At 44.9% G+C, this 1153433-nt stretch overlaps 1 protein-coding gene across 5 annotated transcripts; it reads left to right on the top strand.

The window, feature by feature from the left end:
• Positions 1-241455: 241455 nt before the first annotated feature.
• Positions 241456-895619, top strand: LOC146809667 (sulfotransferase 2B1-like). 5 transcript variants are annotated; one of them, XM_085616521.1, is made up of 8 exons: positions 313292-313429; positions 321814-322020; positions 331251-331394; positions 463042-463250; positions 575585-575711; positions 700181-700275; positions 701541-701721; positions 895369-895619. In XM_085616521.1, the coding sequence occupies exons 3-8, from the start codon at positions 331259-331261 to the stop codon at positions 895479-895481; spliced, it is 861 nt and encodes a 286-aa protein (XP_085472647.1). In that variant the 5' UTR covers positions 313292-313429; positions 321814-322020; positions 331251-331258; the 3' UTR covers positions 895482-895619. The 5 variants fall into 5 exon arrangements, with proteins under 5 accessions (XP_085472649.1, XP_085472645.1, XP_085472646.1 ...); XM_085616523.1 differs by lacking the exons at positions 313292-313429; positions 321814-322020 and adding an exon at positions 241456-241475; XM_085616519.1 differs by lacking the exons at positions 313292-313429; positions 321814-322020 and adding an exon at positions 249801-250010.
• Positions 895620-1153433: the final 257814 nt, after the last annotated feature.

The following is a 1153433-nucleotide window of genomic DNA, read 5'->3' as shown; positions in this document are numbered from 1 at the left end:
TATAAGAGGTTTCTGAATGGGCTTTATTCAAAATGGCCGACTCGAGTCGCGGCCTTCATGTTCCGTCACCACGGGGGTTCAGGAAGTGAAGTACAATATTTTATTGACAGTCAGTCATTTTTATAGAATGTACATTACAATGAAACAAATGCAGAAGGCGTAACAATTGATAAGAAAAGTGACAATTTACATGCGTAACCAAAAATGAGCGTAATGAGGAGTAAAAAGAAACATAATTGGTTATAAGGTCATATGATGTCATATATAGGTGGATCTATAAGATAATACTTGGCATAGATGCGCGCGCAGCTGCATGACGTGTGATTGACGTGCAGCTAGGGGGTGACGGGGACTTGACATTTAGCTCTACATGTGGAGACAAGAAGTCTGGGGGGGTCACGTCGACCTAATCCCAAATCATATCTAACATCCTATGTTTAAAGAACTATGTTATCCACAAAGGAAGGACTCTCGGACAGAATCTATTCTATACTGACTGTGTGTGCGTGTACAAGCGTCTAAGTGTCTATATGAGATGCAAGGGGCAGAAACTTTCCATGGTAACAGGGCTATGAATTACTTGCATGAGGACAGAGAGGCCGGGCCTTTTGCTCGGTAGCTGAAGGAAATGTTTACCTAAACTACTAGACAGGAATGCATTTGCTGAGGAGCGAAGTAGATAATTCGAAGGTGAAATACGTTTTCTTGGCAGGCAGGCGAAACCGGCCGAGGCAGGCACCGTTAGCCGCACAGGGAGTAGGACAAAGTTCATGGATACAGATGCGAGCTCAAGCTGAAGCTGTCAAAGGCAGAGGAAAAGGAAAGGCTTGATGGCAGAATCAGGGCCTACTCGCCCGAACTGCAAAATGGAGTAACTGAGCCATATAAAGTCGGTGGCCTTTCATACTTAGGAATCGAATATCCAGCCCATTCATGGCGGATCTGACAGAGGACATGTTGACGGTGGACGCACATGTGTTTGCGTCTTAGAAACTGGAACGGGAGGGAACATACATGTACTGGTAACATGCACATAGAACCGTTGGGGTCCAAGATAGGGGACATAATTGATCATGAAAATCCATATTTCCACATTCCCTCCTTGTCCCCTACTTGCCCATCAAGAGACATCAATCTTCATTAATCCATCGATTAGTTCATGGAGCATCATTTCTTCTTCTTTCTTCTTCCGGGATCTTGAGTGAAAACCTTGATGTGGAATACACGATGTGGCACACAGGCCACAAATCGCTGGTCCACATTGCAGGCATAAGCAGCAACTGAATAGTATAAGAAGGCCAATGCCTAGGAAGGATAGAACTCTCCATCCCCAGGCTGATATCACACTCCAAAACCACCCGGACCAAGTCCAAGTGCCTGGACTCTCGTGTATCTGGCTCACAATCTTATGAAGGCGGGTTATAGCTTTATATACAGATGGCGAATTTTCTGGTATGAATACGCAGCAGCTTGATCCGATGACCCTACAAGCTCCGCCCCTATCGGCCAGGATGACGTCAAGGACAAGACGATTTTGAAGAACAACAATCCTCATCGCAGATTGCTCCTCTGTCAAGTTGCCTAGGGCGGCAATAGTTTCATTCACTACAGCTTCAAGAGTCTTAGTTAATCTACGTATCAGCTTACTATTTGAAATTGTACCTATATAGGGAAAGATGCCTTTATTGAAATCTACATACTTGTCCCATGCCGTCTCAGTGTAATCGACAATTGGGAGATCTCTCCGCTCTCTATTGTGTACTAAATGAATATTTCTGTAATAATCAGGAGGAGCTAGGAAAACAGGTGGCAAAAGGAATGCAATGTAGCAGGTACCATCCCAATCTAGAGGTAAACGCATATATGCAGTCTGACCACATACAAAGTAGGAGTGGCGAGAAGCTTTAAATGAAGATTTGCCTTGATCACTGAACTCTACTATAGTAGTGCATTTACTATGGCCCATATGTATGGAACCAATTTTTCTTACACATAATTCACCCTTTACTGGGAATACTGACATGGTGGGCAAAATTAGTTCAACTTCGGATTCGACATTCAGAATCATGAGATTAGGTGTAAAATTACCTAATCCATATACTTCGTTTTCTAGATCAGTTCCTGTTCTTTTGGGGCGACCCTCCTTGTCAGGGTAGCAGGCCTTGAGTAAAACTAGGTTCAGGTTTCCCCATACCCAATGATCTTGGTAAACTGCTGTGTCTGAGTCTATGGAATTGATTAAACTAAACCATGCTCCACAGGAGCCATTATGTGTGAATGGGTGTGGAAAGAAAGGCAAAACTCCTTTATAATTCTGATAGGGAGGGAGTCGGCCACACACCCAACAATTAGTGGCATTACTAGTCTGATGGGAATGATGCAACATACTAATGAAAGTGTTATTGCGCAGCGCAAGTCTATAGGACAATTCATGCGGGGGTAGGTCACTAAAAGAATGTTCATCAGTTATATTAAAAACATGTTTAGAAATAGGATAATATATATGCAACAATATACTTGCAGTGATTATTATAAAACTCAAGAAAAACAAAATTAACAACGTCACTATACAGTGGCTACGCAGTGATTTACAATACGCATGTCGTTTCAACATTTTTCGCGATTTTCCATGATTCAGGTCTAAGGGATACATGTCGGAGACAGATTCAACCGCTTCACCTTGGAGAGGACTTAAACAATCAAATCGTCCGACGGTTTGGGCCTAAGTTTTAATTTATAGAGTTCTTTACTGGTAGCCTCAGCCAAAGGTAGTTTTGAGTCAATAGGTGAGGACACACGAGGTGGGCTGTTTACATCTGAAGGAAGTCCATGAAATTTCTTGATATGACTTGAATGCACCCATCCTTTCCTGCCCTCGATCTTCACGGCTGTCCTTGTGGTCAGCAAGACCAACTTGGGTGTCTTCCACCTGGGCTCCAGCTGAGTCTTTCGGTCGAAATTTCTCACAAGCACAAGGTCCCCCGGAACTACGTCATGGGGTTTCACCTCAGTATTGTCGGGAAAGGCTGCAGCTACCTGTGAACGACAAGATTGTAGTGCAGACATCAAGGAAGCCAGGTAATCTGTCAACATATTACAGTCAACATCAGTTATTTTACGTGGTATAGGCGTCCCCCACATATTCGGTGGTCTTCCAAAGATCACCTCATAAGGGGATAGCCCTGTTCGAGAGTGTGCTACCATTCTCATGTAAAAGAGTGCAACTGGTAAGGCTACTACCCAATCAACCCCTTTTTCCCTACATATTTTGGACAATCTGATTTTCAGAGTTTGATTATGTCGTTCCACGAGACCTGCTGCCTCGGGGTGTCGGACACAATGAAACTTCCACTGATATCCTAGCAAGAGTGAAACATGTTTCATCAGTTCGGATGAGAAGGGCTGGCCGTTATCTGAATAGACAACACGTGGTAACCCGTACCGTGGGAAGAATTCTCGAACTAGCTGTTTGGCAGTAGTCGGGGCAGTGTAATCTGATACTGGGTAGGCTTCGGTCCAACGGGAAAGAGCACAGACAACTACGAGAACATATTTGAATCCTCGACATCGTTCCATCTGGATATAATCCATCTGGAGGACTTCAAAAGGGTGATCAGGAGGCTGAAATCCACCCTGCTCTACGGGGATGCTTTTTCCTGGGTTAAACTGACAACATATCATACAGGTACGGACTTTTTGCTTAGCTGCTGCTCGTAAATGTTTGTTGAACCAAATGTGTTGAATGCTGTCTAGCATAGCTTTCTCCCCTAAGTGTGCCGGACTATGAATTGTAGTTATGATAGCCTGGACCATAGAATCAGGAAGGAACCATACAGATTTCTCCTTCGTCATCCATCCCTGGTCCGTTTGGATCCCTCCTAATTCCGTCCATTTCTTTATTTCGTCTGCGGTAGCATGTGTCTGTATGTCAATTATGTCAAGTGCGGGATCCTTAATCGTCATACAATGTGTTGGTGTCGGAACTATTGGCTTTGTCATGTCGGATGTGCGAGTCTGAGCAGTCTGTTTAGCTGTTCTGTCAGCTAAATCATTGCCTTGAGAAATGATATCAGTGACTTTCGTATGTGCTTTGCATTTCATAATCGATATAGCAGTGGGCAGATGAATTACGTCTAACAGAGCATGAATGAGGGACCCGTGCTGAATGTGGGTGCCATGAGAAGTTAAATAACCTCTCTCTCGCCAAAGCACCCCGAAGTCATGTACAACTCCGAATGCATAACGTGAATCAGTGTATATGTTAACTTTCTTACTTGTGGCTTGAATACAGGCTTGTGTCAGAGCAATAAGCTCTGCTGCTTGAGCTGACAAAGTATCTATACAGTTTGTTTCGATGACTTCAGTATCTGTCGTGACTGCATACGCGGCCACTAAATCTCCTGTACCTGTCCTCATACATGATCCATCTACATACAACGTCAGGTCTGGATCTAACAATGGAACGTCTGTCAAGTCTTGTCTGGGTTTCGTTGTTATTGTAATAACTTCAACACAATCATGAGCTAGTGGGTCTGTTCCTATTACAGGTAAAAGTGTGGCAGGATTCAATGTATTACAACGTCGGATTTCTATATGTGGCTGAAACAATGTCAGTTCATACCCTGTAAGTCTTGCTATGGTCAAGTGTTGTGTTTGCGTTCGGTTCACAAGAACCTCTACTGCGTGTGGTACTTGTACTGTCAACGGATGTCCTAACACTATGGCATCGCTTTGTCTTATTGCTAAAGCTGTTGCTGCCACTGATTTCAGGCATGCAGGCAAAGCCTGAGCTACGGGATCTAATGTACTAGAGAAATAAGCACATGGCTTGCGTGATCCTGCTTGTTCCTGAGTGAGCACTGACAAAGCAGTACCTTCACGTTCTGTAACAAAGAGTGTAAAATGTTTATAGTAACATGGTGTCGCTAAAACAGGTGCTTGACATAGAGCTTTCTTCAAGCTTTCAAAAGCTAGTGTGTGTTCCTGAGTCCAAGGGAGGACAGCCGATGTGGCCGCCTCCTGTGTTGTCAACTGAATGAGTGGTTTTGCTAGAAATGCATATTGAGGGATCCACTGCCTACAGTATGAAGTGAGGCCTATAAAAGCCCGCACCTCCTTTTGTGTCTTGGGTATTGGCATGTTAGCAATTAACTGAATGCGGTCGGGTGTGAGCTGCCTTCCCTCCTTGGACAGCGAGTGACCGAGATAAACAACTCGCTGTACACAGAATTGCAGCTTAGAAGGGGATACCTTGTGCCCCTTTTCGGCTAGAAATTGTAAAACCGTCAGTGATGCTTTTTCACATTCAGGTTCGCTTCGGGCGGTGATCAGCAGATCATCGACATATTGAAGCAGTGCAGTGTAAGCTGGCATGTGTATACTGTCAAGTTCTCGTTTCAGTGCTTGGCTATAGATGCTGGGGCTTTCTGTGAATCCTTGAGGAGCGCGGGTGAATTTAAAGCTTCGTCCATTTAAACTAAATCCGAACAGATATTGGCTCTCCGGATCTATTGGGACGCTGAAAAAGGCATTCTTGAGATCAATTACTGTAAAGAATGTAGCTTGTGAATCAATGGCTGTCAGTAATGATGAGATATCGGGGACCACAGGAAACTGTGGCACAATGCATTTGTTTAGTTCGCGCAGATCAATAACCAGTCGATATACTGGCGGGGCCATTGGATCAGTTCGTTTAAGAATCGGAATTATCGGGGAATTACATACATTGGAGTCGGTTTCCACAACCACTCCTTGGGCAATGAGCTCATCAATGATTTTCAGTAAAGCCGCTACAGCATCTGGTGGTAACTTGTATTGTCGCATTCGTGGCAGTACCACTCCTGCCTTCAGTGTGACTCGATATGGTGTAATGTTCATGCAACCAACATCAGTAGGGCCTTGTGCCCATAAATGTGCGGGTAAAGTCTGTAATCGGTGATCCATGTCTCTGGATACATAGTGACCTTTGAAATCTCGTAAAAACAATCTTACTCCTTCCGGAGAACAACATATAATAGCCCCTAGGGCTTTCAGTGTCTTTATACCTAACAAGTTTTCTGGGCATGATTTGGTAAGCAATAAGTCTGTAGTTCGTGTCAAGGGACCAATCGTAAGTGGAAGTGGCTGTGATACTTCATTAACAATAGGTTTTCCTGAAAAACCAAGGGAAACATTTTGAGAGCCTGAGAGGGGCGCCCCTGGAACTTCACTACGTTTTATTGTTGTTCGACTTGCCCCTGTATCCAGTAAAAATTTTCTGTCTTGACCTAATAATTCACTGTGCACATAAGGTCCTTCTTGATCTACTGGGATCTCAATAAGGGGTAAGTCAACTTCCCTCTCTAGGCTTTTTCATGCGTAACGCTGATACTCAGGATATTCATACTGTGCGGTCTGATACATTTGTCGTGTTGTTGTTTGTGTGGCAGCAACAGGCAACGGTGGTGCAGCTGGCACAAACTGTATTGGCTGTTGTGCGGCTGGCATGGCCTGTGCATGCTGCGGAGCTCCTTGTTCATTCTGATCCTGTCTTAGTGGCCGTGGTCTTTCTTTTGCAATACCTACAGCGATATTGCGCTTCAGGACTGGACAATCGTGTACATAATGGCCTGGCTGTTTACAATAATTGCATGTCCCTTTTACAGGAACTGCTGAATCTCCGGAATGTGTCACACCCTTTTTGTGACCATCCGCTGGTACTGTCTGGGAAACTAGCATTTTCATTTTAGTGTCCTTCATACGTCTTTGTTCGTGTTCTTGTTCATCTCTAATTCTATTGTGATGATACTGTAACATTTGCAACATTTGTGACGGAGTGTTACCCTGCCATGTACTCTCGAATTTCAATACTCTATTCTTCACTTGAGGCAAGGAATTTTCCACTAATTTTGTCACAAATAAATGTGGATATGACTCACTATTTGCTTTTATCCCACTATTTATACCAAAGCATTTTTCAAATCGGGCATAGAAATCACTGGTGTCTTCATCTTGTTTCTGTTTACAGGCTGAGATGGCACCCCAATCTTCCTTTTTCGTAGCTAATAAACGTGGCAGTACCTGTACTAGCAAACCTGGTAGAGCTTTAACTTTATCCCCAAGCCCTGAACCTGCAGTTCGACCTCTTTCTTCGGTTTCTAATGCTGTCCAGTCTATCTTTTGGTCCCCCACTTCCCACTCTTTTTCCTTAAGTTTTTCATAAATGCCCGCAGGCATTAGCACCTTTAATATCGTCATAATGTCAGGATAGGTATACTCTCCCATCAGTAACATGTCTTTAATTTCTCGGTGGAAACCCGCTGGGTCCTTGTCGTGACTGGGTACCACCTTTTTCATTTCCAACAATTCCATTTTAGATATGGGTGTATATACAAATACACGGTGAAACTGATTATCCTCGCCTTTTATTGGGTGCACTTCTCGTAAAGGATTCTGTCTATCCATGTAATACGGTGTTCTTTCCTTGTGGGGCAGTGAGAAAGGATCTGGGCTTACAAAAAGAATGTACTGCTTTCTGGATACGAGTATTTCTTTGATTAACTTATTACCTGAACCTTTCCATCTATTCGTGAGTAATTCAGTTAATATGTCAGGTAAAGGACCAGGATCGGAATGTTGGTTCTTATATAATATAAGAAGTTGCTGAATCATGTAAATTCCAGCTAAACGCTGTTCATCTGGACTGAGGTTCAAAAACGTGTGTGCTACTGTGTCATCACCATATTTTCCGGGACTATCAATCCAATGAACGGCGGACCTAGCTAATTCTTGCTCATCCATAGAATCGAGGAGGTGGTAACCCCTTCGTTCTCGGAGTATTTTGTCAGCAGCTTGAAACGAATGTTCGGGAGACTTCAGATTTATGATGGGTGTCGGATAAGTTCTGTTATTATCTAGACATATCGAATGAATCGGATCAGTAAAACATCTAGTATTATTGCAGGACCTTCCTCTACCTACATAGGCTATGGTATCTGACTGTCTTACGGGATCCCCTGATTCGGGCACCTCGTTTTGTTCAAACTCGTCTGTATCCAATCTCTCTTCATGTATACGTTCTATTTCTTTCCTTATTTTTCGACACATGGCTACTATACTTCCTTGTTTATCATGTCTTCCGTCTGATATATTCTGACTCCATCTCGTAAGAGTTTGCATTATTTCCGGGTCCACCCCCGGTCGGTCTTGATTTCTGATCACACAATTTACGAGAAAACGTAGCAATTCCCCCTGTATCTCCACTTTCTGATATTCCATAGCTCTGTTAATGCATTCAGGATCTCTCCCTGTTTGGACAAAATGATATATGTTATCCAGGTGCATAGCCATTCCTGGTAACTTCCCTAAAAACCCTGCAGCTCTTCTGATACGTAATGATGCCATGACCATTTCATCCTCTTTGCCGGGCACCGGGTCATATCTACAATCTACTAAAAGGTCCTTAAGCATGCGAGTATTTATAAGTTTGGGCGTACGTGTATGTACTGGTTCTTGAAAAGTAAGTTTACTTATTCGGGGTGGCGTAGAATAAATGCTAGTAGCACCTCCGATAGCCCCATCTGGGGTACTGGGCGCGAAAGGATTCGTTGAACGTGCTACAGCAACTACAGGTGTGGACACAACTGTAGAATCGGCTGCGGAGACAGATGCGGAAACAGATGTGCTTGCCGAAGCTTGTGTCGGAGTTTGTTGTTGCACAGAGACAGATACCTGATCTTGACGTTGAGCCCCCCCAGCAGACGGTCTATGTGGTGCGGGGTTAGCATACTCGGGAGCTGCGTCATCTAAATACGAGGAAAGAAAAACATCTTCTGCGGTTCTGGGATGTCCTTTAGGATGTACTTTTATTGGAAACAATGGGGGTGGCAAGTCTTTTGGTATCTCCGTAGTAGCCTTAGGTAATCCTTCGGCCAGAAGGGGATACATACCTTTCATAAGGGCATTTCTTTGCCTATCGGTTTGCTCTGCTTTTACTCGTGTACCCTCTTCAATCAATAAACTTTCTCGGACTTTATTTGCACTTTCTTTGCTTCTCTCTTCCTGTCTTAGCGCCTTTTCGGTACGTCTATGTGATTCTTTACGCCATAACTCAACAGCGTCTTTCTGTGACTGTCTAGCTTTCCTCTTCCACAACTCTTCTTCTACTTTTATAATACATTCTGCATCCCAGGTCCCCGCTACGGGCCATCTCTGACTTTCCGGTAATTCTTTGGTGTAGTCCACCCATAAATCAAGGAATAATATGGCATCTAAGCCATGTTTGTGATACATGAAGTGCCCTGGAGTGTCCCTAGGAGGAATAGGAACTGCTTCTTCAAGCACCCCTTTTCTAGTAGTGATCTGTCTTAACTTCGAAAAGAGCGGCATATTGACAACTGATCTGATACTTGAACTTGAACACACTTAGTACAAAAAGTACAACAATGAACAATCATTCATACCACAATATGCAAGACGTTTAACACTTTAAACATTAAACATTAAACATTTTTTAACCTTTAAAATGACCAACAATGATGATCGTCTGCATAACTAATCACCAAGCAGAATTCTTGACAATAACTAGATACTTCGGAATACTTGATATACTGCTAAACAGTACATATACACTGCTGAAACAGTGCAGACCGGATTTGTGTACCCAAATCCGTCTTGACCGGCACAACCTAAGTGCACGTCAGAACGCCTCCCCAGCAATGGTACTCACCGGGTAGCTCGGAACGGAAGGCCTCGAAATGGGACTGGACTGGACTCGACACTGCGGACATCGAACTCTCTGGACGTCGGGACTTCGAAATCTGGTGGGCCTCTGTATACCTCGGATCTTGCTCTCTCTGCTAGGCTCTGGTCGGGATACTTCGCACTTCTCACCGCCTCGTCTGGGTTGATCGCAGCCTCAGTCGCCCCCGCTTGACCGGAGGGAGCTACAGGAAATCCTGCTGGTACGCGTTATGGTCCGTCCAGCTGTGGCAGGAGACCGGGCCTGCAACGCACCACCGGTGCGTGAGATGAGAAAGTGTCCCTATTCGGGCGCCAATCATGTGGTAAATATTTTATTACCGGGACTGAATTTAATACGGAATCTAATAAAACAGCTCAGTGAAATAAGAGGCAGAATCCGTGGTATAAGAGGTTTCTGAATGGGCTTTATTCAAAATGGCCGACTCGAGTCGCGGCCTTCATGTTCCGTCACCACGGGGGTTCAGGAAGTGAAGTACAATATTTTATTGACAGTCAGTCATTTTTATAGAATGTACATTACAATGAAACAAATGCAGAAGGCGTAACAATTGATAAGAAAAGTGACAATTTACATGCGTAACCAAAAATGGGCGTAATGAGGAGTAAAAAGAAACATAATTGGTTATAAGGTCATATGATGTCATATATAGGTGGATCTATAAGATAATACTTGGCATAGATGCGCGCGCAGCTGCATGACGTGTGATTGACGTGCAGCTAGGGGGTGACGGGGACTTGACATTTAGCTCTACATGTGGAGACAAGAAGTCTGGGGGGGGTCACGTCGACCTAATCCCAAATCATATCTAACATCCTATGTTTAAAGAACTATGTTATCCACAAAGGAAGGACTCTCGGACAGAATCTATTCTATACTGACTGTGTGTGCGTGTACAAGCGTCTAAGTGTCTATATGAGATGCAAGGGGCAGAAACTTTCCATGGTAACAGGGCTATGAATTACTTGCATGAGGACAGAGAGGCCGGGCCTTTTGCTCGGTAGCTGAAGGAAATGTTTACCTAAACTACTAGACAGGAATGCATTTGCTGAGGAGCGAAGTAGATAATTCGAAGGTGAAATACGTTTTCTTGGCAGGCAGGCGAAACCGGCCGAGGCAGGCACCGTTAGCCGCACAGGGAGTAGGACAAAGTTCATGGATACAGATGCGAGCTCAAGCTGAAGCTGTCAAAGGCAGAGGAAAAGGAAAGGCTTGATGGCAGAATCAGGGCCTACTCGCCCGAACTGCAAAATGGAGTAACTGAGCCATATAAAGTCGGTGGCCTTTCATACTTAGGAATCGAATATCCAGCCCATTCATGGCGGATCTGACAGAGGACATGTTGACGGTGGACGCACATGTGTTTGCGTCTTAGAAACTGGAACGGGAGGGAACATACATGTACTGGTAACATGCACATAGAACCGTTGGGGTCCAAGATAGGGGACATAATTGATCATGAAAATCCATATTTCCACACTATAGAAAACTCATAGTGATGTAACTGTACATACAAATATTGGTAGACCAAAGGGAAACAGAGAGAGGACTCATATGTACACAATATGCTGATGAACCCACAAATTTGCAATACTTAATACTGATCTTAAAAATCTCATAGAAAATGGTGCAGATCTTCCCCATTGTTCAGACCTCCTGGTATACGGGTATCTAGCTCCAGTATATATTTAAACTCCAATTGCCTAAGGGTTTTTTCACGGTTGCCCCCTCTTTTTTGCTTAGGTACCGAATCTATAACAAAGTAGCTCAGACAGCTCAGATTGTTGTTATGACAGGCTTTAAAATGTCTGGCTACCGGGTACGCAGGATCGGAGTTGACTATAGCACGTAAGTGCTGCAAAATTCTATTGTAAGCTTGTAGCTTTGTACTGCCGACATATTGAAGTTTGCATGTACATTGCAGTATATAAACCACATGATCAGTTCGACAGGTATAATGACCCTTCAAATATTTGGGCTTGTCGCTGAAAGGTGTCGTATAGTGGTAGGTGTTGGTTCCAAACTTACAAGCTCTGCATATATATATATGTCGCTCCAAGTTGCCCACAGGTGAGGGAGCACTCGGACTACAGCAATCCCCAGTAGACCAAACACAGAGCAGGAGCAGCCTGACGCGTTTCGGAATGATCCTTATTCATAGGCTTAGTTCACCAAGTGCACGGCGTTTCTGACCGCACCCTTTATTTAAATTTTATACTGCCTTCCAATAGGCTAAGCATTTGACTCACGGCCCCCCACAGGATTATGGGACCTGTAGTGCAGCAATTCCACCCAAATGGGTGCCATGTACTCAGAGTTCCTGATGCATGCCCTTAGATGAGCCCCGCAGTGTGCAAAGTCTGGCGTTCTCTGGCGCTGTGTGTCCCATGTAGAGCTGAGCACGATTCACAGCTCCATGGCCCGCTTCCTTCCTCACGATGGTGCTCCCTCCACGGCCGGGCCGCCGTGTAAATATGTCGCTCCAAGTTGCCCACAGGCGAGGGAGCACTCGGACTACAGCAATCCCCAGTAGACCAAACACAGAGCAGGAGCAGCCTGACGCGTTTCGGAATGATCCTTATTCATAGGCTTAGTTCACCAAGTGCACGGCGTTTCTGACCGCACCCTTTATTTAAATTTTATACTGCCTTCCAATAGGCTAAGCATTTGACTCATGGCCCCCCACAGGATTATGGGACCTGTAGTGCAGCAATTCCACCCAAATGGGTGCCATGTACTCAGAGTTCCTGATGCATGCCCTTAGATGAGCCCCGCAGTGTGCAACGGGGCCAGGTGCACGCAATCAGCTAAGCAAATGCCTCTGAAGAAGAAAGGAATCTTTTGAAACGCGTCAGGCTCTCTGCCAAACTGACTGTCTGATTGAAGCTGTCAGCAACAGACCGGTTGTACCCTGAAAATAAAGGTTTGCCACCTACCTTTGTGTTCGAGTGCTGTTCAAGCTTCAAGCGTGGGCAAGTTGGAGCATGATATATATATATATATATATTCACTGAAAAAACCATAGGTTTCACACATGTTATAGTTAGCTGGACATTTTACTGATAAAAAACCAATGAAATTCCCCCGTTATAGTTACTGTAGGCAACTATAACTCACGCGACCGCAATCCTCTGCTGATGCTAATACTGTATTTAGACACTTATTTGCCCATATCTTCTTCCATTAAATTTTAGCTATACATATATTACAAATATTTTTTTTTCATAAAGACACATATGTCATCAGCAGAGGATTACGGTAGCGTGAGTTATAGTTGCCTACAGTAACTATAACGGGGGAATTTCATTGGTTTTTTATCAGTAAAATGTCCAGCTAACTATAACATGTGTGAAACCTATGGTTTTTTCAGTGAATTAGCAAGGTTTTTTAAATGCTATTTCCTAACTATAACGTGTGTGAAACCTATGGTTTTTTCAGTGAATTTGTACGGTTTTTTAAATGCTAAGTTACTTTACGCCATTTGTGGCGTGCGCGCCCACTTAACGCAGTTCGTTCCGTGCACGATTTTTATCAACTTTAATAAGCCCTGTACATTTGGTGGCCTTCGGCCACCAAAAGCACAGGGGGTGAGGTCAATGTGGATAGTGTTTTTTTTATTTCGATTTTATAATTTCATGTTGCCAAAATTACGTTTTTTTTCTCTATTAATAAGCCCTGCACATTTGGTGGCCTGCGGCCACCAAAAGCACAGGGGGAGGGGTAAGTGTGGATAGTGTTTTTTTTATTTTTATTTTTTTACCGTAAGCGTACGGTAAGCTTACGGTAAGCGTACGGTAAGCGTACGGTAAGCGTACCCCGCGAAATTGCCGAAAAAAAAATAAAACTGTTTTTGCTCTTGGGGGATGTTTGGGGACTCCCTCAACATGACTATGTGGGAGGGAGTTGTCAAAACAGCCCCGTAACATGTTTTTGGCCATCATGTGTGATAAACAACACTCAGTGCGAGAGACAAAATGGCGGACGCCGCTTCCTGGTTTCGGCCGATTCGAATGTTTACTAAGATCTAAGAGCCAATCAGAATCGCGCTCGCGCACGCCACCGTAAGCTTACGGTAAGCGTACGGTAAGCGTACGGTAAGCGTACCGTAAGCGGGCTCAGATATATATATTGATTTAAAGGCTATTTTCTCAGAATCTACTGAACAGATTTACACCAAACCTACAAAAGGCACTTCCTTGACCTAGGGACTACCTCTCTGCCAAATTTCTAGTAATTCTGTTCAGCCGTTCGGGCTGTAGCTCGTTCTAAAGGTCCTATGGAAAAATGCATGGGAAAAACGCGTTTTGGGACCCCCCTTTTATCTCAGCCCCCGCTTGACGAATCCCCCCGAGACTTTCAGGGTAGGAGCGGAGCGTAGCGCCCCACCTATTTTGAGAAATTCGCGAGGATTCGTCGACCGGCGCCAAAGTTATTCAAAATAGAATGTTGAGGTTTTCCTATGGAAACGTGGTCCTAACTATAACTACCTACTGGCGACCGCCAGTAGGTAATATATATATATGTATATATACATATATATATATATATTCACTGAAAAAACCATAGGTTTCAGGGGCGTTATAGTTAGCTGGACTTTTCAATCGTACAAAACCAATGAAATTCCCCCGTTATAATTAGTTCAGCTGACTATAACTCGCGCGCCCGCAATGCACTGCTGATGTCGTCACATATTACATCACTCATGACATGATCAGTGACATCATTCATGACATCACTGATGACATCTCAAATGACATCACTGACGACATCATCCAGTGAATGTGTGTTTTTCTGAAAATTACATGTTTTATATATGTATATCTCAAGGTCGATGGAAGAATAAATGGGTATATAAGTGTCTAAATGGATGATTTGTTTTTGAAAAATTGATTGTATAACTGACTTATTAAGTGTATCTTAGTGAATACATGGCTTAGTGAGTAATGTTTAAATGTGTAAATATCTGTATCAGTCTCTCACTTTGTGTATAAGTGGCTGCATGGGTTGGTGAGTAGCTACATGAGTGTCTATATAGGTTATTAGTTGGTTTTTTGAGTATCAGTATGAGTGTCTGAGTGTCTGTATGGTTTGGTGGGGGGTATTACGTAGTGCATAGGTGCAAGAATGAGTGACTCACTGTTTGTATGTGTTGAAGACAGCATGTGTGCAGGACTGTATGGGTGGATGAGTGTGTGCATGGGTGTGTTAGTGAGTGATAGACTGTCTCAATAGTGTCTTTATGAGTAACTACATATGTTATAAACTAGTATATGTGACTATTGGTGTATATAAGTGAGTATATGTGAGAGTGAGAGATTGAAAGAGTTCCTGTATGAATAAGTATGTGTTTCTATAAGTGATTGTTTAAAAGACTAAGTATGTGTAAGTTTCTGTAGAAGTAAGTGTGGTGGAGTGTGTATAACTGTATATGCAAGTAAATGGATGTTTGATTCTTTATTAGCATGAGTGACTATGTGTGTGAGTAACTCTATGGATGAGTGGCGTTGTGTAACAGGATGTATAGGTGTGTGAGTACATATGATGAGTGAGTACATGTATGAGTGACTGTATAGGACTGTTGGTGAATGAGTGGATGTGTATGTGGATCTTAGAATTACTGAATAGGTTGTTGTAACTGGTATTGGTATGTCCATTGTTTTGAACATTGTAGTTTCTATTTTTGAATGTGTGTATCAAAGGTTATATTAGGGGAAGAGGAGGTCTGCCACTCTATCACAAGGATGATGTGATCAGTAATGTCATTAGTGATGTCATTTGAGATGTCATCAGTGATGTCATGAGTGATGTCACTGACCATGTCATGAGTGATGTAATATGTGACGTCATCAGCAGTGCATTGCGGGCGCGCGAGTTACAGTTAGCTGAACTAACTATAACGGGGGAATTTCAATGGTTTTGTACAAGTGAAAAGTCCAGCTAACTATAACGCCCCTGAAACCTATGGTTTTTTCAGTGAATTTCTAAGGTTTTTTAAATGCTAATTCCTAACTATAACGTGCCTGAAACCTATGGTTTTTTCAGTGAATTTCAAAGGTTTTTTAAATGCTAATTTCTAACTGTGCCTACAGAGATAGGACATGTGAAGAAAGTAGAAAAAACGCACAGAAAGAAAAAAAAGAAATACAGAACGAAGCAACAGAAGTCCTCAAAGACGAAGAAAAGTGCCGGAAGAAGGATAACGTGCAGAAAGAACAAACAGAAGAGCAGAAAGAAGCCTTGTTGCAAAATCATCCTGTACCCTCAACTTTTTCAGACGGATACTGGTGGTAACTGAGTCTGACTAACCAGTCCTAGAGCCAGTGCTATGTTAAAAGACACTCAGAATACAGTGAAAACACCTACATAAACTAGGGAACACTATGCGTTGGGGTCCCCCTGTGATCAGCATGACCTCCTCTGTAAGCCCCTAGTATATAATAGGGCAGGGGATTAAAACTACCTCTTAAAACGCGCCACAGGGCGTGTTTGCACACGTCACCTCAGGCCCCGTCCCCTCACTTCCCCACTGTGTAAACACGCCCTGTTGCCGTTTTAAGTTGGGAGATTAAGTCCCCTTGAATCCTGAGGGTCCCTAGGGTCCAACTAGACCACTAGGTACCTCCAGTAAGCGCCACAGAGCTGCGTTGCAGAGAGATGTAAAAAGGGGCACGGCCTAGACCACCTCTCTGCAACGCAGCGGAATGGTGCTTACTGGAAGCACCTGGTGGGCTAGTTGGCCCCCAGGGTCCCTCAGGATTGAAGGGGAATTATTTCCCCACCTTAAAACATGCCACAGGGCTTGTTTGCACATGTTAACTCAGGCCCAAGTCCCCTCCCTTCACCACTGTGTAAACACGCCCTGTGGCCGTTTTTAGTTGGGAGATTAAGTTCATTTAAATCCTGAGGGTCCTAGGGTCCAACTAGCCCACTAGGTACCTCCAGTAAGTGCCACAGAGCTGCGTTGCAGAGAGGTGTAAAAAGTGGCACGGCCTGGACCACCTCTCTGCAACGCAGCTCAGTGGCGCTTACTGGAAGCACCTGGTGGGCTAGTTAGCCCCCAGGGGCCCTCAGGATTGAAGGGGAATTATTTCCCCAACTTAAAACGCGCCATAGGGCATGTTTGCACACGTTACCTCAGGCCCCGTCCCCTCCCTTCCCCACTGTGTAAACATGCCCTGTGGCCGTTTTTTAAGTTGGGAGATTAAGTCCCCTTGAATCCTGAGGATCCCTAGGGGCAAAATAGCCCACTAGGTACGTCCAGTAAGCACCATTGCAGAGAGGTGTAAAAAGGGGCACGGCCTGCACCACCTCTCTGCAACGCAGAGCAGTGGCACTTACTGGAAGCACCTGTTGGGCTAGTTGGCCCCCAGGGTCCCTCAGGATTGAAAGGGAATTATTTCCCCAACTTAAAACGCGCCACAGGGTGTTTTTGCACACGTCACCTCAGGCCCAGTCCCCTCCATTCACCACTGTGTAAACGCGCCCTGTAGCCGTTCTAAGTTGAGAGATTAAGTCCCCTTGAATCCTAAGGGTCCCTAGGGTCAACCTAGCCCACTAGGTACCTCCAGTAAGCGCCACAGATCTGCGTTGCAGAGAGGTGTAAAAAGGGGCGTGGCCTCAGAACACCTGTCTGTAACGTAGCTCCCTGGCGCACACTGGAGATACCTGTTGGGCTAGTTGGCCCTCAGGGACCCTCAGGATTGAAGGGGAATTAATTCCCCAACTTACAACTGGCCAGGGGGCGCGTTTGCAGAGTGCTGCAAGGAGGGGGCGTGGCCTCCAGCGCGATGCCGGTCTTTTATTTATTTAATTTTTTTAAGAAGGAGGGCTGTGTGGCCCCCCTTCTTTTTCTAATTTACTGGCCCTGGGGACCCCATCCCCCAGGGCCTGCACCCTAATTTTTTGTTGTTGAAAAAAATTAATTTGGCCCTCCCAAGGCCTTAATCGGCCCCGGGGACCCCAACCCCTGGGTCATGGCCTTTTTTTTATTTAAATTCTTTAGGAGGGGCCTGTGTTGCCCCCCCTCCTCAAACCACTTATGGCTCCGGGGACCCCATCCCCCGGGGCCGGCATTTGTTTTTTATTATTTGAAAAATATATATATTTATAGAAACACCTAGGACATGCTGGACAAACCGTATGTACCTATCACCATGACGATTTGCGTGATATTCATTAAAAGGCGACTATGCATAGAATGAATCCACATGGAATGTATTTACAGCGCTAGTGAAGCTCTGACGTGTCTGACGCCCTACCGTGCCTAATCCTGGCGCCCCCGCCGGTGGGTACTCTCCAAGTAGACACCCTTGTCATTTATTTATACAAACATGGGTAGCTATTGACGGGCACATTTAATATACATGCACACCAAGCCATTCAAAGGGGATTCAACAAAAATTCGACCAAACTATGCAAGAAACCCCCTCACGGTTAATAAAAAACACATCCACCGCCGGATGTGTAATACTTTTTATTTTACTCTCTGGAAAGGAGACAAACCTCACTTGAGAGTCACAGCGTGCTCCTGGCTGAGCCCAATGCTGTGTTACACCCACCAGTGCCCGCCGATTGCCTCACACCTCTGTGTTGTATTCCACCAGCTAGTGCGTATGCTATGACACTCTCTAGCCCATGTGCACTGTAACGCCACCCCGTGAATATGTCATGCCACACTTGCCTTTGCAGGGTTATATTGCCCCATCTAAGGTGCCTTCCTCGATTGTATGTTATAACGCACAGCGCTATGCCATACATATTACAATCTGGGATCCATATCTTTGTCACAGTGCATATGCAACGATACACTCCCCAGCACATATTTTATATTACAACTTTAGAGACTAGTTATGTTACACAACACTGCCCTGTGCATATTACACTCCAAGGCGCATATCGCATAGCCTGTGCTATCTGGCGCTCTCCAATGAATCTGTAATTGCGCACAATGTATTGCATATTATATTTCACGCCCCGGTTCATCTTATGTCACACTTTTTGGTGCATAGTTTATACCATATACTACATCTAGTTTTCATTATCAATCGTGCTCTCAGGACTATGTTCTATATAACACTGCGTCCACCTACCCTTTTCACAGGCATTACATTTTGCGATGGGGGTGGAGGGTCAGGGGGTGTTTCTGCCAAGTGAGCCCGGAGTCACAGTCACAAACGTCCTCTTCTTCCTGAATAAAAGTGAGATTATGCTGCATACTTGTTCATATTTTAAGTAGTTTGCACAGAGACACATTTTAAAAACAATAAAGTTCCTAATACCCACCTGAACAGTTAGCTTGCTGCCCCATCCACCTCCTCCCTATCCTTTGTTGTCTGAATCCATGGACTAGCCTCCTTCCCCCTGGCATGCATGGTCTGATGTGCTGCCACTGCCCTCCATTTAGCATGATGTACCAGTCCACTCCTCCTGCCCTCCATTGCCCAATTCTATGGCCCATCATTGACCTCCTGCTTAGCCTCTGTGCTTAGCTTGCTGCCCCTATTCTCCTTCCCCCTGCCCTCCGATGTCTTTGTGCATGCCCCTGCTCTATCCTTTTTGCCCACTATGTTCCATGGACCTGCCACTCCTATCTACTCTGAGTGTTCTGTTGAGCTGCCACTTCCCTCCCACCTGCCTAGCATTGTCAGATGACTGTAACCTGTCCCTGCCACCTCCACCCTGCCTGTCCACATGCCATGCCCCTATCCCCTTCCTCCTGTCCTCCATGGTCCATTTTACTGCCACACCATTTTGCCCTCCCTGATCTGTTGTGCTGCAACTGCTCCTCCTGCCTGCCCCGCGCGGTCTGTTGTGAGGCCCCTTTCCCTGAACTCTCTTGTCTGTGCCCAGGTCCTCACCCTCCCTTCTATCCTCCATGGTCCTTTGTGCATGCCCCTGCACCCTCCTTCATGCCCATAATAGCCATTGTGCTGCCACTAACCCTCCCGCTTGCCATGCATGGTCTTCTGTGCTGCCATGGCCCCTCCCACCTTCCCTGTGTGGTCAGCTAGCTGCCCCTGACCCCCTCCCACCTTCCCTCCATGGTCTGTGTGTATGCCATCATAGTCTCATTGTTGCTCTCCATGGTGTGTTTTGTTTCTAGTGCCCAACCTGCCTGACCTCCATGGTCATCTTGCTGCTCCTGCCTTGCCCCCTTGCCCCCAGCCCCCTGTTTCCATGTGCAGACCCCTATTCCCTCCCTCCTGGCTTGTCTGTTCCATTGTAATGCCCCTGATCCGTCCCTCCTGCCCTTTATGGTATGTTATGCTGCAGCTTTCTCTCCTGTCTGCCCATTATGGTCAGCTAGCTACCATTGCCTCTTTCCCCTCTGTTCTCTGTTGTCCATGTGCATGGTCCTGCCCCCTCCCTATTGCTTTCTATGGATTGTTGTGCTGCACTCCTGTCCCGCATGCGCTGTGTGGTGTATTGTGCTGCTGCAAACCCTGATGCCTGCCCTGTAGGGTCAGTTTGGTGCACCTCTCCATGTCCCTCCTGTCCTCTGTTATCCGAGTCCATGTCCCTACCCCAATTCCTCCTGCCTACCATGATTCAATGTACCATACTTGCGAACATTTTGAACTTGGTAAGAGGGAGATTTTGAAAACCAACTGGGGTATTGATTTTCGCCTTTGAGTTACATTGAAAAAGAGGAGATTGTAGACAGGAGACAGATCAAATAAAGCCCATTTGAGCTTAAAAACATTGGACGTTTCCTGGCTGAAACGGGTCTGTTGGCATGTATGGTTGTACTACCACTGCCTCTCCCTTCTGCCCACAATGGTCTATTATATTGCCACAGCCTCTCTTGCCTGTCCTGTATTGTTGGTTTGTTGCCCCTGCCCCCCTTTCCACTGCTCTCCATAGTCTGTTGTGCTGCCACTGCCCTTCCTGCCTGCCCAGTGTGGTCAAATTGTTGCCTCTGCACTCTCCTACCTGCCTTCAATTTTCAGAGTCCGTGCCCCTGGCCTCTGCCTCGCAACAGTATCCCAATGAACAACTAGATTGCTAACTTTCTATTATTACAAAAGTGTGGAATGCCTGACGTCATCTTGATGTAATCAAAACTGTAATACCTAGAGTATTTCCTTTAGAAATTACATATATGAAAGGGTCTTATTTGCATCAAAATTATGGTTAGTGCTCTAAAAAACTAAAATGAGGACATATTTTCTGAGTTTTCAAATAGCGACAAAGAACTTTTAAATTATTTGTAATCTTTATGTTTTTTTATCCAGTTGACCACTTGATTAAATGTTGCACCTTGGCGAGAGGATGTGGTGTTACTTCCAGAGCTGCAGACTTTGCAACTGGGGAACCAAGTTGGAGTTTCTGCTTCAGCTCAACATTCTGTGATTGTGGTTAAATCCCTTAATCACCCCATGTCTACAACCAAAATGAATTTGATCTTGTGTGATGTAACCAATGCTCATGTAAAGCATTCCTAAACCTGACAAGTCTGCACTATATAAAACTGCAAATACACAAAAAATAAGTGTTTTGCACACTTCTGTTATTGGGCTACATGTGGGCTACATCTGGGTGATATTTGTGCTGCATTTAGGCTCTTTTGTGTCTGGTGGCCATCTTGGGAGATTTATTTGTTATGAAGTTTCCTAATTTCCTCATTTACTGCAGTCTCCTCAGTAGGAAATACTTTCAGTTTTTTACTTTGGTTCCATCAAGAAGGCATTCAGATGTGTCACACATTTGCCATAAATTCTGAATGTTAGCAGTCTAGTTGCTCTTTAGATGACTGTAGTAAAGCTACTGCTCACCAGGGAAGTCTGCTGCTGGTATTCAAAGTGCATGTTTCAGTCTGCTTTCAGAATTTTTTTATGAAATAGAAGAGGATTTGAGAAGTCAAAATGTGCCCTCATTTTTCTTTCTACAGCACTAATCATAATTTCTATAGCAAAATGAACCCCCTCATGTTGTTCCTTTGTAAATTAAATGTTTTAAATGTTACCACTTTATTCCAATCAAGATTGCTTCAAGTGTGCCATACTTTTGTCATAAGTAAGACTGTTAGCGCTCTAGTTGTTTGTTAGAACACTCTGGGACATTCTGTCATTGGGCTATACTTGGGCTACATCTGGGTGATATTTGGGCTACATTTGGGCTCTTTTGTCTCTGGTGGCCATTTTGGGAGACTTATTTGTTATGATGTTTCCTAATTTCCTCATTTACTACAGTCTCCTCAGTAGGAAATACTTTCAGTTTTTTACTTTGATTCCATCAAGAAGGCATTCAGATGTGTCACACATTTGCCATAAATTCAGAATGTTAGCACTCTAGTTGCTTATTAGATCACTGTAGTAAAGCTACTGCTCACCAGGGAAGTCTGCTGCTGGTATTGAAAGTGCATGTTTCAGTCTGCATGTCAGAATTTTTTAATGAAATAGAAGAGGATTTGAGAAGTCACTCAAAATGTGCCCTAATTTTTCTTTCTGCAGCACTAATCATACTTTCTATGGCAAAATGAACCCCCTCATTTTGTTCCTTTTTAAATTAAATGTTTTAAGAGTTACCACTTTATGCCAACCAAGATGGCTTCAGGTGTGCTATACGTTTGTCATAAGTAGGACTGTTAGCGCTCTAGTTGTTCTTTAGAACACTCTGGGAAGCTGCAGTAGAACACAAAGGAATCAACTGACAGTCTCTGCCCTTGTTGGATGTACATGTTTTACTGAGAATGTCAGACTTCATTCTCACATGACTGAGAAAGATAATGTAAATTTACAGAAAATATGCTCTCAGTTTAGCTTATAGGTCACCTTCCAAACTTCTGTGGGAAATGCATGAGAAAATAGTTTTCTCTCAAACATGATTCATGATATCACAGCAGAAGGCTTTTTTCACATGGTAAAATCACCTTAGAACACACCACAATTCCTAAAATGAGTATGGTACCATCAACAAATGATTTATAATGTAACTAAAGTCTTAAAACCTTCTATTAACTGCAATGCTTTTTAATGAGGTGCTATCATGTATATTGGTCCCAAGATGGCTTCCAACACTTCTTGGATGAAGTGCTGACAGCCAATCAGATCTCACGATGAGATGTGTGGTTAGGCTCCGCCCAGATATATATGTGATTTTACTTTTGATTTTCTCAGGAACTACTGAACGGATTTACACCATATATGCAAAAGGCACATGCCTGACCTGAGGACTACCTCTTTGCCAAATTTCAAGTAATTCTGTTCAGCCGTTCGGGCTGTACCTTCGACTAAAGGTCCTATGGGAAAATGCATGGGGAAAACGCGTTTTGTGACACCCCTTTTTTCTCGGCCCCTGCTTGACGAATCACCCCGAGACTTTCAGGGTAGGAGCTGAGCGGAGCGCCCCATTAGTTTTGAAAATTTCACGAAGATAAGTCAACCGGCGCCAAAGTTATTCAAAATAGAATTTTCAGATTTCCTATGGGAACTCGGTCCTAACTATAACTATCTACTGGCGACCGCCAGTAGATAATATATATATATATATTCACTCAAGTGACATCAATCCAAGATGATGAATTTAGTGCTCTTCCAACAAATAGGTAATATCCCAAATTCAAATTATGTGTTCAATTTACATGTATACTGCAATGTTATGCTGATACTGCCTGTGAGACAATAAGGTATGATTTAAATGTTCTGCTTACGGAACATCCAAAGTGGAAACTGTAAAGAAAGGGGATACCGGAAACTGTAGCATCCAATATGCAGCAAGAATCACAGGAGACTTCAGTAGATTAATGCTGCTCTTTATTCCGTGAGCACGACTCCTGTGCACCCAAGTCCGGTAAGTTTGTTGTAACCAACCGGCACCCCCGCACCAGCTATATATACAATCCCTCACATTTGAAAGAATACCCCGTCATCACCGCCCACGAAGGAGTGAGCCCCACAGAAAACCCCACTTGAAAAGCTACACAGCACACTTATAATTAATGCTCCTTGTTTTTCTTTTTACTGATTTTTACAGATATATACAGACAAGAAAACATTAGTTTTCTTGTCTGTATTTATGCTTAAATGTGGATAAAAACCGAAATTGGGTTGCTTTTTGAGTAATTCTAAATACTCTCTACCATGACTGCCAGGTCAATAGATGTGTGGATTGATAGATAAGGGGGTTAAAAAAGAAAGGCATTTTAGTAAAGAGGCTTTAACAGCAGTAGATATGCACAAGGAAGATACTGAAATTGTCACATTTTCATATAAGTGCACTGGTTCATCTTCTATGGGTGTTCACAGCACTGAAACCTGGTAGACAGTCAAGCTTGAGTGCATATTTATTGGTTAAGTAAATGTGGAAATATACTAATTTCAGCTTAATTTTTCCACAAAACCCAAAATAAATATGGATAAATACAGAAACAATTAGCAAGAAATGAATATGGATAAATACAGACGGAAATGGCAAAAAACATAAATACCATAAAACCGGGTACTCTACTTTTAATATAGCGCTCGTGCTCCCCCACAACAGTACTATTCAATACAAATTAATACATAAACACACACGCGCGAGTGCCATTACCTTACAACGCTCGCGCGGGTGCAACAGAAACCAAAGTGGAGGTTACCGCTTTGACAAGTGAGAAGGCTCGTTGGCTAAGGATAAGTGATTGAGGTCATATTCATTCTTGATTTGTGGGTAGAGATGAAGTATCAAGCCTTTCTCCTGATCAAAAATATGTGAGAATTTCCCCTTTTTGTCCTCCAGAGCTTTTGTGTATATACTTCAAGTTATTGCAGTCTGAAGAAGGTGGTAGAACAATTAGGGAACCACCAAAATGTGCGTTGACTGCTGGTGTGTCCAGTCCGGGCCACTACACTAGAAGAAGTGAAGAGATTGGACTCCAACTGTGTATGGGGGATGTTTCTTTTTCCCGGACTGGTGTGTGATGAATGTGTGGTATGACTAAGTTGTTAGATCAGAGTGCGAAATATGAGACTACATGAGGTGTTCGATAATATTTGGAGTAAATTGTTCTTTTGAACTAGGAAAAATAATGAAGATACATAAAAACAGATGTGAACTTATACTAAAATGGTGTATGAAACACAATGTTAGAATTGTAAGAAGAGGCTATCTATAAATCTGTTGAAAAGAATACATACAAAATAAGACATTTGCACAAAAAATATAAAGAGTTGGTCTGGATCTGTTTACGATCGGATTTATTCTTATGTGAAAAGTAGTTCAGGCTAGTAGGACCTTTTTGCATTTCGTAGTGTTTTCCCCACATCCTAAACCTGCACTGATAACTTAATAGGTGTAGGAGGGACACGGGGGTCACTTCTATGGAGTTTGCTAAACAGCAATGTTGACCATAACTTTTAACCGCCATTTATCTGCGCAATTTATCTCTTTGAATTTGCTGTATGTCTGCTGCCCACTAGGTGGCACTTATAGCCTATGGATAAAACGTCAATGTTTTAACATTCAAGAATAGTTATTTTAGAAGTAGATGTGCATCAGCTCGACGTGATGTGGTGGAAGCACCATTATATTTTGGTTTGACTTACTGGAGGGAATCTTTGTTATACTTATTTTTTTCCTTTGTAATATAAAGTGTCAAAAGAGAGTTTATTGTATGATTAATTAACATTTTTTCATTATTGTACACATGAATAAAGTACATTTTAATCTTAAATAAAAGAGTTCTTAATGGAGCTTTTTGCAATCATGACAGAGCATCATGAAAGTTTTTTTTAATTGTTACTCACATACTGATGAGCGCATTCATCAGCCACTGATTGCTGGTTAGTAGGCGTAGCAGGTGGTACCCGGTGCGGAAAAGTGCTTGTCACCCTTGGCTTGACAAAATGGCAAAAATACGTGTTTAAAACACATCTGTTTGCCAGTTTTTCACCCCCCCCCCCCCAGTGATGACACCCAGGGAGGCCCGCACCCACAGCACCCCCCTTCCTACGCCACTGGGTTAGTAATGGCAAATGGAGTTTGTCATCATAAGCATTCCACAGGGAAATACCCATCAGTGCACTTAGCGAGCGGCTTCTCTTTTTTCCCCTTTGGTGTCATGCATGTATTTATTGATGGCAGTCTGGAGCACCATAGGCCTACGATGATTTGATGCTCTTTTCAGAACTGAGCGATTATTTTTAAACGGCTGCAATGAGTACAATGACGTAATTAGAGTTGGTGCATTATTTTAGGCATCACCGCTCAGAAAGAGACAAGCCCTGCTCACTGTTTCGAGTTGTGCTGTCTGAACATGAGTCGTCACTCTGAGAAATAACTGTTTATATCAGTGCTTTCCAAGCTTTTTAGGACCACAACCTAATTTTTAGAATGACAAACTTTCTCGATCCACCTAGCTTTAATGTACATGAGTGGGGGGATTTATTTTTCAATGTAATCGTAGACATGCTTTGAAAATTTTGTGAATTACCAACATAACATACATTTTGCATTTTTTTTGTATTCCCCTCTAACAGCAATTGTTTCTAAATGTTACAACCTTAAAAACGCCCTTGTATATGTCTTTATCCTGAGGCCAAGATAAGGAACTGCCCATAAAAGTGGCAGATGGTGAACTGCACTGCAGCTGGAACACTTTTCAGAGCAGGATGATACAAATGCAAGCTGATCACTACAACCACAAAGCTTCTGAAAAATCCTGATGTTGATCCCAGTAATTTTAGCAACTTTGAACAACCCCTTCAGCAGCACAATATGGTATAAGGCCCTATACCCATTGATATGTTCAGCATTCTGTCCATCATTTGTTCTTTTTGCTTTTGTCTCCCTAAGTGGGAAGAGTATTTCAATACGTGGGTCCCATGCTCACTGTGCAACTGGTTTCAAGCTAGCCTGGCTGATGAGGGGTGATGCCCCGAAACAGGTCCTAGGATGCTTGTTTCTGGTCCAGAGAGACCTGGCTTTGCAGTTCGGGCTGGACTGTTCCCATGATGAACATGGTCAAGATTGATTTGCATATGGCTGGACCCAAACTGGGATGGCGTGTTGAACAAAATAATGATGGATTAAACCCAGATCTATTACTGAGGGTGAATGTTTAATTTGTTCTGCATTCCGTCGATTATTTGTTCTTTTTGCTTTTGTTGCCCTAAGTGGGAAGGTTATACCCAGACTTGGGTCACATGCTCACTGTGCTACTGGATTCAAGCTAGCCTGGCTGATGAGGGGTGATGTCCCGAAACCGGTCCCAGGATTCTTGCTTCCTTTCCAGGGAGGACCTGGCCTGGCAGTTTGGGCTGGGCTGTTCTCATGAGGAGCTGGGTCAAGACGGATTTGCAAATGGCTGGTCCAAACTGGGGTGGCATGGTGAGCCAAAACGATGGATTAAACCCAGATTCGTGACTGGAAGTAAATGTTTTATTTGTTCAGCATTACATTCATCCTTTGTTCTTTTTTTATTGCTTTCTGTGCTGCATTTGTTCTTTTTGTATTGCTTTCTTGGCTGCCCAAGCAAAAATCTACATACATGAATAGACATAAAAAAAGTAATGGTGAATGTTGACATGCATATATTATATATAATAGAAGAATAGAAGAGTCCCTTTTATGATCCTGATAATCACCCACAGAGCTTTTAAATGATCAGAACCTAAGTACTTTAGGGCCAGATTTAAACCGTATGTGACGCAGCACCCCCTCAGATCCTCATCAGCAAATCTCCCCAAGGCTCCTAGCTTTAGGTGTATCTCAAAGGGGGGGGGCAAATCGTGGCAGTTTTGGGGACTAAAGCGTGGAAGCTCCTTCCTAGCCATCCTGTTTCATTCAGACAGAACTAAGTTTCAGGAAAGCCTGGATCTTTGGAGACTCGGACATCTTATGTCTTTCACTTATCGGATATCTGCAGTTTACAATCTGAACCTTATGCACGGCCCGCTTAGCCCCATGATGCTCCTAGGAGAGACAGTTTCGTTTTGTAAATATAATACACATACATACATAATAAATCAATGAGTACCTATTGTATTCGAGATAAGCATGAATGCTATCCTTCCCACAAATAAAATTCATCTGCCTGCATAAGGTTACATGCCCTGCAAATTTATGATAGTAGTGCAGGGCAGCCGGCAACAACATAGTATATAATCAATGCGTAATGAGAATGCTGGAATCCAGTATTATACAGACGGGCTGATTACTAATGTCCAATGCGTATGTAAGAAAACAGAATGTAGCCCAATTGGACCTTATTGCATATTTCTGTAATTTGACCTCCTATTCAGTCATATGCATATGTTTGATGTGGCATTAGAGTATAACTCAGTCTTTAATATTGCCCTAGCCTACTTGGGCGTGATTGTTTTATATGTAAACATGATTTATAGGCTTGCACTAGTGTCACCTTATTGTTACATTGGTACTTTACTTTTGTAATGGATACAAGCGATTTGCCTCTCTACATATAACCCAGATGTCGGCATCTCAATTACGTATTTTATCATACATTGTGTCGTAGCTGGTTGCTCCGGCCCATTGACATAGCACGGCAGATATTCTTGTTCAGGACCATGATTTATTGGACTGCCCCATCATTACATTTGTGATACATTTGGTGTCTTACACACGCATTGTACTCTAGTAATTGGCCTCTCTGTATAATAGTGGATTTCGGCATCCTCGTTACGCATTGATTTTGTAATATGTCTTGCTCGGGTAGCGCAGAAAGTAAAACCGCTGCTGCAATGAATGAATTACACTAATATGGAATGATTTTTATTCTCAAATGCATTTGGCACTACGAGCACAATATGTACTGTTTTTTAAACATTTGCATAAATGTTATATCATTATCGATGTCAGGTAAGGTTCGTGATTAACATAGTATGTTTACTATGTTTTAAAAAATCTGATTGGTTTGCAGCTGTCGACATTACTAATAAACCACTATTGTCGTTCTGGGTCAAATAGTATCAAATAAACCCTTAATAACGTTTAGAAGAGCCAAATCATTCAAGCAAATGTTGGTGAGTAATATGGCACCTAAATCTTTGAAGCAGCCCCCCAAAACATCATGGTTAAAACGTCAAGATGGTTTCATTAGATGTTTGAAGTGTAAAGCATGTCAGCATGGCATCAACACAAAGAAGTTTTCAACAGGCTGCTCGAGAATAGAGAAGAATATCAGAGGGCAGTTTAATTGTAAAACGGAATTTGCTGTGGACGTGCTGAGCTGCCCATGCAAACTTCAGTACGTGGCCAGTACAATTCTTCCTGTCCATAAGAGAATACTTCAACATCTAAGGGCCATCAAAAATGTTGATAGAGCACACCCGGTGGCACGACATTTTGCAGTTTGTCATGGAAGTGATGTGACGGGTTTATCATACTTTGTCATTGATGCGATCCCACCCAATGTGAGGGGTGGAGATAGACAGAAAGATCTAAGAAAACTGGAATCACGGTATATTGTAGAACTAAACAGTAAAGCACCAATTGGCCTTAACATTGAAGAAGACCTGTACACACACTTATAGGCCCTTTTTTGAGCCTAAATTACCCTTCCTGGAGTTTCCGTTTTTAAACAATTTAAAACATCATAGTTTATCATTTATTATTTTATGTATTTTTTGTTTTGTCAATAAGGAGTTGATAAGTTGATTCAAATCACTATATATTTTTTATAATATGTGCGGTATTTTGTTATAGGACGAGCAAAACACAATCAGTTTGCCCACTGGGGCTGAATTAGAGTAACTGGTCAATTGATAGTCTATGCCCACATGGGCGGTTTGACTACTATAAGCGTTACTTGTTGTATGCTGCTTTTCCCGAAAAAAGGACCGTGTTTGATAAAGTCATGCCACAATATAAATTGTAATTGTAGATTTGCCAATGTAGTCTACACTTTAATGTACTGTGTATAATTTGTGTGATATTTAGCCTGATTTCGTTCTATTTGTCCGCAACAGGCAGCAAACTACGAGTCTTTTTTCGTTTACATTTGTTTTGTAGTTCTCACATGACCATATCACGTGCACAGCATAAATGGTGGAATTGTTTGACAAAACTTTGTTGGTGAACAAGCCTGCAGGTTCAGGCGAAACGCGTCCGACATAGCCACAAATTAAACCCTGGCTGGATTTGTCAAAGACATTGCGTCGTGTCCTTTTGTTTTGAGAGGAGTGTTTGTTCGTATTTAGCGGACCGAGCTTGGTGGTTCGCCTGACGACGCACCCGTTGATTTGGAGTTTGCGGTGGCTGTTTCCGAGCAACGTGGTAAATGATATATATATATATATATATATATATTTTATCTATTGGCGATCGCCAGTAGATAGTTATAGTTAGGACCAAGATCCCATAGGAAATCTGAAAATTCTATTTTGAATAACTTTGGCGACGGTTGACTTATCTTTGTGAAATTTTCAAAACTAATGGGGCGCTCCGCTCAGCTCCTACCCTGAAAGTCTCGGGGTGATTCGTCAAGCGGGGGCTGAGAAAAAAGGGGGGTCCCAAAACGCGTTTTCCCCATGCATTTTCCCATAGGACCTTTAGTCGAAGGTACAGCCCGAACGGCTGAACAGAATTACTTGAAATTTGGCAAAGAGGTAGTCCTCAGTTCAGGCATGTGCCTTTTGCTTAAATGGTGTAAATCCGTTCAGTAGTTCCTGAGAAAATCAAAAGTAAAATCACATATATATCTGGGCAGAGCCTAACCACACATCTCATCGTGAGATCTGATTGGCTGTCAGCACTTCATCCAAGAAGTGTTGGCAGCCATCTTGGGACCAATATACATGATAGCACCTCATTAAAAAGCATTGCAGTTAATAGAAGGTTTTAAGACTTTAGTTACATTATAAATCATTTGTTGATGGTGCCATACTCATTTTAGGAATTGTGGTGTGTTCTAAGGTGATTTTACCATGTGAAAAAGCCTTCTGCTGTGATATCATGAATCATGTTTGAGAGAAAACTATTTTCTCATGCTTTTCCCACAGAGGTTTGGAAGGTGATCTATAAGCTAACTGAGAGCATTTTTTCTGTAAATTGACATTATCTTTCTCAGTCATGTGAGAATGAAGTCTGACATTCTCAGTAAAACATGTACATCCAACAAGAGCAGAGACTGTCAGTTGATTCCTTTGTGTTCTACTGCAGCTTCCCAGAGTGTTCTAAAGAACAACTAGAGCGCTAACAGTCCTACTTATGACAAACGTATGGCACACCTGAAGCCATCTTGGTTGGAATAAAGTGGTAATTCTTAAAACATTTAATTTAAAAAGGAACAAAATGATGGGGTTCATTTTGCCATAGAAAGTATTATTAGTGCTGCAGAAAGTAAAATTAGGGCACATTTTGAGTGACTTCTTAAATCCTCTTCTATTACATTAAAAAATTCTGACATGCAGACTGAAACATGCACTTTCAATACCAGCAGCAGGCTTCCCTGGTGAGCAGTAGCTTTACTACAGTGATCTAATAAGCAACTAGAGTGCTAAAATTCTGAATTTATGGCAAATTTGTGACACATCTGAATGCCTTTTTGATGGAATCAAAGTAAAAAACTGAAAGTATTTCCCACTGAGGAGACTGTAGTAAATGAGGAAATTAGGAAACATCATAACAAATAAGTCTCCCAAAATGGCCACCAGAGACAAAAGAGCCCAAATGTAGCCCAAATATCACCCAGATGTAACCCAAGTATAGCCCAATGACAGAATGTCCCAGAGTGTTCTAACGAACAACTAGAGTGCTAACAGTCTTACTTATAACAAAAGTATGGCACACCTGAAGCCATCTTGAATGGAATAAAGTGGTAACACTTAAAACATTTAATTTACAAAGGAATACTATGAAGGGATTCATTTTGCCATAGAAATTATGATTAGTGCTGCAGAAAGAAAAATTAGGGCACATCTTGACTTCTCAAATCCTCTTCTATGTCATAAAAAAATTCTGACATTCAGACTGAAACATGCACTTTGAATACCAGCAGCAGACTTCCCTGGTGAGCAGTAGCTTTACTAGAGTGATCTAATGAGCAACTAGAGTGCTAACATTCAGAATTTATGGCAAATGTGTGACACATCTGAATACCTTCTTGATGGAATCAAAGTAAAAAACTGAAAGCATTTCCTACTGAGGAGACTGCAGTAAATGAGGAAATTAGGAAACTTCATAACAAATAAATCTCCCAAGATGGCCACCAGAGACAAAAGAGCCCAAATGTAGCCCAAATATCACCCAGATGTAGCCCAAGTATAGCCCAATGACAGAATGTCCCAGAGTGTTCTAACGAACAACTAGAGCGCTAACAGTCTTACTTATGACAAAAGTATGGCACACCTGAAGCCATCTTGATTGGAATAAAGTGGTAACACTTAAAACATTTAATTTACAAAGGAACAAAATGAGGGGGTTCATTTTGCCATAGAAATTATGATTAGCTCTGCAGAAATAAAAATTAGGGCACATTTTGACTTCTCAAATCCTCTTCTATTTCATAAACAAATTCTGACAGGCAGACTGAAACATGCACTTTGAATACCAGCAGCAGACTTCCCTGGTGAGCAATAGTTTTACTACAGTGATCTAATGAGGAACTAGAGTGCTAACATTCAGAATTTATGGCAAATGTGTGACATATCTGAATACCTTCTTGATGGAATCAAAGTAAAAACTGAAAGCATTTCCTACTGAGGAGACTGCAGTAAATGAGGAAATTAGGAAACTTCATAACAAATAAATCTCCCAAGATGGCCACCAGACACAAAAGAGCCTAAATGCAGCACAAATATCACCCAGATGTAGCCCACATGTAGCCCAATAACAGAAGTGTGCAAAACACTTATTTTTTGTGTATTTGCAGTTTTATATAGTGCAGACTTGTCAGGTTTAGGAATGCTTTACGTGAGCATTGGTTACATCACACAAGATCAAATTCATTTTGGTTGTAGACATGGGGAGATTAAGTGATTTAACCACAATCACAGAATGTTGAGCTGAAGCAGAAACTCCAACTTGGTTCCCCAGTTGCAAAGTCTGCAGCTCTGGAAGTAACACCACATCCTCTCGCCAAGGTGCAACATTTAATCAAGTGGTCAACTGGATAAAAAAACATAAAGATTACAAATAATTTAAAAGTTCTTTGTCGCTATTTGAAAACTCAGAAAATATGTCCTCATTTTAGTTTTTTAGAGCACTAACCATAATTTTGATGCAAATAAGACCCTTTCATATATGTAATTTCTAAAGGAAATACTCTAGGTATTACAGTTTTGATTACATCAAGATGACGTCAGGCGTTCCACACTTTTGTAATAAATTTAGAATGTTAGCAATCTAGTTGTTAATTGGGATACTGTTGAGAGGCAGAGGCCAGGGGCATGGACTCTGAAAATTGAAGGCAGGTAGGAGAGTGCAGAGGCAACAATTTGACCACACTGGGCAGGCAGGAAGGGCAGTGGCAGCACAACAGACTATGGAGAGCAGTGGAAAGGGGGGCAGGGGCAACAAACCAACAATACAGGACAGGCAAGAGAGGCTTTGGCAATATAATAGACCATTGTGGGCAGAAGGGAGAGGCAGTGGTAGTACAACCATACATGCCAACAGACCAGTTTCAGCCAGGAAACGTCCAATGTTTTTAAGCTCAAATGGGCTTTATTTGATCTGTCTCCTGTCTGCAATCTCCTCTTTTTCAATGTAACTCAAAGGCGAAAATCAATACCCCAGTTGGTTTTCAAAATCTCCCTCTTACCAAGTTCAAAATGTTCGCAAGTATGGTACATTGAATCATGGTAGGCAGGAGGAATTGGGGTAGTACCATGGACTCGGATAACAGAGGACAGGAGGGACATGGAGAGGTGCACCAAACTGACCCTACAGGGCAGGCATCAGGGTTTGCAGCAGCACAATACACCACACAGCGCATGCGGGACAGGAGTGCAGCACAACAATCCATAGAAAGCAATAGGGAGGGGACAGGACCATGCACATGGACAACAGAGAACAGAGGGGAAAGAGGCAATGGTAGCTAGCTGACCATAATGGGCAGACAGGAGAGAAAGCTGCAGCATAACATACCATAAAGGGCAGGAGGGACGGATCAGGGGCATTACAATGGAACAGACAAGCCAGGAGGGAGGGAATAGGGGTCTGCACATGGAAACAGGGGGCTGGGGGCAAGGGGGCAAGGCAGGAGCAGCAAGATGACCATGGAGGTCAGGCAGGTTGGGCACTAGAAACAAAACACACCATGGAGAGCAACAATGAGACTATGATGGCATACACACAGACCATGGAGGGAAGGTGGAAGGGGGTCAGGGGCAGCTAGCTGACCACACAGGGAAGGTGGGAGGGGCCATGGCAGCACAGAAGACCATGCATGGCAAGCGAGAGGGTTAGTGGCAGCACAATGGCTATGATGGGCATGAAGGAGGGTGCAGGGGCATGCACAAAGGACCATGGAGGATAGAAGGGAGGGTGAGGACCTGGGCACAGACAAGAGAGTTCAGGGGAAGGGGCCTCACAACAGACCGCGCGGGGCAGGCAGGAGGAGCAGTTGCAGCACAACAGATCAGGGAGGGCAAAAGGGTGTGGCAGTAAAATGGACCATGGAGGACAGGAGGAAGGGGATAGGGGCATGGCATGTGGGCAGGCAGGGTGGAGGTGGCAGGGACAGGTTACAGTCATCTGACAATGCTAGGCAGGTGGGAGGGAAGTGGCAGCTCAACAGAACACTCAGAGTAGATAGGAGTGGCAGGTCCATGGAACATAGTGGGCAAAAAGGATGGAGCAGGGGCATGCACAAAGACATCGGAGGGCAGGGGGAAGGAGAATAGGGGCAGCAAGCTAAGCACAGAGGCTAAGCAGGAGGTCAATGATGGGCCATAGAATTGGGCAATGGAGGGCAGGAGGAGTGGACTGCTACATCATGCTAAATGGAGGGCAGTGGCAGCACATCAGACCATGGATGGCAGGGGGAAGGAGGCTAGTCCATGGATTCAGACAACAAAGGATAGGGAGGAGGTGGATGGGGCAGCAAGCTAACTGTTCAGGTGGGTATTAGGAACTTTATTGTTTTTTAAAATGTGTCTCTGTGCGAACTACTTAAAATATGAACAAGTATGCAGCATAATCTCACTTTTATTCAGGAAGAAGAGGACGTTTGTGACTGTGACTCCGGGCTCACTTGGCAGAAACACCCCCTGACCCTCCACCCCCATCGCAAAATGTAATGCCTGTGAAAAGGGTAGGTGGACGCAGTGTTATATAGAACATAGTCCTGAGAGCACGATTGATAATGAAAACTAGATGTAGTATATGGTATAAACTATGCACCAAAAAGTGTGACATAAGATGAACCGGGGTGTGAAACATAATATGCAATACATTGTGCGCAATGACAGATTCATTGGAGAGCGCGAGATAGCACAGGCACTAGCGCGTGCTATGCGATATGCGCCTTGGAGTGTAATATGCACAGGGCAGTGTTGTGTAACATAACTAGTCTCTAAAGTTGTAATATAAAATATGTGCTGGGGAGTGTAACGTTGCATATGCACTGTGACAAAGATATGGATCCCAGATTGTAATATGTATGGCATAGCGCTGTGCGTTATAACATTCACATCGAGGAAGGCACGTTAGATGGGGCAATATAACCCGTGCGAAGGCAAGTGTGGCATGACATATTCACGGGGTGGTGTTACAGTGCACATGGGCTAGAGAGTGTCATAGCATACGCACTAGCTGGTGGAATACAACACAGAGGTGTGAGGCAATCGGCGGGTACTGGTGGGTGTAACACAGCATTGGGCTCAGCCAGGAGCACGGTGTGACTCTCAAGTGAGGTTCGTCTCCTTTCCATAGAGTAAAATAAAAAGTATTACACATCCGGCGGTGGATGTGTTTTTTAATAACCGTGAGGGGGGTTTCTTGCATAGTTTGGTCGAATTTTTGTCGAATCCCCTTTGAATGGCTTGGTGTGCGTGTATATTAAATGTGCTTGTCAATAGCTACCCATGTTTGTATAAATAAACGACAAGGGTATCTACTTGGAGAGTACCCACCGGCGGGGGCGCCGGGATTAGGCACGGTAGGGCGTCAGACACGTCAGAGCTTCACTAGCGGTGTAAATACATTCCATGTGGATTTATTCTATGCATAGTCGCCTTTTAATGAATATCACGCAAATCGTCATGGTGATAGGTACATACGGTTTGTCCAGCATGTCCTAGGTGTTTCTATAAATATATATATTTTAAAAAAAATTAAAAAACAAAGGCCGGCCCCGGGGGATGGGGTCCCCGGAGCCATAAGTGGCCTGAGGAGGGGGGCAACGCAGCCCCCTCCTAAAGAATTTAAATTAAAAAAAGGCCATGACCCGGGGGTTGGGGTCCCCGGGGCCGATTAAGGCCTTGGGAGGGCCAAATTTATTTTTTCAACAAAAACAATTAGGGTGCAGGCCCTGGGGAATAGGGTCGCCAGGGCCAGTAAATTAGAAAAAGAAGGGGGGCCACACAGCCCTCCTTCTTAAAAAAATAAAATAAATAAAAGACCGGCATCGCGCTGGAGGCCACGCCCCCTCCTTGCAGCACTCTGCAAACGCGTCCCCTGGCCAGTTGTAAGTTGGGGAATTAATTCCCCTTCAATACTGAGGGTCCCTGAGGGCCAACTAGCCCAACAGGTATCTCCAGTGTGCGCCAGGGAGGTGTGTTGCAGACAGGTGTTCTGAGGCCACGCCCCGTTTTACACCTCTATGCAACGCAGCTCTGTGGCGCTTACTGGAGGTACCTAGTGGGTTAGTTTGACCCTAGGGACCCTTAGGATTCAAGGGGACTTAATCTCTCAACTTAGAACGGCCACAGAGCGCATTTTCACAGTGGTGAAGGGAGGGGACGGGGACTGAGGTGACGTGTGCAAACACGCCCTGTGGCGCGTTTTAAGTTGGGGAAATAATTCCCTTTCAATCCTGAGGGACCCTGGGGGCCAACTAGCCCACCAGGTGCTTCCAGTAAGTGCCACTGCTCTGCGTTGCAGAGAGGTGGTGCAGGCCGTGTCCCTTTTTACACCTCTCTGCAATGGCGCTTACTGGACATACCTAGTGGGCTATTTTGCCCCTAGGGATCCTCAGGATTCAAGGGGACTTAATCTCCCAACTTAAAAAACGGCCACAGGGCATGTTTACACAGTGGGGAAGGAAGGGGACGGGGCCTGAGGTGACGTGTGCAAACACGCCCTATGGCACGTTTTAAGTTGGGGAAATAATTCCCCTTCAATCCTGAGGGCCCCTGGGGCTAACTAGCCCACCAGGTGCTTCCAGTAAGCGCCACTGAGCTGCGTTGCAGAGAGGTGGTCCAGGCCGTGCCACTTTTTACACCTCTCTGCAACGCAGCTCTGTGGCGCATACTGGAGGTACCTAGTGGGCTAGTTGGACCGTAGGGACCCTCAGGATTCAAATTAACTTATTCTCCCAACTAAAAACGGCCACAGGGCTTGTTTACACAGTGGTGAAGGGAGGGGACGGGGCCTGAGTTAACATGTGCAAACAAGCCCTGTGGTGTGTTTTAAGGTGGGGAAATAATTCCCCTTCAATCCTGAGGGACCCTGGGGGCCAACTAGCCCACCAGGTGCTTCCAGTAAGCACCATTCCGCTGCGTTGCAGAGAGGTGGTCCAGGGCATGCCACTTTTTACACCTCTCTGCAACACAGCTCTGTGGCGCATACTGGAGGTACCTAGCTAGCTAATTGGACCCTAGGGACCCTCAGGATTCAAATGAACTTAATCTCCCAACTAAAAACGGCCACAGGGCGTGTTTACACAGTGGTGAAGGGAGGGGACGGGGCCTGAGTTAACGTATGCAAACAAGCTCTGTGGCGCGTTTTAAGTTGGGGAAATATTTCCCCTTCAATCCTAAGGGACCCTGGGGGCCAACTAGCCCACCAGGTGCTTCCAGTAAGCAACACTCCACTGCGTTGCAGAGAGGTGGTCTAGGCCGTGCCCCTTTTTACATCTCTCTGCAACGCAGCTCTGTGGCGCTTACTGGAGGTACCTAGTGGTCTAGTTGGACCCTAGGGACCCTCAGGATTCAAGGGGACTTAATCTCCCAACTTAAAACGGCAACAGGGCGTGTTTACACAGTGGGGAAGTGAGGGGACGGGGCCTGAGGTGACGTGTGCAAACACGCCCTGTGGCGCGTTTTAAGAGGTAGTTTTAATCCCCTGCCCTATTATATACTAGGGGCTTACAGAGGAGGTCATGCTGATCACAGGGGGACCCCAACGCATAGTGTTCCCTAGTGTATGTAGGTGTTTTCACTGTATTCTGAGTGTCTTTTAACATAGCACTGGCTCTAGGACTGGTTAGTCAGACTCAGTTACCACCAATATCCGTCTGAAAAAGTTGAGGGTACAGGATGATTTTGCAACAAGGCTTCTTTCTGCTCTTCTGTTTGTTCTTTCCGCACGTTATCCTTCTTCTTGCACTTTTCTTCGTCTTTGAGGACTTCTGTTGCTTCTTTCTGCATTTCTTTTTTTTCTTTCTGTGCATTTGTTCTTCTTTCTTCACATGTCCTATCTCTGTAGGCATAGTTAGAAATTAGCATTTAAAAAACCTTTGAAATTCACTGAAAAAACCATAGGTTTCAGGCACGTTATAGTTAGGAATTAGCATTTAAAAAACCTTAGAAATTCACTGAAAAAACCATAGGTTTCAGGGGCGTTATAGTTAGCTGGACTTTTCACTCGTACAAAACCATTGAAATTCCCCCGTTATAGTTAGTTCAGCTAACTATAACTCGCGCGCCCGAAATGCACTGCTGATGACGTCACATATTACATCAATCATGACATGGTCAATGACATCACTCATGACATCACTGATGACATCTCAAATGACATCACTAATGACATCACTGATGACATCATCCTTGTGATAGAGTGGCAGACCTCCTCTTCCCCTAATATAACCTTTGATACACACATTCAAAAATAGAAACTACAATGTTCAAAACAATGGACATACCAATACCAGTTACAACAACCTATTCAGTAATTCTAAGATCCACATACACATCCACTCATTCACCAACAGTCCTATACAGTCACTCATACATGTACTCACTCATCATATGTACTCACACACCTATACATCCTGTTACACAACGCCACTCATCCATAGAGTTACTCATACACATAGTCACTCATGCTAATAAAGAATCAAACATCCATTTACTTGCATATACAGTTATACACACACCACCACACTTACTTCTACAGAAACTTACACATACTTTGGTGCCGATTAGGATCCTGGAAAAATGTTCCCCGTACGACTCGTATCCGGTCTTTTTACCGTACGAATCGTACAAGTGCCGTACAAACTGCCAAGTACGATTCGCATGGGAGAAACTCCATACGAATCGCATTGGGAATAATTCCCCACACGTCCTCGAGTCGGAAAATGTGTCCGACACGTCCCCGGACGATTTACCGTACAAACGTGAAAAGTGAAGTCCGACCGCGCAGGTACGATCTATCCCGTGCGTCCGATGTCACAACCGTATGGAAAAAACACCGTCCGCATCGAACACCCATAGCAAACATGGAGACATGTGCCCACATACGTGCCGAACACCCCCCCAAGCCCCCGTATGTACGCGCCGAACCCCCATGTGTGTACACCCGTGTACGTACGAGTCGAGCCCCCCGTGTATGTACACCCGTGTACGTACGAGTCGAACCCTCCACCCGTGTATGTACACCCGTGTAGGTACGAGTCGAACCCCCGTGTATGTACACCAGTGTACGTACGAGTCGAACCCCCCGTGTATGTACACCCGTGTACGTACGAGTCGAACCCCCGTGTATGTACACCCGTGTACGTACGAGTCGAACCCCCCGTGTATGTACACCCGTGTACGTATGAGTCGAACCCCCCGTGTATGTACACCCGTGTACATACGAGTCAAATCCCCGTGTATGTACACCCATGTAGGTACGAGTCGAACCCCCCACCCGTGTATGTACACCCATGTACGTACGAGTCGAACCCCCACCCGTGTATGTACGGTGCGGTGCTACGCGCTGGGGGTATGCACCGTACATACACGGGTGGGGGTTCGACTCGCACGTACACGGGTGTACATACACGGGTGGGGGTTCGACTCGTACGTACACGGGTGTACATACACGGGTGGGGGTTCGACTCGTACGTACACGGGTGTACATACACGGGTGGGGGTTCGACTCGTACGTACACGGGTGTACATACACGGGGGTTTGACTCGTACATACACGGGTGTACATACACGGGTGGGGGCACACGGGTGGGGGTTCGACTCATACGTACACGGGTGTACATACACGGGGGTTCGACTCGTACGTACACGGGTGTACATACACGGGTGGAGGGCACACGGGTGGGGGTTTGACTCGTACGTACACGGGTGTACATACACGGGTGGGGGTTCGACTCGTACGTACACGGGTGTACATACACGGGGGTTCGGCGTGTACTCACGGGGGCTGGGGGGGGTACGGCGCATACCGGGCCCCCTAATCTGGTCGTTTCACGGCGTACTTCGCTTTTCCGGCACTTTTTGGGTGCCGTAAAAATATTGCCATCCGGACTGCTGTCGGTTCGATTCGTACTTCCTGGGTCGTGAAACGCTGCCTGAAAGCGTCCCGACGTCACGTCGGAGCATTCCCGGATCACATTCGTATGTATATTTTCATCGGTCGGTGTTTTGTACGACTCGTATGGAAATAGTGTTTCCGTGCGAATCGTACTTCCATGTTTGTAATGTTTTTGTCCCGGGTACGAGTCGGACGGAGAAAACGCTCCGACCGACGGTTCGTACCCGGTTTTTCCAGGATCCTAATCGGCTCCTTAGTTTTTTAAACAATCACTTATAGAAACACATACTTATTCATACAGGAACTCTTTCAATCTCTCACTCCCAGATATACTCACTTATATACACCAGTAGTCACATATACTAGTTTAAAACATATGTAGTTACTCATAAAGACACTATTGAGACAGTCTATCACTCACTAACACACCCATGCACACACTCATCCACCCATACAGTCATGCATACATGCTGTCTTCAACACATACAAACAGTGAGTCACTCATTCATGCACCTATGCACTACGTAATACCCCCCACCGAACCATACAGACACTCAGACACTCATACTGATACTCAAAAAACCAACTAATAACCTATATAGACACTCATGTAGCTACTCACCAACCCATGCAGCCACTTATACACAAAGTGAGAGACTGATACAGATATTTACACATTTAAACATTACTCACTAAGCCATGTATTCACTAAGATACACTTAACCAGTAAGTTATACAATCAATTTTTCAAAAACAAATCATCCATTTAGACACTTATATACCCATTTATTCTTCCATCGACCTTGAGATATACATATATAAAACATATGTAATTTTCAGAAAAACACACATTCACTGGATGATGTCATCAGTGATGTCATTTGAGATGTAATGAGTGATGTCATGAGTGATGTCACTGACCATGTCATGAGTGATGTAATATGTGACGTCATCAGCAGTGCATTGCGGGCGCGTGAGTTATAGTTAGCTGAACTAACTATAACAGGGGAATTTCAATGGTTTTGTATGAGTGAAAAGTCCAGCTAACTATAACGCCCCTGAAACCTATGGTTTTTTCAGTGAATTTCTAAGGTTTTTTAAATGCTAATTCCTTACTATAACGTGCCTGAAACCTATGGTTTTTTCAGTGAATATATATATATATATATTCACTTAAAAAAACATAGGTTTCACACATGTTATAGTTAGCTGGACATTTCTATTTGTAAAAAACCAATGAAATTCCCCCGTTATAGTTAGTGAAGGCAACTATAACTCACGCGACCGCAATCCTCTGCTGATGACGTCAGATATTACATCTCTGTATTTAGACACTTAGTTAGCCATGTCTTCTTCCATTAATCTTTAGCTATACATTTATTACAAATATTTATTTTTCATAAAGACACATATGTCATCAGTGATGTAATATCTGACGTCATCAGCAGAGGATTGCGGTCGCATGAGTTATAGTTGCCTGCACTAACTATAACGGGGGAATTTCATTGGTTTTTTACGAGTGAAATGTCCAGCTAACTATAACATGTGTGAAACCTATGGTTTTTTAAGTGAATTTGCAAGGTTTTTAAATGCTAATTCGTAACTATAACGTGTGTGAAACCTATGGTTTTATCAGTGAATTTGTACGGTTTTTTAAATGCTTCGCGATTTAAAAAAAAAAAATTGTTTTTTTCTCCCTTGGGGGTCCTTCTCTGACCCCCTGACCAAGGCTATGGGGTCAGGAACTGTCCACTCTGCCCCCTTTTCACGTTCTCCACAATTTTTTTTCACCCCCTCAGACTGCGAGAGACACAATGGCGGCCAACACTTCCTGGTTTCGACCGATTCGAATGTTTACCGACATCTAACAACTAATCAGAATTGCACTCGCGCACGGCAGGGTGCGCGCACAGTGCGCGCACGGTGCGCGCATGTAGATATTGATATGCTTTTAAATGCTATTTTCTCAGGACATACTGAACAGATTTACACCAGACCTGCAAAAGGCACTTCCTTGACCTTATGGCTACCTCTCTGCCAAATTTCACGTAATTCTGTTCAGCCGTTCAGGCTGTAGCTGCGACTAAAGGTCCTATGGAAAAATGCATGGGGAAAATGCGTTTTGGGACCCCCCATTTTTCTCGGCCCCCGCTTGACGAATCACCCCGAGACTTTCAGGGTAGGAGCTGAACGGAGCGCCCCGTTTGTTTCGAAAATGTCGCGAGGATTCGTCAACCTGCGCCAAAGTTATTCAAAATAGAATTTTGAGATTTCCTATGGAAACTAGGTTGTACCTATAACTATCTACTGGCGACCGCCAGTAGATAGTATATATATATATATATATATATATATATATATATATATATATATATATATATATATATATATATATATATATATATATATGCCAGTGGCGGTCACCACTAGGTAGTCATAGTTAGGTCTGCTTTTTCATACAAAGAACATCTGTTGGTTTGCTAATAGCTTTGACCAGTTTAATCTTTAGCTATACATTTATTACAAATATTTATTTTTCATAAAGACACATATGTCATCAGTGATGTAATATCTGACGTCATCAGCAGAGATATTGATATGCTTTTAAATGCTATTTTCTCAGGACATACTGAACAGATTTACACCAGACCTGCAAAAGGCACTTCCTTGACCTTATGGCTACCTCTCTGCCAAATTTCACGTAATTCTGTTCAGCCGTTCAGGCTGTAGCTGCGACTAAAGGTCCTATGGAAAAATGCATGGGGAAAACGCATTTTGGGACCCCCCCTTTTTCTCGGCCCCCGCTTGACGAATCACCCCGAGACTTTCAGGGTAGGAGCTGAACGGAGCGCCCCATTTGTTTCGAAAATGTCGCGAGGATTCGTCAACCTGCGCCAAAGTTATTCAAAATAGAATTTTGAGATTTCCTATGGAAACTAGGTTGTACCTATAACTATCTACTGGCGACCGCCAGTAGATAGTATATATATATATATATATATATATATATATATATATATATATATATATATATATATATATATGCGCCAGTGGCGGTCACCACTAGGTAGTCATAGTTAGGTCTGCTTTTTCATACAAAGAACATCTGTTGGTTTGCTAATAGCTTTGACCAGTTTAATCTTTAGCTATACATTTATTACAAATATTTATTTTTCATAAAGACACATATGTCATCAGTGATGTAATATCTGACGTCATCAGCAGAGTATTGCGGTCGCATCAGTTATAGTTGCCTGCACTAACTATAACGGGGGAATTTCATTGGTTTTTTACGAGTGAAATGTCCAGCTAACTATAACATGTGTGAAACCTATGGTTTTTTAAGTGAATTTAGTTTGCTAATAGCTTTGACCAGTTTGACCAATCTTCACAGAACTTTCCCAAGCAAAATTCAGCCACCTCAGCTCCTTCCTAGAAAGTTTCAAGGTGATCCATCCAGGGTGTCTGAAAAAAACTGGAAGTCTCCCCACGTATTTTCCATAGACGTCTTTAGACGAGGCTAAGCAAAAACCGCAGAATGAAATGACACCAAATTTGTAGGAAGCTAGATCTTGGTACGCAGATTGTGCCTTTTGTGATTTGGTGTAAAACTGTTCAGCAGTTTTTGAGAAATTTAGTGTGAAAAAGGATTGTATATTTGGCAGTTGGCTCCGCAAGAGTCTCCCGCGAGTCCCGCAAGAGCTAGCTCTCTGCTTGGCTGACTGTTGGAGTTTTGGAAATATAATGGCAGCCATTACTGTTTACTGTGAAAAACTGAAGCTATATAAGGGAGGAGCAAAACGGCATGCTGCCCTGCCAGATTTTGAGGGGAGGTCTTGAAGGCTTAACTTCTGTGATGAAAATAAATATATTGTTTCAAAAACAAATTACGATCTCATGGAACTTTTGGGCAAAAGTGAATAGTAAAATGGAGTAAGTGAATTCTAAATACACTCGACGAGCATAAATACTTATTGTGGTGCTTGTTATTGAGAGAAAGTCTATAGGAAGTAAATAATGTGATGAGTAGCAGGTTAAATCTTTTTTTTAAATGTTACAACCTCGTAAGACTTTCATGGGATCGTGAAAAATAGGAATTAGTAGATGATATTTGAATGCACTCTGGTATACACACTTGTTACTCTAGGAAGGAGTCTTAGTTGACATGGTGTTTATCAGAGTCTACTTTTTATGCCCATCAACTTGGGAAGAGTTGCGAGTATAGTTAAGGCTCTTCCCACACTCTACTATGCACACCTTTCATCCAGGAGAGGAGTCTAAGAAGAGAGGCCAGTCCCTCCGCACATGCTACTATGCACACCCGTCATTTGAGAGAGGGGTTTGAAAAGAGAGCGCAGTCCCTCTCCACATCAAACTATGCACACCCATCATCTGAGAGAGGAGTGTAAAAGGAGAGGCCAGTCCCTCTCGACACCTTACTATGCACACCCATCATCTGAGAGAAGTGTCTGAAAGGAGGTCCTAGTCCGTTCCCTGCTATGCAAACCTGTACTCTGAGAGAGGTGTCTGAAAGGAGAGGCCCATCCCTCCCCACAACCTACTACAAAGAGCCATCATCCGAGATAGGAGTCTGAAAGGGGAGGCCAGAACCTCCCCACAACCTACTATGCACACCCGTTGTCTGAGAGAGGGGTCTGAATGTTGAGATCAATTCCTCCCAACTCTCTACTACAAACACTTGTCATCTGAGAGAGGGGTGTAAAAGGAAAGGCCAGTCTCTCCCCACACCCTACTATGCACACCTGCCTTTTGAGAGGGGTGTCTGAAAGGAGAAGCCATCCCTCCCCACACTCTACTATGCACACCTGACATCAGAGAGAAGGGTCAGAAAATAGAGACCAGTAATTCCCACACCCATCATCTGAGAGTGGGGTCAGAAAGGAGAGGCCAAACCCTCCTCACTCCCTTCTACACACACCTGTCATAGGAGATGGGGGTCTGAAAAAAGGAGAGCCCAGTTCCTCTCCACACACTACTATGCACACCCATCATTACAGAGAGAAATCTCAGCAGAGAGGTTAGTCCCTCCACACACCCTACTCCGCACACCTATAACCTGAGATAGGGGTCTGAAAGGGGAGACTAGTCCCTCCCCTCACCCTACTATGCACACCCGTCATCTGAGAGAGATATCTGAAAGGAGAGGCCAGTCCCTACCCACACCCTATTACACACACCCATCATCTGAGAGAGTCCAGTCCCTCTCCAGACGCTTCATCTGAGAGAGGTGTCTGAAAGGAGAGCCCAGTCCCTCACCACATCAAACTGCGTACACCATCATCTAACTCAGGGGTCTGAAAGGAGAGCCCAGTCCCTCCCTACACCCTACTATGCACACCCATCATTTGAGAGAGGTGTCTGAAAGGAGAAGCCAGTTACCCCCCACAACCTACTACCCACACCCATCATCTGAGAGAGGGGTCTGAAAGGAGAGCCCAGTCCCTCCCTACATCAAACCACGTACACCCATCCTCAAGAGAGGGGTCTGAATGGAAAGGCTAGTCCCTCCCTACTATGCACACCCATCTGAGATGGGTCTGAAAGTGTAGCCCTCACTCTCTACTTATGGAGCAAGGACTCATATAAAAGAGACTTGCTTGGATGCAATACTCTCAAAATAACTTGTAATACCATAATAATTATGTTTGTAAATACTAACATGCATTACAGTTCATACATTTAAGCTCAGGGAAAGCTTACATATGTGTCGTACTAACAAATAACCCGAGTGTGACTTAAAATGGCTGCTAACGCAGAATTCTGTACTGCGCATGCGTCAACTACATCTACGTAGTAATGACGAGTTCTTGCTTGGAGGGAAATCTTTGCAGCTGCGCAATTCCTTCTAAGATGGCTGCTTGAACTCGCATGCTTTTGCTGATACTAAATCATGCAACTTTATTAAAATGCTAATGCGAAATATTTTTATAGGTTAATGGGTTTAGAGTAGAGATAGGTGGTATACAGTAAAATCATTTTATTTTGATTTCTAACATGTTTCTTTGACTCTTTCTATTTAGTTCGTATTTGGGCCTCAGAGTAATACTAAAGTCTATATACCTTGTGATACTCTAAGCAAGTGCACTCGTAACCCGCAAGGAACCATGATGATGTTCTTGAACCTCAGCCTGGCCACGATCAAAACATGTCCTGAGAAAGCAGTGGACATCCTGAATGACGAATGAGAACATTTTAAATTGTATTCTTTTTTATTGATAAAGATGTGAAATGCGGGTGGGAAATAAGGCTTGAGAAAATAAATTAAGAGGCGGGAACACTGAACAATAGAATAAAGAAAATTATTAAAACTTAGCATGGTGTGATGATCATCCCCCCTTTACTGCCCAATCAGAATTAGGAATTTCATAAATTTGAAACATTTAGGGGTTGTACATACCATTAGAAAAGTATAAATGAGGTAGTTTACTTAGTTATAAAAGAGAGATACTGATTGTGTAGCTGATGCTGCAGAGCTCCTGTTGCTGAGATGCAGAGAGACCGGGATGCTGTCCGAGAACTGAGCAAATATTGAAGAAGACTCGAATTGCAGACTTAGAGCCTAAACCCTAATTGATTAGAAGAACATCGCGGAAGAATCAAGGAGGGAATGGTAAAGATCTAGAAAAAGATCGCGGAAGAATTGAGGAGGAAGATAGTGTCAGAGAGGGGTACGACGCAGGCGTCGGATCTAGAAGAGGCCATCTATCCTGTCCCTGAATCCTGTCCTGAACATTTGTCACCTGATCTGTCCCAGGGGACCCTTTCCAGCTCCTTGGCCAAGGGGTTGGTTTCCACACCATCCTAGGTAACTAAAATCCTCTGTAGTATGTCATTGTACTGCCCTCTCTATTTTCTCCCTATTCAGGTACTGTCATCGTAATAACATTGTTTAATGATTTTTCTGACTTAAATTTGATTTCCTTCCTTGGAGAAAATGGTGTACGAATTGTATTTGAGTTTTTGGCTCACATGAATTTAACTAGATAAACATTTAAAAATCTCCAGAGTCTGTGGTTATTTAAAGAGATTTTATTCTATGTCAATTTTTGCCTACAATAGTTAACTGAAAGGTCCAGTGACCAGAGGAAAGTATATTCAGTCGGAAGGGTTTAGTAAAGAACTGATGAGGTAAATTCATCTTACAGGTATTAGTACAACAAATTGACCCCAGCGGTACTTTACTAGCTCATGTGAATGTGTGTTTAAAGGGCCCAGGTGAGTATGTGGTTTGTGAGTATCTCTAGCTGGTAACCAGCTGGATCAGTTTTTCTGGTAGCAGAGCTATGATTTATTTTATTAACTAGTTAGGTGAAAATATTGAATTTTGAATTATTAACTATGTATTAACAAACCCGTTCGTATCTTTTTCTATGTTGTCTGGAAATTCCCAGGAATATTGAATAGCGGGTGGTGAATGGAAATCACACTGCAGTGAGGTTACTCATTTGTTAAAGATAGTGCTGGAAGGCTATGCAAGGCTGGCAGCACTGATTTAGGGATTAATTTGTATAAAAGTGAGAGTGATTGATAGCAAAGTGTTCGCTGGTGAAACTTTGGTCTTATATCACCTAGAAAGGGTAATAACGAAGGAGTAGCAGGTTCGTCAGCGCTTGAGTGAAGACTAAGCGGAAGAGTTTTACTCGTAGTGTGTGAAGAGTAGGTGGAAAGGTTTTACTCGCAGTAAATGTAATTGACTTTCTGATTTTAGCTGAACAAACAGAGTAGCAAATGTTTCTATGTTGTAATTTGATGAATGTTTAATGTAAATTGTAAGAAATTAAGTTATTTGTGTTACCTTGTAAAGGAGGGGTCAGTTGCGGGTGCTGCACTGACGTCACGGAGGGCCGGTTGGAATTGGTTGGAACAGCGGGCGTGTGACTGACGCGAAATTGTAAAGGAGGGGTCAGTAGTAAGGAGTGATACTGACATCACGGAAAAGCTGTGCTAGTATTGGCTAAACGCATTGCGTGAAACAGAATTTGATTGGTCGAAAGAATAGAAGCCGCACTGGTATTGGTCAATTATTAGAGTGAAAGCGAACATTTAATTGGTTAGTACAATAGAAGCTGAAATAAAAATTGACCGTGGGATTTTCATGTGGAGATACAAACCAACATCAATAGGGAATCACCCAGACAGAAGGTATTTAGGATTTGCCAGAGAACAATATATAAAAGGATCAATACCCAAAATGTATGGAGAAAAAAGAAAGATGACATTTATGCAGAAAATTAAAACTTATTTTAAAAGGAATAAACCCATTAAGACTAGAGAGGGAATTCTTATTCCTCCCCCGAAAATGCCCGCATCATACATGATGATGGAAAGAGTCTATCGTACTTGTGTATGGTTGGAAAATTGGATAGAATATACAAAAAGTGATGGAGTGCTAGTCTCCCAGAACATGGTACGTTTATGGGAGAACTCTACATAATCTGAGATTAAGAATGAATGAATTAGAGCCCCGACCAAGATTAACACAATATGAGGCTTTAGAAGACTGAAGCATTTGAGCGCGATAGATCCAGAAGTAGTAGAAGCTTTAGAGGGTTTTATTCTAGACTACCGTGCGAATCATGAGATAATCAGATGAAACAATGGAGACAAGTATTGGTGACTGAAGGATTATATCCTATACTAATGGCTGAGGAACAGTCGGTGGGCAAGTGCACAGAGAAAACCAAACAGTTAGCGATGACAGGTAGTGGAGAATCAGAAGATGATTTTATGGAGGACAATTTAATGAAGAACCCTCCGCCTTACCAAGAAGGACTCAGTAGAACTACTCCTAGTGCCCTGGTTTTGGGAACACCATTGGTTCCACAAATTATACATGACCCAACGAATAGAAGGGTACTTCAGGAAAAAGAAAGAGAGGCAATAAATAAGAATAAAGAAGAATTAATACATAAAATAACCCAATTGAGAACCCACCATGAAGCACTGACTATACCAGTGACTATTGGTCCAGTGGTTCCATTATATGGAGATAAAACAATCTGTCACAAACCACCAGTCATGTTCACACGTACAATTGAACCCAGAAAAGAGAATATAATAATTGATGATCAAGGCAGTGAAGGTGATTCGGTGATATCATTAATGGATTTACCGATAAGAGGACAGATAAATGCAACCCCGAGAAAAACTACACCTAGTTGTTCAAAGGAAGAACAATTAGAGACCTCAACAGGAGTCAAGAGTTGCACAATGGTATCACCAGAAGAAATAGAAAGATGGGCACAGGGAATAGACAAGCCAAACAGCTACTGGAAATTTTAGATATTTATAAATTGAGAGTAGAATTAGAAGGAATGGTAGCTGGAAATGTAGGGCTAGCTAGTTTAAATACCTACACTGAAGAAGAATTGCAGTTCATTTGTAGAAGTGTCGCTAGAAATACAAAGATATTCCATGAGAAATTAACAGACCTAGCCTCTGAAATGGGAGTTGAAATAGGGAAATCCAAGGTATTACAGAAACCGTACAGAGCAGAATTAAGTGATAAGGACTTGGAAAATATGAATGTGTCCGTAAGAAAATTACAGGTTAAAGAATTAATTACCATTTTACAAAAATGGGGTGATCTAGACAAATGGAAAGCTAGATGGATGGGAAAAAAGGAAAACGCACATGCCAATCGAACATCTTCTGAATTTTTGTTGAAAGAAACAGCAAAGGTAGAAAGAATATGTCCAATGAGAGAAGTACCGGGAGGAGGATATCTACATGTTCCATGGACCAGACAGGATATTTTGTCGTTTACAAATGATTTTCCGAAGTTAAGAGAGAAGCCAGTTGAATGGTATCGGCAAGTTGAAAGATTTGTGAAGGTTTCTAAATTATTGTTAAAAGATTTGGATGGCTTTTTTGATATAGTGGTACCTGCTGATTTATGGGCAGAATGTAAAATTACTGTTGATTGGCCTAGTGATGAATACCCGAGAGATGAGAAAACAGAAGCCCCTTCAGAAGAGGTAATGAAGAAATATCACCAGGTGATCACTTTCTTGAAAGGGAAAATTCTTCCAAAAGAAACAGATTGGGTAAAGATATATAGAACGACCTAGGATATAAATGAGTCTGGACATACTTATTATGAATGCCTACTGCAGTTATTTAAACAGTATAGTGGATTTGAGAACATTGGAGAAAAGATATGGGACATTTTGTGTATTGATTTGTGACAGGATTAAAACCAGAAATTGGAGACATGATTCGGCAAGGCCAAAGTGAAAATAATGGGGGAAAATACAAAGGACGAATGAGTAGAGAGGAGGCAAAGAAAAAGTTTCCCTGTCATGGGTGCGGAAAAATGGGGCATTGGAAAAATTAGTGTAAAAATATCCAGAATAATAATGGACCAAATCAAAATGTAATCCACAGACGCAGAATGAGGTGATAATGAGTCAACCGTAGCAGATTGTAAATCTACTGAGTCATTTGCCACCTGCCCCCTATGACAAATTTTGTTAACCAGGCCAAGTACAGTGCGGACACCGGATTTCAAGGAGGAAGTGGTAAGAAAAATTCTGTAACATCACAATTTCTTTATATTAAAATATTTTGATGACAGCGACCAATGACGATGCCTGAGGGGGGAGGAAGAGGAGTGCATACTTGGCGCATCATTACTGGTAGATCAGTCAGGTCCATATATTGATGGTAAAGTAGAAGGAAAAGATATTACCTTTTTGTTGGACACTGGTGCTACCTGTTCTACTGTGAGAATAGCAGACATCCCAAACCTACCCCTCTCGGGAGAAGCGATCCAAGGAGTGGGCGTCTCAAATAAACAGATTAGAAAGATAGCATACGATGCAGTGCTTTTGCAAGTTATGTGAAAATGTTGAATGATGAAATTGATCAAGAAGCTACAATTGCAGCTGAGATTGCTAGAGATAGTTCTCAAGACAGTCAAAGTTCTGCTGCACTGAGTCAAGATCCACTAGGACAACCAATTGTTGAAAATGAAGCAGCGATTGCCATGCATGAGGTGGAAACAGCAATGTATCAAGCTCAAGAAGATGTGATACAGTTAGGAAACTTGGAAGAACAACTAAATGTTGAACAGAAACAAATAGATCAACAAGTGAAAGAGCAGATTGACCATGGATTACTTCATGAAAAGAAAGGGTGCTCATGTACATCATTTCAACCTATCCAAATGTATGTGAGTGGTCAAGCTGGAACAGGAAAAAGTTTCTTAATTAAAGTAATTACAAGTTATCTGCAGACAACAACTGAGTCGCATTTGTCTTGTGTTGTCACTGCTCCAACTGGGTTGGCAGCACACAACATTAAAGGAATTACTTTACATCGTTTACTAATGCTACCAGTAGAGCATGAGAACAAATTGGAATACCACAAGCTATCTGGAGAAGCTTGTTGTGAAGTTTCAAGAGTCTTGAAGAAAATGAGACTTCTCATTATTGATGAGGTAAGCATGGTCTCAAACTTGATGCTTGCCTTTGTGCATTTAAGAATGCAGCAAATTCTTAAAACAGAGTATGATGTGTTATTTGGAGGAAAACACGTCATAGTTTTTGGAGATCTACTGCAACTGACTCTGGTAAAAGGACAACCGGTATTTAAAACACTTGCACATGAAGATACCAGAAAGTCTCTTGGTAGTGTTGGTAACGTGAACATTTGGACTTATTTTGAATACAAAGAACTGACAACAAATATGCGACAGGCAAATGATGCTGAATATGGAAGTATTCTTCAAGATATAAGAATTGGAATTCTGACAGAACTTGGCAAACAAACTTTTGAGAGTCGATTACTTTGCAATTTGTTTCCAGATGAGAATGTAGTTCCTGAGAAAGTGTACATGAAAATTGCAGAAAATAAATCAGTGATCTGCTAAATGCCAACACTGCGCGAGTGTTCTATATTCAACGAAGAACTATTGAAACTGGAAAATGGAGAAATTATGAAAATGGAAGCCATCGATAAAATAGAGCATGAAGGAATCACTATTATTTTGACGGGAAAGTTTAAAATAAAACTGGATTCTTTAGAAAAAAAATATCTAAAACAGCTGGTTTAGAAAAGACACTATATGCATGTGTAAACTGTCAGGTAATTTTAAGGCGTAATTTGGATGTTGAAAAAGGTTTAGTTAATGGAGCAATAGGTAAAGTGGTGGATTTTGTTAATTATCAGAAAAAAAAGGAATTGAATTTTTAAAAATTAAATTTGATCAGATTGAAGAAGTTAAAGAAATTGGTTGTTGTTCAGTTCGGTTTTTGGTGGTTAAAGATTTATAAAGATTTATATGTCCATATATTTTCTCTGGCATATGCAGTGACTATTCATAAATCTCAAGGATTAAGTGTAGACAGTGCATTGGTGCAGTGCATTGGTGAACATTGGATCTACCGTATTTAAAGAGGGTATGGCATATGTTGCTTTGTCATGAGTCAGCACATTATCTGGTTTGTTTTTGATGGATTTTGATGAGACAAAGGTTACTGCAGATGCAAACTGTGTAAAAGAGTATAATAGGTTAATAAGGGTGTATGCTCCCAATTTAGGTCAATATCCTGAAAAGTGTGTGGTTGGTCGAAAAAGAAGGTTTGAGAATATCTGTACTGAAGGTGTAGAGAAGGGAAAAGAACAAGATAATGTTGTGATTGCAAGTAAAAAGAAAAAGGGCACTATTGACGAGATTGTTGGTTATCAGTTTGAAAATAGTTCAGGTGTCAACTGCTATGCTAATGTAGTGGTCAATGTTGTTTTTTATCTTGAAGGTTTGCAAGAACAAATTATGCAGAATCGTCAAAAAAGATTTTGTTCTCTGTTGCATTCTGTTTATGAAAAATTGACAACAGATACAAGTAAAATACAATCTGTTTCAGATGTTCGTAATCTTTTGGATGTGTGTTCTGGTTCTACACAATTTACACAAAATATCCAACAAGATGCTCAGGAATTTTTAATGTATATGCTTACCATTTTTGAAAATGAAGGTGTAGAAATAGAAAATATTTTTGGCCTTTCTTACAAATGGGAACATCATTGTGAAAATTGCATGTATATATGTACCACTAATGTAGATACTGAAAGATTTCTGTATTTAACCAGACTGTAAATCAGTGTCTTTAAAAAAATTAGTTAAAGGTGCAAATCAAAACATGGAGTGTAGCCAATGTAAATCAGAAATGTTCTCCACATTATTTTTAACAAAATATGGACGATACATAATTTTAATGATGCAACGTTGTACAGCTGATGGAAGAAAATTGGATACTTTAATAAGGCAATTTGTAGCAACACAACTATCAATATCAGGAAGGACTTTTGTAGCAATTGGAATAATTTTCCATGATGGTCCTTCCACAACATCTGGACATTACACTGCCTATCTAAAATGTGACAAGGGCTGGACACTTTGTAATGATTCCCAGTTGGTTTTCAAACAACGTTTGCCTAGGGAATTACCAAATTCCTACCTAATATTTTTAAAGCCAAAGTTTTAGGAATATAATTCACTCTCTGAGGAATTTATTATTATAATTTGATAGGATTACCATTGGACAATTTATATAAAAAGGAGTGCAAAAATACCATTGGCCTCAAGGAAAGGTATATGTTTGAATTATGGACTTTTTTGTGCTCTGTGAATATTTTAATGCGACAACATTTACAGTTTTTATAAGTCAAAGTTATAAAATGTACATGTGTGATTTGTATTTTCTGGTATTTTACTGAGAATAGCATGTTGGGTTTTTTTAAACAATCTTTATGATTGCTTTTTTTTTGCCTGCTGTTAAGTGATGAGAACGATTGAAATCACTATTTCTAGTGAAATTCAATATATTCTGAGAACAGCAAAAAAGGCAAACAAATTACTTTGCTTAAATATGCTGTGTTGTAAAAAATTTATTATTACATGTTATAACTATTTTTTCTTTTCTTTCACAGATCCTAATTCTAAAAAAAGCAATTTACCCCAATTTACATTACAAAAAAACATCTGAAAAAAATGTGTACCATTTTTAATTTCTATTACTGTGAAGGTAAGTTTAACTAAGTATTAATATGCAGAATGGGCAGATCTGCAAAATTTGAAAACGTTTTTAAAAACACTCTGTTTATACCTATGTAGTTTTGAAATCTCTCTGTCATCGAATATCATGCGACCTCCAAAAAAACAGATTTGAGTGGTTCATAATATTTCCCATTGTACCTATTGAAGGACCGCAATCATTTTAATTTCTTCTTTGAGCATCTTTGCAGACAAAACTCTGTGCTTACCTTCTATCATTCGCAAGCAATTTTAAAAACAGAAATATGTCACTTTTTGTAACATAGTTATTGCGCAAGACACTCCTTCATATTTACAAAGAGAGGAAAAGGCACTCTGTGTACTTTTTCTACTCCATGTAAATACAACCTCATCATACACACCACTTTGCGTTGAAAGGGTGTTCTATAAGTGTTGTTGTGCGTGATTGCACTGAATACTCATAGAAAAAGACACATCTCCAGATTTATCATAAATCATAAATCTCGATATGTGTGTGAATGCTGCACCATTCTCCAACTGGTGTAGGAAAGCACAACAAGGAGAATTGTTTTCATTTCTCCTCATTTTTTAATGTTCAATGCATGCTAAAATGTTCAGCATATATTGAAGTAGAAGTAGAAAAATGTATTTTCTGATTGTTTTTGTGCAGGAAGGTGTGTCTTCCTGCACAAAAACAAACACCACATGACACAGATATCATTGCACCATGGTGCAAGGGTGCATGTGTCACCACATGGCTGCAGTTTAAGCAGCCGTTTAGAGAGAAGCATAGATTTGCAACATATTTATGTACATATGTTGCATCCCTGTGCTTTGGAAGTACTACAGCACACTGCAGTTAAAGAGGTTACTGTGTGATGCTGCAGCACTTCCTCACAGTTCTGCACTTATACATTTACCATACGCTACTAATGCATTCATTCACATTCAGTCAATTACATACTACACATACATTCATCTAAACTTTCACACACTAACAAACAAATATAGCTCTTTTTTTAAACCAGGAAAGTTAGTTCTTAGAAGAACATTTTTATTTCTTCTTTTTTCTTTTATATTTTTTTTAGTTTTTTTTTTACAATTTTTTTATTTTTTGGTTTTTCTTGAAAAAAAAAAAGGAAGGAACAAAACAATGAACTTCAGGGAAAAAACCCCCCCAAAAAACTAGCAATGATGACTCTCTTGCTTTCGGCAGATAAGATAAATTGACTGCTCTCCATAGCATAATACAGCATTGATTTTATGCAGAGCACTTTTAGGGTTTAAAACTGTGGACGGATGTCCAAAGTTTGCACAGATGGATCCACCCTTGAAGTGCTTGGCTGCGATGGATCTGATGGAGCAGGAACAACTCTCATTCTGCGGCATTCCTCTCGAGCAAGGTTCACCAGATGGAGGGTCCTCAGATGCTTCATCATACTTGCTGTTCCGCAGGAATATTTTTTGTTTGGATCCCCACGGGAGAGCACTCTCTGGCAGATCTTGCAGGTTACTAAGGTGGCATTGGTTTTGGTTTGCCCCTCAGGAAAAGTGAAAAATTTCCACACCACAGATGAATATCTTGGTGGGCATGGTGGTTCTTCCCAAAAATCATCCTCAGATGAATGAGGAGGTCCTGGAGATGCCTGCTGCCCTGAAGCCATTGTTTTTAAAAAAAAAAGTTAGAGCTAAGTGTAAACTTAGTCCAAAAAAGGTTCTTCTCTGCAAAGAGATGCTCCTCCAAAGAAGGTCAAAGAAGAATGATTGAAATGGGTGGGGTCTTTCAATATTTAGAATAGGAAGTGTAATGAGCCAATCAAATCTTTTTTTTCAGGTCACATGGGATCCGCGCACCGTGCGCATAGGCAGCACGCACCGAGTGCGCATCCGCGAAATTGAATTTAAAAGGAATATAGGATTAGAAGTAAAAATATATTACTTTTATGAGTAGTTTAAAGTTTGTCTTCAATTAATATTCACATGAAATACATATATATATGTTTTTTTAAATGTAAAATATTTCGCGGGATTCACGCACCCACCGTGTCATACACACACATGACATATTGCGGAAGCACGCAAGCGTTGCGTAACGTGCATCGTACGTGTTGCGTATAGGCTTGGAGTACCCAACGCATACCGTACGCGGATGCTTACACACAGGGATTGAGAAAGGTACGCATAGGGTGCGCGAATCCCCCCAAAATGTATTGAAAATATCGTTTAAAAAATATTTTAAAAAATATTACATTTTAAAAAAAAAAAAAATTTTTAACCATTAAAAACAAATAATATTTTTTAATTTTTAAAAGAATTAATAGAAAAAAATAAGTGAAAAAAATGGTGAAAGAAAAATATTTTAAAAAAAACATAATTAAAGGAATTGACACACTGAAATAAAAAAAATTGGAAATCCAATGAAAATCATTAAACATCATAGCTTTAGAGATAAGTTATAGATAGGAATTAGCACTTGAAAAACCTTTGAAATTCACTGAAAAAACCATAGGTTTCATGCACGTTATAGTTAGGAATTGGCATTTAAAAAACCTTAAAAATTCACTGAAAAAACCATAGGTTTCAGGGGTGTTATAGTTAGCTGGACATTTCCCTCGTAGAAAACCCTAGAAATTCCCCTGTTATAGTTAGTTCAGCTAACTATAACTCGCGCCCCCGCAATGCACTGCTGATGACGTCACATAATACATCACTCATGACATCTCAAATGACATCACTGATGACATCACTGATGATGTCATTCATGTGATCATTTGATGCTTCTTGTCACACCCTAATATAACCTTTCATACACCCCCTCTAAATTACATACTGCCACTCTCAAAACCATAGACAATCCAACACCAACAAGTAGATACCCCATCACTGACTCTTACATCTAAACACTCATCCACTTACTCACCCATACAGTCACTCAAACTTATGGTCACTCAGTACAGGACTATCATATGCACTCATACATCTATATAGACACTCCTACACTGCTACTCATCCATAGAGTTACTCACACATATACTCAGTCATGCAAGTAATTAATCACACTACCATTTACTCACCTATACAGTTATACACGCACAAGCTCAATTACTCATACAAATACTAGAAAATTCTTATGGTCTTATACAATCAATGATACAAGCATACACTCATCCATACAGCCAATCACACTATCATACACTCTCAGTTATAGTTATTTCTGTACTCCAACATACAAATATACTGCCGTTCACATATGTAGTAAATTACACATGTACTAATGAAATATATATTCACTCACTAACACAACCATACATACACTCACCCACCCATACAGTCCATCATAGACATTCCACCCACACAAACACTCAGGCACCCATACAGATACTTAGACAACCAATCAATAACCCATATAGACACTCATGCAGCTGTTCACAAACCCATGCAGCTGCTTACACACCAACAGATAGACAGATACAGACATTCACACAGTTTAGTCACTAGTCCACACCTACATAGATTTAATCACTCACTTATAGAGTCAGTCATGCATCTACTATATCATCCATTCACACACGTATACACCCACTCATACTTCCATAGGCCTTTCCCTATAAATATATAAAACATATTTAAACTTTACAGAAACACACAGTCACTGGATGATGTCATCAGTGATGTCATTTGAGATGTCATCAGTGATGTCATCAGTGATGTCACTGACCATGTCATGAGTGATGTAATATGTGACGTCATCAGCAGTGCATTGCGGGGGCGCGAGTTATAGTTAGCTGAACTAACTATAATGGGGGAATTTCTAGGGTTTTGTACGAGGGAAATGTCCAGCTAACTATAACACCCCTAAAACCTATGGTTTTTTCAGTGAATGTCTAAGGTTTTTTAAATGCCAATTCCTAACTATCACGTGCATGAAACCTATGGTTTTTTCAGTGAATATATATATATATATATATATATATATATATATATATATATATATATATATATATATATAGCAACTCGCAATTCTTTTTCCTTAGAGGAAAATCACGGGCACCAGACCACTGTTATACCAAACAGTTTGTTTTATGTATTTCCCAATGTCCAGACGCGTTTCGGCCGTCCAAGCGGCCTTGATCACCTGACCACACGCATTGACAGACCCACTATTTAAAGTGCTAGTGCTCATTACATTTCTAGTAGACATGGAAGAAATACTGTTAATCTCGTCATTTAAACATGATCATTCATTGCTAATGCATAACAGATACCAAAAGTGCGTACTTGGAAATTCAAAGGCCTTAATGCCTCTATTTATAAGATTAAATATTTCTAAACATTTCCCCTTGTTGGTAATTAATGACAATAGAGAATTCATTCCATAACATGTAACTACTAATGTTGTGCTCACTTAACCGTGTTAAAAAATAACAAAAACAAAGAATTAATTTGTATACATTTCTACAATAGTCCAACACTTTGTTTAACTCGAGTTAGTCAAGTAAGGTGCATAAGTGCAACAGTGTTATAAGGACATAAAGTGACTGATGATTTGAGGTGCAAATTTTGCGAACTGAGGTAGGAGACATAGACAGATATAGGGCAGTAAACAAGTTGACATGAGTTTTTAAAGTGCAATAGTAAGATAATAGGCTAAAATATGGCTTGTGACATATTTAAAATGATCAATAAAAAAGACACCTGGTAAATAAAAACCTACCCTGCAGCATCTTAAAAACCAATCACTAAAAATATATGTTCATAGAAAACAAGCCCAAGAGCCATCGAATGCATGTGTGACATTTCCAGGGGGAGAGGTACCCTGTATCAATACATTACTACCAGACAAAATGATTAAACTCATAAAAAAGTGTAAAGGTCCTCTGTAACATTGAGACCCCCCGGCCATTTTGAATCAAACTCTAATATGTACTGGGTTTCCAAGCGATGTAAGGTGGCCTCTCTGTTTCCACCCCTTCGCTTCTGGGGAACTGATTCAATGGCAAAGTACCTAAGACATTTGGGTTACTTTCGTGCACTTTTTCAAAGTGTCTGGCTACAGGGTAATTCTGGTCCTTGTTAACAATAGCTCTAATATGCTGCAAGATTCGCTTATGGACTGCCAGTTTGGTGCTGCCTATGTATTTTAAGGGGCAATCACATTGTAACACATTGACACAAAAATCCAATTTGCACGTAAGATGTTGCTTAATTTCCCTTTGAGTTTCCGAAAAAGCCGTGCAGTATGTCTTAGTGTTTGAACCAAACTGGCAGGCCTTGCAGGATGAGCATTTAAAAAAGCCTTTTCTTGTAGGTAACCACGTCTGTTTTTTAAAACTCTCTTGGCTATTGTCAGTTAACATATTCCCCATGCTTCGGGACTTACGGAAGCTGATTGGAGGATTTGAGGGCATAAGGCAACCAATCACTGGATCTTCACGAATTAAATGCCAATTCTTTCTCATAATGGTCCTCAATTCTTTTTCTTGTTTGGAATATGTTAAAATAAGACGCACGGGCTCACTGTTAGGGTCTAAAACCTCTCTTTTTCTGTATTCTAACAGTTCTTCCCTGGGTTTTAATTGGGCCTTTTTCTTGGCGGCTTCCAATACTTCGTAGCTATACCCTCTTGCTAAAAACCTAGTCATGCTTTCCCTTAGTTTTTGTTCCGCATCCTCAGGATTGCTGCAAATACGGCGGATGCGGAGCATCTCCCCATAGGGTATACTTCTTATTAAATGTGGGGGGTGTGAGCTGGTGGCATGGAGTAGTGTATTGGCAGCCGTAGGTTTTCTAAAAAGGGTAGTAGTTAAAATGTTATTGGATACTAAAACCTGTACATCTAAAAATGTCACTGAGTCATCACTAATATTAGAGGTAAAAGAAAGATTAAGATCATTACAGTTGATATCCTTGACAAAATTCATTGCACTGTCCTTTGTACCTTTGTGGAAATATGGATTTTTATGATCAGTTATGTCCCCTATCTTGGACCCCAACGGTTTCATGTATAAATCACAAGTACATGTATGTTCCCTCCAGTTCCAGTTATGAAGACGCAAACACTTGTGCGTCCACCGTCAACATGTCCTCTTTCAGATCCGCCATGAATGGGCCGGATATTCTATTTCTAAGTATGAAAGGCCACCGGCTTTATATGGTTCATTTATCCCATTTTTCAGTCCAGGCGAGTAGGCCCTGATTCTGCCATTAAGCCTTTTCCTGCCTTCTGCCTCTGAAAGGTCCAGTCTGAGCTCGCATCTGTATCCATGAACTTTGTCCTATTCCCTGCGCGGCTAACGGTGCCTGACTCCAGCCTGTTGCCTGCCAAAAACTGTATTTCACCTTCGAGATTATCTGCTCCGCTCCCTACCCAATGCATTCCTGTCTAGTAGTTTAAGTAAACATTCTTCCAGCTATCGAGCAAAGGGCCCGGCTTCTCTGTCTTTATGCAAGTAATTCATAGCCCTGTTACTATGGAAGATTTCTGCCCTCGCATCTAGTGTAGACACTTAGACGCTTGTACACGCACTCACAGTCAGTATAGAATAGATTTTGTTCGAGAGACCTCTCTTTTTGGATAACACAGTTCTTTAAACATAGGATATTAGATATGATTTGGGATTAGGTTGACATAACCCCAGACTTTTGTCTCCACATGTAGAGCTAAATGTCAAGTCCCTTTCTCCCTCTAGTTGCACGTCTATCACACGTCATGCGACTGCGCACGCATCTCTGCCAAATATTTCTGCTGACATTGCAGGATTCTCCAGGTATCCACCCACACATGACAAATTACCCATTATCATCAAGTGGACGCCCACATGGACGCCCACCTTCACGCCTACTTACACGCCCACATGCTCTTATCTCATTCTCTCTTGCTCTTTTGCTTACGTACAATTGAGAAATGTATATATACTGTACTCTGTGAATAATGTTTTGAGAATATTGAGAATACTTTTGAGTCCCTTTCCAGATCCTTTTTTGGTGATGGTAATATTCTCCCTTTGACTCGAGTTATTGGAATAAAGCCCTTTTAGAACCTGATACCACAGACTCAGCCTCTTGCTTTATGCATGATCCTATTGATATTCTGAAATACATAGAGCGTAATATTTTATTTACCACATAATGGCGCCCGAACAGTTTAATCTCTTTCCCCACACGCCGGAGATGAAGGTCCAGTTTTGCCCCCTTCCATAGCCGTGACGGACTTCAAGCGCGCACGTCGCGGGTCTTCCCGCCAACTCCCTCAGGCCAACGAAGGGGACAGACTGCGACCAGGCATCCATACGAGGCGGTGAGGAACGCAGATTGTCCTACCCAGAGCCCACCTGCGAGAGAGCTGTGTCCGAGGTATACAGAGGCCCACCAGATTCCGAAGTTCCGAAGTTCCGAAGTTCCGCGTCGAGTCCAGTCCGGTCCAGTCCAGTCCAGTTCAGTTCCGAGGCCTTCCGTTCCGAGCTACCCGGTGAGTACCATTGCCGGGGAGGCGTTCTGACGTGCACATAGGTTGTGCCGGTCAAGACGGGTTTGGGTACACAAATCCGGTCTGCACTGTTTCAGCAGTGTATCTGTACTGTTTAGCAGTATATCTAGTATGTCTAGTATATAATTCAGAAGCACCTAGTTAGTGTCGAGTATTATGCTAAGTGATTAGTTCCCTAATGGCCATTGTTGTTCGTTAAATGTTAAATGTTAAATGTTTTAAATACGTTCTACATATTGTGGTGTGAATGACTGTTCATTATTGTGTTTATTGTATTAAGTGTGTTCAAGTAATAAGGTCTAAAAATGCCGCTCTTTTCAAAATTAAGACAGATCAAAACTAGAAAAGGGGTACTCGAAGAAGCTGTTCCCATTCCACCTAGGGACACTCCAGGGTACTTTATGTATCATAAGCATGGCCTAGATGCCGTATTATTTCTTGATTTATGGGTGGACTACACCAAGGATTTACCAGAAAGTCAGAGGTGGCCCGCAGTTGGGACATGGGATGCAGATTGCATCATGAGAGTAGAAGAAGAATTATGGAAAAAGATAGCCAGACAGTAACAGAAAGATGCCATTGAATTATGGCGTAAAGAATAGCATAGACGCACAGAGTAAGCGCTCAGAAAAGAAGAGAAAAGTAGGGAGGATTCAGACAAAGCCCGAGAAAACGTGTTAGTTGAGGAAGGTATCCGAGTAAAAGCAGAACAAGTAGATAGACAACGAAACACTCTTATGAAAGAGAAAATGTAGACCAGCTTGGAAGGATGCCATTGAGTTTTGGCGCAAGGAGTCACATAGGAGGTCAGAGTAAGTGTTTCACGAAGCAGAGAGAAGTAGACTGGAGTCTGGAAAAGCCAAGGAAAAGATGTTACAGGAGGAAGTGGAGCAGGTAAAATGAGCGCAGGCTGACAGAGAAAGAAATACTGACGTTGCTGGTATTTATCCCGTCCTTTCAGAGGACCTAGCAAGAGTGGCCCCAGTAGAAAGACCAGTTAGAGTGCCACCGCAAGTACCACGATACATATAATAATGATATAGTAGCCCAAAGGTTCTTGAGCCACCCACCAAATGAACAGCGCATAGCTGGTGTTTACATGGTCCAACATTTGACTACGTTGTCAATAGGAAATTGAGAGGGGTGTAGCTAGAGAAGGAGCAACACCTGTGATTTGATGACACCCCTAATGTACAAAGTGCTAACGAAAAAGTAATTTTTGAAAAGTTTAGCTTGAAAAAAGAATTGTGGGTATTTCGAATTTGCAGATTGTTCAAGAATACAGGTTTGTGTTCTTGGTGGTCCAGTGAGCCAATGTGCTGGGTCAAGTCGGTGAGATTATGACCCCCTGAGTGCAAATTGTATGTAAAAATAATTTTTCAATTGAGCGAATTATTGCAGTTTTTATGGAATTGAGTAGTCTTTTTGTCTTTGACAGCTTCAGAGTGAGGAGAAGGTGGGGGCTGTGTAGAGCAGTATGTGATACAGAAATCGGAGACAGATTCTGACCTTGTAGCCAGTGTAGGTGGGGGCCGGTGAGAGGAGCAGAACAGAGGCACTGCTTAGAAAGCTTCTCTGACATCGCATCTGTGTAATGCCTGCAGCCGGAACAACGAAAAAAGTTGGCTGGCAGCCCAGGCTCAGGCCGCGCTGAGGGGCTATTTTTAGCTTCTCTGATAAGACAGGGCAGCTGAGAAATGTAAGTCGAGAAAGATTCCCTTGGTCTATTCTGTGCTAAACCAGTGCCCCGGGGAAATGTCTATGGAGAAGATTTGTTTTATTTTTTAGCAAATGTTATATTGCTTCTGGCCAGAAAGTAAAATGTTGCTCTTGCTTGGAATTTTAAGGGCTATGTGCCTATATAAAAACGATTTTCAAATTCAGACATTTTTGAATTGTGGCCACAAGCTGCCACCAGTTGCATTGGATAAATGATCCAGTGGTTAAAAGTCTGTGGGGAGAGATGAGAGGTGCGTCTTCGTCTGGGACATTAGGGTACATTGTGTTGACGAAGATGCATAGCTCATTTTTATGAAAAAAAAAAATAAAAAAAAACAAACAGGTTCGTGTGTTCTTCGTTTTTGATTATTCTTGCTGATTCTGTGTGTCAGACTTGACACGGTGATTTCAGATGGGGGTGTATAGGGCAGGTAAATAAGTTATTGATTATAAGCCTGACAAATTAAGCAGGCCAGAGTGTTCGCCTCTGAGCTGTAGGTATTATAATTGCGCATCACTGCTCATTTATATATGTTAGTGTAATTGTCTATGCTTTCTGTGCTTGGTATACTGATGGCTTGGCATATGTATTTTATATATGTTTTTGTGTTGTATTGACCAGTCTGTTTAGCGTTTAATACAAAGTTCTCCTGTGCAAGTACAGAGATGGTCGTGACGACGGCAATCTTTGCACAGCGCTTGGCTGGAACTTGTTCACAATTACTAAAATTCACAGACATGATATTACCATTATCATGCTGTCAAAATAGCAGACAACACGTTATCAGTGTATGTCTAATTGGTGTTGGAGATGAATGAAACAAAAGAAAAAGGCTATGCAAGACTAAAATATTTTTCACATAACTGCCTTTCTCTTATAGACAGGCAGCCTCGGTCATATGTTTCCAGATTGGACATTAAGGAACAATTATGATCTGTGCACTCGCATCTTACCTCTTGAAAGGCCTGTTTTAAATAAGGACTGCCACCCCAGAGTGACAAATGAGGCTCGGTATTTGGGGTAATGAGAAAATATCTGACAGGATTTCCTTTTTAAAGTTTGCTTTAGTAAGCTCATTCTTGTAAGTGGTGGCCCCAAAAGTTGACTTGTTTTTAAATTAGGCTGTTTATTGTATAGGTGGAAATTATTGCAGAATTACTGATTTTTTTTAGCAGATGAATTATTAATTATCAACATTAACAACTGTTCTTAAACTTGGTTTTCCGAATATTTAGGTAATTTAGCATTCCTATTAGGGCCTCCTAGCATTAATATTGACTTCAGGTTGGTGTAGGTTCATGTAATAGGGACATTTGCATGTGAGATGTCATTTGGCCAGCTTATGAGCTAACACAATGAGGTTTGTACATTAATTTGAAGGATTTCTCGCCGTTTCAAATACGCTGTGTATCTCCTATAATTTTGCTTACGCCCAGTAGCTACACACAGGGATTAATAGTGTTGACAAGACACAGGGTTTGATAGTGGTTGACAGCAGTGAAATCTGTTTCAGATTTCCTCCTGTCAAAAAGGGGGGGAAGGAGGAGAATATTGGCTTTCTGCTGGCCCCTGAGGAGGTTCGCTTCCCGCAAGCCCCTTAGAAATTAGCCCCCTTAGAAATTAAGCCGAGGAAATAGGTATGGTGTTTTCGCCTTTTTTCTCATGTTTTATTGTGATCTTTCAGGGGAATTAGTCCAAGCCCCTAATACAGCTTCTACTAAAGTCCTCCCTTGGACACAAGAACACACTGTGGCATTTGAAGAATTAAAGAGAGCTTTATGTCAAGCACCAGTTTTAGCAAACCCTGATTACAACAAATCGTTTATGCTTTTTGTGACAGAGGGGGATGGAACAGCACTATCTGTCCTAACACAAGATCATGCAGGAAAACACGAGCCCTGTGCTTATTTTTCTAGTACATTAGACCCAGTAGCACAGGCTTTGCCTGCGTGCCTAAAATCAGTTGCAGCAACGGCCTTAGCCATAAGACAAAGTGACTTGATAGTGCTGGGCCACCCTCTGACAGTACAAGTACCACACGCAGTAGAGGTTCTCTTGAACCGGACACAAACACAACACCTGACTGTAGCTAGACTGACAGGCTATGAGCCAACGTTATTTCAACCACACATAGAGATCAGACGATGCAACATACTGAATCCTGCTACCCTTTTGCCCTCCAGTACAGAAAGCGTTTCACCACACGACTGTGTTGAAGTAATACATACCGTGACTAAACCAAGACAAGACTTGACAGACGTTGCACTCCCAGACCCAGACCTAACACTATAAGTTGACGGCTCATGCATGAGGACAGGGGCGGGAGAATTAGTGGCAGCATATGCAGTGACTACTGATACTGTAATAATAGAGACTAAAAGAATAGACATATTGTCAGCACAAGCAGCAGAGCTCATCGCCCTGACACAAGCGTGCATAAGAGCTAAGCACCTGAGAGTAAACATTTACACCGATTCTCTGGCGAGAAAGAGGTTTCTTGACCTCTCATGGGGCCAAGATACAGCATGGCCCCCATATTCAAGCCCTACTGGAAGCAATACATTTACCAACAGCCATAGCTATCCTAAAATGTAAAGCACATACTAGAGCCACAGATACCATTTCCCAAGGCAATGATCTGGCAGACCGAACAGCTAAACAGACAGCTCAGACCCCACTAGACATGACAAAGTTACAGGTTCAATAAGTGTCCAAAGCCATGACAGTTAGGGATCCTTCCAAGGATGTACAAGACATACAGACACATGCTACTGTAGACGAATTAAAGAAATGATCGGAACAAGGAGGGGTACTGACTGATCAGGGTTGGATGACAAAGGGCAAATCCACATGGTTTCTTCCTGATTCAATGGTACAAATAATCATAAATACCGCACATAGTCCTGCACACTTAGGAGAGAAAGCAATGATAGATAGCTTACAGAATATATGGTTCAACAAGCACCTGCGTGCAGCAGCGAAACAAAAGGTCAGAACATGTATGATCTGTTGCCAATTCAATCCAGGTAAAGGCATTCCGATGGAACAAGGTGGATTCCATCCACCTGACCACCCTTTTGAAGTGCTCCAAATGGATTATATCCAAATAAACAGATGTAGAGGTTACAAATATGTCCTGGTACTAATGAAGCAGGTGTCCCTTCTGTTAGGGTATACCTGGAAATTCCATTGTGTGCGACATCCTGAAGCAGCAGGCCTTGTAGAAAGACATAATCAGACATTAAAAATTTGCGCAGACAAAGGTGTAGATTGGATGGTAGCCCTGCCGGTTGCCCTCTTTTACATGCGAATGGTAGCTCATTCTAGAACAGGCTTATCTCCCTATGAAGTGGTCTTTGGTAGACCACCAAATATGTGGGGCACTTCAATGCCTAAAAGATTACTGATGTTGATAATAACATGCTGACAGATTACCTGGCTTCCTTGATGTCTGCACTACTCTCTTGTTGTTCGCAGGTTGCTGCCGCCTTCCCTGACAACACCCAGGTCAAAGAATACTCCATCGCTCCTGGATGGAAGGCGCCAAAGTCAGTGCTCTGGACCACGGGGACGGCCGTTAAAGTCAAAGGGCGGAAAAGATGGTTGCACCTTCACCACTCTTTTACAAAGGAAAAAGACTTTGAACTTGGATTTTGGATTTTGAACACCATTTTCTAGAGGAGACTCCCCAGCAGTTTCCACAAAGCTAAACTTAGATCTAAAAAGTCAGAACCCGTTTGATCAATTAAGTCCACTAGGTGGTGAAGCGGTTGAACATGTATTCTGGCTTGCATAAGATCTTGGACAATAATATTGATAAAAAAAGAGCAAGATGTGCATCACGATAATATGTATCAGCTTAATACTACATGCTATTTTTCCTCCTATTGCCTCACTCTTATACTCCTCCACTAATGATACCATAAAGCACACATTTAGTGATCTGCCATCCTATGAGCTATCATATCGACTTGCCTTACGCAACAATACCTTTATTCAGATGCTGCACCATTCACATCAGACTAGCAATGCTACAGACTGCTGGGTCTGTGGCCGACTCCCCCCCTATCAGAACTATAAGGGAGTTTTGCCCCTCTTTCTCTATCCGTTCACACACAATGGCTCCTGTGGAGCATGGTTTAGTTTGATTAATTCCCTAGATTCGAATTCCGCAGTTTATCAAGACAACTGGGTATGGGGAAACCTGAACTTAGTTTTGCTTAAAGTCTGCTACCCTAACAAGGAGGGACTTCCCAAAAGAACAGGAACTGATCAAGAAAATGAAGTATATGGATTAGGTAATTTTACACTTAACCTCATGATCCTGAACGTTGAATCTGAAGCTACACCAATCTTGCCCGCCATGTCCGTATTCCCAGTAAAAGGGGAATTATGTATAAGAAAGAATGGCTCCATACACATGGGCCATAGTAAATGCACCACTGTAATAAAATTCAGTGATCAAGGCAAGTCTACATTTAGAGCTTCTCATCATTCCTACTTTATATGTGGCCAGACCGCATATATACGCCTACCTCTAGATTGGGAAGGTACCTGCTACATCGGATTCCTTTTGCCACCTGTTTTCCTAGCTCCTCCTGATTATCATAGAAATACTCATTTAGTACACAATAGAGAACGGAGAGATCTCCCAATAGTCGATTACACTGAGACAGCATGGGAAAAATACACAGATTTCAATAAAGGTCTCTTTCCCTATATAGGTACAGTTACCAATAGTAAGCTGATACGTAGATTAACCAGAACCCTTGAAGCAGTAGTGAACGAAACTATTTCCGCCTTAGGCAATTTAACAGAAGAGCAGTCTGCTATGCGGATTGTTGTGCTTCAAAATCGTCTTGTCCTTGACGTTATCCTGGCCGATAGGGGCGGAGCTTGTAGGGTCATCGGATCAAGCTGTTGCATTTTCATACCAGAAAATTCGCCATCTGTATATAAAGCCATAACTCGCCTTCATAAGATTGTAAGCCAGATACACCAGAATCCAGGCACCTGGACTTGGTCCGGTTGGTTTTGGAGTGTATTATCTACCTTTGGACGGAGTGGCCTTTCCTTCCTAGGTATTGGCTTTCTCATACTATTCAGTTGCTGCTAATGCCTACAATGTGGACCAGCGATTTGTGGTCTGTGTGCCACATCGTGTATTCCACCACCAAAATTTCATTCATCCCGGAAGAAAAAAGAAGAACAAATGATGTTATATGAACAGATCAACGGATTGATGAAGATTGATATCTCTTAAGGGCAAGTAGGGGACAAGGAGGGAATGTGGAAATATTGATTTTTATGATCAGTTATGTCCCCTATCTTGGACCCCAACGGTTTCATGTATAAATCACAAGTACATGTATGTTCCCTCCAGTTCCAGTTATGAAGACGCAAACACTTGTGCGTCCACCGTCAACATGTCCTCTTTCAGATCCGCCATGAATGGGCCGGATATTCTATTTCTAAGTATGAAAGGCCACCGGCTTTATATGGTTCATTTATCCCATTTTTCAGTCCAGGCGAGTAGGCCCTGATTCTGCCGTTAAGCCTTTTCCTGCCTTCTGCCTCTGAAAGGTCCAGTCTGAGCTTGCATCTGTATCCATGAACTTTGTCCTATTCCCTGCGCGGCTAACGGTGCCTGACTCCAGCCTGTTGCCTGCCAAAAACTGTATTTCACCTTCGAGATTATCTGCTCCGCTCCCTACCCAATGCATTCCTGTCTAGTAGTTTAAGTAAACATTCTTCCAGCTATCGAGCAAAGGGCCCGGCTTCTCTGTCTTTATGCAAGTAATTCATAGCCCTGTTACTATGGAAGATTTCTGCCCTCGCATCTAGTGTAGACACTTAGACGCTTGTACACGCACTCACAGTCAGTATAGAATAGATTTTGTTCGAGAGACCTCTCTTTTTGGATAACACAGTTCTTTAAACATAGGATATTAGATATGATTTGGGATTAGGTTGACATAACCCCAGACTTTTGTCTCCACATGTAGAGCTAAATGTCAAGTCCCTTTCTCCCTCTAGTTGCACGTCTATCACACGTCATGCGACTGCGCACGCATCTCTGCCAAATATTTCTGCTGACATTGCAGGATTCTCCAGGTATCCACCCACACATGACAAATTACCCATTATCATCAAGTGGACGCCCACATGGACGCCCACCTTCACGCCTACTTACACGCCCACATGCTCTTATCTCATTCTCTCTTGCTCTTTTGCTTACGTACAATTGAGAAATGTATATATACTGTACTCTGTGAATAATGTTTTGAGAATATTGAGAATACTTTTGAGTCCCTTTCCAGATCCTTTTTTGGTGATGGTAATATTCTCCCTTTGACTCGAGTTATTGGAATAAAGCCCTTTTAGAACCTGATACCACAGACTCAGCCTCTTGCTTTATGCATGATCCTATTGATATTCTGAAATACATAGAGCGTAATATTTTATTTACCACACCTTGCCAAATGATAAAAAGATCGTCAATATAGCGGAACCAAGAGATCACATTTTGAGTAAAGACATGTTTGTATTGGTGTCTGACCACCAGCTCCTCCCACCAGCCCATGAATAGACAGGCATAGCTGGGGGAGAAGCTGGCCCCCATTGCTACTCCTCGTATCTGTTGATAAAATTGCCCACTAAACAAAAAGAAATTGTTTTCTAAGCAAAAGGATAGCATGTTCAATAGCATTCTTGTGTGGTCAGCATATTCCATTTGTCTTGTACTCAAATAAAATTCCACTGCTCTTAGCCCCTCCTTGTGTTTGATGCAGGTATAGAGGGAACATACGTCCAATGTGACTAACAGGTAACCTTCTCTCCATCTTAGGTTGTTGATTTTTTTGAGGAAATCCCCTGTGTCCTGGATATATGAGTTTAACTTTTTCATATGACCTTGCAGAAAATAGTCAATATACTGTGATAAGTTCTCAAGGGGGCCATCACAGGCAGCAATAATCGGTCGTCCCGGAGGGACCGTCACATTGTTATGCACTTTGGGGATGAAGTATATGTATGGTACCAATGGATGTTCTTTTTTAATAAACTTGAATTCTTCCCAACTTAAAAGACCCAAGCTTTTCCATGCCAAAAAATGTTTGAACAATGTCTCTTGTGCATTTTTGTATTTGAGTGGCGTACTCTTGCTGTAACATACTACATCATCCAATTGCCTGTAGGCTTCCGTGAGATACTCTACTGTCGGCCAAAGAACTATGTTCCCTCCTTTATCTGAATTACGGATAACTAGGTCCGCCTTCTGTAGTTTGGAGATCAACTGTTTGAATTTTCCTTGTTGATGAAAGTACTTTCTTTTTCTTACTGTATTGCTAGCAAGTGTTAACTTCTTTAGTTGGACTGCCACATGCTCACTAAAGGTGTCTAAGCCATCATGGGAGGAGATAGGAATGAATTTGGATTTTGGTTTGAAGGGTGTATGAGGTTTGGTTTGATTCACCAATGGGGACAGTTCACCTGTTTCCACACTTTCCCCTGCTGTTTCTAGTTGGTGCAGGTCAGAGAATAAGGCCAAGTCAGAAACTTGAAGACCAGTTGGATTGGTAGTGCTCTGCAGCCCGTTATCTATTTCCTTTGATGGTTTTGACATATGAAATTTTTTAAGTTTCAATTTTCTGATGAATTAATACACATCCGCTCTTGTTTGAGTGTATTTGAAATTAGATTCAGGGCAATAGCTTAAGCCCAGGCTTAATAATTGATTTTCTGCTTTGGTCAGTTCTATTTGCCCTAAATTAATGATGGTTCTGACCTCCTGGGCTTTGTATTCACTGATCTCCTTTTCTAATATCTCCGGGCGCGCCCGCGGCCTCGCTTCTTTGGCTCGCCGCTGTTTATTCGCCCGGCGCCTGGCCCGTCTCCTTTGACATTTTGTGGTGCCGTAGTACTTTGTTGTCTTGGCCTCAGTGTCTCCCTTCTCCCCTGGTTTAAAATGTCCAGCTCTTCCCCCACCGTCAGCTTTATTCCCATGGTATTCCTTACACCTTCATTGTCGGATTCACTCTCCAACGCCGAGCTAGACGGTGAGGAAAGCTCTATTTGTTCTTTCTGCTTCCCTTTTCCCCCATCATGTCTTTTGTTGGCAGTCCCTACTCTCAATGAGTCATAACGTCGTGAGAAAGTAAATATCTGGCCGTTGGCGTAATCGTCACGATCTCTTTTGAATTTCCAAATTTTTCGTGCTTTTATTTTTTCCTCCTCTTTGTCAAGCCTGCTGTTCATTTCTTCCCTCCACTTGCTTTCTTGTTGGGGGTCATTGCCTTGTTGCTTGATATACAATTCTTGGGCATCAATTTTTGTTATCAATTCCGCCCCATCTATTTCCGCATATTTGACGAGGATCTGAACTAAACGCCTCGAGGATTCCAGGTTACACTCACCCCATTCGACCATCATCAGGGGATTGGGCGTCTAATAGCTCGGGGCTAACATGATGCGTAGCACCCTTGGAATCCTGCCAACGTCCAGATATCTCTTTAGGGAGCGAGCCTCCCACCATTTCGCTGTTTTTCGCCTTCTTAACTGTTCCAATATTTTAAATTGCTCTTTCAGCGCAGTTGGCTCATCACTATTCTCCTTCTGTACCTCCGTTCGTTTGGTTGCCTCCCCTTCTAAGGCATCAGAAAATATTTAATCGGCAGCAAGCTCACGGGCTCTGCGCGCGTCAGCCGACATCTTAAGTTACGGGTTTAAAACAAACTGTTCACTGCACAGTGGGGGCCTTATCATGCATGCGAAAGAAAGACCTAATCTCCCGCGTCTGCTTCCCCCAATGTGGGTATACCTCCTACTCGGAAACCCAAATGTCAATGACACAAAGTTCCTCTTACCGGCGTGTGGAAGCGGACTTCTCTCGATGCACCTTCCGTTAGGTGCCCGCTCCACCGAGCAGCCACACAGTCAAACGAGGGAGCACCTTCTCACGCCTTACACTACAGCCGGATCATGTCATGTCGTCTTACTCCTTGGTTGGTTTCTGAGGGGCTGAGCCTATCTCCTTCTCCGGACTCCACGTAGTGCCCCAGGTGTCCCCGCCGTCACTCACCACGAGCCCGTGGCGGTATCCGCTCGGCGACCTCGTAGGCAGTCAGCTGGTTATGGCAAAACCTCTATCCAGGAGGGGGTCTGTGAACCGGCAACAGCCATTCACCGGTAAAACTTGAAGCAACTCGCAATTTTTTTTCCTTAAAGGAAAATCACGGGCACAGACCACTGTTATACCAAACAGTTTGTTTTATTTATTTCCCAATGTCCAGACGCGTTTCGGCCGTCCAAGCGGCCTTGATCACCTGACCACACACATTGACAGACCCACTATTTAAAGTGCTAGTGCTCATTACATTTCTAGTAGACATGGAAGAAATACTATTAATCTCGTCATTTATACATGATCATTCATTGCTAATGCATAACAGATACCAAAAGTGCGTACTTGGAAATATATATATTGTAATCCAATCCTGGCAGCGGCGAACAGACAGGCACTGACTCTGTGAAATGATGGCACAGAAGTATTTAATCCAAAACAATAACCTAGTTGCGTTTCGACGGCATACCACCTTGGTCACTACGTCTGGTACACACTCAATTTACACCTTATATGCACCTAACTCCACATAGTTGTCACAGCAACCGAGCCGGCCTAATTATAGACATAGAGAATTCCTATGTCTATTTCAACATGACAGTGCAAAATTCTAAATGATGTGGAGATAACAGAATTTATACCAATAATAACATTAGTAATTAATGTGTTTCAAGCATACACACCACTGTAAACATTAAAAAGTAAATAGCGGCAGTTTGTGAAAAAACGGGGGCAGCAGATACCCATATGTGACATCATTCCTATTCATGTGTATAGACATAGAAGAAAATGTAAGTGCTCGTGTGCCCTATCGTAGTTGAATGCAATTAGACGGGGAATGGACAAAGGGAAAAAGGGAAATCGACGTGCAGGTATCGTGCTGACAGAAGTTACAGGCAATGACTGTAGTTACCCATGTTAAAGCATGATGAGTGGCAGCCATGGACATGTATGCGTGTAAGGCTAAAAATAAGAATTAGAGAAAACAAACCCAGAGGTTTCCAACTGATGATCTCCTCAGCCTTAAACATCCAAATGAACGTAATGCCTCAGTGGGCTTCGAATGTCAGGTAGCCGCAAATTGTTGCCTGTGTCAGTATCTAGATCGCGCACAGGGTAGGTGGGCAAGAATAAAAGTCTGCTGTATGTACAGCGATACTAAATGTGCACGTTAGCCATAAAAAGACGCAAAATAAAAAATAGTGCCCAAGTGGGCTATGAGTGCGTATGGCTGAACTCCTTCTTTGTCAGGAATTAAAGTAACTACTAAGGCAAGTAGGCACTATTCGTAGCAATAGAGAACATGATGTCACAAGGTGGAATGCTCTTATGTGAGTGGAAAAAGGGTGACAAGAAAATAAGTAAAAGGAAAATAAAATGTGAATGTGACCTAACATTACAGAGTCTGGACTAGGAGCGGGACAGGCAGCAGGCGACATGTTATAAATGTACAGTTAGTGCTTCATCCGCATTAATTCCATTAGGAATTTTGGCAGTTGAACCTCCTTGGTGTTTACGCCATGATTGCACGCCTTACATTTGGCACACTTGTGAAAGCCCTTAGGGGTTTGGAGCCATGTGCCACCCTTTGTTTTGCAGGGAGCATTGCTAACTATCTCCTGCCACATAGACTTTGCTCTCCTAAAGGTGATCTGGGGAGATTTACTGCAGATAGTGCCTATGACTGGGCCATTTCGTACTGAGTTCCAATGTCTATGTATTATTCTGCATACATGTGCATGGTATGCAATGAAACCTGCTATTAGTCTGGGCGTGTCATTTTTGGTATGTTCCTTTTCTTTGCCTGCTGTACTAGCCTCCTTAACCAAGAGCCCCTCTCTAGTAACATTCGCTGTTTTGTTTTTAGCTTATGTGAGCGTTTCAGGACTGTAGCCTCTGTCTGCTAGTCTATCGCAGAGATCACTAGTGGCTTGCTCTAGGCCAGTAGTTGTACTGCAGTTACGCTTCATGCGTAAGCACTCAGCGTATGGTATGCTTTCCTTCAGAGTGGTGGGGTGGAAGCTACACACGTGTAGTATTGCGTTCCCTGCCGTAGGTTTTCTGAATATCTTAGATTGCTGTTTGCCTCCCTCTATATAAATCTCTAAGTCTAGAAAGCGTATGCTTTCCACACTGGTGTTACATATGAATTTGAGGTTAAGCGTGTTATTGATTTCTTCAGAGAAGGTTTTAGCACTTTCTGCAGACCCTTTCCACAATATAAAAATATCATCGATGTACCTGACGTACAATACCACTTTCACTGCAAATGTTTCACAGTGTATCGTCTTGAGTGCTTGCTCCTCCCACCAGCCCATAAGCAAATTAGCATAGCTGGGGGTGAATCAAGTACCCATAGCAGTGCCTTGTAGTTGTCTGTAGGTTAGATTATTCAATATAAACACATTGTTATCAAGACACATCTCTGCCATTTATACAATCATCATGGAATGCTGAAATAGGGGCATGGGTCTTTTGCCTAGATAGTAATTCAGAGCATTTAGTCCATCTTTGTGTCTGAAACTGGTGTATAATGTGTTTACATCTGAAGTCATTAGTAGGTAGTTACTCTCCCAGGTTGCATCGTAAATTTTTCTTTGAAAATCTCCTGTGTCTTTTATGTATGCTGGAAGGTCACGCATAAGTGGCTGAAGGAAGTGCTCTATGAATCTTGAGGTGTTCTCAAACAGTCCTCCTATTGCAGCAATTATGGGTCTTCCAGGTGTGTCCACTGCGTTTTTGTGGATTTTGGGGATTAGGTAGAGTTGAGGTATTACTGGGTAGTTGGTTTTCAGGTATTCAAATTCGTGCATTGTTTGCAGTCCCACACTTTTCCAGTAATATAAGGCTTTCTGAAATCTCTCTTTGATTCCCACGATAATGTTTGGGCTCACTCAACTGTAGCATTCCTTGTCTGATAGTTGACTTTGCGCTTCTTTGTTGTATAACTCCAAAGGCCAGAGGACAACATTTCTGCCTTTGTCCGACCATCGGATGACTATGTCTTGTCTTTGTTTGATTTTTTCGAGGAGCTCGTTATACTTTGTCATTTATATATATATATATATATATATATATATATATATATATTCTGCTCCAAAGGTTGTCCACCAGGTGAGCAGCACTCGATCAGCAACTTTGTTTATGATAGGCATGGACGAGGATCCGCTTGTAGAAGCCGCTCCGTAGTGGAATTGCCTGACGCGTTTCGAAGCTCCATATGCTTCTCTTCAGAGGCTTTAACGGAGACGGTGTGTGCAAGCGCTGAACCTACTTCACCATTTTCATGTTGCACTCCCACCAATGGGAAGCTCGAATGAGACTGTGCATTGTGGGAAATATGGTCCGGATAGCACACAAATCTTGTCCTGTATGGACCCTGCAAGTGGACTCGTCCTCAATCCTGTTTGCCGCTGCTGGCCCACATTACTGACATGATGGTTACCATGTCAGGTGGCCCCCGTAACATTGCGGGGTGGTGCAAGCTCCGCGGCAGGACGGCCGCGTGTTACATTCTGCTCCAATAGAACACTTACAGGTGGACAACCTTGGAGCAGAATATATATATATATATACATATATATATATGTAGGATTCTATATATACATGACAAAACGCACTCAGTGCCACCATGCCACAGGAAGTGAGACGGGGAGAGAGAGAGAGTGAGAGAAGGAGAGGGACAGAGAGAAATAGAGAGAGAGAAAGAGAGAGAGAGAATCGCTTACTACCCTTGATGGCGTGTTGAAGCGTTTTATTTCGGAGAGTAGCACGCTAGTGAATTAGTATAGTGAATTATAAAATGAATTTGAGCGGTGGATATGTTAGTCTGCTATTTGGATTGGAAAGGATAGTGGATGGATAGAAGAGGAGAAAGGTTTGCACTATATAGCGCTTGTTATCCCTGATGAGGTGTTGAAGTGCTATTTGGCGAGTATAACTCTAGGAATCACAATAGGAGTATCATCCTTCTCATGTTTGCTCTATATTTTCTCTAGTAATCATGAGGCTCTATTCCACAGACCCGACATGGAACAGAGAAGTACCATGGGATAGGACGTCACAGTATGATACTATTGATGGCGAAATACACTCCAACTCAAATGTTTCCCTCCCATCAAATCTTTCTTTAAAACAAGGCCTTAGGTAAGTGTGAGTCTAGGCAGAGCAGCAATCCAGTTACTGTAATAGAAATATAATATGTGTCAGAGCAATTCCTCTGTAATCTGAAAGCCAAAGTAAGATTAAACCTTACAAAGAGGATATCCTCTTGTAACTCCCATGTTTCTAGTTGAAGCTGGTTCTGGCAGTCTATCATTTATTCCACTGGAATCTCATCATCACAGTCTTCTCCTAGGTGATGGCAGGCATAACAGGATGCTGGGCTAATCACTGCTTTTTAACATCCACATTCTCCTCAACTGTAAGGTAAGATGGAGGGTGTTGGAAAATGGCCAACTCTGAAGGGTCACTCACAAACCTTTTGCCTTCCTCCTCCTCTTTTTGCTGAACTCTCTTTGGTGGTCTTAGGACTTTGATCACTTTACCAATGCTAACCAGTGCTAAAGTGAATGTGCTTCTCTCCTAAATATGATGATATTGGTGTACACTTGATTGGCATATTTGTTGTACTGGGAAGTCCTTGGTAAAGTGGTATACCATATATATTCAGGGCCTGTACTTTAAATGCTACTAGTGGGCTGCAGCACTGATTGTGCCACCCTCAGAAGTAGCCTATCAAACCTGTTTCAGGCCTGCCACTACAGTGCATATGTGGGCAGTTTACTGCCACTTTGACTAGGAATTTAAAACTACTTGCCAAGCCTTTAAATCCCCTTTTATAACATAGCAATCACCCCCAACTAACCCTAAGGCCAGGGTGCTATGTAAGTAAAAGGTAGGACATGTACCTTCATGTTTTGCATGTCCTGGTATTGACAAACAGCCTATTTAGTTTTTTCACTACTGTGAGGCCTACCCCTCGCATAAACCAGTATTGGGAATCCTTAATATACTTTTAAGCTGTACTTCCTGATTAGAGAGTAGTAGTTTTTTCATTTTTGATATGTTAGGAATGGTAAGGATAAATTCTCCTTACTGGTAAAGTTGGATTTAACACTACTGTTTTAGAAATGCCACTTTTAGAAAGTGAAAAAGTGATACTAGAGGTTCTCTAGAGTCATCCCTTTATGGTCACACATTTTGTTGTCTTTTCCACAGAAAGAAAGACTTCCACTCTGTTAATTCAATGGTTTTCAGGTAATTTATTTCATTAGCACTTTGGCTTAATTTCGAGCATGATTTGTTATCCTTTCACATGTTCTCAAACGTTTTAATCCCAGGCAATGTCATCATCATTTATCCTATCCAATGCATTTCGGGTATTAGGGTCATGCCCTTCATCAGGGAGTTGACACTGTAAAACGGAATGGGATACCGTAAATGTAGTATGAAACAATTTGTATCATAAGTAATATCATTGTAGTGTGACATCACGAAAATTAAATAAGGCAATACGAGCAAAAAACGTGAGCAAGCTTACAAACAGACATGATAATGGTGTACACTCAAGGTAAACATTGAAATGAGAATGAAAACGTCACTTACATGCCTTTCTGTGTGTTGTTTTTAAGATCTGTAAAAGAATGGTAGGGTTCGGTTAAACTATGGGTGTTAGGAGCTACGGCATTGCGCCGAATAAATGTGGGTCTATCCTAGCTGATGGAATAACCTGAAAAGGAACTCGAACGTGCTCGAGTCCGTTACTCGTCTTCCGTAGCGACGGCACGAAGATTATCGGCCGCGCTTTACTATTTTGAAATGATTCCGATCATGTGGTATGTCACATGACCATTGACGGGAAAGAAAGACTACAGCTAATCGGTAATCTACGGCCGGGGGCTCAAACTTAATTGCGGGAATACATTTAAACAGGTGGAGGGTATGTGAAATTAATGTAGGTGGTCATCTGCTTCCAAAAAAAGGTGATAAAAAAATAAGGGAAACGAAAAAAATAAAAGGTGTTGAGAACCCATCGGGGCACGAACCTGTGTAGATATGTGTACAGATCATCTCGTTTTGTGAGTGGTGCCACTAGCGCATCTGGCAGGTTTACAGGGAAAGTGCGAGTATAATAGACAATGATACGATGGGTGTCAGATATGATTGTGAACGAACACAGTGTTCACGAAGATACAGTCTGCGGAGCAATTAATTACAAATAACAAGAAAATTCAATTCTTTCATTCAAACCTATCGGTTTTTGGGTGGAAAGTTTTTGAATCCAGTAGTTCTCTCTTCTAAGGAGATGTTTAGAATTGTCTCTCCCCTCAATTTTCCGGACTGTTTCGAGTATGATATACTTGATTTGGGAAACATTATGATTTTCTTCAACGAAATGTGATGATAGGGCTGATTTCGTGTTCTTCAATCGAATGTTGGATTTATGTTCTGTTAGTCGTATCTTAATGCGACGCTCTGTCTTACCCACGTACATCTTTCCACATGGGCATCTTATCCCATAGATTAAATTGCTGGATTCACAAGTGGCATTCACCCTGAGTTTAATAGGATGACCTTGTGAGGGATGGCATATGGTGTTTCCTCTGATTATGCTGTTGCAATTGCCACAGTTGAGGCAAGGTATGGTTCCTGAGTGTGATGTAGTATCTGGGGGTTTATTCTGTAAGATTTCACCCAAGTTCTTTGCTCTGGTGAAAGCAAATATTGGTGATAAGCTGAATGACTGTTTGAAGTCTGGTTCCATGTTCAAAATTGACCAGTGTTTCAAAATGGTTTGTTTGTATTTCTTACTAGCTGTAGAATATTTTGATACCACCACAGTACGTGTTTGATCTGTTTTCACCTTGGGGGTTAAGAGTTTAGATCTGTCCATTTTATCGATTCTTGTTTTGGATTCTTCCACTAGAGTTGGTGGGTAACCTCTCGAGATGAATTTGTTGGTCATATCTTTAAGTCTGGTTTTGAGGGTCTTTTCGTCAGAGGTGATTCTTTTCACTCTAGCCATTTGTGAGAATGGTAAATTCCTAATGAGGTTAGGTTCATGAAAACTTGAATATAGTAGCATGTTATTCCTATCAGTGGGTTTGACATATAGGTCAGTCGTGAATCCTTCTGGGGTAATTGATACTCTAACATCCAAAAAGTTAACCATGGTATCTGATATGTCCCATGTCAGTTGAATTCGTTGGTCTATATCATTGATTTTAGTCAATTCCATTATAAGTTTCTCCTCTGTGTTTGTCCAGATGATAAAGAGATCGTCAATGTATCTGATTATCATTTTGAGGTTGTCTGTCCATTCTTTTTTAGAAAGTATATGTTGACTTTCATACCACTGCATGAATATGTTAGCATACACGGGTGCTGCCGAATTGCCCATAGCCATGCCGGTGAGCTGTTGGTACCAAGATTCATTAACTTTAAAATAACTATGATACAGTATAAAGTGCATCAGCTCCATGAGAAAAGTCTGGAAATCAAGGTCTAGTGCTGTGTTGAGAAGGGCAGTTTCCATTGCTTCTATGCCCATGTCATGAGGTATGCTGGTGTATAAGCTACGTACATCTGCTGTGCATAAAATCACTTTTTCAGTAGGGTTCAAAGATATCTGTTGTAGTTTCCGTAAGAATTGTGAGGTGTCTTTGACATAAGTTTGCATGGATTGTACTGTGGGTTGCATATATTTGTCTATCATTTGACCGATTGGTTCGTGTAAGCTCCCTCTCGTTGATACGATCGGCCGCATTGGTGGGTCATAGGTATTTTTATGAATCTTCGGAACCATCCGTAGTGTTGGACTTTTTGGATTCGATGTTATGAGAAAATTCTTCGTTCTTTCAGTGATGATGCCTTGTTTCTGAGCTCCATCGATGATGATTTTTAGGACTTTAGAATATTCCAATGTTGGATTGTAGTCAAGTTTACTGTAGGTGTTGATATCTGTGATGTGTTCCATCACTTTAGCGTTATACATCTCAGCGTTCATGATAACTATGGCTCCTCCCTTGTCTGCTTTGGTGAATGTTATATTGTTATCAGTGGCCATTTTGTGAAGTGTATCCAGATCCTTTTGTGTGGTTTTTCTTCGTTTTGTATTAACATGTTTGATCTTGTGGAGGTCCTGTTTGACTAAATTTTCAAATAAATCTAGTGTCTTGTGGCTTATCGGAGCCTGAAAGGTACTTAGGGGTCGTAGTCCTAACAATTGGTCTTTTTCAGGTTGTGGACGATCCGGTAATGTATTATCGAAAAAATGTCTCAATCTGAGTTTACGCATCAGCTTGAAGAAGCTTACTTCCAGTTCCAAGTTATCGGTTGTGGTGGTAGGTACAAAAGATGTTCCCTTTTGTAGTAATTCTAGTTCGTAAGAGTTGAAGTGTTTATCACTTATGTTGATGACTAGTTGTTCTGTGGTTGGTTCTTTTTGGACCTTTTCTCTTTCTCCTTCTCCTTGGTTGTTGCTGACGTGCTCCGTGTGGTCGGCGGTTCTCTTTCTTTGTCCTTTTCTTGTGCTTCTCCTGGGTCTCCTTTTTGGGCTTGGCCCTGATCTAAAAAAGGATTAGTTTCAGTGGTTCTACTGGTGGTAGGTTCTTCAATTGGTGTTTTGTCTTGTGCTGTTCGAGTAGGTTGAGGTTTACGTAGTTTTTGACTGGTCTCGCTGTCAGTAGATGATGTTTCTGTGTTGGAGTTGTATGGACGATTCCTGCGTTTTTGGGCGTAAATATCAGCCCATGTGTAGACTTCCCCTAACTGGTAGTCGAGGGTGTCCCTCTTGAATTTACGGATTTTCCGTTCATTGATTTCTTTAGAGTGTCGATCTATTTGATTTTTGATATCGTCCAAGGTTGTTCTTAATTCATCTTCCGTCATCATTTTGGAGAGCTCAGATGTTGTTTCCTCTATTTCCGTGCTAAGTTCTTCTAGTATAGTGGATAGTTCTTGTATGATCAATAAGATCAAGTCTAGTGAACATTTGTTCAAAATTTCATACCAGCGTTCTTGAAACTTTTTAGAATGTTTGCAAAGGGAAGGTTTCAGTGCAATTCTTAAGCCTCGTGGTATGCGTAAGTTACGGTGATATTTGATGAGAGTACTGGCGTGAAGTTGTTGATTGGTTTTCCTTTTAAAAAGATACAGTAATTGTTTGATATTTTGCTCCTTGGACCGTCTTGTGGTTTCCTGTGTAAGCTCTTCCCTGATTAAAGAATAAATTTGATCCGCGTCCTTGGCTTCAAACGCAAAAGTGGAGGCTCTGGCCTCTGTGCTTTTAGATATGTCCTCGTAATTGCTCATTATGTAAGTTAGTTGTATGGCTGTTTCGTGCGTGCTATCTTTCCTGGGGACACTAAGTGAGTAAATATAATTGTTTGGTTGGATAGATGCACAGCAGATTTGTTGTACATGTGATTATGTTAGGTTTAGTTGATTTTTATGGTGCACCAAAAGGTGGCGCCGAGGGTCTAACGGCGTCTAGAACATAAGTTGAAAAAGTGATACTAGAGGTTCTCTAGAGTCATCCCTTTATGGTCACACATTTTGTTGTCTTTTCCACAGAAAGAAAGACTTCCACTCTGTTAATTCAATGGTTTGCAGGTAATTTATTTCATTAGCACTTTGGCTTAATTTCGAGCATGATTTGTTATCCTTTCACATGTTCTCAAACGTTTTTATCCCAGGCAATGTCATCATCATTTATCCTATCCAATGCATTTCGGGCATTAGGGTCATGCCCTTCATCAGGGAGTTGACACTGTAAAACGGAATGGGATACCGTAAATGTAGTATGAAACAATTTGTATCATAAGTAATATCATTGTAGTGTGACATCACGAAAATTAAATAAGGCAATACGAGCAAAAAACGTGAGCAAGCTTACAAACAGACATGATAATGGTGTACACTCAAGGTAAACATTGAAATGAGAATGAAAACGTCACTTACATGCCTTTCTGTGTGTTGTTTTTAAGATCTGTAAAAGAATGGTAGGGTTCGGTTAAACTATGGGTGTTAGGAGCTACGGCATTGCGCCAAATAAATGTGGGTCTATCCTAGCTGATGGACTCACCTGAAAAGGAACTCGAACGTGCTCGAGTCCGTTACTCGTCTTCCGTAGCGACGGCACGAAGATTATCGGCCGCGCTTTACTATTTTGAAATGATTCCGATCATGTGGTATGTCACATGACCATTGACGGGAAAGAAAGACTACAGCTAATCGGTAATCTACGGCCGGGGGCTCAAACTTAATTGCGGGAATACATTTAAACAGGTGGAGGGTATGTGAAATTAATGTAGGTGGTCATCTGCTTCCAAAAAAAAGGTGATAAAAAAATAAGGGAAACGAAAAAAATAAAAGGTGTTGAGAACCCATCGAGGCACGAACCTGTGTAGATATGTGTACAGATCATCTCGTTTTGTGAGTGGTGCCACTAGCGCATCTGGCAGGTTTACAGGGAAAGTGCGAGTATAATAGACAATGATACGATGGGTGTCAGATATGATTGTGAACGAACACAGTGTTCACGAAGATACAGTCTGCGGAGCAATTAATTACAAATAACAAGAAAATTCAATTCTTTCATTCAAACCTATCGGTTTTTGGGTGGAAAGTTTTTGAATCCAGTAGTTCTCTCTTCTAAGGAGATGTTTAGAATTGTCTCTCCCCTCAATTTTCCGGACTGTTTCGAGTATGATATACTTGATTTGGGAAACATTATGATTTTCTTCAACGAAATGTGATGATAGGGCTGATTTCGTGTTCTTCAATCGAATGTTGGATTTATGTTCTGTTAGTCGTATCTTAATGCGACGCTCTGTCTTACCCACGTACATCTTTCCACATGGGCATCTTATCCCATAGATTAAATTGCTGGATTCACAAGTGGCATTCACCCTGAGTTTAATAGGATGACCTTGTGAGGGATGGCATATGGTGTTTCCTCTGATTATGCTGTTGCAATTGCCACAGTTGAGGCAAGGTATGGTTCCTGAGTGTGATGTAGTATCTGGGGGTTTATTCTGTAAGATTTCACCCAAGTTCTTTGCTCTGGTGAAAGCAAATATTGGTGATAAGCTGAATGACTGTTTGAAGTCTGGTTCCATGTTCAAAATTGACCAGTGTTTCAAAATGGTTTGTTTGTATTTCTTACTAGCTGTAGAATATTTTGATACCACCACAGTACGTGTTTGATCTGTTTTCACCTTGGGGGTTAAGAGTTTAGATCTGTCCATTTTATCGATTCTTGTTTTGGATTCTTCCACTAGAGTTGGTGGGTAACCTCTCGAGATGAATTTGTTGGTCATATCTTTAAGTCTGGTTTTGAGGGTCTTTTCGTCAGAGGTGATTCTTTTCACTCTAGCCATTTGTGAGAAAGGTAAATTCCTAGACCCACATTTATTCGGCGCAATGCCGTAGCTCCTAACACCCATAGTTTAACCGAACACTACCATTCTTTTACAGATCTTAAAAACAACACACAGAAAGGCATGTAAGTGACGTTTTCATTCTCATTTCAATGTTTACCTTGAGTGTACACCATTATCATGTCTGTTTGTAAGCTTGCTTACGTTTTTTGCTCGTATTGCCTTATTTAATTTTCGTGATGTCACACAACAATGATATTACTTATGATACAAATTGTTTCATACTACATTTACGGTATCCCATTCCGTTTTACAGTGTCAACTCCCTGATGAAGGGCATGACCCTAATGCCCGAAATGCATTGGATAGGATAAATGATGATGACATTGCCTGGGATAAAAACGTTTGAGAACATGTGAAAGGATAACAAATCATGCTCGAAATTAAGCCAAAGTGCTAATGAAATAAATTACCTGCAAACCATTGAATTAACAGAGTGGAAGTCTTTCTTTCTGTGGAAAAGACAACAAAATGTGTGACCATAAAGGGATGACTCTAGAGAACCTCTAGTATCACTTTTTCAACTTATGTTCTAGACGCCGTTGGACCCTCGGCGCCACCTTTTGGTGCACCATAAAAATCAACTAAACCTAACATAATCACATGTACAACAAATCTGCTGTGCATCTATCCAACCAAACAATTATATTTACTCACTTAGTGTCCCCAGGAAAGATAGCACGCACGAAACAGCCATACAACTAACTTACATAATGAGCAATTACGAGGACATATCTAAAAGCACAGAGGCCAGAGCCTCCACTTTTGCGTTTGAAGCCAAGGACGCGGATCAAATTTATTCTTTAATCAGGGAAGAGCTTACACAGGAAACCACAAGACGGTCCAAGGAGCAAAATATCAAACAATTACTGTATCTTTTTAAAAGGAAAACCAATCAACAACTTCACGCCAGTACTCTCATCAAATATCACCGTAACTTACGCATACCACGAGGCTTAAGAATTGCACTGAAACCTTCCCTTTGCAAACATTCTAAAAAGTTTCAAGAACGCTGGTTTGAAATTTTGAACAAATGTTCACTAGACTTGATCTTATTGATCATACAAGAACTATCCACTATACTAGAAGAACTTAGCACGGAAATAGAGGAAACAACATCTGAGCTCTCCAAAATGATGACGGAAGATGAATTAAGAACAACCTTGGACGATATAAAAAATCAAATAGATCGACACTCTAAAGAAATCAATGAACGGAAAATCCGTAAATTCAAGAGTGACACCCTCGACTACCAGTTAGGGGAAGTCTACACATGGGCTGATATTTACGCCCAAAAACGCAGGAATCGTCCATACAACTCCAACACAGAAACATCATCTACTGACAGCGAGACCAGTCAAAAACTACGTAAACCTCAACCTACTCGAACAGCACAAGACAAAACACCAATTGAAGAACCTACCACCAGTAGAACCACTGAAACTAATCCTTTTTTAGATCAGGGCCAAGCCCAAAAAGGAGACCCAGGAGAAGCACAAGAAAAGGACAAAGAAAGAGAACCGCCGACCACACGGAGCACGTCGGCAACAACCAAGGAGAAGGAGAAAGAGAAAAGGTCCAAAAAGAACCAACCACAGAACAACTAGTCATCAACATAAGTGATAAACACTTCAACTCTTACGAACTAGAATTACTACAAAAGGGAACATCTTTTGTACCTACCACCACAACGGATAACTTGGAACTGGAAGTAAGCTTCTTCAAGCTGATGCGTAAACTCAGATTGAGACATTTTTTCGATAATACATTACCGGATCGTCCACAACCTGAAAAAGACCAATTGTTAGGACTACGACCCCTAAGTACCTTTCAGGCTCCGATAAGCCACAAGACACTAGATTTATTTGAAAATTTAGTCAAACAGGACCTCCACAAGATCAAACATGTTAAACCAAAAAGAAGAAACACCACACAAAAGGATCTGGATACACTTCACAAAATGGCCACTGATAACAATATAACATTCACCAAAGCAGACAAGGGAGGAGCCATAGTTATCATGAACGCTGAGATGTATAACGCTAAAGTGATGGAACACATCACAGATATCAACACCTACAGTAAACTTGACTACAATCCAACATTGGAATATTCTAAAGTCCTAAAAATCATCATCGATGGAGCTCAGAAACAAGGCATCATCACTGAAAGAACGAAGAATTTTCTCATAACATCGAATCCAAAAAGTCCAACACTACGGATGGTTCCGAAGATTCATAAAAATACCTATGACCCACCAATGCGGCCGATCGTATCAACGAGAGGGAGCTTACACAAACCAATCGGTCAAATGATAGACAAATATATGCAACCCACAGGACAATCCATGCAAACTTATGTCAAAGACACCTCACTATTCTTACAGAAACTACAACAGATATCTTTGAACCCTACTGAAAAAGTGATTTTATGCACAGCAGATGTACGTAGCTTATACACCAGCATACCTCATGACATGGGCATAGAAGCAATGGAAACTGCCCTTCTCAACACAGCACTAGACCTTGATTTCCAGACTTTTCTCATGGAGCTGATGCACTTTATACTGTATCATAGTTATTTTAAAGTTAATGAATCTTGGTACCAACAGCTCACCGGCATGGCTATGGGCAATTCGGCAGCACCCGTGTATGCTAACATATTCATGCAGTGGTATGAAAGTCAACATATACTTTCTAAAAAAGAATGGACAGACAACCTCAAAATGATAATCAGATACATTGACGATCTCTTTATCATCTGGACAAACACAGAGGAGAAACTTATAATGGAATTGACTAAATTCAATGATATAGACCAACGAATTCAACTGACATGGGACATATCAGATACCATGGTTAACTTTTTGGATGTTAGAGTATCAATTACCTCAGAAGGATTCACGACTGACCTATATGTCAAACCCACTGATAGGAATAACATGCTACTATATTCAAGTTTTCATGAACCTAACCTCATTAGGAATTTACCATTCTCACAAATGGCTAGAGTGAAAAGAATCACCTCTGACGAAAAGACCCTCAAAACCAGACTTAAAGATATGACCAACAAATTCATCTCGAGAGGTTACCCACCAACTCTAGTGGAAGAATCCAAAACAAGAATCGATAAAATGGACAGATCTAAACTCTTAACCCCCAAGGTGAAAACAGATCAAACACGTACTGTGGTGGTATCAAAATATTCTACAGCTAGTAAGAAATACAAACAAACCATTTTGAAACACTGGTCAATTTTGAACATGGAACCAGACTTCAAACAGTCATTCAGCTTATCACCAATATTTGCTTTCACCAGAGCAAAGAACTTGGGTGAAATCTTACAGAATAAACCCCCAGATACTACATCACACTCAGGAACCATACCTTGCCTCAACTGTGGCAATTGCAACAGCATAATCAGAGGAAACACCATATGCCATCCCTCACAAGGTCATCCTATTAAACTCAGGGTGAATGCCACTTGTGAATCCAGCAATTTAATCTATGGGATAAGATGCCCATGTGGAAAGATGTACGTGGATAAGACAGAGCATCGCATTAAGATACGACTAACAGAACATAAATCCAACATTCGATTGAAGAACACGAAATCAGCCCTATCATCACATTTCGTTGAAGAAAATCATAATGTTTCCCAAATCAAGTATATCATACTCGAAACAGTCCGGAAAATTGAGGGGAGAGACAATTCTAAACATCTCCTTAGAAGAGAGAACTACTGGATTCAAAAACTTTCCACCCAAAAACCGATAGGTTTGAATGAAAGAATTGAATTTTCTTGTTATTTGTAATTAATTGCTCCGCAGACTGTATCTTCGTGAACACTGTGTTTGTTCACAATCATATCTGACACCCATCGTATCATTGTCTATTATACTCGCACTTTCCCTGTAAACCTGCCAGATGCGCTAGTGGCACCACTCACAAAACGAGATGATCTGTACACATATCTACACAGGTTCGTGCCCCGATGGGTTCTCAATACCTTTTATTTTTTTCGTTTCCCTTATTTTTTTATCACCTTTTTTTGGAAGCAGATGACCACCTACATTAATTTCACATACCCTCCACCTGTTTAAATGTATTCCCGCAATTAAGTTTGAGCCCCCGGCCGTAGATTACCGATTAGCTGTAGTCTTTCTTTCCCGTCAATGGTCATGTGACATACCACATGATCGGAATCATTTCAAAATAGTAAAGCGCGGCCGATAATCTTCGTGCCGTCGCTATGGAAGACGAGTAACGGACTCAAGCACGTTCGAGTTCCTTTTCAGGTTAGTCCATCAGCTGGATAGACCCACATTTATTCGGCGCAATGCCGTAGCTCCTAACACCCATAGTTTAACCGAACCCTACCATTCTTTTACAGATCTTAAAAACAACACACAGAAAGGCATGTAAGTGACGTTTTCATTCTCATTTCAATGTTTACCTTGAGTGCACACCATTATCATGTCTGTTTGTAAGCTTGCTCACGTTTTTTGCTCGTATTGCCTTATTTAATTTTCGTGATGTCACACTACAATGATATTACTTATGATACAAATTGTTTCATACTACATTTACGGTATCCCATTCCGTTTTACAGTGTCAACTCCCTGATGAAGGGCATGACCCTAATGCCCGAAATGCATTGGATAGGATAAATGATGATGACATTGCCTGGGATAAAAACGTTTGAGAACATGTGAAAGGATAACAAATCATGCTCGAAATTAAGCCAAAGTGCTAATGAAATAAATTACCTGCAAACCATTGAATTAACAGAGTGGAAGTCTTTCTTTCTGTGGAAAAGACAACAAAATGTGTGACCATAAAGGGATGACTCTAGAGAACCTCTAGTATCACTTTTTCAACTTATGTTCTAGACGCCGTTGGACCCTCGGCGCCACCTTTTGGTGCACCATAAAAATCAACTAAACCTAACATAATCACATGTACAACAAATCTGCTGTGCATCTATCCAACCAAACAATTACTTTTAGAAAGTGGACATTTCTCTGTACTTACTGCTCTTTGTGTCTGACAGCCTTTCTCCAATACACTTCTGGGTTGGGTGAAATCTACACTTCGTGTATTCCCTCTAGACAGCCATAAACACAGGAAGGGGAGGCTCATCTGCATTCTGAGCACTCAAATTATATAATCTTTATTCGGCTATTAAAAACAAGCAGCCATAAAAGCACACACAATATAGTACAATTAAAAGAAAAATGTGCACCTTTTAAAAGACACCACATTAAGATCATTAATTTCTAATTTGTAGCACAATGCTTTTTGTTGCGTTAATCGATTTCAAAATGAACACGGCAGCATTATGACACGTCAATGGGTCCTCTAGAGTTACAAGAAATTTCATGGCAATTTTATGAGACCTAATTTTAGGGATAACAAACAGGGGCTTTAAGTAAAAAACATCTAAAATGACAGTAAAATTTACAAAATAATAAAAAGTGCAGCGTGCTTTGTTTGCTCTTGTTGTCTCATGGACATGGTATCGAGTCTGGAGGATGTGATTTCATTTTAGGAAAAGCAACACAATAATGTGCAATACCACATTTTAGTCTCAATAAAAACAAATTGATGCTGTGCAAGAGTCACGCGTTGCAAATAACTATTAACTCCCTCTTCTAACATGAAAGATTTATATAAAATCACAGTCGGTTTAGTCAGGTCCGATTTTGCTCTGAGGTTCAGTCTTAATGACAGGAAAGAAACTTTGATCTCTTTTTATGTGACAGTTAATATTTTTCAGGATCCAACCATAAAGACATATTAAACAGGTTCCCCAATGTGGCATGAATATAAAACAGCCAAGGAATTTTCAGAGCATTATCCAAATTTAAACAATATAAAATAATAGACCTAGTAAAAGCCGTCTCTTCTCACCTCCAGATTGGTGCCCATAATAACAATGGCCCTACCATCAAGGTATCCAATAAGAATTGCAACCCTACCTCGTGGTGTACGATGGTATTTGATACAGTTGATGGTAAAGACAACAAGCGTTTTAAAAAACAGTTTTCTTATGTTTGCAGGGCCGTACTATTGAGGTAGCCCCAAAGACCTGCCCCATATGTGGCGGTACTTATTCCTTTGGCTTAAAATAAATAGTTACCATCTCCTTGATTGGGCGGTTACCCAATTTAGCGGCAAATTTAAAAATTCGAAGCTTCTTGTAATCGAGCAGCTTTCAGAAGGGTGCTTTAAGCCCCGCCCCTTCTTCCCATTGGCTTGCGGCATAGTTCCGGCTAAACGCTGTCTTTCTATTGTGAACGAGGCTTTTTAGTCCCTCCTTGTTACCGCCCTTTCTCCTTTTGGCCCCATCCACCCACCCGGACTGGATCATTCACATGCGACATTACACTGTCTCCTTTATTAGTGGGAAGGCACTCTTTTGTGTTTATTCTGCGCTTCACGGCCGCCATGTACCGCGCTATAGCACAGCGCTTGTTTTCTTTTATTGTGTAAAGCTTTTTATTGTTTATTTATTTACTTTTTTTTCACTTTGGCGGCACACACGCTTTACCTTGAGCTATGTTAAGCTAAAGCACGTGTGCCGTGATTGTTGAAAAGTAAAGAAATAGATGTTTTTCTATTTGTTTACTTGCGCTACAATCTAAAATAGAAAAAAAATCTATTTCTTTACTTTTTCAACAATCGCGGCACCCGCGCTTAACTATGCCGCAATTGTTGAAAAAGTTAAGAAATACATTTTTTTTTCTATTTCTTTACTTTTGCAGCAATCGTGGCACCCGCGCTTTACCTTCAACCATTTTAAAGTTAAACGCGGGTGCCGCGATTGTAGCAAAACTAAACAAATAGAAAAGAAAAGAGTGGCCCGAATTTATTTTTCTATTTGGGTAGTCTTGTTTAGAGTGTTGCCGGTAGTTGCAGCTTATTGAACACGAGAGTGACACCGGTGCCATGGATGAAGGCGTACTGCAGGGCTGTGGAAGGGATTAGAAAGATGAGCAGCCCGCATTCCTCCAGCAGCTCTACTAAGGGCAGTATCTGTGGCCTGCAGGTGATGGACCAAAGGGGCGAGGCATCACAAAGGAAAGGATTCTAAAACGTCTATCTAAGTTGTTTAACATGTATAAAAAATACCTACGGGGACAAGGGAAAGAAGTTATACGTGGAGCACACGTTCTGCTCGCGCCCAGGCTGCCTGGTAGCTATCTTCACTAGTGCGCTGCATGTCTTCCCCATTCATGGTTTATTGGAGTCATTTGTTCTGCGTTGCCCGTGACCAAGCTGCCTTTTAATTTTAATTTCAGAAAGTGCAGCCAGGTGAGTGGCAACCTTCAGTACTGTGTCACAATCATCTCGGCCTGCCCTTTGCAACCTTTGCCATACATTTATCTTTTCAACTATGAGTTAAGCCTTGGCAGCTGGGCGACTTCGCTAAATAAGAAACCTGGACTGGGAGTCTGGAGACAGCCGAGCCGATGCTGGAAGTGGGACTCGCTCACTCGCCAGGGCTCGTGCAGAATTGTTTGATTTCCGTACTTTCATTTTCAGTACAATACAAAGTGGTTTCGTCATGCCAGCGAAGGTTACGGGGATCAACGAAGGCAGGCCTGGCTCTGATCAGTGCAGCATAGAGGTGGGCGGCCAACCCGGGTCGTCAGATTGGGACAAAAAATAGGCCCGGACACCAAACTTAAAGTGGCCCCAATTAGCGAACCAGATAGTTAAAACAAGCATTTGCAATGCAATAGGTCTCGCATTTATGCGAGTTTGAACTATTGGCATTGTAAATGATAATGCCTTTTATTTATGTTTTAAAAACCAAAACATAAATAAAAGGCATTGCCATTTACAATGCCAATAGCTCAAACTCGCGTAAATGCGAGACCTATTGCATTACAAATGCTTGTTGCTCTTGTATTTACAATGTGTTGGGACCATGTACCATTTCCTGAGAATAGTATACCAAGGAAACAAAAGGGATTTACTGTATATATTGGGGTTCTATCTATAAAAAAGGTTTTACAGGGTTTCTTTTTGGACCCACACATCATAGTGAAAGTTTTCGGTTTGTTGATTACCATCCTCCGTTGTTTCATGAAACCTGAAAAACCATCCATCAATCGTTGGAGGCCTACTGGGGTCTGTGCCAATAGTACTGCATCGTCCGCATACAATAATACGGGTATCGACCGGCCGACAACCTCGGAACATCAGCCTGTAGTTTTTGTAGATAATTATCAACCTTGTTAATAAAAAGGGAGAAGAGAATTGGTGCTAACACGCATCCTTGTCTTATACCCCGTCCCACATTAAATTTGGGTGTGCATTCAGCCTGGGGACCAAATCGGACCACACCAGTTAATTTTTCATATATAAATATAATCATAAATATAAGGTACCTGTCTTTGCCCTCGTGTATTTGTCGATGAGTAACTCCAAATTAAGACACTGTTCAATTGTCCCCAGGCGTTTCCTAAACCCATACTGCACAGGAGTTAAAATATGGTACTCCTCAGCCCATTCCTCCAGCCTCTTAAGTAAAACCCTACTCATAACTTTTAAAGAGGTAAATAGGAGAGGAATCGGGCTATAATTTTTTGGATCAGTTTTGTTCCCTTTTTTTATAAATAGGATTTTAAAAAATCAACTGGGACTCAATTGGAACCTGGTGCCCGCACCCCAGCCCTCTCCTGGATTGCCTGGAGGACTTCTTCACATTTACTGTCTAGGGAGTGGAGGGTTCTTGACCTAATCCCCCCCAGCCTCCTCATTGTTGTTAAAGATTCCAGAAAAGTGTTTCACCCATTTGTCTGTCGGGATAAAGGAACCAAACTCTGGTATATTATAATGCTTTAAAAATGGGGCATTTACAGTATCCCAGAATAGTTTATTATTCCTAGTTTCTGAGGAGATGAGCAAAGTTTCCCACGCTTCGTCTTGTAGAACCTTTTTCTGGACTACTAGGGCTGTTTTATACTCTTGTCGTAAGGATGTAATCGCCAGTGCATCTCGCGGAGTTTTGGACAGTGCATACTTTAGCACCTGAAGTGCTTTGGTAGAAGTACTGTCAACCCACCCTTTTTTATTTTTAGGTATTTCATCAATCTGCTGAGTTAAAAGTGTTTTAATAAATGAGGTAATACCATTAAAATTTCTGATTGCTAAAATTGGGTAAATCTCATCCTGGAGGCAATAAGCCATTTAACGCTGATTGTGTGTTATTATTTGCTTTAGTGTCCTACTTGGATCAACACCCATCCACTTTATTCTAATACCATTTTTCCTAAAGGGGGTGATATGTCAGCTCGATCAAAAACTTTGCTCCTGGAGCCCCAAAAAACACAAAGATAAGGCAAGTAATTTGTGGTCACTCAGAAAAGAGGGAACGGCGATGGGGTTACCACACCCTAATATGTCTGAGGTAGATACTAATATATGATCAATGACCGAGTACATGTTTCTCCCTATAAAGGTTGGGACTATGACCCCATTTAGTCCACAACCTCCTCTAAGTAGGAGGAGATCATATTTGGATATCATCAGGTTTAGGGCTTCCCCATACTCGTTATGACAAAAGTGGTCAGTTCCCTCCCCATCACCATGGATAGGGCTGTGTTGGACTTGGCCCTTTTTGGCTAAAGTTCCCTAAACCTTTTGCTTTCCCCCTAGACCTTTTTTCTGACATGGTGTGGCCAACTTAGATACTTTGAACACTTTGCCACTGCTAATCAGTGTCAAAGTGCAAGTGCTCCCTGTATAAAGTGTAATGGTAATTGGTTGTCCATGATTGGTATGTTTGCCTTACTAGTAAAGTCCCTAGTAAAGTGCACTATGTGTGCCAGGGCTAGTAATGCAAATGCTACTAGTGGGCCTGCAGCACTAATTGTGCCACCCACACAAGTAGCCTTAAAGATGGAACTCAGGCCAACCATTGCAGTGCCTGCGCGCAGTTTGTTAAACTGCCATGTTGTTCTGACAAGTGCACCCACTTGCCAGACCTTACCCTTCCCTTTCTATGCACATCAGACACCCCTATGGTAGGTCCAAGGTACCCCCTGGGCAGGTTGCAGTGCATGTGAAAGGTAGGGCATGTGCTAAGGTGTGTACCATGTCATGACAGTCAAATAATCTCCATTTCGTTTTTCACTGTGGAAAGGCCATCTTGCCCATAGGACAGAAGGGGGAGGCTGTGTAATATGTTTTCCAGCCTATCTTCCCAAAGGCTTAAGATGGAGAGGTGAAGTTTAGTATGCCTGAACTCACAATGTAATAACACATCTTTTTATGAAGGTGGTTTTTGTATTGTGTGTTTAGAAGCCACTCTTTTAGAAGTGACCAGGATTTTGTGCTCTAACATTTCTGTGTGTCTCTGCCTGGTTGTGGATTGACTGTCTTGATTTGAAAGTGCTAGGATCTGGGGAATGTCTTGACCCATGGGAGGAGGTGGGACAGGAACGGGCTGACCTACATCTGGAGTGTAGGGGGAGGAGATGCCCCTAGAGGTGAAGAGGCCTGGGTCGCTGCCATAAAACAATAGTCCCATCTCCTGCTGAGTGATTGAGAATCCAGACCCCCACTAATCAAAGGAAAAAGGTGTCACTGGCAGGGTGGCACCCAGAACTGGTTTGAACAGGGGTTAGTGCCCCCTGAACACAAAGACTTCAAAGTCATTTAGGATTATAACTATGAGAGCTGAAGCCCCTGTACTTTGGAGAAATGGATTGATCAAGTTTGAACAAGACTGAAGCCACTTCATGGTCAAGAGGAACCTTTGCCAAGGAAGAAACAAATGAAGAGACTGAAGGAAAGGACTGGCCCTTGCTGTGTGTTCTGGGGCTGGCCTGCAGTTTGCTGTTTTAACCAAGGAGAGGCTAAAGGGACTTTGCTGTGTGCTGTGTCCCCCTGCTTGAAAGGACTTTGCTGTGTGCTGTGTCCGGAAGTAACTTATCCCCAAGGGTCCGAGGTGAACTGGCTCCCTGTTGCGGAAACTCAGGAACACAAAAGTTTCCAGGAGTGTCTCAGTGATGCTGTGTGCATGTGCTTTTTGAAGCCTGAGACCCTCGTAAGAAGTGCCCTGTGATCATGGGCACCTGGAGTCCAAGCGAGTCTCAGCAACGCTGTGTGCATGTGCTTTTTGCAGCCTGAGCCCTTCGTGAGGATTGTCCTGTGATCGTGTGCATCGGAGTCCAAGTGAGTCTCAGCGACGCTGTTTGCATGTGCTTTGTGCAGCCTGAGATCTTCGTGAGGATTGCCTTGTTATTGTGCACACCCGGAGTCCAAGTGAGTCTCAGCGAAGCTGTGTGCGTGTGCTTTGTGGAGCCTGAGACCTTTGTGAGGATTGCCTTGTTATTGTGCACATCGGAGTCCAAGTGAGTCTCAGTGACGCTGTGTGCATGTGCTTTGTGCAGCCCGAGGAGACCTTCATGAGGATTGCCTTGTTATCATGCACATTGGAGTTCAAGTGAGTCTCCGCGACACTGTGTGCATGTGCTTAGTGCAGCCTGAGATCTTCGGGAGGAGTGCCCTGTGATCGTGCACCCGAAGCTCAAGTGAGTCTCAGCGACGCTGTGTGCGTGTGACCTGTGGCAGCCTGAGATCTTCGTAGCATCAGTAGCCTGAACCGGCAGCCCCAGAGGAGCTGAGCCGCCACCCTAGCCCGCCGTTGCCAGAGCGGGACCTCGAACCAACCATGTTGTGGGAGGGCCTGAGTCTCACTTCCCGAATTTCACAAAGATTGCATCGGAGCCTCAAGTCGCTGGAAGAGGAGAGAAGAGCGAGGTCGAGCCCCCCAGTTACCTGTGTCTACACATAGGGTAGGGTGCGGGCTTGGAGGGAGTCGCTCTCAGCCTCTCTCTCATTCCTGCAGTGCGAGCCTCTGCTTCGGCTTGTGTCGCGGCCTGTACTTACCAAAGGAGTGGCAGTACCGGGGTCGGGGTGTGGAGCTGCACTTTTTGTCTATACCATACCCGTGTGGGGGCAAGTGTTGACAGCACGAGTGGCGGAGAGACCGCCTAAGGCACCATAACCGGTGCTGGAGTGTATTACGCATTGCATTATTTCTGCATAATGAACTACCTGATTGTCGTATTGCTCATTGCATTATTTCTGCATAATGAACTATCTCGTTGTTGTATGACGCATTGCATTGTTTCTGCATAACGAACTACCTGATTAGTGTATTACGCATTGCATTATTTCTGCATAACGAAGTACCTGATTGTTGCATTACTCATTGCGTTAGGTTGCATAACAAAGTACCTGATTGTTGCGTTACGCATTGCATTATTCTTGCATTGCAAAGTACCTGATTGTTGCCTTACGCATTGCATTATTCTTACATTGTAAAGTACCTGATTGCTGCATTAGGCATTGCATTAATCTTACATTGCAGGGTCTGATGTTCTGCAGACCGGGGGGGGGGCTAAACAAGGATGCCACCTCTCACTGTTCTTTTCTTCATCTTGGTACCATGTATGTGGACAAATTCCCCGGTGTCCTTAAAATTGCCAATAAAGTTTGTTGTCAAAAAAAAAAAATCTTACATTGCAGAGTACCTGATTGTTGCGTTATGCATTGCATTATTTATACATTAGCAAAGTGCCTGATTCTAGCATTACGAACTGCCTAGCATTGTATTAGGATTGCAGTGGAACATTTAGAAATGCTCATTAATATCGCCAGTACTTACAAGGGCTGGCTGGCCTAACAACTGGCCAGGAGGATTATTACAAATACGCATATGTTGGATTTATATCGTGTGGTTTTATCGTATATCTTTTTATATAAATTTACACTCGTTTTTATGAAACTCGTGTGGAGTCCATTCATGGTATCATCATTGGGTTGCTATGAGCGTGGTTGCAAATACTTTACACATTTGCCTTGAAGATAAGCATGGTTGCTCGTGCCAATCTACCAAGGAGGTGAGCGGGGGCTATCTGGGAAGGTGTCCTTCCTTTCCCTGACATGGAAGCAAGGATCACTATTTGGCCTAAGGTACCTACCTCAAGCACAAATCACAAAAAGGAGCTGAAGGGGCAGAGAACAGGTCATCCCCCACTCAGAAGTCTGTATACAATAGAGGACCTGTTCCCATAGTGAGCATTCGATTCATGTAGCCATTGTGGTTGTCATATAATTTTAGACAAACTATAGAGCAAGTGTTTCAATATCATCAATGCTGCTTCAAGGTATGACTCACTAATTCAAAGAAAAGAAGGAATATTCAAACGAGATAGGAAAAAGCTGTCTTTTTATCCAACAATAGTAATGTCTAAAACCACCCTCGTGTGGAAAAAGTGTAGGAAAGGAGTGATGGCGCCTCACGGTAGCAACACCATAGAGGATAAAGCAGGAAGGTACTCGCCTGCTACCTCAAGATCTCATCATCAGCTGCCACCACTCCGTAGAAAGGAAATGTGTGTGGGAAGGTGTAGACAAGAGAATGGGTAGTGACCCAACACGTAAAGGTTGCTAGGGTGTATATAACAAAAGAAAAAGTAGTGCAGAGAACCGTGCACCGTAATAAACCCCACAGTGTATGTACACAGATTTGAGTTGGTTCACACTAGCTTTCTACTTTTTATTCTGTGCTGTGTGACCACTCATGTATAAAAATGCCGACATGTTTCATTGCCAATTGGAAAAACTCACGGCAACTTCTTCAGGGCGTGGGGTATTGTCATTTCACCCTTTAGCCTTGCTTGATCAGTTAAAAACAGTTCTGTTGGAAAAGAGACAGACAAACAACACATATCCAAAATATTTGGCTTCTGGTTCAAAGGCACCCATTACTGTATATACCTTTCCCAACCGAATGTCCCCCAACCTCAAGCAACCAGGGATCCCGGGTCTAACAGGCTGCATGCCTGAATGTTAAACGTATTGCATGCCTGTATATTAAAATCTCCTGCCCACAGTAGGACGTAATCAGCATTTACTTAAGCTAAAAATATCTCCAGTTGCCGCTCAAGGGCTGTTACCACGTTAATACGACTCGAATCAAATATATCATTATAAAATGTACTAAAATAAGGTCTTTCCCTTCCGTCTTGCTTAGCCATAAGATCTGAGCATGAGGTTCCACTAATATAACTTTTTTAATCCTTGCAGAAATTTTATTAGAGATAAGTGTCTGTAGACCCCCCTTTGCTCATCCCGATTGTGAACCAGTTGCTGGTAGGAAATAGGAGGAATATCCATCAATGTGAACAGGGTTTATGCACCAGGTTTCCTTCAAACATATAATATCATAGCTAGATATAAAATTAACCCAGTCAATGTTCTCAGCCTTGTTCATCAGCCCATTCACACTCCAGGTTGCGAAGCCAAACCCTTCCCCATGAGGTTTTCCTGTTGGCTCGATTTCCATTGTTCTGGATCTAGGGGGTCTTTTTCTGGTGCCTTATATGCCTCCCCTGCATAGGACACCATAGATTCAGCCTGACCACCCAAATGAAAGACCTTAGTTGTACGTGGGCCTTCCCTGAGCCCTAGTTTACTTAGCTGACTATCAATAGGTGACAAAGTGGGCGACTCTGTCTGATTTAAGTTAGGCAGTGGTATCAGTCAATCACATTGTTCCAGATCACTGAGGGGGGGAAATCTATTGTAGAGGGCTAACTCTCTGTTACCGCCCTCAGTTGGAGCAACAGTTCTCATTTGTCCCCCCCCCCCAAGTGATCTATATATATTTACCAGTGTTAAAGGGTATTCAGAAAAGAAAAACCCATAGAGTAATACTTTTATCTGTGTACCCCCAGGGGGATCCCTATACAGATGGTCCAAAAGAGCTCTAGGGCTGTGGTTGTTGTTGAAATTCAGGATAACACAATCTCCTGCCATTGATTTATTTGTTGAGCTTAACCACTCCATGCTTCTTGCCATAATATTTTGCTTTGCAATTGGGACAACCCTGTTTCCCCCTCTATGGACCTGATGGGACGACCAGTGTAAAGATTTGTTCAGCAATTGGATAGTGTTTTCTATCTGATCTTTCCCTAGGATCGGGATGTTGGCCAGAATCAAGACAAAGGGGTCTGAGGCCTGAGGGAGGTACAAAGACTGTTAGGTTTTAGTAGGTGCCCCCTAAGCAATCCATGTTTGTTGGAATGAGGGACCCTCCCCCTCTGTTCCTGTAAGGTTAGACGATTATTATTGCCTAGATCATTAATGGTAGTGACGGATTGCAATGGAGCGATCTCGTCTCTCCGGTGCAGTTGATGTTGGTGTACTGGATGGGCCATTTGGGCTTGTAGCTCAGCTTGGGCAGTAGATGTTAGATTCCCCTGTGCAGTTCCACCGCGTAAATCCAGTGGAGGCCCAGTATGTTGATGCGGGGGCCCCGTAAGTTGGTGGGGGAGCCTAATGGATTGATGGAAAGATGATGTGACCAGACCCTCAATGTGTGACAGTCGCTCATCAAATCTCATTAGTTGTACTTGCAAAGGGTTCAACATTACAGTAATTAATGACTCAAACCTCTTCCACATATTATCACCCTCTGTTAGTGGAAAAGAAGCAAAATCCTTGGTTGTCGCAGAAGACAAAGTGGAATTTGGGCTAAGGTCAGTTCTTTCAGTTCCTTCCTTACCTCTACATCTCTTAGGTTGGGATTTCTGCTTCGCTGGCTGCTTTGCCGATCCACCACCCCTTCTACGTTTCTTTGGGGGCTCAGTATTCTTGTCAGGCGCAGCTGTCAGACCCCGACCCACTATTGATAACTTAGATCTTGTTATATGCTCATCAGGGGTGTTGGAGCCCGCCAGTGCTGCCAGTGCAGCCGTGGGTGCAGATAGTGCCGATGGTACTGATAGGATAGGTGGTTAACGGAGTATTAGCACCAAGTGAACAACGCCTCGGGGCAGTCAAAGAGTCTAGAGAAAGTCCTCTCTCGGTTATTGGGATCTCGTGGGTCAATACAGATTCTGCCCTTCTTAAAAATGCATCCAAAGTTCCTGCCATGCTACCTACTGTCTGGTCAGCACGAGTCTTCCTTTTAGCCATCAGTTATATGTTTTAAGAGTGGATATGGGTGGGATAAAGAGAGACACTCGCAATCCTAACAGACAACAATATGTACCTTGTTGGGTGTATTGTAGAGTCCTGAATCACGGATGACAGAGGGTGGGCCCAGTCCAGTCTCTTCTGGGCTCCGGCAGGCATGGAAGGGCCTGTCCTTGGGCCGGGCTATGCCCAGGTGCGGCCCGCGACACGCCCGCATGCGTCCTAGCCACGGGAGCCCGGACACGGCTTTATGCACCTCCAGCGGGTGAAGGATGATGCTGGCGCCTCCCGGGGTTAAGGAAAGTGGGGGATCTAGTCCCCAGCTGCCCCTGTAAGCAAAAGTGCAAGTGCTGCTGTCCGTTGTGGACTCCCGCGCCGCGGGAGCTTGGGAATGGCTTTATGCGCCTCCGGTGCGTGAAGGATGACGCTTGCGCCTCCTGGCGCTAAGGAAAGTGAGGGATGTAGTCCCCAGCTGCCCCGGTAAACAAAAGTGCAAGTGCTGTTGTCCATTGCGCTAGTTACATTACACCAGGTAACATTCATTTAGGCACCAGGAGATTAAGTGATCTGCCGAGGTGTCTACCCGCCAATTATGGCTCTGAATGATCCTGCAACAGAGCGAAGGAGGAGTTTAAACCAACGGACAAGGCAACCTTAATTCCAAGCCGCGCGAGCCCCGGTCACGCGCCTGTGTACATCTGTGTTCATCTGGATTCTGATTGGTCTTCCTGAGCAGGGAAGGAATTGGAGGGCTGAGACACTTCAATAGTTAGTGTCCTGCCCAAAGTCAAAGCACTGATTTACCCCCTAGCCCCCTCTATGGTTAGCCTGGCAAACTGAACTGGGTTGAAAGGGATCCTTGTGCACTTTAGAGTTCCTTTGAGGTCATCTCCAACATCAAAGGCACTTTTGGGTATTAGTATTGCATCACTGATCCCCTAAAATCAAACAACTTCTGGATCTTGAAATGAACCTCTGTAAGAAGGATTGCTGTGAAATCTTAAAGGACTCAACTGAACAGTTTTTCTGGAAGGACTGCTTTTCTATTTGTTTCCCTGCTGCCTGCTTCTCCCGGACTCTGCTGGAAGGATTATGCCTTCCCTGCAAGTAATCTCCAAGGGCTTCCTGGCATTACTTCTGGTTTCCTAAGTCTCAGGGACACAAAATACTTCCTACAATTCTGTTGGTGCTGCTGGATTTTGCCTTTTGTGAGTCCTACCCTTGCCTGTGGAGCCCCCTCAAAGCTCCGGGACTCAGAAGTGGGTTCTGCAGCTCTTTTCATATGATGATGCAGGACCCTCTTTGCGCGGCTCAATGATGACGCAGTAGAATCTCGATGTCGACCAAAGCTCCATCTGAGGTCTTTCTTCGGCTGCACCTGTCTGGGTCATGTAGCCGACCTGCTGTTGACCACGGTCAGCCTGAACTTTGAATTTGCACCGGTCACTCGTAACCTCAAGTAACCTTTTGACCTCTAGTGAATTCTAAGTACTATTTTGCATTTGACCTTAGAAAATTCAAATCTGGACTTCTACTGATTGGATTTTTGTCATTATGGTCCTAATTTGCTGAGATAAATATTCTCTATTTTTCCAAACCTGTGTGGTGTCTTTTTGTAGTGTATTCATTGTGTTACTATGTGTGTGTGTGTTGCACAAATACTTTACACATTGCCTTTCTAGATAAGCCTGACTGCTGTCTGCCAAGCTGCCAGAGGGTGAGCACAGGCTATTGTGTATCTAGCTTACCCTCACTAGAGTGGTGGATCCTGCCTGGTATGGGTGCATATTTTAGCCAACCAGCAATCCCATTTCTAACAGAGGCCTTGAAATATCTGGCCTTGAACTAGCTGTTGTCAACAAATCAGGGGATTCCGATTGCTCTAAAAGATGTGTTTTCTTAAATGATGGTGCTATTTGTATGAATGAGGTTAAAAATGTATCAATGAAGTAGGAATATTTAATGATTCATTCTCTGAACATTTTAAAATCATCAGGTTATTTTTAGAATTAGAGTAGTGGACTTGTTTCACTGTGCAACACATTAGGGCAGTTTCTTCAGGAGCGAAAGTATAACATAGGTGTCTCCAAATGTTGAATGTGCCGACAAAAATTTTTCTTTCAGTTTTTCATGATTCAGTTTGGGGGTAGGTTCATAATCGCTTGTTATTCCCCTTTACTCCTCTGTGACACTATTAACACCCACAACCCAACAGCAATACCCAAGGGGCAGATGGTATTGATTATCAAAAAAGTATAAGATTACATGCAGCAAGTGACGTGTAGTGAGAGGCAGAAGGTGACCAAGGAGCAATATAAAGCAGGAAGCACATATTGATGTTTATCGTGGGAGAACTACTGATATTTCACAAATAAGCACTAAGTGATGCATCTCATTGAAGCATTGGGTATTAGTTTATGCACATCCTGGTAATAGTGTGTGGTGCACTTCAATAAAGAAGTAATTGCCCTGAATGAAGAATGCATTTGGCAGTACACAGAACAGGGGTGTATGTCTATTCGAAGGATAGGATGATTCACAATACAGAGATCTGGTGATGTACAACGCTAGGAAAATCTTGATGTGCCTCATGTCATGTATAAAATTTTGAGCCAGTTTTTGGTCAGCCCATTTTGAATGCTGTGATTTTTCTTTAAAAAAATACCACACCCACATCTGATAGGCAAACTGCAACATATGATTGAGACCTATATCTGGGATAGCGAGAAGCTGCAAATGGCTAGGAAATGGGCCTATCTATCGGTAGCAGAGGAAGGCCTGGCCATCTACTTCTTAACTTATTACAAACTGGTAGCCCAAATATGATACATGGTGGAATGGCGCAGGCAACTCACGGAGAAACACTGGTATTTTCATCAATCAATTGATTGCTTTGCCCATCTTTGGAAACTCCCTTGGCTTCCCAAGAAACATCGAGCTCCAGCAGTCTGCATCTCACCAGTTACATAAGCAATGGTGGGGGCATGAGATAGGGTCATGCTTGCCAAAGACCTGTTGTTGGAAAATGGCCCTTTCTGCAGGGTCACCCCAAACTTTTTGCCTTCCTCCTCCAATTTTTCTGAATTTGTTTTTGTTGACTTTAGGACTCTGGGCTCTTTACCACTGCTATCCAGGGCTAAAGTACATGTGCTCTCTCCTGATTTTTTTTTATCATTGGCCCATACCCAGTTGGCATATTTAATTTACTTATAATTCCCTAGTAAAAGTTAACCACATGTGGCCAGGGCGTTTAAATCAAATGCTACTAGTGGGTCAACTGCACTGATTGTGCCACCCAATTTAGTTGATCTTTAACCATGTCTCAGGCCTGCAATTGCAGGGCATGTATGTGCAGTTTACACTGCCATGTCAGCCCTGCAAAATAAACCTTTTGTCAGTTCCAAACCTTCCTTTTTAATACATATAAGTCACCCTAGGGAAAGCCCTGGACAGCCCAGGGTAGGGTGCCATGCATTTAAAATGCTGGACATAAACTTTTAAGTTTCACATGTCTTAGTAGTTAAAAAATCTTAAATAGGCATGGGCAGTAAACTATGCTCTGCCAGCAGAGTTTGCTGAGTTTTACCACTCTGCCCTCTGCTTGGAGTGCGGAGTTTGGCAAAAACTCCACTGTCTGCCACGTAGCGGAGTTTACTGGTGCTCTCACCGCTCACTCCTACTAATTATTGTCCTCAGTGTCACGCTTTTTATTACTCCATGCTATCAGCTGAGCTTAGACATTTTGATGGCTTCGTACCATGTTAGAAGGCAGTAAGGTATTTTTTTAACACTCGTGTATTGGCATTTTCAAAATTATTACAATGTCATACAGAATAAGGTCCAAGTCAGATTACAGCTATTAGTAATATAAATCAAAATATGTACTGAATCAGTTTTTTGTATCAAGAATTTGCAAACAAACACCTGCCAGGGATGGGGTTATCTAAATTAGGCCTGGGGGTAGTTCACGGAGTTTTACTACGCAGAAATCTGCGAAGTTACAATAAAACTCTGCAAAGTTCCGCAAGTGGTAGAGTGCAGTGCGAACTGCAGTTTGTGCTGGTATTCCTGCTGCATGGGTAGAAATTCTACCTCAGTGGTAGCTTGCGCTTGCAAACTTATCGTTTGCGCTTGCAAACTTACCAGTCGCGATCACAAGCGGGGAAAAAACTCCGCTGCACATTGTGAGGTGGAGTTTTCTGCACTCCGCGAGCTCCGTGGAGTGCGGAGTGCAGAAAACTCTGCAAACTCTGCAAACTCTGCGAACGGAGCAAAGTTCACCACCCAAGCCTACTCTAAATGACTTAAAATATTATTAATATATATTTAGAATATAACTAATAAAATCTAAACATTGACTGTGCCCATGCATGCCTAAGGCTTATGATAGGATGTCAGGACAATAGCAATTGCTGTGGGGCCAAGAGGGCGGGGGGGTTGGCAATCCATTCTATCTGTAGCGGCATCTATGTGCCATCCACCAGGACTCCACCCAACAGCCTATTATTTCTCACTTTCAACTGTTCCCTCATCCCCAGGGGTCTCCCATTCATCAACCCCTGCCCTTTCTTTAGCCTGTTCCCAGCGACTAACATCAGACACCCATGTCACCAATCAATCAAGAAACTTATAAAGCGCACTACTTACCCGTGGGGGTCCCAAGGTGCTGGGAGGGGGGGGGGATGTTACTGCTCGAAGAGCCAGGTCTTGAGGAGTTTTCTGAAGGTGAGCAGGTCTTGGTTCTGCCGTAGGTGGGTGGGGAGGGCGTTCCAGGTCTTGGCGGCGAGGAAGGAGAAGGATCTGCCGCCAGAGGTCGTGCGTCGGATGCGTGGGACCGCGGCCAGGGCGAGGTTGGCAGAGCGGAACTGGCGGGCGGGGGTGTAGAAGTTGAGTCTGTTATTTAGGTAGGCTAGTCCGGTGTTGTGGAGGGATTTGTGTGCGTGGGTGAGGAGCCTGAAAGTGATCCTCTTTTCGACGGGGAGCCAGTGCAGGTCTCTCAGGTGGGGGTGATGTGGTTGCGGCGAGGGACATTGAGGATCAGTCGGGCGGAGGCGTTTTGGATGCGTTGTAGTCGTTTTAGGTGTTTGGTTGGGATTCCTGCGTAGAGGGCACTGCCGTAGTCCAGTCTGCTGCTGACGAGGGCCTGGGTTACTGTTCTTCTGGTCTCCGTGGGGATCCACTTGTAGATCCTGCGAAGCATGCAGAGGGTGTTGAAGCAGGAGGAGGAGACGGTGCTGACCTGTTTGGACATGGAGAGAGAGGAGTCGAGGATGAATCCCAGGTTGCGTGGGGGTGTCCCCAGTGTGGTCGGCCACCAGGAGTCGTCCCATGTGGATGGGGTGGGGCCAAGTATGAGGACTTCCGTCTTGTCCGAGTTCAGCTTCAGGCGGCTGTTCTGCATCCACTCAGCGACGGCGTTCATTCCCTCGTGGAGGTTGGCTTTGGCAGTGTCTGGGTCCTGGGTGAGGGAGATGATGAGTTGGGTGTCGTCGGCGTAGGAGATGATGTTAAGGTTGTGTCGGCGGGCCACTTGTGCGAGGGGTGCCATGTAGACGTTGAACAGCGTCGGGCTGAGGGAGGATCCCTGGGGAACGCCTCAGATGACGTCGGTGGCTTTGGATCGGAAGGGCAGGATGCGGACTCTCTGGGTTCTGCCGGAGAGGAAGGAAGTGGTCCAGTCAAGGGCTTTCTCTTGGATACCGGCTTCTTGGAGGCGTGTTCTTAGCGTGCGGTGGCAGACAGTGTCGAAGGCGGCTGACAGGTCCAGGAGGATGAGGGCAGAGGTTTCGCCGTTGTCCAGCTGGCGTCTGATGTCGTCTGTGGCGGCGATGAGGGCTGTCTCTGTGCTGTGGTTCCTTCTGAATCCGGACTGGGATGAGTCAAGTATGTTGTTGTCCTCTAGGTGGCGGGTTAGCTGAGTGTTGGAGATTTTCTCGATGACCTTCGCCGGGAACGGTAGCAGGGAGATGGGCCGGAAGTTCTTGATTTCCTTGGGGTCCGCCTTGGGTTTCTTGAGGAGGGCGTTGATTTTGGCGTGTTTCCAGCTTTCCGGGTAAGTTGCTGTGTCGAAGGAGAAGTTGATGACTTTCCGCAGATGGGGGGCAATGGCTCCGGCGGCTTTGTTGTATACGTGGTGTGGGCATGGGTCGGCCGTAGATCCTGAGTGGATGGAGTTCATGATCTTGTGCGTCTCGACGTCGTGTGCCCAGGAGGTCAGTCGGGTGGTGCAGGTGGCGTTGGGTGTGGGTCCTGGTGCGTTTGGGGTGGAGGAGGTGTTGAGTCTGTCGTAGATTTTGGTGATCTTGTGATGGAAGAAGGTGGCCAATGAGTCGCACAGGTCTTGCGAAGGCGTGATCTCGTTGGTGTTGGCGTTGGGGTTGGAGAGTTCCCTCACTATCTTGAAGAGCTCTTTGCTGTCGTGTGCGTTTTTATCCAGGCGGGTTTTGAAGGACGATCTCTTGGCTGGTCTGATGAGCTGGTGGTGTCTGCGGATGGCGTCCTTGTGTGCTGCGCGGTTGTCCGGGGTGCGGTCGAGGAGCCATTTCTTCTCCAGTTCCCTGCAGGTGTGCTTGGAGGTCTGGAGTTCTTCGGTGAACCAAGCGGCTTTCTTGCTGGAGTGGTTGGTGTGTGGTTTCTTGAGCGGGGCGAGGATGTTGGCGCAGTCGTTGATCCACTGTCTGAGGTTGAGGGCTGCGTTGTCAGTGTTGGTCGGGTCTGCGGGTGGGTTCTGGGCGAGGATGGAGGTCAGTTGGTCCTCGGTGACTTTGTTCCAGCAGCGGCGGGGCAGCTGTTGGGTGCGGTGGTGCGTTTGGTTTCTGGAAGGTGAAGTGGATGCAGTGGTGGTCGGTCCAGTAGAGTTCGGTGGTGTGGTTGAAAGCGATGTGGGCGCTTGTGGAGAAGATGGGGTCGAGTGTGTGGCCGGCGGCGTGGGTGGGTTCGGTGACGAGTTGCCGGAGGCCGAGGTTGGCGAGGTTGTCGATCAGGGTGGCGGAGTTGGCGTTGTTATTGTTCTCGAGGTGGAAATTTATGTTATGTTATGTTATGTTAAACTTTTATTTCTATAGCGCACGGCTACTCCGTGGAGTGTCCCGGCGCTTTATCGAGGCAGGCTCAGTAAAACCAGAAAACAAGAAAACAAACAAAAGAAAAAAGACAGAGACACCCTAAAGGTAAAAAAGCCACGTCTTGAGGCTCTTCCTAAACAAAAGGAGAGAGGAAGAGGACCGTAGGACCAAAGGCAAAGAGTTCCACAACTGAGGGGCCCTCAGACTGAAAGAGCGACCCCCGTGCGGGTCTTCCTCACCCGAGGAACCACCGCGAGAAACAAAGATTCCGACCGCAGAGTTCTAACTGGGCGGTAGAAGGACATTCTCTGCTGTAGATACTTTGCTCCGGTGCCAAAGAGCGCTTTATGCGCCAGGGTCAGTACTTTAAACATAATCCGCTTCCGGATAGGTAACCAATGGAGCGATCGGACCAGACCCGAAGCTCTCGCTCGCCTATGAAGGCCAAAGATGGCCCGGGCCGCGGAGTTCTGCACAACCTGCAGCCGCTGAACTAGATATTCCGGAAGACCTACATAAAGGACGTTCGCGTAGTCCAATCTAGAGCCTATCAAGGCTTGCACAGTGATCTTTCTGTGCTCTTCTGTGAGTAAAGGCAGGAACTTCCGGAGCATCTTAAGCATACCGAAGCAAGTACCCACCAGGCCAGAAATGTGTGAGCTCAGTGACAAATTATTGTCAACCTTCACTCCCAGATTCTTAGCCACGAGCGATGCCCGTACAGGGGAATCCATACCTGATGGCCACCAAGCCTGCCAATCGGGGTCCAGAGAGCAGCCGAAAAACAACACCTCCGATTTACTGGAGTTTGCCTTAAGGCTGTTCCGCTGGAACCAGCCAAAAACCATCTCCAGGCAGCCCCGGATGTTCTCACCGTCAAAAGCCTGGTCTTTCCCACACGTGAAAAGCAGTTGGGTGTCATCAGCGTAGGATACGGGCGAGGGAGGGAGGAGCAGCTGGGAGGGGGAGCGGGTGGCGAATCACGTGCGGGGTGGTGGGGCCGCAGGGGAGGCAGCGGCAGGAAAGCGCAAGAAACGGCAGGAAAAATGCAGGGGTAGTGCTGGGAGGGCCAAGGGGAACCAGCAGGAATTAGCAGAGGCAGCAAGGGGGACGCTGACGCGGTGGGGGAGCGATCTGGCCTGTGAACAGGGTCGAGGGTCGCTCCCTTAGTGCACAGCGGCCTCCATTAAGAAGGGGGCGAGGGAGGGAGGAGCAGCTGGGAGGGGGAGCGGGTGGCGAATCAGGCACAAGGGGGCGGGCCGCAGGGGAGGCAGCGGCAGGAGAGGGGAGCGGGAAAGCACAAGAAACGGCGGGAAAAAGGCAGGGGTAGTGCTGGGAGGGCCAAGGGGACTGGGCCACCAAGGGGAACCAGCAGGAATCAGCAGAGGCAGCAAGGGGGATGCTGACGCGGTGGGGGAGCGACCTGGCCTGTTTACAGGGTCGAGGGTCGCTCCCTTAGTGCGCAGCGGCCTCCATTAAGAAGGGGGCGAGGGAGGAAGGAGCAGCTGGGAGGGGGGGCGGGTGGCGAATCAGGCGTGGGGGGGCGGGGCCGCAGGGGAGGCAGCGGCGGGAGAGGGGAGCGGGAAAGCACAAGAAACGGTGATAAAAAGGCTGGAGTAGTGCTGGGAGGGCCAAGGGGACTGGGCCACCAAGGGGAACCAGCAGGAATCAGCAGAGGCAGCAAGGGGGACGCTGACGCGGTGGGGGAGCGTCCTGGCCTGTGAACAGGGTCGAGGGTCGCACTTTGTCAGCTGGGTGATTTGCTGGCCATGGCCACATGCCACCTGGCCAAGGCCAGGGCCAATTCGACAAATCTATTGCTCACTTTCTTGGCACCTGGCCTACAGAAGACACCAAGTAAGAAAACAGCAGGTGTATTAGTGTCTTATTAAGATGCTAAATTACCTCCTTTCAAAACCCTACAAGTCCGGGACACCCCCAGGTCATGTGTCCAAAAGCTGCTCCTAAAGCTGAGCAGTGAGGTCAACCAATTGGCTTCCCACCATATATTGCCTGGATCCTGTGAGAAGGAATATATGTCCTATGGATATAATTGAATTGAATGTATTTAAGACGTGTTTTGCGAGAAATCTTCTGTGAGTACGCAAGTACCATCCTCCATTCAGCATCTGTCATATCCCTCCCCAAATCAGCAGAACAATAAGTCTGGAGAGTGCCCAAACGTTTCATAAGGTATGTTACACAGTGGGCTATTTGTTGTTTGCTCCGCTCATTCTTGAGGCACCAAAACTCAAATAAATTCACGAGGTTCCTTTTCTGATCTCCTCATTCTTCCGCCCCCCCTCACCACCTGTGTCCAGACAGGTAGGGGCAGGTTGTGGATTGCTTGCTGTCACTGACTATTGAACCCTTACTAGTTCCTTCTCGTTACTCTGTACTGACCTGCAGCACATAGCATTCTGGTGCTTGCTGCATCTGTCAGTGGCAATTGCTGTGTTCTAGGGTCACAGCTTACTTTGAGGGATGGCACAGACTCTACATACACAGTGAGAACAGTGGCAGGGTATAAGATCCTGCACCAATTACTTGTGTTCTTGTACAATATTTAATACATATTAGTTATTTCAACCAGTAGTGGTCCAACAAATGCCCACCTCCCGAAACCAGCCACCAATTCGGTTTCAAATATAAAACAGATATACAGAAAGAATGGAGAGGCAGTGGAGCTACAGGTAGTACTAGTAATGGCTGTTCCAGCCTCGGGCTGCCAATAAATAAAGCCGCTGATCTCAGCGTCAGACTTAAGCCTGGGGGGTGAACTCCACTCCGTTCACAGAGTTTGCAGAGTTTTACGCACTCTGCGCTCTCCAGTGTTCGCAGAGTTTTTTCCATGCTCTTGCTCACCAATGGTGAGTTGGCGAGTGTGAGCGAGGAAAATCCAACACTAGACCACTTCCCTGCAAGAATTCTCAACACGGGTGGTTGCGGATGGTCGCTACTGCTTGCGTTGAGAAACCTTCCATTCTCATTGAGAAAGAGGTGCCGCTCGAGTAGAACTTCTACTCAAGTACCAGTAAGAAACAGCACCCTCTTGCGCTGTGAGAGATGCCTTTCACTCTGATTTTACAGCGTGTGACAAACAGCCCGCACTAAAAATCAGTGCAAACGGCACAAGGTAACCCTCTGCTCCGCTCTCGGAACTCCGGATTGCTTGGCGGAGTTTTTTTGTCACTCCACCGAGTTCCGCATAGCAGAACTCCACGAACTCTGCCCGGTCTTAACACTGTGCTGCGCATGCAGATTCTTGTGGATGTGCCACATTGCAGGCTTATTACTACAACTACTATAGTCTCCTCATCTGTTCAACAGCATATGTTACAGAGGCCATGAGAATCAACATTGATTTACATAGAACTCAAGTCCTAAAAATAAAACTGTCCTCTAAAAGTGGGAAGACTTTTGGCAAAGTCTTTCTTTGATTTTTTTTAATCAAGCCCTGATTTCCTGTTTTATGAGTGTTGTTGGGCTCTTCTGGTGTTTAGACCTTTCTCTGCTTGACCAGTGCCCATCCTAATTTGCAACAAGGGCAAGGCTGATTTTCAAAGCCCGAAGGCCATAGTCAACCGCATAAAGTCCAAAGGGCTCCTCCAAAAGTTGTGCTGTTACTGCCAGGTGTGCCAGAAGAAGCAGCACAGAGATGAAGTGAGTGGCTGAGGTGATGCTGGCAAGCAGGGAGGAGTGGGCACCTATGGTTTTAGGCCTACATTAGGGCTCGCAAGATTTCCATATGGAACATAGAATATAATAAAAATGGTGTAGGTATCTAATACTCTTAGGTATATCATAGAACTCTCCGGTTTTCCGGGTACATGGTTGAATAATTCATACAGTCCAGGTTTTTGCTGTGCATTATGGGATATAAGGAGGGTGACTCAGGTTCCCCTCAACCGAGTGAGAGGGAGGTATGCAGTGGCCCAAACAGGTTCCAGTATGATGTGGGGGGAAAGGGTTCCCATGTCACTTCTAAGTCTAAGAGGGGAGATTTTAGTCAGTGGAGGAATAGGGTGCCCTATTTCCATCCCAAGTACATGGACTGCTGCAACAGTAGGCACAGGCAGGGGTCCTGGACTGTACCATGAGACCATCCACTGGTGGAAGCTCCTAAGTGTCAGGCGAGTGGGGGGGTGTCACAGGTGCCCTACCAGATCTATTTTCTGGAGGTACGATGCCCAAATTTAGGGTACGGAAACCCAGGTGGAGGGGCAGGGTGATGTAGGACTCACCGCTGTGTCCTATTCAGTCTAAGGGTACAGACCTTGGGTTGATTGGTCAGATTCAGGATATCACCCCATAACTGGTGTGGGATAGAGTGTAAGTAGGGTGCAAAACACCCGGGGCTACTGCCTCCCACCCTGAGACACCTCAGAGGTCAATGGAACTTCAGGAGCCCATAGGAATCTCCTTGCCAGTCCCAAGACTGAAAGAGAGGTCTACACAGTGGCCCCGTGTAGGAACTATAACTTGCAGTATATGGTTTGGAGCCCGGCTCCTGACCCTGACAGATGCCAGTGGCCTCTGTTGGTTTCTATACTTTTGAACAGAGGTTTCCTTGGGTTGGGACAGAAGTTTAATCCAAGGGGTGAAATTGGCCACATCACTTTGTTGTACATGGTGGTACTGTCTGCCTACTGGGATGCATCAGTCAGCAAGTTAAGGTTAGGTGGTGCACAGATGGGGTCTAGGGGTGAGGTGAAGGGCTGTCCATGGGTCAATTCAGTAGCTGTCACCCATCCCAGACGTGAATTCAGAGACAGGCAGAAGGCACAAAATGGCTAAAGCAAGAAAATGCTAACTTTCTAAAAGTGGCATTTTCAGAATTACTATTTAAATCTGACTTCACCGGAAGTAAGGATCTTAAATTGTGATTCCAGAGACACCACACTTGGGGGAGGTGGGGTCCCTCTCTTCCCAATTGGAATTTACACTTAGAAGATGTAAAAAGGTAATCCCAATGTTAACCCATGAGAGAGATGGACCTTGCAATAGTAAAAAATAAATTTCAATCAATCAATCAGGGATCTTATAAAGCACGACTACTCACTCGTAAGGCACTTGGGGGTGGGATGTGAACCAAGCTTTCTTGAGGTAAAATAGGGAAGACCATGGCTTTCAAGACATTTGGTTCCTTGTGCACCAGATGACCAGAGAGGGCACCTACCCGTCCCCTGTCCATGGCACGCAATCGTGGTTGGACTCTTTCCTGGTGGCCCATCCCTTTCTCCCTCTTATACATGAGGCTTCCATCCTAGACTGTACGGTCGTGAACCACTGCCCAATCAGCCTGAGGGCCGATTTGGGTCTGACGCGGCTGATCCAAAAACTCTGGTGCCTCAACATGTCCCACTTCAACCACCCAACGGGCATGGAACTGCTCAAATCCCACATCCAAACTTACTGGGAGCACAACCAGGGCTCAGTAGACTGAGCCCTGATCCTGTCGGTGGCGGTGAAGGTGACTGTCAGGGGCTAACTGATGAGAGAGGCTAACCTATCTAATAGGCAGAGAGAACAGTGACAGAAGACACTGGAAGGGGAAACAGCCTGTCTCATATAAGGATACACAGCCCACCCCTCTGATTCCACCAGGCACAGCCTTGAGAGAGCATGCATGGACTTCAACACCCTCTTGACTTCCAAAGCTGAATATCTGCTCCAGAAACTGAGGTACAGGCATCGAACAAGGGGAAAAAGAAGACAGGCTCCTTGTCAGGATCGACACAGCTTGTCACTGGCTGAACTCTGTTAGAGTAGTTAAATCTCAACTAAAAAGGTACGTCTCATTTAAATATCCTATTGGGAAATGTTTTTCCCCTTGCTGGAAACTATTGCTAAAAGTATTGCTGAAGAAATTGTGGAAACAAGTCAAAGAAGACCCCCAACATGATGGACATTAAAGAGTGTGTGTGAGGAGAGCACTTCAACTGACTTCTGAGGAAGAGAGGTAGTGTTTCTCTTTTGCACCTGAAAACGGTAAAATAAAAATGAAGTTTCAACCAGTCTATGTTCATGAAACAATCAGCAGGGATGTTTAATCAGGCACTGTCTCGTAGGCATTGAAAAACCTCGTCAAATTTCAGTGAAAAGAATATTTTCGTAAGAAGACACTAAAGATGCCCATTTCTAGTGAGCAGTTGCCATTTGCAGTTCACAGCTAACTTACTTCGATTGGAGTAATGTCTTTACTGAGTAAACTGAAGCGTTTCCAGTTATGAGGCATTTAATTTTTTCCTTTTTGTACTTATTATTTAATTGGAGCGTTTCTAAAATAAAGACAGATCAGCTCGGAGGCTTGTCAGCATTCAACTCTTTGTATCACAAGCAATTTATTTCCAGGAATTACAAGTTCCTCTGACAGCCAATTATCTCAGTAATTGATTGCCTGGCTGAAGGTTGCTGTGGCTCCTGCCAGCATGTCTTTATCAACAATAAACCAAGAGTTGACATTTTCTCTTATACAATTTGCAGCAAGTTGAACATAAGAAAAAGTCATGAAATTTACAATAAGAAAAATACATATTTTTAAGACCAAAAGATTTCCTACTGGTTGCTTTTGGTCTTTAAAATATGTATTGTTTGCGTGACTTTTTCTTTTGTTCAACTAGCTGCAAATTGTAGAAGAGAAAATGCCAACTCTTAATTTATTGTCCATAAAGATATGCTGGCAGGAACCACACAGGACGAGACATTCTCCAAATATAAGTGTAAATACATTGTCTTTCAGTAATTAATAAGAGAGGAGCTATTCCACCGAGTGTTACAGGCAAAGGTTAAAAAATACGTGGTAGAGATGTAAATTTGTAAGGGAAGAATGAAAAAGAATGTGTAGTATTTATTGTGCTTTATTATAGGAATCCACATAGAATAACCAGGTGGAGTTCCAGATTTGCTGTTGTAGTCTCTCTTTCTCTATCCACTGCACCTTTCCCCCCTGCTGGTATATTGTGGCCAAGACCAACTATTGATTGTCCGGTATAGTGGTGGAGTAGAATTGGTGAGCCACGTCTGTTCATTTGGAAATTGCAATTGAGTATCTGGACAGATTGAAGTGCCCACATAGTACAGATTTCAACCTAGGCAAAAGACACAACAGTTTAGACAAAAGCTGAATGAAATAGCAGCAGGTACTACTTACTTACCCTCTGGAGAAAGAGTTTCAGGGTTTTCAACACAGATTCCAGGATTGTCTACACAGATTATTCATGCAATTTCCCCAGTAATTCCTTAAACCCCTCTCGAGAGATTTTTAAGAGAGCCACATATGGCGCGAATATTTTTAACTCAATGATCTTTGCTTTTCGTATGCAGAACCATACGTTTAGCTGAGGATCAATCAGAAGTGGCATTTATGTTGTCTTACTGAGTGGTGATCCAGCCACATGATCTATGCCATTAGTCCCTAAAAATGATTCCATCTTGTACAATTTTGAAGTGTTCAAGTTAGGGTTTCTTCAAATGTTTTACTGCCAAGGAGCAGCTCAAGCTACAGATAATGAGCTACTTCAATTAAAACAAGGAGGCAGAGATTTGATTGCTTACATTGCACAGTTTAATAAACTTGTTTTGGAAACAAATTAGCCAGAACCCAAGAGAGCAGCAATTTTCTACAGGGGGCTAAAAGATGACCTTAAAGATGCTTTCACTCAAAGTCTTAAAAGACCTGTTGAAATATCAGAATTAATAGATATAGTATTACAAATTGATTGCAGATTGAGTGAACAAAAAAGTGAAAAATGAAGAGACTACAGACCCCTACCCCCTGGGTTTGATTGCATAAAGATGTACTGTCATAAGCATACAGTAGCAGTCTCAAAGGAAGAACCTATGCAGAGAGGACCAATACTGAGTCCTTTATCCAAAGAAGCGAATGGAAAGTAAAGAGTAGATACATTGTGTATGTATTGAGGAGGCCCAGGGCATTTTGTTAGAGATTGCCCAAAGAAACCAAAGAATTGTCAGTCAGGAAAAGCCAAGCTTCATCAGTAAAAGGAGTTGCCCTGATGGAAGCTTACATTGAGTCAACTCCCACATGTCAACAAGTGGCTAACACTCTCCAAACTCCTGCTCCCCATCTCATATTATCTTTTACCGCACAATACAGGAATGTTGATTTGAAGGAGATTTCAGTCATGATCGACTCTTGAGCAACAGGCAATTTCTGTGACATTAAATATGCTTGTCGAATAGGTTTTCAGTTCACAAAGAAAGTGAATTTTGAATCTGTTTGAGCTGTTGATGGTACAAATCCTTCTTCAGGCACGATCACTGACGATAAGGAAACGATTCAATTGATTGGGTTACATGGCCACACTGAAGTGCTTACCTTTAATTTGAAAGACGCCCCACAGTTTCAGTGAATTCTTGTTTTGCCTTGGCTCACTGAGCACAATCCAGGAATAGATTGGAGTTAAAGAACAGTGGTTATGTGTTCACAGTTTTGTAAAGAAAATAGTTTTTATGAAAAGGCAAAAGATGGAGGAGAACCCCCAACAGCAAGTTTGGTTTCAAATTGTGCTATGAATTGGAATCTGGAAAAGCAGACAATTCCTTCAAAATGTGCTGATTTGGCAACTGTATTAGATTAAAAAGAGGCGGAAAAGCTACCACCACATAGATCCCATGCTTGTTTGTTTGAAACCGGTGCAGTGTTGCTATGCAGTAAAATATACACTTTGACAGAAGCAGAGAATCTGTATTTAAATTTTTTTTTTTAATGAATACCTTGCCAATGGCTTCATTCGCCCCTCTCGCTCCGGTGTCTTCCCCTCTGTTGTTCATCACAAAGAAAGATGGAGAGTTTCAAACTTGCATCCGCTATGGAGCCTTGAGTCAGGTAATGATCAAAAACAGGTCTCCTCTCCCCTTGACTTCAGTATTGTTAGATCAAGCAAAGAGGCCAAGATATGTACCAAATTGATCAGAGTGGCCTAAGGGAATGAATGGAAGACTGCTTTCAGAATGAGATTCGATGTTTTTCAGCACCAGGTGATGCCCATGGGTTGTGCAATGCACCTGCTGCATTCCAACATTTCGGAAATGATGTGCTAGTAGGAAGTTTTGGACAGAATAGAAGTAGTTTATATCGATGATGGCTTACTTTTCTCAAAAAATCAAGATGCGCATATCAAACATGTGAGTGCAATTCTAGTAAGACTTCTTCAGAATCATCTATAGCCTTCTTAAAAAAGGGGTTAATTTTAATCTGCTTTCAGTTTTTTAAAAAGAAACCTTTACTGCGGCCTCAATACTATTGCATCCAAGTCCAGAAGAACATTTTTTTGTAGAGGCCAACACTTCTGATTTAGCTATTGGTGGAATATTGTCAAAGCGTCATAGAGACGCCGGACAATTGCATCCTGCAGCCTACCATTAAAAGAAACTAACTCCTGCAGAAGTTAATAATTCGATTGCAGACAAGGAATTATTGGCTGTCAAGGATGCCTTCTCAGAATAGAGAAATGTTTTATTGGGTGCTTGGCACAAAGTAACAGTATACACAGATCATTGTAATATACAAATTTTGACGTCTGCCCGAACATTAACAGCACGACAATTGAGATGGTGTATGTATTTTGCAGATTATGATTTTTTCATTACTTATAGACAGGGAGCTGCTAATGGGAAAGATGACACCTTGTCCAGAATTGATACAGAAAATGGTGGTGAAATTTCAACTAAGATGCCAATAATTCCAAACAAAACATTTATTATGGTCACACAGTCTTCAGCCTTCAAGACTGAAATTCAAGAAAGGCTTTCTAAAGAAGAAATCTTGGCTCGGGCAGAAGAGCTTTGGGGAAGAGAAATTAAAGATGGACTTCCATATTTCAAAGGAGCACTATATTTGCCCACCACAGAATTTCAAGCAAATGCGCTAAAGGCTTGTCATGACGACCTTTTAGTGGGCCATAAAGGAATTAAGAAAACCACAGAACTGGTCAAAATACATATGTGTCAACTTGTGAGGCATGTGTAAAAGGTAAATCCACTAGACAAGCTTTACAAGGTCAATTATAGACTTTGCCCACAGCCCCACACCCCAGGCATACTGTCATAATGGACCTTATAGTAGACCTTCCCCGATGTCAAGGATATAATAATGTATTGGTTTTTGTGAACACCTGCTCTAAGATGGCCTAGTTTATACAAATAAAGAGTATCCCTCGACCACCCCAGTTGACCCAGCTGTTTACACAACACATTGTGCAAGCACGTGGGGTTCACAAAATTGTCATTTCTGATCGAGGCTCTCAATTTGTATCTCATTTTTGGAGATAATTCACAAGGAAACTAGGCATTGATTCACACTTTTCCACTAGCTATCATTCAGAAACTGATGGTCAGACAGAGAGGGCAAATAAGGGATTTAGAACAATATTTGCACCTCTATCTGTTTAAGCAGGACAAGGAGTGGCCAAGTCTTATTTGTGCTGCAGAATTTGCCTATAATAATGCTATTCATTTATTAACAGGTTTCCCTCCTTTCTATCTCAATCATGGTAGACATCCAAATTTGTTTTTGGGAAAAGAAGGTGCTTCTGTCCCAGGTGTGGAAGAATTTGTGAATGATCTACAGGTCACATTTTCGACTGTAAAAGTCAATTTAGTGAAGGCAAAAACGTCATATAAGTTTCAGGCAGATAAAAAGATAAGGCCTGGTCCCCATTATAAAAGAGGAGATAAGGTTCGTCTGGCAACTCATCATTTGTACTTTAAGGGTAACAAGAAATTCCTACCTAGATTTGTGGGTCTAATCAGAGTTGATAAAATGATCAATCCAGTTGCAGTCAAAACCTTTATTCCCACTTCCCTAAAAATTCATCCAGTTTTTCATGCCTCTCTTGTAAAGACCAGCCCTGCAAATGTACAAATTAATATCCTCCAGCTTCCCTATGGGTTGATTCTTCTGAAGAATGTAAAGTTAGTCAAATTCTAGATTCTAAAATGATGAAAGGGAAATTATTTTATTTGATTGATTGGAAGGATTTTGAGCCAGAGGAAAGGTCCTGGGAGCCCATTATAATGTGCGTGCTCCAAAACTGATACACAATTTTCATAGAGATCACCCACATATACCAAAGTTGATGGGCAATCTTTGCTTGTGACAGTTTCTCTTTATCCACTTCCCCTTCCCCCATGCTGGTGTATTGTGGCAAAGACCAACTATTGTTTGCCCGGTACAGTGGTGGAGTTGATATGGGCGCAACTTCTCTTCCTGTGGAAATTGCAATTGGGTATCTTGACACTCCTAGTGGTGCAACTGGGAAAAAAGGGAGGCGGGGATGACTATATCTACCATTACCACTGCCTCGGGGTCCCTGGTGACCAAGCTGCAGCAGATTGTGGATGCCTTTGCATCATACTACAGGGTCCTTTACTCTCCATGAGTATTACCGGAGGCAGCACAGGTAGCCACATTCCTGGACAGCGTCCATTTACCCTGCCTCATGGACAAGGGCAGGGACCTGCACCAGGGCGCCATCACCAAAGAGAAGATCATGCAGGTCATCTCAGACTTACCCTATCACAAGGTCCCGGGGGAACACAGTCTTAGGTGGGGAATCTCCTCTACGAGGCCTTTTCTGAGGCTGACTGGTCGAGGATCCCAGGGCCTTCTCACCAACAAAGCCCTGATAACGGTTCCCCCAAGCTGAGAAAAGTTTCCCTCCTCTGCATCAGTTACCACCCCATCTCCCTCCTCAACAGGATTGTTTGGATACTGGCTAGCATATTGGTGACCCGCCTCAAACAGATCCTGCCGTCCCTTATCCACCACATGCAGGTAGGGTTCATCCTGGGACGCTCGTAGTGCAACCACCTGTAAATGCTGGCTCATGAGGTCAGGCAGTGGACCCACCAGAGGAGGCCTCGGCACTTTCATTGGACACCTAGAAGGTCTCCAACAGGATAGAATGAGACTACCTGTTTGCTGCACTCCTGACATTTGGCTTAGGTGAGAATTTCATTGCCATAGCACGCTGACTCTATGAGTCTCTGTCGGTCCAGGTTAACTGTGGAGGCTTACTCTCCAACCCTTTCCCGGATCACTGGGGCACACACAAGGAATGCCAACGCCCCTCCCGCTATTTCTCCATGCCATGTAGCCCCTGGCAGAGTCTTTTCACCAGTCAGATCAGATCATGGGCAGACTCTTGAAGCTGTACCTATATGCAGATTATATTTTGCTCATCCTGTTTGCCCTACCATCCTCCATTTCTATGGTACTGGAGGCTATAGATGCCTCAGCAGCCATATCCCGCTATAAGGTAAATTGAGGAAAGAGGGAGACCCTTCCATTATCAAGGATCCCCATGTGTCCGCCATCGCTGGGTATCCAATCCATTTGAAAAATGCTTGTGGCGTAGATTTCTGGGAATCCTTGTTAATAGGGGCATAGAGCACATATTGATGGACAATGTAGACCCACTCATAAAATGCATGCTGTTGGACTTTGCAAAGTGGTCCCAACTGAACTTATAACTGGGGTCTGATATAGCTGTTAAAATGGTGACCCTCCTAATGTTCACCTAGGTGATGGGCATGCTCTCCCAGCTAATGCTTCCCTCTGTACTTCGTCAGGTCGATAGGACCATCAAAGCCTTCATCTGGGGACCATCAAGGCCTCGTCTGGCCATCAGAAAGCGTATTGCACTTAGGTCTGCAGGGGGCCTAAGCCTTCCATCCGTGGAGCATCATTGCATGACCCTACATCTAGCACAACTGGTTAAATGCACAACCGGGTCCAAGGACCCCCATTATGGGTCATGATTGAGAAGTAGCTTGTGAAGGGCCCACTAGGGCTTCTCTCCCTCTATCTACCCGATACTCCCAATGACAGGGCTCCAAACCCTATACTACAGGCAATGTGCAAAACCTGGACACAAGCCCACAAGCTTTTCTCAGTAGATGCCCACCTGTGTGACAAAGCACCCATCTGGAATAACCATGGTATTGGCATCGGAGGGGCCATGCTTAAGTAGGTCCCGTGGCAGCAGTGATCCACAGCCTCACACATTTGCTCTCCCACGGTGAGCTTAAAGCACTGACAGCACTACACGACAAAACTGGCCTGCCACTTAACTAACAGTGGATAACACACAACTACGTCATTGTCATAATGAGCAAACATGGCCCACAGCTCTGGTCCATCCGCCACTCCCCAGTGCTCGCATACCCTAATATATGGGGTCAATTTAAGGGTTTGATGCCAGGATTCACCAAGCTCCTGATCCATCACCTGTACTCCCAACCAAAAGGGGCAGGCCTTACGGCGACCGGGTAGATCTGTCTACAGGTGGAGTATGAGAAGGATGGGGTGGAGCTTCTGGAGAATCTGGGCCAGGGCTTTCGGGAAGCATGGATGAAGTTCACCTTTTTTTTGATCCCCCGCTGATGGCACTGGACACCTACGCGGATCAAAGCTGTGGGACTGTTTCCCCACTCTTCATGCTAGCGATGTGACCACACGCCTTATGACATCCTGTACATTATATTGTCCCGTCATCCATTCCTTTTGGGTCATGGTAGGATCCACATTACGGGAATAAATGGATGCGGCCACGCCACTCCCGGGACCACTGATCCTTCTCCATGACCTGGGACCTCCCCCAGCTAGCACACCACACTAGCTGTTTACTCACCACCACCCTCACTAAAGCCAAGATCTGTATCCTGTGGCATAGGCACTCCCCACAACTTCTGACACAGGAGGAATGGCTCATTGCTGTAGGAAAGTAGTATCTGCTTCTTATGGTAACCCCCACTTTTTGCTGATGTCAGATTGTTTTTTGCCTAGTCTGACTGGGATCCTGCTATCCAGGGCCCCAGCCTATCTGCTTTCTCCTGTAAATTGATATGCATGCACTTTAGAGACACTCCAGATTGGATTCTGGGGTACCCTTATCAGTCCATAGTATATGGTACACCATGTACCCCGGGCATAGGTACCCCAGAGGCCTCCCATGGGCTGAAGCATGTATTGTGCCAATCCTGATGGGCCATCAGACTGTGTATGCTTACTTACTTACTTAAGATATAGGTTCACTATATCTATCTAAATCACTACACTTAAATACTTATCAGTCACTCCTATGGCAGGCCTTAACAATCCTGAAGGCAGGGTGCTGGGTTTTACGTGGGAGGGTGCCCCTGCATGAGCAGAGCCCCTCTGCAGCCTTTACAGACCATTCTCTGGGGTTGTCTGTGACTTTCCCATAGAGTTGTACGGAGCACCCGTCTGTGTTTCCTCACTGCACCTGTCCTCCGTGGGCTTCCTGTGTCACTCCTCTGGGTGGTTCCTTGAGGTCCTAGTGATTCTACGTGCTCTGGGCACTGTGTCTATGGAAGTTGATGTGGTTATACCATTTTTTTAGGATATGGTTCGTTTTCCCCCCAGAGCCCGCTGTGTATTTTGCTATTTACGAATGTTCTATTAATCTAGTATTGTGTGCTTTGTGCCTAGTCTCGTGTAGAGGCAGGTAGAAAGTGTTATGTTAATAAATACATATTTCTATATAAACACTGTGTGGTTCTCCTTTCATTTAATCATTTAGGAGGTGATATTCTGGTAAAACAAGCTGCTTTACATTCCTTCAAGATTAAGCCCGAAAGCTGCTCTCCATAACTACCACTAGGATAGCTTTCAATAAGGTTATCTTTGACCTCAGACATCATAAGGGTCGTGTGGCCTGGTACAAGGTGCCCACTTTAACTAGTGGACAGCATATACCAACCCACCTTCTCACAATTGCCATGTACAAAACTGCCTCCTATGAAAAGATAGTCTATAACTTGATGGCCGAAGCCAACCTATTTCTTCTTAAAAGGTCCCCTTCCTGTGGGAGGATTGACCTTGACCCTTCTCCTCTGTCACCCCATACTTCCACCCACCATCCCCTTTGCCCTTCCCTTGCCTGTTGATCCCCCCCTTTTGCCATCCTACCTGTGGGCACCACCTACTCTAGATACCCCTGCACTGCGATTCATGTTCCCATCCATTCCCTTGTCTCATTCCTCTTTCTTCTTTTCTTCCCTATCCTCTCTTTCTTTAAAATCCTCTGCAATCAACTCTTGCCTCCACCCCCACCCGGCCATCACCATACGGTCTGATCTGTTGTCCCCCCACCCCCCGTTGGATATGCATGTATCGCTATAATGGGTGTACTCCCCACCTGTACCCGCAAGGATTGTAAGTGTCATTGTTACTCTTGTCTTCCTTGGAATCTTTTGGTATCAATGAAAATAATACAACAAAATAAAGGTTCTTGTGAAAGAAACACGTTTTACTGAGGAAAAAACTAGAACTAGGTAAAAACCTTAAAACCATTATCAGAGGAAAGATATAAGTATGAAGCAACGTTAGACAAGAAAGACGTTTTAAGCAATGTAAAGATAAGATTGTGAAATACTGCGAAAGCTCATTGATTGTAAATATTATATGTGTACAATAACGTTTTGTCATTGTATGTGTAATCTATAGAAAGTGACTTCTGAACCTGACAGCTATTCCGAGAGGCATAAAAAATCAGAAGGCGCAGAAATGAAGAGACCCTGCAATTGCTATATTGAGCCTCCTGGAGAATCCACGCTACGTTTCTTCAACAATTCCACCTTCCCCAGCCTTAATAATATTGCTGGTGGTACCATTCATCAGGAGAAAGTTGGACCAAAAAAAGAAATGCACGATTAAGGCAAGCTCTGCGTCATGAAAACTGGCAAATATTCACCGATGTCATGTGGGCTTTTTGCCCCTCACCCCAATTGTGCCCTCAGCAAGGCCCTGATGGGTATAATCAATCCTTTTGTTTGCACGTCCTGCTGAAGCCACGGGAAAACGACCCCGGGAAGCAAATCAAAGGCTCGTGGGACACACCATCCAAAACTCAAGTGTTGCACATGGCAGATGATCTGGAATTAAGAGACTGACACATCGACTGCAGCCCTTAGTATTTAAATGTGCACACTGAAGACGTTTGTCTTTCTTGTTGCTTATCCCAATAAGCAACTAATAACCCCCCTGTCCTAACCTTACTTATGTCACTGAACGAACTGCATTGCACGTGACTTTGTGATGTTTACAGCTTTTCACTGCCCACCTATCAACTTTCACGATTCAAAAACAGTGTGGGCCTAAATCTCGGGAGAACTCCTGAAACCTCGACCACAGGCTTACCACTTCACAGAAGTACAAAAATATGACTTTTGGAACTCTCTAAACTTTTCCAGGTTACAAGTAGAACCTTGATTAAGTCACAGCTGTCCAGTCATAATACTGAAAATGCTTTGTGAGTGTCACGTCCTCAAGCGAAAACCTACAGCCATGTGTGTTCACATGAGAAAGAAAGACAGCAGTTGTGAATGAAAATGGCTTTTAAAGTCTGGCGTTAGCCAAGACCTTTTGATTTTGCTAAAAGATGTATAATATACTTACACATGGGGGTTTTAGCCACCTCTCTTCATCCATTGGTCTGTTGCTGTGTCATTCATATTTTGCTTCCTCCCACAACAGCATATGCCTAGGGGTTGTGCGTCAGCCTACTTAAGCCACTGGTTAACTTCACTTTTAGTGACTCCATTTTGCTCTTTCACAAGGAGCACCTCTGCACATTCTTTTGTTGCTTTCTTTCTTTCTCTCCTTTTTTTGCCTTCTTCTTGCTCTTATTACTCTCCTTTCTTTTTGCCTTCTTCTTACTCTCCTTTTTTTCTCTCTTTCTTTTTGCCTTCTTTCTCTCCTTTTTCTCTTTTCGGCCTTTCTTTTACCTTTGCACCTTCTCTTCTTTTTTCCTTCCATTCATTCTTTTTTCTTCATTTCCTTCTTTCTCTTTCTTGCCCTCATTCTTTTGTTCATGTTCATTTTCTGTCAGTCAGTCAATAGGCTTTATTTCGATAAAATCTTATCTTATAAAGCAGTACATACAATATAGTAAAAAAAACAAACAAAAAAACAAAGCCATAACAATACAATACAGTCGATAAAATATACCATAAGCAAATGACATTAATAAGTTACCTTGAACACACAGATTTAAAATCCTCCAATTAATCAATTAATATAAGCCTTTTTGATCTGATCACCCAAGCCCAACTTAAAAACTTTGCCATGCCACACACAATTAGGGGTCGTGAGTCTGACTTCAATATTCTCAAGGCTACCATATACTGCCTAGTACCCAACTCCTTACATAATGGTTTTAACCATCTAGATCTAGGCGCTTTGTAGGCAGGACACTCAAACAATAGATGGGCAACCGACTCAGTCCTCTGTGAACCGAAAACACACAAGGGACTAGTTTGAGCCGGGATTTTCCAGCGGGCAGTCAATTCTCCCACAGGTAGAACACCAATTCTAAATTTGATATACAAGGCCCTGTCTCTGGATTTTGAAATTATGTCGAGATAGGGTTCCCGAAACGACACATCCTTAACCAAGAAGAATTCGCTGGAAGATCTACATGAATTTGGGTTAGAATTGTTCCTACCCACTAACCAATTCCAAAAAATCTTCTTCAAGGCGGATTTGGGAGGGGCAGACCTGGAATACCATTACTCCCAGAGACCCAATTCCCCCAGCAAAAATGTAACATCCCTTAACCACCCAATTTTTGACCAGCCAGGCAGTGATAAAATCTCCCTCAGCCCATCTGCATAACTCACTAATTCAGGGACTCTCCATAGGCGAGCCCAGAGGAGCAAGGGGCGAAGCCTGGCCTGATCGCTAATAGAGCGGCAGCCCCTATCCATGAATAGAGGTAAGGACGGGGTACTATAAGGGAGGGACAACAAATCTTTCAGAAATTTACTCTCTGAACATGCTAGTAGGTCAGTGTTCTGCAAACCCCATAGCTCAGCACCATACAGGGCCGCACTAACCCCTCTGGCTGTGTAGATGTCCAACACAGGAGCGATGGATTTTGAGGTGGATAGTCGTTGCTCTTTAAGAAGAGCCCCTATCACCCTTTTATGACTCAGCAACATCTTCTGGAGATGGGAAGTCCACCGCATGGTATCCGTGAGACGGATACCAAGGTAATCAAACTCCTTGACCCTTTCCAAAGGCACTCCATTTAAAATTGGAAATTTTCCAAGTTTCTTCGGGGGATTAAGGATCAGATATTTAGTTTTATCTGTGTTAATTTGAACACCCCTTTTCTCGCAAAAAGTTTGAAAACTGTCAAGGAGACTTTGTAAGCCCATCGGGGATTTGGAGATGAGCAGGGTGTCATCGGCGAATAGTAAGGTGGGTATTCTCCTGCCCGCCAGGGATGGTGAATCGGTAGGATTTTCCAAAAGATGCTCCACCACACCGTTCATTTTCTCTTTCTTTCTTTCTTTCTTTCTTGCCTGCCTTCATTCCTTCTATCTTGTCTTTCTTTCTTTTTTCTTTCTTTCCTTCGTTCTTTTTTCACAAAGACAAAAGGCTTGCATCATTGCAAGACTGAGCTGTTTAAGTCTGTGTTAGCCAAGACCTTTTGATTTAACTTAAATTACATGTGTGACAGTTATTTGTAGGGGTTTCCATCAGACTTGACCTATTAGTACGTGCTTTGTGTTATTCCCACTTTTCTTCCACCAACGCCATGATGCATTAATGGGCAATGTATCAGCCTACTACCGTCATTGGCTGACTTCACTATGAGTTAACGTATGTCACAGTTTCATAAGGAATATACCATCACACAAATTAATTCCTTTCACTGCCAGTGAGTACTATGGTTATCTGTTTTTTTAGACCAAAAAAACGTTTTTAGCTGTAACAAATAAAAAAATGTTATATTGATGAGGGCCTGGCTTATTCCCTAACAATACAGATTTGTAAAATACATGAAAAAATAAAAAAAGAATTGGCAAAAGGCTGGCGCCCAATGCTTTTGGAAAAAGATTTGCTCCTGCATTTCTAAGAATGGAGTTTGTGAAAACCCACAGACTTAAATTTGTTGTTTTTCTCACATTTACAGCCCTTTCCACCACTGAAATGGCCACTCACCTCTCGTATAAAATGAACTCACCCAAAAATCGTTTTGCAAGTGCAAAAACTAATTTTGCAAATTCAAATTCTCGTTTGACATTCATAAAAGAAACTGTGTGCGAGCTTAGCACAAACTTACATGCACAAATAGCTTTGTGAATCGTTCCCTATATGGGCAAAGCTTCCAATTGTATTGTGTGACTCTTTTAACCTTCCCTTACTTTTACACGCATGTCTTTATTGGTCTGCAATTAGAGGCACTCAACAACATCTAACCACTGACGTGTCTTTGGCGGAGTAGATTTATAGAAGAAGCTGGAAACAGACACTGTGTTTCCAACCTCTTTCCCAGCCAAAGACTCATTGCTTTGCCACTCCTTGCTCTGGGGGCAGATTGCCAGGTGTGTTGGATGCTGCAGTTCCCACTCTTTGAACGCACAACCGAAAAGTTAAGACGGACCTGGAAACACACTTCTTTCCGTTTACCTAAGCGCCATGGATAGCAAGATGCATTTCTCACCTTGCAGGTGAGTGACTACATGTCATGAGTGGCTGGGGGCTCCTGAGGCTGTCAGGGTCTTTGGCCAGCCGGTCCTTGCATCCTGAGATGTGTCACACATTACAGATTCTCACTGGGAACCCGCGTGTTTACAATCCTCCAAATACACAGACGTTGTAAATCTGTTCTGCAATGTTGTTAGGCAATATCAACATATGTTTAATAAAACCATTATTAAAGACGGTGTTAATAGGAGTTTGGGTCCTACCTTCATCCTATGCTTTTCTTTTCTTTTTTATGCTTTCATTTAACTTTTCTAAGCAGGGCTCTCTTCCTTGTTTTTGCTGAAAGATATCCATGAATTTTGAATTCTTATGTCCGCCTCAGAGGATGTAGAGGATGTTATTTAGTATCTAATGTTTAGATCAGCTGAACATGAAGCATTCTTATTGTTATCATTATTTATTTGTTTGTAGATTCCCCTTAAGAAGGGCTTTTGTTTATGCCCAAAATGAATTGGGTCTTGTGTTATCTACTCGGGAACTGCTTGATTGTCGTCTAAATGCATGTGCAATGGCTTTCCTATGAAGCACCTGCTTTCGTACAATAAAATAAGAGGGAGTTAAACTCAGTGTTTCAGGGATGATTTACTGATGGACTTCCACATAGTGGAATGCTGTTTTTGTTCGCACATTGTTTAAACCAGTTTACTATTAGCATATACATTGATAGACAATCTTTGAGTGCACAACAGTAGTGCACCTTGTGTCTAGGGTACAGGCCCTGGTTTTCCCCTTCTTTCGAATAGGGTAGCTGGGGGGAGCCACTTCAGAGGGTGCACACTTTAGAAAATGTTTTTTCTTTCTACTGTATACATTGTATTATTATTTTGTTTTACTGAGTATAGCTGTCTTTTTGCTCTTCTATTTTTAGAAAGTTGGCATTTTCTTGTTTTAACCATGTATGCCGTCTGCCAGTGTCCTAGGTAAAATAACTGTGAATGGCTCTGCTATTGGGGTTTCTGTATTCCTCCCAGACAGTGACACAAATGGGACTAGGAATAGGCAGGATGGGTCATCATGCCATGATGCCTGGGGACAGAGCTGTGCCCTACCCCACTTGCACCTTAAAGGGCACACAAAGGAACCTGACACTAGCCTTTTGTCACCCCAGACTACGTGAAGCCTAACAGGGGAAGAGAAGAACATTCTAGAACCAGATTTGGGGTAATATAGAGAATTTCCCTGCTTCAGAGGCTGGCACTAGATATAAATATTGTGTATTCCAGAGCCACTCATGAGTACACTCCTGGACCTGTGAACATAACAGAAGAAAGACTGCCCTGCCATCAGAGGAGTACCCTAATGATACCAGAGGACTGCCTTGCTCTCTGAAAAGGAAGACTTCACCTGTTTCCTTTATTCTAGGCTAACCTGAGTGACTGCAAAGGTCAGTTTGCTGACATCCTGTCTGAGTTACAGGAACACAACAAGCTCAGTAGGCATACCTGCAACTACATAGCTGACCTGCTGCAGCTGAACCTGTCTGTAAGTGCAACTTGACCTGCGTGAGCCCTTCTGGCCTCTGCTGCAGTGAGGTCCTCATCCCCAAAAGGTGTCTCCCCAGGTCTGAGACCCTTGATTGGCACTACTCTGAATTCCTCCCTAGAAAGAAGGTGGAATCTTCGTTTAGGCTCTTTATGATCGCCAACGGGCCCCTTTGTGCAGAGACTCTGCCGCCTGCTATGACTGTCTATGTGAAGCTTGGATGAAGGCTGACTGCGCTACCATGACCGTGAATGACCTGCAACGCAGGAACTGCACTTCACGCTACAACAACGATAGCCTGCGGTGACCACGTACCTAAAGCTCTAGTGATGACCATCCACCCCACCCCACCTGCCCTTTGCGCTACAGTGGCCACAGTCCACGCTGCCCAGCCTGCTCTCGTGCTACAGCCATGACAAACCGAAATGCTCTCCCTGCTCCTCACAGCCTCATCCACCGCGAACAGAACACTTGGCGCCGGACTTTGAAAAGTTAACTTTTACAGCAGGAATCACATGGTCCCTGTAGCTGGCCTGTGCTCTATTGCAATCTGCCTGTACTTGTGACTTTACCCCGGTCTGGCATGTCCCTATGGCCGCGAGTGGCGCTTTGTGATTTTAGGTGCTCGATTTACTTAAAACGTTAAGACCTGCTATTCTTTTGGCTCTATAGAATGGATTATTGTTATTTTGGTATCATTTTATTTATTAAAATTAAAATTATTTTTCTAAAATGGTTTGGGATTGTTCTTGTGTTATATTTTCACTTTTTTACTCTTTGAGTGCTGTGTAAATATGGTATACATTGACTCTAAATTTAGTCGGGCTGCTTTGTGCCAGCCTACCAGAGGGCTAAGAACAAGTTAATTTAATGACTTTTATGGTTCATCCTGGCAAGGATTCTGGTTGTTTCCTGAGTAGGGCTTCCAACTCCCTCAACCAATAACCCAATTATTTACATGTGTGGTCTCTGTTGGTAGTTGCTGACTTCTGTGAAGACCTAGCTGTTCTGTATCCTTTAATGATGAAACCTATTCATGATCCTTTTTGATGGCAATGACGATCATTGGTACCCTCATCAATCCCTTAACCTGCATCTCGATTTTGAGTGCCATGTCAGCCACTAAACTGGCCATACTGTGCCATCTATCCTGTTGCATTGTTTCCTCCGAAGAAATCATGAGTGTCAATATATGATTTCTATGCAGATTTATACTCCAATATTGTTTCAGCCATGAATAAGGAGATGTGAAGATCAGTTTCCAGGTAGAAAAACGTCATCTGCAGTGTCCCATTGCTTCAGTGTTTATACTACATTCAAATGTTGTGCACTTCAACTAACATGGGCATCCAACACCCCGTGACCATGGTATTCTGCAGTGTTCAGGGTCAGGCTGAAGTCCAACCAGCTGTGGTTCCCCCATTGCCACTGCACACCGCCTAAGCCCAGCAGGGTTTGGATGCAGGTCCTGCAGCACCTAATACCAATTATTCCTCATCTTTTACACCCTGACTTTATTTAAAGTAACAGGCTGCAGACATTTTCTACTTTGTTTTGTATTGAAATAGATATTTTTCACTATTAAAGGAGGCCCTAAAAAGAACCTTTGGTTTTTGGTCTTGTATTTGCTTTTTTAAACTTTTTTTGCAGTTTAGAATAACTTTTGTTAATAAAAAAGTAGGAAATGTCAGGCCCGATTCACAGAACAGTCAGACAGAATCTGTCTGACAGTTCATTTCATTCGACTTTTCCGAGACCGCAGCAATTGTTTTTCCCTACATCCTTAGGAAGACCCTGATGATTACTTTTAACCGGAAGACCCTGATGATTACTTCTAACCGCCTTGAAAAAGCCCACGGCTAATGGGCCACTAGGGCGAAACACGTGTCGGCTTCTTGCTTTTTCTTTCACAATTGATATTTGCATTCCTGTGACAAAAATATAAATAAAAACAACACAAACGATTTCCTTTCGAGCAATGTTCTTGATGTTGATTATCCATTGACGTGGAGCATTCAAGAAGGCACTACCCTCCACCATTTCTTAAACCTTACCTTTTCAATGGCTCTTGGGTGTAGCCATTTACGAGGATTGTGCCACATATGAAATTGGGCCCTAACAATTGTAGCGCCGCAAGTCCAGAATTCTCCACCCATACAGCAACTCCGATTCACAGAACAAACTTGAGACAAAATCCTAAACTTGCTACCATTTTGGTATTCACAGAATGCACTTACTACTTCTGGTATTCACAGAATGCACTTACTATTTCTGGCATTCACAGAATGAACTTACTACTTTTGCTATTCACAGAATGGATTTACGACTACTAACTTTACGTCCACACTCGGGCCGGAATTTCCGCCTTTGAAGCGGAAGTTCCGCACCCGGAGCGGAAAGTCCGCTCTCGGGCCGGAAGTTCCGCTTGCGGGCCGGAAAGTCCGCTCTCGGTCCGAAAGTTCAGATTTGGGGCCAGACTACATTAACTGTGGCCATTGATCATTTGAGCCAAGGGTAAACACCTGTCCAAGTCCCTACCATTCCCCACCATGCATCAGCTGACACACTCCAGCCAATCCTAGCTCTACAGCATGTATAACTGCAGAGCAGACACACACAAATTCTTTCAACATGTCACTGAATGTGTTTGTTGCACTGCCCCTTGCCATGCGGCAAAACTACTTGTGGAGGAGGAGGAGGAGAGCAGAGAGGATCTTCAGACAGAGGATCAACCTATTTGGAATTTCCAGCCAAGATGTAAGGGCCAGGTACTGTTTCCCTCCAGAAGTCATCTTGGATATGGTATGTGAGTGGGAGCAGGAACATGACTCTGTGACCTGCAGCTCACATGCAATCCCAGCATATCTCGAGATCCTTTCTGCGCTCCATTTCTTTGCCACTGGGTCTTTCCAAAGGGTCTCCAGTGACCATGTGGGCATATCCCAGGCGAGCCAGTCGCGGTGCCTGCATCGGGTACTGAGATGCATCACTGCAAGATCCCACAACCACATACAAATGCCACGTACACTGGCCCTGAGACAAAGGGCAGCACGAGATTTCTATCTCATTGCACAATTCCCACGTGTGCTGGGTGCAATTGATTGTACCCATGTGGCCCTTCAGCCACCCCGCCACATTGCACACAACTTCTGCAACAGACACCGATGGCATTCCATCAACGTGCAAGCTGTCTGTGATGCCAGTGGGAGGTTCATTAATGTGCATGCGGTGTTCCCAGGCAGTACCCATGACAGCTTCATTCTCCGCATGTCACCTCTTGCACGGCGGATGGCTGCGGGAGAACTTGGCAACATGTGGCTACTGGGTAAGTACCAAGCGTTAGAAATTAGGAAAATGTGTTGTTGAAATGTCTGAATGCCCCCCAACATTAACCATTGTACAATAAGAATCATAAAGCTACATACATGGCCCAACAGATAGTGCATGTAATACAGTATAGATCATGTCCTGTGCAATTCAAAGAGGGAAATGTAACCAACTGCCCTTTCTCCACTCCTCAGGTGACGCTGGGTATGCACTCACCCTACATCTCCTCACCCCTTACAGGCGTGCTATACCACAGCGTAGGTACAATAGGGCACACATATGGACTCGAGCCATCATAGAGCGCATTTTTGGTCTGTTGAAGTCGCGATTCAGATCTCTCGACCGTACAAGGGGTGTGCTGCTGTACTCCCCAGAAGTCGTGTGCAAGATCATATTAGCCTGTTGTGTCTTGCACAACATTGCCTTAATGCATGGCTTACACATACCGCTGGAGCCTCGGCTAGCTCTGAATCTGGGAAACCGGGCCATTGACATAACCGAGGTCAGTGCATGCAAGTCCGTGATTAGCTTGTTGCCACATTTTTCACATGAGCAACCTGTAGTGGAATGGACTAAATGTGGATTGCTGTCTGTTGCCAACGATGAAACTTGGATATACACGACTGTGTCAATAAATTCCTTCCTGAGACAACTTTGCAAGCCACACTAACTGCATGTAAATCACAGCTGTTGACAGTAGTCAAAAGGTTGAGCGTGCGTCAGCTCATGTGCCCATGTCAGCGATCAGTGTAGTGGATGTCCCTAAAGAATCTATTGCCGCAGATGGAAAATGATACATGTACTGAGAGACCTAGCCGGACCTCATGAGGATGGATCACTTAATCAGAAAAGACCATAACCAAAGCATTGTCGGGCCTGTGCCCTCAACAGATGTGACTCCCCCACAAATGATGCGCCCACAACGTGAGTGATGTCATGGGTGAATCAGACACCATGTGTCTGTGATATATCCACACTGCTCCACCCCAATGTTACGTAACACATCACACAACTCTGCTAATGAGCACCCAATATGGACTACATGTACCATAATGCACAGTAGGAGAAACTGAAACAGGGGTTTGATGTTGTATCAGCCCCCCCACCGCATCCGTGCAGAAATGTCATTAAATGGTCTCTTCCCCCTCTTGTTACATATTTATAATACTCACATGCACTGTCATTTAATTTTTATCCACAACAGAACAGCAGGATGGCAGTAGATTTGATTCCTGATTGTGGATGGCTCTGGATGAATACAAAATGGCTGCCATTCCTGTGATGTATTTCCTGCCTCCCACTCCCTGTAAAACATTTCCTGTATGAAATAATGTGTTTACCGGGTCATTTTCGGAGTTTACGGCCCGAAAGCGGCAGTCCCGATTAAGGCGCGTAATGCGCGTGTGCGGACCCTCCGCTCCGGAACCGGAAACTCCGCTTACTGGCCGTAAACCACAAAAATGACCCGGAACACATTATTTCATACAGGAAATGTTTTACAGGAAGTGGGAGGCAGGAAATACATCACAGGAAATAGTTGGCAGCCATTTTGTGTTCATCCTCTATCAGAGATCAGATCCTCTGACATCCTGCTGCTCTCATCATCCTTATTTTTCCCATAATGTCTGAGGGTTACGAAGAGAAGGCACCCCCTTTCACTGAAAGGGAGTTAGACATCTGGGCTGAGGGGGTGCTGGCCAAATATCCTCAGCTATATGGGGACCCTGAACACCAGCTGAGCAATGCAGCCCAGGCCAGGCTGTGGGCCAACATCGGTGAGCGCTGCAGTGCAGTGGGAGTCCACACCAGGAGTGCGAGGGCATGCTGGGAGGACCTAAAACGGTGATCCCGGCACAAGGCTGAGGAGGTGGTGGCCCAGTCTTCCCAGCACCATGTGTATCGTCCTCGCCTCACCCCACTGTACAGGAGGGTCCTGCGAGCAGCTTGGCCGACCCTCCATGCTCAGCTGGAGTAGCATGAGCAGCAGGGACATGGTAAGTGCATCATATGCTAAATGTGTCTGGGAGTATGATGTGAGTGAAACAGTGCTGTACCATTGTGTGTCCGATGCCTCCATTCACAGATTCCGTGTCCATGCAGCAGTCACCAAGCTTAAAAAGGCACACTGTGGCATATGGACTGTACAGGGCAGAGTGCATTTTGGGAGTTGTAGTTTCGTCATGACAACTGGCTAAATGAGCCACAATTGTGCATTTATACTGAAATCTGCTCTTCCCGCACCACTACAATTTGCACTAGGAAATCATAACTGATGTGTGCATTGGATGAGCAATGGTACAGACACTGTCCAGTGTGCGCATGGCAGGCCAAAGGGTATTGGATGCTATGACTTGCATTGCATTTGTAGAGTTTGGGTTCCAATTGAGACAAATCATCATGTGCCATGGAGTCAAGACAGACTTTGACATCCTTGCATCACTCTTAAGCGCTTCTAAGTTTGCAAGGTGTGTCCACTGGCAGACGTCTCACCCTCAGTGGCCTGTTTGACATTTCACATGAACAGGTAGCTGTCACAACAATCCCCCACTGTTCAGCGGTGTACTGCACTACCATATCAGTCACCAAAGCCAATATGTGCCACTGGATTGTCAGATCATGTGTGGGGACAGCAAAAGGCTAGATTCACAATGTAGCTACAGAAATAGCCCAGAGCCTCTGTGGATGTGTGACCCACATTCGCCACTTGTCTTGTCCCATACAATGCTACAAAGCAGATGACACTTGTCCAGCCGTTAAATAGCTGCGACTCCTATAAATGGCCAAAATCCAAGAAATCAGGACTCTTCATGTTCTCCATTGGTGGACTGCTTTTGGAACCTGCACATGTAGCAGTGGCAGGACAATCAGATCACCAGAATGCCAGGTTGAGGTTTGGCCAATACAGTTGTGTAAGCCACAAACATCCACGTGAGAAGGCCATGTCAGACTCAATCCAGTAAATGACAGTGAACATACACGTAATGTGAGCTCATAGACACTGCCAACTGTAGAGTGTGATCAGAGGAAAATAAGTCTGACCTTGGCTCCTCTATGTATGTGTCTTGTCCTGCATGACACAACTATACCATTAGGATTTTGCTTACATTTCAGCAGACACAGCTGGCGAAACGGAAGGGCAGCAGGACCAGGTCTGGAGCGCGAGGCCACCAGTGCGGCGGCGGCTAGACCCCCTTTGCACCAGTGAGGAAGAGGAGGATGAGGAGGGACCCTCAACATCAAGAGGCAAGGGGATTGCGCCCACCCAGACTGACAAGGGACACCCTGATGCTGGTGCTACATCCCGGGTGGAGGCTACGGACATTGAAGGGGGGGTGAACACGACACCTCGGCCCATGATGTTGTGGAGAGCTACTCACTCCAAGACTCTTCACCTGTGGGCCCTGAAGAGGTGTCCTCGGGGCAGGCCAACACACAATCTGGGCCTGCCATCAGCCCCTCCCTACCTCTAGAGTCCCCCATTCCATCGGGGGCTCCAGCTGCATCCCCTGCAACCAGTCCCCCTCATCGTAGCTGCCAGCTCGATGACATCATTGGCTCCGGACCTGAGGCACCACATCTCTCCTGTCCCCCCCAGCCCCCTCTCGGTGTTGTTACTCCTGTGGCTGTGCCAGTGGACTTGATGTGGATGTGTGAGGGTCAGCCAGACATGTCCGCTCGCATCATGCTACAAGTGTGTACGGAGGTACGCATGATGCGAGAGGACATTCTCCGATCTCTGGACACCCTCACCACCAGCATCAATTCAATGGCCACAGTCATGTCGTCTGTTGTCTCCCAAATCCCTTCCCATACCACTGTCAATTTCTCCCCCTGTCCGTTGCCCCACACTGTTTCCCCCATACTCCTCGTGTGTCACAAACACAAGTGGTCACTGTTCCTGCACCCGCCAGCCGTGTGCCTGCATCGGACTCAGAGGATCTGGACATTGTGGTCCTAGAGGATGACCAGAAGGACACTTGACTTTTGACGGAGACGTTGATGTGAACTATTATTTCATTTTCCCCTTGTAAATAGACTGTTTTCCCTGACGCTCCCTGACGTGTTATATTTTTTTTGCCCCACCCCAATACAGGTTCCCTTCTCCCTCTGCATCAAGACCATCATTTGTTTTCCTTTCTCCCTTCCAAACGGACGGTTGTTCTTTTGTACCTTCATAAATTTCAATGAGGAATGCTAATTACTTCCACTTGTATGACTTCATTTTGAATGTCTGGTTCAGAATATGGACACATATTTGGTGAGTCATCTGCTATGCACATAATGGCTTGTTGCAATGATGGGTTACACTTGTAACTGTGTCACACACACACATACCTTCTCACATCTTTAGGCCACCTACATCGTTACACAGGACATGATACACAACAGAATCTTTTTTTTGTAGGTCTTTATTTGTTCAACACACATTCACGTGGTTAAATTGTCTTGGGGTTCCTGTCACTGGCGATCGTGCTTACGACATCGCAAATTGGGGGGTGATGACCGCTCGGAGTGGTCAGGTCTGGCTCGTTGCCTATGTGGAGGTGGGTATTGTCCTTGGGACTGTCCAGGGTCATCTACATGTGCTGGGGCAGATGGTGTATGCACATTTGATGTTTGTGCCTGGACAAGAGCAGGTTGTGCACGTGGTGGGAGTGCCTGTACAGGGGTTGGTGGTGGTTGGGCAGGTGGTGGCAGTGCCTGTACAGGGGTTATTGGTGGTTGCGCAGGTGGTGGCAGTGCCTGTACAGGGGTTGGTGGTGGTTGTGCAGGTGGTGGCAGTGCCTGTGCAGGGGTTGGCGGTGGTTGTGCAGGTGGTGGCAGTGCCTGAACAGGGGTTGGTGGTGGTTGTGCAGGTGGTGGCAGTGCCTATACAGGGATTGGTGGTGGTTGTGCAGGTGGCGGGAGTGCCTGTACAGGGGTTGGTGGTGGGAGTGCCAGTTCAGCCCGCTGGTGTGGATGTGTACCTTTGCTCTGTTGCTGTGCAGTTGGTGGTACAGGTGTGGGGATGTGCTGTCCTGTGGGCAGATATGATGGCTCCCCTCCCTGCGTTGACCGTGAAGGGAGACTTTGGATCACTTTCAACATGCCCTCCATCATCTTCATGGCCAAGGCATGGTGTTTTGCACTCTCTTCCCTTTGGATGGATATCATGTCTCGCATATTTCTGGACATGTCCTGCCAAGTCCTATCCTTCCTATCCAAAACTTGGCCCAGCCTGTCCACCACCTGAGGGAAGTGGACCATGTCCTGCAGGGACTCCGACATGTTGGACAGGGTAGCCCCTATGGCACAAATGTCCTGCCTCACATCTGTCTGCTGTTGGTAGAAGTCCTGCTCCCACTGGGCATCATAGCCAGGTGCAGACCCTCTCTACAGCTGTCTGCCATGGATGGAACAAGCAGGTCCAACAGCAGGGGAGGGGGTGGCAGGTGGGAGCCTGTGGGAAGGAGAATGGTACCCAGGGGATACCGGCACCACAACAGGGCTGGTACTTCCCCCAGATGGTGGAGAGGATGGCAGGGATACACTGTCTAGGGAAGAGCGGGTAGGGGAACCACCATGTTGGTCCTGGACGTGAGGGCTGTGAGGGAGTGATGTCTGTGTTGTGATGCGTGGGAACTGTGGCTGGTTTGCTCGATGCTGGGGACAGGCCATGCTTTGCTTGGGAGGAGGCTGCCGAACGTTGCTTGGCAGAGGATGTGATGCCCTGACCGATTTTGCCAATCTGGCAAAAAAGCTCGCATTGGCATCTGTATCGTCATCAGACATGTTGTCCTCATCATCCACCAGGTTGACGTCCTCAGGAAATTCATCCTCCTCCCCTTGAGCAGTCCTTGCTGCCGACATCACTGCTTGGAGGATCAGGGGATTCTCCCCTCTGATTCCCCGTCGGCCCGCACTGGTCATAGGCCGGTCATCCTCATCCTCAGCATCCCCTGGAACAGAGGTTGCAACCGTATTAGGGATTGACCTGGTATAACATGTGGTGCAACACAAGGGTTTGTATTAACTGTACTTTGCATCAACAGATGAGGATCATGTGACCTGTGTAGGGTACCACCACAAATGACAGCTCACACCATAGCACTGAGGTGTTACACAGAGATGCACATGATACAAGCAAACTCACCAGCTCCAGCCACAACTTTCTGTCCCTTGGTGTTCCCCCCTAGTGTCACCTGCTGGACCTGTCTCCTCGCAGCTTTTGTAGACATAGCTGTCCCTGATCCAGCAGCTGTAGAGGGAAGTGACAACATTCACAATGATCTGCATCACTAATTGACAGATAGGCACATGACACTCCTGATTTGTATTTCACTTTGTAAACAACAACTGCTGATTACATGCAGAGGGGAATCTGGATCTCTGTCATGGCTTCGGAGTCTAAGCTAGTGACAAACCTCATGCCAGAATTACCTGAAGGACAGGTGCGTGAGGGTTTCACTGCTGCAGCCAGGATGTCATGCAGTCCCCGGGATGGTGTCCGCTGCTGTGGTGTCATCCTGTCAGCAGCTGTGATGAGACATACAGGTCTATATTTTTTAACAACAGATGGTAGCTCTGAGCCAACATGTCATTCTCAATGACCATTTGTGGGTAATCCAGGACAATGTGCAGCATGTTTACCTCATGAACTTTACATGTGGGCACCTGCTCATATGCAGCAGTTTCCAGCCGTTTCCTCCACACAGCACTGACATCAATTAAATGACACATCAACAGACACACTTGTATGAGAAGGTTACTGATAGGAAGGGATAAATGACCCGGAATCCTCCGCATTACACTGCTTTTACCTTTGCCATTAAGACTTACATATTTCCAGAGTCTAATGTTGTCTGTTGACAAGTTAGAAAGGGGTTCATGTGTGAGATGTGCAATAGTCAGGGACATGATCTTGCTCATTTGTGCTTCCCCACGCATGAAGTTACAGAGCTCATTTTTGAATGAGAGAACTCAGATTTCTTATGTCCATCCTTTGAGTGTCCTCTCTTTGCATACTCTATTTCCAATATCATGGTACTACTTAGCTGATGACGATTGGTGTCTAGTACAGCAGAATTCCAAACCTCATATGTCAAACACTCACCTATACATGTGAATACGGTAGGAGAGGAGGCAAGCAGAATGTAACATTTGGTTATGCTCACACATTGCGGATAGGCTGAGAAGCTTTGATGCCTTCCGCCTGCACTGGATTAGAGTGTTGCTCTTCAGCCAAGTCATTTTGCAGGTGTAACTGCATGAAGATTCACCTTAGCAGCCCCTACATCCATCTCAAAGGTACACAACTGGCATCAGTGTTGGCCTCAGCAATGCTATTTTCATCATGGTGTTTCCGATCATTGAATTGCAAGCCTGTTGTGTTTTGGTCACTTTCATATGACACATTGTACTATTGTATGTCCATTCTGCACTCACTTGGCATACATTTTGTGTCATCCTTTCATTAGCCACCAGGGTCTGATCTTGAATGGGTTCAAATGCCATATGTGAGCATATTGTGATGCAGGACAACAGTGTTGTACGACACATACAACATACGGTGGAGGTGAAAGGCACATTTAATGAGCATTCAGCCTGATTTATTCTTGGGTTTACTTACCTTGGTCCAGCACCAGAACAGTGTGTGGGCCCTGAACAGATGTCACAGCCAACCTTGTAGCAGAAGTCAGTGTGTGTCTTAGATTATGGGAGGACCTCGTTGTTCCTACAATGATAAGTGTGTTTTGCTACTTTACATTTCTGCAGCCACATGTGATGCACTAGATTTCTGGCACAAAGGATGAGCACAAGCAGTTGTGGGCACCAGCGTTGCTGAAGTGTGTTATACTTAATATCATGATTGCTCCCACATATAACTTCGAATGGGCCCACTACTTGGATGCAACCTATATCACAATGACATGTCTATGGATCATGATGTGAGGTCCACTACCGTGTTTTGCTGCTGGACAACACAAAAGCCAGCCAATGTAAGTGATACATGACCAGCTGTGTGGACTGGGCATTTGATCTATATTGGAATCATTCAAAGTTGGACAGTGTATGCGTTGTCAATACTACTGACCCTGGTATCTCACTTCTTGTTCATCATTGCCATATTTGTGCACATTAGATTTATTGATTAGGTCTACAGACACCATTACAACATAGTGGGGACACCCTTTTGACTAGTTGTGGCACTCGATAAAAGGATTGGATTCCCAGGTCTGGGGCTGTTGCTGAAAAACATGTCATGTTCCACAATTACGAAGGTATGATGAGCCAAGACATTTAATATTTTGTCTTTTGCTGTTCGCAATTATCATTTGCTAAAGGTGGATGTCCATTGACAACTCCAATAGTAATGCAGCTATTTTTTCATCTCTGGTTGACTTTCATATGTGGGCACTATATGTCCCTCTGTCACTCCTGACAATTTATGCTTTTTGACCATCTCCTGGCCACTTTGACTTACCAGTCGGGGAGGGTGGTATGCCTATCTCTGTACGATGGCGATTCCTCCCAGTAGATGCAGGGATCTCTGCTACGGCAGTTGTCCATGCTCTGGCTGAATGTGTCAATAGGTGAGAAGAGAGAAAAGTAAACAAATGGGAAATGTGCTTGTGGAACTTTTCTGTGATTTTCCCATTTCTTCTGCATGCTAACAGTGTTGTGCAGTACTGCCGCAGACTGGGCAGGTAGGAGCAGTGGTGCATTGGGATGTAATGGCGTGGCAGGGTGGGAAATGTACAACAGAATAGGTGTATGACTATTTTGATCTGATGATTCTCTCACCTTCTGCTTTGTGCTTTAAACTGGCACAGGGTGATTTACTTCTTGGATATTTTGTGGCAGGTTTACACGCCCCTTGTAATACATTTACACCGCAGTTGCGTCACTTCTGTGACACTGCGGTGGGGTAATACAGGTGACACATTTAGACTTATTCACAACGTAATGCATCTATGGGGATGCGTCACGTTGTGCAGTCCTGCACAACATTAAACATGCATCAGCTGTGATGTAGGCAGGATGTGCGTTTCTTTGGCTATGCCTCGTACATGTGATGCAGTGTAATTGACGAGATTTCAGGGAGTCACTTTTCATAGGGTGGTGCTATGCAAACTTACGCCTGCTTGAGGCACATGTAATGAGTGGCACAGAACGTTAGGTGTAGGCGGTCCATGGACATTGTTGGATTTGCGTCACACTTGCGACACTACTCCAGCAAAGCACCCCCCTAATGCCATCAGATGCGACACACATCTGTCTATCCCTGCGCCACAGTGCACCATATTGTAAATGTGATGCATCCGCGGTTGCACAAGAGTTGGATTGCGTGTCGCATTGTTACTGGCGCATCTCTGCTGATATTTGTCAATTGCTACTTAGCAGGCTGGTGTATTACTGCAACAGGACAGTGCCCATGTTTTCTAAAGTGGGGGAGGGATTTGCCATTTCCATTGCTAAGGATTGTGGGACTTGTGGTGCTACATACAGAGGGTGACACATGAGTCTCTGACTGACTATAATTTTTATATACACTTTGGACTACTTCCCTATTCACAATGACAGTGCAACACAGACAATCTTTTCATGCACTTTTTCTTTTCATCCCACTTACCTGGTACCACGTAGCGGACGTCACTAACAGGCAGCCCATGGACCAAGTGGGGGTGTATTTTGGTCAGGATATCCTCCTCCAGTGGGGTGAGGCGGATGCGGGGTCCAGAGTATGCAGCAGGGAGGATCCGATTTAATTCAATTCGGGAGTATTTCTCCTTCACCCTCTCATCCTGCCACTTTTTTTGATGTCCTGGACTGTGCGCCTCTCCTCCCCCAAAGCTGTGACAGCACAGGGCTGCCTTCTGTGTCCCACTGGTGCAGTAGGGTGGGAGTCCATAGAGGCGTATGTGGTGCCTCACTATAAACTCCACAAGCATGGTGGTCTCCTCTGCTGTGAAATTCCTCTTCCTTCTCAATAGCTCCATTGTTCTCAGCCAGTGTCAGCTTGCGAACACAAACTCTCTGTGGCCAAACCTGTTCATTCACTGTGTGCTGCTTTTAAATGTTTTTTTGCTGCTGGTCAATTAGTGTTAATTGGCTTCAGCTGGATCATGGTGGGGGATGGTAGGCACTTGCCACATCATGGCAAACTGGAGCTGTTGGCTGGGATTGGCTGGAGTGTGTCAGCTGATGCATGGTGGGGGATGGTAGGGACTTAGACAGGTGTTTACCCTTGGCTAAAATGATCAATGGCCACAGTTAATGTAGTCTGGCCCCAAATCTAAACTTCCGGCCCGAGAGCGGACTTTCCGGCCCTAGAGCGGAACTTCCGGCCCGTGAGCAGAACTTCCGGCTCGAGAGCGGACTTTCCGCTCTGGGTGCGGAACTTCCGCTTTGGGGGCGGAAATTCCGGCCCGAGTGCGGACGTAAAGTTAGTAGTCATAAATCCATTCTGTGAATAGCAAAAGTAGTAAGTTCATTCTGTGAATGCCAGAAGTAGTAATTGCATTCTGTGAATACCAGAAGTAGTAAGTGCATTCTGTGAATACCAAAATGGTAGTAAGTTTAGGATTTTGTCTTAAGTTTGTTCTGTGAATCGGGCCCGTCCAGTTTAACTTGTAACAAAAATGGGTTGAAAAAATAATGGTTGAATCTGCTTCTTGTGGTCCTTTAGCAGATTTACCTGAATATAGATGTTCTTCTCTTCCCATTGCAAAATATGGTTTTGTACTCCTCTGCCTGTCAGGATCTATTTAAAAAAAAATGTTGTCTTGCCAAATCTGTTTTGAAAGATCAAATGGTCCTTGGCTACTTATGGTATTTCTTTTTTTTCATTCTTTTCCTCCTTTCCACCCATGAATATCATTCCAAGGGCTTGAATTGTGGGACAGGCTTGTAGTGCTGAGTAAATATTTCCCACTTCCGTATGCTTTGCAATTACTTCTCTTGGATTTACTTTTCATTTCATGTGGAGAATGAATAAAATGCTCTCAACGTTTCTCACCTTCTTCCTCTTTTGAATCTTTCACTTCCGTCATTACACCGGACCTTGTTGTAGCTGCAGCAGCTGCATATGGTGCTACACAAGGTTGATTGGTCCCTGCAGTTATTTTCTACTGCTTGCAAACTCCTATTCTCCAGCATTGTATGCTATAGTAGCATCTCTGAGCTCTGTTAAATTGGACTGTCTCCTACAGAGATCAGATTGATATTAGTGCTCAGTAACAGTGACATTTAATTTCCACGTGGGTGAGCCTGGGAGCCGGTCACTCGACTGGCAGGTCCAGTCTGTGTGAGTTGGGAGCCGGGCAGCGTGTGATAACGGTGCCAGATCCTGGAGAGCTGTGAGCCGCTGGAGTGACACCAAAGGCCTGGGCCGCATCGTACTCGTTTGCACACTAGCCCTGGGGGAATTGGCTGCTAGGTGCTGTGTTGTGCACAGCGGACCCCGTGGACTTTTTGAAGCACACAGCTGCGCGGGGAGCCCAGACCGCATTAACCTCAGCTTAGACAACGGGCCGTGCGTGCCACATGGTAGCATGGTAGAGATCCAGACTCCCCCACTACTTACCACAAGACTCACCTACTTCGGGTAACGTGACATGAAATTCCTCAGGGTCAGATACGAGGCAGCCAGCACAAAGTGAGGCTACGGGAGGCCCTTAGTCATAACGGGAGTGGCAGAATACACGATTGGAAGGGTACTGTGCACAACCTCTTGAACCGGCGGTACAGCAACTGGGACCGCCACATTGCATTGCAACTGGGCGGTCATGGGACGGAAAGACCCTAAACAAAGAGTATTGCAGTTTACCGCACCAAGTGGAGCACAGTCAAACCCAGCCACAGAAATGGTGGAGAAGAGCGCGGAGGCAACCAGACCGGAGGAGGGCCCCTCTTGTCCAGATGCCTTAATGATGGAATTGAGGTCTGGATTCAAGGCTCTAGATGGATGCTTTGATTCTCTGGAAAAGCACTTGGACACCATGGGGGCTAGGTTAGATGTGCATGAACGGTGCTTGGACACAGTGGCAGGTAGAGTGTCCGATTTAGAGGACGGCGCCGCGTAATCTGTTAAACGCCTTGAAAGAGTGGAGAAAATCCTGAAGGGTGTCGCTATGAAAAAACAAAGACTTAGAAGTCAGGAGTAGGAGTAATAATGTGCGCATTCTTGGGGTTCTGGAGACCACAAGCACCGGTAGAATGGACACCTTTGTGGAATCACTCCTGATGGACCTGTTTGGTAGGGAACCCTCCAACACCACTTTTGTTGTAGAGTGGGCGCAGCGCACAACTGGTCCTCGCTCTATTCCTGGTGCCCCACTGAGACCTATCTTGGCCCGACTACTCAATTTCCGAGATAGGGACACAGCACTGCAACTGGCAAGGGAGAATGGTACCCTATCCTGGCAGGGTTCTACTATCACGCTGTTCACAGCCATGGTCCAAGAGGCAAGAAGGAAGTACACCGTTGTAAAAGCCATGCTCCAAAACCTGGGCCTGAAGTACGGCATGATATACCCTGCTCATTTGCGTGTTGACGTAGCAGGGAAAACTCATGTATTTGATACGCCCTCGGAAATCCAAGAGTTCTGCCGCAAGTACAAAGGAACTGAAGGCTACCAACAGACAACTCTGGCTGGGGTCTCCCCCACTCACAGTGGCTCAGTGGCCAGTATGGAGCTATTCTCCACAGAATAAAGTTAATTTTTGCTCCTTTAGTACATTTTGTCAGAATTGTCCTTGGGTTTTTTTTTCTTAAACTTTGCTAATTAGTATATTAATATGCTGGAATTACATATGTTGTTGTTTTATTGATCTAATTATCCTAGCAAATTCGGGTGGGATGGTGATGCGTTGCCACACCTCATGTGTGTATCACGTTGATTGGATTATACTACTTTGAGTGTATGATGTTCTATTCTACCACTTATCACGATTGGGGCCATACATGGTACACTCTGTGTAGTAGGCAACAGGGCATTTCCTTGTGGTTGTGGGTGCAGGGATGGGTAGGGTGTGGGGGTGGGGTTTATTCGTTTATTTTGTCTACCATTCATTTCTTGTTTACTACCCATTGTGGCAGTTGTACCATTGTCTCGCAGTGCTCAGACGGTCCTAGTGCTAGGCCAGGCACATGAAAACAGGGGGTAATTTAGCCTTCCACTCCAGGTTAGCGTTGATTACCTGGAATGTCAGGGGATTAAATAACGCAAAGAAGAGTAAAAAAACGTTAAATTACCTGCAGCGCCACCATGTTGATGCAGCGTTTCTTCAAGAATTACACCTGCCTAAATCAGCACAGACACATTTTGCCACAGCATAGGGACCTCATAGATATTTCGCAAATTATAGTATGTATACAAGAGGTACGGCTGTACTGATACACAAGCGCCTACCCTTTCAACTCATTAGCGTTTGATCCGGTGAAGGGGGTAGGTATACAATGGTAGTGAGAAATCTTATGGGCAGACGAATAGTGTTTCTATGTGTGTATGCACCTAACACGGATGACCCCGAGTTTTTCCAGGACTTACACAGGCAGACCCTACAGTTGGAATAGGACTATGTCTTCATGGGCGTGGACTCTAACCTCTTGTTAGAACCCGCATGAGATAGCACATCAGACTCCCCAGCCACAAAACCTCATGCTTGTTGTGCGCTGTAGAACCTATGTAATGAGCTTGGACTGTTAGATGTATGGTGACATTGCTGACCAGGGGACAGTGCAGACACTCATTACTATGCACAACACAACACATTGACAAGACTGGACTTTTGGCTGGTGTCCCCTAACTTGGTTGCCTGGTACGAAGATTCCCAGCACCTGCCTAGAAGGCTATCTGACCACTCCCTAGTGATAATGACACTTAAAGTCCCATGCCCGGAGGGTAACGAAAGACAGTGGAGATTCCCCAGCCAGGCCTTACTTGATGAGCTCTTCCATGCTGAATTGCAGGAGGCAATTGATGACTATTTTGAGTTGAATGTGGGGTCAGTCCAGTCCTGGGCCACGCTCTGGGAGGCATTTAAGGCCTATGCTAGGGGTGGTGCATTTCGAAGCATGCCAGGGTACTGAAAGACCTACGACATACACTCATGAGTATCGAACAACAGATAAGCTCATTAGACCAGAAACGGGCCGAAAACCCTGATCAGGCTGCAGATGATCGCCGTCTGGTGCTATTTTGGGAATTTAAGGAGGTGGCGGTGCAAGAGTCACACTTCTTGAGCAAGTACTCCATAGCACATCGTTATGGAGAAGGGGAGAGACCAGGTAGCACATTGGCACGACTCCTTAGGCCTCCTTCGGGGCAGACATACATCACCAATCTCTGCTCATCACAGGGTAAGATAATTACTGGCACCCCTGATATCCGGGACGAGTTCCTGGATTATTAATCCAGTTTGTACACGACACAAGATAGACATAGGGAGGAGGCCCGGAATGCATATTTGGAAGAAATTGCATTAGTATGGCTGGATAAGGTAATGCAGCAGTTTCTAGCGGAACCGTTCTCCACAGAGGAAATTATCAGCAGCATTGATGCTGTGAATGGTGCAACTGCCTCTGGCCTCAATGTCTTCACCAGAAATTTCTACAAGGCCCACTAAAGCACCTTAGCTCTCTACCTATTGGAGGTTTATAATAAAGCTCTTGTACGGCAAATACTTCCCCCCACATTGTGGGAAGCCAGGATTATCTTTCCCTGTTAAATCTTGATTATAAGATCCTGACAAAAAGGCTAGCGGTCAGACTGGCACTACTGATGGATAAGATTATTTCACCCGCTCAATCGGGATTTGTCCCGCTCCGGTCAACGGCCCTCAACCTCCGTACGCGATTTGCAGTCATTCACAGAATAGTCCTGGAAGTGCTGGACGCTGCTGTGTTATTTGATACCGAAAAGTCATTTGACTCCCTGGAGTGGCCTTTTTTCCTCACGATCATGCAAAGGATGGGCATGCCAAGGGGGTTTGTCAATCTCACAGCACTACTCTATACCTAGCCGGCGGCTAGGCTTTGACTAAATGGTGCGTTGTCTTCCCAGTTCCTGCTCTCCCGCGGCACTAGGCAGGGATGCCCATTGTCTCCACTCCTTAGTAGGTCTTGCCTGAGCCAGCGTGCTTTTTTTTTGTTGCTGACAGCCTATTGGCCTTTCCGTGCGTCTTTCTAAGAAAGTCAGCACGCAATGGGGCAAAGGCGGGACATGTCCCACCTTTGCCTGGAATTGTAGTCACCCATGGCCTACAGCTTGCGGTTACGCGCAGCGTGCCACACAGAGCTATCTGTTTCCAATTATCGCGCATGCGTCTCGCGCACACGTTAATTGGAAACAGATGCCGGTCGGGCTGGTCGGCCAGGGCACAGGCCCCTTGTGCACTCTTCTAGTTTAAACTAAGCATACTACCAGTCAAGTATTTGCAGGCCTCGCATCACAGCTTCACTCTGTGACCAAACAGTACTAACACATACAGGTATTAACTTTATCAAAGTGGCAGTCATGAAGAGAGGGAGTCCTGCGGCATAATTATGTCTGCTCATTGGCTGTTATCCTCTCCTTGCTCCTCTCCTGGGGACACGTGGCCCTGCCACGACCCCCATGACAAGGATTTGTTCGACTTTAGCCCCATTCCTACCATTTCTACAGCACCACTCTTCGGCGGAGGCATCTGAGGCGGGCCCCGCATGCTGGAGATGGAATTCACACGCACCGTAATAATGGGTTCATGTATAGGTATGAAGGCATCGTGCCATCTGCTCCCTCCCAGACCCCATCACAAGCACCCATAAAGGCGCTCAATGTGCGTCCTTATGTCTGAGGTAGAAATTTAGGAGCATTTCCAAGCGTGCGAGCCATCAAGCTGTGTGAGCAGTCTTTTATTGAAATGTCTCATTAGAACTGTTCGCCTTCTGCTTTGCTAAGTGTGTGGGAGCTAGAGAGAGTAATGGGAGGGCCATTTATCCAGCTACAACCGTAATCTGTGTATGCCTATGTGTTTTATATAGTGCTAGCATGGCAGTTTACGGGCTCTTCGGAGCGCTGTGACACTATAAACCTATAACAAGCATTGGCATAGCCAATAGGTCTCGCCTTTGGGACCTTGTAACAAAAAAACAAAAAAATGAAGTATAAGACTTCACGTTTACGTTTACTTTGTATTTAGGAAGCAGTAAATGTAAACGTGAAGTTTTACACTTCTTTTTGTTTTGTTAACTTACAAGGTCTCAAAGGCGAGACCTATTGGCTATGCCAATGCTTGTTATTACAGAACTGGACCCCTTGGTTAGACATCTACAGGAAAGGCATTTACACAGGGGTCTCCAATTCAATACTGGTCCCCTACTTACCTCACTCTATGCTGACGACATTGTACTGTATGTGCATCACCCCAGGGGAATATTGACCTGCTCATCAGAGAGGTTATTCGTTTTGGGGGATTCTAAGGGTTGGGCATTAATTGGGGTGAATCAGAAATCTTCCAGCTGACACCATCCACTGCTAGGTGAGAATGTACATTCTCCTTGACATGGTGTGATGAGTCCACCAGATACTTGGGAATACAGCTCCATAGGGAGGCCGACCAGATTATATTGCAGAACTACAGGCCTGCACTTAATATGCTGGAGCAACATGCCGAACGATGGATAAAAATCCCCCTCTCGCTTGTTGGGAGAGCAGCTCTCATTAAAATGGTGGTACTCCCAAAATGTGTATACTTATTTCATAATATCCCCATGCCACTCCCTAACAGCTTCTTCCATAAAATATGGTCCCACTTGATAAGATTGGAATGGGGTGGCGGCAGAGTGAGGATTAGCTGGGACATGCTGACCCTGCCACATGAGAGAGGTGGTCTGGGTGTTCCCAATTTCCACATTTATTAATTATTAGCGGATTGTAGTTTTGCGCACTCCTGGTACCACCCCAACGCAAGAATACCCTACTCTAGACCGGAGGCTGACCTAGTGCTCCCTGCCCCACTCAGAATGATCCTGCCGGAGGGATTCCCTAGAGATCCCTGGGACATACAGACAGTATCTACCACCAGTTGGGCTTGGAAGAAACTGGTGAGAATGACTGGACATCATACTCCATACTCCTCGGACCTACCGGTAGTCAACAGCCTATGGCTGCCCATTACCGGAGAAAAGCTCGTACAGTGTACACTCAGCACATACTCATTAGATAAGGTTGGGGATTTGTTTCCAGGAGGACATATTTTCTCCAGCACAGAGGAAGGCAGGTTTAGTGAAGCCTCCTTCATGGACCACTTCATATTCAGGAGACTCTGTAGTGCTCTGCGGGCACAAATTACTGAGTTCCTGCTAGAGCCCGTCTCCTATCCACCGCTGACCCTTTTGATCACAAATCAAGATGGCGCCCTCCTCATATCCAAACTCTATAGGGCCTCTATGGCATTCATTCCCAGCAGAGATGCCAAGATACGTGAGACCTGGGAACGTGGCCTAGGCCACCCATTAGAGGATGAACATTGGGCCTTCTGTTGTACCCAGACTAAGGAAGTCTCCTTGAACAGTAAACATAAACAAATTCATTTTAAATTCATATGGAGGGCATATATGTCACCGGCCAAACTTTCTTCCATAGACCCCTTGTGATCACACTCGTGCCCGAAATGAGGAGCACCGCAAGCAGACTTCGCCCACATGACCTGGACCTGCATGAAAGTAGGGAGATATTGGAAGGTAGTGTATACAATATTGTCACGTATGATACATCTTGATATTAACCCTTTGCCAGAGGTAGCCCTATTGGGGTATGTCCGTAATTTTCCAAACCAAGTGCGAAGATTCGTAGCCATTGCCTTGTTATTAGCTAAGCGAGAACTAGCATTACAGTGGGGTAATAGATTCATTCCAACAACCAAGGCCTGGCTTAACAGTCTCATTTATTGTAATACCAACTGTGACCTATTTGCTACTACGACGCCACCGTCGTCAAGTCCCATGGACATATGGGGCTCTGTAAAGAGCTATTTGCTTGAGGATGGATCTGCCTCAACATCGCAGCCCCCTGAAGGGATTGTCCACACGGGAGTGGGTTGACCCACAGTGGCAACGCAAGTGTGTATATAAGCTACACAAAGAGGGAGTAACCACAGCCATTTTACAATGTGAAACATGATTCTTTCTGTCTATTGTGCTTAGTTTGCGAAACACCCATGGTAAGATGTATATATGAGACATTGCTATTCATTATTGAAATTGTTGTACTGCTTCATTGAGTAACTGCTACATATGTTTGTTAACTTAAAATGCAAAATGGTAAATAAAGTAAAAAAAATAATATTTCCACACGTAGAAGCTTTTTCTTAAGTTGAAGAATATTTAATAGACGTTCCTGTTTTCAGTGTCAATATGTTGTGAATTTCTAGTTAACATTTTTCAGTGATTTCCAATGTTCATACAACAATTGAAATCAATGGCTATCAGTGTTTATTTGCTTTAGGGTGTATTTTCAGTGCTTATGCAGACATATGCTTCCATTTCCTGCCTTACTTCCGTCATCATTCCTATTGGTATTTATTCCTACATTTACATGCTCTTACCTCTCCTATGTTTACCCTTCTATTGAGCTGTCTCTTTCAAATAACATTTCATTATTTCATTCATCTCTCTATCTGTCTTATTCTTTAGTAGTCAAATCTCCCCTTATAGTAATCCAGTTCCATCTTCTCTCTGTTAAGGATGTGCACGAACTGAGCTATGTTTGCAGACCCTTTATATTTTATTGTAGCCTTTTGAAAGGTTAATGGTTGGCGTTTAACACACCTTCCAGTTGCTCTGTTCTTCAGACAAATGGTAAGGAATTGCTCTATTTATATTTTCTCCTTAGAAGCATGTGATATACATAGTGGGGTGGTCCGTGCTTAATTATCGCAAGCCAGTGTCACTCATTCCTGTTCTATGATTTGAGATACCAAGAACCAACTTGGCTAATACATGTGTCTGATCTGGGCTTATTCCAGTTCAGCCTGGTCACAGGTAAACTGCTTGCTAAGAAATTATTATATGTTTATAATTAGCTATAGACTTAGGTCACAGCAAACTTGTGCTACTGTATGAAGAAGTATCGAAGGCAGTAAGGAAGCTTAATCATCTGCAGGATGCGTTGGGTCATAAGCATCAGGAATTAAATTAATCTTACATTCTTGGGCTGTGTCTATGGGATTTTGTTTATTTGAAGACCTCTAAGTATTGATTTTTACCAAGCAAGTCTTTTGTCTTTTCCAAGAAGTGTAAAGAATGTTTTCCTACCTGGCATATCTAACAGTTGCATAAGCACTTTACCTTTGTGTTCTGTTGCAATTTTCATTTCTGGGAGGTTGGGGGTCGGGTGGTGTGTGACGAATGAGTACAGCTCAATATGTTTCCATTAAATGCGGTCTATTTCTTTTACAAGTTGCCAAGTATCAAGTCATGTTTCTGCCCAATACGTTCCATGCTTCTTTTTGTAATGGTAGCATGTTTAGAAGTGATTAAAAGTTTGGGGGCGTGGCTTAGGGGCCGACGAAGATGGCCGCCTGATACCGGAGCTCTGAATTTTGAATGTTGCTGGCAGCGGAATGACTCGTACATCGGGTGAGCCCAAGCAGCGCTTCCGCTCGCTCTGAAATGCTTCGTTCTGCCGCATAGCGGGAACACCTCAGCGCGTCCGCCATTTTAAGTCCAGGACGTTGCTTTCTCGGCAGCTCACTCATGCGCAGCTATGAACATTTTGTGACTACACATTAATATGTGCTCCAAAAAACATCGTTTTCATGCGTTGGGAATTCAGAAATAATGGAGTGAGAACCTGGTTATGACATTCCTTTAAGGATATATTTTTCTTTTTGTGGCACCTAATAACATCTGTTCCATTGTGGCAAGGACAATAGATTTATTGATTACATCCTGCACGTGTTCGTGGAGCTGTGGTTGCTGACTGGGAGTTCTACCTGGGTCTGGAACACCCTGCTGTTCTTTCTATTCTTCGTCATATTTTTTTTTTTCTTACTTCCTGTGGTTGTAACATGGCAGATGCTTCCTCGCACTAACTGGCTTGCACGTCATTATTGGCTCCTTCGTTAAGTTACTACGCCAGCCTTGTGGAATTTTACCTACCTCAGGAGCTTTTTCCTTACGTACTCCCTTTACGCCCTTGGATGTGGGGTTTTTATTGTTTTTCTCCGTGTTCTGCTGGCCGCTGTGCTGTATGACTTACCTGTCATTCTATCTTCTAATTGGTTGGTCCTCTCTGGCACATTGTATTTTGTTTTGCCCTACTATTTTGGCGTCCAGCTATTCATGTGCAAATTACGTAACCCAAAATGTGTTTTTGTACCCTCGAAGAGTCCTCCTGCGGCGCCTTCTTCTTCCTCCTCAACTGTGGGTTCTTCTCCAGTCTCTGACCAGATGGCGACAGCAGCTCCCAACCGTTCTCCTCTGCCACAATCTCCCTCAAACAAAACACCTCCTTCCTCTGCATCCTCGAAACGCTTGAAACAGGATTCTCCCCCCCTCCGGATAAGACGCCACCTCCCAACTCTATGGAGCTTCTGCTGGAAGAGATTCGGGCTCTTCGCCCGTTCGTGGAGGAGACTAATACGAAAATGCAGCTTTTTGAAGCGAAATGGGTGTCTATGGATAACAGAATGTCTTCGGTGGAGCAGCAGGTTGTAGATATCCAAGTCAATTCTAAGCGTATTTCTTCTCTCGAAAAATCTGTTTTAGCCCTTCAGCAGCATACTGAGGATTTAGAAAACAGAAATAGGAGGAACAATCTTCGCATTTATGGTCTGCCGGAGTCTTTGGAAGGTGATGACCCTGTCACATTTTTCTCCTCCTTCCTCCTAAAGCTTTTAGACATGCTTTCTACCACCTCTCTGAGTATTCAAAGAGCCCACAGACTTGGTCCTCGTTTATCCACCTCTACTAAGCCTCGAGGAGTCATCATTCTTTTTTTGAAATTTACAGATTTACTTCTAGTCCTCTCTGCGGCTAGAGCTAAACGGCAAGTCTCCTGGTTGGGCCAGAGGGTCTTTCTTACTCAGGATGTTTCCAATGTTACTGCAGCCAGAAGAAAATAATTTTTGAGTCTTCGTGCCCCATTGCGCACTCTTGGTGCCAGATACGGCCTATTCCACCCATGTACCTTCAAAGTTACTCACCAGAATCAAACTTGGACTTTTCAAGATCCTACTTAAAAATTTTATTCATATTCAATCCAATTCTGGCATGGACACTTCTGCTTCTGCTTGTGGTTGAATGTTTAACCTTTCTTTTCTTGCAGGTTTTTCAATTATAATATTTTTATACTACCGTTGTCTGTTAGATGGATAATTCGTCTTTTTGATTCATTCTTACGATTTACGCTTTGATGTTTTTTATTGCTTCTCACTAAGTTGTTGGTTCTCTTTCTTTCTTCATCCCTTTTTCTCTCCCAAGCTTATTATCGCTTTTCACTTTTTATCTGTTTCTTGGTTTACATTTCCACTCTTCTGCATTTCTTTATGTGTCTATTCCATTAGCAGCATTTTTTCTATTTATTTTCTTTATCCAGATCGATTGTTGTGTTCCCCTCTTCCCTTTTGCGAGTGCTCATCGTCTTCCGTCCTGGTGCGGTCCGGTTTGGTCTCCTGGTTCCGGGAGGTCATTCTTGTTGCGTCTCTCCATTGTCCCGATATCCTCTTCATGTCCCCTTCAGGTATGTTATGTTCAGTCGTCCTTTTTGGATCTGTACTGTCACTTCTTGTAATTTTCTCTTTTTCCCCTCCTTCTCTTTTCCTTTTCCCTCCGCTCTTCTTTTTATCTGCTTTCAATCTTCCTCCGCTTCCATCATTGTTTTCTCTTTTTCTCTTTTTGTTTTTTTTGTCTTAGTTTCACACTCTTTATTTCTTTTTTCCTCTCCCTCAATTCAGCCTTCTTTTTTCCCTTTATTCTCTTTCACTTTCTGCACTTTTCTTGCCTCTTACCTGTTGTTGTAGGTATTGTTCCTGTTAATGTTCTCAGCCTTTTAAATTCAGAGTAATTTCCTGGAATGTTAAAGGTTTTATCAGCCCTATCAAACGTCAGAGGATTCTTTCCCACCTCGCTTCTTATAATCCTGACATAGTTCTCCTACAAGAGACCCACCTTTCTGAGGCGGAATCTCTCAAGTTAAAGCGTGGTTGGGTGGGTACGGTTTTATTCTCTCCTTCTACTAACAAGAAGAATGGTGTTGCTATCTTATGTCATAAAACGTTACCATGTCAAGTGTTATTACAAGAAACAGATTCTGATAGTAGGTGGATATTAGCTAAGATATTAATCAATTCTACTCCTCTGACTGTGTTTAATGTTTATGGCCCTACACAACCCGACTTACTTTTTTGGCCCTCAATTACGAGCAAATGTATTCAATACAAAGATGACTTTTTCATACTAGGTGGTGACTGTAACTAGATTGTTGATCCCTTTCTTGATCGTAAGTCAATAGTTCAATTCGTACCTCACAAACCTCACCAGCAATTTCTGGATACTATCTCTCAAGCACATCTCACTGATTCTTGGAGGCTTTCACATCCTGACATCCTTGACTAGTCCTTTTTCTCCCCTCCGCACTCATCTTTTTCTCGCCTTGACTATATTTTTCTTTCTCTCTCTTTGTCGCAAAATTTAATTTTTTCTTCTATTGAACCTATACTCATTTCGGACTATGCTCCTATTGTAACGGACCTTAACCTCCTTCCTCCGCATCCCAAGCCTTCTCGTTGGCGATTTAACAATTCTCTTCTTACTGATCCTTTTTTCTCCTCCTCTTTCCGCTCTTTTGCTACTGATTTCTTCCTGTTAAATGACGTTTCTAACATCTCCCCCCATCTTCTCTGGGACTCCTTTAAAGCCAGGGCTCGCGGGTTTGTTATTGACTTTGTTTCCAAGAAAAAGAAGCGGTTTCTTCAGAAGCAAAAAGATATTCTAGCCCACATTAAATCTTTGGAACGTAAATTCTATTCTTCCCCTAAGCATTCCATTTCTCCGGATCTCATCCGTGCCAAACTAGAATTTAATAAATCTACTACCGATAATGCTTCATCTATGCTTCTTCGTAGCAGCGCCCGATATTACGGTGGTCGCAATAAAGCAGCGAAGCTTTTAGCTAACTATCTCAAGTCGTGCAAGGAACGCTCTTTTATTGATTCTATTTATTCTTCTGATGATACTTTATTGCATAAAGCTCAAGACATTCTTGACCAGTTTCAGTTATTTTATCATACTCTTTATACACCTGAATCTTCTCCCTCTTCCTCTCTTATTCAAGCTTATTTTGACAAACTTCCTAAGCCCTCGACGTCTCTTCTTAATTTCCCAGACCTGGAAGTTGATCTCTCCTTGCATGAGCTATCTACAGCTTTGAATACTCTCACCAAAGGTAAAACTCCAGGTCCTGATGGTTTTTCAGTTGAATTTTATTTGCACTTTTCTGACCTTTTGCTCCCCAAACTTCTTTCTCTCTTTCAATCGTTTAATTTATCGGGTAAGGCAGAGGGTACATTTCAAGAAGCCACTATCTGTCTGATTCCTAAAGATGGTCGCGATCCCAAATTCTGTAAGAACTATCGCCCGATCTCTTTAATAAATGTGGGCTATAAATTGTTTGCTAAAGTACTTGCCTTACGCCTAGATCCCCTAATGCCCCTCCTCATTGGTAAAGAGCAATGTGGTTTTGTTAAAGGTAGGCTTACCTCTGATAATTCTCGCCTTTTTCTTAATGTTTTAAATCAGGTTTCGTCCCTTTCTATTCCTTTAGCGGCTATTTATTTCTGTAGACGCTGAAAAAGCCTTTGATAGAGTTGACTGGTCTTTCCTATTTGCTTCCTTGCGCTGGCATGGTTTTGGTCCTCACTTTATCTCTCTTATTTCCTTGTTGTACTCTTCTCCTAAGGCTTCGGTTCTGGTCAATGGTCAAGTTTCTTCATATTTTCCTCTTCAGCGGGGTGTTCGTCAAGGTTGCCCCTTATCTCCTTTACTTTTTGTTCTTGCCCTTGAACCCTTTTTGTCTTCCATCTGCACTAATGATTCCATTTCAGGTTTTCCCTATGGGGATAATCAATTGAAATTATCTGCTTATGCAGACAATATACTCCTCTTTATTTCTGCTCCAGAAACTTCCATTCCCCCTTTACTCTCTGAATTTGACTCTTTCTCTCAGGTCTCGGGATATAAAATCAATTCGAATAAAACCGAAATCCTCCCCCTTACAAAATTCTGTACTCCTCATGCGTTCTCCCCTACTGGTTTTGCTTGGAATAGTTCCAAAATTAAATATTTAGGAGTATGGTTTTCCAATTCCATCTCCTCTTCAATTACCCTAAACATGTCTGCGGTCTTGTCTCGTATTGAACGTTTACTCTCTTCCTGGAACCCCCTCATCTCTCCTGGTGGGGGCGGTTGGATTCAATCAAGATGATGATAGCCCCAATCTTAATTTACGTTTTATCCATGTTATCCGTTCATATTCCCGCATTCCATTTTAAACGCATTGATTCTTGTTTGTCTAGATTTCTTTGGAACAAAAAGAAATCTAGGATCTCTTTAGCGCAGCTTCGTAAATCCAAGTCCAATGGTGGTGTCAATTTCCCAGACTTCCGTCTTTATCATAAGTCATTTTCTTTTCGTCAGGCGTCCAGATGGCTTGCGTCCGTTCCTTCTACCCTCGCTCCTCTCTGGCTTCACATCGAGCAAATATTGTTGATGCCCTTTTCTTTTGGAGAGGTTGTACGTTTTTCTGCCAAGGCCCCCCACTCGTCATCTCTTTTGTTTAAACATAACTTTTCTCTTTTGAGGCCTCTTTTCAACCCTACGACTATTACTCGGGAATCTTTCCTGGATTCCACTATCTGGTATAATTCGCTCATTCTTATTAATAATAGACCCATCTTTTGGAAGTCCTGGAGGTCTCTGGGTATCATATGGGTGAACCAGTTCTTTGATGGAGCGTCTCCTTGTTCCTTTCCTCAATTTCAGATGTCTTTTCATTGTCCCCGTTCCTTCTTGCAAAAGTTTGTTACTCTGATGTCACTTATCCTCGATATTTTTTACTCTCTTCCTTCCTCTCCTTCCTCTGTTTCCCAAGCCCCTCTTCTTAAAATTCTTTCAACCCTTCCCAAAGCCTCTCTCATTTATACATTCTTTTCATCTCCTAATCCTGATCATCTTAAATCTAAACTGGAACTTTCTTGGGAGGCGGACTTGGGTTGTGCTTGGTCCGTTGCCTTGTGGGATAAGCTCTGGTCCAGATCTTTGAACATTTCTCGTTTCTCCTCCCTCACTCAAACTTTATTTTATCTATATCATAGACTGTTTCTTTCCCCACTCTCTCTAGCTCGTTTCTCTTCTTCTTCTGACTCTAATTGTTGGACATGTTCTGCCCCTAACGCTAACCTCTTCCATCTTTTATTCTTATGTCCATCTGTTTCTCAATTCTGGAATTCTGTCTGGCTATACATCTCTCGTATTTTCATACTCTCATCTCCATATTCAATATCTACCCTTTTTCTAGGCAGTTTATCTGATTCTTTAGATCTTCCCCTACATTCTCGTGGCCTTTTTGATCTCATGCTGGCTTTAGCCTTTCAACACATTTCCTCTAACTGGAAATCCCTCAAAAAACTCTCCATCCGTCACTGGTGGAACTCCTTATGTCATTTTCACAGGCTTGATACCGCTTTTGCCTCCTCCTGTAGTCCTCAACATAACAGGGATCTCTTCTGGTTACCTCTTACCTCATACTTAGATCAGTTGGTTCGGAAGAATGTATCAATTACCACTTCGGAAAATTTTAAGCCACCTTGGGGGAATTACTCCTTTTTCTCCTATATCAATATTAATAGTACAGGATTTATTTATTGTTCTACTTGTTCTTCTAAGTTGCTTTTTGACTGTTGTTTGCCTACAGCACCCACTCTTTAAAGCATAATTTTCTTTATTCTTATAATATGTTGTCACCTTTTCCCTTTCTTCCCTTTTAGTTTTCCCTCTGCTTCCCTTCCCCTCCCTTTTTCCCATCTCTCCTTAAAAACCGTATAAAATGCTTTTGTTCGTTTTTATGATATTAGCTATTTACTGTTACTGCATTCTTATTTCCTTATTGTTTCAATTTCTGCTGATATCTTTGTACTGACATTCTGTTTAAATAAAGATTTTCAAAAAAAAAAAAAAGAAGTGAATAAAAGTTGAACTTTGTGATCCTGCTACTGTATCTATTTCAGTATGTAGTCTCAAAGGAAGTCCAAGCAGCTGTTTTTGTCGAAACTGTACAGTCTGCAGCAGACACTTGGAAACTACTAGCTGTACTGTACACAGGTCATACTCTAACTGATACATTTTCAGAGTTAATGTAAACACTTAAAAGTCACCAAAACCAGCTCATTAGACCTCTTTGGATGGTAACTGATACATTTTCAGAATTAATGTTAACACTAAACGGTCACCAAAACCAGTTCAATAGACCTCTTTGCATGGTACATGGGAACTGAATGTGTTCATGAAATGGCCCCAGATCCTTCTGCATGTAGAGATGAATCTCTTGTAGGGATGGTTTTAAGACCTAACCCACGCAAACCTAAGAACAGGAGTGTTGGGTGTAGCTAAACTCTGTCCTACTCACAATGAAGGAGGATATAATCATGAAGGTGCTCCTTGCCCTGGACTTAGACACTGCTGAGTGCTTAGCTCCAAGCATGCTGGCACTATGTAGAAGCATGCAGTGAACACTGAGCATTGCCTCTCAAAATGGAGGTGGACATCAGTCCTAGAGATCCTGGAACCTTGTGGATGTACACAAGGGCATATTAAGTCGTATAACATGGCCCAAGTGGGTCACAGCAGGAGAATCCATCAAAGAAAAATGCTTAAAGGAATGGGCTACCATTATACTGCTTACAACCATAAGGTGCCAAAGCAGTAAAAGTATAGAAAAATCCAGTATTTTTTGTTTTCTGTTGAAATGCAAATAATCCTTGCAGTGGTGTTTTATGAGCTATAATCAGTTTTGAGCTAAAATCCAGAAACCCTAAATATTGATATGGAATCCAATGAGATGTCTACTTTTCTGAAATTTGCCAAGCTTGGGGGAACTGAAATGAGAAGTTTGCAACCCTACTGTGAGAAAGTGGTGTTTTATTGCATTAGGTTAAGTGGATGGTAGTCATTCCTCTTCAAATAATAATGGCACGGTTTCTGACTATGGCAAGTTAGGTCTCAGTAATTTAAACCTGAGCTCAACCATTGGTAGCTGTAGGACAGAGCAGATGAGCTTAACTTAGGAGATATATATTTCAAGCATTTATCAGTACTGAAACAGTTAAAAAATAGAAAACAGAGCACAATAAACATTCCTCTCCAATTTATAAAAGTTGAAAAACCTGTAATGAGCAATTACACATCAAGACAGTAAAGATCAGATAAAGGGTAAAGGAAATATGATTTTTCTAATTTTTAGGTTTTTCTTGCTCCAAATGTGCAAAGTGACAGTCACACTTATCTGGCCGCGGTTGACCAGGTGAAACTCCAAAGTTAAAGCAGCCAAAATGGAGCATGGACCAGACACAGGAACCAGGGTCACCCCGGGTAAAGCTTACCTTCTGATTTAGCCTTTTTCCTTGTGGAAAAATATTTGGCAGCGAAGTCATCAGTGCATCTAGCTGCAAGTTGGATTCAAAAACTGGTCACCAATGGTGGCCTGATTGAGTCTCAGGCCCAGGTTAGAACTCTTTGCTTGCAGGAACTGTGGGACAGTTGTTGACAAAGTGAGTAGCTCCATGCAGGCGAAATCCAGAGTCTTTAACTAGAATAGTCTTGTCAGCAGTCGGAGAAAGGTTCTATGTTGGCCTCGGTGAGAATGAAGATGGTTGTTATTGATGGAGCATGTAAAACAAAATTTTGTATGCCTCCTCTATTTGGCATGAAAATACTAATTAGATAACCTACTTATTATAATTTTACTAACGGTTTGTTGTGTTGAACTAAACCAACCATTTGCATACACCAATTACATGTGGGACTATTATTGCTATTTGCATGGCAAAATAACTCTAATAACTAAAATATGTACGCATATTAATAGTAGTACATGTGGTAAAAGGATATCGCATGATTTATGTTGCTTTTGTGATGTTTGTGTTCCTGTTTGGATCCTAAAGGTGAGTATTATCGCTTTAAATGTCGCTAAAGGCTAGGAAAATACATAAAGGGATTAGTGAGGGTTTAACATTAGAATCTTCATTTCTTTGTATTAATGATTGGGCCTACCAAAATATGGCGTCCGAAATGGAGTTCAGAAGTGGCCACCGTCTCGTGAGCGTGATGCCTACTGCGCTGACTCGGAAGGCTCCGTGAACTTCCCGATGACCCAAGTCACAGTGTTCCTGGTCAAGGATAGGAACTTGGTGGATTGCCAAACTTCAGACAGTAAAAACTGGTCTAAATGAACAATTGGGACATACAAGCAAACCTACAACAATGTTGCATAAGGGCAACACTGACAGAGAAAATGAACCAGCAAAATCTATGTGAACCTGGAAAAACGTAAAATCGGACGTTCCTAACCAGCCAATCATGATCATTCTTTGCCTAAAAATGTTTCACGTTACCCCGAATTTTATTATAAAAAGGGTAATAATAGGGAGGGGTCTGGTCGTTCTTTTTCTTGCTGGCATTCTGCGGTTTCGATGACTGCACACCCCTATCGACCCCACAAGTGATCACAGATGCTTGCACGATTTCTGGTTCTTTGGAGATCTTTGGGACTGTAACGTGCTGAGAAAAGAACTTTCGAACTTTGAGCTTTGGCCTACTTTATTTGGACAAATAACGGCTAAATTCGGTTATGCAAAGCCAAATGAATTAGAGAAAAATCCAGATAGCAAGAATAGGTAAATATAAATGTCATGCGATTTGTGAACAAAATTCTAAACTTGATCGATTATTAATGCTGATAATAATTTAAAATAATATTTAGATAAACGAATATGATTAACAGAATTTTCGAGTTTGTGGTTTTTCAATGAAGAGAGTAAAGGATTCTGAGTCTTAAAATGTGTTTTAGCTGGTTCTAAATCACCATCAACCAATCCAACTAATTGGTCCGTCGACCAAGTGGTGGAGTGCCTTGATGTTCAGGATTAGGAATCTATAGGTTGTGAATGCTAATGTATATTCTGTAAAATAACTTTTGTTCCCTGTAGGTAATAAGGTACCCCCCCACATGTCCAGCGCAAAATCATCATCCCTCCTGTGTGCAGACTCGTGAGTGGAGTAGTGTGAGTGTTGGTGTTATGGGCGCCACCAATGACTGCATGTGTGAATGAGCTAGTGTGACGTCGAGTCTGCGATGCGGAAGGGATAAGTTGTAAAATTTGCCCTCCTTTTCCTCTTTTTCCCCGGTCTTGCGCTGGATCAATTTTTCTGGTAGCAGAATGATGGTTTTATTGCATTGATTTGGTGATCATTGCTTATGGATTTGATTATTGCTTATTAATTGTAGATTTTGATTATTGATTATTGATTGTGGATGTTTGGATGAGTATTGCTTTATGTACTAACATTCTATGTTGAGTCACGTTGCGTTCCATGTTGTTTTTGAAGACTTCTGGGATGTAGGAAGTCGGATGCCTTGTGGCAAGTGAAGTCACATGGTGAATTGTTTGTTGCCCTGTAGGTACACGGGGAAAACGTGTGACGATTGAAGTTGCACGACGCATTATCTGGGTTCGATTTGGTAACATTGTCGTGTGTTATCGTTAGGGACATTTCTGTGTCAACTATCACCTGGAGAACAACAACGACAGCAACTCTTCCACCCTGATCGACAACCTCGCCAACCTCGGACTAAAACAGCTCATCACAACGGCTACCCACATCGCCGGCCACACGCTAGACGCCATCTTCTCCTCAAGCCCCCACGTCACCTTCAGCCACGCCTCCGGACTCACCTGGACAGACCACCACTGCATCCACTTCTCCTTCCGAAAACCCCTCATACACCACCGCACACTACAAACTCCCCGCCGCTGCTGGGGCAAATTCACCCAAGAACAACTACAGACAAGCCTCGCACTCAACCCCCGATGAACCCCACCAACCCCAATGAGGGTGCACTCACCCTCGAACGATGGATGAACGACTGCGCCAACACCGTCGCCCCACTGAAAAATCCCACCAGCACAGACAACAGCAGAAGAGTCAGCTGGTTCACCCCGGAACTCCTCGACTCAAAACGCACCTGCAGGAAACTGGAAAACATATGGCACAGCAACAAGACGCCAGACAGCCGCGCTGCCCACAAAGACGCCATCCGCAACCACCACCACCTCATTAGGACCGCCAAAAAGACCTCCTTCACAGACCACCTTGACAACAACGCACACACAGCAAGGAACTCTTCACCATCGTGAAGGATCTCTCCAACCCCAGCTCCAACACCAACGACATCCCACCATCGCAAGCCCTGTGCGACTCCCTCGCCGCCTTCTTTCACTGGAAAATCACTGACATCCATAACAGCTTCAGATCCCGGACGACCCATGCCGACCGCACCGAACCCACCGCACCCCTCCGCCCACGACACCCTGACAACCTGGGCTAACGTGAGCATCGAGGACACAATCAAGACCATGGTAACAATCCACTCCGGCTCCGGATCCCTGTCCGACCCTCTCCCGCACCACATCTTCAACAAAGCCAGCAATTCCATTGCACCCCACCTGCACAAAATCATCAACCTCTCCTTCAAGACCGCCACCTTCCCTGAGAATTGGAAGCACGCAGAGATCAACGCCCTCCTGAAGAAACCCAAGGCAGATCCGAGCGACCTCAAGAACTTCCAACCCGTCTCCCTGTTTCCGTTCCCAGCAAAGGTCATCGAGAAGATAGTAAACACCCAGCTCACCCGTCACCTCGAAGACAACAACATCCTGGACCCGTCCCAATCAAGATTCCGCAGCAACCACAGCAGCGAGACCGCCTTCATCGCCGCCCCAGACGACATCAGGATCCGACTAGACAACGGCGAGACGGTGGCCCTCATCCTCCTGGACCTCTCTGCCACTTTCGACACCGTCTGCCACCGCACACTACGCACGCGCCTTCACGACACAGGAATCCGAGACAAAGCCCTGGACTGGACCACCTCCTTCCTCTCCGGCAGAACTCAGAGAGTCCGCCTCTCCCCGTTACGATCCGATGCCTTCGAGATCATCTGCGGCGTCCCTCAAGGATCTTGCCTCAGCCCGACGCTGTTCAACGTCTACATGGCACCACTAGCATGCATCGCCCGACAGCACAACCTCAACATAATCTCCTACGCCGACGACACTCAGCTGATCCTCTCCAAGGACCCCCTCACCGCCAAATCCAACCTCCACCAGGGAATGAAGGCCGTCGCAGACTGGATGGAGGACAGCCGCCTCAAACTGAATACAGACAAGACGGAAATCCTCATCCTCGGGTCCAACCCCTCCGCATGGCATGACTCCTGGTGGCCCACGTCACCATGGTCCCCCCCGGCCCCTACCGACCACGCACGCAACCTGGGAGTCATCCTCGACTCGAAACTCTCCATGACCAAACAAGTCAACGCAGTCTCCTCCACCTGTTTCAACACCCTCCGCATGCTCCGCAAGATCTACATATGGATCCCGACAAACACGAGGAAAACAGTCACCCAGGCACTAGTCAGCAGCAGACTCGACTACGGAAACGCCCTCTACGCTGGAGCCTCGTCCAAGCTCATCAACAGACTACAGCGCCTTGAAACCCTCACGGGTATGTAGTGCGCTTTACAAATTATTTATTGATTGATTGATTGTGTGAAAGAGGGGCATGGGTTTCGAAGGCCACCTGTGAAGTTTTGGTCTTAAGTAACAGGCGTCCATGTGAACTCTGATTACGCTTATTACTGGAAAGGTAATAGGTGTTCCCTGAGCTTGTAAGAAGGATAAAGTAGAGGGAAGTGCTACTTTATTAACAAATGTAATAATTCTGTAGTAGGGCAGAGGTAAGCGCTGCTCTCGGGAAAGACAGGATTCTGTGTGAATGAACTACATTTTCCGTATGAAAGTGCGTAAATGAAATAGCATTCGACTCAATTGTGAAACTCTGGTTTTATTTCTCAGGAGCAGAGCGTCCCCAACAGGTGTCTTATTTCCAGAGAAACGGTTAGTTAATGCTTGCTAGAAGGGTAAGGTAGAGGGAAGTGCTACTTTATCGGCAAGTGCAATGATTCCGTAGTAGGGCAGAGGTAAGCGCTGCTCTCGGGAAAGACGGAATTCTTGTGAAAAAGGTCAAGACTATTCCTTTTGTTAGCTAAACAGATAATGGTGGTGTTTTTATGTTGTTACTAACAGAATTTTAGTAAAAAGTGAATGTAAGAAAGTTTGTCGATAATTTTGTAAAGGAGGGGTCAGCAGAAGCAGGAGTAGCGAGAAAAGCTGACATCAGAAAAGACCGCACTGGGATTGGCCAGTCAGTAAGAAACGTAGACGCTCCTGATTGGTGCGTTAATGCGCGCCGTGCTAGGAGTGAAGAATTACAGGGTGACGTAGACGCTCCTGATTGGTGCGTTAGTGTGCGCCGCGCTAGGATTGGAGAATTGCAAAAGTGACATAGATGCTCCGGATTGGTGCGTTAGTGTAAGTCGCGCTGGGATTGGAGAATTGCAAAAGTGACATAGATGCTCCGGATTGGTGCGTTAGTGTAAGTAGCGCTACGATTGGATAAAACAACAGAATAGTCGTAGGAGAAATCTAGCGATACTGAAAAGAGAAAATGATGTATTACGATCCACAAGAGAACGAGAAAAAGTACTGGTTCAGAAAGATCAAGAACTTATTTAAAAAGGACAAACCGATTGTGACTAGAGAAGGACAGCTGCTTCCTCCACCGAAATCACCTGCATCCTTTATGGTTGCGAAATATGGCTATCATACATGTATTTGGTTAAACAATTGGGCAAAATATACAAAAGATGATGGAGTTTTAGCATTTCCGGAACATGGTTCTTTCAATTTAGCAGTATTGAGGAATTTAAGATTAAGAATGATGAAATTAGAACCAAGACCTAGACCTACTCAGTTTGAAGCATTGAAATAATGGGAAGATGTGATGTATGACAGAGAAGGACAGCGGAGTGGCGGAAGGTACAAATATATGTTTGGTAGACTGTGTGGACAAGAGAATAATGATGATAGAATGAGAGGATGGCGAAGTGCAAATATGACTGGTGCTATGTTCCCTATGAGAAGTGCTGAAGAGATTAGTAGTAGAAAATGTACAGAAAAGAGAAATAATATAGAATCAGAAGTATGGTGTGCATGAGTCGGAGGATGATGTTCTTGATGACATGTTTTATAAAAGTCCACCCCTGTTTCAATCAAATTCCACATTGTTGACACCAAGTGCCCCAGTAAAAGAATCACCACAAAATATAAAATTTGAATCAATACCACATGAGGTAGGAAGAAATAATCCCTTTAGAGAAACATAAAATACGCAACCTGGTAAAATGGCAAATGAACATTCAGCTGAATTAGCAAAAACAACTTTAGAGTTAATTGAAAAGATTAGGGAATTAACTAAAAACTTGGAAGCTGTAACTGTTCCTGTAACAATAGGACCTGTAATGCCTATTTTTGATACACCAAAGGATAGTGAGCATTGTCTGACGATTCCTTATAACAGTAATAAACAAACCGAAATGCAAAGAAGAGGTTCTAGAAAGAATTCATGGAGACAAGCGGTAGGAATTTCTGAACAAAGTACACCTAAAAATGTGACAGTAAATCAGAGTCTAGTGAATAGAGCAATAATGACGACAGAATCATTACTAGGGTCACCAAAAGGTTTAGAACAAACACAAAATGAAATAATTCCTGTAGGTCCTACTTCTGATGAATTGATTGAATGGCTAAGGAGTTTACAGCAAAAAGATGCTGAACCTCAACCTTTAGATGTATCCAAATTAAAAATAGTTTCAGAAGAATTAATAGTAGGAACTATTCCCACAGAAAAGTTAAAAGCCTATCAAGATGAAGAATTAATGTTTCTATGTAAAAGTATAACATGGAGAGCAAGACATTTACATGAAAGATTAGAAGAAGTAGCAAGTGAAATGGGTATCAACTTTGAAAAGGTAAAATCATTACAAAAACCATACAGAGTAGACTTTTCTGAAAAGGACATTGAAAATTTGAATACTGCAGCATGAACAACTCAGATTAAAGACTTAATTATTTTACTGAGAAAATGGGGCAATGTAGACAAATGGAAAAGTAGATGGTTTCGAAAACAAGACGATGCAGCAGACAAAACGTTGCAGCTTATCCAGTAAGAGAAAAAGAAAAGTTAGTGACTGAATGTCCCATGAGGGAGAATCCAGGTGGAGGCTATGTGCATGTCCCCTGGACTAGACAAGATATGTTATCATTCACCAATGACTTTCCTCGCTTGTGCGAGAAGCCGGTTGAGTGGTACAGGCAGGTAGACAGGTTTGTAAAATTATCAAAAGTACTATGGATTGATTTGAATAGTTTATTCGACATAATTGTACCAGTAGACCTATGGGCAGAATGTAAAATTACAATAGGTTGGCCTACTCAAGAATACCCTAGGGATCCAAAAACAGGTGCCCCTGATCCAGACGTAATGAGAAAATATGAACAAGTAGTTACCTTTCTGAAACATAAAGTGCCTCCTAAAGAAACTGATTGGGTAAAAATTGATAGAACTCATCAAGAAGTGAAAGAGTCTGTACACGCATATTATGAAAGATTGATACTAGCTTTTAAACAATACAGTGGTGATGAAAATTTGAGTGAGAAGGATTTGAGTCATTTTGTATATCGATTTGTATATGGGTTGCGCCCTGAAATAAGTGAAATGATTAAACAGCATACAGTGGATTGGCAAAATAAAAAGATAGATGAAGTACTGAGACATGCAAAATATTTTAGTGATGAAATTGAAGCAAAACAGCGTACATTTAAAGAAAAGGCTATGTGGGCCCAAGTAAAGATGGCAGAAAGACAGGAAGCCCAATTGATTGAACAAGTAAATGGTACGGGTATGAAACAAAAACCCAACCTTGGGAAAGGAAAAGGACAGATTAGTTTAGAAGAAGCCAAAAAGAAATGGCCATGTCATAATTGCGGAAGAATAGGGCATTGGAGAACCACGTGTAAATTTCCCGCAAAGTGCTAATGGTGATAATGCATCATTGAATCCACAGGTGCAGAATGAGGTGAGTTGTCAACCACAGCGACAGCAGCAGGTTGTTGCCCAACAGTGTCAGGTGCCAAAACCGTCTTTTCCACAGAGCATTAATCCTCAGAAATACAGTAATGAGACTGGATTCTACAAAGGAGAACAGGTAACTAAGCTGCGGCGCTCTAGTGCTCTTTCTCAGTATTGGCTACAATGCGATGAGAGTGAGTCAGAAGAAAGTTATTGACGGTGCCGAGGGGAGGAAGAAGAGTGCGTACTTGGCGCAACTTTAGAAGTAGACCAGACAGGCCCTTTAGTGGATGGAAAAGTAAATGACGAAAACATTACTTTCCTAGTAGATACTGATGCTATTAGTTCAACTGTTAGGTCAGCTGATGTCAAAAATCTTCATCTCTCGGATGAAACAATCCAAGTAGTTGGAGTATCCAACAGACAGATAAAAACATATCTCACTGATCCAGTTAAAGTCAAAATAGGGAAATTTTCTGAAATGCACCGTTTTGTCGTGTGCGATTCAAGCCCTGTAAATTTGTTAGGGAGAGACTTGCTGTGCAAATTGAACTTCACAATTCTGTACTCCTGATGGCATAGCTTTTGAGACTCCTGATGAGGATGTACTGTACAAAATTACTATAGCTAATATGGAACCTGAAACTACCGAGGCATTTGCTGTATTTGACCCCGAGGAATTGCCTCAAGAATTGAATAAAACAGCGCGCATCCAAGACGGTCGCGTGAGCACAGGGCTCCCCGGACCCTCGCTGCTCCTCGGAATTTATCCTGATTTTATCCTGATATGGTTTACGGAAGCTGGAAGATGAAGGCTGGCTGAACACGGATCTCCTTTCAGAAATCGAATCGGACCTGGGAATCCTGATTTATCGTGGTCTGAACTTTTGAGACCCACCCGACGGCGGTGCCCGGTGCGAGGGTGAACTGTGGAGCCGGGGCGTAATCGAACAACAGCGGCTGCAGAGCTGTGCCAGTGGCCGCTCCAACACTTTCGGTTTCACTTTTGGACTTCAAAGGGGCTGGACGGCGGAATCGCTTGGAGTGGCTGGGTGTTTCCTTGGCCTCTGCGTGAGGCCTTTGTCTCCGCCTGCTACTAGTGTACCCATTGCCTTTGATCCCCTCGCACCGCTATACTGCGGACTCTGGTGAGGCGCCCGTCTGCGGTGCCGGTGCCCATTCGACCCTTGATCGACGGTCCCCTTCGGTGAGCGTGGCCCACATGGGGGGCAAAGGGGGCCCCGAGGGGCGTAAGACTAAAGCTTCCCTCCGCGGGGGACCGGTCCAGGCGAACAACATGGACCGCTACACTCATGGCAGAGGGTCCCCTGGAGCGGTCGGTGCCCCCCCAGACGACGCCGGTGGTGGCACGTCCGTCTCTCCGGAGCTGTCCCTGCAGGACATCATGGGCGCCATTAACGGCATCAGGGAGACCATCGCCACGCAGTACGAGGCCTTGGCCCGTAAAATCGACACGGTGGCTATCGATGTCACATTAATTCGGGCGGATCTCTCTAAAACCAACGAGAGGGTTCAAGCGCTCGATGTGCGGACTTCCACCCTCGGTGCGGATGTGTCGGACCTGCAGACCACTCTTGGCGACATCAAGATGGCCAACGATCAGATGGCCCGGCGGCTGGAGGACTTCGAGGGACGAGCCCGACGCAATAACATCCGTGTCATAGGCGTACCGGAGTCCTCCGACAACCGCCCGGTTGACCTCCTGGTCGAGGAACTCATCCTCCAACAGCTGGCCCCCGCTGGCCTAAGTAAGTTCTTTGCCGTGGAGCGGGCCCATCGAGTTCCGGGCGGTCGGCCGCGGCCGGGGGCCCCCCCGAGGCCTATTGTAGCCAAACTTTTCCACTACAGAGACCGAGATGCGATTCTGCAGGCCTCACGGGTCCACGGCCCGGTTCGTCATGAGAACTCGTCAATTAACTTTTATCCTGACTTCACCCAACTTATCCAGAAACAGCGGATGGGTTTCCAGGGGGTGAAGCGTCGTCTCCGTGACCTGGGCCTTAAGTACTCTATGCTCTATCCCGCAAAACTCCGAGTGGAACACGAGGATCGGACTGTCTTTTTTGACTCTCCCGCGACTGTGAGTGACTGGCTGGACTCGCTGCCGGACAGGGGTGACCGGCCGGGGCCCTCTGCCGGTACCGAAGGTGACGGGTCCCCTTCGGAGTGACTTTTGGTCCTTGACTTTGCCATTTTGCACTGTTCGGCTGGGTTTTACTTCTTTTGTTCATTTTGTCTCACTATGACCTGTGTGGGGGGCGGGCGGGGACGGATCCCTTTCCTCCTCCGGGGTCTTTTCGTAGAATGGGGTTTGTAGGGCGACAGGCACACTGCAAGTTGGGGTGGTTTTTTGGCCCGCAGGGGTGCAGGGTGGGGGGAGTTGGAGTTGGGGGGGGGGGGGTTGGGGGGTGGGAGGGGTTGTTTTGATGTGTGTTTTTTGTTTTCAGGGCGAGGTACTGATTTTTGTCCAGTTTCGGGTGCTGTGCTATTGGCTGGGGGACCTTTGATCTACTGGAGGGGATGGGGGGGGACGGGTTGAGATTGATGTCATGGAACGTCAATGGGTTGGGGGACCGTATCAAGCGGGGTGTTGTGCTGCAGTATTTGCGTCGTCTGGCTCCTGATGTGGTGTTTTTACAGGAGACGCATCTGGTTGGTAATGTTTGTCATGCAATGAACAGGGGGGGATACCGCCTCGTGGCCCATTCTGGTTTCACCACTGGTTCTAGAGGGGTGGGCATTCTCCTGCGATCCTCACTTCCGTTTGAGATCACCAGGGTAGTCCCGGATGATAGAGGGCGCTATGTGGCTTTGACTGGGAGATGGGAGGGGCAGTCACTTTCCTTGGTCTCAGTTTACGTTCCCCCGGGCCTCCAGAACTCCACCTTCTCGGACTTGGGTCGAATGCTGCTTGAACTTCCGGACAGTCTTTTGCTTATGGGCGGGGACTTCAATTCGGTGGTTTCGGGTGACCTGGATCGTCACCCGCCCAGGGCCCTCCCCGCCGCCCAGGCATGGCTCGGCGGACTCTTGGAGACCTTTGGTCTGGTAGATAGTTGGAGATTAATGCATCCGACACAATGTCAGTACACCTTTCACTCTGGGGCGCATGGGAGTCTTTCCAGATTAGACTATTTTCTTATGCCCGCGGCCCAGACTGCCCGGATTCGAGAGGTTAGGCACCTGGCGCGGGGTATCTCTGATCATTCCCCGCTGTGGCTGCTCTTTGACACCGGGTCGCGGTCTGCAGGGCGGATCGCTCCCATTAACCCTTGGTACCTGCGAGACCCCACGACTCGCGACAGCCTGGTCAAGTCGATTGACCAATATTTCCTTGAAAACGAGGGGTTGGTGTCGTCCGCAATGTCCCTGTGGGAAGCTTTTAAAACCGTGCTCCGCGGACAAGCCCTCTCCCAGATAGTGGTGGCTAAGAAGCTCAAGAATGAGGCAGTGGTGAAGCTGGAGACTGACATATCGGGGCTGGAGTCGGCCTTGGAGGCGGGTGTCACTCCGGATGGGCTCCATGCCCTCAGCTTGAAGCAGTTTGAATACAGGTCTCTTGTTACCGATGCTGCCAAGACTATGTATAGGGAGCAGCAGGGTAGATTGTATGACGCCGGGGACAAGGCGGGTAAATTGATTGCTTGGCTGGACAGGAAGGAGAGAGTGAATTGTGTGGTCCCGGAGCTTCGGGTTTCGGATGGAGCGTGTGTGACTGAGCCTGGTGAGATTGTGGAGTGTTTTGCTGACCACCTCCGGGCCGTGTACTCCCCGGTGACTGATAGGGATGAGGAAGACTCTCGCCTTCTGCTGCGGGATATTGCTCTGCCCGGCTTGTCCGTCGAGGACCGTGAACAGCTGGACGCCCCCTTGTCTGTTGACGAAATTGCAACTGCGATTCGCTCCCTTCGCTCTGGCAAGGCTATGGGTCCCAACGGCCTGCCTATTGAGTTGTATAAATTGCGCCCGGATAAAATCGCGCCTTTCCTCCGTCGTATGTTCCAGGAGTCCCTCGAAACGGGTTCCCTTCCCGCCGACCAGCGTCTGGCTACTATAGTCGTGATCCCCAAGGATGGTAAGCCACGAGACCGCTGTGCCTCCTACAGGCCTATTTCTCTATTAAACGCCGAGCCTAAGATACTGGCTAAAGTCCTCGCCACTCGCTTGCTGAGCGTTATCTGTGATCTGATCCATCCGGATCAATGCGGCTTCATCCCTCATCGTAATACCGCTCTTAACCTGCGGCGTCTCCACGGCGCCCTCGCTAGGGCGGAGCACCTCTCCGAACCAGCCGTACTGGTTTCTTTAGATGCCACGATGGCCTTTGATACCATCGAGTGGCCATTCCTCTGGGCTGTCCTGACCAAATTCGGCTTTGGGGAGGGATTTCTTGGCTGGGTGAAGCTTCTTTACGCTGGACCAATGGCTCAGGTGGTCGTTAATGGGCGGGTCTCTCAGCCTTTCGCTCTCGGTAGGGGTACGAGGCAGGGGTGCCCGTTGTCCCCTCTGCTCTTTGCTCTCTTTGCTCTCACCTTGGAACCGCTCGCTGCCTGGCTCCGCTGGGAGCCCTCGATCAGGGGGATCCGGTGGGCCCCGGGCTTCGAGGACCGGGTCTCGTTGTACGCGGATGACATTCTTTTCTATCTCACCTCGCCGCGGCAGTCGCTTAATGTTCTCTTTGATGTCCTTACTTCCTTTGGGAGAAATTCGGGTCTGACGATTAACTGGTCTAAATCTTGCGTGTATCCTATCTCTGGTGGCCCTCCTCTCTTGCCGCCTCGGCTCCCGATCCAACTATCTCTGTCCGGCTTTAAATACCTGGGGGTGTACGTTTCGTTGGACCCGGCGGTTCGCTATGAGCAGAACCTCCTGCTTCCACTTCGGTGTTTGAGGGAGGATACGGCTCGGTGGTGTAAACTGCCCAGATTCCTTTATGCACTTCAGAACTCCTTCGATGTCATTCCGGTTGCCTACTTTCGGGAGGTGGAGAGCCTGCAGAGGAGACTGGTGTGGGACGGGCGATCGCGTATCGCTCTGGCAAAGCTCACTCTCCCCTGGTACGACGGGGGCATCGCGCTTCCCGACATTAGAAGGTACTACTGGGCCTCCCAACTATCGGCCATTAACCATGCCACGTATGCGCCCGGCTTGAACCCGGCGTATGAGATGGATAAATTTCTGCTTCCCGGCGGTAACTATAATAGGGCGCTTTACTCCCGCTTGGCTGGAAGGACCCTTACGGGCCCTACTAAGATTGCGGTAAGGATCTGGAAGGCAGCTAATGTAGCCATGGGCTGGAGTGAGCGTTTAACGTGTGCTACTCCTTTATTCGCCTCCGACCGATTGGGTAGCCTCTGGACAACGAAAGGCTTTGAGCACTGGGACACGATCGGCATTAGCAGAGTGGGAGACTTATGGGTTAAGGGCGCGGTTAAAACCTTCGCGGCGCTCCAGAGCGAATACGAGCTTACTGAAAGGGAGTTCTTCTGTTATGCCCAGGTTCGGCATGCCCTGCTCGCTGTCTTTGGGGAAGGGACCAAGGTCCCGGCTTCTTCGCCCCTCGAGGACCGCATACTCGATGGTCACGTGCCCGACAGTACTATCTCTCTAATTTATAAAAAACTGATTAATAATCGGGCCGACCTCTTGGTGCGTCTTCGGGAGGCATGGACGGGAGATGGGGTGGAGTTGGACGACGAGGACTGGCAATCCGCACTGTCGTCCCCTAGGGAGGTGGCCATCCCGGCCCGTCTCCGTCTGGTCCAGCTTAAGATTCTCCACCGGGTTTACGTGACGGGTCCCCGTTTGGTTTCGATGGGATTTTCTGACGACGGGCTCTGTAAGCGGGGCTGTGGGCTTAGTGCCACCTTTCTCCACATCCTATGGGAGTGCCGCGAGGTGGCGGAATACTGGCACCGGGTGCATGAGGTTATGGGACGAGTCACCGGGGTTGCTCTGTTGCCGGAGGTGCGTCGCTGTGTTCTGAATGTGTGGGAGCCCAATGATTATAACGCGGCCCAGACTCGGTGGGCGGCCCTGGGGAACATGATTGCCAAGAGAGATATAGCGCAGCTTTGGGGTTCCCAGCGGCCTCCCACCGTGTCTGTATGGATGGAGAACATGGACTGGTGCATGTTCAGGGAGAAGACTGTGTATGTGGCTCGTGGTAAACCGGGGGCATGGGGCAGAATCTGGGGGCAATGGAATGAGTATCGGGGGAATATCTGTGCACCCCCCCTGGTGGACACTTCCGAGGTTGCCTTGTCCCCCTGACCCGTGATGGTTCCTTGCGTATTTGGAATATCCGAGTGTAGACCTGGCTCACCCGTGACCCCCCCTGACCTCTTAGTCCTCCTTCCCCTTGACCGCCATCTGGTGGTCGGATGTGAAGTCCCCCTGCTGTAGTCTGACGCCCACTTTATGTCACTACGCCTCGCCTTTTGTTTTTTAGTTGTTATTTATGTTAAATGTATGTATCCTGATTCCCTTATGTGTAACCGGAGCTTCTGTAATGGGCTGGGCCCCATGGGCCGGTTAATGACTTTAACACTGTGTGATCCTTTTTGATTCTAGCGGCCGGCCCTGGTGGTTGTAGGCCCATGCTTGTATCCTTTTTACTGTTCAATAAAAACTTTAAAAAAAAAAAATAAAAAAAAAAAAAAAGAATTGAATAAAACAGTAAAAACGGAGGTATGGGATTTCACAGGAGAAGATATGGGATTAATGAAAAATGAATATCCCGTAAAAATTTCTGTAAGGGAAGGAGTAAGTTACCCAAATATTCCACAGTACAAATTGACACCCGAAATAATTGCAGGAGTCACTGCTATAATAGACAAAATGATTGGACAAGGTATTTTGAGTGGAAATAATGAGCAGTCCATGTAATTCACCAATTATGGGACTGAAAATGCCTAACGGAACTTTTAGAATAGTGCAAGACCTGAGAAAAATAAATAAAATCGTTGTATCATTTTGTCCCATTGTACCAAATCCATCTGTGATTTTGTATCAGATTCCTCACGATGCAGATTGTTATACATTGATTGATTTGTGTCATGCTTTCTTTTCCATTCCGTTGCACCCTGACAGCCAACCGATTTTTGCGTTCCGGTTTGGTGAACGTATTTTGGCATGGTGCCGAATCCCACAGGGGTATACAGAGAGTCCCTCGATATTCAATCAGATTCTGAAAAAGTCTTTAGAAGATTTAAAAATGCCAGAAAGTTTGGTATTGGTCCAATATATCGATGACCTACTTTTGGCATCGAGAACTCGAGAAGCTTGTGTGGTAGATACCATTGCATTGTTGAATCATTTGGCAGATTTTGCAATTCTGTCAAAAAGAAATACAATATTTAGGCCACAAAATTGAAAATGGATTAAGAAAAGAAACTGCAGATAGAATCAGGATAATAAAAGGAATGAGAGCCCCAATGACTCAAAGAGAAGTGAGAATGTTTCTTGGAATGGTTGGATATTGTTGTCAGTGGATTGGTAATTTCTCTTTGATTGCAAAACCTTTGGTATGTTTGACAAGGAGTGATGTAAAAGATCCCATTGAATTAAATAAAGAAGAGTTGAAGGCTTTTAAACAATTGAAAGATGGTTTGTGTGAAGCATCAGCTCTTGGCATGCCTGACTATGTGAAAGAATTTGAGCTCTATTGCAGCGAAAGAAATGGATGTGCACTTTCTGTGTTAATACAGAAACATGGAAAATTGAGGAGACCAATTGCATATTTTTTGGCTATGCTAGACCTCGTAGCTGTAGCATTGCCTGGTTGTTTGAAAGCTGTAGCAGCTACCTGTAAGAGTCTGGAACAGAGTAAAGGAATTGTGATGGGATATCCTGTGAGAGTGTTTGTACCTCATGATGTGGCAATCCTTTTAACAAGGAGCCACACTCAGTTCATGACGCATAGTCTGACTAAATATGAGAAAGTCATCTTAGGTGCAACGAATCCTTCAACATTGTTGCCTGATACTGAGAATGTGGAAGTCAGAGATGATGTGGATCATGACTGTTTGGAAGTGCTTGATTGCTGTACCAAACCACATCCTGATATAAAATATTTACCTTTGATAGAAAGTGACTATGTGATGTTTGTGGATGGATCATGCTTGAGAACAGATGAGGGAATTCTGAGTGCAGCATATGCACTATGTACGGTAGCAGCTGCACTGGAAGCATCTTGTCTGAAAGGAGTAAAATCAGCCCAGTTTGCTGAGCGTTTTGCATTAACAAGAGCATGCAAGTTGGGGAAGAATGTGAGACTGACTGTGATAACCGATAGTCAATACGGCTTCGGTGTAGTGCATGACTTTGGGAACATCTAGTCTCAGAGAGGGTTTTTGACATTGAGTGGAACTCCTATAAGGAATGCTGAAGTGGTTGGAAAATTGCTTGAGGCGATACAGCTGCCCAAACAGTTAGCAGTGGTGAAATGTGCTGCGCATTCCAAGTCCGCCGATTATATTTCAGTGGGCAATCGGTTTGCCAACGATATGGCTCAGTATTGTGCACGCAATCAGAACTCAGTGAATCGTGGGAGAGAAAAAGAAATGAATTCATGTCCCTTGCTGTTTGCTAACACTGAATACATGGGAAGAAGTGAGGCAGTTGCAGGAAGAAGCAGGAGATGAGGAAATGAGACAGTGGGTAAAAGCAGGATGTGCACCACGGGAAACAGATCATGTGTGGGTTTATCGGGATGGATAGCATGGTTTCTGCCATGGCACAGATGTAACATGGACAAGCACATGTAGGCAGAGATGCTATGATCTGACTTTTCAAACAGACATGGCATAATGCAAAATTTAGACTTGTAGCTGAACGTCTTTGCCAAAGATGCCTCATATGTCAGCAATTCAATCCTGGAAGAAAAACAGTCGTAAGTCTGGGAACAGTAGGATGAGAAGGAGGGCCTTTCGCAAGAATGCAGACTGACTTCATTGAAATGCCCCCCTGCAACAGGTTGAGGTATGTTCTAGTGATGGTTTGTCTGTTCTCTCGATGGGTGGAAGCATACCCAACTAGAAGAAGTGATGGAATTACAGTAGGCAAGCTACTATTGAAAGAGTTCATTCCTAGATTTGGTTTTCCAGTCATGATCGAGTCAGATAGAGGAAAACATTTCCATAATGAAATCATGAAATTAATTTGTGAAGCATTTAATGTACAACAGAGATTACATTCTGCCTATCGCCCAGAGGATTCTGGTGTGGTGGAACAAGTAAATGGCACCATTAAAAACAAATTAAGAAAAATGTGTTTAGCCACAGGATTGAAATGGCTTGATGTCTTGCCTCTGGTACTCATGACTATAAGATCTATTCTGGATAGGAATACAGGCTTGAGTCCTCATGAGATAGTGATGGGGAGAGCAATGCGACATGTTTTCATACCCATCAACAAGCTATTGCCTATATCTGATGACTTGGTGTTGGATTATTGCAAGGGGTTGGCTGATTCCGTTCATTCTGTGTTTCATCAGATTGGATCGGATGCCATCACTCTTGAAAAGAAGCCAGCTCATGATCTGAGCCCAGGTGACTGGGAGAGAATTAAAGTGCATAGAAGAAGAAATTGTTTGGTCCCAAGGTGGGGTAAACCACGTCAGGTGATCCTGACCACGACGACAGCGGCAAAATGTGCAGGAGTGAAGAACTGGATTCATGCTAGTCACACCTTGCGAATTCCAAATCCAGTGGATAACAAGGAAGGAGAATACTTTGAAGAATCTGATACAAGTTCCGAATCATATACTGAAGAAATAAGAGCAAGACAAACTCCTGAAAGGGGGGAGTCAGAACCAAGTCCAGCTGTAGCACCAGAGAATCTTCCATTAAGAAGAAAATTACAGATTTCTGACACCAGCTCTGAATCAGACATGGAACCAGTACAAGCACATAAGAGTGAAAATAAAAACAGTGAAGAGACTGTCAAATAAATTCTTGATAAAGAAGTTCTGTATGAAAAGTCAAGAGAAATTCTACCTGAAATAACAGAAGTAGATGGTAAGGTACCAAATACAGAGAGAGAGGGAAAGATTGTCGCGGAAGACCCCCGAGGAGATGTAGGGAAACCATACATCCAGGTAGAAGAAGGGACAGTTAGTCAGCAGGAATATTGTGTGGAAGAATCATGAGGAGGGACTGAAGTAGATAAGAAAAAGAAAGTGGTGGAAAGAAGAACTACTGAAAGTAAGAGTCAAGTTGGAACTGAATCGGAGGACAGTGACAAAGAAGTACCAGAAGGTCGAGTCCTGAGGAAAAGAGCATGAAGAACTGAGAGAAATGAAAAAGGAAGTAAGCTAAAAAGGTCAGCAAAGGATAAGATTTGGCCAAACAAGATAAAGAGATTGAGATACAGATTGACACAAGTAAATTCATCCAGAGCTGAACAAGTGAATGAGGTGTCTAGCCAAGAGAAATCAAAAGACGTTGAACGGACACCCTCAGAGGAAAGCAAAAGGACTAGAAAGCCCAACCAGAAGTATAAGTCACCACAATGGTCGTATGTGGCACTTCCTGAAGTACGAGAAGAGGCAGACAGCCAAGGAGATCTAGAGGTAACTGTACCAAAAGTGGTTGAGGAAGACGAAGAATTGGAAATCCTGAGAGTTATCTTGTCCGACATCAGGGAAGAGACGCATGTTCAGGAAATTCTGAATCAAGATTGTGAAAGAAATGTGAAAGACGATCAAATGCCAAACTGAAGAGTCAATAAACTGAATAAAGTAAAACCTGCTAAAGTGTTAGGTGAATTTTTCTTAGAAACTAAAGAATTAACATTAGAGTCAATATTCAGAAATAATCTAACTTGCAGTTTGAAAAGAGAAGAGAAGACTGTCTTAGATATGGTAGAAGAAAGGAGATTAAAAATGCAAAAGAAGGTACCTGAGGGAAAAGAAGAAAAGACAGTTTGGGATGTTGAAAGAGAAAAACATTTGAAAGGAGAAGCTAGTCCAACGATGGCTCTAGATTGGCCTCAGAAACGAAAATTGTGTATTAGAAGAAATCTAACTGCATATAATAACTATTTTATGGGTACAAGTGATTGCCATGATACTTATAGAATCATGGGTGGATGGGGATTTAAAGGAGGAAATGATCCGGTATTTTCTGGATTATATATTATCTGCGGGAACAAATCTAATTATCGATTACCTGACCATTGGTATGGCACATGTTATCTAGGCCTGGTTTTCCTAAAGATATTTCATGTGGGAAGAGGAAAAGATGGTGCACATGATATAGGTAGACAACTAACACATTGGAGAAGAGAATCTTGGTCAGAAATTGTAGGAGACATTTTTGGAGCGTTGATACCAGCAGTTGGAATATCTCTGAATGCACATAAAATTAGAAAATTATCAACAGTAGTAGATCGCTTGTCAACAAGCACTGCTGGAGGATTTTTATTGGTAAACACCAAAATGGTTGCCATGCGAGCTATGGTGATGCAAAATCGACTTGCCCTTGATATAATTTTGGCAAAAGAGGGTGGAGTCTGTGGAATGCTGAAAGTTCAACATTGTTGTACTTATATTCCTGACAAAAGTCAAGATTTAAAGACGTACATAAAGAATATAACTGATTTGCATGAGGAGATTGTTCCACTGGAGGTTGAAGGTATTTGGGAAAAGATTGGAAAAAGGTTTTCTAACATTAAAGACTTTTTACTAAAACTAGGTAGTACCTTCATTGGTAAAAGTTTATTTCCAGTAACGTGTGATTATTCTAGTATTAATTCTGAGATTAGGATGTCTATGTAAATAAAATTGGATCTCACTTACGGAGCATTTTGCACATCGCTCTTGGCGCTTGAAGGCTACCGCCTTATACCGCTGCTCCCTGCAGGCTTCCTGGTGACGCTGGGCACTCGGGACCAGAGGGGCCGACACACGACAGCGGCCATCTTGGGAGTAGGAGGAGGTGACGGGCTAGTTGTTGGGAGGTAGGGCTACACGCGCTGCCAATAAACGCATAAATTAAGCAGGATACAACACTCGTGTCAGACCTAGGGACTTGTTTGCTCCTGAGGCGGAAAGCCGGGAGCCAGTTAGTTTTAATCATTTTATTTCTCTGTGTGTTTTAAATAAAATTGCATCTCACTTACGGAGCATTTTGCATATCGCTCTTGGCGCTTGAAGGCTACCGCCTTATACCGCTGCTCACTGCAGGCTTCCTGGTGACGCTGGGCACTCGGGACCAGAGGGGCCGACACACGACAGCGGCCATCTTGGGAGTAGGAGGAGGTGACGGTCTAGTTGTTGGGAGGTAGGGCTACACGCGCTGCCACTAAACGCATAAATTAAAACGTTCCCTCTACACGTTAGCGTACGTGTTGGCGGGAGCGCCTTGAGCGCCGAAGGAGCGCCTAAGGAAAGCCCGTCTGTGCCCGTCCGTGCCAGGCCGGAGCAGGACGGAGCTTAGGACCGTAGTCATGTCAGCTCAACTGTCAAATAGACTTGTTTATAATGGTGAGTTTCTGATGACATTGAGAGACCACGCTAGATCATTCTGCCCTCCGGTGGCCCTTTTAGATGACATATCCACCCATTGTCATCACTGCACTGCACTGCACTGCAACCCCCTTAAGTCAGTGAAAGCTATTAACACCCCTATTATATTTGCACTGTTAAATTGCAGATCCCTCCCGAAGCATTCAATAGAAATCAACTTAATCCTAGAGGAAAGAGACCCAGATATACTCTTCCTAACCGAGACGTGGCTCACTGAATCATTGGACCCGGATATAGTTCAGGCCCTCCCCTCCAATTACTCTATTATTAGACAAGACCGTCAGACAGGACGCGGAGGAGGTGTGGCAATTGTCTATAAGAATATATTTAGTTGCAGAACCCAAGACAGCCCACTTACAGACTGCGAGAGCCTTGGCTTTTCCATTTCCATTTCGCTCACGAGTACCTTCTCAGGGATCTTGGTTTATAGACCTCCGGGTGACCATCACAGCTTTTGTCATAATCTTCTTGATAAAATCTCCCTTTCCATTAGCAGCTCCTCTAATTTTTCCATCCTGGGTGATCTTAATATTCATCTTGATGAAACAGATACAGCTGCTACTCAATGCCTGCTGGATACCTTGGGATTAGTACACCTGGATCAAATTGTGACTTCCCCCACACATACAGCAGGTCATCTGTTAGACCATTGTTTCACTAATCTCAAGAACATAGTGTGTGAGTCGCCCCACTTTATCCCCTGGTCAGATCACGCCCTACTTTCCTTTGCTTGGTTGCCTGATATACATAACCATAAAGTTAGCCTCTCTAAGAAAGTCGGCCGAGTCTGGTCCAGACTATCTGTCAGTGACTGGGAAGCTGCCCTGAAGAGATGTCCACCCTCCCTTTTTTTTTTTTTTTGAAAATTTTATTGAACAATAAATCAATTACAAGCATGGGCCTACAACCACCAGGGCCGGCCGCTAGATTCGGGAAGGATCATACAGAGGTTAAGGCAGTAGTCGACTCCCGGGGTCCAGCCCCGTACATGACTCCGGATAGTCCTAGGGAAGCAGGATACATAGGTTTAACATAAATAACAAACAAAGACAAAAGGCGAGGCGTAAGCGCAAAAAATGTGGGTCTGGCTACATCCGGGGGACTCTACTTCTGACCTTCAAATAGCTACTAAAAGGAAGGAGTAATGATAGGTCGGGGGGGGGGGGGTCACGGGAGAGGAACGTCTATATTCGATTATCCCAAAAGTCGCAGGGAACCATCAAGGGTCAGGGGGACAAGGCAATATCGGTGTCCACTAGGGGGGGAACACAGATACCCCCACGATACGCGTTCCATTGTCCCCAGATTCTACCCCATGCCTCCGGTTTGCCACGAGCCACATACACGGTCTTCTCCCTGAACATGCACCAGTCCATGTTCTCCTTCCATACAGACACGGTGGGAGGCCGCTGGGAACCCCAAAGCTGCGCTATATCTCTCTTGGCAATCATGTTCCCCAGGGCCGCCCACCGAGTCTGAGCCGCGTTATAATCATTGGGCTCCCACACATTCAGGACACAGCGACGCACCTCCGGCAGCAGCACTACCCCGGTGACTTGTCCCATGATCACATGACCACCCTCCCTTTTTGAGGATCCTGTGGCTGCTAATGAAGCCTTTGACAACTGGCTGAACCACACTCTAAACACCATCCTTCCAAAAAAAGAAATGCGCCATCGTGAAGGTCATAGTAAACATCCATGGTACACTGATAATCTCAAACAACATAAGCAGTCTTGCAAACGGGCAGAAAGGAAATGGAGGAAAGTCTTTTCTCCCGTTGCTAAAACTGAATATAAAACAGCCCTCAGGTCTTATAAAAAACTACTTAAACTCACTCAAGCAGAATACTATCAAACAAAAATTTCAGAGGCAGATAATTCCACCAGAGAGATTTTCAAAGTCTTTCAATCACTGGTTGCTACTCCTAGGATCATCAACCCTCCACCGGACCTTCAGAAACATTGTGAGGCATTAGCCAACTTTTTTGCGGCCAAAGTATCTAATATCTACACTAGTTTTCCAACAACCCCTCACACGCCTGATAAATTGGAGAATGTTACTGAAAGCTCGGAGGTAGTTGCCCCTAATTCAGGCGATGATCTCATGGCTTTTCCGCTATTAGATCTTGCTACGGTGGAACGTCATCTTAACAACTTAAAATCGGGCTCGCCTCAGGACATCGTTCCACCGGCAGTACTCAAACTGGTCTCGAAGACAGTCTGCCCTATTATAATGCAGGTCATTAATTCATCTTTGACCTCAGGAGAGGTTCCCCCGAACTGGAAGAGAGCAAAGGTACGTGCTTTACTAAAAAAACCTAAGTCGGACCCAGAAGACTTGGCCAACTATAGACCTATTTCATTGTTACCTAGTCTCAGCAAAATAGCTGAAAAGCACGTTAACCAGGTTCTCTCTTCTTTTGTTGAATCTTCGGGTGCCCTTCACTCTTCTCAGACTGGTTTCAGACCCAAGCAAGGTAGCGAAACAGCGCTGGTGGCGGAAGTCGAGGCTACCAGGAGGATTGTGGATGCTGGAGGCTGCGCTGCGGTGGTCCTATTGGACCTCAGCGCAGCTTTCGATACGGTAAATAACTCTCTCCTGCTACATCGGCTTCGTCTTGCAGGGATATCAGGATTGGCTCTCAAATGGCTGCACTCCTTTTTATCGGACAGGTATTTCTCCGTCTTCGTGGACGAGGTGTCATCAAACCAGTTGCATTTGAGTTACGGCGTTCCCCAGGGATCATCACTCAGCCCTACACTCTTTAACATTTAAATGAGACTGTTGGCTGATGTGGTGCTTCCTTGGGGAATTCAGCTTGTCACCTACGCCGATGACACGCAGCTGGTTGTTTCTTTGGCAAGGGACAATAATTCACATCATGGGTTTAACAATCTAACCCCGTGTCTCACCAATGTCTTGGAATGGATGACTTCCTCCTGTCTAAAACTAAATGGAGCCAAAACAGACATCATGATGTTGGGCTTTAAAGCTCCGATCAACCTGGACCCCTGGTGGCCCAGTTGTCTGGGAACCCCCCTAAGCCTAAGACCAAAATAAAAAGCCTAGGTGTATGGATGGATGCCACTCTAAATTTCCAACATCAGGCCAATAAGGTGGCGGCAACCTGCTATGGTCTTATGAGATCGCTAAAAAAAGTCCTTGACCTTCTTCCCTTTGAAGCAAGACGCATACTGGTCCAGTCGTTGACTCTTTCAAGACTGGATTACGCTAATGCCATATATCTGGGAACATCAGCAGCCACTTTAAAAACTTTGCAAGCTGTTCAGAACTGCGCAGCACGTCTGCTCATGAAAGTCCCCAAACGTTGCTCAGCAAAGACCTCAATTCGAACTCTTCATTGGCTCCCAATTCAGGAGAGGATCGTATTTAAGGCTATGTGTTTGGCACATAAGTCCATTCATAACATGGGCCCTTCCATTCTGAACCCTTGGTTTCAGCGCCATCAATCAATAAGATCTCTCAGATCCAATCATCGTAATCTGCTCGTAGTGCCCAGGGTGAGGCTCGCCCGAATGGGCGGCCGGCTACTCTCTGTACAAGCGGCTAAACTCTGGAATAAGCTCCCCGACAATATCAGGCATGAATCAAACCTTACCATCTTCAGGAAGCAACTAAAGAAAAAAAGTGTTTGTTTAGCTTAAGTTGACATTTGGGCCTACCAAAATATGGCGTCCGAAATGGAGTTCAGAAGTGGCCACCGTCTCGTGAGCGCGATGCCTACTGTGCAGACTCGGATGGCTCCGTGAACTTCCCGATGACCAAAGTCACAGTGTTCTTGGTCAAGGATAGGAACTTGGTGTACTGGCAAACTTCAGTCAGTAAAAACTGGTCTAAATGAACAATTGGGACATACAAGCAAACCTACAACGTTGCATAAGGGCAACACTGACAGAGGAAATGAACCAGCAAAATCCATGTGAACCTGGAAAAACGTAAAATCAGACGTTCCTAACCAGCCAATCATGTTCATTCTTTGCCTAAAAATGTTTCATGCTACCCCGAATTTTATTATACAAAGGGTAGTAGAATAGGGAGGGGTCTGGCTGTTCTTTTTCCTGTTGGCATTCTGCGATTTCGATGACTGCACACCCCTATCGACCCCACAGGTGATGACAGATGCCTGCACGATTTCTGGTCCTTTGGAGATCTTTGGGACTGTAACGTGCTGAGCAAAGAATTTTCGGACTTTGAGCTTTGGCCTGCTTTATCAATGTGAGAAACTCTACACTGGACACCCTGCCAGGTGAATCCAACCTGAGATGAGTCGACTCCCCTGTATGAGCCTGGTTCTTTTTTAGAAAATGTTTGGAAATGTTTTAATTGTTCAGTTCTGCAGTCCTTGGTGGGAGATGAGTACACCCAAACAGCAGCCAAAGGTCCAGGACCTTCTGATCACCATGTGATGGTTAGGACTCAGTCTTTCCAGAGGCCACCAGCAGGTTCCAAGCAAAATTAAGTTTTTACTGGTCAGCGAGGCTCAGCAGAATCATGGGCTTATAACTGTTCTGAAGATGGGGCGCTAGGTGGCGCCAAACCAAGATGGCCGCACCTGCGTGAGGCTCCGGACGCCCGACCCTTCTCCTTGTTAATTATCCGTCCTTAGACCCCTCTGCTGGGGCGTGTGAACACTCGATGAAAGTTTGGCGGTGCTGGGCTGCCGCGTTGCGCAGATAGCGGACCGGGACCTGACTGGGGGATTGACGCTCCTCACTGCCGGAGGCTTGCTGCGGCTGCGGGTACTACTCTGATGCCGGTGCGGCCACGAGGCTGTAGGCCTGCCGGCGGACGCTGGCTGCATTGCAGTTTGCCGGAGAGTCGCCTGCCCATGCCCGTGGAAGGTACTTGCAGGAGTTGAACTGGGGGCTGCTTCCGGCCCCCCCCGTGGCTGATGCCCCTGATTCGAACGCACCGCGACTGATCTGGGCCTACCAGGGACCCCCCTGCCAGCTGCATGCACGGAACCGGAGGAGCCTGAACCTGCGCCCTGGGCGCTGCTTCTGTGAGTGCGGTGGGGGGGATCGGGACGCCACTGCCCCATTGGCTTGCTGGGAGTGGAGCTGAGCGCGAGGACGCCGGGGCCTGCACGGTGAGAGCTGAGGGGCGGCCAGTGACTTTGCTGAGGTGCTGCGGCCTGGATGTCGTGTGGCGAGGCCCCTTCATGCGCAACTGTTACGAGGGGAGAGCTGGCATACAGGCCATAGTGTTGGATGGAGGTGCAGTGAGGGAGACCATTTACCCGTGGGGGCCTGCTTTGCGCCACTGGACCCTGGCCCCTATCCTGAGCGGTGTGTGACTGCGGCGTGGAGGGCGGCCCCCCCTGGAGACCTTTCGAAGACGCTGTGCCACTGCCGGGCTGCGGCGCGCGGCCCGGGGAGACTGCTCAGACGTTAGCCTGGGGAGGACGCTAACTGGAGATACTTTGGGGGGGCCCCGTCTGTGTGGCGGAGTGCGCATGGCGCCGTCCTCTCCTGCCCTCCACTGTCCTGGAGCATCTTGAGGAGCGACGGCGCGGAGGGGCGATGGGTGGCACAAGCCGGTAGCGAAGATCCGCGGCCCATTACCTGGAGCACAGCCTGAGAGACTATCGCCATGGGTAAGGCGGAGGCGCGCCAGTCTAAGCTTCTATACGACCAGAAAAAAGAGGCAACGCGACCCGCCACGGCCGAGACGGAGGTCCCGTCCCGAGGCCCTCTACCTCCCCAGCTGCCGCCCCCAATGACGAACTGACAGCCATTCTAGCCGCGATGCAGCAGAGCCTTAACGCCCTCTCCGGAAAGATGGACTCCATGAACACTCGGTTGGACTTTCTGGTGCTCAAGGTGGACAAACACGAAGAGCAAATCAAAGAGGCGGAGCAGCGCATATCCGCCACTGAGGACGCCTCCACTGATCTGGCCCGACAAATGGCTCAAATGGACAAACTGCTCAAGGTAATTGCGGCTAAAAGCGAGGATTTAGAGGCCTGCAGTCGTCGTAACAACATACGATTGGTTGGCATACCAGAATCCCGTCCACTGGCAGGATGGAAGATTACGTGGAGAAACTGCTGGTATCCTCATTGGGCGCTGAGTCCTTCTCATCGCACCTGATAGTGGAGCGGGCGCACAGGACGCTGGGCCCGCGGCCTCCGGCGGGAGCGCCACCTAAACCTATTGTGGCAAGGCTGCTTAACTACAGAGACCGCGATGTTGCTCTTCGTAGGGCAAGAGAGATTCCTAATCTACAACACGAGGGCAATTCGTTCTCCATCTACCCTGACTTCACCTTGGCGGTCCAGGAGGCTCGACGGAAATATTTGGTGGTCAAGCAGAAGCTGCGCCAGGCGAACGTTGAATATGCACTGCTTTACCCAGCCAAGTTGCGGATACGGCACCGGGACCGCACAATCATCTGCACCACCCCGCAGCATGCGGAGGATTTCCTTAAGTCCCTGCGGCGCCCGTCCCCGCCACACGGAAACAATGCGGGCCGCTCGGGCTCGGCCTCTCCCATGCCCGAGGACTAGATACTCTGCACTACCCTTTTCTGGGATATGGACCAGCCATCATGGTACACTGGTGCGCGTCATGGAGGTGAGGGTGCGGGAGGTGCCTCCTGCGAGACTTGGGGCGGCTCCATCGCTTTGAAGAGCGGACGCCGATGCTGCGATTTGCTGGCCTGCCGGCTCCTGGATTGGGCTGGGGGGGAGCTGAGACTGAGCGGTCGACGACAGATGAGTATATGTTGTACTTCTCCTTTTCAGACTCTGTACGCTACTGTATTGACTAACGCCTTGCAGTGGCGGGGGCTTTGCCTGGACCATATTTCTCAATACAGCCTACAGGCTGTCCATGCTCTGGGCTTGAAGGGGTCTGCTTCATTGGGGAGGGCACCCTCGACTCTGTCCCGCCTCCCTCCCAGGTCAACTGGGGAGAGGGCAGAGAGTCCTACTATACAGTGGGAAACGTGGGCATTGGCAGCACTCTAGCGCCCCGCCACGGGAGGTCCCCTGTATTCCACAGTTACGAACTAGACAAGGTTTGGGGTTAGATTCACCCTTTTTGTTGGTGTTCAACTGTTTAATTTTTTTAAGTTCATGTTGTGGGGAATGGGGAGGATGGGAGGGAGTGAGGATCCCTGCGCGTTTGGGGCACCGATGTGGAAGGGGATGCGGGGGGCGAGGGGGGCGGGAGGGTTTTACAGGACAGAGAGAATGGAATACGACAGCAGTAGCCTTGGCCCATTTTCCAGTATGATGCCGCCTTGCATTGCAGATTCTGTCATGCTGTTACTGTGCGGAACTCTGAGAAGCGGCACACCCTTCGGGGGGCTCGGTAGGCCGAGCCTCCCGGGCATGGATTGCAGGGCGCGTAGGGCGATCATAGACAAAGCCTGAAGCTTTTATCATGGAACGTGAGGGGGTTGCTGGATCCCAGGAAGAAGCGGCAGATACTAGCTTACCTTGACCGGCATGACATCAGCATAGTGGCATTGCAAGAGACTCACACTGACCCCAGGGCTTCTCCCACCTTTGGTAGTAGATGGGCCTCGGACAGGATATTTTCTGCTTACTCCACATACGCGCGAGGTACAGCCATTCTGGTTAAGAGAGGAACCCCCTTTAGATGCGCAGGTGTGCGGAGCGATAGAGAGGGCAGGTTTTGCATGATGTGGGGTGCTCTGGGCGCGCAGTCAGTGGTTCTTGTCAGTTATTATGGCCCCAACATTGACGACCCGGATGTGCTGCATGCGGTGTGGGGGCAGATACTTGCGGTGGAGGCCACGCATGTGCTATGGGCGGGCGATTTCAACATGGTTGTTGACCCAGTTGTGGACCGATCTGCGCACTTGCCTCATCACTATACGAGAAGCCAGAGTGCACTCCGGGGACTGTTGGAGGACGGGGGGCTGGTGGACTTATGGAGACACAGAAATACAGGTAAACAGGAAGGGACGTTCCACTCGGCTATGCATGCGTCTTGGTCACGGCTGGACCATTGGCTTGGCTCGAGGGGAGTGTGTCCTTGGGTACGGAGCGTCTCTCACCTGGCTCGCACCCTATCTGACCATGCCCCGGTATGCCTGGTGCTCGACGTTCCGACGGCGACTGCCGGTCTCAGTGGCTGGAAACTTGCCCCGGAGTCGCTTCTGGACGAGGTGTTTAAGACTGAACTGGGGGAGGCAATTACGGAGTTCTTCGACCGAAACAGGGGATCGGTGGCACATGTGGGCACGCTATGGGAGGCCTTTAAGGTCACCATACGAGGGGTATGTATGGCCAAGAGCTTTGGCGTGCTGCATGATCTACGCCGACGGCTGCATCGGCTAGAGGGAGAAATAAAGGACCTTGAGACAGATATCTGGCGGAGGAGCAATGGCGAGGGCAGGGCCAAACTTAGGGAGCTATTGACGGACTATACTGCTACGGCGGGCAGGGAGGTGAGGTTTCGTGGGAAGTACGCCCGGGCGCGCCGGTACGGAGAGGGGGGCAGGCCAGGGAGGGCCCTAGCACAGGACATCAGGCAACCGCGATTCGCTAACTATATACTAGAGGTAGAGGACGCAGACGGTATGGGCCAGAAAGATAGAGCTCAGATATTGAAGGCCTTCACGGACTTCTACGAGGAACTGTACCGATCTAAAGGGACCGACTCGGCGAACTTCCCGCAGTTTTTTGGCGATATCACGCTGGGATATCTGGGAGATACTCAGAGGGAGTTCCTATGTGTCCCCTTTACGAATGAGGAACTCAGGGAGGCAGTCCTTCAACTGCGGTCTGGCAAAGCGCCTGGTCCGGATGGGCTGCCGAGCGATTTTTACAAACTGTTCGTGGACCAGCTGGCCCCCATTCTTCAGGAGGTCTATGCAGAGGCGCAGGAGACACAGGCATTGCTTCCCACAATGAGGGAGGCCCTGATCCTGTCCATTTTGAAACCGGGAAAGCCGGCTCATAAATGTGACTCTTATCGACCGCTGTCCCTCATCAATGTGGATAGCAAAATTCTCAATAAAATTATAGCCAACCGCCTCAATCTGTTGATGGATAAACTGGTCCTGCCGGATCAAGCGAGCTTTATCCCTGGACGCTCCATGTCCCACAACCTGCGCACCCTCTTCTCGATTGTTCAGCAGGTGGCCCCGCAACTCCCGCTAGCGGCTGTTTTCTTGGATGCCACCAAGGCATTCGATTCGCTTGCGTGGGATTACCCGCACGTGGTGCTCCGATGCATGGGCTTCTCGGTCGGCTTCTTGGCCCTGATCAGACTGCTCTACGCTGACCCAGTGGCCCGCGTCCAGATTAATGGTCTTACGTCCCGTACGATATCACTATCACGCGGCACTAGACAGGGATGCCCGCTGTCACCCCTACTGTTCGCCCTGGCGATGGAGCCGCTGGCGGCCCGGGTACGACAGCATCACCAGGAGAAAGCCCTGAGATGCCTCTTGCGCCCCGTTTTGATTTCCCTGTATACGGACGATGTCACTTTGTATGTAAAAGACCCGCTGAACAACCTCAATCCACTCCTACGGGAATATGTGCGCTTTGGAGGCCTCTCTGGCATGCATATTAACTGGGCGAAATCTCAGATCCTGCCCCTTACTCCGGCGGCCGTCCCCTTTGAGGTCGACTTCCCTCTGGAGTGGTGTAGCTCTACCGTCCGGTACTTGGGAGTGAATGTCGCCTTAGATCGGGAGGAGTTGATCCGAGATAACTATGGTCGGGCCATTGACGCACTACGCGACTCCATAACAAGATGGGTGGCTATGCCACTGTCCATGGTCGATAGAATCTCACTGATCAAGATGACTGTGCTGCCCAAATTCTTATACTACTTTCTGAACATCCCCTATCATCCTGGCCGCACTTTCTTCTCTACATTGAGGACGGAACTCCTGCGCCTTGTGTGGGGTGGTAGGCAACCCCGGATCTGCTGGGAGATGCTGGCCAGTCCCTATGCGCTGGGGGGGCTGGAGCTCCCTGACTTCGAATTCTATTACATCTGCGCACAGGTGCACTTCGCGCACTACTGGTTTCATGGCCCGAAATACACGGCCCATGTTGCCACGGAACATTGGCTGGTGGAGCCTGTCCCACTGGAGGGGGCGATATTGCTTCCCGCGACGCGGCGGGGGCGCGATCCCACCACGGTGGACTGCACGGTGAGAGCGTGGGATTGGATTGCACGCTGAGCGGAGGCCGCCATGTTAAACTCTCCCCGCCTGCCGCTGGTATTTCATCCCCAACTGACCCTCCTGCAGGAGGGCATCTTTAGACGATTCCAGCGACAGTGGGGGACATGTACATGGGGGGATATGTACCAGGATGGGCGGTTTGCTACTCTTCCGCAGCTATGTGCTGAGCCCCCTCCGACTGGATTGGAGACATTCCTTTATGCTCGTTTGCGTGAGGGGGTACGGGCCTGCACGCCGGACTACCCGCTGGAGCCGCCGGTGCTCCCTCAGCTGCATGCCCTGCTGGGCGCGAAAACTGCTTCTCACTTGGTGTCCACTCTCTATAGATCTATATATGCCGAGCCTGACACCCCGCGTAGCCCTGCTCGGGTTAAGTGGACTAGTGAGTTAGCACATGACATAACTGACCAGGAATGACACTTCTGCTGCACACAGACTGAGAAGGTGTCGGCTAGTGGCAGGTTACGCATCACACACTTCAAGTTCCTGCAAAGATACTACTACACCCCTGCTAGGTTGCACAGGTATGGGCTGGGGGAGGACGCTAGATGCGATAGATGCCGGACAGACTGTGCTGACATGCTGCACTTGGCTTGGAGCTGCCCGGCCCTTCAGGCATATTGGGAGCAGGTATTTGAGGCGGTGGGGAAAATGCTGGGGGTTCTGATCCCGCCGACGCCGCTGATGGGCATCTTGGGTTATACGGAGAAGCTCCCAGTGCCCCATAGACGACTCGCCTCGCTGTGCTTCCTTCTCGCCAAGTGGAGGGTCGCCTGCAGATGGGGAAGGGGACGGGCACCCAAATTTAAAGATTGGCTGGAAACAATGATCCTTTGGCAGGACCAGCTTGCCCTTTACTCAGACCTCCTTCCGACTGGCTCCCGGCCCCGAGACATATGGAGCCCTTTCACGACGTATCTCTTGCTGAACCCTATGCTGCCGGGAGAGGCGACCCCCCTCCCCACCCTGACTGGATTAGGGATTGAGTAGCACGCGTGGGCGTAGCGGGCAACCGCCGATCCTCCGAGGATTGTTGTTGGCTGGGGCCCCTTTAGGCATCCTGAGCTGACGGGCCCGCTTGCTGCCCTTATGGCCACCTGAGGCCCGGCTGCCTGGGACGGCTGGCTCACCACCGGGCCCGATGGGGAGCACGTGTGACCGGTTACGAACTTCCTGAGTCAGAGAGACCGCTTACAGGGTTGACAGTGCTGATGAGGGAGTATACATGCTGGCGACTACGTATGTAGCCTAAGGTCTATTGGTCAGGGAACCTCTTGGATTGATTTGGGATTTCCATTCTTGAATTGCATGATTACAGTGAGCTTAGTTTGGGCTGGGGCTTTTAGTTGCTGTTTTTTTTTTTTGTTCTCTTTTATTGATTGCTGCTATCTTTGTTCCCATAAAATGCGAGACCAATTTCTGCTGTTGCGCGGCCGGCCCTTTAGGGTTGCTGGCGTTTCGCTGTGTACCCCTTTATCTCCCTGCTCCTATGCTACGCTGCCGACCCGCAGTGGTTGTAGGCAACATGCTGTGTGCTGACTTTTTCTGTTGAATAAAGGTCTTCAAGAAAAAAAAAAATTGTTAAAATAAAAAGTTTTAAATCACCCCCCAAAAAAATAAAAAAATAAATAACTGTTCTGAAGATAAACAGGAGGCTAGCCAACTAGCCCTTGGAGACCAATCTTCAATCCTAGGTATAAGTGGGAGCAAGTCCATCCCTTGGGGCCTCTCTCTACAGGTTACAGTAGGTGCAGTTCATTTTCTGAATTTGGGGTTCAGCAGGTGCATCATTTTTCTGTCTTTGACAGATCCAGAAATGTTCTGAGGAAGGGATCTAGGGGTAGCACTTTTATGCCTGGCACTAGCTTGTGGGAATGGATTAGACTCTAACCAATAACAAAAAATTTACAGGGGCAACCCAATTCACTTTGACACCATTTCCTCGAGGTTGTTCCCTAAACCCTCCCAGAGTGTCTTGCTCTGCCAAAATAAACATGGCAGAAACGTTCTTCCCTTTGTCAGATGTCTGGCCAGAACTTTGAAGTGTGTCCAGGTAAATGATGAACTCTCCTGTACAAAAACAGTCTTGGGATATGTTCCCCTCCACCTTGGGGTCAGTTACATTTTGGGTACTTTCATAATGCAGGGACAGGCTTAGGCGTGAATTACATCTGCCTCTGACAGGTGCTGCCACTTTGACACATGTCCAGTTTGTGGCTACATCTCCCAGGCCATTCTGTCAGGAGAAGGTGAAACCTCATCCCAGGCAAGGCCATTTTCTTCTCTTTCCTGAGAGCAATTTACTCCTTACAGCAGGCTGCCAGGTAACAGTTGGGGAATATCTAAGAAAGAGCTACAAGAGACTTTGCCGACAGGAAAATCCAAAATTTTTAAAAGTGGCATTATCAAAAAACTTATTTAAAATCTAACTTTACCATTAGATTAGATTTAAAATTCAAATGTATTTCAGTCCTTATTATCTGGGTGAATTAAACATCTCACCCTTCATTAAATTTGACAGGGAAACCCTGTTGGAATTTAACTGGAGAAAGGTTTGTGCATTTACTGTATCATGCGAATTTTGTTGTGGTAAGCACCAAAATCCATGTCATTTCCCAATTGAATTTGATTTAACCATATTGTTGACAGGTGTTATTTATTGCCACACCAAATACCATGCCCTAGGTTATCTTTATTCATGGTGTGTGGTAAATAGCACCTTAATTCTAACAAGCTCAGAATCAGGGCCAGAGTGTTGATCTCGGTCATAGAGTGCAAAATGGGATCTATGTCAACTATACATATGTATTTAAAAATGACGTAAATATCAGATTTTGACAAGAACTTACGATTGGAATCTTAAGCACTCAAGAAGTCATAAACTTAGAAGGAGGATGATAATTGGGGCACATCAAACATAGGAAGCTGGTGGTCATCTTAGAATGTCAATATGTTCACTGATATTAAAAAAGGCAATGCAGAATTTACACGATTATTTATTTATAGAGTGCAACATTCATCCATAAAGGATATCACGGCGCTAAGGAAAGCACATCCTAGTGAGAAGTTCGGAGGGGGGAGGTTCCTAGGTAACAGGTCAACCCTTAGGGAACAGATGCGTTTTAAAAATTTTTCTAAATGCCATGTGGTTGTCAATGAGCCGAAGTTCAAGTTGGAGTTCGTTCCAAAGTGTTGCCGAAAGATGTGCGAAGGAACGACCCCTCCATTCTGGTCCTCCTTATGCGTTTGGTTATCGTCCTACCTGGAGGCGTGACCTCAGGTTCCGGGTGGGTCCATAGAATTCGACTCTATCTGGAAGGATTCTGGGCCCCAGGTGATGTAGGACCTTATGTGCATGACTCAGCAGCTTGAATTTGGCCCTAAGTCTCATTGGGGGTCAGTGGAGTGTCCTCATACACTCAGATGCTGAGCTGTACCTGCTTTTGTTGCATACCAATATGGCGGGCGAATTCAGGACCAGCTGTAGTCGAGAGTAGAGATAGTCGGCCATGCCTACAAAAAGAGCTTTCCCATAATCCAGCCTACTAATCAGTAGGGTTTGGACAAAGGTTCTTCAACGCTCTGTAGGGATCCATTGAAAGAGTCTTTTTAGCAAATTTAGGGTAGCAAAGCTTTTCCAACAGAGTGCACCTACGTGATCCTGCATGGTGAGTACACTGTCAACAAGAATACCCAGAGTTTTTGGAACTTTTTAGGGGCAGGGGTCTTGCCCAGTGAAGAGGGCCACCAAGTTGCATTCCAGACAAGATGTGCTCCCCCAAACAGCAGAATCTCCGACTTGTCTGCATTTAACTTCAGACAGTGGTCGGACATCCATGCTGCCATTTCTGAGAGACAACTAGTGAGTCTGATCCTAGTGTCTTCGTGTTCATCAAGAGCAATCATCAGTTGGGTATCGTCTGCGTAAGAGCAGATACTGATACCCCATTTTTCACAGATTTTGGCTAGTGAGGACACATAAACATTAAAGAGGGTAGGGCTCAATGAGGCTCCCTGTAGCACACCATGCTTAATTGATACTCTAGTTGAATAAAAAGCGCCTAACTGTATGGTATGTGTTTGATTGTTTGATAAGGAATGGAGCCACTGAAGGGCTTTAGAGTGTATGTCGAATCATACAGGGTTTTCAGCAGAAGGTTGTGTGAGACGGTATCGAAAGCCGCCGACAAGTCTAATAGGATCAGGGTGGCGGCTCTGTCCTGGTCAACCACACATCTGATATTATCTAGCATTGCCAAAAGAGTTGTTTCGGTGCTATTTTTAGCTTGGAAGCCAGTTTGAGAGATGTCCAGGAGTTCATTAGATTCACGGTAGTTAGTTAATTGCCTTTTTACCAGTTTCTCCATCACTTTGGATAGGTAAGGAAGCTGTGATATGGGTCAATAGTTTGCCAGGTTTAGGACATCGGTACCCGCTTTTTTTAGTAGGGGGACTGCCGTAGCTTTTTTCCAAATCTCTGGGAATACTGCGGTGCGTATAGAGTCTGAGTATGAGTCTAATGGGGACCCTGATTTGATTTCAGCCATAGCTTTGTCCACCTCCTTGTCTGTAAAGAGGTCGAAGTTGCTAAGATGGACTTTGGCATCAGGATTTGGATATAAAATTTCCTGATCCAGGTCATCTGGTAGTTGCTGCTCCCTAAATGAGGATTAGATTATTAATGATTGGCAAGTTTGAAAGTATTTGCAGAGAAATACAAAATGAAAATAATTGTAAGGAAAACATGAGGAGATTAACAGTGCACACATTGAATTATAGAATCTGTTGCACATGGGATGTTGCTTTCATTGTTCAAAATTATTGTAGTATACTTACAGTGGGCAATAGGAGTTTATAACAGTAGTCTTCCAGGATGCGGATGATTTTTTATGAATGCTGCCATGTACCACATCTGTAACTGATTTATAGAAAGTGCTGGTGATGGCATTATACATGTATGTGATTGGCAATAGGCCATTACAAGAAGGGGTGGGAAAGAAGTCCTTGCTTTCATAGATCAGCAAAACAAGACGCCATCTTCTGTTGGTAACGCATGCATTTGATTAAACTCTTGCCAATCACAATATGAGGTTTTGCCATCTGTACTCCAGCACTACTGATGGCAGCTTGCTCCGTCTCAATCCCGAATGACTAACCATTGCCTCAATTGCCTTATCTGCAGCATGCCAGAGAGAGAATCCTTTGCTAGCTGCCAGTGCCACTGAATAAAGTAAATGAAGACATGGCAATACTCTTCTGGGCTGATCGAAAACGCGAAAGATGCATCAAACAAACAATGGCTGGGAGTGGTTTTCCCAAAGTAACCAAAGATTGAAGGAGCCAGAACCAAAGCCCCTCATTTTGGATTTTTCTGAGTTTATCACATGAGCTCTGGTGATAGTTAAACAGCATGTTTACATAGTGATTAAAAAGCAGAAATATTAACCGGGCAGCTGGGTATGATATGTGCAGAATGAGATCCATTGTTCGGCGAGTATTTCATAAAAGGGCTGCTCTATAATGGAGCATCTTCTGGAATACCCACCAGATAAGGCAACGTGTCACAGCAATGATTTTAGAAATGGCACTGGGACACTGAGAGTTGTGCGCCTCTTTGAGGGTGCAGAGCTTTCAGGAGTTCGAGAGGTTGTAATCAGAGGTGAGGGGATTGGCTCATATGTCATATCTGTTTTTGTTTTGATGATACTGTAGTCTTGTTGTGAGTGGCCATGCATGATTTTTAAAGGGGTGAGATGAGAGATCACAACAGCTTTGACTTTAGAATTGGGTTGCCAGTTACTAGAATGGAATACTGTATTACTGCGCACACTCACAGAACTCTGAAGAATTTGGCGGAGTTCTTTGGTAGCTCAGCGTAGTTCCATGGAGTGATACTCTGCGAGCTCCACCGAGGCCTGATCTACATATCCATAACATCACTAATCTATACGCACATCAGAAGGCTTCTTTCTATTATAAAAGATGAGCATCCCAATAGATTAGAAGAGGAGGCACTCCTGCTGACACCAGAGGTTTGTGCATGCTGAGAATTCACCAAGCAGCTATCTGGCATGTTGTGAGGGGTACCCAGTTCGTGATCAAGAAGGGAGTCCTTGATTCTTTCCCACCAGATAATGGGGTTGTATCATCCCTTGGGGGGATTCTTGACTCTACACCTACACAAACTCTAGGTACACAAAGAGTAGGGTTCGCATAGTAGGAGTACTCTTGATTACTGCCTTGTTTTATATGCCTCCATATATACATGTTTTAAGCACCATTGTAGAACTCTATCTACTAGTTATGCTTTTGGTGCTTCTTTTCACATTTAGCTGCTTCTGTCTATTGATCATTGCAGCAGACATAATTTATGCAAGAATAACGCTGGTTCAATAAATTTATTGAAAACGTCCCACTGTGTACTCTGTGTATATTTCTCTGAGAATAAGAGAGCATGAGTGACTGAGCGAAAGGTTCTATACTGTCTCCACAACTCCTAATGGGATAGGGTTGTCATGTTCAGTGGTTGCCAGAAATCATTCGCTCCATGGTAAGGTTAGGGGGGCTTACGGTGGCAATGTGAGCTTGCTGGTCCATAGGCCAATATATCCTGTGGGTGAGTTTGGAATCAGTCTTGACACCAAGCCCCTAGTTTATGTTGTCCAAACAATGCACATAACTACACAACACTCTTGTTGATATATGCTACTTGTGCAAGGCCTAAATGCAATCACTCAAAGTGAAGTTAGCCGGTGGCTGAATGTTGCAAAGTCATCCTGTGTGTCCTGTGCACCCCCCAATTTTTGCTGACTGGTACTGGTGGTAACTGACTCTAACTATCATTGGGCTCTGTCTAACCAAGCCCAGGGCCAGTGCTATGTTGAAAACAGCGTGAAAATACACACATGCATGAGAGTACACTATATATTAGGGTACACATAATTGGCATGATTTAAGCTATTAGTCCCTAGTAGATAATAGGGCAGGGGGATTAAATCTTCCTTTATGTCCCTAGTACATGGGTACTCACAAACTTTCTCTCAGGGGCCAAATTTACAGTATGGTTTGGGGCCGAGGGTTGCACCAGTGGGGGTGGTGTCAGTGGGGGAGGGGGGCAGGGCTAGAGAAAAAAAAAACTGTGACCATGAGGTTGAACACAGGCCCCTGCAGCGGACGCCTTTGTCCACTGAGCCATCAGACCCAGCATACACACATCTATCTCTCTCTCTCTCTCTCTCTCTCTCTCTCTCTCTCTCTATATATATATATATATATATATATATATATATATATATATATATATATATATATATATATATATATCCAACGTAAAAAGTTACCCTTATTAGAAGAGCCGCACACAGGTAGATATAGATTTCGTTTGATTCATGGAAGCTGCAACACGAAGAAAAGGGATTCTTATCAAAAGTTCAGGTGCCTGACGCGTTTCATGCGCTCTCGCATTTCCTCAGAGGCACATAGTTGAATCACTGCGTGCAGCCTAAGGCAGTCTTTAAATATACAATCACCTGCCCATGTGGGCGTCGGCTCCCGCTGAGCCTGCTGGTCAAGGTAGTGCCAAAATATAACTCCAGTGAGTGGCTTGCAACGAAGTGAAAGTGTCAAAAAGTAAAAACCCCAGTGGGTTTGAGAAGAGTCTCTAATGCCTTGTCTTGCATACCTTTCTTCCAAGAAACGATCTTCCTGCCCTTGTTGGTGCCGCTCACGCTCAGTTGCAGCACCGGTCCACTCATTCATGACAGGGCTCTTCAAAACGACCGGGACAGCCGTAAAACATCCAACGTAAAAGGTTACCCTTATTAGAAGAGCCGCACACAGGTAGATATAAATTTCGTTTTATTCATGGAAGCTGCAACACGAAGAAAAGGGATTCTTATCAAAAGTTCAGGTGCCTGACGCGTTTCATGCGCTCTCGCATTTCCTCAGAGGCACATAATTGAATCACTGCGTGCAGCCTAAGGCAGTGTTTAAATATACAATCACCTGCCCATGTGGGCGTCGGCTCCCGCTGAGCCTGCTGGTCAAGGTAGTGCCAAAATATAACTCCAGTGAGTGGCTTGCAACGAAGTGAAAGTGTCAAAAAGTAAAAACCCCAGTGGGTTTGAGAAGAGTCTCTAATGCCTCGTATTGCATACCTTTCTTCCAAGAAACGATCTTCCTGCCCTTGTTGGTGCCGCTCACGTTCAGTTGCAGCACCGGTCCACTCAGTCATGGCAGGGCTCTTCAAAACGACCGGGACAGCCGTAAAACATCCAACGTAAAAGGTTACCCTTATTAGAAGAGCCGCACACAGGTAGATATAAATTTCGTTTTATTCATGGAAGCTGCAACACGAAGAAAAGGGATTCTTATCAAAAGTTCAGGTGCCTGACGCGTTTCATGCGCTCTCGCATTTCCTCAGAGGCACATAATTGAATCACTGCGTGCAGCCTAAGGCAGTCCTTAAATATACAATCACCTGCCCATGTGGGCGTTGGCTCCCGCTGAGCCTGCTGGTCAAGGTAGTGCCAAAATATAACTCCAGTGAGTGGCTTGCAACGAAGTGAAAGTGTCAAAAAGTAAAAACCCCAGTGGGTTTGAGAAGAGTCTCTAATGCCTCGTCTTGCATACCTTTCTTCCAAGAAACGATCTTCCTGCCCTTGTTGGTGCTGCTCACGCTCAGTTGCAGCACCGGTCCACTCAGTCATGGCAGGGCTCTTCAAAACGACCGGGACAGCCGTAAAACATCCAACGTAAAAGGTTACCCTTATTAGAAGAGCCGCACACAGGTAGATATAAATTTCGTTTTATTCATGGAAGCTGCAACACGAAGAAAAGGGATTCTTATCAAAAGTTCAGGTGCCTGACGCGTTTCATGCGCTCTCGCATTTCCTCAGAGGCACATAATTGAATCACTGCGTGCAGCCTAAGGCAGTCTTTAAATATACAATCACCTGCCCATGTGGGCGTTGGCTCCCGCTGAGCCTGCTGGTCAAGGTAGTGCCAAAATATAACTCCAGTGAGTGGCTTGCAACAAAGTGAAAGTGTCAAAAAGTAAAAACCCCAGTGGGTTTGAGAAGAGTCTCTAATGCCTCGTCTTGCATACCTTTCTTCCAAGAAACGATCTTCCTGCCCTTGTTGGTGCCGCTCACGTTGAGTTGCAGCACCGGTCCACTCAGTCATGGCAGGGCTCTTCAAAACGACCGGGACAGCCGTAAAACATCCAACGTAAAAGGTTACCCTTATTAGAAGAGCCGCACACAGGTAGATGTAAATTTCGTTTTATTCATGGAAGCTGCAACACGAAGAAAAGGGATTCTTATCAAAAGTTCAGGTGCCTGACGCGTTTCATGCGCTCTCGCATTTCCTCAGAGGCACATAATTGAATCACTGCGTGCAGCCTATATACATATATACATATATATATATATATATGTCTCCCTTCCTCTCTCTAGCTCTCCCTCCCTCTCTCTCTCTCCCTCTCTCCCTCCCTCCCTCTCTCTCTCTCTCTCTCTCTCTCTGTCTCCCTCCCTCTCTCCCTCTCTCTCTCCCTCTCTCTCTCTGTCTGTCTGCATCTGTCTCCCTCTGTCTCCCTCTGTCTGTCGTCCTCCTCCCTCTGTCTGTCTCTCTCTGTCTCCCTCTGTCTGTCTCCCTCTGTCTGTCTCCCTCTGTCTGACTCCCTCTGTCTGACTCCCTCTCCCTCTCCCTGACTCCCTCCCTCTGTCTCCCTCTGCCTCCCTCTGTCTGTCTCCCTCTCTCTGTAAGCTCCCTCCCTCTGTCTCCCTCCCTCGCCCTCCTTCTCCCTCCCTTTCTCTCTCTCTCTCTCCCTCTCTCTCTCTGTCTGTCTCCCTCTGTCTCCCTCTGCCTTCCTCCCTCTGTCCCCCTCTGTCTGTCATCCTCCTCCCTCTGTCTGTCGCTCTCTGTCTCCCTCTGTCTGTCTCCCTCCCTCTGCCTGTCTCCATCTGTCTCTCTCTGTCTCTCGCCCTCTTTCTCCCTCTCTCTGTCTCCCTGTGTCTCCCTCCCTCTGTCCTCTGTCCCCCTCTGTCTCCCTCCCGCTGTCTCTGTCCCACTATCTCCCTCAGACTGTCTCCCTCTGTCTGTCTCCCTTTGTCTCCCTCTGTCTGTCTCCCTCTGTCTGTCTCCCTCTGTCTGACTCCCTCTGTCTGACTCCTTCTCCCTCCCCCTGACTCCCTCCCTCTGTCACCCTCTGCCTCTCTCTGTCTGTCTCCCTCTCTCTCTAAGCTCCCTCCCTCTGTCTCCCTCCCTCGCCCTCCGTCTCCCTCCTTCTCCCTCCCTCTCTCTCCCTCTCTCTCCCTCTCCGTCTCCCTCGGTCTGCCTCTCTGTCTCTGCCTCTATCTGTCTGTCCCTGTCTCTGCCTCCATCTGTCTCTGTCTGTCCATGTCTCTGTCTGTCCCTGTCTCTGTCTGTCCCTGTCTCCCTCCCTCTGTCTCCCTCTCTGTCTCTCTGTCCCTGTCTCTGTCTGTCTCTATCTCTGTCTGTCTCTGCCTCTATCTGTTTCTGCCTCTATCTGTCCCTGCCTCTCTCTCTGTCTCTCTCTCTGTCTCTCTCTCTCTGTATCTGTCTCTCTCTCTGTTTCTATCGCAGTCTGTCTCTGTCTGTCTCTACCTCTCCCTGTCTCTGCCTCTGTCAGTCTGTCCCTGTCTCTGCCTCTATCTAGCTCTGTCTGTCCCAGTCTCTATCTGTCTCTGCCTTTATCTGTCTCTGCCTCTATCTGTCTCTGTCTCTATATGTCTCTGCCTCTATCTGTTTCTGCCTCTATCTGGCTCTGCCTCTATATGTCAATCTGTCCCAGTCTCTGTCTGTCTCTGTCTATCTCTGTCTCTGTCTCGATCTCTATCTGTCTCTGTCTGTTTCTGTCACTATCTGTCTCTGTGCCTCGGGCAGTGCACACGTACTGTGTCTAAACGTTCCCGTCACCAGCCCAGAGACAGCCCCCCCAACTCCACCTTCTCCCTGTGTAATGTAAAATCCAGCTCGTTTTCTCTCTGCATTTGCTGCTTTGCGGGGTTTGTGTCCCACCACTGGGCATGGGGTCACATCTTTCGTTGGCTTTAATTCTGACTCTCACCCCCGATTTGTCAGATCAAAGTCCCTCTTTGGCGCCAGTCACCCGTCCGTGTAAGTATGCATGCATCAATTATATATAGCGCCAACCTGGCGGCGAGCATTTGTGCGCTGTGCTGCGAGAGCAGAACCAGGCCTGAGCTCCCTGGCCTTGGCTCAACCCTCTGACTACAGGCTGGCGGAAAAACATCTTAACAAACACCTCACCCAGCTCTCACTCCCTACTGCCCTCTGTCACCCTCTGTCACCTCACCCGGCTCTCACTCCCTGCAACCCTCTGTCACCTCACCCGGCTCTCACTACCTGCTGCCCTCTGTCACCTCACCCGGCTCATAGTCCCTGCTGCCCTCTGTCACCTCACCCGGCTCTCACCCGACTCTCACTCCCTGCTGCCCTCTGCCACCTCACCCAGCTCTCACTCCCTGCTGCCCTCTGTCAACTCACCCGGCTCTCGCTTCCTGCTTCCCTCTGTCACCCTCTGTCACCTCACCCGGCTCTCACCCCCTGCAACCCTCTGTCACCTCAACTGGCTCTCACTTCCTGCTGCCCTCTGTCACCTAACCTGGCTCTCAGTCCCTGCTGCCCTCTGGCACCTCACCCGGCTCTCACTCCCTGCTGCCCTCTACCACCTCACCCGGCTCTCACTCCCTGCTGCCCTCTGTCACCGCACCCGACTCTCACTCCCTGCTGCCCTTCACACCCTGCTGTCCTCTGTCACCCTCTGTCACCTCACCTCGTGTGATTGATGAGTGAGCGATTGCACTGAAAATTAGTTTTTTTATCCAGGGAGGGAACGTTTGTGGTTTTTTTTTTGTCCCTGTTGTCCCCTTGGTTAGAGGGGTATTTCTCATTGTTTTGATCTATTATTGTTGAAGACCCTAGAGAGGCATCTGTATATCCACATCACATTTAATTGGATAATTTGTATATCCCTTACGACATTGTCATCGATTTTTTTGTTGCTAAAAATAAACAGGCGTTGGTTATTAAAATATTGCAAAAATCAATGATAGGCGAGATATAATAATTCCATTAGAATTATCTTGAAAAACAAGAGCTCTTTGCTGCACACATCGAACCACCTTCCCCAGCCTTCCCAAAATCTGCAGCACATTATTAATGACATCCTAATGTAGATGGCGTACGAGAGCTGGCTGGACCGCCACGGCAGAGATCAGATGTAATCCGGAGGGCAGAGATTCCAAGTAAGGCTGGGCCGATTCAGACTTTCACCCCTTCAGTGTTGGAAAACAAATGCCACTCGGGGGAGCACGAACTGCGCAGAGTGATCTCCGAGTTCACGCTCGGTTCAATCAGTCATGAGGTTTGTCTTTGAGCCCTGGTCACTGTAATTGTGCAACAATTCCCGGATTACAAGAGAGCAGAGAAAGAAGCGAAGTGGGAGGACTGCTCCCCGCAACGGCAGGGGAGGACCCTGAGTCACAGAACCAAAGGGGCTCCTGGTCAGATGCTTCCCAAGGCCCGGCTCCAGCCATGCGCTGGCTGTAAAGTGAAGCTTAGGACACGGTTATTAAGAGTAGATTGTGAAAGACAGCCCTGCCATCAGCCAGGGGCAAGCAAGCTTATGTATGTGACCACCAGAAACCTGCGTGCCAGGCCAAGGCCCTGCAGGAAATATATGTGTCACATACAGGCGCTCAACGGCCATTGAGTTCAAAGTGGTTGGCCCCCGCCTCGTGTGTGTCAGCTGGGCTGAGACAGCTTCCCGGGCACACACACAGCCGTGCCTGAGTACTTTTTTTAAAAGACCATTTACTTGTTAATGAGGCTTTGTTGTATTTCACCTCTTCTTAGCGCCCCTGCATCTCCACTCTGACTATCACTGATATTGCCCAGCCCCCATAGAGCAGAGTCTCCCCGAGTCCGCACTGCGGGGGTGTTTGCTGATACTCTTTAAAAAAAAACCCCAAAAAAACAGGTTTGATGTCTGCAAGATCCGCGGGCAGCCAAAGAAGGCTTGCCGGGCCGCTGGCGGCCCACGGGCCGTACTATGAGTACCCGTGCCCTAGTACATAATAGAGTATGGAAGTTTAGAGGCCAGCAGCCTTTGTTGCACTGCATGTGTGCACTGCTGAGAGCCTGAAGTCATTCTAAAAGCAGCTCTGTGTTGCAGTAATGCTTTTAAATGTAAATTGTGCCCAAACTCTAATTTGGTGGTAGGGCCACTTAAAAAGTGCTAAAGTACAATATTTTGGCCTGCGTTAGGCGGAATACACAGGAACACATATAATCAAGGCACACCTAGAGGGAGAGAGAGAGGAGCGGAGGGACTTGGGCTGTTAATCAACGTATGTAGGGTGGGCGACCATGTTACAACAGGTCAGAGCTGGAAAAGTGAATCAGAGTGGGGGGAATAGTTGAGACTTGCCGACTGGATAATCCAGATGATATGACAATAGATAAGAAATAGGAGAGTTGTTTGAACATAAGTGAACAATCAAAAGTTGACTATGACTTTGTTTATCGAGCATAAGTATTATGTATGAAAGCTTTTCAAAGCGTAACTGTGTGCATAGTAATATGTGTGAAATTGTAAGAAACCTTCATAACATTTGTTAACAAAATAAATAAAAGAAAGGACAGTATTTTTGCATGTAGGTACCCCCAGGGTCTTCACTAGGTGCTCCATGGGTGGGGGATGGGGTCCTGCCATTATATGGAGGGCTCTTATAAAAGATGTTATATATGCCCTGAGGATAGAGAAATTGCTTATTTCCCTTTCCCCATTGTAATAAAGTGCCTCCTGAAATCGACTTTTGTGCTAGGAGCACTGTGGAGTGAGGATCTGCACTATTGTTGCATATTCAGTACCTCTAAGGTCTCCCTTAGGTGCACCAGGGTGGCGGGTGGGGTCATGTAACTATAAGCACGGCCCTTATAAAAGATGTTTTATATGCCTTGGTGATGGAGAAATTGCCCACCATAGTTTTCCCATTGTAGATGCCTAGCCCCATAGGATGGCATGACAATAGTTTAGCAATGCATAACTATTGCTAACAATTTAAAAAAACGTTCAAGGATGTAGGAGAATGAGATTGATAAATCCAACAACATAATTTATTTTAATGTATCCTAAAGTATGTACATAAAAGTTATAAGACTTTCTTGTCTGTAAGCCAAAATTCAGCCTTCTTGTGGTCTTCCCTGATTTGTCACAAATGACAGGATTAGCCAAGCAGCTTTGATAAAGTCATAAGTGGCTCACCCAGAGACAGACTATCTGTTGAAGAGAGCTCTGCTAAACAGGAATGCCAGAGCAGGGTGGAGAAGTTGAAAAGCATGGGGATAGGAAAGGCAGGAAAGGCCAGTTCCATCTATCCCCACAGCCCCTCTGACACAGCCAGATAGCAGGCTTAAGAGCAGGCTTAATGCAGGAATTTGCAGATGGTAGGGGAAGGAGAGCTATGGAAATGAGCAATACTGGAGTTTATTTTAACACACACTGAGATCATGCAACAAGACAGTATCCTCATGTCAAACACCACTAAAGTAAGAGAGCCTAAGGGAACACACACTGTCACCCACATTCCAGGAATGATAGAAATGTACAGGTGCCGGGGCAGCCAACAAGTTGTAGCCTCCCATGGAAGGAAAAGGGTGGAGTACACACAGATACAATGCCCACAATTGTCAGTCAGGTGCCCAAATACCCTGCAGAACATGTAACATGTGTGTGAGGCAGGGAGTACACACATGCATAGTGCGGAAAAGGGAAAATGTCCACATGAAGTCATGTCAATACACTCCATACACAAGTACAGTGTCCAGCAAGGATGCCACAAACGATGCAGGTGGAGACATAGCAGTGCATGCATGGCGAAGTCGAAGGGACGTGTCACACACCCAGGAAATGTTGACACAGCTCAGCACAACAATTGGCAAACACCCTGCAGGGAAGATGGTAGGTGCCACAGAGTAAGGAACACACCTTGGGACAATGTCACCATGCAGTAAGAGCTAACATCACCTAAGAATACATGCAGTCACCTTGTGACGGCATGCAGATACCAGGGTCCACCCCATGAGCAGCACACTACAACAATTCCCAGACACACAACACATCATCACCACCCCAACTCAGGGAGCAGCAGCACCAACAGCAATACCAGAAAAGCCATAGTGTGCAAAGGAAAAACAAAAAACCACAATCAGCATTTCGAAGAAAAGTAGCTACAGTACACTCTTCACCAAGCCCATGGGCCACGCCAGATGCGAAGTCCTGGGGGGGACACGTCAGGACGCGTCTCCCCTGCTTGCCTGCACAGTGCACTGTACCATATCATCCACAGAGTGGGGGGCATCATGTGGGGGGCAAGAACCAGGCACCGCAGGGAAAGGAGGGGCACGGGTAGGTGTCGTGGGTGCAGGGACGGACGACTCCACCACAGGGGGTGGGGCAGCACCAAAGGAGGAGGTCAGTATGGCACTGCACACGCCCGCAAGCTCTTCCAGTGTCTCCCCTGCACCCGAAGGAACCACAGGCCCCAAGGAGGGGGGGGTCAGAGGGATTGGTCGCAGCGCAACTGGGGGAGGGTGTGGACAGGGGGGGAATCAACTACCCTGCCCGGGGAATCCCTCAAACGCTTGCGGGGTGGTGTCACACTGGGGTAGGGGACGGACTGGCCATGAAGGACTCTCTGTCCGACTGTTGGGCAGGAGAGCCAAGGGGAGTGGTTTCGGAGGTAGTGGGTCGTGAGGACTGCGGACTCCTACTGTGACTGCGTGGCTGCTGTATTCCCCCCGACCCAGTGCCTGTGCCTTCTCCCCCCTGTGTGTGCGTGACAGGAGGTGTGCACTTGGCCTTCCCTGGTGGTGTGCTGCCTGTGTCTGGTGGGGTGCGAGCATGGGGACGTCTGGGTGTGTATGGGACAGGCATGGGAGTGGGAAGTGCGGATGGTGCCGGGGTAGGGGGGGGATGGAGCGCTGCAGGAGACACACTGCTGGCGTCAGTGACGAGTCCATGGACCTCAGCAACATCCGTTGGTCAGACATCGCTGATGACATGCCCTCCATGTACGACACCATCCGTGTCAGCAGTCTGGTGTGGCCATGGAGGACACGCAGGAGCCATGTCTGACCAACCTGCAACTGGCGCTGAATGTCCACAGACTCTGCATGGATGGCAGCAGGGGAGACAGGGGCAGGGGGTGCGGTGCCTGGCACAAAGGAGACATGTTTGGTGTACCACAAACTCCCCTCAGAACCCAGAACCCCTCATCCGACTAGCTTAGTGTCCCATTCGTTAGCCGAGGTTGAGCTCGGCGGTCCCAATGTATAGACAACCCAGAACAAGCGCATGACAATATTCTCACGAATGGTGGGAATCAGAGATACCTGTACGTCATTATTCTCAGATCAGTCCACAACAGAATAGACACAGACACGGTAAAGTTGAAAGAGTTCATTCAATGAACCTCGCATCCTAAGATGCAGTACTGTGGCTAACATAAGCAGACAAATGGTTAAGTTCAGAAGCATCAGCATTGTTGCAATATCATAGACAATGAAAGGAGCAATCATGAGTAAATGACAGTGGAAACAGCAACCTTCCTGTCGCCAGTAAACCAATAGTAGTATCATTCGACTAATAGAAGGTCTCTAGGCTTGAACGGGGGACCCCCCACCGTACAGATCAGCTCAGTGGTATCACATCACAGGATCATCTAGTCTCTTCTGCGAAAGTTCCCCATCACAATGAAACTCAAACGTGCTGCACTGCAATATGGCAAGCATTCGTCTATCAGGTATCTGCAGCTGCGTGCATGTAATGGCTAAATAGTGGGCTGATCAACCTCCACACAACAACATGCACCGTCTAGTCACCCAGACTGTTTGTGTACACAATGTACAGTACAAGTTCGCTGCTCACTGTGAAGGATGTCACACAACAGACAGTCCTCATGTAAAGCAAACTCGAGTAGGCATTTTAAAATTGATAACACGCAACTACAGTGTCGCGTGCAAAAGCAGCAAAATTGCCAAGATGGCTCACTAACAACTAACGCGGTGGTGCCAACTTAGCATTGTACATAGGGAGATAGGAATCATGACTACACCCCCCCTTGTTCGTACCACTAACCACTAGGGGCGCAAAATCGAGAACGCAGAGTTCAAGTTTGATACAACGGAACCAAGGGCATGAATTGGAAGTCCATAGAAGGGAAGCGAAAAAGTCAGAAAAGAAATGTCAATGATGAACGATGTTGCAGGGAAATGAACCATGTAAAAGGGGAAAAAACATAACATCGATGGATGCACCATGAAATGAGCAGGGCTAAAGTCAATCCATCAAGGTATAAGCACAATAAGTCGCAACAGCTTCCAAGAGGAAATCATTAGAATGTTCCGCAAAATTATCTGCCATCCAGTTCAGCAGGGGGAAAGAACACACGTGTTCCTCAACAATCGGGGCATCCAGCACCATTTGTGGACAACAGGTGGGGACATCAAGATAACTTCTGGATAAGAATTCAGTTGCAGCCGTTCCGATGTCCCAATTCCCAAGGACTCCATGTGCTGCAGCACAGGCCATAATCCAGATGCCAGAGCAGTCCAACTCATGAGCCACTAAGGGGCTCATCAGTCGATCCTATTCCGGTTCAGGAGACACCGAGTTACATAGGCACAAATCCAGAGCCCATTTGAATGGACAATCTAGGCAATGAAAGACAGGTTGCACGCAGGTAAAGTAGGGAAACCGGAAGGACAATCCATAGGCACTGCTTAAGGTCGCCAGCGGCAGAGTGCCGTAGAATTCAAGCATCTGTTTCCGAAGATGGAGCAGCCGGTGCATGCTGTCTTCTAACGCAAGTTTTGAAGCCACAGCGTAGTACGCAGATCAATAATAGCACCCCAGCCACGAGTGCGAGAAGCAAAGGGAGACCTCCGAAGACGCTAGAACAAATCGAATGATGAAATGCGGGGATCACACCAAACAGAGTATGGAAGGAGGTCACGAGGCCGGAGCACACAATTCTGAAAAAAACATCCAGGCCACCTGTTGACGAGGCATGAAAGATAGTCTGAATCCGAGTCCCAAATATGTAGTGGGAGATCAGTGTCCAAAAGCGCTTGCACCTCTGTGCGCGTGTGAGCTACGTGAAGGACAAATGTTTCTCGGGATGAAGTCAACACGACTTGTTCTTGAGACAATAGAGCCCTTATTCTGCACATCTTGTTGAACTCTGCTTTCAAGGTTGGAATGGAAGGCCAGATGGATACATCCAGCCGGCCATGCGGGGGTGGAAAAAGGACGTAATGACAGAAAACCGCTCGTAGTGATACAGTCACGATGTGAGGGATTCCCGGAAGCATCCCACAGCAAGCTTCTTCATTGAACAGCACATAATTACCATTATCAAGCAGCGTACAAGACGGGGTCATGACTGGCACACAAATCCACCTCAGAATACAAGCTAAATCATGAGCGTGCATATGACATGCACCATGCAATTGAATCTGCCTACACACCACAGAATGATCCGGACTGGAAGTGCACCCTTCACCTTTTAAATACACCTCCTTGCCGCCTCTCACGCACCTGTTGTCGCCTAGCACGTACACAAGGGACCAGAGCAAGTGGGAGGGCGGTGATGGGACTGGACAAGTTCTCCGCCTGACTCCCCTCGGCCTCCGTGCCACTTGCTGTGCCAGACTCCCCAGCACTGGTGGCCCCGGTGCTGGATCCCTCCCCCACGTCCGTGCCAGTGTCTCCCTCGACTTCCCCCGACGATGCTGTGGGCAAGGTGAAGAGACAGGAAATGATCAGACACCTGTATACATATGACACATGAGTCCAAACTACATAGGACACAGCACATAGCATGAACAGCAACATGAGTGACATCTACAATACCACAAACATATGTAGGCCCTGCACCACACAGTTGGTTTACCCACCATGCCACTGTGAAACAATGGGGAGCATGACACAACAGCAAATTTACTTGATATCAATTGATACAGAGGAGCTACCCTCTGTGGACAGTCGGGCACTGCATCACTGGCATGGCACAGTCACCTACACCCGCAACTGTCCCCTGATGCCAGGGACACGGATAATGACACCTGACATGTAAGTACCGGCGTTGCACGATGTGACTATGTCATGTGTGTGTCATGTGTTCCCATGAGCTTGCTGTAGTTGTTCCGTGACATGCATCTGCAGTTGCTGCATCCAACATGTGTGTGCGTGTTGATGGGCATGGCACGCTATTATGCACACCAGGCCACATGTGGAATCAGACGTAACAGATGTATGCATGCATCGCACATGGCCTTGCGAGACAAGGACATATCTGCGTAGTCTCAATGTATGTGTGATCATTCCTGACATGTACCCCTTCATGGCAAGGTGTGTGGACTGTCCTATTTCAAGGACATGTGACCTGTGCCTCTAGTGTTCCGCAACCGGTCTGTATGATGAAGCATCCTTCTCATGCACATATGTGGTTGTCTGTCACTCCTGTAATGCATCTGCCTGTTCACTTACACTGGCCCACAGCTAGTTCCATGTCATGTCATGTTGACCTTGAGCACCCACGTGTGTAGCTGACTGTTGGTAGGGGTGTCACCTGGCTGGCATACGTGTCCTGGATGCATTGCACAGTACAGACTCTGTATGTAGCATATGTGTTTTAGCTGTTAACATGTGCTTAGTTCATTGACAGTGGGGTAGTGCTGTACTCAATCTTCGTTATTCCTTCCAAAATTCTGCAGGGCACCGCCTCTCCCCCGACCAGTGCCAGACTTGGCTGCCATGAGGGAACATGACTGTATACGCCGCTACCGCTTCTCCCAACCGTTGATTGACGACTTGACCACAAGGCTGGAACCACACCTCCAACTGCTACACAGGTATCCTACTGCACTGACAGCCAAGATGAAGGTGATGGCAGCCCTACATTTCTTTGCCACGGGTACGTTTCAATTGACCATAGCTGATGTAGGTGGCATGTCCCAGACCATGTTCAGCCGTGTCCTGCATGATGTGTTAGAGGCCATATTGTTACACCTGGATGAATTCATACATTTCCCGACTCGTGAGCAGTTGACAGGTGTCAAGGGTGAGTTCTATGCCCTGGGAGGGATGCCCCATGTCATTGGGGCCATTGATGGGACACATGTGGCTTTGGTACCACCACACGCACAGGAGGTAGCCTTCCGTAACCACAAACATTACCACTCCATCAATGCCCTTGTGGTATGTCTTGCTAACATGATGATATCCCATGTCTGTGCCCGTTTTCCAGGATCAGCACACGATGCCTACATCATGAGGCGTAGCAGGGTGCCTGAAATGATGCTGCAGCTGCGCAACGAACGTGCATGTCTTGTTGGTGGGTATACTCTGTTAGTCCTGTATTTAGCGGTATCTTAATATCTTACTGCTTCTCCTGACCCACTTCTGTCCATGATGTTTCCATGTAGGGGACGCTGGCAACATGCCATGGCTGATGACGCCGCTCCGCAACCCCAGAACAGCCGCAGAACACCGGTACAACGACACCCATGGACAGACGAGGCACGTGATTGAGAGGACGTTTGGACTCCTGAAGAGCAGATTCCGGTGCCTCCACAAGACCGGCGGCGCACTTCCATATGCCCCGGTGAAGGTTTGCAAAATCTTCCTTGTGTGCTGCATGCTGCACAACATGGCAGTGGAGAAGGCCGTGCCACTCATCCTGGATCTGGATGAGCAGGATAATCCACCCGTGGAGGATGAAGGGCTCGGGCACGAGGCAAGTGAGGATGAGGATGAGGACATCCGGAGTCAGCTTATCCGCAACTTCTTCTCATGATGGTGAGTCCCTGTGTCTGAGTGTGCATGCTGAGGGCCTTGTGTGGCATGTGTTGCAATGTGTGTGTCGAGCTGACTGTGTGCTAAGTGACTTGGAGGTGTGCTCTGATGTGTCATTCAAGTGATGATGTCATTCCCCAAATTTCAGCGGGTACACAAATTTCATAATTAGCATGGTGACAACATCAATCCTGTAGAGTGCATGTACATGTCTGCGGATTACTAGCTCTTCGCTGACTTGTTGTGTGTCTGTCCTCCCCAGGTTCCTGCGGCTGTCGTCTGCTCGTGTCATCATTGCACTCCTGCTATTCCTCATGAGTATTGCAACGTGGGCTGGATCAGAGTTACATGCACAGACATGGTGGAAAGTCATTTGGGGTAAGGTGTGCAGCAAGGCGTTTTGTGGGTGGTACGTGTTTGTGATATGTGGGGACTGCTCCTGTGCATGTTGTGTTACCGTGCATACATGTCGACTCACCATGGGCCACCTGACGTGTTGCATGGCTCCCATGAATTGATAGTCACCCTTCCTGACAGTCATCTGTCATGGATTGTGGATTCTGATGAAGGCATCAATGTGTGTATAACGTCCCTCAGGAACATACGGGATGCCAATGGTGGACATGGTGTGGGACATCCCCATATGAGGCTCAATGGGGAATTGTACACTCTCTGTGTGCAGCAAGGGGTGTGAGGCTCAACCCCTTCACTTGTGTGCCAGCTCAGTAGGATTTACCACATCTGTGTGTTGCAGGGGGTGTCCAGTGTAGGTCACACATGGCCAGCCGAATGACCTGTGATACTGTTCCAATGGATGCAATTCGATTGGTGTGAGGCTGAGTAATAAAGGTGTTCGTCACACTCCAAGGTGCCTCGTCTCTGTCAATGCAGGTTTCTTGCCACTTGGCATGCGGCATCTCTGGCATACTTGCTGTCGATAATGCATAGGAGTCCATGTGTAGTCTAGCGACATGCATGCAGTTGGTCATGGATTAGGCTCTCAATTGGGCACGAAGTACATGGTTGTGTATGTTTTTTAGCAAGGTCGACCACACAATGGGACATCACCAGCTGCTGAGGGTGTGTCTCCTGTGCGCAGGTCGCCCTTCAGTTTCCTGATCCGGTGTAATGGCTCTTTGGTGATTGTGCATGCATTGTCTCTGGGTGTGCCATGTGACACTGGACACTCCTTACTTTACACACGCGCCTGTTGCAGTTGTCCTTCTGACATCCTAGTCTTTGTGTGCAAAATGGGGCATTTTTCAGGGAGATGGCGCCTGCTGCTGCGTGCCCTGCACAAGCACCCAATGGCCACACACATGAGATGGTGTGCATCATGTTTGGCTCGCTCACATATGCCTTGCTAGTCCACAGCATCTGTGCCTCATGCTGCAACACCCTCTGCATTATGCACATGATCCACAGATAGATCCACTCCAAGTTACGACAGACCATCCTCCAGGTCCATGACAACATCCGTCTCATATACTGCCCTGCCCTCTACGGTGCAAGTACATCCGCACTCCCAGGAACCTGGTCCACTTCCAGGGGGCATCTGCACACTTCAGCTTCTACACCATGCGCCCCAGCCACCTCACCGTCCACCATAGATAGCTGCAATGGATCACTGTCTGCTGCAGGAGGACCTCCACACTCCCCACCCACACTCAGGAGGCAGTCCACAACCCCGACCCCAAACCTACCTTGTACGTCTGTCATCCTAGATCCCGTTGGGCCATCTCCGTGCATCCAACTTTGCCCTGGCCACCGTTCTTCACATCCACCGTACTCCAGCATACAGGACATTGTTCTCCCACCTGGCCACACATACCTGGGACTCCCTCCCCGGGTACCTCCACATGGGCCATGACCTCTACGGCTTGATGATGATCTCCCAAATAGGTGTGTCCACACAGTTTAGCAAGCCCCCCCTTAGCAGCCAGAGGCCATCACAGGTGAGTGTTGTGCTCCATGCCTACATTGAATGATACCTTGTGACCCATGTGTGTCCTGTACCAGACTCTGATCCCAGGGTATGGATGGCTGGAGTTAGTTCAACACTCAGGCATAGTTAGACATTTCCACACACATATGTCGTTGAATAATGCAAAATGACAGCAACATCTCATGTGCAGAACAATGTGAATTTATTTTTGGTGGGGTGAGTCTTTTGGTAGATGTGCCAAGGTGCTCTACCGGGGGAATAGAATCCAAAGTTCACACGGGGAGATGGCATCCTTGTCAGTTGGAGTCATCAGAGTCCAGACCACAGTGTTGGTCATCATTGGTCAGACTGTGACCAGCAAGTCCATGTGGCAGAGAATGTCATTGGGTGTGGTGCTGCTGTTGCGCCAGAGGGCCAGGTGCCAGGCCAGGTGACCGTGAGAGTTAGCGGACCATCACCGTCTCGGTGATGGTCCGCTAACTCTCACGGTCTTTTACGTGGACGACCCACCTTCCTCCGGGGACACTCAGATGCAGGCCTTGATGATGTCAGGGACGCTCCGTCAGACGAATCCTCCTCCTCCTCGTCCCTCACTGTGTCTGGTGCTGGTCTACGCGTGGTGGTACAGGGAGGGTTTGCCAGGCTTTGGGCGATCTGACGGAGTGATTGTCCCACGTCCCTGTGCACCGCCAGGAGCTCAGCCAGTCTTTCCTCCATCCGTCCTTGGTGTTGTTGATGACTGGCATGATGCTCGACCTGCAGGTTCTTAATCTCGTCATGGGTCACCTGCATCCCGGAAAGTCTGGACACGACCTGGGCCATGCCTCTGGTGTCACGCCGGTATGAGTCCAGGATGTTGCGTATGTGTGTCATACCGGGGTCCTGAGCTGGCTGGTCAGGTTAGCACCTCCGCCTGCCTCCACTCCCACCACCCCTGCCCACACGAGCCTGGCCTGCCGTTGTGGGCACATCGGGTCTCCGGGACCCCTGAGGGATAGCATTTGCAGGGTTGCCTGCCTCCTCCTGGGTGCCCTGAGAACCTTGTCCCTCCTGGTCAGACTGGCTGTGTTGTTCAGTGTGATCAGGGCTCCTGGGTGTCTCCTGGGATGTGGCAGGAATGGGGGTGGTGGTTGGCACAGATGTACCTGACGCAGGTGCTGCAGGGGCTTGTACACCAGAGGGGCCAGGTTGGTCGGGGTCATCCACGGAGTGGTGAGAGTCGTCGCTGCCGGTGGGATCGTCTTCACGCGGTGCCTGGGACTGTGATTCTTCCCCCCCAGTGTTGGGGGGAGATCGTCGACGTTGCCCTGTGTGTGATAGAGAGACAATGTTAATGCTGTTTCATGCCACATCCATGTTTAATACATATTCTAGTTGACACAGTTCACCCAGGTAGTTGGATGTCCCTAGCATTCCTCTCAGTGTCCACTTGGGGATGGGCATGTTGCGGGGGACAGATTGGGATGTTCTCCTGAGTGTGTGACCTGTAGATAGTTGGCTCTGGCTCTGATGCATACTTGGCTCTGGATTGGTCTTGTTGTGTCACATGTCCATTGTGGGAGTGTGTGAATCCGTTGTCTGCCCCGGGGGTGTGTGCTTGTGTTAGGGGGGGGTGTGACTGGGCGTGCTGTTGTGTGTAGTGTGAGTTGTCATTGGGTCTCCCTGGTGATGTGTGTGTCCCTTCATGGTGCATGCTGGCATGACAGTGTGTGTGAGTTCCTGTGCTAGATACCTGTGCTTGTGGAGTTGGTGTTTGGGTGAACAGTGGTCCCAGGAGGGCCTTGTGCTGCATACAGCAGGGCCCAGTGTCATCTACCTTGTCAGAACTTTGCCAGTCCCTGTGCATTGTGCATGGGTATGTACCTATGCCATATGGGCTGAGGACATTGTTGTCTGCGTCTCATTTTGACAATTTGTTGTGTGGGGCTCACCCTCCCAGCCTCCCTGACATCCAGTCTTGTGTTTGTGGTTGCTGTAGCCTTGGACATGGCCTTGCCTTGATTTATGATGGGTGAATGGTGACGTTAGTGGCATGGGCGTGGTTTTTGTGTGTGGTTGTGTGCGGTGAGTGCTTGGGGGTAGGTGCGTGCATTTGTTGTGGTTGGTAGGCGCGCAACACCCATTGGACTCACAGGGCTTCAGCCCCCCCCCGTCGTGTGTGGCAGCCCGGGATGAGACAGCTTCCCGGCGCACTCACAGCCGCACCCGAGCACTTCACAGGTCTTTAACAGGCCATTTGCGTGTTAATGAGGCCTCGCTGTTGTTTCACCCCTTTAACAGCCCCTGCAGCTCCACTCTGCCTATGGCTTCAAAGATTCATCCCCCCACGAAATTTTTTCTTAGCCTCCCCCGAAATTTTGCTCTAGTTGCGCCTCTGGTGGTTGGGGTGTGGATGCCATTGCCCCCAAGTTACGTGAGTTGTTTGTGTACTCACCAGGCTCTGCGACTCCTTCCACTCCGTGTAGTCCCACCGGCAGTAGCATGGCCATCACCTTCTCCTCCCAGGGATGGTAGTGTACGGGTCTGCGGGGCGGCCCACCTCCAGTGATGTTGGTCTGGGCATGTTCTTCATTCATCTTCCTATTGACCGCCCTGCGCAGATCGTACCACCTGGCTTGGCATTCATGCCTGGTCCTTCGGACGGGCGCAACAGCATTCACCTTGTCGACAATCCTCTGCCACATGGCAGATTTTTGAGTTATGCTGGTCTGTCTGACCAATGTTCCAAACAGCTGTGGCTCGACTCTGATGACTTCGTTGACGAGGAGCTCCAGCTCCGCCGTGGTGAACTTTGGATTCTTGTCTGTGGGCATGGTGTGGGGTGTGGGTGTGGGTGTGGATGGTTGTGGGTGTGTGTGTGTGTGAATGTGAAGAGGGGGATGTTTGTGGAGGTGGTTGTGTGAAGGTGTGTGAGTGAAGGTGTGGCGAAGGTATGAGTTGTGTGGGGTTGTTTGTCCGTGGGGGTCTGGCAGCAGTGGGTCTGTTGCAAAGGCTTATGGTGTGTGTGTGTGGGCCCTTTTTATTGGTCCATTTTTGGGTGTGGCTGTGTTTGAATTTTGGTGGGTGTGTTATAAGTGGTGGTTGTGATTTTGGGCCTCTGTTTGCCTGTTTGGATGTGCCAGGTCAGTCTTTGAGATGTATTTTGTTATGTTGACGTGTTTTGTGTTGTTGTGCGAGTCGGATTGGCCCTCCTTGTGCTGTTTTACAGTGTCCTGGTTCTGTAAGAGTATTTTTCGCGTAGGTACGATCCGTACATACGCGATGCTGGGTGAGGGGGCTGGGGTACGGTGTTGGTGTGTGGTGCGTACATGCGGTGCAGGGGTATGGTGCGTACATGCGGTGGGGGGCTGGGGGTACAGTGCGTACATGCGGTGCAGGGGTTCGGTACGTACATGCGGTGGGGAGGCTGGGGGTACAGTGCGTACATGCGGTGCAGGGGTACGGTGCGTACATGCGGTGGGGGGGCTGGAGGTACAGTACGTACATGCGGTGGTACGGCGCATACATGAGGGGGTGCTGCGCGTACATTGGGGGGTACGGCGCATACAGTTGCGGGCCTGGGGTGCAGTGCAGAAAGGGTGTTGTACGGTGCTGACATATTTGGGTGTGGGGGGGCTGTACGGCTCGTACACTGGCATGAGTTTACCCGTGTACATGTGTGCTACTGCGTTGGCTCCGTACGGGCCTTTTGATGTGCGATTGTGTATTCGGAGGGCGGTCGGGATCGTACTTGCGCGCTCGGACTTGTGTTTTACGATTTGTAAGTGAAACTGTCCGGATCACTTTCGTACACTTTTCCCGACGATATTCAGACGTGGACACTTTCTGACGCACGCTCGTAGACTTTTCCCACCACTATTCGTAGTTATTTTTCACGTCCCAATCGTACTTGCCAGTTTGTACGGTACTTATGCGACTCGTACGTAAAAAAATACGGATGCGGGTCGTACGCAAATTATTTTTAACGGATCGGAATCGGCACCTTGGTGTCATTTTAAAGATAGCAATATTTCCTAATTTATTATATTAGTGTGAGATTTCTATTGTGTGGTTTGTCTTAATTAATTACTGAATTTGTGTTTTAAATGCTTTAAATACCTGTCTCCTAAATTAAGCCTGCCTACTTGCAGCCAAGCTACGCAGGGTGGAGCATGGAAATAATTTATTGAGATTATACTGAGCCCTAGACATGTTAGTGGCCTTACTGCCAGTGGTAGATGCATATTTACCCCAACTACTAACCCACTTTTTGCCACTGAAATAGGCTGACCTATTGCCCCATGCTGTATGCTATAGTGGGCAGGATCAAAATGTGAATGACAGAAGAATAGACCAGTGGATAAAGAGAGGTGGCTGAACATCCATTTTTTGTAAGTATATTATACCTATAATTTTAGAGAAGTCAAAAGGTCTTGGCTCATCCCAGACCTAAAAAGGCCTCAGCAGAGGACGGGAACAGCCTCTGTACCTAAAGATTTAACATAAATGATAGTTTCTATTAGAAATGGGGGTCTCTAGTTGGCAGAGGTAGGTACCTCTGTCCAAATAGGGACCCTGAATTCTAGTGAGGATAAGGGGGATACACACTGTAGATAACCCCTGTTCACCCCCTTGGTAGCTTGGTATGAGCAGTCCGGCTTATCCCAAAGGAAATGTGTGAAGTATTTGTACCAACACTCACAGTAACACAGTGATAACACCACAAAAGGACACCTAAAGGAGTTGAGAAAAATAAAATATTTACCAAAACTAAACAAGACCAAAACGACCAAAATCCAACATACACAGTAAAACATATTACTTTCAAAAGGTTTCAAGAACTTGTACCATAGAAAACTTTGGATGTGTGACTTTTCACCAGAGTACCTGTAGATGCGTCAAAGTTCACAAGCCAAACAGCCACAGCGTCAGAAAACAAAGAGATGCGACACTCCTGAGACCTTGAGGAGGCAATGCGACAGTCCCGCTGCACGCAGAGGAAGAGTTGCGTTGAATCTAGTCTGTACGGGGAGTGATGCGGCGATTCTTCATGATGGTTCCAGTCAGCAGGTGATGCATTGGAAGAACTTGCGGCACAGGTACGATGCGTGGAAATCCGGGATGCGTCGCCAATCGAGGCAGTGGCGTTGAGCAGCGCTGCGTCGGTCCTCTTCAGCGGCGATACCTTGATGTGTTGATTCTTGCAGCGGTGACAGGCGCTGCAGTGGTTTCTGCAGCAGCGCGGCGATGCATGGAAATTCTTCTCGCCCCGTGGAAATGTGTTGGGAAAACAGCCGCAAGAAGAGCGATGCTTCGATTTCTGTAGTTCTTTGAGTTTCTTCTTGCTTTCAGGTCCCAAACTGCAGCAACAACCTCCAGAGGACCAACACTGGCACAAGCACCTCTTGGCAGATCAGAACTCACAGCTGCAGAGTTCAGGGGAGCTGGGGGTGATGTCTTTGAGTCCCTAAGACTTCACAACAGGAGTCCAGCTCACTTCAGGCCCTTGGAGATCTCCTTCAAGCAGGGGACACAGTACAGACCAAAGTCCTTCTCCTTTCCTTGGCAGAAACAGCAACTGCAGGCCAACCCCAGACACACATCAAGGGCAGTACTTCTCCTTAGTCTCTCCAGCTCTTCTCCTTGGCAAAGGTTTCTCTTGAATTCCAGGAATGATCTAAAGTCTGGGGTTTTGGGTCTGATACTTATACCCCAAAATATATTTATTCTCTTTGTGCAAGGGGCTCTGAGCCCAGTTCAAACCAGTTCTGGGGGGACACTCTGCAAGTGCACAGCAACGTCCATTGTCAGTTTGAGCCTTGGCTCTAGACACACCACAGGGGGGCGGATCCAGCATTGTGGAAGGCAGGCACAGCTCTATTCAGGTACTCCTCCCACCACTCCAAATGCGGATCAGGCCTATTCAGCCTAGTGCTGACTCATCCAAACTCCTGGAGCCACTGCACCTCCCCAGCCCCTGTCCCTGCAAAGCCAGACAGTCAATCCACAAACAGGCAGAGGCTCATAGGATGGTTAAACAAGAAAATAGCCACTTTCTTTTATGTGGTATTTTCAAACACACAATTTAAAAACCATGTCTACTGAAAGATGTGTTATTAAATCCTGAGTTCAGGGATGCAAAACTCAATTTTTCCATCTTATCCCTATGGGAAGATATGTTTGTAAAATGTTACAAAGCATTCCCAATCCTTTCCTATGGGGTAAGATAGCCTTTCAATAGTGAAAATGAAATTGGCAGTATTTCACTATCAGGACATGTTACACACACCAGCACATGTCCTACCTTTCACATACACTGCACCCTGCCCATGGGGGTACCTTGGGCCTGCCATAGGGGTGTCCTCTGTGTAACAAAAGGGAAGGGGGAGCCTGGCAAGGGGGTGCACTTGCCAAGTCGACATGACAGTTAACAAACTGCACACAGGCAACGCCATGGCAGGCCTGAGACATCTTTTCAGCACTACTTATGTGAGTGGCACAATCAGTGCTGCAGGCCCACTAGTAGCATTTGATTTACCAGCCTTGGCACACTCAGTGCACATTACTAGGGACCTGCTGGTAAAACAAATATGCAGATCAGGGAGAACCACTCACAAAAACAATTTACACAGAGAGCATATGCACTTTAACACTGATCAGCAGTGGTAAAGTGCCCAGAGTCCTATAGCCAACACACACAGGTCAGGAAAACATAGGAGGAAGAAGCAAAATGTTTGGGGATAACTCTGCAAAAAGGGCCATTTCCAACAGCTTCATTATCAGATGCCAGTTTCTTGAAAATCTAGCTAAATTGGGGAAGATATGGGTAAACTAAAGATCCATTGATAGTTTTAAGACAGTGACTGTAAGATCCAAGTTACTTAAGCAATATCTCTAATCCTGCATGCCAAGACCTGAACCCTAGGGTGTAAATGTATTCTCTAAAGCCTGGCCTGGTAATCTGTGTGCATAATAGCTTTGCTCTATGTTATTTGATGTTCATACTGTGGAAAAAGCAGAAGGTCAAAGATTTGATGGAGGACATCTACTAGAAGTATGACGTCCACAAAAAAGACGTATTTCAATAATTGGCTGGGTCTCCCTGTATCGGATTCAAGGAGAAGATAAACTTTGTCAGAAGGCACAAAGAAAGTGGGAATATTAAGAAGGGTTACATATTTCTAGTATAGAATGGCATCAGATCAATAAGTTTAATAGCTCCTTGCTGAAAGCGGCTAACTTTAAGCAGGTGCAATTTTATACTAAATGGCTGTTGTACCGTACGCCGCAATGTTTGCAGAAAAATAATCCCCAGATCTCATCAAATTCTTTTCTATGGAACTTAGAGGGAGGGGGGAGTTGGACCCATATTATCTGTGGGTGCCCGAAATTAGATGGATTCTGGAACAGTACTAACACATGCTGAAGGTCCCACAGATTTTGGATACTCAGACAATGGTTTTAGGATACTTTGCAGATTCAACAGCAACAATCCTACAAAAAAACATATTCATTGTGGTCCTGGCTGCTCGGTCACTGATTTTACAGAGGTGGAGATGGGTGGATATTCCAACTTTTACACAATTATTAAGTAAATTAAGCAGGATTAAGGAGCACGAAAGAAAGTATGTTCTAAGAGCAGGCTCCTATAAAAAGTTTAAGGCTCTTTGGGAGAACTCAGGTTGAAAGCAGTTTGGGCTTGCTACGATGCTGGAAACAGATATTTGTTAAAAATAATGTTAAATCAGACTATATTATTAAGGATGTGAATTATTTCACTTTATAATCATTGTGGTTTTTACTGTGTATGGTTTTAAACATTGATTCTCACTTTGTGGGTATGCTGCTTGTGGCATAAATGTATTGCTTTCATTAATGTCATTTGTATCAACGATTTATGAACTATCTCCACATACAAAATATAAAAAAGAAAAAAAAAAGAAAGACATTGTTGGATTAGTTGATGGATGAGGTGCTATTAAGGCTTATGCTTTCCATAATTATTCTTTTATGTCAGTAAATCTTATGGAATGTATTAGTCTGTGAGGCTGAGAAGTGCAATAGACTGGTGAGGTGCTCCAACTCTGCAGCTAAGACTAGCGGTTTACTATGTCGAGTATGGTTAAGAGAACATGTGAGTAACTCCAACTTCATGGAGGATGAGGTTGCCAGAATATGTCTGCAATAAGGGCCCTCAAAATCTTTAAGATGCCACTGAATGATTGTATAGCAAAATTATAAAATCTGTGTAAATAAAGTTGGCAAACACCAATAAAATATGCTGTAATGTTTAGAGAAAATGTAAAGAAAAGAAAAATAGCTTTTGTATTGTGCAACTGAGTGGATGGGTAAAAGAGTGGGCGCTGTAAAACTGGAATGATTCTTTGAAACTTCTAAAGCTGGTCTTCAATTTTGTTGCCATAATTTATATTGCTTCACAGCCAGTACATGCACCTCAATGACCTTCCCATGCTGTATAATTTGGTGACTCCTCCTTCCTGCTGGCTGCTTGATTCCAGTGGTTTTGGATAACACGCTACACACGGATTTCGTACCGGACGTCTTTATTCATCAGCGCACAAGAATTCAACTTGACTGCTCAATATCTCCTAACCATTAATAACCGCACCTCAACACCTCCCCAAATGATTATGTAAGTCTCTCATTGAGTTAGCCCAGAACCACCAAGTCCTGGCCCTCATTGTCTTAAAACACTACATCTTCCTGAAAGGGATCTGCAAGTGATGGTTAGGAGGTGCCAGATTACATCCCTCAACCTATTCCTCCCAGAACTCTTCGCATCACATCCATGAAGGCCGGTACCCTTCCTGCCAAAGTCCACTCCAGTAAGACATTTGCAGTCTGCACTGCAGAAACTTTGACTTGACTGCAGCACCAGGCAAAGAGCTCTTTAGGAAGTGTCTAGTTAAATTTTGGAGGCCAAGGTGCAGCCCATGGCTCCCTAATTATCTCAAGTTTACAGCATGGCAGGGAGCTGAAGCCCAACCTGGGGTTACTTACTGGGAGTAATTGTGTGCTACCCTGTAACATAGAACTCTTTCCATTCTGATTCTTGGAGACCCTGCTTTGAGGCATACCCACAAAACATTTACCATAGTGAGAATTCTGCCAAATTTAATACATTCCAGATCACAGACATTTTAATACCATGACTCTTTAGAGCACGGGTAACATGTATTCACATTTATATTGAGATTTGCAGCAAAATGTGTGGAAATACTTGGTCAATGTACAGAACAACATTTGCTTGCAACAAGAGATTGATAGGTGTCTATGTCTTGTCAGATCCAATAGAAAAAAACATTAGTAAATACAATTGTTGCATCATGTGTGTGAGTGGATGGCTCAGTATATGATGTTCACTTATGTAAGCGGACACCTCGCACTGATCCATACAACCCTTATGGTGATTTTAATGGTCTTAGACAACCTTAGAAAGCTCTCTAAGTGGTAGCTGTCTAGAGCAGCCTTCAGGCTTAGTCCAGAAAGAGTGTAAAGCAGCTTGGTTTACCAGAACATAATCCTATAGGTGTAGATTAAGTGGAAAAGAATCACACAGTATATTTATAACAATATGTAATTAGTATGAGACACTCACTAACACATACATAAATCTCCTAGCCGGAGATATACACAATGCACACAATACTTTGTAATAGAAACAGGTAAGTAGCACAGAATACTCAGTAGTCCCCAAGGGGAGACCAAACCATATACTAAAATAGTGGTACATGAACCACAACTTGAGTTAAGACAATACTCATAGGACATAAAAGTACTGGGGACCCGATGAACCACCCAAGGTGAGTATCTAGGAACCCCACAAAGGTCATGTGCAGTGTATGAACACGACCGCGTTCTCTGTACAAATCAACGTGTAAGTCGCGGTTGCAATTTTAAAGAAGTAGAACCTTTCTCGGTGGACCCCACCCATGGATACCTTAGGTACTAGGATAACTACCCCAGGGGAGCCGGGTGCATAGGTGTTAAGTGGCATCGGAATCCGCCTTCAAACCCAATGGAGGACTTCAGGAAGATGCCGCTGCTGGAGGAGGAGAAAATGTCCGGTGGAACCCAAAGGTGGATTCAAGTCGAGAAGTACCTGAAAGCTGAGGGGACAGAGTCTATGCCACTTGCAAGTGACCAGGAGGCACGGAGGACGAATGCCCACGGATGTTGGGTGCTGTAGAAGAGTTGACGGTGACCTTGGAGTCAGTGCTTTGAGAACCAGCCATCGCTGTGGAAGACCAGGAGCTCTTCATGAGCTGTCTCACGTCAAATGTTGAGAGTTGAGGGGTCAGTGTCTGTCGGTAGCACCAACAAGCCTTGGCAACTGCAATCAACATGGTAAGCGAAGAAGGTACAGTGTCAGGACCAGCAAGGTCCAGGAGACTCACCACAAGTAGGGGACTCAGGGCAGGCCCCGAGCAATCAGGGGAGCCCAAAGAATTCAAAGGTGACCCTCAATAGGACGCACAGGCCGGAGGCACTGGAGTCGTAAGAGGACCTTGAGCAGCTCACTAGAAGAAGCAGGTCCATGGTTCAAGCGTTGCAGTGTGGTCAAAGATTCTGATCACTGTAGATGCTTGAGGTTGGGGCTACTTGGAACCCAAAGATCTTGGTGGAAGGAAGCCAACAAGCCTTTGCAACTTCAAGTGGATGCGTTACACAGGGGTTAAGTTCCCGGGGCTCTGACGAGGGATAATGACCTCAAACTTGGTGAGAGGGCAGGGCAAACCTCAAGGGATGAGAAGAACCACCTCCTCTCAGAGCCCGTGGGAGCTCAGTAACAGCAGACCAGTCAGCTTAGTTGTGGTGCCTGCAGATGCAGGGAAGTGACTCCTTCACTCCAAGGGAGATTTCTTCAGGTGTCTTGGATGCCCACAGTCCTTGGAAGGTTTTCTGTATGGAGCACAGGCATGGACATTGCAGCAGACGAGCAGGGCGAAGAGATCAGGAACAGCAGGAGTCTTCCCGGTTGCAGCCTTGAAGCCCAGAGCGAAGTCCAGAGTGCCCAGATGGTCGAAGTTGAAGTGAAGTCTGAATTGTATCATGTCCCACGATTAATCTAGGCACCCACCCTCAGGTAAACCCTTAAGTACCCTAGGGAATGGGTAGGGACGATTCAGAGTTCGGTGCTAGGGGAGGGTTTGGACAGTGGGGAGGAAACTCCCATGTCCTTTGTCCAGTTTTGCACCAGAGAGGGAGCTAACAGCTCCCTGAGCTTGTTTGAAATGGACTATGCAAGGAGGGCGCCAAATGTGACCTTCAAGTAGACTAGTGGCGCTGGCAAGCGCTCCCGCCTGGCCCGAATACACTAAAACCTGGCTGGGAGGTGGTCACACCTCACTGTGACAGGATACCTATTGTTCTGCTTTCCCCTGCTTGAGCTTGGCTCAGCAGCAGGAGGGCAGAATCGTGTCTCTGGTCGGCAGCAACCATGTTGTGCTGTCCAGGTTTAGAAGACTGGTACCAGAAGCACTGAGGGCCTAACGGAGGGCCTTTACAGTGCATGGAATCATACTCCCATACCGTTTACGGTGTGGGGGTATGATTCCAACATGTTTGATACCAAATAAGACAGGGTTTGTTACAGCCAGTTTCGAGATGGTCATACGCGGTGCCCTTCTCTATGTTATATGGCTGTCTCACTTACAACCCGGGAGAATGAACGTGAAGCATATAGGGGTGTCCTGCTCATGCAGGGGCTCCCTCACACTTAGAACTGAACACCCTGCCTTCAGGATTGAAAAGGTCTGTTGTAGGGGTGACTTATAGCTTTTAAGTGCAGTGACCCTAGATATAGGGAACCTATATCTCTCGTAGGTTGTGTTACCACCAGCTTACACATGCTGCAATGGCAGGCCTATAGTGACAGTTTGAATGATCTCCCATAGGCGGCATGATAAATGCTTCAGCCTATAAGGGGCTGCTGTGGTACCTATGCCCTGGGTACCTGAGTACCATATAACAGGGAATTATGAGGGTACCCCAGTATCCAATCTGGGATGTACCTAACTACTTAACATAACAATTGCAGGGAGAAAGCAGAGAGACAGGGGTCATGATTAGCAGGATCCCAGTCAGACAGGTCAAAAAAAGCATAGCACCAGGCAAAAAGTGGGGGTAACCATAAAAGCACATCCTACTTTCCTACAGTGTGTGTAATACTTCAATAAGTCTTGTACTCTGAGATGGTGGTATGATGCCTTCCACACCTAAGACTTGTTCTCAACTACAGAATTTAACGAAACATCATGTAATTAATCACTTCTTCTTCTACTGGGAAGATGGTTAGCGAGTGAATTGATGTCAGATCTAATGTGCCGTTAACGAGATGCAATCCTGGCTAGGCTCACCAAGTCTTCCATCTTCCTTAGATCATCAAATTGAATACCAGTTTGAAATAATGATAAATCCTAATTTTCACAGCACTTCTGTTGGACCTGCATGGTCATCCCCAGACCTTTTGCATTTCTCCTACTTTTTGTTGAATTTGTTTTTATTGGCGTTAGGACTCTGTGCGCTTTACCATTGCTAAGTAGTGTTAAAGTGCTTATCCCTTCTCCTTTAAACATGATAACATTGGCTTATCCCTAATTGGCATATTTATTTTAGTTATAAGTACCTTGTACAGTAGTGCTACATATGCCTGTAAATGAAATGCTACTAGTGGTGCCTTCTCCACTTTACTAACCCATTAAACATGCCTCAGGTCTGCCATTGCAGAGCCTGTGTGTGCAGTTTTTACCAGCCATCTAAACCTGGCAAAATAAACCTATTGCCAGGCCGAAAACCTTAATTTTTAATAAATATATGTCACCCTCAGTGTAGTCCCTGGACAGGCCAGAGGGCAGAGTGCACTGTATCTAAAAAGAAGTACATGTGTTTTTAAGTTGTACATGTCCTGGGTAGTGAAAAACTCCTAATTTTGTTTTTCACTACTGCAAGGCCTACCTCTCCCATATGATAACATTGGGATTATATTATCTTATTAAATTTTATAAGTGTCATTTCCAGATGGGAATTGCTAATCAGTTCAAGTTTGGTGTCTCTGGAATCACAATTTCAAATTATGACTTAATATTGAATTTGGATTTTATTCGGAATTCTGAAAATGCCACTTTTAGAAAGCCGGCTTTTACTTGCCTTAGTCATTTGGTGCCTGCAGCCTGTCTCTGGGTCATATGAGTGGGTGTGGGTGACAGCCGGGTTCTGTATATTACTCCTAGATATACACACACAATGGGAAGCTTAGCAAGACTGGATGAGCTATCACTGGCAGGATGGGAGGGAGGAACTAGGCCCAAACTCACACTTGAACAGGATGTGTCCTGTGTCACCACACAAAGGGCTGCATACCCCCTATATTTAGTCTGGAGCAACAGCCAGGAAGGCTGGGTACCTGTGCACTTCAAAGACATGCCTCTAGAAGCTTTTCTCCACTTCATAGGCACAAGTGGGTATACATACTGAATTTCAGACATCAAGTCATCAGTACATCCTGGACCTGTCGATACTGTGTCAAGAAGAAGGACTGCTGTGCTGGTACAAGGACTGGCATTCTATTGGACTGATAATCTGAAGAAACTGCTTCCCTGCTGTGCTGTCCTGTTGCCGTCCTTCCTGAGTGCGAAGGACTGAACCTGTATCTCTTGAATCCAGAGTGACTCCGAGGGCTAGTTGACTGACCTCTTGATCTGAAGCCTCAGGGACATGATAGGCTTCCAACCACCATGCAGCTACACCTGGCCTCTGCCATCTATAAGTCTACCCTGTCAAGTGGTGTCACCCCAGTCATGGACCCTTGGAAGTGGGCTTACGGTGCTCTGCCAGACTCTGGATGCAGCTGAACCGACGCATCTCCTCTTCTGCATGGTGCAAACCCAAATAGAACTGACGCATCACCACTGTAGTGGGGATTGGACCACCTCACAAAGACCTGCATTGCATCACAACCCTTTGGAACCGATGCATCACACCAATGGCACGGCACAGACCCTCGCATCTGTAGTCAATGGCAGACTCCATGATAATGACGGACTCTGCATCACAGCTCTTTGGAACCGATGCATCGCCCTGACTGCGTACTGCATCCTAGATACCGGACTTTGCATCACAAGCCCTATCAATGGTGTCCCCGATGACCTGTATTGTTGATATTCCAGCATACCTAATAAAAGGGAATTAAAAATTGAAAAAAGATCAGCATTTAGCTGCTAAAATGTAGATTGAAAAATAAATAAATACTACAGACGGCACACACTTGTGGTGATTTCTGTGCTGCTTCATGCGGGTACTAAAATCTATGGGCCCGATACACAAAAGTAATCTGAGACAAAATTCTAAACTTACTACTTTTGGTATTCACAGAAGGCATTTTGTAGTAGTAAAGTTAGGATTTTGTCTTAAGTCTGTCTTAAGTCTGTCTAAAGTCTGTCTAAAGTCTGTCTTAAGTCTGTCTAAAGTCTGTCTTATGTTAGTCTTAAGTCTGTCTTAAGTTTGTCTTAAGTTTGTCTTAAGTCTATCTTTAGTCTGTCTTAAGTTTGTCTTAAGTCGAGTACCCGGTTAATAATGAATTAATCTCAAAGTATTTGATGGACATTGATCTCCCTACACTCTCCGAGGATAGAATTAAAAATTTAGATAATGAAATAATGGAAGAGGAAATCATAAATGCAATTAAATCTACATCAGGGGGAAAGGCATGTGGTCAGGATGGATTCCCGATCGAATTTTATAAGGTCTTTCTTAAAGAATTGTCATCTCCTTTAAAGAGACTTTTTAACGATATTAGAAAGGGTGCAACTATACCTATCGAGTTCAAGGAATCTGTAATAATATCTTTTGTGAAAAAAGATAAGAATCCTCTAGATGTGAACTCCTTCCGCCCAATCAGTTTACTTAATTCTGACTATAAGATTTTAATGAAAGTGTGGGCTCAGCGCTTCCTCCCTGCTGCCCAAGAAATAATACACAAGGATCAGACAGGTTTTATAGCAGGCCGATCTATGGCTAGTAATACTCAATTTTTAATTCACGCCTTAGATTTTTTTAACATAAACGAAATCCCTGCTGCAATAATTATGGTTGACGCTGAAAAAGCCTTCGATCTTGTGAATTGGCAAACATTGTTCTTAACGTTGAGGAGTTTTGGCTTTCCACAACAGGTTAATAATATGTTAAAAAATATTTATTATGGTGCAAGCGCTAAGGTGGTTATTAATCAGGAACAATTGGGGGAAATTATAATAAAACGGGGAACTAGGCAGGGTTGCCCGCTTTCCCCATTACTTTTCACCTTTTTTATTGAACCCTTGGTTATAAGAATACGCAATAATGCTGCTATTTCTTCTCCTATTCCGGGGATGTCAAAAGTTAAGTTGTTCGCCGACGATATCATCTTGTATGTAACCCCCACCAAAGAAAATCTAGAGCTTGCTTTTAAAGAATTTTCTTTGTTTCAACAAATCGGTGGATATAAAATAAATGAAAAAAAGACGGAGATACTGGCTCTCAATATTGATCATAATGTTCTACCCAATAATTTGAGATTTCAAGCGATGAAAACTGACCCAATTAGATATTTGGGTATCTATGTTACTAATCAGTATCACAAATTATTTGAATTGAACTATCTTAGAACTAAACATAAGATCAAGAGCCTTTTCGAACAATGGTCCATACTCCCCCTCACAATTATAGGAAGAATTTCTTTGATCAAAATGTCTATTCTTCCTTTACTGATTTTTTTGTTTTTAAACGTCCCTATTCGCCTTAATCAAACCTATTTCAACGAACTAGATACTTTGTTTAGGGAATTTATTTGGGCAAAAAAGTTTCCTAGAGTAAAATTAACCACAGTTCAGCTGCCCATAAATCAAGGAGGTTTAGCACTTCCGCAGATGCGAACATATTATCAGGCTGCCCTTTTCAATTTAGTGGTTGATCTAATTTACTATAAGTGCATCTATGACAGTTTTTTTATCGACAAAATGATAATTGAAGGGGGAACGCAAACACCCGCCTTTTTGAAGACTGCTAAATTACCTAAGAGGACCCGCTACAAGTCCCTAAGAGAATTCCAGTTTAGGCTCCAAGCAGTCTTTAAAAAAAATAGCTCCTCTGGCTTTCAATTTTTGGGTCTGGGAGAATGCAATAGTCTGGGCCTACATTTACAACCAAGATATATTGAGATTTGGAGTGATTGCGGGTTCTCACAACTTAAACACTTCATTGTTCATAATAAAATAATATCTTGGCAAGAAATAATGAGTAGGGCAGAAGGTTGTAGTAAGCCCACGTTTCTTGAATATATGCGGATAGCTCATTTTATTTCCAATACTGCGGGCATCTTGAATACTCCACACTATACCATGGTAGAACTTTATGACCTTAAGCTCTCGGGACTTGGGAAATGGTATTCTGCATTGCGGAAGGATGAACACGCAAAGGGGATAGTTTCCCATATCGAAAAAATAGCAAAGGATACGGGCTCCAGATTTAGTCTCAGGGAATGGGAAAAAATATGCCTTCTAGGGCATAGGTCTCTACGTGCCGCTAATTTTAAAAGAATGTCCTTTTTATCAAGATGGCTCGCATATTGGACTCCATCAATGATTCAGAAACGATATCCCGATCATCCCAATAGGTGTTTTCGCTGTCACCAGGAGGAGGAAGGTGGATGGCTTCACATTTTTTTTTCATGCCCGCAACTGATACAGTTCTGGGGGGGGATCTTCAATGATATGGGATCAGTTTTAGGCATGAGTGTCTTTCCCCAGGTTGAAACTGCATTATTCGGATACTCAAGGGATGAGGCCAATTTATCTAGCTCCGATAGGGTTTTTATGGCCATATCTTGTATGGTGGCACGATCCTTGATACTTCAAAATTGGAGATCTAACGAGATTCCTAATCATTTGAATTGGTTTAATAAAATGAAAAGGATCTGGAAATTCGAAGAGGCATATGCCAGAAGAGTAGGGGGTATAAGGAAATTTAAGAAAAATTGGGATAAATTTGAAGAATTACTTCTACTCAAGGATAGGCCCTAGAGATGGCGTGGATTCTCTAATTGGTCAGGAGGAATACAGTTTCAATCACTAATAAACTATTGATCCCCAAATGGACCAGGGCAACGATTTCCTACTTGTATAAGTTTTACACTATCTAAAAAGTACAATCTTTTGGGGTCAATGTTGTTAATGTCGCTCTCCTCCTTAGGTGATTTTTAGTAGCTTTTAAATGGCTGTCATCTGAAATTGCACTTTACCCCGTTCGCTGATGTCTTGTATTTCACAACAAAACTTGCTGCTAGCACAATTGCACTTTAAACTGTAATAATGTTAATAATATTGTATTTTAATAGGCAGATTTTTGTTGTTTTTGCATTTTCACTTTAACTTAGAACCCAATTAGGTCCTTAGAGCTCTAGGATGTGTGGAGCTATATTGGATTCAGCAGCTTTATTTTGCATTTGCACTTTATGTGTCTATATTTTTATTCGATGCCAAGTGTACTGTATTTGTCAAGGTTAACTTCGGTCGCTATTGCACTGGGCATATCATCCTGGATTCTTAATCTTGTCCTGTGTGATTCAAGATGAGTTTCTTTGTTGTGTTGTATGTTAACTTGTAGTCATATTCTGCATTTGCACTTTATTTGCCAACTTGTCTATGGACAACGGAACGATATTTGTCTGCTTACTAAATAGGAAAATGCATAGCATTTTGTAAGTAGCCTTTCAACAAACCAACGTCAATGGTGGGTTTAATTTTGGTGTTTCAATTATTGCATTTGCACTTTATTCGTGATGCTAAGAGTACTGTATTTACCTAGGTCGACTCCGGCTGCTAATTGCACTGGGCACTTTAATCGGGAATTTAATCTCTGCCTCGAGTTAATATTGTGTCTGTCTTGTGTTTCAGCTGAGTTATAAGTCAACTTGTTGTTATATCTTCGCATCTGCACGTTTTTTTTTTTTTTTTTTTTTTTTTTCTCTTTCATGTGACTGCCTAAAAAAATATGAATAACTTATTGCACTTTGCACTTTTGCAGCTTGTTTAGTTAGTAGCCCACCAACAAATCAACATCTACGGTTGGTTTAATTTTGGTGTTTTTGAATGTTGCTCTTGAAAATTCTGTATGTACCCTTTTTTGCTCTGCTCAATAAAAAATAATTAAAAAAAAAAAAAAGTTTGTCTTAAGTCAAACTTAAGACAAAATCCTAACTTTACTACTACTAAATGCCTTCTGCGAATACCAAAAGTAGTAAGTTTAGGATTTTGTTTCAGATTAGTTCTGTGAATCAAGCCCGTGGTCATTTTTGTGCTGTTTTGTCTGATTGGTACCACAATTTGTGTTGATTTCTTTTTACCTCGTGGTTTCCATAGCTAGTGGCCAGCACTGGGCGGCATATATAATAGGCACCACAATTACAAGGATTGGCTCCTCCAAAATGTGACAATAAAAACCAAACTTTATGCTGTTGTTATGAGATTACCTCAGTGAATATAGAACTGCAGTAGCTCTTTAAGCGAAAGGAGAATAACTAATTGAAACTCAATGATCATATGCCAAAGCAAAGATTGGAAAACAGGACTGCATCTAGCACAGTGCTACAGCTCTTCCTGGAGGCAGAAATGCTGATGGCAGGCACTTGTGACAAGGTGTGAGCTATTAACTGCTATGTGTGGTGTTTCAATGCGTGCTGTTCTCTTGTGCATATTTCTTGTCCTAAAGTACCAGTGTGATTTCATATCTTTGTTCTATCCTACTAGTCTTTGCTTGTCCTTTTTTTCCATTGTGTGTGTGTGTTTCTTTGTGGTTCTTTAACTTTTACTGTGTGTATTTTGGTGGCCTCTGCCTGTGATCACACGTTCATGTCCGGGCGCATGTGTTCTCTTGTCCCATTGTCAGGAGGCAGAGGAGGGAGCCAGAGGGAAGGTGTTGCGGGAGAGTGAGAAGAAAGGCGCAGGGGAGTTGAGGATGGAGAGAAGGGAAGATAGGTAAAGAAGGGCAGGAGAGAGATAAAAGTGATGGGATAGGAGGGATTATGGGAGTAACACGTAAAAAATAGGGCGGCAGCAGGAGAAGGAGATTGGATGCCAGGAAACAAAGGAGCGAGGGAAAGGAAATGAGAAAGGAAGGAGCAAGGAAACGGATGTAGATGGAAGGATTCAATGAATCAATCAATCAGGGGGTTCATAAAGTGTGCTACTCACCCGTGAGGGTCTCAAGGCGCTAGGGGGGAGGTGGGTGCAGCTCCGGTTCAGTCGAAAAGCCAGGTCTTGAGGTTTTTCCTAAAGGTGTGGCGGGTGGGGGAGTGTCTGATGTTGACGGAGAGTTTGTTCCAGGCTTTGGCTGTGACGTAGGAGAACGCTCTGCCACCTGATCTGGTCCGGCGGATGTGGGGTTCTCTGCGAGGGCAAGGTCGGTGGATCTGAGGTTCCTCTTGAGTACGTGGAAGGAGACTCTCTCGTTGAGATATTTTGGTCCGATATTGTAGAGGGATTTGTAGGTGTGGGTGAGAAGTTTGAAGGTTATTCTCTTCTCGACGGGGAGCCAGTGGAAGTTTAGTAGGTGTTGTGTCATGTGTTCGTGCCGGGGGTTTCCAGGGATGAGTCTAGCTGCGGCGTTCTGGATGGTTTGGAGCTTGTTAAGGAGATTTCTGTTGATTCCGGCGTAGAGGGCGTTGTCGTGGTCCAGTCTGCTGGTTATGAGAGCATGGGTGACGGTTTTTCAGCATTCGGGGAATCCATTTGAAGGTCTTGCAGAGGATTTTGAGGCAGTTGAAGCTGGTGGAGGTGATGGAGTTGATCTGGCGGGTCATGGTGATGGAGGAGTCGAGGATGATGCTGGGGTTCCGTGTGCGGTCTGTCGGGGTGGGCGGGTTCCCGAGGGCACACGACCACCAGGTGTTGTCCCAGGTGGCTGCTGAGGGTCCGAGGTGCATTGCTGTGAATCATTATAATGCCTGTGATTGCAGAGCGCTTGTCTCAGCATGTTCAGGGGAGTCATGACACACCGGCAGAGGAAGCGGTGGAGCTGTGTTCAGTGTGACAGCCACATTGGGAATGATGATGATGATGTGAGCAGAGAGTCTAGCTGCAAGAATCTGCACTTGGATCAACAGCCATGCAGCTGCAGAGGAATCGATGTGTGGTGTTAGCGTTAAGATGCTTCATGACCATTTTGTTATGGGAGGTGCATTGTAGTCTTTTTCATTGGAAAATAGAGCTCAAGCACAGAACGGTGTGAGTTGTCTTCCATCGATGCTCCCGATGTAGTTAAAGCTGTCATTAATTGAGTGGGCGTGCAGGCGTGATTGCCTGCCAAGGCAATGAAGTCCATATAATCTAGCTGATTGTATTTATGCTGAGACACTTGGTTTGGGTGAACGGTGCAGGACGGAAACAGGGTCTTTGGTTCAGTGTGTTGTCATTGCTTCGATGACATGAACACCATTCCAGAGGTTTACGAGGTACTTTTTTTTCATTGCATATTGCCTTCACTTTTGTGATACGCACACATTGAATTAAGAAATTGTATTTGGCATTATACAGTGATTGCCTTGACTTCTGTGATACACTCACCAACCTTTATGAGATGCGTGTTGCCATGTCCTCGGTGACATGTACATCATAATGTTAGTGTGTATTCTGTTGATGTGAAGGCCTGGTATAGAGCAATTTGGGAGCTCTTTGATTGCTATTGGGGCTATCATAAGGAATACAATAGTGACACTTGTATTGTTATTAGTGACATTGGCACTGATTATGGCAATTTCTAGCATAGTGTGGTGTAGTTAATGTGTGACACACTTAATTGCAACTATGAGAGAGAGAATTTATGTCTACATTTGGAATTGCGTTGTATGGAATTATGTCATTAGAACAATTACAGATGGGCTGTGAAACATTAGAGATCTAGTAGTGTGTAACAATCCCTTATTTCAGTGCTGTAATACCTGTCAGTTTCTAATATGTCCCAGGTCCCACAGTTTCTCTCTGATAAGGATGAGCCTATCTTGAGTCCTACTTGCTTGTATTTGGGGGGAGACGTTTCTGTGGTACGCAAGCAAGCTACCTAATCTTGGAATTGAAGGCAGACATGTGTATGAGAGTCTGAATGAAACTGTTATGGGATAAGGAGAAGGTGGGCCTAATAATGTATGAAATGTCAGTAACGATATTAGAGAATCATTTTGGCCAAATAATCAGCATAGTGTTAGAAAGGCACAAGTTTTTTGCAAGGGTGCAGGGGAAACAGGAACAATTGGATGCTATGTTGCATCCTTGAATACATTGCCACGCACATGTGATTTTGCACAGCTCACTGACTCATTGGTCAGAGACTAGTTTGTTAGATGCACCAATAACATCAAAGTGCAGGAGAAACTTCTCACAGAGAATCCTGACTTGAAGTGGTCATAGTTGAAGGCATGCAAAATGCAAGTATGTGGGTGGGTGAAATGCATGGACAGAGACGGTGACAAAAATTCAGATACCAAGGGTAGAGAAGTAGATAAGAAATTTGGAACCAAGAAAACTCCTCAAGGATGAAATTCTATTTTCGGTAAGAATTTTGGTATGAAATGTTTTAGATAACCTTTCCAATGACCTGGGTATTTTACGAGATTTCTTCTGACAAATTGGCTCCAAGGGAACCTCAGAGGCCTAGGAAGGGTGAGGAGATCCTTTCTGAATGAAAGGCAAGGGGATATGTACTCCCACTGGAACAATCATAATTAAAAAAAGGGTATCCTCTGTACGAAAGTGAATGATCAAGGGAAAAAGAGGGAAAAGTATGTACTTCCACTGCACTCAGAGTTGGGAAGAGGAAAAACCTCTTTTTAATTTACAACCCTCACCCACTCTAGTAGTGGCATGCTTCATCATTGGGTTCACCCTGACTCCTAAAGGCCAGGATAGGCTTGACTGTATTCCAGGGAGTACTTAGAAGTCGAGTTGTTTTTATTGGTAGAGGTTATATATTTAGATAAAAAGCCCTAACTCACCCCAGGTATCCCTTTATTAGCAGGGTGAGCGGGGGAATCAAACACTATGGGAAGGGGCAATATGGATATTGTGGTCCTATGACCCTGATATAAATGGGCCAATCATGTTTCTGCCCTACTCTATTGGCCCATGTGGGTCCTGGGCATTCGTCAGGGCTGAAATAGAGAATAGATCCCCCAGTAACCTCACCTTGCAATTTTTTACACACATGAACTTATACTGCTGAAGAATTGCTTCAGCTTGCAAGTAATACCTTACAGGGAGCGGTGGCGGGAAGGCCCTTTAGTCACACTTGCTTCCAGAGTCCCAACCCGCAGGCAAACCTATCTGTCCAGACTGCTCCCTCGGCTGGTTTTGCAAGATATGTCCATTATAAAAAATGTGGCAAGAAGGGACAATATGCTTGTGTATGTTGAGTAACAAAATCATAAAGTGAATTGTGTGGAGACTGAAGAAACGTTTGGGTTGAGTGTGAGAGATGATGGGTAGTTTTATGTCGACCCAATAGAAATGCCAGTGTGTGAAATTTTCATGGGGAAAAGAGTATATCTGTGCTCATTGATTCCATTCACCATATATTATGATTGGACATAAGAATTGGGAAGCAGTGTTTGGGAGTGATAAGATTATAACAGACACACCTGATATCAATCCAGTAGGGTGTTGAGGGAGGAAGATTGAATTATCTGAATGCGAAATGGTGGGGAAGGTATTGTAGCGAAAAGGGAAGACATCCTCTTGGGATGGAGATATTAAAAGAATATTTGTATAAATCTGAATCCAAATATACAACAAAAAGGACAATTGTTGTCAACTGAGGAGTTACCTGATGAAATTGCATCTAAGTTTCCAGATGTATTGGTGATGAACTAGGTCTACTTAAGAATTTTGAAGGTAAAATTGAGCTGACAAATGGCGCTGTGCATTGTATTTCAAAGGTGAGGAAGATTCTGTGCATGATGCTGGGTCATTTAGAACAATTTATAAATTGCAGGATAATTGAGTGTTTAAAGAGATAGAATGTTCTGATTGGCCTGCTTGCATAGCTTTAGCCCAGAAGGATGGTGGCAAGCAAATTAGAATATGGGTTGACTTGAGGGGGTTAAAGAGGCACATTTGGGTTGACAGACAGCCACTACCGAATATTTTGGAAACCTTGGCCCTGATAAAAGATGTGAAGGTATTTAGTGACAAGAATTTGTCCTCCCTCTACCACCAGGTTTTGCTTCATCCTGATTCCAGACCTTTGGCACTGTTTGTGACACAACCAGGTACTTTTAGGCTCATTTGAATGGCTTTTGGGCTAACCTCGGCTGTGGCATGCATTTAGAGAGTCATGAAGAAGGTGTTAGAAGAGTTCGCCAAATTGTTGATTATTCAAGATGACATCTTAGCTTATGGCAAGGATCTACTAGAACTTGAGGAAATACCTGGGAAGGTATTGGAACCAATGCAGAAAGTGGTTTTGGTTATAAGGAAGAAGAAATGCCGATTTAGGCTGTCACCAGTTGTAGGACCTGGGGTCTCCAGGCCCTATGGGGCGGTAACGTGACACGAGCGGTCGGGCCACCGAAGGTCTGTGTGTAAAGCAACCATACAACACGCACCTCACATGGGACGAGGAACACACACAATAAGTGACGCCACACTGGAGGAGTTATGTAAATACTCAAGTTTATCCAAGTAGAGCACGTTAGATGCAGTTCATGAGGTAGCAGTACATTTCAGAAGCTGATAACACAATTCCTAGCGATATACAGATCAGTCAGGAGTTATAAATGTTGGTCATACCATAACTGCAATTCATGAAATATCAGTACTGCCTGAGATATAATCACCATTCACGTATATGCACTCGCGCGCTTCACTTTCCTGTAGCGCCTGAGGGGGGGGGGTGATTATAGCGCTAGGCGCGCTAAGCGGTGACGACCTCAGAACGGGGCATCTAGCACAGAGAGCTACTCGTAATCAAGGACATTTAGCACTTCAATATGGAACATGAATAACAGAGCGCTATTCGTAATCAATAGCACTTAGCATTTCAATAGGGGCGCGAATAGCAGAGCACTACTCGTAATCAATAGCACGTAGCACTTCAATATGAAATATGAATAACAGAGCGCTACTCGTGATCAATAGCACGTAACACTTCAATATGGCACATGAATAACAGAGCGCTACTCGTAATCAATAGCACGTAACACTTCAATATGGCACATGAATAACAGAGCGCTACTCGTAATCAATAGCACGTAACACTTCAATATGGCACATGAATAACAGAGCGCTACTCGTAATCAATAGCACGTAGCGCTTCAATAGGGCACATGAATAACAGAGCGCTACTCGTAATTACTGACATTTAGCACTTCAATATGGCACAGGAGCAACAGAGCGATACTCGTAATTACGGGCACTGAGTACTTCAATACGGGGTAGGGCAGTCAATGCGCCTCACGGAGCTTTTAGCGGGGAGTGCCCGGGACTGTAGGAGCGAGTCTCTCGGCTCCGGTGCAGTTCGTAGGGCACCACGCGTCAATACAGTCATGGGGGCACAAGGAGAGGATCCCTCGGCGGGGTCTCTCCGTCGCGATGACAGGGGGGAATTCCCACGGAGAGGGGACCCGGGCTGAGGGTGCGGTGCGGCTCCCAACCAGTAGGGGGCGCACCAGGGGCAATCCCAGCCTCCGGGCTTACCTCGTTCTCGGCGTCAGACGGCGTCCGCTCCAGCGACGATGGGGAAACTCGGCCCCAGGCCTCGCGCACCTTCTCACACAGCTGCGACGGCAGCGGCGGGGCCCCGGGCTTCTCACGGGCCTCGCGACTCTGCAGGGCACTTCTTCCGGCCTCCGGGCCGCGGCGGTGAGCGCGCTGGCTTCCACGTCACAGGGGGGTGCTCAAGTTAAGGATGGGGGTTCCGCGCTCAGCGGAGCACGCTGCCGGGGGTCCCAGACCAGGTCAGGGAGCGCAGGGGTCACAGCGCTAATACCTGGTCGCTCCCCGGTGGCTCTTCAATCTGCTTTGCATACGGCTTCAGGGGTCAGTCTGGACACGCAGTCTCAGCGCTTGGCATATAAGCTTTAGAGCTCAATCTGGACACGCAGTCTCAGTGCTTGGCATATAAGTTTAGAGTTCAATCTGGACACGCAGTCTCAGTGCTTGGCATATAAGTTTCTGTTCTCAGACGTTAGATGAAGTCTTGTTGGCGCAGATGTATCTGGCGCCCTTAAAGGGGTTCTGTTACAGGGGGGTAGGGATGGAGAAGGCGACTAGGTCCTTCCTAGTCAGGCTGGACAGAGGTTCTCTGGGTCCTCCTACTGCTAGGCAAGATCAGTGGGTTTCACAGGGTCCCTCACTCACTTAAGAGGCAGCACCTAAATCCTGTCACTCTCAGAGGCATAAGTCCCTGGCTAGGCCCTACCGCCTACACTCCTGGTGGATTCTTCCAGCTCTGCTTCACCCCACTGGCCAACTTAACTCAATAAGTTCCCTCCCTCACTTAAGTAGCCCTAGGTCAGGTGACCTCTGGCCAAGGCGGCAAAAGAAAAACCACACCTCCCTTCTAGAAGGTTCCAGCACATTCCAGGAGCTTCCCCACTCTACCTATGGGACAAAAAAGGAGGGCTGGAGTCGCAACATTGTTGTGGGGTTCCAGCCAGCTCCTGGCAGCTAGGGTGCTACTATGAAAGACCACTCTGCAGTAGCAGGGGCCTGTGGCAGCCATCTTGGGAGAAGGGAGCACCTGCACCTTAACACTGATTGGCAATGAAAAGGCGCCCGGAGACCTAGTCCAACATAAAAATGAGGGTGGAAAAAATGAGGCACGATCAAAAATAGACGGGGAGACCACCCTAGGGCTGTCAGGTCCAACACCAGTGACCTGCTTAGGGCATACCATATCAAGGGAAGGAATAATCCTGAAACTTGATCTAGCCAATAGAATTGATGTAGCTCCCATGCCTGAAAAAGTGCATTCCTTTTTGGGACTAGCCGAGTTTTGTTCTAAGTTTATTTGCAATTTTACTAGTTTGTCCCAGCCATTAAGTCTCTAACATAAGAAGGGATCCTAATTCAAATGGACGGATGAATGTGATCAAGCTTTTGGAAGCATCAAGGACCGCATTAGGATGTTGCCAATGCTTGGTCATTTTGATGGTTGCAAAAAAAGTTTATATCGACTGATGCCAGTATCAGATTGCTGGGTGCATTGTTGGCTCAGGTATGTGATGGTGGTTTGAAAGTGGTGGTTATACCTCTCACTCGCTGAAGGTTGCGGAGGGGCGATATTCTGTTATAGAGTTAGAGGTATTAGCTGCGTATTGGGCAGTTCTCCACTTAAAATGTTTCTTGTGGGGGTTACCTTTTACAGCCAAACCAGATCCTTCCCCACTTGCTCGAATTTGTATGCTTTGAGAGATGGAGATATTATCTCCTAGGATTAGACTGTGGATGGAAGGGTTGTCTAATTCCAATTTCTTTGCTGTTAAGTATGTGCCAGGGTTTCAAAACAGCATTGTAGATAGTTTATCAAGTCTGTCAATAGATCAGGGTGGAGATAGGAGTGTAAAAACACTTAAGTAAGCTGGGTTTCGGAATCAGCACTAGATGACAATGAAGGCTGCCAATTCAAATGATTCAAACTAGATGGACATAAAAGTTTTCATTGTGAATTGTTCTTGGGAGGGCAAGGATATTCCCCTCACCTTGAGGGGTTTCTTTAGTGTTAAGTATGAACTATGCATTGTGGGAGAGAAGATTTTCTGATGAAATCAAGTGGTATCTCCAAGAGACTTGAGAAGCAAATTTATCAATGTGGCCCATGAAGGGCATTTCGGCAGGAATAAGACTAAAATCAGGTTACTATAATGGTATTGGTGGCTGGGAATAGATCACAAGGTTGAATAGGTAGTAAAGGATTGTTGGCAATGTTCCAATAATGACAATAGAAAAAAGGCACACACTGCTTCTCTATCCCCAGGTGAGATTCCATTCGAACCCTGGACCAAATTGGGCTAGATGTTGCTGGGCCATTTAAGTTAAAGTCTCATGATGAACAATCTGTTATGCTGTTAGTGTATTACGCTTCTAAGTGGGTTGTGACCAAGGGTGTGACTTTCAATACTAAGACTGTAATTGAATTTCTGAAGATGAAGTTCTCTTGGGGGGAAGTACCCAAGTGTCTTGTCAATGATAACGCGGTATAATTTGTCTCTTAAGAAATGTGTGTGTTTCTCAATTAACTGTCTCTTGTGCATTTTAAGAGAGCTCTTCATTAACCTCAGTGAAATGGTTTAGCTGAGAGTATGAACAGGATGGTGAAGAGCTGCGCTCAATGTGCACTTCACACTAAAACCTCTTTGAAAATGGATTTGAGGAAAACTTGGTGGGCGCACCGTAACACGCCTAATAGTGTGACATTAGTGTCACCATTTGCCTCATTAAGAGGTTGGAATCCTCACAGTAAACTTAATCCAGCTTCGGTAAAGTTATGCATCAAAAATGTGGTACATCTTTCAGTGAAGGTCTTTGCATCAAAACAAATATAAAGCTTGTTTTGATTTTAAGAATGGTGTACGAGAAATAAGGTGGAAAGTGGTTTACAGAGTAATGATATGGAGACCAGGAATGCTGAAAAAAGGGCATTTCAAGTTCATGGGTCCTTTCATTATAGCAAGTATAAAAATAAATGTAACACTTTCGGGCTCTGGAGCTATTCACTGCAGTGTTTTTATGAATTCAGAACATAACACTTTTCCATCAGGCCATACTGTGAACAGGCTTCAATAACATCTAAAATACATTAAAGACTTCATGACTGATCTCGGATGTCCGGAATACTATGACGACCCTGTTTTTATGTGTTCTATCTTCAGAAAGGTTTTTAAAAAACCTTGTATGACACATTTGACGGCAATCAAATTCGCCGATGAGGCATCTCGACCACCGGTACTATCCAATCAATTGATTCTACGTACTCCGGGTATCCAGCCTTATTTATTCAGTATACCGAGTGGACACAATAGATTTGTACTGACTCGCCTTAGACTTGGTATCTTCCATCATTTGGTAAGCTTCCCCACCATAAACAATTGGTCAAAAACATTGAGTAACTGTTCACGCGACTAAATGTCTCTGCAATCATCACTGCATGTAGTTTTATTTTGTAAATTTTATATTACACAAAGGAGGAGGTGGATTATACCTATTTTAAAATTGTGGGGATCGAGGCAATGCTGACCAGTCTTTTTAGTGTTGCAACTACTAGAAAAGGAATGTTTCTCAAGATCTGTTGCACCATTTTTAAAAAGCACAATTAAGTTCAGGAAATGTATCTGTATGTGAAATCGTGTAATGTAAATCAGTCGGAATGTGTATTCATTGCTTTTAATCACATCTTGTTTAGTTGATTATCCTGATATCAATCTTAATTCTGTATCGTATATGTGTTTTTTAAAATTATATGCTTTTATGGTTTTTTATCTAAGAATCAAATAAAGCTTGTTTGATTGATTGATTGACATCTACACAAAGAAAAGACCAAACATAAAGGCTAGCAAGGCTGAAGAGGCCCTGAAAAAAGGCAGACCCCTGAGTCCAGTGGAAACATTACTGTTGTGATCCTGGTTGAGGAAGACTTAAAGGGGTTGACACGAGTTGTGCAGATTGTTGTACACCACACTGCAGCTGCATATAATGGGACTGCATTTGTAGGACTGGAGTCTAAATCACTGCAGGAAACTAGTGATTCAAAACCGCTAGTAGTCACGTGAAACTGCCAGATGTAATTGCTACTGCTGGAGGTCAAAAATTAACCTTTTCAGACTTCCATATATGTGGATCCTGCAGCACCCTTCTGAGCAAGGTACAAAGTCACCTGATAAGTGCTGTGCTCCGACCAAAAGTTAATGTTCACAAAACCTGCTCAGTGCTAGGTCTGAGTGCTGAAGATCACCTTTCTGGAGTTTTTCAGACATTTAGACATTCGGCAGTGCTGACTAGACCGGTAAATATTCATTAACATTGCAAAACAAGTAAGTCTACATTAAATGTTTTTTTTTTAAATGGCAGTTTTCAGACTAGAGTCATTTTGGTTTCTAAGAGGTTTGATAATAGGCAAGCTATTGGTTTTGAAACACTGGTAGACACAACTGAATTTGTGAATAAAATTGTGATAATAAGAGCTGATTTTGGCTGTTTTTTAATTAATTTTTTTGTTGAAATTGTTTATTACCATTTATTAAATATAATACAATAAAAGCAATAAAATACAGAAATGTGCAATACGGTAACATAAATTACAGTGGAATTAAGGCATAAAGAATTAAATATATGAATTCATAAGAATGAAGACCGTATCTTATTAAAATACAAATACTACTATAATAAGATGTAAGAAGGATAAAGGAATTCAGTTATGAATAAAACAATACGCTAATTGATAGAAAAACTCTTGTAACTTAGGGTGAAATAGAGAGTAAATGTAAAGCCAAAAAGATCAAGAACGTGATACAAGGTGAAGCATAAAATTGCAATCGAGTAAGTGGGAGAAAAACAGAAAATGTGGGTAGGAAGAAAAAGACGAATAATAAAGGAAATGTGGTAATGTAATAAAACATAAAAGAATAGAACGTATAATATAGAAAGTTATATAGGGAAATTAACCAAAGATAAAAAGGAAGAAAGTGGAGGAAATGAGATGAGAGCGGATAAATTCATGTTCTCAGTGTTGGTATGCAAGTCTATGATAGTAAAGGTGAGAAAAGGGAAGAAGAGAAGAAAAGCAGAAGCGCGAGTAAAATAAGAAGAGAGAACAAGTTATGATACAGTGGAATCCCCTATGGAGCGACCTGAATTGTCTATCACAGAAGGATTATTCAATTGTAAAAAGGGAGCCCATATTTGATTAAATGATTGTGTCTGATCATGCAAATTGTAGATAATTCTTTCATAAGAGGCAGTTTGGATCATAGCCACCAGCCAACATTCCGGAGAGGGTGGAGTCGGGGATTTCCATCGCCGTAGTATGCATATTTTAACTTCGGTTAGAGCAATATATAAAAGATGGCATTGTGGTTTGGAAAGGTGTGGTAGAGCTCGCAAATCATGCAGAAGAATGATGGCTGATGTTAACGGTAAATCCAAAGGCAGAGTATGCTGTTAAACCTGATCTATGTAGGACCAATAGGACTAGATGATAGGGCAAGAACAGAGGGTGTGGACTATGTCACAACCAGAAGATGCACATTTTCAACAATTAGAATGTGGAATAAGTCCATCTGTATGCAGTTTAGATGGAGACCAATGCCAATCATGTAAAATCTTGAACAAGTAAAATTTCTGTCGCTCTTCTCTGACTCCTCTGGTTAAAGTTTCCAGAAGAGCAAGCCAGTTTTCATCATCACATGTAAGTGAAAGGCGTGTTTGCCATTAGAGACGAAGAGCACATGATAAGGGTTGAGAGAATAAATGAAATGTGAATATTTTGTATAAACCAGAAATAACCCCTTTATGAGTTCCCCAAGTATATAGATAGGATAAGATTGGTGAAGTTTGGATAGACCATGGGCATGCACCCAGAGCTTTGGTAAGACAGAGATGAAGTTGAGTATAATTCACGAATTGGTGCACTGGAAGACCAAATTCTGCAGCTAATTGGGCAAAGGGTTTAAGTTCACCAGCATGTAGAAGTTGATCTGGAGTAGAAATACCTGCATGTTTCCATTGTGGACAGAAGGTAATTTTCCCCTTGACACGTATGGCAGTATTGTTCCATTTTGGAGCTTTAATATGAATGCGTGGGTTAGAACCTAAGAGGCGATGAGCTCTCTGCCATGTTTTACGCATTGAAGCCAAAATTGGATTGCGAGGGTGTTGGCGACTGGTACCTGTGGTATAAAGAACTGAGAGACCAGAGTCAGCGGATAGCAAATGACGTTGCACATGTACTTATTGTGGTGTAGGAGAATTATCTTGCAACTTGTATATGATTTGGTATAATTGTAATGCCAAATGGTAGTGTTCAATGGATGGGAGGCTTAGACCTCCATGAGAGTGATGTGCTTTCAGTTTTTGTATAGCTAAATGGGGTTTAAGAGAGCCCCTGATAAAGGATTTAATTTTAGAATCTATAAGGCGTTGTGAGGATAAAAGTATGTGAAGGGGGAGCATACCACGAGTATAGAGGAAACGCGGAAGTTTGACCATCTTTACAGCTTGAACCCGTCCCCACATAGATAATCCTAATATTTTCCATTTGTCAAAATCCTGCTGCATCTGTGTGATCAGAGGACCGAGATTATCTGCAACCATTCCAATCGTTTCCTTATTTACCAGGATACCGAGGTATTTTAGTCGTGAGGGTTTCCAGTGGAAGGGAAATTCCTGAATGGCTGATTTAGTAGTACCATCGGATATGGGAAGTGCTTCACTCTTATCCCAGTTAATTTTATAACCAGAGAAAGAGGAGAATTCTTCCATGATTTGAAGTAATGAGGGCAGAGAACGCGGTAGATCAGTAATAGTGAGTAATATGTCATCAGCGTACAGGTACATTTTTGAGTTCTTCACCGGAAGGGAGATGCCCACAATATCAGTTGATTGACAGATTGCTGCTGCTAAAGGTTCTAAAGCAAGAAGAAATAACAGAGGGGATAGGGGACAGCCTTGACGTGTTCCTCTAGAAATTGGAAAGGGATCTGAAAGGAAACCTCCACAATTCACTTGAGCAGTAGGGTGTTGGTATAGTAACTGCGCTTTTTGTATAAATTGGGACCCTAAACCAAATGTTTCCAATGTGTGAAAAAGATAAGGCCATTCCACTCGATCAAATGCCTTTTCAGCATCAAGAGACAGAGCCAATGCATCATTCTGAAGAGATTTGGCGGAGTGGAGTATATGTGCCAAAGTACGCAGATGGTTTCTAGAGGAACGTCCAGGTACAAATCCCACTTGGGTGTGATAGATTAAAGAAGGCAAGACTTTACGCAGGTGAGATGCGAGGATACTGGCTAATATTTTGAAATCACATTTAAGAAGAGATATGGGTCGATAGCTACTACAAATTAATGGATCGTTACCTGGTTTAGGTAGGACTGCAATGATTGCTTTAGTAGATATGTAGCCTTGGGAGGTTGTGCTGTTTTCTTCCTGAAAAACAGCATAGAGACTGTCAATTATTTGTTCACATGACCAACGATAGAATTCTACAGGGAAACCGTCTTCCCCTGGGGCTTTGTGATATGGGAGCTTAGCTATTGCTTGTGATATTTCTTCTTTAGTAATGTCCCCTTCAAGAAGTGCTTTGTCTTCGCCAGATAAAGAAGGGGGATTTACTTGGGAAAGAAAAGATAGCAGTTTGTTGTTGTCTATCTGTGCATCTGGGGTATTTAATGATTGATAATAAGAAGCAAATTCATGGACAATATCCTGTGGACGAGTCAACATATTTCCCTCAGATGTTTTAATGGCTATAATAGCCATTGCAACCTCTCATTGTCGCAATTTGAGACGCCAAGAGTCACCCTGCCTTTTCCCCTTGCTCATAATGGCGTCCTTTTATTTTCTGTAAAGCATACTCAGCTTTGGATGTAAAAAGACGATTCAATGACATACGTGCCTGCTCTAGGGACTTGTGATGTTGTAAGAGAGGTGTTTTAGTATATATTTGAGTAAATGTTTCAATATCCTGTTCCAACTCTTTCTGTCGAGCAGCATTTTGTCTGTTGGCCTGTACAGCGTCTTTCATGAGTTGACCCCTTATGGTAGCCTTGGCTGCAGCCCATAGGATTCTGCTTGAATGCACAGATCCGTGATTAATGGAAAGATATGTTTGAAGATTGGTTTGAAGCTGTGATTTACCGAGAGGAGTTTTATAATGCTGAATATTCATTCTCCAAGGTTTGCGTCCCAGTGTTGTCAGGCCTGTCTGAAGGGATAACAAAACTGGAGAATGATCAGAGATTGACAAAACTATGGGAAGGGACAATATTGATATTGTGGTCCTATGACCCTGATATAAATGGGCCAATCATGTTTCTGCCCTACTCTATTGGCACATGTGGGTCCTGGGCATTCGTCAGGGCTGAAATAGAGATAGATACCCCAGTAACCTCACCTTGCAATTTTTTACACACATGAACTTATACTGCTGAAGAATTGCTTCAGCTTGCAAGTACTACTTAACAGGGAGCGGTGGCGGTAAGGCCCTGTAGTCACACTTGCTTCAAGGGTCCCAACCCACAGGCAAACCCATCTGTCCAGACTGCCCCCTCGGCTGGTTTTGCAAGATATGCCCTTTATAAAAAATGTGGCAAGAAAGGACAATATGCTTGTGTATGTTGAGGAACAAAATCATAAAGTGTGAATTGTGTGGAGACTGAAGAAACGTTTGCGTTGAGCGTGAGAGATGATGGGTAGTTTTATGTCGACCCAATAGAAATGCTAGTGTGTGAAATTTTCATGGGGAAAAGAGTATATCTGTGCTCATTGATTCCATTCACCATATATTATGATTGGACATAAGTATTGGGAGGCAGTGTTTGGGAGTGATAAGATTATAACAGACACACCTGATATCAGTCCAGTAGGGTATTGAGGGATGAGATTGAATTATCTGACTGCGAAATGGTGGGGAAGGTATATGTAGCGAAAAGGGAAGACATCCTCTTGGGATGGAGATATTAAAAGAATATTTGTATAACTCTGAATCCAAATATACAACAAAAAGGACAATTGTTGGCAACTGAGGAGTTACCTGATGAAATTGTATCTAAGTTTCCAGATGTATTTGGTGATGAACTAGGTCTACTTAAGAATTTTGAACGTAAAATTGTGCTGACAAATGGTGCTGTGCATTGTATTTCGAAGGTAAGGAAGATTCTGTATATGATGCTGGGTCATTTAGAACAATTTAGAAATTGCAGGAGAATGGAGTGTTTGAAGAGATAGAATGTTCTGATTGGCCTGCTTGCATAGCTTTCGCCCAGAAGGATGGTGGCAAGCAAATTAGAATATGGATTGACTTGAGGGGGTTAAATAGGCACATTTGGGTTGACAGACAGCCACTACCGAATATTTTGGAAACCTTGGCCCTGATAAAAGATGTGAAGGTATTTAGTGACATGAATTTGTCCTCCCTCTACCACCAGGTTTTGCTTCATCCTGATTCCAGACCTTTGGCACTATTTGTGACACAACCAGGTACTTATAGGCTCATTTGAATGGCTTTTGGGCTAACCTCGGCTGTGGCATGCATTTAGAGAGTCATGAAGAAGGTGTTAGAAGAGTTGGCCAAAGTGTTAATTATTCAAGATGACATCTTAGTTTATGGCAAGGATCTACTAGATCATGAGGAAATACCTGGGAAGGTATTGGAACCAATGCAGAAAGTGGGTTTGGTTATAAGGAAGAAGAAATGCCGATTTAGGCTGTCACCAGTGACCTACTTAGGGCATACCATATCAAGGGACGGAATAATCCTGAAACTTGATCTAGCCAATAGAATTGTTGTAGCTCCCATGCCTGAAAAAGTGCGTTCCTTTTTGGGACTAGCGGGGTTTTGTTCTAAGTTTATTTGCAATTTTACTAGTTTGTCCCAGCCATTAAGTCTCCTACATAAGAAGGGATCCTAATTCAAATGGATGGATGAATGTGATCAAGCTTTTGGAAGCATCAAGGACCGAATTAGGATGTTGCCAATGCTTGGTCATTTTGATGGTTGCAAAAAAAGTTTATATCGACTGATGCCAGTATCAGAGTGCTGGGTGCAGTGTTGGCTCAGGTATGTGATGGGGAGTTGAAGGTGGCAGTTTTACCTCTCACTCGCTGAAGGTTGCGGAGGGGAGATATTCCGTTATAGAGTTAGAGGTATTAGCTGCGTATTTGGCAGTTCTCCACTTAAAATGTTTCTTGTGGGGGTTACCTTTTACAGCCAAACCAGATCATTGCCCACTTGCTCAGATTTATCCTAGGATTAGACGGTGGATGGAAGGGTTGTCTAATTCCAATTTCTTTGCAGTTAAGTATGTGCCCGAGTTTCAAAATAGCATTGCAGATTGTTTATCAAGGCTGTCAATAGATCAGGGTGGAGATAGGAGTGTAAAAACACTTAAGTAAGCTGGGTTTCGGAATCTGCACTAGATGACAATGAAGGCTGCCAATTCAAATGATTCAGTCTTGATGGACATAAAAGTTTTCATTGTGAATTGTTTTTGGGAGGGCGAGGATATTCCCCTCACCTTGAGGGGTTTCTTCAGTGTTAAGTATGAACTATGCATTGTGGGAGAGTAGATTTTCTGATGAAATCAAGTGGTATCTCCAAGAGACTTGAGAAGCAAATTTATCACTGTGGCCCATAAAGGGCATTTCGGCGGGAATAAGACTAAAGTCAGGTTACTATAATGGTATTGGTGGCTGGGAATAGATCACGAGGTTGAATAGGTAGTAAAGGATTGTTGGCAATGTGTGAATAATGACAATAGAAAAAAGGCACGCACTGCTTCTCTATCCCCAGGTGAGATTTCATTCAAACCCTGGACCAAATTGGGCTAGATGTTGCTGGGCCATTTAAGTCAAAGTCTCATGATGAACAATATGTTATGCTGTTAGTGTATAACGCTTCTAAGTGGGTTGTGACCAAGCGTGTGACTTCTTTCAATACTGAGACTGTAATTGAATTTCTCAAGATGAAGTTCTCTTGGGAGGAAGTACCCAAGTGTCTTGTCACTGATAACGCGGTATAATTTGTCTCTCAAGAAATGTGTTTGTTTCTCAATGAACTGTCTCTTTTGCATTTTAAAAGAGCTCTTGATTAACCTCAGTGAAATGGTTTAGCTGAGAGTATGAACAGGATGGTGAAGAGCTGCGCTCAATGTGCACTTCACACTAAAACCTCTTTGAAAATGGATTTGAGGAAAACTTGGTGGGCGCACCGTAACACGCCTAATAGTGTGACATTAGTGTCACCATTTGCCTCATTAAGAGGTTGGAAACCTCACAGTAAACTTAATCCAGCTTCGGTAAAGTTATGCATCAAAAATGTGGTACATCATTCAGGGAAGGTCTTTGCATCAAAACAAATATAAAGCTTGTTTTGATTTTAAGAATGGCGTACGAGAAATAAGGTGGAAAGTGGTTGACAGAGTAATGATATGGAGACCAGGAATGCTGAAAAAAGGGCATTTCTAGTTTATGGGTCCTTTCATTATAGCTAGTATAAAAATAAATTTAACAATTTCAGGCTCTGGAGCTATTCACTGCAGTGTTTTTATGAATTCAGAACATAACACTTCTCCATCAGGCCAGACTGTGAACAGGCTTCAATAACATCTAAAATACATAAAAGACTTCATGACTGATCTCGGACGTCCGGAATACTATGACGACCCTGTTTTTATGTGTTCTATCTCCAGAAAGGTTTTTAAAAAACCTTGTATTACACATTTGACGGCAATCAGATTCGCCGATGAGGCATCTCGACCATCGGTACAATCCAATCAATTGATTCCAAGTACTCCGGGTACCCAGCCTTATTTATTCAATATACCGAGTGGACACGATAGATTTGTACTGACTCGCCGTACACTTGGTATCTTCCATCATTTGGTAAGCTTCCCCATCATAAACTATTGGTCAAAAACATTGAGTAACTGTTCATTCAACAAAAGGTCTCTGCAATCATCAATGCATGTAGTTTTATTTTGTAAATGTTATATTACACAAAGGAGGAGGTGGATTATACCTATTTTAAAATTGTGGGGATCGAGGCAATGCTGACCAGTCTTTTTAGTGTTGCAACTACTAGAAAAGGAATGTTTCTCAAGATCTGTTGCACCATTTTTAAAAAGCACAATTAAGTTCAGGAAATGTATCTGTATGTGAAATTGTGTAATGTAAATCAGTAGGAATGTGTATTCATTGCTTTTAATCACATCTTGTTTAGTTGATTATCCTGATATCAATCTTAATTCTGTATCGTGTATGTGTTTTTTAAAATTGTATGCTTTTATGGTTTTTTATCTAAAAATCAAATAAAGCTTGTTTGATTGATTGATTGACATCTACACAAAGAAAAGACCAAACATGAAGGCTAGCAAGGCTGAAGAGGCCCTGAACAAAGGCAGACCCCTGAGTCCAGTGGAAACATTACTGTTGTGAACCTAGTTGAGGAAGACTTAAAGGGGTTGACACAAGTTGTGCAGATTGTTGTACACCACACTGCAGCTGCATATAATGGGACTGCATTTGTAGGACTGGAGTCTAATTCACTGCAGGAAACTAGTGAGGCAGAACCGCTAGTAGTCATGTGAAACTGCCAGATGTAATTGCTACTGATGGAGGTCAAAAATTAACTTTTTCAGACTTCCATATATGTGGATCCTGCAGCACCCGTCTGTGCAAGGTACAAAGTCACCTGATAAGTGCTGTGCTCCGACCAAAAGTTAATGTTCACAAAACCTGCTCACTGCTAGGTCTGAGTGCTGAAGATCACCTTTCAGGAGTTTTTCCGGCATTTAGCCATTCGGCAGTGCTTGCTAGACCGGTAAATATTCGTTAACATTGCAAAACAAGTAAGTCTACATTAAATGTTTTTTTTTTTAAATGGCAGTTTTCTGGCTAGAGTAATTTTGGTTTTTAAGAGGTTTGATAATAGGCAAGCTATTGGTTTTGAAACACTGGTAGACACAACTGAATTTGTGAATAGAATTGTGATAATAAGAGCTGATTTTGCCTGTTTTTTAATTATTTTTTTTGTTGAAATTGTTTATTAGCATCTATTAAATATAATAACATAAAAGTAATAACATACAGAAATGTGCAATATGGTAGCATAAATTACAGTGGAATTAAGGCATAAAGAATTAAATATATGAATTCATAAGAACGAAGACCGTATCTTATTAAAATACAAGTAATACTATAATAAGATGTAAGAAGGATAAAGGAATTCAGTTGTGAATAAAACAATAAGCTATTTGATAGAAAAACTCTTGTAAGGTAGGGTGAAATAGAGAGCAAATGTAAAGCCAAAAAGATTAAGAACGTGATACAAGGTGAAGCATAAAATTGCAATCGAGTAAGTGGATGAATAACAGAAAGTGTGGGTAGCAAGAAAGTGACGAATAATAAAGGAAAAGTGGTAATGTAAAAAAATATAAAAGAATAGAACATATAATATAGAAAGTTATATAGGGAAATTAACCAAAGATAAAAAGGAAGAAAGTGGAGGAAATGAGATGAGAGCGGATTTAATTCATGTTCTCAGTGTTGGTATGCAAATCTATGATAGTAAAGGTGAGAAAAGGGAAGAAGAGAAGAAAAGCAGAAGCGTGAGTAAAACAAGAAGAGAGAACAAGTTATGATACAGTGGAATCCCCTATGGAGCGACCTGAATTGTTTATCACAGAAGGATTATTGAATTGTAAAAAGGGAGCCCATATTTGATTAAATGATTGTGTCTGATCATGCAAATTGTAGATAATTCTTTCATAAGAGGCAGTTTGATCATAGCCACCAGCCAAGATTCCGGAGTGGGTGGAGTCGGGGATTTCCATCGCCAAAGTATGCATATTTTAGCTGTAGTTAGAGCAATATATAAAAGATGGCATTGTGGTTTGGAAAGGTGTGGTAGAGCTCGTAAATCATGCAGAAGAATGATGGCGGATGATAACGGTAAATCCAAAGGCAGAGTATGCTGTAAAACCTGACCTATGTAGGACCAATAGGACTGGATGACAGGGCAAGAACAGAGGATGTGGACTATGTCACAACCAGAAGAAGCACATTTCCAACAATTAGTATGCAGAATAAGTCCAGCTGTATGCAGTTTAGATGGAGACCAATGCCAATCATGTAAAATCTTGAACAAGCAAAATTTCTCTCACGCTTCTCTGTCTCCTCTGGTTAAAGTTTCCAGAAGAGCAAGCCAGTTTTCATCATCATATGTAAGTGAAAGGTGTGTTTGCCATTAGAGACGAAGAGCACATGATAAGGGTTGGGAGAATAAATGAAATGTGAATATTTTGTATAAACCAGAAATAACCCCTTTATGAGTTCCCCAAGTATATAGATAGGATAAGATTGGTGACGTTTGGAGAGACCATGGGCGTGCACCAAGAGCCTTGCTAAGACAGAGATGAAATTGAGTATAATTCATGAATTGGTGAGACAGAAGACCAAATTTTACAGCTGTATGAGCAAAGGGTTTAAGTTCACCAGCATGTAGAAGTTGATCTTGAGTAGAAATACCCGCATGTTTCCATTGTGGACAGAAGATATTTTTCCCCTTGACACGGATGGCAGTATTGTTCCATATTGGAGCTTTAATATGAATGCGTGGGTTAGAATCTAAGAGGCGATGCGCTCTCTGCCATGTTTTATGCATTGAAGCCAATATTGGATTGCGAGGGTGTTGGCGACTGGTACCTGTGGTATAAAGAACTGAGAGACCAGAGTCAGCGGATAGTAAATGACGTTCCACATGTACCCATTGTGGTGTATGAGAATTACCTTGCAACTTGTATATGATTTGGGATAATTGTTATGCCAAATGGTAGTCTTCTATGAATGGGAGGCTTAGACCTCCATGACAGTGATGTGCTTTCAGTTTTTGTATAGCTAAATGGGGTTTAAGAGAGCCCCTGATAAAGGATTTAATTTTAGGCTTTATAAGGTGTTGTCAGGATAAAGGTATGTGAAGGGGGAGCACACCAAGCGTATAGAGGAAATGTGACCATCTTTACAGCTTGAACCCGTCCCCACATAGATAATCCTAATACTTTCCATTTGTCAAAATACTGCTGCATCTGTGTGATCAGAGGACCGAGATTATCTCCAACCATTCCAATTGTTTCCTTATTTACCAAGATACCGAGGTATTTTAGTCGTGAGGGTTTCCAGTGGAAGGGAAATTCCTGAATGGCTGATTTAGTAGTACCATCGGATATGGGAAGTGCTTCACTCTTATCCCAGTTAATTTTAGAACCAGAGAAAGAGGAGATTTCTTCTATGATTTGAAGTCATGAGGGCAGAGAACGCGGTAGACCAGTAATAGTGAGTAATATGTCATCAGTGTACAGGTAAATTTTTGAGTTCCCCACCGGAAAGGAGATGCCCACAATATCAGTTGATTGACAGATTGCTGCTGCTAAAGGTTCTAAAGCAAGAAGAAATAAAAGAGGGGATAGGGGACAGCCTTGACGTGTTCCTCTAGAAATTGGAAAGGGGTCTGAAAGGAAACCTCCACAATTCACTTGAGCAGTAGGGTGTTGGTATAGTAACTGCGCTTTTTGTATAAATTGGGACCCTAAACCAAATTTTTCCAATGTGTGAAAAAGATAAGGCCATTCCACTTGACCAAATGCCTTTTCGGCATCAAGAGACAGAGCCAATGCATCATTCTGAAGAGATTTGGTGGAGTGGAGTATATGTGCCAAAGTACGCAGATGGTTTCTAGAGGAACGTCCAGGTACAAATCCCACTTGGGTGTGATAGATTCAAGAAGGCAAGACTTTACGCAGGTGAGATGCGAGGATACTTATTTTGAAATCACAATTAAGAAGAGATATGGGTCGACAGCTATTACAAATTAATGGATCTTTACCTGGTTTAGGTAGGACTGCAATGATTGCTTTAGTAGATATACAGCCTAGGGAGGTTGTGCTGTTTTCTTCCTGAAAAACAGCATAGAGACTGTCAATTATTTGTTCACGTGACCAACGATAGAATTCTGCAGGGAAACCGTCTTCCCCTGGGGCTTTGTGATATGGGAGCTTAGCTATTGCTTGTGATATTTCTTCTTTAGTAATGTCCCCTTCAAGAAGTGCTTTGTCTTCGTCAGATAAAGAAGGGAGATTTACTTGGGAAAGAAAAGATAGCAGTTTGTTGTTGTCTATCTGTGCGTCTGGGGTATTTAATGATTGATAATAAGAAGCAAATTCATGGACAATATCCTGTGGACGAGTCAACATAGTTCCCTCAGATATTTTAATGGCTGGAATAGCCATTGCAACCTCTCATTGTCGCAATTGAGATGCGAAGAGTCACCCTGCCTTTTCCCCTTGCTCATAATGGCGTCCTTTCATTTTCTGTAAAGCATACTCAGCTTTGGATGTAAAAAGACTATTCAATGCCATACATGCCTGCTCTAGGGACTTGCGATGTTGTAAGAGAGGTGTTTTAGTATATATTTGAGTAAATGTTTCAATATCATGTTCCAACTCTTTCTGTCAAGCAGCATTTTGTCTGTTGGCCTGTGCGGCGTCTTTCATAAGTTGACCCCTGATAGTAGCCTTGGGTTCTGCTTGAATGCACAGATCCGTGATTAAGGGAAAGATATGTTTGAAGATGGGTTTGAAGCTGTGATTTACCGAGAAGAGTTTTTTAACGCTGAATATTCATTCTCCAAGTTTTGCGTCCCAGTGTTGTCAGGCCTGTCTGAAGGGATAACAAAACTGGAGAATGATCAGAGATTGATGCCTCCAAAATCCGGGATTCGTGGACTAACTGAACAATCCTTTGAGAGATTAAGAAATAATCTAGTCTGGAGAGAGTACGATGAGTGGGCGAAAGAAAGGAATTTTCAGTAGCAGTTGGATGTGAAAGGCGCCAATGATCAATTAGACCATGATCTTCAATAATATCACCCATAAGAGCTCTGTCCGCTGCATTATTCTTGTCAAGAGGACCTGTTTTGTCTAGCAGTGGGTCTCTGACTAGGTTCCAATCCCCGCCTATCAGATACTGGGAGGTTCCCATCTCGGACAAAATGCGATTTATTTGAAGAAGATAAATTTTTTGTACCCGTTGGGGCATAAATGGGAACCTATACAAAGATGCGTATCGCCAATGCGCAGTTTGACAAACACATATCTGCCATCTGGATCTTCCCAAGTTTTTGAGACTGTAACTGGTAAAGATTTACGTATCAAAATTGCCACTCCACATTTAGGAACGGGGGTAATGTCTAAGGATTTGTCTGTATGAATACTGCTGTGATATACTTTACCCAGTAATCCAAAGGGAGGGACAGGGGGCTTTATTTAAGGAGGTCCAACGTACAAGCCACAGAAGCCTATTTTCAAAACGGGGTACGGAGTTCCTCAAATACAGGAAAAAGAGATGGGGACCAAGAAGGGACCCAATTAGTCACCAATTGGTTGTAAGGAAAAGTTAAGGGGAGGGCCAGGGGAGTGCCCTTTGCGGAACTAGAGCTCTCACACACCCAGCAAGCTAGGTGTCATGCTTCATCATATGAGCACTGCCCCTCGTCAAGTCGGCGCTGCAATCCCGGGGCTCTTTAACGGGGATCTTTTGTTCCTGCCGATATGTGCTTGGGGGTGAGGGGCCTAGTGAAATGGATGTAGCAGGAAATGGAAATGTTAAAAAATGTTAGTCAGTCCTAATCATGTTTTTATTCTGAAGGTAGACTACCCTATTAAAATTGGTGTAGAGTGGCTAAGTCATAGAATTAAGGTGTCTAGACGTGAAGCTCTACTCTAAAAGATCGACATGTTTCTTGCCAAAAATGTCTGGAGGATCAAGGCAATTCATCAGGATCAAAAAGCTGTCTACATAAAAGTGGTAATGTGAACTCTATATACCACGTCCTAGGTTGCTGCCCTGTAAAGATAAAGTGACAACATGAAGAAAAATAAAAACATCATCTCTTTATCTAGTACATTATTGGTCAGGGGTGGCGTTATACAAATCACCGTGCAAAACGTGTATAAAGCAACATGATAATAGGTGCACTATTACAAAGAAACAGTGAAGGGGGTGGTAGTGTAGATCTATAGCTACTAATAAGCTAGTGATACTCTCATGGACAAGCAGGGATTCACTCACCTAGTAAATTGACTAGATAAGCTAGCAACGGTGCTGGCGGTTATAGAGGACACCAATTGGGTCCTACAATAAAAAGGTACATAAGAAAAAGGTACATAAGAAAAAATCAGTTTGTCAAATTAAACCACGTGATCTGTCATGGTGCCGATTGGACACATTAAGGCGTTTTGCATAATAGTAGCACATAGTGTCCATCAAGAAAACAGATATGTTCTGACATGGTTCAGACCCAGTAGGACCGGAGCACAGGACCGGAGGTCTGTATTGGCTCGTGGTACCCAGCGTAGTCAATGACGGGGGAGAACGGTACAAAGTAGCTAACAGACGAATTAAGGATTGTACTCACCAACGTCAATAAACGTTAATCCCGAAGACCTACCCAAAACCGCCAGGGACCGGGGTGGTGAAGTACGTCTGCCGCCATGGGTAAATATAGCGTTACTGAAAGTAATCGTGACGTGTTAGTCGAGCGCCGTTACGCAGCGCGGTGACGTCCGCAGTTGCCAGGTGATGGCCTGGGGCGCTAAGGTGATGGAAACGTCGCGATACGACGGAGTGTTTGGAAACCGTCAATCGAGCCGCAGTGCGTTGCTAAGCAACGTGTACGCGTGTGTCGCGCTACAACCAGGTCAAGAGGGGGGACAATCTCACAGGACACAACTAATATCAGGAGGTAACGTGCAATAGTACGCGTGAAATTGCACGTGATATACAAATGTCACACTCAATTAAGTGTAACCCATGTAGACACATGTACATCAAAAATATGTGTATCGGGGCTAACCGCAGGTACCCCATGGTGGTATCAAATCTGCCGTGGACGTAAACCATTGCACAAAAGTTGAGAGGTATAGAACTAGTGCATAGTCGTGGTGTAAGTAACAATTCCCATTACACATGTGTGGGCTAATGGTTAAGTAGGATGTATCAGTTCCATTGTATCATGGAGGCAGGACAGTGGGTTGAGGCTATAGATTCATTATCGGTGATGGTTAGAGTCAAAGGCCTTTGTGTCATAGTGTTGAAATGAGTAGGGATAACTCAACCACCCTGAGAGTAGACATGCAATCATGGCATGGAACTCCAAGGGATGTCATCATTAAGGCCTAAGGTGTCGCATGAAAGTCTATGCACCCACCTCTGTTCAATCCTGAACAAAGAGGTTTTGGAAATCTGCGTGTGGGATTCTAGTATCACCCAATGTAATGACTCAGGGGAGTGATGTGCCTCTAAAAAGTGTCTGTAGAGTTTGGTCGTGGTGCGTTGGCAACGTATGTTGCTTCTGTGCTCTATTATGCGGGTTTTAACTGGCCGCATAGTCATGCCAATGTATTGTAACCCACATGGGCACGTGATCAAATAAACACATTGTTTGGTGTTGCAATTAGTGTGTTTCTTGATATTCCATTTAAAATTGGCATGTAGTGTGACTTCTTTGGTAATGGTAGTGAAGTCACTGACAGTACAGGTACCGCAGGGAAAATGACCTCTAACTGGTGGAAGGCCCCAAAGTGTAGTCTGTGAAGGGGTGACTTTTCTCTTTGGTCTAGTGTGAACCAACATATCCCGCAGGTTACAAGTCCTTTTGTAGGCAAATCTAGGTCATAGTATCTGTAATTCTCCTGTATTAAGGATACCCCAATGTTTCAGGAGGATTTTTTTGGTCAGGGTTGAGTTGGGTGTAAAGGAGGTCACACATGTCAAGGTATCTTCAGGTGGTTTATGGTGTACCTCTAGAAGAGACTCTCTAGGGTTATTGAGAGCCCTTTTCATGGAGTCTTTAATCACCTTGTGTGGGTATCCCCTAGTCATAAGGTTGGTAGCTAAGGAGCTGGCTTCTACTTTGTAATCTTTGGTTGAGGTACAGTTACGTCTTATACGTAAGAATTGACCCACTGGAAGGTTATCTCGAAGGGCTCTAGGGTGGTAGCTTTGGTATAGCAGAAGGCTGTTGCGATCTGTTGGCTTTTTAAATAAGCTTGTTGAAAGTTGTCCCCCCGATAGCTTAATGTTTAGATCCAGGAATGCAACTATTGTGTCTGAAATCGTGTGGGAGAATTTGAGGAAAGGGTTCTGCTGATTAATCCACTGTACAAAGGTGTTGCAAGTGTCAGTAGGCCCCCGCCAAAAGATGAGAATATCATCAATAAACCGTTTCCAAAGAACTAGATGTTGATGAAACGGATTGTGGTCAGTATTAATGATCTGTTCCTCAAAGGATGCCATATAGAGGCAGGCCAGACTGGGAGCAAATGTGCTCCCCATCGAAGTTCCTTGGCACTGATGGTATAGTTGCCCCTGATATTCAAAAAAAATTTCAGTCAGTGCTATGGAGGCTAGGTCCATTATAAACGTGACTGGAGTGGGGGAAGACCATTCCAATGAGTTTAAGGCCGTCTCTACTACTGACAGGGTATCACCCTGAGGGATGTTTGTGTAGAGGGCCTCTACGTCAAGGGTTATGAGTAGATCGATGCACGTGGTGTCTTCTATTGAATCAATTGTTTTGAGAATGTCTGTGGTGTCTCTGATGAAAGACGGGATGTTCCTCACCAGTGGTTGGAGGAAATGGTCGACAAATTGGGATAAGGGCTCAAGGATAGAGCCGATCCCTGAAACTATGGGTCTCCCTGGGACCGGGCTAGTACCTTTGTGTATTTTTGGCAAGGTATAAAAGTACGGGGTCTTAGGTTCTGTGGCATTCAAAAATGCTGCTTCTTTCTTGTTAATCCATCCATTGGTAAGTCCCTCGTGTACCAATATTGAAATGGTGTTGGCGAGGCGTGATATGGGATCAACGGAGATGGGGGCATAGTAGCTGTCATTGTTTAGTTGTCGCTTGCATTCTACATCGTAGTCATCTCTAGACTGGATCACTGTTGCCCCACCCTTATTCGCCTGTTTGATGATGATGGATTCGTCATTGGCGAGGGTTTTGGCCGTTAGTATCTCATTCTTAGATAAATTATGGAATGGAGTAGGGGAAGGACTTAGGGCTAAATCCTTTAGCACCGCCTTCTCGAAAGTTAAGATCTCGATGGGGATCATGGCATTATGTGGTGTGAAGGTGGACGGGTTACTCAATCCTGAGTCTACCACCTGATTGATTGACTTATCCAAGAAGTAAGATCGTAGTCTAATTTTACGGAACAATTTCTGAACCTCGCACACATCTCTAAACTTATCAGTTTTAGGGGTGGGAACAAAGCCTAGCCCCTTCTGTAGTAGAGATGTCTCCATGTCTGTCAGACCACGTTGCGATAAATTAACCACTAGTTCTTTTTGTTCTGAGTTTTGCTCCTTGTGTCCATACCTCCCATTGGGGGGTCCTGCCAGTGAACCTGTTTCTGGGGCCCTCTTCTGTTGCGTCCTCTTCCTCTGCCCCAGCCTCTGTCTAAAAAAGGGGGGCCGTTGTTGAAAAATTGGGGAGGTCCTTGTTGAAAAGGCTGGTATTTCCAATAGGGGGGTGGTGGAAGAGGACCTGGAAACACCGGAGGCCCCTGAAAGGTAGGAACATTATAGTGGTAGTTGGCGCGTTGATTACGACGGCCAATATTAGTGCCCCAACTACCCGTACTGGAATTACTATCAGAAGAACTTCTCCTATCCGAGTTGTCATCAGAAGAATAACTGTTCTTAGCTGACGTGTAGTCCGGCCTAAGGTATGGGTACACTTTTTCCTTGTCAAACTTTTGGATATATCATGTTCCAACTCTTTCTGTCAAGCAGCATTTTGTCTGTTGGCCTGTACAGCGTCTTTCATAAGTTGACCCCTGATGGTAGCCTTGGGTTCTGCTTGAATGCACAGATCTGTGATTAAGGGAAAGATATGTTTGAAGATGGGTTTGAAGCTGTGATTTACCGAGGGGAGTTTTATAACGCTGAATATTCATTCTCCAAGTTTTGCGTCCCAGTGTTGTTAGGCCTGTCTGAAGGGATAACAAAACTGGAGAATGATCAGAGATTGATGCCTCCAAAATCCGGGATTCGTGGACTAACTGAACAATCCTTTGAGAGATTAAGAAATAATCCAGTCTGGAGAGAGTACGATGAGTGGGCGAAAGAAAGGAATTTTCAGTAGCAGTTGGATGTGAAAGGCGCCAATGATCAATTAGACCATGATCTTCAATAATATCACCCATAAGAGCTCTGTCCGCTGCATTATTCTTGTCAAGAGGACCTGTTTTGTCTAGCAGTGGGTCTCTGACTAGGTTCCAATCCCCGCCTATCAGATACTGGGAGGTTCCCATCTCGGACAAAATGCGATTTATTTGAAGAAGATATTATTTTTTTTTACCCGTTGGGGCATAAATGGGAACCTATACAAAGATGCGTATCGCCAATGCGCAGTTTGACAGACACATATCTGCCATCTGGATCTTCCCAAGTTTTTGAGACTGTAACTGGTAAAGATTTACGTATCAAAATTGCAACTCCACATTTAGGAACGGGGGTAATGTCTAAGGATTTGTCTGTATGAATACTGCTGTGATATACTTTACCCACCCATTCTCTGCGTAACTTTTCAGATTCTGATGCTTCAAGATGAGTTTCCTGAAGGAAAGCCACATCTACTCTTTTTGAGTTCAGATAGGAAAGAACTTTTTTCCTTTTTATATAGTGTGTTAAACCATTTACATTCCATCTTATAACCCGCAGAGAATAAGTAGTAGTCATACTCCAAGTGGAAACCAGAACGCTTGAAAAAGTTAAGGAAGTAATAAACTAAGGTGAAAGTAGAAATGAAGTCAAAAGCAAGCCTAAAATTTATTAAGTGAATAATCCAAGGTGTAATGTAATAGAAAAGGGGAGAGGGGAGAGAAAGGGAAAGAAAGAGAGTATTAATAGGATAAAGTATAGTGTAAGGGAATCTAGTAGGAGAAAAGAATCTAAAGAAAAAAGATGTCAGAAAAAAGAAAAACAAATACATTTAAAAGTTAAAAGTGTGAAAGAGAAAACAAAAGGGAGGAAAAAAAGTAGAACTTTAGCAGCTGGTCTGGGCTCACTGACCTCCGTCAGGAGGGTTGAAACATGATGAGGACTATGCAAGAGAAAAGAAAGGATCTGAAGGGCAAGTGTGTGTAATAAGAGGGAAAGAGCCAAGTATATAGAAGAATGAGCGCTGAAAGGGAAGAGACATAGGTTTATAAAATACAAAAAAATATATAAAAATATATACATGAATTCACTATTGCCTAAATATAAATAAAAATACAGAATAAGCTATTGATTATTAATAACTGTAAATATTATTCATTGAAGAGTAAATATGCGCAAATGTAATAGAGTAAGGGAAAGCTAAATACAGATATATATATATATAGATATATAAAAAAAGTATATAAATAAAAATAGTAGTGAGGAATTTGGAGGGAAATATCTGTAGAAGAAGATAAGTTGAGGACTGAGCGAAAATAGAAATACACAATAAAGATGCATAAATTCATAAATGTGTAAGTAAAAGCACAAAATATATAACAATAAACTGATAATGGACAATGGTAAATAAGATACGGGAAGTAATAAATATGTTTGATTTAAAAGTAGCAATATAAGCTTAGTTAGAACTATAAAGAGAGAGACGAGCAAAAATAGTAAAAGAAAAGAAGTGTAGAAAAGGAAATAACAAGGGCCAATAGAGTATATAGATAGATATAGGATATATAGAAATTTAGGAACAAAGAAATATAAGCACAAAGTAGAGAGAAAGGCGAGTAAGAGTATATAAATATAAACAAGGTACAGGAAATAAAATAATAAATACACATTATATTAGAAAACAGTAGCATAAACTTGGATATGACTATAAATATAAATAGCATTAAAGTTAAAAATTCAGAATTTCAAGAAGATAGGGAAGATTAAATAAGAACCAATAGAATACAGATGTATATAGTAAAAGATGCGTTGATCTATGAATGCATAAGTAAAGGCATAAAATGTGCAACCATTGACTTATAGGTCAAAATATTAAAGAAGATAGAGAGAACAATAAATATGTGTAGTTTAAAAACAGAAATAAAAGGGTAGATGTGAATAGGAATAGAGAGACGAAGGAAAAAGATTAAAGGAAGACATAGTTAAACACAAGAGACGGAGGATGATAGGAACAAAGAAATATAAACACAGAGTATAGAAAGAAGTGATGAAAAGTATACAAACATGAACAAGATAAAGAAAATATGATATTGAGACTTACATGCGAATATAAATATGTATATCATTAAATAAATAACATGTGGTTATAAATGGAAATATTTATCTAATACATAATAGTAACATATGTAACATTAACTTATTAAAAGGGAAAAAGTGAAGCTAATAAGATGTAACAAGATACAATGAGATATCTATAATTCTAATGTATAAAGAAGAGCAAGTAAATTATCTGTTCATAATGAAACAATAAACCTTAGCACTTAATATCAAATATAGTAGCTGTTATATAAGGCAACATTGAAGAGTGCATTGCAATAAATGATGGGTAGTAAGTAGACCTATGATTTTTCTAGAGTGAGAAACAATTGCGTGGAGAAAGTAAATAACCTCCACAATAGAAGATAAACTCCAATATGGGGAGTTTGAAAAGATTTGTAAAAAGGACATGAATTATCGTTCAGATCAGTAATGAAATATAAAGGACATCAAGTTAATTCTTCATCCGAAGCAGATTTTATAGGAGATCGGGACTTGTCTCTATGTTGATTCAGTGTAAAAGTGGATACTGTTTGAAGGGCTGAGATTTTGTCTTCATAAGTCCTAATTGATCGCTCAGTATCTCGGCCACAATGACGAACTTCACTAGCAGTGCGGCGATGAATATCTGATGTCTGTTGAGGACGTTGAGGACCGCGAGGAGACTGTGTAATAGGGGAATGTTGTATGTCCATGTCCTCGACGTATAGATCATCAATATAGGTGTCGCAGATCGTTAGGATTATAAAAATCTTTGGATTCGCCATTTTATGTGATGCGAAATCGGGCAGGATCAAACAAACAATAGTTGATGTCCATTTTCCATAACTGCGGTCTCATAGAGAGGAAAGCCTTTCGTCTTTCATTAGTTTCTTTTGAGAAGTCAGCCGCAATGTGTATTTCGTGACCATCATAGATATATAAACCTTGTGTGCATGCTGCCATTAATATTTGTCATACTTGTTCATGTCTCAAGAAGCAAGCAATTCGGGGTCGTGGCCTGGACTCTGATACAGCACGTGGAGGACCAATACGATGAGCACGTTGAATTTCAAGCAGTGGAGTGAAGGTGATGCCCAACAATTTAGGAGGAACGTTGCATAAGAAAATTCTAGCATTCTGACCTTCAATTTTTTCAGGAAAGCCAAAAAAGCAAATATTGTCTCGTCGGCTACGATCTTCCAAATCAATCAGCTTGCTGCGAAGAAGTGAGAGTTCTTGATCTTCATTGTGTATGGAGTCAATCCCGTGTTCCACCATTGTTAACCGTTGGTCCAATCCATCTATTTTATTGTTAAATTGAATAATATCTGTTCGAACAGATTTGGTTTCCGTGGTTAGTTCAGAAATATTAGCGTTCATTTCTGTCAGATGAGAACTGATAGTTGATATTTCGTGCAGAATACGATTCCTAGTGTCTCCTGACATTGTAGACGATTTGGTCAAACACGAAGGAGTCACCGACGAAGCTGAGCTTTTTACAGTCACACTTTGTGACTGTTTGAGAATGTCTGCAAAGAGGGGTTGCTTGGCATTTTTGTTTTTGTGCTTATGGTTAGGCATCTGTTGTATGTTGAAAGTATATTAATAGGAGTAGTGTAAGACCGCTGTGTTATATTAAAGCAGTGGTGAAGTCTGACAAAATTAAGAATGTGTAATATAGGTAAATCAGGGAGACAGTAGTAATGAGAGAATGAGCTGTTATAAGAGCAGAAAAGCCCTGAAAATCACAAGTAAAGTGCTCGTTGTATATGTGTGATAAACACTGTATTTTCACCTTGTAAGGAACACTGCAGTAGTAGTGACACAGCCAATGTACATGTTTTACATCAGAATGAGGTCAGAGTAACGTATGTGAAGAAATAATGCGAGCACTACAAGGTGTGAAAAATTCAAAATTGTAAAATGCTTCACAAATAAATGGTCATATCATTACATTGCAGATGTTACAAAAAAAAAACCTCAAACCAAAAGCCATAAGCACTAGAAATTAAAAAAACACTGTATGAGATAACAGTAGTAACGCTGCCGATAAATAATGCATAAGGAGCTCCAAGCTGAATAAGTTAAAATTGAGACGTCCTGATTACTTCCTCAAATAATGGCGTTAATATGAAGAGCTGCAGGTTAATTAGTTTATGACTGCCTGACAGAGTAGAAATCTCAGAGATGTTAAGTTGCAGTGTCTTCAAAAGAGTCTGCTTAATTAATACGGCGTGTGAGGATTCCAGGGGAATATAGATGTTGAAGAGAAAAATATTTTGTGTTCAAAAAGCAGCTGAGAAAAACGATTTATGCAGGCTCCAGAGAGGCATGGAAAAAGCTCCGGGGTCCTTTAAGTGAGCTGTTCATCATAGTGGGGAAAGGGCGGGAAGACGTTGCACACTGCTGGTGTGTGGGCTGGGGCCAAACGACGGGGCTTCTATGCAGTTCACATGCCTCTTGTTTATAAAGGGTCAGACACCGACCAGAGCAGCAGATGAGGAGACAGAACCTCCTGGTGTCAGTAACTACATGGGGATTGCGCTCGAGAAACTCATGGATGCACAGACCTCCATCAAGGATTACAGCAAATTGTTGACGGTAGATATGGGGAGAAAGCACACCTGCCTAGCCTCCACCGCGCTCAGAAATCTTTTGAGCTGATTAATGCGTTACTGAATTTGACCTTCAACTGAATCCTGCCCTGCATATTTCCGTTCCGCCGTGGATCGCGGAAGTTTCGTCATTTTTCGTGTTCCGCGCGGAACGCGAAAATGTCGAAATTTCACAATTTCCGCAAGCGGAACGGAAATTGTCGCCCACCCTTAATGAAGAACTCTTCTCTAATTACAGGCACCATCCCTACGGCTTAGAAAGAGGCATCTGTCCGTCCTATTCTGAAAAAGCCCTCAGCAGACCCAACTATCCTCTCCAATTACCGTCCCATCTCCCTCTTACCACTTTTGGGCAAATTGTTGGAAGGTTTTGTAAATATGGAGAAGTGTGGCTCAATGGTTAGAGCGGCAGACCCTGATGCAGAGGTCTGGCCCGGGACCAGGGTTTATACTTCTAACTGGTTTTTATAGATATGTAAATAAACAACTTTGTTCCTACCTTGAACAAAATGGAATCCTAGACCCCTCACAATTGGGTTTTCGGAAAGGATTCAGTACAGAAACAGCCGTGCTGGCAGTAACTGATTCACTTAGACGAACAGTTGATGCAGGGGGTCAGTAATACTGATCCTTCTAGATCTCTCCGCAGCTTTTGATACCATCTCGCACACTAAGCTTGCGGAGAGACTAGTTTCTGGGGGTATTAAAGGAACGGCTCTGAAATGGCTAAAACATTTCCTGGCGGATAGATCCCAAACAGTTATCCTGGGTCCCTATTCCTCGCCAAAGATGCCTTTGAAGAGAGGTGTCCCGCAAGGATCTTGTCTGAGCCCGACCCTCTTCAATATGTACATGTCTCCTTTGGCAAGGATAGTTGAACAGTTGGGTTTCGAGATCATCTCTTACGCAGATTAGGTGTGGGCGGAATTTGCAAAATCCACTTTCGCAAATTATCGCGAAAATGTTAAAAATTATCGCAAACACGCGGAAATATCGCGAAGATGCGAAAGTTTTTTCCCGCATGTTCGCGAGATTTTCTGCATGGTTGCGGCTCGCCAACTTACCCATGTGGTTGCTCGCGGGCACGGCCACCTTGTTTTCAGTTGTCTTGCGGTGCATGATAGCGAGAAGAAAGACTTGATCGCGCGACGCATGACGTCACTGCGGGCGCGAACTGTCGCGAGACAGCGCAAATGGCTTAAAACAATACAACATCTCATGGAGAACGCGACCGGATCAAGAAAACTTGTCGGCGAACGCAGGGATTCAGGTAAGGCGATCGCGCGCGAGAATGTATTATTTTACAGTGCGAGCAAGAAACAAATTATCGCCAAGCTGCGGAATGCGGAAATTTTGACATTTCGCGCTTTCCGCGGAACGTGAAAATGTCAAATTATCGCAATTTCCGCGAACGGAACGAAATTTTAGCCCAGGCCTAACGCAGATGACAATATTGGGGGTAACTTAGAGGAGGAGAAAATTCGCTTTGCAAATGGTCTGGTGACAATATATGACTGGATGACGGCAAATTTCTTACAACTAAACCCAGACAAATCAGAGATTATATTACTGGGTAAAGCAACCGATGCTTGGTCAAGCGATTGGTGGCCAACTAAATTGGGCTCTGCCCCCACTCCTAAGGTCTCAGTCAATGACCTGGGCATAAAAATCGACAGGGCACTGTCTATGAAAGTACATATCGTGTCCACATCTGCATCCTGCTATTATAGCCTTCGGCTTTTGAGAAAAATCCTTCGCTATATGCCTACCTACCATCGCAGGACTCTGGTACAAGCCCTGGTCACCAGTCGATGGGATTATGGCAATGCATTGATGGCAGAAGTAGGCGAGATCCACCTAGCCAAGCTGCAGGTAGTCCAGAACACAGCTGCAAGGATGATCTTGAATCAACCTGCAGGCACCCCCTCTCGACCACTACTTAGAGAACTCCACTGGCTAACGGTGAAAAAGAGAGCTTTTTTTAAGATCTGTTGTTTCACCTATTCTGCTCTTAACAATAGTGGCCCTCTCTATTTACAAAAAAAACTTTTCAAATATTGCCCCGCAAGGAATCTCAGATCTAGCTCTCAGGGTCTTCTGCAGGTCCCCCGTTTCCGTCTTTTTCGGACAGGGGGCAGATCTTTTTCTTATCTAGGCCCAAAATATTGGAACCAGCTCCCGTTTGCTTTGCGAGCAACGCCCAGATATGAACTTTTTAAGAAAAAGCTTAAAGCTTTTTTGTTCTGAGCTTTCTCTTAGTCCTTTCTGCTGGTTTTTGTCTAAGTTGTTGGTCTACCAGGCAGCGCCGAGATGCCCCAGGGTGAGTTGAGCGCTTTACAAGCACAATAACATAACATAACATAACAAGAACAATGTCAATACTAATTTGAATTAGGTATGCCTCTGTCTAGACTGGCACAGTGGGTGAAAAACAATGGGTTGGAATGCTACTGTGACCAATTGTCACTGGTTTAGCTACTTGAAGTATTCATCCTATCACCTATTGGGTGTTTGATTGCCAGTAGCATGCCTGGAAACTTGAGACTGGTGCAACTTTCCAAGCCTATGACTGCCAATGTTTGACTATTCCAAAATGTAGTACATTTGCAGCCATTCAAGGAGTACCTCTATTAGTGTAAATGTACTAATTTATTTCTAAACTTGTCACTATATATATTTAAGATCTCAATCCCGAAATGAACAAGTTAAAACCTCTTAGTGAAATGAGAACAAGAAAAGCTGAAACTGACCTAGCAGGCTCAACTCAGGTCCATAAGGTCCAACTACCAAGCCAAGAATTCATTCGAGCGGTGTCACACACAAACACTCCTGCTGAAGCTATATCCTTGTCTTTTCCACCTGGCTCTGATAATTCTCATGACTACGGTCATGTTAACACAATGCCCTGGAGTGCCTGCCTTAGGATCTCTTATTTTATATGTATTTTCACTGCACATATTCAAATTTGTCTCTGTTACAAGAAGCCTAGATGGTAGAATTATCAAATTGGTGCATATGGGCAGGTCTCCAAGGCTCTACTCCTGCCTTTTACAAATGATTTTATCAACTGACTGATGACCCCATGTACTATGCCAGAGTCTGAAATATAAAGGAGGCTCACAGGCAAATTAATTGGGCGTGGTGAGGCGATCCAGAGCCGAGCCATGGATCTGACTTGGCTCTAACAGTCCAAGCACAAGCCAAACCATGAAAACATTTGGCATGTTTATTATGCAACCAACATAATGTGTGAATATGATATAATGTTTCAAATATCAAAAAAGTGTATTTCTTTTACGTGCGGAAGTTTTCAGATACATTACCCCAACAATGCCTTTAGTGACCTAAGAGACAAGTCAGTAGTCATGTAAACCTTAAACATGGCCTAGATTCTTTTTGTAGATAGAGGAGTTTTACAGTCTATTAAGTCAAATATGAGGTGCTTGTACAGCTCATGTCCTGAACTCAAGTATTTAAAAGTGCACTCTAAAGATAGAGGAGGCTTTGTGAAATAAAATATGTTCCTAGTATCACACAATTTGGACAAGCAAGGAAGCTATATTGATTCGAGGTTTGCTGGTTTCACAGTTTGGAATTCAGCCACCATATGTGTATATCTGTCTCTGTCTCTCTCTTCAATTTTCATCAAAGGTCATTGTTTTGTCTTTCAATCTTGGTTCATGATGAGAATAACTGATACAAAGATAGCAGACCCAACTCAGGGGCCCCAGCTTTAATTACCAATCCAAGAATGCATTTATTTGAGAGTGTCACATCCCAAACATCTCCCCCATACCGAAGCTACGCCCCTGGCAATTTCTGGTTTTATAACATTTCAAATCCACCTGTGATAAATTATCCCTGATTTCCCTTGATTTACTTTCATGTACAAAATGTGCATTCAAATAGGCATAAATCTGATAAATCTACGTAATAAAACAATCTGTTTCTAGCTTTGCATTTTATATTGAAGGCATACCAGTGTGAATGTGATGGACGATGTTTATTGTTTCTCTTTATAATCCACAAATGTTGCATATTACAGGCAAAAAAACTCCTTCCCGCAAAAAACCTGGTTCTTATAGAAAGAAACAATGAGAGTTGGTGTACCTAACTGATGTGAGGTGTTCCCTTTATAGGACAAATTTCCTCACCTACCAGAGGTGGCATGCTTCATCATTGGGATGCTCCACACACCGTGATACCACGTCATGGTGCAGGCTACAACTCCTTCACTAGAGGGAGGAGCTCAGGGATGTTTTCAGAGGTATAATGAATACCTTTCTAATGAGCATGATATGGTAAGGGAATCAGGGCGTGAGTGAAGGGTGTGTAAATCAAAACTGGTTCCAAGGTACTCAACTTATTCATGTGTCCCTGGGTCAGGTTTAAATTCAAACAGAGGATCAGCCAGGCATGATACCCTCAGGATTTTCTCAAAAGAGTAGGTCGACATGTTTCAGCCTTTTATCCTCCTCAGAATTGTTGCAGCATTCCTCAGGACCTACATAATCAGTGCTCCTGCTTAAGTGCTCAAAGCGATTGAATAAATATGCAGATACAAAGACACAAAAGTGGTGGTTTAATTGTAAATCCAAATATGGATCCACTGGTAGTTTCCCGCTAACGTCCAAGTCATCAAGTCATGCCCTGGTGTGAGGCTCAGGGAACACTTTCCCCTGCCAGACTTACTCGAGATAGCAGTAACTTGACAAAAGGACAGATCTGAGCCAGGCTGGTGCCAGCAAGGCCAGTTTTGAGACACCAGGGGTGCTGCTAGAGCCTCTGTCAATTTGCCCATGTAATGTCAACAGGCATAGAGGGCTTTAGGAGGGAGAGGGGGTGACAGAGGGATGCAGAGAGAGCAAGATCAGACAGAAGGAAGAGAGAGGAGAGAAGGAAAAAGTCTTAATGGATGAATACAGAGAGATTATGGAAAGGAAGAGAGCAAGATGGTTTGAGCAATTTTGCCAGGCCTGCTTTTGCCTCCACCATTTGGCCCTGTCCTTGCTACTTGACCCACCCCCCTCCAACCTCCTTGACTTGCATGCTCATTTTTAGGCAGTGCAGCTGTCTACATAAGCTATTTTTGCCAATTTGTTAAACTATGCTTAGAGAAGGAGCATTTCCCTCCCACTTCAATCTATTGATTATTTGGTGCATCATTCGCCTTCTATGGAGTTCTTGTAATGCAATGCACGAGAGACTATTTTACATCTGAAAAGTACATTGAAACATGACACAATAAATTATTTTATCTCCTAAATGAATTATATAGAGAAAGCAATCTTTTTTAGTTTCATTTTTTTTCACTGCAGCAGACTTTTCCCCCCAAACCGTATTAAAGATTTTTTCTACAGAGAAGCTGTGTGATATAACACATACCTGTTGAATGGTTACCATGGTATCATGTAACAACATTGATTCAATATTGTGCTAACATATTCATTAGAGTGCTGATGTTTTCTGGCATTCTCATTGCCAAACATTGCTAGTCTAAAAATCATTCATTTCAAGTATGATGATGATGAAGTCACTTGGCACATTTCTGATATGTATAACATATGCTCAGGCCCCGTTTTATTATCACGTACTAAATGTATTATTTTATCTATAACCACTGTTAAATTACTCATGATTGAGTGATTGAAAGAATGGAAGGCATATTTGCAACCTGTGGTGTTCCATCAATTTAAAAATCTGACAATGGACCACCATTCAATGGTCAGGAATTCCAAAACTTTCTTACTCATTTGAGTGTGGCTCCAAATACTAATATATCATCACTGTAATTGAAAGCATGTGTGACAGGCTGTATAATGCGATGAATTACATCATGCAAAAGTTTGGCAGCTCCGAAATTCAATCTTTTGTATCTGAGCACACTAACATGATTTGAAAAGGTAGCAAGGTACCTGCAATTTTTTTCCAATTTGAGCTGATGATATCCTTTGATCAGATCAAGGCATGAAAAGACTTTGACACTGTTCAACTGGGTAAACATATCATCAATGTGTGGACCTGGATGTTGTTCTCTTTCAATTGCCTTGCTAGCTTGATGCATGTCAACCCAAAATTGAACAGACCCGCCACTGCCCTTTTTAGGTACCACCACTATGAACGACACCTATGGTGTTGGACCACTCAATAATATCATGTTTTAGCAAAACCTTAATTTCTTTTTCAATAGCCCCTTGCAGATGAAATGCAATTTGATGATGTCACTAAGCAGCAGGACGAATGTCCTCATTAATGTGGAGCTGCATTTTCATTGTCTTAAGTTTTCTTAATCCACGAATCAATGACGGAAACTGATTCACTATGTTGTGATGAATATTGATAGTGCAATTTACAGAACCTGGGGGCATATGTATCAAGTTCCGTTTTTGCAATTCTCAAATAGCGATTTTTAGGGAATCGCTATTTGAGAATTGCAAAACGGGATGTAATAAAAAAATTGCAAATGTTTTGCGATTCCTTGGCATTCCTTAATTGCGATTAGCAAATTGCTAATCGCAATTAAGGAAAACCTTCCCATTCATTCCTATGGGCTAGGAGGCCCATAGGAATGAATGGGAAGACATTCTCATTTTGCGATTCTCAATTTGAGAATCGTAAAATGAGAATGCAATTTCAAGGGTGCTAGGGTGTCAAAAGGACACCCTGTTGCACCCCTGAAATATGTATGTATGCACATGTGGCACACATACATGCCCTAAGGGCATGTCTGTGCGTCACATGGCACTTTGAAAAATGCCAAAAAGTGCATTTTTCAATGAAATCGCAAATTAACACCAACTTGAAGTTGGTGGTAATTTGCGATTTCTTACGGCCAAATTGCAATTTTTCTAGGCGTCATACATTGCATTTAAGGAATCGCAATTTGCGATTCCTTAAATGCAATCGCAAGATAGAGATTCGCAAATTTTGCGATTCTCTAATTTGCGATGCCCTTTTGGGGTGTGTGGAAATGTGGATTTTCCTGATCAGTTATGTCCCCTATCTTGGACCCCAACGGTTCTATATGCATGTTACAAGTACATGTATGTTCCCTCTAGTTCCAGTTTCTAAGACGCAAACATATGTGTGTCTACCGTCGACATGTTCTCTGTCAGATCCGCCATCGATGGGCTGGATATTCGATTCCTAAGTATGAAAGGCCACCGACTTTATATGGCTAAGTTACTCCATTTTTACAGTTCAGGCAAGTAGGCCCGATTCTGTCCTCAAAGCCTTTCCCTGCTCTCTGTCTTTGACAGCTTCAGCTTGAGCTCGCATCTGTATCCATGAACTTTGCCCTACTCCCTGTGCAGCTAACGGTGCCTGCCTCGGCCAGTTTTCGCCTGCCTGCCAAGAAGCTGTATTTCACCTTCGAATTATCTATTTTGCTCTTCAGCCGATGCATTCCTGTCTAGTGATTTAGGTAAACATTTCCTTTAGCTCACAAGCAAAGGACTCAGCCTTTCCGTCCTCCTGCAAGTGATTCATAGCCCTGCTGCCATGGAAAGTTTTCTGCCCCTCGCATCTCATATAGACACTTAGGCGTTTGTGCATGCACACAGTCAGTATAGACTAGATTCTGTCCGAGAGTCCTTCCTTGTGGATAACATAGTTCTTTAAACATAGGATGTTAGATATGATTTGGGATTAGGTTGACTTGACCCCCCAGACTTCTCGTCTCCACATGTAGAGCTAAATGTCAAGTCCCCTTCACCCCCTAGTTGCACGTCAATCACACGTCATGCTGCTGCGCGCGCATCTATGCCAAGTATTATCTTATAGATCCACCTATGTCTGATAATCCTAACCAATCATGTTTCTTTTATTCCTTATTACGCCTAGTTTCGATTACGTACCTGTTTTGTCACTTTTCTTATCAAATGTTACGCCTTCTACATTCGTTTCATTGTAATGTACTTATTATAAAATTGCATGTCTGTCAATAAAGTATTGTACTTCACTTCCTGAACCCTCGTGGTGACGGAACCTGAAGGCCGCGACTCGAGTCGGCCATTTTTTGATGGAATAAAGCCCATTTAGAAACTCTTATACCACGGATTCTGCCTCTTGTTATTCTGAGCTATTTTATTTTATTTCAAGATCCCGTATGAAATTCAGTCCGGTAAAGAAGATTTTTTGTTTACCACAAAATGGCGCCCGAACAGGGACACTTTCTCATCTCACGCGCCGGCGGTGCGTTGCAGGCCCGGTCTCCTGCCACAGCTGGACGGACCATAAACGCGTACCAGCAGGATTTCCTGTAAGCTCCCTCCGGTCAAGCGGGGGCGACTGAGGCTGCGATCAACCCAGACGAGGCGGTGAGAAGTGCGAAGTATCCCGACCAGAGCCTAGCTGAGAGAGCAAGATCCGAGGTATACAGAGGCCCACCAGTTATTTCGAAACCCCGATGTCCAGAGGGTCCGCTGTCCGCAGTCATCGAGTCCTGTCCTTTCTCTGAGGCCTTCCGTTTCAAGGAGCTACTCGGTGAGTACCATCGCCGGGGAGGCGTGTTGACGCGCACATAGGTTGTGCCGGTCAAGACGGATTTGGGTACACAAATCCGGTCTGCACTGTTTAGCAGTGTATATGTACTGTTTAGCAGTATATCAAGTATTCCGAAGTATGCAGTTATTGTCAAGAATTCAGCGTGGTGATTAGTTAGGCAGACTGTCATCATTGTCGGTCGTTGTTAAAATGTTTAATGTTTAATGTTTAAAGTGTTCAAATATTGTGGTATGAATGAGTGTTCATTGTTCACTGTTCATTATTGTGTTTTTCGTATTAAGTGAGTTCAAGAGTAAGTATCAGATCAGTTGTCAATATGCCGCTCTTCTCGAAGTTAAGACAGATTACTACCAGAAAAGGGGTGCTTGAAGAAGCAGTTCCTATTCCTCCTAGGGACACTCCAGGGCATTTTATGTACCATAAGCATGGCTTAGATGCCATATTGTTTCTTGATCTATGGGTAGACTATACCAAGGGATTGCCGGAAAGTCAAAGGTGGCCCGTAGCGGGAACCTGGAATGCAGAGTGCATCATGAAAGTGGAGGAAGAGTTATGGAAAAGAAAGGTCAGACAGTCACAGAAAGACGCTGTTGAGTTATGGCGTAAAGAATCTCATAGACGAACAGAAAAAGCACGTAGACAAGAAGAGAGGAGTAAAGAAAGTTCAAATAAAGCTCAAGAAAGTCTATTAATTGAGGAAGGTATCCGAGTGAAATCAGAACAAGTAAATAGACAAAGAAATGCTCTTATGAATGGTATGTATCCCCTTCTAGCCGAAGGACTACCTAAGGCTGCTCCAGAAATGCCAAAAGACTTGCCACCCCCATTATTTCCAATTAAGGTACATCCAAAAGGGCATCCCAGAACCGCAGAAGATGTTTTTCTTTCCTCATATCTAGACGACGCAGCTCCCGAATATGCTAACGCCGCACCACATAGACCGTCTGGTGTAGGGGTTCAACGTCAGGATCAGGTATCTGTCCCCGTGCAACAGCAAGTCCCGACGCAAGCGTCAGCAAGCACATCTGTTTCCGCATCTGTCTCCGCAGTCGATTCTACAGGGGTATCGACACCCATAGTTGCTGTGTCACGTTCAACGAACCCATTCACACCCGACGCCCCAGATGGGGCCACGGGAGGTGCTAGCATTACCTTTACACCACCCAGAATAAATAAACTTGTTTTTCAAGAGTCAGCACATTCACGTACACCTAAATTCGTAAGTGAACGTACGCTTAAGGAACTCCTTGTAAACTGTAGATATGACCCAGTGGTTGGTAAAGAGGACGAAATGGTCCTGGCATCATTACGTATCAGGCGAGCCGCAGAGTATTTAGCAAGGTTACCAGGAATGACTACGCATCTAGATAACATATATCATTTTGTTCAAACAGGACGAGATCCAGGATGTATTAACAGAGCTATGGAATTCCAGAAAGTAGAAATACAGGGGGAACTGTTACGTTTCCTCATAAACTGTGTGATCAGAAATCAAGACCGCCCGGGGGTAGACCCGAATGCAATGCTTATTCTTACAAAATGGAGTCAGAATATATCAGAAGGGAGACACGATAAGCAAAATTGTATAATAGCCATGTGCCGAAAAATACGTAAAGAAATAGAGCGTATTCATGAAGAGAGATTAGGAACAGACGAGTTTGAGCAAGATGAAATGTCCGAATCAGGGAATTCCACAAGACAGTCAGAGACCATAGCTTATATAGGAAGGGGAAGATCCTGTGAAAATTCTAGATGTTTTTCTGATCCCATACACTCAGTATGCCCAAATAATAGCAGAACGTATCCGACGCCTATAATAAATCTGAAGTCTCCTGAACATTCGTTTCAAGCCGCAGATAAAATATTACGAGAACGAAGGGGTTACCACTTCCTCGATTCCATGGATGAGCAAGAGTTAGCCAGATCAGCCGTTCACTGGATTGACAGTCCTGAAAAATACGGTGATGAGACCGTAGCACACACGTTTTTTAATCTCAGTACAGATGAACAACGTTTAGCTGGAATCTATATGATTCAGCAACTCCTCATATTATATAAGAGCCAACATGCTGACCCTGGTCCTTTACCTGATATATTAACGGAACTACTCACAAACAGATGGAGAGGTTCTAGTAACAAGCTAATTAAAGAGATATTAGTGTCACGTAAGCAGTATGTCCTTTTTGTAAGTCCGGATTCTCTCTCGCTGCCCCGCAGAGAAAGAGCGCCGTACTATATGGATAGACAAAATCCCCTACGAGAAGTGCACCCAATAAAAGGCGAAGACAATGAGTTTCACCGTGTATTTGTTTACACACCCATATCAAAAATGGAATTATTGGAAATGAAGAAAGTAGTACCTAGTCATGACAAAGACCCAGCGGGTTTCCACCGAGAAATTAAAGACATGTTACTAATGGGAGAGTACACCTTTCCTGATATTATGACGATATTAAAGGTGCTTTTGCCTGCTGGCATTTATGAAAAACTGAAAGAAAAAGAGTGGGAAGTGGGTGACCAAAAGATAGACTGGACAGCATTAGCAGAGGAAGAAAGGGGCCGAACTGCAGGTTCAGGGCTCGGGGATAAAGTTAAACTGTTACCAGGTTTACTAGTACAGGTACTGCCACGTTTATTAACTACAAAAAAGGAAGATTGGGGTGCAATCACAGCCTGCAAACAAAAGCAAGATGAAGACACAAGCGATTATTATGCTCGATTTGAAAAATGTTTTGGTATAAATAGTGGTATAAAAGCAAGTAGTGACTCATATCCACATTTATTTGTGACAAAATTAGTGGAAAATGCATTGCCTCCAGTAAAGAATAGAATATTGAAATTCGAGAGTACCTGGCAAAGTAACACTCCGTCACAAATGCTACAAATGTTACAGTATCATCACAATAGAATTAGGGATGAACAAGAACACGAGCATAGACGCATGAAGGATACAAAAATGAAAATGCTAGTTTCTCAGACAGTACCAGCAGATGGTCACAAAAAGGGTGTGACACATTCTGGTGATTCTGCAGTTCCTGTAAAAGGAAGCTGCAATTACTGTAAACAACTGGGCCATTATGTACACGATTGTCCAGTCCTGAAACGTAATATAGCTACAGGTATTGCAAAGGAGAGACCACGATTAGTTAGACAAGATCAGAATGAACAAGGAGCTATGCAGCATGGACAGTCCATGCCAGTTCAACAACAGTCCATGCCAGCCTCACAGCAACCCATACAGTTTGTGCCAGCTGCACCGCCGTTGCCTGCTACTGCCACACAAACCACAACACGACAAATGTATCAGACTGCACAGTATGAATACCCTGAGTATCAGCGTTACGCATGAACAAGCCTAGAGAGGGAAGTTGACTTACCGCTTATCGAGATTCCTGTAGATCAAGAAGGACCTTATGTACATAGTGAATTATTAGGTCAAGATAGAAAATTCTTACTCGATACAGGGGCAAGTCGAACAACCATAAAACGTAGTGAAGTTCCGGGGGCACCCCTCTCAGGCTCTCAAAATATTTCCCTTGGTTTTTCAGGAAAACCTATTGTTAATGAAGTATCACAGCCTCTACCACTTACGATAGGACCTTTGACACGAACTACAGATTTATTGCTTACTAAATCATGCCCAGAAAATCTGTTAGGAATTAAAACTCTGAAAGCACTAGGAGCCATAATATGTTGTTCTCCGGAAGGAGTAAGGTTGTTTTTACGTGATTTTAAAGGTCACTATGTGTCTAGAGACATGGATCCCCGACTACAGACTTTACCAGTACATCTATGGGCACAAGGCCCTACGGATGTTGGCTGCATGAACATTACACCCTATCGAGTCACCCTGAAAGCAGGAGTGGTACTACCACGAATGCGACAATACAAGTTACCGCATGATGCTGTAGTGGCTTTGCTGAAAATCATTGATGAGCTGATTGTCCAGGGAGTAGTTGTAGAAACAGACTCCAATGTATGTAATTCACCGATAATTCCGATTCTTAAACGAACTGATCCTACTGCCCCACCAGTGTACCGATTGGTTATTGATTTGCGTGAACTAAACAAGTGCATTGTACCACAATTCCCTGTGGTCCCTGATATATCATCATTGTTGACAGCAATTGATTCCGAAGCAACATTCTTTACTGTAATCGATCTCAAGAATGCCTTTTTCAGCGTCCCAATAGATCCGGAAAGCCAATATTTGTTCGGATTCAGTTTAAATGGGCGCAGCTTTAAATTCTCACGCGCTCCCCAAGGATTCACAGAAAGCCCCAGCATCTACAGCCAAGCACTGAAGAGAGAACTTGACAGTATCCACATGCCAGTCAATACTGCACTGCTTCAATATGTCGATGATCTGCTGATCACAGCGAGAAGCGAGCCAGAATGTGAAAAAGCTTCCCTGACAGTTTTACATTTCCTAGCCGACAAGGGGCACAAGGTGTCTCCTTCTAAGCTGCAATTCTGTGTCCAGCGAGTTATTTATCTTGGTCACTCGCTGTCCAAGGAGGGAAGGCAGCTTACACCAGATCGCATCCAGTTAATTGCTAACATGTCAATACCCCAGACACAAAAGGAGGTGCGAGCTTTCATAGGCCTCACTTCATATTGTAGGCAGTGGATCCCTCAGTACGCTTTTCTAGCAAAACCACTCATTCAGTTAACCACACAGGAGGCAGCCACATCGACTGTTCTCCCTTGGACTCAGGAACATACACAAGCTTTTGAAAGCTTAAAGAAAGCTTTATGTCAAGCACCTGTTTTAGCAACACCATGTTATAGCAAACATTTTACACTCTTTGTTACAGAACGCGAAGGTACTGCCTTGTCAGTACTCACTCAGGATCAAGCAGGATCACGCAAGCCATGTGCTTATTTTTCCAGTACATTAGATCCCGTAGCTCAGGCTTTGCCTGCATGTCTGAAATCAGTGGCAGCGACAGCTTTAGCAATCAGACAAAGCGATGCCATAGTATTAGGACATCCATTGACAGTACAAGTACCACATGCAGTAGAGGTTCTTGTGAACCGAACACAAACACAACACTTGACCATAGCAAGACTTACCGGTTATGAATTGACATTGTTTCAACCACACATAGAGATCCGACGGTGTAATACATTGAATCCTGCTACACTATTACCTGTAATTGGAACAGACCCACTAGCTCATGATTGTGTTGAAATCATTGAAATAAAGACGAAACCTAGACAAGACTTGACAGACGTTCCGTTGTTAGATCCAGACCTGACGTTGTATGTAGACGGATCGTGCATGAGAACAAGTACAGGAGATTTAGTGGCCGCGTATGCAGTCACAACAGACACTGAAGTTATTGAGACAAATTGTATAGATACTTTGTCCGCCCAAGCAGCAGAACTTATTGCTCTAACACAAGCCTGTATTCAAGCCACAAATAAGAAAGTTAATGTATACACTGACTCACGTTATGCATTCGGAGTTGTACACGACTTCGGCGTGTTGTGGCGAGAGAGAGGTTATTTAACTTCCCATGGTGCCCACATTCAGCACGGACCCCTCATTCATGCTTTGTTAAACGCAATACATCTACCTACTGCTATATCGATTATGAAATGTAAAGCACACACGAAGGTTACTGATATCATTTCTCAAGGCAATGATTTAGCTGACAGAACAGCTAAACAGACTGCTCAGAATCGCACATTAGACATGACAAAGCCAATAGTTCAGACACTAACACAGTGTATGACAATTAAGGATCCCGCACTTGACGTAATTGATATACAGACACATGCCACAGCAGAAGAAATAAAGAAGTGGACTGAACTAGGAGGGATCCAGACAGATCAAGGATGGATGACGAAGGAGAAATCTGTATGGTTTCTCCCTGATTCCATGGTTCAAGCCATTATAGCTACAGTTCACAGTCCAGCACATTTAGGAGAGAAGGCTATGCTAGACAGCATTCAGCACATTTGGTTCAACAAACATTTACGAGCAGCAGCTAAACAAAAGGTTCGTACCTGTATGATATGTTGTCAGTTTAATCCAGGAAAGAGTGTTCCCGTAGAGCAGGGTGGATTTCAGCCTCCTGACCATCCTTTTGAAGTCCTCCAGATGGATTATATTCAGATGGAACGTTGTCGAGGATTCAAATATGTTCTCGTAGTTGTCTGCGCTCTCTCCCGTTGGACAGAGGCGTATCCCGTATCAGATTACACTGCCCCGACTACTGCCAAGCAGCTAGTTCGAGAATTCTTCCCACGGTACGGTTTACCACGTGTTGTATATTCAGATAACGGCCAGCCTTTCTCATCCGAATTAATGAAACATGTCTCACTTTTGTTGGGATATCAGTGGAAATTCCACTGTGTCCGACACCCCGAGGCAGCAGGTCTCGTGGAACGACATAATCAACTTTTAAAAATCAGACTGTCTAAAATATGTCAGGAGAAAGGTGTGGACTGGATAGTAGCTTTACCAGTTGCGCTATTTTACATGAGGATGGTAGCACACTTTCGAACGGGGCTATCCCCTTATGAGGTGATCTTTGGTAGACCACCGAATATGTGGGGGACGCCTATACCCCGTAAAATAACTGATGTTGATTGTAATATGCTGACAGATTACCTGGCTTCCTTGATGTCTGCACTACAATCTTGTCGTTCACAGGTAGTCGCAGCTTTTCCCGACAACACCGAGGTGAAACCTCATGATGTAATTCCCGGCGATTATGTTCTCGTCAGGAATTTTGATCGGAAAACCCAACTGGAGCCAAGGTGGAGGCGTCCTAAGTTGGTCCTGCTGACGACCAGAACAGCTGTGAAGATCGAAGGGAGAAAAGGCTGGGTGCATTCCAGCCATATAAAGAAATTTCATGGACTTCCTCCTGACACAAACAGTACTCCCCGTGTGTCTTCCCCCATTGACTCAAAGCTACCTTTGGCTGAGGCCAGTAGCACCGAACTTTACAAGCAGAAACTCAGGTCCAGATCTAAACTGTCGGACGATTTGATTGTTTAAGTCCTCTCCAAGGTGAAGCGGTTGAATCTGTCCCGACATGTATCCCTTAGGTCTGAATCATGTAGAGTCCAGAATCATAATGAAACGACATGCTTATTGTAAATTACTGCGTAACCACTGTATTGTGACTTTATTAATTTTGTTTTTCTTGAGTTTTTTAGTTACTGCAAGTATATTGTTGCATATGTATTATCCTGTTTCTAAACGTGCTTTCAATATAACTGATGAACATTCTTTTAGTGAATTCCCCCCACATGAGTTGTCCTATAGACTTGCGCTGCGCAATAACACATTCATTAGTATGTTACATCATTCCCATCAGACTAGTAATGCCACCAATTGTTGGGTGTGTGGCCGACTCCCTCCCTATCAGAATAACAAAGGAGTTCTGCCTTTCTTTCCACATCCGTTCACACACAATGGCTCCTGTGGAGCATGGTTTAGTTTATTAAATTCCATAGACCCAGACACAGCAGTTTATCAACAACATTGGATATGGGGAAATCTGAATCTAGTTTTATTCAAAGTCTGTCACCCTAATAAGGAGGGTCACCCCAGTAGAACAGGAACTGATTTAGAAAATGAAGTGTATAAATTAGGTAATTTTACGCCTAATCTTATGATTTTGAATGTCAAATCCGAAGTTGAACTAATTCTGCCCACTATGTCAGTATTTCCAGTTAAGGGTGAATTATGTGTGAGAAAAGTTGGTTCCATACACATGGGCCATAGCCAATGCGTTACTACAGTAGAATATAGTGATCAAGGTAAATCTTCATTTAGAGCTTCTCGCCATTCTTACTTTATATGTGGTCAGACTGCATATATGCGTTTGCCTCTAGATTGGGATGGTACCTGTTACATAGCTTTCCTTCTGCCACCTGTTTTTCTAGCTCCCCCTGATTATTATCGAAATGTTCATTTAGTACACAATAGAGAGCGAAGAGATCTCCCAGTTGTCGATTATACTGAGACGGCATGGGACAAGTATGCAGATTTCAATAAAGGTATCTTTCCCTATATAGGTACAATATCAAATAGTAAGCTGATACGTAGACTCACCAAGACTCTTGAAGCTGTAGTAAATGAGACTATAGCCGCCCTAGGCAATCTGACAGAGGAACAATCAGTGATGAGAATTGTTGTTCTCCAGAATCGTCTTGTCCTTGACGTCATCCTGGCCGATAGGGGCGGAGCTTGCAGGGTCATCGGATCCAGCTGCTGCATATTCATACCAGAAAATTCGCCATCTGTATATAAAGCTATAACACGCCTTCATAAGATTGTAAGCCAGATACACGAAAATCCAGGCACTTGGACGTGGTCCGGGTGGTTTTGGAGTGTGATATCAGCCTGGGGATGGAGAGTTCTATCCTTCCTAGGTATTGGCCTTCTTATGCTCTTCAGTTGTTGTTTATGCCTACAATGTGGACCAGCGATTTGTGGTCTGTGTGCCACATCATGCATTCCATATCACAGTTCTCGTTCAAAATGCCGGAAGAAGAAGGAAGAAGAAATGATGCTCCATGAGCAAATCGATGGAATGATGAAGATTGATATCTCTTGAAGGGCAAGTAGGGGACAAGGAGGGAATGTGGAAATGTGGATTTTCCTGATCAGTTATGTCCCCTATCTTGGACCCCAACGGTTCTATATGCATGTTACAAGTACATGTATGTTCCCTCTAGTTCCAGTTTCTAAGACGCAAACATATGTGTGTCTACCGTCGACATGTTCTCTGTCAGATCCGCCATCGATGGGCTGGATATTCGATTCCTAAGTATGAAAGGCCACCGACTTTATATGGCTAAGTTACTCCATTTTTACAGTTCAGGCAAGTAGGCCCGATTCTGTCCTCAAAGCCTTTCCCTGCTCTCTGTCTTTGACAGCTTCAGCTTGAGCTCGCATCTGTATCCATGAACTTTGCCCTACTCCCTGTGCAGCTAACGGTGCCTGCCTCGGCCAGTTTTCGCCTGCCTGCCAAGAAGCTGTATTTCACCTTCGAATTATCTATTTTGCTCTTCAGCCGATGCATTCCTGTCTAGTGATTTAGGTAAACATTTCCTTTAGCTCACAAGCAAAGGACTCAGCCTTTCCGTCCTCCTGCAAGTGATTCATAGCCCTGCTGCCATGGAAAGTTTTCTGCCCCTCGCATCTCATATAGACACTTAGGCGTTTGTGCACGCACACAGTCAGTATAGACTAGATTCTGTCCGAGAGTCCTTCCTTGTGGATAACATAGTTCTTTAAACATAGGATGTTAGATATGATTTGGGATTAGGTTGACTTGACCCCCCAGACTTCTCGTCTCCACATGTAGAGCTAAATGTCAAGTCCCCTTCACCCCCTAGTTGCACGTCAATCACACGTCATGCTGCTGCGCGCGCATCTATGCCAAGTATTATCTTATAGATCCACCTATGTCTGATAATCCTAACCAATCATGTTTCTTTTATTCCTTATTACGCCTAGTTTCGATTACGTACCTGTTTTGTCACTTTTCTTATCAAATGTTACGCCTTCTACATTCGTTTCATTGTAATGTACTTATTATAAAAATGCATGTCTGTCAATAAAGTATTGTACTTCACTTCCTGAACCCTCGTGGTGACGGAACCTGAAGGCCGCGACTCGAGTCGGCCATTTTTTGATGGAATAAAGCCCATTTAGAAACTCTTATACCACGGATTCTGCCTCTTGTTATTCTGAGCTATTTTATTTTATTTCAAGATCCCGTATGAAATTCAGTCCGGTAAAGAAGATTTTTTGTTTACCACAGGTGATACACCCCAAAATGCCTTTTCCCGTTCGCAAACGGGCTGATTCTGAGAATCGGCCCGTTTGCGAACGGGAAAAGGGTTTGATACATATGCCCCATAGTCCCATGCGAGCAGCAGTGCTGAAACTGAGTAGGCAGGCACTCGATGAAGTGCCCTGAAGGACATGAATCGGGGCCTGTACCCTTTCCTTTTTATGTTTCATAGTCACCATAAATGAACCTTGACTTTCCAATGGTGTTGAGGCTGCCCATGTGTATACTTTGGTTTTTGATGGTGTGATATGGGGCACTAGTGACAGTTCATTGTACTTTTCAGCTGCCTTGATATTTACTGACACACAACTGTTTTTGATATAGAAACCATTAATCTTCAATTTGATTTTGGAACAATGTCCAAATGAATTTCGTGACTTCACTTGTCGATCCTTCTTCGACTTGTATACTTCCTTTCATGAAGTCAAACCTACATGAGCATGTCTTCAGTAGTCAGCATTAACATTGGACACCCATCTTCTTCATTGTCACTCGACAGTGACGTCAAAGGACCTCTCGACGATAAATTCGATGACAATCGGCCTCTTTCAGTTTCCACTTGCCTCAACTGATGTTGCTGTTTTCTTTCGAGGGTTTGACTGGAACATTTTCACAACATGATGAACCTGCTTTTTCTTTTGCTTTGCAAACTGTTACAAAAGGGTTCTCTTTCCCGCAGCTTTTACATATCTGTCCAATGGTAGGACATTTACCTTCATGTGGAAAGGAAAATCCACATTAAAAAAACAGCTTCTTTTTCTTCATAATATTACTTTCTTGGCTTTCTGACTTGTGTTTTTTCTTGCTTTTCATACCCAACCTCGGTTAATTCTGGGCTCCTCCAGGCTCTATGTCAAATGCTTGTTTGTCAGCACATTTTTCAGCTCTGCTTGACATGAGGGTATACTCCAGAAAGAGTGTTTCTTTCAGTATTCGGCATCTGGACAAATATAACAGGCAACGATCTATGACTCTGAGCCGAATGGCTTCTTCATCATTGAATTTGTTGAACTTACAGTGTTTGATGACCATTTCAAGTCTTTCAATAAATTAATTCATCCTTCCACCATTTCTGTCTTTCCTGACTGAAGATATACCTTCATTAATCAACATTCAGCATCGGATTGAACCTGATTTTTAATCTCATCTTGACATCATGGTAAGATATTCTATCCACCTGCTGTATCTTCTTTAACTCCTTCTCCTGCGATGTTCTTAAGATATTTGATGATCTTTTTGTCATCTGTTATTGCTAGCTCATCAATGAATTCACCAAAGGTTTAAATCCATGCAGTACACCTGGCACCAAGGCACTTTGAAGAAGGTGATTTAAAGAGAGTGATTTTTTATACTTTGTGCTGTGTTCTGCAGCTACTTCCAGGATGTTATGCTGTTCAGGCCGCACTTGACCTTCAACGTCTTCTGGCCCAATATCACTGCTGCGAGCAGCAGCCTGCTGACTAGTGCCTGACATGTCATGCCCAACTGGAGGTGGTAGGGTGTCATCATCTTCTTTGGTGGTCTGTAGCAGTTTTGTCTCTTGCTCTTGTTCTTCAACACTCTCAACCTTCTGCATTGTACTTGGTTTTCTCTGCCTTTGACATTCCCGCATCGTATGAATGATTGCTCTGTGTCAGATTGTGGCATCGCTCTTCTTATCTTGTTGTATCAGCAATTTCTGACCGATGATAAATGAATCTTCAGCAAGGCCTTCTCTTTTCTTTGAAGGTCTCGTACTGGCTGAAGTTGTGTTTTGACTCCACATACTCCAACCATTAATAATTCACTTCAATTGAGATGGACTGTGCACGCACAAGCAGTTTGCTAGACCTCGACAAACTCTCTGGTAGCCTTCTCTTGACTCTTTGGGTTGCAGGGTTTACATATCCCCCCAATAGTCGCCAGTTGTAGCGTCCTTCCCAGCCCAGTAGCATGTAAATTAATTATGCCAAACATGAAGCTTGGTATTACACGTCTTTATTTCTCAGCGTGTAACCATTGAACGTAAGTGATTGGGTGTGGTTAATAAAAATGTGTGATGCAGTACAAGTTTATTGTACTGCATCACACATTTTTATTAACCACACCCAATCACTTACGTCAATAGACTACAGAGTCAATAAGGGACCATAAGGGTCCCACACTGTATAATACAGAAAACACTATAGCAGTCTCTTTCCAAAAGAATACTCTAGTGAGTTTTTTTTGCTAGAATGCATCTTTGTAGGGCATGAGTACTTGCAAAAATGTGCCCAGGTGCCAAAAAGTTCAATCTGTGATGCGACCATGGGCCTCATTGATGCCAGCAGAGTGGGGGTCAGGAAGGGGGGCTTGAGAGGGATTGGCGGTCAGGTGGCTGTAAGGTATACATCTAGTGGTTCAATTGAACAAAGTGAAACCTGCTTCCCCACGTAACCAAATTGTGTGATCCTAGGCAATTGTTTTATTTCATTTTCAAAGATGGGTCAGCATGCTAGTTTAATACACTTTGAATTTTGAAGAGACTTTGTTTATTTTTATCCTTTTGCTGCAAGATGTTTTTAAAAATTAAGATGCTCCTAAAGTTAAGCGGTGCAGGACTCCCTAGGCACATCCTTTCTTTTACCTCAACTAACAATTAAATAACTGCTTGCCTGTTTATTTAACACATTTTTTATGATAGTGCTGAGTCGAGTAATCACTTATACTGTGTCATATTATATGTGTCATATTATACTGTGTCATAGTGCCTAGTCTCTAAACACTATTTAGTTAATGTGTTATGCTTAGTGGGCAGTTCTCAGTCCACAATCCCAAAGTCATATTTGATAATCAAGGGGGCATGCAGGTACATCTTATGGATTCTGGGGGCTCTGGGCCAAAAGCATTTTGGGGGCCCCTGGTCATATCAGCTTTGAATTTATAATCCAGTTTCAGCTCTTTCATGCCCTCTTTGTCCAGGTCACTGACAGTGCACAGGCACACTCGTCCAATTTCTAAACGTGTTTAATCTAATATTCAGGGATAGTGATGTGTGCTTTAAATATTGTAACAAAGCAGCAGCTCACTAATATCACTGCAAATAATCTCTGTAACACCCCCCAATTTCTCATTTGTGAGATCCTGTTTGGATCTAAAAGAAACGTTTTAAAACAAATGTTGCATTAAACATAAACATAATCATTACCCAGATAAAAAATAAATTAAAGGAAAACGCTATTTGCAGCAATTTGTTTAAGAAGTACTTAAGGTCACCTAGAGAGCAAGACTCTCTACAGAATAGAGCTGGCTATAAAAGGGGGATCCCTGAAAGAATGGGGCCCTGGGCCAGAGCCTATTTTGCCCATGCCTCAAGCTCTGCATTATATGATAGCAACTGAACTCACATTTCCCTTGCTGTTATTTGTTGGATATTAATGTAGTCTTTAAAAAAAAACTATTTTCAAGGATGATAAATACATATGACTGGAATGTAAAATCTCTGTAACCAGGCTATTGATTTTCCAGACATCCACCAATTGCAGACTGTAAATTTCCTTTACCAGATGAGTAACGTTCATTAGATGTAATGCCTACTCCTACGCAGTCTTTCGCAGGGGTCCAATATGATGTTAGAAATGGCTTCTCAACACCAGTATCCCCTCAGTAAATTTTGACAACCAAGGAAATAAATATGTTTAAAATGTTTCCTTATTATTATGATTTGATACTCTCTATCACGATGAAGGTTTGTACCTTTGAAGGGGACTCCCTCACCTTACGAGGACACAGACACCTCTTATTTTGGTAGAGTCGGATGTGCAGAATTATTGTGGATATAGATGAGTTTTCTGTCTGTAGCCTTTTCGAAGAAAATGTGGGGCATATTTATAAAGAAATGATGCAGCACGGAGCTGTAACCAATTTAGCAGCGTCGCCCTGTGTTATATAAGAGACAGAGGGAAGCACCGTATTCACAAGAATACGGCGCACCCCTGTGTTTTCCCTTGTGCTAAAAAAACTGCATAGTGTCAACGCAGACACCCTTGCACCATGTTATTGTTCCTGCACATAAACAATCATTAAAGGCGATTCTCTCCTTCTATGTGTGCTGCAGAATGCAGGACACATATAGCTAAAAACAAGAAGAAATTAAAGTATTTCCCCTTGTTGCGCCACTCTAACATCTGCTTTTCAATGGCATTAGGTTTTGGCGCTGCCTCAGATTAACAGATCTTTGTAAATCGGGGGCAGTGGAATAAAGAAATGGGTGTTGCCGCGGAACACCCACAGCAATGCCCATTGCACAACCCTTTGACGCAGAAAACAATGCGGCGTTCAGCCACGCAAAGTGACTTAGCGCCACATTGTAAATTTGGAGCAGGGCATTACTCCACCAGTACATCATAAAAAGTGATGCTCTGGTGGCCCAATGCCCTTGTAGATATGCCCCTGTGTTTCTTGTAGGTCTGCAATTCCTCTTGACTTTCAATGTAACCAATATTTCTTTCCATGGAAGTATTTAATATTGGCATATTTAGGGCCTCATTTCCTATGTTTTGATGGACAGCAGCACATCAGGCCTTTATGCTGGGCTGCCATGCATCAAAATAAAAAGGCAGGAATGCACCGTGTCTACAAGATACGGTGCTTTCCTGTCATTCTCCTCCCCGCCGGTGTACAAAGAACAGCCGTGTGCCAAAACAGACACTCTTGCGCCATGGTGTTTGCTGTTGTGCAGAAAGGGACACCCTCCTGCACAAAAAAATCATTAATGGCGTTTTGCTCCTTCTATGTGTGCACGAACACATAGGAAGAGCAACAAACAAGGAGAATTAAAAGTATTTCTGCTTGTTGTGCCGCTTCTACTCCTCCCCTGGGGAGGCATAAGATTCTGATGAATTCCCAGGTTTACAACACTTTGTAAATCTGGGAATGTGTCAGGTTCCATGGATGTTGTGTGGGAAAACCCACAGCAACATCTGTGGAATGCCACTTTCATTCAGAGCAATGCGTGAAAGAGGCTCATATTTACAAGGCCATGAGAAGTCAAGCAGGGTGACTTTACGTGGCCTTGTTAATATGGTCAGGCACACTATGCTGCCAGTGCATCAAAAAAGTGACACACATGTGGCCCAATGTACTTGTAAATAAGCCCCTACGTGTACTACAGTTCAGTGGGGTCAAGTTCAGGGGTTGCAGAAGCAATTCTCCACTATAATCTCTACTAACATCTGAGTTCCTCTTATGAGGGTCACTTTAATAGTTTAAACCTATTGTGCCCTCATGGTTGCTGAATACTCTGTACACAGGATGCTCTTTCTGCTCTTGTTAAAAAAAAAACATTATTTTCATTCCTCGATGTTTGATGACATCTTTAAATTCTCATCTCCTATTAACAGTGTACACTGAGCCATCCAGGAAAATTGGTACATAGTCCCCTTCCAGTCGCTATGTTTCCACTTTGATACAAAGGAAATATCATCTTGTCAAAATATCGAGATGCAGGTTCTCTTGCCTTTGGATTGTTGCACCCTATGTGTACAGTCCATGACTATCGGAGTGTTGTCCTGAAGCTTCAATATGTGTCTAAAGAGTCTGTGAACATGGTTTTACTCTGCTTTCACAATATTGGGTTGGATTCCCCTAATTCCTAGTTATTTCTACAACAAGGATGCAATCAAGAAATTCTTCTTGTTCTTGATAGTGTTCCGTAACTCTGTTTTCCAGTGATCTATCTTTGTTTCAACTTTTTATATGTTGAGGTCTAACTTAGAGATAGCTTTAGAGATATCTAGTTGCAGGGAGGTCATTACACAAAAGGCTGATTGACATGTTTCGTTGTTGGAGCCTACATGCATATACTTTGTGAGGTTGCACTTTGTTCCATATTCATTTTGTCTAGTCCTGATGCTCTGAATGTTTCTTCAATCAATTTTGTTTTAGTCACTTTATGTTTGCTGGTTGACATGGTACTGCTTTTTCTGGTCAACCTCTACTGTCTCAACCTCCGACACATGGGTCTTTATTCTACTAAGTTCTCTCCAACGTAGGGTCCTGATTTTGCTGTAAATCTGACTGTGTGCTCAGTGTGCAGGCTGATCTCCGCGGGTCACTAGGTGGACAACTCCTGCCCTGCGCTTCTCCTTTGGCCATCTAATCAGAGACCTGTGGTGCAAAATACCGGAATCTAAAGAGGAAATCTATCGCTCACCGCAGGGCAAGCAGGCAGCAGGTCAGCGGTCAGACAGGAGTGCACGGTGCGTCTTCAGCAGCTCTTCAACCAGTTTTTCAAGCTCAGTATTTTTGGCATTGCCGTTCTTCTGCACCACTTTCATCCGCACACCAACGCTCCTCTACCCACATCCTGCCGGTGCCAGTGCACCCATCTCCAACTGCTGCGACACGAGGAGGAGCGCGGAGGAGAGCAGCGAAGGAGACTGGCTGCAACAGCAACAGCAGCAGCAGGTAAGGCAGGGCTCGAGTCGGGGTACCACGCGGGTGGGCGGCGTCCCCCCACTTATTTTACCAGGTTTTTCCGGGTGGACGCCGTCCCCCCTGCCCAAAAGCTGGACAGCATTGTGTGAGCAGAGAGCCCGGGTGGGAGGGAAGTTTCCCGTAAATTACCAAAGATATGCTAATATTTGTAATTGGAGACTTTAAGAGGCAGGAGTGATTGGGAGGCGGAGCGAGCAGGCGTTGGCGGTTAACGCTTGGAATGTGTGTCCTTCTGTATCTTGTGCACTTTTGAGCACTTTGTTGTGCACCTGGGGCACCCCCTCGGGGGAGGGGGGGTTGCAAAGGACATCGAGGAACAGACCAGGGGTAGCAGTGCTGTGAAATGCCCCGTCATCTAAAGGCATATGAATACTCATGAGATTCCTGTTGTGACGTCACTTCCGGTGACAGCGTCCCCCCACTTCTTTTCATGAGATTCCTGTTGTGACGTCACTTCCGGTGACAGCGTCCCCCCACTTCTTTTCATGAGATTCCTGTTGTGACGTCACTTCCGGTGACAGCGTCACCCCACTTCTTTTCATGAGATTCCTGTTGTGACGTCACTTCCGGTGACAGCGTCCCCCCACTTCTTTTTTTAGGACTTGTGCCCTGCACAGTGTCTGTGCCTGCCCTGAAGGCTCCAAACATTGGTAGTTATAGCAACTAAGACGGATCGCACAATTAATGTCGAAGTAGGGAAGCTGGATTTAAAGCTATGATCGCTTGTCTGCGAAATCTGAAAACTATTCACCACACCACACCACGTCTAAACGTGCATACTCCACTTTTCAGCAGCAGTCCACAGCAGACCCCCTTCAGATGGGATCATAGAACACCCTATTCCTCTTTTGCGCTCTTTAGACCTCATCAGTGAGATATAAATTGGTTCCTATGGCACAGTGAGGATAGGACCGACGCCTGGGCATGCCCGTCGCTCTTAGGGCACCATTGGCAACAAATAAAGTGATGAAAGGAATGCTTGAAGTCACTGGCATTGCTTGGTCCTCATTCCAGTCCACTGTTTGCAATGATAGGAGTCCTGTGCTTACTGTGCTTTCTGTTGACACTAACTTGCTGGCTGGAGGACACTTTTGACTTAGAATATTTTTATGAGTTTTCCCTATTTTTAGGTCTCGCCTGACCAGCGCTTTAGCGCTGCTCTGGCGAGACTTATAGTAAGCGCGTTTTGGAAGTGCAAACAGTGGCTTTGCAGGCCTCCAACTACAGTGCATGTGACCCGTCCGGGCGCGCGCACCATTTGGAGTCCTGCAACCACTTGTTTGCTTTCACTTTAGCCGTGATTCATCGCACCGTTTGGCAGCCTGCGTGCCCGCCCCCACTCCCCCTCCCACTTCGTCAGCTTCAGTGCGCGCTTGTTGTTTCATTCCATTTTACGAGCGCCGTGCCAACTACAGTTTACTTGTGCAGTAGGTGGTTATGTGTTTCGTAGTGGATTACTTATTTAATATATTGCTAATCATTAAGGAGTCCGCTTAATCTTCAGTCCTGTTCAAGACTGCAGATCTGTAAATGCAAAGCGTGATTTGATCAGTTAGGTGTCCGTGTCACCCTGTTGAACGGCCCACTCCTGCTCTATGACACGAACCCAGGACCCGTACTTCCGCGCTTTGAAGACCGTGAATGTGTGTGCTGCTACCCCAGAGTACTGCAAGTCTGATTTCACCCTCACCAGTCGTGATTGTGCCCAATACGCGTTTAGTTATGTTTCGGGCCGCTGTTACATTTGGAGAGGATCCGCTTCTACTGGCCTGGGGTGAGACATGGAGCACGGGCTGCTGCCCCCGGGGTCTGCCATGGAAAGGTGAATACTGACACAGGGCAGTGCTTGTTTTCTTTCTTTCCTGTTGTGGCAGCTTAAATGCATCGTAAGCCCGAGCACACAGCTCCACAGCACGTAGCAGATGAACGTTGTCACCCTTACAGAGAGCGCGCGCTGTGCAAGGCAGCCACGAAAAGTGAATTCACGTGCCCTAAATTACATCAGTTCTCAGTCTCCCAACATGAATTGAGGTACTGTTTATTCCCTTCTGCATCCCATCCCAAGTTTCACAGCTCTCACCGCCATAGCAGGCCTCTGGGTGGCAACAGACCATAGTGATTCCCAGAATCACGCAATTGCCAGATGATGTATGTGGCGAAACCGGGATTAGTGTCTAGGTTATGGACCAGCCACTTAGCCGCCACGACATCCACCATCTCTTTATTTAAATTATATCTGTTTGTAAGTGTGGCCGCGCTTTAATGAAATTAGCGGCACACACTTCACAAACACACCGTTCGTGCGATGTTCTTTCATCATTATTTACATTAGGCGCTGTGTTCCTGGCACTCCTTTGTATTAAAATAACGTGCGTGTGTGTTTTGCTGGAATGGGTCTCTGCTCCTATCAACATGCCTGCAGCTTCTAGTGTCTTCTGTGCCCTGCTCGTCGCTATCCCTATCTCTCCATGCATTGACCCCCGCCCCCGACCCTCACCGCACCTCCCGTTGCTGCTTCTATCAATGTCTGCAGCTGCGCGCTGCACTCACTGCTGCGTTATATGGCCTCATGGTCATGGGTAGCACAAGGACACGGTAATTTACTGTGGAAAACAGGAGCTCTGCAGTATTGGCAGACTCCTAGTATTTTACGGGCCATGGTTCACTAGTGACGTACAGGACAAATATTACAAGCGCACAAGGACACAAAACACAACTTCAATACCCCAGAACACTTACAGAGACCACTTATCACCAAAGTAGAAACATTATTTTTCTATGCGATGCTGGAACATGCCTGTTAGTACACTCCATTCGTTTTATGTTAAATACTGCAAAATGTCTGTGTTCTTCCCATTTTGTGAGTTTCTACTTTCATTTTGTAACTGCAGTGTCCTTTCAGTGTTGCTGTAGATTCGGCATCAGAAGCTACAGTTACAGAAGTAGGCTGGTGCGAGTCTCAGAGATGTTGATTTTCACCCGTGGGAAAAAGCACAAACCACCAGTGTCTAAGATTACAGGAAACAGGAGTGCACGAAAGCTGTGGTGAGTGTCTGCAGCAAAGCCTCCAGCCAGGAACACTCCCTGTATGGGATCCGTTCAAGAGTGGCTTCACACCCCTCGGCAATGCCGTGCACTGCAGATGTGGTTTTAGGCACACTCCTTGCACGCGCCCAGTTGCTGCTTGATTCTTCTTCTAAGCTCTAGATGGGCTGATTGCTGCCGCGCTGTACCCCTCATGACAGAACCATACACCAAAGCATGTATAGGTGCAAGCTTTAGGGCACAACCCCAATAAGGTGCATTTCAGCCGAGACTGGGGACAGGTCGGGAGGTGGGGTCCTTTCTAGTATATGAATTCATGCTAGCACAATACACATCATAGTTCAGCCTTCTCAGGTAACATGGTGCTGCCCACCACGCCCACAACAGTACAGCTCTGTGAAGTGTTTATAATGGAAGCATTGCTTGCATAGTTACTCATCAGTGATCTTTCCGTATCTAATGACTCTTTCTTTAAACACTAAGCCTTTGTGTAGTTTTCTTTCAAGAGTTTTGTTTGGTTGCCAGCAATTAACACGCATTTTGTATTCAAGTTCGTACTGAAGCAATTTCGTGATAGTGACTCTGAACTGTTTGATGACAGAAGCATGAGTGTATTTTGTACTCAATGTATCCTGTATAGCTTTTATAGAGATCAGCTTTGAAACAGTCTTGCGATGGTAACTCTTTGTATCATGTATATATTTGTCTTAGATCATTCTCATGACTGACTCCCAACAAATTACACTTGTAGGCAGCAACTATCTCTCAAATCTTGATTTTCAAGAAGAAACCCCACCTGCCCACAATACTTGGATTATCATTGTATTGGTGAAAATTACATGTAGTTTATGAGAAAGAAATATTCGTATAGGAGTTTGTGAATTCTGTGACCCTCCCCCTGCCTCTTCTTATTTTTCAAACTCTTCCTCTAACATTGTAGTGAATATTACCCATTTCCATCCACTCTTACCTTAACACCTGAAGCACTACATATGTATACATCTACACGGTCTTGGCATACAAAACAGATAGGACAAACAAACATAGTTGCAGTGAAGTACGATGCATGTACCTTTGATAGTAATTCTCGCCAATACTAACAAAACCCCTTATGTGTTAATGACCAAATGGGATCATTAGACCCCCTTGGATTTCTGACCTTGATTTCACTTGGACTCAGTATTGCATCTGCAAAGGCTTTGCTTTATTCCATTGAGCAAAAGGCATTGAAGGATAGTTTTGCATTTTGAAATTTGTAAGCCTTTGAAAACGATGGGCCCAAAATGATTAAGGAGTAGCACACGAAGCATGGTTTGAAATAATTATCAATCATCTTGGGACTGTGATCTTCAGTGTGTATCAGTTCTTTGAACAGGTATTAAGAAACTTAGTTAACCATTACTCAGATCTTAATATTGCCATCACTATTTTTCACACCAAATAAACATTTATGTTGGATGTGATACACAAATGTAGCCACTGTAAAGATTCAAAAGCAAGCATACTGTTAATGAGTGATAGGAAAGGTAGAAGGTTGCTGCATTGTCACTGCATTGTGATGTAGCGTTCTTCAAATAGGTGTGTTTCCAACTCCTTCCTAATCTGCTGCAGTGCAGGGGCAGGTAGTAGGGATAATGGGTCACTATTCCAGATCCTGAGTGCATAGATGGAAAAGGCTGAATACTTTGTTTTTAGGTTTTGACAGCACAGCGCTTGCTCTGTGCTTCTAAAATCTCTTGGATTAAAAAAGAAAGTCTTTAGGGGGCTTTGTGCCCGCCCATTACTTATCTTCACTTACCATTGGCTTGTTCCCATGAAACTCTCCTTTCCTTGGTTCCTATTGGTCATCGCCTCCTCCTCTCGTCTGTCTTCCTCGTGGTCTTTGTCCTGCAGTGGAGTCTGCCACCAGTGGCTAGTGTCTTTCCATTGCAGACTCCTGCAGGAACTCTTTTTAAAAAAAAATAATTTTCATGCCCTCTACTTCACCCCTGCCCGATCTGATATTTTTAAAACTCACCAGCTTGCCGTTCTTTTAAAACCCACTGCCCTCCTCCTCCTCTCGCTTTCCTCTGTTTCTAAATCAACTCCCCCCCACGCTTTTCTGTTGAAGGAACCCAAGAGCCACGTGAAGCTTTTTTTAATATCTGGTACTTTCAGAGTGTACTTCACGTCTTTATTGTCTTAGCACAGAGGAGTACACCAAGGGAAGGAAACGAGTATGCATAAATTAAAACATATACATTTACAACACCAATAGCTCTAACTCTGACAAATGCGAGACCTATTGCATTGCAAATGCTTGTTATTATTAAGGGATCGGTTTTTACCTCATTTACACAATATTACTGCTTGGATTTGTACGTATTTTTGATTAAACGTGCACATTAACTTTTATTCTGTGACCACTGGTGCTCTGAAATATTTGTCAGTTAAGAATGACCTGTTTGGGATTTCCAGGAGGTAAGTAAATCTGATAACTTGAAGTAGCAGTTTTTTTCTGGTTCCCTAAATGTAGCTGGGTGTATTGGTACCTTATGGACACCTCTTCAGATACTGGCTTAGTCTCTCAGACCATAGCTACGGAGGAGGGAGCCTCATTTGCTGTGGTGGTGAGGAGGGCGGCCGATGTCCTAGACCTTCAGCTGCCCTCTGTTGCGGTCAAGACAAATGTCTTGACCCAGGTGCATCAGCCAGGAGTGACCCCATCCAAACTGCTTCTCCCATTTAACGAAGCCCTCACGGACGTCCTACTCAGGGCCTGGTCCAAGCCCTGCACAGGCCTCCTGTGATTAGGACGAATGCCCCCATTAAGGACAAATGCCGGCCGCTATCGCCCTGCCCCAGGGGACCCCAACTTTCTTACTGGGCGGCCTACCCCGGCCAGCTTGGTGGTCCAAAACTCCACTTCCAGAGTAAATCTTTGGGCATTCTCTACCACTCCATCGTATAGGGAATCCAGGAGACTGGATATCTTGGGAAAGAAGATGTTTTCTTCCACCAGCCTGGAACTACAGTCGTTAAACGTTTTGAGCCGACACTGCAGCTAGAAATCTCCTATTAGAAGAACAAGTTACTTACCTTTGGTAATGCCTTATCTGGTAGAGACTCTATTTAGCTGCAGATTCCTTACCGACCCACCCGTCCTCCCTGCCCTGCGAACGGATTTATAGGTAATGGGCTATTTCCTTTTCTGGGCCCTAGTTCCACACACCAGTGGTCAGTGTTCTTCATGGTTTCTCGCTCCTAGTATACAAAAATCGCGAAAAGAAACTGATGTCAGCGTGCAGAGGTTGTGCCTATGCACTGATCACTTATTAATTAATTAGGAAACAAGGAAACCCTACCCACAAGGAGCCTGGGTATTATGTGTTGTAAGGAAACAATGGCTCGTGTGGATTAATACTTGCTAATATAATGTATAATACATGATAACAATCCAAAGAAGAAAAAGGATTAAATGTGATGTCAGAAAGAAAAGCACAGCCATACACATTAGATCTTTTGTATAATTTTTTTTCTTTTTTTAATATTTGTAATAAAAAGGTTTTATGGGAAGTGGACATAAATTCACAATACAAATTGACAATATTTATACAAATTTCAAATAGTGTCCCAGTGAAAAATTAACCTAAACAAGTAACATAAAGTGCAACATACAAAAAGGTTTCAATTTTTCATTACAAAGGCAATCATAAACAATTAATAAATCCAATTATCAACACTCAATCATTCTAAGTGTCGAAAGAATGATTCGCCTTTCACGTCAACGGCGTTTCGACCCTATGACAATTAGAGGGTCTCGTCAGGACAGTCTAATATAGGGACACCTGGTCGTCATAGATGATATGTAACGTTTTAGTGTGCAGTGTCACCGTGCTCAATGTGAAATAAAATACTCACAAGGACCCAGCCGGGTGCCCTGTGAGAAGGGACTCACGAAGAGGCAGTAGCCCAATGGTTGGATATCTAGTGTTGAATGTACTCAGCGTGAGAGTCTGATTACATAGAATAACGAACGGGAACCGCAAACGCGAGCTGCTGGATAGCTGTCGCTTTTGTTCAAGGAGTACGATCGACTCTCTTGGATGCTTCCGGGTGTACGAATCTCCCGTGTTGTGCTGCAGCAGGAGAACGGAGTTCAGTCTGCTAGGTACGGTATGCACTGATCACGTCACTTCCAGCTCGGACGACGCCACACAGAGTGAAATTACGCTACCTGCTGGCGTGCTGGGCTACTGCTCGCAAAAGATTTCCAGATCCAGTCTGATGCCCGGGGATAATTTCAGGGTAAGAAATCTGCGACTAGATTGAGTCTCTACCAGATAAGGTGTTTTTGAAGTAAAGTAACTTGTTCATTAGCTGTCATTGGAGTGCAAAACCTCTTCTGATCCTTGAATTAAGATGCCCTCAATCCAGGTGTATGCTTCTTTCGAGGTCAACATGACTCTGCGTTCTGGAGTCTCTGACACTGAATCGTGGTGCATGCGGAAGCAGACATCAGAGTACATTTACAGTTCACTGCTGTTGGCAACTTACTGAATCACAGCTGTACTTTTATTTGATTTGCAAAGTAATCCGTGGGTGATAAAACCTGCTGCATGGGAGAAGGAAAAGGATCCGTTCCAAAATTTGCAGAGTTGGCTAAAGGTCACATGTTGAGTATTAGTCTTGTTCCTGTATTCTGACTGGCTGAACCAGAACGGGCATAGGTAAGTACGGATTGACTGTGTTCTTTATCCGGCCACTCTCCTCTTCCTAAGTCTTAAGATGTACAGTTCTGCAGCACTCAAAGTGGTAATTCCTCTCACTTGTGCTAAATGATTTGGTGAACGTAGGCTGATCTTTATACAGAAGTTTTTTTTTCTGTAATCACTATGGGCAAACAAGTTTATATGATGCATCTCAAGTGTTTGACGACCTTTGCTTTGTTGGCTCAAAGTTACACCATACCAGATGCCATGCCACCTTGTAATATGGTTGTTTAGGAGCCTTTTTGAATGCTTGTGTTTAATCTCGTTCCCTATGTCGCTCAGTTGCTTGGTCCAAGTACAAGAATATTCACAAGGAGGGCAAGTTGAAATCTGGAGCAACAACACGCCATTGATGTTGTGCTTGTAGAGTGCTTCCAGAGGTACAGGGCAGGCATAATTAAAAAAATAAAAAAAAATACACCCTTTTCTTTGCTTTAAGCCAGTGCAAGTCCTTTCTAGTAGAACCCCCATATTTAAGATACAGACTAACGGCAAAGCCTATCTCCAGTATGAAAAGGTGAGAGCCTATGTCTCTGGCACAGACTAATTTACATTGGCTAACAGACTTTAAGATTTGTGTCTGGCAGCTAGGTTCTTCTGGGGTAAATGTACGTTTTACAACGACAAGGCTCCAGAGATACTTTCCCTTGAAGATCTCTGAGTTTGAGTAAACTATGCACTATTCTTCTCCCCAAACACAATGAGCTTGAAGGAGAAACAGATCTTTGATTGTACAGAGGGTGGTACAGGCGTCTCTTAAGAGACGTTGTGTACAGAGGGAATCACTTTCTGCTCATATGGGAAGTTAAAACATTACGCTAAAGAATGACTTGTGACTCGGTAAGTCACCAAATTACCTTTTGTGTTGTTGTGTCTGTGTGCTGGTGTGGACCTCTCTCCTAGACCAGTTTAACAGCTTCTGGGATACCTCATTTCATAGTGTATAAGCTGCTCCGACATAACCCAACACTGCTGGTGTTTCTATGCGTGTTTCCATTGATTGTCTCCAACTGAACTGTAGCAAGATTGGATTTAAGTTGGATAGGTGATGACTTGGTGAATGGAAGCAAGCAATTGTTATGCTAAATTATTAATTTTAAAGGCAGAGATTAAACTAAAACTCAACCCGGAAGTGTAACTCTTATTCGATTAGTCAAACTAAAATAGTACGTCGTCTATTACCAATGATGGGTGAACAAGGGAAATAAAGCAAATTTTAGCTTGGCAGTGGAAAATAAACAAAAGTGAATCAAGCTACTGACTTCCTACAATAGATCAGTCATTGGGAAGCAGGAAATTCTAGGTGAGAACTCATTTAATTGTCCTGAAGAGGGCGGTCTTTATAATTGTATACATCTAGGCGCGTCAATGTCACAAACGAGGCATAACTCCTTGCACATTGGTTTTTTGAAAGACCCAATATTCAATGATGTAGGGTTTGGTATGCTAATCAAAAAATAATTGTGAGAATTAATTGGAGTTTTTGTATGCATGATGTGTAAATTGATGTATTTGTTTTGTGTTGGTAATCCTCATATATATTTTATGTATATGTATATTTTGTTTATGGTGCAATACGTTTTTGCACAACTTACATGGGGAACGTTTGCATTGCAGCTAGGGGAACTTTTTTTGTTCAGTGACCCTATCCACTTGGTTCTTAAAGGCTCCCTCTCTCTTTGTTTCTGGCAAGAAAGGATTGTATTGTACATTTTTAGGTCTCGGCTGGCGAAAGCAGCGCGCATGCGCAGGTCTCACCATGCGAGGGCTTATTGAAATCAATACAGTTGAGGAAGGGGACTTGAAGCCCCGCCCCTCTCCCTATTGGCTAGCGTCATATTTTAGGCTAAACGCTAGCTTTCTATTGTAAAGGAGGCTTCTTAGTCCCTCCTAGTTACCACCCTGTCCACTTTTGGCCACGCCCACCGGGACTGGATTGTTTAATGACGGAGTTACACGTCCTCCTTTATTAACTCAGTAAGCACTCTTATTTTGATTTTCAGCGCGGTACTAATGACAGTGCACCACGCACTGTTTGTGTTTGTTTTTTAAATTTAACTTTGAAACTGAGCGCAGCGCCCTCTTCAAGGACACCGCACTCCGTGTTAAAGTTAAGAAATATATAAAGAAACCGAGCGCGGTGTCTGTGAAGCGGCGCCACACTCTGCTTTAAACTTAAGCATTTGCAATGCAATTGGACCTATTGCATTGCAAATGCTTGTTTTTTTGCTCGGCAACCTGTATTTTTCAATATTTGATGCTTTTAATAAGCAGAGCGGCATGCTTCGCTACTTACTAAAAGCATCAAATATTGAAAAAAAAGAGTCGGCAATCTTTGATTGTGCTCATTGACATTACTGTACATAACTATTGCTGTGCGAACGTAGTGGAGTCTCTGCTACTTCTTTTTCTATGCTCTCTACGGCTCCTTTCTCTCTCTCCCTCAGATTTCCCAGTCTGTAAAGTCGGGTGCAGTGCGTACGAGAACACCAGACCACTTGTAACTGTTTGTTCAGAACTGCAATCATGAATTCGATTCCTGCTCCATACGAATTGGAATCGGGGACAACGTGGTTTAACTTGTGTGATGCAGAGCAGAGGCGCAACTAGAGCCAAATTTCGGGGGGGGCTGAGCAAAAATTTCGGGGGGGGGCTGAACTTTAAGCAATAGGCAGAGTGGAGCTGCAGGGGCTCTTAGAAGGGGTGAAACAACAGCACGGCCTCATTAACATGCAAATGGTCTTTCTAAAGACCTGTGAAGTGCTCGGGTGCGGCTGCTTTTCTGCCCGGGAAGGTGTCTCATCCCGGGCTGCCACACACGACGGGGGGGGCTGAAGCCCTGTCAGTCCAATGGGTGTTGCGCGCCTGATGCAGAGCACCCCAAAGGCAGATAGGGCCTGCATGCTTCTCTAAGAGCTATTACTATCACACTTCTGAAACTCCTACGAATGAGAAACCTCACACTTGCACTTGGTTTAAGCAGTTCGCGACTGCACATGCGCAGCAAGGCAATTCCACACTAGCAACGACGCACTCACACACTCTGCCCCTCCGTGCCCAGCTCCAGGGCTTGAGCGCCCGAGCCAAGCCCCCATTGGTTTCTGCTGCACGCCTAGTCGCAGCACTTGAAACACAATCTGTACAGCCCTGGTCACTGCATGCCAGCAAAACACTGCCTATCTTGGCGCCATGACGGACACACACTCTTCCACCCACGGCGCTTCCTCAGCCCCCCCCCCCCTGTAGCGCGCTACTCCTCCGTAAATGCGCTGGGAGGGGGGGGGGGGCACGCTTTATAAATGCAACTATAATACAGCTACGAACCCAAGGGGTGCAAGGCCAATCAAGGGTAGCAATGGACGTGGCTGACTGCCACCGCACTACCGCCTCTCGCGCAATAATCAGTCCACGCAAGGTACTTTGCGTAAAAGGCCATTTTATTAGGACAGGGTTGGACAACCATAACCAGAAACATAACACAAATCCCCAACAATCCCCAACAACAACATTCCTCACTACCCATACTCTCCAAGCCTCCAACTACTCCATACCCACTTCACACCGCAACCTTCTCACTTCCTTTCGCTTCCTCACTTCTCTTCCAAAACTCCACCACCATCTCCATTCGTCGTCCACTGCTCTGACGCACCCCCACGTTCTCCCCAGTATCCCCCTCCCCGGGAGGGTGAGTATGCCCGTCATGGACTCCTCCCCCCTCCCCAATCTGCCCAACACGCACACACACAACCCGTCCTAAACTGGCACGCTGAAAAAACATGACCTCCTCAACTAGTCATGCAATTGCCGGGTGGGTGGGTGGCCAACGGTCCACTAACTACCCTCCCTGAGGCGCTGGGGAATGGAAGAGGAAGGACTTCCTCTTCCTGCCCCTTTTAACCCTACCTGCGACCCCACCCCTTATCCCACCCCTTCCTCCCCTGTCCTTCTATTTGCGCGAACTCCCCGGGGGAAGACTAGACCGCTGGTCTTACTTCCCCCGGGGGCCTCCTCGCGCAATAATCAGTCCACGCAAGGTACTTTGCGTAAAAGGCCATTTTATTAGGACAGGGTTGGACAACCATAACCAGAAACATAACACAAATCCCCAACAATCCCCAACAACAACATTCCTCACTACCCATACTCTCCAAGCCTCCAACTACTCCATACCCACTTCACACCGCAACCTTCTCACTTCCTTTCGCTTCCTCACTTCTCTTCCAAAACTCCACCACCATCTCCATTCGTCGTCCACTGCTCTGACGCACCCCCACGTTCTCCCCAGTATCCCCCTCCCCGGGAGGGTGAGTATGCCCGTCATGGACTCCTCCCCCCTCCCCAATCTGCCAACCAGGGAACCCCCGGAGGGCGGTTACCTGCCCCACCCCACACAAGTGCACCTTTCGCCCTCACCGCCTCCTACACCAGATCGACTCATTCCACAGCCCACTGATAAAATCCCTCATCTCCATCATATAGTAGGCGTTTCCCATGTGCGAAAGGTGCACGCCATCAGCCCTAAAAGCAAGGGCTCTTCAAGCCGCAGACCAGGATGCGCCAGCACCTTGATCCCACAGTCCTCACAAAAAACTCTCATTGCCCTATTTAATTTTCTGCGGGCGCGTTCCACCGCCGCGGGCTTCAGCGCCCCCCTCCAAAACTTTCTGGGAATGAACTCTGTCCACACAATACAAGCGCCAGCCAGATTGCGTTTGATCGCTGCCAAGTCCCGCTGCATTAAGTAGATCAAGGACACCGCCGACTGTCGCACCAGATCGTTCTCTCCCAGGTGAATGACAAGCAGATCCGGACAGCCCTGCTGCGAGACCTTCTTCGTGAGCCAAGGCAAAAGTTCTCCCCATCGCATCCCACTCCTACCCCACCAGAAAACCTCATGACTGCAGCTTCTCAGGCCCAGGCTACGCCCGTACACCCGCCTGTCAGCAAACTTGGCAGCCCAATGCACAAATGAATGTCCCACTATCCAGGTAACCGTCTTGGCTCCAGGACCCCCAACACAACCTACGAAGAAAAAAGGAGCATTAGAAACAAGAAAGGGGCACACAAAACGCTCACACAGCCGCCGCGCACCCTTCCGTCCTACTTCCTCACGTACCGCTCGCAGCAGCGCGAACGCCATCTACCAATCTTCCTGATCTTATCCCAGGACCAGCCCAGCCGTGCCGCCGCCGTCGCCGCGCCGATCCGGAAGGAGTGAGTCCCAAACCCCGCCGGGTCTCTCCCTAAGCGCCGCAACGCCATGCGCAGTACCGCCAAGAGCTGGTAAGCCGTGACCCGTTTCCCAGAAGCATGACAGAAAATTTCCCCCGCCAAACGGCCACACTGCCCGCAAAAACTGCTCCACTCCCGCACCGGGCACGCTGCCAACTCCCCCGACGCATTCAGCCACACCCACGTGCCTCTGCCAACCTGATCCGTCTTGGAACGCCCCAGCCATATCCCCAGGCGTCCCCCGTCCACACGTACATCCTCAAACCTCAACCCCATTCCCCCCCTACCCCCCAGCAACTCTGAAACCCGAAAGGCCCCGAAGAACATCCACGTCATACACAGGCGGAACAACGCCAACTCATACCGATCGTAACACAAAACCCCCAACTCTCCCAAAACATCCACCAACAGGCCAAAAGTGATCGCCTGGCGCAACGGCGCTCCCTCCCGCCCCCCCCGCTCCCTCGTCCAGCCCTTCAGCATCCTGCTCAACAACTCACCCTTGGCCGGATCAAAACCCAGATAGATCTTCCCATAGAAAGAAATCCCTGCCAATTTCCCTGCAATTGTCACTGACGACAAACCCCTGTCCATGCAGTGCAAAACATAGCGCACGACACCCGCTTCACACTCACCCTGAGACATCCGCCAGTCCTCCCGCGACCAACCCAAGAACGCCCCCAACTCCACCCATGCCATACGATAAGTCCGCCGCGTGGACTCGGCAACAGACTGCTCCACCAGATTCACCACTCTCACTCCCCCCAGCTCCAGATACCCTCCGGCACCTTGGTCTTGGCAAAGTCCGCTCCGGGCGCCAACCTTCGGAAACGCTGCCACTGCGAACGAGACAATGCATCCGCGATGTCATTGCTAGCGCCCGGCACATGTTTCGCGCGAAACAGCACATTCAAGCGCAAGCACAGCAGCATAAAACTTCGCAGCAAGCGCAGCACCCGCAGGTCCCTCGCCCTCTGATGGTTCACCAGTTCCACCACCGTCATGTTGTCCACATGAAAAAGCACCGATCGGTTCCGGAATTCCTGCCCCCACACCTGCAGCGCCACCAACAGCGGGAAGAACTCCAGAAACGCAATGCTCCTGCCCTGTGCCAGCCAGTGCGCCGGCCACTGCTCCGCACACCACCGACCATCCCAGAACACACCAAAGCCGCGCGCCCCAGCCGCGTCCGAGAAAATCTGCACTTGCCACACCATGTTGTCATCTGCAAAGTCCAAGGAGACCCCATTGAAGTCACTCAGGAACCCCTGCCACACTCGCAGATCCGCCCGGACACCCACCGAAATCCGCACCCGGTGATGGGGCAACACAGCCCCTGACATGGCCAAACCGAGCCGCCTGCAAAACGTCCTACCCGCCCGCACCACTCGGCACGCAAAGTTCAGCAAGCCCAGTAAACGCTGGACGGACCTCAGATCAATCTTCCGTTGCACCATCACTTGGCTCAGACACTCCTGTATCTCCAAAACCTTCTGCTGGGGGAGGCGCGCCATCCACTCCACAGAATCCAATTCAATCCCCAAAAACGCCAGACAACAACTGGGCCCGGCCGTTTTTTCCGGCGCCAACGGCACACCAAACTCCCCCGCCATCCTCTGAAACTGGCCCAAAGCCGCCCCACATTCCCCCGTCTGACCACGGCCCACAAACAAGAAATCATCCAAATAGTGGGACACCAGCCGGTGCCCCGCCCTGTCAGTGAAAGCCCATTGCAAAAAGGAACTGAAAGTCTCGAACAGCGCACAGGATACCGCGCACCCCATAGGCAACACCTTGTCCACAAAAATGGCCCCACCGAACTGCATGCCCAGCAACGAGAAATCCTCCGGGTGAATCGGCAGAAGGCGAAACGCCGACTTGATGTCACACTTGGCCAATTCCGCCCCCCGCCCACACAGCCGCACCAATCCAATCGCATCATCCACCGACGCATACAACACCCGGGAATCCTCCTCCGCGATGAAATCATTCACTGACCGCCCCTCAGGCCAAGACAAATGGTGGATCAAGCGAAACTCGCCAGGTTCCTTTTTTGGAACCACCCCCAACGGGGATATGATGAGCTCGGGCAGCGGCCACGTGTCAAACGGGCCGGCCACGCGACCCTCCGACACCTCTTTGCGCAATTTAGCCTCCACGACGTTCGGCAACTCCTTTGCTGACCGCAAATTCTCCGCCCACCTGCACTCCCGTGGCCCCTGGTACCCCACTCGAAAACCTTCCGTGAACCCCCAAAACAGCCGCAGCGCCGCCACCTGATCAGGGTAGCGGGAGAGCCACGGACCCATGGCCTCCACACTAACCGGTGTAGGAGCCCTTTGGCCCAGCCTGCCCCCTTCCTTTCGTGACCCGCCATTGCTCGGACGGGGTGGCCAAGGTGAAACACTGCGTGACCGGGTGCTTGCCACCACACTTAGAACACTCGTGTTTAAATTTGCAGGGGTGGCGGGTGCAGAATCCCTTGTTGAAATTCCAACACGCCCCAGTGGTGGCTCCCCCACTCTTCGCAGGCTGCCCGGTTGCGCCGGCAGCGGCAGCCTGCCCTCCCGCACCCCCAGTTCCACTTGCGCCCCCTCCCGCCCCCCCCGAGGCGGGACGGGACTGAAAAGACCGATAAGCCACCGGAAGGCCACTCGCAGTGTGTGTAGCCGCCGAGGACTGAGTGGAGGCCATCCACTGCACCCACAGCTCCTGATCTACCTCTCCCCAGGGCTTGTCCGGGTTGACACTGACCCTCGCCCGAAATTCCTCATCATAACTTAGCCAGGCAAAACCCCCAAAGTGCATCTGCGCTTTTCTGATGATATCCATGTATTTGAACAACGCAATCGCCCTATCCGGATGCTTCTCGCAATAAATACTGGCATAAATCAGGAAGGCCGACGTCCAATTCTCCATAGTTATCGGCACCCGTGGCCGCCGAGTCAACTCCCACTCCTCCTCTTTCGACCCCTCTTTCGCCTGAATCTCCCGATGCAACAATTTAAAGACATCCACGTATTCGTGTTTCCAAATCCTGCCCCTTGTCTTTTCAGACAGATGGGACCCCAGGGGCATCGCCAACCCCATATAAGGCAGCTTCTTCTTATGTTTTTCACCCCCGTCCTCCTTCTCATCAGTCACCTTCTCCGTCTGAACACCAGCTCCCACCATCCGCTTCACATCCCCCTCTGGGGCCGCCGCCTTAGCCGGCACCTGCGGCTGCGCTGCCTCTCCCACCTCCCTCACCGACCCATCCCCCACCCCCACAGACCTACAAGACTTCTTACGCCCCCGCCCAAGCCCCTCATCCCACGCCCCCCACCATGTGCTCTCACCTGTCAAAGTGCGTGGCACCTCCTGCGCCCGTCCGCCTGGACCCGGGGCCGACACCCTCACCGCTGGCGCCTTGCTGCAGCTGGCTTTGCTGGCCTGGAAAACACCAAACTTTTTCGTTGCCACCGGCCCCGTCACCTCACGCACCTCGCCTTCTTCCAACTCTTCACTTTCTGACTCATAATCCAGCTCGTCGACCACCACAGGCTCACTAGGCTCCAGGCGCACCTCACGCACTACACGCTTCATTCCTTTTCCTTTCTCCCCAAGGACAAACTCATACTCCGGCGCCGATGATGCGCGCTCCCTCGATGGAGGGCAGGCCGCCGCGGACCCCCCTACTGCTTCGTCCCGGCGTCTGGAGGCCGTAGTGCGCCCCGCCGGCCCACCCCGGCCTCTACCAGCAATCAGCGCTGGCGTGGATCCCACCCCCCCCTCGTGACCGGCATAGTCCGAGGGGGCCCCAGCGCCACCAGGTCTCTGAGACGTCAAGTCCGTCCCTGCCTCATCCAGCCACACCCAACGCCCGCGCCCCTGAGCCGGCCCTGCCCCTCCCCCGCGCGCGACCACCCCTCCCCCGCGCGCCACCACCCGCTCCGCCGCGCGCTCCCCCTCCCGCTCCCTGGCCGCGCACATCTCCTCCCAGCGCCGCTCCGTATCTTCAATCAGCCGCCGCTGCTCCCGGATACGTTCCTCTAAAGACATCTCGGCCCAACAGTCATCCCACCGGCCCTCCCCCACGGCCCGCGCCCCACGCCCACGGCCTGCGCCCCCAGAGGGGCCAGGCGTCACCAGCCCCGACCCCCGGCCCCCCACAGCCTTCGCCGGGCCCTTGCCTTTGCCTCCCCGCCCCCCACCCTTCCCCTTGCCCCCCCCCCCCACGACCGGCCCCCGGTCCCCCCACCCCCCGCCCTCGCCACCCGCAGACTCACTCCCCGAAAGATACAGGGTGAAATCATCCCCAACCCGCTCCTCCGCGTCCTCCGCCAAGTCGCTGTCCTCACTGTAATCAACCAGGGACGAGGCCCCCCCACTGCCCCCGGCCCCCGCCCCCACCCTGGCCAACCGCGCCTCCTCAGCCCCACCCTCGCCCTCAACAGCCCCCCCGCCCCCCCCCACAGGCACCTCAGCGGACGAACCCATCGCCGGGAGGCTCAGCCGCCTATCCCCTGGCTTCCCCCCAGGCCCTGCCTTCCTACCCCCCCCACGCGCGCCCACCGCGTGTCTCTTGGGAGGCGGTTCCTCCATACAGGCAACAACGGCCGCCGCAACCCCCGCGGACGCCGAACGCGGAGTCCTAGACATCCCCACCCACGCCTGCTCTAAAACGCCCGGCCGCAGAAGGTCCGCCCTCCCCGCACGCCCCAACAGCTGTAGCGCCGCCCGCACCGCCGCCTCATCCGGCGCCTGGCTCCCTCCCGACTCCATGCCCAACGCGCTCCGCGCCGACCACCGCTCCGCCCCCGCTGACTCCACCCGACACCCGCAGGCCGCCACACGTTGCCAAACGAGGCAGCCCTGATAACGCTCGCTACCCCCACAGACACACAACGCTCACCAGCAAAACACGCCCCCGCCGATCCACCGACGCTCCGCAGGCCCCGCACCGCGCACCAACGCCAACGGTCCACTAACTACCCTCCCTGAGGCGCTGGGGAATGGAAGAGGAAGGACTTCCTCTTCCTGCCCCTTTTAACCCTACCTGCGACCCCACCCCTTATCCCACCCCTTCCTCCCCTGTCCTTCTATTTGCGCGAACTCCCCGGGGGAAGACTAGACCGCTGGTCTTACTTCCCCCGGGGGCCTCCTTTACCGATAAGTAGGGCCACTTGAATTTGAGGCATTGAAGGACCACATTATGTGGCAGGATTGACTAAATTATGCGGCAAGAAAAAGCAAATATGCAGCGTAATGCGGCAAATTTAGTGATAGTATTACCTCTTAATTCTGTGTTTTTTTCCTCACATTAACACTGGAAAAGGGATCAATCTGAGACCCAAAAACAGCATACCAACAGAAAGGTATGTGAAGAGTCAACCTTTGTAAATGGCCTGTCACTGCACGGCAGCGCGCGTTATTGTGTTTTTAGTAACTTCTGGTTGGTCTGCGCAAAATCACTTAATTCCAGTGCCCTGCGCATAGGCCAGTCCACCCCAATGCGCATTAAACAAAAACCATATTGGTAAATACCTTACCTCAAAGCAATATGCCGTTTAATCTTTTAGAATAAAGTTCAGGGTGGGCGGGGGGGGGGGGGGATTTCAGAAATCCGACCTATGGGGGCAATTTTTCGTTTCTGAAACAGAAGTAGGAGAGGGCTGTGCTTATGGGTCAGATTGGGGGGCTTTTGAATGCGCCATAAATTAAATGTTCCTCAGGACTTCATTCCAACCAGCTTGGCCGCTACAGATCTGCTACTAGAAGACGTCACCATGACAGGGGGAGGGGGGTGGTCCTTATTTCTACAGATTTTATCCTCGGGTTGTATGAAGATTACTCCAATGGGGCCGGGGGGGGGGGGGGGACTCGTATACTTTACTCGCCCATCAGATCCAGCGGTGGTCTCAAGTCCTGTGTTTCAGTCACATAAATACGTCGTGAAAGCAGCACAGCGCATCTGGGTGTCTGCCTCACGCTGTAAACCTTTATTTCTGTGTTTTACCACAGTTCATCTAATTCTTCTTTTGAGACGTGTAGACTCTCGTAGGGAAGACTGATGATACATGTTTTGTGCTATGTCTGATGTTATTCTAGCATGCTTTTCATTGAGTGTATGCTTTGTTTGTCAGATGCTGTACACAACCCTGAAGACACATTGTGACACTTGCCTCAAAACACTAAGTGGCTTATTTTGGAGCTAATCGAAGACTACTGGAGCAGACAAACAAGAAACCAGCATTGAAAATGCAATAAGTCTCGCCCTTGATTAAGTTAAAGCCATTTGCTTTGCTAATGGTATTGTATAGCAAAGCAAATGGCTTTAACTTAATCAAAGGCGAGACCTATTGCATTTTTAATGCTTCTTTAATATGATAGTGACATATAGAAAAGTCGGGCTGCAGGATCCGTCCTTGGATTTGTAGGCATGGCGTGTTATAATGTGGTTGTGGCATATTTGAACAGTGAGGTTTGATACAACTGTAAATATTTAACCCTTTCCGTACAAGTTTAACTGATAACTATTCATGAGCAATGGCCGTGGCATCGGCGTACAGTCCTTTACCCCTCCCAGATGGGCGTGTAACCATCCAGTGCCTTTCTGCCCATCTACCCCCCTCCCTCCCCAATCGCACCCATACACTGAGTAATACTGGAGGGATACATCCTGCTGGTGTGTAAAACGTCCGCAGTTTATCAACATAATGGATCATAATTTATCACGAGTTAACGGTCATTTGTGTGTTCCATACATCATGCAACATTTCAACATGTGACTTTTTCATAACTCTCTAGCATTCTGTCCTCTGATCACTTGATTCAATCCAAAGTCCTTATACCCTAGCCCTAACAGCACCTCTAGGACAGCCGTGCTTCGAGACCCCTTTCAAGGTATCGAGTGTTGCGGCCTCTAGTCTACCCGTGCTGTTGAAGTTCCATTGTGGGCGGCCCTCGTGTCTTGCCTCGGCTGCAAGTGCTGTGTCCACCTGGGCTGACCTTTCGCCTGCTTCCAGTGCCCCTGTGGTGAGGCATCCCAAGGGCACTGTTCGAGCAGCTCTTCTCTGTGATCTACCGTGCTATTATTAGCTGTTTTTGTGTGCTGTCTTTTCCATACCGCTTGGTTCGACTTTTCGCGGCTGGGACGCCTGCAATGCCAATGCTTAGGAGGCACGTACAGGGGCTGCACCCCTGCCCTATTTAGGTCTTGCTTGGCGTTAGCAGTGCGCATGCGCTACTCTTGCCATGCGAGGGCTTTTTGGAATCGATACGGTTCCAGAAGTCGTGTCTCAGCTCTGCCCCTAATTTCTATTTGTGTGCGTCATTTAGCGTCATTGTTTATGCTAAACAGAGTCTTCTAATTGTAACTGAGGTTTTTTAGTCCCTCCTGGTTGCCACTCTGTCCTCTTTTGGCCCCGCCCACCGGGACTAGATCATTTAATGGCGGCTTTACACTCTGTCCTTTAAAAGACAGTAAGCACTCTTTTCTTTACGTTGTCAGCGCCGTCAGCTTTGGCTGCGCTTGTTTGTTTACGGCGCCGACATGCACCAGAGCATGGACTCTTCACAGCGCACAAGAGAAAGGGGGTAATCTTCGGCAGCACTTCATTCTCTTTTCGTTTTTCATGGTGCGCTTCCCCAGCTTCATTTTTAGGTCTCGTCTGAGACAGCGCTTTAGCGCTGTTCTGGCGAGACTTATAGTAAGCGAGTTTTGGAAGTGCAAACAGTGGCTTTTCAGGCCTCCAAATACAGTGCATGTGCCCCGGGCGCGCGCACCATTTGGCAGCCTGAAAAGCACTGCCTGATCACTTGCTTTGATGTCCTCAGTGAGCCGCTCGGCCACTGAGGACATCAAAGTGCACACCATTTGCCACCCCCTTGTTTTTAGGTCTCGCCTGAGACAGCGCTTTAGCGCTGCTCTCGCGAGAGCTTTTGTAAAAGGGGGATCTGGAAGTGCAAACTAGTGCTTTCCAGGCCTCCAAATACAGTGCATGTGCGCCAGGCGCGCGCACCATTTGGCAGCCTGAAAGCACTAGTTTGCACTTTGAAATCCCTTGTTTACAAAAGCTCATTTCGCGGCCGCTTTGATGAGAACATCAAAGCGGCCGGAAAGTGCTCACCATTTGCCACCCCCTCCCTTATCCCACTTCCCTCACAATGGGGACAGCTTGTTAGAGTTTCGTTCCTATTTAAACCTGCAGACTACTAAAAGAAAATAATTCCTTTTTTTACTGTTGGATGAAGCCAGATTTACAAGAGCGATAGTTCATTGCTGTTTAACCAGGTAAGGAAAATTTTCGGTGAATGTACTTTATATGGCATTTGTATTATTATAAAAAATCCCACTTTGCATCACTATTTTCATATGTACTATCTCTCGTGATACTGCATAAATACGCAGCAATTATATGTACAAACTTTGCTTTTTCAATGCCTCTGCCTAACTTTCCTTATTGCTAGGACTTTCTAACTGATTTATTTGTGGCCGCAAGGTGTTTGCCGTTCCTACCTTCACAATTTTCAAACTAACAAACGCAATAAAGCTGTTAAAAATGTTACACTGTGGGATTTTTAAAAATTAAATGCTAGTAAGCACTGTTTAAAACTTGTTGGTGTAACCCACTGCTCCCCCGCTCAGACACTTTGCTGCAGCGGCTCCCGCTTACTATGCTAATTGTTCTATGGAGCCTGTACTTGTCCCTGCCACTCGCCTGTATGTTATCCTTCTCCCTCACTGCCTCATAATTGTTGCTCCATACAAACACGTTTCTTGGCGGCCGCAACGTGTCTGCGTCCTCCCTGAGCACCTTACAAACACTTACCTGCAGTGGCTCATGCTTACTACAGTTATTGTCTGCTGAAGCCTCTATTCGTCCATGACGCTTGCCAGCATTTTATTATCCTCCTTAACCGTCTCACCACTGAGACAGCAGCGCTACATTCTAAGATATCACAACTAATGTGCAAGAACTAACACAGCAAGGCTTTCACTCGTGCTATCTTATATAAATGTACTGCTTAAATGGACAAAGTTTGTTATGCTGTCTTAGTCACAGCTTATACCTTTATTTTAGCCCGTTTTTAAAATTATATTTTATCGTGCTGTTGTTTTAAAGGCAATCGCGTTATATCAATAAATTATGTTAATATACTGCCATATGTTTTAGCCTTAATATACACACAGTGCTCTGCAAAGACACAGATAGCAGCGCTATCCCTCCAAATACCACAACTAATGTACAAAAACTGAGACAGCAGCGCTATCTCTCAAACGTTACAGCCCCTGTTAATAGTATGCCTTCCAGACAGAAACACACTGTACCTCCTACTCACACATACACATAGTTGTAATCAACAGTACAATTTATTTTTGGCCATAGCTGGTGCCAGCATTTTATCCTTCTTAACCGTCTCACCACTAAGACAGCAGCGCGATGTTTTCAGATACCACAACTAATGTGCAAAGACTAACACAGCAGAGCTATCACTCCTGATACTACAAAATACACATAAAATACTTTACAAGTATAAAGACAGCAGCACTATCCCTAAAAATAAAACACCTGATGTGCGATAACTAAAACAGCAGCGCTATCACTCGTGCTATTTTATATATACGTAGTGCTTACATGAATAATGTTTGTTTTTTTGTCGTAGCCACAGCTTGGACTTTCTTTTTGGCTGTTTTTACAATTGTATTTAATTGTGCTGTGTTGTTTTAAGCCAATCACGTTATATTAATAAGTACTTACACAGCGCGGCGCGCACCACGCATTGTACATAAAATAAAATCTCTTATTTATAACACACACGTTTAATCTGCAGGCGCAGGGCTGCTATGCCCCCTCACCCTTAAGGTCAGGTTTACATCGCCACAATTTCAGATCTAATTTTAAAATCACGAGTGCCAGCTACTGCAAAGCCCCTATGGGCCTCTCATTTCCCTAGGTATGCTGCTGCAGTCTACCACAAGCGCTGTGTAAAGGATTGATATAGCAGTGCTATCACTCAAAATACCATGCTATTCTCACACGCATAGTAATGTATAACTAAGCACAAAGATAGCAGCACTATCTTTTTAAATGACGTAATGTACATGGACTGAAACAGCAGCGCTATTCATCCAAAGTTACAGCCCATGCTAATAGTACTCCTTCTTGGGAAAAACACACAGTGCCATAGTACTGTTTAGTAAACGTTATCTTAACACACGGGTCAGTGCGTCACTGTTTTACCAGGAAGGGCGCAGCTCGCTCTAAGACACAGCTCTCTCTCTGCTCTCGGCACTCTGGCCCTGCGCGAAGAAGGGGGGTAGCGTTCCCCTTGTCTGTTCTCACAATTATGGTAACTTACTTTACACAGCGCGCAGCACACCACGCATTGCAAATAAAATACCATCTCTTATACTTTATAACACAAGCACATTTAATCTACAGGCACAAGTTTGCTCTGTCTCGTCATCCTTAAGGTCAGGTTTACATCTGCACCATCTACTGCACAATCCACTGAGAGAGCAGCAGATGTTTTCAGATAACACAACTAATATGCAAGGATTAACACAGTAGGGCTAACACTCGTGCTACCTCAAAATACACATAAAGTACTTTAAAAGTATAAAGACAGCAGCAGTATCCCTCAAAGTAACACAACTAATGTGCGAAGCCTGAGAAAGCAGCGCTATCACTCGTGCTATCTTATATATACGTAGTACTCAAATAAACAATGTTTTGTTGTCTTAGCCACAGCTTGTACTTTCCTTTGGGCTGTTATTAAAATGGAACTTTTTCCTACTGTGTTGTTTTTAAGACAATCCATTATATTAATAATTAATTGTAAGATACTGCAAAATGTTTGAGCCTCAATACACGCACAGTGCTCTACAAAGACACACACAGCAGTGGTATCCTTACAAATACCAAATTTGATATACGAGCACTGAGACAGCGAATATCTCTCCAAGGTTACAGCCGGTGCTAATAGTATGCTTCCTAAGAACAAGCATTTGCAATGCAATAGGTCTCGCAGTTACACGAGTTAAAGCTATTGGCATTGTAAATGACAATGCCAATAGGCATTGTTATTTGCAATGTCAATAGCTCAAACTCGCGTAAATGCAAGACCTAATGCATTGCAAATGCTTGTTTTTATTGCAGCGCCCTTTTCACTTAAACTATTCAGCGCGACGCCCATTTCATGAGCGCCGTGCTTTCATCTTTAAAACTCGATCTCCCGGTAGGGGGCCCTCCCTCCCACCACAAAAAAACAGGCTGCCTGTTTAATTCTCCACCCATCCCCGCTGCTGGTTAACAAGTTGACCTTGGGTGGCCTCTGTGAGCACTCCGTGTATTTGCGCAACCCCTCCCCCCCCCGCACTACGCTGTCTGTGTATTGCGGCGCTGCTGCTAATGATGCTGCGCCTGGCCACCGCAGGGACAGCACAGCGGCAGTCCAGGCATGCGAACCAGATATCCCTACAGCTGACGCTTGCAACTCCAAGGAAGCTGGTCGGGAGGAGCTCTCGGTAGACCCTCACTCTACCTCTCAGGTATGTCCCTGAACAAACCCAGTCTTAGTCTCTGCTCTGCCTGGGAGATGTGTGCATGATCATCCATCATGATTTTGTGTAGCGCCTTCCTTTGAGATGTGGCAACTTCCGTGCGCTGTCTGTACAAGCAGTGTATAACCATGTAAATTACCTGTATTTAACATATTTCGAATTGCTCCGACCTTTGACAAGTGTATTCAAACTCTAGGTGATTTACACAGTGTCCCCAGGATCACACACTTCGGAGGAGAAGCTGGGATTAGAATTCTGGTCTCTTGGCTCTACCTCTGATGCAGTTGTTAATAACCATCTTATTGGTTCTGTCCCATTTAGAGCAAGGCCTCTGGCACGTCTGGGCTATTTAAACAGGGATAAAGATCTTTCCGTTTCTAACCAAGTGTGTGGGGGCGATTTGTCTGTATGGAGGCTGTTGTCGACAGTTGTGGAAACGTGTCTGTGTATGACAAGTGTTTGTGAGGGGGATTCATGCGTGAGTGTGTAAGCAGATCTCTGTATATTTGTGTGCGTGCTGTGTGTGGTGACCTGCGTGCTGGATGTAGGTGTGTTGTAAGTTTAGAGTTCCAAGTGTATCTGTGTAGATGGAATTATTAAGTGTGTGGGACCAAGGCTCTGTGTTGTCTAGGTCTGCAGGTGTATGGCGGATATGTGTGGTTTGTAGAACGGCATCTTATGTCAGGGTTGCTGTGTGTAGCGCCTTGAGATCTGTGTGTTGTGAAGCAAGCCGGTGTATACACAGTAAGTGTGAGGCTTGGTTCTGATCCAAGGGGCCGGAGACGGCCTGCTCTGAACCAGTCTGACCCTAAAGTGGGTTTGTAATTAAGCGTAGTCTCGAATGCACGGGGGTTGCAGTGAACATAGCCTCAAACAGAGAGACCTGTAATTACAGAACATCTCTGTAATTGAGCGGAGCCTCAAACGCAAGGCCTCATGAGCTTCTGTGGAGTTTGTGTTTTGTATTCTGTGAGTTCTTGTTTAGCACTGTGGGGGTCTGTATGTGGCTGTGTTAGTATTTAGCTGGTCTGAGAGAGTTGTGGTATTCTGAATGGTTTGTGTGTGTGCTGGAGTGTGTGGTGGGTATCTGAGACTTTGAGATTCTGTGGTGTGTAGGGGGATCTGTGTGGCGACCTGTGTGTGGCTGCTTCGATGTATGGTTCTGTTAGACTCCGAGCTTCTCTAGAGGTTGTGTGTAAGGGTGGATTGTGTGCAGCACATTCAATGTGTATACTTGTTGGTTTTCTATAGCGCTGCATGCCATCTGTTGGAAGCTTCTTGGCTCTCTGTCGCTGAGATCAGACACCTCTACTGGAACAGTTTACTTTAGTGTGGGGGGAAACCGGAGAGAAAAGCAGCAGGGCACGAGGAACCGAAATATCTGTAAAAACAAGCATTGGCATAGCCAATAGGTCTCGCCTTTAGGACCTTATAAGTGTTTAGCCACACAACAGTTAATTTTTGTTGCACCAAGGATATTGTGCTGGATAACTAAACACTTATAAGGTCCCAAAGGCAAGACCTATTGGCTATGCCAGTGCTTGTTGTGCCTGTGCCGGCCTCGCCTTCTTTCTCCCATTTGGAGCTTTGAATCATGCTGGCTAATGTCAAGCGTGCTCCTTCGCTGGCTTGTCTGCCACGCCACCCGTACACTCCCGCCCTCTGAATGCGTTCTTCATAGGCCCCTTACTGGTCCTGCTTTGCTTCACTGGCCCGCAACTCAACTTTTCTTCTTACATCAGGCCCTAGGAGTATGCGCTTTGAATTCTCTTTCCATGCTGAGGAGCGGATGACTGTGCACAGAACATAGAGCACAAGTCCTACTTTCACTTCATTCATTAACACTCGTACTCCTGGAGAAGCTCCTTGTTGGACCCCAGTCTCAGCCTCTCCTGTAGCATCAACCAGCCTCCCCCACGCCCGCCATGCTTCGCAGCAGCTCGCGCCTTGCAGGTGGAAGCCAGAATCTAGGGCCCCCAGTCTCTTCAGTACACAGAGAAACTAGCAAAACAGATGGGCTGGGGGGTATTTTCCTACTGGGAGGCTCTCTTAGCTCCAGCCCTGTGGACATCCTTGTTTGTTCCGTAGTAACGCCACGGCATTCTTACCCTTAAAGATTGCTATCCCTGGGGCGAAGCACATGTTAATCACGAGTCTCCATGTGCAGACGTGCCGAGCGTGGCGACGTCGCTGCCAGGCCCTGTGAAGCTTGCCCTCACTGCCAGTGCCACCCGCCTGTTTACGGCGCAGTGAGCTGGGGGTCAGAGCCAGAGAGATGGGTACGGCCCCGTATGCCTCCGTGACCAGGTCGCTGGTTTTGTCTCTTGAAATTTTGGTCCATCCTTCAAACGGGGAGAAAGTAGGTTGTCTTGGCGCCCTCCTCGAAGTGGGACGGGGCGGATGCAGCGTGAACAGGTAGTCTTTTGCGCGTAATTATAATCTACGTCGCGACCCTGGCCCCAGGGGGTGGGACTATTAGAGGGTGAAGGCGACAGTGCATCATTTGAGAGTGACTCTGGAGAAAGGGGCGTAGGGTCAGTCGATGACAGTTGTCTGAGGGAGACTGTGACTCTAAAGTAGAGCAGACCAAAAATACATGGTCGTGACAGGCAAGACTTTCAGCGGGAGAGGGCGGCCCCCCTTTTCAGTTCATAAGGCTGAGTAGTTTGGGGAACGATGCACAGAGCTTGTAACTAGGGCAAAAGGGCGCGCCCTGTACATTTACTTCCACCCGAGTGTTCTGCCTCGTGACCGTCCACAATCGTGACCACGGTCACCCTGTAGCAGAAAGGTTTCTGAGTAGTATTGAATTTACTGGCGTACACTTCCTGTTCAAAAGATTGTCTGTGCTGAGCGCCTGATTGTTTACTAAGGCTAGATCTGGAGCTTTAGAGAACGGAGGGGCAGATTTATGAGCCCCTTGCGCCACTTTTGCGTCACTTTTAACATGGGAAAAGTGACGCAAAAGTGGCGCAAGGGGCTCATAAATCGGCCCCGGAGTGTCTACTGTCACCGCAGATGCGTGGAAAAAACACCCCTTCCCCCGCAACGAAACAGGCACCATTAAGAAGGACCGAGACCATTCACAGCGCTTAACAGCTGAAGCTTCTCGCGTAAAAATTGAGCACCAAATCTAAAACTTTGCAGTTCCACAACTCAGCCATTCACAACATTTCATTGGTAAACTTCCAGGACATTAGTCGTCCCGTATCAGGACAACAATGAGCAGTGCTTTCAATGGGCAGGTGCTCGCATATAGTTTTAGTAGCAACCAGTAGCCTCTGATAGTGGATATCTACACTTTTTATTTCTATTTCTAGCGCTGGCATTGAAAGATGGGGAGAGGCAGTGAGAAAGGACAGAGAAAGATGTGGAGAGACGGGAAAGAGAGTCCTGGAAAGAGAGCGGAAAAAAGTAACACCCACAAAGACACAGAGTGAGAGAGAGAGAGGGAGAGAATATCGAGGTACAAACCAGCGATGTCCGGCAACATCAAAATATAGTGGGGCGCTATGCAGACACGCCATGGTAGTCTGTTTTGGACCAACGAATATTCAAATGATTTCCAATTTTACAAAATGTGTAATACTTGCTAAAAAGAAGTTGAATGCCTGTGAGTTGGCCACAGGAAATCTGGAAGTCCAAAATAGCTAAGGACTAAACTTAGGACGAAATTTATGATCTCATGCACAAGCTATAGAAATTTTAATTGATATATTTTATATTCAGTTTTGGAAAGCTGATGGTTTGATGTGATGTTTATGTATTGTATTGATGTCTAAGAAAACTTAGTAACTTTTATAATTTAAAAAAAAAAAATTGAACTATATTTCTAATTGGTGCATTTTCGCAAAGAAAGTAGTAATTGTAAGATTTGTATTAATTATGCAAATAAATTTACCTTACCTTATGCCCAAAACAGTCACCATATATGCTGGCAGCAGGGTCTGAATGCGGTCTCCGTCCTGGCGCTGTCCTCCTCGGCACAGCCTCAGGCAGAAAGGGCGGGACTTCTTCCATTGTACCTACCAAGCCTGGAGCTAGATTGATTGGAGCAAGCTCACCCAGCTCGCTTTTTGAGGCTGGGGGCCTGCGGCTGCAATCCCTCAGCTGTTTCTGTGCCTTGGGATTGCAGGCTCTAAAGTGTGCAGGTCAGATTGGTCAGCTGTAGGCAGCCGGCTAATCTGACATGCACACTGGCAGGGGGGTGCATTAATAGTGCAATTCCACTTATCAGCCCTGCCCCCTGCTCTCAAGTGCTGTAACAGCGCAAGCCTGGGACACATTCATAAAATGGCATTTACTACCATTTTATTAACGTGTTTGCCTGCTGCAATCTCAGCAGGCGGGGCAGCGCTCCACTGCCTTAACAGAGGAGCTGCCGCTGGTACAAACATGGAGACAGAAAAATAATAAGCATTTGCAATGCAATAGGTCTCGCATTACTGATAGTTTGAGGTATTGGTGTTGCAAATAATAATGCAACGCCAATAGCTCTACTTTCAGTATTGCGAGACCTAGTGCATTGCAATTTTTTTATTTTTTATTTTATTTTATATAGCGCGAACTTGACCCAAATTGTGTATCAGAGTGCTTTACATAGCACCAGTTGCATTATATGAGGACACATTCCTTTTTGTTAGGCACAGGTAAATTAAGTAATTTGCCCAGAATCATAGGATGTTCAGCGTCATTGCCGAGACTTGAACCCAGTTCCCTAGATTCAAGGTCGATTGCCGTAGCCGTTAGGCTAACTCCTCTTCCCAATGATAGCATACCGAGCCAGGCACCAGCACTGCTTGTCTAGGTGCAGCACCGCAAGCTGCTCCTAGAGGTCCCTAGTGAGCATCATAAACTTTGAAGATATGGTAAATCCACCCTACCCATAATGCATTGCATGGAAGACAGTACCATGAGTACATTCAAATAGCTATGTCGATATATACAATTATTAGCTTTTGAAATGTGACAAAAGAATTATATTAATTCCGGATTAGGTTAGGTTGTAATCTATGTAGAGCTGATGACGTGAAATTTATAGAAGGTCTAATGTAAATGTGTAATGTAGTAGGTGCTGTACCGCAAGCTACTCCTAGAGGACCCTAGTGAGCAAGGCACCAGCACTGCCAGTACCGCAAGCTGCTCCTAGAGTTCCCTAATAAGCTAGGCATCAGCACTGTCAGTACCGCAAGCTGCGCCTAGATGTCCCTAGTGAGCATGGTAAACTTTGAAGATATGGTATATCCACCCTACCCATAATGCCTTGCAAGCAAGACAGTACCACAGTACATTAAATATATACAATTAGCAGCTTTGAAATGTGGCAAAATAATTATTATATTAACTCCGGATTAGGTTGTACTTTATGTGGAGTTGATGAAGAGAAATGTATAGAAGGTCTAACATAAATGTGAGATGTGCTAGCGAATAAAGTAACCACTGCCAAGCTTGTTTAGGACCAAGTGAGTGTCCTGTCTGAAGGCCTTTAAGAAAATAGGGCCATATGCATGAACACATTTATGTCCTGTCTGAAGGCCTTTAAGAAAATAGGGCCATATGCATGAACACATTTTCCCATAGACACAGAATGGGCAAAAACCATTGATGCATCTGGCCCATAGTGCCTTGAGGTTGTAATTAAAACCTAGGGTGTAACACATGTAATAGGGGTTGTCCCCATGGGAGGTTACAAAAAGAGACAGGTAGGTAGTAAGGAGGGACTACAAAGCCTAATAACCAATGAAAAGCCACCATTTACAAAGGGCAGGGACAGGAGCCAATTAATAAGATGGGCGAGAACAGGGCACGAGTCGGGGATACACGCAGGTACACAGTGCCCACCCATTGTTTTCACAGGGTGGACACCGTCCCCCCTGCCAAGAAGTTGGGCCCCACAGAAATATGCTGAACTTGAACTGGTGTAAGACACAGGGACACGTTCAGCAGCAACTGCACGTTGTCTGTTTTTCATTTCCAGCAGCAACGTGCAGGCAGCAAGGGATGTATGGTTTTTTTTGTTTTACCTCCAGCCAGGCCGAAGTTAAGGGGCCATCAGGCCTCCTTTTGTTTAGAATTAAATCAGTTTTATTAGCAGAATTTATAGCTTAACAATACAAATATTGGTGCCCACAACCCAATGGGCCGGCTTTAAAAATACATGAAGAAAAATGAAAAACCCATAGGAGCCAAGGAATTACAAGCTGGACATGTGGACAGTTTACACAGCATGCCACCTACAACCCATCCCGGGACGGCCTTATTCAGCAAGAAGAAACAGTAAGTGATCCAGGATCCATGGAGATGGGGCCTCTTTTTGTTTGATTATCTTGACTGGAGGCGGCCTGGAACCTCACACACATGTAAATGCCAGAGAGGAAAACAAAAAACATGTGAGATGCCAGTGCTGAAGTTCCTTCACTATATTATTTGGACTGGGATACAAAAAATCATTCAATGTGGCCCAAGGCAAACTATTCCTTGTTTCTTTATTATTATTTTTAATAGAGAAGTTTTTTTCTTTTTTTGTGTTAGTTTTTTCTTACATTATTTAAAATACTTTTAAATACTACAACCATCACAAAATACTAAAAAAAAAATCAGTACAATCCATCCCAAATAATTTAGCACAAACAACGAACACAAACCAGAGACAGGTAGATTTCAATTTGTATGAATTAAACCTTCTATTAAGGGCAGAATACAAACAGTGCGTTAATATAAACAAAATAAACTCCGAACTGTTTTTTTAGTACATTCAATTATTAATTTTTCAACCAATGTCATTTTTGGGAGAAAACAGTTACGAGTACACTTTTTTGTGAACACTGTTTGAAAAGAAACTGGTCGACGCGTTTCGAGCCCTTGTTTTAATCTGGGGTTCTCCTCAGGACCACATACACTAAAAAAGGAAAAGGAAGGAGAGGAGAGTTAAGCTCTTATTCTCTATGAGAAATAGATCTTCTAAAATCAACCCCTACATAAGCGTGCGTTTAATTAATAGTTACCTATCTTTTTGTGAGATGAGCTGATCTCATCCAATGCAGAAATTTGCCACACAATTGTTTATTTACAAAGAAAGAATACAAAGAAGAAATGGAGAAGGAGAAAAGAATAAATCAGTCTGTTTGTTTTTGTCGGATATGGAAAAAAACAATGCCAGATAGATATTACTGTCCAACTTACTTGATCAGATCATTTTGTTCGTGATGGAAACTATTCGATTGATCCTAGTCAGGGAGCTCTGGTGGGAAACAGTGTGGAGACTTATAAAGTAGCATTCAACTGTTGCTCTTAACATTTTTGTTTGTCTAATAGAAAGACACACAGCTTGCTATCTCTTCACAGGTATTTAAGAGATGCATGCTTTTGCCTTTGTTCTGTCCCTGTATATAAGTGCAAACACTAAGACTTAGATGGGGTAGTCTGTCCCAGTATTTACCCAAATAATTTAAATAGCACTATTTTATTTCTCTTATAGCGGAACGTCGTGACGTCATGTGAGCTGTGATGGCATGCGTCATGATGTCACTTGCATAGTGTCAAACTTGGTCAGTCCCCCCACTTCTTTTTATAGGACTTGTGCCGTGAGGTAAGGCTCAGAGCCGCAGAGGTCATCGAGGTGGAGCGGAAGGGGCCAGCAGTAGACTGGTGCAGCTTGCTCCCCCTGAGGAGACGCCCGCTCTGTGACTGCACTGCACCACGCCTGCAAATTGGGCAGCAACCCAGGCAACGGCCCTAGACCACACGGCCAGCCTCCCACAAGTCACTGCCCCTCTTCACTCCTTTTTCATCCCACACCTCCACCTTCATCCTCCAAGAGGGGGGGGAGGGAGCAAGCAAGCAAGCAAACGTTCAGAATAGAGAAGAAAATGTATATACAGAGGGAGCTCCCTACAAAGGCGGAAGCCTGAGAAACCTGCGTAGTCCTGGAATCTACGAGGGGATTGTTGCAACGGTTAAAACTGATCAAGACCTGATCAGGACTGGATTAAAGGCATGAGAGGCAGTACAGCAACACCACTACTTTAAAAAAAAAACATAAATTGGCAGCCATACCAATAGCCCGAACTCCCTCCCCCCAAGCAGCCCAACAGCAGGATCACTCTAACAATGAAAAGGGAAGGAAAGTGGGGAACCAGCTGAGCCTGAGCTCCAGCACTCCCCGTCACTCCCAGCACTCCCACAATAACTCCTCATCAACTTATTTCAAGCCACAGCAGGCAGTAGGAGTTTGGGGGTGGGAAGCAGTGACAGCAGTGGGGGTACTGTAAATCAGAATCTTCAGAGCCCTTCCTGGGGTGCTTAAGAGAAATAAATCAGCAACGCAGGCTGTCCCTTCTCAACCTTTCTCAACCCTCACTCTCATCCTGCAGGCACCAGTTACCAGTCTTGTGGAGAAGTACAATTCACCTGAAAAGGCGTGCGTTCAGGAACACGTACAGGAGGCATTGGCAACAAACATTGAACACCACAGCAAAAAGGCAGCCAAGCAACTCAACAAGACTACGACAAAGCAGGACATTGACAGCATGATATCTGGAAGAGAGTGAGGGCCCTCTTAAGGCCAAAAGAAACTAAAGGTATGCCATTAGCAATCATAACAAATGTCCCATAGCCATCAACAAAGTCACCAACAAAGACCCTAATGACAGCAGCAATGACAGCAGCACAGCAGCTACAACACGGCCACCAAAAACTGTCTGGGAACATAAGGTTTCAAAGCTCGGAAAAAAAGAAGAGCTCATAAACATCGACAGAATGCCCCTGAAGGCAACCCTCTGTACACCCCATCCAAGAATCTACACCACGCTTGAACAAGGATATTGAGGGTCTCCAAACTCCCCTACAACTTAGGGGTCCTGCCTACTTCTTAGGGGGTTCAACCTCACACTGTGGTCTATGGTCCATCAGATAAAAACATGACAATGGTAAATAAAAACTAATGCTCAGATGAGATCAGAGACTTAGGGGGCATTGCTTTCAAATCTGCTGGGAATGTCAAAACCCCAACAAGAGGCACTCTGACAACCAAGGACACCCTCTGCTGAAGAGAGCCTCACCAACACAGGAAACATTACCCACAAGCCCCTGGGATCAACCGGCCTGCTCAAATACAGGGGGGAACCAAGACCCAAGCACCTTCCCCATGTATTGGCAGATTCATTTTACAGAGACTTGGAAGACTGTTTTGAATATAACGCATCCTAAAAACAGTTCCCCTTTAAAGCCAACAAACAACCATGCTACCAACTCAAGAGCCTACTGTCCAGTATTGCAAAACTCTAACGATAACTCCCTCTCTCATCAATTAAATGAAGGCTCGCAATGATCAGACTGTAAATTGCATCCCAGAAATGGGAGGAGCTGGTTGCTTCACACACACAAAAACCCACCCCGCCCCCCACAAAGTGTCATCATTCAGGGACAATAGCTTAGAGAGAACGCATCATTCAGAAACCTACTGAATACTATGCAGCTCCCAGCTACCGCCCTTCAATATCAATCAGATAAGTTGGATACGCAACTCATGGTCCTTCAAGCTCTAGCTGACTTCACCTCAGTGATAGACAAGAACCTTGCGGTCCTCAATGGTCTGATAAAACGAGGGCAAGCAGCCTCCGAAGCCATCCTAATTGTACAACCAGAGTGCTCATGTGCACCAAATCTAGAGAAATTAGGCACTGTCCTAACCATGCTGGGGGACCTACTAATGGACTTAAAATCAAATGCCAAATCCAACCCCTCTCGCAACGTTTCAAATGAACATATGGAACCAAATGATGGTGTAACCGATCAGGTCATAGAGACGGAGAGGGACCCATACGAAAGGAACCTCCTCACAGGCAAAAATCAAGCAGCAGAGTTGCTCACCTCAGGCACTGCAACTCAAGTACAGACAGGCAACATAGCTTCCAAAGACACACAGCTGCAAGCAAGAAAGAAAAGGCAGATTCAAGAAGTCCAAGATTATGGGCTACTTCAGGATGGCTTCCCCCACACAAGGACCCCCAGACCCAACAGAGAGTACACAAAACCCCAACAAATCCTGGAGAGGTAATCCCCCAGGGTATGCTAACGCATAACGGTGAATTCTATGCCATCTAGAGAAGTGATCCAGCAGGGAATGCATCCGTTCAAGTTGAATACTGCTCCATCTAAGGAAGGCTCATCAGCCACTGTGCTATCAGAAGCTAACAAAACAGTGCATAGGTATGCAAATGATTTTTATTAATGATGCATAATTCAAAAAATGAGTTACTTACTGTCTTCTTGTAATTCACTGCACCACAGGTTTAGCTCTCTGTTTCTCTAAATTAACTGAGAGGGTGCCCTCCTCAACATGTCTCGTTTAAACGCTGTTTCCAAAGTTGTCCATGCAAAGATATTCATCCTCAGGACACCTCTAAAGTTCTGTCCCACCTATGCTACTGTACCTTCATATACAGCTTCTGTAAGAATATTTTCTGATGTTAGCCTTGATCAGTAATCCGTTCAGGTCTGTTTTACCCAGAGTACTAGAAATGTCTTTGCTAGTACATATATCTCTTCTTTTGATTTTCCCCTTCGGTCTCCAGAGCTCCTGGGTTCCTATATCCACTTTCCTCATCAAGCCTTTCTAGGAATGTAAGGCAGAGTTTCTAGGGATGTAGGCAGAGTTTCTAGGGATGTAAGGCAGAGTTTCTAGGGATGTAGGCAGAGTTTCTAGGGATGTAAGGCAGAGTTCGCTGGGCTTCTGACTGCTTTTTGTTCTACATGCACAGCATTTCTCCTCCACCCTTGGGAGCGCCGTCGGAGCCAGGTGTTGAGCGGCCTGCTTTTGTCTGTTCGAATTGGGGGGGGGGGGGGGCGCTGCCTTTTCTTCCTTTTTCAGTGTAAAGGTGGCCTGGGACCTTTCTCTCTGCTCCATTTGTCTCCAGGCTTTCCTCGGTGTCCATGTTGATGAGGGAACTGTTGAAAAGAAGCCTTTAATAAACAGCGGCTGATGCGCAGTAAAGTAATATTTATGAGATCAAGACACATACTATAAAGCGAGAAGCAGAGACGAGCTGAACAAGTTTCTCTGCACGAGTCCCAACAGCTTCTGCCCCAACATTCTATTGTACTCACATATATATATATATATATATATATAGGCTTCCTTAACATTCCACATACTACATTCTATAATACTTATGTGTACAGTATATACAACAGGGACTAGCAGTTTATTGTCTCCCATCGCTTTGTGCCCACATGGAGAGAATTTACTTCTGAATTTCGGTCCCGCTTCTCTTTCATGGGGGGCTCAGCACCACTAAAGTTGGAGCCACACTCCGGTCTGTGCTGAGGGAAGTTGTGGGGCCTTTTTGTATGTAGCTTGTCTCTTGGGGCGCTTGATAAAACTGGAAGACTTCAACGTCCAGGCTCCGATCTGCAGACTTGCTGCCTCGTTTATCTGAGCATGGTTTCCAATCCACTGTTTTTTGTTTCATGGTGTCTCAGGAAACTTTATCTATCTTCATAAACCTCAATACATGGAACAGTGCCTTGGGAGTTCAGAGGAGGCACATCTTGGTCTCAGCCTCAGTCAAGGTCACTAAAAAAACTCTTTAAAAAACTTTTTAGTCAGCACTCGCAGTTTAAAGAAAGACCTATTAGATCTGTGTATGCTTGTCATGTATTTACATATATTTTTTGCATTTGCTGTGGAATTAGTAGTGCTGCTAAGAAATGTGCAGTACAGAGCATAGAGGGGCTAAATAAACATAGGTAGAATAGGTGGTTTCATAAATGTACATTTGTGCATGTTAACAATAGTAAAACGTTGTTGACTTTGCTAGCTTTTATTAGAAAGGATTTTGGACAGACTTCCTAATACCTGGATGTTTCAATTCAGTAGTAGACTCTGAATCTGTAATCAAACGTTGAGCATCAGCATTAGCCCCAAAGGGAACACATTTAAAGTTTTTCTGGAGTATTAGGAAATAATTGACAGAAACCACGGTTTCTATTTACCTTAAAATCTTCCCAGCAGCAAAAAGCTTCCAGAGACTCCAGAGTTATAACCAGAAAATGCCATGAAATGATTGTAGTCTCCAATGGCTATTTTTACAAGCAGACCGTGCGCGGCATTACTCTTGTTTACTACTGTAAAGTTTTTGCAATGTTGCACAGAGGAGTAATGCAGAGTATCTGATCACTGGCCAGTATTCCCTTTATGCTGTTTTACTAGCAAGTTCTAAATGCAGAGGTTTGTGTTTGCAAAAAACACAAGTATTTGCAGAGCCAATAGGTTTTGCTCATGCAAGATCTGTTGGCTTTGCCAATGTCTTTTACATGTTGTACAACAGTCCGAGCTGCTGTACCACATGGCTTAAAGTAAAAAAAACATTTTTAAAAAGCCATGATGTGGCCAGCATTGACTGCATCACATCGCCTTGTTTCCTTTAAGCCATATTGCACAGCAGCCCGCACTGCTGTGCAATATGTCTAAAATCAGCACGTGTGTCAGTGGTGATTTAAGAGTTAATAGGAACGCAGTTTTTTTGGAAGTGGGTGAGAGGGGGAGGGGCAACTTGCTTCCGGGAGGGAGTTCATAGATTCTTCATTATCAGCAAATAATCCATCCTAGCTATTGTCAATAATCCATTCTATTTATTTGATGAAACCCCTGAAGTGACATTATTCCTTGACATGCGAATGATATTAACAATGAATGAGTGGTCAGCAGGTAATAAGGTTCAATCAAGCAGTCGACAATCAAAGTTCTGTGAGATTTAAAGGTCACACTTTAAATTTGGAGTAGAAGGAGAATCTTTTGTTAGTGTAAAAGGACAATTACACTTTTCAATATGAAATATGTATAAATGGTGATTAAAAAGAGGCTGGAGGAAAGAAGGAAACAAATTGTAGTGGACTGGCAGCAAAAGTACTCTTCAGTAGTTTATCTCTATCCCAGGCAAAGCTAGTGATCTCTCCAAATATTTGAAATATCTGCATTGCCAATTTTCTTTTCACTCCTATTGGTTTTGTATGTACATTCAAAGCAGTGATTTACATTTTAGGTAGCCATAATAGGTCCCCATCTAAAGTCTACCTGGCATTTTGGTTAAGTTCAGGAAAATTCTAAATGTGTGCAATAATGCTTGCATAGTCAGATAAGTGTTGAAAGTTCTATTAGTTTTTGCTTAATGAGACTAATTTAAATGCCCTATAAAATATTCTCTACATGGACAATTGCTTCAGATGCCTGGAAAAATGGTATAGTCGTGTCTGTGCTTGTCAAAGTGTACACATCAAATATCTAAGAGGTCAAAATTAGTGATATTTTGTTGTGACATTTGTAAATCTTTACATTAGAAATTAGTGTAGTGTTCCTTTAATGTTTTACCCCTAATTGGGGTTTTGCTGAATAATGACACATTCAACTCTGATTAAATATGATGGTTTGGAGAGTGACCAGAACTTTCTTTGAAATGTACATTGGGCCACCAAATCCTGTTATCGTTACTATTTCATGACCTTCTGTCATTTTAGAAATTACCCTTCTGTCATCCTGATCCACTTGACATTAGGATATCATAATATCTTGACTGATTCTTGTAATGAAAGCCAACCCTGTGGAAGGCATTGACTGATAGGCCTAATTATTTCTGGCATGAGTAACTCTCTCAAGGTCAGAAAATGGCTCCCCACCTTTTCCTTCCATTAAATGTATTAACTTTCCATGATGTTACTTTTAACCCCTTAATCAATATTGTCTTTGATCATCATGAATAAACAAAATGTACTGCATTTAACATCTTGTAGACAACTTTAACTGCTACCCATCTTTGAGGTATCAAACTACACAAAAAAGCACACTAAAAACGAACTTATTTCTAAGAGACACAAATGTGTACATATTAAAGGCAACTCATTACTTACTATTCTGAAACTATGGTGTACGGCTTTAAGGCAGCACAATGACCTGCAAAGTTATTTTCTACTTCAGATCTGAGTTTGCATGTCCATGACATCTTGTACCCCAGACTAAAGAATGGAACCTCAGTTGGATCTCAATACCTCTCAAACATCCCTCCATTCTGTACAGACATATTGTCCTCCATGTCAGCAGGGATGTAATGAGAGTTATAGCCATTCTTTCAAGAGTAGCCACATGAATCATGCTTGCTCACTGGTGAATCTGTCCGAACAGTCTTTCTCTCATTCAGACCCATTGTTGAAATTATGGGGTGTATAAACCATTTTGAGCCAAGAAGCCTGGTTTCCTTATAGAGTCGATGAGCCCTAAAAGCACTGCTGCTTTCAGACCTTCCCAAGCCTCACTTCCAGTCACAAGACTTACTGAATATTCTAAGGTGACAGTAAGGCATCTGTCTAACAGGATAAATACAATCTACAATGTATGCTTTACTCTAAATATAAGAATATAAGGAATAGTGAAACTGCATGTTGAAAAGAGCTCTCTCTCCAGGGTCAGCCTCTCTCATACGTTTGGCATTTTTGTTGGTCTTAGGACTCTGTGTACTTTACCACAGCTAGCCAGTGCCAAAATGCTTGTGCTCTCTCCCTAAAATATGGTTTAATTGACATATACCCACTTAGCATTTTAATTTACTTGTAAGCTCCTTGTAGAGTGATATGTCATATACCCAGGGCCTTTAAATTAAATGCTACCAGTGGGCCTGCATCCTAAGTAGCACTCTAAAACCTTTCCCAGGCTTGCCATTGCAGCCTGAAAGCAATGTTTCACTGCCATGTCGAATTGGCATTTAATGCCCTTTGCCAAGCCATAAACACCTCTTTAATTACATATTAGTCACCCCTAAGGTAGGCTGTAATATCCCATAGGGCAGGGTGCTGTCTGAGTAAAGGTAGGACATGTACGTTTACGTTTTACATGTCCTAGCAGTGAAAACTCCTAAACTCATTTTTCTATACTATGAGGCCTACACCTCTGATAGTATAACATTGGGGCATTCCTTATTACATTTAATAAGTTGTAATTCCTAATTGAGGGTAGGGGGACTTGTCACGTTTCGTACCTATGGAGTTGTAATGATAAATCCTTTCTAATGGCAAAGTCAAAGTTATCATTACAATTTTGAAAATGGCACTTTTAGAAAGTTTACATTTTTCTGCTCTTAGAACTGTGTGCCTGCAGCCTGTCTCTGATTGAATGTCTGGTTTGGGTGTCAGCAGGGCTTTGTGCATTACCTCTAAACAGTGACACACAATGGGAGCTTAGATGTGACTTGATGGATCATTCTGGCAAGATGGGAGGGAGGAGCTGGGCACTGCCTCACGTGCACCTGAATTGTCTGTGTCCTGTCCAAACACAAAGGACTACATTCCTCTTTGTTTTAAGTCTTATGCCGGGAAAGGAAGGTAGGATTTTGTGCACTTCAAAGGCATGTCTCGGAAGTCTCTCCCACTTCAAATGCACCACTGGGTATTAGAACTGGACCTCAGACCCCACCACTTCAGTACTCTTCTTGATCTGTGGATACTCTGCCAGGAAGAAGGACTGTTGTGCTGCTGAAGGACTGTCACTCTTCTGGACTGCTGCTCTGGAAGATCTCCTGCCTTGTCATGCAGACGTGCTGCCTTCTGCCCCTTTGCCTGGGTGAGAAGAACTGAATGTGCATCACTTGTCCCCAGAACACAGAGTAACTACAAGGGCTTGTTGGGAGGCTTCTTGATATGAAGTCTCAGGGACATAAAATATTTCTAACTATCCTGCTTCTGGACCTGGACTCTGCATCTATGAGCCTGCCCTGCCACGTGGTGCCTCCCTGGCCCTGGGCCCTTGCAAGTGAGTCTAAGGTGCTTGCTCCAGCAGAACCAACACATTACCGCCACTGCAGAAAACGGCTCCAGCGTATCGCCATCACTGTGTGGGTCAGCACTGATGCATTGCCACAACTGCGCGTATCGGAACTGGCACATCACCCCTGTTACGTGGATCCCAGCCAGTGCATTGCTGCTGTTGCATGACTCGGAGATTCCGTTTTGCCTTCGAAACCAACTCTGTGCAATGCAAGGTCCTTGCATCTCCAACAACAACAACCTTGGCGATGATACTGAAACTGTGCATCGCAACCACCAACGCCATTACTGCAAGACCAGGATCAGCACATCACTGCCGCTGTGTGGATCTACACTGTTGTATTACCTTGTCTGCACTCCATATCCTCTTCGTTGACAGAATCCTAAACGACGATGCAACCCGTACGAAGGTTCCTTTGCTCAGCGGGCCAAGCTTGGTCCATGTCACAAGCCCACGTCCATTGCTGGCAGTCTGAACTTTTGAGTTTGTGCTTATCCAGCGCGACCAGAAATACCTTGTTAGTGGTTTGTGCCTTTTGGTGCTATTTTCACTTAGTTTAAAAAAAAAAATCAATATCTAAGGTTTTACTCATTGGATTTTTGTAGTTTTGGTGTCAAATAATTTATTGAAATATAATGTATTTTTCTAAATTTCTTTTTCTTGTGGTTTCATCACTTTATTACTGATTGTGTGCTGCATAAATACTTAACATATTGCCTCTAAGTTTAACTTGACTGCTTTGGTGCCAAGCTACCGGGGGTGAGGCACAGGTTAATTTAGTGACTGTTTGTGGTTCACTCTGCAAGGGATTTCGGCTGTTGTTTGACCAGGGCTCACACCCCAGTAAACCAATGACCCAATATCTCACACTTCATAAATTGCAAAACCGAGAATGGTAGTGCTGAAATCTCATGCAGAAAGTCTTGCAGAAATCTCTTTGAATAAACTTCCATTTGCAGCATCCATGTATTACATTTTCCTTCAGGCTATACATAGTGCTTAATACAGATGTTGTGACATTTATAAAGTGGGAGTTTTTCAGGGTTCCACTACTTTCATTTAATTTGATGGAATCGCTTCCGTAAAATAAAATGCTGAGTTGACCTTGCTGTGATACAAACTTGTAACCTGCAGATCACACTGTCACCAGATGTTAGCAACAAATGGCCAATACACTTAGGGCCTTATTATGAGTTTGGTGGTCTTGGATTGGGCTGCCATGCCAGCGCCCATCTCCAAAACCCCCAAGCCCATGATGAGACTGCCTGCCAGATTTCAACTGGAATCCATGTCAGGCGGTCCTCTGGTGGCTGGCCCACAGCGGTGCCGTGCTAAAGCCTTAGCAAGGCTTAGCATTGGGAACACCATTGCACGTTCCTGCAGGGCATGGACTGTTGAGTCCATGCCCTTCAGGAACTGGGGGTGCGTGCATACAGAGGTGCACACCATGTGCCTCCCCAGATGCATTCCCTGGCACAGAGGCAGTGGAGGGCCCTCTGGGACTCCTTTATTTCCTCACCCCCACACTTTTCAGGGCAGTTACACTGCCATAAAAACTGTGGCAGAGAGGAAACTAGTAATGTGCTTGGCCTTGCGGCAGCGGCACCACCAGCATATTACCAGCCTCACATCACTGCAAGACCGCCAGTGATCGCGGCTCCCTGGCGGTAGCAGTGGTTCTGTGGTGGTCCGACTGCCATAGTCAGAATATGGCAGGTGGACGATCTGCCACTATGACCACGGCGGTCCAATGGGCCCCCTTGGTCAAAATAAGGCCCTTTGCCTTTTTGACAAAATGTATAAGAAGAGAAGACGGATGGCTTCTGGGTACATTTAAACCTGTTGGAAAGACTGAAAAAGAGCAATTTTGATTTACCTGTGGGATTTATGTTGATTGGCAGAGTAATCCTGGGTACTTAATGTTTCCTATCTGTTCAGCTGAATGTACATTTTTTTGTCGTTTCTCCATGTCTTTCATGGACTTCTTTCTACTTTCAGAAAGCAAGATGTCTGCTGAGTATTTTAAATACAAAGGCATACTTTGGCCAACAGTTCCTTATTCAGAAGAGAGCCTGCGGTATGCAGAGGAAGATTTTCTAGTTCGTGATGATGATGTTTTTAATGTCACGTACCCCAAATCAGGTAAATGAAGACACTGCTGTTCTGATTATATTTGTGCTCAAGTGGCCGACTATGTTCTATGTTCTGATAGGCTGCTTATTCTTAAATGAATCCCCCACGTGCTACAAGTTAAAAATGTAAGATGTTTTAAATTAATATCAGGCAACATGACTCCAATATAAATGCACAATTGGGCACGTTGTCTGGCGCCTGGAAAATCACACGCACTCTTATGTATATGTTTGTTGCTCCCATCAAAGCTAAGCAGAGAGGTCAATGCATTCCAGCTTACTGAATACACTGGAACGTGTGAATGTCTACACCTTAGAACCAAAATATGGGTTGTCTCACCAGAATGTCTTCAGGTCAGGTAGTACATTATATAATCCACCCGCCGTCATTAGTGACTCTCTGTTTTGATAACGGGACATTGATTAACCTGCCAGTATCTTCCTTCACTAAGATGGAAACTGATGCAGGAGACATTAATGCTCTAAGGGGATATCAGCAACAACCGGCGATAATTATCGACAAGCGCACTTAGCGCTAGGATAATTATCGCCGGCTAGCATGGATTTTTATCGCTGAGATAGCGTGCTATTAGCAACACTTATCTCAAAAGCGATAAAAATCCTAGCGCTAACTGCCTAATGTGAGATTATTCACGAAATGTGGCGTTAGCCTGTTGATAGGGCCTCACAAACTTAGCCATGATATCCACCTTCCATAGGATATCATGGCTAAGTCAGTCCTGAAGCAGGCGTAAGGAAAGTAGCTATAACGGGTTTATCGCTACTTTTCCTGCCGCTATGCTTCATAGCGTGGGGCATGATGATAGGAGAAATGTCGCTTTGCGACATTTCTCCTGTCATGTTAGGTCAGGAACGCCCACTTTGCATCTCATTAGAGATGCAAAGCTGGGCGTTAAGATTTCGTGCGCTAACCTTGCTAATTAGGCGATAAAATTATCGCCACTTTTCGGCCGAAAACGGCCGCAAAAGCGGCGATAATTTCCTATTGCCGCCTTGTAGATATGCTCCTAAGTGTGAGCAGTACAAATTACATGAGAATAATCAATCAACAATTATATGTTAAAATTGCAAAAAATATAAACAGGGATAGAGCAGTCAGTAAAAATATATCACCATCTGCAGTAAAGAACATTTTCCTCAAACGGACTGCACCAAGTAGAAGCAAGCTAGAATAATCAATACCAGCCACCAACGGGATAACATTGCTCCTTTGTTTACTATTGCGTGCATCATATGACTACCCACCGGATACCTTCCGCTAACAACGTCATTGTGATCGCTCTAAGGGATGTGAGAAATTTGTAGATTCTTTTTAGTGAAATGTGTAGTTTTCGCAAAATTGCTTGTATTGCATGTGATATATTTCACCTACATAATAAAACGTTTGCACAGTGCTAATTGGGGTAAATACAATAATCCGCTATCCCTCTCTTTTCCATTTTCCTACATAATGATGATCTTCTGGTTCATTCTGTGGAAGTTTCCACCAACTAAGATTCTAAGGCTCAACATTAAACAACAACATCTAAAAGGTTTTCTCTCTTTGGTTTGAGAATCTGATGCACTGGGTTGGTTAGACCATTTTCTAGTCTAAATAGTACTACACAGTCCTGCAAGAATATGCCCATAAAAGCACTATGCTATTTCACAAGAAGAAGAAGAGGTAAGTGTCCTGAAAGAAACAAATGTTGGTGGATTTCTCAGGTTTGCTGAAAGGGAGTTCCAGTGATTATGATTGGTACTTGTGCTTCCAAGACATCTTGGTTGGTGTGATATATGGAGTAGGTTGGACAAATTATGTAGTGTGTTTAGGTGAAAGGCTTTATGTGAGAGACAGCAAATCTTGGCTTTAAAATTGGCTTTGATGAGTAGCCATTTTTGTTAGGCATGGGAAGGTTAAGTGATTTGCCCAGAATCACAGGATGTTGAGCGCCCTTGCGGAGACTCGAGCCGGGTTCCCCAGATTTGAAGTCCAGTGCCCTAACCCTTAGGCTACATCCTCTCCCCTTTTCTTTTATACTTAAAATTCCACTAAAGATAGTCCTGCCTGATGCAGCTATCAGCTCAGTCTTAGTCTACGTAGGCAAATGATCTACAAAATAATTGTACCAACAGATACCAGATATTTTCCTTTGAACAACACACAAAAGAAACACACCTCAAAGCTGCTGTCATGCATGGGAATGAGCAGCAGATCTGAGCTGTATTTGTTTACCAAGGGCAGTGTTTGCAATACTTTGTTAACCCCTTCGCTGCTGCGGACATTCCGCTGCAGCGCTGGGGGGGGGCAGGGGGGCAGCGCGGCGGGCCTGTGCTCATGACGGAGCCGCTCCGTCATGAGCCACAGTTGAGCTGTGCTCATGACGGAACGGTTCCGTCATGACTCCGCCCATTTGCGTTGTCGCCCCGCACAGGCGGGGAAACAGCGCCGCGCAGGCGGAGCGGCCGCCGACAGGATTGTCATGACGGAACCGTTCCGTCATGAGCACACGGCAACCGTGGCTCATGACGGAACGGTTCCGTCATGAGCAGGGAAGGGGTTAAATCAAGTATTGTAAACATACGGAAAATACTGCAAATTAGAAAGCACTTGGAAAAGCAAAGCAGCTCCGAGGTCTTCCTTTTCTGTCCTCCAACATAGGCTGGGACCAGCCGAAACACGTCACGACGGACATCGTCTTATGACTTTATCAATAAAGAAATTTCTGCTTACCGGGAGTGCCTGCATCTGCTATTGTTCATGGGGGCAGTTGGGAAAAAAAGAAAATTATCTATATATATCTATATATATCTATACATATATTCACTGAAAAAACCATAGGTTTCAGGCACGTTATAATTAGGAATTAGCATTTAAAAATCCTTAGAAATTCACTGAAAAAACCATAGGTGTCAGGGGTGTTATAGTTAGATGGACATTTCACTCGTACAAAACCATTGAAATTCTTCTGTTATAGTTAGTTCTGCTAACTATAACTCGCGCGCCCGCAATCCACTGCTGATGATGTCACATATTACATCATTCATGACATGGCCAGCGACATCACTGATGACATCACTGATGACATCTCAAATGACATCACTGATGACATCATCCAGTGAATGTGATTTGGTTCGTTATTTAAATATGTATTATATATATAGCAATCTGCAGTGAAGAATGAGTGGATATATAAATATCTGGATGGAGGATTTAGTAGCAGTGTGATTGACTGTTTACTTGACTAATTTATAGTGTCTCACTAAATATATTGGATAGTGATTAAACTGTGTGAATATCTGTATCACTTTGTCAGTTGTTGTGTAAACTGCTGCACCAGTTGGTTACTAGCTACGTGAAGGTCTATATTAGTTATTGATTAGTTAACTGAGTATTTGTATGGGAGAGTGAATGTGTGTGTGGTTCGGTGGGGGGTGTGTGACTGCCCACGGATGTGTGAATAGTTGATTCAGTAGGTATATGAGGTTAAGACTGCATGTTATAACAGTTGTTTGGGTGAGTGAATATCTTTATGGGTGTGGTGATGAGCAAATACATCTCTCAATGGTACATGTCCAACAAACTAGAAAAATAAAAGGTAGTGTATGTGACAGTTGTTGTATATAAATAAGTATACTTAAGACTCAGTGATTGTATGAGTGACTGTATGGATAATTGTATACTTGTAATAGTGATTTTATAACACACTAAGTATGAGTTACTATCTATATGAAAAAATGAATTGGTGTTTATATAAGTGTGTATCTGACTAAATGTAAGTATGATCCATTGTTTGGATAAGTGAGTAGGATGACTGCATAAGTGAATAGGATGTGTGCTGGTGTGTAATGTCGATACAGGTGTATAAGTATATTTGATAGTGTTCCATTGATCATTGACAGCATTTATGAGTGAATCTATAGGTAAGTGATTAGATGTGTGTGTAGATCTAGGAATCACTGAGTGAGTTTTTAGAAACTTGTATTGGTTTGTGAATGGATTCAAATATGGTACTCTGTATTTTAGTGATTGATGAAAGGTTATACTAGTGTATGATGAGGTGTATCTGATTGTCACGTGGATGATGTAATCAGTGATGTCATCAGTGATGTAATTTGAGATGTCATCAGTGATATCACTGACCATGTCATGAATGATGTAATATGTGACATTATCAGCAGTGGATTGAGGGCGCACGGGTTATAGTTAGCAGAACTAACTATAACGGAGGAATTTCAATGGTTTTGTACGAGTGAAATGTCCAACTAACTATAACATCCCTGAAACCTATGGTTTTTTCAGTGAATTTCTAAGTTTTTTTAAAATGCTAATTCCTAACTATAACGTGCCTGAAATCTATGTTTTTTTCAGTGAATTTCAATGTTTTTTTAAATGCTGATTTGTAACTATAACGTGCCTGAAACCTATGGTTTTTTAAGTTAATTTCTAAGGTGTTTTAAATGCTAGTTTCTAACTAAGCCTACAGAGGTAGGACATGTGAAGAAAAAAGAAAAAACACACAGAAGGAAGAAAAAGAAATGCAGAAAGAAGCAAAAAAATCCACAAAGAAAAGTGCAGGAAGAAGGAAGACATGCAGAAAGAACAAACAGAGGAGCAGAAAGAGGCCTTGTTGCAAAATCATCCAGTACCCTCAACTTTTTCAGATGGGTACTGGTGGTAACTGACTCTGACTAACCAGTCCTAGAGCCAGTGCTATGCTAAAAGACACTTAGAATACAGTTAAAACACCTATATACACTAGGGAACACTATGCATTGGGGTACCCCTGTGATTAAAATGACATCCTCTGTAAGCACCTAGTGCATAATAGGGCAGGGGGATTAAAACTACCTCTTAAAACGCGCCACAGGGCGTGTTTGCACACTAGTGAAGGGAGGGGGGGCTGAGCTGACATGTGCAAACACGCCCTGTGGCCGATTTAATTTGGGGGATAAAGTCCCCTCGAATCCTGAGTGTCCCTTGGGTCCAACTAGCTCACCAAGTATCTCCAGTTAGCGCCACAGAGCTGCGTTGCAGAGAGGTGTAAAAAGTGGCACGGCCTGGACCACCTCTCTGCAACGCAGCGCAGTGGCGCTTACTGGAAGCACCTGGTGGGCTAGTTGGCTCCCAGGGGCCCTTAGGATTGAAGGGGAATTCATTCCCCAACTCAAAACACGCCACAGGGCGTGTTTGCACACGTCACCTCAGGCCCCGTTCCCTCCCTTCACCACTGTGTAAACGTGCCCTGTGTTCATTCTAAGTTGGAAATTAATTCCCCTTGAATCCTAAGGGTCCCTAGGGTCAAACTAGCCCACTAGGTACCTCCAGTAAGCACCACAGAGCTGCGTTGCAGAGAGGTGTAAAAAGGAGCGTGGTCTCTGAACACCTGTCTGCAACGCAGCTCCTTGGCGCATACTGGAGGTACCTGGTGGGCTAGTTGGCCCTCTGGGACCCTCAGTATTGAAGGGGAATTAATTCCCCAACTTACAACTCGCCAGGGGGCGCGTTTGCTCCATGGTGAAGGAAGGGGGCGGGGCCTGAGGTGACATGTGTGCAAACACACCCTGTGGTGCATTTTAAGTTGGGGAATTAATTCCTCTTCAAACCTGAGGGTCCCTGGAGACTAACTAGCCCGCCAGGTACCTCCAGTATGCATCAGGGAGCTGCGTTACAGAGAGGTGTTCAGAGACCACGCCCCTTTTGACAACACTCAGCAACACAGCTCCGGGGCGCTTACTTGAGGTACCTGATGGGCTAGTTGGCCCCCAGGGACCCTCAGGATTGAAGAGGAATTAATTCCTCAACTTTAAATGCACCACAGGGTGTGTTTGCACACATGTCACCTCAGGCCCCGCCACCTCCCTTCACCACTGTGCAAACGCGCCCCGTGGTGCGTTTTAAGTTGGGGGATTAACTCCCCTTGAATCCTGAGAGTCCCTGGGTAGCAACTAGCCCACCAGCTACTTCCAGTAAGTGCCACAGAGCTGCGTTGCAGAGAGGTGTAAAAAGGGGCGTGGCCTCAGAACACCTCTCTGCAACGCAGCCCCCTGGCACATACTGGAGGTTCCTGGTGGGCTTGTTGGCCCCCAGGGACCCCCAGTATTCAAGTGGAATTCGTTCCCCATCTGCAAACGTGTCAGGGGGTGCGTTTTCAGAGTGCAGCAAAAAGGGGGCGTGGCCTCCGCGATCCCGTTTTTTGTCTTTTTTTTTAAGAAGAGGGGCTGTGTGGCCCCCCTTCTTTTTCTCATTTATTGGCCTTGGGGACCCCATCCCCCAAAGCCTGCCCCCTAATTTAAAAAAAAACAAAAAAAAATTTGGAAGGGGGCCGCGTGGCCCCCCTTCCGAGACCTTAATCGGCCCGGGGACCCCATCCCCCGGGGCCGGCCTTTGTTTATTTAAATTGTTATTTCATTTTTATTTTGGGGAGGGGGGCCGCGTGGCCCCCCTCCCTGGCCACTAATAGCCCCGGGGACCCCATCCCCCGGGGCTGGGCACCTCGTTGGGGACCGTGGGGGGTGCCCAATCCCCCCACGGTCCCAGCCGGCTCCCCGCGTCATGCGGGAGCCGGCATTGCTTTTCCACATGGGGAGCAGCTAACATGCTGCTCCCCATGTGGAAAAGCAATCTGCTTTGCTTCATTGAAGCAAGAGCAGGTTTCCCTGCTCTCGCTTCAATGAAGCAAAGCAGGTTACAATGACAGGGTGGGAGCCGCGAGGCTCCCGCCCTGTCATTGCAAACAGCAGTCACTGCAGGAGCCGGCCCTGGGGGGTGGCGGTGCACAGGGCCACGACAAGGCTCCAAGAGGGGGACCGCGCGGCCCCCCCTCCCTCTGAATTTAAAGCCCCGGAGAGGTGGCGGTCCCCGGGGCATGTGGTGGGGGCTCAAGCCCCCCCTGCACATGTTTATTTTGTAAAAAAAAAGCCCCGGGGGTGGCGGTTCCCGGGGCTGCGGGGGGGGAGTGAGCCCCCCCATACATATTATCACAAAGCCCCGGGGTGGCAGTACCTGGGGCTTGGGGGGGCCTTCGAGCCCCCAACCTATGTATATCAAAGCCCCGGGGGGTGGCAGCCTCCGGGGCTGGGAGGGAGCTGAGAGCCCCCCATAATTCAGAAAAGCCCCGGGGGGTGGTGGTCCCCGGGGCTGGAGGCTCCCTCTGGGCCCCACATTTAAATATGCATATTGCCCCCGGGACTTGGCCTCACCAAGGGCTAATTCAAAACGACTGTTTTTTTTTTCACTGCGGGATGCGTGGATCCGAAGCGCATCCCGTGATTTTGAAAAAAAATAAATACATTTTTTGGGGCCTTGGGGGTCAGTGTGTTTCTACCCTGCCCCCTTTGCGTGTTTTGCGTGGTTTCTTTCACTGCTTTCTTGTGCCTCGGTTCTACTGATATATATATATCTTTGGAACAGCTTGGCAGCATCCCTCACCAGAGCATCCACAGCACAGAGGGACTCCACAGCACGGCAAGGCAAGTAATTTAATTTATATTTATTTCATTTTATCTTTTGACACGAGGTGCTAAAACAACAGGGACGGTCGAAGCGTTTCGGCAGATGCCTTCAACTGGACCATAGAGTCCCCTCATCTAGACAGTCTTTTTAAAGTGGTAAAGTGCAAAAAAAAAAAGGGATTACCTTGTTTGTTTCCATAGACTAGAATGTTAACCCACATTCAGCTTATACTAATATGGCATATAACAAGTGCCATTTTCTTTCAATTTCACTTTTTTGTTTTATATTTTATATTTTCACATTCAAACAATATTGGCGGTATTTTCAGTAAAGTACGCATCCTCTTGTCGGGATTAAAAGATTTGGAAACCATTCACATAAAGACATCAAATATGAATTGCTTAAGGATCATCAAGGTCATGCTCATGTTTGTATATAGACTCAAATTTAAAGAGAACAACTGAGTTTAGACTCCACCTGAATTATAAATCGAACTCTAGACGTAATTGATATTGAAGTAAAATCAAAAAATGTACGATAAATATTAACAACCATGGCCTCAGATGGCTCATTCCCAAGCAATTTCAATAAGTTCTTAAAAATAAGGAGAAAGAAGAGAAAGTGACCTGTGCAAAGTGCAAATTGCATATCAACAAGATATCAATTCAATCTATCATTACTTCCTATTTGGCATGTTTTCAATTTTTGAACAAGGAAGTTATAATAAAGTGAAGTGCAACAACCTCACAAGACATATTTTAAAACCTAAAAATTGAAGTAATTAACACATAGTGCAAATATGTTGTGCAAAAGAGCGGTTTGAGCCTTATGAGATAAATTTTAGATCAGGGGTCTCCAACCTTTTCTATAGCGCGAGCTACTTCTGATCCGTGAAAATCATCGTGAGCTACAAAAGGTCGAGTAATGTGCAGATTATTTCCAAAGTCCCCCACACACCCAGCTTCACTAACTAGGGATAAAGAGATACTCATTTAGTGCCTGCAATGCACAATATGCAACCAGAGAGCTTATATTAGTTCCGGCTTTCCTCTCCAACACATTGTGTGCGCCTGACCTCTCCAGTAACAAGCGAAGAAGACTACAATCATAAGAAACCATACAAACCTGCAGTGCTGTTCACAGCTGCCAGTGTACTAAAAACCATAAACTTCACATCTGCCTCTCACACTTCCTCATCCATCAAACTACTATGTTCCATAACTCTGTAACTGCGCTTCGGTGGTCATCAAGCACAACATGGAAACACTTACCACATAGAATCACAAAATAAAAATAACACATTTCTAACTACACAGCCTACCTACCTACATTGATTATTTAGGTAAGTGCTTCAGTGTCCTACTTAAGGGTAGTAAGCACATGACAATATAAATGCTGCAATACAATTATTTTATTACATAATGCCTCCATTTTCTAAATTCTCACATGCCGGTACCTTGAAATGCCTGAGTTCATCGTGTGCGCTGTACAAAAATGCGCCCTGCCAGACAATGCATTTGCTCCATGTAATAATAACTTATGCCACATGTATGGTGCACATGAATTGCCACTTAGTTATTATTATTAATATAGCATTGTCATCATGGACGGTGGGAGTCCATCATTTCATGTTCAAAAGCTATTACTTCAAATAATGCCTCTCAATGTAGTGATATGCTCTGATGTTCACGTGAAATGCTCCTGCATGTAGGAGAAATAAACGCAGTGATTTTTAAAAAGACTCCATCATATTTTTGTCTGACTTTTGTGTCACTATTTGCATTATTTGCAAGTCTTTGCTCATTGAAGGTATGGGCCACTGATCCTTCACATGTCCATGCTCAGCTCTCCATGTTATTTATTGGCCCCATTTACAACAGAAAAATATGTCCTCTGCAGGGGTGAGCTACTTTTTTAAATGGGATCAATATTAAAGTGAAGTGTCGAGCCTTTTATATTCATTGTGTCATATAATTAACACTTCATTTTTTCTCCCTTTATGTCATTAATTTAAGGCACCATTTTACATGGATATGGTTTTTTTTTTTTTTAAATAAAGTACCTCTTGGACTTGGAAGTTCTTCATGAGCACAAACTGGAGTCAGGAACCTAATTTTACATTTCTCCCATAATTTCATTAAAATTTAGTGAATAGACACATAAAATGATGGTCCTGGTTCCGGTTTGTGGCCAGTAATAATCTGCAAGGTACATTATTTCTTTAGAAATAAAAGATGCCTGTGAAATGGTGCTTAATTAATAATGAAATTAAAATAGTGTTTCAAATGGATAAAAAAAAAATAATACTATATCAATTGTAAGCTTTTCATTGCATTATACACCCACATCTGCATTACAATACAAATCGCATTTTTAAACCAGACAAAGCATAGCCATTATCCAAGGACTACTCCACACATGAGCAGTCATGGCTATCAAAAGAGAAACTTCTCAATTACTCGACATAATGATGTAATCTTAGTCATCGCCACGTTTGGAAGGATGTCGAGCACAGACTGCTCCATCAATGGCAGATTGTAGTAGCAAATGCAATTGCAGGTATTGAAAGATTTGTCTCCAAACACATTTAGAAGTTGACAAACGATATTTAGTGATTTGAAACTAAAGTTGTTATTGATTAAATTCAATGCGCATCTATTCTACCCAGAAAAATTGTATCATATAATCCCACCTCAAGCGATTTTTTTAGGCATACAACATTCCAGTGCATTGGAAACGGCTCGTGTTTCAGATGCCAGAAAAAAGCAATGCACACACGCATTTGGAAAAAAAAGTTCCTCTTGACCACAAAACTGATGTAGGTCCGACTGTTCCTAATGTGGGAAGTGCTGCAGCTCCTGCGCTGCTGTATGCAGAGACAATTGTGCCTGCAAGGCTCCCGTTCCTGCCTTCAAGTCAGGCAGGGTCAAAGCACGACGGAGGCCTCGTGGTTATCGTGGGCAGGCTGACACTGCTCATGCTGGGCGTACGTCAGCCACTTCACCCTCCCCCAGATAGGCTCCATTAGCCAGCAGGAGCAGCAGGTTTGTATGACGGCGGACACAATTAAGAGGGCTGAAAAAGGCCAAAATACAAACAAAGCATTGCACACGCATTTGAATAAAAAAAGTTATCTTGTCCACAAACCTGATGCAGGTCCACTTGTTTCTAATGTGGGAAGTGCTGCAGCTCCTGCGCTCCTGTATGCAGAGAAAATTGTGCCTGCAAGGCTCACGTTCCCACCTCCAAGTCAGGCAGGGTCAAAGCACGATGCAGGCAGCATAAGGCATGCGGCCTTGTGGTTCTCGTGGGCAGGCTGACACTGCTCATGCTGGGCCTGCATCAGCCACTTAACCCCACCCCAGATAGGCTCCATTAGCCAGCAGGAGCAGCAGGTTTGTATGAAGGACACAATTAAGAGGGTTGAAAAAGCATAAAATATAAACATAACAACGATGATAGGATACTAAATTGAAAGTTAGGTCGCGAGCTACTGACAGGGTGTCAGCGAGCTACCAGAAGCTCGCGATCGACTGGTTGGAGACCCCTGTTTTAGATCCTACGAGTTAAAGTAACTAATACCTAGTGCAAATATGTTGTGCAAAATTGCAGTTTCAAGATTAAAAATACTTTTTCTTTCTCCAAATTAATATTTTCAATATTTCTCATAATTTGAAAAAACATTTTTTACGTATTTGCTCGGGATATTCCACAGTTAAACTATTTGCTGTATATATTTCTAAAGTTCAGTCTATTTTCAGTCTTGTTCTCATAGTCATGATTTTTTCAGAGCTCATCCTTTTCATTCTTTCTATTTTCTCTCTTGAGCAATTTTGATTGTCAGAGTTAGGACTTTCATGATTTTTATAAATGAACATGTAATTCTGCATCCAAATTATGGCCAAAAGGTTTTTCTGTTCCCAGAGCTAATATGAATTTGGACTCTGCTCTTCTGAGTTCCAGGGTTTTATCACCCCCTCTTTCATTTTGTTTCATCACTTTAGCTCCAAAATAGCGTAACCCTTGAATATTCCCTTGATGTTTTTCGGAAAAATGCTTGGCCATCGGGTACGCCAAATCCTTATTTTTTATTGCTCGTAAATGTTGCAGGATGCGCAATTGTAATTTATTGATGGTGCTCCCGACGTATATTTGTTTACATGGACATTCTAGAACATATACCACGTATTTTGTTTCACACGTGATATGTGCAGTGATCCATTCCTTTTTTCCATTAGCCAATGAATACGATAGTGTATTAGTTCCATGTTCACACGCTTTGCATTTGGAACATTTCCAAAATCCAGGTGTTGTCAACCATGTTCCTTTTTCTTTTCCGGGTGTATTCAAATGACTCTGTGTCAGGATGTCACCTAATGAGGAAGTCTTCCTGTAAGTTATTTTAGGAGTCGATGGTAAGTTCCTCTTTAATGAATCGTCAAGCAATAATATATTCCAATTCTTTTTAATGATTTTCTTTAGACACTTGTTTTCTACATTGAAATCCAGAATGATCCGAATTGTTTCATCACTGTCCGGATGATCTCGTTCTTTCAACAATTCTGATCTGGGCTTTTCCATTATTCTGTTCTTTGCTTCTTCTATGACATTCAGGGGATAATCTCTGGCCAGAAATCTAACTCCTGTGTCTTCTAGATTTTTCTCAATGTCACTGGTTTCTGAACAGTTCCTCTTAATGCGGAGCATCTCACTGTATGGGATGCTCCATTTTAGATGTTGTGGGTGCCCGCTATTAGCATGGAGGATACTGTTAGTGGGCATTGGTTTCCGATGGATTCTGGTACAGAGCTTCTGTTTCTGTATGAACACTTCTACATCCAAGTAGACTGCTTGATTTTTACTCCAATTGGACGTGATGGATAGATTGTAATTATTCTCGTTCAGGCTCTGGATGAATTCTTCCAATGTCGACTCGTCTTCTTCCCACCCTACAAACAAATCATCTATGTACCTCATCCACGTTTTAATATTGGGCCTGTATCTGCACTGTAAAATACCATCTTCCCAGACTGCCATGAATAGGTTAGCGTACGTATGGGCAAAGGAAGTCCCCATTGCTGTACCTTGCCTCTGGAGAAATATTTATTCATTAAAAAGAAAAACATTGTGTGTCAGGCAATGATTCAACATGTCTATGATCATTTGTGAATGTTCCAAATAGCTCAATGATCTGGTTTCCAAAAATGTATTCACTGCTCTCAGACCGTCTTTGTGACAGATGGATGTATACAATGAGGTCACATCTATTGTAACCATGATCTGATGTTCATTCCAATGGATAGTTTTTAGTTTATTCAAAAAGGCTGTGGTGTCTTTTAAGTATGAGGATAACTTCATCACATATTCAATCAGGAAAACATCGATGTAATGGGATGTTCTTTCTAAAAAAGAAATCATAGAACTGACAATTGATCTATAATTGACTTATGCACTTTTGGAAGAAAGTAAATTGTAGGTGTAACTGGATTGCCCACCTTGAGATACATATATTCCTCGAAGTTGATTAACCCTCCCTCCTTCCAGGTCAAAAGTTCTAAGTGGTATTCCATGATCCATTGTGTCATCGGATTTTTGTCTAATTTCTTATAGTGATCCTGATTTCTCAATTGTCGTCTTCAACATATATTGTTCTCGGTTCTGTAGGACAATATTACCGCCTTTGTCGGCGGCCTTTATGATGATATTGTGGTTGTCTCTTAGTTCTTTCAATGCTTTTTGTTCCCTCCGTGTGAGATTCCTTGATGATTTGTTGTTTCTCCTTTGTTTTCTCATGGAGAGTTGGTTGATCTCATCTACCATGATCTCATGAAATTAGTAAATCTTATTCCCAGGTGGTAGCTGCGGACAAAATTTGGACTGAGACTTCAATCCACTTTCATCACCTAGATGAGTGTTGATGCCTTCTTCTTGACAGAACTTTAAGTCATCCTCAATACTAGAACCAGAACTCATGCATTTGTCAGGATTCAAACTCCCAAGGTCAGACAATACTTTTAAGGCTGGCAAATCATTGCGATTGAGTGGGGAGATGTCCTGAATTTTGGAGGCCAATACCCCACCCACTGATGTTGGCTTTTCTTCAAAATATTTTTTCAGCTTGGCTTTGCGATGAAATTTATATAGGTCATTGCGTACATTAGGGATATCTAAAGTTGTATTTGGGCAAAACGTAAGTCCTTTATTGAGCAGGCTGATGTGATCTGAATTTAAAATCATTCTTGAAAGGTTAATGACCAGCTATATATATATATATATTTTTTTTTTTCCATCAGTGTGGTCTGTCACTAGTGTGATCTTTGCACAGTGGGTGCCGGTGTAGAGGGTGGACTGTACCTTGCATATAGGGATCCACAAGGATTAAAAAAATTCACTGTACTCCAGGAGAATAGATTTGCTCAATTCAAACGTATTTGTTAAGTGCAAATCTCAACGCAACCTCCAACAACACGTTTCAACCAAAAAGATCTTGCTCACGGTGAGCAAGACCTTTTTTGGTAGGAACACACTGGTGGTGGTTGCTGTGAGATTTGCACTCATCAAATACATTTGAATTCAGGAAATCTATTCTCCTGGAGTGCGGTGAATTTTTAATCCTTGTTGATATATATATTAAAATTGTTCAGAAACACATACTCAATGGATGATGTCATCAGTGATGTCATCAGTGATGTCATTTGAGATGTCATCAGTGATGTCATGAGTGATGTCACTGACCATGTCATGAGTGATGTAATATGTGACGTCATCAGCAGTGGATTGCGGGCGTGCGAGTTATAGTTAGCTGAACTAACTATAACGGGGGAATTTTAATGGTTTTGTACGAGTGAAATGTCCAGCTAACTATAACATGTGTGAAACCTATGGTTTTTTCAGTGAATTTGCAAGGTTTTTTAAATTCTAATTCCTAACTATAACGTGTGTGAAACCTATGGTTTTTTCAGTGAATTTGCAGGGTTTTTTAAATACTAATTCCTAAATATAACGTGTGTGAAACCTATGTTTTTTTCAGTGAATTTGCAAGGTTTTTTAAATGCTAATTCCTAACTATAACGTGTGTGAAACTTATGGTTTTTTCAGTGAATTTCAAAGGTTTTTTAAATGCTAATTCCTAACTTTAATGCGCGTGAAACCTATGGTTTTATTACAGAATTTGCAAAATTTTTTATATGCTAATTTATGTATGTATTATTATATTTTTTATATATTTATTTTTCAATAAACTCCCTATATAGATTGACTGTATCCTGTAATATGGAATGGCTCAGCTCTTTATTTTTTAATTTTGATAAAGTTGAACAGCATAGTTAATATCTCCCATAAACTTATAAACAGTTTTTTTTTTTAGGGATTTTTACGGTGCGCGCACCGTCTGTGTGCGCATGCGTGCGTGCTCCGTGTGCGCATGCGTGCGTGCTCCGTGCGCGCTCCGTGTGCGCATGCGTGCGTGCTCCGTGCGTGATCCGTGTGCGCATGCGTGTGTTCTCCGTGCGCGCACGGTGCGCGCACGGTGCGCACACGGCAAGTCACGTGATTACAAAACAACACTTTTCATTGGTTCATAGTAGTTTCAGTTCCAGAATCTTCAAACACCACACCCACTACCCTCATTATTTCTTCTTATTTCCTGGGAGAAGGAGCTGGAGATCTTTTCCACTACGTGAGAATGGCAGAACAGCAATCTTCTACAGAGAGTGAAGAGGAGACCTTTGTGCCACCAAGCCAGAGGAAACAAAAGGACTCCTTCATCTGGAAGTTCTTTACTTTTCCAGAGGGGCAGAAGAAGGTGAATGCTCCAAAAGTCACCTGCACCGTTTGTGGAGCTGTCCTTTCTAGAGGAGATCCCCCAAAAAATACTCCTTTAGCATTTATACTATGCTGAGGCACTTTCAAAAAGTGCATCCTGTGGCTTATGCCCGTGAATCCACAAGAGACAACCCTCCAGGAGCTTAGCCGAGCACATCATCTGCGGCCGCAGAATCACCAGCATCAAGACCTCTGGATATCCACCCTCTGTTCCAGAAGGTCGATATACGGTGCAATGTGTGCAATGTTATTCTCTGTTATGGTGAGAGCAGCATCAACTTAATAGAGAACAAAATCCAGCAGCACACATGCTCCACCATATAATTATTTCCATTTTTTTTTGTTCCTGTTGAACACTTTTTAATTCCCTGTATTTTTTTGCTGCTCTAAAAAAACCAAAAAAAATACAAAATTGTTAAAAAACTTAAAAAAAATACAAAACAAAAAAGACAAAAAAAAGTTCTTTTCAGAACTCACTTCACTTCTCCATATTATTCCTAATATACTGTGTTGTAATTTTATTGAATGAATGTGTAGTGTATACATGAATGATTGAAATGACTGAGTGAAGAGGAGGAAAGGACTGACAGAATGAGTGAGAAAAAGAAAGTATAATCAGTCATGAAAGGGAAGTGAAAGACTGACTGCAACAAAAGGACTAAGGGTAGAGGATACAGGTAAGAAGAGTAAATGAGTAAGGGAATGGCAGTGAGTAATGGAGAGAGAGGGAGGGGGGAGTGAGAAAAGGAGAGTAAGGGACGGAGATAGGAAAAGGGAATAACAGACGAAGCGGATGAAGTACAGCAGGCTAAAGGGATTGAAAGTAAGAGAAGTGGAGTGATGGTGAGATAACAGGTATGAGGATTAAAAAAGGGGGTAAGAGAAAGTGAGAGATGGGGAGTGAGGGGATGGAGGGATTTAGGAAACTGGAGTGAGAGAAAGGGAGTCAGGATTTCAATGAGCAAAGTAGAGTGAGGGAGAGTGAAGGAAAGAATGCGAAAAGGTGAAGGGGTGTGAGATACAGACAGGAGGAAGTGAAGTAGGAGAATAGGAGTGACTATGTGTAAAGGATAGTGACAGTTAGGGAAGGTGAGGGAAGGAGAATGACGGAGAAGGTTAAAAAATTAACATAGATGGAAAATGAGTGATGGAGAGAGGAGGAGTGGTAGAAACAGAGGGGCAGATTTATAACAAACTAACGCAGCATGGTGCAGCAAGTAATTTTGCTGCGCCGTGCTGCGTTAGTTTCGAAGCACAGAGATGCAACATATTTACAAGAATATATTGCATCTCTATGCTTCCCCTGCGCTGGCGCACAAACTGCAGCCATGCGCCGGCGCAGGCTCCCTTGCACCATGCTGCAAGGATGCCTGCGTGGTGGGGAGATTGTTCTTCTGCAGAAAGGGACACCTTCCTGCACAAAAACAATCACAAGAGGCTTTTTCCTCTTTCAATGTGTGCTGTAGCATGCAGCACGCACTGAAAGAGGAAAAAACGAGGAGAAATGAAAACATTTCTCCTCGTTGTGCCTCGCTACGCCACCTCTAGGGTGGCGTAGCATTCACACGCATCTCCAGAGTTACGATTTCTCGTAAATCTGGATATGTGTCTTGTTCTATGGGTGTTGCGTGGGAACACCCACAACAACACCCACTGAACGCCCCTTCAACGCACAGTCCTGCGTGTGAAGTGGCTGTATTTACAAGGAGAGGAAAAGTCACGCAGGGTGGCTTTTCCTCTCCTTGTAAATATGGAGGAGCCCCCTGCGCCACCAGTACGTCATGAAAAGTGACGTAGTGGTGGCGCAGGGGGCTTGTAAATCTGCCCCAGAGATGTTAAGGAAATTAAGGGTAAGACAGACAAAGGGAGAGAAACAGAAACAGAGACAGAGAGCAAGGAACTGAGAAGGACTAAGGCAGTTAGAATGACTGAGACATATGGAGACAGGGAGAGAAACATGGATGGAAGCAGTAAACCAAGGGGAGTAGTAGAGAAGGAGTGAGGGAGTTACGAAAGAGCAGTAAAGGAAGAAGAGAGAGAGAAGGGGAATGAGAAAAGCAGAGTGAGGAGAATTGAACAAAAGGGAGCATGAAAGTGAAGGGGTGAGAAATACAGTTATTTTAAACTTACCTGACCAACAAAATAACTTAATTTTAAATACATGGTTTTTTTTAATTGCAAGAAAAAAGGATTCAATTTCCTAAATTTTCTTTCTCGATCTGAAAAAAAAGAAAAAAAGTAGTAATATTTAACAATACATTTTAGAATACAGTCCACATATTTTCATATTTAACAAAGTAATTTTTTGCCCTTTTTTTGCTGTTTTCAGAATATATTGAATTTCACTGAAAATAGTGATATCAATTGCATTCATCACTTAACAGCGGGCAAAAAAATAAACAATCTGAAAGATTGTTTAAAAAAGCCCTGAATCTATCCTCAGTAAAACAGACCTTGATAGAAATGTAACATATATATTAAAAATATCTTCTAAGAACAATAACTATTTGCAATAAATAACGTCTTTAAATCTTGTTGCTTAAGCACATACACCAAAATAATATCGGTCAAAGAAGTCCACAATAGAAATATTTACCTTTCCATGAGGCCAAATGGTAATCTTTAAACCCTTTTTAGGTGAAATATCCAATGGTTATCTTATAAAATCGAAATAATGGTTTCTTCAGATGCTGCAATTTGTATCTAAAATTTTGGTTTTAGAAAAATTAAGTAGGAATTTGGTAATTCTGCAGGCAAACGTTGCTTGAAAATCAATTGAGAATCATTACACATTTTAGATAAACTGTGTAATGACCAGAAGTTATAGAAGGTCCACCATGGAAAATTATTGCAACTGCAACAAAAGTCTTTCCTGATATTGATAATTGATTTCCTGTAAACTTCTTTATTAAAGTGTCCAATTTTGTTCCATCAGCTCTACAACGTTGCATCATTAAAATGATATACTGTCCATATTTCTTTAAAAATAACGTTGATACCATTTCTGATTTACATTGAGAACATTCCATGTTGTAATTTGCATCTTTAACTAATTTACTAAAAGTCACTGTTTTACTCTCTGGTAATGTTAAATGTATGAACCTTTCAGAATCAACATTAGTGCTGCATGTGTTCATACAGTTTTCACAACAATATTCCCATTTATAGGAGAGACCAAACATATTTTCTATTTCTACCCCTTCATCTTCCAGTGCCATAAGCATATACATTAAGAATTCCTGTGCATCTTGCTGGACATTTTCAGTAAACTGTGTACATCCAGAACATACATCTAAAAGATTTCTAACATCAGAAGCACTTTCTATTTTAGTTTTATCATTACTCAGCTTCTCATAAAGGAAACTCATCAGAGAACAAAATCTTTTTTCATGATTTAGTATTATCTGATCTTGCAAACTTTCAAGATAAAATACAACATTCAGCACTACATTAGCGTAGCAGTTGACACCAGAGCTATTTTCAAAATGACAACCAACAACCTCTTCAACATTGTCCTTTTTCTTTTTGCTTGCAATCACATCACTCTCTTTTTGTTTTCTCTTCTGTACATCCTCATTACAGATATTCTTAATTCTCCTTTTCCGACAAACAACACGTTTTTCAAACACAGGATACTGACCTAAATGAGGAGCATAGCTTCTTCTTAATCTATTATACTCCTTTACACAATTTGCATCAGCACTAACTCTTGAGTCATCAAAGTCTATCATGAATAAACCAGATAATTGTTTCACTCGTGACAAAGCAACATATGCCATACCTTCTTTAAACACACTAGATCCAATGTTTACAAAAGCACTATCTACAGTTAATCCTTGAGATTTGTGAATAGTTACAGCATATGCTAGAGAAAATGCAAACTGCTTCCTACGTACATATAAGTCTTTCACAAGCAAAAAACGAACTGAACAACGACTAATGTCTTTAACCTCTTCATTATGATCAAAATTTATTTTTAAAAATTCAATTCCATCTTTTTTCTGGTAGTTAACAAAACCCACAACTTTACCCATAGCTCCATTCACTAAACCTTTTTCTACATTCAAATTACGTCATAAAATTACTCGACAGTTCATACATACATAAAGATTATTTTCTTAACCAGCTGTTTTCGATATGTTTTTCTCTAGAGAATCCAATTTAGTTTTCAATTTGCCTGTCAATGTAATAGTTATTCCTTCATGCTGTATTTTATCCATGGCTTCCATTTTCATAATCTCTTCATTTTCCAATTTCAAAAGTTCTTCATTGAATATAGAGCACTCATGTAGTGTTGGCATTAAGCAGATTACAGTATTTTTTTCTGCAATTTTCTTGTATATTTTCTCTGGAACTATTTGTTCTGTTGGAAACAAATTACATAGCAATCGACTCTGTAAAGCTTTTCTGCCATTTTCTGTGAGTAGTCCAATTCTGATATCTTTGAGAATACTTGCATAATCATCATCATTTGCTTGCCGCATATTGGTAATGATTTCTTTGTACTCAAATTATGACCAAATATTCACATTACCTATACTTCCTAACGACTTTTTCGTGTCTTCATGTGTAAAAGTATTAAATACTGGTTGTCCTTTAACTGGAGTGAGCTGCAGTAGATCCCCAAAAACTATAACATGTTTTACTCCAAATAACACGTCATAGTCTGTCTTTAGAATTTGCTGCATTCTTAAATGCACAAAGGCAAGCATTAAGTTTGATACCATGCTTACCTCATCAATAATGAGAACTTTCATTTTCTTCAACAGTCTTGAAACTTCAAAACATGCTTCTCCTGTTAGCTTGTGGTATTCTATTTTGTTCTCATGCTCTACTGGTAACATTAGCAAACGATGTAAGGTAATTCCATTTATGTTATATGCCGCTAACCCAGTTGGAGCAGTAACAACACAAGACAAAGCTAAATCAGTTTTTTTCTGTAGGTAGCTTCTAATTACTTTAAATAAGAAACTTTTCCAGTTCCAGCTTGTCCACTCACATACATTCTGATTGGTTCAAATGCTATGCATGAGCACTCTTTATTTTCATGTAGTAATCCATGATCAATTTGTTTTGTGACTTCTTCATAAATTTGTTGTTGTTCATCATTCAGTTGTTGTTCCAAATTTGGTAAGTCTATTAAATCTTCCTGAGCTTGATTCATAGCTGTTTCCACTTCAGTCATGGCTATTCCAGCTTCATTTTCTACGATTGGTTGTCCTAGGGGATCTTGACTGAGCGTACCAGAGCTTTGACTGTCTTGGGAACTGTCTCTAGCTACTTCAGCTGCAATTGTAGCTTCTTGTTCAATTTCTTCATTTAACATTTGTACATAATTTGAGAAAGTACTGCATTCTATGTTATCTTTGCATGCATTAAAGGAATCTTCATAGCTCTGAAAATCTCCAAGTAATTCATCCTCTGAACGCCATGGTTTAAACAGCTGTAAAAGTGCTAAGTAGTAAAATTTCTTTTTGTCAGTAGTGTCGCAACTCAGCTTCCTGTGATTAATCAAACTTCCTTTTGTTTGTTTCACCAAACATCCTTCCTCACCAATGACTTGATATTTTCCATTGTTGATGTCTTCTGTGGCATTCCGTTTATAAATGTAGTTCTGCAGCACTTCATAGAGACACATGTTCTCAAGATGATGACTTCTGTTTGGATAATATGTGTCCAACATATTTGTTTTCAAAATGTCTGTACTTTCTGGTTCGTTCTCTGCTAAATATTCAATTTCTCGAATAGATTTCAGTACCCGATTTCGCATTCCTGCAAGGCCTAAACTTACCCAAATTATTCTTCTGGATTTGGAGTACAGACTTGCAGATGATAACCTATCTGAGCATTCGTATGAGCCGATTTCTCGATGCGATAACATCTTTAAACTGAAACTGTATAGCTTTTTACTGACAGTCTTCTCCTGAGAAATCTCTTCCCACATTTCTTTCAATTCCGTTTTCTCAGATTTAGTGATGTAAGATGTGACATACCGAGCAACAGCAATATAATTGTCAGCTACATACTGAATATCCATGTTAGCATTCCACATGGATAAAATGACTGGGTTATAGTCATTTATATATTTTGACTCTTCTTTTCTTCTTAGGTTGTAGGTATTTTTCGGAGATTTTCTTGTAATGGTATGTCGCACAGCTGACATAAAACTGTTTACTCTTCCTTTTGAAAGAACAGGTCGTGGAAATCCAAATCGACATTTTGTGTAGAATTTATCTTTACTCTTGTACTTTCGTCGACAGTATTTTCCACACCAATGACTTTGGAAACGTAAAACTTGCTCTTTTAAGTTTTTTTCTTCTGTGCTTTTAGGTATAGCACATGTTGCATATTCTTCAATGAAAGATAAAACTGCATCATCAGAATCTGTTCCAAATTTTGGGGCATCCTTGATCCACAACAGCATATGAATATGAGGAGCACCTCTTGCTTGGTACTCTTTTCTCCAAAAGAAATCCACAACTTCTCCAGGAGGTGGATTTTTTTTATTGCAGATGAAGGACATCATAGCCTCAAATCTATAATTGAAATATCTGCAAACATTAACTGGATCCAATGAGCACAATTCTCCTGCTGTCTTGTATTGGATGTTTTCAATATTTGAATTTGCCTCTCGTAGAAAATCCAGTAAATCATCCCAAGCGTACTCAGCACAGCTTAGGGTAAGGAACCATGTAAGAGTTCCTAAATTCCGTAACATACATTTCAATTCTCCATGGCGTCGGTACCAATATTCATTAGTTCCACGCTGACAAGCCATCAGATTAATCAATTGAGATTCCAAATGATCATCTCGCTGTTGCACTTTGTTCATAAAATCCTTTGCAGACACATTATGTAGATGTACTCCAGTTTTTAAAATGTGATTTACTGCATAAGATAGTGCAGACAAGTCACTTTCAAATAAAAGATGGAACAAATAAGGAATACTTTGACGAAATCTTGGATCTTCTGCATATAATCTTGTAGTCCGATACTCAGAAGCAGGAATCTGTACTGGACGTTCATCATATCGTCCACCTTTTCCTGTAGGAAACAGCTGGGGAAAACAACGAGCTTCCAAGCTCTCCTCCCATACACTCACGGGAGTTCCTTTTGCTTTTTTCATCTGAAACAGATCAATAGTGTTTCCCATAACTTCTTTAGAATGAAGAGGATGTATGCTGAAATGTTCATAAATTTCTTCTTCTTTTGACTTATCCACTTTTTCAATTTGCCCAGTTGGTATTCCTGTGTCTGCTAGTAAAACTTCTTCATCTTCATCCATATAAATTGATTCATAGTACTTATTATTTCTTTTCAAATATAAATTTGCTCTTTGTACTTTTCGTACATCTACTAGCTCCTGACAAGTTTTCTTATTCTTTGTAGGTACACCATTAACCAGAATAACTAATGGTTCAGTTTCCAAACTATCTGCATCAATTGTTTCAATATTTTTTTTCAAATCTAATGGCAAATAGACAACTCTTCCTTTTAAACCTCTTTGTAAATCTGAAGGAGGTAATTTACCTGTTTTGGGCTCCATACGAACTATAGTCTGAAATGGATGGACACATTGAATGAGTATAGACTCATACGTATTTAAATCACTAAGTGCTGCAGGAATATCAACCAATTCTAAATTATTATGTACAGCTCTAGCTGCCATTTTATTTTCTTCTAACTTGTTATAACAGTATTTACAAATACGCTGATCTTCACCCCAATCAAAACAATTTTCCAGAAACAAATATGTAGCAAAATCCTTCCACTCATAATTATTTTCTTTTTCACTTTTTTTATAGAGATCAACATTCCTTGTTTGAGTTTTATAATGGCTTCTCCGGCAACAAATACAAGTAATATTTGGTCTTTCATTAGAGATGATAGTAAATTTTGTCATTTGATCTTCAACATTTTTACTAACAGTGGGTTCTACATTCTCTTCAATAACTGTGTCATTTCCTGCACTTTCTTGCTCTGGACCAAAGTAACAAAACTCAATATCCTCACAAACCTTCTTCACATCTGATACAGATCCACGGAACAGAGCACTATTCAACTCATTTAACTTTAGTGCTGGACTTTTAGCAAAATACAATCTTCTCACAAACTTTCTCATTTCAGTATGATGTACTGCCAGCATCCTAAAATGGTGAAAAACACTTTGACAAACTTTCCTAGAAAGACAAGCCAGAGAATGTCCTTGCAAACCAGTATTCTTTCTCACTCTGCATGGATCTAGTCTTTGAAGCACCTTAATCTTCTGTTTAACACTTTTTTTTACTATATTCTCTTAGAAAGACACGTAATTTATCAATAGATTCTTGTCGTACAGTACAAATACTACTACAATTCCAAGTGTACACTGGGGCTTTAGGACGTTTCCCATAACCTCATCAGCTAACACTTCTTCCTCATTTCTTGGAACCATTTTCTCCTTTTCCATTACACAACCATCGTTGTGTAATGTAACCATCATTAACTTCATAAGCTCGACCACTGGTGTCAACTGCATGAAGCAAACTATTACTTTGAAGATAACTCTCTTCATTAAAAAATGGCTCAGAACTATGCTTCCATTCTCCTAAGAACACTTTAAAAAAGTTATTTTTTTTCACTACTCTTTTCCTTTTGCTTTTTGACTTCATTACATTGACTATTGTATCTAATGTACGGATCCTGTTCAAAATTAATAGTTTTCTTTTTAATTCCAAAGCCTTTGCAACAATTGATTCAATATGTTTCTTTTTCTTATAAAATTTTGCTTTCTTCCTATATTTTTTCACATCCTTTAGCAAATTGAACATCACTCTTCTCTGAAACATTTTTCTACGAATGTTTTGAAATTCTGTTTTTCTTTTTAAGTCATTCTTTCTTGCTTCTGATTGTACATTAGCATTTAGTATTTTATTTCTATTGTCTTGTTGTTTTCTACTTGAAACACTATTTGCAGTGGATATATTTTTTACATTTTTTCTATGTTTGAAGATATTTTTTTAAAAATCCTTAGTCTGCTTACCAGAAGACTTTTTCTTTTTTCCAACATGAGGTTCTTTAACTAATTTGTGTTGTCCAGTTGTCTTCAAATATAGATGTTTTTGCTGTTTTTTTCTCTTTCTTGATTTTATAGGCATGTTTAATTTATTTCAGTGTTGTTCACCAATACCTAAAAGAAACTAAAAAACAAATAACTTTATGTAATTTAAATATATTACTTTATTTTTTTTGAGCTTTTCAAATCCTATCATATGAGCTGCCCCTTTCCTACAAGTGCAAGACTTACAGAACAAGAGCAACACAAATTAAATCTCTGACAACAATTCCTGTGTGCACACAGACTCATGGTGTGATTCTAGGCAGAAAACGATATTTGATTGGCAATTTCGAAGCACATTTACTACTGTGGTAGAGCAAGTGATAATTACTGTAACAACCTGACACATTTTCCTTATAGTTTAGAGAGGCAGAAAAGAGCACATGTCCCAACAGCTACTTGAGACCATGAGCATGTGGAACCTGGGTGAGTGATTAGACTAGAGCAAAGGAAATGAGCCTTGGTGACGTTGAATGTGTTAGCGTTACACACTGCTATCTGAAATACCACACAGTGCTGAATAGTAAGCATGGGAGTGCAGGAAAATCAGCTGCCTGTGTGCTAAGAGTGTGCTTCTGGAGACTGTGTATTGTCAGGTGCAAGAGAGATCTGCATGGACGCTTGCACAACTGCATGAAGACTGCAGAGATGTATGTAAGAGTATTGTATTGTATTGTATTGTAACAGTACTTGTTAAGCGCGATTGCTGCCCGAAAGCGTCCAAGCGCTGAATAGAAGCAGGGAGAGAACTAGAGGCAATCTAGGAGGAGTCGGATTTGGCAAACAATAGGGTCTTTAAATTTTTGCGAAATGAGAGGAGGTCAGGGTTGGATCGGAGTGAGATTGGGAGGGCATTCCAGAGTTTAGCGGTGTTCAAGGAGAACAGCCTGCCCCCTGACCTGGCTCGCTTCACTCTGGGAACAACAGCAAGGAACGCCTCCGTCGACCGAAGGTTCCTGTTAGGTTGATAAGGAATGATAAGGTCGGAGTTGATGGCTGGGGCTGTTTTCCAGAAGGCGTGGTGCGCCAAGCACAGCGCCTTGAAGGTAACTCTCTGCCTCACTGGCAGCCAGTGAAGGGTTTTCAGAGCAGGTCTGGCTGAGTGAGTGCGCGGGATTTCTAGCAATGTGCGGGCTGCACAATTTTGAACGACCTGCAGTTTTCGGAGGGTTACCTCCGGTGCCCCTACATATAAGGCATTGTTCGAATCCAGACGGGACTGGATGAGGCCTTGTACCGCCACCTTTTTAGCCTCTAAGGGGAGTAGCGGGAGAACCTTCCTCAAGATCCTAAGTAGGCCAAAGCAGGTGGAAGACAGTTTTTTGGCCTGAGTAGAGAAGGAGAGTTTATTATCCAGCCACACCCCCAGGCTTTTGACACTGTCCTTGGGGGTGGGAGGGGAGCCCAGAACGCTGGGCCACAGAGAAGTGAAGGATACGGGAGAGGTAGAGCCTAGGAGCAGAAGCTCCGTCTTATCACCGTTTAGTTTTAGGGAGGAGTTGGTCATCCATCCCTTGACGTCCACCAGGCAGTTCAGGAGGTCGGCTGCGGAATGCCTATTGTTCTTCGTGGCCAACGAGACCACAAGCTGGGTGTCGTCGGCATATGACACAATTTTAATGCCATATGGTTTGACAACACCCGCCAGCGGCCTCATGTATATGTTGAACAATACAGGGCTCAGAGAAGAGCCCTGTGGTACTCCGCAGCTCAGAGGTTTACTTGAGGACACCATCTCTCCGTCGAAGATCTGAAACGACCTCCCAGACAAAAAGGAATCGAACCACCTTAAAGCGTCACCTGAAACTCCGATGTTATGGAGACGGTCAAGCAGAGTGGTATAGCTGACCGTATCGAAGGCGGCACTTAGATCAAGGAGGATCACTGCCACTGATCCTCCCTGGTCCAGTATCCTTCGAGTTTCTTCGGTGACGGCTAGCAAGGCGGTTTCGGTCCTATGCTTTGGTCTAAAGCCTGTCTGGGATGTGTGTAGTGGGGAGTGGTCCTCCAGAAACTGGACTAGCTGCGCGTTTATATGCTTCTCTAACACCTTGCTGGTCCAAGGGAGAAGTGAAATGGGACGGTAGTTGGAATAGTCGTTTGGGTCCAGGCTGGGCTTCTTCAGCAGCGCCCGTACCATGGCCTGCTTCCACACTGTGGGGACTGAGCATGCGGAAATAGAAGTATTTAAAAGATCCCGGATGACAGGCAGAGTGGCTGGGCTTGCCTGCAATAGATTTTCTGGAGGGGCGGGATCACGGGGGGAGCCAGATTTTACTTGTCGTGCCACCTTGCTTAGAGTGTCAAGGTCCAGAGGAGCAAAATGCTCAAGGGAAGGCTGATCTGGGTGCCGAGGTGCTTTAGGGGGGGAAGAGTGAAGTATATCCAGAGTTATGTCTGAGGTGGGGAAGGTGGAGTAAATTTTTGTGACTTTATTATGAAAAAAATCCGCAAGCTCGTTGCATTGATCCTTGGTTTTGTTGGATGGGGGTGCCGTATTGGCGATGGAACAGTGTTTTATGATCTGGAAAATTTCCTTAGGTTTAGATTTAGCTTCTAAAATTCTCTCAGAATAATAAGTTGCCTGGGCCGTTTTGATCCCTTCTTTATAGACTTTGATCGCCTCTTTATAGGAGGCCTTTTTGTCTGGGAGGAAATCTAAGCGCCAGGCTCGCTCTCGTTGCCTGCAGAGGCGTTTTAGTTGTTTTAGAGAGTCAGAAAACCAGGGGGCAGATTTCTGTAATCTATTAGATGCGGATTTGCGAATCGGGAGGATCGAGTCTAACGAATGGGTGAGCCAGTTTTCGTAGTGGGAGTTGGCCACATTAGGATCTGGGCCAGGTGAAGGGAGGGTGGAGTCTAGTTTGAGCAGCCAGGACTCCAAAGGAAGTTTGGACCAGTTCCTCCTAGAGGAAACTTGAGGAGGGAGCTGGGGGGTTTTGTGTTTGACCCAGGTAAAAGGGACCAAAAAATGGTCCGACCACGGGAGAGGGATGGGTTGATCGGCAATTAAATCCGGACAGTTACTGAATATGGGGTCGAGTAAATTTCCTTTTTCATGGGTCGGGGCAGCAACCAGTTGGGACAGTTGGAGGGCTTCCAGATCATCTAGTAAGTCCTGAGCAATGTGGTCTGAGGGGGAGTTAAAATGGAGATTAAGGTCTCCTAAGATCGTGTAGTTGGCGGCAGAGAGAATTCTTCCCGCTATGGTCTCAGGAAGAGACCTCTGAAACTCTTTTACAGGTTCCGGGGGGCGGTATATCAAGGTACCAGAGAAAGTGTAGTTGGCGTTAAACTCTATGCAGAAGGCTATGCTCTCACATTCAGGAATAGTAGTCTCTGCTGTGGTATGACATCGGTACTGGCTCTTCAGAATGATCGCCAGACCTCCGCCTCTCCCTAACGGTCTATCTGCTCTAAGGATATAATATCCTACGGGTAAGGCTTGAACTACGTCTGGTTCAGAGTGGACAGTGAGCCACGTTTCTGTCAGAAATACCGCGTCAGGCTTATGTTCTTCAAGCAGCATGGCAATCTGTGTACTGTGTTTGGGCAAGGAGCGGCAGTTTAACATGTACATGCGGTACGTTTGTGTTGTGGCTAACGGGGGTTTGCGGAATGAGTGCTTGCACCCTGGACAACGGGTGGGTAGTTCTAACGGCGCAAAAGTGTGTGGGCACTGAGAAGTGACAATCCTACCTATACTGTGTAGGGCCGCCGAGCTGTAAGTCCCACTATGGATATCATGAGAGCCAAGTTTTGTGGCCCCGGGTCCCGGCAGGTCGCGGACGGGCGCAGATGGGCTTGCCTTAGGCGCGCCTTCGGCGTGCCAACGGCGCGCCCGCTGCGCTCGCCCGCTGCGCGTTCTAAAGTTACACATATTTGTGGGGCCGTAAGGTGGGAAGTGGGCGTGGCCTCACGGGGGCCGTGTCCAGCGGCGAAGGCAGCCGGTGCTCGGGTCACGTGAGCGCTAGGTCCGCTCTACCGTGCCCTGAAGTGCGCAGTGTTTATACAGGTTTATCACAATTTAAAAGGTGAGTTTTTTTAAAATTCAGTGCAATAAGCAAAAATACAACCTCTCCCGGCTTCCGCCTCAGGAGTCTTAGCTTCACACCGAGCGCTCGCAAATCAGCGCTTTTAAAGGCGGGAAGTGGGCGTGGCCTCACGGGGGGCGTGTCCAGCGGCGAAGGCAGCCTGTGCTCGGGTCACGTGAGCGCTAGGTCCGCTCTACCGTGCCCTGAAGTGCGCAGTGTTTATACAGGTTTATCACAATTTAAAAGGTGAGTTTTTTTAAAATTCAGTGCAATAAGCAAAAATACAACCTCTCCCGGCTTCCGCCTCAGGAGTCTTAGCTTCACACCGAGCGCTCGCAAATCAGCGCTTTTAAAGGCGGGAAGTGGGCGTGGCCTCACGGGGGCGTGTCCAGCGGCGAAGGCAGCCGGTGCTCGGGTCACGTGAGCGCTAGGTCCGCTCTACCGTGCCCTGAAGTGTGCAGTGTTTATACAGGTTTATCACAATTTAAAAGGTGAGTTTTTTTTAAAATTCAGTGCAATAAGCAAAAATACAACCTCTCCCGGCTTCCGCCTCAGGAGTCTTAGCTTCACACCGAGCGCTCGCAAATCAGCGCTTTTAAAGGCGGGAAGTGGGCGTGGCCTCACGGGGGGCGTGTCCAGCGGCGAAGGCAGCCGGTGCTCGGGTCACGTGAGCGCTAGGTCCGCTCTACCGTGCCCTGAAGTGCGCAGTGTTTATACAGGTTTATCACAATTTAAAAGGTGAGTTTTTTTAAAATTCAGTGCAATAAGCAAATATACAACCTCTCCCGGCTTCCGCCTCAGGAGTCTTAGCTTCACCCACACACACGAGAGTACATGTGTGGTAAGGGTTAATTGGAGTTTTGAACATGTAGGAACTACCTCACCCATTGCAGGAGTGGAAGGAAAATCTACCATGTTGATTTCAAATGTGTTAGCATTTGCCTCGCATCTGTGAGATAGTGATTTCTGCTGAATGCTAACCATCACAGTTCAAGAAAACAAGCTGCCCCTTTCCTGCGAGTGCAAGTCATACAGAACAAGAGCAACACAAATTAAATCTCTGACAACAATTCCTGTGTGCACACAGACTCATGGTGTGATTCTAGGCAGAAAACGATATTTGATTGGCAATTTCAAAGCACATTTACTACTGTGGTAGAGCAAGTGATAATTACTGTAACAGCCTGACACATTTTCCTTATAGTTTAGAGAGGCAGAAAAGAGCACATGTCCCAACAGCTACTTGAGACCATGAGCATGTGGAACCTTGGTGAGTGATTAGACTAGAGCAAAGGAAATGAGCCTTGGTGACGTTGAATGTGTTAGCGTTACACACTGCTATCTGAAATACCACACAGTGCTGAATAGTAAGCATGGGAGTGCAGGAAAATCAGCTGCCTGTGTGCTAAGAGTGTGCTTCTGGAGAATGTGTATTGTCAGGTGCAAGAGAGATCTGCATGGACGCTTGCACAACTGCATGAAGACTGCAGAGATGTATGTAAGAGTACATGTGTGGTAAGGGTTAATTGGAGTTTTGAACATGTAGGATCTACCTCACCCATTGCAGGAGTGGAAGAAAAATCTACCATGTTGATTTCAAATGTGTTAGCATTTGCCTCTCAGTTGTGAGATATTGATTTGTGCTGAATCCTAACCATCACAGTTCAAGAAAACAAGCTGCCCCGTTCCTGCGAGTGCAAGTCTTACAGAACAAGAGCAACACGAATTAAATCTCTGATAACAATTCCTGTGTGCACACAGACTCATGATGTGATTCTAGGCACAAAACAGTATTCCTGGGTGATACCAGTACACCTTAACTTATGGTGTAGACATACTCCATAATATCTTACAAGTTCAAAGCAGTTAAATATCTTCCAAAACATAAAATGTAAAACACAACTTTTAAAGAAGAAACACATTTCTATTATTTATATCAAAATGCACCACATACATCCCCTCTCAAATTCATAACTCACCTTTAAAAGTAGTTAGTTGAGAAAGAAATGTGGCACTCACACAGCAGATTATCAGAGCCAGAATCTCTGAGCTGTACATATCTCACCAGAACCAGTAAATGGCAAACTTTCCCTCTCTTTTTTCACACATATACATGTTAACTTCAAATCATATTGCTTCCCACATTTTTTCAAATGGAAACACACATTTCTATTGGTTTCAAATTTCAACCCTTTCCAAATGATTCCTACCCCCAACATGACTTCTGCCTGCTACCATAGCAACAGATCATGGAACACTGGTGTGAGCAGAGAGGTCAGAAGTTCAGCACACAATGTTTCTAATCCAAAGAGCAAGAGTGCTTGACTTTTCAAACCTAACAGCAAATCCAAAGTAATGTTCTGTGGGAACACATTTTTCTGAACCAATACAAAACATGCTTTTAAAAATGTAAACATACAGCCTAGTTTTTAGTGTAGAATGATGTGAAACAGCCAATGAGTTCTTTTTATTAAAAAAAGTATGTAAGCCTCCATTTTACATCTATCTTTCTTTTCATATTGCCATTCTACTGAAAGACACCTTCTGAGTGCATCCGGATCTCCTTGAAAGATGTTCACAGTGTGGATTGTAGGTCATAGCTATGTCTTCTGGAGTGAAAAGTATGCAGAAAAAAGAGGTATTGTGAAAGACCTTGCTTTGCCAAATGTAGACATTAAATGGATTGGTCAGAGAGGGTTAAAGTGGCACCAATTAATGCCTTTTGTGAAATCCTTTCTACATCTCCCACAGCCTAACCTTATAATTGTTAGGCCTGGGCAAAATTTCCGTTCCGTTCGCGGAATTTGCGATAATTTGGCATTTCCGCATTCCGCGGAGAGCGCGGAAATGTCAACATTTCCGCATTCCGCAGCTTTGCGATAATTTGGTTCTTGCTCGCGCTGTGAAATAATACATTCTCGCGTGCGCGCGATCGCCTTACCTGAATCCCCGCGTTCGCCGACAAGTTTTCCCGATCCGGTCGCGTTCTCCATGAGATGTTGTATTGTTTTAGCCATTTGCGCTGTCTCGCGACAGTTCGCGTCCGCAGTGACGTCATGCGTCGCGCGATCACGTCTTTTTTCTCGCGATCATGCACCGCGAGACAACTGAAAACAAGATGGCCGCGCCCGCGAGCAACCACAGGGGTAAGTTAGCGACCCGCAACCATGCAAAAAATATCACGAACGGGCGGGAAAAAAACTTCCGCATCTTCGCGATATTTCCGCTTGTTTGCGGAGATTTTTAACATTTTCGCCATAATTTGCGAAAGTCGCTTTCGCAGATTCCGCCCACCCCTAATAATTGTGCACTGTGGTGGAAATGACCTAGGTACTTTAACTGGGGTAGGTCTGGAAATGCTTGTTAAGGACACCTTTGTGCAATTGATGTCACTTTTTCCACAAACTACCTTTGTTTATTCTAATATATGCCAAAGGCAAAAGTGGAACTGGTCCAACCAATATTCTCTGCAGATTGAGAAAGCAAGAAAGCACGTCAAAAGGTCTGTTTCTGCTTTCTCCAGAGACTATGGTATGGGTTCTATATACCACAACAACTTGCGTTACAACATGCAAGGCATTTATAAAGGAGACGGTGTACATTTCACAGATGAAGGGAACAGAGTCTTCCTTTTGAACTTTAGACTGTGCATCGGTACTTACTTGTAGGTACCAAAAAATATTCAATGAACACAACGGCACTTTTTAGAGCGAACCAACATCTAAACTCTTAGACTTGATTTTTAATTCTATTTTTTTTTACGAATTTTTTGCCGCCGTGCGCGCACCCAGCGAATTTTTGAAAAAAAAGAAAATGTTTTTTTCACCCTTTGGGATCCTTCAGAGACCTCCTGACAAAGGCTAGAGGGTCAGGAACTCTCTACCCTGCCCCCTTTTCACGTTCTCCACCCTTATTTTAAATGGAAACACACATTTCTATTGGTTGCAAATTTCAACCCTTTCCAAATGATCCCTACCCCCAACATGACTTCTGCCTGCTAGCATAGCAACAGATCATGGAACACAGGTGTGAGCAGAGAGGTCAGAAGTTCAGCACACAATGTTTCTAATCCAAACAGCAAGATTGCTTGACTTTTCAAACCTAACAGCAAATCCAAAGTAATGTTCTGTGGGAACACATTTTTCTGAACCAATATAAAACATGCTTTTAAAAATGTAAACATACAGCCTAGTTTTTAGTGTTGAATGAAGCCTCCATTTTACAACTATCTTTCTTTTCATATTGCCATTCTACTGAAAGACACCTTCTCAGTGCATCCAGGTCTCCTCCTCACTCCCTGAAGTAGACTGCTGTTCTGCCATTTTCAAGTAAAATTGATACCTGTTCAGCTCCTTGTCCCAGGAAATAAGAAGAAATAGTGAGGGGAGTGGCAAGGCATTTATAGAGGAGACGGTGTACATTTCACAGATGAAAGGAACAGAGTCTTCCTCTTGAACTAAAGACTCTGCATCGGTACTTACTTATAGGTACCAAAAAACACTCATGGAACACAACGGCTCTTTTTAGAGCCAACCAACATCTAAACACTTAAACTTGATTTTTAATTCTATTTTTTTAATGAATTTTTTGCCGCTGCGATTTTTTGAAAAAGAAAAAATATTTTTTTTCACCCTTCGCGGTCCTTCAGGGACCCCCTGACAAACGCTAGGGGGTCAGGAACTCTCTACTCCGCCCCCTTTTCACGTTCTCCACCTTTGTTTTTCACTGCCACACACAAAATGGCGTCCGACACTTCCTGATTTCGACCGATTCGAATGTTGACTGACATCTAACCACCAATCAGAATTACGCTCGCGCACGGTGCGCGCATATAGATATTTATGTACTTTTAACTGCAATTTTCTCAGAAACTACTGAACAGATTGACAACATATATGCAAAAGGCACATCCCTGTCCTGAGGACTACCTCTTTGCCAAATTTCAAGTAATTCTGTTCAGCCGTTCGGGCTGTACCTTCGACTAAAGGTCCTATGGGAAAATGCATGGGGAAAACGCGTTTTGGGACCCCCGCTTGACGAATCACCCCGAGACTTTCAGGGTAGGAGCTGAGCGGAGCGCCCCATTAGTTTTGAAAATTTCACGAAGATAAGTCAACCGGCGCCAAAGTTATTCAAAATAGAATTTTCAGATTTCCTATGGGAACTCGGTCCTAACTATTATATATATGTATTATCTACTGGCGGTCGCCAGTAGATAGTTATAGTTAGGACCGAGTTCCCATAGGAAATCTGAAAATTCTATTTTGAATAACTTTGGCGCCGGTTGACTTATCTTCGTGAAATTTTCAAAACTAATGGGGCGCTCCGCTCAGCTCCTACCCTGAAAGTCTCGAGGTGATTCGTCAAGCGGGGGCTGAGAAAAAATCGGGGTCCCAAAACACGTTTTCCCCATGTATTTTCCCATAGGACCTTTAGTCGAAGGTACAGCCCGAACGGCTGAACAGAATTACTTGAAATTTGGCAAAGAGGTAGTCCTCAGGTCAGGCATGTGCCTTTTGCTTAAATGGTGTAAATCCGTTCAGTAGTTCCTGAGAAAATCAAAAGTAAAATCACATATATATCTGGGCGGAGCCTAACCACACATCTCATCGTGAGATCTGATTGGCTGGCAGCACTTCATCCAAGAAGTGTTGGCAGCCATCTTGGGACCAATATACATGATAGCACCTCATTAAAAAGCATTGCAGTTAATAGAAGGGTTTAAGACTTTAGTTACATTATAAATCATTTGTTGATAGTACCATACTCATTTTAGGAATTGTGGTGTGTTTTAAGGTGATTTTACCATGTCAAAAAGCCTTCTGCTGTGATATCATGAATCATGTTTGAGATAAAACTATTTTCTCATGCTTTTCCCACAGAGGTTTGGAAGGTGATCTATAAGCTAACTGAGAGCATATTTTCTGTAAATTCGCATTATCTTTCTCAGTCATGTGAGAATGAAGTCTGACATTCTCAGTAAAACATATACATCCAACAAGGGCAGAGAATGTCAGTTGATTCCTTTGTGTTCTACTGCAGCTTCCCAGAGTGTTCTAAAAAACAAATAGAGCGCTAACAGTCCTACTTATGACAAACGTATGGCAAACCTGAAGCCATCTTGGTTGGAATAAAGTGGTAATTCTTAAAACATTTAATTTAAAAAGGAACAAAATGAGGGGGTTCAACTTGCCTTAGAAATTATGATTAGTGCTGCAGAAAGAAAACTTAGGGCACATTTTGAGTGACTTCTCAAATCCTCTTCTATTTCATTAAGAAATTCTGACATGCAGACTGAAACATGCACTTTCAATACCAGCAGCAGACTTCCCTGGTGAGCAGTAGCTTTACTACAGTGATCTAATAAGCAACTAGAGTGCTAACATTTTGAATTTATGGCAAATTTGTGACAAATCTGAATGCCTTCTTGATGGAATCAAAGTAAAAAACTGAAAGTATTTCCTACTGAGGAGACTGTAGTAAATGAGGAAATTAGGAAACATCATAACAAATAAGTCTCCCAAAATGGCCACCAGAGACAAAAGAGCCCAAATGTAGGCCAAATATCACCCAGATGTAGCCCAAGTATAGCCCAATGACAGAATGTCCCAGAGTGTTCTAACGAACAACTAGAGCGCTAACAGTCTTACTTATGACAAAAGTATGGCACACCTGAAGCCATCTTGAATGTAATAAAGTGGTAACACTTAAAACATTTAATTTACAAAGGAACACAATGAGGGGATTCATTTTGCCAGAGAAATTATGATTAGTGCTGCAGAAAGAAAAATTAGGGCACATTTTGACTTCTCAAATCCTCTTCTATGTCATAAAAAAATTCTGATATGCAGACTGAAACATGCACTTTGAATACCAGCAGCAGACTTCCCTGGTGAGCAGCAGCTTTACTACAGTGATCTAATGAGCAACTAGAGTACTAACATTCAGAATTTATGGCAAATGAGTGACACATCTGAATGCCTTCTTGATGGAACCAAGTAAAAAACTGAAAGTATTTTCTACTGAGGAGACTGCAGTAAATGAGGAAATTAGGAAACTTCATAACAAATTAATCTCACAAGATGGCCACCAGAGACAAAAGAGCCCAAATGTAGCCCAAATATCACCCAGATGTAGCCCAAGTATAGCCCAATGACAGAATGTCCCAGAGTGTTCTAACGAACAACTAGAGCGCTAACAGTCTTACTTATGACAAAAGTATGGCACACCTGAAGCCATCTTGATTGGAATAAAGTGGTAACACTTAAAACATTTAATTTACAAAGGAACACAATGAGGGGGTTCATTTTGCCATAGAAATTATGATTAGTTCTGCAGAAAGAAAAATTAGGGCACATTTTGACTTCTCAAATCCTCTTCTATTTCCTAAACAAATTCTGACATGCAGACTGAAACATGCACTTTTAATACCAGCAGCAGACTTCTGTGGTGAACAGTAGCTTTACTAAAGTGATCTAATGAGCAACTAGAGTGCTAAAATTCAGAATTTATGGCAAATGTGTGACATATCTGAATACCTTCTTGATGGAATCAAAGTAAAAAACTGAAAGCATTTCCTACTGAGGAGACTGCAGTAAATGAGGAAATTAGGAAACTTCATAACAAATAAATCTCCCAAGATGGCCACCTGACACAAAAGAGCCTAAATGCAGCACAAATATCACCCAGATTTAGCCCACATGTAGCCCAATGACAGAAGTGTGCAAAACACTTATTTTTTGTGTATTTGCAGTTTTATATAGTGCAGACTTGTTAGGTATTGGAATGGTTTACATGAGCATTGGTTACATCACACAAGATCAAATTCATTTTTGTTGTAGACATGGGGAGATTAAGTGATTTGACCACAATCACAGAATGTTGAGCTGAAGCAGAAACTCCAACCTGGTTCCCCAGTTGCAAAGTATGCAGCTCTGAAAGTAACACCATATCCTCTCGCCAAGGTGCAACATTTAATCAAGTAGTCAACTGGATAAAAAAACATAAAGATTAAAAATAATTTAAAAGTTCTTTGTCGCTATTTGAAAACTCAGAAAATATGTCCTCATTTTAGTTTTTTAGAGCAGTAACCATAATTTTGATGCAAATAAGACCCTCTCATATATGTAATTTCGAAAGGAAATACTCTAGGTATTACAGTTTTGATTACATCAAGATGACGTCAGGCGTTCCACACTTTTGTAATAAATATACAATGTTAGCAATCTAGTTGTTCATTGGGATACTGTTGAGAGGCAGAGGCCAGGGGCACGGACTCTGAAAATTGAAGGCAGGTAGGAGAGTGCAGCGGCAACAATTTGACCACAATGGGCAGGCAGCACAACAGACTATGGAGGGCAGTGGAAAGGGGGGCAGGGGCAACAAACCAACAATACAGGACTGGCAAGAGAGGCTGTGGCAATATAATAGACCATTGTGGGCAGAAGGAAGAGGCAGTGGTAGTACAACCATACATGCCAACAGACCCGTTTCAGCCAGGAAACGTCCAATGTTTTTAAGCTCAAATGGGCTTTATTTGATCTGTCTCCTGTCTACAATCTCCTCTTTTTCAATGTAACTCAAAGGGGAAAATCAATACCCCAGTTTTTTTTCAAAATCTCCCTCTTACCAAGTTCAAAATGTTCGCAAGTATGGTACATTGAATCATGGTAGGCAGGAGGAATTGGGGTAGGGACATGGACTCGGATAACAGAGGACAGGAGGGACATGGAGAGGTGCACCAAACTGCCCCTACAGGGCAGGCATCAGGGTTTGCAGCAGCACAATACACCACACAGCGCATGCGGGATGGGAGTGCAGCACAACAATCCATAGAAAGCAATAGGGAGGGGACAGGACCATGCACATGGACAACAGAGAACAGATGGGAAAGAGGCAATGGTAGCTAGCTGACAATAATGGACAGACAGGAGAGAAAGCTGCAGCATAACAGACCATAAAGGGCAGGAGGGACGGATCAGGAGCATTACAATGGAACAGACAGGAGGGAGGGAATAGGGGGTCTGCACATGGAAACAGAGGGCTGGGGGCAAGGTGGCAGGGCAGGAGCAGCAAGATGACCATGGAGGTCAGGCAGGATGGGCACTAGAAACAAGACTCACCATGGAGCGCAACAATGAGACTATGATGGCATACACACAGACCATGGAGGGAAGGTGGGAGGGAGTCAGGGGCAGCTAGCTGACCACACAGGGAAGGTGGGAGGGGCCATGGCAGCACAGAAGACCATGCATGGCAAGCGGGAGGGTTAGTGGCAGCACAATGGCTATGATGGGCAAGACGGAGGGTGCAGGGGCATGCACAAAGTACCATGGAGGATAGAAGGGAGGGTCAGGACCTGGGCACAGACAAGAGAGTTCAGGGAAAGGGGCCTCACAACAGACCGCACGGGGCAGGCAGGAGGAGCAGTTGCAGCACAACAGATCAGGGAGGGCAGAAGGGTGTGGCAGTAAAATGGACCATGGAGGACAGGAGGAAGGGGATAGGGGCATGGCATGTGGACAGGCAGGGTGGAGTTGGCAGGGACAGGTTACAGTCATCTGACAATGCTAGGCAGGTGGGAGGGGAGTGGCAGCTCAACAGAACACTCAGAGTAGATAGGAGTGGCAGGTCCATGGAACATAGTGGGCAAAAAGGATGGAGCAGGGGCATGCACAAAGACATCGGAGGGCAGGGGGAAGGAGAATAGGGGCAGCAAGCTAAGCACAGAGGCTAAGCAGGAGGTCAATGATGGGCCATAGAATTGGGCAATGGAGGGCAGGAGGAGTGGACTGGTACATCATGCTAAATGGAGGGCAGTGGCAGCACATCAGACCATGCATGGCAGGAGGGAGGAGGCTAGTCCATGGATTCAGACAACAGAGGATAGGGAGGAGGTGGATGGGGCAGCAAGCTAACTGTTCAGATAAGGTGGGTATTAGGAACTTTATTGTTTTTAAAATGTGTGTCTGTGCGAACTACTTAAAATATGAACAAGTATGCAGCTTAATCTCACTTTTATTCAGGAAGAAGAGGACGTTTGTGAGTGTGACTCCGGGCTCACTTGGCAGAAACACCCCCTGACCCTCCACCCCCATCGCAAAATGTAATGCCCGTGAAAAGGGTAGGTGGACGCAGTGTTATATGGAACATAGTCCTGAGAGCACAATGGAAAATGAAAACTAGATGTAGTATATGGTATAAACTATGCACCAAAAAGTGTGATATAAGATGAACAGGGGCGTGAAATATAATATGCAATACATTGTGCGCAATGACAGATTCATTGGAGAGCGCGAGATAGCACAGGCACTAGCGCGTGCTATGTGATATGCGCCTTGGAGTGTAATATGCACAGGGCAGTGTTGTGTAACATAACTAGTCTCTAAAGTTGTAATATGAAATATGTGCTGGGGAGTGTAACGTTGCATATGCACTGTGACAAAGATATGGATCCCAGATTGTAATATGTATGGCATAGCGCTGTGCGTTATAACATACACATCGAGGCAGGCATGTTAGATGGGGAAATATAACCCGTGCGAAGGCAAGTGTGGCATGACATATTCACGGGGTGGTTTGCAGTGCACATGGGCTAGAGAGTGTCATAGCATACGCACTAGCTGGTGGAATACAACACAGAAGTGTGAGGCAATCGGCGGGCACTGGTGGGTGTAACACAGCATTGGGCTCAGCCAGGAGCACGCTGTGACTCTCAAGTGAGGTTCGTCTCCTTTCCAGAGAGTAAAATAAAAAGTATTACACATCCGGCGGTGGATGTGTTTTTTATTAACCGTGAGGGGGGTTTCTTGCATAGTTTGGTCGAATTTTTGTCGAATCCCCTTTGAATGGCTTGGTGTGCGTGTATATTAAATGTGCCCGTCAATAGCTACCCATGTTTGTATAAATAAACGACAAGGGTGTCTACTTGGAGAGTACCCACCGGCAGGGGCGCCGGGATTAGGCACGGTAGGGCGTCAGACACGTCAGAGCTTCACTAGCGGTGTAAATACATTCCATGTGGATTCATTCCATGCATAGTCGCCTTTTAATGAATATCACGCAAATCGTCATGATGATAGGTACATACGGTTTGTCCAGCATGTCCTAGGTGTTTCTATAAATATATATATTTTTAAAATAATAAAAAACAAAGGCCGGCCCTGGGGGATGGGGTCCCCGGAGCCATAAGTGGCCTGAGGAGGGGGGCAACGCAGCCCCCTCCTAAAGAATTTAAATAAAGAAAAGGCCATGACCCGGGGGTTGGGGTCCCCGGGGCCGATTAAGGCCTTGGGAGGGCCAAATTAATTTTTTTCAACAAAAAAAATTAGGGTGCAGGCCCTGGGGGATGGGGTCCCCAGGGCCAGTAAATTAGAAAAAGAAGGGGGGCCACACAGCCCTCCTTCTTAAAAAAATAAAATAAATAAAAGACCGGCATTGCGCTGAAGGCCACGCCCCCTCCTTGCAGCACTCTGCAAACGCGCCCACAGGCCAGTTGTAAGTTGGGGAATTAATTCCCCTTCAATACTGAGGGTCCCTGAGGGCCAACTAGCCCAACAGGTATCTCCAGTGTGTGCCAGGGAGCTGCGTTGCAGACAGGTGTTCTGAGGCCACGCCCCTTTTTACACCTCTATGCAACGCAGCTCTGTGGCGCTTACTGGAGGTACCTAGTGGGCTAGTTTGACCCTAGGGACCCTTAGGATTCAAGGGGACTTAATCTCTCAACTTAGAACGGCCACAGGGCGCGTTTACACAGTGGTGAAGGGAGGGGACGGGGCATGAGGTGACGTGTGCAAACACGCTCTGTGGCGCGGTTTAAGTTGGGGAAATAATTCCCCTTCAATCCTGAGGGACCCTGGGGGCCAACTAGCCCACCAGGTGCTTCCAGTAAGTGCCACTGCTCTGCGTTGCAGAGAGGTGGTGCAGGCCGTGCCCCTTTTTACACCTTTCTGCAATGGTGCTTACTGGATGTACCTAGTGGGCTATTTTTCCCCTAGGGATCCTAAGGATTCAAGGGGACTCAATCTCCCAACTTAAAAAACAGCCACAGGGCATGTTTACACAGTGGGGAAGGAAGGGGACGGGGCCTGAGGTGACGTGTGCAAACACGCCCTATGGCGCGGTTTAAGTTGGGGAAATAATTCCCCTTCAATCCTGAGGGCCCCTGGGGGCTAACTAGCCCACCAGGTGCTTCCAGTAAGCGCCACTGAGCTGCGTTGCAGAGAGGTGGTCCAGGCCGTGCCACTTTTTACACCTCTCTGCAATGCAGCTCTGTGGCGCATACTGGAGGTACCTAGTGGGCTAGCTGGACCCTAGGGACCCTCAGGATTGAAATGAACTTAATCTCCCAACTAAAAACGGCCACAGGGCATGTTTACACAGTGGTGAAGGGAGGGGACAGGGTCTGAGTTAACGTGTGCAAACAAGCCCTGTGGCGCGTTTTAAGTTGGGGAAATAATTCCCCTTCAATCCTGAGGGACCCTGGGGGCCAACTAGCCCACCAGGTGCTTCTAGTAAGCACCACTCCCCTGCGTTCCAGAGAGGTGGTCTAGACCATGCCCCTTTTTACATCTCTCTGCAACGCAGCTCTGTGGCGCTTACTGGAGGTACCTAGTGGTCTAGTTGGACCCTAGGGACCCTCAGGATTCAAGGGGACTTAATCTCCCAACTTAAAACGGCCACAGGGCGTGTTTACACAGTGGGGAAGTGAGGGGACGGGGCCTGAGGTGACATGTGCAAACACGCCCTGTGGCGCGTTTAAGAGGTAGTTTTAATCCCCTGCCCTATTATATACTAGGGGCTTACAGAGGAGGTCATGCTGATCACGGGGGACCCCAACGCATAGTGTTCCCTAGTGTATGTAGGTGTTTTCACTGAGTGTCTTTTCACATAGCACTGGCTCTAGGACTGGTTAGTCAGACTCAGTTACCACCAGTATCCGTCTGAAAAAGTTGAGGGTACAGGATGATTTTGCAACAAGGCTTCTTTCTGCTCTTCTGTTTGTTCTTTCTGCACGTTATCCTTCTTCCTGCACTTTTCTGCGTCTTTGAGGACTTCTGTTGCTTCTTTCTGCATTTCTTTTTTTTCTTTCTGTGCGTTTTTTCTTCTTTCTTCACATGTGCTCTCTCTGTAGGTATAGTTAGAAATTAGCATTTAAAAAACCTTTGAAATTCACTGAAAAAACCATAGGTTTCAGGGGCGTTATAGTTAGCTGGACTTTTCACTCGTACAAAACCATTGAAATTCCCCCGTTATAGTTAGTTCAGCTAACTACAACTCGCACGCCCGCAATGCACTGCTGATGATGTCACATATTGCATCACTCATGACATGGTCAGTGACATCACTCATGATATCACTGATGACATCCCAAATGACATCACTAATGACATCATCCTTGTGCTAGAGTGGCAGACCTCCTCTTCCCCTAATATAACCTTTGACACACACATTCAAAAATAGAAACTACAATGTTCAAAACAATGGACATACCAATACCAGTTACAACAACCTATTCAGTAAATCTTAGATCCACATACACATCCACTCATTCACCAACAGTCCTATACAGTCACTCATACATGTACTCACTCATCCTATGTACTCACACACCTATACATCCTGTTACACAATGCCACTCATCCATAGAGTTACTCACACACATAGTCACTCATGCTAATAAAGAATCAAACATCCATTTACTTGCATACACAGTTATACACACACCACCACACTTACTTCTACAGAAACTTACACATACTTAGTCTTTTAAACAATCACTTATAGAAACACATATTTATTCATACAGGAACTCTTTCAATCTCTCACTCTCACATATACTCACTTATATACACCAATAGTCACATATACTAGTTTAAAACATATGTAGTTACTCATAAAGACACCATTGAGACAGTCTATCACTCACTAACACACCCATGCACACACTCATCCACCCATACAGTCCTGCACACATGCTGTCTTCAAAACATACAAACAGTGAGTCACTCATTCATGCACCTATGCACTACGTAATACCCCCCACCGAACCATACAGATACTCAGACACTCATACTGATACTCAAAAAACCAACTAATAACCTATATAGACACTCATGTAGCTATTCACCAACCCATGCAGCCACTTATACACAAAGTGAGAGACCGATACAGATCTTTACACATTTAAACATTACTCTCTAAGCCATGTATTCACTAAGATACACTTAATCAGTCCGTTATACAATCAATTTTTCAAAAACAATCATCCATTTAGACACTTATATACCCATTTATTCTTCCATCGACCTTGAGATATACATATATAAAACATATGTAATTTTCAGAAAAACACACATTCACTGGATGATGTCATCAGTGATGTCATGAGTGATGTCACTGAACATGTAATGAACATGATGTAATGAGTGAAGTAATATGTGACGTCATCAGCAGTGCATTGCGGGCCCGCGAGTTATAGTTAGCTGAACTAACTATAACGGGGGAATTTCAATGGTTTTGTACGAGTGAAAAGTCCAGCTAACTATAACGCCCCTGAAACCTATGGTTTTTTCAGTGAATATATATATACACACCAAACTTTCACTCAAAAAGGAGAGGCCCAAACTGTATTGACGAGCTGCCAAACTTTAATGGAAGCAGGTTCAGGTATGTAAGCAGGAAAAGCAGCTTCACCTCCAAAGTAAAGCGTCCAGCCCGACACGTTTTGTGCAAGGCAGCACTTAGTCACTTAGTCATGGGCTTGGGGCTTGTGGCTAAAGAACTGTGGCATTTACAAGTTTTCAAAGTCACGATTCACGCCCCACTGGGCGTGGCCACACTGTGGCCTCATGGTACTTGTGGTGCAATCTTATCTCTTGTGAGTCAGCATGTTCAATGCCAATCTTTAAAATATTTTACCCAAGTGGCTGGGTGTTGTTTCCACCGTTCCTTGTGCAGTAGCGAATTTCAGCGCCGCAGCGGGACTGCAACAGCAGCAGGGCTCACTCCGCGGTCCAGGTGTGACCGCTCAATATCCACCAAACTTTCGCACAAAAAGGAGAGGCCCAAACGGGATTGACGATCTGCCAAACTTTAATGGAAGCAGGTTCAGGTATGAAAGCAGGAAAGGCAACTTCACCTCCAAAGTAAAGCATCCAGCCCGACGCGTTTCGTGCAAGGCAGCACTTAGTCATGGGCTTAGGGCTTGTAACTAAAGAACTGTGGAATTTACAAGTTTTCAAAGTCACGATACATGCCCCACTGGGCGTGGCCACACTGTGGCCTCATGGTGCTTGCGGTGCAATCTTATCGCTTGTGAGTCGCCATGTTCAATGCCAATCTTTAAAATATTTCCAGCATGACCCCATACACTACCCAAACACCACTGCGCTACCCTCAACCCTAAAACACCACCCCAACACGACACCCTACTCTACCCAAACATCACTGCGGTACCCTAAACCCTAAAACACTACCCCCAGCACGACTCCCTACACTACACAAACACCACTGCACTATCCTAAACCCTAAAACACTACCCATAGCACGACCCCCTATACTACACAAACAGCACTGCACTACCCTAAACCCTAAAACACTATCCCAGCATGACCCTCTACACTACCCAAACACTACTGCACTACCCTAAACCTTAAAAAACTACCCCCATCATGACCCCCTACACTACCCAAACACCACTGCTCTACCCTAAACCCTAATAAACTACCCTCAGCACGACCCCCTACACAACACAAACACCACTGCACTACCCTAAACCCTAAAACACTACCCCCAGAATGACCTCCTACACTACCCAAACACCACTACACTACCCTAAACCCTAAAACACTACCCCCAGTACGACCCCCTACACTACCCACACACCACTGTACTACCCTAACACCTAAAACAGGACCCCCTACACTACACAAACACCACTACACTACCCTAAACCCTAAAACACTACCCCCAGCACGACCCCTTCACTACCCAAACACCACTGCACTACCCTAAACCTTAAAATACTACCTCCAGCACGACCCTTACACTACCCAAACACCATTGCGCTACCCTAAATCATAAAACACTACCCCAGGCATGCCCCATTACACTACCCAAACATCACTGCACTACCCTAAACCCTAAAACACTACCCTCAGCTCAACCCCCTACACTACACAAACACCACTGCACTAACCTAAAACCTAAAACACTGCCCCCAGCACAACCCCTACATTACACAAACACCACCGCACTCCCCTAAACCCTAAAACACTACCCCAGCATGACCCCCTACACTACCCAAACACCAGCGCACTACCCTAAACCCTAAAACACTACCCCCAGCATCACCCTCTATGCTACCCAAACACCACTGCACTACCCTAAAGCCTGAAACACTACCTCCAGCATGACCCCCTACACTACACAAACACCACTGCACTACCCTAAACCGTAAAACACTACCACCAGCACAACCTCCTACACTACCCAAACACCACTGCGCTACCCTAAACCCTAATACACCACACCACCCCAACACAACACCCTACTCTACCCAAACATCTCTGCGGTACCCTAAACCCTGAAACACTACCCCCAGCACGACCCCCTACACTACACAAACACCACTGCACTACCCTAAACCCTAAACCCTAAAACACTACCCATAGCACAACCCCCTACACTACACAAACACCACTGCACTACCCTAAACCCTAAAACACTACCCCAGCATCACCCTCTATACAACCGAAACACCACTGCACTACCCTAAACCCTAAACCACTACCCCAGAATGACCTCCTACACTACCCAAACACCACTACACTACCCTAAATCCTAAAACACTAACCCCAGTACGACCCCCTACACTACCCATACACCACTGCACTACCCTAACACCTAAAACAGGACCCCTACACTACACAAACACCACTACACTACCCTAAACCATAAAACACTACCCCAGCACGACCCCTTCACTACCCAAACACCACTGCACTACCCTAAACCTTAAAACACTACCTGCAGCATGACCCCTACACTACCCAAACACCATTGTGCTACCCTAAATCCTAAAACACTACCCCAGGCACGCCCCTCTACACTACCCACACATCACTGCACTACCCTAAACCCTAAAACACTACCCCCAGCTCAACCCCCTACACTGCACAAACACCACTGCACTAACCTAAAACCTAAATCACTGCCCACAGCACAACCCCTACATTACACAAACACCACCGCACTCCCCTAAACCCTAAAACACTACCCCAGCATGACCCCCTACACTACCCAAACACCAGCGCACTACCTTAAACCTAAAACAGGACCCCCTACACTACCCAAAAACTACTGCACTACCCTAAAGCCTAAAACACTACCTCCAGCATGACCCCTACACTAAACAAACACCACTGCACTACCCTAAACCGTAAAACACTACCCCCAGCACAACCTCCTACACTAACCTAACACCACCGCACTACCCTATGCCCTAAAACACTACCCCAGCACGACCCCCTACACAACACAAACACCACTGCACTACCGGAAGCCCTAAAACACTACCCCCAGCACGACCCCTACACTACACAAACACCACTGCACTACCCTAAACCCTAAATCCACCCACAGCACGACCTCTTACACTACCAAAACACCAGTGCAATACCCTAAACCCTACATTTGCCCCAGCACGACCCCCTACACTACCAAAACACAACTGCACTACACTAAACCCTAAAACATTACCCCCATCACGACCCCCTACACTACCCAAACACCACTGCTCTACCCTAAACCATAATACACTACCCTCAGCACGACCCACTACACTACCCAAACACCACTGCTCTACCCTAAACCATAATACACTACCCTCAGCACGACCCACTACACTACCCAAACACCACTGCACTACCCTAAACCCTAAAACACTGCCCCCAGAATGGCCTCCTACACTATCAAAACACCACTACACTACCCTAAACCCTAAAACACTACCCCCAGCACGACCCCCTACACTACCCATACACCACTGCACTACCCTAAACCCTAAAACAGGACCCCCTACACTACACAAATGCCACTGCACAACCCTAAACCCAAAAACACTACCCTCAGCACGATCCCTTCACTACCCAAACACCACTGCACTACCCTAAACCTTAAAACACTACCCCAGCACGACCCCTACACTACCCAAACACCACTGCGCTACCCTAAATCCTAAATCACTACCCCAGGCACGCCCCTCTACACTACCCAAACATCACTGCACAACCCTAAACCCTAAAACACTACCCCCAGCTCAACCCCCTACACTACACAAACACTGCACTAACCTAAACCCTAAAACACTGCCCCAGCACGACCCCTACATTACACAAATGCCACTGCACTCCCCTAAACCCTAAAACACTACCCCAGCATGACCCCTACACTACCCAAACACCAGAGCACTACCCTAAACCCTAAAACACTACCCCCAGCATGACCCCCTATGCTACCCAAACACCACTGCACTACCCTAAACCCTAAAACACTACCTCCAGCATGACCCCCTACACTACACAAACACCACTGCACTACCATAAACCGTATAACACTACCCCCAGCACAACCTCCTACACTACCCAAACACCACAGCACTACCCTATTCCCTAAAACACTACTCCCAGCACGACCCCCTACACTACACAAACATCATTTCATGACCCGAAACCCTAAAGCACTACCCCCAGCACGACCCCTACACTACACAAACACCACTGCAATACCCTAAACCCTAAATCCACCCCCAGCACGACCCCCTACACTACCAAAACACAACTGCACTACCCTAAACCCTAAAACACTACCCCCAGCACGACCCCCTACACTACACAAACACCACTGCACTACCCTTAACCCTAAACCCTAAAACACTACCCATAGCATGACCCCCTACACTACACAAACACCACTGCACTACCCTAAATCCTAAAACACTACCCCAGCATGGCCCTCTACACTACCCAAACACCACTGCACCACCCTAAACCTTTAAAAACTACCCCAGCACTACCCCCTACACTACCCAAACTCCACTGAACTACCCTAAACCCTAAAGCACTACCCCAGAATGACCTCCTACACTACCCAAACACCACTACACTACCCTAAACCCTAAAACACTACCCCGAGTATGACCCCCTACACTACCAATACACCACAGCACTACCGTAACACCTAAAACAGGACCCCTACACTACACAAACACTACTACACTACCCTAAACCCTAAAACACTACCCCCAGCATGACCCCTTCACTACCCAAACACTACTGCACTACCCTAAACCTTAAAACACTGCCTCCAGCACGACCTCTACACTACCCAAACACCACTGCGCTACCCTAAATCTTAAAACACTACCCCAGGCATGCCCTCTACACTACCCAAACATCACTGTGCTACCCTAAACCCTACAACAATACCCCCAGCTCAAACCCCTACACTACACAAACACCACTGCACTAACCTAAACCCTAAAACACTGCCCCCAGCACAACCCCTACATTACACAAACACCACCACACTCCCCTAAACCCTAAAACACTACCCCAGCATGACCCCCTACACTACCCAAACACCAGTGCACTACCCTAAACCCTAAAACACTACCTCCAGCATGACCCCCTACACTACAAAAACACCACTGCACTACCCTAAACCGTAAACCACTACCCCCAGCAATCCCTCCTACACTACACAAACACCACTGCACTACCCGAAACCCTAAAACACTACCCTCAGCACGACCCCTACACTGCACAAACACCACTGCACTACCCTAAACCCCAAATCCACCCCAAGCACGACCTCCTACACTACAAAAACACCACTGCACTACCCTAAACCTTAAATCTGCCCCAGCACAACCCCCTACACTACCAAATCACAACTTCACTTCCCTAAACCCTAAAACACCAACCCCAGCATGACACCCTACACTACACAAACACCACTGCACTACCCTAAACCCTAAAACACTACCCATAGCACGACCCGCTACACTACACAAACACCACTGCACTACCCTAAACCACTACCCCAGCATGACCCTCTACACTACCCAAACACCACTGCTTCACCCTAAACCTTAAAAAACTACCCCCAGCATGACCCTCTACACTTCCCAAACACCACTGCTCTACCCTAAACTCTAATACACTACCCTCAGCACGATCCCCTACACTACCCAGACACTACTGCACTACCCTAAACCCAAAAACACTACCCCCAGAATGACCTCCTACACTACCTATACACCACTGCACTACCCTAAACCCTAAAACAGGACCCCCTACACTACACAAACACCACTACACTACCCTAAACCCTAAACCACAAACCCCAGCACGACCCCTTCACTACCCAAACACTACTGCACTACCCTAAACCTTAAAACACTACCCCCAGCATGACCCCTACAATACGCAAACACCACTGCGCTACCTTTATTCCTAAAACACTACCCCAGGCACGCCCCTCTACACTACCCAAACATCACTGCACTACCCTAAACCCTAAAACACTACCCCCAGCTCAACCCCCTACACTACACAAACACCATTGCACTAACCTAAACCCTGAAACACTGCCCCCAGCACGTCCCCTACATTACACAAACGCCACCGCACTCCCCTAAACCCTAAAACACTACCCCAGCATGACCCCCTACACTACCCAAACACCAACGCACTACCCTAAACCCTAAAACACTACCCCCAGTATGACCCCCTATGCTACTCAAACACCACTGCACTACCCTAAACCCTAAAACACTACCTCCAGCATGACCCCTACATTACACAAACACCACTGCACTACCCTAAACCGTAAAATACTACCCCCAGCACAACCTCCTATACTACCCAAACACCACCGCACTACCCTAAACCTTAAAAAACTACCCCCAGCATGACCCCCTACACTACACAAACACCACTGCTCTACCCTAAACCCTAAACCCTAAAACACTATCCATTGCACAACCCCCTACACTACACAAACACCACTGCACTGCCCTACACCCTAAAACACTACCCCAGCACGACCCCCTACACTACCCAAACGCCACTGCTCTACCCTAAACCCTAATACACTACCCTCAGCATGACCCCCTACACTACCCAAACACTACTGCACTACCCTAAATCCTAAAACACTACTCCCAGAATGACCTCCTACACTACCCAAACACCACCGCACTACCCTATACCCTATAACACTACCCCCAGCATGACCCCCTACACTACACAAACACGACTGCACTACCCAAAACCCTAAAACACTACCCCAGCACGACCCCTACTCTACACAAACAACACTGCACTACCCTAAACCCTAAATCCACCCCCAGCACGACCTCCTACTCTACCAAAACACAACTGCACTACCCTAAACCCTAAAACACTACCCCCATCATGACCCCCTACACTGCACAAACACCACTGCACTACCCTAAACCCTAAACCCTAAAACACTTCCCATAGTACGACCCCCTACACTACACCAACACCACTGCACTACCCTAAACCCTAAAACTCTACCCCAGCATGACCATCAACACTACCCAAACACCACTGCACCACCCTAAACCTTAAAAAACTACCCACAGCACGACCCCCTACACTACCCAAACACCACTGCTCTACCCTAAACCCTAATACACTATCCTCAGCATGACCCCCTACACTACCCAAACACCACTGCACTACCCTAAACCCTAAAGCACTACCCCCAGAATGACCTCCTACACTACCCAAACACCACTACACTACCCTAAACCCTAAAACACTACCCCCAGCACGACCCCCTACACTAACCATACACCACTGCACTATCCTAAACCCTAAAACAGGAACCCCTACACTACACAAACACCACTACACTACCCTAAACCCTAAAACACTACCCCCAGCTCAACACCTACACTACACAAACACCACAGCACTAACCTAAACCCTAAAACACTGCCCCCACAACGACCCCTACATTACACAAATGCCACCGCACTCCCCTAAACCCTAAAACACTACCCCAGCATGAGCCCCTATACTACCCAAACACCAGCGCACTACCCTAAACCCTAAAACACTACCCCCAGCATGACCCCCTACACTACACAAACACCACTGCACTACCCAAAACCCTAAAACACTACCCCAGCACGACCTCCTACTCTACCAAAACACAACTGCACTACCCTAAACCCTAAAACACTACCCCCAGCACGACCCCCTACACTACACAAACACCACTGCACTACCCTAAACCCTAAACCCCTTCCCATAGTATGACCCCCTACACTACACCAACACCACTGCACTACCCTAAACCCTAAAACCCTACCCCAGCATGACCATCTACACTACCCAAACACCACTGCACCACCCTAAACCTTAAAAAACTACCCACAGCACAACCCCCTACACTACCGAAACACCACTGCTCTACCCTAAACCCTAATACACTATCCTCAGCACGACCCCCTACACTACCCAAACACCACTGCACTACCCTAAACCCTAAAGCACTACCCCCAGAATGACCTCCTACACTACCCAAACACCACTACACTACCCTAAACCCTAAAACACTACCCCAGCATGACCCCCTACACTAACCATACACCACTGCACTACCCTAAACCCTAAAACAGGACCCCCTACACTACACAAACACCACTACACTACCCTAAACCTTAAAACACTACCCCCAGCACGACCCCTTCACTACCCTAACACCACTGCACTACCCTAAACCTTAAAATACTACCCACAGCATGACACCTACACTACCCAAACACCACTGCGCTACCCTAAATCCTAAAACACTACCCCCAGCATGACCCCTGTGTTACACAAACACCACCGCACTCCCCTAAACCCTAAAACACTACCCCAGCATGACCCCTTACACTACCCAAATACCAGCGCACTACCCTAAACCCTAAAACACTACCCCCAGCATGACCCCCTATGCTACCCAAACACCACTGCACTACCCTAAACTGTAAAACACTACCCCAGCACAACCTCCTACACTACCCAAACACCACCACACTACACTATACCCTAAAACACTACCCCCAGCACGACCCCCTACACTACACAAACACCACTGCACTACCCAAAACCCTAAAACACTACCCCCAGCACGGCCCCTACACTACACAAACACCACTGCACTACCCTAAACCCTAAATCCACCCCCAGCACGACCTCCTACACTACCAAAACACCACTGCACTACCCTAAGCCCTAAATCTGCCCCCAGCACGACCCCCTACACTACCAAAACACAACTGCACTACCCTAAACCCTAAAACATTACCCCCAGCATGACCTCCTACACTACCCAAACATCACTGCACTACCCTAAACCCTAAAACACTACCCCCAGCATGACCCCCTACACTACACAAACACCACTGCACTACCCTAAACCCTAAAACACTACCCCCACCATGACCCCCTACACTACTCAAACACCAATGCACTACCCTAAACCCTAGAAAAGTAACACCCACCCCATGCCCAATCCCACTTACCTGTCACTCCTCGTGGTTCCTGCTTCAAGTCTTCTCTGAGGGGCGGTGCATGTTGTTCTGAGGAAACGGAACAGCCTATGTTTCCTTACAACAACGTGGATCGTCTACATGTTTTTAGAACGCATGTTCATTTACCATACATACCTATGCAACAAAATTTGTTGTATAGGCATGCATGGTAAATAACCATGCATTTTAAAAACATGCGTTAGTAATGACTTCACAATGTACAACGCATGCATGGTAATGCATGCGTTGTAATGGTATTGCGAAGTAAAACAGTTGTTGTAACAGCTGTATACGGATTGAAGCTGGCCCCTGTTCTTCAGTGAGTCTTTTATTTGATTAGGAGGAAGGAATGTGTTTTTTTACCGAAAAGTGCATTCCCGGCTGCTGTATTGTGAAAGTGGCCTGGTTTCACTTCCGGTGAGAGAGTGGAAGAGTCGGTTTCGATCTAAAGCAGTTCTGTTGTTGGATGGGGCCCGCGCAACACGTCATCAGAAAACACAGCTAATGGAAAGCGTCCTCCCCGAAGTGTAGAGCAGTGCCATGAGAGGCCAACGACTGTGCGTACCACCGCAGTTTGACCGTACTGTGCTGTTCTAGGTTACAGGAGGCAGAAGCGGCATTCATCGCAGGTCCTCTTGTACACTAAAAAAGGACCAAAGGATGCTTTCCTTTCTTTTATTCTTCTGCTGCACCATCTGTTCTTCCTCCTCTACTGCAAGTGGATCAATTTCGGCAAAACTAGAAGCCATAGTTGTATTAAAAATAAACAAACACACATAAAATGTATATCAATATAAATAGAAGCAAGAAACAGGTCTTCTATCAGAGACAAAAAATAAGGGAAATATCAGAAGGATGGATCCTCTCTCTTTCACAATGAAATTGATTCCAACCAATCAGATTCCTTTTTTCTTTTGCTGACATGAAGTCGCGTAGGGTGCACGCACTTGTCACGCACTCATCGTGCACCTGCGAAAATCATATATATCATTAAACACTATAAATAAAAATTTCTATAAACTTTTAATAAGTATATTAGCAAAATTGTTCAGTCTAATATCATATTCAAACTTTCTATAGTAATTTTTTCAACTATAAAGTACACCGAAGTCTCGACTTCGGCTCGATCTCAGCGCGATCACGGCACGACCCCGGAAATACACGTGGGGAGATGTTGCGCACATTAAGCGGCTACACCGCTCATGTCGTAACTTTACTTTCGTTGAAATTATATTGAAAATAATACTTTAAAAATACTTTTATTAATAAATTTAGACAAACACTTAAAGTAAAACTTTTATTTATAATTAATTTAAAGATATTTCATACTTTACAAATTACGCCAAAGTCGCGACCCCAGCGCGACTTTTCTAAATGGCTACCGGAATGCACTCAGCCATCGTGTAGGATGCACGAAGGGTGCGTGACTTCTGTATAATATTACAAATAAAAAAGAATTAATATAGTTTTCCTAACTAAAAATTATTCACAATTTTTTTAAATATATATATATTTATATATATATATATGTACAGAAAATTAAAAAAGCATAGGATTGAGGTACATTAGACTTACAAATTTTCACTTTTGTATAATATTACAAAAAAAAAGAATGAACATAGTTTTCCTAAATAAAAATTATTCACAATTTTTAAAAATATATATATGTATAGAAAATAAAAAAAACATAGGATTGAGGTAGATTAGACTTACACATTTTCATTTAAAAAACCTTTGAAATTCACTGAAAAAACCATAGGTTTCAGGCATGTTATAGTTAGAAATGAGCATTTAAAAAAACATAGAAATTCACTAAAAAAAACATAGGTTTCAGGCATGTTATAGTTAGAAATTAGCATTTAAAAAAACATAGAAATTGAATGAAAAAACCATAGGTTTCAGGAACGTTATAGTTAGTTGGACATTTCACTTGTACAAAACCATAGAAATTCCAGTGTTATAGTTAGTTCAGCTAACTTTAACTCGCGCCCCTGCAATGCAATGCTGATGACGTCACATATTGCATCATTCATGACATGGTCAGTGATATCACTCATGACATCACTGATGACATCTCAAATGACATCACTCATGACATCATCCACATGAAAATCTGATGCACCTCCTCTCACCTGAATATAACCTTTGATACAGCCACTCTAAAATACAGACTACCATTTTCGAAAAAATAGACACATCAATACCAGTTACTACATACGCGCTGACTGATTCCTAGGTGTACACACGCATCCACTCATCCACCCATACAGTCACTCATACATGCAGTCACTCATCAATACAACATTATCATATGCACTCATACACCTATGCAGACACACACACACACACACTGCCACATATCCAGAGTTACTCACACACCTAGTCAGTCATTCAAAGAATCGATCATTCTTCCATTTACTCACCTATATAGTTATACAGACACCACCTCACTTATTCATACCGATACTAACACATAATTACTCTCTTATAGAATCACTGATACAAATACACACTCATCCATGCAGCCACTTTCACAATTACTGACTCTCACATATAGTTATTTATATACACCATCACTCACATATACTGCCTTTTACATATCTACTTACTTGCACAAGTACCACTGAGACATCCATTCACTCACCAACACACCCATACACACACTCGCCCACCCATACAGCTGTTTCCAAATGCACTCTTGAACCCATACACCCAGTGAATCAACCACTCACACATCTATGCACAGAGTCACACACCTCCCACCCACCCACACACACGGGCAGCCATACAAATACTCAGGCAAACAATCAATAACCCATATAGACACTCCTGCAGCTACTCACCAACCCATGCAGCAGCTTACACAACAAGACTGACTGATACAGACTTTCACACAGTTTAGTCACTAACCCATGCATTCAGAAAGACACATTTAATCACTCATTTATACAGTCAGTCATGTACCTTCTAAATCCCCCATACAAACACTTATACACCCACTCATTCTTCAATACAGCTTGGCATATATGTAACATTTTTTTAAACTTTACGGAAACACACAGTCACTGGATGATGTCATCTGTGATGCCATTTGAGATGACATCAGTGATGTCATCAGTGATGTCACTGACCATGTCAAGAATGATGTAATATGTGACGTCATCAGCAGTGCATTGCAGGGGCGCAAGTTATAGTTAGCTGAACTAACTATAACACCGGAATTTCTATGGTTTTGTACGAGTGAAATGTCCAACTAACTATAATGTTCCTGAAACCTATATTTTTTCAGTGAATATATATAAATATATATATATGTATGCATATATATGTATATATATCATTTTATATTTTTTTCGTTCTTTCTTTTTAAAAATGTTTGCTTTTAAATTTAATAATGAAGCTGAGAGCATCATGCATGCATTTCATTTTCCGTTCTTTTGGATGGTGTCATTTCCTTGAGCTCACCACCCTCCAAACAAGAACATACCTCCCACGCACTTCAATGGGCTCATGTGCTCTGAAAACCTTCTTCACTTTCCCATAAAACATAGGGGCATAATCACAAGTAACTATCGCCGAGTTAACGGCACTTTATCGCAGCCAAAGTTGCGATAAATTTATCGCCCCACTCACAAGCTGTTGTAAACAGCCCACAGCACCAGTTTACCTGCTGTAGCAGCCTAAAAAAACATTGCCACGGGTGACCCCCGCAACTATCACTAATGAGATGCAGAGTAGGCGTTCCCGTGCCAAAAGCCGCGACAACACAACTCCAAAACATTCACAACGAACAGCCAGAACTGCAATAAGAAAACAAAACAGGCGATAAGGTGCGTTAGCAGCAGGAAAATAACACCTGCTCTGACCTGGTGCTAAGTCGGACCGCAGCCTTCACCACAAAAGGGAGCACAGTCCACAGCCACATCGGAAGGGCAGCAGATGCCATGGAGCCAATGGTCATGCGGTCCGGACACCCAAGAGGGCCACAACACGCACAGCCACTCAGGAAGTGCTGACAAAGCTTCGGACCTTCAGGAAACACACCAGCCTCACAGACCCAACACCTGACAATGTCATTGCCCAATACAGGCACAAAAGGACAACCATTGCACGCATCATGACCAACAACACCCAACAGGCTGACGGCACCAACACAGCGGTCTACCAACATCCCACCTCACACAAAGCTGCTGGCTGTGCTGCACCTGTTGGCCCCTGGTATCCCCCAACCAATGCCTGCCACAGTCCGAGGAGTCACACAGCCAGCCACATCCAAGTCACTCACACCTGTCCTAGACATCACCACAGCCTGGTACCCCAGTCCCCATACGTCAAACATAATGCACAGGATCTGCAGGAGACCAAGCAAGGACCATACGCCACAGCTGGATGCACACACGTGTTGTGGGAAATCCACAGCAGACATGTCATACCTGTGCCCCCTGCAGACACAGCACACAATCGCCGCAACAGAAAGCATACGTCTCACATCAATGTGCAGGCAAAAACTGAACACCGTGGAACCTCCACCAATCTCGCCTCCAAATACCCAGCCACTGTGCACGATTCCTCCATCCTCCGACAATCCATCAGCAACCAGCGTCCCCAGTATGGCACCAAGGGAAATGCAAACACCCCCTTGGCAAGTACCAAATGAACACCACACTCATCTCAACTTCACAACCATGCAACCCACAACTCTGGCAATGCACACGTCACAAAAACAAAATCAACATGCAAAACAACATGCCCACCCACCAGACACAACAGGACAACTCACAATGGTAGCCTGGGCAAGATGTGAACATGAGCCATCAACAGCATGGCACCTCAGCCACACACTAGCCCAATGTGGGGAGAGATGGCAACCAGGGATGTGTGAAGGATGTAGGAGAACCAAGATTGGGAAACTACACAATGCCTAGAGTGACGGAGATGTGCTGGACAGACCGCAGTATGAAGAACACACCCATATCCATGGCGACATACACCTCTGGTGTATGGAGTGTAGTGGACAAGTGGACGCAACAATGTCACCCCGGCCAATGGGGGATTTTGAGGAAGTGTTGCCTGTTATGCGCCCCCGTAAGTGTGAGCGGAGTGGGATGGCCTGGCGTACGCCAGGACAGCATAGGGGTGTGAATAAAATGCATGTAGCCATGGGCGTAGTCCTCTTCTGGAAAGCCCAACATCTCTGCCAGTTGGCGCCGCTCACCATGCCGTCCTCGTGAGCAGAGTTGCCTGCGATCCTGTGTGCAGGCCGTACCCCGGACCACTGGACCCCGAACCCATCAGGCCCACCCCGGCGCAGCCAGGCCACACTGATCACCTACTGACACTGACATGTATCACGGAGGGCCCACCACGTGCAGGCCCAAGCTCCAAGCCCAAGGCCCGCGAACTTGACAGCCTCCTCAGACCATCACAGGCTCCACGATAGAGGCTCGCTTTAGTCCTTTCTCGTTGACGTACTCTACTACCGCCTCCGGCCTACACCACGGTCAAGTAGGTCACACATTTGTAACTGAGTCTTGATTACACCATGGCAGTGAACATTATTTAAGGCAGAGTCTATGTCACTATACTCCCTTCGATGTGGTGCCACCAAGTCTGTGCATAGCACTACAACCACACGTGTCTGTGGGCCTACGCGGACTACTGCCCACGGCCAACGCTGCGCATGAGTAGGTCACAGAACTGGACCTGAACATCGATCATCCAAAGGCAGAATACATCTCCTCGCACGCAAGGAGAGGCATATGAGGATGACACATTGCAGTCCAGAGGGAACAGGCTCATCATTACAGAGGTGATCTAACACTACCGACAACTCCCCTGGTGTCACTAACCCTGTGCATCACAAGCCAACGACAGGTGGGTGTGGGCCACTGCTGACCGCTGCATCCAGCCTACACTGCGGTCCAGTAGGTCACAGAGTCTTGATTTAGCGATGGTGGAGTTCATATCAGTGTACCGGTATCATCGCAGACTGCATCCCCTCTCAGCACCGGTGCCATTAAGTCTGTTACCCCGACATTCATGGACACTGTCTGGTCATACATTGGTGGGGTCTGAGTCTATGGACTAGGGTCTAGTGTTCATCCTCATGTAGCTGATACCGAATTGGTGGTGAAAACGAGGCTGGGGCTTTCCACTTCTCCATTTGCTGCTGCCTGATAACATCAGACCTTCCGCATCATGCCCAGGAGAACACCCTTCTCTGTCCCCCGCAAGCCTACTCCACATTCACCTTGGACATTGATGAGAACCCACTCACTGTGTGTGGACCTACCTCAGTGCACCGCAAGTCACTATTCCGTGGCAGGGTGCCTGTGTCGGCTGCTGTGCATACGGGGCCACTAACTCTGTGCTGGTCAGGTCCGGGACCCCTTCTTCAGAGATATTGGATGGCCCCTGAGGCGATGGCCACAGGGTCATCAATGCCATGTGTCTGTGGCCCTGCTCTGTCCGCTGCCTCCGGCCCCAACTGCGGTCCACCACAGCTCACACATCAAATCAAGGCATGACTGACCCGGACGTCGCATCACCGCAGGAGGCACATGCCACCACCGCCAGGACCACCTCCAACTGCCATCTACCAGAGTTGAAACAGTGGTCCTGACGGACTTACGGAGTTGCTCACACCTGTTGTGGATGCCATCATCAGTCGGATACCCTGCTCAGCACTCCAGGTGCCACTGAGTCAGTGCACATCAAGCCATCGTCCGTTACTGATTGGGTTTTGTGTTGTTGAGAGGTTGCGCAGCAATGTCACCTCAAGCAGTGTGGGAGACATGGGACGCTGATGAGGAAGATGATGCAGGTCTAACACAACCCACTTCATCTGCGTCAGGAATGTCTTGAAGGGACACAATCCAAGACTTTTTCTTCACATGGGCGTTCTCAGCTGTGGTGCCTCAATCTCAGTGCACTGCAACTCACGGACACTTCTGTTTGCATGTTGTGTTACCTCTGGACTTTCTCTGGCTCCCACCATGTTGCTCAGCAGTTGACTCTGTCATACAGGTGTTTTCAGTTTCTGTTGCACTGGTGTCCACTGTTCAAGTGGTTGCCAGCACCAATCACAGCGTGCAAGCTGGCTTGCACTCATCACACACACATCCAGCACAGGCGTCACTGTACATGTGTCACTGCCAATTAAGGGGCCAGGCACACGTGCCCATAGCCAGTACAACATGATGTCTATGTGTGTCCCTGTTGTCTTGTTGTATGCATGAGGGCCCTGTGCCCTACGACATTACATTGTGCTGTGTACATCGGATGTAAACATATCACCGCAGGCAGTGGGTTTGAGCTTGGACAAGTAGCTTTGTCGTCACCCACTTCGTCGTACGCAGGGCCAACGTGGGTTTGTGACTGCTATTTGTGTGCCCCTGGGTGTGGTTCTGTACTGTGAATGTGCATCTGCATGTGTCTCTATGGCAGTGTGGTTCTCCTTTGTGGGGTGTGGGTGGTCCCTGAGGGTGATAGACACCAACATATGTGTTCTAGCTCGCCTTCCATGGTTTTGGCACCCACCCACACCTGTTGGGCCACCTCCTTTTGGCGCGCTGACACCTGGCATTGGGGTGCCATGTGCGGGTGGGTGAAGTGTCATTAGCCAGCTGGGCTTGCGGGTGCTTCCTGCTGTATGGTCTGTTGCAGGCTCTGTGTTCTCCTCTGAGTAGCTTGTCTGCCCAGGTCCTGGTGGTGGGTTGCGTGGGATGTCCATGGGCTGTTGTAGGGCATTGGTGTCGGCAGTATGGTGGTCCTCTCTGGCATCACATATGTGTTGGCTTCTGTGCTCTGCTGGAGGTGTTGTTTGCCCCTCGGCAATGTGAAGGGGAGATGCATGTTGACGTTGTGTTCACATATGTGTTGGCGCATTGTTCTGGTTTACATGCAGCCTGTATGGCAATGTACATTGTGAGGTGCTGGATTCTTCTGCCGTACAGTGTACTTTTGGACTGCATGATGGATGTGAGGTCGTACGTGTACATTTCCATTTCACAGTTTTCAGCTCTGTCAGATGTCATATGTAGTAGGCATGTTTCTGTGCATGTGCGAAGCCAGTTGTGTCCTCTGTCCTGCAGCGTCGGCTATGCGCATTGTACCACGTTGTCGTCAATGTGGGTGTGCTGTTCTTGCTATGTGTGTGTGTGCCGCAGTGTGCCAAGGGGATCAGGGACATGATCCTGGGCAATTGTGGGTGTGTAGTGTGCTACACCTCATTCTGCCTGTGTGCCATTGTGCCCATCTCTACCCATCCCCCCAGTCCCTCTTTGTTACTCGCCCTGTTGATGTTGTCAGGTCCTCTCGAGCTGTGTCTGTACTCCCAACTCCTTGCACTGTCTCCACACTGATGACTGTGGCCTCGGTTTCTCCCAGCTCCTCCTGTGTTTCTGGACTGCCACCTCCTGTCACCATTGCTGCCTTCCTGTTGGCAGTGGGTTTGTGCCTGGTTTCGGTTGTCATGTCATGCCGGCGCCTCTTGGAATCCTGGATTGGGCACCTCGGCACTCCAACTGCATTCCAGGTGGTCTGCTTGTGGGTCAGTTGCTGGTAGTGTTCTGTCACCTCCGTGACACTGGTCTTGTTTTCCTGTGGTCTGTACCCCGTCTTCCTCTCCCTCTTCTCCTTGGCCTTCCCCGAGCCCGTTGTTCCTTGCTGGTGGTCTGTGGGGGTTGTGGGGTTCGCGTTGGCCTCTGCGCTGGGTCAGTTTGCATCCATGTTGCTACGTGCTTTCCCTTGTTTCTGGTGTGTTGTTTCGGTCTTTTTTGTGGTGCATTCTCCCGCCAGACGCGTGGTATTTGCAGGCCTGTGGCTGGTTTTCGTGGCTTTTTGTACCGCGTTGGCCTCGTCGCATGTTTTTTTGGGTTCGCGTTTGGCATTTTTGCGGCGTGGCGTTTGATTTTGCGCGGCCAGTGGACATGTTACCTGGTGACTATTGAATGCTACCGCTGCATTGTGAATACTTGGTTGGCACGGCGTAATTTTCCCGTGTTGGGCTGCGATGTTGGAAGTTGTGTTAGGCTACTCTTGCGGTAGTTATTACACGTTCTTGTGAATATGCTACTTAATTTTAATGAGATTACCATCAAGACTCCTTGAATCTCACCCTGTTGAAGACTCAAAAGATTGAGAGATGTGCATCATGCCTTAACTTTTAAACGCTGTACTTTTCTACGTGCCAGTACTTACTAGTCGTTTAGGGATAGGTTAGAAAGCATTCAAATAAAAAAAGAAATCATGTCAGAACTTTCTGTTTTGAAATGGTATTTCAAAGATACAAAATATTTCCTTTTGTCGATTGGCTTCCTGTTTTTGCTAATCCTAATGTAACTTAATAAGCCTCAGTCCCTCTTGCCCCTCTACCTTTCTGACTGTAAAGTTTTGGAGGGGTACGACATGAAAACGTTTGGTTCAAGGGGTAATTAGAAGAAGAAAACTTGATAACATCTTGCTCATGGGTATTCCGATAGAATGTGATGAAGTGTTTGAGTCAATTCGCTTCAACAGCATTGAAGAGGTAAAGTAACTCAACTCCAGATAATGGTGTTTCAAATGTATAGAAAATGTTAACTAAAACTATTAAGAGGAGCAAATAATTCATCAAAGCAGCATGAATGGGCTTAGAATGAAGGTTTTAGCAAATGTATATTAAAACCGAGTGTTCGAGATTATAAAGAGTTAAACTGTAGGACGGAATGAATGTTTACATATATTTCTCAACATTTTAAAAGTGACTATACAGTTTCTAAGGACTGTTTTTACGTTATCAAGCAGCAATGCATGGTTCCCACTGAAGATGACCCTTCACAATGGAGAGGATGTGGCTTAACGGCTAGAGTGGCCGACTTTGAAGCTGGGGAACCAGGTTTGAGTTTGACGGGATGTTCAAGCATCCTGTGATTCTGGGCAAATCACTTAATCTCACCACGCCTAAAATGAATGTGTCCGTCTGTAGTGCAACTGGTGCTCATGTAAAGCGCTCTGAAACCTTCGGGTCGAGTTTGTGCTATAAAAAACTGCAAAATAAACATCACAGTTTATATCAGGTGTTGTCTCATGGGTAAGTTTCAACTTCTGGCTTGAAAGGCTGGTGCTCCCCTTTGGGTACATGCATAGGAGTAACATGAACGTTTGGATCACACTGAGAATGTTTGAGAGAGGGGCATAGCATTGGTACTCCCAGCTGTTCCAAGGGAACGTTGGCAAAGTGTTCCAATTCCAATCTCATTATGAATACAATGCAAAACACAGGGAGGTACCTTAGCTATCAATCGACTTACACAGCGAGGTCTCAATTACAGAAGTACAGATACAAAACGACCACTATATGTTATTTGCTAAAATCACAGAGTTCCAAAAGATGTTAAAGATGCTGCAAAATTATTCATTTGATGAATGTCTGCGCTCTGTTGCTTCCCGTAAGCAGGTTTTATATCACATACAGTTTCATATATACATACATACAGTGTCATACATATATGCAATTTTATCTACAAACATTTCAGACATCGTGCTGACATCAAAACAATCATAGGCATGGTTAGCAGAGCAAACCAATGTTCTAGAAGATATGCTTCACAGTAAGAAAAGCATTGTTTTCCAAACTCAAACTATACTTCCCTGTTCTTTATATTAAAATGAAAGATTACTGGGTTGTTTTCCACTTAAGAATGATTTGACAAAGAACTTATTGTTTAAACTTTGAATTTGAATCTCCTTTCTTACTAACCATTAAGTATACCTTCCATTTACTGTACTTATCAATATATAGAATTATAGATGGGTAACAGTGAATTACTGGAATGTTTTTCGCTGCTGAGTTTTGTGTGATATCAAATAGACAACACGTTTGAGTTGTCAATGATGTCACTCAGAACCCTGTGGTGAAAAACACCCCTTTTCACCCTTCTACCCCAAATCATATTACCCTGCTTTCAACTACTACACAGGGACAGTGGAGTAAAACCCTACATGTAATTCCTTATTGACCCCGACTGCCTTTCCTGCCTTCCTTCCCTTTCCTGCAGCTGTGCTTTCTGCTTTGAGTCAACGCAGACAAGCAGAGCTGCTCTGACAGGCTCTCAGAGAGTCCCGTCAGCCTGGCCCAGGAGACCTTTTGGACATTACAAGAGTGGGTAACCAGTTTTTTTTATCAACCATTGCTATGTCATAGCAGTGAGTAATGGCATTTAGAAACTGAAATAAACTATGAAGCTCTGTATGAGAGCCATACCTAACATATCAATATATAGTTTTCGCTTCTGTTCTTTGTGGTGTCAGACCAGTGCTGTATAAGAGTACCATAGAAAAAACATTCTTTGTTTCAATCAATCAATCAATCAATCAATCAATCAATCAATCAATCAATCAATCAATCAAACAAGATTTATAAAAAGCAACATATCTGGGTGAGGTCTGGAGATGAAGGGGTGTTCCAGGACTTTGCAGCAAGGTAGGAGAAGGAGCATCCTCCACTGTTCCAATGCAGGGTGCAAGGGTGTGAAGAGGGTGAGGGAGTCTGGAGGATTGGTGGAAGCTCAGGCTGTGGATGATGTATGATGGTCCTTGGTTGTGCAGGGCTTTGTAGGGGTGGGTCAGAATATTGTACTGGCATCTCTTGTGGACAGGGAGCCAGTGGAGGTTCTTTAGTTGAGGGGTGATGTGGCTCTATCTGGGGAGGTCAAGGATGATTCTAGCAGCAGAGTTCTGAATGGTCTGCAGTCTCTTCAGGAGGTGTGTGGTCATTCCTGCTTAGAGTGTGTTGCCGTAGTCCAAGTGCCTGGTGGTGAGAGGTTGAGTGACAGTGAGGCTGGTGGAGACTGGGAGCCTTTTGAAGATCTTTCAGAGCATGCACAAAGTGAGGAAGCAGGTGCAGGAGACTGCGTTGATCTAGTTCTTCATGGTGAATTTGCTGTCCAAGATGATGCCAGAGTTCCGGGCATGGTCCATGAGGATGGGAGAGGGTCCCAATTAAGCAGGCCACTAGGAGTCGTTCCACAGGAAGGTGTTGTTCAAGAAGATCAGTGCTTTTGCATTGTCTGTGTTGAGCTTAAGGCAGTTGTTTTCTGCATCCAGTTGGTGATGCTGGCTATGTGGAAGCTGGCCCTTGTGGTGGATGGGGTCTTCAGACAAAGAGAGGGTGAGCTGGGTGTTGTCTGAGTAGGAGATGATGTTCAGCCCATGGTTTCTAATGATATTGGCCAGGGGGGCATGTAGGCATTGAAAAGAGTAGGGCTAAGGGAAGAAACTTGAAGGAGGCCACCTATGATGTTCTTGGGCTCCGAGGTGAATGGCAGAAGTCTAACTCTGTGTTCATCTGGTGAGGAAAAATGTGATCTATGTGCATCCCCTTGAATTCCGGTCTGATGAAGTCTCTTGATCAAGATGTGGTGGTACACTGTATCCAATGCCCGGAGGCCTTAATGAGAGGGACCCTACAGAGAGAGGGTTTCTAGAAAAGATATGAGTTGTTCATTGACTAAGGTCTCTATAACTTTTTCAAGAAAGGAGAGAAGAGATATAGGTATGTAATATGTCATCTCTCATGGATCAACCATGGTTTGTTGAGATTTGGACTGACATGGGCTGCTTTGCATTTTACTGGGAAAGATTCCATGCTCAAAAAGAAGTTAAACAGGTCAGTGATCTAGGCAAGAAGGGCTGGCACCAGAGTGGCCATGGTATAAGATGGTAAGTGAGGATTGACCCGTTTTAGAAGTTTGGACGTTATGCTGCCCGTGGTGTTTACAGCCCACGAAGGGATTGGAAGTTAGGAGTGATTCATTTCAGTAAACAATACCTTCCAGGATTGGAACATGTAATTGGGATCTCTCTGGGGTCCGGAGAGGTATCCTATCTCACGGTGCACTCTAATCCGTCTATCGAGAGGCCCTGCTGGCCAGGAGTATGCCTGATAATCACTATTCGATTGATTCAACGTTGGTTTCTACCCTTATCCTGAGGAGGCCCAGAAAAAAATTGGGGGCCGAAACGCATACGCGTTGACAGTTTTTGCAGGAGGAGTCCATTGTGAATACAAGAATTATTATTGTATTTGGTAAAGGCACACTAAATAGATGCATTTAGAGGTGCCATTACCTCGTGTGCATAGAGGACTACCTCTCAGTGTATTTCCCAGATTAAATGTGTGAACATTGACTATTAGAAGAAATTGGTGGGTAACGGTACCTCAGGTTTAAGGTAACATAGGTTTGGTTACCTGAGTTTTTGTTGTATAAGTGTTTATGTTGCAATTGTCTATATATATATATATTTGTATGTATTTTATGTCACAAACATCAACAAAAAATAATGATTGAATTTCTTTCTCAAAGATCATCTCCATTGTATGTGTATTGGGTGATTGAGTTCTTCATATGGTGTAATAGGACTTTGGACTATTGATAGGGAAATTTGAGTCCCCTATGAACAAATAAAGAGAGATATTAGTTCCTCCATGCCATTTCTTCTGTATTGCATGCAGTTTTCTACCCAGGCATAGGAGGGTAATTTGGGTAAACCCCAGTGTTTTTGCAGCATGATATAAGACGGGGCAGGATCCCAGGTATGATCCTGCAACCAAGACCAGCACTTGTTCAGGAGTAACATGATTAAAGGTTTCCAGAAACCTTACGTGGAAAGTGACCAAAGAGTTACATGGAGTCATCCCTTCTAGTCCCATATTGTTAGGAAAGCGTTTATAAATCTTGGAGATTTTTTCTTCAAAGCAATCTGTGAGATCATCGCAAAAAACCTGAGGTGCTGGAATTGGAGAGGCACAGATTGGAGGATTGGTGAATTCCTTCAAGACTACTAGTCTTATTGATCTTATATGGGTCTTTCTTACTTCCTTAAGATGTTTATGAGAATTTCCTAACACAATCTTGTAAATGATTTTATCCCCAGGAGATTTCATAGTCCTCCACTTAGGCTCTATCTTTCAACAAACTGTTTTTTCCATTTTTAGGGACTCTGTGTACCAGGGCGAAGCTAAATTCTTAGGGGTATATCCACAAGAACGTGTGATGACTACCGCAAGAGTAGCTTAACGCAACTCTCAACATCACAGCCTATTGCGGGAAAATTACGCCGTGCCAACCAAGTATTCACAACATGGTGGTAGCATGCAATTGTCACTAGATAACGCGTCAAATGGCCACACAAAATTCAACGCCACACCGCAAAAATGCGATTAGGCCAATCGCGGTACAAAAGTAGCAAAAACCAGCCACAGGCCTGCAAATCCCATGCGTCTGGTGGGAAAATGCACCATAAAAACCACAGAAACAACACACCAGAAACAAGCCAAAGCATGTATCAACATTGATGCACCCTGACCCAGCGCAGAGGCCAACACGAACCCCAGAACCCCCACAGACCACCAGCAAAAACAACTGACTCCGGGAAGGCCAAGGAGAAGAGGGAGAGGAAGATGGGGTGCAGACCGAAGGAAAACAAGACCAGCATCACGGAGGTGACAGAACACTTCCAGCAACTGACCCACAAGCACACCACCTGGAATGCCGTCGGAGTGCTGAGGAGGCCAATCGAGGAGGCCAAGAGGCGCCGGCATGATGTGACAACCTAAACCAGGCACAAACCCGCTGCCAAAAGGAAGGTAGCAACGGCGACAGGAGGTGACAGTCCTGCACCATAGGAGGAGCTGGAGGAAACCGAGGCTACAGTCATCAGTGTGGAGACGGTGCAAGGAGTTGGGAGTACAGACACAGCTCGAGAGGACCTGACACAACATCAACAGGGAGAGTAATGAACAGGGACTGGGGGGACGGGGAGAGATGGGCACAATGGCACACATGCATAACGAGGTGTAGCACACTGCACACCCACAATTACCCAGGATCATGTCCTAGATCCCCTTGGCACACTGCAGCACACACATATAGCAAGAACAGCACACCCACATTGACGACAACATGGTACAATGCGCATAGCCGACACTGCAGAACAGAGGACCCAACTGGCTCCGCACATGCACAGAAACATGCCTACTACATCTGACAGAGCTAGAAACTGTGAAATGGAAATCTACGCGTACGCATCCGTCATGTAGTCCAAATGTACGCTGCCCTGCAGAAGAATCCAAACAGTCACAATGTACATTGCCATACAGTCTGCATGTAAATCAGAACAATGCGCCAACATACATGTCAACACAATGTCAACATGCATCTCCCCTTCACATTGCAGAGGGACACACCACACCTCCAGCAGAGCACAGAAGACAACACATCTGTGATGCCGGGGAGGACCATCACACCTTCGACACTGACGTCCTACAACAGCCCATAGACATCCCACGCAACCCACCACCTGGACCCGGGCAGCCAAGCTACTTAGAGGAGAACACAGAGCCTGAAACAGACCACACAGCAGGAAGCACCCGTAAGCACAGCTGGCTCACGACACTTCACCCACCCACACATGGTAAACCAATGCCATGTGTCAGCACGCCAAAAGGAGGTGGCCCAACAGGTTTTGGTGGGGTCCGAACCCATGGAAGGCGAACTAGATCACATATGTTGGTGTCTATTACCCTTCAGGGACCACCTACACCCCACAAAGGAGACCCACACTGCCATAGAGACACATGCAGATTCACATTCCCAGTACAGAACCACACCCAGTGGCACGCAAATAGCAGTGACAGACCCACGTTGGCTCTATGTACGACGGCCCAGGCCACTCCCCTTACGAATTGAGTGGGTGACGACAAAGCTACATGTCCAAGCTCCAACCCGCTGCTTGCGGTGACATGTCTGCATCTGCTCTACACAGCACAATGTAATGTCATAGGGCCCAGGGCCCTCATGCATACAACAAGACCATAGGGACACACGCAGATATTATGTTGTACTGGCTATGGGCACGTGCACCTGGCCCCTTTATTGGCAGGGCCACATGCACAGTGACACCTGTGCTGGATGTGTGTGGGTTGAGTGTAAGCCAGCCCGCACGGAGTGCTTGGTGCTGGCAACCACTTGAACAGTGGACACCAGTGCAACGGAAACTCAAAACACCTGCATGACAGAGTCAACAGCTGAGCAACATGGAGGGAGCCGGAGAAAGTCCAGAGGGCACACAACATGCAAACAGAAGTGTCCGTGAGTTGCAGTGCACTGAGGTAGGGGCACTACAGCTGAGCTCGCCCATGTGAAGTAAAAGTCTTGGATTGTGTCCCTTCGTGACATTCCTGATACAGATGCAGTGGGGTGTGTTAGACCAGCATCATCTTCCTCATCAACGTCCCAGGTCTCCCACACTGCTTGAGGTGACATTGCTGCGCAACTTCTCAACAACACAAAACTCAATCAGTAATGGACGATGGCTTGCGGTGCACTGAGTCAGTGACACCTAGAGTGCTGAGCAGGGTATCAGTCTGATGAAGGCATCCACGACAGGTGTGAGCAACTTCGTAAGTCTGTCATGACCACAGTTTCGACTCTGGCAGTTGGTGGTTGGAGGTGGTCCTGGCGGTGGTGGCGTTTGCCTCCTGCAGTGATGCGACGTCCTGGCTGGTCAGGACTAGATTTGTTGTGTGAGCCCTGGTGGACCACAGTTGAGGCCGGAGGCAGCGGACAGCGCAGGGCTACAGACATATGGAGCTGATGACCCTAAGGCCATCGCCTCAGAGGCCATCCAATATCTCAGAAGAAGGGGTCCTGGACATGACCAGCACAGAGTTAGTGGCCCCGGATGCTCTGCGGCCGGCACGGGCACCCAGCCACTGGACGGTGACTTGCGGTGCAGTCAGATGGGCCATACGACCTGAGTGGGTCCTCATTAATGTCTGAGGTGTATGTTGCAGAGGGTTGTGGGGGACAGTGGAAGGTGTCCTCCAGGCCATGATGCAGAGGGTGGAAGCTGTCCAAAAGCAGAAAATGCAGGGGTGGAATGCCACAGCCTTATTTTCGCCACAAAGTCAGTATCACCGCCATGATGGCGACGACCATGGACTCAGTCACCACCAAAGTCCAACCAGAAAGTGTCCATGCGTCTTGGAGAATAGACATAGTGTCAGTGGGGCTGAAAGGGGATGCAGTCTGTGATGAGGCCTGTACAATGGCATCAAGTCTGCTATAAATAAACCAAGGCTGAATTCAAAGGTGTGTGTGACCTATTTGACGGCAGTGTAGGCTGGGGTCAGCGGTCAGCAAGGGCGCACAGCCACATGTCATTGGGATGCTATGCACATGATTGCTGCCACCTGACCAAAGGTAGTACAGTGAAGTAGAATCTTCCTTTTTGTGCATACATGGACAATGTATGTTCAAAACTCAGTTCCAAATGTGTGACCTACTTGTCCATATTGTGGGCTGAAGGCAGTAGACAGTGATGTCACTGACCATGTCATGAGTGATGTAATATGTAACGTCATCAGCAGAGTATTGCGGGGGCACGAGTTATAGTTAGCTGAACTAACTATAACAAGGGAATTTCTAGGGTTTTGTATGAGGGAAATGTCCAGCTAACTATAAGACCCCTGAAACCTATGGTTTTTTCAGTGAATTTCTACGGTTTTTTAAATGCCAATTCCTAACTATAACGCCCCTGAAACCTTTGCTTTTTCCAGTGAATTTCAAAGGTTTTTTAAATGCCAATTCCTAACTATAACGTGCCTGAAACCTATGGTTTTTTCAGTGAATTTCAAAGGTTTTTTAAATGCTAATTCCTATCTATAACTTATCTCTGAAGATATCATGTTTAATGATTTTGATTGGATTTGTATATTTTTCAAATTCAGTGTGTCAATTTCATTAATTACGTTTTTTTGAAAATACTTTTTTATCACCATTTTTTAAACTTATTTTTTCAATTAATTCTTTTAAAATGTAAAAATATGATTTGAACTTAATGGGTTTTTCAAACATATTTTTTTAACTATATGTTCAAAACTTTATTTTATATATTTTGTTTCAATGTTTTTGGATCCGCGCACCCTATGTGCCCTGTTCTAGATCCCCACGCGATAGCATCCGCGTATGGTAAGCGTTGGGTACGTGTTTAGTGTGCGATTGCAATGCGACCGGTACGCGACTCCCAGCCTATACGTGACACGTTTGATGTACGTAACGCGACGTTTATGCGCTTCCGCGATGCGTCATCTGCATCTATGACGCGGTAGGTGCACGGATCCCACAAAATATTTAACATTTAAAAAAACATATATATATGTATTTCATGTGAATATTAATTGAAGACAAACTCTAAACTAGTCTTAAAACGAATATATTTTCACATCTAATCCTATAATTTTTTTTAATTCAATTTCGCGGATGCGCGCTGGGTGCGTGCTGCGTAAGCGCAGGGTGCGCGGATTCCATGTGACCTGCAAAAAAGGAGATTTGATTGGTTCATTACACTTCCTCTTCTAACTATTGAAAGACCCCACCCATTTCAATCATTCTTCTTTGACCTTCTTTAGAGCACCATCTCTTTGGAGAGAAGAAGATTTTTTAGACTAAGTTTACACTTAGCTCTAACTTTTTTCAACCAAAAATGGCTTCAGGGCAGCAGGCATCACCTGCATCACCTCATACTTCTGAGGATGATTTTTTGGAGGAGGCACCACCCAAAGAACGTTTTTCTTCAGTGGTGTGGAATTTTTTTACTTTTCCCGAGGGGCAGAAAAAGACCAATGCCACCTTGGTCACGTGCAAGATTTGCAAAAGTGTCCTGTCGTGAGGGGATCCTAACAAGAAATACTCGTGCGGCACGGCAAGTATGATGAGGCACATGAGGACCCTTCATCCAAACAATCTTGCACGAGAAGAGTGCCGACGGATGAGAAACACTCCTGCTCCTGCGCCATCCACCTCATCGCAGCCGAGCACCTCACGAGTGCATCCATCAGCCCAAACCTTGGACATCCGTCCTCAATTTCAATTTTTAAAAGTGCTCTGCACTAAGTGCAATGCGACTTTGTGCTATGGTGAGCAGTCGATCGATCTGATCTGCCGCCGGCAAGAAAGTCACATTTGCTAGTTTTTTGTTTTTTTTACTTTTTATTGTTCCCTGAAGTTCATTGTTTGGTTTCTCCTGTTTTGTTTTTTTGTTTTGTTTTGCAGAAAAACCAAATAAATTTAAAAATTGTTCAGAAAACTAAAAAAAAATTATAAAAGAAGAAAGAAGAAAAAAAAAAGTTCTTGTAAGAACTAACTTTCCTGGTTAAAAAAAAGAGCTAAATTTCTTTCTTAGTGTTAGTTTAGATGAATGTATGTGTAGTACGTAATTGACTGAATGAATGCATTAGTAGCGTATGGTGAATGTATAAGTGCAGAACTATGAGGAAGTGCTGCAGCATCACACAGTAACCTCTTTAACTGCAGTGTGCTGTAGTACTTCCGAAGCACAGGGATGCAACATATGTACATAAATATGTTGCAAATCTATGCTTCTGTCTGCACGGCTGCTTAAACTGCAGCCATGTGGTGACAAAGGCACCCTTGCACCATAGTGCAAGGATATCTGTGTCATGTGCTGTTTGTTTTTCTACAGGAAGACACACCTTCCTGCACAAAAACAATGAGAAAATGCATTTTTCTCCTTCAATGTATGCTGAACATTTCAGCATGCATTGAAGATATATAGAATGTGGAGAAATTAAAACAATTCTCCTTGTTGTGCTTTCCTACATCAATTTTAGAATGGTGCACCATTCACACACATATCGAGATTTATGATTTCTGATAAATCTGGACATGTGTCTTGTTCTATGAGTATTAAGTGTGATCATGCACAACAACACTTATAGAACACCCTTTCAACACAAAGTGGTCTGCATGATGAGGTTGTATTTACATGGAGTATAAAAAGTGCACAGAGTGCCTTTTCCTCTCTTTGTAAATATGAAAGAGTATCTTACACAATAACTATGTTACAAAATGTGACATATTTCCATTTTTAAAATTCCTTGCGAATGATAAAAGGTAAGCACAGAATTTTGTCTGCAAAGATGTTCAAAGAAGAATGATTGAAATAATTGTGGTCCTTCAATAGCTAAAATAGGAAATATTATGAACCCCTCAAATCTCTTTTTTTCCAGGTCACATGATATCTGATTATGGTCAGATTTCAAAACTACAAAGGTATAAACAGAGTGTTTTTAGAAACATGTTTCAACTTTGTAGCTTCTTGCAGACCTCCTCATTCTGCATATTGAGACTTAGTTAAACTTACCTTCACAGTAATAGGAATAAAAAATAGTACACATTTTTTTCACATTTTCATTTCAATCTAAATTCATAAAAATTGCTTATTTTAAAATTTGGATCTGTGAAAGAAAAGGAAAAAAAAATATAACATGTAATAATACATTTTTTACAACACAGCATAATTTCCACAAAGTAATTATTTTGCCTTTTTTGCTGTTCTCAGAATATATTAAATTTCACTAAAAATAGTGATTTCAATCGTACTCATCACTTAACAGCAGGCAAAAAAAAAACAACCTCAAAGATTGTTAAAAAAACAACAACATGCTATTCTCAAAAAAAAAACAAGATACAAATCACAGATATATAAAATGCATACAGCTAACAAAAGTTTTATAAGTTTAACTTACAAAAACTGTAAACGTTGTCACTTTAAAATATTCACCGAATCTAAGGATGAATTTTTGGAGGATGCACCACGCCCACAACGTTTTCCTTCAGTGATGTGGAAATGTTCTACTTTTCTCGAGGGGCAAACAAATATCAATGCCACCTTCGTCACGCGCAAGATTTGCAAAAGAGTTCTGTTACGAGGGGATCCTAACAAAAAATACTCGTGCGGCACAGCAAGTATGATGAAACACCTAAGGACCCTCCATCCAAACAATCTTGCACGAGAAGAGTACAAACAGATGAGAAACATTCCTGTTCTGTATCTGTAAAAAGAATCACAAATAAATGTATATTAATAACTATCAAATTTATACTGTTCCATTACTGTACAAACACATTTTATATAAAAACTGACTAAGAAACTATAGCCCTGAACCACAAGTGTGACCATGGTTAAAACACTACATGCATAGTGCATACTACTTTGAAGCAGTTCATGCCCTAAAGCCTACCTCACTAAAAGACTACATGCTAACTGACTAAATGATTACAGTACTATAAGGAGACACACTTGGTGAGTGACAGGGTGTTTGCTAGAAGTGTATGAATACTAACTAGGGAATTGAAGGTGTGAAAGACAACTGTGTAGGTGATTAGAGGACTGCATCCATACTGCATAGGCATTTAAAGCAGTCCATGTGCTAAGGCCTGGCTCACTGCATGACTACTTGGGTACTGACTGAATGATTAGAGTACAGCAAGGAGAGTGCCTAGGTGGTAGGCTTTTCGCACAGGGAATGGATTAGTACTTGGTACTGAATGGGTCACTAGAGGAGTGCAAAGGGAGTGACAGGATGTTTGCTGGACTGTATGGATACTGACTAGGGAATTGAAAGTGTGAAAGACAAGTGTCTAGGTGGTTAGAAGACTGCATACATAGTGGATAGGGGTTTGAAGCAGTCCATGTGCTAAGGCCTGGCTCAGTGCATGAATACTTAGGCACTGACTGAATGATTAGAGTACTCCAAAGATAGTATCTTGGTGAACTTATAAGTGTTTGGGTTTTGGCACAGTGAATGGATTAGTACATGATGCTGAATGGGTCACTAGAGGTCTGCAAAGGGAGTTACAGGGTGTTTCCTGGAAGTGTATGGATACTGACTAGCGAATTGAAAATGTGAAAGACAAGTGTATAGTATGTTAGAAGACTGCATGCATACTACATCGACATTTGAAACAATCTATGTGGTAATGTATGGTTCACAACATGAGTACTTGGAAACTGACTCAATCATCAGACTACTGCTAGCTTAGTGCCTGGGTAAAACTTTTAAATTTTCAGTTCTGGCACAGTGAAGAGAATAGTACATGGTACTGCACTTTAGTGTCAAACCCTGACTCATTTTATCAATGCATAAGCAAAGAATAGCTTCTAAAGCTACTAAAACTTGACAACATGACCGATTTTAAAACAGTTATCTGTCATCAAATACACTATGTTACCAAATGCTTCTCTCACAATCCTTACCCAAATGTACACAGACTCACAGTGTGATTTTAGACAAGCAACACTATCCCTAGCAGTTTACCAAAACTCATTCACTAGTCTAGTAGAGGTAATGGTACTGCACACAATCTACATATTTAAGTACAGCACATTCGTGTCAAAGCATGACTCATTTAATCAACGCATAAGCAAAGACTGGCTTCTAATGCTACTAAAACTTGACAACATGACAGGTTTAAAAAGAGTTATCTGCTAACAAATACACAATGTTACCAAATGCTTCTCTCACAGTGGTTCCCAAATGCACACAGACTCACAGTGTGATTCTAGACAACAACCACTATACCTAGGACTTTGCCAAAAATCATTCACTACTGTGGAACTGATAAGGGAACTGCACACAATCTACATATTTCAGGACTGCACTTTTCTGTAAAAGCCTGACTCATTTAATAAAAGCATAATCAAAAACTGGATTCTAATTCTACTAAAATTTGACAACATGACAGGTTTTTAAAAAGTTGTCTGTCAGAAAATACACGATGTTACCAAAGTCACAGTGGTTTCCAAATACACACTAACTCACAGTGTGATTCTAGACAAGCACCACTATCCCTAGGAGTTTACCAAAACTCATTCACTACAGTGCAAGTTGTAAGGGAACTGCACACAATCTACATTTTTCAGGACTGCACTTTTGTGTCAAAGCCTGACTCATTTAATCAAAGCATAAGCAAAAACTGCCTTCTAATGCTACTAAAACTTGACAACAAGACAGGTTTTAAAACAGTTATCTGTCAGCAAATACACAATATTACCACATACTTCTCTCACAGTGGTTCCCAAATGCACACAGACTCACAGTGTGATTCTAGACAAGCAACACTATCCCTAGCAGCTTACCAAAACTCATTCACTACTGTGCAAGGGGTAAGGAGACTGCCCACAATCTACATATTAAAGTACAGCACATTAGTCTCAAAGCATGACTTATTTTATCAATGCATAAGCAAACACAGGCTTCTAATGCTACTAAAACTTGACAACATGACAGGTTTTAAAACAGTTATCTGTCAGCAAATACACAATGTTACCACATACTTCTCTCACAGTGGTTCCCAAATGCACACATACTCACTGTGTGATTCTAGACAAACAACACTATCCCTTACACTATTCCAAAATACATTTCTTCATCTAGAAGAAGTACTACATTTTAGTATAGATACATAAAATAACTCATTTCACAAATTCATAAACAATTACTGGTTTCTAATTCTACCAAAATATAAAAACAGCACAGTTATCTGTCTGCAAACACATGAAAAACACAAATGATTATCACAGAATGGTTTCTACATGCACACACACTGTCAATAAGATTGTAGAGAAAAAAAGTACTCCCTACACTTTAGCAGGAGAAATACATTAGTCTGATTAAAATCAAAATAGTCTACATACATCCCGTCACAATTAAATAACTCACCTGTCAAGTTGATTTGTAGATTAACCCCTTCAGTGCCCCGCCCTTTCCCCCTCCTGTGCCGGGCATTGTATTAGCGGGCAGGGTCCATGACGAGATAGTCTCGTCATGGGCACAGCGCAACCGCGCTCCATGACGAGACTATCTCGTCATGGGCATAGAAGAGGTTAAGAAGTATATCAGTCACTCACCATATTTTCTTTTACAGAACCTCTGCACTGTGCACCTCTCAGCAAAAACAAAGAATGGAAAAGTTTCCCTTTCATTTTCCACACATATACATGTAAACATCAAATCACAATCCTTCACACATAAACTCAAAAGAAAACACACATTTCTATTGGTTAATCATTTCAACCCTTTCCAACTGAAATACATTTCAACCCTTCCCCCAATCTGCCTTCTACCTGTTACCATAGAAACAGGTCATGGAACACTGCACTGAGCACACAGGTCACAAGTTCAGCACACAATGTTGCTAAACAAGACAGGAAGTGTGCTTGACTTTTCAACATACCAGCTTATCATATATAATGTTCCTTACAATCTGTTTTTGTCAACCAATAAGAATCATACCTTTAAAAAACAGAAACATACACCCTACCTTTCATTGTAGAAAGTAGTCATACAACCAATGATTTCTTGTCTTTTTTCCAAAAACAATTTCTGTGGTTCTGCGCACCCAACGTGAGAGAATCCGTGCACCCAACATGGTAGGATGCGCACACCGTGCACGCATTCTGCCATTTTTGTTTTTAAAAGGGGGACCCCAGGAGGTCCTTCTAGGACCCCCTAAGTACCTCTAGAGGGTCAGAGTATTTCCATTCTGCCCCCTTTATATGTTTTACACACTTATTCCCCTTGCTTCTTCAGCCTCTCTTCTACTGAGGCAAAAAATGGCCGCCAACAGTTCCTGGTTTTGAATGTAGACAGACACTCGACAGCCAATTAGCATTCAGCGCGCGATCGGGAGGGTGCGTGCTTGGTTCGGGGAGGGTGCGCTCACGGTGCGGTTAGGGTCCGCGGATCTTCCCCGGCCATAGATATTTATGTACTTTTAACTCTAATTTTCTCGGGAACTACTAAACGGATTCACACCATTTATGCAAAAGGCACGAGTCTGAACTGAGGACTACCTCTTTCCCAAATTTGGTGTCACTCCGTTCAGCGGTTCGAGCTGTAGCTGCGACAACAGATCCTATTGGAAATTGCATGGGGAAAATGCGTTTTGGGACCCCGCTTTTTTCTCGGCCCCCGCTTGATGAATCACCACGAAACTTTCAGGGTAGGAGCGGAGCAGAGCTGGCCAACAGTTTGGAAAATTTCACGAGGATTCGTCAACCGGCGCCAGACTTATTGGGAATAGAATGTTGCGGATTTCCTATGGAAAATAGGTCCTAACTATAACTACCTACTGGCGACCGCCAGTAGGTAATATATATACGTATTACCAACTGGCGGTTGCCAGTGGGTAGTTATAATTAGGACCTATTATCCATAGGAAATCCGCAACATTCTAATTAGTATAACTTTGGTGCCGGTTAACGAATCTTCATGAAATTTTCAAAACTCGTTGCCCGCTCCGGTCCGCTCTTATCCTGAAAGTTTCGGGGTGATTCGTCAAGCGGGGACTGAGAAAAAAGGGGGGTCCCTAAACGTGTTTTTCCCATGCAATTTTCACTAAGGACATTTAGTCACAGCTACAGCCCGAACTGCTGAACGGAATTACACCAAATTTGGCAGAAAGGTAGACCTTGGTTCAGGGTCATGCCTTTTGCTTAAATGGTGTAAATCCATTAAGTAGTTCCTGAGAAAATCAAAAGTAAAATCACAAATATTTCTGGGCGGAGCCTAACCACACATCTCATCGTGAGATCTGATTGGCTGTCAGCACTTCATCCAAGAAGTGTTGACAGCCATCTTGGGACCAATATACATAATAGTGTTGCAGGATGGAATACAAAATCCCTCCCTCCGTCACAGATCAAAAGATTTTGCCAACACTCTCAATCACTACATTCACTGGTGGGGCCCATCACACCAACATTCATTCTTCATCGATCTGTTATCTATGGAGGTGATTGTTCCATCCGCTGAAATGAAAGGAAATACCCCTTTAATCCTAAAGAGCAATACGTCTGCATAACCCTCTATTACTCATCAGACACTAATTCCACCTTTGGTATTCCTCTCATAGGTTGGGGATGAATCAGCTAGTTGCTGGTTTAGGTTGATTTTCTAATTCTCTAATCACTTTGCATTAATACATTTTCTGTAAATTAACAACCCAACTCATTTCTGTAATGAATCAAATCAATCTTTATCTAGTTAATGCAAATAAAATCATTGGTTATTCAAGCAGCTGGCCATCATATTTACCTGTTCTGGCTAATTGTCGTCCTCTAAGTCAAATTCAGTCGTTCTGTCACTCTATGCCCATGAAATGTAAGAGTTGAGTTCATCAGGTAATTGGGCATCCGATCAGTCCGTCAAAGATTCAGGGAAACAGCTGTCCTGCAGTGTCACCGTCCTCTCCGTTAGCATAACGTCAGGAAATCAAAGAAGGCGAACACCAACTCACTATTCTATGGTATTTTATAGGAAAATCAACACATCATTGTAACAAATATCAATTTTAGACGATCCTCATTGGTGGATTTGAGGTCAGACGGTGAAGTTCCCACATCCTTTCTTAGGTTAGATCATTCCAATTGCTTGTTCCGGTTTAAAGACAGTTCATTGTTCGTCTCAGCTTGGCACTGCTCCCAGTGTGGCCTTGATGGGTACACTCTGCCTGAGGTCAGTAGGAGGCCAATACTGCTGGTGTCGACGCAGGCACATTTCACCCAGAACCTCGTGCTTGTCAAGATAGCCATGTTCAACGTCTAGGACGGCCATTTTAACTAGGCCCGAATGGTCAACTTAAGCAAAGAAACACAAAAACGTAATTAATACATAGAAATGACTAATAAAATGTTATTCCCTCGCTAATACCCATATGTGTGTGTATTTATCTAGCAAAAAGCAACACTCAATGCGAATTATACTCACTTTATAAAGCACAAATCACAAGTACGCCACAAAAGCAACATATAACATGCAATATTCTAATTGTCTATCATTAGTATGTGTACATATTTTAATTAACGTATTAATTAGGCCATGCAAATGCAAATCCCACGTGTTTTTCATATATTAGTAAGGTTGGTGAGTATCCACGGCAAATCAATTAATAAGATTACTATTAAAGATTACTATTAGTTAATTAATCAATTAATATGAACATGCAAAATGGAGAGGGTATACAAAACATTTCAAATTACCCGCTCCAGCAATCACCCCTTTGGTGATTTTATCACCACAACATCACAAAAGTTTTGTACTTCTTTTACGGAATTTTCAAAATGTGTTCTTGCTCTTATTCAGAATTCAGTTTCCCCTAATTCTTCTCTTTTTGCTGTTTTATACATACTCTCCTTCCATTCTTTTAATTCAATCTCTTCAAATTCTCTCTCCTGTTCCTTGTCTTTTCTTTTTAAATTTTCTCTTTTTACTCTTTTCTTAGTTTTCTTATTTCTACAACAAATACATCCTAATCTTATCACTAATATTATGAAAATCACACATGTTAGTGGAAACAATATTTTACCAATAAAGGTACTACCTAACCTAACTAAGACATTTTTAATAGCTGATATCTTATTTCCAATCCTTTCCCAAACACCTTCAATCTCCAGTGGTGCAATTTTGTCATGCAATTCAGTAATATTTTTAATGTCAATTTTCAAATCTTTGCTTTCATCAGGAATGTAAGTACAACAATGTTGCACTTTCAGCATACCACAGACTCCATCCTCTTTTGCCAATAATATATCAAGGGCAAGTCGATTTTGCATTACCATAGCACGCATGGCAACCATTTCAGTGTTTACCAATAAAAATCCTCCAGCGGTGCTTGTTGACTAGCGATCCACTACTGTTGATAATTTTCTAATTTTGTTTGCATTCAGAGATATTCCCACTGCTGGTATTAATGCTCCAAAAATGTCACCCACAATTTCTGCCCAAGATTCTCTCTTACTACGTACTAAATGATTACCTAAGCTATGTACACCATCTTCTCCTCTATCCATGTGAAAGATTTTTGGAAAAAACAGGCCTACGTAACATGTGCCATACCAATGGTCTGGCAAACGATAATATGCCCTGTTCCCACAGATAAAATATAGTCCAGGGAAAACTGGATCTCTTCCACCTTTAAATCCCATCCACCCATGATTCGGTATGTATCATGGCACTCACTACTTAAAAAGTAATTATCATATACAGTTTGATTTCTTCTAATACACAATTTCCCTTTCTGAGGCCAATCTAAAGCCAAAGTTGGATTAGTTTCACCCTTCAAATGTTTTTCCATTTCTACATCCCAGACGGTTTTCTCCCCCTTTTCTTCAGATGCCTTTCTTTGCATTTTCAATCTCCTTTCCTCAACCACGTCTAAGAATGTCTTTTCCTCTTTCTTCAAACTGCAAGTCAAATTATTTTTGAATATATATTCTAATGTTAGTTCTTTAGTTTCTAAGAAAAATTCACCTAATACCTTAGCAGGTTTTACCTTGTTTCATTTGTTATTAGAAGGTACTTGCGCAAAAAGGTTATCTAAATCTGAAAAATAATATTCTAATTTTCCCATCTGATAAAATAAACTAGCTATTACACTACATGTTATTCCATATGTTGCTGGAAGGTGATGATAAGTCACTCCTTCTGACACAGATGCAGGTAACTGCATGCATACATAGCAGGCCCTTACGTCCATTGTCTTTACATATTCATACAATAATTTTGAAAACACATTATTAGAAAAATCATTAATAGACCTGTCTTTATGTAAATAATTATTATCTATTCTAGTCAGAACTACCTTTTGAATCTTCCCTATATTAGTTATGTTTTCACTATGTCCTTCTAGTGTGTCTATAGTCACCTTAAAAGAAATTAGAAGAGCAAGTATGCTCCATAGAAGCATTAATAATCCTGTACAACAACAACACATTTTACACCATCTTTTCATGAATGTACATCTACTTTTACTGCTATCTATGTTAGCCATCTTTACTAAAACGGACTGTCTTTTGACTTAGCCTCTTTTACTTCACAACTAGTTTCTAACCAACGGCTTCTAAGCACCTACATGGTTCTACCAGTTTCTACTTTTTACTTAATTTATTGTTTCCGCATCAACAGCTTCTTTGTTCTATTCAGTTTGGCATCTCATCATCTTTTGCCTCCTTCTCGTAATCTGGATGCACAATTTCCTGAACTTCCGCTTCTTCTTCTCCAATGTCGGACAAGAGAACTCTCAGGATTTCTGATTCTCCCTCTTCTTCGACCACTTTCAGTACAGTCTCCTCTGGATTTCCTTGACTATCTGCCTCTTCTCCCTTTTCAGGCAGAGCCACATACGTCCATTCTGGTGACTTATACTTCTGGTTAGGTTTCCTTGTTCTTTTACCTTCTTTACTCAGAATAGTTTCTTCTTCTTTTGATTTCCCTTGACTGGTCACTTCATTCACCTGTTCAGCTCTTGGTGAATTCACTCGTGTCAGCCGATATCTCAATTTCTTTATTTTATTTGGCCACACATCATCCTTTGCAACTCTTTTCAGTTTACCTCCTTTATTGTTCTTTTCATCTCTCCAAGCTCTCTTTCTTAGAACTCGACCTTCAGGTATTTCGTTTTCACTTTCATCAGACTCTGTCTCAACTTGCTTCTCCTTTTCAACGATTTCTTTTTCCACCACTTGTTTTGTTTTCCCTACTTCTATCCCTCCTCTGGTCTCCGACACGCAAACTTCCTGCTGACTACTTGTCCCTTCACCTAACTGGGTGTTGCAGTTCCCTACTCCTCCTTGGGGGTCTTCCACAGAAATCTGTCCCTCTCTCTCTGTACCTGTCCCTTATTCACTTAAATCTGTTATTTCAGGTGGAATTTCTCTCAGTCTTTCATCTGGAACTTCTTTTTCCCTAATTCCTTTCACTGCTTCTTCATTATCTTTTCCTTTCTTCTTTCTATGTTGTTTTCTAGGGCCTTGTGTCCCTCGTTCGTTTTCAGAATCTGAACTGGTATCAGAAATCTGCAATCTTCTTCTCAGAGAGCTTCTTCTGGCGACCAATTTTAGATTTGGTTCTGTTTCCCCCCTTTCAGAGTTTTCTTGTGTTTTTGGCTCTTCGTTATCTGATTCAGTACTTGACTCTGATTCATCATAATATTCCTTTTCTGTGCTGTCCACTGGATTTGGTATCCTTAAAGTATGACTGGCATGGATCCAGTTTTTCAGTCCAGCACACTTCACAGCTGTTGTTGTGGTCAAAATGACTTGTCTTGGTTTTCCCCACCTTGGAACCAAACAGTTTCTTCTTCTGTGGACTTTTATCCTTACCCAGTCTCCTGGGCTCAGATCATGAGCTGGCTTCTTTTCAATGGTTGTGGCATCCGCTCCAGCCTGATGAAACACAGAATGGACTGCGTCAGCCACGTTTTTACAGTATTCCAATACCATGTCATCAGTTATAGTCATCAGCTTGTTGACTGGTATAAAAACGTGCCTCATAGCGCGTCCCATGATTATTTCATGAGGACTTAACCCGGTAGTTCTGTCTGGAATTGATCTAATAGTCATGAGTACTAGAGGCAAGACATCAGGCAATTTCATACCTGTGGCTAAACACATTTCCCCAATTCTATTTTTGATAGTACCATTCATCTGTTCAACCACACCAGAAGACTCTGGTCGGTAGGCACAATGTAGTTTATGTTGTACATTCAATGCTTCACAAATTAATTTTACAATTTCGTTATGAAAATGTCCTCCTCTGTCTGATTCAAGGGTCACTGGGAACCCGAACCTGGGGATAAATTCTCTCAAAAGTAGCTTTGCCACTGTCATCCCATCATTTCTTCTTGTTGGAAATGCTTCTACCCACCTAGAGAACAGGCAGACCATAACCAAAACATACCTCAATCTGTTACAGGGAGGCATCTCAATGAAATCCACCTGCATTCTGGTAAAAGGCCCTCCTTCTCGGCCTATTGTTCCTAGACTCACTACTGTTTTCCTGCCAGGATTGTATTGCTGACATATTAGGCATCTCTGACATAGACTTTCTGCTACAAGTCTGAATTTTGGATTGTACCAGGTCTGCTTAAATGACCTGATCATAGCATCTCTCCCTATGTGTCCCTGACCATGATACATCCATGCCATGGTAGACATCATGCTATCAGGCATAACTGGTCATCCATCTCGATAGACCCACACATGATTCTTTTCTCTTGGTGCACATCCTGCTTTTACCCACTGTTTCATTTCCTCATCTCCTGCCTCTTCCTGCAATTGTCTCACTTCTTCCCAGGTTCCCACAATGTTAGTAAACATCAAGGAGCAAGAAAACATTTCCCTTTCCTTAGCCCGATTGACAGAATTCTGATTGCGTGCGCAATATTGTGCCATGTCATTGGCGTACCTATTTCCTGTGGTGATGTAATCACCACCCTGACTATGAGCAGCACATTTCACAACAGCCAATTGTCTAGGGCAGCTGTATCGTCTCAAGCAACTTTCCAACCACTTCAGCATTCTTAATAGGAGTTCCACTTGAGGTCAGGAAACCTCTTTGTAGCCATAGTTGGCCAAAATCATGGACGTCTCCGAAGCCATACTGGCTGTCCGTTATCACAGTCACTCTCACACTTTTCCCGATCTTGCATGCTCTTGTTAGTGCCACTAATTCCGATACTTGTGCTGATTTTACTCCTTTCAGATAGGATGCTTCTAGTACTGCTGCGACTGTGCATACTGCATATGCTGCACTTAGCACTCCTTCTTCTGTTCTCAAACAAGACCCATCAACAAACATCACAAAGTCGCTTTCTGGCAAAGGTACATCTTTTATATCCGGTCGTGGTTTTGTGCAGTAATCAAGCACATCCAAACAATCATGATCTGCTTCGTCTCTTACTTCCACATTCTCCGCATCAAGCAACAATGTTGCAGGATTCACATTCAAACATCTCGCAAGGCTTACATTAGTTGCACCTAATATGACCTTTTCATACTTAGTCAGCCGACTGTGTGTCATATACTGAGTACGGCTCCTTGTTAAGAGGATCGCCACATCATGCGGTACAAACACTTTCAATGGATATCCCATCACAATCCCTTCACACTGCTCCAAACTTCGGCATGTTGCAGCTACTGCTTTGAAACACCCAGGTAAAGCTATAGCTACCGGGTCAATCATCGATGAAAAAAATGCAATTGGTCTCCTCATTTTTCCATGCTTCTGTATCAACACAGAAAGTGCACATCCGTTTCTCTCACTGCAATACAACTCAAACTCTTTCTCATAATCAGGTATACCCAATGCAGGTTCTTCGCACAACCTGTCTCTCAATTTTTTGAATGCTGCCAATTCTTCCTTGTTTAACTCAATGGGATCTCTCACATCACTTCTTGTCAGTCGTACCAAAGGCTTTGCAATTAAAGAAAAATTGCTAATCCATTGACGACAGTATCCTACCATCCCCAGAAACATTCTCACCTCTCTTTGGGTCATGGGGGATCTCATTCCTTTTATGATTCTGATTCTGTCTATTGTTATTTTTCTCAGTCCTTTCTCGATGTTATGTCCCAAATACTGTACTTCCTTTTTACATAACTGCAATTTTGCTGGTGACACCTTCAGTCCTCCATCTGCCAAATGATTCAGCAATGCTATAGTGTCTACTTCACAAGCTTCACGTGTTTTCGACGCCACCAAAAGGTCGTCGATATATTGAACTAACACTGAATTTTCTGGCATTTCTAGACTTTCCAAATACTTCTTCAATAGCTGATTAAATATTGAGGGGCTTTCTGTATACCCCTGTGGGATTCGGCACCATGCCAAAATACGCTCGCCGAAAAGAAATGCAAAAATTTGCTGACTGTCATGGTGCAATGGGACAGAAAATAAAGCATGGCATAGATCAATTACTGTATACCATTCCGCATCATGAGGAATCTGATATAAAATCACTGATGGATTTGGCACAATGGGACAACATGACACAACAATTTTATTAACTTTTCTCAGGTCTTGCACTATTCTGAATTTTCCATTAGGCTTTTTTAGTCCCATTATTGGTGAATTACATGGACTACTCATTATTTCTCTCACAATTCCTTGCTTGATCATTTTCTCAATTATTGGAGTTACTCCTTCAATTATCTCAGGTGTCAATTTATATTGAGGGTCATTTGGATAGGTCACTCCTTCCTTTACAGTTATTTTTATTGGATCTACATTTCTCATTAATCCTACATCTTCTCCAGTAAAATCCCAAACTTCTGCTTTCACAGACTGCTTCAATTATTTAGGTAATTCATCAGGGTTAAATACAGCATAGGTTCCAGTAACCTCACTTTCTCTGTTTGCTAGGGTCATTTTATACAATACATCATCATCTGGTGTTTCAAATGCTATTCCATCCGGGGTTCAAAATATAGTGCAATTCATTTTGCACAACAGGTCCCTACCTTACAAATTCACAGGGCTGGTGTCGCACACGACAAAGCGGTGCATTTCTGAAAATTTCCCTATACTAACTTTTACTGGTTCTGTCAGATATGTCTTTATCTGTCTGTTGGATACACCAACTACTTGGATCGTTTCATCAGAGAGAGGAAGATTCTTAACATCATCTGATCTAACAGTTGATCGAGTAGCACCAGTATCCACTACGAAAGTAATATTTTCATCATTAACCTTCCCATCTACAAATGGTCCTGTCTGGTCTACTTCTAGAATTGCGCCAAGTACGCACTCTTCTTCCTCCCTTCGGCACCGTCAATAGCTTTCTTCTGAGTCACTTTCATCGCGTTGCAGCCAATACTGCGAAACAGCGCGAACTCGTGGCAGCTTATTTACCTGTTCTTCATTGTAGAATCCTGATTCATTACTATACTTCTGAGAGTTTCTGCTCTGCGGAAAAGGCGGTTTTGGCACCTGATTCTGTGGGGTAACAACCTGCTGCTGTTGCTGCAGTTGACCACTCACCCCATTCTGCACCTGTGGATTCAATGATGGATTTTCATTGTTAGTACTCAAAGGAAATTTACACTCGGATTTCCAATGCCCTATCCTACCACAATTATGGCACGGGAACTTCTTTTTAGCTTTTTGTATATTACCTTTCCCTTTTCCAGGACCGAATCTCAGTTTATTTCCTGTGCTTTACTACAGTGATCTAATGAGCAACTAGAGTGCTAACATTCTGCATTTATGGCAAATGTGTGACATATCTGAATGCCTTCTTGATGGAATCAAAGTAGAAAACCTGAAAGTATTCCTAATGAGGAGACTATAGTAAATGAGGAAAATAGGAAACTACATAACAAATAAGTCTCACAAGATAGCCACCAGAGTCAAAAGAGCCCAAATGTAGCACAAATATCACCCAGATGTAGCCCAATTATAGCCCAATGACAGAATGTCCCAGAGTGTTCTAAAGAACAACTAGAGAGCTAACAGCCTTACTTATGACAAAAGTATGGCACATCTGAAGCCATCTTGATTGGAATAAAGTGGTAACACTTGAAACATTTAATTTGCAAAGGAACAAAATGAGGGGGTTCATTTTGCCATAGAAATTATGATTAGTGCTGCAGAAAGAAAAATTAGGGCACATTTTGCCTTCTCAAATCCGCTTCTATTTCATTAAAAAATTCTGACATGCAGACTGAACATGCACTTTGAATACCAGCAGCATACTTCCCTGGTGAGCAGTAGCTTTACTACAGTGATCTATTGAGCACCTAGAGTGCTACCGTTCAGAATTTATGGCAAATATCCGACACATCTGAATGCCTTCTTGATGGAACCAAAGCAAACAAGCATTGGAAATGCAATAGGTCTAGCCGTCGTTTATGTTAAAGCAATTCTGTTTGTAATAAGCTGGCTTTTTGGCTTTGCTTGTATTAGTGTTTTTCAAACTTTCATGTACATAACATGCATATGTATGCATATATGTATATGTATATGTATGCATGCATTTATATTTATATTTATATTTATATAGATATGCAGATTATATATATGTTTATATATGTATGTATATAGATACACACATACATATATAAATGCATATGCATATATATGCATATATATATGTACATATGTGTCCGTGTAGAGAGAGGTAGAGAGGTAGAGGTGTAGAGGTAGAGGTGTAGAGGTAGAGGTGCAGAGGTAGAGAGGTAGAGGTAGAGAGGTAGAGGTAGAGAGGTAGAGAGGTAGAGAGTAGTAGAGAGAGTGGTAGAGAGAGGTAGAGAGTGAGCAATAGAGAGTAGAGAGTGAGTAGTAGAGAGTAGTAGAGAGTAGTAGAGAGAGTAGCAGAGAGTGAGTAGTAGAGAGTAGTAGAGTGAGTAGTAGAGAGTGAGTAGTAGAGAGTGAGTATTAGAGAGTGAGTATTAAAGAGTGAGTAGTAGGGAGTAGTGGAGAGTAGTAGAGAGTGAGTAGTGGAATGAGTAGTAGAGAGTAGTAGAGAGAGAGTAGTAGAGAGTGAGTAGTAGAGAGTGAGTAGTAGAGAGTAATAGAGAGTGAGTAGCAGAGAGAGAGAGTATTAGAGAGTAGTAGAGAGTGAGTAGTAGAAAGTAGTAGAGAGAGAGTATTGGAGAGTGAGTAGTAGAGAGTAGTAGAGAGTGAGTAGTAGAGAGTGAGAAGTAGAGTGAGTAGTAGAGAGTAGTAGAGAGTGAGTAGTAGAGAGTAGTAGAGAGTGAGTAGTAGAGAGAGTGCTAGAGAATAGTAGAGAGTGAGTAGTAGAGAGCAAGTAGTAGAGAGTGTGTAGTAGAGAGTGAGTAGTAGAGAGTAGTAGAGAGTTAGTAGTAGAGAAAATAGTAGAGAGTGAGAAGTAGAGAGAGTAAGAGAGAGTAGTAGAGTAGTAGAGAGTGAGTAGTAGAGTGAGTAGTAGAGAGCGAGTAGTAGAGAGTGAGTAGTGGAGAGTGAGCAGTAGAGAGAAGTAGAGAGTGAGTAGTAGAGAGTGAATAGTAGAGAGTGAATAGTAGAGAGTAGTAGAGAGTGAGTAGTAGAGAGAGAGTAGTAGAGAGAGAGTAGTGGAGAGTGAGTAGTAGAGAGTAGTAGAGTGAGTAGTAGAGAGTAAGTAGTAGAGAGAGAGTAGTAGAGAGTGAGTAGTAGAGTAGTAGAGAGTGAGTAGTAGAGAATGAGTAGTAGAGAGTGAGTATTAGAGAGAGTAGTAGAGAGTAGTAGAGTAGTAGAGAGTGAGTAGTAGAGAGTAGTAGAGAGCGAGTAGTAGAGAGTGAGTAGTGGAGAGGGAGTAGTAGAGAGCAGTAGAGAGTGAGTAGTAGAGAGTAGTAGAGTAGTAGAGAGTGAGTAGTAGAGAGAGAGTAGTAGAGAGTAGTAGAGAGTGAGTAGCAGAGTAGTAGAGAGTGAGTGGTAGAGAGGAGTAGAGTAGTAGAGAGTGAGTAGTAGAGAGAGAGTAGTAGAGAGTAGTAGAGAGTGAGTAGTAGAGTAGTAGAGAGTAGTCAGTCAGTGTCAGTGAGTGTCAGTGTCAGTCAGTCAGAGAGAGTGAATAGTAGAGAGTAGTAGACAGAGAGTAGTAGAGAGTTAGTAGTAGAGAGTGAGTAGTAGAGAGTGAGCAGTAGAGTAGTAGAGAGTGAGTAGTAGAGAGTAGTAGAGAGAGTAGTAGAGAGCACTAGAGAGTGAGTGGTAGAGAGAGAGTAGTATGGAGTAGTAGAGACTGAGTAGTAGAGTAGTAGACAGCAGTCAGTCAGTGTCAGTCAGTCAGTGTCAGTGTTAGTCAGTCAGTCAGTGTCAGTCAGTGTCAGTCAATCAGTGTCACTCAGTGTCAGTCAGTCAGTCAGTGTCAGTCAGTCAGTGTCAGTCATTGTCAGTCAGTCAGTTTCAGTCAATCAGTGTCAGTCAGTGTCAGTGTCAGTCAGTGTCAGTGTCAGTCAATCAGTGTCAGTCAGTGTCAATCAGTCAGTGTCAGTCAGTCAGTGTCAGTCAGTCAGTGTCAGCTAGAGCAGGTCTGCTGACCTGGTTCTCTGGCTCTAAAGCAGCTCTGCTGACCTGGTTCTCTGGCTAGAGTAGTAGAGAGTGAGTAGTAGAGAGAGAGTAGTAGAGAGTGAGTAGTAGAGTAGTAGAGAGTGAGTGGTAGAGAGGAGTAGAGAGTAGTAGAGTGAGTAGTAGAGAGTAGTAGAGAGTGAGTAGTAGAGAGTGAATAGTAGAGAGTAGTAGAGAGTGAGTAATAGAGAGTGAGTTTTAGAGAGTGAGTAGTAGAGAGTAGTAGAGAGTGAGTAGTAGAGAGTGAGTAGTAGAGAGAGAGCAGTAGAGAGTAGTAGAGAGTGAGTAGTAGAGAGAGAGTAGTCGAGAGTAGTAGAGAGTGAGTAGTAGAGTAGTAGAGAGTAGTCAGTCAGTGTCAGTGAGTGTCAGTGTCAGTCAGTCAGCGTCAGTCAATCAGTGTCAGTCAGTGTCAGTCAATCAGTGTCACTCAGTGTCAGTCAGTCAGTCAGTGTCAGTCAATTAGTGTCAGTCATTGTCAGTCAGTCAGTTTCAGTCAATCAGTGTCAGTCAGTGTCAGTGTCAGTCAGTGTCAGTGTCAGTCAATCCTTGTCAGTCAGTGTCAATCAGTCAGCGTCAGTCAGTGAGTGTCAGTCAGTGTCAGTCAGTCAGTGTCAGCTAGAGCAGGTCTGCTGACCTGGTTCTCTGGCTCTAAAGCAGCTCTGCTGACCTGGTTCTCTCCCTCTAAAGCAGCTCTGCTGACCTGGTTTCTCTGGCTCTACAGCAGGTCTGCTGACCTGGTTCTCTGGCTCTAGAGCGGCTCTGCTGACCTAGTTCTTAGGCTACAGAGCAGCTCTGCTGACCTGGCTCTCTGCCTCTAGAGCAGCTCTGCTGACCTGGTTCTATGGCTCTAAAGCAGCTCTGCTGACCTGGTTCTCTGGCTCTAGAGCAGCTCTGCTGACCTGGTTCTCTGGCTCTAAAGCAGCTCTGCTGACCTGGTTCTCTCCCTCTTAAGCAGCTCTGCTGACCTCGTTTCTCTGGCTCTAGAGCAGCTCTGCTGACTTGGTTCTCTGGCTCTAAAGCAGCTCTGCCGACCCGGTTCTCACCCTCTTAAGCAACTCTGCTGACCTGGTTCACTGCCTCTAGAGCAGCTCTGCTGACCTGGTTCTCTGGCTCTAAAGCAGCTCTGCTGACCTGGTTCTATGGGTCTAAAGGAGCTCTGCTGACCTAGTTCTCTGGCTCTAAAGCAGCTCTGCTGAGCTGATTCTCTGGCTCTAGAGCAGCTCTGCTGACCTGGTTCTCTGGCTCTAAAGCAGCTCTGCTGACCTGGATCTCTCCCTCTAAAGAGCTCTGCTGACCTGGTTCTCTGGCTCTAAAGCAGCTCTGCTGACCTGGTTCTATGGATCTAAAGGAGCTCTGCTGACCTAGTTCTCTGGCTCTAAAGCAGCTCTGCTGAGCTTGTTCTCTGCCTCTAGAGGCGCTCTGCTGACCTGGTTCTATGGCTCTAAAGCAGCTCTGCTGACCTGGTTCTCTGGCTCTAGAGCAGCTCTGCTGACCTGGTTCTCTGGCTCTAAAGCAGTTCTGCTGACCTGGTTCTCTCCCTCTAGAGCCGCTCCGCTGACCTGGTTTCTCTGGCTCTACAACAGCTCTGCTGACCTAGTTCTCGGCCTCTAGAGCAGCTCTGCTGACCTGGGTCTCTGGCTCCAGAGCAGCTCTGCTGACCTGGTTCTCTGGCTCTAGAGCAGCTCTGCTGACCTGGTTCTCTGGCTCTAAAGCAGTTCTGCTGACCTGGTTATCTCCATCTAAAGCAGCAGCTCTGCTGACCTGGGTCTCTGGCTCTAGAGCAGCTCTGCTGACCTGGGTCTCTGGTTCTAGAGCAGCTCTGCTGACCTGGGTCTCTGGTTCTAGAGCAGCTCTGCTGACCTGCTTCTTAGGCTCTAGAGCAGCTCTGCTGACCTGGTTCTCTGGCTCTACAACGGCTCTGCTGACCTGGTTTCTCTGGCTCTACAGCAGCTCTGCTGACCTGGTTCTCTGCACTCACGATGCACGCACCCGACTTCGCGACGACAATATATTAAAAATAATATAAGTTTATTATAAGCACAAATATATAATTTGTATGAATATCTTAGATACTGTCTTCCCCTAATATGTATATTAAAGACACATACATATAATTTTGGAACATAAATGTTTTTTGCGGGAGTCGCGCACCCAGTGCGCCCCAGCACGTATATGACATCACGCGGGACCCGCAACTGCGCAAGCATCTCGTACCATAATGCGCATGTGTCGCGAATGCGCGGGAGCAGGAGTCGCGGTCTGGTCGCATAGCCATCGCACACATCACGTATTATTAAATGTATATGATGTAAGCCATCGCACATTGAATGCGGATCCTTCACGACTTTTCTAAAATGGCGGCTAGAATGCGCGCACCCACGTTAATGTGTATGCTTTGAGTGCGCGACTCCGAAAAAAAATGGAATTTTTTATTTTTTAAGAAAATAATATAAATATATTAAAATAAGAAATGAGAACAAGAAAATGAATCGATATTTCAGTTAAAAAAAATGTTGTTGCAGTTTTCAGAAAAATATATAATGTTATTTAATGAATAAAATATTTATAAATAAACAGTTAAAAAAATGTAGTAAATCAGTACAAAAAAATAGGTATAACTACTATCACACTTACATATTAGCATTTAGCATTTAAAAAACCTTTGAAATTCACTGGAAAAAAACAGGTTTCAGGGACTTTATGGTTAGAAATTAGCATTTAAAAAAGCTTTGAAATTCACTGAAAAAACCATAGGTTTCAAAGACGTTATAGTTAGAAATTAGCATTTAAAAAACCTTAGAAATTCACAGAAAAAAACATAGGTTTCAGGGGTGTTATAGTTAGCTGGCCATTTCTCTTATACAAAACCATAGAAATTCCTCCATTATAGTTAGTTCTGCTAACTATAACCCGCGCGCCTGCAATGCACTGCTGATGCTGTCACATATTGCATCATTCATGACATGGTCAGTGACATCACTGATGACATCACTGATGACATCTCAAATGACATCACTAGGCTAGGTCCCTGCAGAGTGCAGTGTACAGACAGTAGCCTTGCAGGAAGTTGAAATGTTTTATTTTGTTTAGTATAACATATGTAACTTGGAGTGATATAGTTATTTCAGCAGATTGTGAAGAATTACAAACTGTTATTGGGAGCTGCCTGTCATTTTGGCATTTGTACCATGTCTTCATTATTCCATTCATCATTGTAAAGAAGGTATGAGATAAATACATTTCAACCCATTAAGTCTACTTCATTAGAAGGATATGGACTTCAAGTCTGTTGACAAAAAGGTAGATCTCATGACAGACTGACAACCCTGACGGGTAGGTAGGGCTGCTACAGAGTCAGTATCATGCCACTAAGTCCATACCAGTCCTTTTTGCCTCTCAGGGTAATTCAGTTGTAAATAATGTTTTTTTTATTATATATAAGCATGGGGGCAGGTGCTGGGGTGGGACATAGTGTGCTTTAAAAGAAAAAAGTACCTTGTCACCGGGTCCCGCATCTTCTCTCCTACTTACTTGTGTCTGACTCCAGGTCGGAACCTGATGCAGGCAGCCAGGCTCCCACCCCCAAGTCAATCACAATGCTCCAGTGGAGCAATCAGATTGGTCTGAACACCATGACACTGCGCTGAGCCAGGGGCTGGAGGAGTGGGTATGTTCTAAATGCAGGCTGTAATGAAGCCTGCATAGAGAATAGGGGAGTGCGCATTCTGTTATTATCATTTTATTTTTTCCTTTCTTTGCTGCTCCTGGCAATGGGACATATAAGATAACAAAAATGCTTACAATACTTTTTTATAATACCGTTTCAACATGCTGCATAGCAGCTACAATGCTCTACAACACAGCTTAAAGACATTGACAAAGCCACTAGCTGCGGCTAAACACTTATAAGGTCCTAAAGGTGAGACCTGTTGGCTATGCCAATGCTTGTTTCCTTAAGGTCAGCACTTGTATATCAACAGCATGGTGACCTCAGACCTCGCATAATGGAGCTTGAGATGGTTGTGGAGGATAACCCATAGAGGGTGTCTGGGGGTCTTGAGGTCCAAGTAGGTGGCCTCCCCCTTCTGCTCAACAATCTTGTTGGGTCCAGTCCAATGGTCTTGAAGGGCCTCGGCCTCCACGGGTTCCATGAACAACACTTTCTGCCCAGGTTGCAAGCCCACAGGGGCCGTTGTCTAGGTGTACCATTGCTTCATCAAATCCTGGCTGGCCTCCAAGTTGTCTGAAGCTACCTTTCACAACTTGACCATCTGGTTTTGGAATGTCCGTGTGTAGTTCACTACATCCTGGGGAGGTTATCCTGGGAGATTGCCCCCACTCTTCCTTTACTAGGCTGAGAGGTCCTCTGACTAGGTGACCAAACAGAAGTTCAAAGGGCTAAACCCTACCCATTTTGTTGTAACACAGGCTCCTAATCCTGCCTTTTATGGTCTTGGTGAATCTCTCAACAAACCCATTGGTTTGTAGATGAGAGGAGTGGAGAACCTATAAGTAACCCAACACTCATTACACATTTACTGCATGTATGCAGAAATAAAGTTAGTGCCCCTGTCAGGCACCACTTCTCTGGTGAAACTCACTCGGGTAAAAATCCCTATCAGGGCAACTGCAGATGCAGTAGTAGTTCTCGGACGTATGGCGACTGGGTACCTAGTGGTTTGATCCACCAGAATCAGGATGTACCTGTAACCAGAAGTGGTTTGGGGATCCATGGGCCCTACAATGTCGATGCCCTCCCTCTCAAAGGGAGTTCCAATGACCAGCAAGGGAGACAGGGGAGCTTTCAGTTTCTGTCATGTCTTCCCACTGGCCTGGCAGGTTACATGGTTATATAGAATGCATCTGAAGACCTCCTCATGCGGGGCCAGTAAAAGTGGGGGACAAGCCTTACAAAGGTCTTGTACTGGCCCAGATGTCCTACCAGGCTAATTTTAAGAGCTATCACCAGTTGGAAGGACCGTTAGCACTCGGGGACTTCCAGGACCCTTGTCCCATGCACTGGTTCCTTAAGTTCACTGTGCAGGATGTTGTCCTTTCAGTAAATGCGGTGACTACCAGAGGCACCACCTGTTGCCTGGGCTTCATCCACTTGCCTCATGCCCTCCAAGGCTGGGCATTCCCTCCAGCCCTTGCAGAAGTGCTTCCTGAATTGTCCTTCTTCTTTTTGCCATCCAGCAAGATCCGGTAGGTCACCAAAGGAGATGGTGTCCTCTCCACTGGGCTTCGGGTGGACTCCTCTAGCTTCCCCTCCAACTCAGTTGGGAGGCACTCACGGGCTCTAATCTCTCCTTGGTTTGGCAGCTGTATGAGAATTTTTTCCAGGCTCCAGTCCTTTTTGACTCCCATTCTGTGCAGCCATGGACATGGTTGTAGCACAAGGCCACTCAGGTACCCCCACAATATCTAGGTGAGACCTGAGTTCTACATGCTTCCAGGTAGTGTGCTCTAGGTCATTTCCTAGCAAGCAATCCATAGACATGGCAGGGCTCACAACTACTTTAAGAAGAGTAGAGGCACCCTTCCACTCAAATGGATCAAGGACCACTGGGTAGTGATCCTCATGGTTCTCTTCTACCACAAGGTGGTGGAATGCATTGGGTAAAATCTGATCTGGTGGTACCAGATGACTCCTTACCAAAGTCATACTGGCACTAGTGTCCCTCAGAGCCTCCACACCTTTCTGATTGATGGTAACCCATTTCCTACACTTGGTAGTATTGTATGGCACATCGGTCTTTGGGACCACCTCCATGTTACCCAAGGACACTAAGGTAACCTCTCTAGTCTCCTCCCCACTAACTGGGTCAAACTCCTCCCCAAGCAATACACTTGTTACGCCTGGTGTCTTACCTCCAGTGGGAGGCTGTGCTCTATCAGTACATTTGGGATCCTCCTTTACATGCCAATACTCAAAGCACTCATAGAACTTTTGGGGGTATGCACTGACTTGTGTCAGTGAAGCTTTTTTCTGGTTGCCAGTTTTGGTATGGGGCCCTTCCCCTAAGAATTGCTTTAACCCCTTCTGTGCGTGCGGAATTTCTGCGCTGGGCGGACGTTTCCATTAGTGGGCGGGATTTGGACGGCTGGGGGCCGTCCTGCGCACACGCTTACCGTGACGCGTGACGGCTCCCGGCCGTCACGAGCATGGAAGAGGTTAAAGCTTTGAATGATCTCCTCCTTTTATCACCTCCCTCTTTATTCTGGTAGGAAACCTGACCACTCTTTTGAGAGTCGCCCCCAGACACCTTCTTGTTGAACACTATGGTGCTGGCCCAGAGGTATGCCTCCTCAGTAAGCTTCATGAGGTTAGTCAGCTTGCTGTGCACAAGATACTGGTGCAGATCTGGAAACAAATTAACCAGCACGTGCTCCCTCAAAATGAAATTGTAAAGCCCATTGAAATCATCTACCTTGCTGCCCCTCACCCAGCCCTTCATGGCCTTGCTGGGGTTGTCCAAGAAATCCACCCAGGTTTGTGCTGGGAGTTTCTGGCTATTTCTGAACTTCTGTCCATACCTTTCAGGAGTTATCCCAACTTTCTTGACTAGAATGGCCTTCATGGCAGTGTACTGTGTTTGGTCTTCCACTTCTAGTGTTAGGAGTGTGTCCCTTCCCACTATGGGCATGCACCTCCACAAGCTGCTCTGAGTACTCTTCAGGAACTCTGTGCACCCTTATAAGCTGACAACAATTTGTCAATATTGTCTCCCATCACATAGTTGGGCACCAAATTCTTTGGTATGTGGACCCTTGCCTCTCTATGGGTAACTGCAGGTAAGCTGCTACCACTGCTGCTAGACTCCACCTCTTTGGCTTGGATATCCAGCTCCTTAAGCTTGAGCTCATGCTCTAACTTTTTCTCCTCCTTCCTCAGTTTGGCTAGTTCCAATTTAAGTTTCCTCTCCTCTCTCCTGTTCGTGAGCTCCTAGGAGGACAGGCATCTGACAGACACACTGTTCCCTGCTTCATCCTGGATATCAGAAGCATCCATGTAATCTGCTGGGACAGATATGAACTCTTCTTGGACCCCAGACCCTGTTCTGGGTTTTCCCTTTCCTCATCCCCAAACAGTGCTCCTCCCTCCCCAATGTCCTCTCCTGAGGTGGCATGCCATCTTTATACCTCCTCAAAGGCCCTGAGGGCTACCTGCAACTACTGTTTGGTACCTCCCTCATCTGCCTTCACCCCCGTCTGTGTGCAAAGCTTCAGCCGCTCAGACTTACTGAACATATCTAGTTTGCAGGTATCAATGGTACAACAGTTAAGGTTTGAGACACTTACATTTGGAAAAGTGGGGTGGGAGTGCTAATTAAAAACTAAGGGAGAAAAAAGGAAAAAAGGAAAAACTGCTCTTAGCAGGCAATGGGAAAAGTATTTGTGCAACAAGTATTATATTAGGAAAGTGAATCACACCATACAAAAATAATCCACACCAGGTTGGAACAATGGAGATTGATTTATTGAACAAAACAAGATCAGAATGACACAAATCCAATCAGTACAACCAGAGTTATGCATTTCTAAAGATTATCTCGAAATATAGTGCTTAGAGTCAAAAAGCACCAACCGGGGATTTCTGGTCACGCTGGACCGGGTCAAATATGAAAAGTTAAGTTGAACATGATAGAGCACAGGTCGAGTACAGAAGTCACGCAGGTCCCACTAAAAATAGTGCCCAGTCAGGTCCTGGGCTGTCATCAAATTCCTTTATAATGGAGGCGAGGTGTCATCATCCACGAGCCTTGCAGTCTAGTCATTGAACCTCGCAGTTGGGTCCCGCGTCATCATCGAGGCCCTTAGGGATGCCCTCAAAGCAGCTCTGTGTTGAAGTCTAGGTCTAATGCATTGGTTCTGACTGCCAAAAAGCAGGCACTGCATGGATATTGATGCTTCAGCACAGAAAAACCCACGTCCATGGGCCCAGGACTGGATTGGCACCACTTAGCAGGTTAGGACTCTTTGTTGGCAGAGTCCAGGTGCTGGTTGGAGAGTTTCAGGCAGTCTTTGATGTCCCTGAGACTGCAGAACAGGAGGCATGCAGACAAGCCCTTGGAGGCACTCTGAGTTCAAGTGGTGTAGGTCCAGTCCTACTCACCCAGGCAGAGAGGACAACAGGAAGCCAGCACCGAAGAATAACAGTTCTTCCAGAGCAACAGTCCCACAGAGTAGCAGTCCTTCAACAGCACAGCAGTCCTTCTTCCTGACAGAGTATCCACAGGTCCAGAAGTGTCATGACATGGTAGGGTCAAAAGTTCAGTTGGTATGTCATGTTATGTTATGTTAATTAGAACTTGGAGAGTGCTTGTTCACCAACAGGCTTCTTGGCGCTTTAAAATGTACTTTCCATTAGGGGTAACTAGTTAGGAAGGTCCAGGTCTAGCTGTAAGCTTGGGTGAAGAGCTAGGTCTTCCTAAAGCGAAGGAGGTCTGACTCTAGTCTCAGTGGGAGTGGAAGACAATTCCAGAATTTAGGTCGTAGTATTGAGAAGCGTGATACTCCTGTTCTTTTGCGTCTAAAGTCTGGTACCTCAATTAAGTTCATGTGCATGGATCTTAAAGTACAGTGGGGGGTGTACTTATGGATTTTTGAGGAAATGTACTTTGGGCCGGTCCTGTGTAAGGCTTTAAACAGGATACAGCCGGTTTTAAACATGGTGCTCTGCTCCACTGGGAGCCAGTGCGGCTCTTTTAGCAGCGGCTTGATGTGACATCGTCTGCATTGTTGGTACATAATTCTGGCTGCTTGGTTTTGTATTAGAAGCAGACGCTGTATCTGGTTGCGCTGAAGGCCTAGGTATATTTAGTTGGCATAATCGAATATTGATAGGCTCAGGGAGATAATGATTTGGATACACGCCTCTCTGCTGAAAAATCTTCTGATTTTCCTCAGTTTCCACAGTTGAAAGAAGCAGGCGTAGGTGACCTCTCCAATCTGCATGTTCATGTTTAGATCTGAGTCAATGTGTATGCCTAGGCTTCATATCGAGTTTTTTAGTGCAGGGGGGGGGTCTAGCTCTGTGGGCCAGTGGGCGGGGGACCAATACTGAAGTTTATTGTTGGGGATGATGATTTCCAATTTTTCTGCATTGAGTTTTAGTTGATTTTTGTTCATCCAGTTCATGATGAACAGCATGGAATTTTTGAGGAATTCCCTGGAATCTGTAGATTCGTTTCTGGGGAAGACCAGCTGCATATCATCAGCATAGTTGCAGATTTGAACTCCCATCTGACGTAGCATGACAATGAGAGGGCAGATATATATATTGTAAAGATGCGGGGATATGGATGAGCCCTGTGGTACTCCACATTTCAAGTTTACTGTTCCAGATTTGTACAGAGAGAGTCAAACTGACTGTTTTCTATCTGCAAGAAATGATTGAAACCAATTCAGGGCAGTACCACTGAGACCTGCTGCAGCCATACGGTCCACCAAGATGTCATGGTTGACAGTATCGAAAGCTGCAGACAGGTCCAGGAGAATCAAGGCTCGAGTGCTGTCTACATCAGCCTATCCCTTTAGTTCATCCATAACAGAAAGAATAACTGACTCAGTGGAGTGGGCTGTGTGGAAACCTGCTTGATGTGAGTCTAAGAAATTGTTTTTTTTCAATAAAGGCGCTGAGAGTTTTTGCTACATGTGTCTCCAATACTTTGGCTTAGAAGGGGAGGAGGGATATTGGCCTAGAGTTGTCCAGCCTCTGGGGTCGACTCCTTATTTTTTCTGGAGTGGAATAATCACTGCTTCTTTAAATGCTTGTGGAACTGTCACTTGGGTTTAAGATAGATTCAGAAGAGAGAGAATGGTCTCTGGAAATGCTTTGAAGATGGAAATTTGTATTTCCAGTGGACAGACTTTGTTTGGGGAGCCCGATTTTATTTTGTTTAGATACTCCAAGAGTTGATCTTGGCCTTATGTTTGGTATCTATTGATTCCTGAATTTTCTTAATATTTTTATTGAAAAAATGACTTAGGTCGTTGCAGAATTTCTGTGTGGCAGGATTGCTAGGGTAACATGATTGGGATTTGATCATTTCCGTACTGTGTTGAAAATATCTTTGGTTTTCTAAGTTGAGTTTAACACCTTTGGGCCGATTCCGATCCAGGTCGGAAGGGCACAGACCGCGAGCCGGCCGGAAAAACTACACGCCGTACGCGTGTTTTCCGCCCGACTCGTACAGCTGTACGAGCGAGCAAGTACGATGCGAGCTACATGAAATTCACCGACCGACTTGTTTCCGGGTCACTCTGAACAGCTCCGTACGTCTCGGTCGGAAGCTAACCGTGACGTGCAATGGATGCGATTCACGACCGAGCCAGTACGAAGCACGCGTCGGACAGCCTGTGCGACCCGGAGTGTCCGGCTTGCAAAATGTCCGGGTGGTTTCCTTTGGGGGTCCGCATTGGACCCCCTATCACCCGCAAACCTATGACTCGGACACAGGGGGAGACCCATGGGTCTTTCAAACACAGGCATGTACGGTGCGGATGGCACCGACGCGTACTCACTGTAGGGGGTGCACTTGTCTGCGACGTACCCATTCAGTCAATGGGAGCCCATGTATGCGTCGTACGACCGGCTCCCATTGACTTCTATGGGAGTCCGACCAAACCGAGTCCGACAGCATACGGCTGCATCGTACTCGCTCATTCGGACTGCAGGACTCCGGCTCGGTCAGAAAACACTCCGGATCCGGCTCGGTCGGAGTGCTTTCTGACCCGGATCGGAATCGGCCCCCTTGTTGGAGAAAAATATTTTTTTGCCTCTATTATAGCATGTTTGTAGTTCCTGAGATTAATTTTATGGTGTTCTTTGGATTCAAGTGAGTAGGAGTTACGCCATTTCTGTTCTGCCTGACGTGTTTTGAGTTGATTTTAGCTCTTCCGTAAACCATTTGGGTGCTTCGTGTCCCCTAATGCATGAGGTTTGAGTTTTTAGGGGGGCATGAGAGTTGATTGCCTTCCTTTGCCAGTCTGCAATTTATCTCTGCAGGTTATCTACATTATCCTTGCTTTTAGGAGGCTTCTATTTTAAGGTGTCACATAATGATTTCAAGTTAATGTGATGGCAGTTTCTAGATGGGACCTTTTGACAGGGTGTTGTTTTGGGTATATAGATGTCGCCTATTGTAAATCTGATAATATAGTGGTCGGACCATATACATGGTTGTATTTCTAAGTTTTGAAGGGTTAGATTGATAGACCATGCTTGGTCAAGAGTGTGACCTTTGCTGTGTGTGGGAACTTGAATGTGTTGTGATAGATTCAAGCTTTGTAGGGTGTTGGTCAGTTCCCTGGCCCTCTTTCCTTCTGTTTCTTCATTAGCCCAATAATTTAAATCGCCAATGACCAAGACTTTAGAGAAATTGATGGTCAGAGATGCAATACAATTTGCTAAAGTTTTAGGGAAGTTTGGCATAGCTATGGGAGGTCTGTACACAATTACACATATCATGGTACTGTTTGGAAAGTCTAGCTTGAAGACTAGGCTTATACCCAGTGGTACCTTTGAAGTGGGAGAGACTTCAAAGAGTGGCTTTGAAATGCACACATGCACTATCCTTTCCTGGCTCCAGACATACTACAGGGGATATGCATCTCTTTGTATGGGGACAGGCACAGCCCTATTGTGGTGCAAGTGTCAGCTCCTCCCTCCCATTTTGCCGAGGATGGCCCATCAATGTGTTTATGGCCCATCAGGTTGAGAATGGCTCATAAGGCACACCTCAGCTCCCTTTATGTGTGACTGTTTTGATGGAATGCACAAAGCCCAACTGTCACCCAACTCAGACATGTATTGGAGGCCCGCAAAGGCATACTGGGCTTAGAGGCAGAAAAATTACAACCTTCTAAAAGTGGAATGGCTATGTACAGACTTGGGTTCAGTGCTCACTGTACCACTGGATTCAAGCTAGCCTGACTAATGATGGGTGATACCCTGAAATAGGCCCCAAGATGCTTGTTTCTGGTCCAGGGACGACCTGGCCTGAAAGTTCGACCAAGACTGATTTGCATATGGCTGGGTCCAAACTGGGGTGGCATGGTGAGCAAAAAAGCTATGGATTGAATCCATATCAGTAACTGGGGGTGAATGATTGATTTTCCAGCATTCCGTCCATCATCTTCTCTCTTTTAACTTTATAAAAGTGGCATAATTAAAGTTATCATAAATCTAACTTTGCCAACAAAGAGCATTTATAATTACAAGTCCATAGGTACTAAACATGAGTATTCTACTCCTTCTCAATCAGGAATTACACTTAATACACCTATTAAGGAATCCCCAATGCTAACCCATGAGAGGGGGTAGGCATCACAGTATTGAAAAACAAATTTGGGAGTTTATCACTACCAGGACATGTACAACTAAAAAGTATATGTCATGCCTTTTACTTATACAGCACCCTGAGTTATAGGCTACCTTAGGGATGACATATATGTAATAAAAGGGGAGCTTAAGGCTTGGCAAGGGGTTTTAAAAGTAAATTCGACATAAAAGTGAAATTTCACAATAGGTTCTCTAGTGGCAAGTCTAAAATATGTTTAGAGGGCTACTTAAGTGGGTGAAACAATCCGTGCTGCAGGCCCACTAGTAGAATTTAATTTACAGCCCTGGGCACATATAATTTACTTAACTAGGGACTTATAAGTAAATTAAATATGCAATTGTGGATACACCAATGTTACCTTGTTTAGAGGAGTGAGCACACGCACGTTAGCACTGGTTAGCAGTGGTAAAGTGCCCAGAGTCCTACTGCCAACATACACAGATAAGCAAAAAGTGAGGCAAAAAAGGCAAAAAGTTTGATGGAAGAACACCCTAACGCTCACAGCTCGAACATACCTCCTCCCCGAACCACTTTCAGACCCATTTCCAAGGGCCTACTGTAATCAGAATTGTCCCTCTGAATCCCATTCTTCTGGAACAAAGTGGACCTGCAAACCGCCATGCTTACCAGTACTAGGTGCCCTTCCCTGCTCTCTGTGTTTCTGCCTAGGGGAGGCAGAGGCACTCAGTGCTCAGCCAATACCCCATGCTGCTTGCAGGCTTTGGGGGAGAAGACTCAGTTTCATCCAGTCCATGGGAGACTAGGATGCAGGTGGGGATTAAGGAGCAGACCTATCCACACAGGAGTGGCCTCCCAGAACAGCGCCAACAATGGAAGGATGCTGTGTGTCCTATGAAATGGGCTGGACCACCTAACCTCAGAAAAAGAGATGCAATGTGGGACGAAACAGCTACTGGTAAAGAAAACAACAAAGATAAAAGCCTTTCTCCCTGCTCCATGAGGCTGCTCAGATAGCATTTAAGCCGTGGTCGAATGGAGTGCCCCAAAAACCCCTGGGAGGACCTATCAAATTTGTAAATTGGCATTGTGGTGCCGCAAGAGTGGGCTGGGGGACCACCAATATCTTTGAAGAGTGTTTGGGGCTGCAGAAGTACTGGAAGACCAATCCTGAAGTGGTTATAAAAAAATGGTTGCCCATATTCTCCTAGTGCCTCATAATAAAGAATGTGGCAGAGGCCCTCCATTGATTCAAGCACTCCTGAAGCCTTGCACATGGACTCTATAGTGCATAGAGTTGTGTTGGATTGTCCTAAAGTTGTAGACGCAGCAGTGTAATAGTAGAACAAGACTCTGATTAATGTCATTCAATTCAATGCTTTATTGACTCTGTTGATGGTTGGTAAAGAAAGATTTTACAATATAATGAAAGCTTTTGAATGTTGCTACTGCACCAATTTACTTCAATTGAGGGTTATAGGATGTATTTCAAATTGGTATTGTCTCCAGTGATATAAATGCAGCTGCAATCGTGAATGATAACCAAGGGTGTGCAAAATGTGAATAACTGTTTTTCACATAATAATGTGAAATTTCACAAAAAATGACACAAAAATATGCATAATTATACAAAATGCAAATCAGTAATTTCATGCAATATTTTAGTGGGCAATCAATCTTGTCAATTTTTGTCAGGAGTATGCATTTCACAGAAGTATAGCTAACAGATGCTTATGTTAAATTGACTGGATTTGTCCATGGTAGATTGTTTCAACAAAAAAGTACTGGCACACTAGCAAAAAAAAAGAAAAAAAAAAAAAAAAAACTTCCTTGTTACTCTGGACTAGGTAGGAGGAAGTGTACGTTATCACAGACCTCCAATACTCATTTATAATATCTGGAGACAGCCCATCCAGAATGCTACAAGTTTAACAATTAAAATAGATAGAAAAGTGAGAAAAGGAGAATGTGCAGTCAGTCCACAAACAAATACACTCTACAGAGACCCTCAATAGTGACGAGGTGAAAAAATATGTAGAGAGAGAGAGAGTACCTCACGTGCGCACCACCAGAGGAGCTACTGGTTGGTTCTCACCAGCTTGCCCACGTTTATTTCATCATCGGTCACTCTCTCTCAAGAAAAAGGTGTGCAGTGTCCAATAGAAAACACAAAACACAAGACAGTGTAGTGTGAAGAACACAAAAACAAATAAATTGTGCAGACAACGACAAATATAAAAATAGTGAAGGTGTATAGACTCACAAATGATTGTTTTATTCTGGTTAGGAGTCTATCACCCTGTTAAAAACCACAGCATGTTGCATACCTTAATAATGACGGCCAACATGTTTCATTGCCAATAAAGTTTGTGGCAAATTCATCAGGGCAAGAAGGGGTCAGAAATCACCTTCTCTGGACACACACCTTTGAAAGGACTGACAAACACAAACAAACAAACATACAGCATAATCAGTACGGAGAGGGATGAGTTCAAAAACCAACCCAAGGATGGTGATGGTGACAACATTTAGTTCATTACCTAGTTGTGGCTATGGGCCCACATACCAGCCACCAACCAGTCGCAGGGGCGTACTAAATTATTAACTATCGCCTTCCTGCTCAGCAAAGCACGACCGTCGTTGGTGCCTGCACCTGTGGAAACAAGTATAGACCGTCTATACCTGACTCAATCTAGAAGACACACTGTGTATTTACTCTTCCTCAATATATAAATGAACAATCACCTCGCTTGTTTGGAAGTTTTACTCCCTCAATGGTCATTACAACACAAGAACCCTTTAAAATATAATGTATCACATCAGCACAACCAAATGCCGATATCGTTTTCACAGCACAACTGACTTCAACAATCACATGCGTCTAGTTCAATAATGTGTAAAAAGTAAAACCCTAAGCTCTTCGTACCGCAACAGTCACGCACCACCCAGAAATGAAAACGGCGTTTTTCAGTAGCTCATCCGTCCCCGGGCTTACCCTGTCTCTTGTACAACCAGGCGTTACCTCAGCACTGGAGCAACTCAACGCGCGACTGAATTCAATTTCAATGAGTAGCTGTGGCATCATCTCGCGAGACTACGCGAGTCGTAAGGATGTATCAATTAATAATGGAGAATGCCGCGGCCATTTTGGAGTGGTCATGGCTCCGATTTAAAACCATAAAGACCCAAGCCAAAAACGAACTACTCTGACTACAAATTAATGGGTGATTATGCAATATTGTTAAAAAACATAAGCCCACAAGAAGTAGGGTGAGACCCAATAAGTGGCGGGCGTGATCGCAGTCCCAACCGGTATGCAGACAAATTTCTGCAGCAACAGGACCCATATAACAGTCATCATTACCAGAGAGTGATAATATATCGAAAAACACGGGAGTCAGTCCGCAATTAATGACGATAGAGATAGATATTAACCAGCCTCCAGAATGCATCAAGGAGCGCATATGTGCACCATCAACATATTTCATGCAGCGCCCAACCCAATAGCGTCAGGGATAAACTACACCAATGGCCTGTGTGTCACCTGATGTGCACCCCGGGGAGCTGGAAAATCTCAAACAAATTAATGCGGAACATGCGGAACCACTTTACCGGGGTTATACTATGTACAAGATGTTTAGAACGGTTCATCAGGGGTGAGTGGAGGTAGTATATTAATAATATGTTGAAATACTCAGCCTATCAATAACCACCTATCTGCTTACTTTATTCCACTCGATTTGGTCATTGAGACCAACGGTGTCCCCCTTCTCAGTGAAAATCCAACGGGCCTCCTTCACGGCTAGTCTCTTATCAATATCACCCAGATCGCCCCACACTTTCTCCAGGACAACCCACTTTAAAGATCTAGATTGATGTCGCTGATCTTTGTAGTGTTGGACTAATCGAGTGGTGAGCTTACCAGCCCTAATAGTGCTCAGATGTTCCTGAATGCGTACCTTGACCTTTCTAGATGTAAGACCAATGTAATGTAGTCCACAAGGGCATGTCAATCTGTAGATTACATGGCACGTATTACAGTTGGTAAACTGACGGAGAAACCAGGTCCTCCCACTACCTAGTATGATCTCAGTTGTTTTCTCCGTCAGTTCGCACACTGAACAGCTCCCACAAGGATGGTGTCCTGGAGGTAGATTTATGTTCTTCTGAACATGGGCGGGTCTTGTATGCACCAGTCTGTCCTTCAGGTTTTGGGTCCTTTTAAATGCAAATCTAGGCTGGGGCATCTGGAAGTCGCTGGTAGATAACAATGACCAATGTCGCTTGATTATTTGTCTGATCTTATTAGACAACGGGTCGAATGTAAGGACCACTGGCAAACTCTCCTTGGATTCCTTCTTGTTCCTCTCCAGCAAAGCCTCCCTGGGTGTGTTGTGCGCCCTTTTACGGGCTCTGGTAATAATCCTCTTAGGGTAAGCACGTTGTTCCAATTTCGTGCTCAACACCTCCGATTGATGTAAATAATCAGATGTAGAGGAACAGTTTCTACGATATCTTAGAAACTGACCAACTGAGCTACTTTTGCGCCGAGCCTGGCGTGTATTTACGTCGGCCAATTCGAGGAAAACTACCTTGACCACCCCTCTAATCCCTTCCAGGGGCACATTTGCCTCTGGAAGAGATATATAGACGATGTTCTATGTATTTGGAGGGGCACTCAACAACATCTCTGTGAATTCTCTTGACACCTGTTTGAAATTCACTTGGCAGTTCAGTAGGGAGGCGGCTACATACCTTGACCTTGATATCACTGTGTTGGATGACAAACTTACTACCAGCGTTCATCACAAGCCCACTGATAAAAACTCCCTTTTACACTACCAGTCGTACCACCCCAGAGCTCTGAGGGACAACCTCCCAGTTGGTCAGTTTCTAAGATATCGTAGAAACTGTTCCTCTACATCTGATTATTTACATCAATCGGAGGTGTTGAGCACGAAATTGGAACAACGTGCTTACCCTAAGAGGATTATTGCCAGAGCCCGTAAAAGGGCGCACAACACACCCAGGGAGGCTTTGCTGGAGAGGAACAAGAAGGAATCCAAGGAGAGTTTGCCAGTGGTCCTTACATTCGACCCGTTGTCTAATAAGATCAGACAAATAATCAAGCGACATTGGTCATTGTTATCTACCAGCGACTTCCAGATGCCCCAGCCTAGATTTGCATTTAAAAGGACCCAAAACCTGAAGGACAGACTGGTGCATACAAGACCCGCCCATGTTCAGAAGAACATAAATCTACCTCCAGGACACCATCCTTGTGGGAGCTGTTCAGTGTGCGAACTGACGGAGAAAACAACTGAGATCATACTAGGTAGTGGGAGGACCTGGTTTCTCCGTCAGTTTACCAACTGTAATACGTGCCATGTAATCTACAGATTGACATGCCCTTGTGGACTACATTACATTGGTCTTACATCTAGAAAGGTCAAGGTACGCATTCAGGAACATCTGAGCACTATTAGGGCTGGTAAGCTCACCACTCGATTAGTCCAACACTACAAAGATCAGCGACATCAATCTAGATCTTTAAAGTGGGTTGTCCTGGAGAAAGTGTGGGGCGATCTGGGTGATATTGATAAGAGACTAGCCGTGAAGGAGGCCCGTTGGATTTTCACTGAGAAGGGGGACACCGTTGGTCTCAATGACCAAATCGAGTGGAATAAAGTAAGCAGATAGGTGGTTATTGATAGGCTGAGTATTTCAACATATTATTAATATACTACCTCCACTCACCCCTGATGAACCGTTCTAAACATCTTGTACATAGTATAACCCCGGTAAAGTGGTTCCGCATGTTCCGCAGTAATTTGTTTGAGATTTTCCAGCTCCCCGGGGTGCACATCAGGTGACACACAGGCCATTGGTGTAGTTTATCCCTGACGCTATTGGGTTGGGCGCTGCATGAAATATGTTGATGGTGCACATATGCGCTCCTTGATGCATTCTGGAGGCTGGTTAATATCTATCTCTATCGTCATTAATTGCGGACTGACTCCCGTGTTTTTCGATATATTATCGCTCTCTGGTAATGATGACTGTTATATGGGTCCTTTTGCTGCAGAAATTTGTCTGCATACCGGTTGGGACTGCGATCACGCCCGCCACTTATTGGGTCTCACCCTACTTCTTGTGGGCTTATGTTTTTTAACAATATTGCATAATCACCCATTAATTTGTAGTCAGAGTAGTTCGTTTTTGGCTTGGGTCTTTATGGTTTTAAATCGGAGCCATGACCACTCCAAAATGGCCGCGGCATTCTCCATTATTAATTGATACATCCTTACGACTCGCGTAGTCTCGCGAGATGATGCCACAGCTACTCATTGAAATTGAATTCAGTCGCGCGTTGAGTTGCTCCAGTGCTGAGGTAACGCCTGGTTGTACAAGAGACAGGGTAAGCCCGGGGACGGATGAGCTACTGAAAAACGCCGTTTTAATTTCTGGGTGGTGCGTGACTGTTGCGGTACGAAGAGCTTAGGGTTTTACTTTTTACACATTATTGAACTAGACGCATGTGATTGTTGAAGTCAGTTGTGCTGTGAAAACGATATCGGCATTTGGTTGTGCTGATGTGATACATTATATTTTAAAGGGTTCTTGTGTTGTAATGACCATTGAGGGAGTAAAACTTCCAAACAAGCGAGGTGATTGTTCATTTATATATTGAGGAAGAGTAAATACACAGTGTGTCTTCTAGATTGAGTCAGGTATAGACGGTCTATACTTGTTTCCACAGGTGCAGGCACCAACGACGGTCGTGCTTTGCTGAGCAGGAAGGCGATAGTTAATAATTTAGTACGCCCCTGCGACTGGTTGGTGGCTGGTATGTGGGCCCATAGCCACAACTAGGTAATGAACTAAATGTTGTCACCATCACCATCCTTGGGTTGGTTTTTGAACTCATCCCTCTCCGTACTGATTATGCTGTATGTTTGTTTGTTTGTGTTTGTCAGTCCTTTCAAAGGTGTGTGTCCAGAGAAGGTGATTTCTGACCCCTTCTTGCCCTGATGAATTTGCCACAAACTTTATTGGCAATGAAACATGTTGGCCGTCATTATTAAGGTATGCAACATGCTGTGGTTTTTAACAGGGTGATAGACTCCTAACCAGAATAAAACAATCATTTGTGAGTCTATACACCTTCACTATTTTTATATTTGTCGTTGTCTGCACAATTTATTTGTTTTTGTGTTCTTCACACTACACTGTCTTGTGTTTTGTGTTTTCTATTGGACACTGCACACCTTTTTCTTGAGAGAGAGTGACCGATGATGAAATAAACGTGGGCAAGCTGGTGAGAACCAACCAGTAGCTCCTCTGGTGGTGCGCACGTGAGGTACTCTCTCTCTCTCTACATATTTTTTCACCTCGTCACTATTGAGGGTCTCTGTAGAGTGTATTTGTTTGTGGACTGACTGCACATTCTCCTTTTCTCACTTTTCTATCTATTTTAATTGTTAAACTTGTAGCATTCTGGATGGGCTGTCTCCAGATATTATAAATGAGTATTGGAGGTCTGTGATAACGTACACTTCCTCCTACCTAGTCCAGAGTAACAAGGAAGTTTTTTTTTTTTTTTTTGCTACAGTGTGCCAGTACTTTTTTGTTGAAACTATTGTTGATTGGAGGGCGTTCTGGCACGTTTTCCCTCTTTAGCTCCCTTTGTGATTGAACATGGTTGTTTGTTTCCATGAACAGTGCATTTCACATTACATTTTGGGAATGGTGCATAATTAGGTGAACTGCAATCATTTGTGGGTATTTGCGTAACACGCATAGTGCATAATCCCCCAAATTATGTGAATTTCACCAGTATATTTAAAATTTTGCCTAGGCCTAATGATAATATGTTGCTGCTTTTACTAATGTAGTGACACCTTTATAAAACCAGGATGACAGCCTTATTGATAATGACACTCCCTTTTATGGTGATATTGCATCTAGTATATGTATTGGTATTGTGGATCTAGGGTTCAGGACCCACTAGGGATGTAACTTGATATGAGAGTGTCACCATAGGTATTTACATCGACCTGATTGTGTTTATTTGTAAATAATATTAAGAATTTAGTTTTGAGTGTATTAAAAGTAGTTTACCTTTGTAATGGAGAAAGCATTGACTGGGCAATGAGTTATTGAGTGTTGATGTTGTGTTTGGGTGAGCTGGGGTTACTAGCCCATAACACCACTGCTTTATAGGCCTTGGACTGCTTCGCTACCCTGAGTGCTACAATGAGGTACTTGGTTCTAGTACAGAGAAACTTGCAGACATTTTACTTCTGAAGTACTACCTCCTTCGCAACTAATAACCCAATTTCTTACAGTATCACTTATTGATCTGAAAGCACGGAAGAGCAGTCCCCTGGGAAGTGTAACATGGTCCAGAATATTGAAAGGTAATAAAAGAGATGAGGTTTCACGAGAGGCTCAAATCATGAGGGAATGAGGAAAATCAGTAGGCCCCAAAAGAACGAATACCATAACATATGTTAGGAAAAAGTCCCGGGCACACGTGTCGGCTAGTCGTTTCTTTGTTTTTGCATCTTTAAAACTTTCTAACTAATCCACTGGTGTCAACCACTTGAATACAAATACAAGATATTCTACCAGTATTTTTATCCTCATTACGTGCGCCCGAGACTTTTTCCTAATTACTGTGGTGGGTTTTCACGACCCATACATCTACGGGGGTTACAGGGTATTTCCCCTGACCTGGCAGCACCGTACTTATTTTCCTCATACCATACATTACGCATATCAGCCTGAGCGCCAAGCTTCCTGTCTTACTAAAAACCCTACATCTAGATACCATAATATATGTGTATACACATGTGGTAGACTGGTAGTGACTGCTATTTTGGATCTAGAGAGATAACTGATTCCATTGCTGGTAGCAGCCTATCCTGCTTTCCAAACTACTAGATATCACCTGGCTGTGATTTGCTCCACCCGCGAAGCCACTAACTTCAATGAAGCCTCCTAACTTGAGCCAGCCCACATCTCCACCGGTTTAGATGCCCTAAATTCAACAATCTCCTAATGCCGCGGTAGCACAGCCGTGCATATTAAGAGTTTCAGGACCGCCGGCCATGTCTGGAGGTCTTTACTCCATGAAATGGCTGACGGTCCTGAACCATGTGCATGGGAATGCATGCAGGGGGGCACAACATGTGCCCCTCTGTGTGAATGCACCCCAGTTCCTGAACAGATTGGACTTTACAGTCCATGCTGTGCAGGAACTGTTGTTGGTGTTCCCATTGCGGTGCCCATTTTGAGAGGCACCACAAAAAACGCCCATCAGACACTAGGAAACTTGTAATCTGGCAGGAGGTGCACACACGGGGTTTGGCGGTGCTGGAGCAGGCTGCCGGTGTAGCAGTCTACTCCTGCACTGTCAAACTGGTAGTCCAGCCCTTAGATAGGTACAAATTCCACCTGAGCTAACTGTAACACACAAAGAGGAATAATTCATTTTATATGACAATAAAAGTCATGAAAAACGAATTATCATCTTTGCTACTCTACAGACTTATTAAAAATAGGGCAATGAGAAACATGGAGGATGGATGGGACATTTAAAATATATGTCCCTAACCATTCTGCCAACTCTATATAATCCATGGGGAGTTTCACAGCAGTAACATACCATTAATCTATGCATTATTATCAAATAAACAAACAGCTACCTATATAGAACTCCTAACCCAAATAAAACAGCAAACTACTACCTCCAAAAGATTATCAGTGATTTTGAACAGGCAATGATACTACCTATTCTTAAAATCTACCCCACATAGGCATACAAGGTTGCTACTAGGTTGCAGCTATTTAACAAATCTCTAGAGACAGCAGTTTTCCCGGAGATTTGGAAACAGGCCATGGTGACCCACTTGCTGAAGAAGGCGGGCTCAGATGTGACCAATCCTTTAACTACAGGCCAATTTCTCAGCTCCCCTATCTCTCCAAAATAATGGAGAAGTTAGTCAACAGACAGCTGTCTAATTATCTAGAAACCAATGACCTGGTGGACTCCTCCCAAACGGGCTTAGGGCTACCAACAGTACAGAAGCAACTCTCTTGGCCGTCCTGGATAATGTAAGAGCAATACTGGACCAAGGAAAGGCAGTTGCCTTGATCCTGTTGGACCTGTCGGTAGCATTCGACATTGTCTCCCACCTACTGGAAAATCTGCACGAAAAAGGGATACACGCAAAAGCCCTTCAATGGCTCAGCTGGTTCTTGAGCAACAGAACTCAAACTGTGCAACTGGGTGCCTTCTCATCAAGTCCAAAAACCCTAAGCTGTAGTGTCCCGCAGGGTGCATCCCTTAGCCCCACTCTATTTAATGCCTACGTCTCATCATTGGCAAAAATTGGTACGAAGTGGGGCTTCAGCATTTGCTCGTATGTGGACTATACACAACTGACAATAGCCATCGGAGACAGGCACGAGGACACTAGGACCAAACTCAATAATTGTCTCACTGAAATGGCAACCTGGATGTTGGACCACTGTTTAAAGCTCAATGCTGAGAAATCTGAAATCCTGCTCCTCGGTGGAGCCAATCACATCTGGGATGCTTCATGTTGGCCCCACCCACTGGGAAACGCCCCAGCACCCAAGTAGTGTGCAGAAAATGTGGGTGTTCTCATTGATAACACACTGTCTATGCAAGATCATGTGCAGACACTCTGTGGAAAAATCTTTGCCACGCTGAAACGTTTAAAAAGGCTCTTTCCCTGGATGCCACTGGAAAGCAGGAGGACAGTCACCCAGGCCCTGCTTGTTAGCAGGCTGGATTATGGAAATGCTCTTTTCGTTGGCATGCCAGACTACCTCTTCAAACGCCTGCAGGTAGTACAAAACGCAGCGCCCAAACTGGTGTGCAACAAGGGCAGATACAGCTCAGCAACTGATTGTCTGAGGCAACTTCACTGGCTGCCCATGCGTCAAACAGCACGATTTAAGCTCTTAGGGCATACACACAAGGCACTCCATCATACTGGCCCTAGGATTCTTCAGCATAAAATCAAATTTTACATCCCTTCCAGATGCCTAAGGTCACACCAGCAAGTGCTAGCTGAGACTGAAAGGTTCAGAAAGACCAGGGCAGGGGGACGTACATTTTCATATCTTGCGGCACTACACTGGAATGGGCTTCCACTGGAACTACGGCTGATCAAGGATTACACTGCAATCAGGAAGAAACTCAAAACCCACCTATTCCCTAAAGACTGATGTCACTCACGGAATCAGTACCAGCCCTACTCACCACTGCCCGCTACCTCAGCACCGTGATATCCCGATTAAGGGTGGGCGGAATTTGCAAAGCTCAGCGAAATGGTAAAAAATCTCTGCGAGCATGCAGAAATTCCGCGAACACGCAGTTTGAGGACGCGAACAAGCGAAAAATTCTGCGCAGCTGCGTAACGCAGAATTTTGGGCAATTCCGCGTTCTCCGCGGAATGCAAAATTACCCAAATTCAGCGCAAGCGGTACGGAATTTACCGCCCAGGCCTAATCCCGATGGGATAAATGTTGCGCTATATGAATAAATAAATACTGAGACTTTAACCAGAGCATTGAACGCCACCTACAAAAATCGACCTTTAGGGGCCGATTCCGATGTCGGACGGACTCTGGTCTGTACGACATCGGCCAGGAGCCGTAACCGACCGACTTGCTGTCGTCAGTTACGGCCCTGCAAGTACGATGCGACCGAACAGGGTTCGGTCACATTCGTATACTTCACAATGCAAGCATGCATTCCAAGCAGAATGCATGCTTGCATTGTGAAAAGCAGGGGTGCAGTTCATCCCTGCACCCTGTGGCCGGCACCCCAAGGTGCCTGCCACCGGGTGCAGGGATCCACAGAGTGGCACCATAGGTGCCCCCAGGCCGCCATTCGGCAGCCTCGCACCCATGGGGCCCTACTGGGGGCCCCCAAAGACAGTTTCCGACTGCCTTTTCGGTGGGATTAGCTTTTGGGGCCCATTACAGGCCCCCGGGGGTGTGGGGTGTGCACTTGGGGGGTACCATAGGTACACCCGTACATTTCCATGCACAAGGTGACAGGCACCCAGCGGTGCCTGCCACCTTGTGTATGGAAGTGCACAACATGCATTTTACCATTGCGGCAGGTAGTGCAGCCAGCAGCATCCGCCGCAATGTTAAAAATGCCAGATGTGACCGCCACAGTGGCCGTTGCATCATGATCAGGGGTGTGGGACCGCCGCTTGGCAGGTGGGCAGTCCCGTTCCCACTAGGATGGTGGGCGGACTCAGTACCGCCCGCCATCCTAATAGGCCCCTTAGTCTCTAATAAACTTATACACATTTTTTTTAATAAACCCACATAAAACATCTTCCGTTTAAAAATAAATCCAGAACAAAAACACCCATAAAATATAAACACAATACCCTCCTACACAAACATTAACATTTCGATATCTTACATTTCATAATCCAATAACACGTACAACTACACATAACTAATAAACTACGACACTGTATGCTGTAAACAAAAAGAAAATAGACTATCGCTACTCCATACACTACTAAAAACATGCTACACTACACACCAATATCAAAAATAATACACTACATACTCCATATATAACTTAACTACCTCCTCCCTACCTTTAAATTTCCTTAAAAACAGTTCAAAAGAAACTTAACTTGACTGAAGAAACGCAGCTTCCAACTGCAACCTTCCTTCTTCAAGAACAACCAAAAAATCACAGCTACAGAATACAAAATCCAGTTAGGGAGAAAATAAATGGCAACCTAATCAAACTAGGAAAATACTATTTCCCCATCAAAATCAATAGGAAAATAAAATAAAATTGAGAAATATTGTTATTATAATTTTTTTGAAAATGTAAAATTCTACAACATTAAAAATGTGTATACAATGTATTATAAAAATCGTTAAATATATAATAAATAATATTATAATATATATAATATTATTTACTGTATAAATAAAACTATATTGTTAATCACAAATAAAAAATAAGTGTACAATACTGAGTAAAAAGATTATAAATGACAAGAAGAAAAAATATACCAATTTCTAATAATTAAAAAATATTGTACTAAAAACATTTTTTTATTAAACTATGGTTTGAAAATGGAATAAAAAATTAAATAATGGGCCCGATTACGATGGCACTCGGATGAGGGCATGACCGCTATTTTAGCGGGATTGGGAATGACCAACAAGTAGTCCATGGTCCCACCCACCATTGTGGCATGTGCTGTGCTCCACAGCACAAGCTGCAAGGGAAAAAGGGATGATTGAGCCCACAGCGGAAGTCAGCCCTGCTAGGGGCCCGAAAAGTTCTTTTTTGACAGCCTTTTTATGGCAGTTGGACCGCCATGGATTGGCTGTCAGAAAGGGACATTCTAATCCCTACGGCTGTGCCGGAGCAGGCACCGTTCCTATTGTAGGGAATACAATCCAACTGATGTGCTGACAGGCTCCTTGAGCCTGTCGGAAGTGCTGGTCAGTCCCTCTGACCGATGCGGTCTGACTGACTGCATAATAATGTGCCGGTCGGACCACTCTGCTTGATGTGGATCGGACTGCCTCTGATGGCTTTTCGGTCCGACTGAAATCCTAATGAGTCCCAATATATATATTTTTTTTAATGCGATACGTGCATAAGTATACAGTATTAATTTTGTAAAATGTTTATAATACATATAAAGTGATAATATATTATTCATAAAATTATTTAATATGTATTTAAAATATATTAGTTAAACAACAATAAAACATGCTCATTGCAGAACATGTTTAACCCCTTCAGCGCTGCGCGGATTCCCCCGCGGTGCTGAAGGGTTCGAGCGCGGGCGGGGCCATGACGGAACGGTTCCGTCATGAGCACAGCTCAACCGATGCTCATGACGGAACCGTTCCGTCATGAGCATCGAAGGGGTTAAATATATGGTAAACATATATGTTACTATAAAATATCAACAAATGTATATTTTTTAAACAGATACAAAATAAATCTCTGTTTCTGTATACAAATAATACATGTTAAAAAAGTAATACAATAAATAATAAGGGGCCGATTCCGATACCGGCCGCAAAATTAACCGACCAACACGGACCCGGACCCACTACCGTCCGACACGGACCTGCACCGTACGACCCGTGCAGTACGATGCAACGCGAGTGAATTACAACCGACACGTACGGAATACAAGCCGTACGACCAAGCCGCAGGGAAAATAGAGATCCGGCCGGAAAACCAACACGAATTTCACCGACCGACACGACACGCAGTACGATGCAATGCGTGTAAAACCAGACCGACTCGACCAAGCCGCACAACCGACACGCACAGAAAACCGGGCACACAAGCAATAGAGACCTTCGCGACCGACGCGTATCAAACACAGAAGATAGGCAGCGTGAACAAGGCGGAGAAGCCCGCACGAGACAACAGCAGCGTCCAATTCCGTCACATGAACGTCTCCTTCATGCCTACAAAACCCAAAGGAAAAAAGACAAAAAAAGACCAAACAAGCAATGACAAAGCCAATAAATACAAAAGAAAAACAACTCCAACTATATAAAGGACTACATTCACTACCATCATCTCTTGCAAACAGGAGACACAGCCAGCAGCAAACACCATTACACAGCAACCACAGACACACTCACAACTCACACATCACACAACCCACACACCATCAGCACCTCATCCAAAAGCATACACACATAAAGCCAGCAAACCCAACACCAACCCACCCTCACTTGCACCCTCACACACACATCCCTCACCACCACCACCCATCACCATGCCCCCAAAGAAGTTTCCAAAGTTCACTGATAGTGAGTTAAAAGTGCTGGTAGACGAGATCATCAGAGTAGATCCACATTTGTTTGGTACATTGGTCCAAAGGACCCCCATGTCACAGAAAACAAAGATGTGGGCGAGGATTGTGGACAAGGTGAATGCCCAAACACCAGCAAGGCGCACACAGGACGAAATCCAGAACAGGTGGTATGATGTGCGCAGGAGAGTCAAGAAACACATCGAAAAAGATCACGCCCTGAGTCAGTGCACCGGCGGTGTCCCTCCTGCCAAACCAGTCTACTTCAGGACCTGGGAGGAGGTACATCCTACCACCAGTGAGATTCCATAGCCTAACAGACATCCCAGAGCCTGGTGAGTACACAAACAACATACCCTAGATTGTGTGGCAAGGGGACAGTGAAACCATGCACCGCAAGCAACGCTACAGTAACCAATAGATAATCATTCCAAGATGTGTATGCCAGTCAGACAAACACAACACCTGCCATCTCATAGTGATTGGAACTGTGTCATGACATGCACCAACCAACAAACAAATGGAGCAAGCCAGTGGCACAAAGCTAAATAGACACTGCCAGACAGTTTGCCACCACAAACACCCTACCTCACAGTGCAGCTGACTGACAGGAAGGAATTGTGGGGATGCAGGTGAAGTTACTGTATGCAAAAGCATGATGGGGCCTGTAGTCACAGAGAATGCTCCCCCTCCTCATTGGTCCATCAAGACCTCACTGAAACATGCCCACATCACAGGGAGTGGAAAATGACTGACATGATGGCTGACACTGGCTCCTGCTGTGGGGAGCACAAGGCCCTGCTAGGGGTTGTGTGCAAATCAGAAGCAGGACACCACTGACTGACATCCTTAAAAACAACCTGCACGCCCTACAATGGAAGCACGTTTCATGATAAGAAGGAGGACTGACAGCCCTGACCATACTTACCAGCATGTGGAGACACCCCCTACCTCAACACAAACTCCACACAACTCACCGGGTAGAATGCATTGACACACACCTCATTGAAATTTCAGCAAAAGATACCCCATACTAGGTGCTGCTGTGTGAAGCACAGGGGGACTCTTTGGACTTGTAGCCAAACACACACCAGGATTTCACATTCTGCAATCTAGCCATTGCTGTCACACCCCCTCGCAGGGAAACAAAGTCAAGAGGAAGGAAGTATGGGCATGATTTGAAGGGGGGTGTAGCCAAGAGTATGATGGGAGTTGCAGTCACAGACAATCTACACCCACCCACATGGCCCAGCAAGATCACACTGAACGATACTCGCCTCACAGGGAGTGGGAAGGGACTGACAAGATGTCTGACAGTGGGCTCTGTTGTGGGGAGCACAAGGTCATGCTGGAAAATGGCCAACAACAATATCAAACTCTGTCCTTGACAAGCTGGGAAAAAGCAGTGTACTGGCAGGCATCTGTTCGAAAAGTAGAAAATGTTGTGTTTGTGAACCATCAATGCATGTAGAAACATAACTCACATTGTGTGTCTCTTCCAAACACAGGTGGTGCTGGGCACCCAGCACCAAATGATGAGGATTCCCTGGCCCAGACTCTGGCAGACACTGACCTTTCTGGTCTGACTCTCTCTCTCTGTCCTCTACAGATGACGACGACCAACCTGGCACCTCCGGTGTGAGCCATCATGCAGCACCAGCAGCATCAACATCTGCACCCCTGTACCCACGCCTTCAGCATCTGTACACCGACAGGACACCACCACCAACATGGACAGACCAAGGCTAATGAACACCCACAGCACAGGGACACAGGACACCCAGGAAGCTACAGCAAACACCACCAGCAACACCACCCGAGGGGTCCCAGTGTCACCTGTGCATCCCGCCGCTGGTCCTGCCCGTGTGGATAGGGGTGGGAGGCAGAGGGCACGCCTTGCAGAGGGATCTGGACTGCATGATGACCCCCACCTGGCACGCATCCTAGATGCGTACCAGGATAGCACCGGAGGTAGTGGGGATCCCCAAGGACATGCAACACGAGCAGGTCGCCCACCATGCCCCCATGGAGGCCAAGTGGGATGCCCTTACTGCGGTGCATCGGGACATACTCCAATGCCTCCGCCAGATCAACACCAACATGTCCACACCTCCCTGTGTGGCCACAACATCTGTCGCAACACCATCTGCCAACGCCACAGGGAGGGAGGAGGTCTCTGGTGGAGAGTCCCCTGCACTGCAGAGGCCTGCACATGAGGATCCCCCCCTGGAAGAAGAGGGGTCGTCCAAAGAAGGACATGTGAGAGGCAGATGTCCCAGCACATCCCCCAGGGACTCTAAACCTGTTCTGGACAATGTTCTTTGTGCGCAACCCGTTCACCTTGTCCAATCGCACACAACTCGCCCACATAACATGGAGGGTTCATGTTGGGCCAATGTAGCAGATGACTGTGGACTTTACTCTGGACATCTCATCTACCAGCACTTCCAACTCTAATGTGAACTTTGGATTCCAAAAACAATGTACAGCACCCACCCTCCTGTGCACTTCCCTCACACATATCTGAAAATAAACTCACCAGTACACCATACTTGCCTCTGTTGTGATTCCAACTTGTCATGTTCAGGGAGATGTCGATCTGCTACACAACACAGTGCATGCCAAATACTGCAACAATGTGACCAACGTAAGGTGAGTCATGGTGATGTGACACATGTGAGGGAGACATACCACTATGGCACCACAACACATACTCACCATGGCCATGTTACTCATCACACACAATGATGTTGACCTGAAAAACATTGGCATGCACAGACACAACACCAACCCCAGTCCGTGGTAACAAGTCCACAGGTGAGGTAAGCAGATGTCACTCAGATGTGGGAAGACAGAAAGACAACGCGCATAACAAAGCGTAGCACAGGTTCATTACACATCAGCAACACGTTTATTCCACAATAGTTGCACGGTAATTCTACTTAACAGTGGACACACACTCACAAAGTGTTGGAGAATTGAAGTCCAGGGATGTGTGGTACATCAGTTGATGGGAATTGACAACTTCCACACTGGTGTTGGCCTCTGGGTGTTGGGGGTCAGTGTTGACCAAACAACAGGCAAAGTACCCTGGGAAGGACAGACACAAGACACAGTCAAAAGCACAGCAGAACAGGAGAGAAATGCAATACACATGCACAAAACATGTCGCAAGAAACCTACACAAAAACAAGTTAGCAGTATTACCCTATTGTGGAGTACACACCACCTAAATGTACACATCACTGCACTCATCCAGTCAAGTGGCACACAGACACACTTAGACAGCAACAGAGCTGCCACAACACATTCCAGGCTACCTCCATACATTCACATAACAACACTTGAAACTCACATTCAGCTGAAGAAGCTATTGATGAGCTGTGAGCGGACGTTACCCTCATCCTCATAACTGGCATCTTGGCCCAGCCCGGGATCCTCCACAGGTGCCGGCGGTTGGTCATCGTCATTGTCATCCTGGATGAGAGGCACCTCTTTCCGCACTGCCATGTTGTGTAGCATGCAGCATAGAAGGATTATTATTTTGCACACCTTTGCAGGCTCATATGGAAGGGGCCCCACCGGTCTTGTCCAGGCAGCGAAAGCTGCTTTTAAGTAGGCCAAATGTCCGCTCAATCACCCTCCTGCTCCGACCAGGTGCCTCATTGTAGCGCAGCTCGGCTGGTGTCACAGGGTTCCTGAGAGGTGTCAGCAACCACAGCATGTTGCAGTATCCGGAGTCACCTACACACACAAAAATGAACAAGTAGCTGAGTTTTGTAGGAGTGTGGAATACAATATTGACAAACACACACAATAACAAACAGTCAGTACACACCGACAAGCCAGGCATGCTGAGCTGGCATCTGTGACATCAGGGTTGCAATGCGACTACTCCTCATAATGTAGGCATCGTGCGCAGAACCAGGGAACCGTGCACACACATGTGTGATAGACATGTCAGCAAGACATACCACCAGAGCATTGATGGAGTGGTAGTGCTTCCTGTTACGGTATGCCTGCTCATGTGCCTGTGGTGGTATCGGGGCCACATGTGTCCCCAGTGTATAAAAGGCATCCTTTATCTCCGGGAGTTCAGGTGGGCTAAGGAACTTGATGTAAAGGTCTAGGACATGCAACATCCCCTCCAAGACATCGCATAGCACCCGACTAAACATCGTTTGCGACATACCACCAGCAGTAGCCACAGTGTTCTGGAAGGTATCGGTAGCAAAGAAGTGCAGGGCTGCCATCACCTTCACCTCTGGGGTCAGTGCTGTAGGGTATGTTCGGCCAGGTAGCAGATGTGGTGCCAACTGCTCCGCCAACTCCTCAATCAGTGGCCTGGTGCAGCTGTACCGTCTGATGCAGTCGCGTTCCTGCATGGTTGCAAGGTCTGGGAACGGTCGAAGGACAGCTGGTGCCCTGCAGTACAGAGATGCACAAAGGAAGATTGTCAGTTCATCCACCCATGTGGCCATGACCAGGCTCAATCGCACATGATAGATCATGACATTACACAATGTACTGAGGTGTGTGCTGTTGGGCATGGACACATATGTCACCTACATGACCACTACCTCACATCTCAATTCCAAATCTCCACATGAGTCCCATGTAGTGCAATGGCTGTGTCACACAACCTATGTACTGCTGCAACATTCCAAACACACACCACAGTGACTAGTGAGGCCTGATGTCTCCCAGGCATCACAGATCTTTGCCATGCAGAAACCCAGGGTCCCTGTATTGCCACATCGACACTGGCATGGACTTAGCGTATCACGTACACACCACAAGGCAAGCGTAAGTCCCACAGGTAGTGGCCACTGTTGTTCCTGCTGGCCCTACATGTACGTCTCTTAGACACACACACACCATCAAGGTTGATGCATATACCACATGGATGTGGAGACTGTCACTCATTGGGCACATTTGATCAGACACATCTGAGACACGACATGCACACAGACTGTGGGTGCACATCAGTATTGTGGCTACAGGTCTCACTGTGACATACATGCCATCAGCCCCTGGACTCAAGGTGTATGTGACATGCCCCAAACATATCCAACATGTCCGTGACTAATACCCATTGCTGTACAATTGCACATCACAGTAGTAATGTGCACAACACACAAAGGATTCTGCCCCCATGTACACATGCACAGCCTGGGAGTGGCTGCACAAAAGTGCCACCCAACAACCTAGATGTGGCCCCCCAAACACCCAGGGAATGCAGCCTTACATGCCATGGGACACTGTGTGGCCAATGCTGCAGTGTGGTAGGTGTGCACAGGTGTCCCTGGCCAGTAAATGTGTGTTGCATCCGTAGAATAGTCTCACCAATGAGGTCCGACGCGGGTGACAATGCGTACGCATTGCACGGTTCATGACCGAGCCGTGCGTACGCTTTGTCATTGAATGCTATGAGGTCCGATGCGGGTGACAATGAGTACTCATTGCACGGTTCCTGACCGAGCCATGCGTACGCTTTGTCATTGAATGCTATGAGGTCCGACATGGGTGACAATGCGTACCATTGCACGGTTCATGACCGAGCCGTGCATACGCTTTATCATTGAATTCTATGAGGTCCGACGATGGTGACAATGCGGACGCATTGCACGGTTCATGACCAAACCGTGCGTACGCTTTGTCATTGAATGCTATGAGGTCCGACGCGGGTGACAACGCGTACGCATTGCACGGTTCATGACCGAGCGGTGCGTACGCTTTGTCATTGAATGCTTTGATGTCCGACGCGGGTGACAATGCGTACGCATTGCACGGTTCATGACCGAGCCGTGCGTACGCTTTGTCATTGAATGCTATGAGGTCCGAGGCGGGTGACAATGCATTCGCATTGCACGGTTCATGACCGAGCCGTGCGTACACTTTGTCATTGAATGATATGAGGTCCGACGCGTGTGACTATAATTCATACGCATCGGGCAGGCATGGTCCGAGACAGGCGTATGCCTTAGCCATTGAATCGTATGGAGACGGGTGCATGTGTATTTTCAAAATACACGTTGTACAGTCAGTTGAACGAGCCGGGCGCACCCATTGGCTCCGGAATGTCATGGAGACGGATGCGGATTCAAAACTTGTACGAGTTGTGCACTGGAAATTCATTTGGATGCCTACTACAATGTTGCAATTTCAAGTGTTTCATGAAGGTGGAGATTTGAACGATGCGGAAGGCGTGTACGAGTCTTACATTTAAATGGATTGCCCAGATTCATAGAATGCAACCGTGTTGGACCTATCACTTTAGACACATGGCAGAGATTCTGCCTCTGCAGCACAGATGTAAGGCTGGCTGGACCCCAGGGAGCTCACTTGCCTGCACTACATGCTACTGGACCACATCCCTGCTACCACTGCTGCTGTCCCTGCATCCTCTGGCTACTGCTATGGCACGTACTCTGGAGAGGGCCCCAGCCTTCACTGAGGAGGAGAACCAGGCCCTGCTGGACGGGCTCCTTCCACAGTACAGCAAGCTGTATGGGAAACCAGGGGAGCAGGTGAGTGTGCAGTCCACTGCCTTCCTAATTGTGCATGTTGTCTGACGACTAGCAGTGTGTACACCAGTGGCAAGCATTCTCACTGTGTACTTTCATCCCCCAAAGTGTGTAGGTACATGTAACAGACAGGTGTTCTGCAGCTAAAGTGCATTTGTGCAAGCTTAAACTTCCCAGGCATTGTTAACATGTCAGACATGCAGGTTATTTGTCCTTTTCCATGGGTGCACTACCTGTGTCACTCATTTCCCTTTGTAATGATGACATGTATATCAAAATGTGGGCAGCACAAATATGGGGCATGTGTGTTAATGGACTTTTAACTTTGTCATTCTCACAGGTTGATGCCCACCAGAAGCAGGAGATATGGCTGACCATCGCCTGGGCAGTTCGTTTGGTGGGGGTCTACAAGCGCCGGATCCGCAACTGCCAGAAGAGGTGGCAGGACCTTCGGGGCTGGACCCAGACGATCGCAAGAGTCCAGCTGAAGCTGTCACCTCCTCGCAGGAGTGGCGGACACCGGACCCTGACCCCCCACATGCTCCGGATACTGGCGGTGGTCTTCCCGGACCTGGATAGGCAGCTGAAGACCAGACAACAGCAAGGAGGGGGTAAGTCCATGCCTAATCTGTGTACTATGTCTGGCATGCTAATTTCAGTATTTTGGCCTGGTCACACTTCCACATTACGTAGGTCTTGTAGTCCAATACTCAGGTCCCTCAATTGTGTGATGCACCCTCCTCATCTGATCCTCAGGTGTGGCCCCTACAATCTGTTGCTTGTGTCTAGAGGGCACTGTGTCCCTGCAGTCAGCTATGCTTGAGCTTCCAGACAGCATCTGTTCCCCATGACTCTGTTGTGTGTTTAATGGATGGTCAATTGTTTAACCAATGCCTGAGATCTGACATGTGATCTGTGTGTGCCCTTGATATGCGTTCCAATTCTGGTCTGACTCACCACATGTGGCTGGGGTATTTCAAACAAACCCATGCAACAGGGGACTACAATTTGTGGGCCTCAGGAGTATGTATATAAAGTATGTCACACTTGCTTAGCCACCTGACGACTGTCCAGGGCCAAACAATGTTTCACGTAGACCTGGGCACGCATGCCTACTCAAGGGCATTTAGAAACACTCTGTAATCCCACTCCTGTGTATCAACTTCCAGGTTGTGCTTAGTGACATGTGCCTTCAGGTGTCTGCCTCTGTGTCATTATGGTGGGGCCTCCTGTTACGTACAACTGGGGTGTTCATGAGTTTGAGGGTCAGCAGGACATCTGAGATGTGACTGTGAGAGACAAGACCTCTGTGACATATTGGTGTGTGATCATTTGACAGCACACAATGGTGTATGCAACTCTGCACTTCAGGCAGCTGTGTTACATGCACAGCAGACTGTGATGTGCTAATGTACAGGGAGTTATGTTCACAGAGACTCATATGTCTGATTTGCATGATGTAGGGTTTTCTGGATCCGGGATATGTTGTTTGCAGGGGATGGGCAAGTGCACTTGTCCGCTGAAGAGTTTGCTTTACCTCTGAGCTATGATTGTGACACAGTGCATACTGTTGTTGTCTGGATTCCCTGCCCCTGTGACAGGAGACAGTGTTGACTGACTTTCCAGGCATGCCAGTGCCATGGCATTTAACTTGCTATGAGTGATCCTGCATTGTGTTCAAGTGTGTTACATGCACCCCATTGTGGCATTGACCAGGACATGAGATCATCATAGTGTGTGTTGCTGGCATGCATCACAAGCTTTGAAATGCTTCTCTGCCCATCCCTTCCTCCGGACACCTGTACTGAGTCAGTGGCAAGAGATGTGCTGTGTCTATTGTGACATACTCCTACATGTTCACTTGCATGTCCAACAAATGTGTGGGTGGTGCATGTCGGCACATTGGGGTATTAGCATCCAACATGCAACAGACATATGGGTGGAAGTCCAGGAGGGATATGAGTGCCATGGTTGATGGTGAGACTGACAATTGGCTTATTCTAAACAGTGTGAGCACTTTGAGCAGTGTTCAGCCGATGATGCCAGGGCTTGCCCTGTGATGTGATGTACTCACTGTGGTGTGTGCAGTCAGTGCAGGTGACTGATGTTGTTCTCTTTCTTCCTATTTCTATCCAGATACATCCACGGTCACAGGAGGGGACAGCTCCACAGACCAGGAGGAGCCACAGAGCCTGACTGGGACAAAATGTGAGGAGTCGGGGGGGACCCAGTGGCACGGAGGGCGAGTGGAGCCACACGAGGAGTCCTCAGCACCATCCACCCCAGCTGAGGGCCACAGAAGCTCGGATGATGACTCCCTTGTGGAGGCGGGTGTCAGCAGACACCAAATCCCAGCTAGTGAGGCTGTCCCCGCCACCGCCCCCACCCCCACCACCACCATCACCACCCTCCCATCGGCTCCCATCCCAGAGGTCCGTGGAGGCTACCGTGTTCGGGAGCATGTCTCCTTTGTGCCAGGCACCGCACCCCCTGCCCCTGTGTCCCCTGCTGCTCTGAGTGAGGGGTCTGTGGACTTACTTAGACAGATCCATGTAGGGCAGACATCAATGCTGAGTGTCCTCCATGCACACACAAGTCTGTTGACCCAACTGGTGTCGTTCATGGAGGGCAATTCATCGGGCATGTCTGCCCTACAGAGGACCAATCAGTCCGTGGCCTCCTCTCTGACGGCAGCAGTGTGTCCCTCCTCAAACAGTCCTGCCCCCCTCCTACCCCTGCATCACCCACAATTCCTAGCACCCTACCTGTCCCAAGCACACACACCTGCACATTCTCACAAAGCCACAGACACAGGCAGCACACAAACACCCAAACCAAGGTCTAGACGTGCACACAAGCAAGCGCTGGAGACTGATACCACACTCACAGGGGATGGTTTGCAGACACACTCACAGTCATACACAACCACTCCACAGTCCTCCGATACCTCTCCCTCCCAGCACCCTTCCCTTGCCTCACTTGCAACTCCATCTCCACAGAACCTCTTCCTCTGTGACCTTGGCCTCTTCCCCATCGACCCAGCAGATCCATCTTACAAGGGGAAGAGGAGTGCCCCTCACACCCGGACACCCTCCCCCTGGCACAGTCAGACTGAGGCCCCCACCCGCAAGTCCCCCTGGACCGGAAGAGCAAGACCCCACCCCCGCCCGCAGCTCCACGGCGATGTCTCCGTTCTCCATCCCCCAGACCACCACTCCAGAGGTTCCCCCACCACACCCTGCCCCAGGTTCCCCCACTCACAGATACACCATCCCCAAAATGCTGAGTCCCTCCCCCCCTACCACTTGCTCTTCCACGCCCGGTCACACGGTTAGTGCCACTGATGTTGGGACTGTGTCTCCCCCCCTGTCCTGCCAACCTCACCTGAACCCCATTCCGCTCCCATTGAGTTAGGCACTGCAGTGGAGTCCATGACCACCCCGTCTGACTTTGGCACTGCAGTGGGGACCCAATCCACTCCATCTGACCTGCCCACTGAAGTTGAGCTGGCACCCACCCCATCTGACTTGTGCCCCACAGTTGTGTCACTGCCTCCTTCTGCTGCGCCCTGATCCTGTCCCTGCGGTGCCTGGCCTGCCTCCATGTATGCCCCTCCGAGGGGATGTCCCCTGTCCTTAGCAGTGCAGGCAAGCAACGTGTGACAGTTGTAACTCAATTTCACTTCTTGTGATTTGATAATGGACTGGCCATTGGCCTTTGTTTTGAACGGATGTTTAATTTCTCATCTGCTGAATAAAGCTTTTTTCTTTATCCTTGTGAATTTGATTTAGCTGTACTTTATGTTGATGATGTTAAGCATTACCTTGCAGTTCTAATGCTGTATTTCAAATGTTGAATACTGAGGTGTTGATGTGAGGTACTCCATGTGGTCCATGAGATATGTATCCTATTCTGGTCGGTATCCATGTCATCCTTTGCAGCTAACTAGGTGTGTCATGATTAACAATTTGTGAACATCTCTGTGAACATTTCATTTGCATGCTCACACCTGTGGCTTGCACACATGCACATATGATGTGCTTTCCATTGTTCAATTTGTCTATTTCCCTGACTGTGGGCGCATCTCCACTGTACCTACAGGTGTGGGCATCATTGGTGTAGGAGCAACTGGGTCCTCTGTACAACTTGCTGGACATATGTGTTGAGTATGTGCAGATGATTTAAGGGAGACTCCCGTACCCAGGCTGTTGTGACCAGAGGCTACATTGTGTGTTAACTGATGGCTGACTGACTAAGTGTTCTGCTGACATGACTGAGAGCTGTTGGGGATATGTTTGGCACAGCTGAGCTTCAACAGGAGTTGAGTCCCCTCAAGTAAGTGTGTTGTTCCGTGACATTGCCTGGGCCCATTTTGTGTGTTGTGTGAGCATGTGTGTGTCCACATCCCTTTTCATACATAGGCAGTGTTCCCTTGATATGTTCCCGTTGTTGATGCTTGCTGAGTTGTACTGTGTTCATCCCACAACTTTGTCCTGGGCTACCAGATGTGTGGGTGCATGACACACTCCTGTTAATTGGTGTTTCAACATTGGGATTTGTCAGTTCTGAGTGGTGATGATGTTATGAGACGCAGATGGGACACAGTCAGGGATCCCCAAGGCACTTGTTTGTTCGCTATATCATGTAGTTGTCCCTAGGTAGTACCTTTGAGTGATTGAGACATGTGTATGTGTGTGTGACAGCTCCCACTCATCAGGTTCAGAGCTGCAATGTTGGCAGGTGTCAGCATGTGTGCCTTGTAGTTCTCCTTGGCTTCTGCATTGTCCTGGGACTGTGGCAGGGATTCCGAAGGTTACGGGAGCTTTGACGTCATGGCCATGTACCGCATACTGTGCAGTATGTCTGTCATTCACCAGGGTTGTAAACTGTCCTTGTGTGATGAGTCTGTGCATCTTAGTTCCTCCCAACATTACTGTGTTTGTCATGGGTGCCTGTGCAATGTCACCTGTCCATGTGGTCTTCACAGATGCACATTGGTGCAGTTCAGGGTGTGTGGTGTTGAGGGTGGACTGATGTAAATGTTTGCATGGATGTGCCCCTAGCTCCCGTTTGTCCATGGATGACGGGCCATGCTGAGTGATTTGTGTTTGTGTAGGTGTGATGTACGTTTGTGGCACAGGACACATGTCTGGGTTTCACAGTTTGTACGACATCTACCTTTGTCAGCACAGTGTCATGCATGCCTGTGTCACCCCAATGTCTGGTCCCTGGGGGTAGTGCTGTTGTGTGTCAGTATCTTGCTGTGTTAGTTGCTGTTCATTCCAGCTTGTGTCACATGTGTCTGTTGTGCTCCCTCTCATCTCACAATGCCTGATTGCCCGCTAAGGAGGGCCTATTGATGGGTTACTTTTGTATGGCACTGTGTCTACATCTATGTCACTGTGGTTCAGCCCTCCTCATGTGTTGTGTAGTTGCCTGGGATACTGAGACACACACACACACACACACATGTTGTGTCAGAGGTGCAGTGTGAGTTTGCCTGTTTGTGTTTGTGCGTCTGCACCAGTGGATTGGTATTGCTGTTCTGGGCCATTGTCTGGATGTTGTTTTTGTGATTTTCCCTGCTGTCTCACTATTTTAAGCAGCTGCCAAGTGTCATGAAAGAGGCCTGACGAAGAGCCATGTATCCTCACCAAAGAAAAGCAGACTTGGCTAGCAGGAGGACTGAGTATATTTTCAAGACTGAGGGCTTTATTATGACTTTGGCGGTATTGGAGCAGGGCCTCTACGCCGCTGCCCCACTACAAGGTCACCAAAGCCATAAGAAACTGCCCGCCAGATTACAACTTTTTTTGTCCCTGGCGGGCGGATCTTGGGTGGTCCCACTGTGGTGCCTATAAAAAAGCACTGCAATGGGAGCATCAAAGGCATTTCCAGCAGACAGTGCATGGCCTGCCAGAACTGGGAGTGCATGCACACAGGGCGCACACCATGTGCCCCCCTGCATCCATCCCCTGGTGTAGAAGCAACAGGGGGCACCTTTTGTTTCTTCACTGCCACAATTTTCATGGCGGGCTCACCGCTATGAAAATTGTGGCGGTGGAGAAACTCCTAATATGCTTGGTGGTGCAGCAGTGGCACCACCAGCAACTTTACTAATACTACTACTACTTTACTACTAACTTTACTACTCCTAAACTGAGAAAAATCCTAACTTTAAGACTTTTGGTATTCACAGAAGGCATTTAGGAGTCCTAAAGTTGTGAATCCTAACTTCTGTGAATACCGAAATGAGTAAGTGCCTTCTGTGAATACCAAAATGAGTAAGTGCCTTCTGTGAATACCAAAATGGTAGTAAGTTTAGGATTTTGTCTCAAGTTAGTTCTGTGAATCGGGCCCAAGATCTTTAAGTTCTATGATTCATTAACTCTATGGTTCAGTCTCTAATGGAGTTCAAAAATTCTCGGGCACAAGGCACTCTTATCACACCTGTTTATAGGCACACCAACAATTTTTCAAGCTGCAGTTATTTACTTATGGCAATCAAGTAGGATATGCTCCCCCTAAGAATTGCAGTGTATGAGCTCTAGGAATTTGTTCCTCTTGTATCATTCATCTTACCATGATTCTGATGGGGTTTATTGCAACATTCTTTGACTCCAGCAGCATGGTGATTTTCAGTGATGAGATCCAGGAAGCGGACCTGAGGGAACCCATGCAGCTCTTCTTCTGCTCCAGATGCTTAAATATGAAGGCTACATTAATGAAAATGTCTGCCTTTATTAGGAGAGCATCAAAAATGGTATCCAAGACTTGGTGGGCCTTGTTACTGTGAACTATTTCTTGTGTAAACAAACAAGAAATTGTAGTTTTGATTTGAAAAGAAGTTATCTTGAAACAATGAAGCCCATTTGAATCACGGTCATAAAGTTTAAAACAAATTCTGCTTTCTGTCAAGTCTACTCATAGATATTCTTGGAATGCAACGTAGTATCATCAGTATTACAATCTGTTGGCTCTATTTATTAGTAGCATAGACTATGGTTTGCTCATAGAATATTCTGTTTAAACTGTGAATAGCATGGTCAATTATTTACTATTGTTACAACAGTGTTAATGCTATATTACTATGCTATATACTTGGTCTAGAGCAATCAATCAATCAATCAGACATTTATAAAGCAAGGCAAATCATCTGCAAGGCTCTGGCATTGATGGTTGCTGGTAGGAGTTTGATTATTTGAATATCCAGGTCTTTAGCTCTCATCTGAAATGCTGGAGCAATGGAGCAGTCTTGAAGTAGAGGGGAAGGTTGTTCCGGGTCTTGGCTATCAGGTGTGAGAATGACTGTCCTCCGCTGTGGGGTAGGCAGATATGTGGGATGTCTGCAAGGGAGTCGGATGCTAATCAGAGGTCTCAAGTTAGTTGATGGAAGGTCGGGCGTTTGTTGATGTATGCTGGCCCTTTGTTGTATAGGGCCTTGAAGGCATGGGTCAACATCTTGAACTGGCATCTCTTTTGAATCGTGAGCCAGTATAGGTTCCTGAGATGGGGTTTGATGTGGGTCCTTTTTTGGAGGTCGAGTATGAGTCGTGCTGCTGCATTAGGTATCATCTGGAGTCTTTTTAGGAGGCATGCCGTGATTTTCTGTAGAGTGTGTTTCCATAGTCAAACCTGCTGGTGACAAGGGCTTGAGTGACGGTCTTTCTGGTGTTGGTCAGGAACCATCTGAAGATCCTGTGGAGCATGCAAAGGGTGTGGACGCAGGCGGATTATGCTGCACTGACGTTTTTTTCATGGTGTGGTCTGTTGGGGCAGCGGTGTGCCAAATTTGGCTGGCCACCAATGTGTCTTTCTAAAGTGAAGAGTTGTTCCCGAAGATGAGGACTTCCTTCTTGTTCTTGTTAAGCTTGAGACAGTTGTACTTCACCCAGTCTGCGACATTCATCATGTACATGTGGAAGCTGGCTTTGGTGGTGGAGAGGTCCTCAGTCAGTGAGAGGATGAGCTATGTGTCATCAGCTAAGAAGATGGTGCTGAATCTGTGTGATTTGATGGTATCTGCCGGGGGGTCATGTAGGTGTTAAAGAGGGTCAGGCTGTCGGATGATCCTTGGGGGACTCAGCATATGATCATCTTGGCTTCCGAGGTGAACGGTGGGAGGAATATGATATGGGTTCTGCCAATGAGGTACAAGCCTATCCATCTGAGGGTATTTCCTTGGATCCTGATGTGGTGGAGTCTGTTGATCAGGATGTAGTGAGAGTCGGTGTCAAATGCAGCAGACAGGTCCAGTAGGATGAGGGCTGTTGTTTTCCTTTGGTCGAGGAGGGTTCTGATGTCATTGGTGGATGTGATCAGGGCTGTCTGGGGGCTGTGGTTAGCTCAGAATCCCAATTTGGAGGGTTCCAGGAAGTTATAGTCTTCAAGGTGTGGGTGAGTTGTTGGTTTATCACTTTCTCAAGGACTTTCAATGGAAAGGGGAGCAAGGAGATTGGTCAGCAATTCTTTAGTTCGGCTGGGTCAGCTGAGGGTTTCTTCAGGAGGGGCCTCACTTCAGAATGCTTCCAGTTCAATTTAATTTTATATGTCTTTTTATAGCCAAAACTGATAACCTACATTTTGCAAGAGAATCTTTTCACAGGCAATCAGGTTTTCAAAAATAAAAGAGCAAAGAAATGTAGTTGTGAGTTCAACATTTATCAACATACAAACTTTTGCAGGTGGGGCTTTCAATGCTGTGCACCCCTAATTATACTGAGAAACCATTTTACCAGCACGGGTCAGTCTGAAATATTTTGCCATGGTGCAATCTAAGTTTAAATTGAATTACAAAATGTTGTCACTTTAGTTCTAGTGCTGTGTGGGATATCAAACAATTGCATTCCAGTTGCATTAAAGCATATGGAGGTGCACCAGGTAAAGAAGTCCAATCAAGAGTATTGTATCAAAATCTTTATTTTTTCTTTTTTTCATCCTTTTTTCTTTATTTACATACACTGTCCAGCCAACGTGTTTCGTTCCATAAACAGTAGGAACTTCATCAGGGCTTTATCTTCTATGAGTGTATGTGATGTTCAAAACAATGTTCAATATCGTTGCTCCACCGGGGCATCACCGTGCCCCTCTGTTGATACCCTGTTAAGTATCCATCTCCTCGATTCACTTAAATCAATTGCATGCCAGTGGCAAAAGGGCCATTCAAAATATTATTCAGGATAAGAATATCATTGTGCATGATATAATTTCTGCTAATTTTGATTCTCTTTTTCAAGGTACTGTTTGGATGAATGAGATTCTGAGCCTCATCCGAAGAAATGGAGATCCAACATGGAACAGAGAAGTCGCAAACTGGGATAGGATGCCATGGTATGAAACTATACATGGTCAAGAGAAATCAAAGAACTCCACTCCACCTCGGATGTTGTCCTCCCACCTCCCCATTCAAAACTTTGCCAAATCCTTCTTTAACACCAAGGCCAAGGTAAGTGTAAAAGCAGACATACCAATCCTTCAATTACTCCAATGGAATATAAAGTTAATGTTCGCAATGCTATCCTTCTGTAATTTGTAGGGTAGTTTACAAAGGGTTCTCTCTTGTAATTCTAATGCTTATGGTTTAAGATCTTTATGACAGTTTTCTATTTTTCAACCACCACTGATCAGTAGGTTTGGCTTTTGTATTGTGCATACACACACAGGCACACAACACGTGACTTCAAAAGCACACAAATCTATGTGCTGCCAGAAAACAATGTATGCGAAGTCTAACAATCCCAAATTTCAGAAATCCTCTTTCAAGTGAAATGTGGGTCTTGCATGTGAAATAGCTGAAGCCTTAACTCTGGAGAGATTACACAGTGAATGTCATGGCCATGGCATAGAAAGTTGAGGAAGACAGTGAGCCTCTTCCTAACTTGCTGCATAATAACATGAAGGATGACACTGTGAATGGGGTTCAGTTGGCCTCTGAGTAAATGCCTGAGCAACAGAGGGAATTTAGAGAGGTGTTGGGATGGTTTGCCGATCTCTTCTTGCTGACTCTTGGGTTGACACCTGACAGTGTGCATGATATAGACACAGGTGACAGTCTACCAGTGAAGGACAGGATGTACAGAATGTCTGACCAGGTTCAGGGATGCATTAAGGTGGAAGTTGCCAAAATGCTAGATCTGGTCCTTGATAAATCTCCTAGTCTGTGGTGAAATCCTGTGTTTCTAGTGCCAAAGTAAGTGTCAACTTACTTGCAGTTTTGTGTGGACAACCGGTCCCTTAATGAGGTAACCAAAATTGATGCCCATCTAATTCCAAAAGCAGATGAGCTTGTGGGTCGCTTAGGTGCTACAAAGTACTTGAGCACCTTGGATCTGACCAGCAGATATTGGCAGATCATTTTGGCACCAAATGCCAAGGATATGCATCCATTTTTTATGCCTGTATCAGTTCAAGCTGCTGCCTTTTGGGTTTAAGAGTACTCCTGCCACTGTTCAGCACATGGTGAACCATGTTCTCGCAGGGCTGTAAGAGATCTGTGTGACCTACCTGGATACCATTGGTATTCAGCAATGCATGGCAGGACCACCTGAGGCACATCAGGGCAGCTGTTGGCCAGGCTACAGGAGGTGAAACTGTCAAGGCGACCTATATTTAGGTGGGGCAGTCATCTGTAGTCTACCTTGGGCATGAGGTGGGGAATGGAAAGATTTACCCTTTGGGTGCCAACTTTCTGTCTGTGATGGACTGGGAAGTGCCTACGATGCAGACTGATGTGATGGCCTTTTATGAACTCACCAGGTATTACAGGAACTTTGCGGTGAACTTGGATATATAGTTTCTATATTGACTGCTTTCACCTCCAAGAAGCAGCCCAGGAAAGTGATATGGTCTGAGGAGTGTCAGAAAGCATTTGAGGAACTGAGAAAGACACAATACACTGCAGCTATACTAGAAACACCTAACTACAGTTAGCTTTTCATTGCATACAAGGATGCCTCAGACAAAGGATATTGAGCAGTATTAACTCAACTGGATGACAAAGGAAGATTTGGTCTGCTATCCTTTATTAGTAGGAGATTACTACCTAGAGAACAGAACTGGGCAGCTAATGAGAAGGAGTGCTTTGCTATTGTGTGGGCCTTGTGTTAGTACCGTCCTTATTTGTTTAGGCCATATTTATAAAGAAGTGACGCAGAGCAGCAAGACACTTTGTTGCACTGTGTTGCAGGAAAAAGGCAGGAATTTTACGTACTTAACACAATATGGCACATTACTGCCTTGTCCCAGTGCTGGCACACAATATGCTACTTCGCACCAGGGTGCAAGGGTACCTGCTTGTAAGCAGGATTGTTTTTTTACAGGAATGGACACCTTCCTGTATAAAATTAATACTGAGAAGCATTTATCAATTTCTAGGTGTGCTGCAGAAGGTAGCACACCTAGCAAGAGGAAGTAACTAGGATAATTAGAGATATTCCTCCTCGTTACGCCTCCCCTGCTAAAGAGTAGCATTTTCTCACATTTTCAGGTCGAACAGTCATGGTAAATTTGGGAATGCGTTAAAATCCATGGGTGTTATGTGGGAACACCCACGCACCTCCAATGGAATACCTCCCTTGGACAGAGAAATGTAACACTGTGATTTATGCTGTGTTGCATTACTCTGGAATTTTCAAGCCACTCAGCACCATGCAAGGGGGCCTTGCTTAGCCTGATAAATCACATCTTAGGGGTTGCATCGCTTTTTCACTACATTTTGTGGTGCAATAGTGATGCAAACTCTTGGTAAAATGGCTCTCATTATGTGATGAAAATTGATCATAAGTAGGGCTCCCGGTTTTATGGTATTTATTTTTTTGCCATTTCCGTCTGTATTTATCCATATTTATTTTTTGGGCTTTTTTTCTGTATTTATCCACATTTATTTTTGCCCAAGCAAAAGACGACGCTACATCTAGTATTTTTCCACATTTATTTAAATTGACAATTTTATTCATTTTCTAGTAAAAGATAGGCTATATTGTACCAGAAAACAAATAAAAAAATGGTTAAAAAAAAGGGCAGGAAGTGTAGGGTGGAGAGAGGAGCGCGAGGTGGAAGCATAACTATAGAGCCTTTGGAGTTTGGTACCCCCGGGGGCTTCTAACAACAAGCATTGGCAAAATACGGTTATGTCATAAGCTTGCAACTCACGACCGCAGAGCACAGAAACTTTAAAGGAATTATAAAAATTTGCGAAAAGGATATTATTTTGATCGTCGAATTCTCGAGACTTGGAGATTGCAGCCATGCAACAGCTGCCTTTATTTGAAATTATTTTACACAAATGCTTACGGAGGTAACAAGGGGTCAAGCATAAACCGATTATGTTTCCAGCAAAATAATAAAATATCAAAAACATATCAATATTGTACAACAGAAACAGAGGCTTCCACATTAAAATTGAAACCATAAATGGTTGAGTTACTCCGCAAATAGTTGGCTATGGAAATGGAGATGATCGAAATTCTACCTCCTAGCTTCCCCACTCGACAACTGTGTGATCCTACACAAATGCCTTAATCTCACTGAGACACAAATTCCTTAGGTACCAAAACATGAAGGTTAGAAATGGGCTACATAGTAAGCAACACTTAGCCACACTGTGACACTTCTAGAGGTTTACCTCTTGTCATCTCAAATAGAAGGCTACGTGACCACAGCAAGCAAGTAATGAAACACTTGGTGAATATACGCAGAGGCCGGCCTGCACCAGAAACACTTGACTATCTCACCGCCAAGCGTGAATTAATTAGCGAGCAGAAGAGCAATATAATGAGGCAAACCACGGCGGGAGCATACATTCCGAGTGGTATCAACGCTGCAGCAGTCACTCAGAAATATCTAATGACAACTGTCCGAGTTGGAATACCCACGTAATTTCTTTCCTTGTTGAGCCAGAAGTGCAGCACTCCAGAGTCAATGGAAACGGAATTATTTTGACTAAATGCAGTCAGTGTGTGTGCACGAACTGACATGGCACCTATTAAGTCACGTTAGAGTGCTGTGTATGCATACGGTACTTTAACCTGCTAACTACACCAAGGAGGTTATATGGTTAAAGTGCAAGATGGCGAAAGGCTCAGAGTGCATAGGTGCAACTTTAAATCTAACATTTGCAAAGCCCGACAGGCGCAAAATTGGACCGTGAAATAGCAGTGCAAAAACGGTAGTCCAAACGTTGGGGCAAATGTGAATGCAAAATTGCATCAATGCAGTCTGTCGAATTTTAACAGCATCTGTAATAAAGAGCTTAGAAGCAAAAAAAAAAAAAGTGCCCCTCTCAGTAAAGTTTAAACTTACGAGGGTGCATGTTAATAATTCATGGAGGAGGGAACGTAGACTGTGACTACCTTGATGTAGGCAACGTGGGGTGTGTTGCTGTAAAATTATAATAGCAAACGCTAACGGATGGATACAAATACTATTGCAATACGTGCAAATTGTAAAAATAACGGAAGCAGAAAGTACAAAAAAACTCTTGTCCGATTCACAGGTTCTCCTTACTGCTTCACTATGCATCCCTTACTCCTAAAGGTGAAGCGACATCTCCAAAAGATTGTGCTTCAAATCAGATGGAGTTTATTGCTGCGTGAGATAAAGCTGATAAGCCGCACCCGAGTACTTCACAGGTCTTTAAAAAGACCATTCACTTGTTAACGAGGCTTTGTTACTTTTTTCACCCCTTCTTACCAGACTGCGGGCAGTGTCTACAGGCACCCCCTGTGAGAGCTGCCTTTTGTACACGGGACAGCAGAATTGTTTATTTGGTACGTCGGTAGCAAAATACCTGATGGCAGCGCGGCAAAACTTGCTAGTATTTTGCGGTTTTTAAATATAAATACAGACAAAGGAAATATAGCTATCCGTCTGTATTTATATGTAAAAATCCGTAAAAACGGAAAACCGGGAGCCCTAATCATAAGCCACTGAAATGGTTGATGGCTATAAAGGTAGAGAATCCGAAGTTGCTAAAATGGTCTATTTCTTTGCAAGGGTTAGACTTTGTGCTGGAGCAGAGAGCTGGATTGAGCTACGGGATTACTGATGTACTTTCCTGCCAATTTTACCAATCTGACCATCCAACCTGTCCCGGTTAGGAGTTGGTTCAGAGTGTTCTAATCTAGCAGGGGTATCTGCTGGGAAGTAAAATAACTCAGGGGCCGATTCACAGAACTAACTTAAGACAAAATCCTAAACTTACTACTTTTGGTATTCACAGAAGTTAGGATTTTGTCTTAAATTAAGACAAATTTAAGACAGATTTAAGACAGATTTAAGACAAACTTAAGACAGACTTAAGACAGACTTAAGACAGACTTAAGACAGACTTAAGACAGACTTAAGATAGATTTAGGCCAAACTTAAGACAAAATCCTAACTTAAGTCTGTCTTAAGCCTGTCTTAAGTTTGTCTTAAGACAAACTTAAGACAAAATCCTAACTTCTGTGAATACCAAAAGTAGTAAGTTTAGGAGTTTGTCTTAAGTTAGTTCTGTGAATCGGGCCCTCAGCATTTTAATAAAGGTGCTCCCGTGCCAGACTGACCAAACTGTACTCATGTCTGGATCCCTAATTCTGATGTTTTGCGGTCATAGGCAAACATGGATCAAACATGTTTACTATGCCATAGGCCTGTTTCAAGGACTGTGGACTTGTTAGATTGTGAGGGGCACCTAAAGCGCTACCATCATAGTAGTGAAAGGCTACTGCCTTTAAAAGTAGTTAAAAAGCATGAGCACGGTGGTGAAGCAACCCATGTAGTCATCAATAGAAGTGGACAGGTCCTTTTTAGGTCTTGCCTACGCAGCGCGCATGCGCTGCTTAGGAAAGAGACCTGTAGCCATCGAGTGCCTTTTCAGGCTAAGACGTGCACGCGTTCCATTGCCTTCAATGGCAACGCGTGCACGTGTGGCGATTCCCTTGCGGGAGCGAGCACCGCCATAGGGTAGCAATTATGGCTCTCGCAAGGGAATCGCGCAGCCCCCAACCTCCCCCCCTGCTGCTGTGCTTGTTTTGCCCCGTCATGGGCTCTGGCTCGCTTTGCGGTCCGCCGGTTCGCGGCCCGCAGCCGGCTCGTCAGGTGTGGCTCTCTTTATTAAACTGCAAGAGAGAGCAGCCGCGGCAGCCGCGCCTCCCCGTCTGTCTTCAGACTCGTGCCTAATGAAGGTGCATGTTTTCACTCAGCTGTCCGTGAGCCCACAGCTCGGCTTAACAACTCGCAGGAAAATGAATTACACGCGTCCCCAGACACATGTAAATAAAATTTAAAAAAATAGGAGAAATTTCTAATTTACAGCTGCTGCCTTCAAACTCTCTCGCCGAGCTTGAGGAGAATTAAAAGGACTTCAAAGAAGCCAATTAAACCAGTGTGACCACCCCGGGGACGCTGGAATATTCCCCTGATTAGCGAGATGCGCTCTTTGAACTGTTCGGCTAAAACAGCTTTTAGAAGTTTAGAACAAATGTGGTAATTCGCACTTACTTTCTACACCTACACAGCTTCAATATAAGCTTTCGTTTTTTCATATAACTGACACTTAAGGACACGCCAATGCCAGATGTTTTCAGGATAGCCTGGAAAGTGTCAGCCACCCAGTGTGGCTAACCCAAGGAGAAAGGAAATATTTATAATCAACACCAACAATGGGGGAAAGTGCTGAGTGAAACCACCCCAATGGAAAGCTTGGTCAAGGCCTAAACTGAAATAGTTTCCTCCTTAGAAAAATATGTAAAATCACTAACAAACCTCACAGTCTGGGCGCTTTATTTCCCATCATGCACCCGTTTTTAACCTCTGAGGATGCCATATCACTTAGCTTATCACTGGTAACTGACAGTATCCAATAAGTGTACGCATTTCTAGGCGGCTGATCGCCACACCGTTTACAGCTAACCAGTCACTGTTAAAAGTTAGCGCAATGTAGGTGTCATCTACGACCACATCAAATAAACAACGTTTTGTTCTATCATTACACTGTATGGCCCGTTTATAAGAACATAACACCAATAATATTGGTCTCCCAGCACATCTTGAAACCGATCACCCATTTTAATAAAAACCTGATTGAAGGCTTGTTCCTGGAAAGCTCCACTTCCACCCCACTAATCCTTTAAATATGTGCAGTGCATTAATTCAGAGGAGTTGCTGGGCAGGCCAATCTCTTTCCCTGACTCCCCCTATATCAACCACAAGCTTCTGAGGGAGATGAAGCAATTACAGGTCATGTCTTCATACCTCGGCGACTGGATGAAGATCAAGGGCAGACTAGAAATCAGAGGCTCTCCAGAGCCAATGAGAAATTACTAATATTTCAATACACAGTCTAGGGAGCAGCTCCCAGTCTAAAAACATTCTAGTTAACTGCAAGGACACCGATGCACAACTTCAGGCATCACACTAAAAACACCACTGTCCTGTGTTCAACGAGGTTCATGCAGTAGTCATGCCATCCTGAAGAACAGCCCCTTACAGCCTATTAATACATTTCATATAGACATATAGATTTAAAATGAGCAGTCCTTTGGACATATGAGTTCACATTCACTGTCCAGAGCACAACCCATGGACAAAAGGCTAATCCGATTCACCATAGACCTAAGGTGACCATCCTCATGTGCACATCTGACAAACACTATCAAGACGGTGGAAAGTCATGTTAGTCTGGGAGTTACAAGCAATACCATGTCCATTTATCCACTGACCTGTAATTGACTGAATTATCCTCTTACCCATCATGTGTAATCTTACAGGCACAGTCTGATTTTCAAGGATTACAAAGCCAACAAGTCAAGTACAAGAGCTCACACCAATGTCATGCAAGCACATCAGACAGTTTTTTTTTTTAATGTATTTATTTTAATTGTTTACAGAACATTCATTAGTAAAAGGCCTTTGTGTACATACATAACTATATTTCAGGAAAGCATGTCTGTGTGTCACTGTTTTCGTAGCGGTTTGGAAACAAACGAAAGTCTACCCTTATCAGGAGTTTGTTTGCATATTTGTGGAATTTCATTACAAGTGTAAACTATTTTAGAAAAAATTTATCACCATGGCGACTTTCCTGATCTTTACCCATCATAAACAAATATGGACTACAAGAATCTCAATAACTTCACTTCCTCTTTAAATTGAAACATTCATTTAAAGCAATGTAATCATAAGTAGAAATGAGAAATACCCAAGTCTGATCACCAGTGGTGTAACGAAACGTAAGCACCCTCCCCCACCCTGCAAAGTACATGCAGGTGCCCACTTCTGGACTTATTCAGGAGCTCTCAGGCCAGGGTACTGCGCGGACGTTGCCACTGGAGCTCAACCCCCCACCCCCTCACTGCAGGGGTCTTTGTTAAGCCAACGCAACAGATCAGGGATATAGAATGTGAAAATGGTATATCCTAGTCCAGGATCTGCCCAGGGCTTAGTACCTCCAAATCTGAGCCCTACCGGGAAGTTAGCAATGATTTTCAACATTAAAAAGAAACCCCCAGATCCTGGCCCCTCAAATAATTGGGTTGGTGAGAATTCTGCACCCCTAGTTCTAGCTCGTAGGACAGTGAGGATGCAAAAAGGACATGCCACCGACTTTAAAAAGGTGGAAGGCCCACTATTTACGATGTTTGCCCTCTTTATTAAATTACACTTTCAAAAGATACATAACAAAAGCACAGGTAAGCTGCAGATCCACAAATTCGACATATTGCAAAGACTGTATTTCAAAATATTTAATGACATTGAACCCTAGGACTTAAATGATATTTGGGGCACTAAAGAGAAATACAATTGTCATTTAGATTTATTTGCTGTTTAAATTCAGCTTTCACCATTTTAGCCTTAAAACAGAAATTGGTCAAATTTGTTAACTTCACAAAAAAAACCATTAAATAAATAGTTAAATAAACAAGCATTTGCAATGCAATAGGTCTCGCATTTGCGAGAGTTTGAGGTATTTTTATTGTAAATGACATTGCCTTTTATTTATGTTTTGGTTTTTGAAACATAAATAAAACCCATTGTCATTTACAATGCCAATATGTCAAACTCGCGTAAATGCGAGACCTATTGCATTGCAAATACTTGTTATCAGTGTCACTGAGGTGAGACCTACAGGCACACCAAGTTAAAGTAGGTCTGCTGCTGTGTGTGATCCAGCGCGAGAGAGACAGCAGGGAAAAAGAGAGAGCACATTTTTACAACTATCCTCCCTGCGTCGCAGACCCGACGTCACACTAGCTCATTCCCACACGCATTCATTGGTGGGGCTCATAACACCAACACTCGCACGTCTTCACTCACGAGTCTGCACACAGGAGGGATGATGGGGTCAAGCGCTGGACATGTGGGGGAGTACCTTATTACCTATAGGGAAGAAAAGTTATTTTACAGAAATATACATTAGCATCACCATCTGTAGAATCCTAACCTTAAACATCAAGGCACTCCACCACTTGGTTGACGGACCAATTAGTTGGACTGGTTGATGGGGATTTAGAACCAGCTAAAACACATTTAAGACTCAGAATCCTCTACTCTCTTCATTAAAAACCACAAACTCGTAATTTCTGTTAATCAAATATTTGTTTATCTAAATATTGTTTGCAATTAATATTAGCATTTTGGTCAATCAAAGTTTAGAATTTTGTTCAATCAGCACAAATCGCATGACATTTATATTTACCTATTCTTGCTATCTGGATTTTTCCTAATTCATTTGGCTCTGCATAACCAAATTTAGCAGCTAAATTGTCCAAATAAAGCAGGCCAAAGCTCAAAGTCCGAAAGTTCTTTGCACAGCACGTTACAGTCCCAAAGATCTCCAAAGGACCAGAAATCGTGCAAGCATCTGTCATCGCCTGTGGGGTCGATAGGGGTGTGCAGTCATCGAAAACCGCAGAATGCCAGCCCCTCCCTATTCTACTACCCTTTTTATAATAAAATTCGGGATAACATGAAACATTCTTAGCCTAAGAAGGCAGATGATTGGCTAGTTGGAAACGCCCGATTTTATATTGCTTGAGGTTCTCATGGATTTTGCTGGTTCACTTCCTCTGTCCATGTTGTCCTTATGCAACATTGTAGAAGTTTTGCTTGTATGTCTTAATTGTTCATTTAGACCAGATTTTTCTTAATGAAGTTTGGCAGTCCTCCATGTTCCTATCCTTGACCAGGAACACTGTGACTTGGGGTCACCTGGAGGTCTACGGAGCCATCCGTGTCTGCGCAGTAGGCATCGCGCTCACAAGACGGTGGCCACTTCCTAATACCATTTTGGACACCATATTTTGGTAGGCCCAAATGCCAACTTATGCGAAACAAACACAAAAGAGTAATTAATACAAAGAAATGAAGATTCTAATGTTAAACCCTCACTAATCCCTTTATGATTTAGTATTTTCCTAGCTTTTAGCGACATTTAAAGCAATAATACTCACCCTGACGGTCCATAACGGGAACGTAAACATCACAAAAGCAACATAAATCATGCGATATCCTATTACCACATGTACTACTATTAATATGCGTACATAATTTAGTTATTAGAGTTATTCTGCCATGCAAATAGCAATAAGTCCCACGTGTAATTGGTGTCTAAATTAAAATGCAAATGGTTGATTACTATAACACAGCACACCATTAGTCAAATTATAATAAGTAGGTTATATAATTAGTATTTTCATGCAAAATAGAGGAGGTATACAAAATGTTGCTTTACCTGCTCCATCAATCCCCCCTTTGGTGATTTTTAATATCACCAAAATCCCTTACATTTTGATAAAATTTGTAAATAGAAATGAATTCAGTTCTCTCAATATTTTGTTAGATCACATGATTGTTTCCCCCGTTTCTTCTTCTCTTGTTTTTTTATACATATTTTCTTTCCATTCTTCTAATTCTACCTCTTCATATTCCCTTTCTTTTCTTTCGTTCTCTCTCTTCTTTATAGTTTCTCTTTTTATGTTATTTCGTATTTTCCTTCTTTTGCTACATAAACATCCTAATCTCAAAATTAATACTAGAATATTTCACACGTTACTGGAAATAAAATTTTACCATTAAAGGTACTACCTAATTTTAGTAAAAAGTCTTTAATAGTAGAAAACGTTTTCCCAATCTTTTCCCAAATTCCTCCAACCTCCAGTGGAACAATCTCCTCATGCAAATCAGTTATATTCTTTATATCCGTCTTTAAGTCTTGACTTTCATCAAGTATATAAGTGCAACAATGTTTAACCTTCAGCATTCCACAGACTCCACCCTCTTTTGCCAAAATTATATCAAGGGAAAGTCGATTTTGCATTACCATGCTCTCATGGCAACCATTTCGGTATTTACCAATAAAAATCCTCCAGCAGTGCTTGTTGACAAGCAATCCACTACTGTTGATAATTTTCTAATTTTATGTGCATTCAGGGATATTCCAAATGCTGGTATAAACGCTCCAAAAATGTCTCCTACAATTTCTGACCAAGATTCTCTTCTTCTACGTGTTAGTTGTCTACCTATCTCATGTGCACCATCTTTTCCTCTTCCCACATGAAATATCTTTGGGAAAACAAGGCCTAGATAACATGTGCCATACCAATGGTCGGGTAATCGATAATAAGCTTTATTCCAGCAGATAAAATATAATCCAGGAAATACCGGATCATTTCCTCCTTTAAATCCCCATCACCCCATGATTCTATAAGTATCATGGTAATCACTTGCACCTATGAAATAGTTATCATATGCAGTTGGATTTCTTCTAATACACAATTTCCCTTTCTGAAGCCAATCTAGAGCCATTGCTGGACTAGCTTCTCCTTGCAAATGTTTTTCTCTTTTAACATCCCAAACTGTCTTTTCTTCTTTTCCCTCAGATACCTTCTTTTGCATTTTTATTCTCCTTTCTTATACCATATCTAAGAAAGTCTTCTCCTCTCTTTTCAGACTACAAGTTAGATTATTTTTGAATACTGACTCTAATGTTAATTCTTTAGTTTCTAAGGAAAATTCACTTAACACTTTACCGGGTTTAACTTTATTCAGTTTATAAACTACGGGTACGTGTGAAAATTTGTTATCTACATCTGAAAAATAATATTTTAATTTCCCTATTTTGGTAAACAAAATTGCTAATACACTACATGTTATTCCATATGTCACTGGAAGGTGATGGTACATCACTCCCTCAGACACTGATGCAGGCAACTGCATGCATACATAGCAGTCTCTAACATCCATTGTTTTTACGTATTCATACAATAATTTTGAGAAAACATTGTTAGAAAAATCAGTTATGGACCTATCTTTACGTAAATAATTTCTATCTATCTTAGTCAGATAAATCTTCTGAATCTTTTCTATATCAGTCTTATTCTCACTATGACCTACTATTGTTTCTAATGTAACCTTAAATTAGACCATTAAAGCCAACACACTCCACAAAAGCATTAGTAATCCTGTACAACAACAAACATTTTGCACCATCTTCGAAGGAACACACATGTAGATTTTCTACTTTCTGTGTTTGCCATTTCGGAGAATGATCAGTGTCTTTTGACTTAGCCTCGTCTACTTCACAACCAGTTTTATCTAAACCCAAGGCTCTAAGCACCTACTTGGTTCTTTTCTGTTATGTCTTCTATTTAATAATTTTCAAGATTCTCCTTTGAGAGCATTTTTGTCTCTTCAGTTTGGCATTTGATCGTCTTTCCCTTTTCTTTCACAATCTTGATTCAGAATTTCCTGAACATCCGTCTCTTCCCCGATGTCGGACAAGATAACTCTAAGGATTTTCGATTCTTCGTCGTCCTCAACCACTTCTGGTATAGTCACCGCTAGATCTCCTTGGCTGTCTACCTCTTCTTGTACTTCAGGAAGTGCCACATACGACCATTCTGGTGACTTATACTTCTGGTTAGGTTTTCTAGTCCTTTTGTTTTCCTCTGATGGTGTCTGTTCAACGCATTTTGATTTCTCTTGGCTAGACACCTCATTCACTTGTTCAGCTCTGGATGATTTTACTCGTGTCAATCTGTATCTCAATCTCTTTATCTTGTTTGGCCAAATTTCATTTTTTGCTGGCCTCTTTCACTTATTTTTCTTTTCATTTCTTTCAGTTCTCCATGCTCTTTTCTTCAGGACTCGACCTTCTGGTACTTCTTCGTCACTGTCCTCAGATTCATTTCCAACTTGACTCTTACTTTCAGTAGTCCTTCTTTCCACCACTTCCTTTTTCTTATCTACTTCTGTCCCTCCTAGTGGTTCTTCCACACAATCTTCCTGCTGACTAACTGTCCCTTCTTCTACCTGGATGTGTGGTTTCCCTACATCTCTTCGGGGGTCTTCCGCAATAATCTTTCCCTCTCTCTCTGTATCTGGTACCTTACCATCTACTTCTGTTATTTCAGGTGGAATTTCTCTTGACTTTTCATACGGAACTTCTTTATCAAGAATTTCTTTGACAGTCTCTCCACTGTTTTTGTTTACACTCTTATGTGCTTGTACTGGTTCAGTGTCTGATTCTGAGCTGGTGTCAGAAATTTGCAATTTTCTTCTTAATGGCAAATTCTCTGGTGCTATAGCAGAACTCGGTTCTGACTCCCCCCTTTCAGGAGTTGGTCTTGCTCTCATTTCTTCTGTATCTGATTCGGAACTTGTATCAGATTCTTCAAAGTATTCTCCTTCTCTGTTATCCACTGGATTTGGAATTCACAAGGTATGACTAGCATGAATCCACTTCTTCACTCCTGCACATTTTACAGCTGTTGTCGTGGTCAAGATCACCTGACGTGGTTTACCCCACCTTGGGACCAAACAATTTCTTCTTCTATGCACTTTTATTCTCACCCAGTCACCTGGGCTCAGATCATGAGCTGGCTTCTTTTCAAGAGTGGTTGCATCCGATCCAACCTGATGAAACACAGAATGAACGGAATCAGCCAACCCCTTGCAATAATTTAACACCAAGTCATCAGATATATGCAATAGCTTGTTGACAGGTATGAAAACATGTCTCATTGCTCGCCCCATCACTATCTCATGAGGACTCAAGCCAGTATTCCTATCTGGAATAGATCTTATAGTCATGAGTACCAGAGTCAAGACATCAGGCCAGTTCACACCTGTGGCTAAACACATTTTTCCCAATCTGTTTTTAATGGTGCCATTTACTTGTTCCACCACACCAGAAGCGATAGGCACAATGTAGTTTCTGTTGTACATTCAATGCTTCACAAATTAATTTCATGATTTCATTATGTAAGTGTTTTCCTCTATCTGACTCGATCGTGACTGGAAAATCAAATCTAGGAATGAACTCTCTCAATAGTAGCTTGGCTACTGTGATTCCATCACTCCTTCTAGTTGGGTATGCTTCCACCCATCGAGAGAACAGATAAACCATCACTAGAACATACCTCAACCTGTTGCAGGGGGGCATTTCAATGAAGTCAATCTGCCTTCTTGTGAAAGGCCCTCCTTCTCGTCCTATCGTTCCCAGACTTACCACTGTTTTTCTTCCAGGATTGTATTGCTGACATTTAAGGCATCTTTGACAAAGGCTTTCAGCTACAAGACTGAATTTCGCATTATACCATGTCTGTTTGAAAAGTCTGATTATAGCATCTCTTCCTACATGTGCTTGTCCATGATACATCCGTGCCATGGTAGAAACCATGCTATCAGGCATTACTGGTCTTCCATCCCGATAAACACACACATGATCTGTTTCCCGTGGTGCACATCCTGCTTTTACCCACTGTCTCATTTCCTCATCTCCTGCTTCTTCCTGCAATTGCCTCACTTCTTCCCATGTATTCACAGTGTTAGTAAACAGCAAGGGACATGAATTCATTTCTTTTTCTCTACCCCGATTCACAGAGTTCTGATTAGGTGCACAATACTGAGCCATGTCATTGGCAAACTGGTTGCCGCTGAAATGTAATCAGCAGACTTCGAATGTGCAGCACATTTCACCACTGCTAACTGTTTAGGCAGCTGTATCGCCTCAATCAATTTTCCAACCACTTCAGCATTCCTTATAGGAGTTCCACTCGATGTCAAAAACCCTCTTTGGGACCAAATCTGCCCAATGTCATGCACTACACCAATGCCGTACTGACTATTGGTTATCACAGTCACACTCACATTCTTCCCCAACTTGCATGCTCTTGTTAACGCAAAAATTTCAGCAACCTGGGCTGATTTTACCCCTTTCAGACAAGATGCTTCTAGTACAGCTGCTACCGTATATACTGCATATGCTGCACTCAAAATTCCCTCATCCGTTCTCAAACATGATCCATCCACGAACATCACGTAGTCACTTTCTGTCAAAGGTACATCTTTTATATCAGGACGTGGTTTGGTACAAAAATCAAGCACTTCCAAACAGTCATGATCCTCATCATCTCTGACTTCCACATTCTCAGCATCAGGTAACAATGTTGAAGGGTTCACATTCAGACATCTCACTAAGGCTCATATTCGTTGCACCTAAGATGACTTTCTCATATTTAGTCAGATGACTATGCGTCATGAACTGAGTGCGGCTCCTTGTTAAAAGGATTGCTACATCATGAGGTACAAACACTCTCACAGGATATCCCATCACAATTCCTTCACTCTGTTCCAGACTCTTACAAGTAGCTGCTACAGCTTTCAAACAACCAGGCAATGCTACAGCTACAGGGTTTAACATAGCTGAAAAATAAGCAATTAGTCGCCTCAATTTTCCGTGTTTCTGTATTGACACAGAGTGCACATCCATTTCTTTCGCTGCAATAGAGTTCAAATTCTTTCTCATAGGCAGGCATGCCAAGAGCTGGTGCTTCACACAAACCATCTCTCAATTGTTTAAAAGCCTTCAACTCTTCTTTGTTTAATTCAATGGGATCTTTTACATCCCTCCTTGTCAAGCGTACCAGAGGTTTTGCAATCAATGAAAAATTACTAATCCACTGAAGGCAATATCCAACCATTCCAAGAAACATTCTCACTTCCCTCTGAGTCATTGGGGCTCTCATTCTTTTTATTATCCTGATACTATCTGCAGGTAATTTTCTTAGTCCTTTTTCAATTTTATGGCCCAAATATTGTACTTCTTTCTGACAGAATTGCAATTTCGATGGGGATACTTTAAGTCCTCCAACTGCCAAATGATTTAACAATGCAATGGTATCCACTACACAAGCTTCTGGAGTTCTCGTTGCCACAAGTAGGTCATCGATATATTGGACCAATACCGGACTTTCAGGCAATTTTAAATCTTCTAGGGACTTTTTCAAAATCTGATTAAATATCGAGGGACTCTCTGTATACCCCTGTGGGATTAGGCACCATGCCAAAGTACATTTCCCAAAACGGAACGCAAAAATCTGTTGGCTGTCAGGGTGCAATGGAAAGTAAAAGAAAGCATGACACAAATCAATCACTGTATACCATTCTGCATCATAAGGAATCTGGTATAAAATCACAGTTGGATTTGGTACCTTGGGACAACATGATACAATGATTTTATTTATTTTTCTCAGGTCTTGAACTATTCTGAAAGTTCAGTTAGGCTTTTTCAGACCCATAATTGGTGAATTACATGGACTGCTCATTATTTCTCTCAAAATACCTTGCTCAATCATTCTGTGTATTATAGGAGTAACTCCTGCAATTATTTCGGGTGTCAATTTGTACTGTGGAATATTTGGGTAACTTGCTCCTTCCTTTACAAAATTTTTTACGGGATCTACATTTTTCATTAATCCCACATCTTTTGATGTAAAAGGTGAGGATGTGATGGACAGACCAATCACATGGAAGGATCGAATTGAGATGAATGGATTCGGCCTTAGAGATGACTAAGTCCCGGATTGAACCTTTATCATGTGTGAAGCTGTTATAGATTTAGGTGAGGTCAAGGTCCGAGAGGAAGGTTTTGAGGCTATTGACCGCTAAATCATTAGGGTCACTCCAGTGGAGATTGAGGTCTCCGAGGAATATTTGGGTGTTATGTTGTCCAGCATTAGTAGAAACAATGTCCATGAGATGTTTGATGAAGGTGAGGTTGTCACGTGCTGGATGATAGTGAGTGTGCAGAAAGCAAACTGGTGTGTTATTGTTAGCCTGATGTCTAAGCATAGGTATTCAGAAGAGCAGAATGCTGGAGATAGGGATCGGTTCACTGAGAGATTATTCCGGTGTATGCATGCAATACCACCCCCTGGCTTATGTAGGGTCCAGCCACACCCTTTTCCCTGCCCAAACTGATTTTCATGACCTCCTCTACCATTTATCACACGTTTGTAATGTTCCTTTATGTAAAAAATTATATTCTGGCCCATTGATTACACTTCATCGGGCTCGAGCTGGAGAGTATGGCCCCATCCAGAGAGTATAGCTCTAGCCGGAGAACACGGACCGGGTGCAGAGATTCCGGACTGACTGTGGACATTAAGATACGACTCATAAATGAACTCCATAAATACCAAAAGTTGTAAAGTTAGACTTTTGGCTCAGATTACCTTTGTGAATCAGCCTCATTGAGTCTACCTACTTTGTTTGAAAACTACCAAAATATCGAATCAAACATATTGTGGAAACAAATATTGCTAAAAAAAAGGTAAGTATTTAGAAATATATATACATGAAAAAACATAGGTTTCAGGGACGTTACAGTTAGAAATTAGCATTTAAAAAACCTTTGAACTGGAGGAGCCAAGATGGCGACCGGGACGGCAGCGTAGACTCCCGGCTCCGTGAACCTCCGCATCCCGCACGGATATCCTGCAAGAGATCCTCAGTCTGCGCTATGCGATCGTGTTTGTGAATGAGAGTGGCACCCGATCGTGTGACTCCGAGGTTTCTGGCTGCGGTACCGCCGGAGAAATGTGCATTTGAACTTTGCGGCCCGTGCAGCCCTGGAGCCTGGACCTCGAGTGGACGCCTTGGCCGGGTGGCAGTTCAACAACAGCGGCCTGTGGTGACTGGGTGGAGTCGGTCCACCGGAGCGGTGCTAACCTCGGCCTGCATTTCGCCGTGGTCGCTCCCACCGCTAAGCGTAGCGGACCGAGGGCATGCCCGGGGGTGCAATTCTCAGATTCTCCGGTGATTGCCCCTGCCTTTGACGGTGAGCTGCCCGGACGCCGCCCGTAGCTCGCCCTGATCCCTGCGGGCTGCTCCCGGATTTTCGCGGGAGCTGGTCCGTGGTGGGGACGACTGTTGCCCGTGACCACGCAACGGATAATTTTTGCCTGCCCCCGGAACCCTGTCTCCAGCGACGTGGACCTCGAGGCGCTTGTCCCTGGGTCCCGGCCCCAATACGGGTCGGGCCTCCCCGGCGGCCATCTTGTTGCGATGCAGCCTACCATCCTGTCCACTGGGTCGCAGCGGGATTGGGAGTGTGGGACTTTTGGGAGTGTGGCGGAGCGCTCGCGGAGAGCTGTGCTGGGGTACGGCGACCTCCTAGAGGCCCTTGGTGCCCTTCATTTCTCCTTGGTTCGTGGCGTCGGGGTCTTGGGGAGTAAGCTCGATGGTGTGGCATCAGTGTTGGGACAGTGGCGGCCTGCCTGTCCTCAGGTACACAGGGACTTCCCACACTGCACACAGGAGGACAATGTCGCGGCCACCCCTGCGATTAGTGCACAGCTGGACACTCCGGACAGTATGCTACCGTGTGATCGGCTGGCTGAGGGTTTGATCTGTTCCGGAGGTATTGGACCTGAGTGGGAGGTGGTGGCCTCGTCCCGTGCACGGCCTCCGGCGACCCAGGGACAATTCCAGCAACAGTTGTCTACTTTGGCTGATTCCGCCTTCCTGGACCTTGTGTGCAGTGCAGATTCTGGGGCAGCACTGGGAAAGACGTCCCTCCATGATGCGGACTGTGTTGGTACTCAGAGACTTCCACCACACCTGTGTGCGTCGCTTCCCGGTCGTTTTTGGACACTTCTATACCTGGGAACATCAGACATGGCGCTGGGTCGAGGGGTAGGCATGGGCAGAATTGCAAAGAGAGGTCAAGGATAAGGCTGATCCTTCGGGGGTGGTCATCTAGTAGACGGGCGGACTCAGGGGTTGCGTACTCTCATGACATAGCTATTAGCATATTAGGTGCATATATGCTCCCCATCTCTCTTTGATATGGTCGCTTTTGTGCTGCTTATTGTTTGCTGTGGGGAGACCTCACCGTGCGGGAGGGGGAAGCCGGGGGTATGTTTTGAAGGCCCTCCTCCAGTTTATTATACTTTCTCTACCCCCCCGTCTGGTGGGGTTCTTTTCTTACTCCTTTTTCCCTGTTTCTTCTATATTTCGGGTCTAGTTCCAGGGCGACAGGCACACTGCTGGGGGGGGGCCGTACTCATTTGCAGAGGTGCAGGGTGGGGGGTTGGGGGAGGGGATTCTTTAGTCTTTCATCTCCTTTTCCATGGCCTCCTTTTTCTTCTCCGCTTCTTCTTGTTTTTTTTTCTTTTCTGGGATCAGCGTGGTACACCTCCTTTGTTGTGAATCGTTGCCTTCTCCTGTGTGCCACAGTTTCCGGGGTGTTCTCTGGGCGTTAGGGCGGGGGCCTGCAGGCGCAACTGTTTATGATATTCTTCCCCATCCTGAATTTCCTGTGTCTGCGCCATTGATCCAATAGATTGCTGTTTATTGCTTACGTCTATTATTCTGCCTGCCTCTTATCGCTGTTGGGAAATTGTTTGGCACCTGATCCTACTGTCTCGTTCCATTATAAAATGAAAACCCCTTTTTCTCCTGGTGTCCTACCTGGGCTGCTCACTGGCTGGACTATACTAGCATGAAGATTCTGCTCTCCGAGGTGCCGCCTGCGTTCACATTTGATTTTTATTGTTCTGATTGCTTAGCGGCCGGCCCCGGGGGGTTGTAGGCCCATACTTGTTATTGATTGAAATGTCAATAAAGGTTTTTCAAAAAAAAAAAAAAAAACCTTTGAAATTCACTGAAAAAAACATAGGTTTCAGGGACGTTATAGTTAGTTGGACATTTTACTCGTACAAAACCAGAGAAATTAGAACGTTATAGTTAGTAGAGCTAACTATAACTTGTGCCCCCGCAATGCACTGCTGATGATGTCACATATTTCATCACTCATGACATGGTCAGTGACATCACTGATGACATCTCAAATGACATCACTGATGACATCACAGATGACATCATCCAGTGAATGTGTGTTTCTTTAAAGTTTAAATATATTTTATATATGTTAATGCCAAGGTGTATTGAATAATTAGTTGGTATATAAGTGTGTGGGTGGAGGATTTAATTGGTGTGTGACTGAATGTATAAGTTAGTGATTTAATGTATCTTACTGAATACATGGGTTAGTGACTAAACTGTGTGAATGTCTGTATCAGTCTCTCAGTTGTTGTGTAAGCTGCTGCAAGGGTTAATGATTAGGTACATGACTGTCTATATGGGTTACTTATTGGTTGTATGAGTATCTGTATGGGTGCCTCAGTGTTTGTGTGTGTGGGTGGGTGGGCGGTGTGTGACTTTCTGCCTACATGTGTGAGTGGATAATTTACTGGGTGTATGGGTTCAATAGTGCATGTGGAAATAGCTGTATAGGTGAGTGAGTGTGTGTATCAGTGTGTTGGTGAGTGAATGTATGTCTCACTGGTATATGTGTGAGTAACTACATATGTGAAAGGCAGTATATGTGAGTGTTGGAGTATATAAATGGCTATATGTGAGAGTGAGTAATTGTGAGAGTGGCTGTATAAATAAGTGTGTGCTTATGTCAGTGATTAAGTATATGTTAGTATCTGTATGAATAGGTTAGATAGTGAATGTATAACTGTATAGGTGAGTAAATGGCAGTGTTATTGATTCTTTACATGACTAGCTAGGTGTGTCAATAACTCTATGGATGAGTGAAGGTATATGAGTGTTTGTATAGGTGTATGAGTACATATAATAGTGCTGTATTGATGAGTGACTGTATGTATGAGTAACTGTATGGGTGAATGAATGAATGTGTGTGTATAGCTAGGAATTTGTCAATGGGTATATAGTAACTGCTATTGATTTGTCTATGGTTTCGAAAATGGTAGTCTGTATTTTAGAGTAGGCGTATAAAAGCTTATATTAGGGTGTGAGGAGGTGCATCAGATTATCACGTGGATGATGTCATCAGTGATGTCATCAGAGATGTCATCAGTGATGTCATCAGTGATGTCACTGACCATGTCATGAGTGGTATAATATGTGACGTCATCAGCAGTGCATTGAGGGGGCGCGAGTTATAGTTAGCTCTATTAACTATAACGTTCGAATTTCTCTGGTTTTGTACGAGTGAAATGTCCAACTAACTATAACGTCCCTGAAACCTATGTTTTTTTTCAGTGAATTTCAAAGGTTTTTTAAATGCTAATTTCTAATTATAATGTTCATTAAACCTATAGTTTTTTCAGTGATTTTAAATTATCATTCCATTATCACCAGTGTTCCAGCAATAGCTTCTGCAAAAAAAAGTACCACAAATGAGAGCAACAACTAACGCTAATAATATGCAGTAGGCATTCCTGTGCAAAAATAATACGAAAACACCACTTCCCGATATTTTCAACAAGCAGCCAAATCTGCGGTGCAATCCAAAAACAGGCGATAAGCTGCGTTAGCAGTAGGAATGTAACTTCTGCCTTTTACTGGTGTGAAGTAGGATGATTGCCTACGGTGTGAAAGGGAGCCCAGGCCAGAATCACATCTGAAGACCAACACATGTCAAAGAGCTACTGATCATGCACCTCCGACACCCAAGAAGGCCACAAATCCCACTGCCACCACCCTCAGGATCTCCCCCGGACCACCCCCCCTACTACTATTGAGGCAGCGTACAACAGGACAGCGGACATTTTACTCGTACAAAACCAGAGAAATTAGAACGTTATAGTTAGTAGAGCTAACTATAACTTGTGCCCCCGCAATGCACTGCTGATGATGTCACATATTTCATCACTCATGACATGGTCAGTGACATCACTGATGACATCTCAAATGACATCACTGATGACATCACAGATGACATCATCCAGTGAATGTGTGTTTCTTTAAAGTTTAAATATATTTTATATATGTTAATGCCAAGGTGTATTGAATAATTAGTTGGTATATAAGTGTGTGGGTGGAGGATTTAATTGGTGTGTGACTGAATGTATAAGTTAGTGATTTAATGTATCTTACTGAATACATGGGTTAGTGACTAAACTGTGTGAATGTCTGTATCAGTCTCTCAGTTGTTGTGTAAGCTGCTGCAAGGGTTAATGATTAGGTACATGACTGTCTATATGGGTTACTTATTGGTTGTATGAGTATCTGTATGGGTGCCTCAGTGTTTGTGTGTGTGGGTGGGTGGGCGGTGTGTGACTTTCTGCCTACATGTGTGAGTGGATAATTTACTGGGTGTATGGGTTCAATAGTGCATGTGGAAATAGCTGTATAGGTGAGTGAGTGTGTGTATCAGTGTGTTGGTGAGTGAATGTATGTCTCACTGGTATATGTGTGAGTAACTACATATGTGAAAGGCAGTATATGTGAGTGTTGGAGTATATAAATGGCTATATGTGAGAGTGAGTAATTGTGAGAGTGGCTGTATAAATAAGTGTGTGCTTATGTCAGTGATTAAGTATATGTTAGTATCTGTATGAATAGGTTAGATAGTGAATGTATAACTGTATAGGTGAGTAAATGGCAGTGTTATTGATTCTTTACATGACTAGCTAGGTGTGTCAATAACTCTATGGATGAGTGAAGGTATATGAGTGTTTGTATAGGTGTATGAGTACATATAATAGTGCTGTATTGATGAGTGACTGTATGTATGAGTAACTGTATGGGTGAATGAATGAATGTGTGTGTATAGCTAGGAATTAGTCAATGGGTATATAGTAACTGCTATTGATTTGTCTATGGTTTCGAAAATGGTAGTCTGTATTTTAGAGTAGGCGTATAAAAGCTTATATTAGGGTGTGAGGAGGTGCATCAGATTATCACGTGGATGATGTCATCAGTGATGTCATCAGAGATGTCATCAGTGATGTCATCAGTGATGTCACTGACCATGTCATGAGTGGTATAATATGTGACGTCATCAGCAGTGCATTGAGGGGGCGCGAGTTATAGTTAGCTCTATTAACTATAACGTTCGAATTTCTCTGGTTTTGTACGAGTGAAATGTCCAACTAACTATAACGTCCCTGAAACCTATGTTTTTTTTCAGTGAATTTCAAAGGTTTTTTAAATGCTAATTTCTAATTATAATGTTCATTAAACCTATAGTTTTTTCAGTGATTTTAAATTATCATTCCATTATCACCAGTGTTCCAGCAATAGCTTCTGCAAAAAAAAGTGCCACAAATGAGAGCAACAACTAACGCTAATAATATGCAGTAGGCATTCCTGTGCAAAAATAATACGAAAACACCACTTCCCGATATTTTCAACAAGCAGCCAAATCTGCGGTGCAATCCAAAAACAGGCGATAAGCTGCGTTAGCAGTAGGAATGTAACTTCTGCCTTTTACTGGTGTGAAGTAGGATGATTGCCTACGGTGTGAAAGGGAGCCCAGGCCAGAATCACATCTGAAGACCAACACATGTCAAAGAGCTACTGATCATGCACCTCCGACACCCAAGAAGGCCACAAATCCCACTGCCACCACCCTCAGGATCTCCCCCGGACCACCCCCCCTACTACTATTGAGGCAGCGTACAACAGGACAGCGGACCTTCCAAAAACAGTATGGCGGTCAGCAGAGCTCACAATTTACATTGAGACATGATTTATTAATTGCAGACAGACTTGTACTCTATGTCCTCGTATTTTTTCAAGAGGAAGTGACAAAAAGAATTCCTCGATGTCTGTGCTGACTACTGCCTTCCATCTACATTGCGGACTGCAGGGCTCACAATTCAGATAGAGTCGCGATTGCAGATGATGCAGTCTAGTAGGCACCAGACATTGCTACCAGTGCGGCCCTCCCGGACCACATATCATCGCTAGCTGTGCACACAAGGAATGCTTCTGATGCCCCTACCTCAGTGCACCACAACTCATGGACCCTTTATGATAGAATCTTTTGTGTATGATTTCAGATCTGCTGCCACTACCTCAGTGTACCACAAGCCATGAACCCTTTACGGTAGAATCTTTTGTGTATTATTTCACATCTGGTGCCCCTAACTGAGTGCAGCACAAGTCATGGACCCTTTATGATTGAATCTCTGTGTGTGATCCGATGATTACTGTTGTACTTGTTGCCAGCACCAACTATTCCCTGAGGGCTGGCTTACACTCACCCCGCACGCATCCAGCACAGATGTCACTGGACATGTGACCCTGGTAATTAAAAGGGGCGGGCGCACGTGACTGTACCCAGTTCCACTATCTAACTGTGTCCGTGTGTTCATTATGTATGCATGATGCTGCCCCTGGGCCCTACCACATTATATTCTGCTGTGGACAGCGCTCGCAACCATGTTACCTCTGGCAGTGGGGAAAACTTTGGTTATGTAACTTTATCTTGGTCATTGTATAAATACATAGGTAGAGACTGGATCATTAGAGTACTGCAAGGAGAGTGTATAGTGAATTTATAAGTGCTTTGGAATTGGCGGAGTGATTGCATAAGTACATATGTTGGCTGAACCTAACCCCAGAGCACGAGCTTGGCTCTAATTGGCTGCCCTCCATGTGCCAAAATTGGAAATTTGGGCTTTGCATGGCCCTGTATTGCTACAGCTGCAACACTCCACTGAATGTGCAATAAACATTCATATCCACACAGATACGTCATGTGCACAATCTTTCATGTGTGGAAGTATGGATGAATGCAGGGTCAGTGTTTTCCCCTACCTTCCATGTTGGCCATGTTTTAGGACTTGGGTCACAGGGTGACACATTGGCGCTTGTGGCCTGGGTGGCGGCAGCACTACTATACGGACACCCGCATCAATTGATTCCTCATACAGCCCAGGATGGAACCACGCCCAGAGCTCCAGAGTCATTATTCACAGCCTCACACAGGACTGGCATGCGCCAGGGCAGCCCAATCTGCTTATGCATACAGGGAGGGACAACAACGCTACATGGCCCAGATTTTCATTGTAGTGATCTGCTGCTCACAGGTTTAGTTGGCAGTACTCCACAGCCACGGGTGGTTTACACCCACACCACACCCATCAAGCACAGACGTCACTGGACACGTGACCCTGCCAATAAAAAAGACCAGACGCACGTGCTCCACGCCGTTTCCATTTCAGACTTGGTGCACCGGATGCACTGCGGCAGGCACAGGCACACCGCAATGGGACAGTGACTTTCAGTGCACTGAGGTAGGGGCACTGTAAGTGTTGAGTGGGTGTGCAGCCTGCGATGATGCCACGTCCCGGTGGTCCGGATAGGTCATGTTTTGTGTGCCCTGCTGGACCGCAGTGTAGGCCTAAGCCATCGTACAGGGGGGGGGCCTACCGCCACTGGCATGGCCTCACTGGTCACAGAGTTAGTGACACCGCAAGGGCTGAGCGGGTGTGCAACCTGCGATGATGGCGGATGCACTGGTATGTCCACTGCCATGGTAAAATCAAGACACAGCACCAAATGTGCGACCTGGTGGCCTGTGGAGCAGGACTGCATGATGTGGAGGGTGCCCTGTCCGCGGAAATGTGAGCAGTGAGGCCTGGGCAGACACCTCTGGGCAGAGGAAGTGGATGGGGTGCAGCACCCTGGATGCACAAAGTCGGGACAGCGATTAGGCGTGCACAGTCATATGTACTCTGCCTTTACTGATTCTGTACTATGTTTCAGATGAGTGAGCTTGAGGGCTCCACTATGTTCCGGCATGTGGTTGGAGACACACCGGTGGTGGAAAGGTGAGCTGTGAGGGTTTTGTCCACAGTGTGGGCAATCACTGTCCCTCTCCATCTCTTCCTTTCTCTCCCTCACACTCTTTATCTCTCTCTTCCTCTCTCTCACACTGTTTCTCTCTCTCTCTTCCTCTCGCTCTCACTCTTTCTCTCTCTTTCTCTCTCTCACTCTTCTTCTGTTTCTCTCTTCTTCTTTCTCACACTGTTTCTCTCTTTCTCTCTCTCTTTCCCTCTCTCACTCTTTCTCTCTTTCTCTCTGTCTTCCTCTCACTCTTTCTTTCCTTCTCTCTCTCTCTCTTCCTCTCTCTCACTCTTTCTGTCTCTCTCTCTCTCCTTTGATGGACGCATGACGCACAATCTTATCTTGCTTTTTGTCTAGCATGCTGTGATTCACAGATTGACGACCCCCCCACACGGAACTCCCGCCAGGAGCCGATGACTTCAGTTCCACTGAGTTAATGCCACCAGAGCTGAACGCGTGTGCAGCCTGCGATGATGCATGGCCATCCTGGCAATCAACACCCACTCTGAATTGTGAGCTCTGCTTGATCGAGTGTACGCAACGGCTGAGGAGGTTGCTTCAGCACATGGTGGACCCTCTTACACACACGCCGGTGGCAGAGGGTGAGCAGAGAGGCTTGTTTCTGCAGCAGCGGGCAGTCACTTCTGGGCGGTGGGAGTGGATAGTGGGCAGCAGCCTGGGTGCACAAGAGCGGGCAGACACCTCCGAGCAGTGGGAGTGGATGAGGTGCAGCAGCCTGGGTGCACAGGAGTGGGCAGACACCTCTAGGCAGTGGGAGTGGATGGGGTGTAGCAGCCTGGGTGCACAGCAGCGGGCAGACACCTCTGGGCAGTGGTAGTAGATGAGGTACAGCAGCCTGGGTATGCAGAGGTGGGCAGACACCTCTGGCCGATGGGAGTTGATGTGGTGCAGCAGCCTGGGTGCGCAGGGGCAAAACAGAGAATTACGCGTGTGCAGTTGTATGTACTCTGCCATTACTGATTCTATACTATGTTTCAGATGACTAAACTAGAGGGCTGCATTATGTCCCAGTACGTGGTTGAAGACATGACGTTGGCAGAAAGGTGAGCTGTGAGTATTTTCACCACAGTGTCAACACTCCCTCTCCCTCTCCTTCTCTTCCTTTCTGTCACTCACACTTTTTTCTCTCTCACTCTCTATCTCTTTCTTTCTCTCTCTTCCTCTCTTTCACTCTTTCTCTCTCTATCTTCCTCTCTCTCACACTGTTTCTCTCTTTCTCTCTCTCTTCCTTGTATCTCACTCTTTCTCTCTCTCTTCCTCTCTCACTCTTTCTCTCTTTCTCTGTCTTCCTCTCTCTCTCAATCTTTCTTTCTTCCTCTCTCTCTTCCTCTCTCTCACGCGTTCTCTCTTTCTCTCTCTCCTTTGATGGATGCATGACACACACTCTTTTTTTTTTTTTAAAGTTTTTATTGAACAATAATTCGATTACAAGCACGGGCCTACAACCACCAGGGCCGGCCGCTATGTACAGAATGAAATATACATTTATCAAAGCTGCAGTCGGTTCCCGGGGGTCGGCCCCGTAGTGAGTCCGGATAGTTCTAGAGGCACAGGAGACTTAGATCCAAAAAACACAGAAAACTAAAAGAAAAACAAAAGGCGAGGCATAAAGACAAACGGCGCAGGTCAGGCTTCCTCCGGGGAACTCCAGGTCAGACCATTAAGCAGCACACGAAAGGAAGGAGTACCGGGAGGCTGGGGACGGGGGGGGGGCCAAGGGAACTGAACGTCCATATGTAGTCATTCCAAAAGGTGCCCGGAACCGTCAAGGGTCAGGGGGACATGGCGATATCGGTGTCCACCAGGGGGGGCGTACAGATACCCCCGCGATATGCATTCCATTGCCCCCAGATTCTGCCCCATGCCCCCGGCTTACCACGGGCAACATACACAGTCTTCTCCCTGAACATACACCAGTCCATATTCTCCTTCCATACTGACACGGTGGGCGGCCGCTGGGCACCCCAAAGCTGCGCTATATCTCTCTTGGCAATCATGTTCCCCAGGGCCGCCCACCGAGTCTGAGCCGCGCTATAATCATTGGGCTCCCACACATTCAGGACACAGCGACGCACCTCCGGCAGCAGCACAACCCCAGTGACCTGTCCCATAACCGTATGTACCCGGCGCCAGTAGTCCGCCACCTCGCGGCACTCCCACAGGATATGGAGAAAGGTGGCACTGAGCCCACAACCCCGCTTACAGAGCCCATCGTCGGAATATCCCATCGAGACCAAGCGAGGACCCGTCACATACACCCGGTGAAGAATCTTAAGCTGTACCAACCGGAGACGGGCTGGAATGGCGACCTCTTTGGGGGACGACAGTGCAGACTGCCAGTCCTCGTCGTCCAATTCCACCCCATCCCCCGTCCAAGCCTCCCGAAGGCGCACCAAGAGGTCAGCCCGATGATTAATCAGTTTCTTATAAATTAAAGAAATAGTGCTGTCCGGGACATGTCCGTCAAGTATGCGGTCCTCGAGGGGCGAGGAAACCGGGATCGTGGTCCCCTCTCCAAAGACCGAGAGCAGGGCGTGTCGAACCTGGGCATAGCGGAAGAACTCCCTGTCCGTAAGCTCATATTCGGCCTGAAGAGCCGCGAAAGTCTTAACCGCGCCCTTATGCCACAGGTCTCCCACTTTGCTGATACCAATCGTGTCCCACTGGTCAAACCCCTTCGTAGTCCAGAGGCTCCCCAGGCGATCGGAGGCAAACAAAGGAGTAGCACATGTCAGTCGCTCACCCCAGCCCGTGGCCGCAGTGGCGGCCCTCCAGGTCCGCACAGCAATCTTAGTAGGACCCGTAAGGGTCCGGCCAGCCGAGCGGGAGTACAGCGCCCTGTTATAGTCCCCGCCGGGAAGCAGGAACTTGTCCATCTCATACGCCGGGTTCAGGCCAGGCGCATACGTGGCATGGTTGATGGCCGAAAGCTGCGCGGCCCAATAATACCTGCGAATGTCGGGAAGCGCGATGCCCCCGTCATACCAGGGGAGAGTAAGCTTAGCAAGAGCAATACGCGCCCGCCCGTCCCACACCAGTCTCCTCTGCAGGCTCTCTACCTCCCGAAAGTAGGCCACTGGGATGACGTCGAAGGAATTCTGGAGTGCATAGAGGAACCTGGGAAGGGACATCATTTTGAACAGCGCGGCCCGACCCAGCGGGGACAGGGACAGCCTGCACCACCGGGCCGTATCCTCTCGCAATCGCCGAAGCGGACGCAGGAGATTCAGCTCATAGCGAGCCACCGGGTCCAGCGAAACGTATATCCCCAGGTACTTAAAGCCGCTCAGTGATACCTGGATCGGAAGCCGAGGCGGTAGGAGTGGAGGACCACCGGAGATCGGATAGACGCAGGATTTAGACCAATTGATCGTGAGACCCGAATTATTCCCGAAGGAAGTCAGAACGTCAAAGAGGACGTTGAGCGACTGCCGCGGTGAGGTGAGATATAGGAGAATATCGTCCGCATACAGCGAAACCCGATCTTCAAAGCCCGGGGCCCACCGGATCCCTCGAAGCGAGGGCTCCCAGCGGAGCCAAGCCGCGAGTGGCTCCAGGGCGAGAGCGAAGAGCAAAGGGGACAACGGGCATCCCTGCCTCGTGCCCCTGCCGAGGGCAAAGGGCCGAGAGACCCGCCCGTTCACCACCACCTGAGCCATGGGTCCCGTGTACAGAAGCTTCACCCAGCCAATAAATCCTTCCCCAAAGCCAAATTTAGCCAAGACAGCCCAGAGGAATGGCCACTCGATGGTGTCAAAAGCCATCGTGGCATCCAAAGAAACCAGCACGGCCGGTTCGGAGAGGAGCTCCGCCCTGGCAAGGGCGCCATGAAGACGCCGCAAGTTAAGAGCGGTGTTACGATGCGGGATGAATCCGCATTGGTCCGGATGAATCAGATCGCACACGACGCTCAACAGACGATTGGCAAGGACTTTCGCCAGGATCTTAGGCTCCGCATTTAGCAGTGAAATAGGCCGGTAAGAAGTACAGCGATCTCGCGGCTTGTCCTCCTTGGGGATAACGACTATCGTGGCCAAACGCTGATCGGCCGGGAGGGAACCCGCCGCCAGAGACTCACGGAACATGCGACTGAGGAAGGGCGCAAGCTTGTCAGGGCGCAATTTATATAGCTCAATGGGCAGACCGTTGGGACCCATAGCCTTGCCCGAGCGAAGGGAGCGGATCGCGGTCGCTATTTCATCCACCGACAAGGGGGCGTCCAGCCGCTCACGATCCTCAACGGACAGGCAGGGCAAGGCGATATCCCTCAGTAGAAGGCGAGAGTCGTCCTCATCCCTGTCAGTCACTGGGGAGTACACAGCCCGGAGGTGGTCGGCAAAACATTCCACAATCTCGTCAGGCTCCGTCACACACACACCATCCGCAGCACGCAACTCCGGGACCACACGATTCACTCTCTCCTTCCTGTCCAGCCACGCGATCAACTTTCCCGCCTTGTCCCCGGCATCGTACAGTCGACCCTGCTGCTCCCTATACATAGTTTTGGCCGCGTCAGTGACCAGGGACCTATATTCAAACTGTTTCAGGCTGAGGGCATGGAGCCCGTCCGGAGTAACATTCGCCTCCAAGGCCGACTCCAGCCCCAAGATGTCAGTCTCCAGCCTCACCACTGCCTCACTCCTGACCCTCTTAGCCACCACTATCTGGGAAAGGGCGTGTCCGCGGATCACGGTTTTAAAGGCTTCCCACAGGGACATTGCAGAAGACACCGACCCCTCGTTATCCAGGAAGTATTGGTCCATAGCCTTAACCAGGCTGTCACGAGTCGTAGGGTCTCGCAGGTACCATGGGTTAATGGGAGCGATCCGCCCTGCAGACCGCGGCCCGGTGTCAAAAACAAGCCACAGCGGAGAATGGTCGGAGATACCCCGCGCCAGGTGCCTGACCTCTCGAATCCGACCAGTCTGCGCCGCGGGCATAAGGAAGTAGTCTAACCTAGAGAGACTCCCATGCGCCCCCGAGTGAAAGGTGAATTGACATTGGGTCGGATGCATTAATCTCCAACTATCCACCAGGCCGAAGGTCTCCAGCATCCCACCCAGCCATGCCTGGGCAGCGGGGAGGGTCCTTGGTGGGTGACGATCCAGTTCACCCGAAACCACAGAATTAAAGTCCCCGCCCATGAGCAGGAGGCTGTCCGGAAGGTCAAGCAGCATTCGACCCAAGTCAGTGAAGGTGGAGTTCTGGAGGCCCGGGGGGACGTAAACTGAAACCAGGGCAAGGGGCTGCCCCTCCCACCTCCCAATCAAACACACATAGCGCCCTCTGTCATCCGAGACTATCTTAGTGATCTCCACCGGAAGTGAGGTTCGCAGCAGAATGCCCACCCCCCTGGAACCAGTTGTGAAACCAGAATGGGCCACGAGGCGGTATCCCCCCCTGGTCATTGCATGACAAACATTGCCAACCAGATGCGTCTCCTGGAGAAACACCACATCAGGAGTCAAACGACGCAAATATTGCAGTACTACACCCCGCTTGATACGGTCCCCCAACCCATTGACGTTCCATGACATAAGCCTCAACCCGTCCCCCCCCATCCCCCCCAATAGATCAAGGGTCCCCCAGCCTGCAGCACAGTTCCCAAATGTGGACAAAAATCAGTACCTCGCCCTGTAAACAAAAAACACACAGCAAAACAAACCCTCCTCCCCCCCAACCCCACCCCAGGACCAACTCCCCCCACCCTGCACCCCTGCGGGCCAAAAAAACCCCCCAACTTGCAGTGTGCCTGTCGCCCCACTAACCCCATTCTACGAAAAGAACCCAGAGGAGGTAAGGGACCCGTCCCCGCCCGCCCCCCTCACTGGTCCTGGTAAAACACAATATGCAAATGAAATAAGACCCGACTGTACAGTGCAAAAAGGCAAAATCAAGGACCAAAAGTCATTCTAAAGGGGACCCATCACCTGCGGTGCCCGCAGAGGGTCCGGGACGGCCACCTCCGTCCGGCAGAGAGTCCAGCCAGTCACTTGCAGCCACAGGAGAGTCAAAAAAGGCTGTCCGATCCCCATGTTCCACTCGGAGTTTTGCAGGGTAGAGCATCGAATACTTTAGGCCCAGCTCACGGAGACGACGCTTCACCCCTTGGAATCCCATCCGTTGTTTCTGGACCAGTTGCGTGAAGTCCGGGTAAAAATTGATGGTCGAGTTCTCATGACGAACCGGGCCGTGGGTCCGTGAGGCCTGCAGAATAGCGTCGCGGTCCCTGTAGTAGAACAGTTTGGCCACGATAGGCCTCGGGGGGGCCCCCGGCCGTGGCCGACCGCCCGGAACTCGATGGGCCCGCTCCACGGCAAAGAACTTACTTAGGCCAGCCGAGGACAACTGTTTCAGGATAAGTTCCTCGACCACGAGGTCAACCGGGCGGCCGTCAGAGGACTCCGGTACACCTATGACGCGGATGTTGTTGCGTCGGGCCCGTCCCTCGAAGTCCTCAAGCCGCCGGGCCATATGGTCGTTAACCACCCTGATGTCTCCAAGCGCGGCCCGCAGATCCGACACCTCCGCACCGAGGGTGGAGGTCCGTGCGTCGAGAGCCTGGACCTTCTCGTTAGTTTTGGAGAGGTCGGCCCGGATCAGGGTGACATCGATCGCGACAGTGTCAATCTTACGGGCCAGGGCCTCATATTGCGTCGCGATGGTTTCCCTGATGCCATCAATGGCGCCCATAATGTCCTGCAAGGATAGTTCCGTAGTGGCGGTCGCGCCTCCTTCCGCAGTATCCGAGGGGAGGCCAGCAGCGCCAGAGGGCCCCCTGCCCTGGGTGTAGCGGTCCATGTTATTGCTCTGGACTGCCCCCCCGCGGAGGGAAGCCTTGGTCTTGCGGCCCTCGGGACCCCCTTTGCCCCCCATGTGAACACGGTCACCCGAGGGGACCTCCAATCAAGAGGTGTAAGGCACCAGCAAGAAGACCACAAAATGTCGGTATAGGGGGTCCGAGGCGATAGGCGCTCTAGTGGCAGATGAAAGAAAACCTCATGCAGAGGCCCAGGAAGCACCTCTCCACCCCGAGCGCACCTCCCTGCCGGTCTCCTGAAGTGCAAAACCGAAACCGAAAGTGGTGGATCGGCAGCTGGCACCGCGCTGAAGCCGCTGTTGTTCAATTGCAGCCCGGTCCCTCGGGTCACCTTCACCCCGGTCACCTCCGTCGGGTGGGTCCCAAAAGTTCCGACGACGACAACTCAGGATTCCCAGGTCCGATTTGAGTTTTGAAAAGAGATATACGCTCAGCTGGTCTTTATCTCTCAGATTCCATAAGTCACGTCAGGATATTCTCAGGATAAATTCCGAGGAGCAGAGAGGGTCAGGGGAGCCCTGTGCTCACGCGACCATCTTGGATGCGCGCTTGATGACACACACTCTTATCTTTCTTTTTGTCTTGCAGGCTGTGATTCACAAATTGTCGAGGGATGACAAGCCATGCCTGTACCTACTTTTATTTTGTTGTTTTGTTTAAATAAAATGTGTTATATGCAAATCCATAGATGACTGAGATTCTTATTTGCCCAACCTCACATGCATCTTCTTAATTATAACTGTGTGACATCAGCCAATTTTTTATGTTCCAGATTTCCTATGGTTGCTCTCACATTTGTTTGTGGAAGGGTGGGGGTGAGGGGGGATGGCGGACATGGGGCTGCTGGTGGGGGGTGTCGGAGCAGTGTTGGGTGTCCGAGCTGCATGATCATTGGCTCCATTGCATCTGTTGTCATTCAGGTGTGGCTCTGGGCTGGGCTCCCTTTCATGTTGCAGGTTGTAGTCTGACTTTACACCAGCTCACAGCAGGTGTAAACTTCCTGCTATTAACACACATTATCACCTGTACTCTCTTCGATGATCTTGCTGGTGGTTGAGAAACTTGCAAAGTGAAGTGTTCGCTGCTTTTTGCACGGGTACGCCTACATTACATCTCATTCGCAATATTTGCCGGGGTCATCCGTGACAATGCTTTTTGAGGCTGCTATCGCTGGTAAACTGGTGATATGGGCTGTTTGCTGCAGCTTGTGAATGGTGCGTTAAATTTGTCACCATTTTGGTTGCGATAAAGTGCTGTTAACTTGGCGATGTGTCCTTCAGAATATACCCCTAGTTGTTTGAAAGACTTAAGAAGTACTCGAGTTCCGCGGCTGAGAGCCGTGCAACCATTGCTTTCACACTGGGGCCGCGCTGAGAGTCGTGACTCAATAGTTTATTTTTTATTTTAAAACGTTAACTTTCACTAATTTACATTCGCCTTGGGGACCCCATCCCCAGAAGCATGCCGACATGTTCATTATTTTTAAAAAAAAGAGGGTCTGGCTTCACCGTTTGGGACCATGAGGGGAGCCCCAATGCCCCCACAGTCCCACCGGCTCCCCACTTTTCCACACAGAGTGCTGCTGCCATGCTTCCCTGCTCTTGCTTCCAAAATCCAAAGCAAGTTTGCTATGACAGGGTGCTGTCATAGCAAATAGCAGGGTGCCTACCCCGGGACACTGCAGGAGCCAGCCTTGGAGGGTGGCGGTCTCCAGGGCCATCACGGGCTCCAGGAAGAGGGCCACGTGCCCCCCTCCCAACATGAGCGAAACCCTGGGGAGGTGGTGGTCCCTGGGGCTGCGGGGTCCCCAGCAGGTCCCCGGTGGTTTTTTATAAGGAATGACCCCGGGACCTACCCCACCCTGGGACCTCATTTAAATAAAACGCGGGAACCCACGCTTCACTGTTTTTAAACAATTTAGGCAGAATTAGTGACCCCAGCGCGTATTGCACCCAAAAACAATAAATACGTTTTTTGGGCCCTGGGGGTCCTTCTGGGACTCCCTGAGCAGGCCTAGGGGGTCAGGGTGTTTCTACCCTGCCCCCTTCTCTTGTTTTCTATCTTTGTTTCTCTGTTTTCTGGTGACTCGCTTTTACCGAGTTACAAGATGGCTGCCAACACTTCCTGGTTTGGAGTGTTGACAGCCAATTAGAATGAAGCTCGTGGTTGTGGCAGCCAATTAGCATGACGCTCGTGGTCGGGAGGGATCTCAACTCCACCGCTGCTCTAGATATCGAAACTTGTATTTTTTTATTTCTCAGCAACCACTGAACACATTTACACCATTTTAAAAAAAGGTCGCTTTCTGAACCAAGCACTACCTCTTTGCCAAATTTGGGGTTATTCCGTTCAGCAGTTTCGGCTGTAGCCTTGCCCAAAGTTTCCCATGGGAAATTGATTTTTTGACTCTTATTTTTTGAATTTCTCAAAAACTACTGAAGGGATTTACACCATTTGAAAAAAAGGTCGCTTTCTGAACGAAGCTCTACCTTTTTGCCAAATTTTGGATGATTCCGTTCAGCAGTTCAGGCTGTAGCCTGTCTCAAAATTTCAATGGAAATTAACATGGAGAAAACAAGTTTTGGGACCCCCCTTTTTTCTCTGCCCCCGCGTGATGAATCACCCCCAAACTTTCAGAATAGGAGCTGACCTCGATAGACTTTTTTTGGGAGAATTTTGCAAAGATTCGTCAAACAACGCAATAGTTATTAGCAAATCAAAAAATGTTTCCTATGGAAACTAGGTTCTAACTATAACTATAACTACCTACTGGCGACTGCCAGTAGGTAATACATATATATAAAAAAAGAAAGAAAGAAAGAGACAAGAAAAGAAAAAAAGCCTATACCTTTAGTATTTTGTCACTTTCTATCATCACGTGGTGCAAATGCAAAAAAAGACGAGAGAAAAAAATGAAAAGTGTATATATATTCGAATTGTACCGTCATTTCACTATGTGAACAAGGGCACTTGATGCCCTGAAACGCGTCGTGAGGAGTGAGGAGTGATACAATGAGAAAATAAATTTCACCTGTGAATAACAAACTTTCGTGTGGGACGTTGCCTTTCGTGTTCGCCGCAAGGAGGTGCAGGAAGTGCTGTGATATATGTATATATATATATATTCACTTAAAAAACCATAGGTTTCACACATGTTATAGTTAGCTGGACATTTCACTCTTGAAAAACCAATGAAATTCCCCCGTTATAGTTAGTGCAGGCAACTATAACTCACGCGACCGCAATCCTCTGCTGATGACGTCAGATATTACATCACTGTATTTAGACACTTGTGTCTAAATACAGTGCTAATTCGTAACTATAACTATAACTATAACATGTGTGAAACCTATGGTTTTTTCAGTGAATATATAAACATCTAAATATAATCTGCATATCTATATAAATATAAATTCATGCAAACATATACATATATGCATACATATGCATGGTATGTACATGAAAGTTTGAAAAACTCTAATACAAGCAAAGCTAAAAAGCTACCTAATTACAAACAGAATTGCTTTAACTTAAACGAGGGCAAAACCTATTGCATTTTCAATGCTTGTTTACTTTGATTCCATCAAGAAGGCATTCAGATGTGTCCCACATTTTCCATAAATTCTGAATGGTAGCACTCTAGTTGCTCATTAGATCACTGTAGTAAAGCTACTGCTCACCAGGGAAGTCTGCTGCTGGCATTGAAAGTGCATGTTTCAGTCTGCATGTCAGAATTTTTTAATGAAATAGAAGAGGATTTGATAAGTCACTCAAAATGTGCCCTAATTTTTCTTTTTTCCTCACTAATCATAATTTCTATGGCAAAATGAACCTCCTCATTGTGTTCCTTTTAAATTAAACTACTCACTCTCTACTACTCACTCGCTACTACTTTCTACTACTCACTCTCTACTACTCACTTTCTACTACTCTCTACTACTCTACTACTCTCTACTACTCACTCTCTACTACTCACTCTCAACTACTCTCTACCACTCACTCTCTACTACTCTACTACTCACTCTCTACTACTCTCTACTACTCTCTCTCTACTACTCTCTCTCTCTACTACTCCCTCTCTACTACTCTCTCTACTACTCACTCTCTACTACTCACTCTCTACTACTCTCTACTACTCTCTACTACTCTCTACTACTCACTCTCAACTACTCACTTTACTACTCTCTCTACTACTCACTCTACTACTCACTCTACTACTCTCTACCACTCACTCTCTACTACTCTCTCTCGCTACTACTCACTCTCTACTACTCACTCTACTACTCTCTACGACTCTCTACTACTCTCTCTGCTACTCACTTTCTACTACTCTCTACTACTCACTCTCTACTACTCACTCTCTACTACTCTACTACTCTCTACTACTCTCTCTACTACTCACTCTCTACTACTAACCCTCTACTACTCTCTACTACTCTCTCTCTACTACACACTCTCTACTACTTGCTCTCTACTACTCACTCTACTACTCACTCTACTACTCACTCTACAACTCACTCTCTACTACTCCCTACTACTCCCTACTACTCACTCTACTACTCACTCTCTACTACTCACTCTCTACTTCTCCACTACTCTCTACTAATCACTCTCTACTACTCACTCTGTACTATTCTCTACTACTCTCTCTACTACTCTCTACTACTCACTCTCTAATACTAACTCTCTACTACTCCCTCTACTACTCACTCTCTACTACTCTCTACTACACCCTCTACTACTCACTCTCTACTACTCTCTACTACTCTCTACTTCTCACTCGCTACTACTCTCTACTACTCACTACTACTCTCTCCTACTCACTCTCTGCTACTCTCTCTACTACTCTCTACTACTCTCTCTACTACTCTCTCTCTACTCTCTACTCTCTATTACTCATCCTCTACTCTCTACCTCTCTACCTTTCTCTACCTCTCTCTCTACTACTCTCTACCTCTCTACCTCTACCTCTCTACCTCTACCTCTCTACCTCTACCTCTCTACCTCTACGTCTCTACCTCTACATCTCTACCTCTCTACCTCCCTCTACCTCTCTCTACACGCACACATATGCACATATATGCATTTATATATATTTATGTGTATATATATGTATATACATACATATATAAACATATATATAATCTGCATATCTATATAAATACAAATATAAATGCATGCATACATATACAGATATGCATGTTATTTACATGAAATTTTGAAAAACACTAATAAAAGCAAAGCTAAAAAGCCACCTAATTACAAACAGAATTGCTTTAACTTAAACGAGGGCGAGACCTATTGCATTTTCAATGCTTGTTTACTTTGGTTCCTTCAAGAAGGCATTCAGATGTGACACATTTGCCATAAATTCTGAATGGTAGCTCTCTAGTTCCTCATTAGATCACTGTAGTAAAGCTACTGCTCACCAGGGAAGTCTGCTGCTGGTATTCAAAGTGCATGTTTCAGTCTGCATGTCAGAACTTTTTAATGAAATAGAAGAGGATTTGAGAAGTCAAAATGTGCCCTAAGTTTTCTTTCTGCAGCACTAGTCATAATTTCTATGGCAAAATGAACCACCTCATTTTGTTCCTTTGCAAATTAAATGTTTTAAATGTTACCACTTTATTCCAATCAAGATGGCTGCAGGTGTGCCATACCTTTGTCATAAGTAAGACTGTTAGCGCTCTAGTTGTTCTTTAAAACACTCTGGGATTTCTGTCATTGGGCTATACTTGGGCTACATCTCGGTGATATTTGTGCTACATTTGGGCTCTTTTGTCTCTGGTGGCCATCTTGGGAGACTTGTTATGAAGTTTCCTAATTTCCTCATTTACTGCAGTCTCCTCAGTAGGCATACTGTCAGTTTTTTTACTTTGATTCAATGAAGAAGGCATTCAGATGTGTCACACATTTGCCATAAATTCAGAATGTTAGCACTCTAGTTGCTCATTAGATCACTGTAGTAAAGCTACTGCTCACCAGGGAAGTCTGCTGCTGGTATTGAAAGTGCATGTTTCAGTCTGCATGTCAGAATTCTTTAATGAAATAGAAGAGGATTTGAGAAGTCACTCAAAATGTGCCCTAATTTTTCTTTCTGCAGCACTAATCATACATTCTATGGCAAAATGAACCCTCTCATTTTGTTCCTTTTTAAATTAAATGTTTTAAATGTTACCACTTTATTCCAATCAAGATGGCTTCAGGTGTGCCATACCTTTGTCATAAGTAAGATTGTTAGCGCTCTAGTAGTTCTTTGGAACACTCTGGGAAGCTGCAGTAGAACACAAAGGAATCAACTGACAGTCTCTGCCCTTGTTGGATGTACATGTTTTACTGAGAATGTCAGACTTCATTATCACATGACTGAGAAAGATAATGTGAATTTACAGAAAATATGCTCTCAGTTTAGCTTATAGATCACCTTCCAAACCTCTGTGGGAAAAGCATTTGAAAATAGTTTTCTCTCAAACATGATTCATGATATCCCAGCAGAAGGCTTTTTCACATGGTAAAATCACCTTAGAACATACTACAATTCCTAAAATGAGTATGGTACCATCAACAAATGATTTATAATGTAACTAAAGTCTTAGAACCTTCTATTAACTGCAATGCTTTTTAATGAGGTGCTATCATGTATATTGGTCCCAAGATGGCTGCCAATACTTCTTGGATGAAGTGCTGACAGCCAATCAGATCTCACAATGAGATGTGTGGTTAGGCTCCGCCCAGATATGTATATGATTTTACTTTTGATTTTCTCAGGAACTACTGAACGGATTTACACCATATATGCAAAAGGCACATGCCTGACCTGAGGACTACCTCTTTGCCAAATTTCAAGTAATTCTGTTCAGCCGTTCTGGCTGTAGCTGTGTCTAAAGGTCCTATGGAAAAATGCATGGGGAAAACGTGTTTTGGGACCCCCCTTTTTTCTAGGCCCCCGCTTGACGAATCACCCCGAGACTTTCAGGGTAGGAGCTGAACGGAGTGCCCCATTAGTTTTGAAAATTTCGCGAGGATTCGTCAACCGGCGCCAAAGTTATTCAAAATAGAATTTTGAGATTTCCTATGGAAGCTAGGTTGTAACTATAACTATCTACTATCTAGTAGATATATATATATATATATATATATATATATATATATATATATATATATATATATATATATATATATATATATATCCAAGAAAGAAGTGACTCAAACAGATAGATTCACCAAAGAACAAAAATATATTTCCACTACAACGTTTCAGCTTCCGCCTTCCTCAGGTAGTACAAGATGGTTTGCTCTGTGGCTGCACAGATGACAGCTGAATTTTCAAAAAGCATCATGAGTGAAGATTCCATTTGGAATGTGGAATCAATGCAGTCCAGAGAGCTCTTGAGATATGCAGTAATCAGGTTGTGTTGTCAGTAATGTTCAGTCCATCTGGATGCAGTGATTTTAAACGGTACATCCAGAAGTTTTCCCTGGAGTCCAGTAGTTCTTCCTTTGAAACATGTTCCACGGGGAAAATCTTCAAATCTGATAGTGAATGATCCACAAGGTTAAAATGATTGGCTACAGGCTGGTCAATTTTCTTATTAATTATTGCAGATTTGTGGTTCCTGAATCGTGTACGGAGGTCATTCACTGTTTGGCCTACATATTGCTTTTTACAGCTTTGTCGTTGGCACTGAATCACATAAATAATGCATGTTGAGCGACATGTAAGATGCTGCCTTATTGCATAGGTCCTTCTCGTAACAGAACTAGTTGCAGATGATGTTTGTAAAAGATATTCACACGTGATGCACCTTTTAGAGTCACAGCAATGAACCCCTGCATTTGTTACAGCTTGCTTGAGTTCAGCTCTCACAATAAGAGATCGTAAATTTGGAGCTCTGCGGTAAGCAATGACTGGTGGTTTTGGAAAAACCTTTTGCAATTTTTCACAAGTGGACAGTAAGGGAAATGTTTTTTGCATTATATTTCTGTAGTTAGGAGCTGATGGATGATAGTCCACTACAAATGGAGTTCTGTCACTTTTGTTTCTGCCATTGGTATTCGAAATAAGTGCTTCTCTGGGTATCTGCAAAGACTTGTCAATTTGTTGCTGTATGATATGCAGAGGATAGCCTCGCCTTTTAAATAATGTAGCAAGCTCCTGTAGATGGTCTTTACAGGTTTCCTCATTGCTGCAGATGCGTCTTATTCTGAGTGCTTGGCTGTAGATGATGCTCAGTTTAGTGTGGTGTGGGTGACATGAAGTCCAGTTTAGATACAAATGAAAATTCAGCTGTCATCTGTGCAGCCACAGAGCAAACCATCTTGTACTACCTGAGGAAGGCGGAAGCTGAAACGTTGTAGTGGAAATATATTTTTGTTCTTTGGTGAATCTATCTGTTTGAGTCACTTCTTTCTTGGATATTTTATTTCTTTGTGACTCATTGTATCCTTTGGGATCCAGATTTTTGCCCTGGCTGGCTGTTGTTTTCTTGTGATCCTTCATCTTCAAGTATACTGTTTTTGGGATTACAAACCTGTATCCTTCCTGGATCCGATACTCAAGCCAGAAGCAACCACCATGTCAAGAACAAATCTACATCCTAGATATGCGCTGTTCATCCAGGAGAAAATCAGTAAGTGCCAATTTACAATAGCACATTTACAAATCTATAAAAAACTTAACATCTATCCTATGGGGTTGGAGGTTAAGTCTAAGCCTCCTTTTAAACTAACTAGTTGTGAATGGTCCGCTACATGGAATATTTTACTGCATAATTCATCAATGGCCCTACTATTGGTATCTATTAAAGTAACCATTCAAAAAATGCAGATGCTTAAAGCCAAGCTACAAAAAGAACTGGAACTTTTAAAGAACACAAAAAGTGACTCTGAAGTGGCACACATACTACATAGGATTGCAGTAGTAAAAAAGATGACTGCCAGGAAAGCCATTGAAATTAAATCTGCAAAACTAAAAAGAGATATGTTAAGATTTCATATACCTCCTCTTCCAACTCACCACTTCATAAATCATTCTGTTTTGGGAGATTTTCTTGTCAGTGAAAGCCCTGTGAGTAAACAGCATAAAAAGAATAGAAGATTTATAAGACAAAAAAGGCTGCATAGCACCAGTCAGCTACAATCCTTGCAGACATCCGACCCAGTTATTGACTTAACTGGAGGGCTCCTATCACCAGGCGAATTGAACCTCTTGAGCAAAGGTCTCTATTTCTGTCCTGTACCGAAGGACCATAATACTGCCAACATGATGAGAGACCTAAAAACCTTTGAGAGAAGATGCAGACTTGCAGAATACTTTTACAATAATTCTAATGTTGATCTGCCAAGCTACCATCCAGATCCATTTAAGAAGTTCCGCCATCCCAAATCATGGACTCCTCAATGTGGTAGAAATCCTGTCCTTGATACATACATTTTATCCATCAAGAAACTCATCAAGGAATCAACACCTAAAAGGATTTTTGATAACATCACCTGAGAAGAAAGAAAAGCTCTCCACCTCCTTCAACAGAGAATGGATGTCATTATAAAACCGGCAGACAAAGGTGGTGCAGTGGTTGCCATGAAAGTAAGTGATTATATTGAGGAGGGAATGAGACAACTAATGGATACCAACACTTACAAACCTTTAGAAACTGATCCCACAGAAGACTTGAACAAAGAAATTAAGAACATGGTTGTAAGATACAGGAGCTTAAACCTCATTGATGAAACAACAGCAGATATACTTGTTCATCCCAAACCAAGACCTGGGAGATTTTATATGCTTCCCAAAATTCACAAAATGAACAATCCTGGCCGTCCCATCATCTCTGGCAATGACACAGCCACTGAGAGACTATCTTTATTTGTCGACCTGCACCTCCAGCCCATTGTACAGGAACTTCCATCATTTGTTAAAGATACCAGTCACTTCCTTCAGATTATTGAAAAATTAAACCAAACCTACACATTTGATGATGATACTCTTCTGGCTACATTTGATGTTACATCATTATACACCAATATACCACATGAGGATGGGCTTATGGCATTATCTGAAGCTCTTAATAAAAGAACTGTGAAAAAGCCATCAACAAATGTGCTTACCAACTTTGCAAGAGTTATCCTTAAATCCAACAATTTTACATTCAATGGAAAACACTATCTGCAGATACAAGGGACTTCCATGGGTACTCGGATGGCTCCATCCTATGCAAATATCTTCATGGGCAAACTAGAGAACTGTATACTTGCTACTTCCAGCATCAAACCACTGGTATGGCTACGATACATTGATGACATATTTATAATATGGAATTCCGGAAGTAGAACATTGGAACAATTTACAGCTTATATCAACAATATCCATCCTACCATCAAATTTACCAGCAGCAATACTAAACAGAATCCTCATCTCCCTTTTCTGGATGTGCTACTCACCATTCATGAACACAAAATTACAACTGATCTGTACCACAAGCCTACAGATGCTCATTTGTATCTAAACTGGACTTCATGTCACCCACACCACACTAAACTGAGCATCATCTACAGCCAAGCACTCAGAATAAGACGCATCTGCAGCAATGAGGAAACCTGTAAAGACCATCTACAGGAGCTTGCTACATTATTTAAAAGGCGAGGCTATCCTCTGCATATCATACAGCAACAAATTGACAAGTCTTTGCAGATACCCAGAGAAGCACTTATTTCGAATACCAACGGCAGAAACAAAAGTGACAGAACTCCATTTGTAGTGGACTATCATCCATCAGCTCCTAACTACAGAAATATAATGCAAAAAACATTTCCCTTACTGTCCACTTGTGAAAAATTGCAAAAGGTTTTTCCAAAACCACCAGTCATTGCTTACCGCAGAGCTCCAAATTTACGATCTCTTATTGTGAGAGCTGAACTCAAGCAAGCTGTAACAAATGCAGGGGTTCATTGCTGTGACTCTAAAAGGTGCATCACGTGTGAATATCTTTTACAAACATCATCTGCAACTAGTTCTGTTACGAGAAGGACCTATGCAATAAGGCAGCATCTTACATGTCGCTCAACATGCATTATTTATGTGATTCAGTGCCAACGACAAAGCTGTAAAAAGCAATATGTAGGCCAAACAGTGAATGACCTCCGTACACGATTCAGGAACCACAAATCTGCAATAATTAATAAGAAAATTGACCAGCCTGTAGCCAATCATTTTAACCTTGTGGATCATTCACTATCAGATTTGAAGATTTTCCCCGTGGAACATGTTTCAAAGGAAGAACTACTGGACTCCAGGGAAAACTTCTGGATGTACCGTTTAAAATCACTGCATCCAGATGGACTGAACATTACTGACAACACAACCTGATTACTGCATATCTCAAGAGCTCTCTGGACTGCATTGATTCCACATTCCAAATGGAATCTTCACTCATGATGCTTTTTGAAAATTCAGCTGTCATCTGTGCAGCCACAGAGCAAACCATCTTGTACTACCTGAGGAAGGCGGAAGCTGAAACGTTGTAGTGGAAATATATTTTTGTTCTTTGGTGAATCTATCTGTTTGAGTCACTTCTTTCTTGGATATTTTATTTCTTTGTGACTCATTGTATCCTTTGGGATCCAGATTTTTGCCCTGGCTGGCTGTTGTTTTCTTGTGATCCTTCATCTTCAAGTATATATATATATATATATATATATCCGTCCGACTTCGACCGGGCAGCTCCTTCTCCGTCTCAGCCCTCGTCCTCAGTAATACTGGAAAGGTATCAGGGGGGTCAGGCGCCAACTCTTCCTTCCGGGAGTAGGTCCTTCCGGGAGTATGTCCTTCCGGGTACAACCTGGAAATGGTTTCACTTCGGATGCTGACCAATTTGCAGAGAGGATCCCGTGTAAAGGTCGAATGAAACCCAGTACAACCAAATATATCCTGATTACCACGTTTGTTGGTCTCGGTAATCCTCCGGATGTCGACAAAGCAGGTTACACGGACCAAAGTAAGGTGCAAATTCAATTTTTATTGCCAAAAAGCGACGGCCATAACGTTTCGGCTCCTCAGAGCCTTGCTCACATGACAACGTCACATACAATGTGCCAGGTTTTTGAAGTGCAAGTGCTAATACGATTGACATCACGTGGGGGTAATCAATGAACACTAAAGAAATACTACAACATGGGGGATAAACCTAGTTGAATGAATGTCCCAACAATGTACATGGGTAAATAATTCACCTTTGATAATACTAAAATTCAATCAGGGCTTAGATGCCATTTGGATCGTCATTGATAGGTGTAAAATACCAATAAGTGCAAAAAACTAGTAGCAGCTAAATAATAATACTGTTATCTGTGGAACAAAGTTCGAATCACGAAATAAGACCATCTATTAGTGTTTAAAACAGTCATCCCCCTGTTTGATGAGAAAGTAAGTTAACGTGCAAATTTAAAGTGTGCTTGTGCTTGTAAATATAGTTCAATGAAAGAAAAACCAGAAATTTCTGTCTACAAGAACATTTTACATACTAATACATCTCGCGAGAAATTGTGTTGCTTAAAGCAATCACATTTGTCTGTATGTATATTAATAAACTACATAGTTGATACGGAGTGCAAAGAGTCAGAGTTTGATACTAAGGTGCTTGTCCTCGTATTGAGATTTTAAGGCTGCTAAAATAGGATCACCACAATATTATACAAGATGTAAAACAAGACATATGGATAAATTTAAATGTGCAAAATTCCTACATACGGTACAATTTATCTGGAATAAATAGCATAATAAATATCAAGTAAATAACCATAAAATAAGAGAATAAATAGATTAAGGCACCTGCCTATAAAACTATAAATTGCTATATATACATTTAATCCATAGTCCTCAGGGGATTAGTAATTACCATTTCCCCTGGTCAACACAAGTTTTGTTTCAAGGTTAAATGCGGATCCTGATTAGCAACAAAAATAATAATACTACATTGCAGATTTTAAATTAACTTATTATTAGGTGTATGATCATGGGCCTAACACAACTCCACTACACATAAGGTGACTACCACAGTATATTTGACATGTATTTAACCTAAGCACGTGTGTAGGTCCTCTGAGATGTTGAGACCTGATGGAGACTTCGTGTCCAATTGTAGAATGTAGCGTGTCTCAAGTCTACGTAGACAGGACTCTCTATCTCCACCCCTCCTGCTAGGCACAATGGTGTCAATGACAAAATATTTAAGGTCTCTAGCATCGCTATTGTGTGCTTCTCTAAAGTGTCTTGCAACAGGATAGGTGTTATCCTGATTGGAGATTGCACGTAAATGCTGTAATATACGTTTATGTGCAGCTAATTTGGTGCTGCCTACATTCCTGTGATCACAAGGACAGGTAAGAACGTAGATAGCATACTCAGTTTTACATGTCAATAGTTTGGTGATTTTGTGCTGCTTGCTGCTGAAGGGATCCATGTAAGTTTTAGTATTGATCCCATGGGCACAGGCCTTGCAAGTTTTACATTTGTAGAAGCCACTATTTGTCTGCAACCAAGAGGTTTTCTCAATCATCTCAGGGTTTGTATTAACCAGCACATCGCTCATGGTTGGGGCCCTACTGTATGTTATCATGGCCCGCTGCGGGAGCATTGGACCAATAATAGGGTCACTAAGAATGATTGGCCAGTTCTTATTGATAATTTTGCGGATGCTTGCCTGTTGACGACTGTAGCCCATGATGATTCTGAAGGCACTAATGGGACTTCCTACACCTCCCACTGAATTATCCTGAAGCACCACTGTCCTAGGTCTTTTTGTAATGGGTCTTAATAGCCGCTCTCTGTTGAGATTCATGGATCTAGTGATGGCGCTGTCAATAGTGTTGAGAGAATAGCCCCTTTCTCTGAACCTTTGTTTACTGGTGATCTGTGCCTTTTCTAGATCGATATCATTGCTGCACACCCTTCTTAAGCGCAGCATTTCTCCAAAGGGGATACCTCTAATGAGATGGGAGGTTTGTGCGCTGGTCGCATGCAGTGTAGAATTGCCGGCAGTTGGTTTGCGGTAGAGTCTGGTCTCAATGTTACCTGCATGTATATATATTTCAGCATCTAAAAATGTGATGTTGGTTTGGCTAAAGGATGCAGTAAAATGAAGATTAAGATCATTTACATTCAAATCATTGATAAAATTAATCGCCTCATCCATGGTACCATTCCAGATCACAAACAAATCGTCGATAAAACGCAACCAGACAATTACATTCTCTTTCAAGTACTTAGCATGCTCATTCTTGAGTACCTTCTCTTCCCAAAAACCCATATGGAGACAGGCGTAGCTAGGGGAAAAACTTGCTCCCATAGCTACGCCTCTCAACTGGCGATACAGAAGGTTATTGTACATAAAGTTGTTATTGAGAAGGCAATGTTCCAGCATCTCGATTAGCATCTCATTGTGATCCTTAAATTGTGCAGGTTTAAGTGATAGGTAATGTCGAGTGGCCTGGATGCCGTCGTCATGTCTAATACTGGTATATAAAGACGTCACATCCAGCGCCAGCATCCAGTAGCCAGTTTCCCATTTGGTGTTACTGATTTTACGTAAAAAGTCCCCAGTATCCTGGAAATAAGAGTCCAGAGATTTAACAAAGTCCTGCAGAAAAAAATCAATATACTGCAAAGTTTTCTCATACATCCCATTGTGGGCAGAAATGATCGGTCTGCCTGGAGGCTTATTGTAATCCTTATGAACCTTTGGGATAAAGTATATGGTGGGAATAACAGGATTGTCTTTCTTCATGAAATTATATTCGGCTTCCGAAATTAATTTCTGTCTCTTCCAGCAGGCCAATTTAAAATAAAATTCATTATTAGACGCTTGGATAGCTGTTGTGGTGGTCCGGGCATAACAGTCTCTATCGTTTAACTGTAGATGTGCTTTGTGGTCATATTGTTCCCTCGCCAACAGTACAATGTTACCACCCTTATCACTTTGGCGAATTATGATATTTTTATTCTGCTTGAGTTTGAGCATGAGATGTTCATACTGCTGGGTTTGACGATTATACCAACGTTGTTTTCTCTGAGTCTCCTTGTGTAATATTTTGACTTGCGCTATCACATTTTCATTAAATATATCAAGGGCATCGCGGGGCATAACAGGATTAAATGTGGAGGGTGGCCTAAATGGCGTAATAGGAACTAATGGATTAGTACCTTCTAAATGGTTAGTATTGCTTGAATCATCCATTCCATCCGTGTCCCATAGCTCCTGCATAGCATCCAGAAGTGGTATTTCAGATGCGACCCTTGTGTTGACTTGTTTACTATTCTTAAGTGCAAAAGATTTTTTAAGTTTAAGTTTACGCACTGTTTTGTAGATATCAAGTCTTGTGGCGGCATAGTCAAAATTGACCTGGGGTGAGAATGAAAGTCCCAGTGCGAGGATCTTTTTTTCATCTTCCGTGAGGGTTAAGGGAGTCAGGTTGATTATTGTATTGGTACTGATATCATTGGATTTTACTTCTTTGTCCAATATCCTCTTCCCCTCTTCCTGTTCTGATTTGAGACCCCTTTTCCTCGCCCTCCGCCTCTGCCTACGTTTGTAGTTAGAGCGTTTGCGTCGTGATTCGTTGTTGTTGGTCTTGGGCGTAGAGTTTGTCTCCTCTCTGCACATAAAAAATTAATTTCCTCTGCTGGGGTTGGCTTGGGAATCAGGCCAGCTGCCAGATTACTATGTATCTCGGACTCAGAATCACTGCCCCCTGCTGAGCTTACTTCAGACTATGAGGTGTCAGTCACGTTGGTATATCTGCTGGGTCCCTTATTTGAAGGTGTAAACTTGGCTTTGGGTACACGCAGTGAATCATATTTTTTGGCAAATGTAAATATTTGACCTAATTGGTAATCGTTACGGTCCCTCTGGAACTTAAAGGCCTTCCTTTCCATGATTTTAGTTTCTTCTTTTTTGAGTCTGGAAGTCATTTCATTGGTTAGCTTAATTTTCTCATCATTATTCTCAATTTTATCAAGTTCCTCTTTAATTTCATCTATCTCTTTCAAGTGCAGCGCTCTGTCGATGTCAGCATATTTTATCAGGATCAGCACCAGTTTACGGGAAGATTCTAAATTAGTTTTCGCCCATTCTCGCATTAGCTTCGGGTTGGGGTTCTCGTAACTTGGAGCTGTAAGTATACGCAACCCACGGGGAATTCTGTTAACGTCTATGTAGCGTTGGAGGGACTTTGACTCCCACCATTTACTCTGCTCGCTCCGTAGCTTTTTTTCAAATATTCTGCATTTTTCTTTCAGTGAATTGTCCCTTATGTCGGTATCCGTGATGTTAGTACTGCGGATGTTGGCTTGTAACGGGAGGCTGTCTGAAAACATAGATAATGCCGCAGCCTCGCGTTCTCGTACGTTGTCCGCCGTCATGCTTAAATTAGGGCTAATCAATAAATCGCGTGTCAGGGGCTAGATCGAGTGTTTGAAAACTTCTTCCGTAGCCACCCCTATGTGGCACTTATACTCTCCACCCCTCGGTACCTGTGTGTGCCGTTGCGAAGTCACCGGAGCCTCCCGTGTCTCGTCGTCCGACTTCGACCGGGCAGCTCCTTCTCCGTCTCAGCCCTCGTCCTCAGTAATACTGGAAAGGTATCAGGGGGTTCAGGCGCCAACTCTTCCTTCCGGGAGTAGGTCCTTCCGGGTACAACCTGGAAATGGTTTCACTTCGGACGCCGACTAATTTGCAGAGAGGATCCCGTGTAAAGGTCGAATGAAACCCAGTACGACCAAATATATCCTGATTACCACGTTTGTTGGTCTCGGTAATCCTCCGGACGTTGACAAAGCAGGGTACACGGACCAAAGTAAGGCGCAAATTGCCAAAAAGCGACGGCCATAATGTTTCGGCTCCTCAGAGCCTTGCTCACATGACAACGTCACATACAATGTGTTAGGTTTTTAAAGTGCTAGTGCTAATACGATTGACATCACGTGGGGGAAACATCAATGAACACTAAAGAAATACTACAACATGGTGGATAAACCTAGTTGAATGAATGTCCCAACAATGTACATGGGTAAATAATTCACCTTTGATAATACTAAAATTCAATCAGGGCTTAAATGCCATTTGGATCGTCATTGATAGGTGTAATATATATATATACACCTACATATATATATATATATATATATATATATATATATATATATATATATTTGGAATAACTTTTGTGCTGGTTGACGAATCTTCGCGCAATTTTCAAAACTGGTGGGGTGCTCCGGTTCTGCTCCTATCCTGAAAGTCTCCGGGTGATTCGTCAAGTGGGGGCCGAGACAAAAGGGGGGTCCCAAAACTTGTTTTCCCCATGCAATTTTCTATAGGAACATTTAATCGCAGCTACAGCCCGAACTGCTGAATGGAATTACACCAAATTTGGCACAAAGGTAGCCCTTGGTTCAGAGTCGTGCCTTTTGGTTAAATGGTGTAAATGCGTTCAGTAGTTCCTGAGAAAATCAAAAGTAAAATCACATATATCTCTGGGCAGAGCCTAACCACACATCTCATCGTGAGATCTGATTGGCTGTCAGCACTTCATCCAAGAAGTGTTGGCAGCCATCTTGGGACCAATATACATGATAGCATCTCATTAAATTGCAGTTAATAGAAGGTTTTAAGACTTAGTTACATTATAAATCATTTGTTGATGGTACCATACTCATTTTAGGAATTGTGGTGTGTTCGAAGGTGATTTTATCATGTGAAAAAGCCTTCTGCTGGGATATCATGAATCATGTTTGAGAGAAAACTATTTTCTCATGCTTTTCCCACAGAAGTTTGGAAGGTGATCTATAAGCTAAACTGAGAGCATATTTTCTGTAAATTCACATTATCTTTCTCAGTCATGTGAGAATGAAGTCTGACATTCTCAGTAAAACGTGTACATCCAACAAGGGCAGAGACTGTCAGTTAATTCCTTTGTGTTCTACTGCAGCTTCCCAGAGTGTTCCAAAGAAAATCTAGAGCGCTAACAGTCCTACTTATGACAAACGTATTGCACACCTGAAGCCATCTTGATTGGAATAAAGTGGTAACTCTTAAAACATTTAATTTAAAAAAGAACAAAATGAGGGGTTCATTTTGCCATAGAAAGTATGATTAGTGCTGCAGAAAGAAAAATTAGGGCACATTTTGAGTGACTTCTCAAATCCTCTTCTATTACATTATAAAATTCTGACATGCAGACTGGAACATGCACTTTCAATACCAGCAACAGACTTCCCTGGTGAGCAGTAGCTTTACTACAGTGATCTAATGTGCATATAGAGTGCTAACATTCTGAATTTATGGCAAATGTGTGACACGTCTGAATGCCTCTTGATGGAATCAAAGTAAAAAACTGAAAGTATTCCTACTGAGGAGACTGTAGTAAATGAGGACATTAGGAAACTTCAGAACAAAAAAGTCTCCCAAGACGGCCACCAGAGACAAAAGAGCCCAAATGTAGCACAAATATCACCCAGATGTAGCCCAAGTATAGCTCAATGACAGAATGTCCCAGAGCATTCTATAGAACAACTAGAGCGCTAACAGTCTTACTTATGACAAAAGTATGGCACACCTGAAGCCATCTTGATTGGAATAAAGTGGTAACACATAAAACATTTAATTTGCAAAGGAACAAAATGAGGGGGTTCATTTTGCCATAGAAATTATGATTAGTGCAGCAGAAAGAAAAATTAGGGCACATTTTGACTTCTCAAATCCGCTTCTATTTCATTAAAAAATTCTGACATGCAGACTGAAACATGCACTTTGAATACCAGCAGCAGACTTCCCTGGTGAGCAGTAGCTTTACTACAGTGATCTAATAAGCAACTAGAGTGCTAACATTCAGAATGTATGGCAAATTTGTGACACATCTGAATGCCTTCTAGATGGAACCAAAGTAAAAAACTGAAAGTATTTCCTACTGAGGAGACTGCAGTAAATGAGGAAATTAGGAAACTTCATAACAAATAAGTCTCCCAAGATGGCCACCAGAGACCAAAGAGCCCAAATGTAGCACAAACATCACCCAGATGTAGCCCAAGTATAGCCCAATGACAGAATGTCCCAGAGTGTTCTTAAGAAAAACTAGGGCGCTTACTGTATTACTTATGACAAAAGTATGGCACACCTGAAGCCATCTTGATTGGAATAAACTGGTAACACTTAAAACATTTAATTTAAAAAGGAACACAATGAGGGGGTTCATTTTGCCATAGAAATTATGATTAGTGCTGCAGAAAGAAAAATTAGGGCACATTTTGACTTCTCAAATCCTCTTCTATTTCATTAAAAAATTCTGACATGCAGACTGAAACATGCACTTTTAATACCAGCAGCAGGCTTCCGTGGTGAGCAGTAGCTTTACTGCAGTGATCTAATGAGCATCTAGAGTGATAACATTCAGAATTAATGGCAAATGTGTGACATGTCTGAATACCTTCTTGATGGAATCAAAGTAAAACACTGAAAGCATTTCCTACTGAGGAGACTGCCAAGATGGCCACCAGAGACAAAAGTGCCCAAATGCAGCACAAATATCACCCAGATGTAGCCCACATGTAACCCAATGACAGAAGTGTGCAAAACACTTTTTATTTTTTGTGTTTTTGCAGTTTTATATAGTGCAGACTTGTCAGGTATTGGAGGGCTTTACATGAGCATTGGTTACATCACACAAGAACAAATTCATTTTGGTTGTAGTCATGGGGAGATTAAGTGATTTGACCAGAATCACAGAATGTCGAGCTGAAGCAGAAACTCCAACCTGGCTCCCCAGTTGCAAAGTCTGCAGATCTGGAAGTAACACCACATCCTCTCCCCTAAGTGCAACATTTAATCAAGTGGTCAACTGGATAAAAAAGATAACCAATAATTTAAAAGTGCTTTGTCGCTATCTGAAAACTCAGAAAATATGTCCTCATTTTAGTTTTTTAGAGCACTAACCATAATTTTTATGCAAATAAGACCTTCTCATATATGTAATTTCTAAAGGAAATGCTCTAGGTATTACAGTTTTGATTACATCAAGATGGCGTCAGGCGTTCCACACTTTTGTAATAAATATAGAATGTTAGCAATCTAGTGGTTCATTAGGATACTGTTGAGAGTCAGAGGCCAGGGGCACGGACTCTGAAAATTGAAGGCAGGTAGGAGGGTGCAGAGGCAACAATTTGACCACACTGGGCAGGCAGGAAGGGCAGTGGCAGCACAACAGACTATGGAGGGCAGTGGAAAGGAGGACAGGAGGGACATGGAGAGGTACACCAAACTGACCCTACAGAGTAGGCAACAGGGTTTACAGCAGCACAATACACCACACAGGGACGGTAGTGCAGCACAACAATCCATAGAAAGCAATAGGGAGGGGACAGGACCATCCACATGGACAATAGAGAACAGAGGGGAAAGAGGCAATGGTAGCTAGCTGACCATAATGGACAGACAGGAGAGAAAGCTGCTGCAGAACAGACCATAAAGGGCAGGAGGGACGGATCAGGGGCATGACTATGGAACAGTCAAGCCAGGAGGGAGGGAATAGGGGTCTGCACATGGAAACAGAGGGCTGGGGGTGAGGGGGCAGGGCAGGGGCAGCAAGATGACCATGGAGGTCAGGCAGGATGGGCACTAGAAGCAAGACACACCATGGAGAGCAACATTGAGACTATGAAGGCATACACACAGACCATGGAGGGAAGGTGGGAGGGGGTGAGGGGCAGCTAGCTGACCATACAGGGAAGGTAGGAGGGGCCGTGGCAGCACAGAAGACCATGCATGGCAACCAGAAGGGTTAGTGGCAGCACACTGGCTATGATGGGCAAGAAGGAGGGTGCAGGGGCATGCACAAAGGATCATGGAGAATAGAAGGGAGGGTCAGGACCTGGGCACAGACAAGAGAATTCAGGGGAAGGGGCCTCACAACAGACCACGTGGGGCAGCCAGGAGGAGCAGTTGCTGCACAACAGACCAGGGAGGGCAGAAGGGTGTGGCAGAAAAATGGACCATGGAGGACAGGAGGAAGGGGATAGGGGCATGGAATGTGGACAGGCAGGGTGGAGGTGGCAGGGAAAGGTTACAGTCATCTGACAATGCTAGGCAGGTAGGAGGGGAGTGGCAGCTCAACAGAACACTCAGAGTAGATAGGAGTAGCAGGTCCATGGAACATGGTGGGCAAAAAGGATGGAGCAGGGGCATGCCACATTTTGCAGGTGCTTTGGACCATTGCAAAATTCTGCTGGTTTCCCACGCAAAACCGGAAGTAAGCTTGCCTCACATATTATGTCATGCCTTAAAACAAGCACTGGCAATGCCAATGATTTTGGCTTTTTTGTGGCGAAACGTTTTACCACAATCTTCAGTACTACACAGCAAAGGACACTAAGATATAGGTGCCGATCACGATCCGGTAAAAAAATGGCCCATACGACTCGTATCCGGTCTTTTTACCGTACGAATCGTACAAGTGCCGTACAAACTGCCAATTACGATTCGCATGGGAAAAAGACCATACGAATCGCATTGGGAATAATTCCCCACACGTCCTCGGGTCGGAAAACGTGTCCGACACGTCCCCGGACGATTTACCGTTCAAATGTGAAAAGTGAAGTCCGACCGCGGAATCACGATCCATCCCGTGCGTCCGATCTTACAACCGTATGGAAAAAACACCGTCCGCACCGAACTCCCATAGCAACCATGGCGACATGTGCCCGCATACGCGCCCAACACCCCCCCAGCCCCCGTACGTTCGAGTCCTACCCCCACCCGTGTATGTACACCCGTGTACGTGTCGTACCCCCACCCGTGTATGTACACCCGTGTACGTGTCGAACCCCTACCCGTGTATGTACACCCGTGTACGTTCGAGTCATACCCCCACCCGTGTATGTACACCCGTGTACGTGTCGTACCCCCACCCGTGTATGTATACCCGTGTACGTGTCGAACCCCCACCCGTGTATGTACACCCGTGTACGTGTCGAACCCCCACCCGTGTATGTACACCCGTGTACGTGTCGTACCCCCACCCGTGTATGTACACCCGTGTACGTGTCGAACCCCTACCCGTGTATGTACACCCGTGTACGTGCGAGTCATACCCCCACCCGTGTATGTACACCCGTGTACGTGTCGTACCCCCACCTGTGTATGTACACCCGTGTACGTGTCGGACCCCCACCCATGTATGTACACCCGTGTACGTGTCGGACCCCCACCTGTGTATGTACACCCGTGTACGTGTCAGACCCCCACCCGTGTATGTACACCCGTGTACGTGTTGGACCCCCACCCGTGTATGTACACCCGTGTACGTGTCGAACCCCCACCCGTGTATGTACACCCGTGTACGTGTCGAACCCCCACCCGTGTATGTACACCCGTGTACGTGTCGTACCCCCACCTGTGTATGTACACCCGTGTACGTGTCGAACCACCACCCGTGTATGTACACCCGTGTACGTGTCGGACCCCCACCCGTGTATGTACACACGTGTACGTTCGAGTCGTACCCCCCCGTGTATGTACACCCGTGTACGTGTCGAACCCCCGTGTATGTACACCCGTGTACGTGTCATACCCCCACCCGTGTATGTACACTCGTGTACGTGTCGTACCCCCACCCGTGTATGTACACCCGTGTACGTTCGAGTCGTACCCCCACCCGTGTACGTGTCGTACCCCCACCCGTGTATGTACACCCGTGTACGTGTCGTACCCCCACCCGTGTATATACACCCGAGTACGTTCGAGTCGTACCCCCACCCGTGTACGTGTCGTACCCCCCGTGTATGTGCGAACCGTACCCTCACCCGCGGACGTATGGAGCGTACCCCAGGCCCCAACACCAGCACCTTCACACAACATCGCGCATGTACGAGTCGTACCAAGCCAGACACAAGGACAGCACTGTACAACAAAATGCCCGAAGCACACACCGTACACGTTAAAAACGCACGTACACAACCAGGACAAAGTAAAACAACACAAGAATACACCATTCGAATGGCACAAAGCCACTAAACATGTCCAACAAGCTCAAAAACAACACAATCACTGACCTGCAACTGCCAAAATCCAAAACAGAGGCCCAAAACACAACCACTCCTTATAACACACCCACCCAAAGTTCAAACACAGCCACACCCACCAATGGACCAATATAAAGGGCCCACACACACAAACCATGAGCCTTTGCAACAGACTCACTGCTGCCAGACCCCACAGACAACCTACAGCACCATACTAGAAGCTGCACCACACCTTACACTTGCACACATTCCCACACACACCTTCACAAACACCCCCACATCACATTCTCACACACACCCAAACAACCACACCCACACACCCACAACCATCCACACCCCCCCCACCATCCACACACACACCCCTCACCATGCCCACTAACAAGAATCCAAAGTTCACTAGCCGAGAGTTGGAGGTCCTTGTCAATGAAATCCTCAGAGTCGAGCCACACCTCTTTGGAACATTGGTCAGACAGACCAGCATTTCAGAAAAAACAGCCATGTGGCAGACCATCGTCGATGCTGTGAATGCTGTTGCGGACACCAGAAGGAACAAGCAGGAATGCCAAGCCAGGTGGTACGATCTGCGGAGGAGGGTCCGAGCCAAGATGATGGATGAACACAACCAGGCCAATGTCACTGGAGGAGGGCCGTCCCGCAGACCCGTACACTACCATCCCTGGGAGGAGAGGGTGATGGCCATACTGCCGGTGGAGGCCGTGGACGGATTAGACGGACTCCGAGACCCGGGTGAGTACACAAACAACTCACCTCACATGGGGGGAACGTCATCCACAACCAAACTCACAAACAGGCACGCAACCACCCCAAGCTATTGCATGACTCAACCACACTCCATGAACACGCACATGCCACTGGCGCCACCATGCCCCATGCACCCAGCTGGACAATGTCAATTCACAGGCCACAGAAAACACCAACACAAGACACGGTAACCCGGATGGCGGTAGTGTGGGCCCCAAAAATCACATAGTGCAACTCAGAAGCAGACAACAATGCCCTCTGCCCATATGGCCTAGGTCACAGCCAGACAACCAGTCTGTCCCCACACAGGAAAGACTTGCCAGCAAATGGCGGACGCCTTGCATTAAGACATGGGGGTGAAGGCACTTGTTGCACATGACAGCAGCTAATGAACAGCCAACACTGTGAAAGAGTGGCAGCACACACCACCACAGCAGCAGCGCAGACACAGACACTACACCCAATGGGTGCCTGCTGATCAGGAACAAACTCACATCAACAAGCCAAGGGCCAGTCAAAGATCTGCAAAAAGTGTGTGCCTAGGAAGCTGGGCTGAGGTGACAGAGGGTGACACACAGAGGGAGGGAGAGGGGGACAGAGAGGGAGCGAGAAAGGGACACACAGGGAGAGCAAATCAGCCTTGTGGTGTGTGGGAATGTCTGCTCGTCAGCAGGTGGACTGTGTGCATGTAGACAAGGGTGGCCAGTGCCAGCACCCCCCCTCTCCTCCATGGCAAAACACAGGGCCATGTCACAACCTGTGCACGAGCACAACGACAGCTACCTGCATCATATAAGTGTGTGGAACAACTTCATGTGCCCACGTACAGTGCTACACGGAAGGCGCCAATGCACGGCTCGCCACACCTGGCCACTCCACTGCTGACTGCAGTCACACTTGACGCAGCAAGTAAGACTGTGCCACACATAGGTAAAGTCGCCTATGTTGTGCCCAAGGGACAAACCCATGCACAAGTGCACTGTCAGTAGAATGCAAGACAGATCCAAATTCCCAGAGGAAATGTTCCAACTTTGAAACTAATGAAACATGGATGTTGCATGGAACAAAATTAACATTGTCTCTCTCACACACAGGTCAACGTCGTGGATCACCCCCCAACACTGGGGGGGAAGACTCACAGGACCCGGCTCGGCGGGATGCCGATCCCACCGGCAGCGACGACTCTCACCACTCTGTGGACGACCCCGACCAACCTGGCCCCTCTGGTGTCCAACCACCTGCAGCACCTGCGTCAGGTACAACGGGGCCAACCACCACCCCCACTCCTGCCACATCCCAGGAGACACCCAGGATCCCTGCCCCACCACCACAAAGCAGCCAGGCTTGCCAGGAGGGACACGGTGTCCCGGGCACCCAGGAGGAGGCAGGCGACAATGCCAATGCCACCCCTCAGGGGTCCCGGAGACCCGATGTGCCCACAAGGGCAGGCCAGGTGCAAGTGGGCAGGGGTGGTGGGAGTGGAGGACGGCGGAGGCGCCAGCCTGACCAGTTGGCTGGGGAACCGGTATTTTCCCATGTCCGAAACATCCTGGACACATACCGGCAGGACACCACGGGCATGGCCCAGGTTGTGTCCACCCTCAACGATATGAAGGGGACCCTCGATGAGATCAAGACCCAGCAGGCCCAGCAACATGCGGAGCAACATGCCTGTCTACTGCAACACCAACGGAGGATGGAGGACAGACAGGCTGAGCTCGTGACGGTGTTCACGGGAATTCACAGTACACTCCGTCGGATGGCCGACAACATGGGCAACCCTCCCTGTGCCAGAAGGCGTAGAACATCACCACCCACAGGGAGGGATCAGGAGGAGGAGGAGGAAACATCCGATGGAGCATCCCAAACATCGTCACGGCCTGCTTCTGAGGGTCCCCGCAGGAGGGCGGGTCGTCCACGGAAAAGACCGTGAGGGTTGGCGCAACAGCACCATCTCCCAGGACACCTGGCCTGGCACCTGGCCCACTGGAGCAACAGCAGCACAGCAGCAAAAGACATTCTCTGCCACATGGCCTTGCTGGTCACTGTCTGACCAATGTTGACAAAGACTGTGGCATGGACTCTGAGGATTTCTAATGGCAAGGACGCCAACTCCCCTAGTGAACTTTGGATTCCACACACCCGGAAAGCCCCTCATGTCAAACCCCCCTCCCCCCCTAAAATAAAAAGTCACACCATGAAGAGAAGATGCCTTCTGGTTGCATTATTACCTTACATGTGTCTTGTAAAGTCTAAACATGCCTGAGTTCTCTTTTGACTTCAACCATCCACACCCTGGGGCCTGAGTCTGGCACAGGACACACGGGTCACAGTGTATTAGGCAAGACAGACATGGAGCACCATACACACCCGTGATGGGCCCAACCAGCTGAGGGGGTGGCCGCACAACCGTGCCGACAGACATATTGAGTACAGCAACAGTCATGCGCAGAGGTCAGGGATCATGTCGAGTGTCCTGGGGGGCACCCAGGTATGTGTAGACAGGTGGCAGAACCATGTCCTGCAAGCTTGAGTCAGGTGGATGCAGAGAATGTTGGCCTGGCCAACGTTGGATGCATGGGGATGGCACATGTCACAATACCCACACAGTCATGGACATCATGCACAATACACAGTCAAATCCCACACAAACAGCTTGCATCTTGCTACTCGACACATAGACACATAGCCACTATCACGGAAAACCATGCCAGACATGCCGGATGCACCGTGGCAACACACCAGCATTGACTGAGAAGAGGCACCTTGGAGGCATAGGGACCCCTTTTATTAGTCATGTATTCGGGATTGCAGAGGCAACTCGGAGTACACATGAACAGTTCATGTGGAGTAACATGTGGGTCCAACACTGGCACCCCCCTTCTGCAGCACAAAAGCGTGATAGCCATGGAACTGGCACACAAGTGTCGGGTAACAGCTAAACACCCCCTGCTGCTCACGGAGAGCCTGCCATACACCATTGATCTGCTGATGTGGAAGTCCCACAGCATGTCAAGCCAATGCAAACCGTATGTGTCCGAGGGCAGTGTTACACACATTGATGCCATCATCACATTCCACAATCCCACCACTGATGACTGTCAACAAGTCTGACCATCTATTCAGGTGTACCCAGCTGCATGTAATGTGTACCATGGTGATGCAACATGTCTGCAGAGGAACCAAACATCGACAGGGGCAGTGTGCATACATCGTGAACAACTGCCACACCCAATACACCCCTGATGCATCCCTTACCCTAAGGAGACTTCCAAACGTGTCCGTGCCTGTAACGCTGAGTCAGCACACGATGACGTGTCCATGAGGAATAGCAGTGCCACAACAATGCAACCAGCAGACGGCATGCGCAAGTACCTGGGGAAGAGAGACACACAAGAAGTCAGCCACAAAAAGCACAGCCACTTGCATGTGCATGTACTCGACACATGTATGGAGGACAACATGCTAGGTCACAATTAGGACTGGGGAAATACACCCATCACTGGCACCATCACTCCAGTGACACATCCACACACACCTCTGACTCACGTGCCATACATGCAGGTGGAGACACACATCGCAACACATGCCACACGGGGACCAATGCGTGCACACTCAGACACAGGTACTCACCACTAAGCAAAGAAGTCGCGTATGAGCCGAGTCCGGATGTCCTCTTGCGGCTCCACATCCTCCACATTACTAGCCCCATTGCCAAGCCCTTCGTCCTCCACGGGTGGATGGTCCTGGTCATCTTGGTCCAGGATGAGTGGCACAGCTTTCTCAACTGCCATGTTGTACAGCATGCAGAGGCCATGAAGATTTTGCAGACCTTCGCCGGGGCATATGGGAGGGCGCCGCCGGTCTTGTGGAGGCATCGAATTGGCTCTTCAGGAGGCCAAACGTCCTCTCAATCACTCGCCTTGTCCGGCCATGGGCGGTGTTGTAGCGGAGCTGGGCCGGTGTGATGGGGTTGCGGAGAGGTGTGATCAGCCATGGCATGTTGGGATAGCCAGCGCCCCCTACATGGAAAACACATGGACATAAGTAGGACAGGAGAAGCGGTCATGCTGGAAGTCTACGCAAAATACAGGACAGACAGACTGTACCCACCAACAACACATGCTCGTTCGTTGCGCAGCTGCGTCATCATTTCAGGCATCCTGCTACGCCTCATGATGTAGGCATCGTGTGCTGATCCTGGAAAACGAGCACAGACATGTGAAATCACCATGTTGGACAGACACACCACAAGGGCATTGATGGAGTGGTAGTGTTTGCGATTCCTGTACGCTACCTCCTGTGCCTGTGGTGGTACCAAAGCCAGATGTGTCCCATCTATGGACCCAATGACATGGGGCATCCCTCCCAGGGCATAGAATCCACGCTTGACCCCAGTCAACATTGCAGGGGTTGCGAAATGGATGAAGTCATCCAGGTGAATCAACATGGCCTCTAAGAAATCATGCAGCACACGGCAGAACATGCTCTGGGACATGCCACCAACATGAGCTATGGTATTTTGAAAGGTACCCGTGGCAAGAAAATGTAGGGCTGCCATTACCTTCAGCTTGGGTGTCAGTGCCCTAGGATACCTGTGCAGCGGTTGCAGGTGTGGTGCCAGTCTCGCCGTCAACTCCAGAATCAACCGTTGGGGGAAGCGGTAGCACCGGATACAGTCATTCTCCCGTATGGCAGCCAAGTCCGGAATTGGTCGGGCAAGAGGCGGCGCTCTGCAGTAATTTGGAAGTGACAAGGAAGAGTGAGTGCACCACAACAGCAATTTATTTGTACTGAGCACATGTTAATCTGTCAATACACATATGCTACAAACGGAGTCAGGTATGTGCCACATGCCCTGGACACGCATGGCTGCTAGGTGACACCCCTACCAAGACCCAGATACACACAGAGATTGTGAACCTCCACATGCCATGGCATGGGATTAGCTGTGTCCCAGTGTAAGTGAACAGCCAGACGCCACACAGGAGTGACATACATCCACACATCAGCAGAAGTAGGATGTCGATTGCAGAGACTGGTAGCGGAACACTAGAGCCACAGGTCACATGACATTACACTAGGACAGCCCACACACCTTGCCATGAAGGTGTACATGTGATGACTCACCACACATTCATGGACAGGATGCAGACATGTCCTTGTTAGGCTACTCCGTGTCCCATGCATACATACGCACCTCACATCCAATACCACATGTGGTATGGTGTGCGTAACAGTGTGCCATGTCAATCTACACACAGACACATGTTGGTTGCTGCAACAGCTGCTGCTTTTGAGGGAGCTCCAACATCAACCTAATTGGAACCCCCCACACATACATGACATAGTCACATTGTGCACTGTGGGTAGTGACATGTCAGGTGTGGTAACCCCTGTACCGGGCCTCAGGGGACACTTGTGTGTGTTGTTGTCTGTGCCATGCCAGTGACGCTCAACCCAAGTGTGCAGTACGACATGCACACATGTCAAAGGAGTCAAGGGCATGCCTGGCACACATTGCACCGTCACACATTACATGTGTACACATCTCATCATACATCTGGTGACTTCTCGACTCAGGACTAATGTGCCACATCACAGCCGTTCACACCTGTGCCCCACACATGTAGTACTGCCCAGACAATGCCTTGATGTCCATCCATGGACAAGTATGTCAGCCCTATTCCTTCCTGTGTGCTGCCTGTCACCACTGTGATGTGTGAAAAGCACCGTACTTTCGCAAAGAGGGCCTGTGTACGTTCCCGTATCACTATGGGAGTGCTGCCGTATGTGTACCCCTAGGGATAGTGAGCGTACGCACGCGTGTACGCTCCGTACCACTATGGTTGTTCTCGCGTATGTGTACTCATAGTGATAGTGAGCGTACACACGCGTGTACGGCCCGTCTCACTATGGGTGTTCTCGCGTATGCGTACTCATGGTGGTACGGAGCGTACACACGCCTGTACGCTCACTATCACTATGAGTACGCATACGCGAGAACAACCATAGTGGTACGGAGCGTACACACGCGTGTACGGCCCATCTCACTATGGGTGTTCTCGCGTATGCGTACTCATGGTGGTACGGAGCGTACACACGCCTGTACGCTCACTATCACTATGAGTACGCATACGCGAGAACAACCATAGTGGTACGGAGCGTACACACGCGTGTACGGCCCGTCTCACTATGGGTGTTCTCGCGTATGCGTACTCATGGTGGTACGGAGCGTACACACGCCTGTACGCTCACTATCACTATGAGTACGCATACGCGAGAACAACCATAGTGGTATGGAGCGTACACACGCCTGTACGCTCACTATCACTATGAGTACGCATACGCGAGAACAACCATAGTGGTACGGAGCGTACACACGCATGTACGGGCCGTTGCTATGCATTTGGGGTGCCCTAGGGCCCCGGAACGCACCGTACCTGTGTGTGAAGCTCAAAATTACATGGGGGACACATGAGGGACAAGTATAAAGGCCTACATGCATGCTGGTTGTCATGGAGACCAAGTTTGACTTTTGAATTTTTTCAGGAAGGTGCACAGCAGAAGTCAGTTGGAATGAATCTACTTTGTTGCAATGTGTTTGTGGGGCTGACATCATGCAGGAGAATGAAACCGATAGAGAACCCACAGACTGCTAGGTTTGAAGGGATTGGAGGAAACATAGGATGCAAATGTGAGTGACCAATCACTCTGTACTCCTGTGCATGAAATAGGCCAGCAAGGCAGATATAAGGCAGCCAGGTCCCATGAGGGAGCACTTGAATGCACATCTTTGTATTCCACGACCCAGCTGCTGCTACTGATTCCCTGCAACCATGTCAAGGGCTGTGGAGAGGTCACAGCCATTCACCCTGGAGGAGAACATGGCTTTGCTGGATGTGATCCTCCCACAGTACCCCATGCTGTATGGGCAAGCAGGTTATCAGGTGAGTGCAGAGTCCACTATCACAGACTGTGTCCCTTTTTTGTGACTGTGACTTCTGGCATTGTGTCCAGGTGTAACACACATGCTATGTACTGTAGGGGGGGTCCCAGAGGGGGGAATGCCTGATGTCTCCCAGCAGTGCCCAGAGACAGGAGGGGTTGGTGCAGAGTCCTCCCAGCAGTGCCCAGAGACAGGAGGGGTGGGTGCAGAGTCCTCCCAGCAGTGCCCAGAGACAGGAGGGGTGTGTGCAGAGTCCTCCCAGCAGTGCCCAGAGACAGGAGGGGTGGGTGCAGAGTCCTCCCAGCAGTGCCCAGAGACAGGAGGGGTGGGTGCAGAGTCCTCCCAGCAGTGCCCAGAGACAGGAGGGGTGGGTGGTACCCAGCAGTGCGCAGACATGAGAGGGGTGGGTGCAGAGTCCTCCCAGCAGTGCCCAGACATGAGAGGGGTGGGTGCAGAGTCCTCCCAGCAGTGCCCAGAGACAGGAGGGGTGGGTGCAGAGTCCTCCCAGCAGTGCCCAGACGCAGGAGGGGTGGGTGTGATGCACAGTGTGAGCCTTGATCATTGATTGTGTGTTTGCCCTCATTCCACCTGTGAACTTTCACTGGCACGTACTGCTTTTGCCCTTCCCCAGAGGAGAATGTCCCTATGGCAAAGGTGCAATGCGTTGGCTGCATGACATGCCTTGTTGTAACCAGCTGATTTCTTCTCATATCTGTCTCTGTGACATGTTGCAGGTGTATTGATGTAGTGTCACTTGTTCATCCTCACAGGTAGGCGCCTCTGCCAAGGAGCAGATATGGCTGACCGCCGTCAGCGCCGTGAGGAGTGCGGATGGTCGGAAGCGGCGCCTGTCCCAGGTGAGGAAACGCTGGCAGGATATCCGGTGCTGGACGCGGAGGATCGCACGGGTCCTGCTGGGGGACTCACCTGAGAGCCATAAGAACCGCGGGCGCCGCCGTCTCTCCCACATCCACAAGCATGTGCTGGCGGTGGTATTTCCAGACTTGGACAGGCGCTTACAGGAGATGCAGCAGCCGGAAGGGGGTAGGTACATGTGTGTTTGTTGTGTTTCACCAGCATTTGTAAGTGCACCGTTCCATGGATACACTGGCAGGGTTTAATGGTGCTGTGCAGATCCTGTTACCCACAGTATTGCAGTGCTCTCCTGCCTCCCTTCCCCTCCTTGCAATGTGTTCCCTGGTCTGTGTGTAGTCACTCCGTCACAAGGTAATGTAGCCTGGCACCTTCTCTACGTGTACAATGCCTGCAGCATCATGTGTGGGGGTGGTGTGTAACAGGTTTTGGGACCTTGCTTGTGCCCTGTCCAGTTCTGAACTTGTGGGTTCCATGTCAGTTGGCACTAATGCTGAGTCCAGACATGGGAGTTAGTCTCTCAAGTGTGAGGCCTTATAGCACGCATGTCCTATGTGGTGGCCTGTGACATGATGTGCATGAGTGTGCGGTACGCATAGTGCAGGGATGGTAGCGTGTGTTGCAGTCATTCCCATTCAGGAGCATGGAGTTGTGTGGCCACTACTGTCCCCAGGGGCATATTTACCTAGGTATCATGTGTGTAATCCGAAAATGTCGGCACTCTCAGTGTCTACAGCATAGGTTGTGCTCTGTGCCATTGTCCCCTGGCCCAATGTATATTGACGTGAAATGTAGTACAAGTGTCCACTGTCCAGCCTTACCTGATTTTCCTTGTTCAAACTTACGGTGGCCATTGCCTGTGTGTCTTGTTACAATCATCTGATGATGCCCATTTGTACATGATTATTTGGACAGGCGCACCTTGGGTATTTTGTGTGCATTATTGAATTTTTGCATCCCATGTGTATTTCACCAAGACTAAGAGATGTAAGTGCTTCCTGTGTCTCCAAAGAATTGTCTCATGTAGGGGGTGGGTGGTGCGGGCATGGCCTACATGTCAAAACCTGAAATCTCCTTGCTAGGACTGGCCAGTGTGTGATGTTTGTCTGGACATACACTCAAGGTGCAGTGAGCCAGTCAGGGTGGGCATGTTTTCAGTATTACCTATGCTGCATGTGCCTCTAGTTCCTGGCTATGGTCCCTGCTCATCCCTATTTCCTGCCGCGCTCTGTGGTGCAGATGCAGTGCTGGATTGTCCCCAGGGCCTTGCTCCTCAGTCAAAATTCCATTTCATCTCATTTGCTATTGTGTCATGCTCTCCATAGTTTTTCAGTGGCATGGTGGGTCACACAACTGTGTCTTGCATGCCCTACATATGTACCTTGTGTTGTAGATGTAACTCTTCTTTTGTTTCAGGCTATGCACTGTAACCTATGTAGATTGGACTCATGTGACATATATATACAGGTGTATGATTAATTGCTGTCTCTTCACCCTGCCCACAGCATCGTCGGGGGACACGGAGGGAGACATGGGCACAGACGGAGCAGAGGGACCGAGCACCAGTGCCAGTGGTGACTTTGTGGCTGGCACATCGAGTGGGACTGAGGCGGAGGAGAGTGAAGCCGGGGATCTGTCGACTGGCACAACAGAGTATGAAGCTGACGGGTCCGAGGATGATCTCTCCGAGTGGGCGGAGGCTGCACCACCATCTGCCAGCGGCACAACATCTCGCCCCGCCCCCTTCATTGCCATCAGCCGCCTCCCACTTGCTCGTGTCCCTTCCCAGCGTGCCCAGTCACTGCATGTCTCCTTCCTGCCAGGCACCGCACCCCCTGCCCCTGTCTCCACTGCTGCCACCAATGCCGAGTCCGTGGACATCCAGCGGCAGTTGCAGATTGGTCAGGCTGCCATCCTTAATGTCCTCCATGGCAACAGCCAGGTCCTCAACAAAATGGAGGCATACTTGGAGGGCATTCACTCATCGCAGGCTGACCAACGCAGCTTGCTGAGGTCGATAGACTCGACACTGACTGCAGCAGTGGGTCTCCTGCAGCGCTTCATCCAACCCCCTACCCCTGCCCCATCCACACTTCCCACTCCCATGCCTCTCCCACGTACACCCAGACGTCAGCATGCACACACCACAACGGACACAGGCACCACACCAGCAGGGAAGGTCACCCGCACACCTCCTGGCACGCACACACAGGGTGAAGTAGGCACACCCACTGGGTCGGGGGGCAAACGTAAGACACGCAGTCAGAGTGGGAGTCCGCATTCCACCAAATCCACTCCCTCCAAATCCCCTCCCCTCAGCTCTCCTGGCCACATATCACACAAAGACTCCTTCATGGCCGCTCTGTCCCTGAGCCCCACAGTGACACCACCCCGCAAGCGGTCAAGGGAGTCCCCGGTCAGGGTGGTTGAGTCCCCCCTCCTGTCTACACCCTCCCCCAGTGGCGCTGCGACCCATCCCTCTGACCCCCCCCTCCTTGGGGCCTGTGGTTCCTTCGGGTGCAGGGGATTCCCTGGAGGACCTTGCTAAGGTGTGCAGCAAGCTCCTGGCCTCCACCTTTGGCCCTGCCCCACCCCCTGTGGTGCAGTCCTCCATCCCTGCACCCACAACGCCTACCCTTCGCCCTCATGTCCCTGCGGTGTCTGGTCCTTCCCCCCCACATGATGCCCTCACCCCTGTGGAAGACGACGGTATGTAACTGTGCAGGCAAGCTAGGGGACACGCATCCCACTGTGTCCCCCATCCAGCTGTGACTCCTGGACTGCCCTATGGGCTTTGTAAATATTGAACTTCCTACAAACAAGTTTTTTTGGATCATGCTGAATAAAGCTATTTATTTGTTGCCCTTGGAACACTACTGCTTTGCTGGTATTGCTGTTGGTGGGGCTGCTACATGGTTGTGGGTGGTGTTCATGTGTTGGGTGTGTGGGAAATGTAGTAGTGTGCTGCTCATAGGGGGGACCCTGGGATCTGTGTGCCATCACACGGTGTTAGCTAGGTTTCTCCGTTCATGTAAGCAGTTGCTGCATGGTGCAATTGTCCCAAGGTGTATTCCTTCCTCTGTGTACCCTGACATCTTCCCTGCAGGGTGTTCCCAAAATGTAGCGCTGAGCTGTGTGTACATTAGCTGGGTGTGTGACGGACTCCTTCAACTTTGCACATGCATGCTGAGCGATTCTCCACCTGCATCATTCGTGCCATCCTTGGTAGTCATTGTACTTGTGTATGTGGACTCTTGACATGACTTCATGTGGACATGTTTTCTTTGCGGCCCTATGCATGCGTATACTACCAGCCTCGCACACATGTGGTACATGTACTGCAGGGTCATTGTGCACCTGACTGACATTTGTGGGCATGGTATCTGTGGCTACTCCACCCTTTGCGTTCCATGGGCACTGCTGGGAGTGTTAGGCACCCACCCCTCCTGTGTCTGGGCACTGCTGGGAGGACTCTGCACCCACCCCTCCTGTCTCTGGGCACTGCTGGGAGGACTCTGCACACACCCCTCCTGTGTCTGGGCACTGCTGGGAGGACTCTGCACCCACCCCTTCTGTCTCTGGGCACTGCTGGGAGTGTTAGGCACCCACCCCTCCTGTCTCTGGGCACTGCTGGGAGGACTCTGCACCCACCCCTCCTATTTCACAATATGTACGCTTAGAACATACACGGGTGTGGGTTCGCTCCATGCATATGCGGGTGAGGGTACGGGTCGTACTTACACTGTTGGCATGGGGGTACGCTCCATGCATACGCGGGTGGGGGTACGGGTCATACTTACACTGTTGGCATGGGGGGTACGCTCCATACGTACGCGGGTGGGGGTACGTGTCGTACTTACACTGTTGGGGTGGGGGGTACGCTCCATACGCACGCGGGTGGGGGTACGTGTTGTACTTACACTGTTGGGGTGGGGGGTACGCTCCATGCATACGCGGGTGGGGTACGTGTCGTACTTACACTGTTGGCATGGGGGTACGCTCCATGCATACGCGGGTGGGGGTACGTGTCGTACTTACACTTTTGGGGTGGGGGGTACGCTCCATACGTACGTGGGTGGGGGTACGTGTCGTACTTACACTGTTAGGGTGGGGGGTACGCTCCATACGTACGCGGGTGGGGGTACGTGTCGTACTTACACTGTTGGGGTGGGGGGTACGCTCCATGCATACGCGGGTGGGGGTACGTGTCGTATTTACACTGTTGCCATGGGGGGTACGCTCCATGCATACGCGGGTGGGGGTACGTGTCGTACTTATACTGTTGGGGTGGGGGGTACGCTCCATACGTACACGGGTGGGGGTACGTGTCGTTCTTACACTGTTGGGGTGGGGGGTACGCTCCATACGTACGCGGGTGGGGGTACGTGTTGTACTTACACTGTTGGGGTGGGGGGTACGCTCCATGCATACGTGGGTGAGGGTACGTGTCGTACTTACACTGTTGCCATGGGGGTACGCTCCATGCATACGCGGGTGGGGGTACGTGTCGTACTTACACTGTTGGCATGGGGGGTACACTCCATGCATACGCGGGTGGGGGTACGTGTCGTACTTACACTGTTGGGGTGGGGGGTACGCTCCATACGTACGCGGGTGGGGGTACGTGTCGTACTTACACTGTTGGGGTGGTGGGTACGCTCTATATGTACGCGGGTGGGGGTACGTGTCGTACTTACACTGTTGGGGTGGGGGGTACGCTCCATGCATACGCGGGTGGGGGTACATGTCGTACTTACACTGTTGGCATGGGGGGTACGCTCCATGCATACGCAGGTGGGGGTACGTGTCGTACTTACACTGTTGGCATGGGGGGTACGCTCCATGCATACGCGGGTGGGGGTACGGTCCGTACATATCCGTATCCATGCTGTGGAATGCTTGTGCGGGCCGTACCCAGGCCTTTGCCACGTGGGTACGTGCCGTCCCGCCATTGTTGGGGTGACGTAGGTGTGGGCGTGGTACGACTCGTACCCACGCTCTTAAGGCGTGGGTACGGGACGTACCTGTATGGTTGCGTTGCCGGTTCGCATCGTCAAGGACTTCCGTTGTGGCGGTTGCTGGCTTAGCTGGACACGCCCCCACCCCCTCGTAGTGACCAGGGCCTGAGGGTCAGGTGTGTCCAGGGCATGTGTGCTGTGTGACTTTGGTGGGGGTTTTGTGGCCTGCCCTGGTCCTGCCACCCCCCCCTTTCCCCCCTCCCTTTGTTGTTCTGACCTTCTGCGGCGTCTGCGTCGGTACCTGTAGAGGAGGTCCACTGCTATGAGGGCCGGGATGACACGTAGGTTCGGGTCCATGTCTGTCCGTCGCGTACAGGTACTCCTTGTTCGCGTCGTCCTGTCTGTCCGTCGCGTACAGGTCCTCCTTGTTCGCGTCGTCCTGATTTCCCGGCAGTTTTTGGCAGCCGGAAAATATTCACTGTGCGGGATGACGTCGGTGCGAATCGTAATTCCTGGTTCGTGAATGGCAGGCTGCGTGCGTCCCGACGTCACGTCGGCGCTTTCCCGGATCACATTTGTATGTTTATTTTCGTCGGTCGGGGTTTTGTACGATTCGTACGGAAATGGTATTTCCGTGCGAATCGTACTTCCATGTTTGTATATTTTGACGACCTGGTACGCGTCGGACGGAGAATATGCTCCGTCCCACGGTTTGTACCAGGTTTTAACAGGATCGTAGTTGGCACCTAAATAAAGAATAAGTGTGAGCAGCAAGAGGAGCGGTGCAAGGTTTTCACACCCAGAAAGAGGTAGCCACAGTGCAAGCTTCTTCCTCATAGCTTCTTCCTCATAGAATATTTGTTTTTTTCTTTGAATTTCGAAGGTTTTTTAAATGCTAATTTCTAACTATAACGTCTCTGAAACCTATGGTTTTTTTCAGTGAATTTCAAAGCTTTTTTGAATGCTAATTTCTAACTATAACGTCTCTGAAACCTATGTTTTTTTACAGTGAATATATATATATATATATATATGTGACAAAGTTTATCCGAAGATCGAAAGAGCACTACACAGCAGGACGCTTTTCAAAAGCTTTAATCTGATTGCAGGAGCAAGTGCTGGTAAAAGATGTTCAGATTTCATGATGCCTGACGCGTTTCGAGTCTCCTGACTCTTGATCACAGGCAAAATGGCGGCATTACGGAGCAGCAGCAGTTTCCGGTGATTAAATCCCCTTGGTGGGATCTCGCAGGTGAGTTTATCACTTCATGCACTCTGGGCATTGTAGTGCTGCTTTTCTTTCGTTTTTACCCTCTGGTGGGTTTGTTCCGTTTTTTGCCACATTTCTTCATTTAAAACTCCCTCTGGTGGGCTTCTGTCATCTTGAACCAGCTTAATTTGTAGTGCCACTGTGACCGCAACTGGGACTTCGAACGGTTCTGTGCCCCAACGGCTCCATGTTTTATTTCAATGGCTGTGCTTACTTTCACGGCGGGACAGCCGTTAACATGTGACAAAGTTTATCCGAAGATCGAAAGAGCACTACACAGCAGGACGCTTTTCAAAAGCTTTAATCTGATTGCAGGAGCAAGTGCTGGTAAAAGATGTTCAGATTTCATGATGCCTGACGCGTTTCGAGTCTCCTGACTCTTGATCACAGGCAGAATGGCGGCATTACGGAGCAGCAGCAGTTTCCGGTGATTAAATCCCCTTGGTGGGATCTCGCAGGTGAGTTTATCACTTCATGCACTCTGGGCATTGTAGTGCTGCTTTTCTTTCGTTTTTACCCTCTGGTGGGTTTGTTCCGTTTTTTGCCACATTTCTTCATTTAAAACTCCCTCTGGTGGGCTTCTGTCATCTTGAACCAGCTTAATTTGTAGTGCCACTGTGACCGCAACTGGGACTTCGAACGGTTCTGTGCCCCAACGGCTCCATGTTTTATTTCAATGGCTGTGCTTACTTTCACGGCGGGACAGCCGTTAACATGTGACAAAGTTTATCCGAAGATCGAAAGAGCACTACACAGCAGGACGCTTTTCAAAAGCTTTAATCTGATTGCAGGAGCAAGTGCTGGTAAAAGATGTTCAGATTTCATGATGCCTGACGCGTTTCGAGTCTCCTGACTCTTGATCACAGGCAGAATGGCGGCATTACGGAGCAGCAGCAGTTTCCGGTGATTAAATCCCCTTGGTGGGATCTCGCAGGTGAGTTTATCACTTCATGCACTCTGGGCATTGTAGTGCTGCTTTTCTTTCGTTTTTACCCTCTGGTGGGTTTGTTCCGTTTTTTGCCACATTTCTTCATTTAAAACTCCCTCTGGTGGGCTTCTGTCATCTTGAACCAGCTTAATTTGTAGTGCCACTGTGACCGCAACTGGGACTTCGAACGGTTCTGTGCCCCAACGGCTCCATGTTTTATTTCAATGGCTGTGCTTACTTTCACGGCGGGACAGCCGTTAACATGTGACAAAGTTTATCCGAAGATCGAAAGAGCACTACACAGCAGGACGCTTTTCAAAAGCTTTAATCTGATTGCAGGAGCAAGTGCTGGTAAAAGATGTTCAGATTTCATGATGCCTGACGCGTTTCGAGTCTCCTGACTCTTGATCACAGGCAGAATGGCGGCATTACGGAGCAGCAGCAGTTTCCGGTGATTAAATCCCCTTGGTGGGATCTCGCAGGTGAGTTTATCACTTCATGCACTCTGGGCATTGTAGTGCTGCTTTTCTTTCGTTTTTACCCTCTGGTGGGTTTGTTCCGTTTTTTGCCACATTTCTTCATTTAAAACTCCCTCTGGTGGGCTTCTGTCATCTTAAACCAGCTTAATTTGTAGTGCCACTGTGACCGCAACTGGGACTTCGAACGGTTCTGTGCCCCAACGGCTCCATGTTTTATTTCAATGGCTGTGCTTACTTTCACGGCGGGACAGCCGTTAACATGTGACAAAGTTTATCCGAAGATCGAAAGAGCACTACACAGCAGGACGCTTTTCAAAAGCTTTAATCTGATTGCAGGAGCAAGTGCTGGTAAAAGATGTTCAGATTTCATGATGCCTGACGCGTTTCGAGTCTCCTGACTCTTGATCACAGGCAGAATGGCGGCATTACGGAGCAGCAGCAGTTTCCGGTGATTAAATCCCCTTGGTGGGATCTCGCAGGTGAGTTTATCACTTCATGCACTCTGGGCATTGTAGTGCTGCTTTTCTTTCGTTTTTACCCTCTGGTGGGTTTGTTCCGTTTTTTGCCACATTTCTTCATTTAAAACTCCCTCTGGTGGGCTTCTGTCATCTTGAACCAGCTTAATTTGTAGTGCCACTGTGACCGCAACTGGGACTTCGAACGGTTCTGTGCCCCAACGGCTCCATGTTTTATTTCAATGGCTGTGCTTACTTTCACGGCGGGACAGCCGTTAACATGTGACAAAGTTTATCCGAAGATCGAAAGAGCACTACACAGCAGGACGCTTTTCAAAAGCTTTAATCTGATTGCAGGAGCAAGTGCTGGTAAAAGATGTTCAGATTTCATGATGCCTGACGCGTTTCGAGTCTCCTGACTCTTGATCACAGGCAGAATGGCGGCATTACGGAGCAGCAGCAGTTTCCGGTGATTAAATCCCCTTGGTGGGATCTCGCAGGTGAGTTTATCACTTCATGCACTCTGGGCATTGTAGTGCTGCTTTTCTTTCGTTTTTACCCTCTGGTGGGTTTGTTCCGTTTTTTGCCACATTTCTTCATTTAAAACTCCCTCTGGTGGGCTTCTGTCATCTTGAACCAGCTTAATTTGTAGTGCCACTGTGACCGCAACTGGGACTTCGAACGGTTCTGTGCCCCAACGGCTCCATGTTTTATTTCAATGGCTGTGCTTACTTTCACGGCGGGACAGCCGTTAACATGTGACAAAGTTTATCCGAAGATCGAAAGAGCACTACACAGCAGGACGCTTTTCAAAAGCTTTAATCTGATTGCAGGAGCAAGTGCTGGTAAAAGATGTTCAGATTTCATGATGCCTGACGCGTTTCGAGTCTCCTGACTCTTGATCACAGGCAGAATGGCGGCATTACGGAGCAGCAGCAGTTTCCGGTGATTAAATCCCCTTGGTGGGATCTCGCAGGTGAGTTTATCACTTCATGCACTCTGGGTTCAAGATGACAGAAGCCCACCAGAGGGAGTTTTAAATGAAGAAATGTGGCAAAAAACGGAACAAACCCACCAGAGGGTAAAAACGAAAGAAAAGCAGCACTACAATGCCCAGAGTGCATGAAGTGATAAACTCACCTGCGAGATCCCACCAAGGGGATTTAATCACCGGAAACTGCTGCTGCTCCGTAATGCCGCCATTCTGCCTGTGATCAAGAGTCAGGAGACTCGAAACGCGTCAGGCATCATGAAATCTGAACATCTTTTACCAGTACTTGCTCCTGCAATCAGATTAAAGCTTTTGAAAAGCGTCCTGCTGTGTAGTGCTCTTTCGATCTTCGGATAAACTTTGTCACATGTTAACGGCTGTCCCGCCGTGAAAGTAAGCACAGCCATTGAAATAAAACATGGAGCCGTTGGGGCACAGAACCGTTCGAAGTCCCAGTTGCGGTCACAGTGGCACTACAAATTAAGCTGGTTCAAGATGACAGAAGCCCACCAGAGGGAGTTTTAAATGAAGAAATGTGGCAAAAAATGGAACAAACCCACCAGAGGGTAAAAACGAAAGAAAAGCAGCACTACAATGCCCAGAGTGCATGAAGTGATAAACTCACCTGCGAGATCCCACCAAGGGGATTTAATCACCGGAAACTGCTGCTGCTCCGTAATGCCGCCATTCTGCCTGTGATCAAGAGTCAGGAGACTCGAAACGCGTCAGGCATCATGAAATCTGAACATCTTTTACCAGCACTTGCTCCTGCAATCAGATTAAAGCTTTTGAAAAGCGTCCTGCTGTGTAGTGCTCTTTCGATCTTCGGATAAACTTTGTCACATGTTAACGGCTGTCCCGCCGTGAAAGTAAGCACAGCCATTGAAATAAAACATGGAGCCGTTGGGGCACAGAACCGTTCGAAGTCCCAGTTGCGGTCACAGTGGCACTACAAATTAAGCTGGTTCAAGATGACAGAAGCCCACCAGAGGGAGTTTTAAATGAAGAAATGTGGCAAAAAACAGAACAAACCCACCAGAGGGTAAAAACGAAAGAAAAGCAGCACTACAATGCCCAGAGTGCATGAAGTGATAAACTCACCTGCGAGATCCCACCAAGGGGATTTAATCACCGGAAACTGCTGCTGCTCCGTAATGCCGCCATTCTGCCTGTGATCAAGAGTCAGGAGACTCGAAACGCGTCAGGCATCATGAAATCTGAACATCTTTTACCAGCACTTGCTCCTGCAATCAGATTAAAGCTTTTGAAAAGCGTCCTGCTGTGTAGTGCTCTTTCGATCTTCGGATAAACTTTGTCACATATATATATATATATATCACCTACTGGCGACTTATGGTTTGGACCTTGTTTCTATTCAGAAAGCATTTTTTATTTTCCCAATAACTTTGGCTCCGTTTGATGAATCTTTGCAAAATTTTCAAAACTACTGGGGTGTTCCGGTCACCTCCTGTCTTGAAAGTTTTGGTATGATTCGTCAAGCGGGGGCTGAGAAAAAAGAGGGGTCCCAAAACGCATTTTCCCCATGTAATTTTCCATAGGAAACTTTATACAAAGCTACAGCCCGAACTGCAGAACGGAATTACACTAAATGTGGCAAAAAGGGAGGTCCTGGTTCACAAAGATCCTTTTTTGTTAAATGGTGTAAATCCGTTCAGTAGTTCCTGAGAAATAATGAAAAGAAAAAGTTTCAATATCTGGGGCAGCGGTGGGTTTGCGAACCTTCCCAAGCACGAGCTTCACTGTGATTGGCTGCCAACACTCCAAACCAGGAAGTGTTGGCAGCCATCTTGTGACTTGGTAGAACCGAGTCACAAGAAAACAGTGAAACACAGTGAGAAAACAAAAAAAGGGGGCAGAGTAGAAATACCCTGACCCCTTAGGCCTGCTCACGGGGTCCCACAAGGACTCCCAGGGCCAAAAAAAAGCATTTTTTCAAAATTATTTCAGCAGAAATCGTGTTGGGGTCGCAAATCCCGCCAAAATTATTTTTAAAAAACAAACCTCGTGATCCCGCGCTTCGTTTAGAAAAAGCCCCCGGGTGGGCCAGGTCTCGGGGGCACTAGCAAATTAACTAGCGTGGCCCCGGGGACCCCCACCTCCCTGTAAACAAAATGTGTGGGGGGTCCCAATCCCCCCACGCTGCCCCAGGGACAGCCACCTGAGGACCTCAGGACACAAGTGGACTTCATCGTCGAAGCAGCAGTGCACCGGTAGCTGCGTTTTTAGCGTGATGTAAAAAGTTGCGTGGCCTAGTAACACCTCTCTGCATCGCAACTCTGTGGCGCTTACTGGAGGTACCTGGTGGGCTACTTGGCCACCAGGGACTTTCAGGATTCAAGGGGACTTAATAAGGATTTATTAATGCTAATTTCTAACTATAACATACCTATTAAGTCCCCTTGAATCCTGAAAGTCCCTGGTGGCCAAGTAGCCCACCAGGTACCTCCAGTAAGCGCCACAGAGTTGCGATGCAGAAAGGTGTTACTAGGCCACGCAACTTTTACACCACGCTGAAAATGCCACTGAAAAAACCATAGGATTGAGGCACATTATATTTAGAAATTTCTGTTTAAAAAAAACATTACAATTCACTGAAAAAACCATAGGTTTCAGGGACGTTATAGTTAGAAATTAGCATTTAAAAAACCATTGAAATTCACTGAAAAAACATAGGTTTCAGGTATGATATATTTACAAATTAGCATTTAAAAAACCTTAGAAATTCACTGAAAAAAACATAGGTTTCATGTACGTTATAGTTAGTTGGACATTTCACTCTTACAAAACCATAGAAATTCTGCCGTTATAGTTTTTTCAGCTAACTATAACTCGTGCCCCCGCAATGCACTGCTGATGACGTCACATATTACATCATTCATGACAGATCAGTGACATCACTAATGACATCACTGATGACATCTCAAATGACGTCACTGATGACATCATCAAAGCAACAACTCCTTTCTACAGCAGAGATAAAACCGACACTCCAAGGGTTTTCACTTGATTATATAAAAAAAATTGTGATGGCATATATATATATATATATATATATATATATATATATTCACTGAAAAAACCATAGGTTTCACACACGTTATAGTTAGGAATTAGCATTTAAAAAACCTTGCGAATTCACTTAAAAAACCATAGGTTTCACACATGTTATAGTTAGGTGGATATTTCACTCGTAAAAAACCAATGAAATTCCCCCGTTATAGTTAGTTCAGATAACTATAACTTGCACGCCCGCAATCCACTGCTGATGACGTCACATATTACATCACTCATGACATGGTCAGTGGCATCACTCATGACATCACTGATGACATCATCCTTGTGATAGAGTGGCGGTGCGCGGCTATAGATATGTATGTGCTTTTAACTGCAATTTTCTCAGGAACTACTGTACAGATTGACTCCATATATGCAAAAGGCACATCCCTGACCTGAGGACTACCTCTCTGCCAAATTTCAAGTAATTATGTTCAGCCGTTCGGGCTGTACCTTCGACTAAAGGTCCTAAGGGGAAAATGCATGGGGAAAACGCGTTTTGGGACCCCCTTTTTTCTCGGCCCCCGCTTTACGAATTCCCCCGAGACTTTCAGGGTAGGAGCTGAGCGGAGCGCCCCATTAGTTTTGAAAATTTCGCGAAGATTCGTCAACCGGCGCCAAAGTTATTCAAAATAGAATTTTCAGATTTCCTATGGAAACACGGTCCTAACTATAACTATCTACTGGCGACCGCCAGTAGATAATATATATACATATGATCAAGGCCGCTTGGACGGCCGAAACGCGTCTTGACATCTTGATAGGGAAATAAATATACTGTTGGTATAACAAGTGGTTTGCGCCCGTGATTTTTCAAGCAGGAAAAGGATTACGAGCTGCTTCAATATATATATATATATATATATACATATATATATATATATGTATATATATATATATACATATGAAGGGAACAGAGTCTTCCTCTTGAACTTTAGACTCTGCATCGGTACTTGCTTGTAGATACCAAAAAAACACTTCATAAACCCAATGGCTCTTTTTAGAGCCACCTAACATCTAAACACTTAAATTTGATTTTTATTTTTTTTATTGATTTTTTACCGCCGTACGCGTACCGTACGCGCACAGTGCGCGCACCCCGCGATTTGAAAAAAAAAATTAAATGTATTTTTCACACTTCTGGGTCCTTCTTGGACCCCCTGACAAAGGCTAGGGGGTCTGCAACTCTCTACCTTGCCCCCTTTTCACGTTCTCCACCTTTGTTTTTCAGTGCGAGACACACAAAATGGCGGCCGAAACTTCCTGATTTTGACCGACTGGAATGTTTACTGTCATGTAACCACCAATCAGAATTACGCTCGCACATGGCAGCGTGCGTGTACGGTATGCGTACCGTGCGCGCACGGTGCGCGGCTATAGATACGTATGTACTTTTAACTGCAATTTTCTCAGGAACTACTGAACAGATTGACTCCAGATATGCAAAAGGCACATCCCTGACCTGAGGACTACCTCTTTCCCAAATTTCAAATACTTCTGTTCAGCCGTTTGGGCTGTACCTTGGACTAAAGGTCCCTATGGAAAATTGCATGGGAAAAACGCATTTTGGGACCCCCCTTTTTTCTCAGCCCCTGCTTGACAAATCCCCCCGAGACTTTCAGGGTACGAGCGGAGCAAAGCACCCCACCTATTTTGACAATTTCGCGAGGATTCGTCAACCGGCGCCAAAGTTATTCCAAATAGAATGTTGCGGATTTCCTATGGAAACACAGTCCTAACTATAACTATCTACTGGCGACCGCCAGTAGATAATATTACCTACTGGCGGTCGCCAGTAGGTAGTTATAGTTAGGACCCCTTTTCCATAGGAAATCCGCAACATTCTATTTTGAATAACTTTGGCGCCGGTCGATGAATCCTCGCGAATTTCTCAAAATAGGTGGGGCGCTACGCTCCGCTCCTACCCTGAAAGTCTCGGGGGGATTCGTCAAGCGGGGGCTGAGATAAAAGGGGGGTCCCAAAACGCGTTTTTCCCATGCATTTTTCCATAGGACCTTTAGACAGAGCTACAGCCCGAACGGCTGAACAGAATTACTAGAAATTTGGCAGAGAGGTAGTCCCTAGGTCAAGGAAGTGCCTTTTGTAGGTTTGGTGTAAATCTGTTCAGTAGATTCTGAGAAAATAGCCTTTAAATCAATATATATATCTGAGCCCGCTTACGGTACGCTTACCGTACGCTTACCGTACGCGTACGGTGGCGTGCGCGAGCGCGATTCTGATTGGCTCTTAGATCTTAGTAAACATTCGAATCGGCCGAAACCAGGAAGCGGCGTCCGCCATTTTGTCTCTCGCACTGAGTGTTATTTATCAAACATGATGCCCAAAAACATGTTACGGGGCTGTTTTGACAACTCCCTCCCACACAGTCATGTTGAGGGAGTCCCCAAACATCCCCCAAGAGCAAAAACGTTTTTTTTTTTTTTTCGGCAATTTCGGCGAGTACGCTTACCGTACGCTTACCGTACGCGTACGGTTAAAAAAAAAATTAAAAAAAAAACACTATCCACACTTACCCCACCCCCTGTGCTTTTGGTGGCCGCAGCCCACCTAATGTACAGGGCTTATTAGACCTGTGAAAAAAAACTACATTTTGGCAACATGAAATTATAAAATCGAAATAAAAAAAACACTATCCACATTGACCCCACCCCCTGTGCTTTTGGTGGCCGAAGGCCACCAAATGTACAGGGCTTATTAAAGTTGCTAAAAACCGTGCACGGAACGAACTGCGTTAAGTGGGCGCGCACGCCTCGAATGGCGTAAAGTAACTTAGCATTTAAAAAACCGTACAAATTCACTGAAAAAACCATAGGTTTCACACACGTTCTAGTTAGGAATTAGCATTTAAAAAACCTTGCAAATTCACTGAAAAAACCATAGGTTTCACACATGTTATAGTTAGCGGAAATTTTACTGATAAAAAACCAATGAAATTGCCCCGTTATAGTTAGTGATGGCAACTATAACTCACGCGACCGCAATCTTCTGCTGATGACATATGTGTCTTTATAAAAAAAAATATTTGTAATATATGTATAGCTAAAAATGTATGGAAGAAGACATGGGCAAATAAGTGTCTAAATACAGTATTAGCATCAGCAGAGGATTGCGGTCGCGTGAGTTATAGTTGCCATCACTAACTATAACGGGGCAATTTCATTGGTTTTTTATCAGTAAAATTTCCGCTAACTATAACATGTGTGAAACCTATGGTTTTTTCAGTGAATATATATATATATATATATATATATATATATATATATATATATATATTCACTGAAAAAACCATAGGTTTCACACATGTTATAGTTAGCTGTAGATTTTACTGATAAAAAACCAATGAAATTCCCCCGTTATAGTTACTGTAGGCAACTATAACTCACGCGACCGCAATCCTCTGCTGATGCTAATACTGTATTTAGACACTTATTTGCCCATGTCTTCTTCCATTAAATTTTAGCTATACATATATTACAAATATTTTTTTTTCATAAAGACACATATGTCATCAGCAGAGGATTACGGTCGCGTGAGTTATAGTTGCCTACAGTAACTATAACGGGGGAATTTCATTGTTTTTTTATCAGTAAAATCTACAGCTAACTATAACATGTGTGAAACCTATGGTTTTTTCAGTGAATATATATATATATATATATATATATATATATATATATATATATATATATATATATGTATATTTTCCTTTCAAATGCATTCCACGGTTGCTAGCGTGCTTCCATCGCGGTGCCCTGTGTCTGCATCACCATGGACATTTCAAGTTTATACACGTGCATAGTACACAAACAGGGTCTGTCGTCACTGGAATATATCCTCAAGAAAAGGTCTTTGAAATTTCAAGCACATAGTAAAATGATATCTGAAATTGTTGAATTCTACCTACATAATGACATTTGTCTTTTTGGGGGGCACTTTACCTGCAGACACAGGGCACTGCAATGGGCACGTGCTTCGCCCCCAGCTAGGCAAATCTTTTTGTGTGCTGGTGGGAGGAGCACGTGGCCTGGACGGAAGACAATAGGAGGTGGGTCGACAGAATTGGGCTATGGGTGCAATATATTTATGACCTCTTTATTGTCTGGAGGGGTACGGCTGCTGAGGCAGAAGAGTACATTTAAGTTCTCAACCAGAATGACTATAACCTGAGATTTACCAGTCAGATCAGCAGTGTAGAGGTACCTTTCCTAGACCTCCTAGTGTTTGTAGCAGATGAGAAAATGTGCACCAAGCTCTATAGGAAGCCTACTGCAGGCAGTACTGTGTTGCCCTCTAAAAGTCAGCACCCACGCAGTTTTATCCACAACATCCCCTATGGGGAGTTACTGCATTTGAAAAGTAACTGTACGTGCGAAGAAGATTATGCAGCAGCAGCAGGTGAATCTCTAGGCAGATTCAGAAAAAGAGGGTATCCGAACAACTTATTGCATAATACTGCTGTAAAGGTGCAATCCATTAAGAGACAGTCACTCTTAACATTCAGGGCCACGGATACTTTAAATTCTGAAAATGATACATCGGTGGTTATTTTGATTTTGGGGTTCTTGGCTGAGTCACATACAATCAGGAGTCTGGTCCAAAGAAATTGGAAAGTCTTACAGACAGACAATGTGATTGGTGTGTTACTTTCCAACAGCCCGAATATAACATACCAAAAAAGTGGGTCGCTAAAAGATATTTTGGTGCATAGCCATTTTTCTGAAGAAAAGTTGTCCATGAAAAGGCCTGTTCTGGGATTTTTCCCATGTTCTTCATGTACAGCTTGTAAGAACAGTTACAAGGTTAAGAAATATGCAGTGCCAGGCAAGAAAATGAAACATGTGATAAACCAATTTCTCAACTGCAACACAAGTTTAGTGGTGTATTTTCTGGTTTGCCCGTGTGGTCTCCAGTATATTGGTAGTACCATCCATCCAGCGAAAAAATGTATACTGGAGCACACATGGGAAATCACCAACCGGCACAGTACGTACCTAGTTTCCAGGCACTTCGCTGAGACCCATGAATCAAGAAGTAACAAATTACGCTACTTCTGTTCAGATCATGTCCTACTTAAAGAGAGAGGAGGAGACAGGGTGAAACTGCTACGGCAGTAAGAAGCAAGATATATAATTGAATTATGCACCTGTACTCCCCTCGGGCTGAACAGTGAAGAAGAGCTGTGGTCTTTTGTGGGTTAATTTACAATATGTGTAAAAAGTTAGTGGCATACACACTATTGGGATAGAGTGCTGTGATTGGCCATTGCCCATTAAGGGCGTGATTCTTTAGATGTGGTGATCGATACATGAATTACTAATCAAACATAAGAAACTTCGGGCAATTCTTATTTCTATGTAAGTTCTTGTCATGGCAGGACAGGAGCCCATCGAGGGGATAAAAGATTTAGAAATATTGCTGTATTCTGTTTTCCAGCCATGACACGGGATCGTGTGAAATGCACACTTGATGCATATTTGATGTGTTTACATTCATGTCTTTACATATATGTATTTCGGAGTAACTATCATTAACATTCATGAAATTATTCAAACAAAGCTATATTTATAGAAATGTAGTGAAATTAATTTAATGTGTATTATTAGATTGAATGCAAATGCAATTGACATGCCAATGAAATGTATCAACAATGTATGTAATGATCACACTGTGCTGGCAAACAGAGACAGGTTAAGATGGCTGACATAGAATTTTAAAGTGAGCCACCTTATCACTAGTCCTTAGTTTATGTATATACTTTTTGTAATTGATTTGGAACGAACAAATGATTCTGTTTGCTATTTAAATGTGGACATAATTTGCGTCAATTAACATTGACGAAGGCCAGGTGGCCGAAATGCATTTGTGTTAGCTTACACGGATGGAATAAAAATAATATTCCGTACTAGCCCATGTGCGCAGCTTTCTTATGTCTCTGGACATTGGTTTCTGACGATATATATATATATATATATATATATAAATATTCACTGAAAAATCTAAGGTTACAGGGACGTAATAGTTAGGCTCAGATTTCATTCGTACAAAACCATTGAAATTCAGCAGTTATAGTTACCTGAGCTAACTAAAGCTTACGCCCATGAAATGCAAGGCTTATGACCTCACATATTACATCACTGATTACATCTCAGATGACATCACTGCTGATGCACTGATGTGTGTGAATGTCTGAGTGGGTCTGTGAGTGGGTGCATGAGTGCCTGACTGGGTGCATGAATCTCCGAATGGGTCCGAAGGCAGTCGGCAACCATTCCGCAACGTATTCAGTCAGAATGCTTTCTGATTGGCAGCGTAATTGACCTCTAAATATTGATAAAAAAATAAGTATATGGGAATATTTATATGTATGCCACTATTCGTAATTTATTTAACAAATATTGAAAACATAATTAAAATTAAAAAATGTCAATTCGTAAATAAATACATATATAAATACACATATATATATACATAAACATATATATATTCGCTAAAAATATAACAACAATAATTAAGCTATTTTTTAAATCTTTACATTAAAAAATATTTTAAATATTTTAAATGTAAAAATTAACAAACGTAAACCAGAGAAATATCTAAAACCTATATTTAAACAATTTTAAAATGAACATTACAATTTTAACAATAACTTTAAGGTTAAATTAAGAAGCATATATATTTACAAATATGTTTCACAACCTTCCTGCACTTTGTTATGGTCTGAGCCAGATTACATTTTGAGTATTCCTCAACTTTGGTGTGTGCATTCCATTCTTTTTGGTAGAAATTGTTTGGATAATTACAAATATATTGCTCACTTATAAAATAAAATTGATATACAAACTAAAATCTAAATGTAACATAAATATTTACAGTTTTTTTTATAAATGATTTAATTTTAATAAATAATAATAAATGACAATAATTATAAAATATACAACACTAGCAAAACTGTTGGAATACAAAGTAGTCAGGCTTTTCTTTTTTAATTCCAATTAAAACAAAAGTAGGGAAACTGATGGACTTTGGAGGGGTTACCTTTACCATTCCCCCTCCAATATTAGCAAAGGTAGGGAACATGTTTGACTTTAGAGGAGTTAGGTGTATTATTTCCAGTCAAACGTAAGCAAAAACATGGATAGTATTGATTTGTGGAGGGTTTACAATAATTAATCCCAATTCAATGTTGGACTTTGGTGGGGTTAGATTTAAAATGTCCTCTAATGCAAGCAAAATGGAAGGGTTATGAAAGGGTAGATACACCATTCCAATTCATAATCATTAAAAAAAAATTAAATACCTAACAAAATAAAACTTATTTAAGCATATTTAAAATCACAAAAATCTATGCATTAAACATGAATGATTTATTTTTTTAAATAAGATGTACTATTAGAAAAATATTTTACCATATGTAAAACCTAATAAAGACATTACAAATAAATGTACTAAACTCCCAACTACCCAAAAAACCACCACCAAAAATCACAATGGGCCTGATTATGATGTTGGGCGGAGAGCCATCCGACAGCTTATCTGAGGGTTTGCTCCCGACATCATAGGTTTCCAGTCAACATCCATATTATGATACTGGTGGAGGAATTAAGCTCTTCTTTTGACGGGTTGAAGGAGCCTGACTTCCCCTGCAGCTTCCACTATGAGGCTTGGGGGACCTGAGGGGCCCACAAAACATCCATTCATTGTGTGGTGGGCCCTGCCTGTCACACGGTGCATGGATGTTTTAAAAGTGTATTTTTTCTATTGCAGCTTGTGCTGCAGCCTGCAGCACAAGTTGCAATAGAAAAAGACACTTTCCAACAGCCTTGAAGGTGGTCGCATTATCATAGTGGAAGTAAGACCTCCGACTCCTTGTCAGACAGCCCCATTTCCGCTACAATGTTGGTCGGACGACATCGTAATTAGGGCCAATGTAAAATACACTATAAATGAAACATTAATAACATTGAAGTGAAATAATAAAATTCAATGGAAACAAAAAATAAATATAAAATTCATTCAAAAAATTAAGTTCACTTTTCAATGAACTAACAATTCACTAAAATACAATGAATTATTGACATAATTGAGATTAAATAATTGACATAACTCGGTTATAAAAAGAATAATTCATATTTTCAATAAGTTTATGCAGTAATTCCATACAAATTCCTCAAACAACTACTAAATTACCAAATTGCACATTAAGGTGCCGATTCCGATCCGTTAAAAATAATTTGCGTACCACCAGTATCCGTATTTTTTTACCTACGAGTCGTACAAGTACCGTACAAACGGCCAAGTACGATTCGTACGTGAAAAATAACTACGAATAGCGTCGGGAAAAGTGTACGAGAGTGCGTCTGAAAGTTTTTACGTCCGAGTATCGTCGGGAAAAGTGTACGAGAGTGAGCCGGACATTTTCACTTGCAAATCCTAAAACACAAGTCCGAGCGCGCAAGTACGATCCCGACCGTCCGTCTGAATACACAATCGCACGTAAAATGGCCGGAAGGAGCCAACGCAGCAGCACACATGCACACGGGTAAACTTATGCCCGTGTACGAGCCATTCAGCCCCCCCACCCCCAAATATGTCAGCACCGTACACCACCCTGTCCGCACTGTACCCCAGCCCCGCAACTGTACGCGCCGTACCCCCCATGTACGCGCCTTACTCCCCCTGTCTGCACTGTACCCCAGCTCCGCACCTGTATGCGCCGTACCCCCATGTTCGCGCCTTCCCCCCATGTACGCGCCGTACCCCCGCATATACGCGCCGAACCCCCCCATGTACGTGCCTTACCCCCGCATGTACGCGCCGTACCCCAGGCCCACACGTGTACGCACCGTACCCCCACCGCATGTACGCGCCTTACCCCCCATGTACGTGCCGTACCTCCGCATGTACGCGCCGTACCCCAGGGCTGCACGTGTACGCACCGTACCCCGACCGCATGTACGCGCCTTACCCCCCATGTACGCGCCGTACCTCCGCATGTAGGCGCCGTACCCCAGGGCCGCACGTGTACGCACCGTACCCCCACCGCATGTACGCGCCGCACTCCAACACCGTACCCCAGTACCCTCACCCAGCATCGCGTAGGTACGGATCGTACATACGCGAAAAAGACTCTTACAGAACCAGGACACTGTAAAACAGCACAAGGAGGGTCAATTCGGCTCGCACAACACCACAAAACACGTCTACATGACAAAATACATCTCAATGACTGACCTGGCACATCCAAACAGGCAAACAGAGGCCCTAAATCACAACCAGCTCTTATAACACACCCACCAAAATTCAAACACAGCCACACCCAAAAATGGACCAATAAAAAGGGCCCACACACACAACCCATGAGGCTTCGCAACAGACCCACTGCTGCCAGACCCCACAGAGAAACAACTCTACATTACTCATACCTTCACTACACCTTCACTCACACACCTTCACACAACCTCCTTCACAAACATCCCCCTCTTCACATTCACACACACACCGTCACATTCACACCCACACACCCACAACCATCCACACCCACACCCCACACCATGCCCACAGACAAGAATCCAAAGTTCACAACGGCGGAGCTGGACCTCCTTGTCAACGAAGTCATCAGATTCGAGCCACAGCTGTTTGGAACATTGGTCAGACAGACCAGCATAGCTGAAAAATCTGCCATGTGGCAGAGGATTGTCGATAAGGTGAATGCTGTTGCGCCCATCCGAAGGACCAGGCATGAATGCCAAGCCAGGTGGTACGATCTGCGCAGGGCGGTCAAGAGGAAAATGAACGAAGAGTATGCCCAGAGTAACATCACTGGAGGTGGGCCGCCCCGCAGACCCGTACACTACCATCCCTGGGAGGAGAAGGTGATGGCCCTGCTACCGCCGGTGGGAGTACACAGAGTCGAAGGAGTCGCAGAGCCTGGTGAGTACACAAACAACTTATGTAACATGGGGGCAATGGGGTCCACACCACATATACACCAAATGCACACAACGTCCCCCAAGCACTCACCGCACACAACCACACTCAAAAACCACACTCATGCCACTAACGTCTCCATGCACCCTTCACAAATCAAGGCAAGGCCATGTCCAAGGCTACAACAACCACAAACACAAGACTGGATGTCCGGGAGGCTGGGAGGGTGGGCCCCACACAACACATTGTGAAAATGAGACGCAGACACCAATGCCCTGAGCCCATATGGCATAGGTACATACCCATGCACAATGCACAGGGACTGGCAAAGTACTGACAAGGTAGCTGACACTTGGCCCTGCTGTATGCAGCACAAGGCTCTCCTGGGACCACTGTACACTCAAACACCAACTCCACAAGCACAGGTATCTAGCATAGGAACTCACACTCACTGTCATGCCAGCATGCACCATGAGGGGACAGACATATCACCTGGGAGACCCAATGACAACTCACACTACACACAACAGCAGGCCCGGTCACAACCCCCCCACTAACACAAGCACACACCCCCGGGGCAGGCAACGAATTTACACACTCCCACAATGGACATGTGACACAACAAGACCAATCCATAGCCAAATAAGCATCATAGCCAACAATCTACAGGTCAAACACTCAGGAGAACATCCCAATCTGTCCCCCACAACATACCCATCCCCAAGTGGACATTGAGAGGAATGCTAGGCACATCCAACTACCTGGAGGAACTGTGTCAACTTGAATATGTATGAAACATAGATGTCGCATGAAACACCATTAACATTGTCTCTCTCTCACACACAGGGCAACGTCGTCGATCTCCTCCAACACTGGGGGGGAAGAATCACAGTCCCAGGCTCCGCGTTAGGATGATCCCACCGGCAGCGATGACTCTCACCACTCCGTGGATGACCCCGACCAACCTGGACCCTCTGGTGCCCAAGCCCCTGCAGCACCTGCGTCAGGTACATCTGTGCCAACCACCCCCCCCATTCCTGCCACATCCCAGGACACACCCAGGAGCCCTGCTCGCACTGAACAACAGAGCCAGTCTGACCAGGAGGGACAAGGTTCTCCGGGTACCCAGGAGGAGGCAGGCAACCCTGCAAATGCCATCCCTCAGGGGTCCCGTAGACCCGATGTGCCCACAAGGGCAGGCCAGGCTCAAGTGGGCAGGGGTGGTGGGAGTGGAGGCAGGCGGAGGCGCGAAGCCGACCAGCCAGCTCAGGACACCGGTATGTCACACATACGCAACATCCTGGACTCATACCGGCGTGACACCAGAGGCATCAACCAGGTCGTGTCTAGACTCTCAGAGATGCAGGGGACCCTCTATGAGATAAAGAACTTGCAGGTCGAGCATCATACCAGACATCAACAACACCAAGGACGGATGGAGGCAAGACTGGCTGAGCTCCTGGTGGTGCACAGGGACATGAGCCAATCACTCCGTCAGATCGCCCAAAGCATGGGCAACCCTCCCTATGCCACCAGGCGTAGACCAGCACCAGGCACACGGAGGGAGGAGGAGGAGGAGGATTTGTCTGACGGAGCGTCCCAAGCATCGTCAAGGCCTGCATCTGAGGGTCCCCGGAGGAAGGTGGGTCGTCCACAGAAAAGACCGTGAGAGTCAGCGGACCATCCACATCTCCCAGGTCACCTGGCCTGGCACCTGGCCCTCTGGTGCTACAGCAGCACCTCATCCAATGACATTCTCTGCCACATGGACTTGCTGGTCACAGTCTGACCAATGATGACCAACACTGTGCCCTGGACTCTGATGACTTCCAATGCCAAGGATACCATCTCCCCCTGTGAACTTTGGATTCTATTCCCCGGTAGAGCACCTAATTTCATCTACCAAAACACGTAAATATATTACTTTGGTCATGAGACGTTCCTGTTATTTTGCATTATTCAACGAAATATGTGTGTGGAAATGTCAAACTATGCCTGAGTGTTGAACTAACTCCAGCCATCCATACCCTGGGATCAGAGTCTGGTACAGGACACACATGGGTCACAAGGTATTATTCAATGTAGGCATGGAGCACAACACTCACCTGTGTTGGCCTCTGGCTGCTGAGGGGGTGCTTGCTAAACTGTGCGGACAGACCTATTTGGGAGATTATCATCAAGGCATAGAGGTCATGGCTCATGTGGAGGTTACCGGGGAGGGAGTCCCAGGTATGTGTGGCCAGGTGGGAGAACAATGTCCTGTATGCTGGAGTACGGTGGATGTGAAGAACGGTGGCCAGGGCAAGGTTGGATGCACGGAGATGGCCCAACGGGATCTAGGATGACAGACGTACAAGGTTGGTTTGGGGTCGGGTTGTGGACTGCCTCCTGAGTGTGGGTGGGGAGTGTGGAGGTCATCCTGCAGCAGACAGTGATCCATTGCAGCTATCTATGGTGGACGGTGTGGTGGCTGGGGCGCAGGGTGTTGAAGCTGAGGTGTGCAGATGCACCCTGGATGTGGACAAGTTTCCTGGGAGTTTGGATGTACTTGCTCCATAGAGGGCAGGGCAGTATTTGACACGGATGTTGTCATGGACTTGGGGGATGGTCTGTCTTTTCTTGGAGTGGATCTATCTGTGGATCATGTGCATAATGCAGAGGGCGTTGCAGCATGAGGTACAGATGCTGTTGACTAGCATGGCAAATGTGAGCGAGCCAAACATGATGCACACCATCTTGTGTGTGTGGCCACTGGGTGCTTGTGCAGGGCTCTTGCGGGTGGGACACAAGCACTTGACCCAGCTGGAAGGGGACAATCCTCAGATGATCACCTCAGTCCTGTACAAGTCCAGCCTCAGGTGGCTCGTGTTCAGCCATTCATCAATGGATCTCATGCATACTTGAATGATGGAACTGCCAATGTCTGTGTCTTTGTTGAGGGTGAGGAGCACCTGGCTGTCAATGGCATACGAGCTGATGATGAGGTGCTGTGCGCATGTGATGGTGGAGAGGGGGGTCCTGTACACTCTGTAGATTGACATGCTGAGAGATGATACCTGTGCCATGTCCCAGACGATGACACCATACTACATGCTGAAGCCTTGAGTCCCACTCCCATGCCCTTGCTGAGCTACAGAGCCGGTGGGGAGTATTAGGGACGTGACCTGTTTGGTGTGACAGGGCCTGGAAGGTGGGGCAGCGCAGTGTAGGCAGTTGGAGTTGCACACTCAGCATGCAAAGGTGTCGTGTGTGTGCCCAGGGTATGTCTGACAGCAGGCGATAGATGTGCGGATGGGCATAGCTCGGAGTGTGGCTGCTACATCAGATTGTAGTGTGATGTGGGTTATGCAAGGACAGGATGGTGGTGCAATGTGCACCTTGCATGTGCTGATGGTCCAGCCTTTGGCACCGCGTGGCGGCAACAGTGGCATAGACAAGCTGAGGACAGCCAAATGAATGGGTGGAGGGAGGAAGTGAGGAGCATCTTGGAGGCGTGTGTGTTGCCAAATCTGGATACTCTGTGGGCCCTTGCTGCAGGGGCCGCAGCAGCAGGCGGCATCTCCTTGCAAAATGCCAGAATTTGCACACAAAGACTAGGATGTCAGAAGGACAACTGCAACAGGCGCGTGTGTAAAGTAAGGAGTGTCCAGTGTCACATGGCACACCCAGAGACAATGCATGCACAATCACCAAAGAAGCATGACACCGGATCAGGAAACTGAAGGCCAATCTGCGCACAGGAGACACACCCTCAGCAGCTGTTGATGGCCCATTGTGTGGACCAACATGCCAAAAAACATACACAACCATGTACTTCATGCCCAATAGGGAGCCTAATCCATGAGCAACTGCATGCATGTTGCTAAACTACACATGGACTCCTATGCGTAATCTTCCACAACTATGCCAGATATGCCGCATGCAAAGTGGCAAGAGACCTGCATTGACAGAGATGAGGCACCTTGGAGTGTGACGAACACCTTTAATACTCAGCCTCACACTAAGGGAAATGCATCAATTGGAACAGACTCACAGGTCATTTGGCTGACCATGTGTGACCTACACTGGACACCCCCTTCAACACACAGATGTAGTAAATCCTACTGAGCTGGCACACAAGTGAAGGGGTTGAGCCTAACACCCCTTGCTGCACACGGATAGTCTGCAATTCTCTATTGAGCCTCATATGGGGATGTCCCAGATTATGTCCACCATTAGCATCCCATATGTTCCTGAAGGACGTTATACACACATTGATGCCTTCATCAGAATCCACAAACCATTACAGATGACTGTCAGGAAGGGTGACTATCAATTCATGGGAGCCATGCAACATGTCATGTGGCCCATGGTGAGTCGACATGTATGCATGGTAACACAACATGCACAGGAGCAGTCCCCACATATCACAAACACGTACCACCCACAAAATGCCTTGCTGCACTCCTTACCCAAAATGACTTTTCACCATGTCTGTGCATGTAACTCTGATCCAGCACACGTTGCAATACTCATGAGGAATAGCAGGAGGGCAATGATGACATGAGCAGACGACAGCCGCAAGAACCTGGGGAGGACAGACACACAACAAGTCAGCAAAGAGCTAGTAATCCGCAGACATGTACATGTACTCTACAGGAATGATGTTGTCACCATGCTCTTAAAAAATTTAGTGTCCCAGCTAAAATGTTTGGAATGCCATCATCACTTGAATGACACATCAGAACACACCTCCAAGTCACTTAGCACACAGTCAGCTGGACACACACATTGCAACACATGCCACACAAGGCTCAAAGCGTGCACACTCAGACACAGGGACTCACCATCATGAGAAGAAGTTGCGGATAAGCTGACTCCGGATGTCCTCATCCTCATCCTCACTTGCCCCGTGCCCAAGCCCTTCATCCTCCACGGGTGGATGATCTTGCTCATCCGGATCAAGGATGAGTGGCACAGCCTTCTCCACTGCCATGTTGTGCAGCATGCAGCACACAATGAAGATTTTGCAGACCTTCACCGGGGCATATGGGAGGGCGCCGCCGGTCTTGTGGAGGCACCGGAATCTGCTCTTCAGGAGTCCAAACGTCCTCTCAATCACGCGCCTCGTCTGCCCATGGGTGTCGTTGTACCGGTGTTCTGCGGCTGTTCTGGGGTTGCGGAGAGGCGTCATCAGCCATGGCATGTTGGGATAGCCAGAGTCCCCTTCATGGAAACATCATGTGAAGAAGTGGGTCAGGAGATGCCGTAAGATACAAAGATAGCGCTAATCACAGGACTAACAGAGTATACCCACCAATAAGACATGCTCGTTCCGCGTGCAGCTGCAGCATCATTTCTGGCACCCTGCTACGCCTCATGATGTATGCATCGTGTCCGGACCCTGGAAAACGGAAACAGACATGGGAAATCAGCATGTTAGCAAGACACACCACAAGGGCATTAATGGAGTGATAATGTTTTCTGTTTCTATAGGCTACCTCCTGTGCCTGTGGTGGTACCAAAGCCACATGTGTCCCATCAATGGCCCCAATTACATGAGGCATCCCACCCAGGGCATAGAACTCACCCTTGACACCTGTCAACTGCTCACGAGTGGGAAAATGGATGAATTCATCCAGGTGCACCAACATGGCTTCTAAAACATCATGCAGGACACGGCTGAACATTGTCTGGGACATGCCACCAACATCAGCTATGGTCAATTGAAACATGCCAGTGGCAAAAAAATGTAGGGCTGCCATCACCTTCATCTTGGGGGTCAGAGCTGTAGGATACCTGTGTTGTGGTTGGAGGTGTGGTGCAAGCCGGCGGGTCAAGTCCTCTATCAACTCTTGCGAGAAGCGGTATCTGCGTATGCAGTAATCTTCACGCATGGCATCCAGGTCTGGCATTCGTCTGGGGAGAGGCGGTGCCCTGCAGAGATTTGGAAGGAATAACGAAGAGTGAGTACATTACCACACCAATGTCACTGAGGTGAGCACATGTTCAACAGCTAATACACATCTGCTTAATACAGAGTCTGGGCTGTGCAATACATCCAGGACACGTAGGCCAGCCAGGTGATACTCCTACGAAGAGCCAGCCACAATAGCTGCATGGCAATGTTGACGTGACATGCCATTAAAATAGCTGTGGGCCAGTGTAAGTGACAAGCCAGACACATTACATGAGTGACAGACATCCACATATCAGCATTTGAAGGATGTCATCTCATACAGACAGCTGGCAGGAGTCTAGACGCACAGGTCACATGTCATCTGAATAAGGACAGATAACACATATTTCCATGAAGGGGTACATGTCAAAAACTGATGACACAGACTTTGAGAGAACGCAGATATTGCCTCACGTCAGGAAGTCATCTTCGAACCATCATGACACATGTAACGTGTGAGTCCACATGTGGCATGGTGTGCGTATATGTGTGTCATGCACATATGCACACAGACACATGTTGGATGCTGCAACAGCAGATGGAGTTGACGGAACACCAACGGCAAGCTCATGGGAACACATGACACACACATGACATAGTCACATCGTGGCACGCTGGTAGTCACATGTCAGGTGTAATTATCCGTGTACCTGGCATCAGGGGACATTTGCGGGTGTTGCTGACTGTGCCATAGCAGTGATGCAGTGCTTGACACGTGTGTCCTACATGCACACATGTGCAAAGTGTGAAGGGGAAGTGTGCCACGTAGTGCCCCATCACACATGACATGTGTAAATAGCTCATCCCACATCTATTGTGCCACAACATGAGGAGACATGTGCCACATCACTGCCTGACACACCTAGGCCCTGCACATGAAGGACTGCACTGACAATGACTTGATGTCCAGCCTTGTGCGAGTCTGACACTTCCATTCCTTTCGTGTGCGCCTCCTATCACCAGTTTAAGCTGTGAAACGCAGTACACACGCTCTGAGGGCGTGTGTATGGGCCGTACTCACGCGTGAGTACCTGCCGTACACATGTGAGTACTTGCCTATCACTATAGTTGTGTTACTGTAGGTCTGAGTGATACGGCACGTACTCACGCGTGTACGGCACGTACTCATGCGTGTACAGGCCGTACACGCGTGAATACGTGCCGTATCACTAGGCCCTACGGTACCCCCAACTATAGTGATAGGCACGCACTCACGCGTGTACGGGCCGTACACGCGTGAGTATGTGCCGTATCACTAGGCCCTACGGTACCCCCAACTATAGTGATAGGCACGTACTCACGCGTGTACGGGCCGTACACGCGTGAGTACGTGCCGTATCACTAGGCCCTACGGTACCCCCAACTATAGTGATAGGCACGTACTCACGCATGTACGGGCCGTACACGCGTGAGTATGTGCTGTATCACTAGGCCCTACGGCACCCCCAACTATAGTGATAGGCACGTACTCACGCGTGTACGGGCCGTACACGCGTGAGTACGTGCTGTATCACTAGGCCCTACGGCACCCCCAACTATAGTGATAGGCACGTACTCATGCATGTACGGGCCATACACGAGTGAGTACGTGCCGTATCACTAGGCCCTACGGTACCCCCCAACTATAGTGATAGGCACGTACTCACGCGTGTACGGGCCGTACACGCGTGAGTACGTGCCGTATCACTAGGGCCTACGGTACCACCAACTATAGTGATAGGCACGTACTCACGCATGTACGGGCCGTACACGCGTGAGTACGTGCCGTATCACTATGGCCTACGGTACCCCCAACTATAGTGATAGGCACGTACTCACACGTGTACGGGCCGTACACGCGTGAGTACGTGCCGTATCACTAGGCCCTACGGTACCCCCAACTATAGTCATAGGCACGTAATCATGCGTGTATGGGCCATACACGCATGAGTACGTGCCGTATCACTAGGCCCTACGGTACCCCCAACTATAGTGATAGGCACATACTCACGCGTGTACGGGCTGTACACGCGTGAGTATGTGCCGTATCACTAGGCCCTACGGCACCCCCAACTATAGTGATAGGCACGTACTCACGCGTGTACGGGCCGTACACGCGTATGTGCTGTATCACTAGGCCCTACGGCACCCCCAACTATAGTGATAGGCACGTACTCACGCATGTACGGGCCGTACAGGAGTGAGTACGTGCCGTATCACTAGGCCCTACGGTACCCCCAACTATAGTGATAGGCACGTACTCACGCGTGTACCGGCCGTACACGCGTGAGTACGTGCCGTATCACTAGGGCCTACGGTACCCCCAACTATAGTGATAGGCACGTACTCACACGTGTACGGGCCATACACGCGTGAGTACGTGCCGTATCACTAGGGCCTACGGTACCCCCAACTATAGTGTTAGGCACGTACTCACGCGTGTACGGGCTGTACACGCATGAGTACGTGCGTATCACTAGGGCCTACGGTACCCTCAACTATAGTGATAGGCACGTACTCACGCGTGTACGGCACGTACACGCGTGAGTACGGCCCGTATCACTGTAGTGATGGTGCCCTCGGGGTACGTGTGAAACGCGCCGTACCTGTGTGGGGATTTGAGAATTACAATGGGGACACATGAGGGACAAGTATTAGGACCAAAATGCATGCTGGTTGTCATGGATACCGAGTTTCAAGTTCAAAATTTAACATCATGTGGTCTGAAAAAAGCAGTTGGCCACATTATCCATTGTTGCAAAGTGGTTGTTGACTTGACATGATGCTGCAAAATCGAAAGATGCTGAGGCTGTCACTGGTGTATGTTTAAAGGGATTGGAGGAAACGTAGGATGCAAATGAGTCTGACCAATCACTCTGTACTCCTGTAAATGAAATAGGCCAGCAAGACAGATATAAGACAGGCAGAACCCATGAGAGGGCACTCGCCTGCACATGTCAGTCGATACCACTGCTGCTGTATTGTCTCCCTCTGGCACCATGTCAAGGACTGTGGAGAGGGCCCAGCCTTTCACCCAGGAGGAGAACAAGGCCCTGCTGGATGTGATCCTCCCACGGTACCCCATGCTGTATGGTCGACCAGTGGAGCAGGTGAGTGCTGACTCCACTACCTTTGCCTGTGCACCTTTATTGTGTCTGTCACTTCTGGCATTGTGTCCAGGTGTGACAGACATGCAATGTTGGTTGGAGTGGGTCCCGGGGGGGGTGGATGGCTTATGTCTCTCATGCAGGGCTTGATGTAGTTCATGTGTGCACTCCTCACTTGCATTGTGCTTACTGTGACATTCACTGCATAGTGCATGGCACATTCAGCCAGCCTAATCCTCTTGGGCATTCTTGTTCTATTGTCCTGCGGTGATTCAGTGGTCACCCCGGTGTGACAGGTGACTGCACCCACAGATGTGTGTGAGAGTTGAGTGGAGCTGTGGTGAGAGTGGTGTCCAAATGATGTTTACGCCCCCTGGACATTGATGTGTGTGAATGTTTCTTGTCATGTGGGTGAGTGTCTATGTGAAATGTTGTACCACAGCTGCATGGAGGAGGCAACTGCTCAATCCATCTGATGTGTGAAGTAAGCCGTGCTGTGTGTCTGACTTGCTGAGCTAGCCCCACACCTGTGACCCCCCCTGGCAAGTGGCACATGTGCAGAGTGAGGTTTGCATCCGCTGCTGCCAATGGCAGGTGATTGATGTGTGCCTGTGTGTGTCTGTGTACTCTGCTGAGGTTTCGTCAGTGGCCTGGGGCATGTGACTGCTTTGCGGTGCTGTCCATCAGCCTTGTGTTGCTTGGGATGCACAGTGTTTGCCATGATCAAGGATTGTTTCGCACCCCTCATGCCACCTGTGTACTTACTATGCCATGTAGTGCTTTGGTGCGTCCACAGTGGAAAAAGTCCCTATGACTAAGGTGCTATTACTTGCCAGCATACTATGCCCTGTTCAACAAATCAAAGATGTTCAAATGTGTGTCTCTGTGACATGGTGCAGGTGTAGTGATGTTGTCCCACCTTGTCATCCACACAGGTAACCGCCTACCAGAAGGGGAAGATCTGGAAGGAGGCCGTCAAGGCCGTTCAATCGGTGGAGGGTCGCAGTCGGCGCCTGCCACAAGTGAGGAAGAGATGGCAGGACATCTGTTGCTGGACCCGGAGGATCGCCCGGGTCATGCTGAAGGAGGAGGCTCCTCGCAAGCATGGTGGGCGCCGGCGCCTGACCCACCAGATGAAGCGTGTCCTGGCGGTGGTCTTCCCTGACCTGGATAGGCGGATACAGGAGTTACAGCAGCAGGAAGGGGGTAGGTACATGTGTGTTTGTTGTGTGTCGCCAGCTTTTGTAGCTGCTCAGTCGCCTGGATACACTGCCAGGCTATATATGTGCAGTGCATATCCTGTTCCCCCAAGTCAACCTGTGCTGTTCTTCCTCCCTTCTCCTCCTTGACATGTGATACCTGGTCTGTGTGTTATCACTATTGCACATGGTCATCTAGGCTGCCAGTTTTTCAAGGTGCACACTGCTTTCAGCATCATGTGTGGGGTGGTCTGCCTGTTCCCTGTCCTGTTCAGTCATTTGGGGGTGCATAATTGTTGGCACTGATGCTGAGTCTCAACATAGGAGTGTGAGGGTTCAAATGAACAGACTTGCAGAATGCATTACCAATGTTGTGGCCTCAGACATGATGTGCATGAATGGGATATATGCATAGTGCTGGGACGGTTGCTCCTGTAACAGTCAGCTCATTCCAGGACCATGGAGCAGTCTGCCCACTACAGTCCCCTGACACAGCCTGCCCTCCTACTCATGTGTGTCATCCAACACTGTGCACATTCACTGTGGGTTCAGCATGGCTCTGCCTCTGTGGCATTGTTCCCTGCCCTAGGTAGTATTTTTCACATGTGTGATACATTTGTCCACTGGACAGGGATACACCAGTTTGCTTGTGCATACTCACACTGGCCAGTGCCTGTGTGGCTATTCACAGCAATCTGTTGATGTTTGTTTGTGAGCAATATGTTTTGGCAGCCCTACAAGGTGATGTCATGTTAATGAAGCTAGTTTTCAAGCACAGTTATTGTAACCCTGAATAAGAGGTGTCACTTATTGATCGGTATCAGTAACATTGACTTAGGTATGGGTGTGTGTGTGCGGGAGGGGGGTACATGTTCAACCCTGATGTTTCATTGCCAGTTCTGGCTTGTGTGTGATGATTCGCAGTACAGAAAGTCATCGTGCAGTGGCCCTGTGATGTTGGCCAGTGCTTAATGTTCGTGCTTCATAGCCTGTGTCAGTGTTTGACAATCATGTATCCTGCTTGTACATTTTTGGCACCTGTGTGTGGTTCAGATGCTACACAGTTGTGACTTTGTGTGCTGACATCTGTGGGTACATTCTGGCTTGCCATGAGGGGGAATCCACAGTAGAGCTAGGCTTTTTTGCTAAACAATTGCAGGCCCATTAGCTTATGCATTGTCCTGGGTGTGGACATGTGTGCCACTCCAGATGACAGTCAGTAGGTCATATGTGTAGCCAAATGTGTGATCAGGTGACGGATAGCCATGTGACAAATGACATTATTCAAGTTGTTACTCAGAGAAAATGTCCATTGGCACTCACTACACCTGTCAACATGTCTCAATGTTTCATATGCTTGACCTTGTTGTTTTGTTGTGAAGGACAATGATGTGCCTGCATGACAGATGTCTCCCAAGGAAGTGCACAAGACACCACCTTTACACTTTCCAGGGACACGCTGGCACATTTTAATGTAAGGCACAGTTTGAACAAAACTTGTATGGAGTTCATACATATACATGTTCCCACAGTGTGGTAGCATTTGGGTTAGTCCTTGGTTGTTGCTGATACCAACTTACGAGTGTCAAGTCATCCAGACCACCGTGGTGCCATGTATATGTACTTACTGATACGCCATTTCAGCCTAACAGTGGCTGATTTGAATGAGTCTGGCAGCTCAGACAATGACTGTGTACATGTAGTTTGGTGTGCACCTCCTTGTGTGACTTCTGCTATACAGACACATGTGTGTTGTGTTCACAGAGTGCCACATTCACACATTCTAGACATGTCCATTGTGTAAAGGGTTGTGATTCTCCAGGAGTCACAATGTATTTCTTTGGGGTGTCAAAAGTACTCACAGGTCTCTGAGTGTGGGGACACCTTCTGCATTGGCATGTGATATTTGGCCTTGGGTGCGACAATACTGTTTGGTTCACAGTGAACAAGAGGTGGCATGCCTTCATAGTCTTGCTGTGCTCAACTGATCCCAGACACTAGCTTTTCATGATCTTGTGATTTCAAGTTATTTGCTGTTGTGCCCTAATTTTCATTGTTTCCAAGTGGCATGGTGGGTCAACCAACTGGGGAGTGCAGGGCTTACATATGTGGGGAGTATCCTAGATGTTACTCATGATGCCTTTCCTGATATGCACTGTTGCCTATTTAGTTTGGACTCATGTGTCAGATGTATACAGGTGACTGATTTTTTCCTGTCTCTTCACCTTGCCCACAGCATCATCGGAGGACACCGAGGGAGACACCAGCACGGACGTGGAGGAGGGATCGAGCAGTGGTGCCACCACTGCTGAGGAGTCGGTGGAATCTAGTGGCACGGAGGGTGAGGGGAGTGAGGCGGAGGACCTGCCCAGTACCAACTCTGACTACGAGGCAGACGGGTCCGAGGCTGAGCTCCCAGAGGGGGCGGAGGCTGCTCCCACAGCTGAAAGCAGCAGTACATCTCTCGCCGCCCCCTCCATTCCCATCACCGCCCTCCCACTTGCTCGGGTCCCTTCTGTCCATGCTAGGCCACACCGTGTCTCCTTCGTGCCAGGCACCGCACCCCCTGCCCCTGTCCCCCCTGCTGCCCTCACTGCCGAGTCTGTGGACATTCAGCGGCAGTTGCAAGTTGGGCAGACATCGATCCTGACTGTCCTCCATGGCCACACCAGACTGCTGACCCAGATGGTGTCGTACATGGAGGGCATGTCATCAGCGATGTCTGACCAACGGATGTTGCTGAGGTCCCTGGACTCGTCACTGACGGCAGTAGTGAGTCACCTGCAGCGCTGCCTCCCCCCTACCCCTGCCCCATCGACAAGTCCCACACCCATGCCTGTCCCAAGCGCACCAGGACATCCACACACATGCCCCCCACCAGACACAAGCAGCACACCACCACGTAAGGGCAAGCGCACACCTCCTGACACGCACACTCAGGGGGAATCAGGCACACCCACTGGGTCTGGGGCACACAGGCAGGCACGCAGCCACAGTCCTCGTCCACATGACTCACTCCCCAGTCCCTCCGATGTCACTCCCCTTGGCTCCCCTGCCCCAGATTCGGAGAAGGAGGCCTACTTTGCTGGGCTGGGCCTCAGCCCCACTAGTTCACCTGGCCGGAAACGGTCAAGGCACTCCACGGATAGGGGAGTTAAGTCCCCCAGCCTGTCCACCACCTCCCCCAGTAGCGCTGCAACCCATCCCTCCGACCCCCCCCTCCTTGGGGCCTGTAGTTTCTCCGGGTGCAGGGGAGACGCTTGAAGAACTGGCAGAAGTGTGCAGCACCGAGCTCACCTCCACCTTTGGCGCTGCCCCACCCCCTGTGGTGGAGTCGTCCGTCCCTGCACCCACCACACCTACCCTTCCTCCTCCTGTCCCTGCGGTGCCTGGTCCTTCCCCACATGATGCCCCCCCCCCTAGTCGCTGAACCAGAGGTTTAGTATGTGCAGGCAAGCTAGGGGAGACGCGTGGCCATGTGTCCCCCCAAGGACTTCATATCTGGACTGGCCATTGGCCTTTGTACATAGTGTTCTTTACTACATCTTATTCTTTCATGCTGAATAAAGCATTTTGTTTTCCGTTTTGAAAAGTCTTGCATTTCATGTATTGATGTTGATGCTGAGGCTCCAGGAGTTGGGGTTGTGGGAATGTGTTATGTTTCATGGACATGTTATAGTCTGCATCTCATGGGAGGAACCTGGTATCTGCGTGCCCTCAAAAGGTCTCTGCAAAGAATCTTTGGTCGTGTCTGCTCTTTGTGTTTGGAGACATTGTCCCTAGGAGTGTTCATTCCTCTGTGGCACCTGACATCTCCCCTGCAGAGGGTTGCACAATTGTTGTGTTGCCCTGTGTCTACATTTCCTTTGTTGGTGATGGATCCCTTCAACTCTGGCCATGCCTGCTCAGCAATGTCTCCGGCTGCATCGTCTGTGCCATCCTTGGGACTCACTGTACTTGTGTATAGAGTATTTTGCCATGCCTTCATGGAGAAATTGTCCCTTTTCCGCACAATGCATGTGTGTAATCCCAGCCTAGTACACATATGGTACTTGTTCTGCTGGGCATTTGAACACCTGACTCACAATTGTGGCCATTGTATCCGTGGGAACTCCACCCTATTCCTTCCATGACAGACAACATCTTGGTGGCTGGCCCAGCACCTGAACATTCCTATCAGTCCTGGGATGTGCGTCACAGTGTGTGTTCTCTTTGGCTCCCTTAGTTTATTAGGCAGTGACATGAGTATACAGTCTTGTGGCTTGATCTCAGTGCGTGTATTGTGCTGCATCTGCCAGGCGTGGGTATGCATGTGTTATTTGTCCTCACACCCACATGTGGTGTGTCATGCAGTGGGGGAAAGACATCCATCCTCCTGGGAGTGGGACACTGCTGTCAGTGATGTGTTGTTATGGCACTATCATCATTGTCCAAAGTTAGGGATGCGTACATACACCCATGGAGTTGTGGTCATCTGATAATGATGTACACCCCCCATGTCTCTGTCCACTGCTGGGAGTCCTCTGCACCCACTCATATATGTCTGTCCACTGCTGGTATTCCTCTGCACCCACCCCCATGTCTCTGTCCACTGCTGGAGTTGATATGCACCCACCCCCATGTCTCTGTCCACTGCTGGGAGTCCTCTGCACCCACTCCCATGTTGTGTCCACTGCTGGTATTCCTCTGCACCCACCCCCATGTCTCTGTCCACTGCTGGGAGTACTCTGCACCCACCCCCATGTCTCTGTCCACTGCTGGGAGTCCTCTGCACACACCCCCATGTCTGTGTCCACTGCTGGTATTCCTCTGCACCCACCCCCATGTCTCTGTCCACTGCTGGGAGTCCTCTGCACCCACCCCCATGTCTGTGTCCACTGCTGGTATTCCTCTGTACCCACCCCCATGTCTCTGTCCACTGCTGGGAGTCCTCTGCACCCACCCCCATGTCTGTGTCCACTGCTGGGAGTCCTCTGCACCCACCCCCATGTCTCTGTCCACTGCTGGAGTTGATATGCACCCACCCCAATGTCTCTGTCCACTGCTGGGAGTCCTCAGCACCCACCCCCATGTCTGTGTCCACTGCTGGTATTCCTCTGCACCCACCCCCATGTCTCTGTCCACTGCTGGGAGTCCTCTGCACCCACCCCCATGTCTCTGTCCACTGCTGGGAGTCCTCTGCACCCACCCCCATGTCTGTGCCCACTGCTGGAGTTGATATGCACCCACCCCCATGTCTCTGTCCACTGCTGGTATTCCTCTGCACCCACCCCATGTCTGTGTCCACTGCTGGTATTCCTCTACACCCACCCCCATGTCTCTGTCCACTGCTGGGAGTCCTCTGCACCCACTCATATATGTCTGTCCACTGCTGGGAGTCCTCTGCACCCACCCCCATGTCTCTGTCCACTGCTGGGAGTCCTCTGCACCCACCCCCATGTCTCTGTCCATTGCTGGGAGTGATGGGCACCTACCCCTCACATGTCCCTGTCCACTGCTGGTATTCCTCTGCACCCACCCCCATGTCTCTGTCCACTGCTGGGAGTCCTCTGCACCCACCCCCATGTCTGTGTCCTCTGCTGGTATTCCTCTGCACCCACCCCCATGTCTCTGTCCATCGGCGGTGGAAAGGCTGGAGAATGGGGTTACTTTAGCCCTGGACGAACTTGCACCGGCCACCTTGTGCTATTCGGCCAGAAGAACTCCATCCGCCCCTTGGTTCTCGGAACCACTCAGATTACTTAGGCAGGGATTACGGCGACAGGAGCGTCGTTGGCGGTCCAGTGGGTATGTGTGTGAGAGGGACAGACATAAAACTATGTTGAGGCTATATAAGAAGGAGGTAATAAAAACCAAACAAGAATATTTTACCTCTCTTACTGCCTCACTTTCCTCACCTAAAGATCTTTTTAAAATCGTGGACACGCTTACCTCACTAAAGATGCCAGACCCGGTGGTGAGCTCACAACAGCTGTGCAATGATATTGCACAATTCTTCAACACCAAGATTGTGGATATTTATTCAGCTCTGGAGCTACAAAGGGTGACTCTATCTATCCCCTTAGACTGTGTTCCGCCATCTTTATCTGAGGAGGTGCCCTCTGGAAGTTTGTCTAGTTTTCCCTCTCTCTCCCTACTGGATCTTGAAGGCCTCTTGACCAAGGTTAGGTCGGGTTCCCCATTAGACCCCTGCCCCCTTAAACTCCTCAAACAGTGTAAAGACTGTCTTCTTCCACCATTACTGGGTGTGATGAATGGGGCAATTAAGGAAGGGACCTTCCCCCTTCAGTGGAAGAAAGCGGTGGTCAAGCCTCTTTTAAAAAAACCCTCTCTTGACCCGGGTGTGCTTAAGAACTTCCGCCCTATCTCGTTGCTTCCAGCTCCTGCCAAGATGCTGGAAATCCATCTAAATAAGCATCTTGTTGATTTTCTGGAAGCCCATGATAAGCTGGACCACTCGCAGCACGGCTTCAGGAGAGAACACAGTACCGATTCTGCCCTTACTATCGTGCTCGACACCATTCGCACTAGGGTTGATAAGGGACTGACTACTCTCCTCATCCTCTTGGATCTCTCGGCTGCTTTTGATACCCTGTCTCCCTCAGTATTAACATCAAGGCTGAGGGAGATCGGGGTCAAGGGCACAGCACTTAGTTTGCTGACATCCTTTCTTAATCAGAGGGAACAGAGGGTAAAGCTGGGGGATTTTCTGTCTCCATCCCTTCCTGTGCTTTGTGGGGTCCCTCAGGGGTCGGCTTTAAGTCCGACCCTCTTTAACATCTATGTTACCCCACTGGCCAGGCTTATTAGATCTTTTGGGATGGAGGTTATCTCCTATGCTGACGACACACAGATTCTGCTGTCCTTTACCCAACCCACTATCCAGGCTGCCTCCAATTTTAAAAACTGTTTGAAGGCAGTCGCTCAATGGATGGTGGGTAATTCATTGAAATTCAATGGGGATAAGACAGAGTTTCTGGTGTTCGGGGGAAAGGAGGATTTCTGGTCAGCTGACTGGTGGCCGCCCTCTATGGGGGTGTGCCCTACACCGTCGACCCTGGCCAAAAATCTGGGCGTTTTGATCGATCCCCTTTTGAGGATGGATCAACAGGTAAGCAGGACCATCTCCACCTGCTGGGGACTGATAAACATCTTACGGAGGATCAGGCACTATCTGTCTTTCCAGGCCAGGAAACAAATTGTCCTGGCATTGATTGGGTCCAGACTTGATTATTGCAATGCTCTTTATTTGGGCATCAATAAGGGCTTGGTGACCCGTCTACAGATGGTGCAGAACGCTGCCGCTAGACTGGTCCTGGACCTGCCTAAACGGGCCAAGACTCATCAGGCAAGAAGGACCTTGCATTGGCTCCCTATTGAGTCCAGGATATCCTTTAAGTCCCTGACTTTGATTTATAGAGCCTTGGCAACCAATTGGTCTGGGGGTATGAAGGATTTGCTGGTCCCCTACATTCCCCCCAGAACTCTCCGGTCGTCAAATAAACTTCTGCTTTCAGTGCCCAGGATACGTAAGGCTAGGTGGGGAGGTAGAGCTTTTTCAACTCTTGCTCCCAGGCAGTGGAATTCCCTGCCTTTGGAGATAAGATCTCTTCCATCGGCTCTGGCTTTTAGGAAGGCCCTTAAGACCTGGCTTTTTGCCAAGGCCTACGCTTAGATACGATCTGCCTCTTTTTCGAACTGTTTTGTTTAGGCGCCTTGATGCCTTCGGGCTAAGTAGCGCGATTACAAGTTTCCATTCAGTTTCCATTCTGCTGGTATTCCTCTGCACCCACCCCCATGTCTGTGTCCACTGCTAGGAGTCCTCTGCACCCACCCCCATGTCTCTGTCCACTGCTGGGAGTGATGGGCACCCACCCCTCACATGTCCCTGTCCACTGCTGGGATTCCTCTGCACCCACCCCCATGTCTCTGTCCACTGCTGGGAGTCCTCTGCACCCACCCCCATGTCCCTGTCCACTGCTGGTATTCCTCTGCAGCCACCCACCCACCCACTTGCGCCCTTGCTGTGGTACACTGCTGTCCTGGGCATACACCACCCCCAATTTACAGCTGATGTGCTGCACCAAGCCGTACACCTACATCCGTGGCGTGTGTACGCCTTGTATCCATCATGTAATGGGACTGTAGGGGTACGGGTGGTACTGCCCGTACCCATGCTCTGGGGGCGTGGGTATGGGCCGTACCACCATAGTGGAGGTGACGTAGGGGTATGCGTGGTACAGCCCGTACCCACGCTCTGGGGGGCGTGGGTACGGGCCGTACCACCATAGTGGCGGTGATGTAGGGGTACGTGTGGTACGGCCCGTACCCACGCCCCCCAGAGCGTGGGTACGGGCCGTACCACCATTGTGGCGGTGACGTAGGGGTACCATGGTACGGCCCATACCCACGCCCCCCAGAGCGTGGGTATGGGCCATACCACCATTGTGGCGGTGACGTAGGGGTACGTGTGGTACGGTCCGTACCTACGCCCCCCAGAGCGTGGGTACGGGCCGTACCACCATTGTGTCGGTGACGTAGGGGTACGCGTGGTATGGCCCGTATCCACGCTCTGGGGGGCATGGGTACGGTCAGTACCACCATTGTAGTGGTGATGTAGGGGTACGCGTATACGGACCGTACCCACGCTCTGGGGGCGTGGGTACGGTCCGTACACGCGTACCCCTACATCACCACTGCAATGGTGGTACGGACCGTACCCACGCTGTGAGGGGCGTGGGTACGTCCCGTACCACCATTGTGGTGGTGACGGGTACGCGTCCACATCCACTTCCGTTGTGGCGGGACGTGGGATTGGTGGACACGCACCCCGAAGTGACCAGACCATGGAGGTAATTAATGTGCAGAATATATTTGTTTTTTGTGGGGTGTGGGTTATGTTTCCTGCTCCTTGCACCCCCCCCCCTTGCCCCTGGGGGTTGTTCTGACCTTCTGCGGCATCTGCTTCGGTTTCTGAACACGAGGTCGTAGGCTATGAGGGCCGGGATGACGCGTAGGTTGGGGTCCATCGCTGTCTGTCGCGTACCGGTGCTCCTTCTTCGCGTCGTCCTCAATTTCCCGGCAGTTTTTGGCTCCCGTAAAAAATGCTACGTGCGGAGTGACGTAGGCACGAATCGTACTTGCTGGTCCGTAAAACGCTGCTTGACTCCGTCCGGACGTCGCGTATGCGCTGTCCAGATTCAGATTTGTATGTATTTTTTTGCCGGTCAGTCTTTTGTACGACTCGTACGGAAATGGTATTTCTGTGCGAATCGTACTTGCGAGTTTGTAAGGTGTTTTTCCCGGGTACGAGCCGTACGGAGAAAACGCTCCTTACGACCATTTGTACCCGGGTTTTACAGGATCGGAATCGGCACCTAAAAGTCATAAAATTCACTTACAAAATTAAAATAGCAATTAGCCAGATGAAACATGAACATAAATAATTACCAAATAAATATTTGATTAAAATGATAATTTACAACAAAAAACTATCATTAATACTAAATACTAAATCAGTAAATATACCATAGAAGAATTAAATTATATATTAAAATCATGAAATTGACTTACAAAATTAAAATAACAACTAAACAGTTAATTATTTTACATAATTAATAACAATTGAATATTTAATATAAATGTTAAAATAATGTCAAATAAAAATCAATAATTTATAAGGTAAATATTTTCCTACCTTATTCCCTCCCAAGAATCAGTAACTGGCTAAAAAATTATAATTAACCTATTAAGTGCCTCATTGAGATGTTGGGCGGAAGGTCATCCGACAGCTCGTCGGTGGGGGTTCACCTAACATCTGAGGCATCTGTCCGACCGCTGTATTAGGATACAGTGAGTCCAACCGATGCCTGCAGTTGAGGAATCCCCTCGGCCTCTGACAGGTTCCAGAAGCTCATCGGGGTGGCCGGCGAATTGGATTTCCCAGAATGGAGGCAGTGCCTGATTGGGCACCGCCATGGGGATTACAACACCCTTTCCACCAGACTTTTCATTTAGAAAAGGCTGTTTGAAAGGGTTTTTTGGGGCCCATAGCAGGGCTCCTGTCCCCCGTGGCCCTCTGCTATAGGCCCTAGGGTGCACCTATGCTGCCCAAGTAAACAGCCATGCATCATGTGGCAGTGCCTACCACACGGTCATGGATGTTTCAAATGTGTATTTTTCCTATTGTGGCTTGTGCTGCGGCACGCAGCACATGTTGAAATAGGAAAAATACACTTTCCAACCTCCGTGAAGGTGGTCCCATCCAAATTAGGACAAGAAGGCAGCGGTCCTGTTTCTGCTAAGATGCCGGTTGTATAGTAATGATTCTCTTAGTGTAAACAAAATATTATTACATATTACAATTTACAAACTATACTCAAAAAATAAAAACCAATTTCACTATAATAATAATACCGAAAATTGTATAACTGATACATGTTAAAAAATTAAAACCAATAGATAGTATAACTATATTACATTAAACAATATTTTATACAGCAGTATTGACAAAAATGATATTATAGACATTAAAAAAAACATTCTTAACTTTTATATTCTGCCCCTCAATATTTTTGACTTGATGAAATTTTTTACATGATATTTTTGCACCACAATATTTTCGAAACAATGGTTTAATTATTCATCAAAACATGCATATGCTTTCCAATTAAGAACTGGGACATTGGTGCAGTTACTTGCTCTAATGAAGTGGTGCAGTGTCTTACTGATTCTTGTGTTGATGCCATGTCTCTGAAGATAGTTTCCAGAAAAGGCTTTTAATCAGTCAATCAATCAGGGGTTTGAATAGCACAGCTACTCACCCTTGAGGGTCTCAAGGCACTTGGGGGGGGGGGGCTGCTGCTGATCGATCTGGGTTCAGTCGAAGAGCCAGGTCTTGAGATCCTTCCTGAATTGGGTCAGTGACGGCGGTTGCCTGAGGTGAAGGGGCAGGGTGTTCCAGGTCTTAGCAGCGAGGTAGGAGAAGGATCTTTCTCCTGTTCTTGTCTTGTAGATCAAAGGGACGGAGGCAAAGACCAGCTGGGTGGAACAGAGGTCTCTGGCTATAACATGAAATGTAAGGTTGTGGCTCAGATATGCTGGTCGAGCATCGTGAGAGCTTTGTAGGCATGAGTGAGGAGCTTGAAGGTGATTCTTTTGTCGACTGATAGCCAGAGAAGTTTACAAAGGTGTTCGGTGATGTTGCTGTGGCAGGGGGTGTTGAGGACCCGTCTGGCTGTGGCTTTTTGAATGCCCTGTAGTTTCCTAAGGAGTCTCTGGGTAATACCGGTGTAGAGTGTGTTTCTGTAGTCGAGCCCGCTGGTGATGAGTGAGTGGGTGACCATCTTCCTTGCTTCAGTGGAGATCCATCTGAAAGTCTTTTGAAGCAAGCCTAGTGTGTGGAAGCATGAGGAGAATATGGAGTTGATCTGTTGTGAGCGAGGAGTCCATTATGATGCTGAGGTTGCATGCGTGATCCTGGGGGTGGGTGGGGTTCCCAGTGCAGCAGGCCACCAGGAGTTGTCCCAGGAAGAGGGGGTGGGTCCAAGGATGAGTACTTCAGTCTTGTCTGAGTTGAGTTTGAGACAGCTGTCCTTCATCCAGGAGGCAACGGCCTTCATCCCGCTGTGGAAGTTGATTCTGGTGGCCGAGGGTTTTGGTGGTGAGGTATAGGATCAGCTTGGTGAAGTCGACGTAGGAGATGATGTTAAGTCTGTGGTTTCTTTTGATGGTGTTGAGGGGAGTCATGTAGAAGCTGAAGTGGGTGGAGCTTAGTGAGGAATCCTGGGGCACTCTGCAGCTGATTTGTGTAGGCTTGGAGATAAATAGGGATAGTCTGACTCATTGACTTTGGCCAGAGAGGTAGGATCGAGCTCTCTTCTTTTGAAACTAAAGTATATTTGATAGGTCATTGTTTGGAAGCTGAAATGTCTGAGTGGGTTGCTGTTTTTTTATGTTTTCAGAGGGGAATGCTCTGTAGCAGAACCTCAAGGGTACAGAGATCCCTCTTTAAAAATGTATTTGCCATGGTCTGTGGTTAAAGTCAGGTAACTCAAATTTAATAAAACTGGAATAAGCTGTCTATTTCACACAACTGTACATACTAACTGATACCAAGGATGTTCTTGTCAAAAGTGACAAGAGGGATTTTGGGGATGAAAAAGGGTATAGAAAGGAATTATAGCATACTGTAACATAAAGTACAGTGGAAGAAATGGCATTTACTTATTACAATGATCAAGGAACATTTTGTAAATAATGTTTGCCTTTAATGGTTTTGTTGTGTTGTTCAAACCAGACCAAGCATTTCCAGTTGCAGTTTAAGTCTATCATGAACTATTATATAAGGTGAAAAGCAATGCTCACATAATTCTAATCATAGGGTAAGATCCAGCTCAGCATCAAGTGAAAGTAGAAAGCACATATAAGTCTTGCGTACATGTCGGCTCTTCACAATTGTAGGGATAGGAAATCTTACATCTTGCACCCTTTGACTGTCGATGACATACATGATGACTCCTACCGGCGCTTAAGATGTCCAAAAACCTATTTTTGTGTGCTAAGAGAAAGAATTGGAAATAGAAACTACACCATCTCTTACAAAAATGTTTGCTTTCTAGTCATTCCACTGTTCTCTTGAACCCTACAACCAGGGGTAACTAAAGGCCAGTCAGCAGCTATTGCCTCTTGCTGCACCTTACATTTGTGTGCTTTTCCCGAACTGATACTCATTTGCTATATATTTCGTTGTTTCTGGGGCTTGAATTTCAGGTGCTCACTGTAGCAAAGTGCCTCTCTTCAAAATTGTGCAAATGTGAAAAGGTACAGTGAAGGCAAATCTCCCTTTTCATTTTTGCCGTTTAAGATGATCTATAGAAAATGGTATTTGAGATGTTGAGAATTTGATATATGTACACTCATACCTCCATAGTAATATCTGTTTATTGTTGTCACTGTAGCAATGTAGAATGAGGATGTCTAACATTGACCCACACTAACAAGATCCTTGTCACGTTTTCAAGATATTGGCATGCAACAACATGCAATGAACGTACAACCAGTGAAATAATTGGGTGATTTATCTAATATTTATACAAAAAATCTGGATTAGATGCAGCTCTTATGGACGCATGTGCTGGACACCACTTCTACTGAAAAAATGCTATTGTAACTTTTCTTTTCTCATTCTATTTTAAACATGTATTGCTAATTATTATCCTTGATCTCTTTGCTGGTTCATCCCTCTTGGACCTGGCCCTTTCACACCCAAACAATCTGCAATATTCCTCTGATTTTTGCTGATTGGTTTTTGTTGGCTAGGGGGCACTGGGCACTTTACAACTGCTAACTGCAGCACTTATTCTGCCACCCACTTAAGTAACCCTATCAAAATGTCTCAGGACTGCCATTGTTGAGCCAGTGAGTGCAGTTCTAAACTCCCATGTCGACAAAGCAAGCTAACCCTCTTGCCAGGCCCAAACCTTGCTTTTGAATACATATAAGCCACACCTAAGATAGGAACGGTGCAGTGTATTAAAAAAGTAGGACATTTACTTTTGAGTTTTACTCTCTCTCCCATAAAATAACATTGATTACTTTATTACATCTTATAAGTGTAATTTCCAATTGGAAAGAGATGGAACCCCCAAGTTTGGTGTCTCTGGATTCACAGTTTAAAATCCTACCTTATGGTGAAGAAAGGTTTTAATTTTTAATTCTGAAAATGCCAGTTTTAAAAAGTTGGCATTTTCTTACTTTAGTCACTTGTTGCCTTCTGCCTGTCTCTAAATATGCATCTGGGATGGGTGACAGCTGAGCTTTGTGCATTTCCTCTAGACAGCCACACACAAAGGGAGCTTGACGTGACTGATGGGCCATTCACATCCTGATAAGCCATCCTGGGCAGGATGGGAGGGAGGAGCTGGCACACTCTCCCCCATCCTCTGCTGTGTCCTGTCCTCATAAAAAGAGCTGCATACCCCCTTGCTGTGAGTCTGGAGCCAGGGCAGTAAGGGCAGGGACTCAGTGCACTTCAAAGGACTCTCTTTGAAGTCTCCCTCACTTCAAAGGCACAACTGGATATACGTACTGGACCTCTGCATCACTAAGTCAGTACACTTCTGGAGCTGTGGATACTCTGCCAAGAAGAAGGACTGCTGTGCTAGTACAGGACTGATACTCTGCTGGACTGGTATTCTGCTGTACTCCTGCTTTGCTGAGCTGACCTGCTTCCTGCTACCCTCTTGCCTGGGAGTGAGAAGGACTGGACCTGCATCTCGCAAACCCAGAACCAGAGTGCCTCAAAGGGCTTTTCTGCTTGTCTCCTGCTCTGATATCTCAGGGACATCAAAGACTTCCAACTCATCTACCTACAACACTAGGACTCTACCATCTGAGAGTCTTACCCTGACAAGTTGTGTCAATTCAGTCTTGGGCCCTTGGAAGTGGGTATAAAGTGCCATGTATCACCAATGTTACACAGTTCGGAACTGGTGCATCTCCCTTGGTGCTGACGCATCACCATTGCTGCAAGGAATGAAGACAATGTATCGCCGACTATGTGGCGCATCCTGATGCATACTTGACTTGCACATCTCAATGACAACGTATTGCCTATATTTTGTGGTTCGATGACGACGCATTTCTGACTTGCGTGGCTCGAAACCGATGCACCACCTACATCTGAAGGGATCGACTATGAAGCATTACTCCTCTACTCCATGCATCAGATCTTTGTTGACCATGCAACAAGGTAATTTACAGCAGGACAAGGTTGGTCCCTGTATCTGCCCTGCACTCCATTGCCTGAACTTTTGGATTTGACCCGTTCTAGCACAACCAAATAACCTCGGTTGATGCTTTATACTTTTAAGCACTACCTTTCAGCTTATTTGTTATAAAATTCATACCTTTGGTTGAACTTATTAGATTTTTGTTGTTTTGGTCTTGTTGTGTTCATTACATTAAGCTCTATTTTTCCAACCAGGTGTGGTATCTTTTTGTGTTGTGTTTTCACTGCTTTATTATTTGAAGTGTTGCACAAATACTTTAAACATTGCCTCCTAAGTTAAACCTGACTGCTCTTTGCCAAGCTGCCAGGGGCTGAGCACAGGTTGATTTACGGTGTGTTTGAGATTTACTCTAATAAGGATTTGGGGGCATATGTATCAAACGATTTTGTATTCGCAAACGCTGCGAATCGCAAAAAAACAGCGTTTGCGAATACAAAATCGCAAAAGGAGAAGTATGAAGCATTTCAGCCTTGCAATCTTAAGGAATCGCTAAATTTGCGATTTCTTAAGTTTGCGTAAGCATTTAAGAAATCGCAAATTGCGATTTCTTAAATGCAATGTAACACGCACCCAAGTTGTGCGATTTCTCCTTAAGAAATCGCAAATTACCACCAACTTCAAGTTGGTGGTAAATTGCGATTTCTTTGAAATATGCACTTTTTTGCATATTTCAAAGTGCCATGGGGTGCACATACATGCCCTTGGGGCATGTATGTGCGCCATATGTGCACAGATGCTGATTTCAGGGATGCATCAAGGTGTCATCATGACACCCTTGCACCTTTGAAAATATTCTCAATTTGCGATTAGCAAATAGCGATTCGCAAATTGAGAAGGACTTCCCATTCATTGCTATGGGCCTCCTGGCCCATAAGAATGAATGGGAAGGTATTCCTTAATTGCGATTTCGCAATTTGCTAATCGCAATTAAGGAATTTTAAGAAATCGCAAAATTTGTGCGATTTTTTCAATACATCCCGTTTTGCAATTCTCAAATAGCGATTCTCAAAAAATCGCTATTTGAAAATCGCAAATGGAGATGTTGATACATATGCCCCTAGGATTCCTACTTGGACAGGGTGCATACCTCTCTCAACCAGAAACCCACTTTCTAACAATCCCCTTTCTCCCCCATGGCCCTCCTTACAATGGTACATTCCATCTGTTTTAGAATGTGATATCAGTTTTTTGTTCTGGTTAGATTGCGAAGAGATGGGAAATAAAATATGGTATTTACTTATACCAACTGGAATTTTGTCTTCTTTAACAAATGCTAACCTGCGGAATTATTCTTTCAGATCATATACACATGTCGAAACCCCAAAGATGTCCTGGTCTCCCTGTTTTACTATTCGCAGTTTGTAAAGTTTATAAAAGACCCTGGACACTTTAATGAATTCATGGAGGATTTCCTTGAAGGTAAAAGTAAGTATATCTAACATTTATTTCTTATGACTACCAGATTATGCCCTCACTTCTGTTGACAGACAGGTGAACATTTAAAAATATGTGTTACATATACAAATCTTTCCAACCCAACTTGACCCATAGACAATCTTTTAGGATAAATAATTCCTAACTTCAATAAACCAATGAAATTGGGGATCAGGCATCTGCCATTATTTTGGTGCACCAAGGTGTACCAAGCATGTAAATCAACTCTAAGTACTAACGTTTTCCATTCTTCACTGGTTATATAAATTCAACTTGAGGTAGTTTCCTGCTCCACTAGATCTGTAAATGCAACTCAAGGGGGTTGCGATTTCCTTGCTGCACAAGAATTTGAGGTGGGAATGTTTTCCTTGTTGCACTAGGCAAGTAAGTGAACTCAAAGGGGTGAGGCATTCTTTGTTAGCCACTTGTCACTGCCCAAATGTTTTTACTTGTCAGTACAGGGTGTTGGCAACAGATTGCTAGCACTATAAGCTCCACTAGAGCTTTTCATATACTTGCTTATGGTTAAGCAATCAATGAGTGTGAATAGGATTTTTGTTGAACCTTCTTTCTTGCCAGACATACCTACCACATTTAAGACATCCATTTGAGAAGGGTAATATTGGGACATGTTAGACCTGTCAGCCTTAGGGTGGTGTTCCTCCTACCCTTTAGTCTTCCTCCTCCATTTGTTGCTGATTTCATTTGTGTTGGTCTTAAAACTCTGCACATGTTATCACTGCTAACCAGTGCTAAAATGCGCATGCTCCCTCTTTAAAACAAGGTAACATTGACTTGTCCCCAACTGGCATATTTAATTTACTTTCAAGTCCCTAGTAAAGTGGCATGACAGGTGCCCAGGACCTCTGTATTAAATGCTACTAGTGGGCCGGCAACACTGATTGTGCCTCCCACTTGTGTAGCCCTGAAACATGTCTCAGGCCTGCCATTGCAGCCAGTGTGTGTGCAGTCTTAAACTGCCTCTTTGGCCTAGCAAAATAAACCTTTGCCAGCCCCAAACCTTCCTTTTAAGTATATATGTCATCTGTCGGGTAGGCCCTGGAGTGTCCAGAGGGCAGGGTGCAATGTATTAAAAAAATTAGACAGGTACATTTAAGTTGTACATGTTTTGGTAGGGAAAAACTCTTAAATTCATTTTTCGATATGCAAGTCCTATCTATCCCATAGGATAACAATGGAGTTACCATAGTATATTTTATACTTTCAATTTAACTTTCAATTTCCAATTGGAATTGGTAAACAGTTCATGTTTGGTGTTTCTGGAATCCTAATTTAAAGTTCTAATTGATAGTGAAGTTGGATTTTAAATTACAATTCTGAAAATGCCACTTTTTAGAAATGTAGCATTTTCCTGCCTTAGCCATTTAGTGCCAGTAGCCTGTCTCTGGTCACATGACTAGGTGTAGCTGAAAGTTGGGCTTTGTGTATTCTTCCTAGACAGCCACACACAAGTCACCCCAGGCAATATGTGAGAGAGGAGCTAAGTACAGCCCCCCTTACGCCTGGATATGCTGTGTCCTGCCCCCACACAAAGGGCTGCATATCCCCTGTAGTTAGTCTGGAGCAAGGGCATTGAAGGGAGGATGCCTGGGGACTTCAAAGGGAAAATTCTAAAAGCTTCTCCCACACTTCAAAGGCACAACTATGGATACATACTGGACCTGTGGATACTCTGCCAGGAAGAAGGACTGCTGTGCTGCTAAATGGCTGCCACTCTGCTGAATTGCACTCTACTGGACAACTGCCATGCTGTACTGCTGCCTTGCTCACCTGCTGCCTGCTGCCCTCCTGCCTGGGTGAGAAGGACTGAACCTATATCTCTTCAAACCAGAGCTCCAGTGTGAATACAAAGGCTAGTTGGTTGGCCTCCTGACTTGAGCCTCAGTGAAAGAAGTCTACAAAAACCTTGCCTCTGCACTCTGCCATCTGTGAGTCTATCCTTCCAAGTGCTGCCATTTCAGTCCTGGGCCCTTGCAAGTGGGCTTAATGTGCTTTGCCAGTCTCTGTGGATAAAGCAGAACAGACTCATCTCCTTTGCTGTGTACCGCAACCCCAAGCACAACCGACCTATCTCCGTAGCTACGTAGATTGGACCTGTCACAAAGACTCACATCGCCACTGCAGCCTGCATCATATTTGGAACTGCTGCTGCTTGATGCATGCTTGCCACAGGCCATTGCATCTCTCATCTACTGCAGCCTTGATGATGAAGTCGGACCCCGCAACGCAGCCTCACAGCTCACCAGAACCAATGTATCGCCCCGACTGCGTGACGCATCACCTACTCCAGAATTTGCCTCGCAAGCGCTCGGTATTGAGATCTTAGACAACGACGCAACTGGACGTTGCACCGCAGCCTCACTGCATCTTGGAACCAATACATAGCTTCAGCCATGCAACTCATCTTTGACGTGGATCCTCTCAATGCTTTGCAAACCAGGAATGAAAGTACTTTGTTCAGCTGGTCTAACTGGCTATCTAAGCAGGCACGTGCTCCATCGGCATCAGCGTAAACTTGTGACTTTGTCCCGGTCCGGTGCTGCCAGGCATCCAGATTTGCTGCTTTATGACTTTTAGTGCTATTTTCACTACAATCTTTAAAACTGAATATCTCCTGTTCTACTGATTGGATTTTTGCTGTTTTGGTCTTGTTTCATTTACTAAAAACTACTCTATTATTTTAACTATTTTGTGGGCTCCTTTTGTGGTGTGTTTTTACTGTGTTACTGTTTGAAGTGCTGCACACATGCTTTCCACATTGAATCTAAATTAAGGCTGACTGCTCTATGCCAAGCTACTCTAGGGTTGAACACAGGTTAATTTTAAGGTTTACTTGTGACTTCACCCTGAGAAGATTCGTGGTTGCTGCTTGAGAAGAGTTTCACCCCCCTGCCTCAACCAATAACCCAATTACTTATGGGTGTCCCCAGAGAGGTTTGGACTTGTATATGTGCAATGCCTACAGTAATTTTTTCTTACATTACCACTCCATGCCAATTTGAGAGTTAAATTCTCATTGATTGGCTTCTTTTTGTTTTTTCCAAATTCTTACCCTAAGTGTTGTGTCTGGAACCAAATATCCACCTATGGGCCAGCACCAGAGTGTCAAAAAAGCTATTTAGCTGAGAATTCCACAAGAGTGGTCAGGGGACCCACCAGCAGAAAGAGGGGGATAAAAAATAAAAAATATAAGGATTGAATTTGAGTTGGCAAAACATGGAGTCCCATACTGTGGCCCAGCTCGAAGAGAGAGGACTTCCAGCAAAGCGCACCGCCAGGAAGGTGGAACTGCAAAAAACGCTTAGAGCCTGGGCGGAAGATCGCCAGTCAGTGGTGGAAAGCCACAAAGGGGATGAAGTGATGGAATGAAAAAGAGAGGATCTCCCTGAGATCCAGCCTTCAGAAGAGGTGGATGACTTGGCCCCTGAAGTGGAGCCCACTGAAACCTGTCCCCACAGGAGTTGGTAGAAAGGAGGGAGGAGATGGAGTTCAGCCTGGAGATGGCCAAGCTCAGGATGGATGAGAAGAAACTGGCCATGGACGAGGAACTAGGTTTGGAGCATTTTGGCTCATGAAAGTAGCATTAAGGAACTTGAACTGAAAGCAAGACATGCATATTCCAGCAGTACTGGTGGCAGCATACCTGTAGTGTCTGAACGAGACAAACATTTCTGCATTCCCAAGGGTCTGGTGCCCAGTTGTGTGGTAGGAGCTGATACTGATAAATGTTTTTTCTCCCTATGAAGTATCCCTAAGGGTTTACACAATTACAGAAGAGCATGAGGGGGGCATTGTAGAAACACATGTCTACGGTGGAACAGGACACATTTCTTACTTATTGGTTGGGAATCAAACCAGGTATTCCCCTATGAAAGCCATCTTGATCACAAAATTTGGGCTCACTCCAGAGAAGTACCGGCAGAGGTTCAGGGGTAGCCAGAAGCTACCCAACGAGTCCTGGGTAGATTTCGTGAACTACTCTAGCAAGACACTGAATGGTTGGGTACGTGCAGCAAAGTAAATGACTACAGTGGGCTGCATGATCTCATTTTCAGAGAGCACGTACTCAGCTATTGTTTTCCAAAAGCTGCACCAGTGCCTAGTAGACTGTAAGCTATCTGACCCCTGGAAGCTTGCTGAGGGGGCTGACTTCTGGGCCAGCATAAGAGTGTCCAAAACGCTATCTGGGGAGACTCCTACAACGGTGGTCCGGGGTCCCACAAGAGGAAAGAGGGGAGAGAAGAACTTAAAAATAGGGAGTTCTCAAAAGGCCAAAAACATAATTCCCAAAGGAACAACAGTCATCAGTCCCAGTCTGAAGAACCTAAAAGAAGTGGTTCTTTGAGAAGCAGACAGGGAGGTTTGTCTTAAATGCACAAAGTGCTACAAGTATAGACACATCAAGGGCGACTTCAAATGTCCCAAGAGGGCAAAGCCCCTCACCTGTGAGCAGACACCTGGGTTGGCTAGCGTAGTACTCCAGGAGGAGGTAGTCCCAGTTAGCTTTGGGGAGCAGACAGAGGTTACACTGGTTTCCCTGAGGTTTGGGAGATGATGTAAAAAGCCCATATGCCAGCTAATACTTCTAATACAGGCAGTGGGTCACCATTGCTGGGCAAAGGGTGAAGGCTCTGAGAGACAAAGGAGTCAACATGACTACTGTGGGGTGTCAGCTGGTGTCTTCAAAGCAGGTCCTCCCTAACACATTTCACCAAGTCATAGTGGCAGACAACTGTGAGAGTCATTCACTTTTGGCTCAGATTCCCTTTGAGTTGGTTGGAGGGTCCTGAGCTTCTGTAAAAGTAGCTGTGAGCCCTGCAATGCCTGTAGAGTGTCTGGAGCACACTATCTTAATGGAGGTAGAGCTCAGGTCACTTGGAGATCTTAGGATTTCCTGAGTAGGTCTGTATGACCACACAGGCCATGGCTGCCTAAGAAGGGAGTCAAGGGTACCTTGAGTCTAGAACAATGGCCCAGGCAGCTGCCAAGAAGATTAAGGGCAAGGGGCGTGGAAAACCAGCCCCTGAAGTTCACCCAGTCTAGGTTGACGGGGCACCTGAGAAGGAGGACATTGGCATCCTGGTAGACCTGTCTGTGCTTGCTGGCTGGTAAGTTGAGGGTGGTCTATAAGGGAGGAATTCTACAAGGTGTAGAAAGAGTGCCACGTTTTAGAGGGCTTGAGGTGGCAAGCTGAGGCTAAGTCAGCAATGTGCTAAATCTGGGGATCACCTGATTTGGAATGATCTCCTATTCAGTGAGCCTAAGATTGCTAGACCTGGGGCAGACTGTGTGATGGTGGCCCCCCAGTGTTACATGACCTTCCCATTAGGGTTGGTTCATAACATTCCTCAGGCAGCACATCTGGGGCAAGACAAGACCTTTGACCATTTTTTTAGACCCGGATGAAGATGGCCGATGATGTATTCTGTACGTCCTGTCCCACCTGTCAGGCCAGTGGTAAGTCAGGGAAAAAGCTCAAGGTTCCCCTGACCCCACTACCTGTCATTGGCATTCCCTTTCAGAGGCTAGGTATCGACATTGGTGGACCCCTGGACCCCAAGATGTCTTTAGGCAACAGTTCCATCATGGTCTTGGTGGACCATGCCACACACTACCGAGAGGCTATTCCATAGAGGTTGGTGACTGCACATGTAGTGGCCAGGGCACTGATGGTGAATTTTTACCTGCAAGGGGGTCTCCAAAGAAGTAGTGTTTGACAGAGGCACTAACGTCATATCAGCATACATGAAGTCCATGAAGGATAAGTGTGGAATAACTAATAAGTTCTCCACACCCTATTACCACAAACCAGCTGTCTTGGGAGCGATTCAATAAGACTCTGAAGGGCATGATAATGGGCCTATCTAAGCCCATGAGGCGTAAGTGGGGCATTGTTTGAAATTGGGTAACTGGTGGACAGAGGTTTGAACCCTGGTCAAACAGCAACCATAATCCTAGTCAGGGTAAGGCACAAGCAAACCCAAAATTAACTTGTGCTTGCCCCCTAATAGATTGGCACACAGCAGCAGTCAGGCTTAACTTAAAGGCAATGTGTAAAGTATTTTTGCTGCACTTCATAGAGTAAAAAGAGTGAAAACACCACCCAAAAAGATCCCATACCAAGTTTAGAAATATAGAGGAGATTTTAATAAATAAAATAGGACCAAAATTATAAAAATCCAATCAGGAAAACCTGGGACACCAAAAAGCACAAAGCACCCAAAGAGATATTTGGTCATGACGAATGGGACGAATTCACAAGTTTAGGCCGACCACGATGGAGTGTGGGCCGGCTACAGGGACGAGGTTAAGCACGCTGATCACACTACCTGAAATCCTGTTTGAGGAGTGTTGTGTGGATTCAAGGTGAAGAAGTGTTGTGCAGCCAAAGCAATGCATTGGTTCCAAGATGCGGCAATGGTGCGACATGAGGTCCTGTTGCATTGTTGTTAAGAATTCTGTTGGTGGGGCTTGCAATGCGAAGCCCGGGTGTTGTGGATGCAGCGCATAGCCGAGGCGATGCATAAGATCTGATGAGCTGCAGGGTTGTTATGCGGAGGCTATTGTCGTTGTCGAGCTGCCGTCATAGAGAAATGCAAGGACCGGCGTCGGAGTTGCACTGCACCATCGGTGATGCATCGGTTCCAAAGATCTGAGGGTGATGCGGACCTTCTGTGCCGGGCGCAATTCACACAGCAGCAGCAATGCATTGGTTCTGCTGGACGATGCACTGCTCAATCAAGGAGATGCATTGAATCGACTGAGGAATGTTTCGCTCAGCAGAGAAGATTTGTCAGTTCTGCTAGTAAGCACCTTAGGCCCACTAGCAAGGTTCCAGGACTGGGGTGGCAGCACTTGGCAGGGTAGACTTACAGCTGGCAGAGTCCAGGTGCAGATGCAAGGTTGTTGGAAGCCTAGTATGTCCCTGATGCTTCAGATCAAGAAACCAGCCTACTAACCCTTGGAACAACTCTGGGTTCTCTGGGTTCAAGAGATGCTGGTCTCATCCCTTTTCACCCAGACAAGAGGGCAGCAGGTCAGCACAGCGAAGCAGGACTGATGTCATCAATGATGTCATTTGAGAAGTCATCAGCGATGTCATAAATTATGTCATATAACATGGAATGAGGGATTTCATATGTGAGGTCATAAGCATTGCATGGCGGGGGCGCAAGTTATAGTTATTGCTGCTAACTATAAGTGGTGGATTTCTGTGTTTTTAGCTAGTTTAAAATATTAGTGTTGTCCCTGACATATTCACCTAACTTTAACATTTCTTTAAACTTTGTTTTTTCAGTGAATTTCTAAGGTTAAAAAAAAAAAAGATCTTAAGCTATATGTATATATGGGGCTTTTTAAGATTTGATATAAATCGGTTCAGTAATATTTGAGATATTAAGTTCAAATATAATTGTGTATTTTGGCAGTTGGGCTCGAGAGGGTCTTGCAGGTGTCCCATGTGAGCGCAAAATCAAAATGGAGCCCTGTGATTGGGCAAGAGGCCCATTTTCCCCATGAGCATTCATGCTGTCGCAGTTATGAGGGGCTTCTGTGAGTCCCATTAGAGCAAGCGTTCTGATTGGCTGGCTGTTGGAATTTTAGAAATCAAATGACTGCCATTACTGTTTACTGTGAATAATTGGAGGTGTTGTCGAAATGAAGTTAAACAGCAAAATAAAGGGGCAGTAGAAAGGCATTCTGGCTCCCTAGATTTTGAGAATAGGTGTCTAAGGTATAACTACTGTGAAGATAATAAATTTATATTGTTTTTAAGTAATTTTAACGATTTTGCAGGACTCTCACAGGATCATGAATATTAAAAAGTAGATGAGTTCTAATACGCTGTTTTATTATGAATACATATTGTGGCTCTTGTTTTTGAGAGGGAGTGTGTAAGAGATAAGACTGTTATGACTAGATGATTAACTCTTTTTTTTATGTTATGATCTTGTGAGACTCTTGAGCAAACATGAAAAGTAGAAAAGAGTAGGTGATCTTTGAATACACTGTAGTATGCACACTTGCTACTGTGGGAAGGAGTCTTACTGAAGATGGTGTTTATCAGAGTCTACTATTTATACCCATTGGTTTAGTAAGAGTTGTGAGTAGAGTACAGTCTCTTCCCAAACCCAACTATGCACAGCCATTATAAGAGAGGGCTTTTAGGAGGTATGTCACTCTCTGGACAGAACCTACTATGCACAACTGTTATACAAGAGAGAGGTCTCAGCAGAGAGGTCAGTGTCTCTCCACACACCTTGCTATACACACCTGTCAACTGAGGGAGAAGTCTGGAAGGTGAGGTCTGTCACTCCCCACACCTTACTATGCACACCCAATATCTGAAAGAGGTCTGACAGGAGAGGCTTGTCCATGTACACACCTTAATATGATCACCTGTCATCTTAGAGAGGTCTGACAGGGAAGGGGAGCCCCTCTCCACTCACTACTATGCATTGCAGTCATCTGAGAGAGAGGTCTCAATGGGGTGGCCACTCTTTCTCCCACACTCTACTACTCAAACCCATCATCTGAGAGAGAAGTCTGAAAGGAGAGGCTAGTCCATGCAAACATCCTACTACGTACACCCGTCATCTGAAAGAGAGTTCTGGCAGGAAAGGCCAGTCCATGTCTACACCCTAATACGTACACCCATTATCTGAGAGAGAGGTCTAACAGGAAAGAGCAGTCCCTCTCACCCACTACTACACACACACACCTGTCATCTGAGAGAGAAGTTTCAGCAAAGAGGCCATTCTCCTTTCCCCCACCATCTGACAGAGAGGTCTGACAGGTGAGGTCAGTTCACATACACACCCTAATATGTACCCCTGTCATCTGAGAGAGAGATCTGACAGGAAAGGACAGTCCCTCTCCACTCACTACTATGCACACCCTTCATCTGAGAGAGAGGTATTAGCAGAGAGGCCAGATTCTCTCCCCACACCTTACTATAGTAACCAGTCATGTGAGAGAGAGGTCTGACAGGAAAGGCAAGTCCCTCTACACACCATACTGCGAACACCCGTTATCTGGGAAAGAGGTCTGCAAAGGTGAGGTCAGCCACCCCTACACACTACTACCCACACTCTTTATCTGAGATGGCAATATGAAAGAAGAGGCCAGTTTATCCATACAGTCTATTATGCACACCCATCATCTGAGATAACGGTCTGACAGGAAAGGGCAGTACCTCTCCACATACTACCATGCAGAGTTATAAATCAATGGAGCTTTGAAAGGAGAGGGTAGTCCCCCCTCACTCCCTAGTATGCACAACTATTATCCAAGAGAGGGCTCTCAGTGAGGAGGCTAGTCCCTCCCTTATACTACTATTATCCTACAGTTATATTACGATCCACCGAGAGACTAGCAAGAGTAGCATGTAAGCCTCAGGGATTGAAGTTTGCCACATGGGATTCGTTTGATCTCACAAGACACACATGGAAAACTACTGTGCTTGCCATGAGCTGTTTTATGATCCTGTGAAACTCTCATGAAATCGAATAGGGAGAACTAAAAAAAAAAAGGGGAGCAAGGCTAAACCAATAGTTACTATTTTTATTACATGGTTGAAGAAATGCTGTTATGTGATTGGGTGCAGAACCAGAGATAGTTCAGTTTTCTCGTGGTACTTTGAGGCAGAAGGAAGTCTGTTTGAGTTGTGCTCAGCAGAAGTGAATTTATTTGTGGTGCTTGTTGGAAATGGCAGTTTTTGCTGAGTTACCGCAAACTTTCTGCCTTCCTCCTACTATTTCTTCTGACCTCGTTTTTGTTTGCTTTAGGACTCTGGACACTTTACCACTGCTAACCAGTGCTAAAGTGCATGCGCTCTCTCTTCTAAACATGGTATATTTGGTTTACACATGTTTGGCATATTTGATTTACTAGTAAGTCACTTTTAAAGTGGTATACCATATACCCTGGGCCTATATTTCAAGTGCTACTAGTGGGATGCAGCACTGATTGTGCCAGCCACAGAAGTAGTCTTTCAAACATGTCTCAGGCATGCCACTGCAGTGCCTGGGTGTGCAGTTTACTGCCGTACGAAGCTGGCTCTGTATATACTATACAAAAGTAAGGTATAGTGTGCACAGAGTCCACTGGATCCCCAGAGGTATCGCAGAGGCTACATTAGATAATCACCAACAGCTCTATTCGTGTTAATATGGTCGAGCAGTTTGGCTTATCAGGAGGGTGTGTTAAGCATTTATTGTATTTACTCAATCAAGAACTGATGGCACACACACAGAGACTGAATCCAGACCAAATAGGTAAGTATAAAAAGTTATACTTATGTTTTATTCTAGAACCAAGCAGTACTTGGCAGAGGTAGGTAAAATACACTCTCAAATGCAAGGCTATACACAGAAATGCAATTGTGGTTGAAAATCGGAATCGTTGCAGGTTTTTGTTTGCTTCAAAATACATTGAAATTACTTGGGATTACTTTAGGATTACTTTTTAGTTACATTGACTATTCAGGGTGATATGCCTGGATATTAAAAAGAGTGTCCTACAATGCAAAGGTAAATAAGACAATTTTTAGGTCAAAGAAAGTTACTTTGGTTTCTCATACAAAAGTCGGTTCAACAGAACATTTTTTGACAAAAATCATAACATTGGTTACTATGGAGGAAAATAATGGTAACCGTTCACAGATAAGTAAACAACCTGCAAGTATGGCTTTCATTTAGGCAACCAATTTGCACCACCAGCAGCAAGAAGGTGACCGGGTACTGAGTGCAGAGGCCCAATGTTAGCCAATAGGTTTAGGGGCACCTTGGTTGGTGGCTGCTCACAGGCAAGCCACTTGGTCTTGGGAGCCTAGCTCCTAGGGTTAAGGTCAGGGCAAAGAGGGTCCCAGGTCAGCACCAAGTCTGCTCTACCAGCGGCGCAGGGGCAGCTGGGTGCAGGGTGCCTATGAGGAGTTGGGAGCCCAATGCAATCCTAAGGGGGTTGCCAGTTTGGATTTTGGCTGCAGGCTCGTTCCAGAAAGTCTTTCAGGAGGAACCAACAGTGGGGCAGGTAAGCTTGGGTACTCAAAGACATAAGTGCACCTCAGGTCCTCTTCTTGAGGGTACAGGGCAGCCGTATGCAGGGGTGCCTTTTAAGGTTGGATTTCACCTAACGGGGCCACTTGCAGTTGGTGGGGTTTCCGTGCAGAGGCTGCAGGTGATGTCGGGGAGTTATGGAGAGGTCAACCCATAGTGTACTCGATTTGGGCGTGCTGGGTGTCCTTGTTGGGACTGGTGGACATCTTGGACTCAGGCCATAGGCAACAGGTGCAGTGGTGGCTCCAGGAGTCGAGTTTCTTCATCCTCAGCAGGCTCAGAGTCTTTCTTTGGAGTTACTATGGAACGGAGCTGCTGTTTGCAGGAGATCTGATCTTTGTTGAAGGCAATCCATCCTCCCAGGGGTTCTGGAGGTCACTGGCTGCAGGATAAGTCAACCTTTGGTACAGAATCTCTGGAAAGTGCAGACGGGCCGGTAGGGCCGGTGCCAAATCAATTTTTCTCCATGGTCGACTCTGCTGTGCAACTTCTTCTGCCCTTCTTCGTAGGTTGGAAGAATCTAGAGTAGTAAGATTCAGGGTCCATCTAAATACTAAATTTAGGGGCGTTACAGGGGTGTGCAGGTCAGGACCAATAGATCCCTTCTGTGGGGTGAGTACGGCTGCTATTATGCCACCCTCTAGTGGAAGGGGGGCATGAGCCTCAAGATGGAGGGAACTGCGATATGTGCTTCACCTCGCCTCCCTCACCTGAGGGGTGACGTTGGCAAAGGTGGGCACGCCTCTCCTCCTAACTTAGTTTTCTCCTGTTTCTCCTGCCTAAAGAGGGGTCAAAAATGGGGGGAGCCAGTTGTAGCAAATAGCAGGGATAGCTTACAAAGGTGGCAGGTCTTGGAAGCTTTCCCCTCATGGACCTAGCCCATCCTGGGGGAGGAAGCATGGCACCTCTGCCCAGTATGGGCTTTGTTTCTGGACCCAGAAAGTGGATGGTCTCTACCCAGGGGTTCAGAAACTTGTCTGGTGATGACAAATGGAGTGAAGACATTCAGGAACCACACCAGGAATGGTCATTTTTCAGGGGCATCTCTAAGATGCCCTCTGAGTATATTTTACATTAAATCCTTAATTTGCATCAGTGTGGGTTTAATGTGCTGAGACGTTTGCTACCAAACTTCCCAGGTTTCACTAAAGCCATTATGGAGCAGTGGGGTTTGTAATGGCCAACTCCCAGACCATATAGTCTTTATGGCTTTACTGCACTTACAATCTCTAAGAATGTGCTTAGACACTGTAGGGTTACAGTGCTAATGCAACTGTAACCTCACCTAGGGGCTAGTGCACCCTGCTAGAGGGGTGACTTAGCTAGGCCCCCGGCAGTGGGTGGCAGGCATTGCACACAGGGATGTGTGCTGAAGTGTTTCAAGTGAAAGTTTACTTGAAAGACCTACGTGCACTGCTGTATGTATATAACATCATACATAACAAAAACAACTGGAAACAAGTAATTCTTCACCACTTTTGCACAATTTATTCCCCAAAAAATTTCAACCACAATTATTAAAATTGTTCATATATACATCTTTTCAAATCACATCAAACAATTTCACAGCAGACAGATTTGAATCGAAAACATCAATATTTTAATAATAACAATAATCTGTTGATGATGACTAATGCTTGTTGCTTCATCTGTGTGTTCCACATTGAAGTTTACCACTGCCCTATGCATTTCGGGACCCATGGTCCCTTCCTCAGGGGACACTGTGTTTAGACAAAATACAAATAATCCAGATAATTCTGTAAATCATACCTCAATTTAAACATAACCTAAGTGGACCAACATGAGACACAACTACCAGTAAAACCATATAATTCACTGTATTACACTTGATTGACTCACGTCTACCTCCAAGTGTCAAGTATAATATTCTAAAAAGTGTACATTGAATGATGACCACTAATACACCACCGAAAGATAAGCAGCGCCACCACAATGATTAAAAAGACATCACACCATGCGTTTTTCTTCAAATGCCCATACTGATACAATATACTTACACAGAATGGGCAGAAAACATATCCTGCAACAAGGATAATGTCTAATTAGTCTACAACATCCTGAAATATTCACTCAATGCGCAGGTGTGCACTGTGGTAAAGAACTGTTGGCATACCTCAAGGATGATCAGACCTGACGATCCAGTGTAATTGTTTTAAGTAAAGGTAGTTCCTATTTAACTGCACCCATCTGTGGCTGTTAAAAAAACTACCACAATGTAATCAACTGTCTGTGACCCAACTTGGACACCTTAGCTTACAAGCACTCTAAGCGCATAATAACTGTGTATCTGTGAGCCTATTTCTTTTGTTGTCCCCCGAACCGACGGAATCAATCCACTGTACCGACTGAAAGAAACTCCTATTTTCATCCGTTTACATACATCGTAAGAGTGGTGTCTTCCTCGTGCAAACACAAAAGATGGACTAACAAACCACAGAGTTGTCTCAGTACATATGACCACCATCTTCAGATAGTGCAAATGGGAATTGATGAGGAATGCATCCTATGGGTAGTTTACCCCTCTTCCAATAAAACAAGACCAAATGACCTCCTTAACAATCTCATAATGCCAGTCAAATGATCACAAATGAAACAGTGTCTTTCATATGTATACACAAAAGGCGAAAGAGCGAACCACGAAATCACCTTAATGCATATGGCGGCTATCTTAGGGTAGTAAAAACATATCAAATGAGAAATGTATTTTAGGATCAATTAACTCCTAGTCTAATTGACAAAGCCCAACCATATTCTGAACTGCTCATGATGTTAATGAAAACAAAATTTATTGTTGAACACAGGAGCAACATCCGATGTGGTAAAAATATCACCAAACTGACTGAACACTATGCACGTGTCAAACATACCCCAGATGATCTAACTGGACAGTAATTGAACAAATCAGACCAGGAAATAGGTCAGCGAACATCTTGTTCGAAAAAGAACAAAGATGGATTTACCGCCTTTCTACTCACACTATGGGATTTAACGACAACATCCCTTGGGGCACAGTGTTTAAACGCTAAACATTACACTACCCTTAAATGTTAAGGCACCAGTGTGCAAGAATTCCATCATTTCCAATTTGATAACTCATCTAACATACTTGGATCTCATAATGTGATCAACAACGTAATGGGTTAATCTGACCTACGCTAATGATATCGTCACCTTTGGCGTGAATACCATGGCCTTTTTTAACCTTTTGCTACCTTCATTCATCTTTCCACTTGTAGAAAGGGATCAAATCACAATGATGCTTTATTGATCCTGTATGAAGCATCGCAGACTTTTCTGCCTTTCATGATCATGGGTGTAAACCTTCTGCCTTTCATGATCATGGGTGTAAACCCTTCTTTCACAATTGCCCCTTCAGAAATAGCTCATAACAGCTGCAGTTCCTGTTGGTACTTTATTCAGAGTCTTGATAAGGAAAACACACTTTTTTCCACCTCCTACAGTCAAAGCTTTATTAGTCATGACAGCGTACACTCTGACTACAAGACTACCTCCTATAGTCATTGTCCGTTAGACATACCACATAACTAACGCAATGTCGTTATGCTTACACTGTAGTCCCCCATAAATAGAATTTAAAAAGACACACTCATAGACCTCTTGGTGTTTTTCCGTTCTGATGACAACTTCCTCTTTTCCAATTGCTCCTTTAGCTACGGTAGCAAAGCCCCGATCACGAGACCGCCTCCAATGGCCACCTAAGCGGTCTAGTCTTTGGTCTCACGTTAAACATACCACGTGACAAGCGTGATGACGCTATGCGTCTCCGGAGCAAAGCACTTCCTTTATTTGCATCGCTCACGGGGCGAATTACAACATTCGAGTCCAAAGGAGGGATAAGCAGGTTTCCTGTGTGTTGGAGGCTTTGGCGTAGTAAGTAGAGGCTCCGGTTTTCTTTACCCTGCTGTTTTGCCATTACCCCGTAAGTTATGTCTAACTTTACTACTCACTTTTCTCTACCTAGAGTGTGACTACAAGTCTCGCCCCCCACCCGGACTCATGCTGTGATGTTTAATCGAACATCACGTAAGCACCAATCACCAAACTCATTGTTCCGTTTTGGTGTTTGTGGATCAGTGTGAGAAGTCTCCTTTCTCCATTTCTACATCCAAGCGTTCTCTTTTGCCTCCTACAGTCAGCCAAAGTTTGTTGCTGATTTACAGTCTGATGGCCATTTCTATCTGCATAGAGCGCACGTCACGTGAAAATTTCACCCCTGTCGTAATCACTGCCAAGTAGGGTGTAGCTCTCTTTGCACAGCAGCTTCTTTGTTAGTTTTACTGGCATCACCGCAATTGTTCCACGATAACTCATTATACCGGCATGGGCTGATACGAGTGTTTATTCCCACCTGTCCAGGTACAATGACAATTCACTATTTGTGTACGTGAAGTTTGTTCACAAACTGAAATTTTTCTTGCCTTGTTTTCTGTTAATATACATGTATGTTGTGAATCACTGTTTGTTTTGTTTTGTCTCCTCATCCTTTTTTGCTTCAACAGAATTGAAAGCTTTCAGAAATCCTGAAGGCCTTTTCCATAACCGTAAGTGTTAGCGGTTCTAGATACCACTGGTTAGGGTGCGCCTTAGCGAGCGTATACCGCCGTGGTTGTCCATAATTAGGTCCTGAAGAATGCTTCATGTAGTATCGTTAGAAGCAGAAACATGTTGACCATTTTGCACCCTAATTAGGACGTAGCTGGTCTAATTATCACCAGAGTTCACACGTCCACCTCACCCCTTTTAACAGTGTCCAGTTTACCACCATTAAAGTTACATATTGGTTAAAATTGCGACACCTTTTTAAACCAGCACTTTCACAGACTGCACTGTCTCTTCACAAAAAAACCCAGCTCCGCTGTAAATCAGGCGTCGTAGCACACCGGGGAGACATTCGGTCTCTCCGGTGGGAACCCAATGATGAAGCATGTCACCAACTAGGTTGGTGAGTGAGGGTTCTTTTAAAACACAGTGATTCACCTTTCTTAACACTTTTTCACGTATTCAGCCTTGACGGATACATTCTTCTTTTGTTTACTTATATTAATGAAAACAAAACAGTTACAAGACATGCAATCAATGATAAAAACAAAAAGAATTTCACTTGATTTTGTAAACAGTGCATATAATACATTATCTGTCTCAGCTCTAAGTGTGTCTATACATATTCACAGTCCAATTATTTATTTACAGAATGTTATAAGATATATCAATAATATGCAGTGCAACAAAGCATAAAATGTTGGAAGACATACATGAAATGCATTATATAAGCATGGTTCAAAATGTGTAAATGCATATTCACATTCTGATTATTTCAAGAGTATGATAGAATATATCAGTGAGAGCGGTATGTGGGATCATATATAGCATCTATGTATGGGACATCTAAATGCATTGACCTAGACCTATGTAAGGAGTGACTATACTATAGGAAGCAACTTATATCCAACATATCGTTCAGACCGAATGGAGTCATTGTGTTAAATTTCTTGATCGAAAATACCTTTCTCTGTATTGGGGTCTTATTGGGGTCTAGCATGTCTTTGGAAATCACAATTTCTAAGACTAAAACCATAGTTGTGCAATGTTGTGGCATTGATCTAACCAGTGTACTGCAAGGTTGGAGTTCATTTTCTTGTTGTGGATCGTGCTTTTATGTTCAGAAATCCTTATTTTCGCTTTTCTTTCTGTCTCTCCGATGTAGAGCATGCTGCAAGGGCATTTAGTGCAGTAAATAATGTTCATGGATTTGCAGTCTGCCGATTGTTTAAGATTTACTGTTTCACCCGTTCAGTCATCATCAACAGATGATTGCTATAATTGCAATATTGATGTTTTCTATTCAAATCTGATTTTTGTGAAAATGTTTGAAGTGATTTGAAAATATATACACATGAACAATTCTAGAAATTGTGGTTGAAAATTCTTTTGCGACATATTGTGTAAAATTGGTGAAGAATTACTTTTTTGCAGTTGTTTTTGTTATGTATGATGTTATATATATACAGCAGTGCACGTAGGTCTTTCAAGTAAACTTTCACTTGAAACTCCTCAGCAATCATAGAATAGGGAGACAGGCAGTTCCCTAATCTTGCGTAGCACACATTAATTTGATTACATTGATCCTCAGTTGGGTTAAGACGCAATACAAGGTGTACCCCACTCACTATATATTTGAGTTCAAGTTGCTTCTGCCTATAAGAAGTTAGCAGCATCCAGTGGTCAAATCATGTATTTTTAAAGTATTGCAAATCAAAAGGACAACTGTGCTGATACAAAGGGGAATCTATGGAGACTTATGCATTAATCTAGGAAACTAAAACTTTTAATGCACAAAGGGTTCAACTTTCAACTGCACAACAACTTAAACACTAAGGGCATGATTCCAATGTCAGATGGGCCGGAGTCCATCTAACATTTGTCAGGAACTGTAACCGAACAACCTATTGTCATTGGTTACAGACCTGCAAATAGGATGCAACCAAATCCTGTTCGGTCGCATGCCTATACCTTTAAATAAGAGCATGCATTCCGAACGGAATGCATGCTCTCATTGAAAGAGCAGTGGTGCAGTTCATCCCTGCACCTGGTGCCTGCCACGGGGTGCAGGGATCAACAGGGGGCACCTTAGGTGCCCCCTAGGCCTTCATTCAGTGGCCACGAACCCATGGGGACCCTGCTGGGGGCCCCCAAAGACAGTTTCCTACTGCCTTTTTGTGCCAGAAAGATGGCACAAAAAGGCAGTGGGAAACTGCCATCGTACTCCCTCAGCCGGAAAGAGCAGGGGTAGTACTGAGGGGTTTCCGGAATGTGGACGGGCTCTCTAAGCCCGCCGTAAGCCATCTGTAAAACTGAGTTGGATTCCTTTCCGACCGAACCCATTAGAATGGCTCGGTCGTAAAGGAATTTGACAGTCGGAGCCCTACCTGCCTCCATCGAAATCAGCCCCTTAGAATTTATTTTAAGAAGAGAGCTTAATCAACGATTTCAGGCTTTGACCTTGATAAAATACCATAAAACAAAGAGGATACTGCAAGGATTAAGACTGGCCATTAAACCTATGCTTTTCTGCTTCCAATACAACAAAAGATTTATGGACAAATGGCAGGCGGTATTGAACAAATGCTATTTGGATTTAATTGTGCTTATAATTGAAGAGTTATCACTAACCATCAAAGAACTAGACAAGGAGATTTATAACATCAAAAGGGGTCTGTCTATCAGAATAGAGTCTGAGGTATGGACTAAAACTTTGGAACAAATTAACATCTGATTGGATAGATATGGCAAAGAACTTGAGTGACGTAAATTACGAAAAGTTTAAAAAGATACTATTGATTACAAGCTCAATGAAGTTTACACCTGGGCAGAAGTGTATGCGCAGAAGTGACCATTCTCTAAACCCAATACCTCATCCGAGGAGTGCATTGTATCAGATTGGGAATTAGAATCTACCAGACATCCATTACCAGAGATTACGCACCTAAAGAAACAATCTCCACCACGAGTTTGGAGATAGATCACACTGGCGCATAACCATCCATAAACAAAGCTTTGTCCTCTTCTTTTTTTTTTTAGCCAGAGGTCCAGACTTAGGGAAACTTCAGGATTTAAACTACAACAAAATCAACTAAAGGAAGTCAAAAATCTGTAGAGGAAAAGGAAAAAGGCAAAGGACGCAAGAACTTGAGGAGCCAGAAACCCTAGTTATCAACATCTCATCATATAGCTTTACATGGACACAGTTAATGTTTTTGAACACAGGCACTTCATTTGTACCCACGTACAATGCTAATTATTTTTAAACAGAAATCGCTCTATTGAAGTTCATGAGGACACTTAGATTTCGACATTTCTTCTCAGAGAAACTGTCAACGAGCCAAAATATGTTGAATTTAAAAGCGAGAGTACATTTGTGCCACATACATCAAACAAGATGTTGGATACCTTTGAAGTCTTGGTGAAAAAGGATTTACAAAATATCAACTTCAAAGAGAGAAACAGATCCAATCTTTCAAGAACCGAGAAACATATGCTAAACAATTTAGCTAATAATCCCAACTTGATGTTTCAAAAGGCAGACAAAGGCGGTGCCCTAGTGATTATTGACAGGATTTACTATAACAGGAAAGTATCTGAACATGTCATAGATGAATCTATTTATGTTAAACTAAGTCAAGATCCCACCAATGAGATCAAAGCTACACTCAACAAAATTATGAACAAGGCAAAGGACATGGATAGGATAAGTGACAAAACAAAGCCATTTTTGATTACACCATTTCCAAGACGCCCAAGATTATAGATGTTACCCAAAATCATAAAGTTCAAAAAGATCCTCCATTCAGGCCCCTCGTGTCTGGATGTGGCTCCTTGTTTGAGCCTCTCTGTAAATATGTGGACTACTTCCTACAATCCTTTGTGCAATCTTGGCGGTCATATGTACAGTATTCCACTGATTTTGGAACATGTTTGAAGGATTTGCCCAAGAAAAACATGGAAAACTTGGTATGTGCACTATAGATGTCACGTCTTTGCGTACATTGATTCAGTTACAGGAAGGGATGGAAGCAATTGAATGGGCACTATTGAATCATGAAACCTTGAGAGCTAACAAAGTGTTTTTGCTAGAAATATTACAGTTCTGCTTGCAACATAGCTATTTTAAATGGCAAAATGATTTTTTCATGCAAATCAGTAGAACCTCCATGGGATTTGGGGGGGCTCACGTATACACTAATATTTTCATGGTGAAATTTGCACATGAACACATTTTTTCCATCAAAGAATGTAGTGAACATCTAGTTTGCTACCGTCAACACATTGATGATATTTTTCAGATCTGGAGTGACTCATAAGATGCCCTTAAGAAAAACGTAGTTGAATTAAACACCAGAGATGACAGGATTAAATTTACTCATAACATCAATAAAACTATTATTGCATTTTTGGATGTATGGATTTAAGAAACGGAGGCTGAAATAAACACTTCTGTGTTTACGAAAACAACAGAGCGAAACAACGCATTACATTTTCAAAGTTTTCATCCTCTGCAATTACTGGACAATTTCATGGCAGACTGCAACTCCATGAACGTTATTTACTGCATTAAGTGCCCTTGCGGCATGCTCTACATCAGAAAGAAAGAAAGAAAAGTGAAGATAAGAATATCTGAACACAAAAACATGATCCGCAACAAGAACATGAACTCCAACCTAGTAGTACACTGGTTAGATGAATGCCATAAATAAACGCAAAGCTATGGTTTTCAGTCTTAGAAATTGTAATTTCCAAAGCTGCATTGGACCCCAATAAGATCTTATTATGGAGAGAGCTATTTTGGAATAAAAAATTTAACACAATAACTCAATTAGGTCTGAAAGATAAGTTGGATACGAGTTGCTTCCTATAGTATTGTCACTCCTTACATAGGTCTGGGTCAACACATTTAAATATCCCATACATAGATGTTATATATCACCCCACATACAGTTCTCACTGATGTATTCTATTATACTCTTGAAATAATCAGACTGTCAATATGCATAAACACATTTTGAACTATGCTAAATAATGCATTTTATGTATATCTTACATTTTATGATTTGTTACACTGCATATTATTGATATATCTTACCACATTCTGTAAATAAATAATTGGACTGTGAATATGTATAGACATATTTAGAGCTGAGACAGATAATGTAATATATGCACTGTTTACAACATCAAGTGAAATTCTTTTTGTGGTTTTCTTTGATTGTATATATTATAACTGTTTTGTTTTCATTAACATCATGAGAGGTTTAGAAGAATATGGTTGGGCTTTGTCAGTTAGACGAGGAGTTAATTGATCATAAAATACATTTCTCATTTGATACGTTTTTACTACCCTAAGATAGTCGCCATATGCATTAAAGTGATTTCGTGGTTTGTTATTCCGCCGTTTGTGTATACATAGGGAAAACACCATTTTGTTTGTGATCATTTGACTAGCGTTGTGAGATTGTTAAGGAGGTCATATGGTATTGTTTTATAGGAAGAGGAGTGAACTAACCATAGGACACATTCTTCATCAAATCGCATTTACACTATCTTCAGATGGCCGTCATATTAACTGAGACTACGTTGTGGTTTGTTAGTCCAACTATTGTGTTTACACGAGGAAGACGCCATTTAGACGATGTATATATTCGGACAAAAATAGGAGTTTCCTTGAGTCGGTACAGTGGATTGATCCCATTGGTTCGTGGGACACTGAAAGGAATAGGCTTGCAGGTATGCGGTTATTATGCATTTAGAGTGCTTGTATGCTATGTTGTCCAAGTTGGGTCACAGGCCGTTGAATACATTGTGGACTTTTTTTAACAGCAACAGATTGGTGCAGTTGCATAGGAACTTACTTTACTTAAAATGATTATGCTGAATCATCAGGTCTGATCATCCGTGAGGTAGGCCAACAGTTCTTTAACACAGTGCACATGAGTGCATTGAGTGAGTAGTAGTATTCTGTCTAAGTATACTGAATTAGTATGGATATTTGAAGAAAGACTTGTGATGTGATATCTTTTTAATCACTTTGGTGATGCTACTTATCTTTCTTAGGTGCCTTAGTGGTCTCCATTCAATTTGCACTTTTTTAGAATATTATGCATGACACTTGGAGGTAAACATAAGTCTATCAAGTGTAATACAGTGAATTATATGGTGTTGCTGGTAGTTGTATCTCACGTCGGTCCACTTGTTTTACTTTTCAGTTGAGGTATTTCAAGTAAACTTTCACTTGGAGCCAGGCGGTCCCTAGTCCCTATCCCATAGCACGCATACATTTGATTACATTGATCATCATTTTGGTAAGACGCAATAGAAGGTGTGCGCCACTCGCAATATATTTGAACACAGGAATGTGTGCCATGGCAACTCTTTACTTTTCTCTACAGCAAAACACACACCCTGCAATGGCAAAGTGTGGGTGTGAAGGTACAGGACCTCCAAGGGAAGCACAATATGTGCTGCAGCTCTTAGAGGCCTTCCCTGGTCACAGTGTCCTTGGTACCCATGTTAGCTTTTACAAGGGACTTACCTGTCATCAGAGATGTGCCGATTGTGCCAACAAAGGTACAGGTTTGGGAAAGAAAACAGTCCCTGGGAACCTGATTTACACGGACCCAGGGCACATCAAGTCAAAAAGTGAGGGGGGGTTACTGCAACAGAAAACCACTTTTCTACACCTGCAACTTTGACTTTGCATTTAAAACTACTTGCTAAGCCTTAAACTCCCCTTTTATAACATATAAGTCACCATACCGTAGACCCTAGGTAGCCCTATGGGCAGGGTGCTGTGTAACTAAAATGCAGGACATGCACTTTTAAGTTTTACATGTTCTGGTAGTGACAAACAGCTAAAGCCATTTTTCACTGCTGTGCGGTCTACTCCTCTCATAGGTTATCATTGGGAATGAGTAGCTTTCACATGTTTGATATGTTTAGAATGGTAATGATAAACCTCCTTGCTGTTTTAGAAATGGCACTTTTAGAAAGTGGAAATTTCTCTGTGCTTATAACTCTGTATGCTTTTGCTCCAATACACGCCTGGGCTGGGTGACAGGTACACTTTGTGCATTCCCTCTAGACATCCACAACAGAGGAAGGGCTGGAGGTGACAGGAGGTTCATCTGCATACTGATAGCCTGCCAGGACAGGAAGGGATAGAAGTGGCTCAAACTTGCGTTTGAATAGTTTGGGTCCTGCCCTCACAGAAAGGGCTGATCTACCTCTTACTGCAGTCTCGAGCCAGGGCTGGGTTAAAAGGGATCTTTGTACACTTTAGAAAACTCCTTTGAAGTCACCCCCTACATGAATGGCACTTTTGCATACAAGTTCCAGGGCTCCGGCCCTATGAAATCAGTAGACTACTGGAACTGGAAAGATTTCTGCTGGAGTAAAGGCTGCTGTGCTGAAGGATTGACACTCTGCTGTGAGTGACTGTTCAGAGGAACTGCTTCTTTGCTTTGCTAAGCTGCCCTGTTGCCTGTTGATCTCAGTCCTGCTGAGGCCAAGGACTGATCCCAGTGTGACTTCAAGGGTTTGCTGACTTTCATCCTGTTGTCTGAAGTCTCAGGGATACCAAAGACGTCCTACATTTCTGCTGACCTTTGTGCCAGCAGGCCAATGCCATCGAAATTCACTGTGCTCCCGGCAACATTTTGCTCTGCAAACAAGACTCTTGGCTAAACTTGAGAAGGGAAAACTACAGCAGGACCTGTTTGGAATTGTATCTGCTCCATCGTGGTCAGCTTGACTTTTCAGATTTAGGCTGGTCTAGCGTGACCTCAAGTAACCTTCATTGCTATTGACTTCTAAGAACTGTTTTTTGCATTTATTCTTTAAAAAGTCATATCTTAACTCTAGGGATTGCGTTTTTGTCATTTTTGGTCTTGTTTTACTCAGGTAAATATTCTCTATTTCTCCCAACCTGTGTGGAGTTGTTTTGTGGTGTTTTCATTCACTTACTATAATTTAAGTGGTGCACAAATACTTTATACATGGCCCATTAAGTTAAACCAGACTGCTCTATTCCAAGCTACCAGAGGAGGAGCACAGGTTATCTTATTGTGTATCTAGCTTGCACTGATTAGAGTGGTGGTTCCTGCCTGGCCTGGCCTGGATGCATACCTCATCCAAACAGAAATCCCATTTCTTTTTTTTTATACATCTTTTTATTGAACATACATTTTTTTTTTTAAAAAGGCATCGGCACAGATAATGAAAACAGTAAGTACAATCAAATTACATTTGGAAACCATAGGGGGGACCAGGATTACAGCTGCTTATAGGAAAGGAACATCACGGGGAAAGGGGGACATGTATGTCAAAACAGACTGGCGGTATACAAATTTCACCACAATAGCTATTCCAGTGGCCCCAGATACGAGCCCATTTTCGGGGGCAACCCCTAGTGACATAGACTGTCTTCTCCCTAAACATACACCAATCGAGGGCCCGCGTCCAGACCTCCAACGAGGGTGGTTTAGTAGCTCCCCATAATTGCGCAATGTTTTTGCCTCTGGTGTCAGCCGGGTATGTAATACAGTAGACATTGAATCATGTACCTCTTGCCAGAAGGAGCTACTGTCTCGACATTCCCATATGATATGCAAGAAGGTTCCCAGTTCTCCACATCCCCTTCTGCACTCTCCACTGTCTACCCTCCCCATTCGAATCAGTCGTGACCCAGTGATGTATATACGATGCAGTATTTTTAGTTGCACAAATCTGAGGTGCGTTGTTATGGCCACTACTTTGGGGGAGGACACTGCCTCTCACCAGTCTTCGTCGTCCATTTCGATCCCATCTCCAACCCACCGCTCCCTTAGTGCCTGCAGGGGATCCACCATGTCATTTATCAGCTTTTTGGAAGTTAAGAAAATTGGTTTTTCTGGTAGGTGACCGTCCAAGATTCTATCCTCTAAAGGGGAGGCTTCAGGAGGGGTAACCCCTTTGGGTAGGTGTGAGCGGACCGAGTGCAGGACTTGCGCTTATCTGAAATATTCAGTGCTGGCCAGGTCGTATTCGACCTGTAGCGTGTTGAAGGACTTGATTCCGCCTGGACCCCAGACATATTTGATTTGGGAGATGCCAATAAGGTCCCACCTATCAAAGCCCTTGGACTGCCATAGGCTGTCCAGAAGTTCTGCATCCCAGAGCCGCGTTGCCAACATCAACCTACGTCCCCACCCAAGAGAATTGTTGGCATCATGCCAAAGCCGGACCGTGTGACTAGTGGGGCCTGTCAGCGTGAATTTTCTGGGGTACGCATAGAGTGCCCTGCTGAACTTGCCACCGGAGAGAAGCCATTTATCCACGGCATACCCGGGTCATCGCCTCTTCCGTAGGTATTGTGGTTGACAGCCGCAAGAAGCGCCACCCAGTAATACTTTTTGATGCCTGGGAGGCCAATTCCCCCATCATACCAGTTCAAAGTCAGTTTATGTAAGGCGATGCGCGGTCTGCCATCCAAGAGCAGCTCTCCCTGAAGGCCTTCCAATTCCCTGAAATATTGTGCAGGAACCGGGTCCATGGCATTTTGCAATGTGTAGAGAAATCTGGGATGAGACATAATTTTAAACAGGGCAGCCCTGCCCAACAGGGAGAGGGGTAGCGATTTCCATCGTGCAATATCAATTTTAGGTTTGCGTATGGGGCAAGAAGGTTTTGAACAAAGGAGATCGAGCGAAACAAAAATACCTAAATATTTGAAGCCAATTGTCTTAATCTGGATCGGACAGTTTCTCGGTAGGATTGGAGGGTCCCCTCTAAGGGCAAACAGTACATATTTACCCCATTTGACCGTGAAACCAGAGAATCTGCCGAACACTGCCAAAATGTCTAGCACTACTATGAGGGATTTCTTCGGGGAGGCCAGATACAACAAAATATCATCCGCATAGAGAGAAATGCGGTCCTCCCAATCCGGTGACCATCTTAACCCTCGTATCATACGATCTTGGCGGATCCAGGCTGCTAGGGTTTCCAGAGGAAGGGCGAAGAGGAGAGGTGAATGTGGACACGCGTGGCGGGTTCCACGACTAAGCGGGAATGTATCTGACAGTTTGTTATTGACCACGATCTGGGCCAAGGGTTCCTGGTATAGGAGACGCACCCATTGTATGTTTTTAGGGCCGAAGCCATATTTAGAAAGAACCGCCCAGAGGTAGGGCCATTCAACCATATTGACCGGCATGGTTGCGTCTAAAGACACTATCACAGCAGACTCCTGAATGGTTGAGGCTCTATCTAGCACACCGTGGATCTACGTAAGTTTAAGGCCGTGTTTCTATTAGGCCTGAGCGGTAAATTCCGTTCCGCTTGCAGAAATTGCGGAATTTGGGTAATTTCACGTTCCGCAGAGAACGCTGAATTGCCGAAAATTCCGCGATCCGCGGCTTTGCGGAATTTTTTGCTTGTTCGCACTTTCAAAATGCGTGTTCAAAAAATATTTCTCCCCGAACACGCAAACAGCGTTCGCGAACAGGAAAAAAGCATTGCGAACGGGCGGAACAAGCAATACCGCGTAATCATGGAACTTTTGCGTGCTCGCGGAGATTTTTTACCATTTCGCAGAGCTTTGCGTAGCACGACTACGCAAATTCCGCCCACCCCTAGTTTCTATGGGGCATGAAGCCCGATTGATCCGGGTGTACTAAATTAGTGATTACTTTGATCTCAAACGAGTAGCCAGGAGCTTGGCCAATATTTTGGGTTCAGCGTTAAGAAGGGAGATTGGCCTGTAGGAGGCTCAGTCTGTCCTAGGTTTGCCATCCATATATATGGTGACGATGGTTGCTCTTCTCTGCTCTGTCGGTAGTGCCCCAAGGTCTCTAGATTCCTCATACTAGGGGCCCGATTCACAGAATTAACTTAAGACAAAATCCTAAACTTACTACTTTTGGTATTCACAGACTGCACATACTACTTTTGGTATTCACAGAATGCACTTACTACTTTTGCTATTCACAGAATGGATTTACGACTACTAACTTTACGTCCGCACTCGGGCCGGAAATTCCGGCCCGGAGGTGGGGATTCCGGCCAGTGGCGGAGATTTAGCCATGGCCAAAATCTCTACCTCTGGGCCGGAAGCTCCACCTCCGGGCTGGAATTTCCGTCCCGAGTGCGGACGTAAACTTAGTAGTCGTAAATCCATTCTGTGAATACCAAAAGTAGTAAGTGCATTCTGTGAATACCAAAAGCAGTAAGTGCATTCTGTGAATACCAAAATGGTAGTAAGTTTAGGATTTTGTCTTAAGTTAGTCCTGTGAATCGGGCCCATCGATTTTAAGTGCGGTGCAAGTGTGTCAGGCCGCAGTTTGTACAATTCAATGGGGATACCGTTTGGGCCAAGGGCCTTGCCAGGTTTTAATGCACGAATAGCCTGTGAAATTTCATCTACTGTCAAGTCACTGCCCATAAAATCACAGTCCTCAGGGGCGAGACAGGGGAGCTGAAAGTCTCGAAGAAGGCCCTGCGTGTCTTCCTCGGTATATGAGGTCACTGTCGAGTATACTGTCTGAAAATGGGAAGCAAATCTGTCCACTATTTCTTGCGGTTCAGTGAGTGAGGCACCCCCCTCAACTATGAGCTCCGGGACTAACCTACTTGCCCAATCTTTTTTAACTAGCCACGCTATGAGCTTCCCTGTTTTGTCGCCCAAGTCATATATTCTACCCTGTCGCTTCCTGCCCAGAAGTTTGTCCCTGTCTGTGATTAGGGATCTGTAGTCATGCTGTTTCAAACTCAGGAGATGAAGCTTCTCCGGTGTGACACCTATTTCTAAGTCTCCCTCTAGGCGATAGACTTCAGCCTCCAGGGCGAGGACCTCTTTTTGCTTTTCTTTCTTTGCCCCAGCAATTAAGGACAGAGCCTGACCTAGGACTACGGTCTTGAATGCTTCTCACAGGTTCTGAGACGAGAATACAGACCCTACATTCTCAGAGAAATAGTCGTCTATGGCTTTGAGCATGTGCTTACGGCGTGTCGGATCACTAAAGTTCCAGGGATTGATAGGGCCAATCTGCCAACTGCTACCCGATTAAGCACCATGTGTTTCCACACCGGTGAGTGGTCTGAGATACCTCTTGCTAGGTGTCTGATCTTGTGTATATGTGTGGCTTGTGCTGCTGGAACTAAACAGTAGTCCAGGCGGGAAAGACTGTGATGTGCGCCAGAGTGTAAGTTGTGTTGTATCTGGTCAGGGTGAAGCACTCTCCAGCCATCCACTAAACCCATGGTGTCAAGAAAGTCGGGCAACCAGCAGGCCAAAGGGCTGATCTCTCTGGGGGGATAGCGATCAAGTGCCCCGAGACTACTGCGTTAAAATCACCGCCGATGACCAGAAGTCCCTCCGGCACATCGAGCAGGACTGCACCTAGGTCAGTGAAGGTGGCACCCTGCAGTCCCGGGGGAGCATAAACAGACATTAGTGTGAGTACGTGGCCCTCCCATATGCCTGATACACCAGCATATCTCCCCCTATCATCTATCCATTTAGAGTCTAGATTCAGAGGAAGTGAATTCCTGATCATAATACCAACACCTCTGGAGCCGGATGTGAAACCAGAGTGGGCAACCATTTTGTATCCCCCCCTGTGCATTGTCTTACAGATATTCCCGACCAGGTGTGTCTCCTGTAGGAGAACAACATCTGGGGCCAGCCTTTTGATGAACTGGAGAACCACGCTATGCTTAATTTTATCTCCCAGACTGTTGACATTCCAGCTTAAGATTTTAACCTGTTGGTCACCCATGGTGTGCGTAGATTATATTACCAAATGCAAGTGCCTCTGTAATGGTAGCGAATTAAGAACCCAATCTAGAAACTGTGCGATGCAAAGAACCCAACCCCCAAACTCCCCCGGCCTCCGCCCTCTCCCATCCAACTACCCCCCTCCCTGCTGCCCTGCACTCTGGGCTTATAACTGCCCATAGCAACTTGCAGAGTGCCTGTCACCCTAAAATAGAACTAATAGTAGAAAATGAAGGACGTGGAAGCTCGTATACCTATCCCTCCCTTTCTGAAGCAAACAAATAAATCCCCTATCGTGGGGCACACGCCAATGGCTCAAAACAGGCAGTCATAATGCGGAGGAGGCATTTCCCCGGAACCTTGCCGCCATGCGGCCCATTCCCTGTCCCGCCCAGACTCAGCAATGTGCCCACTGTGTGGTGGACCGTCAATCGAGTTAGTCTTGTCTGTTGTGTGTCCAAGGGGTCGTATCACCGTCAGCGCCATGTCTGGGTGAGGCTTGCACCATACGATATTCAAGCCAGTCCACCACTTCATCCGGTTGCTCGAAGAAAAAAGCTTTCCCATCTGCCTCAACTCGAAGATGTGCAGGGAACAGCACAGAATACTTCAGTCCCTTTTCTCGTAACTTTTCTTTCACGGTGGTGAAGGATCGCCGCTGTCGCTGCACACGCTGCGTGAAATCCGTGTAAAAGGAAATGTCAGCATTTTTTAAGCCACGGGTGGGTCCCTGTCTGGCGTTTTGGAGGATAACGTCTCTGAAGTTTAGCACTCTTTCCAGCATCGGGCATGGGGGGGCTCCCGGCTTGGGCCGTCTACCTGGGACCCTGTGCGCCCTTTCAATAACAAAGAATTTACTGGGGCCTTTGGGTTTCAAGTGTTGCAAGATAAGGTCCTCTACGAAAAGGTCAGGGGCCTGCCCTTCTGCGTTCTCCGGCACACCAAGAATGCGCAGATTGTTGCGATGCAGACGCCCCTCACAATCATCCAGCTTGAGCTCTTTTCAGAACTTATGCAGATCTTGTATCTCACCCTGGAGCTGTGTAATGTCGCCCACCAAGCTGGAGGTGGTGAGCTTTACCTGCTTGACTTTTTCATTGAGCTTGGTGAGGTCAGCCCTGATTAGGTTGACCTCAATCGCGATGGTGTCCATTTTATGCTCCAGGGTGGATTGGCCAGTAGTAATTGTCTTCATGACATCCTTTAGGGACAGTTCTTGTTCCTCCCCACCTGGGTCAGCAACATTGCCAACCCCAGACTGCCAGCTGTGAAGTGTCTCCTTGGGGAGGGTGAAAGCGGTCAAGCCTATTTGATTGTATCGCCCTTCGCCCCAGCAGCTTTGCCCTTTCCCGCCGCCATTGCGATCGGCCATCTGCGTGGACCTGTACCTGATCTGGGGCCCACACTGCACGTTCGCCTAGACAAACTTCTTCTGTCTATTAGGACTGTGATCGGGCAGCAATGTAGTTCAGAGTCGTGGTTCCAGCTCTATTTTAGACGACCCGGCTAGCGCGCTGATGGTGACCCATGTAAGTAGCCCCTGGCACATCCAACACCACCTAACGTGTTGGCAGCACCCACACCAGCGCTGGAGCAGCATGAGCCAGAGCAAGGAGCAGGGCTAGGGCATCAAGGTCTCTTCCAGCCTCACCACTCGAGGTGCATGGTCACAGATCTGCCGTTTCTTCACCCCCTCCTGCAGCCCATCTCCTAAGTGTGGCATGGTGCATGGGAGCTGACAGTTTCACCCATGTACACTGAGCACCCACAGAGGCCACTGGACCTTCACCACAAGTCCAATTCGTGTGGGGAGGGGGTGCGAGTGCCCTCATGCACAGCCCACACGATCACCCCCCGCCTCACCTCGTAGGTCGTGTACCGCTGATTAAACCCCGGGCGCGATCTCCATATGAGGCGCTGCACGCCAGCCCCGGTCAGTCGCCGCTGCGTTTTCGGGGTCCGCAGAGAGGGCAGACTTCACCTGGAGGGTATCGCCAAACTGCCTCCGAGTGGATCACTGCGCACCGGAGGCTGTGTCCAAAGTTCGCTGGGAGAGCGGACCGCACCTCAGCGTCCCCTCAGCGGCATGCCTCGGAAATCGAACCCCCGGCTTCCGGCCCGGACTAGGCCCACCACTGTCGGGACCCAGAAATTCCAAAGCAGGGCAGCAATGGCAACGGGAGTCAGTCGGGCAGCCCCTGCTTTCGGTCCGGCTTGTCCCCTCACTTCTGGGAATGCGGATCTGGATGCAGGATGCAGGAGACGGGAGGGATAGGGCTCACAGAGCTAGAAAGCTAGGTGGCCATTCTGATTCGGGTCTTAGCCACGCCCCCAGAAATTCCATTTCTAACATTGCAAAAAGAGACTGGTATCTTGATCTGCACTTAAGAAAGGACTTCAAGTTCAGGTAACTAATAATTTATTGTATAAACTTTATTGTGAAGTGTCAGTTAGTGTACTAATGCTGGTAAACTTATCGACGGCATATTTTCAAAGTTAAACATTGTTTTTGGAGGTGTAGGTCTCTTAATATAGCTTTTGAGAGGTATACATTAGAATATAAAGCGATAACAGTAAGTATTACAGATTGTGATGAAAAATGAAGTGCTCCAACTGTATGTACGTTTAAGTAAAGGAGGCAGTGCTTCTCAAGTTATAAAACAAAGAATGTGGAATGTGTTCATATAAGCCTTACTGTTATTATCAACCTCACTGTACATATACTTTAGCCCTATGACATGCTTGAGTTGTGATATTGCTATTTCTAGAGTGAAACACTAAGCTCAGTGTCACCAAAGTTGTCTCAAGTGGAATGTGTTACTTTATACATTTTTATGAAATCAGGTTTGACGGCATGTTGTAATTTATTTGTGAAAAAATACACTAGGTGAGTGTGTGGAATTTTTCTTGAGAAGGAAATAGGACGTTTCTGGTACACTAGATATAAATATGTGATTGATGGTGAAAGATCTAGTAAACTTTTCAGAATATAGTGAAGAATGACCGTCATGATGTATTGACTTGTATATAACTTTAACTTTTATGACTAGTTTCTCTAATTGTGGGAGAAAACGGAAACAGAAGTTGTGAACAAGAAAAATACCATGTGAGAAAATATAAGGTGGAGAAAAAAAAGTCTTGTTCACTTTTGAAAAAAGAGGAAATAATTGCTCTGTAGAAAGTGAAGAAAAACTATTCATTGGAGAAGTGATAATGTTTGTATTGCATGTGAGGACATTTGTGATTTTGCACAAAGTTGTGCTGTGTAGGTCTACTTGTATCTGAGGGATTATCTGTTTTCATATGCAGCAAAAAAGAGTCTTGGTAGGAGAAGTAGGATTATTGTCTTGTTCAGCAATGAATGACTACCTGAGCAGGCACAGTGTATCCAGGTTGAAAAGATGTGGAAGCACATGAGGATCTCTGCAGTTCAACAGCGTTATCTCACTCTGCCCGAGTTAGCCATTGTTAACTTCTCTTAAAAAACTGTACAGATAAAAACCTTTGCTGAGAGTTTTTGTTAGCTAGCCTCAAAACACAAATTTGCCATACCAAAGACTCTTTGCCAGGCTAATGGGGCTGAGGTGGTGCAACTACACCAGGCTACTCATCACAATGTGATGAAGACATCATAAATTAGGTTGATTTTATAATTCTTTATATAGTTTGTTAATGTAGTTGTGTTGTTGTAGTATTATAATGTTAAATCGTTTTTTTAAATAAGAGAGTTGAAAGTTACTACTGATTTGTTTGCATAATCGCTGTTATAGATTTGAATATTATCATTGTAATGTTGAACAAAACTGGCTGTTCCATCTTCATAGAGTGCAGAAGTGCATATATATATATATATATAAATATATAATATATATATATATATATATATATATATATATATATATATATATATATATATATATATATATATATATATATATATATATTACCTACTGGCGGTCGCCAGTAGGTAGTTATAGTTAGGACCACGTTTCCATAGGAAATCCGCAACATTCTATTTTGAATAACTTTGGCGCCGGTTGACGAATCCTCGCGAATTTTTCAAAATAGGTGGGGCGCTACGCTCCGCTCCTTCCCTGAAAGTCTCGGGGGGATTCGTCAAGCGGGGGCTGAGATAAAAGGGGGGTCCCAAAACGCGTTTTTCCCATGCATTTTTCCATAGGACCTTTAGACACAGCTACAGCCCGAACGGCTGAACAGAATTACTTGAAATTTGGCAGAAAGGTAGTCCTCAGGTCAAGGAAGTGCCTTTTGTAGGTTTGGTGTAAATCTGTTCAGTAGATCCTGAGAAAATAGCATTTAAAAGCATATATATATGTGGGCGGAGCCTAACCACACATCTCATCCTGAGATCTGATTGGCTGTCAGCACTTCATCCAAGAAGTGTTGGCAGCCATCTTGGGACCAATATACATGATAGCACCTCATTAAAAAGCATTGCAGTTAATAGAAGGTTTTAAGACTTTAGTTACATTATAAATCATTTGTTGATGGTACCATACTCATTTTAGGAATTGTGGTATGTTCTAAGGTGATTTCACCAGGTGAAAAAGCCTTCTGCTGGGATATCATGATTGAGAGAAAAATATTTTCTCATGCTTTTACCACAGAGGTTTGGAAGGTGATCTATAGGCTAAACTGAGAGCTTATTTTCTGTAAATTCACATTATCTTTCTCAGTCATGTGAGAATGAAGTCTGACATTCTCAGTAAAACATGTACATCCAACAAGGGCAGAGACTGTCAGTTGATTCCTTTGTGTTCTACTGCAGCTTCCCAGAGTGTTCCAAAGAACTACTAGAGCGCTAACAGTCCTACTTATGATAAACGTATGGCACACCTGAAGCCATCTTGCTTGGATTAAAGTGGTAACTCTTAAAACATTTAATTTAAAAAGGAACAAAATGAGGGGGTTCATTTTTCAATAAAAAGTATGATTAGTGCTGCAGAAAGAAAAATTAGGGCACATTTTGAGTGACTTCTCAAATCCTCTTCTATTTCATTAAAAAATTCTGACATGCAGACTGAAACATGCACTTTCAATACCAGCAGCAGTTTTCCCTGGTGAGCAGTAGCTTTACTACAGTGATCTAATGAGCAAAAAGAGTGCTAACATTCTGAATTTATGGCAAATGTGTGACACATCTGAATGCCTTCTTGATGGAATCAAAGTAAAAAACTGAAAGTATTTCCTACTGAGGAGACTGCAGTAAATGAGGAAATTAGGAAACTTCATAACAAATAAGTCTCCCAAGATGGCCACCAGAGACAAAAGAGCCCAAATGTAGCCCAAATATCACCCAGATGTAGCCCAAGTATAGCCCAATGACAGAATGTCCCAGAATGTTCTTAAAAACAACTAGAGCGCTTACTGTCTTCATTATGACAAAAGTATGGCACACCTGAAGCCATCTTGATTGGAATAAACTGGTAACACTTAAAACATTTAATTTAAAAAGGAACACAATGAGGAGGTTCATTTTGCCATAGAAATTATGATTAATGCTGAAGAAAGAAAATGAGGGCACATTTTGAGTGACTTCTCAAATCCTCTTCTATTTCATTAAAAAATTCTGACATGCAGACTGAAACATGCACTTTTAATACCAGGAGCAGACTTCCATGGTGCAGTAGTTTTACTACAGTGATCTAATGAGCAACTAGAGTGCTAACATTCAGAATTTATGGCAAATGTGTGACATATCTGAATACCTTCATGATGGAATCAAAGTAAAAAACTGAAAGCATTTCCTACTGAGGAGACTGCAGTACATGAGGAAATTAGGAAACTTCATAACAAATAAATCTCCCAAGATGGCCACCGGAGACAAAAGAGCCCAAATGTAGCCCAAAATCACCCAGATGTAGCCCAAATATAGCCCAATGACAGAAGTGTGCAAAACACTTATTATTTTGTGTTTTTGCAGTGTAATATAGTGCAGACTTGTCAGGTATTGGAGTGCTTTACATGAGCATTGGTTACATCACACAAGAACACATTCATTTTGGTTGTAGACATGGGGAGACTAAGTGATTTGACCAGAATCACAGAATGTCGAGCTGAAGCAGAAACTTCAACCTGGTTCCCCAATTGCAAAGTCTGCAGTTCTGGAAGTAACACCACATCATCTCCCCTAAGTGCAACATTTAATCAAGTGGTCAACTGGATAAAAAAACATAAAGATAACAAATAATTTAAAAGTGCTTTGTCGCTATTTGAAAACTCAGAAAATATGTCCTTATTTTAGCCTTTTAGAGCACTAACCATAATTTTGATGCCAATAAGACCCTCTCATATATGTAATTTCTAAAGGAAATGCTCTAGGTATTACAGTTTTGATTACATCAAGATGATGTCAGGCGTTCCACACTTTTGTAATAAATATAGAATGTTATCAATCTAGTTGTTCATTAGGATACTGTTGAGAGGCAGAGGCCAGGGGCACGGACTCTGAAAATTGAAGGCAGGTAGGAGGGTGCAAAGGCAACAATTTAACCACACTGAGCAGGCAGGAAGGGCCGTGGAAGCACAACAGACTATGGAGGGCAGTGGAAAGGGGGGCAGGGGCAACAAACCAACAATACAGGACTTGCAAGAGAGGCTGTTGGAGGCAAGATCTATTACGGGTCAAGGAAGCTAGGGGCGGTCCCCAGATCCCCGGGAGCCACCACAGAACTGAGCAGGAAAGTGAGTCAGGGACAAAAGGGGCACCTTAATTTGAGCCGGGGTGCCTAGGAACGCTTGCTCCAAAAATGAAGAAAACAGACATATGAGACATGGAATTGGAGGCAGAATACAATGGCAGTTTAATGAGAAGATGCAACTTCAAAGAAACCGCAGAATAGAGACATAAAGTACAAAATACAGAATCCAGATAATCATACAGCTGTCATGATATTCTCTGTATCTCAATTAAAGTACTGACAGAGAGAGAGAGAAAACACATCTATAAATGCATCATGAGAAACAAGTTACACCAAGGAAAATGTTACCTAGGAACACTCACGTTTACTCTTAGAGCAAGCATTCCTGCAATTACAATACAAAATCTTTTAAATGCAAAAGTAAAGAGAACAATGGTTAAACATAACATGACATTTCATATAGGTAAAATAGAATAAGATACTTCAAGCAAAGCAGAGCAAGACATTTTAAGCAAAGGAAGACAAGAGCTCCCAGCTCTTGGGGAAAACCTGCACTGCCTGTTAACCTACATACAGACGGCGAGGTAGTCCGTCGATATCTGTGGGTGCTCCCTTTTTATATCATTTTGTGGGCTCCTTTGCACGCTACATCTACCTACGTATGCTACCCAAAAGCTTCGTCTGCAGATTTTACCAGACATTTCGTCATTTACCCACTTAATGCTGACAATGGACTGGGTGAAAAGGTCAGTCTCTCAGGCCAATCGCTTATCGTAAGTTCCATAGAGCAAGCAGAAAATAATGGGTATTGTACGGGAATTCAATATATTCATGTATAAAATCTCCTCAGTTCTCCTAACTTGACGCTCTGCGGTTGCCACTTCCTTAAAAGTGGGAAACCTGCCCAGGAAGCAAGTACCAGTCCAGGATGCAGCCTACTGTATGTCGACAGCTTCAGGGGGATGTTGAACTTTGATACCGAGCACGGAGCACTCGGGTAGGGTGGGGGCTACTGGTTTGGGGCAGAAGGCCTCGCAGACCTGCCTTCAGACTGCTATACACTAAAATTGCAGAGCTATGGTCAATTTAACAAAGAGGCCTACATATTGAACAGAAGGGCCTACACAGGGGTTTTATACTGGCTGAGTGGTAAGGATGTCTCAGGATAATTATATAGCAACACAGGACCCGCTGGTCAATTTAATACGGCCTACAAATGCAGCTGGCAGGGCAAGGACAAGGGTCTCATACTTCAGGTGTGGACAGAACGGGCCAGGGGCCCCCTGTGATACAAAATCTACCCTCCTTCAAGCCTGTGGCAATGTAATAGAACATTGTGGGCAGAAGGAAGAGGCAATGGTAGTACAACCATACATGCCAACAGACCCGATTCAGCCAGGAAACGTCCAATGTTTTTAAGCTCAAATGGGCTTTATTTGATCTGTCTCCTGTCTACAATATCCTCTTTTTCAATGTAACTCAAAGGGGAAAATCAATACCCCAGTTTTTTTTCAAAATCTCCCTCTTACCAAGTTCAAAATGTTCGCAAGTATGGTACATTGGATCATGGAAGGAAATGGGATAGGGACATGGACTTGGATAACAGAGGACAGGAGGGACATGGAGAGGTGCACCAAACTGACCCTGCAGGGCAGGCATCAGGGTTTGCAGCAGCACAATACACCACACAGGGCATGCAGGATGGGAGTGCAGCACAACAATCCATAGAAAGCAAGAGGGAGGGGACAGGACCATGCACATGGACAACAGAGAACAGAGGGGCAAGAGGCAATGGTAGCTAGCTGACCATAATGGACAGACAGGAGAGAAAGCTGCAGCATAACAGACCATAAAGGGCAGGAGGGACGGATCAGGGGCATTACAATGGAACAGACAAGCCAGGAGGGAGGGAGTAGGGCTGGGGGCAAGGGGGGCAGGGCAGGAGCAGCAAGATAGCCATGGAGGTCAGGCAGGATGGGCACTAGAAGCAAGACACACCATGAAGAGCAACAGTGAGACTGTGATGGCATACACACAGACCATGGAGGAAAGGTGGGAGGGGGTCAGGGGCAGCTAACTGACCACACAGGGAAGGTGGGAGGGGCCATGGCAGCACAGAAGACCATGCATGGCAAGTGGGAGGGTTAGTGGCAGCACAATGGCTATGATTGGCAAGAAGGAGGGTGGAGGGGCATGCACAAAGGACGATGGAGGATAGAAGGGAGGGTCAGGACCTGTGCACAGACAAGAAAGTTCAGGGGAAGGGACCTCACAACAGACCACACGGGGCAGGCAGGAGGAGCAGCTGCAGCACAACAGACCAGGGAGGGCAGAAGGGTGTGGCAGTACAATGGACCATGTAGGACAGGAGGAAGAGGATAGGGGCATGGCATGTGGACAGGCAGGGTGGAGGTGGCAGGGACAGGTTACAGTCATCTGACAATGCTAGGCAGGTGGGAGGGGAGTGGCAGCTCAACAGAACACTCAGAGTAGATAGGAGTGGCAGGTCCATGGGACATGGTGGGCAAAAAGGATGGAGCAGGGGCATGCACAAAGACATCGGAGGGCAGGGGGAAGGAGAATAGGGGCAGCAATCTAAGCACAGAGTTTAAGCAGGAGGTCAATGATGGGGCATAGAATTGGGCAATGGAGGGCAGGAGGAGTGGACTGGTACATCATACTGAGGGCAGTGGCAGCACATCAGACCATGCATGGCAGGAGGGAGGAGGCTAGTCCATGGATTCACACAACAGAGGATAGGGAGGAAGGGGATGGGGCAGCAAGCTAACTGTTCAGAGAAGGCGGGTATTAGGAACTTTATTGTTTTTAAAACATTGTGTCTGTGCGAACTACTTAAAATATGAACAAGTATGCAGCATAATCTCACTTTTATTCAGGAAGAAGAGGACGTTTGTGACTGTGACTCCGGGCTCACTTGGCAGAAACACCCCCTGACCCTCCACCCCCTATCGCAAAATGTAATGCCCGTGAAAAGGGTAGGTGAACACAGTGTTATATAGAACATAGTCCTGAGAGCACGATTGAAAATGAAAACTAGATATAGTGTATGGTATAAACTATGCACCAAAAAGTGTGATATAAGATGAACCGGGCGTGAAATATAATATGCAATACATTGTGCGCAATGACAGATTCATTGGAGAGCGCGAGATAGCACAGGCACTAGCGCGTGCTATGCGATATGCGCCTTGGAGTGTAATATGCACAGGGCAGTGTTGTGTAACCTAACTAGTCTCTAAAGTTGTAATATAAAATATGTGCTGGGGAGTGTAAGGTTGCATATGCACTGTGACAAAGATATGGATCCCAGATTGTAATATGTATGGCATAGCACTGTGCGTTATAACATAGGCATCGAGAAAGGCACGTTAGATGGGGCAATATAACCCGTGCGAAGACAAGTGTGGCATGACATATTCACGGGGTGGTGTTACAGTGCACATGGGCTAGAGAGTGTCATAGCATATGCACTAGCTAGTGGAATACAACACAGAGGTGTGTGGCACACGGCAGGCAATGGTGGGTGTAACACAGCATTGGGCTCTGTCAGGAGCGCGCTGTGACTCTCAAGTGATGTTCGTCCCCTTTCCAGAGAGTAAAATAAAAAGTATTACACATCCGGCAGTGGATGTGTGTTTTATTAACCGTGAGGGGGGTTTCTTGCATAGTTTTGGTCGAATTTTTGTCGAATCCCCTTTGAATGGCTTGGTGTGCATGTGTATTAAATGTGCCCGTCAATAGCTACCCAAGTTTGTATAAATAAACGACAAGGGTGTCTACCGGGATTAGGCACGGTAGGGCATCAGACATGTCAGAGCTTCACTAGTGGTGTAAATACATTCCACGTGGATTCATTGCATGCATAGTCGCCTTTTAATGAATATCACGCAAATCGTCATGGTGATAGGTACGTACGGTTTGTCCAGCATGTCCTAGGTGTGTCTATAAATATATATTTTTTAAAAATAATAAAAAACAGTGGCCGGCCCTGGGGATTGGGGTCAAAAAAATATAATTAGGAGACTGGCCCTGGGGGATGGGGTCATCAGGGCCAATAAATTAGAATAAGAAGGGGAACCAAACAGCCCCCCTTCTTAAAAAACTAAAATAAATAAAAGACTGGCATCGTGCCGGAGGCCATGCCCCCTCCGTGCAGCACTCTGCAAACGCGCCCCCAACAGGTATATCCAGTATGCACCAGGGAGCTGCGCTGCAGCCAGGTGTTCTGAGGCCAAGCCCCTTTTTACACCTCTCTGCAACGCAGCTCTGTGGCGCTTACTGGAGGTACCTAGTGGTCTAGTTTGACCCTAGGGACCCTTAGGATTCAAGGGGACTTAATCTCTCAACTTAGAACAGCCACAGGGCGCGTTTACACAGTGGTGAAGGGAGGGGACGGGGCCTGAGGTGACGTGTGCAAACACGCACTATGGCACGTTTTAAATTGGGGATATAATTTCCCTTCAATACTGAGGGCCCCTGGGGGCTAACTAGCCCACCAAGTGCTTCCAGTAAGCGCCACTGAGCTGCATTGCAGAGAGGTGGTCCAGGCCATGACACTTTTTACACCTCTCTGCAACGCAGCTCTGTGGCACTTACTGGAGGTACCTAGTGGGCTAGTTGGACCCCAGGGACCCTCAGGATTCAAATGAACTTAATCTCCCAACTAAAAATGGACACAGGGCGTGTTTACACAGTGGTGAAGGGAGGGGACGGGGCCTGAGTTAACGTGTGCAAAAACGCCCTGTGGCCTGTTTTAAGAGGTAGTTTTAATCCCCATGCCCTCTTATATACTAGGGGCTTACAGAGGAGGTCATGCTAATCACAGGGGGACCCCAACGCATAATGTTCCCTAGTGTATGTAGGTGTTTTCACTGTATTCTAAGTGTCTTTTAACATAGCACTGGCTCTAGGACTGGTTAGTCAGGCTCAGTTACCACCAGTATCCGTCTGAAAAAGTTGAGGGTACAGGATGATTTTGCAACAAGGCTTCTTTCTGCTCTTCTTTTTGTTCTTTCTGCACGTTATCCTTCTTCCTGCACTTATCTTCGTATTTGAGGACTTCTGTTGCTTCTTTCTGCACTTCTTTTGTTTCTTTCTGTGCATTTTTTCTTCTTTCTTCACATGTCCTATCTCTGTAGGCATAGTTAGAAATTAGCATTTAAAAAACCTTTGAAATTCACAGAAAAAACCATAGGTTTCAGGCACGTTATAGTTAGGAATTAGCATTTAAAAAACCTCAGAAATTCACTGAAAAAACCATAGGTTTCAGGGGTGTTATAGTTAGCTGGACTTTTCACTTGTACAAAACCATTGAAATTCCCCCGTTATAGTTAGTTCAGCTAACTATAACTCGGGCGCCCGCAATGCACTGCTGATGACGTCACATATTACATCACTCATGACATGGTCAGTGACATCACTCATGACATCACTGATGACATCTCAAATGACATCACTGATGACATCACTGATGACATCATCCTTGTGATAGAGTGGCAGACCTCCTCTCACCCTAATATAACCTTTGATACACACATTCAAAAATAGAGACTAAAATTTTCAAAACAATGGACATACCAATACCAGTTACAACAACCTCTTCAGTAATTCTAAGATCCACATACACATCCACTCATTCACCAACAGTCCTATACAGTCACTCATACATGTACTCACTCATCATATGTACTCATACACATATACATCCTGTTACACAATGCCACTCATCCATAGAGTTACTCACACACATAGTCACTCATGCTAATAAAGAATCAAACATACATTTACTTGCATATACAGTTATACACACACCACCATACTTACTTCTACGGAAACTTACACATACTTAGTCTTTTAAACAATCACTTATAGAAACACATACTTATTCATACAGGAACTCTTTCAATCTCTCACTCTCACATATACTCACATATATACACCAATAGTCACATATACTAGTTTAAAACATATGTAGTTACTCATAAAGACACTATTGAGACAGTCATTCACTCACTAACACACCCATACACACACTCATCCACCCATACAGTCCTGCACACATGCTGTGTTCAACACATACAAACAGTGAGTCACTCATTCATGCACCTATGCACTACGTAATACCCCCCACCGAACCATGCAGACACTCAGACTGATACTCAAAAAAACAACTAATAACCTATATAGACACCCATGTAGCTACTCACCAACCCATGCAGCCACTTATACACAAAGTGAGAGACTGATACAGATATTTACATATTTAAACATTACTCACTAAGCCATGTATTCACTATGATACACTTAATCAGTCAGTTACACAATCAATTTTTCAAAAACAAATCATCCATTTAGACACTTATATACCCATTTATTCTTCCATCGACCTTGAGATATACATATATAAAACATATTTAATTTTCAGAAAAACACACATTCACTGGATGATGTCATCAGTGATGTCATCAGTGATGTCATTTGAGATGTCATCAGTGATGTCATGAGTGATGTCACTGACCATGTCATGAGTGATGTAATATGTGACGTCATCAGCAGTGCATTGCGGGCGCCCGAGTTATAGTTAGCTGAACTAACTATAACGGGGGAATTTCAATGGTTTTGTACAAGTGAAAAGTCCAGCTAACTATAACACCCCTGAAACCTATGGTTTTTTCAGTGAATTTCTGAGGTTTTTTAAATGCTAATTCCTAACTATAACGTGCCTGAAACCTATGGTTTTTTCTGTGAATATATATATATATATTCACTAAAAAAACCATAGGTTTCACACACGTTATAGTTAGAAATTAGCATTTAAAAAACCTTGCAAATTCACTTAAAAAACCATAGGTTTCACACATGTTATAGTTAGCTGGACATTTCACTCGTACAAAACCATTGAAATTCCCCCGTTATAGTTAGTTCAGCTAACTATAACTCGTGCGACCGCAATCCACTGCTGATGACGTCACATATTACATCACTCATGACATGGTCAGTGACATCACTCATGACATCACTGATGACATCTCAAATGACATCACTGATGACATCACTGATGACATCATCCTTGTGTAAGAGTGGCAGACCTCCTCTTATCCTAATATAAACTTTGATACACACATTGAAAAATACAAACTAAAGTTTTGAAAACTATAGAGATACCAATACCAGTTAGAACAACCTATACTGTAATTCCAAAATCTACATACACATCCACTCATTCATCAACACTTCTATATAGTCACTCATACATGTACTCAGTCATCATATGTACTCATACACCTATACATCCTGTTACACACCTACACTCATACATAGTTACTCACACACATACTCACACATGCAAATAAACATCCATTTACTTGCATATACAGCTATACACACACCGCTACACTTACTTCTACAGAAACGTACACATACTTACTCTCTTAAACAATCACTTATAGAAACACATATTTATTTATACAGGAACTCTTCTAATCTCTCACTCTCATATATCCTCACTTATATACATCAATACTCACATATACTAGTTTAAAACATATGGACTTACTCATAAAGACACTATTGAGACAGTCATTCACTCTCTTACTCACCCATACACACACTCATCCACCCATACTGTCCTGCTCACATACTGTCTTCAAAACACATACAAACAGTGAGTCACTCATTCATGCATCTATACGCTAAGTAACATCCCCCACTGAACCATACAGACACTCATACTGATACTCTAAAAACGAACTAATAACCCATATACACACTCATGTAGCTACTCACCAACCCATGCAGCCACTTATACACAAAGTGAGACACTGATACAGATATTTAAATATTTAAACATTACTCACTAATACTTGTATTCACTAAGATACTGTTAATAAGTCAGTTATACAATTCATTTTACAAAAAAATCATCCATTTAGACACTTATTTACCCATTTATTCTTCCATTAACCTTTAGATAAATATAAAAAATATTTATTTTTCAGAAAGACACATATTCACTGGATGATGTCATCAGTGATGTCATCAGTGATGTCATTTGAGATGTCATAAGTGATGTCATGAGTGATGTCACTGACCATGTCATGAGTGATGTAATATGTGACGTCATCAGCAGTGGATTGCGGTCGCGCGCGTTATAGTTAGCTGAACTAACTATAACGGGGGAATTTCAATGGTTTTGTACGAGTGAAATGTTCAGCTAACTATAACATGTGTGAAACCTATGGTTTTTTTAGTGAATTTGCAAGGTTTTTTAAATGCTAATTCCTAACTATAACGTGTGTGAAACCTATGGTTTTTTCAGTGAATTTGCAAGGTTTTTTAAATGCTAATTTCTAACTATAACATGTGTGAAACCTATGGTTTTTTTTAGTGAATTTGTAAGGTTTTTTAAATGCTAATTTATGTATGTATTATTATATTTTTTATATATTTAATTTACAATGAACTACCTATGTATATAGTTATAGATTGACTGTATCCTGTAATATGGAATGGCTCAGCTCTTTTTTTTTGAATTTGGATAAAGTTGAACAGCATAGTTAATATCTTCTATAAACTTATAAACAGTTTAAAATGTTTTTTTTTTTTAAGGGTTTTTCACGGTGCGCGCACGGTGCGCGCACCGGCAATTTTTTTTATTAAAGGAAATGGTTTTTTTTATTTACGAGGTCCTTTAGGGACCCCCTGAGAAGGTCTAGGGGGTCAGGGAGTGTCTTCCCTGCCTCCTTTTCATGTTTTAGAAATCGGGCTAAAAGTAATTCATTTCTGATGCGTGCGTGCACCATGCGCGCATGCGTGCGAGCACCGTGCGCGCACCAGCAATTTTTTTTATTAAACGAAATGTTTTTTTTTTATTTACGAGGTCCTTTAGGGACACCCTGAGAAGGTCTAGGGGGTCAGGGAGTGTCTTCCCTGCCTCCTTTTCATGTTTTAGAAATCGGGTTAAAAGTAATTCATTTCTGATCCGTGCGTGCACCGTGCGCGCACGGCAACTCATGTGATTACGAAACAAAACTTTTCATTGGTTCATAGTAGTTTCTGTTCCAGAATCTTCAAACACCACACCCACTCCCCTCACTATTTCTTCTTATTTCCTGGGACAAGGAGCTGAACAGCTACTCTAGTAAAATCTTACTTGAAAATGGCAGAACAGCAGTCTACTTCAGGGAGTGAGGAGGAGACCTTTGTGGTACCACCAAGGAAGACCAAACAAAAAGACTCTTTCATCTGGAAATTCTTCACCTTTCCAGAGGGCCCAAAGAAGGTCAATGCCCCGAAGGTGACATGCACTATTTGTGGAACTGTCTTATCCAGAGGAGATCCCAGCAAGAAATACTCCTTTAGTATTTATTCAATGTTGAGACACTTCAAGACAGTGCATCCTGTACCTTATGCTCGAGAGTCATCTGGAGCCCTAAGAGACAACCCTCCACCTGCTCAGCCGAGCACATCATCTGCGGCCGCAGATTCTCCGTGTACCAGGTCACTGGACATCGGCCCACTTTTCCAGAAGGTGCACATACATTGTAATGTGTGCAATGCTGTTCTTTGCTACGGTGAGAGCAGTATTAACTTGATCGAAAACAAAATACAGCAGCACACATGCTCCAGCCCATAATTTTTTTCATTTATTGTTTTTGTTCCTATTGAACAGTTTTTCATTACCAGTTTTTTTTTGGTGCTCTAAAAAGCTAAAAAAAAATACAAAATTGTTAAAAAACTAAAAAAAAATACAAAACAAAAAAGACAAAAAAACTGTTCTTTTCAGAACTCACTTCACTTCTCCAAGAAGAGCTATATTCCTAATATACTGTGTTGTAATTTTATTGAATGAATGTGTAGTGTATACATGAATGATTGAAATGATTGAAATGAAGTGAAGAGGAGGAAAGGACAGACAGAATGAGTGAGAAAAGGAAAGTATGATCAGTCATGAGAGGGAAGTGAAAGACTGACTGCAACAAAAGGACTAAGGGTAGAGGATACAGGTAAGAAGAGTGAATGAGTAAGGGAATGGTAGTGAGTAATGGAGAGTGATGGAGGGGGAGTGAGAAAAGGGGAGTAAGGGACAGAGATAGGAAAAGGGAGTAACAGATAAAGCGGATGAAGTACAGCAGGGTAAAGGCATTGAAAGTAAGAGAAGTGGAGTGATGGTGAGATAAGGGGTATGAGGATTAGAAAAGGGGGTAAGGGAAAGTGAGAGATGGGGAGTGAGGGGATGGAGGGATTTAGGAAACTGGAGTGAGAGAAAGGGAGTCAGGATTTCAATGAGCAAAGGAGAGTGAGGGAGAGTGAAGGAAAGAATGCGAAAAGATGAATGGGTGTGAGATACAGACAGGAGGAAGTGAAGTAGGAGAATAGGAGTGACTATGAGTAAAGGATAGTGACAGTTTGGGAAGGTGAGGGAACGAGAATGACGGAGAAGGTTAAAAAATTAACATAGATGGAAAATGAGTGATGGAGAGAGGAGGAGTGGTAGAAACAGAGATGTTAAGGAAATTAAGGGTAAGACAGACAAAGGGAGAGAGACAGAAACAGAGACAGAGAGCAAGGAACTGAGAAGGAGTAAGGCAGTTAGAATGATTGAGACATATGGAGACAGGGAGAGAAACATGGTTGAAAAAATAGTGATGGAGGCAGTAAACCTAGGGGAGTAGTAGAGAAGGAGTGAGGGAGTTACGAAAGAGCAGTAAAGGAAGAAGAGAGAGGGAAGGGGAATGAGAAAAGCAGAGTGAGGAGAAGTGAAGAAAAGGGAGCATGAAAGTGAAGGGGTGAGAAATACAGATATTCTAAACTTACCTGACCAACAATATAACTTAATTAGAAATAAATGGTTTTTTTTAATTACAAGAAAAATTGATTCAATTTCCGATTTTTTTGTTCTAGATATGAAAAAAAAGAAAAAAGTAGTAATATTTAACAATACATTTTAGAATACAGTACACATATTTTCATATTTTACAAAGTAATTTTTTGCCCTTTTTTTGCTGTTTTCAGAATATATTGAATTTCACTGAAAATAGTGATATCAATTGTATTCATCACTTAACAGCGGGCAAAAAAATAAACAATCTGAAAGATTGTTTAAAAAAGCCCTGAATCTATCCTCAGTAAAAAATACCTTGATAGAAATGTAACATATATATTAAAAATATCTTCTAAGAACAATAACTATTTGCAGTAAATAACGTCTGTAAATCTTGTTGCTTAAGCACATACACCAAAATAATATCTGTCAAAGAAGTCCACAATAGAAACATTTACCTTTCCATGAGGCCAAATGGTAATTTTTAAATCCTTTTTAGGTGAAATATCCAATGGTAATCCTATAAAATCAAAATAATGGTTTCGTCAGATGCTGCAATTTGTATCTAAAATTTTGGTTTTAGAAAAATTAAGTAGGAATTTGGTAATTCTGCAGGCAAACGTTGCTTGAAAATCAATTGAGAATCATTACACAGTGTCCAGCCTTTTTCACATTTTAGATAAACTGTGTAATAACCAGAAGTTATAGAAGGTCCATCATGGAAAATTATTGCAACTGCAACAAAAGTCTTTCCTGATATTGATAATTGATTTCCTACAAACTTCTTTATTAAAGTGTCCAATTTTGTTCCATCAGCTCTACAACGTTGCATCATTAAAATTATATACTGTCCATATTGCTTTAAAAATAACGTTGATAACATTTCTGATTTACATTGAGAAAATTCCATGTTGTGATTTGCATCTTTAACTAATTTACTAAAAGTCACTGATTTACTCTCTGGTAATGTTAAATGTATGAACCTTTCAGAATCAACATTAGTGCTGCATGTGTTCATACAGTTTTCACAACAATGTTCCCATTTATAAGAGAGACCTAACATATTTTCTATTTCTACCCCTTCATCTTCCAGTACCATAAGCATATACATTAAGAATTCCTGTGCATCTTGCTGGACATTTTGTGTAAACTGTGTACATCCAGAACATACATCTAAAAGATTTCTAACATCAGAAGCACTTTCTATTTTAGTTTTATCATCACTCAACTTCTCATAAAGGAAACTCAGCAGAGAACAAAATCTTTTTTCATAATTTAGTATTATCTGCTCTTGCAAACTTTCAAGATAAAATACAACATTCAGCACTACATTAGCGTAGCAGTTGACACCAGAGCTATTTTCAAAATGACAACCAACAACCTCTTCAACATTGTACTTTTTCTTTTTGCTTGCAATCACATCACTCTCCTTTTGTTTTCTCTTCTGTACATCCTCATTACAGATATTCTCAATTCTCCTTTTCCGACAAACAACACGTTTTTCAAACACAGGATACTGACCTAAATTAGGAGCATAGCTTCTTCTTAATCTATTATACTCCTTTACACAATTTGCATCAGCACTAACTTTTGAGTCATCAAAGTCTATCATGAATAAACCAGATCATTTTTTCACTCGTGACAAAGCAACATATGCCATACCTTCTTTAAACACACTAGATCCAATGTTTACAAAAGCACTATCTACAGTTAATCCTTGAGATTTGTGAATAGTTACAGCATACGCTAGAGAAAACGGAAACTGCTTCCTACGTACATATAAGTCTTTCACAAGCAAAAAACGAACTGAACAACGACTAATGTCTTTAACCTCTTCAATCTGATCAAATTTTATTTTTAAAAATTCAATTCCATCTTTTTTCTGGTAATTAACAAAACCCACAACTTTACCCATAGCTCCATTCACTAAACCTTTTTCTACATTCAAATTACGTCTTAAAATTACTCGACAGTTCATACATACATAAAGATTCTTTTCTAAACCAGCTGTTTTCGATATGTTTTTCTCTAGAGAATCCAATTTAGTTTTCAATTTGCCTGTCAATATAATAGTTATTCCTTCATGCTGTTTTTTATCCACGGCTTCCATTTTCATAATCTCTTCATTTTCCAATTTCAAAAGTTCTTAATTGAATATAGAGCATTCATGTAGTGTTGGCATTAAGCAGATTACAGTATTTTTTTCTGCAATTTTCTTGTATATTTTCTCTGGAATTATTTGTTCTGTTGGAAACAAATTACATAGCAATCGACTCTGTAAAGCTTTTCTGCCATGTTCTGTGAGTAGTCCAATTCTGATATCTTTGAGAATACTTGCATAATCATCATCATTTGCTTGCCGCATATTGGTAATGAGTTCTTTGTACTCAAAGTATGACCAAATATTCACATTACCTATACTTCCTAATGACTTTTTCGTGTCTTCATGTGCAAGAGTATTAAATACTGGTTGTCCTTTAACTGGAGTGAGCTGCAGTAGATCCCCAAAAACTATAACATGTTTTCCTCCAAATAACACGTCATAGTCTGTCTTTAGAATTTGCTGCATTCTTAAATGCACAAAGGCAAGCATTACGTTTGATACCATGCTTACCTCATCAATAATGAGAACTTTCATTTTCTTCAACACTCTTGAAACTTCAAAACATGCTTCTCCTGTTAGCTTGTGGTATTCTATTTTGTTCTCATGCTCTACTGGTAACATTAGCAAACGATGTAAGGTAATTTTCCTTTTATGTTATATGCCGCTAACCCAGTTGGAGCAGTAACAACACAAGACAAAGTTGAATCCGTTTTTTTCTGTAGGTAGCTTCTAATTACTTTAATTAAGAAACTTTTTCCAGTTCCAGCTTGTCCACTCATATACATTCTGATTGGTTCAAATGATGTGCATGAGCACTCTTTATTTTCATGTAGTAATCCATGATCAATTTGTTTTGTGACTTCTTCATAAATTTGTTGTTGTTCATCATTCAGTTGTTGTTCCAAATTTGGTAAGTCTATTAAATCTTCCTGAGCTTGATTCATAGCTGTTTCCACTTCAGTCATGGCTATTGCAGCTTCATTTTCTACGATTGGTTGTCCTAGGGGATCTTGACTGAGCGTAACAGAACTTTGACTGTCTTGAGAACTGTCTCTAGCTACTTCAGCTGCAATTGTAGCTTCTTGTTCAATTTCTTCATTTAACATTTGTACATAATTTGTGAAAGTACTGCATTCTATGCTATCTTTACATGCATTAAAGGAATATTCATAGCTCTGAAAATCTCCAAGTAATTCATCCTCTGAACGCCATGGTTTAAACAGCTGTAAAAGTGCTAAGTAGTAAAATTCCTTTTTGTCAGTAGTGTCGCAACTCAGCTGCCTATGATTAATCAAACTTCCTTTTATTTGTTTCACCAAACATCCTTCCTCACCAATGACTTTATATTTTCCATTGTTGATGTCTTCTGTGGCATTCCGTGTAAAAATGTAGTTCTGCAGCACTTCATAGAGACACATGTTCTCAAGATGATGACTTCTGTTTGGGTAATATGTGTCCAACATATTTGTTTTCAAAATGTCTGTACTTTCTGGTTCGTTCTCTGCTAAATATTCAATTTCTCGAATAGATTTCAGTACTCGATTTCGCATTCCTGCAAGGCCTAAACTTACCCAAATTATTCTTCTGGATTTGGAGTACAGACTTGCAGATGATAACCTATCTGAACATTCGTATGACCCAATTTCTCGATGCGATAACATCTTTAAACTGAAACTGTATAGCTTTTTACTGACAGTCTTCTCGTGAGAAATCTCTTCCCACATTTCTTTCAATTCTGTTTTCTCAGATTTAGTGATGTAAGATGTGACATACCGAGCAACAGCAATAGAATTGTCAGCTACATACTGAATATCCATGTTAGCATTCCAGATGGATAAAATGACTGGGTTGTAGTCATTTATATATTTTGACTCTTCTTTTCTTCCTCGGTTGTAGGTATTTTTCGGACATTTTCTTGTAATGGTATGTCGCACAGCTGACATAAAACTGTTTACTCTTCCTTTTGAAAGAACAGGTCGTGGAAATCCAAATCGATATTTTGTGTAGAATTTATCTTTACTCTTGTACTTTCGTCGACAGTATTTTCCACACCGATGACTTTGGAAACGTAAAACTTGCTCTTTTAAGTTTTTTTCTTCTGTGCTTTTAGGTATAGCACATGTTGCATATTCTTCAATGAAAGATAAAACTGCATCATCAGAATCTGTTCCAAATTTTGGGGCATCCTTGATCCACAACAGCATATGAATATGAGGAGCACCTCTTGCTTGGTACTCTTTTCTCCAAAAGAAATCCACAACTTCTCCAAGAGGTGGATTTTTTTTATTGCAGATGAAGGACATCATAGCCTCAAATCTATGATTGAAATATCTGCAAACATCAACCGGATCCAATGAGCACAATTCTCCTGCTGTCTTGTATTGGATGTTTTCAATATTTGAATTTGCCTCTTGAAGAAAATCCAGTAAATTATCCCAAGCGTACTCAGCACAGCTTAGGGTAAGGAACCATGTAGGAGTTCCTAAATTCCGTAAAATACATTTCAATTCTCCATGGCGTCGGTACCAATATTCATTAGTTCCATGCTGACAAGCCATCAGATTAATCAATTGAGATTCCAAATGATCATCTCGCTGTTGCACTTTGTTCATAAAATCATTTGCAGACACATTATGTAGATGTACTCCAGTTTTTAAAATGTGATTTACTGCATAAGATAGTGCAGACAAGTCACTTTCAAATAAAAGATGGAACAAATAAGGAATACTTTGACGAAATCTTGGATCTTCTGCATATAATCTTGTAGTCTGATACTCAGAAGCAGGAATCTGTACTGGACGTTCATCATATCGTCCACCTTTTCCTGTAGGAAACAGCTGGGGAAAACAACGAGCTTACAAGCTCTCCTCCCATACACTCACGGGAGTTCCTTTTGCTTTTTTCATCTGAAATAGATGAATAGTGTTTCCCATAACTTCTTTAGAATGAAGAGGATGTATGCTGAAATGTTCATACATTTCTTCTTCTTTTGACTTATCCACTTTTTCAATTTGCCCAGTTGGTATTCCTGTGTCTGCTAGTAAAACTTCTTCATCTTCATCCATATAAATTGATTCATAGTACTTATTATTTCTTTTCAAATATAAATTTGCTCTTTGTACTTTTCGTACATCTACTAGCTCCTGCCAACTTTTCTTATTCTTTGTAGGTACACCATTAACCAGAATAACTAATGGTTCAGTTTCCAAACTATCTGCATCAATTGTATCAATAGTTTGTTTCAAATCTAATGGCAAATAGACAACTCTTCCTTTTAAACCTCTTTGTAAATCTGAAGGAGGTAATTTACCTGTTTTGGGCTCCATACGAACTATAGTCTGAAACGGATGGACACATTGAATGAGTATAGACTCATACGTATTTAAATCACTAAGTTCTGCAGGAATATCAACCAATTCTAAATTATTATGTACAGCTCTAGCTGGCATTTTATTTTCTTCTAACTTGTTATAACAGTATTTACAAATACGCTGATCTTCACCCAAATCAAAAAAAATTCCAGAAACAAATATGTAGCAAAATCCTTCCACTCATAATTATTTTCTTTTTCACTTTTTTTAATAGAGATCAACATTCCTTGTTTGAGTTTTATAATGGCTTCTCCGGCAACAAATACAAGTAATATTTGGTCTTTCATTAGAGATGATAGTAAATTTTGTCATTTGATCTTCAAAATTTTTACTAACAGTGGGTTCTACATTCTCTTCCACATTTTCTTCAATAACTGTGTCATTTCCTGCACTTTCTTGTTCTGGACCAAAGTAACAAAACTGAATATCATCAGTAACCTTCTCTACATCTGATACAGATCCACGCAACAGAGCACTATTCAACTCATTTAACTTTAGTGCTGGACTTTTAGCAAAATACAATCTTCTCACAAACTTTCTCATTTCAGAATGATGTACTGCCAGCATCCTAAAATGGTGAAAAACACTTTGACAAACTTTCCTAGAAGGACAAGCCAGAGAATGTCCTTGCAAACCAGTATTCTTTCTCACTCTGAATGGATCTAGTCTTTGAAGCACCTTAATCTTCTGTTTAACACTTTTTTTACTATATTCTCTTATAAAGTCACGTAATTTATCAATAGATTCTTGTCGTACAGTACAAATACTACTACAATTCCAAGTGTACACTGGGGCTTTAGGACGTTTCCCCATAACCTCATCAGCTAACACTTCTTCCTCAATTCTTGGAACCATTTTCTCCTTTTCCATTACACAACCATCTTTAACTTCATAACTTCGACCACTGGTGTCAACTGCATGCAGCAAACTATTACTTTGAAGATAACTCTCTTCATTAAAAAATGGTTCAGTACTTGAACTATGCTTCCATTCTCCTAAGAACACATTACAAAAGTTATTTTTTTCACTACTCTTTTCCTTTTGCTTTTTGACTTCATTACATTGACTAGTTTATCTAATGTACGGATCCTGTTCAAAATTAAAATGAATAGTTTTCTTTTTAATTCCAAAGCCTTTGCAACAATTGATTCAATATGTTTCTTTTTCTTATAAAATATTGCTTTCTTCCTATATTTTTTCACATCCTTTAGCAAATTGAACACCACTCTTCTCTGAAACATTTTTTTACGAATGTTTTGAAATTCTGTTTTTCTTTTTAAGTCATTCTTTCTTACTTCTGATTGTACATTAGCATTTAGTATTTTCTTTCTATTGTCTTGTTGTTTTCTTCTTGAAACACTATTTGCAGTGGATATACTTTGTACATTTTTTCTATGTTTGAGGATATTTTAAAAAAAATCCTTAGTCTGCTTACCAGAAGACTTTTTCTTTTTTCCAACATGAGGTTCTTCAACTAATTTCTGTTGTCCAGTTGTCTTCAAATATAGATGTTTTTGCTGTTCTTTTCTCTTTCTTAATTTTATAGGCATGTTTAATTTATTTCAGTGTTGTTCAGCAATACCTAAAGGAAACTAAAACAAAAATACCTTTATGTAATTTAAATATATTACTATATTTTTTTTGAGCTTTTAAAATCCTATCATATGAGCTGCCCCGTGCAGACAGACTCATGGTGTGATTCTAGGCAGAAAACGACATTTGATTGGCAATTTCAAAGCACATTTACTACTGTGGTAGAGCAAGTGATAATTACTGTAACAGCCTGACACATTTTCCTTATAGTTTAGAGAGGCAGAAAAGAGCAGAAAAGAGCACATGTCCTAACAGCTACTTGAGACCATGAGCATGTGGAACCTGGGTGAGTGATTAGACTAGAGCAAAGGAAATGAGCCTTGGTGATGTTGAATGTGTTAGTGTTACACACTGCTATCTGAAATACCACACAGTGCTGAATAGTAAGCATGGGAGTGCAGGAGAAACAGCTGGCTGTGTGCTAAGAGTGTGTTTCTGGAGACTGTGTATTGTCAGGTGCAAGAGAGATCTGCATGGACGCTTGCACAACTGCATGAAGACTGCAGAGATGTATATGGTAAGGGTTAATTGGAGTTTTGAACATGCAGGAACTACCTCACCCATTGCAGGAGTGGAAGGAAAATCTACCCTGTTGTTTTCAAATGTGTTAGCATTTGCCTCTCATCTGTGAGATGGTGATTTCTGCTGAATGCTAACCATCACAGTTCAAGAAAACAAGCTGCCCCTTTCCTACAAGTGCAAGTCTTACAGAACAAGAGCAACACAAATTAAATCTCTGACAACAATTCCTGTGTGCACACAGACTCATGGTGTGATTCTAGGCAGAAAACGATATTTGATTGGCAATTTCAAAGCACATCCGTGAGTGCCTGAATTCGGGGGGGAGTGTAGCCCTTATCCTTTTGAATTTGTCGGCTGCATTCGACACCGTTCCTCATGCTCTGTTACTGACACGGCTAGCCGCTATCGGCATAACAGGTCAGGCCTGGAAGTGGCTGGAATCTTTTCTTACTCTTCGGTCACAACAGGTCTGGATTCCACCGTTTGCGTCTCCTCCTCAGCCTGTTTCCACTGGAGTTCCTCAAGGTTCTTCGTTGAGCCCTCTGCTTTTTAATATTTACGTTTCGCCTCTAGTTCAACTGGCAGAGGAAGGGGGGGCCAAGGTGGTCGCATATGCCGACGATACTCAGCTCCTGTTTACATGGGACAGGACTGACTATTCTACCTCCAGAGTGCAGAGCTGTCTGGCCGCCGTCTTTCATTGGCTATCTGCCGCCCAATTGAAATGTAATGAGGAAAAGACTGAAATTTTACTCTATGGTAAATTTCCGCCTCATTTCAGGGATTCTCTTTGGCCCTCAGCTTTTCCTTCTCCATCCTGCACGGGCCTCCCAGTTAAAAACTTGGGTATCTGGTTCGACGAGCAGCTGTCCTTTTTGACCCAGATTAAAAAACTTACAGGCTGCTGCTTCGGTATACTTAGATCTCTGAGAAAGTTTTTACCTTTGTTACCAAGACCAGCGAAGGAGACGGTGGTCCGGGCTCTGATCCTCTCCCGTCTCGACTACGCCAATGGTCTCTACATTGGTATGCCCGATTACTTGCTGAATAAACTGCAGGTAATCCAGAATGCTGCGGCCCGGCTGGTGGTTAATCTTCCCATCAGAAGTTGTATTTCTCCTTCACTTTGTTTGCTGCACTGGCTCCCAGTCAGGAAACGTGTTGAATTCAAGGCTTTGGTTATTGCACATCGTGCCCTCTATGATGGAGGCCCTTCCTATCTCAAAAAGCGCTTTTCTTTCTACCTGCCTACCAGGCTTCTGAGATCTTCATCGCAGCTTCTTGCCTCTACCCCCGGCTTTCGTCTTCAACGTATGCGGGGTAGATCTCTTGCTTTTAGGGCCTCTAGGCTGTGGAATGCTTTGCCGCTTTCTCTGCGTGCGATTCAGGACTCTAATCTGTTTAGGAAACACCTCAAAACCCATCTGTTCTAATCTTTTAAGGTTCCACTGTCCTCTTAGCTCGCGCCGGGACACTCCTAGGAGTAGCTGTGCGCGCTATAAAACACAGTAACATAACATTTACTACTGTGGTAGAGCAAGTGATAATTACTGTAACAGCCTGACACATTTTCCTTATAGTTTAGAGAGGCAGAAAAGAGCACATGTCCTAACAGCTACTTGAGACCATGAGCATGTGGAACCTGGGTGAGTGATTAGACTAGAGCAAAGGAAATGAGCCTTGGTGATGTTGAATGTGTTAGCGTTACACACTGCTATCTGAAATACCACACAGTGCTGAATAGTAAGCATGGGAGTGCAGGAGAAGCAGCTGCCTGTGTGCTAAGAGTGTGTTTCTGGAGACTGTGTATTCTCAGGTGCAAGAGAGATATGCATGGACGCTTGCACAACTGCATGAAGACTGCAGAGATGTATGTTAGATCACCTGTGGTAAGGGATAATTGGAGTTTTGAACATGTAGGAACTACCTCACCCATTGCAGGAGTGGAAGGAAAATCTACCCTGTTGTTTTCAAATGTGTTAGCATTTGCCTCTCATCTGTGAGATGGTGATTTCTGCTGAATGCTAACCATCACAGTTCAAGAAAACAAGCTGCCCCTTTCCTACGAGTGCAAGTCTTACAGAACAAGAGCAACACAAATTAAATCTCTGACAACAATTCCTGTGTGCACGCAGACTCATGGTGTGATTCTAGGCAGAAAACGATATTTGATTGGCAATTTCAAAGCACATTTACTACTGTGGTAGAGCAAGTGATAATTACTGTAACAGCCTGACACATTTTCCTTATAGTTTAGAAGAGGCAGAAAAGAGCACATGTCCTAACAGCTACTTGAGACCATGAGCATGTGGAACCTGGGTGAGTGATTAGACTAGAGCAAAGGAAATGAGCCTTGGGGATGTCGAATGTGTTAGCGTTACACACTGCTATCTGAAATACCACACAGTGCTGAATAGTAAGCATGGGAGTGCAGGAGAAGCAGCTGCCTGTGTGCTAAGAGTGTGTTTCTGGAGACTGTGTATTGTCAGGTGCAAGAGAGATCTGCATGGATGCTTGCACAACTGCATGAAGACTGCAGAGATGTATGTAAGATCACCTGTGGTAAGGGTTAATTGGAGTTTTGAACATGTAGGAACTACCTCACCCATTGCAGGAGTGGAAGGAAAATCTACCCTGTTGTTTTCAAATGTGTTAGCATTTGCCTCTCATCTGTGAGATGGTGATTTCTGCTGAATGCTGACCATCACAGTTCAAGAAAACAAGCTGCCCCTTTCCTACGAATGCAAGTCTTACAGAACAAGAGCAACACGAATTAAATCTCTGACAACAATTCCTGTGTGCAGACAGACTCATGGTGTGATTCTAGGCAGAAAACGATATTTGATTGGCAATTTCAAAGCACATTTACTACTGTGGTAGCGCAAGTGATAATTATTGTAACAGCCTGACACATTTTCCTTATAGTTTAGAGAGGCAGAAAAGAGCACATGTCCTAACAGCTACTTGAGACTAGGGGTGGGCGGAGTTTGCGTAATCGCGTTACGCAAATCTCCGCGAAACGGTAAAAAATCTCCGCGAACATGCAGAAATTCCGCGAACACGCGGAATTGCTTGTTCGCGATACTTTTTTCCTGTTCGCGATCGCTGTTTGCGTGCTCGGGGTGAAATATCTCACGAACACGCATATTGAGAACGCGAACAAGCAAAAAATTTCGCGAAGTTGCCGAACGTAGATTTTTTTGCAATTTCGCGTTCTCCGCGGAACGCGATATTACCCAAATTTTGCAAATTCCGCGAACGGAACGGAATTTACCGCCCAGGCCTACTTGAGACCATGAGCATGTGGAACCTGGATGAGTGATTAGACTAGAGCAAAGGAAATGAGCCTTGGTGATGTTGAATGCGTTAGCGTTACACACTGCTATCTGAAATACCACACAGTGCTGAATAGTAAGCATGGGAGTGCAGGAGAAGCAGCTGCCTGTGTGCTAAGAGTGTGTTTCTGGAGACTGTGTATTGTCAGGTGCAAGAGAGATCTGCATGGACGCTTGCACAACTGCTTGAAGACTGCAGAGATGTATGTAAGAGCACATGTGGTAAGGGTTAATTGGGCTTATGAACATGTAGGAACTACCTCACTCATTACAGTACTGCAAGGAAAATCTACCCTGTTGTTTTCAAATGTGTTAGCATTTGCCTCTCATCTGTGAGATGGTGATGTGTGCTGTATGCTAACCATCACAGTTCAAGCAAACAAGCTGCCCCTTTCCTACGAGTGCAAGTCTTACAGAACAAGAGCAACACGAATTAAATCTCTGACAACAATTCCTGTGTGCACACAGACTCATGGTGTGATTCTAGGCAGAAAACGATATTTGATTGGCAATTTCAAAGCACATTTACTACTGTGGTGGAGCAAGTGATAATTACTGTAACAGCCTGACACATTTTCCTTATAGTTTAGAGAGGCAGAAAAGAGCACATGTCCTAACAGCTACTTGAGACCATGAGCATGTGGAACCTGGGTGAGTGATTAGACTAGAGCAAAGGAAATGAGCCTTGGTGATGTTGACTGTGTTAGTGTTACACACTGCTAACTGAAATACCACACAGTGCTGAATAATAAACATGGGAGTGCAGGAGAAGCAGCTGGCTGTGTGCTAAGAGTGTTTCTGGAGACTGTGTATTGTCAGGTGCAAGAGAGATCTGCATGGACGCTTGCACAACTGCATGAAGACTGCAGAGATGTATGTAAGATCACCTGTGGTAAGGGTTAATTGGAGTTTTGAACATGTAGGAACTACCTCACCCATTGCAGGAGTGGAAGGAAAATCTACCCTGTTGTTTTCAAATGTGTTAGCATTTGCCTCTCATCTGTGAGATGGTGATTTCTGCTGAATGCTAACCATCACAGTTCAAGAAAACAAGCTGCCCCTTTCCTACGAGTGCAAGTCTTACAGAACAAGAGCAACACAAATTAAATCTCTGACAACAATTCCTGTGTGCACACAGACTCATGGTGTGATTCTAGGCAGAAAACGTTATTTGATTGGCAATTTCAAAGCACATTTACTACTGTGGTAGAGCAAGTGATAATTACTGTAACAGCCTGACACATTTTCCTTATAGTTTAGAGAGGCAGAAAAGAGCACATGTCCTAACAGCTACTTGAGACCATGAGCATGTGGAACCTGGGTGAGTGATTAGACTAGAGCAAAGGAAATGAGCCTTGGTGATGTTGAATGTGTTAGCGTTACACACTGCTATCTGAAATAAAACACAGTGCTGAATAGTAAGCATGGGAGTGCAGGAGAAGCAGCTGGCTGTGTGCTAAGAGTGTGTTTCTGGAGACTGTGTATTGTCAGGTGCAAGAGAAATCTGCATGGATGCTTGCACAACTGCATGAAGACTGCAGAGATGTATGTAGGATCACCTGTGGTAAGGGTTAATTGGAGTTTTGAACATGTAGGAACTACCTCACCCATTCCAGGAGTGGAAGGAAAATCTACCCTGTTGTTTTCAAATGTGATAGCATTTGCCTCTCATCTGTGAGATGGTGATTTATGCTGAATGCTAACCATCACAGTTCAAGAAAACAAGCTGCCCCTTTCCTACGAGTGCAAGTCTTACAGAACAAGAGCAACACGAATTAAATCTCTGACAACAATTCCTGTGTGCACCAGGGGCGGCTGGTGTTCATGGGCAAGATGGGCGCCGCCCTGCCACCCTTGGGGGATTAAAAAAATGTGAACTGTAACACCGAGCAGCTAGCAATAAATTGTGCTGGCTGCTCGGTGAACAAACATGAGCAAATCCAGGTTTTTCTTTGAGGGGGTGGGGGATGATGGCTCTTGGCTCTGCTTGCTTTGGCTGGGCGAAGATTTCTTCGACCTGGAGCCAGAAAGCAGACCAGTGATGTCACACAGGTGGGCAGGATCTGTGTATCACTGCCAGAATACAGCTTTTAATTTGGGCGTTATTCGTAAAGCCCAGGGAGGAGTCAGACGCTCCCCATTAATTCCAATGGCTGGGGGCGGGCCAGTCTGGCTTCGGGAAAGTAGTGGGGTGTGGCAGTGGCCTCTGCCTCTTCCTGGAGAGAGACCAAGTAACAGTTGTTGTTTATAATGTGATTGGTGTGCTGGGGTCTGGGGGAGGGGTCAATCCAGCATTTTCCAGTTTGTTGTTTGGGATCATGTACCTGCGTCATTGCCACGCTGTCTTCTGCACTCTGCAGTCAGGACGCTGATTTGGGCCCGGCGCGAGAGAACATATCGAGCTCCGGAGTCGTAGGATTGAGGTAGCTGTGTTGTTTGACAATTTTTTCTGTGTTGTTCAATTTACCGAGCACTGACTAAGTAATACAGCCAATTGCAGTCTAGTTGCTCGGCCCACTACTTGCCCTCTCAACAGCCTGCATAATGGATGCAGCGCAGGCTAGACTCGTTTTTTAGTTGTTTATAAATAAACAAGTTGTTTCCGAGCTAATGGGCACCTGACACGTTCATTAAGACATCAATATTCGTGCCTATAGCTTTGATGCTCCACCGCGCTCTACGGAGGCCCGCAAGGGTATTGATATGCTTTTCGCATTATTATACATTCTAATAACGCAGATCGCTCAGCCTAAACATGTGCGCGTTGTTAGTGAACACCGTTCCAATTAAGATGGGCGTCCCCCATTCGTGTTGTTTTGGCAGAGGGTGCGTAGTGCTGCGAAAGGAGGTCTGGAAATATGTATCCGGTCAAATCTACATCTTTATAATACATTAACCACCCTCATCTCTACGGGCACATGGCTCCACATTCCCATTAAACACCCAAGGAGAAAGCACTGACCCTAAACTGGGTAGGAGACAGCTGGAAAAGAGAAATACATATAATTTATAAAATGTATTGAATAAACAGGCGCGTTAACGGTTGCGTTTTTATGGCTCCACAAACACTGAATATTTGGGGGGGGAAAGATAGCAAAATATAAAAAAAAATCCTACAATACTCGGGGCCCAATTGGCAAATAGCATAGTGGGTAAGAAAGCACGGCTGTTGGCTGATAAATGGACAGAACAGGCTGCCTCTGCCATAAGACAGCCTTTGATGGAGTGGTGCAAGTGTCACCTCAGCTCCGAGTGAATATTCAGTCTAGAATGGACAGATGGAATAATGTGCCACCCGCCATGCATAGCAAGGATATTGAAAGTCACTGGGGGACACTTTTATCATAAGGCAGGTTGCTGTACTTTTAAGGACCTCTGAATGTGCTGGCAGCAGGAGCGGCGCTACTGTTGATCACTGCACACAATACTGTTTAAAAATAAGCAGTTTTACTAAATAAAAAACCACCACTAGTGGACTAGAAAAATAAATCATTATTTTCCTCTGCCAGTTTGTATGTCCCACTTGTCATACTACTTGTAGTATTTAAAAGACACACAGATGATGGACAGAATGCAGAGCAAATCAAACATTCACCCCCAGTCAAGAGATTTGGGTCAAATACATCCCTCGTTGTTTTGCTCAACATGCCACCCCAGTTTAGTTCTTTTTTCATTCTTCCTTTTGCACTTGTAGTATTTAAGCTCTGCTGTTTTTTCTCTCCTGGATCAGCTCCTATGTTGCCCTCTTGGTTCAGTTTCAAGACTATACTGTACTGATAGGCATCTGTGTGGCGCTGTCCCACACAAAGGAATGTGGAATCAGCTGTGAAGTAGAATTGTCGCCATTCAAATATTTTTAGAATATGGAATTATGCACGTTGGATGCAGTCAATACTTTATCAGGCATGCTGAAAATTAAGTCATAGACCATCTTTCTTGTCACAGACGCCTCTACAGTTGCAACAGAGCCAACTCTGCTTTTTGAAGCCAAACAACCCAGGACTAGTTCAGTCGAGGGAAAAGTCAGAGGGCAAATTGTGCTAAGGGCCCAATCACGCGTCGGACAGTAATCCTAATTGGCTAAAAATTGGGAATAATATGCAGAAGTTGTGATGGAAACACCGATGCCTGCATTTTGCTCCACCTCCCAGAAATGGATTCTTGTAGTGTCCTGGTACAGCTGCAGGAATATGGCACAGCAGGGCCAGCTTTAGGGCAGTGCGGCTGGTGCAGCCACACTGGGCACTGACCTGAAGGGGACCACTGAAGGTGGGTCGTTGTGTTTAGCAGTAACTCCGATTTAAAAGCACCTACTGCAGAGTTCTTTGTGCTTACAGATTTTAGGCAGCAATAAAAATGTCAAGATAACTCTTGTGATTAATGTTCCTGCTAGAGAGAGGTCAGAGTTTTGTTTAGTCACAGTTTTGACTCAACTTAGTTTAGCACAGAGGGTTAATATGCCTGCTGCAAAGAACATATCTGTATTTTATGTGGATAGCTGAGTGGATTAGTAAAGCCAGCCTTTACCAGAGCTTATAAACAAATGAAATGTATGTGTGAGAGGGGCTATGGTGAAATGCAAGGCAATTTTGCTGGGTGATTGTGAGGGAATCCGAGTAGGTGGTTGGGAGAAGTGGTGTCAAAAAATGACTTGCAATGGGCGCCACCAGCGCCAAAACCGGCCCTGTAGCAGAGGTACAGGAATACTGTGCTGCAACTATAGTACCACACCATGTATAACCGTGTCCCTGTACCATGCCAATCATGATCCAGGATCAAAGTTCACAATGGGAGGGTGTCAGTTTTATGAGTCTTCTGAATTTAAGTCATCGATCGATTATATAAAATTGCCTACTTCATCCCAGTCATTGACTTCACAACATGCCTTGCACCCAAAACACCTGTATGAAAGTAAATACTTTGTAATTGTAAATGTATCTATATAGCACTTACAACCCTTGACAAGGCATTGAAGCTGTTTTTCGGAGAGTAGCATACTACTCCAGAACCCAACACTTGTAGTTAGTAGGTTAGTACAATGTAATTTTTTTCTGGTGTATTAGCTGTGTTAGGATTGCGCTCTTCTACACTATAATGGTAGTGAGAGCATCTGTTCTTTTTGTGTAAGCTCTCGCTCCCATGGTTTTGAATCTGACATTGTTCAAGTAGACAAAAAAAAAACACAGTGGTCAACATCTACTCCAGAAGTGAACTCAGGTAATTAGGCAATGGCAAGAAGGAGTCTGGCTATTTCAAATCAAACAAATCTGTAATGCTACGCACCCAATAGTTTATATTTTTTTCAATAAACTAATCATGACGCACTAGTGATGTAATCATGAATAGCTTGAACAGAATCCATGTTTGCAAATTAATCAAAGGAGAAAGAACAAACTTCAAATTGATGCATAATTGTGCATTTATTTTGAATATTAAAAAAATACATTTTTTGAAAAGTGAAAATGGCACAGCACTCAAAATTGCTTTTACTCAAAAACATGTAAATATTAAGACACTTAAAGCCTGATTGCGAGTTTGTCGGATGGGATACTCCGTCTCAAACGTGACGGATATCCTGTCCGCTGTATTCCTATTCCATTATATCCTATATGGCCGACAGGATATCCGTCACGTTTGTGACAGAGAATCCCATCCGCCAAACTCGTAATCAGGCCCTTGTCAAAATATCTGAATATATAAAATATATAACGGAAAACACAGGTGCTTTTGGCCCTAAGATCATTGTATGGTTAATGGAGCTTTATTGCACTAAATGTTTCGACGCAGGTGAGTTTAACCCCTTGATCATCATCTGGACTAAATGATTTATAGTATATAAATGTTATATTTTACAAACTAAACACAGTTTGCTGGAATATAATTTCTGTTTGTCTGGCTAATCTTAAAAAAAATCAAGGATGAACTGCAATCCTGGGATGGATCTCTTTCACCATCTAATTTTTAAAGTATTTGCAATGTACGGTGTTACCAATGGTGTGAGCCTTGATGACTTCCATAACCAATACAGTAAAGAGGCAGAGATGTGTTACAGGTAGAAAACACTTACAGGGCCTGTTTCCATTGGTTGTGTGTGCTTGGCTTGGGGGTCATTTTGCAAGCAGACCAGTTAGAGGATTGGGGACATTTCTGATATGTTTTTAATGTTATATTTGGACCCCGTGTTTGCAACAATTTGCAGTAAATATGTGGTGTAAAAGCAACCATTTGAATCCGTGTTTTGAAAAAGTTTCTTGCGGGGTGAAACCCCCCCGCACCCTCCTTTTGCAGTTCGGGGTCGCTCGCTTTGCTCGCTCGTTATACTAGGATACAATTTTCCGCCCACCACTTTCAAAATCCACCAGCCGCCCCTGGTGTGCACACAGACTCATGGTGTGATTCTAGGCAGAAAACGATATTTGATTGGCAATTTCAAAGCACATTTACTACTGTGCCAGAGCCAGTGATAATTACTGTAACAGCCTGACACATTTACCTTATAGTTTCGAGAGGCAGAAAAGAGCACATGTCCTAACAGCTACTTGAGACCATGAGCATGTGGAACCTGGGTGAGTGATTAGACTAGAGCAAAGGAAATGAGCCTTGGTGATGTTGAATGTGTTAGCGTTACACACTGCTATCTGAAATACCACACAGTGCTGAATAGTAAGCATGGGAGTTCAGGAGAAACAGCTGCCTGTGTGCTAAGAGTGTGTTTCTGGAGACTGTGTATTGTCAGGTGCAAGAGAGATCTGCATGGACGCTTGCACAACTGCATGAAGACTGCTGAGATGTATGTAAGAGCACATGTGGTAAGGGTTAATTGGGCTTATGAACATGTAGGAATTACTTCACTCATTACAGTACAATACAACAATTCCTGTGTGCACACAGACTCATGATGTGATTCTAGGCACAAAACAGTATTCCTGGGTGATACCAGTACACCTTAACTTATGGTGAAGACATACTCCATAATATCTTACAAGTTCAAGGCAGTTAAATATCTTCCAAAACATAAAATGTAAAACACAACTTTAAAAGAAGAAACAAATTTCTATTATTTATATCAAAATACACCACATACATCCCCTCTCAAATTCATAATTCACCTTTAAAAGTAGTTAGTTGAGAAAGAAATGTGCCACTCACACAGCAGATTATCAGAGCCAGAATCTCTGAGCTGTACTCCTCTCACCAGAACCACTAAATGGCAACATTTCCCTCTCTTTTTTCACACATATACATGTTAACTTCAAATCACATTGCTTCCCATTTTTTTAAATGAAAACACATATTTCTATTGGTTGCAAATTTCAACCCTTTCCAAATGATTCCTACCCCCAACATGACTTCTGCCTGCTACCATAGCAACAGATCATGGAACACTGGTGTGAGCAGAGAGGTCAGAAGTTCAGCCCACAATGTTTTTAATCCAAAGAGCAAGAGTGCTTGACTTTTCAAACCTAACAGCATATCCAAATTAATCTTCTGTGGGAACACATTTTTCTGAACCAATACAAAACATGCTTTTAAACATTTAAACATACAGCCTAGTTTTTAGTGTTGAATGGTCTGAAACAGCTAAGGAGTTATTTTAATTAAAAAAAAGTATGTAAGCCTCCATTTTACAACTATCTCTCTTTTCATATTGCCATTCTACTGAAAGACACCTTCTGAGAGCATCCAGATCTCCTTGAAAGATGTTCACAGTGTGGATTGTGGGTCATAGCTATGTCTACTGGAGTGAAAAGTATGCAGAAAAAAGAGGTATTGTGAAAGACCTAGCTTTGCCAAATGTAGACATTAAATGGATTGGTCAGAGAGGGTTACAGTGGCACCAATTAATGCCTTTGGTGAAATCCTTTCTACATCTCCCACAGCCTGACCTTATAATTGTGCACTGTGGTGGAAATGACCTAGGCACTTTAACTGGGGTAGGTCTGGAAATGCTTGTTAAGGACACCTTTGTGCAATTGATGTCACTTTTTCCACAAACTACCTTTGTATATTCTAATATATGCCAAAGGCAAAAGTGGAACTGGTCCAACCAATATTGACCGCAGTTTGAGAAAGCAAAAAAGCACGTCAATAAGTCTGTTTCTGCTTTCCTCAGAGACTATGGTATGGGTTCTATATACCACAACAACTTGCGTTACAACATGCAAGGCATTTATAGAGGAGACGGTGTTCATTTCACAGATGAAGGGAACAGAGTCTTCCTCTTGAACTTTAGACTCTGCATCGGTACTTACTTGTAGGTACAAAAAAACACTCAATGAACACAACGGCTCTTTTTAAAGCCAACCAACATCTAAAAAATTGATTTTTAATTCTATTTTTTTATGAGTTTTTTGCCGCCGTGCGCGCACTGTGCACGCACGGCGCAATATTTATAAAAATTTTTTGGGGGTTTTTGGGGGGGGGGGACCTTAGGGGTCTTTCATGGTCCCCCTGAGAAGGCCTAGGGGGCCAGGGACTCTCTACCCTGCCCCCTTTTCACGTTCTCCACTTGTGTTTTTAGCTCTCTTCTGCTTCTAAAACTTGTAATGGCGGCTGGGGGGTGCGCGCACCGTGCATGCATCCCGCGATTTTTTGAAAAAAAATAAAATGTTTTTTTCACCCTTCGGGGTCCTTCAGGGACCCCCTGCCAAAGGCTAGGGGGTCAGGAACTCTCTACCCTGCCCCCTTTTCACATTCTCCACTTGTGTTTTTAGCTCTCTTCTGCCTCTAAAACTCAAAATGGCGGCTGGGAGGTGCGCGCACCGTGCGCGCACCCCGCGATTTTTTGAAAAAAAATAAATGTTTTTTTCACCCTTCGGGGTCCTTCAGGGACCCCCTGACAAAGGCTAGGGGGTCAGGAACTCTCTACCCTGCCCCCTTTTCACGTTCTCCACCTTTCTTTTTCACTGTCACACACAAAATGGTGTCCGACACTTCCTGATTTCGACCGATTGGAATGTTGACTGATATCTAACCACCAATCAGAATTACGCTCGCGGACATTTGGTGGGCGCCCTGTGCGAGCACGGTGCACGCATATAGATATTTATGTACATTTAACTGCAATTTTCTCAGGAACTACTGAACAGATTGACACCATATATGCAAAAGGCACATGCCTGACCTGAGGACTACCTCTTTGCCAAATTTCAAGTAATTCTGTTCAGCCGTTCGGGCTGCATCTTCGACTAAAGGTCCTATGGGAAAATGCATGGGGAAAACGCATTTTGGGACACCCTTTTTTCTCAGCCCCCGCTTGACGAATCACCCCGAGACTTTTAGGGTAGGAGCTGAGCGGAGCGCGCCATTAGTTTTGAAAATTTCACGAAGATAAGTCAACCGGCGCCAAAGTTATTCAAAATAGAATTTTCTGATTTCTTATGGGAACTCGGTCCTAACTATAACTATCTACTGGCGACCGCCAGTAGATAATATATATATATATATATCAAAAAGCACTCTTCTTCCCCGCGCTTCTTCACAGCCACGACAGAAAGAGCACGGACCACAGGATTCTTATTTAAATACCCGTTAGTTTATTCAGGATGGCTATCACAGACAAACGGCAGCCATAACGCGTTTCATCCCTTCTTGGGGACTTGATCACATGACGCGATTCTACCAATGGTATTTCGTTTTAAAGGTTACACTTTATTTCTTTCAATTTTGTATCATTAATTCTGATTGGACAATTCTATATCACGTGATTATTGTGCAAATAGCGCTGAGTACTTGTTAAAATATACTGTATTGTGTGAAATATATTTCAACATCCATAAACTACAAATTTAGTAGCTCATTTCATCCTGGGACAATTCCAGCGGCAAATTAGGTACTCGTTACATTTACTGACTCTTAGAGCAAATTACGCTGTATAAATACATTGGGTTGTAGACTAGAAAGGGCAATGCTTTTCATCCAATTATTACTTAATAATTGATATTCGATGTGGACATACAACGAATAAATAAATCAATATATAAATTTGCTAAAATAAATGTATAAATATGGATATAAATACAGACAAAAATAGACATCAGTATAAATCCCATATAAATATATTCATAAAATCTCCATAAATATATAAAAATATAAATAGATAATTAATCAAATATATAGTGTTGTATTGTGCAAAATTACATTCAAAATATCTATGTGTACTCATCAACATATCATAAAGTACAAAACCTCACTGCTTTATTTGAGAATTATAGGATGAATCACTTTTATTCAGTTTGCCATTCATTCTCAGCTGTTTGATCTTCTTGTTTGTACCACTGGGGTTTCTTAGTTATCCCTGTTTATCTTATGTATTGATTGCCCATTAATTTATATCAATTGCTCTTTTATCTCTAGTCCAACCAAATTCGTATCTATGTTGCAATAAATCCTGACCAACATTAGATAACCTCTCTATTGATGGATGTTTTTGTGCAGAAAAGTGCTAGTGTAAAACCTTAAAACCAACAAATGAAAAAATATGTGCAAATTGTGCCAAGTAAAAAAATTGGTAGTTCAAAAAGAGAGACTATAGGGAGAATCTATTATATACAGTACATGTGCTCTTTTCTATGTTTCTTTATATTTTCAGGCGGCTTTTGGTTCATAATCATGTTTATATTTCTGACTAGTATCTAGCATGTTTTGGCTTTCAAGGAATTATTTAGATAAATCTAGTTGCCAATAAGGGGAGAGGCAGCTGACCAGCTTCAAACCATAGCACACTCCATAACTTTTAGAGACTTGCATGTAGTTCCTCCAAACTATTCAGTCCATTGGGGTGCTTACTATCTAAGTTTAGGATGTAATATATCTCTAATATTCTAAGGGATTTCCCCCTGTCACCTCCTCTTTTGTTTTTCGGAACCGAATCAATGAGGAAATATCTAAGATCTTTAGGGTTGCCTTCATGCTTCTCCTGAAAGTGGCGTGCTACCGGATATGATTGGTCATGATTTTTAATGGCACGTATGTGTTGGAGCACCCGTTTATGCCCCGGTAAAATGGTGCTCCCAATGTATCTTAATTTGCACGGGCACTCCCACACATATACCACATGGTCTGTCTTACAGTTCAAGGCCTTGGTAATCTCATTGTTTGGTCCACCAAAGGGTGTAGAATAATTGGTAGTAGAGACCCCATATTGACAGGCTCTACATACCTTACATTTGAAAAATCCATGTCTTTGCGCCAACCAAGATCCCTTGGCTGGCATACCACATGGATCGTTGTCCACCAACATATCCTTCATGGATACACCTCTCCTGTATGTTATAGCTGGGTGTTTAGGGACTGTTTTTCCTATTATGGAGTCCTGTTTGATGAGATACCAATTTTTATTAATGATTTTTCTCACTGCTCCCTCCAGCCGATTGTAATCAAGAATAAATCTAAAATCATCTGAAGTTTCGTCAGGGGCAGTTTGTTTGGGCTTTTTGTCTATTAACATTCCCCTGTCAACCAGATTACATTTAGTTAAAGCTTTTTCTAGACATTTGTTGCTGTAACCTCGTTCTTTAAACCTACTAATACATTCCTGCTGTGCTGACTTTAAGGTTTCGCTATTGCTGCAAATTCGTTTTATGCGCAGTAGCTCACCGTAAGGAATGCTTTGTATTAGGTGTATAATCGGCCTTCCCGGTGGGTTTATTCTATCCTTATGTACCATTGGTATAAAGTACAATATAGGAATTGATGGATTTTGTGTCCACAGATATTTGTACTCATCCATTGTTAATAGGCCCATTTCTCGCCAGGCCATCAATTTGACATGAAATGCTGATTGTACTGTATTCCAAGTCATTTTGTTACTTTTCCCATAGCAAGATTTGTCCTCCAAGTGGTTCATTGCTTCCTTCAAATAATTTTCTCTTTTCCACAAGACCACGTTTCCGCCTTTGTCGGCGTTTCTTACTACTAATTCTTTGGTGTTCTTTATTTTGGTCATTAATTGATGGTATTGTAGCTCTTTTATGTTCTTTCTGGCCTTTGTTGTCTCTTTTTGTGCCGATTTATTAAGGTTTTTTAAGTCTGAGATAACCTGATTTTGAAAACTATCAATTGAGTACTTCATTAGTAGAGGGTAGAATGTGGACGGTGGTTTAAAGGGAGTTTCTCATGTCTTACATGGCTCGGTTGCAATATTTTGCGAATTTTCACCCAGAGTTTCACTGGCCTGATTACCCTCTTGCATTAATTGATAGAGAGTGTTTACCAGTTCCTGTGATTCCTGATTTTTATTTGAGTCCATCTCCCTCTTTTTTTGCATTGATGTTATATTCGTTATGGAAGATACTTCTGTATATGATGCTTTTTTAGACTGCGCATGGAATTTCCTAAGTTTCAATTTCCTGACACTTTTATAGATGTCGACCCTATATATATATATATACACACACACACACACACACACACACAAACACACACACATATATATATATATATAGATGTATATATACACATGCATATATATGTATATTATATAAATATATATATATTCACTTAAAAAACCATAGGTTTCACACATGTTATAGTTAGGTGGACATTTCACTCGTAAAAAACCAATGAAATTCCCCCGTTATAGTTAGTTCAGATAACTATAACTCGCGCGCCCGCAATCCACTGCTCATGACGTCACATATTACATCACTCATGACGTGGTCAGTGGCATCACTCATGACATCACTGATGACATCATCCTTGTGATAGAGTGGCGGTCGCGCGAGTTATAGTTATCTGAACTAACTATAACAGGGGAATTTCATTGGTTTTTTACGAGTGAAATGTCCACCTAACTATAACATGTGTGAAACCTATGGTTTTTTAAGTGAATTTGCAAGGTTTTTTAAATGCTAATTCCTAACTATAACGTGTGTGAAACCTATGGTTTTTTCAGTGAATTTGTACGTTTTTTTAAATGCTAAGTTATGTATGTATTATTATATTTTTTATATATTTATTTTACAATAAACTACGTATTAAAAAGTTTTTTTTTGGTTTTTTTAGGGTTTTTCACGGTGCGCGCACCGTGCGCACACCCGTGATATTTTGAAAAAAATTAAAATGTTTTTTTCTGCCTTCGGGGTCCTTCAGGGACCCCCTGACAAAGGCTAGGGGGTCAAGAACTCTCTACCCTGCCCCCTTTTCACGTTCGCCACCTTCCTTTTTCACTCTCGCACTCAAAACAAACAAAATGGCGGCCGACACTTCCTGATTTCGACCGATTCGAACGTTGGCTGACATTTAACCACCAATCAGAATTACGCTCGCGCACGTTATGGTGCGCGCACGGTGCGCGGCTATAGATATTTATGTGCTTTTAACTCAATTTTCTCAGGAACTACTGAACAGATTGACTCCATATATGCAAAAGGCACTTCCCTGACCTGAGGACTACCTCTTTGCCAAATTTCAAGTAATTCTGTTCAGCCGTTCGGGCTGTACCTTCGACTAAAGGTCCTATGGGAAAATGCATGGGGAAAACGCATTTTGGGACCCCCCTTTTTTCCCGGCCCCCGCTTGACGAATCCCCCCGAGGCTTTCAGGGTAGGAGCTGAGCAGAGCGCCCCATTAGTTTTGAAAATTTCGCGAAGATTCATCAACCGGCGCCAAAGTTATTCAAAATAGAATTTTGAGATTTCCTATGGAAACACGGTCCTAACTATAACTATCTACTGGCGACCGCCAGTAGATAATATATATCGATAGAGATATATATAGATAAATAGACATAGATATGTATACATAGAGATATATCCAAGCAAGTTCCTCACAGAAATTGCGATCACATCCACCAGTCGGGGGCAGTGCAGGTCATGAGGTGTGAGTCCAGCTTCAAAATACAAACAGCAAATCTTGTGTAGGTAAGCAAGGTTAAGAGCCTGCACACAGCGTGACAGTTTCAACAGATAAATATTATGCGTTTCAACCCTGCTGGGTCTTCATCACGGCCTATTTTCTTAACATTGTGCACAAATCCCTTTTTGTAAGAACAGCTGCGTCGACATGAAAGACATACTATGAAAAAGAATAGCAGGAGAAAATTCAAATGCCATGCTTAAACTTCATTTTTTTAGGCATTTCGAATACAATGAATGAAATGTTAATACATAAATTGAATAAGGATTCTGTTAAAATAATATTCATGATGGGCAGGTGGAGATACCTGTAACGCAAAATTACACCTGCTAAAATATCCACAGTGACATATAGCCTACTGGACAAGTCACTCCTTAGAAACAAAGGCTCCCCACATAGAACCATAAACAGCTCACTTACCATTAAACTACTGGGCATATTGAGTCAACAGCAATGCAAAGCCAAGTGGCTAATTTCGTTATGAGTATCAGATAATTTAAATAGAATCATTTAGCATCCCTAGTTGAAAGCCAAGCCATAAGCAATAAACCAAGATTTTTGTCCTGCCAGAATTAATATCTAATACCATGCTCACCAATCAAGTGATAGACATGTGTCTGAAATGCTAAACATATCTCGAAGAGATTGCACATTTTCAATTCTATATTGAGCTAAGAGAGAAAAGTTAGATATACATGACTCCTTTTCCAGGCAAGTGCGGTGGCAAAAAATGTATCTTTAGAAAATGAATACATCAAAATGTGTCAACATGTTCAAAAAGAATACTTCATGTTACACAAAATCAAGTATTCCCCTCCACCTTATTAGAAGAACATTACTTAATTAGATGTGGAGAAGGAGTACAGGAAAAGGCAGATAATAAAATTCTTCAAACTGTTGGCTATGTTCCCTTAATACAAAAACAAGAGTAACTATATATATTATCCTATCATCCGATGTGAATATGTAGTTTCTCACTTTATTTCAGTTCTCCTGGGAACTTACTTCCAAGCAATATAATGTACTCTGACTCTTTCAGCCTTTGTTCTCATTCCCTGTTGCCACCGCTAGCCTTCTTTTCAATCCTGTCAATGCCAAAAGATACAAGAAGATTGGCATCTTGATCATGTTTTTATCCCAATGTCTAGCAACAAGATAGGTTTCATCTAGATCCTTTATGGCCCTGTAATGTTCCAGCACCCTTTTCTTCACTGGGCCTATTGTGCCGCCAACATATTTCAGTCCACAAGGGCAGATCAAAACATAAACACAAAGTCACTGCTGCATGTTATGAATTTCCTGATCTTTTGTTCCTTGCCTGTTGCAATATTGTATGTTCTCACATTCTTTCTCTTTTTGCAGGCTTTGCACCTCCCGCATTTGTAAAATCCCAACTGTTCTTGTAGCCACCCATCTTTCTTATTCTGGGTCCCCGTGTAGCTGTTAACAGGGGAATCCGTCAATAATTTAGGTTTGCAGTACCTATTTGTGCATGGTCTTGGTTTACCTGCCTATAATGAGATCACTCTGGACTAGATGCCAATGTCTTGTAATCATCATTTTAACTGTCTGACTTTAATTATTAAAAGTGGTGATCAAATGCACCACATTGTCTTCCTTTTTCTTCTGATTAGGTCTCGCTAGCGTTGCAGCGCGAATGTGCTGCCATCGCTTTGCAAGGCATGCAGTAGATACTGTAGTGTGAAAGCTTTGTGGAAGCTCCGCCCACTCTCTGCCCATTGGCTTTTGTCTTAAAGGCTGCCTTCAGATTGGTTTGAGGCTTATTAGTCCCTCCTCCTTTGTCATGTGTATCCTTCCACGGCTATCGGACCCTTTACTTACAACATTGTTTTTCTTCCCCTGCCTTCCCCCCTCCCCTACTGCAGTCCGTGACTTCTCAGACCACACCAGCCCCTCCCCCACTCCCGTTCGTGCCTTCTTCCCACCCTCACTTCCGATTCTAATGCAATAAATATGTCTCGTAAATGAGAGTCTATTGCATTTTCAATGCTTTTTTTATCGTGGGATTGGCTGGGTGAACTTTCACTCTGTTTTTGTCTCGCGATCCTGGCATTTCGGAATTTGTAGTCCATACTAAGCTGAGGAAAGAGACAAAGATACGAAAATAAACTATAAACCCCATAAAGCACGTTCAACAACGGAGCCAATGAGAGCGTTTGTTTAAGGCGGCAGGCGGGAGCTACATCACGCATATGCTTCCGGTTAGTGTCGCATGTGGATGTCAGCACTGCGCTCACAAACACCACTCGCAGCAGTGCCGAGACTTCCTCGACCGGTGTGCAGCGCCGAGGCTCCTCCTGACTGCCTCTGTGCAGCGCTGCAGCTCACTGCCGGTGTGCAGTGCCGAGGCTCACTATACCCGTGTGCAGCGCCGAGGCTTGTTTTTAGCTGTTACCGCATTAGTCTATCCCTTATTATTGTAATGCGGTCCTCGGGAGCTACTTTCATTTTGTACAAGCATAACTAGAGGTACCGTGCACCTCAGAGCAGGCCAGTTGTCCCGTTTTTACCAGGACAGTCCCTGTCACGTCAACGGGGCACGCTGATAGCACGCACCGCAGCTGGCAGCTCAGTTGTGTTTCCAGGCAGGCAGAGCCTCGTAAGGCAGAAGATAAGAAGCAGGCCGCAAGTGTGTGAGAGATGCTGAGCGGGCAGGTGTGCAGTGGCACAGCCCTGTGAGAGGAGAGAGGAGTGCTGGCGGCTGCTTACTGCCTCCTGCTCAGAAGGGGAAGGAGAGCATGGCCAGATGGCGGAAGAACCCTGCATGCCATCTAGCCTCCTGTTGCCGGGGGTTCCCGAACCCGCCTGGGATAGGATTCAACCACCGAAGGAAGGGCACAGCGGAGGTGAAACTCGCTGGGAGTTCTGGGTAAATCATTCACACTCAATTCCACAAATTAGATTTACTGTATTAGAGAAAGTCACACAGGTTCCTGGGATTGAATACCATACCAGTTTAGCACTCAGAGAAACATTCTGGATACAGTATTTAGGCTCCCTAAATCCGGGAGGCCTTAATGATCATTATGAATTATTATGTTTCCTTTGAAACACAATATTATTGTATTATGACTTTTTAATAGCCTTCCAATTATATCTGATATTTGATTGTACAGGATTTGCTATGTCAGCTGCAGCTTCACGTTTATTCCCCTCAGCCTTTTTTTCACACACTTTTCAGTTCTGCACATTCGCACACCTTTTTCCTTGATAAGATCATTCACATTGTCCGCTGTTCACTGAAGAGCACACAATAAAGTTGCCATAATAAACAGAACGGTCTTGTACGCGGGCTCTTTAAAAGACCGGCAGGTTTAGTTTTTGCTTACGCACTGACGTCCTCAAGCTAGACATCTTTCACTCAAAACAGCAAGCATCTTGCAGCTTTGGCACTGAATTTGTTTCTGTTAAACTACACCCGGTAAGATACTCGCACTGAAACTCGTTGACATTTCACTAGTTTTACTTTTTAAAACAACATTTGAACTCGCACTGTGACTGAGCTTGACATCCCGTTACATTTGTTCCATCATAGGCACGAGCTCTCCGTTGGATTTTAACGGTAAGCTTTTGGTTCACGCGGGCTATTTAACCCACAATCGGGCGGTTTATAGAGATTAACAGTAATGTTTCGGGTTTACATTTACAGATTTGAAACTGAGGACCGCATGTGTCTACACTAAAGATTGTTGTAACTCAAGTAACGACCCGGACGCGCCTTTTGATAAGTTTGTAATTCAGCACTCAGGAGTTAGGTGAGCCACTCGACATCATTATTGATATCATCTACGCAGTCGTTCATTAAAAACTTGGAAACACACGCTTGGACGTATGTTTTGAACACATTGAGGCTTTCTTAATGTCTGCACACCTTAACCAGGATGGGGTCGAGAAGCTCACAGTCCTTTGGTTGCTCAATTTCAGACGGCTTCAACCAGTAACACTTTACACGGGTGACCTTTTCCTCTTTTCCTTTTACTAATTTTGCACACTCGGCATGACATATGCAAATCCTATCTCCTTACGTTCATGTATGGTTCAATTGCAATTGCAAATGTAACAAAGATTGTTTTTTTCTGTGTTGCTGTTGTAGCGCGATGCGGACACTTTTTTTTAGATCCATTCAACAATGTATAAAGACATTCCCCTGAAGAAGGGTCTTCAAACCCAAAATGCATTGGGAGTGACATTGTAAATTTAAATTGTTTCCTTGAGACACAATCATTGTATTGTCTAAAATCATCATTTGTAATGCACAACATGTGTTTTTGGATGTTCCCACTGTGAAAATTACACAGAGGCAACTTGTTTGAATTAATTTGATTTATTTGTACAGAAGAGAAAATACAACCTCATTTATAAACAGTTTGTTAAGTATCCTTCATAAAGTCTCAGTAGTTTTGAATTTAAAAAATTCCCAAAAAATGTTTTAGATTCTTGAAACCTCATAGAACACGGCAGTGCATCTCACAGGTCTGGGCAACCGGGTCTTTTTCATTGCAGCTCTGGGTAAGTGTCAGTCGTCCTTTCATCCTGCTGCCCCTAACGGCTGCTCTTAGATGGTCAGCGTCACCGCTGGATGCCTGCAATGTATCCCTGTGCGGCCAGATGTGTACATGGATCCAGAGCTCCAACAGGTGGCCGAGGCTGCCGGCAAAAGAGCCCAGAGGTCACATCACATACGTTTAGTATTTCGTTTTGTTGCTTACAATTTTGTCTTTTTCATAAGAAAAACGCAGTGGGCGAGAAGGAGCAGAGTTCACTCAGTAATCCATAAATCGGTGGGCTGCGGAGTGACAAGCGAGAGCTTTGACAGTCACCAAGGAAGCAGTGGGGTGTCGCAAGTTCCCTGCTACTAAAACTTCTCCGCACCCCGACCTTCCGTTGAGTTGTAAAAAGCAGTTTTAATTGGGGTGCTCCAGGTCTCCCGGACAACCGGCTGTCGGTGCCACTTCACCTGCTACACAGTTGGCAGTTCTTCCCAGCCCCAAGGAGGGGCGTCAGCTGTAGCTTTCTACACGTTATCTGCATTTTCTCCCCTGTCCATCATGAAAAGGGGATATTGTTGAACAATCAGTTCCCAGATAAAAGTCGAAAGTGGCGGGTGCGATAGGGGCTGGTGAGTATTTCTGTCATGAGGGCTCGTAAGTAAGTGTCTCGTAGATTGTTCAGTTTTACCTATTACACCCGTGATTAGTAAGCTACTTCCAGACCTGTTTATTCCAATCACCCTCTTTCAGTCAGTGTCACGCATTTACAGGGGCTTTTTGTGCCGGTAGTAAGCACTTCAAGGTGTGCTTGGGCTCTGCCTTTTAAAGAGATAGATACAGCAGCATATGAAGATGTAGATCTTAATCCTGGCTCACCCTGTATTGGGCAATGCTGGAATCCTGGGCAAATCACGTCATCATTAATCTTCGGGTCCTCCCATCTGAGAACATCGGAGTGCTTAGCAACAAGGAGGCGCTATGTAAGCAACAGGATTCACCTCGCAGAGCCGAGGCTGTAAGTAATAACTATAAAATGATTATGATAATAAAAGTGTAATGTGTAAAGGGGTGGAGTAGTGGCGGGCTCATTTTCCTACTGCAAGCGATTTGGAGGCTAAATCTGAAAAAATTAACCCTTCTGACAGGGCAGGTTTTTTTCATTGCACTCGAGGTTTTCAAGGGGCGTCCAGTTTTCTGGTTGGCTGCAAATTTCCACCTCAAGCCTCCTCTGGCAGGTTTGACATAAGAAATCTGTCTCTTCAATGTATTTTTACGCCCCGTCTCTCAATAAGATTAATATATCGCTGCCCCAGAAACACCACATTTACTTCATGAAATATCAGTTGACAGGGCTGACATTACTTTTGTCAAGTATAGAAAATATATACTCTGGTACTCCTACACAGAGCTTTAGTTTTTTTGCTGGTGCCCACACTGCTTGAGGGTGTCAGGTACACACTGTGCAGTTTGTGTGGATCTGGTAAAACAATTTGCACTGTTATGCGTTCGATCGGATTATACCTAATGATTTAAGTTTTTTTTTCAGATGTGTTGAAAGTGGCTTTGCTATAGTTTAAAATGTTGTGGTGCGATTTTCTTTAAAGACATTGTTTCATTATTGTTGAACAATGTATTTTCTAATGGTTCAATCGTCAATTTCTTAGAAACGCCAGTGGAAAGTGCTCGTGCTACCCAACACCAAAAACTTAAATTCAATTCAGTTAGTACAACTGCATGACCCATGTGCTCATATTTTTGAAAATGTGCATTTTAAAATCATGTCTGAGTCATATCACAAACCAGACGGAGCTTGTCCTGCCTGTTCGCTTCTGTCTGATTTGCCATTTTAAAGTGGTTTCAGTCCTTTATTATCATACGGCGGGAGATGTTTTCAACACCCCTTTAGGAATGGGGCTCTTAGTCCTCCTTCACTCTCTGACCCCTGCTGGCACACATCAACAAAACCATCATCTGCGCGAGACAGCTAAGCAATCTGCCATCAGCAAGGGCGCCAGATGTCTCTCCGCCCACGCCCAGGGAGCTAACTTAGCAAAGGCCGGCTCTACTTCCAGGTTAAACACACACAAATTGGCATTAGCCCTTTGAGGTCTCCTACTTGCTTCTCTATTCCAGTATGTAGAATTAGAGGTGGACGAGCCACTGTGAGCTCAAGCCAGTTGCCTGGCTCTGGCTCCAAAGGTTCTTCTGGACCCTCCAGCCCAAAACGAGACTGGTTTTCACAAGATGCGTGGTACCATAGTGGCTACAGGTGCAGACCATGTTATATGGGAAGCAAGGATTGAATCCTGGCCTCAGCATACTATTAAACCCGGCAGATCTCTCTCTTCCCAAAACAAAAAAAGAAAACCGTGTAGTCTGTCTGTTGTGACATTCTCGTTTGTCCTTCCTGCTATATAAAACTGCCAAAAATAAAATGTGTATTCTGCCTGTTACCCATGCTCTAATGTCCTCATCCAAAAATGGAGGACAACGCATTAACATTTAATGTCAAAAAGAGATATCAGTCACGGGATAATCTGAGACCAATCCTGGCTTCCCTATTGCGTTAAATTGTGTGATCCTGGGTTCACTTTATTTCATTCGGCCTCCTTTTTTCATAATTACATATAAGAGCACCTATAAATGCGCGAGTTTGAGTTATGTGCTCCACAAAAACCTTTGTTTTGTTTAAACTATAATTTTGCTCTTTTTAATAAGAATCTAAATCACATATAGGGTACACAATAAAGCAAACGTTCCACTTAGTTCACTAATAGCATTGTCACCAAGGCAGGGAGAGAATTGTTTCAATAAAAATGTTTCTTGCATAATTTGCCTTTGGTTTTGCGTCCTACCAAATCCAAGTACAGCTCCGTACCAGAATGTCCTGCACCTCGGCCCCAAAATGTCCCCCACCTTGCCTGCCACCCCTACTTCAAACAGGCCTATACCCACTTCATAAATCACAGACTCTTAAGAATCTAGCATCCTGCCCTCCTCCCAAACGCACTCCGTGTCCTGTCATAGACTTCATTACAGTGTTACCTTTTCTACACCCCCCAAAATTATCTGCCAGCCAATGGCTGCCATCCTTCCGTAATCCCAGGCCTTTAACACCACAGCCCATACCAGGGCATGTGTCCTGCCATACCCCACTATAAAGCACCCCCCATTTTCCTTCCAGGTGTCTTGTGAAGGAACAAGTCTGTGAGTGGAATGAAGCATTCTTTTTGGCATTTAAGGTTGAAGGCTGCTTTTTAGGTCGATCATTCGAGACTTCTTGTATATACTTTACTATATACTTATATGTACTTTGTGGGCTCTGGAGATCAGCCCTAGGACTTGTCTTCTGCTTAGGTACTTTTTTTTCAGTGTAACTGCCTCTATTTAACTGTCTTGATAGAAAACGACAAGTGGAGGTCACTAAAATAGCAGAATTGCTTTCTGCTGAGGGACTTTCTTTTTTTAATGGCAATTGCCTCTATTCAGCTTTCTTGAAAGAAAACGGCCAGCAGAGGTCAGTAAAATACCAGAATCACTTTAGCACTCTAGATTCCAGTCCATATAAATTGTCTTCCATGAGCACCCATAGACAATAATATTTTTTCAAATCTTGTATTTCCAGTGATATGACCACTGAAGGCCCTGATTTTATATTAAAAACAGAGCTTTGGACTGTACCATTTCCCGCTGAAAGACAATATTTTTCTCCATGTGTTCCCATATCTGGTGTGTCAGGCAGTTTGGTGCTTACTTACCCTCCACGTTAAACAACAGTAGAGGTTTCAGCACCCAGGCTAATGTGCTGCATATTAAATACATATAAGATCCCAAAAGCGAGACCGATTGCATTGCAAATGCTTGTTTTTAGTGAGGAGGGAATTCTTATTTTACCTTCCGCTTTTCTCTTTGCTATCTCAAGGACACTTCTAGGATGCCCTCTAGCCTTGAAGTTTTCCAACATCCTGTCTCTTTCTTGTGCATAGCCCTCTTCTGTACTGCAAGTGTGCTTAGCTCTAAGTAATTCCCCACAGGAAATACTCCACTTCAAGTTACGTGGATGATGGCTTTCAGCATGCAGAATACTGTTACCTGCAGTTTCTTTTTGATATAGACTAGTGGTAATTCTAGTTCCAACTACTGCCACCTTTGCATCAAGAAAATCCATTTCAGTAGTATGTATCTTATATGTAAAAGATCGACTAAGATCATTATTGGAAACCTATCTCAAGAAATCATCAAGTTTATCTCTAGATCCTTCCCAAATGACAGACATATCATCAATATATCTAGTCCAGAAAACAACATGTTTGTCCATTTCTCATTTTTATCAATCCACACATGAGTGGCCTCCCACACCCCATGAAGATCCCTGCATAACTCAGTGCGAAGCTGCTTCCCATTGCTGCACTTGTGAGTTGTCGGAACCAAATGTCATCAAACTTAAAAAAGTGTACTATTTCAAACAACATATTTGAATGATCATATTGATTCAACGATTTATCTCTAAAAAAATATCTATATGCCTGAATCCCTAGACTGTGAACTATGCATATATACAGGGCAAAGACATCAAGTGTGACCAGGAAGTAATGTGCCTGCCAGGGGATCTCCTGTATTTTAGTGAGAAAATCAGTATTGTCACTACAATATAAAGGGAGTTCCAGAACATAAGGTAAGAGAAAGAAATCAAGAAACATAGATGTCGGTTCACGTAAACTATTGTGGGCAGACACAATGGATCTTCCCGGAGGGTTCTCTTTACTAATATGGATTTTTGGGAGCATTTAGAAGCAAGGGGCAATAGCTTGTTTAACCCTAAGGAACAAATATTCCTCTGTGCTGATCGGTTCGCTGTCCATCCGTGTGGGTAACATGGTCTGATACTGGAGCACTGCCTGATGGAATGTTTGGTAGGTGGTTCTTTCGTAAATACCCAAGGTGTCAAGCTGTGTAAGGGCCTCATTTCGGTATTTTACAGCATCCCATAGGACCACATTGCCACCTTTGTCCGAAGACTGTGGTTTTCCTGAAGTGTCCTGAGTGCTTCTCTCTGGCCGCTAACAGATCATTGGCAAAGCTGTCTGTAGTGTTATGCCAAATCTATATGAGGTCCCTGAAACAACCTCATGGAAGGTGTCAATCATATTGTGTGGTGTTACAGGGTTGCATAATGATTTATGTTTGAAAGGGGTGGCTGAAGTCCTACCTAAATTTAGATCAAGAGATTTGAGAAAATCCCTCTCGATAGAGCAGTGTCTAGTATCCTTACCTAACCCTACCAGAGTGGATAGGCCTGTGATGTCCCCTATGGATAAGTCCTCTGAGATCGTGTTGTGTGGCCGGGCTATTGCAGAACTATTACATTTCTTAGGTTTTTTAGGATTCTGTAAAAAACAACTTTTTTTAGTTTCAATTTTTGAATAAAGAGAAAATTGTCAATTCTAGTTCTGCAGTAGTCTAAATTAGCAGTTGGACAAAATGTTAGTCCCAGTTCCAAGACTGAGATCTCTAGAGGAGTTAAGGTATCTGAAGAAAGATTTACCATGGTCAGAGTATTCTCACTTTTCATCTTCATTTGGTTTGTCTGGTTGTTCTGGAATGCGGAATTGCACCTTTCATCGTTTCTAATCCTTCTTTTAGTATTTCCCCTTTATCTTTGGATTCTCCTCTTCCTCTTGGAGGTCTGCCTCTGTCCAATTTATTTGTAAAAAATGAAATTAATTGAGAGAGGTGAAGGAGAAGGATTCCCTTCATGCCATCCTGTTCTGTTCATCCAGATCAGATGAATAATTGTCTGAGCCCGATTCTGATCTGGCCAATTCCTGTTTTCTCAGAGCTCCCACTTGTTTATATTGGCGGATGGCATTGTCAAACCGGCGCCCAACCGTTAAAATCCTACCCTGTGCATAGTCTTGCTTGTCTCACAAAACCTTTTGCTTAATCTGTTCCCCGTATTTATTTAAACCTGTCATCCATCTGTGTCATGAATTCCTTTATTGTATCGTGACCTGGATGTTTTTCAAGAATAGGTTTTAGTTTAGCTCATATTTGGGGGTAGTCCCATCATTTGTTTGCAGGTGTCTGCCATGAGACTTGACCATTCTTCAAGCAATTTAGGGTCAGGGTTCTGATATGTTGGCTAATCAAGATCCAAAGCTCATGAGGTACTCTTCCAACATCAATGTATTTTTCAAGGGAAATAACTTCCCAGCATCTGTCCATCTCTTTTTTCATTAGTTTTTCATATAAGTTCAACTGTTGTTCAATAGTTGGAATAGTGTCATGTTTTCCATGTGTTTTTGTGTTTTTTGAAAGATTCGGCGTTGTATCATCGTTTTCATTGAATAAATCTTTGGCTGCTCAGGACTTTGCTTAGACTCATTCATTAGTCAATGTAAGCCTTAGTTTTCTTTAAGCAAACATGAAAATAATCCTGCACCGATGTCTTTTCTCCCAAAACATGTGATTTTCTGTCGCGAATCCAAAAATGCAGTTTCTCAATCCTGTTGTGTCTAAAATTGAAGATAAACGCGGCTAAACACACCAAGGTAAGCTGGCTACTCTCGTTTACTTATCCGTTGTGCGCTTTGTCTCAATTGGTGGCAAGCGATATCCCTCAGATATTCAAATTGAGTCAGAACAGTGACTCTGCAGATTCCTCCAATGATCGTTGTAACGGATATGTGATAAAACTCACGTTTAGCTAACAAATCTCTCTTTGCTAAGAAGTCTTTGCTCAAAAGAACCAACAACACGCTCCACTAGCCAGCAGATTCTGGCACGGTTCCCCTGCTGATCCGTGTAATCCCAGGGGCACGTCCCTACTAAGGAAACAACCACAAAAGGCAGGAGCAGAGTGTGCGCGTCCACCAACACACTGGGCTCTGACACCTACCCTCAGTACTGATACTAAAGTATTCCTTTTGCCTCACAGAGTTCATCCTGACCACAGTTCCTTCCTCCACCCGTGAAGTGAACGGAAATTACATCTGAAATAATGCCCAATCAGCGGCGGGAGCCGGTAATGGGAATCCAAGCAAGTTTCTCACAGGAATTTGTATATATGTATATATTATATTTATGTATATAGATAATTTTTTTAAATACATTTTTATTTTTTTTTAGTTTTTATTTTACAGAGTTTTATATAGCGCAAACTTGATCCGAATCTGGTATCAGAGCACTTTACATAGCACCAGTTGCATTACATGAGGACACATTCATTTTTGTTAGGCATGGGGAGATTAAGTGATTTGCCCAGAATCACAGGATATTCAGCTTCATTGCCGAGACTCAAACCCAGTTCCCAGGGTTTGCGGTCGACCGCCCTAGCCGTCAGGCCAACTCCTCTCCCCAATATATATATAGTATATATAGATATATAGTCACTGAAAAAAACACAGGTTTCAGGGACGTTATAGTTAGGAATTAGCATTTGAAAAACCTTAGATATTCACTAAAAAAAGTGGGTTTCATGGACATTATAGTTAGGCTGACATTTCACTCGTACAAAACCAGAGAAATTCAGCCGTTATAGTTAACACCCCCCCCGCAATGCACTGCTGATGCGGTCACATATTACATCACTCATGACATGGTCAGTGACATCACTCATGACATCTCAAATGACATCACTGATGACATCACTAATGAGATCATCCAGTGACTGAGTGTTTCTAAAAAGTTTAAGAACGTTATATATATACGCCAAGGTGTATTGAAGAATGACTGAGTGTATGAGTATCTGAATGGATGATTTAGTGGGTACGTGACTGACTGTATAAGTGAGTGAGTAAACATGTCTTAGTGAATGCATGGGTGAATGACTACTCTGTGTGAATGCCTGTATCAGTCTGTAAGTTGGTGTGTAAGTGGCTGCATCGGTTGGTGAGTAGCTACATGAGTGTCTATGTGGGTTAATGATTGGTTGTCTGAGTACCTGTGTGGGTGCCTGAGTGTCAGTGTGGGTGGGTCGATAGGGTGTATGACTTTCTGCATAGATGTGTGAGTGGGTGTTTAACTGGGTTAATGGATTCATGAGTGCGTCTGCAAGGGGCTATATGGGTGAGTGAGTGTGCATATGGCTGAGTTGGTGAGTGAATGGATTTTCCAGTGGTATCTGTGTGAGTATCTACATATGTAAAAGGCAGTATGCATGAGTGTTGTAGTATATAAGTGACTATACGTGAGAGTGAGTGATTGTGAGAGTGGTTGTATGGATGAGTGTCTGTTTGTGCCAGTGATTGTATAAGAGAGTAAGTATGTGTTGTTATCTGAATGAGTAAGTGAGGTGGTGTGTGTATAGCTGTATAGGTGAGTAAATGGCAATGTGATTGACCCTTTGGGTGACTGACTACGTGTGTGAGTAACTCTATGGGTGAGTGGCAGTATGTAAGTGTCTGTATGGGTGTGTGAGTGCAGATATCAGTGGCTATATTCATGAGTGACTGAATGTATGAGTGACTTTATGGGTAAGTGAGTGCATGTATGTAGACCTATGTATCAGTGAGTGGATATATACTAACTGGTATTGGTGTGTTTGTGGTTTCGAGAATGGTAGTCTGTATTCTAGAGTGGGTATATGAAGGTTATATTAGGGTGTGAGGTGGTGCATCAGAGATTAAGTAGGTGATGTCATCAATGATGTCATCAGTGATGTCAGTTGAGATGTCATCAGTGATGTCATGAGTAATGTCACTGACCATGTCATGAGTGATGTAATATGTGAAGTCATCAGTAGTGTATCGCGGGGACCATGTTATAGTTAACACAGCTAGAGAGATCAGTCCTTGTGCTCTCTGTAGTATGCTGATCTCCCATAGAAGAGAGAGGTTGTGGCTAGGCCTGGGCGGTAAATTCTGTTCCGCTCGTGGAATTTGCGGAGTTTGGATAATTTCGCATTCCGCAGAGAACGCGGAATTGGCCAAAATTCTGCGTTCCGCGGTTTCGCAGAATTTTTTGCTTGTTCGCGTTCTCAAAATGTGTGTTTGCAAGATATTTCCCCCCAGGTACGCAAACAGCGATCGCGAACTGGAAAAAAGCATTGCGAACAAGCAATTCTGCGTGTTTGCGGAATTTCTGCATGTTCGCGGAGATTTTTTACTGTTTCGCGGAGCTTTGCATAGTGCGACTACGCAAATTCCACCCACCCCTAGTTGTGGCACAGAGGCGGGAAACATCCTTTACATCACAGTGATTACACCGCGATGCATATAGAACGCTGCCATTACAACGCAAGCGTTTCATCGACTTGCACTGGTGGGCGCTATAACCTAAGGAATAGTAAGATTTACTATTCCAACACCTTCCCTACTGTACGTAGACTGGTGTTGGAATAGTAAATCTTACTACTCCTAAGTCCAGCGCCCTCCAACTCAAGTCGTTGTAACAACTTGCGTTGTAAAAACTGCGATGTTACATACCGCGATCATTTTGATCGCGTTGTAACATCACATATTCCACAGAGGCCAGTGAATCCTGATATTCTACTAAGCATAACTTTCAGCTGGTGAAGATGTGACAGTGAAGAGGGCAGTTCTTTTGCACATGTTACTATATATGCTTATTACTCTGGAGAGAAGCTTCAGTGGAGACGTCTCACCAGAGAGGATACTCCATTTCAATACCCTACTTTCCACATCCTACTTTGCACAAATATTACTTTTGGGAGTTGTCTCAGCTGACAGGGCAGTGTGTTTAAACATCATAGTCTTTATAGTTATTATGCAAGACACACCTCTCAGTATAAATGTAATTTCATCCCCACTCCTTACTTGTATATCTGTCATCCTGGGGAGAGCTGTATCAAGAGAGGTAAGCTCATTTTCACAGCCTAATTTGCATACCCTTCATCCAAGACACAGTTCACAGGAGAGGGGCCAGTCTTTCACTCCACTGTACTATGAAGCCTTATCATGTAAGAGAGATGTGTCAGCTGAGATGGCACTTCCTCCCCACATTCTACTATGCATACCTGTAAGTATAGGAAGAAGTTTGAGCTGAGATATACATTTTACTGAAACCCTACTACATACACCTCTCATCCTGGTAAGATGTGCTAGTGGACAGCTCACCCCATTTTCAGACAGCACAGCATATTGCTGCCGCTGTAGGGGGAGATGTAAGTACAGATGCCATTGCTTGCCCACACTATATTGCACATCCATGTTGTCCTGGAGATAAGTGTTAGTTGAGAAGACAATGTTTCCCTAAACACTAATGTACATGTCTGTTATGCTTGGGAGAGTTGTGATTGGACAGCCAAATCCATTCACACAATCTTATATATATGATTATTTCCCTGGAGAGAGGTCTCAATGGAGAGGCCAGTAATTGCTATGGTTACTGTGCATAGTCAGGTCTTATATGTGAGGTGAATATCTTCAACACCCTACTATGCATACGGCTGAGCCTAGGGAAAGGTGTGAGTGAAGAGGCAATGTCTCTGTACACCCTTTTCTACCCACTGGCTACCTTACTGCAAGGTCTCACTGGAGAGGCCAATCTCTCCCCGTAGTCAACTACACACAGTAGTTAAGCTGTGCAGAGGTGTCAGTGAGATTCCAGTGTCGCCTTACGCCCTATTGTGAAAAGGTCTCATTTGAGAGTCTACTTTCTCCCTAAACCCTACCTATAGGGACTTTAAGGCATATTTACTGTAATAAAAGGAAAGTATAAATAATTCCTCTGAAAAAAAGATTATGATCTTGCAAGACTCTTGCGGGATCATAAATAAACTACTCATTTAACTTTTTCTAATGATAATAAATGGACTTAAATTAAATAAATATGTCGGTCTACCTCTGTTTTTATGGCACACTCTCTCACTACTCCCTTTTATTTCTCCCCACTCCATGGGCAGCTACGCGAAAGGTGAAGGGCCCCGATGACAACCCCCCATCCCGCCTGTCTCATGCACTCCTGTCCTCATCTGAGTTCCATTATTTGGATATGAACCGAATGCTCCCACCCAACCTACTTACCCCTTCCCTTTTATTTTTGTACCCAGAACCTTTTCCCAATTTCTTGTTCTTCCTTAAAAACAACAGAAGGTTATCTCTATTCCCTTCTCATAGATTTATTCTGCCTTAGCAGGACCCTCAAGCCCATCATACTCAAGTAGAACATTAGTTCGGGATGCATGACAACACGGTCACTCTAATATAGTTCAATTAAGCCACTGGGGCTTCCGTATGAGGATCAATGCTGCATGTTTGATAATGTTCTCCAGTCTGTGATTTCACTGCCCTATAATTGATCCTTATTGTTTCACACATGTGAAAAAAACAGCTACAATAAGACTGTTGATCTATGCTTGCTCCTCTTTCAATAACTTTGTACCTGCAAGGAATGTAAAGCATAAAACCTCAATAAAAATTATTGAAAAATCTATGTGTGCTATGTACCAATGTTGGTCTCATGAACATAAAACATGTTTTTTTTCTTCATATATCTAAGTGATTTATTTTTCTCCACAATTATATAATGGATTGCATTTCATTAAACTAAACACACAGTTATTATTCTGCTCTGAATAAGTTATATATACTACATCAGGGTATATACGGTGTCAATACAAAGTCCATTATAAAAAGTACAATCCAGCAAGAGGCTCATGAGAGCAAATCAGGCAGCACTGACCCCTCGGACTGCATGCGAGGGATTGCCTGCCGATCATTGTGGGCTTCTCTGGCACTTACAAGAGTCTCATGAGAGATTTTAAGAAGGGAAATAGGGAAACATAGTACAAACAACATAGTTCATCAAAGCAGAGGGTAGCTCTGAAAAGAGTTATTTTTGTTAACAATTTTTAACAACTATAAAAAAAACTTTTTGTGATTTCAAACATTTTCATTTATTTGGTATTTTTAATTCTTTTTAGTAGGGTAGGACAAAAACATACAACTTAAGGTGTTATGTTAATGATACTTGATACAGCAGAAAATAATCACACCCGAAGGAGTATCTCAGTATTATCCCTGATACAGAACAAGACAAATGGTTTTGAATAGCCAGGTCTACAACATTTTTCAAATGCACCAATGTCCATACATGAGCAAATGTGAACAAGTAGTTTAATCTAGGGAAAGGGGGCAAGGTAACTAAAGGATCGGCTGCCAAATGTCGCCATGCAGACCTGGTGGGCATTGGGAAAGGATTTAGTCTTTGATCTAAGATGCCTAGTGTGGCATTATAGGGTGAGTTTCCTTTGTAATTAGGTTTGACCCGTGTCAGCCAACTATATGACAAAGAGTTTGAACAAGGAGCTCTTTCTGACCTAGAGCCAATGCAGGGCTCTGAAAGGTGAAGCAGATGGAGTGCCATGTGGAAGATTACCAAACATGCCACTGTATTCTGAACCACCTTTAGTTTAGAAAAAAGGACTTCATTAGCCACAACAGAGCATTACCATAGTCAATTTTGCTCACGATCAAGGCTTGAATAAGAGTTTTCATGGAGCTTAAGAGGAGACACTGGAACACTTTTTTGAGCAAGCACATGGCAGCAAAACAGGTGCCACAGTCAGAGAAAACATGTTCTTTCTTGCAGAAGGTCTCATCAATCGTAATACCGACATTTTTGACTGCCCTCCTGGAACAAGGAACAGGATGCAATTCAGATGGCCACCAGTCTTTGGACCATAGTCTTTGCCTTCCCAAATGACAAAATCTCAGTGTTATCACTATTTAGCTGTAAACAATTGAGCATCATCCAGACAGCTATTTTCCTCATGCTGTCCATAAACCTTGCTGAGAACTTCCCAAAATGAGATATTTATTTAGATGCCATCTTCATGGGATAAGATCTCATAGCCGCAAGATTTGATAATCTGAGCAAGGGTGGCCACAATGATGTTAAATAAAGGGGGGCTCTGGGAGGAACCCTGAGGGACCCCTCTTGTTCACAAGCATAGTATAAGATTTAAAGGAATCTAAGCTGGTCGCTTGGGTTCAGATTCCCAAAAAGTCAATGAGCCAACGCAAGGCTTTACCAAGGATGCCTGCCTCGCAAAGTCTACGAATGAAGATGGCATGAAAGACAGTGTTACAGGAGGCTGCATTGCTGAATTGCGAGCATCCAGCGAAAGTCTCATTGAATCAACAACAGCCACAAGCATGCTTTTTGTGCTATGGCAGGCTCCTAACCGGATTGAGAGGGCTACAATATACTGTGTTTCTCCACATAGGAAGAAAGTTATTTATTTTACAAGAACCTCCAAGATCTAACCTAAAAGGGGGAGGAGTGGAATTGGCTGATAGTTGGTATGGTTCTTGGGGTCCGCTTTGGTTTTCTTTAGGAAATGAGAGCCCTGAGCAGCTTTCCAGTCCAGCAACAATTTGGCTGACTCTAATGATAGATTGAAGAGGAACGTTATGAAGGACGTTCATGTGGCTGATAAGCTAGTTGCTATCTGGGTAGGACAAGGGTCTGACAGAGAGACAGCTTGAGCTTTTTCCAGCATTTGTGGATCTTGTACTAGGGACATGGCAGTAAACATCTCTGAGCAAGCTGTGACATTTTCCGGAGGAGAATTATACATGAAAACGTCCTATTGGTCCAACGCTAGCTCTGGTTCAGGTATATTTTATTTATTTTCTCCTTGAAGAAGTCTGCAAGTGAATTACACAGTTCTTTTGTGAGCAGAATAGTGAATGTGCAGGCAATTGGTTTGGTGAATTCAATGAGAACCTTGAATAATTATTTCTCTGAGTTGCCAGCCTGATCAATATTATTAATAATATGGCGTTTATGTGCTTCTCTGATTTTCCTTTGAAAGCTGGAGAGCACTGATTTGTAAGCATTTTTGTCTGACACCATCTCCTTTCTATTTGTCTATAGGTTGATTTCTCAGTTCTCAGATCCTCTGAGTACCAGGGGGCCTGATTTCTAATGGGATTAGATGAGACTTGTTTGAGTGAGGCAACTGAATCAAAAACTTGAGAGAGAGAGAGCCATGGCAATCAGCCAATTCAGTCTTTATAGCCATCCTATGTGTAATATCTGGTGGCTGAAAGGCAGTGGCAAAAGAGACAGCGGTGTTAAACAAACAACTTTGCAAAAGCCTTTGCCGATGCCTAGATCTGAGCTGTTTCCATATGCCTGTGGTACTCATGCCACATTGTTTATTTCTGCTCCCCCAGTTGTACTCCTTCTTGCCAAGTTTACAGATTACATAATTGGCTGAAACTTTCTTTCTATCCTTCCACATATAAAAGAATTTCCACACCAAGGCTGAGATGGCTAAGCTGGTGCAAGTGCTCCCGGTTGTTTATAAGACTCTGATGAAGACTTCTTTGTGAGGAATGGCAAACAGGATAGGAGCGCAAGTCAAATATGTCAGCTCTCACCAAAATTCAATAGTGAAATTAGCAAAAAGGATGGAATCTTCTTCTTCGAAATAAAGACATCCATATGAACCAATCACAATCCTTCCTTAGGGTGTGTTTCCTCTCCAGGACCTCTTGCGGGGGACTCCAAAGACTGTAAAAATAATTGTTTTATGTATTCTACATGCCGTCTCCTATGCCGGCGACACCCAGCAAATCTTTACCAATGAAAGCACAACTGCCAGAATCAACTTCAACAGCGGGATGAAGGCTGTGGCCACATGGATGGAAGATAGCTGCCTCAAGCTCAACTCCGACAAGACCAAAATACTAATCCTGGGACCCACCCCCTCAGCCTGATAGACTCCTGGCTGCCCGCCTCACTGGGAATGCACCCCATTGACCAGGCAAGTAAGCTCAGCATCACACTGGACACCTTTGCTCACAATGAACTGTCAGGTCAACGCCGTATCCTCATCTTTCTTCCACACACTCCGCCTACTTTAAAAAACATCCAGATAGATCCCAACAGAATCTACAATGACGGTCACTCATCACCAGCAGACTCGACTATGCAACACACTCTACACCAGCATCACCCAGAAACTCATCAGGAAACTACAGAACATTCAAAATGCTGCAGCCAGGCTGGTCCTCAACATCCCCTGCCACAGCCAGATCACTGAACACCTTCACTCCACTCCACTGGCTTCCAGTCAACAAAACACTCACTTTCAAACTCCTCACAAATGTCCACAAAGCTCTCCACGGTGCAGGACCAGCATATCTGAACTACTGCCTCTCATTCCATGTACCCACCAGACACCTCTGCTCCGCTCAACTGACCCAGGCCCCCTTCCCATGGATCCACAAGACCAAAACTGGAGGAAGATCCTTTTCCCACTCCGCCGGCAAGACCTGGAAGACCCTGCCAATCACAGGAACAGCACAGGCAATCACTGTGCTGACTAAATTAAGGAAGGATATCAAGACTTGGCTCTTGGACTGAACCCCTGTGCCCAGACAGATAAGCAGCCCCTCACCCCCTTTCCTTGAATGCCCCCCTTATTGAATATGCCCCTGAGGGTGGGCTCCCCAGGGCTTTTACTTAGTGAATGTGGCCCGGCCGCCATTCATTTTTTTCCGATCCCATAGGAGTCTAGCAGGATCACAGCAATTTTAAGCAATTTTAGTTTGTATATTTTTTGCCTCGGGGGGAGGGTGTCCTTCTCAGTCTCCCCATGAGGTCGAAGGGATCAGGGTATCCCTACCCTGGCCCCATACATTACCTTTAATATTTTACCTCAGGAAATGGGACTAAGTCCTCCAGTCCTGTAATAGCTGCTACCAACATTTAGCTGATGTTGCTGGCAGCCAATCAGAGCGCTTGCTCACACAGGAGTCTGACTCCTGCTGGAGCGAGATGGCCCAAAGAAAAATAAAGTTCCCTGGGCCAATCACAACACTCTATTTTTAAACTGGTACTTCTTCAAGAGTTTCTCGAGCTCTCAGGGACCCAACCTTCTAGATATTTTATAGTTTAACCTTAATTGTTTCAAAACTACTGAACAGAATTACACCGTGGAAAGCAGAATCTGCAGACCAAGATCTAGCTCCCTGCCAAATTTGGCGCAATTCTAGTTTTAGCTATATCTTTGAGTAATGCAGTCTATCTAAAATGAATGGAATTTTGCTCATGCTTGGGGGATGAAGTCCACTTTAGTCCTGAGGCCCTTAGGAGGCAAGGGACCTCAACCCCCCACCAGCAGTGAGCAGAGAGGCATTTTTGCAGAGTGGTGGAGAAAGGGGAGTGGCCTGTGACCAGCTCTCAGCAATCCCATTTTGTGGGGCTCACTGGAGATAACAGGTGGGCTAGTGGGCCCCTAAAGATGCTCAGCAGCAAAAGGGACTTCATACCATAACCAAGAGTGCACCAGGAGGTGCATTTGCAGAGTAGTGTATAAAGAGGGCAGGGCCTCCGGCAAGTTGTAGGCTTTGGATTTTGTCTTTAATTTTAGGAAGGGGGCTGTGTGCCCCCCTTCTCTTGAACCTTTTGGGCCCAGGGGACCCCATCCCGAGGCTAGGCCTTTATTTATTTTTTTATTAAAAAGAGCAGGGGGCCAAGTGGCCACCCTCCAGGGCCATTTTCAACCCCCGGGGCATGGCCGTCTTCTTAGGGACCGCAGGGGGAGTCTAAAGCCCCACAGTTCCGGCTGGCTCCTGCTTCCTGTGGGAGCCAGCATTGCTGTTTACACCCAGGGAGCTGCTGACATGTAGCTCCCTGGTTGTAAAAAGTAAAGTATGCTCCGCCTTGAACAAAGCAAGAGCAAAATGCTCCTGCTTGCTCAAAGCGGAGCACACTTGTTTGTAATGGGATGGTGGGATCACTGCTCCCGCCATCCCATAGTAAACTGCAATGTCACAAGGGTGGGCACCCAGGAACATTGGTGGAGCTGGCCCTAAGGGGTGGAGGAACCCATGGCCATTTATGGCTCCAGGAGGGGGGGCGAGTGGCCCCCCTCCCATCTTAAAAATAGCCCCAGGGAGGTGGTGTTGTCCGGGACAGCAGGGGGTACATGGCCCATCCGGCATTTAAGTATAGTAGTCCTGGGGAGGTTGCAGTCCCCGGGGCTGAGTGGTAGGGCTGGAACCCCCAACGTATTTTATTTGCATATAACCTTAGGGAGGTGGTGGTTCCCAGGGCTGTGGGGGGGGGGCTTGAGACCCCCCACATTTCACACAATTAACCCTGAGGAGGTGGGAGTCTGTGTGGCTGTGTTAATTCAAAATTGCCCTGGGGAGGTGGTGGTCCAAAGGTTACAAGGTTATAGGGACGCTAGAGTTGGAAAATAGAATTTAAAAAAATGTGGAAATTTGCTGAAAAAATGAAAGGTTACAGGGACGTTATATTAAGGCTTAGATATTGCACACAAAACCATAGAAATTCCATAGTTGTAGTTACCTGAGCTAACTATAACTTACACCCCCAATGCACTGCTTATGACCTCACATATTACATCACTCATGACATTATCAATGTCATCACTGATTATGTTACTGATGCCATCTCAAATGACATCACTGATGACATAATCCACAAACTAAACTTCAATATACTTAATAAAAGACAAGACACAGGTGAGAGACATGCAGCACTGAGCTCACTGTAACATTATCAAGTACTACACTCACTTATCACCTAAGAGTCAGTTCTCAGTGGATAGTCCTGTCTCTTCTCTTCTCATCTGAACCCCTACTCTAAACACTAGTGATCAAAGTAAAGTATCTAACATATAGACTAGTCTATTGCAAACCACAACACCGTTTGTGATCCTGGAAAGAAGTTTTAGTGCAAATGTCAGATTTACAACACACACTACAACGTACAACCAGTAGAGAGGTCTGAGTGGACAGGCTACTGTGTCAAAAACCACTAGTAAAATTATTCTTCATCCTGGAGAAAGGTGTGAGCTTAGAGGCCAGTCTGTTGTAAATCTATACTACACTGAGCCATCACCCTAGAGAAAGATCTTAATGAACAGAGGAATGTATTGCAATCTACTACTACAGTCATTCATCACAAAGGAGATATGTCAAAGGAAACTGGTTAATTTGTTATAAAACAGAACATTGTGGAATGAAGTCTCAATGAAAATCTTAGAATGTCGCAAAGCACTACACATATATCAGCAGGGGACATATGTCAGTGTAGAAGTTAGTTCACTGATAAATAGTACACCAGGTTTAAAAATGGGATTATATATTGGATGACATATGTTACAAATAGAATCACTCATTAATAGTAAAGAAAGTACTAGTAATTTAACATATGCAGCAGCTTAGTTTATATCTTTAAGTCTCAGAAACTTTTACGAAACACTCACACTTACTGGATGATGTAATCAGTGTTGTCACTGATCATGTCACGAGTGACATAATAAGTGAGGTAATGAACAGGTCATTGCAGGGGTGTAAGTTATATTTAGCTCATGTAACTAAAACTGTTTAATTTTCTTTTTTTTTGTTGCTCAAATCTGTTTATTGAATATAGATTTAACCTAGAGAAAATAAAGCAATATACATCACAAGTAGCACATTACACTGGTAGGGACTTGCGAAAATTATACTTTACAGCAACAACCAGGAAAGGATGCGGGTATGACAACAATATAGCGATATACTTCACAATTAACTTAATACACTGGTAAGGACTTGCTAATATTATACTTTGCACCAAAAACCAGGAAGGGACAAGGATACAAATGTGAAGGTCTATTAAACATATTTATTAGAAGAAGCTCACCCCAGGTGAGGGACCAAATGTATGAGGATCTTAAATATGCACACCCGGAGCATGTGTGATATAAAAAAAATATTTGCATGCCAGTGATGCAAGTTAAATATGTGTTAGGAATTGTGAGATGTCGCTAATGGGAGGTGAGGTTGATAAACAGTCAACCCGACAAAACTGCTTAATTTCAATAGTTTTGTGTGTGTAATATCTGAGCCTAACTGTAATGTCCCTTTAACCTTTAGTTTTTTCAGTGAATTTCAAAAGTTTTTTTATTCTATTTTCTAAGTATAATGTAAAGGTAACTTTATTTTTTCAGTGAAATTCTTTTTTATACAATATATATATTATACACACACAAACACGCACACACACACAAATACACACTGAAAAAAACAAAGGTTACAGGGACATTATGGTTAGGTTCAGATTTTACACACACAAAACCATTGAAATTCAGCAGTTATAGTTATCTCTAGTAACTAAAACTCGTGCCCTAAAGTAGCTATAATGTGCACCCTCAACATGCATAGTTTTCTCATCAATAATTTTACAGCAAATATTGCAGTGATATTATCAATGATGTCATAGAAGATGTCATAAATGATATAATGTGTGGGATAATTAACAGTGCATGACAAGGGTGTGAGTTATAGTTATCTTAGAGCAAGAGTTATAGTTACGTGAGATAACTATAACTATAGCTGCTGAATTTCTATGGTTTTTAGTGTGTAAATCCTGAACCTCACTATAATGCCCCTGTAACCTTTGTTCAAGTAATTTTATAACATAAAGTAATATTTAATTATGTATGCTAATCAAACAGTCACTGCACACGGCCTGTGGCTGTGCACAGCGGGTGGTTAGCCACTCCCCCATGCAGTCAATATCACACCGCACATGGCCTTTATCCAGTCACAGCAGGGGTTTGGCCAAGTCATGAGTGATGTAATATGTGAGGTCATAGGCAGTGCATTACAGATGCACGAGTTATAGTTAGCTCAACTAACTGTAACTGCTGAATTTCACTGGTTTTGTATGAGTGAAATCTGAGCCTAACTATAACATCCCTGTAACCTTTGTTTGTTTGTGAATTTCTAAGGTTTTTTAAATGCTAATTCCTAACTATAATGTCCCTGTAACCTTTAATTTCTTCAGTAAATTTCTATTTTTTTTTTAAAGTAATAGTCGCATTTGCAGAGTGGAGGAGAAAGGGGGTGAGGCCTCCAAACAGTTCTCAGGAATACCGCTGTGTAGGACTTACAGGGGGTACCAGAATGGCTTTTTGGCCTTCGAGGTACCTTAGGAGAAAAGTGGAATTCATCCTCCAATCAGTAGTTCACCAGGAGCCAATCTTGCAAAGTGGTGGAGAAAGGGGGCATGGACTTTAAAGACCTCTTAGCAGTTCAGCTGTGTGGGACTTACGAGAGGTCCTTGGAGGCCAACTACAACTCCTATTACCTCCAATAAATCCCAAATAGCAGGATTGCTGAGATATTCTCGGAGGCCATGCCTACTTTTTCCACCACTTTGTAAATGCACCTCCTGACTGACTACTGGTAGGGGGATGAAGTGCCCTTGGCTATTGAGGGTCCTTAGGGGTCCCACATTTTGGGACCCCCTCTTTTTTCTCAGCCCTACTTGACAGTTCACCCTGAAACTTTCAACACAGCAGTTGAATCAAAAAGGGGAAGTTTTGTGAACATTTTGTGAAGATTCGTCAAGCAGCAGAAAAGTTATTGGCAAAATAAAAAATGGTTTTCCTATGGAAACATTGGCCCTAACTATAACTACCTACTGTCTATCGCAAGTAGGATACATATATATATATACACCTTTGTAATGCCTATTTGTGCATGTCCTGCGACATTCCAATCACACCATGACACTGCCGTTTGGAGGTGGTGCATGCCACTTTTCAACATCGACTGCTGTGGCCCTTGTGGCGGCCACACCAGAACTCAGAGACACACTTACCGCACTTCTTGCACACAGACATGTGTGAGAAACCCCATTCCCTTTGCCGCCTGTGAATGTTGGAGGATGTGTGCGTAGCTACATCTCCAGGCTCACTGCCAATGCTGAGGTGAGATGAGTGGGTGTTCAGGTGTGGCTCTTGGCTGTGTTCCCTTTCCTGCTGCAGGTAGTCCTCCTGCTTAACACCAGCAGAAAGCAGGTGTAAAACCTCTGGTGCTAACGCGGCTTATCGCCGGAATTTGTTTTGCATTGCAGTTTTTGCCTTTCATTGTGAAAGCTATGATGTGGTTTTTTCGTTTACAGAAAAATAAATGAACTGGGCAGTGTATCCCGCCAAGATCCAGCACCTGACCCACTATTCCCAATCAATTTAAATACAATGAGATTTCTTCATTGATTTTGTGTGTACACTGTAAATGCACCCACTACCACAGTGCAATTCAATACAGGATTTTAGTATTTAGAATAAATTGCAAAGGCGCACCTCGTGTGTTTTTGCACGGGAACGCCTACTCTGAATCTCATTATCAGCACTTTAATGCAACTACAGTTGAGATAAATCTAACACACTATTCAGAAGCTGGTGCAAACTGCAGACATCACCAGTATTCCCGCGATAACTGCCCCAAAGTTTAACTCCATGGTGGACACCACCAAATAACAGTAATAAGAACGAGAAAGAGTCACACAGCACTTAAGTAACAACCAAAAACGTTATTTAATTTTTTTTTTTCAATCTTTATTTTTTCGTAAACGTGTATATAAAGGATAAAGTAAATTTACCAAAATGAACACAAAACAACAAGGCGGAAGACTCCTGTCGGGACCATGAATGTCGATGACACAGCCTGGAAAATAAAGCACAAAATAAGGACGTGTGTAATGCGCATATCAAAGTAGCGAGACATAGAGAAAGAAAAAAAATCCAGAGAGAAAAAGAGAGGGAAGGAAAGAAAGGGAGTGAGAAATGGAGAAGTGAGATAGAGAAAGAGAAGGAAAGGAAGGAAGGAAGAGAGTGAGAGAGAGAGGGAAGAGAGAGAGAGAGAGAGAGAGAGAGAGAGAGAGAGAGAGAGAGAGAGAGAGATACTGCCACCCCTGCGCATCCATGACCAAATAATTACCTGCTGCCACCGGAGTGTCTACCAGTGGGCACTCCACGTGCCTGTCAAAGCTCCACGGCCCGGCAGATCTCACAGATGTCACTGAGTCCTGAGTCATGAATGGCGGAGACCACATCAACTTCTCTGCGGCCCGGCAGATCTCACACATGACGCTGAGTCCTGAGTCATCAATGGCAGAGACCACATCAGCTTTTGGTGCCGCTAACCCTGTTCAACGCGAGTCAGCGCCATGTGTTGGTAGGCCGTTGACGGCCATACAACTTAGGGTGTGACTAACCCTGTGCAACTCAAGTCCACGCCACGTGGTGGTCGGCCCCTGACGGCCACATCAGTTTCGGGTGGCACTAAACCTGTGCAAGTGAAGTCCGTGCCACGTGGTAGTAGGCCCCTGACGGCCATACAGCTCAGGGTGTGACTAACCCTCTGTGCAACTTTTCATGGACTCTTTCTGATTGAGACTCGTGGAGCGTCCGCCATCCAGTCACCACCAGCAATTAAGGATGTGACGTTGTCGATGCATTATATTTGCGTGGTCACATGGCCTTTGACTCATGTGCCGGATGGGTGTGGTGTGTGTGCAAACCTGCCCTCAGGGAGTGGCCATGACATGTTGACAACTAGAGCACTGATCTGCACACCAACAGCAAGTACGACTGCGTCAGGTAGCTTTGTGGGGGGGTGAAAACATGTTTTCTCAATGGATTTTCCATAGGAAACTTTAGACAAGGCTACAGGTCAAAATGCTGAACGGAATTAAGCTAAATTTGGTAGGGAGAAAGGTCATGGTCCAGAAAGCGCGCTTTCTTGCATCGCGTGAAAATATCAAAGAAAGGTCCCGGGGGAAATTTAAAATACCGGAGCTCTGTCTGTGCGAGATAACCCTTTCACACTCCCTCTTCCCAACATCACCAATTTGCAGCTAAAGCGTTAGAAGCCAGTCCGTCGGCTCGCAGCTCTCTACCTTTGCAAGCTAGTATGCTGGGGTTCCTGTACCTCTGTGAGCTACTACGCTGCTGTTCCTTTGGGAGGGGACGGCTCGTAGTACTGCATCTGTGAGTTGACTGGATAGGCCGCAGCTGTCCCTCTGCGAGCCTGGGTGCAAACTGTTCATAAGTCACACTACATAAGCATTGAAAAGCCATTTTGTGATTCAGTCCGTCAGCTGGCATCTGTCCGAGGCATTTCTGAAAACATACCGGAGTTCTTTCTGTGAGAGATACCCCTTTCGCGCTGCCTCTCCCCACATCAGCAGGTAACGTACCTTCTCCCACATTACCAACCAAATCCCAACAACCTTCTTGGGCCCAGAATTGTCCCTGTGCGGTTGGACAAACAAGAATCTTAGTCATGTATAGATTTACATATAAAACATTTTATTTAAACAAAACAACAACAAATAAAACTGAAGGGAGTCTGGTGCTGTGGTCGCTGCCATGAAGTTGGGGTTACTGTCATTCAGGACTCAGGACACGTTTCCACATGTGGGATCGGCTTGTATTGAACAGGGTTAGTGGCACCACGTGTCGCGCCTTGTGTTGTACAGGGTTAGTGGCACCACGTGTCGCCGGCCTTGCATATGGAAATATGCCTGAATGATCAAAGGGAGTCTGGTGCTGTGGTTGCTGCCACGAAGTTGGGGTCACTGCCATTCAGGACTCAGGACACAGTTCCACATGTGGGATCGGCTTGTGTTGAACAGGGTTAGTGGCACCACGTGTTGCGGCTTGTGTTGAACAGGGTTAGTGGCACCACGTGTCAAAAATTTGAATTGCGAGCTCTGTTGCCCGCAGTGTAGACTATTATTGAGTGTTTGTTTGCACTTGAAGATGAATTTGTTGATTGTACTAAAGCTATTACCGATATAAAAAGAGTTCTTGAAGCAAGGATACTAAAAGGATATTATGTAGGTTCTAGGTCTGTAAAAGTTACTTGCCTAGTGGACTCTGTAATTAATGAATCAAGATTTAATTTTAATTGTGAGCCCTACTGACCGCAGTGTAGGCGTATCATTAAAAAAATTAAATATGTATAGAATACACTGTCGAAGTGTATGAGCCTGTGATGCTGCTTGGTGCACATGGGCCGCAGAGGGAGCTATGTATCTTGCCTACTGCGTCATCTGCAATCACAACTGTATCTGAATTGTGAGCCCTGCTGACCGCAGTGTGGCCAGAGGTAGTGGTGTGCACGGGCCCACAGCCACATGCACAGGTTGGTGGCCCCACCGGCCTGCATAATTTAGGTTTAGTGGCACCACATGTCGCCGGCCTTCCATATGCAAATACGCATCACTAATCGAAGGGAGTCTGGTGCTGTGGTCTCTGCCACGAAGTTGGGGTCACTGCCATTTAGGACTCAGGACACAGTTCCACATGTGGGATCGGCTTGTGTTGAACAGGGTTAGTGGCACCACGTGTCGCTGGCCTTGCATATGGAAATATGCCTAACTGATCAAAGGGAGTATGCTGCTGTGGTCGCTGCCATGGACCTGGGGTCACTGCCATTCAGGACTCAGAACACAGTTCCACATGTGGAATCGGCTTGTGTTGAACAGGGTTAGTGGCACCACGTGTCGCCAGCTTGTGTGAAACAGGGTTAGTGGCACCATGTGTTGCGGCTTGCATTGAAATCTGCCTCAATAAGTCCACGTGGCGATGACTTGTGGTGCAGTGAGTTAGTGGCACCTGACGCACTCAGCGCGTGCGTAGCACCCTGCGATGATGCGTGGTCCGGGCGGCCTCACTGGTAGCAAGGTCTTTACATGCTTTGAAAGAATCTTCATAGCAGTCAAAATCTTCAAGTAATTCCATTTCAGTCCTCCAAGGTTTGAAGAGTTGCAGAAGAGCTAAATACAAAAACTCTTATCTGGAGTATCACAACTTAATTTCCTGTGATTAATCAAATTTATTTTGGCATTCTTTAAGAAACATCCATCAGATCCAATTACAGCATATTTCCCTTCATTTATTTTTTCTGTAACATTTTTTGTAAAACTATAATGTTGCAGTATTTCATATAGACATATGTTTTCCAGGTATGGACTTCCATGTGGATAGTATGCGAGGAACAGTAATTGAGTAATCTGCAACATGTTGTATGTCCATATTTGCATTCCACATCTTCAAAATTACTGGATTGTAATCATTAATGTAATTCGATTCATCTGTTCTTTTTTATATTATAAGTATTTTTGGTTGATTTTCGAGTGATAGTATGCCTCACTGTTGACATAAAACTGTTCACTCTTCCCTGCGATGACTTATGGTGCACTAAGTTAGTAATACCTTTGGCGCTCAGCGTGTACGTATGCTGCGATGATGCGTGGTCCGGGAGGTCCGCACTCGGATCAATGTCTTTTGTCTATTGAATTCTGCCTCAATAAGGCCACATGGCGATGACTTATGATGCACTGAGTTAGTAGTACCTTTGGCGCTCAGCGTGCACCTACCGTGCGATGATGCGTGGTCCGGGGGGTCCGCACTTGGAGCAAGGTCTTTTGTCTATTGAATTCTGCCTCAATAAGGCCACGTGGTGATGACTTATGGTGCACTGAGTTAGTAGTACCTTTGGCACTGGGCGTGTACATACCCTGCGATGATGCATGGTCCAGGGGGCCGCACTCGGAGCAATGTCTTCTGTCTGTTGAATTCTGCCTCAGTAAGGTGACGTGTTGATGACTTGTGGTGCACTGAGTTAGTAGTACCTTTGGCGCTCAGCGTGTACGTACCCTGCGATGATGCGTTGTCCGGGAGGGCCGCACTCGGAGCAATGTCTTTTGTCTATTGAATTCTGCCTCAGTAAGGTGACGTGTCGATGAATTGTGGTACACTGAGTTAGAAGTACCTTTGGCGCTCAGCGTGTAAGTGCCCTGCGATGATGTGTGGTCCGAGGGGGCCGCACTGGGAGCAATGTATCTTGCGTACTGCACTGCGTCATCTGCAATCGCTACTCCATCTGAATTGTGAGGCCTGCTGTCCGCAGTGTAGATCGATTGCAGTAGTCTGTACAGACATAAGTCTGCGGTGCTGTGCCGCTGGGTTCGCAGGGGGCCTGTGTCATGGCGCCAGCCTCGTGGCAGGGTGAGGCCCACCACTCTGGCACAGTCGTTGGTCTTCACAGTTCACAAGTGAACCATGCCCAGCGCCACGGCCTATTTATTCACACTCCTACACTGTAGTGGCGTATGTCGGACAAGCCCACTCAGGTTACGCTTATGTTTACAGGGGTGGACGATACAGCTACATGACTGAGATCGTCCCTAGTGTTTGACGTAACATGGTTGGGTCCACTGTCCACAACACTACAAGCACCAGTAGTATTTGTGCACATGGAGAAGTGTGTGTTCTGAGATGTGTCCAGCACATCACAGCTACACTTTGCATTGTGTGCATTGTTATTCATGGGTGAATTGCTTTCATCACATATAGTTTGCTCACACCTGTCCCAATATTCAGTATTTTGTGTAGCTGAGGGACCATGCTGTTTTTTGGAAAGTTTGCAGTCTTGTTTTGCGCAGCCTCGTTGGTAGAGGGGTTCCCGTGGGTGGTGGTGGGTGTTGTGGCGTTCTTGGGTGTCGGAGCTGCTTGATCAGTAGGTCTATGACATGTGTGGGTCTTCAGATGTGGCTGTGGGCTGGGCTCCCTTTCATACTGTATGTAGTTGTTTAATATTTAAAAAACAAGAAGACATTAAATAATAAATAAAAAAAAATACAAAAACAATTTTTAGGATATCAAAGTTACAAAATATCAAAAAAAAAATTCAAAATTACTGAGAAAAACATAGGGTTTATGAACATTATAATTAGAAATTAGTATTTAAATAACCTTTGAAATTCACAAAAAAACATAGGTCTCAGGAAGATTAAAGTTAGAAATTAGTATATAAAAAGATTTCAAATTTACTGAAAAAACGATTGCCACATTTCCCAACATTGAGCTATTATATGGCTAAGGGACCAAGCCGTTTTTGGAGGGTTCGCTGTCCTGTTCTGCACTGCATTGATGGTAGTAGGGAGAGGGGTTGCACGGGGGAGGTCCTGAGGGTTGTGGCAGTTGGTGTTGTGTCCTTCTTGGGTGTCGGAAAAAACTATAGGTTAAATGAACATTATAATTAGAAGTTAGCATTAAAAAAACATTGAAATTCACTGAAAAAAATAGTTTTCAGGCACGTTATAGATAGAAACTAGCATTAAAAAAACCTTAGAAATTCACTGAAAAAACCATAGGTTTCAGGCACGTTATACTTAGAAATTAGCATTTAAAAAACCTTAGAAATTCACTGAAAAAACTATAGGTTTCAGGGACATTATAGCTACTTGGATATTTGACTCATATAAAACCAGAGAAATTCCCCAACTTAAAACATGCCACAGGGCGTGTTTGCACACATGTCACTTCAGGCCCACCCCCCTTCCTTCACCACTGTGCAAACGGGCCCGTGGCGCATTTTAAATTGGGGGATTAAGTCACCTTGAATCCTGAGGTTCCCTGGGGTCCAACTAGCCCACCAGGTATCGCCAGTAAGTGCCACAGAGCTGCGTTACAGAGAGGTGTAAAAAGGGGCGTGGCCTCAGAACACCTCTCTGCAGCGCAGCCCTGTGGCGCTAACTGGAGGTACCTGGTGGGCTAGTTCTCCCCCAGGGAACCTCAGGATTGTAGGGGGATTAATTCCACAGCTGAAAACACGCCACAGGGAGCATTTGCATAGTGTTGGTGGGGTGGGTCAGGCCTCCAGTGAGATGCCGTTTTTTTTTTTTTTTATTTTATAGAAGGGGCCTGTGTGTCCCCCCTTCCTTTCCTGTTTTTGGGCCCTGGGGAACCCATCCCCCAGGGCCTGACCCCTAATTTTTTTTTTTTTTATTTTTAAATCGGTAAGGGGGCCACGTGGGCCCCCTCCCAATGCCATTTTCGGCCCTGGGGACCCCATCCCCGGGGCATGGACACTTTATTTATTTAAAAATATATATTTATAAAGGAGGGGGGCTGCGTTGCCCCCCTTCTGAGGCTTCTTTTAGCCTCGTTTTTTTGTCAGGGGGAGGGGGGCCATGTGGCCCCCCTCCTGGGCCAATCCTTGCCCTGGGGACCCCATCCCCTGGGGCCGGCCCCAACCGTTGGGGACCGTGGGAGGTCCCCAATCCCCCCATGGTCCCGCCGGCTTGCTGCATCTTACGGGAGCCGGCATTGCTTTTCCACATGGGGAGCTGCTAACATGCAGCTCCCCTTATGGAAAAGCAATTCTGCTTTGCTTCATTGAACCGAGAGCAGTTTTCCCTGCTCTTGCTTCAATGAAGCAAAGCAGAGTTTGCAATGACAGGGAGGGAGCCATGAGGCTCCCGCCCTGCATTGCAAACAGCAGTGTCCCGGGGGTGGGCACCCCGGGACACTGCAGGAGCCGGCCCTGGGGGGTGGTAGTCCCAGGGCCATCCCTGGCTCCAGGAGGGGGTTCGCGCGGCCCCCTCCCACCGTTTGCAAAGCCCCGGGTTCATCACAGACCCCCAAATTTGAATAAGTAGAGCTCCGGGGAAGTGGCGTTCCCAGGGGTGTGTGGGGGACTTGAGCCTCCCCACAGAGGTATTATTATAATAAAAATAAAAGCCCCGGGAGTGGCAGTCTCCAGGGCAGCGGGAAAGCTGTGTGCCCCCCTGCAAATTTATTAATGAAAGCCCCGGGGGTTGGCGGTCCCCGGGGCAGTGTGAGGGGATTGGGGCCCTCACAAATTTTTTCTACATGCCCCCGGGACTTGGCCCACCGGGGGCTAATTAATAACGAAGCGCGGGAGCCCACATTTGTTTTTTTTTATTTTTGCGGCCGTATCCACGGATCCTCCGTGCATCTCGGTAATTTCTCTTTTAAAAAAATGCTTTTTTTGGCCCTGGGGGTCCTTCTGGGACCCCTAAAGCAGGCCTAGGGAGTCAGGGTGATTCTACCCTGCCCCCTTTTCTTGTTTTAATGCTTTTCTTTCCCTGGTTTCTTTTATTTTTTTATTTTTTCCGCAACTACTGAACGGATTTACATCATTTAAAAAAAGGGCACTTTCTGAACCAAGGGCTACCTTTTTGCCAAATTTGGTGTAATTCCGTTCAGCAGTTCGGGCTGTAGTCGTGTCTAAAATTTCCTATGGGAATTAACATGAAGAAAACACGTTTTAGGACCCCCTTTTTTCTTGGCCCCTGCTTGCCGAATCACCCCAAATATTTCAAGATAGGAGGTGACTGTAACGGGTCTTTAGTTTTGAAAGTTTCGCAAAGATTCGTCAACCGGCCCCAAAGTTATTGCAAAAACAAAAAACGAGTTCCCTATGGAAACTAGGTCCTAACTATAACTACCTACTGGCGCCCGCCAGTAGGTAATATATATATATATATATATATATATATTACCTACTGGTGGTCGCCAGTAGGTAGTTATAGTTAGGACCTATTTTCCATAGGAAATCCGCAACATTCTATTCCCAATAAGTCTGGCGCCGGTTGACGAATTTTTGCGAAATTTTCCAAACATTTGGCCAGCTCCGGTCCGCTCCTATCCTGAAAGTTTTGTGGTGATTCGTCAAGCGGGGGCCGAGAAAAAAGGGGGGTGCAAAACGCATTTTCCCCATGCAATTTCCCATAGGACCTGTTGACACAGCTACAGCCCGAACTGCTGAACGGAATTACTCCAAATTTGGCAAAGAGGTAGTCCTCAGTTCAGACTCGTGCCTTTTGCATAAATTTTGTAAATCTGTTCAGTAGTTCCTGAGAAGATTAGACTAAAAAAGATAGATATATCTATGGCCTCGGAGGATCCGCGCACCCTAAGCGCACCCTCCCCAAACCAAGCGCGCACCCTCCCGATCACGCACTGAATGCTAATTGGCTGTCAAGTGTCTGTCTTCATTTGAAACCAGGAACTGTTGGCAGCCATTTTGTGCCTCGGTAGAAGTGAGGCTGAAGAAGTAAGGGGAATTAGTGTTTAAAACATATAAAGGGGGCAGGGTTGAAATACTCTCACCCTCTAGTGTTGCGTAGGGGGTCCCAGAAGGACACCCTGGGGCCCCCTTTTTTTTTTAAACGGCAAAATGCGCGCAGGGTGCGCGGTTCCTAATGTGTTGGGTGCGCGGATCCCCAAAAAATTGAAAAAAATATAAAGTTTTGAAAATATAGTTTAAAAAATATTTTTAACAAAATATAAAAATATATTTTAAAAAATTAACATTTTTTTTTTAAACCCAATAAAAACAAATAATATTTTTTAATTTTTAAAATAATTAATTGAAAAAATAAGTTAAAAAAAGGTGATAAAGTATTTTAAAAAACATAATTAAAGGAATTGACACACTGAAATTGAAAAATTTAGAAATTCAATGAAAATCATTAAACATCATAGCTTTAGAGATAAATTGTAGATAGGAGTTAGCATTTAAAAAACATTTGAAATTCACTGAAAAAACCATAGGTTTCATTCACGTTATAGTCAGGAATTGGCATTTAAATAACCTTAGAAATTCACTGAAAAAACCATAGGTTTCAGGGGTGTTATAGTTAGCTGGACATTTCCCTCGTACAAAACCCTAGAAATTCCCCCGTTAAAGTTAGTTCAGCTAACTATAACTCACGAGCCCCCGCAATGCACTGCTGATGACGTCACATATTACATCACTCATGACATGGTCAGTGACATCACTGATGACATCTCAAATGACATCACTGATGACATCACTGATGACGTCATCCATGTAATAAATTAGTGCATTATCTCACACCCTAATATAACCTTTGATACACTGACTCAAAATTTCAGACGCCCATTCTCAAAACCACAGATACTCCAATACCAATAACTACATACCCACTCATTGACTCTTAGGTCTATACACACCTCCACTCACTCACCTGTAGAGTCACTCATACTTACAGTCACTCAGTACAGGACTATCATATGCATTTATACACCTATATAGATACTCAGACACCGCCAATCATCCATAGACATACTCACACACCTAGTCAATCATGCAAATAAATAATCACACTCCAATTTAGTCACCTATACAGTTATACACACAAAAGTTCACTTACTCATAAAAATACTACCACATTCTTACGCTCTTATACAATTACTGATACAAGCACACACTCATCCATACAGCCACTCTCACAATAACACACTCTCACATATACCCAGTTATATACTCTTAAACACATATACCCTGCCTTTCACATATGTAGTTACTCACACATGTACCACTGAGATATACATTCAATCACTAACACACCCATACATACACTCACCCAACCATACAGTTAATCAAAGATGCACTCTTAAAACCATGCACCCATAGAATCACCCACTCACACATCTATGCACAGAGTCACACACACCCTACCCACACAAACATTCAGGCACCCATACAGATACTCAGACAACCAATCAATAACCCATATAGACACTAATATAGCTATTCACAAAACCATGCAGCCACTTATACAGCAACAGACAGACAGATACAGACATTCACACAGTTTAGTTACGAGTCTGCAGTAAGATACATTTAATGACTCACTTATAGAGTCAGTCACACACCTAGATTATCATCCATTCACACACTTATACACCCACTCATTCTTCCATAGGTCTTTCCCTATATATATTAAACATATTAAAACTTTAAGAAACACACATTCACTGGATGATGTCATCAGTGATGTCATCAGTGATGTCATTTGAGATGTCATCAGTGATGTCATCAGTGATGTCACTGACCATGTCTGGAGTGATGTAATATGTGACGTCACCAGCAGTGCATTGCGAGGGCGCGCGAGTTATAGTTAGCTGTACTAACTATAACGGGGGAATTTCTAGGGTTTTGGACGAGGGAAATGTCCAGCTAACTATAACACCCCTGAAACCTATATAACAGTATATATATATATATATAGGATAGCACACTCCTAATCACACAACTACTTACATAACCACTCACAAACACATACAGCTACTCACACACCCATCATCAGACCCACAAAACAACCCACACACACACATCTACTCACACGCCCACTCACAGACCCACAAAAACTCCCCAAGAGCCACTCACACACCTAAAAACACACCCACACAGCTACTCCTACAACCACACACCCAGTTACACATGCACACACACCCACCACACACTTGCATACCCACAAAACAACTCACACACTCGGCAAAAAACTTAGAAATTCACGGGAAAAAAAAAGTTACAGGGTTTTTATGGTTAGGTTCATGTTTTATACACATGTACCATATAAATTCAGTAGTTACAGTTATCTTCAGTAACTATAACTCGCACCCTGAGATAACTATAACTCTTGCCCTCCAATGCATTGCTACTTAAGGCACACATTACATCACTCATGACATTGTCTATGACATCATTTATAATATCACTGCAACATTTATATACATATATAAATAATATCCCATATGATGATTCTGTAAGTAAATAATTCTGTATACTGATTTATTGTTAGCAAACAGGCTAATAATAGTCTTCTCTGGGCACAAATAATGGAAAAAAGAAAAGAGCACACTCATTTTCAATTAGATGATAAATAGAACATGTAAATGTATCACATGAAGCTCCTCCTGGAGGTACGCTTTCATGGTGCAGCGTTCGTTGAGGCAACGTCCTATACTATAGATAAAAATATATATTGCATATTGAATGACAAAAACACAAGTTTGCTGATAAATATTACAAAGTAAATGTCCTTTGGCAAACATTTAACTCAATGTTATGCCCATTCTAATCTAATTCAATTAGGCCTTTTATCATGTTGGCGTTTTCATTTAGAGTCGACTCGTTTGGTTATAAATTGTGGTTGAGACTTTATCAGGACAGACACATGGAAGACATCCTAAAAAATTAAACAAAATGTTTGTTCAATGGTATAGCTAACAATACTGGATATAGACAATTATGTATGTTATGAAAAGCTCTTACCACACAGGACATGATGTAATAATTGGTGACCTCTGCAAGTTACATGATCAGGTGAAAAGATAAGGCGAGAACCCTTTATTTAGTTAGGCACCCAATGAAATTATGTCCTGCAAGTTATCTACAGAGGTTAGAGTCAAAAAATGAATTACGCCGGACCAATCTGTATTGGCCATAACCAGTGCGAATTACTCACAATCGCTATGTAAGTATTCTGGTCTAGAGACCTCCAAGATACTCTGTGGGTATTAGAAAAAATGAAAATAAATAATAACATAAATACATGACATCAAGCACAGCCGCCATGGCTGCATGTATGTCATGTAGAAGTTTTGCAAGTGTCCAATAACTGCTACAAGTGAATTTGAATGAGATGCTAATTTGGTATACACACTTGAATATACAGTTGTTAAACATGAATGTGGACCATTTTATTCAAGTGCTGAAGCACATACAAATTCTCAGTAATTAGGCATGTATAAATTGCATTCCTTTCAGACAACCTGTCAAACTATATAAGCACTTCTAGCAAATCTACATGTTAATTGGTGTCTTTAAAAGGTACATTTAGGAGGGAAAATATCCTCACTAGGACCCAGAATAGAATATATAAATCACATTTCTTAACAATAGTGTGTCAACTTGTTGAACATGGAAGCTTAATGTTAAATTATCTTTTATCAAACTGCTTAAGTGGGAAAATAGAAATACCTGACCACCAGCTTCATGTTCACATCACTTTTCCGTCAACTTGCAGACTTTCTCGTAAGTATGTATTATGGGTATCCTTAAGCTAGGAACAAAAAACCTGGGAAACGAAAGAAGAGCTTCAAGACTCAACCACCTTATTCATCCAGTGTAAGTAGAACCGCTGCATCAATGGACACCTCTAGACCAGACAGCAGTGTCATACTAGGTGAGCTATAAACTCAGGACTGGCCCACCACCTATTGTAAATATGAGTGCCTCTGAGTAGCAGCCTTAAGGAGTCACACTAGAACTGGTTTAGAGTGTTCAAGACAACCGACTTTGAGGATGAGTGCAGCATGTTAAATTGGTTTATCTAATAACACAGTTGAAAATCATGCGGCATCACAATTTCAGATCAACATAATTGTTCAAAAAGTTTGAGATATAGGTTAATCCTGATCAAGGCTCTACATTAAGGGCTTAATTACAAGTCTGGTGGTCCACAGACAGCCAGACACGTGTAGGTGCGACAGTGGAGGTCTCCTGAGCACCCTATTACAATAAGGGCAGTCGGACTGCCATTGCCCCACCTCTGCCACCTGGGAACCATTGTCCCCTGGCCTGGTAGTGTTGTGGCAGTCAGGATGCATTAATATGCTTGGCAGGACCACCAAGGTCCCGCCAATCATATTAGAAGTTTACTCTCAGCTATGGTTTTCATGGCGGTTCCACTGCCATGATAACCACGGCGGAGGGGGAACATAAGGGGCTCTACATGGCCCCCTTGTGCCTCTGCGACATGTGGATTCACTCTGTGGGCATGCACACCAGCTCCTGCATAACATGGGCTTTACAGTCCATGCCGTGCAGGAACTGTTTTGGCGTTCCCATTGTGGTGCCCATTTTCAGGGCACTGCCATGGGAACGTTAAAACAAAAGCCCACCAAACATGAGTTACAATCATAATCTGGCAGGTGGCCCAATCACGACTTTGGTGGTGCAGCTGTGCCATGGCAGACACGGCACCAAACCACCAAAGTCACCATCAGGCCCTTTGTGTTCAAAATTATCATACTCATTTAGTTCATGATTTACACAGTCAATCAAATTCCTCTATTCCCATTCACGTGCTGGAAGTAGTTTACCAATAGCCCCTCCACATTCATGTTTAATTACTTTTTCCTGTGCCAGCCATTTAATATCTTCTTGAATGAAATTTGATTCCTTGTAGTGGTCAATATGGGTGCTCCCGACATTGAACATCATATCCAGCTGCAGTGCTGTAACATTCTTTATTTTACTTTTTGTTTTGTCTGCCCTACGTATGGTAGGTTGCACGGGCACAAAATGGCATAAATGACATTTGTACTGTTGTAGTTAGTGTGATGTTTCAATGCATATTTCTTCTGGTTGTGACCAAACTCTTTGGTTTCCACACATAGACTCTATGCTTTAAATTTTACGCACTTATTATTGCTAAGGATGGGCGGAGTTCACAGAGTTTCACTCCATGGAATTCCGCAGAGTTAATGAAAAACACTGTGATATTCTGCAGAGTTCTGTAGGCAGGCGGAGTTCCTATTAGGGGTAGTGGGCACAGCATTTTAGGGGTTAAAAGCATTGCTTAAAGTGTTTATGCAGCCTTCTGACTTTCCGTCTGTCAAACTGACTTTCCGTCTGTTACTGGCATACAAAGTGGTACTAGCGGAACCTGGTGTGGATCTCAGCCAGCCTGGGAGCAGGATTCTTTTATGCAATATTTGTGTAGCAAGTTGGCAAAGAAATGGTATAGTGTGTTAAACTTATATGGTGAGTGGTAGCATTGTGCTTGTTTGCATCCATTTCCTGACTGACTGAGCCACTTGCATTATACGTATAGTGCTCCAAGGATTAAATGAATCTTCTGGCACTTAAATAAAACTGTCAGATTGTTTCATTACCCCTCTCCCACTTTGACCTCGATCCGCCCATCCCCCATTTACTTAATCAGTAATCCCGAAGGGGGATCTCAAGATTCTCGGTGAAGCCCCGACATGGCTTCATTTAGCAGAGCTCCAGACTGGGTTGCTGGTTGTCCCTTGTTTTAACTTTGAATCAGCTAGCACCCGATTCGCGCTGCTTGGCAGCAAACAAAACTCTAGACAACCACTTAAAAACTCAGTCCACTGCCCCCCCCCCCCCCCCTCATAGGTATTGCCCAAAACTGGTGGAAGTGCCACTATGAAAGGATGGTTGGTTGCTCTCTACTTGATAGGAAAGTTCATACCACATGGTCCCTGACACCATTGCTGCATTTGAACGCGAACAGTGGGCAACTCGATATACCCAGTTCATCCCCCACCAGGTTCGAATGTTTATTGATGACCTTCTTATTAGTGTTGCTTACAGTATAGAAATTTGTCACTCAAAATACACGCTCATCCTTCTGGCTATGCTCCTTATGGGTCAACAAAGTCACTCAAGGACAGAACCATGCTCTCTTTCTGGAGCGCTTGGGCAAGCCCTTGGAGAATCCTCACTCTAGAGATTATGCTGTTAGAACGTCTGATTCCTTGAAGTACTCCTCTTTCATAGTGCAATTTCTACACAAACTCAACATTTGCCCATAAGGGAGATCATTACTTATGATTTTGGGATAACGGCTAGTGTATTAGAGTAGTGTGTTACGTTCAGTTGGTTTCTTAAAAATAGCAGTGGAAAGCTCCTTTTAATGATGTTTGAATGTAACACCTAAACAATTCTCCTCAATAAATTGGAGGACCTGGTATGGATGGATGAGTTCACCCTGGTAACCCTGGATGTATGCGCTCTTTATACCAGCATTCCTTTTGATAAAGGAATGGAGGCTTTGACACATTTTATATCGAAACGTGATGATACTATGTATGATCACACTCAGATGGTGCTGGAGCTCACATGCTTTGCATTGAATAATAATTTTTTTAAACACAATGATACCTGGTATCAGCAACATGCAGTAGTGGCTATTGGTGCTAAATTCTCACCCTCGTTCGCGAACATCTATATAGGCTTTTTCGAAGAACACCATATATGGAGACAATGTTCACCAGAGTTGACGAATCACATCATATATTGGTGTCGATTCATCGATGATATCTTTATGATATGGGGAGGTGATGATATAACACTGAGAGCCTTCATAGAATACATCAATTGTAGCCAATACAATCTTAGTTTTACATCCACTAACAGTAATAAAAGTGTTGATTTTCTTGATGTTACCCTGTTTATTGACAGCGGAAAATTGGAGAACAAACTATTTAGAAAGGACACCTCGTGTAATTCTGTACTACACGCTAGTAGTGCTCATATAGCATCACAGATACGTACCATTCCATTTGGAGAGATGACCAGGCTAAGACGTAATTGCAGCACTGAGAGCTGCTTCCGACAGGAAATGGTTACACTTAAAGAAAGTTTCTTGGTCAGGGGTTATGATCAGTCCCTATTAGAGAAATCCACTCTAGAATCGATAACACAATGAGATCGGGACTACTGAAACATAAGGGTGGAAAGAGAAGAAGAACAAATGGTGATAGAATTGCGTTTATCACCAAATACAATTCACAAAGTAAACAGGTGTTTAAAACTCTGAAGAAGCACTGGCCACTTTTGAAATTGGATCATGATTTGGATGCATATGTGTCGAACAAACCGCAGGCGGTGTATAAAAGAGGTAGAACACTGAGAAACATGCTAAGTCCCTTGATTATAAAAAGTCCTTCGACTATCAATACGAATATGTGGCTGCCTGAAAATCCAAAAGGCTTTTATAAATGCACCATGTGCAGTGTCTGCCAATTTGCAGAAAACAAAAAGAAGGTATTTTGCTATAACACCAAACAAACTCATCACATACAGCAGTTTATGAACTGTAACACCAAGTATTTGGTGTATTGTATAATTTGCCAATGCAATTTGATATACATTGGCAGCACGATAAGATTGCTCAAGGAGAGAATACAAGAACATGTCAGAGCTATTCTTAACCAAAATGACAACTATCCCTTAGCAGTACATTATAAAAATGCACACACCAACTCGGACGTTCTATCACTAAGATTTCATGGAATCGCTGTGGCAGAGATAAATCCACGAGGCGGGGGCAGGACAGCAGCTCTCAGGAAACTTGAGTCTAAATGCCTGATTAAACTGCGAGCGGTAGACAAGGGGCTCAATGTTGATCGTGAGCTCCATGTGTTTCTGCGTGATTGACATTGTCCTAGAATGATGAGTTCTATATGTACAATCCATTTATTTAACATCTGATTCTGTATGGGATTGCTGATGTCTGTGACATTGATGGGACGATTATTGATTGTAAGATCCTATGTTAGGATGGGACTATCTATGACGACTGTACAAGGATGCTGATCTAATGTTATGGTATGGAAATGATATGCCTTTAATTTTGCAGAGAGAGTAAGTAGTTGGAACCATATTTAATATGCTGATCCCATGTCATGATGCTGAAAGTGGATGTTCCTAATGTTGCACCAAGGGTGTATAATCTAAGACACTCTGATAAACAATTGACTAACTCTAAATATGTCTTGATGAGAGGATGTATCTATATATCTGTCATTGTTGATGTATCTCATTATCTGCCTGTAAGCCAAACCTGTTTTACTTTCTATGTTTGTTTGTTTGTTTCATCTGTTTGATGCTGCTTCACCTCTATCAGCTGATCAGCTTGTCACTCTGCATTCTTTATGTCAATGTTATGGATTTGACTCTGGCTTTACCATTTGGATAAATCATTTCATGTAAGAATGTTCGACTTGCACTGACAACCTATAGAAGTTTTCGTTCTGAGTTCTATCGCTGCCTGATCCCATATGGATTGACAGACTGTGTTGCCATTACTTTCCAAATTTGGGAATCGAACGGTTTAATAACTAGCGACTTTTATATAGTTTTTGGTGATGCCTATAACGGTTTGGTCATCGTTTACAATTCTGTAATCGTATTATATAACATCACTCATCATGTTCAAGACGATGATAACCAATAGTTAAGGAAGGTCAAAATGGCCACCGTCTTCACGCCTTCTTAGGGCTAAACGTTTTCCTTTCTTTATGTTGTTAGATGAGTGTGAGGATTTGTCATGTGACTTACAAGCCGGGATAGGTATCCACACGTTAAATAGCGGGCGGGACGCAGTGCTCGTTTGTTTAATATTTGCAAGGTTAGTGGATCAGCTACTCGTCATGCACCTAGGAGGTGAAGCTTATGGGAATTTGAATCAGTGGGTGTGTTATGCCTAGAGTGATACCGAACATGTTCATGCCATTAAGGTGCTTAATAGTTAATGCCTTTTTGTTTGGGTCTCAACGTATAATGGTTGGACCGTCTGAGAGATAAATGGGAGACGTGTATTAATATTGTGTTATGCCTAGGGTGATACCGAATGTTTTCATGTCATTAAGGTGCTTAATAGTTAATGCCTTTTTCTTTAGGTCTCAACGTACAATGGTTGGACCATCTGAGATTGAAATGGGAGATGTGTATTTATATTGTGTTTGGGATGGACATGATATTATCCCTATAAATAATGGACAGTGATGCTATTACAATCTCCACAGAACACATAGGGAAGAACAGCTTTGTTGAATGCAAGGTGAGTGCGATGCACTAGACAGAATATAGTTATCGGGTCTCTCTTCCACTCTTTACTTATTGTGGTCAATCGATACAGGACACAGTTGATATTTCAGCACGGATTGTTTTGTAAACAATAATGAAAAGGGATTTATGATTAGGGTGCCGACTGGATTTTTAACTACCTTGTATATGTGGATAATACTTTTAATCCAACGCTGGAATTATCGGGTATCTTTTGGGTGTCACGCATAATTAATGATGAATTAGAAGATGACTTTCGATTGATGGAAGGTTCATCGAGGTCCATAATCACATATACAAATATTGGCTTCTATGGGGTTTGTATTATCATATGCTAAGTACTAGGGTTTGGATCAATTCCTGTAAGATATTTCATTAGACTCTATTCTAACATTTGTTGCTTCTGTGGGGAAAATGAACAGGATTGTGAAAAGGCCGTCATGTTTGCTCTAGCCTTTTTTCTGTGCTATTTGGCATAGCAGGTCGTATTATATGTTTTTTTATAAAAAAAATTATCTCCCTAGAACTGATTCATAAGAGCGTCTATTGATAGTCTGTGGATTCTGACAGTTATCTATTTGGGCCCGGTTATTATCCTGGCGTTCAATTCTATTTTCATGGTGGGTTCCTGTGTTTTTTTTAAATATTGTTTTCAGGCATGGACCTTAGGCATGCTCACGATTATCAGATATGGCATTGGTTCTATTGCATTTACAACGACTTTTACTATTCTATGGGTGAGCACAGATTTTAGGTGTAACTGGTCAACTATGCACTTGAGGTGCATTCACTTTGTTCTGATTTTCTTTTTACCTTGGTGATTTGGATCTGTTATCAATCTTTGTTCTTCTATTTTATGTAACGTGCTTTACATGTATATATTGTCTTTTTATGAATAAAAGCCATTAATATGGCGATATATATGTCATACTTGGATCATGTGGTTTGTTTTTTGTGATTATGGAATATTGGCACTTGTATACTATATCAGTTGGTAATACAGTGCTGTGCAAATTGTAACGAGTATAGAATATATGTGTTGGTTATGGTATTGTATACAGTGTATATAGTAGCTTTATTATGTTATGTTTTGATATTCCAGCCTTGAAAAAGTCTTAGAATAAGAGGAAACACGTGTCGGCAGGCAAATTGTGTGCTGGGAGTTTTTTAATACATCTATGACACTAATAAAGACTGCTGAACAGCAAGAGGACTGACTGATTCTTCTGGTTTACTGTCTTGAATGATATTGTTGAACTATTTCTGTCTGTGATAAAGGGTTACATGTACCCAGAGGTTCTTAATAATGATAAACGGTGTGCTGTATATGCCTTATTTTTTTTTGTTAAATTTGGTCGCACATTTAGGTGTGCTGACAACAACTTTTGTTAGTAGGTGTTTGGGGCGACTCGAGCACCCGTGTATAGATATTTAAAACAAAAAAAAAGAAGAAAAAGACATTTTTTATACATTGAACGTTTTATGATCGTGAGACGACTGTGAAGGTGCGGACATTTCCCTTATAGGGAACACTATTACCTGTCCTGTTTGTTCTAAACAATTAATCTCCTCTTTACTGTATGTCATTTTGATATGCATGTCAAGATCTAAACCTAATTATTTAGAACTTACACATGACTTTCAGGACATCATTTATTTGGGTACATTTTAAATTAAGGGTTCTCACCTGATCCTTTTACCTGATATTGTAACACACACAGGTGTCCAATGGTTACCTCGTAACCTGTGAGGTAAGAGCTTAATAGCATATTTTAATTTTCAGTGTCCAGTACTATTAGGCACATCACTGAACACACTTTTGTTCTTATTATTTAGGGTGTATCCCCTGTGTGTGTCCTGATGAAAACCTGAACACAAATATAACCAAACTGGTCAAAATGCAGACCCCAACATGATCCAATGCTTGATTGAATGCAATTTAAAGTGGGCATAAAATTGAGGGAACTGTTTGCCTTTGTACATTTACTATAGCTACTGCTGAGAGCTATACCAGTTAGGCCTGAGCCACAGGTGAGGGCCGTCAACGAGAGAGAGGGCCTTTAGCAACTGGTATAGACTGAGGTAGAAGGGCTACAATGCTGTTAGAACATTCCACCCACTAAGGGTTGCAGGTTCTAAATTAAACAGAGAGAACCATTAAGACAAACATTGGAACATTCCAATGTTCTAATTTGCAATATTAATCAGGAAGCTCATGTGTGTTTTTTTCCCTTTAATATTTGTTTGTCTTATAGCATATCACCTCCACAAGCACTGTGCTGTCATAGCTCACCTCCAGGAACACACTCATTTGATACAATGACATGATGATCTGCTTAAGAATATAGATGTATATTTCATTTGAAAACTGGTGTACACTTTTCTTCTCTTTTTCCCATTGCTTCGGCCTCTTTTACAGTACACATTCACTGTAGAGAGTTCTTGCCTGGCAGAATCATGATATGATGCATACAGAAGTGCTATTTGCCAGCAGGTCTGATTAATTATGGTAATAATCCATACTTCTCCAATAGTGTTCAAAATGGTATAATGTTTCTAAGACTTTATTACTGACTGGAACTTATTGTTCCTATAATAGAAGGGTATTCAGGGCACGGTATAACTATACAAATTGTGAGATGTTGGGCAGTGGGTTATATGGCGTCTAATGTGGCAGTCGGAAGCCTCATAACTACATGTGTGCGTATAATTTATTAATTTTCAGTCTTTATATCCTTTCCCCTCTTATACAAAAGCCCATACACCTGTGTCAATCTGAGCTATGAGCAACTGTCATAAAACAAAAACATAATTATAGCCATTTCACCACTGGCATACTCCCCTGTAGACTGAGTGTGTTTTATTTTGTAGTGGTCTTAGATTGTCCTGTATTATTCCCTTGAGGCCCTTTATTGATCAGTTTTCCAAAATATTTCAGTCTCTGCCTTACCTATTTGATTGGGAAAACAGCTACAAATATGCTTGTTGTGATCCGTATCATGGGCAATACCTCATATCTTCCCCCATTTACCTTGTATCCCAAAAAGGAAAAACATGTCAATTAGTGAGATCAGGATTAGAATAGTAATGATAGGGTCTGCGATGGTCATAAGGATGTCACCGCATATAGAATGACCTCAACATGGCCGGTGCTTCTATTTATCCCCTAGATCTTCTCTGACGACTGGATTGCTATGGCAAGAGGTTCTATTGCTATGAAGAAGAGTAATGGACATTGGCGGCAACTAGGACTAGTGTTTCAAATAATCGCCTTTGCATGGGATAAGAATTGCCACAATTAATGCTTGCAGTTGGCTTCTGGGTTTTTCAAAGGCTTTTTCTGTGGCTAGGAAGATGGTGAGTATCTCTTGCGAATTGTCCTTGGTATCCCAAAAAAGGTGAAAAGGTATTTTAAAATCGTTCCTGGAAGACCTCCTTTGTACGAACCCCACATGTGACGAGTGTATAAAGGACAGAATAATCTAGCTCAGTTGTGTCACCAGTATTTTTGGCCAATATCTTACCATCAATATTTATAAGCGAGATGGGCCTATAGTTCCGGCATTTCATTTCCTGATAATGTATATATAAACCCTGCTATTTTAGAAATATGGCTTTGGGAACCAGTACCATTTGATGTTTTGAAGGCCACTGAGATTAGTGGTGCTACTTGATCATCACATGTTTTGTCAAATTACCTTAGAAAGCAGTCCTCCCCAGTGGATTTAGAAGTGAACAATACCTATATTTCTTCTTAAATGATGCTTCCACTCGTAAGCCTTCTGTCTTCTGGGATATGGTGCTTAGTTCCTATGCTCTAGCAACACCTAGATTGGTATTTCTGCGGTATGCTCTGTGTACATGGTACTTGAACTCTAATTTTAACTTCTAACTTCAACTTTTTACTTTATTCATCTGGTTCAACTCGTGGCTATGGTGCACTGTCTGGGATATGCCCCTTATATGGCACATGATCCTATGTTATGTTATGTCATGGAAACTTTTAGAGCGCACGATGTCCTGGCGCTAGTTACTTCTCCTTAATGCAGAGCTAGAAAAAAAGAGGGTTTATTTATCAAAAAGCCAGGTCTTCAACCCTTTCCTGAAAGCCAGAAGATTGGTGGCATTTCTCAGATGTAATCAAGTCGTTCCAGGCTTTTGCTGCGCATGAAGAGAAGTTTCTGCCACCCAACTGGGCTTTTTTTGTTGGTGGGACTATGACCAGTTTGGCTCCCAGTGATCTAAGAGTTCCTCTCGGTCTATACCATTGAAACTGGTGTCTTAAATACTCTGGTCCCAGTCCTTGAAGTGCTTTAAAGACCATATAAAGAGATTTAAAATGCACCTGGTTCCTCACAAGCAGTCAGTGCAATTTTTTTTAATCTCTTTGGAAATTGGGGAGAACTTGGATGTGCCCTAAGTAATCTGGCCACGGCATTTTGTAGCAGCTGGAGTTTATACAGGAGTTTTTGTTGTATATTTAGATAGAGGCCTTTACAGTAGTCCAGCCTCGACAAGACCAATGCTGTAACCACTGTTTGCCGGCTCCACAAAGGTAGAAGCTGCAAAACCTTCTTAACAGTTCTCAGTACATGCGCTGTTGTTGAAGTTACTGTATTTACTTGGGCCCCAAAGGAGAGTTTCTCATCTAGTATTATTCCAAAATTTCTCACCTTTTTAGAGGGTGTAGGGAGTGACCCCATAGAGGCAGGCCACCAGTTAGGAGTCCAGAAGTTAAAATCATTCCCGAACAACATTACTTCAGTTTTACCTGAATTCAGCTTTAGGCGATTGTCAGCCATCCATCTCCCAACCGATTCCATGCAGACCTGAAAACGTTTACCTTTTCCCAACTCTTGGCTGCGTAATAGAGACACCACAATGTGTGTGTCATCAGCGTAGGACGTGATCCCAAACCCTTATAGAGTTATCACTCTACTCTGAGTAAAAGTGTGAAGTAGGTGAATTGTGGAAATACTTATTGTATGTTTTGAATAGTATCTCTTTTGGGCCTCTAGTTGGCAGAGGTTTACACCCTGTCCATGTAGGGTCCACAATTCTAGTCGGGATAAGTCAGATACACAACCTAAATCAACCTCTGTTCACCCTCTGGTAGCTTGGCACAGAGCAGTCAGGTTTAATTTAAGAGGCAATGTGTAAGGTATTTATGCACACTTTAATTACAGTGAAAACACAACAAAAAGACTCCACACCAATCTAGAAAAAGAGAATTTTTTTTTGTGTAAAACAAGAACAAATTGACAAAAATCCAATAAGTGAAATTCGAGATATGAATATTTTAAGAATAAACTGCAATATTGTGCTTTGAAGTCAACAGTGCTTAGAGGTAATTTGAGGTCGCGCTGGAATGGGGTAAAACCAAAGTCTAAGGCCAACCACGATGGAAGGCAGGCTGGCTACAGGACCCACGCAGGGCCCACTGAAAAAGTATCATGGATGGAGCAAGCGTCAGCATAGAAAACTCAATGCGTTGTTTCTGATTCACGCATTCGGGCTGATGCATCGTTGTTGAGCCTCGCAGTCAGGTTGCGCGTCGTCAAACCACTTAAATTGCAGGCACTGTGTTATCCTCAAGCCGCGCAGGGATGTAATTGGATCGGCACTAGGTCAAAGCTAACAGTCAGAACCCGAGTCATTTTCAAGCCGCCCAGGGATGTCGTTGGATCAGATCTGCTTTGGCATCGAAGGATACTGTGTCAGTTCTGATTGGCGCAAAGGCATCACTGCACCGAGTTTTGCAGTAAAGCAGCTGCAGCACCCTCCATAAAGGCCCAGGATGGATTGGCACCTCTTGCAGTGCAGGACTCACAGTTGGTAGAATCCAGTAGCTGAAGCAAGGTTGAAGGAAGACTTTGACACCAAATTATGTTATATGGCAGTCTCCATGCTAACCTATGTGAGAGATAGACCTTGCAGTAGTGATAAACAGTATTTCTCTACCTGAACATGTAAAGCTTAAATGTACATGTCCTTTTTTTAAAATACACTGCACCCTGCCATTGGGGCTGCCTGGGGCCTACCTTAGTGGTGACTTATATGTAATAAAAAGGAATGTTTGGGCCTGGTAAGTAGGTGAACATGCCAGGTCAAAATGGCAGTTTTAAACTGAACACACAGGTTCTGCAATGGGAGGCCTGAAGCATATTTACAGGGCTACAAAAATCCAGCTATACAGTAGCTTCTCCTGATTGGCCAGCCTTTCACAAGCTGATTCAAGCTGCTCTGATGAGGTGTGAAGTGGCCTGAAAGGAAACAAACAGACATCTGGTGGGAGGAGATCTGCAAGCTGCAGAACAAAAGACAGGGAGGGAGCTGGGTAGCAAAACTGGTCTTCAAAGAGGGAAAGATACTCAGGCCAGGACTCAGGCCCAACCCCACTTCCCACAGCCCCATCCAGATAGTAGCCTTTGTTATCGAATGAGCAGAGGGCCTGAAAAGGGAGTGTTAGGGAAAGTTATCCACACCTGTAGGTTGGAGTTGGCCAGACCTTCAGCTCCAGGAGAGATTTTTTTGAATTTGGAATTTTAACAAATAGTGATTTCTGAGACACAAATATGCCACACTTTGGAGAAAGTTGTTTTACCTGAAGGTGCCATTCTGTATCCCATTGGTCAGGGGTGCCCCCCTTCCTGTCCCCCTAGAAGCACGGATATATATGGGAGAGCTGTCCAGCAACTCAGAAGCCTGCCTGAATAAACAAGAAGATGGACTGTCATGCTGGAACCCATGGCCTGCACTAAGAGGACTGCACTCAAAATGACTGCACCTGCCGCACACCTTGGAACTACAGCGAAAGAAGGACTTTGTCTGGCAGTAAAATTTTAAGTTTAAGGAGTGTACTCCCTGAAAACAACAAATTAAAAGAGCTCCACCTGCATCATCTCCACCAAGAAGAAACCAGCTGATTACCTTCAGCTAAATTTTAAAGGATTTAGCTAGATGCATTGTGGCAAGTGTAGTCCCAACTCTCCAAGTAGCAACTCAGATCTTCTGGAACCTTGGCTGGTGTTGTGGATCCATAAAGAACACAACAGGACCTTCTGGAGGCAACTCCAGGCATTTGAGGTCATTTGGAGCATTGTGACCAAAAAGCTCCATGAGTTGACAGACCCATCATCGAGTGTCAAGCTGGGGATGTAAAACCACAACCCGGCCTAAAATGCCGGTTGTCCTGCTAAAGACCTAGAGCTCATCGTCATCGATAAGACTTCCAGGAATCGATCAAGGCATCCCGCTGAGCAAGCCGCCATCATGGAACCTAACCCCGGCCTGCCAAGTAGACTCGCTCGATGTCAAGAGTAAGTGCTCCCAAAATTTTACTAAGTCAGAACGTAAAAACATGACCGGCCCTACCGCTCATTGTATCCCACCCATGCTCCATCGCGGTAAGCCTGAAACTTTGAATTTTTCCTTGTCTAGCATGACTAGATGTACCAAGTTGGTGCTTTTGGCTTTTAAGCGCTAGAAAACATTTAGGGCCCTATTACGATGTCTGTCAGAGCTGCCTCCAATCGACCCGTCTCTGTGTGAGAACCGACCAACTGTAGGTCCACAGTTACACACACCATATTAGGATACTACCACATAGGGTGAGGTTGCAAACTCCCATTTCTCTAGGGGGGTGTGTGGTGCAGGCAGAAACTGCCCGCAGCACAAGTTCCCATTGAGAAATGAGAGTTTGTGTAAATAACTGTACTGTGTAGCAGGCACCTCGAATCGGCTTGGACGGAGGGTAGGAGTCTACGTTTCCTGTATCGAGGAAACATAACACTGCACTTTTCAGTGTTATAGTCCGGCCCTGATTCGCTGGAGCCCCTGACGCATCACTATGGGGTGCATTTAGGTTTTTCTTCAACATAAGTAACCACTTATTAGGGTGCTGTAAAAGTGGTAAGTGCTTTAGTAGGTGCTATCACTACCAGTAAGTGTGTGAACTTTTTTTGTTTGGTCCTGATGAATTGCGGTTTAACTAACCATTGCAAGAAACATGTTGACCTGTTTTAGCGCCATCCTAACTACCTTATTGTAGGGAGGCGCTCCATTTTGGTTTTAGTCAAGAGTGGGACCCTGCTTATTAAACTTTTGTTATTTTTGGGCCCGACTACTTGTTTTAAAGTTTCATTAGAACACACTACACCCAGGGCCCTCACCCGCATTACACCAACCGGCATAAAGGAATAAAGATCTCCATCAAAAGGCCCCGATAAGGGCGCCGATCGGGGATTGCAGCGCCGCCCCGATTTGGAGCAGACCTGATGATGAAGCATGACATCTAGCTGGCTGGATGTGTGAGGGTCTTTTTCCTGAAGGAGGAAGTTTCTCCTGACTTCACTGACTTATAGATTATTGCAGGCCTTTCTTTGTCTAATCACACCCTTTAGGAACAGCATACATCTTTATACCTAGACCTCAAGGTGCCTGCCACACAGTGCAGGGATTTACGTGGGAGCACCATAGTTGCCCCCACTGCCCACAACCGTAGGCCAGGGAGAGAGGAGGGGCCCTGCTAGGGGCCCTTATAGTCACTAATCCCCACAGCGGAAACACCCTCCATTGGGAATTATGTGCGGGCTCCGACTGGCCAACGGGTTCCTTGAGCCTGTTGGAAGCCAATCGGCTTGACCGGCCAGTTTATACTCGAACCACAGACATCATAATTCAGTGTTCGGACTGTAAACCTTCCATGTCGGTCAAAAAGCCTCCGACCACGGTCAGAGGCTTTCCGACCGACATCGAAATTAGGCCCAGTATCTTTAAATATTCATTTTTCCCGTTTCCTGCATTGGATTTTTGTTGCTTTGGTGTCATTCTAATCATAAAATGATTTCCTATTGTTATAAATTGGTGTTGGATTTTTATTGTGTGTTTTATTGGTTGTTTTTAAATGCTTTACACACCTGTCTTCAAAATTAATCCTGCCTGCCAAGGGATGAGCAAGAGAATAATTTATTGTTACCTTGACTGGACCTTATATTGTGATTGTAGTCTTATTACTAGTGGTAGGTACTTAACTACACCTACTAATAAACCACCTTCCAACACTCAAGAAGACATGCCTTACATGCATCTTTAGCGCACTCACTATAGTGATTCCAACTCCTTCCATGTGAGGATGCAAACTGGGGTTGTCCGAGAATGCCTCTGAGGCCTACATTTCTCAAACTGCTCGAGCATATCTACCTTTGAAACTAAGGCAAACATGTTGGGGAATACTGCTTAAGTCCCCTTAAGTAATAAGCCAAACAAATGTTCTGTGGGTCTCATTTACCAACACTTCTACTTAGGCTTTAAAAATGTGAAAAGTACATTAGTAACTTGTATCATATTCATGATCTATGTTTTTGAAAAAGAGTACAGGTCCCAATATCTTGTATGATGATGATTTTCATATTTTTTGTATAAGGGCAATATACATTTCAATATATATCCAAATTAGTGCAGGCAACACAGTGCTCAGACAGTGAACACATATATATACAGCAACATAGAGCAGGACATTGAACAAATCCCAATGTTGCATAGGATTTCATATCAAGCAAACGTAATCAGAGATCCTGTCTGCTCATATATGGTATCTACTGGCGAATCCTAACATGTTTTGAAAGCCACTTTGGAAGGGCTTATCAATGTTTCAACCTGTAGTTAGTCTTAGGCTCTTGTCAGAAGAAAAGTTGTCTGATTAAAGTTCCCTAGAAACTGTGGAATCTTGGGACCTTCGGAAAGGCATCCTATAAACAATCTGCCCAAGAATACTTCAAGACAGAGTCTACAATGTATACCGGGCCTCTGGTGAAAGTGGTCACACCTACACATACAAGAGCATTCCTAAACAAAGCCAACAATACTGAATGCCTGGGCCTGTCGGTTCCTTCAAGAGTCCCGTAGAGGTAAGGAGATTACAGAGGAAAAGCACACTTTGCATTGTGTGATGCCAGCCCATGATCTGCAGTCATGTTGGTGGTGTTACCATGTTAATTGCTTTAATTTCCTTGGGACAGGTTTTCACTATAGTAAACTGCCAATAAATAAATGTAATAAAATATAAGAGTTTAGTAACGCTAGCCAATTCTTGTTGATTAACAGCTGACAGCATCAAATCAACCATGGGCTTTCAAAGACCAAGGCCCGAGACTGTGTTCACCTGCTCTTTTGAAGAGTAGTGAAGTGACTAGAACTTAGAAAAAATCTGCTATTTTTTGCAGTGGCTTTTGGCTCCTGGTTTGATCACATCAAAGGGTGGATGGAGATGAAGAACAAAAGCAACTTCTTACTCATCACTTACGAGGAACTCCTGGAGGTAAGATTGTAATATTCACATTAACAGAAAAGGTTTTCCTTTAAGAGTTGGCTGGGATGTGCGTTGGTTGGAGTTAAAGGTGCATAATGTGCACTTTTATAAGCTGTTGTCTTACTTCTTGAAGACAAAGTGCAATTCTAGCTGAACATGCTTCTATGACTCTCAAGTTTCTCTACTTCATATGACTACCAAATCCAGTTTAAGGCCTGATAAAGAGTTTGGAGGATGGGTTATTGCATCAGAAACATGACGGAGATCCTTTTCGGCCTTACTACAAGTGCCATTGGATATAATACATTTGCAGTAAGGTGCAGAGGTTTGCTGAAACATTTGGGATGGAGTAACCCATCCCCAAAACTCTAAATCATGCCCTAAGTTTTTTCTTTACATTCCATGATTTGTAGGTCGGTATTTCTGATTGTAAAATCGAGACTACAAATCCAAGAATGCAAAGAAAAAACTGGACTGGATGAATACACAGCCATGAACCTAGGACACTTGAGAGCTTTGTTTACTGTCTTGGGTATGCAGCTAAGATGTTCATTTGATATTTACCAATGTTGCAGAGGGCTGTGTCTTCCATGCAAGCCACAGGCTCAAATATCAGATTGATTTCTGTTTTCGGATGTCCCTAAAGCCTGGATTTATGACAGATGTTCAGAGGTATCCCCATTAGATTCAGTGGCTCTAATCAAATCATTTTATAAATGTGGTTCTTCTGTAAATATATCATGGATTCCATTTTCCTTGGCTGATCCTGGGCACCCCTGCAATTATCGTCAGGGTTATAAAACGTGAACCCCAGAGGTGGATAAATAATAGCATCTGTTATTACAACACTTCAGTGCCAAAGTGAAGGACCTGTAATTTCATACATAGATACAAAGGTCATTATTTAAACATTAGTTCCACACCACTAGAAGACTTATATGGACATTCGGAGTAATTTTTAAATTGGCATTCATATTATTAATATAAATATTTAGAAAAATCAAAATAGCCCTTTCACTATAGAGCTCACACCGAAATTAGCCGACGAAAAGCACATAATACAAAAATGTGTACATGCCTTGTTTTATATGACGTTCTCCTTTATTACTAACAGTCCATTCACTAGCTAAGTTACCGCATAAATATTCAATTCTTTTTAAATATTACAATTTAAAAGTGGCTAACATCCATTCCTCCTGGACTAAACTAGGAAGGATATCTATTGTGACTAATAGCGACCTCTTTTAAAACCAATGTCTTCTTTCCTCCTCTAGGACACTCGCGGAACTGTGGTGAAAATCTGTGAGTTCCTGGGAAAGGAATTGGATGATGCTGTGATTGACTCTGTGGTGGAAAATAGCTCCTTTGAAGTAATGAAAGGCAACAAAATGTGTAACTTTTCCACCCTTCATGAGGCTTTCATGGACCATAGTAAGGGGAGGTTCTTACGAAAAGGTGAGACCATGTGTACTGCTCTTTCAGTTTCACAGCTAACACTTGCCGGGAACTTTCTCACGGGGACCACATCATAGGTTTAGCAAATTGTTTGTGATTGACCTAAGACTGTCCAATTGTAATTATCTATCTATACATGTCTTTGAAGAACTTAATTTCCTTGTGGAATTTGAATGGCTCTGATTCACAGCACTATCAGCACTCAATATAGGTTCAAATATTTGAGCAGTGGTGCTGGATTGTTCTTTTTAGTTGCGGCGGAAAAGTGGCAACTGCTAGACTAAAAATACATTGTTCACTCGAGGGTTTAGTGAGCCACCAGGTGGCTCTATCGGGTACCCATCGAAGTTTGGTCATTGTGTTTTTCACAAAGTATGAAAGTGAAGAAAACATGCTAACCCATTCGAGACATTATACTCATCATCATCTTTAACATAGTTTTTTCCTCGTCAGTCTTTGTCTTTATAACGTAAAGTATCCATTTTTTCTCTGTCTCACTTTCCATGCTATCTTGATTTTCACCACCTTCATTTTCATCTATCTATGGAATCATGCATGATCTTCACCACCCTCCTGTGTACATTTGATATTATCAAGATCCCCCCAGCCTCCTGTATATCAAGCAATGTCATATCATCCTCCTGAGCATCTAGCTAAGCATTATCATTTATGCAATGCCTATGCCCACTTGTTACTAAAATGGGTTATTTCCCTCGTTTTACCTGATGTCGGAATATTATGCTCTAGAAAGTTGTTGTGTGTGCTTAATCACATTAAGCACCTTGGAAACTCTTACATAATGAACTACATTTGTTATGCAAATTATTTATTCATACTTGCTCTCATTTGAGTGCATGTTATTTGACACTGTCTGTTCTCTATCACTTTTAATTAGTGCTCCTCATTTCATTCATTCATTATTTACTTTATTCGGTTTCATCAAGAGAAAAACCATAAAAGTATCAAACATCTTAAAAAACATTACATTTTCCAGTGATAAGAAATTACATTAAATTATTGTTAAAAGTCATCACAGTAAGTCATTAACATGTTAATAATTTTACATTCAGAGTTTTGCGGGATTAAAAACGTATAACAAGCTTTTAAAATGCATCAGAGCTCAAGTTATAAATTAGATCTATGTCGAATACAAAATTTCAAAAACCTTGCTATATTTATGGATAAAAAATCTGATTCCAGAAATTGGAGAACCATAAAAGCAGGGCGACATTGGCGAAGGCCCATGCTTTTTAAAATCGGAATGAGCCATCGCTTTCTAGGTTCAGTATAAAATTTGCAAAAAAGGGTTACGTGTAAGAGCGATTGTGGGGAGATACCGTCACATGGACAATGGGTTAACTGCTTAGACCAATCATTTGTCTCTGGAAAAGTAACAAAGCGATGAAAGATGTTTAATCTGAATCGGGTCAGCAAAAATCTATCGAAACTGGATATCTTCCAAGTTAAGTAGGGCTGGATCCTCACAGTTGATTGGATTGACAATGAATGCTGAACAGAGATTTTAGTTACTTCAGCAGTCAAGCGGAGACCAGCTAGGTGCATTAGACATTGATTCTTTAACATCTTTCTTGATATCCGAGCGATTTCATGTGGGTTGTGATAATAATTTTCCATGCCCAAGTCGGATAAAAACTTCCAAACATATTGTAGCCACTGTATCTTCTATGCGTGTTCTAGCTTAACACAATCTGTCACGATTGCTTGAGTAAGCGTTAACTTATTAGACGTCCAAAGACAATGCCATAATAGAACTGGTTGCATCCCTATGATGTCAGAAATATAGGATACGCGCAGTTTTAAATGGCAGCTGAAATTGGAAGTACTTTGTGGTACTGCAAGTAGGAATCTTAAACTGTTTTCTACTTTTTGTATCGATTCAGCCTGCACATACCCCCAACCCCCTACCCCATAGATGGCTGTGCTAACGCATTTCACCTGGTAAATACGTAGCATCTCTTCGGGGGGTCGTTTTCCAAGCCTCTGAGTAAATGCTACTAAGGCCATTGTAGCTTTTAGAAACTGCAGTTTTCTAACCTCAATTGCTCTTTTCCAAGTGCCCTTTTCATCTATTACAACTCCTAGGTAAGGATAAGTAGGAGTGTGGTCTACCCTGGAGTTGCTTATATAGATGTCTTTTCCTTTTCTTAATTTACGACCAGAAGTCATAATAAAGGTCTTTTTTATATTGATTTTTAGATCTAAATTCGACATAAATAAATTATATCGATTTACAGAGCGCTGCAGTTCGAGGGGAGTGCGATTCTGGACAAAGGGAAGGTCCTGACTCCCATCCAGCATGGCCAATTCCAGGCCGTTTGTATAAAGAGTAAAAAGGTAGGGGGCCAGGACACAACCCTGTCTTACTCCCCGCTCCACCTTAAAAGGAGCGGATAACTGGCCCCCCAGGCCATATCTCACTCTCGCTGTTGCATTTGAATAAATTTCTCGCAGATAGTTAACCAACAGAGTATCGACCCCCATTGCTGTCAAGATGTCCCAAAGTTTTGCATGACCCACGCAGTCAAACGCTGCAGTGAGGTCTACGTAAGCCATATGCAGTCTTCCACCCTTCACATCTAAATATTTGCTCCTAAGTAACGACAGGTTTAAGACCTGCTCGATGGTACCGAGCCCTTCCCTAAATCCATACTGGAGGTCAGATATGATGTTATTATCTTCCGTCCAGTGCTGTAGGCGTTCTAACAGAATACGGCCTACCACCTTTCCCAACGAGTCCAATAAGAAAATAGGGCGGTAGCACGTTGGACTGTTGCGATCGCCCTTTTTAAAAACCGGGACCAGGGTGGACTCTGACCAAGAGGCCAAAAGACCAGCTTTTCCCGTGGATTCTAGTACCCTGAGTAGTAATGGGGCCCATAGGTCCATTTTAAATTTATATAGATCCACGGGGACCCCGTCAGGGCCCGGGGCCTTTCCTCCTCTGCTGGTGTTCAAAGCTTGATCAACTTCGGCCAGCGAAAAATCTAAGGCCAGTGAGCTCAGAGAAGGGCTTAGACTACTGATCCTTTTCCCAGGAGTGCTGTAGGTTTGGGTGGACTCTTCCGTTAGGCCAAATATCTGCGAGAAATGAGCTATCCAATCAGATTCAGTGATTGTAACTTCTATGTTGCTGTTCTCCCTTCGGCCGGAGAGGAATGGGGTGTTTATGACTTCCCAAAACACTGTGCAGTCATTAATTTTACAGCTGCTGTGTAAGGCAATCCATAGTTCCTCTTTTAATTCCTTCTTTCTCTGACGTAGAGTTTTATTATATGCTTTCCTTAGTTGGGTAACCTCTGTCCTATCTCTATCGGATTTATTAAGAGCTGCTTTAAGGGCAGAGTACGCTTTTGTACAGGATGAATTAAACCAACTAGTCTTTATTTTTCTTTTCCCTTTAGATATAATAGTTAAGGCATCATTTACAGATTTAATTACTACTTTAAAATTATCTACTATCTCCTGAGGGGTTGAACTCTCCGCCAAACATAAACTTATTGCAGGCATGGAAGTTCTGACAACCTTTTATGTTATTAATTCAGGATACGAATGGGCCCACTTCATAGCATAACCATTTAGTCGATTCATAATAAGACTTTCCTCCTGGTACAAGGTTGTTGGCTTTGCTCTGCCTCGTGCCAGTTGCATGGTAACGGAGATCGGAAAGTGATCGCTAAATACGCAATCATGCGTTGTAAAATTAGTTATGAAGTGTGAAGCCCTAGTTGCCATGAAAATAAAATCGATGCAGCTGGAGGCTCCTCTACCATTGAAGGTTGGACTTAAGGAAACTGCGGGTGTTAACAATTCATTAGCAAAGGCCAGTTGGAGGAGTGAGATCGTCTCATTCATGCACGCCCCTACTAGGGAATGGGGAAAATGGGTAATATTACTATCTTGCATGTCCAGAAGGCCGCATGTAATGTTATTGTTTCTTTCACAGAGAGATAAATTAAAATCACAACCCCATGTAATGATGGAATTTTTCCCATGATGGTTGTTAATGAAGTCTAGAAGGAAATGACGGATTTCCTTCAATATCTCCACCAGTTTTGTTTGCTGTAGATTATTATAAAAATTAACTGCCACGATGTGGGGTGAATTATTTGTGGCTATTGAAATTATCTGATAATTCTCCTTATTTTTTAGGGAGTTTGTTTCTCTGACTTGAATTAAATTTGATATATACACCACTAAACCACCTTTCACATGCCCTGATGCTGAAGTAAGTGCCGGGGAGAAAAATGTTTTATAGCCATTTAAATGGATTGGTTGTACTGCCCATGTCTCCTGAAAACACAAGATGTCGTGAGACCACACAAAAGTTAACCACCCTTCTTGGTTAAACTTAGATCGAAGACCGGCAATATTCCAAAATGCAACACTAGTAGAGGCCCCTCTTAAAGCATTAGTGTCAGACTGGGGGGCTATGTTTAAACAGCTTCTTTCTTTTAGAAGTCTACTATTCGTTAAAGACATCAAGGCTGGATCTGAGTCATTTGTAACTTGGGGGCATAATTTATATAACTTTTGACTGTGCTTGTCTACAGGGTATTCTTGAGCATGTGCAGAAGGGACCAGGATAGGGTTCAGGGGGGAATCAGAGGATTTTCCAATTGTGCTACTTCCTGAGATGGATTAGAGACTAAAATCAATTGTATGTCAATACTTTCTCTCTCAAGTATAATAGGAGCAGGTCCCGGAAAACTAGATGGTTGTCAATCCACCTCCTCTAAAAATGACAGAAGCTCGAACCTATTCTGCGTTTGGATAGAGCCGTTTGTTTTCAGAGTGGAATTAGGAACCGGCTTATAGAAGAAATCAAGAGGGAGAGACAAGATTACTGTAGGTATTATGGGTGATTCCTCCTTAACAGCTAGAAGAAAACGAACCATTCTGGGCGTCTTGAAGTTTATGACAATACAGTCACCCTGAATGGATTTTTGGGATGGACCCACCCATCCTACTCTTCGGACCATCAGAATATGGTTTATGTTCTGAGGGTTAAAATGTTTATGTTTTACCAGCCAATCCACCACTTTATTACGGAGGGAGAACCAGGATTCTGTCAGTCCCTGTTTTAGAGGTGGAACCCCCGTTAGGACCAAGACGTAGGGACAAGATGCATGTGGCATATTCAAATTATCTGTATTGGATTGAGCCGTACCGTTTGTGAGATTAAGGTTCATATTTTTCTGCCCCTGGTTACTGATATTCTCCATCCTAGCAGTGACCTTTAACTTAGTGCCCTCAGTTACAAGGTTTTGATTCTCTAATTGCAGTACCTTCGATAAACCAGACTGGAACTCTTGACTAGGTTGATTACAGTTATCCCTTTGAAATGAGGGAATGTTCGTAATAGTAGGAGTCGACTTGGAAGTTTCCAGTTGAACTCTAATTGAATCAACATCCTCTTTCAATTGAACCAGCTTATTCTCAATGCGAGCAAATCTTTCATCAACGAGAGAAGTCAAGTGACAAGTCATTTCACAAAGTTTTACTTCAAGAATGTTTTTTATAAGGCCCTCCATTTGATTCCCTAGATCTTGTTTAAGTACTTTAGAATTGTTAGTGGGGAGACCTAACTGAACTTCAGGATACCTTAGGCTTTCATCTGTTTGAGTTTGTAGCGAAGCCATTCCCAGTAAGCTTGGGCCAGGGCCGGCTATTTCCTTTCCCTCTTTGCCCTGCTTGCCTCCCTGCTGTTTTATTCCCATTGCTCGTCCCTTCTTTTGTTTGCTTTGTTCCCGAGTTTGGGGGCCTTTCCCTCTTGGAGTAGGGATATCAATCTCCTTATCTTGTACGTTAGGAGATTGTGGTAGTAGATTCACAGAGGGGGAAGAAGGTATTAGGGAAATGGTTTTATTCACTGGTAGAGGACTATTATGTTCCTCCTCCCTGGTCAGCGGAAGTTGTAAGGAATCAAGTGAAAGTCTACGCTCTGTTAGTTGGATCTCATGAATAAGGAGAGATTCTGCTCTTATCAGGAAAGCGTCCAGGGTGCCCACGGTACTCTTACGTTTCTCCATTGATATTAGTACTTTACAAAGATATCAACGGTTAATAAACGATATATAACTGGGCTTGGAAGTCAATTGCAACTATTAACTTAAACAACAACTTAAACAACAAATTTACTAGATAGGTCCAGGAGCTCTAACTGTTACGGTATAGAGGTATACAATCGACGATATGTCAGTGTAACAATAGATCTTACCAGGCCTCTTGTTAAATCGGCTCATAGAAGACCGCCAAGGGACAGGCGTGCCTCTGTCTGCCCCTGACGTCCCCAGACGGGCCCGCACGCGTCCCGCGAAGTGGGAGCCGCGCTGTGTGGATAGGATGTCTTACCAGTAGACACCTGCTGTTCCTGAATGAAAGACCTTTCTTCAACCTTTACCAGTGTACTACGACTATACTTTATTACACATGGCTTTGTTGTGTTCAAGCTTACTTGAGCTTGGTGACGATGAGCATGTCACTGAACAGGAAGAAGTGCCTCTCCTTGGTCTTCAGGTCCTGTGTCAGCTGCACACACTCATGGAGGATGAGCTCTGAGCTCTCGGTGCTGAGCCCCAGTACAAAAGGGCTCTGGTCGACGGACACTGGAAACCCAAACCCGTCCCCGCTCTCTTTATGTATTGCACAGCCTTTATAGACCACGATATTCCTCCGCAATACAACCAAGGGGTATGGCCCAGCCCTGCCTACATCGGCCTATGACGGGCTAAGACGGGCCCGTCTTGGCCCGGGCCGGACCCGGGCACGCCCAGCCCGCGTCCCGCGCTGCGGGACCGCTTCCCCGGTTTTCTCGTCCCTCCAGGGACTATCTCTAAAGTGCAGTGCGTCTTGGGGGCCAGGGGCCGTGTGCAAATCAGCAAGGTTCAGAGTCGGTCTCCCGCGCTGCGGGACCGCTTCCCCGGTTGTCTCGTCCCTCCAGGGACTATCTCTAAAGTGCAGTGCGTCTTGGGGGCCAGGGGCCGTGTGCAAATCAGCAAGGTTCAGAGTCGGTCGCTCCTCATTTAAAACAGATGAAGAATTAACAGACCATATCCCGCCTTCTCTGATTACATTATCTCTAGAGTACTGTGAATTTATCCACCGCTAATAGCGCTAGGGGGTCTAGAATTCAGTCAAGATGGAGTCCTAGCTAATCATTTTATTAAATCTTCAGGCGTGATTTGTCTTCTACCCAAAAAATAAGTTAGTTGAAGGCTTTTTAAATCGTAGGTTATTTCAGGATTCAAGGCTCTCTCTCACCTGGCTCTTTATTTACTTAATCAGGTGATGGAGTGAGGAAACACCATTAACAGACCCAAATTTCTCTACAATGCCACTTCCTTTAGTCCCACCAAACATTTAGGGAATTTTGATGACCGGTCTGATTGCATGTATGATCAAAGCTTTGAATACTATGCTAATGTTCTAGTCATGTCCTGGGCAGTATGATAGATATTATTTTAACTAAAGAGCTGGAGGTATCTTGTTTCTCCGCTGTTTGGATTTAAAACTGCCCTGAATTAGTGTTTACAAAGTTCAAATACTTTAATTCCCAGGGGGCAGTAAGTACCTCATTGCCAAGCTGCCAGTAATAGGCTGGGACTTTGCACACCGGGGAATTACGATTAACCCTTCCACTTCACAATTTCCAGTGTCCGATTGGGGAATGCTGTTGAAATTATCATGACTGCAATAATAATTTCCACTGCTGTTTCTGAAAAACAAAACACTTTCCAACGTTCACGTTCTGGCAGAAATTTATTGGCAAAATATTAATATGGAAAACTAAAAAATGATTTTCTCACTGAACTCCAATTCCAATTTGTATCACATCCATTGAGATTCCTCCCGACCTTGTAATGACGTCTTTAGTCTGCGTTGAATATGTTGAACGTTTGTTTGTGCCGAAATTAAAGGTTGAAATGACTGTTGGGCCTACTTCTTACTTTCCAAACATTTAGCTCACAAGTAACTTGCATATTTCCCCTTACATATGCAGTAAATGTGTAGCTGTGCTGAAGTAATGCGCCCAGGGCACAAGTCCTAAAAAAAGAAGAGGGGGAACTAACCTAGTTAATCAGTATGCAAATGACATCACAGCACGTGACATCACGACACGTGACATCATGGCACATGACATCACAGGAAGTGACATCAGATCTTAAGCCCTCACATATATGATTAACATGTCTATCATGAGTACATTCGAGCACATTTCCAGTATACAGGGAAACCCTCATGAAGATTGACAATTTTGTCAGCTACACATAAAAAAATGTTGCCTTTTGTCAGCGTAAACTTCCTCTACCCATGGTGCTTTACAAGAAACAATAGTGATATTTAAATTTTTAAAACACCTCCTCAGGTGTAGTAAGCATTACATACATGTTTTTCATTTTGTGTAAATACTGGGAAAGACCTAGACATCTGACATTCTTAGAGTGCATAAATATCTCCTAAACAAAGCCTTAACAAAGTGAAAAGCTGCTTCTCTTAAGTATGTGTGAAGTGCTAACAAGGTGTGAGCCTTTGTTTCCCCTCTGCTGCATTTGCTTCTAGGTGTGAGGCTCATGACTGCTCCAGCCAGGAGACTCGAAAAAAAAGAGGCCTGATGACCCCTCAGATTCGGCGCAGCAGGAGTCTGAAATAAGAAAACCCCCACCCCGCCTGCACGTTGTTGCGGATCGAAAGCAGACAACAATGCGCAGGGGCTGCTTAGTGTGTCCCAGTGTTTGCAAATTACACCGGGACGAATTCAGCATATTTTTCAGTGGGGCCCAACTTCGCGGCAGGGTGGACGGCCTCCCCCCAGTGAAAAGAGTGGATGGACGCACCATGTAACTGCGTATACCACCGACTTGTGCCCTGAATGTGCCATTATTAAGAGAAATTCCTTGTTTGGACAATTTTGGGAGGTCTCTGGAGTGACATAGTGGGAGCTGCGGCTCGTGTCCTCCCATGGCCCCCATCACCAGAGCAAGGGCGCGGTATCTCCCTGGCAGCTAGAGGATTCCTGGCAGCATCCTGTGTGGAAGTAGAGCTGGCCGGGACACCATCTCGCGAGCTGCTTAGAGTATCTCGACAGAGATCTCTCATTGCACTTGCTACATTATTTATTCTGCCATTACTAGGCTGGGAGGTGGCCAGCTCGATTCTTTGTTTCAATCTCCCGAAGTGTTTCACAAGGAAGATCAGTGAGCCTTTAGACTTTTTGCTCTATTCATTTTCATTCACCATTCGGATACTGGCTGGGATGCCAACTAAGGGGATAAAAAAAAGAGAGGAGCAGTGGTGGCTTGCTGTAGTTGGGACCATCTCTCCAGAAGGGCCTGGAAAGAAGTGGCTACTCCCAAGGAAGTCGGGAGACAATATCCACAATAAACCTGTGGGCCCTGGGGGGCCAGAAGCTCTGCGTAATTTCCTGCAGTTACTCCTCATTTGTCGGACCCAGTAGGTAGAGGCTTGACCTTGTCTGGAGTTGTCCTGAAGTCTCCAGCTGTGGAGTCTGATAGAATATTGGGAATAGGGAAGCTTCTCCAAAGGTAGTGCCGCAGGCTCTAGCATCCCCCCAGCTTGGGTCAGTGAAGCTATTAGGAGCACTCTATCTGCTCCCTCAATCCTAACTGCCACGCCTGGGGGGGGGGGCTTCTGTACCCAGTGCTGAGGCTTCCTCTTTCATCTCAACAGATGGTACCCTGGGTTAAATTGATTGGAACGAGGTGGGTGCCACAGTGGCAAGCACCGCATACCAGTCAGAATCTGGAAATGGGTAGGCTCACACTGGACAGTCTTCCCAGCTTGGAGCAACACTTGTCTCCGGTGCATTGCCACTGGTTCTCGCTGCTTCTGTGGCTGATGACCAGGAGGAATTACTTTCTCTCTCTGACTCAGGCAGTCTGTCCAATAACGACAATAATGATAACCAAACAGCTGGAGCAGCTCATAACCATACTGTTTGTCCAGATCCCTCATGTTTTCAGATACTTTTCCCCACTACTTCCTTCTCTGCTTTAGTGAGCCTGAGTGGTCCGGGGATTTTGTAAGCTACCCATCTGGAGGACATTGTCATGACTGCCTTTGAACAAGGGTTTTTGGACTGTGTCTCTTCACTAGTTAAGGAAAAGGAGCTCTTATGGAATCCAGACAGAACAGAGCTAACACCTGTTAACAGTATTCTAGCAGTGGCTATCCCTCCTATTACAGCATTAGTCATCAATAGGTCTACTCCTAAGGATTTGGCTTACAGGTGGGATCCCTCACCCTCGTCAGGGTCATTACTCGTACAGGACGCTCCCACCCTGAAAGCAATTTATAATCACCTATTCCGGCAAAGAGTGCAGTATTGGCAAGATTCTCTTGCACTGAAGGCTGCCTATTTAAAGACTGAGTTGGTTCTTTGGAAGCTGTCCCACAGAAATTATATTATTCAATCTCACCTTGGAGAGGTGAAGACATCCCCAGTTGCGCTCCATACGGCAGTCGAAGAGAATCGATCAGCAATTATCCACCATGGCTCCCAGTTTTCCAGTCTTCCATCAAGGGTGGAAGAGTTGGAGACCAGTTTACATAGAAATAATCTGGGACCCCTGGGTATTCCAGGAGGGGCAGAATGAGACGACCCTACAGACTATGTTGTCCACCTGTTTTGAAAATATTTTCCTACATTGAGTGACTGGGCCATGGATAGTATGATTCAGAGGGCAAACCATATACCATTTAGGCATTCCAGCAAGGGTGTGTCCTCCTTGTATCCCCGGGCTATTTATGTAGGTAATTTTATACAACAGCAGGAAATTTATCGAGCAGCCCCACCAAAGTCACCCATTAAGGCCTGTGGGGTGGAATTTGTTGCTCGGTCAGATTTTGGCCATCAAACTGTGGTGAGGCGTTGGCAACTTCAGGAGCATATCCAGGCTCTACAGAAGATTGGAGCAATAATCTCTCTTATGGAACCTTCAACCTTGCATATCAGACTTGATGGTCAAATTTATTTTTGCTATGATGGCTCAAAGGTGCTGGATTTGTTAGCTAAATGGCAGTCTGGAGATTGGGTTTTTGTTCCTGCTGTTATGTTTATCTATGCTTCATGCTCTGTAGGTAGAGCGGCTTCCAGCATTGTTGTTTTCTGCTAAATGGTAAAATGTTAGGGAGGTTTTACTGTTATTGGTCTTGGTTGGTTGGAGCCCCTCTCTGGGGGGGCATTTCATGAGGTTACAAATCTGGTTGGTCTATTGACAAGGGGTCTGTGTTGTCATTGTTATTTCTTGGTCCTAGCTTATGGTGCACTTAGGTGGGCGGGTACAGTTCGGGTTCAGGGCTGACCACGGTCATGAGCCAAATTACTAGTCGCCCTGGGTATGGTGGATGATGGCCCTTCATTAGGGCATAGTATAGAGAAGTGGGATGGCTCCCCAGTATGTTGATCTGGGATGTGGTGACGGTGAGCGGGGGATCATGTGTTGGAAGCTTGGGTCAGTGGTTCACGGTTTTCTCTTTTGGGTAAAGGGGTGGAAAATATTGATGGTATAATATGGAGAAAAGGTGCTTGGTGGGGAACAATGGTGATAATTAATTTGTTGCAAAAGATTAAGGGGGAGATATGGCAGAAAATTGACTGGTTGGGGGTAGCTCATGGATTTCGATTAGTAGTGATAATGGCTACTGATAATAGGTGTCATGGCCTGCAATTGCATTTTTTTACTAGAACACTAATGGGGTTAGGATGCCTCACAAGTACAAGATAGCTTGGGAAGAATTACATACCTTTAAGCCACAAATCGTCTGCCTTCAGGAGACGCATTTATCTCCTTCAGAAATTCTGTTGTTAAAAGAGCTTGGCTATAGAGTCCTATGTACCTCTTGCTTTACTTCTGCTCAGAGGGGTGTCACATTATTGGCCTGGGACAGCAAATGGGGGTCTTGAGCCAAAAGGTCAACTCCGATGGTCGGTAGCTTCTTGCAACTAGAAGGGTAGCATGTGTCTTTCTATCCATGTATTCTACAAATCGAATAATGAGGACCTGTAAATCATTGACTTCTTGTTGGCTGAGCTCCATCTTTGGCCATCTCCCCTAACTTTTTGTGGGGATTTTAATCTTACATTATGCACAAAAAAGATTCCACATATTAGGCCCAGGGCCACTTGAGTCCAGTGTTTTTGGGGAAGCTTCGGCTCGGGAGGCATTGAAACAACTCATCTCTTCATACGCTCTGGTTGATCTATGGCATTTTGAGCGGTGGACTCCGCTCTGCCGGTGGTGTTCACTGAGTTTTTATGACTATGTGATCCGATTGGAGTGCAGAGTTTACAAAAAACTCCGGTAATGACCATGTAGCTGAGTTTACCGGCGCATCGCCTCCCACCAAGTTCAATCCAGTATCTTCTGCCCGGTCTTAGGTCAGAAGGCCCATCTGTGTGAAACCTTTGGAAGTAGGACAAAAGGGACATTGATGTTCTTCAATTATGCCAGGCTCACAGGTAGCACTTCCTGTTTGGGCGGGGGCTACCCCGTGAGCAGTTCAAGTGGTTGTCTGGGGTTTTTTGTTGTTGCTGCAATCAGAGCAAATCAGGTGCTAGCTGACTCAAAGTTCAAACAAGGGACGCCCCAAAACCAAGTACGGAGCTCCGCTAGTTGCATCCATGTCGGGGCTTAATTGAGAACCTTGAGATCCCCCTTTGGGATTACTGACGAGGTAAATGGGGGAGCGGGTGGATCAAGGTCAAAATGGGAGGGATGTAATAATCTGACAGATTTTTGTTAGTGGCACGAGATTTGTCTAATTCTTGCAGCACTATACATGTAACGCAAGCAGCTCTGTCAGTCAGGAAATGGTTGCAAACAAGCACAGTGCTACCGCCAGTGGCGGCTCGCATAGGGTATGCTGCAGGGTGGTGCGGGAGGGTGGGGAGGGGCAGGGTGGGGGGTAGCAAACTCGGACATACGATGGAATGGAGGAACATAATAATTACTTTCCTCCGTTCCGTCATATGTCTGTGTTTGATACTCCCACACCCTGTCCCTCCCCGCTCACCACCCACCACCCCGCATCACGCCCTATGGGAGACGCCACTGCATACCGCATGCCATATAAGTTTAACACGCGATGCCATTCCATTGCTAACTTGCTACATTAACCAATCCTGCTCCTAGGCTGGATGAGATTCATACCGGGTTCCACTAGTACCACTTTGTTAGCCGCTAACGTGACTGGTTTAACAGACAAAAAGACAGAAGGACGCATGAACACGTTAAGCAATGCTTTAAAATCCTAAAATGCTCCACCCCCACCCCACCTATAGGAACTCTGCCTGCTCACGGAACTCCGCAGAATTTCACAGAGTTTTTAGTTAACTCTGCAGAATTCCATGGAGTGAAACTCTGTGAACTCCGCCCACCCTTAATTTTGAGAGAGTCAATGAACCCAGCTTTTTGTTCTACTCCTGCACCCTTAAAACTGTTTCACGTCTATTTATGTTTCTAGTGACCAATACATTGATTTCTCTATTGAAGATTGTGCTTATTCCAAGAGTTATATCTGATCATAATTCAATATCTCTTCTCATTCAACCAAGTGTACTTCTTCACCCCTCTGGGCTTCAGGGATGGACATTTGAGCGAAGGTTGTTCTTGGAAGAGGATTATATTTGATCTATGAGCGCACTTCTATGTGAGTTTCTAGATGTTAATGTTTGCTCTGCAGCTATCACGATTGTCTGGGATGCTCTTAAGGTTTTTTGTCAGTTTGTGGCCCATCAACAGAGGGTGGCTATATTTGAGGAGACTGAGTCCCTCCTAACCTGTAGCACCTTGGAGACTAGTTTGGGAAGAAGTATATTTTATTTATTTAGTGTTTTATGGAGCGTGAACATGACTTGTTAGGGTATCAGAGTGCATGACAGGGATAACACATAGTATACAAGTATGAGAAAGTCAAAGAAAAAAAACTTAACTAGGGGTAGAAGGAAGTGAAACATTTGGGGAATAACAGGGTGTATACAATGTTCAGATCATAAGTATAATCACTGGTGAAGGGCTGTTGACAGAATCTCTTTACAACTAGGAAGCGCCCATAACTCTCTCCTAGTTAGATGCTGCTATTAGTTCCCTAGCTAAGGGTAAAGTTTCCTGACTCAATCAACCTGCTTTAGAATTTTATAGGGTTTTCCTCACACATTTTGGCTCCAAATCATAGGAATTGTGTGATTCTTTTAATACGTTTGGTCGGGCCCCTGGTAGGGGTGGCATGGAGTTCACAGAGTTGCATAAAAACTCCTTGGAATTCCACAGAGTTCTGCTCCTTCTACTCTGTACCTAAAACTGACATATCCAATGTAAGGGGGACCCCTGAGGGACGGATAGGTAGGCGGAAGGAGCAGGGGAAAATTAAACCAAAATATCAACGAAAAATACCAACTGCCTACAGCAAAGGGATATAGGTAAGCCCAAAACTGGGTCTGGATTAAATAAGCAACCACAAACCACGACTGACAAAGAAGAGCAAAGAAACAGAAATTCACAAGGAGGGGAGATTCACAAGATCAATTTATTTTAATATGAGGGATCAGGATAATGATCAATAGAAAAAAGTATATATAAATAATTACACAATGCAAAAATATATAGTTCCCACACTAAACAGTCATACAAACATTCATTCCCACAGCATACTCATTTATTCAACAAACACATAATCAAAAACAAATTAATTCATAAATAAGTTAAAACAATCGATATTCAAGGAATAACAATTCCAGGGAATAACAGTTCCAATACTCGTGTTCTCCCAATCGTGTATAGGGACGGGATCTCCTAATTTTAAGACTTTCGGTATTCACAGAAGGCATTTAGGAGTCCTAAAGTTAGGACTCCTAACTTCTGTGAATACCGAAGTGAGTAAGTGTCTTCTGTGAATACCAAAATGAGTAAGTGCCTTCTGTGAATACGAAAATGGTAGGAAGTTTAGGATTTTGTCTTAAGTTAGTTCTGTGAATCGGGCCCTTAGGGTTTACATCTAATTTACCTCTCTGTTTCCATCATAACTTCAGGGGAGTTGGGAGGCAGTTAAACTTTTGACCCTGGGACAACTGTTTGAGGGGGATGTATTTCTTTTCTTTGAGAGTAGGCAGCAGCAGTTTTACCTTCCTCCTATTGGTTTCTATAGGTAGCTGCAAGTTCGACATTTTATTTCAAGCCTTAATAAAGATGAGTTTACCTGCTCTCAAAATCCTCTCCTACATCTGGTAATGAAAGCTCCTATGAAGGGGAACATCTGTCTGATTTATAAGCTAATCTATTATGCTGCACAGGATCAGTGGGATGATCCTTTTCAGCAGGTGCCAAATAAATGGAGTAGGCTCCTGGACACAGAGGTAGCGGATGAGGATATGAGGCTTAGTAATCTACTTGCACAGTGTTCTAAATGTATCATGAATTAAGGTCCATCACATCAAAAGTTGTTATTATTCTCCCCACCACCTTCGTGTCATGAAGCTCAGAAAGTATGACTGCTGTTTTTGCTGTTGGGCCCAGTGGGCCGATGTGATTCCTTTTTTTGCCACTTGTCCTGTCCCACGTTTATACTTGACTTTATTAGTACTTGGAACTAATCGGGTGGTGGAAATTTCTGAATATCTTTCCCTGGAAATGTTTCTGTTAGAGAATGATGCCCGTAGACGGAAGCTGAGTAAGATTCGTGGTCAGTTTAGACTTTGGATGGGTGAGACTCTGGCTGGCTAAGACGATGGAGTTCAGCTTGGATGTTATTACCAAGATGCTGCCACTTAATGTGGATTTTGATGATTTTGATGGCTTTCTGTTATCTCTTCTTTGCTTTTTTCTGCTTTCTGCTTTTTGTTTGTAGTGGTCTACCAATTTATTAAGATCCTTTGTTACCCTGTATGGACTAGGTTTTCTAATAAAAAATATATAAAAATAATTAAAAAAGAAAAGAAATGACAGGTTTTATTGACTGTTTAGCATTTAGAAGAAGGTGGAGTATACAATCAAACTCTTAGAACACTGATGACTAATGTAAGCCTTAAAATACTGTTCAAGATTATGCCCAATAATATGCGCTATTAAATGACTGCCCACCCTAAAGCTGTGTGTTACATTTGATACTTTTCTGTGAACAGCTCAAGTTGTCTGTTGCGGGCATTGTTGTAAAAAATACTCTCTGGAGTCAAACAATGCTCGTGAGTAGATTGATTTCTTCTCAATCTCAGTTCCCTTCTTTTCATTGGTGGCTCTCCTCCTTTTCGGGGTTTATCCATCCAATGAAGCATAGCTCTTATACCCTTGATTTGCTGGGGTACAGCTTTAAACAGTTGACCCAATTGGACTTTTTTTTGTGTGTTGTTTCCATGTGTAAGAAACTGGCTCTATATATACTACACCAAAATGAGGTATGGTGTGCATAGAGTCCAAGTGTCCCCAGAGGTAGGCAGAGGTTAAAGTTAGATAGAACCTTACTCTCGTAGGGGCATATTTACTAGGACAGCGATAAATAAACGCAAAGCGCGCTTAGCGCTTGCTTTTTTATCGCCGTCTATCGCTGGAATGTATCGCCCTGGTAACGCGTTATTAACAACGCGTTACTCCAGGGCAATAATATTCCAGGGAAATGGGCCAACATCGCTGGAAACCAGCGATGTTACACCCAAAACGGAGATAGCCTTGGTGATACGACCCTGTGGTCATATCACCATAATCCACCTGCCATGTTAGCTATGCCTTAGTCAGGAATTTAACAGATGTTAAATTCCTGCGTTAAGGCATAGTTAACGGGGTTTAAGATATCGCTACCCCTCGTTGATGATATCACGAAGCTGGGATAGCGATATTTTCCCATGGTGTTTTGTCAGGCACACCTCCTTTGAATCTCATTAGAGATGCAAAGCGAGGTGTGAACAAAACGGGAGATGAATCAAGGAAACACGCGCTAGTGTGTCCTTGCAAATAATGCAATATAATTATCGCCGCTTTTTGCCCAAAAACAGACGCTAAAGCGGCGATAATTATATCTTCAGCCCTTGATGATTTGCCCCTAATAGTGGTAGCTTGGTCGAGCAGTATCACAGGACAGTGTTAAGCATTTGATGTACACACTCAGTCAGCAAAGGAATTCACACACTCAAGAACTGAACTCTAGGCCAATTGTGTTTGTATAAAAATATACTGTTGTTTGTTTTCAGAACCAAGCAAGCCTGGTACAGGTAAGCATTAAATACTTTCCAGTAACAAGTTACTGGATATAGAACAGTTTGAAAATGCAATAGAAATTGTACTTTGTTTGATTTACAGGGAAGCAGTAGTATGCAACACTTAGCAAATACAGTACATTGAACTTTTTGGAGCAGTGCATTAAAATAAATAGGCTTTCACAATAAATTGCAGGTAAGTTACTTTTCACGTTACTTTTCTAACTCAGTGCTGGATACCTAGATTCAGCACTGGGACATTCCCTGCAAACAGGTGAGTAAACATGTTTTGGTTATTTGTGCGATTTTTAAAGAATATTTTTAGCTTTCAAAACTCCACACAAAAACTTTTTGGAGAAAAAGTGTCAGTTATCTTATGGGAGGAAAACAGGTTAACGTTTCACAGGTAAGTAAACGGCTGTGGGAGTTAAGGTTCTGGGGTTAGACTCAGGGGTCCCCCAGGGTCAGTGATGCACTGTTGTTGCACCCTCAGCGGCACTAGGGAGGCTGGGTGCAGAGTGTTGAGGCCCAATGTTATCCAAAGGGGGATAGTGGGTCTCTGGTAGTGGCTGCTGGCAAGCAGGCCACAAGGTTGTGGGAGCAAAGCTCCTAGGGTTTAGCTCAGGGCAAGTTGAGGACCAAAGTAGCATCAAAGGTGCACCCTCAGTGGCACTAGGGCGGCCGGGTACAGGGTGCTGTTTTGAGGTTGAGTGCCCTGTTGTTTTCAATGGAGAAACTCTGGTACAAAAAAACACTGCAGGGTCAGGGACCAGGATCTACTAGGTGCGACCACCACTTTGAGGGGTAAGTTGGGATGTCGTGGGTTGGTTAGGCACCGTTGGTTTGACCACACAAGGCCGTGGCGCGTCGGGTACAGGGGTGCCTCGGGACGTCAGATTTTCTTACCGCTCTGGTTGCGGTAGGGGTGGTCCTCTGCATAGAGGTTGCAGGCATCGTCTCAAGGTGTGAGACGGGTCAGGGGTTGCCAGATTTCGGGTCGGGATCACCAGGGTGACCTCCTCGTGGTGTTTTTCCACTCGAGCTCAGGCCGGGTTTGGCGGGTGCAGAGTGGTCTGGATTAGCAGTCTCTGGCTGGCACCAGAAGCTGCAGTTGAAACACGTCCGGTGTTCACGGGAGAAACAGTCTGGGAAGTGAAGGCAGGCAGGTCCTCTGGGGTTTGTGAATTTGCTGGCTGCTGGACACGCCTGGATTTTGCAGGAGCAGTTTCGATAGGAGACAGGCCTGTTGGGCTGGGGCCAAGTCAGTGGGCATTGTCCTTTTGTTGGCTCTGCACGGCTCTTCATCCTTCTTCTTCTTTTCTTCTTGTAGTTAGGCTGGATCTGAGAAAGGAAGGTTCAGGGTGCCCAAGAAAGACTAAATTTAGGGGTGTTAAAGGTAGGTAAGGGCATGGACCAATGGGTCCCTCCCCTGGGGTGGGTACACCACCTATTCTGCCACACTCCAGTGGGAGGGGGGCAGGCGCCTGTCTGGTTGGCTAGGTCCCCCATTCTCAAGATGGTGGGGACTCGAGGTTGTGCTTCACCTCGCCTCTCCCACCTGAGGGGTGGAGTTGGCAGAGGTGGGCCCACCTCTCTTCCTCACTTGTATTTCCCGCCGGTTCTCCCACTCAAAGTGGGGGATAGAACCAGTGGGGACCAGTTGCTGAAATCAGCAAATGGTCTGGAGAGGCTCACAAAGGCTGCATACCTTTGAAGCTTCTCCTTTGTGAACCCTACCCATCCTGGGGGAGGAGGCTTGGCACCTCGTCCCAGGATGTGCATTGTTTCAGTCCCCCGAGAGCAGAAGCTCTCGACCCAGGGGTCCACAAACATGTCGGTGGTGGCAGCTTCGGCAGCCACTCAGTCAGGTCACTAGAAGTTGGTCAAGTTTTAGGGGGTATCTCTAAGATGCATTTTGCATTATCCCACACTGGCATCAGTGTGGGTTTAATGTGCTGGGAAGTTTGATACCAAACTTCTCAGTCTTCAGTGTAGCCAGTCAGCGTTGTGGAGTTCGTAATGACAAACTCCCAGCACCATATACTCTTAATGGCAGCACAGCTCTTACAGTGCCCATGAATGGACTTGGCACTGTAGGGGTACAGGGCTCATGCACCTGTATCCTCACCACTGGCATAGGGCACCCAGCAAGAGGGGTGACTGATGTATGCCAGGGCAGTGGTTTGTGGGCACGGCACACAGGGATGTGGGCCATGTAGACTCTTCACTTTGTTCTGCACCAAGGCATTCAGTCTGCAAAGGCAGTGTGTGAGTGTCAGGGTACAGGGACTCTGAGGGTGGCACAATAAGTGCTGCAGCCCTTAGAGGCCTTCCCTGGTCATAGTGCCCTGGGTATTTGTGGTACCATTTACCAGGGGTTGACAGGTGGCCAGAGATGCCAATTGGGTTTAGGCTTCAATGCAGTTTTAGGGCAGGAACATAGGCCCTGGGTACCTGATTGGCAGGAGCCCAGGGCACACTCAGTCAAAGAACATCAGCAATTCAGCAAAAGTGGGCGCATACCATGCAAGAAAGAGGGCACTTTCTCACACCCTGTCATTACTTGTTTCACATTCCATAGGATCACATGTCTTTGCTTACAGGGCATTCTTGAGCTCTTTACTTTAATACTCCCATCTCTCTCCTCCTGTCCTTCTTCCCAATGCCCCTTGGCAGCCCACAAAGCAACAAAGAGCAACCTTCATGATGCCCTGAATCTCCCTTATGCTCCTCCACTGCAAGTCCTTCACCAAATGTCAGCCTTAGTAATGCCCTTATTGATCCATTGTGATAGCCACTAATGGCTTTGCCAATGCAGTGGAAGATAAAACCTTCTAAACTTTGCTGGCATAGGCAAAAAGAGTTGCAAGCTGGCTGGTATTTTATCAGCGTGTCCTGTATTTTTCTGTTCATGCCAGCAAAATATTTGTGAAACAGAGTGAAGGTAGTTTGTCCCTTTTGAAATATAAATCATGCTTAGGGAGGGTACTCTTGAAATCTTTTGGGGGGACACTGCGCATTTTGGAATAATTTTGGTGGCAACCCCCTCCTCCGGGGCCCACCACGAGTCAAAAATGAGGGCTTTTCCTTGAATAATGCAACCAGGCCTATAGGGTATTATGGGGCGCTCATCTTTGAGCTTTACAAATCTTAGCACTGGGGAGAGCTGCATCAATTTCTATTTTGTTTTCCTTTAATTTTTAAGTTGCCTTGTGCCACGCTTTACTTTTCTCGGTGTGGCCGGACCCACACGTGCAAACTGCATGCTGCCAGCAGTTGCATGCAGTTGCAGGACAGCCTCAGGAGCTCACCCTTGGCTGCCCCAAGCCAGCTCCCAGTGGCCAGCACACTGACATGCTGCAGAAGGAGCTGGCAGCAGCATTCTTGTGTGCCCACTCCTGCGGACAGACATGCACTATGTGGTTGGCCTTCCCACTCCCCCCTGACTCCGGCACGGGAAGCGGGAAGAACTGACCACTTCCAGGGGGAGTGTGGCGGCGCTCCCTCGTCATACTTCATCTTTCCGAAGCCCAGGGCTGGCATCCTGGGACCCTCTGCTCACATGGGGGAACTCAATGTTGCTCCTGTGCCCTTTTTTGGGGAGGTCAGGTATGGGTCCGGGACACCTTTTAGCTTCAGCGGGGGGAGTGTGATGGCACTTCCCTGTTTTGTCATCTTCTTAGGGGCCTGCCCCCCCCGGAGGATAAACATCAACCGGTAGTGAAGCTCCACTTGCTCGTGCTGGTAGGAGGTCAAAGCTCACCATACTTTACGAGAGCATATCTAGGGCACCATTCGGGTGATTTGGCAGGTCTTTGGTTTGTTTTGCTCCTGGTGGTGAGCCCTGGCAAACTGGAGCACTTTATTTAGGGCTCCTGACCAACAAGGCAACAAACATTGCAGGAAGCTGGTTTCACTAGTTCCCTAGGCCAGCCTCTCACTTTGCTTCTCCTCTGGGCTTCTCTCCTTCCTTGTGCAGATGTCCAGTATTTTACCCAACTGGTCCTCAGGGTGTGGAGGGGGAGCATGGTCCCTGGTCCCGGGGAGTGCCCTACAGGTCCCGGTGTCAATCAGAGATAGATTTCCTAGTCCTGATGGCAGTCATGGGGTTCTTCCTTTCAATTGCCTATGTTGTCAGCCTCCAGTCCCACTGCCCAGCAGAAATGCGCAACCAAGAGAGAGCCCTCCCACCTGCACAAGACGTTTTAAATGAGGAATTCCTATATCTAATAGTATTTAATGCCCAAGTAAAACAAGCAATTCCATAAAGAGGTCCCTGGAAAATGGTTGAGCCCATTCTGACCTTTAGGAGTCAGGGTGAACCCGATGATGAACCATGACACTACTAGAGTCGGTGAGGGCTTTATATAAAAAAAAGGTTTATTTCTTTCCCCACCTCTGAGTGCGGTGGAGTATGGGTGTATCTCTATCTCCTTACTACACTGGCTTATAAGGGAGAACCCTGTACAAATCTACTAACTTTCAACCAGTTGAACAAACCATCAATACAATCTATGGTAAATCATTGATTTGAAGGAAGTGGATAAAATGGGCCAAGAATATCAATGTATACTCTCTCCCACACTCCCTTGGGGGCTTCCACCACTCTCATAGGAGGGGTCAAGCATGTGACAACAATGGGTCACTTTATTAATGAAGATTTATGGGAAATTGGCAGATAGTGGGAAATCTAGCAAAAAATGACCAGGGGGGCTGGCCGCGGAACAGACCCAGATGGACATAGTCGGGCGTGCCTTTGGTGCACCCACTGCTGCATCTGCGCTGTTGGCCTGCAAATGGGAAATTGACCTAAACCCTGCCTCCCGAGTGCTCTAGTAGACCGTTAATCTCCCAAGAAGATCGCGGTTTCAGAAGGCTATCATGGATGTGAAGAAAGCCCACAAAACAAATTCTAGTACTCAAAATTCATATTCGATGTCAGTATTAAAAATACTACAGATCAAAAAAGTGGAGGGGGGAGAGGCAGAGGTTATTTCAGCTTCCAAGAGGTACTGGTTATCTGTCAGAAAGGCAGGGAACTGAACCACATAATTCTCAATACCAGAATCTCAGAACTGTTTGTCTCGGAGACCCTCAACCACACGTTCACAGACTGCAGTGTATGTAATCTATGCTTAGTGTGGTTCAGTGGATAGCTTCGTCATCGGGTCTTGTCACTTCAGTGTCCCTGTTCTACAAGTGATGTTAAAATTCCCACCAGGAGGGAGACTGCATGGATGTTGACAGTGGTGAATGGATTAAAATTATCTCCTATCTTTTAGGAGAATCTTTACTGGGGGAAAGAGTAGGATGGAGATAAGTCTAAAAACAAAGCAGTGGATGAGTCCAAAGGTCCTCAACACCAAGTGGTCAAGTCGACATGTTTCGGCCTGGAACAGCCTCTACGGGTCTATGGCCTTGGTCAGGACCAAATAAATATATATGAAGGCCTTATATCTCAGGGCTTCCCGGATAGTTTGTTATTTCTGAGTGGAAGCACTCACCCGTCTTCGTCAGTGAGAACACTTTGCTCCAGACGGATTGTGGTTATAGGTATGGTCTTTAGGCCCATAACTGTGAGGGAAACAAAAGAAAAGTAAATGAATGATAAAACTAACGTTACCAATTTCCCAATTCACCCAGTCACTTAAAAAACCATGGGCAGGATAAGGGAGTTACACCCTCTAGATAACCCCTGCTCATCCCCCTTGGTAGCTTTTCACAAGTAGACAGGCTTATCCCATAGGCAATGTATAACGTATTTGTACCCAACACACAGTAACACAATGAAAACAACACAAATGAACACAACAACAGTTTAGAAAAATAAAGTGACTTTATCTAAAGCAAACAAGACCAAAACTTTTAAAATATTTCAAGCAATTCTGTCCATAGAAATCTATGAATGTGTGATTTTACACAATATACCTTCTGATGGTTCAAAATTCACAAGGCCAAACAGCCATAGAGAAGGTAAGCATCTAAAAGTACAGCAATGCGTTGGTTCCTGACTCCTCGGGGAAGTTATGCGTCAGTTCTGCTGCACGTGGGAGAAGTGTTGCTGTAACGGGAAGTGATGCACCGATTCCAAGACAATTCTGGTCTACGGGTGATGCATCAGAAAACTTGCCGCATAGGTGTTATGCATGCATTTCTGGATGCACCGGAGGTCAATGCGGCAGTGACAAAACAGGTGCTGAGTCTTCAGCTGCGGTCCCACGATTCATTGATTCTTTCAGTCGCACAACAGGACCTGTATCGGAGTCAGTGCAGTGATCTCGGGCTTCAGAGATCGGTACACTGAACTGGGCATGCGGCAACTTTTTTCAGCCTCTGACAGGTGCTGCATCAATTCTTCTGCTACACTATGAGAGGAAATTCTTCCCGCATGGCTCTGCTCTGTCGGAAATACAGGCGCCGGCAGGGCAAGGTGTTGATTTTTAGGTTTCTTTAGTTCTTTGTAGTTCTTTGCAGCAGGAACAACCTCCAAGGGCCCAGAACTTGAGTTAGCACCACAAGGCAGGTCAGAGCCCACAGGAATGGAGTTCAAGAACGCTGCAGGTGAAGTATTTGTGTCCCTGAGACTTCAGAACAAAAGGCAAACTCTGCATCAAGCCCTTGGGTATCTTCGTTAAGCAGGATACCACAGCAGGGCAAACGTTTCTGTCCTTTCTTCTGCCCACAGGTGGATTCAGCAACTGCAAGCTAACCCAACAAAGCAACATGCAGCAAAGGAGCAGTACTCCTCCTGGCAGCTCTACAGCTCTTCTTTTTGGCAGGGTCCTCTTAGTTTCAGAAGTGATCTAAAGTTCTGGAGTTCTAGGTCCAATATTTAGACCCCATTTTCTCTTAGTAGTCTTTGTTTCAAGAGTCTCTCAGTACAGTAAAAAACTGTCCTGTCCTCCCTGGTCCAGCTTCACTGCAGGAGATGGAGACAGCATTGTGCAGTGCAGACACAGCCTACGCAGGTGCTAGTGAAACCTCCTCCAACCACTCTAACTGCAGAAAGGTCTATTCAGCCTGGCTATGAATCACGCAGGAAAGGCAGGACACAACTCAACCCCCTTTGTGACTGCCTAGAGTGAATGCACATCCCAAGGTCCGATAACTCCCAAACTGGACGGTGAATACACAAACAGGCAGAGGTACATAGGATGGTTAACCCCTTCGCTGCCAGGCCTTTTCCCCCTCCTGTGCCAAGCCTTTTTTTGGCTATTTGGGGTAGTGCGCGCTTGGGCCCCTGCAACTTTTTGACCACATAAGGTATCCACGCCAAATTTGCGTCCTTTTCTTCCAACATCATGGGGATTCTAGAGGTACTCAGGGTTTGTGGATTCCCCTGGAGGGGTCACAGAAATGAGCCACAATACAGCAAAAGTTTTTTTTTTTTCGGAAAAATGGGAAAAACAAGCTGCAAATGAAAGCATCTGGGTTTTTCCCTGCAAATGTTATCAAAAAAGGGTTTGTGGGGTTGAAAACACAATTTTCCCAGCTTTTAGGGGATACCAGACTTTTGTCAGAAACCCAACATTGTTTACACATTTTTGGCATTTTTCTGGGACATAGCCTATTTTTGCTATTTTTTGTACTTTCGACCTCCTTCCAGTTAATGGTAGAAATGGGTACAAAAGCAATAATGGATCCTGGAAAGCTATACATTTTAGAGAAGTAGACACAATTCTGAATTCAGCAAGGGGTCATTTGTGTAGATCCATCAAGGTTTCTTTATAGAAACTAACAGTTGAATATTGGATAGATTGAAAATTAGTTGAAAAAAACAGCCTTTTATGTCAACTTTTTCACCTGTAACTTCTTCTAATTATGACAGCTCTTTGAAAGCAATATACCGTTACATCCCCTGGAAATTACTGGTTGTGGGGACATATAGGACTTGTAGGTTCACCAAGAACCCGACGAACCCAGAGCCAAAAACTGAGCAGCAACTTGCAATGGGTTTTTATTATGTACCCGGTATATAGTCTTTATTCTGTAAAAATGTGTACATGGAAAAATTGGTATGAAAGACACCTATGTATTTCTGAAATGGGAACAAAATATAGAGTTTAGAAACAGTAGATATTTGCACATTTCCGAAATTGAGAATACTCATACTAGCATGAGAATTATCAGTCATTTTTTAGAATGACTTCTTTTTTACACAATATCTTTCATTTGGAAGGCAGAAATCCATCGAAAGTCAATAGGTAATAACAGTTCCTTTACAAATCTGAATTACCCTAAGTCTCCCGATAAAAATGGTACCTCACTTGTGTGGGTAGGCATAGTGCCCACGACAGGAAATGGTTCAAAATCCAACGTGAACACACCACATTTTCACAATGAAAATGTACCCTTTTTTTGCGAAGTGTCTAGCTGTAGTTTTTGACCACTAGCTCTACCGGCACCTAGTGAAATGTTGCAAACCTATACATTTTTGAAAACTAGACACCGAGGGGAATCCAGGATGGGGTGACTTGACTGCTTCCCACCAGGTTCTGTTACCCAAAATCTCTTGCAAACCTAAAAAATTGTCAAAAAAACCACATTTTCCCCACATTTCTGTGGTGGAAAGTTCTGGAACCTGTGTGGATCTTCAAATTTCCACCCACCCCGCGTTCCCCAAAGTCTTACGACAAAAACTGTACCTCACTTGTGTGGGTCGGCCTAGTGCCCGCGGGAGGAAACGGCGCAAAACGCAACATGGTCACACCTCAATTTTGCAGTGAAAAATGACCCTTTTTTGGCAAAATGTCTAGCTATAGTTTTTGAACCCTAGCTCTGCGGGCACCTTGGAAACCTAGCAAACCTATACATTTTTGAAAACTAGACACCCAGGGGAATCCAGGATGGGGTGACTTGACTGCCTCCCACCAGGGTCTGTTACCCAGAATCCCTTGCAAACCTAAAAAGTTGTCCAAAAAAACACATTTTCCCCACATTTCTGTGGTGGAAAGTTCCGGAATCTGCGTGGATCCACAAATTTATATGCACCCCGCGTTCCCCAAAGTCCTACGAGAAAAACAGTACCTCACTTGTGGGGGTCAGCCTAGTGCCCGCGGCAGGAAACGGCACAAAACGCAACGTGGTCAGAACTCAATTTCGCAGTGAAAAATGACCCTTTTTTGGCAAAATGTCTAGCTGTAGTTTTTTAACCCTAGCTCTGCGGGCACCTTGGGAAACCTAGCAAACCTATACATTTGTGAAAACTAGACACCCAGGGGAATCCAGGATGGGGTGACTTGACTGCCTCCCACCAGGGTCTGTTACCCAGAATCCCTTGCAAACCTAATAAATTGTCAAAAAAACTATATTTTCCCCACATTACTGTGGTGGAAAGTTCCGGAATCGGTGTGGATCCACAAATTTCCATCCACCCCGCGTTCCCCAAAGTCTTACGAGAAAAACGGTACCTCACTTGTGTGGGTCGGCCTAGTGCCCGCGGCAGGAAACGGCGCAAAACGTAACGTGGTCACACCTCAATTTTGCAGTGAAAAATGACCATTTTTTGGCAAAATGTCTAGCTGTAGTTTTTGAACCCTAGCTCTGCGGGCACCTTGGGAAACCTAGCAAACCTATACATTTTTGAAAACTAGACACCCAGGGGAATCCAGGATGGGGTGACTTGATGGCCTCCCACCAGGGTCTGTTACCCAGAATTCCTTGCAAACCTAAAAAATTGACCAAAAAAACAAATTTTCCCCACATTTCTGTGGTGGAAAGTCCCGGAATCTGCGTGGATCCACAAATTTATATGCACCCCGTGTTCCCCAAAGTCTTACGAGAAAAACGGTACCTCACTTGTGTGGGTCGGCCTAGTGCCCGCGGCAGTAAACAGCGCAAAACGCAACATGGTCACACCTCAATTTCGCAGTGAAAAATGACAATTTTTGGCAAAACGTCTAGCTGTAGTTGTTGAACCCAAGCTCTGCGGGCACCTTGGGACACCTAGCAAACCTATAAATTTTTGAAAGCTAGACACCCAGGGGAATCCCGGATGGGTTGACTTGACTGCCTCCCACCAGGGTCTGTTACCCAGAATCCCTTGCAAACCTAAAGAATTGTCAAAAAAACCACATTTTACCCACATTTCTGTGGTGGAAAGTTCCGGAATCTCCGTGGATCCACAAATTTCCACCCACCCCGCGTTCCCCAAAGTCTTAAGAGAAAAACGGTAACTCACTTGTGTGGGTCGGCCTAGTGCCCGCGGCAGGAAACGGCGCAAAACGCCATGTGGTCACACCTCAATTTCGCAGTGAAAAATGACCAGTTTTTTGGCAAAGTGCCTAGCTCTAGTTTTTGAACCCTAACTCTGCGGGCACCTTGGGAAACCTAGCAAACCTATACATTTTTGAAAACTAGACACCCAGGGGAATCCAGGATGAGGTGACTTGACTGCCTCCCATCAGGGTCTGTTACCCAGAATCGCTTGCAAACCTAAACAAATGTCAAAAAAACATAGTTTCGCCACATTTCTGTATTGGAAAGTTCCGGAATCTGCATGGAGCCACAAATTTCCATCCACCCTGCGTTCCCCAAAGTCTTACGAGAAAAATGGTAACTCACTTGTGCGGGTCGGCCTAGTGCCTGCGACAGGAAACGGCGCAAAACGCAATGTGGTCGCACCTCAATATCGCAATGAAAAATGACACGTTTTTGGCAAAGTGCCTAGCTCTAGTTTTTGAACCCTAGCTCTGCGGGCACCTTGGGAAACCTAGCAAACCTATACATTTTTGAAAACTAGATACCCAGGGGAACCCAGGATGGGGTGACTTGACTGCCTCCCACCAGGGTCTGTTACCCAGAATCCCTTGCAAACCTAAAAAATTGTCCAAAAATACAAATTTTCCCCACATTTCTGTGGTGGAAAGTTCCGGAATCTGCGTGGATCCACAAATTTATACGCACCCCGCGTTCCCCAAAGTCTTACGAGAAAAACGGTACCTCACTTGTGTGGGTCGGCCTAGTGCCCGCGGCAGTAAACAGCGCAAAACGCAACATGGTCACACCTCAATTTCGCAGTGAAAAATGACAATTTTTGGCAAAACGTCTAGCTGTAGTTTTTGAACCCTAGCTCTGCGGGCACCTTGGGACACCTAGCAAACCTATACATTTTTGAAAACTAGACACCCAGGGGAATCCAGGATGGGGTGACTTGACTGCCTCCCACCAGGGTCTGTTACCCAGAATCCCTTGCAAACCTAAAAAATTATCCCAAAAAACACATTTTACCCACATTTCTGTGGTGGAAAGTTCCGGAATCTCCGTGGATCCACAAATTTCCACCCACCCCGCGTTCCCCAAAGTCTTAAGAGAAAAACGGTAACTCACTTGTGTGGGTCGGCCTAGTGCCCGCGGCAGGAAACGGCGCAAAACGCCATGTGGTCACACCTCAATTTCGCAGTGAAAAATGACCCTTTTTTGGCAAAGCGCCTAGCTCTAGTTTTTGAACCCTAACTCTGCGGGCACCTTGGGAAACCTAGCAAACCTATACATTTTTGAAAACTAGACACCCAGGGGAATCCAGGATGAGGTGACTTGACTGCCTCCCATCAGGGTCTGTTACCCAGAATCGCTTGCAAACCTAAAAAAATGTCAAAAAAACATAGTTTCGCCACATTTCTGTGTTGGAAAGTTCCGGAATCTGCGTGGATCCACAAATTTCCATCCAGCCTGCGTTCCCCAAAGTCTTACGAGACAAACGGTACCTCACTTGTGCGGGTCAGCCTAGTGCCTGCAACAGGAAATGGCGCAAAACGCAACGTGGTCACACCTCAATATCGCAGTGAAAAATTACCCTTTTTTGGCAAAGTGCCGAGCACTAGTTTTTAAACCCTAGCTCAGTGGGCACCTTGGGAAACCTAGCAAACCTATACATTTTTTAAAACTAGACACCCAGGGGAATCCAGGATGGGGTGACTTGACTGCCTCCCACCAGGGTCTGTTACCCAGAATCCCTTGCAAACCTAAAAAATAGTTTAAAAAAAACACATTTTCCCCACATTTCTGTGGTGGAAAGTTCCGGAATCTGTGTTGATCCACAAATTCCCACCCACCCCGCGTTCCCCAAAGTCTTACGAGAAAAACGGTACCTCACTTGTGGGGGTGGGCCTAGTGCCCGTGCCAGGAAACGGCACAAAACTCAACGTGGTCAAAACTCAATTTGGCAGCGAAAAATGACCCTTTTTTGGCAAAATGTCTAGCTGTAGTTTTTGAACCCTAGCTCTACGGGCACCTTGGGAAACCTAGCAAACCTATACATTTTTGAAAACTAGACACCCAGGGGAATCCAGGATGGGGTGACTTGACTGCCTCCCACCAGGGTCTGTTACCCAGAATCCCTTGCCAACCTAAAAAATTGTCAAAAAAAACACATTTTCCCCACATTTCTGTGGTGGAAAGTTCCGGAATCTGCGTGGATCCACAAATTTCCACCCACCCCGCGTTCCCCAAAGTCTTACGAGAAAACTGTACCTCACTTGTGTGGGTCGGCCTATTGCCCGCGGGAGGAAACGGCGCAAAACGCAACATGGTCACTCCTCAATTTTGCAGTGAAAAATGACCATTTTTTGGCAAAATGTCTAGCTGTAGTTTTTGAACCCTAGCTCTGCGGGCACCTTGGAAAACCTAGCAAACCTATACATTTTTGAAAACTAGACACCCAGGGGAATCCAGGATGGGGTGACTTGACTGCCTCCCACCAGGGTCTGTTACCCAGAATCCCTTGCAAACCTAAAAAATTGTCCAAAAAAACACATTTTCCCCACATTTCTGTGGTGGAAAGTTCCGGAATCTGCATGGATCCACAAATTTATATGCACCCCGCTTTCCCCAAAGTCTTACGAGAAAAACGGTACCTCACTTGTGGGGGTCGGCCTAGTGCCCGCGGCAGGAAACGGCACAAAACGCAACGTGGTCAGAACTCAATTTCGCAGTGAAAAATGACCCTTTTTTGGCAAAATGTCTAGCTGTAGTTTTTGAACCCTAGCTCTGCGGGCACCTTGGGAAACCTAGCAAACCTATACATTTGTGAATACTAGACACCCAGGGAAATCCAGGATGGGGTGACTTGACTGCCTCCCACCAGGGTCTGTTACCCAGAATCCCTTGCAAACCTAAAAAATTGTCAAAAAAACTACATTTTCCCCACATTACTGTGGTGGAAAGTTCCGGAATCTGTGTGGATCCACAAATTTCCATCCACCCCGCGTTCCCCAAAGTCTTATGAGAAAAACTGTACCTCACTTGTGTGGGTCGGTCTAGTGCCCGCAGCAGGAAACGGCGCAAAACGCAACGTGGTCACACCTCAATTTCGCAGGGAAAAATGACAATTTTTGGCAAAACGTCTAGCTGTAGTTTTTGAACCCTAGGTCTGCGTGCACCTTGGGAAACCTAGCAAACCTATACATATTTTAACACTAGACACCCAGGGGAATCCAGGATAGGGTGACTTGACTGCCTCCCACCAGGGTCTGTTACCCAGAATCCCTTGTAAACCTAAAAAATTGTCCAAAAAACCTAGTTTCGCCACATTTCTGTGTTGGAAAGTTCCGGAATCTGCGTGGATCCACAAATTTCCATCCAGCCTGCGTTCCCCAAAGTCTTACGAGACAAACGGTACCTCACTTGTGCGGGTCAGCCTAGTGCCCGCAACAGGAAATGGCGCAAAACGCAACGTGGTCACACCTCAATATCGCAGTGAAAAATTACCCTTTTTTGGCAAAGTGCCTAGCACTAGTTTTTATACCCTAGCTCAGTGGGCACCTTGGGAAACCTAGCAAACCTATACATTTTTTAAAACTAGACACCCAGGGGAATCCAGGATGGGGTGACTTGACTGCCTCCCACCAGGTTCTGTTACCCAGAATCCCTTGCAAACCTAAAAAATAGTTTAAAAAAAACACATTTTCCCCACATTTCTGTGGTGGAAAGTTCCGGAATCTGTGTTGATCCACAAATTCCCACCCACCCCGCGTTCCCCAAAGTCTTACGAGAAAAACGGTACCTCACTTGTGGGGGTGGGCCTAGTGCCCGTGCCAGGAAACGGCACAAAACGCAACGTGGTCAAAACTCAATTTGGCAGCGAAAAATGACCCTTTTTTGGCAAAATGTCTAGCTGTAGTTTTTGAACCCTAGCTCTACGGGCACCTTGGGAAACCTAGCAAACCTATACATTTTTGAAAACTAGACACCCAGGGGAATCCAGGATGGGGTGACTTGACTGCCTCCCACCAGGGTCTGTTACCCAGAATCCCTTGCCAACCTAAAAAATTGTCAAAAAAAACACATTTTCCCCACATTTCTGTGGTGGAAAGTTCCGGAATCTGAGTGGATCCACAAATTTCCACCCACCCCGCGTTCCCCAAAGTCTTACGAGAAAACTGTACCTCACTTGTGTGGGTCGGCCTATTGCCCGCGGGAGGAAACGGCGCAAAACGCAACATGGTCACTCCTCAATTTTGCAGTGAAAAATGACCCTTTTTTGGCAAAATGTCTAGCTGTAGTTTTTGAACCCTAGCTCTACGGGCACCTTGGGAAACCTAGCAAACCTATACATTTTTGAAAACTAGACACCCAGGGGAATCCAGGATGGGGTGACTTGACTGCCTCCCACCAGGGTCTGTTACCCAGAATCCCTTGCCAACCTAAAAAATTGTCAAAAAAACCACATTTTCCCCACATTTCTGTGGTGGAAAGTTCCGGAATCTGCGTGGATCCACAAATTTCCACCCACCCCGCGTTCCCCAAAGTCTTACGAGAAAACTGTACCTCACTTGTGGGGGTCGGCCTAGTGCCCGCCGCAGGAAACGGCACAAAACGCAACGTGGTCAGAACTCAATTTCTTAGTGAAAAATGACCCTTTTTTGGCAAAATGTCTAGCTGTAGTTTTTGAACCCTAGCTCTGCGGGCACCTTGGGAAACCTAGCAAACCTATACATTTGTGAATACTAGACACCCAGGGAAATCCAGGATGGGGTGACTTGACTGCCTCCCACCAGGGTCTGTTACCCAGAATCCCTTGCAAACCTAAAAAATTGTCAAAAAAACTACATTTTCCCCACATTACTGTGGTGGAAAGTTCCGGAATCTGCGTGGATCCACAAATTTCCATCCACCCCGCGTTCCCCAAAGTCTTACGAGAAAAACTGTACCTCACTTGTGTGGGTCGGTCTAGTGCCCGCAGCAGGAAACGGCGCAAAACGCAACGTGGTCACACCTCAATTTCGCAGGGAAAAATGACAATTTTTGGCAAAACGTCTAGGTGTAGTTTTTGAACCCTAGGTCTGCGGGCACCTTGGGAAACCTAGCAAACCTATACATATTTTAAAACTAGACACCCAGGGGAATCCAGGATAGGGTGACTTGACTGCCTCCCACCAGGGTCTGTTACCCAGAATCCCTTGTAAACCTAAAAAATTGTCAAAAAAACCCACATTTTCCTCACATTTCTGTGGTGGAAAGTTCCGGAATCTCCGTGGATCCACAAATTTCCACCCACCCCGCGGTCCCCAAAGTCTTACGAGAAAAACGGTACCTCACTTGTGTGGGTCGGCCTAGTGTCCGTGGCAGGAAACGGCGCAAAACGCAACGTGGTCACACCTCAATTTTGCAGTGAAAAATGACCCTTTTTTGGCAAAATGTCTAGCTGCAGTTTTTGAACCCTAGCTCTGCGGGCACCCTGGGAAACCTAGCACACCTATACATTTTTTAAACCTAGACACCCAGGGGAATCCAGTATGGGGTGACTTGACCGCCTCCCTCCAGGGTCTGTTACCCAGAATCCCTTGCAAACCTAAAAAATTGTCAAAAAAACACATTTTCCCCACATTTCTGTGGTGGAAAGTTCCGGAATCTGCGTGGATCCACAAATTTATATGCACCCCGCGTTCCCCAAAGTCTTACGAGAAAAACAGTACCTCACTTGTGTGGGTCGGCCTAGTGCCCGCGGCAGTAAACAGCGCAAAACGCAACGTGGTCACACCTCAATTTCGCAGTGAAAAATGACAATTTTTGGCAAAACGTCTAGCTGTAGTTTTTGAACCCTAGCTCTGCGGCCACCTTGGGACACCTAGCAAACCTATACATTTTTGAAAACTAGACACCCAGGGGAATCCAGGATGGGGTGACTTGACTGCCTCGCACCAGGGTCTGTTACCCAGAATCCCTTGCAAACCTAAAAAATTGTCAAAAAAAACACATTTTACCCACATTTCTGTGGTGGAAAGTTCCGGAATCTCCGTGGATCCCCAAATTTCCACCCACCCCGCGTTCCCCAAAGTCTTACGAGAAAAACTGTAACTCACTTGTGTGGGTCGGCCTAGTGCCCGCAGCAGGAAACGGCGCAAAACGCAACGTGGTCACACCTCAATTTCTCAGTCAAAAATGACAATTTTTGGCAAAACGTCTAGCTGTAGTTTTTGAACCCTAGCTCTGCGGGCACCTTGGGAAACCTAGCGAACCTATAAATTTTGGAAAACTAGACACCCAGGGGAATCCAGGATGGGGTGACTTGACTGCCTCCCACCAGGGTCTGTTACCCACAATCCCTTGCAAACCTAAAAAATTGTCAAAAAAAACACATTTTCCCCACATTTCTGTGGTGGAAAGTTCCGGAATCTGTGTGGATCCACAACTTTATACCCACCCCGCGTTCCCCAAAGTCTTACGAGAAAAACTGTACCTCACTTGTGTGGGTCGGCCTAGTGCCCGCGGCAGAAAACTGCTCAAAACGCAACATGGTCACACCTCAATTTCGCAGTGAAAAATGACCCTTTTTTGGCAAAATGTCTAGCTGTAGTTTTTGAACCCTAGCTCTACGGGCACCTTGGGAAACCTAGCAAACCTATACATTTTTGAAAACTAGACACCCAGGGGAATCCAGGATGGGGTGACTTGACTGCCTCCCACCAGGGTCTGTTACCCAGAATCCCTTGCCAACCTAAAAAATTGTCAAAAAAACCACATTTTCCCCACATTTCTGTGGTGGAAAGTTCCGGAATCTGCGTGGATCCACAAATTTCCACCCACCCCGCGTTCCCCAAAGTCTTACGAGAAAACTGTACCTCACTTGTGGGGGTCGGCCTAGTGCCCGCCGCAGGAAACGGCACAAAACGCAACGTGGTCAGAACTCAATTTCTTAGTGAAAAATGACCCTTTTTTGGCAAAATGTCTAGCTGTAGTTTTTGAACCCTAGCTCTGCGGGCACCTTGGGAAACCTAGCAAACCTATACATTTGTGAATACTAGACACCCAGGGAAATCCAGGATGGGGTGACTTGACTGCCTCCCACCAGGGTCTGTTACCCAGAATCCCTTGCAAACCTAAAAAATTGTCAAAAAAACTACATTTTCCCCACATTACTGTGGTGGAAAGTTCCGGAATCTGCGTGGATCCACAAATTTCCATCCACCCCGCGTTCCCCAAAGTCTTACGAGAAAAACTGTACCTCACTTGTGTGGGTCGGTCTAGTGCCCGCAGCAGGAAACGGCGCAAAACGCAACGTGGTCACACCTCAATTTCGCAGGGAAAAATGACAATTTTTGGCAAAACGTCTAGGTGTAGTTTTTGAACCCTAGGTCTGCGGGCACCTTGGGAAACCTAGCAAACCTATACATATTTTAAAACTAGACACCCAGGGGAATCCAGGATAGGGTGACTTGACTGCCTCCCACCAGGGTCTGTTACCCAGAATCCCTTGTAAACCTAAAAAATTGTCAAAAAAACCCACATTTTCCTCACATTTCTGTGGTGGAAAGTTCCGGAATCTCCGTGGATCCACAAATTTCCACCCACCCCGCGGTCCCCAAAGTCTTACGAGAAAAACGGTACCTCACTTGTGTGGGTCGGCCTAGTGTCCGTGGCAGGAAACGGCGCAAAACGCAACGTGGTCACACCTCAATTTTGCAGTGAAAAATGACCCTTTTTTGGCAAAATGTCTAGCTGCAGTTTTTGAACCCTAGCTCTGCGGGCACCCTGGGAAACCTAGCACACCTATACATTTTTTAAACCTAGACACCCAGGGGAATCCAGTATGGGGTGACTTGACCGCCTCCCTCCAGGGTCTGTTACCCAGAATCCCTTGCAAACCTAAAAAATTGTCAAAAAAACACATTTTCCCCACATTTCTGTGGTGGAAAGTTCCGGAATCTGCGTGGATCCACAAATTTATATGCACCCCGCGTTCCCCAAAGTCTTACGAGAAAAACAGTACCTCACTTGTGTGGGTCGGCCTAGTGCCCGCGGCAGTAAACAGCGCAAAACGCAACGTGGTCACACCTCAATTTCGCAGTGAAAAATGACAATTTTTGGCAAAACGTCTAGCTGTAGTTTTTGAACCCTAGCTCTGCGGCCACCTTGGGACACCTAGCAAACCTATACATTTTTGAAAACTAGACACCCAGGGGAATCCAGGATGGGGTGACTTGACTGCCTCGCACCAGGGTCTGTTACCCAGAATCCCTTGCAAACCTAAAAAATTGTCAAAAAAAACACATTTTACCCACATTTCTGTGGTGGAAAGTTCCGGAATCTCCGTGGATCCCCAAATTTCCACCCACCCCGCGTTCCCCAAAGTCTTACGAGAAAAACTGTAACTCACTTGTGTGGGTCGGCCTAGTGCCCGCAGCAGAAAACGGCGCAAAACGCAACGTGGTCACACCTCAATTTCTCAGTCAAAAATGACAATTTTTGGCAAAACGTCTAGCTGTAGTTTTTGAACCCTAGCTCTGCGGGCACCTTGGGAAACCTAGCGAACCTATAAATTTTGGAAAACTAGACACCCAGGGGAATCCAGGATGGGGTGACTTGACTGCCTCCCACCAGGGTCTGTTACCCACAATCCCTTGCAAACCTAAAAAATTGTCAAAAAAAACACATTTTCCCCACATTTCTGTGGTGGAAAGTTCCGGAATCTGTGTGGATCCACAACTTTATACCCACCCCGCGTTCCCCAAAGTCTTACGAGAAAAACGGAACCTCACTTGTGTGGGTCGGCCTAGTGCCCGCGGCAGAAAACTGCTCAAAACGCAACATGGTCACACCTCAATTTCGCAGTGAAAAATGAAAATTTTTGTCAGAACGTCTAGCTGTAGTTTTTGAACCCTAGCTCTGCGGGCACATTGGGAAACTTAGCAAACCTATACATTTTTGAAAACTAGACACCCAGGGGAATCCAGGATGGGGTGACTTGACTGCCTCCCACCAGGGTCTGTTACCCAGAATCCCTTGCAAACCTAAAAAATTGTCAAAAAAAACACATTTTCCCCACATTTCTGTGGTGGAAAGTTCCGGAATCTCCGTGGATCCAGAAATTTCCACCCACCCCCGTTCCCCAAAGTCTTACGAGAAAAACGGTACCTCCCTTGTGTGGTTCAGCCTAGTGCCCACGGCAAGAAACGGCGCAAAACGCAACGTGGTCACACCTCAATATCGCAGTGAAAAATGACCCTTTTTTGGCAAAATGTCTAGCTGTAGTTTTTGAACCCTAACTCTGCGGGCACCTTGGGAAACCTAGCAAACCTATACATTTTTGAAAACTAGACACCCAGGGGAATCCAGGATGGGGTGACTTGACTGCCTCCCACCAGGGACTGTTACCCAAAATCCCTTGCAAACCTAAAAAACTTGTCAAAAAAAACACATTTTCCCCACATTTCTGTGGTGGAAAGTTCCGGAATCTCCTTGGATCCACAAATTTCCACCCACCCCGCGTTCCCCAAAGTCTTACGAGAAAAAAGGTTTCTCACTTGTGTGGGTCGGACTAGTGCCCGCGGCAGGAAACGGCGCAAAACGGAACGTGGTCACACCTCAATTTCTTAATGAAAAATGACCCTTTTTTGGCACAATGTCTAGCTGTAGTTTTTGAACCCTAGCTCTGCGGCCACCTTGGGAATCCTAGCAAACCTATACATTTTTGAAAACTAGACACCCAGGGGAATCCAGGATAGGGTGACTTGACTGCCTCCCACCAGGGTCTGTTACCCAGAATCCCTTGTAAACCTAAAAAATTGTCAAAAAACCCCCCATTTTCCTCACATTTCTGTGGTGGAAAGTTCCGGAATCTCCGTGGACCAACAAATTACCACCCACACCGCGGTCCCCAAAGTCTTACGAGAAAAACAGTCCTCACTTGTGTGGGTCGGCCTAGTGTCCATGGCAGGAAACGGCGCAAAACGCAACGTGGTCACACCTCAATTTTGCAGTGAAAAATGACCCTTTTTTGGCAAAATGTCTAGCTGCAGTTTTTGAACCCTAGCTCTGCGGGCACCCTGGGAAACCTAGCAAACCTATACATTTTTGAAAACTAGACACCCAGGGAAATCCAGGATGGGGTGACTTGACTGCCTCCCACCAGGGTCTGTTACCCAGAATCCCTTGCAAACCTAAAAAATTGTCAAAAAAACACATTTTCCCCACATTTCTGTGGTGGAAAGTTCCGGAATCTGCGTGGATCCACAAATTTATATGCACCCCGCGTTCCCCAAAGTCTTACGAGAAAAGCGGTACCTCACTTGTGTGGGTCGGCCTAGTGCCCGCGGCAGTAAACAACGCAAAACGCAACGTGGTCACACCTCAATTTCGCAGTGAAAAATGACAATTTTTGGCAAAACGTCTAGCTGTAGTTTTTGAACCCTAGCTCTGCGGGCACCTTGGGACACCTAGCAAACCTATACATTTTTGAAAACTAGACACCCAGGGGAATCCAGGATGGGGTGACTTGACTGCCTCCCACCAGGGTCTGTTACCCAGAATCCCTTGAAATCCTAAAAAATTGTCAAAAAAAACACATTTTACCCACATTTCTGTGGTGAAAAGTTCCGGAATCTCCATGGATCCCCAAATTTCCACCCACCCCGCGTTCCCCAAAGTCTTACGAGAAAAACTGTAACTCACTTGTGTGGGTCGGCCTAGTGCCCGCAGCAGGAAACGGCGCAAAACGCAAAGTGGTCACACCTCAATTTCTCAGTCAAAAATGACAATTTTTGGCAAAACGTCTAGCTGTAGTTTTTGAACCCTAGCTCTGCGGGCACCTTGGGAAACCTAGCGAACCTATACATGTTTGAAGACTAGACACCCAGGGGAATCCAGGATGGGGTGACTTGACTGCCTCCCACCAGGGTCTGTTACCCACAATCCCTTGCAAACCTAAAAAATTGTCAAAAAAACCACATTTTCCCCACATTTCTGTGGTGGAAAGTTCCGGAATCTGCGTGGATCCACAACTTTATACCCACCCCGCGTTCCCCAAAGTCTTACGAGAAAAACGGTACCTCACTTGTGTGGGTCGGCCTAGTGCCCGCGGCAGAAAACGGCTCAAAACGCAACGTGGTCACACCTCAATTTCGCAGTGAAAAATGACAATTTTTGTCAGAACGTCTATCTGTAGTTTTTGAACCCTAGCTCTGCGGGCACATTGGGAAACTTAGCAAACCTATACATTTTTGAAAACTAGACACCCAGGGGAATCCAGGATGGGGTGACTTGACTGCCTCCCACCAGGGTCTGTTACCCAGAATCCCTTGCAAACCTAAAAAATTGTCAAAAAAAACACATTTTCCCACATTTCTGTGGTGGAAAGTTCCGGAATCTCCGTGGATCCACAAATTTCCACCCACCCCCCTTCCCCAAAGTCTTACGAGAAAAACGGTACCTCCTTTGTGTGGTTCAGCCTAGTGCCTGCGGCAAGAAACGGCGCAAAACGCAACGTGGTCACACCTCAATTTCGCAGTGAAAAATGCCCCTTTTTTGGCAAAATGTCTAGCTGTAGTTTTTGAACCCTAAATCTGCGGGCACCTTGGGAAACCTAGCAAACCTATACATTTTTGAAAACTAGACACCCAGGGGAATCCAGGATGGGGTGACTTGACTGCCTCCCACCACGGTCTGTTACCCAAAATCCCTTGCAAACCTAAAAAACTTGTGAAAAAAAACACATTTTCCCCACTTTTCTGTGGTGGAAAGTTCCGGTATTTCCTTGGATCCACAAATTTCCACCCACCCCGCGTTCCCCAAAGTCTTACGAGAAAAACGGTTTCTCACTTGTGTGGGTCGGACTAGTGCCCGTGGCAGGAAACGGCGCAAAACTGAACGTGGTCACACCTCAATTTCTTAGTGAAAAATGACCCTTTTTTAGCACAATGTCTAGCTGTAGTTTTTGAACCCTAGCTCTGCGGGCACCTTGGGAAACCTAGCAAACCTATACATTTTTGAAAACTAGACACCCAGGGGAATCCAGGATGGGGTGACTTGACTGCCTCCCACCAGGTTCTGTTACCCAGAGTCCCTTGCAAACCTAAAAAATTGTCCAAAGAAACACATTTTCCCCACATTTCTGTGGTGGAAAGTTCCGGAATCTGCGTGGATCCACAAATTTATACCCACCCCGCATTCCCCAAAGTCTTACGAGAAAAACGGTACCTCACTTGTGTAGGTCGGCCTAGTGCCCGCGGCAGAAAATGGCGCAAAACGCAACGTGGTCACACCTCAATTTCGCAGTGAAAAATGACAATTTTTGGCAAAACGTCTAGCTGTAGTTTTTGAACCCTAGCTCTGCGGGCACCTTGGGAAACTTAGCAAACCTATACATTTTTTTAAACTAGACACCCAGGGTAATCCAGGATGGGGTGACTTGACTGCCTCCCACCAGGGTCTGTTACCCAGAATCCCTTGCAAACCTAAAAAATTGTAAAAAAAAAACACATTTTCCCCACATTTCTGTGGTGGAAAGTTCCGGAATCTGCGTGGATCCACAAATTTCCACCCACCCCGCGTTCCCCAAAGTCTTACGAGAAAACTGTACCTCACTTGTGTGGGTCGGCCTATTGCCCGCGGGAGGAAACGGCGCAAAACGCAACATGGTCACTCCTCAATTTTGCAGTGAAAAATGACCATTTTTTGGCAAAATGTCTAGCTGTAGTTTTTGAACCCTAGCTCTGCGGGCACCTTGGAAAACCTAGCAAACCTATACATTTTTGAAAACTAGACACCCAGGGGAATCCAGGATGGGGTGACTTGACTGCCTCCCACCAGGGTCTGTTACCCAGAATCCCTTGCAAACCTAAAAAATTGTCCAAAAAAACACATTTTCCCCACATTTCTGTGGTGGAAAGTTCCGGAATCTGCATGGATCCACAAATTTATATGCACCCCGCTTTCCCCAAAGTCTTACGAGAAAAACGGTACCTCACTTGTGGGGGTCGGCCTAGTGCCCGCGGCAGGAAACGGCACAAAACGCAACGTGGTCAGAACTCAATTTCGCAGTGAAAAATGACCCTTTTTTGGCAAAATGTCTAGCTGTAGTTTTTGAACCCTAGCTCTGCGGGCACCTTGGGAAACCTAGCAAACCTATACATTTGTGAATACTAGACACCCAGGGAAATCCAGGATGGGGTGACTTGACTGCCTCCCACCAGGGTCTGTTACCCAGAATCCCTTGCAAACCTAAAAAATTGTCAAAAAAACTACATTTTCCCCACATTACTGTGGTGGAAAGTTCCGGAATCTGTGTGGATCCACAAATTTCCATCCACCCCGCGTTCCCCAAAGTCTTATGAGAAAAACTGTACCTCACTTGTGTGGGTCGGTCTAGTGCCCGCAGCAGGAAACGGCGCAAAACGCAACGTGGTCACACCTCAATTTCGCAGGGAAAAATGACAATTTTTGGCAAAACGTCTAGCTGTAGTTTTTGAACCCTAGGTCTGCGTGCACCTTGGGAAACCTAGCAAACCTATACATATTTTAACACTAGACACCCAGGGGAATCCAGGATAGGGTGACTTGACTGCCTCCCACCAGGGTCTGTTACCCAGAATCCCTTGTAAACCTAAAAAATTGTCCAAAAAACCTAGTTTCGCCACATTTCTGTGTTGGAAAGTTCCGGAATCTGCGTGGATCCACAAATTTCCATCCAGCCTGCGTTCCCCAAAGTCTTACGAGACAAACGGTACCTCACTTGTGCGGGTCAGCCTAGTGCCCGCAACAGGAAATGGCGCAAAACGCAACGTGGTCACACCTCAATATCGCAGTGAAAAATTACCCTTTTTTGGCAAAGTGCCTAGCACTAGTTTTTATACCCTAGCTCAGTGGGCACCTTGGGAAACCTAGCAAACCTATACATTTTTTAAAACTAGACACCCAGGGGAATCCAGGATGGGGTGACTTGACTGCCTCCCACCAGGTTCTGTTACCCAGAATCCCTTGCAAACCTAAAAAATAGTTTTAAAAAAACACATTTTCCCCACATTTCTGTGGTGGAAAGTTCCGGAATCTGTGTTGATCCACAAATTCCCACCCACCCCGCGTTCCCCAAAGTCTTACGAGAAAAACGGTACCTCACTTGTGGGGGTGGGCCTAGTGCCCGTGCCAGGAAACGGCACAAAACGCAACGTGGTCAAAACTCAATTTGGCAGCGAAAAATGACCCTTTTTTGGCAAAATGTCTAGCTGTAGTTTTTGAACCCTAGCTCTACGGGCACCTTGGGAAACCTAGCAAACCTATACATTTTTGAAAACTAGACACCCAGGGGAATCCAGGATGGGGTGACTTGACTGCCTCCCACCAGGGTCTGTTACCCAGAATCCCTTGCCAACCTAAAAAATTGTCAAAAAAAACACATTTTCCCCACATTTCTGTGGTGGAAAGTTCCGGAATCTGAGTGGATCCACAAATTTCCACCCACCCCGCGTTCCCCAAAGTCTTACGAGAAAACTGTACCTCACTTGTGTGGGTCGGCCTATTGCCCGCGGGAGGAAACGGCGCAAAACGCAACATGGTCACTCCTCAATTTTGCAGTGAAAAATGACCCTTTTTTGGCAAAATGTCTAGCTGTAGTTTTTGAACCCTAGCTCTACGGGCACCTTGGGAAACCTAGCAAACCTATACATTTTTGAAAACTAGACACCCAGGGGAATCCAGGATGGGGTGACTTGACTGCCTCCCACCAGGGTCTGTTACCCAGAATCCCTTGCCAACCTAAAAAATTGTCAAAAAAAACACATTTTCCCCACATTTCTGTGGTGGAAAGTTCCGGAATCTGCGTGGATCCACAAATTTCCATCCACCCCGCGTTCCCCAAAGTCTTACGAGAAAAACTGTACCTCACTTGTGTGGGTCGGTCTAGTGCCCGCAGCAGGAAACGGCGCAAAACGCAACGTGGTCACACCTCAATTTCGCAGGGAAAAATGACAATTTTTGGCAAAACGTCTAGGTGTAGTTTTTGAACCCTAGGTCTGCGGGCACCTTGGGAAACCTAGCAAACCTATACATATTTTAAAACTAGACACCCAGGGGAATCCAGGATAGGGTGACTTGACTGCCTCCCACCAGGGTCTGTTACCCAGAATCCCTTGTAAACCTAAAAAATTTTCAAAAAAACCCACATTTTCCTCACATTTCTGTGGTGGAAAGTTCCGGAATCTCCGTGGATCCACAAATTTCCACCCACCCCGCGGTCCCCAAAGTCTTACGAGAAAAACGGTACCTCACTTGTGTGGGTCGGCCTAGTGTCCGTGGCAGGAAACGGCGCAAAACGCAACGTGGTCACACCTCAATTTTGCAGTGAAAAATGACCCTTTTTTGGCAAAATGTCTAGCTGCAGTTTTTGAACCCTAGCTCTGCGGGCACCCTGGGAAACCTAGCACACCTATACATTTTTTAAACCTAGACACCCAGGGGAATCCAGTATGGGGTGACTTGACCGCCTCCCACCAGGGTCTGTTACCCAGAATCCCTTGCAAACCTAAAAAATTGTCAAAAAAACACATTTTCCCCACATTTCTGTGGTGGAAAGTTCCGGAATCTGCGTGGATCCACAAATTTATATGCACCCCGCGTTCCCCAAAGTCTTACGAGAAAAACAGTACCTCACTTGTGTGGGTCGGCCTAGTGCCCGCGGCAGTAAACAGCGCAAAACGCAACGTGGTCACACCTCAATTTCGCAGTGAAAAATGACAATTTTTGGCAAAACGTCTAGCTGTAGTTTTTGAACCCTAGCTCTGCGGCCACCTTGGGACACCTAGCAAACCTATACATTTTTGAAAACTAGACACCCAGGGGAATCCAGGATGGGGTGACTTGACTGCCTCGCACCAGGGTCTGTTACCCAGAATCCCTTGCAAACCTAAAAAATTGTCAAAAAAAACACATTTTACCCACATTTCTGTGGTGGAAAGTTCCGGAATCTCCGTGGATCCCCAAATTTCCACCCACCCCGCGTTCCCCAAAGTCTTACGAGAAAAACTGTAACTCACTTGTGTGGGTCGGCCTAGTGCCCGCAGCAGGAAACGGCGCAAAACGCAACGTGGTCACACCTCAATTTCTCAGTCAAAAATGACAATTTTTGGCAAAACGTCTAGCTGTAGTTTTTGAACCCTAGCTCTGCGGGCACCTTGGGAAACCTAGCGAACCTATAAATTTTGGAAAACTAGACACCCAGGGGAATCCAGGATGGGGTGACTTGACTGCCTCCCACCAGGGTCTGTTACCCACAATCCCTTGCAAACCTAAAAAATTGTCAAAAAAAACACATTTTCCCCACATTTCTGTGGTGGAAAGTTCCGGAATCTGTGTGGATCCACAACTTTATACCCACCCCGCGTTCCCCAAAGTCTTACGAGAAAAACGGAACCTCACTTGTGTGGGTCGGCCTAGTGCCCGCGGCAGAAAACTGCTCAAAACGCAACATGGTCACACCTCAATTTCGCAGTGAAAAATGAAAATTTTTGTCAGAACGTCTAGCTGTAGTTTTTGAACCCTAGCTCTGCGGGCACATTGGGAAACTTAGCAAACCTATACATTTTTGAAAACTAGACACCCAGGGGAATCCAGGATGGGGTGACTTGACTGCCTCCCACCAGGGTCTGTTACCCAGAATCCCTTGCAAACCTAAAAAATTGTCAAAAAAAACACATTTTCCCCACATTTCTGTGGTGGAAAGTTCCGGAATCTCCGTGGATCCAGAAATTTCCACCCACCCCCGTTCCCCAAAGTCTTACGAGAAAAACGGTACCTCCCTTGTGTGGTTCAGCCTAGTGCCCACGGCAAGAAACGGCGCAAAACGCAACGTGGTCACACCTCAATATCGCAGTGAAAAATGACCCTTTTTTGGCAAAATGTCTAGCTGTAGTTTTTGAACCCTAACTCTGCGGGCACCTTGGGAAACCTAGCAAACCTATACATTTTTGAAAACTAGACACCCAGGGGAATCCAGGATGGGGTGACTTGACTGCCTCCCACCAGGGACTGTTACCCAAAATCCCTTGCAAACCTAAAAAACTTGTCAAAAAAAACACATTTTCCCCACATTTCTGTGGTGGAAAGTTCCGGAATCTCCTTGGATCCACAAATTTCCACCCACCCCGCGTTCCCCAAAGTCTTACGAGAAAAACGGTTTCTCACTTGTGTGGGTCGGACTAGTGCCCGCGGCAGGAAACGGCGCAAAACGGAACGTGGTCACACCTCAATTTCTTAGTGAAAAATGACCCTTTTTTGGCACAATGTCTAGCTGTAGTTTTTGAACCCTAGCTCTGCGGCCACCTTGGGAAACCTAGCAAACCTATACATTTTTGAAAACTAGACACCCAGGGGAATCCAGGATAGGGTGACTTGACTGCCTCCCACCAGGGTCTGTTACCCAGAATCCCTTGTAAACCTAAAAAATTGTCAAAAAACCCCCCATTTTCCTCACATTTCTGTGGTGGAAAGTTCCGGAATCTCCGTGGAGCCACAAATTTCCACCCACACCGCGGTCCCCAAAGTCTTACGAGAAAAACGGTCCTCACTTGTGTGGGTCGGCCTAGTGTCCATGGCAGGAAACGGCGCAAAACGCAACGTGGTCACACCTCAATTTTGCAGTGAAAAATGACCCTTTTTTGGCAAAATGTCTAGCTGCAGTTTTTGAACCCTAGCTCTGCGGGCACCCTGGGAAACCTAGCAAACCTATACATTTTTGAAAACTAGACACCCAGGGAAATCCAGGATGGGGTGACTTGACTGCCTCCCACCAGGGTCTGTTACCCAGAATCCCTTGCAAACCTAAAAAATTGTCAAAAAAACACATTTTCCCCACATTTCTGTGGTGGAAAGTTCCGGAATCTGCGTGGATCCACAAATTTATATGCCCCCGCGTTCCCCAAAGTCTTACGAGAAAAGCGGTACCTCACTTGTGTGGGTCGGCCTAGTGCCCGCGGCAGTAAACAACGCAAAACGCAACGTGGTCACACCTCAATTTCGCAGTGAAAAATGACAATTTTTGGCAAAACGTCTAGCTGTAGTTTTTGAACCCTAGCTCTGCGGGCACCTTGGGACACCTAGCAAACCTATACATTTTTGAAAACTAGACACCCAGGGGAATCCAGGATGGGGTGACTTGACTGCCTCCCACCAGGGTCTGTTACCCAGAATCCCTTGAAATCCTAAAAAATTGTCAAAAAAAACACATTTTACCCACATTTCTGTGGTGAAAAGTTCCGGAATCTCCATGGATCCCCAAATTTCCACCCACCCCGCGTTCCCCAAAATCTTACGAGAAAAACTGTAACTCACTTGTGTGGGTCGGCCTAGTGCCCGCAGCAGGAAACGGCGCAAAACGCAAAGTGGTCACACCTCAATTTCTCAGTCAAAAATGACAATTTTTGGCAAAACGTCTAGCTGTAGTTTTTGAACCCTAGCTCTGCGGGCACCTTGGGAAACCTAGCGAACCTATACATGTTTGAAGACTAGACACCCAGGGGAATCCAGGATGGGGTGACTTGACTGCCTCCCACCAGGGTCTGTTACCCACAATCCCTTGCAAACCTAAAAAATTGTCAAAAAAACCACATTTTCCCCACATTTCTGTGGTGGAAAGTTCCGGAATCTGCGTGGATCCACAACTTTATACCCACCCCGCGTTCCCCAAAGTCTTACGAGAAAAACGGTACCTCACTTGTGTGGGTCGGCCTAGTGCCCGCGGCAGAAAACGGCTCAAAACGCAACGTGGTCACACCTCAATTTCGCAGTGAAAAATGACAATTTTTGTCAGAACGTCTATCTGTAGTTTTTGAACCCTAGCTCTGCGGGCACATTGGGAAACTTAGCAAACCTATACATTTTTGAAAACTAGACACCCAGGGGAATCCAGGATGGGGTGACTTGACTGCCTCCCACCAGGGTCTGTTACCCAGAATCCCTTGCAAACCTAAAAAATTGTCAAAAAAAACACATTTTCCCACATTTCTGTGGTGGAAAGTTCCGGAATCTCCGTGGATCCACAAATTTCCACCCACCCCCCTTCCCCAAAGTCTTACGAGAAAAACGGTACCTCCTTTGTGTGGTTCAGCCTAGTGCCTGCGGCAAGAAACGGCGCAAAACGCAACGTGGTCACACCTCAATTTCGCAGTGAAAAATGCCCCTTTTTTGGCAAAATGTCTAGCTGTAGTTTTTGAACCCTAAATCTGCGGGCACCTTGGGAAACCTAGCAAACCTATACATTTTTGAAAACTAGACACCCAGGGGAATCCAGGATGGGGTGACTTGACTGCCTCCCACCACGGTCTGTTACCCAAAATCCCTTGCAAACCTAAAAAACTTGTGAAAAAAAACACATTTTCCCCACTTTTCTGTGGTGGAAAGTTCCGGTATTTCCTTGGATCCACAAATTTCCACCCACCCCGCGTTCCCCAAAGTCTTACGAGTAAAACGGTTTCTCACTTGTGTGGGTCGGACTAGTGCCCGTGGCAGGAAACGGCGCAAAACTGAACGTGGTCACACCTCAATTTCTTAGTGAAAAATGACCCTTTTTTAGCACAATGTCTAGCTGTAGTTTTTGAACCCTAGCTCTGCGGGCACCTTGGGAAACCTAGCAAACCTATACATTTTTGAAAACTAGACACCCAGGGGAATCCAGGATGGGGTGACTTGACTGCCTCCCACCAGGTTCTGTTACCCAGAGTCCCTTGCAAACCTAAAAAATTGTCCAAAGAAACACATTTTCCCCACATTTCTGTGGTGGAAAGTTCCGGAATCTGCGTGGATCCACAAATTTATACCCACCCCGCATTCCCCAAAGTCTTACGAGAAAAACGGTACCTCACTTGTGTAGGTCGGCCTAGTGCCCGCGGCAGAAAACGGCGCAAAACGCAACGTGGTCACACCTCAATTTCGCAGTGAAAAATGACAATTTTTGGCAAAACGTCTAGCTGTAGTTTTTGAACCCTAGCTCTGCGGGCACCTTGGGAAACTTAGCAAACCTATACATTTTTTAAAACTAGACACCCAGGGTAATCCAGGATGGGGTGACTTGACTGCCTCCCACCAGGGTCTGTTACCCAGAAACCCTTGCAAACCTAAAAAATTGTCCAAAAAAAACACATTTTCCCCACATTTCTGTGGTGGAAGGTTCCGAAATCTGCGTGGATCCACAAATTTATATGCACCCCGCGTTCCCCAAAGTCTTACGAGAAAAACAGTACCTCACTTGTGTGGGTCGGCCTAGTGCCCGCGGCAGTAAACAGCGCAAAACGCAACGTGGTCACACCTCAATTTCGCAGTGAAAAATGACAATTTTTGGCAAAACGTCTAGCTGTAGTTTTTGAACCCTAGCTCTGCGGGCACCTTGGGACACCTAGCAAACCTATACATTTTTGAAAACTAGACACCCAGGGGAATCCAGGATGGGGTGACTTGACTGCCTCCCACCAGGGTCTGTTACCCAGAATCCCTTGCAAACCTAAAAAATTGTCAAAAAAACCACATTTTACCCATATTTCTGTGGTGGAAAGTTCCGGAATCTCCGTGGATCCCCAAATTTCCACCCACCCCGCGTTCCCCAAAGTCTTACGAGAAAAACTGTAACTCACTTGTGTGGGTCGGCCTAGTGCCCACAGCAGGAAACGGCGCAAAACGCAACGTGGTCACACCTCAATTTCTCAGTCAAAAATGACAATTTTTGGCAAAACGTCTAGCTGTAGTTTTTGAACCCTAGCTCTGCGGGCACCTTGGGAAACCTAGCGAACCTATACATTTTTGAAAACTAGACACCCAGGGGAATCCAGGATGGGGTGACTTGACTGACTCCCACCAGGGTCTGTTACCCACAATCCCTTGCAAACCTAAAAAATTGTCAAAAAAAACACATTTTCCCCACATTTCTGTGGTGGAAAGTTCCGGAATCTGCGTGGATCCACAACTTTATACCCACCCCGCGTTCCCCAAAGTCTTGCGAGAAAAACGGTACCTCACTTGTGTGGGTCGGCCTAGTGCCCGCGGCAGAAAACGGCTCAAAACGCAACATGGTCACACCTCAATTTCGCAGTGAAAAATGACAATTTTTGTCAGAACATCTAGCTGTAATTTTTGAACCCTAGCTCTGCGGGCACATTGGGAAACTTAGCAAACCTATACATTTTTGAAAACTAGACACCCAGGGGAATCCAGGATGGGGTGACTTGACTGCCTCCCACCAGGGTCTGTTACCCAAAATCCCTTGCAAACCTAAAAAACTTGTAAAAAAAAACACATTTTCCCCACATTTCTGTGGTGGAAAGTTCCGGAATCTCCTTGGATCCACAAATTTCCACCCACCCCGCGTTCCCCAAAGTCTTACGAGAAAAACGGTTTCTCACTTGTGTGGGTCGGACTAGTGCCCGCGGCAGGAAACGGCGCAAAACGGAACGTGGTCACACCTCAATTTCTTAGTGAAAAATGACCCTTTTTTGGCACAATGTCTAGCTGTAGTTTTTGAACCCTAGCTCTGCGGCCACCTTGGGAAATGTTAGAAATGGGATTTCTGGTTGGCTGAGGCTTGCGCCAAAGCCAGGCAGAAACCACCACTCTAGTCAGGGCTGGGGAGTTACACGCCAAAGATAACCCCTGCTCACCCCCTTGGTAGCTTGGCACGAGCAGACAGGCTTATCCCGGAGGCGATGTGTAAAGCGTTTGCGCGCGCACCCAGCAACAACACCCAAGGCCCACCACAAAGGAAACTCCACACAAGGTATTCTATAAAAATAGCCTTTGTATTATACACAACACATTAGATAAAAACACACACTTTACAATGTGCCACCAGGCACGGGCAGAATTTACAAGGGATTATATATACAGGGGACAGGGCCACATGGACCACTGTCAGGAATTAGCACTTAGAACATAGCACAAATCACCAATAGTAAACGTAGAACATAACACAAAGTAACTGTAGAGCACAACCAGTCTCTACTGGCGCAATAATGACCTCAGCGTCATCACACTAGCATCAGGTATAAAACCTATCCTGCATCTATCACAGGGGCATAAATCACATTATGCAATTCTCATTGGTCTAACGTATTAGACCTAGCCACCTAAGTATACCTACACTAGGGGCGTACATAACACAGGGAAGTACATTCTCCCTACCATCAACCTAAACAAGGTAAAACAACCTCCTAGGCAGAACTAACCACATTTAGAGGTACACAACACAGGGTGCGCCAAACATACTATACACAGTACATTTCCTAGCACCAAAAGCATGAACACAGGGTGCGCAAAACATACTACACCGTACATTTCCTAGCACCAAAATCGCATTATAGTCCAGGTTGCGCCAGAACCTAAACGTAGCAGCTGCCCACTACTTGCTGGGCAGCTGGGGACAAGGCAGGGCCTAAACGCTGCAGCTGGCACTAAGTGCTGCGCAGCTGTGGAAGTAAAATGAGGCATGGGCCCTCCAACGGTCCTTGATACACTGTCACAACGTTGGAGCCACCTAGGCTCTAGAAACAATATTGCCCCCTTGTTGGAGCCATCTGGCTCTGGAAATACATAGCCCCTCTGGAGCGCACCGGCTCCGTGATTAACTGGGGCCCCCAGAGCGTGGGAGCCCTCTGGCTCTAGACTACTGATGGCCCCGTGGGAGCCTCGTGGGCCCAAACCATAGATTGCCCAGAATAACGTGGGAGCGGCCCGCTGCAAGACGGGGCCGCTCGAAACGGGTAGTACCGCATCGTGCCTCAATCAGGCACCAACCAGAGGCCATACGGAGCATCCCCCCCAGCCCCTTCTTACTCACCGGGCTGTTCTCAGGGGGGGCTCCTTTCCAGATGCAGCAGGCAGCAGGCGGGGCTCTCTCTTGCTCATGAGAGCCTCGCCGAGGATTCAGCTGCCACCACTCTCGCCGCAGGCTTCACCGGTGCAACGGGCGGGGCTCTCTCAACACCCTGGGAGCCCCTCTCGGCCCGCAACCACGCCTCCTTACTTCAGCTGGTCACCCGGGGCTCTCCCTCGCTCTCGGGAGCCCCGGGGGAAGACAACGGCTTCTTCCGCTTCCCGGCTCGCTGGCCGGAACTTCCCTCGCGCTGGGCCAAGCCCCGCCCACGTCTTGGCGCGGGCTGCCTGGCTTCCGGTTCTCCCGCGACTCGGGCCACAGCGGTGATTGAGGAGACAGTTACGTCGCGGGGTGGGCACCCGCGACGTGAGAAATATTTAGAAGGCGGCCATGACGTGGGGTGGGCACCCGCGATCATCACGGGCAAAGTCACGGGGTGGGCACCCGCATATACTTAACATAAAGCGGAGTAGGCTCCCGCTATTAATGACCAAAGAAGCGGGGTGGGCACCCGCGAAAGCAGCATCATGGGGGAATCCCTACGCTGGGGATTCCCTCTCTCTTGCTCGTTGTGCAGCGCCGTGCTGCGAGGCCCACGCGCTCCCAGGGCCCTTGGTAGGCTGTAACAAGCCTTGGCAAAGGAAAAAGTTCTAATCAGTCCTGGGCATTAGAAGAGGGAGCAAAGCAGCTCCCAGCCAAGGAAAAAGGTCCAGTAAGTCCATCTGGCATCCAGGGGCTGGGCAGGGCCCAGGGAGGCAAGCCTTCCCCTGGGCCCCAGCAGCAGCACGCCCCTGGTAGATTCGAGTTAGAACAAGAACATTTTGTAAGGGGACACAGCCCCTTTTTATACACCACATCCCTTTGTTCTGGGTTCAGGGTGAGGGGGAAAACCAGTCGCAGCTGGTTGGGGAGCACCCTTGATGTGCTCAGCCCCTCACTCTATTCATTGGCAGGGCTAGGGTCGTCAGTCGCACCGCAGGGGGCGGGGCCAGCATTGTGTGTGGAAAACCCTGTCCTATTCAGGACCCAGGTGTACTCCTCCCACCCATCTAGCTGTTGATCTCCCCATTCACCACTGGGTGACTCATCCTGACTCTGGGGAATTCCCTAGTCCGTCACCTGACCTCACCAGCCAATCGCCAGACAAGCCACACATTTCAGACTGCACACTGAAGTGCCCACTTCTAGAAGTGGCACTTCCACACCAGGTACATGCACGCCGCACACATCAACGCGCAGCATTCACTCACACGAGTCCGCACATACCAAACACGGGCCTGCACACCCCACGCATCAGGAACTACCGGGACACATACATTCCCCCATGCATTCCTATGGGAGGGCAGGCCAACCTCAACACATGCACTCAGAGCACGCACGCACTTTACCCTGGGACACAGGGAAAGTGCGCAGGAACCAAACAAATCACCACACCAAGTCACCAATAAAAAGCAAAAAGTTCAGGGGTGAACCTGCCAGAAGGGCCAAGTCCAACACAACCCCCTTCCAGCCAAAACGCAGGGCAGCCCAATCACCACCGTGATGGACTTCCCTGCTTGGGGCGATAGAACACGGACGCAGGCCCGCACTGCAGGGACACTCTCCGGTTCTACGCCATTCTCAATCAACATGGTTCCATCCGAAAAAAACAACCGAAAAGAACTCAGGCCCAACTAGGCTACCCCACTGGTACTACCTAGTTGTCCACGGCCAGGACCAGGCCCTAGGCCACCCAGATACCACTGGTCCTTGCCAAACCCAGAGTGGGGGGTAGTAACCCCTGGCATACAAGCCATTCTCCACTCTCCCTCTCAGTGTAGTTCCCAACTACCACTGATCCTTCAACCTAGGGTCCGCACCCTCAGGCTGACCAGAGGTCACGGGCAAGAATGCCCCACCCTACCTCTACTTCTGGGGTTCCGCACCCTCCCAGGGAAGCACCCACCAGAACACAACTCTCCCACCAGTTCAGGACCTCTCTCCACCAACTGGTCTACCACCTGGGATCCAAGTTCACCGGCTGCACCGGGGTCAGAGGCGAGGCCGCCCTCCCTCTGCACCCCCTTCCAGAGTTCCGCACCGTCCCAACTGGAGTGGTACCCCTAGAAGGCAAACCGGCCAGGACACTGACTACAGTCGTCCTTAAGTCCAGATCCGGAAACACCGGCTACTGGCTCCCCAACCGAGGGACGTACCCTTTGGTCAGATGCCTGGCGGACCAGGACTTCCTAAGGGTGACACATACCTAGCGTGTCATGTGACAGTCTGCCTGGCGCAGAGCTCACGACCTCCTGTCCCTCTGACAGTGCGTGAAGATGCCCCAGCAACCTGGCGCAGAGCTCACGACCTCCTGTCCCTCTGACAGTGCGTGAAGATGCCCCAGCAACCTGGCGCAGAGCTCACGACCTCCTGTCCCTCCGACAGTGCGTGAAGATGCCCCAGGACAGAAGTGGCATCACCATGGTCACTCATTGGTGGCTCAGCCCATCCGGCTGGCCCCCTGACCCACTGGTTCCCACTGGGGACCTCTCCCCCTCTCACCCCTCACAACTGTACCCCACCTGCTATCAGGGGGGTATCACCTCACAATTGCCCGGAGAACCAGGACTTCCTGGGAGTACATATACCCTCCCGAGGGTGACACATACCTAGCGTGTCGTCTGACAGTCTGCCTGGCGCAGAGCTCACGACCTCCTGTCCCTCTGACAGTGCGTGAAGATGCCCCAGGACAGAAGTGGCAACACCACGGTCACTCAGTGGCGACTCAGCCCTCCTGGCTGGTCCCTGACCTACTGGTTCCCACTGGGGAATCCCTCCCCCTCTCACCCCTCACTCTGGACTTCTGCACCCTCCCAACTGGAGCGGTACCGCCAGACACTAGGACTACTCGAGCTCTGATTACAGACACTCCACGTCCTCTAAACACTGGGAGATCCTCCTCAAATGACCTATTGGTACAGCCTAGGCCCCCGACCTGATGTTCCCTAAAGAAACCATCCAGGCCCTGACACTGGGTTTCGGGCACCTGGAGACACGCAGTCCCACCCACTCCTTCTCCGCAGAGACAGGACGTGAGCCCCTACACCGAGACCTAGCTGGGCTACTCTGAACCTCTTCCACCACGCTGGGCTGGAAGACACCTCAGCCACTACTTTTGGAATCACTCCCCAATGCAAGTTCCCTATCCCAGAGAACTCACACCCAATCAACCAGCAAGCTCCTTATTTCAGAGAACTCACATCATTCATCCACATACACCCCCCCCAGACTAGTAAGACAGTTTCTACCGCCCCTGATTTCTCAACCTGACCACCACGTGACACAGGTACTATTACTCTGGGAACTGGGAATGGGACATTCACATTCATTCAGCGCATTACACATTCATCCCCAAACCCCTCCCAAGACTGGTAAGACAGTTTCTACCGCCCCTGATTTCTCAACCTGACCACCACGTGACACAGGTACCACTACCCCGGGAACTGGGAATGGGAATACATGCACTGGACACACATCTGCTGCCACCACTGGATCCCACCCTCTGGTGAATCCAGAAAACACAATGCACTAAGGGGGATGATCTACCCTCCCGAGCTAGGGACACCTAACTCACAGTGCACAAGAACCACATTTCCACAGAAATGACATTTAAAAACAGTAATCCCTATACCATGTGATTTATCTAAATGCAGAGTTTTGTAGTGCGGCCAGTTGCTGCTGCGGTACAGCGCAAACGCAAGTCCAAATCCCACCGCTGCCACCAATGTTAGAAATGGGATTTCTGGTTGGCTGAGGCTTGCGCCAAAGCCAGGCAGAAACCACCACTCTAGTCAGGGCTGGGGAGTTACACGCCAAAGATAACCCCTGCTCACCCCCTTGGTAGCTTGGCACGAGCAGACAGGCTTATCCCGGAGGCGATGTGTAAAGCGTTTGCGCGCGCACCCAGCAACAACACCCAAGGCCCACCACAAAGGAAACTCCACACAAGGTATTCTATAAAAATAGCCTTTGTATTATACACAACACATTAGATAAAAACACACACTTTACAATGTGCCACCAGGCACGGGCAGAATTTACAAGGGATTATATATACAGGGGACAGGGCCACATGGACCACTGTCAGGAATTAGCACTTAGAACATAGCACAAATCACCAATAGTAAACGTAGAACATAACACAAAGTAACTGTAGAGCACAACCAGTCTCTACTGGCGCAATAATGACCTCAGCGTCATCACACTAGCATCAGGTATAAAACCTATCCTGCATCTATCACAGGGGCATAAATCACATTATGCAATTCTCATTGGTCTAACGTATTAGACCTAGCCACCTAAGTATACCTACACTAGGGGCGTACATAACACAGGGAAGTACATTCTCCCTACCATCAACCTAAACAAGGTAAAACAACCTCCTAGGCAGAACTAACCACATTTAGAGGTACACAACACAGGGTGCGCCAAACATACTATACACAGTACATTTCCTAGCACCAAAAGCATGAACACAGGGTGCGCAAAACATACTACACCGTACATTTCCTAGCACCAAAATCGCATTATAGTCCAGGTTGCGCCAGAACCTAAACGTAGCAGCTGCCCACTACTTGCTGGGCAGCTGGGGACAAGGCAGGGCCTAAACGCTGCAGCTGGCACTAAGTGCTGCGCAGCTGTGGAAGTAAAATGAGGCATGGGCCCTCCAACGGTCCTTGATACACTGTCACAACGTTGGAGCCACCTAGGCTCTAGAAACAATATTGCCCCCTTGTTGGAGCCATCTGGCTCTGGAAATACATAGCCCCTCTGGAGCGCACCGGCTCCGTGATTAACTGGGGCCCCCAGAGCGTGGGAGCCCTCTGGCTCTAGACTACTGATGGCCCCGTGGGAGCCTCGTGGGCCCAAACCATAGATTGCCCAGAATAACGTGGGAGCGGCCCGCTGCAAGACGGGGCCGCTCGAAACGGGTAGTACCGCATCGTGCCTCAATCAGGCACCAACCAGAGGCCATACGGAGCATCCCCCCCAGCCCCTTCTTACTCACCGGGCTGTTCTCAGGGGGGGCTCCTTTCCAGATGCAGCAGGCAGCAGGCGGGGCTCTCTCTTGCTCATGAGAGCCTCGCCGAGGATTCAGCTGCCACCACTCTCGCCGCAGGCTTCACCGGTGCAACGGGCGGGGCTCTCTCAACACCCTGGGAGCCCCTCTCGGCCCGCAACCACGCCTCCTTACTTCAGCTGGTCACCCGGGGCTCTCCCTCGCTCTCGGGAGCCCCGGGGGAAGACAACGGCTTCTTCCGCTTCCCGGCTCGCTGGCCGGAACTTCCCTCGCGCTGGGCCAAGCCCCGCCCACGTCTTGGCGCGGGCTGCCTGGCTTCCGGTTCTCCCGCGACTCGGGCCACAGCGGTGATTGAGGAGACAGTTACGTCGCGGGGTGGGCACCCGCGACGTGAGAAATATTTAGAAGGCGGCCATGACGTGGGGTGGGCACCCGCGATCATCACGGGCAAAGTCACGGGGTGGGCACCCGCATATACTTAACATAAAGCGGAGTAGGCTCCCGCTATTAATGACCAAAGAAGCGGGGTGGGCACCCGCGAAAGCAGCATCATGGGGGAATCCCTACGCTGGGGATTCCCTCTCTCTTGCTCGTTGTGCAGCGCCGTGCTGCGAGGCCCACGCGCTCCCAGGGCCCTTGGTAGGCTGTAACAAGCCTTGGCAAAGGAAAAAGTTCTAATCAGTCCTGGGCATTAGAAGAGGGAGCAAAGCAGCTCCCAGCCAAGGAAAAAGGTCCAGTAAGTCCATCTGGCATCCAGGGGCTGGGCAGGGCCCAGGGAGGCAAGCCTTCCCCTGGGCCCCAGCAGCAGCACGCCCCTGGTAGATTCGAGTTAGAACAAGAACATTTTGTAAGGGGACACAGCCCCTTTTTATACACCACATCCCTTTGTTCTGGGTTCAGGGTGAGGGGGAAAACCAGTCGCAGCTGGTTGGGGAGCACCCTTGATGTGCTCAGCCCCTCACTCTATTCATTGGCAGGGCTAGGGTCGTCAGTCGCACCGCAGGGGGCGGGGCCAGCATTGTGTGTGGAAAACCCTGTCCTATTCAGGACCCAGGTGTACTCCTCCCACCCATCTAGCTGTTGATCTCCCCATTCACCACTGGGTGACTCATCCTGACTCTGGGGAATTCCCTAGTCCGTCACCTGACCTCACCAGCCAATCGCCAGACAAGCCACACATTTCAGACTGCACACTGAAGTGCCCACTTCTAGAAGTGGCACTTCCACACCAGGTACATGCACGCCGCACACATCAACGCGCAGCATTCACTCACACGAGTCCGCACATACCAAACACGGGCCTGCACACCCCACGCATCAGGAACTACCGGGACACATACATTCCCCCATGCATTCCTATGGGAGGGCAGGCCAACCTCAACACATGCACTCAGAGCACGCACGCACTTTACCCTGGGACACAGGGAAAGTGCGCAGGAACCAAACAAATCACCACACCAAGTCACCAATAAAAAGCAAAAAGTTCAGGGGTGAACCTGCCAGAAGGGCCAAGTCCAACAGGAAACCTAGCAAACCTATACATTTTTGAAAACTAGACACCCAGGGGAATCCAGGATAGGGTGACTTGACTGCCTCCCACCAGGGTCTGTTACCCAGAATCCCTTGTAAACCTAAAAAATTGTCAAAAAAAACCCCATTTTCCTCACATTTCTGTGGTGGAAAGTTCCGGAATCTCCGTGGAGCCACAAATTTCCACCCACACCGCGGTCCCCAAAGTCTTACGAGAAAAACGGTCCTCACTTGTGTGGGTCGGCCTAGTGTCCATGGCAGGAAACGGCGCAAAACGCAACGTGGTCACACCTCAATTTTGCAGTGAAAAATGACCCTTTTTTTGGCAAAATGTCTAGCTGCAGTTTTTGAACCCTAGCTCTGCGGGCACCCTGGGAAACCTAGCAAACCTATACATTTTTGAAAACTAGACACCCAGGGAAATCCAGGATGGGGTGACTTGACTGCCTCCCACCAGGGTCTGTTACCCAGAATCCCTTGCAAACCTAAAAAATTGTCAAAAAAACACATTTTCCCCACATTTCTGTGGTGGAAAGTTCCGGAATCTGCGTGGATCCACAAATTTATATGCACCCCGCGTTCCCCAAAGTCTTACGAGAAAAACGGTACCTCACTTGTGTGGGTCGGCCTAGTGCCCGCGGCAGTAAACAACGCAAAACGCAACGTGGTCACACCTCAATTTCGCAGTGAAAAATGTCAATTTTTGGCAAAACGTCTAGCTGTAGTTTTTGAACCCTAGCTCTGCGGGCACCTTGGGACACCTAGCAAACCTATACATTTTTGAAAACTAGACACCCAGGGGAATCCAGGATGGGGTGACTTGACTGCCTCCCACCAGGGTCTGTTACCCAGAATCCCTTGAAATCCTAAAAAATTGTCAAAAAAAACACATTTTACCCACATTTCTGTGGTGAAAAGTTCCGGAATCTCCATGGATCCCCAAATTTCCACCCACCCCGCGTTACCCAAAGTCTTACGAGAAAAACTGTAACTCACTTGTGTGGGTCGGCCTAGTGCCCGCAGCAGGAAACGGCGCAAAACGCAAAGTGGTCACACCTCAATTTCTCAGTCAAAAATGACAATTTTTGGCAAAACGTCTAGCTGTAGTTTTTGAACCCTAGCTCTGCGGGCACCTTGGGAAACCTAGCGAACCTATACATGTTTGAAAACTAGACACCCAGGGGAATCCACGATGGGGTGACTTGACTGCCTCCCACCAGGGTCTGTTACCCACAATCCCTTGCAAACCTAAAAAATTGTCAAAAAAACCACATTTTCCCCACATTTCTGTGGTGGAAAGTTCCGGAATCTGCGTGGATCCACAACTTTATACCCACCCCACGTTCCCCAAAGTCTTACGAGAAAAACGGTACCTCACTTGTGTGGGTCGGCCTAGTGCCCGCGGCAGAAAACGGCTCAAAACGCAACGTGGTCACACCTCAATTTCGCAGTGAAAAATGACAATTTTTGTCAGAACGTCTATCTGTAGTTTTTGAACCCTAGCTCTGCGGGCACATTGGGAAACTTAGCAAACCTATACATTTTTGAAAACTAGACACCCAGGGGAATCCAGGATGGGGTGACTTGACTGCCTCCCACCAGGGTCTGTTACCCAGAATCCCTTGCAAACCTATAAAATTGTCAAAAAAAACACATTTTCCCACATTTCTGTGGTGGAAAGTTCCAGAATCTCCGTGGATCCACAAATTTCCACCCACCCCCCTTCCCCAAAGTCTTACGAGAAAAACGGTACCTCACTTGTGTGGGTCGGCCTAGTGCCCGCGGCAGTAAACAGCGCAAAACGAAACGTGGTCACACCTCAATTTCGCAGTGAAAAATGACAATTTTTGGCAAAACGTCTAGCTGTAGTTTTTGAACCCTAGCTCTGCGGGCACCTTGGGAAACCTAGCAAACCTATACATTTTTCAAAACTAGACACCCAGGGGAATCCAGGATGGGGTGACTTGACTGCCTCCCACCAGGGTCTGTTACCCAGAATCCCTTGCAAACCTAAAAAATTGTCAAAAAAAACACATTTTACCCACATTTCTGTGGTGGAAAGTTCCGGAATCTCCGTGGATCCCCAAATTTCCACCCACCCCGCGTCCCCCAAAGTCTTACGAGAAAAACTGTAACTCACTTGTGTGGGTCGGCCTAGTGCCCGCAGCAGGAAACGGCGCAAAACGCAACGTGGTCACACCTCAATTTCTCAGTCAAAAATGACAATTTTTGGCAAAACGTCTAGCTGTAGTTTTTGAACCCTAGCTCTGCGGGCACCTTGGGAAACCTAGCAAACCTATAGATTTTTGAAAACTAGACACCCAGGGGAATCCACGATGGGGTGACTTGACTGCCTCCCACCAGGGTCTGTTACCCACAATCCCTTGCAAACCTAAAAAATTGTCAAAAAAAACACATTTTCCCCACATTTCTGTGGTGGAAAGTTCCGGAATCTGCGTGGATCCACAACTTTATACCCACCCCGCGTTCCCCAAAGTCTTACGAGAAAAACGGTACCTCACTTGTGTGGGTCGGCCTAGTGCCCGCGGCAGAAAACGGCTCAAAACGCAACGTGGTCACACCTCAATTTCGCAGTGAAAAATAACAATTTTTGTCAGAACGTCTATCTGTAGTTTTTGAACCCTTGCTCTGCAGGCACATTGGGAAACTTAGCAAACCTATACATTTTTGAAAACTAGACACCCAGGGGAATCCAGGATGGGGCGACTTGACTGCCTCCCACCAGGGTCTGTTACCCAGAATCTCTTGCAAACCTAAAAAATTGTCAAAAAAACCCACATTTTCCTCACATTTCTGTGGTGGAAAGTTCCGGAATCTCCGTGGAGCCACAAATTTCCACCCACCCCGCGGTCCCCAAAGTCTTACGAGAAAAAGGGTACCTCACTTGTGTGGGTCGGCCTAGTGTCCATGGCAGGAAACGGCGCAAAACGCAACGTGGTCACACCTCAATTTTGCAGTGAAAAATGACCCTTTTTTGGCAAAATGTCTAGCTGCAGTTTTTGAACCCTAGCTCTGCGGGCACCCTGGGAAACCTAGCAAACCTATACATTTTTGAAAACTAGACACCCAGCGGAATCCAGGATGGGGTGACTTGACTGCCTCCCACCAGGGTCTGTTACCCAGAATCCCTTGTAAACCTAAAAAATTGTCAAAAAAACCCACATTTTCCTCACATTTCTGTGGTGGAAAGTTCCGGAATCTCCTTGGATCCACAAATTTCCCCCCACCCCGCGTTCCCCAAAGTCTTACGAGAAAAACGGTTTCTAACTTGTGTGGGTCGGACTAGTGCCCACGGCAGGAAACGGCGCAAAACGGAACGTTGTCACACCTCAATTTCTTACTGAAAAATGGCCCTTTTTTGGCACAATGTCTAGCTGTAGTTTTTGAACCCTAGCTCTGCGGGCACCTTGGGAAACCTAGCAAACCTATACATTTTTGAAAACTAGACACCCAGGGGAATCTAGGATAGGGTGACTTGACTGCCTCCCACCAGGGTCTGTTACCCAGAATCCCTTGTAAACCTAAAAAATTGTCAAAAAAACCCACATTTTCCTCACATTTCTGTGGTGGAAAGTTCCGGAATCTCCGTGGAGCCACAAATTTCCACCCACCCCGCGTCCCCAAAGTCTTACGAGAAAAAGGGTACCTCACTTGTGTGGGTCGGCCTAGTGTCCATGGCAGGAAACGGCGCAAAACGCAACGTGGTCACACCTCAATTTTGCAGCGAAAAATGACCCTTTTTTGGCAAAATGTCTAGCTGCAGTTTTTGAACCCTAGCTCTGCGGGCACCCTGGGAAACCTAGCAAACCTATACATTTTTGAAAACTAGACACCCAGCGGAATCCAGGATGGGGTGACTTGACTGCCTCCCACCAGGGTCTGTTACCCAGAATCCCTTGTAAACCTAAAAAATTGTCAAAAAAACCCACATTTTCCTCACATTTCTGTGGTGGAAAGTTCCGGAATCTCCTTGGATCCACAAATTTCCACCCACCCCGCGTTCCCCAAAGTCTTACGAGAAAAACGGTTTCTAACTTGTGTGGGTCGGACTAGTGCCCACGGCAGGAAACGGCGCAAAACAGAACGTGGTCACACCTCAATTTCTTAGTGAAAAATGACCCTTTTTTGGCACAATGTCTAGCTGTAGTTTTTGAACCCTAGCTCTGCGGGCACCTTGGGAAACCTAGCAAACCTATACATTTTTGAAAACTAGACACCCAGGGGAATCTAGGATAGGGTGACTTGACTGCCTCCCACCAGGGTCTGTTACCCAGAATCCCTTGTAAACCTAAAAAATTGTCAAAAAAACCCACATTTTCCTCACATTTCTGTGGTGGAAAGTTCCGGAATCTCCGTGGAGCCACAAATTTCCACCCACCCCGCGGTCCCCAAAGTCTTCTGAGAAAAACGGTACCTCACTTGTGTGGGTCGGCCTAGTGTCCATGGTAGGAAACGGCGCAAAACGCAACGTGGTCACACCTCAATTTTGAAGTGAAAAATGACCCTTTTTTGGCAAAATGTCTAGCTGCAGTTTTTGAACCCTAGCTCTGCGGGCACCCTGGGAAACCTAGCAAACCTATACATTTTTGAAAACTAGACACCCAGGGGAATCCAGGATGGGGTGACTTGACTGCCTTCCACCAGGGTCTGTTACCCAGAATCCCTTGCAAACCTAAAAAATTGTCAAAAAAACACATTTTCCCCACATTTCTGTGGTGGAAAGTTCCGGAATCTGTGTGGATCCACAAATTTATATGCACCCCGCGTTCCCCAAAGTCTTACGAGAAAAACGGTACCTCACTTGTGTGGGTCGGCCTAGTGCCCGCGGCAGTAAACAGCGCAAAACGCAACGTGGTCACACCTCAATTTCGCAGTGAAAAATGACAATTTTTGGCAAAACGTCTAGCTGTAGTTTTTGAACCCTAGCTCTGCGGGCACCTTGGGACACCTAGCGAATCTATACATTTTTGAAAACTAGACACCCAGGGGAATCCACAATGGGGGGTGACTTGACTGCCTCCCACCAGGGTCTGTTACCCACAATCCCTTGCAAACCTAAAAAATTGTCAAAAAAACCACATTTTCCCCACATTTCTGTGGTGGAAAGTTCCGGAATCTGCGTGGATCCTCAACTTTATACCCACCCCGCGTTCCTCAAAGTCTTACGAGAAAAACGGTACCTCACTTGTGTGGGTCGGCCTAGTGCCCGCGGCAGAAAACGGCTCAAAACGCAACGTGGTCCCACCTCAATTTCGCAGTGAAAAATGACAATTTTTGTCAGAACGTCTATCTGTAGTTTTTGAACCCTAGCTCTGCGGGCATATTGGGAAACTTAGCAAACCTATACATTTTTGAAAACTAGACACCCAGGGGAATCCAGGATGGGGTGACTTGACTGCCTCCCACCAGGGTCTGTTACCCAGAATCCCTTGCAAACCTAAAAAATTGTCAAAAAAAACACATTTTCCCCACATTTCTGTGGTGGAAAGTTCCGGAATCTCCGTGGATCCACAAATTTCCACCGACCCCCGTTCCCCAAAGTCTTACGAGAAAAATGGTACCTCCCTTGTGTGGTTCAGCCTAGTGCCCGCGGCAAGAAACGGCACAAAACGCAACGTGGTCACACCTCAATTTCGCAGTGAAAAATGACCCTTTTTTGGCAAAATGTCTAGCTGTAGTTTTTGAACCCTAACTCTGCGGGCACCTTGGGAAACCTAGCAAACCTATACATTTTTGAAAACTAGACACCCAGGGGAATCCAGGATGGGGTGACTTGACTGCCTCCCACCAGGGTCTGTTACCCAAAATCCCTTGCAAACCTAAAAAACTTGTCAAAAAAAACACATTTTCCCCACATTTCTGTGGTGGAAAGTTCCGGAATCTCCTTGGATCCACAATTTTCCACCCACCCCGCGTTCCCCAAAGTCTTACGAGAAAAACGGTTTCTCACTTGTGTGGGTCGGACTAGTGCCCGCGGCAGGAAACGGCGCAAAACGGAACGTGGTCACACCTCAATTTCTTAGTGAAAAATGACCCTTTTTTGGCACAATGTCTAGCTGTAGTTTTTTAACCCTAGCTCTGCGGGCACCTTGGGAAACCTAGCAAACCTATACATTTTTGAAAACTAGACACCCAGGGAAATCTAGGATAGGGTGACTTGACTGCCTCCCACCAGGGTCTGTTACCCAGAATCCCTTGTAAACCTAAAAAATTGTCAAAAAAACCCACATTTTCCTCACATTTCTGTGGTGGAAAGTTCCGGAATCTCCGTGGAGCCACAAATTTCCACCCACCCCGCGGTCCCCAAAGTCTTACGAGAAAAAGGGTACCTCACTTGTGTGGGTCGGCCTAGTGTCCATGGCAGGAAACGGCGCAAAACGCAACGTGGTCACACCTCAATTTTGCAGTGAAAAATGACCCTTTTTTGGCAAAATGTCTAGCTGCAGTTTTTGAACCCTAGCTCTGCGGGCACCCTGGGAAACGTAGCAAACCTATACATTTTTGAAAACTAGACACCCAGCGGAATCCAGGATGGGGTGACTTGACTGCCTCCCACCAGGGTCTGTTACCCAGAATCCCTTGTAAACCTAAAAAAATTTCAAAAAAACCCACATTTTCCTCACATTTCTGTGGTGGAAAGTTCCGGAATCTCCGTGGAGCCACAAATTTCCACCCACCCCGCGGTCCCCAAAGTCTTACGAGAAAAAGGGTACCTCACTTGTGTGGGTCGGCCTAGTGTCCATGGCAGGAAACGGCGCAAAACGCAACGTGGTCACACCTCAATTTTGCAGTGAAAAATGACCCTTTTTTGGCAAAATGTCTAGCTGCAGTTTTTGAACCCTAGCTCTGCGGGCACCCTGGGAAACCTAGCAAACCTATACATTTTTGAAAACTAGACACCCAGCGGAATCCAGGATGGGGTGACTTGACTGCCTCCCACCAGGGTCTGTTACCCAGAATCCCTTGCAAACCTAAAAAATTGTCAAAAAAACACATTTTCCCCACATTTCTGTGGTGGAAAGTTCCGGAATCTGCGTGGATCCACAAATTTATATGCACCCCGCGTTCCCCAAAGTCTTACGAGAAAAACGGTACCTCACTTGTGTGGGTCGGCCTAGTGCCCGCGGCAGTAAACAGCGCAAAACGCAACGTGGTCACACCTCAATTTCGCAGTGAAAAATGACAATTTTTGGCAAAACGTCTAGCTGTAGTTTTTGAACCCTAGCTCTGCGGGCACCTTGGGACACCTAGCAAACCTATACATTTTTGAAAACTAAACACCCAGGGGAATCCAGGATGGGGTGACTTGACTGCCTCCCACCAGGGTCTGTTACCCAGAATCCCTTGCAAACCTAAAAAATTGTCAAAAAAAACACATTTTACCCACATTTCTGTGGTGGAAAGTTCCGGAAACTCCGTGGATCCCCAAATTTCCACCCACCCCGCGCTCCCCAAAGTCTTACGAGAAAAACTGTAACTCACTTGTGTGGGTCGGCCTAGTGCCCGCAGCAGGAAACGGCGCAAAACGCAACGTGGTCGCACCTCAATTTCTCAGTCAAAAATGACAATTTTTGGCAAAACATCTAGCTGTAGTTTTTGAACCCTAGCTCTGCAGGCACCTTGGGAAACCTAGCGAACCTATACATTTTTGAAAACTAGACACCCAGGGGAATCCAGGATGGGGTGACTTGACTGCCTCCCACCAGGGTCTGTTACCCAAAATCCCTTGCAAACCTAAAAAACTTGTCAAAAAAAACACATTTTCCCCACATTTCTGTGGTGGAAAGTTCCGGAATCTCCTTGGATCCACAAATTTCCACCCACCCCGCGTTCCCCAAAGTCTTACGAGAAAAACGGTTTCTAACTTGTGTGGGTCGGACTAGTGCCCGCGGCAGGAAACGGCGTAAAACGGAACGTGGTCACACCTCAATTTCTTAGTGAAAAATGACCCTTTTTTGGCACAATGTCTAGCTGTAGTTTTTGAACCCTAGCTCTGCGGGCACCTTGGGAAACCTAGCAAACCTATACATTTTTGAAAACTAGACACCCAGGGGAATCTAGGATAGGGTGACTTGACTGCCTCCCACCAGGGTCTGTTACCCAGAATCCCTTGTAAACCTAAAAAATTGTCAAAAAAACCCACATTTTCCTCACATTTCTGTGGTGGAAAGTTCCGGAATCTCCGTGGAGCCACAAATTTCCACCCACCCCGCGGTCCCCAAAGTCTTACGAGAAAAACGGTACCTCTCTTGTGTGGGTCGGCCTAGTGTCCATGGCAGGAAACGGCACAAAACGCAACGTGGTCACACCTCAATTTTGCAGTGAAAAATGACCCTTTTTTGGCAAAATGTCTAGCTGCAGTTTTTGAACCCTAGCTCTGCGGGCACCCTGGGAAACCTAGCAAACCTATACATTTTTGAAAACTAGACACCCAGCGGAATCCAGGATGGGGTGACTTGACTGCCTCCCACCAGGGTCTGTTACCCAGAATCCCTTGCAAACCTAAAAAATTGTCAAAAAAACACATTTTCCCCACATTTCTGTGGTGGAAAGTTCCGGAACCTGCGTGGATCCACAAATTTATATGCACCCCGCGTTCCCCAAAGTCTTACGAGAAAAACGGTACCTCACTTGTGTGGGTCGGCCTAGTGCCCGCGGCAGTAAACAGCGCAAAACGCAACGTGGTCACACCTCAATTTTGCAGTGAAAAATGACAATTTTTGGCAAAACGTCTAGCTGTAGTTTTTGAACCGTAGCTCTGCGGGCACCTTGGGACACCTAGCAAACCTATACATTTTTGAAAACTAGACACCCAGGGGAATCCAGGATGGGGTGACTTGACTGCCTCCCACCAGGGTCTGTTACCCAGAATCCCTTGCAAACCTAAAAAATTGTCAAAAAAACACATTTTACCCACATTTCTGTGGTGGAAAGTTCCGGAATCTCCGTGGATCCCCAAATTTCCACCCACCCCGCGCTCCCCAAAGTCTTACGAGAAAAACTGTAACTCACTTGTGTGGGTCGGCCTAGTGCCCGCAGCAGGAAACGGCGCAAAACGCAACGTGGTCACACCTCAATTTCGCAGTGAAAAATGACCCTTTTTTGGCAAAATGTCTAGCTGTAGTTTTTGAACCCTAACTCTGCGGGCACCTTGGGAAACCTAGCAAACCAATACATTTTTGAAAACTAGACACCCAGGGGAATCCAGGATGGGGTGACTTGACTGCCTCCCACCAGGGTCTGTTACCCAAAATCCCTTGCAAACCTAAAAAACTTGTAAAAAAAAAACACATTTTCCCCACATTTCTGTGGTGGAAAGTTCCGGAATCTCCTTGGATCCACAAATTTCCACCCACCCCGCGTTCCCCAAAGTCTTACGAGAAAAACGGTTTCTAACTTGTGTGGGTCGGACTAGTGCCCGCGGCAGGAAACGGCGCAAAACGGAACGTGGTCACACCTCAATTTCTTAGTGAAAAATGGCCCTTTTTTGGCACAATGTCTAGCTGTAGTTTTTGAACCCTAGCTCTGCGGGCACCTTGGGAAACCTAGCAAACCTATACATTTTTGAAAACTAGACACCCAGGGGAATCTAGGATAGGGTGACTTGACTGCCTCCCACCAGGGTCTGTTACCCAGAATCCCTTGTAAACCTAAAAAATTGTCAAAAAAACCCACATTTTCCTCACATTTCTGTGGTGGAAAGTTCCGGAATCTCCGTGGAGCCACAAATTTCCACCCACCCCGCGGTCCCCAAAGTCTTACGAGAAAAACGGTACCTCACTTGTGTGGGTCGGCCTAGTGTCCATGGTAGAAAACGGCGCAAAACGCAACGTGGTCACACCTCAATTTTGCAGTGAAAAATGACCCTTTTTTGGCAAAATGTCTAGCTGCAGTTTTTGAACCCTAGCTCTGCGGGCACACTGGGAAACCTAGCAAACCTATACATTTTTGAAAACTAGACACCCAGGGGAATCCAGGATGGGGTGACTTGACTGCCTCCCACCAGGGTCTGTTACCCAGAATCCCTTGCAAACCTAAAAAGTTGTCAAAAAAACACATTTTCCCCACATTTCTGTGGTGGAAAGTTCCGGAATCTGTGTGGATCCACAAATTTATATGCACCCCGCGTTCCCCAAAGTCTTACGAGAAAAACGGTACCTCACTTGTGTGGGTCGGCCTAGTGCCCGCGGCAGTAAACAGCGCAAAATGCAACGTGGTCCCACCTCAATTTCGCAGTGAAAAATGACAATTTTTGTCAGAACGTCTATCTGTAGTTTTTGAACCCTAGCTCTGCGGGCACATTGTGAAACTTAGCAAACCTATACATTTTTGAAAACTAGACACCCAGGGGAATCCAGGATGTGGTGACTTGACTGCCTCCCACCAGGGTCTGTTACCCAGAATCCCTTGCAAACCTAAAAAATTGTCAAAAAAAACACATTTTCCCCACATTTCTGTGGTGGAAAGTTCCGGAATCTCCGTGGATCCACAAATTTCCACCCACCCCCGTTCCCCAAAGTCTTACGAGAAAAATGGTACCTCCCTTGTGTGGTTCAGCCTAGTGCCCGCGGCAAGAAACGGCACAAAACGCAACGTGGTCACACCTCAATTTCGCAGTGAAAAATGACCCTTTTTTGGCAAAATGTCTAGCTGTAGTTTTTGAACCCTAACTCTGCGGGCACCTTGGGAAACCTAGCAAACCTATACATTTTTGAAAACTAGACACCCAGGGAAATCTAGGATAGGGTAACTTGACTGCCTCCCACCAGGGTCTGTTACCCAGAATCCCTTGTAAACCTAAAAAATTGTCAAAAAAACCCACATTTTCCTCACATTTCTGTGGTGGAAAGTTCCGGAATCTCCGTGGAGCCACAAATTTCCACCCACCCCGCGGTCCCCAAAGTCTTACGAGAAAAAGGGTACCTCACTTGTGTGGGTCGGCCTAGTGTCCATGGCAGGAAACGGCGCAAAACGCAACGTGGTCACACCTCAATTTTGCAGTGAAAAATGACCCTTTTTTGGCAAAATGTCTAGCTGCAGTTTTTGAACCCTAGCTCTGCGGGCACCCTGGGAAACCTAGCAAACCTATACATTTTTGAAAACTAGACACCCAGCGGAATCCAGGATGGGGTGACTTGACTGCCTCCCACCAGGGTCTGTTACCCAGAATCCCTTGTAAACCTAAAAAATTGTCAAAAAAACCCACATTTTCCTCACATTTCTGTGGTGGAAAGTTCCGGAATCTCCGTGGAGCCACAAATTTCCACCCACCCCGCGGTCCCAAAGTCTTACGAGAAAAAGGGTACCTCACTTGTGTGGGTCGGCCTAGTGTCCATGGCAGGAAACGGCGCAAAACGCAAGGTGGTCACACCTCAATTTTGCAGTGAAAAATGACCCTTTTTTGGCAAAATGTCTAGCTGCAGTTTTTGAACCCTAGCTCTGCGGGCACCCTGGGAAACCTAGCAAACCTATACATTTTTGAAAACTAGACACCCAGCGGAATCCAGGATGGGGTGACTTGACTGCCTCCCACCAGGGTCTGTTACCCAGAATCCCTTGCAAACCTACAAAAACTTGTCAAAAAAACACATTTTCCCCACATTTCTGTGGTGGAAAGTTCCGGAATCTGCGTGGATCCACAAATTTATATGCACCCCGCGTTCCCCAAAGTCTTACGAGAAAAACGGTACCTCACTTGTGTGGGTCGGCCTAGTGCCCGCGGCAGTAAACAGCGCAAAACGCAACGTGGTCACACCTCAATTTCGCAGTGAAAAATGACAATTTTTTGCAAAACGTCTAGCTGTAGTTTTTGAACCCTAGCTCTGCGGGCACCTTGGGACACCTAGCAAACCTATACATTTTTGAAAACTAGACACCCAGGGGAATCCAGGATGGGGTGACTTGACTGCCTCCCACCAGGGTCTGTTACCCAGAATCCCTTGCAAACCTAAAAAATTGTCAAAAAAAACACATTTTACCCACATTTCTGTGGTGGAAAGTTCCGGAAACTCCGTGGATCCCCAAATTTCCACCCACCCCGCGCTCCCCAAAGTCTTACGAGAAAAACTGTAACTCACTTGTGTGGGTCGGCCTAGTGCCCGCAGCAGGAAACGGCGCAAAACGCAACGTGGTCGCACCTCAATTTCTCAGTCAAAAATGACAATTTTTGGCAAAACATCTAGCTGTAGTTTTTGAACCCTAGCTCTGCAGGCACCTTGGGAAACCTAGCGAACCTATACATTTTTGAAAACTAGACACCCAGGGGAATCCAGGATGGGGTGACTTGACTGCCTCCCACCAGGGTCTGTTACCCAAAATTCCTTGCAAACCTAAAAAACTTGTCAAAAAAAACACATTTTCCCCACATTTCTGTGGTGGAAAGTTCCGGAATCTCCTTGGATCCACAAATTTCCACCCACCCCGCGTTCCCCAAAGTCTTACGAGAAAAACGGTTTCTAACTTGTGTGGGTCGGACTAGTGCCCGCGGCAGGAAACGGCGTAAAACGGAACGTGGTCACACCTCAATTTCTTAGTGAAAAATGACCCTTTTTTGGCACAATGTCTAGCTGTAGTTTTTGAACCCTAGCTCTGCGGGCACCTTGGGAAACCTAGCAAACCTATACATTTTTGAAAACTAGACACCCAGGGGAATCTAGGATAGGGTGACTTGACTGCCTCCCACCAGGGTCTGTTACCCAGAATCCCTTGTAAACCTAAAAAATTGTCAAAAAACCCCACATTTTCCTCACATTTCTGTGGTGGAAAGTTCCGGAATCTCCGTGGAGCCACAAATTTCCACCCACCCCGCGGTCCCCAAAGTCTTACGAGAAAAACGGTACCTCTCTTGTGTGGGTCGGCCTAGTGTCCATGGCAGGAAACGGCACAAAACGCAACGTGGTCACACCTCAATTTTGCAGTGAAAAATGACCCTTTTTTGGCAAAATGTCTAGCTGCAGTTTTTGAACCCTAGCTCTGCGGGCACCCTGGGAAACCTAGCAAACCTATACATTTTTGAAAACTAGACACCCAGCGGAATCCAGGATGGGGTGACTTGACTGCCTCCCACCAGGGTCTGTTACCCAGAATCCCTTGCAAACCTAAAAAATTGTCAAAAAAACACATTTTCCCCACATTTCTGTGGTGGAAAGTTCCGGAACCTGCGTGGATCCACAAATTTATATGCACCCCGCGTTCCCCAAAGTCTTACGAGAAAAACGGTACCTCACTTGTGTGGGTCGGCCTAGTGCCCGCGGCAGTAAACAGCGCAAAACGCAACGTGGTCACACCTCAATTTTGCAGTGAAAAATGACAATTTTTGGCAAAACGTCTAGCTGTAGTTTTTGAACCGTAGCTCTGCGGGCACCTTGGGACACCTAGCAAACCTATACATTTTTGAAAACTAGACACCCAGGGGAATCCAGGATGGGGTGACTTGACTGCCTCCCACCAGGGTCTGTTACCCAGAATCCCTTGCAAACCTAAAAAATTGTCAAAAAAACACATTTTACCCACATTTCTGTGGTGGAAAGTTCCGGAATCTCCGTGGATCCCCAAATTTCCACCCACCCCGCGCTCCCCAAAGTCTTACGAGAAAAACTGTAACTCACTTGTGTGGGTCGGCCTAGTGCCCGCAGCAGGAAACGGCGCAAAACGCAACGTGGTCACACCTCAATTTCGCAGTGAAAAATGACCCTTTTTTGGCAAAATGTCTAGCTGTAGTTTTTGAACCCTAACTCTGCGGGCACCTTGGGAAACCTAGCAAACCAATACATTTTTGAAAACTAGACACCCAGGGGAATCCAGGATGGGGTGACTTGACTGCCTCCCACCAGGGTCTGTTACCCAAAATCCCTTGCAAACCTAAAAAACTTGTAAAAAAAAAACACATTTTCCCCACATTTCTGTGGTGGAAAGTTCCGGAATCTCCTTGGATCCACAAATTTCCACCCACCCCGCGTTCCCCAAAGTCTTACGAGAAAAACGGTTTCTAACTTGTGTGGGTCGGACTAGTGCCCGCGGCAGGAAACGGCGCAAAACGGAACGTGGTCACACCTCAATTTCTTAGTGAAAAATGGCCCTTTTTTGGCACAATGTCTAGCTGTAGTTTTTGAACCCTAGCTCTGCGGGCACCTTGGGAAACCTAGCAAACCTATACATTTTTGAAAACTAGACACCCAGGGGAATCTAGGATAGGGTGACTTGACTGCCTCCCACCAGGGTCTGTTACCCAGAATCCCTTGTAAACCTAAAAAATTGTCAAAAAAACCCACATTTTCCTCACATTTCTGTGGTGGAAAGTTCCGGAATCTCCGTGGAGCCACAAATTTCCACCCACCCCGCGGTCCCCAAAGTCTTACGAGAAAAACGGTACCTCACTTGTGTGGGTCGGCCTAGTGTCCATGGTAGAAAACGGCGCAAAACGCAACGTGGTCACACCTCAATTTTGCAGTGAAAAATGACCCTTTTTTGGCAAAATGTCTAGCTGCAGTTTTTGAACCCTAGCTCTGCGGGCACACTGGGAAACCTAGCAAACCTATACATTTTTGAAAACTAGACACCCAGGGGAATCCAGGATGGGGTGACTTGACTGCCTCCCACCAGGGTCTGTTACCCAGAATCCCTTGCAAACCTAAAAAATTGTCAAAAAAACACATTTTCCCCACATTTCTGTGGTGGAAAGTTCCGGAATCTGTGTGGATCCACAAATTTATATGCACCCCGCGTTCCCCAAAGTCTTACGAGAAAAACGGTACCTCACTTGTGTGGGTCGGCCTAGTGCCCGCGGCAGTAAACAGCGCAAAATGCAACGTGGTCCCACCTCAATTTCGCAGTGAAAAATGACAATTTTTGTCAGAACGTCTATCTGTAGTTTTTGAACCCTAGCTCTGCGGGCACATTGTGAAACTTAGCAAACCTATACATTTTTGAAAACTAGACACCCAGGGGAATCCAGGATGTGGTGACTTGACTGCCTCCCACCAGGGTCTGTTACCCAGAATCCCTTGCAAACCTAAAAAATTGTCAAAAAAAACACATTTTCCCCACATTTCTGTGGTGGAAAGTTCCGGAATCTCCGTGGATCCACAAATTTCCACCCACCCCCGTTCCCCAAAGTCTTACGAGAAAAATGGTACCTCCCTTGTGTGGTTCAGCCTAGTGCCCGCGGCAAGAAACGGCACAAAACGCAACGTGGTCACACCTCAATTTCGCAGTGAAAAATGACCCTTTTTTGGCAAAATGTCTAGCTGTAGTTTTTGAACCCTAACTCTGCGGGCACCTTGGGAAACCTAGCAAACCTATACATTTTTGAAAACTAGACACCCAGGGAAATCTAGGATAGGGTAACTTGACTGCCTCCCACCAGGGTCTGTTACCCAGAATCCCTTGTAAACCTAAAAAATTGTCAAAAAAACCCACATTTTCCTCACATTTCTGTGGTGGAAAGTTCCGGAATCTCCGTGGAGCCACAAATTTCCACCCACCCCGCGGTCCCCAAAGTCTTACGAGAAAAAGGGTACCTCACTTGTGTGGGTCGGCCTAGTGTCCATGGCAGGAAACGGCGCAAAACGCAACGTGGTCACACCTCAATTTTGCAGTGAAAAATGACCCTTTTTTGGCAAAATGTCTAGCTGCAGTTTTTGAACCTTAGCTCTGCGGGCACCCTGGGAAACCTAGCAAACCTATACATTTTTGAAAACTAGACACCCAGCGGAATCCAGGATGGGGTGACTTGACTGCCTCCCACCAGGGTCTGTTACCCAGAATCCCTTGTAAACCTAAAAAATTGTCAAAAAAACCCACATTTTCCTCACATTTCTGTGGTGGAAAGTTCCGGAATCTCCGTGGAGCCACAAATTTCCACCCACCCCGCGGTCCCAAAGTCTTACGAGAAAAAGGGTACCTCACTTGTGTGGGTCGGCCTAGTGTCCATGGCAGGAAACGGCGCAAAACGCAAGGTGGTCACACCTCAATTTTGCAGTGAAAAATGACCCTTTTTTGGCAAAATGTCTAGCTGCAGTTTTTGAACCCTAGCTCTGCGGGCACCCTGGGAAACCTAGCAAACCTATACATTTTTGAAAACTAGACACCCAGCGGAATCCAGGATGGGGTGACTTGACTGCCTCCCACCAGGGTCTGTTACCCAGAATCCCTTGCAAACCTACAAAAACTTGTCAAAAAAACACATTTTCCCCACATTTCTGTGGTGGAAAGTTCCGGAATCTGCGTGGATCCACAAATTTATATGCACCCCGCGTTCCCCAAAGTCTTACGAGAAAAACGGTACCTCACTTGTGTGGGTCGGCCTAGTGCCCGCGGCAGTAAACAGCGCAAAACGCAACGTGGTCACACCTCAATTTCGCAGTGAAAAATGACAATTTTTTGCAAAACGTCTAGCTGTAGTTTTTGAACCCTAGCTCTGCGGGCACCTTGGGACACCTAGCAAACCTATACATTTTTGAAAACTAGACACCCAGGGGAATCCAGGATGGGGTGACTTGACTGCCTCCCACCAGGGTCTGTTACCCAGAATCCCTTGCAAACCTAAAAAATTGTCAAAAAAAACACATTTTACCCACATTTCTGTGGTGGAAAGTTCCGGAATCTCCGTGGATCCCCAAATTTCCACCCACCCCGCGCTCCCCAAAGTCTTACGAGAAAAACTGTAACTCACTTGTGTGGGTCAGCCTAGTGCCCGCAGCAGGAAACGGCGCAAAACGCAACGTGGTCACACCTCAATTTCTCAGTCAAAAATGACAATTTTTGGCAAAACGTCTAGCTGTAGTTTTTGAACCCTAGCTCTGCGGGCACCTTGGGAAACCTAGCGAACCTATACATTTTTTAAAACTAGACACCCAGGGGAATCCACGATGGGGTGACTTGACTGCCTCCCACCAGGGTCTGTTACCCAAAATCCCTTGCAAACCTAAAAAACTTGTCAAAAAAAACACATTTTCCCCACATTTCTGTGGTGGGAAGTTCCGGAATCTCCTTGGATCCACAAATTTCCACCCACCCCGCGTTCCCCAAAGTCTTACGAGAAAAACGGTTTCTCACTTGTGTGGGTCGGACTAGTGCCCACGGCAGGAAACGGCGCAAAACGGAACGTGGTCACACCTCAATTTCTTAGTGAAAAATGACCCTTTTTTGGCACAATGTCTAGCTGTAGTTTTTGAACCCTAGCTCTGCGGGCACCTTGGGAAACCTAGCAAACCTATACATTTTTGAAAACTAGACACCCAGGGAAATCTAGGATAGGGTGACTTGACTGCCTCCCACCAGGGTCTGTTACCCAGAATCCCTTGTAAACCTAAAAAATTGTCAAAAAAACCCACATTTTCCTCACATTTCTGTGGTGGAAAGTTCCGGAATCTCCGTGGAGCCACAAATTTCCACCCACCCCGCGGTCCCCAAAGTCTTACGAGAAAAAGGGTACCTCACTTGTGTGGGTCGGCCTAGTGTCCATGGCAGGAAACGGCGCAAAACGCAACGTGGTCACACCTCAATTTTGCAGTGAAAAATGACCCTTTTTTGGCAAAATGTCTAGCTGCAGTTTTTGAACCCTAGCTCTGCGGGCACCTTGGGACACCTAGCGAATCTATACATTTTTGAAAACTAGACACCCAGGGGAATCCACAATGGGGTGACTTGACTGCCTCCCACCAGGGTCTGTTACCCACAATCCCTTGCAAACCTAAAAAATTGTCAAAAAACCCACATTTTCCCCACATTTCTGTGGTGGAAAGTTCCGGAATCTGCGTGGATCCACAACTTTATACCCACCCCGCGTTCCTCAAAGTCTTACGAGAAAAACGGTACCTCACTTGTGTGGGTCGGCCTAGTGCCCGCGGCAGAAAACGGCTCAAAACGCAACGTGGTCCCACCTCAATTTCGCAGTGAAAAATGACAATTTTTGTCAGAACGTCTATCTGTAGTTTTTGAACCCTAGCTCTGCGGGCACATTGGGAAACTTAGCAAACCTATACATTTTTGAAAACTAGACACCCAGGGGAATCCAGGATGGGGTGACTTGACTGCCTCCCACCAGGGTCTGTTACCCAGAATCCCTTGCAAACCTAAAAAATTGTCAAAAAAAACACATTTTCCCCACATTTCTGTGGTGGAAAGTTCCGGAATCTCCGTGGATCCACAAATTTCCACCCACCCCCGTTCCCCAAAGTCTTACGAGAAAAATGGTACCTCCCTTGTGTAGTTCAGCCTAGTGCCCGCGGCAAGAAACGGCACAAAACGCAACGTGGTCACACCTCAATTTCGCAGTGAAAAATGACCCTTTTTTGGCAAAATGTCTAGCTGTAGTTTTTGAACCCTAGCTCTGCGGGCACCTTGGGAAACCTAGCAAACCTATACATTTGTGAATACTAGACACCCAGGGAAATCCAGGATGGGGTGACTTGACTGCCTCCCAACAGGGTCTGTTACCCAGAATCCCTTGCAAACCTAAAAAATTGTCAAAAAAACTACATTTTCCCCACATTACTGTGGTGGAAAGTTCCGGAATCTGCGTGGATCCACAAATTTCCATCCACCCCGCGTTCCCCAAAGTCTTACGAGAAAAACTGTACCTCACTTGTGTGGGTCGGTCTAGTGCCCGCAGCAGGAAACGGCGCAAAACGCAACGTGGTCACACCTCAATTTCGCAGGGAAAAATGAAAATTTTTGGCAAAACGTCTAGCTGTAGTTTTTGAACCCTAGGTCTGCGGGCACCTTGGGAAACCTAGCAAACCTATACATATTTTAAAACTAGACACCCAGGGGAATCCAGGATAGGGTGACTTGACTGCCTCCCACCAGGGTCTGTTACCCAGAATCCCTTGCAAACCTAAAAAATTGTCAAAAAACCCACATTTTCCCCACATTTCTGTGGTGGAAAGTTCCGGAATCTCCGTGGATCCACAAATTTCCACCCACCCCCCGTTCCCCAAAGTCTTACGAGAAAAATGGTACCTCCCTTGTGTGGTTCAGCCTAGTGCCCGCGGCAAGAAACGGCACAAAACGCAACATGGTCACACCTCAATTTCGCAGTGAAAAATGACCCTTTTTTGGCAAAATGTCTAGCTGTAGTTTTTGAACCCTAGCTCTGCGGGCACATTGGGAAACTTAGCAAACCTATACATTTTTGAAAACTAGACACCCAGGGGAATCCAGGATGGGGTGACTTGACTGCCTCCCACCAGGGTCTGTTACCCAAAATCCCTTGCAAACCTAAAAAACCTGTAAAAAAACCACATTTTCCCCACATTTCTGTGGTGGAAAGTTCCGGAATCTCCTTGGATCCACAAATTTCCACCCACCCCGCGTTCCCCAAAGTCTTACGAGAAAAACGGTTTCTAACTTGTGTGGGTCGGACTAGTGCCCGCGGCAGGAAACGGCGCAAAACGGAACGTGGTCACACCTCAATTTCTTAGTGAAAAATGGCCCTTTTTTGGCACAATGTCTAGCTGTAGTTTTTGAACCCTAGCTCTGCGGGCACCTTGGGAAACCTAGCAAACCTATACATTTTTGAAAACTACACACCCAGGGGAATCTAGGATAGGGTGACTTGACTGCCTCCCACCAGGGTCTGTTACCCAGAATCCCTTGTAAACCTAAAAAATTGTCAAAAAAACCCACATTTTCCTCACATTTCTGTGGTGGAAAGTTCCGGAATCTCCGTGGAGCCACAAATTTCCACCCACCCCGCGGTCCCCAAAGTCTTACGAGAAAAACGGTACCTCACTTGTGTGGGTCGGCCTAGTGTCCATGGTAGGAAACGGCGCAAAACGCAACGTGGTCACACCTCAATTTTGCAGTGAAAAATGACCCTTTTTTGGCAAAATGTCTAGCTGCAGTTTTTGAACCCTAGCTCTGCGGGCACCCTGGGAAACCTAGCAAACCTATACATTTTTGAAAACTACACACCCAGGGGAATCTTAGATAGGGTGACTTGACTGCCTCCCACCAGGGTCTGTTACCCAGAATCCCTTGCAAACCTAAAAAATTGTCAAAAAAACACATTTTCCCCACATTTCTGTGGTGGAAAGTTCCGGAATCTGTGTGGATCCACAAATTTATATGCACCCCGCGTTCCCCAAAGTCTTACGAGAAAAACGGTACCTCACTTGTGTGGGTCGGCCTAGTGCCCGCGGCAGTAAACAGCGCAAAACGCAACGTGGTCACACCTCAATTTCGCAGTGAAAAATGACAATTTTTGGCAAAACGTCTAGCTGTAGTTTTTGAACCCTAGCTCTGCGGGCACCTTGGGACACCTAGTGAATCTATACATTTTTGAAAACTAGACACCCAGGGGAATCCACAATGGGGTGACTTGACTGCCTCCCACCAGGGTCTGTTACCCACAATCCCTTGCAAACCTAAAAAATTGTCAAAAAAAACACATTTTCCCCACATTTCTTTGGTGGAAAGTTCCGGAATCTGCGTGGATCCACAACTTTATACCCACCCCGCGTTCCTCAAAGTCTTACGAGAAAAACGGTACCTCACTTGTGTGGGTCGGCCTAGTGCCCACGGCAGAAAACGGCTCAAAACGCAACGTGGTCCCACCTCAATTTCGCAGTGAAAAATGACAATTTTTGTCAGAACGTCTATCTGTAGTTTTTGAACCCTAGCTCTGCGGGCACATTGGGAAACTTAGCAAACCTATACATTTTTGAAAACTAGACACCCAGTGGAATCCAGGATGGGGTGACTTGACTGCCTCCCACCAGGGTCTGTTACCCAGAATCCCTTGCAAACCTAAAAAATTGTCAAAAAAAACACATTTTCCCCACATTTCTGTGGTGGAAAGTTCCGGAATCTCCGTGGATCCACAAATTTCCACCCACCCCCGTTCCCCAAAGTCTTACGAGAAAAATGGTACCTCCCTTGTGTGGTTCAGCCTAGTGCCCGCGGCAAGAAACGGCACAAAACGCAACGTGGTCACACCTCAATTTCGCAGTGAAAAATGACCCTTTTTTGGCAAAATGTCTAGCTGTAGTTTTTGAACCCTAACTCTGCGGGCACCTTGGGAAACCTAGCAAACCTATACATTTTTGAAAACTAGACACCCAGGGGAATCCAGGATGGGGTGACTTGACTGCCCCCCACCAGGGTCTGTTACCCAAAATCCCTTGCAAACCTAAAAAACTTGTAAAAAACAACACATTTTCCCCACATTTCTGTGGTGGAAAGTTCCGGAATCTCCTTGGATCCACAATTTTCCACCCACCCCGCGTTCCCCAAAGTCTTACGAGAAAAACGGTTTCTCACTTGTGTGGGTCGGACTAGTGCCCGCGGCAGGAAACGGCGCAAAACGGAACGTGGTCACACCTCAATTTCTTAGTGAAAAATGACCCTTTTTTGGCACAATGTCTAGCTGTAGTTTTTTAACCCTAGCTCTGCAGGCACCTTGGGAAACCTAGCAAACCTATACATTTTTGAAAACTAGACACCCAGGGAAATCTAGGATAGGGTGACTTGACTGCCTCCCACCAGGGTCTGTTACCCAGAATCCCTTGTAAACCTAAAAAATTGTCAAAAAAACCCACATTTTCCTCACATTTCTGTGGTGGAAAGTTCCGGAATCTCCGTGGAGCCACAAATTTCCACCCACCCCGCGGTCCCCAAAGTCTTACGAGAAAAAGGGTACCTCACTTGTGTGGGTCGGCCCAGTGTCCATGGCAGGAAACAGCGCAAAACGCAACATGGTCACACCTCAATTTTGCAGTGAAAAATGACCCTTTTTTGGCAAAATGTCTAGCTGCAGTTTTTGAACCCTAGCTCTGCGGGCACCCTGGGAAACCTAGCAAACCTATACATTTTTGAAAACTAGACACCCAGCGGAATCCAGGATGGGGTGACTTGACTGCCTCCCACCAGGGTCTGTTACCCAGAATCCCTTGTAAACCTAAAAAATTGTCAAAAAAACCCACATTTTCCTCACATTTCTGTGGTGGAAAGTTCCGGAATCTCCGTGGAGCTACAAATTTCCACCCACCCCGCGGTCCCCAAAGTCTTACGAGAAAAAGGGTACCTCACTTGTGTGGGTCGGCCTAGTGTCCATGGCAGGAAACGGCGCAAAACGCAACGTGGTCACACCTCAATTTTGCAGTGAAAAATGACCCTTTTTTGGCAAAATGTCTAGCTGCAGTTTTTGAACCCTAGCTCTGCGGGCACCCTGGGAAACCTAGCAAACCTATACATTTTTGAAAACTAGACACCCAGCGGAATCCAGGATGGGGTGACTTGACTGCCTCCCACCAGGGTCTGTTACCCAGAATCCCTTGCAAACCTAAAAAATTGTCAAAAAAACACATTTTCCCCACATTTCTGTGGTGGAAAGTTCCGGAATCTGCGTGGATCCACAAATTTATATGCACCCCGCGTTCCCCAAAGTCTTACGAGAAAAACGGTACCTCACTTGTGTGGGTCGGCCTAGTGCCCGCGGCAGTAAACAGCGCAAAACGCAACGTGGTCACACCTCAATTTCGCAGTGAAAAATGACAATTTTTGGCAAAACGTCTAGCTGTAGTTTTTGAACCCTAGCTCTGAGGGCACCTTGGGACACCTAGCAAACCTATACATTTTTGAAAACTAGACACCCAGGGGAATCCAGGATGGGGTGACTTGACTGCCTCCCACCAGGGTCTGTTACCCAGAATCCCTTGCAAACCTAAAAAATTGTCAAAAAAAACACATTTTACCCACATTTCTGTGGTGGAAAGTTCCGGAATCTCCGTGGATCCCCAAATTTCCACCCACCCCGCGCTCCCCAAAGTCTTACGAGAAAAACTGTAACTCACTTGTGTGGGTCAGCCTAGTGCCCGCAGCAGGAAACGGCGCAAAACGCAACGTGGTCACACCTCAATTTCTCAGTCAAAAATGACAATTTTTGGCAAAACGTCTAGCTGTAGTTTTTGAACCCTAGCTCTGCGGGCACCTTGGGAAACCTAGCGAACCTATACATTTTTGAAAACTAGACACCCAGGGGAATCCACGATGGGGTGACTTGACTGCCTCCCACCAGGGTCTGTTACCCAAAATCCCTTGCAAACCTAAAAAACTTGTCAAAAAAAACACATTTTCCCCACATTTCTGTGGTGGAAAGTTCCGGAATCTCCTTGGATCCACAAATTTCCACCCACCCCGCGTTCCCCAAAGTCTTACGAGAAAAACGGTTTCTCACTTGTGTGGGTCGGACTAGTGCCCACGGCAGGAAACGGTGCAAAACGGAACATGGTCACACCTCAATTTCTTAGTGAAAAATGACCCTTTTTTGGCACAATGTCTAGCTGTAGTTTTTGAACCCTAGCTCTGCGGGCACCTTGGGAAACCTAGCAAACCTATACATTTTTGAAAACTAGACACCCAGGGGAATCTAGGATAGGGTGACTTGACTGCCTCCCACCAGGGTCTGTTACCCAGAATCCCTTGTAAACCTAAAAAATTGTCAAAAAAACCCACATTTTCCTCACATTTCTGTGGTGGAAAGTTCCGGAATCTCCGTGGAGCCACAAATTTCCACCCACCCCGCGGTCCCCAAAGTCTTACGAGAAAAACGGTACCTCACTTGTGTGGGTCGGCCTAGTGTCCATGGCAGGAAACGGCGCAAAACGCAACGTGGTCACACCTCAATTTTGCAGTGAAAAATGACCCTTTTTTGGCAAAATGTCTAGCTGCAGTTTTTGAACCCTAGCTCTGCGGGCACCCTGGGAAACCTAGCAAACCTATACATTTTTAAAAACTAGACACCCAGCGGAATCCAGGATGGGGTGACTTGACTGCCTCCCACCAGGGTCTGTTACCCAGAATCCCTTGCAAACCTAAAAAATTGTCAAAAAAACACATTTTCCCCAAATTTCTGTGGTGGAAAGTTCCGGAATCTGCGTGGATCCACAAATTTATATGCACCCCGCGTTCCCCAAAGTCTTACGAGAAAAACGGTACCTCACTTGTGTGGGTCGGCCTAGTGCCCGCGGCAGTAAACAGCGCAAAACGCAACGTGGTCACACCTCAATTTTGCAGTGAAAAATGACAATTTTTGGCAAAACGTCTAGCTGTAGTTTTTGAACCCTAGCTCTGCGGGCTCCTTAGGACACCTAGCAAACCTATACATTTTTGAAAACTAGACACCCAGGGGAATCCAGGATGGGGTGACTTGACTGCCTCCCACCAGGGTCTGTTACCCAGAATCCCTTGCAAACCTAAAAAATTGTCAAAAAAAACACATTTTACCCACATTTCTGTGGTGGAAAGTTCCGGAATCTCCGTGGATCCCCAAATTTCCACCCACCCCGCGCTCCCCAAAGTCTTACGAGAAAAACTGTAACTCACTTGTGTGGGTCGGCCTAGTGCCCGCAGCAGGAAACGGCGCAAAACGCAACGTGGTCACACCTCAATTTCTCAGTCAAAAATGACAATTTTTGGCAAAACATCTAGCTGTAGTTTTTGAACCCTAGCTCTGCGGGCACCTTGGGAAACCTAGCGAACCTATACATTTTTGAAAACTAGACACCCAGGGGAATCCACGATGGGGTGACTTGACTGCCTCCCACCAGGGTCTGTTACCCAGAATCCCTTGCAAACCTAAAAAATTGTCCAAAAAAACACATTTTCCCCACATTTCTGTGGTGGAAAGTTCTGGAATCTGCGTGGATCCACAAATTTATATACACCCCGCTTTCCCCAAAGTCTTACGAGAAAAACGGTACCTCACTTGTGGGGGTCGGCCTAGTGCCCGCGGCAGGAAACGGCACAAAACGCAACGTGGTCAGAACTCAATTTCGCAGTGAAAAATGACCCTTTATTGGCAAAATGTCTAGCTGTAGTTTTTGAACCCTAGCTCTGCGGGCACCTTGGGAAACCTAGCAAACCTATACATTTGTGAATACTAGACACCCAGGGAAATCCAGGATGGGGTGACTTGACTGCCTCCCAACAGGGTCTGTTACCCAGAATCCCTTGCAAACCTAAAAAATTGTCAAAAAAACTACATTTTCCCCACATTACTGTGGTGGAAAGTTCCGGAATCTGCGTGGATCCACAAATTTCCATCCACCCCGCGTTCCCCAAAGTCTTATGATAAAAACTGTACCTCACTTGTGTGGGTCGGTCTAGTGCCCGCAGCAGGAAACGGCGCAAAACGCAACGTGGTCACACCTCAATTTCGCAGTGAAAAATGACCCTTTTTTGGCAAAATGTCTAGCTGTAGTTTGTGAACCCTAACTCTGCGGGCACCTTGGGAAACCTAGCAAACCAATACATTTTTGGAAACTAGACACCCAGGGGAATCCAGGATAGGGTGACTTGACTGCCTCCCACCAGGGTCTGTTACCCAGAATCCCTTGCAAACCTAAAAAATTGTCAAAAAACCCACATTTTCCCCACATTTCTGTGGTGGAAAGTTCCGGAATCTCCGTGGATCCACAAATTTCCACCCACCCCCCGTTCCCCAAAGTCTTACGAGAAAAATGGTACCTCCCTTGTGTGGTTCAGCCTAGTGCCCGCGGCAAGAAACGGCACAAAACGCAACGTGGTCACACCTCAATTTCGCAGTGAAAAATGACCCTTTTTTGGCAAAATGTCTAGCTGTAGTTTGTGAACCCTAACTCTGCGGGCACCTTGGGAAACCTAGCAAACCAATACATTTTTGGAAACTAGACACCCAGGGGAATCCAGGATGGGGTGACTTGACTGCCTCCCACCAGGGTCTGTTACCCAAAATCCCTTGCAAACCTAAAAAACCTGTAAAAAAAAACACATTTTCCCCACATTTCTGTGGTGGAAAGTTCCGGAATCTCCTTGGATCCACAAATTTCCACCCACCCCGCGTTCCCCAAAGTCTTACGAGAAAAACGGTTTCTAACTTGTGTGGGTCGGACTAGTGCCCGCGGCAGGAAACGGCGCAAAACGGAACGTGGTCACACCTCAATTTCTTAGTGAAAAATGGCCCTTTTTTGGCACAATGTCTAGCTGTAGTTTTTGAACCCTAGCTCTGCGGGCACCTTGGGAAACCTAGCAAACCTATACATTTTTAAAAACTACACACCCAGGGGAATCTAGGATAGGGTGACTTGACTGCCTCCCACCAGGGTCTGTTACCCAGAATCCCTTGTAAACCTAAAAAATTGTCAAAAAAACCCACATTTTCCTCACATTTCTGTGGTGGAAAGTTCCGGAATCTCCGTGGAGCCACAAATTTCCACCCACCCCGCGGTCCCCAAAGTCTTACGAGAAAAACGGTACCTCACTTGTGTGGGTCAGCCTAGTGTCCATGGTAGGAAACGGTGCAAAACGCAACGTGGTCACACCTCAATTTTGCAGTGAAAAATGACCCTTTTTTGGCAAAATGTCTAGCTGCAGTTTTTGAACCCTAGCTCTGCGGGCACCCTGGGAAACCTAGCAAACCTATACATTTTTGAAAACTAGACACCCAGGGGAATCCAGGATGGGGTGACTTGACTGCCTCCCACCAGGGTCTGTTACCCAGAATCCCTTGCAAACCTAAAAAATTGTCAAAAAAACACATTTTCCCCACATTTCTGTGGTGGAAAGTTCCGGAATCTGTGTGGATCCACAAATTTATATGCACCCCGCGTTCCCCAAAGTCTTACGAGAAAAACGGTACCTCACTTGTGTGGGTCGGCCTAGTGCCCGCGGCAGTAAACAGCGCAAAACGCAACGTGGTCATACCTCAATTTCGCAGTGAAAAATGACAATTTTTGGCAAAACGTCTAGCTGTAGTTTTTGAACCCTAGCTCTGCGGGCACCTTGGGACACCTAGCGAATCTATACATTTTTGAAAACTAGACACCCAGGGGAATCCACAATGGGGTGACTTGACTGCCTCCCACCAGGGTCTGTTACCCACAATCCCTTGCAAACCTAAAAAATTGTCAAAAAAACCACATTTTCCCCACATTTCTGTGGTGGAAAGTTCCGGAATCTGCGTGGATCCACAACTTTATACCCACCCCGCGTTCCTCAAAGTCTTACGAGAAAAACGGTACCTCACTTGTGTGGGTCGGCCTAGTGCCCGCGGCAGAAAACGGCTCAAAACGCAACGTGGTCCCACCTCAATTTCGCAGTGAAAAATGACAATTTTTGTCAGAACGTCTATCTGTAGTTTTTGAACCCTAGCTCTGCGGGCACATTGGGAAACTTAGCAAACCTATACATTTTTGAAAACTAGACACCCAGGGGAATCCAGGATGGGGTGACTTGACTGCCTCCCACCAGGGTCTGTTACCCAGAATCCCTTGCAAACCTAAAAAATTGTCAAAAAAAACACATTTTCCCCACATTTCTGTGGTGGAAAGTTCCGGAATCTCAGTGGATCCACAAATTTCCACCCACCCCCGTTCCCCAAAGTCTTACGAGAAAAATGGTACCTCCCTTGTGTGGTTCAGCCTAGTGCCCGCGGCAAGAAACGGCACAAAACGCAACGTGGTCACACCTCAATTTCGCAGTGAAAAATGACCCTTTTTTGGCAAAATGTCTAGCTGTAGTTTTTGAACCCTAACTCTGCGGGCACCTTGGGAAACCTAGCAAACCTATACATTTTTGAAAACTAGACACCCAGGGGAATCCAGGATGGGGTGACTTGACTGCCCCCCACCAGGGTCTGTTACCCAAAATCCCTTGCAAACCTAAAAAACTTGTAAAAAAAAACACATTTTCCCCACATTTCTGTGGTGGAAAGTTCCGGAATCTCCTTGGATCCACAATTTTCCACCCACCCCGCGTTCCCCAAAGTCTTACGAGAAAAACGGTTTCTCACTTGTGTGGGTCGGACTAGTGCCCGCGGCAGGAAACGGCGCAAAACGGAACGTGGTCACACCTCAATTTCTTAGTGAAAAATGACCCTTTTTTGGCACAATGTCTAGCTGTAGTTTTTTAACCCTAGCTCTGCGGGCACCTTGGGAAACCTAGCAAACCTATACATTTTTTAAAACTAGACACCCAGGGAAATCTAGGATAGGGTGACTTGACTGCCTCCCACCAGGGTCTGTTACCCAGAATCCCTTGTAAACCTAAAAAATTGTCAAAAAAACCCACATTTTCCTCACATTTCTGTGGTGGAAAGTTCCGGAATCTCCGTGGAGCCACAAATTTCCACCCACCCCGCGGTCCCCAAAGTCTTACGAGAAAAAGGGTACCTCACTTGTGTGGGTCGGCCTAGTGTCCATGGCAGGAAACGGCGCAAAACGCAACATGGTCACACCTCAATTTTGCAGTGAAAAATGACCCTTTTTTGGCAAAATGTCTAGCTGCAGTTTTTGAACCCTAGCTCTGCGGGCACCCTGGGAAACCTAGCAAACCTATACATTTTTGAAAACTAGACACCCAGCGGAATCCAGGATGGGGTGACTTGACTGCCTCCCACCAGGGTCTGTTACCCAGAATCCCTTGTAAACCTAAAAAATTGTCAAAAAAACCCACATTTTCCTCACATTTCTGTGGTGGAAAGTTCCGGAATCTCCGTGGAGCCACAAATTTCCACCCACCCCGCGGTCCCCAAAGTCTTACGAGAAAAAGGGTACCTCACTTGTGTGGGTCGGCCTAGTGTCCATGGCAGGAAACGGCGCAAAACGCAACGTGGTCACACCTCAATTTTGCAGTGAAAAATGACCCTTTTTTGGCAAAATGTCTAGCTGCAGTTTTTGAACCCTAGCTCTGCGGGCACCCTGGGAAACCTAGCAAACCTATACATTTTTGAAAACTAGACACCCAGCGGAATCCAGGATGGGGTGACTTGACTGCCTCCCACCAGGGTCTGTTACCCAGAATCCCTTGCAAACCTAAAAAATTGTCAAAAAAACACATTTTCCCTACATTTCTGTGGTGGGAAGTTCCGGAATCTGCGTGGATCCACAAATTTATATGCACCCCGCGTTCCCCAAAGTCTTACGAGAAAAACGGTACCTCACTTGTGTGGGTCGGCCTAGTGCCCGCGGCAGTAAATAGCGCAAAACGCAACGTGGTCACACCTCAATTTCGCAGTGAAAAATGACAATTTTTGGCAAAACGTCTAGCTGTAGTTTTTGAACCCTAGCTCTGCGGGCACCTTGGGACACCTAGCAAACCTATACATTTTTGAAAACTAGACACCCAGGGGAATCCAGGATGGGGTGACTTGACTGCCTCCCACCAGGGTCTGTTACCCAGAATCCCTTGCAAACCTAAAAAATTGTCAAAAAAAACACATTTTACCCACATTTCTGTGGTGGAAAGTTCCGGAATCTCCGTGGATCCCCAAATTTCCACCCACCCCGCGCTCCCCAAAGTCTTTCGAGAAAAACTGTAACTCACTTGTGTGGGTCAGCCTAGTGCCCGCAGCAGGAAACGGCGCAAAACGCAACGTGGTCACACCTCAATTTCTCAGTCAAAAATGACAATTTTTGGCAAAACGTCTAGCTGTAGTTTTTGAACCCTAGCTCTGCGGGCACCTTGGGAAACCTAGCGAACCTATACATTTTTGAAAACTAGACACCCAGGGGAATCCACGATGGGGTGACTTGACTGCCTCCCACCAGGGTCTGTTACCCAAAATCCCTTGCAAACTTAAAAAACTTGTCAAAAAAAACACATTTTCCCCACATTTCTGTGGTGGAAAGTTCCGGAATCTCCTTGGATCCACAAATTTCCACCCACCCCGCGTTCCCCAAAGTCTTACGAGAAAAACGGTTTCTCACTTGTGTGGGTCGGACTAGTGCCCACGGCAGGAAACGGCGCAAAACGGAACGTGGTCACACCTCAATTTCTTAGTGAAAAATGACCCTTTTTTGGCACAATGTCTAGCTGTAGTTTTTGAACCCTAGCTCTGCGGGCACCTTGGGAAACCTAGCAAACCTATACATTTTTGAAAACTAGACACCCAGGGGAATCTAGGATAGGGTGACTTGACTGCCTCCCACCAGGGTCTGTTACCCAGAATCCCTTGTAAACCTAAAAAATTGTCAAAAAAACCCACATTTTCCTCACATTTCTGTGGTGGAAAGTTCCGGAATCTCCGTGGAGCCACAAATTTCCACCCACCCCGCGGTCCCCAAAGTCTTACGAGAAAAACGGTACCTCACTTGTGTGGGTCGGCCTAGTGTCCATGGCAGGAAACGGCGCAAAACGCAACGTGGTCACACCTCAATTTTGCAGTGAAAAATGACCCTTTTTTGGCAAAATGTCTAGCTGCAGTTTTTGAACCCTAGCTCTGCGGGCACCCTGGGAAACCTAGCAAACCTATACATTTTTGAAAACTAGACACCCAGCGGAATCCAGGATGGGGTGACTTGACTGCCTCCCACCAGGGTCTGTTACCCAGAATCCCTTGCAAACCTAAAAAATTGTCAAAAAAACACATTTTCCCCAAATTTCTGTGGTGGAAAGTTCCGGAATCTGCGTGGATCCACAAATTTATATGCACCCGCGTTCCCCAAAGTCTTACGAGAAAAACGGTACCTCACTTGTGTGGGTCGGCCTAGTGCCCGCGGCAGTAAACAGCGCAAAACGCAACGTGGTCACACCTCAATTTTGCAGTGAAAAATGACAATTTTTGGCAAAACGTCTAGCTGTAGTTTTTGAACCCTAGCTCTGCGGGCACCTTGGGAAACCTAGCGAACCTATACATTTTTAAAAACTAGACACCCAGGGGAATCCACGATGGGGTGACTTGACTGCCTCCCACCAGGGTCTGTTACCCAGAATCCCTTGCAAACCTAAAAAATTGTCCAAAAAAACACATTTTCCCCACATTTCTGTGGTGGAAAGTTCTGGAATCTGCGTGGATCCACAAATTTATATACACCCCGCTTTCCCCAAAGTCTTACGAGAAAAACGGTACCTCACTTGTGGGGGTCGGCCTAGTGCCCGCGGCAGGAAACGGCACAAAACGCAACGTGGTCAGAACTCAATTTCGCAGTGAAAAATGACCCTTTTTTGGCAAAATGTCTAGCTGTAGTTTTTGAACCCTAGCTCTGCGGGCACCTTGGGAAACCTAGCAAACCTATACATTTGTGAATACTAGACACCCAGGGAAATCCAGGATGGGGTGACCTGACTGCCTCCCAACAGGGTCTGTTACCCAGAATCCCTTGCAAACCTAAAAAATTGTCAAAAAAACTACATTTTCCCCACATTACTGTGGTGGAAAGTTCCGGAATCTGCGTGGATCCACAAATTTCCATCCACCCCGCGTTCCCCAAAGTCTTACGAGAAAAACTGTACCTCACTTGTGTGGGTCGGTCTAGTGCCCGCAGCAGGAAACGGCGCAAAACGCAACGTGGTCACACCTCAATTTCGCAGGGAAAAATGACAATTTTTGGCAAAACGTCTAGCTGTAGTTTTTGAACCCTAGGTCTGCGGGCACCTTGGGAAACCTAGCAAACCTATACATATTTTAAAACTAGACACCCAGGGGAATCCAGGATAGGGTGACTTGACTGCCTCCCACCAGGGTCTGTTACCCAGAATCCCTTGTAAACCTAAAAAATTGTCAAAAAACCCCACATTTTCCTCACATTTCTGTGGTGGAAAGTTCCGGAATCTCCGTGGATCCACAAATTTCCACCCACCCCGCGGTCCCCAAAGTCTTACGAGAAAAACGGTACCTCACTTGTGTGGGTCGGCCTAGTGTCCGTGGCAGGAAACGGCGCAAAACGCAACGTGGTCACACCTCAATTTCGCAGTGAAAAATGTCAATTTTTGGCAAAACGTCTAGCTGTAGTTTTTGAACCCTAGCTCTGCGGGCACCTTGGGACACCTAGCAAACCTATACATTTTTGAAAACTAGACACCCAGGGGAATCCAGGATGGGGTGACTTGACTGCCTCCCACCAGGGTCTGTTACCCAGAATCCCTTGCAAACCTAAAAAATTGTCAAAAAAAACACATTTTACCCACATTTCTGTGGTGAAAAGTTCCGGAATCTCCGTGGATCCCCAAATTTCCACCCACCCCGCGTTCCCCAAAGTCTTACGAGAAAAACTGTAACTCACTTGTGTGGGTCGGCCTAGTGCCCGCAGCAGGAAACGGCGCAAAATGCAACGTGGTCACACCTCAATTTCTCAGTCAAAAATGACAATTTTTGGCAAAACGTCTAGCTGTAGTTTTTGAACCCTAGCTCTGCGGGCACCTTGGGAAACCTAGCGAACCTATACATTTTTGAAAACTAGACACCCAGGGGAATCCAGGATGGGGTGACTTGACTGCCTCCCACCAGGGTCTGTTACCCACAATCCCTTGCAAACCTAAAAAATTGTCAAAAAAACCACATTTTCCCCACATTTCTGTGGTGGAAAGTTCCGGAATCTGCGTGGATCCACAACTTTATACCCACCCCGCGTTCCCCAAAGTCTTACGAGAAAAACGGTACCTCACTTGTGTGGGTCGGCCTAGTGCCCGCGGCAGAAAACGGCTCAAAACGCAACATGGTCACACCTCAATTTCGCAGTGAAAAATGACACTTTTTGTCAGAACGTCTAGCTGTAGTTTTTGAACCCTAGCTCTGCGGGCACATTGGGAAACTTAGCAAACCTATACATTTTTGAAAACTAGACACCCAGGGGAATCCAGGATGGGGTGACTTGACTGCCTCCCACCAGGGTCTGTTACCCAGAATCCCTTGCAAACCTAAAAAATTGTCAAATAAAACACATTTTCCCCACATTTCTGTGGTGGAAAGTTTTGGAATCTCCGTGGATCCACAAATTTCCACCCACCCCCCGTTCCCCAAAGTCTTACGAGAAAAACTGTACCTCCCTTGTGTGGTTCAGCCTAGTGCCCGCGGCAAGAAACGGCGCAAAACGCAACGTGGTCACACCTCAATTTCGCAGTGAAAAATTACCCTTTTTTGGCACAATATCTAGCTGTAGTTTTTGAACCCTAGCTCTGCGGGCACCTTGGGAAACCTAGCAAACCTATACATTTTTGAAAACTAGACACCCAGGGGAATCCAGGATAGGGTGACTTGACTGCCTCCCACCAGGTTCTGTTACCCAGAATCCCTTGTAAACCTAAAAAATTGTCAAAAAAACCCCCATTTCCCTCACATTTCTGTGGTGGAAAGTTCCGGAATCTCCGTGGAGCCACAAATTTCCACCCACACCGCGGTCCCCAAAGTCTTACGAGAAAAACGGTACCTCACTTGTGTGGGTCGGCCTAGTGTCCATGGCAGGAAACGGCGCAAAACGCAACGTGGTCACACCTCAATTTTGCAGTGAAAAATGACCCTTTTTTGGCAAAATGTCTAGCTGCAGTTTTTGAACCCTAGCTCTGCGGGCACCCTGGGAAACCTAGCAAACCTATACATTTTTGAACACTAGACACCCAGGGGAATCCAGGATGGGGTGACTTGACTGCCTCCCACCAGGGTCTGTTACCCAGAATCCCTTGCAAACCTAAAAAATTGTCAAAAAAACACATTTTCCCCACATTTCTGTGGTGGAAAGTTCCGAAATCTGCGTGGATCCACAAATTTATATGCACCCCGCGTTCCCCAAAGTCTTACGAGAAAAACGGTACCTCACTTGTGTGGGTCGGCCTAGTGCCCGCGGCAGTAAACAGCGCAAAACGCAACGTGGTCACACCTCAATTTCGCAGTGAAAAATGACAATTTTTGGCAAAACGTCTAGCTGTAGTTTTTGAACCCTAGCTCTGCGGGCACCTTGGTACACCTAGCAAACCTATACATTTTTGAAAACTAGACACCCAGGGGAATCCAAGATGGGGTGACCTGACTGCCTCCCACCAGGGTCTGTTACCCAGAATCCCTTGCAAACCTAAAAAATTATCAAAAAAAACACATTTTCCCCACATTTCTGTGGTGGAAAGTTCCGGAATCTCCGTGGATCCCCAAATTTCCACCCACCCCGCGTTCCCCAAAGTCTTACGAGAAAAACTGTAACTCACTTGTGTGGGTCGGACTAGTGCCCGCAGCAGGAAACGGCGCAAAACACAACGTGGTCACACCTCAATTTCTCAGTCAAAAATGACAATTTTTGGCAAAACGTCTAGCTGTAGTTTTTGAACCCTAGCTCTGCGGGCACCTTGGGAAACCTAGCGAACCTATACATTTTTGAAAACTAGACACCCAGGGGAATCCACGATGGGGTGACTTGACTGCCTCCCACCAGGGTCTGTTACCCACAATCCCTTGCAAACCTAAAAAATTGTCAAAAAAACCTCATTTTCCCCACATTTCTGTGGTGGAAAGTTCTGGAATCTGCGTGGATCCACAACTTTACACCCACCCCGCGTTCCCCAAAGTCTTACAAGAAAAACGGTACCTCACTTGTGTGGGTCGGCCTAGTGCCCGTGGCAGAAAACGGCTCAAAACGCAACGTGGTCACACCTCAATTTCGCAGTGAAAAATGACAATTTTTGTCAGAACATCTATCTGTAGTTTTTGAACCCTAGCTCTGCGGGCACATTGGGAAACTTAGCAAACCTATACATTTTTGAAAACTAGACACCCAGGGGAATCCAGGATGGGGTGACTTGACTGCCTCCCACCAGGGTCTGTTACCCAGAAACCCTTGCAAACCTAAAAAATTGTCAAAAAAAACACATTTTCCCACATTTCTGTGGTGGAAAGTTCCGGAATCTCCTTGGATCAACAAATTTCCACCCACCCCGCGTTCCCCAAAGTCTTACGAGAAAAACGGTTTCTCACTTGTGTGGGTCGGACTAGTGCCCGCGGCAGGAAACGGCGCAAAACGGAACGTGGTCACACCTCAATTTCTTAGTGAAAAATGACCCTTTTTTGGCACCATGTCTAGCTGTAGTTTTTGAACCCTAGCTCTGCGGGCACCTTGGGAAACCTAGCAAACCTATACATTTTTGAAAACTAGACACCCAGGGGAATCCAGGATGGGGTGACTTGACTGCCTCCCACCAGGGTCTGTTACCCAGAATCCCTTGCAAACCTAAAAAATTGTCAAAAAAACACATTTTCCCCACATTTCTGTGGTGGAAAGTTCCGGAATCTGCGTGGATCCACAAATTTATATGCACCCCGCGTTCCCCAAAGTCTTACGAGAAAAACTGTACCTCACTTGTGTGGTTCGGCCTAGTGCCCGCGGCAGTAAACAGCGCAAAACGCAACGTGGTCACACCTCAATTTCGCAGTGAAAAATGACAATTTTTGGCAAAACGTCTAGCTGTAGTTTTTGAACCCTAGCTCTGCGGGCACCTTGGTACACCTAGCAAACCTATACATTTTTGAAAACTAGACACCCAGGGGAATCCAAGATGGGGTGACCTGACTGCCTCCCACCAGGGTCTGTTACCCAGAATCCCTTGCAAACCTAAAAAATTATCAAAAAAAACACATTTTCCCCACATTTCTGTGGTGGAAAGTTCCGGAATCTCCGTGGATCCCCAAATTTCCACCCACCCCGCGTTCCCCAAAGTCTTACGAGAAAAACTGTAACTCACTTGTGTGGGTCGGACTAGTGCCCGCAGCAGGAAACGGCGCAAAACACAACGTGGTCACACCTCAATTTCTCAGTCAAAAATGACAATTTTTGGCAAAACGTCTAGCTGTAGTTTTTGAACCCTAGCTCTGCGGGCACCTTGGGAAACATAGCGAACCTATACATTTTTGAAAACTAGACACCCAGGGGAATCCACGATGGGGTGACTTGACTGCCTCCCACCAGGGTCTGTTACCCACAATCCCTTGCAAACCTAAAAAATTGTCAAAAAAAACACATTTTCCCCACATTTCTGTGGTGGAAAGTTCTGGAATCTGCGTGGATCCACAACTTTATACCCACCCCGCGTTCCCCAAAGTCTTACGAGAAAAACGGTACCTCACTTGTGTGGGTCGGCCTAGTGCCCGCGGCAGAAAACGGCTCAAAACGCAACGTGGTCACACCTCAATTTCGCAGTGAAAAATGACAATTTTTGTCAGAACATCTATCTGTAGTTTTTGAACCCTAGCTCTGCGGGCACATTGGGAAACTTAGCAAACCTATACATTTTGGAAAACTAGACACCCAGGGGAATCCAGGATGGGGTGACTTGACTGCCTCCCACCAGGGTCTGTTACCCAGAAACCCTTGCAAACCTAAAAAATTGTCAAAAAAAACACATTTTCCCACATTTCTGTGGTGGAAAGTTCCGGAATCTCCTTGGATCCACAAATTTCCACCCACCCCGCGTTCCTCAAAGTCTTACGAGAAAAACGGTTTCTCACTTGTGTGGGTCGGACTAGTGCCCGCGGCAGGAAACGGCGCAAAACGGAACGTGGTCACACCTCAATTTCTTAGTGAAAAATGACCCTTTTTTGGCACAATGTCTAGCTGTAGTTTTTGAACCCTAGCTCTACGGGCACCTTGGGAAACCTAGCAAACCTATACATTTTTGAAAACTAGACACCCAGGGGAATCCAGGATAGGGTGACTTGACTGCCTCCCACCAGGGTCTGTTACCCAGAATCCCTTGTAAACCTAAAAAATTGTCAAAAAAACCCACATTTTCCTCACATTTCTGTGGTGGAAAGTTCCGGAATCTCCGTGGAGCCACAAATTTCCACCCACCCCCCGGTCCCCAAAGTCTTACGAGAAAAACGGTACCTCACTTGTGTGGGTCGGCCTAGTGTCCATGGCAGGAAACGGCGCAAAACGCAACATGGTCACACCTCAATTTTGCAGTGAAAAATGACCCTTTTTTGGCAAAATGTCTAGCTGCAGTTTTTGAACCCTAGCTCTGCGGGCACCCTGGGAAACCTAGCAAACCTATACATTTTTGAAAACTAGACACCCAGGGGAATCGAAGATGGGGTGACTTGACTCCCTCCCACCAGGGTCTGTTACCCAGAATCCCTTGCAAACCTAAAAAATTGTCAAAAAAAACACATTTTACCCACATTTCTGTGGTGGAAAGTTCCGGAATCTCCGTGGATCCCCAAATTTCCACCCACCCCGCGTTCCCCAAAGTCTTACGAGAAAAACTGTAACTCACTTTTGTGGGTCGGCCTAGTGCCCGCAACAGGAAACGGCGCAAAACGCAACGTGGTCACACCTCAATTTCGCAGTGAAAAATTACCCTTTTTTGGCAAAATGTCTAGCTGTAGTTTTTGAACCCTAGCTCTGCGGGCACCTTGGGAAACCTAGCAAACCTATACATTTGTGAATACTAGACACCCAGGGAAATCCAGGATGGGGTGACTTGACTGCCTCCCACCAGGGTCTGTTACCCAGAATCCCTTGCAAACCTAAAAAATTGTCAAAAAAACTACATTTTCCCCACATTACTGTGGTGGAAAGTTCCGGAATCTGCGTGGATCCACAAATTTCCATCCACCCCGCGTTCCCCAAAGTCTTACGAGAAAAACTGTACCTCACTTGTGTGGGTCGGTCTAGTGCCCGCAGCAGGAAACGGCGCAAAACGCAACGTGGTCACACCTCAATTTTGCAGGGAAAAATGACAATTTTTGGCAAAACGTCTAGCTGTAGTTTTTGAACCCTAGGTCTGCGGGCACCTTGGGAAACCTAGCAAACCTATACATATTTTAAAACTAGACACCCAGGGGAATCCAGGATAGGGTGACTTGACTGCCTCCCACCAGGGTCTGTTACCCAGAATCCCTTGTAAACCTAAAAAATTGTCCAAAAAACCCACATTTTCCTCACATTTCTGTGGTGGAAAGTTCCGGAATCTCCGTGGATCCACAAATTTCCACCCACCCCGCGGTCCCCAAAGTCTTACGAGAAAAACGGTACCTCACTTGTGTGGGTCGGCCTAGTGTCCGTGGCAGGAAACGCCGCAAAACGCAACGTGGTCACACCTCAATTTTGCAGTGAAAAATGACCCTTTTTTGGCCAAATGTCTAGCTGCAGTTTTTGAACCCTAGCTCTGCGGGCACCCTGGGAAACCTAGCAAACCTATACATTTTTGAAACCTAGACACCCAGGGGAATCCAGTATGGGGTGACTTGACTGCCTCCCACCAGGGTCTGTTACCCAGAATCCCTCGCAAACCTAAAAAATTGTCAAAAAACACATTTTCCCCACATTTCTGTGGTGGAAAGTTCCGAAATCTGCGTGGATCCACAAATTTATATGCACCCCGCGTTCCCCAAAGTCTTACGAGAAAAACAGTACCTCACTTGTGTGGGTCGGCCTAGTGCCCGCGGCAGTAAACAGCGCAAAACGCAACGTGGTCACACCTCAATTTCGCAGTGAAAAATGACAATTTTTGGCAAAACGTCTAGCTGTAGTTTTTGAACCCTAGCTCTGCGGGCACCTTGGGACACCTAGCAAACCTATACATTTTTGACAACTAGACACCCAGGGGAATCCAGGATGGGGTGACTTGACTGCCTCCCACCAGGGTCTGTTACCCAGAATCCCTTGCAAACCTAAAAAATTGTCAAAAAAAACACATTTTACCCATATTTCTGTGGTGGAAAGTTCCGGAATCTCCGTGGATCCCCAAATTTCCACCCACCCCGCGTTCCCCAAAGTCTTACGAGAAAAACTGTAACTCACTTGTGTGGGTCGGCCTAGTGCCCGCAGCAGGAAACGGCACAAAACGCAACGTGGTCACACCTCAATTTCTCAGTCAAAAATGACAATTTTTGGCGAAACGTCTAGCTGTAGTTTTTGAACCCTAGCTCTGCGGGCACCTTGGGAAACCTAGCGAACCTATACATTTTTGAAAACTAGACACCCAGGGGAATCCAGGATGGGGTGACTTGACTGCCTCCCACCAGGGTCTGTTACCCACAATCCCTTGCAAACCTAAAAAATTGTCAAAAAAAACACATTTTCCCCACATTTCTGTGGTGGAAAGTTCCGGAATCTGCGTGGATCCACAACTTTATACCCACCCCGCGTTCCCCAAAGTCTTACGAGTAAAACGGTACCTCACTTGTGTGGGTCGGCCTTGTGCCCGCGGCAGAAAACGGCTCAAAACGCAACATGGTCACACCTCAATTTCGCAGTGAAAAATGACAATTTTTGTCAGAACGTCTAGCTGTAGTTTTTGAACCCTAGCTCTGCGGGCACATTGGGAAACTTAGCAAACCTATACATTTTTGAAAACTAGACACCCAGGGGAATCCAGGATGGGGTGACTTGACTGCCTCCCACCAGGGTCTGTTACCCAGAATCCCTTGCAAACCTAAAAAATTGTCCAAAAAAACACATTTTCCCCACATTTCTGTGGTGGAAAGTTCCGGAATCTCCGTGGATCCACAAATTTCCACCCACCCCCCGTTCTCCAAAGTCTTACGAGAAAAACGGTACCTCCCTTGTGTGGTTCAGCCTAGTGCCCGCGGCAAGAAACGGCGCAAAACGCAACGTGGTCACACCTCAATTTCGCAGTGAACAATGACCCTTTTTTGGCAAAATGTCTAGCTGTAGTTTTTGAACCCTAACTCTGCGGGCACCTTGGGAAACCTAGCAAACCTATACATTTTTGAAAACTAGACACCCAGGGGAATCCAGGATGGGGTGACTTGACTGCCTCCCACCAGGGTCTGTTACCCAAAATCCCTTGCAAACCTAAAAAACTTGTCAAAAAAAACACATTTTCCCCACATTTCTGTGGTGGAAAGTTCCGGAATCTCCTTGGATCCACAAATTTCCACCCACCCCGCGTTCCCCAAAGTCTTACGAGAAAAACGGTTTCTCACTTGTGTGGGTCGGACTAGTGCCCGCGGCAGGAAACGGCGCAAAACGGAACGTGGTCACACCTCAATTTCTTAGTGAAAAATGACCCTTTTTTGGCACAATGTCAAGCTGTAGTTTTTGAACCCTAGCTCTGTGGGCACCTTGGGAAACCTAGCAAACCTATACATTTTTGAAAACTAGACACCCAGTGGAATCCAGGATAGGGTGACTTGACTGCCTCCCACCAGGGTCTGTTACCCAGAATCCCTTGTAAACCTAAAAAATTGTAAAAAAAAAAACCCATTTTCCTCACATTTCTGTGGTGGAAAGTTCCGAAATCTCCGTGGAGCCACAAATTTCCACCCACACCGCGGTCCCCAAAGTCTTACGAGAAAAACGGTACCTCACTTGTGTGGGTCGGCCTAGTGTCCATGGCAGGAAACGGCGCAAAACGCAACGTGGTCACACCTCAATTTTGCAGTGAAAAATGACCCTTTTTTGGCAAAATGTCTAGCTGCAGTTTTTGAACCCTAGCTCTGCGGGCACCCTGGGAAACCTAGCAAACCTATACATTTTTGAAAACTAGACACCCAGGGGAATCCAGGATGGGGTGACTTGACTGCCTCCCACCAGGGTCTGTTACCCAGAATCCCTTGCAAACCTAAAAAATTGTCAAAAAAACACATTTTCCCCACATTTCTGTGGTGGAAAGTTCCGGAATCTCCGTGGATCCACAAATTTCCACCCACCCCCCGTTCTCCAAAGTCTTACGAGAAAAACGGTACCTCCCTTGTGTGGTTCAGCCTAGTGCCCGCGGCAAGAACTGGCGCAAAACGCAACGTGGTCACACCTCAATTTCGCAGTGAACAATGACCCTTTTTTGGCAAAATGTCTAGCTGTAGTTTTTGAACCCTAACTCTGCGGGCACCTTGGGAAACCTAGCAAACCTATACATTTTTGAAAACTAGACACCCAGGGGAATCCAGGATGGGGTGACTTGACTGCCTCCCACCAGGGTCTGTTACCCAAAATCCCTTGCAAACCTAAAAAACTTGTCAAAAAAAACACATTTTCCCCACATTTCTGTGGTGGAAAGTTCCGGAATCTCCTTGGATCCACAAATTTCCACCCACCCCGCGTTCCCCAAAGTCTTACGAGAAAAACGGTTTCTCACTTGTGTGGGTCGGACTAGTGCCCGCGGCAGGAAACGGCGCAAAACGGAACGTGGTCACACCTCAATTTCTTAGTGAAAAATGACCCTTTTTTGGCACAATGTCAAGCTGTAGTTTTTGAACCCTAGCTCTGTGGGCACCTTGGGAAACCTAGCAAACCTATACATTTTTGAAAACTAGACACCCAGGGGAATCCAGGATAGGGTGACTTGACTGCCTCCCACCAGGGTCTGTTACCCAGAATCCCTTGTAAACCTAAAAAATTGTAAAAAAAAAAAACCATTTTCCTCACATTTCTGTGGTGGAAAGTTCCGAAATCTCCGTGGAGCCACAAATTTCCACCCACACCGCGGTCCCCAAAGTCTTACGAGAAAAACGGTACCTCACTTGTGTGGGTCGGCCTAGTGTCCATGGCAGGAAACGGCGCAAAACGCAACGTGGTCACACCTCAATTTTGCAGTGAAAAATGACCCTTTTTTGGCAAAATGTCTAGCTGCAGTTTTTGAACCCTAGCTCTGCGGGCACCCTGGGAAACCTAGCAAACCTATACATTTTTGAAAACTAGACACCCAGGGGAATCCAGGATGGGGTGACTTGACTGCCTCCCACCAGGGTCTGTTACCCAGAATCCCTTGCAAACCTAAAAAATTGTCAAAAAAACACATTTTCCCCACATTTCTGTGGTGGAAAGTTCCGGAATCTCCGTGGATCCACAAATTTCCACCCACCCCCCGTTCTCCAAAGTCTTACGAGAAAAACGGTACCTCCCTTGTGTGGTTCAGCCTAGTGCCCGCGGCAAGAACTGGCGCAAAACGCAACGTGGTCACACCTCAATTTCGCAGTGAACAATGACCCTTTTTTGGCAAAATGTCTAGCTGTAGTTTTTGAACCCTAACTCTGCGGGCACCTTGGGAAACCTAGCAAACCTATACATTTTTGAAAACTAGACACCCAGGGGAATCCAGGATGGGGTGACTTGACTGCCTCCCACCAGGGTCTGTTACCCAAAATCCCTTGCAAACCTAAAAAACTTGTCAAAAAAAACACATTTTCCCCACATTTCTGTGGTGGAAAGTTCCGGAATCTCCTTGGATCCACAAATTTCCACCCACCCCGCGTTCCCCAAAGTCTTACGAGAAAAACGGTTTCTCACTTGTGTGGGTCGGACTAGTGCCCGCGGCAGGAAACGGCGCAAAACGGAACGTGGTCACACCTCAATTTCTTAGTGAAAAATGACCCTTTTTTGGCACAATGTCAAGCTGTAGTTTTTGAACCCTAGCTCTGTGGGCACCTTGGGAAACCTAGCAAACCTATACATTTTTGAAAACTAGACACCCAGGGGAATCCAGGATAGGGTGACTTGACTGCCTCCCACCAGGGTCTGTTACCCAGAATCCCTTGTAAACCTAAAAAATTGTAAAAAAAAAAACCCATTTTCCTCACATTTCTGTGGTGGAAAGTTCCGAAATCTCCGTGGAGCCACAAATTTCCACCCACACCGCGGTCCCCAAAGTCTTACGAGAAAAACGGTACCTCACTTGTGTGGGTCGGCCTAGTGTCCATGGCAGGAAACGGCGCAAAACGCAACGTGGTCACACCTCAATTTTGCAGTGAAAAATGACCCTTTTTTGGCAAAATGTCTAGCTGCAGTTTTTGAACCCTAGCTCTGCGGGCACCCTGGGAAACCTAGCAAACCTATACATTTTTGAAAACTAGACACCCAGGGGAATCCAGGATGGGGTGACTTGACTGCCTCCCACCAGGGTCTGTTACCCAGAATCCCTTGCAAACCTAAAAAATTGTCAAAAAAACACATTTTCCCCACATTTCTGTGGTGGAAAGTTCCGGAATCTGCGTGGATCCACAAATTTATATGCACCCCGCGTTCCTCAAAGTCTTACGAGAAAAAAGGTACCTCACTTGTGTGGGTCGGCTTAGTGCCCGCGGCAGTAAACAGTGCAAAACGCAACGTGGTCACACCTCAATTTCGCAGTGAAAAATGACAATTTTTGGCAAAACGTCTAGCTGTAGTTTTTGAACCCTAGCTCTGCGGGCACCTTGGGACACCTAGCAAACCTATACATTTTTGAAAACTAGACACCCATGGGAATCCAGGATGGGGTGACTTGACTGGCTCCCACCAGGGTCTGTTACCCAGAATCCCTTGAAAACCTAAAAAATTGTCAAAAAAAACACATTTTACCCACATTTCTGTGGTGGAAAGTTCCGGAATCTCCGTAGATCCCCAAATTTCCACCCACCCCGCGTTCCCCAAAGTCTTACGAGAAAAACTGTAACTCACTTGTGTGGGTCGGCCTAGTTCCCGCAGCAGGAAACGGCGCAAAACGCAACGTGGTCACACCTCAATTTCTCAGTCAAAAATGACAATTTTTGGCAAAACGTCTAGCTGTAGTTTTTGAACCCTAGCTCTGCGGGCACCTTGGGAAACCTAGCGAACCTATACATTTTTGAAAACTAGACACCCAGGGGAATCCACGATGGGGTGACTTGACTACCTCCCACCAGGGTCTGTTACCCACAATCCCTTGCAAACCTAAAAAATTGTCAAAAAAAACACATTTTCCCCACATTTCTGTGGTGGAAAGTTCCGGAATCTGCGTGGATCCACAACTTTATACCCACCCCGCGTTCCCCAAAGTCTTACGAGAAAAACGGTACCTCACTTGTGTGGGTCGGCCTAGTGCCCGCGGCAGAAAACGGCTCAAAACGCAACGTGGTCACACCTCAATTTCGCAGTGAAAAATGACAATTTTTGTCAGAACGTCTATCTGTAGTTTTTGAAACCTAGCTCTGCGGGCACATTGGGAAACTTAGCAAACCTATACATTTTTGAAAACTAGACACCCAGGGGAATCCAGGATGGGGTGACTTGACTGCCTCCCACCAGGGTCTGTTACCCAGAATCCCTTGCAAACCTAAAAAATTGTCAAAAAAAACACATTTTCCCACATTTCTGTGGTGGAAAGTTCCGGAATCTCCGTGGATCCACAAATTTCCACCCACCCCCCTTCCCCAAAGTCTTACAAGAAAAACGGTACCTCACTTGTGTGGGTCGGCCTCGTGCCCGCAACAGGAAAGATCGCAAAACGCAAAGTAGTCACACCTCAATTTCGCAGTGAAAAATGACAATTTTTGGCAAAACGTCTAGCTGTAGTTTTTGAACCCTAGCTCTGCGGGCACCTTGGGAAACCTAGCGAACCTATCACTTTCACACGCCCACATTCCTGACACAGCAACTACACAAGCTGATGGATTGCGTGGAGTGGCACTCAGCTAGCAGTGTATGTAGTGACCAGCAGCAAGTCACTACTCACACACCGCAAGCCAAGCACCATTCCACGCACACCGCGAACCAAGTGCCAGTACACACACCGCCAACACATTTAGGATTTATTTTTAGACAAACATAAAAACACAAACAAATCGCAAATCGATACAAATCTACAAACACAAAATCAGAAACTAAATACATTGCACTTACGCCAACCTTGAAACAGAATCAAATCTTTCAAAGAATACAGACCAGGCAGTTCACTTTACCACTCATGAATGCTCCCAAAAATTCTTTTGCGTCTGGTACGCTCTAAAACAAGCAGGGACACACAGCCCAGGTTTAGAAGGACAGTCGGGGCAGTACATACGAATCTCCTTCCGCGTACCTCTTCGCCAACAGACTCTGCATCTCCTAGTGGGAAAATCTTTTGCCGGTGTGGGAGGGATGAAATCAGGAAAGTGGCGATCTTTCAATCGAACCACATCCTCCACCACTCCAAATCTAGGAACACTTGCCTGTTCCACAACAACAAGGCTAGCTATCACAGAGTGCAGAAACTGAAGAAATGTCAACTTTGACGCAGGAGAACACTCCTTGAACACAATAAAAGCATTGAAATTTGCTAATTCTAATTCGAAGAGAAGGATGGCCAACTATTTATACCAAACATAAGCCTTCCGAATAGCAGAGTAAGGTTCCAACCTCTACTCTGTCAACACCACCCATGTGCTTATTGTAGTCTAGAATGCACACAGGTTTGCGCACTTCAGCAACCTGACCCCAAACAGCCACAGGTGAAGTACTCTCATCATGGATGGTAGTCAGCATGTACACATCCCTGCTGTCCACAATTTTTACAGCTAGTAGTTCATAACTACACAAGGAACTGCACTGCCCCCTCTGAAGTTTTTTGCAAACAAGCTCTTTCGGATAACCTTTGCGGTTAGAGCGGATTGTGCCACATGCAAAAGTGTCCACTTTATACAATTCCTTAAATAATTGCACAGCAGTATAGAAGTTATCAAGGTACACATGGTGGCCTCTGTTAAACAGTCTTCTAGCAAGATCCCACACAATTTTCTCTGAAAGTCCAAAAGTGGACGGACAACCTGGGGGGTATATAGAAGAATCTCTACCAGTGTACACACAAAAATTAAAAACATATCCTGTCCTACTCTCAGACAACATATACAGCTTAATTCCATAGCGTGCCCTCTTGCTAGGGATGTACAAACCAAACGGCTTTTGAACAAGACCAACGACTCATCAATCAATATTTCTTTCCCCGGATTATAGATCTCAGAAAATCGATCTACAAAGTGATCAAGAACGGGCCGAATCTTAAAAAGACGGTCACAGTCAGGGTGATCTCGTTGCAATGCCATAGAATTATCAACAAAATGCAGCATACGTAGCAAAAGTAAACACCTATTATGAGTCATATCTGCAGGAAATATGGCAGTTGCCAACAAGGGGCTAGTAGACCAATATGAAGCCAAGGTTGGCTTCCTTACCACACCCATCAATAAAGTCAAACCCAAAAACTTCTTAATCTCTTCTAGATATGTGGGAGACCACCGGGTAGCTCTAGACTGGGGCCTAAGTTTGTCACTGTTGTCCCTCAAAAACTGTTCAGCATACAAATTCGTCTGCTCAACAATCTCACCCAAAAATACATCATCCATAAACAATTGAAAAAACTGTATAGGCAAAAAGTGTTCACAATCCACTCTACACCCTGCATCACCGCTAAAGGCAGGCAACACCGGCTGCACCATGTTTGGATCAACCCAAAGTCCAGCACTTCCAGTAGGAAGCCTAGCAGCCTCAGACTGCAATCCAGATGCCTCTTGCACCATCGGCACAGCAGTATCCTCCTCTAAGACAGGCACTTCATCCGCACTGAGAGTTGCTTCATCCACACCAATAGTACCTTCATCTGCACTGAGAGTACCTTCATCATCCGATGATTCCATGTGAAGAGAAAACTCACTGCCAGAATCTTCCCCTCCCTCCTCTCCCTCAGACGCACTGTCAGTCTCATAATCATGCTCAGAGGAAGATTCAAGAAGCATACCAACCACCTGTTGAGCAGTCATTCTACCGCTAGCTATAATGCTTATTAATAAAGGTAACTTGTCAAACAAGTCAACAACAACAAACACTTTGTAAAATAAGTAATAAACAAAAAGCACCTTTATCACGAACACATATATACTCCAAAACAATACCACTCACTTGCCAGAGGCAGCTAAACTACTCACCACCACCTACTCTGCACAGACACAGTATGGATCAACAATATCCCACTAAAAAAGAAAGAGAAAAGAAATTACACATAAGACTATGCAAAACACATCGCAAAGAATTTCATGCTCAAACCACTAACTAAATATGCTGCCATTAGGACATCACTTACAAAAAAATTCATTCAAACATTACAATATTACTCATTTGGGGCCTCATGTACGTAGCCGAATACCGGTCGGTAACGGCCGATTTTCGGTAATTATACCGTTACCGACCGGTATTTAGGCTTGTGACATGTAGGGGGCTCATTTCTGTATTCGGTAATTTACCGAATCGGTAAAATTACCGAATCGGTAATTTTACCGATTCGGTAAATTCCGAATACAGAAATAAGATGTAGGGGGAGTGTGTGGGTGTTGTTTGGAGTCGGTATTTACCACCAACTAATAGTTGGTGGTAAATAAAGTATGGATGTGTAAAAGCATTTTATAGCGCTTAGAAGTGTGCAATGTGGCAGACATTCATGCCCTTAGGGCATGTATGTGTGCCACATGTGCACACATGGCTGAATCAGGGGTGCAACAGGGTGTCAATGTGACACCCTGCCACCCTTGCATGTGCTCCCCCATTACCGAATCGGTATTTACCGATTCGGTAATGAGGCATACCTTCCCATCAATGGGAAGGTATGCCTCATTACCGAATCGGTAAATACCGATTCGGTAATTACCGACTCACTCCGATTCGGTAACATTTACCGAATTTTTACCTACATACACTTTACCGATTCTTAAATACCGAATCGGTATGATTCGGTATTTTAGAATCGGTAAAGTGTATGCCACCTACATGAGGCCCTTGGAGTAAATACAAAAAAAATATATTCTTACCAAAAAAATGCAACTACACAAAACTGCAGAACAACCACTGTTGAAACCGGAAACAGGAATCAAAAGCTTTAGACTAGAATAAAAAGGAGAAAAAAACATTAATGTCACATATGCATATAATGCTCTAGACCATCACGTACTGCGCAAAATTTATTGCTTGAACCTCCCACTTTCAAGAAGAAAAGATCGATGGCCCAATCCTTTACAGGCAACGCGGCGAGAATCTGGAACTCAGCCTCAGCTCCGGACCACCCCCTCTTACCAGTCCTTCAAAACTGACCTCAAAGTTCTCCTCCTGCAAAGACACTTCCAAACTTAATTCACGCCCTCTCTATTGTCTGAAGGAAGTCTTTACATTATAGGAAATTCTGTTCTCCATGCCTATAGAAGTGCCTTCCCAGTGTGTTCCTGTGTTGTGAGTGTCTGCCATTTATTGCACTTTTATACCTCTACTTGTACTTTGTACTCTTTTGTAACTTGCACACATGTCACTTTTCCTCTTGTAACGTATTGTTTGCTACCTCTTGTATTTTGTTTGCTTTTGATATATGCACAATTACCACCATTGCCTCATGTAACGTCACGTTTGCTCTTGTTTTCGGAGTGTCTGCCATTTATTGCAGTATTTTACCTCTACTTGTATTTTGTATTCTTTTGTAACATGCACACATCAGTTTTTACTCTTGTAACGTATCGTCTGCTACCTCTTTGATTTTGTTTGCACTTTAAAATATTTAAAAAATAATGTTGCCATAAGGGGAGCGACCCTTGCCTAAGGCGCCGCTCCCACAAACAACCCCAAACCTAAAAAATGGAAAAAAAACCCTGGCGCTAGTGGCCATTCCTGCTGCACGATCGAACGATCGTGCAGCAGGAATACATAAAAGAGACATCGGGGGCAGAGGCGTAGCTAGAGCTTGTGGCGCCCGGGGCCATCTCTCAGATTGCCGCCCCTGGGGAGGGGGGTTGCTGGGGAAAAAGGATGGCGACCACTTGAAAGAGGTCCGAGAGACACTTAGTATCGCCGCTAATAGTTACCTCGATCATGCAAGTTACATGCACATACATGACACGGTCCAAGGCTACACAGTTGAATACACCGGTGACTGGCAGTACAAAAGAGAACACACAGACTGCATGATCTATCTGGGGACTCAGAAAAAACGCATGTGACATCCATCAGAGAGCTGCATGAATAATTACCTGGTAATCCCCTCCGCACAATGCAAACATGCACATACATGACACTGTTCAGGGATCCATCATCTACAGCTCACATTAAATGACCATTCATCATGGTCCCCCCATTAAAGCAGTGCACTTTGTGATCTGCATGGTACATGTTCTTTGCAGCAGGTACATTAACCCTCTGTGCTACCTTTCCAGGAGTTAACCCTTCCACTAGACAAAACTCCATATCTCTCTACGAAGAACAATAATCACCAAAGTTATCATGACATTTTTATTGTTTCTGAAAATTGCTGGAGGCCAGGAAGGAGGCAGCAAGTTTTTTCAAACCATAATATACTTGCAAACACTACGCACCCACCCGAAATAGGTACCCAGTGAGGTCACACCGTTCGCATCGCCCTAACCTGCTCAAGGTTCATGTGACCTCAGTGACAGAGTCACAGCGACTGGATCACTGTTGCTCTAGGGTGTGCTGCTTCGTAGGTCTGCCCGCAAGACTGGAGATGAACTTCAGTATGGATTGTGGTGGACAGGCCTTCACGGTTAACCCACAATTGACCCCACTAGGGTACACCTGCTTGTGCTAAGACATCAAGCCTTCAAAGGTCTAGTGGGGCCTTCTAAAGTCTAGCATGGGAATGTGCTCCGTCAGTACAGTGGTCTGGTGGACTGGTCATGAAGGCTGAACCCGGTTCCCCAGTTCCAAACTCGACAGCTCTGGCCATAGTGCCACATCCTCTCCCCCACTGAACACCATACTTGCCCACTGAGAGAAACTCGCACTGCCTTCAGCTATAAACACTTGGATGTGGCTCAATTCAAATTATGCACTTGATAAGAGTAATATGCTGCCTAAAAAATAAATAAAAGCAACCACTCATAGGGAATGCAAAGCATGTGAAATGTAAGCAGAAACAACATGGTTACCTTAACGATCTCTCACTCACTATTCAGAAATCAGCGAGTGGTTTTACCTGAAAAGTTATGGACATGACTAGAGGGCCCTGAAGGGAACCGTTTCAATGTCCATTGCTTATATCCTTTCAAAACGTAAGCAGTATGGTCTAAAAAGACCACATCCATAAACACAGAGCCATGGTACACGTGTTTTCCAATCCACCCATCAACCAGGTATTGCAGTACCTCCAGGAATGGTACACTTTCCCACCTGGGAACAACAATGCTGTTCAAAGAAAGGCGAGAAAACGAAAGTAGCGCTTCACTGGCAAAGTCTGTAAAGTGAGGCTGATGTATTTGGATGTAAATAAAACCAATCTGGCCACTTTGCAACCCCTCTGTCTTGCTTAATTTAGTTATGTATTCATTTTTCACATTAACCTTCGATTGCTCTCCATCCCGCTGCACTTTGGAATAGAAAAATGTCAGAAAAAGGACATTTCCCGCAAGTGTTTTTCTTTTTTGGATCCATTTCACAGGGAAGCAACTAAATGAAATCGATTGCTAACCGTTTCAAGTTACGGTTTTCAGTGAATGAGGAGCAAGACCGAAAGAGGATAATAGGAAGAGAGGGGGAGACAGCTGCCAGCACAAAAAAGAAAAGGAAATTCCCCCTCCCCAGCCCCAAAACTCACCTTTCTTCTCCGTTGCACAGGAAGCAAATGGCTTCCTGCGCGACGGAGAACAAAGGGGAAACCTCCAATGACGTCAGTGTGACTTGCGCGCTGATGTCATTGATGACGCGGGTGTGGGGGGGGAGGCAGGGGAAGGTCTTCCCCTGCCTTCCCAGTAAAACAAAAAAGGATCGACCACTCACTGTGGGGGAGCGCCAGCGCTTCCCCCGTGGGTGGGTGTCATGACGAGCTGGACTCGTCATGGGCACATCGCGACTGTGCTCCATGACGAGTCCAGCTCGTCATGGGCACACAACGGGTTAAACAAGAAAATGCACACTTTCTAAAAATGGCATTTTAAAACAAACAATTTAAAAACCACCCTTAAAAAAAAGTGGGTTAAACACAAAATCTCTAGCTGTTCTCAATTGAAAGTTACACATGTAAAATGTTACATGGCAGCTTGAATGATAGCTTATGGGAGAGCTAGTCCTTGCAATAGTGAAAAATGGAATGCACAGTATTTCGCTATCAGGACTTTTAGCACACACCAGTACATGTCCTACCTTTCACATACACTGCACCCTGCCCATGGGGGTACCGTGGGCCTACCTTAGGGGTGACTAACATGTAGTAAAAGCGAAGGGTTGACAAGGCAAACACTACAGTGGCAGGTCTGAGTGATATTTGAAAAATCTACATGTGTGGGTGGCACAAAAAGTCAAGCAATTCCACTTGTATAACATTTGAGTTACAGGCCCTGGCACCCTCATTCCACTTTAATAGAAACTTGCCAGTTACTCAAATATGACAATCATGGACAACCAATCATAATTACAATTTACACAGGGGGCACTTGCACTTTGACACTGATCAGCAGTGGCAAAGTGCACAAAGCATCTACGTCAGAAAAAACGAAATCCAGCACGCAGTTACAAATGTAGGCTGTTAGATTTGGGGGTCTCTACTTGGCAATGGGTTGCACCTTTGTTCAAATAGGGACCCTTGCGTCTAGTCAGGGTAAGGGGCTACACTCCTAAAATAACCCCTGCTCACCCCTTTGGTAGCTTGGCATGAGCAGACAGGCTTATTTCAGAGGCAGTGTATAAAGCATTTGTGAATACATACAGTAATACAGTGAAAACACTACAAATGGACACCACACCAGTTTAGAAAAATAAGTAATCTTTACTAGACTTAACACAAGACCAACGACAAAAATCCACAATACTGTAATCAAAATAAGTCTTTAAAATGGTAGGAATTGCTTAGTTCACTTTAGATTGCAATTGCAACACTTTACTCTCAAAGTACCTTGGATGCGTAACGCAAAACAAACAAAAGGGTCGCAGGGAAGGTGATGCGCCGGTTCCTTACACTCACAGGAGTGGATGCGTCGGTTCCTTACTGCTGTGCAGGCGAGTTGATGCTTGCTTCCTTATTGTGTAGGGAGGTGATGCATCGGTTTCTTACTGCTCCACGGTACGATGCGACAAGATGGTGCCTCGATGCGATGCAACGATCTGGTGCGATGCGGCAAAATGGCGTCTTGGTTACGATGCGACAATGTAGATGTGATGCGTGCACACCTGAGGGCCGTGCGGCGACTCCGTGATCTTCTGAGCCGCGACAGGCCCTGCGACACACTTCTCGAGTGATGCGACGGCAAGCTCTGCGGCGGCGGCAGACTTTTCTGGTGGTGCGACGCGCTTCGGTGATGCGACGGCGACAGCAGCGACAAGCTTCCTCTGTGATGTGTTAGCAAATGATGCGGCGGCGACACGCTTCTCATCGTTGAGTCACACTTCCAGTTCCCAGCGACACACAGTCTCTCAGAAGGCCCAGCACAACAGCAGGCACTTCAAATCCCAGCTAGAGAATTCAGGGGGGAGCTGGTGGTAGAGTCTTGTATCCCTGAGACTTCAGGCAGGAGGCAAGCTCAAAGTTCAAGCCCTTGGATATCTTCTACAAGATGATGAAAAGCACACTGAGTCCTCTTCTCCTTTCTTTGGTAATGAAGCAACCACTGCAGGCCAACCCCCAAACACACAGGGCAGAGGTAGCCTCCTCCTTCAGCTTCCTGGTTCTTCTCCTTAGAAAAGGTTTGCCCTTGATTCCCAGAAGTGATCTAAAGTTATGGGGTTTGGGTCCCTCTTTTTATACACACAATTCCTTTTGAAGGCAGAGAGTTTCTGTACCTAGTCCAAACCAGTTTTGGTTGCATTCTGCCAGTTCACAACTTCTTCCTTTGTCAGTGTGGGCCAGGGTCATCAGACGCACCACAGGAGGTGGAGCCAGCATTCCGGAAGGCAGGCACAGCCCTATTCAGGCCCAGGTGCTACTCCTCCCACCACTCCCACTGCAAATAGGTCTATTCAGCCTTGTGCTAACTCACCCTGTCTCCTGGAGCCACCCCAATCCCTGTCACTCACAAACCAGACATGGAATACACAACCTAGCAGAGGCAGGCTTGGATGGTTAGGCAAGAAAATACCTACTTTATAAAAGGGGTATTTTCAAACACAGAATGTCAAAACCAACTTCACTAAAAGATGTATTTTATCATTCTGAATTCAGGCATACTAAACTCGAATTTCTACCTAGTTCCCTGAGTCAGTTGGGATTATAAGATGTTATAATTAAACTGCCCATTCTGGCCTATGGAAACAGGTAGCCTTGCAATAGTGAAAAATGTAATTGTCTGTTATTCACTATCAGGACATGCCACACACATCAGGGCATGTCCTTCCTTTCACATCAATGCACCTTGCCATTGGGACTACTTTAGGTTGGTCTGATATGTAGAAAAGGGAAGGTTTGGGGACTGGCAAGTGGGTGCACTTGCCAAGTCAACATGGCAGCACTAGGCTGCACACAGGCTCTGCAATGGCACGTCTGAGCCATAGGTTACAAGCTGCTCCAGTGGGTGGCACAATCAGTGCTGCAAGCCCACCAGCAGCATTTGATTTACAAGCTCTGGACACACACGGTGCACTGTACTAGGGTCTGACAAGTAAACCAAATAAGCCAATTATGGAGGCACTAATCCATTACTCATAGAATTGTTATCCACGCTTTAATAATGTCACAGCTGGACTACGGGAACTCTCTGTATCTAGGCGCACCAAAATACGGCATTAACCGGTTGCAGGTAGTACAGAATGCCGCAGCAAGGACCCTGCTACAAATCCCGAAACAGCAGTCAGCCAGGGCAGCCTTGAGGACACTTCACTGGCTTCCAGTCCAGGCAAGGATCAAGTTCAAGGCGCTGTGTATCGCCCACAGAGCCATGAATGACAGAGGACCAGCCTTAATCAAAAATTGGTTACACACTATACACAGAGTAGGACCCTAAGGTCTTCAAAGGATCTTCGTATGCAACAGGGCAGAATAAAAAGAGGAAGATGGGGAGGAAGGTCCTTCAAGCACTTGGTTCCTAAAATGTGAAACACACTACCCAGGGACATGCACATGATTGATAACCAATGAATTAGTATTCAGGAAAAGACTCAAAACATTGCTCTTTCCCTAAAAACTCCCAATCTCAGGCAACTTGACTTAGTCCACCGTTGTTATGTTTCTCTTAGCGCTGGGAAGCCTAAGGGCAGCTATGAGCTTTACAAATCCATAAACATAAACATTACATCAATTTAACATAGGGAGCATTTCCACTGTGGCACTGAATAGCAGTGGCACAGTGCCCAAAGCATCTAGACCAGCAAAACATATAGCAAAAACACAGGAGGCAACAGCAAAACAATGGAAGGGAGACCCACGCCAATGGTGCCAGGGCTAACACGTGTCCCCTGCAGCTGAAATGTCTGGAGAACTTCCCTAACTCTTGGGAGTTCTCATCACTAAGGCGGAAAAATCTGGACAGACCTTCAGCATTGGCGTGTTCTGTACCAGGGCAGTGTTCCACCGTGAAGTCCATCCCCTGTAGGGAAATGGACCACCTCAACAGCTTTGGATTCTCACCCCTCATCTGCATCAACCATCTGAGGGGCCTGTGGTCTGTCTTAACCCGAAAGTGAGTCCCAAACAAGTATGGTCTCAACTTCTTCATTGCCCAGACCACAGCAAATGCCTCACGCTCAATAGCACTCCACCTCTGTTCCTGTGGAAGTAACCTCCTACTGATGAAGGCTACAGTTTGGTCTAGGCCCTCCTCATTTATCTGTGAAAGAACAGCCCCAACACCATGCTCTGAAGTGTCTGTTTGGACAAAAAAACTCTTTAGAGAAGTTGGGGGCCAGGAGCATGGGGGCCGTGCACATGGCAGTCTTCAGGGCATCAAAAGCTTTCTGACAGGTGTCAGTCCAGTTCACTTTCTTAGGCTGCTTCCTGGAAGTCAGCTCTGTCAAGGGGGCAATGATGCTGCCATACCCCTTGACAAACCTCCTGTAATACCCAGTGAGTCCTAAAAAGGCTCTCCCCTCTGTCCGGGTCTTGGGGATTTCCCAAGCCAGGATGGTCTCAATCTTGGGCTGCAGGGGCACCACCTGGCTGCTCCCCACCTAGTATCCCAATTACACCACGGAACCCTGCCCAATATGGCACTTACTCGCCTTGATCGTGAGGTCTGCTCTCAGCAGCACCATCAACACTTCCCAGAGGTGGTGCAGATGTTCTTCCCAACTGGCGCTGAACAGTGCAATGTGATCCAGATAGGTGGCACTGAACTCTCCAGTCCAACCAACACCTGGTTTACCTATGTCTGAAAGGTGGCAGGGGCATTCTTCATCCCAAAGGGCATAACCCAGAAATGGTAGTGCTCATCTGGTGTGTAGAATGCTGACCTCTCTCTTGCCCCATCAGTCAAGGCGATCTGCCAGTACCCAGACGTTAAGTCAAACGTGCTGAGGTACCGGGCAGTCCCTAACCGATCAATGACCTCATCAGCTCTGGGATGGGGTGCATGTCAGTCCTGGTGACTGAATTGAGCCCTCGGTAGTCCACACAGAACTGAAGTTCTGGCGTGACACCCGGTGCGGTAGCCTTTGGGACCAAGACCACTGGGCTGGCCCAAGAACTGTTAGAGGACTCAATCACCCCCAACGCAAGCATCTTGGAGACCTCCGCCTTGATGCAAGCTCTCACCCTGTCAGTCACTCTGTAAGTTTTGTGCTTAACAGGAGGACTGTCTCCAGTATCTACATCATTGACACACCAATCAGTGACACTGGGAATCACGGAGAACAGATCAGAAAACTGTCCCAACAACTGTCGGCAGTCATTCTGTTGCTCAGGGTGGAAGAGAGGTTTACACCATCCACTGACCCATCTTGCTCTGTTGCAGAGAGGAGGTCAGGAAGAGGCTCAGTCTCTTCCTCCATTCCATCATCTGTCGCTAGGAGCATGCCCACTTCGGACCTCTCCAAGTGGGGCTTCAGGCATGTAGGACCCGCAAAGGGTTCCTGAGAGACAGCAAGTCCACCAAGTAGGTGACATCACTCTTGTGCTCCACCACCACAAATGGTCCGGTCTACTTATCCTGGAGCGCACAGGGCTCCACTGGGGCCATGACCCACACTTTCTGAACAGGCTGAAGCTCAACCAGAGTGGCATTCTGGTCATACCACCGCTTCATCTCCACCTGGCTGGCTTCCAGATTCGCCTGAGCAAGTTGCCTGAATCGCCTAGTCTGGTTCCTGAAGGCCAGCATGTAGCTATATACATCCTGGGGAGGTTCCCTGGGAGCTTTCTCCCAGCCTTCCTTGACCAAACTCAGAAGTCCTCTTACTGGGTGACCATAGTGGAGTTCAAAGGGGCTGAACCCTAGGGACTTCTGTGGCACCTCACGGTAAGTAAAGAGATGGCATGGCAAGAGGAAGTCCCACTTACACCTCATAGGTTCCTCAAGACCCATAATCATGCCTTTGAGGGTCCAGTTGAATCTCTCAACCAGCCCATTACCTTGGGGGTGGTTAGGAGTGGTAAACTTGTATGTTACACCACACTCCTGCTACAAGGACTTCATAAACTTGGAAATTAAGTTTGTACCACGGCCTGACACCACCTCTCTGGGGAACCCCACGTGCGTGAAAATTCCCATCAGGGTACGTCCCATCACGGCAGCCATCACAGTGCGGAGAGGGATGGCTTCTGGGTACCGGGTGGCATGGTCCACCAAGACCAGGATGAACCTATTGCCTATGGCTGTCTTGGGATCCAGAGGCCCCACAATGTCAATGCCCACACTTTCAAAGCGGGTGCTGACCACAGGGAGTGGCTGGAGGGAAGCCTTGTGCTTCCTCCCACTCTTTCCACTTGCCTGGCAAGTCTGACAGGTCCTGCAATGAGTGTCTGAACTCTTGCGCATTTGGGGCCAATAAAAGTGGGTGGCAAGCCTTTCAAAGGTCTTGTCCTGCCCCAAATGTCCTGCTAAAGTACATAATGAGCCAGCCCCAGTAGGAAGGCGCTGAAGCGCTGGGGCACCACCAGCACACGGGCTGACTCAGGCTCGGCAACCTTAGGCTCACTATATAGGAGCCCATTCTCCCAGTAGATCCAATGTGATCCAGACTGATCAACTGCTTCCTGGTTGGCAGCCTGTTGCTGTAAACCCACTAGAGAAGAACACTTCTTCTGCTTCTCGCAGAACTCTTCCCTGGAGGGTCCTCCTTCCTGCTGCCAATGGGTCAGCTCAGGCAGGTCCCCAGTTCAGCTACCTGTTCCCCCGTAGGTTCCAGGGCATCCCCCTCAAGGTCTACCTCCTCCTGGACCATGGGAACTGTCAGTCAGTTCCTACGCTTGCGTAGGAATTGTACTAGCATCCATGACTTCGACTTTCATGCCGATATCCTCAAAGGAAACCTTCTAGCCCGTGGCTATCCTAAGAGACTTATGCGGGACTCATATAAGAGAGCCAAATACTTTGACAGAGATACCATGTTCATTCTTAAAACCAAATCGACAGACAACAAATTGGTTTGAGAGACCCGCCACTCCAACCTTAATCATAAAATCCAACAAGTCTTATACTTGGAGTGGCATCTGCTTAACCTCAGGGACGATGTCCCCAAGATCCCTAAACCTACCTTTGCATTCGGACGAAATAGGAACCTTCGGAACTCTGAGCAAAACTGAATCGTTTCTCCAAAAATCAATTACAGGAGATACTCCGATCAGAGGCAACCATAGATGGGGCACTTGCCAGGCCTGCGACAATGCCATAACTGCTGATCACATTAACACCAGAAACAAGACAATCAAGCTTAATCAAATGACCAACTGCAGAACTCCGAATGTAGTATACTGCATCATTTGTCCTTGTGATCTCTGCTATATTGGTGAAACCAGTAGAGAGATCAGGGACCACATTGGAGAGCACAAATCCAGTATGCGTACGAAAAGAACGTCCGCTCCCTTGTTCCAACATTGGATACTGATGGGACATACCGAGACTGACCCTAAATGGACGGTCCTAGAGAAAATCACACCCAAAAGAGGACGAGATGTAAATAAGACCAGAAAGACCAGGGAAGTATTTCGTATTTTCTTCTTCAATGCTGAAAAACAGGGATTGAATGAAAACACCCCTTGGGAACAAGTGATCTGAGTCCCCCAGTTTTCAGTCTGGTGTTTTCCTACTCTAGAAGTCCTGACTTAGAGACTTTTTCCTTAATTGGCAGTATGCATAGGCTTGTGGTTTTGATCTTTGGTTGCTTCAATGTTTCATGCCAATACTTTAGACTTTTTAGTTTTCTGTTTGAGTCTTGTTGGCCTTCCCCATTTTTCTTATGTTGGATCATGTCGACCGATCCTATAGAGTTTACCTCTACTGGGTGTTTGCCATTTCAATTTTAGCTTCCTGTCTCGAATTTCAGCTATTCGCATCTTGGCCCGACTGTCTCACAGTCTTATTTCTACTTCTGCTGGGACTGGCCATCCTTGGGAGAGAGATCCGCGTTTTATGCATCACGTGCCTACCGTTTGGACCAATATATAGCCTTGTTCTTGACAGGCTAATCACCTGACCATCCTTATAGAAGGCGGGTCCACCTATCGAATTTCTGACCCAGGTCATCGTTCGCCGGCTTCCGTGATTACTGGAGAATCTTCATCTTGGGCATCTTACGAAACCTCTATCCATTCTCTGCCTGGTCTGATCGAGCCCGGATGAGGAATGCTACGTTCCGAGCGAGCGAGATTCTTCCACTTAGTATGTAAGTAAGTAATTTTATTATGCATGATTAATTAAAACCGTTGCATTCAAAACATTACAGGCTGATACCAAAAGGAATAGCATTAGATAAAACTGTTAAAAAATAGATAAAAGATCAAAAAACCTTTGTTTTAGAATATAGAGACGTAAAATTGGTCCAATTATAATAGCACTGCTGACTCAGCTTTGCAGGCATGTTTAAAGTTATTAATAAACTGCGTAATTTGAAACCAATAGAGTGATCCAGTTCAGTATCTACTGCAGGCTTTAGTATGTCTCTACTGTGAGGAGCAAGAGTTTTTCGGTCTCAGTGCTATCAGATCAAAGAATTTTGTTAGGCGACCGTTTAGCTGCACTTGGGAGGGTTTAAAACACAGCATTACTGCCTGCCTGCAGGACCATACTCCATGCTGCTTAAATAGTGGTTTTAACAGACTTTTCCGTATGTCATCTAGCTTCTTGCATGTGCATATAATATGAATCAAAGTCTCAGTGTCATTCGCACAAAAAATTTTCTTTGGTCACCAGCTTGGTTCCAACCCTGAGGTAGGGCTGAGGTTTTAGAACTTCATAGTTGTTAAGCACGACCCAGCCGTGAGCTCTCTTGGATACCGATTTCTTGTCCTCGATAGCCAATATGAGCTTAGTCGATTTTGGTAAAATTTTTTGAAGACCAAATGGCTCATTGAAGTGTTCCAGGCGTCTACCAGACCGAGGGGCTGCAAGGAGTTCTGAAGGTAGACGTTAGCTGGCAATTTTCCTGTGCCGGTATAGCTCTAGCCAAAGTTGATTGTTCATGGACCCTGTCTCTCCAGGCTCTAATTTTGTGCCAACTCTTTAAGAAAGTTCCCTGCCTTTCTATTTCCTGTTTCTGGATTCCAAATTCCAGCCTTATTTGAGCTGGTGAAACGTATTTAGGGAGCTGGAATATCACCCGCTAGGAGGTTGCGATTATACTGTCAAGAGTGGCAGCATCTCTCCCTGTCATGGATTCGCTCCTGTAGGTGATGACTGGCTGTAGTTTTGCTCATAGGACGTTTAAAAGGGGGTTTAGAGATAAGTCAGGCAGCAATTTCTTCAGGGGCTTGAATGCCAAAGAGGTCATTATTCCCTTCCTTCGTAAGGCTTCAAGTTGTGGTTTAAAAGAATTATTTTTATCTAAAAGTACGCCCAAATATTTGTAGGTAGTTACTTGGTCCATGCATTTGGCTTCCATGTACCAACTGGGATTTGACTTCTTATGGTGGTTTACACTCATAACTTTCGATTTTTTTTAATTTATTTTTAATGTGTTCCGAAGTGAGGAATTATGGGTGGCATCTAAAAGGTGCTGAAGTCCTATCGGTGTTCTGCTAATCAGCAACAGGTCGTCTGCATAAAGTAAATTTGTCAGTACCATGGGGGCCTAGCTTCAGGGAGTGTGAGGAGCAAGCATCCAGTTCTGCCGGCAAGTCCGCCAGGAAGAGGCTGAAGAGTATAGGGGCCAGGACACATCCTTGCTTTAAGCTCTTTCTTGTAGTAATTTTTTTTGAAAGATGATTTCCAGCGCCTAGTTTGATTCTGACCCATGTGTCGGTGTGCAGCTGTATAAGTTGGTCTAGGAGGGTTGACAGAATCCCCCATTTTTTCAGCTTTGACCAAAGTTTGGATCGATCTACGTGGTCGAAGGCCGCTGAATAGTCAATGAAACAGAGATACAAGGGGTGTTTGTCTTGCTTTGCTGCATCCATGAGCATGGTTAAGGCCATAATGTTAGTTATAGTTCCTTGCCCTTGACGAAAACCTGTTTGGGTCATTGGTATAATACTATTTCTTGTAGACCAGGCGACCAGATCTTTAAGTAAAATACCTGCATAGTATTTGGTCTCAGTGTCAATCAAGGCTATCAGGCGATAGTTGTTTGGGTCGGATCTCGCCCCTTGCATGAATATGGGATTGATGATAGAGCCTCGCCATGACTCTGGGATTTCTGTTGTTCTTATAGCATGCCCTATTACTGGGACAAGAGCGTAGCTCCAGAAGTCAGTGTCCTGTTTAAATAGCAGCGGTGGTATGCCGTTCGGTCCCGGTGCACCTACTCATTTGCCTCGAAAGATTTGTTTGCGTAAATCTTCGTTCAGGGTTGTTTTTTGCATATCATCTAGATGTATTGGGCAGTCATGGCTTGATGGAGAAGCTACCTCAGGCTGTGGCCGGTTCGATGGTTCAGTGCCCATGTCACATTGGTGCTTTTATTTTCTTCCCTTCCTAATGGCATTTTTTGTGACAGCTTGACTCGGGAGGCCCTGGGGGATGGCTGTTTCTGGTACTTGGCCGTTGAAATGTTTAGATGAGTAGTCTACACTTTTAGTAGTAATTCCATGTGGGCACAGGAGATTCGTAACGTTAAGGCCAAGATGGGCAAAGCCATTTCTGGTGTTTTTAAATTTGCCTCAAAATTAGGAAGCCGGCGTCCTTGTGATATGTTGCACATTTACCGCCTTAGATGTGTTTCTGTGGCCCTCTATGGATCAGGGGTTTGGGGTCATTGTCGCCATGGAGACCTCCAGGTGGAGGAAAATAGCTTTTTAAAGAGGCTTCTTTGTCTCCCAACGTCAGCCTCTACTGGACTGTCCCACCTTGAGGTTGGGCTGGAATATCTGACTGACCTTACGAGGTTAGGCCCACTAATGACCTGGAGATCGATTTTGGCTAAGGAGGAAACTGGTTTCACTAGGAAAATTATCCAAGATTGCTTCCGTTTGGATAAATATAACCAGATCCCATGGCTTAATTACGTGATCTTATCCTATAGAGAGATATTCAATATGAATGTTTTGGTGGACCCTGCCAGGGCTGTAGATTCCTCAAAAAAGGAGCTAAAACTTACTTACTTGGGGATTAAATCCAAAGTGCGTAGAGACATAACTTGCACGTTGGCTACTCACCAATTTTATCATTCCCTTAACAAGGCAAGTTTAGGTTTCGCCAAGTACCTAAAAGTGGTCACCAAACAATCTCATCAGTTTGTCCTTACCAGACTACGTCTAGGTATTGCCCACATTTTAGTGGCCTTTCCGTTGATTAATAATTACACGGTAATGCCCTGTCCTTGTGATGGGACATCGAAGCAGAGCACTGAGCACTTTCTGCTTCTTTGCCCCCTGTATTTATATCTCCGAATTGCCTATCTTAAACCCCTCTTTAAAAAATATTCAGTGTTTAATGTCAGATCTGCGATGAGCCTTCTTTTTGCACTTGACGAACCGGATGTATGCTTTTTTACAGCGACCTTTATTTTGCAATCTGTGTCCGTCAGGAAAAGTATGATCTACTGAAATTACATGTGAAATGATACTTGCAGATGTTGTCCATTTGGCTCACCCCCCCTTTCTGCCCCATTTTCTTACTGTTAACTGAATGTATTGCTATTTTATCATTTCATGTATTGTATTGTATTATTGATGCCATGTGCTTTTATGACTGTTTTTAAACAATCAAATAAAGATTCGGAATGAATGAGTAGTCTACCCAGGTGACTTCCGTGATGTTGGAAGTAATGCCTTGGTGATTGGGATGCTGCAATCTGTTGACCGTTTGCCAGAATTTAGCACTATTTTCTGGTTTGCATTGAACTTAAGTTTCGCCCAAAGTTCATTGTCTTTTGCTCTTTTCTTCTTCCATCTCCTTCATTTTAGTGAGGTCCATAGCTCTCGGAGTGTACATTGCAATTTCCGATTGTTTGGGGATTTGCGTAGTTGCTTAAAAGTTTGATTTATAGTTTGTTTTAGTTTTTTAGAGACAGGACTATTTTGGGCGTAAGTTGAAGCGACTACTACTTTCCCTTGTTTCTGGCCATTGTGCTGTGAATATTTGTCTCGCGAGATTTGACAAATATTTCCCAGCTTTCTATTGGATGGGTTGAGTTGACTTGCCCTTGTTTGTAAAGGGTTTGGGTGTCTGCTGCTATTGTATCTATATTGTTGGAATTGCACCTTATTCTTCTTAGGTTGGTTGTTTCCTCCAGCAGGATGGAGTTGCTGGTTTCTTGGGTTTGACAGGCTCCTGTTAGAAGATTCAACTCTTGTGGGAAGTGGTCACTAAAATCGCTGTTACGGATCTTGAAGGTAGCTGCTTTGTTAAACAAGGTCAGTGTTGTGAAGGTGAAGTCTAGATATGATGATGTGGCAGTTGAGTGGTATGTGGCTGCAGGTGGGATGTCGTCTTTAAACCGTCCATTCAGGGCTCTCATATTTAGGTGTTCCAGGCCCCTAAGTAAGGTCATTGCTACGCTTGGCGGTTTAGTGGACTGTGTTTGACATTGTGTTGGAAATCCCCATGCTCTTGAGACGTCCTGTGTTAAATCGTCTTCCTTGGTAGACCCTAAAAGATGCATATTAAAATCACCAACCAGGACTATGAGGTCTGTTGATTCTTCTTTGATTACTCTCTGTAACTCCTGTAACAGCTCTTTTGCTGCCTTTGATTTTTGTTTCGTATGAACATAAACGTTTATTATTATGATTTCCTGTTTAAGGTGATTTAGTAAGAAAGTTACCTTTGTTCCTTGGATGCTACTTGGTGGAGTTAGGTTATGGTTACAGGGAGAAGCTCTCCTATTTGAGTTATTGAGGCAGAAAACTGTAAACACCCCAAACGGCGACCAAAGGCTGACATCTTTGCTGCCGGCAACGAATAAGTGGCATAGCCTTGCAGGTCTAGGGGTTTGTCTTCCAAAGTTTCTTGAACCAGGATGATGTCAAAAGTAGTCAGATAGTTTATGAACTCATGGTCGTGCATCTTTGAGGCTACGCCGTTAACTTTGCAGATACATACGGCTATTCCGTCGCGTTCTGTCTGTGAAGACTGTGCTGAGTCTATCGCCTGTCATTGTGGGCATACCAGTAGTATTTGCTGATGTGTGTCAGTCCAGTTGATGAACGTTGAAATGGACAGTGAGTCTGAGGGAGCTTGAGTTGGTTGCAGTGCAATTTACAAGTTCGCATCAATTGTAGCACCTAGTGTACTACTTCTTGCTCCTCTCAAGACTGAAAAAGTCTTCTGAATTGAGTTGGTTATATCTGCTTTAAGGAAGGGAGCTAGATATAAGGGTTTGGGGATCAATTCCAGGCCTATCCCCCAGTTTGTAAAACTTGCCCTTTCCCGTAAGATTCTGCCTGGCACCACTGCGGTTGACCATGTTGTTCTAGTTGCTTCTGTACTCTCGGTGTTGTTTGATGGTAGGAATTCCACTGACAGTAAGTCGAAGGTTTCAATATTTGCTAGATGTGGGATGGATTGTAGAAGCTGTAAAATGTTCCCCCTATTTAGTGTGTCCATACGGCCTCTAGATTTGTATTGAGGGTGAAATATTATAGTGCTTGTCCCTTCGGCCATCACTATGGGCTGAGCTTATGTCTTTGTGCTGTTATTGATGGTCTCGCTATGGGCAAGAGTTCCTTGGTTTTGGAGTGGCCTTCTTTTTTTGTTGTTTGCACTATCTAGAATGAGCCCATGACCATGGTTGTTTTCTTTGAGTGGTCCGAAGTTGTGGCCGTAGTTTGAGATTTCTGTGTGGTTGGATGGAGCTCTGTCTGTAACATGCGCTTTGTTATCTTTCTTGTGATTGTGGCACTGGGATTGGTGGTGCCTCTTTTGATCCTCCCAAGAGACTCGGCCGAGTGATGTTATAGTTTGGTGTGCTTCTTTGAGTGACAGTGTTCTACCTAGTGAGGCTGTTGACGCCTCTTGCCTCTCGTGTATACTTATTTGGTGTGTCTCCTGTGCGGAGGTGGTTGGAGGTGGAATCCTTTCATGTTGGATCACTGTCTGTACGCACTTTTCCATTTATTTATTGCTGGAACTTTATAGGGAGCTTGTTGTATTTTGCAGCTGTTTTTTGATTATGGGGCTTGCAGTCGAGATCTTTGTGGTGTTTGCTTTACCTTGCTCTACTTCGTTTGGTTTTTTATAATTTACTAGTTCTGTTATGGGTAAGCCTGCCGGGCTAGAATCAGTTGCATAATGCACCAGGACTGTGGGTTTCTTATTCCTGCCTTTCCTTTTTTGCTTGCGTCCTGATCTTGTTGTTAAACTTTTACTTCCGGTAGGGTCAGTTTTATTTGATCCTTGGAGGGGACTGCTTCCTTCTGATTGGGAGTCACTAGTTCATGGTATTGGCGCTGGTGACTGTGCGCTGAGTGATATCACTTCGTCCCTCTGAACGCCTTTATTTTCTATTTTCTGTGGGGCTGTTGTTGGTTTCAGAGTCGACAGTAGGTCTGCCAATGTCGTGGGTTGCGTTTGTAGTTTGTCCACTATCGGGGCACATAGACATTATTGTTGCACAAGCAGCATTTTCAGGGCCGCTGCCTGCCCTCTCTTTATTAGTCTGTTCAACTCGCCTAGCTTTTTGTCAATCCCCGAGGTAAAATTGGCAAGCAACTGTAATACTGTGAGCTGAAGTTCCATTTTATGGGATTGGTACTGCAAGGCCGTGGTCGAATATTGCATGGAGCTTAATAGTGATTCCCAAAGTAAGGTTTTATTGTTATGTTCTGTACTGTTTCTTACTGTTTGCGAATCTTTTGATCCACTAGTAGGGCTGTGTGTATAGGGGGCGACTAGGTCTTCCCTCTTGAGAGGCTAGGAAGGACACGTCGCAGTTAGTGGTGAACTGGTCGTTAGTTTGTGGCAGTTGACCCTGCTCAGATTGCGCGGGTCCCTTTTGTTTGTAGAGTGCTGGTAAGTCTGCCAAAGGGAGTATGTCATCCATGCTGGTGGTTGATAAGGTAGGTGATGAGATCTGTAGGGGGTAGTTTGATTGTAGTGTCTGTTTTCTTAAGTTTTGATCATCCGGCTTGTCTGTTACTGACAATGGCCTGTAGGAGGGCTTTGGGACTGATCCCTTATCTGGAGTCGCTTGTTGAGCTTGTTGAGCTAAGATAGCTAAGAGGCTAGGTCCTTGGCCTGGAGTGTTCTCTGCAGTGTAACAGGGGAGTTGGGTGTTCTGAGGTTCAGAACAAAGTCCTAGACCCAATTGCTGGTCAAGAGTTAGAGATGGCTTCTGTGTTCCCCCAGTTGTTATCCTGATTTGTTGGAAGGTTGGGATTCTAATTTGAGCTGTAATTGAGCTTTCCGCTGAGTTATTTTGTGGTGGGCTAGAGTAATTATTATTCCTGTTCTTTTGGTGATTATGTTGGGGAACCGGTTGCCCTAGTTGTTCACATTTATCTACGCTTGTTGTACATGAAGTCGTCATGTCTTCGATTCCATGGCTTGCTCCAAGTTGATCCTTAGTTTCAAATGGTGAGCTTGTTTGGGGTGTTTCTTTGGAATGAATTTGTACTACAGTTTTCTTCGCTGCCAGTGGCTTATGGTCTAGGCTGTTTGTTGCAAGTGGTAAAAGATGGGATTGGAGCCCATCTACGGTGGTGCTCTTAGAGAATATTGCTGTTCCAGGATCTTTCAAAAATGAGAAATTTGTATATATTTTTGGCTGGAATAAGCAGGGGTTTCTCTTTGTCGGTGTTCGTTCTACTTTGATTAGATCCTGATCCGCTGAGCGGAAGCGCTCTGTGGCAACTTTGAGCCTTGTTTCAACTGTTGTATGGCCTTCCAAGGGCAAAAAGATGCTACTGTTGCAGGCTATGGGTGCAAGCTGTTCATGAGGCTGTCTGCCTTGTCTTCCGTTGAGCTATTTTGTGTTTCTTCAAGTTTCCCGCGTTTTGTCTTTAGACATCCTAGGTCATGATCCTGCGGGCTGCTGTCCCTGTGATCTATCCTGGTAACGCTCTCACTCTTCCGTTTTGAGTGTAGACTTGGATTTGATTTTGATTTTGGTTTTGCCAGAGCTTTTCTTATTCTGCCCGATCTCATGACTCTCAATTAGATGGTTAGTGGTCAGTGATCCTTTGGGCTGCTCAGGTCTTTTCAGGTCTTTTCGGGGCAGCTATGTAAGAGCTCTGTGATAACTGCGGCAGCTTATCAATGAGAGCCTATTAGGAGACTGTGTTGTTGGTTGTCAGTTGCCATGCAGCTGTGCAGCTTAGTAGATATTTCTCCCGCTGGGTCCCATAGTATTTTTATCGCTTTCCCATTTCGGGGTTAGTCATTTCCCATATTCCTGCGTTTCTTGTTTTCGTTAAGTTAACAATATGATGCTGCTCTCTCCAATCACCCCATACATCTGAGAGTATGCCCACGGGGAAGGGGTTAACTTTCTTTAACATGTGTCGACCATTTTGCATCCTACTCCCCATGTATTTATTGTTTTTCAGCTTCACTGATTTTCGACGCGTATCGCAGTCGATTGGCTACCATTTGCTGCTCCTCTTCTGTTTATCTCAGGCTTATTCCTGATTCCTTGGATGCCTTTGGAGGTTTTTGTCACTTTAACCCCATTAACTTTACGATAGTTATTCTTCGCGATATTCATACATCGGGTCTCTCTTACTTCATAGGGCTTGCCATACTTTTTGCCCTAGTCTACCTTTGATTCACTTAGAGCATGGGTACTCACAAACTTTCTCTCGGGGGCCAAATTTACAGTGTGGTTTGTGGCCGAGGGCCGCACCGGTGGGGGCGGGGGCATTGGGGGAGGGGGCGGGACTAGAGCAACAAAAAAAAACTATGACGATGAGGTTGAAGATATGCCCCTGCAGCAGACGCCTTCATCCACTGAACCACCAGACGCGGCATTCACACATCTCTATCTATCTATCTATCTATCTATCTATCTATCTATCTATCTATCTATCTATCTATCTATCTATCTATCTATCTATCTATCTATCTATCTATCTATCTATCTATCTATCTATCTATCTATCTATCTATCTATCTATCTATCTATCTATCTGTCTGTCTGTCTGTCTGTCTGTCTGTCTGTCTGTCTGTCTGTCTGTCTGTCTGTCTGTCTGTCTGTCTGCTTGTCTGTCTGTCTATCTATCATCTGTCTATCTATCTATCATCTGTCTATCTATCATCTGTCTATCTATCATCTGTCTATATATCATCTGTCATCTATCTATCATCTGTCTATCATCTGTCTATCATCTATCCATCATCTATCTATCATCTATCTATCATCTATCTAACATCTATCTATCATCTATCTGATTATCTATCTATCATCTATCTGATTATCTATCTATCTATCCTTATTAACAAGTGAATGGTTTTTAAAAGAATCGCCCGGCCCCCATAGCTCCGCGCTGCTCGAACTGGCGATATAAAAAACACAGGTATGATGTCTGCAAGGTCCGCGGGCCGCCAAGGAAGGCTTGCCGGGCCACTGGCGGCCCGCGGGCCTTACTATGAGTACCCGTGACTTAGAGGCTCCAGGATCAGGTCATCTCCTGCCTTTTGTGGTTTCAGACTCCCGTCTTCTGATCCTACTTATCGAGTAACTTCTCCTGCTATTGTGGAAAGAATTCTGTATTGCATCCAGCGCTGCTCTATTTTTTTTCCATTATTCCACATAGGAATCCCTTGTTACTGGATCTAAAAGTAAGTTATTCTAAATATATGTCCATTACATACTGTCTAGGCACCTAGATTTCCTTTTATCATTTTTTTTTTGTCCTCATTAACCTCTGACCCCAGCAAACTGGTGATCTGCAGGTCTCCACTGTTACTCACTATGGAGAGGTAGGTTTCTTAACTCTAGAAAGATTTCTCTTTCGCCGGCCTACCAGTGGTACATCGGCATTCAACCTGTTGCTAACCTTTTATTGTGTATAAAAGGTTGGTCATGCTCCCTGCTTATTCTGATAAAATCAGAGACCAGTAATGGACAGAACCCACCTCCAAACACCCTTATCTGTTGACCCAAAGATACGGAGGGGGAAACCTGACCATCCCGGTCTAGGAGCTTTTTCCGTGGGCCTAATCATTGGACGCAAAAGAAGAGAGGGAAAAGGGCTTCACCAATGACATGAGTAGAAATAATTATTTACTCTGTTGTTGTATGGACTGTATGCCAATTTAATAAACAGTCCCAGATTGCTTTCTTTTTACTATTTTTCAGTCTAGCTAAGTCTATTATCGATGTTTTGTATAGTGATGAAAGCCATTCTGAATATGTGGGGGGGGGAAGTCTCTGCCCATTTTTTGCATATTTCTCGTCTTGCCAACAGAATTGCAAAAAAGAGAAAACTTCTAGAATTTCCAGTGATCTTAATGTCTATTCCAAAAATTATTAGGCTAAGGGTGATATGAACTGACTGTTCTAAAATAGACGACAGGGTAGTAGAAACTTTTTGCCAAAAGTCAGCAATTCCCGGACAGGACCAAAACATGTGTATATCTGGTACACTTTCTTCATTGCATTTCTTGCATCTTGCCGGAGGGGAATTAGACATCTTAGAGAGTCTAGCAGGGGACAAATATGCTCTATGTGTTGTGAAGTAATGATTTCTCCTCAGCCAAGCTGGCTTCACCACAGAAAACAAGATGTTATATGAAATCTGCCATAAGTCCATATTGCCCCCTTCAGAGATCGACTCGTCCCATAGTTCTCCGGCTAATCTGAAGTCGCCGTCTATTACACCCTCAATCGCCCAATAAAGAGAGGCTACCTCCTTCTTGCCCACTGGCTTTTTAACCAAAAGTTCTTCGAGATCATTTCCCAATCCAATTGGCTGTTTGTAGTTTTGGGACCAGCTTTTAAAGCTGTATGTATTTGAATCTTGACATACCATCTACAGTTCTATCCTTTAAGATTTCCCAAGGCAGTTGGAAACCATCTTCAAATAAATCTCCCCATGTTGTTAAACCTGATGTTTTTAGTGGTATGACAAGCGCGTCTTTAACCCCTTCCATGCGGGGCGGATTCCCCCGCTGTGCTGACCGTTACCTGCGCGGGCGTGGTCATGACGGAACGGTTCCGTCATGAGCACAGCTCAACCGACGCTCATGACGGAACCGTTCCGTCATGAGCGTCGAAGGGGTTAAGACAACTAGGTGACCCTGGGCTGTCCCACCACGGGGCTAGTCTTGAATGATACCCCAGTCCCGTTATGGTTCTTATTCTAGCCCACAATTGAGCTGCTCCCCTTAAAACCTTCAGCCTAACCTTCTTGAAGAATTTTTTATCTCCATATTTAAAAAGAAAGCCTTCTGGTGAATGCTCTGATTGGTCCAACATTGCTTTAAACATTTTGCCCCTAGCCGAATCGTCTGGGTGTTTTAACAGCATTCTTGAATGAGTTAATTGAAATGCCCATGCATAGTACTGAATATCTGGCAGTGTGAGACCACCCTTTTCTCTTCTTCGTCTAAGTTTTTTCCACAAAATCCTAGTTGCCTTATAGGCCCATACAAATGAATTTATAGCCTGCTGAAATTTATCAATGTGTTGCTTTCAAAGTGTAAGGGGATGGTATTGAAGAGAAAAGTTAATTTGGGTAAAATAACCATTTTTATCAGATTTACTCTACCCAAGATTGTTAACGGGAGATGAGCCCAAGACTTCATTTGATTTTGACTCTCTCTGAAAATATTTGAAAGATTCACCTTTGCTATCTCCTCGATGTTAGAGACAATTTTGACCCCCAAGTACCTCATGTGGTCCTTAGTTTGAAAAGGACTCCTCGGCAGGTTCCACGTCATAATTTCGGTTTTTCCAACATTGACTTCATAGCCCGAAACTCTGCCGAAGTCCTCTGCCAGCCTAATTATTTGAGGAAATGATATATCCAAGTCTGATGACAGAATTAAAATGTCATCTGCATACAGGGCTACCTTCCTCTCCCAAGAGCCACACTTAAATGGTACTATACTTTGCTCCTCCCTTATATTCTGAGCAAATAGCTCTATATATAGATCAAAAAGAAGGGGAGATAGAGGACAACCCTGTCGTGTTCCTCTTCTAATACTAAAAGGTTTTGTCAAATTACCATTCACTACCAATCTTGCTGATGGATCCCTATATAGAAGTTTTATAGTTCGGCAGAACTTCGGACCAAAATTAAATTTCTCCAAAACTGCAGAGAGATACTTCCAGTTTACCCTGTCGAAAGCTTTTGTTGCGTCAAGAGTCATGGCCGCCAGTGGAAAAGCAAAACTGGATGAGAAATCGATTGCTCCTATCAGATCGTGAGTAAGTTCAAAAAGATTTCTGCCCTTCAGAAAACCCTTCTGATCTAAATTAAGGAGATCTCCTCCCACTGCTCCTAATCTATCTGCAAGGATTCTGGTAAAGACTTTATAATCCGAGTTAAGGAGCGAAATGGTTCTGTATGACCCACACTCTATGGGAGATTTACCTGGTTTTAAAATTAGAGTAATATTGGCTTCTCCCCATGAAGAAGGTGGTTTAGCCCCTTCAGAAAGGACTTTATTAAAAAGTGTAGTCATGTATGGGATTATAACTTCTCCCACTGATTTATAAACTTCCACCGGAAGGCCATCCGGCCCTGCTGCTTTACCAGTTTTACAGGCTAAAAGAGCCTTCCTAACTTCCTGCTGCGAAATTTCAGCTTCTAAATTTTGCCTTTTTAGAGCATCTAAGACTGGCAGATGAACTAAACTTAACCAGTCTGTTGCAGCAGTTTCATCTATATAGTTATCTTCATCATAAAGTTCCTCAAAGTACGTGTTGAATACTTCTCCAATTTTATCTTCGTTGGTAATTATATTAGAGTCTGAATCTTGTATCTCCTTGATCAAATTTCGTACTCCATCCGATTTAGCCTTCCAAGCTAACAATCTTCCAGCCCCCTCACCATATTCAAAATGTGCCAATTTACTAACCTCCCACCTGCTGGAGATCCTTGCTTGAACTATACCTTCCAGAGATACTTTAAGGAACTCTAACTTATCTATAGAGTTTTGGATTAGCGCCTGATCATCCTCGTAGATTATGTCCCTTTCTAGCTCTTTCAATCGATCTTCTAAATGTGTGATTTCCTCCCTATATTTCCTGTTTTTGTATGAGGTTCCGTTTATAACCTGCCCCCTCAAGAAAGCTTTTAAAGTATCCCACACAACTGTGATGTCAGCAGAGTCGATATTTATATCTAGAAAAGACTTGATCTCTTGTATCAAAAAAGTAATGCCCTCTGACTCTAAGAGAATCGTTCGATCAAAAGACCAAACTCTTTGTTGAGATTTCTTTACTAGCTCCCATTCCATCCGAACAGCTGCGTGGTCTGAAAGGTGAGGCGTTAGATAGTCTATTTGTTTGATGTTTCCTCGTAAATCATTACTGATTAGGATATAATCTATCCTAGATTTGTGTCTATATTTCTTATTATAAAAAGACACTCCCAATTGGGTGCCAGACCTCTCTCTCCAGATATCAGTTAGAGCATTTTGTTTCATCATAGATTTTAGGAAGGCTCTGGATTTGGATGGGATGTTAGCTCTACAATTTGGTGATTTGTCCTATTTTGGGTTTAGTACCATATTAAAATATCCAGCAAGGATCAGTTTATTTGGAAGCTCCAATAGATGCGAGAAAATGGTTTTTAATGCTGAGGGGTCGTCTTGATTAGGGCCATAGTATCCGACTATGGTAAACGCGATATTATCCTCTAAGATCCTTGCTATGATCCATCTGCCACTGGAATCTGTCTTAGTTTCTTTAACTATGACATTAGCTGTTTTCTTAATTAATATAGCAACCCCCCTAACATTGAATGGCTGACCCGAACAAAGACAGTGTTCCACCCACCTAAGCTTACAACAAATTTCCGTAAGTTCCTTTTTAGTAAGGTGGGTTTCCTGCAGAATGATTATTTGTGCAGGTGAATCCCTCAAATATGGCAAAATTCTTTCTCTTCTACCTCTGACTCTAAGGCCATTTATATTCCATGACAAACTTTGCATTGTCATCATAGCAACCTAACGAAACCAAGGATTTAACCCCCTTCCATCCTGTACAAAACAAGCCATGAGCCTGCAGCTATAGAAGACTAATGTCCAAGAACATAATAGGGCTAATGTTCTAATGAGGATTTCTTTTTTTTTTATTTTATCCCTCTGCTCCCTCCCCCGTGTCCTTTTATCACTTTTTATGCCGGAACTCTCGGTATAACTCTTGGCTTTCCTTTGTGACACAGATTTGTTCTGGTATGTTACTTTGGGCCTCGTTCTTTTTAGGGGTGGGCAGAATTTGCGAAATTCACTTTCGCAAACTATTGCGAAAATGTTAAAAATCTCCGCAAACACGTGGAAATATCGCGAAGACGCGGAAGTTTTTTTCCCGCCCGTTCGCGGTATTTTCTGCATGATCGCAGCTCGCCAACTTACCCATGCGGTTGCTCACGGGCGCGGCCATCTTATTTCACTTGTCTCGCGGTGCATGATCGTGAGAAGAAAGACGTGATCGCGAGAAGAAATACGTGATCGCGCGACGAATGACGTTACTGCGGGCGCAAACTGTCGCGAGACAGCGCAAATGGCTACCAACAATCAAACATCTCGGGAAAACTTGTCGGCGAACGCGGGGATTCAAGTAAGGCGATCGTGCGCACGCGAGAATTTCCGGTAAGATGAGGATTAAGGAAATTTTGACATTTTCGCGCTCTCCGCAGAACCCGAAAATGTCAAATTATCGCAATTTCAGTGAGCGGAACGGAATTTTTGCCCAGGCCTAGTTCTTTTATCACTCTTTACACTAGTTTTTGATTGAGCTTACTAGAACATCTAGTGATACTTACCTCACTCTCTTTATATATGCATCTCTCTATATCTATTCAGGTGAAAACACTGGAACGCTGTATCTTCCTTTTTAAAGGCTATATTTTTAACTCTTTTGTTACCAAGGGAGTCCCGTACACTTACTTATTGTTGCATTTTGTCATGTTTTTCTTTTGTAGCATTAATACGGAGCTCCTGACTGAAGAAGTGTATATCTATTATTTAGCCCCCATTGTTTTTTGTATTCATTTCTCCTCCCCGCCCTAGTGCTCTCCTGTTTCAGTGCCCTGAGGACGGTGATGGCTTCTATCTACCCTAGCACCGAAACGCGCGTTGGCACCGTGCAAGACAGAACCCACGAGGTGGTATATATCTGATAATATCTATTGGATATATTGTTAGCAACTTACCACCACTATCATATCATTCTGATTTGGCTTCTGTTCTATATTTTTTACTTCTTTTGTATGTTATTTGTTTCATTTGGATATGTGAGAATGTGGATTGTATGGGATGTTTGATTGTTGGCAAGTATATGTATATGTTTCTATGTTCACGATTTTAACTGAGCCCTATGTTAGTGGGGTGGGAGATTCTTATGCTTATGTTTATATTGATGTATTTGATCATTGTGTGACCTATGAATTTAACTGATTATTGTATACAGTTTACAACTTTTCATTTGGCTCCGTTTCTATTATGAGAAATAAATAAGAATAATCAATAAGAGTAATAAAAATATAATAAATATTCTTTGTACTGTACATTTTCGAATCACATTCTTATTTTCAAACAAACACTGACCTTTTCTTTTTCTGGTAAATTCACTGATGTTAGGACCTTAGTTATTAGTCCTGTTCTCCTCTGGACAAATTTTGTTTACCCTTTATCTACTAGAGACGTAGTTGCGTCCTATACAGATTTGTTGGCAGTTGACACTTTCTTCCCTTGTCTTGAGGGTTGGTTTTGGCAAGTTGTCTGAATCGCCTAGTCTGGTTCCTGAAGGCCAGCATGTAGCTATATACATTCTGGGAAGGTTCCCTGGGAGCTTGCTCTCAGCCGTCTTTGACCAAACTCAGAGGTCCTCTTACTGGGTGACCATAGAGAAGTTCAAAGGGGCTGAACCCTAGGGACTTCTGTGGCACCTCACGGTAAGCAAAGAGAAGGCATGGCAAGAGGATGTCCCATTTACACCTCATAGGTTACTCAAGACCCATAATCATGCCTTTGAGGATCTGGTTGAAGCTCTCAACCAGCCCATTACCTTGGGGGTGGTTAGGAGTGGTGAACTTGTAAGTTACACCACACTTCTGCTACAGGTACTTCATATACTTGGAAATTAAGTTTGTACCACGGTCTGTCACCACCTCTCTGGGGAACCCCATGCGGGAGCAAATTCCCATCAGTGCACGTCCCACCACGGGGGCCGTCACAGTCCGGAGAGGGATGGCTTCTGAGTACCGGGTGGCATGGTCCACCAAGACCAGGATGAACCTGTTGCCCATCAAAGCCTACCCTTTCAAAGGGGGTGCTGACCACAGGGAGTGGCTGGAGAGGAGCCTTGTGCATCCTCCCACTCATTCCACTTGCCTGGCAAGTCTGACAGGTCCTGCTGTGAGTGTCAGAACTCTTGGGGCCCGATTCACAGAATTAACTTAAGACAAAATCCTAAACGTACTACTTTTGGTATTCACAGAATGCACTTACTACTTTTGGTATTCACAGAATGCACTTACTACATTTTGGTATTCACAGAATGGATTTACGACTACTAACTTTACGTCTGCACTCGGGCCGGAAATTCCGTCCCGGAGGCGGAGCTTCCGGCCCAGAGGCAGAGCTTCCGGCCCGGAGGTGGGGATTCCGGCCCGTGGCGGAGATTTAGCAATGGCCTAAATCTCCACCTCCTGTGCCGAAAGCTCCGCCTCTGGGCCGGAAGCTCCGCCTCTGGGCCGGAAGCTCCGCCTCTGGCCCGGAAGCTCCGCCTCCGGGCCGGAAGCTCCGCCTCCAGGCCGGAATTTCCAGCCCGAGTGCAGACGTAAAGTTAGTAGTCGTAAATCCATTCTGTGAATACCAAAAGTAGTAAGTGCATTCTGTGAATACCAAAAGTAGTAAGTTTAGGATTTTGTCTTAAGTTTATTCTGTGAATTGGGCCCTTGCACATTTGGGGCCAATAAACGTGGGTGGCAAGCCTTTCAAAGGTCTTGTCCTGCCCCAAATGTCCTGTTAAAGGTATATCATGAGCCAGCCATAGTAGGAAGCCTCTGAAGCGCTGGGACACGGGCTGACCCAGGCTCAGCAACCTTAGGCTGACTATACAGGAGCCCATTTCTCCCAGTAGATCCAATGTGATTCAGACTTATCACCTGCTGCCTGGTTGGCAGCCTGTTGCTGTAAACTCACTAGAGAAGGACACTTCTTCTGCTCCTCGCAGAACTCTTCCCTGGAGGGTCCTCCTTCCTGCTGCCAATGGGTCAGCTCAGGCAGGCCCCCCTGTTCAGCTACCTGTTCCCCCATGGGTTCCAGGGCATCCCCCTCAAGGTCCTCCTCCTCCTGGCCTCTTCTGTTTAAGGCATGCACCTGGGCCACTCTTTCAGGCTCCAGGTCCTCTTGAACACCCTTACTGGCTGCCTTGGACCGAGTGGTCACGCATGCCCACTCAGGCAACCCCAACATCTCTAAATGAGCACTTCGCTCCACCTTAGCCCAAGGGGAGCTCTCCAAATCGTTACCCAACAGACAGTCAACAGGCATGGCTGGCCTCACAGCTACTTGAAGAGTACCTAAGTCTCCCCATTCAAAGGGAACCTGAGCCACCTTGCAGTGGCTCTCTGTGTTGTCAGTGGCAACAACTGGGTAAAATGCATTAGGGATTACCTGCTCTTCACCAGCCGACAACTGACAGCTGTCACACTGGCTCCGATGTCTCTAAGAGCCTCCACTCTATGGCCTTTGATGGTCACCCACTGCCTGTACTTCTTAGTGTTATCAGGCAGTTGGGTCCTGGGGACCACCTCTCGGTCTCCAAAAGAGACTAGGGACATCTCTACGGGACCCCACCCACCTTGGGCACCCATCACCTTCCCCAGGGCTACACTAGCCATCTGCCATGGTGCTGTCTTCCCATACAGGGGCATCTAGCATCATAAGAACAGTGGCCCACTAGACCACACTTAAAATAGGTCTTGGCCCCCTTTGAACAGGATTATCTGTCGGGCCCCTGCCTTCTTCTCAGGGGGAAGCTGGGAACACTTCCCTTTGTTCCCTTGGGGATTACTTTGGGGCCCTTTCTGGAACTCCCTCTGTTTACCCTTGTCCCGCCCACTCCTCTGCTGGGGACCCTGCCCACCTTTGGCAAAGTCTCCCACATGACCCTTGTGGACCCGGGTGCTCACCCAGCGGTCCGCCTCCTCAGCAAGCTTCCTAGGATTACTCAGCTTACTATCAATCAGGTGCTGGCATAGCTCTGGAAAACAATTATTTGACAAGTGCTCCCATGCAAACAAATCATAGAGTGCCTCAAAAGTATCCACTTTGCTACCCTTCACCCAACCATCCAATGCTCTGAAAAAGAAAGGCACATATTCCACCCATGTGGTAGACTCCAGTTTCTTGCAATTCCTAAACCTTTGTCTGTACAACTCTGGGGTCAAACCATATCTGGACATTATGGCTCCCTTCATGTGGGCATAGGACACCCGCTCCTCTGTAGGTAAATCTAACAAGGTGTCCGGCCCATCACTAACAAAGCGGCCCTACAACCCCGCTCCCCAATCCTTCTCAGGGACCCGGTGGACCAACATTGCAGCTTCATAAGCCCTAAACCATTGACCAATATCCTCATTTTTGTGGAAATCCTTTACTACTTATTTGGGGATGTAGGCTCTTGCTTCGACAGGCACTGGTGGTGTGCTGCCACCAGAGGGAGGAACCTCTAAACTTTTGGCTTCGAGTTCCAATTCCCTCAATACTCTCTCATGTTTAAAATGCATTTTTATTTTCCTCTAAGGCTAACTTATTCCTTCCTAATTCCATCCCAAGCTCTATCTTCTAGCTCTCTTTGTCTTTCTGACCATCTATTTTGAGCCTGGCTAGCTCCAACGTATGCACTCTCTCCATCTCCCTTTCCTCCAGCTCTCCTGGGGATAGGCCCTTGGAAGAAACACTGCTGCCCGCCCTGGAAGGTACTTTCTCTCCTGTGGGGCCCATTGGCCTCTCAAGCTGCCTATCTAAATTCTCTGACTCCACCACTGGTTCTTCAGGATGCTCACTGGCATTCCTAGATTCTACCCGGGCCCTCAGCGCCTTTTGGTATTCCTCTTTCCTGGTGAGGCCTTTCAAGGAGATTTTACATTTCTTGCACAGAGCCTTGAGGTTTTGCACATTGTAGGTATCAATCCTCTCCTCTACCAATTCAATGTCAACAGATGCAATAGAAGGTGTCTTACTCATGGTAGAAAGACTGGCAGTTCTCAAGAATCAAAAATAGAAAAGAAGTTCCAAGGGAAAACAACTCTACCAAAATGTATGTGGTTGTGTTTCGTCTGCACTCACTAGTAGTGTACACCAATCACTGTATATGAGTCAGAAATGCAAGTCCAAATCCTCACCGCTGACCACAAAGGTTAGATTTGGGGGTCTTTAGTTGGCAATGGTTTGCACCTTTGTCCAAAGAGGGACCGTTGGGTCTAGTCAGGGTAAGGGGCTACACTCCTAAAATAACTCCTGCTCGCCCCTTGTTAGCTTGGCATGAGCAGGCAGGCTTATTTCAGAGGCAGTGTGTAAAGCATTTGTGAAGACATACAGTAATACAGTGAAAACACTAAAAATGGACACCACGTCAGTTTAGAAAAATAAGTAATCTTTACTAGACTTAACACAAGACCAACTACCCAAATCCACAATACTGTGATCAAAGTAAGTCTTTAAAATGGTAGAAATAGCTTAGTTCACTTTAGATTGCAAATGCGACACTTTACTCTCAAAGTACCTTGGATGCGTAACGCAAAACAAACAAAAGGGTCGCAGGGAAGGTGATGCGTCGGTTCCTTACACTCACGCGAGTGGATGCATCGGTTCCTTACTGCTGTGCAGGGGAGTTGATGCTCGCTTCCTTACTGTGTGGGGAGGTGATGCGTCGGTTTCTTACTGCTCTCCGGTACGATGCAACAATATGGTGCCTCGATGGGATGCGACGATCTGGTGCATTGCGACAAAATGGCATCTTGGTTACCATGCGACAATGTGCTGCCACCAGAGGGAGGAACCTCTAAACTTTTGGCTTCGAGTTCCAATTCCCTCAATACTCTCTCATGTTTAAAATGCATTTTTATTTTCCTCTAAGGCTAACTTATTCCTTCCTAATTCCATCCCAAGCTCTATCTTCTAGCTCTCTTTGTCTTTCTGACCATCTATTTTGAGCCTGGCTAGCTCCAACGTATGCACTCTCTCCATCTCCCTTTCCTCCAGCTCTCCTGGGGATAGGCCCTTGGAAGAAACACTGCTGCCCGCCCTGGAAGGTACTTTCTCTCCTGTGGGGCCCATTGGCCTCTCAAGCTGCCTATCTAAATTCTCTGACTCCACCACTGGTTCTTCAGGATGCTCACTGGCATTCCTAGATTCTACCCGGGCCCTCAGCGCCTTTTGGTATTCCTCTTTCCTGGTGAGGCCTTTCAAGGAGATTTTACATTTCTTGCACAGAGCCTTGAGGTTTTGCACATTGTAGGTATCAATCCTCTCCTCTACCAATTCAATGTCAACAGATGCAATAGAAGGTGTCTTACTCATGGTAGAAAGACTGGCAGTTCTCAAGAATCAAAAATAGAAAAGAAGTTCCAAGGGAAAACAACTCTACCAAAATGTATGTGGTTGTGTTTCGTCTGCACTCACTAGTAGTGTACACCAATCACTGTATATGAGTCAGAAATGCAAGTCCAAATCCTCACCGCTGACCACAAAGGTTAGATTTGGGGGTCTTTAGTTGGCAATGGTTTGCACCTTTGTCCAAAGAGGGACCGTTGGGTCTAGTCAGGGTAAGGGGCTACACTCCTAAAATAACTCCTGCTCGCCCCTTGTTAGCTTGGCATGAGCAGGCAGGCTTATTTCAGAGGCAGTGTGTAAAGCATTTGTGAAGACACAGTAATACAGTGAAAACACTAAAAATGGACACCACGTCAGTTTAGAAAAATAAGTAATCTTTACTAGACTTAACACAAGACCAACTACCCAAATCCACAATACTGTGATCAAAGTAAGTCTTTAAAATGGTAGAAATAGCTTAGTTCACTTTAGATTGCAAATGCGACACTTTACTCTCAAAGTACCTTGGATGCGTAACGCAAAACAAACAAAAGGGTCGCAGGGAAGGTGATGCGTCGGTTCCTTACACTCACGCGAGTGGATGCATCGGTTCCTTACTGCTGTGCAGGGGAGTTGATGCTCGCTTCCTTACTGTGTGGGGAGGTGATGCGTCGGTTTCTTACTGCTCTCCGGTACGATGCAACAATATGGTGCCTCGATGGGATGCGACGATCTGGTGCATTGCGACAAAATGGCATCTTGGTTACCATGCGACAATGTAGATGCGATGTGTGCATGCCCGACGGCAGTGCGGCATCTCATTGATCTTCTGAGCCGTGACAGGCCCTGCGATACACTTCTCAAGTGATGCAATGCGCTTCGGTGATGCGATGGCGACAGCGGCAGAATGCTTCCTCGGCGATGCGTCGTGCTTCCAGCTCCCAGCAACATGCAGTCTCTCAGAAGGCCCAGCACAACAGCAGGCACTACAATTTGCAGAAAGGGAATTCAGAGGGGATTTGGTGGTGAAGTCTTGTATCCCTGAGGGTAACTAGACATAATATCGAAAAAAAAATATCGAGTTGCCAGAATATTGAGTTTTTAATATCGAATGGACAGAATATCGACTTGCAAAAATATAGTGGTGAAGAATATCGAAAAACAGGTAAGAAATATCGAATGCAATAATATAGAAGTAAGTAATATCGACAGTCATAATATAGTTGTTAAAAATATCGAATTTTTTATAGTGTTTTAAGTGTTAGTATATGTGTTAAAAGTATGTATTAATATTGGAATGTATGTTAGAATATTTTTAAATTAATGAATTTTTATGTTTTTTTATTTTTTTGTAATTTAATTCCGTAGCGGGTTGTGGGTTTATAGGGGAGTAGGGTGGGAAGTAATTTAATTATAGTACATTAAATAATAATTTATAGGAATTATTAATTATTTTTAATTTAATTTTGCGTTTTACTTCTGTAGCGGGTTGTGGGTTTATAGGGGAATAGGGTGGGAAGTAATTTAATTATAGATTATTAAATAATAATTTATAGGAATTATTAATTATTTTTAATTTAATTTTGCGTTTTACTTCTGTAGCGGTTTGTGGGTTTATAGGGGAATAGGGTGGGAAGTAATTTAATTGTTATTAGTTAATTATTAATTGGTATTGAAAATTAATTGGTTGTTGATGAATTATTAATTGGTAAATAATTAGTATTAATTGGTAATTAATTTGTATTAATTGTTTAATTGATAATTATGTTAATTGTATTCATTTGATATTTGTAGCGGGCAGTGTGTTTATAGGGGAATATTGTGGCAAGTAATATAATTGTAAATAAATAATTATTTAATTTATTTGTGTATATTGTTAATTAATATATCTTTAATTTAATTTTGCGTTTTACTTCTGTAGCGGGTTGTGGGTTTATAGGGGAATAGGGTGGGAAGTAATTTAATTGTTATTAGTTAATTATTAATTGGTATTGCAAATTAATTGGTTGTTGATTAATTATTAATTGGTAAATAATTAGTATTAATTGGTAATTAATTAGTATTAATAGTTTAATTGATAATTGATAATTGTATTCAATTAATATTTGTAGCGGGTATTGTGTTTATAGGGGAATATGGTGGGAAGTAATATAATTGGAAAAAAATAATTATTTAAATATTTTGTGTATATCCTTAATTAATATATTATAAATTAATTATTAATTGCTATTATTTGCATTTATTAATGTTTGTTATTGAAAAACAATTGTTTGTTAATTAATTATTAATAGTTAATTAATTAAACAAAAATGTATTGGTATTTATAAATAATCAATTCTTGTGTGATTGGTAATTAATTGTAATACTTGTTTTTGTATTAATAATTAATTAATTAAAAAAAAAATACATTTATTATTTTCTCTACTATTGCACTTACTTGAGTGGGAATAGTAATTTTTACTCCTACGCTATCCAATACTTTCCCTATTATTGCACTCTCTGGAGTGGGAATATTAATTTTTACCCTCCCGCTATCCAACACTTTCCCTACTGTTGCATTCTCTGGAGTGGGAATATTAATTTTTACCCTACCGCTATCCAACGCTTTCTCTAGTGTTGCACTCACTGGAGTGGGAATAGTAAATTTGACCCTCCCGCTATCCAACTCTTTCCCTACTGTTGCACTCGCTGGAGTGCGAATAGTAATTTTTACCCCTACGCTATCCAACGCTTTCCCTACTGTTGCACTCTCTGGAGTGGGAATAGTAATTTTTACCCTACCGCTATCCAACGCTTTCCCTACTGTTGCAGTCACTGGAGTGGGAATAGTAAATTTGACCCTCCCCCTATCCAACGCTTTCCCTACTGTTGCACTCTCTGGAGTGGGAATAGTAATTTTTACCCCTACGCTATCCAATGCTTTCCCTACTGTTGCACTCTCTGGAGTGGGAATAGTCATTTTTACCCTACCGCTATCCAACGCTTTCCCTACTGTTGCAGTCACTGGAGTGGGAATAGTAAATTTGACACTCCCGCTATCCAACGCTTTCCCTACTGTTGCACTCTCTGGAGTGGGAATAGTAATTTTTACCCCTACGCTATCCAACGCTTTCCCTATTATTGCACTCTCTGGAGTGGGAATATTAATTTTTACCCTCCCGCTATCCAACACTTTCCCTACTGTTGCATTCTCTGGAGTGGGAATATTAATTTTTACCCTACCGCTATCCAACGCTTTCTCTAGTGTTGCACTCACTGGAGTGGGAATAGTAAATTTGACCCTCCCGCTATCCAACCCTTTCCCTACTGTTGCACTCGCTGGAGTGCGAATAGTAATTTTTACCCCTACGCTATCCAACGCTTTCCCTACTGTTGCACTCTCTGGAGTGGGAATAGTAATTTTTACCCTACCGCTATCCAACGCTTTCCCTACTGTTGCAGTCACTGGAGTGGGAATAGTAAATTTGACCCTCCCCTATCCAACGCTTTCCCTACTGTTGCACTCTCTGGAGTGGGAATAGTAATTTTTACCCCTACGCTATCCAATGCTTTCCCTACTGTTGCACTCTCTGGAGTGGGAATAGTCATTTTTACCCTACCGCTATCCAACGCTTTCCCTACTGTTGCAGTCACTGGAGTGGGAATAGTAAATTTGACACTCCCGCTATCCAACGCTTTCCCTACTGTTGCACTCTCTGGAGTGGGAATAGTAATTTTTACCCCTACGCTATCCAACGCTTTCCCTACTGTTGCACTCACTGGAGTGGGAATAGTAAATGTTACCCTCCCGCTATCCAAACGCTTTCCCTACTGTTGCACTCTCTGGAGTGGGAATAGTAATTTTTACCCCTATGCTATCCAACGCTTTCCCTACTGTTGCACTCACTGGAGTGGGAATAGTAAATGTTACCCTCCCGCTATCCAACGCTTTCCCTTCTGTTGCACTCTCTGGAGTGGGAATTGTAATTTTTACCCTCCCGCTATCCAACGCTTTCCCTACTGTTGCACTCTCTGGAGTGGGAATAGTAATTTTTACCCCTACGCTATCCAACGCTTTCCCTACTGTTGCACTCACTGGAGTGGGAATAGTAAATGTTACCCTCCCGCTATCCAACGCTTTCCCTACTGTTACACTCTCTGGAGTGGGAATAGTAATTTTTACCCCTACGCTATCCAACGCTTTCCCTACTGTTGCACTCACTGGAGTGGGAATAGTAAATGTTACCCTCTCGCTATCCAACGCTTTCCCTACTGTTGCACTCTCTGGAGTAGGAATAGTAATTATTACCCCTACGCTATCCAATGTTTTCCCTATTATTGCACTCTCTGGAGTGGGAATAGTAATTTTTACCCTCCCGCTAGCCAACGCTTTCCCTACTATTGCACTTACTGGAGTGGTAATAGTAAATTTTACGCACCCGCTATCCTACACAGAAAATATTGAATATTTTTAATTAATATCACGTTAAGATATATGTATTAATTTTTTTTTTTTACTTACATTAATTATTCATTAAGTTTACTGTTATTTAAGTATTTTTAAGTATGTGTCAGTTAATTATATGTATTATTTCATTAATTTAACATTACTTTTAAAACATTCGATATTTTGACTGACTATATTATTTACAACGATATTTTGGATTCGATATTTTTGTAATTTCCTGTTTGGAGATAGGACTTCGATATTTTGGTATTCTATATTTTTGCATCGATATTTTTGTAAGTCTATATTTTTGTAGTCGATATTATGTCAGTGATCCATCCCTGAGACTTCAGGCAGGAGGCAAGCTCAAAGTTCAAGCCCTTGAAGATCTTCTACAAGATGATGAAAAGCACACTCAGTCCTCTTCTCCTTTCTTTGGCAATGAAGCAACCACTGCAGGCCAACCCCCAAACACACAGCACAGGGGTAGTATCCTCCTTCAGCTTCCTGGTTCTTCTCCTCAGCAAAGGTTCGTCTTGATTTCCAGAAGTGATCTAAAGTTCTGGGGTCTGGGTCCCCCTTTTTATACACACAATTCCTTTGTCTCTGAAGACAGAGAGTGTCTGTACCTAGTCCAAACCAGTTCTGGGTGCATTCTGCCAGTTCACAACTTCTTCCTTTGTCAGTGTGGACCAGGGTCATCAGAAGCACCACAGGAGGTGGAGCCAGTATTGTGGAAGGCAGGCACAGCCCTATTCAGGCCCAGGTGCTACTCCTCCCACCACTCCCAATGCAGATAAGTCTAGTCATCCTTGTGCTGACTCACCCTGACTCCTGGAGCCACCCCAACCCCTGTCACTCACAAACCAGACATGGAATACACAACCTAGCAGAGGCAGGCTTGGATGGTTAGGCAAGAAAATACCTACTTTATAAAAGTGGTATTTTCAAACACAGAATGTCAAAACTAACTTCATTAAAAGATTTATTTTATCATTCTGAGTTCAGGCATACTAAACTTGAATTTCTACCTAGTTCCCTGAGTCAGTTAGGATTATAAGATGTTATAATCAAACTGCCCACTCTGGCCTATGGGAACAGGTAGCCTTGCAATAGTGAAAAACGATATTGGCTGTAATTCACTATCAGGACATGCCACACACATCAGGGCATGTCCTACCTTTTACATACAATGCACCCTGCCCTTGGGCCTACGTTAGGGGTGGCTGATATGTAGAAAAGGGAAGGTTTAGGGACTGGCAAGTGGGTACACTTACCAAGTCAACATGGCAGCACTGGCTGCACACAGGCTCTGCAATGGAAGGCCTGAGCCATACGTTAGAAGCTGCTCCGGTGGGTGGCACAATCAATGCTGCAAGCCCACCAGCAGCATTTGATTTACAAGCCCTGGGCACACATGGTGCACTGTACTAGGGTCTGACAAGTAAATCAAATAAGCCAATCATGGAGTCACCAATCCATTACATCAATTTAACATAGGGAGCACTTGCACTGTGGCAATGAATAGCAGTGGCACAGTGCCCAAAGCATCTAGACCAGCAAAATATATAGCAAAAACACAGAAGGCAACAGCAAAAAAATGGAAGGGAGACCCACGCCAATGGTGCCAGGTTTAACACAGGCGGTAGAGGCAAAAAGTCAGGTGAAACAATGCCGAAGGTGCCAAGTCTAACATCCACTGACCATGAATCTTTTTGTTAAAGCACTTAGTGTATGGAGTCAAAGGAAATTTATTTCAACATAGCAACCACATTGGCCGTTCCCAGCCAGGCAGTCAAACATAGAGTGAAGTTGAATGACGCTTGCTTAATATTTCATCACCTCCATCTTTCATTTATGTGTTGATAGATATGTGTTGATAGATAGATTACGCAGTAGGGGTCGCCATGGGGTAGTTATAGTTAGGTTGTTGTTTCCATAGGAAATTCCATTTTTGTTTGTTGTCATCAGTTATGGCACTGACCATGTCATGAGTGATGTAAAATGTAAGGTTTTAAGCAGTGCATTGTGGGAGCATAAGTTATAGTTAGCTTGGGTAACTATAGCTGCTGAATTTCTATGGTTTTGTGTGTCAAAAATCTGAGTATAACTAAAATGTCCCTGTAATCTTTGTTATTTTTCAGTTAATTTCTACCATTTTTTGATGCTATTTCCTAAATATGACATCTCTTTGACTTTTCGATTCTCAGTGAAGTTCACCGGTTTTTTAAATAGATATAATATGTACTACAATTTCACCTATAAGATCAATTTAGTAATATACATTTTTACAAGTTTTTAAATATATTTTATTCACAAATGTATTCTTATTATACATTTTAAAAGTAACAACAAATCAAGGTAAGATAACTTATGTAGTCTTTCTATAAATGCAATACACCATGCTTTTCTCTTCTTTTATTTATTTTATGGATTCATGGTGCCACCGCTAATTCGAGAAGGGAGCCCATGTGGGTAATCTAGGGTTACCACCCTCAGCGACCCTTAATATGCCCTCGGCACGCCATCTCCCAGGGCCGTATTTGTTTTAAAATTGGTGGGGGGCCTTCTTAGACCCGGGGACCCCATCCCATGGGGCCAAACCCAATGAAAAAAGGGTGTGGGCCATGTGGCCCCTGTCCCTGAACCTTATTATGGCCTGGGGATCCATCCCCTGGGGCAAAATATCAAAACAGGAAGGGGCAATGTAGCCCCCCTCCCAGAGCCTTCTCAGGCCCCAGCGACTCCATCCCCCAGGGCCATTTTTGCTTTAAAGGGGGAGGGGCTGTGCGGCCCTCCTACCTAAGCTTCATTCCGCCATGGGCATCACATCCTCAAGGGCTGTATCTATTTTAAATGGCTGTATGGGTGTGCGAGTAGGTGTCTGGGTGTATACATTGTTCTGTGAGTCTGTGAGTGGGTGTGTTAGTGGGTATGTGTGTCTGTAAGTGGCTGTATGGGTATATGAGTGGGTATGTGAGTAGTTCTGTGTATGTGTAACTGGGTGTGTAAGTGTGTGTTGGGTACGTGGGTATGTTAGTGCTTTTGTGATTCTGTGAGGGGGTGTGTGAGGGGTTCTCTTGGTCTGTAAGTGAGTGTCGGGTTAGCTGTATGGGTATGTGAGTAGGCATCTGAGTAGTTGTGTTGGTGTGTAAGTGGTTCTGTGAGTAGGTGTGTGAATGGGTGTGTGACTGTCTATGTTGATCTATAATCAGCTGTATAAATGGATTTATGGGTATGTGAACAGGTGTGTAGGTGTATGTGGGAGTGGGTGTATGAGTGCCTGTCTGAGTCTGTGAGCAGATGTGTAAGTGGTTCCTTGGGTTTGTAACTGGGTGTTTGAGTGGCTGTATGAGTATGTGAATTGGTGTGTGAATGGTTGTCTGGGTCTTTGAATTGGTGTGTGACTGGCTGTATGGGTGTACGAGTAGGTGTGTAAGTGGTTGTGAGAATGTGTAAGTATGTGTGTGAGTGTGTGGAGGGTATGTGAGTAGGTCTGTAAGTAGATGTGTGGGACTCTGAGTGGGTGTGTCACTGGCTGTTACTAGCTGTAAGAGTATGTACATGGGTGTGTGAGTAGGTGTGTGAGGGCCTGTCTGGGAGTAAATGGGAGGACTTAATCCCCCAACAAAAAACGCGCCACGGGGTGCTTTTTTGAGGTGACATGTGTGCAAACACGCCCTGTGGCGTGTTTTAAGTTGGGAAATTAATTCCCCTTCAATCCAGAGGGCCCCTGGGGGCCAACTAGCCCACCAGGTACCTCCAGTAAGCGCCACAGGGCTGCGTTGCAGAGAGGTGGTCCAGGCCACGCCCCTTTTTACACCTCTTTGCTACACAGCTCTGTGGCGCTTACTGGAGGTACCTGGTGGGCTAGTTGGACCCCAGGGACCCTCAGGATTCAAGGGGACTTTATCCCCCAACTTAAAATGTGCCACGGGCCCGTTTGCACAGTGGTGAAGGGAGGGGGGCAGGGCCTGTGGTGACATGTGTGCAAACACGCCCTGTGGCGCGTTTTAAGTTGGGGAATTAATTCCCCTTCAATACTGAGGGCCCCTGGTGGCCAACTAGCCCACCAGGTGCTTCCATTAAGCGTAACTGCGCTGCGTTGCAGAGAGGTGGTCCAGGCCATGCCCCTTTTTACACCTCTCTGCAACGCAGCTCTCTGGCACTTACTGGAGGTACCTGGTGGGCTAGTTGGACCCCAGGGACCCTCAGGATTCAAGGGGACGTAATCCCCCAACTTAAAACACAGCACGGGGTGCGTTTGCTCAGTGGTGAAGGGAGGGGAAAGGGCCTGAGGTGACATGTGTGCAAACACGCCCTGTGGCGCGTTTTAAGTTGGGGAATTAATTCCTTTTCAATCCTGAGGGTCCCTGGTACCGAACAACCCCACCAGGTAGCTCCAGTAAGCGCCACTGCGCTGTGTTGCAGAGAGGTGGGCCAGGCCATGCCCCTTTTTACACCTCTCTGCAACGCAGCTCTGGTGCGCTTACTGGATGTACCTGGTGGGCTAGTTGGACCCCAGGGACCGTCAGGATTCAAGGGGACCTAATCCCCCAAATTACAATGCACCAGGGGGTGCGTTTGCAGAGTGGTGGAGAAAGGGGGCATGGCCTTTGTCTACCTCTCACCAATCCCACTGCGTGGGGCTTACTGAAAGTAAATGGTAGGCTAGTTGGTCCCTAAAGGACCCCCAGCAGTGACGGGTACTTCATGCCAGGGTGCGCGTTTGTAGAGTGGTGGGCAAAGTGGGCATGGTCTGGTACGAGTACTTACCAGTGATGCTATGTGGGACTGACTGGAGGTAATAGTTTGGGAAGTTGGCCCACAAGGATGTCCTTGGGGCCAACTACCCCTCTTGTTACTTCCAGTAAGTCCCACACAGTGGGATTGCTAAGACATCTTCAGAGGCCATGCCTCCCTTTCTCCACCACTCTGCAAACATGCCTCGTGGCAGACTACAGGATGGGGGTTGAAGTATAATTTAGTCATGAGGGAGTTTGGGGGCCAAGAATCCCTCGGGGTACCTCCTGTAAGTCCTACGCAGCGGAACTCCTGAGCATTGGTTGGAGGCCCTGAACCCTTTCTCCACCACTCTGCAAATGCGACTACTAGTTAAAGTAGCATATTTCTGCACCTCTGACTTAGAGGTAGTTTGAATCCCCCTGCCCTATTATGTACTAGGAAATTACAGAGGAGGTCATGCTAATCACTGGGGTACCCCAACGCATAATGTTCCCTAGTGTATGTAGGTGTTTTCACGGTATTCTAAGTGTCTTTTAGCATAGCTTTGGCTCTAGGCCTGGTTAGTTAGTCAGTTACCACCAGTACCTGTCCGAAAAAGTTGTGGGCACAGGATGATTTTGCAACAAGGCCTCTTTCTGCTCCTCTGTTGGTTCTTTCTGCACATATCTTTTTTTCATTTTTGTGAACTTCTGTTGCTCCTTTCGACATTTCTTTTGCTTATTTCTGTGTGTTTTTTCTTCTTTCTTCACATGCCCTACCTCTGCAGGCATAGTTAGAAACTAGTATTTAAAAACCTTAGAAATTCACCCAAAAAACCATAGGTTTCAGGCACGTTATAGTTAGAAATTAGCACTAAAAAAAATGTTGAAATTCACAAAAAAACATAGGTTTCGGCACGTTATAGTTAGAAATGAGGATTTAAAAAACGTTAGAAATTCTCTGAAAAAATCATAGGTTTCAGGGGGTTATAGTTAGCTGGACATTTCACTCGTACAAAACCCGTGAAATTCCCCCGTTATAGTTAGTTCAGCTAACTATAACTCGCGCCCCGCTGTGCACTGCTGATGATGTCACATATTACATCACTCATGACATGGTCTGTGACATCACTCATGACATCTCAAATGATATCACTCATGACATCACTGATGACATCATCCAAGTGATAATTTGATGCATCTTCTCACTAGGGGTGGGAGGAATTTGCGAAATTCACTTTCGCAAACTATCGCGAAAATTTTTAAAATTTCCGCAAACACGAGGAAATATTGCGAAGACGCTGAAGTTTTTTTCCCGCCCGTTCGCAGTATTTTCTGCGTGTTCGCGGCTCGCCAACTTACCCATGCAGTTGCTCACGGGCGCGGCCATCTTGTTTTCACTTGTCTCGAGGTGCATGATCGCGAGAAGAAAGACGGGATCGCGCGACAAATGACGTTACTGCGGGCGCGAACTGTCGCAAGACAGCGCAAATGGCTACCAACAATCCAACATCTCGTGGAGAATGCGACCAGATCGGGAAAACTTGTCGGTGAACGCGGGGATTCAGGTAAGGCGATCGCGCGCACGCAAGAATTAATTTTTTTACAGCGTGAGCAAACAAAAAAATTTCCGGTAAGATGCGGATTGCGGAAATTTTGACATTTTCGCGCTCTCTGCGGAACGCGAAAATGTCAAATTATCACAATTTCCACAAGCGGAACGGAATTTTCGCCGAGGCCTACTTCTCACACCCTAATATAACCTTTGATACACCCACTCTAAATTACAGACTGCCATTCTCAAAACAATAGACACTCCAACACCAATAACTACATACCCACTCACTGATTCTTAGGTTTACACAGACATCCACTCACTCACCCATACAGTCACTCATACTTATGGTCACTCAGTACAGGACCATCATATGCACTCATACACCTATATAGACACTCACACACCACCACTCATCCATAGAGGTACTCACACACCTAGTCAGTCATGCAAATAATTAATCACACTGCCATTTACTCACATATACAGTTATACACACACCAGCTCAATTACTCATACAAATACTAGCACATTCTTACACTCTTATACAATCACTGATACAAGCACACACTCATCCATACAGCCACTCTGACAATCAAACACTCTCACTTATAGCCATTTATGTACTCCAACACACATATATACTGCTTTTCACATATGTAGTTACTCACACATGTACCACTGAGCTATACATTCACTCACAAACATACCCATACACACACTCACCCACCCATACAGTCCATCAAAGATGCACTCTTGAAACCATGCACCCAGTGAATCACCCACTTACACATCTATGCACAGAGTCACACACACCCCACCCACATAAACACTCAGGCCCCGATACAGATACTCAGACAACCAATCAATAACCCATATAGACACTCATGCAGCTATTCCCAAACCCATGCAGCCGCTTACACACCAACAGACAGATGGATACAGACATTCACACAGTTTAGTCACTAACCCATGCATTTAGTAAGATACGTTTAATCACTCACTTATAGAGTCAGCCACGCACCTCCTAAATCATCCATTAAGACACTGATACATCCACTCATTCTTCAATACGCCTTTCCCTATATATATTAAACATATTTAAACTTTACTGAAACACACAGTCACTGGATGATGTCATCAGTGATGTCATTTGAGATGTCATCAGTGATGTCATGAGTGATGTAATATGTGATGTCATCAGCAGTGCATTGCGGGGGCGCGAGTTATATTTAGCTGAACTAACTATAACGGGGGAATTTCACAGGTTTTGTACGAGTGAAATGTCCAGTTAACTATAACGCCCCTGAAACCTATGTTTTTTCCAGTGAATATTTATACATATATATATATATATATATTAAATATTAAAATTAATTTTGAAAAATGAATCAGATATAATATACATTTTAACAAATATAAACTGAATTAAAAAAGTTAAACACGTACATAATAATAATAATCATTATATATATATTTTTTTAAACAATTAATAAACTATTAATTTTAATTAATTTTATCATTTAAAAACTATATAAAAATGTACATATATATATATATATACATCATAAAATCTATTGAAAAAACATTCTCTTAAAAATTAAAACATTAAACTATTTAAAAATCTTTAAACTTAAATTTACCACACACGACAGTGGAACAGTAGGGAAAGTGTTGGATAGCGGAGGGGTAAAAATGACTATTCCCACTCCAGTGAGTACAACAATAGGGAAGGTGTTGGATAGCCGAGGGGTAAAAATTACTATTCCCTCTCCAATGAGTGCAACAGAAGGGAAAGTGTTGGATAGTGGCAGGGTAAAATGTTCTATTACCACTCTAATCAGTGCAGCAGTAGGGAAAGTGTTGGATTGCAGAGGGGTAGCAATTAATATTCTCACTTCAGTCAGTTCAAAATTAAAAACAAACAAAATATTAGCAACAAATATATTTAAAAAACAAAATAAATGAAAAAATATATGAGTGTGTTAAAAATTAAAATATAAATATATTTAATATCACAATTTTAAAAAACATATTATAATGTTAAATGCATATGACAAATACCTACAAATATTATATTATATTAAATAAAATTACAAATATTTTCTAACAAATTAATATAGATTTTTTTTTAATGTATTTTTATTGAAAAAGGTTTATGACAGACAATCCAAGTTATTGACAAATATTCTCAGTGGTTGCAATCTTCCGCTGATACACTACATGGGTATTGAACAAAATTCTTCAAGAAAACAGATCCCTGTCCCTGCCTCCACGCATTTCCAACTCCACCATGGGTGATGCACAAATCTCTCCTCTGTAAGCATTCCATTTGGACCATTTTTTTATCCCATTTCTTCGGGCACCCCCTAGTTATGAACACCTCCTTTTCCGCAATCATGCACTTGTCCAATTCCTTCAGCCACACCGATACAGCAGGGGGTGTCACTCCACCCCAGCCCCGAGCCAACTCTCTTTTTACCAAAGTGTACCCCAGCATCACCATTTGCTGTTCAATCTCTGTCAGATCTGAGTCCACCCATATGTTTAAGAGGCCTAGGCGGGCCGTCAGGTCTACTGTCTTCCCCAGTGCAGACTGCATATGCGTCGTGGCCCTCTCCCAGAGATTACGCACCATCGGACATTCCCACAGCGTGTGGTAGAAGGTGGCCTGGTGGTTGCAGCCCATCAAACAGAGGTCATCCTGCCTCGCCCCAATCTTAGCTAGAGTTATCCCCGTCATATAAGACCGATGCAGAATCCTAAGTTGGATCAGTCTGAATCGAAGCGTGATTGCTGCCTCCCTAGGTGACATGAGAGCCAGTTGCCAATCATCCTCTTCAATCAGCCCCAGGTCTTTTTCCCACTGCTCCTTGAGCTTGCCAAAGTTGTCCGGTAAATTGTTACTGAGTTTTTTATACGTCAGGGAGATCGCTTTAGACTGCAATGGCCCATCAAGTAATCGATCCTCCAGAGACGACGAGTCCGGTATGTCCTCGCAGCTCGGGAAGGCCTCCCTTAAGGCATGTGTGATTTGCAGATACCTAAAGACCTCCCCTGGAGCCATCTGGTATGTCTGCCGGAGATCATCAAACTTAAGTATTACCCCCTTTTAAATCATGTCTTTCACTGTCGAAATGCCAATCATATCCCACCCGTCAAACCCTGGTTGATAGCATAGCATGCCGAGTTTCTGAGTGTACCATAAGGGCGTTGCTTTCGTGAGAACATTAGCCCATCCCAGCCTTGAGTTTGCCAGGTGCCAGATTTGTAGTATGTGCCGTGTTGGACCAACAAACTTTTGTCTCTTGGTTCGGGAATACAGGGCACCCAAATAGCCCAAGCGGTCCATCTGGTATCTATCCAGGGCATATGCCGGGTCGGTCAGCAGGGCGTACATCCACTGATTAACTGCTACCAATTGAGAGGCCCAGTAGTGCAACCTAAGGTCGGGCAACGCTATCCCCCCGTCCTACCATCCCTTTGTTAATTTCTGAAGAGCGATTCTAGGTGCTCTACCAACTCATAACAACGTGCGTACCTCCCCTTCGACCGCTGTGAAATATGCATCCGGAATACGGTGTGGGCAATTCTGAAGGACATACAGAAAGCGCGGGAGTGCCAGCATTTTGAAGAGGGCGGCACGTCCCACCAAGGACAAAGGGAGTGATCTCCAGTGTTTAACGTCTGCCCGCAATCTGGTCAGTGGGGTCGCCATATTATGGCTATAAAAGAGAGCCGGGTCCGACGTAATGAAGATTCCCAAATATTGAAAACCGTCCACTGCGACTACCAACGCTCAGTCCCTGGGGAGGCGGGGAACTTGCCCATGTAACACAAACAGCACCGACTTGCCCCAGTTGATGGCATACCCCGAATATTTCCCATAGCCTTTAAAAATATCAAGGACAGTACACATGGTTTGTAGGGGGATGCAAGGTATAGCAGTATGTCATCAGCATACAAGGATATTCTATCTTCGCATTCCAAAGTCCATCAGAGGCCCCGTATCATAACATCACGGTGGATCCAAGCCGCGAGTGGCTCCAGCATAAGGGAAAACAGCAGTGGGGAGAGTGGACATCCCTGTCTCTTGCCCCTCCTAAGCGTAAAAACCCAGGAAGTATGGCTGTTAACTCTGACCTGCCCCTGGATGTCAGTGTAGAGTAGTTTCACCCACCGAATAAATTGGTGCCAAGCCCAACCCTTTTGAGAGCTTCAAACAAATATGGCCATTCGATAGAATCGAAAGCCATGGAGGCATCTAAGGACAGGATAACTGCATCTTCCTCTAGGAAGGCCCTGCGCGCCATCACATTATGCAGTCGGCGAATGTTAAGAGCCGTATTTCTTCCTGGCATAAAGCCCGACTGATCCGGGTGGACCAGGGAAGAGATCACCGTTCCAAGGCGTGAAGCAAGTACTTTCTCCAAAACCTTAGCTTCCGCATTTATCAACGAGATTGGCCTGTAAGAACTACAGTCGTCCACCGGCTTTCCCGACTTATGAATAACTACTATACTAGAAATACGTTGGTCTACCGGCAGACACCCCTTGTCATAGATTTCCTCATACATTGCACGCAGGTGTGGGACGATCTGAGAAGCTACGACCTTAAGGAACTCTATGGGGGTGCCATTTGGCCCCATTGCCTTCCCCGACTTAATGTGACCGATAGCTTTGTGGATTTCCTCATCAGTCAGGTCCGCATCTAGTGCATCTCTATCCAGCTCTGAGAGAGCCGGCACATCACTGTCTGCCAGAAGTTGGCGTGAGTCCTCCTCCGTATACGTTGTGGAAGGAGAATAGACTCTTTCAAAGTGATCCGCGAAGGCCTCCGCAATATCTTTGGGGTGATGGAGAACCTTCCCGTCGGGCAGTGAGAGTCGGGGCACCCATCTTGTGCCCCGCTCCCTCTTCTCCAACCACGCCAGAGTCCTCCCGGCCCGATCTCCCATTTCATATAACCTATGGTGAGTCACACTTTGGGTGACCATCATGTGTTCGCGCGCCTTGGACCTGTATTCATCCTGTTTTAGGGTCAGTCTATGCTGTGCATCCTTGGAGGGGTCCCTTGCATGGTCCGCCTCAAGCTCTTGGAGTTCCTTCTCCAATTGAACCAATATTTGACGCCTCTTGGTGACATACGTCGTTTTTAAAGACAAGGCATACCCCTTTAGGACCACCTTGTATGCCTCCCAAATGATCTGTGCAGAGTCCACCGATTCCAAATTTTCGGCCAAATAGTTCAGTGTCTGTACACAGAGTTTTTCTTTAATATCTGGTATTTTTAACAGCCAAGGGTTAATAACTATAGTATTACGGGCCTGACGTTCTCCATGCGTGAACTCAATTCCCACTGGGGAGTGATCCGAGATTCCTCTTGGCAGTGTTTGCGGGTGTCTAAAGCTACCGATAGAGGCTGTGTGCGTTAGGAAGTAGTCAATCCGGGAAAGACTGCCATGCACACTAGAATAATACGTATACCCAGGACCCGCCATTTGTAGCTCCCGTCCCACATCTGAAAGGCCTAGTGCCGCAGTAAACTCCGCCATAAGGTCATTGGGTCTGGCCCCCCGCCTCTGTGGGTATCTGTCGATCATATCGTCCATAGTCAAATTGTAATCCCCCCCATTATCAGTGTGCCCTCAGGGAGTCCCGTCAGTATTCTACCCAGGTCTGCCAGGGCCACCCTCCCCAGTGCTGGTGGCAGGTAGACAGAAACCACATTTAGGGCTCTTCCCTCCCATTGGGCTTCCACCACAGCAAATCGTCCTCCCGGGTCTGCCCACGTCCTATGGATAATCAGGGGCTTGCTTTTTTTAACCAGGACACACGTACCTCTGGAGCCAGTGATATAGTCAGCATGAACTAAGAGGTTATATCCCCATCTAGTAAGGTCCTTGCTTTTGCTACCCACCAGGTGAGTTTCCTGCAGTAGCACCAGGTCCGGGGCCTGCCTCTTTAGATACTGTTGCACAATCCCCCTCTTTATTTTGTCACCCAGGCCATTCACATTCCAAGAGAGGACTGAGAGTCCTACTTCCCCATCAACCCCCATCCCATAGCACGTTAGTATCGACTACCTCACAGGTCAATAGTACAACATAGATGTCATAATGCACCCTACACACAAGAGCAACTTCATCATTTTGGTGTCTGTCACAACCGGAACCAACATAAATACCATCATGTATCCAAACCCTACCATTGCATTTCAACTGACTGCGATAACAGCCCCCCCAACACCGCCCCCTCCCTGCCCCCCTGCCCGTGGATTTAAAACTACCCACCCCCGAACATGGCAGAGTGCCTCTCTCCCTCCCCGAAATGCTAAAAAAGCGCAGGGTCAACGAGTCCCGTCCCCACATCTACATATCACAATTTTGAGTCAGTGCCATCCACATTGTGCATTCCCTAAAGTCTTGGGCGAACTGTACCTTTAAGTTCATGATACTTTACCCGGTAACCATCGTCCCTCCTTCAGTATCTTATGTGAGGTCGCAGCTGGAGCCATGGCCCCGCTTTACCCCTCTTACTCTGCAGGTGTGGTTTGGCACCGTCCAGGATCGTCGATGGGCGTCTCAGTCCCGCTCAAGAGTAGGACCTCCAGTGCCCGCCGAGTCGCCATCCCGCACCTCTTTACTGCTGTTTCTTTGCAGGCCAGATCTACTCGCCCGGTCTCTCCTTTGGCTACCAGCCTTGCTCCAACCCTCGATCCAGTCCCATGTCTCCTTTGGCGACTCGAAGAACCACGTTTTGCCTTCCCATTCCACTCTCAACCTCGCCTGAAAAAGCATTGCATACTTCACCTCACGGCCACGGTGTTCTTTTTTCACTGCCTGGAAACTTTGACGTTGGGCCTGGACCTTGGCTGTGAAGTCCAGAAAGAAGGCGACTTCATAATTATCTACCTTCAAGGGAGGACTGGACCTTGCCGTCTGTAGGATTATGTCTCTGTCCCGAAAATTGAAGACTCTGGCTATCAGGGGTCTTGGGGGGGCACCAGGCTTGGTCCTTCCTCCCAGCACTTTGTGAGCCCGTTCTATCGAAAAATAGCTGGTCAGGGTCTTGGGCTTGAGATGCGTAGTGATTAGTTCTTCAACATAAAGGTCAGCGGCCGGCCCCTCAGCCCGTTCCGGAACCCCCAAAATGCGTATGTTATTGCGGCGGGCGCGGCCTTCATAATCATCCAGTTGTTGCGCCATTCGGTCCTGTTTCTTTTGCATCTCATCCATCTGTGACTGGAGCTCCGACGTGTCCGTCTGCAGGGCTGTAGTATCTATCTTCAGCTCCTTCACCCGGTCGTCCATCTTCCTAAAGTCCGCCCTGATGAGTGAGACTTCCACAGTAACCGAGTCCAGTGACGTGCGCACACCGCTAATCGCCACCATGACATCGTGCAGCATCAGCTCCGGCCCCTGCTTAGGGACAGCCGGTCCAACAAATTAATATTTTTAATTAGAAATTATTTAGAAACAAAAACATTAAATATTACATAAATTAACTTTTTTTTATTTCCTAACCTATAACACCTCTCAATTCACAACCCACATCTAACTAAACAAAGAAAAATGTATTTACCTAAATAACATAATTACTTACTAATTAAAGAAATAATATTATTAAAAAACAAATTAAGAATCATAAAAATTAATAAAATTCCCTAATTAATAAAAAAATTCTCACACTTTAACCCTATTACCCTCACTAACCACAGCTGATTTAAACTGTAAAAAAAATTAATAACACAATTAAAACTTATTTTCAATTAAAAAACTAATAGTATTTACCAACTAATTGTAAAGTGAGTAAAATGTATTTACTCCCCACCCTGTACCCCGATAAAAGTAAAACCCAGACACAAATAAATATCAATATCAAATAATTAATTAGTATTAATGATCACCTAATTATGGATTAAATATACATAAAGCACTTCCCACCCATTACCCCTATAAACCCCACAACCCACACCTAAAATTAATTACACAATTTCCATATTTAATTTTCAATTCATTTATTAATATTAATTATGATATAATTATTAATTAATTAAACATAAATTACTTGCCACCCTTTACCTCTTATAAAGACCACAACCTGCACCTGAAATTAATTACAAATTTTCCATAATAAAATTAAATCAATTAATTAATATAAATAAATAACTAGTTATTAATAATTCAAAAATAAATGACTTAAATTAATATAAAACCCATAACCTGCACATAAATTAAAGTACACAATTACCATAATTAATTGTCAAATAATAAATTAATATTAATTAGCAACCAATTAATAATTCATTGTAAATACATTAGTTCCCACAATTAACACTATAACATCTCAACTGAAAAAATATTAATAAATATATAATTATGTTTCTATGTTTTTAAAAACGATTTTTCTTACCTCAAATTAGATATTCTTGACCACGATATTCTTGCTGTCGATATTTCTGTGTCACCATATTTCCAACTCGATATTTGTGTAAGTCGACATTTCCAACTCGATATTCCATTTGAATACCAAGTAAATGTATGAGTGGTTCTCTGAGTCTGTAAGTGGGTGTGTGAGTGGTTGTATACGTGTGTGAATGGGTGTGCAACTGTTTTTTTGGGTCTTTGAATGGGTGTGTGACTGGCTGTATGGATGTTGCGAGTGGTTGTGTAATTGGTTGTGAGAGTGTCTAAGTGTGTGGAGGATGTGTGAGTAGGTGTGTAAGTAGCTGAGTGGGTCTCTGATTGGGTGTGTCACTTTGGTACTAGCTGTGTGAGTGTGTATGTATGTGTATGTGAGTGTCTGAGTGGGAGTGTGAAGGCCTCTGTGGATCTGTGAGTAAATGTATGAGTGGTTATCTGGGTCTTTAAGTGGGTGTGTGAGTGGCTGTATAAGTATGCAAATAGATGTGTGAGTGGTTTCGGGTGTCCGACTGGGTATGTAACTGGCTGTATGGGTGTCTGAATGGGTGTGTGAGTTGGTTTCTGGATCTCTGAGTGGGTATGTGAGTGTCTTTGTGGGTGTGTGAGTAGTTGTGTGGGTGTGTAGTGAGTGTGTGAGTACCTGTGAGTGGATGGGTGTGTGAGTAGTTCTCTGGGTCTCTGATTGGATGTATCTGACTGTAAAGGGGTGGGAGTGAGTGTGTGAGTGGCTGTATTGATGTGTGACTGGGTGTGTGAGTGGTTCTGTGGGTGAGTGAGTCTGTGAGTGACATGTGCATTATTTTAATTGGGGTGTGGATCAGCAGATCCACACGGGGCAATCCTGAGCACCACAGTTGATCCGCAGACCCTTGATTATCAAATATAAAATGTGTTTGGACAAATTCTTACCCCTGAGGGGTCCCTTGCAGACCTCTCAAACAGTTCCATGGGGTCAGAATACCTCTATTCTGACCCTTTATATCCTATTTATAATTTATTTAAACTCCCTGGGGGACATTGTCTCGATTCACAAAATGGGAGCCATACATATTCTCTCAGGTTGCTGCCAGGTTGCTGCCAGCTGATCACTGTGGTGCTGTTGGCACGTGGATCTGTGGATCAACATTGGTGGATTTGGGTCTCTAGATATACAGAAATCTTCTTTCTTTAACAATTCCAAAACTACAAAACAGATTTACACCAGGTTACAAAAAGTACTATTTCTAGACCCTGATCTAGCTCTCTGACAAATTTGGTGGAATTCTGCTCAGGGGTTTGGGCTGTAGTCCTGTCTAAAATCCCTATGGAAAATTGTATGAGGAACCACCAGTAGATAATATACATGCGTATATATATATTTGGTGTCATGTGATCAAGGTCATGGAGAGGCCGAAAAGCTTCATGGCGGACTAACTTGGTGGCAATAAAGAAACTCTGCAACTACTTGGGTCTATGCTAGTTTTTCTAGTTCGAAGAAGTAACAAGTGAGAATCGCAATACATGTATATGTACATATATGTCCAAACACAAAGAGTCTCCCCAATGGAAGAGTCCGCTGGTGGGTATTAATTCATCTGTTTATTTTGATGACAACTGTATGTAGGCAACCACAGAGAACAAGCCATCACTTTATGCAGCCAAACGCATTTCGGGAATTTTTTCCCTTAATCATTGGCAAGTTTCTGCTGAAACCAAGCGGCATTGCGTGCACCTGATAACTCCCAAATACCTGCCCCAGTGGGTCGGGCCATTCACATGACCTTATGGTTCTGGTAGTGCCACACTTAATAGTCTCAAATGAGTCTGTTTTGTTCACCTCAATAATGTCTCTAGTATTTCCCCAGTGGGTTGATGCAAGCTCAAGTGAGTTGCCTGCTGTACTTTTCAGCCACCATCTCCATCCCTATCTCTCGTTGCGCTGATGACACCGATTGGCGTCATCACGAGCCCGCACTCCTACAGTGGGACTCTTCCTCGGCTGGGCTCACCTGCTCAATATCCAAACACAAAGAGTCACCCCAATGGAAGAGTCCGCTGGTGGGTATTAATTCATCCGTTTATTTAGATGACAACTGCATGTAGGCCACCACAGAGAACAAACCATCACTCTATGCAGCCAAACACGTTTCGGGAATCCTATCCCTTTAAAATTGGCAAGTTTCTGCTGAAACAAAGCGGCATTGCGTGCACCTGATAACTCCCAAATACCTGCCCCAGTGGGCGGGGCCATTCGCATGGCCTTATGGTTCTGGTAGTGCCACACTTAATAGTCTCAAATGAGTCCGTTTTGTTCACCACAATAATGTCTCTAGTATTCCCCCAGTGGGTTGACGCAAGCTCAAGTGCGTTGCCTGCTGTACTATTCAGCTGCCATCTCAATCCCAACCTCTCGTTGCGCTGATGTCACCCGATTGGCATCATCACGAGCCCGCACTCCTGCAGTGGGACTTTCCGCGGCTGAGCTCAGCCGCTCAATATCCAAACACAAAGAGTCACCCCAATGGAAGAGTCCGCTGGTGGATATTAATTCATCCATTTATTTCGATGACACTGTATGCAGGCAACCACAGAGAACAAGCCATCACTTTATGCAGCCAAATGCGTTTCGGGAATCCTATCCCTTAATCATTTGCAAGTTTATGCTGAAACAAAGCGGCATTGCGTGCACCTGATATCGCCCAAATACTTGCCCTAGTGGGCGGGGCCATGCGCATGGCCTTATGGTTCTGGTAGTGCCACACTTAATAGTCTTCAATGAGTACATTTTGTTCACCACAATAAAGTCTCTAGTTTTTCCCCAGTGGGTTGACGCAAGCTCAAGTGCGTTGCCTGCTATACTTTTCAGCCGCCTCTCGATCCCAACATCTCACTGCGCTGATGACACCCGATTGGCGTCATCACGAGTCCGCACTCATGCGGTGGGACTGTTCCGCGGCTGGGCTCAGCCGCTCAATATCCAAACACAAAGAGTCGCCCCAATGGAAGAGTCCGCTGGTGGGTATTAATTCATCCGTTTATTTCGATGACAACTGTATGCAGGCAACCACAGAGAACAAGACATCACTTTATGCAGCCAAACACGTTTTGGGAATCCTATCCCTGAATCATTGGCAAGTTTCTGCTGAAAAAAAGTGGCATTGCGTGCACCTGATAACTCCCAAATACCTGCCCCAGTGGGCGGGGCCATTCGCATGGCCTTATGGTTCCGGTAGTGCCACACTTAATAGTCTCAAATGAGTCAATTTTGTTCACCACAATAATGTCTCTAGTATTCCACCAGTGGGTTGACGCAAGCTCACGTGCGTTGCCTGCTGTACTCTTCAGCCGCCATCTCGATCCCAACCTCTTGTTGCGCTGATGACACCCGATTTTCATCACCACGAGCCTGCACTCCTGCGGTGGGACTCTTCCTCGGTTGGGCTCAACCCGTGAGCCTGTGTTAGCGCCAGGTTGGTGTTATCAATGCAACAGGAGGCAGTATTCATGACGTTTGCAACAAAGCAGAACAGGCATTTGCAGCGAGACTTTGCTTTTGCCCGCAGGGGTAAATATGATGCCTTATGGCTGCTAACTTTCAGACAGACTCACACAAGTTTAGTTTTTTCAGGCACTACAAGATCCAGAAGGCCAGGGGAGTTGCCACGCCCACTCGGGCAGGAACTTTGAAATAAAATGTGCAGGAAATGCCATCTTTCTGTTAACAGGCCGCCACAGAAGAAGGGAACAATTTCCCGAAACGCGTCTGGTGAGGCTATGTACTGTTGAGACACCAGCAAGAGAGCCAACTGGTTCACCCCGGAACTCCTAGCGTCAAAGCGCACCTGCCGGAAGTTGGAGAACATATGGCACAGTGAGAAGTCGCCGGGCAGCTGCGCAGCCCACAAAGACGCCATTCGCAACCACCACAACCTCATCAGGACCGCCAAGAGGACCTCCTTCATAGACCGCCTCGACAACAACACACACAACAACAAGGAGCTCTTCAACATCGTGAAGGAACTCTCCAACCCCAGCTCCAACGCCAACGACATCCCGCCGTCGCAATCCCTGTGCGACTCCCTCGCCACCTTCTTCCACTGCAAGATCGCCGACATCCACGACAGCTTCAACCCCTGGATAACCTTAACAGGCCCCAACACGCCGGACCCACCATACCCCACTGACCACGACCCCCTGACAACCTGGGCCAATGTGAGCATCGAAGACATAATCAAGACCATGGGCACAATCCACTCCGGCTCGCCGTCTGACCCTTTTCCACACCACATCTTCAACAAAGCCGGCAGCTCCTTCGCACCCCACCTGCGCAACATCATCAACCTCTCCTTCGAGACCACGACCTTCTCTGAGAGCTGGAAACATGCCGAGATCAACGCCCTACTGAAGAAACCCAAGGCAGACCCAAGCAAACTCAAAAACGTCCGGCCCATCTCCCTGCTTCTGTTCTCAGCTAAGGTCATCGAGAAGATAGTCAACATCCAGCTCACCAGCTACCTCGAAGACAACAGCATCCTGGACCCCTCCCAGTCAGGATTCCGCAGCAACCACAGCACTGAGACCGACCTCATCGCCGTCACAGACGACATCAGGATCCTACTGGACAACGGCGAGACGGCGGCCCTCATCCTTCTGGACCTCTTTGCCGCCTTCAACACCGTCTGCCACCGCACACTACGCACACGACTCCACGATGCAGGGATCCAAGACAAGGCCCTGGACTGGACATCCTCCTTCCTCTCCGGCAGAACCCAGAGAGTCCGCCTCCCTCTGTTCCAATCCAAAGCCTCCGAGATCATCTGCGGCGTCCCGCAGGGATCCTCCCTCAGCCCGACGCTGTTCAACGTCTACATGGTGCCTCTCGCACGCATCGCCCGACATCACGACCTCAACATAATCTGCTATGCCAACGACACGCAACTGATCCTCTCCCTCACCAAGGACCCCCTCACTGCCAAATCCAACCTCCACCAGGGAATGAAGGCCGTCGCCGACTGGATGGAGGATAGCCGCCTTAAGCTGAACACAGACAAGACGGAGATACTCATCCTCAGACCCAACCCCTCAGTGTGGGATGACTCCTGGTGGCCCGCATCGCTGGGGACACCCCCTGCACCTACCAACCACGCACACAACCTGGGAGTCATCCTCGACTCGAAACTCACCATGACCAAACAAGTCAACGCTGTCTCCTCCACCTGCTTCAACACCCTCCGTATGCTCCGCAAGATCTACCGATGGATCCCAACAGACACAAGGAAAACAGTCACCCAGGCCCTAGTCAGCAGCAGACTCGACTACGAAAACGTCCTCTACGCCGGAGCCCCGACCAAGCTCATCAACAGACTGCAAAGAATCCAGAATGCCTCTGCACGCCTGATCCTCGATGTCCCGTGCCGCGACCACATCACCCCCCACCTGAGGAACCTGCACTGGCTCCCCGTCGACAAAAGTATCTCCTTCAGGCTCCTGATCCACACACACAAGGCACTCCACAAGACCCGCCCAGCCTATCTCAACAGTCGACTCTCCTTCTATGTACCAAACAGGAAACTCTGCTCCGCAGACCTCTCCCTGGCGACCGTTCCACGCATCTGTAGAACCACAGCCGGAGGCAGATCCTTCTCCCACCGTGGCGCCAAGACCTGGAACACCCTCCCCCTCAACCTACGACAAACCAAAGACCTTCTAACCTTCAGGAGACAACTCACGACCTGGCTGTTTGATCAGTAGCAACAGCACCCCCCCACTCCCCACCCTCAGCACCTTGAAACCCTTGCGGGTGTGTAGTGCGCTTTACAAATTATTTGATTGATTGATTGATTGATGCTGGTGTTCGTGCAGATGCCTGCTTGCAAGATTTTCGTCAATAAATGGAATCATTGAGCTGCCGGCTGGCTTCTCTCATTGGGGCTAACCTTTAGTTTGGATGTATATATATATATATATATACATATATATATTCACTGAAAAAACCATAGGTTTCAGGGGCGTTATAGTTAGCTGGACTTTTCACTCGTACAAAACCATAGAAATTCCCCCATTTTAGTTAGTTCAGCAAACTATAACTCGCGCGCCCGCAATGCACTGCTGATGACGTCACATATTACATCACTCATGACATGGTCAGTGACATCACTCATGACATCACTCATGACATCACTGATGACATCATCCTTGTGATAGAGTGGCAGACCTCCTCTCCCCCTAATATAACCTTTGATACACACATTCAAAAATAGAAATTAAAATTTTCAAAACAATGGACATACCAATACCAGTTACAACAACCTATTCAGTAATTGTAAGATCCACATCCACTTATATACCCATTTATTCTTCCATCGACCTTGAGATATACATATATAAAACATATGTAATTTTCAGAAAAACACACATTCACTGGATGATGTCATCAGTGATGTCATCAGTGATGTCATTTGAGATGTCATCAGTGATGTCATGAGTGATGTCACTAACCATGTCATGAGTGATGTAATATGTGACGTCATCAGCAGTGCATTGCCGGCGCGCGAGTTATAGTTAGCTGAACTAACTATAACGGGGGAATTTCTATGGTTTTGTACGAGTGAAAAGTCCAGTTAACTATAACGCCCCTGAAACCTATGGTCTAAATGGAGGATTTGTTTTTGAAAAATTGATTGTATAACTGACTGATTAAGTGTATCTTAGTGAATACATGGCTTAGTGAGTAATGTTTAAATAGGTAAATATCTGTATCGGTCTCTCACTTTGTGTATAAGTGGCTGCATGGGTTGGTGAGTAGCTACATGAGTGTCTATATAGGTTATTAGTTGGTTTTTTGAGTATCAGTATAAGTGTCTGATGTCTGTATGGTTCGGTGGGGGGTATTACGTAGTGCATAGGTGCATGAATGAGTGACTCACTGTTTGTATGTGTTGAAGACAGCATGTGTGCAGGACTGTATGGGTGGATGAGTATGTGCATGGGTGTGTTAGTGAGTGAATGACTGTCTCAATAGTGTCTCTATGAGTAACTACATATGTTTTAAACTAGTATATGTGACTATTGGTGTATATAAATGAGTATATGTGAGAGTGAGAGATTGAAAGAGTTCCTGTATGAATAAGTATGTGTTTCTATAAGTGATTGTTAAAAAGACTAAGTATGTGTAAGTTTCTGTAGAAGTAAGTGTGGTGGTGTGTGTATAACTGTATATGCAGGTAAACGGATGTTTGATTCTTTATTAGCATGAGTGACTATGTGTGTGAGTAACTTTATGGATGAGTGGCGTTGTGTAACAGGATGTATAGGTGTATGAGTACATATGACGAGTGAGTACATGTATGAGTGACTGTATAGGACTGTTGGTGAATGAGTGGATGTGGATGTGGATCTTACAATTACTGAATAGGTTGTTGTAACTGGTATTGGTATGTCCATTGTTTTGAAAATTTTAATTTCTATTTTTGAATGTGTGTATCAAAGGTTATATTAGGGGGAGAGGAGGTCTGCCACTCTATCACAAGGATGATGTCATCAGTGATGTCATGAGTGATGTCATGAGTGATGTCACTGACCATGTCATGAGTGATGCAATATGTGATGTCATCAGCAGTGCATTGCGGGCGCGCGAGTTATAGTTAGCTGAACTAACTATAACGGGGGAATTTCTATGGTTTTGTACGAGTGAAAAGTCCAGCTAACTATAACGCCCCTGAAACCTATGGTTTTTTCAGTGAATTTCTAAGGTTTTTTAAATGCTAATTCCTAGCTATAACATGCCTGAAACCTATGTTTTTTTCAGTGAATTTCAAAGGTTTTTTAACTGCTAATTTCTAGCCATGCCTACAGAGATAGGACATGTGAAGAAAGAAGGAAAAACGCACAGAAAGAAAAAAAGAAATGCAGAAAGAAGCAACAGAAGTCCTCAAAGACGAAGAAAAGTGCAGGAAGAAGTATAACGTGCAGAAAGAACAAACAGAAGAGCAGAAACAAGCCTTGTTGCAAAATCATCCTGTACCCTCAACTTTTTCAGACGGATACTGGTGGTAACTGAGTCTGACTAACCAGTCCTAGAGCCAGTGCTATGTTAAAAGACACTCAGAATACAGTGAAAACACCTACATACACTAGGGCACACTATGTGTTGGGGTCCCCCTGTGATTAGCATGACCTCCTCTGTAAGCCCCTAGTATATAATAGGGCAGGGGATTAAAACTACCTTTTAAAACACACCACAGGGCGTGTTTGACCACGTCACCTCATGCCCCGTCCCCTCCCTTCCCCACTGTGTAAACACGCCCTGTAGCCGTTTTAAGTTGGGAGATTAAGTCCCCTTGAATCCTGAGGGTCCCTAGGGTCCAACTAGACCACTAGGTACCTCCAGTAAGCGCCACAGAGCCGCGTTGCAGAGAGGTGTAAAAAGTGGCACGGCCTGCACCACCTCTCTGCAACGCAGAGCAGTGGTGCTTACTGGAAGCACCTGGTGGGCTAGTTGGACCCCAGGGTCCCTCAGGATTGAAAGGGAATTATTTCCCCAACTTAAAAACGCGCCACAGGGCCTGTGGGCGTTCTGAGTTGAGAGATTAAGTCCCCTTGAATCCTAAGGGTCCCTAGGGTCAAACTAGCCCACTAGGTACCTCCAGTAAGCGCCACAGAGCTGCGTTGCATGGAGGTGTAAAAAGGGGCGTGGCCTCAGAACACCTGTCTGCAACGCAGCTTCTTGGCGCATACTGGAGATACCTGTTGAGCTAGTTGGCCCTCAGGGACCCTCAGTATTGAAGGGGAATTAATTCCTCAACTTACAACTGGCCAGGGGGCGTGTTTGCAGAGTGCTGCAAGGAGGGGGCGTGGCCTCCGGTGCGATGCCGGTCTTTTATTTATTTATTATTAAGAAGGGGGGCTGTGTGGCCCCCTTTCTTTTTCTAATTTATTAGCCCTGGGGACCCCTTCCCCCAGGGCCTGCACCCTAATTTTTTTTGTTGAAAAAAATTAATTTGGCCCTCCCAAGGCCTTAATCGGCCCCGGCGACCCCAACCCCCAGGTCATGGCCTTTTTTAAATTTTTTTATTCTTTAGGAGGGGGGCTGTGTTGCCCCCCTCCTCAGGCCACTTATGGCCCCGGGGAACCCATCCCCCGGGGCCGGCCTTTGTTTTTTATTTTAAAAAAAATATATATATTTATAGAAACACCTAGGACATGCTGGACAAACCGTATGTACCTATCACCATGACGATTTGCGTGATATTCATTAAAAGGTGACTATGCATACAATGAATCCACGTAGAATGTATTCACACCGCTAGTGAAGCTCTGACATGTCTGACACCCTACCGTGCCTAATCCCGGCGCCCCCGCTGGTGGGTACTCTCCAAGTAGACACCCTTGTTGTTTATTTATACAAACATGGGTAGCTATTGACGGGCACATTTAATACACATGCACACCAAGCCATTCAAAGGGGTTTCGACAAAAATTTGACCAAACTATGCAAGAAACCCCCTCATGGTTAATAAAACACACATCCACTGCCGGATGTGTAATACTTTTTATTTTACTCACTTGAGAGTCACAGCGTGCTCCTGGCTGAGCCCAATGCTGTGTTACACCCACCAGTGCCCGCCGAGTGCCACACACCTCTGTGTTGTATTCCACCAGCTAGTGCGTATGCTATGACACTCTCTAGCCCATGTGCACTGTAACACCACCCAGTGAATATGTCATGCCACACTTGCCTTCGCACGGGTTATATTGCCCCATCTAACATGCCTTCCTCGATGCCTATGTTATAAAGCACAGCGCTATGCCATACATATTACAATCTGGGATCCATATCTTTGTCACAGTGCATATGCAATGTTACACTACCCAGCACATATTTTATATTACAACTTTAGAGACTACTTAGGTTACACAACACTGCCCTGTGCATATTACACTCCAAGGCGCATATCACATAGCAAGCGCTAGTGCCTGTGCTATCTCGCGCTCTCCAATGAATCTGTCATTGCGCACAATGTATTGCATATTATATTTCACGCCCCGGTTCATCTTATATCACACTTTTTGGTGCATAGTTTATACCATATACTATATCTAGTTTTCATTTTCAATCGTGCTCTCAGGACTATGTTCTATATAACACTGCATCCACCTACCCTTTTCACGGGCATTACATTTTGCGATGGGGGGTGGAGGGTCAGGGGATGTTCTTGCCAAGTGAGCCCGGAGTCACAGTCCCAAACGTCCTCTTCTTCCTGAATAAAAGTGAGAATATGCTGCATACTTGTTCACATTTTAAGTAGTTCGCACAGACACACATATTAAAAACAATAAAGTTCCTAATACCCACCTTCTACGAACAGTTAGCTTGCTGCCCCATCCACCTCCTCCCTATCCTCTGTTGTCTGAATCCATGGACTAGCCTCCTCCCTCCTGCCATGCATGGTCTGATGTGCTGCCACTGCCTTGCATTTAGCATGATGTACCAGTCCACTCCTCCTGCCCTCCATTGCCCAATTCTATAGCCCATCATTGACCTCCTGCTTAGCCTCTGTGCTTTGCTTGCTGCCCCTATTCTCCTTCCCCCTGCCCTCCGATGTCTTTGTGCATGCCCCTGCTCCATCCTTTTTGACCACCATGTTCCATGGAACTGCCACTCCTATCTACTCTGAGTGTTCTGTTGAGCTGCCACTCCCCTACCACCTGCCTAGCATTGTCAGATGACTGTAACCTGTCCCTGCCACCTCCACCCTGCCTGTCCACATGCCATGCCCCTATCCCCTTCCTCCTGTCCTCCATGGTCCATTTTACTGCCACACCCTTCTGCCCTCCCTGGTCTGTTGTGCTGCAACCGCTCCTCCTGCCTGCCCCGCGCGGTCTGTTGTGAGGCCCCTTCCCCTGAACTCTCTTGTCTGTTCCCAGGTCCTGACCCTCCCTTCTATCCTCCATGGTCCTTTGTGCATGCCCCTGCACCCTCCTTCTTGCCCATCATAGCCATTGTGCTGCCACTAACCCTCCCTTTTGCCATGCATGATCTTCTGTGCTGCCATGGCCCCTCCCACCTTCCCTGTGTGGTCAGCTAGCTGCTCCTGACCCCCTCCCACCTTCCCTCCATGGTCTGTGTGTATGCCATCATAGTCTCACTGTTGCTCTCCATGGTGTGTCTTGTTTCTAGTGCCCATCCTGCCTGACCTCCATGGTCATCTTGCTGCTCCTGCCCTGCCCTGCCCCCTTGCCCCCAGCCCTCTGTTTCCATGTGCAGACCCCTATTCCCTCCCTCCTGGCTTGTCAGTTCCACTGTAATGCCCCTGATCCACCCCTCCCGCCCTTTATGGTCTGTTATGCTGCAGCTTTCTCTCCTGTCTGTCCATTATGGTCAGCTAGCTACCATTGCCTCTTTCCCCTCTGTTGTCTGTTGTCCATGTGCATGGTCCTGTCCCCTCCCTATTGCTTTCTATAGATTGTTGTGCTGCACTCCCGTCCCGCATGCCCTGTGTGGTGTATTGTGCTGATGCAAACCCTGATGCCTGCCCTGTAGGGTCAGTTTGGTGCACCTCTCCATGTCCCTCCTGTCCTCTGCTATCCGAGTCCCTGTCCCTACCCCAATTCCTCCTGCCTACCATGATCCAATGTACCATACTTGCGAACATTTTGAACTTGGTAAGAGGGAGATTTTGAAATAGAACTGGGGTATTGATTTTCCCCTTTGAGTTACATTGAAAAAGAGAAGATTGTAGACAGGAAACAGATCAAGTAAAGCCCATTTGACCTTAAAAACATTGGACGTTTCCTGGCTGAAACGGGTCTGTTGGCATGTATGGTTGTATGACCACTGCCTCTTCCTTCTGCCCACAATGGTCTATTATATTGCCACAGCCTCTCTTGCCAGTCCTGTATTGTTGGTTTGTTGCCCCTGCCCCCCTTTCCACTGCCCTCCATAGTCTGTTGTGCTGCCAATGCCCTTCCTGCCTGCCTAGTGTGGTCAAATTGTTGCCTCTGCACTCTCCTACCTGCCTTCAATTTTCAGAGTCCGTGCCCCTGGCCTCTGCCTCTCAACAGTATCCCAATGAACAACTAGATTGCTAACATTCTATATTTATTACAAAAGTGTGGAATGCCTGACGTCATCTTGATGTAATCAAAACTGTAATGCCTAGAGCATTTCCTTTAGAAATTACATATATGAGAGGGTCTTATTTGCATCAAAATTATGGTTAGCGCTCTAAAAAACTAAAATGAGGACATATTTTCTGAGTTTTCAAATAGTGACAAAGAACTTTTAAATTATTTGTAATCTTAGTTTTTTGATCCAGTTGACCACTTGATTAAATGTTGCATCCAAGGGGAGAGGGTGTGGTGTTACTTCCAGAGCTGCAGACTTTGCAACTGGGGAACCAGGTTGGAGTTTCTGCTTCAGCTCAACATTCTGTGATTCTGGTCAAATCACTTAATCTCCCCATGTCTACAACCAAAATGAATTTGATCTTGTGTGATGTAACCAATGTTCATGGAAAGCACTCCAATACCTGACAAGTCTGCACTATATAAAACTGCAAATACACAAAAAATAAGTGTTTTTGCACACTTCTGTCATTGGGCTACATTTGGGCTACATCTGGGTGATATTTGGGCTACATTTGGGCTCTTTTGTCTCTGGTGGCCATTTTAGGAGATTTATTTGTTATGAAGTTTCCTAATTTCCTCATTTACTGCAGTCTCCTCAGTAGGAAATGCTTTCAGTTTTTTACTTTGATTCCATCAAGAAGGTATTCAGATATGTCACACATTTGCCATAAATTCTGAATGTTAGCACTCTAGTTGCTCATTAGATCACTGTAGTAAAGCTACTGCTCACCACAAAAGTCTGCTGCTGGTATTAAAAGTGCATGTTTCAGTCTGCATGTCAGAATGTTTTAATGAAATAATAGAGGATTTCAGAAGTCAAAATGTTCCCTAGTTTTTCTTTCTGCAGCACTAATCATAATTTATATGGCAAAATGAACCCCCTCATTTTGTTCCTTTGTAAATTAAATGTTTTAAGTGTTACCACTTTATTCCAATCAAGATGGCTTCAGGTGTGCCATACTTGTTAGCGCTCTAGTTGTTCTTAAGAACACTCTGGGACATTCTGTCATTGGGCTATACTTGGGCTACATCTGGGTGATATTTGGGCTACATTTGGGCTTTTTTGTCTCTGGTGGCCATCTTGGGAGATTTATTTGTTATGAAGTTTCCTAATTTCCTCATTTACTGCAGTCTCCTCAGTAGGAAATACTTTCAGTTTTTTACTTTGATTCCATCAAGAAGGCATTCAGATGTGTCACACGTTTTCCATAAATTCTGAATGTTAGCACTCTAGCTGCTCATTAGATCACTGTAGTAAAGCTACTGCTCACCAGGCAAGTCTGCTGCTGGTATTCAAAGTGCATGTTTCAGTCTGCATGTCAGAATGTTTTTATGAAATAAAAGAGGATTTCAGAAGTCAAAATGTGCCCTAGTTTTTCTTTCTGCAGCACTAATCATAATTTATATGGCAAAATGTACCCCCTCATTTTGTTCCTTTGTAAATTAAATGTTTTAAGTGTTACCACTTTATTCGAATCAAGATGGCTTCAGGTGTGCCATACGTTTGTCATAAGTAAGACTGTTAGTGCTCTAGTTGTTCTTTAGAGCACTCTGGGAAGCTGCAGTAGAACACAAAGGAATCAACTGACAGTCTCTGCCCTTGTTGGATGTACATGTTTTACTGAGAATGTCAGACTTCATTCTTACATGACTGAGAAAGATAATGTGAATTTACAGAAAATATGCTCTCAGTTTAGCTTATAGATCACCTTCCAAACCTCTGTGGGAAAAGTATGAGAAAATAGTTTTCTCTCAAACATGGTTCGTGATATCACAGCAGAAGGCTTTTTCACATGGTAAAATCACCTTAGAACACACCACAATTCCTAAAATGAGTATGGTACCATCAACAAATGATTTATAATGTAACTAAAGTCTTAAAACCTTCTATTAACTGCAATGCTTTTTAATGAGGTGCTATCATGTATATTGGTCCCAAGATGGCTGCCAACACTTCTTGGATGAAGTACTGACAGCCAATCAGATCTCACGATGAGATGTGTGGTTAGGCTTCGCCCAGATATGTATGTGATTTTACTTTTGATTTTCTCAGGAACTACTGAACAGATTGACACCATATATGCAAAAGGCACATGCCTGACCTGATGACTACCTCTTTGCCAAATTTCAAGTAATTCTGTTCAGCCGTTCGGGCTGTACCTTGGACTAAAGGTCCCTATGGAAAATTGCATGGGGAAAATGCGTTTTGGGACCCCCCTTTTTTGTCAGCCCCTGCTTGACGAATCCCCCCGAGACTTTCAGGGTAGGAGCGGAGCGGAGCGCCCGCCCCACCTATTTTGAAATTTTTGCGAGGATTCGTCAACCGGCGCCAAAGTTATTCCAAATAGAATGTTGCGGGTTTCCTATGGAAACACGGTCCTAACTATAACTATCTACTGGCGACCGCCAGTAGATAATATACGTATATATATATATATTTATATATCTATATATATGCATATGTATATACAAAAAAGTAGCAGAGAACTCTGGGTAGTTCTCAAGTTTGGGTGGAAAGCAGCTCCTGCATAGAGCACCCTCAACACCAGCGACACTCTAGATCTGCTCATCTCAAATGTCTACTTTTCTATTAAAGTCTTTAAGCATAGGATTAGCACAGGGCCAACCACACCGAGATAGAAAGGGATAACGTCTTTTGCCATTTCTACAGCAAACTCTTTAAGCATAGGACTAGCACAGTGCTGTCCATGCCGACCTGTAAAATGATGAAAGGCTTTTAGCACTTCAGGCACAGTATTACAGCTTTAAATTGGTAAAATACCAACCAAGCCAACCTGAAATGAATATAAACCACCCTTGACACGTATTTCACTCTCATTAGAGCTCTTCAGAGAGGTATAGCTTTGTCCAGACACAAGGGAGCACCCAGTATATGTCAAAACAATACCCTTTCAGGCATAGAGTGACGCATAAATTATGCAAAAAAAGAAGCAGAGAACTCTGCTGAGTTCCGTGAGTGGACGGAACAAAGCAGTTCCTCTCACTGTGCATTTCAAGGCAATATGAAGGGTAAACCTGCCCTGCTTGAATCCAGTAAAAGACAAATTTCACCATTTATTTAGCAATATATGGATTTTGAATAATTTTATTTGGGATGTGGAAGCTTAAACTCAAGCCAAACCCGGGCTGCACTCCGTGCTGCGCCTCTTGCAAACTGACAAGAAATAAAGTCTGGCTAAGCTGCTTAACTGTTGCACTGCCCTTCTCATGTGCATACCTGCTGGTGGCCAATCAGAGTGCAGCTTGCGCTCTTGGCAAGCAATCAGGCTAAGGCTCACCTGCAATCTCCAGATCCTGGTAGCATGATAAAGTGTACACTTTACAGTGTTTATTTTGAACATTAAAAATGAACCACAGTGCCCACTGCATTTGCCTATCGTATCTGAGAACTTTATTGTTTACCCAGGGCACACATATTTTAGATTGGTCAGCAGAGTCCTGTTCCCACAGACACAAACACTAAGCCTCTTCCAGAAGAGCAGTTGATCAGAAGTAGCACATGGCAATGTGTGCCCTGTGGGACAGGGACATCTAGCTGCTATACGGCAGGCTGGAAAGCCATGGGGGCAGTGTTAGACATCAGGATGAACCGTTGCAAGATGTCCATGAAGGGAAGTCAGCCTGCCAAGGAAAGAGAAGTGGGCATGTCTAGATTCTTAGAGACCACACGGTGAAAGGAGGGAGCAAGACAGGTACTGTAGTTACAATATCTAATGGGTCCCCGGGTCTGAGAAGACTCGGGGAAGAGGCTGCCTGGCTTCATACCCGCTTTTATATTTATCTGCTAGAAATGGTCCTCTCTGCATAAGAATTCTTAGATACATAGGCCACATGGCTCATTCCTTTTTTTATTGGATTTGGCACCAGCGGATGTGGTCTTTAGGGCCTAAGAATGTTGCTGGTCCTGTTTTAAAAGAAATAGGGCCTATTGACACTCGATGAGGGGAGAATGCTGGCCCTCTACTTTTTAAGTGTATTGGGCCTTGGAAGATCGGGTCCCTGGGGCTTATTAAGGTTTAGTGAGAGAGGCTGAGTTAACCCCTCCTCTTAGAATTGGGGTCTTTTAAGGCTTGGGCATGTGGGCCACATGGCCCCGTCCCCTTTTTATTGGAACTAACCCTGGAGGATAGGGTTTGCAAAGACATTTAAGGGTTTGGGGAGGGGGATGCATGCCTTCTTCCCCTAATAAATGTTTTGGACCCAGGGGATGGGTTCCTTGGGGCCCAAAGTACAATCCTACCCTAAGCATGCCAAAGGCTGTAAAAGCGGTGGAGTTGGCTGCCTACTGGGGGTTTGGTCACAGGGACTGTCAACAAGCAAAGCTCTGCGGCCAGTCTCCCGCACAGCCAAAGGCTGTGCAATATATGGGGTTGGCTGCCTGCCTGCTGGTTGCTGCTTGCATGGTGTTGGACTCAGGTCCTGACTGTAAGCTAGGCCCTGTGGACAAACCCACACCACATGCACTGAATGGTCTGCCAGCGTGAGGTAGTTGGCTGCCTCCAATTGGGTTGGTCATAGGGCCTGGCAGCAGGCTAGCCCTGTTTCCAACTCCTTGCTGTGCACAGCCAATGGCCAAGCACAGCCTGGGGTTGGCCGCTTGTGGGGGGTTCACCGCAGTGCTAGGTCAAAGTCCACACCCTGTGGCCAACTCTCACCATGCTAAAAGGCTGTGGGCATTGGGGTTGGCTTTCTGTATGGAAAGAAAATATTAATTTACGTTAAAATAACCCTAGGAATTCCCTGAAAAAAACAAAGGTTAAAGTGACATTATAATTAGGTGAATATGTCAGTGACTACATTAAGGTTTTGAACTTGAAAAACCACAGGAATTCACCAGTTGTAATCACAAGAGCTAACTATAACTTGCGACCCCGCCATGCACTGTTTATGACCTCACCTATTACATCACTCTTGACATAGTCTATGACATCTTTTATGACATCGCTGATGACATTTCAAATGACATCATTGATAACGTCACGGATGAAATCATACAAAAAATGTGTTAGTTTGTTATACCGTTTACACTGAATAGTCACAGGTTTAAGTGCTGTTATAGTTAGGTGAACATTTGAGTGCCAACATGACGTTTTGAACTAAAAAGACACTGGAATTCACCGGTTATAGTTAACTGAAGTAACTTTAAGCCATGCCCCCTCGTTCAGCCGTTCATGGTGAGAGGTTGGCTGCAGGACCTGGCCTGCAACCAGGCCCTGTGTCTGCACCCCATAGGTGCTAACGCGCCGTCTTGTATGGATCTCCACTCTGAATGGTGTGGAGTTGGTTGCAGGACCTTGTCTCCCCAAGGGACACCAACCCCACTTTCTTAAAAGTGTTGTTTGATCCTGCAGGATTTTTGCCAGAGTAGGGAGATGGTCACAAAAAGCACACGTACTGGGTAAATATCTAGCTTAATTTGTATAACACTTTTATGGCGATAGCACTAATAAAAAATCCCTCTGGAATTTGGATGGGAAAATTGCATTTTTGGCCCCCTTTTTCCTTGGCCCCTACTTGACGGATCACCCAAAACATCCCAGGAAGGAGGTAAGGTGGATGAAGTTTTCTTTGGAAAGTTTGTTAAGATTTGTCAAACAGCGCTAAAGACCAAGAGATCAATTTCCTATGTAACGTTATTCTAACCGTAACAACACAGTGGCAACTGTGTCTCCTTTTGGTTTATTTAGAGCACAAGTGAAACACAGAATTCTTTCTTAGGATAAAATGGTACTTAATGGCAATTTAATCTGTTAACCTGACTTTATGTTGGCCCATCACCCTTGAAATCCTGCACTGAAGCCAATACCCAAAATTTACCCTGAGACCTAAAGCCTGATTCTGTGGATCAGTGACGAGTGTCAAAAGCATGCCCATTTGGCAACAAAAAACTATTGTCTGTGTCCATGGGACATGCACAGTAAGCATTGATGGTTTCATACTGTTTTGAATCCTTGGCATTAGGCAGTCATTTTATCTCTTTTCCAGAGCAGAGCGCGATGTCTATCAGCTCACTGATGGAAAGTTCCGTTCATGTATCATGCCAAGATTCTGCACTGACATCCATGTGTACACGGTGGGTGTATGCTTGGTGCTAGTTAAAATGCATTGGGATTTGTTTTGGATTGTCTTTTGATGGAGGTGTTAATAATGCTTCTCATGAGAGCGGAAGCTTTTTGCCCACATGCTTGAGCTGGAGAGAGCCCCATAAACACAAGTGTAGAGGACTGGAGAGAGGGCTGACCTTAGATATTCAAAGACCCCTATTTAGCAACGGGTTGCTATTTACTCATTCATGAATGCTATCATTTGGTTGAAGGAAGGGAAATGGAAGTGAGCAAGTAGATTCAGTTGTTAGAGGGAGATAAGCTTCTAAGCAGAGTCGAGACCTTTAGTTTTGAGTGGCACATCTCGGAAACCTGATGACAGCCTGGAAGGGAAATTCCCACTCATTGTGCTAATTTTATAGCTACTCCTTCTTGAAGCCAGCATCATTCCTACCAGTGGTGAGAGCCATAACTTTAGAACAATAGATACATCAAACCTTTTCTTGAACTGTAGGTAGAGGATCCTCATCCCCTATTTGTAAACTATGCATACAGTTGGGACCCAAACCTTCTCACTTAGTTTCAGTTCAAAGCTAGTTCACTCACCAAGTATGCGAGTACTCAAAGAGCTGCTATGATCCATGCTGGTATCATTGATAGTCTCCCTGTGTGATGTGGGAAAAGCATCACTTGGAACTGTACATCCCCTTGGAGATGTTGCTGGTTTGCCTTAGATCTGGAAGTCTACCTGCCTGCTAGGAGGGTAGATGGAGAACAACTTGTCACACAGCAGCTGTCTGCTTTAGGAAGAGAAGCCCAGCCCCTGGGCCCAGGAGAGGAGTGGCCTAGAATCACTAGTTTATCCAAAGGAGTCATCTGGAAGCCAAGCTGCATGAATCTAATGGGCTTGCTAGTGTGTGATTGTTGAATTATGAGTCTCTACCTACACACTACCTCCATAAAATGCTTTGTAATGCTCACCCACACTGCCCTGAGAGTCAAATAGAATAGGGGCATGTTATTGCTTTATTTGAACAAGCTCCTGAACATCAATGGTAAACAACCCAAACAACACAGTTTGGGCCCGGGTACCCCCATACATTTAGGACATTGGGACCCCTCAGACTGGATCCAACAGTGCTGAAATTGGAGGTAAAGTCCAATAGATAAAGGAAGGTATCAATTGGAAATGTTTCAGTACCTCCCTAGAAGTATGGTCTAATTATATAGACACTGGTCAAAATAATTTTCAGACCATTCCTGAAACAATTGCAGTTTCATTCGGCTGAGTTTTGAGTTAAATTAATTCAAGCATTTGAATTCCACTGTGACCCTGGATATGCCTCTGAGTTTATTCTGTCTGATGGCTTTTGTGAGATTTGTATAGTGTGTGATGAGATCTCAAGGTATCCTGGACCTCTGCCTCAGTAATACTTATGAAAGAACCCTAAACTATATTTTTGTATGACTTGTGAATCAGTGGAGTACTTTCCATTCTGATTTGATGTTAATGTGCCGATGAATATTCAGGCTTGTCAATTAGTGACTTTCGGAGCCTCGTATAGAAAATGTTACAGTAGTCTAACCTGCCAATCTCCAGGGCTTCCTAAACTCCACATTACACACATACACTTCACCTAATTCAAACTTATTGACTGCATTTGGAGACAAGTCATTCCAATAAAGTTCCTGAGATGTAAGCCTCTTCCTAATGTCTATGAAGCCAAATGTTATGGTTCACTGAGTTATAGGCTTTTGAGAGGTCAAGGAGCATGATGGCTGAGTTTTTGTTTAATTCAAGGAATGCAGCATATCTTCTCTGATGTTGGCCAAAGCTTTGGCTTGATTTACTTCAGAATCATGTTTGTGGAGGATGAGATTTAGTTTAACATAATCTTACAATTGTCTCATAACATCTCTTTACACAATCTTTGTGGGGATGGCTGGGTTGATGATTCAGTGGTATTTGGTCAGAACGTTCAGGCACGTGTATGGATTCATGACCAGAGGCATGATGATTTTATGTTCCTGAGGTCTGGGAGAACTCCTTGCATAAAAGAAGACTTGATTATGGTTCTAAATTCTGGGACGCCAGTAGAGGAAATGTTTTAAACACACTGCTATATAGGGTTTGACTGGCTACTTAAATGCTTTTGTTATTGAGGCTTAGTGCTCATGGTCACAACATGCTTTAAACACTAGAGCTAAAATGAGCAGGGCATCCCAAGGGATTTTTACATTCTCTTCAAAACTAGGGAACCAACCCATTAATGAAATGGTAGCCATTTATAAAGCAAAAGGAGAGACCACAGCCCTTTATGGGGCAGGCCTTTGAGGTTACAAAAATAGCACGGCCTTGCAAATAGAATAAAATAGCTTTTTAAAACATTTATTATGCCTACCCTCCTCTGCACCAAATACTATTGTACACCATGAGGTAGGACTACAGTTTCTTGAGGATCTTGTGTTGTTTAGAGTGTTGTTATTGTGGGTGTAATTATGGGCTAAGGAAGAAACTGATTTTACCAGTCCAGAACACTTATTTTAGACTGTTTTAACCCTGAATGATGTACTAATGTTCCTTGGCTGCTGTATATCAACTCCTCTCTTGTTAGGCTGTTCAATGTATCTATCCTGTTGGATCCTATAAAGGTATTATCTCTAACCAAGAGAAGGATTAAAGAAACCTTTCTTCAGCATAGATTGGATCATCGATTGATGGATGATAGGAACAAATCAACAGTTGCCTGTTATAAATCTGTGAACTTGGAGAAGGGAGAAAATAACCATTCATCATATGTGTCTAATGCACAGCATCGTTTTGTGCTGATAAAAATGAAGATGTGGCTTTTTGCCCTTGTGACAACTAAAGTAAGCAAAGCCCTTTGCACTTTCTATTGTTCTGTACATTTTAGCGAGCTTTTAGGGTTTTCTATCTTAAAACATTGTGTGTTGCACAGAACATTAGGTCACACAAAGTAGCAATGAAATATTTGGTGACACTAAGGGCATCATTAGGGTGGCGGGGGGACTTTGTCCGCCCTCCATCGTGATGGAAAACGGGGCGGCCCGCCATATGTGCGCCGGTCCCGTTGGGGAGATTAGGATGCGCCCACCACACTAGCAGGCGCATCCCGCATTTTTTACATTGTGGCGGGCGGTGCCGTTAAGGTAAAAAACGCATGTTGTGCATTTGCATGCACAACTTGGCAGGCACCACGTGGTGCCTGCCGCATTGTGCATGCAAATGCTGGGGGGGTACCATGGGTACCCCCATGTGCACCCCCCACCCCGCCAACACCCTAAGGGCCTGCTATGGGCCCCCAACAGCAAAAACCGCAAGCCTTTCCATGGCGGCAAGCCGCCATAGACAGGCTCATATCCGCACCTTTCAAAAGATGGATGGCGGTGTCTAACAGACACCGCCACTATGTTATGCTCTTTTTCCACCCAGTCGACAAGTCGACCGGCGGAAAAGCGGCGGACGGTCTTTCCATCCACCAAGGACCCCACAGCCATCATAATATGGCGGGGGGTCTTTGATGTGTAGATGGCGGGCGGATCACCCCTGCCGGCCCGGCGGTGACTACCGTCGGCCTGGCGGGCGCGATCCACCCGCCATCCTAATGGGGCCCTAAGTGAACCTTTTTTATGTTATAATGTTGCCGTATTTATTTTGGAATTGATTAATGTGAGGAAATGTATCATGCAATAGTACAACAAATGAATTTTTATAATCATAATTGTATGTATTGAATCAAAAAGTTGAGAGCCGAATAAAGTTTTACGAGACGAGACCCCTGCTAACCAGTGCTGAAGTGCTTGTGTTCTTCTTGTCAAACAATAACATTTGCATACACATACCTGGCACAACTTGGTGTGAAAATCTGAATTTGTATTACTATTTTGGAAATTACGCTTTTAGAATGTTGTCATTTTCCTGTTAAAAACTAAAAGGCTTTCCTTACAGTGTCCAGCAGCCACCTGTTCTTCCTAATGGTTTCACCTTGGTAATATGTGTATTGCTCGCAGACAGTGGGCAAAGGGCTCTTGGTGTGGGAAGGATTGCTTTGGGCTGCTCCCAACCCCTCCCCAAGCTTAAAAGTATTACTGTTGGAGGCAGATGTAGCTCATACCTAGGATTCCCTCTGTTTTGTCTCTTTAGTTTGGCTCCAAATCCATTGAGAGGGGAAGAACTGACCAGAACTGATTTAGGGTGTGGCCTCCACACACAGGGTCGCACTGGTCACAAAGGTGGACCCCACAAACCTCTGCTTAGAACACTCATGGATCTGTGACGAATAAGAAGAAAGACTGCCCTGGTGTCTGAAGAACCTGAAGGAAGACAAGACCTGCTTTCCTAGAACCCAGGATCCCATAAGGGACACCAAGGGTCACTTAGTTGACCTCCTGTTTGAGTTATGGGAACAGAACAAACTCCCAGAGGCTTCTCTCCCTGCAATTGCATATCCAACCAGTTTCAACTGGACCTTCCATGAACAATGCTGCTGGCCTCAGTTGGAGATAGTCCTATCCTCCAAGTGGTGGTGCCAAGGCTTTGGCTAAGATTAGGGTACTCCTCCTGCCAAAATTGCAAGGGCTGGAACTTAAAAAAACGTTTTGTCAACTTTTTCTCCAAAAGAACTTGGGGGTGACCTGGACCATTGTCAAGCCAAAGCAATTGGCATCAAATCACCAGTCAGATTCAACTTGTTGGCTTACCCCGCTGAAGGAGATTCGACTTCCAGAACTATTTCTAAGTCCCAACATAGAGGGCTTTACCGTGACTGACGTAGAATTGTACCAGATTGATGTTGAAGCCTTCTTGAGCACAGAGTCCAGACTTTGCCCGCTCACGGCTTTCCCATCTTCTTCAATGACCACATTGGGACCCTCTCTCAAGCAGCCTGCTGTTTTCGAGCCCTGCTTCTAATCTATAATGGAGCTTGCTCCTCTGATGACTCATCAATGACCCCTTTTTCTCCTTAAAAGTGTCTAAGTCAGAAAGGAAACTTTCAAACAAGACGAACCTTGTTCCTGTATCTGACCTGCGATCCATCATGGACACCCTTAACTTTTGACATTGAACTGGTCTACTGCGACCAGTTCTACATGTTCACATTTTGTGCTTGTTGACAGTATTTACAATTGAAAGTTAAACAATTATTATCTCTGTTTCTCCTTATTGGATTGTCATTTTGGTGTAATTTACCTAATTAAATTTTACTCTATTTTATAGATAAGTTTGAGATTTTTCTTGTGTTTTGACTTTAATTGCCATTTGATTACAACATAAATACTTTACACATTGCCTATAAGTTAAGCCTGGATGCTCTGTGCCAGAGCTGTGAGGAGGTTAAGCTCATGTTTATTTATTCTGACAAGGATAGTGATGATTTTTTGAGCTGGGTTCTTACCCCCTGTACTAATACTGCAATTTCATACAGTCCACTTTTCGTAGCTGTTACTGTTTAATTTGTGGGCAGTCTGATTTAATCAACGAGGTAGTTCTATTTAGCTCTGTTAATGTTTTTTTTTATATAATTCCTCCTAAACTCTTTTATCTGACCATGAACTCCATTATCAATGATTGTGATTATGAAACTAAGTAACTCACTTAGATTTTCATTAAATAATTATTAGCTATTTTGATTGCAGTCTTTAGTTTTCTAATTCAAAAAGGAGCAAGTGTGTCCAGAGAAAAAGAAACGCTATGTTATATGTAATCAAGTGGACCATTTTGATAAGAGACATACAGGAAGTTAGTGTGAGTCAGGATTAGTCAGGCTAGTTGCTGCATGAGTGAAGACCAAGACCTTCATATTTTTAAGCGATTGTCTGAGGCTGCATGGGCATTGATTCACCAAAATGCCATGGGTAGCGAAATTGAAATCACATACCTGTTGACCTTAATGATGCTTGGATGGGTGAATACGATGTCAATGAAGGTCATGATATGTGCAGGCCCAAAAACGGCAATATCAGTAGATGCAATGTGAACGAACGCCATAGCTTGTGCCTGCACAGTGCCCGCCAGTGCAATATCAATGTATACCGTAACTTATACCCACACAGCAGCGCTGACATCAGCAACAGTGATACCAATATATGTAATAATCCATGCTCGTATGATAATAAGACCAATGTCAAAGTACGTTCGTACCAGAGCAAAGACAACCTTGTTAAAACCAGTAGAAACAATATCGATGTACAAGATAACCACTGTAAACGTAATGTTGATAATGTCTATAAAAATAATACAAATGGCTGCCATAATATTTTTAGGAGTTCCAGTGAACTCACATAATTGCTGTCAGATTCACTTAAGGTGACCTCTCAATCAACCCCAAGTCAGAAATATGTGGTCAGCAGGTCCTGCTACCCATGCCCATGCCTAGCGAGTAATAAGCCACAGTTGGGGTCCTCCATAAACCAAAGACAAACAAGCACCCAGGGAACACCCTTATCATTTCCACAGATAGATAGCTGCACCATAAACAGGCCTGAGATAATTGGCTCCAATAAAACTCATTTGGTCAAAGACTCAGAAATACCACAAGCTAGATACCTCATGTGGATAGGTGCCCTCAACCAATCAGGACACAACATGCACACCAAACGTAGTGATCACGCGCTCTTCACACCGAACATCTGAACACATGCACACTGGCCCACATTAGCTCTCCAGAGTTCGAGAGCCATATGTGTCCTTGTCAGATGTGCACATGTGATTGATTTATAACTAAGATGCTTGTTTGGAATGTAGAAAATATTTTATTTTACCTCATGAACTGTATAAATGGGCAGCCAAAACTTTGTTCATTTCAGAGATTTTGAGCAGAAACATTCTGTCTAGGCTTTCCCTACGGAAGCGTTGAATTAAACCAAATTTGTTCAAGTTTTGCCAAACGCCTCTCATCTTTTCATTCATGTAAGGTTAATACATATCTGAGCAACAATGACATTACAGAAAGTAACATCATATGACCCCTGACTCTGATTCTTTCCAAGGAAGCATGTCGTGTAACATCACAGCAATTGAGTATTTGCATTGAATAGTATCACAAAGTAACTCAAAGTTGTGCTATGCGCTGCTTTGCATAAATGTTTTCACGGGGCATTCCAAGGAGTGAGCATTGGTATTCCCATGCAACCACCTTTGGGTTTTGATGCAAAACATTAGTAGACAGGAACTTGCTCCAAAATCGTATGGCTCCTTAAGGCTGGCATAACTAGGAGAAATGTTTTCATTTATTCTTGTTTTTCCAACTTTGCATGTGTGCTGCCTTGTATGGCAGCACAGCAGCTTTTTTGTAGTGTTTCTTTGCATCAAAGAATAGTATATAGGACTCGATCTCGCACAATCGAACTCACTGCCTGTCACTTGACTGTTACTCTCTTCCTCTCACACACACACATGCTTACACATACAGAAAAGTTATCTCACACATAGGCATGCTGTGTCCCACTTAAGCACGCTTTCATAATTAAGCACGCATTCAACATATATTTAATTGTGTTTTACTTAGCATAGCTGCCATCACTGGTACTAAGTGTGCTCCAGTATTTCATTACACTAATAGTGACTAATAGAATGATATTCACTGTTAGAATGATGGAAAACAGGCAGAAGATAAGGAATGTAGAGCTCCACACTCCATATTCCTGCAATGCTTTAGCCAATTCTGAGTTTTTTTTTTTTTTTTTATAAACACAAATGGTTCTGTCTGGTTTAATTATCTTTGCGCATAAAGAATCGCATGAAACCAAAATTCAATGGAAAATAAATGAGACACAGACCTGACCAGATAGGAAGCATTATCTGGAATGATCAGAATAACAATGTTTGTATATGTCCACTTTGCATTTTATCAGAATTAATTCATTCAGAGGTATCCATTTTTTCAAAAGTACAAAGAGCCTGTTCAGAAATAGGTCAAATATATACCTATAGAGCTCATGTGACAAAGGTGTTTAGTGATCAACTTGGTGCAGATATGTACAAGGTGGTTGCAAGATTTATGTACAAGGGGAAACAAGACAAAGTTACTTTGAGGCCAGACAAACAACCAAGCACCCTACTGGCTGTAAATGCTTCTTTTAGTGTGTATGGTCTTGGTAAATCTGTGCCTAGTGATATCGTCGACATTTCAACCCACGGTGTGCTCCCTTCGGTAGTCACTACGGGTCTTCATAAGGACAAGGGGGGGGGGGGAGATCAGTAACAGCCTTGGCTAGGCCAGAGTCTGATTCTGGCTGTGTAATCCCAGTGAAAGGGTCTGGATTTTTTCTTCGCGATTGCAGGACTGTTGCCTGCTTTCTCCACGCTGACTGATCCGGGAAGACTAATGCGACTCAAGCCATTCATAGCCAAGAATCCTGCAGACCCTTTCACCGGGATTACACAGCCAGAATTATTGCACGTTGCGCAAAAAAGAATCAATTTGCCATCTGTTAAAACCGCTGATGGTGGTTTTATTCATTTACCTTTTTTTTAGCCAAGATTCTCCAGCCTCTGAAGAAGGGAGTGCATCCTGAAATGCACTGGGCTATGGGCTACTGAATTTTTGTTATCAACATCATTGTACAAAAGAATGATTTATTGTGTAACATTTTTGTGAAAAGGAATATATAACGCAAAATTATTATATTGTCAAATGTCATGTATTAGGTTGTTACAATACAGCATGATGTGTTTGTGAAATACATATGATGAAATATGTCAACATTTTGGTTTCATTATTTTATGGACAGAGTTCTATATTGAATGATAGATACATTCAGTTGTGCTCGCGGGGTCCAAGGAATTTGTTATTTGGCTTTAATATTGGTCTAGGTTGTGTAGTCCAGACAACACACACCTCCGCAGAAGCACGCATTTGTGTAAAGCGTTAGCAGCATTAAAAAACCACACAGGAGAGCACGATATTCCCCCACACTGGTACAGGTTGAACTCCCACCACTACCCGCACCAAAGGAGTAGCTGTCCTGTCCTCACGCTCCTTCAAGGGTCAATTGGGAACAACGTTGCTGAAATAACAGGGAAACTGCTAGCATATCACATACTATTAGAGGGGCTTTCCTTTACTGTTGCATCCATATCAGCCCAAACATCAATCAGGAGCAATTTTCAAGAGAGCTGTACTAGAAACACTGGAATCTTCCGACTAAACTATCTTAATAGGGAGCAACTTCAATCTTGTGATGTACATTAAATTTGACTGATCCAGACAGCAATTTAAACAGGCCAGGGCTGCCTGGGGGGAAGGGGGGGGGGGAGTGGCTTCAAAGGGTGGGAATGGGTGAATTGTGGCAGATGGTACATCCAAATACCAGAGATTACACATGCTACTCTCCTGCCCATAAAACCTATGTCCAGATGGACTACTTCCTACATTACAATCAAAGATCGAGGAAGTAGAGATAGATTGAACCCAGAGCTCTGCCTGACCGTACCCCCTGACTCTCACTGTACAGATCAATCCCCCGCTACGAGTCATTTGCTCCTGGAGGATATGAGATAGCTTGCTTCACTGACCTCACACTGTCCCCAAACTCACTCACTCCCTGGGTGATGGCCTCCCTTGACAAGCCCATCAGAATAGAGGAAATCATCAGAGCAATCGTGCTGCTGAAGCGTCTCAGATCCCAGGGGCCAGATGTTTTTTTGTTCTTTTCTATAAAACCTTCTGCTAGACACTTGCCCTATCCAGACTCTTTAAAAACGAATTTGCAGACATTGGCACCATCCCTCTGTCCATGCTGGAGGCTAACATCACAGTGATTCCGAAACCTGGGAAATAGAGGCCTCACCATGGCTTCTACTGTCTAATCTCATCATAAATATAGATGCCAAACTCTTTACCAGCATGTTGGCAGCTCGACCTAGTCCCCTCATGCAGGGACTGGTTGCTCCTTTCCAGTCTGTGTTTATCCACCACCGGCAGTGTGACGATAAAAAAAGAGAGAGTCAGTGGCAGCAGGTCATTTTACTAGGGAGTGGGTGAGAGGCACACATACACCTCACTCACACTCATGCATTCAAACACACACACACACATTCACAACACTCACTAACAAATACACATTCATTCATACAGACACGCATGCATACACCAAACATAAAACAGCACAGAAAACTTAGGAAGCGTTGGAGGTCCCAGATGGGTTGGGACCGCTGCCCTCCCTTATTGGCTGGCCTACAGCGGCAGTCCCAAGTCTCAGGGGTCCTAGGAGGGTGGAGACTGCTGGGTCAGCCAATCTCATCACAGAGTGTGATGGGATCAGTGAGACTGCTGATCCCACCGAACTGTGTGATGAGGTGTCACTGATTGGCACTAGGCCCTGGGCTCTTCAGGGATAAAAACTGAGGTGTCCAGGTCCATGGCAATTGGTGACAGTCCCACTCATCACAAGGGGAAGGACCTTGAGGCCAAACCAACAGGGATATGAAATCCTCAGCCTTGCAACGTTCAGCTCAGGCAACGGGGAGCCTGCGCATTTATCGCATGTCTAGCTCATACCTGTATGACCTGAGCAAAAAGAGTGTCTGTCAGACTGACCTTTGTTCCACCAGACAGACACTCTTCTTGCCTGGAAAAACAATGGGGGCGTGGCTAAGGACAATCCTACATCTGGAGAGCAAAGCAAAGCCATCTTGGCAGGAGGTAATGCTTTTGCCCATCAACGCTGAAAAAGCGAGTTCACTGGCCATATTAAGTTGGAACTTTGTGCCACTTTGGCTGAGAAAGCAGGTTCCACAATTTGATACTCAGCAGTTATGGTGAGCTTAGGGCAGCAGTGAGAGTTAACAAAACACTTTCAACCCCCTTCTATACCCCTTGTTGTTCATCCTATATAGGTAACTCATGTCACAAATGACCCACGGATCACCATGGTGCGGTTTAAGGGAGACGAGCACACCAAAAGCCTGTATGCGGAGGATTAACTAGCGGTGGTTGATGACCCCCTTGTCATGTAGCTTATATTTAACTTTTCAGCTTTTCGTTTTAACTTAGCATTGCTTCTTAATTGTGGTTTGCACATGTTTTTCCTATTGAGAGAATGTGCCATGCACGCATTTACTTCTGATACACATTTAGATCCAGGGTCACACAACTGAGGGCAAAATTCTTCATTTTATTCTCTTTTATTTTTGCTTGTTGGAGACGACTCTTCTACTTCAAACTAATTGCAGATGTTGTTCTGCACCTCTGCCACAGTGTGATAAGCTTTCCGTTTTAATATAAAAACAGCGTCCATGCTGAAGTTGGTGAGAGGTTCACTTCCAGCAGAAGTTATCATTGAACGCTGTTCTGAGCTGTGACTGAGATGCAGTTCCACCGTCCCGACCTTCATCCTGAGTAGGAAGATAGTTGCACACTCAAACAGGAGGCATTTGTTAATGCACTAAGTCCAGCTTTCTGACATACAGTATCAAGGTATTGGGATAGGCCATTCCAATAGGCCTGGCAAATGGATACTACTGAAATGCTTTTTTTTAGCATAATCATAGATCGGAGTAACCTTAGTAATAGTATGAACAATTAACATGGTTGAATTGTTTGTGTTTTTCACTAATCTAAAAATGCTTATAAAAGCAATGTGTCTCCCATTTCTGATGATCACAGTCCATGTTTTATTTGCAAAGATTAGAGATTTTCAATAAATGTTTGAAAATGCATTTTTGTATCTTTTCTTTGTGACACTTTGGGCATGCAAAAGTGACAAAAGAAAGGGTTAGATCTGTTTCCACGATTTCTTTGGAAATCTGAATGGTTCCGTTCGAGGATACCCACAACATCTATAACTCTGTAAGGTTAGGAGTTTAGATGCGGTACTGTGAGATAGCCAAACAAACCAATATTTACTGATTATATATGAAGACTCAGTCTCTATATTATTGTAGGAATGTGCCCTTTATGTATGGTCACCCCCCAACTTTTTTGTCCAGTGCTGATGGTTGTGACTCTGATAGTGTGCGGAAGTCTGCTGCCAGACCTCTCAGCCAGTGCTCTCTCCATATAACTGTTATATGTAAATTGGCAACTCCAATTGAAAAGGACTTTACCCTCCCTCATAAGTCCCTGGTATATGGTAATAGTGGTACCCAGTGTATGGGTGGTAAAGGGGTCCACAGTGCCTGCAGCACTGTTTGTGCCACTCTAAGCGGTTCTAGTAAACTACAGACAGCAGTCCTGTCATTTCAGACTGCAGGAGCAGTGTAAACTGCTTGAACTCGACTCTGCCCTCACCTTGTGTGGCAGAGTCCATGCACTGCCTTTCATATATATCAGTCACCCCTAAGAAAGGCCTCCAAAATCCCAGCAGGCAGGGTGCAGTATATGAAATGTGTGGACATGTAAGTACAAGGTTATATGTCCCTGTAGTGGCCTTTACTATTAAAAGTTATTAATTAGTATGGGTGGGTGGAATTGGCAAAGTGCCACTACATGGAATTCCATGGAGTTGGCTAAAAACTCATTGAAATTCTGCTCCACTCCGGACCGCCCTGTGCTGCCACCCACTCTGAGGCCACCGCAGACTTACCTGGTCACACCAGAGCTTTGGTGCTCTGCCTGGGCTGTCCTCCTAGCTGTCTCCTCGCTCCACTCCAGGCTCGTCCGCCTCCCCAGGCAAAACGAAACGCCTATGCTTAACGTCACTCCCAAGAGTGACATAGAGCGCCTGGGGAGTCGGACGAGCCTGGAGTTGAGAGGCCTGGAGACAGCCAGGAGGAGGAGGACATCCAAGATAGGGCACAGAAGCACCAGCGTGACCAGGTAAGCCAGAAAGCGGAGGTGGATTTTTTTGCTAAACTCTGCGTTAACAAGGCAGCCGCGGACTCGTGCTGCCCTGGGGGCAGCACATTGAAGTGAAATATGGAGCAGCTTTGAAGCACCTGTTGCATATTTAACTGTGCAGGCATCAACCCACCTGCTTTTTTAGGAGAGGTGAGAGATCCACTTGCAGGCAGGTGCAGTGAGTGACTGCATCTGCCTGCATGGGAATATCTAGTGGGTCTATAGAACCCCTTTACCCCGAGGGCTGCCATCAGGGTGCGCACTGACAGTGCACCTTCTTACAGCTTTTTTGCCTCTGCACTTGCATTTATAATACAGCGCGGGCTCAGAGCAAAAGAGATTTCCTCATTTGCAAGGGGCCATGTTTCCTCTTATGATATCGCTGGTGCTATATATGCGCCAGTACTATCTGTATTACAGGAGGGGCCTCACAAGTGTCTGCAGCCCCTTCTGAAATATCAAAGTGCCTTGAGGGCACACAAAGTGGACCCAGTTGCCAGTTGCTCAGAGTAAAAGAGATTTCCTCATTTGCAAGGGGCCACGTTTCCTCTTATGATATCGCTGGTGCTATATATGCGCCACTACTATCTGTATTACAGAAGGGGCCTCACAAGTGTCTGCAGCCCCTTCTGAAATATCAAAGTGCCTTGAGGGCACACAAAGTGGACCTAGTTGCCAGTTGCTCCCCAGGCCACTTTGTATAATATGGCCCCTTATGTCATTCCCATTCCCGTTAATGCCATACTGGGTAACCCCGATTTTACTCCAAGCCATCTCTTACAGATTTTTTTGCATGGCAGCACACTATTGTGCACGTTAGCCACCGATGGGCCTATCTCCTTTGAACAACTTAAAGCTGATTATGGTCTTACTAAAACAGAACCTCTCCATTGCATACAAATCCCACATTTAGTTACCCATCCCAGCATTCGGAAGGGGGCACAGAGGCTGCTCATCCCTTTCGCAAAGTGGCTTCAAATTAAGGGCAGAGATAAGCATATTATCACTGAAACATATACCCTCCTACTACAGTCCCACAATCCTAACTCTCCCCAACCCTGTGACCTATCTCATTAAATCAAGATCCAAGATCCACTCCAAGTACCACATCAGATTGGCACTTGGAGTGGCACTCCAGGCTATCTCCCCTACTGGGATTACACATAAAGGCCCTACACAGAAGACCTGACTGCACAGACTGTGGCGCATCCTGGGTTTGGAATGGCTGGTACTGGCTACGACCCATAACCAAGAGAGCCACTGTTATTTGTGGGCGCCATACAAAGTGTTACTCTCTCCAGAGTTTATAGAACTGATGTGTTGTAAATAACTATGTCTGCTGTGCTTGACTGCTACAAGAGAAGCATACAAGGGTAGGCAGCCAATAGATCAGTGTGAGAGGCTTATGAAGGGTTGGTACAGGCTGAACACACCATCCAAGAGTGAGTAACGAGGACTGGGGTGGACAGGGATTGGGGATGGTTGGGTCATTGCTTTGGTTTTCTTTGCTATCTTAACTCGGGCAACTGTCTTCACATGGCCAAGTTCTGTCGGTACGAGGCTCTTGTCTGCTAAACATTGTGTTTGTACCAATGTAACTCTGTGAAAGCAAACAGATTTGAACCATAAAATCCCATTATTCCTCAGGTAAACTCCAATGAGAGGCATCAGTAGACGGCTAGATAAATGCAGTGTTCCATATAGGTACATAGTCACTTACTTTTGATCAACCTCCTCCTGCTTATCGATTAGTGCTGTTATGATCTTCAACATTTTCCTGCAGAATCAACCACCTCATCCACTACCCCACTAGGCTAAGATTGCTTGAATCTTGTTTAACTTTTCGGAGAGGATTGTATTAGGTCAGTATATTTATATTGATCATGCATTCCGTTGCATCTCAAAAGGTTGTGTTTTGCACAGTGGAGCATTCTAAGAATCATGCATTCCACTAACTGGTGTAAGTAGGCAGTACCGTTTCTGGAATAATATGCTGCCCAGGCTCTGAAGATGTGTATTGCATTTGGAGTTGTCAGGATGATGCTTACCCTTGTCTCATATACTTGTTTAAGCCAGCAGTGGTGATGCCCTTCATAATCTCCAATGATTGCATAAGTCACGCATAGAGTGCAGTTGACAGGATCAGTATTCCTTTGTCTAAGATGATTGTATTAGCATGCACTGCTGTTATGACAATCTATTGCCTTTTCACCAACAACTGGGTTAGCATGAACTATACTTGTCAGATCACCTTCCATCGGTTCTTTTGTTTTTAAAAAACGTTCTTCAGTACAACAATATACAGCATAACATAAATATAAATTGATATAATAAATAATCAATCACCAACTAATCTACTGTATAAAAAACCTTGGAGGAAAACATTGAAGCCGTTTTTAATTCTTGCAAGGGGAGTGAAGTAGAGAAAGGGGGGGGGGAAAGCATGAAAAGGAATTAAAAAAAACATCCTGTGTTAATATAACAATACAAAAAAAGCAACGCCCTCATCTGCAACTTATTATTACTGAAAAAACAGTAACTATATGATTAGAACTACAAAATTGTAAATATAAAAGAAAGACAGAAAGATAAAATGCTTGTGGAAGATAAAAATTCAGACAACATAGGAATAGTTTGATGTAACACCATCAATCTGGTTAAGAAATGTAGTGAGAGGTAACCATAACAATTGGGCATTATGACAGGATAAACATTGAAAAGTGTACATAGTATCTAACATATTATGTGAACATACAGATTCCCACCACACATTGTGTGATAAATTCGATGATGATTTCCAAATAAAAATTATTTGCTGAAATGCAATTGCTAGCAAAATATTTAACAATTTATCAGTAGTAAAAGATGGAATAAAGCAATTAGTTAATGTATTTAAAAAAGATAAAGAGTTCTAAAAGCATGTTGTAGATTAAAAATTGTTTTGATTTGGGACTAGCCCATATGCCAGAACGAAATTGAATTGGGGCTGAAAAATAACGTGCATAAGGTCTGCCTTAGGAAAATCACAAGACCAACACTTTTCAGAAACATATGAGGAAAACCTCAAGCATTATAGAGGAGTAACAGAAAGTTTATGATAAATATAAAATAGGGATAGAGTAAGACTAGCTGATCTGGAAATTCAGTATAAGCGTGCGCATATATTTTATTCCAAAAGGAACCATTCCAAGTCACCCTAAAATTCCCCTCCCATAAAAGCTCAGCCTTGGATTTGCTTAAAGAGGGATCCGGATGAGAAAGACACTTAGAAATAGCCGCAACTCTAGGACCTGGTTTTAGAAAATCAGTAAATCCATGGAAAAATGAACTAGACTAGAAGAATGCTGTAAGGAATCATAAATATCAAGAACCACCTTCATCAATGATAAAAACAAGAGTAAAATGATTTGAAGCAATGTAAGTATGACAAAATTGGGGGAAAGAAATAGGAGAATTATTAAGAAAAATTTGAGAGACATACCTAAGATGCTTATCCTTCCTAGTACACCAAAAGAAAGATCTAATATTAATTTTAATTAAGGAATTATACCCTAGCAGCATTTCCAGGAACAGGGATGGAGTTAGTTAATTGGCAGAAATATAGGTTTGATCAATCAGGCCATCTGCTGTAAAATAGGAGAATGAAGAAGTGACTTTGTAGAAGAAAAGTAAAGGGAAGAAGAAAAGCTTTTTCAAGATCTAACCACAATGGAGAAAGAGAGGAGGTCAGTTCAGAGGTTCAAAGAGCAGCTTGACGTAAGGCAAAAGCTCTATGATAGTGATGAAAATCTGAAAAATTAACTGCCCCAGCTGATTTTGAGTTTTGCAAAGTAATTAAGACTACCCTTTATTTGTTATAGTGTCATACAAATGTATAAGCATTGAGCTGATTTTAAAAAATTAAGAAAATACAAAATATTTGGAATATGAACTGGCAGCATAGAAAGAAGACATAACTAAAGAGGGGAAATCATTTTAATAGAATCTAAGCATTTCACTAAGATAAAAATAAGGGATACCAAGAGGAGAGAATACTTTCAACTTTGGTACTCAGTACTTTAAAATTAGTTTTGATAGTTTCTGGAATAGAGTTAATAAACCAAATACCCAAATATTTAATTTTGACAGAAGTAGACCTTCGATAACCAGGAATGACTCATATATTTATTAATTAGAATAATTTTTATTTTATCTTTATTTATTTAATTGGCAGAAACAGTTAAAATCAAAGAAATCTCCACCAAAAGAGGAGGTAAAGAAATTTAATGAGAAGAAATAAATAAAAGAATATCATCTGCAAAAGCAGCAAGTTTTAGATGACAGTGCCCATAAATGAACCAGTGGTAGAAGAATGAAGACAAATCCTGGCAAGAAAAGGTTCAAGCGGCAAAACAAATAATAAGGGGGAAAGTGGACAACTTTGTCTTACTCCTCTTTGAAGAGAGAAATAGGAAGAGAGTATGCCATGCACCAATACTGATACACGTGATGCATCATATAAAAGGGAAATAGGAGCTATAAATTTAGGACCAAATCCATGCCAGCTTATCAACTAGAGCATAAACTCCCAGTTTATTCTGTCAAATGCCTTCTCAGTATCTCTAGTTATAGCTGCAAGTGAATACTTAAGCAAAGGGGCTTTACTGAGAACGTTAAGAAATTATTGAGTGTTATCCGATATAAGCCACTCTTGATCAATCCTGATTGCTCTTTCCCTATAAGATGGTGAAGAAAGGATTCCAGATGAAGTGTTAAAAGCTTAGTGAAAACCTCATAACCAATGTTTATCAATAAGATAGGACTAGAATCTTTATAGTTATGAGGATCCTTTCCATCCTTGTAATTATGGGACATAATACATTCTTGAAATGTACCAGAAATGGAAGAGGATTCAATAAATGAGTAAACGAGATATAAATAAGGAAGGTCAATATTAGAGAAGTGAAGATAAAATTCCACTGTGAAGCCATCGGGCCTAGATTTTTACCCAGTTTTAATGCTCATGATGCTCGAGAAATTGTGTCAGAAGTAAGATTACTTTCTAGAGATTTGAAGTCCAAATTTGGGGGGATGTGATCTGATGTTTGACCTAAGTAACCTGCAGTGTTGGAGGACTGAGATGAGGATTCAGAAGTATACAAGGATTTATGAAATGTAATAAATTCTTCAAGAATGTCATGATGATTAGTAATGGAACATCTCAGCCTAGTTGACACCGAGTCAATGCTGTTTCTTTCTATACTTACTTTTAAGTAATTTCCTAGTAATCTACCTACTTTATTTTTTTGCCATAATAACATGCATTTTTTCTAAGAAGTATAGAGTTAGCTTCATTAGTAGTGATGGCATTAAATTCCAGTTTGGCCTGTAGTAGTTTTGAAGATCAGAAGGCAATTTAGAAGAAAAATATTTCTGTTCCAAAGATTTGATTGAGGAAAGCAACGCAGTATGCTCTTTAGTATGACTGTTCTTATTCCTAGAATCATAACTTAAAATAAAATCACTTGCAGATGCTTTAAACATATACCATAATAAGGAACGGGAGACAGCAGAATTTTTATTCAGAAGTAAAGGAAATAAAGAACCTTGAAAAATTATCATCTTCCAATAGAGAATTATTAATTCTCCATCTATGTGAAGGAGAACAGGGAGGAACCAAATCTAAGTCTGTATAACCATAGCATGATCAAAGAGTATAATTGGAGTGATGTTAGATTCTATGATGCACTGTGAAAGAGATTTGGAAACAAATACGTGATCGAATAGTGAGAGTGTAACATGAGAGAATGACTAGTAGGTATAATCTTGGGCTGTAGGGTTATATAATCTCCACAAATATACCAAAGCACCTTTATAAATAATGCTTGTGCATTCTATGTGACAAAAATTTAACAGAAGATCATTTATCTAAAAAGGAATCCATAATTGATTACTGTCACCACCAAAAATAAAATATTAATCATTGTACTGCGTACATTTTCTTGCTATGGAAGTCTAAAAATTATGGTAAAGTATCATATAAAGTAAATACAGTAAGGAGAACATTATCTATGAGAAGATTAATAAGAATACATCTGCCCATATCATTTGTTTCTTTTAAAATTATTGTAAGATTAATAGATTATTTACACAATACAACAACACCATTCTTTTTATTCGGTGATTTGGAAACAAACACATGTTCCACCCAACTATGAATTTTAGTGCTACAGTACATGTCCAAAAAGATGACTGAGAAGACATAGCTGAAATAACAAAGGAAATGGGGGGTGACAACGTATGAGACGATGACACACCCAAAAGGGACAAAAGGGAAGGAGTCACGCCACATCAGGACAATATAAAGTCAGGAAGATATTGCACACTGCAAACATATATAATGAAAATATAAAGAAAAAAAGGAAAAATACATGAAGAAAATACAAGTATGAAATATTTTTTAAAAACTACAATGAGATACATATCAAATATATTAATTCTTCAAAGAGAACACAGTAAACCATCTGAAAAACCATATCAGAGAAAAACGTATTCGTGGAGAAGGACCAGCTGTATCCATGGTATCTGATGATGATGAGTTTGTATGATCTTTTCGAGTTAAGTTGGATCCTCAGATGTAGTAGTATGGTTCTGATATGCCATTTTGAAGATGCAAGAATGAAAAAGACCATATCTGGTGCCTAAAGATAGTAGAGAAGAGTGAAGGTTGAGAAATTCTGTCTCTCTGGCAGCTGTAGCATTGGAAAAATCCTGAGACAAGCAAATTCTTTGACCGGCCTAATTGACTTGCCTTAGCTGCTTAAAGAGCTGTTAATAAATTAGTAAACTTCAAAAATAGTATGATAACTCCTCTTAGTTTAGCAGGAGATGCAAATGAATTAAGGCAAGGACCAAACCTATGAACCCTCTGAATATTGAGCTAGGTGGAAGATGGCAGGTCCAGTAGTTTAGAAAAAAAATTGAAAAGTGAAACAAGGACATTTTCTTCTATTGCATCAGGAAGATCATAAATACAGAGATTATTCCATCTGTTCCTGTTTTCCAAATCCTCCGTGTGCTGTTTAAGTTGAAAATCCTCCCTTTACAGATGTTACATTTTCTTTGTTTCATCCTGCAAGTCCACAATCTACAGTTCCACCCAAGAAACAGGATGTTTCACCAATGTTCATTTATTCTCAAGATGCTGAATCTATTTCTTAGTCTCCTTGACAAAGGGATGTAGTGCCTGTATTCCCTCTCTAAAGATATAGGAGATAATGGCTTTTCAGGTGAAAGAGGATTGTGTTTTAGCAGAAGGCAATTGAGCCTTGCTGTTGGAGCGCTGAGAGGAGGCTGCATGAAGAGCATTAGAATTAGCCATTTTACCAGACAGATATAGTTTATCCACCAATAGATTCTTAGAAGTAGATTGAAATGTAAGTGTTAAAACGAATAGGGGCTTTTTTAATCTACCCATAAAAACCCTGGTTCAGCGTCTTCATGGGTAATAAATCCCTTTTCGGGTGGTGTAGTACTCCCTAAATCTTCTTCCTCCTTCGTGCGTTAGGGCACGAGTGTCACGGAAAAATGCCTCCGAAAAGGGATTTCTTACCCATGAAGACACTGAAACAGGAGGCCCTACTTCATGCAACTTAAAAGTCACAAAAGTTTGGAAAGCACAACCCTGATCAAGTCCATAGAGGATGAAACACGTTGAATGGGCTGAATGGAAAATTTCATGTATTGAAAAATCAATAAAAGTTGGATACTGGACACATTCTTAAGACTCCTGACAATTGAATCTCACTTCTTGTTCATCATTGTTATATTTGTTAACATTGGATCGCCTGAATTCAGGCCGGAAACAAAACAATATAGTAGCCGCTCCTTTTCTAATTGTTGTGATGTAAATAGAATTGTTGTGACTTCTAGGCATTGGGGCCATGAAAGGTTGAGCATGGGATCACTGATGATATTTAGTACGATACACTTGTGCAATGGTAGGACCTACACTGCTTTTGCTTATCTTTGGTGCATTACACGCATATGTATGTTGTGTGATTCCTGTGTTCCTGTATGTAATTGTCTTTTTTCCCTTTTGCAGGGGTCTCTGGGGACTGGAAGAACCATTTCACTGTTGCCCAAAGTGAACGTTTTGACACAGTTTATAAAGAAAGGATGAAAGGACTTAAAATGAGATGGGATGAGACAGACTGATTCCTGTTATGGAACTAAACTGAATATTAGTTTAATAAAATACTCTACTGTTAGTTGAACTTCCTGGGTATGAACACTAAGGTGTTCCCCTATCCTAATGTGTACCGAAAATCACTGGAAATAAATGCCAGACTTCAATTTTTTGGTGTTGTATGTCCTTAGGGTGTAATATATTGTAATAGTAGACCAGATGGCTAATAGGTCTGGCTGGCCAAGGAGCCCATGTATTATGCCTTCACCAAGCGAAAATATTGTCCATTGCAATGTATGACATCCCCACCTCGTCACAAGGCACTTTGGTGAAAATGTTAATATTGCTGCTTTGCTGCAAAGGAAAACGTTACATGTTTGAATTGGAGGCATGTTCCTCTAATGTGTTGGTATTTCGATGCAAATTCACTGTTTTCTCACAGCTTGCCCATTCTGTCAGTGGCGGCTGGTGGCATTGGAAAGTGGTAGGGTGTAAAATTTGTGGTGGAGGACACAGCGGCGAGCGAGCCCGACCGACCTAAGGCGCGTTCGAGAGGGTTCTCCCGCCACAGAAATTTTTGAAAAAAGAGAAGGCAAATAGTGCCTTTTCAAACAAATTTTAGAACACATGCACTTTACTCTTCACAGTCAAAAACGAGGTGAGGGTTGGCCTAAACTAAATATTAATTAGTCTAGCTCAACTCTCACCTCCTTTTTGACGAGAAGAGTAAGGTGCATGTGGGTATGCAAATGGGTAAATATATGCATCCCATCCTAGTCAGCCTAGCCTGACGCACAAAAAAAAGATATATATATATTTATATATATATATATATATATATATATGTATATAATTGAGCCTCTACTTATCTCTCTTGCAGACAGAATATTAGTTGTGTTTCTGTTTTAGATGTACCAATAGTTAAAATATTATGCACACAGACACAGATAAAACCAAAAAAAACCACAAAACTATCCCTCTGGATGGAAGACCAGGAGTACAACCAGAGTCTAGACCGCTGCTCATCGTAGACAAAGTATTTCATTATTTTTTTCTGCTGTCAATGTCGCTTCCTTATGTGCACCTCTACTGCTCTCACCACCTCTTCATTGAACAAATATGGTCTGGCTGAATTTGATGGCAGTTTATGTGACAAACGGAGTCACAAGCAGTATTAGTGGTGCTGTGCTCCGTTAGGCAGGGATTATTTTGTCCAGACCTCACTCACCTTCTGCAATTTGCTGCTGTGAACACAAAGCAGGCAAAATAATGGTGCTGCTAAATGTTTTCGGAAAATTGCACTAGGGCATGGTCATCACAGGCTATATGGGTGAGGGTAAATGAAGGAAGGAAAGCAGCAGCAATTTGTTAGGAGTGCAACAATCAAGGAATTTTAGAGAGTGTTTACATAAAGTTTAGAACAAAAGAAAAATGTACAAGCGTAGATGTTTATAAGCATCCTCAGACTCTGTTTACATAAAAAGCAAAGCGCTCACAAGGGTTAATAAACTCGAACAGCGGTGAAAGGTAAATTATGAAGCGGTGTTGAAACACATTCCCATCAAACTAGAATGCATATATATAGCTGCAGGGGCCCTATCAAGCAGGTATAACTTAGGACTTAAAAAATATATATAAATGTTTACCTGTGGCAATACATTCATAGATGAAGCGCTTATGGTTTTGAAAGAAAACGCTGGTGATGAACGTTAATAATGTATCACATCAGAAGTGCACATCCATAACAATAAAAACTGTTGTGAAAGTTAAACTGCAATATTTATGGTTCCACATAAAACATGAGAAATTGGTATACTCGATTAATAAAAAATGTAATCATTCTAAAATCAAGCACTTAGAGGGCAGGCACTGGCAATTACAGTGTCACAGCACAGCAGCAAACATATCATATTTGCAGGTCTTTGTCAGGTTGTAAGCATATTAGCTGCCTTTGAAGGTAAGGGATAAAAGCCTGTGTGGAATTGAACAGGCAGGGGTGGGGCAGCAAGCAGAGTGCTGACAGCAGTTCTAGCATGTTCGCCAAAGCACAGGATAGGTGGGTGGGGGAGAGTGCTTAAAAGGAGTTCTTTTCTTACCTTCCGAGGAGCCCACCACCTCAGAGTTGTGTTACAGCTAGTCAGCCTAGGGTATTGTGATATATACAAATGAAATGTGTAAAAAAATTAACTGTCCTGTTCTTTGGCAACACATATACTGCTGACTTGAGACTGCAGATCTTATTATGCTGAACACCTCTGCTTTAACTTGCACTCTAACAAGTGGTAGGTCTGATGTGTGTTAGCAGCTCCTCTTATTTTAGATGGTGACCACTGGGTTGTTGCACAGTTCTTTCATAATAAGGATTTCATTTCTTTCTTAATGTCTCAGGAGCTGTCACAAAATAGCTATGGCCAGAGGAATGATCCTAGCAAGAGTTTGCCCAGGTAATTATTAGATGAGCGCAGCCTTTTTAATTTCCTGTATATCCCTTCTTAGAAGAAAGCAAAGAATGCCATGCTTCTAGAGTCCGAAGAACAAACACACAGCAGAATGATATAGCGATAGGTGATTCACAAATCTCCTGGCATGGAAACAAAAACTGGAGGTCCTGCCAACCCACCTACCAAAGACCCCAACTACCTCAGATGCATTCTTCTCAACACCCGCTCCGCCCGCAAACACGCCATTGACCTCTGGGACCTACTCGACTCCAACACCCCAGACATCGCCTTCAATTCAATTTATTGCATAATTAATAAAAATTATTACAATCCACATTTAATATAAAAACAATTATAAAACTTGCTTACATAAATTACTTATTTCGTCTTGTCTTTTTGTTTTGTTTTTAGTATTTTTTTTTTTTTAAAACCATGTCGCAAAGTCCCCGGAAGAATATACTTATAGTTTTTGAGATCTTAGTCTAACACGTTTTAAGATGTAGTCACGTGGTAGAACGTCCGGCCTTAATCAGTGTGTTCCTCTTTAATTGTGGTGTAGGGCTGCTCATTTGCCTGGGAATAGTTTTTTAGCTTCTGTCATAAATTTGAGTCCCCGGCAAGCAAAAATGGGAGAGGAGCCACTCAACCAAGTTATTATCGCTTGCCGGCATGTTTTTATGTTCAAATTGAGACAAATAGCACGTAGGTATTTCCTTCTCAGTGTCATTAGCGCTGGGCACACGCAAAACAGGTGAGTTAGAGTTTCGTTGTGGTATCCACATAGTCTACATTGGAGACTTTCGTTCTGATGTTTCCACGACGGTCTTAGATCTTTTGAATAATGCAGACCCAGTCTATAGTCAATAAAGATTTTTTTTAAGTGTTGACTAAAGTGAGTTGCTAAATAGGTCTGCTGTTTCTGATAAGAGTAGGAAGAGATTACGGTCCAAGCATGGCGTCGAGTAGCCAATATAGTTTTGTCCTCTAGTAGAGATTTCCTTTTTGCCTCTCTGTTGGCTATTTTACAGAAAGAAGTATGTTCAATTTCTTTGTTCCAAGTTTCTAGGAGATCTAGTTCGTGCAAGCAGGAGTTCAGGTAGGTTGACCAAGAGTTTCCGGTAGACTCTCTGTCTTGGGTCCTTATCTCTTGCCAACAAACGTGGTCCATGGACTTGGATTGGGCTAACCGAAGTTTGTGACACCATTTTACAAACCTTGACATTGAACGAAGGTGTTGATTTTGTAAACCAAATTCGAGACGGATTTGAGCCGCAGATGCTGATTTAGGTAGATTGAACACAGATTTGTAGATTTTGTTCTGTAATTTGTTTAAGATTTTGGCCTCGCCTCCGAGCCAGGTGACTAGTCCATATGATAGTGTAGGTTGAATTTGGGCAGACATTACCCTAAGGAGGTGCGTATAGTTGGGACCCCCCATTTTTTGTTGAAGCTGTCTATATGCGTAAATTAATGTTTGGGACTTTGCTTTTATAGTCAGAGTGTGTTCTTTTTTTAATTGCCTTTCCCAATCATCACGCCTAGGTACCGGTAATAGTTCTCTTCTTCCAGTACTGACTTATCAATCGTCCATGTGAATTTAATCTTCTTGTGCTCAACTAGTCGAAGAATTTTTGTTCTTTCCCAATTTAATTCCAATTTTTCTTGTACTAAATAGGAATGAAGGTTGGTTATTAGGCGTTGTAAACCTATTGGGGTTTTGCTTAGTAGAACAATGTCGTCAGCAAACTGTAGGATTGGGATGTAATCGTTCCCTAGTTTGGGTGCGTGGCTGTTTATTTGTCCTAGGTTACTACCTACTAGTCTGCCAAAAACAGGTTGAATAGGCACGGGGCCAGGACACAGCCTTGTTTTAAGCCGTCCTGAGTTTTGATTTTTTATGTTAAGCTCGATCCCTGGCTTAGTTTAACCCTGGCCCATGTGTCGGTGTATAGGCGGATTATTGCGTTTAGCAACATCCTAGGCATCCCCCAGACTTTGTGCTTTTCCCATAGTCTTGACCGGCTCACTCGATCGAAGGCTGCTCTTATGTCTATAAAACACCCGTACAATCGTTGGTTCTTTTTCTCAGCTCTCTCCATTAGCAGTGCCAGTGTCGTCAGGTTTGTTGTTGTGAGGAAATATGAATTTTTATGGTCAATTGTGTCCCCTATCTAGACCCAACGGCTCCATGTACATGCTACAAGTACATGTATGTTCCCTCCACTTCAAGCTATGAAGACGCAAATACAATTGTGTCCAACGTTAATATGTCCTCTTTCAGACATGCCATGAATGGGTCAGATATTCCGTTCCTAAGTATGCCTTGCCACCGTCTTTATATGGTATACTTTTCACGTTTTCCAGCTCTGGCAAGGTAGGCCCTGAATTCTGCCATCGAGCTTTTCCTGCTTCTGCCTCTGAATGCTCCAGCCTGGACCTGCATCTGTATCCATGAACTTTGTCTTACTTCCTGCGCGGCTAACGGTGCCTAGCCCGGCCTGTTGCCTGCCAAAACTGTATTCAGCCTTCAAGTTATCTGCTCCGCTCCTCAAGAAATGCATTCCTGTCTAGTAGCTTAGGTAAACATCCCTCCAGCTGCAGAGCATGTGGCCCGGCCTTACTGTCTCCGTGCAAGTAATTCATGACTTTCGTTACCATGGTAGGCCCATGCCCCCTCGCATCTCATGTAGACACTTAGACGCTTGTACACGCACTAGCAGTCAGTATAGAATAGACTCTGTCCGAAAAGACCTTTCCATCCAGATAATATAGTTCCTTAAACACAAGATATTAGATATGATTTAGGATTAGGTTGTCCTGACATCCCAGACTTCTGTCTCCTCATGTAGGGCTAAATGTCAAGTTCCCTTCACCCTCTAGTTACACGTCAATCACACGTCATGCGGCTGCGCGCGCATCTCTGCCATGTATTTTTGCTGACTTTGCAGGATTCTCTTATGGATCCACCCACTTGTGTCATCATCATAATGACGTTTTTAGTATACGCCTCTATGCACGCCTATTGTAACGCCTTTTTCATTACGTATGTGTATTCTTATCAGCTGTTACGCCTCCTGCATCTGTCTTTACTGTAATGCATTTACTATATATATTATAACCTGTCAATAATGTATTGCTGATCCCTTCCTGAACCTTCGTGGTGACGGAACTCGATTGCCTGGTTCGAACCATCATCATTCCTTTGTAAGGAATAAATTCCCTATTATACCCTCGAATACCACGGATTCTGCCTCTTATTTTTACTGAGTTATTCGTATTGTATTTTACCGCATAAATTAAGTCTAGGTAATTTAAATTTACCACATAATTGGCGCCCGAACAGGGACACCTCTCACACCCCACGCGCCGGAGGTGCGTTGCAGACCCGGTCTCCTGCCACAGCCGGACGGACAATTACGCGTACCCGCAGGATTTCCTGTATCTCCCTCAGGCCAACGGGGGCGACTGAGGCTGCGATCAACACCCAGACGAGGCGGTGAGGAGTGCGGAGAATCCCACCAGAGCCTAGCTGAGAGAGCAAGATCCGAGGTATACAGAGGCCCACCAGATTCCGAAGTTCCGAAGTATCTAAGTCACGAGCCGAGTCCAGTCCAGTTTGGTCTAGTCCAGTCCAGACTTCCGAGGCCTTCCGTTCCGTGCTTCCCGGTGAGTACCGTTGCTGGGGACGCATCTAGACGTGCACATTAGTTTGTGCCGGTCAAGACGGGTTTGGGTACACAGACCTGGTCTGCACTGTTTTAGCAGTGTATCTGTACTGTTTAGCAGTACATACAGTATATCTAGCATTATGCAGTTAACTAGTTTTATTCTAATTATTATTGTTCGTTCTAAAATGTTTTGATATGTTTTAAATGTCGTGGTATGAGTGATTGTTCGATCTCCATTATTGTGTTTATTGTAATTATTTTGTTCAAGACCGAGTAAGAATTAAGTAGCAAGGTTCAAGATGCCGTTATTTTCAAAATTAAGACAGATAAAAACTAGAAAAGGAATACTCGAGGAAGCTGTTCCCATCCCACCTAGGGACACCCCAGGGTACTTTATGTACCATAAACATGGCCTAGATGCTGTATTATATCTTGATCTATGGGTGGACTACACCAAGGATTTAGCAGAGAGTCAGAGATGGCCCGCTGCTGGAACATGGGATGCAGATTGCATCATGAGAGTAGAAGAAGCATTATGGAAAAAGAAAGCCAGACAGTCACAGAAAGATGCCATTGAACTATGGCGTAAAGAATCGCATAGACGCACAGAGAAAGCGCTCAGAAAGGAAGAGAAAAGTAGGGAAGATTCAGAAAAGGCCCGAGAAAACCTATTAATTGACGAAGGTACCCGAGTAAAAACAGAACAAGTAGACCGACAACGAAACACTCTTATGAATGGTATGTATCCTCTTCTGGCCGAGGGTTTGCCTAAGGCCACCTTGGAGGTACCAAAAGATCTGCCACCTCCATTACTCCCGATTAAAGTACATCCCAAGAACGCAAAGGACATTTTCCTCTCTTCCTATTTAGATGATGCAGCCCCCGAATATGCTAATGGTGCGCAGCCACGCACACCACCTGTTAACGACGCTCAACCCCAAAATCAGCTGCACCCGCCTCCGCAGCAACAAAGTCCTCCTCACGTTCTAAACATTCCATCTGTTTCTACAGTCCTTTCTGCACCCACACTCTCTACCCTACACCCAACAAATCCTTTTGGACTTGGCACCTCAGGAGGTGCGACAGGAGGTTTTTCCACGCCACCACCAGCAACTAGATTGACTTATAGGGATTTAGCACACCAACGTACACCCCAAAGAGCTAATGACAATATATTAAATGAGCCTCTTACAGATTGTAGATATGATCCAGTGCCAGGTAAACACGACAGAATGTTGCTATCTTCAGTACGTTTACGACGAGCTGCAAACTATTTAATGACGTTACCAGGAATGGTTGAACATCTAGACAAAATATATCGCTTTGTCCAAACAGGGCAAGGTCCTGAAAGTATTGGCGAGGCCATGGAATACCAGAAAGTAGACATGCAAAAATTATTGTTACGCTTTTTCATAAACTGCTTGATCAGAAACAGAGATAGGCCTGAGGTAGATTCGGAGGAAATGCAAGTACTTACCAGATGGGGTCAGAATATAACAGACGGGAAACATGATAAACAGAAGTGTATAGAAGTCATGTGCCGAAGGATCAGAAAAGAAGTAGAACGAATACATGAAAGAAGAGTAGAAGCAGATAAAACTGAATCAGAGGAAGAGGAGGAGGAACAGTCAGAAATGAACACAGGACAATTAGAATTACCAGCTAGACAAACGATAGCTTATGTAGGAAAAGGAAGATCTTTTAATAAAACAATACGTCCGATACGTCCAGAATGTAACAGAATTTTTCAAACAGCTATCTCAAATCCAAGGACTCCTGAACACTTATTCCAGGCTACTGATAAATTACTTCGAGAACGAAGGGGGTACCATGTGCTCGATTCTATGGATGAACAAGAATTAGCCAGGTCAGCAGTACAATGGGCTGACAGTCCTGAAAAATACAGTGATGATGCGCTAGCACACACGTTTCTGAATCTCCCCCCAGATGAACAGCGTTTAGCTAGTATATACATGATACAACATCTCCTTATATTATATAAAAGCCAACACTCCGATCCTGGTCCCCTACCTGATATATTGATAGAACTACTCATGAATAAATGGAGAGGTCTAGGTACCGATCTAATTAAAGTAATTCTAGAATACCGACATAGATATAGTGCCTTTTTGTGTCCAGAACATGATTCAGCTCCTTCCATGGAGAGAAAAACGTATTACATAGACAGACAGAATCCCTTACGCGAAGTGCACCCAGTCAGAAATGATGACAATACGTTTAGACGCGTGTTCGTGTACACGCCCATAAATAAAATAGAACTATTGGAAATGAAAAAATTAGTGCCCAGCCATGACAAAGATCCAGCAGGTTTTCACCGTGAACTAAAGGACATGTTACTCATGGGTGATTATACCTATCCTGACATTATGAAAATATTGAAAGTATTATTGCCTGCCGGTATTTACGAGAAACTCAAAGAAAAAGAATGGGAAGTGGGAGACCAAAAGATTGATTGGACCGCATTAGAAAACGAAGAAAATGCCCGAACTACAGGCGTAGGGCTTGGGGACAAAACTAAAGCATTACCAGGATTATTAGTACAAGTATTGCCACGTTTATTAACTACGAAAAAGGAAGACTGGGGAGCAATCTCAGCTTGTAAACAGAAACCCGATGAAGACACTAGTGATTTTTATTCCCGATTTGAAAAATGTTTTGGTATTAATAGCGGCCTGAAAGCAAGTAGCGAGTCATATCCACACCTTTTTGTAACAAAACTAGTCGAGAATTCCCTGCCACAGGTTAAAAACAGAGTATTGAAAGTTGAGAGCACTTGGCAAGCTAACACTCCTTCGCAAATGTTACAAATGTTACAGTATTACCAGAATAGAATTAGAGAAGAACAAGAACACGAACAAAGACGTATGAAAGACACGAAAATGAAAATGCTCGTCGCTCAGTCAGTTCCAGCTGACGGTCATAAAAAGGGTGCGACACAGTCCAGTAATTCAGCGGTTCCCGTTAAAGGGACATGCAACTATTGTAAACAGCCAGGTCATTATATAAACGATTGTGCAGTTCTGAAACATAATATCTCTACGGGTAAAACCAAGGAGAGACCACGTCCGCCTAGACAGGATCAGATCCAACAACAAGCACCTCAACATGTACAGCCTATGCCGGTTCCACAACAACAGACCGTAGTGGTACCACAGCCACAGCCACAGCCTATTGCTGCAACACAAAACACGACACAACAGATGTACCAGTATGCACAAAATGACTATCCAGATTATCAGCGCTACACATGAAATAGCCTAGAGAGGGAAGTTGGCTTACCCCTTATTGAGGTTCCTGTAGATCAAGAGGGTCCTTATGTACAGAGTCAAGTGTTAGGGAAAGACAGAAAGTTTTTACTTGATACAGGGGCAAGCAGAACAACTATAAGTCACAACGAAGTCCCAGGGGCACCCCTCTCAGGCTCACAAAATATTTCCCTTGGTTTCTCAGGAAAGCCTACTATTAACGAAGTATCGCAACCACTTGCATTTACAGTTGGTCCATTGACACGGACTACAGATCTATTGCTTACAAAATCATGCCCAGAAAACTTGTTAGGTATAAAAACATTGAAAGCTCTAGGAGCTATAATATGTTGTTCTCCGGACGGAGTACGACTATTTTTGCGTGACTTTAAAGGTCACTACGTGTCAAGAGACATGGATCACCGGTTACAGAATCTACCTGCACATTTATGGGCACAAGGCCCCACTGATGTAGGTTGTATGCACATTACACCATATCGAGTCACACTCAAAACAGGAGTGGTATTACCACGAATGCGACAATACAAATTACCTCCAGATGCTGTAGTGGCTTTACTGCAAATCATTGACGAGCTCATTGCACAAGGAGTGGTTGTAGAAACGGACTCCAATGTATGTAATTCTCCGATCATTCCGATTCTTAAACGAACTGATCCAAAAGCACCCCCCGTATATCGATTAGTTATTGATCTGCGCGAATTGAATAAATGCATTGTACCACAATATCCCGTGGTCCCAGATATCTCTTCATTACTGACAGCTATTGATTCAGAGGCAACGTTCTTTACTGTAATTGACCTCAAGAACGCCTTCTTTAGCGTCCCAATCGATCCGGAGAGCCAATATTTGTTCGGATTTAGTTTAAATGGACGAAGTTTTAAATTCGCACGCGCACCTCAAGGATTTACAGAAAGTCCTAGCATCTACAGCCAAGCACTGAAAAGACAACTTGACAGTATCCACATGCCAGTTAACACTGCACTGCTTCAGTATGTCGATGATCTGCTGATCACCGCCCGAAGCGAACCCGAATGTGAAAAAGCATCACTGACGGTTTTACATTTTCTAGCCGACAAGGGGCACAAGGTGTCCCCTTCGAAGCTGCAATTCTGTGCCCAGCAAGTTGTGTACCTAGGGCACTTGCTGTCCAAACGGGGGAGACAGCTCACACCTGACCGCATCCAGTTAATTGTAAACATGCCACCACCCAAGACACAAAAGGAAGTACGGGCCTTTATAGGCCTCACTTCGTACTGCAGGCAGTGGATTCCCCAATATGCATTTTTAGCAAAACCACTCATTCAGTTGACAACCCAGGAGGCAGCGACATCGACTGTCCTCCCTTGGACTCCAGAACATACACAAGCTTTTGAAGACTTAAAGAAAGCTTTATGCCAAGCACCTGTTTTAGCGACACCATGTTACAGTAAGCCTTTTACACTCTTTGTTACAGAACGTGAAGGTACTGCCTTGTCAGTACTCACGCAGGAACAAGCAGGATCACACAAGCCATGTGCTTACTTTTCTAGTACATTAGATCCCGTAGCTCAAGCTCTTCCTGCGTGTCTGAAATCAGTTGCAGCGACAGCTCTAGCGATTAGACAAAGCGATTCCATAGTATTAGGACATCAATTGACAGTACAAGTACCACACGCAGTAGAGGTTCTCTTGAACCGGACACAAACACAACACTTGACTATAGCACGACTGACAGGTTACGAACTCACATTGTTTCAGCCACACATAGAAATCAGACGTTGTAGTACATTAAATCCTGCCACACTTTTGCCATTAAGTGGAACAGACCCACTGGCACATGATTGTATTGAAGTCATTACTATTACGACGAAACCCAGACAAGACTTGACAGACGTCCCATTACCAGACCCAGACCTGACACTTTATGTGGATGGTTCATGTATGAGAACAAGTACAGGAGAGTTAGTGGCCGCTTATGCAGTCACGACAGACACCGAAGTCATTGAAACAAATTGTATTGACACATTATCAGCTCAAGCAGCAGAGCTTATTGCTCTGACACAAGCCTGTATTCAAGCCAAGAATAGAAAAGTTAACATATACACAGATTCACGTTATGCATTCGGAGTTGTACACGACTTCGGTGTCCTTTGGCGAGAGAGAGGTTATTTGACTTCTCACGGTGCCAACATTCAACACGGTCCCCTCATTCAAGCTCTGTTAGATGCAATACATCTGCCTACTTCAATATCTATCATGAAGTGTAAAGCCCATACAAAGGTCACCGATATTATTTCCCAGGGTAACGACCTAGCAGACCGAACAGCTAAGCAAACAGCACAAAATAGGACTCATGCAACTGACTTGACAAAGACAATAGTTCCGACACCGACACACTGCATGACAGTTAGGGATCCCGCCCTTGATGTAATTGACATACAGACACATGCTACACCAGAGGAAATAAAGAAATGGACGGAATTAGGAGGGATCCAAAAAGATCAGGGATGGATGACGAAGGGAAAATCTATATGGTTTCTCCCCGACTCAATGGTCCAAGTTATCATTAACACAATACATAGTCCAGCACATCTAGGAGAAAAAGCTATGTTAGACAGTATTCAACACATTTGGTTTAACAAACACTTACGAGCTGCAGCCAAACAGAAAGTCCGAACTTGTATGATTTGTTGTCAGTTCAATCCAGGTAAAGGCGTACCTGTAGAGCAGGGTGGATTTCAACCTCCCGATCATCCTTTTGAAGTCCTCCAGATGGATTATATCCAGATGGAACGATGTCGAGAATTCAAATATGTCCTCGTAGTTGTATGCGCTCTTTCCCGTTGGACAGATGTTGTAAATTGAAACAACGATGTGATTAAGCATTTACTAAAGACATTAATTCCCTTACTTTAGATTATGTTTTCTCTGTTATGTTGACCGAAGTTCGGACTCCATTTTGTATTGTTATGCTTCCACGTGTTCCCCACGAGAAGAGTCCAACCTCTGTGTTAGTTGCTCTTGTAATCTGCCTAGTAACAGTCTATAAATAGCTCCTTTGTCCATCTGGCGCATGCCCAGACTTGACCACATCTGTTATCACTTAACCCTGCTTGACCATGTTTTCGCGGGCTCAAGGAGTGTGTTAGCTCCGCCCACGTATTGATTCAGTATCAAAGATGACCATAAATGGTAATGTTCATCGGCCTCATGTTGTATCCACCCACTTATGAGCCCCTCTATTGTGTATAAAAGGGGACCATGTACGTAAGTTCTTTGTGCTACTCCATGCAATACTGAAGAGTGTTGTGTGGATTGTAGGACCACCCTTAAGGGTTAATAAACGCTGTCTTTGTACTTTGCAGTTTCCGTGCCAACTTCCTTATAGATTCCATTACAGGAGAGCGAACCCTTGTGTCCTGCGGGCCTAGCTGGGGCCTGTATTCATCAATTGGCGCCCGTCACGTGGGGCTCATCGGCGACTCGGATGCTCGAAGGACTGGTCGCAACGAAGGTGAGGAATTTGGCCAGGGACGTGATCACTGCCAGCGGCGTCTTAGCCCTGGCATCCCGAGGTTTTTCTTCCTTCCCTTCCGAGCTGACCGTCTGGGTGGCGCCGGTCCTCGACTGAGACCTCTTCTGTCGGTCCTGCCGTGAAAGCCGTTTGGGCGATTTTGGAGCTTGGCAGTTGGAATCTGGACTCTTGATTGGTAAGAACCGTTGTACGGTACTTGCTCCGAGTTTTTGAAGCCTGGTCTGGCTATTTGAGTTTGATTTGTGATGACTAGTCATATTTTGTATTTGTCTTTGTGAAAATATATGCGTTGCAACACATATAGGCAGGTAATGTGGAGAGATTTCTCCGGAGCTGTGTAACTTTGAACGGCGCAACGATTAAGTGCCATTTTTTTTATAATATTGCATATTTTGCATTATTTCTGAGCATGCCTGCTTTTAGCGCACTCCGTAAGTGGTGTTGCTGTTTTGGAAACCGGTTGAACCTCGAGGAATCTGCTCCGGCTACCCCAGAGGGGACTCCTAATAGGGATATGTATGTGAAGCATGGTCTTTCTTCCATAATGTACAGCACAGTATGGAGGAAATATACTAAAAAAGACCCTGAGTTGCGATGGCCTTTGTATGGATCGTTTGATATACGTAAGATTGAGTATGTGGAACAGTGTATGTGTAAACGGCGTGCTCGGCAGGATATGTTTGAGTGTGTGCGGTTGTGGGTGAAGGAAGTGCGTGAGCGAGAGAAGCGTGAGAAAGCGCTGTTTGATAAAGAACAACAGAAGAATGATCATGTGCGAGCACAGGAAGCGAGGCGTCGGGAGGACAAAGAACAAACGGAGAGACAAGAGAAAGAGCGTAGGCTGCAAGTCTCGGGTCAATATGCTGTTCGGCAGCCACTTTATCCTGTCCTTAATAATCCTGATGATGATTTTTATTTACTAGATCGCTCTCCGCCCCCTTATGTGGGCGCATCTGCTCCGAGGCCACAAGATTCTGACCCGGTTCCGGGAAAGGTAGATACGCGGTCCATGCTGTCGGCTGAGCAAATGGCTGAGCTTCGGCAAGTTTCCTTCCGTGCACTTAAGGGCAAGGTGTCCCTGGATGAATTGTTCCATACTTGGGGGCCGTGGCAGGAGAGAGAGAAATTGTATTTTTTGGGTCACTTTGCTGATGAAGTGACTACTGCTTACCGGAAATACTCCAGTGTTTTTGAGCCTGATGATGTGACATTGGATGCTAAAGCATTGCATAATGGTGTTTTCTCTCCCTCTAAGGCTCCTGACACGGCTCGGCGGCTGTTCGCTTTGCGGGACGCGGTGCTGGCCCTTAAAGGAAAAGCGCGCCAACAAGCAGGGGAGGTGAAGCAGTCGGATCCGTGTACAGCAGAAGGCCACTCATCCACCTCCCAGTCAGATAAGGATGGCATAGTGCATGCTAAACCAATGCGAGAGGCGGCGCCTTTGTATGTTCTTCCTAAAGGAGCGGGGACTAGCTCGGACATTACCTCCGCCGATGCTAAGGGATATTTTGTGTATAATTGGGTTTATACTCCTTGGCATAGAGCTGATGTTATGGCCTTAAAGAATGCGTTGCCTGATCCCCGCAAGAATCCAGCGGCCTTCTACGAAGAAGTCGAGGGGGCCTTGAATTCTTGCGTTATGACTTTAGCAGATATAGACCTGTTCTTTGGCCTTATTCTACCACCGGATATGTGGCGATCTGTCCAAAAGGTAGATGATATAGTTGCCTTTAAGGCTCGGTGGTCTGATCTTGAGGATGAGGATAGGGAACGGAAGCCCGCGCAGAAACCACCCCAGAGTATTTTAGATCTCCCTACTGCTATTCTGACTAAGTTGAAGACAATTATCCCCCCCAAAAAGATTGACTGGAATATGTTAGCTTCATGTAAACAGAAAGTTGACGAGTCAGGTGTGGACTTCTTTACGCGTTTTGAGGAGACGTTTCATGATTTTAGTGGGCAGTCGCTTACTGATGATACGGGTCGCCACCTTTTCGCGGATAAATATGTAGCTAATCTGCTGCCGGCAGTTGCGACCCGTTTAAAAGCGAGCGAAAGTTCTTGGTCTTCTGCAACACCGACGGCCCTCCTGACTATCGCCCAGTATTATGAGCGTCAGGAGCAAGAAGCAAAGGGCCAGGAGGAAAAGAAATCGAAAGATTTAAAAACAAAGGTGATGTTGGCACAAGTATATGGCCCGCCCCGACGTGGTAGTAATAGAGGTAGGGGAGGATCTTATGGTCCTCCCTCGGGCCGATCTGATTTGAATAGGAACCAATGTGCGTATTGTAAGCAATCGGGTCATTGGGCTAGGGACTGCCCGGTGCTGCATGCTTCGCGTCAGGGGCATACTCAGGGTGGCCCGCGAGGTAGAGGGGGTTTCTCGAACTTTAGAGGGAATTCTAACGAACAGGCTCGTTTTGACTCTGCTGGGCAGCACCGAGATAGACCAAATGTTTTCGATCGCCAGCATCAGTATCAAGTGTCGGGGATTGACCGATCGGGGTACCATGACTCTCAGCATGCATAGGAATGCGTTGGATGGGGGTTAGAATCAGTTGAGGTGCCGGTCGATCAGAAGGGTCCTTATGTATCGGCTGAGGTTTTGGGCTCTACTGATCAGTTCCTAGTGGATACAGGAGCGACACGTAGTGCGCTGTCTAAGCAATTGGTTCCGGGGGCTCCCCCATCCGGCTTAATGGTCACATCGGTAGGGTTTGACGGTACACTCTCCCGAAGCCCTCTTTCGCAGCCCCTCATGTTTAAGGTTGATTCTTTTTCTGCACCCTGTCCGTTTCTGCTTGCCCCGTACACACCGGACAACATTATGGGCCTTGATATGTTAAAGCATTTTAGGGCTACGATCCGCTGCTCCCCTGCTGGTGTGCGGGTAATATTGAATGACAATTACCCCCGGTCTGAACGGATGTGTGCGATGTCAGAGGATGTGCTGTTAGCTACCCTCCCTCGTGCTTTGTGGGCAACGTCGGATACTGATGTGGGACAAATGGTGATTCCACCGGTCCACATTAGTGTCCAGGAGGGGGCGGTGTTACCACGCCTCCCACAGTACCGTATTTCCCAGGAGGGCGAGGAGGCTCTCATACAGATAGTGCAGGATTTGATTGCGGTAGGGGTAGTGGAGGAAGTTCCCTACAACATCTGTAACAGTCCGATTCTTCCCATACTGAAAAAGGACACGGATGCCAGAGTTTATCGGTTTATCATTGATTTGAGAGAAGTAAACAAGATCGTGATACCTCAGTACCCAGTGGTCTCCGATATCACGACGTTGCTTACTTTGGTCCCGCCTACGGCGACTATGTTCTCAGTGATCGACTTGAAGAATGCCTTCTTTTCCATTCCCATTCACCCTGATAGCCGATATATTTTTGGGTTTACATTAAATAATAGATCCTATCGTTTTGTAGGATCCCCCAGGGCTACACAGAAAGCCCTAGCATTTACAGTCAGGCTTTGAAAAGACAATTGGATTCCTTTGTTCTGCTCGAGGGGGTCGCCCTCATTCAATATGTCGATGACATCTTGCTGGCGGCTGACTCCCTGGAGTTGTGTGAAAAAAGTACGTTATCCTTACTTTCCTTTTTAGCATCCCACAATCATAAGGTATCTAGGAAGAAATTGCAATTCTGTAGACCAAAGGTGACTTATTTGGGTCACCTTTTGTCTAAGGAGGGACGTGCACTCACACCGGATCGTATCCAAGTAATTTTGGACACACCGAGACCGTCCACGCAGAAGGATGTGCGTGCGTTTTTGGGTCTTGTTTCTTTTAGTGCAGATGCACGGCGATAAGCAGCGCCCTTGTGCATACTTTTCGGCTGTACTTGATCCTGTCGCCCGAGCATTACCGGGGTGTTTTCGCTCGGTTGCGGCGACAGCTGTGTCAATACGCCAAAGTGAGGGAATTGTGTTATCCCATAAGCTGTTGGTATTAGTCCCCCATGCTGTCGATGCCCTGCTTAATCAAACGAAGACGCAGCATTTGACCAGTGCCCACTTAACGGGATATGAGTTGACGCTTTTGGCTCCTCATATTACGTTGAAAAGGTGCGTAACGTTAAACCCGGCAACATTGTTGCCATACCCCGAAACCCAGCCTGAGGCGCGGAAAGCACATGATTGTATTCTCGTGACTGAGGAACAAACAAAGGGTCGTATTGATCTCCAGGATACGCCCTTTCCAGATGTAGATGGAGAACTGTGGGTGGACGGATCATGTCTGAAGCTACCAGATGGTACGACTTCAGCAGCGTATGCAATTACTACGTTGCAAACGATAGTGGAGACTGCACGCATACCACAGAAATCAGCTCAAGCAGCGGAACTGATAGCATTAACACGAGCATGTGAGCTCAGTACAGGATTATGTGTGAATGTTTATACAGATAGCCGCTATGCCTTCGGAGTAGCGCATGACTTCGGCCTACTCTGGAAGGAGAGAGGGTTTTTAACGTCACATGGAGTACAGATAATGCATGGAGAGTTAGTTCACAATCTTTTAACTGCATTGACATACCCAAGGAAAATTGCCATCGTTAAGTGTAGCGCCCATAGGAAAGTAGTTGACAAAGTTGGAGAAGGGAATGCGTTAGCAGATCGAGTAGCACGGGAGACTGCGATGCAGCCCGGTGCTACTGCCATGTATGTAGTAAAGTCACAGGTGGAAAGATGGCATGATGCGAAGGAGGAAGTGCGGGAAATGCAAAGGACCGCTTCTGACAAAGTGCGGGAACAATGGGCTTGTGAGGGAGAGCTGGATGATGAGGGCTGCTGGAGAAATAAGCAGATGGATAGATGGAAATTACCCACGGCTTTTGTACAACCTATGGTTCAGATGGCACATGGGCTAGCACATGTTGGAGCTTCCGCAATTGTGAAATTGCTTACTCAAGTCTGGGAGCATCCAGAGATTGCTAGCACGGCAAAGAGGGTGGTGCAGACCTGTATGATCTGCCTGAGGTATAACCCAGGAAAGGGTACCCGAACTCCAGCAGGAGGATTTGTAACACCCACTGCACCCTTTGAGGTTTTGCAGATGGATTACATCCAGCTTGAGCGCTGTAACAATTTTAAGTATGTTCTAGTAGTGGTTTGCGCCTTCAGTAAATGGGTTGAAGCCTACCCTACGAAAGACAATACTGCAATGACTACTGCGAAGCTGCTGTTGAAGGAGTTCTTCCCTCGATATGGCGTCTGTAGACTTCTGTGGAGTGATAATGGGCCTCACTTTGTAGCAGATGTTATAAAGTATGTCTTGAAGGGCCTGGGTATCACCCAGAAGTTTCACGCGGTATTCCACCCTCAGTCTGCGGGACTAGTCGAGAAGTATAATGGTACACTGAAGCTCAAGATCGCTAAAATTCAAGCTTCGACGTCTTTGACTTGGCCAGATGCTCTACCACTGGCGTTATTGTCAATTAGATCGGTAGCACACTCTCGAACTGGCCTTACACCGTACGAGATTGTCTTTGGACGCCCAATGAATATTTGGGGTCCACCAAAACCTAAAGCTGTGTATGATGTACCTTGTGTAATGATGAACGATTATCTGGCACAGTTAACGGATAACTTGGTTTCTATTCATCAACAGGTCCGAGAGGCGCTCCCTGATCGGTCCACCGGTGAAGGACATGGTCTCCGACCTGGTGACCACGTGATGGTGAAAATATTTGACAGAACAAACAGCTTGGAACCGAGATGGGTGGGTCCTGAGCAGGTCCTCCTCGCAACGAGGACGGCTGTGCGAGTCTCCAACCGAAAGAATTGGATCCATTCCCTGCACTGTAGGAAGGTGCCGCCCGGATTGGTGGAACCTGCCGTGCTGACCGATCAACGAGAAATCTTGGCTGCAGAGACAGGCCGTGCTGCGGAGCCAAACGCCACTGAGGAGCTCTTTCCGGACCACGCGACTCCTGGAGGAAGGCGATATCATCTTCGACCAAGGAAGTGAGTTCTCCAGTACCGGGACATACTGTCAGAACGGCCCTTGGGTTAGTGAAACGGAGAGCCGATGAGGCAAGGGGGGGGGATCAGCCCTGCATTAGTGTAGCGACACCCGTCTTGGCCCGCTGGTGAAGAAATCGACCGCTGCCCAAGGGGAAGAGTTCTGACAGACTTTTAGTTTCAGGAAGATATTGGGTTTTATTTTTTGACATGGAGAAAAAGAAAATCCTTTGTGCATTAGGGTTCATGTTGACAGTAGCCATTGTTGGGATAACCACATGGTTTGTGGAGGATGTAACTCCCGCTCGGAAAATACTTGTGTTGACAACTCCGGTGCCTGAGGAGCACTACTTTTATACATTACCGTATCAAGAGTTGAAGCATCGACAGTCTTACTTGAATAACACTTTCATCCAGATGCTGCATCATACCCACGTTGCTACGAACGCTACGAACTGTTGGATATGTGGGATGATGCCAGCCCATCAGAAGAAAGGAGGAACGCCATTTATACCACTTCCTTTCTCTCATAATGGCTCTTGTAGAGCATGGTATACTTTGCTTTTTGCCACTCGGAAACCGACAGTGGGACGATTGCTCTTCAGACTCAATAAAGAATGCCACCAAGATAAAAATGGGTATCCGCAAGCGAATGGGACAATTTGGGAGTCGGAAGAGTACCGGCCAGACAATGAATCCATTCCCTACATCTTCACGAACACAAGAGACACTGTGGGAAAGGACAAATTTGTGATTCAAGTAGCACAAGCTCAAGCGGACCTGTGTGTCCAGAGTGTGGGCTTTATTCCTGTTGGTGTTAGTGATTGTATTACTGTTTTGAACATTGATGGGTTGAACAATAGTACCTTTTTAGCCTCCCATAATACGTACTTTGTATGTGGAAATAAAGGTTATTACCGTCTGCCGGCTGGGTGGTCTGGGGTATGCTATGTATCCTTTCTATTACCTCCTGTATTCCTAGCACCCGCATCTTATCATAAGGATCTGAAATTATTGAATAATGTGACTGTAAATAGGTATAAACGTACTTTATCAATTGATGATGTAGATCAGACTGATACCAGTCTACAACAGTATATTGATTTTAACTTGGGACTGTTTTTCTTTGTTGGAGCTGCTCTGAACAGTAGAAAGATCCGAAGATTAACAAGAGTGGTAGAGGCTGTGACAAATCAGACTGCTGCTGCTCTTGGGAATCTTACAGAGGAATTGCAAATTACTAGAATTGCTGCATTGCAGAATCATATGGTATTAGACGTTATGCTAGCTGACAGAGGAGGAGCATGTAAAATTATTGGAAGTAGCTGTTGTGTGTTTATCCCTGATCATACGCCATCAGTTTATAATGCCATCAGTAAACTACATAAAATTGCAGCTGAAATCCATACAAAAAACGGCACTTGGTCCTTTTCTGGATGGTTTTGGGCATTAATTACTGCCTGGGGATGGAAGGTTCTAACTGGTCTCTGCATTATTGTAGCAGTTCTGTTTTCGTGCTGTATCTGTGTTCACTGTGGTCCCTTGCTCTGCTCCATATGCGTATCATTTTGTATCCCCGATAAGAAAGCTATTGCCAATGTCACTTATCAGAAACGTTTAGCTAAGGAAGTAGAAGAAATGATGATAATCGATATATATGATGATTATCCTAACAAACCGGATGTCTTCAGTAAATGCTGAAAGGGTCGTCTGTTGTAAATTGAAACAACGATGTGATTAAGCATTTACTAAAGACATTAATTCCCTTACTTTAGATTATGTTTTCTCTGTTATGTTGACCGAAGTTCGGACTCCATTTTGTATTGTTATGCTTCCACGTGTTCCCCACGAGAAGAGTCCAACCTCTGTGTTAGTTGCTCTTGTAATCTGCCTAGTAACAGTCTATAAATAGCTCCTTTGTCCATCTGGCGCATGCCCAGACTTGACCACATCTGTTATCACTTAACCCTGCTTGACCATGTTTTCGCGGGCTCAAGGAGTGTGTTAGCTCCGCCCACGTATTGATTCAGTATCAAAGATGACCATAAATGGTAATGTTCTTCGGCCTCATGTTGTATCCACCCACTTATGAGCCCCTCTATTGTGCATAAAAGGGGACCATGTACGTAAGTTCTTTGTGCTACTCCATGCAATACTGAAGAGTGTTGTGTGGATTGTAGGACCACCCTTAAGGGTTAATAAACGCTGTCTTTGTACTTTGCAGTTTCCGTGCCAACTTCCTTATAGATTCCATTACAGGAGAGCGAACCCTTGTGTCCTGCGGGCCTAGCTGGGGCCTGTATTCATCACAGAGGCATATCCCGTCTCAGATTACACTGCCCCGACTACTGCCAAACAATTAGTTCGTGAATTCTTCCCACGGTATGGTTTGCCCCGTATCGTGTACTCAGATAATGGCCAGCCGTTCTCATCCGAGCTAATGAAACACATTTCACTCTTGTTAGGCTATCAATGGAAATTCCACTGTGTCCGACATCCCGAGGCAGCAGGTCTCGTGGAACGTCATAATCAGACCCTGAAAATTCGACTTTCAAAAATCTGTAGAGAGAAAGGCGTCGACTGGATAGTAGCCTTACCAGTTGCACTATTTTACATGAGAATGGTAGCACATTCTTGCACAGGGCTATCCCCGTACGAGGTGGTCTTCGGTAGGCCACCAAATATGTGGGGGACGCCTATACCTCGTAAAATAACTGATGTTGATTGTAATATGCTGACAGATTACCTTGCTTCCTTGATGTCTGCACTACAATCTTGCCGTTCACAGGTAGCTGCAGCCTTTCCCGACAACACCGAGGTAAAGCCCCATGAAGTGGCTCCTGGAGACCTAGTTTTCATACGAAACTTCGACAGGAGGAGCCCGTTGGAGCCTCGCTGGCATACACCAAAACTGGTACTTCTAACGACGAGGACAGCAGTAAAGGTCGAGGGTCGCAAGGGTTGGTTACACTCGAGCCATATCAAGAAGTTTCATGGACTACCGTCTGATCTGAACTCTCAGCCCTGCCCCCTTCTAGAGACTGATTCAAAACTCCCCCTGGTTGAAAAGACCGAATCTCAAAACTATAAACTGAAACTAAGGTCTAGCAAGTCAGACAATTCGATTGTTTAAGTCCTCTCCAAGGTGAATCGGTTGAATTTAGTCTTTGACATGTATCCTCTAGACCGAATTAGAGAGAGAAATAGACAGAAACAGCTCAAGAAACATGCATACTGTAAATCACTGCATAGTCACTGTATAGTGACACTGTTGATTATGTTTTTTCTAAGTCTTTTTATTATTGCTGCAAGTATACTGTTGCACATGTACTATCCTATTTTCAAGCGTGCTTATTCTGCTTACAATGTTACAGTCGAACATTCTTTTAGTGAACTACCTCCACATGAGTTGTCCTATAGATTTGCGCTGCGCAACAACACATTCATTAGTATGTTACATCATTCCCATCAGACCAGCAATGCTACAAATTGTTGGATATGTGGCCGACTCCCTCCCTATCAGAAGTACAAAGGAGTTCTGCCTCTCTTTCCGTACCCGTTCACACACAATGGTTCCTGTGGAGCATGGTTTAGTTTGATTAACTCTTTAGATTCAAACACCGTAGTTTACCAGAGCAACTGGGTATGGGGAAACCTGAACTTAGTTTTGCTTAAAGCCTGTTATCCTAACAAGGAGGGACTTCCCAAAAGAACAGGAACTGATCTAGAAAATGAAGTATATGGATTAGGTAATTTTACACTTAACCTCATGATTCTGAATGTTGAATCCGAAGCTGCACTAGTCTTGCCTGCCATGTCCGTATTACCAGTCAAAGGTGAATTCTGTGTAAGAAAGAATGGTTCAGTACGCCTGGGTCATAGTAAATGTACTACTGTGATCGAATTCAGTGATAAAGGCAAGTCTACATTTAGAGCTTCCCGTCATTCCTACTTCATATGTGGTCACACCGCATATATACGCCTACCTCTAGATTGGGATGGTACCTGTTACATTGCATTCCTTCTGCCACCTGTTTTCCTAGCCCCTCCTGATTATCATAGAAATACCAATCTAGTACACCATAGACCCCAGAGAGATATCCCGATTGTTGACTACACTGAAACAGCATGGGAACAATATACAGACTTCAATAAAGGTCTCTTTCCTTACATAGGTGTTGTCTCAAATAGTAAACTGATACGTAGATTAACCAGAACCCTTGAAGCAGTAGTGAATGAAACTACTTCTGCCCTAGGCAACTTAACAGAGGAGCAGTCTGCGATGCGGATTGTTGTTCTCCAAAATCGTCTTGTCCTTGACGTCATCCTGGCCGATAGGGGCGGAGCTTGCAGGGTCATCGGATCCAGTTGCTGTGTTTTCATCCCAGAAAACGCGCCATCCGTATATAAAGCCATAACTCGTCTTCACAAGATTGCAAACCAGATACATCAGAATCCAGGCACCTGGACATGGTCCGGTTGGTTCTGGAGCGTGTTGTTAGCCTGGGGATGGAAAGTCCTATCCTTCCTAGGTATTGGCCTTCTCATAGTATTCAGTTGCTGCCTATGTCTACAATGTGGACCAGCGATTTGCGGCCTGTGTGCCACATCGTGTATTCCACGTTCAAGTTTTCATTCAAGATCCCGGAAGAAGAAAGAAGAGCAAATGATGTTACATGAACAGATTGATGGATTCCTGAAGATCGATATTTCATGAAGGGTCCGTAGGGGACAAGGAGGGAATGAGGAAATATGAATTTTTATGGTCAATTGTGTCCCCTATCTAGACCCCAACGGCTCCATGTACATGCTACAAGTACATGTATGTTCCCTCCACTTCAAGCTATGAAGACGCAAATACAATTGTGTCCAACGTTAATATGTCCTCTTTCAGATCTGCCATGAATGGGTCAGATATTCCGTTCCTAAGTATGCCTTGCCACCGTCTTTATATGGTATACTTTTCACGTTTTCCAGCTCTGGCAAGGTAGGCCCTGAATTCTGCCATTGAGCTTTTCCTGCTTCTGCCTCTGAATGCTCCAGCCTCGACCTGCATCTGTATCCATGAACTTTGTCTTACTTCCTGCGCGGCTAACGGTGCCTAGCCCGGCCTGTTGCCTGCCAAAACTGTATTCAGCCTTCAAGTTATCTGCTCCGCTCCTCAAGAAATGCATTCCTGTCTAGTAGCTTAGGTAAACATCCCTCCAGCTGCAGAGCAAGGGGCCCGGCCTTACTGTCTCCGTGCAAGTAATTCATGACTTTCGTTACCATGGTAGGCCCATGCCCCCTCGCATCTCATGTAGACACTTAGACGCTTGTACACGCACTAGCAGTCAGTATAGAATAGACTCTGTCCGAAAAGACCTTTCCTTCCAGATAATATAGTTCCTTAAACACAAGATATTAGATATGATTTAGGATTAGGTTGTCCTGACATCCCAGACTTCTGTCTCCTCATGTAGGGCTAAATGTCAAGTTCCCTTCACCCTTTAGTTACACGTCAATCACACGTCATGCGGCTGCGCGCGCATCTCTGCCATGTATTTTTGCTGACTTTGCAGGATTCTCTTATGGATCCACCCACTTGTGTCATCATCATAATGACGTTTTTAGTATACGCCTCTATGCACGCCTATTGTAACGCCTTTTTCATTACGTATGTGTATTCTTATCAGCTGTTACGCCTCCTGCATCTGTCTTTACTGTAATGCATTTACTATATATATTATAACCTGTCAATAATGTATTGCTGATCCCTTCCTGAACCTTCGTGGTGACGGAACTCGATTGCCTGGTTCGAACCATCATCATTCCTTTGTAAGGAATAAATTCCCTATTATACCCTCGAATACCACGGATTCTGCCTCTTATTTTTACTGAGTTATTCGTATTGTATTTTACCGCATAAATTAAGTCTAGGTAATTTAAATTTACCACAGTTGTTCCAGTCCCCTGTCTAAAGCCGATTTGAAAAATGGGAAGTAAGTTGTTATTTTCTACCCATTCTTGAACCTGCTCTAAAAGACATGAAGCATACAGTTTTCCTTCTACATCTATAAGAGAGATCAGCCTGTAGTTTGCTGGGTTTCTTCTATTCCCCTTTTTGTAGATGGGGTGGATGATGTTTCCTTTCCACGATGTTGGCATACGGCGAGAGATAAAGATTTGGTTGAACAAAGCTGTTAGATGGTTGGACCAGAAGTCCTTGTTTAATTTAAATACGGCTGTCGGCAGTCCGTTTGGGCCAGGTGCACCCTCGGGTTTTAGTTTCTGTAAAAGTTTTGTTACACTTTTGCAGGATGTCAATGCTGGCTGGTCGCGATCCCATTTTTCCTTGTCCAGGTCGATTAGCTTATTTAAACTTTCCTGGGGGCCCACTTGGTTACCTGAATCCGTTGCGTTAGTTGCCCGAAGCATTTTGTTAGATGGGGCAGTGTCCTTTGTTGCATAGAGGTTCCTTACGTGGGCTTCCCAGACACCGGCATTGATGCCAGGATCATGAGACATCTCTTCACCTTTGTTCAATTTATTAATAATCACCCAGAAATCCCGAGAGTTTTGCTGCTTGCTGGCTGATAGAAGTTTTAGCCATATTGATTCTTTGTGTTTGGCCTTTGCCGCCCACAGCATTTTACGGTAATTCTTCCTCAAGCTCCTTAACAGACTGTGGTTCGAATTGTTTCCATGATTTTTGGACGTGTGAACGTTCCGTTGCTCCCTAGATAATTTTTTTTTCCAGTCTTAGTTCATCAGTGAACCAGGGTTCTTTTAAGATTTTTGAGTTGTTTTGTATGGCTGGGGGAGCAGAATGCTTTTGAATTAAAGTCTCAACCAGGTTTTCCCAGTGTTTTACAAGGTCTCCGTCCTCTAGTTGTTCATGTTCTAACATAAATTTGTTTGCTGTTGCCTGGATTTCTTCGATTTTTCCCCCTCTCCATCTGATTTTTCGCAAGTTAAATTTCTCCGGCAAGTCAGTCAGGGAGATTATCTTGTTAAGCCTGGTGACTGCTGTTTTCAACCTGATGATTTGGGGAAAGTGATCGCTTTCTGTACGGTGGGCTATGTCATAGTCTACAATACTATCTATTATGCTCTTACTTATTATTGTAAAGTCTATGGTGGACTTGACTTTCCCACTCTTATAAGTTGGTCCTGTTGTTGAGTCTCCCCTTTTTTCACTTCTGAGGATTGTCAGGCCCTGTGTTTCTAGTGTATTCAAGAAGGTTGCTATGTAACCTGATCCGAGTTTTATGGTCTGGTTACGACTAGATGTTCCGTCTCTCATTAGGTTAGAATTAAAGTCCCCTGAAATTATCAGTGGACATTGCTCGTTTGATTTCTGTAGGACTTTAATAAGTTTAGCTGGTGTTTCCATTTTTTCTTCCTTGCTTGACCGTTCAGGGTGAATGTAGATATTTATTATTAAAAATTGTTGTAACAACTTTCTGGTTATTTTTACAACTTGTACCCAGCTTAACCCCACGTCCAACATCTCGGTTTCCCAGTTAAAATTCTGAGATACGTATATCGACAGCCCTCCGCGTGGATGTCCAAATTTGGACAGCTTCTTTGCCAAGATGTGGTGTTCGGCGAAGCCTGGAATTGCAGGATGTGTCAGATTCCAGGTCTCTTGGAGGAGGAGTATGTCGTGTTTTTGAAAAAAGTGTTGGGTCACTTGGTCCTGATCCACACTACTAAAGCCATGTGTGTTCCATGAATACAAATTAATTATTTCCGTATAAGCTTTATCGGTATGTTGGTTAAGTGTGTGTTTATTAGAAAATAGTGTTGCGTCAGTTTTAGGAACTCTGTTGGTTTAGAGTCAAAGGGATCCACGACCAATCCTGGACAGAACTAAGGGGTCCTTTGTTGCAAGGCTGGATTGGGTAAGTATGCGTTGTTCCAGGGGTTTTCTCCTTGGTAGTAGAGCGGACACCACGGAGGCATGATTTATGCTTGAGACCAATTGATTCATTCCCTTTTGGTGAAGAAATGCCTCCGGTTAGGGGATATGGGTATCTGGGGCGTTTATGTTGGATCAAGGTTATGCCCCAGCACTCGAATGATCCTTTGTTGGCAAAGATTTTAGCAGCTGTGTCCTTTGAGGCCAAGGTGGTAACTGAGTCTTCTATGTCTGGAGAGTGTTTGTTTTGCCGAAATTCCACTGCCAGCAAGTCTTGGGAAACTATTCCCCTTAGCTCTGGAATAGTGTTGATTAATTTTATTATGTTCCCTCTGTTGAGTGTGTCGTGCCTGCCTCTTGTTACGTATTCTGGTATAAATGATAAAATTGGTTCCATACCTTCCTTGCAGATTGTTTGGCTTTCTCGGGAATCCGGCTTGAATGATTCACCATTGCTTGTAGGCCTTGTTGGAGCCTGTCTTGAGCTTTTCTCCTTTTTCTTGTCCCTGGGAGATACCTGTTCTCCATTTATGCTTTGAGTAATTTTTACTTGATCTTGATTTTTGCTGTGAATTGTACATTGGCGTTCATGTTCAATTTTTGTGATCTTAATTGGGGTCTTGTCCCTAATGAGTCCCCACGCTCCTGTTTGATGTATTTTGGATTCAACTTGCGCTCGGGTAGAACTATAAACCGAACAGTGCCTAGAGGAGCCCTTCGTCGTGATCTTCAATGGGGTCCGGTCAAACTCTTGATCAACAAGCTTAGTTTTGTGTTGTGAGTGCTTGGAGTTTTTATCGTGTACTCCGCCACCCCTTTTGAGGTCTCGCGAGCCAAAGGCTCGAAGAGACATTTTATATGTGGGATTTTCAAAGTGCTACCCACACTTTTGGCTGGCCTAAACCTTGAGTGCACGAGATCACATGCACGTGCACAGCTGCTCCTCTGCTAATTGCATTCCCCCCTCCCTTCTCACCCAGTCGTTTGATGCTCTGCTCGATTACTTTCACTTTCGCCGCTTTGACCCTTGCATTCCCCCCTCCCTTCTCACCCAGCCCTTTGATGCTCTGCTCGCATCTCCCTCCTCCCTGGGCGTGAAGGGAGACAGAGACATCCTCCTTAATTGCTGTTTCCCCTCTGAGCCGAGAACACATCACACATCGGGTCCTGTGGACACGTTATTGATCAGCTCCAAACTCCGATACATTGCTCTCAAGTGACCATCTGTCAGAGGAAACAAGCAGCAGGCACTTAAATGACCTCTATACATAATTATGCTTTATTATATGCCACATAATTTTACACCACTCAATGCAACACAATTCCACGCCATGCTACACAATTCTATGTCACATAATTCTACTCCACATCACATAATGCCACTCCACATCATGCCACATAATTTGACAGAACACCACATAATTCAACAAAGTGTAACATAATTCCACTCCTCCCTACATGACTCCACTCCACACAATGGCATTCCACATCACACAATTGCACTCCAAGTTACACATCTGCCCTTCATGCCACACAATTGCTCTCCATGCTGCACAATTCCATGTCTCACAATTCGACTCCACACCACAGAATCCCACGCAACCAAGTTCCACGCAACGTAATTCAACTCCACACCACATAATTTCATGCCATATATTACCCCTCCAAGTCACATAATTCCACTCCACCTATTTTCAATCCACTCCATACCACATCATTTCACCCCATGCCACATAATTCCACACCATTTAAGGCCTCGCAGTTCCATGCAACACAATTCCACATCTCATAATTCCACTCATGCCACAAATTTCCACTCACACAATTCCATGCCACATAATTCTACTCCATACCACATAATTCCACTTCAGTGCACAACATATAATTCAACATCATGCCACATACTATGCCACATAATTTCACTCCCTACAACATAATTCCACTCTGTGTCACATAATGCCTCTTCCCTTTCGTGCCACATAATTCAGATCAACATATTTCCACTCAACTCAATTCCTTGCCATGCGACACAATTGCACATCACATAAATCCATGCCACATAATTCTACTATATGCCACACACTTTCACTCCACACCACATAATTCCACACCACGTCACATAATTCCACTCCACATCACTTAATCCCACTCCACACAATTGCACTCCATGTCACACAGTGGCACTCCTCACAATTCCATGTCTCAAAATTTAACTCCATGGCACACAATTGCACGCCATACAATTTCACACCACACAATTCCATGCCAAAAAATTCTGCGCCACTTAAAGCCAATCCATGGCATGTAATGCCATGCCACACAATTCAAATCAACATAATTCGGCTCCATGCCACATAATTCCACGGCATGTAATTCCACTCAACACCACACAATTCATTACCATGTCACATAATTCCACTCCATGCTATATGATTTCCACTCCACTCAGTGACACTCCATGTCACCCAATTGCACTCCACATCACACAATTGCATTTCACGCCACACAATTCCACGTTGCACAACATAATTCCACTTCAGTGCACAACATATAATTCCACATCATGCCACATACTATGCCACATAATTTCACTCCCTACAACATAATTCCACTCTGTGTCACATAATGCCTCTTCCCTTTCGTGCCACATAATTCAGATCAACATATTTCCACTCAACTCAATTCCTTGCCATGCAACACAATTGCACATCACATAAATCCATGCCACATAATTCTACTATATGCCACACACTTTCACTCCACACCACATAATTCCACACCACGTCACATAATTCCACTCCACATCACTTAATCCCACTCCACACAATTGCACTCCATGTCACACAGTGGCACTCCTCACATTTCCATGTCTCAAAATTTCACTCCATGGCACACAATTGCACCCCATACAATTTCACACCACACAATTCCATGCCAAAAAATTCTGCGCCACTTAAAGCCAATCCATGGCATGTAATGCCATGCCACACAATTCAAATCAACATAATTCGGCTCCATGCCACATAATTCCACGGCACGTAATTCCACTCAACACCACACAATTCATTACCATGTCACATAATTCCACTCCATGCTATATGATTTCCACTCCACTCAGTGACACTCCATGTCACCCAATTGCACTCCACATCACACAATTGCATTTCACGCCACACAATTCCACTTTGCACAATTCCACTCCAGTCAACACAATTACACTCCATGCAACACAATTCTGAACCACACAATTCAACTCCATGCCACCTAAGTGCACTCCACCCTCACATTTCCAATCCAAGCCACATAATTCCACTCCATGTCGCATAATTCCAATCCTCTCAATGCCGCACAATACCATGCCAAACAATTCCATGCAACACAATTCTTCTCCACATAATTTCACGCCACCTAATTCTACTCTACACCACATAATTCCACTAGTCAACACCCCACAATTCCATGCCACACAATTCAACTCCATCCCACATAATTTCACTCCATGCAACATCACGATTCCACATCATGCTACATAATTCCACTCCATGAGACATAATTCCACTCCATACCACATAATTCCACATTGTACCACACTGTACCACCTAAATTGAATCTCCCCAAACCAACATAATTTCACACCACACAATTCCACACCAGACAATTCCATGCCAGACCATTCCATGTCACATCTCATAATTCTACTCCACGGAGCATAATTCCACTCCTTGCCACCTAATTCTATGCCACACCACTTGATTTCACACCATGTCACATAATTCCACTTCACGGCACTGAATTCCTCTCCACACAATTGCACACCACGTCACATAATTGTAGTTCACGCCACACAGTAACATGTCTATCTCAGTGAATGCAAAATAATTCCACTCCACATAATTCCATGCCACATAAAGTGCTCTCCACTTCTCATAAATCCACACCACATAATTCCATTCCATGGCACATAATTGCATGCCGCATAATTCCATACCACACCCCATAATTCCACACCACATCACATAATTCCACTCCACCCCCATACTTCCTCTCCGCAGAATTGCACTCCATGTCACACAATTGCATACCACGCCACACAATTCCATGTCTCACAATTTCCCTCAACACCCCACAATTCTAGGCCACACCACACAAATCCACACCAATTAATTCCATGCCATACCACATAATTACACTCCATGGAACGTAATTCCATGCCACATAATTCCACTCCACTATTAATGAATCCACTCAATAACATAATTCCACTTAGCGGCACATAATTCAAGTCCACCACATAATTTCATTCCATGCCACATATTTCCACTCCATTCCATGACACATACTTCCATTCCTCTCAACACAATTCCATGCCACACAATTCCATGCCACACAATTCCACTCCACACAATTCCACACCACACCATATAATCCTACTCCACGCCATGCCAACTAATTCCACACCACATCCCTTAATTCCACACCATGCCACATAATTTAACTCCAGGTAATATAATTAATTTCCATACAATTGCAGTCTATGCCACACCACGCCAAAGAATTCCACATCTCACAATTCAGCTCCATGCCACACAGTTCCAAGCCACTCAACATACTTTCATGCCACATAATTTCACCCCACACATCATAATTTCACTCGGCATATTTCCACTCTACTTGACAACACGTAATTCTACTCCCCTCTACATTTGCAGAACAAGCATTTGCAATGCAATAGGTCTCGCATTTACGCAAGTTTGAGCTACTCACATTACAAATAACAATGCCTTTTATTTTTGTTTTCTTTTTTAAAACTTAAATAAAAGGCAGTGTCATTTACAATGCCAATAGCTTAAACTCGCGTGAATGCGAGACCTATTGCATTGCAAATGCTTGTTTGTATTGTCTCTATGCTCCGAAACTTTAGAAGCGGACTGGCCTCGGTGGAAATGATTGAGTCAATTGAGAGAGAGTGGTGGTTTACTAAGTGCTTATTTCGAACGCCCTCAACTAGTGTGGCCGTTGTCAATCCTTGTTTGCTAGGCCTTTCTGTAATAATTCTGGATGTTATTAGTGACAAACGCTGGTTTGAACTCCCGGTTGGTGTTAGGCCTAGTTCATGAGGTGACTCAAGTGTCGTGGGTTTCTTGTTCGAAAGGCTTAACCGTTCATGTTCTTGGTCCTCTGTTCTACTAATCAAAGTGTTCGGAGGATTATGTAGCTTTACTGGTTCTCCTCTTGAGTTGTTTCTGAATATCGGAAAGAGGGGGTCTAAGGCAGTTGGTTGGTTGCTTTTTGCCTTTGGTCTTCCCTTCCTGACTCGTTTCCTCTGCCTTTTTGTCAGATTGACTTGGGGTTGAGGGTGGAGAGTGACCGGGGGCATAGTTGAGTGAAGTTCAAGAATATCGGGTTCCTTCGGCTGGTGCTCTGTACAAACTGTTTGGTTGTGTAACCTGTCCTCCCCTTTACTGGACTTTGTGCTTTGAGAACTTGAAACACTACTTTTTTCTTTTCTAGGATTGTTTTTTTTGTTAACTGGTAGTTCTTGGTTGGTTTTGCGATTGTTTGAAAATTTTACAACTCCCTGTATATCTTTTAGGATTTCGGGAAGGGATGCTAGTTTCTCAATGATACTCCCACATTCACAAATGGTTGGTGAAGGGTCAATGTGTCCTTTGATGGATACAAATTTGTTTGGGTTGTTGTATGGGGAGCCCTCCACCCTTGGTCTATTTACCAATGTAGATATTATTGTGTCAATCTTGGAAGTAATGAGTGCAATGTGCTTTGCAATTACGTTTATGAGGTCAATTTGGACCTCCATTTTGTCAGACTGGTAGTTGAGCGCATTTATAGCCTGGTCTAGTGTACTTATTAGTGCGTTCCCCCAGTGTACGTTGGGCTCTTGGCTACCTGTACGCCCATCCTGTTTGCCTGTAGGTGAGATCTTGCTTCCTGATGAGATGGAAATAGGCAGCTGCGTGTTTTCTTTGCTTGTTGTTCCTCCATAACTAGTGCTGTCTTCTATCCAGATCCTTTGGTTATCGGGGTTTTCAGCCAAATTGGATGGTGTGAAGGCAACAGGGCCCAGTGTAGTCTCCTTAAAGGGTGGGTCTTGTGATGGAATGGACCCTGACGCCGGTATTTTTTGTATACTTGTTCTTGTTGTTTTTTGTCGATTTAAACCGTTTAATACAAGGTGGGACTGTAACCGGACGTCCTCCCCTCCTGACCTCTGCTTTGGTGATCCGTTAATTACACCCTGAAGTGACTCTTTTGGCAAGTCTCCGTTGTTTCTGTGGCCGTTTAAGTTCATTTTTTCCAGACTAATGAAGATGTTCTCTAGAGATTCATTTCCTATGCTTCTCAAAAAAATCGGTGATGGCTGTTGATCACTCATCACGTCTCTTTTGCTTGATTGAGAATTAAGTTGAGTCTGGTCCTCTTGCCGCGGAGGTGTCGACATGATTTTAGGCACAAGTTGGTTTGATTTATGGACCTGGGCCTGGGCCTGCACAATTACCAGGCGATATCCTGGCGGTTGATTACCCAAGTGTTCGGAGGGTAAAAGTGGGAGAGGTCGTACTGTTTCGCTAGATGTTAGGTCGAGTGGCCCGGAAGAGAGCTTGCAAAAGGTTTAGAAGGTTTAGGCTTGGCTGATTGGATGGGGCACGGCAGGTTTTGCGCCTCCGGGTCTTTTAGAAAGAAGAATTTGTCGATCTTGAGCTGGCTTCCTGAATTGTGACCAGTTTTGACAGGTGTCCCAACGGGTCCAGCCGTCGATGTCCTCAAGACAGCTTGCCCTCCCATTTGTACTGCTACTAGGATGTGGTTTTCGTGGGGGGTTATGTCAGAGTTTGGTTTAGTTTTTTTTGCCTTTTTACCCCGTGAAGCTTTATTCGGTGGCGCTTGCCTGTTTGTTCCTGATCTCATGTCCTTGTTGCCTGGTTGCCTGCTTTTGGCTGGTTGTGGGCTCTGAGTTTAGTGCCGGCTACTGGCACTCGGAAACACCTGCGCTCACCTGGGCACTGCACTCGCCAATTTCCGGCAGTGCAGGGCCAGTGCAGGGTTGATGGGGCAGTGGGACGGTGGGGCGGTGGGTCAGCAACGACAGCAAGTCAGCGGTGAAGGCGTGAAAGAGGCCGTGTGAAGCCGTAAGAGGCCGTGAGAGGGAGGAACCTACTCAATCAGTCACTCGCATGGTGTCTGACTTCTGGCCTCCGGCAAACCGCAAAACCTGGCCTGGCCTGGGCTAGGGCCACTCAATCATCGGTTTAGGTGCGAGCCTGCAGGAAGTTTTTCAGCTGTATCATGCCCGTCAGGTTTTGCTAGCACCGATAACTGGCTAATAGAACGTCACGATGGGACAGGGTGCAGGGTGCAGTGGTTGCGGTTGTTTTCAAGATTAAAAGCGAACTCCACCTCTCACCCCTCACCTCTGTTATCTTCTGCTCTCCTCGATGCACTCTTCCGTTGATTCGACTGGTGCACTGGAGCTACTGCTGCTGATTGCTGATGGCATCGGTTCCGAATCCGGCTCTTGAGGCTCTCTTAGATCACTTGCTGCCGCAGGAACCACTCGAACGGGAAGGCACCCGCTCCCGCTTCCCGCTGCCGCCACCGCCACCGGACTCACGCCCTGTCACGCCCTGTCAGCAAGGTCCAAGCCCGAGGCCAACTTGGCAGCGGGCTCCGCTGGAGTGAAATCACGGTAAGCCTGCAGCCAGTTGAGAGGCCCCCAGCCCAAGCGGCACTCGGTGGGTCCCCGAGCAATGGCTGGGCGGCTGGGCGGTAGGTGAGCAGTGAGAGGCTGGAAACTGGAAGAGAGCTGCAAAGAGCGGCTCCCGCTCGATCGCCCACACAGCTCAACTCTGCTCAGCTCGGCGTCCCGGCAATCCGCAAAACCTGGCGCCTGAAATAATCAAGTACTTATCTCCTTCTGAATTTCTTTGCAGGTTCCAGGATTCTCAGGAAGACGGATCTGAAGTTTACCGGCTGCTGAGACTGATGACGAATTCTGCAGATTCAGGTAAGTTTTCCGTAGAGGAGCCAAACCCCGATCCTTACCGGGAAAAGAGCGGAAGGCAAAGCCATCGCCTTCCTGACGGAGACCTGGCTGGACCCCTCCTCGGCACCCGACATCTCCATAGCCATCCCGGAAGGCTACAAGATCACCCGCAGGGACCGCACCAACTGAGTAGGAGGAGGAATCGCCATCGTCCACAGGAACACTCTCAAAGTCTCGACAAACACCGATGACACCCTCAGCACTGCCGAACACCTGCACTTCCAGATCCACACTGACCCCAACACCACCCTCAGAGGAACCCTCGTCTAGAGACCCCCGGACCACGACCACAATTCAGCGACTCCATCGCCGACTTCGTCAGCACACACGCCCTCGCCTCCACGGACTACATCCTCCTCGGGGACCTGAATTTCCACCTCGAGAACAACAACAACACCAACTCCACCACCCTGATCAACAAACTCGCCAACTTCGGACTCAGACAACTTGTCACAACACCCACCCACTCTGCCGGCCACACGCCTCTCCCCATCTTCTCTGAAAGCCCCTTCAACTGCACCACCGAACTCCACTGGACCGACCACTGGTGCATCCACTTCACTTTCTGGAAACCCGCCACGCACCACCACACCCAACAGATGCCCCGCCACTACTGAAGCAAAGTCACCAAAGACCAGCTATCCACCACCCTTGCCCAGAGCCCACCCACAGACCCCACCGACCCCGACACCGCCGCCCGCAACCTCAGACAGTGGATCAACGACTACGCCAACACCCACGCCCCGCTCAAGAAACCCTCCAACAGCCATACCAGCAAGAAAGGCAGGTGGTTCACTGAAGACCTCCAGGCCTCCAAGCAAACCTGCCAATAGCTAGAGACGAACTGGCTCTGTGAACGAACACCGGAAAGCTACGCAGCCCACAAGAACGACACCCGCAGACACCACCATTTCATCAGAGCCGCCAAAAGGGCCTCCTTCAAAAACCGCCTAGACAACAACGCACACAACAGCAAAGAGCTCTTCAACATCGTTAAGAAACTCTCCAACCCCAGCTCCAACACCAATGACATCCCACCTTCGCAAGACTTGTGCGACTCACTAGCCACCTTCTTCCACCGCAAGATCGCAGACATCCACGACAGCTTCAACGCCATGACCGCCCCATCAACCACTGAGACCCTCCCCCACTACCACCACCCGCACCAGCCGCCTGCTCTCCTGGACCAACATTAACGACGACGACACCATCAAGATCATGAACACCATCCACTCCGGATCCCCATCAGACCCATGCCCACACCACATCTTCAACAAAGCCAGCACCACCATCGCACCCCATCTCCTGAAAACCATCAACATCTCCTTCAAGACAGCAACCTTCCCGGAGATCTGGAAGCACGCCGAGATCAACGCCTTACTCAAGAAACCCAAAGCGGACCCGAAGGACCTCAAGAACTTCCGGCCCATGTCCCTGGTCCCGTTCCTGGCAAATGTCATCGAGAAGGCCGTCAACAAACAACTGACCAGCTACCTCGAGGAGAACAGAATCCTGGACCCGTCCCAGTCCGGGTTCCGCAGCAACCACAGCACCGAAACTGCCCTAATCGCCGCCACCGATGACATCAGGACCCTGCTAGACAATGGAGAAACAGCGGCCCTCATCCTCCTGGACCTGTCAGCTGCCTTCGACACGGTCTGCCACCGCACACTATGAACACTCCTCCACAACGCCGGGATCCAAGAGAAGGCCCTGGGTTGTACCACCTCCTTCCTCTCTGACAGAACACAGAGCGTCCGTCTCCCTCCCTTCCGCTCCGAAGCCACCGAGATCATCTGTGGTTTACCCCAGGGCTCATCCCTCAGCCCAACGCTGTTCAACATCTACATGGCACCGCTCGCCCACGTCGCCCGACTGCACGACCTCAACATCATCTCTTATGCGGACGACACCCAGCTGATCCTCTCCATCACCAAGGACCCCCACACCGCCAAAACCAATCTCCACGAAGGAATGAAGGCCATCGCCGAATGGATGAGGAACAGCCGACTGAAGCTGAACTCAGACAAGACAGAGGTCCTCATCCTCGGACTCACCCCCTCGGCCTGGGACGACTCCTGGTGGCCGCCGGCACTGGGAACAGCTCCAACACCCACCGACCACGCACGCAACTTAGGGGTCATCCTCGACCCCACCCTCTGCATGACGAAGCAGGTCAACGCCGTCTCTTCCTCCTGCTTCAACACTCTCCGCATGCTCTGCAGGATCTACAAGTGGATCCCCACCGAAATGAGAAGGATGGTCACCCAGGCCCTCATCAGCAGCAGACTGGACTACAGAAACGCCCTCTACGCAGGAGCATCGGCCAAACTCCTGAAACGGCTCCAATGCATCCAGAAAGCATCCGCACGCCTGATCCTCGACATCCCTCACTGCAGCCACATCACACCCCACCTGAGAGATCTGCACTGGCTCCCTGTCAACAAGAGGATAACCTTCAAGCTCCTCACCCACGCACACAAGGCACTCCACAACACCGGACCAGCATAACTCAACAGCCGACTCAGCTTCTACACCCCCACCCACCAGCCTTGCTCCATCGAACGTGCCACTGTTCTCCGCATCCGAAGAGTGACTGCCGGCGGCAGATCATTCTCCCACCTTGCCGCCAAGACATGGACCACCCTCCCAATCCGCCTGCGGTAGACCAAAGACCTACTAACCTTCAGAAGACTCCTCAAGACCTGGCTTTTCAAACAGTAGCAGCTTTCCCCACCCCTAGCGCCTTGAGACCCTCACGGGTAAGTAGTGCGCTTTACAAATGCTATGATTGATTGATTGATTGATTGATTGATTGATTGATTGATTGATTGAAATTTAACTATGTCACAAAATAAAAATTACTGTTAATGATGAATAAAGACAAATATCACCAAAGAACAATTAATGAATTCAATAAAGTTTATTGAGAAATGTTTACCAAGAAGTGATTATTCAATTACTTATTCTTCTTGAGTGCAAATTGAAGATAACCCTCATATTTTGAGGACAGTGCTTTTGGAATGCACCAGGCGCATCCCAGTAGAGACAGCCCTGAGTTTATTTACAGGCAGGCCTTACAAAACTTGTCAGCATGATGATTCTCACATTTAGCATAAATGTGTAATGTTTGGGACATAGTGTGCATCCTTGCCATTATACAGTATACCCCTCCTATGATGAAGGTCCTTAATAATAGTAATTCCTGGGGTGAAGCTTCCCACACTGGCATAATTATGGCAACCCTTCACATAATGTAGGCTTCTTTTTCATTATATGGTCAAGCCTTGGTATATTGCTGTCCATTTCACAAATTCTGGAATACTAGAATAAAAACCTAACCGTGGGGAAGAACAGGGTTTTCACTGAATATGTATGAAAATCCTCTTTCCAGAAAGAAACATTATTTTCTAGAGTTACCTCACCCACCAGGTGGCATGCTTCATCATTGGGGTCCTCTGAATCCGCTGCGGATTGAGGCGTGCTGCGACTTACATAACTAAGTTGGTGCCCTTAGTTGTGGAAAATGAGCAGTGCAGTGAAAGTGGAGTGGAAAAACAAAAAGTTAAAAATACCTAATTAGTGGGCTAATATTTTATTCCTGCCCCTAGTTGGGGTATGACTAAAATCAGGAGTTAATAATAGGGTCCCTATAATTGGGTTGACATGTTTCGGGCTGTCCCCTCAAAGCTCTTCTTCAGGACCAAACGAGGACCAGCCCTGTGAGTGCCACTCCTAAGTAAGCCTATAATTAGGAATTAATGAGATGCACACCTACTGTGTATACACCTAGCACGTAATACATCACTGACACGTAGTATCTGATGAAACAACACAAAGAAAATACTTTTTCTTTCTGGAAAAGAGGATTTTCATACATGTTCAGTGAAAACCCTGTTCTTCCCCACAGTTAGGTTTTTATTTTTATTCTGGTATTCAGGATTTTGTGAAACTTCATTCAGTTAGGATGGTGAACCTAACCTCATCCTCTCTCTTCCCCCATATTTTGATTGCATAATGCTGTCTGTGTCATTGTGATCCTCTCTTCTGGATTGATGGTGCTCAGAAATAGCACAATGCTCATCATCTTTGGCATAATCATAGCACATTTGGTATTCTGTAGACTGTCTCTTGCACATTGGTGCCCTTGACAAATAAAAGCACATCTTTAACATGTTGTGGCCATCTTGACACAAAATATGCCGATTCTAGGATATGGTGGACTTCTTGGTATGGCACATTGGCATGTAAGTCAGAATCTTCCAAGTGTGACAGATTTAGATATGAATATTTGATAAATCTGTCTCGGAGCTCAAGAATAAAATAATTTTACAAAAAACTTATAACAAGCTTTAATTTGGGAGGGAGCGTGATTATTCAAATGAAAAGGCTGTGTTTAACAGCAAAACGTGCAATTTCAGAAACTGAAATAAATGTGTATGTTTGGGGAATACATGAGTGCATTTACAATATCAATTAAAAGTTACATCGCTGCTACAACCAGAGCTTATGCCCTTCAGGACAGACCTAAAAGAAGAGCTTAGAACTGAAAATGCTGGTCCTACAACTCAAAAGCTTTGGTATTTTTCACCTATCCTGCTGTGCGAGCACATGAAAGTACGCATCTTGTAAGCGTAATGTTACCAAAAAATCTCCTTTTGACAGTAGGGGATTATTGATTGTAGAGTCACCATTCTAACAGATTTGTATAAAACATACTTATTGAGTGTTCAGCTCTAGGACTGAGCTCAGCCTTGTGTGCCGCGTTGGTACTATCCTGTATCTGCTGCATACTCTGTTTCTCATTGGTACTGCCCACTCTCCCTCACACTTCACTCTGTGGATACTGCTATTAGTCCTCTCTGCACATTTGTATGATTCTGTTCTATGTTCATTTCATTCGCTCTCTGGTGCACACTGATCATCTAGCACATATCATTGCTTAGTCCTAGAGCGTCATGCAAATCACGCTGCAGCTTAAACCGCTGGTGACTGTGTCACTTTACGCCACACCGCTTTCTCCCACACTAATGGATTATATCTTCTGGTTATTGTCCCTACATGAAATCGCCTACTTTACCTCGCACACTGATCAGGAGTTCAGGTCTTGAGGTGGTCCTCCTCCTGAGCTGGCCTATCATGTGCTGCAGTTTGATTCTGTTATTTTCACAGAGAAACACGTCTTCACCCAGCTACCAATTAGAAAATGTAAGAGGTTTCTCGAATACACTTAAAATATGAGGTTTCCGTTATGCACTCTTTTACATAATTGCTCATTATTTATTTGAATATATTTCTAAGAAGTATATTGTCCAGACTTTATGAAGTGATTTTATTTGTGTTTTGTTATGTCCAGCGCGATTGCCGATGTGTTTTACTAAGAAATTACCATGGGTTGTATCTTTGTGAACTGGTGAAGCATGTCTAACTAGAATTGAAACCCTGTGCCAAGTGCATGAAACACTAAACCATGTTCACAACAGAGGTCCTGCAGGTTCTGGACAAAAGCACAAGCTTATGTTTATCAGAGTCTGGTATCATGTTGGCACAAGGAACAGGCCCTGAATGCCAAGAATAGCTAGGCGTGTGCATCCTGGCACACACATGCACGTAGATGCACCAACTCGAACAAAACAAAAACAGTTGAAAAAATGAACGCAAAATAAACTTAAGCCATAATATCCCAACGGGTCAGCTTTTCTGAATACATATTCAATATTTATGGTCCGATTCCGATTTCGGCCGCCAAACGTACCGACTGACACGGACCTGGAACGGAGACCGACCGACATGGAACGGCGCTGTACGACCCGTGCAGTAAAATGCAACGCGTGTGAATTACAACCGACACATACGGAATACAAGCCGTATGACCAAGCCGTAGGGAAAACCTTGATTCGCCCGGAAAACGGCCGCGATTTGCACCGACCGACACGTACCAGGAACGAACCCGACCGACACGTACCCGCGATGTCTGATCCACGCAGTACGATGCAATGCGTGTAAACCCAGACCGACTCGCACGGAGCCCAAACCGCATGACTGACACGCACAGAAAACAGGGACCTCAAGCAATAGAGATCTTCGCGACCAACACGTATGAAACACAGAAGAAAGTCAGCGTGAACGAGCCGGAGAAACCCGCACGAGCCAACATCAGCGTCCGTCTCGGTCAGAAGAACGTCTCCTTCATGCCTAGAAAACTCAAAGGAAAAAAGACAAAAAAAGGACCAAACAAGCAATGACAAAGTCAATAAACATCCCCCCAAAAAACCTGGAACAAAGACACAACCACAAATCCACCTATATAAAGGACATCAATCACTACCATGATCATTTGCAAATAGGAGACAACAGCCAGCAGAAAACACCATCACACAGCATCCACAGACACACTCACAACTCACCCATCACACAACTTTCACACCATTAGCACCTCACCAAAAGCACACACACATACAGCTAGCAAAACCAACACTAACCCACCCTCACTTGCACCCTCACACACATCACTCACCACCACCACCCATCACCATGCCCCCCAAGAAGAATGCAAAGTTCACAGATGATGAGTTAGAAGTGCTGGTAGACGAGATCATCAGAGTATAGCCACATTTGTTTGGTACATTGGTCCAAAGGACCCCCAGGTCATAGAAAACAAAGATGTGGGCGAGGATTGTGGACAAGGTGAACGCACAAGCACCAACGTTGCGCACAAAGGACGATATCCAGAACAGGTGGTATGACGTGTGCAGGAGGGTTAAGAAACTCATTGAGAAAGACCTTGAGTCAGCACACTGGCGGAGGCCCTCCTGCCAAACCAGTATACTTCAGGACCTGGGAGGAAAAGGTGCGGGACATCCTACCACCAGAGAGCGTCCATGGTCTAGCAGATATACCAGAGTCTGGTGAGTACACAAACAACATACTCAATATTGGGTGGCAAGGGGACAGTGAAACCATGCACCGTTAGACAAGCCACAGTAACCAATAGATAATCATCCCAAGATGTGTATGCTTGTCAGACAAACACAATACCTGCCATCTCATAGTGACTTGGAACTGTGTCATGACATGTACCAACCTACAAACAAATAGAGCAAGGCAGTGGCACAAAGCCAAATAAACACTGCCAGACAGTTTGCCACCACAAACACCCTACCTCACAGCGCAGCTGACTGACAGAAAAGAATATTGGGTATGCAGGTGAAGTGAGTGTATCCAAAAGCATGATGGGGTTTGTAGTCACAGAAAATGCTCCCCCTCCAAATTGGCCCATCAAGACCTCTCTGAACCATGCCCACATCACAGGGAGTGGAAAATGACTGACAAGATGGCTGACACTGGGTCCTGCTGTGGGGAGAACAAGGCACTAGTAGGGCTTGTGCGCCAATCAGAAGCAGGACACCACTGACTGACATCATGAAAGACAACTTGCACGCCCTCCAAAGGAAGAACGTTTCATGGTGGGATGTCCGGCCGGGTGGGAAGGAGGACTGATAGCTCTGACCATACTTACCAGCATGTGGAGACACACACCCCCCTCAACACAAACTCCACACAACTCACCGTGTAGAATGCATTGACTCACACCATAGTGAAATATCAGCCAAAGACACACCGTACTAGGTGCTGCTGTGTGAAGCACAGGGGCTCTCTTTGGACTTGTAGCCAAACAAACACAAGGACTTCACAGTCAGCCATCTTGCCATTGCTGTCACACCCCCTCACAGGGAAGCAGAGTCAAAAAGAAGGAAGTATGGGCATGCTGGGAAGGAGGGTGAAGCCAAGAGCATGATGGGAGTTGCAGTCACAGACATTCCCCACCCACCCACATGGCCCAGCAAGCTCACACTGAACCATGCTCGCCTCACAGGGAGTGGGAATGGACTGACAAGATGTCTGACACTGGGCTCTTTTGTTAGGAGCACAAGGCCCCGCTGGGAACTGGGCACCAACAAACACCGGGACTGCACAGTCAGCCATCTTGCCATTGCTTTCACACCCCTCACAGGGAAGCAGAGTCAAAAGGAAGGAAGTATGGGCATGCTGGGAAGGAGGGTGAAGCCAAGAGCATGATGGGAGTTGAAGTCACAGACATTCCCCACCCACCAACATGGCCCAGCAAGCTCACATTGAACCATGCTTGCCTCACAGGGAGTGGGAATGGACTGACAAGATGTCTGACACTGGGCTCTGTTGTGGGGAGCACAAGGCCCTGCTGGGAACTGGGCACCAACAAACACCAGGACTGCACAGTCAGCCATCATGCCATTGCTGTCACACCCCCTCACAGGGAAGCAGAGTCAAAAGGAAGGAAATATGGGCATGCTGGGAAGGAGGGTGTAGCCAAGAGCATGATGGGAGTTGCAGTCACAGACATTCCACACCCACCCACATGGCCCAGCAAGCTCACACTGAACCATGCTCGCCTCACAGGGAGTGGGAATGGACTGACAAGATGTCTGACACTGGGCTCTGTTGTTAGGAGCACAAGGCCCTGCTGGGAACTGGGCACCACAAACACCAGGACTTCACAGTCAGCCATCTTGTCATTGCTGTCACACCCCCTCACAGGGAAGCAGAGTCAAAAGGAAGGAAGTATGGGCATGCTGAGAAGGAGGGTGTAGCCAAGAGCATGATGGGAGTTGCAGTCACAGACATTCCCCACCCACCCACATGGCCCAGCAAGCTGACACTGAACCCTGCTCTCCTCACAGGGAGTGGAAATGGACTGACAAGATGTCTGACACTGGGCTCTGTTGTGGGGAGCGCAAGGCCATGCTGGGAACTGGGCACCAACAAACACCAGGACTGCACAGTCAGCCATCTTGCCATTGCTGTCACACCCCTCACAGGGAAGCAGAGTCAAAAGGAAGGAAGTATGGGCATGCTGGGAAGGAGGGTGTAGCCAAGAGCATGATGGGAGTTGCAGTCACAGAAAGTCAGCACGCTTCTGAATAGGAAAGTGTCATTCGTATTGCACTCAGTTTGAGAGACAAGTTCTCTAGGTAAGTGAAACGAAGTAAACGAAAGTAGAATCCAAAAGTCAATTCAATTTATTGAACCATTTGTTCAAAGTAATGTGGTAGAATTCTTTTCATTCTTATTCAAAATCATTAATCCAACTGCCCAATGTATTTCGGGCTGTTTTAGCCCTTCTTCAGGGGCGGCGCTCTAAAAAGAACAAGTTCAGGAGTCAGTTTCAGTATTCAAAAAGTGAAATAAGAGCGTTACAATGTGAGTGAATTGGAGAAAAGTACTGAGAAGAGTAGAAGGTAAAAACACCGGTAAAGTGTGCTATTGTAAGCGGGTATGTGATAGGAACGTGAACAAGGCGTTCGCGGTGAATTACGGTGAAAAGAACATGAACAAAACATTCATGGTAAATTGTGAAGATTCAGAAATGGGTTAGTAAGTAACCTCGTGAAACGTAAGTCAGATGGTAGAATTGACAACCTCTAAGCAATGATAATCGGTTCAACTCCTTATAAAATCATACCGAAACGGAAGACTAAACGTGTGTTAACCCCTTCTGTGCCACGCCCTTTCCCCCTCCTGTGCCGGGCGTTACATTAGTGGGTGGGGTTCATGACGAGATAGTCTCGTCATGGGCACAGCGCGACCGTGCTCCATGACGAGACTATCTCGTCATGGGCACTGAAGAGGTTAAAATCTACGTGCATTAAGGTGTAGGATACCAATGGTGCGTGCGGCAGGTAAACGAGGAAAACACTATGGTGATTCAAAAAAGGTGAATAATTAACTTACGGTCGGTGATGTTGGCTAACGAATTCTCGAGTAGCGAGAAAAGCCGCGTCTGTACGCTCTGGTGAGTGTAATGGATGGTAGTCATGTGATAGTGCAACACGTGAGTATTTAAAGACGTGAATTAGTTGAGAACTACAAGGAAGAAAGACTAGTAGTTCGAATGGTGAAGTAAAGCCGGCAAGCTAGGTATAAATAGCTTGGTGATAATAACAGAAATAAAACAGCATAATAATGATACGCAATCAAATGGTAGCAAAAAAAAAAGTTGTCAAATGTCACTGGCACATTAATATGCTAAACATGGAATCATAGACATTCATAAACGTAACCATGATACACAAACAAAATGTTATATGAAAAAAAGAGCGACTTGGCGAGTATCCAAACTGAAACACATTAGTAATCATAAGAAAGGTTCAACCATTAAATAAATCAATGGTACGGGGTCACAGGATGTCTAAAGGGGGGGATGATTTAGGGTTCATGAATTGCATTCATGGGTGGAGACATCAAATTTACAAAAAACAGCCCAGGTCGTAACGTTCATTTAAACCTTTGGGATGTGTGGAATTTAACTTATGTATCCAGAAGATTTCCCTCTGTAACAGGTATTTGTTGTTATCTCGTCCCCTTAGATGTGGGATCTGTTCAAGAACAAGAAATCGCAATTGACAAATGTTGTGTTGATGGTGATGGAAATGAGTAGCAATTGGAGATTTTGCTTGTTGAGTTCGTATATTGCTTTTGTGTTCGTTAATCCTTATACGAATCTTTCTCTCTGTCTTGCCCACATAGACAAGACCACATGGGCATTTCAATAAGTAGATGAGATTTTGGCTGATACATGTGGCTGTGACTTTGAGTTTAATAGGGTAACCTAGTGAGGGATGTTGAATAATAGTACCCTTGATGATAGAGTTACAGTTGCCCCAATTGAGGCAGGGTAGGGTTCCTTTAAAGATACTTGTAGTAGGTACATCAACTTTGGATAACATTTGTTTCAGGTTGCGTGATCTTTGATACGCGAATCTTGGGGGTATTTCAAAGATGTTGTTGAAATCCACTTCAGTGCTTAACATCGGCCAGTATCTCATAATCAATCAATCAGTGACACTTATAAAGCGCGCTACATACCCGTGGGGTCTCAAGGCGCTGGGGGGGGGGGGGGGGGGGGGCCGCTACTGCTCGAACAGCCAGGTCTTCAGCTTCTTCCTGAAGGAGAGGTGGTCTTGGGTCAGGCGCAGGTCGGTCGGGAGGGAGTTCCAGGTCTTGGCGGCCAGGTAGGAGAAGGACCTTCCTCCTGTAGTCGCTCTTCGGATGCGGGGGACGGCGGCGAGGGCGTGGTTGGCTGATCGGAGGTGGCGTTTGGGAGCGTAGAAGTTGACTCGGCTGTTGAGGTAGCTCGGGCCTTGGTCGTGTAGGGCTTTGTGTGCGTGGGTGAGGAGGCGGAAGGTGATTCTTTTGTTGACGGGGAGCCAGTGAAGGTCTCTCAGATGTCCGGAGATGTGGCTGGTTCGTGAGATGTCGAGGATGAGTCTGGCTGAGGCGTTCTGGATCCGCTGGAGTCTCTTCTGGAGCTTGGCGGTGGTACCGGCGTAGAGGGTGTTGCCGTAGTCCAGTCAGCTGGTGACGAGGGCCTGGGTGACGGTCTTCCTGGTCTCGGTGGGGATCCACCAGAAGATCTTCCGTAGCATGCGTAGGATGTTGAAGCACGCCGAGGAGACGTTGTTGACTTGCCTGGTCATGGAGAGGGAGGGGTCCAGGATGAAGCCCAGGTTGCGTGCATGGTCTGTCGGTTTGGGTGCGGTGCCCAGGGCGGGAGGCCACCAGGAGTCGTCCCAGGCGGAGGGTGAGGAGCCCAGGATGAGGACCTCCGTCTTGTCCGAGTTCAGTTTCAGGCGGCTGGTCGTCATCCACTCGGCTACCTCTTTCATCCCTTCGTGCAGGTTGGCTCTGGCGGCGGCGGGGTCGTTGGTCAGGGAGAGGATCAGCTGGGTGTCGTCGGCGTAGGAGATTATGCTGAGGTTGTGTTTGCGTACGATGGCCGCGAGGGGGCTCATGTAGACGTTGAAGAGGGTGGGGCTCAGAGATGATCCTTGGGGGACGCCGCAGATGACTTCGGAGGCCTCTGACTTGTACGGTGGTAGGCGGACTCTCTGTGTTCTTCCGTCGAGGAAGGAGATGATCCATTCCAGCGCCTTGTCCTGGATTCCGATGTTGCTGAGGCGCCGTACTAGGGTGCGGTGGCAGACCGTGTCGAATGCCGCGGAGAGGTCTAGGAGGATGAGGGCCGCTGTTTCTCCATTGTCCATCAGGGCTCGGATGTCATCGGTGGCGGCGATGAGGGCGGTCTCGGTGCTGTGGTTGGCTCGGAAGCCGGACTGTGAGGGGTCGAGGGATCCGTTCGTCTCGAGGAAGGCGGCCATCTGCTTGTTGACGGTCTTCTCGATGACTTTGGCTGGAAACGGGAGGAGCGAGATGGGGCGGTAATTCTTGAGGTCGGTGGGGTCCGCTGTTGGTTTCTTGAGTAGAGCGCTGAGTTCGGCGTGTTTCCAGCTCTCAGGGAAGATGGTGGTGTCGAAGGATGTGTTGATGATGTCTCGCAGGTGGGGTGCGATGACAGCGTCGGCCTTGTTGAAGACGTGGTGAGGGCAGGGGTCGGTCGGTGATCCGGAGTGGATGGAGTTCATCGTGCGGATGGTGTCTTCGGTGCTGATCGGGGTCCAGGCGTGGAGGGTGGTGGTGGGGGGTGGTTGCTCGGTCATGGTGTGCGTTGGTTGGTTGTTGAAGCTGTTGTGTATGTCCGCGATCTTGTTGTGGAAGTATGAAGCGAGGGAGTTGCAGAGGTCTTGCGATGGGGTGATGTCGTTGTTTCCTGCGCTGGGGTTGGAAAGCTCTTTCACGATGTTGAAGAGTTCCTAGCAGTTGTGTGCGTTGTTGTCCAACCGGTCCTTGAATGCTGTTTTCTTGGCGGCGCGGATCAGCTGGTGGTGTTTCCGGGTGGCAAGTTTGAAGGAGGTCCTGTTGTCCGGTGTCGGTTCCCTTCTCCAGACTTTCTCGAGGGCTCGGCAGCTCTTCTTGGAGCTCTTGAGTTCGTCGGTGAACCATGGGGCCTTCTTGCTGCCGGGTCTGCTAGGCGGGGTCCTCAGTGGGGCGAGTTCGTCCGCGCAGTTGCTGATCCACTTCGTGAGGTTGTCGGCGGCCTGGCTGGGGTTCGCTGAGCTGGCAGGAGGGTGCTGGCTCAGGGAGGTGGCGAGCTGGTCTGCTGTGATCTTGTTCCAGCTTCTGCGGGCGGCCTGTTGCTGGTGTTGGTGGGTCGTCGTTCTCTTGAAGGTGAAGTGGACGCAGCTGTGGTCCGTCCATTGAAGCTCTGTGGCGTGGCTGAAGTCGATGTCTGTGCTGGAAGAGAAGACTGCGTCGAGTGTGTGTCCGGCGAGGTGGGTGGGGGTGGACACCAGTTGCTTGAGTCCCAGGTTGGCGAGGTTGTCGAGCAGGGTGCTGGTGTTGCGGTCATTGTTGTTCTCCAGATGGAAGTTGAGGTCTCCCAGGAGGATGTAGTCAGCGGAGGGGAGGGCATGCGGGCTGACGAAGTCGGCGATGTCCTCGCTGAATTGCGTGCGTGGTCCAGGGGGTCGGTAGATCAGGGTGCCTCTGAGGGTGGTGTTCGGGTTGGTGTGGATCTGGAAATGCAGGTGTTCGGCGCTGGTCAGGGTGTTGTCGGTGCTGGTCGTGAGACGGATGGTGCTCCTGTGGATGATGGCGATGCCTCCTCCCATCTGGTTGGCGTTTCGGTCCCTCCGGACGATCTTGTAGCCCTCTGGGATGGCGATGGCGATGTCGGGATGATTTTTTTGATGTTAAAGCTTTGAGTAGAAAATTTAGATACAAATGTCATTCTCTGATCTGATACTTTGGGCGGTCTAGGTCGAAGTAGCGTCTGTCTAGGCAATTTTTCTGTCTTAAGAATGGCGTTGTCAAGAACTTTGGTAGGATATTTGCGTTGTTCGAACTTAGAGATGCAAGTAAACTTGCTGGACTCATATAACTCATTGGTGCTTGAAATCCTTTTTAGTCTCAACAGTTGAGAATAAGGCAGATGGTTCTTGAGTGATGGTTGGTGGAAGCTATGAAAATGAAGAAGATTATTGCGATCCGTAGGTTTTGTGTAAACCTGTGTGGTGAGGTGTCCTTGGTTGATGGTAATGCGAGTATCCAGAAATGTTATAGACTCGTTGTTTATAGAATGAGTGAATTGAATGCGTTGATCGACTGTATTGAGAGAGCCAATTAGGGATTCAAGAAGTTTAGCTGGGCCATTCCATAAAATGAAAATGTCATCAATATACCTTTTGTAAAGGACAAGGTGTTCGGTCCAATCTTGTTTAGATAGTAGGTTATCCAGTTTAAAACGGTGCAGGAAGAATTTGGCATATGTTGGAGCTGCACAATTGCCCATGGAAGTTCCTGAGCATTGGATGTAGAAAGATCCTGACCATTCGAAATAACTGTGGTAAAGAGTAAAATGGATGAGTTCCATGAGGAACACTTTAAGGTTATCTGATTTATCTGTGTTAGTTAGAAATGATTCAATTGCCTCGATGCCTTTATCATGCGGTATTGAAGTGTAAAGTGAGTTTACATCAATGGTGCAGAGGATGGTATCAGTTGTTATCAAGTCACGAGCAGATTCTAAAATGTTGAGGAAATCAGTAGTGTCCTTTATATATGTTGTCATGGTGCTTATCCAAATATTTTCCAACAGGTTCATGTAACGAGTTAACAGTGGAAACAATGGGTCTGAATGGTGGTTTGGTGGCATTTTTATGAATTTTGGGAAGCATGTAGATATACGGTGTTGATGGATTAACCTTGATCAGATATTTTTTGTCTTCGTCATTGATGGTTCCCCGTTCTAGTGTTAACAATGGCTTTTAATACATCAAGAAATTTGTTAGTGGGATCCAATGGTATTGGCATGTATGTCTGTGGATCATTGACATGTTCATTAATATTTTCAACATAGAAGGTCGTATCCATAATCACCAGTGCTCCTCCTTTATCGGCTTGGCGTATGGTTATTTCCTGATTGTTGGCTAGTTGTTTCAAAGCGTGTTGTTCTTTTTTAGTTAAGTTGTATGCCTTTTTATTATGGTAACTGATTTTTTTGAGATCTTTATTGATAATAGTTTCAAAAGCGTCCAATACTTGGTGTCTTGCAGATGAGAAGTGTGGAGAGCCATATATGGTACATTGCACAAAACACACAGGAACTCACATATACATCATTGACAGGGGACATCTGACAGTGAATGGAATGGACACACCAATATAGCCGACACCATAGCATGGTCTCATTCACACTCGGTGCTGTTGTGAGCTGCATTCTCCTCCTACATTGTGCTGAAACATATGCATCCTTCACACAACACACCACTCACTGACATAGACACTGTAGACACAAGGTCTAACCTGGACTGCATTGGAGGAGACATGCTACTCACAGCAGCCAAACTGCAACACACACACCACCGGCCCTCACTGTCATGAGCATTGAAAAGCCAGAGTGCTACCTTGCCCAATTCATGTCACCATGGAGAACATTGACAAGTCAAATCACATATGCACGTACAAAACTCAGCACCAGACTCATTAACAATGGTGGCATCATCACTTGTATGAAATGAGATGGGAACTAGGAACACTGTAAAAAAAGACTTCCTCCAAAGAGATCACAGGCATACCGGACTGTGACCATGTCGTACCAATACACCAATGTGGCACACAAAGTCTAGCAAAACCTGCTACCACACATGCCCCAATCTTACAACATATCCTCAGTGGAATAGCACGTATGTCCTTGTTAAAGCTCACATGTGTACAGGGATGACACACCTGTGTCAGCAACGTGATGGCCCTTGAGTAGTAATGGTCATGTACAGAAAAGTCTCTACATGAGCTGGGCATGCACACAATTCGACATGCACATTGAAATGTTTCATTTTGGCTGGGCAATGTGCAATAACAATATCAATCTCTGTCTGTGACAACCCTGGACAAAGCAGTGTACAGGCAGGTATCCGGACGTACAGTAGAAAATGTCATGTATGTGAACCATTGATGCCTATAGAAACCTAACTTATATTGTGTGTGTCTTCCAAACACAGGTGGTGCTGGGGACACAGCACCAAATGAACAGGAGTCCCTGTCCCAGACTCCTCTGGACCCTCAGCTCTCTGGTGTGGATCTGTCTCTGTCCTCTTTGGAAGACGACGAACAACCTGGCACCTCCGGTGTGAGTCATCGTGCAGCACCAGCAGCACCAACATCTGCACCCCCTGTACCCATGCCTCCAGCATCTGGAAACAGACAGGGCACCCCTGCCAACACGGACAGACCAAGGCCACAGAACACCGACAGCACAGGGACACAGGACCCCCAGGAAGCTACAGACAACACCCAAGGGGTCCCAGTGTCACCTGTGCGTGCCGCCGCAGGTCCTGCCCGTGTGGATAGGGGTGCTGGGAGGGGTGGGAGGCAGAGGGTGCGCCTTGCAGAGGGGTCTGGACTGCATGATGACCCCCAACTTGCACGCATCATAGATGCGTACCAGGATAGCACCGGAGGATTTGGCCAGGTAGTGGGGATCCTCAAGGACATGCAACAGGAGCAGGCTGCCCACCATGCCCGCATGGAGGCAAAGTGGGATGCACTTACTGCGGTGCATCGGGACATACTCCTATGCCTCCGCCAGATCAGCACAAACATGTCCACACCTCCCTGTGTGGTCACAACATCTGTTGCCACACCATCTGCCAGTGCCACAGGGAGGGAGGATGACTCTGGCGGAGAGTCCCATGCACCGCAGATGCCTGCATCTGAGGATCCCTCCCCCCAAGAAGAAGAGGGGTCGTCCGAAGAAGGACGAGTGAGACGCAGATGTCCCTGCACATCCCCCAGGGCCTCTAAACCTGTTCTGGACAATGTTCTTTGTGCGCAACCCGTTCACCTTGTCGTATCTGACACAACTCGCCTACATGACATGGAGGGTTCATGTTGGTCCAATGTAGCAGATGACTGTGGACTTTACTCTGGACATGTCAGCTACCAACACTTCCAACTCAACTGTGATCTTTGGATTCAAAACCCAATGTACAACACCCACCATCCTTTGCACTATCCTCACACATGTTTGTAAATAAACTCACCAGTACACCATACTTGCCTCTGCTGTGATTCCAACTTGTCATGTGTCATAGAGATGTTGATCTGCTAAACAACACAGTGCATGCCAAATACTACAACAATGTGACCACGTTATGTGAGTCATGGTGATGTGACACATGTGAGGGAGACATACCACTATGGCACCACAACACATAATCACCATGTCCATGTAACTCATCACACACAATGATGTTGACCTGAAATACATTGGTATGCACAGACACAACACCTATCCACAGTCAGTGGTAACAAGTCCACCGGTGAGGTAAACAAATGTCAGTCAGATGTGGGAAGACAGACAACGCACACAACAATGCATAGCACAGGTTCATTACACATCAGCAACATGTTTATTCCACAATAGTTGGAAGGTAATTGTACGTTAAAGTGGACACACGGTCACAAAGTGTCGGAGAAGTCCAGGGGTGTGTAGCACATCACTTGATGGGAATTGACAACTTCCACACTGGTGTTGGATTCTGGGTGTTGGGGGTCAGTGTTGACCAAACAACAGGCAAAGTACCCTGGGAAGGACAGACACAAGACAGTCAAAAGCACAGCAGAACAGGAGAGAAATGCAATACACATGCACAAAACATGTCAGAAGAAACCTACACAGAAAAAAGTTAGCAGTTCTACACTATTGTGGAGTACAGACCACCTGAATGGACACATCACTGCACGCATCCAGTCAAGTGGCACACAGACACACTCAAACAGCAACAGAGCAGCCACAACACATTTCAGGCTAACTCCATACAGTGACATAACAACCCTGTAAACTCACATTCAGGTGAAGAAGTTGTTGATGAGCTGTGTGCGGACGTCACCCTCATCATCATCATCACTGGCATCATGTCCCAGGCCTGGATCCTCCACAGGTGGCGGAGGTAGGTCATCGTCATTCTGGATGAGAGGCAACTTCTTCCGCACTGCCATGTTGTGTAGCATGCAGCATACAAGGATAATTTTGCACACGTTTGCAGGGTCATATGCTAGGGCCCCTCCGGTCTTGTCCAGGCAGCGGAAGTGGCTTTTCAGGAGACCAAATGTTTGCTCAATCACCCTCCTGCTCCGACCATGTACCTCATTGTAGCACATCTCAGCTGGTGTCACAGGGTTCCTAAGGGGTGTCAGCAACCACGGCATGTTGGGGTATCCGGAGTCATCTACACACAAACAATTGATCAATTAGCAGAGTTTTGAAGAAGGGTGGAATACAACATTGCCAAACACACACAATGGTAAACAGTCAGTACACACGACAAACCAGGCACGCTGGTCTGGCATCTGTGAAATCAGCCTTGCAATGCGACTACTCCTCATGATGTAGGCATCCTGTGCAGAACCGGGGAAACGTGCACACACATGTGTGATACACATGTCTGCAAGACATACCACCAGAGCATTGATGGAGTGGAAATGTTTCCTGTTCCGGTATGCCTGCTCAAGTGCCTGTGGTGGTATCAGGGCCACATGTGTACCATCAATAGATCTGATGACGTTTGGCATCCTCCCCAGTGTATAAAAGGCATTCTTTATTTCAGTGAGTTGACCGGGACGAGGAAACTTCATGTACAGGTCAAGGAAATGCAACACCCCTTCTAAGACATCGCGTAGCACACGACTAAACATAGTTTGCAGCATACCACCAGCAGTAGCCAAAGTGTACTGGAAGGTACCAGTAGCAAAGATTAGAGGGCTGCCATCACCTTCACGTCTGGGGTCAGTGCTGTAGGATGAGTCCGGCCAGATAGCAGATGTGGCGCCAACTGCTCCGCCAACTCCTCATCAGTGGCCTGGTGAAGTGGTACCGTCAGATGCAGTCACGTCCCTGCATGGTTTCAAGGTCTGGAAACGGTCTATGGACAGCTGGTGGCCTGCAGAACAGAGATGCACAAAGGAAGATTGCCGGTTCATTCACCCATGTGGCTATGACCAAGCAAAATATCACATGATACATCATGACAATACACAATGTACTGAGGTGTGTGCTGTTGGGCATGGACACATATGTCACTTACATGCCCATCACCTCACATCTCAAGTCCACATGTCCACATAAGTACCATGTAGTGCAATGGCCAGTCATTGGCCTGTGCCACCCTACCTATGTACTGCTGTGACATTACAAACACACACCACAGTGACAAGTGAGGCCTGATGTCTCCCAGGCATCACAGATCTTTGCCGTGCAGATACCGAGGATCCCTGTATTGCCACATGGACACTTGCATGACATGGCGTATCATGTACACACAACATGGCAACCGTGAGTCCCACAGGTAGTGGCCACTGTTGTCTCTGCAGGCCCTACATGTACGTCTCGTAGACACACACACAACATCAATGTTGATGCACAAACCACATGGATGTGGAGACTGTGACCCATTGGGCACATTTGATCAGCCACATCTGAGACACAACATGCACACAGACTGTGGGTGTACATCAGAATTGTGGCTACAGGTCTCACTGTGACGTACATGCCATCACCCCCAGGACTCAGGGTGTATGTGACATGTCCTAAACATATCCAACATGAAACTGTGTCCATGACTCATGCCCATAACTGTACAGTTGCACATCACAGTGGTAACGTGCACAACACACAAAGGATTTTGTCCCCATGAACATGTGCACAGCCTGGGAGTGGCTGCACAAAAGTGCCACACAACAAACCAAATGGTGCCCCCCCAAACACACAGGGAATGCAGCATTACATGCCATGGGACACTGTGTGGCCAATGCTGTAGTGTGGTAGGCGTGCACCTGAGTCCCTGGCAAGTAATTGTGTGTTGAAGCCATCAAATAGTCACACCAATGAGGCACGACGCGGGTGACAATGCGTACGCATTGCAAAGTTCAGGACCGAGCCGTGCATACGCTTAGCCATTGACTGCAATGAGGTCCGACACGGGTGACTATGCGTACGCATTGCACAGTTCAGGACCGAGCCGTGCGTACGCTTAGCCATTGACTGCAATTAGGTCCAACACGGGTGACAATGCGTACGCATTGCACAGTTCAGGACCGAGCCGTGCGTACGCTTAGCCATTGACTGCAATGAGGTCCGACGCGGGTGACTATGTGTACGCATTGCACAGTTCAGGACCGAGCCTTGCGTACGCTTAGCCATTGATTGCAATGAGGTCTGACGCGGATGACTATGCGTACGCATTGCACAGTTCAGGACCGAGCCGTGCGTACGCTTAGCCATTGACTGCAATGAGGTCCGATGCAGGTGACAATGCGTACGCATTGCACAGTTCAGGACCAAGACGTGCGTACGCTTAGCCATTGACTGCAAGGAGGTCTGACGCGGGTGACAATGCGTACGCATTGCACAGTTCAGGACCGAGCCATGCGTACGCTTAGCCATTGACTGCAATGAGGTCCAACGTGGGTGACTATCATGCATACGCATCGGGCAGGCATGGTCCGAGACCGGCGTACTCCTTGGCCATTGAATCGTATGGAGACGGGTGCATGTGTATTTTCAAACTACGCGTTGTACAGTCAGTTGACCGAGCCGGGCGCACCCATTGGCTCCGGACTGTCATAGAGACAGATGCAGATTCCAAATTTGTATGAGTCGTGTGCTGGAAATTCAGTTGGATGCCTACAACAATGTTGCAATTACTAGGGTTTTATGAAGGTGAAGATTTGAATGATGCGGAAGACGTGTACGAGTCGTACATTTCCATGGATTGGCTAGATTCATAGAATGCAACAGTGTTGGACCTATCACTTGGGACACATGGCACAGAGTCTGCCTCTGCAGCACAGATATAAGGCTGGCTGGCCCCCAGGGAGCTCACTTGCCTGCACTACATGCTACTGGACCACATCCCTGCTACCACTGCTGCTGTCTCTGCATCCTCTGGCTACTGCTATGGCACGTACTCTGAAGAGGGCCCCAGCCTTCACTGAGGAGGAGAACCAGGCCCTGCTGGACTGGCTCCTTCCACAGTACAGCAAGCTGTATGGGAAACCAGAGGAGCAGGTGAGTGTGCAGTCCACTGCCTTCCTAATTGTGCATGTTGTCTGACTAGCAGTACTAGCAGTGTGGAGTGTCAAGCATACTCACTGACTACTTTCATCCCCCAAAGTGTGTAGGTACATGTAATGAACATTTATTCTGCAGCTAAAGGGCATTTGTGCAAGCTTCAGGCATTGTTAACATGTCAGACATGCAGGGCATTTGTCCTTTTCCATGGGTGCACTACCTGTGTAACTCATTTTTCTTTGTGATGACGACATGTATATCCAACTGTGTGCAGCACAAATATGGGGCATGTGTGTTAATGGACTTTTAATTTTGTCATCCTCACAGGTTGATGCCCACCAGAAGCAGGAGATATGGCTGACCATCGCCCAGGCAGTTCGATCAGTGGGGGTCTACAAGCGCCGGATCCGCAACTGCCAGAAGAGGTGGCAGGACATTCGGGGCTGAACCCAGAGGATCACAAGGGTTCGGCTGAAGCTGTCGCCTCCTCGCAGGAGGGGCGGGCACCGGACCCTGACCCCCCACATGCACAGGATCCTGGCAGTGGTCTTCCCGGACCTGGATGGGCAGCTGAAGGCCAGACGGCAGCAAGGAGGGGGTAAGTCCTTGCCTAATCTTTGTACTATGTCTGACATGCTAATTGCAGTCTTTTGGCCTGGTCACACTTCCACATTACGTAGGTCTTGTAGTCCAATACTCATGTCCCTCCATTGTGTGATGCACCCTCCTCATCTGATCCACAGGTGTGTACCCTACAGTCTGTTGCTTGTGTCACTAGGGCACTGTGTCCCTGCAGTCAGCTATGCTTCAGCTTCCGGACAACATCTGTTACCGTGACTCTGTTGTGTATTTCATGGGTGGGTCAATTGTTTACACAATGCCTGAGATCTGACATGTGATCTGTGTGTGCCCTTGATATGTGTTATAATTGCTGGTCTGACTCGCCACATGTGGCTGGGGTATTTCAAACAAACACATGCAGCAGGGGACTCCAATTTGTGTGCCTCAGGACTATGTATATCAAGTGTGTCACACTTGCTTAGCCATCTGACTACTGTCCAGGGCTAAACACTGTTTCACGTAGAACTGGGCAGTCATGCCTACTCAAGGACATTTAGGAACACTCTGTAATCCCACTCCTGTGTATCAATTTACAGGGTGTGCTTAGTGACATGTGCCTTCAGGTGTCTGCCTCTGTGTCATTTTGGTGTGGCTTCCTTTTCCGTACAACTGTGGTGTTCATGAGTTTGAGGGTCAGCAGGACATCTGAGATGTGACTATGAGAGACAAGACCTGTGTGACATATAGGTGTGTGATCACTTGACAGTGCACAATGGTGTATGCAACTGTGCACTTCATGCAGCTGTGTTTCATGCACAGCAGACTGTGATGTGCTAATGTACAGGGAGTAGTGTTCGCAGAGACTCCTATGTCTGTTTTGTATGATGTGGGGTCTTCTGGGTCCGGGAAATGTTGTTTGCAGGGAATGGGCAAGTGCACTTGTCAGCTGCAGAGTTTGCTTTACCAATGAGCTATGATTGTGACGCAGTGCATACTGTTGTTGTCTGGATGCCCTGCCCCTGTGACAGGAGAAAGTGTTGACTGACTTTCCAGGCATACCAGTGCCATGGCATTTAACTTGCTATGAGTGATCCTGCATTGTGTTCAAATGTGCTCCATGCACCCCATTGTGGCATTGACTATCAGGACATGAGAACATCATAGTGAGTGTTGCTGGCATGCATCACAAGCATGTGAAATGAGACTCTGCCCATCCCTTCATCCTGACACCTGTACTGAGTCAGTGGCAAGAGATGTGATGTATGTATAGTGACATACTCCTACATGTTCACTTGCATGTCCAATAAATGTGTAGGAGGTGCATGTCGGCACATTGGGGTATTAGCATCCAACATGCAACAGACATATGGGTGCTTGCCCAGGAAGGATATGAGTGCCATGGTTGATGGTGAGACTGACAATTGGCTTATTCTAAACAGTGTGAGCACTTTGAGCAGTGTTCACCTGATGATGCCAGGGCTTGCCCTGTGATGTGATGTACTCACTGTGGTGTGTGCAGTCAGTGCAGGTGACTGATGTTGTTCTCTTTTTCCTAATTCTATCCAGATACATCCACGGCCACAGGAGGGGACAGCTCCACGGACCAGGAGGAGCCACAGAGCCTGACTGGGACAGAAGGTGAGGAGTCGGAGGGACCCAGTGGCCAGCAGCTCGGAGGATGACTCCCTTGTGGAGGCGGGTGTCAGCAGCCACCAAACCCCAGCTAGTGAGGCTGTCCCTGCCACCGCCCCCACCACCACCATCACCACCCTACGATCAGCTCCCATCCCAGAGGTCCGTGGAGGCTCCTGTGTTCAGGAGCATGTCTCCTTCGTGCCAGGCACCGCACCCCCTGCCCCTGTGTCCACTGCCGCCCTAAGTGAGGAGTCTGTGGACTTGCTTCGACAGATCCATGTAGGGCAGACATCAATGCTGAGTGTCCTCCATGCACACACCAGTCTGTTGACACAACTGGTGTCGTTCATGGAGGGCATTTCATCGGGCATGTCTGCCCTACAGAGGACCAAACTGTCCGTGGACTCCTCCCTGACGGCAGCAGTGTCCCTCCTCCAACAGTCCCTCACCCCTCCTACCCCTGCACCACCCACGATTCCTAGCACCCTACCTGTCCCAAGCACACACACTTGCACATTCTCACAAACCCACAGTCACAGGCAGCACACAAACACCCAAACCAAGGGCTAGACATGAACACAAGCAAGCGCAGGGGACTGATACCACACTCACAGGGGATGGTTTGCAGACACACACACAGTCATCCACAACCACTCCGCAGTCCTCTGATACCTCTCCCTCCCAGTCCCCTTCCCTTGCCTCACCTGCAACCCCATCTCCACAGAAGCTCTTCCTCTGTGACCTTGGCCTCTTCCCCACCGATACAGCAGATCCATCTTACAAGAGGAAGAGGAAATCCCCACACTCAGAGGGGAGTGCCCCTCACACCCAGACACCCTCCCCCAGGTGCAGAGAGACTGAGGCCCCATCCGCAAGTCCCCCCGGAGTCAGAAGAGCAAGACCCCACCCCTGCCCCACAGCTCCACGACTGTCACGGTTGCACTGAAAAATAACCATGCCAAATGTTCCTAATCATGCCACGTTTCCTTAGATTGTGTTTAATGGTGATCATGTATTTAGGTTTTGCTTAATTGTATTTTTTGAGTCGCGCTGTAAGTAGTCACATGTTTGCATTGAATAGAACTGTATATTGCCCCCAGGAAAACTGTTGCTGATTCATGTTAATAATTGATCATTAGCATAACACGAGGCCTTTCCCGTGCGCAAGGAAGGGAAAACGGCATCATAAACATTACACGGGCCCAAGCTGGAATCTTCCTCACGCGGCTTATGCGAACAATTAATCCTACTTGAACATTGCACGTGCCCAAGCTGGAACCTTCCTCACGCGGCTCACAAATCTTATTTAAATCGCTCGCGCAAACATTCTGATGCTTAGTCTCGTCTGAGAACTCCTTACCTGCACTCCTGCTGATCGCATCTTCCCCCCGACAACTTCCTGGATTCCTATACATCGGGTCTCGGCTCCTCGTCGTCTCCTGAGGTCCGGTCCTTTGTTATGACGCCTCCCAGGCTTCCGGATGAACGCACTCCACATCTTGACCCTGAAAAATAGAAAGTGAAGAAAGAAAGAATTAAAGACTCAGATAAGTTGAATTCAAAAAGGCCGAATACAATTCATTTAACGATGCATCGGTGAGTCATATCTTTTGGATTATACAAAGATTGTTTTAAATTACGAAAAAAGACTTTGGAAATTCCGGAAAAAGACTTGTTAAGTTTATAGAACCATTAAGCAGTGTGTTACTTTGAAAAGACATAGCAACAAAAGTTTTGCAGAACTATATCGTTTGAAAGACTAGTGGTAAGAAACAATTACCACAAAACAAAGGTAATCGCCGGGACATTATGAATGTTGAGTAACGCTTTACTTTGCAAAAGACGCATTGTCTAGGTTTATTTTGTGTGTGTTTCTTGCAGGACAAGAAGAGCTTGCACAGGGAAAAAAGAGAATACTAGTGTGATTGCGGAATTATAATATTTCCCTAGGTAAACCGACTATTAGGGTGATTTGTAAAAACAATCATATGTTTGTATTATTATTATTATTATTGTCTAATCAATGCTGTCTGATTATTTTTATAGATTTACATGAATGTTGGCAGATAGAAAAGCGCCATATAAGCAGTTAAACAACCAAGAGTGCGAAGCAGCAACGTCCAATCAAGATTTTCTCTTGTCTCTTTGTTTGCCCATTCCCCCTTTCCCTTTGGGAACCTTTTAAAAACAACAGAATTATTTGAGTTCTGTTGTTGAAACGGTTTCTGAGGGGATTAGGGTTCGTTCATCTCTCAAGAGAAGAGTCAGGAGTCCAGGTGAGTGGTTGTCGTGACAACGACGATGTCTCCATCCTCCATCCCCCAGGCCACGACTCCAGAGGTTCCCCTGCCACACCCTGCCCCAGGTTCCCCCACCCACAGATACACCATCCTCTAAATGCTGAGGCCCTCCCCCCCTACCACTTGCTTGTCCACCTTCGGTCAGACAGTTTGTGCAACTGATGTGGCGACCGTGTCCCTCCCTCTGTCCTGCTGACCTCACCGGAACACCATTCCGCTCCCATTGAGTTAGGCACTGCAGTGGAGTCCACGACCACCCCGTCTGACATGGGCACTGCAGTGGGGACCCCATCCACTCCATCTGACCTACCCACTGCAGTTGTGCTGGCACACACCCCATCTGACTTGTGCCCCACAGTGTGACTGCACCCACTACTTCAGTCAGCTCCACTGCAGTTGCCAGTGACTCTCCTGCATCCACCACCCCTTGACTGCCTCCTTCTGCTGCGCCTGATCCTGTCCCTGCGGTGCCTGGGCTACCCCCATGTATTCCCCTCCGAGGGGATGTCCCCTGTCCTTACCAGTGCAGGCAAGCAACATGTGACAGTTGTCACTCAAGTTAACTTTTTGTCATTTGGACATGGACTGGCCATTGGCCTTTGTTTTGAAAGGACTTTGCTTTTTAAAATTGCTGAATAAGGCTTTTTTCTTTCTCCTTGTGAATTTGATTTAGCTGTACATTATGTTGATGATGTTTAGCATGATCTTGCAGTTGTAATGCTGGATTCAAATGTTGAATACTGAGGTGTTGATGTGAGGTACTCCATGTGGTCCATGAGATATGTATCCTATTCTGGTTGTTATCCATATCATCCTTTGCAGCTGTGTGTGTCATGATTAACAATTTGTGGGCATCTCTGTACACATTTCATTTGCATGGTCACATCTGTGGCTTGCACACATGCACATATGATGTGCTTTCCATTGTCCAATTTGTCTATTTCCCTGACTGTGGGTGCATCTCCACTGGACATGTAAGTGTGGGCATCATTGGTGTAGGAGCAACTGGGTCCTCTGTGCAACTTGCTGGACATATATATGTATTGAGTATGTGCAGATGACTTAAGGGAGACTCCCTTAACCAGACTGTTGTGACCAGAGCCTTCATTGTGTGGTAACTGATGGCTGACTGACCAATTGTTCTGCTGACATGACTGAGACCTGCTGGGACTATGTTTGGCACAGCTGAGCTTCCACAGGAGTTGAGTCCCCTCAAGTAAGTGTGTTGTTCCGTGACATTGCCTGGGCCCATGTTGTGTGTTGTGTGGGCATGTGTGTGTGTGTCTACATCCCTTTTAATACACAGGCAGTGTTCCCTTGATATGCTCCTGTTGTTGATGCTTGCTGAGTGGTACTGTGTTCATCCCACAACTTTGCCATGGGCTACCAGATGTGTGGGTGCATGACACACTACTGTTAATTGGTGTTTGATCATTGGGATTTGTCAGTTCTGAGTGGTGATGATGTGGTAAGACTCAGATGGGACACAGTCAGGGGTCCCCAAGGCACTTGTTTGTTCGCAATATCATGTAGTTGTCCCTAGGTGGTACCTTTCAGTGATTGAGACATGTGTATGTGTGTGTGAGTGATCCCACTTGTCCGGTTCAGGGCTGCAATGTTTGCAGGTGCCAGCATGTGTGCCTTGTGGTTCTCCTTGGCTTCTGCATTGTCCTGGGACTGTGGCAGGTATTCGGAAGTTTACGTGAGCTTTGACGTCATGGCCATGTACTGCATACTGTGCAGTATGTCTGTCATTCACCAGGGTTGTAAACTGTCCTTGTGTGATGAGTCTGTAAACCTTAGTTCCTCCCAACATTACTGTGTTTGGCATGGGTGCATGTGCAATGTCACCTGTCCATGTGGGCTTCACAGATGCACATTGGTCCAGTTCAGGGTGTGTGGTGTTGAGGGTGGACTGATGTAAATGTTTGCATGGATGGGCCCCTAGCTCCCGTTTATCCATGGATGACGGGCCATGCTGAGTGACTTGTGTTTGTGTAGGTGTGATGTCTGTTTGTGGCACAGGACACATGTCTGGGTTTCACAGTTTGTACGACATCTACCTTTGTCAGCACAGTGGACGTGTCATGCGTGCTTGTGTCACCTCAATGTCTGGTCCCTGGGGTAGTGCTGTTGTGTGTCAGTCTCTTGCTGTGTTAGTTGCTGTTAATTCCAGCTTGTGTCACATGTGTCTGTTGTGCTCCCTCTCATCTTACAATGCCAGATTGCCCACTAAGGGGGGGCCTATTGATGGTTTACTTTTGTATGGCACTGTGTCCACATCTGTCTCACTGTGGTTCAGCCCCCCTCATGTGTTGTGTATTTGCCTGGGGATATTGAGACATACACACACATGTTGTGTCAGATGTGCAGTGTGAGGTTGCCTGTTTGTGTTTGTGCATCTGCACCAGTGCATTGGTATTGCTGTTGTGGGCCATTGTCTGGATGTTGTTTTTGTGATTTACCCTGCTGTCCCTGTGAGTCATATAACATCATTCTGCACATTCATCCTGGTTGTTAGGTCCCATTGCTGGCATGGAATGGGAGTTTGTGACCTGACACCTACAGTCTACACAGGTTGTTTTGATTTGTGTGTCTATTTTCGAGATGTGTGTATGCTTTGTGATGCTCACTTCTGCTTTTGTGTCATTGTACACTGTATGCATTGTCAGCCCCATGGGTGGTGCTTGTCTGCACATGGCCGAGAGTATGTTAGGTTTTCACAGCACTGTTAGCCTCACCACATCTCTGTGGTATGGGACACAACCACTACTTTTCCCCAAAAGTGTTTCATGTGTTGGGACCAGAAATCATACATGCTGTTTGGCATTTGCAGATTTGACCATGATGACACTTACCTTTTGGTCACTGTGATGAGGGGTGTTTTAGACCCCATCACGACAATGCTCAACATTTGCTGCAGTTTGGAACCACAAACTTAACTTTTGTTCTACACAGTGAGGGGGTGTTACTTTTTACATTGACACAGTGCAAGTGATGCTTCTTTTCCAGATGCTGTGATGTGCCGTACGTGGTGACCCGTCCGGCGCGTATGATGTGCGCATCATACTTGTCTGGCTGGAAACTGCTATGGATACTGCTTCTGGGCGACTCGGCATTCGGAGTTACGGCTCGGAGGGAGAATGAAGCTTAAATCACAGCCTACGTGACGGTCGGATTTTTGTAAGTAATGCATATCGTACTTCATCACTAGGACGGACCGGCTAAGGGTACCAGTCGGTCTCAATGTAAGGCTGCGAACAGATCTCGGAGAGCTGTCCGACCCGGATCGGAATCGACCCCTAAATGTGCTGGTCATATCAGGCTTGTCATTTTACCACACAACTAGATAATAGTGATAGCGATAGGAGAGGACGGAAACCAAAAGTACCGGCTTTAAGACAGCAGCGCAGCTACGTTTTACTGTAACATATTTCTTTCTTATGTTTGGTGACTAATTTTCACAGATTCTTATTGGCATTAAACACTTATGGGCACTATTTTATATTTCTTCATCCTAGTGTGTGCACGTCCATGTCCACTGAGTTTTAGTGCCTGTGTGTTGGCCCACTTAGAACGCTATGTTGGAACAAACTGTGTGATGCAAGCCTGCCATGATATATGGGCATCTGTTTTTTTTTAGTGTCAATGTCAACATAATGGCCTAGTGCAACCGCCATTTTGGGAAGCTTCATGCAATGGCACAGAGCCACGTACGAGAGTGGAAAACTTGATGGTGGAATCGTAGCAGTCAATATGTTAGGAGCATTCGGCCATGATTGCACAGCTGAGAGAGAGATAAGCAAAACATAGTTTTTGTTTAATATGGTGGAGGGTAATCTAGAACTGAGTTTCTGTGTGAGGAAAGCCATGTCCTCATGGGAAGTTACTTTTAAATATGGCCGCCTGCCTGCCGTCGGTGTAGCAGTGAGTGATAGGAAATGATGGAGCGTTGTCATGTATAGAATGAAGAGGGTGGGAGAGAGCATACAGCCTTGAAGTGCACCCTGATAGGAGGAGTTCATGATCTTCATGAATTGCCAGTAGACATGGATTGAACAGCTAGACAATCTGGGCCCGATTCACAGAACTAACTTAAGACAAAATCCTAAACTTACTACCATTTTGGTATTCACAGAAGGCACTTACTCATTTTGGTATTCACAGAAGGCACTTACTCATTTCGGTATTCACAGAAGTTAGGAGTCCTAACTTTAGGACTCCTAAATGCCTTCTGTGAATACCAAAAGTCTTAAAATTAGGATTTTTTGCAGTTTAGTAGTAGTATAGTTAGGACTCCTAACTTTAGGACTCCTAAATGCCTTCTGTGAATACCGAAATTCTTAAAATTAGGATTTTCCTCAATTTAGTAGTCCTAAGTTTAGGACTCCTAACTTTAGGACTCCTAAATGCCTGCTGTGAATACCGAAAGTCTTAAAATTAGGATTTTTCGCAGTTTAGTAGTAGTATAGTTAGGACTCCTAACTTTAGGACTCCTAAATGCCTTCTGTGAATACCGAAAGCCTCAAAATTAGGATTTTTCTCAATTTAGTAGTAGTAAAGTTAGGAGTCCTAACTTTAGGAAGTGCAATGTGGGTGTGTGTAAGCCTAACCGACTATCAGGGTAAGAGTAAGTCAATGTGCAGCTCTATATGAGTCCATCATTTGAAGGGTAAAGTCATGTCATGCTTATGGTTGAATTTAGAAATATGCACAGAAAGGAATGTCTAAAAGTTGGAATCGAAGGCATGAACAAGATTTATGGTCAACAAAGGATTGGGGATATCTACCTTGCATTGCAGAAATTACATTTGCTTGTCATGACACAGATTTGTCAAGTAGCACAATGTTCACTGTTTTCAAAATCCTCTAGGAAGTGCTTATTTAAAACAAAAAAAATCAAACATAATCCGTAAAGCCACATTTGGTTAAATCCAGAGGGGTCTCAGCTGGAAAAGCACATGAGGAAATGGAGGTTGAGGAGGGCCTTGAAATGAAAGGAGAGGCTGAGTCAAAAAAACAGTTGGGAATAGTTAAAAATCGTTTGTGCTGGGATGCAGGACACCCGTGAGTTATATGATGTTAGGGAGTGGCAGGATGTGAAGAGGTGCAAATCAGAGCTGGATATGTTGTAAAACGTGGTCAGGGGTGGACGCATTCAGGGGAGGAATGGGGTCAAGGAAGTTAAATTGTTGTGGTTGGAACAGGACCAGACTCTGAAGGAGACACTAGGGTTTGCTTGTTGAGTGACCTGTGTGGGCATCAGTGTATGGACATATACTGAAAAAAAATATTGTGATGCAAAAATATTGTGCCAAGAATATCGGGAAGTCAAATCGACAGGAATATAAAAGGTAAAAATATTGGCTTTTGTGTTGTATTTAATATTGTCATTTATTTATTTATGTAGAAAATATCATTGTATGTAATATTGTTTGTATGTGTTAATTAGTATATGATTTATTGTATAATGTGTTTTATTCAATATGTTTATTTTTATTTGTGTTTTGGTAAGATAGTTTATTAGTTATGAAATTATCAAAATTTGTATTTTTGGTTGTAGTAATGTATATAAATTAGGGGTGGGCAATAAATTCCACTCCACTGATTTTTGGGCACTAGGACAGCACCCAGCGAGATTTTCTCAATGCCGGCAGTCGCAACCTTTCACAGTGAGAAAGCTGCTGCTCGATCCAAAAATCTACTTGAGAAGTAGCAAAGAAGCAGCACGCTCTGGTGCACCGTGTGGTGCTGTTGGTGCAGATTGTGCACCACGGAACAAGCTCCCAAAGCTAAAAATCAGTGCAACCTGCCGATCCCACCCGCTCATGGAACCCTGCTGAGTCTCACAGCGTTTTCATGTACCTTAGTGGAATACCTAAAATAAATAATGGTTTCATATTTATTTTTTAATAGCAGTATATTGGGTTTTTAAGGGGGTGAGGGAGGAGAGATTATTAAAAAGTGTATATTTTAAAGTAATTTACATATTTTAAATTTTTAATTACTGTTCTTAAATTAATATTGAAGAATTAAAAAAAACATATTAAGAGTAATACATTACAAAAATGAATATTTAAATTATGAAAATTATTTACAATTTAAAAATATCTTTAAAAAGTATTTTAATAAACTGAAATATTTTGAAGTTACTATATAAAAGTGTTAAATGCTCTACTTTTTGTGAAAAATGTAATTCAATATTACTAATAGATTACTTTTGTGTTTTAAATTTATAAATTAATATTAAAATATATTTTGAAAATCTAAATAAATTGGGTTTATATATGTTTTTATTTTAGGATTGTTAATTTTGGATTATCATTTTATTTATTTTTTTATTTTGTAAAGTTTGGAATGGTAGTAAATATTTTAAAAATTGTATAGACGATTAACAGTAACAAAATGAGTTTTTTATATGTTAACATTTAACTATGACTATATATGTTTGTAGCTTAGGTTAGTGTGTTTTTAGATCAAATTTTAGTTTATTTTATAGTTAAATTGTGTGTGAATATGGAGGTATTGATTGTTTATGTAAAATGGTTATTTTGTATTGCCTTCTTTAAAACGTTTGAGATTGTAGTGGAAATAGTAAATTTTACCTCTTTAGCATCCAGCACATTTTTCAACTAGCCTTAGATTGGAGTGGGAATAATATATATCACCCATTTAGTGTCCAACATCTTCTCCCAATTCACGGCCTGACTATGATGGGGGTCGGACATTCGGGAATGGGACTGCCAGACTAGCTGTCGGAGGTCCTGCCATAGGAACTACGATACGACCGCCTCCAAGGTGGTCACAGTGTGCATGTTTTATATTGCTGTGTGTGCTGCCAGCTGCAAGCACACACCGCAGTACAAAAAATAGACGTTGTGCATATCCCTGCACTATGTGAAAGGCACGATGCAGTGCCTGCCACATGGTGCAGAGATATGTAGTGGGGCACCATTGGTGCCCCCCAGAACCCAAGGCTGTGAGCAATGGGGAAAGTGCCTGCCTTTTCATGGTGGGTTAACAGCCATGAAATGGCTTGTGGAAAGTGACATTGTAATCCCTACGGTGGTGCCTGAGCAGGCACCACCACTGCTGTTTGGGATTCAAGTTCCTCCGACGCACTGACAGGCTCCTTGAGCCCATCGGATGCATGGCAGTCAGTCTCTCCAACCGCCAACCATCTTCCCACCATTGTAATTTGGCGTGCGGACCTCCACGAACCCACCGCCATCATAATTAGGCCCATAGTTAGATTCGAGTGAGAATAGAAAATGTAACTCTTTTCATGCCCAATGCCTTCTTCAAATTTGTATAGGTCGGAGTGGGAATAGTAAATGATACCCCTTTAGTACCCAGCACTTTTTCGAAATTAGTTTAGATTTGAGTGAAAATAGTATATAAGCAGGCTACGTTTATCTAGTCTGTGATCCTTGTGATAATCAGAAGGGGCAATATAGACTGGAGGGTACAGGAAGGATAGGTAGCAACGTCCATTCCAACCTCGCGGAAGCCAAGTATAGGCACTTTCTCCACAGACAAAATATACATTAGGAGGGGTTAACAACAGAGGGCTACTAAAGGTACGCAACTGATAAGTGTACTTACACCGGATTTTCCCTACTGATATGTACCCTGCTCCTTGAACACAAAACACAGAGGTACTGTTTAATAAAGGCACTGGAATAGCCCTATCTTCAGTAACATTATGGTCCTGAAAATGTCGATAATATTGAGTGAAATTGAATTCAACAAAGTCCAAAATTTCATTTTTCAACCAAGTGGTATTTTCGTGCGTTATAAACATATTCATACAGGCATTCGGATCTAAAGTTCCCTCTCCATTATTCCCATCGGGGTTGAATCCTTGATGAACCTCAATATATGCTAAAATCATTTCATAATCTCTCTCTGAAAACCTTTGAGCGTCCACAGTGTAATGCAAATACATCATAGAAAGCAATTTGAACCAAGCCTCGCAACTTCCCAGATGAGACAAAGGTAGAGATATAAATAAGTTGTGCTTGTGCATAACAGATGGTAAAAGACCACAAACCCAACAATTCGTAGTATTGGTGGCACTGTGTGTTTGATGAAGTGTTTCAATGAATGCGTTTTTCACATAGGTCTGACGATGCCTTTCCTTATGAGGGGCTAAAGTATGAAACACATGTTCCGGAGGTGGGGTAGTTGTTCCTAAAACAGTATGCATAGGGTGGCGAAATTCTAAATATATGAATACTCCCAGTAATATAATTAGCAATATTGCTATAGTAGCTATAAATGCATTTTAACACGATTGGTCCAACTAGAAAAAACAGGCATAGATGTAGGAAAATAGTGTGGTACAAAAGGACGTTCCTCTTCAGGAACAAAACGAGCAAAAGGGATACATGCTAACTAAAAGTCCAACAATAAACTAGGGCAATGCAGTCCAACCTGCCAGAGGGTGCTTCTTTCCTGTGTCCGTTTAGAGCCTCACAGGCAGGCTCTTATCGTTCATCACAGATAATACCAAAACAAACTTCTCACGTTGGAGTTATGTTCTCACACAACCCTTGAAGAAAACACAACCTGGGCCCCTTTTAATATTAAATTCAGTCTTTCTTTCTGAACAGAGCAAACAAATGTTCAAGGCGCTCAGCGTGTTCAGTCCAGTGTCTCGCTCAGTACACCAGAAGCCTATCTAACAGACATTCATATCACAGGTCTGTACCCTATCACTCAAGTCTCTCCCTATCTCCTACCAGTTTCACCTGGTGTACCATGTTGTTTTCTGGGCTGCAGGTTGTACCGAGTATGGCCAGGCACTTCTTGATCAGAGAACAAAACAGAGGATGATCAATCCGGTGAAACAGGGGTATTGCGAGCCTCTGGGTTAGCTGTAGGAACAACAGAGTCTGGGGCGATCAATTGTGCTGATGACAGAGCCCAATCCGAGCCCGGTGCACCTTCTCCTTGCCCTTCTCCAATTATCTGGGCGTCAGAAAAAGGGATGAATCGAGGAACTCGCTCACTTTCCTGAGTCAGAACCCCATCCTGGATTCGCTGATCATATGGAAGCGGGAAGGGTAGTTTTTTCAGATGTGACACATGAATCCAGTGTAGCTTGCCGTTCACTTTTACCGCCGTCCGCGTGGCCAACAAGACTTGAAACGGTTCAGACCATCGAGGATCCAAACTGGATTTTCGCTGATAAATATGAACCAGAACCCACTGTCCTGGTTCCAAGCAATGTCCATGACGCTCCGGCAGGGGCTGCAAAACTGCTGAGGCCTGTTGATGAATGGAACGAAGATCGTTAGTCAAAGCATACAAATAGTCTGTCGGCATAGGTTACTCTATATCACGAAACATTCTGGGTCTCGGGACGCCCCAAACATTAGCAGGGCATGCAAAAATTACCTCATACGGGGACAAACCAGAACGAGAATGTGGGGTAACTCGTATTGACATTAATGCCAGCGGCAGAGCATCTGGCCACTTTAATCCAGTACTTTCTTGAAGTTGAGCTAATTTGAGGACTGTGGGTGTCGAGCCGCATGGAATTTCTGCTTAATCTGTAGTTCATTACATATATGTGTGATGAGTTCTGCATTAAAATGTCTTCTGTCGTCACTCCAGATCACACGAGGCAATCCGTAGCGAGGGAAATACTCCTTTACCAACGCCTTTGCCGTTGCCAAAGCAGTGTTTTCTTTTGTCGGGTAGGCTTCCACCAATTTACTGAAAGCGCATACCACGACCAGGAAATACTGCAAATTGTTAATACGCTCCAGCTGGATATAATCCATTTGAAGCACCTCAAAAGGCAAAGATGGTGGTGCAAAGTTTGCACTCAGAACAGGCTCCCTGCCCCCTGGATTATGTCGTAAACAAACCATGCAATATTGTACCAAATGAGCAGCGGTCCTAGAAATATTGAGATTGTACCATACATGATCTAATAATGCACAAATACCTTTCACCCCAATATGAGCTGAACCATGTGCCATTGTCACCACCGCATTCACTAATGCATTAGGCAACAGCCACCGCTGCTTTTCTGTCAGATCAGTCCAACAACCATCTGCATCTAATCGCCCAATTCGCTCTTTCCAGTGAGCCAGTTCAATAGGGGTAGCTTCTTTCTGTATTTCTCGGACACTCTCCATGGTATTATCAATACCCTGGGCGTAGTTTGCGTAGTCGCGCTTCACGAAGCTTCGTGAAGATGTACTTGCACTACGCGAGCTACGCGTAGCTTCGCGAGCTTGCGTAGTTGCTTGGGGCGCCCGTTCGCGATGGCTTTTTCTTGTTCGGGAGCGCGGTGAGCGTGTTCGGGGAGCTGTTTGCATGCTCGGGGGATATATCTCGCGATCTTACCCATGCGGTCGCCAATGGGCGCGGCCATCTTGTTTTTCAATTGTCCCGCTCGCGATGCCTTATTTCCTATTCCGGGTCACGGATAGCGTGTTCGCAATGTGCATTGACGTGTTCGGGAGCGCATTTTACTTGTTCGCGATTAAAAAGTGCATGTTCGCGAGAAATATCGCGCAAAATTACCCACGCGGTCGCGAATGGGCGTGGCCATCTTGTTTTTCACTCTATGCTATGGTTCTGGGCCTACTTTTCTATCCTCCTGTGTTTTTTTTACTTTTATAAAGTTCTTTCTTTTTTTCCCCTTCTAACTTTTCTTTTCCGCCTCCCACCCACCCCAGAACCATGGCCAAGGGCACAGCTAGTGCCAAGGGCAAGGGACCTGCAGGAGCAGCAGACAAGGGCCACCTGCCTTGCGGCAGAATGTGTCCTGCAGGGGTGCAGGCCCGGCAACTGTTTGGGGAGGAGGAGGTGGCCGCCCTTGTTTTTTTCATCCAGCGCCACCTCCCCTTGACCTTGGCAGCAGGTGGCAGGCCCGGCTCCGGGTACGCTACCCAGGAGCGGCACCGTCGGTGGGCGAAGGTGCACCGGGCAGTGTTCCGGTGCTCTGGTGTCCAGCGCACCCACAATCAGCTAGCCCACCGGTGGTCCAACATCCTGGACCGGGAGCAGGATCTGTTGGACCTGCTAGGTGTCGAGGTCGTCGGGCTTGGTGAGTAACTTATTGTGTATAAAATAAATTAAATTGTGCTGATTATGTAGGAGTTTTTTTTACAGAACTGAAGTTAGGTAATGCGATTTGCTAGAGAGACTCTAGTCCTTCCATTGTCCTACTATGAAATAGTGGTGCATGGATATTGGATACTAGGTTTAGTTTGTTAGTATTAGTTAATAATTGTTTTATGCGGTCTGCGTGACGCCTCCTCTGTCCCTGAGTGCTGCTTACCCCAGTCCTCCGTAGAACCTTTTGTACTTTGTTTAGTGAGTGGTAGGCTTAGCATGGTCAGTCAGTAGCAGAACTAGATCAGAATCATGCAACCAACCCACAATTTGTTGCATGTATGTATACACTAATGTATGCATGTGTCCTCCATCTCATCTATGCATTTGATGGCTGAAAAAAATGGAAATGCAGACTTAGTGAACAATTGGCCCGTCTGGAATAGGTGGTGTAGGTCAGGTGGTACTTACTAGTCTTCGTATTGTAATCAGAATGATTATGGAACACATAAATAAGTAGACGATCCCTGAATGCAGGAAGAAGCCAGTAGTCGATCCATCTGATTAGATAGGTCAATTTTATTGCAATTGTTGTTCCCTAAAATGTTATTTGACTTATTTTTCCAAATGATTTATTATTATTTGTTTCACAGCACTCCTTAATGTTTGTCTCTTTCTTTATTATATTTTACATGATCATCAGCACTACCCAGGGGCAAGAAGATGGGGTCGGAGTCGGCGGGGGAACCACAGGACCGCTCCTCTACCGAGGTTCCTGCTGCTGGCCCCAGTAAGTCCTCCAGTGGTTATATTGACATTTATATTTCCCTAGCTTTCACTGCATCTTTTTTTTTCCGAACTATAAATTATGGTTCCACTTTCTAATTCTATTTTTTACAAAAGCTTACTTCTTTGACCTTGACTATCTGTTTCCAAATTCTGTTTATCTCTGCCTCTAACTAAGTTGCTTCTAACTGCCTCTGCTATGACTCTCTGTACTACTACTACTACTATTACTATTATTACTCTGTCTGTAGCGAAGCTTGCACACTGTTGCCCACTCTTTATTTAAGGTTTTCTTTGGAAAAATAAAACTCTGATTGACCAATAGCTCTAGCCACTGTGTCCTGTCCTTTGGGTTGTCCTCATCTAGTCTTCTCAATGTTGAGGCTTTGACAATTACCACAAACAAAATGGCCAACCAGATATTTGACTAGTATTTTTGATCGGATAGTACATGATACTACTATTGTCTAGTGATTCTGCAGAGCCACATACAGAACTATGCACAACAAAATAGGATGTTGGTGATGGGAGGTTGGACCTTACTGATCACACCTCAGTCCGAAGAACCCACGATCCCCTGACCGACTAGCTATAGTGTCTCACATTAGGGTCCCACTTCCGACCCCCCCCCCACGAAGAAGATACACAATGTTGATGATGACTGAGACAGACAACCCAGAACATAATAACACCATTTTGCTCACTCACTTGTGTAAGTCCACCCCACCACACCAGATACCACAGAGTCTATGTGTACGTTCAAAAGGTTTATTTGAAACAAGTAACAAACTCTGTACATCGTTAATATGAAATTTAATTTACTACAGCCATAGTCAATAAGCCAGCAAAAAGCCTAAGATTAAAACAGTAATACAAGTGCATGACAACAAGCCAAGATCTTTTGAATTCTGGAAGACCCCTCACCGTAGAACGTAGAAATACTGGTTACGTCATCTTGCATCATAATATGCTCTGTAAATCTCTGGTTTGTAGAAGGGAATCTTCCGCCTATTATATGAGAAAAATGCTGCGCGTTAGCCGTTAGATAGTATACTGGTGAATGCAAGCATTTTGCAGTCATGGCAAAAAGTGTATCATGTATGTGATGGCTAAGCAATATGGACTAAACAAACTCAATAAGTGGGTTGTTTTTCGACCTCTTCACTTGTACGCAACAGTCAAGTGGCCTCAAAGGCGTCTACTGCACATGTCAATAAGCTGGCAGGTATAATTAAATATGCGCCAAAAGAGTAGTAGTCGACATGATGAATCTAAAAGGGTTACACATGGCTCAGGCTAACTTTCAAAAGAGTAGAGTAGGACTAGATGACCCTAGGAACCATATCACTACTAGTGTCTGTCTACTGACTGTACTTACTGTCTAGTGCTGATGTATGTTGGATTAACTTTTTTTTCAATGTTCCAAGTGAACACTATTAAAATAGGGGGAGGTTTCCAGGCATCTAAAAATGTGTGATGTTTTTTTCTAGGCACACTACCATCCACCAGTGCCGGCGGGGCCAGCGGCGATGCGGCCATTCCGGAGGGGGCAGGAGAACTGGCGGCACCTGCAGGAGAGACGGTGGGAGCCAGCAGCAGTGGCCAGCGGCGGTAAGTTATATTCATTACTTCTTGACATTACTACTAGATGGAAGTCTGTTCACTATTTCACTGTACTGTGCGACTTATTTTTTTTTTTATTTTTTTTTTTTTTTAAACTTTGTTTATTAGATTTTCCAACCAACAGCACTATAGCATCATGACATCTGTGCGACTTATTAAGTTGTAGTGAACATTATACAACGTTTGAAGAAGACACCCTTTACTTAGCCTTAGCAGCGTGAGTTGAGTAATCAATGGCCTCTTCTATTTGACTCCAAAATCAGCTGTGAAGGTTTTATGGAGAAGACAAACTCAGATCAGATGACCTTGATGGATGTGTTGAACAAGGAGGGAAAGAACTAAGGGTGGAAGGACGGGCGAGATAAATAATATGACTGACTGGCAGAGAAGGATATGTTGTTGGAAGCATGCATAGGTGGCTGATAGTAATCAATCAGATGCATGGGTTGTTGAAGGATGGGTGGAAGGTGAAAGAGAATGCCTGCCTGGGTGGGCGACACAGTATGGGTGGATAGTGCTAGATAGCAAGAATCAGCAGTGTTTGGTTCAAATTCAAACTCAAAGCCAAGGCAAGCAAGGAAGGAGCGGAAGCATGGGTGGTTGTTGGTCAAACCAACTAAGTATGAGACATATAAAAAAAGAAGGATAAACGTTTACTTTAATGGATGTATGCCTGGATGTACTATCATCAATAGACAGTATAGGTGGAAAGTGTCACTGGAGATTCTTACTTTGAAGAAAATGTAAAAGAAACCGCGCCACAGTAGCATAGCATAGGGGAATATAGGTAGTATTATCAGAATACAGTAGACTTGCAGTAGTTTGCAAGCACATCATATATATATATATATATATATATATATATATATATATATATATATATATATATATATATATATATATATATATATATATATATATATTCATCATAAGTTTCCCAAGATTTGGGGTCGCGCTCCATTGCAGATAAGTATCCACTTTGTTTCTTCCAAAAGGCTTGCAGCTTCCCATTCCTGCATATCGTCCCTGGCCTTACGCGTTTCGAATATTTATAATGCTCATCAGAAGCCCGTGCAGCAATCCTTTGACATCCAACCACATTATCCCACCTTAGTTTTTATAATGTTTGCTTGGCCTCAGGTGTGTCTAATAAAGAGTCATTTGTTAAACACTCTGGGAAATGTAGTCCGTTCCGTTTTCCTTTGTAAACCCTCCAGTGGGTATTGATGTTGCACGACAATATGGGACCAATGTAAATGGAAATGGAAAAGAAACTGCGCCACAGTAGCATAGCATAGGGGATTATAGGTAGTATTATCAGAATACAGTAGACTTGCAGTAGTTTGCAAGCACGTCATATGGTTTCTGTGGCAACTTTTTGGGATAACTAAAAACATTTTGGTAACGCTGGAACGCCGCACGCCCAGGATGTGCCCGGCCATTGATTCAATGGACTGCGACTTCGTGGGAACACACTGTTTAATTAAGCGGTGTTTTCGGATATGAGCCGGGACTTCAGCGGCGGGGTGAGGGACAAGGGGAGCTGTTAGGCCGTCCACATCAATAAGATCCAGGCAATGCATGGGGAGAAGGGAGCAGACACCGCCCACTGGGGCCAGTACTTTCGTTTCGGTGTCTGCTCCGTATGGACTCAGACATCTGGGTCGGGTTTTCCTTGTGCTATTCTGCCAGTAATGCCTCAGCCAATCGCAGTGGGCATGCTTCTTGAAAAGGTGGGCTGGAGAACCATTTGAAAATGTTGGCGGCATCTGAGGAAGTTGAAAAACGAAACGCGTCATGCCGATGGTATAAATAAAGAGCAGCTTACCTGCAATCCTGTGTGTGCTCTACTTCCTTAGGAGACAAGGGAGTTCGGTAGTGATATAAATATATATATATATATATTATCAAGCGGAAGCCCCTTCCTCCCACTCTGGGGACCACTCCCTACCTATTATTATTAATGTATTTTCGATTGGGTCAGCCAGCCTGCAAAGGGTGCCTATCTGTTGTTTATGGTTATTGGTTACACAATCAATGAAAGCAAAGTACCCTCTGCAGTAGCGGTTGGTGGTGGGAGTGCTGGCGGGCGGTGACATGGGGAGGAGCAGGGTGGGTGGCACTGGCAAGTAAACTGTGCATTACGGCCAAATACAAGTAATCAACATAAAAATAAATAAAATTATTTTCATTGTGCGCACTGCACCGCCAAATGTGATGCAGTGCGTGCGACGATTTTTTTTTTAATGTATTGTTTAAGTACCTGTGATTGTCCTTAATCCATAGTTTACTATCCCCACCCTGCACCTTCCCACGTCACCGCCCGACAGCACTCCCACCACGGACCGCTACTGACCTGATGTCGTATTACCATCTATAATATGAATATAAGCAATGATCATTGGATCAGATAAATAATCAGCCTTTTTGTAGTACCCAGGGCAGGGTGTAAGTGAAATTGTGCATTTGCCCTCATGTAACAGACAGAGTATGGCCAGTGCCACCGGCCGTAAGGCGTCATACAAAAATATGAGCTTCCCCACCTGCAGACAGTAGTAGTAAATAAAACTAACGTGAGTTTGCATCATGTGGCTCATATCTGTTTCTCTTGGGTGCAAGCTTAGCTGACTGAGCTGGCATGCCGGCTACAACAAGGTTATGTAATTGCGCTAAACTACAGATAAGAACAACATGACTGGTGTACCGGAGTACATAGTACGATTATATTTATAATGTCGGAAACTCCCACAAATGTTAGAGTCCAAGGAAGTAGGAGTAGAGATACTTACCACCAAATCACAAATGTTATGAACTGTGTTTGCTAGTGATACTGTGACACTATGTGTTGAATGACTTTAGTGTTTCTGTTTTGCTAAGAGTATTGGCTACAACATGTTCTTTTTCTTTCTTGATATAGATACTCCTTCCACATCCACACCAAAACCATCTCGGAAGGAGTTGGCCGCCAGGGCCCGGTGCCGTAAACTGGAGGCCATTTGCGAAGAATATCGCCGGCTGGTGGCTCAGGCGGAGGAGGAGGCGGCTGCAGCTGCAGCATCCTCCAATGCCCCGGGCCCCAGACATGCCCTGTCTCCAGTTTCATGGTGCCGTGTTCTGGCAGCCGCCCGCTGCCGCGCCTCCATTTCATCCACTGCTGCCCCCCACCCTGCATGTAACTGTAGGGCATTTCGCCGCCAGCTGCTCCACCAGATGGCCCACTTAGAGGAGAACCTAGAGGAGCGGGTAAAAATCCTGGTGGACAAACACCTGAAGGCCCGCCGACTATAGAGGACCTTGTCATTTGCCCCTTTTTTAATTCCTTTTGTTGGTGGGTGGGTTTTTGGGCGTTGGGGATTCGTTCCAATATTGGGACTCTTGGACTTTCATTTTGTTTCGTTGTGGACATTGGTTGGGGTTAGGGAGGGGTGTGGGTTAGGTCAGAGTGGAATAGTTTATTTTTGTTAGGGGATATTAAATTTTATACTATTTACTTATACGATGTTAATGTTTTGTGGTGGGTTACAGTTTTCCGAATTCAATCTAAGTTACATGGTTTGTTACTTTGTTTCCGTGCTGCTGCATCCCCACAGCCAGTGTTTGATTTAAAAGATCTGCCGATTTTGTAACACACAAACCGATAGATGCAGTACCACTCACTGAGTTATTTTTAATTGTCATAATAGTACTGTCAGTCTCTCCTCCTAGTCCATACCTCCCACCAAACTTATCTTACCTGTGATTGATGATGAAGTTCGGAACACTGATGGCTGCCTGGTTGGTTTCCCAAATGAACGGAGAAGATGCCATTATTGTGGTGGTAGTAGTAGACACTGGCAATAGCATTTGAAAAAAGAAAGAGAAAGTCACTTGACTGAGAGACTGTGGGAGGAGTAGTAGAACACAAAGTAAACTACATCATGGGTGGGCAAGCAGAAGAAGATCCTTACCCTGCCTTAGTTGAAATTCAATTAGTGTTGCTTTCACCACATCTGCCCCAGCAAGCTTGTGATCAATTGTTGGTGTACATTTAATGTAGTCATCACATCACACCAAAATATAAATCACACAGCCCGGGGGAAAAGGGTTAGAGATTGATGAATGGATGGGAAGTGGGGTTTTGGGAAAGGTTTGAGAAAGAAAAACAGACAGTATGCATGGACACAACAAAAGTAAAACACAATCTTGTAAGACGACCATGATCCATTATCAAAGAAATCAAAGTATAAAGTGAGAAAAGCAAATGCATGCATGCTGAAGAAGAGAACTTGATGGTTAATGATAATGAGTTGTACTTACTATAACTACTATTACCCAATGAGACAGTACAGGGAAGAAATTATTAATATGAAATTTACCTTGCCTGTCTCCCACCCTCAGAGCCCAGACCGAACCAAATTACATGCTGTACCGGGCTTACTTTTATTTTTCAAGCTAGCAAAGAAAATGAAAAAATAGTTGTAGGGATCAATTACCAAACAAACCCCAACACACAGTCGTAATGATTGAAGAGAAAAAAGGAATCAAATAAATTTAAAGACGAATGATGAATGATACTAAAGTTACTGTATTATCCTAGTCCAAATGTGGAGTTGCATCATTCTCATCATTCCTCTTGGTCCTCCCTTCCATGGACACTCTGCACATCAATCTTGGGTACCACTGCCTGCCTGATGCGGATTGGTAAGGTAAGTGTGAGTCGTTTCTCCCACTATAGCACAGGTTAAAGGCCGGCCTGTAAGTGTAGATGGAAAAACAAACGGGGTATTTAAAAATTACTGCATTTAAAACAATAAACTCAATTACAGTGGAGTGCAAGAAGAGAAGACAAGACTCTGGAGAGAACACTTTCAGACTGAGGCAGCTTGGATAGGATACATAGTGTCTACTCTACAGCATTAAGCTACAACAACAACGGGACAGGACTCAGGAGCCAGCACAGCAACAGAACAGGAGAACCGCGGCACAGGCCAGGCACCCTACCCCTTACTTGCATTTTGAGCGAGCCAGAGAAATGTCATATGCACTGCAGCAACCTAGCATTTTCCAAATTAAGTGACTAAATCAATGCGCCACTGTCCCTCATACCACTACACTCAACTCCAGTCCACACCACTACACGGACATCTAGCTTAGGTCTGCTGTTGTTCTTGTTCAAACTGTTTACCTTTTAAGTCAGAACAAAAAAAAAAAACACTGTGTTATCCCTGTGCACTCTTGACGATTAGACAAGGTTCAAAGAATTTATGTTGGTGCTCCTTTTGTCACGCGGAGTCCTCCCGCGTCTTTAAAAGAATAATTCGTGTGTAGTGAGAAGGATCACCTTCTCGCAAGACAAGGGCACTCAGTAAACCATGAAACTGATAGAGTTTCTTCAACAATTTATTTACTTCATAGATTGAGTTTCGACAAATTCATCTGATTGAGTCTCTCGTTGAAATATCATTTCCAAATGTAATCATACATAACAAAAATTGTTCTTCTTGAGCACATTAGACATCCACCCAATGCATTTCGGGTCAATAATATCTGACCCTTCTTCAGGGGTCTACAAATGAAATGAAACAGGACCATTAAGTTCACTATCCCAAACAAATGAACAACTCTAGACAGTGAAATCAATGCATACAAAATAACGCATACAGGCCACAATACATAAACTATAAAGAAGACAAACCAAATAGAAGAAAGTTAATGAAACGTGTGGGAAATAAATATTTAAGCAAGAGAACAGAAAATGAAAGAAAGTTAACAAAACATGCGGGAAATAAATGTATAATTGAGAAAATAACGAAGCGTGTACTAAGGAAAGATGCAGATAACCCAAGTCCAAAATTCAGTAAGAAAAAAACGAGTGGAAGAATATACCGAAAGATCCCTTTAAAACCAGGAAAGAGCGTATTTGACGTGAACTTACTGGAAACCGAACGGTTTTCACATGTCTAAAGCTCTGCAGACGGCGTGAAAGTTCAACGTCGAATTAGATAACAGATCTGAATCACCCTGTGATAGGTCAGTATATATGAGCTGAAGTGACGTGATGTGGGAATGGACAGTATAAGCCAATCAGTTACGTGTTCACGTAATCACAACGAATGAGCGTCGGGCTGACAGAAATGAAGACGCAAACGGCCAATGAAGCGGCCAGACAAGTAGAAACCCAAAGAAAAGACCAAAATTTCAATAAAGTTAATGAAGAAAGAAAAAGTTTGAGAAAGGAAAATATACATAGAAATGGAAAATAATAAGTGAAAAATATAAACGAGAACAGAATATATGAATAAACATCATCATCCTGTGACATAATTAATGAATTATAAACAGTGAATTACGGGACCGGATAACACTATTTACCAATGTAACTGTAATCAGCAAACTAGAGAAAACAAGCATATTCTATGCGGTCATTCAACCCAATCGGGTGAGAACAATTTAGCTTTTTAATCCAAAAGTATTCAGTACTTAGTCTTTGTTTTGCAGGATCCATGTCTCGACGTTGTGTGATCTTTTCAAGTATTGTAAAACGCAGTTGGGAGATTTGGTGACCAGCTTCAATCCAATGTGATGCCACAGATGATTTTAAATTATTTGTTCTGATGTTGCTCTTGTGTTCTGAGATGCGAATTTTTACTTTCCTCTCAGTTTGACCTACATATATTTTTCCGCAGGGGCATTTAATGGCATATATACAATTAGTCGTATCGCAAGTGCTAGTGAGATGTAGAGCTATGGAGTAACCTTTTGTAGGGTGATTGAATTTGTTGCCGATCATTACATTACCACAGTGGGTGCAGTTTTGACATTGAAGCATACCACGCCATGGTTTAATCAATTTCTTGGGTGTATTCAAGATTTCTTAAATGTTTTTAGAACGTTGAAAAGCAAATGTAATTTTATTGTCAAAAAGATCGACAAGATCTGGTTCCATAGAAATGATTCGCCAATGTCTGTTTATGATTTTCTTGATCTGTGATGATTCAGTGGAATATTTCAACACACATACAGTTTTATTTTTGTCTTTTTTATCTGTGGTTTTTTCTTGAAGAAGGTTAACTCTAGGTACCAATGAGACTTTATCTGCAGATGTTTTCAGCACACTCTCTGGATAGCCTCTTTGTCGATACTTGATCATTTGTTGTTCAATAGACTTGGTTAAATCTTCATTGTTGGATACAATACGTTTTATTCTGATGAGTTGCGAAGTTGGTAAATGTTTTTTTAACGTTTCAGGATGGAAACTCTGAAAAAGTAAACTGGAGTTTCTGTCAGTCTTTTTAATGTGTAGCTGAGTCGAAATTTGGTTGTGATCCAGCTTGACAATGACGTCCAGGAATGTGATGCTTTTTTCATCTATGTGGTAGGTGAATTTTATCCGGTCATTATGCGTGTTCAATGTCGAAATATTCTCCTCAAGTTGTGAGCGTGATCCTTTCCAAATAAAGAATAAATCGTCAATGTACCGTTTGTACATGATAATGCCTTCATTCTACATATTATTGTCAAGGATGTGATCAGTTTCAAATTTGCTCATGAAAATGTTGGCGTACGAGGGAGCCCCCCCGAATCCCATAGATGTGCCACTCGTTTGATTGTAGAAGTTGTTTTGCCATTCAAAATAACTGCAATACAAGGCAAATTGCATAAGTTCCATGATGAATAATCTTTGTGACTCATCTAATTCGCTTCTTAACAGGCTCCATTCCAATGCTTCAAGGCCTTCGTTATGGGGTATTGAAGTATATAGCGCTACTACATCAATAGTACACAAACTGTAAGATGCATCATTTTCAAGTTCAACCAAATTCAACAAGTTCAAAAAAGAAGTAGTGTCTTTAATGTAGGTGACGCTTTTTTGGACAATAGGCTGCAAAAATTTGTCCACAAATTTACCAATAGGCTCAGAGATGGACCCACAAGCCGAGACAATGGGCCTGAAAGGAGGATTATGAATATCCTTATGAATCTTTGGCAGCATGTATAGCTTCGGTCTTCTTGGAAATTTTGTCTCAAAAAATTGTTTGGTTTTGGTGCCAATCCAGTTCAATTCAAATGCGTGTTTAACGATGTTTTCTAGTATTTGTTGGTATGAGTCACAAAGATTATTCATCATGGAACGTATGCAATTTGCCTTGTATTGCAGTTATTTTGAATGGCAAAACAACTTCTACAATCAAACGAGTGGCACATCTATGGGATTCGGGGGGGCTCCCTCGTATGCCAACATTTTCATGAGCAAATTTGAAACTGATCACATCCTTGACAATAATATGTGGAATGAAGGCTTTAACATGTACAAACGGTACATTGACGATTTATTCCTTATTTGGAAAGGATCACGATCACAACTTGAGGAGAATATTTCGACATTGAACACGCATAATGACCGGATAAAATTCACCTTCCACATAGATGAAAAAAGCATCACATTCCTGGACGTAATTGTCAAGCTGGATCACAACCAAATTTTGACTCAGCTACACATTAAAAAGACTGACAGAAACTCCAGTTTACTTTTTCAGAGTTTCCATCCTGAAACGTTAAAAAAACATTTACCAACTTCGCAACTCATCAGAATAAAACGTATTGTATCCAACAATGAAGATTTAACCAAGTCTATTGAACAACAATTGATCAAGTATCGACAAAGGGGCTATCCAGAGAGTGTGCTGAAAACATCTGCAGATAAAGTATCATTGGTACCTAGAGTTAACCTTCTTCAAGAAAAAACCACAGATAAAAAAGACAAAAATAAAACTGTATGTGTGTTGAAATATTCCACTGAATCATCACAGATCAAGAAAATCATAAACAGACATTGGCGAATCATTTCTATGGAACCAGATCTTGTCGATCTTTTTGACAATAAAATTACATTCGCTTTTCAACGTTCTAAAAACATTAAAGAAATCTTGAATACACCCAAGAAATTGATTAAACCATGGCGTGGTATGCTTCAATGTCAAAACTGCACCCACTGTGGTAATGTAATGATCGGCAACAAATTCAATCACCCTACAAAAGGTTACTCCATAGCTCTACATCACACTAGCACTTGCGATACGACTAATTGTATATATGCCATTAAATGCCCCTGCGGAAAAATATATGTAGGTCAAACTGAGAGGAAAGTAAAAATTCGCATCTCAGAACACAAGAGCAACATCAGAACAAATAATTTAAAATCATCTGTGGCATCACATTGGATTGAAGCTGGTCACCAAATCTCCCAACTGCGTTTTACAATACTTGAAAAGATCACACAACGTCGAGACATGGATCCTGCAAAACAAAGACTAAGGACTGAATACTTTTGGATTAAAAAGCTAAATTGTTCTCACCCGATTGGGTTGAATGACCGCATAGAATATGCTTGTTTTCTCTAGTTTGCTGATTACAGTTACATTGGTAAATAGTGTTATCCGGTCCCGTAATTCACTGTTTATAATTCATTAATTATGTCACAGGATGATGATGTTTATTCATATATTCTGTTCTCGTTTATATTTTTCACTTATTATTTTCCATTTCTATGTATATTTTCCTTTCTCAAACTTTTTCTTTCTTCATTAACTTTATTGAAATTTTGGTCTTTTCTTTGGGTTTCTACTTGTCTGGCCGCTTCATTGGCCGTTTGCGTCTTCATTTCTGTCAGCCCGACGCTCATTCGTTGTGATTACGTGAACACGTAACTGATTGGCTTATACTGTCCATTCCCACATCACGTCACTTCAGCTCATATATACTGACCTATCACAGGGTGATTCAGATCTGTTATCTAATTCGACGTTGAACTTTCACGCCGTCTGCAGAGCTTTAGACATGTGAAAACCGTTCGGTTTCCAGTAAGTTCACGTCAAATACGCTCTTTCCTGGTTTTAAACGGATCTTTCGGTATATTCTTCCACTCGTTTTTTTCTTACTGAATTTTGGACTTGGGTTATCTGCATCTTTCCTTAGTACACGCTTCGTTATTTTCTCAATTATACATTTATTTCCCGCATGTTTTGTTAACTTTCTTTCATTTTCTGTTCTCTTGCTTAAATATTTATTTCCCACACGTTTCATTAACTTTCTTCTATTTGGTTTGTCTTCTTTATAGTTTATGTATTGTGGCCTGTATGCTTTATTTTGTATGCATTGATTTCACTGTCTAGAGTTGTTCATTTGTTTGGGATAGTGAACTTAATGGTCCTGTTTCATTTCATTTGTAGACCCCTGAAGAAGGGTCAGATATTATTGACCCGAAATGCATTGGGTGGATGTCTAATGTGCTCAAGAAGAACAATTTTTGTTATGTATGATTACATTTGGAAATGATATTTCAACGAGAGACTCAATCAGATGAATTTGTCGAAACTCAATCTATGAAGTAAATACATTGTTGAAGAAACTCTATCAGTTTCATGGTTTACTGAGTGCCCTTGTCTTGCGAGAAGGTGATCCTTCTCACTACACACAAATTATTCTTTTAAAGACGCGGGAGGACTCCGCGTGACACAAGGAGCACCAACATAAATTCTTTGAACCATGTCTAATCGTCAAGAGTGCACAGGGATAACACAGTGGTTTTCATTTGTTCCCCAGTCCTTCCCATCCTTGTTTGCACCACCAGCAATCATGCAATTAGATGACATTGCACAATTAACTACCAACAAAGCTGAAACACTTGGCTTCTCCGCAGAAGCAGCCCAGGAAATTTATGATTTGATCCAGGAGACCAGAAGTTTCACTCCACAAAAAACCACTACTTCTCAACTTTTACGACAGTTTGAATATATAAGTAAAAAAGAAATTAACCAAAGGATGCACGCCACCACGTTAATCCATTATCACAAAAACAAAAGAATACCTAGGGGACTTAGGATAGCCCTCAAGCCAATGTTATGTAAAAACAGCAAGAAATTTGTTGAAAGATGGTATCAGATATTGAACAAATGTTCATTAGATTTGATTCTCTTGATTGTGGAAGAACTTTCAAAAGTCTTAATTGAATTAGAAGAGGAAATTAAAACCTTACAGACTGAAATCAATAAAATTCCAGATCTCACCAAAACTTTGGAAGACATCAACATGAAACTGGAAAAATATGCAAAAGAAGTCAACGAAAGAAAAGTTAGAAAATATCGCAGAGATACATTGGATTATAAACTAGAAGAAGTTTACACCTGGGCCGAAGTTTATAATCAAAGGAAATGGCAACCACAACCTACACAAAAGACAACTACATCCTCATCCCAAGAAAGCGTGGTATCAGATTCAGAAATTTCAGGGTCAAGAGCTCCATTAAACAAAGCAACTGTATCCATCACCAAACCATCTACAAGTACTAGCACCCAACAGCCTGCTTTTTTAGACATCAGCCCCGCGGCCAATTCTCCACCATCAACAGAAAGCCAACAAGAAGGAGTAAAAGAATCAGATCAAACAATTGCAGAAAGGACCAGGAGCCAGAAAACAACCTCATAGTCAACATTTCATCCAAACAGTTGACCAAAGCAGAAATTAAATTACTGAATAAAGGCATTACATTTGTTCCCACCTACCATTCTAATCTACCAGAAACGGAAATTGCTCTGTTTAAATTTTTCAGAACCTTGAAACTTAAATTTTTCTTCAAAGATACTCAAACACCACAATGTACAGAAACATGGGATAAGGATTTTAAACCCACCAGTACCTTTTGTGCGCCTTTCACTCACAAAACTATTGAAGCTTTTGAGAGATCCGTACTTGCTGACATACAGGAAATAAAATTCGTTAAACCTAGAAAGTTGAATCTTTCTCCCAAAGAATGGAATACACTTAAAAATTTGAGTGCTGACAAACAACTAACCTTTTCTAAAGCAGACAAAGGCGGCGCCCTTGTCATAATGGACACTGAATTTTACATCAAAAATGTCAATGAACATGTTGCAAATCAAGATATCTATTTGCCTTTGGAATCTGATCCTACTATAGAATACCAACAAATACTAGAAAACATCGTTCAACACGCATTTGAAGTGAACTGGATTGGCACCAAAACCAAACAATTTTTTGAGACAAAATTTCCAAGAAGACCGAAGCTATACATGCTGCCAAAGATTCATAAGGATATTCATAATCCTCCTTTCAGGCCCATTGTCTCGGCTTGTGGGTCCATCTCTGAGCCTATTGGTAAATTTGTGGACAAATTTTTGCAGCCTATTGTCCAAAAAAGCGTCACCTATATTAAAGACACTAAATCTTTTTTGAACTTGTTGAATTTGGTTGAACTTGAAAATGATGCATCTTACAGTTTGTGTACTATTGATGTAGTAGCGCTATATACTTCAATACCCCATAACGAAGGCCTTGAAGCATTGGAATGGAGCCTGTTAAGAAGCGAATTAGATGAGTCACAAAGATTATTCATCATGGAACTTATGCAATTTGCCTTGTATTGCAGTTATTTTGAATGGCAAAACAACTTCTACAATCAAACGAGTGGCACATCTATGGGATTCGGGGGGGCTCCCTCGTACGCCAACATTTTCATGAGCAAATTTGAAACTGATCACATCCTTGACAATAATATGTGGAATGAAGGCATTATCATGTACAAACGGTACATTGACGATTTATTCTTTATTTGGAAAGGATCACGCTCACAACTTGAGGAGAATATTTCGACATTGAACACGCATAATGACCGGATAAAATTCACCTACCACATAGATGAAAAAAGCATCACATTCCTGGACGTCATTGTCAAGCTGGATCACAACCAAATTTCGACTCAGCTACACATTAAAAAGACTCCAGTTTACTTTTTCAGAGTTTCCATCCTGAAACGTTAAAAAAACATTTACCAACTTCGCAACTCATCAGAATAAAACGTATTGTATCCAACAATGAAGATTTAACCAAGTCTATTGAACAACAATTGATCAAGTATCGACAAAGGGGCTATCCAGAGAGTGTGCTGAAAACATCTGCAGATAAAGTATCATTGGTACCTAGAGTTAACCTTCTTCAAGAAAAAACCACAGATAAAAAAGACAAAAATAAAACTGTATGTGTGTTGAAATATTCCACTGAATCATCACAGATCAAGAAAATCATAAACAGACATTGGCGAATCATTTCTATGGAACCAGATCTTGTCGATCTTTTTGACAATAAAATTACATTCGCTTTTCAACGTTCTAAAAACATTAAAGAAATCTTGAATACACCCAAGAAATTGATTAAACCATGGCGTGGTATGCTTCAATGTCAAAACTGCACCCACTGTGGTAATGTAATGATCGGCAACAAATTCAATCACCCTACAAAAGGTTACTCCATAGCTCTACATCACACTAGCACTTGCGATACGACTAATTGTATATATGCCATTAAATGCCCCTGCGGAAAAATATATGTAGGTCAAACTGAGAGGAAAGTAAAAATTCGCATCTCAGAACACAAGAGCAACATCAGAACAAATAATTTAAAATCATCTGTGGCATCACATTGGATTGAAGCTGGTCACCAAATCTCCCAACTGCGTTTTACAATACTTGAAAAGATCACACAACGTCGAGACATGGATCCTGCAAAACAAAGACTAAGGAATGAATACTTTTGGATTAAAAAGCTAAATTGTTCTCACCCGATTGGGTTGAATGACCGCATAGAATATGCTTGTTTTCTCTAGTTTGCTGATTACAGTTACATTGGTAAATAGTGTTATCCGGTCCCGTAATTCACTGTTTATAATTCATTAATTATGTCACAGGATGATGATGTTTATTCATATATTCTGTTCTCGTTTATATTTTTCACTTATTATTTTCCATTTCTATGTATATTTTCCTTTCTCAAACTTTTTCTTTCTTCATTAACTTTATTGAAATTTTGGTCTTTTCTTTGGGTTTCTACTTGTCTGGCCGCTTCATTGGCCGTTTGCGTCTTCATTTCTGTCAGCCCGACGCTCATTCGTTGTGATTACGTGAACACGTAACTGATTGGCTTATACTGTCCATTCCCACATCACGTCACTTCAGCTCATATATACTGACCTATCACAGGGTGATTCAGATCTGTTATCTAATTCGATGTTGAACTTTCACGCCGTCTGCAGAGCTTTAGACATGTGAAAACCGTTCGATTTCCAGTAAGTTCACGACAAATACGCTCTTTCCTGGTTTTAAAGGGATCTTTCGGTATATTCTTCCACTCGTTTTTTTCTTACTGAATTTTGGACTTGGGTTATCTGCATCTTTCCTTAGTACACGCTTCGTTATTTTCTCAATTATATATTTATTTCCCGCATGTTTTGTTAACTTTCTTTCATTTTCTGTTCTCTTGCTTAAATATTTATTTCCCACACGTTTCATTAACTTTCTTCTATTTGGTTTGTCTTCTTTATAGTTTATGTATTGTGGCCTGTATGCGTTATTTTGTATGCTTTGATTTCACTGTCTAGAGTTTTTCATTTGTTTGGGATAGTGAACTTAATGGTCCTGTTTCATTTCATTTGTAGACCCCTGAAGAAGGGTCAGATATTATTGACCCGAAATGCATTGGGTGGATGTCTAATGTGCTCAAGAAGAACAATTTTTGTTATGTATGATTACATTTGGAAATGATATTTCAACGAGAGACTCAATCAGATGAATTTGTCGAAACTCAATCTATGAAGTAAATAAATTGTTGAAGAAACTCTATCAGTTTCACCTTTTAAGTCAGCCCATGAAACGCAGTTATTCCATCAATTATCTCCGATCCAACTGACTGTGTGCAAAGATAGTATGCTCAGCAGCATCATGATGATGACCATGTGGTACGCATTCTCCAACACCAACTCAGTCTGTAGTGACTGATTAAGTTTATAATATATTCCATATTACAAAATTGCAACGGATATTGGCCGGCACCTGCAGTGGTAGGAGTACAATGTGGTTATTATTAAACAACAAGGAAACATTAACTGTCACCTCACCTGAGTCACTTTTACTTTGTCGATAAACTAGTATAGTTCTACTTCATGCACATTCATTCGTAGTCAGCCAGCATCCAATGCAATGCATGCCATCATTCACAATAATCACTCATTACCTGTCTTGCTGTTCTCTTTGGCTGTCAGGTCTGATGCCTGCATAGCCTTCTGACAGTCAGTGATGAGTTTCTTTCAGCTTGGAAACAAAACGAAATATAGCTGGAGTTAGGTTTTACTTCTTATGACGGGACTGTTAGAGGCAACATGTATTGTACTATTCTCCATCTCCATCCAATGTCTGGCTTGCTTGAAATGTATTTAGGGAGAGTAAGGAAGATGGAGCAGGACCCTGAGGAGTGGAGTGGACAGTTATGCACAGACGTGCAACTCCAATAGGGAAATAAAAAAAGGAGACTGTTGATGGATTTGTTGTGATTAGATTTTGAACCAGAAAAACAGATACACAGTCACACACAAATAAAGGAAGGGAGAACAATTTGAAAGCCTAGTTGTCAGGGAAGAGGAGCTCATCCTCAAACTCTAGTGGTTCGGACAGAAGTACGTCTAACAACCCACTACTTATGTCATCGAAGTCGCTCTCCTCTTCCTGCTGTGATCCACGTATTTTGAACTCCGGTGGTATAAAGTGTTGATTCATTTTGATCATGGTTAACCTCTCAATGCTTTTGTGCGAGAGACTGGTACTTTTGACAGTAACAATGGCACCAGCAGCACTGAAAACATGCTCTGAAGAGACACTTGCAACAGGGCAAGCCACATACTTTATCGCCAGCCTGCTGAGCACTGGCCATTGGCTTCTTTTCCCATACCAATACATCAATGGGCTTTGCTCCATGAAGACCTCTGTTGTGTCATCTAGATAGGCCTGAACTATCCGCTCAATGTTCAGGGGTGCTCCGATTTGCTTGTCCTCTTTTGCCTTTGCATCAGTCATGGACGTACAAAACCCTTTCCGTAGAAACCAATCACCTGCTGTTTTTTTAAATGTGCCTGATGATCCTGTTGGTGCTGTTGATGTTATTGCTGGCAGTGTTGTTGACTGCTGGGAGGCAAACGCACTGCTATCGGCCTCTGAAGTAGAACTTGACTCTGGGTGCCCTGCAGTACGTTTTCTGCCCTGGGGTGGCGGGCCTCTAATTAAGATCCGTTCGCTTTTAAAGTCAGTGGCTTCCTCAGCTATCAAAGTTTTGTACTGGGCAACATCCACTTCTGAAAAAGGAATTACTTCATTACTGCGCAGCAATAATTTGTAACGTGGATCCAAAATTGAGGCAGTAATGTAATGTGGATATGACACAATGTTATTTTGAATCCTGGTATTGTCAGATAAGCAAGCGACTTAGGTGTCTGCCAAATAATATGCATCTACTTTGTCATCCACACCTGCGTACACCTCCTTCAGCTCTTGCTCTAGCATGTACAACAGTCCTCCCTGCTCACTTCAAAAGGAAGTAGCAGCTCTGTCAGGCATTTGACGAGGTCCCATTGGGCCATCTCAACGGTCATGCCTTTCACAGTAGGATCTCCTGACCTTTTCATGACATAAGCATTAAGTGGTATGTACTGCTCAAACAGACGCTCAAGCATGTAATACGTTGAGTTCCAACGTGTTGGCACCCGCCTGGATGAGTGCTTTGACTGGCATTTTATGCTCACGTTGAATGACCCTCAGCTGCTTCCGGGCTTTAAAAGAATGGTTGAAATGCGTGCATATTCTTCTGCAGGTGGTCAGTAAGCTGCTGACTTTGCTTTCATTTTTCAGAAAGTCTTGAACAACAATGTTAATGCAGTGTGCCAAACATGGGACCCTGAAATAGCCACCATCTTTCATGGCCCTAACGACATTACTGCCATTGTCCGTGGCAACAAAACCAATGGTAAACCCTCTTGGTCGCAGCCACTCAAACAACTTGCTGTTAAACTCATCCAAAATGTTTGCAGCAGTATGAGATTTCTCCATAGCAAACATGGCTACAGTTGCATGTTTGCGAGTGTCTTTAAAAATCTCAGCGGTGTCAACAACACCGTCAGATATCTTATCTTTAACACCCAAAAAAGAGACCCAGTGTGCAGTGATGCACATGTAATCAGTGGCTTGGCAACTGGTCCACATGTCTGTTGTCAGGTGTATACTCTGAACAGCACTCTGTTTTAAGGCTTTTCCAAGCAATTCCAGCACGTCGTGATGTAGTGCTGGAACAGCAACTCTTGCGAAATAGTAGCGGCTGGGAACTTTCCATTTTGGGCAGATGGTGGTCACAAATTCAAGAAAACCCACCCCTTCAACAAAAGAAAAAGGGAGAAGGTCCAGTGCTAACATTTTAGCCAGCTTCGCATTGTACAAACGTGCTATTGGGTGGTTGCGTTCGTACTGCCCCTCCGGCCTAGTAAACATGATAAGAATGGTAGGCTGGATGGTATTTCTTCCTGTGGTCAACGTCACACTTTTTGGGCCAGCAGTACTCCTTGGTGTCTCAGGCTGACTCTTACTCTTGTGCCAATGAGATGTGGCTGAGGATGTGGGCGTTACCACTGCAGTGCTGGGGACAGGGCTACTTTGTGTACCACTACCACAGAGAATGTATCCCTCTTCTTCCTGTTCCACCGTCAGCGGACTTTCTACTCGTTTATGCCCAACAGCAATGGTTCCAGTTTTCATGCGACTAAGGTGCTCCTCCCACTGGATTGCATGGTGTTTTTTCAGATGGGTCATTTGGCCTCTGGTACCATAGTTTGTACCAAGCTTACCACGACTAACAGAGGTATGACAAATGGAGCATATAGCAATGTTCTCCTCCTTTCCGCTAACCGTAAAGAAGTCCCACACTGGGGAGCTTAACTTTTGTCTCCTGCTGGAGGTGCCACTCCCACTTTCAATGCCGGATGAACTGGAGGGTGTGTGTTGAATTTGACTCTGTGCAGTACCACTACCTACTTCTGCTGAGGTGGTGCTTGTGCTGGATGTAGGACGCTGCCGGCCCTTTGCTAATGTAAATATGGAAGCTGGAGGTCGTGTTGGTGTTACCTGTGTTGGAGGTATGCGTGCTACATCCCTTGCAGCCATTGTGGATAGTGTAAAAATGTTGGTCTCCATCTCCTCAGGCCCGGGAGTGATGTTCGTGATGACTGGCTCATCATCCTGCTCTTCTACATCAACCTCCATAAGTGTAAGGCTTTCTAGATCCTTCCTTTTGCCATGCCTGCTCTTGTGACGTGATTCACTCTCAGACTCAGTTTGTGGCTTCCAAGTGGCATCTAGATCATCAGAAGGGGGGCTTGGTGAAGAACTTGATGTACTAACCCTCCTTTTCCTTGCTGGGGATTTGGAAGCCAATGGAACATATAAAGGAGTGGCTTCCTCTTCTTCCTCTGCATGAGGCTCAATTTCCTGAACTGCCCCTACTTCGGGAGGAACTACAGCTACTATTGCAGTTGGTGGTTGCGGCTGTTGACCACTTATCTGCTGTGTTCCCTCCTGCGTTGATTGTGTACTACTTTGAGATAGCGATAAGTTTAGTTCAGGCTCAGCATCACTGCTTTCCACCATAAGGCTGGCTACCTCTTCCACACTCATCTGCTTGGGCCTGGGTTGATGGGTTGGGCCCACTGATGTGGAGGTGCTGTCCCCAGCTTGGCCCCCCGACACCGCTGCTGCAGGCGTCATTTTTGGTGTCCCAAAAAAGGTTTTGGGTGGCACATCAAACTTAAGTAACACTTCCTTCTTCTTCTGTTCCTTCTTCTCCATGGCAACTTTCTTGGTACCAGAGGACCTGCTACCTGCTTTCTTTGGGGGCATCTTCTTCAGATGTCAAAACAGCACTCAGTTGCACAAGTTGCAGAGATGCCTGGTCAGGTCACTCACACGTCACGTCGTGTACAGCAGCAGGACGTCGGTCTGGCACCACAACGGTCGATGATGATGACACACCTCCTTTGTCTTTTGTGCACCTAAAAGCAAAATAGCCAGAAGAACATCAGTCAAAAGATCAAAAATAAAATATATAACTTCTTAGTGTCTGAGGGCTCCTGGTGTACTTGTACTGTGTACACTCAGGAAGAAGAATAGCAAAGAACAAAAACATAAATGTAGTCTAGCCTGTTTGCCCTAAATAAAAATATGTGCATCTTATGGGATGGATGCAGCATCAGGGAGCAACAACAACGAACATATACACATAAAAACTAAAGGCATTTATTTACAACACCCAAAAAATTTAAATGTACCCCCGAACAAAATGTAAAACCCACATTTTATAATTCAATCCAAAGCCATACATGATGTTGAAATTTAACGCACAACACAAAAACAGTTGTTTAAATTCCATGCACCCGTGATGATTGATGAGTAGTACCCCTGGGCCTACTGTACGACTAGGCCACAAGCTTGGAGGCCTATGGAAAAAGCACAGTGGCTGGTACCACAAAATGGCCGCCACCACATGGCCAGGCCACTCACAAAAACAAGAAAAGGTCAGGAATACAAGACAGACAATGCAGGCCTATTGCAAAAGCACACTGCCTGGCTCCACAAAATGGCCGTCACACATGCTCAGGCCACCCACCACAATAATAACAAAAAAGTGATTACAAAGGACAGGATCAGGAAGTTGTAGTCTCTGTGGGACTTACTTCCTCTCCTAAAAATATATTTTTTTTAATAAAAGCTTCTCCGTGCTCCAAAACTACAGCAGAATGACAACCTGAGGAGTTTTTTTAGCCAAATGCACAAAATCATCGTTTTCGAGAAGGATTTATGTTGCTCGCGAGATATTGTTTGCCAGATTGCAAATGCTGCGTGTTCGTGATCGCGAACTGTACAAAAAGGCTTTATCGCGTGCGCGAACACGCATATTGAGAGCACGAAAATGATGAAAACTGTAAGTCCGCGTTGTCGCGCTGTGCAGAGTTACCGAAAGTACGCGAGCTGAATCCCTAGGGTTACCTACTGGCTGAAAAGCCCTATTTATTTAACACACACCCAAAAACTGCTATCCCACCCCAAAAAACACCTTTTGCAATGAAATCCAAAGCCATCCATGGTGTAAAAAAAAAAATCAACAGACAACACAAACTGTAAATTTAAATAATGCACCAAAGATTTGAGGATGACTACCTCTGGGCCTACTGGCAGACTAGGCCACAAGCTTGGAATAGAATGGCAAAAGCAAGCACAGTGCTTGGATGGCTCATATATGACCGGACAAAGGAGGCCTGCTAAACAACACAGCTTTAATACAAAAATGAAAATCAACAGGGCTACAAAAGGATTGGAAAGAAGTTACACATCAAGCACACACATCCAACAAAGGTATTTCACACACACACACACACAAACACCAACAGTGAAATACACCACAGCCAAATTTAGCATTTCAATCCTATGCCATCCATGCCTTACATGATGTTGAAATTTTACAGACACCACAGAACATGGACCCATGGGTACCCTACTGGCTGAAATTGCAGAGAAAAACAACTAGGCCCCTATTGAAAGCCATCCATGGTGTAAAAAAAGAAATTCAACAGACAACACAAACTGTAAATTTAAATAATGCACCAAAAATTTGAGGATGACTACCTCTGGGCCTACTGGCAGACTAGGCCACAAGCTTGGAATAGAATGGCAAAAGCAAGTACAGTGCTTGAATGGCTCCACAAAATGGCCGCCACACACCCACAACAACAAGAAATGGAAGACAGTCGATGTACGCCTATGGCAAAAGCACAATGCCCGCCTTCCTAAAATGGCCGCCACACACATGCTCAGGCCACCCACCACAAAAATAACCAAAAAGTGATTACAAAGGACAAGAACAGGAAGTTGTAGTGTCTGTGGAACTTACTTCCTCTCATAAAAATATATATATTTTTTTTTAAATGACTCCATGCTCCAAAACTACAGCTGAATGACAACCTGAGGAGTTTTTTTATCCAAATGCACAAAATCAGCGTTTTCGAGAAGGATTTATGTTGCTCGCGAGATATTGTTTGCCAGATTGCAAATGCTGCGTGTTCGGGATCGCGAACTGTACAAAAAGGCTTTCTCGCGTGCGCGAACACGTCGATTGAGAGCGCGAAAATGACGAAAACTGTAAGTCCGCATTGTCGCGCTGTGCAGAGTTACCGAAAGTACGCGAGCTGAATCCCTAGGGTTACCTACTGGCTGAAAAGCCCTATTTATTTAACACACACCCAAAAACTGCTATTCCACCCCAAAAAACACCTTTTGCAATTAAATCCAAAGCGGGCCATGGTGTAAAAAAAAATCAACAGACAACACAAACTGTAAATTTAAATAACGCACCAAAGATTTGAGGCTGACTACCTCTGGGCCTACTGGCAGACTAGGCCACAAGCTTGGAACAGTCAATGTAAGCCTATGGCAAAAGCACAATGCCTGCCTTCACAAAATGGCCGCCACACACATGGCCAGGAGGACACAACAACAACAAGCATAAGCCAAGGAGAACAAAGAAAAGAAATGCAGGCCTTTATGGAAAAAGAAGCACACACTACTAAACTACCACCACAAAATTGCCACAAGCCACATGGGCACTCACAGTCACAACAGGCCATGGAAAACAATGAACTGAAGCAGGCCTATCATATATGACCGGACAAAGGAGGCCTGCTAAACAACACAGCTTTAATACAAAAATGAAAATCAACAGGGCTACGAAAGGATTGGAAAGAAGTTACACATCAAGCACACACATCCAACAAAGGTATTTCACACACACACACACAAACACCAACAGTGAAATACACCACAGCCAAATTTAGCATTTCAATCCTATGCCATCCATGCCCTACATGATGTTGAAATTCTACAGACACCACGGAACATGGACCCATGGGTACCCTACTGGCTGAAATTGCAGAGAAAAACAACTAGGCCCCTATTGAAAGTACAGGCCACCCGCCACAACAATAATTTTTAAAAACAATGAAAATCCCAGAAAAATGTAGGTACATACAAGCCCCAATGAAACAAACACACCAATTCTCCAACTTACTTGTAGTAAATTAAATCTCAAATCAAAAAGTCCTCAAATAAATCCAATCCAATGGTATGATGCAGCAGACAGACACAAAAAGTGATCCTTCCAGCTCCAAATCCAAATGAAAGCGAACAACACATGCACAAAGCACTGGGAGGAGCCTGCTGGACAGGAACAGGAAGTTGTAGACTCAGGGGCACTTCCTTCCTCTTGAAAAAAAGAGTTAAAAAAATTAAAGGACTCCTCCTTACACAAAAGACTACAGCAAAATCACAACCTGAGTAGTTTTTCTGAGCAAAATGATCATTTTAGAGAAGGTTTTATGAAGCTCGAGAGATATTCTACGCCAGATTGTAGTTTTTGCATGTTCGGGATCGCGATCTTACCAAGACAGCCGCCGGAAATCAGCTTGTGCGCCCGAATGACGTGTTCGCGTTCGCACACTCTCGCGGGCTTGGGCAGCCATATTACAAATCTTGTGGCGCTCGCGAAGGACAGAAAAGCAAGTTGGCGATCGCAGAATCATGGTAAGACGTTACTGCATGTGCGAGAATGAATATTGAGCGCGTGAGGAAGCAAAACTACTACGCTTCGCACTAGATTGCGTAGCAATCTGCAACTTCACACTCTACGCGAATCGCGAAGTTTCCTAAACTTCGCAAGCTCCGCGAACAGAGCGTAGTTCAATGCCCAGGCTGAATTATCAAACATCTCTGTTTCGGCCACCCACCTAGCAGAGCTAGTCACAAACATTGAGGTCAATTTGGATTTCGCAGTTTCCTTAGCTACTTGATCGGCAAAGGCATTACCCTCCCCCACTGCATCAACCACTGCCTTGTGTGCACTACATTTGACTACAGACACTATTTCTGGTAACGTCAATGCTGTCAGTAATTGCAAAATCAAGGGGTCATGCTGTATTCGCTGACCATGAGAAGTAAGAAAACCTCTTTCTGCCCAAAGTCGGCCAAAACTATGAGCCACGCCAAAGGCGTACTGGCTGTCGGTGTAAATATTTACTCCCCGTCCTTCACTTAACTCACAGGCCCAAAACAATGCCACTAATTGAGCCGCCTATGCTGACTGATAGGGTACTCGAGAAGCCTCAACTATAGTGTGAAGAGTAGTTATCGCATATGCAGTAGTTGTCGTGCCATCTGGTAACTTGAAACAAGAGCCATCGACGTACAACTCCCCTTGAGGGTCGGATAGAGGAGTGTCAGTCAGATCTACCCGTCCCTTCGTTTCTTCCTCAGTCCGAAATATACAATCATGAACATCATTGTTCTTTTCATTCGAAGGGAGGGGTAGTAACGTAGCAGGGTTCAGAGTGGCACATCGTTTAATCGTAATGTGTGGAGCAAACAAAGTCAATTCGTATCCAGTAAGACGCGCACTCGTAAGGTGCTGGGTCTTTATTTTGTTCAATAATGTATCCACAGCGTGCGGTACCATCACTGTGAGGTCAGTGTTCAGAACGAGCCCTTCCGTTGAATAGCCATCGCAACCGCAGCAGTAGCTCTTAAGCAGCTAGGGAGTGCTCTGGCGACATTATCCAACACCGCTGAGAAATAGGCACAAGGTCTCTGCTTACCACCAAATCCTTGTGTTAACACAGAAAGCGAGCAACCGTCCATCTCGTGTACATAAAGCACAAAAGGTTTTCGGTAGTCAGGAGTACCAAGAGCAGGTGCAGAACAAAGTGCAGATTTCAAAGAGTCAAAAGCATCTTGACAAGCATCAGTCCAGGGTAAAGGTTCATGCACATCTTTAGTGGTTAAGTACAGAAGGGGTTTAGTAAGAAGGGAAAAATTAGGGATCAATTGGCAACAGTACGAAGTTATGCCGAGAAATGCACGAACATCACGCTGAGTACGAGGTACAGACATATTTAAAATGGTAGTCACACGCTCAGGGGTTAGTCTCCTCCCCTCGTTCGACAGTAGATGACCGAGATAGGTCACCTCCTGTCGACAATATTGAAATTTAGAAAGGGATACTCTATTGCCATTAGCAGCCAAATGAGACAATAATTGTACAGCGGCCTTCTTACAACCTTCCTCTGTATCAGAGGCCACTAACAAGTCATCTACATATTACAAAAGCACATTACCAGGGGGCAAGACCAAATCATCCAACAATGTTTTCAAAGCTTGACTATAAATACTAGGACTCTCTGTGTATCCCTGGGGAGCACGACAGAACCAGAAGCTGCGACCAGACAATGAGAAGCCAAAAATATGGCGGCTATCAGGATGAATCGGAATGCTAAAGAAAGCATTTTTTAAATCAGTCACAGAGAAATATTCAGCAGTAGGAGAAATCATAGTGAGAATAGTAGTGATGTCTGAAACCACAGGGTACTGGGGCACCACTATTTTATTAATTTTGCGCAAATCAATCACAAAACGATAGGTATCAGAATAATCAGGATCGCTTCCAACAGGGGCTCTCTTTAAGATAGGCAAAATGGGGCTGTTGCAAACATTAGCAGCTGTCTCTTCCACCACACCCCTTTTTACCAAATCTTGTATGATGGAGAGCAAAGCCTTCTCGCCAGCCGGAGAAATTTTGTACTGAGGTATACGAGGAAGCCGAGCATTTTGCTTCAAAGTAATAGAAACGGGCGGAATCTTTAATAATCCTACATCTGTGTCACCAGTGGCCCACACTGTTGCTGGAATAACAGCAAACTGAGGAGGGAGGGGTTCATTTTTAGTGAAACACTGCAAAGTATGCTTCCCAAGAGAATTAATAGTCAAGTAAACACCATCAGGTGAACAATGAATCCTAGCATGAAATTTCTTCAACAAATCCAAGCCCAACAAATTTTCACCACAATGGGATGTCAAAAGAAACGGGGAGTCTATCGTAACAGGACCAATTGTAAAAGGAATAAGTTTGGAGATGGGGCTCACCACCGGAATTCCAGAGAATCCTACCGAAACATTATTGTGCCCGGACAGAGCAGCCCCTGGGACCAGGGAACGAGAAATAGAACTATTCATTGCACCTGTATCAACTAAAAACTTTTCAGATGTCCCCATCAATTGTGCCTCTACATAAGGTCCTTGCTGATCAACGGGTACTGACACCTGGCCCTCACTCTGTCCATGGCTATCCTATGTATAAGCATACCCTTCTGTCGCGTCCATTCCACACTCCTCATTATAATACTGCCTACCTCTTGGATTATCAAAATAATTCTTTTCTTGTCCAACTTGCGTCGCCTCTTCTCGTCGCATATCACTGCGATCCACACTTCTCCGTCCTCTTCCTCTACTTCTCGTAGCCCCGTTCTGGGTCTGCAACAACGGACACTGAAATCGCCAATGCCCTTCCTCCTTACAATAAGCACACTGATTTATTCCCAAAATGACAGCCGGCCCTCTTCCTCATCCAGTTCCCGCCCCCCTCGGGACGAACCCTCTACCGCCTCTCTCTCTGCCTCGTCCTTGAACAACTTGTTGCAACAACACCCGCGTTTTAAGATCCTTCGTTCTCTTTTCCGTCTTATCCTTACTCTCATTTTCTCTATGTTCATAATATTGGGCCATACTCAATAATACCGAGGGTGTGGAAGTGGTCCAGGTACTTTCAGCGGCTTGTAGCCGTGCAGAGACTTCTGGTAACAAATTGGTCACAAAACGATTAACAAATAATCGTATACCGCCTTCCAACGATAAATCCTGTACACTAAAATCAATGAATACGCCCTCAAATCTAGTGAAAAAATCAGAAACACTTTCATCTTTCTTCTGTTTATATGGCCAGGTACTACCTAGACCCCATCTTCCCCAGTCAATATCAAGATAACATGAGAAGATTTTTGGATTAGGGGATCGTAAACACCCGGCTGTATTTATTTACATAAAATTTTAAAAACAAAATGATTATACAATATTTACACAATATGCAGAAATCCATTACATTACATTGATAGGTGCAGATGTCAGATGGCTAACCTTAACATATCTCTAATACAAGGTTTTTCTATCTGAATTTGAACATATCATCATCAATAATCATAATAACATTTTATTCTTTTTATTTTCTGCGTATCCCTATTGTGAGCCTACGGCAAGGTCAATAACTGGCACCAGATCCTTATCCAATTATGCCCTCACTCGAACCTGAGTGCGCATGTGCAGGGGGCCCGTTCACCATGAGGGGTACTTCCCCCCCAGGTCTCCCCCGTACGCCCTTATGCCCGCCCTCCAACCGGAGTGCGCATGCACAGAGGGCCTGTTCCCCGTGAGGGTACTTCCCCCCAGGTCACCTCCGTACGCCCTGTAGATTATCTCCATAATGGGGCCCTTGCAGTTATGCACCGTTTATTTGCGCCATTGTGCACGTGTGGGGTGGCCAAGCAGCCTACCGGAAAGCGTAACTCCCCCTCCCCTGCACCCATCCAGCCAACCGGCTGCAACTGCCCCAGGAGTTCTAGGAGAGACCACTTGTCCCTCCCCCTTGGGCGACCCCATTCTAGAATGGCGCCGCCCTCTCAGGACCTTCAATTTACTGCTCACTAATCATGACCTTACCGCCTGACCAAGGAATAGCACTAAAATACGACAATAAGCAACTTGTGCAAGGAAAAAATCTCCTAAAGCAATGGGAAAGAAAATTCATCACACGTATGATAAACATAATCATTTCAACCTGAAAATTAAAATTCCTAACCATACACCCTGTAAACCCTGCCTTTAAGGGACGGTGGGTGGGGAAATTAAATTACAGCCTCCTAGCGCAGCTGGTATGACTAGTGGCAGCCTGAGGGAGCGGCGAGTAAAGAGGCCATTAAGGAATGCATGTAAGTGATAATACGGCCAGGTAATGCCAATAATTCAAGTTTTGGCTTATCTCCAGGCTTACGATCCTTGTCCCACTCTTTTATCTGCTCCCATGTTGCGCCTAATTCTTGAGCATGGTCCTGATCATGCACCTGGCGCCATACATCAACGGGAACTAACAATGCAAAAAATAGCTCTATGTCAGCTAAGGTCATGACGGCCGAAGAGGCCGCCTCTGTGAGTTCTTTATAATAAGTCGTGGGATTCTTACGGGGGGTCAGGTAATTGTGATTTTAGCGAGAGGACTTCACTCCTCTTCCAGGGGGTGTAAACCCATTGCTCCTGCACTCTAGTCACCACGCCCTGGTCATTCTTTAGTTCCAGTATTTCAGGATGAAGGATAGGATGAACTTCTCGCATAGGATGCTGAGTGTCCCACGAAGGACACTTTTGATGCATCCATTCTCGATAATTTAATAAAACCTCCACATTTCCATACACTTCATCTGGGCTAAGTTCAGACTTATGAGCCCTGTTCCGGATGTCATACATCACTTGGGGGGCCATCCCTTCTGGAAAACACTGTTCCCAGAGAGTAATAATACGTGCAGCCATGTGTTTCAAGGCATGTTGCTGCATAACAGGTTCATAGTCTCGAAGCGTGTTCCATATATCAGTTAGAGTGTAAATAGGTTGTCGCAGCCCCTGGGATGACTGATTCTCAATCATCTGTTTCTCATTCTGTCCTACAGCCAACCAAGTAAACAACTTCCGTGTGTCGAAATCCCCCGGAGCACGAAACAGCTGGAGATGGGGTCGTGCTCGCAGAAAGGGAGGCCCACACAGTGGTGGGGGAGACAAAACAGCTGTGGACAGAACAGAAGATGGCAGTGTAACAGGCCATGAGGTAGCCGTCTCAGTCACTGAGGGAGACAGGCGCTACTAGTGGTGGAACTGGGGGTGGTGGTACTGATGGAGGTGGTACTGGTGGTACAGGTACTGATGGTGGTGGTGGTACTGATGGTACTGATACTGGTGGTGGGACTGGTGTTTATACTGGCTGTGGTACTGGTGGTACTGCTGGTGGTGGTACTGGTGGTAGTGGTGGTGGTGGTACTTGTGGTAGTGGTGGTGCTGGTGCTGGTGGTAGTACTGTGGTAGTGGTGGTGGTACTAGTAGTACTGGTGGTGGCGGTACTGGTATTGGTAGTGCTGATAGTTGTGTTAGTGGTGGTGGTACTGGTAGTGGTGGCACTGGTAGAGGCGGTAGTGGTGGTGGTGATACTGGTAGTACTGGTGGTGGTGGTACTGGTTCTGGTGGTACTTGTACTGGTGGTATTGGTACTGGTTTTGGTGGTGGTACTGGTGGTACTGGTACTAGTAGCAGTGGTGACACTGGTACTGGTGATATTGGTGGTGGTACTGGTGGTATTGGTGGTGGTTCTGGTACTAGTGGTATTGATGGTGTACTGGTGGTATTTGTGGTGGTACTGGTGGTATTGTGGTGGTACTGGTAATGGTGGTATTTGTGGTACTGGTGGTGGTACTGGTACTGGTGTTATTGCTGGTGGTAATGATCATACTGGTGATACAGGTAGTAATGGTACTGTAGTGGTGGTACCGGTGGTGGTGGTACTGGTAGTACTGGTACTAGTAGCATTGGTGGTACTGGTGATATTTGTGGTGGTACTGGTTGTATTGGTGGTGGTACGGGTACTTGTGGATTTGGTGGTGTGACTGGTACTAGTGGTATTTGTGGTGGTACTGGTTGTATTTTTGGTGGTACTTGTGGTGGTACTGGTACTGGTGTTATTTGTGGTACTGGTTGTGGAAATATGGATTTTTCTGATCAGTTATGTCCCCTATCTTGGACCCCAACGGTTTCATGTATGAATCACAAGTACATGTATGTTCCCTCCAGTTCCAGTTATGAAGACGCAAACACATGTGCGTCCACCGTCAACATGTCCTCTTTCAGATCCGCCATGAATAGGCCGGATATTCCATTCCTAAGTATGAAAGGCCACCGGCTTTATATGGTTCACTTATGCCATTTTACAGTCCAGGCAAGTAGGCCCTGATTCTGTCGTCAAACTCTTCTTGCCTTCTGCCTCTGAAAGCTCCCGTCTGAGCCTGCATCTGTGACCATGAAATTTGTCTCATTCCCTGCGCGGCTCACGAAGCCTGACATCAGCCTGTTGCCTGCCAAAAACTGTATTTCACCTTCGAAATTATCTGCTCCGCTCCCTGCCCGATGCATTCCTGTCTAGTAGTTTAAGTAAACATTCTTCCAGCTACCGAGCAAAGGCCCGGCTTCTCTGTCTTTATGCAAGTAATTCATAGCCCTATTATTATGGAAGATTTCTACCCTCGCATCTAGTGTAGACACTTAGACGCTTGTACACGCACTAACAGTCAGTATAGTCAGTATAGAATAAGATTCTACTCTAAGAAGACCTCTCTTTTGGATAACATAGTTCTTTAAACATAGGATGTTAGATATGATTTGGGATTAGGTTGACTTGACCCTCCAGACTTCTGTCGCCACATGTAGAGCTAAATGTCAAGTCCCCTTCACCCCCTAGTTGCACGTCAATCACACGTCATGCTGCTGCGCGCGCATTTCTGCCAAGTATTTCTGCTGACATTGCGAAATTCTTTCATGGAACCACCCTATTATGACATCACACCTGATGACGTTCCTTAGTCACACCCAGTTACGCCTACTTTTTGCTACGCATGAATGTATTATCAACACTATCAATTGTTACGCCTCTTGCATTTGCTTCACTGTAATGCCTATTGTATAAAAGTGATTAATTATCAATAAAGTATGTACTTCACTTCCTGAACCTTCGTGGTGATGGAACTTGGAGCAACCGATTCGAATCGTCCATTGGAATAAAGCCCATTCCGAACCTCTAATACCACGGATTCTGCCTCTTATTTACTGAGCTATTTTTATTATGTTTCTGTATCAAATTAAGTCCCGGTAATTAAATTATTTACCACATGAATGGCGCCCGAACAGGGACACTTTCTCATCTCACGCGCCGGCGGTGCGTTGCAGGCCCGGTCTCCTGCCACAGCTGGACGGACAACAACGCGTACCAGCAGGATTTCCTGTATCTCCCTCCGGTCAAGCGGGGGCGACTGAGGCTGCGATCAACACCCAGACGAGGCGGTGAGAAGTGCGAAGTATCCCGACCAGAGCCTAGCTGAGAGAGCAAGATCCGAGGTATACAGAGGCCCACCAGTTTCCGAAGTTTCCGAAGTCCCGAGTCGAGTCCAGTCCGGTTCAAGTTCAGTTCAGTTCCGAGGCCTTCCGTTCCGAGCTACCCGGTGAGTACCATTACTGGGGAGGCGTTCTGACGTGCACATAGGTTGTGCCGGTCAAGACGGGTTTGGGTACACAAATCCGGTCTGCACTGTTTTAGCAGTGTATCTGTACTGTTTAGCAGTATATCTAGTATATCAAGTATATAAATTCAGAATAATTCAGTTAATGCCGAGTATTATGTTTAGTGATTAAGTTTTCTTAGATCGTCATCATCATTTTTGCTCAGTTAAATGTTAAATGTTTTAAATACGTTCTGCATATTGTGGTGTGAATGACTGTTCATTATTGTGTTTATCGTATTAAGTTTGTTCAAAATCAAGTATCAGATCAGTTCTCAATATGCCGCTCTTTTCGAAATTAAGACAGATCACAACTAGAAAAGGGGTACTCGAAGAAGCTGTTCCCATTCCTCCTAGGGACACTCCAGGGTACTTCATGTATCATAAACACGGCTTAGACGCTATATTATTTCTTGATTTATGGGTAGACTACACCAAGGAATTACCAGAAAGTCAGAGGTGGCCCGCAGCTGGGACCTGGGATGCAGAGTGCATCATGAAAGTAGAGGAAGAGTTATGGAAAAGGAAAGTCAGACAGTCACAGAAAGACGCCGTTGAGTTATGGCGTAAAGAATCTCATAGACGTACAGAAAAAGCACTCCGACAGGAGGAGAAAAATAAGGAGAGTTCAAATAAAGTCCGAGAAAATCTATTAATTGAAGAAGGTACACGAGTGAAATCAGAACAAATAGACAGACAAAGAAATGCCCTTATGAATGGTATGTATCCCCTCCTGGCCGAGGGATTACCTAAGGCTACTCCGGAAATACCAAAAGACTTGCCACCCCCATTGTTTCCAATAAAAATGCATCCTAAGGGGCATCCTAGAACAGCAGAAGATGTTTTTCTTTCTTCATATTTAGATGACGCAGCTCCCGAGTATGCTAACGCCGCCCCACATAGACCGTCTGGCGGGGCGGTTCAACGCCAAGATCCTGTACCTGTATCTCTACAGCAACAAATCCTGACACAAGTTCCGGCAAGCACATCTGTTTCCACATCTGTTCCTACAGCTACTTCTATAGCTGTGTCCACACCTATAGTTGCTGTATCGCACTCAACGAACCCTTTCACGCCCGATACCCCAGACGGGGCTACCGGAGGTGCTACCAACATTTCTTCTACGCCACCCAGAGTAAATAAACTTACCTTTCAAGAATCAGCACATCCACGTACCCCCAAACTCATAAATGCCCGCACGCTTAAGGAACTTCTTATAGATTGTAGATATGACCCTGTGCCCGGCAAAGAGGACGAAATGATCATGGCATCATTACGTATCAGACGAGCCGCGGTGTATCTAGGGAAGATACCAGGAATGACTGTGCATCTAGATAATATATACCATTTTGTCCAAACAGGGCGAGATTCTGAATGTATTAACAGAGCTATGGAATACCAGAAAGTGGAGATACAGGGGGAACTGTTACGTTTCCTCATAAATTGTGTGATCAGAAATCAAGACCGACCGGGGGTAGACCCGAAAGCAATGCAAACTCTTACCAGATGGAGCCAGAATATATCAGAAGGGAGACATGATAAGCAAAATTGTATAATAGCCATGTGCCGAAAGATCCGTAAAGAAATAGAACGCCTACACGAAGAGAGATTAGCGGTAGACCAGTTCGAACAAAGCGAGGAGGAAGGATCAGGACTGCCCACAGGACAGTCAGACACCATAGCCTATGTAGGTAGAGGAAGATCTTGTAATAGTACTAGATGTTTTATTGACCCGATACGTCCGATATGTCCAGATAATAACAGGAATTTCCAAACACCTATAATAAATATAAGGCCCCCCGAGCATTCGTTCCAAGCCGCTGACAAATTACTCCAAGAACGAAGGGGTTATCATTTTCTCGATTCTATGGATGAACAAGAATTAGCCAGGTCAGCCGTTCATTGGGTTGACAGTCCCGGAAAATATGGTGATGATACGGTAGCACACACATTTTTGAATCTCACCCCAGATGAACAGCGTTTAGCTGGGATTTATATGATTCAACAACTCCTTATATTATATAAGAGCCAACATTCAGATCCTGGTCCCTTACCTGAAATACTGACTGAATTACTCACGAATAGATGGAGAGGTTCAGGTACTAAGTTAATTAGAGAAATACTAGAATCAAGAAAGCAGTACATTCTTTTTGTATGCCCAGAACATGTCTCACTGCCCATCAAGGAAAGAACCACGTATTACATGGACCGACAGAATCCCTTACGAGAAGTCCACCCAATAAAAGGCGAGGACAATGAGTTTAAACGTGTATTTGTATATACGCCCATATCGAAAATAGAATTGTTAGAAATGAAGAAAGTGGTACCCAGTCATGACAAAGACCCAGCGGGTTTCCACCGAGAAATTAAAGACATGTTACTCATGGGAGAGTATACCTATCCCGACATTATGACAATATTAAAGGTATTGATGCCTGCTGGCATTTATGAAAAACTCAAGGAAAAAGAGTGGGAGGTGGGAGACCAAAAGATAGAATGGTCAGCATTAGAAGCAGAAGAGAAGGCCCGAACTGCAGGGGCAGGGCTTGGGGATAAAACTAAAGCACTACCAGGTTTACTAGTACAGGTACTGCCACGTTTATTAACTACGAAAAAGGAAGACTGGGGTACAATTTCAGCCTGTAAACAAAAGCAAGATGAAGACACTAGTGATTTCTATGCCCGATTTGAAAAATGTTTTGGTATAAATAGTGGCATAAAAGCAAGTAGTGAATCATACCCACATCTGTTTGTGACAAAATTAGTTGAAAATTCCTTGCCTCAAGTGAAGAATAGAGTATTAAAATTCGAGAGTACCTGGCAAGGTAACACCCCATCACAAATGTTACAAATGTTACAGTATCATCACAATAGAATTAGAGAGGAACAAGAACATGAACAAAGACGCATGAAAGACACGAAAATGAAAATGCTAGTCTCCCAGACAGTTCCAGCTGAAGGACATAAAAAGGGTACGACACATTCCGGTGATTCAGCAGGACCTGTAAAAGGGACATGTAACTATTGTAAACAGCCAGGTCATTACATACACGATTGCCCAGTCCTGAAGCGTAATATCGCCACCGGTATTAAAAAAGAAAGACCACGGCCACCTAGACAGGATCAGAATGAACAAGGAGCCCCGCAGCATGCACAGTCCATGCCAGCTCCACCACAGTCTATACAGTTTGTGCCAGCTGCACCAGCGCTGCCTGTTGCTGCCACACAAACCACGACACGACAGCTGTACCAGACCGCACAGTACGACTATCCTGATTATCAACGATACGCATGAACCAGCCTAGAGAGGGAAGTTGACTTACCCCTTATCGAGGTCCCTGTAGACCAAGAAGGACCTTATGTACATAGTGAATTATTAGGCCAAGATAGAAAATTTTTACTTGATACAGGGGCAAGTCGAACAACTATAAAACGTAGTGAAGTTCCAGGGGCACCCCTCTCAGGCTCACAGAATATTTCCCTTGGTTTTTCAGGAAAACCTATTGTTAATGAAGTATCACAGCCTCTCCCACTTACGATAGGACCTTTGACCCGAACTACAGATTTATTGCTTACTAAATCATGTCCAGAAAACTTGTTAGGTATAAAAACACTGAAAGCTCTAGGAGCTATAATATGTTGTTCTCCGGAAGGAGTAAGATTGTTTTTACGTGATTTCAAAGGTCACTATGTGTCTCGAGACATGGATCCCCGACTGCAGACTTTACCTACACATCTATGGGCACAAGGCCCTACTGATGTGGGTTGCATGAATATTACACCATATCGAGTTACACTAAAGGCAGGAGTGGTACTACCACGAATGCGACAATACAAGTTACCACCAGATGCTGTAGTGGCTTTACTGCAAATCATTGACGAGCTCATTACCCAAGGAGTGGTTATGGAAACAGACTCCAATGTATGTAATTCACCGATAATTCCGATTCTTAAACGAACAGATCCTAAGGCCCCGCCAGTATATCGATTGGTTATTGATCTGCGCGATTTGAACAAATGCATTGTGCCACAATTTCCTGTGGTCCCAGATATCTCGTCATTACTGACAGCTATTGATTCCGAAGCAACATTCTTTACTGTAATTGATCTCAAGAATGCCTTTTTCAGCGTCCCAATAGATCCAGAAAGCCAATACTTGTTCGGATTTAGTTTAAATGGACGTAGCTTTAAATTCACACGCGCACCTCAAGGATTTACAGAAAGCCCCAGCATCTATAGCCAAGCACTGAAACGAGAACTCGACAGTATCCACATGCCAGTTAACACTGCCCTGCTTCAATATGTCGATGATCTGCTGATCACCGCGAGAAGCGAACCAGAATGTGAGAAAGCATCACTGACAGTTTTACAATTTCTAGCCGAAAAGGGGCACAAGGTGTCCCCTTCTAAGCTGCAATTCTGTGTCCAGCGAGTTGTTTATCTTGGACACTCGCTGTCCAAGGAGGGAAGGCAGCTTACACCAGATCGCATCCAGCTAATTGCTAATATGCCAATACCCAAGACACAAAAGGAGGTGCGGGCTTTCATAGGCCTTACTTCATATTGTAGGCAGTGGATCCCTCAGTATGCATTTCTAGCAAAACCACTCATTCAATTGACAACACAGGAGGCAGCCACATCGACTGTTCTCCCTTGGACTCAGGAACATACACAAGCTTTTGAAAGTTTTATGTCAAGCACCTGTTTTAGCAACACCATGTTACAATAAACAGTTTACACTCTTTGTTACTGAACGCGAAGGTACTGCCTTGTCAGTACTCACACAGGAACAAGCAGGATCACACAAACCATGTGCTTATTTTTCTAGTACATTAGATCCCGTAGCTCAGGCTTTGCCTGCATGCCTAAAATCAGTGGCAGCAACAGCTTTAGCAATCAGACAAAGCGATGCCATAGTGTTAGGACATCCATTGACAGTTCAAGTACCACATGCAGTAGAGGTTCTTGTGAATCGAACGCAAACACAACACTTGACTATAGCGCGACTTACAGGGTATGAATTAACACTGTTTCAGCCACATATAGAAATCAGACGTTGTAACACATTGAATCCTGCCACACTTTTACCTGTAATCGGAACAGACCCACTAGTTCATGATTGTATTGAAGTTATTACAATCACGACGAAACCCAGACAAGACTTGACAGATGTCCCATTGTCAGACCCAGACCTGACGTTGTATGTAGATGGTTCATGTATGAGAACAAATACAGGAGAGTTAGTGGCCGCTTACGCAGTCACAACAGACACTGAAATCATTGAAACAAATTGCATAAATACCTTGTCAGCTCAAGCCGCAGAGCTCATCGCTCTGACACAAGCCTGTATTCAAGCCACAAATAAAAAAGTCAACATATACACTGATTCACGTTATGCATTCGGAGTTGTACATGACTTCGGCGTGCTGTGGCGAGAGAGAGGTTATTTAACTTCTCACGGTGCCCACATTCAGCACGGACCCCTCATTCATGCCTTATTAGATGCAATACATCTACCCACTGCAATATCAATTATGAAATGTAAAGCTCATACGAAAGTTACTGATATCATTTCTCAAGGCAATGATCTAGCTGACAGAACAGCTAAACAGACTGCTCAAACTCAAACATCCGACATGACAAAGACAATAGTCCCGACGCCAACACATTGTATGACGGTTAAAGATCCTACTCTTGACGTAATTGACATACAGACACATGCTACACCAGACGAAATAAAGAAATGGACTGAATTAGGAGGGATCCAAACGGATCAAGGATGGATGATGAAGGAAAAATCTGTGTGGTTCCTTCCTGATTCAATGGTCCAAGTCATTATTAACACTATACATAGTCCAGCGCATCTAGGAGAAAAAGCTATGCTAGACAGCATTCAACACATTTGGTTCAACAAACATTTACGAGCAGCAGCCAAACAAAAAGTTCGTACCTGTATGATCTGTTGTCAGTTCAACCCAGGAAAAAGCGTTCCCGTAGAACAGGGTGGATTTCAGCCTCCTGATCACCCTTTTGAAGTCCTCCAGATGGATTATATCCAGATGGAACGATGTCGAGGATTCAAATATGTTCTCGTAGTTGTCTGTGCTCTTTCCCGTTGGACAGAGGCATACCCGGTTTCAGATTACACTGCCCCGACTACTGCCAAACAGTTGGTTCGAGAATTCTTCCCACGATACGGTTTACCACGTGTTGTCTACTCAGATAACGGCCAGCCGTTCTCATCCGAACTAATGAAACACGTTTCACTTTTGTTAGGCTATCAGTGGAAATTCCACTGTGTCCGACACCCCGAGGCAGCAGGTCTCGTAGAAAGACATAATCAGACCCTGAAAATTAGATTGTCCAAAATATGTAGGGAGAAAGGTGTCGATTGGGTAGTAGCCTTACCAGTCGCACTCTTTTACATGAGAATGGTAGCACACTCTCGAACAGGGCTATCCCCGTATGAGGTGATCTTTGGCAGACCACCAAATATGTGGGGGACGCCTATACCACGCAAAATAACTGATATTGACTGTAATATGCTGACAGATTACTTGGCTTCCTTGATGTCTGCACTGCAATCTTGTCGTTCACAGGTAGCTGCAGCCTTTCCTGACAACACTGAGGTGAAACCCCATGACGTAGTTCCGGGGGACCTGGTCCTGGTGAGGAACTTTGATCGAAAGACTCAGCTGGATCCTAGGTGGAAGTCGCCGCAGCTGGTCTTGCTCACCACAAGGACAGCCGTGAAGATCGAGGACAGAAAAGGCTGGATACATTCAAGTCATATCAAGAAATTTCATGGACTACCATCGGATGTAAATACCACACCTCGTGTGTCTTCCCCCATTGACTCAAAACTTCCTTTTGTTGAAAAGAGTAATCACGAACTATATAAACTAAAACTCAGATCTAACCAGTCGGGCAATTTGATTGTTTAAGTCCTCTCCAAGGTGAAGCGGTTGAATTTGTCTCTGACATGTATCCCTTAGACCTGAATAGAGAAAACACCCGAAAAATGTTGAAACGACATGCGTACTGTAAATCACTGCGTAGTCATTGCACAGTGACGTTATTAATTTTGTTTTTCTTAAGTCTTTTAATAATTATTGCAAGTATATTGTTGCACATATATTATCCTATTTCTAGACATGTTTATAATGTTACTGCTGAACATTCTTTTAGTGAATTACCTCCGCATGAGTTGTCTTATAGATTTGCGCTGCGCAATAACACGTTTATTAGTATGTTACAGCATTCCCATCAGGTTAGCAATGCTACAAATTGCTGGATATGTGGCCGACTCCCTCCCTATCAGAATTATAAAGGAATTCTACCTCTCTTTCCATACCCGTTCACACACAACGGCTCCTGTGGAGCATGGTTTAGTTTAATTAATTCCCTAGATTCGAATTCTGCAGTTTATCAAGATAACTGGGTATGGGGAAATTTGAACTTAGTTTTACTTAAAGTCTGCTACCCTAACAAGGAGGGACTTCCCAAGAGAACAGGAACTGATCTAGAAAATGAAGTGTATGGATTAGGTAATTTTACGCTTAATCTTATGATCCTAAATGTCGAATCCGAAGCTACTCCAATTTTGCCCGCTATGTCAATATTTCCAGTAAAAGGTGAATTATGTGTAAGAAAGAATGGTTCCATACATATGGGCCATAGTAGATGCACCACTGTAGTAGAATTTAGTGATCAAGGCAAGTCTACATTTAGAGCTTCCCGCCATTCCTATTTTATATGTGGTCAGACGGCATATGTACGTTTGCCTCAAGATTGGGATGGTACTTGCTACATTGGATTCCTTTTGCCACCTGTTTTCCTAGCTCCTCCTGACTATCACAGAAATACTCGTTTAGTACACAATAGAGAAAGGAGAGATCTCCCAATAGTCGATTACACTGAAACAGCATGGGAAAAATACACAGATTTCAATAAAGGTCTCTTTCCCTATATAGGTACCGTTACTAATAGTAAGCTGATAAGTAGATTAACTAGAACCCTTGAAGCAGTAGTGAACGAAACTATTTCCGCCTTAGGCAATTTAACAGAAGAGCAGTCTGCTATGCGGATTGTTGTGCTTCAAAATCGTCTTGTCCTTGACGTCATCCTGGCCGATAGGGGCGGAGCTTGTAGGGTCATCGGATCAAGTTGTTGCATTTTCATACCAGAAAATTCGCCATCTGTATATAAAGCCATAACTCGCCTTCATAAGATTGTAAGCCAGATACACCAGAATCCAGGCACCTGGACTTGGTCCGGTTGGTTTTGGAGTGTATTATCTACCTTTGGATGGAAGGTCCTATCCTTCCTAGGTATTGGCCTTCTCATACTATTCAGTTGCTGTCTATGTCTACAATGTGGACCAGCGATCTGTGGTCTGTGTGCCACATCGTGTATTCCAGCACCAAGATTTCATTCATCCCAGAAGAAGAAAGAAGAGCAAATGATGCTATATGAACAGATCAACGGATTGATGAAGATTGATATCTCTTAACGGGCAAGTAGGGGACAAGGAGGGAATGTGGAAATATGGATTTTTCTGATCAGTTATGTCCCCTATCTTGGACCCCAACGGTTTCATGTATGAATCACAAGTACATGTATGTTCCCTCCAGTTCCAGTTATGAAGACGCAAACACATGTGCGTCCACCGTCAACATGTCCTCTTTCAGATCCGCCATGAATAGGCCGGATATTCCATTCCTAAGTATGAAAGGCCACCGGCTTTATATGGTTCACTTATGCCATTTTACAGTCCAGGCAAGTAGGCCCTGATTCTGTCGTCAAACTCTTCTTGCCTTCTGCCTCTGAAAGCTCCCGTCTGAGCCTGCATCTGTGACCATGAACTTTGTCTCATTCCCTGCGCGGCTCACGAAGCCTGACATCAGCCTGTTGCCTGCCAAAAACTGTATTTCACCTTCGAAATTATCTGCTCCGCTCCCTGCCCGATGCATTCCTGTCTAGTAGTTTAAGTAAACATTCTTCCAGCTACCGAGCAAAGGCCCGGCTTCTCTGTCTTTATGCAAGTAATTCATAGCCCTATTATTATGGAAGATTTCTACCCTCGCATCTAGTGTAGACACTTAGACGCTTGTACACGCACTAACAGTCAGTATAGTCAGTATAGAATAAGATTCTACTCTAAGAAGACCTCTCTTTTGGATAACATAGTTCTTTAAACATAGGATGTTAGATATGATTTGGGATTAGGTTGACTTGACCCTCCAGACTTCTGTCGCCACATGTAGAGCTAAATGTCAAGTCCCCTTCACCCCCTAGTTGCACGTCAATCACACGTCATGCTGCTGCGCGCGCATTTCTGCCAAGTATTTCTGCTGACATTGCGAAATTCTTTCATGGAACCACCCTATTATGACATCACACCTGATGACGTTCCTTAGTCACACCCAGTTACGCCTACTTTTTGCTACGCATGAATGTATTATCAACACTATCAATTGTTACGCCTCTTGCATTTGCTTCACTGTAATGCCTATTGTATAAAAGTGATTAATTATCAATAAAGTATGTACTTCACTTCCTGAACCTTCGTGGTGATGGAACTTGGAGCAACCGATTCGAATCGTCCATTGGAATAAAGCCCATTCCGAACCTCTAATACCACGGATTCTGCCTCTTATTTACTGAGCTATTTTTATTATGTTTCTGTATCAAATTAAGTCCCGGTAATTAAATTATTTACCACATTGGCATTGGTGGTGGTACTGGTGGTATTGGTAGTGGTACTGGTGGTGGTACTGGTGGTATTGGTGCTTATACTGGTACTTTTGGTATTGGTGGCACTGGTGGTATTGGGGATGGTAGTGGTGGTACTGGTGGTGGTGGTATGGGTACTGGTGGTTGTACTGATACTGGTGGTGGTACTGGTGGTAGTACATGTGGTGGTTGTGGTACTGCTGATGGTGGTGATGGCACTGGTGGTGGTGGTACTGGTGGTGGTGGTGGCACTGGTACTGGTGGTATTGGTGGTTTTGGTGGTGGTACTGGTACTGGTGATATTGGTGGTGGTACAGGCAGTATTGGTGGTAGTGGTGGTATTGGTGGTGGTACTGGTTATACTGGTACTGATGGTGGTACTGGTGTTTGTACTGATCCTGGAGGTGGTGGTGATAGTACTGCTGCTAGTACTGGTGGTGGTTGTGGTACTGGTGGTGGTGATGGTACTGGTGTTGGTGGTACTGGTGTTGGTGGTACTGGTGGTGGTGGTACTGGTGGTAGTACTGGTGGTCCTGGTGGTAGTACTGTTGTTGGTGGTACTGGTGGTGGTTGTACTGGTGCTAATGGTGGTACTGATACTGATGGTATTGGTGGTAGTGATGGTGGTGATACGGGTGGTGGTGGTACTGGTAGTGGTGGTTGTGGTTGTACTGGTGGTGGTGGTGGTACTGGTGGTATTGGTACCTGTGGGGGTGGTACTGGTGGTACTGTTACTGGTGGTGGTGGTGGTGGTGGTACTGGTGGTGGTGCTGGTGGTGGTACTGGTGGTGATTGTGGTACTGGTGCTGGTACTGGAGGTAGTGGTACTGGTGGTGTTGTTACTAGTGGTGGTGGAACTGGTGGTGGTGGCACTGGTGGTGATACTGGTGCTGGTGGTAGTGGTGGTGGTGGTTCTGGTGGTACTTGTGATGCTTGTTTTGGTACTGGTGGTGTTGGTTGTACTGGTGTTACTGGTACTGGTGGTGGTGATGGTGCTGGTGGTGGTACTGGTGGTGGTTGTGGTACTGGTACTGGTACTGGTACTGGAGGTGGCGGTACTAGTGGTGGTGTTACTGCTGGTGGTGGAACTGGTGGTGGTGGCACTGGTGGTGGTACTGGTGGTAGTGGTGGTGGTGGTACTGGTGGTGCTGGTTTTGGTACTGGTGGCATTGGTGGTGGTACTGGTGGTATAGGTGATACTGGTTCTGATGGTACTGTACTGGTGGCACTGGTGGTGGTGGTACTGGTGGAACTGGTACTGGTGGTTGTACTGATACTGGTGGTGGGGGTACTGGTGGTGGTGGTACTGATGGTGGTGATGGAGGTACTGGTGGTGGTGTACTGGTGGTAGTGCTGGGATTGGTGGAACTGGTGGTGGTACTAGTGATGGTGGTACTGGTACTGGTGGTGGTGGTACTGCACTGGTGGTAATGGTAGTGGTGGTGCTGGTGGTGGTGATGGCGGTACTGGTGGTAGTATTGGAGTTGGTGGTACTGGTGGTGGCACGACTGGTACTAGTGGTGGTAGTGGTACTGATGGTGGTACTGATACTGGTGGTGGCGGTGGTTCTGGTGGTATTACTGGTGGTGTTGAAACAGGTGGTGGTGGTGGGACTGCTGGTGGTGGTACAGGTGGTGGTGGTACTGGTGGTGACGGTAGTGGTACTGATGGTGGTGGTACTGGTGGTACTAGCACTGGTGGTGATGGTGGTGGTACTGGTGGTGTTGGTACTGGTACTGGTTGTGGTGGTTCTGTTGGTGGTACTGATGATAGTATGGTGGTACTGGTGGTGGTGGTACTGGTGGTGGTGATGGTACTGGTGGTCCTGGTGGTACTGGTAGTGATGGTAGTGGTACTGGTTGTGTTGGTGGTACTTGTACTGGTGGTACTTGTGGTGGTACCGATGGTGGTGGTAGTGGTACTGATGGTGGAACAAGTGAAGGTGGTGGTGGTGGTGGTACTGGAGGTGGTGGCACTGGTACTGGTGGTGGTACTGGTGGTAGTACTGATACTGGTGGTGGTACTTGTGGTGGTGGTGGTACTGGTGGTGGTGGTGGTACTGATAGTGGTGGTGGTACCGGTGATGTTGGTACTGGTGGTGGTGGGACTGGTGGTGGCGCTACTAGTGGTGGAACTGGGGGTGGTGGTACTGATGGAGGTGGTACTGGTGGTACAGGTACTGATGGTGGTACTGATGATGGTGGTGGTGGTACTGCTGGTACTGATACTGGTGGTGGGACTGGTGATTATACTGGCTGTGGTACTGGTGATACTGCTGGTGGTGGTACTGGTGGTAGTGGTGGTGGTGGTACTGTTGGTAGTGGTGGTGGTGGTGCTGGTGGTGGTACTGTGGTAGTGGTGGTGGTACTACTAGTACTGGTGGTGGCTGTACTGGTATCGGTGGTGCTGATAGTTGTGTTAGTGGCGGTGGTACTGGTAGTGGTGGTGGTGGCACTGTTAGAGGCGGTAGTGGTGGTGGTGATACTGGTAGTACTGGTGGTGGTGGTACTGGTACTGGAGGTACTGGTTCTGGTGGTACTTGTACTGGTGGTATTGGTACTGGTTTTGCTGGTGGTACTGGTGGTACTGGTACTAGTAGCATTGGTGGCACTGGTACTGGTGATATTGGTGGTGGTACTGGAGGTATTGGTGGTGGTACTGGTACTAGTGGTATTGGTGGTAGTAATGGTGATATTTGTGGTGGTACAGGTGTTATTGCTGGTGGTAATGATAGTACAGGTGATACAGGTAGTAATGGTACTGTACTGGTGGTACTGGTGGTGGTGGTACTTGTAGTACTGGTACTAGTAGCATTGGTGGTACTGGTGATATTTGTGGTGGTACTGGTTGTATTGGTGGTGGTACTGGTACTTGTGGAATTGGTGGTGTGACTGGTACTAGTGGTATTTGTGGTGGTATTGGTACTGGTGGTATTTTTGGTGGTACTTGTGGTGGTACTGGTACTGGTGGTATTTGTGGTACTGGTACTGATGGTGGTGCTGGTACTGGTGGCATTGGTGGTGGTACAGGTAGTGGTATTATTGGTTGTAATGGTACTGGTGGTATTGGTGGTGGTACTGGTGGTATTGGTGGTTATACTGGTACTTGTGGTATTAGTGGTACTGGTGGTATTGGTGATGGTACTGGTGGTACAGGTACTGGTGGTGGTGCTAAGGATACTGGTGGTTGTACTGATACTGATGGTGGTGGTGGTACTGGTGGTAGTACATGTGGTGGTTGTGGTACTGCTGGTGGTGGTGGTGGTACTGGTACTGATGGTATTGGTGGTTTTTGGTGGTGGTACTGGCACTGGTGATATTGGTGGTGGTGCTGGCAGTATTGGTGGTAGTGGTGGTATTGGTGGTGGTGCTGGTTATACTGGTACTGGTGGTACTGGTACTGATGGTGTTACTGGTGTTTGTACTGATCCTGGTGGTGGTGGTGGTAGTACTTCTGCTAGTACTGGTGGTGGTTGTGGTACTGGTGGTGGTGGTGATGGTACTGGTGTTGGTGGTACTTGTGTTGGTGTTACTGGTGGTAGTACTCGTGGTACTGGTGGTGGTACTGGTGTTGGTGGTACTGGTTGTACTGGCGCTAATGGTGGTACTGATACTGGTGGTATTGGTGGTACCGGTAGTGGTGCTTGTGGTTGTACTGGTGGTACTGGTGGTATTGGTACTGGTGGGGGTAGTACTGGTGGTACTGTTACTGGTGGTGGTGGTGGTACTGGTGGTGGTGCTGGTGGTGGTACTGGTGGTGGTTGTTGTACTGGTGCTGGTACTGGAGGTAGTGGTACTGGTGGTGTTACTAGTGGTGGTGGAACTGGTGGTGGTGGCACTGGTGGTGGTACTGGTGCTGGTGGTAGTGGTGATGGTGGTACTGGTGATGCTGGTTTTGGTACTGGTGGTGTTGGTTGTACTGGTGGTACTGGTACTGGTGGTGGTGGTGGTACTGGTGGTGGTGGTGGTGCTGGTGGTGGTACTGGTGGTAGTTGTGGTGCTGGTGCTGGTACTGGAGGTGGTGGTACTGGTGGTGGTGTTACTGTGGTGTTGGTACTGGTGGTGGTGGTACTGGTGGTGGAGTTACTGGTGGTGGTGGAACGGGTGTTGATACTGGTGGTGGTGGTACTGGTGGAGGTGGTACTGGTACTGTTGGTGGTACTGGTGGTGGTACTGATGCTGGTGGTGGTAGTGGTACTGCTGGTACTGGTACTGATGCTGGTGGAGGTACTGGTGGTGGTACTGATGCTGGTGGTGGTACTGCTGGTACTGGTACTGGTGGTGGTACTGGTTGTGGGACTGGTGGTGGTGGTGGTACTGGTGGTACTGCTGGTACTGATGGTACTGATGGTGGTGGTACTGGTGGCAGTGGTGGTAGTGGTGGTGGTACTGGTAGTAGTGGTGGTGGTGGTACTGTTACTGGTGGTGCTGGTAGTTGTGGTAGTGGTGGTGGTACTGGTTGTGGTGGTGTTGTTGTTGGTGGTGGTACTGGTGGTGGTGATGGCGGTACTGGTGGTAGTATTGGGGTTGGTGGTACTGGTGGTGGCACGACTGGTACTAGTGGTGGTAGTGGTACTGATGGTGGTACTGATACTGGTGGTGGCGGTGGTACTGGTGGTATTACTGGTGGTGTTGAAACTGGTGGTGGTGGTGGGACTGCTGGTGGTGGTATAGGTGGTGGTGGTACTGGTGGTGGCAGTAGTGGTACTGATGGTGGTGGTACTGGTGGTACTAGCACTGGTGGTGATGGTGGTGGTACTGGTGGTGTTGGTACTGGTACTGGTTGTGGTGGTTCTGTTGGAGGTACTGATGATAGTATGGTGGTACTGGTGGTGGTGGTACTGGTGGTGGTGATGGTACTGGTGGTCCTGGTGGTACTGGTAGTGATGGTAGTGGTACTGGTTGTGTTGGTGGTACTTGTACTGGTGGTACTGGTGGTGGTACCGATGGTGGTGGTAGTGGTACTGATGGTGGAACAAGTGAAGGTGGTGGTGGTGGTACTGGAGGTGGTGACACTGGTGGGACTGGTACTGGTGGTGGTACTGGTGGTAGTACTGATACTGGTGGTGGTACCTGTGGTGGTGGTGGTACTGGTGGTGGTGGTGGTACTGATAGTGGTGGTGGTACCGGTGATGTTGGTACTGGTGCTGGTGGGACTGGTGGTGGCGCCACTAGTGGTGGAACTGGGGGTGGTGGTACTGATGGAGGTGGTACTGGTGGTACAGGTACTGATGGTGGTACTGATGATGGTGGTGGTGGTACTGCTGGTACTGATACTGGTGGTGGGACTGGTGATTATACTGGCTGTGGTACTGGTGATACTGCTGGTGGTGGTACTGGTGGTAGTGGTGGTGGTGGTACTGTTGGTAGTGGTGGTAGTGGTGCTGGTGGTGGTACTGTGGTAGTGGTGGTGGTACTACTAGTACTGGTGGTGGCTGTACTGGTATTGGTGGTGCTGATAGTTGTGTTAGTGGCGGTGGTACTGGTAGTGGTGGTGGTGGCACTGTTAGAGGCGGTAGTGGTGGTGGTGATACTGGTAGTACTGTTGGTGGTGGTACTGGTACTGGAGGTACTGGTTCTGGTGGTACTTGTACTGGTGGTATTGGTACTGGTTTTGGTGGTGGGACTGGTGGTACTGGTACTAGTAGCATTGGTGGCACTGGTACTGGTGATATTGGTGGTGGTACTGATGCTGGTGGTGGTAGTGGTACTGCTGGTACTGGTACTGATGCTGGTGGAGGTACTGGTGGTGGTACTGATGCTGGTGGTGGTACTGCTGGTACTGGTACTGGTGGTGGTACTGGTTGTGGGACTGGTGGTGATGGTGGTACTGGTGGTAATGGTGGTACTGCTGGTACTGATGGTGGTGGTACTGGTGGCAGTGGTGGTAGTGGTGGTGGTACTGGTAGTAGTGGTGGTGGTGGTACTGTTACTGGTGGTGCTGGTAGTTGTGGTAGTGGTGGTGGTACTGGTTGTGGTGGTGTTGGTGGTGGTGGTGTTACTGGTGGTGGTGGTCCTGGTGGTGGAGTTACTGGTGGTGGTGGTAGTATTGGTGGTGGTGGTGGTGGTAGTATTGGTGGTGGTGGGGGTACTGGTGGTGGTACTGGTGGTATTAGTGGCAGTGGTGGTGGTGGTACTGGTATTGGTGGTGCTGGTAGTGGTGGTAGTGGTACTGATAGTACTGGTGGTGATGGTACTGTTACTGGTGTAATTGGTTCTAGTGGTACTGGTACTGGTGGTAGTGGTACTGGTGGTGGCGGTACTGTTAGTACTGGTACTAGTGGCATTGGTGGTACTGGTGACATTTGTGGTGGTACTGGTGGTATTGGTACTGGTACTGGTGGTGGTACAGGTAGGGGTATTATTGGTTGTAATGGTACTGGTGGTATTTGTGGTGGCACTGGTGGTATTGGTGGTTATATTGGTACTTGTGGTATTGGTGGTACTGGTACTGGTAGTACTGGTGGTGGTGGTACTGTTATTGGGGGTGCTGGTAGTTGTGGTAGTGGTGGTGGTACTGGTTGTGGTGGTGTTGGTGGTACTGGTGGTACTGGTGGTGGTGACACTGGTGGTGGTGTTAGTGGTGGTGGTACTGGTGGTAGTATTGGTGGTAGTGGGGTTACTGGTGGTGGTACTGGTGGTATTAGTGGCAGTGGTGGTGGTGGTAGTGGTGGTGGTGGTACTGGTACTGGTGGTGCTGGTAGTGGTGGTAGTGGTGGTGGTACTGGTAGTACTGGTGGTGGTGGTACTGTTACTGGTGTAACTGGTTCTGGTGGTACTGGTGGTAGTGGTACCTGTGGTGGTGGTACTGTTAGTACTGGTACTGGTGGCAGTGGTGGTACTGGTGATATTTGTGGTGGTACTGGTTGTATTGGTGGTGGTACTGGTACTTGTGGAATTGGTGGTGGTACTGGTACTAGTGGTATTTGTGGTGGTACTGGTACTCATGGTATTTTGGGTGGTATGTGTGATATTGGTGGTGGTACCGGTGGTATTTGTGGTACTGGTACAGGTAGTGGTAATATTGGTTGTAATGGTTCTGGTGGTATTGGTGGTGGTACTGGTGGTATTGGTGGTATTGGTGATGGTACTGGTGGTTCTGGCACTGGTGGTACTGGTACTGGTGGTGGTGGTATGGGTACTGGTGGTTGCACTGATACTGGTGGTGGTGGTGGTACTGGTGTTAGTGCATGTGGTGGTTGTGGTACTGCTGGCGGTGGTGAAGGTACTGGTGGTGGTGGCACTGGTGGTGGTGCTGGTGGTGGTACTGGTGGTGGTTGTGGTACTGGTAGTGGTACTGGTGCTGGTGGTAGTGGTGATGGTGGTACTGGTGATGCTGGTTTTGGTACTGGTGGTGTTGGTTGTACTGGTGTTACTGGTACTGGTAGTAGTGGTGGTGGTGGTACTGTTATTGGTGGTGCTGGTAGTTGTGGTAGTGGTGGTGGTACTGGTTGTGGTTGTGTTGGTGGTGGTGGTGGTACTGGTGGTTGAGTTACTGGTGGTGGTGGTAGTATTGGTGGTGGTGGTGGTAGTATTGGTGGTGGTGCTGGTGGTGGTACTGGTGGTGGTTGTGGTACTGGTGCTGGTACTGGAGGTGGTGGTACTGGTGGTGGTACTGGTGATGCTGGTTTTGGTACTGGTGGTATTGGTTGTACTGGTGGTACTGGTACTGGTAGTAGTGGTGGTGGTGGTACTGTTATTGGTGGTGCTGGTAGTTGTGGTAGTGGTGGTGGTACTGGTCGTGGTGGTGTTGGTGGTGGTGGTGGTACTGGTGGTGGTGGTACTGGTGGTGGAGTTACTGGTGGTGGTGGTGGTAGTATTGGTGGTGGTGGTGGTAGTATTGGTGGTGGTGGGGGTACTGGTGGTGGTACTGGTGGTATTAGTGGCAATGGTGGTGGTGGTGGTAGTGGTGGTGGTGGTACTGGTATTGATGGTGCTGGTAGTGGTGGTAGTGGTGGTGGTACTGATAGTACTGGTGGTGATGGTACTGTTACTGGTGTAATTGGTTCTAGTGGTACTGGTACTGGTGGTAGTGGTACTGGTGGTGGCGGTACTGTTAGTACTGGTACTAGTGGCATTGGTGGTACTGGTGACTTTTGTGGTGGTACTGGTGGTATTGGTACTGGTACTGGTGGTATTGGTGGTGGTACAGGTAGGGGTATTATTGGTTGTAATGGTACTGGTGGTATTTGTGGTGGCACTGGTGGTATTGGTGGTTATACTGGTACTTGTGGTATTGGTGGTACTGGTACTGGTAGTACTGGTGGTGGTGGTACTGTTATTGGTGGTGCTGGTAGTTGTGGTAGTGGTACTGGTTGTGGTGGTGTTGGTGGTACTGGTGGTGGTGGCACTGGTGGTGGTGTTAGTGGTGGTGGTACTGGTGGTAGTATTGGTGGTAGTGGGGTTACTGGTGGTACTGGTGGTATTAGTGGCAGTGGTGGTAGTGGTGGTGGTGGTACTGGTACTGGTGGTGCTGGTAGTGGTGGTGGTACTGGTAGTACTGGTGGTGGTGGTACTGTTACTGGTGTAACTGGTTCTGGTGGTACTGGTGGTAGTGGTACCTGTGGTGGTGGTACTGTTAGTACTGGTACTGGTGGCAGTGGTGGTACTGGTGATATTTGTGGTGGTACTGGTTGTATTGGTGGTGGTATTGGTTGTAATGGTTCTGGTGGTATTGGTGGTGGTACTGGTGGTATTGGTGGTATTGGTGATGGTACTGGTGGTTCTGGCACTGGTGGTACTGGTACTGGTGGTGGTGGTATGGGTACTGGTGGTTGCACTGATACTGGTGGTGGTGGTGGTACTGGTGGTAGTGCATGTGGTGGTTGTGGTACTGCTGGCGGTGGTGATGGTACTGGTGGTGGTGGTACTGGTGGTGGTGGTGGTACTGGTTGTGGTACTGGTACTGGTGGTATTGGTGGTGGTACTGGTACTAGTGGTATTGGTGGTGGTACTAGTGCTTGTCGTTTTGGTGGTGGTACTGCTGATATTGGTGGTGGTACTGGCACTGGCAGTATTGGTGGTACTGGTGGTATTGGTGGTGGTGCTGGCTGTACTGGTACTGGTGGCACTGGTACTGGTGTGGTACTGGTGTTTGTACTGATCCTGGTGGTGGTGGTAGTACTGCTGCTAGTACTGGTGGTGGTTGTGGTACTGGTGGTGGTGGTGATGGTACTGGTGTTGGTGGTACTGGTGTTGATGGTACTGGTGGTGGTGGTACGGGTGGTAGTACTGGTGGTGGTACTGGTGGTGGTGGTACTGGTGCTGGTTTTACTGGTGCAGGTGGTGGTACTGATACTAGTGGTATTGGTGGTAGAGCTGGTGGTGGTACTGGTGGGGGTTTAACTGGTGGTGGTTGTGGTACTGGTGCTGGTACTGGAGGTGGTGGTACTGGTGGTGGTACTGGTGCTGCTGGTAGTGGTGGTGGTGGTTCTGGTGGTACTGGTGGTGTTGGTTGTACTGGTGGTACTGGTACTGGTGGTGGTGGTACTGGTGGTGGTACTGGTGGTGGTGGGACTGGAGGTGGTGGCACTGGTGGTGGTACTGGTGCTGGCGGTAGTGGTGGTGGTTCTGGTGGTACTGGTGGTGCTAGTTTTAGTACTGGTGGTGTTGGTTGTACTGGTGGTACTGGTACTGGTGGTGGTGGTACTGGTGGTGGTACTGGTGGTGGTGGTACTGATGGTGGAGTTACTGGTGGTGGAACTGGTGTTGGTATGGTGGTGGTGGTACTGGTGGTGGTGGTACTGGTACTGTTGGTGGTACTGGTGGTGGTACTGATGTTGGTGGTGGTAGTGGTACTGCTGGTATTGGTACTGATGCTGGTGGAGGTACTGGTGTTGGTACTGATGCTGGTGGTGGTACTGCTGGTACTGATTCTGATGGTGGTACTGGTTGTGGGACTGGTGGTGTGACTGGTGGTGGTACTAGTGGTGGTGGGGTATTGCTGGTACTGATGGTGGTGGTACTGGTGGCAGTGGTGGAAGTGGTGGTGGTACTGGTAGTACTGGTGGTGGTGGTACTGTTATTGGTGATGCTGGTAGTTGTGGTAGTGGTGGTGGTACTGGTAGTGTTGGTGTTGGTGGTACTGGTGGTAGTGGTACTGGTGGTGGAGAGGGTACTGGTGGTGGTACTGGTGGTAGTGGTACTAGTGGTATTAGTGGTAGTGGTAGTTGTGGTGGTAGTGGTGGTGGTGGTAGTGGTGGTACTGGTGGTAGTACTGGTAGTACTGGTGGCAGTGGTACTGTTACTGGTGGCACTGGTTCTAGTGGTACTAGTACTGGTGGTAGTGATACCGGTGGTGGTGATACTGGCAGTACTGGTTCTAGTGGCATTGGTGGTACTGGTGATATTTGTGGTGGTACTGGTTGTGTTGGTGGTGGTACTGGTACTTGTGGAATTGGTGGTGAAACTGGTACTAGTGGTATTTGTGGTGGTACTGGTACTGATGGTATTTTTGGTGGTACTTGTGGTATTGGTTGTGGTACTTGTACTGGTGGTATTTGTGGTACTGGTACTGGTGTTGGTACTGGTGGCATTGGTGGTGGTACTGGTGGTATAGGTGATACGGGTTCTGATGGTACTGTACTGGTGGCACTGGTGGTGGTGGTACTGGTGGTTGTACTGATACTGGTGGTGGTGGTACTGGTGGTGGTGGTACTGGTGGTGGTGATGGAGGTACTGGTGGTGGCATACTGGTGGTAGTGCTGGGATTGGTGGTACTGGTGGTGGTACTAGTGGTGGTGGTACTGGTACTGGTGGTGGTGGTACTGCCCTGGTGGTACTGGTGGTGGTGGTACTCGTGGTGGTGATGGTGGTACTGGTGGTAGTACTAGGGTTGGTGGTACTGGTGGTGGTACAACTGGTACTAATGGTGGTAGTGGTACTGTTGGTGGTACTACTGATACTGGTGGTGGCAGTAGTACTGGTGGTGGTGTTACTGGTGGTGTTGAAACTGGTGGTGGTGGTGGGACTGCTGGTGGTGGTACAGGTGGTGGTGGTACTGGTGGTGGGGGTAGTGGTACTGATGGTGGTGGTACTGGTGGTACTAGCACTGGTGGTGCTGGTGGTGGTGCTGGTGGTGTTGGCACTGGTACTGGTTGTGGTGCTTCTGTTGGTTGTCACTGATGGTAGTATGGTAGTGGTACTGGTGGTGGTGGTACTGGTGGTAGTGATGGTACTGGTGGTCCTGGTGGTACTGGTAGTGGTGGTAGTGGTACTGGTTGTGTTGGAGGTACTGGTACTGGTGGTGCTGGTACTGGTGCTGGTGGTGGTACCAATGGTGGTGGTAGTGGTACTGGTGGTACTGGTGGTGGTACAAGTGAAGGTGGTGGTGCTACTGGTGGTGATGATACTGGTGGCATTGGCACTGGTGGTGGTACTTGTGGTGGTGGTGATACTGGTGGTGGTACTGATGGTGGTGGTGGTACCGGTGGTGTTGGTACTGGTGGTGGTGAGACTGGTGGTGGCGGTACTAGTGGTGGAACTGGGGGTGGTGGTACTGATGGAGGCGGTACTGGTGGTACAGGTACTGATGGTGGTACTGATAATGGTGGTGGTGGTACTGCTGGTACTGATACTGGCGGTGGGACTGGTGATGACACTGGCTGTGGTACTGGTGGTACTGCTGGTGGTGGTACTGGTGGAAGTGGTGGTGGTGGTGGTAGTGGTGGTGCTGGTGGTGGTACTAGGGTAGTGGTGGAGGTACTAGTAGTACTGGTGGCAGTGGTACTGGTATTGGTGGTGCTGGTAATTGTGGTAGTGGTAGGGGTACTGGTAGTGGTGGTGGTGGTACTGGGAGTGGCAGTATTGGTGGTGGTGATACTGGTAGTACTGGTGTGGGTGGTACTGGTACTGGTGGTACTGGTTCTGATGGTACTTGTACTGGTGGCAGTGGTACTGGTTTTGGTGGTGGTACTGGTACTGGTAGTACTGGTACTAGTGGCATTGGTGGCACTGGTGATATTGGTGGTGGTACTGGTGGTATTGGTGGTGCTACTGGTGGTATTGGTGGTGGTACTGGTACTAGTGGTATTGGTGGTGGTACTGGTACTGGTGATATTTGTGGTGGTACTGGTGATATTGTAGTGGTATTGGTAATGGTGGTATTTGTGGTACTGGTACTTGTGGTGGTACTGGTGTTATTGCTGGTGGTACGGATGGTACTGGTGGTACTGGTAGTAATGGTACTGTACTGGTGGTGGTGTTGGTCGTGGTGGTACTGGTACTGGTGGTTGTACTAATACTGGTGGTGGTGGTACTGGTGGTGGTTCTAGAGGTGGCGGTGGTACCTGTGGTGCTGGTGGTACTGGCAGTGATGATGGTGGTGGGGGTACTTGTGGTGGTACTGGGGTTGGTTACTGGAGTTGGTGGTACTGGTACTGGTGGTGGTACTGATACTGGTGGTGGTCTTTCTGGTGGTGGTACTGGTGGTGGTGTTACTGGTGGTGGTGGAACTGGTGGTGGTGTTACTGGTGGTGGTGGAACTGGTGGTGGTGGTAGTGGTACTGGTGGTGTTGGTACTGGCACTGGTGGTGGTGGTTCTGGTGGTGGTACTGATGGTGGTGTGGTACTGGTAGTGGTGGTGGTGGTACTGGTGGTAGTGGTGGTGGTGGTACAGGTGATGGTTGTACTGGTGGCGGTGGTACTGGTGGAGGTGGTACTGGTGGTGGTGGTGGTACTGGTTGTGGTGGTGGTGTTACTGTACTGGTGGGACTGGTGCTACTGGTGGTGATATTGGTGGTGCTGATGGTACTGGCGGTGGTGATGGTGGAACTGGTGGTGGGGGTACTTGTGGTGGTACTAGGTTTGGTTGTACTGGTGGTGGTGGTACTGGCACTGGTGGTGGTACTGAAGCTGGTGGTGGTGGTGGTACTGGGGATGGTGTTACTGGTGGTGGTGGAATTGGTGGTGGTGGTTCTGGTGGTATTGGTATTGGTGGTGGTACTGCTGGTGGTGGTACTGGTGGTATTAGCACTGGTGGTAGTGGAACTGGTGGTGTTGGTGCTGGTAGTGGTGGTTCTTGTGGTGGTACTGATGGTGGTGTGGTACTGGTAGTGGTGGTGGTACTGGTGGTAGTGGTACTGGTGGTGGTGGTACTGGTGGTGGTACTGGTGGGGGTGGCACTGGTGGTGGTGATGATACTGGTGGCACTGGTGGTACTGTTGGTGGTTGTACTGGTTGTGTTAGTGATACTGGTGGTGGTGGTGGTAGTGGTACTGGTGGTGTTGATGGTACTGGTAGTGGTGGTGGTGGTAGTACTGGTGGGGGTAGTGGTGGTACTGGTGGTGGTGGTACTGGTGGCGGTAGTACTGGTGGTAATGATACCTGGCAGTACTGGTAATGGTAGTGGTAATGGTGGTGGTTGTACTGATGGTACTGGTGGAGGTACTGATGGTGTTGGTGTTGGTACTGGTAGTGGTACTGATGGTGGTGGTGGTACTGGTGGTATTACTGGTGGTGGTGATACTGGTGGTGTTACTGGTGGTGGTGATACTTGGTGCTGGTAGTGGTACTGGTGGTGGTATTGGTGGTGGTGGTGGGACTGGTGGTGGTGGTACTGTTGGTGGTGTTGGTGGTACTGGTAGTGGTGGTACTGGTGGTGTTGGTGGTGGTACTCTTGGTGGTTCTGGTGGTAGTGGTACTGGTGGTACTGCTACTTGTGGTGGTACTGGTTGTACTAGTACTGGAGGTGGTACTGATACTGGTGGTGGTGGTGCTGGTGGTACTGGCGGTGGTGGTACTGGTGGTGGTACTGGTGGTGGTAGTTTTGGTACTGGTACTGGTGGAGGTACTGGTGGTACTCGTAGTGGTACTGGTACTGGTGGGGGTACTGATGGTGGTGGTGTTGGTACTGGTGTTGGTACTGGTGGTGGTGGTGGTACCGGTGGTGTTACTGGTGGTGGTGATACTGGTACTTGGGGTGGTACTGATGGTGGTGGTGGTACTGGTGGTACTGATGGTTGTGGTGGTACTAGTGGTGGTGGTGGTATTGGTGGTGGTAGTGGGACTGGTGGTGGTGGTACTGGTGGTGGTTCTGGTGGTAGTGGTACTGGTGGTACTGGTATTGGTGGTGGTATTGGTTGTACTAGGTGTAAACAACAAGAGAGGAAGGGCTAACAATACGACTACTCCCCTCAGGGATAGACTGGGAAACAACAAAGTCAGTGTAATGTAAACAGAGCACTGTATATCAAAAGAGCATGGGTCCACAGGCTCAAAACAAACACTTATATTGTTGAGAAAGACGTAGACCTCTACAGGCTATACCCATTGTACATAACCTATTATGTATAAGTAAATAAAGCCCTCACTCACCAACCTGGTGGTGACATGCTTCATCATCGGGCTCCACTGGGTATGACCGAATGTCATCCCAGTGTGCTACGACGCCAGGTTACTGCGGAGCGGGGTTCAGGTGAGGTGACAGTGAATTTAAAATAGCCAATTAAGTCAAAAAGTAAATTTTATTCGTTTTGCTAATTGGGAAAGTTAAAAAAGGGGAGTGAAGGTCAAAAAATAAAAGACCTGTTTCACTCCTTGGCGGTCAACATGTTTCTGCCTCAATGTGTGTTCCACAGGCTTTCATCAGGACCAGAGTGGGAGTGCGGAGTCACGGAGGTATGCACGCACTAAGGTGCACCCTTCCGATGGCACTCTAGGCTTCAAACGGGTGCCGAGCAGCGAGGGCGGTGTGCCATATTGCTCCCACTCCCTTCCCGGGATCCCTGAGGCCTCAAACGGATTGCCTCTAAAATAAACTCGTTTCTCTCCACCATTGTACCTTTTTTGGCGGATTTTTTTCACTGTAAATATTTTTCACATAGTAGTCATCGGAAGGGTGCACCTTAGCGCGTGCATACCTCCGTGACTCCGCACTCCCACTCTGGTCCTGATGAAAGCCTGTGGAACACACATTGAGGCAGAAACATGTTGACCGCCAAGAAGTGAAACAGGTCTTTTATTTTTTGACCTTCACTCCCCTTTTTTAACTTTCCCAATTAGCAAAACGAATAAAATTTACTTTTTGACTTAATTGGCTATTTTAAAATCACTGTCACCTCACCTGAACCCCGCTCCGCAGTAACCTGGTGTCGTAGCACACTGGGATGACATTCGGTCATACCCAGTGGAGCCCGATGATGAAGCATGTCACCACCAGGTTGGTGAGTGAGGGCTTTATTTACTTATACATCATAGGTTATGTACAATGGGTATAGCCTGTAGAGGTCTACGTCTTTCTCAACAATATAAGTGTTTGTTTTGAACCTGTGGACCCATGCTCTTTTGATATACAGTGCTCTGTTTACATTACACTGACTTTGTTGTTTCCCATTGGTTGTACTAGTACTGGAGGTGGTACTGATACTGGAGGTGGTGGTGGGACTGGTGGTGGTGGTGGTACTGGTGGTGGTGGTGGCACTGATGGTGGTAGTGGTGGTGGTTGTACTGATGGTGGTGGTACTGGTGGTGGTGGTGGTACTGGTGGTGATTGTACTGGTGGTACTGGTACTGGTGGTACTGGTACTGGTGTTTCTGTTACTGGTGGTGGTGGTACTGGTTATACTGGTGGTGGTGGTGGTACTGGTGGTAGTGATGGTGGTACTGGTGGTGGTGGTGTTTGTGGTGGTGGTACGGGTGGTGGTGGTACTGGTGGGGGTGGTATTGATGGTACTGGTACTGATTGTGGTACTGATGGTGGTGGTACTGGTGAAGGTGGTGCTGGTGGTGGTGGTACTGGTGGTGGTGGTGGTACTGGTGGTGGTGGTGGCGGTGGTGCTGGTGGCGGTGATGGTACTGGTGGTGGCTGTGGTGGTGGTGGTACTGGTGGTGGTGGTACTTGTAGTGGTGGTGGTACTGGTACTGGTGTTAGTGGTGGTACTGGTGGTGGTGGTGGTGGTACTGGTGGTGGTGGTTTTCCTGGTGTTGGGGCTACTGGTGTAGGTGTTGGCGGTACTGTTGGTGGTCCTGGTGGTGGTACTGGTGGTACTGGTACTGAGGGTACTGGGGGTACTGGTGGTACTGGAGGTACTGGTGGTACAGGTGGTGGTGGTACTGGTGGTGGTACTGGTGTTGGTGATGGTACTGGTGATGGTGGTACTGGTGGTGGTGGTGGTACTGGTGAAACTGGTGGTGGTAGTACTGGTGGTACTGGTGACACTGGTACTGGTGGTGGTGGTACTGGTGGTGATGGTACTAGTGGTGGTGGTACTGGTGGTCATTCCATTTTACTTGGGGGGGGGGGGCTGAAAACGGCATGAAATAATGCCGAGTTAAAGTGATTGAAAGTAGGCGCCAGTGTTGCGGGCGGCCATGGTACTTAAAAAAACACAAGCATTCGCAATGCAATAGGTCCTTCTTTTACACGATTTTAACCTATTGGCATTGTAAATGACAATGCCTTTTATTTATGTTTTAAAAACGAAAACAAAAATAAAAGGTATTGTTATTTGCAATGTCAAAATATCAAACTTAAGTAAAAGCGAGACCTATTGGATCGCAAATGCTTGTAAGATTAGTGAGTAGAAATGCTCCCTTTTGGCCCATGCAGAAAATTAATTAAATAAACAAGTGCAGCCACTGAAGTGAAAGCAGACCGCGCTGGAAATAAATAAATATAGTCCTTACCGACTTATGAAGGAGACCGTGTAACACCACAAGTAAAAGATTCAGTCCTCATGGGAGGTAACAAATGGCGACAGGTCAGTAACAAGAAGGGACTAACAGGCCTCATTATCAATTGGAAGCCAGCATTTACCAAGGACAATGACACAAGCCAATCAAAAATTTGGGTGGAGAGAAGACGAAGCTTCCGTAGCATACTCGACTACTGCATGCCTTTGCAGAGCGAGCAGCGGATGCTCGACCTAAAGTAACATGATATGCCAGTCTTGCATGACTTCTGCCATGTTTACGGCGAAGAGAAAATAGTGGTCAAGTGGGAGTCAAAATAATCCATGACACAATAACCCACAAGGTGTCTTCTCTGTCACATGGGAAGTGAAGCAGTCACTACCAGAGCACACCAGAGTGCTGGCAGGATTCATACCAAGGCCTGTGGTAAACAGAGCTGGAAGAGCAGGGCGGCTCTTTCATCGAACAAAGACTGCTACAGGGATCTCTAGAGCAGGACCCTCAATGTCTGTCACAAGCCAGTCCAAATAATGCTGTACACTGAACAGACTGAGGCACAGCCCCAGGGTACAATTAATATATAATATTACTTAAACTCCAATTCAGAAAGAGGCATAGGAAGAGCAAATAAATCTATTGGCTTTGCCAGTGATTGTAGCCATGCTGTACAGTTGTTCATCTGCTCTGCTGCATGGCTAAATAAAGAAAAAAAGCTCACGACACCGCAGTCACTAATGCAAGCAGACGGAGAATGGACGGTGGGTGGGGGTTCTAGCAGACAGACAATGAAAGATGGACAATGGAAGGCCATCAGGTGGAGCTGGGGGCATGTCAAAGGACAATAGAAGTCAGGGTGATCAGGAGGGGCTGGGGACAAGCAGACGGACAATGGAGAGGAGGGGTTTGGAGGGTAAGTAAGTAAGTGTTTATTGTACAGTCAATTAAAACCTTTACAAACAGGCATCTCATGTCAGTTTCAGCCCCAGTTAAAAACACAATAAAATAACATTAAAAATAAGCCCCCTAAACCTTAGTGGGTCACAGTCCAGATTGGCGACTTTTGTAAACAAAACTTTAGCAGCAATACAGAGTATAAGCTGTCCTCCTTCGTCAGAGTCTTAGCAGCATGATGTAGGAAGCAGCAAGAAGAAGGTGCCATAGTTTGCAGATGAAAGTGCAGAGTGCAGCAGCGAGTTTATTGGGCTCAGTGCTGGACATCAAAAGTTAACCCGCTATTTTCTTCATTTATCTCTCAGGGTCAGCCCAGCAGCAATGCTAGAAGTGCCAGGGCTTGACTGTGCAAGGGTTCTCGGTGTAATAGAGATGCCACCAGAGTCTTTTGCGTGGTTGGTCAGGGAGCCAGTTCCAGCCCAGCTGCAATGCTACCTCTCAGGTTATCAGGTTGTTTCTTGATACTGAGTTCAGCGGCGATTAAGAATTTTACCAGACGACAGCTTAATTGAATGTCTTCACCAGAAAAGCTTGCTAGCACCACTTGCTTATGGTTCCGTATATGTTTCTTATTGAAGAGTGGTCCGAGTAGGGACCGGCGTTCCCGTAATAATTCCCTGCATATGGTGATGAGGTGCACTCTGTCCTCTTCTCCTTCCCCGCAGAGTCAACAGACTGCTGGCTTTGGAGGGCATAGCCACGGCGGCAAGTGGTATGCGGATGGCAGTAAGCCTAGCCGAAATTTCAGGAAATTCTCTTTTGTGGATTTTGAGAAGCTGGTGTGGAGGTATGCTTGAGGGGTTGCTTTCCTGTAGGTCTGTAGGTCTGTATGGTAAGCCAGCCATGTGCACGATCTGACAGGATGGCTTTGTCTTGTATGATAGATTATTTTTTAACAATGTTGTTTACTGTTTTTTTTAAACTTGTCAAGGTCCCTGCTAATTCCCAAAGTTGCTATATACCCAGCTGATCAAGTGCCGTGTCCAAATAGTGTCTGGCTGGGCAGGTCTCTGAGGCTTGTAGTTCCTTCCACAGGTAGGCGTTTAGCGAATCGGGCTGTCCTCTTTTGATAAAAGCTCCTTTGTGGGCCAGCTTTTGTCTTGGTAACCCGAATTCGAGCCTCATTTGTGCAGGTGATGTATATCCTGGTAACCCGTAAATCATTCTCAAAGCTCTTGCTATGGTGTGTTTCAACATCTCTCCCTCGTGTGAGTTGCTTTCATTAAGAACGACTGATAGCTCCGCCATAAAAAGATTAACGAGTGCTGGGGCATGCACGCAGCCTTGTTTTAATCCCGAGGTTGTACGTATCTTTTTATTTAGGTGGTCTCCTGCCCCCAGATTTACTTGCACCCAGATGTTACTGAGCTAAATAATTAGTTGTTTTAGGAGCAACGATGGAATGTTCAGCCTTTTTAGTTTTTGCCACGATAGGTTTCTGTTTATATGGTCAAACGTCGAGCTGTAGTTGATGAAACACAAGCACAGAGGCTGTTTTGTTACAAGAGCGGCATCTATCATTAATGAGAGGGCTGGGATGTTGGTAGCGGTGCCCATATTCTTGCAGAGCCTGTTTGATTATATGGTATTGCTGCGATTTCTGTGGCCCTGGACATTAATTCTTGAATAAGTACTCATGCAAAGTATTTGGCTTCATTGTCCAGTAGAGCTACCAGCCAATAGCTTTTCGGATCGTTCCTAATGCCTTTTTTGTAGATGTTATGTTATGTTATCAAGGATTTTTAGAACGCTTGTACACCTGTTGGTTTCTTGGCGCTAAGTACTAAGAGATTGCCGACCCGGAAACAGTTCATTCGTAAGCTTGGATAAATAGCCAGGTTTTTAGAGACTTTCTGAAATTCAGTAGGTTATCGCTTGACCTGAATTCCAGGGGGATGGAGTTCCATAGACGGGGGGCTACAGTTGCAAACCTGCAGCCCCCTTGGCGCTTTAGCTTGAAGGTAGGGACATTCAAAAGTTGGAGCTGGCCAGAGCGGAGGTTTCGTGAAGGAGTGTAGCGGGAAATGAGGTTGTTTATGAATACGGGGCACTGGCCACTCAGGGATTTGAACACTAGGCAGCCAACTTGTAAGGCGCAGTGCTGGGGATGAGGAGCCAGTGCAGCTTCCTCAGAAGGGGGGAGGCGTGTTGCCACATGGGTTGTTTGTATACCAGTCTAGCCGCTTGGTTCTGTACCATTTGTAGACGTTTAGTAAGGCCGAGTGGTAGACGAAGGTACATTGCATTGGTATAGTCTACATGTGACAACAGCAAGGCTATCAGGACCTGTACCAGAGCTGCCTGGGTCAGAAGCCTGCTTATCTTCCTGATTTTGCACAGCTAAAGGAAACATGTGGAAATCACCATGCCTACATGCAATTTTAGGGAAAGATCGTTGCCTATGGTGACCCCTAAACTTTTCACTGAGGGTGACGGAGCTGGGGGGGACCTAATTCACTTGGCCAGTACTGTGGGCCCCATTGATTATGGGCTCCACCTGTCAGAGCCAGTTAGTTTTTGCCTGGGTTTAGTTTCAAGTGATTGTGGTCCATCCAATGACAGATTAATGTCATGGTAGATTGAAAGTCAGATATTGACTGGGGAGAGTTATCAATAGTGAATATGAGTTGGAGGTCGTCGGCATAGGTGAAGGTGACCAGCTTTCTTTCCTTCAAGGATCTGATCAGAGGGACAAGGTAGAGGTTGAACAGGTGCAGGGAGGGCGCGGAGCCCTGTGGGACCCCGCATGAGGTTTTGAGTTTGGGGCTGTGAACTGGCCAGTACAGACTGCCTGAGTCTCAGTAAGAAGTTGATCCATTTAAGGGCGAGGCCCTGGAAGCCTGCCTCACTGACTCGGTCTGCCAATATATTATGGTCGATCATGTCAAATGCGGCCAAGCGATCTAAAAGCACCAGGGCCTGAGGGGTGCCTTTGTCCGCCTTTTCTCGTAAGGAGTCCAGTACCGCCAGTATCGCTGTTTCTGTAGAGTGGGCTGGACGGAAACCCGCTTCGCGTAGGTCAAGGAACTCAGTCTGTTCCATGAAATTGGACATGCATTTAGCAACATGGGCGTCCAATAACTTGGCCACATAAGGGACCAGGGAGATGGGGCGGTAGTTTGCCAGCGTCTTACGATCCGCACTAGGTTTCTTTAGGAGGGGGACCACTATGGCCTCCTTGAAGTCATTAGGCACACAACCCTGGGACAGGGAGTTGTTGAGAAGGGTGAGGACAGGGTCTGAGACGGCAGTGAAGGCTGCTTTCAGGACATGAAGGGGGCAATGGTCCATAGGGGAGCCAGATCTGACTTTTGCCAGTAGGTCACACAGGGTCTCTGTGGACGGAAAAGAGTCCAGGGAGTGGGGATTTCTGGGCATGGGTGGGATGGTTTGTAGAGACGTAGGGGAGGGGATACTGGCTTTGATGGCGAGAATTTTATCAATGAAGAATTTGTTCAGGGAGTCGCAAACGGCCTGTGACGGCGTGGGTTTGCTTAGAACTCTCTCAGGATTGGACAGTTTGTCTACTATTGTAAAAATGTCTTTGGATTTGTTGTTAGCGGTTAGGATTCTTGAGGAGAAGTGGGCTGCCTTAGCTGTGGAGATTGCCTTTTTATATTCCTTCAAGGCCAGTTGATAGGTAGTTTTATGAGCCAGTGAATAGTCCTGCCTCCACTTCATTTCTGATTGGTGGAGGGTGAGTTTTTGTTGTTTTAGTTCAGGGGAAACTACCTCTGCACCTCATGACGATGAGTAAGTCTGATTTGTTTAAGTGGGGCATGTTCATTGCTTGCTGCTAGAAGCCAGGGGTGGGGTGGGGGTCTGTTTTGGCCAGAGTGTCGATAAAGTCTGCGTTGTCAATGATATTCAATTTTCTCGCCATTCTTCCCCCCCCCTATAAGTAGGGATTTTTCCGGTGGTTGGGTGCTGTAAAGTGAATTTTACCAGGTGATGGTCAGACCATGCGCAGGGTGTGATGGATAGGGCAGATACTGCCAGGTTGGTGGTCCAAAGTTGGTCCAAAGTGTGACCTTGCAAGTTGGTGGCTCCGGAGATCTGTTGAGCGAAATTGATGTTTTTCAACGATTCAGTCAGCTCGGTGGAATGTGGCTCTCCTTGAGGGTCGTTTGCCCAATAGTTGCAATCGCCTGTCAGCAGAATTCTGGCGTGATTTGTTTCTAGGTGTGCGATTTACTCTCCCATAGAGTGGGGAAATAGGGGCATGTGCTGAGGGGGCCTATAGAGTAATACACAAATCAGTGGTGCCGAGTCAGACTCAAGTTTTATTATGACGTTATCTACTGCGGGGAGGCAGAGTGGGGTGAGGGCAGTGAAGTTCAGATCCTTGCAGATGATAGCCGCCACTCTGCCGCACATCTTGCCTGGAGGGCGGTTAGTTTGCAGAATATAATATTCGTTTGGTAGAGCAGCTAGGATGTCGGGCGAGGATTCAGGAGTGAGCCACGTTTCGGTAAGCAGGAGAATGTCCGGATTATCTGAGTCTAGGAGGGTAAAGATTTCTAGCTGGTGTCTGACTAGGAATCGAGTGTTAAGGTAGAATATTAGTATGGCTTTATGCTCTTGTATTTTTTCTTTTTCCTGATGGGGATGGGATGTGGGCTGATTGACCTCAGGGAACAAACCTCGGTTTTGAAGTATGTTGTTGTGGAGCAGACAGGCCGTGATTTTAGGTTTGGGCGTGAGTGAGGCAGATTGGAGCATTCTAAGTTCTTGGGAAGAGTACTTATGAATTTGGGCATATTGACTGGGCCCTGGGCTCATCAGGGCGTGGATGGACGCAGACGGGCTTGCCATTGGTGCGCCTTAGGCACGCCCACTGCGCGCATCTGCTGCGCTCCCGCATTGCAACCAGCATTTATGCTAGCTGATTGCCTAAGCCCCTCCTCTGGCCCACATGATCGGACACCGGGGAGGAGGCAGGAAGTAGCTGGAGTGTGCTTGACTATCGGCGCTCAGATGCGGTTAGATTTGCTATGTAGTTTTTTAAAACACAGTCAAATTCATACAATAGTAAAAGTTTAAAAGAGAAATGCGAGCAAGTTGCAGTTTTTAAGAAAGCGCTGTTTCAGGGTGACGGCCTCTTACTAGATAGGTGAAATGAATGAGCCCCTCCATGATGATGGTACTGTTGATGTTTGCAGAATTGATTCGAAGATCGGTTTTAAAACTGAAGCCCAGAATTCCGGATCTTGTTCAAACAGTAAGGGCGGGATCCCGTTTGGACCAGGGGCTCCCTCTCGCCTACCCTTGAGGATTCTTTTGTAGATTTGTGTGTTCGTGATTATAAAATCCTGTTCCAGTGTTATGTTAGAGTTCAATTGGGGTGGTAGTGCTTCCAAGTCGGGTGAGAGGGTATTTATACAGGTTCTGGGACCCTGATCTTTATTGAAGTGTGATTCGAGGAAGGTTGTCCATGCCTCTTCTGTGACGTGTGAATTGATGCCCGAGCTTCGTAGATTGGCTAGAGCATTGATCTTCTGCCAGAATTGCACACTATTATTATTTTTGATGTCATGCAGGAGTTTAGCTCAAAGAGACTCATCAGCTTCTTTTCTGAGGTATCAAGTTAATTTCCTACGAGTGGCTTTTAGCTGCCTCAGTTCTAATAGTGTATTGGGAACTTTCTTCAGTCTCCGAAGTGTGTGGTTTATCAATGCTTTTAGCTTTTTCAGTTTAGCGTTATTTCTAATATTGTGGTATGAGCGTTGGTTTTGTGAGTGAGTCATTCTCCTGTTTTGGGTGCTTCCCTTTTTAGCTCTGTAGCTGTTTCGTTGAGTTTTTGTAAATGCATCCCAGCTTCCTATTCTGTCGGGATCAGCTGCTTGTGCTTCTTCAAGGAGTTGCTTTGCAAGGGAAAAGAGACCTTTTGGGTCGTCTATTCTGCATTTTACTCTTTTCTCATTGGTGGTAAATTCTAGGCGAATCCATTTACTGGGAGTGATTGGGTTGTAAGTGGCGCTTCTACCGTAATTTCCTGGGGCAGATGATCGCTGTAATCTAGGGTTCCAATGCGGTAGTACTTTACTTTTGGGAACATGCAGTGAGAGCAGAATGTGTAGTCTATTGTTGTGCTTGCTACTGCATTATGAAATGTTGCTGTCTGTGGGCAGTCACCTGAGAATTTTCCATTTAATACACGAAAGCCCGGTTGCTCTAAGATCGCCAGAAGCTTCTGAGCTGTTTTCGTGTGTCTTCCATCTGTGTTGTTATCTTGCGGTATTACTTCCCATAAGAATGAGTCTTCTTCCGGATGGTTGTCCTCGACTCTGTTACTGAACATGTTTAGATTGAAATCCCCAGTGATGATCCAGCTGTTTGCTTTCTCCTCCGTTAGTATTTTCACCAGTTGTTCCTTCAGTTGTTGGCTGCCTTTGTTTTTTTCGCACGGATGCAGATAGAGATTTACAAGTATTATGTGCTCTTTTTTTTCTGTCCCCTGTATGGTGATTCGGAGTACTTGCATAGTGTTGGAAGGTACTTTACTGTATGGAATTAGGTCCACTGCATAGATGTTCCTTATAGAGCTGTATGTAGCAAGACCTCCCCTGTTGTGGTCGAATTTGGTGCTTTTTGTTGCTGGAAAGTAAGGCAGGTTGAATCCGTGCAATGCTGTTGGTAATTCGCACCATGTTTCTTGGAGCGAGATGATGTCAAATTTTTGTAGATAAGATTGCAGTTCTGGGTCCAGAGTCTTGTCTCCTAGGCCATTGATATTCCAAGAACAAACCTTTTGGGTGCTTTTAGCTTCGGTTGCAGTGAGTGATATGTCACGGACTTTGGAGTTTGATGTTTATGGTCCTGGATAGCCAGCCCCACTCTTGTGTGGCTGTGCTTTTGGTTACGTTTGTCCTGTGTACCTTGGGTTCTCTGGTTTCTCTGTGCTCAGGGCTTTTGCTGCATGCTCCTAGCAACATTGAGAATGATCGTGTGCTCGATTGTGCCAGGCCCGGATCTTTTTGGCTTTCTGGATCGGCCAATAAGTGGTCCAAATATCTTGGTTTGGAAAAAGGCCATAGCTTGATGCCCCCATCATTGAGTTTAGTTTGTTCTTGTAAGATTTTCTCAGCTAGGTCTGGTGTAGCCCAGACTGTGTTCGTTCCTTCTACTCATGGTTGGTCTGGTGACTCTAGAAATTTGACTAACTCCAGGGTGGTAGTTATTAGGTTCTTTAGGCTGTCAATGGACCTTAATAGGCATAGGATGTTTACCCTGTTTAGTATGTCAACCCGTCCATTTGATATATACTCAGGATTAAATACAATTATTGTTGTTGTGCCTGGAAGCTCTTTTTGTTCATCCAAACTGTTTTGTTTGGCCGTTGGGTCCTCTACTGACTCAGTTGGCTCGCATGATGGTCTTACCGGGCCAAGTAGCCAGCTTTCGCATGCTTGGTCTATCTCTATACTTAGGGCTGTTGTTATAGTTGAATCCCCATTTGGGCGACCTCTGCCCTGTTTGTCTATTTGTTCATCCACTGGTTCTGTAAGTTCCCTTATTGTTGTTATTACTGAGCCTTGTGTGCAATTATTGCGTCCCTAGTCAGTCACAATGTGTGAGTCTATTGTTGTAGATGTTTCCCCTTTTAAGCACCCTGTTCCGTTCCCAGGTTCGTACTTGGGACCGTCACTTGTTGGTTTGTTGAGGGAGGTGCACCCTTTCATTCCTGTTCCCTCTTCCTGGATTAGCCTTTCTCTTGAGTCTGGCCTGGGTCAGTTGCTTCGCCCTCCCTGGCTGAGATGTCTCGTCGGTCATCCATTAGCTCTTTCCCAGGGCTATGGGTTTCGCCCCTGCTGAGTGGAAGAGCCTCTGTTAGTTTTTGGTTTTGCCCCTCCCCCCTCGGTTTTCTCCGCTGTTTGGAAGATTGTACTCTTTCCGTCGGGTTATATTTTTTGAGGAGATTTGCTTGTATAAGATGTATTGCTCTTTGGGAGTGCCATGGCTCTTTGGCTCAGTGCCTTTGTGCCTAATGTTGGTAAGTCCGCGGCCTCCCAAAGCTGCCTTGCTTCTGATGTCAGAACTGTAGTAGGCTGGGCCTGTACATGGGTTCTAGAATTTATTGTTGATTGCTCTTTGTTGCTCGTATAAACAGATCCATCGGCTGACTTGTTTGTCATGGCCTTTCTTATGTCAGAGAGGAGATTATCCACTGCTGTCAGTAGTATCGCCAGCTTGTTCACAATTGTTATGCAGGTGCAGCTGGCTTGTGTAAATTGTGTCTCTGATTGAGCCCTCTTGATCAGGTTGTTGAGATCCACCAGCTTGTCGTCTATGTTTGCAACGAAGATTAATTGAGAACTGACAATTGAAGATCCATCTTATCTGATTGGTACTGCATGGCATTTACGGACATTTGCATTGTGCAACAGTGTGGTCCAGATGTCATCTTTTTCTTGTAATTTGTCTTTTTCGATATTAGGTTTTGGGGAGCTGATGTTTCTTCCTTGTGGTTCACCTCCAGGGGTGATGGAATATGAGGCTACCAATACCCCCCATTCCTCTGGTGTGAGGTACAATGACTCTGGTTCTATATCCTGAGTTGTTGAAGTTAGTAACCCTTGCAACTTTCTGTTAGATTGGGCTTGGGCAAAATCTTGTCCATATTGTACGTGCAGTGGTTTCAGAGTAGGTTGAGCAAACCGTTCTCGCGCTGACAATTGAGAAGTAGCTTGTACTTTTCCGGCTACACTTTTGGTTGTCGTATTACAGGGGTACTTATTACCCACTTTGCCCCCCATGAGCTCCCTCAGTTCATGCTCAAATGTGGCAAAGGGGTTAGAAAGCTGTTCTGGATTGGGTTCCGCTTAGCTTCCGGCAGAGCTTTGTATAGATGATGAAATCCAGGGAGAACTATTCCTCCGATTAAGGTGGTATTGTATTGGGGGGCTGAAGGCGTGCTTGTAGCTCCTCCTCTTCTTCATCTTCCATTCGGTGTGGTGGCATTTTGTCCAAGGATTCTTCCATAATGTGCTTGAGAGGGATATGGTTTTTGGTGCATTCTTTTCCTTCATTTGCTTCCTCTTTTCTAGCCGCTGCATGGCGCGTGGCCTGTCCAAGGACATCTTTCTCATGCCCATTCAGTTTGTCAATTTTTTGGGCGTATCTTGCTCTGAGTGGCCCCAAGAATCTTGACTTAGGTGCCCACTTGCCTCGTTTCCTTTAATCTTTGCCTCTCTGCTTGCGTCTGTCAGACGTGCTGCATGGCTTTTGCCGGTGACTGATGACTCTCCAAAATCTATCTTCAGCTGCTGCTGATGTGCCATCTGGTGTGCTTTGATTGGTTGGAGAGGAGATGGAAGATTAATTACTTTGTTGCTACTAAGACACAGTACCGGCCGGGCGTGCTTTATAAAGGAAAATGTATATATTTTAGGTTGACGACTTTATTTGGTCGAGGTAGGCACATTAATTGCGCCACTGGCCATGGTGTTTTGCAGGGTCTGCCAACTAGTGAGAAGTGGTGCGATCAGGAGGGTGTCTTCCTCCTTCATCCTCGTCTGGTCATCATCACTTCCTTTGATGGTTGCCTTCTTAGTTGTCCTCCACAGTCTTTTGGTGGGGTTTACTGCTGTCTGCTGCCTTGACTTCCCTGATCACATTGTTGTAGCTGTTGTTGTAGTTAGCCAGAGATGGTAACAGCTTTATCTTTGTCTTTTTGTCTATATGTCTATTGTCTATTTGTCTAAAGTCCTATGTTCTTTCGCCTTGCGCCCTTTTATCCTTTTTCCCTTATCAATTATCTGGTAAGTGTGACGTGTGACCTGTGGCCAGTGAGGGCCTTAGGCCTTGGGTGGTGTAGACGGGTGATGCGACTAGGTGGGGAGCACCAGGCCCGGAGACGACTCATCGATGGGCTCAAATTGGCAGAGAACCCCTTGCCCCCTGCCTCCTTTCTGTCCCCTGACCCCATGACTTTGTACCAAATCACAGTAACAGTTACAGTAGCCGTCGCGGTCCCAGGAGCGAGATGGAGGGGTGGGTGGATGGGTGGTTCGAGGATTCAGTCTTCCCTCCAGCTCCTGCACCATCCACCTCCCCAGTCTTATCGCCTTCTGATTTCGCCTCTGATGGTCTGTTGGTCTATCAAGAGAGGGGTAGGTGAGCAGGACGGGGGAGTGTCTGGCTTGTTAGCTGGTTGGCTGGTTGGCTGGTTGGCTGGTTGGCTAGTTGGTTGACTTGTTGGAGGGTCATGGTGATGGTAATGCCATATCCACTTGTATTCACTTGTACCACGCACTGCCATGATTGGAGGGTGCCTGTTGGTACCTGTTGGTGCTTGCCGATCTAGTGCTGAAATTGCAGCATCTTTTAAAGCCTTTTAAATCCTGTGCACCTTAATGTCCTGTATCTGCAAGCCTCTCCTGAGCCTGGAGGCAAGAGGCAAAAGGGCAACCTCCTAACCTCCTGACCTCCTGCCACAGTGCTCCGCGCTCTGCAGGATAAGCCCCACACCTATTTCGCATCCACTGTTGCATGCTGCCGCAAGCCGCACCTTGTCTCAGAAGCAATGGGCAGCGACCGTCGGGGGAGGAGCCCAGGTGGACGGGGGACTGCGGTGCAGACGAATCAGCTTTTTCGAACAGCCGGTGACTGCAATCGGCGACTGCTTGGACTCCGGCGTGGGCTCTGGCTCTGGGTGTGTGCAGATGTGGGAGTGGTCGAGGACCAACCCGGAGCTGGTGTCATGGGGGCCTCTAGATGGTTGTATGTCATTACAAAGCATTCCGTTGCAGCGCATGCCTTTACCACGCATGCGTTACAACGGAATGCTATTTCCACGCATAACCTTAACCACAAATATTCCTTTACCACGCATACTTTTACAATGATTTTGGTTGTAAATTCATGCATGGTAATGGCATACTCTTGGTAAAGGTAATACCCCTCCCCTGTACCCTTACGTGACCCCCCAGCCCCCAATCCTTATTATAATTAACCCTGCCCGTTACCCTCAATCCATATATATATATATTTTTTAAACTTATATTCCCCTTACCTCTTCACGTCGTCTCCTCTCCTTGATCTTCCTTGGTGACATCGTACGTCATAAAGAGGAAGCGTCATTCCGTTTACTCTAAAACGACATCGATTGCCTCCACTTCCCGACGTTACAACAGGTTCTGTTTTTTTTTTGGGGGGGGGGAGACCCCCCCAAACCCTCTTTTTTTCTCATGCATTTTTTTTTATTTTTGGGGGGAGACCCCCCAAGCCCCCTTTTTCTAATTGTAGGCTTTAACACACGTCTTCGCCGACAGTAAAAAAGGACTTAACCGGAAGAAGAAGAAGACGTTCCAGTGCAGCTTGCGTGGTAAAGACGGTCGTGGAAGGCATATGCGTGGTAAAGACGTTTACATGGTAAGTGTACCATTGTAAACATAACGCGTAGAAAAGCCTTCGTGGTAAAGGATGTTTCCCCTCTAGACGAGCTGCTCTCCATTCTCCATTTTCAGCTCTCAGTTCGCTCTCACCGCTCATGGCGTACACCACCCTGCACTCTGTTCTCCTGCGGTTTGGAGGGGACAAGTTTGGGTTGGAGGCTGAGGCAAGCACACAGGCAACGGATGGGACTGGGGGGGAACAGGGTTGGAGAAGTACATTAGAAAGGCAGCTGAAAAACAAACAGGGTCCGACAGCAGACTTCAGTTCATATGCAGGGGTTTACAGGTTAACAAACGCACTTTATTAAAGCTTTCAACTTCTTGAACTTACAGTCTTTTCATTTTCCTTGATTGGTTGGTTTTGGTTGTCTTCATCTCTAGATTTATCTAGGCAAATCTGATCTTTTTTTCTGGGAAGTTTCTTTTTGTGGATCGTATCACTCGGAAAGAACAGACAGAAGAGACAGGTAAGAATTTGTTCTTTTTACTGTTTCTGTTTATTTTCCTGATTATTTCTCTCTCTTCACCATTTTCTGTTTACTTCCCTTTTGTGTTTTGACTTTTCCTTTCTCTATATTTTTCCTGTGATCTTTTATATCTTTCTCTGTACTTCCTCTAAAACCAGGAATGTTCCCCTATGCATGGCTAACAAGTAATTAGTAAACAAAAGGACGCACACAAAAAAGTGAATCCCAGCTTAAACTTTCCTTTCTGGATTAAACAAGTGTTTCCAACTGAAGGCAAATGTTGGAAGTCTCCTTCCTGAGACTTCAAATAACTTTCTTTCATACTAACTTTTATGTTTCCCACCTCCCTCCAACCTAATCTCATGACTGCCACCTCAATTCCCATATACAAACACTCACCTGATTGAGCCATGCTCCCCTGTGAGTGTGGCTATTGCCAAGGGCCTCTTCGGTCCTGCTGACACTTGGGAGGTCTTGCGGCTGAAGTGTAGACCTCTCGAGTTCCTCCTCCGATAAATCGCTTGCCTCAGGTTTTGTAGATCTCTCAGTGGGTGGTTGCCAGCCCATGGGAATCCATCTCGCTTCCCAGATAGCTTCCATTGTTTCCCCTTGCAATGCCTCATTTATCCAGCAGCTGTCCTTCAGCCATTCCTAACACTCACTGTCATGCAGCATCTTGTCTCTTCTTCTTCCATTTTTCCGCACCACCTCCTATTGTTTCTGACCCTCCACTATTGCGGTCTAGCTACCTGACTTCCGTCATTTCTCTTCTTGTATTTCTCCTTGTCAGAAGAATGTGAGTTCTCTTTCTCTGTGTTTTCCCTTGTATCCCCATTTGTGCTTTCCCTCATCTAGCTGCCTGACTTGGGTCATTTATCTTCTTGTATTTCTCCCTGTGGGAAGAATGCAAGTTCTTTTTCTCTGTGTTTTCCATTGTATCCCCATTTGTGCTTTCCTTCTTTCTAATGGGTCTTTTCTTTTTCCTTTGGGAGTTGCTGCAGAGGACCCGGTATTCCCTAATGCTGGAATAACTAGCATGTATGTGAAACCTTCTTGTTCCTGTTCCCCTCCCTCATCAACAGCAGTGATCCATGCAGGTATCAGAGGTGGGGCGATGGTCCCAGGTGAGGGGGGATTTCGAGGGACGATGCCGAGGGGAAATTAATTATTTATTTAGTTTCCCCTCATCGTCGTCCCTCGAAATCCTCCCTTACCCAACCCCACCGCCCCACCGCTGTTACCTGCACGTACCACGGCTGCTCCTGAAAAAGTAGCACCTGAAAAAGTGAGTAGAGGAAGCACACAAGGAATGCGTCTGTGCTCCAGGGGAGGGAGGGTCTTACACATGAAGAGGAAGGAAGCCTATGGAAGTGGACAAATAAGCAAGCAAATGAGAGTGACAACCAAGGGTAAGCAATAGGGAGCCTCTAAGCTCCCTATAAGGTAATACAAAGTCTTGCAAGACTGTCCTAGGTGAGACCTAAACAGGATGAGGAATGGAATCAAGATTGGTAACTGTAAGTTTTGGCCCAGAGACCCTACGATCGAATGTCTATTCTTATTAGATATCTGTTTTTGTGTGCTTGTTTAGCAGGAAGGCTCCCTACCAAATGATGAGCACATGAAGCTTTACAATGGGAGAGAGAATTAAAAACTTGGGGGTGGAGCGGATTTAATCTACAAATCAACCTTCCATTGACAAAAACAACTAGCTTGCATAGACAAGTTTGGCCGCGCCTTTCCGAGAAACACATAGGACAACTTGGAACTGTTAAACATAAGATAAAACACAGTTAAGGATGTGAGTGGGAAGGTGCAGTCACACATATCTGAATGCTTTATTTGTCATAATCTTTAACTTTTTCTAACGTTCCAAGATTGTCAATGTGTTGGAACATAATTAATGTTAAGGAATGATAAAATACATGGCTGCCGAAGAAATGCCCATGCCAGATACGGAGCACTGCATGCAGCAACAAGTAGCACAGTTGCTTTGTGCAGGGAGTTGCAGAGAGTTGCCATGTCATTATAAAAGAGAACATAAATACCTGAAGAACATTTGTCATAATTAACATAATGAAGATATTTACTCAACATAATAATAATAATATAATGAAGATATTTACTCAACAGCCAAGGTACTCAAGAAGGCTACTTTTTAGGTAGATGTGCACATTGCGCACAAGCAAAAGTCAGAGGAACCAGTGGCTGAAGTAGACTGATCCATTGTCCCATGCTGTATGGCATGGGGGGTGAAACAAAATGTTAATGACAATTGAACAGACAAATGGTTAAAGTAGATTGCCAAAAAATCCCTGCATCTATGTATGATATATAATATTTTTTGTGTAAGAACTATAGCCTGGTGAAGCAGTTAATGCTCTGTCGAAGTCTAGAGCTCAGGGCTAGAACTAGCAAAAGTAGAAGCAAAAGGTACATCTTCTGTTCAACGAAGACAGAAAAAAAAAAACGTTTTAAAGACGTTGACATTTTCAATTTTGTTTTTATAATGAGTGACAAATAATTTGTGAGTTCTAAGAATTTTTTGATAAATATTGATGTAGCTGATGATTTAATGATACTGTACATACAATCCGAGTATAATGCCTAGAAGTACGAATATTACTGTAGTTTAGTTATGACACATTTTCGTGAGAAACCATTTTTTTAAATTGATGCATTTTATGGTGTTCAGCTAATCTTGCTCCTGCTCATTCCCCCCCCCCCCCCAATCAATGTCCATCTGTGGGTCTTCTCTCCCCACTGTTTGCTGAAACGGTGGCATAGTTACTTATTTTCCCTAGAGAGCATGTACTGTGAATGAAATATTTCCATTGTGCAACCAGTGTATCTTTCTGAAGAACACTTAAGCTGAAAGTTTCAATGTCGGCTTGCTAGTACACTAATGCCGAAGCCTTTGTTTGAGAATGTTTCATATAGTATTTTACATCTCAGGCTTGCTGTTGCTGTGGAACTAATGGAAGGAGTCTTCTGCCTTAGAAATAGGATACTGTTATAAATATTTAAATAACAATCTTGTTTCTGTCTGATTTGTTAAGTGTGAGCTAATGATAGTCATGCCATCCTTCGTTTTTCTAATTTAGATGTGTAAAATGTGTATAAAAGCCCCTGGTTTGGGGGTTGGATAATGATTTCTCATTTGGCTCTAGAGACTCGGTCCACTTTACTTGAGATTTTTCTTCTCCCTTCGGATGCTGTCAGTACTCTTTATGAACTTGACACCTAGATTTTGGAGAAAACTCTACTGCTTTACTAGAACTGAAAGGATTTCTGATTTTCTACTCTGTAGCTGAACCTTTATGGTATTTACTGAATTTCTCTGTATTGCTTATATTGAGATTTTCCTAATAACACGCTCTAACTTTTATTTGATCTAGAGTTCAGTTATTGAGTGGTCCCAGTCACTATTTGAATCTACTCTGCTATGTTGTTGGGCCTGATATTGTGGAAGGTGGTGACTCAGAGTGCAAGATCAAGGCTTTTGGAGCCAGATCATCAGAGGTAAATTTTGGGGTGTTCAAAATATTGGGGCTCACTGAATTATTGGGTATCGTGCTCCCACAGTATACTTGTATCACAAACAGATAGAGGAGGAGTCTGACCTAGGAATTCAGCACAATACCCTAATCTTTACAGTAAGAAGTCTGGGATAACATCTGTCTGTTAGATAAGGCAAAGCTCATTGCATAAGAATTGGGACAAGGAAGATGGAAGAGGAGGTAATGAGGGGGCACAACATTGTCCGGGGAAAGAAGATAGCAAGGCCACATAAATGTAAGGTATGGTTGAATCCTGCTGTTGCTTAATACACGGCTGGCAATAGATACCAGAAGGGAGAATAATGTTTAACAAGATAGAAAATCAGACACACAACAGCAGTGGGCTAGGAATAACAAAACATATTTGCAAGCAAACATGAACTGGTGAACAGTAAGACACAGGCACTGGAAGCGCACATTTTATTTTAGCACTTTGAGGTATGGAAACATGAAACTTGGAACAATGGCACACAAACTTTTATGTCTTCCCGTGTTTCTCCATACATCAGCATTACACTGACATCCTATGTGCCATGAAGGTAAGACCCTGGCTGGCATTGCAACTTACAAGTACCATTTAAACTAATTACGTGATAGTTATCACAGTCTTCAGAAATAATTATTTTATCTGTGTCCAGTGGATGAAATGCTGAGTTGAGATTTCCAGGAATTGAACCAGCTAAAATCTGTCATAGCTCTCAGAAGCAAACTCTCCAACTCACCGAGCTTATTTATTTGGCCTTCCCTAATTAAACAAACATATCACTAATTAAGGGCTCTCAAAAAGCCTCTTACATTTATACACATCAGGAGAAATGAACACCTTCTACCTGTAAGTTAAGTTGCTCTCTTGTGCAAGAAGGGGCAGTCAATCATGGGGAAAAATCAAAGATTTAATATTCATTTCCTTTCACCAAGATAGTAATTTGTTATCCCTTATTTAAATCTACATCACTACATCAGTCACAAGGAAAGTAGGTGAAAATTTCTAGCACTGCAATTGAGACTAATTCTAATATATTCTCAGAAAGTTATGCATTCAAGGGCATATTTATCCAAGAGGTGTGTTGCCCTTGTGCCATGCAAGGTGGCACAAGAGCAAACCAACTACTAAGTGAGATTTGTCAACTCACGCAAAGCCACAGCTCTTGGCTCTGAGTAGCTTGATAAATCTAAAGTAACACAATGCAGCGCTTTTGGAAATCAGGACCTGTTTGCAGTGTCCCCCAACTTTTGGCCCCACATGAGAACCCTACATGCTGGTTTTCTGACTCTGAGAGTGCCCTGGTCTTTGCTAGGCAGGCCCAGGACCAGTGCTATGGTGAAAACACACTGAGAATATAGTGAATAAAACTACACACACTAGGGTACACTATGGGTTAGGGCACCCCTATGATTGGCATGACCTCACCTATAAGGCCCTAGCACATAGTAGGGCAGGGGGATTAAAACTACCTTTAAGTCCCTAGTATATGATAAAGCATGGCAGTTTAAAAGTCAACAGCCCTTTCTGCTCTTACATGTGTCCACTGCTGAGAACCTGAGGCCATTTTAAAAGCAGCCCTGTGTTGCAGAACTGCTTTTAAATGTAAATTGTGCCCAAACTCAATGCTAGTGTCAGGGGCACTTAGAAATTGATAAACTACATCATGTTGGCATATTAGATACCCCCAGGGTGTTCCCTAGGTGTCCCAGGGGTGGATGGTCAGGTACTTATAAGGAGGACCCTTACAAAATAAGTTTTATATGCCCTGGGGGCTAGATAAATTGCACAGTTCACTTTCCTCATTCTAGTACAGTGCTTCCTAAAATCGACTTTTGTGCTAGTAGCACTGTGTAGTGAGTATCTAAACTATATTTGTATATTCAGAACCCCTACAGTCTTCTCTAGGTGTCCCAAGGGTGGGGGCAGGTACTTATAAGGAAGACCCTTACAAAATAAGTTTGATATGACCTGGGGCTGGAGAAATTGCACATTTCACTTCCCTCATTGTAGTACAGTGCTTCCCAAAATCGGCTTTTGTGCTAGGAGCACTGTGGAGTGAGGATCTGCACTATATTTGTATATTCAGAACCCCTACAGTCATTCCTAGATGTCCAAGGGGTGGGCGGGTCATGTATCAGGGTCCTTATAAAAGCAGTCTTTTAGGCCCTGGTGTTGGATACATTGGGAATTTAAATTCCCCATTTGTAGATGCCCATCCACATAGGCTCACATTGAAAGTGACAAAAGAACAATCAGGACTTAGGAGAATGGTATTGATAAATCTAACAATATGCTCTTGTTGAATTTATCCTAAAATGTGCAGAAAAGAAGTTGTATGACTTTCTTGTCTGTAAGTCAAAACTCAGCCTTCTAGTAGTCTGCCCTGAATGGGCAGACTTAAGTGGATTTGCCGGGCTGCTTTGATTAAGTGGCAAGTGGCACCTAGGGAGAAAAGCTATCTCTTGTAAGAGGACCCTGCTCTACAGGAATGCCAGAGCAGGTGGTAGGGGTTGTAAAGCATCAGCGCCAAAGGCAGAAGGGGACAGCCAGGTCCACCTGCCCCCTTGCACTCTGAACCCAGCCAGATGGTAGGCTTAAGGAATACATTTGCAGATGTAGAAGAGAGGGGAGCTATAGAAATGAGCCATCCTGGAGGCTTGTTTAGAAAGCTCTTGCTTCTCTGCTGAGACTTCAGCCATATTGAATTTTGGTAGAATAGTGCTTTCTGGGAGACCATTATGCCAAACGTTGGAGGAAATGGTCATGCTCTGGGGTGTTGCCCTGCACCTCATTGGACAGGAGTGCCAACCTGCTTGGCCCCTAGAGAATACTGAATACATATCTGAGAGGAGCAAAGCCACTCTGATCTGCTGCTTGAAACAAGAGAAGAAGAAGGGTTCATGCTGGAAGTTTGATTTGCACAAACCAGACCCTGTACTTTGACTGACTGGGGCTGCTGCACAATCTGGAACTTCAGCCCTGTGGACGTTATTTACTTCAAGAGGAATAAAGAGTGGACTCCCTGCAGGTTACAGGTTAGAAGAGCTCACCTGAACCATCAAGAATTCCCAGCCTGGAGTTCATCCATTGGATTTGTAAAGGTTTTGTCCAAGTGGATCATGGGAACTGAAGTTCCTAAATTTCAAGGACCATCTTGGAGATTCCAGACCCTTGTATCGTATTTTGGGCACTTTGTGACAACAAAAGGAACGTCAGAACAAAAACCCAAGAAGTTTGGAGAAGTTTGGAGCAACTTTGAAAAAAAGCACCATAAGTGGACCGACTCGACCTGGCCAGCCAAACAGTGACCCTCAACCGCGAGCTGGCCTGCCCTCCAGGTTCGTCCTGCTGAAAAGCTCCAGAGGTTCGACTTCCAGAGTTTGAACGGGAGCTCGTCAAAAGGCAAGCCAGTGAACCCTCACTGAATCCGGCCTGGTGAGAAAAAGCTCCGTAAAAGTTCCTAAGTCCAAAGGTGAAAAAATTGACCAGCTCCAACTGTGAGAGTCAAGCCGCCCACCTTCAACCACGAGCGGGCCTTGATCCCTGGTTTGTCTTACTGGAAAGCTCTGGAGATCCAATTTCCTTCGTTTGACCGGGAGCTCTTCGAAAGGCAAGCAGGCGAACCCACACTGAACCCGGACTTGAGGTGAGCATCGAAGTACCCCGGAAGAAGAAGCTCCAGGAAAGTTTTTTAAAGTCAAAAGGTAAAAACTGTGACTGAGCCTTACCGCAAGGCATAGCGGCGCAGGGCTCCATTGCGATGGCCAGAAAATTTGAATTTGTCCTGGTCTAGCGTGACCAGATGTCCCAATAGGTGCTATAGGTTTCTATTTGCTATATAGTGCTAAATCTTCGAAAATTCATATTTCCGGTTCCCTGCATTGTATTTTTTTGTATTGGTGTCATTTTAAAGATATAAATATTTCTTATGTTTATAAAGTGGTGGTGGAATTTTATTGCATGTTGCGCCTTAATTATTTACTGAATGGGTATTTTTAAATGCTTTACATACCTGTTTTTGAAGTCAAGCTTGTCTGCCCACAGCCAAGCTACCGAGGGATGAGCATCGGAATATTTTCCTGAGACCTCTTCTGAGCCCTAGACTGTGTTAGTGACATATTGCCAGTGGTAGATATATATTTACTACTACTAATAACCCACTTTCCAAAAAGCACAAATTGCTGCATTGCGTTACACTGCCCCAGGGAGGCGTTCTATGGGTTAGGCGTGGGTGTTCCCACACATCCACACATGAATTTTGACAAATTCCCAGGTTTACCATTAGTGGTAGACCTGGGACTGTGTAAAAATACTACTCCTTCCCAGATGAGGCACAATGAAAAGAAATATCTTTATTTCTGCTTGTTTTTCCCTCTTTCTCTGTGTGCTGCATTCTGCAGCACACATAGAAAGATGAAAATGCCTCAGAGGATTGCTTTTGCTCAGTAAGGAGATCCTTCCTGCAGAAAAACAAATCTGCTTACAACGCAGGCACCCTTGCACTATGGTTAAAGGCCACCTGCGTTGACGCTAGGCAGTACATTGTGCGCCAGCACAAGAAAAAGATAGGAATGTACAGTATAATGTTAAATCAGGTGCATTCCTCCCCTTTTTCTATCATGTAGCATGGCAAGGTGGCTTGCTGCATGATTTCTTGATAAATGTTCCCCTCAGTTTGCAGGTGACTGCTACAAGGCAATATTCTGCACTCTATTTCGTTTTGGTGCAGGCATTCATTAATCACTTCTTTGGCTTCCTTCTCACAAATACATTTGTTTCTCCATGAAACTCATAATAGCCTTATTCTAAAGTTCTGTTTTGCCATCAAAAGTATAACCACCTGTTGATAAATATTGAAGAAAAAAGTAAGGGCCTTGCTAAGATGTTTTGGCTACTGTCCATGAAAACTACAGAGGCCCTACTGAGACATGCTCTTCAATTTACTTATCCTGGCTGAGAAGGAGTATTACCGTCTAGAAAATATAGCTACTATCCAGAGAAGTGTTCCTCTGTCCCGGATCAGTACACCAGCTCTGCTGAGAGTTAGTGGGTCAGGCTGTCGATTTAAGAAGCGGTAGTACTTCTGAGATATGTTGTTACTGTCCATAAATTAATTGGCAGCATCACTAAATCACTGAAAGAGGTCAGTGCAGTCCATGATCTACATGGCAGCTCTGCAGAGAAGTATTAATATTAAAGTGTATCAGTACACCTGGTCCCAATTGATTATAGGTAAGGGTGTTCTGAAGAAAACAAAAAAGTGATGGGCAGATCGCTTCAATTAATTTCCACCAGTGGTAATTACTCTGGGTCTCAATTCAGCCTATCTTGTTTTTCCCACCATGACACCTTCGACTGGAACCAACCATATAATTGTCAATCTTGGTCCTGCTCCAATAGGAACAGTCCAACACAAACTGCTAGGCCAAGTCCCCTCAGAACAAGTACACAAGCAACCTCATACCAGTCTCAGCTTACTTGGACCTTTTCAATAGGGTGAAGCTTAAGTTCTATTGCACTGTTAGCCATGGTCCCAGGCCTAGGCATATCTTCCGGACTTAGGGCAGTGCACTGAGGAAAACAACATGGTGATTGGTTGCTTGTTTGAAATAATCTCAACCATTGGTAATTTTCTTTTGGGCTACAATCCAGTCCCTTATTTATTGTTTTTCTCAGTGTATCTCCCTAAGTGTGATGGGTTTGCCCAGACGTTAGTTCTGCGCTCACTAGTCTGGGGTTGAATCGTGGTATTACATCACTTAATTAGACTATGGTGATCAACAGTAATAAGGAAATTTTGCCTATTTCATATATATGTTCCTATACGGAGGACTTTGTTTTACAGTGATATCAAAAAGAGGTTAGAAGAAAGAGGGGATGGAGTTCCCAACTGATCCTCATGCATCCTCCACATCCACTTCACTAGAACTTCTAATATACAGGAGTAATGTCTGTTATACAGGTGTTTTCTGTGCTATGATGGAACGTGATGTTAATTGTGGTGCATGCCTTATTTCTTTTGGTTGTTTGTCAGTTTACCTCAGAAAATGGTATGAATAGAGGATGTTTGTAAAACTAATTTTGAAAAGAAACATCAGGTCAAGAACCGTTTTTAGGTTGAGCCTGGGCAGCACATGCGCTGCATTGGAGTATGTACTTGAAGCTTTACCCACTCTCCGCCCATATTTGTCATTGGCTTGTGTAATTGTCCTTCGTAAATGCTGGCTTCTGATTCCTTATTAGGCTTGTTAGTCCCTCCTTAGCACCGCTTTGTCTTCATTTGTAACCTCCCATGAGGATTGGCCCTTTTACTTCCGCTGTTACACAGTAGGTCTTCTTTAGTCTGTAAGCACTATATTCTTTAATGAGCTTCTCTTACTGCTGGAGGGAAGGAGGGTCTCTCCTGCACAGTTGTGACCACCAGCTTATTTAACTCATAGAAAACGGGGAGCTCTTCAGGGGCCATGGGAGACAGAAGGGGGCAACCCAGCAATGACTTTCGGGAGGCCAAAGGTGCATGATGTAAATTCCTCTAGATCTGGCGTGTTTATTTTCTGAACGAACACCTACGTTAAACATGAATATGCTTTAGGTTTGCTCCTCTACTCACATGCTAAAGACCATGACTTAAACAAAGGGCTCTTACCCTCTTTTCTCAAGTTGTTCCTCTGTGAAATACATCCAAAAAAGTAAGAAACGCCTTGGCTACAAATGTCTCTTGGTTGCAATGGTCTCCCGCAACCGCGAACCGGACCGGAAAGTGTTGGAACGCTTTTCATGAGCAGTTCTCCAGTTCCAAAGTGGCAGCTTGCTGTGCTTTGATCCTCAGCTCAGATTACCTGTAAAGGGTGAGCATTAACCCCCAGCTAAAAGTTGCTCTCGCTTATCAGCTTTTTTACCCCTGCCCACCACATTGCTCTGTCGTTTGCATCCAGCCGCGGTCGGTAGTAGGAGTACCTGCAGGGCGGTGACATGGGGAGAGGGAGGGGCAGGGTGGGGGGTAGTAAACTATGGATTACGGAGGTTTAGAGGTAAGTAAACATATACATTTATAAAACGAATTTCGTTGCATGCACTGCATTCCCAAATGCGATGCAGTGCACGCAACGAAATTCGTTTTATTAATTTATATGTTAATTTACTTGTAAACCTCCGTAATCCATAGTTTACTACCCCCCACCCTGCCCCTCCCCCTCCCCACGTCACCGCCCTGCAGGTACTCCTACTACCAACCGCGGCTGTTTGCATCCCTATGCCCTCCATCTCCCTAACCCCACCGCGCCATCATTTTTGCTTCCCCACACCCGCACCCTCAGTTTTGATTCCACACATTGTCCACATCCGTGTTCCTTCTACTACCTTCTGTTTGCAATCCCCCCACACAAACACACTTTTAAACAAGCATTTGGAATGCAATAGGTCTCGCATTTGCGAGAGTTTAAGCTATTGGCATTTTAAATGACAATGCCTTTTATTTATGTTTTAAAAACCAAAACATAAATAAAAGGCGTTGTCACTTACAATGCCAATAGCTCAAAATGCGAGACCTATTGGATTACAGATGCTTGTTTGAGGATGGAGTTGAGATTTGGTCCACATTAAAAAAATACAATAGAATGAGAAAAGCCAAATCTGAGTTTATGTTTCTGTTAGAAATAGGGTCCAGGCAGAGGTTTTCACCCTGACCAAGTAGGGACCACCACTCTAGTCAGGGAAAGTCAGATACACACCCTCAATTAACCTGTGCTCATCCTCTGACAGCTTGACACAAAGCAGTCAGACTTACCTTAATAGGCATTGTATAAAGTATTTGGGCAACACTTAAATTACAGTAAATCAAGGAGGACCCCTCACAAAGACTCCACAGGTTTAGAAAACTAGAGAATATATATCCGATTGAAAGAAGACCACAACAACAAAATTCCAATATGTAGAAGTTGAGCTATGAATTTTTTAAGATTAAATGTGAGAGCAGTGCTTAGAAGTTCCTAGCTGTCAAAAGGTTACTTGAGATCACTTGGGACCGGTGCAAAGTCAAAGTTTGGGCTGACCGCTATTGACAGCAGGCCGGCTACAGGACCCAGACAGGTCCCAGTGAAGAAATACCTTGGATGGAGCTTTTTCCAATATCAAGAGTCTACTGCGTCATTGTGGAGCCATGCAGAGAGGGTCCTGCTTTGTTGTCGACTCTGTTGAAGTGAATGCAAAGTTTTGTTGTTGGACAGCCTCTGTGTTGCTATCGAGCCACACAGGCTGTGGATTATTCATCATCGAGCGACCTCTGCATCGGAGTCAAAGGCCTACGGGGCGAAAATTGGGTAGGAATCACAGAAGCACCAGCAGGATTGCTGGAAGTCTTTTGTGTCCCTGAGACTTTAGAAAACAGGAGGCAAGCAAGCCCTAGGAGTCAATCTGGGTTAAAGTGAGATGGGTCCACTCCTTGTCTTCAGGAATGCAGAGATCAGCAGGCAGCGGGCAGCTGAACAAAGCGGCGCAGTTCCTCAGAACAATCAATCACAGCAAAGTGTCAATCATTTCAGCGCAGCAGTCTTTACTCCAGCAGAGTTCTTCTCAGGTCCAGAAGTGTACTGATTTGGTAGGGTCAAAGCCCTGGTACTTATACCAAAAGTGCTTTTGATGTAGAGAGTGACTTCAAAGGATTTCTCTGAAATGAAAAAGGATCCCATTGAACCAAGGCCTGTCTGCCAGATTATCCGTGGGGGAAGTCAGCCCTTTTGTGTGAGGATAGGACACAGCCTATTCAAGATGTAAGTGTGAGCCACCTCTCCCTGCCCAGTAAGGCTATCAGAATGCAAATGATTCCTTTGTCACACCTAGTCCTTCCTGTGTTTGTTGCTGTCTAAATGGAATACACAGTAGCTGCCACCTAGCCATGATGTGTGTTGGAGATAGGCTGCAGGCATACAGAGCAAAGTTGAGAGCAGAGAAAGGTCTATTTTATAAAATGGTAACGTCAAACCCAACTTTACCACTAAAGAGGATTTATCACCACCATTCCAAAAGATATTAAACATGAAGTAGCTACTTGTTTCCAATCAGGAATTACAGCATAAAAAGTTTTTTTAAGGAGTCCCCAATGCTAGCCAATGAAAGGAGTAGGTATCAGAGCAGTGGAAACAAAATGAGCTGTTGGTCACTACCAAGACATTTAAAACTTAAAAGTGCATTTCCTGTAATTTAGTTACACAGCACCCTGCCCTTAGGGTCAATTAGGGTCTACCATGGGAATGATGTATGTGTAATAAAGTAATAAAAGGGAAGTTTAAGGCTTGGCAAGTGGTTTTATATGCCAAGTCGAAGTGGCAGTAAACTTCACATGCAGGCATTACAATTGCAGGCCTGAAAGGCTACTTGTGTGGGTGGCGCAACCAGTGCTCCAGACCCACTAGTAGCATTGAGATTAAAGGTGGTGGGCACATGGAATACTATTTTACAAGCGACTTACAGGTAAACTAAATATGCCAATCAGGTATACACCAATGTCAATACATTAAGAGAGAAGAACATCCACTTTAGCACTGATTTACAGTGGTAAAGTGCTCAGAGTACTAAGGCCAACTAAAAGATACAGTAAAAAGTGGAGGGAAGCAGGCAAAATGTTGAGAGAAGACCACCCTATGGATGACAGATCCAACAGTTGCCTGCTCAAATTGCTGGATTGTCAAAGGGTGTTCTACTTATTCATGAAATGGGGTGGTGGAGCCAAAGTTTTCTAGTAAAGTTATCACAAGATCAGGCCAGAAGAATCTTGTCATGTATATCTACTGCTATTCAAAATGAGAGTCTAGATAGTTATTAGTGGCTCAAGTCTGTTTATTCAAAAAAAGCCTATTAGAATAATCTTTCACATTCCACTGACACATTCTTCAATCATATCAAGTTCGCATGCATCTAATGATTCTTCAACAAAACGTCCCCATATGCGCTCTGGTTACAGTAATGACAAGTCTGACAGGAGGTTGGGTTAGACTCGCATGAGCTTGATAATTGTATTAGTGGTTCGGATATTCCTACATCTCAGAGAGAGGAGTTGGGGTCACAAGGGGCTCATGTGTCCAATTGTGTTTGCAACAGAATCCTGCCATACAAGTAAAGTTGAAGAATTATTTGCATTGATTTCTGATTTTTTTTAACGGTATCTATTCTTTTTAAACGTAGGAAGATGATGGAATACTATGTATTTGGTTTTACTTTCAATTGTTCGGTTTAAGTTTCACATGCACTGTTTGTAATTCATTTGTATGAATGTGCCCTTCCTCAAGCCTCACCTTACATATTCCACGTTCTGGCTTTCTTCGGAGGGTCGGTTGATGGTTATTCCAGCTGCTTGTCCCGTCTTTGGAGTATACTAGTTCTAATGGTCATGTGCTCCTATACTTTAAGTAAACTTCCCTGTTTTCATCACACTCAAAAATAAAGTTACTTAGAAGACAAATGCAGTTGAGCAGACAAAAAATGGGAAGGTGAATAGAAGAAATAAAGTAGACATCGCTAGATAAGATCAAACCACAACAAGTGTTATATAATGTTTCTAAAAATTGTAGTTCACTGCATATAATGTTCAAGAGACTGTTTTCCAATTTCCTGTGCTACCCTTTTGTATGGAAAAGCTTCGCAAGGGATGTTTGGGAACACGCCAATAATCCATTCATCCTTGCTAAGGTTCATGCTGCTCTTTCATATTCTCAAAATGATCCTCTTTGCAAAAACGTATTCCGTCCATAGACATTGTCTCTGATGGTTCTTAAGTAAATGTATTTCAACCCACTTCAAAAACGATTGCAATATTAAACCTGTTGAAGCCAGGGTCGTACCATATTCAGTGAGATTTGGGTGGTGTGAGGCTAAAACTTCCATATAGCCATTGCATTGGACCCATCTAAAAGCAAGCATTTGCAATGCAATAGATCTCGCATTTGCGAGAATTAGAGCTATTGGCATTGTAAATGATAATGTCTTTTATCTATGTGTTTGCTTTGGAGTGGAGTGGATGTATGTGTTTTGGAGTAGAATTATGTGGGTTGAACTGGAATTTTTAGCTGTGAAATTGAGTAGTGTGGAGTGTATTTGTGTAGTTGAATTATGTGACATGGCGAATAGATAGGGGTGAGAGCTGCACAGAATAGATAGAAAGGAAGATAGAGAGGGATAGGTAGTTTGTGCATGAAGTGATGTATGAACTCTAGATAGAGGAGCAGAAAGAGTGTGTGAGAAAGAGAGAAAGAAGGGGAGAGCAAGCCACAGAAGATTAAAGAGGGAGTATCTGTGTACGCAGAAGAGACTCTAAGAAGAGGAGGAGAGCGAATTTTAAAGTACTGGAGCTCAAGAGTAAGTGAATTTCACCCAGTGTTCCCTGTAAGGTGTGCACACACACAATAACTTTCCTAAGTGTGCAGTCTAGATTGTGAAGCACACACACTTCACAAATAAGCAAGAGACCTTTTGCACCTGCATTTACCAATGCGAGCCGTACAAACAACAAGGAGTAGAGAGTTGTGTGCATATGTTTCGTAAGAAAGATTGCCAATGGAAAACGTGCACTGTCAAACAAACAAGTTCAAATATACCTGGACTGGGAGAATTCCACAAAGCTCTACAAACCATGATCATATAAACTAACGACACACAGGCTCTGGATGCAGACTCTAGTTTGGACCCAATCTATTTCTCTCTTCCGAGCAATCTTTGCTCGGTCTGTACACAGCACCTGCATGTACACAGGTTAGGTAATAGGACCCCCAGGGGCCACCCACAAAACTTTGTCACACTATGGATGCACATGGTTCTCACAGAAGGATGCAAAACCCTGCTCTACTTCATCTGCCCCACAAAGAATTCCTAGACAGTACACACACATAGGGTTACCAGATCGCTCCATGTGACCAGAAGACCAATTTTCCTTTCCTACACCTCTAACTGTCTTCATCTTAACTCAACTTAATGCCCAGGAATTTAGGAGACACTGATGTTGTTTGTGCGCCAAACTTGTGTACAGGGTATGACATGTAGCTGGCACACAACTGGACATCCGTCACATTGTCCTTCATACTTCGTATCACATGTCGATGTTCACGAATGAAAAGATTGCAGTGCTGATGAAATTCTCTAGAATTACTTTGAATGTGGGTTTGTTTGACTGGCTCAATCCCCTTCTCGAACCCAGGAAACCATGAGATGCTTTTATATTTATCTTCTCTGAACATAGGAACTAAGGGAAAGCCTCTAAGCCCCCCATCCCAAAGTGACAAAAGGTCTTGTACCTAAGAAGGATAAAAAATGGAAAGTGACTCATTGGTTAAGGTAAATATTGGCCCAGTGGCCCTGGGATCGAAGTTCATCTCTTTTTAGATAGTTGTGCACATGTGTGCAGGCAAAACGCCTTCACTCACAATTCAAGAGATCAAATGCCTTTACTCACAGTGCAAGAGAGCAAATGGATGAAGCAGCTGACCCCCTTCCCCAGGTTGGAAACAAAGAAACAAGATGGAAATAAACTAATTTACACTCAATTCAAATTCACTCATTAACTGCCTAGCAACAATAAAGCAAATAAAGTAACACTTTAATTTATTGAAAATCACCCGTTTTTGTTTTGCCTTCTTCACCAACGGGTTGCTATACTGTACGAAATTGCGAGTGCTAATAGCGTCCAATATACACATTTCTGTGAGATGCTTCAACACCTATTGAAAGTGAAGTATCTGCAGCGCAGGCGGGTTGTAAGTAAGCCCCCTATGGTTTTAAGTAGGGATGTGGGTTAAAAGAGGATTTCAGTGTATGTTTGAAACTTTTACGGCAACACCTCCTTAACTCTTTTCCTGCAAAATATAACGAATATTTCTGCTTTGCGAGACAATGCCGCGGGACAGCAAAACTGAAACAAACACGGAGCTGTGGTGGTCTAGCTGATTCTATTGGCTGACCAGATTGAAATCATGGCCTTGGTTCAACTTCTTAAGAAGCCAAAAAAAAAAAAAGTGCTATTATTTCGGGAAATGAATGCTAACACAATGTTTGCCCCTAGCAAAGGATCTCTACAACGTGAAAAGAAAACGCAAACCTGGGGATGGAGTGGATGTGTGCCCAATTCAACAATGCATTGACAGAAAAAACTTCGGGGCAGATCTACAAGAAACTAAAGCAGCGCGGTGCTGCAAGTCCTTTTGTTGCGCCGCGCTGCGTTAGTTTCTAAGCACAGGGATGCAACATATTTACAACAATATGTGGCATCTCTGTGCTTCCCCCTGCGCTGGCGCACAAACTGCTGCGATGCGCAGGCACCCTTGCACCATGGCGCAAGGATGTCTGCGTCGTGGGGAGATTGTTTCTGTGCCGGAAGGGGCACCTTCCTGCACAAAAACAATAAATTGATGTCATTTCGTCTTCAATGTGTGCTGTAGAATGCAGCATGCATTGAAAGAGGAAAAAACGAGGAAAAATTACAACATTTCTCCTTGTTGCACCTCGCTACGCTGTAGCGTGGCGTAGCATTCTGACCCATTTCCAGATTTTCGATTTCTCGTAAATCTGGAAATGCATCAGTGGATATGGGTGTTGTGTGGGAACACCCACAGCAACACCCATGTCACTCCCCTAACACGCAAACAACAGGGGCGATATTTACAAGCACAGGTAAAGTCATGCAGGGTGACTTTACCTGTGCTTGTAAATATCACACAGCAGGCTGCGCCACCGGTGCGTCATGCAATGTGATGCACCGGCGGCACAAGGGGCTTGTAAATCTGCCCCTTAGTTCTCATAGACAAGTGTGACCTCGCCTTTCCGAGTAACACGCCAGCCAACTTGGAAATGCGAAGATCAAGAAAGAACGCATTCAAAGATGTGCATGGCTTGAAGGCACATTTTGAATGCTTTGTTTTGCTTATTCATAGTCATTATCTACCCTTCCAAATCTGGCAATGTGTTGAAATAAACACGTCAATCATTTTGGAATGTAATTAATGTTAATGAATGAGAAAATACAGGTTTTTTTATACATGTCTGCGAAAGCGATGCCCATGCCAGTTTATGAAAATTAGTCATACTCACCTTTCTAGTTACAATGGGGTAAGGTACTCAACAGCAAAAATACATTCTAAAGGGTCACTACTTTTTAGGCAGATGTGCACTTTGTGCACAAGAGATATGCGTCGCTCATAGTCACAGGAATCAGTGACTGACGTAGGCTGATCTTTTGTCCCATGCTGTATGCAATGGTATGCGATAGAACAAGCATTAGCAAAGCAATCGGTCTCGCCTGTGGGACCTTATCCGGATTTAGCAATGCAGCAGATTGTGCGGCCTTGGAGGTTTCAGGGCGCTGAGTCACGGATGAGCAAGATTCACACCGGTCAGGGCATGGTGAGGCGGAGGGTGCGGGTAAACTAAGAGCATTGACAGGCTGCCCGGGGTCCACATAGGGGACCCTCCCAACAGGGCGGCCTCCTTAGTGCCACAGGAAGGCACACTAAGCAGCATACCAGTGCCCCCCGGCCGATGGACCAGGGGGTCAGCCGGCCGCATCACTTCCGGCCGTGGTGTGGGAAGGCAAGGGTACAAATACCTTCCCCCACCCACGATGCAGCCTCTTGTCTGCTGCCCGTCTCGCTGTTTTGTCCACAACTCACCTGATGGCGGTCTTAAATGCCCGGAGATTGTGTCTATTAAAGTTCTGTTGAGGCAGCATGGAAACGGTGCCTTCCTTTAGACATCGGGAGGAGGAGGACAGGGTGGGGTCTCCTGGTGATCCCTGTCCTTCACATCTGGAGAGGGGAGCTGGGGGAAGGCTGGAAGAGCATGGTACTAGTTGGTGCTACATACATGACTGGTTGGTTGGTTGCATAATTTGGCCCACAGTGGGGCCTATATTATCGAATGGCTGCGCCGTCTTTTACTGCACCAGACACTTGTGCCCAGCATTTGTAAGGCTGCCCAGGGGGGTGTTGCGCAGCATCCTCCCCCCACCCCCCTAAAAGGGCGGCTGCCTTAGTGCCACAGGAAGGCACAGAGGTGGGAGGTCTAGTCCCTGGGTCCTGCCAGGGGAGACCCCAGCAGATGGCTACTTCCGGCGGGGAGGGGACAGGGGTATTTATACTGTCTCCGCCCCTTCCTCGCCCTCTCCTGCCCCGTCCCTGCTATCCACCTGTGACCCATGATACTTACACCAGTAGTGGTGTCAGGCTACCAGGTTGTGTGTCACATGCTTCGCTGCAGTCCCCATGGTGGATCCACTGGGACCCTTCTGCATCCCTGCAAATGCTTAGTCATAAGCTAATGCTCTTTAATGCCCTTGCCCATCCCTCAAAGACACCTGACAGCATGATGCCCCTCGCAACTTAGGTGAGGGGGTTATGGGCCCAGCGCACTGTGTTTCCAACATATATCCTCCCTAGATGCTCCAGATAGTGTGAGTGGCTCTCCCTGTCCTGGCAGGGCATGCCAATGGCCTGTCCACCCCTTGGCGACTATCCTGCCATGGGATAGGCAGCATTAAGCACTGGTGTCCTCATGTACCTGACGTATGGGAGGGGGGAACAACATGTACAACTACCTGCCCTTTCCCGAGCAGTGGGAATGCAAAACAATCATTCCTCAATCATTGTAGCCAAATTATGCTATGACCCCATGTTCCCCCCAGCTTGTGCACCACAACCCACTATTTAAATGGCAACTCCTGCAAATGCCTGGCTCCCCGGCTAAAGGGCGGGTGTTTTGTCTCCCCTGAGCAACTGGTAGCATGCTCTTGTATACAGAGTGCACCTACTCTGCTGCATCGACCAGACATTTGCGCAGGCAATTCTGTTGTTGAAATGTGTCGAACAACTGAATGGTGTCCCTCTGGTTTGTGTGACTGTATGTCTATTGTGCATCCCCCCATGTGTGCCCTGCCATGCTTTGTGTGTCAAGCCACAAACGCTGTCTGACTACTCTGCTCCCTATCCGTGCTACTTTATCAGAACAAGAAGTGTCATACAATAAAATGTGTGCCTTCGATGGATGGGGGCTTCAACTAATGCTTGCTCTCTTGCGGGAGAATGATGCACAGATGAGCTGGTGGCCATTGTCCAGATGTATCCACCAAATACATAAACCTGTAAGCTAGTACTACTGGCTTTGGTGCCTCTGGTTATTTGTCTAAAACCACGAAGGCCCCCATATGGCAATATTGCCTGGCATCTCGGGTGAACTTTGCCCAAAGCTGAATGGTCTTAGTGGGGTTAGACTGTAGGAGGTATGGGAGGCTAATACAGGTCCAAAATCTGTGCAAATTGATGATGCGTCACCATAGTACCAATGGGCCTGAGAAAAGAAACTGGCGATACTGTGATACAACTGGTGTAAATGTCTCAGCGTGGGCCAGAAAGTAGAAGCTTTAAGTGTGGCTCGTGCAGGCCCAACTAATCTGCCGGGCCACTCAGCTCGCTCAGGCAAAATCCTGCCATGGGATATGTGACATAAGCACGGGTGTCCTTGTCGTTTAAAAAAGGGGGAACCACATGAACGAACACCTTCTTGAGCGGTGGGAACGCAAAAACAATTGTTATTCAATCATTGTAGCCAAATTATGCACTGCCCCCACCAATTAGCTGCCAGCTACCACAATTGCCTGGCTCCCTGACTATAGAGCGGGTGTTTTTGTCTGTCCTGGATGGTCTTGAGGATCCATCTCTTGGTTCATGCTTGCAACCCTTAACATTTTCACATTAGTTGGACAATCCCACTGCCTGGCCGCAAGCTTAGCTAAGTCCCCTCGGGAAATCGCCTGCCTGTGCGAGCCGACCAAGCTATCTCCCTTGGCCTCCCATCACTTTAACACAAGGTTTACCTCTTTAGGCATGTCCCTAATTGTCCATTATGCGTTTAAGGCTGGTTTGAGACCTGCTTAGACAACAACCCTTCTAGTACACCGTGCCAAGTAACTATTCATGTTTGTCTCTTGACAAGTAGCCCCGTTTGGGCACTCCTTGGACCTCCACTAAATAAATACTGACTCAGGTGGAAAGATTACTGGTGCACCTGGCCAAGGGCCCTCCACTGCGTGTGAACCCCTGCTGCTGTTGCGTTTTAAACTGGTGTTTTTGCCTGCCCACCAAACCAATCGCAGGCCCTCCTGCTAAGACACAACCCTATATAGCCATAAACGCAAATATGTGTAGAATGTATTCTGGGCAACAGAAATTGAAACAGCCGTTAAATCCAAAGGCAATAGTCACCAATAATCTTGACTTACTCAGTGCCTGTTGTAGTGGTCCTCTCTGAAAGCCAGACAGTGCCACTTAGTGGCCGACTGTCAGAGGCGCCAGTGGTGACAAATGAGGGACGGTGCCATGCACCAGAAACACCCCCCCCCCCTCAGATTGAGCACCGGTAAACTTGCTGCTTGAAATAGCAGTGGCGGGCCATTGTCGCACTTCCGGGAGTCCAGACTTGACTCTCTCACCTTGTGGGGTTAAACCAGTTACAAAATTGGCAAGTGCGTACCCCGCAACTAACTAGACGGGGAGAAAATGTAAGGGCCCTTCACTCTTGTGTGACAAAGGTGCATTACCATGACCGAAAGATATTAAAACCGTTTGGTTTTCTGCAACAGTTATTATGGGAAACAGAAATAACACAAACCGTTAAATCCACCGAGATGACACAAATGAAGGCTTTGTTGTATCAGCCAGACCAACAGTGGAGTCATAGCCAAATGCACCAAGTGTGGGCCAGAATGGAGGAGGTATATGAGAGGCTGCTGCAGGCCCCAAGGAGTGTGCAACTTGCTGCTGCATCCCCATAATGCCAGTGGCCCTGAGTCTAAGAAAATGGTGCTGTTGTGATACCTTAAGTTAATGTGGGCAAAGTTAACTTAGTCGGTTCTTAGTTCAAGCACCTCTGTACTGATAGGTAAAAGAGCAGCCCAGCGAATACCAACCTTGCTGCAGTCTGCCCATGAGTTTATAAAGGTATCAAAATAGAAACTCCTGGCAGCACGAGGTTTGCTGCTGTGGAAAATTCTGAGGCTTTGCCTATGAGTCACAATTTTTAGTGAGTCCGGGTATATTTTCGCAGAGCAGGTGCAAGGGATTCAACAATAGCTGAATAAAACAACTCTACTAGCTGCACTCAGTAACGTCATACACTCCCACGAGCCCTATAAAAGTGGATACATACACATAGCCCGCTTGTATCATATGCTTGAGTTAATTTTGCCACTTGTATACATGTAATTAACCACTAGTACATATGTCAAAAGTACTATACCACATAATACTATATTACGATAAGCTCGCCCCCTTTTATTACCAAACTCTGACAGCCCTATATACGTTGAAAGGTCACGCATTATTACACAGAGCTTAGGAACATGTAACACTTGGCTTTGTAAAACCTTGGCGGCTATGCCAGATTATTGTAACTGCAAGTGCTAGTACACTGGTTATCCTGCTATCGTTGTGAAGCTCCCTGGTGCCTCCGTGCCAAATTTGCGCTATCCAGTCGGCTGTAACTGAGATGCCTGTTTCAAGTAACAAAAGTGTGTATTGCTGGATCTTATTAAGGCTGGGGTGAAGTATGTTTGGGTCCCTCACCTGCTACATTCAATTTTCTATTGCAACCAAGATCATGATCTGATGCTACACCTATACCCCAAAACTTGAGCGGGTGTGGCGATTCAGTCTGGTCCAGGCCCCCCAAGGCTATAGTAATGTCTTGGGCAGCAGCTGGTGTGGGTACTTGTGAATGCCCTTGCACTTACTTTTAATAAAACTCAATGCCATGCGTAAGTGACATAAAACCTATGCGGTAAGTACAAAGGAGGAAAGTACTTCCCTACCTATCCTCCCTCTAGTGAGATACAGTCCGAGGCAGGCCGGTCAGTCCTGTATTATGCTGGCTTGCCCTGGACACTGGGCACCTCTCAATACCTTTGTACTTCACCCAAGTCCCCAGGCAACCCCGTTGGGTACCCCTTAAAACAATTGCGTAACTTGTCTTGTGCGTGCTGTGTGTAAGGGAGAGAAATGCGTGGATGCATAACATTTAACAAAAGTGCACCCTCATAAATCCCTAGCATGCGAGTGCCACCTAATTTGCACTGGAAAGAGCAGGCTGCTGCTTGTGCCCGGCTTGCGTGATTTTTTATCACCCTTTTTGAGAATGGAGATGACTGAACCACCTCAACCCTACTGGCCTCCGGGGCTCGGGATGCTTAGGCCGAGTGCTGACTGCTCTTTAGACTCTACGAAGGGTTATGGCTAAAATTAACCAGGCACACCTATAGCTGTCGGAGTTTATCAACTGGACTACCCAGTCGCGGTCATAGTTCTCCAAAATGCGCTCCCTCCCAGAAAGGCCCGCAACATAGCCGCCAGCAAAGGCTAAATTAATTCAAAAGCTACCTTACGGGCCTCAGAGCGCCGTGCACGAGATCTAAACCCCCAGCGACGGCCGGTACATCGCCTACGGGTAGCGAGACCGTTAGAAGCAAGTTCCAAATCGCATGAAAAGCACTATGAGATATGACACGTTAATCATGCCCAAAAATTGTACATTTATGCTATTGCGTCCCCACTATGTCCATTCTGTGGGGGGGGAAGGAAGCCAGGCGGGTGTTATAAGCCCTGCCCCGCCACCCACCAGCGTTAGCCCCCTTCCCTAAATGCCTTTTACCATGCACAAGAAAATTCGTCCCTATAATACATATAAAATATCTGTTTCCAAAATAGCAAAATTGCAAGAGTCGCAATTTTAGGGGTGACCCCCCCAGTAACATAGCGCTGCCTGCCTTAAGAACCTATTTTGCCCGCAAAATAGGCCCTAAACTCGTTGCAAAGGCTGCAGCATCCTGGTGTTCCCCTTTGGGCCTCCCATCCAAGTACTGACCAGGCCTGACCCTGCTTAACTTTCAAGATGAACCATGAAAGTGCAAATTCCAGAGGAGCCGGCTGTGTGTGCGAGGCTGCCTGACTAATGCTTAATCACGATCCTCAGCAAGCGCAGAGGGCCCAAAGAGCAACACTAGCAAGCTCTGCAGATTCCGCCGAGCCGATTGCGTAACATCGTGCCCCTCCAATGATCGATAATGAGCGGTGGACAGTCGTGGCACAACGCAAATCTTCCTTTACTACATAAAAATGGCAAGCCTCGCCGCTTCCTTGATCGATAGTGCGTTGTACAAGATGAACAATCATGCACCCAACACAAAATTAAGTTACTACATAACAGCAGCAAACACGCTCCGCTGCGCATCATGCCTGCTGTGCGTGGAATGACTCAAGTGTTGTAAAACCCACACACTCTCGCGGTAAAACGGCAATGCTGTGGCAAAGGGGCAGAGTTTCACGCTGTACATACAAAACGCCAATAGATCAGAATGGTCACAACCTTTAGATCCTTGAAGACTACCCCTTCTGCTCTAGGCCCGCTATGACATACCCGCCGAGACACCGTAGGCGGGGGAGGGGCTTAAATGTGCGCACCGATGACCGGGCTGCAGGTAGGGCCTAGTCCCTGGTAACACTCATGAACCTAGCCCCACAAGTCAAAACTTTTTTTTTTTGTGTAATATTATTAAAGTTTGCATATTTATACAGCGTGAACTCAACCCGAAGGTAAAGGTGCACTTAAATGAGACCCCCGGGGCAAGGGCCACATTCAGGCACGGGGAGATTAAGTGATTTGCCCAGCATCACAGGATGTTGACACAACTTCGAGGCTCGAACTCTGGTTTCCAGCACCAAAGTCGGCCAAACCACTCGGCTGCTCCAGTTGAAGCCCGAACTCACAACCTCGGCTTGGCTGAAAGCAAGTACTGCTGACTAAGTTCCGCGCGCTAACCGATTGCCCCACTGGAGCTCACAGCATAGCCGACGGACCAAATCCTCCCCACCTCACCGTAGTTCCCGTACTAAAGCACTGCCCTTGCGGGCCATAAACGCGTAACCTGATGCCTCGCCCCCCCCCCGCGAGGCCCGCAACATAGCCGCCAGCAAAGGCTAAGTATAAAATCGTTACCACAAGTGAAAGCTACCTTACAGGCCTCAATGTGCCGTGGCACGAGACCCCCAGCGACGACCGCTACATAGCGTCCTGGGTAGCGACGAGGCCGTCAATCACTTACAAGGCGCCGCTCAAGGGGAATGGAAAGCGCTACCGTACTAGCATCAAAACGTTGTGAAACGGCCTAACCCCCCACCGAGCACCCCGCGCGTAGGCGGGAGCGGTGGTGAAGGGTCCGAACAGTTGGCCTCATAGCAAAGCACTACCCAATAAACTTGCAAACGCTACCCTAATTGCCCGAAGTCCCCGAAGGCTCCTTTGCAGAGAATGGGACAGTTAACTTGCCACTGGGGGACCGATATTACATACTGAATCCCAGGGCCTGCTGAAAACGGGCCCTCCCCTGAAAGCGAGGCCACGAGCTTGCCTAGACGAGAGGTAGCTGCTGCCTGTGAGACCCCACCCTTCCAGCCCCGACCCCCGTCCCGCTCCCCTACATTCAAACATCCACAGCCATCGGAGCACAGAAAAGTCACCAAGGCCGTGTCAGGAACTGGGACGGTGCCCCCCCCCACGGGCGATGCCCGCGTGAAGAGACCCCTAATTTGGTCGGGGAGGAGGGGGGAATAAACAGAGCCCTCATTGCTAACCTCGTGGTCAAGCGACCTCGATGCAGGAGCAGTAGCAGTCGGCGTCAGGGCGAGGGGACAAAGAGGCCGCCAGGGGGGCGGGGGAGGACTATATACCTCTCCCTGCCCCCCATCGGCCGGAAGTGACACGCGGGACCCCGGCAGGGGTCTCTGGACAAAAGACTAGGCTGCCCAGTGTGCCATCTTGTGGCACTAAAGGGGCCGCCCTCTTATGAGGGTCCCCTGCGGGGACTGTGTCGGTCAGCCCGCATTATACTGTCTCCGCCCCTTCCTCGCCCTCTTGTCTCTCTCGTTCGCCTTGATGCCGTTTCGATCCTCCTGGTCTTGCGTCGGGTTTTTCGTGGCTCCGGGTATCCCGGTGAGTGCTTTGTGGGATGAGAGTGAGAGTTTGTGGAGCGGCGGGGTGATGTGCACAGGGCGCCTGGTGTTGTTGCGGGCCGGGAGGGCCCTGTGCGGTGCATTTGATTCATTACGTGGTGGGGAGCACAGGCGTCTTATGTCAGGGAGGTAGCTCAGTGGTGAGCGCATGCTTAGCATGCAGGAGGCCCCGGGTTCAATCCCCGGCATCTCCAGTTGAATTTTACGGTCGAGGGGAGGAGACCCCTTGCCTAGTGAGTATGGTATGGTATTTTCTCGGTGGCAATGTTATTGGAAGCAGGATGGCGGGGCGCCTCCCGGGGCCTTATCAGGGCGAGGGAAGGGGGAGGCAGCATGGGGGGATGGAATGATCATGGTACCCCCCCCCAACCACGAGGTGGACAGTAGTGGCCGATACCCCCAGCCCAAGTCGGGTAGGGTAGATATGAAAGTGTTGCATGCATCCTGCCATAACTGGACTGCTATGCCAGAGCATGGGCATTGCCTGTTCGGCACAGTTGGGCTGTGGAGCATGTACGTATTAGCCTCCATGGGGAGCAGCAGACGGGGAAGTTGGGAGTCGATGAGCAGCTAGATCGCTGTCCGCATTCGTAAAGAATGTTTGCTAATCTTCAACCGTACCCTTCTATGTCCATAATTGGCGTGAGTTTTAAAAAGAGGAAGGAAAAAGTAAAAAAAAAAACGGGGGGTGCCCACTAACTGTTGACTGGGAAAAGCAGTGGCCTCTTCCAATTTGCAGGCATTCGGAATTACTTTATTGGTGAAGGACGGCGCAACTGTGAATTTTTGCACTAGTTATGTGGTGGATCGCCACTCAAATGAAGCTTGGGCCGCCGAGTTCTCCTTTCGTTTTCAGGCATTGGATTGGAGGTGAAGCCCATGATCAGTGGACTTGGCGAGTGGTGCCGTATTTAGGGTTACATTTAGCCTGGCCTGCTAGTAGGGGTCACTTTTCTCCAACCATTTACAGCTATTATTTGTGTAGCCTGTATGTTGGGGTCGCTTGATCCGACAGTGCTCGTACAGTATAGTATGCACTGTATATATGTATAACCAGGGTGCATGGGACCAACAGTATACAAGTGTCTCCCTGCAGGAAGTAGCAATGCAACAAGCTAAATTTTTATCGCGCAGCTCGAGTGTTAGTGGAATATACAAATGTTCATGTCATTAAAAAATAAATAAATAAATACATTTTTCATCCTCCTTCGAACTCTGCGGCTAGGATGGAACGGCTGAACACTTAATACTTTCATGCGGAATAAGAAACAGGTAGTGATGATGCGTAGGGAATACAGCCCAACTCGGAGTGTTAGGATGTTCTGCGACGTTGGCTCAAGTGTGGGAGGAGCTTGAATAAGGGTTTAGCTCACCTGCTGGTGCTGTAACTTGTGTCCGGGGGACCCGGGATCGAGCCCGATGTGGGTGCGACGTGAATGTCCCTTCGGCTATTTGCCTTCTATATTTTCAAAACGGCAAATCTGCAGCGTGCATGCCCCTCCTATATCTGGTCCTTTGCAGCAGTGTTACGATCAACTTATGGGTTTTATTGTTGCTCCAATTGGTGCATTTTCTGATAGCTATATGTTTGCATCATCTTTATTGCTTGATTTGTTCACTAAGGTGTCACCCGTAGCAGGGACATATTTCTCACTACACGGGAATGATGTAAATGTCACACATAGCAGCTAAAACTTGGTCAGCTACGATCAATATGTTGGTCCCATATCCTCTGCTATCCAGTTAGAACCAGATCATCTTGTAATACGGGGAAACACTCAGTTCCGCTATGCAGCAAGTCGAGGTTAGTCTCAGCTGCGTGTATGTGCAGTTTGTGATGTAGTGAGACGCAGTTCAGAATGTTGGGGCGTTAAAAGTTGCCTGAGTGGGTCTAGCTGATGCGGTTACTAGATAGTTTATCTAAGTTTGCCTACTGGTTATAGAGCTGTGTGAACGTTCAAGCAGCAGCAGTCTGTTGAGAATGTCTGAGAATCTTTTGGACAGGTTAACAACCATTTTGCATCAATGTTTTGAATAAGATCTGATTGAATGAGTTTAATATTATGGAGTTCATTGTTGCTTCATAGGCAAACTACGCGAGTGGCATTTTGAGGTCTGGCTAGGTGGCGCTTCTCGCTCATTCATAGCGGTTAATAGTGTGGTAGTAAGGAGGGAGGTGTAGAAGGGGCTCCGGGTAACGTGACAAGAAGTCCCAGAAGGTCCCATTTCTCAGACCGGGGAAGTTTCTCAGATTAGCACTGCCTCCTCTCGGTTGCGTCCAGCTAAGCTAACCTCACGGTAGAGAGGGTACAGTGTTCACTGTCTCTCAGGAGTGCAGTGCTGGCATCTGTGCAACCTAGCGATAGAGATTGTGAGCTTTCAGTCCTTTCATTAAGCACATGTCACAGTGTTTAGATTTGATTTGGCTGGCTTAGAAATGTCAGGCACAGTCTGGATGTCAAGCACAGGGACACTAAAACTATGCAACTGTCATACATAGCAATGGGGAATAATTAGAGGCAATGGAGGGGGCTGAACTAACAGGATAGTTCTGAGTCTTTATGTCAGGCCTTTCCCCAAGACAGGCAACCAATTTCGGAGCACTGAGCCTGCCCAGCCCACTAATTTGGGGTTTGCGTGCTGTGACTCAGTCCGAAGCAGGATTTGTCGGTGCGCCAGGAAATAGACTCGGTCCTCCTTAGGGACAAATGGGTTGTTTTTGCGACCACGCTGGCATAGTGTTTTAACAAGATTTGGAAATGTGCGAGCACCTATTGCTGAACTGGCTGGGACGCTCTTGGAATGATTGTCTGGTGCGGGGAGGCTTGCAAGAGGTTGCCTCAAACACATGGTTGGGAGGCACAAGCATATGAAGATAGTCAATATTGCTGGTCATTTAACTATCAGCTGCCCAGTATTGATTAGCGTATCACCTTCATAAAATGTTAGTGAGGCTGCTGAGCGGCTCAAGCATTGTTTGCCTCTTCCAGGGCCTGTGAAGTACTGTATACATGCAGGCGGCACATTTGAAATTGGTGCAGGATTAATATTCTAAGGTCCATCGTGGCATGCCGAATGGGGGACGAACTGTCCGGTCATGAACAAGCAATGTAGTCTACACACCTGCTATACAACTGTACAATGCAGTTCGCAAGTATTTGGGTCACACTGCGGGCCTGGTGGTCCTTGATGGGAGCATAGATTGACAGACATGCACGTTAAGTGAGATGTAGCACACACAGGAACTCTGTTCCATCCAGAACGCAGGGTCGTCGTCTGCATATAGGTGTAACGTCTATTGCGTAAGGGATTTAACGTTGTTGCAAGGTTTCCCATGGATGCAAACAGCCTTGGTTGGCAGTTATGGGGAAGTGCTAAAGGAGGGCTTTCACTAAGGGTGTCAGCAGTGGCCCACATGCAGCAGACAGGCACTGGAGCGACCTTGCGACAAAGTTGTAAGGGGGGAGTGGGAGACAGATTAACCTCTAGTATTTGCAGTTTAGATCTTTCACAGTCTCATGACTCAGTACTGTAGCAATTTTCAATTTCCCTCTAGGAAGCCATATCGGTTGCTTATTTGCCTAGGCAACTATCTTCCTGTGACAAAGGAAATATTAGGACTGGCGGGGTCCAAAGGTCACAGGGTTTAATTTGTGGGAAACTGGACAGATGAACAAGTCTTGTGTGGTGCACTAGACGAGGAAAAGAGTGCAGCTTTAGGTGAACCCATACCAAAAGAGGCCCATACACATGCCAGAATGACTGAGCCAGCAGGTGGCTTGACGACGTATGTTCCTCTTGGTTGCAGGGACACAGGAGGAGAGATGGGAGGTTGATTGATAGTATTCCTGCCGCAGCGGGGGACTGGGCCTGGTTTTGGGGGGGCTTGGTTGCAATGCTTTGTTTCATTGGCAAATGAGACCAAGTGGACTTGGAACACCTAGTAAATGTGCGGCGTGTTGGTGGCCGGTCTGTATGCCATAGCCAGTGCCTGAGCATGCTGGGTAGCCCTGCAGACCAGTTTTTACTTTGGAAAACACTTGTAGCTGCGCAGGGCTCCCTCGGTTCGGTCGGGGTCTTTTATATTAGCCGTGCACTCCTGGGACGCTTCACCACTATGGTCGGGAGCAGGGGGATGTGTCACTTTGCATCCAGCACCTAGGCTAAGCAAAGAGTTACGCCTAGTGTTGAGTGAGTGTTAACGTTACCTGGTCGTTCATTGGGGCTCCTTAGGGTAGGATGACCTAGCGGCAAGGAACAGCTAGGGAGGTTTACGTGTGCTTCAGCGATGATGAAGAAAGTATGCATCGTGGGCCCTGGTTCACATGGAAGTGGGCAATGATCACACACACCACAGGTGCCGAGGCCTACACTGATGCCTGGCATTGGGGTCCCAGGTTACTTCTGAAATGGCTAGGCCTTCAGATGCTGAAAGGATGTCCGTTGTTATTTACTAGATTGTTAAACGATTGGTTATTTCCTGGATCATCCGCGGGTGTAGCGCGTTAGGCTATTGTTGTCTTTCCATCGGGTCTGTTTGATGCGGGATGGTGGTTTTTGGGCACAGCCACGTGGTGGGTCTTTCTGGGTCTGACTGGGGTTAGCCTTCCTTTAATGTCCCTGTTTGTCACACACGGTTGTAAGACGGGGAGGGCTACTAGCCCTGTGTTGATTGAGTTGTTAGTACTGTTATTAGTATTAAACACATCAGGTACTGGTGGTACTGATATTTGCACCACAACAATAGGTACTCTAGGACACATGTCCTCCATTACACACATCTCCAGACAGGCCTGCCCCTCTTCCCCCCCTCCAATTCTTGGAGCAATAGGGGTCCAAATACTTGTGGGGTTGGCAGGCTTGGACCGAGGTTGGTGGCGAGCTCCCACATCATGCGGTAGGAGGATTTCGTAGAGTCTTGGGGCAGGTCACAGGCCGCCTCCTCTCGCTGTGTTTGTTCTTCTAGGTGTGGTCGGGTCAAGTGACGGAGGAGAGCAATAATCGCATGGTATATCTGGCCATGAAGGAAAGCCAGGCAAGATTGTAGCGTAGGCAGATAGTGGTACTTATCAGGGACTGGATGTTGGTCTCAATGGCATGCCGCCATGCAAGGGGACCATGTACCTAGGTCACGTACATAAGGCAGTGAAAGGTGAACTGGGACCATTTGTACTATAATATACAGGAGTGGTTCCCACCACGGTTGGTCAGATGGGAAGCTGTCATCTTTATGCTCACTGGATACCCTTACTCCATCAATCCTATTGTAAGCTGAGGATGCCTGTTGACGCTGTTAGACCTGCTCTTAGTTATTACACTGACCTGTGTGCCTTTGCATGGTTTGTCTTGCATCAGGGCCAGTTTGGGGTTACTGGCGAATTGTTTGCTCTAGGGCTGAAGCGGGCGCTTCTAGAGCAGGTCAAGATTGATTAGGCCAAGCAGCATGACAAAGGTCTTTTCGGCACTGGCAGAATGGTGCAGGCTGCTAAGTAGTGCCATTGCAGAACATAGATTTGTCAACATTCTGCTAGTAAATTATTAGCAGCAGGAAGGTATTGAACCATGGTGAACAATTGGTTGTGGGTTCGTGCTCAACAGGAGCAAGGGGAATTGCATTCTGTTCCATCAGGCTACGGGTACCGTCTATAGCATCAGAAACTGTAAAGCTGCTATTTTCGCCCGGGACTGGGCTGCCAATGTCATCTAACTTTGCAGCCAGACACTGAGTAGGCAAAGTCATACTTGCGATGGTGCAATGGGCACTCAGCAGTAGAGTTAGATGAGTGTCATCATACCCCGATATAACGTCAGTGATAAAACGTAAGGTTGTGGCTATACACGACCAGGCACTCTAAGGCAGCTGGGGCGGGAGTGTGCCAGTGCCAAGAGGGTGCGGGTTGCCTGGTTAGGGCTCTGGTTTGGAGGGAGCACTAATACGGATCGCCACAAGAGCACACTTTGCATTCATAGAAGGCTGAACTGATACTTTTATAGCATGGTGCCAGTTGCTTTAGTTATGCGCATGTTCCTTGGCAGTGTCAGGAACATTCAGAATGCAATGCTTGTGGTTAGCCTGTTGTCATGCTGTTCAGAGGTGTTTTAGCTCAGGCTTGGCCAAGCATGGGTTATAGGCCGGTGGTCTGCCCTGGGATTCGTGTTAACAGGCAGGTTAAGCAGCAGAACTTAGAGGGGCTTCGGTCTGACCTCTGGATTCAAGGGCGGAGCCTGGTTGCTCACTTAGTAGCCCATCCTTGAGTTCGACGAAACAGGTACCATTGATGTGAGTATCGGTACCGGGTAACTTCTCCCACCCTCCAGCACTGGCTGGCAGCTATGCAGGTTGCGGAAGTGGCTTTCCAACAGGGGCGATTTGGTTCATATGATTGGGGGGAAACTCCTGGGAAACACAACTGGGCTACAAAGTAGCAGGAGAACTATTGGCTTTCCCAGTATTCAACATAGAGAGGTATTTATGCTTTGGTCTCCCCCCCTGGGTCACGCTGTCCTGTCTGCTCCCTGGTATGCTGGCAGAGGTTTCGGAGGGCAAGGCTTCACATAGGGTGGTGACTGTCGGAGGGTGATGGTCATACTCCGACAAGTGCGAGACTCAGATAACTGAGGAAAGAGGAAGTAGAGCGGGCTTGTCAACTCTTAACTCCACCCACATTGGCCCGGAAATAAGCAGGTTGTAAGGAAAAAGGCCTACCTTATTGGGTGGGGGGCCCTGGTAGTGACGGGGGCCACTCCCTAGGCTGTGGAGGAGTCACAGGGCAATCCAGAGTCTGCACATACCAAGGGGTACATCATGCAGCAGCACCGCGGGGTGCTAAGCCAGGATTCCCAGGGATGTTTTAGCGTTGTCTCCTGGAAGAACGATGGCGCCCCGTTAGCCGACAGGCGGTTGTGGGTCGGAGCAGCCGGGGGCTGCCATGTATGCTCCGCCCACCCCTCACGGGGGGGCCTGAGTAAGCAAGTGGACTGGGGGTCCACGGATAGGAGGGGTGGCCCCTCCCAATATTTGGTATACACCATTTGGCGTTGCCATGATGACTTTAGGCATCAGACAGGTAGGCGGCATAGGGGCTGGCCTGCCCTGGGATCGCCCGTAAGATAACCCACCATGTTTGCATATCGGTTATGCTAATAAACCTGCAGCAATATTTCTCCACTTACAATACAGTGTCGTGTGGTTTATTTATCTACTTATGTGTTTTGTGACAACTGTTGCCGATATTGGCACTATGTAAGGCTGCCCGGGGGGGAGGGTTGCGCAGCAGCCCCCCCCCCTAAAAGGGCGGCCGCCTTAGTGCCACAGGAAGGCACAGGGGTGGGAGGTCTAGTCCCTGGGTCCTGCCAGGGGAGACCCCAGCAGATGGCTACTTCCGGCAGGGGCGGGGAGGGGACAGGGGTATTTATACTGTCTCCACCCCTTCCTCACCCTCTTGTCCCTCTCGTTCGCCTTGCCCGCCCCTCCGCTTACCCAGCATCCGGAGGTACAAAGGAGGGGGTTAGGTTTTCTAACATGTTACTTTGTGTTGCAGGAGGAGTTACAGGGCGATCCAGAGTCTGCACATACCAAGGGGTACATCATGCAGCAGCACCGCGGGGTGCTAAGCCAGGATACCCAGGGATGTTTTAGCGTTGTCCCCTGGAAGAACGACGGCGCCCCGTTAGCCGACAGGCGGTTGTGGGTCTGAGCAACCGGGGGCTGCCATGTATGCTCTGCCCACCCCTCATGGGGGGGGGCGTGAGTAAGCAAGTGGACTGGGGGTCCATGGATGGGAGGGGTGGCCCCTCCCAATATTTGGTATACACCATTTGGCGTTGCCATGGTGACTTTAGGCTTATCAGACGGGCAGGCGGTATAGGGGCTGGCCTGCCCTGGGATCGCCCGTAAGATAACCCACCATGTTTGCATATCGGTTATGCTAATAAACCTGCAGCAATATTTCTCCACTTACAATACAGTGTTGTGTGGTTTATTTATGTACTTATGTGTTTTGTGACAACTGTTGCCGATATTGGCACTATGCAGTGTGGTTGGTGCCCCACAGGTCTTTAAAGTTAGCTATGGGTCTTTGGATTGAGGTGTCCTGGAGGCAGGTTAGGCATTGGGGCAGTGGACGTTGGTGCCCCACAGGTCTTTGAAGTTAGCTATGGGCCTTTGCATTGAGGTGTCCTGGAGGCAGGTTAGGCATTGGGGCAGTGGACGTTGGTGCCCCACAGGTCTTTGAAGTTAGCTATGGGCCTTTGCATTGAGGTGTCCTGGAGGCAGGTTAGGCATTGGGGCAGTGGACCGTGGGTATGGGGGGAACACAGAGGAGATTCCGGGGGAATAGTTATGAAAGGAACTTGCATGAAGAGCAGTGGCCGCTTCTCCGCTAAGGTGGAGAAGCGTCGCCCCAGTGCTTTGCAGCAGTGAACTAAAGGAAAAATAAAATGATAATAACTTGATGTTGTTATCATTTCATTTGTTCCTGCTGTAGCAGTTTTGCAGGGCAGGCTGGCTGCTCTGCTCTCAGAGGAGCAGGGGGAGGAGTGGTGACTGGTGAGCACTCTGTAAGTGCACATGACTGTTTGGTCAGTCTTCTCGGGCCGGCCAAACAGTCATTGTCACTTTGCATGTTCTCCACCCAGGCTGCCTAACAGCCTGGGTGGAGAACATGCCCAGGCTCCCATTACCTGGCTGAGCGCCGAACCACGGCGCTCAGACCAATCACAATGCTTCAAATCAGCGTTGTGGTTGGTCAGGGGAGCCTGGGTGCTTCCTGTTCCTGGCTGGGAGAGACACAGCAAAAAGATGGAGCAGAGACCCGACGACGATGGAGGAGAGACGCGGGGAAGAGGTACGTTTTTCTTCTTTTTTTACACCCCAACCTCGCCACCTCCGTGCCGGCCTCCACTGATGAAGAGTGCGAAACAGTGCAATGGCGAAGAGAAAGAGAAGAGAGTGGGAGATGCAATGAAAGGAAAGAGATGTGTGGGTAGAAAAAAAATCCATTTGCAGTAGGTATCACTGGTGGTAAATACGAAGAGGCAGTGAGATAAGGTTTTGTCAGACAGAAACAGAGTTGCTGAAAGTAGTTAGCGCTGGATTAACAGTAAGCAAAATACCTCTTTTCCTCCATTTTATCGATTTGGGATGGACGTATGCATGAGCGATACCAAATACATGTGACATGCAACGTGAACTCAGAAATCTTTAGCACATGCATTGACCCTCCAAGATATCCTGCTAGCTTCCATGATGTGTCCATGTTGTAGCCCCCCAAGACTGATGAAGAGCCGTTGTTGCCCCAGAGGAAAATAATGGGCAGTTTAATGCAGAGAGATACGTGTATACCAAGGAGTGACTCCTATGAATTTGATTCAAAAAGCACCAAAAAAACATGAAATCATATTCTCTCCCTTCAGTCTTCAGGATCAATTTGTCGTTCAAGCATTGTCGTGTCAATGTTTTGATTGCCTTCCTTCTATAGTGTTTGACAATTATTCTCCAGTAGAAAATGCATTCTGCGAGACAGAAACTGGAAAGTTCCAAAAGTAAAAAGAAAATGTAAATTAAGTTGGTGGTGGTGAACTTTCACAACTTTGCGGGTCGACCACGTCTTCTTCTGCTACCTGGTACAGAGAGCAGTGGAAAGTGTGTAAAATGAAGCCCAAACAGGACATGTGCAGATTGTATGCTTGTGAACAGAAGATTTTTTTTATTTGAATTATGTAAGCAAAATATTTAATACAAGTTCCTAGTCTCAAGTAAGTGTGACCCAGCAAGTGACAGGATAGGCTCTCAAAGATGTTCAACAATCACAAACAGGTTTTACACTATTTTTTGCAAATCTCAATTTTATGAGTACAAGGAATGTTAAAAGTAGTATGTAATGAAGTAGATATTTATATCCCATGAAAATGGGCAGTTCTTTCTCACCTCCCTGATCAGCTCTAAATAGAGGTTTTCTCTGAAGCTTTATGAGAAATGTAGCTTTGAGATTTTCCTCTGAAGCTTTATGGGAAATGTAGCTTTGCATGTGCACAGGACGGTAGATTATTTTCTCATATTTCTTTGAAGTTACTTAAATTTGAGTTCTGAATTACATATTACTATGACTCGCCGTCCTGTGACAGGCTAAACTGTTTTCAAAATCTGTTCATCCCCTATAGATTAATACAAGCGTTTGAAATGCAATAGGTCTCGCATTTGTGAAAGTTAGAGCTATTGGAGGTGTAAATGACAATGTCTTTTACCTATGTGTTTAGGTTTGGAGTGGAGTGGATGTATGTGGTGTGGAGTGGAATAATGTGGGTTGGATTGGAATTGTTAGTTGTTGAATTGTGTGTGGTGGAATTTTGTGGTAGGAATTGGATTTGTGTAGTCGAATTATGTGGCATGGTGTGCAGTGGAATTATGTGGACAGTAATTAAGTGGTATTGAGTGTAGTGGAATTCTGTGGAGTGGGATTGTCTGTTATGGTGTGTAATTATGTGGAATGGTAGTTTACATTGTGGAGTGGTACATAGTAGAGTTTAATTATGTAGTGTGCTGTTGAATTTTGTGGCATGATGTTGAATTCTGTTGCGTGGATTGGATGTATGCAGTGTGTTGTGTAATTGCGATGAGTTTAATTATGCGGTTTGTTATCAAATTATGTGGTGTGGAATGGAATGAAAATGTATAGAGTTGAATTGTGTGGCGTGGAAGTGGGTGGTGTTGAGTGAAATTAAGCTGATTAGAATTATATTGCATGGTGAGGAGTGTATTTGTGTGGATTGTGTTACCAGGTTTAGAAATGATGAAATATAATTACAAAGAAATGCGGCCTTCACACAAAATTAAAACACATTGCTTTGACCAAAAAATGCCAGAAATGCACAAATATCTCTTTAATTTTAGACCTAAGCAAGGAGGAGCTGCAAACAAAACAAACATGTTCAACATGAGCAGCAAAAAAATAAAAGAGTTCCAAGACCAAACACTTCAACATGCCAGTGGAAACTAACCAGACATGTGAAATGTAGTGGCTTTAAGGGTATGAAATGAACACATTTTGAAAAGCGTGTAGGAGTAAGTCAGCAGGAGGAACCAACAGAGGGGGTGTGCTTTGAGAAAGAAAGAAGAAGGAGCAACCTTAACAGCAAGGCAATGAAATGAGTTCGACTGAGGTAGAGAGGGTGGTCGGAAAGGTACAGAGGAAGGAGGAGAACCAGCGTGTAAAGAACAAGGGGAAAGGTGATCTTATTTTCAGAGGTACTATGAAGAGATGTTAAATAAATGCTCTGTTTGTTATGAAAGGTGTGGTCTGCATTTTGTGTATTTGTGTGTGCTACAAAACACTACAGCTAAAACATAGCTAGCGCTGCAGTTAGTGTGCACACATACCATACAGGGCACCACAACACAGTATTGCACTCAGATTATGCAGACACAGTGTTTGTATTGTAGCCAGAGTAAACACACACACGAAAAGCAACCACAACTGATTCCTTCCGGACAGCAGCCATGGTCGCTACCATTAATTAGCAGGGCAACCCTCCTGCTGACAACCAAAGGCACAGCTAGCACATACGACAGGGCAAACGCAACACAATAACAGGCACGTGCTGAGAAAATACTGTGCACTCGAGCTGGCTGTTGTTTCTCAGCTCTAGGTTGTACTTGTGTGTAGCTCCCACACTGTCATTCCAGAGGACAACACTGTGTGTCCCCTACTCACTGGCAGCCTAGGGTGCCGGGGAATGAGGGTCACTGCTTTGCTGCGGGCTCCTGAACCCAACCCTTGACAACGACTGCACCGGCGGCCTGCTCCAACCCCTATCTATGTTCTGGGGCTGCAGCACTGGCGGTGGTAGGAAACGGGGATTGGAACTCCCTGTGGGGTGCTCAGGCGAGGCCAGGAAAGAACGGAAAGGGAAGTGGTGTGGGAGGAACATCTTGCGGATACAAAATGCACTTACTTGTTTTCAGCAGGAAAGACAACGGGTTCATGGCAGATGTTTTCTCAAACGTCATTGGTAATTAAAATAAAGTTAGTTTGCGAGCTTTGAAAGCTGCCAGGGTGATGAAGATGCATGGATTAGGAATGCCTTTATTCACAAGAGATCTTTCAGTGGTTGTTTACTGCAAACCTTTCTTTTTTTGCGGTTTAGATGTAACATCTGTTTTTAAGCTTAAGCAGTCGAACAGATACGTGTAAGACGCCTGATCACATTTCGCTTCCATCAGGATGAATCGGTGAGAGGGCTGCTAATAATATTTATAGGTGCTGTTGTGAATGAGGCAGCACAGATGCTGCCCGTATAATCATTCAGAACATTACGAATACAACTGGAGCCCTGCGGCGACTGTTGTGGAGACAGGACCACGCTGGGGCAAGAATGATATAATGGAGCTCAGAGCGGAGCTGGCCAGTGAAAGTAACAGCTAGGGAGAGTGTGAGGTGCGGGGGGGGGGGGGGGGCGCGTAGGCATTGCTGGGAGGTTGAGAGTGAAGTGGTGTGTGGTGCACACAGGGATGCCGGCAGCCAGGCAGTCAGATGGGGGGGGTATGGTCTTCCCTGGGAGTCACGCTCACTTGGTGAATGGGGCAAGATTAATATAACGGAGCTCAGAGCGGAGCCGGTCAGTGGAAGAACAAGTATTGGAAATGCAATAGGTCTCGCATTTGCTTAAGTTAGGGCTATTGGCGCTGTAAATGGCGTTGTAAATGACAATGCCTTTTTATCCATGAGTTATGGAGTGTATGTGGTGAAACAGTGCAGGGTCAGTGCCACCAGCGCATAATGAAACAACGGTGCAGCGTCAGTGCCACCAACGCACACTGAAACAACAGTGCAGGGTCAGTGGAAGCAGCGCACAGTGAAACAACAGTGCAGGGTTAGTGCAACCAGCGCACAGTGAAACAACAGTGCAGGGTCAGTGTAAACACAGCACAATGTAACACCCGTACACTGCTGCTACAAAATGAGCACAACATAACACCAGTGCAGGGTCAGTACAAAAAAGCACAATATCACACCAATGTGGGGTCACTACAAAAAATGCAGAATGTGACACCAGTGCAGGGTCACCAAAGAGCACTGTATTACAATGGTCTAGAGGCACACCAAAAAGAGCATAATGTAACAGTAGTGCAGGGTCAGTGAAAACAGAGCACAATGTTACACCAGTGCAGCATCACCACAATGTAACACCAGTACACTGTTGCTACAAAACGAGTACAACGTAATATTATTGCAGGGTCATTACAAAAAGAGCACAATGCAACACCGGTGCAGAGGCACTACAAAAAGAGCGCAACATAACACTAGTGCAGCCCAACTGAAACAGAGAACAGTGTAACACCAGTGCAGAGGCACCACAAACCGAGCACAATGTAACAACAGTGGTCACCACAAACAGAACACAATGTAACACCAGTGCAGGGTCTCTCCAAAAGAAGAGGTGAGCATGATTCCCGTTCAGGTCATTCCAAACTGAGTACACAACATCACACCCAAGTAGGGTCCCTACAAATAGTTAATGTTCAGTATAACACTAGTGCAGAGGGAGTAGGGGCTGAGCTCAGCGTGACGTTAGTGCCAGGTGCCTTCAAACACACAGGGATTGAGTTTACTACAGCCAAACACACACTGTGAATAAACCCCCTCTCTCTCTCTCTCTCTCTCCCCTGCCGGCATCGAGCACGTGGTAATCACAGAGAAAGCAAACTTTCCATAATTCCATAAATACCTACCTGAGCCTCTTTGACCCCACCATGTGAGCTGGCCGGGGTCTTCATGTCATAGTATCGTCATTGGAATCCTTTTCCACCCCTCCAACATAATATACATTTCCCAAGAATAAACGCACAACACAGATTTTTTGTTTGGGTACAATTGCTCAGGTTTATTACATACACCGTTATGTAATAGGTGGGTTATCATACGGGTGATCCAAGGGCAGGCAACGAACTGGGCCACCTGCCCACCTGATGAGCCAGGCAGCACTGGGGTGAACCCCACCTGTGCTGCTCTTACTAGTGATCCTCTTTCCAGATCACGTGACCGTTGGTACCTTTTTACTCACGCCCCTTTCAGGGCGGAGCATCGCATAGCAAACCCCCGGGTTGTTCAGGGCCACAACCACCCAAAGGACTAGCGGGGTGTCGACACGGTTTCAAGGACCCTCCCATGAGGCTCCTCTAATTTGGCTCTGGCACCCCCTATGGTGCAGCGCACAGGTACCCTTGGTACCGGCCTGCTTCCAGTTCGCCCTGTAACTCCGCCTGCAACAAAAAAGGAAAACATTACAATATTCTCTGCCCCCCTCCTGCCACCACCACGCTGGGTAAGTGGTAGGGAGGGAGACGGCGAGTACGGCGAACAAAGAGTTTGCCAAAATGGTGGGGGAGGGATATATACCCTCCCCCAAGTCCAGGACGCCCAGGAAGTGACGCCCCTTAGCGTCACGACCAGGCAGGAAGGAGGGGGGACTCCAACCGAAGTCCCTGCCCCCAAAGGGGGCGGGGGGTGTGTGGGGTGCCCAGGTGACACTAGAGTGCTGACCTCTCTAGTGGCGCCCTGTGGGTGCCTCGGTCAGCGGCATAGTATCGTCATTGGCATCCTTTTCCACCTCTCCAACATAATATACATTTCCCAAGAATAAACACGCAACACAGATTTTTTGTTTGGGTACAATTGCTGCAGGTTTATTACATACACTGTTATGTAATAGGTGGGTTATCTTACGGGCGATCCAAGGGCAGGCAATCAACTGGGCCGCCTGCCCGCCTGATGAGCCAGGCAGCACTGGGGCGAACCCCGCCTGTGCTGCCCTTACTAGTGATCCTCTTCCCAGATCACGTGACCATTGGTACCTTCTTACGCCCCTTTCAGGGCGGAGCACTGCATAGCAAACCCCCCGGTTGTTCAGGCCCACAACCGCCCAAAGGACTAGCGTGGCGCCAACACGGTTTCAAGGACCCTCCCATGAGGCTCCTCGGATTTGGCTCTGGCACCCCATATGGTGCCGCGCAGAGGTACCCTTGGTACTGGCCTGCTTCCAGATCGCCCTGTAACTCCGCCACAGCTCTGGAGGTGGCCCCCGTCACCGCCAGGGCCCCCCACCACAGCTATGGTCTTACCTGCAACCTCTCATCTCTAGTATCTCGCTTAAGTCTAAGAGAAAAAGGTCCTTGCCTGCTGGCGATAAGTGAACGCCATCGTCCTCAAAGTACCCTTTCACCTTCTCTTGAATCATCTCGTGTCTGATGAATCCCAGACCCCTCTGGTCAGTGAACTTGCACATTGCCCCATTGAGTCGCTTCCGTGAATGCTCGACCGCCTCCCTAGATTTAGCCCCTAGCCACATTCTGCGTGGAATCATCTCTGACCAGAAAACCTCGCATTGCCCCAAGCGTTTGCTGATTTCACCTAAATCGCTTTTCATGGCCTGCAAAAATAACCTTCTACCCAAGGCAATGAGGTAATTCCCACCCAAGTGAATCACTAAAATTTTGGGTGGAACCCCCTGCGCTGCCAGTCTCTGATCCAATTTGTTACCAAGGCTGCTCCATCTCATGCCATGGAAACCCATCCACTCAAACTGTGTCTGTGGGAAACGCCGCATCCAGTTCCGTTGCGACGCCCACTGAGCTACCCTGGAGATGCATGAATGCCCAATCACCCATACCGGGAGCCCTAGTAAGACAAGAGACACGATTTACACGCTCTACTCATTTAATGATTGTCCATAACACGCAAAATAAGACATGAAAACACTGCAATTCACTGCACACTACAAGTAAAAGTACATCAAGGGCGGACGTAGCATTTGTAACAATCAGACTCCCACCGACCCATCTTCTTTACGCTTCCTGGGTCCATACTTGCCTCAAAAGCAGCCGTATCTGCCCCTATCCTGAAGGAGTGGCTGGAGTATCTCTTATCTGGCTGAGACAGGCCTGCCCTGGATAAGCTAACCATAATTATTCTTTCCATCTGGTACCTAGTCAAAGGGTTTTCCAACAAAAAGGACCCAATATATTAAGTACAGGACTACTTTAAGCACTGTGTAGAAAAGGGAAATGAGAGTTATCAAATTAGCCTCTTCAGAACCACCCCCAACTATCCAAATTTGTGGGGTGGATTCCCAATTTACCAGGGTCTGTACTGATTTAAAGAAATTTGCAAGAACCCTAGTCCAAAGAAGTAGTCACTATGTTCAAAAAGATATATGTGAAGAAAACAGTTCAATCACAGGGATGTAACAACCCACACCGTGAATCTCAGTGAGAAAAAATGTGCAGTGCAAGGTAGCACCTCACGTGCGCAACACCATAGCGGGCTGACACTGGTTAGATCATCAGCAGTACTGCCACGTTTCTCATCATAGGTTGCCACCTTGCTCAAAGAAAACTGGGTAACTCAACCAGAAAAAAATCAAAAAAAGGTGAAAATATGTGAACATCACACACCATAGTTCTGAATTAAAATTGATAAAGAACCATGGCCACCATAATTTTATTCTTTGCTCATGGGTCAATTAGTCAAACAGGACCCCCCCCTCCCTGTTTTCTTCTGATTTACGCTGCCCCTCTAACTTTTGACCACCTGCAGCGAGTTTGGGTCCAGAGGTGGCGGTCTTTGAAAATAAAATTCTTCATGAAATTGATGCCCTGGAGAATATGAATGAGAATCATATCTTTAACAATATGAGTAAAAAAGACTGGGCAGCGGTTAAAAGTCTACAGGATAACCCCCTTGTAACCATAAAATCTGCGGACAAGGGTGGTGCGATAGTCCTAATGAACACTAAGGACTACGAGGATGAGGTCTTGAGACTTTTGAATAATCGTGAAAATTACCATCCTTTGACTCGAGACCCTCGTGGCGAACTCCTGGTGCTCATTGGGACTATGGTATCCGCGGCGAAAGAAAAGAAATGGATTACCGCAAAAGAGGCTGAATTTTTTGTGAATGTCAAATCTAGGACACCGGCATTCTATATTCTCCCGAAAATTCACAAGGCCGCCAGGACACCGCCTGGCCGCCCTATAGTATCGGGAATACAATCAGTCCTCGAGCCCCTTTCGCAATTTGCGGACTTTTTTCTAAGAGAATCGATCATCAAACAAACCTCCTTTGTGCAGGACACCAGAGATATTCTAAATGTACTAGAAACCGTGAATTTTGACACACAATCTGAATTTTTAGTGACGATTGATATCGAGTCATTATACACCTGTATCCCCCAGGATGCAACGCTTGTGGCAGCAGCTCGTGCTCTGGAGGAACAGGAGTGGTTTTACGACACACCACAGTCGTTCGTTTTGCAATGCATTGAGATCGCATTAACTAGGAACTATTTCTGCTACAAGAATGACTTGTTCCTGCAAGTCTCTGGTACTTCAATGGGCGCAACTTTTGCGCCCAGTCTGCCCTGCATTTATGTAGGCCAGTTTGAAGAACATCACATTTACCATCATACCAATACCTTCCAGAGGAATATTTTCCTCTGGAAGCGGTATATTGACGATGTTCTGTGCAGGATTAAGATAAATGACCACACGCAGTGGAGCGAAAGAATATAATACAGGGAGAGACTAGAGTTGGGGGAGGATAAGTCAAACAAACCCTCCCTCAATTGGAATACCAGGTATGGCACGCCAGGTGTCCACCCCCGCATGGCGCAACGAAGCCCCGTGCGCCCAAAGCAATACGTTCGAGGGACACGGGACATGGTGACGGGTACCCAAATCCCCCTGCACCCAGTGCCCACTACCCCTGACGCCATTTGGATGTGCCCTGACCACCATGAGCTGCTACTCAGTGAGTTACCCCGCTCCCCCCCTGTTGCAGTACCCCAGGTAGGGCAGTTAAGCCCGGCCATTGCCGTGGCAGCGGTCTGCCTAGAGGGGGGGTCGGGGCAGCTCCCGGTGGGCACAGGCCAGCATCCCTCGCCCCGGTACAAGGTCACAGGGCCAGGCCTGGTGGCTCTGGACAGGGGGATGGGTGAGTGCTTGTAGCAGGCTCTCCTCCCGCTGCTTCAAGGGGCAGGAGCACAATACGTGGGGTGGGGGAGGGGCACCGCACAGCCTCCCCCACCGCTGGTAGCGTTGGCTTGGCTGGGCTCGTGTCGTCTGCCACCACGGGACCTTGGCCTACTTGGGGGTGAGTAGTTGCGGGGGGGGCGGCGAGCTACGCGTGATTCCCCCATCTGTTGGTCTAACACGCCGGCCACTCCGCTAAATCCAGTGCCACAGGTCCGAGCAGGCATGTGGATGTAGGGGTAGGGGACAGAAAGCATCCAGGAGCTTCCTCCCTGTTCCGGCTGAGTCGGGGTCATGGAATAGGCCTAGGCGGGTGGGGGGATGGGCAGCGGGGCTCCCCCTTCCGCTGCTCTAATGTCCGACGGTGCAGCGGCAAGCGGAGGCATGTTGGGGGGGCGCTTGGCTTCCCCCTCGCTGTGATCCATGGAGGCGGGGTGGTGCCAGGGCATCAGCCCGCACGGGAAGGATGCCGGGTGGCAGAGCGGTCCTAAATCCTGTAAGGAGTGGGATTAGAATGCTGCGCATTGCCTGCAGGCCTCCACCCCCCCTTGCCAGGGTGCCTGATACGGGTCTATCTCTGTGCCCCACCCGTTTGAGTCCCCACATACCTCATCTTGGTACCTGGCAAACCCGGTCCTGCCCTCCCGCCCCCACCCCCGTGGAATGGACAGGCAGGCCGCTCCCGGGAGCCGCCCCAGGACAAGAGGGGGGGAGAGAAGACGCTGCTGGGCGGCGGTGGCTGCCCCGCATCGCCGGCCAGGAGAGCCTCCTGCCAGCCTTGCCTGGATCCCCGACTCTGTGGACTGCCGCCAAGAACCCTAGAGCCACGCACTGAGGGGGGAGCCGACTGCCGCACAGGCAAGCGGGCCAATGTCACCAGGCGCATCCAGCAGATACCCCGGAGCCCGCCATGGCCCGTGGCCAAACCGTGCAGGCTCCAGGTGCTCTTTGAGACCGATGGGGAGGGGGAGCCCAGGGGGCGGCGCACTCTGAGGGCGGGATAGCCAGGCACCCCCACACCCCACCCGCACTGCTGGAGATTGAGGAAAGTGCTGCCCACAGCACGAAGACCGGCAACAGAGTGCACTAGCCCCAATAGGCCCCCCAGGGGACTGCGCGTCTAAGGGGCAGAAAGCGGAAAGCCTTCACAAGGGCTCACGCCCCCCACCCATGGCAGGCCGTGCCATGGCCCCCATGCAACCTGGTACTGCCCATGGACGGGGACGGTGCGGGGGGGTGGCTGAGCAGCACTCACCGTGTGTGTGGACAGAGCGCACGAGGAGTGACGACGGGACGACGGGCAGCACACAACCCTCCAGACGGCGTGCACGGCGAACAAAGAGTCGCCAAAATGGTGGGGGAGGGATATATATGCTCCCCCAAGTCCAGGACGCCCAGGAAGTGACGCCACTTAGTGTCACGACCAGGCAGGAAGGAGAGGGGACTCCAGCCGGAGTCCCTGCCACAAAGGGGGCGGGGAGTGGGGTGCCCAGGCGACACTAGAGTGCTGACCTCTCTAGTGGCCCCTGTGGGTGTCTCGGTCAGCGGCATGTGACAGACCTACAACATGCCTTTTGGTCAACAACCCTTAAACTACAAGTCCAGCGTTTAACCAGTATTGGCTGAAAAGCCGTGGGATGATTATGGTTTCAGGGTAACACCAGTAGGCACTGCAGCATTTAAACCTCCCCCCGAGCCATGCTATCATCTAGAGCCGTCTTACATGGATGCATTCTGGGAGCTGCCCTTGTTGACTTAAGCACCTGGGATTATCGTAGCTGTCAAGCAGACATTGTAGCTGTCAAGAGGCTCCATTCCCATCTAGACACCTCCGGCCAGGCCGGGCTTTGTGGCCAGGGTTGGATGCCAGGGTTTGTAAATGTATACTTGAGTTGAGATGTTAAAATCCAGATTACAAGTCAGCAATTGTAAAGTACTGAGTGGGGCGGGGGGCAGTGGAGAGGCTCCCGGAACCTATGAACCCAACATTGTGTAAATGACAGGGACAGCCTGTGAGACGTGGAGTCCTGGTGACATGCAGGGATCTGGCAACCTGACCTGCCCCTACCAGCTGCCCTCAGGGGGCACTAGCCACTCACTTCAATCAAAGCTGGTTATGAGTTACACGCCTGCAGTGCTTGTTTGTAAACAAAAACTTGTGATGGGTTTAATAGCCCTGGGCAACAAAACTACAAGTCCTAGAACGCAAAGCGCTGCCTCTTGGCATTCCATGAATTGCTTAGTTGTCACACATGAGAAAGGCCTGCTTATTAGTGACGTTATTAGTACGTAAAGTCTAAGGGCTTGGACGGGTCTCGGAGGCGTCACCCCCTCCCCTGACATTATCTAAGGATCACGTGATTCACACAGCACATCATTGGCATGATTGCAGCTGCCCTAGGGGGCTCTGTGCTTTGCATACTAGTTGGGGCAGGTTTAATTACAACTGGAAAAATTGTTATTTTTAAAGCACACCAGGTACTGTGTGCTCAGATGTACATTTTATTAGATGAACAGCCCCGCCCAATCAACACCTCTGGGACTGCCTCAACAGGATTGGAGCAAGTCCCTAAGTACGACTGACTCTAGACTCGACATATAAATACTATTAACAGAAATATAAATAATTAAAAGAAAACATTTCACTGTGCTATTTGCTTGCCGACCGCTCTTCCTCCTGTATCGCTGCTCCTGGCTTCTGACTGCTGCTGCTGAGCAGTGGGGTCATGCGAGTCCGGGTCGAAGCAATGCTCGAAGGAATAGGGCTGCTGTGTGAAAGTGCGGCACACTGTTATAAAATAAAAAATGCATGTTTTTGACTGCCGTTTTAAATAATAAGTGCGGTCTGCATGCTACAATAAAAGTGAAAGCGCGCAAGGCCGCTCTTCTTCCTGCATCGCTGCTCCTGGCTTCTGACTGCTGCTGCTGAGCAGTGGGGTCATGCGAGTTCGGGACAGAGCAATGCCCGAAGGAATAGGGCTGCTGTGTGAAAGTGAAGGCCGTGTGGGAGGCCAGGCAGTCAGGACGGTGGACGTGGGAGTTTACAGCCTTCCTTGTGAGTCACGCTCACACGGTGACTAGGGCAAGATTAATATAAAGTAGCTCAGAGCGGAGCAGGCCAGTGAAAGTAAAAAACTAGGGAGAGTGTGAGGTGCAGAGGGGACTTGTCGGCATGGCTGCGAGGTTGCAAGTGAGGTGGTCTGTGGTGCGCACAGGGATACCAGCAGTCAGGACAGGGAGATGCACGGGTTTCCCTGGAAGTCACGCTTGCACAGTGAAAATACTCACTGCCATGACCCATTGTACCCAACCTTCCCCATACGGAGTCAATAAAATATAAAGCTAATAAAAACAAACGAAAAACAGAATGGACGTCCAAATGAAAACAAACTGCGACGGGTGGAACGCAGCTATTAAAACAAGCGGTCGAGATTGTCCCAGCAGCTTCAAAAGTGAAAGTGCACTGAATATAAACAAAGCATGTGGACCTGCTTGAAGTAGGACAAACTCAATGAAGAAAATAGTGCTCTCAACACAAAAATTAACACCTTCCGTGTAAGAACTGAAATAAAGGGGCCAGTAGCCATAGGAGGTTACAAATGACAACACGGTGGCACTAAGGAGAGACTTACAAGCCTCTTTACCAATCAGAAGCCAGCATTTACGAATGACAAACACACAAGCCAATGAATAATATGGGTGGGGTAGTGGGCAGGGCTTCTCTCCCGTACTGAACTACCACCGATCTTTCCTAGAGCAGCACTTGCACGCTGACTCTAGGGTCAACCTAAAAATGCTAATGGCAATTGAACAGACCAAAGGATAAAAAGACTGCCCCAAAATCCTGGGGGCCTCATTTATACGTTTTTGTCATAGGGTAGCGCCGCAGGGATTCCTGTTGCACAACCAGCGCCACCAAACATCACACCAAGTGATGTTCAGGCAGTGCAAGGGGCCTCACGAATGAGACTCTGGGTATCTATACAATCTTTTATCTTAAAAACAATAGTCTTGTGAGACAGTTGAGGCTGTCTCAAAGGCCAGATCTCAAACTCAGACCTAATAAAAAATGGGCAGCAAAAAAGTATCTTCTGTTTAACAAGGGCAGAAAAAACAAGCCAATGGATGTCACCTATAAAAGAGCTTTTGGCTTTGGTAATAATTTGTTTGCCATGTTATGTACCAGTGTGGTTGTTGTTTAGCATAACTTAACGTTTGTGGCATGGAGTCTCACAGAGTGGAGTGAAGTGAGTAGAGTGTTGTAGATTGGATTTGTTGTAGTAGAGTGGAGTTGGTGTAGTAGAGTGTTGTAGAGTTGAGTAGAAGGAGTAGAGTTCAGTGGTCCAGTGGCACATTGTGTGGTAAAGTGCAGTGTCATAGAGTGGACTGACATAGAGTGGAGTGCCGTAGAGTGGAGTGGAGTGGGGTGGGATAGGGTGGAATTGGTTGGAATGGATTGAGGTAGTGCGGTGGATTGGATTATAGTAGATTGGGGTGGATTGGATTGGGGTAGAGTGGGGTGGATTTGATTGGAGTGGGGTGGGGTGGACCAAAATTGGGTGGATTGGAGTAGGGTGGATTATGGTGGAGTGGGGTGATCCGAAATGGGGTGGATTGGGTTGTGGTGGATTAGATTGGTTTGAGGTGGGGTGGATTGGCTTAGTTTTGGGTGGTTTTCAAGTGGGGTGAATTAGAGTGGAGAGTGTGAATTGAACAGGAGGGGTACATTGGATTGGAATGGGGTGGATTGAACTGGGTGGGATGATTGGATTGGGGTAGAGTGGGGTGGATAGCATTAGAGTGGGTGGACTGCAGTGGAGTGGGGTGGATTGGAGTGGGGTGGATTAGATCAGAGTGGGGTGGTTTGGAGTGGGGATGGATTGGAGAGGAGTGGGATGGACTGGAGAGGAGTGGGATGACTGGAATGGATTGCAGTGGAGTGAAGGAGGGTGAAGTGGAGTGGGGTGAAATGGAGTGAGGTGAATTTAGATTGGCATGGGGTGGTGTGGATTGGAGTGAAGTAGATTGGATTGCAGTTGGGTTGATTAGATTGGAGTGAGGTGAATTGGATTGAGTGGAATGGATTGGATTGGATTAGAGTGGATTGGATTGAAGAGGTTTGGATTTGGGTGGGGTGGATTGGATTGAGGAGGATTGGATTGGATTGGGGTGGAGTGGTTTGGAGTTGGTTGGGGTGGATTGGAGTGGGTAGATTGGATTTGGCTGGATTGGGGTGGGTTGGATTGGGGTGGGGTAGATTGGATTGGGGTTAGATGGATTGGATTGAGGTGAAGTGGATTGGACTGGAGTGGGGTGGATTAAAGTTGGCAGATTGTTTTGGATTGGAGTGGGGCTTTTTGTTTTAGATTGTTTTGGATTGGATTGGAGCTGATTGGAGTGGGGCAGATTGTTTTCGATTGTAGTCTGGCAGATTGCTGTTGATTGAGTTGGGCAGATTGTTTTGGACTGGAGTGGGGCAGATTGTTTTGGATTGGGTGGGGCAGATTATTTTTGTTTGGAGTGGGGCAGATTGTTTTGGATTGGAGTGAAGTGAATTGGATTAGAGTATGTTGAGTTGGGGAGAAATTGAGGTGGATTGGATTGGGCTGAGGTAGACTATATCGGAGTTGAGTAGATTGGATTAGGCTAGATTAGGGTCGATTTGGGTGGATTGGATTGGTGTGGGGTGGATTGGATTGGAGTGGGGTAGATTGTGTTGGATTGGAGTCGGGTGAATTGGGATGGAGTGGGTGGACTGGGGTGAGGTGGATTGTATTGTAGTGGAGCAGGGTGATTTGGAGTGGGACAGATTGGAGTGGGTCAAATCGTTTTGGATTAGACTAGGGTGGGGTGAGGTGGATTGGGGAGTGGGGTGGATTGGGATGAAGTTGATTGGATTGTGGTGAGGCGGTGTTGCATGGATTCTGCTTTGGAACAGAACTATGCTAGGGACCATAGAATGGCATGGAGGGACCGAGTCGCCATATCACCTGCGTACCTATGAGCTTGACTCTGACTAGCTATAGTTCTTCACTTGCCCTCCAAATATTACCAGATAAGCAGGTGAATTGGCATCCCAGAACACAACACTCTCGACCCCCTCAGGGATCGCAATAACAGGACACAGCCTTTCGCTCTCTCACTCACACATGCATACAATTGGAACATCAAGAGACACAAAGAACCTTTAGAATAGATTTTTTAACTATTTTGCTCTAGAATGCAGTATTAGAAGACAAATGCATGCCAAAAAAATGTTAGCAAGGTCAATAATCCATATATGATAAAAAGCCCTGTCATGTTATAAAACAGAGTAGCCTTAACCCCCTCCCCTTCCACCAAAACTAAATGATTATATATCAAAGATCTCTGGTATTAGTGGCGGGCCAAGTATCTTAGCATACACACATGGACAGTCTACATCTCATCTGATGTAGCAATCTTGTCTCACAACCCTCGCTCAGTGTGTTTGCTTAAACTCTTATGCTCAGTTATATAACAAGACATATGTATTCACAAACAGCAGCTGCATTCTCATGTTTTGTCTAGGTGCTAGTGCCTGACCAAAGAGAATAACAAGAGACATTGTTTTTTGACCTTGTCTGTTGTGTTCCTACTAAATCCTAGGAAAAAAAAGAACAAGAAACATATGCAGATTCCGTGTGCAAGTACAATGTGGCACATAAGCAAGCATGTTTATAGAGTAACGTGTGCAAAAGAAAATGTTACCCATGCTCATTCAGGCCAACATAGGGTAAACCAAAATGACCATCCAGGAATCAAATAACAGTTGATTGGATTGGAGTGGGTTGGATAGTTTTGGATTGTAGTGGGGCGTATTGGAGAGGCGCAGATTGGAGTGGGGCATATTGGTTTAGATTGGAGTAGGGCAGGCTGGAGTGGTGCAGATTGGAGTGGGGCAGATTGTTTTGGATTGGAGCTGATTGAAGTGGGGCAGATTGTTTTGGATCAGAGTGGGTCTAATTGGAGTGGGTCACATTGTTTTGGATTGAAGTGGTACAGACTGGATTGAGGCACATTGTTTTGCATTGGAGTGGGCAGATTTGGGTGGAGCATATTGTTTTGGATTGGAGTGAGGCAGATTGGATTGGGGCTGATTGTTTTGAATTGGAGTAGGGCAGATTGTTTTGAATTGGAGTGGGGTTATTTTAGATTGGAGTGGGGCAGATTGTTTTTGATTAGAGTAGGGCAGATTGTTTTGGATTGGTGTGGGCAGATTGTTTTGGATTGCAGTGGGGCAGATTGTTTTAGATTGGAATTGGGCAGATTGTTTTGGATTGGAGCAGGGCAGATTATTTCGGAGTGAGGCAGGTTATTTTTAATTGAAGTGGGGCATATTGGAGTGGGGCAGAATGGAGTAGGGTGTGTTAGGCGGATTGGAGTGTGGCAGAATGGGGTTGGTTGGATTGGGATGGATTAGAGTGGGGGTGGATTAGATTGCTCTAGGGTGGATTGGATTGAGTTTGGCTGATTGGTCTGGGGTGAGGTGGATTGGCGTGGATGGAAGTAGGGTGGATTGGAGTGGGGCAGATTGGGGTGTACTGCACTATTATGTGTAAAAATCACCATTTTAGAAAGTACACATAAGAAAGAAACAATGTCGCTTTCTAATAAAATAATCCTCATCTTTTGAGGACCATGCCCACAAGCAAAAACAAAAAGAAAACATGAGTGCAAAGTGAGAAAAGAAGTCTTGGCAAAATAAAAGAAAAGAGGTGTGGCTCACTGGTTAGAGGCGGCACACTCGTAAGCAGAGAATTGGCCAGGGACCAGGGTTCAATTCCCGACGCGGCAGGGTTGTGGACCAGGGTCAAAACGGACTCGTTAATTCTCGCCTCGGTACCTACTCTAACCAGGAACACACTCGGCAACTCTGGGCATTAAGCTTGCCTCATCTCTACAACGGCCCCCCACAGACGCCGGGGATGCCTGGTTTCACCTTGGAGATACCCAGAAAGGGACCATCTCACAGGGATAGCCAGGACGGGTTCCCCAGCGGTCTATAGCGCCGGGACACTTCCGTGTAGCTGTGCGCTGAATAAATTAAAATAACATAATATAACATAACATAACTATAGAAAATAAATCTTTGCAATTGTGTTTGTCCTGGTGCAGAATACTAAAAGTTAAACCGAACAAAATATGACCTCAATTACAGCAGGAGCAGTGGAAGGGCACTGATTACATTGAATAAATCAGTGCCCGCCCTGCACCGCAGAAAGGAACGGAAATGATTTTCGGTCTGCCTTAATGAATTACGAGGCTGTAAAGCAGACTGTCACGCAAGCCAACACATCTTAAGCAACGGGCAGGCTTTTATATATTCAATAGTGTCTCACAAGCGAGACGCATGCAATACTGCATGGTCTTGTAGACTCGACCTAAAAACAAAGGTTTTGGTGGGGTGGCATCCTTTTAATCCAAGGGTCAGAGTCTGGCATGAGTTTTGGGCATAATGTCCTGATCTTTGCATTTTTTGAAGGCTGGGAAAGGTAATATTTGTCTGTTAGGTGAGGCAGATATAACAATGGAAGGGATGGAGCGAAGAAGATGGAAGAGTAAGTAATGAGGGGGTTTAGTTTGTCTTGGGTAAGACCTTATCAAGGCTGCATAAGTTTAATTTATGCTAGAATCCTGTTGTTGCTTAATACACAACTGGAGATGGGATACCAGAAAGTAGAAACATGAATAACAAGAGAGAAAAAGCTACACACACCAGCAGGGGGCTACAGGTGCCAAAACATTTTTGCAAGCAAACACAAAAACATGAACAGGAAGACACTGAAACTGGGAGCACACATTTCACTTTGACGTATGGAAAAATGAAAGTCTGGAACAAAGACACTCAAACTCTGACATCTTCTTCTGATCCTCAGTACATCAGCATTACACAGAGAGTCCTGTGTGCCATGAATCTAAGGCACTGGCTTATACTGTGACATACAACTATGACTTATATAAAGTACTCAATAGTTATTGCACAGTCTTTATAAATACTTAATATGTCAGTCTCCGGAAGATGGAAAGCTAAGTAGGTCTGGGCATGAAAGTTTGCTCCACTTGCAGAGTTTTTCCCATTCTGTGCTCTGTGTAGCACACAGATATGCAAGAAAAACAATGGTCCTTAAACAATTAAGATAACAATGAGATAAATATAGATTAGAGTCAATACTATATTCCGAGTGTCCAGCCGGACAGACGATTTAATATAGGAATGAGGCAATAAACAAATTATGAAAACAGAATTCTTGTGGGACACAGTCCTGTATCCCATGGGGAACATAACAAATACATAACACACAAGGACAATTCAGGCAAGATGGTTATAGCTTGTAAAGTATCAATTGTATCAAGCTTTGGAAGACAGTCAATACACTTTTTTACACAATGGATTAATGTGCAAGCTGTTTTTTAGGCGTCGACGACGTTTCGATCCTTTCAAGGAAATAGTAGGATCATCATCAGGACTATAATTATGTACATGCCTGATTCAAGAGACTTTGCCTGTGGAAGGGAGGAAAAAGGTGGGGGGACAGGGGAGAAAAAGGGACAGAATTAGGGCAACCTGATGAGGGTTGAGCTGTATCAAGGTTGAACAACAATTGGTGTGAACGTGATGTCCGATGTGTCCGTGATCATGCGTCTACCAAGCACGAGGTGAGACCGTGTCAAAAAGGTATGGCGACGGCTAGTGTAAATATGGGTGATGATGGTAGCGTGGGACAGGGAGCGGAGGAACCTCGACTTTTAGCGAGGGAAGGATGGAGTGCAAGACAGCGCGGGACGAGGAGCGGAGGTGAAGAGGAACCTCGACTTTAAAGAGGGAAGGATGGAGTGAGAAGAAAGGCAGCAAAACCGTGTGATTTGAGCATGCCACAAGTGGATTTTAGGAAGCAAGGATTAAAGGCACTGGAGACTTGCAAAGCGGAAAAGCAATACGGAGCAAGGGCAAAAGTCCGAGAGTACGTGAACAACCAGGGTGAAGCTCACCTCGGTCCGATGGTCGGACGCGCTTTCAATGTCAAGGTCTCCAAGAGTGACCCAGTTGTGAGGATGTCGAATCTCTAGGGAGAAGGAGGGAAAGGGGGGAATTGATGCTGCAATCCTGATGCGTGAGGTTGAGTGTAGGAGTGAAGGAATGAGGCGCTCACCTAAAGCAGGACTTGTGGTGGAATCTCCGGGGGATTTGCTTGAGTTAATCAAGGTAATGAAATGGTCCGGCAGCGTGATGATGCACTGAGGGAAATAAAATAAATTAATGGCCATGGTGGAGAAGCGCCATGAGCCGAACATCCCGGGGGCTTAAAAAACGATTGTGGGGTGACAGTGCTTACCGATTAGCCGCCGCGTTCGCAATGGAGCAATGACAAGTGACTCTGAGTGCGCGCTACGCTCAACATTAAAAGTGTTTCAGAGACGTGGTGCGTAAGCGGGCGCCATCTTGAGTGAGGAGATGGAAATAGAAGAAAGTTGCTGAAGATGAAAAGGGGGCGGTGGGTGGGGAACAAGTATATTTCAATGAAAGAATAATTACACGGAATGATTAAATCGGTTACAATTAAACAATATAAACAATCATTACACAGAAAGGTTGAAAACGGTTGTATAAAAAATGATTAACATAAATGCCAGTAGGAACCAGCAAGTCATGTAATACAAGAATTAGTTAGAGAATTTTAAGTGAGAATAATAGGGGAAAGAAAAGGGGTTAAAATGCAAATTGTGTATAAAGAACCACGCAATTATTTAGAATGTGTAGCACACAGAGCAGAGCAGAGTTTTTACTTCGCTCGCCAATGCTAAGTTGGCAAACACGAGCGAGGAAAATCTTAATCCAGACCACCTCCTTGTGAGATTCCTCAATTTGGGCAGTCGTGGATGGCCACATCCGCCCACATTGAGAAGCCTTCCATTCGCATTGAGGAAGCTGCAGCTGAAGCAGAACACCTGCACAAGTAACAGGAAGAAGCAGTGCCTTCTTGTGCTGCGCATGGTGCAGTTTGCACTAATTTTACAGAGTGGGACAAACACCCAGCACTAAACACAACCCAAACCACTCTGCCGCTTGCGGAACTCCGCTTTGCGCAGTGATGTTATTGGGTCACTTCTCTGCAAACTCTGCCAAGGTCTATGCTAAGTTGAGATTTTCAGGAATTGAAACTGAGAAAATATGTCATAGATCCCAGAAGCACACTATCCAACTCACTAATTAATTAGTCATCTCTAATTAACTGAACATATCACTAAATTAGGGCTATCAAAGAGTCACTAGCTTTTATACATACTAAGAGAAATGCACACTTTTTACCTGCAAGGCTTTTCTTGTGCAATAGGGGGAAGTAAATCATGGGAAAATGTCAAAGATTCAATATTCATATCCTTTCATCAAGAGAATAATTTGATATCCCATACTTAAATCTGCATCACTACATCTGTGATAAGGAAAGAAGGTAAAAATACCATGTACATCAATTGAGACTAATCCTATTAAATCCTTTGCTATGCATTCAGTTGGCAAATGAGTGTCAAATTACAATATTCTGTGATCAGATATTTCGTAGTGGTGCACGCATTCAGTAAACACATTTTTGCTTCCGTCTGAGAAAAACGTTTGCTTTCCTGCGAAAATCATATTACCGTCTAGAAATAATATAGCAACCTTGCTGAGAAGTGTTCCTCTGGCCAAGATCAGTAAAACAGCTCTGCTGAGAATTGGTGGGTCAGGCTGTCCCATTTAAGAAAGAGATAGTCCTTCTGAGAGGTGTTGGTACTATCCAAAAAACAACTGTCAGCATTACTGAAAGTAGTCCACTATCTGCAAACCAGCCCTGCTGAAAAATAATAATACTGTACATGAATTGTATAACAGCTCTACATGGAAGTGCAGGCCTTGGCAGTTTCAGTATAAGTTTCACACCCTGCTGAGAAATGTTGGCACTCCTCCATTCGAAGGTTGACTGCCATTTAAAAAATTGGGAGGTATATTTATCATGCTTTCACGCAGCGCAATGCAGAAAGTCATCTTGCTGTATGAAAGGACAGGAATGCACTGTAATTAATATCATAGGGCGCACTCCTGTCCCTTTTCTTGCGTTGGTATAAGTTACTGCTGCATTGTGCCAAGTCAGGCACCCTGGCAGCATGGTGCAAGGGTTCCTGCATTGTATGCAGGATTTTGTTTGTGCAGAGGACCCTGGGAATGGTGTCTCCAAGGCCACAATAGGACCTGGCAGGAGGCAGATCAGAGCCCATCCCCTTTATAATGGCAATGTACCCCAGGATATGGGGTTACCGGGGCCTAATATGGCTTTGGAACTGCAGGTTGTGCAGCTCCTTTCCCATTTTATTGTCATGTGGCCCCAGTGGATGAGGTCCCAAGGATCACTATAGGCTTGGGGATGGGGCATGCACTCCCTCCCCTCAAAGTCCTGGGTTTAGGGGTTCCCAGGCCCTTGTGTCTTGGGGAGGGGAGGCACGTGATCCCTCTGTTTTACAAATATCTTTGGTCCCAGAAATGGACCCTGTAACTCAAAATGGCCACATACCCCCTCCCATTGATAAAAAAAGCCTTGGTGGAAGGGGTCCCGGGGCCTAAAGACAGCATTGATAACATCACTGCAACACAGTTGAAATTATTGATGAGAAAAAACTGTGCATGGAGAGGCGCAAGTTATAGTTACCCTAGGACACGAGTTATAGCTACCAGAGATATAACTGATGAATTTCAGTGGTTTTGTACTTTCAAACATTATGTTGTCACTGGTATTGTCACTTAACTATAACATTAATTTAACCTTTAGTTGTGTGTGAGTGGTTGTGTCAGTGGCTGTATGGGTGTGTGAGTGGGTATCTATGTGGTTGTATGGGTGTGTGAGTGAGTATGTGAGTGGTTTTGTGGGTTTGTGAGTGGCTGTATGGGTGTGTGACTGGGTGTGTGAGTAGCTGTATGGGTGTATAAGTAGTTGTGTTAGTAGCTGTTTTGGGTGTGTGAGTGACTATGTTGCTGAGTGAGTGGGTGTGTTATTGGTTGTATGGGTGATTGAGTTGCTGTATGAGTGACTGTATGGGTGTGTGAGTGGTTGTCTGATCAATTGTATGAGTGAGTGACTGGGTGTGTAAGTGGCCATATGAGTGAATGAGTGGCTGTTTGAGAGAGTGTTTGGTTATGTGAGTTGGTGTGTGAATAGTTATATTGGAAAGGGAGTATCTGTGTGAATGACTACATAAGACAGTGAGCAGTTATGGGAGTGGTTGTATGGATATGTGAATGAGTATGTAATTGGTTGTGTGAATTCGTGAGCGAGTCGCTGAGTGCTTTTGCAGGTGAGTGAATGGTTGTGTTGAGAGGCTGTATGGGTGTGTGAGTGGCTGTATAGATGATTAAGTCTGTGTGTGAGTAGCTCTATGGGTGAGTGCATGGCTGTGTAAGTGGCTGTGTGGATGAGTGACTGGTTATATGAATGGCTGTATGGGTGAGTGAATGGTTGTGTGAGTGGCCATGAGTGAGTGGGTATGTGAGTAGCTCTAAAGAAGAATGAGTGGTTGTATGAGTACTTATATGGGTCTGTGATTGAGTATGTGAGTGGGTGTACAAGAGGTCATATGGGGTTTGAGTGGGTGTGTGAGGGTTATACAGATGATGTCATCAGTGATGTCATTTGAGATGTCATCAGTGATGTCACTGACCTTTTCATGAGTGATGTAATATATGAAGTCATAAGCAGTGCATTGTCGGGGCATAAGTTATAGTTAGCTGAGAGAACTATAACTGCTGAATTTCAATTTGTACGAGCGAAATCTGAGCCTAACTATAAAGTCCTAGTTACCTTTGTTTTTTTCAGTGAATTTCTGTTTAAAAAAAAAACAATTTCCTAACTATAACGTCCCTCTAACCTTTGTTTGTTTAAGTGAATCTCAATGTTTTTTATAATTCTATTTCCTAACTGTAGTGTCCCTATAACCTTTGTTTTTTTTCGGTGAATTGTGACCTTTTTTTACAAACTATTTCCTAACTATAACGTCCCTGTAACCTTTGGATTTTTTAAAGTGAATTTCAATGTTTTTTTTAACTGCAAGGCTCATTTGCAGAGTGGTGGAGTAAAAGGATAGGGTCTCCAACCAGCTCTCAGCAACCCCATTGTGGGGAACCCACTGCTGTTAATAGGAGGGCTTCTTGGATCCCAAGGACCCTCAGCATCCAAAGGCACTTCATTCCCCAAACAGTAGTCCACCAGCAGGTGCATTTGCAGGGTAGTAGAGAAAGGGAACGGGGCCTTTGACCAGCTCTCAGCAATCCCACTGTATGGGGCTTACTGACGGTAATAGGAGGGACTTCATTCCCCAACAAGTAGTGCGCCAGGAGGCTTGTTTCCATAGTGGTACAGAAATGAGATGGCCCTTTAAGGATCTCTCAGCAATCCCGCTGCATGGAACTTCCTGGTGGTAACAGAAGGAGTTCTTGCCCCCCCCCCCAAGGACCCTCAGCAACCAAGGTAACTTCCTCCCCAAAGCAATACTTGACTAAGAGGTGCATTTGCAGTTGTGGATAGAGGGCATGAGCCTCAGATGATCTCTCAGCAATCCTGCTGTGTAGAGCCTAATGGACGTAACAGGAGGCTTTGTTGGCCCCCAAGGACACTCAGCAGCCAAGGGGACTTTATCCCCCAACTAGTAGAGCACCAGAAGGTATTTTTACAGAGTGTTTGAGAAAAGGGATGGGGCCTCCAATCAGCTCTCAGAAATACCGCTCTGTGGGACTGCTGGTTACAGGATGGCTTCTTGCCACCCAAGGATCTCAGCAGCTAAGGGGACTTTATCCCCCAACTAGTAGAGCGCCAGAAGGTATTTTTACAAAGTGTTTGAGAAAGAGGGTGGGGTCTCCAATCAGCTCTCAGAAATACCGCTGTGTGGGACTGCTGGTTACAGGATGGCTTCTTGCCGCCCAAGGATCTCAGAAGCCAAGAGGACTTCATCCCCCAACCAGTAGTGCACCAGGAGGACCATTTTTTTCAGAGTGGTATAGAAAGGGGGCAGGGCCTTTGACCAGCTCTCAGCAATCTCACCCTGTCAGACTTACTGCTGGTCCCCAAGTACCCTCATGAGCCAAGGAGACTTTATCCCCCAACCAGTATTGCGGCAGGAGGTTCATTTGCAGATTAGTGTAGAAAGGGGACGGGGCCTCCCACAACCACTCAGCAATACCTCTGTGTGGGACTCACTGGAGGTAACAGGAAGGTTTGTTGAACCCCAAGGACTCTTACAAGCCCACGGGACTTCACCCCCAACCAGTAGTGCACCAGCAGGCCTGTTTGCAGAGTGGTGGGGAAAGGGGATAGGGCCTCAGGTGAGCTCTCAGCAACCCAACTGTGTGGGACTTACTAGAGGTAGCAGGAGAGGTGGTTGGCCCCCAAGGACCCTTATTAGCCAAGGGGACTTCATCCCCTAACCTGTAACCATAAGGCCCCCCTTCCCAGGCCCAATTTTGCCCCAGTGTCCCCATCCCGAGCCAAATCTTTTTTTATAGATTTACATTTTTATAAGGGGAGGAGGGCAGTGTGCCCCTCAAGGGTGATTTTAGTACCGAGGACCCAATTCCCCTGGGCCTGGCTATTTTGCAATGGGGCCAGCGGCCCCCCTTCCCAGGCCACTTTTTGCCCCAGGGGCTACATCCCCCAGCCCAGCCTCTTTATTATGGGTGAACCTAGGACACCCAGTGACATGTGCTGGGGGCCATGGAGCAATGTCTGTCACGCCAATGTTTTCATCTGTTTCTCTGTAAGCATATTTGCATGCAGAGAAACAGATTAAAAGAACACTTCCTGAAAGCTGTTTGACAGCTTTGGCTTGCAGAAAGCAGAGTTATGTTGGCTTCTGCTTGGTGAACAAAAGCAAACAGTGTGTGTGTAAAATCTGAACCTTACTATAACATCCCTGTAATACCTGCTTTATTTAGTGAATTTCTAATGTTTTTTCTAATCAATTTCCTAAGTATAATGTCCCTGTAACCTTTGTTTTTTTCAGTTAAAAAAAAACAAATGTCTAATATAGATATTAGACATTAGTTTTTTTTACTGAAAAAAACAAAGGTTACAGGGAAATTACACTAAGGAAATAGATTACAAAAAACATTAAAAACTTCACTGAATAAATCAGATATTACAGGGATGTTATAGTTAGGTTCAGATTTTACACACACAAAACCATATACATTCAACAGATATAGGTATACTTATCTCACAAAATTATAACTCGTGCCCTAAGGAAATTATAACTCAGGCCCCTGCCATGCAGAGTTTTCTTATCAATCATTTTTATTAAATGTTATAGTGATGTTATCAATGATGTCATATAAGATGTCATGACTGATGTGGGATAATTAGCAGAACGTAGTGAGGGCTTGAGTCTCTGTGGTCAACCCCTGGAAGGCAGCCAACCCGGAGAGGGACACACAGCCCCCCTCCCTGGGCCTATTTCAAGCCTGGGGACCCCATTTACCAGGGCCAGCCACATTTTTTTTAAGTGGGGGGAATGGCCTCATCACCAGGCCATTTTGGCCTCAGATATCCCATCTCCTGGAGCTCAGTGGTTGATTTATGGTGAGGGGGTACTGTGGGGGCACACAGGCCCCCTACCCAGGCCAATTTCTGGCCCCAGGAGCACATCTCCCAGGGCCTGCCAATATTCTAAAGAATTAGGGGGGCATGTAGCCCCCCTTCCCTCGGCCAATGTGGCCTCAGGAACCTTCCCGTGGGGCCCTCCATGATTTTAACTAAGGAGGGGACAGGCTGCACCCCCTCCCATAGTTCTAACTGTGACTGCCTACTGGTGACGGTGACCGCCTGTGGATTATATATATTTAAATATTTACAAAAATCTACATTAATTATAACTAGTACTATCATGTATATACAGTACTGTTACTTCAGGAATTATTCCTTTATTAATACGAACAATGATGGAGTGATGTAGCTTTTTTGAATACTTTGCATCATTACACTATTCAAAGTGACACTGGTCTGAGGAAAGACTCGTTTAATAACAGTATTTCTTTCATGTTAATTGTTTTTACTGGTTGCCAAGTAACCTGGGGGTGTGTGTTACGTGTACGTAATTAGCTTATAAGCATTGTATTTGAACTGGGTCTGACACAGTGAGCAAGGCGGACTTGTTCGCCGAAACACGTCTGGGCCACAGCTTTTTGAAATAAAGCATTTTCTTTAAGACTTATCCCACGGAGTCAGTGCCTGTTTCGTATGCATGGAACCCGGTTTGGAGCGAATATTAGAGGCGTTCCGGTGCCTCTTACACTGACCCACCTTGGTTTGGCGCTTTCCGTTGCCGGAGTCAAGCTTTGGATCATCTTTGTGTGCAAGGAAAACGGAGAGCCCCCCGCAGCCGTAATCTTGGAGTTTTGTACGCGGTTTGGATTGCCTAAGTGGGAGTGTCCTGTTTCTCGTGAATGTCGGAGGGCAGACCGGGATACAGGTAAACCCATTGTGTGATTCACTGCGGTATCTCATACTCCCACAGGTGGCTGATGGGAGAGGTAGTCCTGTAGGTTTTTATCTACGGGCTGTGGGTGTTAAAGACAATAACTATTTCAACAGCAATGGCCGAGGATTGGATCAAGGACAGCGAAGAGGCAGCACTTGATATTTTTAGCGAAAAGGAAAGCCAAGATGAAACGCCGTCAACCAGCGGCAAAACGCAATCGCCGACAAGAGGAAATATTATGAAAAAACTACTTAGCGAATTAGAGAAGCTTCGGAGACATGAAATAGCCAAATGGTGGGAATGCACATCATTGAAAAAATACCTTGAAGTGAATCGCATTCCGAGGGGTTTGAGGATTTTAGTAGCGCCAACTAATGAAAATCCGGATCCCGCTATGTTACAGGAGTGGGCTGATAACAGTGCCCAATCATCTCGCAACATGTTACAAATACTTATTAAATTCGCTACAACGGATAGAGACAAAATTCTCGTACGAATCAACAAGATATATAAAGAACTTGAAGAGGTAATCAACCAAGATGAAGTGAATAAAGGTCTAGCGGAGATAAAAAACCGTGTTCTGAAATATGAACAAATAATTAAAGAAAGAAAAGCCAGTAAGTTTCAGCGTGACAGAAATGACTACCTACATGGCAGAATTTACACCTTCTCGAGACGCTTTGAAAATATACGTCGCCAGGAGCTATCGAAAACAATGGCGGGCCCCTCAAGCCAACGGGAACCGAGTGACACAGATTTGAGTTCGGAAATTGAATCCGAACCTGAAACAAGTGGCACCAAGGAACAAGCACACCAGGCGCCTACACCAATTCAAGAACTCGGTTTTTTACGAGTCGAGCGTTTGATGAGCTTACGCCCAAGACCCCAGAGACAGGCGTACCCATCAAACAGGGCTCAAAATCAAGGAACAGAAGGAGGAAAAATCGCCGATGGGGCAAACAAAACACAGCAAAAAAACGTATACAGACGGAACAAGAGGAAATGACAAACAATAAAGAAAAACCAGATAATACAGTTGTAAACTTAAATAATATGGTCCTGACTCCGGATGAAGAACAAATTCTTGCTTTGGGATTATCGTATTGCAAGACAATCAATTTTGACTATACCCAAACAAGAATAGACCTTTACCACTTTACACGGAAATTGAAATTGCGCAAACATTTTTTTAACACCAAGGAAAAAATGAACATGAAAGACCAAGGAGCAATTACAGAGCAAGAACCAGAGAATTTATCCGTAGCGGATTTAGCTTTCCTGAAAGACATGGCGGAACTTGAGCAGGAATGTTTAACACAGGTTCCAATTTCGGATGTAACAGGAATAAATTTGGATGGTAATTGATCTGCATCTGTGACAACACCGTTTCGACCAAAATCTATTTTTAATCCTCTTATGCCAAGGGACAACATTGATATTTTTGCGGACAAAATGATTCAGGATCTTAGAGTTTTGGCAACTGAAAGCAGTAATACATTCAACAAGTTAAAAAACAAAGAACCAGTTGGTTATTCAAAGACAATGCAAAAAATCAAAGCACGTTCCGACATCGTGGTATGTTGGTCGGACAAAGGAGGCAACATCGTACTTTGGCCCCTGGATATGTACAACAAGGAAGCATTGAATCAACTATCAGACATGAACTGCTATGTACGGATCAGTGCCACTAACATCATCAGTACTAAAGAAAAATTCTATGGATGTTTATACGAATGGAAACGGAATGGGTTAATAACTAGAAATGAACTTGATTTTCTAAAAAATGATTATCCTGTGACACCGCAATTATATTTGCTACCAAAAATTCATAAAAATGCAGAGTGTCCTCCCGGCAGACCAATCATATCTGCCATTGGGAGTTCATTTGAGAATACCAGCAAGTTCATAGACTTTTTTCTCCAGCCATTTGTACGGACCTTACCAGCTCACATCAAAGACACTGGTGATTTTCTCACTAAGATTTTTGATTTTAAATGGCAAGAGGATTATTTGTTTGTTACACTAGATGTACAGAGTTTGTACACTAGTATAAGACATCAGGATGGCATGAGAGCTACTAAACACTATTTGAGCACAAGAGATTCAAGTTTACATGAACATACAGTGATGTTGTTACATATGGTGGAGTGGTGTTTAACTAATAACATTTTCCTGTTTGACAGGCTATTATACAAACAGGTACAAGGTACAGCCATGGGTACTTGCTTCGCCCCCAGCTACGCGAATTTGCTTATGGGCTGGTGGGAGGTGCAATACTCAAATGTGTGAAAATGTGTGAAAATGTTGTTATATATCAACGTTATATCGACGACATCTTTATTGTGTGGAAGGGCAGTGAGTCGAGTGCCATTGATTTTGTAAATGTGATTAATACCAATGATTTAAATCTCAAGTTTACAGGCACTATAGACAAGCAGTCCATTGTATTTCTTGATTTAGAACTCTACACTATGAGAAACCGTATACACTCACGTACACACCGTAAACTGACATCAGGGAATGCCATTTTACATGCTCAGAGTTTTCACCCTGTTAAACTCATTGAGAGCATTCCCTTTGCTGAGTGCCTCCGTATGAAGAGGAATTGTAGCACTACTGAGAGCCTTATTGTAGCGACCAACAATTTGTGTACAAGACTTAGCAACAGAGGCTATAAGGAAAAGACTCTCAAATTAGCTAAGGGGAAGTGTCAAAATATCCAAAGAAAAGATCTTCTTTTTAAGAACAAGGGCAACAGATTAACCTTAGGGGAAACAGCCCAACAGACACCGAGGCTAATCACTGGCTACAATAGTTTCCATCAGAGATTCAGACAAATTCTATACAGACATTGGCCGATAGTAAGATGTGACCCTGTTATAGGTCCTTCGTGTGCTAAGCTCCCCCAGTTAACTTTCAGGAGAGCTAAGTCCATGAAACAGGAACTTGTATCCAATGCTCCTGTATCTGACAAAGGTACCAGCTGGCTAAAAACTCAAAGAGGATTTTTCAAATGCACAAAGTGCAAAGCCAGCCAGTACGGAATCAACACCAAATCAATCGTGACCCCTCTCAGAAAAACTCCCATTGAGATTAGGGAGCATTTCACGTGCAAAACCGAATTCGCGGTATACGTGTTACGCTGTACATGCAACAAGATGTATGTTGGCAGCACCATTCACCCGGCACATGTCAGAATTCTGCAACACTTAAGGGCAATTAACAACAAAGACCCGACATACCCAGTTGCTCGACACATCAACAGAGTACATGATGGCAAAGCAGAAGATTTGGTATACTTTGTGGCTGACAGTGTTAAGAAAAGTATCAGGGGTGGGAACAGACAACTTGCACTAAGAAGGTTGGAGTCACGATACATAATCCAATTAGATTGCAAGATTCCTAATGGTTTGAATGCCGACGAAGCATTGAGTGTTCATCTATAAATTCAAAACTGCCTTTTTTAAGAATTCTTGTAACAATCCTTTGAGTCTCAATCCAGTTCTTGTTTATTGGTTCAGCATAACTGTTTTATTACGTGCTCAGTAGGTCCCCCTATGCTAATATATGACAGCTTTAGAAAAACACCATGATGCTTTATTGCTTCAATTGGTCATCAACATTAGATTTTGAAAACAGTGCTTTAGAAAAATGCCCACTGGGGCTTTATTTTCAAGTTCTTACAAATGTTTACAAATGTTTAAATATTTACAAAAATCTACATTAATTATAACTAGTACTATCATGTATATACAGTACTGTTACTTCAGGAATTATTCCTTTATTAATACGAACAATGATGGAGTGATGTACCTTTTTTGAATACTTTGCATCATTACACTATTCAAAGTGACACTGGTCTGAGGAAAGACTCGTTTAATAACAGTATTTCTTTCATGTTAATTGTTTTTACTGGTTGCCAAGTAACCTGGGGGTGTGTGTTACGTGCACGTAATTAGCTTATAAGCATTGTATTTGAACTGGGTCTGACACAGTGAGCAAGGCGGACTTGTTCGCCGAAACGCATCTGGGCCACAGCTTTTTGAAATAAAGCATTTTCTTTAAGACTTATCCCACGGAGTCAGTGCCTGTTTCGTATGCATGGAACCCGGTTTGGAGCGAATATATATATATATATATATATATATATATATATATATATATATATATATATATATATATGTATATATATATATATATTATCTACTGGCGGTCGCCAGTAGATAGTTATAGTTAGGACCGTGCTTCCATAGGAAATCCGCAACATTCTATTTAGAATAACTTTGGCGCCGATTGACGAATCCTCGTGAAATTCTCAAAATAGGTGGGGCGCTCCGCTGCGCTCCTTCCCTGAAAGTCTCGGGGGGATTCGTCAAGCGGGGGCTGAGAAAAAGGGGGGGTCCCAAAACGCGTTTTCCCCATGTATTTTTCCATAGGACCTTTAGTCCGAGCTACAGCCCGAACGGCTGAACAGAATTACTTGAAATTTGGCAGAGAGGTAGCCCTCAGGTCAGGGATGTGCCTTTTGAAGGTCTCGTGTAAATCTGTTCAGTATTTCCTGAGAAAATAGCATTTAAATCAATATATATATCTATAGGCGCGCTCCGAGCGCGTACCGTAAGCTTACCGTACGTGCACGCCGCCGTGCGCGAGCGCGATTCTGATTGGTTGTTAGATCTTAGTAAACATTCGAATCGGTCGAAACCAGGAAGTGTCGGCCGCCATTTTGTCCCTCGCACTCTGAGGGGGTGAAAAACAAAGGTGGAGAACGTGAAAAGGGGGCAGGGTGGACAGTTCCTGACCCCCTAGCCTTTGTCAGAAGGACCCCCAAGGGCAAAAATTAATTGTAATTTTTTTTCGAAAAATCGCGGAATGCGCGTAGCGTACGCGCACGGCGTAAACGGAAAAATTCCGCGAACTTCGCGTAACGATTCCGCGACTACGCGTACCGTACGCGCACGGCAAAAAATATTTTTCAAAAAGGAGAGATAAAAAAAAATAAAAAAAATTGTGAGGTAAGGTTGGCTGTTAAAAGAGCCGTTGTGTTAATACAGGGATAGAGGAAAGAAAGAATGGGAATATTATCAACGTCTACAAACGTGCTGGTCTATCTTATTGTTAATAAGGGAAACACTGGTCTCCCCAAAAACAATAAGACCACAACACGTTGTACACCTCATTGAAACCCTCTGAAATCGAGGGTTAATATCCAGAGGAGCTGAAAAAGGTGATGCTCCCACCTCAGAGGAAGGGCTCAGCTGAGCTGCCGATGATGTACTTGGCTGAGCTTCTGAGGTTGGGCTCCGGTGACTTACTGAAGAGTTTTCTTCAGTATGTCGAGCAAAGGTCCTGGGATGTTTATCCCTAATGTGTCTCATCATAGAGTGATTTCCAAAGGAATACTTCTTCCTTGGATTTCCTCTAGATAAAACACGGTCACAAAGTGTGCAAGTGACCAATGGGGCATTCACCTTTTTCTGCCCCTCTGGAAAAGTAAAATACTCCCACATAAAAGAATCCTTTTGTTTCCTCCTTCTCTGTCTGATGATGGTGCTGCTAGGCTCACTCTCAGAAGAGGACTGCTGCTCTGCCATTGTATCTCAATGTCAATTCAGCTCCTTCTCCTAGGGGATCTCAAGCAGTAATGAGGGGAATGGGTGTGGTGTTGGAAGTTTCAGGAACTGAAAGTAGTTTAAACCAATGAAAAGTGTTCTTTCAAGCAGTAATGAGGGGAATGGGTGTGGTGTGGGAAGTTTCTGGAACTGAAAGTAATTTGAACCAATGAAAAGTGTTCTTTGTGGATCACATGACCTACTGTGCGCGCACCGTAAGCTTACGGTACGCGCTCGTAAACAAGTACGCATGCGCGAACGTGACGCTTACGGAGCGCGTACGTAAGATGCACTTGCGCATGCGCATTACACGCCCCTGCGTAACCGCGACGTTGCTTCCGGGTGTACGCATACGTCACGCACGTATCGCGTAAGCGCGCTGTACTTATGACGTGGGGAGCGCGTAGCGTCAGCTTACCGTACGCGTATCCTATTACGTACGCGCACCGTACTTATGACGTACGGAGCGCGTACCGTCAGCTTACCGTACGCGCACGGAAAAAAAATGCATAAAAAAAAAAAAACCTTTCCATAATGCAGGATATAGTACATATATTATTTTATACATAGGTTTACAAAAAATCTCAAAAAAAAATTTGCATTTAAAAAACCGTACAAATTCACTGAAAAAACCATGGGTTTCACACACGTTATAGTTAGGAATTAGCATTTAAAAAACCTTGCAAATTCAGTGAAAAAAACATAGGTTTCACACATGTTATAGTTAGCTGTACATTTCACTCGTAAAAAACCAATGAAATTCCCACGTTATAGTTAGTGCAGGCAACTATAACTCACGCGACCGCAATCCTCTGTTGATGCAAATACTGTATCTTTAGGTATACATACATTACAAATATTTATTTTTTATAAACACACATATGTCATCAGTGATGTAATATCTGACATCACCAGCAGAGGATTGCGGTCGCGTTAGTTATAGTTGCCTGCACTAACTATAACGTGGGAATGTCATTGGTTTTTTACGAGTGAAATGTACAGCTAACTATAACATGTGTGAAACCTATGGTTTTTTCACTAAATTTATATATATATATATATATATTCACTGAAAAAACCATAGGTTTCACACATGTTATAGTTAGCGGAAATTTTACTGATAAAAAACCAATGAAATTCCCCCGTTATAGTTAGTGCAGGCAACTATAACTCACGCGACCGCAATCCTCTGCTGATGCTAATACTGTATTTAGACACTTATTTGCCCATGTCTTCTTCCATACATTTTTAGCTATACATATATTACAAATATTTTTTTTTCATAAAGACACATATGTCATCAGCAGAAGATTGCGGTCGCGTGAGTTATAGTTGCCTGCACTAACTATAACGGGGGAATTTCATTGGTTTTTTATCAGTAAAATTTCCGCTAACTATAACATGTGTGAAACCTATGGTTTTTTCAGTGAATTTGCAAGGTTTTTTAAATGCTAATTCCTAACTATAACGTGTGTGAAACCTATGGTTTTTTCAGTGAATTTGTACGGTTTTTTAAATGCTAAGTTACTTTACGCCATTCGTGGCGTGCGCGCCCACTTAACGCAGTTCGTTCCGTGCGCGCACGGTGCGCTTCGCGCACCGTGCACGCACAGTGAGCACGCGGTGCGCTTCGCGCACCGCGCGCCCACTTTACGCAGTTAGTGCCGTGCACGCACGGTGGGCACGCAGTGCGATGACAAAGCAAGAAAGCACGTCAACAAATCTGTTTCTGCTTTCCTCCGTGACTATGGTATGGGTGCCATTTACTACAACAACTTGCGTTATGACATGCAAGACATTTATAGAGGAGATGGTGTGCACTTCAATGATGAAGGGAACAGAGTCTTCCTCTTGAACCTTAGACTCTGCATCGGTACTTACTTGTAGGTACCACTAAAAAATCATTTCATAAACACAACGGCTCTTTTTAGAGCCCCCTAATATCTAAACACTTAAATCTGATTTTCATTTTTTTTTTTTTTTTTTTTCCTACCGTACGCTTACCGTAAGCTTACCGTACGCGTACCCCGTGATTTTTTTTAAAATCAATAAATGTTTTCTTTGTACTTTTCTGTCCTTCTTTGACCCCCTTACAAATGTTAGGGGGTCTGTAACTCTCCTCATTGCCCCCTTTCCTTGTTTTCACTCTTTTTTTTCAGAGTGAAATACACAAAATGGCGGCCGCCGCTTCCTGGTTTCGGCCGATTCGAATGTTTACTAAGATCTAAGAGCCAATCAGAATCGCGCTCGCGCACGCCACCGTACGCTTACCGTAAGCGTACGGTAAGCGTACCGTAAGCGGGCTCAGATATATATATTGATTTAAAGGCTATTTTCTCAGAATCTACTGAACAGATTTACACCAAACCTACAAAAGGCACTTCCTTGACCTAGGGACTACCTCTCTGCCAAATTTTGAGTAATTCTGTTCAGCCGTTCGGGCTGTAGCTCGTTCTAAAGGTCCTATGGAAAAATGCATGGGAAAAACGCGTTTTGGGACCCCCCTTTTATCTCAGCCCCCGCTTGACGGATCCCCCCGAGACTTTCAGGGTAGGAGCGGAGCGTAGCGCCCCACCTATTTTGAGAAATTCGCGAGGATTTGTCGACCGGCGCCAAAGTTATTCAAAATAGAATGTTGAGGTTTTCCTATGGAAACGTGGTCCTAACTATAACTACCTACTGGCGACCGCCAGTAGGTAATATATATATATATATATATATATATATATATATATATATATATATATATATATATATATATCTCCAAGGTAATCCTTACTCCACAAGAAAAAGGCACGCACACGAAGACTGCAGGATAAAGCTTCTTTATTTAAAAGGGTCTCCTCCGACCAAGCGACTAACAAGACGCGTTTCGGCTGACTCAGCAGCTTTTATCAATCTAGCGGGCGCCATCTTGTTACGACATATATAGCCAGTCCACATTTAGAAGACATGGAAAAAATCCTAATCATCCAATGTGAATATATATAAAATACTTAAAATGCATCTAAATACATTGAGCATGTAATACAAACAGTCCAAAAGTGCGAAGTGTAAATTGCAGTAAATAAAAAAAGGTCTTTTGACATGCAAATTGCAATGAGATATATTATATTTCTGCATAATGCATCAGCAATTCACCTTTGATAGTACACAGTTAAACGATTTAACATGAAAAATGCATCATCATATCTTCCGATGTTTTGTGGACATTTACTATTCTCATGACATCTTTTATATAGCACCAACCTCCTCGTGTCACACATTTAAAACCGAATAAATTATGCTGCTTGAAATATAACACACCAGGGAGACTTAAAATCACTGCTTCTTTTTCTCTTTGTTTGGGCCCCCACACCCCACTGAACTTTATCTAAACAAGCCTCGCAAGCGCTTTCATTTACCATTAGACTCTTCAATTGATGTCCCAAGCTAAAATCCAGAAACATCAAAGCACCGCCTATCAGTATTACTCTGAAACACTTGACACACAATGCAAATGTCTAATTTCACATATACTATAAACGCTAAAGTGCGTGTCATATCCACCTCGGCATAGTTATTGATTCTGATCGGCACGGGCTGCAAGTCCCATAATGCCCCAACCTGATGCTGTGCACTGTTGAATGTCATCAATAAATGTAATCACGCCAAAACTGATACAAAAGGCGTGCTTAGTGAAATAAACAAACACTCTCGGTGACATGAGCAAGAGTCCGATCTCAGAGATCAACACAGTAAATACTCTCAGCGCTTCATTTCATGGCTTCAACACACAAGCTCCGTCTGCACGAGTACTGGAGCACATATTATCAAAGTCCAAACACAGGGTCAGAAGAGACCAGTCAATAACAAGCATTTGCAATGCAATCGGTCTCGCATTTGGGACCTTATTTAAGTATTTATCCATCTAGCACATTATCCTGGGTGCTGCAACCAGCGGCTCAAATTAAGTAGAGGGAGAGGGGAGCAACGACAACCTGTGAGGGAGAAAAAGACAACAGACAGGAATGATTCGGTCTTTCATCCTCCCAAGATTGGTCACCAACACATCACCCGCTCCACAAGACTAATCTACTAATTTTGAGGTTAGGGAAGACAAATAGGGCTAATTTGGTCTTGTATCCTTGCAAAGTCAATTTAAATTGTCAATTAATCAGTGCATGCATTATAATTACTGAAGACGTAAGACGTTACAGGTGGTAAGGTGTAAGAATAAAACCATTCATTTTAGAAGAAAGGAAGGAGAGTGGGTATAATTAATAAAACGCATGCGCACACAGCCCTGAGGATGCACTTAGGTGCTTGGATGGGTGAACAGTTTGAAAAAATTATAGTGGTTTGCCAAGCACTTCCAAAAGACAGGATTGCTCCTTGCCAATGACCGACGAATCGCATGAAAGATGAGTGGAAAGATAACTGTTTTTTACTGAGCTAACACTGGATGACAAGCACTTAACTGTTAAGTGCAAACAGCGTTGAGGACTTACTACCCCTGAATGCAAAGGAAGAGAACGGATGCAGGGAGGAAATGTGCTACCATCCGCCATGGTCTACACAGCCAAATCAATTAAATGTAAAATCATTTTTTACGCAATTTCGGATAACATGCTACTGAAATGGTGCTAAGTAATAGCGAATCCATTTAATCTCTTCTTCTATTGTTCTGCAGCCTTGAGTGAACTCTCCACGCCTTTATCTTACTGTCTGTCTATATAAACTATATTTAGCGCCGGGACACCTCCGTGTGAGGTAGCTGTTCGCGCTCTACAAAATTCTGTATTATTATTATTATTATTATTATTATACTGTAATGGAACACTGACCCACTCCGAAAAAAAAACTACTTGGGGAGTTGGTCATTGTTAACAGTATTTCTTTCCTGGTGTTTATTTTTATTCCTGACATAGGTCAGCTAATAAGAGCTCACAAACTGAAACCAAGTCACCTAGAGCTAACTACAGCAGGAATTGCTGTCTATGTTTCATTTTGGATGTAACGGGCAAAAATAACTGGATAGTGAAAGAATTGACACACATTCATCATCACTAATGAATGCAATCAACTTTGCGATGTGACTAGGAAGCGAATCTCCATAAAGGTAAAGACAATTAAATTGGGAAATCCACACACAGCATTAAAACTGAACGCTGCTATTAGCCTCACAGCTACACTGTAAATTGTTTTTTAACTGAAACAAGATACTTACAAATAAATATTAAAAGCCTCACTGAGAGCATGAATGCCTTAGCTCTGTAGTCCAGATCTATTTAACACAGTGTTTCCGAGCTTACAAACATCGCGCTCCAGTCATTATCGGGCAAAGTTGAAGTATTTAGATGGCAGAGAGATAAGCAGTCTCCAGGGGATTTTATGACCCGGGGATGACAGATACGGTGTACACACAAAGTTATTATAATTCGCAAAGGAACGAAAACGTGGAGAAGAGAGCATCGCTGAAGAAGGCATTGTCACAAAGCTGGACTATTACTTATGGAGAATGTGGCGTTATGGCCAGAGCTGCCAACTTTGGACCTGGGGAATCAGGTTCAAGTCTCCGCGTAGGCTCAACACCCTGTGATTCTGGGCAAATTACTTAATCACCCCATGACTATAAAAAAAGAATGTGTCCTTCTGTAATGTAACTAACAGGTGCTTGTGTAAAGCGCTCTAATACTTCCAGGTCGAGTTTCAGATTTATAAAAACTGCAAAACATAAAAATGTGGGGGGCGTGGCTTGGCGCCCGAACGGAATGGCGGCGGTCGGGTGACGCTTCCGATAAGCCTGGAGGATTTAGCAGCATGCGGTGACCTCGCCGATAGTTTGAGGGCAGGCGGAGAGTTCTGAAGCTGTGCAGCATGCGGGGGAAGGATTAGAGTCCTTATTATGCTTTCCGAACATGTTTTTTGCAACAGTAAGTGCTCCGTAGCGGCTCCTTCTGAAGAGCGGCCGCCATCTTGCCTTTTCGCGCGCGATGCGCGTTTCCTCAGATGTTCATGAAAACTTGCTATCTTTGTTTGGGCGAGCTCTCCTACCTCCCTGCTAATGTTTTTGGTAGCTGCTATTGATGCCACTTCCATTTTTGGCCAAGTTTGTGACCCGGTGGGGTTTTCTACGAGCAGTATTCCTGTCAGGCAACATTGATGCACATGTCCTCATTGACTGAGATAGCGCTATTATGCTGTGAAGGGCACAGTCTTACGACCATTGCTTCGTATTTCGTCAACGGCGCTTGACGCGGGTTGACTGAATGGGAGTTAAAACTATGTCCTGCTCTTGGCGGTCGTTACCAGCTGCCTAGTCCTTGACCTTTAACTTTCTTCAATACATACTTTGCGCCAACAAGAGAAGTCGACTGGAAGTCTTCTGGAGAATCCCTGGTAGATGGGTCTTATTAACGGATGCTCTTCCCTATTTTCCTTATATGTTTTTTATCTGTTGACCTGGCTGCATTCTGGCATAATGACACTTTGAGGACTTCTTCATTTTTTCAGCAGCTAAGTTCTCTCGCCTGACATTTTATACTCTTGCTGCGCTCATTCGTTTCACAACGTGCAGGTTTATGGTGCATGTTGAGCGATCTTATGGGCAGAACGAAGATACCACACTCTACAATTTCCAAGCCCAAACATATTTTTGTCAAAAATTCGAAAATATTTTCTGATTTTGCCAGACTAACAGACTTTTCAGATTCCTCTTTTCAGGACCCAGACTTTTCAATGGAGCCCCCATCTACAGCTCAAGGGAAGTCTAACACCAAGCGGCTAAAGAAGGATCCTCCATCTCCGCCTAAACCACCTTCGCCTGTGTCGATGGAGCTACTCTTGGAGGAGATAAGGGCTCTTCGGCCCTTTATGGAAGAAACTAACATTAAATTACAAGCTTTAACAGATAACTGGTCTCAGCTGGAAGCAAGGGTCCTTTCTGTTGAACAAAATGTTTCCTCATTCAAGGATATGTCAGTCAAAGTATCTCATCTTCACCATCAAGTATCTGCTCTTCAGAAGCAGGTGGAGGATTTGGAAAATCGTAGTAGAAGAAATAACCTCCGCATTTTTGGCTTGGGTGAGGGCCTTGAGGGGCCGAGCTCTGTTTCCTTTTTCAAATCTTTCCTTCCAAAATTGCTCCACATGCCAGATGGAACGATCCTCAACATCCAGCGAGCTCATCGATTGGGCCGGTTTCCTTCATAGGCTTTATCCGCGACAAGACCGAGGGGTGTTATTCTTTATTTTCTGGAATATACAGATTTGTTAAAAGTCTTCTTGGCAGTACGAGCTTCACCGAGAATTACATGGTCTGGTTCATCCTTGTTCTTCACACAGGACTATGCCAAAGCCACTGCAAATCGTCGCAAGGCCTTTCTAAACATGCGGGCTGAACTTCGCTCCATAGGAGCCAGATACGGCCTTTTTCATCCCTGTCTCTTCAAGGTTACACACAACAACAGTACAACTACCTATGAAGATCCCGTGCGGTTGCAGAGTTACATCAACTCATGTAAACCGATTGCTATGGATTCCTCTGGTCCTTCTTCATCTTCTAAAACTTGATGCAACACCATATTGTATTCGCTATTTTTGTCGTTGTTACTCCTGATATATCCTGTTACTTTACAAATTGAGCCCTTTTGGAGGGTGAGAGTTTCCGCGCTCACTGTTGCTGACCTCTTTTCGCTCTCTCCTTCACTTGCTCATTTTCCTCCATTATCTTTATTATCTTTTTCTCCTTATCAGCTATGTTGATCCTAATGTTGTCTCTATTTTGTTTCCGCAGATGCTCCTTCAGTGTTCCATGATATCCTCCCGGCTGTCTGTTAGTCGATCCCTGGATGTGCCGTCCATTCCATGTGGTCCCTCCCTCCCCCCCGTGATCCTATGGTACCTTTTTGTGTAGGTATGTTACCACTGTTTGTTTTTATTTCTGTCCTTATTCTCTTCTTCCTTCTTATCCCTTCTTTTTTCTCTGTCCTCCCCTTTTTCGATGTGATGTTTAACCTCTTATTTTTTGCATTTCACTTTTCAATCTTTCTCATGACTCCACTAGTCCCATTTAAAAGATGGCTTTTTCTTAAGTTCTGTATTTTTCACTTTCCTAATATGCATTCGCTTCTATTTTTTCTCACTAGCTCACGACTTTGGTTTTCTCCTTTTCTATTTCTTTTTTTTAACTTTACTTCTTGCCTCCTTTCTTTGCTCACTAGTATGTTTCTGTATCTCCATTCATTTATTCTTATCAGTTTTATAACTGTTTACTGCATTGTTTGTCCATCGTTTAATGATATCACTATTATTTGGTCTAGTTCAGATTGTACTGCATTGGATTTTTGCTTTTTGATTGCATTTTGTGCTATTTTTAAACATTTATGCCATTGAAACTAGTTACATGGAACATTAAGGGTTTAAACTCTCCCATTAAGCGGCAATGAGTCCTGACCCACCTAGCCAAGCTAGACGTAGATATTGTTTTTTTGCAGGAGACCCACCTCTCCGACGTTCAATCACTAAAGCTGAAAAGAGGTTGGGTGGGGGAAGTCTACTTCTCTCCTGGTGATGGTAAACGGAATGGGGTGATGATTCTTTGTCGTAAGTCCCTTCCGCTTTCGCTGCTGGCTCAGGCTTCGGATGTCAATGGTAGGTGGTTGAATGTTAAGTTGTCTTTGAAGGGTGTTCCTGTTTCTCTTTTTAATGTTTATGCACCTACATGCGGAGAGCCTTCCTTTTGGTCCGCTTTGAATAGACAGATTGCTCTCTGCATGGAGGATAATTTCATTTTGGCTGGCGACTGCAACCAGGTCTTTGATCCGTTTATAGATAGGAATTCTAGGGTTTCCTACATTCCCAATAAACCTCAGAAATCATTTGTGCGAGCTGTATCCCAGCACAAGCTTCTGGATGCTTGGCGTCTCTGTAACCCGACCACCAGAGAATACACTTTTTACTCCCCATCGCATCAAACCCAGTCAAGAATTGATTATGTTTTTGTATCTCACTCTATTTCACAGTCCCTTACACATGCGGAAATTGGCCCTATTTTACTGTCAGACTATGCCCCTGTTTCAGTTGGTCTAGAGATTTTGCCTAAAATGAATGGCCCCAAAAGATGGCGCTTCAACAATGCCCTTCTTCTAGACCCAAAATTCACTGCCTCTTTTACCACTTTTTTTGATGAGTTTTTTATGTTCAATCAAAATCACTCCATGCCCTTCTCCACTACATGGGATGCTTTTAAAGCATCAGCGAGGGACTTTATTATTGGCTTTGTGGCTAAGAGGCGGAATATTTCACGTAAATTCCCTAAAGACCTTTTACAGGATATCAAAAACCTGGAGCATTCTTTTTACACCTCATACTCAAAACAAACCCTCACGGCTCTTATTCACGCTAAATTGGAATTTAATAGAAAATCAATGGAGGATGCTTCATTATACCTGCTAAAATCCAGAGCTAAATTTTATGGAGGTAAAAACAAGGCAGGGAAAATATTGGCTAATTACTTAAAAGTTAAACATAATAAGCTTAACATTGAATCTATTTATGACGATCATTCGGATTTAAAATTCAAAGATGCTGAGATCTTGAGTGAATTTTCTCTCTTCTATAAGTCCCTCTACGCTTCGGAATCTCAGCCAAATGCTCATTCTTTATCTCACTTTTTTTCGAATCTCCAAAAACCCTCACACTCCTCGCCGGATTTAATTCCTTTGGAGTTGGACCTGACACAGCAAGAATTATCTACAGCTCTCCAGCAACTTAAGAAGGATAAGGCGCCTGGGCCCGATGGCTTTACAGTAGAATTTTATCAGCATTTTTCCAAACTCATGTTGCCCAAGTTATATTCTCTAATTAATTTCTTTAACACATTGGGTAGTTCTTCGGGTTCTTTTTCAGAGGCACATATCCATCTTTCACACATTCCCTCGCGGCAATTGCACTTGATGCTGAGAAGGCTTTCGATAGGGTTGAATGGTCCTATTTGTTCTACACTCTTAATTGGTTTGGTTTTGGTCCCAAGTTTGTATCCCTGTTTTCTCTTTTATACTCCAATCCACGTGCGGCTATATGTGCCAATGGCTTGATTTCCCCGTTTTTTGATTTGGGTAGGGGAGTCCGTCAGGGTTGCCCTCTCTCTCCTTTCCTTTTTAATTTAGCTTTAGAACCGTTTCTTTCTAAGTTGCGTAAAAATCAGAATTTATCTGGTTTTCAGTCCGCAAACGTCCACCTCAAGTTGGCTGCCTGCGCCGATGACATCTTGCTTTTTATGTCCAATCCTAATGTTTCCATTCCTGCCTTTTTGACGGAGGTACAGGCTTATTCTAATATTTCTGGTTACAAGTTAAACAATGACAAATGCGAGATTCTTCCATTGACTAAGTACACTTTCAGTGCGGATTTTAGTGCATCCAATTTCACATGGAGTCTCTCCCATATTAAATATCTAGGTATGTATGTCACTCCTTCAATATCAGACACAGTAGAGTTATGCTTGAATAAATGTATACAAAAACTTGCTGACTTGGCGGCCAAGTGGCATCCCCTTTACCTATCATGGTGGGGGCGCTTAGATACTATAAAGGTGATGCTGTCACCCATTGTTCTGTACACCATTTCTAACATTCCAGTTCCCATCCCTGCCAAATTCTTTAAAAAAATCAATTCCACCCTCTCTTCATTCCTGTGTAACTCGAAGAGGCCTCGAATGGCCCTAGCTAAATTAATACGTCCTAAAACAGAGGGGGGAGTTAATTTTCCCGACTTTCAGGTTTATCAAAAGGCTTTTCTTTTGCGTCAAGCTTCACTTTGGTTGCTTGACCCTTTGGAGGATTGTCCATTATGGACTACAATTGAGCGTTCTTTCTTGTCTCCTTTTTCATTTTCTGAGTATCTTTCCCTCTCGCGCAAACCACAGGCGGTGTCTACTCCCACAATCAAACTCACTTCTAAACTTCTAGCTCCTATCTTCTCTCCACCCCATACCAATACTGACGTTTTCCTAAATTCGACAATATGGCATAATAAGGATCTAGTTATTCGTGGTAAACCATTTTATTGGAGGACTTGGCGACGGAAAGGCTTAATTTGGATACACCAGCTATTCTCCGATTCTAGTTTTCCACCCTTTCATTCACTCAGACAGTGTTTCGGCCTACCTGCCTCGTTCATACATAAATATAATTCACTCAAGGTGGCTGTGATGGATAGGTTTAACCAACTGTCAGCTACGCCCTGTGCTTCTAACTCCCAGATTCCTCCTTCACAGCTGTCTACTCTACTTCATACTAAGTCCTCAGCCTCTAGTATATACAGATTTTTACAAGGAGAGGAGGTCGTTAGGCAGAAATCTAAAATAGAGGAAGATTGGGAACGGGAGCTTCAACTCACGTGGCCAGTATCTCTCTGGAATAAGATATGGCTTAAACTGCGCAAATCTTCCAGAGCAGCTAACCTAACACAAACGTTGTTCTTTGTGTACAATCGACTTTTATTCACTCCAAGTGTTATGAGTAGTAGATTTGCAACTACTCCGGATACCTGCTGGTCATGTTCCTCCCCTAAAGCTGACATTTTTCATATGTTATTTTTATGTCCATTGGTAGACAGTTTTTGGAAACAAGTTTGGTATCAAATTAATCTCATATTCAATACTACATTCCCATTTTCTATTTCTCACGTTTTCTTAGGAAGCCTTTCACCGTGTTGCGAGAATGTTATAGCTAATACTAAAATTATTGATTTGCTGTTGGCAGCTGCCTTTCAGCAGATTACTGTTAACTGGTAGGATTCCACGAAGATTTCGTATAGGGCATGGTGGTATGTTGTCTGCCATAATCATAGGTTGGACACCTCCTTTGTATATCCTATTCAGATGGCGGCGAAGCGTTTGGACTTGTGGTCCCCTGTTACACTTTACCTTGATAGATGTGCCAAAAAAGGTTCCCAGCCAAAACCGTCTCAGCAAGAGGTTCTGAAGCCCCCTTGAATCCCTTGTACGTTCCCAGAACTCTTCATAACTCCAGTACTTATATGCTCTATTTGTTATGTATTAATGGTTTATTCTTTTTCTTTTACTCATAAGTTCGATCTCATTTTGTGTAGTGCAATCTATTGTATTGTTTTGACAGGAATTTATTGCAGTGTTTTGGCATGACTTTTCTGTAATGTTTTGACATGAATTTATTGTTATGACTTCTGTAATGATACCTTTGTTTTTATCAATTTTCTTTCAAACTTAAAAAAAAACACAAAAAAAACATAAAAATGTGATGGAAAGAGGACTCCCTGGATAACTCTGAAACACTGAACACAGACGTTTCTACCCTGCAATATTTAGCCTCTAATCACGTCTCTACTAACCCCCTCGTGATCGGTCACCCTCATACCAGAAAGGCAAGGGAGTTCCACTCGTCAGATTCTGGGAGCTGCAGGTCTCCTCCACCGAAAAGACTGATAGCATGCCCCCCCCTACCGACCCCAGTGTAAGACTCTCGCAACCTATGCTCCCTCATCTAATCAAAGCCTTCGGATCGCAAACTGGTGGAGGGCTCACTACACTCCGCACATTATCCAGACATGATGCTCAGACTTGACTGTCACGCTCAATTTAGGACCCCACTCATAGGAATGTATGGCCTGTATTGTCGCCCCAACTATAACACTGCTAGTACTACATCACGACACAACCTCTAACCCTTAAACGTTCTGATCTACTGGCAGAAGTAGTGAGCCTTCTCTCCCGTCCACTCTGCTAAGACCCCACATAATAAACAGTACTACAGTTTGCACCACACATTGCCCCTGCCATACTGCCAATAATAGTAACACAAGTACGAACCATTACACAACCACACGCGTGACAATTCGGATTATTTCAGGCCTCCAACGCTATAAGAATTGCTTGGGCAGCAGTAATAACCATTGTTAATGTATATTGAATTAGTCATTAACTCTTGCTGTAATCTCTAAATCAGCTGAATGAGAAACAAACGTGCTTATTGTTGTCCTCCTAGGCAGTTCTTGCCTGCACACACCTTGGGCCCTGAAACTTGATGCGCAGGCAGGTGTGACTGATCCTGTCCACCCGGGAGGAGCTGCAACGTGGAAGAGCCCTGGGGCTTAGGCTCCAGCCGTGAGCGTGGGATGACAGGGCAAGGGGTGGGAGGAGGAGCAGCAGCATCTGGGCAAGGGGGCAGTGGCGCTGTACACCGGCACAGAGGCAGGCAGTAGGAGCCTCTGCGCTGCACACAGGCACTGGCAGCCTCAACACTGCACACCGGCATGGAGCTGGCAGAGGAAGCCTTGGCGCTGCACACCGGAATCCTCGGCGCTGCACATTGGTACAGAGACAGGGGCTCAGCCTATGAAGGGTGCTCTTGCAGCCGCACAGGGGTGCAATGAGAGGAGTAACTTGAACGAACACTGTAGCTCCGAGGACACTTGCATTCACGGACTCCGTGCACGTTGCCTTTCTGTTTGCAGTCAGGAAGCGCCATCGAGTTTTGCTCGCATAACACTTTTCAGGCACACAACAAACTAAATCATAATACATGTTACTGACTGCCTGTGCAAAAAGAAGATGAACCGAGAGAACGTCAGACCAGCCTAATATAAATTTAACAACAGCGCGCTGCGAGTGGTGTGTGCGAGTGCTGACTTCCACATGCAATACTAACCGGAAGCGTATACACAATATAGCACCCTCCTCCCACCTTCAATAAACGCTCTCATTGGCTCCGTGTTCGAGGTGGTCTATGGGGGTTATAGTTTATTTTTGTATCTTTGTCTTTTTCCTCAGCTGAGTATGGACTACAACTTCCGACAGCCCAGGACCGCGAGATAAACAAGGGCAAATACAAACAAGCCTCGATCTCTTGTCTTGGGGCCATGTGTTTGAAACACACGGCCCCATAAAGATAAGAAAGCTTTTGCGACGGGAGGAAGGCAGACGAGCCCGTCCAAGTGGGCCGTCTGTAAAAGAGAAAAGTCTACGTCACACAAACCTCTTTTCCAATGGCTGGTCACCGTTTAGCATAAACGGTGACGCCGGCCAATGGGAAAGAGGGGCGGGGCTTAAAGCCAGATACTGAAAGCACTCTAAATCATTAAGTCTCGCCAGCGAGATTGCGCATATGCACATCCCACGCCAGCCGAGACCTAAAAAACATGCGTGAGAGAAGAAAAAAGTGGCAATGGTGTTTTTTCTCTCAAAAGGAGACAGAGACCAGGGAAAGAGGATAAATGAAAACTTAAGAGAGTGAAGGAGGAGAAAAAAGGGCCTGTAGAGTATACCTTCATAAAGTAAAAAAAAGGCATAAATATGGTAGCAAAACTAAGGGAGAGGGAAAAGGGTGATGCAAGGAAAACCGCAAAAAGAAAAACATCACATAAAACAAAGAGAAATGTTAGTGAGGGTAACATTCAAAATACACAGAAAAACAGGAGTAAAAATTGGGAGTTAATACTAATTTTAAATAAATGAATACGAATTTATGAGGTGCAGTACACTGAAGCAACAGATTTTTAAAAAATGTCACTTTTGGTTCGTTTGAGGCCCACTTGGCAGCACCACCGTTCCCAATTCACTAGAAAAGTCAAGATTGCATGTAGCTGCCATGTAAACTAGTGCTCTAGAGAAGGCCCTGCTCACCTTCACCAGCTGGCGGATGATGTTATGCTTCACACCACAATCCACGGCCACCACCTTCACAGGATTCCCCTTGCCATAGACTTTGATTTCCCGAATAGGAAGAAATAGGCAGAATCTGGTGAGCGGCTCAGGCTGTCAAAAACCAACTGAGTTGCAACCCCTATACTTCTGTTGGACTGATACATTCCCCACCACTGATCCCCCAGATGTTAGCGCCCACTGAGACAGCACTGGTTCCGAAGCACTGTTTGACCTAGAGGCTGATCGCAGCATCACACTGGCTATGTGTGACATTAAAGGTGGCAAGGCGGGATTCGTTGGATTTTCTACGGGGACCCTGCGCTACTCTGTACATCCAGGGGTCAAGATGGTTTAAGGACTAGTTATAATGGGCCCTGGGAGGCTACCACACTCCCTTCCTTACAACAGTGGCTCTGTTCAGGGCCGGCCATTACACTGGGCTGCTATCAAGTCTCCGAGCCACCCCGTTGTTTACCTGGTACATGAGTACAGTGAGTAAATCATAGGAGATTCTTCAGATCCGCGGCTGCCAGTGTCCTGCATATAACTGAGCATTGCGGCAGCGGCCTGCCCAGGAAAATAGGAGTATCCCCTTCGAGAACCATTCCCACCAAAGTTTGGAGGGTGATTACTGTCTTCTGCACACCACAGAGAACACACAATGTACGTGGAGAGATCATATGAACAGAAGTTAGTGCTATCAAGCCTTCACTCTTCACTCTGGTAGCAAGACTCAAAAATTGAGAACCACGATTTAGTGGTTAGTGGGAGGTGCTGTAAATACCGTAAGAGATCTTTAAATTCACCCCAGCTGAAATGAGCAGCCAAGGGTGGGATGATGCAGGATCTAAAGCTGCAGTAAACTATTGTATCCAACCCAAGAGTTTGTGTTTGACCTGATTGTCAAAGATTCAAATCTCGGCAGTTCTGCTCAGCCTTTCATCCTTCCAAAGTTGACAAAATGAGTACTGGGAAGCTGGGAAATAATCAACACCTATCATTCTGCACCAAGATGACTTACAGGTGTGAACGTGGACTTTCCAGAACTCATTATGTTCCCACATCATGTTATTAGGATTAGGAGGCCGGTTGGGGCTACCCAGAAGATAATCTAGCATGCCAAAATGGGTCATTAGTCAGCGTGTTTAGGCTGACATCTGCTGTAAAGGAAAACTAGAGGTTGGCGAGCCACTGAAAGCTCAAGTCATGCTTGAGCTAAACGCCTGGCTAAGCTCAAGGTCCTCTTGAAACCTTTAGGCCAAAACAAGATGAGCTTTCATGATGGGTTCTACCTGCCACTCACACTCTACCCTTATGGTCAAAGAGTTACAATGAAAACATCAACATCTGAGGTAAAAGAGTTAGATAAATAGATACCTATTTAATGACTGATTTGTACAAAGTGAAACCAGAAAACCTGCGATTAATCACACTTCCCGCTTAGCCAAATTAAATTTTCTTCGGCAAATATTTTAATTAACCAATTCTCCTTTTACTTCATTATCACATATGAAAGCACCTTCCAATATGTGAGTTCAGGATACGAATTGTATAAAACCATATTGTGTTTGATTTAACAGGCTCTAATACTTCCTTATTTACAAGATTCTGGACCACAATACGGTGCTTCTTAGGTCACTAAGGGCACTGATGCCAGGACAGAGGCAGGGGTCATAATGGTTTGAAGTTTATGTTTTAAATTGTCACTTTTAATTAGTACCTCTCAGTGCAGCAAAATAATGTGACTTACTAAGGTCAAAGTTTCAGCATGTTAAGGAATACACTTGTTTGAATTTTGAGGAGACTTTGTCATATTTTACATGAAGGGTGCTGAATGCTTTACATCAGCAGTTGAAGTGCATTTAAAAAGTTATGGGAACTGTGATCCTGAGTCTATTGGGGACAGGGTCAGGGAGCTTGGAGGCAGGATCAAAGGCATGGCTAAAAAGAACGAAATAGTCTGTAACTAATTTGCTGGTCTTTTACCTTCAGGTAGCTGTATATAAAAAAACTCACACCTTAAATGAAAAATAAATACAAGTTAAACTGATCAGTATTTTATGTTATGAAACGTATATTGGTTAATGTGATGACTGCACGTTTGTGAATGTAACAGAGAGCCAAAGAATTACATTTTGGTTGCTGCAGTGAGGAATAGTAAGTAGTGTTATGAGGTTCTGAGACCTGCAAGGACTGTGGCAGCATTCGCAGCAACTTCTGATGTAACTCGTCTTTTTGATCTCTGCTGATGAAGGATAAAATCCAGAAACACGTGAATAGAGATTTCCAGCACTATATGCACCAACTCTGCTGAAAACTACAGCTAATATGCAAGTAAGTGCAAACAATTTACTGCATTTACCATAATGCTAAGGGGCGAACTGTCCAGTGATGCAAGGTAGGGTGCTTCCATCTCCCTAGTGTTACGAGTTCCCAGAATGTGACAGAAAGCACTGTGAATATGTAAGCCATTACTTCAAGCTTGCATATCACAGTGTATATGATAGGCTGCTACAAAATACGCAAAACAAATTAGGTGTACGATTGAAAAAGGCTTCGAAAATATAGATTTTAGTAATAGACTGGATCCAGTGTAAACATTTTTAAAAATGTCTATAAAAGCATGCACTCCACAGGTCCATTGGTAACAACCTTGCAATAGCGCTCAAAAAGAATACATCTTTGTCCTCATGAAGCTTCAAGTTATCTCCATCAATTAAAGCCATTACCAACCTCCAAGCAGCCTTACATTTGCAGATTAACCAATTGCGTACATCTACATTTCTTTCATGCTGTAGGCACCCTGAAGAGAAGGCTTGTTGCTAGTTTAGCTGTCTGTCCTTCCCTCGGCTCCACAGCACTCGAGAATCCCTCCCATCCACTTCAGCTGAGGGCTGTCATTTTTTGGAATTAACCGCCTGGGAACGTTTGTCTTTTATGAAAAAGTAGGGGCACTGTCTTTGTCAAATAAAAAATTCAGAGACATGTTGTGTACTCAGGGCTCAGCTCGTGTATGGGCTCTGAGAGCCAAGCCAGACCCTTGGCTCCGTTCATGCTCTCTCTATTAATATGGTGGTTCCCTCACCTGTAATGAAAACCACCTTTACCTTACAGTAAAATACCATACCGGTACATTATTATTCTTGAAAATGATGCAGATCTGAAGAATACCGCTAAATGAAGTACTAGTCCTCTCTGTAGTCTATCACAAACTGAAACACTACCATTCTCTTCAATGCCTTTCATTTAATACTACACCTCTCTGTACTCTATTTTACTCAATAAAACATGCCAGCTGTAAGTAGAATATCTCTAAAGCAAGCACAGCAACACTCACTGAAACACTACAGTCCCTTCGGCACCTTTCATTGAAGCACTATACCTATTGGCACATTATTGCTCACTAAAACACTGCAGCTCTCTGAATGTAGCATGAGACCTCTGTCGCACTGTGCTTCTCTGAGCACTATAGCTCACTGAAGCCTTACATCCCTTCAACAGTGCTTTAAAGGGAAATATAGAAGTGCAGGTACTAACGATCTAGAGTACCTGTTTGCTTCTGAGAAGTGCCATTAAATTAAAGAAATGCAGGTACTCAGTTCCGGACAGTACCTGCCCATTTAAAGCACTTCCCTTCAATATGTTCTAATGAAGAAAATGCACCTCTCTGTACACTAAAACTCGCCGAAACATTGCAGCTCTGTGTACAGTATGTGTAAGTTAAGTGCGGTACCTCTCTAAAGCACTTTATCTCCGTGGACATTTTACGTCTCTTTTCAGTGTAGCTCATTAAAGCTCCATACTCACTACTCACTTCAGCGTACTTCATTGAAGCACTATACCTCTCCGAAGCATGGTACCTCTTGGCACATTGTTAATCCCTGCAGCTCTCTTTAGTATCTTTCGTTGAGGCGCTGTGCCTCTCTGAGCCCCACTCCTCACTGTGCTGTATTGTTCACTAAAACATTGCAGCTCTCTGTGCAGTATCTGTAAGCTTCACTTCAACATTGTAGCTCTTTATACAATGTCTCTTAGTGAATTATTACATATATTCACACTATAACCGGTTATATTGTGTTCTCTGTGCAATAACTCACACTAAAACATCGACCATCTCTTCACAGTGCCGTGTTCCCGCTGTACACTACTTCGCAGAGTGATTGACCCACTCTTCTCTGTACAGTGTGCGTCACTGTGAAATAGTACTGTTCTGTAAAATGACGTGCACAGTGGCACCTCTCACTCCGAGATTGGCACTTCTGTAGATTTTCTTATTGTGGTTAGATGCTACAACATTGGCACTGTACCTCGTCGTACAAAACAACTCACTGTGGCACTGTGCCTCAGAGCACAGTCTCTCCTTGTGATGTCATGGTTCACCGTTGAGTATCTCCGACTGTGTATGGCAGTGCTATCTTGCTGGGACTCTGCTCGGTACCTTACCGCGGCATTACACCTCTCTGTGCAAACCCCCTACTCCCCTGCGACCACACTGCTAAGCCTTCGTCCCGCGGGAGCGCAAGCCGCCCCACCACCCAAGGTGGCGTGACGCAGAGAGCTGCAGGCCACACACTAATAGATCATCGCCTGCTAATCACTGCCATAAAAGAATTGAGCTAATTGCCGGCTTTACTTTGTCAGACGGTGGCCCATGTTCACGGGTGGAAGAAACAGGAGAGCAAAGCTGTAAGTGCTGGTTTCCTCCCCTTATTTTCAAACCCTTACTCTGCTTATGTCTTCACTGCTAAAGTATACAAAACAAGCCTGAACGCAAGAACGGGAGGTAGAGTAAACAAGCAGCGGCGCCCGGTGACTGGCCAGGCCGGCTGCTGCTTCGCTGCTTGTGCTGTCTCTGCCTCCCAGAGTGAATTGTCACTATTTTGTCACGCATGCGTATGATGTAAGGCATCACACGCATGCGAGACAAAGAGTGCATATTCAGCCACCAATCAGAAAACAAACAAGCATTGAAAATGCAACAGGACTCGTATTTACTTGAGCCCTATTGCATTTTAATCAGAAGTGCGGTCATTAAAAAAGGCACGAATGGGAGGGGGCATGGGGTCGTTTGTGGTGAAAAAAATTACGGACTGCAGGAGGGAATAGGGAGACTTAGGGGAACCAAACAATTTTCAAAGTAAAGGGGCTGATAGCCTCGGAAGAATAAAACTGACAACATGGCTGTCAGGAGGCGGGACTAAGAAGCCAATAAGCAATCACAAGACTGAATTTATGATTGCAGCCAATGAAAATTATGAATGGAAAGTCAGCGGAGCTTCCCCCAGCTATAGTGTGTACTGCATGCCTCGCAAAGCGATGGCAGTGCGTTGCACTGCAACGCTATGCGAGACCTAAAAATCATTAAGCCTCAGCAGTCCTCACCGCATCCGCGTAGGCTTCCACGGTGCCCAGTCACCAAAGGCACGCCAATCTTCAGAGTGAGGCATTTCAAGTCGGGGGAAACATGGATCCCGTGCTGGCAGTCATGAGACTGCCGCGCTGCGAGATCACAGCCTCCCAATACTGCTGTCATCCTGTGATCCTTATCCCGGTGAATTCTCTGGGGGCTCATCAACGTAGCACTTGCCATGCTGCTCCAAGGTTATTGCGGTTTAAAGTGAAAAGCCCAAAAGAACGACTGGTGATGGGTGAAACAGCGCCCACCGCCAGCGCTGAAAGATATCCAAGGTAATCGTTACTCCACAAGAAGAAGGCACGCACACGAAGACTGCAGGATAAACCTTCTTTAAATATAATTATTTGGAATTGCCTGGAGTGTTTAAAATAATTATTTATTTCATTTGTTGCGAGTTACCTTGGCTGACAAACGTGTTTCGGCTCCCTAGCCTTTATCAATGACATTTGGTCTGGTAAGCAGGGCCGACATTATTAGTTACTGTTTTAGCGGGTGGAGAGATCGAACGCGGCTAATTCAGGTGTCTTGAGAAGGGAACAAGCACCTCCATATTAAGTCCACCAAAGGGAATTTACACCATGTCTTCCAACGATGTGCTGCGGGATCGTGAGGTGGCAGCTGAAGCGCTATTTTTAAACCTCCTTGAAGTCAATAGCTAGCAGAATGGCCAAACCAATCAAATGACAAACAATGAAGCGAAAAGCCTATTGAGAACATTAGAGAAATTACTCAAAACTGAGCTCACCAAATGGCGGGAAAAAATGTCACTTGAAAAATACTGAGATGCAAATAGGGTGTCGAGGGGGCTGAGAGTGTTGATAGTGCCGACGTTTCAGAGAGCCGAACCCCTTAATCGTGACGAAGTGGGCGGAAAATAGCCTGCAACCATCAATGAATATAGTACTAATCCTTATAAAATATGCCGAAATAGACTGGGAAACGACTCTTAAAGAAAATTGAAATAAAAAAAAAAATCATGAAGAAGTAATAAAAGCAAGAAAAATCTTCAAGTTCACACGTGATAAAAATGACTATTAAACAGGTGTTTACATTTTCTCGAAAATTTGACACGTTCAGAAGACAAGCTTTAACAAATAAAACACCTGAAATCTAAACAACACCACAAACAGGTAATGCCATGGCAAATTTTGATTCTGAGGCCGGTTCATTTACCAGTAACAGCAACTCCGATGACAGCAGTCAAATTACATCAGGCCTACAAGAATTGGGGGCAACTAAGCTCACACCAGCGGAAGAACTCAATTTTTTACGACAGGATCGGAGGCAGACCCTACGGTCTCAGAATCCCCAAGTAAAACAAGGCAAAGGAGGAACAAATGCAGGAGGGAGAGGAGGAGGAAACATAAACAGCAATACAAACAGAGGGGCACAAGCCAAGAAGTGGAGACGTTAACTGAGCTAAATGATCAACCTAACGGACACTGCATTGACAGTGGCAGAAATGCAACTATTATCCTTGGGACACAAATACTGTCAGGAGCGCAACTTCGAATATAATCAGTCAAGGATTGACGTTAATAAATTCATTCGAAAATTAAAACTTATAACATTTTATCAACTTAAGAATTCCATGACTAGCACCAAGAATGATACTACATCTAAAGAAAGCGATATCAATTTACAAGCAACTGATATCACCACTCTCAGGCTATTACATTCTTTAGACAATGATGATAATGACTCCTCCAATTCAACACAACAAGATCTGTCAGCGGTTGGAATCAACATCAATAAAGCAGCGAGCAGTTCCTTTCGCCCTTCATCTACATTCGTTCCAATGATGCCAAAGGATGCTATCGATGTATTCAGTGACAGAGTTATAGAGGAGTTAAAACAACTAAACAGTACCATCAATTGTAGGAAAAATCGGGGGAATCATCTGCAATTGTAATATTTTAATCTCATGAAGAAATTAGGGGACAATCATGAAATAATAATCAATAAAGCAGATAAGGGCGGCAACATCCTCCTTTGGCCAATACAACAATATCTAGAGGAGGTCAACAGACATTTGGAGGATACAGCCTGTTACAGGAAAGCCTCAGTACAAGACCTTCGGAAAGTAAAAGAAACTGTGTTTTAACATCTAACACAGTGGAAACGTATAGGGCTACTAACCAATGGGGGCATGCTTCTCCCATGTCTTCATGTGGGCTGGTGGGAGGAGCATGTCCTCAGGGAACAACACAAAAGTGTTTGGGATTCCCATGTGAAACACTCTTGCCGATGCATCGGTGATATTTGTATAATATGAAGGGGCACCAAGGAGCAGTGGCGGCTGGTGATTGCAAAATGTGGTGAGGCGGAAATCCATACACAGAATTGCACTACGCAATGTAGCACAGCAAGCAAACCTGATTTTCTCAGGGAGAGTGTGACTGGGAAGAGAGGGTTAACACAGATGCTAATTTTTACATAACTCAATAGTTTTTTTATCGACCTAGAGAGGGTGAAAGGCTGAGTGGAGTGCCAGAGTTCAAATGAAGATCATCAGCCTAGTTTGAAGTATTAGTTGATGAATTAATCCTATTAGCCTTTAGACCCAGCTAAGAGGCAAGAAGTCTGAGACTGAGCAGATTCCATTCAAACCTTCACCAGTATAGCCAATGTATGTTCAGCACAATTTCTCATCAACTCACATTCATCCATCTACCTATACACTCTCATTCCCCCATTGAACTACATATTCCTACCCACACACCCATTCTGCGGTTCACCCCCTCACTCAAACTCATTCATGCACTTACTTATACATTCTCATCTAACTACCCTCCCACTCATTCACCTTATTCACATTGCCTTACCCACTGTTATATTTTCAGTTACTGAAATATGTTATTGAAGGTAGCAAGTTGCATTTGAATCAATATGTCATGTTTTATCAAACTTTTGTCTACCCACCTTATCATGCTCACAGTCATCTACCCAGTTACTCACTCAACTACTAAATAAAGATAATTCCCCTTCCTACCTAGCCGCATTCAACAAATATTTCACTTTCTCCCATCTTACATCATTCACCTACTCACTCATAGTCACCCATCAGCATCAAGCTTTCCACTGTAGTTCCCCTAAGCAATATAACCAGTCGTCACATTTTCCAATCCACACAGTCAAACCCCACATTCAATGACTCATCCATTCACACACACAAATAAAACATCACTAATTGAGTAACCAGAAATTTCATTAATAAAAAGCTACACTAAGTGGCCTTATTAGTGCTTGTTTTATTCTCCCGACAGATTGCATCTTGATGTCTAATGCCACAACAATAAGCACAATTGATCTGCAGGGGAGATAAAACAACTATATGTAGTTGTAACAGTAAAGCATTTTGCACTAACCTCATTGGTGCTGCAGGGGGACAGCACAGCAGTTGGAAAGGAATAATGTTTTACTTTTTCTCCCAACTTATTGGTGCAGTTTTTTTTCTTTTATTAGAAAGCTGCTGATCCAATCATCTTACTTGAAAAGGTTACGTTAGGTCACACTCATCAGCATATCTTTTATCCATTTTTTTTAGAATGAACTCGACCCAAAGGTAATGAGCACCAGTTACATTACACAAGAGCATATTCGTTTTAGTTAGAGGGTGAGTAAGTGATGTGCCCACAATCACAGGATGTTAAGCTGACCCAAACACCTGGCTCCCCATTTCCACAGTCAGATCAAAGAAAGATGTTTATTAGTCAATTAAAACCATACACAAAATCACACGGTTAAAAAATACATAACGAATAAAAAGTAAAATGGATGAAAAGCGGGTATGCCATACAACTAGTACAACCTTGAGTCTTCACCCTACATACCCTTTGCTTTCTTCAACTTTCCTTCCTAGAGATTTTAGTTGGGATATCAAGCACTAATCTGTATTCGATAAAAAGTGACTAAGCAGGAATTGATAGTTACCCTGATGTCTAAAAGAGCAAGCTTTCCGCACAGATAACTAAAACGTCCCTTAAGTAAATTAATATATATAGTTAAAATGCCTATAAACGGGACTAAGGGAAGTATGAATACGGTGCCAGATGGAGTGTGAGATCCACTATTAAAAGCGTTTATGCAAGAATTCACATTATTAAAAATACAGAAATAGATATGGTAGTTATCTTAGTCTAACGGGATAGGGAACTACTAGATTCAGTCCGTAGCAGCCCGTCCTTCACAGTTTCAATTTAGAATTACAATCAGGGACCCCCTCCAGATTACACATTGCATATCCTATTAGCTGATCATTTTCTTAAAACAGATCAATAACTGAGTCAGTCTTATGTTCAGCATGGTGATGTTTGGGTCCATGGACTCCACCAGTGCATGCCTGCAGGACCTAATTCCCCGTTCAAGGAACTCCCGCCTTAATAGAACTCTTCGTTGAGCCATCAATGCAGGACAAACACAGACAATGTGAAGCAGAGATTCAGGCCCCTGGTGGCATAGACGGCAGGACTGGTCTTCACTTTGACCGGACAACCTCCATTTTGGCATAAGATCTAGCGTGGGAATTTCTCCAAATCTTAGGGCCCAAAATGACTGTTTGATCTTCCTGTGGTAAGGTGCAGCTAGCAGGGCTGATTCTCTTAGAGTGGAATACTATTTCAACACCAGCCACCCGGACGACGATTTGACAGGGTTTCTTTGTCTGCCATCCAACTTTGCAGTTTTGTAGATTTATTTACAAGCTTCTTAAAGATTTGCCCAGAGATATCAGAATTCCAAAGGTCACCCAGATCAAGCGTCGTAATACTGTTTTCTAAAAATGTCTTGTAAACACAGTTTCCCCTTTGCAAGTTAATTTCAATCCAGACTAGATTTGCCAGAGTGTTTTCCGCTGCTGCTCGCAAGTTGTAACAAAACTGTACAAACACCGCCGGCCTAGCGAGTGTCTGTTTTGTGAGCAGAAATTCTAGCCGGATTTGCGCTGGAGAGGCCGACTTGGGGAGCCTGAAGATTTGTTTATAGGCTCTTATCAACAGTTTATCTAACAGAAGAGCATCGTCGCCCAACATAATCTCCATTACATATGCAAGGGTTGGCAACAGTTTGGCTTTCAGAACGAATCCCATGGGCTTCAGTTTGTGACCTCTAATAGATCTGGCCAGTGATGAGAAGCCATAATTAAGGGCCTGCGCTTTCACCCTAATCTACTTCTTTTGGGAAATAAAGGAGGAATTTACGTCGTTTTTCACTCCTAGGTATACATAGAGTTAGACCTCCTCAATTTTGTTTCCGTTAATAAACCATTTTCGATTTATTTTGAAGGGACGATTGCACACCATCACACTTGTTTTTGATAAATTTCCAGGCCGTTCCTTTCAGTGTATGCGCCCAGAGTGCTGATTAGCCTTTGGAGTCCTATTCGTGTGTTGCTGAACAACACCAGGTCATCTGCATAGAGGATATGTGACAATTGTTGACCTCCAACAGACAGAGCCTGGGCCATCTGTTCATCAAGCGCAACGGAAAGATCTGCCAAAAATATGTTAAGAGGGAAGGGGGCTAGGACACAGCCCTGTTTTACACCTAACGATGTTTGGACCTTCCTTGATACGCAAGAGCCATCTCCCAATTTGATTTTGACCCAGGTGTCGGAATATACTAGCCTAATTGCTTGTAGGACGCTCGATGGGATGCCCCATTGCTGAAGCTTAGCCCATAATTTGTCCCGAGGGACACCATCAAAAGCTGCTTTAAAGTTAACAAAGCACATGTAAAGGGGTGTCCTGGTTGCTTTCGCTCTGTTCCTGAATAGACTCAGAGCCATAAGATTGGTTAAAGTGCCTTGGCCCCATTGGAAGCTAGTTTGATTTAGGGGAATTCTTCCATTGCCATGCGCCCAAGATTCCAGATCGTGGAGTATTAACATTGAAAAATATTTTAACTCAACATCCATCAGTTCCACAGTCATTACACAATATCTCTGTCTATATTTGGAAACTTTACAACTTTTCGTGTGGCACAGTATAGAGATGAAAACATCCTGTTTCAAGCCTGTCTATCTTAACTAAACTAAGACATCCAGAATGGAGCTTTGTACATCTCTCACCTCAGACATATGTGTTCTTCTCAGCAGCATTCATTACTGTATAACAAATGTTCCAGGGCCGTTTCTAATTCACAAGTGGCACTCCCCTCCAACCTGCTGCGATACTTGTACTGTCGGGCTCTGCGTTCCGTACATTTATTTGCCCAAGTTATTTTTTTGTGTACTGGCAGCTCGCAATGCAGGATCGGATGGATTCTCATACATATAGTGCTAAGTGTCCATGGGCTTGTCCAGGCCGTAAACACAATAAATCAAGCCCGACTTGACACCACAGACTGACGAAATAGCTTTGTCTGTGTCGTTGCGTCTTTTGCATGCTTCCTAAACCCAGCCTTTCACATATTGTCACAAGGCGGGGTGTGGTCAGTGAACTTTGCTGGCCACACCTCACCCTGTGGAGGCATGCTGAGTGGCATGCAAGCTTCTAAAGCCCGGGCTTAAAAGCTAAACACCAGAACCTGTTTTTAATGAACGCTCTAGAAAAAGGTGCCGAAATTAAAGTGACGCCATGGTGCTATGAGGAAAGACCAGGGCTGTGCCTGAATAAGCCCTCTTCGTTTTCAATCATGCACATCTTCATGAAGGAGCATAGCTTGAAAAAAAGCCTAATAATATAACCTTTGTTCTTTTAATTGTATTTATTTATTTACTTAACCTTATATACTAGGAACCTATGAAAGGAAAGTGGACGCAGCCCATGCACCCGTACACAGGAGCCGCTGCTGCCAAGCAGGAAGCAGAAGTATTTGTATCCTCTATTAATAACAATGGGTTAAATTGAATTTCACGGCTCAAATCAGCGATCAAACCATAACATTTTTGGATGTGCAGCTATATTTATGCAGGGGTGAGATTCATACCAAACTCCACCGCAAAAGTACGGCTGGGAATTCGATCCTCCTCTCCAGCAGTTCACATTCTCGACACTTGACAGGGAATTTTTAAGAATTCGCCGCATTTGTAGTTCTAATATAGACCTTGAACAATGTTAACAGGAAGCAATGCATCGCTTCATCGCCCGAGGGTACAAGCACACTGATTTACTGAATGCCCGCTCAAAAGCTAATTCACCTACTAGAGAGGCATGCCTATTACCGAAAGCTGATAGAGTCATATCCTCTATAGGGTGACCAACTGGCATTGGTGCAAATTCAGGACGGTGAGTGTAAGAATTCAGGACAAAGGGTCAAAATTCAGGACACAAATTCAGGACAGGAGGTCAAAATTCAGGACAAAACTTCAGGACAATAAGTAAGTTTTACAGACACATCAGAGGAGGTCGCGCAATAGTATATAAGTAAGCCCAGCCATATCCAAATATATTCAACCATTTGCAAACCTATCCATCATGTATCCTTCCATCTATTATTTCACTCATCCATCCCTTCATCCATCCTTTCACTCATCCATCCATTATCCATCCATCCACCCTTTCACCCTATCCATCTGTACACTCATCCATCCACTCTTCCACCCATCCATCCATTCACTCATCCATCCAGCCATTTACCCTTTCACCCATCCAGCCATCCTTTCACTTACTCATCCATCCACCCAGTCACTCATCCTTCCACCCATCCACCCTTTCAGTCATCCATCCATCCTCCCTTTCTCTCTCCATCGACCCTTTTACTTAGCCACCCTTCCTTCCATCCATCCACCCACCCATCTAGTCATCCACTCATGAATCCATCCATTGACCCTATGACTCATCCATCCTTTCTCTCATCCATCTATCCTTTACTCCTTCACTCATCTATTCATCCTTTTGTCCATCTACCCTCCCTTTCACTCACTCATCCATCCTTACATCTACCCTTTTACTCATCCTTCTATCCATTCACCCTTGCACTTATCAATTCATCAATCCATCCATAATTTCACTCATCCATCCACTTACTCACTCATCATCCACCTTTTCACTCATCCATCCTTTCACTCATCCATCCACCCTTTTACCCATCCAGCTACCCTTCCACCCATACATCCAGCTATTTACCTTTTCTCTCATCCATCCATCCTTCCACTCACTCATCCATCCATCCATCCTCTCTCGTTATCCATCTATTCAATCGTTCATTCATCCATTCACCCTTTCACTAATTCATCCAGCCATCCACCCATCCCTTCACTTACTCACTCGCTCACCTTTTCATATTAATTTTGACTTGAGCCTTTTTGAGAAGAGGCCCATCAAGAACTTCACCCTCGCTGCAGGAGCCATTCCAGGACTGGGACAGAAGCCACCCGGGGCGGAGACAGGATGCACCACAGGGGGGACAGGAGCCATCACAGCTGGCGGGGACAGGAGCCATCACTGGGGGTGGGGGAACAGGAGCCATCACTGGGGGTGGGGGGGCAGGAGCCATCACTGGGGGGGGGGCAGGAGCCATCACAGGAGGGGGAACAGGATCCACCAGGGTGGGCACAGGGGTGGGCATGCAGTATTCTAGTATAATCTTGGTCTCTTCCAGGGTGGCATAGGGCTCCTCACCCCCTCCTGGACAAGACATCGAGAAGACAGGCTCTCTTTCCAAAATGTTAGTTTTGCCATCCCCCACTGTGATGTACAGTACTTAAAGGAGATGCTCCAAGAGAACTGATTTAACTGACTGTCCTCCATAAGTTGTTTAATCGATGTGGGTGCGATTGTGCCATTTCTTTATTTTATTACATTATAGACTGCATGTTTGAAGAACCCAGGTTTGCTTACAATTTAGTGACAGTAATTAAGCTCATTGAAGAGAACCACGTGCTGCCTCGGGGTAATCAGAGCCGGTTCTAGGGTGTTTGGGGCCCTGGGCAGGAATGGAATGTGCGAGGCCCTTCTAAATTGCAGAGACATGAGGCATTCAGGGCTGTTTGCATCTGAATAGATGCCCCTGCGCCTGAAGCTGCAGCCCCTCCCTCTGTCACCTTCAAGCACCTCTTAACAGCTCATCAAGGGCGGAAGGTGTGAGGGTTGCCATCCCGCTGTGCCTCTCCAATGCTGCTGGGGATATGAGCATTGGTACTGCATCGGAGTCTGTTACACCCGACCTCAACAGCATCGGAGTCAAGCAGGGAGGTGGGTGGAAGCTGTGCCGGCTTTAGGGTGGTGCGACGGTGCCCGGTTAAAATTACGGACAAATGGCGTCCGTTAAAGAATCCTTCACGGACAACGGACAGACGGCCGAAATTACGGACTGTCCGTGAAATTTACGGACGGTTGGTCACCCTAATCCTCTACCCCCCACCCCCCCCTTACAAGTCCAATCAAGGAAAAATCACAGGCAACTAGATTGATCACGATATTCAGCAGGCAAGAGAAAAAAATAAGACGTATTATCTATTCTCACCGGCCAATCGGTTTGACCGACATTACTTTAAAAATAATCCTCCCAGGACTCCCAGAACATTTAGGTGAGCGTCATCGATGAGGGACGCACTAGTAAAAAGCAGCCCAGAATGTATTCCTACATAAATATGGTTATCTAACAAAACAGGTTTTTTCAAGTGTAGCTCATGTCCAGCTTGTAAATTTGGCATCAATACCACTGAATATAGAACAGCATTCAGTTCAAAACCTGTCTAGATCAAGGGCCATTACACGTGTCATACAGACCATGCAGGATACATCTTAGAATGTGCATGCAGGCTCAAGTACGTTGGTACTAAACTGCAAGTATTTAACAGAATTTTACAGCACTTGAGGGCAGTGGTCAATTTGGATCCTAATTATTCTGTAGGCCGACACTTCAAGTTAGTATACCACAACAACTCAAATGAGCTCAAGTACTTTGTTATAGGAGCAGTCCCATCATCAAGACGAGGTGGCAATAGAGAAAAGTGTCTACAACAGATGGAGTCACACTTCATTCTTGCACAAGATACCAAAATGCCCAATGGTTTAAATACTTGTGAGGACCTTCATAATTTTCTCTGATGCTAACTAATAATATCATCTGTTTTAGTATTCATGTAATATCAGCACCCATACCACTCTAGAGTATCTTATGGACATCTGCACTCTGATAGATATCAATAATTTCCAAGCTCTGGTTCATATCAGTAGATATTTATGGGATGCAATACTAGTGTTTAAACACAATCAACATTATGTTCTTTGTAATTAGGCTTCGCGCATTACCATTTTAACATATGACAGTTTTTTTACCTTTTAATACCTGCGTTTGCACATGCACTTTCTGATTAATAATAAGGTTTGAATATCAGCTTCTGAGCAGCTTCACTGTTGATTGATTTGGAATATTAAGGTTAACAACAATATAGTACTATTATTCACAGCATTTTAGGGATTACGGCAATATTTAAGCACTTGCACTTTATAGGTTCTGTTTGTTGCCCTACCTGCCACTTACTGGCTTTGATAGTCAGGTCTGCCTGTTGCAGAGCCTGAAGCACTTCCTGGAGGTGGAAGAGGTGGTCCTTCCAGCTGCTACCGAAGACCACAATGTCATTGAAGCAGGCGGCACTGAAGGTCTGCATTCCAGCCAGAACCAGGATTAGAAACATCTGAAAGGGGGAAGGGGCATTCTTTAGTCAAAAAGGCATCACTCTAAACTGATAGTATCAATATAGAGTGAAGATGGCTAAACGCTCCTTAACTCCCTCAGTTAGGACAATCTGCCAGTACCCTGATGTAAGATTAAAGATACTTAGGAGCTGGGCAGCCCCTAACCTCTCTATCAGCTCATCAACCTGGGGGATGGGATGAGCATCAGTCTCGGTGACTGAATTGAGCTCCCTGTAATCCACACAGAACCTGAGTACAGGTGTGGTGCCCAGTAGGGCAGCTTTTGGTACCAGTACCACAGGACTGGACCAGGGGCCACTAGAGGGTTCAATCAGCCTTAATTCTAGCATTTTAGAAACCTCGAGGCAGATTTACAAGGCCCTTGCGCCTCCTTACGCTGCCTTTGTGTCACTCTTTTTGACGCAACTGTAGCGCAAACAATGCAGACAATTTACACCGTGATGCATCTAGTGAGATGCGTTATATTGTAAAGCCCTGCATCATATTATACCTGCATCAGGTATAATGCATGCAAGGTGGGTCTTCCCACGCAGGAAAGCCTTATAAAAGTGACGCAATGAAATCTACAAGATTTCACTGCACCACTTCTAGGATGCCAATGCGTCAAAACCTTATGCCTGCTTGAAGCAGTCGTAAGGAGTGACGCAGTACAATAAGTGTAGGCCTCAACATGCATTGCTGGAGTTGCGTCGTGCTTGCAGCATGACTCCAGCAAGGCGTGACTTTTAGGCCAACAGATACATCCAAATTCCGGACGCATCTGTAAATCCTTGTGCCATGGTACGCCGTATTGGAAATACGTGGCATCCATGGTGGCGCAAGGGTATCGCAGGCTGCTGCAGGGACACTGACGCATCTCTATGAGATGCATCAGTTTCTTGTAAATCTGTCCCTCCTCTTTAATGCTGGCCCTCACCTATCAGACAGCCTGTAAGTTTTATTCTTGACAGGTTTTGCTGTCTCCTGTGTACACATCATGGATACACAAGTCGGTTTTCCCAGGGATGAGGGAAAACAGAGAGTACTGCCCCAGCAACTGGTGGCAGTCCCTTGCTATTCAGGAGTCAAACTGGGGGATAGGTTTACACCTTCCATTGATCCATCTTTTTCCTTGGAGGCTAAGAGGACAGGGAGAGGTTCACTGTCCTCTTCCTTCCCTCCATCTGTCACCAACAGCATGGTGAGTTCAGACCACTCAAAGTGTGGGTTGAGATGGTTGATATGAAGCAACATGTTGGGGTGCCTTGGAGTCTTGATGTCCACCTGGTAGGTGACCTCACCCTCCCTCTTAACCGTCTCATAGGGCACAGTCCAGCCATCTTGGAAGGCCCTGGGATCTACGGGTTCCATCACCCACACTTTCTGTCCAGGTTTCAATTCCACAGGGGTAGTCCTTTGGCCATACCACTGCTTCATTGGTTCCTATTGGTTAGAAGATCCTGCAGTGAGTTGGTGTTGCTTTTACCACATCCCCCTACCATATGTGTGATCTGGTATAAATTAAGCCACACCTCAATACATCACACAGGCCGGGGGAAGAGGGTTATGAGTTTGATGAATGGATGGGAAAGGAGGTTTTAGGAAAGGTTTGACAAAGACAAACACTACACAAGAACTACATACAGCTAGGCAAAGAGCAGCACATCATTTATCATCAATCTGTTGTGGGAGGAAACAAAGCGATGAGTATGACACAGTACAGGTAAATGCATTGCAAACAGTCCTTCTGTCCCAGAGACCGAAGTTATCAGATATATAAATGTGTCCTTAGGAGTGACCCCACCCACCCAATTCTCCAAATACGATTGCTAAAAGAAAAATGATACTGTTTGCAAAATTTGGCGATGCATCAATGTCCATCACTCTTGGGTGCCTGTCTGGACTGGTCTGGTAGGTAAGCAGGAGTGTTGAGCTCAGCTTTCGTCTTTCATTTGTGCAGGAGACTAGAAGGCCTGCGGATTATAAAACAGAAACTAATTTTAGAGTAAAGGAGAAGGACAGATGAAAGGTAAGCTTCATGAGGAGTGTATCAAGAAGACTCAGAGGCAGAGCAAAAAAAGAAGAGGGGGACTAAGAATTTCACTTTTGCCGGCAGTGACTGAAGTGGCTGTTCTAGTGTCTGAAGAACCAGAAAAAGTAGAGGACCCTGCAAGTAAATATGGCTAAGTGTGGAAGGGACAATCACCTGCAAGGAAAAAATGATTGGCCATCATTCAGATCCAAAACTTTGCAAATCATCTCAAGCACGTTCCCAAATTACAGTTTAGCACCACCCTCACTGTCTGCCACCACATGAATCATCACTTATCACTCAAAATCACTGGTAAATGTTCAAATCCACGCAAGTAGTAGGCACACCATCTCCCCTTTGATGTAAGCAACAGATTAGAATTTGGCCATCTTATCAATCTAATGATGTCATGGGGTAGCCCTCCAAGGTGATGAAAAAACAGAATGATCATAACAGTGGACCATCCAGGTTAGTTAATTTTCTCTATGCAAGGTTCTAAAGGCCAATCACCTCATGGGAAAAAAGGATTGCCCGTCATTCAGGCCCCAAACATTGCAAATCATCATAAACAAGTGCCCAAATCACAGTTCAACACCCTCTCTCACTGTCTGCCAAAACATGAATCATCAATCATCCCTCACACAATCACTCACTCACCATTGCAATAGTTGTAATTACCTCTTCCAAGACAAGCATGGGTAGGTTAGGTAGTAGGTGTTCATCTTAGATGCAGGTAATTGGTATTTGCACTGTTGTAAATCAATGATCTTCTGGGGCAACCCTGCTAGTGCTAAGTGAGGCAAAATATGATAGGCATGCTGGGGGAGCAGGCATTGTCTCCAATGTCTTGAAGGAATTGTGGAGGCTACTTTAATGCACACTGGCCCAACTACAATCCAGCAATATATATGACAAAAAAGGTGGGGCAGCTTAAATCTGACACACAAAAATAATGTTCCACTAGCTACTTTTTTGTTGCAAAGATAGACGTTTAATGGGAAATAATTTAAAAGTTTTATAGGGGCACTGGCATACTCAATCCGGGAAGTAGAGTTTGTCCTCAAATTCAGGTGGTCCACCCAGAAGTTGGTCAGCTAAAACACTTGATTCTAACAAATAATCCTCCTGCTCTTCCTGTGCTGTTTCAGGAATGGTGTAATTGTATGGTATGAAATTATGGTTAATTATGATCATGGCCAATCTCTCCATGTTTTGAGGCAAGAAACTGGTCCCTCTCACTGTAACAATTGGACCAGCTGCATGGAATACATGCTCAGAAGATACACTGTCTACAGGACAAGCCAGGTGTTATTTTCAGCCTGCTGAGCTCTGACCATTGGAGCATCGCCCTATACCAATATATCAATGGGTTTTGATCCACAAAGACCTTTAGATACTCCTGGAACATCTTATGTATGGTCATTGGTGCTGCCACTTGTTCAATCTCTTTTGCCATCAAACCTGCACTAGACTTGTGCCCTGCCGATTGAAACTAATACAATGCAGCTGTTGGGTCCAGTCCTTCTTTTTCTGTTGTTGCCGATGTTCTGGTTGATGGTGTTGTTGGCTGCTGTGAGACAAGACTGCCTTGTCTTGAAGTTGAAGGTGGCACCCCAGAACTGTGGGGTGGTATTCTAAGTTCCAACCATTCTTCTTCCCAGTCTCCGGCTTGCTCAACAAACCACTTTTTTGTACTGTAGATCAAGTAGTGTGGCACAGAAGTACTCTTTGGACACAATGATTTCATGTTGCAGCCTTAAATTACAAGCCAAGCAAATGATTAAGCTCTCAACCAAAGCATGCACTTTTGTGTTTTCATTCACACTAGTGGGGGTGAACCTTTCAGACACCTTCTTTACCTGGTCCTGTATGAGATACAACAAAGGAATAGCTTGACCCTTCCAACTGTCCACCTTGCTAAGTTCCCTTGTGAAAACCTCAAAAGGGAGTGGCATCTGTGTCAGACATTTCACTAAGCCCCATGTCCGCATCCATGGTCATAGCTTTCCCAACTGGATCTCCTCCTCTTAGAATGAAATAGTCATTAATCTGTTTGTATTTCTCAAACATAGGTTTGCAACATGTACTAGGTCGAGTTCCAAAATGCTGGCACCTCCTGTATCAGGGCTATAAGTGGTGCTCTATTAGTAAGCTGAATAATCCACAACTGCTTCCGGGCTTTAAATGAATGGCTGAAATGGGTGCAGATTCTTCTGCAGGTGGTCAGAATGTTGCTGACTATGTCTTCTTTTTTTAGAATGTCTTGCACCACTAGGTTGATGCAATGGGCCAAACACAGGACCCTGAAATAGCTTCTGTCTGACATGGACTTGACTATGTTACTGCCATTATCTGTGGCAACATATTCATTTCTGAGATCCCTGGGTCGCAGCCATTCATACACCTTGCCGTTAAATTTGTCCAAGATGTTTACAGCTGTATGTGATTTCCCCATTGCGACCATGGCTACTGTTGCATGCTGCCGAATGCTCTGAAAACTTTCTTCAGGGCCAATATCTGCAGATATCTTTTGATTTACCACCGCAAAAGAGATCCAGTGTGCAGTGATGCACATATAATCAGTCGCGTGACATCTAGTCCTCATGTATGTCGTCAGGTGGATAGTGTGAACAACAAATTGTGATGCAGCTCTGGAACAGCAACTCTGTCAAAATAGGTCTGACTTGGTACCTTCCATTTCAGGCAGATGGCTGCAACACATTCTAGGAATCCCACTTCTTCCACCAAAGAAAAAGGGAGGAGGTCGAGCACTAACATTTTTGCCAACTTCCCATTGTACAAACATGGGGTTGGGTGGTTCCGCTCGTAGGGACCCTCCTACCTAAATATGCCCATAACGGTAGCCTGGATGTTCTTCTTTTCTGGGGCCACTGACACAGGCAGCTTTTGAGAAGTAGAGGGTGATGGTAGGCTCTATGTGTGTTGTGGTGAGGCAGTCACTGTAGTCTGGGGTGTCTGCATCTCACTCTGAGTCTTGTGCCATTGCGATGTCGCTGAGGTAGTGATTCTGCTGGCACACTGCAGGTGAAAGGTCTGCTTTGCATGAAGATGTCCCCCTCTTCTTCCTCAGTATCACCTCCCAATGTGATTGGACGAGTAGCTGATGTTCTCCGGCTCTCCTTACCACCACAACCATGTTTAGTATTTTTTAAAGGGTGCTCCTCCCTTTTGATTTTATGGTGTTTTTTCATATGGATCATTTGGCCTCATGTACCATAATTTGCACTGGACTCACCTTAATGAACATTTGTGTGACAAATGCTGCATACTGCAATGTGCTCATCCTCCTTGCTAACCATAACAAATGTCCCAAACTGGGAAGAAGTACTTTTTTAATGTGCCACTACCAATGCCTGAAGATGAATTGGTGGTAGGTGGGTGTGTTGAAGATTGCTTCTCTGCTTCTCCTGAGGTAGGAGTTGGTGTAGGTCTCAGCTGGGGTTTTGCAAACATGGGAGCTGGTGGTAATACCTGTGCCACATCGCTCGGAGCAGGTTGAATAGCAATATGAGACTCCTCTGTGTCACCTTCTTCAATGACTGCCTTGTAGTCATCATCCTCCTCATCATCTCCTTCCATGAATCTAAGTCTCTCAGAAACTTTTGCGTTGCCTCCTGGACTCTGCCAGGGTCCATTCCATGTCCCTATCATCGTCGTCAGAAGTGGTGCTTTGAGAATATGATGGAGTAGTACCCTTCCTTTTCCTTACTGGCGATCTGGGAGCTAATAATTCTAAAAGAGGAGGTTCTTGCTCAGAAGGAAACTCCCCCTCCTGGTCTGCTCTAACATCAGGAAAATGTACTACTGCTGGCTGCGGCTGCTGTCCACTTTGCTCTTTTTCCTGAAATGATTGTGTACTACTTTACGAAAGGGACAAATCCAATTTAAAGTCACTATTGGTTGGCGTTGCCATTATTGCAGTAGCTGCGTCACTGACAAACATGGTCCCGGGCTTAGGTTGGGGCGGTGCTGTTGATGCAGGAGTGCTGCTCTCAGCTTGCTCCTTTGAGGCCGGTGTGGCAGGCATGGAACGTGGTGGTTCTAAAAAGGTTTGGGGCAACATGTCACTGGGAGGAAACTGCTTCTTCTTACTGACCACTTTCTAAGAAGCATCTTTCTTTGAGGTCATCTTAAAGCTCTCAGTTGCACAAAGCTGCACAAGCAGAAGAGATTGGAGGATTGACATGTAACTGCACAGGCCTTCTGTTTGGCAGTACTGCAGGAAATGTCTCTTCACTTGTGCACATAAAAGCAAACAAGCAAGAAAACATCAGTGTGAAACATGGCATTGCTGCACTTGAATTAGTACAGGCAAAGCCAAGATTGAATGTGGTTGTTTGTTAACTTAGATAACCACTTTAAAGTCAAACCACACCACCATATCATAATTTCCCCATCAGAATGACACAATATACAGAATGAAAGAGCTCTTTCATGTATGTGCATATATTCTAAAGGAGACACCGGTGGCACTCACAGAACTGCATGGGTAAAGGGAATAGTAATCTTTTAAAGAATGGAGGTTAGTGTACACCTATGGCAGGCAATGTGGTCCAAGGGGGAATAGAATAATCATCATCATTACACAAAGGGATGATGCTAATATGTCTACTCTAAAGAGCAGCACAGCCAGGATGCCCAGGAAGAAATGGAATTATATACCTGAAAATAGTAATGCTTTTGCGCAGCTGTGCACATATGGTGGATGGACGCATGGATAGATGATGGATCGACCGAGACAAACAAGAAAAAAATAATTTAAAATAAAAAAGGCACAAAATGGTTTCATTATTTTTGCTGAAATTTAAATAAAAATATGCAATCAAAAACTTAAACTTAAAAAAATAAAATTAGAAACAAATTAAAATTAAAAAGATTAAAATTATAAAGAAAAATTAAGAAAAATGTACATAAAAAAAATAAAAACAAGTGAAATTATCATCAAGCATATTATTAAACGGATATCTCATCCCTCCAAGCAAGCATATGGCAAAGACACACTGGGTAGATGCACAAAATGGCTGCCAGCCAGTGCAACTTGATCAACAACAACACTGATCAAGGTATGGGGAACAAAAAAGACATGCAGGCCTATGGCAAAAGCACGCTGGCTGGCTACACAAAATGGCCGCCAGCCACACAGTGACACAACAACAACAACAACCAGTAAGAAGGCATGACCACAACAAAGAACACATGTAGGCCTATGGCAAAAACACACTGGCTACGCATAATATCCACCAGCCACATGGTCAAATAACAAGCAGAAGGCATGGAATACAACTTGTCAGGGGTAGTAAGTGCTATAAAATTGCAATTACATTACAATACAATATAATATAATAGAATGGACATATACAGGCCCATGGCAAAAGCACACTTAATAGCTACACGAAATGGCCGCCAGCCACATTGTCACTACAACAACCAGCAAGGAGGCATTGTCACAACAAAGAACACATGCAGACCTATGGCAAAAACACACTGGCTTACTACACAAAATGGCCGCCAGCCACATGGTAAAACAACAAGCAGGAGGCATGGAAAACAAAGAAGACATGCAGGCCTATGGCAAAATCACACTAGCTGGCTAGATAAAATGGCCACCAGCCACATGGTCAAAACTCAACCAGCAAGGAAACATGGCCACAACAAAGAGCACATGCAGGCCTATGGCAAAAGAAAACTGGTTGTCTACACCAAATGGCCACCAGCCACATGGTCACAAAAACAATCAGGAGGCATGGAAAACAAAGAACACATGCAGGCCTATGTCAAAAGCTCACTGGCTACCTACACAAAATGCCCACCAGCCACATGGTCAAACAACAACAAGTAGGAGGCATGGAAAACAAAGAAGACACACATGCCTACGGACACTAACTATACAAATAATATCCCCTGGCCACATGACATGGGGAACAAAGACAAACAGTAGCCTGTGGCAAATTCACTCAGAGAATGGCCAGACAAAGAAAGAAGGCATGGTTATTGGTAGCACAGGAGAAAAAACCACTCATTCAGCAATGTCAAAAATGAAATCTAACTGGGCTAATAATGTTTACAACATTACACATCCTCCAAAGACATCAAATATATTACCCCACCTAGACACTGTGTGCAGAACAAGCACATGAAACCCCCCACCCCTAAAAACACATTTTATAATTTAATCCAATGCTATCCATGGCCTAAATGATGTTTCAATTCAATAGACATTACAGAAACAGTTGTTTCATGCACCCATAGTACTGGGCCTACTGGCTGGAAGGCCCATTGGCAGACTAGGCCACACAGTGAATTAAATGAATATTGCAAATGTTTTGAAAAACATGGAGAAAATGTACTAAACTGTGCAATATTTTTTCTTTACAAAAGATGAACAAGCATTTGCAATGCAATAGGTCTTGCATTATTTAATGTTTGAGCTTTTTGTGTTATAAATGATCATGTGTTTTTTTTGTTAAAAAATATCCCAGCATTAGCATAAGTAATAAAATGAAATCCATGAAGCAAGAAAAGCTCTCAGTACCACAGGCTGTTAGTAGATGTCTCTGTGGAGTTGTAAAGGGACCTCTATTAGACACATAAGGTACTGTACTTCCAGATATGCTACTGCTGGGATATTTTTCAACAACAAAAAAATCAAACAAACATTATCATTTGCAACGCACATAGCTTAAACTTTTAGCAATGCTAAGTTCTTTTACTTAGTAAAATACAGGCATTTTTTTAAAAAGTACGGTATATATCAACGTTAATTTTTTTTTAATACTTTACAACATATCTCTCGCTTCAGGTGGTTATGAGTACATGGGTCATCTTGAGAGCCAGCATTGAGTAGGGTGACCAGATTTTGAAAGCAAAAAATGAGAACATTTCACCAAAAAATAGAAGGACTAATTCAATATCAAATGAGGTGTACAGAATGATAGCTTTTCTGAATATTAAAGTTCAAAGGAGACATTAAGGGAATAAATAAAAACATCAGTTTTTAAACTCAGAATCAAACATGCTATTTGAACAGTGTTTTTAATAAGAGCTGCTATGAAACAGCTTCTAAATAAAATGTGCATGCATTTGTAAGCATTTTGTTTCAACCCCATCTCTTTCGATAAATTGCAGTGACAGTCATGATGAATGTAAATTATTCCTGAGAGAGCTTTATTTTCCATATGTTGTCTAACCCTGGGCGGGTAACTATGGTCCGCCAGCGCACTTTGCGTAGTTTTGCCTACTCCGCATACCGCTGCGAACACGGAGTTCAGGCAAAACTATTACTCCGTGGAGGAGCGTAGTTAGCTGGCGCATCTACCCTCCCAAAGTTATTAAAAATAATTAAAATGGCACTTACCTGCCATGTCTGCCTCGGCTGCCTCCTCCTCACAATGGCTGCTCTCTCCTGCCTCCTCCTTGCACTGAATAACCCCTACGTTGTACGTCTTGCTCCGAGAGTGTTCCGCCTCCTCCATGTTGCTGATGTCACCATGGTCTCCCAGATACAGTGAATAAAGAATGTCCACCATGTTTCCTGGAAAGCCACGCCAACCCCAATGAGGCATCCGAAGGCGAGGGTCTGAGGGGAGAGAAAAGGGAGGCAGAGGATGGACGTGGTCAACACAGATAAGGGGAGGGGGGAGGTAAACAGACACAATTATAATACTTTGGCAAGACGAGAGGGGATTTAGAGCACAATTTGAAATAATGACAAAGCTGAGTCCCGAGCAGTGCACTCCGAAGGCAGACCATCTGTGCAGTGAAGGCATAGCTTGTGACTTGCTCCACCAGTATGTGAAGAGCAGCTGCCAAACAAAACAAGCATTCCCAAAAGAAACACATAAACAACTCCAGCTAAAGGAATCTGTAGTTGGCGGTGCTCCCGAATTATAAAAAGGGAATTGAAGTAATGGGAGCATCACCAATAAGAAGCAATAAGAAGCCAGGAAATACAAGTGACATAGGAGTGAACCAATTGAACCAGAAGGTGAGATTACACTCCATATAGAGCAATTACAGCAGGTCTTGCAGACAGCTCGACCTAAAGACTACATGCAAAAAAATAACTAGGCCCCTACTGAAAGTGCAGGCCACCCATCACAATAAATTTGAAAAATTAAATAAAACTACAAACGAATCCTGTTGCATGCCCCCAATCAAACAAACAGGACATTTACACATCAGTTTTTAATTAACTTACTTACAATCTCAAATACTTAAGGCCGGATTACAATTTTGGTAGTGTGGGAGTGGGCCGTCATGCCACCACCCTGCTCCTAAACAACTAAACTCAAGCGCAGACCGCCCGCCAGATTAGATGTCTCCTGGGCTGGAGGGCAGTCCCACGGCAGTTCTGTGCTGATGCTTATACGTGAGCCTTAGCAAGGCAGCACCATGGGAGCGCCAAAGCCCATTCCTGCATGACATGGACTGTGAAGTACATGCACACGAGGGCCTACGATGTGCCCCCCTGCATGCATCCCCAGGCCTTGAGGCAGGGCCCCCTTTGTTTCCTCGCCACCACACTTTTCATGGCAGGTTCACCATCATGAAAACTGTGGCAGTGAGGAAACTTGCCGGTGTTACTCTCATCTCATATCTGAAAGCCATTGTGAGATGTAAAGAAGCAGCCATAGTGTATACACATTTGGGGCCTGCAGCTATGGATGAGATTAAAGTTCTTCAATTAACTTGCAGTATGTGACAGGTCTCTTCAGTTATTCCATGCCTGTTCAGTTAATGATGTCTGGCGTATTAGCTGGACACTACTGGTGATGGACAACACACATGTAATGTGAATTTATGAGGTGTAAGTCACAGTTGGCTGCTGACTGCTGAGTGGCATGGTATTAGTATTAGTGTGGGCCAGAAATGTCATGTATGAACTTACCTAACTATATAATACTCTGATGAAGCATAGGTCAGCTCTCCTTAATTTAACTGCCTTCTGAAAGTAGGTTCTTGGATGGGTTGCTTCCAATCTGTGGAACGTAAGCTGAAGATCGAGTTTGATGGTGCAACTGTCTTTCCAGGTTCTGTTGCAGCGTTATGTGGTGGTATAGTTTTCTTGGAAATGGCGATGTTTTCAATTGTCTTCTTAAGTGTAAAGGCTTCTCGATGCTTCTTTGAATGCTGGCTGGTAGGGTATTCCAGAGCTTGGTGGCTTATACTGAGAAAGAAGTGTCTCCTACTGATTCTTATGGTACGGTTGAATGATAATTGGTGTAAACCAAGAGTGCAGTGTCCTGATATGTTTGTATGGCCTGATTTTAGCATGTAAGTATAGCAGCTCTTTTCCTTGGAGGTTCTGTGAAACAATGCAAAGTGCCTTGAACATTGCTTTCTTTGCTATAGATAGCCAGTGGAGTGATTGCAAGATTGCAATCATGTGTTCTCCTGGGTGAAGTCAGAGAATAAATATTGTAGCAGTATTTTGTGTATTATGAATGTGAGTGTGCCAAGGTATAGGCTGCTGGCATGGTCATGTTTGGAGATTACAAGTGTGATGATGTATTGCAGTTTCTGTCAGTATCCAAGTTAATGGAGGATGCAATGTAGTGTTTTCATTGTGTTGAAGGCACTCTGTTTTACGTTGGTAATGTGGTATCGAATATGGGTCTGAATCCATGGTTACCCTTAGGTTTTTTACTTCTCTTGATATTGTTAGAGGGGTCTCATATTCCTTAGGCCATATGGTGGTAGACTTGTGTTTGTGTCACTGTCCCCAGGTAATAAGCTCTGTGTTTGGGGCATGTAGCTTTAGATGGTAATTCCGCATCAATGGGTTTTGGACAGAAGGCAGTCATCAAGTTTTAAATTGTACAAGTCTTTCAAACCATCCATTTTAAGAAATGATTTGAGTGTCATCCACATAGTTGTATCAGGTGAAGTTGAGTGATTTAACCAGGATGGGCAAGGAGGTTAGGTAGATGTTGAATAGTAGATAGGATATGATGGCCCACTGTGGGACACCGCAGTGTTGTATGTGAGGAGCTGATAAGAAACTCAAATCTACCAGTCTTTCAGAAGCAATGTCTAATCAGGAAACTCTAGATTCAAATATGGTATGGTGCTTTGATTAGCCTAATGTGCTTGGACAGAGTCAGCTCGTCGGTTATGAATTATATCTGACTGACATCGTTCCAGTATTCACTGGCCTGTTGAGAAATATAGCCTGGTGAGATTAGGTATTTACTATACAGATTGTTATTTTGTTTGCAGGAGCCACATTGTTTGTTAGGTTAATGTGCATGGTGCAGCGAAGTGCAAATATCCTAACTAGCACTAGTGTGAATCTGAAAAGACCCAATATAGCCTGCCATTTCAAAAAGGGCTGCTTTAACAGACTATCTGTCAAAAATCGTTTAATATCTAGATAACCCTGCCAGAATCAACATTCTGAGGATTCATCTCCTACAACCAAATATGTGAAAACCATAATCAAGGCATTCGAGGCTGAAATAATTTGTGTTATAATTGACCTCTCTAGACATCTCTGCAGAACATCAACTAGCATTATCTTATTTTTGTATAATGGAATTTAACATCTGTGTAGTATGAATCTGCTTTTTGTACTTTATTGACTTCTATGAAATTCTGCTCTATGTTTATCTAAATTATGGTCATAGCAGATACATTTCTGTTATGAGATCAATGTAGTTAATGTCCTAAATGCAAAATACTTGGTCATCATTTAGGGTAGTGTTTTTTTGGGGGGAGAAGTGTGGGAATGCTGGGTGGTAGAAATGTTATGAATCCTCACAGATTTGGTAATTTTCCTTCACAGAAATTTGAGGAAAATAAAAACAAATTAGTCAAAGTTTGGAGTCTGCAGGCCATCCTGGGTAAGAAAAAGTACCACACAAATTACACTATTCCGACCCTCTCCTTGGAATCTTGTTTTCAAAAATGTTTTGGCCTGGAAGGTTTCTCTGGGGGGCCGACCAATTCCTGGCCTAAATACCACTGCTACCCAGATCTCCAGAACTGGTCAATTCGCAGGGCAAAAACTTGATCTTTCCTTGGGTCTTAGGGGCCTTAGGGAGCCATTTATTTTACAGGCGATAGCTCAGTCACACAAGTGGGGTACTACTATTATATAGAGAAGTGTAGGAAAACTGTGTGGTCGGACAGTTGTGGATCCCCTCATATTTCATTAGCGTGATCTGCTTTCACTTTTGTTTTGCTATGTAATGTCAGTGCACACAGCATTCTGCTCTGTACACCAAAGGAAAAATAAAACTTGGGACTTGTGGGAAGCATTTCCCTCATTTAACGATTTTGATTTTGCAAAAAGAAAAAATTTCTGGTGTTTTTACCATTTTCATTTTAGGTACTGTCATTGACGGTTTGAAGTCCACTGCACTGTGAGAGTAGTGTGTTGGACACCAATAGGTCATCTGCCCTAGAGCAGTTAGAACCCACCAAATTCATGCAGCCTGATGTCCTGTCAAACAAGAATTGATGACAAGCTGTGGTGATATGATATGCACATGCATTGACCTCTTTGTTCCATGATCGTAGGGGGCTTTTCCAGTTCCAGGCGGCCCACAGGATAGTAGGCTTCTTGGACTGAGGAACAGCGAACAAAAGGGTGGTCAAAAAAAGGTGGCAGATGCTGCTTATATCTATGCACAGCCACGAGAAAGTCTCATTTGTCATACATGGTCTATGGAGAAGACGGCTAGAGAGAGACTAAAAATATGAGCAGTACAAAAAGGTAGGAGAGAAGATAGAAAGGAGAAGTTCTAGAATAAGAGAGAAGCTTAAGAAAAAGAAAGGAGAGTAAATAGAAAAAGCAAGATAGAGCTGGAGAGACATGATAGATAGAGCAGCAAACAGAATGGGAAAGCAGGAAAAGGGTTGAGAAATGCAGCGCAGTCAGAGATTGGGAGTGAATAAGAAACATAGAGAGTGCCCAACGGAGCAAAATGATAGCTAGGTACACATTGACAAATTATGATTTTAAGAGGAATTTTTGGCTTATCATGTTTTGGCCAATACACCTGGTCTAATGTGATTTCAATGCACAATTTGGAGCTTAATTTTAAAATGGATATTTTTAGGTTGATAGGTTTTGCAGGTTGATACTCATGACCAGAGCCACGGTGCTGCATAGCTCTGGAGTAGACACCAGAGCATTGATTCATGTTGCTGGTAAAACTAGTGTATGAGAGTCAGGATGGTTCACCGATCTGGAGTGGACTCTAATGCGCCGGTGCCAGGGTACTAAAATGCTCTGAGGTGGGCATTAGTGCATGGGAAACACAGAGTGAGGGTGCTGCACTGCTCTGAACTCTGAAGTTGACAGGAGTTCACCAGACCAGGGTGTCGGACTGTTATGGGTTAGATACTGGTGCACGCAGGCTAGGGGGCTGAATCTGATTAGTATGTGGTAGGAATGTGGGCACAGGAGCCACGTATTGCTGTACCTTGTGGCTGACACCAGTGCACAGAAGCCAGGGTGCCGAACTGCTCTGAATTTGACAATAGTGCACCTGAGCCATAGTGCTGAACTGCTTTGAGGTGGACAATTTTGCAAAGGAACCAGCCTGGTAGGAGTGAGCGCGTACCACCGGTAAACTCCACTCTGCCAGCAGTCGGTGAAGTTTTTTTAAGAACTCCGTGCTCTAAGCAGAGCGCGGAGTGAATAACACTCAGTGAAATCCAGCAGGGGAGCACCCCCTAGTTGCCAGCTTTCCCGAATGAAGTCGATAGCTTAAATTTCATTTCAGGATATAAGTTAAATGCTGATCAGTGTGAAATTAGCTCATTAAACCAGTTCTGTTTCCATGCGGGCTTCACTTCTTTTTACTTTCATTAGAGTATGGATAAAATGTAAACTATTGGGCTATGCTTTAATGCTTCAATAAAAGACACTGTATGCCTCAATCTGAAAGAGGTCCTTGCAACGCTATCAGTCCTAACTTCTAGATGGAACCCTTTGTTTTTATCTTGGTGAGGTCGCTTATATACGATTAAAATGATGATAGTGCCCATCATATGTTTTTATCTTTCCAAAATCTCTATAAATATCCTGTTTTTATTTTGGGAAAATATGCTCTATTTATCAAAGTTTTTACTGAATAATGAAAACTTTCACATGCCCTCTCAAATACTTAAATGTCCCAAACATATGGGCGGCGTTAATTTTCCTGATATTTCTCGTATCATACATTTCTTAAACAAGCATCCTTCTCCGTGATCTACTATTCTTCCTCTATGGGTAAATATTAAAAAATCTTTTCTTCTTCCCTTTTCTTTTCAAGAATTCTCATCCTTCACACGCAAACCTTTATCCTTGTCTCTTCCGATATTTAAAAATGCTTGCAAGTTGCTCTAACCTAATTTTATTACCCATCTAAATACTAAAGAACAATTTCTATATTCATCAATTTGACATAATAAACATATTAAAATGAATAATAAAAATATTTTTGGGAAAGGTTGGCACAGAAAATGGCTTTGATGGATTTATCAACTTTTTCATAATGATTTTTTTCTTCCTTTTGAGTTAACACCAGCACGTTTCTCATTTCTTACCTCATATCAGGCTAAATACATATTATTAATCTCTGTGAACCAGTCTATATATGATGAACTCCTGCAGAATTGTATCCATACTTCTCAAGTTCCTAACATAGCTTCTCTTCTTTACACTTTTTATTCGACGTCCCAAATATAAAAGGATCTAACTACTCCCCAGATGACCAAGCTAAAACAGATGTTAAGCTATAATGGGAATCAAACCTACAGACTTCTTTTTCAGTTCACGTTTGGAACGAAATTTGAATTAAAATATGGAAATCCTCTAGAGCAGCTAATGCCTTCCAAACATTGTTTTTTATTTACAATACACTTTTGATCACTCCTATCACTTTACATAAATTTAATTCTACACTGCTCTCTTACTGTTGGTCCTGCAAAACACTTCATCCAATCTCAAACATATGTTAGTTGACTGTTCTTCTACTTATCAATTTTGGTTACAAGTTTGGGGACACAGAATTTTTTTCAAACTCATGTGCCCTTTACTTACAACAATATTTTTCTGGGCAGTATTTCAGAGGACTGGCACTCTCATTCATATAATGTCCATATACTGGATTTACTTCTTTCGGTTGGTTTTCAACAGATTACCAAAGCATGGAAATACTCTACTAGCATGTCTGTTAAAGCTTGATGGTATGGTGTTTGCTATAATAATAACAACTATGCTTGGAACAATAGAACATCAGTATGTAGGGACTAAGGTACCATACCACCTCAGTATATATGAGTCAGAGTCTGACTAGCTATAGTTCCTCATTTGCCCCCCTAACTTTACCAGAGAAACAAGTAAATTGGCACCCCAGGACACAACACTCTAAACCCTCTCAGGGATTGTTGTAACAGGATACACCCTTTTGCTCTCTCAATCGTCCTTGTTCACAATAATAAGTTGGAGTGATGCCAGTCCCTGAGTGCCCACAAAAGTAGCATCCATTGCAGAGAAGCAGGAACAGGATGAGAATGCATAAAATGAGGAATAACAGCAACAGGAATCCTCTAAATACACTAGAGAAAATTGAATGAATAAAAGTAGAATTACTCCAAAGAGGGTCTGAAAATAACTAACAAGTTCAGAACCTACAGCCTTTAAAAAGTGGGCAAGGATGCCGTATTAGATGCATTAAAGATTTAATGCACTAATTTTCCAAAATGCAGGGGAAAGTAATCATTTAACAATGACTGTTTTTTACTGAACGTTCTAGCCACCGACAATTCGAAGGTCTCGCGAACAGATGCAAGAGCTACTTCTTGCTGGAATCATAATGCTTTGAGTCTGTTTAGCTTGTTGAAGTCTGCCTTGAAAGCTGGAATGGAAGGCGACAACAAACTATCTACAATACCATGCGAAGGGGAAAACAAGACGTTGCAACTAGTGACTAACTGAGAAATGGACAATATAGACAGGACTGCAGCCAACATTCTGCAATAGTCTTGATCACTAAGAATAAGATAACTCCCTGAAGCAAGAGAAGATGCCGGAGAGGTAAGTTTAATCACTTTTATTTAGTGTAGAAGATGACACCTTCAGTTGCCAGTCCCGCAGAACGCAGTCTGACAGGCTCACAACATTCCAAAACAGCCTCTATCTGAACGTTCTAAGGAAGAGCTCTAGGGAAGAGAAGAGAGAGGGGAGAGAAAGGATGGGTGAGACCAAGAAGAATACAACACATCTCCCTCCCTAAAGGAGAGAAGAGGAAAGAAAGGCAGAGAGAGAGAGAGAGAGAGGCAAAGGGACAGAAGGTAAAACCAAACATGGTGCAAAATAGGACATGCAGATGCAATAACTAAGACATTACAAAATCTTTCTGCTACCTAGGTGGGCACACAGTC

The sequence above is a fragment of the Triturus cristatus genome, chromosome 7 (assembly GCF_964204655.1).
Source record: "Triturus cristatus chromosome 7, aTriCri1.1, whole genome shotgun sequence".
Taxonomy (NCBI): domain Eukaryota; kingdom Metazoa; phylum Chordata; class Amphibia; order Caudata; family Salamandridae; genus Triturus; species Triturus cristatus.
This window is presented reverse-complemented; position numbering and strand designations above follow the sequence as displayed.

Coding starts and splice junctions, on each gene's coding strand:
- LOC146809667 (XM_085616523.1), top strand. CDS start 331,259: ATGTCTGCTGAGTATTTTAAATACAAAGGCATACTTTGGCCAACAGTT. Junction 575,712..700,180: donor GGATTTCCTTGAAGGTAAAA/GTAAGTATATCT, acceptor TATTTTTTGCAG/TGGCTTTTGGCTCCTGGTTT. Junction 700,276..701,540: donor CTTACGAGGAACTCCTGGAG/GTAAGATTGTAA, acceptor TTCCTCCTCTAG/GACACTCGCGGAACTGTGGT.